General features: G+C 41.5%; 6 protein-coding genes across 18 annotated transcripts; 4 read left to right on the forward strand and 2 right to left on the reverse strand.

Moving 5' to 3' along the window:
• Positions 1–85,880: 85,880 nt before the first annotated feature.
• PTK2 (protein tyrosine kinase 2) lies at positions 85,881–313,706 on the forward strand. Of its 4 annotated transcripts, XM_082317407.1 has the most exons (33): positions 85,881–86,036; positions 101,668–101,726; positions 129,341–129,367; positions 177,486–177,712; positions 190,762–190,928; positions 199,540–199,627; positions 216,193–216,272; positions 217,820–217,882; positions 222,391–222,445; positions 226,829–226,969; positions 227,691–227,768; positions 228,780–228,887; positions 230,137–230,254; positions 239,921–239,951; positions 242,429–242,481; positions 256,580–256,636; positions 259,146–259,243; positions 262,851–262,935; positions 268,731–268,831; positions 270,117–270,232; positions 271,770–271,870; positions 273,131–273,220; positions 274,573–274,777; positions 281,454–281,565; positions 284,424–284,510; positions 285,738–285,875; positions 288,607–288,738; positions 298,314–298,376; positions 305,807–305,846; positions 306,591–306,697; positions 310,748–310,903; positions 311,387–311,467; positions 312,446–313,706. In XM_082317407.1, exons 4-33 carry the CDS (start codon positions 177,518–177,520, stop codon positions 312,656–312,658), a joined length of 3,159 nt encoding a protein of 1,052 aa, XP_082173533.1. In that variant the 5' UTR covers positions 85,881–86,036; positions 101,668–101,726; positions 129,341–129,367; positions 177,486–177,517; the 3' UTR covers positions 312,659–313,706. The 4 variants fall into 4 exon arrangements, with proteins under 4 accessions (XP_082173533.1, XP_082173532.1, XP_082173534.1 ...); XM_082317406.1 differs by lacking the exons at positions 85,881–86,036; positions 101,668–101,726; positions 129,341–129,367 and adding an exon at positions 149,087–149,232; XM_082317408.1 differs by lacking the exons at positions 85,881–86,036; positions 101,668–101,726; positions 129,341–129,367; positions 190,762–190,928 and having other exon boundaries at positions 177,569–177,712.
• Positions 313,707–315,310: 1,604 nt separating this feature from the next.
• On the reverse strand, positions 315,311–316,744 carry RPLP1 (ribosomal protein lateral stalk subunit P1). Its single transcript, XM_082317448.1, has 4 exons — positions 316,561–316,744; positions 316,376–316,450; positions 315,931–316,048; positions 315,311–315,431 (listed from the first exon to the last, which is right to left on the reverse strand). Exons 1-4 carry the CDS (start codon positions 316,630–316,632, stop codon positions 315,352–315,354), a joined length of 345 nt encoding a protein of 114 aa, XP_082173574.1. The 5' UTR covers positions 316,633–316,744; the 3' UTR covers positions 315,311–315,351.
• A 16,978-nt stretch (positions 316,745–333,722) lies between these two features.
• AGO2 (argonaute RISC catalytic component 2) lies at positions 333,723–396,613 on the forward strand. 6 transcript variants are annotated; one of them, XM_082318047.1, is made up of 19 exons: positions 333,723–333,991; positions 355,539–355,734; positions 359,594–359,714; positions 365,563–365,747; positions 367,087–367,223; positions 367,355–367,489; positions 370,138–370,225; positions 371,276–371,423; positions 371,612–371,731; positions 372,095–372,217; positions 374,010–374,143; positions 377,065–377,249; positions 378,665–378,824; positions 381,143–381,233; positions 382,408–382,602; positions 383,799–383,933; positions 385,339–385,440; positions 386,266–386,465; positions 386,807–396,613. In XM_082318047.1, the coding sequence occupies exons 1-19, from the start codon at positions 333,961–333,963 to the stop codon at positions 386,913–386,915; spliced, it is 2,595 nt and encodes an 864-aa protein (XP_082174173.1). In that variant the 5' UTR covers positions 333,723–333,960; the 3' UTR covers positions 386,916–396,613. The 6 variants fall into 6 exon arrangements, with proteins under 6 accessions (XP_082174173.1, XP_082174174.1, XP_082174177.1 ...); XM_082318048.1 differs by having other exon boundaries at positions 365,566–365,747; XM_082318049.1 differs by lacking the exon at positions 333,723–333,991 and adding an exon at positions 357,716–357,782 and having other exon boundaries at positions 355,646–355,734.
• Positions 396,614–407,057: 10,444 nt separating this feature from the next.
• Positions 407,058–409,836, reverse strand: CHRAC1 (chromatin accessibility complex subunit 1). 2 transcript variants are annotated; one of them, XM_082310459.1, is made up of 3 exons: positions 409,639–409,820; positions 408,869–408,995; positions 407,058–408,097 (listed from the first exon to the last, which is right to left on the reverse strand). In XM_082310459.1, the coding sequence occupies exons 1-3, from the start codon at positions 409,771–409,773 to the stop codon at positions 407,952–407,954; spliced, it is 408 nt and encodes a 135-aa protein (XP_082166585.1). In that variant the 5' UTR covers positions 409,774–409,820; the 3' UTR covers positions 407,058–407,951. The 2 variants fall into 2 exon arrangements, with proteins under 2 accessions (XP_082166585.1, XP_082166586.1); XM_082310460.1 differs by lacking the exon at positions 407,058–408,097 and adding an exon at positions 408,109–408,623 and having other exon boundaries at positions 409,639–409,836.
• Positions 409,837–416,389: 6,553 nt separating this feature from the next.
• TRAPPC9 (trafficking protein particle complex subunit 9) lies at positions 416,390–934,645 on the forward strand. 4 transcript variants are annotated; one of them, XM_082318004.1, is made up of 23 exons: positions 416,390–416,444; positions 417,993–418,593; positions 430,077–430,222; positions 437,345–437,473; positions 441,745–441,771; positions 443,198–443,319; positions 446,384–446,509; positions 453,201–453,417; positions 456,557–456,700; positions 472,807–472,933; positions 479,699–479,844; positions 489,333–489,418; positions 499,774–499,900; positions 501,507–501,639; positions 507,050–507,213; positions 516,808–516,960; positions 530,365–530,489; positions 601,687–601,829; positions 614,492–614,602; positions 669,046–669,199; positions 679,047–679,137; positions 925,978–926,201; positions 933,554–934,645. In XM_082318004.1, exons 2-23 carry the CDS (start codon positions 418,010–418,012, stop codon positions 933,731–933,733), a joined length of 3,459 nt encoding a protein of 1,152 aa, XP_082174130.1. In that variant the 5' UTR covers positions 416,390–416,444; positions 417,993–418,009; the 3' UTR covers positions 933,734–934,645. The 4 variants fall into 4 exon arrangements, with proteins under 4 accessions (XP_082174130.1, XP_082174129.1, XP_082174127.1 ...); XM_082318003.1 differs by lacking the exons at positions 669,046–669,199; positions 679,047–679,137; positions 925,978–926,201; positions 933,554–934,645 and adding an exon at positions 634,921–635,001; XM_082318001.1 differs by lacking the exons at positions 669,046–669,199; positions 679,047–679,137; positions 925,978–926,201; positions 933,554–934,645 and adding an exon at positions 618,466–618,932.
• Positions 934,646–998,319: 63,674 nt separating this feature from the next.
• KCNK9 (potassium two pore domain channel subfamily K member 9) lies at positions 998,320–1,084,885 on the forward strand (the record flags this gene model as incomplete). Its single annotated transcript, XM_082307800.1, has 2 exons — positions 998,320–998,911; positions 1,084,044–1,084,885. The coding sequence occupies 2 exons, from the start codon at positions 998,320–998,322 to the stop codon at positions 1,084,883–1,084,885; spliced, it is 1,434 nt and encodes a 477-aa protein (XP_082163926.1).
• Between the last annotated feature and the right edge of the window lie 68,548 nt (positions 1,084,886–1,153,433).

The raw sequence follows: 1,153,433 nt of genomic DNA on the forward strand, positions 1-1,153,433 counted from the left end.
TCTGCTTTTATAGCAGCCTTAAGACTAGCAATAACATTTGTCCTTTTGCTGCAGTGCTGTAACAGAAGTGGAGGTTCAGAATTACTGAAGCGGTGGGACAAGAGAGAGGAGATGTCAATTAGTGCACAAAGGTAGAAAGTCAGATACAGAAAATGAATTTTCAGGTAGAACAGTTTTTGTGTAATAGCTTCTTGTATACATCAATGTAAGAAACCTTAAAAGACATAAACACATATCATAATTTGTAACTATGAACTGCTTTTTTTTTTTTAAATAAAGTAAACTTGGTTTTGTCCCTGGAATCTGAAGTATGTCTTGGGGTGCTCTGCTGTGTTCAGAAAAGATCTATCAGCAGTTTGTAGCTTGGCAAAAGCACAATATAGTAAACTTCACCAGTAATTAATGTTAGCTTAGTGAAACACATATTAAAAGCCGAACACTTTCCCTCTTGATCATTTTGTAGCTGCCCCTGCATCACTTTCTTTATGAAAAGCAGCATATAGAAATAAAATTAACTTTGTTATACATAAACCGATCTTCTCTAAGCTTGGGAACTGCTTAAATATGATAAGGTTGTTCATTTTTAAATATTCACTTTACAAGGTTGTTGAAGAAGATTAATTCAGGTTTGGATCCAACCAGAATACCAAACAGTTGTATTTTCCATATAAAATAACTAGCTTCCAAGTGACCTCAGTTTATCCCCAGATAAAAAATGCATCAAGAAGAACCACAATAAGGCAGCACACAGCAGGTATCCTTTATAGCAGTCTAATGTAATCACAGAAAGAAGAGAATCCATGGGCATTAGCAGTATGGTTATGTATAACGTGAGACCATTCTAACTTGACAGCATTTCATGCTGATTCTCCTCGTTCTCTAGCAGCAACATTGTGGAACACCACCTCATGAAAGCCATTTCTAAGCACAGAAGGGACAGAAGTGGTGAGCATGGGTTTACCAAGGGCAATCATGCTTTACCAACCTGTCTGCCTTCCTGGATGACTGAGGAGAGGAGAGAAATGGATGTCGTTTACCTTCTCACAAGGCTTTGACACAATCTCCGATAGCTTCCTTGTAGCCAAGTTGGGAAGAAATGGACTGGATAAATGGACCACAAGGTGGTTGAAAACTGGACCATCAGGTTCAAAGGGTTGTGGTGAAATCTGACAGCTGGTTATGAGTAGCATTCCTCAACGTTTGATACGGGGGCTAATAATACTTAGCATCTTCATCATGAACATGTACCGTGGGATGAAAGGCATCCTCAGCAAGCTTGTGGATGCCACTGTGGGGGCAGAGCTGCCAGAAGAGAAGGCTAAGGAGAGATCTAATTGCATTCTACCTGAAGAAGGGTTATAAAGAAGAGCAACGCAGATTCTTCTCAGAGGTGCACAGTGGGAGGACAAGAGGCAACAGTTGAAAGTTGCAGCAAGGGATATTCTGATTGAATAAAAGGAAAAAGATTTTCACTATGAGAGTGATTAAGCACTTGAGCAGGTTCCCCAGGGAGGCAGTGTAATCTTCTTTAGAGATTTTTGAAACTTAGCTGGATGAGGAGCAGGGCAACCGGATCTAACTTTGAAGTTATTGCTGCTTTGAGCAAAGAGCTGGACTACAGACCTCCAAAGATCCCTTCTAAACAACATTTGTCTTTGATTCTATAATTAATTAAGCCCATATTGTTTTATTTGCATCCAAGGGTCCTTAGAGATTTAAAAGTGCAGCAGACTGAGAACAAAGTTCAACCATTTGCATAGCTAAACATATCGTATACTTTTAGGTGTACTTCTATATCACTATAAAAGGATTATATTTAAATATTGCCTGACACATCAAATATAGCAATTAGGCACATGTTGCTGTATCATGTATGACTGAAACTGGACCGAACGTAACTTCTCGTAAATAATTAACTTCTGTTTACTGCTTCAAAATCCCTGATTTGCATGAGAACATAATGGGGCAACTTCTACTATGAGAGCAGGCACGCTGTGCTGCCACAAGGCCAAGGAGGATTCTGCATAGCTGACTGTATAAAGAAAAATTGCAGTAGTACAAACATCACCCAATAGTCTGTGCTTGTTTTCCATCTTGCGCTTCTCCTAATATTAAAAAAAAAGAATTGCCAAATTTGGGGTTGAAAAACTTAATTGACAGTGTGTCCCCACTGTCTTGGTTTCTACAGTTCTTGTTTATTCCTCCATAATAGCTATTTCAGTTTTCTGTAGGGTATCCGGTTAGTTGAAAAGCAGAGAGAATATCTCATCTACAAAGGTGAATTATTCATCAAAGGTATTTTAAGAAATCATTTTTAGAGCAATTTAGGCTTTCTTTTCTGGCACAGTTGAATCTCATGCTGTCTTTCCTTATTTCAGTTTATCTTTCTTTGGCATTTGGAGAATTTTTCAGAGTGGATTTACCTCAAATCTTCAAATCTTCTAGTAGGAGAAAACCACCAAAATATAACATTTCAACTTGACGAAGGAACATAGCCTGACATAAGTGGAAATGGCTGAAAATTATAACAGTTGGTTCATATTCCACAAAGATTAACCTTATCTCCAATTTTCAAGTGCCAGGAAGAACAAACCGTTTACGACAACTCTGGCCTTCCTACTGTAAGATGATCCTTCTGAAGGGTGGCTATTAGTTTTCCGTGTTTGTAGAGCACACACAGCGTCAGGAACCCAGTTTGGTCAGCTGCCAAGTACTTTTATAATATGTTACAGGAGTGCTCATGGCGATTGTAAAAAAGAGAGTTTCTTATTTTATCAAGAGTTGTGAATGCAAAGGCAATTATTGAATTCTGGAGTGGAAAAAGAGTTTGTCGTGTGATTTGGGAGAGCTTCCTCTTAAGCAGTGACTCAGAAAACACCGCTCATAGCTTCTGTCATATTGTCACCACAGCTGTTCACCTACTGAGAGCGAATTATGTAATATAAAAATATGTAGAATTTTCAGAGCTTGTATTAAGTACATTTGTATGAAAAGCTAAAAATATATATAGCCCAAGCTAGAGTTGGGAACAGATTTATTAGTACTTCCCCAGAGGGCAGTATTTATTTTTAAGTCCGGGCTTCAAGAGGCAGATTTCTTTTGAGTTCTCAGGTCATGCAGACCCAAGTCTTAAACAACTATGTTTTCTTATTAGTTTTGTTCTCATCCACATGTTATGTATTGGCAAGTTCACTTGCTGCATCTTTTCTAAAATTAAGCCTTCAACCCTCAGTTTCTTCTTCAGAATCAAGCCCACACAACTCATTATTGCACTGCAACCTTAGACAGTAAACGCCTCGGGGCAGGAGGCGTTTCTCTGAGTGTAGTACAGTGATCCTACAGAGCAGGGCACTGGTCCAAGGCATGTGGATAACAGCACAACCACAATAACTAATTGCTTTCTGGTTTTTCTTTGTTAAAGTTCTGCCATTGTTTTAAAAGACAGCTGATTTACATCTTTCAGCAGATTGCATTTTGGCCCCTTCACCAAACATGCCTGAGAGTGATATTAATATAAATTGTGAAATACATCATTCTGCACTGTCCCATATTGCACCAAGAGAGAGGTAATTTTTAAAGCATGCTAGGAATGTGTAGCTTGGCACAACCATGTGAGGCATTCCTTTTCAGGCCTTTCTTCAGGCAGTGCAAGTTGCTCATAGGTCAAAAAGTTGATCATACACTGATAGAATCCAGGTGTCTTTAATGACCAGAGTACATGCTTCTAGTAAAAGCTGGTTCAATAAAATTTGTTGTGTCTTTCCTGTCTTTCCTTAGCTACAGTTATAAGAAAGCAGCATTGTTTAATTAAGAAAGTATTTTAGTGGAGTTTCATAAATGAATTTATGAACAGATTCTCCTGCCAAGTCTGTTCTTTAATTCATATTTCCCTGGGTTTTCTCCTGGATTTAACAAGATTTTTCACGGAAGCTTTCTTACAGCGATTTGCTGCCAATATATTGCAGCACCAGTAGAGAGCTGTCTGACTTGAACAAGATACGATCACCTCTTCATAATGACATGCATGATTACCCTTGCAAATCATGTAATTATGATAAAGATTTCAAAGGAAAGAAGGTAATTTATTTACATACTGCCCAGAAACATTCAGTCTCTTGATGTAGAGCAAAACCTGCATCTCAATGTGGAAGTCTTTAGAGTTACTGCAACAAGACCAACCTGAGTTAACCAGGAAGGAATCGAAGAGGCTATTAATAAAGCAGTGCCGAGAAGAGTGCTACAGGACACTGTGCTGCAGTATATATTTACAGTATGTTATAAAGGCTGCATTTATTTCAAAATTAAGATCTTTTAAAAGCAGCAAATTTTGTTTGGGAGAAAGCAACCCTCAAACTGAGTTTCCGAGTGATCTGGACCTATCTAAATCTTGTGAAAGAACAACAGCCAAGCCTTCTGTTTTTCAGCTCAGCCAAAATGCAAACCCTAAACATAAACAGCACAAAAGCTTTGGCACTAAGCAGAGTCTGTAATTCAGCACTGAGCCAGCTATTGAATCCCCCATACAATATTTTTGTACTCTGATTTATTTTTCCTTACACCTAGATACCCCATGGGGGCTTGAAACACCATTGATGCTTGGTGCCCTATAGACCTATGGCATAGTCTTTTCTCCGAAGAGTTTACCGAACAGCCAAGCAACATGGGCTTGTTTTGTCTTTATTCTCTGAGTACAGATGGTGTTCAGTTCTGCTAAGTTAAAATAAATATCAGAACTTAAATATAACAGCTACATCCTCCAGAAAAATGATTGCATAAATATGCAGAATTTTCAGCCTTGCTTTTCTATTAATTCTAACTGCATCTCACTTATATCATCAGGCAATCCTTTGCCCTTATTATCGTTCACTACCAGTCTCATTTCAGACAGCAAAGCCAGCTCCAGATAAATGCTAACTCTATGATAACAAAACATCCATGGTTACCTCTGTAGTCTATGACAGAGCTCTGAAAACCTGTGCTTACCCCTCCAGCTGCCAGCAAGGAAAAGAGAGAAGGTGTGTGAGATGAGGATTCAGAGGTTGCTGGCACATAAGCAACAGCTACTGACTTCTACTTTTCCATTCTTTTCAAGGCAGAAAGAGCAAGCCCAGTTCTTCATGGTTTTCTCATTATTTTCTAGCCCAGGTCTTCTCCTTCACCTGTTCATCCTGTTTCCCATGCCAGGAAGCAGTTAGTCTCAGCCAGGCATCTGTCCTCACTCCTTAGGATGACAGTATTCAGCTTGCCTGCAGTGACGGTAACCCTGAACTATCTGTACCTGAACAACAGGGTGTTCATAGGTATCCTCTGGTTTCAGTGCTTAACATTCGTTAATGTTGGTTTCACCCTGTAGCTATAGAGCCACTCAAAAGCATCATGGAAATACCCAATGAATCATTTTTTCCTTTTGTCATGTTACAAGACATTTTCTGATTTGCAGCAGGGAAGCACGCAAGGTTTCTATGAAAGAAAAGGGTCAGGAAGGAGGCTGAGGTCATCAGTTTTTTCAGTTACATGCGTGACCCTTTCCTTTGGCAATGGAGCTCAAAATGGTTCCTACAGAAGTTAATAGTACTTGTATTCCAGTGGTACCTAAAGCCATCAGGATCCAGACTCTGCTAAATGCAGCATAAATGCAGTAGTCTTTGTGCTAGGGAACATTCACTCTCCACCATTTTTCACCCTCATTGCATATTCTGCCCCCAAGGCAGAAAGGAAGCAGTTAATGGTAGCTGTAATGATGACTGCTGTTATGTGAACACTTTCCACTACAAACTGTGGATGCTAATACTGATTTCTCTTCAAACACAGTACTAATTTCATGGCATTCAGCCACCCTCAGTAATGGCTAAGTCTGAACTGCAAACTAGACTCTAGTCTCCACTCTTGCAAACACCTACCCATCCAGTTTTGCTTCCTTTAATTGACAAAGAGAGGTGGTGAAATTCCCATTCCTGAGCAACCTAATCTAATTTCCATGTTAGTCCTGCTTTGAGCAGGGGATTGGGCTAGAGACCTCCAGAGATCCCTTCCAACTTGAATTTTTCTCTGATTGTACATTTTATGAAAGCAGGTGTGTTGGGTGTCCAGGTCCAGGGGTGTTCTCCCCTGCATCAGACAGAGCCAGCTCCAGCCAGCTCCAAAATAGACCCACCACAGGACGCAGCTGAGCCCGTCAGCAACACTGGTGGCACCCCTGGGAAAACATAGTTAAGAAAGGACAAAAAAGCTGCACAGCAGCTGAGAGGAGTGAGAAAAATGTAAGAGAAACAGCACTGTAGACACCAAGGTCAGTGAAAAAGGAGGGGGAGGAGGTGTTCCAGGCGCCGGAGCAGAGATTCCCCTGCAGCCTGTGGTGAAGACCATGGTGAGGCAGGCTGTCCACCTACAGCCTGTGGAGGTCCACGGTGGAGCAGAGATCCACCTGCAGCCCGTGGAGGACCCCATGCCAGAGCAGGTGGATGTGCCCTGAAAGAAGCTACAGCCCGTGGAGAGCCCATGCCAGAGCAGGCTCCTGGCAGGAGCTGTGGCCCATGGAGAGGAGCCCATGCAGGAGCACGTTTTCTGGCAGGACTTGTGGCCCATGGGGGACCCACGTTGGAACAGTCTGTTCCTGAAGGACTGTACCCCGTGAAAAGGACCCACGTCGGAGCAGTTCTTGAAGAACTACAGCTCATGGGAAAGACCTATGCTGGAGAAGTTCGTGAAGGACTGTATCGTGTGGGAGGGATCCCATGCTGGAGCAGGGAAAGATTGTGAGGAGGAAGGAGTGGCCGAGACGAAGCGTTATGGACTGACCAGAATCCCTGTTCCCCATCCCCCTGCACTGAACGGAAAGGGGGGAGGTAGAAGAGTTGGGAATGAAGCAGTGAAGTTGAGCCTGGGAAACAGGGGAGAGTGAGGGAAAGACGTTTTTAGTTTTATCTTTGTTTCTCACCATCCTGCTCTATTTTTAATTGGCAATAAATTAAATTAGTTTTCCCCAAGTCGAGTCTGTTTTGACCATAACGGTAACTGGTAAGTGATCTCCCTGTCTTTATCTTGACCTGGGAGCTTTTTCATCTTATTTCCCCCCCCATCCTGTTGAGGAGGGGGAGTGAGAGAGCGGCTGGGTGGGGTCTGGCAGCCAGCCAAGGTCAAGCCTACTGCAGCAGGTACTGAATTTTCCAAGCAATTGCAGCCGCGCCCTGATCACATTAAGCACATGAACAACACTATAGAATTCATAGTGGGATTTATTCAAGTGCATAAAGGATATGCCCTTTAACGATTGTACTAGATCTCCACCACTACCGAATCCCTTGAGCCTGTGCGCAGCAGAGTTCAAAAAGCATTGCACTCTTGCCACTCACAGCATAAAATGCTAACACACAAAAATACATGTGTCTCATGTCTCTCATCTGAATTCTCTCAGTGCCAGGAGGCACACAAGGCACGAACATCATTCTTCCACTTCGATCGGTCTGCGGCTGCGTGCTCTGGAGTCCAAGGGCCACAGCCCAGTCTTCTGTTGTTTTTTTCCTCAAGACATGACCGATCCAGTTCCATCTCCTCCTCCTCACTTCATTACTGATTTTCTCCATCTCCGCCATTTCGGGTTTTTTTTGAAAGTTGATGCTCGTCGTTTCTGCAACTTTTTTTTTTTTTTTTTTCCCCTGGGAGGAGGTAGTTGGCCTCCTGCCCAACCCCCATGACTTGGAGAGCCCGTGGTTTTTCTGTCAGGGTGGCCTTCCCTTAGGCTGCGTTGGTTCGCGGCACCTTCTTCAATTTTATCCAGTGCACCCTCCAGAGAGGGATCCCCTATCCGCCACCCAGGGGACGCGCCTGCTAGCCGTGCAGCCCCAGCCGAAGGTGTGTCTCATGTGGTGTAACTGTAAACCTATACCTGTTTATGAAACCATTGAAATGATGCTAGCAGATTTCAATGCCAGTATTTTTTGCTTATAATGTTGAGGAAAATATGAGTGAAAGAAAATCTTGCAGCAAGGCTTTTCTATTTACAGCTAGACAGGCTACTTAAATCATTTAATATCACTCAAACTATTTAATAATTTCTTAATTAGGAAACAATAAAACTTTAAATTATCAATTTAAGTTCTTTGCTTTCATTGCTGATCTTTTGGGTGAATAAATACAAGCATGATACATAAATGTAACACGGACTATTTCTCAACAGGGATAAGAAAAACAAGAAAACCCAGTAGTAAGGCAATACTAAATGATGGCAAACCAGAGTTACTTACGCCAAACAGAAGGGCTGATTGGTTTCACACACAAAGGTGAGCAGGAGTCATTGTTATCTCTCTTCCTCCACCACAGCTATTTTCTTTGTAAGTTTTAATCCTCTGCTCTCACTAGTGTCCACTTTTTTCCAGAAAGAGGTAAAAAATGCTTCTGGTAGCACCAAGGATGGAAGGAATAAGGAAAGTACAAGCTTGGGAAAAGGCTGCACACATTGACTAGTGAGTACTCTGTGGCGTTTATCCTGCATGTATTGATAAAACCTGCTTTGAATGTTTCAAAACTGGGAACTTGCAGCTCAAACAAAAGCAATGCTCAAAAAACTTAGCAGCTGCGGAACAGAGTTACAGGCCCAGATGACAGCTAAGGAATCAGCAATGCCAAATGAAGCATGTCACATTAGATTCGCAACATCAAATCTAGCCACCCCTGTTTGCAACATATAGCAGCACTAGCTGCACGTAAAGAATAGGAAAAAACAAGAGGTGAGTTGGTGAAAAAAGCTTGGATGGAAACATGACTTTTCCTGGGGAAGAGAGGGGAAATGCTATATTATTATTGATGTATTTAATATGACAGACATGACAGCTGTTTGTGGCACGGCGTAGACGTGCAAGGTCCTACTGGAAGGAACCTGTCTTTGTAAGTGTGTGCAAACATCCCGGATGCAGATCATGAAACTCTAAACAAAGGTGTAAAGGTCTGCTTTTGACTAGTAGTAGTGTGGGCAAATGTGGTATGAGAAAATAATTGTAGCTGTATAACCAGAAGTTCCCTGTCTCCCAAGACTACCCCCAAGTAGCAAACTCTGCAAAAGGATGTTCTGCAAACATTTGAATTCCTGAGCATTACTGTCACTAACTATATGTTTAGCAGACCAGAGCAAGTCTTTTCCCTCCAGCCTGTTGTGCTTTGGGCTTGTAGATACTGATTATACACAGCAGTATATAAAGGTGACGAGTTGTTTTTGAAAGTGTACCTCTTGCTCGTAACTGTGGAGCACCAGGATTCAAACTGACAGTGGGATGAAGACACCACTGAGAACGGAAGGAGCTTAGGGTGGATTTCAGCTTAGGTACTTCAGTTGGTACCTAAAGACCGATGTGATAAACCTCAGCTTAACTGTTCTAATAAGAGTACAGAGACACAAGAATAACTAATAAATACATATAGGAAGTTGCAGATTTCTCAAGAAGCATTTGCACATCTGCATCTTTCCAGTTACAACTGAGGGGAAAAAAATCCCACTCTTTATGTCATCTGTGCATTCAGTGCTTAGATTCTTGTTGGGATGATTAAGAAGATAATAAATTATATAGGGTTTTTTTTCACCTGTTTTTGACTGCTAACAACAAGTTACTAAGACTAGCAAAACTCTGCCTGGAAGGTTAGTCCGAAGTTTATAGTTCAGATGAACAAAAAGTAACAAGCTGCATTTCCCTTCCCTGCCAGGCCATTCACGTTGAATAGTACTGGCAGCATTTTCCATACGATGCATAGTAATGCTGTTATTTGGTTCCTCTAGTTTATGAATAAAATACTTGTATCTGCACCTCTCTTTGCCATGACTCACCTCTGTAAGACCACATGGGAAGAATCAGTGCACTGCTTCTCTGCCAGGCAGTGTTGGCTGCCATCAGGCCTTGACATTCAGGACCTGAGCTGTCTGCTTCTTTGTTTCACCCTCTGTGCAGAAAAAGCAGGTACAATAGCTCCACAGGATTTATTTTTAACGAGCATATTTACCCTGCTCCATCTGTTCAAAGCAAACAAACGTGAACAGGACAGGTAAGGGGCTGGGCTGGGTGTATGGAGGTGGTTACCTCTGTTCCATTTTATGCAACTCCTGATCTCCAGATTTAATAAACATGGACTTCTTTCAAGCTCTGTGCAAGCATTAACTCATAAACATACCCATCAAGGAACAGGTAAGAGGCAACCATTTCACAAATAAGACAACTCAAAATATGTCTATTCTGGGGGGAAAAAAAGTATATTCTTAACTTGGGCTGGACAATTTGAGCTAAAACTGCCATGAGTATGGCAGCTGAGGTTTTTAACCTGGGTTAGTAGTAAATGAATACTTAAAAGGGAAAGTTGAGGATAAAACCAATCCCCTTCCCTCTATTAAAACCCCAGCTGACTTTTATCTTAGCACAAATGAAGAACGAACTTTCTTCTTTCATTCTGTCTTTGGAATGTAAGCACATCCTAAATGGAGGCAAGGAATTTCAGAAGTAGCTACTGATTTTGACTATGTTTTTATATGTTGAGTTTGAAGTAGCTTAAGAGAAATTTTCAGAAATGCTGTCTCTCTGACTGTGGTTGTATTCAGTATAAACTGGAGGTGTACAGTCATCACGGCTTCTTGGCAGCCAAAGACATCTCTGAGGAAGCTTGGAGGAAAATTACTTACCGTTTCTCTGAAAAACAGAAGTCAGATAAAATGCTGGTGAACTGTGGACTTCCCTTCCCTAGTATTACTGATAACAGAAGAGAAAAAGCTATAATTATTTGTTCCTTGCCAGCATGTGTACAGGCTGAAATCAAAGTCCTGTCTTCTTTGAAGGGCCTACTTGGAGTGAACTGTTTCCTACAACTGAGGTCGGGGTTTCCCCCACCACAAAGTAGTACTCCTTTTATCTTCCTTTTTATGTGCAGTATCTTCCAGCTGAGAAAACCCCAGCTCCTTTTGTCCACTGACACTTAACTCTTGGTAGGCCTAGTTCCAGATTCTCTGGAAAAACTGTCTATTTGATTGTCACTGAGACTCAACAATCCTGTTTTAGGTTTCATAGAATCATAGAACCGTCAAGGTTGGAAAAGACCCTTAAGATCATCAAGTCCAACTGTTAACCTAGCACTGCCAAGTCCACCACTAAACCATGTCCCTGAGCACCACATCTACATGGCTTTTAAATACCTCCAGGGATGGAGACTCAACCACTTCCCTGGGCAGCCTGTGCCAATGCCTGACAGCCCTTTCGGTGAAGAAGTTTTTCCTAATATCCAACCTAAACTTCCCCTGGCACAACTTGAGGTCGTTTCCTCTCATCCTATCACTTGTTACTAGGGAGAAGAGACCGACCCCCACCTCGCTACAGCCTCCTTTCAGGGAGTTTTAGAGAGCAAGAAGGTCTCCCCTCAGCCTCCTCTTCTCCAGACTAAACAACCCCAGCTCCCTCAGCTGCTCCTCATAAGACTTGTGATCCAGACCCTTCACCAGCTTCGTTGCCCTTCTCTGGCCACGCTCCAGCACCTCGATGTCCTTCTTGGAGTGACGGGCCCAACACTGAACACAGTACTCGAGGTGCGGCCTCACCAGTGCCGAGTACAGGGGCACTATCACCTCCTTGGTCCTGCTGGCCACACTATTCCTGATGCAAGCCAGGATGCCATTGGCCTTCTTGGCCACCTGAGCACACTGCTGGCTCATGTTCAGGCAGCTGTCAACCAACACCCCCAGGTCCTTTTCCCGCCGGGCAGCTCTCCAGCCCCTCCTCCCCCAGCCTGTAGCGTTGCATGGGGTTGTTGTGACCCAAGTGCAGGACCCGGCACTGAGCCTTGTTGAACCTCATACAGTTGGCCCCAGCCCAACGATCCAGCCTGTCCAGATCCCTCTGTAGGGCCTTCCTACCCTCCAGCAGATCGACACTTCCACCCAACTTGGTGTCACTGCAAACTTACTGAGGGTGCGCTCAATCCCCTCATCCAGATCATCAATGAAGATACTGAACAGGACCAGTCCCAACACTGAGCCCTGGGGAACACCACTCGTGACCGGCCACCAACTGGATTTGACTCCATTCACCACCAGTCTCTGGGCTCGGCTGCCAGCCAGTTTTTAACCCAGCGCAGAGTGCACCCATCCAAGCCGTGAGCAGCCAGCTTCTCCAGGAGAATGCTGTGGGAGACTGTGTCAAAGGCCTTACTAAAGTCCAAGTAGACAACATCCACAGCCTTCCCCTCATCCACTAAGCGGGTCACCTTGTCATAGAAGGAGACCAGGTTAGTGAAGCAGGACCTCCCTTTCATAAACCCATGCTGGCTGAGCCTGATCCCCTGGTTGTCCCACACGTGTCGCATGATGGCACTCGAGATGATCTGTTTCATGACCTTCCCCGGCACTGAGGTCAGGCTGACAGGCCTGTAGTTCCCTGGATCCTCCTTCCGACCCTTCTTGTAGAGGGGCATCACATTTTGTAACTTGCAGTCATCTGGGACCTCCCCGGTTGACCAGGACTGCTGATAGATGATGGAGAGTGGCTTGGCCAGCTCCTCTGCCAGCTCCCTCAGTATCCTCGGGTAGATCCTGTCTGGCCCCATGGACTTGTGAGCATCCAGGTGGGGGAGCAGGTCAGTGACTGCCATCTCTTCAACAACTGGGGCTTCATTCTGCATCCTATCTCCATCTCCCAGCTCAGGGGCCTGAAAACCCCGAGGATGACCAGTCTGACTATTAAAGATTGAGGCAAAGAAGGCATTAAGTACCTCAGCCTTCTCCTCATCCTTCGTGGCAATGTTTCCCTCCGCATCCAACAAAGGATGGAGATTCTCCCTGGCCCTCCTTTTTGTCGCTGGTATATTTGTAAAAACATTTTTTGTTATCTTTAACGGCGGTGGCTAGTTTAAGTTCTAGCTGGGTCTTTGTCTTTCTGATCTTCTCCCTGCATAACCTCACAACATCCTTGTAGTCCTCCTGAGTCACCTGCCCCTTCTTCCAAAGGTGGTAAGCTCTCCTTTTTTCCCTGAGTTCCAGCCAAAGCTCTCTGTTCAGCCAGGCCGGTCCTCTCCCCCGCGTGCTCGACTTACGGCACATGAGGACGGCCTGCTCCTGCGCCTTTGAGATTTCCTTCTTGAATGACATCCACCCTTCCTGGACTCCTTTGCCCTTCAGGGCTGCCTCCCCAGGGACTCTGCTAACCAGACTCCTAAACAATCCAAAGTCTGCCCTTCAAAAGTTCAGGGTAGTGGTTTTGCTGACCCCCTTCTTATTTCTCCAAGAATTGAAAACTCTGTCATTTCATGGTCGCTGAGCCCAAAACAGCCTCCGACCACCACATCACCCACCAGGCCCTCTCTGTTCGTAAACAGCAGGTCCAGCGGGGCACCTCCCCTGGTTGGCTCGCTTACCAGCTGCATCAGGAAGTTATCATCTCCCACACACTCCAGGAACCTCCGAGACTGCTTCCTCTCTGCTGTGTTGTATTTCCAGCAGAGATCTGGTAAGTTGAAGTCTCCCACGAGAACAAGGGCTAGAGATTGTGAGACTTCAGCCAACCACTGGCAGAATACTTCATCTGTTTCCTCATCCTGGTTGGGTGGTCTATAACAGACTCTCACCAGGATATCTGCCTTATTAGCCTTCCCTCTGATCTCTACCCATAAGCACTCAACCCTATCATTACCGTCGTTGAGCTCTAGACAGTCAAAACACTCTCTAACATACAAGGCTACTCCACCACCTCTCCTTCCTTGCCCGTCCCTTCTAAAGAGCTTGTAGCCATCCATTGCAGCACTCCGGTTGTGTGAGTCGTCCCACCATGTTTCTGTGATGGCAACCACATCATAGTTTTCCTGCCATGCAATGGCTTCCAGCTCCTCCTGCTTATTGCCCATGCTGCGTGCATTGGTGTAAATGCACTTCAGTTGGGCTATTGATCTCTTCTCCACCACAGGCATGCCACCCCTAGGTTCATCCCAAGCAAGACTGGTTTTATCCCCTTCCCCTTTGAATCTAGTTTAAAGCTCTCTCAACTAGGCCAGATAACTCCTGAGCCAGAATCCTTTTCCCCCTTTGCGACAGGTGAACCCCGTCTGTCTCCAGCAAGCCTGGTGCCATGTAAACTGCCCCGTGATTGAAAAACCCAAAATTCCACCTCTGACACCAGCCTCTGAGCCACGTGTTAATGAGATGGGTCTTCCTGTTCCTTTCCGCATGCCTCCCGGCTACTGATGGGATGGAGGAAAACACTACCTGCGCTCCTGATCCTTCAAGTAATCGCCCCAGTTCTCTAAAGTCCCTTTTGATCATCTTTGTGCCTCTATCAGCTACCTCATCGCTGCCAGCCTGAACAATCTTAGTGGATAATAATTGGATGACTTTACCAGCCTCGGGAGCTTCCTGGTAATGTCTCTTATCCTTGCCCCAGGGAGGCAACAGACTTCCCTGTGGGATGGGTCCGGTCAGCATATCGGGCCCTCTGTTCCCTTCAGAAGGGAGTTGCCTATGACAATTACCCTTCTTTTTTCCTTACCAGTGGCCATTATAATGCGTGGGGCTGACTGGTTCCCCCTAGTCAACCCCTTGGATGGGTCACTGTCCGTATCTTCATGCTCCTGGCCCTCGAGTTCCAGAGACTTAAAAAATTCAGACTTGATAAAATACCGCAAGACGTGTCCACAGCCACAGAGTGAGCTCATGCCTGAGCTAGCCTGAAACTAGAGCTTAGAACTTGTTAAATGAGTTCCCTATGATGTCTACACAGATTGTCTAACCCACCACCTCTCTTCAAGAACAAGGCAATACTTCCCATGTCATAAACTTCCTTTTTGGTGTAGGGCAATCAGACTTCTATTTGTCTGAAAGAGGAAGAATGCTGTTCTTCTACGGGACTCCAGCTCTGAAGGTCATGAGGAGAAGACAGGAGTTATTTCAATTGGTAATGACAGAAAATATTCATTCAAATACATTCAGCATGTCAAGTGGCATTTTAAAAATCCTTTGAGGGCAATATGGACACAGCTGCAGGCGACTGCTTTTGTCCAGGCAGGAATAGGGCACAGAGGGGTCACATTTGCTCTGGCCTGAATCATCTTGCACAAATCACACTAGAAAGATCTTTCTAAAGGCTTCTTGAAAAAGATCAGATTTCACAACCTCAAATTCAACTCTTACAACTAGGACAGAGAAAATCTCGTAAGTTTAAAAAATAATAATAAACAAATCTTTGCAGTAATTCGAAAGGATACAAACCCAGAGGATCTGTTTTTTAGGAAATACATTTTAGCTGCTGTTGAAAATAACTGTAACTTCATACAAAGTCTTTTTTCACAGTGGTCCTCCCAGTTGTCTTCACTGCAGACAGCAGACTGAGAGTATTCAGGGTCAGGGGGCTGTGTCAGGAATTGACTCTGAGGAGCTTTGTGAGATTAAGAGTTGGAGTCCTTTAAAAGTTATTTTCTGTTCCAAACAACAGTTTCAAAATGAAATTTTATATGATACTGAGACATGCTTAAAAGAAATGTTGGTTTTAGATATGACACTTCCTTCGTTGTAGTTACCTCACTTGTGCTGGGATAGGCTAACTGCTTCGACAGTTAACACACTGGCCGTATGCCTGGCTCTGTATTATTTTAGTTCTTTTATTATTTAGTTCGCTCAGGTAAGTAGTTCTCTCACCCCCAGTGAAATGTCTTTTCCTTCCTGAAATCAGCACACATGCTAGGACTGAAGTCAGAGCAGCCACAACCAGTATTTTAGCCACTGCAAATGAAAATAAAACCCAATCTGATATGGCAGAGTCTGCAATTGCTAAAAAATCCCTTTGGCAGTTTTCATCTTAATGACCTCCTCTGCTCATATCAGGAGGTTATGGCCTAGCGGCTTCCAATTTCTTCACTCATCACCTGTCTCAAATCAGTCTGCCTTTCTTTATAATGATTCTAAGACTTTTCCCTGGAATGATTAATTTAACAATACTCTACTCTTCAATGGTATTTAAACACACTTAGACATGCTCATGAATTAACCTGCATAACCTCCATTACGAATTCATGGGTATCATACTTACTACACAAATTAGTTACTGTTAGATGTTCAAACAATCAATTTCATGCTTTCTCTCATGCTTTGGGCTTACAAAAATATTTACAGAGCTCTCTCATTAGCTTTTCTCAAATCCATCATTAAATTTTTTTTGCCACAATACAGAAGCCTTGGCAACAGCTTATACCCTGTGCTGGCTGCCTATCACACTGATCAGTATGCTTCACTGTTGCCTTAAATTCCCCTCCGTGACTGTATCCATCTGTTGTTTCTTGTCTTACACTTCAAAAGCAATTTCGGGCAGGATTACCTTTTCATTTCAGATTTTTATTGCTTCAGTCACAATGGGATCATTTTCTGTGACTGAAATTCCAACATGCAACATGCACAGTAGTGAGCAAATGGGGAGACAGATAGGAAAAGGCAAAATGACTTGCCTAAAATATCCTGTGATGGCTAGGAGTCAGGGCACTATCCATCTTTCTGTGTTTGCATACTTTTTCTCACAGTTGTCATCCTCCTCATTACAGAGGAAACCCAGGCATTCTAGCAAGGATGAAAAATCACGTTTAAAAAAGGAAGGAAGATGACAATGGGTGATTCTAGGGAAAGGGAAGAGCTACTCATCCAATTTTCCAAGAGCTTCAAAGCTCTAGCAAAGCTCATATAAAACATGTCATGGGTGCTTTTAACCACTAGGAGCCGTATTCAGACCATCTCCCGCCTATAACGGACCTGGCAAATTTTAGCATTTAGGTCAAGGGAATAGTGAAGATATTCTGTCATCCAGGCCTGCCAGATGCTGCAATCACCTACACCTCATCCATCCGCGTGTTTGGGATTGCCAGGCTCCCAAGATGCCCAGTGATGCTCGACATGTCCCAGCCTGAGCTGAGACATAAGCGCCGTTGTAACGCCAACTCATGAAGAGGTACCTACCTCCAGTCTAGATTTCCTCACTGTCCCAGTGCGATCCCATCACACCCAGCACAGACAGCCAGTATTGACAGAGCTGGAGGGAAGGGAAGTGGTTCTACTGAATCTTACACAAAAACGTTCCGCAAAATTTGCAAAGAGAGGGTTGTAGGCCTTTCTGATCCCGGAGGGGTTTGTAGCTCTAACTCCTACTTCTCAGGAAGCCACTGCAGCTGAAGGGCCCATTCTCCACAAAGGTCTGGAAAGGGGGCAAACATTGCTTGGCTACGATTGCTGATTTCGATGGGTTAGTACTCTTTTTTGCTTTCAGTTTGCCTGAAAATCTGATGATGTTGGGCATTTGATTGATTGTTTTAAATATTCATTCTTGCAAAGCTTGAAATGTCTCTTTTGGGGGATTTTGCACTCCTGTGATATTCACCATTTCAAAGCTCAGGTATCACAAATGCCTTTAGAAAAGTAAGCTAGGTCAGCTGCAGAAAGACTGGAATCTTTCTATCCACTGCCTGTGTTACCAAACAGGCTTCAAAATATGAGGAGCTTAATGCAAAAAATCCAGATCTTTGCCACTTTTCTCAATCAAATTCTGTCCAGTCTAACCAGTTCACACACACACAAGTTTGCAAAACAAATTCACAAGCTTGTACAGAATTCAAAAGCTCAGAAAATTATTTTGAAAGCAAACCTTTTATTCACTTTTTCATTATCCAAGGAAGTACATAATAAACAAATCTGCATTGAAAAATGCATATGCAGTTTTTTAGATATTATGGCCGTGATTTATTATAGCAACTTCCACAGCCCCACTACACTGGCCACCTTCCTGTAAGCTGAAACAGATCATCTCCTATTTCCCTGCCTACTACAGATGTGAGTGAGGAGGATTAATTAGTTGATGCTTTCAGAGGTTAACTTCTGTGTGATGCAACAGGATTGCAGTGCTGTGCGGTTCTCATATAAAGAACAATCACTTAATAAACACCTAAATAATCCACGGGTGAAATTTGGTCTGATGAGGTTTAGAGTTCAACAGGTGTAAGCCAAACACCGCTTGCTCCAATTGCAGGAATGAGAAGCAGCAGCACTGAAGTCATCTTTAATGAAGTGCGTGGCATCAGAGTGACCAGTGTGTCACAGTTTGGACGTAGGTTTGAATCTTGCTTGGCAAAAAAGTTGAAAGTCAACTGGCTCAGCTGTCAACTGTATCCATTTATACCTGATCGTTCAGGCTAAAGACTCATAGCTGGCTGCATATGCTGCTAGCTACGTCTCTCTCTTGCGTGCTAGTGGCTACTGAAATTGCAGTGCCTTAACCCTGCTGCCTTTGGCGTAGCACTGTCTTCATGTATTTTACAGCTGCATAGAACAAGCTGGTTGTACATGACTTAACAGTTCTCTGCTCTTCATCTGCAAAGACTACAGAGCCAGAGCTTGAAAACTTGTGCTGAGCAACCAAACCGCAGGAACCGAATGGGTGGGACCAGACCACGGTGCGTGGCAGCAATGCGATGGATGCACAGTAGCCAAAAAACTCTGTGTCTACTGCACGCCCCTCATGCGTCTGCAGGGCCGGACCCCCTTTCCCAGCCTATCGTGTAACCCTGAGCAAACCATTTTGCCTGCCTGCCACACGTTTCTCCTCTGTAAAATGAGAATTAGAAGGCCACCCTCATCCCTGGAGATCACTTCCTAACATATGCAAAGCGCTTTGAGAACCTCTGATTAAAGGGGTAAATTTGGATGTTTTATTAAGTAGTACATAAATTATTTCAAAGATCAGACTGCATTTGTAGCATGGGATGTTGACACACAGACAGCCTTTTCTAAAAGGAAGCAGCGTCACGGCTGTGGACTAGGGTTTTTTTAAACCAGCTGCACATAGAAGTCTTTCTAGCAACCTGCAAAAACTTGCACAAGTAAGTTTTGAGCACCAGCACCAGTGAATCCTGGTTTCCTGGGGACTTGTGCCCTGATGGGCTGATTTCCATATCTAAAGAAGCAAAATCACCAAGTGAAGCTTTCCCCCCACAATAGCAGGACCTACAAGGTGTCCCTCCCACCTGGATTCTCTAATGACGCATGAGTTTCCAGCCTTTACTTCAGTAAGTATGCTTACAGGTGTTTTATTTTCTACCCATCTGCCTATTTTCACAAAGGTGGCATGAACTTCTGTTCAACCTTTTGCCCTTCTGTCATATTTGACTGCAAACAGATTTAAACATTATTAGCAAGAGAAGGAAGGATGGGGGGAAATCCATCAGGTGTCGTGGTTCTACAAGTCTCCATATGAAACCAGTCAGAAAATAAGAAATTAAACCCCAGCCAGCATCAGAGAAGGACGGGAAGACACAGCTCTCATCAGACAGAATGAAAATGCTCTGACAGTAAAAAATAACAACCGTTTCACTCTCTGTGAAGGTCTCTTTCCAGAAAGTACAGAACATCCAAACGCAACCTTTTCCTCTGGAATCCAGCACTGACTGGATTCTGGATTTTTTGCTCAGCTTGCATATGTTGTTGCTGTACGCAGGAAGCACCTAGGTCTTTCTCCAATCTCCATGACAAAAAGCAAGAATAGATAGGTAGATATGCAAAATCTGCTTTTTATTTCCCCGCTTAGAGAAAATAAATTCTGTAGAGGGGGCACAGAGAGAAGAGCTGACAGCTTTCTGGAGACAGCAAGAAAACCTGCTTTGGCTACATTCCCAGTAGAAAAACATTCATTGTCGTGATGCTAATTATGTCACACACATCTGTACCTTTTTGTGCTTTTCAAGGAGTTAATAGGTGCTGCCACAGATCCAGCTGTCGCGGCACTAGCCTCCCTACTCTGCAGGGTTAATGTTTGCAAACAAATGCACAATCATTTGTTTATGCTCAGCTGCATGGACAATACAGACACAGTTATGTGCAAACAACACCTCGCCTTGTAGGCAGCCAGTCACATGCCTAACATTAAGCGTAAGTCATGTGCAAACTCATCTCTGGCCCTTGTCCAAATCCCTGCTTACCCTCCCATGTACAAATATACAACATTAGATGGCACTGAATACCTAAATCAAAACTCTCCTTAGTTTTATTGAAGTAACAGACTGCAGCTCCTTTTGGTCTTTGCCAGCACACAGGTGGGAACAGCCATCTTGGTCCCAAATTACATGCAGAAGGCAGCACACTGAAGCATCTTACTACATTACTACAGCATCTTAAATGACATCTAACAACAGTTCAGAGGCCTCCTACCCAGGCTTGGCAGAGCCTGGTCCCCATGGCCTAGTAGTCATGGGTAGCAGGTGGCCTGAATTGCTCTCATGAACTCAGTATGCCGTGTTATTCCATCTGTCATAGGCACCATAAGGTATGTCCACCCTATATATTAAGCCTGCCATGCAGGGTGAACTGCCCAGCTGAGGCTGTGTCTGCTTGTGAGTTCCTCAAGCCCTCTCATTTTTCTCTCTGCTAGATCATTGAGCAGAGCTGAGCTCGGGGATCAGCTGAACCAGAGGAAGTAGCAGCTGAAGAGCAATTAGGAGCAGCTCGGTGCCATCCCAGACCACCCCACCGAGGTCCGACCCTGGGGTCTCCTAAAGACTTTGACCCTTGGCTAAAGCACCCTGTGGCCTGGGGACAGAGGCTTTATGGTGTGATCAGCAGGCCCAGGTTTAATACGTGATGTGAACACAGCCATAGTAAGCATGTGGGCAAAGTCTTTAAAGTTACATATTATAATACAGTTATAATTAAATATATGTAATTATATATATTTAGAACTGTTTTAGGATATAGTCTAAAAAAAAAGAAAAAGGCAGGTGTGATTCGGTGTGTTTTCCAAACTGTACATACAATTGCCAGCACTCTGGGATTCAGGGAGGGGAACGTCACTGCATGCCCCACTGACGAAACTGCTTTCTGAGATCTGGCTTTGAAATGTTTTGTGCTCGATAGTCAAAGTGCTGTTTGTGCACAGCCCAAACAGTGCAAGGGGCCAGCACAGCAAACAGCACTTCACCCGGGAAGAATTGCCTCCGGGCTCCCACGGGAGCAGAGATTGCTTGTACCCATCACTCAGCAGAGCATGAGGGTATCTGAGTGCCATCCCCTCACTTGACAGGCTGTGAGATGTGGTTTCAGTGGGTATTCACTAATTTAAATATTCTGGCTAGAGGTTGTAGCACTTCAGATATGCTTTTTAACTTCAAAAAAGGCACACCTGACAGTGCAAATTAGTCACAGCTAAGGAAAACCTAAGAAAATGCATTAAAATTAGAGCAAAGACTTGGCTCCCAGGAGAGACTAGTGTTTTCATTAGCTGCAAAATATAGATAAGATTTTTTTACTGTTTCCTATTTACATTTTGAGAGCCAGAGTGCTGGATATTCTCTTCAACCAGCAGCCCTTGAGTGCTTCACACCCCAGTCGTTTTCCGTGATTTCTGCACTAATCACTTCTCTTCTGGAAAATTCAATTCAAGCCCATGTCTACCTCTAATGTAGGGAAGCTTCAAGAATCTGAGGCATATTCTTTTTGCATCAGTCTATTTTTGTATCACTACAAACATTTTCCTGCTGTGTGGGTCTGCAGTAAAGTCCTTGCTATGAAACTCTTACCTTCTGAGGTACAATAGAGAAGGAAACCTGAAGGGAAATGTCCCTTTTGCAGGTTGTGGGGAGGCCTTGTGAGCCAAGGCACAGCCAAGCCAAGAGGCAGATGAGTTCGAAAGGATGCACACAAGTGCCAGACGTGTCCACCTCTCACCGCTCGTGCCACACGCCGCAGCTGGAGCAGGATAGTTTGCCAGGAAGGAAGTCACCTCCTCACCCCCGGTGGGATTTCCCCTAGTAGGCAGATGGCTCTGGTGTGATGTGAAAGTCCCACCGCTTCCTAAGCAATTCCTCATCCTCCTCCTGTACCATCAGCAGCTGCCACCTCGCTGCTGAGGCTGCTCTCAAGTTTTATAGGGAGATAGTCACAGCAAAGGGTGCTGGGTGACGGTATCAGCCTTGCCCAGGCAGCAGCATCCATGGGATGAGCAAGGATCTGGCTGCGATAAGGAGATTGTAGGGCCTTTCATTTACGGTCCAGCTCTAGTACCTGCTAAGGAAGGATTAAACCAGGTTATGTTCAGGACAGGAATTAGACTGTTTCCAGATGTTGCCCAGAGAGGGACTCTGAAGGAGGAAAGGAGGTAGTGGATTTTTTTTTTTTTTTACAAAAGGTAGAATTTTGTTTCCTGACAGCTGGACTGCATTTAAACAGCCTGGCAAAACCTTCCATCAGTTTTAAAGACACGCTTTATGTTTGGAGAAGAGGAGGCTGAGGGGAGACCTTATCGCTCTGTACAACTCCCTGAAAGGAGGCTGTAGCGAGGTGGGGGTCGGTCTCTTCTCCCAAGTAACAAGGGATAGGACGAGAGGAAACGGCCTCAAGCTGCGCCAGGGGAGGTTTAGATGAGATATGAGGAAAAATTTCTTCACGGAGGGAGTGGTTAGGCATTGGAACAGACTGCCCAGGGAAGTGGTGCAATCACAGTCCCTGGAAGCGTTCAGAAAACACGTGGATGTGGTGCTTAGGGCCATGGTTAGAGGTGGACCAGGCAGTAGGTTAACGGTTGGACTCGATGATCTCAAAGGTCCTTTCCAACCTTAATGATTCTGTGATTCTATGATTCTAAGTGATTTCTGCTCCACAAAAACCACTGGGGAAGTAGACTGGTTTTTATAAAAATATTTCAAATGATCATTCTAGCAGAGGAAGCAAGAGAAAAGGCAAGCTCAAAGTTTCACATTGTGTTCCCCATGGAAAATAATCCATTACTGTCCATCACACATGGTGCAGGTGGATGGGAAAGGAGGAGGTGAGCTGCTGCTGGACCAGGACACGGGAGTTCAGACTCAGAAGGAAGATGGCACGTTCTTTGGTGTTACGCTATACAGAGGCAATACTTAGCCAGCAGTAATGTCCCAACAGCACAAAATAACACCAGATTTTTATAATAAAGACAGAGCTGATTAGCCATGAAGAAACAATTAGTTTAAAGGACAGATAAATGAAAGTTTGGCCGTTTACCTGAAGCCTCATATCAACACATTAATCAGGAGGAGAGCAAGGGACGGATCCAGGAGTGAAGGAAACAGACAGTGCCAAAACCAGATAAATCACAACAGAGGAAGAGCATGAATATTAATTTAGTAATGAATATTAATTTGTGTGTGTGTGCTCTTTACGGGCTTGAGATAAATCCTGTTTGGGGGGCATCTACCAGAGTCCTGTGCAGTGCTGGAGAATTTGCTCCTGAAATTCAGGACTGAAATCAGAAACTCTGTGGTCATACATACGAGAACCTACAGCTATATATACATAAAGTTTTACACTTTGGAGAGGTGGCAAGCAATGTCTGTAATAGCTTTAAGTTGCTTAAATTTTATAGTGAAGTAGGCTGAAAATATAAAGTGGGGGAAATGGGCTGGACAAGGATGAATGACTCTGGACCAAAGGGTCTGAGTAAGATGACTCAAAGTAAGGATTTGAGCTAGAGATCCTGAAAAGACACTGGAACAGGACAAGACCTGGGAGATTTCCTTCCTCCAGATATGGCTGAGCAAGACTATCCTTTCCGCTGCAGCTGAGATGGCAGTCTGCTACCTGAGCTGTTGCTGTAAGCATGGTGGCTCATTCCTATTTTGCAGACGTCTTTCTTTCCACCCACCATGAACAATTCCCTGCCGGCAGCACCCTGCATCACCTCTCACATGGCTTTTGGCCAGGCCCTGGAAGATGCAGCACTAGATGTTTCTGGTTGTGAACTGACGCACGATGTGCAGAAGCACCCTGGATGGGCTGTGCCGAGCCAGACACGTTCCCCCACCTGCCATCCTTCTCCAGGCAGCACTGGACCTCTTGCCTTTTGTGCGGTGGCCCTTTGGCACGTGGTCTCTCCCCGCTTCCCACACTGGGGTGGGGGATGATTTTTTCCTCTCCTCAGGTCCCTTCCCTTCCTCCTTCCACATGGGCGTCACTGCCCGTTCACAGCAGCAATACTGGATACCAGCACCGTGAGTAAAAGCTGGGAGACTACCAGCAGAGGAAATGCTTTGAAAATGAGATCTCCTACTTCTGTGCAGAGGAACAGGCTATTTTAGGACCAGATTGTGTTGGAGATATGGGCTGGGACAGGATTACTGCAGCTGCTAAAGGAAATGCTGTTGTATCCAAAGCTTCCCAATAAGCAAGGCGACAAAGAAACCCTCCAGGCTCATCGGTTCCTCTCCTCCTTCTTTGGCATGGCCTCTGGACTCAGAAGCAGTAGGCAGGGGTTTCCCCAACCACAGAGACCACTGCTGGTTTACAGCAACATAAGGGAGCAACCCCGCCATTTGCACCTTCCTAGAAGAGTAAGAAGAATCTTCCTAGAAGACTCCCACACAGGCTCCTACTTACAACAGAAAGAAAGGGTTGTCCTGCTCTCAGTCTGAGGGCAGCACAAAGGAGCCTGGTAACAGACAAAATTCCAGCAGTCCTGGGCATGTTTAGCAACACTGGTAAGAACAATTCAGTCCTGAGCAGCTCCCAAGGAAATCGCACCCGCTTGTCTGCCTGAGATTCACCGATTCCCCCTCCAGCTGCAGCTCCCCAGCCATTTAAATGACGTCAGCTAAGGAAACACACTGTGAAAGCGGCTACAGTGCCTGTCAAAGCTCCGTTGGGTTTCACCAGAGATGCTTCAGCTGAAACCACCCATTCTTAAATTTTCCCGTAAGCAGTCTGTTGGGACTGGCAGGCCACGTACATTTGTCGTCACCTGTATCTTCAGGACACAGGTCCCATCTGCTGAGGCAGCAGTACCCAGAAGCAGTCCCAGTAGCCTGACTCGGTGTATGCTTCTCCAAGCTACATCTCTGTGCTACAAGCAGGAGAAGCTGCAAGCCACGCTGCAGAGCCCTGCAGACCTTTGTCCGTCATCGTGCTGAACAGTCGCTCCGAGAATCACCTGCAGATTTATTACCCTTCAATGTAACTTGAGAAGAATGTTGCTGTCTCTGTTCTTATAGAGATTTACAGCTCATTCTGCCTAGAAATGGGGCTTTTTTCTTTTTTAATTGAGTGATCTGTCTTTTGGGGAAATATTTTATTTTGTGCTGTATGTTTCAAGGTCTTTGGCTGTGTCACTTCCACTTTATTTAGCTACCCTGTCATACCAGCCCTGTGTACTCCCTGTTCCACTATCCATGGCAACCTTCATGGCTCATACATTTATTTTTCCTTTTATGCATCTCCATGATTCTTCCCAAACTGACTCTCGAGACTGGAATGTGGCCCTAAATTAGGACTTATCTACATGGGAGAATTTTCCAGAGATTTTGGGATAACTCCTCTCTGTGGAAAGACTCGCTGCAGCATACGTGTGCACAGCTGGGAGTTACACCAGTGAGCTGTCATAGTTCACTGTGCCTTTGTGCCACGATAAATTAGTACAAGCACTAACTCAGAAAAAGTCCTTGGCTATTACTGGAGAAAGGTCAGTGAAGAACTGCGTTCGCTGCGTGGCTGCATCCAAAAAGCAAACATATATGAGGCTATATAAAGGATGGGCTGAAGGGTTATATAATTCAGTTACACAATGTATGTGATTGCTGTCCTCGGAAGACTGTTTTCAGTGCTGTTTCAAAAATAAATAACAGGACTGGGGAGTTCAGGGACAAGCAGCGTTCTTATACCGACGAACAAAAAAATCTAAAAGAAGGATTGGAACCATTTATCTGGGAAGGATAAGATGTGATAAATCAAATAATGAACAGTCTAGGACATGTGGATTAAGAATGCCTGTTTTCCCTTTCATATAATAAAAGAGCAAAGTGTCATTCAAAGACATGTGAAATATCAAATTACAATTTTACAGCAGCAGCACTTGCTCGACATAATTACAAACCACGGAGCTCAAGAATTTACTTAAAACCCGAAAGCGAGAAACCTTGATGCGGTAACAGGAATATATACAGTTGCAACACTGAAAGCTTAAAAAAACAGAAGGGAGATAAATGCTTCAGTATCTATTATATATAGGGGATTGATATTACACCATCAGGGAAAAAGAGATATCAGGGCTTGTTTCCACCCTCTACTGATGTCTCCATTACTAAACCCTCTCAGAAACAAGCTATCCCACCAAATGGCCATGCATCCAACAGGACAGTGATGTCTGTGTTCCTAAGGAACAATAACAGCACTGAAGGCAAAGGAGCTGCCTCTTATTTCCAGAAATGTGTAACGTCTGCCTATTGTGCCCTTGCTGATGCTTAACATGGCTGCACACACTAGAGCCACTGTTCAGAAACAACTTTCAAAGATGCCAGTTCAGCCAGTGAAAAATATTATGTCTGAAAGAGCTCAGATTTGGTGAACTTTCATGAGATCTGAATTCCAGCTCTGGTTGCCCTGGAAACACTGGGATGCTGAAGACACTTCATCTCAGGGCAGCTTTGTCTGAGGGGTTTGCTCGGCTCTGGGAGCCTTGGCCACCGCAGCACTTGCCGAGACACCACCGAGAGCAGTGATTTCACTCAGCAACTGCAGGGTGGGTCAAATTGCTCCTTCCTGGAATTAATATTGGTTCACATCCAGCCCAGACCTTCTAAGCTGAGTTTTCTTAGTTCAAATGCACATCTGTGCCCTATGGCAGCTGCTTCTGGCTTTGAGTTACTCATTCCCCTAGGTGGGTGCAGACATCGTGTCTCTTATTTGCCCTGATGAAGCGGCAGAGGGAGCTCAGGCAGTTCAAACATATCCTAGAAGAAAGCGAACAGTAAATAGACTTCTGGCCACTGTATCACGGTTTGCTACCAAACACACAGCTGTTCTCCAGTTGCATTGCGAGATGGAGCCAGACCGACTATTCTTCTCGGCTCCATTACCAGTTTTCCACTAATCTTCACGGCTGCCTGGCCTCCGTGCTACATGAAACTGAGAAACTGCAGCGTTTATAGATTTCATTAGGAGTTATGTGTGCTCAGTGCCTCTCGGACCAGGACCCTATTTCAATCTGCTCTAAAGGATGATATTTTGTGACCAAGTTTCTCCCTTAATCCCAAGGTTTTATAAAACTCTAATAAAAAAGTTATGCAGCCAGGATCTAAATCCACAGATTACAGGACATTCTAGGAGTTAATCATAGAATCATTTAGATTGGAAAAGACCCTTAAGATTACCGAGTCCAACCGTAAACATAACACTGCAAAGAACACCACTCAACCATGACCCTAAGCACCACGTCTACACGTCTTTGAAATACCCCCAGGGATGGGGATTCAGCCACTTCCCTGGGCAGCCTCTTCCAATGCCTGACTACCCTTTCGGTGAAGAAGTTTTTCCTAATATCCAACCTAAACCTCCCCTGGCGCAGCTTGAGGCCGTTTCCTCTCGTCCCATCGCTTGTTACTTGGGAGAAGAGACCGACCCCCACCTCACTACAGCCTCCTTTCAGGGAGTTGTAGAGAGCAATAAGGTCTCCCCTCAGCCTCCTCTTCTCCAAACTAAACTCCATCAGGACTTGCTCTCCAGACCCTTCACCAGCTTCGTTGCTCTTCTTTGGACACGCTCCAGCACCCCAATGTTTTTCTAGTAGAAAGCATTAAGTACCTCAGCCTTTTCCTTGTCCTCTGTCACTATGTTTCCCTCTGCGTCCAATAAAGGATGGAGATTCTCCTTAGCCCTCCTTTTGTTGCTAATGTATTTATAGAAATACTTTTATTGCCTTTTATAGCAGTAGCCATATTAAGTTCTATTTGGTCTTTGGCCCTTCTAATTTTCTCCCCACATAGCCTCACAACATCTTTGCAGTCCTCCTGAGTTGCCTGCCCCTTCTTCCAAAGGTCATAAACTCTTTTTTTCTCTGAGTTCCAGCCAAAGCTCTCTGTTCAGTCAGGACAGTCTTCTCCCCTGCCATCTTGTCTTTTGGCATACGGAGACAGCCTGCTCCTGCACGTTTAAGTTTTCCTTCTTGAAGAATGTCCAGCCTTCCTGGACTCCTTTGCCCTTCAGGACTGCCTCCCAAGGGACTCTGTCAACCAGGCTCCTGAACAGGCCAAAGGCTGCCCAAGGTAGCAGTTCTGCTGACCCTGCTCCTTACTTCTCCAAGAATAGAAAACCCTATCATTTCATGATCACTATGCCCAAGACAGCCTCTGACCACCACATCACCCACAAGTCCTTCTCTGTTCGCAAACAACAGGTTCAGTGGGACGCCTTCCCTAGTTGGCTCCCTCACCAGCTGTGTCAGGAGGTTCTCTTCCCCACATTCCAGGAACCTCCTAGACTGCTTCCCCTCTGCTATATTGTATTTCCCGCAGACATCTGGTAAGTTGAAGTCTCTCATGAGAACAAGGGCTAGTGATTGTGAGACTTTTCCCAGCTGCTTACAGAATATTTCATCATCTGCCTCTTCATCCTGGTTGGGCGGTCTACAACAGACTCCCACCATGATATCTGCCTTGTTGGCCTTTCCCTCTGATCTTTACCCATAAACACTCGACACTTTCATCACCATCATCAAGTTCTAGACAGTCAAAACACTCCCTAGCATACAGGGCTACCCCACTGCCTCTCCTTCCTTGCCTATCCCTTCTGAAGAGCTTATAGCCATCCATTGCAGCACTCCTGTTGTGCGAGTCATCCCACCATGTTTCTGTGATGGCAAGAAGTGGGTCCAGTCTGCACATTGGGCCTTCTGTTCCCCGCAGAAGGGAGTCTCCTATGGCAATGACCCATCTTTTTTTTCCTTATGGAAGTGGTTTTGATGCAGGGCGTAGGCCGACTTAACCTCGGCGACACCTCCAACCTAGATGAACCATCATCCTCGTTATTGTTCAGTTCCACTTGCAAAGCCTCGTACCTATTATGCACGGGCACCTGGGAAGGTGGAGCAGTCACGGAGGACACGCGCCTGCTGCGCCAGGCAGGAACTTGTCGCCATTGCCCCCATCCCTTGAGTCACTGTGTTCAGCCAGGCAGAGAGAGGATAGGGAGTCCTCCGTATCATGGGTCCTGTCTGCCTGACAGGTCTGTCCCGGGGAGGCAGGGTGCGGTTCCAGTAGTCTCTCTCTCTCTCTTGCTCTCCCTGATGCTCCTCAGCCTACTCACCTCTGGCGAGTCCCGTACTGGCATAGGAGCAGGGCACAGCCTGCAGCCTGGCACCTGGGCGGCAGCGTGTTCCCACCGGAGCTCTGTCTGGGCAGCTGCGTCAGTCGTGGTGGGTGCAGAGCTTAGGGAGGCCATGGCCTTCTGCCGGGTGGAGACCATTGCTCCCTGGTCGAGCCGGCAGAGTTACAGTGCCCTGCCACGCCACACTCTGTTTGCCCGCCCTGGTCGCTAGCGCTCCCCAGGGGTTTATTTTGTAGGTGTGGATCGTGCCAGCATGGGAGCTGCTCAGCAACTGAGTGAGAGTGTCTTCACTGCAGAGCACTCAATAGCTATGATAGCTGATGAGCACATGCCAGAACATCATGACTGGGACCAAACCATAACTGATATGTGCTTGCTTGTTTCTTAAAAGAAGCAAGTAGTTAATGACTGCCATAATTAATTATGATAATTACTGTTCTCTCTCGAGTGCCTTCCACTTAAGAATCTCCACAAGCTTTTTCTGCATTGCTTTAATTGATGGCCCTGTTCTGTGATGTACGTGATAGCTATGACCAGGGGCAAGTCACTTATCAGCCCTTTAACTTCTGTATTAATAGAATGAGGTTAATAAGACCATCTTGATTCACCGGCAGGAAGATACTATTCAAGATTATGGGATGTTCAACTTAGGAGAAGCTGCAGACCATATATCTAACTAAAGAGACCCATGGAGGAAACAGAGGTAGAGGAATTCACCAGAGCTAGAAGCTTAACTGTCCTCCACACTTGCTGTCAGATCACACCGATGGCATACCAGCTTGAGAACCCAGAGTCAAAGTGGATTTGGAGATTGGCTGTGGGCAAGGTTTCCACAGGTATGTTTCTGGTAAATGCATTCAGGCTAAGTAGCCATTAGGACTAAACACAACCTTTGGTTTAGATTTTTGTTTTCTCAAGCTACCCAACCCAAAATGGGTTTCCCAGTTGTTTCCTTAGTAACCAGTCCATATGTCAGGAACATATTTAAGATTACTATGTATGAGGTAAACAACTCAAGATTAAAACAGGTTCAAACAGGAACCCACATCTACCTGATTTAGGGAAGAAAGCCACAGAATTTCCTCCATTTCTATTAATTCTTTTACATACATGGGAGGAAGTGTCTGTGGACTAGAAATCATGAAACTGTCATCAGCTCTGCTGTGGATTTATTGTCTGGATAGAGAAAGAAGCAATTACAGTTAAGGGAACGGTATGAGAAATAACTGCTTCTGAATATTTCTTTCCGATTTTAATCAATGTTAGATATAACAGTGGAAAAGATAGTGTTTATATTTAATGTCTAAGTTTGTAACTCTGCAAATTATAAAGTTCTTTTCAGGTAAAAGCATTGATAGGGAGCACGTTTCACATTCAGAATGAATGGCTAAGAAGAGTTTCATTTGCAGACAAATATTCGTGCCTGATCCTTCATGCCCTTGAATATGCAGGGAATGGAAACAGCATCACATTACTTCTCCGACTAGGTGGAAATAACACAGCCCTAATGTTGAATCAATTCACAGAATAAACCCTGTGAACAGCTGCTGAGGAAATCAATATGAGGAAATAGTGAACTGAACATCTATTCTGCAAATAGTCAGAAAAAGAAAAAAATAGATTGCGGCTGTCCTGGTTTTGGTATCCCTGAAAAGTCTGGGCCTAAAAGCCAGTTGGGTGCCCAATTCCCGTTTAGATTAACAAATTCATTGAGAACCAAGTGGGAAGGTTGTGGAGAAATAAACAAAGGCAAGCAATTGAAATTAAAGAAGAAGGGTGATGGAGGGAAGCTGGGCAGGTACAGATAAGCAGTAGCATGGATCGGTGAGGGGAGAAGAATATCAAATGAAGGAATTGTTCAAAAGAGGAAGGAGTAGAAAGGAAGTGGGATGGGGTTAAAGGCAGCAGGTGGAGAAAAAGTTGAACGTTTTTCTTTCTGATACAAGATGGGAGTACCAGCAGGGAGTATCCTGTAAGAGAAAAACCACCAGATGAAGAGGACAAGACCTCTGAGAAGGTGGAGGGAGAAAGATACCAGAAATAGAGCCAGATGTGACCATTGCCTTTGACATCCTATATAGCACAGCCCTTAAATTTCACTCTGCTGCCCTCTCCCTTTTCAACAAATGGCAGATTTCCCTGAAGTGATGCAGTGTTAAAGGCTCAAAGAGTTGGAAAATTATCTCGGAAAGCTGTGATCTTGGCCGTGATAAAGCAAGGGTTCCAGGGACAGTACAACCAAAAGAGAAGGACAGGAGGAAGATGGTTGCAAGCAGTGAGAGTACACAGAGGCTATGGGAGGGGAGGGTCAGAAAAGAGAGAAATATTAAAGATGAGGAAGAAAAACAGAGTAAATAAAGTTTTATGCTGGTGAGAGGAGGGGAGGAATGGGGTGGAGAAGGAGAGAAGGAAGAGATGACTGTTCTAATGTGGATTAGGATGACATCAGAAAAACTGTGCATTGATGCTGACACAGCAACCAGTTTGCCCAGGCTAGGAATAGATAATTGATACCATCCTTTGGGAGATGCTGTTCATCAAAACCCTTTAGTATAACCCTAGAAACCACCAGTCTCTCCTTGCGCTTAATTTGTTTTAATGGAACATTTGTCCTGCCTCTTCCTGTATTTTTTAGCAACTCCTTGTAACCTTTCTTTATCCTCAGCACTTTAAGAAAGTGATAAGCTGCTGGTAACCTTGTTTGCAATTTGCAGTTCATTAGAAGTTCAGTTGGAGGCAAGGGCAGCACTTGTGTGTGGGGTGAATTGTTGAGCAGATGTGTTTGGCCTGACCCTTGTCTCTGCCAGTCACTTGTAGGTGCCACCTAATCCTGAACAGTCAGCACTCACTGGGGTTTCTTGCTCTGCAACTCTGGTGTCAGTGGTGATAACCATCAAAATGGGGAAAAAAAACCAAGTATTAGCTGTACAAAAAGCACAAAGTTAAACGCAACGTCACCGAGAAAAACAAGGGACAGGACAAGATGAAGCAGGAACAAGACAAGTGAGCACTGAGGATGTACTTACTGCACGCATCAGCTGCCACCGAGTTGCAGGTTGCCAGACTGAGTCCCAACTCCCTTGTTTCAGACGCACCAAAATGCCACTCAATGAAGGTGATGTTTTTCAGTGGTCCACTTCTTCTCTCTGACCTGAAAACTGTTCAATGCCAGGAGGCCTGCAGACCCAGGACTGTGCCCCTCTTCCCTAGATCATGGACCGCACACCCAATCCTGCAATTATGCTAAGAAAGAAAAATGGAGGTGGACGAGCAATAAGGTTAAGAGATTTATATTTGAAAACACAGGGAAGCCCATCTCCACTGGGTACGGTGCCCTAATTGTATATACAGTGCCCTAATTGTATATACAGTGCAATGCAGCTCCAGGCAGAAGCCTAACACCTTTCTCAGCCTTTCTGGTTTCCACTGTTGTTCCCCAAGTAGCACCTTTAAGCACTGCAAGGAGGCTCAAAAGGGTGCCAGAAGGAACAGGGGCAGCTCCCCCATACTCTGAAAGAGATGCAGGATTTGAGCCTGCCACATGGGAAATGTCCTCCAACACAGAATTTCTAGAAAAGCTGTGGCTCAGCAGTACAACTCCTTATCCATAACCCCTGCTCCCACCTGGCAAAGGAGAAAGTTGACTCTCCAGTCTATATGGACAACCCTTCATCTAAAGGGCTGTCAGGCATTGGAAGAGGCTGCCCAGGGAAGTGGTTGAGTCCCCATCCCTGAAGGTATTTAAAAGACAGGTAGATGTGGTGCTCAGGGCTATGGTTTAGTGGTGGACTTGGCAGTGATAGGTTAACGGTTGGACTCGATGATCTTAAGGGTCTTTTCCAACCTTAACGATTCTATGATTCTATGATCAGAGCCCTTCTGCATTTTATTTGCCAGTGTCTTCTTCCCCTGTTACAGTATTTCAAGGATCTCCAAGGTTCTTGCCCACATCTTAGCCGGGATCTCTTCTGATGAAGTGTCACAATGTTATTTCTGTTTTACAGTCCAAGACTGGTCCCTTAAGATGGCACTTTCTGAGTGTTTGTGCTCTTGTTTGTCTTCGTGCGGGTCCAGAGCTTTATGCTGACACAGGGGCTTCCTGTGCTTATACATAGATCAGTGCTGGGGACTGCATCTTTGTACACTGAAACAATAAGGTCTGAAATAAAGTTAATAATCTGGGAAGTGACTCCTTTTTCTCCCACTGCTGCTTAGTATGTTCATGCAACAGATGTACCCAACAATCCTAAGCATCTCCTATATTGTCAGCTCTTGCATGCTTTAGAGTCTTGTATCTCCACAATTCGCACTTCTTTTTTCTTTAATCTGCTGGATGGAGGTAATGAAGATTTAAGTACTAGGTGTAAACCCATCTGTCCTGGCAGAGTGGCTGGAGTTGCGCAGAGCCGCAGAGTTGATCATTGTAATCGGCTCGATGGGTGGTTTTGCTTGTGGCCAAATGGATTCCATATGTGAGATCGTCTGTCATGCAGAAGGCACCGTGATTAGCTCCCTTGCTAAGAAGCCCTTCTGCTCTCCTAGATGAAATACACTGTCATTTACCCCAGCACGTTGACTTGCCGTGATGGTGTCAGTACGGAGCGAGCTCTTCTTTGGTAACTTTCAAAATTATAATGCCCCTCTTCAATTTCTTTGGACTGCAGACAGATAATGTTGCTATTTTATTAATTTTATTCTTGATGCAATTTGGAGCCTCTGCATGAAGAAGATTCCAGTGTCCAGATACCTTTGAGAAACATCATCTTGGATGAGGAGCGTAGTCTGGATTGAAGATCTGCCATACCTGTGCTTTTAATTTTAGGCTTACCCCACTAACCAAAGAGCAACAAGCTGCCGCTCTCCATATCTGTGTAACATGCTGGACAATCGATCTATTGCAGCCAACATCTTCATCCTTATTTCTCTTTTTATAAGAAAGGCAGGTTCTCGTGCCCAGAGTTCCTCAGAGAATCTTACATGAGAGTGGGCAAGGTAGCTGCGGAAAGGGAGAATGTGAACTGCCCTGCACATCCCCTGGGGCTGGGTCAGGTGTAACAAGTTTAAACTGAAACAGAAGAGTTAAGTTAGAGATGACGGAAACCTGTTCTATAGAGGAAAGGGCAGTGGATAGATGCCTAGGAAGACTGTGAAACCTCTAGCACTGGTAGTTTGTCCAATCTGTTTCTCATCTCCCAGGACTTAGTTGGGAGCTAGGTCATCTGGATTTTTTACCAGCCAGTTTTTCAACTCTGCTTTCTGCTGTTATGTAGCAGCAGATGTTCAGATTCTGAGTATTTTCCAAAGCTACCCAATTATTATTAGGTACAATTAACACCAGAATCCTTAATCCATACGCCTGCTTTAGGTTGGACCCAGTCCTGTTTGGCGTTTACAAAATAAAACCTCAATGTGAAGATCACCTCTTTGAAAAGCAAGAAGCAATCCTAGCTCCCAGTCTCTCCCTGTGAGGTGCAGAAATACTTGTAGAATGTAGAAAGCAAGGAATATTACTAGAACATGTAGCTGTTTGCCATAACAGTAGCACAACACTTACAAACTCTCCAAATTTATCAGTGCTGAATTAATTACCTAGCCATATATCTAAATTCAAATGTTCAGGAAAGTGATTAATATTACTCAGAACTACCAGTTTATGGATCATTGTCTGTAATCAGGTTGTGGTAGTTCAACGAGATCCACATTTCCTGTGGTTGACAATGGATTATTCACATAGGATGTGCGGCATAATTGAGTTAAGGTTATGGAAGCAAACATACCTTCTGGAATTTACCCAATCTGAGTCACATAGTTTGGTAAAGATAAAGTTGCATAATTCAGGGATATTTTTATGCACTTGCACTAAGCAAGCACTGTGGTCATGCGTTCTGAAGAACAACAACAGTGTGATAGGAACAGTCTTGGTTCATACTAGGATCTGATTAAATAAATTAGCAGTACAGCGCAGTGTTTGGGAGGTTTCAGTTATAAAGCTATTTCAAGAAACCCATGAGGATTTCACTAAACTCTGCAGCTGCAGCGTGTGCAGGCAAACAGGATGCTGTTCTATCACCAAAGGAATAACAAACAATTCCAAAAGAGGGGGTAATTTAGTTAAATATAGCACTTGAAATAATATACTAAGAATTCACGTCTTTTGTGGTCATTCTACCTTTTTTTATGCAGTGGGTAGTAGCAAAATCCTCAAACTGCTAATGACTGCAAATGGTGTTCCTGTAAGAGAAGAAACGAAAATTTGGAGATAACAGGCTGAAGGACAGCAAGGCAAGCACAGGCTCTAGGAAAAAAGATAAAAAGAAAAAAGCACCCGAATGCCTGAGATCATTGCTTTGTCTGCTTCCTAGGCCAGATCCTTGAGGTCTTAAGTGCACAGCAACGCTGAGAAAAATGTGCAATGCCCTAACCACTGTGAAGGTGTTGATGATCAGTGCGTGAGCTCAGTCCCTGATTTAGTGCAGCCCGAGGACCAGTCTCTGCTGTCTCTAAGAATCCTCCTCTGTCATCAGCCAAAGTAGATGCTTCAGGAAGAGGGTAAGAATTGGACAAAGCAGACTCCCAGTTTGCAACCATTTGCAGTTCAGGGACTTCCTGAAAAGGTGGGCTCGGTATATTAATAACCCTCAATCTCTTTCTCTTCCTTGAAGAGGCTGCTTGAAGGGATGCTTTTGAAGCCACATCAGCTCTTAGTTCCCACAACACACTGTGGCAGGAAGTTCCAAAGTTTAACTGCAGGCATGAAGAGTCACTTCCTTCCGTCTGCTTTGAGCTTGTCCTCTCCTACTTAAAATTGCTGCTTCCTTATTCTCTTATTGGAAAATGCAGTGAAAAATCAATCTCTTCACCTTTTCCGTGATGTTCGTGATGTTATAGATTTATCCTGGTCATCTCTTAGATTGAAGAGGTGAACTAAATAGTTCTTCCTTATATTGAGTAGTTCCGTACTCCTATTATCCTTGTTATTCTCATCTGAATCTTTTTAGCTCTGTTGTTTTCTTTTTAAGTGCGAGGACCAGAGCTGCACACGGGATTCAAGCTAGAAGAGCCATAGATTTATACAGTTGCATAACAATGTTCTCTGTTTTGTTCTCCATCCCTTTCCTGGCGATTCCTAACATTTGATTTGCTTTATTGACTGCTACTAAATGCTTAGCTGACATTTTCATGGAACTATCTATTATAGCCCCATGTTTTCACTCCTGGCCAGTAACGGCCAGCTCAGGGCCACATGTGAGCTGAGGGATGCTTTTCCCTTTGTGCATCATTTCACTGGCCATTCACTGAGATTCTGCAATTCTTCACAGCCTATCCCCATCTTTAATACCCAGAGTAGTTTTGTATCATGACTAAACCATGTCACTTCACTGTTTACTCCTTTCCAGCTCATGTACGTGTTTGCCGAGCAAACAGCATGTTTCTCCAGGGGACACCACCGCTGATCAGCCCCTGCCACAAGACCTGACCATAACCTCCCACTCTCTGTTTCCTAGGCTTTTTATTCATTCCTTTTTTATTCATCCAGGGACCTTCCCATTTACGCCTTGACTTTCCTTAAAAGCCTTTGGTGAGAGATGCTGTCTGCAGCTCTCAGGAAATAAAAGCTGGTTATATCAACAGGATATCCTTTATCCAAAGGCTTGTTGACACCTTCAGAGAACTCCAGTGGGACCATATGGCAGGACTTCCCTTTATAAAAGCCATGCTGACTCTTCCACGGCACATCACATTTACCCATGTGTCCACTAATTCCATTTTTTTCACTAGTTTCTACAAAGCAGCAATACAATACCAATCTGTGCTTAGCTTCTTATGCTGCTGGAAGAGCTGAGACCTGATGGTAATCTGAAAGGCTGGGACAAAGGCGCTCCCACTGGATCTGTATTTTCCAGACTGCAACTTTCAGGTGCCAGAAGAGCGGGAGTTGGGATATTTTTTCCAGAATTTCCTCTTAGTGTTTATTTTTGGTTTTGGTCAGATATACAAGTGAGTGGAGGACCCTGAGAGAGCAGCATCGTTTCCCCATGTCAGGATTCCTCTGCCTACCCCAAAATGTTACAAGCAAAATTCCCTGCTGTGGTCAGTCCTCTCCACGTTGTCAGAACTGCAAGACGAGCACTCGCCTCCCTTCGGCTGCATCTCCAAGGGGTAGGAAATGCCTCTTTCTCACCGCGTCCCCTAAAACCTGGGGGTGGGAGTCCTGCCAAACGAGGGGAGGAAGCACCAGACAAGTTAGTTGCTGCCAGACGCCAGTTGCAGTCAGTCCCCAAGGGAACGCGGTTATTGAGTGTGTGCTGAAATGATTCTGTGCGGTGAATCAGGAACACGTTTACAGCTTCCAGACAGCCAAACCTCGCCCTCCCTTTTAAGAGGGAAGTTCATGCAGGCGACAATCTGGCTTCATCGAATACGCCAACGTGAATTATTTCCCGATCATTTCAATGATGATTTTTGGTTTTGAGGGTGCAGATTCATCAATCAATTTATCTGCACTGATTGCCTGGGAAAGCAGAGGACTGGCTAAATCATCTAACCAGTCTCATACTGCTCTTCTTCTTGGGGTGATGGGGTTATGACTTCTTCTTTAAATTTTGGAAAATATTGAAAGGAAAATAAATGATGGGAAAAGAGCAGCTGCTAAACAGCTCAAGAAGGGCCTTGTGGTCATTTCCTCAAAAATAAACCACCGAAAGGTAAACAAGCATGCTTCCCTCTCATGAGGAGTACATTTCATCCCGTTCTAGGTTTTAACAACTTTTGAACGAAGTGAAACACCAGCACTTTTGAGACTTGCATTGAGTGCAGAGATCTTTCCCGAGCCCTGAGCTACCCCAGGGAATGCATTGCTTTGACTCTTTTCACAAAGCCCATTCCCACATATTGCACTGGGCTCGCGACACAAAGCTGACCTCTCTTGGAAACTTGAAGAGGTGTAAAGGTTTTAGCAGACACGGGTAGGAACCAACTGTCCCACGGCAGAGTGACTCACCTCACAGAGTGCTGCTGGCAGGAACACAGAGGTGCAGGAAGCAAACCTTCGTCAGACTGAGTAACGCAGGTGAGCACAAGCGCGACACCTGAAGGCACGTACGTGCTGGGTGTGATGCATAAGGTTGTGTAACCTGGTGTGTCCTTATAGAGATGACCTCAGGGGTCTATATTATGGCTTCCCAGTACTTTGAACGTGAACCACACTGTCCCCTGCCATGGAGAAGAGCTTCCACTTGCCTGCACCAAGTGAAGCATGGCATGCTTGCCTACCGTGCCTCCTGCCTCTCATCCCAGCAGCCCTGGGATGCTCTCAGATTACCAAATCAAGAAGCCCCTGGTTTTGTTCAGAAGGTTCCTGAGATCACCCACTGTGAAGGAAGATGGGGTCTGTAGGCTGTCAGACCTCAGGATTCACTTTATGATTGTAAATCAACCCGAACGATTCTATGATTCCATGTTTTACTCTGCTGCTTATCTCATTGCCTTATGAAGGGCAGAGATAGTCTAAATCCCATCTCATTTACCAGGACTTTGGAAACCTCATTCCTACTAACTTCAGTAAGGAGTATCCATATCCTGTAGGAAGTTTTGAACACAAGCCTCTGCCATGTTTTGATTCAACCCCTTCCCAATACATCAAGAAGTTATCATGAAGGGGAAATAAAGGACTTTTACTTAGGAAAATCTTAAACAAAACCCCAAGCCGTATGAATTCAGAAGACCAAGATCCACCTACAACTTTGACTGTAGGTGAATGATGATGAGAATAAAATCAGTCATTTCCATGCATTTTTTTGTAATAAATGGAAAAGCCATTAAAATAACATGGACCACAGTCTAAAATACCAGTACAGGCACAGAATAGCTGCCATGAAAATGCCACAATAAATGGTCATGGAATCTGAAATGTGAGTTGTCAGCAAAATTGCACCCTCATTGAAAACAATCTCCTTTTGCTAACTTATTTGTACTCTACCTCCAGAGAAACAGGAGCAATGCAAAGTCTTTTGTCTCTTCTAGGCACTCTTCTCTAGCAATCGTCCCAAAGTTAGTATAAAGGTACCAGTTATGAAGTGATACCTAAGAGAAATTGGTGCCTTGCCCATTTGTTCCAGAAAAAGCTGTCTATGCAGGACAAATTCCTCCAAAATGTCCTAGCAGAACTTTCCAGTAGGTAAAAACCTAGGTAGTTTTGATAAGGAGGTTGATAAATGAACGAACTGCCTTGTAAATCATGACTGTCCTACTTAGGAGAATATTGGATTAATTTCGTTTCCAATTTTAGACTTTTCTACTCCTGTGTTACTCAGTTTATGCTGGACCTGTACAAAGCATGCATTGTATGCACCAGCATATTGACAGCAAAGAAGAAAGGAGAATTTTAAATATAGCTGCTACGTTGATCTCCTGTGCCCAGCCTGCTCTGTTCTTCCGGATATCTATTGAGATAAATTCCAATATGCAGAACAGTCTCTCCTCTTTGCAGTTGCAAAGAGCTGTCCTTGTTCATTCATGCATGGAAATCTACCCTGAAAGCCAGAGGCAGCAAAGGAAGTTCTCCTATGGAAAACTCACAGTGTTGTCTTAAGATCCCATCTTCTGTCCAGCTGCAGGGATGGCTGCACATCTATGGGAGCAATGCAGAGATGAAAACGAGCGGCCGGATGAAAACAAGCAACAATAGCAGGGGATGGATGGAAAATCCTGGAGCTGCCACTTACATCCCTGTATCGTCAAGCTGTGATTCATCTCAGTTACACAGGGTTTGCTCTAGGAAAATGTGGAATATACTGAGCTCTATGACGCTCCTTGCAAACCTTGTACAGCTGTACACGATGAAGAGTACCTGAACTGCAATCACTCCATCTCCGTTTGCTTCCAGCTTATGTTTGCTACTTTTTGCCTTTTGCTTAGTTCACAGTGAGGAATGTTCCTATAAACACAAATTTGAAGGAAATGCCGAGGGAGCAGCTGCCTGCTATGGAAATGCATGTGGAGGTCATTTGTGAATATCCGCAAAGGAGAGCTAGTTCTGGATTAACTTCTCCAGCCGGAGAAGATAAACTTGACTTGTGATTCATGTGTCCTATCAAAACTGACACTACAGTTCAGTTTTACCCATCTGCCGTGAGCTGCTAATGGATAATCAATAAGCCGTGACTTACTGAAAAAAAATTATGTGAGAAATAATACAAAATAAATGTGATAATAACCTGCTCTGCTAGCTCCTGAAGAAGAAAAGAGATTGCATTTGTTGAACAAATTTCAGTACATCACTTCTCACACTGGTACTGGAGGGCAGCCGTTACAGGATACACAGCTCCACAGGGGTCTGGGTAACTGTGATTTGATTATACAGTAGAGCGAACCTACCTTTAACCACTGCCAAGAAGGATGTCCGGCTCCCTGATGCTGTCCCTGACCCCAGCATGCATCCTGCAACTTCCATTTCACCACACCACTACGTCCCTGACCCACACTGGAGCTAAACCAGCACGGAGCCTTCCAGTTTTTATGCCACAGAAGGTTTTTTGCTGGTGTAGTTCCCAGCGCCAGCATGCAGCAGGATCAGCACAACGGACGTAGTGGAAATGTGCGGCCTGGTGAGCCTGACCATCCTCTCCAGCAACAGCTACCCATTAATTAGGATCAAAAATGTGATAAAATCTCATTCTCAGCCTCCTAATACCACCACACCATGCAGAGAACAACAGTGGATGCCAGGGAAGAAGCAAAGGGCTGTAAGGGGAAGAAACATGGAGTCATGAATGACCGTGAGAATTAATTTCTGCCATAAAATATGGCTCATAATATGAAATGTCTGAGAACCATCTCGAAACCTTGTCCTCTAGCTGTTAATTTTATAAGTATTAGTTATGGCTTAACATCACCTGAAAGTACGCGAATGCCTCGCAGCACAGACTGACAGGCAGGGCTGCAGACTTGGGGAACTTGCAATCTAGTTAACGCTTGACAGCATGAGGGCCACCGTCGATAAAAGAGAAATGGAAGGGCACCAGGTGAAGCTCCTGATTGCAACAAGTACCAGCATGTGGCTTAGTCATGGGGACAACATAGTGGTTTGCTAGACAGGGAGGCGGGAGAGCCTCCAATGTCTGGCAGTGAAGGGACCGGGGGAATACCTGGCCAATGCTGTTTTCAAGTTTTCTGGAAGTTTTTCCTACTGATTCACCCCATGGAGACACGTGGGGAAAGGGCCGTTGTTAGGGAGGAACCTGAAGGAAAAGGGGCTGCAGCGCTTTCCCCTCTCTCAGCGTGGCCTTGCGCTGCTGCAGGCGTTGATGCAGAAAGCAAGCATACCGATTAGTGTGCAGAAGTAGGGGGTGACAGGGACACATCTGCTGCCTGAAAAACTGACCTGGAGGGACAGGGAGGGATGTGAGCAGCTGGATATGTGAGCATGTATCACATCGATTAGTGAACGGGCTCCTACAACTGCCAGAGTTAGACGTGGTGTCAATACAAGTTATGGAGAGGCACTTCAATTAAGAGAAAAACCAATAAGAAAAAGACCTTTCTGTTCTTTAGAAACACTGGCAGAAGAGGGTTATTTCTAAATCGCTGCCCACACTGACTCGTATTGTTCACGTAAATTAGCTTGGCCTGAAACAGAAAGTTCAGGAGCTGCCAACGGCAAAGCCAGCCACGGGTACAAGCTCATGAGAGGTCGCTAGTCCTGTGGAGTTAGGCTGGTCCCATCACGGATGGGAAAGGTCTAAAGAAAAGCCAGGGTGTGGGAAGAAGGTGCGTTGGGTGACCTGTTTCCATCGGACATGGTGCTGAACCAGGGGCTTTGCGTGGTGATGAAGAACACCTCCAGCGGAGCAACGCAGCCTAATCGTACATACAACATCATGCATCCTTTAAATTCTGCATCTCCCTCCGCAGCCTGCTGGATCAATGGTGTTATTCTGCTCCAAGCGGTACAGCAGGAGACCACTCAATGCAGATACACTTTTACATTCAAGTCATCCCACAAAATAGGAGGCTTGCTATCGTTTCCAGAGATGACACTGAAATTCCATTAAACCCCCTAACGCATGCTCGAAGAGAAACTATTCAGGTTTCTCCTGTCTACCATTAGGAATAATCATTGCTTCACACTTGCATCTCTGCGTTCATACAGCATTCCCAAGGTGTATGTGTTTTTCATAGTCACCCAGTCTATGTTCATCCATTTTGGCTCTTAAATAAGCTGTTATATACTGACATCCTCTAAACTGAACCCAGAAGTGTTTACTGGACTGAAAAAGACATCACCAGATGGCTCCAATATCAGCCTAGAAGGATTTCTGTTTTCCAACAGGCGCTAAACGTGGCTGAAAAATCAGCAGGCTGTAGAGTGTCTGCGTAGTCAAATCACCTCTAAGAGGCTTTGTAATTGTGTTCAGTTCTGCCATGCTGGAAAATGAGGATAATAAGCTCAATGTATTACACTTAAACTAGGGCGAGACTCCATATATAGTGGTAATAAGAAACACAGGCTGCGGTTTTAAAGGCAGCTAGTGGGGCTCAGCACTTTGCTCAGTGGAAGAGGAGCTGCCAGGCTACTTTAGTTCACTTGAGAGTCACGGCCGTGAAGTCCTAAGTTTCCAGAAGTCCCCAGTGATGGGGGATCACCTATTTCAGATGGCGTGAAAGGGCTCAGTTCTGAGAAGTCAAGTCTTATGCTCTTTCTAAAAATTAGGCTCACATAGTCATCTTAGGGTGAGAATCTAACAAACTACACATACAGAATCTGTAGGCATTGTTTGGACATTCAGATCAAAAATTGTTATTTTATTAGTCACTCACTTTAAAGCTACGATATTCTTTCTGATACTGAAGCTTTACTGATCATTAAGGTATTTAGTTTTGTCTTGCTTTGCCCCATTTTCATTTCTAGCTTTCATTTTCTGGCTCTGTGCACATGAATTACGTTGAGGAGTTTCTTAACAGCTGGCCATACTATCTACTGAAAAGTCTTGAACACATTTCCATGAACAAGATCTCTGTGTATCAAGTTCTTTTCAACAAAACTTAAAAAAACCCTGGCCTTCTACTATCTTTTGTCTTTTTTTACTGCACTGGGGGTAGTGTGCTGGGTGGATAAGTCAGTAGTAGATAAGTCAGTGAGTAGATAAGTCACTCCACTGGCTTTCACTTTAAAGGAGTACTTTCCCTTTGTGCCATAGGCTGGCAAATGCTTTTCCTAGCTACTATGCCAGTTTGAGCAACCCCAGCATCTCCTCGTGCCGCCCGCTCAGTTGTGCCAGTACAAATTTCCATGGGCTGCCCAATAAATCCTGCAGGGATCGATCTGGGATAGCAATAACCTGACCAAATATGACTCCCTTTTTTTCTTAAAGCCCTCTTAACCCTTGTTGAGTCTACTTAGCTCAGCGCTACCACTGAAAAATGGTACACCAGACTGCACCAAAAGCAAAAGGGAATAAATTTGGAAGTCGGTTTCAAATTACTTTTGCGAGTCAACCAGCTGCATCATTGTATGGAAATTCAGTGTGAAGTCTAATGTACTCATTTATCATCAAGCTCAGATCAGAGAATGTGCAGCCCCACAAACTCTCACTCTGTAGTTGTAGCCACGTTCCAGGCACTAAACAACATATTTTTATGTGTCAGAGCAAAGACTCACAAAACCTTCAGCAAAATCGGTCCCACCATGGATTCAAAAGCCCAGCGAGGGATGCTGAAGTCCTTCTGCGGTCCATGGGGAGAACAAGGCATTTTGTACAGACAACATGACACCACAAACACTGACCAGGGAGCTGGATGGAATGAACCAACTTGAAACACCAAGCACATGGCTGCGCCAGAACATCTGCCCTCTGTGCAGCCCATGGGCTGCGAAATGGGCCCCTTCTGTCAGCCCGGCTTTCAAAGCCTTCTTCTGGGGCTCAGCACTGTGGGGAGGAGTGCAGTATTCACTAAACCCTTCCTTAGCTGGTTTGTCACCCTAAGTGCCCTCTCTGGTCTTCAGTTAGGGACATTCAGAGGAATTTTGAAAAAGACTTCTCAGATCAGACAATGACACTTAGGATACGATTCATCTCACCTCACTTCAGCAGTCCACAAAACGCAGGGTTGGGATGCAATCGCCTATCTAGGTACTAGATACCTAGTGCCACGTGGGATATGCTGTGTCACCCGAGACCTCTATACAGGGCTGGCAGGTGTGACACTGAACATACAGGAGACGTGCACATTCTGCAGTGGCAGCCAGCATCGCTCTTGTCACCTCTGTTAAGGCAACTAAATGTCACCCAAGAAGTCTACATCTGAACTAATGGTCTGGGTACTCGTCATGGTTAGAAGAGGTCTAATCATCGGCATTAAGTGTAGGGTGTCATTCACCCAGAACAAATGCAGGCGTCTTCTTCAGGAGATTAATTACACGCTGTGTTCAACTGACTGGTGCCTTGTACCCTACTGACTGCAAAGGTGACCTGAGTGAGTTCTCAGGACCTACACTGTAGATCCACATCTAGTCAAATGAATCCCATGCCCAGGAGTTTTCAAGATGTGGTAGCTGCTTAGGCAGGGTTGGCTGGACTGCAACTGTACCAGGATCATTTCTTTAACCAAGAAGAATTTGCTGGCTCAATCCTTTGGATCTTTCAGGTCACAGACTATCACCAACTGTGAAAGCAATAAAAATGGATGTTTCTTGTAATGGTCTTCAAAGCACTTGACAAAGATCACTAAAAAGACAGCACCTTGTTCTAAAATAGTTGGTTGAACTGATTTGCCGGTTACTGGGCCCAGTGTAGGACACTCTGAGGCTTTTGCTCCTTGGATGTCAGTGGAGAGGGTGATCTTGGCCCTTTATGGCTGTTGGTGGCTGTTACCTGACTGCTGCCGCCCAGTCACCCAGAAAAAACTATGATGGAGCCACAGGAGGTCAGGGTTCCTTCTCACAACGTTGCCTGTGAGCTTCAGCAAAGCCTGCAGAGAAAGACAGCCTGTGGTGCAGGAGCGACTTCTGACTCATGTCAGTCAAACTTCAGCAGTGGTGCTCTCTGTGGGTTTCACCTTTTCACATCTTTTTATATACTCATTTTCTCATCTGTACCATGAAAAAACACTACGGGATCTCCCAACACTCAGAGACTATCCTTCCATCACAATTACCTGGAGCTGCACTCCAACCAGTAGCTCTTAACTGAAAGGTTTCCAACCCCTCAGCTTTCTGTTGCCCAACGCTTCCTTCAAGCTAGTTGGACATTTCTGTATAAACCAGACTGTAAGTCCCTGCCCAGAACAAGTTGACTATTATTACACAGCCGGCATCACTCGTTTGCTTGGCTCATTCAAGACAAATCAGATAACTGGGTACTGCCTCACGCTGCCTGCAACTTAAATTAGAAAGAATAGACCACAAGAACAACTGCAGCGGTAGGAGAAGTGACTATAAATAGGGAAAGGAAAATGTTTCTCTTAGAAACCTTTGTTCCACAGAGGGAAATTGTAAAAGTAGTCCAGGATATTTTTGGTGCTGCTTTTTAATTTGAAATTTCATCTCTGGAAGCATTTGCAGACGTAGAGTGTTGTGCAATGTTTTTGCTGCAGTATGGTGATTGCTAAGATTAGCACAGTAACAGATCTTTTCAGAGTAAATTGCATATAATTAATAGGAAGCAGGAGGAAAAAGAAATAATTGTACTTTAAATGCAAGTTCAGTTCTCCCAGAAGGTGGAACCAGCACTAAGGCCGTGCTAAAGAGGGCCCTTTCCGTTCCTTTCAGCTGGGTAATGAACAACAATTATGCGCCCGTATTGCAGAGTCTCATTTCCAATTTGAGGTGAGTTTTACCAAAGTGCAGGGATGTTCAGAGCTGGAATTAGTTTCAGGTCCTTCCCAGCAACGTTGGAGATCATTGCTTCGTGCTTCTGGCTCGTCTCCCATCCAGTGTCAAAACATGTTACAGACATTAAAACAACGTTTCCTTGTGAAGGAGCTATATAAAACCTATGCAACGCAACTTACATTTTGGCCTCTGAGGCAGGACTTCGCTGGTAATCTAAACATGGCTTCAGTTCACCATTTCTGCGGTGGGGCCTCAATGTCCTGTGGAAGGAAAGAGCAATTCCTCTCCAGGAGGGCACCCGGAGATTAAGCACCAGGACGAAAGCTCCTACACTCCAGACAGCATTTCTATGTGTTATGAACCTTGTGACACCTCACAAGAGGGAATCCCACGTCTCATTCCAACGTGGGTAATTACAGCATTCTCCCCAAGCTCTTTTGGGGCTTATGGTCAAAGGGGAACCTGTGCTGAAGCTGCGTGGCACATGGCATGATGAGCTCCCGTCTTCCATCCCACGGAAGCAACCAAATTTCCCAGTGGATCATCGTATGCAGCAATAAGGAGGGACAAGTCCACACACCTGCTTCACTCAAAGCGTTTCTCAGCTCTTCGCTTGCCCACGCAGACATTCCTTCCTGAAGACGTTAGAGCATCACAATATTGCCAGATGCACAGCTCAATAAAAGTACTGAAATAAATCATGGCAGCCAAGGCTTCACTTAGCTGCTGTTATTAATCATTAGCAATAGCTATTGCTAATTAATGTCATTATGCATCATGACTATTAATCATAATCTGCTGATGCAAGACATATTGTCTCTCGTAGGTAAGAAAGAGGAAAAAAAGCAAGCAAGCAATAACCAAACTTGCAAATTATGATGGGCAGTGCCTGCAAATTCACATTTGCAAACTCCATGCTAAAAGTAAGCCAACATCCCTGCCTCGGCGGCTGCATCTCAACTGTGTTTAAGCAATGCCACTTGTCACAAAACTACACACCAGCAAACTAGGCATACAGCTTTAAAATATTACTTAGTATATGACATCTTTTGAAGATACAAGCTTTTAACCATGTGGGAATGAGATTTCAATTAAACGAATTGTCTCTTCCATAGGCTACACTGCTCCCCGCCTGTGCAAGGACACCCCCCTGCTGCTGTCTTTACATCAAGGTCTTTCAGAAAGAGTTAAACTGTTCAGGTCACATAGAAACTGTTAGGCTGTATGCAAAAATCACCGAGAAAATGCCCGTGACCTTTGTTAGGTGGAAGGTGCGATTAGCTGACCCTAAAGATCCTTTGGTCCATGAAGTCTACAAAATGCTACAGTGCAGCAAATTATTTGATGTCAGAAGTGCTGAGTCATTAGGACTTGTTTGTCATTAGGATTTAAACTCTCATTAATCACTTTTTTTTCCTCATAAGGAAGGAAAGGGAGATTTCTTTCATTTTGTATTTTAATCTCAAGTGGAAATTTAAATGCAGGTGTCTGAAGGTGAAATGCAAGAGTGGAATCAATTCTGTAGCTCACAAAATTGATTTGCCCCAGACCTGAATTTGTAATATATCCCCTCAAGCAGGCAGTCGGGAGCTGCAAGCACTCAAGCACACCTGCTTTCCCCGCGGCACAGGAGGGGGCTCACATACAGCCTTGGGCTACCTGCCTTCGTACTGATGAACGTGGACATTGCCCGCTCAGAAATGAAATCTCTAAGCAGGAAATTATCGGCGGTGGTTTAAACAGAAATTCACTGCAATAGCAATCTCACAAAGGCACGGTGCAAAGAACAGGACATATCTGCTGGCTTTGGGTCCGCAGACTCAGGGGTAATGGGGTGCCAAGGACGGTCGTATGGAGGAGAAGGTGTCAGTACAAAAGGATTTCTGCCGCATGTTCAGATGGCCACATCTCCATCTACTACGGGAGAAGGGGCTGTTGGTCACAGTGGTGAGCTCATTAAAATGAGATCAGTAGAGATTTAATCTAATGCTGAGGATTATTCGAAGTGGAATGCTCAATTAAGTGTGGAGAAAAAAAATGTAACACATCAAATGAATTGCCAGCTGATTCCCCTGCTTTATTTGGAATTTAGCCCAATATCGAGGAGGGCTGAAAAGCTAAGGCAGAACTGTGAAAACCAGCTGATGCTGGGGGGTAGCGGTCAGCAACACAAGTGAAATGTGCCACATCGTTACTCAAAAATTTTGCAGCAAGCTCCGCAGGTACGCAGCATTTGGCTAGGATTATGTACCTGCCAATTTCCACTTCTATTCACACCAGCAGCTCTAAGAATATTTGAAAGCTGCTAAGGTGAGGATTTGCATAAAAAGGATTTACCATGGCTCTCGGAAAATTGGAAGAGTTAAGTGCGATGAGTGCTACAACGCTTGCCTTTTCTTTGCAGTTGTTCTGTCATCCTGGCCATTTCCCCCTCCCTCCTCCTCCACCCCCAAAATCGAAACCGATGCCGCCTCCCCAGCTCCCGCACCTCTCCAAGCAGCGGCCACACACAGGGACAAAGAAGATTCTGTTTTGAATGAAGCATTTTATTCTCGAGGCATGAAAACGCAGTACCAGGCAATAAGCCAAGAAGCAAGAAAAGAGAAACATAGTCATTAATTAAAACAAGCATTGCTTGCTTTGAACTAATAAAATCATGTTAAAAAAATTGGAGCGATGGGTTCTCGGCCTCTTGAAGAGAAGAACATGCTCCAGCCCAACCAGAGGCAGCGGCACAGCAAGCGCCTGCATTGCTGCAGGAGAGGAGAGGCAGCGCGAGATGCATTCCCCAAACTTGCTAATTGGCAGGCGCAGGGCCCGGTGCCGCTTACAGCGGGAAGAATTAATCTTAACATGAACAGCTATGTGGCCTGTTGGCACAATATCACAGCATTTTTTTTTCCAGCAAGTAGCATTTAATCTTTGCCCAGACATTTCAAGGCAGAGCTGTCTTATTTCTCCCATTATGGCAGGACACCTTCCCACGCCATTCCCTAAAGTCAGAATCTCTGGGAGCCCAGCAGGATGACCCCCCCATGCGTCTTCTTCTCTTCCTCTAAGAGCCTCACCATCCCTAAGGCTTACAATTGCCTCTAAGAAGTTCAGCAATTTGCCATCCTGAATATTTCGCCCGAGCTCCCACACTCTGCCCCCCTCTTCATGACCGGAGAGGTTAAAAGCATCCCGAGGCTGCGCGTTGTTACCGGCGTCTGAAGCAACACTGCCCCTGAGGCTCTCCACGTTGCTCCGTGTCCTGGACGGAGAAAGGCCAAGCACAGAGCTATCTTCTGCTGCCTGTTACCACCTACCCATGGCCCTGTTTCTTTGCTGTTTATCACTATTGTTATCGCTATTTATCACTATTATTGTCATCTCTATTTATCTGTGGTCCAGGGTACGCAGCAGGAGTCTTCCTCCCGCTCCCCCGGTGCTGTTCAACACACTGAAGAGGGGGTGTGTTTTATACAGTCGTTCAAGATGGGCTGTGGAGGGTGGAAAACCACGAGCCAAGGGAGTTAAAAGACCGAGCGGCACCTATGGCTATAGATTTCTTAAAACAACTGACTTTGGTATGTTTTGTTGCAGTTACCCACCAAGTGGCAACAGTGGTTTTGCAGGGGCCCCAGCAGCAATCCCTCTGCTGTCTGTCCTTCTGCTTCTGCAAAGTTTTTCCAGGGCTTTTTGCAAAGCTTTTTGAACTCAGAGGGACAAGAGCCGCACTGGGGGGTTGCATTACCCCATCTGGCCCCAGACTGGGGTAAATGCCTGTAGTATTTATAGCCTCTCCTGTCATTGCCCTCAGGAGCCTCCCAACTGATCCCACAGACCACGAACTGTATTGTCCTGTGCTTATAATGCAGAAGACCGCCCTGATGGTCACTCCACATCCATGCCTCAGTAGCAAACTGGCAGAACAGAACAAAAGAAGAGCTGCTCTAGGATGAAACAGAGAGATTTAATGGGAATTTCCTCCGAAGTCTTCTCATATGTTTATACGGAGGAAGAGCACCTTGCAGGACATACTGTGGGATGTGGGGTACAGCATCCTGGCTTGTCCCACCACTGCCTATGTCTGTGGGACGGGCTGAGCCTCAAAGGGAGCCTGCAGGGATTTTGCAGCTACCAGAAAAGCCTCCTGCCTCCCCAACGGAGGGAAAACATCTCCCCACCAATGCTTCTGGTGTCAGCACGTTGTCAATAGCTTGTAAAGCCTGGGCTAAAAGCTCCAAATAAGAGTGGCGTTAGAAATGCAAAAAAACTCTTACATCATGGAGTCTAAGCTCCTTGACCCCATGACGAACACACTCCGGATGCCAGCAGATGTGATGCTTTCTGTGGCCTGAAGAGACGTGCAAAGGGAGCTTGGCAGGAGCTACCACAGGGTGCAAACCAGAAACATTTGAGGGACTCGCTGTTTTAGTGATGGTGAGTGCAAAACCCAGAAGTGCTTTAACTTTGTACAAATAGAGCAGTTAAACACAAAGCAAACAGCACTCGCTGGAGAAAAGAGTAAATGATGAGAAAAGAGTAAATGATGAAAAAAGAAACCCCAACGTGATTTATATATAGCATAGATCTGTATGCTTGGTGTTTTTACAGTCATAAATTCTACAAGACTTTCTATATGTTCTGGCAATATTTTGTCTTGGGGTTATTTTGAGGCTATTAGAAGTGACAGAGCACCCCCAACCTCAGTGAAATCTGAAGTGGAAGACGTAGAGTTGCTGGTGCAATTACGCCCCGACCACGCCATCACCTTGCAGTGGCCAAAAGGAAACGGCACCAGCCCCAACGCCTGCGTGCAGTCTGCCAAGTGCCAGGATCGATATCTTCATAAAGAAACGCCGCTGTGACTGAACACTCCTGTCAAGCATCCGAGCTGCAGCCCATGCTTCCGCTTGCTGTGTCCTTGCTATAGCTAGCACCAGGAGAAGCTTTAGAAGATGAAGATAAATGCCCAGGACAGATGTTTTCAAGGAGAAGAGTAAAAAGCAGAATTGGTGCAGAATCTGGCATGTCTGTGCAGCCCCGAGCACCCTGCGTTGTCCCTAGTCATGCAGTTCTTTAAAAACAAGCAACTTTTTGCAATTATTTGCTGGCACTCCATGAAAAGCAATGCCCCCTTCAATTCTTTCTTTCTGGATTTTTTATTGAAACCAGGCAGTCAAAAAAATGCGGTTCTATTGGAAACAGGGCATGAGGACAGTTTTCGCCTGTGTGGCAATTTTCTCCTTGCGATCTGCTCCCAGCGACAGCCTATTCTTCTCCAGGACTTGAACAATAAAGGTCTCAAACAAAGAAGGGTCACACAGCTGGAGAAAGGATGCTCGAGGTCAGGGCTCCTTCGTTAACCTCCGGTAAGGTCAGTAAGACGGGTTTCGCCGATCCCGCTTTCCTGGGTGAGGCTCCCCACAGCCTGTGGGAGCTGTTTTGCCAAGCTCAGGAGGTGAAGGAAATACAAGGTCTCCTGCAAGAGGGGGTTCACGGTGCTCTTAGACCTTTGGGGTTCGGCCCCTTGTGCTGCAGAGTGGCTGTCTCCACCAAGGCCCATGCCAGTCCTGGGCTGAGGGGCTCCCTCCATCGCTCTAATCTGACTCCTCTACTTAACAGGGTAATTTTGTCAGCTGCAGTCATTTTAAAATCACAATTTTAGACTTCCTGGCTGTGGTTTTTTTAACAACATTTTCTAAGCCCACTCCATCCATTTAGGAAAACACACACATACAGAAATACACAAATATCTACTTTGCGTGCAGCTCTGTACCACTTAATAACACCTTTTTTTTTTCCTTTGGACTCCATGCCCCTCTGTAACACGGGAAACCCATTTGTCCACCTCGCTGGATACTGAGTGGATAAATACATTAAATGCTTTGAAGGACGTTGGCCTGTTTTTTACCTAGTCAGGGCATCAACGTATCTGCACCACGGCCAGACTCAGGAAAACCAGTGAACCATGTAAACCTCAACACCGTGGGGAGATTGAACTGCGCTAATGCTCAGTTCACACAAAACGCGTGGTTATTCAAAACTCAGGATGGAGAAGAGATTGATGACAGAGCCAGGTAAAATTGGCACAAGCCGGTGTATTTGTATAGTTAAACTCCTGTTTTCCCTGGCAAGGCATGACACAAATGGCAGGGACTATCTTTGCTCTCTCTGTTTTTATTCCCTCCCTGCCACTCAGCGCCTTTTTTTGTTGGAAACATTGTCTTGTCCATCCCCGAGGCGGCGCTTGGTGCTTTCCTGCTGCCTCCTTAGCTGCTCTGGAGCCTTTCTGTCTCCATTTCACAGGCACAGACGTTTTCATAAAATAGTAGTGAGCAAAACCCCAAACCAGCCGCCACAAGCAGAGACATCTCCTGCTGCTGCGTAACTCGTCCGTGCGAAGTTTCCCTTCTGCAAACCTCGCCACCCCAGGCTGATTCGCTCTGACCGCAGCTTCCCGTCCTGCGTGCTTTGCCTACGCTTTCAGCAGTGATATGCATTCGCGAAGACAAGAGAGACTCTTTCCCTTGGGTGTTAAGTTTGAATTAATTATAGAGGCTCCTTTCTTTTAATTCCAGCACAGGCCTTACTGTACAATGACGTGGTGGGACTCTGACTCGCAGATCTAATTTGCTCTGAGCGCTAAATCATAGAACGGTTTGGGTTGGAAGGGACCTTTAAAGATCATCCAGTCCAACCCCCCTGCCACCGGGGTTGGGGTTCACAGGACCAGGTTGCTCAAAGCCCCGTCCAACCTGGCCTTGAACGTTTTGAATGTTCAAACACTTCCAAATCAAAAGATATTTCTCTTCCCTGCGAGCGATGTAAACGCAGCCTGAAAACTGAGGGATCCAGCTGTTCCTTGTGCTTCTCACATCATCACCAGCAGCAAAACCCCTGAAGTCGATACTCTGCAAACGGCCAGCCTCGTGGCTGAGCCGAGAGCCTGCCAATAGTTGCTTGCAGGGTGAAACACGCTTTTGCTCAGTAAAGCCACCAGACCTAGCACAGGACCAGGCACACCGAGCCAGAAGATGCACTTTTACACAGCCGCTGTTGCGTCTACACCAGCACTTTAAGGCACTAATGGCAGAAACATCTAGTAGAAAAGGTGTGAATTCACAAACTTACTTACACTTTCAGGACTATCATTTCGGTCCCTGGAATCCTACGTGGTGGGAGTTCGGCAAGAACCAAAGGCATTTCTCTTTGCAAAGAGCATTGCAAGGCATTTCTCTTTGTCCCCACATTTACAGTAAAGCTCCCACTTTCTTTTTCTTACCATGTTCTTTTTACCCCCTCTTTGCATGTCTCCAGCCCCTGCAAGAAGAACTGCCCTCACGCTCGCCCCACGCAGCGTCTGGCTGTTGACACCCAAACGCTGTTAGCAGCTTATCTGCGGCGCAGCCTTGCTTGAAGGTTTGACAAGGACGTTTCTACATCTAAGATCTGTTATTGGTAAAATTGTCATTTTGAACTCGTGGCAACACGCATCTTCCCCGGTGGCAGCTTATTAATTAATTTGGCTTTTTGCTTTTGACTTGTTGGGTTTGTTGAGATAAAATACACAGTGTTTTCACTTCCCTGTGAATATTCTTTTACAACCGATTTGTCCCTTTAAAACAGGAACATAAGAGGATTTGTTTAGGAGTCGAGAGATATTTGGCCACGTCAATTCTGTCATTTTGTAAGATCACGTGGTTCAGATGTGCATTGGAGCAGATTCTTGTGGATTCATTTGGCATCAGCTTACTCTGAAATCTGGATGTTGATGACCTACAGAGGAGTTTTTGGCTAAAGGAATGGCCCTACATCAGGCCGCCCTTTAGGTGCGGGTGGCTATGCCATTGTTTGAAGATAAAACCCTGGATGCTTTCAGCTTGCACTCAAAGGGAGTCATGTCAGATAACAGAAGTCCAAAATGGTAGAAAAATTAAGGATTTTAAGAAGACTTTAACACGAGACGAATTTTTACCGCAGTCTCCATGTGCACAAGCTGCAGGTATGCTTCTGTGCTATCGAAGTCTAGTGGAAAATCCCCCAGTGACGGTAGTAGTAAAGACTCCTTCACGCTGATACACCAAGAAATCTCAGTGCGCTTGTCATTAAAAAGAGCATCTCTGGAGCATCATCCTGCAGTTCAGGCTGGGGGGGATATGGAGATGCCCACGTCCTTGCCCCTGGCAAAGAGGCAGGTTGGGCTCCTCACCTGCAGCGCTATTGGATAGAAATATCCATTTTGTGGCAGCAGAAGCCACCTACAAGTGCAGGAGTGGCTCCATCCCAGCTTGGGACTCCCTCCTCTCCTCTTACACTTGCATACAGCTGGAGGCCAAACCGTACGTATCCCATTCCCAGTGCATCGCTACCACAAAACCATGTTTATTTTTCTTCCACTGTGTTTGCAAGTGGGATGTTTTGGTTCTTCCCTAATTCAGAATATGTAACATGTTTTTACTCTGATGACAGAAAGGAGGTAGCTATTGCCGTTACGTCAAAAAGCAAGTCGGCACCTGGTGGTTTTGGCCCGCGTTAGTACGTACTGGTTGCTTGACTGCTCGAAGAGTGGAAGAGAAATACTGAGTCATTGAGAAAAAAAACCATCCTTGCCTGCAAGGATGGCTTCCCCAATGCCTCGTTTCGATTGCGATAGCCCCGAAGCAGGTGGCAGCTGAGAGGGCAAGCACAGGGCTTCATTTCTTTTCACAAAACAGAATGTAAAATGTAGTCACTTATGCTGGTTGGGGGCCGTCTGGTACTGTTAAATTTTTTAATAACCTTCTCGGCTGGAGCCAGCTTCCCCTTTGATGTGGTGCTGGTCTCATTAGTACTCGTTCAAGGTGAATACCTGATTAGCTGTGGGGAGCTGAAGGGGTTTTTCTTTCCCTTTTTCTTTTGACTTTCATAATACTTACTACAGACAAAGAACACCCATGCCCTTCCCGCGTTAGAAACCTAACAGGCGGTGTTAGGCCAGAATAAGTGAGTTTGGGTATGTTTGGCAGTTCAAATGAACTAATTCACACAGCCCCAGCCAAGCCTTTTGTGCGAGCTATTTCCATGCTGCACTTCGGGGTGTTTTCAGTCTTTTGGGGCTCTTCTCTCTTTCGAATCCGGGGCAGCTGCAGAATGGCTTGTAAGAAATATTTCCCTACCCCTCACTGCAGGGGCCCTTCTGCACGATGAGCGCGAGGGGTTTGTGAGCACACGAGGTCTCACTGCAGGGCTGATTTCTACACCTGTAGAAATAAAGCTATGCTGATAGATGAGTTTCAGCAAGATCAAGGCTCTTTCTTCCAGTTTTCTATGGAAATAGACCTATCGACCCACTTGGAAATGGTCATTCTGAAATGCTAGATAGATCCTAAATGTCTTTTTATCCCGTCTTTCCCCAGGAAAGCACTGTAATAAGAGACAGATTATCCCATATTGTATGTGAGATCAAGAAAAGGGCTGCAGTTTTGGGGAAAAAAGATAAGAAAACTTTGATTACCTTAGAACTAAGAAATAAATTCATCTGACCACTTGCAAAAACTTCACAGATTTCTCTCTTTGATTTCCTTCATGATTTCGAAGACAGGAGACACAGTAATAAGTACTCAGAAGGCTTCCCAGAGATGCTACAAGCTGTCGGCTGAATTTCAGGCCAGTTTAGACATCACTCCCGCTCCCTTTCCAAAGCCCATCAATGTGTCATTCTTGGATAAGTTCAATTATTGGTGCAAAGGGAAAGAAACTACTTTCTCCCGCTTTGGAATAATAATATAATCGTAACAGCAAGCGCTTGAAAAGCCGTTCTCCACAGCAGATGCCAACGTGCTCTGTAAAAGGTTGTTTTGCAGCCAGGGCAGTGGAGACACGGGAAGGTAGTGACTTGCCTGTTGCCGTTCAGCAGAGCCGAGACGAGGATACGGGTCCCCTGAGGGGGATGTAGTGGCATAGTTAAAGTCAGCTTCGCCTAAAACCTCCAGCCTTTTCCACAATGTTTTGCCATTTCACAGTATTTCTGATTTTGAACTTCTTTTTTCCCAGTCTCCTAGCCTTCTCCTCCTGTTTTCCTCCCCTGTCACTCATTCGGCAAGCAGTTTCTTCAACTTACGTCCCCACGGAGAACAAGACATTTGCTCCTGCTTCATGCCATATGTTGGGGTCGATCTCAACGTGCTCCCCTTTGCCCTCAGGTGTCCCGGGGGCTTTTTGGCAGAATTGGCCATTTTTTCCCTTCCTGCCAGGCCGTTTCTGTGCCCTCCAGGCGGAGCAGGAACGCAAGGACCACACGGCTGCCAGGGCCAGACACCGTGTGGTCCCCATCTATCTAGAAAACAGCAATCAGGAAACAACAGGAGCCAAAGCAATGCTCTCTCTGCCCGACATCCTCATTACATCTTTTCTCATTTCCTAGTAGCATGACAGGACTCCAGGACCCAAAATTCCCATCTGCTGGCTCCAAGCTGCGTTTTGATAGATCATGAGGCTCAGTACGAAAGCAGAGAGCCTTTGAATAACGTTCCCCAAGTGTATCTTGCTGGAACCAGTCTCTCCCGGCACCCTGTCGAGCCTGCCGCCTGTGAAAGACAACGCTGCGTCATTCCAGAAAGCTGCACGGAACACTGAATAGACTTTGCATCATAAAATATCACCAGTGTCCTTACCAGCTTCTCGCAGATTCAGAGGTTTTTTCGAGGCGGGGAGAACCACCGGCTCGCTTCCCGAGAGCACACAGCACAGTCTCCTCCTCCAGCCCTGTTTTCAGCCCAGGAACCTACTCTTTAATTCACCACGCTGTGCAGAACGGTGCTGCACGTTAATCCAAAGCTACCAAGAGATGGAGAGTCCATCGCTGGCTGGTTATCGTGCCCCCGCGTTTAATGAAACTCTTATTTCTCATTTCAATGTGTCCAGCTTTAACCTCCCACCACTGGCTGCTCTCATGCCTTTCTGCCCAAGATTAAAGAGCCTCCAGTTAGCTGGTGCTTCCCCCACGAAGTACATAAGCACAGATACCAAGTCATCCCTCGGTCTTCTTTTGGATAAACTAAACAGACGGAGCTCCTAAATCTGGCTCTGAAGCATTTTCGGTGGGCCTCAGGCTGTCCCTAGCTTCCCCCTCCCACCACCACCAGCTCAGCTCACTCTTCAACAGTTTCTAAATCTGAACACGCAAACTGGATGCGGCGTTTCAGCCACCAAAGGCCAAAGCTCACCCCCGCGCTGCCCTCCGGCATGCCCTGGCAGCGTGGCTGCCGTCATGGCTCACTTTTTACGTCTGTCCGCTTTAAGGTAGATTTTATTTGTCCCAATCAGCTTATTAAGGCATTTATCTCGTACTGTGTGACATTCTCTCTTTTTAGCGGGCTGGGTTTTTAATCAAAATTGCCCTCTCGCATCACTGTGAAATCGAGGTGGTTGGTCAGCTGGTAAAATCCTCTTACAGAAAGCCCAACTTTCATTCTTTCATATTCTGCTTCGGTACTGGGAAATTATCCCTTTTGAACTACCCAATATATTCATTACCGCATCGGTCCATCCTCTGCCTCTATCGAAACGGAGTCCCAGCCATATGTTCCTAAGATCCCGTCAGCTTCCAACGCACAGCCCAATCTGTCAGAACGAAATCTGAAATACTGTTATCTCCTGTTGGGTGTAATATCTTCTGGGCTAGAAAATGATCACACATCATCTGAGAAACTTCAAAGAGATTTATTTCTGGTTATATGAGACTTCCAGCATACATCTTTATGATTGAAATCTCCCATTACCCAGTATTTCTTTCCATTTATTACAGATAAAAGCTCCAGGAGTAACTCACCTCTTCATGTGAACGCATGGTCTGTAATCCCCTTTACAGGCAGAGGAGCACTCCCCCCTCGCTACACCCCCTAACTTCGTTAGTTAGAGCTTTAATATCTCTGCATTTAATAGCTAAACGGGTCACAGTCTCCTTCCCACCCAGCCTTTTCTCTTGGGCACAAACTACTGCTTGTATGCAGGTTGTAGTCAGAAGTTTTAATGTGTCCTAGAAGTTTTAAGTCCTGTAAGTCAGCCCCTTCTTACTCCGTTTTGGCAATTATATCAAATTTCTTTTAATTAACAACCATTTGCAATTCCCGTCATTGCCCATATGCCTCAAAAACATGAAGAAAGGAGGAAAGTGTGCCTACAGCCACCGAATTTCAAGCCCTGATGATGGAAATTGGACAATTTGCTTGGGTGCGTGATGTGCTTGGATGGATAAAACAAATCTGCCCGTCACGTTTTGGTAGGTGCTTGTAGGCAAATAACGGCCCCTGCCCTGCGACGCCAGGCAGCGTGATCGAGGACCGCTATTAAGCATTGTCCGTCAGTCATCGGGGGAATAATAAATAAAATTCATAGAAGAAATAGGATAAAGGTAGAGAGCTGCAGGGGACTCCATAGCATCTGCAGAAGGCGTTCAAAGTCAACCTTAGAGCATCCCGCTCGGAGGAAGGCCCTTTGCCTTTGTTTGGACCTGAGCAGGAGAGGATGTTTATAGGTTGTGTCTTTTAAAAAGTTCACCATGACTGAGTCAGAGGGTGTGTTTACATTTGGTTGTTGGGTGTTTTTAATATCAGCACAAAGTCCAAAGAACAAATCACTGTAACGGGAAAACAAAGTAACATCACTTTTTAGTGATGCGACAAATTTTGGCGCTGCAAAGCTAATGGGTAACAGGGCGAGTCTGTCTCTGGTGCTACACCTGGCGCAGCGCATCTGCAGCGGTATTCGCTCGCAGAGCTGAGCGCTGGCAGGCCCAGGGATTTACAGGCGGAAAGAACACGTGGTGGTACAGACCACCGCCTCACCGACGGCGGCTTTTTGGTCCAGGTATATGTGAACAGGCCAGGGAGGAGGTGTAGCAGTAGTTACTCCAGGAGTAGGAGGCAACCGTTCCTGAAATAATAAAACTTCCTCAAAGTCTCCAAAAACACTCTTCATACCCAGAGCAAGAAGAAAATGGGACCAGTTCAAACCAGCACTGCACCGTGTACTGGGATTCCTCTCCCCGGTGGGGAGCGGTTCCCCCTTGGCAGACCAAAACATCTTAGAGACCCTCAACCAGCCCAGGAAGAGTTAAAATCTCATTGCAATTATTTAGCCCAGACCTAAAGAAAATAAATTCTTTCATATCAAGCCGTGAAACTCAGCACAATCAGCCGCTGACAGGGACACAGAACGCGCTCCAACCATCACAAGGCGGTGTTATTCTAGAGTAGATGGTTCCAGGAGGGTTTGGACTGCGGAGACCGACTAACTCCCCAAAGCGAACCTCAATGCAAGCAGGAAAAATATCTCCATTTTTCCCAACCAGCGGCTAAGAGCCTGGGCCCAGCTCAAAAGAAACTGGTCTCAGCTTAGCGAAGAGGCCTGCACACGTGTGAAACCCCAGTGAAGGGGCAGCAGGAACAGGTAAGGGGACTGGAGGGGAGATCCGTAAACAAGCTGTCCCAGTGTTTTCACTGGGAAGGGCTTGTGTTCCGTTCAAAATTATTTCCTTCTGTTACGTTTGTTTTATTCTGTATTTTTCTACACCGCTGATACGGTGGAGTCCTGCCAAAATTGGACGTTAAAATGCCAAAAGGAGGAGAGGCTCTGCCGGAGCCTCTCGGAGTCAGTAGGAGCCAGGAAGCAGGGAAGCCACAGGCACTTCTGTTCGTGCACAAGTTCCAGCCCCACGCTGCTGGCTCCAGAAGCTGGATTTTAGCTAATCATCGGAATTAAACCCATAACGGTCCGTCACGGCTTGTAAGCAGGTGCACTTTTACCGAGGATCCTAATTGCCCTGGAAATAACGCTGAGAGAGCTGCGGTCCAAAAAGCCCAAGAGAGTCCAAATCCCTATGCGAGGCACTAACACGCAGTATTAATTTCACACAGAAGACCTTTTTTTGTTTGTTTTTAACATGAATACTGTCCTTGGCATCCTATAAGACACGCTACATTCCTGTGGGGATAAATGGAGGTTTGTTGCAGCTTTGACTGGTCTCTTGTCAGACACACAACATCTAATTCACTACGGTATTTCTACTTGTCCCGCTGGTTGGCCATACATACTCCCACCATTGCACTACGACTTCTAGCTGGGAGGGTTCATATCTTCTTTGATTGCTTTCTCTCCTGTAAAGCAAAGGAAAAAGGGATGGTCTTGGAGATCGGTGTGTGGCTCGGCACCAAGGTCGAGGCAACACATCTAAAGGGGCCTTTCCATTTCCACAGAATGATATAACGGGACATGGTTTAGTGGTGGACTTGGCAGTGACAGGTTAACGGTTGGACTCGATGATCTTAAGGGTCTTTTCCAACCTTAACGATTCTATGATTCTAACGGGGTTCACCCACAAGTAGCACCCAGTCTCTCCCCTGGGTGCTCCTCTCATCCCAACCTGCAGCGGCCAAACTCAACTCACCTCTAAGTGTCTACATCTGGATTCGTTTGATGGTTTGCTCTTTTAATCAGTGGAGAGAAGCAGGTTCACGAAGGATGCGGTTCAACTCATCTTAAATTCGGTGTCTGAACCAGCTCGGGTGAACTGCCCCCAGGATGACTGCCCTCATCAGTGGAAAGGGGAGTCCAGATGCTCACATGGGGCTGTTCTCATTGTAGGGGCCTGCTTTTAGGTTAGGTCTGAGGAAAAATGTAGAGACCTTCTGCCCTCCAATCACCCTTGCTGAGCTGGGAAAGAAAGAACTTCAGACACGGCGTATAAAACATTTCCCTTCCCACAGCCTTTTCCTCTTGTCATTGAGAAGATGACATTTATATTCGCATAGCGTTTAGCACAAGGGACCCCCACTCTCATTTCATCCTTGGGCGCCGCTGTAGTAAAAATAATAAACAGTTGAATGTGGCGGTGGGGTTTGGGAATGATGCCAGCTAACATTTAAAGGACGGGCCCGGTTATTTCTTGATGAATAACAGCATTTACAGAAGGCCTTTCACCCCGAGGTGCTTCACAAATTATAAACACACATCACCACATCACAGAACGGGCAAAACAGCCAACTTCAAAGTTTCGGCTGGGAAAATCCCACACACGGCCCGCTGTAGGGAGCGATTCACCTGCCAGATACCAAAGGCAAGGCAGTCCTACGCACAAGGGAGGGTTTGCTGCTAGACTCAAGGCATGTCCAAGCTGCACAGCAGACCATAGGATCATCTTTCTCCTCCCTGGAAATTATTTGGACGGTCTTTGAGTGTCTGCATTTAAACAACATTACTCCCTCACTGCCAAAGTTGAAGCCATCGATGTTTTATTGTGTTTCGACATGTTTGCAAGGTCCACGTGATTGTTCGCCTTTATTTCCTCTCCGTTTCCTTCACGCACGCTCGTGCCAGCCACCCCTTTCTCGCAACCAGCGGTCCTGCAGCACCACACCAGTGCAAAGACCCAAAGCAGAAACTAAAAAAGATGCACATCTGTATAAAAATGAGAGCTAAAGAAACCTTAAAAAAAGATGATTCAGGAGTTTTAGCTGAATATGTCAGGAAAATTCAGCTGCCGGGATTTGCTTTTACACCTTCTGAAAACCTTGGAGCATGAAAGAGCCTAAAACTGAGCGTGGAGGTAAGGAGCATGCCCTGAAGGTGGGTCTGGAAGGACTTAGAATCGTAGAATCATTAAGGTTGGAAAAGACCCTTAAGATCACCAAGTCCAACCGTTAACCCAGCACTGCCAAGTCCACCACTAAACCATGTCCCTCAGCACCACATCTACCCGGCTTTTAAATACCTCCAGGGATGGGGACTCCACCACTTCCCTGGGCAGCCTCTTCCAATGCCTGATCACCCTTTTGGTGAAGAAGTTTTTCCTAATATCCAACCTAAACTTCCCCTGGCGCAGCTTGAGGCCGTTTCCTCTCATCCTATCGCTTGTTACTTGGGAGAAGAGGCCGACCCCCCCCTCGCTACAGCCTCCTTTCAGGGAGTTGTAGAGAGCAAGAAGGTCTCCCCTCAGCCTCCTCTTCTCCAGGCTAAACAACCCCAGCTCCCTCAGCCACTCCTCACAAGACTTGTGCTCCAGACCCTTCACCAGCTTCGTTGCCCTTCTCTGGCCACGCTCCAGCACCTCGATGTCCTTCTTGGAGTGAGGGGCCCAACACTGAACACAGCACTCGAGGTGCGGCCTCACCAGTGCCCAGTACAGGGGCACCATCACCTCCCTGGTCCTGCTGGCCACACCATTCCTGATACAAGCCAGGATGCCATTGGCCCTCTTGGCCACCTGGGCACACTGCTGGCTCATGTTCAGGTGGCTGTTGACCAACACCCCCACCCACCTGCCCAGAGTGTGCAGCCACCTTCCCTCTAACAGCAAATGTGGGACCGAAACAGGACCGTGCCATATGCAAGCTGCATTGCGGACATTTCCCAGCGTAGCTGACCAGCCGGGTGTTTTTCCATCCATCTTCAGGAGCCTCGATAGGAATCGGCAAATTGAACCTCATGCTCCAATTAAGTGACGCTTTTACAGAGGAATCACAGGATGCAAAGTGTGTAAAAAGCCAGAGGTCCAGAGAGAAACTTCAACGTCTAATGGGCATCCTTTAATTTGCATTCACCAGTTTATACTGGGACTTTCTGCTTTCTGCAGCGCTCCCTGCTTGTCGCAGTGAAGATCAAGAGGCTTCGGTGCTGGTGGTGAGCACGGAGGCTTTACAACCAGGATTTTTCTCCTGTGATAGGTAGCGCAATGCAGGTTCAGTCATTCTCAGCTGGAGTAGGCTGAAGCAGCAGGTCGACAGGACAGCAGAAGGACACCATTACAGTCAGAAGTGAGCGGGAAATAGTAAATTGGAAGTATTTTGATGTAATTGTCCAAAGGAAAATGCAGATTGTGCAAAAAGAAAGGCTTCTCAACAGTGTAATTTATGAGACTACAAAATAATCACACAAGCGAAATATGGGAAACCCCAAATTAGAGACATCTGAGCATGTAGAAACCATCTGAATACTTTCTTCCTCTCCTTAATTTCCCCAGTGCTCTGACTGCACAGTTCGTTCTGCAAGGCCAGGTTTGTTTTCAGAGTGATTAACGATTAGCAGCAGCAACAATTTTTTTCAATCCCCTCTGCAGATCAAGGGGGAAGAAAATGCAGCTCAGACAGAATTTCTGCCTCGCGCTTCCTGCTCTCGGCAGGGCCGAACTCTCCGACCAGCAAAGGCAGCTACAGGTGGTCGCCGCGAGAGTATCGCCAGGAGAGGATTTGCTCCATCTCATAACCGACCCACCCACTCATCCTTTCAGAGCTGATGTTCCTTTCCTTTTATTTATATTAATGAACTCCACCCCGAATAGTTTGCTGCATGATAAGAACTCGGATCATCTATTAACCACCTCGCGTCGGGTGGCTGCCCCTGTTGAAATGAGATTTGCGTGTCGTCAGGCACGCATTCCTGCAATTCAGAGCCTCCCCTAATTGCATTCTCGTGCATATTAGCATGAATTAAAGCCTGGCTGCAGAGATCTTGCCTTCCTATTTTGTTCCTGTAATGGTTTTTGTTCTGGCTGTGGCTGCTGAATAATCCCCGCTTTGGCAATCAAACTGAACCTGAAAGCGTTATTGGACTTCACAGCAAACGAGTCCGTTTTAGGCAGCAGACGAAGCTTCCAGTGGAACAGCATTGCCCTTGATGAGTTAACCTCCCTCTGCTCCAGTGTTTCCTGTTTCCTCATTGTCCTTTAAGCTTTATATTTAAGCTATTTATAATCATTACATTGGAATTTATGTACACTAAGAAACATTGAAATTATAAACAATCTAATCCTAATAAATGTATAGAAATAAATAGGCATGAAATACTGAAAAGGTATCATTAGAGTTTGTCCTTTTAAATAGACAGTATAGAAGACATTATTGCGCATTCTTATGCCAAGAAGTGAGACCGTATCGTGCCTAGACATTATCTCATTAACATCCTGTTCATTCCCAAATCTAAATCCAGATTACAATTGTTTAATGCTCTGTGTATATATAATTTGTGGGTTGTCTACCTTTTGGAGAAGTCAAGAGATCCAAGGCTACTGCAAATACCTGCATTTCCATTCCCACAGAAGATTAGCATATTCCACGGGTCCCTCCTCTGAGTCGAAAAGGTGCCTTTGAAAAGGGCAACTCTTTGAATTACCCTGTTTGCAATCAAGGAAATTACTAAATTTGTACTGACCATGCTACTCAAAGGTAACTAAAGAGATGTACCGTGACCTAAACACTGTTCCGTTCGTCTCCAGCAAATACGTTAGGAGTGTATCATGTAAGATGCTGCCGTAGCTGGAAAAAAGAAAGACAGTCTGATCAACTTCATTCCCTGATAAAAATCACACCAAACGCTCTGGGAGAAGATGATAGACCTCCTGCATCAACGCTCTGTTCTGCCCGTGTTGCCCTCCAAGTGCTTGAGGAGCCAGAGAGGTGCTGTGCTTTGTTGACAGCCGAACGGAAGGCTGAGGTTACCTCCAACGCGCCAGATTTTTTTTTTTTAAACACCTTCAGCTTACAAATCCTTTATGGGATTATAAACAAGAGAGTCTCTGGTTACAAAGAGGTGGCATTAGTCCTGGGAAAACACGCTCTCCTCCAGGACGTCGCTCGGTGGATCGTATAACCGGCTTCCGAAGAGAGAGCCTGAAACACCAGCACCGTCTGCAGCAGCTTTTCACCTTGCCAAGAGCAAGGCTGCAGGGGAGAGCAGGGGCAAAGATAATTTCTATGGCGCCATACCGGCGTGCCCACCTTGCTACTGACACCCAAACGAGGCAGTTTAGCGCTGTAATGGGTCTCCCTGCGCTGCGCTGCTGTGTAGCGGGGCAGGTATCGCCCCTTTTACCCCATTTTTTAATGCAGCTTGGGGGAAGCTGGCATTAGAGTACAAGTTTGGCTGGTGAGGGAATTGATGTTAGGCTTCTGTAAGAAATGTGCCTTGTAACAGTACAGCATGTTGATGAAGTAACTAAAACAATACAAAACCACTGTAAAACACATTAAATGAATTAAGAATTGGATAATTTCAGGTCTCAAATATAATTATAACCAGAGAAATTTTCTTTGAGTGGGTGTGTGTTTGGAGGGATCCCATAGGGACTGGTTCTTGGCTCTGGACTATTGTATTTTATCAACAACTTTTACTTAGGAAAAAAAGCCTTTAAATCATTATCAACATTTTTTTCCGACGAAAAAGGCTGGGAAAATGGTAAAAAGAAGGAATACAGGTCACTGATACTAATGCGTGATTGGTAATCTGAAGGTAAGCAAGTACAACCAAGTTAAGTCTCAAGATCGGAGAAAGAAGACACTTGCCTGGTGGGGGCTGCAGCGGTTCTACGCTGGAAAGCCATGACCAAAAAAGGGTTGCAAGTCATAGTGAGTAATCAACTGTCCATGAACTGACCCAATCTGTATACGTATAAGCAGAGGAAATCTAGGGAGCCGAGGAGGATTATCTTGTCTGAGTATTCCCCCTCTCCCGAAACTGCTGCCAAGGCACTGTGCCCCGCTCTTGTGTCCACAAAGCAAGCGGGAGGTTGAAAAGCTGGAGACAATTCAAGAGAGAGGCACAAGAATGTACACAAGTCTGAGAAAGATGACTTGCAGGGAGAGATTTAAGGAGCTTAGTCTATTTTGCTAGTCAAAAGAAAGCTAAGGGGTGGCTGGACACTGATCCAAGAACCTCCAGGGAGAAATCCAATAGCAGAAGTTGTCCTCAGTCTAGCCAACGGAAATGTCCCATCCCACCAGACTTGGTCCGAGTTCCCGTACCAGGTGCACGCCTTGGCCGTGTCCTGCCACCATGGGTGGGGAACACACCGACCTTTCTCTCAAAGAGAAATCCAGATGCCTGGTTCAACCAAGAGCTTCAGCATGCTCTGACAGGTCCTCCTATCCAGTCAAGCCAGGAACTGGGAGCCTGTTGCGCACCAGATTTTGAGTGCGAATGTGGCCAAAGAATTTGGGTCCAGGATCCTCCAGCTCTGTTCTCATTCTGTGGTTTTTGTCTCTTGTTCTGATCCCGGTGCCAAAGAAATGTTGCATTGTTTGAGAGATTTGAATCTGGTGGCATAGCCTGTCTCAGAACGAGCACTTTCAAAGCTCTCATCTAAATCTCTCAAGAGAGAAGCTAAACCAAGAGACAAAGATAGGAGGCTCAAGCAAGAAAACTGCTGTGCCTTTCCCCCCAGATGAAGGAAGGATTATGCATTGACCAGTTTAAGCAAGAGAAAATGGAAAGGCTGGAGAGCAGCACCACTTTGGAACGCCGTACGTGAGAAAGACATTAAAAACAACAATTACTTACTGGGCCCATATCTCGGCAGCGTTTATTTCCATCGTCCCACCTGCCCTTTTTGGAGGCTTCTTATCCCATCGCTTCAAAGGCCGGTAGCCAAACGCGACAGTTAAGGAAAGGTCAGAAAGGGGTGGCTAACATCGGCCTGATCCATCTGGCTGCAGACACTGCCTCGAGTGCAGTCCCTCCCTTTTCGTGTGTGGGGGTTTTCTCCTTCAGCTCTCTACTGGGAGGTGGCTGGAAGCACAAAGAGGGGAAAAATAACCAGTGAATACATAACAGAAACAGTTTGTTCTTGGATTTAGAGCTGTCTGTGGACAATATGTAAGCCAGTGTTTTGAGTGAAATATTTGACTAATGACCCCTACAAGGAGTACGGGATAATTAATGTCTGGAAGTGATATACAGGGGTATGGGGAAGGTGGAAGTGGGTGTGACGGAGTGGGATTGTGGCAGTATTTGAAAAAAGCCCACACCGTTGGAGGTAGCTTGTCATGGGGGCACAAGCTGTGAAGAAAGTACATGATGAAGAACAAGCGGGATGCTTTAGCACACTTTTAAAATGTTTTTAACACATTATAAGAATGTGTTAAAAACAATGTTCCTGTATTTTGCAAGCAATCACAATGCTAGCTGCATATTTTTAATTGCAGCAAATTATTGACTTGCACAAGCTTTACAAAACATTGCTGAAACTCAGGCCATTATACTTAAGAATAATTGCATGAACTACTTAAATATTCAAACGCTGGTGAATAAACAAGCATTGTTCTGTATTAAGTTCTCAACAAATTGTTGCTTCTTCTGGTTGAACCTTGTATTCACTGTAAAGACTACTTTCTTATGGCACTTCTAAAAGCTTATGTGCAAGTGCAAGTGCAACATATAATTTGAGGTCCTTTTAGTTAATTGCCCACACAGCTGAATTCTACATAACTGCTAAATTCCAAAAAGGCAAAAGCGGAGCTGTTTGTTTATTTTCTCTTCAGCGGGAACTACGCTTTCTACTAATCAGTGACTGCAGCTGAAATGAATTCATCATCACAATAGTAAAACAAGAAGTGCATTCATTTAACAGCACGTTAAACTGTGCATGCATTTTAGCCCCTTCGCAATGTGGTTGCTATGGCGTTTGTGGGTGGTGGTGGTGAAGACAGGAGATTCTCAACATAAATGCCAAACCACACTCTAATATATGTCATACTGACCTGCTATTAATTCAGTGGCTGCTCTTTTATCATAAAAAAAAAGATCAGCTCAACTTTCACTTCGAGAATGGATGTGAAATTCAAAACAGCAGTGGCCATTAAGAGTGTAAATCACATGACAGAAACTTTAAAGGTTGGGTTTTTGTGTTGCTGGGGCTTTCTGAAACCATAGAAGGATGATAAGGAAATGGGAATAAGCTGACAGTCGCGCTAAAAAGTTGGGCTGTGCACCTGCCCGTGGACCTAGTTCTAGCGATCTCATCTTGCCGTAAAATGTAATGATTGTCAGGAACATATATTAACTTAAATATGAGGTTTTCATTCCTTGTGAGTTTTTTCTAGGTGGATGTGAAATCTGTAGCAGAGCTGGGTCTTTCTTTGGTCCCATGCTCTTTATTTACAAAGAATTTGGAAGTTTATTGTCCTTAACCTCGAGAAGAAACAAATAATGAAAAGTCTCTTTCACGGTCCTTTTCCTTGGGACTGTGCTTATCATCTTTGTGCCAGGGTCTGGGGCTTCTTTTTCAGCTGCATGGAAGCCGTTCTCCATCCACGTGCTGCACATGCCTTTGTTTGGGCAGGGCCAGAAAACTGTTTTGTGTAATTGCCGCTGTTGTTTCAATTATCTGTGGCTTTAACGAAGATTACTGGCTGCTTACAGTTATATTAACTCTAACATGGCTCTAAGAAATAAAACATAACTCTATAGGGAGCAGAAGGTATGGATTTGTGTTTTCTACTCCAGATTAGCAACCCCATGAGCATCCTGTCTGGACCATACCAGTAGCTGGTGGCTTCTTGCTCATAGGCAGGCACACATTTCTGAAACCGCTCTGGAGGTTGGGTATCAAGGGGCATTTAGGGTACGGTGGCACCGGCCTCCTCCCAGGAGAGCAGCCTGCCTTAAACCTGAGCTTCTCTGATGGTTGTGACAGGCTGTCGTACGGTGAGAAAGGTGGAGGTTAAGACATTGCCTGCTGCTTGCGTTGGCAAGTAAAATACGGCCAGAAATAAGTTCAGCAGAGGATGCGAAACCGGCTTGTAGGTGCCAAGGCTTGTCCTCTTGTCTTTCCCTGCATTGTTTTCGGCCCTGCAGATCCCGACCAAGGTCACAGCGGGCGATGTGCCCATTTCCGTCAGCCCCCAACCGCAGAGCGCGCCTGAACACCGGGACTATTCACGGAGGGCAGGCAGGCTCTCTGCACAGAGGCAGCCAGAGTTTCTCTTGTTCTGTATAAGCATTTCAGCTCATCTGGCATTTTTCATTCAGGAGCATTAACCTACAGTCCAATATAATTATGTACTATATGCTCTTAAATTTTTAATTAGTTACATGCACTCGAGAGCAAATGGTTTCTTTTTTCCCCTGATATACACATATAACTCCTGTCAGCGTTAATGGGATTTACATGGGTTTATCAAGTGATAATAAAAGCCTAAACGTCAGCTTCTGCTAACATTTACTATGTAATTTCCTGCTCTCTCAACACACAGGGAGTATAACTATGCACTGTTAAGTGCAAGGTAACAAGGAGGAAAAACATTTAAGGTTAATGCTCGGCTTTACCCATGTCGTTGTTGGAAATCTGTTACATACGCAGTTCTTTTTGAAGTGTTATGACAAATCACACAGAACGAAGCAAATCAAAGGGAAACCTGATTTAAAAGTCGCGGATGGGTCGTTTCTCCCCTGCAAAGGGGCACGTCTGTACTTTGAAACATCTGGGGGAGCAGAAGGCTTTGTAGGAGCCTGCGGGTTGGAGGTTGCAGCAGCAGAAGAACGGGAGGGTCCATGCAGCATCTTGCCCTTGCTCTGAGGGGAATATATGAAGAAGATAACACCAGCTGGGCTGATTTCATCTATTCTTCTGTGCCTCCAAGTCTCCCGTCGGGCAGGCGTGAAACAACAAGTCCTTCAATGCTACCTTGGCATTCCTTGGGGCTGGAAACAAGGTTTAGTCCCAAAGGGTGGGACGCATCTCTCCCAACTTCAGCTGCCTGTAGCGTAGCTGCCTCCCATAGCCTTCTTGACCCTGAAGTGCCTAGGTGTTTCCACCAAGTACTAAGGAATAAAACCAGCACACCTCAAGTTCGGTGACAGCAATGCCACCTGAACTGTGCATGAATGGCCCTGGCTTCTCCATGATTTCGTTATCGCTCTCCACAACTCCCTGAAAGGAGGCTGTAGCCAGGTGGGGGTCGGTCTCTTCTCCCCAGTAACAAGCGATGGGACGAGAGGGAACGGCCTGAAGCTGCGCCAGGGGAGGTTTAGGTTGGATATTAGGGAAAACTTCTTCACTGAGAGGGCTGTCAGGCACGGGCACAGGCTGCCCAGGGAAGTGGTTGAGTCTCCATCCCTGGAGGTATTTAAAAGATGGGTAGATGTGGTGCTTAGGGACATGGTTTAGTGGTGGGCTTGGCAGTGCTGGGTTAACGGTTGGACTCGATGATCTTAAGGGTCTTTTCCAACCCAAACGATTCTATGATTCCTCTGGAAGTGCCCTGGTCTTTAATGATGAGAAGAAACCGCTACGAACGGGTGTGCACAAGGCTTCTCTCACCCCTGCTCCGTCCAGGCAGCTTTAGGGTAGAACAGGCTACATTATAAACTGGACTATTGAGTCACAGCTGTTTCGGCAGTTGTTCAAAACAAACCATTTTAAAATCTCTTCCTACTGCCAGTATATTTTAATACTTTTAGGGATGAATTTTGCCTTAAGAACTTTCTTTCTGTGAAGGCTTCTCATGCACCGTGCAGAAACACACAGCCTGGATACATTTGCTATGCAGTTTCATGTAGAGTGTCAATATTGTTCTTCCAGCCATTTCTTACGTGCCACAGCGGAGGTGACTTGTGAAGAGGAAGCTGAATGGGAAGGGAGTATGGAAACACAAGCAATTTTAGTAACCGCTAATACAAATTCTAGCCACATGCTTAACCACCTCCCAGAGAAAATCAGATTAGCGTTAGCAATAACACCGTGCGGATCTGTTTATTGGAAAAATAGAAAAGGAAAACCTCCGTAGAGGGTGACTGCTCCAGTCTGAACTTCTGTTGGGCAGATGCTGAAAACTGATCTCCCCCAGCACCCTGCAGCCAGAAGGAGTGACACGCATTTATTGTGCCACCGTAACACGGCTTGGTGGAATAGCCACGCGATTTGCTGCCTTTTATTTAGCGACTGGAATAAAATAGGAGAGAGGGTTGGGTTTTTTTAGACTTTCATATTGGAAAACTTGCCTGTTCTAAGGGGAATGTCAGGCAGGCTCAGCTGCAGGCAATACGGCCAGAGGCATCCCACACACATACCAACACATACACAGGGAGCCATACACAATATGCAAACACCCTGAAATCCCGAATAAATATCTTGAAAATCAGTTGTGCTCCAGGGGAAACAAGGGGCCTGCCCACACACAGAATTAAGAAGTTAATTAGTGTTTAAATATTTCCTTGCAAGCTTTGGCACTATTGCTGCTTCAATGAGTATAAAACTAGCAAGAACAAGACTATATGCGAGAAGAATGACTCCGGTTTTCAGTACGCTAAGATAAATGATAAACAAAAATCATGCAGGTAAACTGTGCATGTTTTTTTATTACAGCTTTTGTATGGCATGATTGGAAACTGAGGGAAATATTTTTTTTTTAAAAGTGTACTCATTTTGATCTAGCAGTGACCTTTTAATACGTTCACGTCCCTGCGGGGGAGATGAAGCTACTTGTGGTCTTCTGTAAGAAAGGATGAAGAACAAAGGCACCTCAAGATCACATAAAATCAAGGATCAGACATGGGGAAATACATTTTCACCCGCTTAAGTATTCCATCAGACTTGATGATCTATTCGTTTTGATACATCCCCCTGGATGACCTCAAGGTGGGATGGGGTTTGTTGGGTCTGCTGCGGAGACTCATCCGTCACCCATAGTTAGAGAAGAACGGGGTACCTCGACCAGCGCTGGCAGCGGACAGCTGAAATACTGCTTGCCCATTCCTGTGGTCATTGCTATATTTGTCCATCTGGGACAGGAGCTATGATTGTGTTTTATTGTCTCTTTTGAGTGCCACCAGCAGATAGCTAATATAGTGCTGGGGGAGTCAAAGATGTCTAAGGCACCTTGCTCAAGTTTTTACTCTCCCTTTACTGTTACTGTACAACTCCAATGGGAATAGATGGATGGTGGAAAAGAGTACGGATTTATACTTTACTCTCCACACCTTGGCCTTTTGGATTTTCCTTTTCTGAGAATAGAACCGAACCGAACCGAACCGAACCGAACAGACAGAATAGAATAGAATAGAATAGAATAGAATAGAATTAGATTAGATTAGATTAGAATTAGATTAGATTAGATTAGAATTAGATTAGAATAGAATAGAATAGAATAAATAGAATAGAATAGAATAGGAATAGAATTAGATTAGATTAGCATAGAATTAGAATAGAATAGAACAGAATAGAATAGGAATAGGAATAGGAATAGGAATAGGAATAGGAATAGGAATAGGAATAGGAATAGGAATAGGAATAGGAATAGGAATAGAATAGAATAGACTATTTCAGTTGGAAGGGACTGTCCTGGTTTCAGCTGGGATAGAGTTAATTTTCTTCTTAGTAGCTGGTAGAGTGCTGTGTTTTGGATTTAGGATGAGAATAATGTTGATAAGACACTGATGTTTTGGTTCTTGCTGAGTAGAGTTCACACTAGTCAAGGACTTTTCAGCTTCTTGTGCTCTGCCAGGTGCATAAGAAGCTGGGAGGGAGCATAGCTAGGACAGCTGGCCCAGACTGGCCAAAGGGCTATTCCATACCATATGACATCATGCTCAGTATATATAAGCTGGGGGAAGAAGAAGGAAGGGGGGGACGTTCGGAGTGATGGCGTTTGTCTTCCCAAGTAACCGTTACGCGTGATGGAGCCCTGCTTTCCTGGGGATGGCTGAACACCTGCCTGCCGATGGGAAGTAGTGAATGAATTCCTTGCTTTGCTTTGCTTGTGCGCGCGGCTTTTGCTTTACCTATTAAACTGTCTTTATCTCAACCCATGAGTTTTCTCACTTTTACTCTTCCGATTCTCTCCCCCATCCCACCGGGGGGGAGTGAGCGAGCAGCTGTGTGGTGCTTAGTTGCTGGCTGGGGTTAAACCACGACAGGGACCTACAATGATCACCTCGTCCAACTGCCTGACCCCTTCAGGGCTGACCAAAAGTTAAAGCATATATTAAGGTCATTGCCCAAAGTTTTTTAACTCATTGGTTTTTAATTTACCTATAGGCCAAGTTTGCACGTTGCCTCTAATGGCACAGCAATTGCACTGCAGGTATTGCAGCTATACATTTCTCTTTTCAGGCCTCTAGGGACTTAGTTATAAGTAGGGGCTTCTGCTTCCAGAAACATGACTAGCATGTCAAAATGGAAAGAGCCTTGAATACCTGAATACTAAATTTTAAAAAAGCATGAGTGGTGGAAGGGTTTTCAGGCTGAAGTACTCCGTGATCAGAATATGCGCTTCCCAAGCTAAGAGTCTAGCAAATAGTTTTATATAGGACGAAAGCTTTATGGAAACATGCATCAAGGATGGAGAGGAAAAACATCAGCACTTTAGCGCTTACTAATTGCTGCCTGCATTACAGTTGTGACAGCCTAGCATTTTACAGTTCACTTCTCTTAACAGCTGATAAATGGTTTGGTTTTATGTGCGATTCTTTGTCTAGAGAAGTTCATTCGTATCAACAAGAATAAGATCAACGTTCCCCGAGCACAGCTGCAGCAAGGCAGCTGGCTGCCATCCGTACGTATTAAACTCACCTCTCAAAGTTTTCTTCCAGCTTTGCCACCGACTCATTTTCCTGACCTCGAGCGGGATGTTTTATCTGTCGAGGTACCACCTAGCGCGCCTGCAGATGGGAACCCTTCTTACCTTTCAGAGACTGCCAGCAATTTAGCTGAACCTCTATCTATAACGTGCTTTGAGCTCTTCAGATGAAACATCAAGAAGTGCAGGTAGAAGCCGTGGATGAAACAGTCTTTCTGGAAATGACTCTCATGGTCTCGATTGCCTGTATGCAGTATTTGTCCTCGGCGGGTTCTGGACACAAAGGTCTGAATGTGTTTTTTCTTTTAGACATGAAGAGATGGATCAGCAATGAGAATATTCCTTTATTTTATTAGAAACTGGTGCTTCTATTTAACTCTGAGTAAGAGGAAAAGTAAATAAGTGGAAGTAAATCTCAAGTTTTTTTCCTCCCTTCTGGCTTCTGCAACTGATATGCATGTTTGTGTGCATTTATCTTACAACTTTTAATGACATTTAAGAAAACTATAATGGTTGAGAACCCCAACATGTTTTTTTAAGCCAGACAAGCTCCACAGTCCAGTTCCCAACCCAGCCCCTCAAGCGTCTTTACTGATACAGTTGCAGTAGCACTGGGCTGGAGTGAAAAGGAAGGAATGAGAATACTTTGAGTATTCCTGTTGAGGACTCAGCATCTTAAAACCCCAGCCCAAAGGACTCTCTTTCATCAGGGAAACTGCAAGCCTGGGAATACTAAGGATGCTAAATGTATCTGCCACAGTGAACGATCCCTGGCCCCTACGTGAGGAAGCGTAAAGCAGTGATGTGCTTTGCCCCACCATTGGACGTGTTCAAGGTCAGGCGGGTCGGGGCTTTGAGCAACCTCATCTGGCGGAAGGTCTCCCTGCCCATGGCAAAGGGGTTGCACTAGACGATCTTTAAAGGTCCCTTCCAACCCAAACCATTCTATGATTCCATGATGGCCATGGTTTTCAGGGCTAAACCCTCTCTAGAGCAGACTGACCCATCTGCTTGGGGCTCCTCCCTGTTGCCATAAGGCCTAACAGAATGTTTTTTGGAGGGTGTAAAGCCTTTCAGTAGGGTGTTGGAGGACTGTATAGGCCGAAGGGCGATAAACCTATAGAACTGCTTGTACGATCCCCTGGGAGTGGTCTTTGAAGTGACCAAACCCAAACGCCACAGCTAGTTTTTATTTCAGAGGGAAGTATCTGAGTGAATCCCAAAGACAGTTGGGACCTTAACTAAAGTTTTCACATTGCGGATGCTCAAGGGAGAGGACCCAAAAGTGAATGGGGAACTAAGTTATTTAAGAGGGTGGAGACACCTTAAAGGGAGAGAGGGGAACTGGTTGCTGCCTGCAGACACAGAACAGGAGAAAAGAAGGGAAGAGAAGGAAAAGAACTGTTTAACCTAAGGTACCTGGGGGAAAAGGCAAACACACGTAACACCACAGACAAACCTAAGGTGGAGGCTGAAAGAAGGTTTCTCCCTCTGCCTAGTTTACTACAGACCCTTGAGCAGGACTAGGAACTTAACTGTTTTGTGGTTGAATTTGACCAATTCAGGATCGGGCTCCTGCCACGAGGCTGTTGGTGATAGCAGGGCACCGCACTGGTGACTCACGAGCGTCCCTCCAGTCCCAGCCTCGCTCTCTGCAGGATGGTCCCAATCCGTGTGTCACCATACTTTTCTCACGATAGGTCCCCAGGCCTGAGTATTTCCTTTCATAGAAATAATAATGAAGGTTAAATAGTAGCATTTATTTTAAAATAAATAATAAATATGAATAAAAGCATAAGATAAAGGACTTGCTCCTCAGTGGGGATGAATAGGGGCAGTTCCACTCACTTCTGTGGCCACATTAGGGCAATGAAGGATTTGGTTCAGATAAAATTAATCACCAAAAAAGGACTTGATCTTCTTTTGGACTAGGAGTATCGTTAGCTCCTTCCTTAGGCTGCTCTTCCAAAATACTGCTGAACAAGAGAGGAAAAAGGATGAATCATTGCAAAACGGCAAATATTTGGCTGGTTTAACAGCAGTAAAAGCTATTCTCCTGTAGTAATCCCTTCCTCTGTGGGTTCACTTTGGTTTATTTTAGCTCATGAATGAACGTATTGAGTATGTCTCTTGAAATTCAAGACAAATACTTTAATTTAGAGCGAAAAGGCAAAATAATGAAGGATTGTTGATCTATGTACCTAAAAATAAACATCATCGAGCCTGTATTTAAGGACATCAAATATTCCACAGGTGATTTCCAGTAATTTTAATAGTTGACACTACAGCTGCAGTGTAAGAAAGACAACGGAAGCCTAATGGACTCTAAACCAGTCCTCATTTATTGTGGTCAATAGCCTAGTATTTGTATTATTTTTACTGAGGGGACATTGTTCAGCACAGTAGCTTAAAAATAACACTACTATTGCTATTGAATTTGTTCTTTTTAATTGTTGTTTTCCATGGAGTACTTCTCAGGCAGAGACTCACTGAAGTGGTGCAGGGACTGGATCTATCCACATAAAATCCAAGGCTGCGAACTTTCTCATAATTTCCACTAGATGTAAATAAAACTGTTCCAACTCTTCACCAGCCCTAGAGAAAGGGTGTTCTCTCCACTGCAGGGAATTTACAGATAAACTTGAAATTCCAGAAGCGCTATTGCCAAACTTGATGTCATATTTTATCTAAACTTAACATTTCTATCTTTTCCACATGCACAGCGACACTGCTTTCAAACAGTTCAGTGGTTAAATCTCTCAGGTACCATAATAAAACAAGCCTTGTAAGATAGTAACTCTGTGCACAAAACGTTGGCAGTTAGATTTTTTGTAATGAAGTATATTTAGAAAAAGTTAAATAATTGTTTTGAAACTTTTCAACTCACAAAGAGACATCCAACTGTAAGAGTGAACACATGCATTTGAGATCAAAATAGCAACAACTGTAAAATTAATAACTAATTTTATTAAATGATAAAGTTTTGTAAAAGAAGAGTACTCATTTATACCATGATCCACTGGTACTTAAAAGACACGAGCATGTTTTACCGTACTATGGCTAAAATGTTAGCTGCAATTTGTCTTCAACAAAACAAACTTCAGAATTAATTTAAAAAATCTAGAAGGTCGGGCTCAGCTTTATAAAATGGGCAAGTAAAACTGCGCATGGCTTGGCAAACTGAAAATGGAACTGGAAGCTGGGTACTCTGAAGGGATTTTCAATAAGTTTTGTCTCTTTTCCTATCTAGAAATTTTGGAATTCTTTAGAAATCTATTTAGTATATAACTAGCCATCTTAAAACATGCTTAATTCAAAACTTCTCTAAAATGTACTGTTGTTTTAATTTACAGCTAATAATACTACAGTGAAATCCTACTTTCTGCACTAGTTACATACACTCTTTACATTCAGCATATGCGTTTCTCCCTTCCTGGTAGCATGCTATAATGATGTGTGCATGCATGCAAGAACATTATTGCAACGTGCATATTATACGCGTGCACAAACCATATTAAATTATGGCAGTTGGTATAATCTGGTCCTCAACAAAGACAATTGCTTTTCAATGTACTAGAAAGCTGCTAATTATTCTTGAACTCTCACTTCTGAAACATTATAAAGATGAACAGAGACTGACACTCTTTTGTTTGCCTACCCAGGCATTCCAACTGGTGGCTCTGCAGCAGCTTCCGAGTTTCTGAGCTAGTCACTGGAATACCTTGATATCCTCAAGGGGCTTTTTTTCCTTGCTAAATCACAATAAAAAAAAAAAAAAAAAAATCCAAAATATCACATGTTCCCCAGAATATTTACACATGATTTCAAAGTGAACTTAAGGAAAACAATACTCTCTGGAAATATTAAGATTTTCCTTGGCACCTGGTTAGAAGCGATGGGCTTTATTTCTATTCTTGGCATCAACATCTGTGAGTTTCTGTTTTCAGACAAATTGCAGGGCTCCTCTCCTTACAGCAAAGGGAACCAATATGGACCTCTACAGACAAGAATTTGTTTTTTAAGTATGAAATCTCTCAAATCTTAACAGTCTTTTTAATTACATATTTATTACTTATTTTTATTACATTTTGGTTGCATTGATCTGATTTAAATCATAGTGAAAGACAGCATTGGGGTAACTGTCAGGAGCCTGAAAAGTCTCTACACTTGTTGCACCTGCTTGGTAAATAAACAAAGCAGCTTAGACTGTAACTAGCTCAACACAAACAGATGTAAAAAAAAAAAGGCTGACGCAGGAGCTGGTCTAGCAACATCAAAACAAAACAGTAAGGAAATCTTTCCTTCTCCATTACGCACAACTCCAGTCCTTCACTGAGACTGTAGGAGTGTAAAGAGAAAAAACCCTGGCTTATACACTTTGTCTTCAACGTTCAGGCAGCTTCCATCTCTTTTCTGAACCTCTCCTAATTGTAACTTCCAATATCTCCCCATAGCTATCAAATTACTGCGCCTATTTTACAGACTAGAACTGGAGGCATCGAAACACTAAACAACATTAAACCCCGCGTGACGTTCATAGCAGAAAAAGAGACCTAACACTGCACTGCTTCTTCTAACCTGTAAACTCTTCGACAGTTAAATATCCTGTATATGTATTATGCGGATAAGTGATCCTCTTACAAAGTTAATATTGTGATGTGCAAAAAATACGTTTCTAAATAAATAATAAGAAATAATCCACATCTGATTTACAAGGCTCTTTCCCTTCCTGCATACCAAAGCAGCCAGGTAACTTTCTAGAGAGGCAGACGTCCATAAGAAAGAAATGTCTGACTCTTTTAGAAAGAGAAATCCATAATTTGGTACACTCCTCTCTTGCTGTTCCTGAAGCAGCCTTTACTCAATGCAATAATTCTGTTATAAAGCTAAAGAGTCATACTTTTTAAACTGGCTCAATAACAATTAAAGCTATTACAGTTTTTTTCTTTTTGGGGGGAGAATAACATTTTCAAGAACAAATTCTGATTAAAAGCTGTGCTATAGATGATTCAGCTGTTGTCAATTCACTTTTCTATAGCTAATAGTGACTTTGATGCAAGAATGTTAGATTACCACAAAGAACAAAAATCTTTGTGCAAACTGAAATGCATCTGGCTGCAATCTTTCCGTTATAGCAATTGTTTTCAGAATAAAGGAACCCAAGAGAAATATTTCTGTTTTTCAGTGCTTGCTACACCAGACTGAAATGCAACATGAGGATATGTAAGAATACAATTGCTAAGGAATGCGGTCTGCTCTTCAGAGGTTATTGTAAAGTAGGGACTGACTCCTACATGTGCCGCAATCAACTCATTTAGTCCTCCAAAGCAAAACACACTGATTTAAGTCAAACCACAAGTCTTCTCTGTTACCTTTTCTTTTTGCGTGTGCAATATTCTTCCTACAAAGTAAATAAACTCAAGTGTGGTACTGAGGTAGTCAGATACAAAGGCACTTCACAGAACACCTCCAAAAGATGCAAAGTTGTTGTGCCTGTACTGAGGAAACTAGTGGGCAGAACTGTGCGTGTAACAGGGAAAGACGACAATACAGAAAATCTCTCTTTTTCTATACTGCAAATGCATACATGCCAATGAATGTCAGCCAGCGTACAGAAGGGATAAAGAACAGGATATCCACCAGTTTGACCGTCCTGCAAAGAAAGTATTTTCCAGTGCATCACTGTCTTCTAAACATATGCGCTATGATAATTAGCTCCATATTTTATCCATTGCAGAGGCTTTCTTCAAAAACTTTGTGCAAGAGCAGTATCCTTTCTCCGCAGAATCCTAAATGAGAATAAATGATCAATTTTTAATTAGGCAACTGAAGAGCAAGGACCTGAACTGAAGAAAATTACAATCCTCTTTTATTCCATTTTTACTCCAGCTTTCAAAGCAGCACAGGATGAACAAATTAGAGGAATGACAGAAGCCTTCTATCTCCTGGCTGACTTAAATTTATGAGGTGACTCATTCAGTGGTTCCCAAGTAATGACTTCATGTAGACAGCAGGGACTCTCTATGCAGCCATCGTAAAATGAATTCATACAGGTCAGCAATATCTTGCCTATAACTTAAGGTAACTCTTTTTAACAAGAGGAAAATGTAATGCAAGGCGATTGCCTCTGAAACGGGATAGGAAGATTCGCCCCACCCCAGAAGTGCGTGCCAGAACATGTCCTCTTCACCATGTCCCGTGGTGCAACACAGCTGTCAAAGCCCATGACACCTGGTCCAATGGAGCGATTAGAGCCCCTATCCCCAACTCTTTTGTTACAGAGGAGAGAAAGAGTAAATTTCCAAGGCCACAACTTTACAGAAGATGACGAGAACCCTATAACTCAGAGGAAAGGCATATGGAACAAGTACTAGCCCTGTATCCTACTCCTAAAATCCAAATCAAGGTAGTATCAGAGTCTCCATGATTCTGGGACAGATTCCAAGATGGTCACATTGTCTCATCAGAAGTCCTTCCACCTAGCTTTAAAAATTAGGTTGATAACAAATTTGTAGATACTACAGTTGAATAAACAGAGACTGGAAAATGAAGAAAACATTAGAAGAATCAATATTCACATACATTCAAAATCATTCACTGAATATGAGACTGGTCAACAATACAGAAACAGAGAAAATAAATAGTCTCCACAGAAAATAGTCTCCCTACTTGATGTCTTTGGTTCTGTGTTTGAAAATAAATCTACAGAAGATTATTCTCTGATGTCTAAAATGCCATTTAAAGTGGCTGAAAGGATTGCAGAAAAGAGATTTTTTTTTTTTTTTGCTTAGATGTTAAAAAATTGTGAAAGAAGACAAGTTTTCCCAAATGTGGTCATTGTAACCTTTTAGACGATAGGTGTTCAGAACATTAGTTAATCTTATCATAAATGGGTAAAGCTTAACACAGTCTTAAATAAAATAAAGTTAAAATATTCCTCACCAATCATCCCTGCCCTTCTTGCTAGCAGGACTGATGTCCCATGGGCCCAGTGTCACTCTGTGGAGATCAGGAGGATTAGATCTATACGTTCACATCTGACTGCTGTAAGTGTGTTGAAATTTGCATTAAGTACAAGAACTCCTTTGATCAAAACATCGCATACATTTTACACATCAAGTGGCTCTACAGAAAAAGCGTAAGCTTACCAAAGCAGCTGAAGGGATTTTTGGGAGGGATTTGACAGAGAACAGAGTGATGACGCTGCTGTCACAGTTGCTGCAAAAAGCTGACTCGATCTGATTAATGACAAAGAATCAGAACTGCGTAAGGATAAAATATTTTTTTTTTCGATACCAGTTTGACTAAATGAAAATATAAGGATCACGGGTTGGCTCAGAACTGGAAGAGACGAAAGGCTGTATCTTTACTGGGAAAGCCACCAAGTGCACTCCTGCAACGTAGGCGCCAGGGCTCCAACCCGGGCGGTCCCACGCGCGAGCCCCGCCGATAGCTCATCCTCCTGAGTACCCTCCTTCTCTCCTCAGCCTTTCTGGGAAAAGTGTGCAACACAGCTCACGGCATCAAAAGGGTAGAAAACCGCAGATGATATCAAAGAACTCAAGCGTTTCTAAATGTCCGTAAGAACTCCATCCCTTTATGCTGCTTGGTCTCAACAGAATGCAGTTTTAAAATATATGGTTTGGTTTGGCTCAGCTACAAGTTTGTCTGAGGTTTGGTTGGCAAAAAGAAAAAAAAAGAAAAAAAGGGGGAAAAAAGGTTGATTTCTATCATGGAAGCCAAAATAAAATGAGAAGAAAAGAATCTCTGATGGGAAGAACAGCCCTTTAGGATAGATCATGAATTTTACGTCCCATGCCATCGTACTGGGGCTCTGTCCAAAAGTCTCCTGACTCTCCTGTGCTTCGCACCGACCGGACACAGAATGAATCTCTCCTCTTTCCTTTTAATTTCCATTTCTTACTTGGAACCAGTCTAACTAAGCCAACATGGGACCTTTCCTTTCTTTCTAGAAATCAAAGCCACCAGTCAGGACAGAGGTTTTGTTTGATTTTCTAGAAAGATAAATAAACTTCTTGATCCCATGCTTCCACCTAGTCACCACGCTGAAAGGCCAGGTAAGGTGGTCTGCGTTACTGCTAGGGTAGCAATGCTGCAAACACACATCAGAAACTGAAGAAGCGGTACTGGCAGGGTTCCCTTGCCGCCATGTTTGTTTTTAGCCATTTCTATCCAGAAAAAAATGGTTTTGTTTTTGTTTTGTTTTGGTTTTTTTGTTTCCCATTGGGAAATCTAGGAGGTTATTACCCTGCTTCTAATTAACACGTTAACATTTGCTTTGGAGGTTTTAGTTAATAACAGCAACTCATCATGTGGGTCCCCCAGCTTCTAATTAGTTTTTTCCACCCCAAATTTTCTACCTGAAATTTCCTTCCTGATCCTGTGTAATTTTGCTGATTTCCCTTGGAGCTTTTCTTAAGATGTCTTTGTGGGGTTTTTTGTTTTTGTTTTTGTTTTTTTAACAAATTAGAAAAACCTCCACTGGTGACTTTCCATTCAGCTTCTACTTAAGATGCTGCCCAGAAATGCTAATATAATGGTTTGCTTTTTTTTTTTTTTTTTAAATCCAGAGAGAAGCAGAGATGTACATATTAACATTATTAACATTTTGGTGCCTTTAATTGTTGAAGTCTGTACCTTCTAACCATGAGGCTGCCCATACCACTGTGCCCCTAATTGCTGTAACGCTCATCCTCCATCTGTGTGGCATTATTCACTGTTAAATGTAGGACCTGATCCCTCAAGGTAAACCATGCCGCAGACCCTCCTGATTAAATATGAAAACCCCCCACAGGAGAAAAACTTGCGGCATAAGGTTTGCAGCAGATTGTAACTCTGACAAGATGGGCATTGTCATTTTATTTCTACCTACTTATAAAATACATATTTAGTATACGCTTTTCCTTTACCGGTGTCAGAGTACTATGTAGACTCTGTATGTCTGCAGTTGAAGACTTCTTCATCTGGGCTTGATTTATATGATTTAAAAAAAAAAAAAAAATTCCTCTCACGATGAAGAATGTTACTGTGTATTTTGTGAAATATTTAACATCTTGCCATTTTCTCCTTTTTTTCCAAACGCCCCTGCATTTCATTGTCACAGCTTGAAACAGCCCTGCAGTTCAGAGCTACCTGTCTCTCATAAGCCTGATCACTCTGGTTGCTTTAATGAATATTTACCATCCTGCAGAAAAGCCGAAGATGCCTGACTGCAGCTGTGCACCAAAACACCGGAAAGAACTAGTTCTCTTTAGAGCCATTACCCCAGCTCCATCACTTAATAAAAGGAAAGACAATACATGCTATGCTGTAATGAAGTTTCCTACCTTTCTGTTTATACCAATGCAGTACAGGTTTAATAACTACTGTAAATTAAATGAGATAATGGCATGGACTGGACAAATAATACCATTAGTATTAAGCTGAATGTCTTACCTCGATAGTAATCATTTGATAATAAATTATAGGGGACGGTCTTTTTTCCCCCTACCAACGACCTCTGCGTAGACAGAGCGGGCAAGAAAATTATGTTATTTTTCTGCACAAGTTCTCAAGAATCGGAAGAAAACAAGAATCTTAGAAGACAAAGGTACAAGTCACAACTTATAAAAGTTCAGCTATGTAAAGATTTAGGCTAATTACCTAGGCTCCCCCGTAGTCAGTTGAGAAAAATAGGGGTAATCAGAGAGCGATTCATTGTATTCTCAATAGGTAGGATGGATGAGCTTCTGGAAGTGCCTTTCTCATAGGCAATTAGTTTGGATGAGATCCTGAAGTTGGAGGGGAAAAAAACCCGGCACCTAGAGACACAGCAGAGATTTGAATCTGGATGCTTTACGGTCCCTACAGAAGCCACGACTCTCATATCCTGCTCCTGTCTCACGAGTTTCTGCTGAAACTATCATTTTGGATAATCATGTAACTTCTCATTGGACATCAGCGCAGCTCCCCTCTCCCAGCTGAGAGCTTGAATCACCAGTTCTTACGGAACTTCCTCCACATTTGACTAAAAATTGCATTCTGTAACGTGAGAAAGATTTCCCAGAAAGTGTTTTATCAAAATCAGTATGTTGCTGAAGGCTTCGGGGTTTACAAGCATTTTGCTGATGAAAGAAAGCAACAAGAAAGCAACAAAAAAATTCTCACCAGGCCCTGAAACAGAGACTTTTCAGGAACTGCTACGAACCATCAATTTAATATATTATTTTGGGCTTGCCTTCATCCCATTAAAACCAATGGGAAAGCTCCCAAGGACTTCAGATGGCATACTTCTTTTCCATACGAAAAAGTGTAACTATTAAAAGATTGAGCAGAAATGTAAGAATCAAATTCATCGTTCCACCATTGCCCCGGCTTTACTCTGTCTCCTCCATAAATCACCCACATATCTCTTAATAGTTTTTCCCCCTGTAAAATGGCGAGAATTGGTACATTGATGTTGCCCAGAGAACCTGCAGAGGATAAAGTTATAAAAACATGGGAATAGTAATTATTTATTAAAGCAAGGACATTTGAAAATATATCTAAATGAAGAATGTTTGTTAAACCTGTATATAAAATCAACAGGATATATACTATGCATGACAGAAAGTAGGTGTTGCTACTATCTTGTATGTAACTCAAATACTGTCTCAGCTTCCCAGTGTAAAAAATGTGGATAACTATCTATATCTTCTTCAAAAGTTTGCTCAGAGGCTAGAGCACTTTGACATCTTTGGACGAAGGCTGAGACAAAGGAGGAATTATTAATAATTGGGATCAAATGCTGGGAAGGGTCATTCAGTGCAATTCCCTGCTATTGCTAACAAACATATCATAAAAAACTATGATGCTCCATTTTCCCTTTCATTTTCCCTTTCCAGTATTTATACCACCCCTTCCCTGTGTATTAATCAGAAAATATGCTCCTGTTTTACTCATGCATTTCCTTCCATTTTTACTATCCTCGTCCTCAAGAGCATTCAATTTTTCCTGTGTGTTACTGTGAACATCCTCTTTATTTATGTCTCCCAACTTTCTGTCATCAGTAATTTTCATTAGCACATTTCTACCTTTTCTGGCAAGAGCATCAACAGTCATCCCGAGACCAATAATTATAAAATAACTGAAATCATTCTTCCTTCCTTCCTTCCTTCATTTCTGCATGAAGGATGGTCCAGCTTCAGTCGAAAGGGTAGAGCATCTTTGCTGTCCTGTCTAGCCTACGCCTGCCGGTTACAGGACTCTCCCAGGAGACTGACAGATTCAGGTATGGGTCTCTTGGGCTAAGGAAGTCACTGAGTCTCCCATTTTGTTAGTAACTACTCTAATGGCCAAGCATTTCTATAAAAGATGGATAGGAATGCCGTACTGCTGTTTAAAAGAGAGTTTCTAGGACTTATTTTTATATGGTGCTCAATGCATTTGTATCATGTTCAGAGCTTACCTGAGGGATTGGCTCCTGTAGGGCTTGGGACATTTTACGTGGGATTCACCTGAAAAACTGTATTTACAATCTAGGTACCTACATGTTTAGTGTGTCTCCCTTGAGTCTCCTTGTAGTGCCTGGAAAACTAATAAACATAGGGAATTTTAAGAGTGTGACTTGTCTTACCCTAAAGTCAACTGTTCGATCAGATGAATCGCATCCCAAATGCCATTGACTATTGACGAGTTCTCCGTCAACTATAAAGACAGCCCAGCCAGCTAGCTCAGCTGCAGACATGCTTAAACCCAAGCAAAACGCATCCTACCTCCAGTTTCCAGACACACTAGCAACTTCCAGAGGTGGAAGTTCGGGATCCGCTCAGGCTGCCTGGGGCACGCAGAACAGCAAAAACTTGAGTTCAGCTGCCACTAGAGGTAAGCGATGGATTAATACGGACTTTTTAATTTACTGTTTCAGACTCAGGTTATTAAATATACTCAATGACTGACAAACAGGCAAACACTGTGGTCATATGTAAGTAAACGTATTTCCTTGAAAGAGAATATCGCAGTCTTGTGAAAGAAGAGAACAATTGTGCCAACCAGTGCCACGGTGGAGATGAAGCAAGGTCCCAGAAAAGGCCACAGAGCGAGTTTGTCTGAGGCGTTTTCACGCCTCCGAGCAGCTGGGACGCCGGCTCAGGGACGAACAGGGAGACAGCGAGGACGAGAGCTTGAGCGCCGACTCTGAAAAGCCGAGCGAGGACAAGGGGTGAAACCTCCCCGCTTTCCCGAGCTAACGCCGCTTTCCACCGGCCCTTCGCCACCCGCGTTGCCTCGGGGAAGGCGGGCGGGAAGAGCCCCTGAGGCCGGCGAAGGGACGGGATGCGCCCCGCCGCCATCGCCGCCCCTGACAGGATTCGAGGAGGGGGCGGCGGGGACTAACGGGGCTCCCGCCACCTGAGGTCCCCGCTCGCCGCGCCTGCGCAGGCGGGGCGGGGCGGCTCCCTCCCCGGTTCGAGGGGCGGCAGCCTGACCCCCCCCTCCCCGCTCCATCCCCCGCAGCCATGTTAGCGTGGGGAGCGAACCAGGCGGGGAAGGAGGGAGAGGGCAGCCGCGCATCCCATGGTGCAGCGCGCCGGGAGGGCGGGGGAGCGGCCTGGAGTGGCCGGGGCGGGTAGGCAGGCAGGCAGGCAGGCAGGCAGGCAGCTGCCCGCGCCGCCGCGCAGACCCAGCTGGAGCGGGGCGGCAGCAGCAGGCGGGCGGCCTCAGCAGCCGGCGCTGGCGGGACAACTCCGCTGCTTCTTTTCCCCTCGCCTCGGCTCGTCGCGGCCCCTCCGCCCGCCGGCCGGAGGCGGCTGACCGCAGCGCGGTGAGTGCTGGCGGCAGGGGCTGCCTGAGGAGAGGAGGAGGAGGAGGAGGAGGAGGGGACGGAAGGGGCGAGGGGGACCGGCGGAGTGAGGCGCAGCGGCCCTAACTTACATAACGGGGAGGGGGGAGAGGGGTGCGGGGGGGGCAGCGGCTTCTCCTTCCGTGTCCCCCGCCTCGGCTCGGGCTGCGGCGGCGGCCCCGTCTCCTCAGGGGGAGAACCGCCCGTTCCTTCTGTATCCCTCGGGAGGGGCTGCCTTGGGCACCGGGGAGGGGGCACAGGAGACCTCTGTGTGTGTGTGTGTGTGTGTCCCGGCCACGCGTGTGTGCAGACACACGTACGTGCACACGCGAACCGCACGCCGTGGGTGCCCGCGGCCGGCGAAGCCTCCCGCCGCTGAGGGCACCCCGCGGCCGGGGTGCGAGCGAAGGGCTCCGGCCGGCCGAGGGGGAAGGCGGGGGTGGGGTGGGGTGGGCTGGGGGTCCGGGTAGAGCCGCTTCCCTCCCCCGCGGCGCCTGCGAGGGAGCTTCGTTGGGCGGCGTTGGGAGGACGTGAAGGGAACGGGAGAAGGGGAGGCTGCGGGGAGAGGTCATCTGCTGCACCGCCTGCCCCTTCCACCCCTCCCCGGGGCGAAGCCGGCCGCCCCCCTCCGCCCTGCCCGCCCGCCCGGGAGGCTCGGCCCGCGGCCGGCCTTCCCTGCTCCCCCCCGGGGCCGGGGCGGCCGCGCCGGTCCGGTCCCACCGGATGTGGCGGGAGGCGGCGAGGTGCTGGCGGCTCGGCGGTGGCGGGGCCGCGGCCCGGCGAGGCGGAGCGGGACGGTCCCTAAAGTAAACAAAGGGAAAGGAAAAGGGAGGAGGAGGAGGAGGAGGTGGCGGTGTCCCCTCGCTGCCGGAGCCGGGCTGCCTGGCTTGCCCCTGCCTCTCTCCGGGCGTGCTGGTAAATCCGTGCTTGCCTCGGAGCCTGGGTGGGAGCGCAGGGGAAGCGGTTGAGATTTCTGCTTTTTGTGTGTGTTGGGGTTTTTGGGGTTTAGTTTTGCGTTTCTGGCTTTTTTTTTGTTGTTGTTGTTTGGTTTTTTTGTTTGTTTGTTTCTTTTTTAGTTCTGTGCGCTCGGTGGAGAGTGGGGTGGTTTGATGCAAAGAGCAGCAGGGGCAGCTCTTCGGTCGCATACAGGGTTTAACCCGGGGATAGCCTCTGTAATCCGTAGTGGGGAAGGGGGAGAAAGTGTTCCTCAGCGTGGCTTTTGATCGACCACAGAAGTGCCACAGAAGTTGGATTAGATAGAGGAGCCTTTGGACTTCTTGAAGAAATTTCATATTTTTTTTTTTTTTTTTTTTGCTTGTAAACCTGATCTGGGAGTATGGTGAGAATTGTACTTCTGCAGCTGTAACAGTATCTTTCCCCTCAAATCCCTGGGACTAATTTTGAAGCGTATGCGGTATATTGCCAATTTTCACATCCATTCTCTTTCCAAACCTCCTTTACTCAGATGATGCTTTTTTGGAACAAGGGGTAGTCTTTCTCTTTGATTTCCCTTTCTTTTTTTTTTTTTTTTTTTTTTCCTGGCCGAAAGACTGTTCACTATATTGTTTCTGTGTTAGTCGACTTGCAGTCAGTCTTATTTAAGTGCTCTGAAAGCAGAGTGTATCCTGTAGGCCCTAGCACTCTTGCAGCGTCAGCCTGCAGCTCAGATTTTGGCAGTTTGACTAGGATAATAGCAGTGCTGTAGTAAATGCATTGAACAAAAAGTTCACTTGAAAGGAGGAACATTTGGGGATTCATATTGAAGTATTTAATGTAAATGCTAGCTTAGAAGTGAAGTGGTATTGCAGTGTCCCTTAATTCAGACTCCTCTGGCCTTTGGTTGTTTAATATCTGTTTTTTTTCCCTGTGTTAATTGGAAAAGTCCCACATTCCTCAAAGTTAATCTGCCTTTATCATCTCTGATTCTATTAAACCTGGGTAAGGTCAAAAGCAGAACTGGATTGGGGCCAGAAAATATTAAATGTTACATAGTTATTTGGAACAGCTTGTTATCTTACTGATGTTGTCCATGTACAAAACTCCACCACTTCCTTTCTCCACCCGGCTCCTTTTTTGTTATCTTTGAAATCAGGCTGTTATCCTACCTCACGTCCTTGTTGGAACACCTTTGCCTGTATGGTGCGATTTGTGGAGGGGGGCCACCGCCTTTGGATTTCTTAAAGCAAGGTTTATGGCTGAGATTCTGTAAAGAATGTGCATGTGTACCTTTGAGATCAGAGTCCATGCAATAAATTTAATGGACCTAAAATCTGGGGTACTGTTAACAAAGTAAAAAACCCCCAAAAGAGGAAGGAGGCACCAGTTGCTGGGAAACATTTTCTGTCACAGAACTGTAAACTCTACAGGCTATTCAACAAGAGAAAACCAGTTCTGAAATTCATTTGTCTTTTGTGTTATTAGGTCTTGTAGAACATGGCTTGGATTGATGTGTTTGTTGGTTGACCTTTTATTTTGCGGGAAGGTTAAAATGTACATGTAAAAGGAAGATGGCATGGTACTTATTTGTCAAAAGCTCTAAGCTTTATTGGGCCTTACTCTTAGGTGTTATTAAAAGTACTAAGCATGTGTAGTTCACATTGCAATCAACTAGTAGTGTGTTGGAGTACTTAATCCAGAAATGAATATTCTTAGAATAGCACTCTTGTGTCTTGAATGCGTAATTTGCTGAAATAGCATTAAAAATTGTTTCAACTTCTAGATAGCTAGTGATGTAACTTTGCTTCAAAGTATGTTACATGTTGTTGAAAGTTTTTTTGTTTGTTTGTTTGTTTGGTTTTTTTTAAATATAATGGCTTCCCACGTGATGAGTAATGGTTGAATGGGGGAATCTTGGTTTTGTAAATTCCACCAAGCTAATAGGTATTTGGGGGAATGATAGGAGGAGAGAAAAGCAGGAGTGCTTTCTGGAAATTAAGTAGTAAACCAGGTGGCTTTTATGGTTTAGGAGATTGTATTCTGTTTTTTAATGCTTCTATAAATGCGTTTTGTTTTTTGTTTTTTGTTTTTTCCCTAGTAAGAGGGTAACTCAAGAAACAAAAGTTATTTCTTGCAATTTGTGTAACAAAATGATTGTTTTTTTTCTTTCCCGGTAGGCATTGCCATGTGTAGCAGTATGGTCTTTCATATGATGTAATATTCATAGGAACAATACAGGCTATTCCCATTCCTTTTACATCTCTTAGGATTTCTGGAAGAGTCTTTTTCGCTATGGCAGAGAACTCTGTTCTCAAAGTACAGTTTTGAAGTACATTGTGTTGCTGGTTGTTCTTAAATATATGTATGTGTATTCACCTACAGGTTTTTGACAGCTGCCTGCACTGGTGTTTAAACAATAGTCATGTTTTGCAGAATATTGGTAACAATAAGGAATTTTGCTGAAAAAGCCATGTGTTCAAATCGTGTATGTTTTTAGTCTTGCATATTTTTTTGCCTTAAATTGAACACTTGTAGCTTTACAGTTGATGTAGATTATTGCGTAAAGTGCCTCTATGTTCTCACGTTCTGGACAAATTTCAATAAATTGGTAGAAGGCATTTGAAAAGGACACTCTTATGCTGGAATTCATACTCCAGATCTCTTTTCTTGTGTTACAACTACCACGCTGGGATGCTAGCAGTGAGAACGTGGGTTTTACTTACTTCTTGCCAGTAAGCTTTTGAGTCCTTATTTCGGACAGCTGTCAATGAAAATGCAAATGTGTGACTGATATTTAGCTCCATCAGATGTGGTTTCCAGATGAAATCTGTTTTTCCTCTCGTCTCGTGTTAGTGTAATTCTAAAGTTTCAAGTACCATTGCTGAGTAACATGAAAACATGGACATATTGACTTAATTTCTTGAAAAGGTTTTAATTAGAGGTCAGGATTTTAAAAAGTGCAACAAACGAATCCTTACTGTATCACTTTGAGCTCTTGTATGGAATGATAGCAGAAACGATTTGGGAACACTCAAACTCTAATTTTGAACGTACTTATTTAGCACCTGAGCTACAGTGATTCTTGTCTCCCTGAATGGTAATTTCTACAGGGTAGTTATTTTGTACTAAAAGCTGCCTGTTTTTATTTTTTTAAGTGTTTAAAAAAAGCCTAGGACTTAATGCAGATTAATGCAAGATGAGAGTTTGTAAATTGTTAGCAATTTCAGGTGAGTCTCTTGATTTGTCTATGCCTGCCACACAGGAACTTTGCAAGTCCAGTGTGTTCTACCACAGTGTTCAGTGAATGTGGTTTATTGTGTCTATTAGAAAGACATGAAGCTGAAAGAATGGGAAATTAAATGGAAGACGTCATATCCATATAGATATCTGGTTTTAAATAGTCTGTAGTGTAGGAGAGGAAGAGCTTCTGTGGAGATGATCAAGTAGATCTTTCTAAAAGCTCTTGTTTTTCATGTCCTGCTCTCCTTATTCAGGCAGTGGTTGATGGCTAATCAGATGAACTGTTGAAGAAAGTGGCTGTTGAGGGACTGAACAGCTTAAAAACCTGCAGGTTTTTTGTTGTATGCTTAAATTTTTATTCTTCCTATCCCATTCCATTGTAACTTTGTGTTCGTTCTACCATGTAAGCTTTGTAATGTAGGAGTTTGTTGCTTGCTCAAGCACATAGTGCTCCTGACACTGGGGTGCAAGGCTTGCAACTAGGGGGACTTTAGAGTGTTAGGTCTTCATGAATAGAAAATGGTTAAAAAAAAACCCCAAACCTAACTGCACAAAAAAAAAATAATCAAGCAACCAAAAGCACAGAAGACTTCAGATGGCTTGATCTGATTTTCTCTATTTGTATTAGAGCAGACACAAGAGAGACAGTTGTGATTACCCAGGTGTGTTGTGCTGAAAGGTGTATGCAAACTAACATTTGCAAGGGGCTGTTCTGAAAGCTGCCTCAGAGGGGTGTGTTGTTGGAGGGAGTTGACACAGGGCATCATGTATGTGGAAGAAACAGTTTCAGAGATGGCAGGAGAACCACAGAAGCTGAATGCTCTCTGGCTCTGACGATACTTGAAATCTGGAGATGCAGATCACTGGTGGTGTCAGTGGTTTGTAGATTAAGAAGAAATTGGAGAATAGTTTCTGAAATCTGGTTTACAAGGTTTGAATGCAATTTCTGTCAAGTAAAAATCAGAATGGGAGAGGTAAATAACAAAAGCTGAAGGCAACAGGCTTTGTTAGAGAACACTGATGATTCACTTGCATCAGGGTTAATTGTGGATACGTCTAAATTTTCTTTAGATCTGCAGCAGTCCATGGCTGAACTGGCAAAACTCTCCTGTATTGTATTTCCTTTGTCCCCTATGACTTGAAGACTTTTTTTCCACCCTCTAACTCTCTGCATTAGTTCTCTGCCATTTTTTTACCATGTTCAGTGCAGAAAGGGCATATAGAAAAAGTTTAATAGTTTTTGTTAGCTTCCTATTGCACTGAAGTATTACTTTTTTTTTTTTTTCCTCCCCTGGGAAGGGGAACTGATAAGCAGTCAGCTCAGTTTCATTTTGCTGCAGGGTTCCAACTTCATACAGTATAATATAGGTCAGTTTAGAGCTTAATCCTTAAGATTAACTTGACCCTTTCCCTGCCCATGGAACTGTAATTTAACTCATTTTAAGACCCTGGACTAATTTCCTTCCTTTTGACCAAGAGTGTATAAGCAAAACGCGTGCATCAGTTGTCCTGGAGACAGTAATGGGAGATTACATATTCTTTGCCTCTGCTATCGTTCTAGGTATGTTGATGAACAATAAATTCAGAAGCATTTAGACAGTGTATATGTTAAGAGTCCTTAAACGAGGTACTTCTCATTGCCTTTGCAGAGATTGCAGTGACGGAGCCGAGGCTGTTCTTGCTGTTCGGGGCAGTAAGAAGGTCAGAGGGCTCTGCTGGCTGCGAACTTGCTCCTGCTTCCTGCTGCCATGCTTGGGGTTTTTCATTGTTTACCCATACGTGAAAATGTGCAATTCCTGCTTTTGTTTTATTCCGTTTTGGGGGAGGGGAGAGGGAGCAGACCACCTGAGGCTATAAAGTATCTTTGGGAGGCAGAGATAATTTATCCTTTAGTCCCATTAAAGTTCTTGGGAAGGATTCAAAGCAACAGATGATTTTTTTTTTTTTTTTTTTTTTGACTGGTAAAGAGGAGCTGCTATTCTTTCCTTTTTTCTTACTGCTAGGATAGCAAATAACTTGGTTGCAAGGGGGTAGGAGAAGCTCAAAATGAGCTAAATGATATCTTTTGAAGATCTGAATGTACCTCTTTAACCAGGTACCTTGTTTTTTTCCTAGGCCTTTCTTAACACTGCAAGGAGTGTTTACTGATATAATCCATGGGATGTACAATAGCCAGCAAGGTCTCTGGTCCAGCTACATTTGATACTTAATTTCCTAGCATTGCCTTCAAGAGTAGTGCTACTGCAGATGCTAGGAAGAGACTTGTAAATCCCAGTGTCTGAGTTACACCCAGTGGTGGGGATTTATAGCAATCAATACCTGTTTCATCCTGTCTGCTCTAGGTTTTATGTTCGGTGTGAATGCTGAGGCAAGTTTGTTCTCAGTAATACTCTGTACCATTGAGATTCAGAAATTCTGTGATCTTTAAAAGAGAATTTCCTTTTACTGATTTTAGGCAGTCTTTTAAGTTCTTTTTCTATGAAAGACAATGTAAAAGCATAAAATCTGCTGCCATTTTCTTATTTTTACATATGTATCTGTTCTTGATTTCCTTTTTTGGACCAGGCAGTGTAATCTCTCTGTCCTTTGAGGGGAAAAATTTTCTATGTTTTGGTTCAGAATATTGGAATTTTTATTGCTTGCTTTTCTCAAGGAAAGGTTAATACAGAAAGGAGAAAAATAAAGTTAGTGTTTAAAAGAGCACAGTTCCTTTTCATTTTTGGTTAATTAACCAAGCTGTTTCCTAACTTTTTCCCCCCTGCTATTTCTAATAGACTTTTCTTCAAGCAGAAATTCCTTTTGCTGGTGGCTGAATGCTCTTGTGATTCTTGTATACCTGCTTATACCTCAGGTTTTGGCAGTCTCCTCTTTCATCCCCTTTGCTCCTTTACTGATGCTCTTCTGTGGTGGAAGCTGTTTAAAGGCAGGGTTGCTTCTTCATAATTGATTTTACAGTCTAGGCAGTAGCACACACAAGTAACGTGTAACAGCTACCTTAATAGTTCAGTTGCTGGAACTTACTCTTTGTAAAGAGTTAAACTTTGTACTACTTTAATTTTGTATTAGTCCTTATCGCCCTTTCTTCACCCTTTCCCCCAGCAAGTTCCAGACCTTGACGGAGATATTGTATTTTTGCCAATGTCTAGGACCTTTTGTGCCTGATACCACTGTTTTTGTTAACCGTTGGTGGAAAGAGATAGGAAACATTGATACAACCACAGTATTGGAAGTCGGGAGGCAAGAACTTTATTTCTACCTCTTCTGTGGCTTTTTTTTTTTCCCTTTTGATGGCTAAACTAATCTACCTGCTGTGCTGTTTTTTATTCCCCTTTGAAATAAGGACAGTGCTTTGCTCAGGCTTCATCCACTGGCATAAAAACACATGGCAATTCTGAAGTGCTTTCTGTAGAGGGGTTTGAAGTACTCCTCACAAGGAAAAGTAGAAACCATGATGTTGGATCCAAGTTGTTCATTTAAGGTGCCATCTTACTGCTTGGAATGAACCTCAGCATGGCCATTGCAATTAATTCACGTTTGTCAGTGCAGTTGTTAACCTTCCATGATGCCTGACTCAGAACTGCGTTTGCATTTACTAAATAAAATACACTTGCATTTTATTTTATGAGTAGGAACAAGAGCTGGTTGATAATATGTATATGAAAATGCACATCCCTTTGAGATAAGCCACGAGTTGGAGGGTTTTAAACTCTTAAGTTCCATTTTTAATTGTATTGAAGACTGTTTAATTTTGTTAGATTTTTAACTAGTTTTCTCTTGCCTGCCTTCGCCCAAGAAACCTTTACACGCTGCTGACGTGTAAGGGTCTCTTCCTTTCAATGAAGCACTCTGCAAACGTTACAAATTACAGTTTCTGTTCTTACTCTTGTGTTAACAGCACCATTATGTGAATACTGTTAATTAATGGCTAAAGAAGTAATTCTGAATTTTTATCAACTCTCATTTTCTATTTCGGGCTTAAGCACTATATCGGAGAGGCTTCTAGGTTGCAGTTGGTTTATTAATTATCTTGTCATTTTCACTTTAGTTGTATAAATCACAAAGCTGGCTGTTTTCCGTACTTGTTCTGGCACCTCGCAACTCCACAGCTTCTTCCTACTCCATATTTAGTGCATTTTGAATTTTGTTGTTCAAATGTCTGCTCAAAACATACTTTTCAAGTTCTACAAGAGCTGAGTAAGCAATGATGTGCAAGTTATTGATTGATTGGTGCTCAGTTTGTGTTTAACCTCGTTCTGCAGGTGCAGAAAAAGAAGTGCTCTACTGTGGTGTGGCGAGGGGGTAAATACTTGGAGTAATCCTTCTGCTGAGTTCCGTACTGGCAGGATTTAGTTAGAATGCTATTTTCAGTTTTGGGCACTGTACATTGAGAAAGGCTCTTCCTCTCTTATGGATACTTTAAGTAGCAGATCAAATAGCTGAAGAATATGACACACAAGAATTGAACAAATTAAGACGTTAACTTTTTTATCTCCTCTTAGTCTTAAGTTATTCACATGCATTAGGCTACTACAAGGAGGAAGAAGATAAAGGCTTATGGGGGCTAAAATAAGAAATAGTTGACTTAATAGGACTGAAGACTTGGGTTACTTATTTGGGGAGGAGGACTTCTAATGCTAAGAATAACAAACCATTGGACTAGGTTAGGGAGGGGGCTCTTGTCGCTGGCAGTCTCTAAGAACAAATGAGGGATCTGTCAGAAAGGAAATGCTATTTATCCCTACCTCAGGAGTGGCAGATTGACAAGATGACCTCTTGAGTCCTATCCGGCACTGATTTTAGTGATGCTAACAGGTAAAGAATGTGGGGTTGTTATTTTCAGGTTTACGCCGATAGTCAAAAGGTAGTTGACAGTAACCCCAGCAACTGATAGTTTTCTCTGAGCTCTCGTAAGCAAGTCCTCTCTGGTATCTTGTTAGCTGTTGCCTGAGACTCTGCAGCTTTGATGTAAATCTGTTGCGGGCAAAGCATCTTGTATTTTCTTTGTGGAATGCTGTTCTCAGTTACGGCTGTAAAGGTCACGGAGAGAAGATCCTTTCTGTAAATGAAACTGTCTTGCTCTTCTATAGATGCGGATGCTACCTAGATATGGCTTGAAAAACAGAATTATAAACTGGTTACTGGTATTAGAACAGTTAGTTGCCATTTTGTCGTACACTCACAAATTTCGTGGAAGAAAACATGCAAGACTTCTAAACTGCACAAGCCAGTTAATAAAGTGGCCTTAGAGGATGACTTTTCTTATTCCTTTTGGTATTGTCCTTTAATTAATGGCTGCATTTTATTACATATTAATAAACTGAACTGTGCTTTTGGAATAATAGAACTTTTGGTGGATCTATACTTTGTCTATCTTTCACTCTTTAATATGATAGCTTGTATTTTGTAGGCTTCCTCTTAATTGTAACTCAAATTAACTAAATTGTGACTCTGTTTTAAAGCAAGTCAAAACGTTTCTCAGCAGTTTGTCATGGAAAGAGTAAGTCACTACTGAGACTGGGAAACAGAATTAAGTAATCTTGAGTGAAAATGTGTGTGGAGACCAATTAAAATGTGGTCTGTATGCCTTTCTGTACTCAGTACAGCCTCTGCTGGAAGCTAGCATTAATGACGCACCCTGCATTTGAGATATTCTTTATGAAAGAATAAACTCATTGATTGGATAGCTTTTTAAACGCTATGTTGAAATTTAGAGGCAGAAGCTGCCAGAATTAACGTTTTAGTGCTACATCTGGGCTTTCAGGGAGCCTCTAAATTAAAAGGTGGAGCTAAGAGTGTGCATTTGTGCAGTGTGTATAAACTCTCGTAAGCTGTTTGCTATGGTCTAGGGAACTAAAAGTTGTTAAAAAAACCTGTGGTGTGGAGGCAAGGGGAAGTATCTTGCTCATCATTTGTACTGAATTCTGTTTAATCAGTTATAAAAGCACCTAGTCAGACTAGATACTAAATCTTCTTTATTGGGATAATCTAATAACTTCAGATTTACGTGGATTTCTTATTTAGCATGGCCTTTGTTAGATTTTGGCTGGAGAGGGTCTCCTCCAAGGAGGAGGGTGGCATTGTTGTTCTATACCTGAGTGTATATGTACATAAATGGGTTTGGACATATTACTTAATCAGTAGCTATCAGGAAAAATCAATCCATTTCCAGAAGTGAATAATATTCCTTTTATTTTGCCCATGTATTTTGATGGTACAGTTTAAGGATTGAAGTTTATATGAGAAATAGGTGGGGGGGGGAGTCTATGCCATATGCTTCTCTTGTGGGAATATTTTGACTCTCTCCTTCAATGCTTTGTGAATACAGATTGAGTTTCTTACTTATATTTCTTGGGTTGTGGACGGAAACAAAAATAACATAGAGCCCCTGTAAAACTTAGCCAAGGAATGGAGTCAAAAGAAGGAGCGGGATGTAACACCGAATACACTTCTTTTCGATCTTCTGCCTAGAGTTTGTGTCAGTATTTCATTTTTATAAGAAATCGAGGTTTAGTTCTCTGGTTTTCATTCCCTTGTTGCTGGAAATTTGTTACCTACATGAAATTAATAAAAAAACAAGTGGATTTCTTTAGGAGATTAGGCACCTTTAGAAGAAAATGGCGTGCAGCATAGGCGATTAAGTCTCAGATGGGGATTTAAATGAAGTGAAAGTTTAGTTGTGTCATAGGCTACAAAGCCCCTGCTTATTCAGCCTTAGTAGAAGGGGGAAGAGTTTCTTTGTGTGATGGCAGTACTGCTTGTCTCATGCTGTTTCAGTGCTTTCAGCAGCTAGCTTTATGCCTTGCTCTCTTTTCATCAAAAGAGGAGAGGGAATTCTTGGACAGGAGTCTGTATCATTGCCTTCATTTTAGAACTGAATCAGCTTTTTCTTCCCTTAAAGGCAAGCAAAACCTTTAAACTGTTTCATAATCTGAGGAGAGTATTGAACGCAGAAACTTCCCTTCCTAGGAAACAAATTTTGGAGTTCTATAATGTATTTATCTATCTATTTATCTTTTGGGAGATAAATGGGGATTGCACTAAATTTTTTCTTGCCAAGGTCTTTGTTACTTCTGTTGAAATAGGTATTGAACTACAGTATTCTCACGTGGGAGTAGGAACATTGGTCATATTACAGCAAGCAAGAGATCACAGAGTGGAAGTACGGGAAGGGTGAGGACTGCAGCAAGTTGTGAAAATAAATGTACATAAAGCACACTTGCTTTACTACCGTATTCTTGAAGTTGATAGAAGTAGTGTAATAAGGCAAGACCTTGTGGATTGCTGAGTCGAGATCAGTTTTGGAAAGGCAAGATGAAAGTGGTGAGTCTTGACAAAGGATCTGAAGCATAGTCAAAGTGAAATGGGGAGGGGGAAGCTGGTGCCCATGTGCACAGAACGGGAGTACTTAATGCACAGCTGTCACTTGAAATCTGATCGGTTTTTGGACTGAGTCTGTGTTACAGCAGTTTTAAGTGCTACGTTGAACTTGTGTTCCATGTTGTTAAATCTTTGTCTTTATAGCTGATTTTATATGATGGCCCTTATGAATAGGAGCTGATAGAAAGTATGGACTCCTTTATTTTTTGGTGTTTTTAATATGATATGGAAGTGAGATCTTACTGAAGTTTGCCCTTCCCCAATTAAGTTATAACAATCTGGTTAAAAGTTTCTGTGGAACTATTGGTGGTGAGGTTGACGATGGCCGTATGGATATGTTTTGTGGTGACGTGCTTAGGATCTATGTTTGGGTCCAATGAGACTGTTCCAAATTCTGCTTTATGGACTACGTTCTTCTGGTGTCCAAGCCACTACGCAATGTTAAGATCAAGTTAGTGCTTGTACACCAATTATCCCAAAACACTAAGGGTTTCAAGACTACTAAATCTTCACAGCATTGTGCCCATGCAAATAGTGCCTTTGAGTCAGTCTAGAAGGCAGTAACTGCCTTGGCGGTTGTGGGACTTCTCCTGAAGGCCATAGGCCATTTGTTAGCCCGCTGTACTCAGGGCTGTGTTGTACTGTTCTTCTGCAAAGGTTTCTTCTTGGTGCTACCGCTGAAGGTGCTCCAGGCAGGCCCATTACCCTCATTGCTCAAGGTGTAGAGAAGCTGTGTATATACAGTTGTTTACCCAAGGTAGAGGAGAGTATCTAAAAAACCTATATGTACTGTATAACTACCAGGAACAATAAACTGCTAAGATAACTTAGCTATAATTATGTCTCATCTCTGCTAAAGAAAGTAGTGCTTTTGTCCAGAAATTGGTGTTACCATTCTTTCCCTGCACTGGCAGAGCTCTTGAAGTCTTTCCTGTCCTCGATGATCTTCTGTGGCGTTTTCCTGTGACTTACCGTAGTGCCAAAGGGACAGCATTGGAGACCAGATCGGATCATGTTAAATGCTTTATAAGGATAAAAATGTTGCATCGCACTAAACTCTTTATTTGCTTTGCTGCTGCAGATCAGAGGTAGAAGAAGAGGGAAGTGAAACAAGACCATCTTTAGTGAGCCAGCTTTAGCTTTGTAAGGCTTGAGGTGATGAATTGCTGTATTGAAATGGGGTGGAGGATCTGGGAGAGGGTTGGAAAGAGAGGAATTTGTGAAGAGTAAATTAATGGAGTGATGAGAAAAGAGCAAAGAGGACAAATTTTCTTGAAGAACATGATCAAAAAGCATTAAAGGTAGCTGAAAGCATAAGGAAGCTGAGGAACAAACTCCACGCCTAGAAGATATTTTAAGGTTTTTCTTCTTGGATACTAGTAATAGGCTTATGTCTTCAGTGGTATGCTTGGTGAAGAAGTCAAACTGGAGAGGGAATGAAATGATACTGGAAGACAAAATTTCAGGTAGTGTATATGGAGGTTTAGATCTCCAGGTAAGATGCTCTATCATCTTTTAACTGAAAAACAGGTAGGATTATGTGTGATTTTTAAGAGGAAAATAAGGTAAGACAGAGTGATAGATAAAGCTAAGTAAAAAAAGATAAGGAAACAAATAAAACTGGACCAAATAGGTGACTTACAGACAGTTGGAAAAAGTTTAAAAAGGAATAGTTTTCCACCACAAAAAATGTGTTAAACTTAACATTTAAATATTGTCAGTTTACTGAGAACCTTTCCCTTGTGGAGAGAGGTAGAGAAATTTCAAAAGCTAGGGAAGAATCCTCCCCCCCTGCCCTGAGCAGATGTATTTGGTGTTGGTTTGTGTGGGTGGGTTTTTTTTTTTTACTTTAAAGAAATGGTTTGGTAAGAGAGAGGTTTTTTTTTTTACAAGAAGTTGAAATAAAAGCACAATATTTTCCTTAACCCAAACCACTTCTATGTTTAATCTCCGTTTTACCACTTCAGAAGCTTTCAGCATTTATCCCAATTAGAATGAGACTAATTGATGTTTTAAGAAGCATTACAACTGGTCAAACTCGAGTTGAGCATGGGAGAGTTCTTGTCACTGCTTGCTTCCGAAGTAATTGATGGATGAATTAAACCAGTGAGTAATCTGCGAGAACAAATCTTGGGAAGGTATGCCTGGAAACGGCCGTCAGCGTAAGGCAGATGAAATGATCCTGTGTTTGGATCACCTCTGACTGCATTACTCTCTTGGTAGCTAATGACCAAAAGAGAGGCCCTTTATCTCTGCTCTAGGGTTGCCGTCCAACATCAAATCACAGTAGCATGTGTTTGTACACTGAATTTTACACACATGGGTAGTTCTGTTAAAATCAGTGGGATAACTTGTGTGGAAAATTTAGCGTGCTTGTAAGTGTTTGCATTATTGATGCCTGAGCAATTAAAATAATATTTTTCTAGTATTTGTGTTTGGTGCATTTTTGATGTTGCATGTGAGTAAGTCCCATGGTATTGCACACACAATTATTTTAACAAATGCTTTAAGGGTGCTATTGATGTAACTTCCCAGAGCGGGGAAAGGTCATTACTGTCGGCCTTGGAAATTAAAAGTAGCTTTTGCCATATCAAAACATCTTTAAATCAATAACTTCATAGGTTTCTCAATCGGAGAAACAGTCTCATGAGCTATTTCCCTTTTCATAAAGGACTTGTCATGATGTCATTTGGATTGTGTTAACCGTTGGTGTGTTCACAAATTGTCCCAAATCATAATTCCCTAAAAATATTTAGAGCAGACGTGATTCTGGGGAAAGCTGTTGTTTGCCATTCAGTCTGGTAGAGTTAATGGGACAGCCGGCTGACTTAACAGATTCTGTGTTAACTTTTAAATTTAGTATTTCGAGGCAGTGTCATTCCTCTTACATGCCACCATAAAAGCAGTTCAAGTTGTCAGTGTTATTTTTCCCGATGGTATGGGTGTGTGTTTCAGGTGAGTGCCTGTGGCTCATTTCTGTGGCTTACACGTAGAAATTTAAGTATATTGGTTTTCTTATTTTTTTCAGTTTATTATAGCTTAGATGAACACTTAAAATAGGATTTGAGTGTTCTGTTCGTTATAAAAAAAAAAATCTCTGCACAGTTTCTCTTCTTTGTGTTACTTTATCTCATCAGATTCTCTTGTGGAAATCTTTCGGTGGCCTCTGTGTGTGGGGAAAATCTTAAGTAGCTAAGGTGAATAAAGATTCAGAAACAGTTCTAAAAATTGATTTCTAAGTGCTTAATATGTAAGTTTAGGCTTTCTACTGGTATGGCCTTTGTCCCTGTAGTATGTATTTGTTTGAGAGGCAAAAGAGCAAAACCAACTCTGTAGATTACTCAACTCTGGAGTTCTTTCGGTTCGATCATTTCCTTTAAGGAAAAAACCCACAACTCTTTCTGGACAGTGTATTATGTGTGTATTTTGAGCTATATCTGTATGTATTTGTTACTTCAGCTAAAATCTGGCTTGGCTGTCCTATGATGCCCATACCCTAAGGAAATAAATGCTTTTAACTAGTTCCTCCCACACACTTCTTTTTTTTTCTCCAGGGAAGCACTCTTTCTAATTCTAGATTTGGATGCTGCTAATGTTGTGAATCACTCATCAGGGTTTTCAATACTCACTGAATTGTTTCCATTAATTTTATTAGCTATATGAAAGGTTCACTTCAGAATCCTTCTTTAATCTTCCTCCTCCTTCAAAATACCAAAACCATATAACTTGTGAACTTTTTAGTTTACTTGCATGGGACCTACAGGATTTCTGGCAACTTGCTTTGTAAGATGTCTGTTTTGAGTTCAGATGTAAGCCCCTGGCTTCTCCTTCTACAAACTTCTTTTTTGTGTGTGTGTGTGCTTGTTTTTTTTTCTAAGGACTTCCAGCTAAATGATCTGCACTTGTAAAGTAGGGTATGTACTGCAGCTCGTTCCTTTGGAAGGTTATCTTGTCTTCCTAATAGGAATATCAGTTATTTGCTTTTAAGCTTGTTGGATAGTTGACTACTTTGATGTTAGGTGAAGAAAATATCCTAATCAATTCTAAATGTTTATTTCAGATTTCATGTTTCTTCCTCTGTTGAGCACCTGCTGCTGAGAGCTGGAAAGTCTACTTAAGGTATGTGGAATACCTAATGATTTCGCTTCCACACAGGGTTTTATTCTGAGTAAAATGGTTCAAGTTGAGATATTTTTTGTTTGTTTTTGTTCTTTCCTTGTAATTATTGTTGAAAATCCTGATTTGTAAACAGTGGATGTTAAAACAGAATTTCTTGGCTTGTCTTTTGCCCTGAGCCTCCTAGAACTGGCCTTTCTCTGACGTCCCATTTATGGCCCTTCCGTCCAGCCTGAGGGTTACAGAAGCGGGTATGCCTGTGCAGCAAGTAATTTACTGTGCATGGGAAGAATTTGTAAGGTGTTTTCTGACCTACCAAAACTACGTAGCTGGAAATTGGAGAGCCTTGTTTAAAACTTCTATATCACCTGTTTTAGATTACGTTAATGTTCTCCTTGCCTGAGCTGTAATGCACTTGAGAACAAAGGGGATGTGGCTGCTAGCACTTCATGTGGACTAGGCCCCTAACGGGATTTCAGGCTGTTATCTTGCAGTTTGACTTCAGAGGATTGCCTCTCCAGGATCTCTCCATATTTTCACCTTCAGGAAACAGCAGAGGGTCACTTAGCGTCTCCTGACTGTCTAAATTTGCAGGGGTAGATGTCTTTATTCTTCAGTAGCTTTTTTGCTTAACTTCTTCCTTTGTGAGTGGTCTGGATGTTAATCAGCCTTTCTTAAACTTCAGTTTTGAAGTTTATGGTGATCAGTTGCTTCTCTTTTCTAATTTCTCCCTTCCCTTTTCTGATATGGGATGAAGTTTGTATTATGCAATTAGTTTTTTTTTTTTCGAAGAAATTCCATCTGCTTTCACCATGCCAAGGAATAAGTTGAGTGGTTTAAAAAAATAGTAATCTTCAGTTTTGTCACCTAAACTGGGAAAAAACTGAAGTATTTAAATTCGAACAAAAAGCACCAGTATGGATACTTTTATCAATTAAAAAAAATTGTTGCTTTTTGTATCATGTTAAATCTGCATTATGGTTCAAATGGAAACCCAGACATGTTAAAAATATTTTCTGAACATGGAAAACTAATAGTGTGGGAAATCCAGAAAACAAGGCGGGGGGGAACAGGCCCCCTCCCTTCACTTTATCATCTATAAAGGCCTACAAATCAGACCTGTGATTTCAGGGTTTTTTATGCTTCCTTTAATTTTGTTTGACCTTTTAAAAGGAACAGCTATGGCTGTCGTGATGTCATAGGCAAAAAAGCACACTTGTATGTTTTGTGGACTGAAGCCATTTGTTCTTTGGAATACTTGGTTTGTGAAAGGCTAAAGTGAGTCATATCCTGGTAAAACCATGACAACTAAGTACTTATTAGTTTGCTAGGTAAGTATCTTGCAGTACCTTCCTAGATAAGACTTTATAGACAACCAGCCCTGTGAATAACATGGCTGTGAAATATAAAGGCAAATAAGAAGTAACAGCGAAAAATCTTAAATGTAAATTGCAAGGACTTTTGACTTGTCAGGTTTGCATTGAAGTATGTGTATTTTTTCTGGCTGGGGATTTGGTAGGAGGAAGAAATTGGTGCTACTTACTCTTTGAAACGGGTATTAGATATGCAAATACTGGAGTGTCATTTCCACTGGAAATGACAGAAGAATGTACTGAATCTCTTGCTTACCCAGCTGCTTTATAAACTGTTATTGTAAGTCTTGTATTTGTATTGCAAAAATTTAAGCTGTTACGTGTATCACGATAGTCTCTTCATTACACGATCATGTACTTTGTTCCACAGAACCAGTATCTTGTTTGGTACCAAAAATATATTTGTCTGTTCGCTGCACTGTTCAAGCCCTTCTCTTACAGGATGGCTTTTTCCTGTTAAGTCAGCCATGGTAGTGCTGGCTTTGATTAGTATCTGTGTTGGATGGAGTCACAGAATTCAGGATCAAAGGTTTCAATTTTAGGTCCCTGCTCAGACATGCCATTTTTTTGTTGTAACACTTAAAATTTGCACTCAAAGCAGATCTCTTGCTGATTTGAATAGCACCTGAAAGCACTTGGCAGTTCTGTATTTAACCCCCCAGATATCAAGGCATGTGTCCATGAAAGAGAAAAGCACGGTGATTGCGGAAAACTTGACTAAATGACCCTGCTAATGTCATCCAGAAACGCTGAATGCATAGATGACACTTAATAGCTTCAGCTCATAAAGTATTCCTTGTCTTCTTCCTGATGCTCGTTATTTACGCTGATTATTAGCGAATGCAGAAGACGTGTATCAATAGGAAGGGGTTACGAGCAACAGTTCTGTCTAGCGTTATAATTTGGACTCACTCCTCAGGCCAGTCTTTCTGCACTGAATTGGTGCAGGGGTTTTGTAGGTAAAAGTACATAAAATTGTATGGGTATTTATTGTGTGTGTGTTTTCAAAGATGTCGGACAGCCATTGACAGTAGGTGGTGCTAGCACTTCCACCTAAGAAGCAGCTTCCAAAAGATGTTCTCCTGATTGTATCCCTACTGCAAGTGACATCGGATGCTTTCCAACTTTGTGGTTTTATTTCAGTTGAAATTAAACTAGTATTTGATGAGCAACCTTGTTGTATCCAGCATAGCACTCATTCAAAACCAGTATAGCGGATCGATAAATTAATGTTCATTTTTGTCTCTTACAGTAAAAAACACTTCCCTAATGAAATCTTGAAGATCCATGCTTTCTGTATATTTTGATGTTCTGCGAGTAATCTTGTTTTAATACATCCAGGACTTTTCCCTTCTTGATACAAAATCTGATTCAAAAGACTTCAGTTTGCACTTAAAACTGTAAAGAATAACCACTCTATTCTCAAGTGTGAAGATAATTAATGTATATTGCTTCTTGCCAATAACACCTATGTGCTTATAGCTCCTCCTGCCTTCTGGAAGTGGAATTTTGCTGGGCTTGCGATCTGGTTTATTATTCTGGACTTTTGGAGCATCGGAGAAAGATTTACTTTTCCACCAAGGTTATGGTAAACTTCAACGTCTTCCAAGCAGGCTGGGTTCACAAGTGCGTGCGGTTCACCAGCGCTTCAGTGCAAAGCACGCTGTTCTCTCTGGCTGGGTTCTTGCTGTGAAGGGCTCTGTGCTCTGCCTGTATTGGCAGGTATCGCAAGAGTTTTGAAAGCAATGAACTTGAAGGTAATGAACGCAAACCATGCTGCGTGGTGCCTAATGCCTTCCTGAGCTCTGTCCTGCCCTTTGCTCAGCGTGGTGGTTGTTCCTCAGCCTGACCCCAGAGCAACTGTTGTCTCTTACATAGAAGTAACTGGGCTTGGGGAAATAAATATCAGTGCTTGTGATATTTTCCTTAGTTGTCTTATCCTTCAGTGGAGTTTAATAAAACCTCAGCCTGTCTGGATTGTCTTGGAATATGTTAGTGAGGTAGAATGAAGTAGGGTTTTAGTCTTCCCTCTGGAGGTGCCAAAGGTCTTCTGTATACCAAGACAAATTATTTGTTTTGGTTGCTAGCCCTTCTGGTAAATGTGAATAGTGAAATACAAAGCAGAAAACAAAGTTTGACTCTCTAAATAGTACTCCTTTGTAATAAAAATCTTTGGATGGCTCTGTAGCAGTACAATCTGATGATGCCAGGCATAGCCATGTAATGCTGCTGCTGCTACTTTCCAAACTGTTCAAATTGCAGATTTCCGAGTGATTGGCTTGGTTAAATATCCATGAAGCTTTTCCCCATACATCAGGGCGTTAGCCTGTACATTGCAGCATTGTTTCAGCTTGGAAATGTTGAGACCTTTTCACAGAATACATTCTTCTTGTCTTGGGGCAACTAATTTTATTTTCTTCATCCCAGCCCTGCAAACACATACCTGTTCAGATTTGTGCAACCACGTTGACATGTTCAAATCACTGAGAGTAGTTCTTATATCTGAAGTTAAGCATGTCTTTACGTGTTTTTTAGCTATTACGGTGGTAGGCTCTTATCTATAGTTGTAATGAAGGTGGATGCAACCCATTTTATCGGTCTAAAAAGCAAAACTAATTCTGTTTCACTATGGCTATTCTGTTCCATCCCACTAATGTATTTATCATCACTTCTCTAAAAATAGACGTAGAGCTCTTGGGAATGCTGGGTTATATTTGCAGTAAAGTTTGCAGCTCTATTTCTATGAGAATACTTCACTTGCTCGCTGGTAATGTATAATCCTCCTTTGATCCTGTATTTTGGTTAATGGGTTAAGGTCCGTACTGCCTGTTACTTGCTGCAGGAAGTACACAAGACTGTTTAACACTGGCCTAGGAAAGCTTCTAAAAGCAGCAGGGTATTCACCCAGGCGGCTGTTATACAAAATAATCAATGATAATGTGCTCCTCACTGCTAGGTGGCAGAATGACCTTCCAGCATGTCCAAATTTCAGATACTTAGCAGATCAACTCCACATCAGCCTTGCACCTTGAAAAGCGTGTTACCTTCCTGCTTGTAAAAAGAAAACTCGAAGGGTTTTCCAGGAACATGAAAAAGACCAAAATTCAGACCAGACCATAATCTTTTCAAGTCTTGAAAATGTCAGTTTTTACCTGTAAACTGAGTTAGGCTAGCCAGGCTTCCTTTGTGATAGTGTTTGTTACTGGTGTAGCATCTTGAGCTGTAGTGGTAGACCAGGTTGTAATGAGTGTCCTTATAAAAAAAGGAAAGCTAGTGGATACAAACGTACTAACAAGTCATAAAATACTGTGGGGGGGGGGGGGGAAAACACTGGCCAGCTTGATAGGCAGCAGGACCAGCAAGTGACAGCCCAGCGTTGGTTTGTGTGTGCTGTAGTAAAGGAAGGATCTGGGTTCTTTCCTGGCAGACGTCCATGGAGAGCTTCCTCCGAAGAGAAGCAGTCTCGAGTACACTTCCTGCAATGTGTTTTAATTAGCAGTGCCTGAGACGCAGGGAATTTCACTCCTCAGGAAATTCAGGGCTTATAAATATTGTGCTGTGCTCAAAACAGGACCTGATATTCTAGCTTAACCCTTCTCAGCATTGCATAAAGTGAAAAGATGACTTGTCTCCCTTACGTTTGGCGCCCCTTGGGCACAAGTCCCAACATAAAATTAGTTTTTTATTTATTTCCCCCTTCTCTCAGTAGTCTCAATTGTTCTTGTTCACTTTTGATTCACTAAAACCTCCAGATTTTCTGTGGTATTATTGTTTTGCTAGTAATCTCATTTTGTATATACATGGTTGGTTATTCTTACCTAGTTGCAAAGCTGGTAGAAAATCATGTGATACAGCATTAGAAGCCTTTGACGTGACGTCTTTCCTTCTCATGTATTTGTAAGACTCATTACCGGTTAATGTGAACAGCCAGTATAAATCCTTTCAAATCGGCCTGACTCCCCTTTATGTCTAGATGGTTGCAGATACTTTGGTTTGCTTATTCTCTTATTTCTTTGGGACCTTGAGTTGTGTAAGTCTTCCTCATGCATTGTAATTCTTTAGATGCCAATTTCTTTTGAAACTAAATGCTTTGAATTTGTTTGCTAAGCTTGTAGTTGAGTAGAATATATTTATAAACAGCTTTCTTCTGTTTAGTGCGCTTGTGCTGCTAACCATCTCCGTTTAAAATGTTCCAACTGGGCAACAGAGTTTTTGGCCAGTGGATTTGTGGACCAAAAGTTTTGGAAGTAATGCTGTGTTTTATTGTGCTTGAATTTCATTAACTCTATTTACAGTAACAGGAGTTGGAAGAAATAGTGGTTTATTTTTGATTACATTGTGTACTGTCCACACATACTGCTATCTTGGGTATAGAGTAGATGACTATCAGAAGTGATGTGATTGCTTTTGTTTCTTACTGGTAGCTATGAATCAGTACTTTTTTTTTTTTTTTTTTCCTGTGGCAAGAAGTAAAGCAGGCAACTCGAATTCCCTGGGCAAGATTCTGGGCAAATGCAGCTTGGGCAGTGTTCCCTTATTAAGGAGGATGAAGAGGACATGAGAAGGCAATAAGAGTCTATAACTGCACCCATAAATGAATGCATTAAATGAGATATAATGCTCTGTACCAAGAGGGAGCCTTGATCACCTAGCAGAAGTTATTAGTAGCTGTTCCAGGTACTACTGAAATACTGCCCTTGAACAACATCTGGAAGGTATATTGTAACACAGTCCACTCCCAGCCGTATTGTGGAAGGTGCAGTCTTTAAATTGCTAACCAAGATTCCTATTAAAAAAAGTAAGTCATTTCTTATTTTAGTAAAATAGTATTTAGAATGTGAAAAGGAAAAGGGCACTTCAAAAGTCATAGTTGTCAACAGGACTCCAAGCTTGGCATTCCGGGTTATATTTGTATGTGTTGTTGGCAGGTGGCTGTGTTGTCATTTCCCTCTTTCAGGATCAGTCTACTCGGTTTAACTTTCAGGATAGGACGATAAAAGCTTGGCAGGATCATAGTAGGTGGTAAGGTCCAAAGGAATTGAGGCAGCTGTGATCGTGGAGTTCTTCCTTTCAGCCTATTCCTTTATTCTAAATGATCTCTACAGGAACAATGTCCAAAAGGAACAGTAGGGTTTCTCATAGTAAAATACTCAGTGTATTTTAACTTTCTCCTGTTTCTGGAAGTCTCTTCATGTTGTTTTGCTAGTAGTAATATTCTTGGGAGTTTGAACGGTACTGCATCACAGTTATTTTAAGCAGAACAATTCAGGTTGTACTCCTCTGCCTTTAATGTATGCGAACTCTTACCCATCACCTTACATATAAATTTGAGTTGGACTCTTTATGGTGAATAATTTACCTTAGAAGCCTCTGCATAATAATTTTTGTTTTTGAAAAACACAAGCAAACAGGATGTCAACTTGCACCTGCTTTTTGCATGGTGTTAAGGGCTATGTATTAATCCTTCTTTGATACCCTATAGAGATTCCTGGGCACAGGACATATTTGTATCCAGCTTGAGTCCTTGTGCTTCTAGCTCTATGCTAAATCTTAAACAGATGTGACCCTAAATGAAGGTGGTCAGTAAACAAGGACTTCTACAGCTTTTTGGGGGGAGGCTTTTTTTTTATTATTTTTATTTTAAGAGGCCCACTTTCTCCAGGATATCTGGTGTAGATGTAGGTAGTCAATGAAGAATAGGACATCTGGTCGTGGTGGTGAAATCTGGGGTTCAGTTCAGAAGTTTCCTGTTCATAAGGTTTGAAGAAAAGCCAAGCCAAAGCTACCTGGAAGACTCGCTTTGGGGTGTGTATAAACATATGTATATGGTGTGAGACTTTCACCAGTTACTCTTATACTTCTTCAAGGAACAGGGTAAGAGTTAGTGCTCTATCCTAAATCCAGAGTTCCAGTGACGTAAAAATTACTGAATTCTAATACTAATGAGGAATTAATATTTTTGATGTTGCTTTTGGTAACACTTAGCTTTGGAGGCGTAACATAACTGCAGTGCTCTCCCTGGAATGGAGAAAGAATGACATAAGGAAAACAGTAAGTTACATTGCTTAATATACTGATGGTCTCTGTATCCATAGTGATGACAGCAGAAAAACCTGCGTAGAATGCTGCTGCCGTTACTGCAATAACTATATACAAGCAGTATGACTAATATGGGTCAGAAGATGCTGTTTTAGCTCTTTTAGCTAAAACTTCCACTTGAAGATGTCATCATACAAAGAAAATTTGGGATGGTTATATTCAGGGGAGCATCAGACTTAAAAATTAGCTGAAATGCACAAATACAGAGTTAATTGTTCTTTTAGCATCTAGTGCTTTTCTAATGCAAGTTGTGCATCCCCTAATTCTTAGTGGGCAAAGTGTGGAAGCATTAAGGTGGGGAGGGAGGGTTGTGATCAATCGGAAGGCTCATCTGTTTTTAAGTACAAGACTGCGTAATCCCTTCTTCGTTCAAGTTCCTCACCTGGTTTGTATTTTTGAAGAAAATATTTAATTCCTAAATTTGCATCTGAACTGTAAAATACTTTTGTTAGGAAAAAATAATTTCTATGTTATTTGAGCGAGTTGGGTGGAGTTTACTTGAAATTTATTACTTTAGCATGTACTTCTTTTTTCCCCTTTCTTCAAAATAATTTTTCAAGAGAAATTAGTGGGTACCTGTGAACACTTGAAAAGCAGCCTGTAGGAAAGGCCTGAAGCTTGGCCTCAGGCCTAGAATTTTTGCTCTCATAGAAGTTACCGTTAATTATAGAAGATTGTAGAAACTGAACAAAAGACTTGTTGCTTTTGGAGATGGTAAAACAACGTTTTTTCTCGGTCCTCTTAAGTAGCAGCAATGCAGAATTTCTGCAAATTGGCACATTTCAGTTAATACTGGTTTTCATCTCTGCAGCATCCACGTTTTCTGTATAGCTGGTCTGATGACTAATTGAGGTCAGTCTGTTCAGGAAATCCTGGTAACTTTGCATTTTCTTATTTTTACTGTTCTCTCGTATCATTAAAATTGCCTAAAATGTGTTTTGAAAGAAGGACATGTCTTGATTTGTCTGCGTTATCTCAAATTTCTGAAGAATGCAGAAATTTGAAGGAGGGAGGCAGTTAGGGATGTGAGCAGCCCAAGGAGAAGGGAAACTCTCCAAGCCTACTTTATTCCCTGTGGTAGAAAGAGAAACATGCAGACAAAATTTGGTTTTGGATTTTTGGATTATGCAAATAACGGCACATACGTGCCATTTGTAGCTTAAACGGGCTGGTTATTCCCAAATTTTTGTTAAAAGTAGGGGATATTAAGAAGAATTACGTTGAAAGATTCATAGTATATAATTGCTGAGGCTGTTGGTAGTGCACATTGGTATTTATTTCACTTTATGGTTTATAGTATGTACACTTTGTAGATAACTTCTGTTACATTTTTAAACTCCTACACTGACTGAAAATTAAATATTGATTTGTGCATTGCTGGTTTTTAATCTTCAAGGCACTTCTGAGTTGTGGTTAATTGATCCATACTTTAACATACAGTGGCGGTTCTGAAAGCAAGGCATCTGAATTGCAAATTACTGTATGTTTTACACATGCCATTCACATATTTAACCAATTTCATGAACTTGAGACAAGCCTGTTTTGCTGTGCAAGTTACTCTTTGAAATGCTTGTAAATATGAAGGGAAAATAAGAATAGAACAAAATAAGATATAAGCTGCTGCTAACAAGTTTTCTAATGTGAAAGTAATGTTATTTGCATGTAAAATATTTGGAAATTCCACACTCTTATCATTCACACTGTCTGTCATGGCATTCAGTTTCCCCAAACCCTAAAAGTCAGACCTCAATTTTCCGGAGCTTTCAGTCACAAAAGTCAGTATTTAGCCACTGATCACGGCTGTAATCCAGTCCATGAATGTTCCCAACATAGGTTTTTCCTAGCTTATTCTCACGACTTATACATGTGAATTAAATAAATTCCATCATCTGTCATGGTTTTCTTGAGGGAGAGGATTTTGTCCCTAAAAGTAAATTTTTGTGGCTGTCGTATGAGGCCATATGAGCTATTTTTAATATTTTATGCTACTTAAAAGCATTTGGATGTGTGTTCGTTTGGTTCTTAATGTTGTGATTGATTGCCTTTCATTTGAATAACGTACCTATCTTTAAAGGGTGTTGGGGCGGAGGTCCACCAGGTCTCTAGTCTTGGTCATAATGTAAAATTTAAAAGCCCACCAGGAAATCTGTTTGTCATAGAGGGCAGCTGTTGAGTTCAGCAGTTGAAAAGAGCTGCTTACTACCTGGAGGTCTTGTCTCTGATGATGATGAGCTGATAAAAGTTAACACAGTGAGACCGTCCTAACTCTTTGGCAGGTAGAGTGAGGGTTCCTTGTTTGTTCTTTTGTCTTTGAGATGTCTTTGAAAAAGCTGATGTCAGGAGGGAGAGCCATATTGGCCTTAGGATACCAGATGTAGTAGGTTGGCTCCATCAACCAGCAGTTTGTAAGTAGGTGTCCGTTAATGATCTGCACGGAAGGGAAAACAAGTCATTGGAACCATTTTGTGACAAAACTACTGTATTTGCTTACCCCCAACTGCAAAAGCAACATATTTGCATTTTGAATGGCTTTAGTTTTAGGGTTTGGGATGGAGGCTGAGGAGACAGTGGGGAGTTAAGTCCTGCAGAGACTAAATCTTGGAAGCCTAAATAGAGAGAAAGTCCTTAGTTTCTCAGTCTAGCTTGGTATTTTTGTACTTTGGGGAAGCGTTGGGGGAGCTGGAACCTTATATTCTCTTAGTGTTAACTTCTTAAATACTATCTTGTTTGGCTTTTTTTCTCCAAACTTTTCAGAAACAGATGTTCTGGATGTAGGACAGGTCAGAAAGGTAAAACTTGGGTGTTCTGGCATTCATATAAGTGCTTTGGAAAGAGGCCTTAGGATGAGTCACGGCAAGTCACTGCTGTCTGCCCAGCCTTAAAAGTGCGCTTCATGGTTTTTTGGAACAGTGTCTAATTAATTTGTAGACTTTAAATTCTAGAGCTGTATGTAATTGCCAAATCTGTTGACCTTGTCTAATGTCTACAGACAGATGTGAAGATGTCTTCATTAGAAAAGTCTATGTGGGAAAAACCTGAAATCTTTGTTTTTTGGTATTGCTTTGTCTGAGGTGACCTAAATGAGTTTTAAGTAGTATATTGTAGTCGTACATCGTTGGGATAAGCCTCTTTGTGTATGTTGCCTGTAAGAGGTAGCTTGGGCCAGATGATGCCCTTCTTAGAATCATATCATAGAATCATAGAATCGTTAAGGTTGGAAAAGACCCTTAAGATCATCGAGTCCAACCGCTAACCTATCACTGCCAAGTCCATCTATACCATCTCCTCAAGCACCACATCTATCCGTTCTTTAAATACCTCTTCCCTGCACAGAAACTCCCTTGGACAGGATGAAACTGTTGGAAGTCGCCACCCCTGACGTCATGCTTCCTCTCTCTCTATAGTCATGTTCTTAATGACGGTATTGTCTGTCGTTACCTTGCTTTCCTAAATAATTAGACTTGTGCTGCATACCACCTCTCTGTTATACTCTCCTCCACACTTTTGGCCATAAGCTGGTTCCTACCCAATTCAGCCCAGAGGCAGAAGCTTCAAAACACAGCTGAATGGAGCTGCTGACTTATGGAATCGTAGAATCGTTAAGGTTGGAAAAGACCCTTAAGATCATCAAGTCCAACCATTAACCTATCACTGCCAAGTCCACCACTAAACCATGTCCTCGAGCACCACGTCTACCCGTCTTTTAAATCCCTTCAGGGATGGAGACTCAACCACTTCCCTGGGCAGCCTCTTCCAATGCCTGACTACCCATTCAGTGAAGAAATTTTTCCTGATATCCAACCTAAACCTCCCCTGGTGCAGCTTGAGGCCGTTTCCTCTCGTCCTATTGCTTGTTACTAGGGAGAAGAGACCGACCCCCACCTCGCTACAGCCTCCTTTCAGGCAGTTGTAGAGAGCAATAAGGTCTCCCCTCAGCCTCCTCTTCTCCAAACTAAACAACCCCAGCTCCCTCAGCCGCTCCTCACAAGACTTGTGCTCCAGACCCTTCACCAGCTTCGTTGCCCTTCTCTGGCCACGCTCCAGCACCTCGATGTCCTTCTTGGAGTGAGGGGCCCAACACTGAACACAGCACTCGAGGTGTGGCCTCACCAGTGCCGCACCATGTCCCGCATCAGCGTGCACACATGGTGTCCCCCAAATGGGTACGCTTGAAACTTCAAACCGTCCAGAGCACTGTGAGGCTTCTTGCCAGCTGGTAGCCAGGAGGTGGGGTTGGGGCTCGGGGGTTAGCCCGAACGGCTGTCGGGAGGCAGGTAATGGCACATCGGATGAGCTTCATGAAAGACTTGCTAGTGTACAGGTGCATTGGGATGAGGGGGCCACGCTGGTGGTCGTTGTGCTTTCACCTTGCTTGGGGCTGTTCTGAACACCGTGGTGGTATTCAGTATATGGGTGTATGGGAAATAATGCTTTATTAATCTACTCAGAAAAGTTTCTTGATTTTTACGTTTTTTAATTTGATATTTCAAAACAACATATTTAAGTATTTTAATATTTTAAGAAGGTAAAGTTGTGTTGGAAGTGTGTAAGGCGGTGTTATGATCTTGGATATCCTATTAAGCAGCATGCTGTGCCATTCCTTTGCATCTTAGCCTTGCTTTTTAAATTAAGAAGCTTTCAGGCGTTGCTTTCAGTTTTCCTTTGCACTGTAAAAACAAAGTGATCATTACAGCTGCTGAGGCAAATAAAGTTAGAAAATGTACAAAACCATCCAGTTAGGGTATAGGATTCATGGTTAAATGGGATAGCAGGAGGAACAGAGCTGCCCAGTTTACCTCAAATTCTTCTAGAGGATTTCTGTGGTTTTTCTCTCCTTTGTACAAACAGAGGCACGCTCCATAGGTTTCCTTCTGGCCCCGTGACTTTTGTCACTGCTCTGTGATTCAGGAATTGGGAGAAAGGAGATAAATGGACTTACCTAAATGGCATTCATGTGGCAGCAGGGTTAACATCCCTGCCATTTAGGCTGAAAATAATTCTTTCCTTCTTTGAGCTTCCTCTGGTTTGCTCTGAGCTTTCAGTATCCTGTTACTAAGAACTTGTGCGGTTTTTTTCTTATGTGGGGCTGCAGCAGACAAATACGAAGTAGAAATTATTTCAGCTCCAGTTCTGTGACATGTTGTTAGCATATGCAGCCCGGAATTCCTTTGTACTGTCACAAATGCTTAATTTGCAGAACGATGAAATAAATATTAACTGTACCAAAGCTGACACTGGAATAAGTGCACACTACAGTTCTTTAATTTGATCTCTTTCTGCGTATCAGCAGATGATGTATGTGTTCAGAAGTTCCTGAAATACTGGCATCCTCGTGCAGTAACGGGATGATTTTGTGCCGGAATTACTTCAGTGTTTTTGAGCAAATTTAAGTTCACATCCACTCTGAGCCTATTTAGATCTTGAAGCAGCTTGCATGGAAAATGAGTCTCTTTGTAATAATTACTGGAAATTTGAATAAGGTTTTTAACTTGGACCTTAAGCCATTTTCTTTCTCATTTATAAGTTTGAACTCGAGTGATTTTTTGAGGGTGAGTTTTAGGATGCCTTCACCAGCAATTCAGAGAGGGAAGGTTGGGGGAAAGAGATATTGATGAACTTATTGTTGTTTCAATATTTGATTAATTTTGATTTTTAATAAGCATTGCGTATGTATTCTGTACGTTCTGGGAGATAGAAGTTGTTGTTACAATATATTCTAAATAACTTAGTGTGCTAGGGGTACCTGGCACTTCATTACATGATAATTTGAAAACTAGATCATAGTGTAATTCAAAAATATTCACCACCTTAATGTTACTGAGGTTGAAAGTGCGTGAAACAACTGTCAGCTCTGTTCTTCGTAATCATTGTGACCAAGTTTAATTCTTTGTCTTAAATCTTTGTGGGATTTGGTGGCATCTGACTTTGTCTAAGTTGGATCAGGAGCAGACAAAGCTGGATAGCTTTTCTTGCTGGTCTTTCCTTCTTCCATGCCCAATGAATGATCAGAAAAGGAAAAGCTTTTTAGAGAATAGTCCTCAAATAATTTATCCTTGTTTGAAACAACAAAAGAGGTGAGCTGCTGTTGGTTTTTCAGGCATGCAGAACGGCAGTGTAACGAATAAATTACAATATTGGTGAAGAATTTGAAAAGCTTTACACTGTTTTTTTGGTTTTGTTTTTTTTTTTTTTTATTTAGTTTAGGCTTTATTATTCTTGTTGCCATAATTTCCTACAGGTTATATTGTGGTACAGAACATTTATGTTTTACTGCCTTCCAGCCCTCATTGCTGAGGCAAAAGCACAGATTTCTCCTGTACGCTTCTTTGTGTTCTTGAATTCTTGTCTTTGTGCAGAAAATATTTGTTCGCTGAGCCCAGCCTACACAGGGCTGTACCAAATATGCTTCTATAATTGGGATCTTTGCGGTCCTTTTCTGTTTAGTCTTAAAGGACTACATCACGATTTTCTTTATTTCTGCCAATGCATGTTACAGCTAACTTGCTTGCTGATAAGGAGTCATTATACATCAACAGTGTATGTATTCACCATTAGTATTGCATTTTACATATCAACAAAGCAAGTTCAAGTAAGATGTAATTGTACAAGTGTATACATTATATGATCCCTTTGCAGAAATGGAAAAAGCTGTTACTGGAATATTTGCCTATGTACTTTCCAAGTGAAACAACACTGTTTCTTAACATCAGCAGAAATAGTAGATTTCAGATTTTTTTTAATAGTAGATGCATTTTGTATTGGAAATTTTTTTTTTCCTAGGAAGTCGTGTCTACATACAAAATCGTGGTAGATTTAAAATCCATTTAAAATAGACCTGCAATACTCTGCAGTACTTAAATACTTATCAGTACAAGGTAAGTCAGAGTTACGAAGGGACTTAGTGATTTTTAGCTAAGAAAGCAATGAGCGTGTTTTGTGAACAGCACTCCTGCCAGGATTCCTTTCCCTGCTGCTGCCCTTGAAATTGGTCTGTTAATTATTTCTGAGGAAAATCGGTTTGACAGCCCTGAAGGCAGAAGCGTTCACAGTACAAACAGTGCTGTCAGCCTGTAGCCTTGGCGCTGGGACGACAGGAGCTGCTTCTTGGAGAACCAGCTCCGCTTTCGCCCCAGGACCGTTTGGGTACCTCCAGCTCTGGGGCTGCCAGCAGGGCGGACTGGTAGATGTGTCTCCTGTAGCGCACCTCAAGTACTGTGTTCGGTTTTGGGCCCCTCACTACAAGGAGGACATCGAGGTGCTGGAGCGTGTCCAGAGAAGGGCAATGAAGCTGGTGAAGGGTCTGGAGCACAAGTCTTATGAGGAGCGGCTGAGGGAGCTGGGGGTGCTCAGCCTGGAGAAGAGGAGGCTGAGGGGAGACCTTATGGCTCTCTACAACTGCCTGAAAGGAGGCTGTAGCGAGGTGGGGGTTGGTCTCTTCTCCCTAGTAACAAGCGATAGGATGAGAGGAAACGGCCTCAAGCTGCGCCAGGGGAGGTTTAGGTTAGATATTAGGAAAAACTTCTTCACCGAAAGGGTAGTCAGGCACTGGCCCAGGCTGCCCAGGGAAGTGGTTGAGTCTCCATCCCTGAAGGTATTTAAAAGACGGGTAGACGTGGTGCTTGAGGACATGGTTTAGTGGTGGACTTGGCAGTGCTGGGTTAACGGTTGGACTCGATGATCTTAAGGGTCTTTTCCAACCTTAACGATTCTATGATTCTATGATATATGCTAACGTATACCTTCAAACCATTCTGCATGGACCTCCAGACATTCTTATGCGGCCCCTTTCTGTCCTTGTCTTTTGATATTTCTGTGGATAATCTAATTAGTTTAAATTGAACCTTGATAAATTTGGGGTAGGGTTGTAAGCTGCTTGTTATCTCATCTGAGACAGCAGGGACCTGGGCCTGGAACTCATTCTGTCCTGACCTGTGCATTTATCCGACCTGGTTTTGGCCAGGAACCTACACAGGAGATGGAAAGCATATATAAATTGAGAGTTGTCTCTGCTGTTCTTGTTACCTAGTGTTTGTGGAGTTTGTCAGTATTGTATGAAATAATATTTTATGAGATTTGACTTTAAAAATCGCAGTTGTGGCTTGTGTAGGAGGCACAACTTGGGTTAGCTGCTGGGGAGGTAATTGCAGTGTTAACTAAAAATCCACAGCTCTTAGACACAGTATCAAGTCTACAGAATACAGAGTTTATAGCATATCTAATGTTTATCTGCCACCTAGGATGTAATGAATCTTAAATCTTTCTGCAAGTATTTCTGGTGGTCTTAATCTGTTTCATGCCAGAGGCAGAGAGAAATAATGCATTCCGTTTTGTCAAATTAAGTTTTTACTGTGCATTAAATTGATTAAATAGAGCAGCAGATTAAGGCGAAAAATACTATCTTAAATTGCAATTCAGGACTGATAGAATCTTAATGATGCCAAGCTGAAGTTTTTCAGTGGGTTTGTGGATACGAGAATCCATTAATCATACATGCTAGACTTTGTGTGCTACTGTGTTAGAAACAAACTGTGTGGCTTGCTCGCTTTGCTGGTATGAGTAATGGCCGCGTTTGGAAGTCGCAGCAAACGGAATATGGAAGTTGCATGCGCGTTGTGTTCTGTCAAGTCAACTGGGTCTCTTGTTTGATCACGTTCTTGCAGAGAACAGACGTGTTGGGGGGGGGTCTTTCCTTTTACACCGACGGCACTGTCTTCCGAGAGTTGCTCTCCGACGGCTACATGACAGAACCAATTAGGAGAAGAAAGCCTGTCTCATGTTGTGTACTGCAATTCTTCTGTCTCCAGCCTTGTTACCCCACTACTCCTTTTTTTCTTTTGTGATCTAGTTTTCGTCAGTCATCTCTCTCAGTTTCTTTGTCCTGGTGTATGTGTGTGTTTTTCTTTTGCTGTTTTTTTTTCTGCTTGTGGTTCCTCCCCACCTCACGTGTCATCTTTTTTGCTGTCTTAATTCGTCCTCTATTTCTTTTCCATCTGGAAAACTGTATAAAAAGGGATAGAAGCAGAGGAGAAGCTAGGGAAAAGATTTTTCTCTATTTCTGCTGGCACATCTGCTTTGCCGGGGGGGTGTGGGGTGGAGGAGGGAACTGACCTAACATAAATACTGCTATCATGAAACATAGCAAGAAAAATTAATTATGTCAGTTTAGATGAATGCATAAGATACAGCTCTATAATGGCTCTTTTGCCCTTTCCTGATTTGTTGTCTTTATTTCCGTTGCCCCTAAATTCCTATTTCAGACCCTGAGGTAGGCTCTGTGTGTTTTTGACTTTAAAATAATTATGTAAGCTTGTGTAACGATAGAAATAATAATGTTTGTTATTATCTCCTTGCTAATTCTCATTGCCCTGTGTCTGCTCTGTTCTTTGAGAAATAATTTAATCAATCTAGGTGGTTCTTGAAACAACATTCCTTTGTGACCTAGGTTTTGGAAAGCTTTTTTTGACTTTTTCTTTAAAAAAAAAAAAAAAAATCAATCAAACAAAAATCCAAACCCCAACCCACCAGAAGTACACTTTGCAGCGTGTTGTGCCTCCAAACAGTACAGTAGTTGGAAGCGTTGTAATCTGTGTCCCTAGTACGACGTGCAAGACTTGCTCAAACAACAAGATTACATTAAAGGAGTCTTCCCGGTGCCTGTGGTGGTAGGTTTATTGGAAGTTTGTCTAGCACACTGAGCATGCTGTCTTCAGTTCTCTGTTATTTCTTACATTGTTAAGATCCAAAACTGTCGTGTCTCACTGGAGAACTGATTTCAGACTCTCTGTAGCTCCTGCTCCAAATGCCCGAAGCCATATGTTTGTGGAAATGCCCATTTGTTGTAAAGGGATGTTATGCTTTGCTTTGAGAACAAGCTCTAACTGTAGCAAAATTTTTCTCCATCCATAGTACCACTATTAGACTAAGAAAACACCAGTATTCTTGTTAAAAATAGATTTCATCTTGTTTATTGGGGCAGACTTCTGCACAGAACAGAACTTCTGCAGCTGCTGTCAAGCTCGCTGTGAATGCCTTGCAGTAATCCCATTGAGATCAATAAAACGTTTTATTTTTTAGGCACTAAGCAAGTTAGTCTTTTCATGCATGCAAGTGTTAACTAGTAACGGCCCTTTTTTTTTTTTTAGTTAAGTACAATGTATGTGCAAAGATGATAATCTTCTGTTAAACTTCTGACAAGCTACCTGGTGTGTGTTCTTTACTGGAAAGCTGTCCTTCAATTTTTTTCCTTCTCCCTCCCTCCGTGCTGGTTGCATTGATTATTTTCAACCTTCTTTCACTTGTCTTGAATGTTCTGTAACTTCAAATGAAAAAACTTAAAACTTTTAATTCTAGCTTCTGAAAAACTGCTGTAACAATGCAATCCATGTGTGAGCCATAACCATGCCAAAAATTATTATTATGCCATAACCGGCATAATTTTGCAGTGGTGGAACATGAAGGGAACGACTCTCCCAGCTTTCTAAGAATTTGCCTCTAAAAAAAAAAAAAAAAAAACCCCAAACTTGCAAAATACTGTGTTATATTCCAAAAAGAAACTTTGAGTCATTGTTTGTTAAATTGTTAATCTCTTACTCTAAATCTTCTTAACTAGTTATCCTTTTAAAAACAAAATCCCCACCCCCCCTAAACACCCAAGAAAGCTGTTTTCTTTTATGTTGTGTTCTGGGATCTGCAGCTCCATTTGAGTTATTTTTTAGTATTTTGCCTGAAATACTTTCCCCTAACTCTCTCCTGTTCTTGGTTGTGTCCTTGGTGTTCATTTCTGTGCCTGGAAAAACATTTATTTTACATTCTGAAACACCTACATGCTCTTGCTGAGTTCCTGTCATACCTAGAGTGCAAAACAGCTTTACTGGCATGCAGCGCTAATTTGTATTTGAGTACAGGAGCTATAAAATCTGTCACCTTTTGAAAACGTGGGTGACTGGTGGCACGCTGCATGTCACGAGTCCGTCATGGAAAATGACAAGGGAAATTCAATGATTGCAAGCAGTGTCAAGACAATGTTTTTAAAAAAAAATTCCACTAAACCTATCACTTTTAAGAACAAGGACTGTGTAGTACAAATGGGGGTAGCTAGACACGTGTGGAGTGCATGTCTACAGCTTTCCCTAAGCTTGCCTGAGGGCCTGAATTGTTAGGTTCATAAAATGTCACAGTATTTCCATCAGGATTACATGATTGCAGGTCATAGTGCTGGAGATATTCCTGATAGATCTGAACCATTGCCAGCACACAGATGTCCCTCCTTAAACATCTTAAGCAGTTCTAAAGTTTCGTGGGCTTGCTCAGAGTTGAACACATCTCCTTTTGCTATAAGCCATTAGAGGATAAGAATGTTCCTATAATGTAGCTGACATATTCTCAAAACAGCACTTCTGATTGAGTAGCTGTTCTTATAGGTCATATCTAAAGCTCATGACTGTCCTACATCTTCACAGAGCCACGACGGGGAGTTTAAGAACACAGAAGATGCTGCTGGGTGAGACCAGTGATCCCCAGCCCAGCAGTGTGCCTGGGTGGCAGAGGAGCTGTTGTTTAAATAGAGTTTGCACGCCTGGCCCTGTATTTCCTCGGCATCCCCGTTGCGACAGGGATGCCAGCGGGTACCTCCCTGACTAGTCCTTGTCATCTTTCCCTGTCAACCTGCTGTGACTCTGACCACTGCCTTTGACCTTGCTGATGGTACCTGGCTCCACACCCTTCTCTAGCAGGAACTTCAGGAAGCTCACTGCCAGCTGTGGAGAGAGGCACTCTTACTGGTTTGAAGCTGATCTCCAGTAGTTTCCTCAAAGGCCTCCTACTACTCATAGAATCGTCAAGGTTGGAAAAGACCCTTAAGATCACTGAGTCCAACCATTAACCTAGCACTGCCAAGTCCATCTAGACCATGTCCTCGAGCACCACATCTGTCCATTCTTTAAATACCTCCAGGGATGGAGACTCAACCACTTCCCTGGGCAGCCTCTTCCGATGCCTGACTGCCCTTTTGGTGAAGAATTTTTCCCTAATATCCAACCTAAACCTCCCCTGGCGCAGCTTGAGGCCGTTTCCTCTCATCCTATCGCTTGTTACTAGGGAGAGGAGACCGACCCCCACCTCGCTACAGCCTCCTTTCAGGGAGTTGGAGAGAGCAATAAGGTCTCCCCTCAGCCTCCTCTTCTCCAGGCTAAACAACCCCAGCTCCCTCAGCCGCTCCTCATAAGACTTGTGCTCCAGACCCTTCACCAGCTTCGTTGCCCTTCTCTGGCCACGCTCCAGCACCTCGATGTCCTTCTTGGAGTGAGGGGCCCAACACTGAACACAGCACTCGAGGTGCGGCCTCACCAGTGCCGAGTACAGGGGCACTATCACCTCCTTGGTCCCGCTGGCCACACTATTTCTGATACAAGCCAGGATGCCATTGGCCCTCTTGGCCACCTGGGCACACTGCTGGCTCATGTTCAGGCAGCTGTCAACCAACACCCCCAGGTCCTTTTCTGCCAGGCAGCTCTCCAGCCCCTCCTCCCCCAGCCTGTAGCGTTGCATGGGGTTGTTGTGACCCAAGTGCAGGATTCAGCACTGAGCCTTGTTGGCAGGATTTGATGAACAGTGGTGCTGCATTGATCTGCTTTTCCTTTTGCTTTTTTTTCTCTTTTTATTTCCCCCCCCTGCTTGTAAGCTGTGGTCATATTCACTGTCAGCCTCATGTCCCCCCAGCTGAGAGGTCCCAGATTTTGTAGTCTGGCTTTACATGGCAGCGGCTCCATCCCTCGATCACTTCAGCTGTCCTGCTCTAGACATTCTGTAACTCTACTATGCGTTCCTCCTTGTGCAGAGGCCAGAACTGAACACAAGATGTGGATGCATTATTGTTTTGTACATAACATGTTTAAGTATCATGTTTTCAGTACCCTTCCTAATGACACACAATGTTTTATTGCCTTTTTTTGGTCAGCTACTGCACTTTGAGCTGATGATTTCAGAGAAAACAGTGACTCAGCCTTCTTCCCGCAGTTGGAACTGGAGAAAGTGCAAGTGTTAAGTGGTTAAGGAGGTATTGCTCATAATATTTTTCCCCTAGATGCGTTACATCCTGTCTATCTGCGTCGAAGCATATCCGCTGTCTTTTAGCGACTTGCTCCACATTGTGAGATCCTTCTGGATATTTTTTCCCATTGGCATGGCTTTTGTCTACTCGTAAGAGCTTAATATTACCTGCAGATTTGAAGATTTCACCCATTTTGTGATGCTGAATAAAAGCAATTCTTGGGGACCTTACTCCAGACTCTTCTCTATCCATACCTCTCTTCCCCATAGGCAAAAGGTTTATATAGAACTTGTGTAGATATTGAGAATAAATTCTTTATCCGAGTTGCTCAGATACTGCTTGTTGTGTAACTCACTGTGTAATGAGATTGATCCCACCTGCCCTGAGTAATGATTGAGTAATTTCTCTTGCTCTTCTTGACCTCCTTGAACATAGCTTCCACCAGAACTTCTTAATTTAATATCTTACTGTTCAGTATGCCTGGTCTAAAATTTGGCTGCTGGTGGCTGGATAGATAACTTTGTGGACATGCTCAATGATGTGGTGTAAATGAATTTAAAGTTTCCACGTGCATGGTCTTTTAGTTCAGGGCGGAGTTCAGCTGAGACGAAGGAAAATACGTGTGGATTGCTCTCAGCATCTTAATCAGAATTTGGATTTTTTCAATTTCAAAAACTGGTATTTAGGAACTGTAAGCAGAGTGATTTAGGAAGAGTTTCTCTCAGTGGGAGAGGGGAAATTGTGATTGGAAACTGTTGAAAGACTTTTTGTAGATGCTATAAACTAAGGAGACTAAACACTGCTTTTGATTTTCAATCACGGTGGGTGGGAAGCAGAAGGCAGGTAGAAACAGAAGATTGGGGGCAGTGAGAAGAATGCAACAGTTAATTAGCTACTGATTTGTCAATTTGTTGTCAGTTATGGAAGCAAATATAAGCTGCACATGTTCCTGAGGTGCAGGACAAGTTAGCTGACGCTGACACTTGTATTGCTTTAATAACATGATGCTCATGCATGTTTAAAGCTATTTGAGGTATGTCAGATTAGGTGGTGATCACACTGTAAACGTGCCTAGTACATATTTTGTCAGCCAAACATATAATCTGACAAAGAAAAAAAGAAGTAAGTGTTCTGTGCAGTACTTCAGTTGGTCCTCTAATTTTTCCTTGCCTTAATTTTGTTTCTTTTGTGTTTCAGAGGCAGCAGCTTGCATTAAAACAAATAACTGGTTAAACAGAACTTCTCAAAAATATAACATAGGCTGTGCACGTTTCCCAGGAGGGTCTCATAGCAGTTCGTTCTTGGCTGTCTGCTAGTTAACCTTTTCAACAGACATAAATTAAAGCATTAAATCATTACTGCTGATATTTGCAGTTGAAGCAAAGATTTAAACAAAGATAATAAAGGACTACAGTGCAACGTGGATCTCCTGTGAAATAGGGTTGTAAACAAAAGAGGTGTGGTTTGTACACTGAATTTCTTCTGATCTGGCCAAAGGAGGAAAAAAAATGCTGGCAAGTTTTGTGGATGGAGGTGTCTGTCCTATAATCGTCCCACCCCGTCTCTGCCCACGGTAACGGGTAACAATTTACAGTTAATGGTGGATATTCAGCTGCTGCTGTGCCTACGGCAAATGCAATAAATATGTCAATAGGGGGGGAAAAACTCCATCTAAGTAAGCAAACACTTTTAGTGCTGTTATGATCGACTTAGAAGCATTGTGTCAGGTATTGGTGTTTGCAAATCAGAGAAGCTACTAAAAGCAAAAATAGTTTGAGCATTCAAAGACTTGTAAGGATGATCAAAGGTTTGGAAAACTGGGCCTTTACAGTGAGCCGCTTCTGCCTCTCATTCTACGTAGCTAATATAAGAAAAGATTTGATTGAGTCACTCTTTAAAATTGCCTTAATGGGAAATGATATAATAAAGGGCTGTTAACATTCAGCTCTGCAGACTGCTAAATTGGAAGTAGGTTAGATGTAGGTTAGAAATAAGGGATGCACTTTCAGTGATGAAGGAAAAAAAATGAATATATGGAACAATCTAACCGGTGGTTTATGTAATCTTTTAATCATATTGTAAAACTTTTGAACAGCTTTTTTCCTTAGCAGGCGTACAGTCAATGAATTCATTGTCTCTCTAAGGTCTTTGCTCGATAGATTGGATGATCATGGATAAATCCTTGAGTTTCTCAACAAACAAAATTTTACAAAGCAGTTTTTTTTTTTTTTGAAGGGTGACTTGTGCTTTTTGCTTAATTATTTGCTCTTTAAAAAAAGAAAAATATTTTGACATAGGCAATGAGATCTGAACTTCGTTAAAGACGAGAGGAACATCCAGCTGCCTTTTTAGCCTGCCAGAGAATAATAGGAAGGGAGACTTCCAGGGCGTTGAATCCAGCCTCTAAGACACCATTTTTCAGCATCAGTCACGCAAAGACTAGAAGCTGAATACACCTGTGTATTCCTAAATGATTTTGGCACCAGTAGATAAATAGGAAAATGGCATCTTCTGTTGTGCCTGTGATATTCCTCGTTCGGTCGGAAGGATCGTTGTTGAATGACGTGTGCTAGCGGGCTTCCTGGAGACTCTGGGCTGTGGTTCCTCGTGTGCTGCGAGCCTTTACTCTTCACTGGAATGAGAGATCGGTTCATGAACTGAATATTTGAATTCATTTCAAGGGAATACTGTTAAGTGAGAGTCAGTCAGTTCCCGCTACAGGAGAACAGGATTAAATTTCTTGCGGTCTGCTGCTTACCACAGCTCTGGAAAGAGATGAGTGCTGCAGATGGGGTGGGAGTCTGAGCCTCTGTAGTTGTCCATGGAGCCATATTCTCATTTTACCTTGAGGTAGGAACATGAAGCTCACAAAATATTCCTGTTTTCGATGATTAGATGTTACTCTTGGAAAGAAGATGTTAAACTTGCGGCTCCATTTCCAAGAAAACATTTGAGGAAACTCTGCAATGCAAAATGCATAGTTTCATAAAAACAAATATAGTGTTAGAGATATCTGGTAGTCAAGGCATCCATAAATTATAGAAGAAACTATTTGTGATGGGATCCACAAAGCCTATTTGAGGATGATACTGCCCCAAACCATCTCACTGGGTATAGAAGTAATAGTGGTACTCTTTCTTTAAAATAGTCTTTTTTTTTGGTCTTGTTTTTTTTTTTTTTTTGTTCCTCAGTGAATTCGTGTAGGTAATTGATTTACTTGGCAAGTTTTTTTTGTCTAAGGAACTTTCTTATTTTGTAGCACCTCTAATGTCGTTAACAGCTTCTTTCCTGTTCTGTTATTGTCTGTGGATGGTATTACAGAAACCTTGGTTAGAAAGGACCTCCTGAGGCCATCTGCTCCATCCTCCCAATATCTGTTTGGGATAAAAACAGTTTTCTGTGAGAACTGTTTAACCTTTACAAAGTACGTGCACGTTTGTAAAGAATATGGTCCAAATATGATTCTTTCTGCCCATTCAAACTGACAGTTTGCTCCCTACCTAGTAGCACGGTAAGACATGTAAGAATATAAATGCAGACCGTGACTGATCCCTCGAAAGCATCAGTAGGAGTAGGAGCGTGTGAAATCTGCTTAATTTTTAATTTCACTTCGAAGAGCTACTTTGGAGCAGATAGGAGACGTAAGGATGGTTCATGTTGTAGAGCTGTAAATGTGGTTTGTGTGACAGCATTCCCATGCATTCAGGGAACGAGCGGTAGGAGAGAAGTCGGTCCAGAGCTCCATCCCGTGAGGGAACCCTTACCAACAGGACAGCTACCCCAAACGCTCTCCTTACAGTCACAAACCAGATTAGGACCCTAGCTTTTGGGTTTTTTCTCTTCCAATCTCAGCATCGAATGACTTTCTCCTGTACAGAGATTTGAATGCTATTATGTGCTTCAAAAAACGAAAGCTTTTGCACAGCAAAGGCGGCAAGCTTGTAAACAAGATCTGAATTGAGTAGCTACGTAAATGTATAGTCTCAGTTTACTTGTCTGTGAATGAAGTTTTTAAAATGTTGCCAAAACCCCCTCATCTTTTTTCAGTGTTAGATCTTAAATGAAAAACCGTATTTGGAGAACAAAGCGAAGCGGTTTCAAGCCAGGAAAGATTAGAGAGCGCTGGGGAGACAGGGTAAACCCAAGGGTAAGAAATCCCATCAAAGCTCCTGATGTGACTCTGCAGCTAATAAAAATAACATGAAGGCAATGAACATTCACTTCTTCATGTTGTGGTGTCTGGACACACACAGACACACACAAAAAAAAGTGGAATTGATACTTTTATCTTTGGAATTGGGACAGTGTTTGTGTCATTTATGCTGTTATGAGTTGATATTTCTGTAGTGGCTGGTGTTTGCCAGATTTAAGATGCGTTAGCCTATAGAGGACCTTGTGCTTAATGGAAATCTTTGGAAAATATGATACAAGTAACTTGGTAAGTGCACTTATATGATTTTGAGTAGACTGATATGACCTTCAGGCTTCAGTTTCTTTTGTCCTACTTGTTTTTAAATTTAGCGTGTGTCAATTAATCATAGAAAACAGTCTCTCTTACACTAAATTGTATTAGAAGAACGTGTACTTGCAGGAAGCTGTTCGGTATACTTGTCCCAGAGGTGTAGCATCTCTTCAGTTAATGCGCTTATGGAACTGATTTGCAGTGGAACGTGGAAGTAAGAAATCGTTACGGGGTTTGACTGATACACAGTACTGGTGCTGATCTTGAAGGTACCCCGTTTGGTTAGGTCCCAGTGCAGTGATGGGATCTGTGCGAATGCTGGTGCCTGTGTGGGGAGAGATCACAGCCAAAACGGTGGCTCAGGTGTTGGGGACGAATACTAGAGTGCGATCAAGTCCGTCTTAAGTTAAAAATATGTGTGTGTCTTAGCTGCAGAGCTTTCCCTGGAGGTGTTTGAAATGGCATGGCTAAGTTCCTAGAATGTAAATGAATGTTTTCTGCCTATCTGTGTGTACATGATAACGTATTTTTCTGATGGTTATGTTTACCGTTATTTTCTTGAAATCTGTTGTGTAGGCACACTTAAGGAAATAGTCTGCTGCAAGAGCAATAAACGCTGTGATAAAACTTATCCAGTACAGCAAGAATTAGAAGAAAATTTTTAATGCAGCTTGTAATTTTTTGTAGTAACTTAAATTTTTCAGTGTTCTTTAATTTTAAGTGGAACTTGGAGATTAGTTTCCATCGCTGTAGAAAAATTAAAATTAAATGTGGTGTTTTCTGCTCTGCAATTTTATTTTAGTGTGTTTTTTTTTTTTTTTTTTTACTCAGGTGGCTACAATTGTTCGTGTTGTATAGCCTAGTGACAAGAAGGAATTTTTTTGCAACTTCATAAAATAAGTGCGCGGGAGCTATCAAACATCTGTAAACAAACAAAAAGTTGCCACATTTCTCTTGGTTTATTTAACTTTCCAAGTTAATTGTCACTGCAGCATATTTTTCTGCTCCATTCCGTGGGATATCGGCTGATCTGGATTCTGGGCAGAAGCTGTTGCAGGAGGCAACTTGAGGCTTTTCCTTCCTGCAGCTTATGCAGCTGCTTCTGCTCTGGTTTTCTCCTGTCTCAAGGCATTTCTTATTACACAAGCTGTATTTTCTCATAAGCAGACGAGCATCTTTTAAATGTACCTTAATAACTTTTTAAACTTTGTATGTTCTGCCAGAGCAAAGCATGCAATGTTTTCTCTGCTGGGGTGTCCTATTGCTATTTTCATTTTGCATTTTAAGCGCGTGTTAAATCGATTCTGCTGTTTCATTGTCTCCTCAGAGAGCACCACAGTTCAAATTTCAAATTTGTAATAGGCGGCCTTTCAATTTCGGGTGTAATTCTCTTTGGTTTTATCATGTTTTGCAGCCATAAACGTGGATTATAAATGAAAGCAAGCGTGATGTTAAAAATCTGTTGGTGAGAGCCGGGCTAATAAATTTATTAAGCTTTGTTATTTCTTTTAATAGATAGCAAAGTAGTGGCCATCTGCCCTGATAATCTATGAATCTGTTCCAGCTGCTACACCTATGGTTAAAGTTCAGTTTCCATGTGGATTTTGTACCCAATACAACAATTTTATTGCTCAACATTGCTATCTCCTTTTAACCAAATAAATGTGCAGAACTTTTTCTTAGGTTCAGTTCAGTTTCTTACTTGTTTGTTTTACCAGTTCCCCTTTCTCATCCCCCCCCACCCCCCTACTTGTATTTATTTCAGCTTTCTTTAACCCCTTGATGTGTGTCCCCAGTCCTTGTCCTTGCAGACTTGGAGTAATTCTTGCTTTCTAGTTTTTTGTGGGTTCTCGTTTCTGGTCTGAACTCTGATCGGCAGCTCAAGCACCAGTTATGATCGTGTGTGCCGAGATGACAAGTAGATGTATGAAAAGCAGGCAGAAGGAATATAATGAGTTATACTTTATATAATTACCTATTTAGGAAAATTTAATGTATATGCATTTATACCTATCTTCCTTTAGGGTATAATTTTTAATATGATCTATTTAGACTCTGAGACAGTGGTTCTTGTAAAGTTGATTGCAGCTCAAGACAGCCTTGGCATTTACTGTAAAAATGTTCAGGAACCATGTCTCACGTGCCTCGGTGGCAAAAATCAGTCTCCTTTCTTTTAATAGTATTTCTTGTGTTCTATACTTACTTATTTGTAAGCTTGGCTACCTTTTCTCTAAACGTTTAAGAATAAAGAAAACATAAAATAATGTCCTCTTCAAATGCAAAGACAAACCCTGACACCTTCAGCTCTGAAATTATGTAGGTGATAATGGTGAAATCCACATGTAACACTTAATTTGTGCGTAGTGACCTGTATTCTGCTGGAGTAATTACACTCATTGCCTACCAGTATAGTCTTTGTCCTTCGGTTAGATGGGCAAAACGTAATCTTGTTAATGAACAGGGTGAGACAAGGAAAATGCTTTTGATTTGCATGTGGCATGCCTAGCAGCTAGTAGATTGCTTCAGATAATGTGCTTTATTAAACAAGTACAGCCTTGCAGAAAAATGATTAGGCCAATGCAATTTTAGAGCTATTTTTCCTTCTCTTTCTAAATGTATTTCTTTATTGTTACAGGTATTTCAAGACTTTCCTTGCCAGCAGGTAAGTTTTCTTCTTTCATTTATGTCTCGATGTGACAGCAGGCAGCTTTTAAGGGCTTGCTTGCAGTATAGTCATGCTTTTATATAATCAGAATATCGGTTCTTATTGGCACTGTCATGGTACTGAGTCATGTGGGGATCTGAGGTCAAAACAAAACCTGTTGAGGTACAGTTTTTTTACATTTAAATAGTGTATTTTGACAAGGGGAGGAGGTAACTGAGATATATATATAGGCAGTTGTTAAATATGCGTGTGATATAGTTAACGCTTAAAACGTCTCAGCACAGCATGCGATACGGCTGTCAGAAGAAGAGATTAGCAGCAGCCACAAATAGCGGTGAATCAGAGGGACAGCGTGGATGGGCGGTTTACGGGTGGAAGGAGCCTCCCCAGGTGCCAGTGGGGAAGGTGCCAGATGCCACGGTCACTTGCCTGGGGTCGCAGGTGACTTGCGCCAGAGCTGGAAATACCCTCTGCTCTGTTGGACCTTATCAGCGGTGTTTAAATAAAAGCAAAACAAGAAGCCGAAACAAACTCAAGGAAAACCAACAAAAAACCCAACCCCAACAAAAAACCCAACCCCAACAAAAAACCCAACCCACCAAAAAAAAAAAAAACCTACTTGATTTTTTAAAAATAGCATTTTTTGATTATTGTTTGCTACATTTGGTCTTTAACCAAGCATTAAGCTTTATAAATTCACTTGGGCTGTGGGCTCAAGTTGTGCTGTAGAGCTCAGAATGGTGATGTCTTCTGTTCCCCAGCATTTTGTCCATCTCTTCGCTGTTTGTAATGCGAGTTCTAGAGTCATAACCGTAGTGTGCTTTTACTCCTGGTTGAGCAAGTTTGGGATTAAGTGGTTGTTATCAGGCCTGCTGCCTTTTGTCCTTACTCTGCGTTGGTGATTTTGCTTATGTATCCATTCTTTTATTTCTTCTTACTAAGATGTGCTTCATATCCGTCCACAAAATATCTTTTTACAAATGAGTATCTAAAGTATAATGGTACTTAGTCAACATGACTCTGCTCCGGAGGTAGTTGCTCTTTCGCATTTGAATCAAATGGCAATTTCAATTAAAAGCTTGATAGCTGGTATGTTGTAGTCTTTCCACAAGAACTTTAGAGTGGCTGTTCTGGAAAAAAATCATGTTTGCTTGAAGCAGTGAAGAGAACTCTAAATGTGGAAAAAGTTGTTTGTTTTGTTTTGTTTTTTTTTTTTCTTTTAAGGAAGGCATCTTAAAAATGATTTTGAGTGTTGAGAGCAGTTGTCAGGAAGGCAAGTACCTATGGGCAATATTGGAAAAATAAATGCCTGGTCTTTAGTCAGGCTGACAGGAAGATAGGGGTTTTTTTTGGGGTTTTTTTTGGGGTTTTTTTGGGGGTTTTTTTTGGGTTTTTTTGGTTGGTTTTTTTTTTTTTGGTTTTGTTTTTTTCCCTGCAGCTTCTAAAACAAGGATGTGTGATGAAACTTCTTCCGAGTTTCCATTTGGGACTTGAAGAGTTTGTCCCATACTGTGCATCTGAGTCACAATGAGATTATTCTTTTCAATTTGGGTATGTGTGTGGGGGTGTCCTAATTGCACTTTTTAGCTGTGTCATTGCAGTACTGATAGAGGGCAAAATTTTGCCCAGGATTTTGGAAATGGTAACCTTTTTCCATGGTAAGGCAAAAGGCCTTTATAGAGGGTAGAGAACCTATACAGCATGGCTTGCCTATAGCAGGGATTTGACAGTATTCACTGATAAGCGAACTAAGGAATCCTGTTTTAAAAATATGCTTAAAATACCATCAAAAGTGAAGGGTGTGTCAAATGGAGTCCCACAGAGGCCTGACTTGTCCTGTGCTATTACAGTATTTTCATTAATGGCCATGTATACATACCATGATGATGGATTTTATGTGCCTATTCAATCTGCCGGTAACACCAAGACGAAAAGAGTTGTATGAGCATGTTGGATGATGGGATTAAAATTCAAAAGAAACTTGACAAATTGGAGAAATAGCCAGGCTAAAAGATATAATGCATTTGAATAAAGATGAGGTTCTACATTCACATGGGAAGTTTTAATCATCAGAACTCCTGTTTGCAATAAATAACGGTATTTCCTTATTTCAAGTTTTGAAGAACTTACCTTTTTTTTTTTTCTGGGTGCCACTTTTAGCATTGAACAATAGATGTCACTAGAAATGCTCTCACTTTTGCCACCTGGTTTTAATACTGTAAATTTGCATCATAATACAGCGAGGGGGTTTGCAGTCTTTGAAGACTTTGCAGTAGGGAGGAGACTACTTAAAATGGTCTTTATTGTAGCGTCTTGTTTGAGGTAATATTACACGTAAATTCGTTAGTGGTATACCGAGGTCATCCAGAACACTGCCTTTTTGCTTTGATTTCATAGCAAAATCTTCACGTAAAGAAGGATTGTTTGTGTGCTGTTGAATGCATTAGTTGATTAGGTCGTTAGTTAAATCATTGCTCGGGAGAGTTATCCTATGCTAATCTGTACCACTGCTTTGAAGTCTATGGGTAACTTGGTTTTTTACTGCCTTGTAATTGAGGCCATGGATATAAGCATAGAGAATTTTTGGAATGTGAACCAGTAGGGGCTTGGAGGGCAACTTGCTAATAAAATATTATCATTTCGAAGCTGGCGAGAACACAGTACTCCTGTCTATATGTGAAGTTATCTTGGAACACGAGTGTGTTCACAGTATGCCTGGAGGAATGAAAGACTGGTTTCCTTTGGTAAATGCAGTTAAACTTTGTCTGTTGGCACTGTTGGGATTAAAAACAACCCCTCCTGGATTTTATTGCCTTCTGAATTTAAAACAGGTATAGCATCCGTGTGGCGTAGGTGACTTTTCTTTAGACTCGGTCCTTTGGTTTTGATCCTGTAGTGCAAATAAGTATTTATTACCAGAATCAAGAAATAGTAAAGAAAACAAAAAGCTGTACCAAAGAACTATACCGGATAGGTATAGAAGAATAAAGATAAATAAAAGAAATGAGCATATACTGGGGTTTCAGTTAAAAAGGGAACAAAACATTCTTCCAGAACGGAATCTTAGGTATGGACATTTGTTCCTGATGACTCTCTCCTTCAGAGAACATCTGGTGAGTCTAGTAAAATCTTGCTGTCCTAGCATAAGGTATGAAAAATTAATAGGAAATGAGCATCGTTTCTGTAGCTTAATTCCAGATATGCAGTGTATTTGAAGTCTGGCTGATGGTTTTGTGTGCATTTTTTTTGATGTATAGTGTACAATTCAGGTAAGCACCGTCCACGCAGAGTCGTCGTTACCTTGACATATTAATGGTTTTGGAACTGGTTTTAGTTCCAAGTGCTCATTTAGGACAAAAAAAAAAGTTACACAATTTCAGCTCAACCTAAAGAAGTTGTTCTTTCTGAATTAAAACCGTGTCCTCATTCAGTCTTTCGTTAGTGTGTATGGCCTTGCTTCGTACGTAAGGCCTGCTAGTGATCCATTTAATTAAACCAGATTAATCTCCTGGCATCTTCCACAGAAGCCTGCTGCCTGAAAACAACCTGCTGCTGCTTTTTTCCCTTACCTGCTGGATACGAGGTGGGGTGTTTAATGCTGTGCTTTGTAATTAGATCTTCCTTATCCTAAATCTACACCTGCCTGTGTGATGAACTTAAATATAGCAACTTGAAATGCAACATAGTTTTTCAGACTAGACCTAAAAGAACCAAACAAACTGGCATGGATCCTTTCTATGATGTTAAAAGATGGAAAATAAAAATCAGTTGGGGAATTGCCAGGTGAAGTAGCAGTAGCACGAACTAACAGAACTGAGGATATGCAGAATTCTTAAAATAAATGTTCACATTTATTACAGGGGGTAATAAATTATGCAGTGATTATTCATGCAGCTGAGAACAAACTCAATAACATGAGCAGAGAACTGTTGTTAATGTCTCTGCTTAAAGGGAAAAAACCAGTAACCGTGTAGTCAAAAGTAAAAAGGTACAAAACAGTGGCTTTTTGATTTGTCACTTCAATTTTAAATAAGAACTGCATACAAGCTGCACTGAGATTGTAAACAGTTCTTCTCAGGGCAGAATGCCTGACATGGTGCTTTGGGGATTACACAAGGAAGCCTGCGCTGTCTTTTTCACTAAAAGCAGTATTTTCAGTAATCCCTTTGAAAATCAGGATTTTTTTTTTTCCCTAGGAATCTTTTGCAGATTCTATTAAGAATTCTGATTTTATCCAACAGTAGACTTGATGTTTATATATGTGTAATGGTTTTGGTTGTAATTTCTTTATTTGTACTTAAATTCTGAGGTACTCTTAGAATGAATGAGTATGGAACTGAACACTTCGGCTTATGAAATGTTAATGCTCTCAGGTTAGAAGAGCTGTCTGCATGCCCCTTATAGTTCAGAAGATGCGAGAAGGCTTTTCTTCTTTTGATGCAAATATGCCTTATAGTTTTAATTCTTTTCACCATCGGTGAGGAATGTGCTGTTTCTAGGCTTCCAAATATCGTATCACAAAACTTCTGTTATTACTGGATGAGATTATTGCTGACAACACTGAAATGTCACTTTGAGGAAGTTTCCCTTGCTATTTGTGTGTTAAATCTTCCTATTTTAAAATTTTGTTGATTAGTTCTAATAATCTAATCATCTGTACCTGTATTTTCCCATTGTCATGCACTCTGATACTTGGAAAAGCAATATATGTATCCTTTGTGAGGTTATGAAAGCCTTGCTGAAGTAAAGAGAAACAACATCCCCTAGTCCACCAAGCTAGTACTTTCATCATAGAAGTCTATCAGGCTGGTCAGGCCTGATTTCCCCGTCGTATATCCATGCTGACCACTTCTGATCACCTTCTTGTCCTCATATGTTTAGAAATGGCTTCCAGGGTTATTTGCTCCATCATCTTGTCAGGAACGGAGGTAAGGCTACCTAGCCCGTAGTTATCCAGAGCCGCCCGCCTTGCCCTTCTTGAAGACAGGAGTTCCATTTGCTTTCTGCCAGCTGCCAGGAACCTCCCCCATTTGCCATGATAGTCTGTAAAATGGTTTAGAGTTAAGAAACTTGCCCTGGCTGGAGACCATTGTTTTTCGGGGAGTATGTATAGGGATAGAGGAAAAAGGAGGAGATGGGGTGGAAGGAAAAAAGTATCAGGAATGGTGTGGCCAGCAGGACCAGGGAGGTGATGGTGCCCCTGTACTGGGCACTGGTGAGGCCGCACCTCGAGTGCTGTGTTCAGTGTTGGGCCCCTCACTACAAGAAGGACATCGAGGTGCTGGAGCGTGGCCAGAGGAGGGCAACGAAGCTGGTGAAGGGTCTGGAGCACAAGTCTTATGAGGAGCGGCTGAGGGAGCTGGGGTTGTTTAGTCTGGAGAAGAGGAGGCTGAGGGGAGACCTTATGGCTCTCTACACCTACCTGAAAGGAGGCTGTAGCGAGGTGGGGGTTGGTCTCTTCTCCCAAGTAACAAGCGATAGGATGAGAGGAAACGGCCTCAAGCTGCGCCGGGGGAGGTTTAGGTTGGATATTAGGAAAAACTTCTTCACCGAAAGGGCTGTCAGGCACTGGCCCAGGCTGCCCGGGGAAGTGGTGGAGTCCCCACCCCTGGAGGTATTTAAAAGATGGGTAGATGTGGTGCTTGAGGACATGGTTGGACTTGGCAGTGTTGGGTTAACGGTTGGACTCGATGATCTTAAGGGTCTTTTCCAACCTTAATGATTCTATGATTCTAAATTTCAATATAGAGTATTGAGAGTAGGATTAAAAAAAAAATCAGGGGTATTGGGAATGATGTGACACCCCAAATAACTGCTTTAGTCTGGTTTGATGCTCGAAGAAGGTGAAATGTGGTATCTTTATCACTTAACGGGGGCTATGACATGTTTGCGTGAGGAAGCAGGGAGTAGGAGCTGATGGTATGAAAGGTCCTTTGAGTCCTAGGCTCAATGTTCCTATAAATGTTGACAAGCTGGGTTAATAGTCTGAGAGTTTAAAACAAACAAAAAAAGCAGCACGTTTTTTTATCTTTTCCTATCTGTAGTTCTGGCTTCCAAGGTTTTGGGGACGTACACACTATAGTGAGGATTGTTCTTGCTTACTCCTATGCAGTCACCTCAAAGTGGAAGAATTCCAGTGGTCAGGGGTGCATCATACACAAATTGTATCACTTGAATATATAGTACGTAAGATTTTTTTTCTTCTTCTTTGTTCTAATTCAGTGCTATTTTAGGACAATTTGGAAATTTTTATCTGCTTCCTTAGAAATTAATATTACAAATGATGTCTTTAGAATAGGAATTTTTCAGTTTGGAGGGATAAGGATATTCTTCCTATGGAAAACTGTTCAACTTCTTTTTGCAAGTGACCGAAAAAGGTGTGGGCGAGAACCAGTGCTGGTCCACTTGGGATAACTTGAAATATCCCGATTCCAGTTATGCAGTTCAGCTTTGAATTAAGTCATCTGAACATTTTTTGTATTCTTTTAGATAGTGTACTTAATTTCATTCCCAGTTTCGAAAGTTTGGTTCAGAAATGCTGAGATTGTGTATATTCCCTCGCTGAGGATGATGGACGAGAAGCTGGAGCTTCAGTGTCATACGGGCACCCGTTGACACTCCTCAGCCGGGTTTTCAAGGAAGGGGTTTGTTCCTCTTCTATTTGAGAGGTGGGTAACTTATATCTCACATAGTTAGGGGTGCAGGGAAGGGAGATCATCCAATGCTTTATTTTAAACATACTAAGAGTTGGCATTCTTCTTTTAAAAAAAAAAAAAGTCAAGCTTTTGACAGAGCTTTTGGACAAAATATAAAAGAAGAAACCCCTGAAAATTCTTTGGATGGGTTTTTTTGGGGGGGGGGGGCGGGGGGGAACCCACCTAGGACAGAAGCTACTGAATTTTATGGATTTTTGTCAGTAGTAATATCAGGGGAATTGCAGGAGGATTTAAACCTCTGTACTACGTGCTGTCAAAAAATAAATAACTTGTGGTAATGGTTTGCTTAGAACAGGATGTTTATTTGCTATGAGAAGATGTTTACCTGTTTTGGAGTCAAAGGAATACAGACTGAAAATGGTTACTTGTGGGTTCTGTGCCATGAAATTTTCTCTTTCGTTCTGTTGAAACGAAGCAGGTGTCTAGGAACTGGCAGTTCAAGTTCAGCTGAGGCCGTCCGCAAGTGCTCTCCTGTGATCGCAGTGAAGAAAGTTCATTCCGCACTGCACACCCACGTGTGTGTTCTTGCTGGCAAACTGGCTGGCGATGGTAATGCAGAAAAAGCCGAAGGGGCATCCGTGAGGATTATTCAAGCGGCGTAGTTGATCTAGATCTACAGTAGAATTTTGTCTGGACTCCAATGAGGTTACAGAAATGTGACATTTCTCATGTTTCTGCAGGAGAAACTGTAATTCTCAGCCTCGGGGAGTAGCTGTATAATGAATGCTGTTGCACTTCTCACAAGTGGAGGTTGCTGTGGGCTTGCAGTAGAGAGGTGGAGCTGGTGCAGCCATTTCAAGGGGTACCTTTGTAAAGACCTGAGCGAGTGTCCCTGCTCTAGCTCAATATAGCAAACCATGCTGGAACGAGGCATCCTTTTTAGCAGGGCCTCTTGCGATAGGACAAGGGGTAATGGTTTTAAACTAAGAGAGGGTAGAGTTTAGACTAGATAGAAGGAAGAAATTTTTTACAATGAGGGTGGTGAAACACTGGCACAGGTTGCCCAGAGAGGTGGTAGATGCCCCATCCCTGGAAACATTCAAGGTCAGGTTGGATGGGGCTCTGAGCAACCTGATCTGGTTGAAGATGTCCCTGCCCATGGCAGGGGGAATGGACGAGATGCCCTTTAAAGGTCCCTTCCAACCCAAAATATTCTATGATCCTGATAGTAGCAGAGTATGCAAAACCTGTTGTCTGTTTTATACTTACTGTGTGCGAACAGTGAACTAATTTCCAATGCTGTAGTTGAGCATCAGCTGGAGAGAGTTGCTTTTACATTGGAAGACTGGCTGTACTTGCTTTAAGAAGTGTACATCTGCTCAGTTACAATGTCCCTGGCTATGGTTGCAAATTTAAGAACTTTTTAAGGGTATTTGGTAAAGAGTTAGGAACTTACAGGTTTTTGGGTGTGCTTGTTCTATTTTTAGGGTGGGTTTTTTTGGTTTATAAAAGTTTTTGTGATAGGCAAGGTAGGGGATGGGTATCTACTAAGAGGACTGGAGAATTCATCTATCTTGTCTTACAGGAGAAAAAAAAATAATCCAAGAGCAGAGCCAACCTCGCAAAGGGAGGACAGTGAGCAATCAGGGCATCGGAATATTGTGAATGAGAGATTCTGTTGCTTCTTTACAACACAAAGCCTTCAGGCGTAGTCACTGAAGGTATCTTGTTCTGGTGCAGAATTACTTAAGGAAAACACAAAATTTTGAAGAAATTAATAATTATGGTACATAAACGTGTTCTTTACTCTGTCCTGTGAGTGATAGCCTGCTTATGCCCATGATGCATTCACTCTTTTTATAAGACTACTCCACAGAAAGTACAGTTTCTGCTAATTCCTTTAACCCCTTCATCTCTTGCAGTTCTTTCAGCTTCGATGCATAATACACTTAACCGCTTTCGGTGCGAGTTTCTGTTCAATCCGCACACCACGCTGGTCTCCTATCCAGTTATATTTGCATCCCATATTGTAGTGTCCTACTGCGGAAGCAACCTAAATGAGCAATAACTGACTGAGCCTTGATAAGGTTTTCAAGATGTTATCTCTTGTTGTTGTTGGGTGTTTTTGTTTGGTTTTGTTTCTCCCTGTTGATAAAACACGAAGATATTAGCAAGGAAGGTTTTCCCCATCCCTCCATTTCGTCAAGAAGTTAATACTTTTACAATGGGTTTTGATGCAACTTGAAGCTTTCTTGGATGAGTGCACTGGAGATGCTTGCTGTAGTATCCCAGTATGTTAGTACCTAAGGTTTTCATAGCAGCAACTATGAAGTGAAGGAAGGGTGGGGATGACAGTGTTACTGAAAGAAAGATTTTTGAAAATCAAGTTGGATCTTGTGTAGTTAGTTTATGTAAAATGTTCGGTGTTAAGAGCGTGTTTTTTGTTCTCCAGGACCTGGGTTGTGAGTGGCTTGGGATCTTCTCCCAAAATACACAAAGCTTGTTTGAAGTAGAACATTACGGGCTACAGTGAACCAAGAAGAAAAACATTGCAGGGCTGAACTTTTATCAACTACTTTGTTAGAAGTTATGCCTAAAATGACCATAAATAAAAGATTAGATGAGCTTTCCTTTAGTCTATTTTTACATCCTTGTCAGCTCTTACTGTGTAGCTCCACTGCTCTGCTTGTGTCGCTAGCTAATAACTTTTTATTTGTGCAAGATTTTTTTTGTTCAGCAGACGACTGGAAAAAGGAAGTAGTAAGAAAAATTGTGGATATTGGACCTGTGACTTCCTCCTCCCTTCTCTTTTTTATTTTCAGAAGGTGAAGAAAATATTTAAGAAAATATCCAAACAGCTTATGATAGCTGTGATGTTTCCTGCAGGCCTTTCCACTGTTGGGTATGAGTTGGGGATCAGTAATTTGAATACGAGAAACTGCAGAAGTTATTTTGTCAGGCATAAAGCTGATGATCTTCAGGTTTTCATATGGAAGGGTCAAACTTTAAAAAAAAAAAAAAAAAAATCTGTTCTTGTAGCAAGCTCATTTTTCCTCAGGACTTTGTTCTGACGAGGGGTCAGAATAACAGAAGTGGTGTGTTAAATGCCTGTGCTTCCATTGATGGGCTGGAACTACGCTTGAGATGGAGTGAAACTTCTTAAATTCTTAAGAAACTGTTTGGCACAAAGATGTTTTCGAGATTATATCTTCATTTACTAATTATCCCTTTAAAAAGATCTTTAAAGTTTCTAGTTAGTCTTCGTTCAGATTACTTGCTGGAATAGTTTCACATGGTTTGATTTTTATATTTTTTTTTTTTTCACAGCAATTTGTGATAATTCTTTCTGTGCAAGGCTTAATATAGAGAAATATTGGAACTGTATTTCCAGGATTAATAGACTTTATCTCGTGATTCAGATTTACCTGCTTTTTTGTTTAAATCTATAAAGACTGGCTGGCCCAGGGTGTAAGCACGCATGGTTGTGGTTGGTTTTCTGCTTATTCTGCAGACACTTTACAAAAAGCTCCAGCGAAATGGTTCTGTGTCTTAGTGGAGCAAACTTGCACGGACTCAAAGAGCAGCTGGACTGCTAATGAAAACCTAGTTGTATTCTAAGGCTTTTGGTCTCCGTAACACGTTATTGATTAGCATTGAAAATGCTGCTGACTCTTCCCTGGTCAACTACGCGTCCTCCAAGAGGAGGAGTAAAAGGTGTTATTGAAACTTGAGGCCTCATGATAGAGAAAGGTGGGGGAGCCAAATGGTACAGTGAGATGTTAGAGGTAGTCATGATCGTTGAGGTTCTGGAAACATCAGTAACTGAATTACTGAGATTTTTATATAGAACTTATACCCTTCATAACCCTTTATAAGAAAGGTTTTAAGTAGAAGTTTGAAGGACAGTGATCAGGCTTTGTTTAATGAGCTGCGTCCTTCAAAACCTGAGGGGGGGAAAGGAAGTCTGTCCTTCTACCCCAAGGCAGAATTGAGTAGACTTAAGTCATTCCTTGAAGAGATTTAACCTATTAAGATGGCAGTTTTGCAGCTCCTTCTGCAATTTAAAAATTCTTACTGTGTTTTGATTTCAGGGTACTTGAACTTCTCTACCACAGGTTTAAGTTTACTACATTTTGTTCTCTGTGTCTTGGTGGCAGGATATGGCTTATAGTCTTCCTCTGTTTATGCATTCACTGATTTTTGTCTCAGTCTCTTGTTTCCTTAAAAGCTTTAATACTGTCTTTGTTGAAATGCATCAAATGGGATTGTGGAGACCAATAATAATTGGAAGTGCAGCTCGAAAGCTCAGTACCACCCAAGAGATGAGCTCTTGGCCCTGTCGGATGCTGTTAGGTGCCGACAATGTTGTTCCTGTGATGTTTGGTAATGGAGGTCGTTCAGGCTGCTGTCAGAAAGGGGATTTTTTAATGTTTTGTCTACCACTGCAAGACATTGGATATTTATTCAGTATCTCTTCTCCTCGATCGGCAGAAGGGCTGTACCCAAAAAGTCAGCTGTATCAGTTGGTCTTGTAGATTCTGGTCTTGCCTAGTTTAATTTTTATAGGAGCATTCTTCAATGTGTCTTCAGCTTCATCAAAACACTGCCTTTTGTGCTTAAGTTGCCCTCAAGTCAACAGATGAAGTTTAGTACACTTAAAGTTCAGTTGAATTTGGAGCTACAGAGAAGAGGTTGTATTCATCTGCTCATAAATTTACATATTATAAAAGGATGCAGACTGGGGATATTTGCTGTCTTTGAAACCCTGAGTGCTGTTTCATCTAGTTTCACAGCTGGTTAGGTAAACTAACTTGGGCTGTATTTGGTGGTGAGCTCCTGGAAGCCTTTTCAAAACTAAACAACATGTGCGTGTGTTTTCTGAGCCCTCTGATAGCACTCTGCAGGCATTTTTGTAGGGAAACATAACTTGTTCAACAGAACTGTGCTGATGACAAGGTGTCTTGTGTAACTGGAGGAGCAAATGAGGCTGTTTAAGGTGGTGGATTTTGCATCAAATAAAAGGTTTTGTGTTACCTGAAGATGACCTTTGATTCCCCATAATGGAGCATAAAATGACTGCCTGAGGAGCTGCTCCTTGAAAGTTTATTGCTGGTCTCATGAAGCAGCGATATAGGTGAAAGCTCTTGTAAAGCAAATGTCCCTTCTTGGTATAAAATTGGGAGAGGGGTTGATTAAAGTGAATTTTCAGTGGTTTAGAGGCTCAGCTACACCTGGACTGTACTAGAGGTTCTCCTAAAAACATCAAACTCTATTTGTTGGAATTGTCATGCAAGAGTTTTGAATCCAAATTACGCTAATTGGAGCAGGAAAGGGGGATTTCTGTCTATATGACAATATTTTCCTGTTTTTTTAAATATGCTAGTCTTTGCTTGATAGGATAGGCACAGAATTTGCTTCGTTAATAGAGCAGCCTTAATGTTTGTATTATAAAACTTTAAAAAGATGCTATGTAAAAATTAATTTTTATTTTCTATTTTCTTAGACTTGAAGGGTGTCAACACTGGCTTGTTGATGTGTTCTGTAACACTGGAACTTTAGACAGCTATTTGTCTTAGCCTGTAAGTGTTTGTTTATACATAGAGGATTTATGCTATGCTCATCCTTCACTAAGAAATACAAAGTTAACTGTTCCACCAGTGTGTCTTTAAATACAAATAGAATAAAGTTGCATTATTGCAGGGTTATGGATTATTTTTTATTCATGTTTGTAATTGCATTTTATGGTTTGGAAGTCTGAGGAATTGCTAATATTATATTTGTGTTTTATGTAACACCAGGAGTCTTTAAAAATTACATGCTTTCTTCTGAGGTGCAGTGATACATAAATCAGGTACAACTCTTAGTTGTAAACATGTTTTCAGCACAAAGTTTTTTTGATAAGCTGTTGTTCTAACTTTGTATTTAGCATATAGAGGAGAAGCCGCACAAGGGAGACGTGTCCAGACTGCACCATTTCTGGTAAATGAACTGGACCCTCTGTGGCTGCACAGCTTTCTCACTTGCATTTCTGTAACTGGTTATTAGATAGATGAGACCGAAAGCAGCCCAGATATGAACAGACACTGAAGAGACTTGCTGACCCATAAGCAACTTCATTTCCCTATATCCCTCTTAGAAGATGTGACTAATTATTTCTAGGTTACCCTTGAATTAATGAAGATGGGTTTTTAAGAAGCATCTGTAAGGTCAACTGATCCACTCATGGATCCCTTCCACAGAACAAAAGTCATCCTCGCAGAATGCGTATCCTTTAAACAGCATCAAAGAGGTGGCGTCCTCCCCCTTCAGATACCTTCTGCTGTGTTTGCCTCATAAATAGAAGGTTTTCCCCATAAATAGAGGAAGCTTTATAAGGTCAGGAGAGGTTCTGGTGACCACTCTGGGATAGCTTTGTTTCACTCCTTTTCCTGTCGCCCCTCCTTTTTCTCCTCATCCGAGAAGGCTGAAGGGAAGCAGTGCAAAGAGATACGAGCTTGTCACAGAGCAAAATTATCAGACTTGATTTTGCAGTAAAACGAGGAGCAGGATGTGTAGGGCTCACTTTTTCTTCTCATAGTTTTCTAGGTCTTCATGAAGCAGATTTTTGCTGTAAGCACTGGAATTGTGAAGGAACTTCTCAAAGATGTCTTGAGGATAGCAACAGTTTTGTTATTTGTTTGCATTTTTTTTTTTGTAAATAGCCTAGAACATGAAGAGTCAGAAGATCGGAATCAGTGCCCTAAGGAAGGAGTCATTTTAAACCGTTCTCAGCTTTCATGGCGTTGACTTTATACTTCTCTACAGTAAGCCTTCAAAAAGTAAATGGAAGGAAGTGGGAGACTGAGAGTGGGTTACTCCACCCACAAGAAAATCTGCTACAGCTTTCATGCCTGAAAATTAATACAGCCCATATGTGTTTAAAAAATGGCTAGGCTTTATTTATGAAATAATAAAAATAAAGTGAACTTAGTGGTCCTTCTAACATCTGTTGTCTTAACAGCATGGGCTAGGAGGCTGCACGCTGTCTGCTCTGCTGCTCAACGTCAGAGGATCCCTTGGCAAGGGGACGTACGGAAGACTTCATTACCGCTACATTCTTCTTGCGCTCTCCCAACATCCTGCTCTGTTTCCCTTCCCCACCTCACTACTACCAATAGGTTGAGTTTGAAAGTAAAAGCAGTGAATTCTGTCAACTGCTATTTTAAAAATGTAGTTCAGAGGATAGTAAAGCTAATCAGGGGACCGTGGCCCAGTAGGTGAGAAAGCGTTGCTTTAAAACTGCATGTTTGAGGAATACCCTGGATGTATTTTACTAATAAAGCTCACCAAATGGAGGAAGATAGCCACAAATTCAGTACTGGGTTGAATTTATGCCAGAAGAATGTCTTAAGCAGAGATCCAAAGCAATTTATATTCTAGAATGAGTTTATGGTGGGATACTGCCATCTTCTTCAGGTCAGTTGAAGCGCTGTAGTGTGACTGTTGTGGTGTATTTTCTTCTCTTCCTGGCTATCAACTGCCCCAGGTTGAAGCTAGGAAGCGTGAGCTTCACTCTGTCGGACTCGTTCAAATCTCAAGCATTCTCTGAGCAAGAAATATTAAAGCAGGTACCACTAGAAGTTCAAAATGAAGACTAAGTTCACAAATCCAAATTTTGAATTTGAGTGATGGGAACCTCACAAAAGAGCACTTAGCTTTACAGGCAATGGATGTTACTAGTAGTTTGCTTTGCCCTTTTTTTTTTTTTTTTTTAATTCTCTAAGGTTTATTTCCTAAGTCCTTGTTACCTTTTTCCTTCAGGAGAAAAATGGCCTAATCTAATCTAGAGCATGGAATTAGAGTTTTTGCATATTGCCGAGACTCAGATGAATTCATGGAGACGATGTTGCTTCTCAGTTGTGCCGAATTATTTCTGTTGGAGGACTGGGCTTGGATTTTGACACTCAATGTAAAACAGCGTTTGTCTTTCCGTTTTTGTCTGAGAATACCCATAGTTAAATAAGAAAGACCACATCTGGTGGCAGCATAATGATGACTGAACTTCTCAGTCTTCAGAGATCCTTTGAGTTCCTGAAACCTGTCACCCTTGTTCTCTGCTGGGCCCTTTGGCAAGGGGCGTTCAGGAGAAGACACTAATGTGGGTGGAGGGGCAGGGGGTTGCTAGTGGGCAAGGATGATAAATGTAGGGACCAGGTAATCCAAGGCAGATTTCCCAGACAGCCTTAGCAAACTTGACCTTAGTGTAAGGTAGACTTCAGGAGCTGTAATTCCAGATTTGATGTCGTGGCGATGCACCATTTTTCAATAGTTCCAGTGAACAAAGGAGATGGTATTTGTTTGACTCTGGCTAAAGGAAACTTAGGGCAGATAATCTTTTCCACTCTTAAGTATTATGTGCACACACACAAAATAATTCAAGTAATTAAAAAAAAAAAAAACAACATAAGGAACAAGCTTGAGAGAATGAAGATTAATGACGATTACAGTGCAGTTTCAATGCTTGGAGAGCATCTTTAGAGAATTCTGGATACAAACATGGAAAAGCAAATGAATTAGGATGCAGAAGATTGTCACATGAGCAGTAAACATGTTTTAATTTTTAGAACAGTCATCAGGCACTCTTAGCTTTACAGGCTGTTCTGCAGTTGTCTCAGTAAAAAGCATTTGTGGCTCTACAAAAAAAAATCCTTCACTTTTGCTGAGGGCAAACTTGGTTTGGGAGCTCTCATTTTTTATTAGCAAAATGAATGCAATGAGGAAATGTTGTTCTTCCATCTCTTGCATCAATATGCAGATCTTCTTAAAATAAATGCGCTTGTTCTTCAGCATCTAGTAACTACTAGAGGGATAAACAGTAGCCCATGAAGTGGCTAAGACTAGGAATGATCAGGTCCAAAATAATGATGATGATGATGTGATTGCTGCGCTCTGGGCTGTAGCTCTTCATTTTTGTCTCGACAAGCACACGGGCTGCTCTCTTCTCTCTGGTGGAAGGAGATCTCTGTTGCTGGTACACTCATCTGGTAGCTGAGATGTTGCAGAAGAGGAACTGACAAATCGTTATTCTGCTGTCAAACGCTGCTTTGATACAGATCTGTCTGCTTTCTTCACAAAGTTTCTGAATACTGAGTTGAGTTTTTGGTTTCTCAGGGCAATGAAACTTGGGCAAGTATCCTGTGTTTTGCTCTGTCCTGTTCCCCTTCCCAACAGTGCTCGAGCTTGCCAGCCATTTTGATCAAAATTTGATAAATAGAGATAACTGATGTGAAAATAATTGGTTGAATAGTGGAGAGATCCTAGTGATGCCGTTCACCGAGAGAGAAACTGTAGTTAGCTCTCTGCCGATTAGATATCCGAGACACCCCACAGGAGCTCAGTCTCTAGACATAACCCTAGAGAAATCCAGGCTTTGCCAGTTCATCCAATAGGCATTTTAGATCTTTATTTTTGTATAAGCTTGAGTGAAAAAAATTATACAACCTTTCATGTGCCTCCGACTTGTACAAAACTCTTGTTTAACCCTTTATTCCACAAGGCTTTGTGATTTTTGCGGTCGACTTCACTAGGAGACAGGATCAGCCCTGCAAGCAAAATTAAAACAAAAACTAAATGCCTTGAGACAATTCAAAAGCTTCTGGCTCCCCCCTTGCTTTCAAAAAGCTGATGCTGATATTCAGTAGTCTTTAAAATCAGGCTGAAACTGAGCAACCAAAGTCATAGTCACAGTAGAGAAGTCTTGACTTGAATTTCCTTGGAGGCAAAATGCCATTTCTTGGCCTGTCTGTTGTTATTGGGATAGTCTGAGTTTTTTCTGGTTAGAACGTGTGTTTTAGGAAAATGGCCAGTGCTTCTACATCTTCTTAGTAGAAACTGATGCAATCATTTTTTTAAGATAAATATTTTTTAGAATTTTCTGTGGTAGCTGTTAGCATCGTTGCTTACACAGTGAGTACTATGCAAATACTATCAGTGTATGTCAGCATATGTATCTTACACGAGAATAATCAACAGTCCTGTTCCACAGTCCTAATTTCTGACAGATGTTCCTTACCTCAGTAAATGTTATAATTTGATTGGCATGACTTAAACCAGATTATTTTACATAAATGATACTCAGATACCTACTTGATGAGCAGCATTTATAAACTGTTGCAAATACTTGGTATTAAGTATACTAGAGACATAACTTTTCCAGTTGTTTTGTTTGGTGGGGTTGGTTTTCTCTGTATTTTTTTTGTTGTTTTTGTGTGTGTGTGTGTGTGTTTTTGTGGGGGTTTTGTGGGGTTTGTTTTTGTTTATTTGTTTTTTTTTTACTTTGTGCCTTGTCTTCTGCTCTATCCCTGCCCCCTTCCCCCCCCCTCCACCCAACTGAAAGTTTGGGACTTCTGACTTTGTCCAGAACACAAATGTTATGCTTTTGGCTTTTTTGTACAGAAAACCTGGTCATGTTATTTGAAAGAAGAGAAGGAGCATGTCTACTGATTAATTCTTACAATAACAAATAGAAATTAAGTAATTAAAAAAAAAATCCTAGCATCTAGGAAGCACTTGTCTTATTTTTCAAAATATATACTCAGTGTAAAATAACTTACAAAATTGAGTAAAAAAAATTCTCATGCTGTGTAGTACTTTGTTTTCACCTTCATTTTGTAGCCTAATATTACAAGAAGAAGGTACGTCCTTGAGGAGAATGATTATAATACTCGTGTCATCAATAAGGATAGCTGTAACGAGCAGGCAGTATCTCTTGACACTTGGATTGATAATCTGTATTAGTCTCACCTGATAAAAGTATAAAAAAAATGTGAGTCCACACATTCTGTTTATTAGAATTCTCCTTGGCAATACACTTACCAGTTGATATTCAAAGGGCTTTGTTTTCATGAATAAAACTTAATTTAGGCCCTACCACTTTTACCTCTTGAATTTTTTTTTAGCTAGTTTTCTGCAATACACTTGATTTTTATGGAAGAAACACAGGCTTTTTCTATTTTTACACCCTAAAGCACAGACTAAACCAACTTAAGGAATACTAAAGAAGTATCTGCAGCTTTCCGTTTTGTAACGAAACAAGACTGACTTGCTCCAGGTCATCACGAAAGCCCGTGGCAGAGCTGGATGTGTAAAAGCAGCTTTCAAGCTGCAGCTTGAACCACAAAGGCGCCTATCCTGCATCCGTGCATCTTCTGTAGACACACAAATGCAATAATTTATGTTCTAAATATTACTATAACATGTTTTGCTTCATTATTGAAGGTAAATATAATGGACCTTGTTGCTGGAAGTGTTTGGCTGGCTGTGTAGCACTTAGGGGCTTTGAAAACTTCATGGGAGGAAGGCACCCAGGCACGGCTTCGCTTCCCTTTGGCTTTCTTCAGCCCCAGAAAGAGCTTTGTGCCTGAGCAGTGATGCAGAACATCTGATGGGCCTGCTTCTGGCCTAATCTCCCTCTTTTTTTTTTTTTTTTTCTCCCCCAGTGACTATTTTTTCCTCCTTTACATACAGAAGAAAGGAATACTTAAAAAAAAAAAATGCAGCAACTGTAATTATCAAGAGTTTTGACGTTCACCACTGTACTTCTGCATAGCCAGTGTATTGAGAATTGAAGACAGCAGTATTATAGTAAAGAATGGTAATTAAACATATGCTGTAGACGGGAGCGTGCTGCTACAAGTAGGCAGATAGGTTAAGTTGAAGGCTGCTGGCTTTAGATTAATTCCCTTTTGGTTATAGTCTTGGATAGCCTTATGCCTTACTGCTGAGGGCTGGGAGTGAGAAAAGATTACCATGGAATATATAAAGAGCTTTAATGATCTGTGAGTCTTGCTCCTGTTGATTTTTAATATATATTTTAGCCGAATCAGTTGTTTATAAATTTTGTGAAACCTTTTGCTAGGAGTAAAAGGAATATTTTCTTTATTTCCGTATACATATGCTGCCTGAATGTGCGTTTATAAACATATGCTTTTGCAATGTTTACACTGACATTTTTAAAGGGGAAAAAAAAAAAATGGTGGTAAGTAGTTTTGATGTTGTGGGCTCCAAAGTTCAGAAGCAAATGCCGCGCGTGTGTACGTTCGTGCTCACCTTTGCCTTTTGCCTAGCAGTATATAAAGAAGCCCTGGTTTTAGAGGAGGGCTAGACCTGGTACCGGAATTAGGGGCATGGGCTGTGATAGTTGCTCTTTACTTAAGGCAAAGGAAGGACACCAGGGTTTTTTTCATGGATAATCTTGGAGTCGTGAAGTCGAGCAGGTGGTGATGGGTCTAACCCCGAGTCCTGCTGAAGCTCACGGAGTTCTCGTTCGCTTTTAGGGTGTCGGGCTCCTTTTTTCAGTACAGCCGTATGCAAGTATAGGTAGAAAAATATATAGATATAAAAGCGAGGCCAGAGTCTGAGGGCTGGGCGGGAAGGGGCGGTTTGCCGGAGCAGCCGGGCCCGGTGCGGGGCTGCGGTGCGGGGAGCGGGGGCGGCCGGGGCCGGGGGCGAGGCGGCAGCCACGGAAAGCGGTCGGGGGAAGCACGTCCCCAGGCACGACCCGGGTCAGCCTTGATTTGCAGCTCAGTCGCTTTCAGAAGCGGCTGTCAGTTTGGTAAACAGGAGGCTGCCGGGTGCGTTGAACAGAAGGGGGAGATTAGCATATTAATGTGGCGCTTGCTAATCGCCTTCCCTCCTTCCTCCCCGCCTCCCTCCCTCCCGGACCGAGGCAGGAGCGCGGGCACCCACGCTCGCTCCGCCGCCTGCTTTCGCCCTCCTCGGCAGCTCGCCCCCGGCGAGGGATGGTCCGGGCTTTCGCTCACCGAGGCCCGAGAAGATGAAGCAGCGGCGCGGCCTCCCCCGCTCCCCGCCGCCGGAGCGCGCTGCCCGCGGCGCGCTGCGGGGCCGCGCCCCCGCCGCCAGGTGAAGCCCGGCCCGGCCCGGCCCGGCCCGGCGCGGCCGGGGAAGGCTGGCGGTTCTCCTCCTCGCTTGTGGATCCAGGACGTTCAGGCGGCTCCCAGCTCCCCCCCCGCTGCTCCCCGCCCCGCAGGACCGCATACTGCTGGAGCGCTGAATCGGGACATTGTATGCCGAAGCCCGGCTGGGATCTCTGTACGGTCGTGTGTATGTGGTTGCTGGAAGTGGCAGGCCCGCAGGCCCCGAAGCGAGCAGGTGCTATCTATATGGAGAAAAGCGGCTGTAGCCCATTCCCGATATGCTGGGCTAAAGGTACACATACTTTTTTTTTTTTTTTTTTTCACCCCCATTTTTTTGTTTTCCCCCCGTTCATGTAATGTTTTACCACCTGTCGATTTTTTCCTATCAAAGAAAAAAGCAAAGCTAGAAAATAAAATATTTTTATTCTGGTCATGTGTTTGTAATGCAAAGCAGCCTGCAGGATCTTCTTTCACCTGACAGCTGTAATGCCTCCCCCCCCCCCCCCCCCCCCCCCTTGCTTTTCAGAATGATTTGAAATGAACCAGCGCTTAAGCTGTTTGGTTTTTACTTCCACTGATGTGAGGATCCGAGGGCTTTGTTTTTGATCTTTGTATGTTTGAAACCACTAAGAGTGTAATTCTGCTTTCCATTACCTTTTGGAAGTAGTAGTTTTTAAGTGGCTGATCATAGGTAGCGTTTACAGTGGAAGACTAATATCTTTTTACTCGATATCTTAGAAGTTGCCACCCCTCTTCACCCCCCCAAAAGAGACAATAACTAGCCACAAAGCATGCATTTATTACAATGAGAGGGTTTGACTTGAAATTGAGGTTTAACAAGAATTAGATGGAAATACGAAACTCATTCACAGGATTATCTTAACTTGCATCCCGAGAGATTTATAACGTTATGACTATCCCAAAGATATTTACCCTATTATCATCTAGAAGGTATTTGTATGTTGGTGGTGCGGGTGGAAGTGTGTATATGAAGATACAGTACAGGGGTAAAGCTCCAAATTCTGTTAGTAACCAAAGAATCAGATCTTCCTTAGATGGAAAACAACTGTAAAAGGTTGAGTGTTGCTGATTGTAAGCATAACTTTCCTCGTGTTCACTTTCATTTCAATGCACTTTCTTTTTTGGAAAAGAAGCTGGCAGCGAAGTATTGCGTCACCGTAATCTTGGATCGCAGACAGAGGCAGTTACTTCAGAAGTTCAGGGGAAACCTATCTGAACTAAGGAGTTGGTAGGCATAGCTGATGATGAGTTGTCTTGGAAAAAATAACAGCAAATTTATTTAGAATTTTTATTGTCTCATTATTTGGAGGAGACGTGAAAGAGCATTTAACACTGTCTTTGTCTTGCATGCTTTCTTCTGTCCCTTGTTGAACTGTTCAGGCTGAACTAGCATTTACCACACATCGACACGTTATAGTAGTACCTATAGTAGAAATAACTTGGAAGAAATCGCAGAACTTGACCACCACGTCCTGGGAATGTCTGATGCAGTTCAGAACCTGTCAGCTCACTGGGGAATAATAGTTAATAAAACCGTGAGTAACAGTAGCTGGAAACAACAAAGCTGTGCTTTGCTCTTGGTAAAACTTGTTTACCAGGAAAGGGTAATAGCGATGCCTAGTCCCCTGGGTCATAAATCGGACAACCAAAGTATTAGATGAAATGAAGATTCATCTCCTTGGACTGTTCTGAGGGTCAGAATGAAGGTATTCCCCAGAGAGTAACTTCAAAAGTAAGGAAGAAAAAGAAAAAAAGTTGTTACCATCTGTTGTTAGGGCTGGTGACTATTGGGGATATCAGTTTTCTCCCTCCTGCTCCAGCACCAGAGGATGGCTACAGCAGGGCGAGCTGCTGCTCGCAGAAGATGACTGCATTGGGCCACGATAAAAGGTATCGATTACCCCCCACCCACTCCAGCAACTAAAATGAATGAAAAATGATCCCTCCCTCTTCCCCTTGTCGCCTGTGAAATGTTCTCAGAACATAACTTCGGGAAAGATTGCTTATCCAGCCTCCTCTGCCCCGAAATGGAGAGAGAACAGCCATGTAATCTCTTTTTATTCCTGCTGGGGGGAGAAGGGGGACACCAGCAGTTGCAGAAGAGGACAAAGGCACCAGCATCTGGAGGCTGCCAATTGTGGTGATTTCTAGAAAAACCTACATCTCAGCCTCCAAAAAATATAGGACGGATGAGAAATAGCTTGTGCTATATTTGTCGTTGAATGGTGGCTGTTCCTTAGTTGATGAATACTCTGTATACTGTTCACCAGCTTAACCTTAGGGAAATGAAACGGATCTGGCCTACTTTGATAAGGGCTGTGAGATATCTACAGTCAAAGAAAGGTAATATAATAAAGAGAGAAAGGTAATATAATAATGAGAGAAATATTTAATTTGAGTAGCTTTATTCTGGCCTTTTGGCTTTAAAGATTTAGGTTACCTGCAGCAAAAATTTATAAAATGTTTTAAAGTATTTTATAATGTCTTAAAATGTGATCTTGATGTATATGTTTTATTATCCATAACTTCTTTCTAAATGGTCCGTTCTCTATTTGAACGCGACAGATTAAGCTTTTGGTGTGTTATGTGTGATCTCATAGCAAACGTTTGTTTGAAAGTACTTTGAAATATTTCAGTGCGTCTGTGCTCATGTAGAGCGTGTTTCTGCTTTGGTTTTAGTGTTCTTAAATCTAAAATTTTCAGTCTTCTCAGTGATGCTGTGTGCTGACCTAATTGTAGCCAATTCTCTGTGCTCTGTCTGTAGGACTGCATCAAAGAATAAGATATTACTTGCCTTTTTCATGAAGTATTCCTGTAATCTGTATTGCCAGGTTTTGACTCCCCTTTATGCTAAAGTAAGATCTAAGTAATGTTACTGAATTCAATAATTTAGTCTGGATCTGCGTACTTCAGATTTGAGGCTGCTTTGATTGGCAAACGAAGAGAAAGTGTGTATTTTGTGTACTGGCATGTTTCTTCTCAGCAAGCAAGCCTGTATTCCTGTTTACTTCAGTAGCCATAGGAGTAAGATGTTTTTGGCTGCTTCTCCCTCCACTTCCCTCATTTTTTAAGTAATTTAAAACTTAAAATCTCTGGTCTTGTGGAATAAACAGCCTCAAGCTCCGTTACAGCTTCGGGGGACGCCGAAGTGGGTGTCTGGGTCCCTGAGAAGGCAGTGCTTGTTTTCCAGCTAAGTACTGAAAATTTCTGCCAGTGTCATAGGGAGATGTTTTCTTTCTGACTGTAACAGTAGACTAGAAAGTAGTCATGGATCATTAAAAACCTTTCACTAACATATCTAATCTTTGGTAAGATTATTAATGGTATAATGTGTTGTGTTTTGGTTTAGATACTTTTGCTAGTGACCTTTTTTCCTGAGTTTCATGTGGCATGCCATTTTAAGCTTACCAAATAAGTCAGGGAAAGAAATGTAAATGCAACAGTTAAGGATATAGAGCTGGAAATTACCCACCCCAAGAAGGAGGAAGTTTCTTGAATATCTTCTATGTGAAGAGCTCTGTTTAATAATTTATGAACAATAAATTGACGTGATGTTGTTAAGTGTGTGTCGTGTGAGTAGTTAGTGAAGGGTGATCACAGTTCTTGAATTCAGCCGTTCAGACTAACATGAAGCCGTCTATACTGTCTTAAGATAATCAAGCCCAATTCAGTCAAAAACCTTGTCTTGATTTAAAAAAAAAAAAATTAAAAAAATTAAGCTAGCTATGTTGTGAAATGTATTTAATCAACTGGGAAGGACTTTTACCCTATTTATTGCAATCTGTTAACGTTGCAATCTTTTAAAGTGATAAGCAGTTCCAAGTTAAATGTGTGGTGGTTTGGTTTTTTTCCTGAACCCTGCTGTTTCAGGAGGTGTGTTCAGATGGAACCTGCTGGCGATCTGTTGAGTATAAGCAAGATAGTTGGATACATAAGAAAAAAGTTCAATGCTGTTTCTCTTTCATCTCCATCTCACAAGTCTCTACTGTTTTGCTAACAGAAAAATACTCGGGTGGTAATTTTCAGTCCAACAGACCCTTAGATTTTTAGGTGATAGGTAATCACTATGAGGGACACGGTGGTAGAAATGGAGTGAGTAAAGTTGCTGATACCATGAAAGCAGGCAGGTAAATAGTCTCCAAAACTAGATTTCTTACTTTTTTGACACAGACACTGTATATATAGCATAGAAATATAATCGCTACTGTGTATTAGGAAAGAAAACAAGCCCCTCTGTTAGCATGAGCGTTCTGCTGCACCTTTGTAGTGGCTTTCAGTTGAGGTGCCTGGAGGGGAGCACCCGCTCTTGCACTTTTGGCGGATCTGTAGGTGTAGTTTGGGAATGCTGTGAAGTGCTTTTCCCTTGGTGTCTGAGGGCACAGCAACTGGGACCAGTCTAGTCTGTCATTTGACAGTCTGTTCTTGCCTTACTACGTTGGTTACTTCAGCTGCAGTGACGCATCAGCCATTCCCTTCCAAACCAGAGATTTGTCTAAACTTTTGTTAAACTTTATTAACTTAGTGGCTTCTTAAGCTGTGAGACTTGCAAACTGTTAAGGCATCTGTTATTTCAGTTCATGCGTGCCTGTTTTTTTGTTGGAAATAGTTGTAGAAAAAAGAAAAATAGCATTAATCTCATCAAACCGCTAATTTGCAAAGGCAGTTTAAAAACAATTCTTGAAATGCCTGTGTATGTTTAAAAGTGGAAAATAGTCTGGAGAAGCAGGTTTCTTCCCTTCGGTGTTACAGTACAGCATGCGGTAGCGTTGGCGTTCTTCAGAATGTATAGGAAGTATGCAGCTAGGAGAGGACTGATGCATTTCCATTAGGGTGATTTGTTTCTTATTCAAAGACTACTGGAATAGAAGATGGAGCTTGAGATATTTTTACAAAAACGGAAAGTGATTGTTTTAAGCGCTGGGGGAGCATTCGCCGTTGCCTGCGTAATGGAGATGTATGATCTTATCAATTGTAGCACCTAGTAATGAACCAGTGAACCAGCGTGGAATTAAATTCTGAGCTGCCTGGGAAAAACTAAAACTTATGCAAGGAAAACTAAATGTTTTAAATATCCTTTTGAAGATGCGTTAGAAAAAGGCTGAAGAGCAAAGTCTGGAAGTCAGCGTTTAAGAGAATGGCGTATTGATTGAAACGATGCATTTTTGCTGAAAAGTCAAACAGGAGTTTGTGGCCATAACAGCTTTCTTATTCAGTTTATATTTGAATTTTTTTATCACAAGTCACATTGTGTGCGTGTGTGTATTTTTCTATATGGCACATAGAGAGATATATATATACACACGAACACGCACAGACTCGGCATCATTTTCTTTACACAGTTAGCCTGGCAACAGTTGCAGTATTTCGAAATGGGCATCCTTAGATACCAAAGATGATCTCTTAGTTTTCACGTTTTTAAGCAAACACAATTCGTTGGGCAACTGATCTTCATGTACAGCTTTTACTGGAGCGACTGGTGATGTGTTTGTAAGAAATATATCGGCTTGTCTCAATCCTTCCACTTGCTGAAGTGTTGCTTAAATGGAATAGTTGCAAATTCATGTCTTGTAAAAAATTTCAGTGTGTCAGCAAAGAGTATGTAGTTGCCATTAATTATTAGTCTGAAAAAAAACCCCTCACTATATCCTTAAATTTGTGACCTGATACGGATTTGTTCATGGTAATCTATTAAAAACTGGAGACAAATTAATATACACATCGCATTACAGTAGGCAAGCCCGTACAAGCCACAGAGTTCTATAAACTAGCACAGCAAGCAAGACAGACATAAGGAAATGTCTTTGTAAATGTTATATTAAAACAAGCCTCAGTACAGCACATCATAAATGTATTTAATTATAGCAGTTATGAAAATATTGTAGCATTCATGAAGACTTCATCATCTTACAAGATAAATGAGATCACTGCAATATCTACTATTGAATCCATGTTGAGAATTAATGATGCCAATTTTTTTTCTGACAGGTTGTAAAGGGCAGGGATTGCTGAGGTTAGGGAGTTAACTGGTGGTTGACGTGAAGCTTTATTTACTGGCATACAGGAAGAGTGTTGGATTTTCCTCTTCTGATATTGAATGTAGCTTAGCAAAGATGTTATGAAAAGTATTTCTGGGTGGAATTCAATCGTGCTGAGTCATTTCATTGAAAATAATATGTAAACAAACTCCTTTTTTTAAAATTTGATAACCAAGGTTTGTTTCTTTGCCAGAAGAGAGATGCTTATTACTTTTCCCAAGCACCATCACTGCTTTCCAAAATAATGTTTCCCCTGCCAATGATTTGAGATCCATAAAACTAAGCACTAGGGATTTGGTTTGTCTTTTTTTATTTAAATTGGACTCGCCCTGCGAATTAAGTATTGTCCTTTGCTTTATTGAGGAAATTTCTAAGGAAAAACAGCTTTTTCCATGGGCTAAGTCTCCTTATCTTGAGTGAGTACAGGAAGAAAATCAGTGTGTGACCTTCAGTTCTGCCATTACTTGGTACAACTGCTCACAGCAACTGAAAACACGGCAGTGAAGAGCTATAGAGGGTGTCATATCAACAGATGAAGAGCATAATAAACTGAAGTGTGGCATTTTGAGACTGAAAGCTAAACTTTGACTTCAATTTGACGTGCTGTAGAACTAAAAGTCTCTTCTTGTCAGAGAAAATTGAATAGTCTTAACTTCTTCTCTGCATCCAGCGGTCGATCTTACGTTAGCTGAATGGGCCCTTGGGGATGTGGCAGTTTACTTTCAGAATTGGAAGAGGTACAGCTAAAATAACTTTAAACATGTCCAAAACAGTGATGGAAAGCTTTTGCTTCTCAACCTTGTAGAAGATGCAGGTCATCTTCACTGTCGTGTTCCTTATAGGATGCAGGTCATCTTCACTGTCGTGTTCCTTATAGTATGTGACACCCCGGGGTTGTCTGACTAACGATTAAAGAATGTCCTTTTGTTGCATGCTTTTCTTCTAATTCCTCGAAGAATTTGGCTTAAGCCAACTCTACTTAAAATTGTCAGTAAAACCAGACTTTCTTCATTTAAATGATACTACTTCTTGATGAAGCCAGACTGATTACTTTATTGCCAGTATTTGATCATGGATTCCCATACTGGTTGAGTTTTCTCCTTTAATAAGCGTATAAACGTTATTGTAACAAAGAACTTTTTCATCAAAAGTAGTTGCAGGGTGAGTAATGGTCTGCAGTCCTGTTAAACTTTTATTTCTAGGGAGGAGTATGGGAAGGAACTGGATGTATTCCTGAAGCTTCTCAGCTGGCCTCTGAAGATAAGGGGCAATAAGATTTAAGCTCTTCTCATAGGCTTTCCGCAGTTACGTTTGCAACTCAGCAATGATCTGTTGCCCTTGCTGTTATGGGGAGATACTAGTAGGAATCATATTCCTGAAATCCTAGTGTGTTCAACTCAAAGGGGGTTTTGTCTGGTCCGTGGCGTGATGGTTGGTCAAGATAAACTGAAGAACTGCAACAAAGATACTTTAGAGTAGAGCAACCTTTTCAATGTGATCGTAACGGCTGATTCCCATACAACAACTTGCATTGCCAGTCGACTTGAACAGCAGCTTTTTGTCCATTCAGGTGTTTGATTGCAATGGTCTTGATTCATACTGGCAAAATTAAAGGGCTGGCTTAACGGGTCTCTGATTTATGGTTGTATATAGTGGTACCTGTCAAAATGGAAGCATACATGTGCTGTAGATATGCATCCCAAGCCTTTACCAGAAGGTAAAGGTACCGTTCAGATGGCAGGGAGTTGTGTATCTGTTCTTCACCCCATGGTGTTGGCAGCGCAGTGCTAATTACTATGCTGCTTTTATCGTGCAGGTGGCAAAGGAATTGATGATTTGCACCCTAACCAGCTCAGCTGTTCTGAGCACGGATGGGCAGATAGCAGTGGTGCCTGTCCGTTCAATACGTTAATGTTTTATCAACTAACGGGAGGCTTTAGCAGAAGGTAGGCTTTTCTCTCTCTGTTTCTAAATCTGTGCTTTCTAATATTAGTGGTTTTTTACTCTAGTTATAATGGGAGGACTTAATGCCTGGAGTTTTCTTATACAGAGGTAGGAGACTGTCATTGCACCGTTCCTGTTCTGCCGTTGAAATGAAGGATTTGCACCCTCATACGTTTGCTGCTAAGTTCCTTCGGCCACGTTGCTTTTACTTTTATATTTTTTTATGCACATACACACTATTTTATAGAGTATATATTATATGTAATATTTTATATATATACTACATACAAACTAAATAAATGGATACAGGGCATAATCAGTGGTTGGACAGGAAAATGTCCATTACTTGTTCTGTCTTCCAAAATCATTTTGGGAGTTGTGTAGGTTCTGGTTTGATCTGATATTGAACAAACTTCTTGCTGGTTTTGGATGCACTGTTCTAGTTTTACTGAAACAAGCTGTGTGACCTGCGTTGGCCAGTAGTGTTGGGCATGACGCTTAAAGTACCAAGTTTGCACATCTAAACATAATTTTAAATATCTTCCATCGATCTGGAGGTGCGGTAAGAATTCATTTGGAGTATTGCTCTCATCTGTCACATCTCGCTGCTTTTCAGAACTCTGGATGTGATATGTTTGTATGGTTTAAGTACGCTACACCTCAGTGATGGAAAAACAAGGTATTACAGTTGGAACGGCAGCACTTGCTGTGGCTACCTAATAATTTCTGCAATAAACCCTCCTTCAGGTTATTTTCTGAACTCGAATTTTGAAAGTTCTTGTTGTTCGTGCTGAAATTAAACTCTGGAATCTCTCAGCTCCAGAATTGCTCATTTCCTAAAATTGGAAGGGAAAGTAGTTAATGCTGTTTCTGTGTCCCGTCTGTTCTGCAAGGGAGCGGTGGCTGTTAGGGATGTGAGTGGGTAACACAGTAAGAAGGATCTGAATTCAGAAACAAGCACACCCTGATTACGTTTCTGTCCATCACCTCATCCACTAGTTAAAGCACTTTACACAAATAGGCCATATTTGTTATTCCCATTTCATGCTGTAGGAAAAGCAGGGCAAGTTACTCGGTTTGGCCAGAGGTGTGACTGAACCGCACGGCACCTTGCGTCTTGTGGGAAGCAGTGGGCTGGACCGCGTATCGATCAGCGGTGCTGCTGTTCCTTCCTTGAGCAGGGTTATATTGGGCCCTTTCTAGCAAAATTTTCTAGTAGAAAATAGTTTTAGTTGCTAAACATTGACTGGAAGGTAGCAACAGATTCGAGAAAGTTGATATTGTAGCGCAGAGCAATGATAAAAATAGCTGTAAGCTTCTGCTCAGTACTTCTTGCAGGGCATTAGTTCAACGTATAGCAGGTTCCTTAAGAGTGAGGAAAGAGAAAAAAGGATGGTTAAGCGCTTCTGTAATGCGGTGTCACTAGACACCAGCATCATTTAAATGATGGATGTCATAGACTGGCCTAAGCCAGTGAAGATCACAGCCTGGACCCCATCAAGTCGTGCTTAACCTGATGCACAATATTCTATGTAGAGAAAATACTGAAGTAGAGAGTTGCTTTTCTGAAACATTCATGGTTTAGCAATTAAAGACAAAGCAAAAATAATTACGTGTTGGTTACCAGCCCAGTGTGAAGTTGTTTAAAATCTGATGGCTGCTTATTGAGCTGATAGAAGTGAATTTGAGGACTTGTTGCACAGAAAGTTTGCAGTAATTCAGATATGTGATTTATTTTTTTGAAACTGTTTATCCAGCATAGAAAAGCAATGGCAGATACTAATTTCTGTTTAATCTAGCTTTATCTCTCTTCATCTGTTTTTTTTTTTTGTGTTAAAATAACAGTTCGGCCAAAACAAAATAAACCAGGATGGGCTTAAGAGTCTCAGGATCAAGTAAAATTCATTAAAAAAGGGGGAAAAACCCTCATATCGGAAGCTACATATTTGAAACTGGTTATAAGATGGGATCATATGTATTTATGACTAGAGAAGATGCTTACCATTCAGAGGTTCCTGAAATAGTAACTTAAGGATGTTTACATTCGGTATCTCAAGTTTCTGTACACATTTGCATAGCCGTGATGGCTTGTGCATCTTCAGGAGAATGAGAAATTAAGCCAGCTTTGAAACTTGCACTCACATCTCTTCTGTCTTTCTGCAGTATGATATTAGGCGATTCAGAGAAGTTCAGTATGAACACACTGTATTTGGAGATGTAAAAACAAGAGGGCAGACCGAAGGTAGAATACCAAACCTCAACTTAAAATGGTTTTACCTGTCTGTCAAGTGTGCTTGCCCGGGGCATATGTTCATGGATCTACACAAACTGCTGATATGCTGTAATGATTTATTTTAACGCTTTTTTTTTTTTTTTAAAGAATCAGTGACTGATGCCTTAAGCCAGTCAGTAATTTCCTGCGGAGTGATAGGAACGTAAGCAAAAAGTTGAGTAAACTTCAGTTCTTTTGAATAACACTACCTTGGGGGGAGTGGGAGCTGTTGCCTTTCGCTAGTGTGGATGGTACCTGGGCAGAGGAGGTGACAAATACCATGAATTTTAGTTTTGGTTCCGTCTCTGCGGTATACGTGATGCTTCAGCCCTGGAATAATCATATGAAGCAGGAGTTCATCTGTAACTTTTTGTAACTTATTACCATAAAATTCTTGGAGGGAATATTTTTCCTTCTTTTTATTAGACTTTCCTCACTCTTTATATCCAGCCTACACTCAGATTATTAATATTGCTCCAGTTCTGTTGGAAATGGAAATAAAAATACTGTCTTGTTCCTTTCCTCCAATGGGAAAAATATTTCTCGGAGCAGGCAGTAGATAGGATGTAGGCTATTACCCTTCTGTTCTTGCAAGGACAGTCAACCTACTGTCATGCAATAAAGTCGCTCATAAAATGTGTCCTTTGTGACCAACTGTGCAGTTTTTTACAGGTTTGTAGGGCCAGATCCTTTCAGGTGTTGAACACTTCTTCCTTACCTGTGTGCACATCTGTATTCCCCTGCTTATCACCCGAACAGAAACACGCTTGCATATTCAAAGCTGCCGTTCTCCTGGGAATCCGTAGGTACGGTCATGGCTTTGCAAAGTTAAGGCCATCCTGAAGAAGGGTGGATCCTGAACGCTTCAGGTTGTTGATTTGTTAATTATGGCGTATGTTTTCTTTGACATTGGTGGTACAGTGTAATTTGGCACTGAATTTTTAGATGGACTATTATTTCTGGCTTTGATTACTACTTCTTTGTGTTCTTTCCCTTTTCCTCTCACTCCTTTCAGGCCACAGAGATGCTGTTTTATCGCTGTGAACTGTTTTGTTTAGCATGTAAGAGTGGATTATATAAATGTTATAATAACTTGATTTATAAGTTCAGAGCTTTCTGTTGAAACAACATGTTCTTAGGAATATTCCCAAAGTAATTTGTTATATCTCTCTTTAATCTTAATTTTGTTGAAGGAATTTAAGCCTCTCCTGCATGATGTCCTGGAAGAATTGAGAAACCCTATCCAAAAGAATTTTCTTGTAAATACCTTATATTGGTATATACTTTCGTTAAATGCCTAATAAAACATCAAGGTAAATCTGTAAGTTTAAGATGGAATACACGCTGTGCAGCAACGTATTTTCTTTTTTAAATTTATGTCTGAAAGAACAAATCCAGTTCTAAAATTATGTCTTACATCTGGAAAATGAGGAATAAAGTATTTGGTCCTTTTTTTTCCTGGGCATTTATCTGATTTATAAAAGCAACAGCTCTAATTTCAGATTTTTTTTTTAATATCAAGTATTTTGCAGGTGACAGAAAATTAAGCAATTGAAGGCAGACACAGCAGTGAAATACTTAAAAAAAATTAAGTCCTGTCCTTTTAAATAGTGTTAAAATGACTGAATTGCTACGTGCAAGGGAAAATGGATAAGACATGTTTTTAACAAATAACCTAGTACATCACAAATGTGAAATAAACAGCAACTGAAACAAGTTTTTGTTTAGTTTTGGTATCAGTTGTTGTCTCTGAAATCTCTGAGCTGCGAGTTTCTTTTGATTAATTAAAAAAAAAGAATCTTCAGTTGTCTGGTTTAAAAAAATATTAGTCTCGGGTTTGGGGTGAGGAAAGTCTTCCATAGTTTGAGTTGGCTATAGAAACCTCAATGAAGAAATCTTGAAAGAAATTCAGCTTTCTGACCTTTAGCAAGAGCTTGGTAGGGGATAGATAAAATAAGGGAGTAAATGGGGGGAGGCAGTGCTGCCGCTTCTGCACCGAAGGGTGTTTTCTCACACCAGCACCCTTTTCGTGTGTATCTCGCTTGTGCTGTGAAGTACAGCAGTGAAACAGTCTGTGCAGCTGAAGTTCTTGCTGCGAAAAATACATTTTTCACAAGAAGAGTTTGAACAGCGATGTTTTCAGTCTCTCTTAACTGAAATCTTAAAGGAGGAATTAGCATTGCACGTTAATGAATCAGAATTTACTCTTGATTCTTAAAACTTGTGCAGCCTTGCAGAAAGTGAAAGATGGTGCCTTGGGGTGTTTGTTTTGGGGGTTGGTCTTGTCTTTACTTGAAGCGGTAGAGTAAACCGCAGTGTCTCATCAAATACTCTGCTCTGTACTCCTGGTTATATCAGCAAAATATTCTTTTCGCTCTTTAAAGTGGGCAAACTCATTTCCTTCTGGAGTGTGAAAATAATCTGCAGCTTATTTCTTTGGAGCAAATTTTATTAACTCTTAATGTCTCAAAGTTTACATTTGAGTAGAAGGACCGCTGGCACCGCATCTACCGAAGCCCAGCAGCAGAGCAGTATGTACGCGGCGGCCCGCAAGGACGGTTCCTCGTTGCCCAGGTGGAACAAAAATGTTCTCGAAGCCTGACAAGCTCCGCTTTTGGCTCTTTGCTTCTCTCTTTTTGGTGTTCATCATTCCTCTGAGTAGTGTTGTCTTTGACAGAAGAAGATAGCTGCATTTTAAGTGAGCTTTTCCTCTTTGAATGCCTGTCATCTATGAAACTCGCTTCACTTGTTCACTGAAATATTCTGCAGCTAATTAAAATGTAATGGAATCATGTTTCAGACAAACGCTGAGCATCTTTAAAAACCATACTTTGACATTTACAAAATATTGGGAAATAATTAGAGGTTAGGTGTGCTTATGCTGCCGTTGACTGTGCCAGGCATATTTCAAATTAACCTTTTTCCTCTACACTTCGTTGTAGTTACTTGTTCTATCATGTGTTCAAATGGTCTCTGGCCAAAAAGTTAGTTTTAAGAGGTAATGTGGTGCTTCTGCCACCTCTTTAAATTCTAATCCCTGGCTGAAGATCTGCAGATGGTGTCATGATAGTTAACTATCAGGTGCTTTGTTGATTTTGGTGCAAATTACAGGTGCTCATCACTGTCTGCCTTGTGTCAGATGCAAACAAGCCTTACTTGTGTATCCTGTTCCCCAGGAATTCCATCAACTTCTGCCCCTGTCCAAATTATTGGAATTAAGAATTTCATATGGAAGAATGTGTTAAATGATAAAACCTGCTCTAGTACCAGTACTATCTAATCTGTTAGTAAACACTCTGCTCCTAAAAAAAGGAAAATTGTAATTGAGTAAACTAGGTAGGTAGACTATTTTTCCTTTCAGATTGGGTGCCTTCAAGGCCTTCAGCTCACACACCATCTCATCTGAACCCAAACTCAGGAGGTGCCTCGATTTTTAATAGTAGAAGTTTCTAGAGATGTGAAGTTCTGATTGCACTTTTGCGAAAGTGTTCGCTATTTCACAAATGTACTTTCCACACCTTGTTATTCTTCATTCGCTTGCATTTTATCATACCATCAAAGCGTATGTTGCAAAACATAGCATCAGATTGTTTTTTTAAATTTTTTTTAGAAGATAGTTGTATATCAGAAGAACACTGGATACTAAAGCAGCTGTAATTGTCCAGTTTACAGACACTTAAAACCGAGAAATCACTACAAGATAAATTTCTTGGTTTGCTCCACTGTCAGGAAAGACAAGAATAACATTAAATTAATGATAAGCAATTAATGTATGCCGGAGGCCTTACATCTAGTCTATTATATACAATATTTTTACATCTGTTATAGAAACAAAACTTTTAAGTTCACCGAAGCCATTGCTTAAAAGCTTTATTTTTCGTGATTAAGCTGTAACAAATCTGCAGTTTCTGTTCTTTTTTTATTTAGTATGCAGGGTGAGGAGTAGAGATGACATAGGTCTGTCGGTGACCTAAAGAATCGCTCATCTTGATTATTAAGGAGAGGTACATAGGAGCTTTGTAGATCAGCAAATCGTCCGTGGTGAGGTCGGTGAGGCGCTGGAAGGTGAGCCTCATGTCAACTAGGAAGCTGGACTCAGTTTTGAACCTGCTGCTGAGCCCCATAAAAGTTCAGTCCCTCTGCCTTAAGGGCATTACTCCTTTTTCTCAGCAGCTCCTCCCTGTTCTGTCTTCATGTTTGTTCCTTCTTCTGTCCACTCTGACACTTTCTGGATATTTTTCTGTGCCATTTCAATATGTTGCTGCTAAAGATTCTTGGTCTCTTTTTCAAATCTGCCCATTTAGTTTGTCAAATTTATCTGGGTACCAGCTAATAGTTGATAAATGGCTTTAAAGGAAGAGGAAGACAAGGTTGAAATTGAAAATGGCGTTTCAATTTTTAATATTGGTATTTTAATCAAATTATTTTTGCCTCCTTTAATCATTGCAATGAAAGAGTTCCTATTCTCCTTCCAGTGCTCTGCCTCTCCCTCCTTCTCTCCTTCTCCTCCCCACCTCCCCCTTGCCCAGGTGCTGAAAATCAGTGAATGCTATTTAATATTTTAGCATCGGAGGCTCAGAGCTGTCAGATTTGGACTGCGAATGATTCGTGCAGCTGTACTGAAAAAAGCAGTTTCACCAAAACAAAAGTCACTCGTTTCTCCAACCCTTTTGTGAGTGCAGAGGAAGACGGTTTCTGTCTCTCATTGATGTATTTATCCCCCCCCGTCCCCCATAAGATGTAGTCCAAGAGCAGTGAGCAGACGTACCAGCTTGCAGCTGCCAAAAATGGAAGCCTCCTCTTCCGTACTACTGGCCATGTGCTTTTGCTGTTTACTTTGTGCTGGCTCCAAAGCTCTTCAGAGCTTTTCTGAGCCACTTCACCTCATTTAAATGGACCTCCACCTAAAAAACCCCAAACAAACCAAAACCAACCCCCCACCAAAACCAGAAAAAAGAAGCCTGGACTGATTTCTTCTGGCTTAATAAGTAGAAGCAGTTCAAAAACTGTTTAAGAAGCAGCAGGAGGCCGCAGAAGGGAAGCACGGGCTGCAGAGTCGGGAGGAGTGGATGAGGAAACACTTGGCAGGGAGGAAAGGGGTAGCAAGCTCCGCAGCTTTGGCAGCGCCAAGGACAAATTGGTTTTATTAAGTTGGTTCAGCAGCCTGTGATGACAACTTACTTGCCTTTGAAAAATTAACTCAAACCTCTGTACAAATATATTCTTCAGAAATAATCATATATCATTTCTGTAGTTTCTTACAGAGGCAGATCTGAGAAACCAGACTTAAATTTCTTTAATGATATTTGAACATTAAACTTGGACATTAAACATGAGAACTTGAACTGTGTGCAAGAAAATATTTAACACTTTTTAAAAACCTCTGAAAATATTGCATGAGCGATGGACCATCTTTAATGTTTTATTTTAAACATACTTATATGAACCCTTATAAGGATCAGAATATACAGTGTAGACTTTTCTGATGCACTCATAGATGTGCTTTTTTTTCCTAGGATTGTTTAATTTTCTGATTTGTCCTATGCAAGAAAACTGTCAAAATGTTGTTTGACTTCTTCTAGTTTCCTGACTTGATGTCAGTCTTTTCCAAGCCTGGAAATCATCATCTTGCACTGGCACCTATTGACTTGATAAATCTAGTCTGTAAAACATAAAGCATGAGAAAGCGTGCAAAGGCAGTATATCTGTATTTTCATCTGAACTTTCTGGAAGCACTAAGGGCCTATTTCGGCTTCAGCAGTAGAAGCAAAAGGTTGAGCTTTTATGAATGTTCTTAATGTAAAAAAAAAAAAATCTATCACGTCACTGGTCCTCTCTCTTTGACAGCATCTCCTATTTGTGACTCTTTCAGGAGACCGCATGAGTGTGGCTGTTGTCTGCAGTCCATCCTTGTTTCTTCAACATCCATGGCATGAGAGTCTTTTAATATCCATTCACGCACCCGTGGTCCATACCTTTCTGAATTTGCTGCTACCATCTGCCTCCACAGTCTCCTGTCCCCTACCTCCTGTCCAGAAAAGATATTTTGCCTGAAACTAAGAGGGGATTATTTTAGGGTTCAGTTTATTTATCACTGTGGGTTTTGTAAGTATTGATGAAGTTCTCCCCTGGAGTCCCAGCTTTTTTAGGTTCCCCTCCCATGGCTGCTGCTCTGCCGCTTAACTATTTCAGTTCCACTTCTCTAGACTTTCTGGACAGTACTCAAGATGTGGTGGAAATTCCATTGACTTTTCTACTCTGCTGCACCTTGGGGTTGAAATAAAATAAACTTAATCCGTAGTTCTCTGCTGGCAAGGAATTGTATGATGCTGAAGATAAGACACCCACCCCTTGCCTTTAGCAAGCACTGACAGAACCTCTTCCAAGTTACAAAGATCCCGAAGACCCAATTTCAGGCTAAAATTAGTAATGCAATGAAATACTGCATCCTTGGGCTGGAATACTTAATAATATTTTATCCCTTTATGTCATTTTTGCTAAAGCTAGTTACTGTACCAGTTTGCGTAGCAGTTTGAGTGACGGTAGGTGCCTCCAACCTGTGAAATACTGCTGCATGGAAAAAAATGAATTGTTTGCAGTGTGGAGGGTGTATTGTCACAATATTCTGGTTTTGTGGGGAGATGTGTGTATTTTCATACATGTTAAAGCACACATGATCCTGTTGAAAGAGATTGTTTTGCTATTTTCTCTCTAGCTACTACAAAGTACTTATTTTAAAATAATAGATTTAAACATATTAAGAGCACAGATTGCAAATATAAAAAAACCTCTTCGCTTCCTGAAGCCCATGTGCAAAGGTGTTTTAATTACTGGATTCTCTTATAAGAGATTGTATTTTCAGGCCAGCATTTAAAAAACTGCACATTTAAGTAGCCCCCCAAATTAACATTTCTGTATGTTCTAATAGGGACTGAAGGAAGATTGGATTGATAGCTCTGTGTGTGTTGCTGGCTTATGGAGGTGTCGTGTTTGTGTAACACCAATTTAATTTATTACCACCTGCTGTTTCTGCAAATGGCCAGATTGTCGTACACAAATTGCATATTTCATCACTATGATGTGGTGGGGAATTGATTTATTGTTTCCAGGGAAATCATTGAATAGAACAAAAATGCACTATAAAGTAACAGTTTCATCTTTGAGTCTTCTTAATGCCTACCCATGATCAAGTATATTAGAAGAAGATGCAATAAATTCTTGTGGAGGCAGTGAAAGCTGCTTACTTGATTTCTTCAGGTTTTCCCTAGTTTCTTGACCATGAAGATGTTACACCAGTCATCCCACATGTCCTTTGATACCCTCGCATGATGAGGGACAGCACAGGCTGGTGGTTTTGGACCTAAGTGAGTGCTGATAGATCTGTCCTTACGTCTGTGCTCATTAGCTAGCTGATGGGCTGTCAAAGAACGCGTGAAGGCTGAATTTTACTACTGTTTTTTAAAAAACAAAACCAAAAACGTGCAGCAATTTAATTACCTGATATTTCTGAGCCCATTCCAAGTTGTTTGAAAATAGATAACTGTCAATAGCTAAAATATCTGGATTTGTTCAGGTGGGATGACATGGGCAAGATGAAACAATATAAATTACTTCAATGGAAGAGGCTGAAGCTTGTGGCAAAGACTGTGTTGTATATATTGCCCGTGCATTGAAAAGCACGGTATAGTTTTGACCCAGGACTCCTCGTATCACGGGAGCACAGAGGGGAGAGGAAAACAGTGCCACACGTACCATGATCAAGTGTTCTTGAGATGTTCCTGCATGATTTCTTCCACAACTTGAAGTGACAAAAATGATGGAGCTTAATTGTAACAAAACTTGTCTTGCTGTAGGGGATTGAACTCTTCTGGGTTCCAATTAATTTTTCTACCACAGACCAATATCTTATCTTTTAAAGTATTAAGTTTATCTTTCAGAGAACTTTTTTGAAGGAAGCCCTAAAGTAAACGTAGTTCAGCTGGTAAATACCTAGTTTAAGAATGGATTTTTTTCCCTTGTTTAAAAGCTTAAGGAACTAGGGACTCAGCTGGAAATGGAGTGGTCTGATTGCAGCTGCTAGGGTTCAACTCGGAAGTCTTAACCTTTTTTGATGGCTTGTGTATCAGGCAAAGCTAAATCTTTGGCTCATCTGACATACATGCTGGAGATGGTTATAGGGAAAAAAAACCTCAAAAAAACCCACAAAACCCCAAACCAGTTTTTGTAAAATCAGTTCTTTGGTAAGCAGTTGCATGTCTTCTGTCCCCACTTACTGAATGTTGAGGAGACACCCGTTTTGAACCCAATTTATATCCTTATCAAGTTACCTAAGTGACAGCTTTACCTTAAGATTATGAATTCCTTATTTCTCAGTTCAATGCAAATGTTGAACCTCTAATATATTAAACATGCTTCCTTTCTCTAATTGATCTAAACTGAAGGAAGGTTCAGTAGCCCCCTATTAGGAGGTAAAAGACTGAAAAATGCCTTTGGTGAGGGCCAAGGGCGTTGTCTTGGATGACACCTATCTTCAGAGCTTTTCAGTGTTGATGGTTCTATTCAAAGACTTAATGGAGCATTCACTGGAAAAACCCCCAAGAGTCAGTAGCACCAGCTTCATCGGCATGAAAAAGAACAAAGACAGTGAGTGTCCCTCCCAGTAGATGTGCAGTGCACAGGACAGATGTCCCCAGCTTTGTGGGGAGAGTGTGGGGACAGGGATTGTGTCCAAGGGAGAATTCCAGCTGCAGTGAGACAGTGAGTGAAAGGACAGAGGTCCTGGGGTGAGATTCAGCCCTACACAGCATGTCGAGAGGATCCACCTAGGGTGAAGGCACTGGAAGAGAATCCATAAATCTTATTCTGCCACAAAGCAATATGAAATCATTGGTATTGACTCCAGAAGTCTGGAGGAGGCCCTGATGTGCTGTTTTGAGTGGATTAAGTGTTTTAAATTGCCTTTTCAAGGCTATATCAAGTCGGGGGTGTTTAAGAACAAAAATCTTGAAGTGGACCATACAGTGTATATCTGTTCCTAGCTTGACTTCACCAGAGTACTGAGACTTACTAGTTATCATAGTAGAGGCTTTGACTTGTGCCTGTTTCGTGATCATGTCAATACATGAATCCTGGAGGCCACCAACTGATTTCTAATCAGGCATTATGCCTTTGACTTGACTGTTAAATCAAATGCCAAATTTGAGAAGGTATTGCTTCTGTTCTTTGACTAATTAAGCTAGTTCTGCTTACTCTTCTGTCTTTGGGTGCAGCAGAAGGAGACTTCAGGAGAAATGAATGCCTAGCTAAAGAATGGTGTGGCTGGTGTTTAGGTCCTCAAACACAGCATAGAGGCTTGAGGAGCCACGACCTTCGATTCCTAGGGGGATCCAAGGGAATATCGTAACTTACTCTGCTCTTCAGGATCTTACATGAGGATGCAAGGAGACGCATGGTACATGCCCAGTTCCAACAACTGCAACTATGAAAATCACTGGGTTTTTTGTTTTTTTTTTTTTTGAATGTGTATGGAGATACACAGAAGCATCATCTCAAAAAGCTTGTAATAAGGAGAATTACTATGGTCAGTGTGCATTGAACTTCCATTCAGTCACTTGAATAAGAATCACTTTGTTCTTCATTTCTACCTGCGTACCAGAGGCTGTAATTACTGGCTTTGGAAAGCACTTGAGCCAGAATAGGCTTAAGTAAAACTTTTTACAGGTCATTGATTTTTGTAATAGGCCGTTGTCATGCAACACAACCACCTGACCATTGTCATGCTCCTTTCCTCTTGAGCACTTAAGTGCCTTTTATCTGATGTGTGCTTCTGGTTTTCAGGAAAAACAGGGATAACACACACACAGTTAAAACTATATTAAAGAGGATCAAAAATTAAAAGCCCATAAAGTTGAATATTTTGAAATATAGGGCTGGGATGATATAATCATTCAGTAATGTAAAACTAGGAAAGGTAGATTTAAAGTCAAATGGTAGCCAAACCCAAATGTGTTAAGCTGTGATAGTGCATAGCCAGAATACCTTACTTCCCATAACTGCTTCTAGTTCAGACACTTCTTGTTCTTAATTTCTGAGAAGCACACTTGTCTTATCACTAATTCTAATTTTTTGCTTTTAGTATTCTAGAAAGATAGTATACACTCAGTGCTTCTATTTACTTCTTCTAGAAGAAGACCTTGTGCTGTGGAGGGCCTCCTTAGAGCAGTATTTCAGTAAGTGGTATTAAAAAAAGATTACTTGAATTTGTACAGCTCACTTCACCGTCTTGTTTTGATGTTCATAGGTAGGACTGCTGCCAACCAGTGGTGCATCTTCAAAACGTTTTTAGAAATACGGAATTTTTACTTGCTCGCTTCTATGGTGTGTTTTTTAAGAAAACTGCATCGCTATAATTCTCTGCAACTTGCTAGAGAAATTCAAAAGATCAGCAACAGAAGATGTATGGGGAGATCAGTGTTTACTTGGATTTCAGTGGTACCAAGGGACCACAGTGAAGGTTCAGAGTGCTACTGAGAAATGAAGCAAGTATCTGGCTGGATACCTTGTTCTAATTAAAGCATATACAGACATTGATTTTCTTGTATTCCCAACACAACTGATATTTCCTCATTATTAAATTGTTTAATATTAAAAATAGAAATTGGTGCCAACTCCAAAGGGACTTTCTGGTAGTGCAGATTATGCAACGGTACAATAAAATGGGGCTAAACTGGGTGTTTAAGGCATGTCAGGACTTAATCCTGTGGGATTCTCGGTGAGAAGGATGGGTACCGTTTCGAATGTCGCAGGATGGATAGAGTGCAAGATATCTTGGTAAATTTGAATTGCTGCTTGACAGTACAAATAGTTCGGCTGGTTGTCGGTACCCTGAAGCTTAGTTCTGTCTCTCTTCATCCCAAGGTGCAGTGCTACCCAAGGAACAGGCTACAACTTCTGTAGCACTTAGCAAAAGTGACTTACAAGTCCTTAAGACAGCCTGCATCAGTAGCATCCATACATGGAATATGCCCTTGTTTCAGTTAGTTTACGTGATGCATGTATTTATTAACTGATTTTTGCTGAGATATGCCTGCCTTGTGTTTAACAGGCCCGGGGTTGTCATATGGCTTTGGTTCATATGGGTCTTGTAGTTCACACTTTCTCTGAATTCCTCCTTCATGCTCCCCTGAATGTTTAATCTCCTGAAACATTGATATAATTGAAATAAATTTTCCCATGTTGGCAACTTGCATTGCTGAACTTGTTTTGACTTTGGTCTGTATTATCTTTTCATGTTGATTTTCTAGTGTATTTCTAAAACACTTAACTCTGCAAAGACAAACTGTACGTTTCTGCTTTGAACTGTGTTGAGACATAGATTTAGTAACTGTTTAGGCAGTATTCCCTGGGGGGAAAAAAAAAATGTTCAGAGAAATTGTTAGTACCAGGCCATTCTTCCATTTCATATTGATATAGTGTAATATTTGATGTGCCAATTTAGACTAAAATAGATACTAAGAACTCATTATTTAAATTGTTTTAACGTGGCTGGCCAGGCTGCTTTATACTTTGACCCGGAGCCCTTGATAAATGCTTTTGACTACAATTAATGCACTTAAAAATACATAGATATCTGGAGGGGAGGGGGAGAGCAATGAGTAGGAAGGGATCAGAGAGGAGGCAGCAAGAGAAATAAATGCATTCTTGGGTATAGTCAGCAAGTATTACCAAGAAGATTAAATATAGCTGAAGGTGTCTAAGGTGGAACAAAAGATGACTGCTTTTTTCTTTTGCTTTTGAACATCAGCATTAGCTGAAAGAAAGAGAACAAGAAAAATAAACTCAGTAGGAAATACACAGGGACTTTCCAATGTGACTTATGGAAATAGCTGAAATTATTGACAATTTCTGAAGGCAAAAGTGATGACGATAGGGAAAAATACCCTTTTTCCTCTCTGTGTTTCTCCCTAATTTGAAATCACAAACCTAGTGGTTTTCTCAAAGTTTCAGCCTTAAGTCTGCATCCCTAAATGTGTAACAAGATGTTAACATCAGGTAAACGCAAAAAAGATAAAAGCTGTTGCATGGATAGCGTGCTTGCTGCTTCTTTCCTGTGGCACGTGTGTGTTCTGGGGTGCTGCTTTGACCACTTTGCTTTTTCCGGCGTTCCATCTCTCTGGTCTTCTGGGAGTGGGACTGTTGCCGTAACCAGGCGCTCCAAGCGTGCAACTGTGCCACATGACCGTCAACACGTAGTTGAATACGCTGTGACTGTTTTCTTAGAAGAAATATGTCTTTTAAGTGCTGCTGAGAAGGATTTTAGCAAGTCATGCACTTTATGTCCAACAACAAGCACTGGGACTGGCTCTTATGATAAATAAATGTGTGTGTATGTGTGTGTATATATATATATCAGGAGATGGCATACCAAAAGTCAGCAATGTGCTGACTCTTAACACAGACTCCTGAAAATACAAGCTTTGTCATGGGGAACATAGTGAAAATTGTACTTAACATCCTTACTTTCTGTGAGGTTGAGATAGACAAGTTAATATTTGCGAGGTGAGCTACAGCAGGATTTAATATAAACTGTGAAAATGGATTGAGCTTGAAATTCATGAGATGTTTGGCGTCTGATGGGAGATGCATTATGGATAATTTTAAGGAATGTGGAAGAAATTCTTAATCGCCAAATCATGAAATAGCTGAGGTTGGAAGGGACTTGTGGAGATAGTTTGGTCCAACTCCCCTGCTCAGAGCAGGGTCAGCTGGAGCAGGTTGTTCAGGGCTGTCCCCAGTCGTGTTTTCAGTATCTCCATGGATGGAGACTCCATAACCTCTCTGGACAACCTGGTGCAGTGTTCACCTACCTGTGCAATGCAAAAGCTTTCTCTTATATTTAAATGCGAATTCCTGTTCGTCACTTTGTGCCCATTGCCTCGTGTCCTTACAGGGCACTACTGGGAAGAGCCTGGCTCCATCTTTACTCTTCCCCAACAGATATTGGTACACATTGGTAAGATTCCTCTGAGCCTTCCCTTCTCCAGGCCAAACCATCCCAGCTCTCTCAGTCTCTCCTCATGTGACAGATGCTCAAGTCCCTGTATTTTCATTGTGGCCTTTCTGCTGGACTCTCTCCATTATGTCCATGTCTTTCTTTCACTGGGCCCAGCGCTCCCGGTGCCCCTCACCAGTGCTGAGTAAAGGGAAGGATCACCTCCCTCGACCTGCTGGCAATGCTCTGCCTAACACAGCCCGGGAGGCTGGTGGCCGCCTTTGCTGCGAGGGCACGTTGCTGGCTCACAGGTGGCTTGTTGTCCACCAAGACCTCCAGGTCCTTCTCTGCAAAGCTGCTCTCCACTCGGTCGCTCTGGTAAAGCCGCATTGTTTATTGAGGATACAAGTAACCTAATGGCTTTTACTTCTTTTAATAACTTCAATATTTTAAGCCTTGTGGAATTTTTATACCAGGACCAGAGAAAGAAATGAACTCTGAATTTTTATTGTATTTTTAATAGATTCTTATGTTTTTCAATAGATTTATATAGGTTTTATAGGTTTGAACTGAGATGGACCAAGTTATTTTGTGGAATTGCAACATAGAAGGGCCATTATTTCATAGATGTCGATGCCTTCGATCCTGACATAGAGATCAGAATATGGAGGTTGGGCAACATTTTAAAACTTCATCATACCTACAACGGACAACCTGAAGTCACAGTGTGAATAATTACAGCTTGGCTCCTTGTCACATGGACTTGTTAACACCGTGCTGCTGGCCATCTGCCAATGCTGCTGTGCGGAACAGTTTTGTATTGTTGGGGTTTTTTTAATATATTATCAAACTGCTAACGTTGAAGACATTTTTTGCGTTGAAAAGATTTCCCTTATGAGAATACTTTAACTTTTCTATCAGTTTACTAATCAATTTTTAGTTAACTGATTTCAATAGTTCTTTTGTGATTATTCTGACTCACTTCAGTGGAAGTAATTTAGCTTATAAGTACTCGGAGCTGGTAGTGAAATGTGACTTTGCACTCTGATTGCACCACTAAAAGTCATAATAACCGACTTTGTTCCTGATGTAGTTCGTGAATATGGGGAATATGCAGTGCTCATGAGGTATGTCAGCAGGAGTCACGTTGAACAGCAAATAACTTGCAAACAGAATTCTAGAATGATTCAATTAATTATAATTTTGTGTTTTTTTGAGAAAACAAAACAACTTTTATTATACACGGCTAATGGAACTGGTACCTAAGTAATGAAAATGGCAGATAGTCAAAACCGAATTGTATAAAGACAGAAGGGAGCACAAAAAAGGTCAACAGTGCTTTCTTGTAATTTACTTGAGAAGCTGTGAAGTGCAGTGTTGTTGGGTTTTTTGTTTTGGTTTTCAGGTTTTTTTTGAAAAGCTTTATCTTCTAATCTCATTTAACTGTCTCCCGAATGCTTTGCAAAGCCTCAGGTACTCCACCACAGTAAAGCAAATCGTCTGAACGATAACACGCATCACAGTTTGATAAAAACTGTAATACCTTAGCAGAGCCGCTAAATATCAGCAGGCCAGGTTTGGTTTACTCCACTCCCCAAGCTTAGAATAAGTCTTTACAGGACTGAGAAATGTGGTTTTTGTACAGTGTGAGCATTTGGAGAGCAATAGTCTTTACGCTGGGAAGCTCAAAGGGATAGCTGGCAGGCAACTTCACGTACAAACAAGTTTGAGCAGACTTGACTTTAGACCATGAGTCTTCAGGGCCATCTTTCACCAGATCAGGTTGCTTAAGCCCCATCCAGCCTGACCTTGAATGGTTCCAGGCATGGGGCATCCACACCTTCTCTGGGCGACCTCTTCCAGTGTCTGACCCCCCTCATCATAAAAAATTTCTTCCTTATATCTAGCCTAAATCTACTCTCTTTAGTTGACCGTAGCTTGTTTCTGCTCCATAATAGCATGCTACTTGTTTAATTCCAAGAGGATTAAAGCTGCTCTTTTAAACTGAGATCTGTAATGGCAGGATTACAAACCAATCTGGTTTTCATTTAGAAGAACCCAAGTAAGCATCCTAGTCTTGTAATCTTGGCTTTCTTTGTATCTTAAAACAACCAAGCAGATCTTGTAAAATAGTTAACTACCCTTGCATCAAGAGCAGCTATGTTTTACAAAGTTTTGTTCTGGGGCAGAGTTTTACAGTCACGTTATAAACTCAAACCCAAGGGCTGATTTTAGTGGGAATGTTAATAGGTCCATAACCAGAGATACAACATGTGTTTCTATAACTTGAGCTATCAAATTTATTGCTCTTTTGGTACCTCATAAAGTAAGCATTGGGATGTTGTAAAGAAGTTGTAACGAACCCACAGATGATCAAATTTTGAAGGAAAACTGCTTTTCTAATTTTCCACAGGAGGAAAAGTTTTACCTTTAAAAACCTCTGACCTGTAAAACCTTGTGAAAACTGATAACGGCCTGTACCTCATATGGTCAGTCTGATGTTTGATTCCACGTCTTCCCTTTGATGTGATCAATATGAAAACATTGCAATAATGTTTTGCTCGAAATTCTGCTGCCTAAGAGCACTTCGGGGTATAGGAACTGATGTCTTTCATTGCTCTTCTGTTCGCTGATCCCAAGGGACGTAGATTGTCCGTATTAAGTCTGTGGTCAGCCATCTTCTAAATGCTTGTTTCTACATTTGCCTGTAGTTTTTCTCCCTGTTCTTTTTCTGCCAGATAAAACCCAATGAATATGTATGTTAAAATTACGTGCAAATTAATATTAAAGCAGGCTTTCTTTCAGTGCTCCTTTACTAAAACAATACTAAAAAAATACTGATCTCACTGATCTCACTTTGGTTTGTATAATATTTGTGTGCATAAACTTGAAATAAAGTTTAGCGTTTTTACTAGTGCCTTTGAGGTAGAGTAGGTTTTTCTGAAAGAGGCAGGACATAATGCAGAAGGGTTAAAAGTGGCCCAAGTCCAAGCCTGAAAGTTGCCGTTTCGTTCCTAGCAGTTGCAGTATCGAAGGGCTCCGTCTGCTGGAGTTGTCCTAATGAAACTCCTCACCCTGCAGACATTTGGAGCTTCACGATGGGTATTTTCACCTTCCAGGAGAGGAGCCCTGCAGTTAGGAGCATGTATGGTCATGTCGTCTTGCTATTAGTCTGCCACAGGGGAGATTTTTATCGCTGCTTCAGCTTTCAAGTCAAGGTTTATGTGAAAACAGCTCGCAAGCTCCTTTGGTGAGGATAAGTCAAGAGTAACGTTGCAGAGGGGTTCCTGGCGTTTTTCGGATCTGTATCTGCTAGCGTAGAGAGAGTAGGAGGAAAGGTTTTAACGTGGACATAAGGTTGGCTTAATACCTTTATATGGATTGCCAGAAAAGAGAAAAATAAAGCAAGGTACAAAAGCTATAGTGGTTTCTAGAGTTTTCAGACAGAGGCAACAGGGATGTGAAGCTAAGGTAGCCCTTGGCCGGTGGGGGGGACCCTCAGGGGTCCGGCCCTGGGGAATCTTTGGGAGAAGCATCTCCTTGGCCTGCTCTTGCCATCTTCCCTGAGGGCAGGGCTTTAGAGGCCTTTTGTCTGACCCAGTACTGCCAAGTTTTAAGTTCTTAAAGCTCTGTTAGATGAATGCAATGCAACCATTTATTCAAGAGGTAAAGACATACTGCACAGATGGGCTGTTTGTTTCCTCTTTATCTTGTGGGTCTGAATTAGGTAGACACTTCAGATCCTTGTGTTAGACTTCAAGTCCTGTTCTAGCCTCTAGCAAATGTTGTTATCTACAGTCTGAAGATGCCAAGCCTTGATAGGGCCATTGCTGGATTCCTGTTAGCTGAGCTCATGGTGTGGTTTGACGTTACTGGCGAACTGGTGTAATGGCTAGCTGCTGCTGGAGGGGAGACGCTCTCCCCTCCTGCCCCTGACCACCGCCTGCTTCTGCTTCTCTTCCTCTGTGCTTGTCTTAATGTCTATGGTGAGCGACTTCAGGCAGCTGTGGTATAAAACTAAGCCAACCCTAAAAACCAAATCACTTTTTCTATTTTTCTTCCCCTCGGTAGTTTCCTGCAGGGGTTGCAGGGGGTCAGCGGAGCGCGGTGGCGGGCGGCAGGCTGGTGGCCGAGGCTGTTGAGGGGCAGCCAGGCGTCACGGGAGCTCGGCTGGAAGCGCGGGTCTCTCTTCTGCCTCGCAGCGAAGTAAACGAAGGCTCGGGCGTTCGGTAGCAGTACTGAAGCGGTTTCACTCTCTTCCAGCCCCCTTTTGCAGGCCAGCTTACTACCAGAAAGGCGTTCAGAGTACTATGCCAAAAAGATCAAGTTTATTTTATTTTTAACATCTCCAGTTTTCCAAAACTGCCTCCCCACTGGCTGCTCACTGTGAGGAGGAGGTACAGAAATCTCGGTGCACTTGTCCAAGCCCTGGAGCAAAGCCCTGCAGTTCTTTGCTCTTTCCAGCCAGCAGACTGCAATGATGCTTGAGACTATGTCAGGCGAGGGAGGAGGTATTGTTTGCTCTTTTTCTCTTGTACGGCATTGATTTCTCAGACACCATCTGCTTGTGGCTGACTAAGTTGCAGCAGTAGCCAAGAGGGAATTCTTTTCTTTGAGATGCAGACTCATACCGTGGTCCGTGTCTTTTGCCACCAGACTTGGAAACCAGGCTAGTCGATGGCAAAACTTAACCACTTATTTAGTAGTTGATGAGAGGAAGGACAGTCGTGTTCTTAATGGTTCCTCGGTGAATAATGAATTTTGCTCTGGATGGTTTTGAGTCACACTGGTTCCCAAAATAGCACAAAACAAGTTATGTGACAGTGACTTAGCGTTAAACAGGAGAGCCCTGGCCTGTCAGGGTTTCCCTAGGCTGATTTTTAGAGGCTTGTTGCAGGACCAGACTTGGGAGATTTTAGGGATGGGAGCTCCTGTTAAAACTGGAAGGTGTTATTCGGTGTCGTAAGCTTTGGCAGAGGCCTGCGTTAAGTCACTGAGAAACGAAAGGAAGAAGTCTTGCCAGAGATACCACTTTTGTTACTGGTGGTGGTGTGCAGATTTGGATCACTTGCTCCAAGGGGCTAGCAGTTTCTCTGGTAGTCATCCGGGTAGGTTTTTTATGTTTGTAGATGGTATAACTATTTTACGATGGGACTCCAAAAAAGACAACTAAATGTCCTTTAAAAACGAGTCTTTATGGATTTCCAGTAAATGCTTTGTATGAATCAGTGTAAGATTCAGGTATAACTAAAATTAATTTATTTTTTGTTTCCCTTTCCTAGAATATGACAGATACCTAGCATCTAGCAAAACCATGGCAGCAGCTTACCTTGATCCAAACTTGAATCATACACCAAGTTCAAGTGCAAAGACGCACCTCAGTACTGGGATGGAGCGTTCCCCAGGGGCCATGGAACGAGTCTTAAAGGTTTTTCACTACTTTGAAAACAGCAGTGAACCGACGACGTGGGCCAGCATTATCCGGCATGGAGATGCTACTGATGTCCGAGTAAGTCTGGTTTTAGCGTTCTCATGCCATCTTTAGGTTAAGTGTTAACTTCATGCTCAAAAAATGGGAGGTAAAAGTCTGGAAGAAAACAAACACAGAAGTTTTGTGGTTTATTTTAGAAGAATCTTTACCTGTTGTGTATTGTGAGTAACTTCAGAAAAAGCTTTAAGTGGTACCAACTTTCCTTGAGAACAAAAAAATCTGATGTATGATTGTGCATTATCTTAGAGAAATGAGAACTCTTCCCATTTTTGCAGATTAGAAACTTGAAATTTAGAACAGTGGTTATCAGTCTAGATATCACTGCTAATGTATGTCAATTGACTTTTACCACTTTATACTCCCCAAAAGCCTGTGTGACACCTCATGGCAGCATGGCAGGGATGAGAGCTGGGATGAAGGTGACATCAAATGACACTTTTCATGTTTAAAAGAAAAAATTACATATTTAAATGTAAGATGTGTATATTTACATGTTTAAAATGTTTAAATGTAATGTGTACATGACTTTTTTTTAAAAAATAGTCTTGTTTGGAAACTCATTCCTCCACAGTGTGGGGAAATTGAGCTTGAAGACTCCTTTCTCCCCCCAGTAAGTCCCTTTCTTCCCCTCTGGTAGTCACCTGCTGCTTGTATTTGTACAGTGTTGTCCTTCAGTTAGTCTATGCAAAAAAAAGAAGGCTGGGATTTTTTTAAGAATAACTTTACGTATCTGTAGTCTTAGAGGTATGTGGTAGTGTCATGTATGCATGAAAAAACAGTGTTTATTCTGAAGCATACGTTCTCTAATGCTGAGACATTTGCTTACCTTTTGCTGCACTTACTCTCTGAATTTTTGAGGTGTTGCGGTATTTAAACTGAAATGAAGCTCAATTTAACATGTCAGATGCTTTTAAAGCTTCGTGGTTTGTTTGGTTTTTAATTATCCTCCAAGAGCAGAATCTTGCATGGTGGTAGGTGGTATGCGGGGTTGTTTTCTTCTGTGAGGTTCTTGCTGTAGAAGCAGGTTCCCATCTGCTCATTCCTTCCAACATTTGTATTCTCTGCACGGTACTTCAAATTCCATTACAAAGACACGATTCCAATCTGCTGAAGGGAGAGAGTTGTCAGAGTTAAGGAAACCTGTTGTCTCCTTCTGCCCACTCTTAAGTTTCCTTTGTGCAAGAGAAAACCAAGTAAAAAAGACTAAAGAGTTTTGAATGTTTTCCTTTCCTACTGTTTGTTTTCCGGCATGGCTGGGTATGAAAAGACCTAACAGCATTCCTAAGTGGAGTGGATCTTGTGACGGTGATCATAGACCTGTGAAATACCAGGATTTTCATTGGTGATGATCAGAAAATCTGTCTCTTGTCAATTTAATAAGCTCATATCTGTGTTTAGGGATACCTTGGTGAGCCGACAGGTTAGAGCTACAAGAATGGGAATCATTATCATCAATAGCATACACTTATTTTACATGGAATAAGGTTTTGTGGGTGCCACTTGAAGCATCTTTGCTCCCTGGCTTTAGTGGTTTGATATCTATCTAATGTGATTAACTCATTTCATAAAGTGTATTGCTTGGTACAAGGGAAGAAGAACTATGTCTCAGTATGCTTTTAACCTTGCAAGCCTCTACTGTGGAGAAATATCTAGGGTTCTTTCTATGGTACTTGAAATCAAGGCTATCTTTCCAAAGAAGTATGTGGAAACTTGAAAAAACAAAAGCAGAGATTACATCTCTGGTTTCTCCAGCTCAGAAATACCTCTGGTTGTGGGCTTTAAGGTTACAAAACTTACAGTCCCTGTAAGAAATACAGTGCTGAGTTCAATTCGCAGAGTTACATGTCTTTGTTTTAAGCAAAAATGTGTGATTTTATATCAAAGCAGGATCAAAAGAACAGGCAAGGAGTAGTTACTTGAGGCTTGCCTTAATTTTTAGTTTTCTTATATGCACGTTTAATTGGATGGTTTTATTTGTAAAAGTAATGGGATTTTTGTATTGTTCTCCTTTCCTAATAGAGAAGAATGTGATGGGTCGCTGTTAAACTTTGTTCTTTTAACAAATGCGGTTCTTTTTTTATTTTGTTGAACTGGGACAATGGCTGTTGAATGTGCAGGTAGTCCATAGTAAAGATCTAGCACTGATGTATAACCATGTCCTGACATTTATTTTAGAAACAGTAAACCGTTGGAGTACGAGCCTACATTCCATTGGAATGACTGCTGTTTGACCGAGCTGAATAATTTAAGATTAAAATAGCCTTTAAGGTTTTTATACCTTAGTTTTACCCCCGCTCCTTTTGTGGAGGAGACAGTCTGCAGTAGAGCTTCCATTTCTTCTGAATTAAGAACTGGGGAGGAGATTGGTGTTGGGTTTGGCCTTTGGCTTGTTTCCAAGGAGCTTTTTAAGAATATTCAGAAGTGGATGTCTTTGAGACAGCTCTGCAATTAAAAGGAAAAGAAAAAAAAAAAAGGTTTTTCAAGACTACTCCCTGTTAGCACAGCTTCTGGGATGGTAGCCGAGGAACCTTTCCAGTATTCAAAGGAAGTCAGACTTGGTCTGAAATCTCCAGAAGAGCCAATTAAAGGTATTTCTGTTGGTAAAGTGGAGGACTTTGTGGAATGTACTAATGCTAAGGGAAAGCAAGGGTGGAGTTTTCTTTCCTGATTTGTGATTTCTAACATCATCTGTTTCTAACAAAGTCAAGTTTGCCTTTGTCAACGCAAAGGATGTGTTTGACAGTCAAAGAAGTGAGGAAAGGCCCTTTTCCCTTTAAAAAAAAAAAAGAAAAATCTTTTATGACTTCGGAAGAGTGGAAACAGTGCTTTATCGGTATATGTTATACACAAATCCTTGATCGTGAGAGGAACCCCTTTTCATTAAAAAACTCATGTTGCTAAGCTCAGATGAACAGAACCCTTTTCATTAAAAAACTCATGTTGTTAAGCTCAGATGAACAGAACTTAGCTTTCAGTGAGAGTCTCTTAAGTGTCTAGACTAAAGGTACGATTTCCTTGCTGTTTGACTTGAAATATCTTTAACCATGACTACAGTGTGGCTATATGTAGGCTTTACTTTGAGGAGAACTTCTGGCTGTGGATCTCTGTTTATTCTGGATGGATTTAGTCCCTCAAAGACAGCTGTTTCCTTTGAGGGATGAGTCTGTATTCTGCAAAGGATTCAAGGGCAGCTTTTCAATTCTTGGAAATGCTTTCTTGGATTTCAAAGAACTGGCATGCTCCCTTTACCCCTTTTTTCCTTGGTGTAATACTAAAGACATGCTTCACTTCCAAAAAAAAAAAAAAAAAAAAAAAAGGCTTTTATGAATGTGCAAACAGTGGTCTCCTACGGCAAAATGAAATGCAGATATAGCCACGCATTTGAATGGTTGTTTATCTTCCCTGTTTATCTTGGTATGCCTTCGTTTGGGTGTGCTGTCTACGTGCGTGTTCACAGAGGGGGTTTTGCAGGGCTTTGGGGTTGGGGGCGATGCAGGGCGTGCTCTGCCCTGTTCGCAGCCTCAGGTGTGGCGTGCAAGGAGGTGGGTGTTGCTGAGATGGAATTTTTTTGGTCTCAAGTGCACCCTGAAAGTAAACACTGCTACTGCATCTTGATCAGCAGTTACAAGTAAATCACCTTTCTGCTTTCAGAAGAAGTGGTTGAAGCGGAATTGTACCAATGATATTTGACAGAGAAATGAATGCACTGTATTTAGCGGATTGAGGGGGTAGGGAAGGGTTGGGTTTCTTAGAAAACAGACACTTGAAAACCTTGTGCGAGCCCTTATAGATGGCTTTCGGCAAAGTGCAGTTCTGCTCCGTGGTCTGCATTCCCACCCCAGAGGTGCCCAGCTTGCACCCATTACACCTTCTTTTAAACTTCTAGCCCTTAAAGCTCTTCCTTATTTTTAATAGTAGTTGTGAGAAGTAAAGATGGCATTGTTTATGTGGAAATAACAACCAGAAATCTCAAACCAGGTTATTGCCAGGCATGCACTGCACCTTGATTCTTATACAGGTTTGTTTTCTTCCGATTTTGTAAGACTAGCTGACTAAAACATAAACTGGGTAGAGATAGCGTTAAAACTTCTAGCTGTCAGCTTTGTCCTTATTTCTGGAGCTAGAGAGAAGCATGGTTAGAAGTCTTTGACAAATAAAGACAGTGTCCAGGGCTCTCTCAGTCTGTTCATCATTCAGATGTCTTTTTTCCATTTTTTGTGCAGTACCACCCCAGAACATCAGCTTCCTTCATGTTGACAGAGTAAGAACTAAAAAAGCTGAAGAAAAAAGGAACATCGTTACCTAAGGATAAGGATATATCTAACCTAATGGACATGAAAAAGTTCAAAGTCAAGGGGCATTCCTTGGCTGCGTCCCATTCCTACATCATGGAAAAAGACCAGAGCAAATTCATCTGCTTCCCTACCCACCTGCAGAATCTTATTTTTCACAGGTAGAAGGTCGGGGTGCAGGGTTGGAAGACTCTGTATTCCAGCCAGGTCCCTAAGTTGAGCTTTTTAGAAGGAGAAGGGCTGAAGCACATTCAGCCAAGACATCACTAAAGCAGTTTATTAAACTACATGACTGTGTTAGTATTTGTTGCTTGCTATTTTGCTGTTTGACTCTCCCCTTCTATACATACCCAATTTTTATCTTCCCAAACCATTTGCAATTTGCATGTCTTAGTCCATCCTACTGCATCTGTATTTCATTCTGTTTTGGCTAGCTGTTCTTGCAGTATTGCCATTCCTTCCAGGTTTGTCTGCATTAGGCTCTTGAGTTTTTGCGGGTATTTCCGCACTCTGGATGGTTGCTGTATTTTACCCAGTAATGCAGGAGACCCGAGTACTTGATTGGAGATCCAGTTTGTGGTGGAGGAATGGGAAGAGTCTCTAGTGCGAAGGTCTACAACTCAAATCATATCCTAGTCAGACAAGCATTTCTGCTGGCAGCAGTGCCAGCTTCCTTCTCCCTGTTCATTTTCTCCTGCCGCCACCTTAGTTGTGCGGGCAGAGGTGTTGTGACTGGTTGGCAAACTCAGTCCCAAGTTCAAATGAATGTTTGTTTTAGTGCTGTTTTTAATCCAGATCAGTTCCGCAGTCTTGTTAGCTGCATCGTTGTGCAGACTGACACAATTGAGAAAGCTGGAGGAAGAACGGGAATGCCTGCTTATGCTGGCACTGCTCAGGGCTGCAGTGTTACTGCACCACCAGGGAAGAGGCTCTTAAAGCCTTATTTATGGGCATCCCTCATCATCCACTGCAGCATTCCTGGTTGCCAAACGCTTCTCAAGGATATTGCCTATCTTGAAAAAGGGCAAGAGGCTTGCCGGTCTAACCCTCAGTCACTGAGAAGACTTAACTTCTAGCTGCAGTTCCACCCATTCAGCTTCATCTCTGTCCTCCAAGTCTTCCCCTTTTTCAAACCTGCCTTATTTTGACCCGGTATCTGAACAGAAGATAGCAGATGCTGTGGCTAGTCTGGAGCAGAGCTGGTATACACAATACCAATTCTGACTGACTACCAGGTAGCCAGAAGTTGAACATCTGAGGACATGGTTTAGTGGTGGACTTGGCAGTGATAGGTTAACGGTTAGATTCGATGATCTTAAGGGTCTTTTCCAACCTTAGCGATTCTATGATTCTATGCTGCTTTCCAGCTTCTGAATGGATCAGATACGCTTTATTGCTTCTTGGTTCCTCCTAAACCAAGCAGATAGCTTGAAGAATTATAGGGCATGTGGTAGGGCTGTTCTAATGTATCTACTGCTATCTGTAAAGGAGAATGCAAATGTATTATACAGGAATTTTTTTTTCTCTACTGGGTTTCTCTTCTAGAATAGATTCTTATGATAATATAGTACAGGGGTAGCAGGTTGGTCACACAAAGTTCTTTTCACATTCAGTGGAGGGAGCCTGTGAATACTACCAGGACTCAAGACCATGCCAGGTATTTTTAGTGTTGCAGAAATCTGCTGTATACAGCAGTGGTTACATATCCAAATGTAATTTCTACATGTATACAGAAATATGCGTGCTTTGAGGCAATGGAACTTTTTGATGTATAGAAGCAGACTGGAGTGAACTGATTTCTAACATCAATTAGATACATGTAGAAACGTATAAAATCATTCCTGATGTGGTAAAAGAGCTAGAAAATAGGTACCATTTATCTCCCCCCCCCCCCCTTTTTTTCCTCTGCATGCCTACATGCATTGTAACAGATGACAAGGCATAATTGCATTGTTAGTTAATGCTATGATTCTGTGTGCCTCCCTTCTGCGAACTTGAAAGAAGCGCCAAGAACTCAGAACTACAAACCTGCAAATGTAAGCCATATAAAAAGGAAGGTAGACGGTACTGTGATAGTCAGACTAATTATAACAGACAAAAATACCTTTGGTCTTTAGAATGCCTGTTTTACTTGTGCAGAATACTCTTGATATCCTTGGATGAGACACACGTGCAAAATAACATTTTAAGAACAATATAAATAGCCCTTTGACATTTTTCTGAAAACACCTAGATCTACAGGTGACTTCAAGTCATAGAATCATAGAATATCTCAAGTTGGAAGGGACCCATAAGGGTCATTGAGTCCAACTCCCTGCTCCTCGCAGGACTACCTAAAACTAAGCCATATGACTAAAAGAGCATCGTCCAGATGCTTCTTGAACTCTGACAGGCTTGGGGCCATGACCGCTTCCCTGGGGAGCCTGTTCCAGTGACCAACCACCCTCTCAGAGAAGAACCTTTTCCTAATGTCCAACCTGAACCTCCCCTGATGCAGCATCATCCCATTTCCTTGGGTCCTGTCGCTGGGCACCAGAGAGAGGAGATCAGCACCTTCCCCTCAAGGCAAGAGCGCATCCTGTGCTAGAGTTCAGCCATACAGGACTGGGTCCAAGGAAGCTCCTAGACTTTGCAAGTGCAACTGAGGATAGGGGATAGTGAGTTCTATATGTTAAGCTTCTGGAAAACTAAACTTATTGTCAACATTTAAAATACTGTTACGTTTATTTAGGAAGCTATACCGGTGTGCGGTAGGGTCAGAAGAGTGCTGATTCGGCCAAGGAGACTGGGAAGCACAGCTGTACCGGCTGTGTGCTTGTCAGCGCTGTCGGCGTGTGCTCGGAGGTTCCCTGTGGAATGACGTATGGATGTGGGGAGGCACTTTGGATGACTGATCGGTGTATGGCTTAAGTGTGAAAGATGCTGAGGCACTTACGTGAATGTGTTGCTGGAGTTGGTGGTGTCTCTGGGCTTGCATGGTGACAAAATCCTAGGCACGCGTTTTCAGGCTATAGTTTCAATATATACTTGTTGCTGGGCTTCAGGGGCAGAGTTCTTGTTCAGCTGGATCGGTTCCCCAGTCTAGTTTATCATGTTGTGTGCGAATGTGCTGGATCAGTGCAGGAGAGAGAAAGTAGCATGATAATGAGAGTAAGAGGGAATAAGCTTTTCTCTTTCAATGCCAGACATAGTGTCATCAGAGGACAGCCCGCGTTTTGGTGTTGTGAGGGCATGGAGTTTTCTTCTATGGAAATTTTAAATTAATTTGCATCAGAACTTCGTAGTTTGCTTTTGTCCAACTCTTCATTTAAGGTCCCCATATACATCTCTCATCAGGAGTTATAACACTTGATATATAAATAGCATTTGACATATTTGAAGTGCTTTACAAATATTAATGCCGTGTCCCTGTGTCGGAGGTGCTACTTAAAGACTTTTTCTAGTGCAAGACACTTTCTCCTTCTTACTAAATATGGAAATTAGGTTTGTAGTCGCACTGGGAGTATATTATTCCAACTTCAATTTATTCATAGTAGCACATCAGCTTTGTTAATTTACAAGCAAGCAATTCATTTTCACTCATTTACAGAAGCACAAGGTATTATTGATACATACTGGGAGAGCCTAGGGTATCCTGCGCCTTTTGGCCTTTCTCTGGTCTGTCTTGATTTTTCAACAGCCTCCTAAATACACTGTATTGTAAATTCTATTTTTGGACACATTCACCTAATTTAGGACAAACATTAATCTATTTTTGAAATTAGCTGTGTTGAATATCTGTGGGTTCTTTAGACAAATGAGTAAAAATGAGTGCTATCCAGTTTTCTAGCTATTGAACAAACTTTTTTTTCTTCCATCTGGGTTAAAGGGAGGGAAAGGTGACCTCTCACTTGCCTATTATTGATAGGAAATTCCTCTAAGGGCTTACCATTCTCTTTTGCTCAGCTCTACTAGCCTATTTTATGTTCAGGATGTAAATTATAAAATCATAGAATGGTTTGGGTTGGAAGGGACCTTAAAGATCATCCGGTTCCATCCCCGCTGCCATGGGCAGGGACACCTTCCACTAGACCAGGTTGCTCAGAGCCCCGTCCAACCTGGCCTTGAACACTTCCAGGGATGGGGCATCCCCAGCTTCTCTGGGCAACCTGTTCCTGGGCCTCACCACCCTCACAGTGAAGAATTTCTTCCTTATATCTAATCTAAATCTACCCTCTTTCAGTTTAAAGCCATTCCCCCTTGTCCTGTCAGTACAGGTGCTTGTAAAAAGTCCCCTTCCAGCTTTCTTGTAGCCTCCCTTCAGGTACTGGAAGGCTGCTATAAGGTCTCCCTGGAGCCTTCTCTTCTCCAGGCTGAACAACCCCAACTCTCTCAGCCTGTCTTCATGGGAGAGGTGCTCCAGCCTCTCTGTTTTCAAATGTTAGCTCTGAAAACCTAATTAAAGTTAATGTGATTACAGTAAACAGCATTAAACTGGCATATATGATCGTGTGACTTCCTTACAATTGTAGGGTATTTATGAGAATGACAAGACACATGAAAACTCCTCATAGAAGTTTTATATTCATGTAGGTATCGTGTGTACACCCAAAGTGAAATCTCTTCTGGAGTAGGTTTCTGCTGGAGTCAAGCTCTCCTACGAGTAATTCTGACTGTATTATTCCGAGGTCCTAAGTTTGTAATCAAGGTTGATACTGGTGTTCTTTACCTGTTTTTTTTCCACTCAAGAATGCATGTGAGGAGCTTCCTGAGCTAAAAGGCTGGCTGTAGTCAGGTCTGGAGAGATTTCAGATGTCTTTTGGCTGTGCTTCCAGTTAAAAGATTGTCATGACATATCTCAGCGGGATGCCTTAGTCACTATTGTGCAGTGGTTAAGCAGTTAAAATTGTTTGTCTGGAAACTTCTGATTAAGCATTCTGATCACTGCCACGAAGAACATCAGGCATGCTTCTGGCAAGGCTCCTCACGTTGTGACCGTGAAAGACAGAGAAGCTGTCCCGGAGTGATGGCGGTGGCTTTGTTTGACGCTCCGAGCATCTCCACTTGGTCTGTGCAGGCTGTCCAGAACCCAAGGAGACTCTACACGTTGTTTACTACCCGATCGGAGTTAAATACACTGACGCGATTATGGCTGCGGTGCCAGTGCAGCTCTTGGAGATTAATCTTGTACTGTTTGGAAACAGCAGCCAGATAAAACAAACCCTGGGAACTTACTCTGCTGTTGATGTGCTGCGCTTCCCCTGGTGCGAGTTGGTGGTGCTGAAAGAACCGCGCTGCTGCGGGGCTGGGGTATCTTGGTTGAAGGTGTGGCTCTCAGTGTTTAAAATTGAACTCCTCTGGTTTATTAATAAAAAAGTAAATAAGCAAATAGATGTTTTACTTGAGAGGCTTCCCCTGCAGACCAGCCATTTTGAGTGTCTTAATAACCACATTTCCTTATTTCTCCTCTTTTTTTTTTTTTTTTTTTTTTTTTTTTTAATTCTGGCTGTGGTTTGTTAGCATCTGGAATGATGCAGCATTCCTAAACAAAAAAGCCACTTAACGTGTTTTTTTCACGTAAAGCATCGCTTCTTCCTTTCTGGGTGTACAGAAGTTTCTAGAACATATTTTCAAACGCTTGCAGTTGACCTCCTTTGCACCAATGCTGCTGTCTCCTTAATGTTTACGTGGAAGTTGACTTTTTCTGGAATTGCAGTATGTGCTAATGGTTGCTAATTATTTTCTTGGGGTGATACCAACCAGGTCAGAAGGGATGGGGTACCCTTCTCAAATAAATTAGAAAATACATTTACTTTTTTATTAGTAATTACTTTTGGTTCTGTGGTAGGTTTAGAATTGATTGATGATCTAAAAGCCATAGAGGCTTAAAAATCTCACTCGCTTTTGGGGGGAATTAAGACATCTGACTTCTTGAGTCCTTTTGAAATCCCAACCTAAAAATTAGAGCGGTTCTGGGATGTCCAGCTTGATTCTTTCCTGAGTAAATACTAATGGTTTCAGCTGAGCCTTATGCATCGGTATTCTTGGGTTTCATGGTCATAGATAATTTTGCCTGAATTTTTTTTTCTTTCCAAAGGCATTTCTTATCACAGCAGGCATAACTATTGTTTAAGAACACGTTACCCGCATTTTGATTATCAACTGACAGCATCAGAGACAGGGGAAGGGGTGGATTTCCAAAAACAAAACCTTTACGTTATGTACTCCATGCAGGGTGTAGAAAGAGATGAAAATGAATGAATCTCTTCTGTTTGCATGCATATAGAAAAGCTGGCAGGGTTCCCTTTAGAGGAGAGCAAGCCTGCCAAAATGTTGGGCTTTACTAACTAAGCAGAGATTGTCTTTTGGGTGAAGAAGAGGTTAAATGTGCCTCTGTCACTTCTGAGAGTACTCGGTGGTTGTCCTGTGTTTCCCGGGATACAGGCCACTGTTCTCCATTGCAGTATTTCATACAAAGACCCTTAAATACAGGCGAGAAACAAACTTAACCAATTTTTTGTACGCTGTGGTCAATATGTTTAATTCAGATTTAAAACCGTTCACTGACCTGATAATAGATCTTTTGAACTTGCCTGGGAAGGCTGCAAAAAGTTAACTGCTTTAAGGGGAGACAGGATGAGTAACTGCAAGAGTTTCATTGTAGGCTGATGAATGACAGAAACAATGCTTGGCTCAGGAAATCCACTCGGATAAAAATAGTCAAAGGCTGGGAGAGCGCTTAGGGGAAGCGTGGTATGTGCTTGCCTGGTGTCGCCTCTTCCCCCAGCATCCATCTGTGGCCCCGGTGGTTCTTCCTTTGGTTGTTTTACCAGCACACCTGCAGGGAGGTTACTTATGTGTGCATCGGATGTTTGTCCCAGCAACTTGGGCGCCTTCTGGCTGCCAGGACTCAGCTGTGGCCGGTTCATCTGTGCGGTGCTGCCAGCTGGTAGTGCCACTTGAAAACTTTGATTTGCCGGTGTGTTTTGAAGTCTCCCTCCCGCATGATACGGTCCTCCGCAAGCGTCTTGCATGCTTTGCTGTTTGTGTCCATCTTCCTTCAAGTGTAGGGCTTGTCATCCACTTAGCAGGGGATGTCCAGCTGCTGGGCATGGAAGAAGACAAGGGTGTTGGGAGGGGACTGGGACTGAAGCAAATGGTGCTTCTGAGGATGCTCATACTGCTGCTGCTGGAGACAGGGTGCTGGGCTTGATGGGACCTCTTCTGACTCAGACTCTGTGAACTTACTAAACGCGGCTTGTCTTCTTGTAGGCTTGAAAGAATTTTTTTTTTTTTTTTTTTTACATTTCACTATGCACTGTGTTGCTTCTGGAAGATTATTTAAAGGTTGCAGTTTGATAAGATGTGTGAGCTGATCTAACAGCTCGCTATCGCCTCACCAAAAGCATGGTTCCACTCCTACACGTGTCATCTTCCCCCTCTCTTCAGATTTAGTGCTTAATTCTCTTCTTGCAGTTAGCTTTCTGCTTGCTGAATTTGCAGAATGAGGGTCTTAATTTCTTTGGGATATAAAATAATAAATTTTAGGAAACAATGTCATCCTGTAAAAAAAAAAAACAACCTTTCGCCTGACTCACTCCAGTAGCCCACCTCTGATTCCTGTAGAACTTACTGTCGGCTATGTGTTGATCTTTTCTGAAATTCTGGGCAAGAATCAGCAGCTTGTGCATCTGCGTGCGTATATACGTCCGTGTGTGCGTATATACGTCCGTGTGTGCGTATATACGTCCGTGTGTGCGTATATACGTCCGTGTGTGCGTGTATACGCACTCACACACGAGCGTTTTTAGTAGCAAATTTTCAGACCATTACAGGGTCAGAAGCAAAGGACTGTGAATTCCTGAAAGAAGTGTCTGGGAGCAGGGAGAGCCCATGCTCCTCCCGAGCTCTGAACTCTGTACTGGCAGGGGTCTGCCGCCTTGCAGAGACAAGCCTTACCTTCCACCGAGTTGTGAGGCAGCAGCTCTGGTCTCCTCCTGACTTTCTCATCTAGATAAGAGCAGGACAGCCTGGCACGCTGCACCTGAAAGGCTGCTGATCCACGATCTACTGACACATTTGAATTTTAGTTAGACCTTTAGTTAGAAAGGTCTAACATGGAAGGGAAACAGCGATCTGTTATGATTTTTTTGAAAGGTTCCTTTCTTGGGCAAGAGATCTTCAAACTATGTAATTTACCTCAGGCCAAACAAGTAGGACATTTGTTTTGTTTGAAAACCTTCCCAAATAATTGTCTCTTGCCTCATTTTATAAGGGATCTGTGCTGAATCTCAGGAGAAAATGAATGGGGGGAAAAGGGGGAAGGAAACCAAGGGGCTGTGAGGTGACCTACCAAATCCTGGCTTTTGGGGCACCAAATAGGATGAAAGTCTTTCCGACTGTAGATGAAGAGTGACTTTTAAAGGCTGATGGTGGGTTTTTTTGAACAAATATATCTTGCTTTCATCCACAAATCTGCTTTTTATATTTTGGCTTTTATGTTATTCTGTCTTACATAGAGGAAATAGTGGCTTAATTCTGATAAGATGCATGGAAATATATTTACTGGTGTTTTGTGAAGCCATGCCGGTAAAACTTCAGAAATTGCAAATGTTTGTTTGAAACAGCTTACAGTTGAACATGTTTGGTATCCTTAATAAAGGTGATATCTGATTTATTGCTTAGTATTTTGTATAGCGTATGACATTGTTACATTTTAAAGCCTTACTGTAGAATTTTTAGAAAATATATACTGCTTTTTACGGCTTGTAAGGAGTGTATGTTTCTCTGTTTTAGGGCATAATTCAGAAGATTGTGGACAGTCACAAAGTGAAAAACGTGGCCTGCTATGGGTTACGGCTCAGTCACCTGCAGTCTGAGGAGGTTCACTGGCTACACCTGGACATGGGGGTGTCCAATGTGAGAGAGAAATTTGAACTAGCCCACCCTCCAGAAGAATGGAAGTAAGAGTATAAATCTGTTCAGTGTCAAAATCGAGTCGTAAAAGTCTTTTTGCCTTGTCATAAAAAACAACTCTGTAATTTGCTTTATTAAGGAAGATCCTCTTGTGGTGGAATAGAGGTGATGGAACAGGAAAAAGAACGCACAACTTTTCACATCAAAGAGCTGTAAGCGGTAAAGAACAGTTTTTGTTGTTGTAAGGCGTTTCCTGCAAACTGAGGAGAACAGATAAGTGTAACCTGGGATTTAGAGGAAGCATAAAGTAGGAGCGGAAATCTCATTTGTCCTCAAAACCCTGCAAAACTTGTGATATATCTCGTGAACCAGCTCCATCTCAGGTTTTGTCATCCTTAAAAGGTCCTTTAGGATGGGAATCCTATTCCCATTTGTGGTATAAGCAGACCGCTGAAAATTTAAAAGCATAAATCTTGTTATTTAAATGAAAACAAGAAAATAGTGTTAAGTACTGGTTGTATTTAGATACAGACTGAGTAGGAGAAATGTGATTTGAAAAGAGTGAAACGCAATGAATAGATCAGTTCATCCCTCTGCAGTTATAAAACTTTTCATTTGTAAAAATATATATTTATTGGATAATGAATTGAGGCCCAGAGCGATGAGTGACATCTGCCTTTCTTCTGACTGGGATCTTCAGTTATTCCAGGAGCAATGAGCCATAGAAAGGTAACTGCAGAACTTGAGGTTTTTTCATAGCCTAGGTACATTTGCTGAGATATTTTCATGATACCAGTTAGATGGTTAAAAGAAGTGGTATGACCTATGCTCTGTTGGAGGCTGAGTTTTCTTCAGCGTTTTAGCAGAGTAAGCTGGTAGTGCATGCTCGGGAGAGGATGTGGGCTGGAGAGGAAGAAGGGAAGGATCGTCCGCTTTCCTGGTAGAAAGACAAGAGGAAACTAAAATTTATTTGCAGAAAGACACAATAGTCTACTAGAGAAGATGGGGAGCTCTGAGTTTTAAAATACCATTAAACCAAGTATAGCACTAAACTCATGTGGGAACAGCAAAAAGTAGATTACTATGGTTACTTGATCATTGCAGGGGTTTTGTGCATGTTTTGCTGTGGTTTATGTTCATAAAAACCATTTGTGCAAAAGTTGCTAGTTATTTTAAAGGCTTATACATACCTTCTGCAGAATTACTGTAAATAGTCTGTACTTAATTTCTTGCAAATGGAGTAGTTACATACTAGCAGATGTTAGTTGGCAATCTTCAGTTTATAAATTCTCTGTAAGGGCCTGATTTTAACAAATGCAACAAATTCAAACAAATTAGGAATGTTTAAATCTTAGGTTTCGAAATGTTGCACATTTTCTTCTGTGCATGTTACATTGTCTTGTTTCTGGGATGTGCATCAATATTTCTCCTTCTATACCTTACAAGAAATTTTTCATTGATAACACTGTGAAATCGCAGCTGAGGAAGTAGGGGATTCCTGAATCCTTCCCATGATAGTAGTGCTGCGTATAAGGTGTGAATAATTTATGCTATGGAAATGTGTTGCGTAGCGTACACACGTCAGTTCCAATTTTATTTGGCGGTGCAACTCGCATTGCACACGTTGCAGAACAAAATTCATCAGTTTTAAAAGCAAAGTTAGATGATTGTTTTGAAGTTTGTGGAAAGGAATTAGATAAAATACTCACGAAAGAGCTATGGCAAGATGTAAATTATTCAGTACCTTTCCGGAGTGTCATTTAATGTTTTTTTTGAATACATGCAGCCTGACATACCGTTTAAACCCATGGAGATTTGCTGTGCATAATCAAAATGCTGCTGTCATATTTGTAATACCATAACACAGAGTGTTTAAGATCATATGACAGTACTTGTAAAAATAGTTAGATTAGTAAAGGGAGAGAAGTCTTGGAATGGTTCTTAAATTGAAAGCTTCCTATAGTGTTAATAAACCAGTAAGTGACTCTCGTGTGATTTTTTTTTTCTAATCATCTCAATTAAAAGGGCTGTATATTCAGTGTTCAGAAATTAGATCTCAGATATTCTCCTGGACTAATCCAGATACTAGAAGTTAGCACTGATTGTCAGTAGGCTGTACACAAAAGTTAACAGAATAAAATAATTCTCCCATATATGCAGCTTTCGTTTGGTGCTGTGCTGTTTATAATCCTGCAGAGGATGGGCTAGTGAAGGGGAGAAATAGGGATATGACTCTGCTTCAGATGACATCGCTGTAAGTAGAGCTTAGGAAAAGTAAATAATAGTGGGCTTTAGGGCAACAAGGTCACCGAAAATTCTGTCACTTCAAATTTTCTTCCCTCTTGTATGGCAAACAGTTCAGTTGCAGGAGCACACACAATTTAGCTTTGCCAGGCTGCCAGTGGATAACCTCAATTATGTCACAAAGGACAAAGAGGAAATCACTGCTTACTGGAAGTCTTCTTTTCCCACCCTCATGTTTGCTTTTATGTACTACTTTGACCTTCTTCTTGCTATAAAAAGCCCTGTATTTTGCACGAGATAGCAAAGGTTGGAACTATCTTGTGGATTTTTTTTGTTTGGTTGTTTTTTTTTTAAATAAAAAACAGTGAAGACCTAATACTTAGGTTTTTTTCCTACAAAGAAGAAAGATTGGCACTAAAAGTCAGATGGGAGACTTGTATTGACTGCGCCTGCATCTTCACTGTATGTTTACTTTAGGAATGTTTGTGCTAGTTAACTGTATCAACCCAAATATCGTTTTTTAATTTTATTTTATTCTCTGGCAATGAAGATAATTCTGTCCAGCATCAGAAAATTCCGAATGCTTCTAAATCGCGGTGCCAAAAATGATCAGAGTTATAATTATTGGAACTGCTTGCCTATTTGTTTGTGGTAGTTTGTTCAGGAAATAAGTATTCTGGAGTCTGCTGTGTTTTAAGTCACATTGGGTAATGCTATCTTATTTTTTTGAGTTACGCAAGATTTAGCACTACAGCAGCATTGTATAATGTGAGTGTAATTCCATGTAATTGCTGTAGAATAACTGTAGCCTTCCAAATGCAGTCTGAGAGTTTTGTTCATTACTGAATTCCAGTAACACTGCTGCTGTTAGGTTTATCTTACGGTAGCATAAATGGTAAATTCTTCCTTGAGCACTTGCTTGTATGAAGGCCTGTATATCTGTGCATGGGAGATGATCCCAGATGACAAGTGACATACAAACAAGCAAAATCCAAGGGCTTTTTTATGGGAAGGCAATGAAGACTGGAGTGGATTTGTTTGCTTCAGGTTTCCCCTTAGGGTTTATGCTAGCAAGGCAGACCTGGGCGTGCGTTAAACTCACTTTTTAATGAAGAAATCAGTCTTCACTTGTACTGTTATTTTAATGATTGGATGTTTCCAAGGGCATGAGGGTGAAAGATTAAAGAGCCTTCCTCCCTTAACCTTCATCTTTACTCTGTATAGCTAGATGAACTAGGGTTAGCAAGATGTGGGACTCTTAAATCATAGCATCAACCCTGGTCATTTTTGATAATACTGAGCCCTCAACAGCAATCACAACAGCTATCCTTTGTCTCTAAAAATGCTCCGTGCCAAAGCACCGTTCCATTTGCTGGTCTTTTTTGTCCTGCAAGGGGAGAATCAAGAGGTTTGAGTAACAAATTGTTCCCCCCAGGGTAGACATCTTCCGGTTCTGTACTTAAGGTTTGTAGGTAAAGCAGGTCCTTGTAACCAGGCCCCATTCACGCTTTGGCTCTAAGAGGCAGGAGATGCCCCAGTGCTTGGCAGCCCTGTACTGTAAGTTTGGATGGCTGCAATGCAAATGCCTTGGCACTGACACAAAGGCCAGACCACCTGCAGAATGATTTAATGAGTTGACTAAGTTGATCTAAAAGCTCTGTACCTCTCCTCTCCCCAGTCTGTCTTCTCCCCTCTCTTGCTTCCAGTTATCCACTCCTTTCCCTGTTCTTCTACGTGCCTTAAGGCTTATCTAATCCTTCAGCGAGCTGATTCAGTTCATTAAACTCACACAAGGCTCCTCCTTTGCCTGCCCTTTTTGTTCCCATCTTCTCCTTCTTGGTTACTTTACTGCTGGTGTCAACTGAATTAGAACTTGCTGGAAGCAACCTGCGTGGCTGGGACTGCTGAGATTATTTCTTTCAGTGCCACAAAATACTAAGAGTTGGATCATCCTTTCTTTTTTGGCTCCACCAACTGCCCAGGTAGTGCTTGTTCCTCAAAGGGAAGCTCCCAGAACTGCTCAGTAGTGTATGCTATGCTGTGGACAGGTCAATTCACCATACAACTTCTTAACTCTACTGATGCCCACCTTTCTGCAGGTCTGAATGGAGGCCTGTAGCGTGTGTCAGTGTGCGCGTGGAAGCGTCTATACCGCAGTATAGATGCAGAGCAGCAAGTAGAATAGTAGCCTTCTGGTTTTATCAGACGTAAGGGAAGTGATCATCAGCTGGGGTACTTGCTCAAAAAGCAGACCTGGTTTGTGCAAAAGGGATTTGCCGTCCTCATCAGTTGGCTGCGTTTCAAAGACAGTAGATTCAGAGGATATTGAAAATCAAGCCCATCCTTGAGTTGGCCTTTGGTAGCCAGCTTCTTCATTCCCATAGGCATAGTCAGAGATTAGGTTATAAACAGGTAATGAAGGTCGCTCTCAGTGACTTGTCCCAGCCAAGCTGGTTTGCCTTACCTGATTTTCTCATGAGATCCTGTTGCAAAAAGCAGTACTTCTCATGGCTCCTTAGTTAAGAAGACAAGTCCCTGTAAAGGAGAAAGATTGCTTTTCCTATATTTTTTTTAATCCCAGAGAGTAAAGGTGTTCTACATCCTCGTCTAGATCAGGGTGACTGAGACAATACGTACGCTGCTGAAGGTCTGGCTACCGGTATTTAGGCAGTACATGTTCTTAGTACATTGGGAGGCCAAATAAAAGATTTTTTTTGTATAGTGTGAAAATTCAACCCATCTTCAGTATCTGTTATTAAATAAGATGTCTGAAACACATGCATTGAATCATAACACTTCCAGGATTTAGAAGGTCCGCCTTGGTCAGGCACTTGATACCCTGTGGTGGGTTGATGGTGGCTTGGCTGCCAGACCCCCCCCAGCCCCTCTCACTCCCTCTCCTCAACAGGACAGAGGGAGAAAATAGGATGAGAAAAATTGTGCGTCAAGAACAACAACGGATCACTTATCGAGTATGGTCACAGGCAAAACAGACTCAAATTCAGGAAAATTAATTTAATTTATCGCCAATTAAAATGGATTCTGATAGCGAGAAACAAAGACAAAGAATTAAACCGACACTTTTCCACCCCCACCTTTTCCCATTCCCAGCTTCACCCCTTCACCCCCAGCCCCTCTCCCCCAGGGGCGCAGGGGTGGGGATGGGGGTTGCGGTCAGTCCACCCCAGCCCCTCTCGCCCGCTCCTCCCTCCTCACACCTCTCCCCGCTCCAGCGCGGGCCCTTCCCCGGGCTGCAGTCCTTCAGGGACAACCTGCTCCCGCCTGGGCTCTCCACGGCCGCAGCTCCTGCAGGAAAGATCCCCCTGCTGCGGCCTGGGGCCCTCCCCGGGCTGCAGGCTGGGGCTCTGCTCCAGCGGGGGCTCTGCAGGGCTGCAGGGGATCCCTGCTGCGGGCCTGCAGCCCCTCCTGCCCTCCTCCTCCTGCGCCCTCGGGCTGCCTCTGCTGCTGCTCCCGCCTTGGCTCCCTCCTCCTCTGCCTGGGCCGCCTTTGGCCCTTTCGGCAACCTGTTTTCCCCCCCCCGGCGCCCCCAGCTTGGCTGAGGGGCTCAGCTGTGTCCTGCGGTGGGGCCCTTGGAGCCGGCTGGGACCGGCTGGGACCGGCTGTGTGCGGCACGGGGCAGCCCCGGCCTCTCCTCACAGAGGCCCCCGCAGCCCCCTGCCAGCGCCTGGGCACCCAATAGAACTCCTTAGGGCAGGTACACTTACTAACTTATTCTTCTTTGCTTTGAAATAACTGAAAATAGCTTGTCCATTAACTGTCCCCCAGAAGCGCTGTGTGCTGGTGTTCTGTGTTGCACACAAACAAAGCACGTAGAAGTCCGTTCAGGTAAAGCCGTAGCTTTGTGCCCAAGAAAGTGGCCTGTGTTAGTTTGCAAGATCCTGAATTTTCCTTAGTTGACTTCACTGATTTAGAACTTCTCTTGTGCCACGCTAATGCCCTCAACTAGGATGTCAACCTTTGCTATGTATTTGCCAGTTCCTCACAAAGGTTAATCAGAAAAATAATAAAAAAGGTGCCATATTTTGTATTAACATCCAGTGATCTGACAAAGTGCAGCTCCATTGGGAAAGGATGAAACTGTGTAATTAACTGGGAGATACTGCAATATGAATAACCAGTTACCCAGTCACCTTCAAGTATAGGGTCAGTCAACTTGTCTTTGCTCAAAGGTTGGATCTTCACTTTTAAATACTCTTTTTTTCCTGTTTACTGTTTCATGCAGCGAGGCTTGGAAGGTGATGTGGAAACTTGCTGCCCTGGAGAGGAATTGGGATAGAAACGGATAAAGGATGAGGAGAGAATAGCAGGAGAAAGTGCTCCTGTGAAACGATGAGAAATCGATAAGGACAGTTTTCAGAGAACAGCGTTGGTTTTAATCTTAAAATGTAGAAAGACAATTAAAATGCACTGGGTTATAGAGCCCCAAAAAATGCAAACAAGTAATTTTTTTACACAGGTTTGTTTTATTCTATACCATTCTCTGCAGTGGTGTTCAGCAGTAGATTTGAGGGGATATGGCAGAAGCAGACTATAGGGGAGGCTTTGCTTTTCTGCTTCTGGACAGCGTGCTCATGCTGCTTTCGCTCCCCAGCACTTAAACAGCTGCAGGTACAATTTGGATTATAGCTAAAATCTTAATGAATAATGAGATATCTGCTATGTATCATGAAATGTAAATGCTGATCAGCAATAGAAGGTGACTGTGTGCCTTCTCAATTAGAGTAATTTTTGAGAGTTTGTCTTAACTGTGATTTTGAATCTTTTTTTTTGTTTATAGCTGTCTGTGTCATCCTGTCAGAGAATGGTTTGGGTTGGGAAGGACCTTTAAAGATCATCTAGTCCAAACCTAATGCCATGAACAGGGACATCTTTCCCTAGATCAGGTTGCTTAAAGCCAGTTCCAGTGCCTCACCACCCTCACCGTAAAAAATTTCTTCCCTATGTCCAATCTAAAACTACCCTCTTTCAGGTGTCCTCCATCTCTCTTGTATATCCTGCAGTCTGAAGACTGTTTTTAGTTTAAGAACATGTTTTCTGTGCACGAGAAGACTAAGCGTGCAATTTCCTTTATGAAATAAACTTGCCGTACTATGAAAAAACTTCATTCTGAGTATTCCCAGTTTGTATACAGGGTGTGCGTGCCTGTGTTTACAGTTTCTAAATGTTTTCCTTATTTTAATGATTTGTGATGGGACAGTGTGTATTCAATGCTTTCAAAGCAAAGAAGAATGCTGTAACTTCTGTTTGCAGTGGAATCCAAAGCAGCAGTAACTCCCTAGTAACTTTTTATCAAATCCCTGTATAAATCTTGATTACAGGCAGCCAAATCACTTGCTGAAAAGACGTTCTTGTCCTGCTGAAACCAACAGATTGAAATGTTGCAATATTTGCTCTCTCATCATGAGTAGATTGTTAAATATACTTATTTTGGGGAAGGGCTGTAAAGAGTTTTATACTTAGGATATGCTGTATTGGCATACCCAAAGGGACGAGGACATTTATTATCAGAATTTCATTGCAGGAATGTGTTAGAGGAGGAAGCCTGCAGTGTGTGTCAAATATCGTGGGCTGTTACCGCTGAACAAGCAATAATACTAAATTTAGGGAGTAGAAGCGGGAGTTCGGTGTTTGAGAAGGGATATGAATTTGGTATAGGTCATGGATCAAGGCTAAGTCTGAATATCCCTCATTTCGTGGTGTACTATTAACTTGAAAAATATGACTGTCACGTTGCAAACTGGTTCATTTGGCTTTTGCGTGCATCTTGATGGTGAAGAAGGAAGGAGGAAATCTTTTTACAGAGAAATCCGTTCAAAACCTTTGGAACTATTCAGAGGTGAATGTTGCAGCACTCGATCAGAGAAGGAGGGGAGTCATGTTCCTTGAGTAAGCCCTCGTTTTGTCTGTAGGATGTGGCTCCCTGGTGAGTAACACTGGTTGCCACTCTTACTTGGAGCAGTGGGATTTGTGTTTTAAGTACCATGCTTGTGATAACCAAAGACAAAAGCTGTTGCCAGGGAGTCACGTCGGTGGTGCTGGCAGCTCATCTGCTGTTGTCACCTAGTTGGGCCTCCCTTTCCCTGCATCTGGATCTGATGGCTTATCTGCCGCAAGTCTTGATGCTTTAGCCCTCACTAAAGCTTTGAGAAGGCAGCAGGATTTTATGTTTGCTTCTGTTACAAAGGTCCTTCATAAACATCTTTATGAAACGTCAGGTACTGCATTCCAGTTTAGTTCTCTGAGTAGTCAAGAGGAAATTTTCCCTTAGTTTTCTGAGTTTGTTTCAATTTTATCCTCATTTCTAAGAATGTTTGAAGACACCTTTTATTTGTGAGGAAATCTCAATTATTATTTTTGTCTCACCAGTTTAATTCTCTTTTTCTTGCTTTTCAGATATGAATTGAGAATTCGATATTTGCCAAAAGGCTTTCTAAACCAGTTCACTGAGGACAAACCAACTCTAAATTTTTTCTATCAGCAGGTATGTTCAGTTCTGCTACATTTTCTTTTGCTGGCATTGATTTGGAAAATTCTGGCTTTGTTTATGCAGATAACGTATTACTGCAGAAACAGAAATTGGTAAAATTTAAGGTTGTGTATATAAAGCAGAAAGGGCATGAAGCTCGTGGCCTCTTTCTCCTTGAGAAATGGTGAGGAATATTTTCCAAAGACGAGGTAATTCTGCAGTTGTCATCTTAACTCAGATAAAATTTACCGTTGTTCAGCTGGTTTCTTATAGTTATTTCAGACTCTATTAAATGCTGAATTTCTTTATTTTTGCAAGCACAAATAAGTGGGCAATTTCACTACAACCATGGAATGTTTTTTCCACTCATTAGGTTATTTTCTTGATTTGAGTATCTCTTATTGATTAGCAAACCTGAATAATAGTAAAAGTTTCTATAAATTAAGCATTTAAATCTTCATTTTGTTCACTTAAATAATTTTAATTTGCTTTTAGGCTGGCAAGCTCAAAGTAAAGTTTCATGGGGGTCTCTTTAGAGGAGTCTGGACTAGAATGTTTATAGTGTCCCATACCTTTAAAAATCCATGCATCTGTAAAAATTCAAACCTGAAGTTACTTATTTGTTACGTGTTATGTGGGTCTTTTACAGTGTCTGCATGGTACGATGTCAGTGTTCATATACTGAAATACTGTTAGTGCTTAATAAACAGTTTGTGTTGCTAATGGCGCCAAGTTTGTGAACCAGATATGTTTTTTTTGTCGTAGTTTTAAGCAATACTTTATAATGCTGTATGGAGGATTAGTTTTACTCTAGATTATTTAATACTCCATATTATTTTATGGAGTATTGTCATGATAGAGATGGAATAAGGTAGGAATGAAGGGTAGGGGGAGAGGTAGCTGAAATGGCAGAGCTCAAGAATTATGCCATGAAAGTTCTGGAGTTTTGTTTTTTTTTTTTTTACCTGATGCGTTTTGTTGTGTCAAAGGAACAACAATATGAAGTGCTGATAATGTTACTTAAACCCCAAATGCTTCTACCAAGGAAAACTATTCCTGTGGACTACTGTTCTTTTTGTTGTGTCTCTGCCACATTCAAAAATGTCCTGATCTGATGTGGTTGCTTGGGGCATACCATAATTCCTGAGCAACATCCCCTAAAATTAGGATATAACTGGAGCTGGTCCAAGGCGTGGCTCTCTTCTGCCTTTGTGAACAGACACGTTTGCAGATGAGGAACCAGGAAACAGTAGTTCTGATTAAATTTCCTTTTTAAGTTTCTAAAAAGATGAAAACATAATCCTCCCCCCTGTCCAATACTTCAACTGAAAGCAGAATATAGAATTAGCATGCTTGTACTCATTTGTTACATGTCTTACATCCTTTATTGTACACACACACATTTGTGCCTTAGGTAAATGCGCTTTAATTTTTTTAATGTGTGATGAAATTCTTGTATTGATATATGATGGAGTTGACTTCTGAGAGGAGGATTCTAGTGCAGAGCTTATCTGAACTTAGCGTTCTAGTTTAACTAATCCATGTGATATGCTCATTTCAGCCTAAAAATGTCTGGACTTTGGTGACTTTTTATTACTGCCAGGGGTTCTTCTAGAAACAATAAAATCATGTTCCTTTTCACTTTAGCAGCTAGTGGCTTTCTTCATACTGCATTTAAACATAGGAGATTTGTGTTTTCCATGATGCAAAAGTGGGTGATAAGCTCCAAAATAATTTCTTGAACTCCATCATTTACCTATCCAAGAGTTGGGCAGCCTGCAGCATCCTCTCAGTTGTGCCTCAGAGAACTATTTCTTTCAAGTATGGAATTCAAAATGCCAAAGGAATATTTTTTAGCATTTTCTGAGAAACACACTTTTACTATATTTATGGAAATCATTAGAAACAGGTACACATGGCTCAGAATAGCAAGAAGACTTATGAAGGTCAGTGGGAACTGATATGCAAAGATGACAGCTTGCGTGTATCTGATAATGCCCTGAATCCTACTTCTATCATAAAATGAAAATCAGAGGTTCTTGTTTCCTTGCTCTGCATGCCATACCATTTTTTTTTCTCTTCCCCTTTCTTTTCCAACTTATCGTGAGGTATTTCCAAATCCAGTTCTTTAAAAGTCACTGTTCTTCATTCTGGGGTGCTGCAAGGTGTTTGGGTCTCCATTGTCATGGAAATCAGGTGCACAGCTCCTCAGAGCTGTCATTCTCTGTCCGTGAGTCTGTTTTCCTCCAGGAATCTCACTTGGCCTCTAGAATAAATTAGGACGATTTCTTGGTAAAGTGTTAAGGCAACCCCACTGACTTATGAAAAGAAGGCAGGAAAAGAATTGGAGCAGTAACGCTGCATCTTAAAACAGACCTAAAATGTGGGGGGATGTGGAAAAACAAGGACAGATGATTTTTCACATTCTGTTCCCTTCTCATTGTCATTCCCGCAACATTTTAACATCCTCTTTCGCTAACCACAGCTCACCCTTCACAATCAGACACATCGTGTTCTATATAGGCAAGAACAAGAGAATGTACATAAATCATACGTGCATACATAGATACCTTGAGCTTTCTGCACAGAAATAACTGTGTTAGAGATAATGAATGTAGGACCCAGTTACAGAATTTCTAAAAAATGCAACAGAATAACACTTCTGTAATCAAATGGGCTTTTGTAGATGTAAAAGTCAAATACATTGCTGCCTCGTGTGTTATAAATGAGAAAAAAAGATTTTGAGGATCAGATGCTGCCTGTGACTAAATCTTTCTTTTCAAGAGGAGGCTGAGAACCTATTACTTACTTAATAAAATCTAAACACATGTTGTCTGACTTATTAAAAATGTGCAACATGAAATTAAAAAGCTCATGGAGAAGGAAAAGAAATATGGTGACCTCTGTCATCCATGAATTGTGCATGGATTTTAGAAAGTGTAATTATTTTCTTGAATTTGAGTTGCAGAGCAGCAGTATTGTTGAAAAAGAAGCTGAAAGTTTGAGTAAGAGACTGAATCCTCAAGTGATCTTCATCTTCCAGAAAAGCATAGAACATTTGTAAAGATAACAAAATGTTACCTTAATCGCTGTCAACAGACAGAGTTTATTCATACAGTTAACCGAAACCACAATTACCAGGCTGTTAAACTGAAAACTGGCACAGGTTTGTAGCTTCACATGCATGACTACTCCCGCTCACTTCAATGAGTGCATTGCCCTGTATAAATTGGTGCAAGCATTTAAGTCTTCTCAGCTTGGACTTAATATGTGAAATCTTCTCTTTTTTCTTCTTAATTTTCACTGTTTTAAGGATGCTGTGACCTTTCTTTGTTTTGGATATTGTGTATTTTCAAGAGTCTTGAACAAATCAAGAACCTATGACCAGAACTGGTTGTAGTTTGATGTACAGCCGTTTGTAATCAGCGGCGGTCATTCTGCCATCTGCAGTGGGCGTGAGCTGTTCTAATTGGAAGTATAAAAGCAGGGCACTTAACGAGACTTTTCATAAGAGTGCCCCTGGTTTGCAATCTGTACAGCAAAGGATTAAAATTAGTATCTGTGAGGGAGGGGAACCATGCAACTTGTTTGTAACGTCAGAATTAGTCATACTAATATTGATCTCACGCCGTTCGTTGGAGCATCTGTGTTTCAGGCTGTGCTTCGGCTTTGAGACTTGAGATGGGGGAGAGGCTGATGCTTAGGCCATTCCACTTGACTGGAGGAGTTGTGTGTTCAAGACGTCATTTTACATCCCAGCTGAGAGCTCTGATCAACAGACTAATGCTAGAATTGTGTTGGTTTTTTTTTTTTTTTTTACTGGTCTGCTTGGAAGGTATCAAAGGATGACAGGTCTTCAGAGGTGTCTTCTCTTCTTTTCATTAAGTGGAGCATTTAGGTGGTGATATGCATTGACTGTATTATTATTCCCCTGGGCCCAACTGCTTACAATTTCAGCCGAATTAGGCAAACTGGATCCCACCCAGTATTGTTTGAATTGTGAGGTTAAAGTATTAAAAAAAATCAGGAAATGCCGGATTTATGGTTGTCTGCACAGCTGGCAGATGCTTGCTGCTTAGGTTTTATGTGCCAGCCTTCAGTTGTGTCCTGTTGTATTGTATACCCAAATCCGAACCAAAGTGAGCTCTAACTCCACCCCCAAAACCTTAAACACGAAGTACAAAAGATTGCTGAGTAAAAATACTATTACTTTTTATAAGTAAGTAACCTTTTTTCAAGAAAACTTCCGAGGGAACAATCGTAAGGGTACAAAAGGAGAATTAAAAATTGGAGTTTTTCGAGTAATGAAAATTAGACTTCACTTTTTTTTATTTTTTGTACTTTTTGGGAGCATTTCCAGTTGCTTTAAGTAAGTCTTGGTGAAATTCATTGTGAGTGTCTTCCTTTCCCTCTGTTCCAGTGACAAGGCTGTCGGGAGGTGGAAATAAAGGGGACAGGCTTCTCTCTTTTTCTCTTAATAGCTGAGTGAGGAACGAAAGCCATATCTCACATCAAGATAGAATACAGCTTTTAAAAACATTCATATAATGAAAATCAGACGTAAGCCACTTGAATTGCCTTCCTTTTATTGTGGGACAAGAGCCTGCACACATTTATGCTTGAATAACATGTTAGCCCCCAGTAATTGGAGATGGTTTATCCCTTGATGAAAAGGGAATAAGCATCTGTATGGGGGGGGGGGGGGGGGGGTAACAGCTCTTAGGCATCAGCTGTTCCATTGTCGCTGTCCTTGTGCTTCGAACAGAAGACTTTTAAAGAAACTTTTGGGTTTTTTTTAGATCCTGAAGAACAAGGAAAAGTCGTTTTTATCAGCGTAGATTTTTTCTCTATGCTGCCTTGTTTGGCCTGCAGTGAGGAGCTGCCCTGGAGGTATACATATATATAATAATGGAGACCATAGGACTGGACCATGTTTGGTTTTGCTTTTTAAAATGAGCCAAAGTTTGTGTAATACACAAGAGGAATTCCAGGCAGAGAGAGGATGATCTCAAAGTTAGGGCAGGTAAATGATGTTCTGCAAAAATCAAGCTGAATTCTGTGCCACAGGGATTCTGTGTTTCACCAGACAAGTACAATGCAGGTTTGTTTTCATAAGAAAACTGTTTTTAAAAAGAAAAGAGGGAAAAAGTAATACTTGTTTTCTTCTAAAAGAAAAAAAAAAAGAAAATTCTCTAAAGAAAGAGGAGACAAAGTTTCTTGTGGACAAATGGCACTTTTTTAAGATACCTTTTTTGTTCTGTCTCCGTAGTGTCTGTGAAGACAATGTTAACACTTAAAATTTATTTCCTTCAATGAAATTCTCTTTTATATTGTGGCAGATAAACATGTCATGCAAATTAAATTATTTTTATAACACTGTCCCCCAAACATGTAGGAAATTTCAAGTCCAGGCAATTACTGTAATAACTTAATGATTAAAGTTTTATAAGGCTTAGGTGCATGAGATATAATTTGAAGTGCAGGCTGGGAATTAGTCTCTTTAACCTAATTAAATAACAACATCTCTTATACCCTAATAAAAATAGGAGACCTAAAGCAAATGACTTTGACAGGAAAAGCTTTGAGGAAAATCAAGGACATAGGGAGAAAAGCTGGCGTTGTTCCTGATATTGGCAGCCTGTTTAAAACAAAAAATAAAAAAAAAAAAATCTTTCAGGAAGAGTTAATGGTTGACATATAAACTGTGCCCTAAAGGGAAGTGGTAATAAATGTAGGAATTGCAGCTGCTTTAAAAGATATTAAATTTTTTTTTTTTTTAAATAACGATAAAAATATAAATGAAACTGCACATCATCTGTCTGCTCCTTACAGCTTGTAAAAGTAATTAAAAGTGAGATATCCTTTACAGGGGTCGGCTTCTTGAAATCGCTGACATTCACAATTCCTCATAAAGTACTCGTGTTTTTAACTGTACAAGTTGATGTACGCGCTCAAAACTACGCTGACGTTCCTGTTGTAGATCTTGCTGTTTGTATCCTTGTGTCGCTACTTTGGTATCTTCCAAATGTTCTGTGTCAAACCTCTGCTTTCTGTTAGCAGTGCTGTATGATAGGAATGTAAAACATACTCGTGTGCCTAAATACCTCTTAAATAGTCAGCCAAGCTGACCAAGAAAAATGGCTGCTTTGATTTAAAATTTCCACCTGTCAACCAGAGTGGTGAAAATAGTGCTTGTGGGCTTTCTTGCCGTCATATGTGAATTACTCTTAATTCAAGATGATAAATTTAAAATGCTCAGGACAGGCTTCCATGTGCTGATGCATGGATGTCTTTGTTAGTAATCTTGAACAAGATGTTATTCCGATTAGTGTATTGGGTTGTATATAACGTGCACCAGACCAAAATAAAAAAAAAAAAAAATGACTCACGTTGATGTTGGACTCATTTGTTCTGGAAAAGCAAAATTCTGTGTCGGAGAGGAGAAGTATAAAATTAGCTGTTAGCAAGGCGTGCTTAGTAGGTTGAGTACTATATGGCTCCCAAGAGTATAGTCCTACTTTATCGAAGATCTGAGAGGCAGCAGTGTGTATTGCAGTGACATCTGGAGATCAGCCCACTCGGACAGAAGGGATCATTTTTAGCCATTCTGTCCCTAACAATGCCTCGTCAGAAGTTGATTTCCCCCCCCTACCTTACCTCTAATGCCCTTATTATTAACAGAGGAGCTTCCAAAATTAGTTAGAGATGTCAAAGTTCACCTCTAGATAATACAGAGACTGTGACCTTGGAAGACGAAGAGGAGGAGCAGCTGAGGGCAGATGGCAAATGAATGTTATCCTGATACTGAATCGGTGCTTTTAACTCCGCTAGAAAAGGCCAAAGCCTTAATTTTCCCTAATGTAGACTTATCTTCTATAATAAGTCTAATATTATCAGATGGGTAAATAGGGGTGGAAACACATATGTGTTTCCCTCCTGTGCATATTTTAAAAACTACCATTATGATCATTAAGGTGGCTCCTAAAAATACTGATGACATTAGAAGCATGCTTTGGGCTTTTGCGCATATGGTACTTCATTCGGAGCAGATGAGGCACAAATCTTTGAGGGTTAATTTTGCATAAGGTTTCTGAAGCTGTAGTAATGTGGGCTGGGACCCTACTCTTCCAAGCTGATTATTCTGATTCTGTAGGGAAGAGAATTCAGTGTCCTACAGCGGCCTGATGTTGGTAGACAAGGGTGGGCTCTGCTGTGAAAACTTGGAGGAGCCGTCTCCTTTTGCAGATATAAGCAATTATATAGGGTGACTGGTCCGCGTTCATCTAGTGATGTGTCTGTCCCAGGGTACGCTGCAGCATTTCTGTGGTGCATTTAGCACTACAAGACAGATTACAGAATATCTGAGATGATTAGGTCTGGTGGGGTACCACGGCAGAGCTGTGTCGTGGACTCGCGCGTGGCACCTGCTGCAAGCGCGGAACAAAACGCGGTCTGAACACGGCAACTGTGTTCATTTTGAATGTGAAATTGTGGGGAAAACAAATGTGGTATATGCTTCGATCGTTGTCTTGGTCACATAAGTAGTTGCTAAAATCAGCTTTTCCGACAAATATATTGAGGTATTCTGGACTTGCGTGTTACAGAAATCGGTTAATTACAGGAAAAACGTCACTGGACTTTTGTAGGACCAATGTCACCAGAAGTGGTGTGTGCTAGTGTAAAATAAAGATGAGCAGTTTCTGCGGTGGCTGAGAGCGAGCTATTACATACAAAAACCAAACACCAAAATACCTTCAGGTATTAGGAACTTGAATGCTTAAAAGCAGGTGCTGGAACACACCTGAGCTGTAAAAAGGAGAATATAGAAATAATTATTGCAGATACAGGAAGGTTAAGAGGAAGGTTGTATTTGTTAATATAAACGCCACTGACTAAACACAAGTACGTAATTTCTGAATATAAAAAACACCAGCTAAAAATATCTGGATAGAACAAATGGATAAGGAGAAAATGATGTAATGTGAAGCTTTGTTTTCCATGCTTCGTTAAACTATTATAATTGCGATTCTTACGCTACTTACTAAATGGAGTACAGAAGATGGTTTATTTCTTTGTTGGCTTGTCTAAATATCTTATATGTTGTGGTGGTGACTTTTTTTGGTTATGCACTTAACTTTTTAGGGTGTACTTTATCACTGAAGTGCTGTTTAAATTCAGTTTTCAAAGCAATGCCAATTTAAAAAAAATAAAAAAGGACTAAGTTGTGTAAGTAGGTCATAGACACTGAAAGTAATGCAAGAGAAATAGATTGCTTATTTTTAAACTGTCCTCCTGAAAAATTGGAGATTATCCTGTGGGAAATTTCTTGGTAACATTTAAATGAGCTGGGAAAGCCAGTGTAGTGGCTAATTATTGGTTTCGCCCTTTTTGAGACATCATTTGATAGTACTGTTGCTAAAGAATTTCCACAGTAGTTACACTTGAAAAGAAAACTCAATAGAAGGTTTCATAATTTTATTTAATAATTTCTAAGGATGTAAACAAATTTAAATCTAAAATATATTTTTAAGACATAGCAAGTAGGTTGTTTGGTTTGTTTTTTTTTAAATCCTTAAACTGCTGGAAAGCATTCAGTACTAAGTTCAGAATTATTTTACTCTTGCTCTTAATAAAGAAATTTAAATCCAGCGTGGTGTTTCTATGAACTGCACTGGCAAGATGGCTTGTCAGCCTGAGTGAACGTTTTTCTGAAATACTGCAGCTGCATAAAAAAGTCGTGTGCAGAGAAATGAAGCAGATGGCTTTTGAAAGTAGCAGCTGGTATATAAAATACGAGGCCTGTGATAGATTTCTTCTTAAATCATGTGTGTTAGCGTAGGGCTATTCTCTAATTTCTCCATCTTCACAAACATGGGCTTTCCTCTGTCTCCAATTTTTATTGTAAATTATACCAGCTGGAATTTGCTAGCCATTTATATAGCTAGGAAAGCGCCCATTATTTCCTAGTAAATTTTGAGAAGTTAGAAGTTATACCATCAGTAATTTGCCCATTCAAGTAAAAAAACAAATATTTTAAAAGTCTGACATCAGAAATGAAACTGGGCATTTGTTTACGTGCCTGTCTTCCTTGTGGAAAAAGCTTATTAGTTCATGGGTCAGTGTTTACCGCCTTTCTTTCCTTCTGATTTAAGAGTATCTTTGAACTTCTAATGCTCAGAAGGCTGGAGACATAAGAGAGGTTTTTGTTCGGTTAACCAATGAAGAATAGTGATGAGAAAATATTAAAAAATATTGGTGAGAATAGAAGGCTAATAAAGTGAATTCTTGCTGAATATCAGGACATTAATATGTCAAGAAATACACTGTGGCATAGGATTATGTTGAACTTTGAAATTCTTGTTTGTTATAAATACTACTGCCCTTTCTAAGCAAGTATTCATTGAACACAGGTAGTGTATGTTGCGGGGTGGCAGTTTTGTTTCACTTTTTATTTTATCAGGACATTTAAAAGACTATTTTCCTACCTCCAAAAGGTGCATTTACGCTTGGCGTTCATGTTTTCCATATATTGCATCCCTTCCCTGTAGTAGATTCTCTGTAGCGGTCATGACCAAGAAGTACAAATGTAAGTGTAGGTCACACTTTGATTCTTATTCGCTAGCCTGTGAATAAGCAAATGCAAATACAGTTACTTCTTCTAACACTGACATTGTGGTAGTACTCATCCAGAAGCCTGAAGTAGTTTGCATTTCCATTATACTATGTTTAATGGAACTTAATAGACTAATCCTTCCCTCCCCGCCCCGAGCGTACACCTGCTTGACTGTAAATCTGATTTAAACTTGTTAGAGCATTTGCCAAAAGAAATCCGAGGGAAAAGGAGCTTGAAATCAACACCGCAGTTTGCAGCAAGAAATTATTTTTGTCTCTATCTTCCTTTAAACAGTTCTCCAATACATTTTTCTTTGCAAGTTCAGATAAGCACATTCTGCGAGAATGCAAAATGAGTAAGTGAAAGCAAGTGTGTTGCAAGCAACATAAACCAAAGTGATTCACTTAAGACATAATATTTTGAGGGTTTGATTGTTACCAAGTAAAAAGTGTATAGGCTTTTAGCAGTATAACACTTGAATTCATAATCCTAGTGTAAATCTAAGTGTTTGCCTTGTTAATCTTTATGCATTTTTATTGCTGAGACGTTGTGACCATGAAGCATTTGAGATGACTGCAGGCTTCACGTAGTCTTATCGTTGCCAGAGCATCTGGTCTCTAGTGTGTGGTGTAACTGAAGTAATACCGCGCAGGTTTAGGAGGAGTACTTTAAAGGCTTCATTGGGTTGGTGGAAATCGGTCAGGGTTGCTGCTTTGTTGTTTCTTGTTTGGCCAGTTGGTTTTTTTTGAGGTGGCTTTTTCAAAACCAGGTTTGTATGACAGGTTTATATAAATTAGTCTTCTCTTACAAACTAGGTAAAATTTAAGGTATATTAAGTAGCACCCTACCGTAGAATCATAGAATCGTTAAGGTTGGAAAAGACCCTTAAGATCATCGAGTCCAACAACCTACAGTTTTTTCTGATTTAGCCTTTGGAGAGATCCCATTCTGAACAATTAAAATGGGGAGCAGAACAACAGCATGGGTACTTGATCTGCTTGAAGAGTATCTATAATCTTGATGAGGTACTCTTCAGCCTTCCTCCGGGCATTGCATACTGTTAACTCAACTTCCAAGCCGTATGTCAAGGTCTGCACATACCACCAAGGAGGGCAGTTCTGCAGGTGTAACACAAGCTCACAGATAACAGTATCTCCAAAACACACAGATCAGGATTCATCCTCCCTCTTAACGTACTACTTCTGAATTTGTAGTAAACGGAAAAAAACTGGTAGAATTCTTCAAATTTGTCAGAGTTTCATTTTTGTGTCTTTGTATGTATATAGGCTTTACGCTCTTAAAGATAGGGCCTTTTTTCTCTTAAACAGACAAAACATATTCTCGTTTCTCTCATTTAACTATATTAACAATAATAATAATAAGAGTAACAATTGAGCAAACACAAAAGACTTCTAGGAAAACTATTCAATTGCCCTGTGGCAGTGCGCTTAATTACCATTAAATTATCTCTTGCGTCTCTTCCATTTAATATTTGTTCAGGCTTTTTCCTTAGGAGGTTATGCAGCTCGTGCTGAACCTCTTGCAAAATTCTTATCTAATCTTTGCACAAGCATTAGTTCATGCATTGATCTAATGCCATCTCAAAGAGAACAGTCAAGAAAAATTAAAGGTGATAAGAGAAGTTCTCGTTAGTATTCTGGGAGTAGGAATTGAATCTGCTTCCCCCTCCCCGCCTTGGACTTACTGAAATTTAAAGAAGAATGTGTGCAGACGGGCTTCTGAAAAAGGCAAGATAAAATTAATTCCTTCTATCAATTTATTACCTTTGCTATTCATAATAGGACACTGCTCAGTCTAATTAGACTACAAGATTATGGCCATAGGCTTCCTGAGGCTTATAATGTCTTTGCATACCTTCCAAAGTTTATACACAGAACCAAGTAGGTGTATATAATGTATATGCAGTGCTTTATGATAATCAAGTGCAGCTGTTAATTTTGGTGAGGGGATGTCATGACTGATTTTGTGAACATTGCTGTTGCACTTGCGGACACTGAAGGAGAGTATTTTTTCTATGTTTTCATCTCATTTCTTACGTGGATAAAGGCATTTTTATCCCACTCTTCAGGTTGAATAATGTAGTGAATTTGGAAGACTTGAAACTCCACGTTACTGTACCAAGGATCTTCAGAAACAGCACCCCCCACACCCACCCCAATAAATCAGCAAGGGAGGGTCTCTGTTGGCTGAAATGTGAGGTGGAAGGAATATGTGTCATTTACTCCACCTTTATGAAATATTTGTGTTTGTCCATCTCTTCTGGACTGGGATGTGCAAAAACCCCCTTTTTTTTGCTTGTCACACTAACAAAATGAGGCGCTCAAGTAGGCAACTGTCTGCTTTGCAGCGGTACGGTGAAAATGTCTCACTTGTGTCTTGCAGATAAGCTGAGAATTTTCACAATACTTATTTTTTCTTCCAAATTGTTGGAATCGGGAAGGTTTTTAAACTTTTCTTAGTCAAGTTCTGGTGCCTGTAGTTGCGGAGTCAAACTGGGAAAACATGATTGGAATTTGTGAAAGCTCGCAAGCCAGAGGGCAAGAGGAAAGAAACTCCAAACTTTAAATGTTTGGGTAATGTTGCTTATTTATTTATGGAATAGTAGTTACTTGAGCCTAGCAGCGTTTTAAAATATGTTTGCATGAAACTGAAGATGATCTTAAGCTGTTTAGTTTAACAAATGAAGTACTTCAGTACTGGGATCTACAAGGCAATGAGCTGTGAAAATAAGTGAATACAAATTTGATCATGATATACTAGTAGCCTCAAATTAGCATAGTTTCTGCAATGGAGTGTTTTATGTATCAGGATTGAAAAAATGCTTTGCTACAGTCAGTTCTTTTTGGTGTCTGAATGCCTTAAGGAATAGGTGGATAACAGCTCTGAAAGTTCCTGGTGACGCAAAATTGTTGAAATGGTTCAAAAAATTGAATGTGTAGGGTTTTGTTTTTTTTTTTTTTTTGTTTTTTTTTTTTTTGTTTTTTAAAAAGTTTAGTTAAGTGCATTAGCTACTGGATATTTGATTTGGGTGGATGTAAGGCAGACTAGCTAATGGATTTCGTGAACAGGTATGTTAGCTTTTTAGGTGAACTAACTTGGCCTATACATGAAGGTGAATTCTCAGAAAAAGAATGAAATGAAAGCTTGTATTTAAAGTACAATTAAAGTTTATTAAACCTTGGTGTGGATGATACAAACAAGAACTAAATTGATGATGGTTTCTTTTAACTTGATACATTTCTGGAATTGGGGCATCCATATAAGAACTGAACTCATGTAGAATTTGCATTTTCCGTTTGTTTCTTACTTTTCAAATACCCCCGTGTAGACCTGGGGCCAAGGAGTACTGTTCTGTTGTTTGCCACTATGGCTACTGCAGAGGGCATTTATGGTAATAACATGGGAGCCTGAAAAATTATATTCCTGATTTAAATGCTCTGAGCTTGGGTCTGACAGTTTTAATGCAGGACAGGTTTCACACCCTTACTGATCAACAGAAGTTCTAATTTAATTTTCTGTTTAAATTATTATGTTGTGCCATTTATGAAGGCATCTAGATGGTAGCTCTGATTTAAAGTTAAACAAAACCATGGTTATAGAAGATTTTCTCTTAGTGGAATACTATACCATTGCTAACAGGTGCAGTTCTGCAGTAAAATGAAGATTAATTGTAAATCGATGCTAGCTGAGATAAGATACTACTCAAAATATCTGCATTTTCTTGTCCTGCTTCCAGAAGTGCCCTTTCCAGGGAAACTTTTTGCCATTTTGGCACTTGATACTGAGCAGTACAGGCTGGTCAGAAATGCCCAAACTTCTGGATTGCCAAGTTTCTTGAAAAATGCCTCCAGGCATTGTAATGACTTTGAGTACAAGAGAGATCAAGCTTCTGCAGGGACTCCAGTGAAGGGCCATGAAGATGATGAAGGGCCTGGAGCATCTCTCCTGTGAAGAAAGGCTGAGAGAGCTGGGACTGTTCAGCCTGGAGAAGAGAAGACTCAGGGGGGATCTTATAGAATCATGGGATGGTTTGGGTTGGAAGGGACCTTAAAGATCATCTGGTTCCATCCCCGCTGCCATGAGCAGGGACACCTTCCACTAGACCAGGTTGCTCAGAGTCCCATCCAACCTGGCCTTGAACACTTCCAGGGATGGGGCATCCACAACTTCTCTGGGCAGCCTGTTGCTGGGCCTCACCACCCTCATGGTGAAGAATTCCTTATGTTGAATCTAAATCTACCCTCGTTCAGTTTAAACGCCTTGTCCTATCACTATCCTATCAATGTATATACGTACCTGAAGGGAGGGGGCAAAGAGGACAGAGCCAGGCTCTTTTCAATGGTGCCTCTTGAGTCACTTTATAACATTAGGCAGTGTTTTACACCTGGTGCTGAAGAATAGGACCCTAAATTCCCCCTGCAGAAAATATTTCTGCAGTGCCTTCTTTGCAGAGTCTTTCAGATGAACGGAATGTGTCTGCCGTATCTTAGAAATAAATAGATAACATGATATGTACTGTAGATACGCATAATGTGTGTGGTCAGATAATGGACAGTTCTCTCTAATTTATACATGGTTGTCTGTAAATGATTTCATAAATTAGAAGACCTTTCATCCATCAGAGCAACGACTGTTTGCTTGACTAACACACAGGACTCCGCACTTAGGGACGGTCATGGCTTTGAATGAAAATATAGAATCAAAACGTCTTGACTTCCTGGAAGATGCATCTCTCTCCGTTTATATCATTTACAGCCATTGTAATTACATATAGAGTCTGTGGTTTTGGAGGGCTTTCTTTTTTAACCTTTGATCAGATAAATTTTTGTAAATGTTACCAGAAAAACTCAAATAGAATGCTGTTTCATATGAGAAGCTGTGGTTTTTAATTGTAAGCATAATGAAGAAGAGGAGAATTATAAATTCTACATATTTTAATTTGTGCATTTCTACCATGGGAATACAGAATGACTATTTCCATATGTGGACACAAATTGCAAACTACGTTATCCTGAAGAACAATTATTTCTTCTTCTGTCTGTCTCACTAGTATTTGTGGGAGGTGAACTGAGAAGGGTTAAGAGCTTATTGTTTTGTCAACATGTTGAGTACCTGGATCATAGAATCATAGAATCCTTAAGGTTGGAAAAGACCCTTAAGATCATCGAGTCCAACCGTTAACCCAGCACTGCCAAGTCCATCTATACCATGTCCTCGAGCACCACATCTATCCATTTTTTAAATACCTCCAGGGATGGAGACTCAACCACTTCCCTGGGCAGCCTCTTCCAGTGCCTGACAGCCCTTTCCGTGAAGAAGTTTATCCTAATATCCAACCTAAACCTCCCCGGGCGCAGCTTGAGGCCGTTCCCTCTTGTCCTAAAATGGATGAGTCCAAATGCAAGAAGCTTTCTCCTGATGTTGCAGCTATTGCAATAATTCCTATTCTCACTCTTTCACAGTTTATCATATTTCTTCTTCCACATCTTTCAATAACAAATTGAAATTTTTCATGCACTTCATAACTGGGAAGGTCTCATGGATTTGTTGCTTTGTAGTCTAGGGCTGGATCCAGCTGTCGTATTGGTGGTGAGGGAGTGCTATGGTGCACGCTCACGTGTTACTGGGAGGATGCTGACTGGAGAGGACCTCCAGCTGTTGAATCTGCTGCTGCACTTCCTTATCTTTTAAATTATGAATTTCATAGCGGTAGCAGTTTGAAGTAGTTTTTCTTAAAACTTGTCATCACTCAAAAAACATTTTGTGAAGTATATTCTTTCATCATGTATAATCTCCTCTCTGATCTGCAAGTCAGTCATGTGGATTTTTGTGATATTTCAGGACTTTCTGCAACTTTAGGATCTTAGGCTTTAGGATCTCAACAGCAAGTTTATGATTTCCTAAGGTTGAGGATAACATGAGCCGTTAAAGAAAAGTTGTACTTCTGTAGAGCTATGTTAGCGGTAAGAAAAGCATGTTGCACAGAAGACAGGATTTGCACCGTTAAGTTCTTCGGCACTAGTTCTGTTCTCTCTTAGTGTCTTTTTTTTGTTAATAACTGTATAAATGCCTTACTCTAATGCGGTGGAAGTATTACCTAAAAAGTAGGCTTGCTGCCTACATTGATATTAGTAAATAAAACAAGTCCAGGACACGTGATGAAGCTTTGACCCCCCATAGTCCATCTTGTTGTATCCTTGGCATGCTCTGCGGTACAGCTTTTGTACATCCCAGTTTACCGCTCTTCTGGACTGTGCCCCAGCAGAGCTGGGGCTGGTTGCATTGCAGCAGTGGTCCAAATGCGCTGGTTTGGCCCAACCGTCCGCTTCAGGAGGGATGATGATTTGGCCATAAGCATTTGGCCTCATGGTCAGAGCACACTCCTTGGCCTGTTTTATTTCCTACTTTAGATGGTAACCATCTAGTTACACTTGTTTCTTCTTCTTGCTAGTTCAAACGTTATTTTAAGTCGGTATGTAGTATGATTTTCACATACTACTCTTTTTAACGTACTGCTATTTTTATTTTTACAGTAATGCGTGGACATTTGTCTGTTTTACATGCATGATTAGATGCACCTACAGAATTAAAAACTTTTGATAGTTCAAGAATACAGCATACGTTCACATATCTTGAACGCAGGTGTGACCATCTGCTCAGCCTCCTGTGCAGATTTTGATTATATTTAATAAAACATAGGTAAGACTGATGTAGATGAGGAAAATTTTTTTTATCAAGTTCATTGCAGTTGAAACGGGTTTCAAAGTGCAGCTCATTTGTGGAAAATATGAATATAACTTATTTTTTCTCTTCATGCACTGAAAATAGTCATTCCAAAAAATTAAACTTAAGACATATTTATTCTGTAGTTGCTGGAGCAGTATTTTAGTCTGTATCGGCACTGAACTGATCTTTCTGTGATGCGTACCTACTTCTTTTGCTGTAGGTGAAAAATGACTATATGTTAGAAATAGCAGATCAAGTGGACCAGGAAATTGCTTTGAAACTAGGTTGCCTTGAAATCCGGTAAGCTGATAATTTCATTTATTATTCAACATGTTTCTGACAGAATATATACATTAATTTTGAAACTGCTTATAGTTCATTGATTTCTGACCAGTATAGCTGAATAAAACATCGTAAGACTTTTTTGCTACAAAGTAGTTTGAAGAAAAACTGAATAGACTGCGTTGTAACCAATTTCTAGTGATTTTTAAATTAACATTAATTTTAAAATTTTAATTAATTACATCCTGATACTGCCTTTTGGGTGAATTCTTTGTCTGAATAATTCAAAGGCCTGTAGAGTACAGTGAAGTATACTGAAAAAAAAATTGCATCTGTGGTGTTATTTAGCAAATAGTCTTGTCATTGTGCATATATAAATCCTAAAGAACGTTATTAAAGATAAATGCTACTACCTTTCTTCTCTGCATTTACTCAATTTTTAATGTGCTGTTTTCAAATTATTAAATCTTAAGGATTCTTTTGGGTGTTTTTGGTGTTCTTGTCAACTGTATAGACAGCTGGAAAATAAAGATAAATTTATCAGATTAAGAGATCCTTGAGAGAGCTCCCAGCACAGCTTTTGAAAGGCATGTTTTGGTTTTTGCTAATTTATGGAGAGTTTCCAGCCTGAAACATTTGCCGTAGTTATGCTGTTGTCTCGCACAGGGAGATTAGGGAAGAAGTAAAATTGATAAGAAATTAATGGCAAATGTAAACTTGTTAGCAGAGGACAAAAGCGTCCTTTGAGCAGTACTTTCCAAAATAAAACAAAATTTAGGCTTACGAAATTGCCTACGTATCGTAGGAGAACCTGGTGTCTTTGCTGTAAGTTTTGCCAGTGGCACCAGAGAAAACAAAAATTCTTTGTGTAACTGCAAGCTCCATACACGCTTAGAAAATTGTTGGTGCCTTATTTCAAAACATGTAATGAGTATAATCATCCATGATTATTTTGTCAGTCAAGTCCCGCTTTCCATGGTTCTCATGCCGTGGCTCTTCAGAGCATTTTTGTGAGGTACTTCTAGTAGATGACTACTAAGACTGTCTTACCATAAGCATTACTAGTCCGCTTTCTCAGTGAAAACAACGATCCCAGCCCTCTCCCAACAACAGCTACTCATTCTTGATTTATTTATTAATTTATTTTTTTATGTGGACATGTCTGGGTTGAAACCGTTGGTTTTCATCATTCCCTGCTCCCTCTGGTTCTCCCTGGTGCACGCACAGACGTGAGTGCTGTTACAAAGGAGGGAGATGTTGTTGGAGGTAGAAAGGAGCTGCTGAAGGGCAGGTTAGATCACTTCTTGTGGTAGCAGTGTAGTTAAGCTGCTTTAAAGTGGTTCTAAAAATGCAGTACTACTATAGTCCTGTGCAATGTTCCATACGTGAAATTATTTTCTAATATAAAAATCTGATCTGTTGAGGTAGGAGAATATTTATATTTGAATTCGTTCTGCCAGTGTTTTCTAATGGTAAGTCTCTGAAAGATTTCACTACATTGATGTTGTAGTTTTAGGCTGGATCATCCAATAATTGTCGCTTTCAAATATTTTTCCTGACTTCAGGAGATCCTACGGAGAGATGAGAGGCAATGCATTAGAAAAGAAGTCCAACTATGAAGTATTAGAGTAAGTATTGTGTTCTCGCTTGACGCTTGAACTGTTTTTTAATCAGGAACATCAAATTCAGTTCAATAACAGAACGTTTCTGTTGTAATTTTTTATTCCACGAAGTTTGTTGAGATCTTCGAGTGCTTTAATATAAGAAAAGGATGATGAAACCTAACAAGGTATAGAAGTAGGAAGAGCACCTTTAACTCTGGTCCAGGGAAACAAGGTTGGAGTTGTTTAAACTTGATCATGAGGCTTACTATGATTTTTTTGCAATTTTGCTGATGTTTATGGGTTCATCAAGTCTAGTTCTACGGTGATTTTGTTTCTAAATGGTTTTCTGTGCGTAGTTGCATTCTTCAGTTGTGACTCATCTGTGGTAAAGTTTGAGTTACTTGCAAATGTTTGTGGTATTATTTTTTCTTCTGTTTGCTCAGTATGTGGATTTCCTGAATTGTGACCTTGCAATTAGCAAGTTTATTATTTATCTATGTATCACAAATTTTAAGAAGACCAAGAAGCATCCTTATATTGAAAGTATTTTGGTTACTCTGATGATGATGATCTGCTCTTCACTACTGATTATCTTTGTGAAAAGATGCCGTACAGTTTAATGTAAAATTGGGATAAAAGGTTGGTGTAGCAGTGAAGTCTCTTTTTTATTTTATTTTTAATAAAACATGTGTGCTAACTTTTAGAGATGTGAAATTAGAGAATTTGGAGGTGGAAGATAAGATTTTTCATCACAATGAATAAGTTCACAGGGATTTTTGATGAAACTATGATTTTAATAGGTAAAGATAACTTCAACAAATTGCCTGCTTATTTATATAGTGCATGCTATTTATATATTGCTCCTCTATCTGTGCAGAATTTTTGAAGCTTTGTTTTTGTTTGAATTACGGTTTTTTTGAAGGACTTTAGTTTTCTGTCAGTAGCCACTAGTAGAAATACCCTGGTTGAGAAAATGCATAATAAAATGAGAAAGGACTAAGGAAGATGAACAGCATGAACAGGCAGACAAAGCTAAAAGGGGATATAAAAAAGATCTGAAAGTACTGCGACCCGGAGAAATTCGGATCCCATGACATCCTCTTTGGGACAAGGGACCTTATGAATTACAGCGGTTGCAGTTTACATATGTTCCAGCAAGAACTTGAGAAAGGTATTTTTAAGCCAGCAATTTATAAGCCACAAAGATTAGTAATTAGGTTAACGACTTTGGAAACAATGAGACAAAGGAAACAAGGGTCATAACAGATGACACAAAGTATTAATTAATAATTGCAACAGGTGAGAGTTCCTGAAGGACTCAGTATGGGGCTGCTTCCAGTTTAACAGTGACTTGTTTCTTTCAGTGCATGTGTTTTCCAAGCAGTAATTGTTTTGGTAGGAAATAACTTAATTCCTGCTGTGAAAGACAAAGTGAAGCAAAACCCTGATATGCAAAATCTAACAGCCTAATGCCGTGCAAAATTAGAGATATAGAATTGTGCACGTCAAGATTTTTTTTTTTTTTTTTTTGAGAAGCAAGATGTGGTTTGTATAGGATTTAGCTGGGAGAGATGAAGGATAAAAGCACCTTAAAGTGGCTATAGATAATTATAAGCGACTAAGAATCTGCAAAAAGTGCCAGCGATCCCCAAAATGTATTCATTCAGTCTTACCACCTTAATAGCCTGTAAAGGTTTATCTACACAAGTAATATTTATTTCTCAAGTGAGGCTTTTTGTTTGTTTGGGCTTTTTTTTTTTTTTTTTCCTAGTTTTAGTACATCATGAGGTACTTAACCAGCTGAGTGCAATTTTTAAATGGCGCTTTTTTGCATTTGGTGTGATTGCTTCTTGCCTGTCTTTGTCAGATGTCTATTTGATGTATATTCGTCTTTGATCAGATTTTCATACAAGAGCAAATCTGGATGGGAAATGGTAGATAGAATCAAACTGTTAAGTAGCCTTTAATAGTTGGGCCTTCATGTAATGAAAGAAGAATTTTTTCATAATAAATGTGAAGCCTGTTAGCATAGAACGGGGATAATTACAAGTACAAAAATGGGAGCTATATGAAGGAACAGCTGCAGCCACAATTTTGTAAAAAGCATTTTAAAGTCTATTATGTTAATCTAACATTACTTTTTTGTTGTAACTTCCAATTGAGATGAAAAATAGAAATAAAGATATATGTTGCCTAAAGCTGCTTATCATTATATGACAAGCGGCATCACCTATCTGTAGCTGGTATTTTATTAATCCTATTGAAGTTTACACATTAAAAAAAGTAAATTTACATTTAAGCGGTCAAGTAGGATGGAGTAGATGAGGTTAAATACAAAGCTGTAGTAGAACTGTATGAACCAGGATCTCACTACTAATTATCTCTTACTGGCAATCAGAAACCAGATGTCCCGAGTTCTTCATCTGGAGGCCGGAGTTGGTGTGTATCCCAAGCTGGCCGTTTCACCCCCCCGCAGTGCAGCTGAGGAAGGAAGGGAAGGAGTTTGTAGGGTTGTGTGTTTAAAACTGTTTATATGTTCCAATTTCCAATGCTTATTCTCTTATTTATAGGTACCCATAGTTTGTTATTGATGACGGCATTAAATCTGTATGCTTCTTATGTTAAATTCTCCTCCAGTAAATAAATTTGCCGTCTCAGTTGAACGCAGGATATGCTTTATTAAGAAATTTTATTGAGTTGTCTTTTGTTGTACTCTGCATAAGAATGTCTTCTGAATTTGTTACATACAGATCTGTACAAAAGGCTACTCCACGACTCTCTAATAACGAAGTGAATCGGGTTGCCGCAGCCCTGTGCTGCAGTACCGTTAAAATGAGTAATACTGGAGTGATGTAGGGTGCTTCGTTTTTGAAAACACCATTTCTCTCTCAAATGCTTAATGCTAAACTAATATATTCCTTGTCAAAATGTCTTTGCATGTTATTTAGATGGTAATAGTGTGTTAGATTTATTTAACTGTGTGGGATGATAAACGGCATATAATTTGCATTTGAGAAGAAACGCACTGAAGGAATTAACATTTATGAAAGTTTTATAATCTTTCAGCTTACTGTCATTGCACAGATGCCAGTGTTCGCTCCTGCGCATGAACGTTCTGCTCCTCTTAGTTGAGGATGGTTTTAGTATGTTTTGTGAAATTGTATACTACTTGTCTTTAGAGAGCTTTAAAAATACCCTATTTTATTATTTGGAGTAAGCTTTTTACATTAACTTTAGTATTGGCTTTCTTCTTGCACCGTTAGGTAGCAGTAAATGTATACTGTGTATATCGGGCTCGCTAACAGCTTTGCTTTTCTTTGCCGAATGTAAGAATTCCAGATGTATTTCTGTTTATGTTCGAAGCATGCAGTCATGGAAAGCTTTCTTCCATACTCATTTCAGAAGCAGATAAGGGTGTTTGTTCAAAAGAGATTGTAACTTCTTAAATTTAAAGGAAGAGAAGTCAGTAATGCCTTTGAGAGGCAATGATAGAAGTCCTTTTCCTATTTACATTTTTCTTTTACTTTTTCCTTTTTCTCATGCAAATTTCCTGGTAATACTATACAACTAGTTAACGGTCATGCAAGATTTGATATACCTGGTTGTATAACGATCTCCTTCTGCACTAACATATCTCTGGCACCTTCTCGGGCGTCTTTCTTGAAGCTAATGTTTAGTTGTAGTGATACATACACACGTCAGACATAAGCTAGGCGCATCTGAGCCACAAAAAAATATTTAATCCTTATGGCTCTGGGTTTCAAACTAGTTTGAATTTATTTATTTATAAGTGTGAAAGTGAGCTCGATGTAATTCACTTTGCAAAATCTGAGCTCACAGACAGAATTAGGGTCTTGATTTACAGATGCAAAAGGTGAGATTACTTGCAATAAAAAGCTGGGAATTTTAATATATATAGATGCTCAATATGAGGAAAAAGTGACCGTAGAAATGAAAAAAAAAAACTTTAATTACAGTGCTGCAAGGGGTAAAACAGTAGTGGAATGGCAGTCAACATTCTTACTGAGGTGATATCGTGAGAACTCCTTTCCTTTATGTTGTATCTTCTACTCAGTTCTAATAGGTTATTGTTAGAATTTGACATTTTCATGTTGTTCCCTTCTCACCCGACTCCATGCTGGAAGAATACTTATTCGATATTCTTTAAAGTATTAAAACATGTACAAAGAACAGTTTTTATTCTCAAAACTTGTCTGTGCCCAAGCCAACGTTTCAAATAATACCCTTTCCACACCAGGTACCTGTTGTAAATGCGATATCCTTTTGAGTTTAAGCGAGAAGATACTGCTGTCCCGCATTTGCTGTGGCGTGGCTGCGGTTAGCATTTTAATGGTGCTGTGTTTGTTTCTCTGAGATTGTCGAGGACCTTACTATGAAAATCATTCAATATAGCATGTGCTAGTTAAAACACTAAACAAAACAAAATCACACCCAAAGCACCACCCTGAAAAGGAGCAATATAATATTGCACAATGTTTTTTATGTTAATGCTGTGTGTGTTTTTGTTTCAGGAAAGATGTTGGTTTAAGACGTTTTTTTCCGAAGAGTTTACTAGATTCAGTGAAGGTAATTATAGTTCCAGTGAATTGTATACTACTGAAAAAAAAGGGGGGGGGGGGGTGTCAGAAATCTGAAAATTGCATTATCGTTTTCATTGTGTAGTCATAAGGGAATTGCTGGGCAGTTGTCCCGTCTTGGTGAAAAAATATCAAAGCTACCATATCAAATTGGTAGGATATAAATCCTGATAGTACAGGTGTGCAACTGGCAGAACTAAGGTAGTAGTGATGTCTGTGGCACCTCTACCTCTCCAACTTTGTGGCCAAAAGTTCAAAATGAGTCCTCAGATCCTCTAGAATCAAATGACTTTTTTTTTTGTTTGTTTTTCCTAAAAGAGAAATGAGACTTCTGGAGAAAGAGGAAGGGGACATATAAGAAAACAGCATATTTTTAATGGCAGCTCGATAAACCAAATTCTGCCTTCTTTGCTCAAGACTGTATCCGACTCATTAAATGAAGATTTCCAGAAATTTCCACTTATGTTAATCCTAGTTAAGACTATAAACGTTAGTCAAATCTCGCTTCCATTGAAGTCCATATGTTCCCAGAGTAAAAAAATGCAAATTTTTCTCGACACGTTTTGAAAAGGGAGATTAAGAATGGTCATCAAGTATTTTTACAGCTATAGCCGTCTTGATATGAATGTCTTGGTAAAATATCTCTTACCATTCATATGTGAAAGTATAAATCATAAATTGGTATTTTAGAGCTGGTTTTGGTAAGCAGTGGTGGTTTTATAGAAATAATACAATTCAACTTCAGATTTAGAAAGTTTCTACATTGTGATTTAAGTGGATAAACAGAAAAGGTCTGTCATGAAGAGGTTTTGTTTCAAAAGACTTTTGAAAATCAGAAGCTAATGAAGTCAAGTGGATTTAAGTAATCCATCTGCATTTTAATTTAAGCAATTATCTGAAACTGTATTCTCTGCTAAAGGGAGAAATTGTGGTGAAAGGCTCCTGATGTAAAAGAATGAATAACTATCTCAAAAATGATATTATGGAGCCAGAAAACTGACCAACAGAAAAACCTGCTGTTTAGAAATCATGAAATGGAGAGAATAGCAGGAAGAAGTAGCAAGAGTTGCCAGAAGGTGAAGCTGAGTAGAACCTTGCAAAGACCTGAAAAAAATGTTGGACACATGAAGAGGAAAAACAAGGGAAGGAAAAATGGGTCTGCTTTTTAATGAAAATGAAATCCCTGTTAAAAATAATCTAGGATTGGTTCAAATGATTAAATGACTCTTCCACTTTGTGAACACCAATGATTTTGAACTGGCAGGCAAAGGAGGGCTCCTCACGGCCATGAAATACAAGATTAATTATTGCTGTCTATTAGTGAGGTAAAGCTTAGGGTGTAGTGCAGTGGTAATCAAATTTGTTGATGTTATACATTTAGGAGATGCCAGCTATACAGAGGATATCGCTCTATGGATAGGAAGACCAGAAGGCTGGAAAAATGAAAATCAAAATATTTAACATGCAAAGTATGAGGTGATACACACAGGGGTATAAAACCAGAAAGTTCAGCTTTATTTGGGGAGCTCATTAAATAAATTATAAAAAGTCAGGAGTTTAAAGACATGTATATATTAGCTGATCACAGAGTGTCTGTAAGACATAACGTTGTAAAAGAGAGCAAGTGGTGTCCCAGGAGGTGTCTAGGGAGATTTCTCCAGGAGGAAACATTAAAGTCATTGGACAATGCGCTATACTTCATATATACTGCAAATAGTTCTGTTTATCTGTGTTCAAGAAAGAATAAGTCAGCCTAATTAAAGTACAGAGGAGGAGTTATTGAGTCAACAGGCGTTCCTTTTCATCCCTTCACTAGAGAAGAATAAGAATCCTTCCTGCGTTTAGCGCAGTAAATGAGGGAACAGTGCCTCTAAGATGACGTGACTGCTAAGCCATGCTCTCTGTACGTAGGTATATCAAGTATGCAAACACCATGGGGGAAAAAATCCGCTTATACTAAACCCAGCAACTAGGGGCAGAGAGGATGCAGGGAAATGGATATAAGCCAGATTGTGTTTAGTTTGCAAATTAGGAGTCTTCCCCATCACTCTAGAGCATGCCTTGAGCAAAAGCGGAGGGGAAAAAAAATGTTCTTAGGAAATACTTTAAGAGCAAATTTTCAGTGCATTTCCCTTGAAGTTGTCATTTGCGGATATTTCTCACAAGTGGCTCTCTTCTGTTATGGAAGAGGTGTGTTTTTCTGACTTACTTTCTATGTTTACACCATATTAATGATCTCAAAGTAAAAGAGAAGACTAAGTCTTCTTGGTGGACTTAAATGAGCCAAATGACACATGCCATTATGCATGGAAGACAAGATGATGCTGAAACAGGCCAGGAGAACAAACCACGGGCAGAATAAAGTATCTTTCAGCAACTGAGTGGTTGAAACACTTGGGACGACTTGAGCGAGCAGATTTTTTTCTTTTTGTAGTGTCTTGCTCCTGGTATTTTTCAGGTATTCAGTTAAAGCTTAAGGTCTTCAGTTCCCTTAACGTTGGTTTTCTCTGTAAAAAGGAAGCTAAGAGAAAGGTCCGGTACAGTACGTCTGAGCCCTAACGAAGTCCGAGGCAGCTCTGGGTGCAGTAGGGAGGGCCTCCTGACTGCCAGGTGCTTTCTTTATCCTACCCAAGTATCCGCAGCCTGTTCATGATCCACCTGGTAGTTGGGAAAAGGTTCTGCTAAAGTGACGCGGTAATCTGAAATTACAACAAAATGGCAGATTCCTTTGGTAACTTTATAACGCAAAGTTTATGTGCTGAGCTGAGGGGTGTTTTCAACCCATGTATGTGTTGTTGCAGAACTGGTCGTCGTTTTGTATGTGAGTATGCAACACCCTTGGGTCACTGCTATTAGAGTAACTCTTTTCTGAATGCTTCTTTTAAAAAATTCTGGCTATTCAGACTTCTGAATATTCTTTAAAGGCTCACTAAAAATGAATGCCTAACTGGAGTGGAAGTGCTAACGACAAAAGGAAGTTTATATTTGTATAGTGCCTGGAGCTGTTACAGGCAGCGTGAAAGAGTGAAGAGTTTTAATGCTGTTACAATAGGACATTCAGATACCTTTTGGTAGAGGAGCAATGGTAGTTCCTGTCTTAACTGTGACATATTGCAAAAATAAGCATGGTTTTGCCTTGTATCATTGCTGTTAGTTGGAAGATATATTAGAAATGGGTATTACTAAGGTTTTTTTAAACCCATTTAGTCACTGTAGACACGGGTCAAGCTTTGGCAAAGGGAAAAAGAATGGATGTGTTTGTGGTTTTGACATTTTGGCACGATGTGATGTAAGCAGCGACGAAAAAGCAGTGGGTCACCTGGCTCTGCACTGCTCACAGGGCAGAGCTGTGCTCTGACGATGAGGACGGAGGGGGACATGATGCGCTTTTGTCTAGATGAGTTCTAGTGTTCAGAAACAGATGGTTTTATTCAGGATTCCTGATTGCTTGCTTAGTTTTCGGGAATGCTAAAGAGATTGCTTCTCAGATTCTCTTTTTATTTTCATATGAGTGGCAGCCTTCCCAGGGATTATGTATTATATACAGGCAGATACTTCACGTTTCGTAAGTCTTAGTTTAGTTATTCCCCCCTCCCCCCCGCCTTTTTTTTTTTTTTTAAATACAGTTGTTTGAAAGCCTGCTTGTATCCTCTACGTGCTTTCTTTTTCAGGATATGTAATTAGGTGTCTTGCTCTGTCCCACTGTCCCAGATGCTGGGAGGATGATTCGTGCTGGTCTAAGTGGATATTTCTACCCTGAAAACAGTTAATAAAATGATATGCAATACAGTTAAAATAATTTAATTTAAATGTTTGTTTTACTTTTTACATTAATTTTTAATTTACTACTTAAATTTTAGCTTTTCATATGGAAGCTATTTTGAATATTATCAGACTTTAAGAATCCACTGTATTATGGATAGTCTAAAATATTGTGCGCAGAGATTAAGATACAGCTACAGCTGGGTTGTTGCTGCCAGATGAGAGAATGGCGATGTAAGTTTAAAACCTAGTATGAAGTTGTAGGTTGCTGTGTTTTTGTATTGGTACACAGTTAAGAAGTTGGGAGAAATGAGGAATCTAGAAAAAATAGTTCCTGCAAAGGTTAACATGTTGTCTTTTATTATAATTTATTAAAAATATTGTTTGTTAGATATTCCATCTATAATATATAGCAAAAATAATTTTGTTCCCAAGCAGAAGTTAGAAGGCAGAACTTACTTACATTTTGAAGCTCTTTTTTTTTCCTTGAGAATTGTCTGCATCTCATTGGTAAAGAAACTCTTAGTGATGTGAAGTGACTGAAACTCCTAAAATGCACCATTGCTGATTACATTTAAAATAATTGATCTTTAAACATTTTAATACACAGGCCAAAACACTACGAAAATTAATCCAACAAACGTTTCGACAATTTGCCAACCTCAATAGAGAAGAAAGTATTTTGAAATTCTTTGAGATCCTCTCTCCAGTGTACAGATTTGACAAGGAATGCTTCAAGTGTGCTCTCGGTGTAAGTAGAGGAATGTGACAGTCACCACAATACATGCTGTAGTTATGAGTCTTAATTGGTTTTGATTGGTTCTGCAACTAATTGCTTGCTTAGCTCCTGTTTTGATGTAGACACGATTGGATTTCATTAAAAAAAATATATATTTATTGATTTTATTTAGAACTTTCTCAGTTGACTGTTAAAAAAGCACCATTCATTAGTAGGGTAAGAATTGTACATTATTAAATATCTTTATTGGTGCTTTGTGAAATTCAAGCAATTTTTAAGCTGGTTTCATGAGGAAATGAGACTTCTCAGCTGCTTCTGTTTCTAAGTTTTACTCTAACACCTTTTAATCATTTTAAAACAAATTTTGAGAAAGGGCCTTAAGTCTGCAAGCTTTGTGAAAATAGACACTCAAGTAGAAATTAGAATATGGGCATCAATGTCCATGAGAGGAGAAGAGGAAATATAGGAAATATATGGTTCTTATGTAGACCTAAGATAAAACACATGGAAACGCATTTTGCGTAGCAGGGATCCCCAGGAAACCAGTCATGAGGAGTTTTGCTACTTATAGAATTACTTTATTTTAATGTATTTTAATTTGTTTGAAGAGTTTAAAAGCTTCTAGAGATTAATTACTAAAAACTGTAATTATAACATTGGAGAATAGTGTTCCATAGCAAGGTTTTGTCTTACTATTGAAATTTTGCCCTGTCTTTCTCCTTCGATTCTGAAGTCAAGCTGGATTATTTCAGTGGAACTGGCAATTGGCCCAGAAGAAGGAATCAGTTACCTTACAGACAAAGGTGCAAATGTAAGTCTACTTCTGTTTTCTTTTCTCAGTTACTGTCTTAACAAGCATGACCTGTTGTGAACTGAACTTCACACAAAGGGAAATGACAAATCTAATCTTTGAGCTAAACACAGAAGAGCTGGGAGATTCAGCGTTACAGCTGTTATTCAGATATTAACTCACGATTTGGGATCGGAGGAAATGCAGTTGGGTTACGTAGAGAGACAGTGTCAGCCTTAGCACTGAATTTGTTGGCTTTTGTACCTAGTGAAGTGCTCACTTGCAGAATTTGAAGCATTAGTGGTGACTTTTTAACAGTGAAACATGCAAATTATTCTAAATTATTCTCTTCTTAGGAATGTGTAAATGAAGAGCTTGTTTAATCAGTTAGTGTTTAGCATTTGTGCAGTCATTGCTGGCTTATTTGCTTTACTTCACACCCTTAATAGCCTTTTCCTTACCTGATATTGACTGTATTACAGTGTTTTCTGTACACCTCCGTGGTGCAAGAACCTGTTCAGGCAGGTTCTTCTAGTAAAACGTTCGGGACCTTTACAGTCCTGACTTAAGTTGAGCCCATGTCTAACTTCTGTTGAAATTCATTCAGAGGTGGTGAAAAAGTTTGGCGATCAGCAATGTGTAGCCAGGTAAGAACATACCTTTTAAAGCAGTCCGGAGGTGTGTTAAGTATGCTGTGAGGGCAGCTTCCATGTGGTTAACCTGTTGAGTTTTCTGTCTTGACCTCCAAGAGGTGGTTTCCACTATATATTTTAGCCTGTGCCTGGAGTTACTCAACAGTGACCTCTGTAGGCAAACTTGGTGCTTGGTTTCATTTTGCAAATCCTGTGGATATTTGTATGTGGTGTTAGCCAAAGCCTAACAAAACCGTAGAAGGAAACAGAGGAACAGATTTCTGCAAGTGTAATTTGGAGATCAAAGTCTACGTGTGCTTTTTGCAACATCAGGAATAAAGGCAAAGTATTTTGCTGTAATTTTGAAATTTTCCCCACTTTTTCCATTGCCTTTCTGCAGCCGACTCATCTAGCGGACTTTAATCAAGTGCAAACTATTCAGTATTCAAACAGTGAAGACAAGGACAGAAAAGGGATGTTGCAGCTGAAGATAGCAGGAGCACCTGAGGTATGATATTGACAGTTGTGATAAACTTAGTAGCTTTGGTGTTCCTGGGAAGGGGTGGAGATTAGTACAGTCTTAATGAAGCTATTCTGTATATTGTACTTTTGTTCTGGTCTGTAACTTCATTCTGGATTTTTCCATTGTCAGCGTAATTATAATATGCTAAAAGTATACTTCACTTTTGTGTGCGCGTGTTTCAGCTGGGGACTGCCTATCTGTGTATGTGTACAAAGACTTCAGTTACTGTTAAACTCTCTTGCTCCTCCTGTAGTTCCAGCCAGTGCATTATATTTTAACATTTTGCATTCCGGGCATTCTGCAGTTGTTTGATTTTTCTTGTTCTTTAAGGCGAAAGGGAAGTTGAATGTGAGCGGTTGTCGTTATACTAGTCAGATATTTCTGTTTGTAAAAGAGATTTAGAGCTCATTACATTTTAAGTTTTGCATCTGGTGCTTATATACTTCAATATTTATAAAAGAAGCCTAATTTAAAAATGCTAGCCCTTAAGTGCACCTTAATAGTAGCCTGCGTATGTACGTGCTGCTATGTCCTAAAGAGGAAACTGAGAAATTTCACTTTTGTGAGAAGTATGAAAGAGGGAAAATTTGTTCCCTTGTATTACATGGAGGCAGAGCTGGAAGTGAAATCAAATCTTTTTGTTGGTCCTGTGCACTGGAAAACAGTCACTGTGGTAGAGAAGGACTGAGGGTAAGTTGGCAAATCTGTGCAGAGGATGATGAATGTTGGTGGTATTAAAATTAATAGCTTGTCTGTATGTCTCATCTCATTTTCCACTGTCTTTTTTTATTATTTTTATCTTTTTTTTGAATTGGGAAGGTTTCTTTTTAGGGCAAAGAATAAATTGCTGCAGAAGGGTGGGAAAAAGATACCGCCTGTAAGAGTATTAAGGAGTAAGCAGCTTCTTCAGAATTGTCATAATCGTGGCTGTAAAAGTCATAGCAGTTGTAATGAGCAGTGGTTGACTGAAAGTTTGCTAGCAAGCCACTTAAGCCCAGATTGATATTACATTTGGGTGGAGGGTTTTATCAGCTGTGCTTTCAGAACCTCGTGTTTTAAGTTTGCTACATAAAAGGTAAAGCAAGAATCTGATAGTTCTTTGCTCACCCACATTTTTCTGTTTACTGTTTGCAAGTGTGTGTAAAGTTCAGATGCGATGACACAGCTGTTCTCCTCAGTGTTTGCAACTACAATAATACCTCTTTGTTGGTGCCTTGTTTTTTTCCTTCTGTAGCCTCTGACAGTGACAGCACCATCCTTAACCATTGCAGAGAATATGGCTGACTTGATAGACGGATATTGCCGACTGGTGAATGGAGCTACGCAATCTTTTATTATCAGGCCACAGAAAGGTAAGGAGATGTTTCATTCTCTTAGCTGCTATACTCATATCTACTGATGGATCATTTTGCATTTGAATAGAAGACAAAAGGTATCAGCAAAAACATCACTTGGAGGCTCTTGTCTTTCAGGGAGGAGCCATGAGGTATTTTTGTTACGAGAAACGCTGATAGTAAATGCCACTCCGTCAAAAATTACTTAATGGCTGATAATTTAGACTGATTTTCAGTAATCACTGCTTTACACTATTCTAAACTTAACTAGCAGATGTAAATAAATTGTAATGAAAGGCACTCCTAAGAAGGATGTGTTATCCTGAAATGTGATTCCCTAATAGACAAGTGGAAATTCAGAGAGGTTGGGTAGAATGCATTTGAATAAGGTTCTGACTAGTGATAATTTTTTAAAATTTCTGCCCTCCTCCTAGATTCTCAAAACGTCTCTGTTTAAAAAATAAAAACTTTGAGAGAAGTCTCATGAACTTTTCTCACAAAATAGAACTAAAGCAGAGATGCATTTTGTAGTGTTGATCAGTTTTTGTAGCAACCCACAAGCTGGAAGCAGTGAGACCAGGGTGCAGGTACACCTAACTTTAAAGAGAGAAATGTAATTAAATTTCATTAGGTTTTTTTCTAATTTCAGCCAGCTTTAATTACTGAAAAACATCCAAGCAAAGCTGCTTAAGAATGGAAATTTCTGTCCTCCTGTACTAATCTTTACTTGTGGAAATTCATCCAACTTTTTTGGTTTCTAAAACAATGAATAAACTATTTCCTTATTCCGCCTTTGTAATACAAGAAAGTACATTAACTATCCCAGAAGCTCTCCGATCTGAAGCTGAGTCCCTTTTTAGCCACGTTTTTGCTCTTTTGTGCCACTGGTTTTCCCTGGTCTGTAGCTGTTCAAGTGGGGTAACATTATTAACGTAGTTCAGGTCTTTCCCGGGTCCATAGGTAGCATCCTGCCTGTGCATGGCAGAAAAAAAAAACCAACCCACCTGAAACTTGGCCATTCGTTAATGAGAAATGTGATTGCAGGGTGTTAGGTGTTTTGCCAGCCCTTAGTAATTGTTCGAAGTATTCTTAAACTTGCACGTTTGTTTGTTATTTCTGCCCCCCAGCATGTGTGAGTAACCTTTAGCTCCAACACAAGCAGCTTTGTTAGAATTTGCGTTCGTCACGCAACCTTCTCTCCATACAAAGGAAAATCTTCCCTCAACACAAATTCAGCTCTTCTAGCCAACTTAGCGCGCAACTCAGTGAGGATGAACCATTAGCACCAAAAGCTGACACCAAAAGGATAAGTGATAATGCTAGTTTATTGTTCTAAAGATAAAATAGGCATCACACCCCAAGATTTTTGTTTCACTAGTCTAGTCTGTACCTGTGAGCGATTGTCTTCTGTGCCTCCTCTTTTCTGAAAAATCGTAGTTCAGGATTTGTTGCCGTCCTTATTATTCACTCCCAAAACTTTCCTTTTAATACCCAGTGGATTGGCTATTTCTCAGCCTGAACTGCAGTAGCCAAAGTTGAGCTTTTAAAACTTTTTCATATCTTAACACATTACCTTTCCCCACCTCTCAGTCGTGCTAAGTTGATGGATAGCTGTTACGCTGTCCTTTGCTGTTTCTTTAGAGGCACACCTGCGGAGTACGTCCAGTTCTTGCCACTTCTGCGCTGGTGGTGTTTCAGAACTGGGGCCGCTCAGCCTACGTTGCCAGTGCTATTATAGGCTCGCTCCGCTGCTATTTGAACGGCTTTCATTTTCTTACCTACACATAAATGCTCTTCACAAAATACCACTGCTTAATGATTTCCAGTTCTGTCATTCAGAACATCAGCCGCGGGCAGCCAAGACCTTCATCAAGTCTTAGCTCTGTCCATCCAGTGTGCAAGCTCCCAGTGCTGTGCGTTGTGGCCCGATGGTGCTCCGGTCTGGGTGTTGCCATTTCTCAGCCAAGCCCTGCTCTGCTGCCCTCTGTGCTGTCCTTGGCCAAGCAAGGGAGCAGCTCCCAGTCAAAATCTCTACAGGATTTACCATGTCCTCTTCGATACTTAGTTGTTTTCATGATGCGTGCAAACAACTGCCATCTAAGATGAGCAGGGCACGTGGGTCCTGACTTACTGCTGCTGTAGGTCGCAATAAAAATTGACCCACTTTTTTTTGCACTTTTTCTTCTAATTCTTGTCTTTCTGTGACCTGACTTCCTTATCATTCAATTGTTGCCTCTTCTACGCTCTGTTAAGGGCAAGATCTCTGATTTTTCTATGTGTTGTGCAGTACTAGGCACAGCTATGCCTTGCGCTGTGGTTTGCTGGTAGGCGTGAATGCAAAATAAATCAATGCATTTAATGGAGTGTGTTTATTTGTGTGATATTCTTATTGGTGTAGTTTAACACAGAGCAAATGAGTAGTGCTTGAGTTAAAGGAACATTATATAGCACTTTGGGAACACTCCTCTTTATGCAAACAGTAAGAGAATCCCTTCAGTTAAAACAAAATGTGGGGTTCTTTTGTCTGAGGTTTCTTTTTTTTTGAAGTGCATAGCAGTACTCAACATCTTAATTAAACATTTCGTAGGAGAGCTGTCCTCACCATGATCTGCATTCCCAGATCCCTCCCACAGTGAGCTTTGATTATACAAGGCACATCAGAAACAAATCATGTAGCAACCCTCGATCCAACAGATGTGTTTTCTCCCATCTTTGAGCTTTCCCATCCCCTCTTTGTTGTAAATGTACATGTTTATTGCAAGTCTCCTCATAAATTATCATTCTTGATTGCTAAAAGAACCTGTGGTTTTGTGATATTCTCTGTGTCACTACTGTTCATGATCCAGTTTCTCTTAATTTGATGAGAGCACTTGGTAATGTTTAAGATCTGGACAATGTCTGGCATATTTCCATTCAGTTTGTTTTATTTTTCATAAATATTTTGGTATACAGGTCCCTTTAGACAGATGTGGAATCTTTAAACTTAATATTTGTGCTTCCATTATCACACTGAACTCTTACAGGCAATGAGCACAAATGAAGCAACTGATAAACACTTAAGGTGATATTAAGTGGCTATTTACTGATTGGACTACGCACTAAGTAGCTTTCCTGTGATCTGAAGCCTAGTGGCTGGATTTTGTATCTATTAATCAGTTTAAACAAGCTTTATAGGTAATGCAAAATTGTCAAAACTCTTATAAAAGGCTAAAAATAATTTCAGTCGGATGAGGACAGTTTACGTTGTAGTAAATCAAAACACTTGAGACGTCTTTTCACGTCTCCTGGAGCCAGGGGTTATAGGAATGGTGGAAGGTACTGGGCGTACGTGCCAAAGTTTTGGCAGCGGCGGGGCTGCAGGGGTGGCCGCTGCGGGAACGGACCGGGGGCTGCCCTGCGCCGCTCACAGCCGCCCCCACACCGTTCCACCCCTTGCCTCTGTGACACACACACACACTTGATAATTATCATTAAAATACACATTCATCACACATTCTTTATAGCCTTCACGTACATCAACAAAAATTCCCAACATCAACATCTCAAGTATTGTCAGCACAAAAGCAAAAAACCCCAAAGTATATACACAATAAAACTCCTCTCCTTGTCCCATCACCACTTTACAACAACAAATTCCCAACGCCAGCATCCAGGCTCCCCACAGGAATTACACTCCCTGGTATTCTCCGGTCTGACTTTTGGCCGCTGCCTCTTTCAATTACTGTTGCTGCCTTGAACTCCTGCTGCGTTGGGCACCAAGAAGGTGGGTTAGCCCTGGCCAGCAGCCACCCTCAGCTGCTTGCTCGTTCCCCCTCAGCAGGACAAGGGGAGAAAACAGGATGAGAAAGCTCGTGGGTTGAGATAAAGGCAGGGAGGTCACTTACTAATGACTGTCAAGGGCACAACAGACTTAAATTCAGGAAAATTAATTTAATTTATCGCCAATTAAAATGGATTCTGATAGCGAGAAACAAAGACAAAAAATTAAACTGACACTTTTCCACCCTCACCTTTCCCATTCCCAGCTTCACCCCTTCACCCCAACCCCTCTCCCCCAGGGGCGCAGGGGTGGGGATGGGGGTTGCGGTCAGTCCACCCCAGCCCCTCTCGCCCGCTCCTCCCTCCTCACACCTCTCCCTGCTCCAGCGCGGGCCCTTCCCCGGGCTGCAGCCCTTCAGGGACAACCTGCTCCCGCCTGGGCTCTCCACGGCCGCAGCTCCTGCAGGAAAGATCCCCCTGCTGCGGCCTGGGGCCCTCCCCGGGCTGCAGGCTGGGGCTCTGCTCCAGCGGGGGCTCTGCAGGGCTGCAGGGGATCCCTGCTGCGGGCCTGCAGCCCCTCCTGCCCTCCTCCTCCTGCGCCCTCGGGCTGCCTCTGCTGCTGCTCCCTCCTTGGCTTCCTCCTCCTCTGCCTGGGCCGCCTTTGGCCCTTTCGGCAACCTGTTTCCCCCCCCCCCCCCGGCGCCCCCAGCTTGGCTGAGGGGCTCAGCTGTGTCCTGCGGTGGGGCCCTTGGAGCCGGCTGGGACCGGCTGTGTGCGGCACGGGGCAGCCCCGGCCTCGCACATACACCTCAGTACATTCATGTGTATCCCATTTTTTTAATTGAATATAGAATTGGGCAAAATGTTGTGGGTTTCAACTTGTGAAAAACAACATATGCCTCTACTGGGATGCTGTTAGTAACGAATTTTGACTTCAGACCTACAAGGGTACTAATGAATGTTTCATATTTTATTGGGGATATAAGCTGTAAATGAATGAGCACCAACTTGGGAAACACTGCCTGAAGTGAGCAGTTTGTATCCAGAGAGCATGTAGGCGTCTATAAGATCAGCTTTGATATGCCATTTCAATGGTAGTTCCATGCGGATGGATTTTTCTTGAATTTTCTCCAGTGAAATGGGAGGTGTCTCTTAATACTACTTAATAGTAGGTTTTTACTTCTGGTTGCCTTTTTTTTTTCCATATGCTTACTTTTCCAGTTTCCCCTGTCCATATCTGGCCCTCCACTTAGAATTATAGAATCACTTAGGTGGGAAAAGACCCTTAAGATCATCAAGTCCAACCATTAACCTATCACTGCCAAGTTCACTACTAAACCATGTCCCTGAGCACCACATCTCCCTGGCTTTTAAATACCTCCAGGGATGGAGACTCAACCACTGCCCTGGGCAGCCTGTTCCAATGCCTGACTACCCATTCAGTGAAGAAGTTTTTCCTAATATCTAACCTAAACCTCCCCTGGCGCAGCTTGAGGCCGTTTCCTCTCATCCTATCGCTTGTTACTTGGGAGAAGAGACCGACCCCCACCTCGCTACAGCCTCCTTTCAGGCAGTTGTAGAGAGCCATAAGGTCTCCCCTCAGCCTCCTCTTCTCCAGACTAAACAACCCCAGCTCCCTCAGCCGCTCCTCATAAGACTTGTGCTCCAGACCCTTCACCAGCTTCATTGCCCTTCTCTGGCCACGCTCCAGCACCTCGATGTCCTTCTTGGAGTGAGGGGCCCAACACTGAACACAGCACTCGAGGTGCGGCCTCACCAGTGCCGAGGACAGGGGCACCATCACCTCCCTGGTCCTGCTGGCCACACCATTCCTGATGCAAGCCAGGATGCGTATCTCCAGCAGCCAAAAGGGGGATGTTGTCTGTGTAGTCGGTCAATGCATACGTCAGGTTGTGGCTTAAGAGCGGTGCCGTATGCTCCTTCCTTCTCCCCAGGGCTGAGCATGTGTTGTCCACCTCTCCCGCCCCCATCAACCCAAAGGACAAGGGCCCAGTTCTGTTCAGTGCATGACAGTGCGTTGCTCTGCTAGTAATGAGCAGAAAATCGGTCATACCTCCTGAAATTTGGCAAAGGACAGTGAAAAGGAAGGTGACGGGAAATATCGGGCTTTTAGTTACATTGGCCCCATGCATCCAACCAATCTGGAAACAAACATTCATTTAACTTGGGTTAGAGTTGCTGCTTTTCTCCATCCATCCCCATCGTTTCCTCTCACCGTTTTCCAGCCATCTTCAATTCCTCACATCTTGGTCACACTCTACTCGTTAAGTATGTCATACTACTGCTCCTCAGCTAACTGTGTGATACCACTGCTATTCGCATTCTCCTTATCTCACAAAATGTGTAGAATGGGTTTACTGTTAAGATGGAATCAGGATTTTGTTGTGAAAGAGATGTTTTATTATGATCCTTGCTTTATATTTCACACCGAAAGGCAGCTCTTCAGTTAGGTGAAGTAGGGACTTGCAGGAACAGAATGGGAATCTCATGGTTAAGGAAATTTAATACTGCACTGGAAAGTTAGATTCTGTCTTTATCTCTCTTAAATCCTTTTTGATAGGTAGCAATTGACTTCAGCATACACTGGCAATTGCCTCCTAGGGCATTTCTCACTTTCTTAAAAAGGCTGGGGTCTACATTTGCAGGAGAGAGAAACCATCCGATCTGCAGCTGAGGCCAGTACTTTGAACATATGAAGCATTGTGGCCCTGCAAGTGTTATGAAATCATTCACTGATGTTTCTGAGGTCCCCAAATAGGATACTGATGTGCTCCACACACACACACACACACACACGCAAACCTAGAGGAAATTAAAAGTTCTATCTTTAGAATACAGTTTGAATAGTGTGCAGTTAATATGCAATGAAGCTACATATTAAACAGCAAGGGAAAATGATTTTGAATAGCTGCTGATTAATTGTGCACTAGTTATCTTGATTTAAAATACCGAATGGTGACGTTAACTTTAATAGTTTAATAAAGTTATTTTAACACAGAGGTTTGTATGTTTGTATCATTTCCTAAGTGCTTAAAAGTGACAAGTATGTTTTGCCAGTAACACATGTGATTCATCAGCAACATCTAAACCATTAAAGCCATTGCCAAATGTAGGAGCGGTGTCGGAATAACTAACAGTAGCATCATAACTTGATATAAACTGGAACATGGGGTGCTTTCACAAATAACGATGACAGCTGGTGTAGATATCAGCTGTAACTTAAGCTTCTCGAGTCTCCGTCGCAACCCTCGGGAGGCCGGCACAGCAGCGGGCAGGACTCTTCTGCCTGTTCCTCTCAGCGTGATGTCTTTTGCCCATTTCCACCCAGCGTGAATCCTCTAGTGCCCATCCCAGTCTCCCTTTTTTGGGTACCTCCCCACCAATCTTTTTATTGACAGGCTGTCACCCTCAAGCATCTGATCTGATACTTGTCACTCCACACTACCTTTCAGGATCTTTGCCTTTCATTTCCTTTCCCAAAAGGTATCATTTACCCTAACATCACAATACCTTTATCTCCCACCTCGTGCTTCTTGTATAATCTTGCTGTCCTTCCTCTGCTCTCCAGTTTCAGGTGTTTGCTCTAGTCACTTTGCCAAGCTGCTCTAGGTCATCTCCCAAACCACAGCTCTTTGTTCCCCTTCTTTCCTACATCTTCCTTTTCGGCACCCCCCATCAGACCCTGAGGTGCAGCTCTCTTACGCTTTCTGTACTTCAGGTGGACCCACTTGTTCTACAGCACCTTTAGGTACAATTGAGCCTGTCTCTTTTTATTCCTGTGTCCAGACCCACTGGGAAAGATCTGACTTTGTAGCCCTGGGCTTGATTTGGAGCATGTGCAGCCCAAGTCCAGTGCTGGACTCTCCTCACTGAGGAGGAATTTAGCTTTGAGGCTGTGTAAGAGCTCTGCTGAGCATGCCTGCACTGCAGTGTTTTTTTTCCCCCAAAACCCCCTGGTAGCATGACTAAAATTAGGCAGACTTTCATTGAGGTGTTGAAAGGAAACATCCTGATACAACACCCATCTCATAGCAAATTATCACAGAATCATAGAATCATTAAGGTTGGAAAAGACCCTTAAGATCATCGAGTCCAACCGTTAACCTATCACTGCCAAGTCCGTCACTATACCATGTCCTCGAGCACCATGTCTATCCGTTCTTTAAATACCTCCCGGGATGGAGACTCAACCACTGCCCTAGGCAGCCTGTGCCAATGCTTGACCACCCTTTCGGTGAAGAAGTTTTTCCTAATATCCAACCTAAACCTCCCCTGGCGCAGCTTGAGGCTGTTTCCTCTCATCCTATCGCTTGTTACTTGGGAGAAGAGACCGACCCCCACCTCGCTACAGCCTCCTTTCAGGCAGTTGTAGAGAGCAAGAAGGTCTCCCCTCAGCCTCCTCTTCTCCAGGCTAAACACCCCCAGCTCCCTCAGCCGCTCCTCATAAGACTTGTGCTCCAGACCCTTCACCAGCTTCGTTGCCCTCCTCTGGCCACGCTCCAGCACCTCGATGTCCTTCTTGGAGTGAGGGGCCCAAAGCTGAACACAGGACTCGAGGTGCGGCCTCACCAGTGCCGAGGACAGGGGCACTATCACCTCCCTGGTCCTGCTGGCCACACTATTCCTGATACAAGCCAGGATGCCATTGGCCCTCTTGGCCACCTGGGCACCTGGGCAATTTCCAAAGGGGTCTTGTGTTTTAAGAAAAACATTAGAAGGTCTGATCAGTCCCCTAAAACCAGCCAGCCTGCAGCAGAAATTTAGCATGGAAGCAATAGACCTGATTGGTGAAAGTACAGCAACCTTGTAGGAAACAGAAAATGGATCTCCGTGAACATAACGGGCCATGCTGTTAGCATCATTTATGACTCAAATATTGTTTCAAATAAACTTAAAAACAACCTGTGAGCCAAGCTATGTTGTTCTACCTTTAGACAGCGAAAAAATTGTAACAAAATACTGTAGTTTGCCATGTTGAGCGTGGCATCTGGGTATTGGGCATTTCTCTACTCAGTCCCATAATACACAAAGGCAAAACTGTATTTTTCCTTTATAAGGTCTGGAAATTTAAGATATTTTAACATAGGAGAAGAACAAACTAGAAACTGCTCTTCCATTTTCTTTCAGGTCTCTTTATCAGTACTACAGTGATTTAGAGAGTGAGACCCATTTTAATTGCCCACTTTCTGTCCTTCCCTTCGTGCTTTGATCTACTGTACATCACTGGTGTTTTAGTAAAGGATTAGTAACTTCCCCATCATCCTTCCCCAGACGGATACCAAGTGCCTCATCAAATCCAATAGGGAAAAAAAAAGCTTGGTTATGTACATCCAAGCTTTTATTACACAATACTGTTACCAAAGAAAGACTGGCAAGGATTTGAAAAGAGTTTACAAAAAGCTAACTTCATCTCTGGCTACTAAGCATTACTGTTGTATAATCTTAACCAAATGTGAAATCAATACAATACGTTACGTGCTTTAATGATTGATTTCAGTTGTCTTGCTTGGAAGTCCAAGTTGGCTTCAATTGTTTTATTTATATGTTAGCACTTAGCACATCTTGGACATAAAAGCGTTTTTTACTAGAGAGATGAGATACTGTCGTACTTTCTGCAGGTGATTTATCAGAGTTACTCGTTAGGAATAAAAAAGAACTTTTAGGTTCTGTATACATTATACTCAGATAAGAGTTTGCTAAAAGCTCTGTATCACTGGTTAGAAGGAGTTGTGTTGATACGCTGCTTTTAATATATGTGTAGAAGAGTCTTTTGAGTCAACATAAGTTTCCCTGAGAGACTGTGATGATTCTTGTTTCAGGCATGCATGTATTGTATTGCACATTGAGGGGGGTTATTTGGAAACTTGAAAAAATTTTAATCCTCTTTTCTTCTTGTTTACACAGAAGGTGAAAGAGCTTTACCATCAATACCAAAGTAAGTTTTATGCTTTCTTTTCTTATATATTAAAAAAATGTTTTGAAAAATAGTTTTGCTTAAGTGACGCTTCAGGATTTTTCATATGTGTTTAATTTTTATTGTTGCTTTTGGATTCTAGGACAAATAGCAGGCGGTCATTGGGACCATGGGGCATAAATGACTGACAGCAGCATTAAACTATAAAGATACCAGAAATAAAATCTGAGGAAAAAAGTGCATAATGCATCGATCATATTTGACAGTAACAAAAGAAGGATGTTTTGGAAAAGACTTGACTGGGATTCAGGCTATTTATTTTGAGTCCATGAGTAAATTTAATTATAGGAGTGATGCTGAACAGTTTTTGAATTGTGGTTTCAATCTGTGAGTCAGTCTATGCTCTTGTTTTTCCTATTTGTCCTCTTTTCTGCTTATGTGAAATACAGAAAATATTTTTTTTCTCCTATTATAAATCTGTCATGTCACCTTTTGTTAATAAAATTTCTGTGATGGGGCCAGTCTAAGTTGGGATCTCTAGGTTCAATGTAATAAAGACTATAGTTTACATAGCAAATACTTTTAAGTCTATTTTTTGAATATAGTAATGTAGAAAAATTCTTCTCTGATAGTAATTATGGATTTGTAGAAAATGCTAATTTACGTCAGGCAAATAGAGTTGCATTTTTTTTCTGGCTGGTTTTATGGTGATACTGTACCCAAGGTATGCTGAGGCATGCTATCTGCATCTAATAATTCTTATATAAAGTATGCTAAGGTACCTCTCTGCTTTTTTCTCCTTCCCAACCTTAAGGTAAATAAGAAAAGATTTCTAATTTAGCTCTGTTTGAACTAAGAATACCTCTTAAGTCCTTGGAGTTGATGGTCCGTAGCGCAGTGGTAGGCAAGCTCGTTAATTCTTCCCGCTAATTCTCTGCACCCCCGGTGTCAGTGCCTGGGTCTCCATCCTACCTGGCAGGTTGTGATGGTTGTCTCCCCTTTCCATGTGCAGTTTCTTATTGTGGCCTCCTAAACTTCAGTCCTGTAACCAAGCCAATTTTTTTTTTTGCTCGTTTGTAATCTTGACTGCTTTCTCGATAGCCACTCTCAGACCCAGTTTAAAGCCACGTCTCATCAGATTGTCCTCCTTGAACCTTATCAGGCAGAATCACCACTACCCAGTACCAGGAGATAACTGTTGAAAGACCAAATGAAATTTAGCAGTTTATAATGACTTATCTCTTCCTTTTTCCTTTGGGACACGAGGACTGTGCCTACTTTGACCCAGCCACCTCGTTCTGTTTCTTCCTTGATTGCTGGGAGGAGTCCAGAATTATTATTATTATTTTTTTAACTATTGGGTGGAGCACAGAACACAATTTGTTCCTGAATCTGCAAGAAACTAGCCACTTAGCTACTAGTGGTTGCTCTTCCTCCACAGGTGCTGCTGCAGTCCTCGCTTAGCCAGGTAGCTTTCTCATGGTGCAGAGAGCGAGGAGTTAAAATGCAGGGAGGAAAAGGAAATGAAAGTCAAGGCTGGAAGCAGTAAAACTGGTAAACTTAGTGTGCACTCCTGTGGAAGAGGCAAATTGGTTTTTACTTAAAGAGATACAACTGAGAAACACAAAATAACTTTCTAATTGTGTAAATTTTATCCTTTTTTTTTTTTATTTGTAGGGATTTCTGGGATAAAATAAGGTTTGAAGGAAAAGCTTCTTCCCATTTTTGGGACAGTTTACCAAAACTGAATTTGTACGCTTGAGTCGTGTTTAAACAAGGGCACCGTGTATGCTCTTCGTCTGGCAGCAGGGGAATGGGCTTTTGTCATGTATATAATACTACTAGCCAACACTGTCTTGCATCTGGAAAGATTTGCCTTTGCCAGATGAAATTCCAGATTTCTGAGAGCATGAAGTGCAGTACTCTTGCTGTCTTACCGTTAAAATTATGTTTATGTATGTAAATGAAAAAAAATTTTGAAGAATTCATTGGAATTTCTGTTACTAATGAACATTTATAGCTAACTACATTTAAATTTAATTTTGTTTTTTCTTAATTTACTTGACAAGTAAATCAATTTAAAATTGTTTCACAGGGTAAGTCATCTTACAGACAAAAACTCAGTTTGTACTTTATGTCCGGTAAATAACACAGAAAGTAGAAGCACCATCAAATTACGTACACTGGCAAAGTTTAGACGTGCATGGCTAGATCCTAAAAGTTTGTAAAACTTAGGTTTCGTTTTTTTCTTGAGACTGGCTCTGTCATTGTGAATCAATACGCTAATTAAAACGGTAACGCATTCTCTCCGCTCCTGCTCCCCCGGATGGGTTTGAAATGGTAGATTCCTTTCTGACTTTTCTCCCCCTCGAAATCTGTCGCTGTGGGAAATGGATTGGCCCTGCTAATTACAGTAGGTGCCCTGTTAGGATGAATTCCCACTGTATGTGACCGGGAAGAATGTACAGCATTCAGCGATTCCAACCTCTGTTTTACAGGCTGGCCAACAATGAGAAGCAAGGAGTAAGGTCACACACAGTCTCTGTGTCAGGTAAGGCTCATTAAAAAAAAAAAAAAAAAAAGCAAGTTTATTTATAAAGCTAGCAGATGTTTAGGCAGATTTTTCACTCGCACTTAGCTCACTTCTTGCTACATGGCTATTGACTTTCCCAAGACCGTAGCTGTGCTGCCTGTGTAGTGCAGTTTCTAAAGAGAAACTTTTTGCAGCTGTCCTACGTAGCGTGACTTGCGAGAGCAGCCCCATCCGTGCGGTAACGCAGGGCCCGAATACTTCAAAGCAAGGCTGCTTGTCAATATTGTCACTTGGCTTTGTAATGAAGTAGAATGTCGTGGGCTAGAACTTAAATTACCTGAGTATGTGTTAATTATGAAGGAGCAGCTTTGAAAAGTGAAAATAGGCAATTAAATACTAATCATCACTTTTCAGAAAGAAGAAACTTAATAGCTATTTTTTTGTAGCTGCTGTTTAGATCAAAGCACTTAATTTTTGCTATTGAAAATCACAAGTTAATTGAAGGATGAGCGTATGAGGTAATACATGTTGTTTCTATAGCATATAGGCTTCTAAGATTTCTGTTAGTTGCTGTGGGTTTTTTTAAGTTTTTATACTTGAGAGAGAACATTTTTCTTTTACAGAATCTTAAATCCTTTTGAGGGATTGATTCAGTGTCTTAGTAGAAAATACATTTCTAAATCCTTATGCATAATATCTGTTAAGGAGATTTTCAGTGCAAAAGTGTATTCATATTATGATATTGAACCAATATTGTGACGCAGTGGAGTGTCCGCCCCTGACTTATAGGGAGGCTACAGCCCCACTGTAACGTTTATGTGAGCGCTTAGTGGCACGTATTCAAAACCCCAACATATTCCATACAAGAAGGAAGAAAGATGCGTAGGTGTTTAATTAATTTCCTACTTTTCAAATTTCTTTCCTCACCCTTAACCTTTTTTTAAAGATGTTTGAGTTTCACCCCTTGGCATAGGAAGCCCAAGTAAACAGACCTTGTGCAAGAAAATAGATGGAAGGATCTGGAATTAAAATGCGTATCAAGCTGCAGAGGTGCAATAGAGCTTCATCAGTTACTGTTACCTCTCAGAGTCAAATAGCAGCTCTTCTTCCTTCAGTACCTGTCAGGCAAGCATGGTAGATAAGGTAGATAAGCATGAAGCATGGTCAGCATGTTCTCTCTTGATTCTTACCTGTGTGGCTCATTTTAGCTGTTAGGAAAAGTTGCAGTTTCTTAAGTGCTTAGTGCTGTGCTTTTTAATCATTCCACTGGCACAAAAAAAGTTAATCTTCAGGACAAAATAGCCATACCGCCCTGCCACCTCAAATTTTCACTGTTTCAGTTTTTGTAGGAATGCTGATACACTTTTACTATTAAAAGCAGTAATAAATGCTTACTTCATGATCCTTTATTGCTGTCACTTTGGCTTTGCAAATTTAGGTATCCTTTGCTTGATGCCTTTTATCTGAAGTAGTGTCGTGTCTCAGAGCACAAACTTGCTTCTTCTCTACTCTTTTGAAGTAGCGTTTTGATATTAGTGGTGAATTGAGTTGTATGTACTACATAACTCTGGAGTTTCGGGCATCACATAAAGGCGAGTGGTGGGCAAATGAGAGCTTTGCTGTAGCACCACAGAAGGCACAGAAGTAGCAGCGCTGGAGATGGGCTGGTTGTTCCAAGTGAACGTCGGGGAAGCTGCAAGGCGCAAAGCTGGCTCCTGATGCCGTAAGCAAAACAATCAAATTATACCAGCAGATGTCCCTCCCTTTCTTTCCAATACCGACATCAAAACCAATTAGGTATTTTTCTTGTATTGTTATAAGGTTTTGTATCTTGCCACAATGCAATCATTGTGCTTGATGCTTGTTTTTTATACCGTGTTACAAACCACTGGAAACACTGACATAATACTGGAATGATTCAAGCTGTTGCATTTATTATTCATTCTCATGGGTTCTTCTCTTTAACGAGGGTGCATAGAACACTGACGTACTTTTTCTTGTTGTCGATTTGGTGTTTTTGCCCCAAAATTATTTGAAATGCATCGTGTGGCACAGATGTCAGTACATTAAATTTAAACCACGGACAGATTGTTGAGATGAAGTTGCGCGATCAGGTTTTTTCCTCGGGAGGTGCTTTCTGTAAGAATCTCTGAGTCCCCAAAGGAATCAGCTTGTTATAAATGAAGTAATACTTCACGTAGATGTGAAGAAGTGTCACTCCTGTTGTCACGTGTAACTGATCCGTCAGCGTGGAACAACGGAGGCAACAGATGTACATAATGTTCGGTTAACCCGAGAGTTACAGGTCAGCAGAGTCTGACAGCTGACAGCATCCAGTGCAAAGCCAGCTGTGGGTGATGCTGTCTTGGTTTGCAGAATAAGAGCTTTTCTCTGGTGACATTTAAATGACTTGGAGCTAAAGGCTTCAAATAAGACGAGCTTTTATAACTTATTGACAGCTGTAATGTCCTTCATGCCTTAGATGGTTTAAATCATAAATTAACTCTGCCGTTTGTTTTCAGTGAGATTGCTATCCTTTGTTTAAACTTCTTCCAATGCTAAAGCTGAATAGCAGAAGTCTGAGACACATAGTGGGCAGGAAAATTAAGTAGTCAGACATATTTATAGTATTAATACCCTTACTTCTAAAGGGAGGAAAGTTTCACAGTGAGTTCTCCACCACACTTTGGGGAAGCCAGCAATAGCAAAAAAACAGTGCGGAACATGATTTGGTGGTCTAAAAGTTCAGGTATTTGTCTGAAGTTTTGTAGGTTTAAAAATGAGCCTGTTGATGAAAGATGCCTTGTCTTTCTTTTTGAAATATTTATTAACATACCTTGAAATATTTCTGGTCTAGTGAAATGAAAACATTTCTTTCCAAGTGTTTCAATATTCCAAAGCATTCAAAGAGAGAAGATTTTTAAATACTTTTTTTTTTTTTTTTTTTTTGCTCTAAATAAAGGCCTTTTCAAACTAGTGAAGGGTGAAGTTGGTTTCAGGAACCCAAAGCAGCAGATTGCTCGACCTGGGAGCCAAGAAGTGTTCTCTTACGGCTGTGTGTCACTGAACCAGGTTTCACCACACACCTCTTACTGCATGCTTCTGTTTCTGCTGGTATTATTTGTCTGCCTTGCTTCTTCAAATTACGTGTTCCTTGCAGTGGGCACTGTCTTTCACTGTGTGCAAGTAAGATGCCTGCCAGATTTCCCCCGTTTTTTAAAGCATAGTAATAACTTTATCCCTCAAATTTTACATTTGCGTGTGTGTAGGATTATAAATAAATATAAATAGGAAGCCAAATTAAATGAGTTGGATTTCAGATTTCTTTAGTGTACAGCTGATGTTTTGGTTTAAGTTACTGTGATTCACCAGAAGCAATGAGTGTTTTAGCTAATAGATAGGTAGTTCCAACTTTTATCTCCTTCTGCCTCTACTTCTGTCCTTACATTAAAAAAGAATTCTTTCTATTTAGCCAAGAGTGTACACTCAGGAAACAGTGAGGCTAAACCATTTGCTGTGTGCAAATAGTATATCAATTTTGTAAGAAGCAGCATACCAGTTTACTATAATTTCATTGACTAGATTTCCTCCTGTTTTGCTTGGAGTCACCTTATTAAAAAGCTCTACTCTACTCCCTACAGGAACTTATTTTGGCCAGCAGCTTGTTTTGATACAGCAAACACTAGCCTTAGTAAGGTGGTGCACGTATTTCCTGATACACATATTTCCAAAAATAATAATTTACCTAGTCAATTATATACTATAAAACGTTCTTCATAAAATGAAATCAATAAGGCCTTAGTTTACTTGCTCCTTTTTTACATAAATTCTTTCTGACACAGAGTTCTTTGGTTTCTGCTGCCCCATCCTCACTTATATAAATAAGACTAGGAAGAATAAATATGCTTTTGCATCCTTTGGCTAATCGTTGTGCTTCCTTTGCACTAGAGAATTCTGTGGACATAAATCTTTTTAATCGTAGCTCAGACGTTACTTGACATGCAGTGCTACAGAATATGACATTTCAGGCCCACTGGTTTCAGCAAGTATCGAACAAGCAGAGTATTGAACAAGTCTTGGCAGCGTTAGGTTCTTGGCAGTGTTAGGTTTACCGTTGGACTCGATCTTAAGGGTCTTTTCCAACCTAAATGATTCTGTGATTCTAAGCGGTCACTCCTGGCATTTGGATATTCAGGTACCGCTGAATAAAATAACACGGTTTTGGGGGGGGGGGGGCTGTAACTGGAAAGATGACAGTAAGGAAGATGAGCTGTTCTGCAGGAGCCAGCACCAGGCGTGTGCCTGAAGGGGGTTTTTAGGGCCTGCCACAGGGTTGGTATTGGTTCAAAGTGGGTGCTGGTTTTGCAGCTTTAGTATATGCTTATCTGGTGAAGGAAATTGAAAGGTGTTTAAAAATATGATCACTGTTTCAGATGTTAAGGCAGGCCGTTCAAGCCATCTAAGTAACAGACCCCAGGACACACGCCGTTAACAGGGAAATAGGTGTCTTAAAGAGAAATTTGTTTGTCACCTTGTTCCCTAGCTGGCGCGGCTGTTGTTACTGACACAAGTAGCATTTTAAAGTCAAAAGGGGTGTAGCTGTAAGTGCATAGTAATATGATGGCATGAGTTTCTAATAGCGCTGGTGTGCCATTGCCTCTCTGTAGAGGAAAAAAAAGAAAATTTGTTTGCTTATAGTGACTCCATAAGAAATTATAACTGCACCCCATGGTTAAGATATATCCAGTAACGTGCCCTGCAAAGGAGAAATCGGGTCTCTTGGAGAGCTTTCTTATAGAAACTGAAGGATTTTAGCATCCTGAAAGAGGGGCTTCTCAGCAAGTTTCCAGGTTCTGCCTTAGAATCACAGATTTACAGTATAATATCGTCACACTTAAGTCCCATACTGTGGTTAACTCCTGATCACGGCAGTGAAGCAGCATGAGAGTTCTCCTCTAAGGCGCGACTGATAAGCAGATCCCAAGTTTGAAGTAGTTGCCAATTTAGTCATACCATTTAGCTGAGATTTCAATTTCAATGAAAAAAATTCTCTTTTGAAGGAGATAAGCATGATTGAAGTGAGATTTTAGCATGCAGAAAAAAGATTATATGGTCTAGTTCATCTGTGAGAGAGACTTCCAGTAGGTTATCTAGAACAAACTGAAATATAGCAGGAGCTAAAAGTCAAAATGCAACAAACAGGAGAGAAGAAAAGAATAAATATATTAACCTGATTTCAGTATTACAACACTTTAAAATGTTCTTAATGAAGGAAGTGTCGGCATATGAAAGGACCTGAACGTACGGGTGAGTGATGCGGGCTAATCACAAGCAAAGCTGTCAGCAAGGATGGAAAGACAAATAGAGTTTTATTGAATCGCTTCTGCTTGCAAAGCACAGTGCATGCTCTGTTTCGTGATTCCGGTGCTCAAAATGAAAGTCTGCCCTGTGCTCAACTCTGAAAGAGTTTCTTGTGTGGGACTTGTCTTTCCTAGTTCCATTGGAATTGGTAGGGGGAAAAGGTGTTCTTTGCTTGAGGTTGTAAAGTTGGTTTTTTTTTTCGTGTTCATTTTATCCAGTCTCTCCAGAAAGACAATGCTGAAAAGTGTAAGTAAATTCTTAAGATGAAAAATTGTATCTTGAGTGCTTACGACTGTGTCTGCTAGCTCAGTTATGTCGTACTCTACAGCTCACATCTTCTGAAAGGAAAGACTAACAGTCTTAGCATAAATTACATAGTTATACATTCCAATTATTAAGTAATTTGAGGAATATAAAGGCTCTGTACAGCTGTAGCTCTGCCATATGGTCACAGGACTGGGAGACATTCAAGCCTAAGGTTTACTGCAGATTAATTTTACAAACCTTGAGCAAGTCATTAGTCTCCCGAGTTCACAAAGGGACTTACTTGCTTCTTAACTCCCCCAGCTATTCCGCTGATTAATAAGATAATATAGTTAAAAATACACTTAATGCTAATAAATTACAATGTTTCAGATCCCATCACAGTTGAATAGAGCGGTGTTGTTATCTTTTTGTATTTTAGACTGACTAAAATGCTTCTTCTCATGCATACGAAGACCAGAATGAACTGTGGCGACAGTCCAGGTTTCCTCTGTATTAGTGCCTAGGAAATGACTGCATTGATTTCATCAATGTTGGTTCAAGAGCTCTTACCCTCCTGCGCTCCTCCTTTGCGATCCATTCATTTGATTTGAGCAGACACTTCTGCTTTGCTCGTAATAACACTGTAGGATGACTAAAGAAATGCTCCACGCAGTATTAGGTTTGGGGGTTTTGTTGTTTATGTATAAACACACTTGATCCGACAACTGCATGGCGCTCGCTTTATTTCAAAAGCTTGAAAACAAATAGAGCTATTCCTTCTACAGATTTTTTTCAGGGTTTTTCCTCAGACTGGTTCAGGAATGTACAACTAAAATAGAATGGGACATTAACAATTTCAGCCTTCCAGTATTGGTTATCTACTCACACAATCCCAACGAGGAGCTCCAGTGGTAACTGCCCTCGAGCCTGGGTGCTGCCTTTCTAACATCGTCTGTTGCATACCAAGTGATTTGTCCTTTTTTTTTTCTTTTTACACAATAATTTTAGTGAATACTTAATATTGAGAAGAGGAACTAAATAAAAAAAAAGAAGTCCAGTGCAGTTTTCAGCAGCATTTCTGATCTTTATGGGCGTTTAGGTAGATGCCAGTGATATCCTGGCTGGAAGCCAGCATGGAATGGCAGCAGTCCTTCTAAGTAGTATTCATTTCAGGCAGGTATTCTCTAAGCTCCTAAAAAAGTGTTGAAACTTCTGGATTTTTTTAACTTGAAAGATCAACTCTTTACCTAAATAAACTTTCTTTTGTAGCTAGACTTGAAGATGTGGCAAATTTAAGACAAAGCGGTCTTCCATTTAATCTGGCAGAATAGTTGAGCAAACTTTAGACTGTAAATCATAAAGGCAAAGTTTGAAGTGCAGAAGACAAGTTGGACCGAGTATCACAGGGCATCAGGGCGTGTACATGATGAATTAAAAACACCTTTGTCATGTCGATGTGCCCTTCATATGAAATAGGTTAGTCAGGCTTCAGTCAGCTTCTGCTACCCATGTATCAATGTTAAAAGTGAACAGCATTTTATCATTTCAAGCTTAAATTAGCTGTGTAGCCTGAGCAGACAGGTCAGGAGTTGAAACATCTCTTCCCTTTTAGAAAGCTTGCGTTGCTTCCAGTGACTCTATACCTGTTCCTCTGTTTCAGTACGGAGTATCGGATTCCTTTATTCTCATTTCAGTACCTTTTCAGGAGTCTCTAAAAATAGCTGCAGTATTTTTTTTCCTTTCTTTCATACTATGTCTGAAGCTTTTTGTTACCTCAGGTTTGTGTTAGAATGATAGGGCTGAAAATTGTGCTGTGTGACGTTAGGAACATAAGTCCCTAGGAGTGCAGTAATGTGGTATACATGGAAATAGCGATACACTAATTTATTCAGTAATTTTGCCCTCTCCTTGCACCTCTTTTAGTTTTCAGCATTGAATCTGATTAATGTCCTGTCATTTTCAACGACATGTAAATTTTCACAATTGGTGAATGATTCCTGTTTGTTTAATCACCCCAAAGGTTTTTATAATGGTACTTTTTTGTTGTTTAGGATACAATGATAAATCTCACCCACTTGTTTTAACTTTGGATTAAAAGTGCCACCTTAGCAAAGCACGAGCGGTACATAGTAGCGTGTTACCCATTAGATTTGCATGCGTGAAATTCAGTGTGCAGCCCCCAGACTGGGCAGCGACTGAACACGCCTAACACACCTTTAAAAAAATGCTGCACGTTGTCCCTCAAATTCTGACCACTAAAAACTGCACAGCTGGGTGTAAGATGGTGCTGTTGTGTAAGTATAGCTGCTTTGATGGCTCTTAGGTTGCCGGAATCTATGAAAAATGTGAAGTTATTTTTATTAAAAGGTGATTTTCCTTTTCCACCCTTCCTCCGCTCCTCCCACCGCCGACTGGTCCGCTGTGCCAGTACGCTGCTTCCGTGGTGCTGGGCTTCTCTTCTCACACCTCTGCCTCCAGCCTGCGTGGCTCAAGGTGGCTGGACCTCACTCTTGAGTTTTGACTGGGAAGGACGACCAGCAGCAAGGGGCGGCTTTTCAGTTGGCTGGCTTTTTAAACCACCTCTCACATTTCTTGAGATAGAGGAGAGAGGGGAAAGAGGAAAGCAGAGAGGAGCGAACAGATAACAAGAGAAATAAAAGGAGCAGCTATCCTCAGGTTTTTAGTGTTGTCTTGTGTCCTTCTCTCTCACCTCGTGAAATCAGTAGTGGCTTCTTTGTATTTTCTCCTACTCAAAAATCTCTCTCCTCCTGATAAGCACTTTGCTAATTAAATGCGGCAGGGTGACTAGGAAAGGGGACAGTGAGGACAGTACCGTGGGGCGCTCGCCCGGAGATCCTCGGAGAGCTAGCATATCAGTGGGCAAGGCAGGTCTGCACGGGGGATAAAACTCCAGTGGCAGATTTCAGGTCATAAAATATGTCAGTGTTGTATTTCAGCAGGACGGAGAAACTGTGGTTTTCCTTGTTCTATGTAACCCTGCTATGCGAAATACTTGTTTTGTGTTAAGTTCTTTTAAGGGTCCAGAAAGTCAATACGTCCATGTCTGGTGACTGCCACTTAAATCAGAATTGAGCTGTAGCACAGTCTAGCAGGATGGGGAGCTTGCAAAAGCGGGTTACGCTTCTGGGATAGACAATGTTCTTTGCGTTGTCAATGGATCGTATATACAGTTGGCAAAAGCTGACTTTTTAGTAGATTCTGGTCTCGCTTTTAAAAATTGAAATACGAATAACTTTGCTGTAGAAAGGAATTTGAAGGAAAATACCAAATACGCTTTAGAGTTTCAACAACATTCGTATATCCATTTGCGTATACAGAATTGTAATGTAAACCTTTACTTTTATGTTCATTCATTGTAGATGTTCTCTCCAGTCTCTTTTCTTTTATTTCCAAATAATTTGTTTCTGTTTTTCTCTTTCCTTTTCTTGCCTCTTTGTAAAGGAGTCAATCACTGTCAGCATAAAGTAAAGAAAGCTAGACGCTTTCTCCCTTTCGTCTTCTGTTCCCATGAGCCGCCGCCTAAGGGTACTGCACTGCTCTTTGTATAGGCTGCCTTATTAACCCAAAAGCTGAATATACTAACGCAGTTACTGTTTTTTTACTACTCTAGCCTCAGGAAAACAGAGTTCCAAGAATAATTCCATTAAATTTCTGCTACCCCTTTCCTCCTATTGAATTGGATTTTCATGCAGTGTCCCAAACTTGCAGGTCCCCATTTTTATGGGGGACTTAGTTTTAAGCATCATATTCTACAATGACAAACATTATTAATAATTTCATTTGGATAGCAACGCAGCCCCTGTATACCCATGGGGATTTTGGTTAATATATTTTTACTTCATTCTTGGACCCCTGATACGGCATGCTTATGAATGAAATAGAATAGCAACAATAAGCATCAGCTAAGATCACTTTGAATTAAATATTGAATACAGTGATGCTTTTGGCTGCATACTGGTTCAGCATTTGGTCTGGACCAGTTTGGCTTTGTTAGGGGTAAGAAGAATTGGAGTAATAAGTGCATTACTTTTACAACATTAATGCTCATTTTCCTTTTATTTATAAATAATGGCTAAAGTGCATCAGCTTGTGCTGTCGGTATTGGTGTGGAATAGGGCCGCTACCATAAATGCGGAATATGGTGCTCATTTGAACAGCTTCCCAGTAGAGTTGCTCCGTTTGCCACTCGTTTAAATTTCAGCTTTGTATAACTGCAATATGCTCTGTATAATTACTGCTTAGATGGATCCATTTCTTACTCGTGTCTTAGTGATAGCACAGGGGTGCGTTTCCTTTGCAAGGGTGAACACCAGCTCTAGTTATCCAAAGTCGTAAGTGTGTGTGAAAAGTCAAATTGAACTGACTCATCTGGCTGCAGGAGAGCTGTTTTCTAGTGAAGTATTGACTTAAACCAGAAATTGGCATTTCTTAACAATGCATTAAAATAGTTCCATTCCCAAATTTAATTTTTGTATAAATTTGTGTTTGAAAGTCATTAACTCTGTTTCATCATACAAGCTTCTTAGAACATATCTTTGTCCCTTGGGTTTTAGGTGAGAAGTCTTAAATTCTGCTACTTTTCTGGTTTCTCTTGAGTCAGGTATATAATATAACTGCAGTCTGAATACTTTTGGATTACTCGTGAATTTAATAGTCTATTTTCCCCTCCCCCTTCTCTGTCCCTTCTCTCTCCCCCTCTGTTTTTCTCTTTCCTTGCATGCCACCTGGATCTGCAGATGAAATTAGTGGGGACGGTAATATGTTTTCTAGTCTGTGTGTTACTAACATGCAATATGCAACTCTTATATCCATATACCACTTAATGCACATTTCAGTAATAAATTTTATACAGATTTTAGTATTAAGAAGCAGTCTGCTTTGCACATTAGCCAATAAATACTGTACTTTACAGGCTGTGCAACTAACACGTTCTGCTAAACTGGAATTGCAAAAGGAGAAACTATTTCAAACACACAGGGATGTGATATTGCATGCGTTTGCAATGAGAGTTCGGGCATGATGCAAAGAAGGTTTATAGGTTTGCAAGAGTGTCCATTCAGTTTGATTGAAATCGTTATATCACAGAATTTTTTTGGTCAGTGGGTGAGATCAATGGGTGTAACACGTGAGAAATGAGTCTACTGAGTGATGCTTTAAAGGCATGGTAGCATCAAAGTGCTCCGTAGCCCACTACTGCTCCTCGCATAAAAAGCTGTACAAGACAGATTAACGTAGATTGAATACATGAAATATTAATCAGGTTTCAGCTACTCAAACTGCTAATTTTAAAGACAGATTTTAATGTTTTTCTCCAAAACTTTGAAACTTACTACAAAATATTTAACTTCTCCAGACTTCGTAAGTCTTTTTTTCTAGAAAGTATTGACTTGCTGTCCTCTGAAAACAAGTTGGGTTTTGTTTTTTAAACAGATTTTTAGCTATTTTTCTAAAGGATTCCATCTGATGTTGGAAAAAAATTAAACTGCTACTACTGATAGTGTATGTATCTTTATTCTCATAAGTAGGGGGTACTAAAAGCGCATAAAAAGCAGTATGCAAAGTAGGGCAATAAGAAGAAATAGAGATAACAACTTGTGGCCTTCCTCTCAGTAAAATATAAAGGAGGTGTATAACTTTTCATCTCCTTTCTCTCCTTCAGATAGAAATCAAAGATAATACTACCCCAATTTTCTTTCTTTTCTTAAACATTAAACATAAACCCAAAGGACTTTTTTTCTGTCACAGATTCAGAAATTGTATGTCAGATACTAACCCTACATAGATTTTTATTGGTGCTTATCTTCTTTTATAAATCATGGGCTCTGATAAATGGGAAAAAATAATGAAAAGGGAAATTTCAAGCAAGTGGTTAAGATCATGGATTAGCTATTATGGATTTGATACCCTAGGATGTTTTTTCCTACTGTTTAATAAATGCATTCAGATTTAGTAAAGCTCTAATTGGCTCATTCACCTGTACCACCAACACTGTAAGAAGAATCTGGGTTGACCAACAGTTGAAAAGGTTCAGTGCTGGTTTTAAAATGTGTGAGAGCACAGCAGTAATGAGCCCTATTTTTAAATCTTAGTTTTTCTAGACTTATCAAGGGCCTCGAAGATAGAACATCTCCTGGAATCGCTGCTTTGTTGTGAATGTTTAGCTCTTGAGACTGCTATAGCACATCCTTTTTCATAAAGCAGCCTGGAGAGCCTTGCCCAGCTGAGTTTTGCTTTAGACTCCACATGGGTTCTGGAATATCTCTTAGACATAGTCTAAGTAGATGGTCTTAGTAGACTTGGTTATAGTCTCATACTATATGACTAATAGTGCGGTAAAGAGTGTATGTGAGAGAGGTCAGTTATCTTTGTTGCAGAACACTTTGAGCACAACACTGTAAAATATGTTTAATTAATTGCATATGTTTAATTTACTTGAATTGGCTACTGAAGACCCTTTTAGTTTCAGGATGGCTTTACCTAAGGTATCAAAACCATGTAAAGTGCTCTATGGCGTTCTGATAATGTTTTTATTATGAATTAACTTCATTAATTTAAAATGGAGAGATGAACAAGCCAAGCCATTTATCATATTTTGTAAGCACTGTTCCATAATCTAGTGTGACAAACGTTTTGGTTTTCTAAAGACCAGTGTGGCACCAGTTCTCGTTTCCAAACTTTTTAAATTCTTCTCAAGTATGTTTATAATATATTTAATTTGGTCCTTTTTTTTTTTACCTAGATTAAGAATTTTCTGGTATCCTCAAATATTAGCTTGTAACAATATTGATGTATATCACACTTCACAAAAGTTAAAAATATCTTACCACAATATTACGAGGAAGCAGAGTGATTTATCCCCATCACGTTGGTGTCACACTAATGATGTCTTTCAAATGGATGCTTATTTTTTAGATCAAACTGGGGCTTATTTTCTACCAAAAAAATTAGCTTATAGTGTAGGGAGGAAAAAACATACCAAGAAAGAGATTAGTGCCTCTGGAGTATGCTGCCTGTTTAGAATTGTGCACTGTCTTTATAATTAATTGAATTTTCATTAGGTGACTCTGTTTTGCTGTGTCCTAAATAGAAATTGCTTAGCAAAAATTTAAACGGCATAGAATTTCCTGATTGTTTTTACAAGACACGATATATTCCTACAGGAGTTCGAAAGGAAAACAGCTTTAATTTTATTTAAGTAGTACAAAGTTAGGATCATAAAACTAAATTTACTTACTGAAGTGTGTTGAACTTCAAAGGTTATGGGCAACCTGTAGTTTCCTAATTGTTCAATATTCAGTTTGTATAAAAATTAAGCCTCTTGTTTAGGTACGTGTATGATATTTATGAGCCTCGCCCTGGTTTTAGAGTTGGCTTAAGTCGGTTGAACTGAGGGCTGCTGCCAAAAGGGATCATCCCATCCCTCTTCCAGTCTCACTGTGGCTTTGTCCCATCCACCATTCAGAAACCATACCTCTAGAAATGATGCCAGGGAGTTGTAGGAATATACTTATGCTCCAGGGCAGATGGGGAAAAAGGAGGCGTAAATCATGCCTTTCAGAGGTGGTCCAATACGCGGTCAACTCAAACCAACCGTGAAAACTGCATACTGGATTTGAAATTAGTCAATTTTGAGAACCTCTCTATACATTTAAAGTTGATGAGTCGAATTTAACAGCCTTGCAGTGAAAAACTATCTCACTGTTGTGGACTGGTTTTGTAACTCCCGGAGAAATTTATCTGACCTTTAGGAAATGACCTGCGCACACTAGAAGTTCTTTAGAGCAAGAGAAGGACCTTCTGATATGACTTGACACCATTTAAAGCATTTTGAGAACAGATGGTGTAAAAGTTATAAGTTTTAAATGGAGGAAGAAATACTGTCATTTTTCAGAAAATTTTGAGAACTGATTGTTTTCAAATACAGTCTGTGGGAGGAAAATTGAGACTAATGGGTGTAAGGCGAGAGCGTTGGCTTAAAAGATCTTTATGCTCTAGAAGACTGTGGAAGATAACTCACCTTGCTGCACTGACAGTAGGCAGATGCTGCCCTGGAACATCTTTACTGTCTGTTCTGCCTGTTTGACATAAAAAACTAGCAAACTATTACTCACACTTTATTGAAGGTAAAGCAATTTAATCCATTAATAATGTTTTCTCCTTACTGCAGTGGAATTTGCTGTTAAAAAGATATTTTTTTTTTAAGTCAACAGTTTAGATAGGTTTCAATTACAGAACTTGAACGTTTTTGAATACAAATGAATCTTCCTTCCTGGTTGAATGCATTATGTGACGTAGTATAATTGGCACTGAGGTCATTATCATACCATAAATTATGCATGAGCAAGTTTTATTCATGCTATTGTAAATGCGTCCCAGCAATGTTGAAGTTGGGGGTTGTGACATATCAGCCTTGATAAATTGGAGATATTGTTCTGGAGAATTGTTTTCATCTGTTTTTCCCGAAACTCTTCAATTCCTCCCTTTACAGAGACAGATGACTATGCAGAGATTATAGATGAAGAAGATACTTATACAATGCCATCAAGTAAGTATGGGAGTTAACTTGGGAACTTTTCTATCCGAAAGCTTCTTTGGTTTAGCAGGGACTGAACCTTAGATTTCAGCCCTAAGTAATACGTGTGCAAAGAAAATATTCTTTATGATGTCCTGAAAGCTCACAGATTCAGTGTTTTTCAAGTTCAGGTTTTTAAACAAATAAAACCAAATTCTGTTTTCCTGCTGTCAGTGAAATTTCACAGTGAAATTCCTTTTATGTCGCAAAATGTAGATTTTTTGATTGTGATGCTGAACACAACGCTTAAAGAAGGAATGGATAAGATTTCTGTGATAAGAGCAAACAATTTGGAAAGCTTCTGTGTATTGCTGTCTAACCGTATCTCACCCTTGCTCTATGACAGACTTGGTGCTCTCGAATTCTGTGTTAGAGGAAAGTCATCTGTACCACATGCAATTTTGTTAAAGATGAAAGACTTCAGGAACAAAAATTAAAACGCAGAGTTCTTCTGAGTCTTCATCTTTGAAGTCAAAAAAATGATGCGTTAGCCACCATAAGGATTTTGTCTTATGGCATATTCGAATTATAATATAATCTTAAACTGTCACAGCTAACTAATGTGAAAGTCTAGTATTCTGATTTTAAAAGTTGCGTCTGCGAAATAACATTCGCATTTTGGCAACCAAGGATTTCTCTAGAAGTAGACAATCTGTCGATACGCAGACCTGCAGAAACGCTGGGTTTGGTTAGTGTAAGAGGGGAGGATGGTCCTAAACTGGTACCATGTTCTGCTGAAGAACCATGAATGTATGTAAGGATTTCTAGAGTTTACCGTGTGGCAGGAACGTTTCATGATCGCTTCAGTGTTTACAACATAGTTTCCACTACTGTGGAAAATATTTGAAAAACAACAATATATGTTTTCAAAAACATATATATTTGAACATAAATATTAGAAAAGCAAGAATATATGTTTTCCAGAAATAAAAATGTGTTTTGAACGTCTTGCAGTAAGTCACTACATGATTCTGCTAAAATAATTGCACGATCAAAAAGTACTGTGATAAATTATATCCTTCATTTTTTGTTACCATATTAATGTTGTGTGATTTTTATTTTTTTTCCTAACCTTTTCATTTAAATTCTTACGGAAGTAATTACTTGTGGGCCCAGCCCTGGATGGTGCTGAACGCTTAGGTATGCCTTCAGTTCAAAGCCCATGAGATGGGCTGTTGAAGTGAAGTTCATTAAGGGCTTCAGGGGATTGAAGTGGACTCAAGTGTTCAGCGCCCAAAGGACTGAGTCAGTAAAGCTCACAAGAACAGACCTGTGACTTCTGCTAATGTAAACTTAAAATTGCATCAGTGTATTTCTTCATTTTTTAAAACAATGTTAAAAAATGTTTGTCCTTGTCTTGATTTTAAGAAGCTATATCTAAGTAAGCATTTGATTTTTCTCTTAATTGCACTGCAGAAAGCTATGGAATAGATGAAGGTAACAGGAGACCCTTTACCCACCCCTGTATGCTTGCAATTTGGAATGATGTGGAATTTTTAAGTTTACTATTCACTTTCATTTAATAAACATTATTTATTTATAGTTAAACCAGTTAGCTTTGGGATTTTAAAGAGGAAAATGCAGTACTTAAAAAAAAAGAAATGAAAAAGGCGTTTATCACTTTGTTATCCAGCTTTAGATGACATTATTTCTGTAGTGTTAATGAAGTCAAAGTCATCAGTCATGAAGTCCTAAGCTGGTTGATGATATTTTTTTCTTTGAATAATACAAGTAGAGGTGAAAACATATACTGTACGTGCTTTTCTGCTATTCCGGAAATATTTTTCCATGTCTGCTAGAAATTAAATTGCAAATGAAGTAATTCAGTTGCAATTGATTAAATGTTTTGCTGAAGTACTGAGCCATTTTTATCAGTAGTAGTCTCAGTCTGTTAAACAACCAACTTAACAAAATTGCATAAGTCCACAAAACATACCAATTTTACTGCAGTTACACACTGATAGAGGTGTAGTGCACTCAAAATTTTGCTCTTTCATTTTATCTTTATTTGCCATGCTCTTGTTTCTGTATTTTTTCTTGCAGTTACCTCTTTAAAAATTCTCCAGGCTCATTTGATGGTTCCAAAATCTAAAATACCACATAGTGGAGTTCTCTTAAACATGTGTGCTAAGGCTGTATTTAATATCCTCGGTATTTCCCTAGGCTGTGTTCTTTGTCTTTTACTAGCTATAATTAAGAAGGATTCAGTTATGTCTACTGCATTGAAATAAATAATGCATAGTAGTTAATTTAGCAAATTAGATTTCACAATTCCTTCTTCATGGCTTTGATTCAAACATTTGTTTAAGAGGTTTCCACTGTGTGTATACTGCATTTATATAGGTTGGTGTGCAGCAAATGTTAATCTTAGCTATTCATATGTGAGACATTTGAGTGACTTACTTTGAGTTTCGTATCTTGTGGATTATTTCTGTGCCCTTCATCAGAAATTTGATATTTTAAGTGGATTATATTCTTATAGCCAGAGATTATGAAATTCAAAGGGAGAGAATTGAACTGGGGCGCTGCATTGGTGAAGGACAGTTTGGAGATGTACACCAAGGAGTTTACATGAGTCCGGTAAGCCTCACTTCTGAAATAAAAATAAACAAACAATAAAACCTTTCTAGTTAAAAATAAAATAAAAAATAAACATATTCCTTAGATGCCTTGGTCCGAGTCTTCCGGAACAAATAGGAATTGACTTTGTAATTTATTTTTCAGCATGGTCAGCAGCAGAGAATATTTCTTATGTTTCAGATAAGTAGAAAACTAGCTCCGGAGTAGTTTCTCTGCTCCTATATCCCTATTTTTTATAGATAGGGAAAGGAATCAAAAGAGCCAAGTAAATTATTCAGGACCGTGCCAAAGCCACTGTCTGAGTCGGAATTGGAAGTCATTGCTTCTAACCCCAACCATACACTTTCTTCTTCATTTTGAGCCTGTCCAAGCATGGTGAGCACACGTCCCTTTGGCCGTACTCCCCTGCGGAGCATTCAGTGCTTTAGGACCTTTTCCAAAGTTTAAAACAGTATTCATGGGTGTTCAGCCTGGCTTGGGTTTAGGTTCAGCGTTCCGTGCAGAAGCTGCCAACTGTGTCAGGATGAGCTGATCTAACTTCTGGGCTGAAATACAGAGCAGAAATTTTAGTCTGTTGTGCTGGAAGGGCAGGAGCCTACAACAGAGGGACAATAATGTTAAACCAATGTGTCTGTTTCTCCAGTGAGCGTCTCATTATATCTCTCACAAAGAAGCTTGTATGTTAATAAAGTTGCTACTTTTTCATGAAAGAAAAGATACAAAAAACTTGAGCACCGATCCAGCAAAACCCCAATGCGCAGGAGTCACCTCAGTGGAACCAGTGAGGCTGGCGGGACTTGTGTAATTTAGACTCATGCTTATGTGTTTTTCTAGACTGCAGCCGCAAAGATTAAGATTGCAATTTAAATGGATGAAAAATTAAGTTTGTGGAAAAAGGCAAGAGAAAGCTGGAAAATTATTTAATTTCAACCAATTTCAAGCTAATAATAAATATAACTGTGCAAGTGTAAAATGAAGATTTATTTCTCATTTGAAGAAATTAAGTGTCTGGATTTTCAATAGATGAAGTAGTAATTCATGTGGACAACAATCTAGTTCTAACTTCAGAAACAGTATTTCCCAGAAACAGTTCGTTAGCGTCTTGAGCTTGGCGAGTTAAATAAATAAATCTCTAATGCAATATTTAAGTAAATAAGTAAGGATAAATGTTATATAGTTCAGACAAGTTTGAAGTCTGTTCTGATACCTTCATTTAGAAAAGCAGTTCTGATATATTTTGCGTTAAGGGAGATCCTTATTTTTCATTTAATCCTGTCCAAGTTAACTTGAGGAGTACTTGAGGAGTAGTGTTTCACTGAACGTGGGGCACAGTGGATAAAGCTAGTGCTCTGTAAAACCAATTAAAGACGCTTTTCTTAGGGACTGTTGTTTTGAAAATGCTGTGTCTCTGTTCTTTTTCTTGAATTGGAAAACAGATTGTATTCAGTCAGCCTGTGTCAAGGTTTTTTTAGATGGCAACCTGCTGATTACTTTTAGTAATAAAATTTTACTACATTTAAGACACTTGAGTATGCAAAGGGAAAACAGAAAGGTATTATTAAATTTTAATCCACTAGTCAGAGTGTAACTTAAACTTTTGGAAGAAATCTTACAATAGATAGAAGATTAGTTACAGTTACATGATAGCGTTTCCATCCTTGTATATATTCAGCTCACATGCAAAAATATAGGGGAGATTTCTGGCCTCTTGTTCTGCTAGCTCAAATTTGAATCTGAAAAATCTCCTTTATCCCTGTTCGTTGCACTTGTAAAGTTCCTATTCTAGTGACTGTGCAGCATCCACCTCTTCTTGAAAGCTCCTTACTACTAGGTATTGCTGAAATATTCCAACCAGCCTGTATTTATACGATACCGAATGGAAAACGTATAGGATATACATATAGGGTCCTACTGCTCAGATGTAAGCAATTCACATAAGACTGTCATTAAAGGCTGATCTACTGTGGGATTAATCCAAAAGTGTCTTTTAAAATAGTGTTTGCTGCTCAGTACACAAACTGTTGCCAGTCTGATAGATCTCCTTACCCGAAAACAAAAGATCAGCAAAACCCTGGTATCAGGCCTTTTATTTTGCAAAATGTCTGGAGTCTTGGCTGGTTGCAGACACTGCAACTCTTCCTTTCGATGCTAATGGTGGTTATGAGATGTTTCAAAAACTCTGTCTGTAGCACCAGGAGAGGGATTGCTCTGACCGGCCTCCGGAGGTCTCATCCAGTGCTGATCGCTGAATCCTGATTTCAGGAGGGAATAAAATCATCTTAATTTACCACCAGTTTTTCAGTCAGTTTGTGGGCATGTTTATGTATGAGAGAAGGTTTTAAGCAATATTTTCCTGCAAAGTCAACTTGAAGAGCTCATGTTGTGAGTAACTTAGAAAATAGACATTAAAGCCTCAAAAATATAAGTAGTATTCTGATAACGTTTGTCTGTGAAAATAGATTTAAAATAGAGTAAGCATGAGCAGATGCAGAACATGACTCTCTGAATCTTCAGCTCTCACTGGCCTTAAAAACTAGGCGAGGGCATACATCAACCCTGTAGCCTATCGGGGAAAGGTTCATTTGTAATCTTCCCATTAAACAATGCACAGTTCCCAATTTCCCAGTTGGAACGAAGGCATACTGGTCCTTGAGCAGGCCTATGCCTAATTTAGAAGCTTAGTTTTAAAACACTTCAGCTGCTTTCAACCCAGTAAGAACTTGGACGAGTGACATCATCTGAGCGCTGTGTGTTACTGTGGGGATACACTACGTCGTAAAATTTTCTAAGTAAGTCGTGGTGTTTTGAATACTAGTGAAGCTCAAACACCTAAAGCTTCTTTTCAGGAGAAAAATGCTTGCAGCTTCTCTGTGCTGTCTCTAACTTACGGAAAGGGTATTTGTAAAACACACCAAAGCAAGAGAAGATGAAAGAGGCCGCCTGAGCCAAGAGGCCTCCTCTGGGCTGTCTGTGCGCTTCTCCTTTTTCAGTATTCGGAGGATAAGCAATCAGACGGTAAAATCTGTTTCTGATTTTGAATACATGTGTTCTGTTTAACTCAGTTTTAAGCCCTTGATGTAACTGATTGTGAAGCTAATATGTAAAATCTTTATTTTACTTTCCTTTGTAGTTTGAGTTCAAAATTATAGCCGGTCTTTGCTCTGCAAGAGCCACAAAAGTCCTTTATTTGGCTTTCCAGGTTGCTTGCTTGCATAAGCCAAGTGTGTTTCTTAGGCATATAGCTACTTGTTTCCTCTGCTTTTGCTAAATATTGTCAAGAGTTTACCATCCTCAATAATGCAAAAAGTTTCCAGTACTATTCAGTTAAACTTACTATCTTTTGTCATAATTTTTGTATGATTTAACATAGTTTAAAACAGATTAAATATTTCTTAGGCGCATTAGATGTAAATGTTGTATGCTCGGTGTCTTGATTATGATAATATTTTAACATTGAAGCTTTCAAAATGTAATTTCTGAACTAAAGATATTTTAGTTAATAGTCATTTTCTCTAAAGCAGTTTTGCTAGGATTTTAAAGGACTCAGCTTTTGGTGGACTGTATTTGGTGGGCTGTATTTCAGTTATTTCTCAATAATATCTTTCAGGAAAATCCAGCTATGGCTGTCGCAATCAAAACATGTAAAAACTGCACCTCAGACAGCGTTAGAGAAAAATTCTTACAAGAAGCCTGTGAGTATTAAAATACTTCTTTTGAGGTAGCTTCTGTAACTGGTCCTTTCAAAGACTGCAGCCATCTGTGCCAGAGACTTCTGATACTCATGTAAATCTTTTATTAATATATCGCATGACCTTTTCCTCTCCTGGAATATGCCAGGAAGACTGCTTTACATCCTTGCATTGCCCGTGTATACGATTATATGTGGGTTCTTTGACTTTCGAAGTTGAACAGTGATGTCTGCCTCCGGTAAGGCTTCAGAACCAGTTATGGAATATTAGAGACCTGATCCTCTATTTCCTTCTTTCTCCTTAACGAATTAAGAAAAACATAGCACTTGTTTCAGTGCATTACTTTAGAAAGTCAGGTGGTTGTCTGTGTTAACAAAGTTGCTAAAAATGTTGAGTATAGGAGAGGTCTGTTTTGAAAATTCAGAATTAAAAATTCTGATGGAATAAACCAATTTTCTAAATAATTGCCCACAAATACTGCATTCCCCAAACGGCACATTTGATATATGGAGGAAGGCTTTTTGTTGAGCTGAATACTCACAGAAAGCTTCTATAAGAATGTTGTAGCAACTGATTTCTCTACTCTCTGGTTTCATAAGCAAATTAAGATGCAAGAGTTAGGCCTTAATTTTTGCCTTTTATATTCTGCTATTGTTGATCTATAAATCTCGCAAAGGTATTGTATTATATCAAAAAATTATTTGGTTATGGCCAGATGTTACAGTATACTTTTATTCACTATTCCTTTGTTCAAGGTTTTTTTTCTAATTGTTCAGAAAATCTGTGTTTGTAGCTAATGGCTTCTTGGTTTTGGATGTCAGATTTTTCTTAAATTACTATAATTTTTTCCATTACACTTCTGGCTGTTGGAAAAGTAAATACCATTGCTTGTAGTAATAACTTAGCAGTCAAAGATAGGCTGCTGTCTCTTAACAATGTAGAAAATAATTGCTCATTGAATGCTCCTTATTATGCTTTGAGCTTGACAGATTAGGAAGTGCCAACGTAGCAGACAGATAAATAGTGCTTTTCAATTTTGATTTAATAGTTTTGCCATTTCTTCTTTCCTTTTTTTATTCTAATTCCCATCTGTTACCTTTCTCTTGTTTGTGCTCAGATTGCAAACTCTCTCAGAAGATACTGCCTCCTAGTTTTTAAGGGCGCTCTTCAAAAGGCCCAAATCCAACATCTGGAGAGGCAGAGTTATTTCACTGAAATAAGACATTTATTTCCTAATGTATCATTTTAATATTAGGAATATTAAAACATTAGGAATATTAAAATATTTTTGGGTTTTAGTTGTTTGCTTGTGATGGAGTTTTCAATGCTGCAAAGATTTAGTATTGATTTGCGCAAGGAGGATCACCTCAGTATAAAAAGCAGATGAAAGCAAATGTTTTAAGAAGCAGCACGTCTAATAACTACTACCTTTTTTCCAACAATGGAGTATTTTATGTTTAGAACCGGTAAGACCATATGATATAAAACTATTTGTGTTAATCGCCTTTCCATTGCTTTGATAATTACAACTGTGTTCCTCCTTCATTTTTACATCAATGAAGCAACATTCCCATGTTATAAAACATGGTAGATGGCATTGAATTAGATTAGCACAAGGGAACCCTGAAGTTAAATACCTTGGGTTTGTTTGGAATATACACTTTATTTAGCAAGATTTTAATGCCAACATTAGGTTCAGATAAACTAGTTTAGCAATGCATAGTTTTTCGAGGTGTCAGAAGTAGCTTCCCTCTCTGAAATTCCATTTACTTCAAAAGGGAGGAGGGAAATTGAATGATTTAGGAATCTAGCTTCAATTCTATGTAGTATTTTACCAGTTATTGCCCATTTGACATTTCACCACATTATTTATTCGTTTTTATTAATGCATTAAGCTGTGTCATTGATAGGGATGTTTGTTTTACTGATTTTTTTCTATATTATTCATAACACATTAATATTTTAAAGAATATGTTATCTGAAGTTTGCCCATGTAAGCTTCTTTGCAGGAAAATATGTTATTGAACTGTTATACATTAGGTCTTATAAATGTCATTGCCCAAGGATTTTTCTTGGGGTTTGTGGTGTTGCAAGATGTGTTGGTTATACAGCTGCTGTGTACCCATGGATAGAAGTAGAATTCAGAGCTCATCGGAATAGGAATCAGAAAACACCTGCTGGTTTTAGCTTGTGATTAATTAAAAGCCAAAAGATAGCGTTTTTTATTCTTGTCCAATTTTAGGCGAACTGAAACAGCCTTTCTAGTTTGGTAATTACCATATGTTTCTGTTGATGCTACAAACTGTAAATGTACAAGAGATACTACTTTAAGATTAAATTAAGGATATTTGTCAAGATTAACTTAAGGGTGCTTGTCATGTGTACGTTGGAAGAACTTAACGAGCGGACCGATGTTTCATTTAACCTACCAAAGGCACCTCCCCACAGCATTAATAAGCATTGAGTCAGTTGCTGAGGCGAGCGGCTCCAGTGCCGGCACGATCCGGCAATGCCAGCGTTGCAGAGGGAGCTGCCAGGAGCCGGCAGCGGTCGTGAGTGGGGCTGACGAGGCTTGGGCAGGGCCAGGAGCAACGGCGGGAGATTTACCTGCAGCGTACCCACTGCTAACAGTCCCTCGCCGAGGCGATCAGCTCTGTGGTGACAGGTTCCGCAGCGGAGCGGAGGATCACGGTGTTCAGGGGGGTTTCCTGAACCGAGGCAACACCAGGGTCGCAGAGAGAGATGCCAGGAGCTGGCAGCTGTTGCGAGAGCATGGACGGGGCCAGGAGCAACCTTGGCCAACCCCCGCATCTGTAAAAGGCAGTCCCTAGTGAGCGCTAGTGACCAGGGCAGGCAAATGGCATGGCACAGCAGTTTGCGCAGAAGGGCGCACAGGGAGGGTGGCCTCTGGAAAATGGCCTGTTTTCTTCTGGGAGCCAGATGGAGACAGCCTCCTGTTGAAACAAAATGGTTTCCACCTGCCGCAACTGCAAATATGTGACTGAGGAGCACAGGTGATACAGAGCCCAACCAGAGGAGAGGCACTGCTGGACCTGTTGCTCACTAATGCGGAAGAAGTTAGTGGAAAGATCAAGACTGGAGGTAGCCTGGGCTGCAGCGATCACGCCTTGGTGGAATTCTCAGTCTTCAGGGGTACAGGATGGGTAACAAGTAGAGTCAGGACACTAAACCTCAGAAAGGCAAACTTTCGGCTGTTGAGGGTGCTAGTGCATGGCATCCCATGGGAAACTGCCCTCAGAGGCAAAGGAGTGTACAAGAGCTGGGAGATATTTAAAGACATTTTTCTTAGGGTGCAAGAGCTCTCAATCCTGATGTGGAAGAAGTCAGGCAGGGGAGGTAGGAGGCCAGCTTGGCTAAGTCAAGACCTCTTAGCCAAACTAAAACACAAAACCAAAATGCATAGGCAGTGGAGGCAGGGTTATACATCCTGGGAAGATTATAGGGATATGGCCTGAGAGTGCAGGGAGAGGATCGGGAAAGCCAAGGTGCAGCTGGAGTTGAACTTGGCTAGGGACATGGAAAATAACAAGAAGGGTTTCTTCAGGTACATAGGACAAAAAAGGAAGATGAAAGAAACTGTACCCCCCAGATGAGCAAAACAGGAGACCTGGTCACAACCAACATGGAGAAGGCTGAGGTTCTCAACAACTTTTTTGCCTCAGTCTTCACCAGCAAGTGCTCTAGCTATGCTGCCCAATTCACAGAATCCAAAGGCAGGGATGGGGAGAATGAAGAACTGCCCGCTGTAGGAGAAGATCAGGTTTGAGACCATCTAAGGAACCTGAATGTGCACAAGTCCATAGGACCGGATGAGATGCATCCACAGGTCCTGAGGAAACTGTCAGATGAAGTTGCTAAGCCGCTATCCATCATATTTGAAACGTTGTGGCAGACTGGTAAAGTTTCCAGTGACTGGAAAAGGCGAAACATAACCCCCATTTTTAAAAAGGAAAAAAAAGGACGACCCGGGGAACTACAGGCCAGTCAGTCTCACCTCTGCCCAGCAAGATCATGGGGCAGATCCTCCTGGAAACTATGCTAAGGCACATGGAAAACAGAGGTGATTGGTGACAGCCAGCATGGCTTCACTCAGGGCAAATCACACCTGACAGATATGGTGGCCTTCTACGATGGGGTTACAGCATTGGTGGATAAGGGAAGAGCAACTGACGTCATCTATGTAGACTTCTGCAAAGCATTTGATACTGTCCGGCACAACATCCTTGTCTCTAAATTGGCGAGACGTGGTTTTGATGGATGGACCACTCGGTGGATAAGAAATTGGCTGGATGGTTGCACTCAAAGAGTTGCGGTCAATGGCTCAGTGTCCGAGTGGAGACCGGTGACAGAGTGGTGTCCCTCAGGGGTCCGTATTGGGACTATACAGTCATAGAATCTTTCAGGGTGGAAAAGACTCCGAAGGTCATCGAGTCCAACCATAAATGTAACACTGCCAAGTCCACCACTAAAGCATGTGCCTAAACAGCACGTCTGCACCTCTTTTAAATACCTCCAGAGCTGGGGACTCAACTGCTTCCCTGGGCAGCCTGTTCCAGTGCCTAACAGCCCTTTCGGTGAAGAAATTTTTCCTGATATCCAATCTAAACCTCTCCTGGCACAACCTGAGGCTATGTCCTCTCGTCCTGTTACGTTACCTGGGAAAAGAGACCGACAATCACGTGAGGTGATGCTCCCTCTCTACCTGGCTCTTGCGAGACCCCACCTGGAGTACCGTGTTCAGCTCTGGGGCCCCCAGCATAAGAAAGACCTGGACCTGCTCATGCAGGTCAAGAGGAGGGCTATGAAGATGATCGGGGGCTGGAGCACCTCCCCTGTGAGGGCAGGCTGAGAGAGCTGGGGATGTTCAGCCTGGAAAAGAGAAGGCTCCAGGGAGACCTTATAGCAGCCTTCCAGTACTTAAAGGGGCCTGTAGGAAAGATGGGGAGGGACTCTTTATCAGGGAGTGTAGTGATAGGACGAGGGGTAACAGTGTTAAACTGAAAGAGGGTAGATTTAGATTAGATATAAGGAAGAAATTCTTCACTGTGAGGGTGGTGAGGCCCAGGAACAGGCTGCCCAGAGAAGTTGTGGATGCCCCATCCCTGGAAGTGTTCAAGGCCAGGTTGGACGGGGCTCTGAGCAACCTGGTCTAGTGGAAGGTGTCCCTGCCCATGGCAGCGGGGATGGAACCAGATGATCTTTAAGGTCCCTTCCAACCCAAACCATTCTATGATTCTATAATATGTATGTCTTATTGCATAAAATATATTGTGAATGCACTGCTGAGACTGAAAAGTTAATTAAGTCCATGGAAAATAAAATGAGATGTGAACATAATTATTAAATGATATTTTTTTCTATGTCATAAACTGACATACATTTTTTCCAGGCATTGAATTATACATACTCTTTTTTTCCTTCCTCCTCTTCCAGTAGAAAGGCACAGGTTAATTGGTCATGCACTGGATTGATAGGTCATCACGTTAACTTCTGTTATGCTCAACCAGGGCAGAAGACCCAGAGAGCCTGACTTGGCTTGCACCTTCCACAGCAGTTTCCTTTTTGTGAGTGGAGAACAGTACCACTAAAGCAAGCCGTGTTTCATACTGCCCGCAGAACGTTAAATGACCAGACGTTAATGCTTGCAAGCAGTTGTTTCAAGTCCTGCAGAACTGTGATTTTATTTTCTGGTCTGAATGCTTCTTAACTAACATTTTTATTTTTATTTAAAAAAAAAGGTTTTATATAACACACCAACTTGTTTCTTTTCCTTTTAGTAACAATGCGTCAGTTTGATCATCCTCACATTGTGAAGCTCATTGGAGTCATTACAGAAAACCCAGTTTGGATAATCATGGAGCTCTGTACACTTGGAGAGGTATGAAAAATCCTCATGCAACTTTGGGCTTCTCTCTTTCAGCTCACAGATACCTTTACAAAAGACTGAAAAAATCACTTCTTGGTACTAACACAAAGGCACTCTCCTCAAGCATGATATCATACTTGTTTGTAGAATTATGGACTCGGAAACAGGAGTGGCAGGATTTGACCTGACTCCCCCACGGAGGGAACTGGATCAGCTCATACCTAAGGGATTTAGTCATAGTTTTCAGAGAAGTTCAGTTGCTGTTCCAGAGTGAGAGCATGACCTCTGTCAAGATGGTGATAAAGCAGTATCATTTTAACAGCATTTGCAAACATACCTTCTAGAGGTGAAATTATGTGGTACATCTTTTGTTCTTCCTGAGTAATACTGCGTTTTCCCTTGAAACACTGAATCTCTTAGGGTTTTTTTTCTGTACAGCCTCTGCAGCAGAGGCCCTAGGTAAGATGACTTTCCTCCTTATTATGTCTTTTGGATGAACGGTTTAAACAAAACTAGATCTCATTTTTTATAATTGATCTGTTTTCTTTGAGCTATGTGTTTCTGAAAATGTGAGCTGAAGTGGTATTTCATACTGCATGGTTAGATAGTCATTGTAATTATCAAACTGCAATATGTTGTCCAGGAAAAAAAAAGGCAGAAAAACCTGTAGTGGAGAAGTCATTTTCTGTAAAAAAATGACAGCTTTCCTTTCCAGTGCCCAAATCACTTTTCAAAGCCTTGTTTTAATTTATAAGGTGTCTCTAGTGCCACCTTCCATTACGTCTTAACTGCCTTATATTAGGAATATAGCTTATAAAAATTCTGCATTGATACTGGCTACTCTGAGCTAAATCCGGTTGTTTTAGCAAATGTAGATTAAAATTAATGCTTCCAAAACAGTACTGATCTAATCGGTGTTCAGATTGGCCACGTACTGTTTTGTTCTGAAATTATTTAGGCTCAAAACGTGCGCAGTTCTCAAGGTTGCATAAAAAGTCCAGGAGTGCTTTACTCTGGAACAGCAGCAGCATATGCTCTCAGTCTTCAAAAGGAGCCTGAAAGCAATGCACAATTTTTTTTTTTGTTTGGCTAACGGTTTTCATGTAGAAAAAACTGCTTGAATTTAACCCAGGGTCAAATTTCTTCATGGCAAGTGATTTTCTTTTCTCAGACAGTCTGAAGGGACAGCATGCCCATTGATTCTCATGTAAACTTTACAATTTGAGATATGCCGTGTTCAAATTTGTTATGTTTTGTCCTAATTTCTTTCCCTTTTTTCCCTTCTTTGTGCAAAAAGTTGAGATCGTTTTTGCAAGTAAGAAAATACAGCTTGGATCTGGCCTCTCTGATACTCTACGCTTACCAACTTAGCACAGCACTTGCCTACTTAGAGAGCAAAAGATTTGTACATAGGTAAGGTTTTATACATATATATGTGTACGTGTGTATTTTTATATGTAACTACTTGAAGTTTTAGGGAATATGAGGTGTCCTAGATTACCAGATTTTTGACTGGCGGTATTCTGGCTATTAGATACACTTGCTCAAGTGAAGAAAAAACACAGCACACAGTTGGATTCTTTGGAGCCTTCCTTTTGTGTTTCTTTTCCTTGACTTATGATGAATGTGTAGCAGCAATACTTTGAAACTCCTAAAATCCATTTACCTGATTTATGTCAGTCTCCATATTAGTATCTCGTTTTTTCAGATGCTGCCACCGAAATTATGCCCTTTTCAAGACTGACACCTGCTGGCCCACTCTGAGATTTTAATCAGAATAGATTTCAGCTGAGCTGTTGCTTTGTGGTTACAATTTTTTTTAAAGCTGTAATCTTCCAAATACAGAAAAGCAAAACAAGAGGCAGCCGGCTTCTTAAGTAAAGAACAGGGGAAACAAAATATTTATAAAATACAAGTACATGTTTAACCAGAAAATGTTAAACCAGAAATTTCCTTCTAAGTGTGTTTTGAATTTTATTCCCTTGAGTTTGAACATGAACTTTCTAGGGAGAAGAGACTGGCGTTAGTCTCCTATTGCATACAGTTAAAAGTTCACAGCACTCCAGTTCTCATGTACCATTTGATTTTGAACTTGAGTGTTTTATTTGTGTTTAAATACTTGCGTTCAAATTCTGTATATGTGTTGTATATATTGTACATATAAGCACATGTATATGTAAGTATTAAGTATGTATATATACACAGATATGTATATAAAAACATGGTAAATAACAGACCCTTACGATTGTTACAGATACTTGAATTTTGGCCAAGTAGCTGTTTATTTTAACTGGAGCAATAAATTTCAAAATACAACTTATTCATACTGTACTGAAATGAGAGAAAGTAGCACCGCTCAGTTTGCTGTACCTACTTCTGCTCAAAGCTAAATCTGTCAATACTTAGTCAAGCCTGCTGAAATCCAGAATCAACAGACAGTTAAGGTGGGTTGTCTCACCTGGGAAACTGCAAGAGGAAGATGCCCAAGTCTTTTCATAATCCCTGCGGCATCACTGAAAACTGAGCTCCCTCTTCGGAAGTGTCCTACAGGACTGAGATCTTAAAGCAGTTCCTTGCCTTTGCAGGGTCAGGAGGCAGATTTTCTTCTTTCCATCAGTTCTAATTGCCAAAAATGGTTAGCCTGTGATATTTAAATAGATGAAGAATAAAACTTTTTCCTCTGATGCTGACATTGATGCTTATACTTTTGGATGACAGCTATTACTCATAAGGATCAAATGTACTGCAGCATTTCTGCAAGCTTCTCAGAAGCAGTAGGCAAATATGTAGTTGTCTTTTTCTGTACAGGCACATGCAGACCATGACTAGAAAAATAATTCAGTCCTCTCAAAGGTGTTTGATACTTCTGAGCTGTAATATTTTTTTTAAATGCTGTTTCACCACTTTAAGTTTTTAAATGACTAGAAATAATGTCTCCTCTGTTTGGCAGGGATATTGCTGCTAGAAATGTGCTGGTGTCTGCCACTGACTGTGTGAAATTAGGTGACTTTGGTTTATCCCGATACATGGAAGACAGTACTTACTATAAAGGTAAGTTGACGCTTTGGATCCTTCTTGCAGGCCAGTTAGAACACAATTACTTCTCATAATACTGAGTTTGTTGTCAAAAAGAATTAACCAGATTTTCTTGGTCTAGCTGTTGTGTTTGTATAAAAAGGCAAGCTATTCAACAGTTTAATAGATGGCAGTAAATTCCTACATGTCTGCTTAAGAGGAAGAATCGCAAGGTCTGATTTAAGTTGCAAAAGGTAGGAAATTAATCTGTAAGTAAAATTCCACTTTTTAGGACAAGCTCATAGTGCTTTCTTCATGATTTTTAGAAGATTATCCACATTTGAGGCTTGTTTGAGATAATATTCATATTCATGGCATAATACAGGTAGCCTACAATGAGTTCAAGGTTACCTACAGATAAATTTTGAGTTTGTGCTGTCATTGTAAGCTGCGTACTTCAGATGCCACTGGACTAGGAAGGTTCAGTAGAAAAAAGTCGTTGAAGCCTACTTTTTCCCCCATTTTGGATGAAATACTGATCTTAAGTGGTTCCAGCAGCTGTGAGATGTCCTGCAGTGCCTGCTAGATGGGAAATACAGCAGGAGAGCAGAGATTGCATGTAGGGTACCAAACGGTAGCATTTTAAATCTGGCGTATATTATGAAACCATGTATTCATAAATCTAATCTTCAATGTATTTCTAGTTTCAGTCATATATCCTTTATCTGTCCTCTTACACTCCATTATGTTTCCTCATTTCGTTTGTCTCCTATCACTGTGAGCTACGTATCGTCGTTTTAATCGCTGAGAGGAGAGGGGGAATACTTCCGACATGATCGTGTTGATTGTTGTGCTTTTGCCGTTTGTTGTTCGGGGCTTTATTGGGAGGTTTGGGAGATTATTTTGGGTTTTGTCGGTTCTTTTTTCTGTTTTATGTAAGGCTAAACAACCTACCCTTTTTTTATGAGTCATTTAAAAACACTTACTCCCTTGCTGAGATTTTGTGACCGTTTCAGGTAACTGCAACAGTTGCATCTTGAAATAAAAATTAACTTAAAAGTTAAAAAAGCTCAAGCAGTCTGAATATTGAGGCAAAGTGCTACTCTTCTGTCTAGATAGAGGACTACCAGCAGAACTGGTCAAACAAACAGCGCAGAAATCTCTTGTGCACGATTTGATGGTTGAAGTGCTTCACTGGAGATGGGTTTTGCCTATGAATTATTTCACTGAGAACAAAATCTATGTTTGAGCTCAGTAGTAGGAATAAAAGCCTGCCGTGTCTTGCCTTCCCTGTAGCTTCCAAAGGAAAATTACCTATCAAATGGATGGCTCCAGAGTCAATCAACTTCCGACGGTTTACCTCAGCTAGCGATGTGTGGATGTTTGGTAAGTGAACACCAAATGGTGGGGTTTCGTAAGTGTTCTGTTGGAAAAGTTCAATGTTTCATTGTAACTACTGTATATGAATAATTTCCAGATATTTGGCACTGTTTTTACTGTACTTTCTGAAAATACAGTTTCTTCCAGCACATTTTCCATCTCTGTATTTTTCTTTCCTTTTTCTACTCAGTAAGCCTAAAGTTTCCTGTGCTTTTTCGCCCCTAGTAAGAAGCTGACAGAAATGAAGGTACAAAGAGATTAGGTCATCGTCATAACGGAGATGATTTTTTTTACTATTGTTTTTCCCTCTGTTTTCTTTTTGTTATACCGTTCTAATTTGCTGTTTCTATTTTATATTTTCACTTTTTCTTTTATGGTGATATGCCTGCTTCCTTGCTTAATGCATAGATCAGCCTACATGATGTCCTGTTTCCAGAGCTTTAACGCTAAATTCCCACTTAATTTGTCTTTCATAGCTCCTGCTAGCTTACAAAATATGACCAGAAGCTGAGTAAGAACAAGGGTAAATGGGAATATCCTGAAGCCTTGATCTTTTTTTCCTAAATATGCCAGTTTTTATATGAATGTGATCACCTGTGCTCAGACTGGTCCAAACTGCTGGTCTGGACAGACAGAACAAAAATTGGCTGTGTAAAGGAACAAAGATGATGAGACTTGAAATAAGATCAGGACAGACAAGTAAGGGTTCACCATCTTTACAAAATAAAATTTGAATGTTTTTAAGTGAAGGGTATGTGAATTTTAGCAGGTTTATAGTAGTTTGAAGAAAACTGTAGTACAGTCGGAGTTACAAAAATGAAGTCTGTGGAACATTCTGGCCAATCCTAAACCGACAGACCATTTTTCCCTTTGTGCTTTTAACATAGTTTCAACAGAAACTGTTTTATTACATAGTTGCAGCACAAAAAATTTGGATCACTGCCAGCGTTAAAACACCCTCAAAGTGAAAATACACTCTACGTGTCGAAACAAGCCAGTTGGAACTAGTCAAAGGGAAAAGCAAACACAGCTCATTCTACTTCATAAAAAAAAGTAAATTTGAATATGAGCAACCATTCCGATTTACAGTAGGTAAAAGGCAGCTAAATGTGAAGCCAGGCTGCTGTGAGCCAGCTGTGGGTCATGCCTCCTCATAAATAGTTCAGGTCGATACTGCGTGCGTAATCGTACCGCACATCACTCTGCTGCCAGCCGGTAAGTCACAACCGATTCCCTAGCTATACATTTCAGAAGAAATTGCGTTGTTTGGCTGTACAAAATTGGGGTTTCTTTCTTTTTTAACAGGTTTTGTCGTTTGCTGACACTGGGGAGAATTTTTTTGTGTGTGTGTTTCTCAGGTGTGTGTATGTGGGAGATCCTAATGCATGGGGTAAAGCCCTTCCAGGGAGTGAAGAACAATGATGTGATTGGGCGAATTGAGAACGGTGAGCGGCTCCCAATGCCTCCAAACTGCCCTCCTACCCTCTACAGCCTTATGACCAAGTGCTGGGCATACGACCCTAGTAGACGACCCCGGTTTACTGAACTTAAAGCACAACTCAGGTAGGGTTATACTTCCGAAAGGTCATTTCCTTGTTCAGAAATATTTATTTTCACTGTATCTTCTGTTACAGTATTTTCTTTCCATGGAAAATGCAAGACACAGGGTATTAAGTTTTATCTTCAGAAGGCCAGGTTGTTGGTACTCTTTTGGACTCTGGACCTTATCTGTTGGAGAAAATTAAACTAGGCAACAAATTCAAATAACTGGAAATACGAATCACCTTTCTCTCCCAAGAAAAACTTCAGATTTTACTAGCAATTTGTTTGTAATTTTACCTATGTATGCTACAATCCTTGGGGAGGGGAGTGGAAGGAATTGAAAAGTGATTACTTAGTCAAACATGCAGTGTACAGTTTTGGGGTAGAAATGTATCCTTTCTTAAGTGAACCATCAGGTGAGTGCTGTTTAAAGTTATTTTCGTAACATACGCAGCACACTAGCTGCCCTGTGGCAGCTCGCTTTGTGCAGTTGCGGAGCCTGCAATAAATGCAGCGTCGTTAGCTAGAAATTCCTTTGCCCTTTGTAAACCAGGATATAGACTACCTTATGTTTATCTTGGAATAAATGTGAGCACACACTTCTGAGACCAGTCTAAATTCACACCCTAGTTTATTCCGCGTTAATTTATTCCAGTGTCCATATCTCCATTTCACCAGCCACAAAATGGGAGTGATATTTAAACTTCGAAACATCGCTGAGATATTGTGTAGATAAATTTGGTAATGTGGCCACCTTTGGGATTTTATGAGTGCTCAGTATTTTGCCTAAGTCAATGTAAGCTTCAAACAATATGTAGGTATTGTACACTGTAAATCCGCTCTTGGATTTGTTGTAATTTATTACCAAATTCTTCAGTTTTATCTTACATCTTGTTTCAAAGTTGTGCTTTGTGGTGTGTTTTATTTTCATAATATCATTTTGTGCTGTCACTGGATGTTCATGGTACAAGATAATTCATAGGTGGTTAAAAAAAGGGACAATTTTAATATAATTATGGTGCTGTTTCAGAATTGCTGTATGGATAACTTAGCTACCTCTAAGTTTTTTCCTGTTTCTTAAAATGTCGCGCGGTTCCGCCATCTCTTGCCCTGGGAGCTCCTGCTTAGACTAGTGATTTACAGAGCTAGAGAAGGACGTAGCCCTTCTCACAAATAGCTTGTGCTGTCGACTGTGTGGAGGTAACGGCAAAGGAAGGGATGGCAGAGCTTGGTAGGGATCGCAAGGAAAAGATACGACACGGTTGTGTGATTTGGGTAGTAGGTGGAAATCGGCGGTTCACTTGCTTTTTCTTTTTTTTTGGCCCTGGAAGAATAGGATTCTTTTTAATTTGCAGTCAGATTGTACTGATAACTTACAGCTGACTGGCGTGGAGGAGAATGAAGCCCTAAAAAAATGTGACTAGGAAGATGGCTGTGATGCGTAAACCCAGGCAGAGAGAGTATCTCACCGGCAAGGGAGCAGGATGAGTAAATGCAGAGTAAAAGTAATTGTGTTGGGGGATGAAATAAATGCAGGCTGTGCTCAGAGAGGGATGGCAGCGACACTTATAACAGCATGAGTCTGGAGGGGGAGAGGGGGAAAAAGGGAGAAACATGGGATGGTATCGCCAGATAAACAGGATAGACCAGTGCCCAAGAGCCTGGCTCTCCTCAGAAATGCACAGCCAAAGGGCAAGGACCCATACTCACGACATGCAGCAAGGCAAATTCTCATTAGTTACAAATGGAAATGTTTCCCAGTGTGCATGGATAAGCTCTGAAACAGGTCACCCAGACAGACTCTGGAATTTCCGTGCTGGGAGACTTTCAAACCTTGGCTGGAAAAGGCTCCAAGCAACCTGACCTCGCCGTGCTTGGAGCCCGGCTTTACCAGGAGATTGGACGCAGGACCTCCAGAAGTCCCTTCCAACCTAAACCATTCTCTGGTTGTAGATGAAAAATGCACCGAGGGTGGTGTTTTTTTGCTCCTCTAGTCATGCTAGGAGATGTGAAGCATTGTTTAGAGGACAAGCTCTCTCCTGGGGCCTCAGCAACCCTAAAATCCAGTTTTTACTCTCTTCCCGCCAAGGCAGAGAGTTTTCTGCCGCTCCAAACTGGTGACCTTTATCTCCTGGAAGTTAGGCAGCACGGTTGTCCTTAGGGCTTCTTTGTGCTGCTCACAGAGAGAGCCAGCCTCTCGTTGGAGAGGTTGCCAATTCCCTTATGATGAGGCAATCTCAGGCAGCTAGGAAAGATTGTGTTTCAAAACTCCAATTCCCATGAACTTGCAAAAACAAGCCATTTCCCTGGTGGCCTTTTCTGTGTGGTGGTGCTGCTGCTCGTTCTGGATCCTATCCAGGGTAGTCTTTTCAAGCTGAGAGCAGACTGGTTGTTTGCTTGGAGCCAGTGATACAGCACTGCATCATTCCTCTCTGTTTTAATGAGAAAAAGTCCATGGCTTTGGGAAAAAACTTCTTTTCTGCATCTGCAATAGCACTGATGGGAGCATAAGCATTTCATGTGTTCTCTGTCTGTTATTTGATGCTTTTCCCATTTCATAGTAGCATCTGCTTTGCACAAACTTTATTTGCAGCTGCTTGTGCAATGTGAAGGTGCTGACTTCTGTGGAATTTATATCGTGTTATTAGAGTAGTAGTAAGCATTTATAGCATTTGATCTGTCCAACGTGGATAAGGATGAGTTAGTCTTCACAGCGAGCACAGAAACAAATGGGTGGATTGTGGATTTCCAAATTTAATTCCCTCTCGCATCCTACGTCCCTTTTTCAATTTTGGGGGGTGGTAAAAATGAGAGTAAGTCAGGAAAGTGAGGTGCTACCCCGCTACTCCTGCGATTCTGGCGCTGACTGGGCCAGAATTAGAATCTGTGGTATTTTAACTAGGAAGCACGTGTTGCCTTGCCGACTTTGTGTAGAAGAGATTTTTAGTCTTGCAGTACATGGTAAATAATATAAGAGGCCCTTTGCAGAGTGTTTAATGTACCCAGATCATGTAATATCACTTTTACAGCATTTCTCCTCAGAATGACTCCTAGCCACTTACTATGCTATATTTGTACACTCACTGTAACCATAGACTATCTCATACGTGCGTGTATTATTAAATTTAATTTCTACTTTGCTATGTTCAATATGCTACAGGTGTGTATTGCTAAGGTAGCACCGGTATACTCACAGGCTTTCTTATAAGTCAGCTCCCAGGCTTGTGCTTGCAAGCTGTGGTGCCCTGAGTGCCCTTTGATTGATAATTCTGTTAAAACTGGGGTTTTTTGTGCGTTGGAGGTTAAGTTGGATTTTAATTTTGTGCTTTCAAATTAATGTAATTGCATGACATTTTCGCTGCATCGTTGAATGAATTTTATATAAATTGCCTACCGCTAACGCTTTCTCTCTACTAAAAATAGCAAAATAAAGAGCAGTTGTGTCCCCGCTGTGGTAAGCGTGTGAGTCCGGCCCTCTGTTGGTCAGTGATGAAGAAGCACAGGTTTTAACAGAGTGGATGGCCCCGCTAGCACCCCAGCATTGCAGGTCACATATTAAATACAGCTCTAAAAAGAATGCAAAAAAAAAAAAAAAGGGGAAAGAAAAAAAAGACTTACTCGTGCTTTTAAGTCTGTTTTTATGACAACAGTAAGATAATTAACTGATGAGAACTGGACTCGAGCCTTTTTGTGACTGCATTTGATGTAGGTCCTGAAATGTTGCTTATAAATAAAAGAAACAACACTGATAAGAGTGAGGGCAGTTTGAGTCCTCTCCTTCCGTTGCATCCTGCCAAAAAAATATTTTAGCATGTACCTGAAATATATGATGGAGGCTGCAAAATGCTTCATTAGTCTTTTGCTCTTTGACAGTGACCATTAGGAATAATCTCTAATCTGTATGAAAGTGCTTTTAAATTAGAGCAGTATGCAAAAAGATGTTCATGTGCATCCAGCTTTGCATTTCTGATGGCTGGGGACCACAGAGAGAAAAAAAAAGAAGCTGCTTGTTCAGGGCCAGCACTTACTGATGGTTCCCGCACCACCATAGCAGCAAAGACTGGTATTCCTGTGCCTTTTGAAATGTAAGGATACATTTTAGTATTTCAGATATTCCTACACTGAAGCTCCCAGTAAGTGTTTCCTTTTCAATGTCACAGGCCAATTTCAGTAAAAAGATTCCTTGTAAATTAAATAAGTTTATCAGTTATGCAAACTTTTCATAGTTGAGATTTTTCATCAGACTTAACCTAGCCAAGAAGATGAGTTCAGTTTGTCTGTACTACCTCAAGATTTGCTAGGGACATCATATGAATAGAAATACTGCTCTGCTTGCTGCTTTGCTGCTAAAAATATGTGCAGTTTGGGAAAATATGCCTAGATCTGACTTTCCTGACCTTCTGCAAATTCTAATAAACTGTTCAGAGTACTTAAGCAGCTGCACTGAGAAAAGGTCAAAAATATCTCTTGGCACGCTGTTACTCTGTCTATGGATTGGTCTTCCCTTTGTAAAAACAAAGACGTTTCTGTGAGTCATTTATATTCTTTGCGTTTTTTTCGAGTAACGCTTCTCTGAGGCATTTCTATTTTATATTCTTGTCGGCAGCACTCAAGGGCATCCAAGTACAGATCCTGCTGCAGCTGATCAGCCTTGGACCAGGCTGCTTGCCGGGTGGCTGGGGCAAGGGCCTCCTGATGACACAGGCAACGAAAGAGCAGGGTGGGATGTATTAGAGTTGTAAGGCAAAAAGCTGAGCCTATGTTATGAAAAACAAGGCATTTCAGTAGAAATATGGCATTTCCAGTGATAGGATTGAAGTTAATGGTATTGTATCGAATACCGCGACACCACGGATGAAATGATAGCAAGGCAGATGGGTATTGGTGTTTCATTCCTTTTTATGGAAAAACAGGACTGTGCTGTGACAAATTACACCCATGGCCCCAGATTGTCAATAAGCCGTCTCTAAATTTAGTCAGCTGCTTTTAGCCAACTCCTGTTCCATGCTTTTGCTCAGATTAGAGCAACTGCTGTATCAACGGCTTTGTTAAAAATGTGTATTTTCTTCATGCAATGTCTGGGTGGATTTTTTGGTGTTGTTTTGCTGTGTTGTTTTTTAAATCTTGAGGTATTTCTTGAAAGAGCATAATCATGGTTCATGGCTATGGATTCGTGTTGGCTGATTTTTCGTGCTGCATAAAAAATGCGTGCTGAATATCTGAAGTGTGCCCTAGCTTTAAAGCAGTGGGTTTTTTGCTAGTTCTTCATGGGTTCAAGTAAGAAATATTTCATTTCCCTTATTCTGAAGGAAGGGAGAGGTAAAATAGAAAGATTTTTTAGTTCCCTCCGTTGGGCTGTAGCCGTGTTTCCGTGGTAGTTATGTCAGGATCACTTTTGCAAATAACTTGTCCGATTTTGTTTTTGTTCCACATTCTTGTGTTACTTCAGCAATGATGGATTGAAATTGCAGCAATACTTATAAACTTGGTTTAGCTGCAGTGAGACGAGATGACTTCTCTGCTTTTTAGAAGTGGGATAGATTTTTTTTTTTTTTTTTTGGCTGAGTAAGGAAAAGCAAAGTTCTCATCTCCAAGCGAGCAGGAATTTATTCTTGAAATAAGCAGTAAAGTTCCAAGATTAGAATAGATTGCTGTAGTTGATCTCATCCCCTGCATGAGTAATTCTGGGTGGTTATTTAGCAGACTGAGCAGGAGATGATAAACTCAGAACGTAGCTTTGTTTCTCGAAACTCTTGAGTGATAAAGAAGCTGGAGTAGCTCCTTTACAGGATTATCTTTACACTGGGGATATCGATATGTAAATAATCTGCCCTACTCACATCTCCAGAATATCCCTGTAGCGTGCAGCTCCAACGAATTTGCAGCTCCCTATTTCAAAGCTTCTTTCTGAGTATTTTTCAAAATGGCAAATATCCAACATTAATAATCCACATAGCAGAACTGGGAGGAGGCAGCTGTGGGGGCAGCAGTATCACGGTGAACTTCAAACAGTCTTTTTAATAGTCAGAACAGTGGTAAGTAGCAAACTAGTTTTACTACTGTCTTGTATGTTGTTGAAAATGCAGCCGTTTGACCTGAGTGCTTAGAAGCTGAGTGAATACTGTCAGATATTTCTGTTTTGCTAAATTTGTTTGCTGAATGTGTTCCTGGTGAGGCTAAAATGTAAGAGCTGAAGACATAGTATTTAAAATGTTTTTTGACTGCTTTGTTTAAAAAAGAAAATAAATCCCAGTGATCTAAAGCTCTGTTGAGTTTCGGTAAAGAACATTTTCAGTTTGTTTTGAACCTTTGCAGCAGTTCAGTAGAATATTTTCTTGTGAAAAATAAGTTCTCATGCAAGTGAGTGCTCGATTCATTGTCTTTGAGGATTTCTCTGTGTAATTACACATCAAAAGAACTGTTCAGATGCAAAAAAATTTTTATACAAGATCAACCACCTTTCTAAAAACTTGGTGCTGCTTCTGTTGTTAGAAGCACGCTGGTAATCCTACAGAAGTATTTCTTCCTGATACTGATTTTCAGAAACCTAACCAATATAAGTAAAAGAAATTTGTGTTCCAGTTTTCAATCACTTTGTTGAATAGCATTCATTAGTCTGAAAAATGTGGGAGCTCTGGGGAGAGGTTTGTTAGACATTGAACTGGAGTTTTACTTAAATATAATACGTTTTTCGTAGTACAATACTGGAGGAAGAGAAGCTGCAGCAAGAAGAACGAATGAGAATGGAATCCAGGCGACAAGTCACGGTGTCCTGGGACTCAGGAGGATCAGATGAAGCTCCTCCCAAGGTAGCTAATACTGCAAATTACGTGCGTTTAAAAAACAAACAAAAAACCCCTTTTTATTCCATTTATTTCTTCAAAGCCTCCTTTGACGGGTTCATTCAAACAACGGCGTTCTGGCCAGTTTTGTCATCATCTGGTAATACTTGCCTGAAATGACCCAGCTTTACTTGGAACTGTTATTAGAACTGATCCATGCTATAATATCACACTAACGATTTTCTGTTTCTTGTTGTTTAACTTGTAAAAGACTACCATAGCTGCCACAAAATTGTTTCCTGGCCTTTTCTTTATTCTTCTTTCTTGTAGCGCTCCTATGAAACGTTAGCTAGTGAGCTTTCAGACCACTGTGAAGTTTATTTATAGCGTGTCAGTGAGAGGATAGAAATCAATTAATTGCATTTTCCTTATTCTGGGGCAGAAAATTAGGAGTTTGCTTCCAAGGACCTTATGTATTTTAGTTTACATTTAATTTTGTTTCATTACAAGTCTGTCCTGTTTGGACGTCGCTGATGTGTTCTCCAGCTGTGGTAGTCTAACCTCACCAGTTGCTGAGCACTCTCTTCTCTCAGTAACCTGTTTGCTTCGCATCGTTGTTATTTTGCACTTTGAAGGATGGAGCCTGTATTTTGAAGAATTTCATTTTGTGCTGTCACCACTGTAATGTGGAATATTATCTGCGTCCTGATCAGTTTGTGATGAATTCCTGTAGCTCTCTACGCGAGCTCTGGTGCTGATAACGATTTCAGTAGTACTCATGCGGCACCTTCTGCTGCGTGCATCCCCCAGCAGTCATAGGAAGGCAACTTTTTTGTTTTGTTTAGTTTCCCCATAGCCAGGTTGTTGCCTGATAGATTTCCAAGCTTGGTTCTGCATTTTGATAGCTTTATGGCAACCAAGAAATACGGACAGTGGAATTGTTGCTTTCATTTCAGAGCTAAAAACAGCAAAGAGTCCATCAACCTGTTTAGTCATCGGAGATTAACTAGCAGGATTTGGTGTACATATAAACAGATGGTGCTCCGCGTTACAGAAGCAGATAAACTGCATAAATTGGAACAATACGCTACTTGATTATTACAACCTTGTTTGAAGAATGTGTTTAGTCTTGCAGCTTTGTGGCTAATCCAGATAGAATAAATACCTTTTACTAATGTAATATATGAGCTATAGTGTATTACAAATTATCGTTAGAGCTTCGGGTGTGATGTAGAAACAGAAACACTTGACAAAAGATGCGTTAAGATTGAAATTAATTCAACCACTGCGTATCTTTTTTGAGGGGGTCAATATGTCCTCACTGTATATGCGGTGCAGTTGTTGGTTAGGTTTTTTATACAGTCTTTTTGTGTAAAATATGGCCGTGCATAATAACGACATCTGAACAAGTTGAATTTCATAGATACAGGATTTTAAGTATCTCTTATGATCTAATTTTCTAATGATGACAACTGATTTTTTTCTTCCAACAATTCGTTATGCAAGTTTCAGGGCTTTATAGGGCTTAAATTTCATTTTGTTTATAGCCTTAAACTTCTACACATTCTTAAATAATTCACAGATATCACAATTTGAACTATGAAATTACTTGTATCTCACAGTGATTTCCGTTACAAACGTAAGACAAAACCAATCCTGGTACAGAATGATGACATTTTTCATAAAGCGATGATAAAATTCTGCAATCTCAAAGTAACGTGGTGGTCGCCTTTAACTGCCAGAAGGACTGAAGGAGCCCATTTGCAGAATGATGAAGTTTGGGGGATTTTTTTTCCCCCTCTTGGGTTAATTTTTCTCATCCTGAAACACCCAGCAGCAGTGTTCCTCATTAAAAAAATCCTCAAATATACCTTTGGAGGTTAATATCAAACAAAATAACAGAACGCTTTGGTGTGGAAGATAAAAGTATGTTGCTCTGAGCAACATTTTCCACCATTACTTCTTTCAGTAGTGTGAAGTTTCTACACCTATTGTGGCAAAAAGATGATCTGTTCAATGTGTGCAGAAAACCAGGCTCCTTCTCATGCCGTTTTTTATAATAGTGCTGTCCGAATTTCTGGTGACTTTTCTCATGTACCCCTTTGATGATACATCTTTACGTATAACGTATTGCTCTTCTCCTGAAGGAGTAAAGCAAGATGGTCAGATAAAGACTCTTGATAGCTGATCTTTAGCTGTCCTTTCTAGCAGGAGCTAATTCTGTCTTGTTTTTTCTTGGCTGGGAATGGGTGCAAAGCATGGATAATGAAGCGACCATCGAGTTCAGAATATGATCAAAAGCACCTTCCATGTTGAGGCAATTAGTTACACAGAAGTTAATTATCAGAACTAACTTTAGACCTCAGAATAACACATGGAAATATTCATGCTAAACAAACCAGTTTGATTTGTGTTGTGACTGAAGCAAAAGAATTTAATTTTGGGAACGGTCACAAAAGCAACAAATTAATAGCAAAACTTTATGTACTGCAGATTGCGAACTTAGAAACAATGCTATATTTGCACCTGGAAACTTGATTTAAGAATTATGTTCTTAGCTGATGTCTTCTCTAGAGTTAAATAGCACAGAGCAGGTCATTTAGTGCAAGCAATAAAATATGCACAAAGAATTTACAGAGCGAGTGTTATTTATTGACATACCTAGGAAACAATTCAGCTGCTTCCATTTCCAAGCAAAAATGGAGGAAAAGTTAATTTTAGTTGTTTAAAAAAACATGTTAGTCATTTTAGAATATTTATTTCAGGGTTTTTTTTGAGCTTGCTTTTGTGGTGCGCCACCTGTAAATGTTTGTCTCACCGAAGAATAATTTTCTGGTTACAGTTTTCTGTTTCTAAAAACTCAAAAAATTCCTTTGCATTTACAGCCCAGTAGGCCTGGCTACCCCAGTCCGAGATCCAGTGAAGGGTTTTATCCAAGTCCACAGCATATGGTACAGCCAAATCATTACCAGGTATTACATTTAATACTGTGCATGTATTTTTTCAAATGTGGGATTTATAACTCGGTTGCAGCTGGTGGGATTCATTCACTTCTTACACGGTTTATTTTCATTCAGTTCTGTTAAATGGTTTTTGTTTTACATCAGAACAAACCCTGAACTGAACCTGGTAGGTTTACTCCAGATGGCAAATATTTTCATATCTGATACGATGCTCAGATTCCTAAAACTACAATGAAACACATCAAACATTTTCCTATTTATTGAAGGAATGTGGTGTTCATGTTAACGTTTGTGCTAAGCTATAAAATTACTTGCCTTATAAAATGGCATTAACTAATGGACTTTCCTTGGGCTTAGTGATACTCTGCTCCCTGTTGATTCTCTGAAACATTTTCATTTTCTGTTGGCCGATAGCCACCCTTAGATCTACCACATTGTATACTCACAGGTTTTGCTTTTCTTCCTAACACTGCTGCTGAAGAATTTTAAAACAAAAGTTTGTCATGAAAGTACTTTTAAGCATTCTTGGGTTTGTTCAAAGCTACAGCCATATACAGCAGTCTCGGTTGAGATACTTTTTTTCCATGGAGAGGGGGAGGTTTTCATTGTTTTAATGAGTTCTTTAGACTCATTAAAACTACTTCGATTTTCCTGTGGAGAAGTTCTGAGGCCGTGCAGCTAAGCACACTAATTACATGCTGTCACTCAAGACTTAAGCTTGTAACATACACTAGGGGGTACATTTTTATATGGCTCTGTAGGGGGATGTGTGCAGGCTCCTATTAACTTGAATAAGAGCTCTGCATGTGTAGCTCTTACAAATGTATCAATAGGTTTATTATTGTTCATCAGAGGACTTTGATCTTCTTGGCTGCAGAGGTTAAAACATACTTTCTAATGCTGCTGTTTTGATGAGCATCCTCAAATAGTTATAGTTATCCTCAAAAGTTCGAGTTATATTTCTATGTATTTATATATAGTTATAGTTATCCTCAAGTAGTTATGTTATGATAGGCATCATCAAAGACTTAAAAAAGAGTTTTTGTGTCATATTTTGGCTTGGCTTCCTTCTTCTGATGTGGCTTCCCCTCCTCCTCCTTCCCTCTCAGTGACTGCTTGAATTGAGTCATTTCTGCGCTCTCATATTTGCTCCCTTGAGGCGGGGGAAGCTATGAATTATGGGGAAGCATAGGTCTTTTTAATATAACTCTTTTTCTCCTTCCCACCCCCCCCAAGGTGTCTGGCTACCCTGGTTCTCATGGGATACCAGCCATGGCAGGCAGCATTTATCCTGGGCAAGCTTCTCTCTTGGATCAAGCAGATTCGTGGAACCATCGGCCTCAGGAAATATCAGTGTGGCAACCAAACATGGAGGTATTGTGAAATGACACATCTGTTGTTGCACTCTGTACAGTAAATACACTTTTTTATTATATAGGTACATCTGGAGATGATTGTAAGAAAATTGTTTCTCTGGTGTTTTTTAAATTGCCTAACTGCAGTGGGATGGGAGTCATGACTGAATTCTGTTCTTTTTGAAACAAATGTGAGGCTGGGCATAAAGTGTACTCTTTACAAAAATCCTTGATGAAGTTATTACTACTTACTATCTTAACTAAGTGAGTGATAGCAACTATTTTGTGTTTGTTAAAAGAAGGCTTTACTGGAACTTATTGCTGTTAATAGAGATGGGAACATTCATGTAAAAATATGTAATATCATTACTGTTTGAAAATACCCCTTGCGGGAGATATCCAGCATAGCTAAAGTATCTGAGGCCTCTCCATAACTTATCCAGAACAGAAAATGAACCGGTCTGCAAAACTATCTTTGAGTTGTATTCCTGTTAGGTGCTTTTCAGCCTGTCATGATTGCACAGAGCTGCTGCAAGGAACATCAAATTAATTCCCGCTTTAACCTTCCGTCATTTTTTTTCTGTTCTCCTCCAATATTTTATACTTTTTTCATTCCATTTTATCCTCCCACAAAGGTTCGCTTTGTGCAGCTTCTGTGTTAAATCTGTTTCCTCTCTAACCAATGCTCTATTCCCTGTGCCTCTGATAAACATTTAAGTGGTAACTGAGGCTTACTTGCTAAATGCAGGCAAGCAGATAGGTGTCCAAGTCCTCAGTTTGCTTCTGCTTACTCTTGGTTGATTTGGCTGTATATTCTGCCATTGCAACTTGCTGCCGTGCTGTTGTTGTCCACACTGTGTATAGTTGAGGGTTGTAGTCCCAAGTAGTGCAACATCCCTGTAGATTATTGACTGTACAAACAACTTAGTCTAACCATGTCGTGCCTGAATAAAGTGTTGGTGGAAGCATATAGAATCATAGAATGGTTTGGGTTGGAAGGGACCTTAAAGATCATCTGGTTCCACCCCCGCTGCCATGGGCAGGGACACCTTCCGCTAGACCAGGTTGCTCAAAGCCCCATCCAACCTGGCCTTGAACACTTCCAGGGATGGGGCATCCGCAGCTTCTCTGGGCAACCTGTTCCAGTGCCTCACCACCCTCACAGTGAAGAATTTCTTCCTTATATCTAATCTAAATCTACCCTCTTTCAGTTTAAAGCCATTCCCCCTTGTCCTGTCAGTACAGGTGCTTGTAAAAAGCCCCTCTCCAGCTTTCTTGTAGGCTCCCTTCAGGTACTGGAAGGCCGCAATAAGGTCTCCCTGGAGCCTTCTCTTCTCCAGGCTGAACAACCCCAACTCTCTCAGCCTGTCTTCATAGGGGAGGAGCTCACTGATCACGTTTGTGGCCCTCCTCTGGACTCACTCCAAGAGGTCCATCTCCTTCTTATGTTGGGGGCCCCAGAGCTGGACGCAGTGCTCCAGATGGGGTCTCACCAGAGCAGAGTAAAGGGGCAGGATCACCTCCCTCAACCTGCTGGCCACGCTGCTTTTGATGCAGCCCAGATGTGGTTGGCTTTCTGGGCTGCAAGTGCACATTGCTGGGTCATGTTTGAGCATCAACCAACACCCCCAAGTCCTTCTTCTCAGGGCTGCTCTCAATGCTTTCTCCTCCCAGCCTGTACTGATATTGGGGGTTGCCCCAACCCATGTGCAGGACCTTGCACTTGGCCTCGTTGAACTTCATGAGGTTTGCATGGGCCCACCTCTCCAGCCTTCCAGGGTCCCTCTGGATGACATCCCTTCCCTCCAGCGTGTTGACCGCACTGTACAGCTTGGTGTCGTCAGCAAACTTGCTGAGGGTGCACTCGATCCCACTGTCCGTGTTGCTGACAAAGATGTTAAACAGCGCTGGTCCCAGTACCAACCCCTGAGGAATGCCACTTGTGACTGGTCTCCACTTGGACGTTGAGCTGTTGACCACAACTCTCTGAGTGCGTCCATCCGGCCAATTCCTTATCCACCGAGCGATCCATCTGTCAAATCCATGTCTCTCCAGTTTATAGAGAAGGATATGAATGCTTTGCATGTGTGTGTAATAATAAGTTACAGCCACAGTTTTCACAAAAGCTTGGGAATTTGGTTACCTAAAACCATCTCAGTGAAGTTTGTTACCAAACTCCCCTTGGCTTCTTTAAGAATACTAATTTGTACACTACTTGCTCATGATTCCCAGACAGCATTGGGATATGTTATATTCAGTATTGTAAGCTTAAGACATGCATAAAAACTTATTCAGAATTCATTAAAAATGTTTTTGTGACATGCTTTGCGACTGTCAGCTAGAACTGAAAAGCATATTTGTTTTGGGTAAAAAGTGTATCCTGCAGCTTGTAACAACCGCATAGTTACATTATTACTCCCGACCAAGAAAACGAAATTGATATATCTGTTTTTGTCGTCCAACTTAAATGAAGTGCAATACATGAAGTGACAACGTTACTGAAAAACAGAACAGAATTTTTCAAATCTTTTTGGTTCCAGTGATTAGGAGCAAGGCAGATAAAATGTTTATAGTTGGAAAGAGTTTCTTCTGATGGTCTGGTTCAGTTTATAAGGAGTTGAAGGAACTCTGCTTGACTGCTGTTGTGCATTTGGGCTTTTAAAAATCTGTTCTTTTATAATCTATAAGTTCTTGCAGCTGTTTATACAAATTTTAAATTGTGAGACTGAATAAACTTACTCTGTTTGTAGGATTCAGGCACTTTGGACATACGAGGAATGGGCCAGGTTCTACCCACACATCTCATGGAGGAGAGATTGATACGACAACAACAAGAGATGGAAGAAGATCAGCGCTGGCTTGAAAAAGAGGAACGATTCCTGGTAATACTTTGTTTCATAGTGCTTCTTAATTCATTCTGATTTCTCTTTTTTTATTGCAGCTTGCTAAAACTGATCACTTCTGTGAAATGAGAGCGTTTACTGAACATAGGAGTCACTATGAAAAATGTAGGTTTGGAAACAGTTTTTAAGTTAAGTGTTCAGCTAGTAAGTGAGTCCTGTGTTATAAATACCTTGAACAGCTGGATTTTTTAGTCAGTCTCACTTTATCCAGTTGAGTATTTATGTGTGGGAAGTTGTGGGTATAATTCTGTGCCAATCTGGAGATTGCTTGTTTGTTCTTAAGGAGATAGATCTGTGCGTCCTCTACCACTAAAAAAGGGTTGACCATCAGCCATCTAACAACCCTGAGTGTCGTAAGAGTTGTCAGCTGTCTTGCGCTGGAGTAACAATGAGACACATTAGTGGGAAGGAATAATTTAAGAGAGAGCTCTGTGAGGTGAGGGAGAAAAGCTCTGAACATCACCAGGAGGAGGAGGAAGAGAGGCATTGGTAATGGGATCTTCTGTTGCTGTTTCTCTGCAGTTCCATGTTGTCTTGTTGTCAGTGGCTCTGGGGTATATTTTTTAGTTCAATTCTGGCTTCCCAGTTGTCAAAATTCAAGTTCTGTGTCAAAATTCTCCTACTTGAGACTGATGGCTACAGATGCAGCAGAAGATGCTAGCAGCATATGACTCTGCACAGGCTCATGCTGGCCTCGTTTGACAGGTGGATAATTTACAGTGGTGTGGTATGGGTTGTGACAAATATCGGTCGCATGTTTGGCCTTGAGATGGATATTTCAAGCAGTGTTTTGGTTTGGAATCCCTTTATGTTGTACATAGTCGCAAAACATGCCTGTATAAATGCAGGTGTCGTAGGTTTGTTACGGGAGGTAAGTTTGAATAAATACGTTCTCTGTTTAAAGCAGATGATGATAATGGTCTATGGTTTCTGGAAGAGTTCTCTGCAGTGTCCAGAGCTGGTCTCCAGGAAAATTTTAGTTGTACAGATGAATTATTTTTATTTTAGACACCAAAGTTGCTGGTTGTGATTGTCTCACAGAACTTGAAACAGTCTTTTAGGGATCTTGAAGCCAGGACACTGAGTTCCTTGAAAATAAGAATTTATGCTTTATTCTACAGGAAGCCAGTGGGCGGGAATGGAGAGCAGATCTTGTACGTAGATGATGTTACCAAGACCTTATTGCTTGCCAATTGAATTGTCTTAGTCTCTCAGGGGTTTAGTTATGTATGGTATACAGAACTGTTCAGAACAGCTGATGGCTGTGAAGACAACCAAGGTAGCATAAATCTCTACTAGCTCTTGAGAGCTGCTTATAGATGCCCCTGTGTCCAGCACATGCTCTAGCCAAAATCCAGATTGTGCCAGAGTTAAGATGTTACTTTTGATTAGAGGATGTTGAAGTTTGCTCTTGGCCGGTTTCCTTCTAAGTGCACTTGGGAGTTTGCGGTTTGCCATTGGATGACCGTAAAGAAACCACTGTACCCAGATGGCTTTGTCCAATTTATTATGAGCTGAAGAGAGGGAGGGGAAAGGAAAATTTCTTCCCTAATTTAGGCATTAGCTTTTCCAGTCTTGAGTGGCACCAGTTGCTCATGACTTTCGCAAGCCCAGGAGGTCAAATTGATCCATTGGGGGTTAAAATTTCAAGATTGTCAAGAACTTTTTGAGGAATTAATGTATTTACTGAGAATGAGGCATTGTGATGTCAGGTGGTGGCACTAGATTGTGTGGGAACTTTCTGCAGAAAACTTTCTGAACTTTCTGACCTTTCTGACCCTTTCTGCAGAATAGATGACAGTTATTTGTAGCGTTTGTTATTCTGCTTTGATTCAGCCTCTGGACTATTAGGCTGTTTACTGTCCCTCAGATTGCTGTTTGAGGAGGGACTTTGATTTTTCTTTTGATCTGTAATATGGTCTTAGCATATGTTTGGAAAAAAATGACTGTGTTTTCATTATGTGTTAGTTTTTATTGCAAAGAGACGCCATCTCTGTTGCCACCCCCTTCTCAAAGGAGAACTAGCTCTGATGAACCTGTGAGCAGCTATAGAGCTCTGCAGCTTTGCCAGAGCTGGATTTGGTTGATGTAAACCCTTAGAGGGTTAAAAAGGCAAAAATCAGAGAAAGTTTGAGTGGAAGTAAGCGTGAACTTACATGGCCAAAATGGGGAATTGGAATCCGTAAGAGACTTCAGTTCTTTTTCTTTCCGCACTAACATTTTGACTATACAGACTTTGGGGTTTATACTTGAATGCCTGTTACAGATGTACACCCTGCGTCAAAAGCTAAACAAGCTAATGGTAGCCACAGGGTATATTTGAACCCGTAGCAGGATGTATGTCAGAGGAATCTTCAGTTTATAGATGGGTGTTTCTTGGAAAAGGAATGTGCTTTTCTAGGCTTAGCCCTGAAGAAATCAAGACGGTAGAAAAGTCACTGTGGGGAGTCACTGTTGGAGGCCTTGCACACCTCCTGAAGGATATCCACAGTTCATACGTGACAGTCCAAGCACAGGTCCAGTGCAGCAATAATCCATACACTACACGCACACGCTTCTTGCCCCGTGTCCTCTAGCGAGACTAGTGACATTTCTTCTCTTGGGGAAGGGACTTCCCTAATTTCACTCCAGATAATTTAGCAGGGAGAAGGAACTTATTTTTTTTTAAATTGATGTCGTGTCTCTCACTTGCTTTGAAACGCCTTTCTGCACTAACCTTTAGATTTTGATAAAATTGTTTTGATGAAGTGTGACTCTGCCTTGCCTGCTAGAGGCAGGTTTCAGGAGAATATTTTTCCTTTTGAGCACAGGGAACAATAGAGAGAGTAGAGCCAGATTTTAATTTTTAACTTGTGTAACTCTACAGTGTAGCGTTCTCAGTTAAAACTGGCTGCTTTCAAAAGCTGCTCTGTTTACACAGTCTTCAGGCTCCTACAGTATATCTCACATCTACTGTGGAGAATTGGACTCACAGGGGAGTACCTGCGAATCATTTAATGTGTGAGACACTGCAACGAGAAGAAAAATCCTCAGTGGGGTTTCTGTTAGTACAATTTTTGTTTCCCCAGAGCAACACCAACTTGCTCATGACTTGAAATTTACTGCTGCTTCGACAGGGAAAAAATACAGCTCAAAGCATTTTAATACAAGTATAAACAGCACTGATGTTGTGTTTGCTAGAAGAGACACCCCAGATGAAGAATTAAATTGCAGTGGCATTGAAAGGGAAATTTCCCAGTCTTCGGAGAGGTTGTTATCTGTGTAAGCAGTTCGCCTGAAACTGGTCCTTTGAGAAAACGTGACTAGTCAATACTTGAAAGGAGATAGAAATTTTGTTTGCAAGCTGCAGCCTTAACAGAATCCAGAATTCTGAAATTCTGCTGAAAAAAAAGAGAAAACAAACAAACAGATCTCTCTTCATGGGAAGCTCCTGAATGAAAATAAATCTGTTGTGTAAAAACTGAAGAGTAAAGAAGTGTTTAATTTTGAATTGTACCAAATATATCCATTGGGAGGTGAGAAGAGAATTGGGGGAGAGGTTGATTTTGGGGGACTTTTTTTCCAGGACTGACATTCCCTCCCACCCGCTGATAGAGAGGGGATGTTGCACACTAGTCTGGCAGCTTTAATGGACACTGATGAAACTTGTGGGCTTTCATGCTCTCGATAAAATTGCTTTGGATACCAGCATCTCCAGGAAGGAGGAACGAAAATTCTGAATTATTTTTGAGGAAGCTGAAGCGAAGATAAAGCATTCCTACACTGAAAGCTTGATACAGGTAACTATAGAAGACAGTCTCTGTCCAGGACATGTGCAGGTGGAGGGGCGAGATGGCTGCCGCACAAACACGTTGCGTCAAACGAGTGGATGTCTGTTTAGCCTTCTAGGTAAGGAATCTTACTGTTAGGTTTTTTTAGGTGCTGCAGTCCTGAGGACTGAGTTTTTCACTCATCATTTCTATCCTGTGATGTTTAGACCTCAGCAGACAAGCTGATTTCACAAGAAATTAAGGAAGTTCTCATTCTGCCCTTTCTCCTGAGTTGTTTTTTGATCATATGGGTATTTCCATCCCCCAAAAAAATAAAATTGATGAAGATTAATCAAGGTTTTAGTTGTACATAATGCACAGCATATAGAAGCTGAACAAACAACCTCCATCCCCCAAAGCAGGGCTCCACAATCGCGAATGGCCTCTCTATTGCTGGCACTTGCAGCTCGCTGTAACTAAAAGACTTGGCCCATGACCCTGCAGTCTGGCACGCATGCTGCGATACTTGCACTTAGGTCCAGCATGCTGGCTTTGCTTTACAGTATTTGCGCACACAGAAAATCAGCCCAGAAGGATCAAATGACTCCGTTCGGGCCACAGTATGTGTGTGTTCATCTTCCAGCCCTGACTTCCTGTGTGTAGAATTAATTTAAAGGCAAATCAATTAATTCATTGAGTTAAAATAATTTTTAAAGGCCCCCGAGGATGCTTTTATTTGTGGGTTTTGACAAAAGTTTAGAACTGCCAAAAACTATCCTGATATTCGATTTTTTTGTAATTGGTTCTAGGAGAGAGAGTATACCTTCTCTCTTTTAGTACGAAGTTTGACCCAAAAGGAGAATCACCTGTAACCACGGATAGGAAACCAGTGGTGGTGATGATGCCATGAGAGAGCCAACTGAACCGGTAGCTAGGTAGTTTGCTTCGCAGAAGTTGTGGGAAAGAAACTGCGTCTTTCTGTGTCTTTTCAAGGTGACCTTTCAAGTTCAGCAGTATAGTAAAGTTAGTGATTTTTATGCTGTAACTTTTGGCACTGTCGCTAACTATCTCTGAACATTTTGCAGAACGCTTTTCTTCTTTTGGGCCTGTTTAGTTACCTGCTTCCTCGTTTATATTTAGTTTCCAGTTTGAACCTTTCTTTGTGGTGGTATTGATGTTATGTGGCATTGTTTTTAATCATATAAAATAAAGATATATATGTACGTGCCTTTTTGTATCTCCTCAGCAGATGGAGCAGTGTTGTGCTAAGAAATTTATTGTCCTTTCCTGTGATAGGCTAAGAAGAAATAACTCGCATAGTTTCCTTATCATGTTTGGTTTTGGTTTTTTTTCTGAAATTCCCACATAGTTGTGGTTTTGTCCTATTTTGACACTGAGAACTGCAATTCAAATATAATTGATGTGAACTGTTGCTAAAATAAGATTTTAATTTTTAGCCTGAGAAAATCCCACCAAGACATTACAATTTGGCATGTCCTGAGAATGCCAAGACTTACATGTTCTTTTATTAGTGAGTAGCCAGAAATACTGGAAATAAAGCAGATAATGTTCCAGTTTGTCAACATATGCATCCTGTCTGAACAGTCCTCTTGACGTTTCCAAAGATTTCAGATTGTAAACTATTTATTAGAAAAAAATCCATTTACTTTTGAAAGATTTTTATTTTCTGCAACATTTTCATAACAACGTGTCTGTAATGGATATAATAGTAAGTAGAAAAGGCTTTGCTTAAACTTGCATTTTAGTTTAGTACAGTTGGCACTTTCACCAGAAAAAAATTTCAGAGCGCTACGGTTTGTATGCTTGAGAAGTCCCACCATACTATGAGTATGAAACACATTTGCAGATGATTTGTCATCGCAGTCGGTCACTGTTTAGCTTCAAAGCTTGAAAAATATACTCAAAGTGACAACTTTTTCAGGTAAAGCTGAAATCCTAAATCTCCAATTTCGCAAAGGCTTCATTTTCTGAAACACTTATACTGCACAAGAGTGTTAAGCAGGGCCTTTGTAGCTATACACTCTTACTAGCTAGTTGGGGGCTTCACAACCAAGTGGACGTCTTGAGGGTTTTCCCCCTCCAGCTCATCTCCCTGTTGTATGTACACCCTCAACACAGTTGTGCTCCAGCAAGTGCCAGAAATGTTCTCCATAAGCGCACGCACGCTGAGCACCTCAGCACCCACCACCCGCTTTCCAGCCCCTTTAGCTGCCTCTCGGAAAGGATCGTTTTGTCTCCAGCCAAGAAGTTCTGCACATCTAATGGTTCGCCCAGTACATCTAATGGTTCGCCCAGTACATCTAATGGTTCGCCCAGTACCAGGACAGGAGAACCATTTGGAGGAGTCTCTGCGGTTTTCGAGAGGGCTGCCATGGAGGTATAGGGCCACAGCAGGGACTGGAAAGATAGAAGGGCGTGCTTTGGGGCTGTAAAATGGTGTGTAAAGTACAGAACAGGGCAGTTTTGGTTGAGGCTTATTTTTGACCTAGAGAATGTCGCATTAAAACATCTGAAGGATCTCAGTATTAAAAATTCTGTGATGCATTGCTATGCAATGCCAGCGTGAGGGGCTAAAACTAAAGCTCTTACCACTGTAGAAGCATAAGAACTGCTTCTACAATTTCTAAAGTTCTACAAATAAGACTTTAAATAATATTTAAAAATACAGTGGGAGTTTGATCTTGGATATCACCTCTACTGTAAAATAGTTTGTCTTTTGATATTTCCATAGCTGCACAAATGAATAAATCAGAATATCTTTACTAAATTGGGAGTTATTAGATTTATTAGAACACAGTCAAGTCACTAGAAATATAATTGGGCCTCTTCTTAGTCATTGGACACAAAAGTGTGTTGAATATTTCTCTGTTGTTCCTTGTGTTCCTAACTATCCGAGTTTTGATGGGACAGAGGGAAGAAAATGTTTGGAGAAGTTGAAAGGGCTTACGTTTACGTACCACTAAAGGTTTTCAGTCCTTATTTCTAAGATGTAAATATGCAGATCGCTGAGATGCAGGTGGGTTTTGCAGCTGCACAGACTGGTTGTGGACCCTCTAGGGTCTGGAGCACAAGTCTTATGAGGAGCGGCTGAGGGAGCTGGGGTTGTTCAGCCTGGAGAAGAGGAGGCTGAGGGGAGACCTTATCGCTCTCTACAACTGCCTGAAAGGAGGTTGTAGCGAGGTGGGGGTCGGTCTCTTCTCCCAAGTAACAAGCGATAGGACGAGAGGAAACGGCCTCAAGCTGCGCCAGGGGAGGTTTAGGTTGGATATTAGGGAAAACTTCTTCACCGAGAGAGTGGTCAAGCATTGGAAGAGGCTGCCCAGGGAAGTGGCTGAGTCTCCATCCCTGGAGGTATTTAAAGGACGGATAGATACGGTGCTCGAGGACATGGTATAGTGATGGACTTGGCAGTGATAGGTTAACGGTTGGACTCGATGATCTTAAGGGTCTTTTCCAACCTTGACGATTCTGTGATTCTATGATTCTCTGGTTTGCCATTACCCGTTGGCACTTGGTATCTTCATTTTCAGATCAGGTTCTTGGAGGCAACATCACTGCCTTCCATGGCTTCGCTTGCATGGGGGCAGTCAACAGGCCTCGGTATTTTTGTTGGCAATGTGAGAAGCAAGTGTTTGTCAATTTGATAATACTCATTTCAGTAATATTTTATGTGTATTTACAACCTTTTTGTGAAACGATTCTTAGACCGTAGCTGGGTGTTTGTATACCGTTCAGGTACAGGGGGTCCTGAAGTCCGCTCATCTGCTGCTCGTTTGCTGCTGGTGGTGACCTGGGTAATTGGGTTGTTGCTGTGACGTGAAGTTGTAGAATTGGGCATTTAGTGAGTTTAGATGCTGAAAGCGAGGACGTTGTTAGGAAGACAAGGGGGGGAGGAGATGGATATTATGTCTCTTAATTTATCTTTTTCTTATAATACTAGAAAAAAATCTGTTACGTGAACTAGTGTGTATTTTTGTGCTTCTGAATCTTTAAAAATGCTCACTATTCAATTATCTTTGGAGTCTGGTCAAGGCAAATTGAACATCAGTGTAATAGAAATGTAGTTAGTTGTATGCTTAGATAAACAAGGATAGCTATTTGCTTTAGCTTAAAAATAGAATGAGAATCACGGCTTACTTTAGATATCTAATGAAGTGTCTAACATACCCATATCAAATGAGACTTTAATCAGAAAAAATTCCTTCATCATAATGAGGGAAATAAACTGGGGATTTGTCAATGGTAGCTTTCATCATAAAAATTGTCACAAATTCCTGGAGAAACATTGGGAAATCGCTTGCTTGTGTCTGCTTCAGTTCTTCACGTTTAAGGTGGGGTTAAATATTTCCCTGTCTGGTATGATTTGTCTATTTTTAATCGGCAAGTTCTTTCAGGCAGCGACTGTCTCTAGCTGCGCCTCTGGCAGTGCCTCAGTCTGCGGAAGACTGAATGAAAATCCAAAATATAAGCCCTTCTGACAGACTGCCAGCACAACTGGAGTGCTTTTAATGATCAGATCGATACTAGCCTATCTTTGCAAGTTCGTTTGCCCTGCTGGCTTTTTAGGGTCATTTAGCAGGATATGCGAGTTGGAATTATTCTTTAGTGCTTTTAGAAAGAAAGAAGGAAAAGGATCTGGAATAGCTTTAAACAAGTAATGGATGTGTTTGTCCCCCAAAAGTGACCCTGAAAGAACACGATTCTGTTCCTGGGGTCAGTTTAGTTACAGTCAACATTCACATGCTTGCATTTCTCTAAATAAAAAATTTTCATTCTTATTCTCTGTGTGTCCATTTTATGTATATATCCATACAGATATATGAAATAAGTTGTATTTACAGTGATGCAGATGTGCATTTTATCCATTTTCTGAAGAGAAGGAGCTCTGACTCTCATAGGATAGTGAATTGAAGAGTCACAGAAATCCTCTTTCTTTGGTGTTGTGTGCCAGAATTAGCGCACTAGAAAAGCGCTCTCATTTTGCTGAATGTATATCTTCCGATCAGCGTTAACCTTTGTTTCACATCGGCACTTTCTTTGTCTTTCCCTGTGCTTAATGTTGTGCTCAAAGAATAACTATAACACCTAGATTTGCTGGGGAGGTGAGAAGAATGACCGGTTTCTGCGCGAAAAAATGGGGCCAGTCTTATTTTTACTTTTTAAAACAACCAAGCCCGGAGTTCTTGTATCGCTTACAACATATAAAATAGAAATTCATTTGTTTGTTGCTTGTATCAGGAGAATAGTGCATCTGGATGTCTTTATTAGCTTTCTGTATCCAAATGCGGCGTTTAAGGAGCTGCAGTAATTGGCCCCATTTGCAGGCTTGGAGAGGGAGCCAAGTACATATAAGCCGTCCTCAGGCAGGAAGCGGGAATTAATGCGCAGCGTTTCTCATCCCGCGGTTGAAATTTCGCTGTTGGGAAGCAAACGACTTTTTTTTTTTTTAAAGCCACCTTTTGCTGCCTTTGAGGAAATTAAAATGCAGGTTTTCCAATGTTGTGTTAGGGAAACGGTACTATCAATATTTATAACAAGCATTTTTACACGTGCGCTGAGAACGGGCGGTTGAGAAGCAGTCGAGAGGGCTGCCAGGAATTCAGTAGCTGTAGTTGCAGAAGTGCGTAGTCGCAGCGGCGGGGGTGTAGAGACTGGAATGAAATGACATCTGTATTTGTCAGTGTAAATTTTTAACAATGTTTTCCTGTCTTAAAACGATTTTAAGCCTAGCTCGCGTGAATCGGCAAGCAGAGTACAGAATGAATTTTTAAATTTTTGTTTTAGAAACCCGATGTGCGGCTCTCCAGAGGCAGCATCGACCGAGAGGATGGAGGTCTCCAGGGCCCAGTAAGTATGTGTGGGATCTTTTCATCTCCCAACTCCTTCTCCGGTTTCCTGGTGGAACGTGTTGTACGCTGTCTCGATTATGGGAGATGATTTAAAGTTTTTGCTAAATGTTTCCGCTATTATTACATGGTTCTACAACTTTCCAAGAGGCTCAGCTTCTGTGGGAACAGCAGCCGTGGCAAACTTGTTCATGCAGCAGTTTGGGGGATTTGAGGTTTGGGTTCGGTCGTGTGTCCCCCCTTGGTGCTGCTGTTGTAACAAATACTAAAATGTTTCCCCAAAATATGTTGCAATAATTTTTTAATGTTCATGTGCTGTATAATTGGGCCTTTTATTTTAAAATGTGGATAGTTGTCTGAAAGCTCTGTCAACAGGAAGCAGGATTAAAATAACTTCTGCAGTTGTTTAAATATCTGAAGAGTTTTCTTACAAGGAATGTAAATGTTACTGTTGTATTACCCAGAAATCTGCTTGGGGTAAATGATCCGCTATGAAACAAATGGAGTAAACCCCATAGCCACTCATTTATTGCCAGACAACAGCTGCAGCTGTGGTGTTCTTTCTTACTGGCTTAACTCCGGTCTAACTAAAAACATCTCTCCAATTGTTTAATTGCCATTGGAATCTCTGAATCATACTGATCGAAGGAGGGCTTAGGCCAGGGACTGTTAATGATAGAAACCTGATGCTTCGTCTACTGTTTGTCCCCAGGGATCACCTTTAAAATAGTTAGTGTTTTAAATTCATGTTCCTAGTTCATTTGGAATGCAATTAATTGTAAACTCCTAGTTTGGCTTCAGTATTTCTTCACTACCTAGGAATTTAGGGACTCTTCCTGCAATTTGCAGCCAAAGTACAATCATGAGTGAGTGTATCAATGACACGCTGCAGCATGGTCTCTGGAGACATTCAGGTCTGGAAGCTGCCAAGGTTTTTTCCATGAAATTGGAGAAGACTTAGTTATTGTTATGTCTTTGCTATTGTTGCATCTTTATCTAAGAGCAAGTAAAGTATCGCTGCATTTTGTGCTACTCATGAAGATGCTTTGAGATAGCCTGGAGATTTGGAAGTCATGTCAGAGGTTTAATTCAGGTGGCCGTCAGTGGCAATGGGTTTAAAGTACAGCTTCTTGCAGCCAGCTGTTTTCTCTGACCGCTGCTTGATTTCAGCGTGACTGCCTGGGGTTAGAATTAAAAAATACAACACCCAGCTCCCAAACTGCTTGTAGGGGAAGTCCTGCCTTCCCAGACGAGGCAGTACAATTTCACACCCCATTTGAAAGCGTGTGAAGAAAACACTTAGTGATCATTGACAAAACGAGTTTTAAAAGAGACTCTAATTTGTGATAACTACATTCCAGAATTTGATTTTGCATTTTTATAGTTCTTCATGCATTCAGAACATAACTCTGACTTCATTTGCAGTGGGAAATGTCTAATTCTTCTGAGAGTCAATCTCAGTTTCTCATCTAGAGAATGAGAAGTAGGTAGTAGTCATTTCTAGGAGAACTGCGATTAAAGTCCAGTGTAACACAGAGATTTCTGTGACAGTGGTGAGGACAGAATCCAGTTCACTGAGGTGTGATTTACGTCTTCCCCACAAAGTCACTTTTTATTTGAGTAGTCGTCATCGTGGTTGGGACGGGAGCAGAAGGCACAGCAGCTCTGATTCCTGCTCAGGGCAGCGGCAGCTGCGCAGTTCAGGGACGCTGGGAGAGAGAAGGAGCAATATGTGATTCTGTTCTTGGATGTGGTGGTACAAACGAAAAGTTATCACCCTCATTTTAGTAGCTCCTAACTGATGAACATGTGGCTGTGTAACTTTGTGTACATTCTTTTGACACATACTTTGAATATGCAATTTTTCTGGAAGTCAAAATGCAGAATTGTTATAGTGGAATTGTACGCTCCTTCCTCTCTTCCCCCCTTTCTTTCCCCCCGGGGTTATCAGATTTGAAATAGTTAGGTTAACAACAAAAATCAAAGTTAACGACATGACTGATGGCGCTGGCAGAGAGCAGATGTTTTTTCTAACTAGAGAGGGCAGCTGTATGACAGTGAGATGATCGGCCAGTGCGTTTTAGAGCTTCGTGGTGACAGCAGAAGAATTTCAGAGCTTTGGATCTGAATATTCCTGGCTCCTGAAAGTGAAATTTGATTTTTTCAAGTCTATAGTTACAGGCTTGGAGTAGGCAGGGTGAATACGCTCCTTTATTTCTAGCCATCACGTTTCTCCTCTAAAGTATTAAGTTGATAGAATATCATCTACGAAACTTTGAAGAACTTCAGATTTCTCCCTGTGCAATACATTTTTATGTGACCTTGCTTTCTGGAAGTTGTGCTTCTTGACACGGTTTTCCATAGCAAACTGATAGAAGCGAGCTTGAAGTAGAGTTAGTGTGGGAATTTTCATTTCATACAGTTAAGATTTGAAAAATTTTTGAGCAGCTGAAAGCAGGCCTCATGAAGTACTAGGCAACCTTAGCCATAGGAGCCCTTGTCAGATCTCTCCGTAATTCTAAAACCATAACATTAATTTCTAAAAATGCCAGGCTGAAGCTTTGAGTAAATGCTGAACTACAATCATGAGTATCCTTTGAGTTTGTTAATGAGTTGGTTGCAAGGCATGAGCTTCTCGGTTCAGTTCGGAGGATCTCCTGCAGACTTTCTGCGTGCTGTTGGGCAAGCTGCTTGGTATTCTCACAGTCGTCTGGCACTGAAATGAGGTGATGGTGGAGTTAGAAGCTAAGGAATAGTAAGTGTACTGCTATTGTCCCTGTTACCTGGGTGTGTTTCTGAAAATAGAGAATGTGAGAGATTCAAAAACAGTTGCTTAAGAGGTCAGAAAAGAAAGTTAATTAACATTTTTAGATGGTGATTTGTGATAGCATTATCCAGAGCTGAAGATGAATTGAAGCAAGTACTGAGTTTTCATACCATTAAAAGTGAATCCTAAGCAGTCTGAATGTCATCTTCAGAGTGTTGAAAAAGCAGCTTCCTTAGGTCTGACGCAAAGAAGTATTCTGACTTTGCAGAAAATGGTCTTTGTTTTATAAATAAATGACTTTTTCAGACATTTCAGTCCTAGACCTATTAAATTCTAACTGCCTTCAGTGTTTTACTGATGCAGCTTCATTCCATTTTCTCATGTCCTATTGTTGGTCACCAGAGAGAGGAGATCAACACCTCCGCCTTCTCTGCTCCAAGCTGAACAAACCAAGCAACCTCAGCCACTCCTCAATAAGTCTTGCCCTTGAGGCCTTTCACCATCTTGGTTGCCCTCCTCTGGACACACTCTAATAGTTTGATGTCCTTCTTATATTGAGGTGCCCAAAACTGCACACAGTACTCGAGGTGGGGCTGCACCAGTGCAGTGCAGAGTGGGACAATCACCTCCCTCGACCGGCTGGCTATGCTGTGCTTGATGCACACCCAGGACGTGGTTGGCCCTTTTGGCTGCCAGGGCACACTGTTGACTCATATTCAACTTGCCATCAACCCAAACCCCCAAATCTCTTTCCATGGGGCTGCTCTCCAGCCTCTCATCCCCCAATTTTTATGCGTAACCAGGATTACCCTGTCCCAGGTGCAGAATGCTGCACTTGCTCTCATTACATTTCATATGGTTGGTGATTGCCCAGCTCTCTAGTCTATCCAGATCTCTCTGTAAGGCCTCTCTACCCTCAAGGGAGTCCACAGCCTGATGTAACCCCATTTACTAGAACTCTTTGAGCCCAACCCGTCAGCCAATTGCTTGCCCATCGTATTATGGACTTGTCTAGCTGTGTGCTGGACACTTTGTCTGGAAGGATACTGTGAGAGAGGCTATCCAAGGCTTTGCTAAAATCCAAAACCACCACGTCTGCTGGCTTCCCTTGGTCAACTAGATGGGTGACCTTGTCATAAAAGGAAATTAAGTTGGTTAAGCAGGACTTTCCCTTTGTGAACCCATGCTGGTTGTGACCAATGACTGCATTGTCTCCCAAGTGTTTTTCAATAACTCCCAGAATAACCTTCTCCATAATTTTTCATAATTTTAGAGGCACTGAAGTGAGACTGACAGGCCTGTAATTAAGGGTCTTCTTTCTTACTCTTCTTGAAAATAGGGATAATATTTGCCAGCTTCCAGTCAACTGGGACCTCTCCAGACTCCCAAGACTGTTGAAAAATAATGGAGAGAGGTCCCACGATAACATCAGCCAGCTCTTTCAGTACCCTGGGATGAATCCCATCAGGCCCCATAGACTTATGTGCATCCAGCTGGAGCAGCAAGTCTTGGAACAAGTTCAGAGCTGGCTGGGAGTTTATCATCCCCCCAGTCACGGTTTTCCAACACAGGGCTCTGGGGGTCCCTGGGCCCATCATCAGTATTAAAGACAGAAGCGAAGAAGGCATTAAACGTCTCTGCTTTGTCTACGTTGCATTTTTTGAGGTGACTGACCTCATCAAGCAACAGACCAATGTTTTCTCTGATCCTCCTTTTGCTGTTAACATATTTTAAAAAGTCCTTTTTGTTGTCCTTCACAGTGCCGGCCAGCTTGAACTCTAATTGAGCTTTGGCCGCATGTATTTTCTCCCTACAGTGGCGAACAGTGTCTGTGTAGTTCTCCCACGTCAGCTGTCCTTGCTTCCAGTGTCCATACGCTTTCCTTTTCTGCCTGTGTTCTAGAAGAAGATCCCTGCTCAACCAAACCGGCCTTCTGCCCCGCTTGCCTGAATTCCCACACTTTGGAATTGCCTGCTCCTGTGGTCTTAAGAGATGGGTCCGGCGTTCATGGATCCCAATACCTTCAAAAGCAGATTCCCAGGAGACCTTACTAACTAGCTCCTTCAGCAGCCCAACGGCTGCTCTCCCCATACACAGGGTCGAAGTTTTGCTGGCAGTTTTTCTCCTATCACCAGCAATTTGAAATTCAACTACTGAATTTACTGAAATTCAACTGAAGTTATCTGCAACATGCTTCAGAAATATCTTGGACGTTTTTGTGTCTGTCCACTGTATGATATTCCCAGTTGACATCTGGGAAGTTAAAATCACCCGTAAGGACAAGGGCAGTTGATGTAGAGATATCCCTTAATTCCTTGTAGAATAATTCATTGGTGTCTTCATCCTGGCTGGCTGGGAGGTCTCACAGCTGGCTGAGCAGACTGCCACGACAACATCCCCTTTATTTGCTTTCCCCTTCATCCTTACCCGGAGGCTCTCAACCGTGTCCTCGCCAGCTGCAAGCGCCATGCAGTCCAACCCCTCCCTTACATATAGGGCCACCCCCGCCTCGCCTGCCCTGCCTGTCCCTCCTGAAGAGCCTAGAACCATCCATCGCGGCACCCCAGCCACAGGACTCATCCCACCAGGTTTCGCTTGTGCCACTCGTCGTAGCTCTGGGACTGGGCCAAAGCTTCTAGCTCCTCTTGTTTATTCCTCATGCAGCGTGCATTAGTGCAGGGACACTTCAAGTGTGCTCCAGTGTACTCAGCACATCGTAGACCAGACTGAAGGACCTCGCTAGCACGCCGTCCCTCAAACATTGGCGTGCCGCGCCCAGGCTTATCTCTAGCAAGCCTGGTTTTATCCCTTCCCCCTTGAAATCTAGTTTAAAGCTCTTTCCATGAGCCCTGCTAACTCCTGCACAAAGATCCTTTTCCCCCTTTAAGACAGGCGTACCCTGTCTGTTGCCAGCAGGCCTGGTGTCATGTAGATCAACCCATGATCAAAAACCCCCAAATTCTGCTGGTGACACCAGGCTCAGAGCCAGGTATTGATCTGCTGGCTCTTCCTGTGTCATCCCTCATCATTCCCTGTGACTGGAAGGACAGAGGAGAACACTTCTTGAGCTCCTGAGCCCTTAACCAGTTGTCCCAAGGCCCTGAAGTCTCTCTTGATTGCCCTTGGACTTGTTGCAACTTCATCGCTGCCTACCTGAAAAATCAGTAATGGATAATAATCCGAGGGCCGTACCAGGGTAGGAAGTTTTCTCGTCACATCTTTAACCCGGGTCCAGTCTGCACATTGGGCCTTCTGTTCCCCGCAGAAGGGAGTCCCCTATGGCAATGACCCATCTTTTTTTTCCTTATGGAAGTGGTTTTGATGCAGGGCGTAGGCCGACTTAACCTCGGCGACACCTCCAAGCTAGATGAACCATCGTCCTCGTTATTGTTCAGTTCCACGTGCAAAGCCTCATACCTGTTATGCACGGGCACCTGGGAAGGCGGAGCAGTCACGGAGGACACGCGCCTGCTGCGCCAGGCAGGAGCTTGTCGCCATTGCCCCCATCCCTTGAGTCACTGTGTTCAGCCAGGCGGAGAGAGGATAGGGAGTCCTCCGTATCATGGGTCCTGTCTGCCTGACAGGTCTGTCCCGGGGAGGCAGGGTGCGGTTCCAGTAGTCTCTCTCTCTCTCTTGCTCTCCCTGATGCTCCTCAGCCTACTCACCTCTGGCGAGTCCCGTACTGGCATAGGAGCAGGGCACAGCCTGCAGCCTGGCACCTGGGCGGCAGCGTGTTCCCACCGGAGCTCTGTCTGGGCAGCTGCGTCAGTCGTGGTGGGTGCAGAGCTTAGGGAGGCCGTGGCCTTCTGCCGGGTGGAGACCATTGCTCCCTGGTCGAGGCGGCAGAGCTACAGCGCCCTTCCGTGCAAATTGCCACACTGCACCGCACCCTGTTTGCCTGCCCTGGTCGCTAGCGCTCCCCGGGGGCTTCTTTTATACGTTTGAGGGGGTCTTGGCCGCTGTCGCTCCTGGCCCTGCCCATCTCTCCTCAGCCGCTCTCACACAAGCCGCAGGCTCCTGGTGGGTCTCTCCACTCCCCTGAGGTTTCCCCAGTTCAGGAAAGCCCCCTCCGCTCTAGAGCCCTCCGTGCCGGCACCGGAGCTGCTCGCCTCAGCGACGGAGGTTGGCATGAAAGTTGTATAAATATAATTACCAAGGAAAGTCACTTCAATCTGTTATTAAATACTTGCAGATGAAGAAGCAAATTGACCTTCACAAGAGCTTTGCAACAAAATCAAAAAGTAAACCAGCTTAGAAATCTGTTGCCATTATGGAAACCATTCAGCAGTGCAGAAATGCCGTAGTCTTCTAATTAGTTGTTGCACCGCTGTTTCTTCCTCACCACTGTGACTTCTACAGTTTGATCTCTGAATACAGACTAAAAATGATTGTGAATATACCACCACATTTGATTAATAATGAAGGATAAACTGTAATGTAGAGGCCAGGGCTGTTGCGAGCGATGCAAAATAAAAGAAAATTGTTTTCTTACTGTATAAATAATATAGCTGTAGTTAGGAGCTTAGCTAGTGATGGTGAATAGGGATGTATTTTTAACTGTTGGGAAATGTGCTGATAACTGGCTACTCTCAGTGTTTGAGATTGTGCTGATGAAGGTTGTGAGCACTGTAATAACTAGTCTAAACGTATGTTTTATTTTATAGGCTGGTAACCAGCACATATATCAGCCTGTGGGTAAACCAGGTAAGCAGTAAATTCATATACTGTCGTCTTGAATCCTTGATTACAAGTCTTCTAGCAGCAGTAGCAAACAAAGATTTTTGCCAGTCTTTTCATACAAAGGGTGGATTCAATTCCAGATAACTCCACATAGGTGTTTCGGTGCACTACGTGTTTAAATTCCCCTTGCCGTCCCCAGAGCTGTAGTCAGCAAAGCCAAAAAAGTGTTTCATCGACAGGCGGGAAGTATCTGGAGGAAGCTGAGTCACTGCGTAGGACTTCACCGTGTGTGAAGTTCAGACATGTAAAGCAAAAGTAGGCACCTAAATTTAGGTTTCTCAAAGTGAGTCACACCCAGGGTTTCTGCCGTGAAGAAGTCCCATTTTCCCAGACACACGCAGCGTGCGCGGCCCTCAGCTGCGGTACGAAGGGGTGAGTACCTCTCAGGTGTGGGGTAGGTGTACTGAGATGAGTAGCAATTGCCCCACGAAGGGATTTTCAAAGTGTCTTAGTAGAACAGCCATGTTCTCATAATCGCAGGAAAACTTGATGAATTCCACAACGTTTTCTGTCTGCATTTCTTCAGTAGAAATACAGATTAAAGTGTAGCTCTTAAAAACAGCAGATTTACTGTAAGTCACATTAAGATGACATCTCATCTGCTAGTAGAGTGAAGCATGTGTAGCCTTTGTAGTGTTGACAGACCAAAATTACGCAGGTACGTCTGATAAGTTGATCCTCTAAAATGCAAATTGTTTTGTTAACCAGATCACGCAGCTCCGCCAAAGAAACCTCCCCGCCCTGGAGCCCCCAGCCATTTGGGCAGCCTTGCAAGCCTGAACAGCCCTGTGGACAGCTACAACGAAGGCGTGAAGGTACGTTGCTCAGTGTCACACGAAACACGCTTCAGACAATTAAACATTACCACTCTGAGATAGTTTGCTGTTCCTGGAGTAGAGACCGTGGAAAGCAAAAGCGACTAAACTTCCCAAGTAAACGTTGTCATGGGGCAAACGTGCACTGGCAGCTCTCCAGGGAAGTGGGGAGTTAACTGGTAGGCTCATATCCTCCATTACTGTGATTCAGCATGTTCCTCACCTAGAACCTTTCTCAGGTGAGCTTATTCCTAGCTTGGAGAGCGTATGAGATCTCCCGTATGGACTCAGCCTCCCGGCTCAGCAGCTTTGTTAAGCAGGAAGGAGCACACCCAGGGTTCCCCATTACTCAGAGAAGTGAGACGTCTGAACTGTGGTGCTCCAAAAAGCTCTTCCTGCAGCACCAGGGCTCCTAAAACCCTGCTAGCTCTGGGGAGCAAGGGAAGAGGGGAAATGGGCTGTCTGACCTGTGGTTGAGATACTTTCTAATGTGTTGTTTCACCTCCAGTAAATAGGCAATAAAGCCAAAATTGAAACTTTACTGTTTTCCAGCAGAGAGATGCTGCGGGGCGCTGTGAAACACGGCGTCCCGTCCCCTGTTAGAGTTGGTGTCAATGGAACTGCTCCTCAGTATGTCAGTCACTTTTAAAATCGTGCCTCTAGGTGTTGGTCCCTGCCTTTGGGACTCCGTTACCTTTCTAATCTTCAGGAAATAGAAACCTGAGTGACCTCAGGGCCTCCCGAGGGGAACCAGTGGAGCTATTTCTGATGCTGGCAGTTTCCAGCAGCAAGATGTAATAGGGGTTGGGAATTCTCTGTCAGTCATACTCCAACAGAAATGCAGCTGATCTGTACACATCGCCATTTTATTATTTCACAACCTTTGAAGGTAGACAAATACCCCTCCACGAAGACTGCCGGTCTGACGGCAGAATTGCTGACCAGAGCATTAAAAGCAGGATCGCTCCTGCTGCTGCTCCCGTTCTGTCAGCCGATGCCATCAGTAGCACCCAAGGAGGTGATGTATTTGTGCTCCAGCTATTTCCCGAGAGGAGAAAGATGGGGCCTGCTTTAGAGCACAGGCTTCTGCAAATACACCGGGGCAATCCCTACTGTAACACAACGGCTGGTGCTGACAGTACAGCTCCTCACGGAAGGAGAACCTCCTGCTCATCTACGCCCTGCCAAGCCTGTAGTAAAGAACGGGAATCCATGTTGTGGTAGACACAGCTATTGCGATAAGCGACATCTATTTTAGGTGGTTTGAGAAAATACAGAAAAAATCCAGTTTGTCCGACCATGAAATTCAAAACTTGCCATCAAAGCAATAAGTTTAGCACAAATCGATCTCAGCCACTGCCTGCCTGTCTCGCTCTTGCTCTCTTGTTCTGAGATTATTGGAATATTTAAGAATTAACGGGAATAGGCAGCAGTGGCGAATTTGAGCAGGATTATTTATTATAAACTGATGCCAGTGCTTTTGAAGCTGCCAAGCCTCAGAAAATGTCAAAAAGCAGTAACAGATGTGTTACTAAACTTGGCTTCTCTAAAATTTCCTTTCTAAATGCTGATACTGGAACATGAAAAATGTTTTCTGAAATACATCCTTTTGACAACAAACCAACCTGAGCAGCCACAGTCGTCAGTAATAACACGTGAACAAGATTCGTGTACTAAATAGCTTCTTCAGTATAAAAGAAAGGCTGATTTTGTTTTTTCTGTCGAGAGTTTCTTGAAATTGGATTGTTTCATGCCCCTTCAGGAAAACAGCCCATTATTTTTCTAATCGTGTATAGCTTTCCTAATGTCGGCAGTCCTAAACTGAAGATGCTTCTGGGGTTCATTTCAGACTCCCTTTTCTGTACACCCATTTCAGACTCCCATTTCAGTCTCCCTTTTCTGCAGAATACAAATTCAAGTAAGAAGATTTGACCTGCTTGCCCTCAGGAACCTTGGGGACATGCACCGGGAAATACGGGGGTTTGTGGTGCCTGCTGAGGCAAAGTCAGCCAGGCCACACAAAGAAACTCCTGACTTCGTAGTCTGCAGAGCAATAGTGTTGATGTTGGGTATAAACAAAAAAAATCGAGTGCTAAGAAACGCAGATGTCCGTACTCTTGAAATGTCAGGGCCTGGCTGTAGGAATTAGGTGGGTTGGGTATAATCCATCTAGAATGGGTTCTTGGTAGTTGTTAACCACGACTGTGATCAGTCATCGCGAACAGGAGCTGCACGGTTAGATGACCATGTATTTCCCATTGTGACTTGTCTAAAGGAAAAAAAAAGTTTCAGAAAGATGAATACAACATTTTCTTAAATCGATTGGTTGTGTAAAGGGACCGGGGTTGCACAGGACATACTGTTTCCCACCGTTGCAGAGGCCCTCTACTCCATTCACCACTTTGCTGCTCGCCAGGCTGGCTTGCTCCTGTCAAGCTTTGCATGATCTCTTCCCCATGTGTTCAGTAAAAAAGTAAGCATGGGTGCATGGCAAATACTTCCACTTCCTACGCGGGTGCACAGCCGGGCGTCAGCACACGGTGCTTCCGTAACAAATGGACCAAGAGCTAACATGAATGATTGCCGGTACTGTTGAGGATGCATTTTTGTTGCAGGCTTTTTAACTGGTCTCTTATTGCTACACATGTTTTGGTTTTGGTTCAGTTTTTTTCCTGCTGAGTTTTATTAATATTGTTTTTCTTTTTTCCCTTCTTTTGGTAAATTTCTTTAACCTTCCCCCACATTCTGCTCAACCATAGCCATGGAGGGTAAGCAGTGCGTGAGCGTGTGTGTACGTGCCCTATTCCAAAATTGTCTTTGCATGTGACTTTGCCAGATGACTGTTTAACTTCTCGATTCCAGTTAGAATCACAGCCTTTCACTGGTGATTGAGGCAATTGCCATGTTCTTTTTCCTACGGTATTTTCTGACCAGGACACTCAGTTGAATCTCTGTAACAGTTGTCAGTACCCACTTAGTGAAATGCAACAAAATGGAATCACCATGCGCTAAATCCTGCACTCCTTCCTTAGACAAAGTTTCATCCCAGTGTTGTATAGTATCATCGGGGTGGTATCTCGGTGCTTCCAGTGAAACATCACTGTAGCTAGGACCAGTTGTAAGAACCAGTAGTAACCCAGTGTGGGGGGCTGAAATGCCATGAGCCACCTCAGATCAAGGGGGCGGCCGGCCCCTCTGTGACCGGTAGGAAATAAGCAATTTTTAAACCTTCTGCTCCCACCAAGTGGTTGCTTGGGCATCCTGCAGCAGCGAAGAGCTGCTGGGAACTGGGATGCTTATAGACTTCCAGTTCAGGAGCAGAGATACTGAGGCTCTCACAGAGGAAGGTTTCAATGTTTGTTTCGTTTCTGACCCAGGATTATTTCGGTCTGTCTTGAATTTAACTCTAGACAGATCTGACTCAATGGAAGTCTTGCTTGAGTAAGGACTACAGGATTTTTAACCTATTGGTTTTTTTCTGATCTATGGGAAACAAAGTGTATGAAAACATTTGGTGTTTCCCACCTGTACTGGTGACGCCATTTTTGTTAATCTGCTGTGAATTTTCCCTAACAAAACAAAAATATGTACTGCAATATTCTCTCTTTACTATATCAATATGTTAACTATGTGCTCTGACATTGTTTTGGAGCACAAAACAACTTTCTGGAACAAGGGACCTGATACCTGCTACCTTAGCAGTGGGACTTGTCCATCAGTAGTGAACCGCTTAGACGTGTCAAGTACTCTGTACTCCACATGCCTCAAATTATTTTCTTCTCTGTTGTGGGAGTTATACCGGCAGCTTTTGAGGGAAATCTGGTAAAAATTCCCCAGTGTCATTTCACAGATCAGGTTCAGTCAGAAGAACTAAAGGAAGCTTCCTTCCGACCCGGGAGCGAGCGTGCTCAGCCAGGAGAGGGGACCCAGCGGGAGCGGGCGGGGGGCTGTTGTGAATACGAGACCTTCCCGGCCGTCTGCGGAGGTTGGGAGGTTGCTGAGTCCCAGCTGCTGGGGCCAGGAGGTTAAACGACCCCTCTCTACTTCCAGATTCAGCCGCAGGAAATCAGCCCTCCTCCTACGGCCAACCTGGACCGCTCCAACGACAAAGTCTACGAGAATGTAACTGGGCTGGTGAAAGCAGTCATAGAAATGTCCAGTAAAATCCAGCCAGCTCCGCCGGAGGAGTATGTGCCCATGGTAAAGGTACGGAGGCAATTCCTAAAATCAGTGTTTGATTTCTCTCCTGAACGAGGTCTTCAAGTGGCACAGGAGAAACTTTCTGGAAAGTTGGAAGTAGAAAAGCTTTTTGTGTTTCCAGGGGGAAAACTGTGGTCAGAGTGCTGGAGAGTTGGATTCCGTTAACAGCAGAGTGGGCAACGGTGCTTTTATTCCCCAGCTTGCCTGTGCTTATCCAGGGGCAGCGAGTTGTGTACGATCTTCTCTGTATTTCACTTTCTAAAAAGATTTTTTTTTTAATTATTAACCCTTCGGCATTTTGTTTTGACGGTGAAACGTGGAATTGCAAGTGGGGTTTTCAAAGTCCCTCAGCCGTGTTCTAACTCCCTTCTTACCCAAAGAGGGATTAAGCGTATCGGTTGCTTCCCGCACCCCGGCTACAAGGCTCTCATCCATTCATTCCAAGTTTCCAAACTTTATTTTATTTTCTTAATTTATTTTTTTTCTTAGGAGGTTGGTTTGGCGTTAAGAACCTTACTGGCAACAGTAGATGAGTCCCTCCCCATGCTGCCTGCGAGCACCCACAGGGAGGTACGTAGAGCTCCCCTCGCCTGATGCTCAGCCTGTTCTGTTTCGAGTTAGCCCCAGCCAGGACAGCTATCGGGACGCGTTTTGACTCGCTAAGCAGTATGAACTCTCGGGTTATAATTCTTCATGAAATTAATTTTATTAGAATCCAGTTGCTGTGTGAACGTAGGCTTTTATTGACTTAAGTGAAGACTTAAGTGAAGACACTCAAACTGGATGTAACTGAAGAGCGTGCGACGCGCACATATGAAGTCGACATAAAAACGGTTAGCAGTGCTTACACGGAACTTCTTAGGGCAAGTTTAATCTTTCATTAAACTACAGCTTGCACGCAAAGTCATTAAACAGGTAATTGAGCATAGCTCCGTGCAGCTGGAAGGTTTTGATGAGATATCCCATAATAACCTAGTTCTGGATGAGAAGTGACTGAGATCTTTCAGTGAAGTTCATGAGCCAGGAGTAAAACTGCTTTCCTCCAAAACCTTGAGTGAGCGTGATAACGAGAAAGCCAGAGAACGGTTCTTTAAGTGCCATCTTTCTTAGAGAACCACCCTGACTTCAGCTATGTGGTTAAGTAACCTGTATCCGGCTTCTTTTTTATCCGGTTTTATTTTTCACTGCTTTAGAGCTACTTTAATAATAGCAATAAAAAGGTGAGGATAATAGGGACCTGGAAACCTGGAACAAGGTGTTCATTCTAAGACCTGGGTTAAAATTCATCACCAGCGATTTGGGTCTCGGTGCTGTGTAGAGGTGGGCGGCTCAGCAGCTGGCAAGGCTGCTCTCGATCTCCACGCGGCGCAGGGGGCGGGTGCCGAAATTCCATCTGCTCCCCGCGGTGCCCGCAGAAACGGCCCCGGCCTCGACGCCGGAGCTCGGGCAGGGGCTGCGGAGGGTGGGCAGCCCCGTTGCTCTGCGGTATCGCTCTCACGAGCGCAACGCTTGCAACGACTCACAGCTGACTGAATCTTCTCGTTCCAGATTGAGATGGCGCAGAAGCTGCTGAACTCGGACTTGGCCGAGCTCATTAACAAGATGAAACTGGCCCAGCAGTACGTCATGACCAGCCTGCAGCAGGAGTACAAAAAGCAAATGCTGACGGCTGCTCACGCTCTGGCTGTGGATGCCAAGAACTTGTTGGATGTTATTGATCAAGCCAGACTGCGAATGATCAGTCAGCCCAGACCGCACTAAGTCCTGAGGGGGGAGTTTCATCAGTCTAAGATTTCTGCTTGCGAAAGGATGTTATTTCACCTTCCACCAGCAGTGAGGATTAACCCAGTGTAGTCCTGGCTTTCCAGCGCCTCTTGCTTCAGCAGACCTGACTGACAGCTGTTGGTTCTCTCTCATTACAAAAGTTTAACCAAGTTTTTATCATAAAGCCAAGCTGGTCTGGGATTCAAAAAGTGGCATTATCACAAGATGAAGTTTGTACAGAAGTCCTCGGGAAATCACGGCTATGGAGCGCACTTCAGTTGTATACCATCGCATGGGACACGCTTAGCCTAGAGCTGCCGCAGGTTACGGTCTCCGAGCCAGAACTGTCCGAGCAGCAGATCAGAGAAAGATATTGTGAAGTGAAGAATTCGGGGAAACCTCAGGGCTGAGAATTCTTGCCCACAGTATATGAACTATCCAGACTGGAATTTTTTTATTAGAACACTTAACGTCGCAATATGCTAATCACAATTTACAGAGAAAGAATAAAAAGCTATATTTTCAAGACTTCAGTCATTTCAAGACAAAAACTAAAGCCCTCTTCATCTTCCTGCCTTTTACTTTTATGTGAATGTGTGAAGCATTTGTTTGGAACTAGCTGTAGAACACAACTGAAAACTCGTCTTTTTCACCAGAATAATGTGCCAGTTCTTTTGTAGCAACGTTGTTTTCCTTGGAAGCAAAAATGCTGCTTTGTACCAGAGCAATTCAGAGCTGCATTTAGAGGAGTTCCGTAACCATTCATGTCCCCCATTTTTATATAATTTATAAAGACAGATTAAAGCCATGTTGAATATTTTAAACCCACTGTAGTTAACTAACCCATCCTTTTGTCTATCTTGCCTGGGAGGAGTTACAGTAGAGCAGTGTAATTAGATTTTCCTTGGTTTTCCAGTTACGCCATCTGTTCTGTTAAAATAAAAACCACACTCCCTTTTTGCTGTTGAGGGATATAAATTATTCTCAGGAAGAATATAATGAACTGTACAGTTACTTTGACCTATTAAAAAGGTGTTACCAGTGACATTCCGGGTATATTATTTTGTGTGTGCGTGCACTGCAGAAGAAACCGCTGCGAGTTTTCTCTGCTTATAGAATTTTTCCCCTTACCCTAATCCGCAAGCTTTTACCTGTTCGCTTACGCAGGACTTAAGGCGCAACAGCGAGCATCCAAGGGGCAAATCCGAGGCGTAAGGAGTCTTCCAGAAAGCAGTTTTTCCTCCAACTACAGAGCACAGGAACAAGTCAGTGTTACCACCTGCGTAAGTGACTTGTCATTACTTGGCATCACTCCTTATCTTTAGACTTTAAAAATGCGTTTTCCTAGGGGAAGGTTTCTTCGAAAAGGGGTGAGGGAAGGTTTGCAGGAACACTTTTGGAAGCTCAGCAGAGTTCTCGGCAGCAGCAGAGGGGTGCACGGACTAAATTCTTCCTTGGGTGCCTGCATCCTTCAACACACAAATGAGCTCCAGTGTTGTGGGAAGATGGGACAGTGCAGAGTGCGTCCGTTGTGGGTCTGGACGTGGAAGAACCCTCCTACGCAACTTTGGAGTCCCCTCTTACATACTTGAACATTTTGGTAACGTGTCATTTTCATGTAATATTTTAGAATACGCATTAGTGACAGCCCTTACCTTGCTCAGCTGCTCTGTAAAAGTCCTGTTCAAAAGGGAGAAATACATCATAGAATCGTTAAGGTTGGAAAAGACCCTTAAGATCGAGTCCAACCGTTAACCTATCGCTGCCAAGTCCATCAATAAACCATGTCCCTAAGCACCACATCTACCTGTCTTTTAAATACCTCCAGGGATGGAGACTCAACCACTTCCCTGGGCAGCCTCTTCCAATGCCTGACTGCCCTTTTGGGGAAGAAGTTTTTCCTAATATCCAACCTAAACCTCCCCTGGCGCAGCTTGAGGCCGTTTCCTCTCATCCCATCACTTGTTACTAGGGAGAAGAGTATTCCTTTTGTATGTAAAGTTACACAATCTTCCACACCCACCCATCAAAGCAGTTTCAGAGATGCTCCTTGACTTTTTTTTCTGGAAAAGTGAAAAAAAAAAAAAATCAGACACCTTACACAACCTAGGCTCGGTGCCTAGCACTGCAAGACTCAATCAGATTTTAAATTATATCTACTCATGAATAAACAGTATCCTAGCTTTAGCCTCCAACAAGGGCCTTTCGCTGAGTTTCAGCCTTTTCCCCCGGTCTTCAGCTGAAGAACTGCCCTCCACTGGGAAGCGCTCGCAGTCCCTGCCGTGCTTTTAGCAGCCTTCAGCTGCCCCCGGACAGGTTGAATCACGGGTACGGGAAGCTGCACTCTTGCTAACGCATTAACTTGACCGGTGGCAGCTTCCCCGAGAGGCTGCAGCAGCCAAGCCGCAGCCCTTCGGCTGAACGTGACCACGTCCCGCGCTCGCCGTGATGACGTTTCCACCTCTGTCCATGCGCTATGAACAGTCAGGAGCCTGAGCTGTCACTGTGCTATGCCTATGCCGAGCGTGAAGAAGCGACAAGGAGAGCTGTAAAACCCCAGATCAACACGCAGTGACAGCGGTTTCGGTACCTGCAGGTGACCCGGCCATCCTCCATCCACTCCACATACATCCATATTACAGACAAGAGTACAATTAAATGGTCTTTATTGCAGGCAGGTACAAAACTAATTAGTCAAAAAGACCGAAGCCCATGTCATCATCAGATTCCTCTGATTCTTCTTTCTTTTCCTCTTCTTTCTTCTCCTCAGCTAGAAAAGGAGAAAGGGATCAGGATTTGTCCATTTTACCAGCCCGTGTACATACCACAAAAGACTTCACGCCCCGTGACAAACATCAAGCAAGCCCTGAGCAATCCTAACGAGCTGAGCTAACGACCCAAGGAGACCAGTGTTTCCACTATGAGGGAAGTGGGTTTGTGCCTTCAAAGTTCATTTCTATCAAATCTGAAAAACTTCAGAAACAAGGTGCTCTCCCTCTTGCCATCAGGATGAGATCCTGATGATACACGGGGAGATCAGCCGTAATTCCGAGGTAACGCTAATCCCGTAGGCTGACTCAAAGTGCGATTCCAGCCCTTCTAAAGGGGAGGGTCTGTTTTGCTCTAGGACGCAGCCACGCACACTACCAGCCACAGGAGAATCGCACGGGGCAGAGCCAGGCTGACTCTCAAGCCGATGACAAGCAGCTCTGTAACCCAGTATTTCTCCCAGCCGAAGATGACCCCGCGGGACGCAGACGCGCACTTACCAGGGGCAGCACCGCCCGCAGGCGCAGCCCCGCCAGCGGGAGCAGCTGCGGCCGGAGCCCCGCCGCCGCCAGCTCCTACGTTGCAGATCAGGCTGCCGATGTCGATGTTAGCGAGAGCCTGGGGAAGAGCGAGCAGCACAGCGGCCGCGTTAACGGGGGGGGGGGGGGGGGGGGGGCAGCTCTGCTTCAGCCCCGGGCACCCCCCCGGTCGCGCCGTCGGGAAAGCGCAGCGCCAGAGCGCAGCGGCCCGCTCTCGCCAGCGGAGCCACCCCTGCTCAGTCACTTCTACGCCCGTGAAGAGCAGCGTTTCCCAGCTGCCCAAACCGGCACCGCCGGCAGCCGCTGTTCGGTTGCGGCCCGCGGCCGGCAGCCCCCCCAGCGCGGCGGGGACGTCCCCGCCCGCCTCCCGCCGCCTCCTCCCCTCACTCCGCCGCCCCTCGCCCACCTTGGCGAAGAGACCGGGCCAGAAGGGCTCCACGTTGACTCCCGCCGCCTTGATGAGCGCGTTGATCTTGTCCTCCTGCAACGACAGCGGCGCTCAGCAGCCGGCCCGGCCCCGCCGCCTCCCGCCATGCCGCGGCTCGCCGCCATCTTGTGGCGGCGGGGCCGGGGCCCGCGGCCCGCACTCACCGTGACGGTGACCTCGTCGTCGTGCAGGATGAGGGCGGAGTAGATGCAGGCGAGCTCGGAGACGGAGGCCATGGCGGGGGCGCGGTGCCAGTCGCCGGGTGGGACGGCCTTAGCTTCAGCTGAAGGACACAGCACCTTGGGCCGCCGGGGAGGAAAAGGGGCGCGTGTGCGCGGGGGAGCTTTATAATGGCGCCCTCAGCCAATCGCAGACCCGACGAACCGTGACGCAACCGAGTCGTCAGCGCCGCTGTCCAACCCGCGACCGGCAGAGCAGCCCTGACCAATGCCGTCAGGGGAGCGCTCCGCCAATCGCAGCGTGGCGGGGGGATGACGGGAGCGTCGGCAGGGCGCGGACGGGCGTCGCGGCGCCAGAGCGGCCACGGCGCGGCGGCCTGCGGGGGGCGCCGAGCCTCCCCGCCCGCCTCCCCGCCCGCGTTACAGAGCGTTAAAGAGCGTTAAAGCTGTCTCCTCATAGAGATCTTCCCCCCCCTTCTGTCAGAAGAAAAGTCGTCTCAAGATGCGTCGTTACGATACACAAGAGAGGGAGCGGGGGCTGCGAGCTACCAAGAAAAGCAAACGCAGGACGGGATACTCCTCAGAGCGGCGGCTGCTGATGTAAGGGTTGACCCAAGGTTGATGCGGCGGACGGGAGTGGCCGGGAGCTGCTTTTTCTGTGTGCCGGGCAGCGTCCCCAGGCCGTCCGTGGAGACGCAAACTCGGGCCATTTACGTCGGAGTACAGAATTGCCAATTTTTGTTAATGCTCTCCAAGAAGAGTCAGTATGTACCGTGTTCTCGATTTAACCCGTGCTGTTATTTAGGGTGTCATCGCTGTTAAATGCACAATTTTCTGTAATGTGCATATGTAAAAAAAATGAAAAAAATAAAAGAAGGGCAGAACGAGCCACTAGTGAAAACTTCGCATTTCCCAGCTTCGACAGAACTTTGTAACCTGACGAGCCTTAGCAAATGCCAGCGTTTCACTTTGAAAGAAAAATAGGATGATGAAACATAAATGTTCTCTGATTTTTACGTGTTCTTGACAGATGCACATTTGATGGGCGTCCCTCAAGAGTCCCACAGAGTACGGTTTATGTCCCATAGCGCTTGCTCAGAGTCCCGGGACACGGGGTGGATTCAGACCTTTGAGAAGGCGCCTGTAGGAAGGGCTGTGTCAGTTGTGCTCCTGTTGCTCTTTCGGCAAATGAAGTCCCCTTCAAACTGTGGTCCAGGTAACGGCGACATCAACAGAGGCGTTTCCGCTGAGGCAAATGCAGGTGAATCAGTCAGGACTCTCTATTTTTATTCTAAATGGTGAACTGGCAAGATGAGCACGTTTTTCATTCCTTCAGAAAGACGGGAGACGGGTTTGAAAATATTTTGTCAAAAGGAACATGAGAAAATAGTTATTTTGAGCGAGAGGTGGGTACTTAACTGAATCAAAACATCTTCCCCACCAAAACCGAGCTTTATTTTCTATTTAGATGCAATCAACCAACTTCCGGACAAGAGTGAAGTTACTTAAACAGCATTTTTTCAGAATGTTGTTGATGTGAGCTGCTCCGGAGCTGGCCCGGTCCACAGCGGAGTGGCAGATCTCAGGGCACGTGGGGGTTTCCTCAGGCAGGGAAATGCCAGGGCAGCGGAAGGACCCGCCAGAAGCTGGCAGCTCTCCTGGGAGACGCTGATGAGGCCTGGGCATTGCCAGAGCAACCGCGGCCACCCCCCACACCTATGAAAAGCAGCCTGGGAGCACAAGCGACCAGAGCAGGCAAACAGGGCACGGCGCGGCAGTTCACGCAGGAAAGGCATCATCACCCTGCCAGCTCAAAAGGTCAGTTCAGTTGGTGGTCATCGCTCTCCCAGAAGGAGCTTAGCAATGGTAGCCACCCAGCAAAAAGCCATGTCCTCTGCACTCACCGGAACTGATGCGGCAACAGACCGAGCTCCCAGGAGAACATGCAGCCACCCAGGTCTCGGGCTGCAGAGAGGGCCAGAGCCTTTCACTGGTAACGGGTGGCAGCAGTGAGAGCAGCTGTGTGAGGTGTGACCAGGTGGATGATCTGCTCAGCCTGGTGGCAGAGCTACAAGAGAAAGTAGAAAGGTTAAGGAGCATCAGGGAGGCTGAGAAAGAGAGAGACTGGTGGAACCATGCTCTGCCCCCCCAGAGACAGAAACAGGAACAGCCATCAGAAAGAAAACAAGATCAAGGGGATCCTGTATCCTCCCTCTGCCAGGCTGAAGGCAGTAGCTTAAAGGAAAGGAGTGAATGGAGGCAAGTCCACGCTCAGGGCAGCAGGCGAACCCCCTCCTTGCCCACCTCGCCTTCCAGGTGCCTCTACCACAGGTGTGAGGCTCTGGATGTGGAAGGCCAGTCAATGGGTGATGTGGATGACGGTCCATCTACACCAGAGGTGCTGCCAAGGTCAGAAAGGCCTACCACCGTATCACAACCGCCTCCATGAGGAAGAAAAGATGGGTTATGGTTGTATGCGACTTCCTTCTGAGGGGAACAGAGGGTCCAATATGCTGGACAGACCCCCCTCTTAGGGAAGTCTGCTGCCTCCCTTGGGCCCGGGTTAAGGACATCACCAGGAGACTTCCTAGCCTGGTACGGCCCTTGGACTATTGCCCATTACTGCTTTTCCATGTGGGTGGCGATGAAGCCGCAACACATAGTCTAAGGGCAATCAAAAGAGACTTCAGGCCCTTGGAACAGTTGGTAAGGGAATCTGGAGCACAGGTTATTTTTCCCTCTCTCCTTCCACTTGCAGGCAGTGACACTGGAAGAAACAGACAGACCCGGTCTATTAACACATGGCTCTGTGGCTGCTGTCACTGCCAGAATTTTTGGGTTTTCGATAATGGGATGGCCTACAGGGCACCAGGCCTGCTGGTGTCAGTTGGGATTCATCTTTCTCAAAGGGGGAAGAGGGTCTTTGCTCTCAAGCTAGCGGGGCCCATTGACAGAGCTTTAAACTAGACTTGAAGGAGGAGGGGGATAATATCAGGCTTGCCTGTGACAAGCCATGGGACGACACGCCAAGGTTAGAGGGATGGGGTGCTAGCAAGGACTGTTGCTCCAAGACGTGCTGGCTACACTGCAGCACACTTGAAGTCTTAGGGAGATGAGCCAGGGCCTCCTGAGGTAAGAGGAGCCAACAGGGGAACACAGTGAAATGCCTCAAAGGAATTAAGGGGTGTTCCTCTAAAAAGGTGACACGGCCGACAGCCCAGCTGACGTACCTCTACACCAATGCACACAGCATGGGCAACAAACAGAAGGAGCTGGAAGCCACCGTGCTGCTAGAAAGCTACAACCTAGTTGCCATTACTGAAACTTGGTGGGATGAATCCCATGGCTGGAGTGCGGCTGTTGATGGCTACAGGCTGTTCAGAAGGGACAAGCGAGGAAGGAGGGGCAGAGGTGTCTATGTCAAGAAATGGATGGAGTGTGAAGAGCTGTCTCTGACGAATAGCCATGAGCTGGTTGAAAGCTTATGGGTAAGAACCAGAGACCGAGGCAACAAGCGGAACCTTGTGGTTGGTGTCTACTACAGGCTGCCCCATCAAAGGGAGCCTACTGACAAAGCCTTCTTACTCCAGCTACAGGAGGCATCGTGCTCGCAGGGTCTCATCCTGCTGGGGGACTTCAACCACACCAGCATCTGCTGGAAAAGTAGCACGGTGAGCTGTAGGCAATCCAGGAGACTCCTGGAATGCACTGAGGATAGCTTCTCCCCCAAGGGCACTGAGGGAGCTGGTGGAAGTGCTCACCAAGCTACTTTCCATCATCTGTCAGAAGTCCTGGCTAACTGGGGAGGTCCCAGCTGACTGGAGGTTAGAAAGTGTGACACACATCTACAAGAAGGGCTGGAAGGAGGATCTGGGGAACTACAGGCCTGTCAGCCTGACCTCGGTGCCGGGGAAGGTTATGGAGCAGATCATCCTGAGTGCCATCACACAGCACGTACGGGACAATGAGGGGATCAGGCCCAGCCAGCATGGGTTTATGAAAGGCAGGTCCTGCTTGATTCACCTGGTCTCCTTCTATGACAAGGTGACCCGCTTAGTGGATGACGGAAAAGCTGTGCATGTTGTTCAACCTGGACTTCAGTAAGGCCCTTGACACCATTTCCCACAGCATTCTCCTGGAGAAACTGGCTGCTCATGGCTTGGATAGGCCTAGTCTTTGCTGGGTAAAAAACTGGCTGGATGGCTGGGCCCAAAGAGTGATGGTGAATGGAGTCAAATCCACTTGGTGGCTGGTCACGAGTGGTGTTCCCCAGGGCTCAGTGTTGGGGTCAGTCCTGTTTAATATCTTTATCAATGATCTGGATGAGGGGATTGAGTGCACCCTCAGTAAGTTTGCAGACGACACCAAGTTGGGTGGAAGTGTCGATCTGCTGGAGGGTAGGAAGGCCCTGCAGAGGGACCTGGACAGGCTGGATCGTTGGGCCGGGGCCAACTGTGTGAGGTTCAACAAGGCTCAGTGCCGGGTCCTGCACTTGGGTCACAACAACCCCATGCAACGCTACAGGCTGGGGGAGGAGTGGCTGGAGAGCTGCCTGGCGGAAAAGGACCTGGGGGTGTTCGTCGACAGCCACCTGAACATGAGCCAGCACTGTGCCCAGGTGGCCAAGAGGGCCAATGGCATCCTGGCTTGTATCAGGAATGGTGTGGCCAGCAGGACCAGGGAGGTGATGGTGCCCCTGTACTGGGCACTGGTGAGGCCGCACCTCGAGTGCTGTGTTCAGTTTTGGGCCCCTCACTCCAAGAAGGACATCGAGGTGCTGGAGCGTGGCCAGAGAAGGGCAACGAAGCTGGTGAAGGGTCTGGAGCACAAGTCTTATGAGGAGCGGCTGAGGGAGCTGGGGTTGTTTAGCCTGGAGAAGAGGAGGCTGAGGGGAGACCTTATGGCTCTCTACAACTACCTGAAAGGAGGTTGTAGCGAGGTGGGGGTCAGTCTCTTCTCCCAAGTAACAAGCGATAGGACGAGAGGAAACGGCCTCAAGCTGCGCCAGGGGAGGTTTAGGTTGGATATTAGGAAAAACTTCTTCACTGCAAGGGCAGTCAGGCATTGGAACAGGCTGCCCAGGGAAGTGGTGGAGTCCCCATCCCTGGAGGTATTTAAAAGACGGGTAGATGTGGTGCTTAGGGACATGGTTTAGTGGTGGCCTTGGCAGTGCTGGTTGATGATCTTAAAGTTCTTTTCTAACCTAAACAATTCTATGATTCTGTGATTCTTAAGCCAGGTAACAGACAGCCCTACCAGAGGGGATGTGTTACTAGACCGGTTGGTCACCAATGCAAGTGAACTAATCGTTCACATCAAGACTGGAGGCAGCCTGGGCTGCAGTGATCATGCACTGGTGGAGTTCGCAGTCCTGAGGGGTATGGGTCAGGCGAGCAGTAAAGTCAGGACCCTGAATTTTAGGAAAGCAAACTTCCAGCTGTTCAAGGAGTTAGTCAGTAGGGCCCCCTGGGCAACTGCCCTCAGGGACAAGGGAGCAGAACAGAGCTGGCAGATCTTCAAGGACGCTTTCCATAGAGCACAAGAGCTCTCAGTCCCCAAGTATAGGAAATCAGGAAAGGAAGGCAAGAGACCAGCACGTATGAGTCGAGACCTGCTAAAGGGCAAGAAGGAAATGCACAGGCAGTGGAAGCAGGGACAGGTATCCTGGGAAGAGTACAGGGATGCTTCCCGGTTGTGTAGGGATGGGGTCAGGAAGGCCAAGGCACAGCTGGAGCTGAACTTGGCAAGGGATGCAAAGAATAACAAGAAGGGCTTCTTGTGGTGCATTCCCCCCACGCCCCCCCTTCCTGGACTTTTTTACAGTCTCAGTAACTCCCGTCAAGGCTTGGCCTTTGTGTAACGAGTTTAGCGGTTAAGCATCCCTTGACCATATCAGAAACTCTTACATGGCTAAGGTGGGAGCAGCACTGTCTGTACCAGGGAGCCACTCGCCCCCTGACAACCTTGGAACATATTTTATGTCTGTACCAGGAATAACCAGCCGCCCCTGGCAGCCTTGGGGTATATCTTATCTGGGGTGTAACTCAGGAGGATCTATACCAGCATCACTGGAATTTGTGAGAACTTTAGTAATCACCAGCCCGGACTGTGACAATAGAATGGAAATTTACTGATGCCTAAAGTCAATCATCTCCCAACCCTATAAACAGCGGTGCCAAGTGAGACCCTCTGAGCTCTCCTGGACCACAGCGGGCTGTGCCAGCATCTCCCTCCAAGTGGGATGCCCCTCAGAGCTGCAAACTTCTAAGTTTGCATACAGAGGCCTGACGACAGGACCTGGGCTGATCTCTGTCGCCTTTCACTCCTCAAGACTCAACCTTCGCCTGTTGAGGTAATCATTTGATGTGAGTATTTCACTGAACTCAAGGGGAATTTTTACTATGTACTTTTATATATGCAGATTGTGAGTATTTCACTAAAGTCGCAACAAATTACTAGGCCTATTGTGTGTGTGTGTGTGTATCGATACAAGTATTGTAGTAAATGCTATTTAATCACCTTGTAGATGCTAAATTAACCAACGATAGTTATTGCTAAATTCTTGTGATTCTCACTTAACTGTGAATAAACCTTAAACTGCCGCTAGGCATACATAATCCTTAGACATAAACCATTGATCAAGTCTGAGGCTAGGACTGGATCCAGCCGCACCTGGGCTCCTCTCTGAGAAGGAGTTTAGAAAGCAAGGGGGTGCATTCTGAACCTCGCGACTCAACAGGAGGGACCCCTTTTCCTCCTTGTATTTTCTTCTAACTCAATTTCCTCTTTCTCTCTCTCTCTCTTCCATTCATTTAATAAGTAATAGAGCGAACCTTGCCATCAAACGTTGTTAAATCGCGCTTTTATAGATTTCTATTAAAATTACTATTTGCACATATCTTTGACGGTGATTCTTTAAGTGACCTAACCACTCATCCATGACACTTCTACAGGTATGTAAGCCAGAAAAGGAAGGTCAAAGAAAGCGTACCTCCACTGATGAGCAAGACTGGCAAACTGGTAACAATGGACGAGGAGAAGGCTGAGGTACTCAACAACTTCTTTGCTTCAGCCTTCACTGGCAACCTCTCTTCCCACACCTCTCGAGTGGATGGACCGCAAGACGGGGACTGGGCGAGCAAAGTCCCTCCCACTGTAAGAGAAGATCAGGATCGTGACCACCTGAGGAACCTGAACATACATAAGTCTATGGGACCTCACGAGATGCATCCCAGAATCCTGAGGGATTTGGCTGATGTAGTTGCCAAGCCACTCTCCATGATATCTGAAAAGTCATGGCTTCACCAAGGGCAAGTCCTTCCTGGCCAACCTAGTGGCCTTCTATGATGGAGTGACTGCATCAGTGGACAAGGGAAGAGCTACGGTTGTCACCTATCTGGACTTCTGTAAGGCCTTTGGCACGGTCCCCCACAACATCCTTCTCTCTGCATTGCAGAGATATGGATTTGATGGGTGGACTGTTGGATGGATGAGGAATTGGTTGGATGGTCGCATCCAGAGGGTAGGGGTCAACAGCTCAATGTCCAGATGGAGATCAGTGACAAGTGGTGTCCCTCAGGGGTCCATACTGGGGCCAGTGCTGTTCAATATCTTCATCAATGACATAGTGGGATCGAGTGCACCCTCAGCAAGTTTGCAGATGACACCAAGCTGAGTGCTGCAGTTGACACGCCTGAGGGATGGGATGCCATCCAGAGGGACCTGGACAAGCTTAAGAAGCGGGCCTGTGTGAACCTCATGAGGTTCAACAATGCCAAGTGCAGGGTCCTGCTCCTGGGTCGAAGCAATCCCCGGTATCAGTACAGGCTGGGGGATGAAGGGGTTGAGAGCAGCCCTGAGGAGAAGGACTTGGGAGTACTGGTGGATGAAAAGCCGGCCACGAGCCGACAATGTGCACTCACAGCCCCGAAAGCCAACCGTCTCCTGGGCTGCATCAAAGGAAGCAAATAACATAAAAATAAGTCAAACTTTCAAAAATAAGCTTGAGCAAAATTATTGAAGGATTTGCAAAAAGCCCAAAAGCTTAGAATCCCAAAATAACCATTTTTCATTGCCAGCAAAGTGTATCCAACAGCCTACTATTGTAATGCTCCCTCATAAAAATCTGAGGGTTTATTAGACCATTACAAGTAAAAACTGAGGTAGGCAAGAGGGACTTGACCTCTTGTATCCATCCCTTCCTCACAATCAGAAACAAATCAAAGTTTCACTAAATGAAGATTTGACACTACTTATTGCTGGAAACGATAAATGCAGAGTGTTGCAGCACTTAACTTGTGGGTGCTTAACCCTCTTAGTGGGGTCACCAGCTCTGAATTGAAGCATTTACTTAAACTTCCTATACAAGGCATAGGGCAAATGTCTATATTTTTGGTAGCTAACTCGAAGTAGCAAATAAATGCATCCTGCCATTAGGATGCAGTATCCTGGAACCTCTGTTGTTGTTAGGTGCTTGAGGATGGGATTTCCCAAATGACTTGCGTGAGCCGGCCTTGTCTGTCCCTCACTCCAGTGTTGCCATCGCCTCCCATGTGGAAGCACTCCGAGCCGTGCCGACAGGGCCATGAGACGATCTGAAAACTAGCAACACGGAAAGAAAAGATTCCTTTTCAATCATCAAATGAATTTGCCAATGAAGGCAGCCTCGGAAATGAGTAATGGAAGTGTGCAAACAAACAGCAAAATGATAGGCTGAATAGAGACCAGCCATGATTTGCTTAGGAAGGACGTTCGTGTATAGTATGTCACCACGGTCCACATATCAGGAAGCAGAAACTGGAGCTTGTTCAAGGGCATCAGGATCTCAGAGTAACTCCCACTACAGCACCTCTGGAAGCGTACAGCTTGTCAACAGGCTATAAAAACTGCAGGAGACCCAAGCTATGCAAATAAAGATTGCCTCCTAAGTGGATCCCACACCAGATTATATTTATATATGCAAGGAAGGAACTGACGATTAGACCAGCCCACATAAGGAGCGGCTCAGATAGGTTTTACTTTATGTCTAGAGGTCCTGCCAGCTAAGAAACCCAGCAATGTTAGATTCAGCATCTGAAACGTCTCCTCCACTGAAAACATCCTGTGTTAAACAGAAAGTAAGTGATTTTGCAGGATTTAAATAGTGGCTGTATATCATTGCTCTCTTTAGATAGCAGAGGCAATCTAGCTTCACTGAGCTTGCAAGTTCTCTGTATTCCAGGGATTCTTGTTGCAATGATCGGCATGTTTAGTGCTGTTGTACTGAAATTAAATATATTTGGGGACAGTAAGCAAGCATTCCTGTTTCTTGTGGATATGAAGACACGTGAGTTGTATGGCCCGGCTTTTTCTATTCTGTTTTAGTGGTGAAAGTAGGAACGGAAATTTGTGTGGGCCCTAACAGAGGGAGGAGGAACACTGGTGACGGTTCCGATATAACAGTCCTTAAGGTAAAAATGATTAAAAATGTTGATGCATTGTTAAAAAATAAAATATGAAGACCTAGAATTTAAATGTGACATTGACGTAAGCTTAGGCTTTGGTTGGTAAAGATGTTAATTAAATGAGATTTGCCTACATCCTTGCTTCATGGCTGTCTTGCTGCATCTATTGAGTGACACTGATAAAGCTGCTCTGTAGGGGCTCAGGATAAAGTTATGATGAAAACAAATCACTATGTAATAAGTAAGTTAAACCCCAGTTTTTCTGCTCCCCAAAGCTTTTTGAAGCCTAGCTATCCAGTCAGGGTTCCTGGTTAATAAAGCTCAATTCCGAGGCAGACCAAGGGTAAGGTTTAGAAATTTGCAGTGGTATGTGCTTTTCACCTCTGTAACGGTCTATACCTTGTACAATCTATTTAACACATCGCCATCCTTTTGGAGCAGGACAGTCTCCGTTCTAGATGAATCTATAGCAAATAGATGGGGGCTTAAAAAAAAAAGTGTACATGCTTCTGTGTATTCTACAATTCCAGGGCAGTGAGTTACTTTCAGGGTGATGAGTTACTGGGACTGGGTCCAGAAAGCCAATGTTCTGGTTTAGGATGATACTAAAACTGTATTGCTAGCAAGATGTTACAGGATAGCACAGGAATGTCTTCATGATAAATAAAAGAAGCAACTTGGGTATGAAACGTCCCTGAGGTGGATATTTTAGACTTAGAGGATGGTAAAGAGCAGTGGCAGAGATTTGGCTGGATATGCTTGTGCATTACTTACCAGCCAAGAAAGGAGAACATCAGCAAGGTGTGGATGAACTGAGGTGATTCTTCCTTTCTTAAAACAGCCTTTTCCCAGCTCTCACGGATGCACTTTTTCAATGACCAATAACTGACCGTGAATGAGTTATTGATGGTTTGGGGGCCTTTGCCTTCTGCCTGCACCCATAGTTTCAGGGCCCTTGCTGTTATCCCACACTTAAACATCACAGCATGAGACGCCTGGTACCAAGTTCCTGTTCACAGAGTGAGCTCTCACACAAGTTGGTAACAGGTCTGACAAACCAGGATTGGGGCCTTCTGGAGTTAGTCTAAGGCCGATGGCCTGTTAATAGCAGGACAATAGTATATTCATCATTGCTTATATAGTTATGCTGTATTAGCATGCGTATGTTTGGGTTCAAAACAAACTAGCATTAAAGTCTGCTTAGTGATTGTTCTGTGGTTCTAGAAACCTGCATCGTACTGCGACTCCATACTAAGGAAGCAAGAACAAGTAGGGCAGGCGAAATGGCAAAAAGTCTTTATCTGTGACTCGAAGACAACATTGCAAAATATAAAACAACACATGAGTTAAAAACTTAGCCAGGTATAAGACCAGCAGGTAAGGAAGTCATTTGCATGCCCAAAAAGGAGAAAAGATATGACTGCTTGACAGAAAAGAAAAAAAACCCAAACAAACTATTCCCTTTTATCCTCTAAATGGGCTTTGTCTTGTCCAGAATCACGTACATCTTCTGTATAGACACCATAGTCTCCTAAAAGCAATCACTGTATGACCGTGAGAGGACTTAAAAGTAGATAGCCATTTTACGTTGTCTTTCTTACCACAGTCCACCTTAATCTCTGTACAGTTCTCTTTCTTTGTCTAGTAGTTCATTATTTTTTTCTTGTTTAAACTGTTCAAGTGGTCTAAATTGTTCATTGGCCCTGAGAGGATCCTAATTTGGCTACACAAGCCTGTATCTCCTGGTTTTAGCAATTAGCCACACTAGTGAACTTCAGGTTGTTGACCATCATCAACAGGGCAGGAAGGCCCTACAGAGGGACCTGGACAGGCTGGATTGTTGGGCCGGGGCCAACTGTATGAGGTTCAACAAGGCTCAGTGCCGGGTCCTGCACTTGGGTCACAACAACCCCATGCAACGCTACAGGCTGGGGGAGGAGTAGCTGGAGAGCTGCCTGGCAGAAAAGGACCTGGGGGTGTTGGTTGACAGCTGCCTGAACATGAGCCAGCAGTGTGCTCAGGTGGCCAAGAGGGCCAATGGCATCCTGGCTTGTATCAAGAATAGTGTGGCCAGCGGGACCAGGGAGGTGATGGTGCCCCTGTACTCGGCACTGATGAGGCTGCCCCTCGAGTCCTGTGTTCAGTGTTGGCCCCCTCACTCCAAGAAGGACATCGAGGTGCTGGAGCGTGGCCAGAGAAGGGCAACGAAGCTGGTGAAGGGTCTGGAGCACAAGTCTTAGGGGTTGTAGTGAGGTGGGGGTTGGTCTCTTCTCCCAAGTAACAAGTGATAGGACGAGAGGAAACGGCCTCAAGCTGCGCCAGGGGAGGTTTAGGAAAAACTTCTTCACTGAAAGTGTTTTCAAGCACTGGCACAGGCTGCCAAGTGGTTGAGATCCCATCCCTGGAGGTATTTAAAAGCCAGGTAGATGTGGTGCTTAGGGACATGGTTTAGTGGTGGACTTGCCAGTGGGTTGACAGTTGGACTTGATGATCTTAAGCGTCTTTTCCAACCTAAATGATTCTATGATTCATGCCAACACCTTCACCCAAAGGCAATGAGTTAAAGTATTTCCGACTCTCAAGGGACGGAAGGTGTCGGTAGATAATCATGTTGCCCTGATTTGCTTGACTCGGTGTTTATGTGCTGTTAACCAGGACAGTCATCCCCTCCTGCAACTGTCTTCCAGTTTTTTGCAGTTGCACCTACTGTGCCATACTGCGTCAGGTGGGGCTTTTTTGGAATTTGACAAAGCAACTGGAGACCATTACGTTGGTTTCTCCAAGTTTGTTCATGAACAGTCTCAGGTACAGTATATGCTTCCCTTATCTTCTTTTTGGAAACTACTTTTCTCCCTAGCTGGGTTTTTGGTTTTGAGGGTTTTTTCCTGATAACTAGGTTATTACAACAAAGAACAAAACTCTTGTTACTACTTAAAACTGAAATAATCAGCATACCTAACATATCCCCAATAGGTGGTGCTGCATCTTTTTCATAGTGTTTAATGGTTGTATCGTTGGCCCTGAACACCTCGAAAAGTTAAGCCTTTCTTGAGTGAACTGAAGTTATTAATCTAATAATAATACTTTGGTGTATTTTTTTATAAATAAGTATTGCAATTCATTTGGCAAAAGAAATCAAGTGTGGCTTTGTAGCTTAGTAATTAGGACAGTCATCTGGTTGTGGAGAGACAAAAATCAGGTTTTGGCCTCTGCCATGGATTAATTGTGATTAAATCAGTAGCTGGAAAACAATAAAAGGTTTCTGGGGAGGGGACCAGAACCCTCCAAGTCTTTGTAACCACGTGAACACATTAGATCATAGAGTCGTGGTTTTCACTTTTGTTCTGCTCTCACTCATTTTATATTCATATGCAAAGCAGAACACAGAATATGTGAGCAGTCTAATGCAGGCATTCCAGGATGACATCTTAAAAGTTAGGCCAGTTGAGAGCTGGAAAATGTAAGCTTAAATCCCCTCAGAGTCAAGAATAAAATTTACGTCTTTCTGCTCTCAGTAAAATTTTTTGCCACTGTATCATTGTTATCAATGACTCAAACACATCTATAAACTGTGAGGTTTTTAATTGATATAGTTTAAAAAGGGAAGGGTTGTTACTTAGCGAGATCAATGTATGTTTTCTCATCAAAAGAAAAGCCCTATCATTTGTCACTAACCTATTTGTATATAAATACTTACCCCAGATTGCTGCTGCCAATATAAATGATTTTCAAAAGCCGGTCCTAAACACCATCTTTGCTTCCAAAATGATTAGAGCATGCTCAGTTTTTCCAAAACTAATAATTCGTTCCTTGAGAGACATCAGTTCTGGGAAATGTCAGCTTGAAATCCAGCAGTTGCGATAGGTATTGTGTCCAACAGTCACTCATTTTTTTTCTTTAAAGAAACCTGATTTTAAGTGTTTAAGCAGTTCTTATACTACTAGATAATTGTTAATATAGCATATAAAGAGCATGTATAAAAAAAGAATGCTTTTATAAAGCTTTCAAACCACTCTTTCAAACCAAACCTTTTCAAAAACTGAGGTCTTTTTTTGGGTGAAATTGCCCGGTAAGACATAATGAGGTTTCACTGTGCTCCAAAACATCAACTGTCAGTGACAGAAAGCCTTAGAAACGAAGCAAGTGACAGGGCCCAAAATGAGCGTGCGTCCTGTTACTTCAAGAACAGAGGCAGAAGAGCTGTAACTCTCCTCAGAAATGCTGCTGGAAGTGTGCGGTGGCATGAAAACAGCCTGCAGGACCAAAAGGACTTCTACATGAGAAAACAGCGCTTAAATAAAACTATTTAACTAATTTCTTATTTAACTGGTTGTGTAAGTCTGCAGTCTGCTGTATACACAGCGATAAGCCCTTTTGCTTCTGAAGTGCTAAATCCACAAAAATCAGCTTTAAATCAATACGAGTATATTGCACTCCGGGATGTTCCAGGTATTAATTGCTGTTTTCGGGATCTCTGTTTTCCAGGGAATTCCTGAAATCAATTGCAGAGTATCCTGTGGAGCCTGAGAGAAGTGTGGGATATCTGTTTACTGCTTTGTGAAACCTTTCCTTACATTTCAGCTACCTTCTGTTGCTTGTTAGCTTGTTATTTTCAGACTGCTAGCAGAGTACCATAACCTACTTTTTTCTTTTGCAGCTGTGTGAGGTATCAGATGAAGTTCCACGTGGGTACATCCCTTCAGCATGTAAGCTTCACTGACCGTTGCTTTCAGGCCAGGATTTCACAAGCGGAATGATGGAGAAAGGTGAGACAGAATTATCTGTGTTTACGTGTCCAACAGTCAGTCAGTTTGGGTTTTGTCCATCTATAGGACAGAGTTGGCTGTTTTCCTGGAAATCTGTATCGAGCTCATGCCACATGTCTAGGAACATGATCTGATGGAGGTTAGCTTCAGTGCTGCTAGTCAGGGTGACCCAATTAGTCACGTGGACTTTTCTAGAAAGTGTATTTTCTACCAGTGTATTTTTGTGCTCTCTTGTACTTACATGCAGAAGGTCTAACAGGCATGATAGTATGCATAATGTTAGAGGGAGTTATCTTCCTAATCAGACTGAAGAGATTGATTTAAATATAGTATCGGAAAAATCAGATGCCAGTTCAGGGACTGCGTGGTCTCCCCCCGTCACTTCAGCATTTAATACTATCTAATGTAGCAGAACGGCCAAATTTGCCTAAGATAACTCTCTTCTGGCTCTTAGTTTTGGGGATTTCTCCTCCTCCCCGTTTTCAGCCTCTAGTACGGTTATATAGCATAAACCAGAAATTATTGGTGGTTGTGCAGAAATGTTACCCAACTCCTCACAGAGCGGAAAACAGCAACCCCTTTGCCAGCTCCCTTGTTTAGCTTTATAATTTTGCTAGAGCTACTTGGCTTTACTCTAGAACTAAAGTTGACCCATGATTTTGTCCTTTGTTTGTTGTTAAATCTTTACTTTCCAGCAACTTGAGGAGCTTGGAATGCAGACAAATCCAAAATCACTCCAGTGGAAACTCTAGTGGAGACAATGGTTTCAGGAACGGTGCACTTGAAGTGAAAGCTGAGCTGTTAATAGCAACCCTTGAATATCTACAAGTATGACCCAAAGGGAAGAGCAAACATATAGTTGATGTAACTCTGGAACAATAAGATGCTTGTGTATCACTTCAAATATGAACTGATGAGGGAGGATATTAATTGGTTTGATGAACCATACAAGCCATGTGTTTGCCCCGTCCTTTGGCAGATAATATTGACTGAAGGAATTCCGTTGACTTTGAAGGGGCTTGACTGTTCTGGGATGAGAACTGCATTTTTTTTTAAAGGCTTCCACATCAAAATGAAGGAGGTGAATGAAAGCATGGAGCATAGCTGCTATACTGTAATTCTGTAGGTAACACTTTCTGGTGGAAGCAAGCATCATTAACTTGCTCTTTGCCTCCTTAGCAGGGTTAAGATTTTTTTTCTTACTTTCTCCTCGTGAAAGGAAGAGGTACCAATGAGGTGACTACAAAAGGACGCAGCTCCTGCAGGAATCACCATCACTGATATCTCAGTGCATCATACTGACCAATACTATGCCTCTTTCACATTATTGCTTGTTGGTATTCCCCCGTACTGAACTTCACATACGTAGGGCCAGAGATTATCTGGTTGTACAAGATGGTAAGGTACCACACCACAGCTGGGTTTCATAGATAGAACAAAAAGTGGATGTGGTATGGAGGTGTGAGATCAATGAGCTGACTGATTGGAGGTGTTCACAGCAGCATTGCCTTTGTCTCATAGGGCATTGGGGAGGAATAAGGGAAGTGTAACAATTAAATCCAGTTTTGAAGTAAACAGGGCATTCAAGATCAAGCAGTACGTGTAATATTGATGCCACTCCAGCATCCCTTTTAAAAATGCATAACTAGGCAAAACGCCTTGAAGGAGAGGTAGTGGAGGGAGAGCTGGAGGCTCACAGTTATTTTCCAAGGTCTCATTGAAAGACAGAGCAAGTCTCTAGCAGTCCTGGCTGCAGCGTACACTTTGTTGGACAGTTGATGTTGCACCTGCCTAAGGCAGAGGCTTGGTAAAAAGGAGAGTGGCTGGAGAGCTGCCTGGCGGAAAAGGACCTGGGGGTGTTGGTTGACAGCCACCTGAACATGAGCCAGCAGTGTGCTCAGGTGGCCAAGAGGGCCAATGGCATCCTGGCTTGCATCAGGAATAGTGTGGCCAGCAGGACCAGGGAGGTGATGGTGTCCCTGTACTTGGCACTGGTGAGGCCGCACCTCGAGTACTGTGTTCAGTGTTGGGCCCCTCACTACAAGAAGGACATCGAGGTGCTGGAGCGTGTCCAAAGAAGAGTAATGGAGCTGATGAAGAGTCTGGAGCACAAGTCTTATGAGGAGCGGCTGAGGGAGCTGGGGTTGTTCAGCCTGGAGAAGAGGAGGCTGAGGGGAGACCTTATTGCTCTGTACAACTGCCTGAAAGGAGGCTGTAGCGAGGTGGGGGTCGGTCTCTTCTCCCTAGTAACAAGCGATAGGATGAGAGGAAACAGCCTCAAGCTGTGCCAGGGGAAGTTTAGGTTGGATATTAGGAAAAATTTCTTCACAGAGAGAGTGGTTAGGCATTGGAACAGCCTGCCCAGGGAAGTGGTGCAATCACAGTCCCTGAAAGTATTCAAAAAACGAGTGGATGTGGCGCTTAGGGACATGGTTTAGAGGTGGACCAGGCAGTTAGGCTAACAGGTTGGACTCGATGATCTCAGAGGTCCTTTCCGACATTAACGACTCTATGATCGATTCTGTGATCTTGGTGGGTGAGTGCAGGGCCTAGAAAGGCTCCTGCTACAAATGGTTCGTGTCCGGCTGGCCACAGCGGCAGGCTGTAAGAAGAGCAGGGCAGAACGTGCGTGGGCACTGGCGGCAGGGCTGGGGAAGAGCTGTTCGGATCCGGTTGCTGGCGTTCGTGCGGGGGAGGAGAAGGAGGCGGCAGGAAGGCGGGCGGCTCCGACAGGCGGGCGGGAGGCGGCGGGCGCGCAGCTGGGCCCGGGCCCGCCGGGCTGCCGGCAGCGGAGCCCCTGGGGCGGGCGGGCCGCCCCGCCGACGGCCGGTGGCGGGCAGGAGGGCGGAGGAGGCGGCGGCGGGCGGAGCGCCCCTTCCCCGTGACCCCGCGGCTCCTCCCTTCTCCCCACCCACCTCCCCGCTCCTCAGTGCCGCCGAGTAACCTGCTTTCGCGGCGTCGGCCCGGCCCTCCTCCCTCTTTTCTTTTCTTTTTTTTTTTTTTCTTTCCCCTTTTCTTTTCTTCCCCCCTCCCCTCCCCTTCCTCCTCCTCCCCCTTCCCCCGACGGCGTAGCCGGGGCTCGGGCTCGCTCCCTCCCCCCGCTTTCCCTCCCCTGGAGCTGCTGCCGCGGTAGGGACCTGGAGAGAGGCGCCGCCTCCGCCGGCGCACACGGAGACATGTACCCGGGAGCCACCTCCGCCGGACCCGGTGAGGTTTCGACCGGTTTTGTTTCCCTCCTCCGGGCTTCCCCCGAGCCGCCGGGACGACTTTCTCTTCCTCTCCCGGGGCGGCGGGGTCTGCGCTCGGCGGCCGTTGTGTGTGAGGGGGGTGGCCGTTGGCGCACGAGGCGGGAGCGCACCCCCCCCCCGCCCCGGCTCGGGCCTGGCTGGAGCCGCTGAGGCCGCGGCCGGCCGCGCTCACGGGGGAAGGAGGGGTCAGGCCGCTGCCGCCACCTCGGGGAGGGCGGCGAGCGAGCCTGCGTGTCCGGAGGCCCCTTTTAGGGGAGGGTCGCCTTCCCCTCGCTCTCCTCTCCCCTCCCTCTGCCGCGGCGGGAGGCTGGCTCCGGCCTGAGGCGGGGGAGGCGAGCCCCGAGGCGGCGGGGAAGGAGGGGCGGGCAGGCGGAGGGGGGCGAGGCGAGGGGGCTTCTCCCCTCTCCCGGGCGAGAGGTCCCCTCACGGGGCTGCGGTAGCCGCTGCTGGGGCGGTGGGAGGCGGCAGCGATTCCCTCCCCTCCGCCTGCCCGGCCCGCCGCCGCTCCGTCCCCGGGGTGTCCCCTCGCTGTGCGCTACGTGCTTGCCTTCCCCAGGCCAGCGCTGGGCTGTTCCTGCCAACTCGGCCTCCTGCTGGCAGCGCCGTCTGGCCTGGGGTCTCCATTTCCTCCCTCCCAGCTCCTCGGAGCGGCCGCATCCTCCTGGCCCGGCCTGGGATCCCCGTCTCGCCGCGCACCAGAAGTTCAGGCCGCCGGGGCCGCGTTTCGCTAACAGCGTGTTTGTCAACGACTGTGCTGCGGGAGTTTGTCTTGTTTAGATGTAGGTAAACCCTAGCCAGATGTTGGGTAGGGCTGGAAGAGGTTATCGGCTTCGTTAGACGTCTTCAGGCTCCGTCGTGTAATGAAATCTGGGAGCAAAGGAAAGATCAACGTGGAGAGAAGAAAGGTTACCAACTCGCTCAGGGGCATTTAATACTATTTAGGGGAAAGATAGGTTAATACTGTGGGACTTTGTGCAGTTAATATGGGACAGTGTTTTTCCTTTTTAGTGTTAGGCTATTTGTGTGGTGAGAATTCTTTTCTTATGTAGAAACTACAATGTTTGGGTGACTGGTACCTAGTTTTCTTCTAGAAAAGTTTCAAAATAAGTGGAACTTTATTTTATATTACTGTTCTCAACAGTTTTGTATAAAAACTTTTCCCTTGGAGGGATAATCTGGCAAAGAATAGTGTAGTAGCTGAGATGTCTTTTACTGCTTCTCTTATGAATGCTTCTACTGTAAGAGCATTCATGTCTTAGGATCAACAGTTAGATGCTGGCTGCTTTTTTCTTCTCTGATTTGATTCTCTGGGAGGGACAAGAATCAAGACAGGCAACCAGGATGATTGTTTTCCTCTTAGAGTACAGCTCCTCTGTTTTTACTTTCTTGCTTTTCTTTCCGCAGTGCATGAAGACCTTTACTAGGCACACCAGGAAGATAGGTCTCTGCAGCTGTGTGTTTCCAGACCGATATTCAAGATTTTGCTTTCGTGTATAACATCATTTGCACATTTCAGTACCAATAGCTGTGTATAACTATTGATGTAGTTGTTTGGTGGCTTCTGGTGTCAGGTTCTCTTGCTCAGGTGCAGGTGTACTTTCAGTTTACAGGTATTCGTGGTGCTCAAATTGTGCTGTTGTTGCTAAGGCTGTTATGTTCACCTCCTATTGATACATCTTTTTTGAAGTTATACATAAGGAGCTAAATCATTGAAAATATTGCCAGTGTACAGGCTGAGAGTAGTTTTATATGTGGGAGTCTCTGTCTTCCTCGATTTGAGCTCTGTCAGATCCTGCTGCTCTCCCTTTCGCTCAGAATGATGTTACTTCCACGGCACCAGCATTGGTGGCTGCTGTTCACCATCAGGGACCCAACTTCAGTGTGTAAGGGTATTTTCCCCTTACCAGAACAACCGTCTCTTCACCTGGGGCTCTTGACAGAGCTAACGCTACTGGCGTGTGTCTCGGGCTCCTGTTATTCTGCTCCCTTCAGCCAAGCTCATCTTCTGGCTTGTTTACTTCCTAGTTTATCTCTGTGGCTCAGCCCTTTCCCCCTGCGCAGAGCTGGGCAGTGACAGTGTCTGTTCTGGGGTATGAGCTGCGAGTTGTTCTCCACGTCGTGAGGCTCTCCGTTTCCTTCCTGTGAAATCATCCACAGAGAGCCTTAGCAGCGCGGTGGCTTCTAGCAGTCCAAACGGCTTCCTGCTCCACACCAAATCGTAAGGCAGGGCGTTTGAGTAGAGTTTTTTTAAGAGAGCGTGGCTGTACTGTGAACCAGTCTGGAAACAGGGACTGTCAGCAGGATGCTCAGTTGTCTTGTGTAAGGCTACGTGTGGCCTGCGAGCTGCCAGTGAAAGTCCCCTTCCATACGTTAATCCGATACCTATAAAATGAACATGCGCTGTAATCCTGTTCCAAGGAGTGAGCAAGAAGTGTGGTTTACAGCCATTCACTGAGCCGCAGCTGCCGTGAAAGCACAAGAACTCCAGGCTCTACATGTCTGTCAGCACATCCTTGACACCGCTTAAACGCTCCATTCATATCTCCTGTAGCTTAGATCTTGCCGCCGTTTGCTTCTCCAAATGTTGCTGATGCGTACAAGCTACTTTGCTCTTCCAGCTCCTGTTGCCAAACTGGACACCGCAGCCAACCCCGTTCCGAGGGTGCCTGTGGTGCTGGCCTCCTGCCAATGTAATAGCTCAATTTGCCACAGGGTTTGCTATTTTAATCTTAATTCTTTTTCTGGAAACAGTATAAAGCAAGTGAGGAGGCTGTATCTGACTAATTTAAAAAAATTGCTGCTGAACGTGGAAACTTTGTTTAAACATGCTGTTACATTGGGAGTAAGATGGTTTTTGTACAAGAGAGGGACATCATGAAATCACTGTTTTCATGTCTGGGAAACCTGTTCCTTTTTCCCAAATACTATTTGAGTTCTTGACTTGGTGTTGAATTTGCTGAAACACTCTGCTCATACCCTTTTTTTTTTGCCTTCAAGAAACTGTGAAAAATAAAAAGTCTGGAAACATGAGAGAGAATTTTTCTTAAGAAAAAGAAGTTTGGTACTGCTACATTTTGGTATATCTTTTTCTAGAAGGACAGAAAAATGTGAAAGCGACAAAATAAAAATACTGTCATTCAGTTTAAGGAATTGATTAAAACTTGCATAAACTTCTGTGATTTACACTGCTTGGTATTCATGTATTTATAAATTCTAAACTTCTTACACTATAGATTCTCTTTTTATTCTTTGAAAGGACATTTGAGTTTTGCCTGCTACTCAGGTCTTAATTTATCGTTAAAGCAGCAGGTGTTTGAAAAAGAGTGTCTTTGTGAAGGGGGTTATGGCTTTGCATGCAAAATATAAGCTTTTTTTCCTAGCACAAGAAACAACTTCGAGCCCTCTATCAAACTAGTGAAACGAGGATTATTTTCTCACTTGTCGTTTAGTTGTGAGTTACCTCTTTAAAATGGTTAATAGATTGTTGAAACTTTTAAGCCCGTCTTGTTGTTTTTCAGTGCATGTGCTTGTTTTTAACTCCCGTATATTTTCTTGAAGATATGAGATGGTGGGATGTTGCTTCACTTTAGGAGTCTTCAGTCCTAAAATGTGGTGCAGGGAAAGGTGTGCTCGTGCCTTGCTTGCGGTGGTAGAAATGGCAACATCTTCATCTCGTGGAATTTAACTCCACCAGCGTCCTCTTAGCACGTGCCCCAGTAGCAGCAAGAACTCCCGTGCACCTCCTGTCAAGGGTCTGCTCTTCTTAGAAAGGCTTTTCCTGTTCTTTTTGGGGATGGATCTGGACCTGCTCTTATTGTGCTGGCTCTGCTGGTATCACAGAGTTGCCCAGTTTCTTTGGCTTAATTTTAGACAGTAAATTATGTTGAAATTCATTGTAAGCTGCCATACATAGAAAAGGAAATGAGCACTTAATGCACAGCTCCTCCTTTTTGTGTAAGAATTTCTCCTTAAATTTAAATTGCATTTGACAATGGTACAACCTACAAAACGCAGTGTAACTTTTTCAAGTGTATTGTTGTCATGGCCGGTACATTTTCCTAAGGAAGGAAAAGACTGCATATTCTCATGTTGCTTCAGCTAGCTGTGTAGTCTTAAGGTGGCTTAAAGATGAGGTAGTCGCTTGATGAAAAGATAATTGATGTTGTCATATGTGTGAACCAAACTTTCTCCTTTCCTTAGCGAACTGAAGTATACTATTTGCTGTCTGAAAAGCGAAACTTTTTTCAGCAGTGATTCTCTTAATGACTATGCAGTTACATGGGGTTTTGTACACTTATTTTTCCTTTGTCTTGCAATTTTTCACTTTTGCAGAATTGTCGTGTACTCATACATACTTAGTGGTGTGTTGTAATGTATATAGAAAGACTACAGAGGAACAGCCAAACCTTCCTGACTTCCAGGAAAGTACTGCTTTCACGATTTCTGTACCCTCTCTTGCACTGCTATCACCAGCAGTCTTTCACAGAAAGGTGGGAAAGGGAGTTAACTTTAACTCTGTAACAGAAAATACGTGTTCAATTATCATAGAATGGTCTGTTCTTCTACCCACTTTGAACAGTATAGGAGGGAAAGATTTTTCCATTTCAGAAAACAGCCCTTCTAAATACTTTTGGCCTTCCAGAAAGTGCAGCAATCAAGTCGCTGAACGCGGTAAACTTCTAACTGCTGAATTGGCTTTGCAAACATACACAGTTCTCGCTAATTAGGAACTTTACATGTATAATGAAAGTCTTGTTTGTGTCAGCGAAGCATGTGCCGACAATCGCTTTACAAAACTTGTAAGACTTGTCAAAATTTTGTCGTGTATTGCCTCCCTTATTTCAAGTTCTAGCAGCATACTTGGTCATATTTTTAGTGATGGAATTTCTAATACTCAGACTACCAGAAAATATTACTAAATTTGAAAATTAAGAAAAGTCAACCTCCAGAATCTTATTTTTGGTAAGTTATGAACTAGAAAAAAAATAGCTGGTGGAAAATATTACGTAGTTTTAACTGTCGTGGCTGTGGGTAGGGATCTGTTCCATGCATTGTCCAATTAATTCGCTTCAGTATCATGCAGCCTTTCTGATGTACGCGCAAAGCAGCCCACGAGAAGGTAAAGTATCTCTTATCCTATCGACTAGGGAAGTGCAGTGCTTTGCAACTCAGTGCAAGGGATTTTTTTTTTTCTTTTTCCATTTATTGTAATACCCAAAGCTGAACTTAAACATTTCCTTATCTGTTTTATGATATCAAAATTGGGAAAAGTAAAAGACAGACCTGAATAGCATCATCCTCAGATAGACTGCACTTGTGTAGTCTATCTCATGTCTTACACCAGGGTTGTAATTTGTTAGTACACAGGTCTCTTGGTAGCCATTTCTAAGAAGTAGTGCTTTGAAGAGGCTTTTTAGTACTGTCCAGGAAGTGTTTTTTTTTTTTAATCCTCAGACTGAGGTGATGCCCATATTTTTGTATACTCATGACTGTTTTAATAGGTGGTGTCTTTCAGCGTGTTCCGTGAGCACCATAGGTTAGTGCAATTCATTTTAACTTCCCCATTTTAATTTGTTTCGCTTTTACTATTCCCTTTTCAGAGTAAACTTAGTGCTTTTAAATAAAAAGTTTTAGTATAAGCGTTACTTCATCTGTTTCTGTAGTCTCTCTTTGCATTTTGTATTAAGGAAAAATATTTCTCCTAAATATCTTTTTTTTATAGCCTTGCTGCAGCTGTGAAGCCGTGTGATACCTGGTGACCAGGCTTTCTAGAAAGAAAAGTTTTGGTTTTTTTAACTGTATGACTTCACAAAACTGGACACAGCCAAGGTAGAAGCAAAGCATTGATTTAGATAGGAAAGTACTGTTGATAATGGCATAATCAAGGCAGTCCAAAGCTTGCTTTGATGTTTTTCTCTCTTGCTGCCATCAGCGTTGTCTTTTGAATTCAGTTCTCATTGAGCTGTCCACAGTGCTGCCAAATTTTTTTTGTATTTGAGTTGTGAAACAGATTTTTTTAATCACAGATGTGGCGACAGTAGTTCATTCTCTCCTGTTGTAGTTTGTTTGTCCTCCTCTACTTTTTGCCAGTGCTGCTCAGTTGTGTTTTGTCTTTGTTGTAGGTTTTAGTCTCCATTCAACCTTCATTAAACAGGCAACCGAAAAATAAAACTCTTCGTTGCTGAAAGTAGATTTAAAAGCTGGCTGTGTGTCAGCCTGTAGTTTTACATTCATCTTAAACTAGCCTAATCTAGCCCTGCTGCAGAAAGAAATGGTCGTGCAGGCGTTAGCGTGGGAGGCTGCCTTGTGCAACGTTGGACAGACTGATCCCAACTAAAACCAAGTCCCTTTCATTCCTTGCTTTCATGCCCTCTCCTGGTTAGTTTTAGCTGCTTTGCTTCTCTGCAGGAACACTCCTGATAACGCAAGTTTGGGGATCATAGGGCAGACTGAACAGCTGCGTGAAGGCAGAACTTCTCTTTCGGTGCTAGTTGTGTCTTATACCAGCTTAAGTTGTATGTGAGCTTATTACGGCCTGAAGTGAAGTTGTTAAGGCCTGGGTGCCGGTGTTAATATATGCCATGATAGCTCTGCAGTCGTGAAAGTCTCTATCTTTGAGAGAAGTGTTAAAATATTTAACTTTTCAGAGATACAGAATAATTACATACATCTGCACTGTTTTGGGCTCCACATGTCTTTCCTAACAGCTCTTCTGGCACCAACCTGGTTGCATTCCCTTGTACAAGTTGCTTCATAATCAGAATGTGGAGAATATGCTTAATGTTAACTCTTTCACCTGTGTGAAGAGTTAAATCACATAACACATAATTTCATAAAATATGTATAAGTCTGAAGACCATGTCTTTAAACAGTGTGTGAATTTTATGTCTCATTATGTCACTTGAAAGCTGTACTGGGGTGTGACTGAAACAAGGGGGCTGCAGAGCACGAACTAAGTCTTCAGTCTTTTGAGAAATAAACTGATCTCAGCGTGTCATCTTGGGGAGCTTGGAAATGTAGTTTTGAAACTATGTTGGTTTTACAGCGCGGATTTGCGTATAGGGAATCAAGTTGATGACTTTGTATGTAGTCTAGGAAAAAAAAAAAAAATGCCACTCTCTTCTGGCCAGACGAGGAGCTGACTTGGCAGGCAGCGTTAGATACCGTGGGTGGCTCTGTTCGAGCTGCTAATGTCACAGATTGGCGCTTTAGAACTTTTTGTCTCAGTGGTATTTTTTTGTGTTCTTAGTCCAGTCATGAAGTTTATGTTGAAGCTTATTAATGTGAGAAAAGAATGAAATCTAAATTTTAATTTAGTAGTAGGAAGTGTGTGTGGATGTGCTAATCTAGATTTATTTTAAATAAGCCAATTTTAGAAGAATTCCCAAGAGGGGAGGTTTCACTGGCTTAGCTAGATCAATCTAAAAATTGTTTGAAGTTAAACTTGTCATGTAGATGAATAAGGCTTTAAAACATAATTATTACTGGGGCCTCGTTATATACCTTCTGAAACTTGTTTAGCAAGTGCTTACTATTAAAGGACAGGGGTCTGTTCATACGGAGGGTAAATTCCTATCTAAATGTTGCTGTGTTCTTGGCTTCACTTATCCTTTGATAATGAACTTATTTCATTGTCCTTTCATACAACTTGTGGTTTGCAGTGAATGCTCCCTTTCTGCTGGTTTTTTATCAGTGCCTCTCTTGGTTGTGCTCTCTTGCCCCATCATACTCCTCCATCATTTCTGAAATCTTTGTTTGCTCCCATGTGGAGGGCAAGACTTTGGGAAAGCAAGGGTTTTCTTGTTTGTGCTTTTTTTTTTAACTGCTCGTGAAACATAAGGTTTCTCAAACAGTAGTACTTGTCAGCTTCAGCTCTTCTGACTTGAATATTTCTGTTGAGAAGGCTGATGAGAGACATAGGTTTAAAAAGAAAACCCAAAAAACCACCAACCCTCCAAACCACAAACAAAACAAAAATAAAATAAAGAAGAAACCCAAGTTCAGGTAGAAATGACAATACAGAAGAATGAATGTCTCGGTGAACCAGCACGTTTCTTTTTGGGAAGAGCTTCAGTGTTTAATGAGGGAATGCTTAAGAATAATTCGCATGGATTCAGAATGTTTGCATAAGGGTGTGTTGTTTAAAAAGTGAGAGCTTCATTCAGAAGGAGGAAACTTCCCACCAGGGCAAGGAAGTGAAGCGTTATTGTTTGGGTCTCGTTATGTGATGAGAGTACAGTAGTGGTAGTTTTTTTCCTAATTGTTTCTGACTTGCAAATCCCCTTTTAATGTAAAATTTCAGTGGAAGTATAGGCCTCTCTTTAGGAAACTTGTATGTGCCTTTTTTTTAAACTTATCCTTCACAGAATCCTTAAAATAATGCACAGACCAAAAATTGAAATTTACAGGACTGGGTGCCACATGGAGTAAGGTTTTGATAGTGACACTGCAGGAGAAAATAAATTATTTCCAGAGAAAAAAAATCTGTGGGGATTTGGATCTCCCTATAGCGAGACGCTGTTATTTGCAGTCTCCTCCTATGTAATTTCCGTCGTGACTGGGGTGGCACAATGCCACAGCTGAGTTTTGGTTTGTATCAACTAATATGAGAACTTAAGTTGCTTACAAGAAGCAGGTGGAGGGGAAAAAAAACCCAAGATGTAATAGGAAAAAAAAATTCTCAGAGGGGAGTTCTGCTGAAAGCCTACACTCTTGTCATATCTCCGTTATTCCATTATTATGAACGTGCATTTTACCCCTCTTTTCCGCGATGCTGAAAACCACAGCCCTATCTCTTGAAACCGCATTAGATGCTATTGGATCTCTTGCATGTTAAAGATGCTCCTACAGCTGCTTTCACTATCTAAAATGATAAAATAAAGCGTAACCTCAGCTCTTAACTGTGAATTTTCTATTTTGAAACTAAGCCACGAGAGCGTTCATGTTTTTGTAGATTAATCCAGTGTGGGTATGGGGAAAGATTTCTGCTTCAAGGAAAGCATGACTGCTTCTGAGTTATAGCTCAACAGTTGAGTTTTGTAAATTAAAAAATATTTTAGGTATGGAGACAACTTAAAATTTTTATTTTTAGATTTTACACAAAAATACTGCTAGCCAAAGTCTGTGGGGATATGAATGTGCTTGCAAAGGTACAGCGCAAAATACAGCCATCCTAGCTTCTTTAATAAGCTGAGGACAAATTCTGTGTTTCGTTAAATTGTATACAGTGTGAATACCAGAGGCAATGGGGTTTTGGGGCCTCTGTGGCACCAGTTTCCAGCTGGTGAGGCACAGCACACCAGAAAGACACGCCAGCGGCAACAGAGTAAAGGCCAAGCCATTAGAGCTCGTTAAGCTTAGCGGAGCTTGTGTGCGTGTGGGCACATGGAAGGGGTGGGATGTCATGGCAAGGGATCTGGAAGGAGAAGGAGGGGAAGGAAAAGGTGTTGGTAGAAAGGTTGGGGGAGCAACATTGTGCTGAGAAATACAACTCTGGTTCAGGTGACTTAATCTATCCAGTGTCTGCTTGTGAGCTATAATGCAGAGACCAGTTCTTACTATTTCTTAAGGGGGAAAAAAAGCCTATGAAAGACTGAGATCTCCAGTTACAGAGGTAATGGAGTGTCATAATGAGGTGTACAGTACTAATGGTGTTACTTGATGGCTGTTTGTGTGTGCAAAAGGTGTTGAAGTACATAATGCGGGGGGGTTGGGGCTAAGTACCCCTCGCTGAGCTCAGTTCTGTGCCTGGCACCAGCTGGAATGGCTCTACGCGCTCTCCTCGGGACTGAATGCAAGTGCTTGTTCATCCGATATTCACACCGAGTAGTCTGGTGGGGACTTCAGTCTGTGCATTGAAGTAAATATTATTGGAAGAGTCAGTACTGATGGAGAAAGAAGGTGTGCTTTACCAGCCCCCTAGTGACTTAAAAAAAGAGCGTGGGTTATGTTGTTTCATACATACCTATACAGTCAGCTTATACAGAAGGAGGGGGAGCCACATTTCTTTCCTAACCTAAACGCAATATTTCAGCAAACGGGGTAAGGGAAGGGTAATGTGGGATGAAGAATACAGGTTTTCTGGTCTTGCCTTCTACAGGGAAGAAGCAGCATGAAGGGAGGAATAGATGCTAGTGGGTGTTTTTTATTCTCCTCGTAGATGTGTGTATTCACTACATCGGCCTTTTGGAGGGGCACAGAACGGGGATTGTATGGAATGTGGAGGCATTGCTCTTTATGGATGCAGAAAATACATTCTTTATTCTAGACTGTTAGAAAAGGCACCTGGAATTAGTTCAGCATCCTTTTCTAAGATGTGGTGGTGCGTTTTCCCTGCCCCCTCTCCTGGACTGCTTTATGATCTTGGGAATTCCCATCAAGACTTGGCTTTTGTGCACCGAGTTTGGCGGTTAAGCGTCCCTTGACCATACCAGGAACTCCTGTGTGGCTAAGGTGGGGAGCAGCACTGACCGTACCAGGAACTCCGGTTGCCTGGCCAAGGTGGGGAACAAGAGCGGGAATAATCAGTCATCCCCTGACAGCCTTGGAACATATCTTACCTGGATCGTAACTCAGGTGGAACGGTACAGGAGGATCGGTACCAGCTTTACTGGAATTTTTGAGAACTCCAGTAATTGCCAACCCAGATTGTGGCCAGGATGGAAATTTCCTGATGCCTAAAGTCAATCATCTCGCGACCCTATAAACGGCCATACCAAGTGAGACCCTTTGAGCTCTCCTGGACCGCAGCGGGCTGTGCCCAGTATCTCCCTCTGAGTGGGACGCCTCTCGGAGTTCGCAAACTCTTTAAGTTTGCAAAGTTCAGAGGCCTGGCGACAGGACCTGGGCTGAACTCCGGGGCCCCCTCTCTCCTTGAGGCTCGACCTTCGCCCATTGAGACAATCATTTGAAGGGAGTATTTCACTTAGCTCGGGGGGGATTTTTAACAGGTACCTTTATATGCATATTGTGTGTGTGTGAATCGATTCAAATATTGTAGTAAACCCTATTTAATCACTTTGTAAATGCTAAATTAACCAATGATTAATTGCTGCTAAATTCCTGTGATTCTCTCTTTAACTGTGAATAAACCTGAAGCTGCTGCTAGACATATGTAATCCTTAGACATAAACCGTTGATAAAGTCTAAGGGGAAGTCTGGATCCAGCCGCACCTGGGCTCCTCTCTGAGAAGGAGTTTAGAAAGCAAGGGGGTCCATTCTGAACCTCATGACTCAACGGGAGGGCCTCCTTTACCCCCTCATGTTTTCAGTCTCTGTATAAATCATCCTAATTTGCTTCTACCTTCATTTCCCCCCCCCCTTTATATATATTCCATTAATTTAATAACATAGTGAACTTTGCCATTGAACTTCGTTAAATCACACTTTTATAAATTTCTCTTAAAACCACTTTTGCAAATATCTCTGATGGTAATTCTTTAAGTGACCTAACCACTCATCTGTGACACTAAGGTATGGAAAAGTGAATGTATCATTACGGTCAAGTGTGATATATAGCACTAAGAATGTTCTCCATTTCCCCCTTCATCGCGTAAAGGTTTGCCTGAAGGTGGAGTTATTTTGTAGTTTGAATTCACTTTTAACTTTAAAGTGGGCTGCTGACTTGTGGGTAAGCCATAAGCATCCCCTCCGTTGTTTGGATGAGGCTTGCTATTTGAATGACTTCATTCAACGTTGCAGTTTGTAATTAAAAGCATTTCTCTGCGTGCCCTAAGAAGCATTTCAGAAGTACTTTGTACAATTTTGTGTTCAGGGATCAATTAAGCCACCTGCCTTATTAAGAGTAAGGATAGATGTTTTATGCTCTGTATGCTCCTTGCGTGCTCTGATGGTGCTCGTCTGCCACTGGCTCCACTCGCAGGTGGCCAGTAGAGTGGTGAGAACCAGCTTGTTAGTATTTGAAAATCTGGAGGATAAGTTTGATGGTCTAGGCTGAAAGGAGAACGTGGAAGGAAAAAGAAAGTACTGACACTTGTTGTCTTTTGCTAGTTGGCATTGTCCAGGAGCAGCTTGTGCGCTAGAAAGAACCGTTCTTTGTTTCTCGTCTGCTGCTTTCTGCTGGAGCATTGATCTCTCCCTCTTTGGTTCTCTGGCATTTTGTTCTTGTAGTCTTTCACATATTCTTATTTGAAATGTGGTCAGAACTTACAAAGCAAGCTGGGTTGATGTCTCGTTTCTCCCTTGCATCTCTGACTGCAACACCCACTCGCACCATTGGTGTCTGGGAGTGATTCTGGTCTCCGTTTATCATATCGCTTCTGGCCCTATGAAGAGATCACCTCTCTGTCTTACAGAGGTCAAAAAGTAACTGGGATAACCAGGTAACTGGTTATTTATTCCAGACAAAATAACCATAGAATGGTTTGGGTTGGAAGGGACCTTTGAAGATCACGAGTGCAGCCTGCCTGCCATGGGGCAGGGACATCTTTCACTAGATAAAAGGGTTGACTTGAGAGCTAAAATTGCTCGAATTCTTTTGCAGTAGGTGACCATTATTCAATAAAAATCGTGTCTAGATTAGGTCTACTGAACATAATGAGATTACAGGTTTGAAGGCAATGCTGTTTATCTAGGACTTTGACTCCTTGTTAAGATATGTAACTTCATACTACAACGCTAAGAAATTAGAAGCAATCTGGCAGAGTGGGATCCGTAAACTTCTCAGTAGTCGTACGTGGGACATAAAATATGACCAAATAGGAGGACAGCTCCTTCATTTTTGCTCATCAGTATTGAAGCTAGCTCTGATAGCCCACCTCGGTGTAGGCAACATGCTGTCGTTAGAAAGTGTGGTAGCTGCTCACTGAGAGACCAGAAGAACCTTTACAGAGGGGCTCCGTCAAAAATTACGTGAAAGGCGTCATATATGAATTCTTGACGGGATCCAGGCGCAGTTTATATATGGTCAGAGTGAGAAAAAGAACAGAAATGTAACACATGCAGCAAAAACAAGGAATGCAAGAAGATAGTTAAGTATCTTTAAGGGTTGACTTCCACATGTAAACAGAGACACGTGGTGGCCTGGAATGAGCAGGTACTTGAGAGAAGTACGGGAACAGACTGAATGCAACGGGGAAGAGGACACCCCATCCCTGAACGATGTAACTCTGGATAGCGTTTTAGGGGACATTCCAGGAAAATAATGATTTACCAGCTGTGGGGTGATACACGGCTAGGAAACTTGTGACAAATGTAAGATGAATGTTACCAGGTACGTGTTGAGAGGGGGAAGGCACGCTGGTGCATGAAGATGGTAAAAATCCAGCCTTCGGACATAGGAGAGGTAAACAAGGAGTAAGTCAGCTTGAGTGTTAGAAAAGGAAATTGAGATCTGCAGATTGAGCAATCCCAAAGGATGGATACAAATGGCAACTTAAATCCACGTCCTGGGGCATGCACAGGTGTGTACAGCTAGAGCTGCAACCTGCTTCAAAGCACAAATGTGGCTCTGGACAAAGAAGAGTTGTAAAGCATCGTTAGCAGTACTACATCTTTACTTTGCTACTAGTAGAAAGAGGAGCAACTTCAGAAGTTGAATTTGATGTGTCCAATGACTACTTTGCATGCTGTACAACTTAGGGGATCTTGCTTGATTTATAGAGCGGTAAGGCTTTTACACTGAATTTATTCCTCGTAGTGGATATAGATAAGGTTTCCAGGCTTGCCTCCTGCCCACCCCTCTTTTTTTTTTTTTTTTTTTTTTCTTTTCCCTAAGGACACCTTTAGTAATCTGTTAGCCCTCCACTCGGGTGCATAATTGTCCTAATTGGTGTAGCTAAGACAGCAAGTGGTTAAAGGAGTGATTCTAAGTAGTCTTAGATATACTTTGTTTGCATAAAAAGGTAAGAAGAACTGTTTTTCCCTTTTGTTCTTCACCTGTTTCTATTCCTCCAGATGCCTATCAGGTTATGTGCCATGCTGGGCTCTACAAAGTACTGTTGTTCTAGAAGATGCATTATTGGCAGAAGACCTCATGAAATCTTCTGGCAATTGCATCTTGATAAAGAACCTTCAATAGCTGATATTTAAGAGAATGCTGTAACAGATATTAGATTTAAATGAAGTTCTGATTACATCATCTCTTCCTGTGCTTTCCTCCAGAACTTTCCTTGTGGTTTGTTGAATTCTTGGGGATAACAGATAAGTTTGTTACCTTTACTTGTTGTGCACCATCTAATCCAACAATGCTGTAGCTTGACTGAAGGACTTTTAGTTTCCATACTCTAAGATATGTTTAATGAGCAGCAGAGCCAGATGTAGAGGTTCCATATAGGTTCTTCTGCCCCTGTAATATCAAGGGACTATGAGCTGCAGCTTTGAGTTTTCCTTATCTTGTAGAAAACATTGCCAGCCTTTTTCCTATCTTTCTCTAACGGTTCTTAACAGAAAGCCTGTGTGAAAGTTAAACTTCTCTATATAACCCAGACTGTAAGAAAACTTGAAGACAGCCCAAAGCTTTTTTCAGTTGTGTGCTAAAAAGAAAAGGCTGAACTCCCTGTATTCCTTTTCTTGCTCTGACCATATATATATGTAAATAAAATACATAAAACCTCTGTGCAGATCCTGTCAAGGATTCATATTGCATGTTTTCCTCATTCTTTCTGAATTCTCTCTGTTACTGGTATTTGAATAACTATTTTGGGAAGTCCTGTTTCCCCCGCCATGCGGTGTCCCCTCGCCAAGTCTCCCATTCTCCCACTTCAAACTGCACTCCCAAAAGGGGACGTTACCTGTGTGCAAGCCCAGTGACAGGCCACCAGGGTGGCTAGGGGAAGGAGCACATGACATATCAGGAGAGGCCGAGAGCATCAGGTTTGCTCAGCTTTCAGAAGAGGGTTCACCTAAAGGGTGATCTTCTGCCTGCCTGCAGCTCCCTAGGGGGAAGCTGTGGAGAAGATGGAGCCAGACTTGTGGCAGGTGCACCAGGACAGGGCAGGAGGCAATGGACAGAAGCTGGAACACAGGAAACTCCAGTTGAGTATAAGGCAAGTTTATTTTACCACGGGGGCGATCAAACACTGGAACAGGTTGTAAGAAATGATGTGGAAACTCTGTCCTTGAAGATACTCAAAACTTGACTGGACAAGTCAACTCCCTTCCAGCCTACGTTATTCTGTGTTCATGATACTCGGCACCTCTACAGCAGCCGCTGGAAAAGCTGTTTCAAGCAGATGCGTCTGTTCCTTTGCCAGTCTTGGTTCTTTTTAACCTTATCACGATGAACACGTTTGTCATTTTTTTTGTTTCCTGCAGTTCTGGAGGCAAAACAGCTGATCGCTAGTTGAGGACAAGTTATTAAACCTCTTTTTTTCCAAGGAGCGATGCCTCCTCTCTGTGTGATGGAATCGGTAACTGACCCGGAGGCAGCAATGAATATGCGCAGTGGTTGTATAGTCCATGCTGTCTGCAAGGCTGGGGTTGGCAAGCAAGGTAGATCAAATCAAGTGCTGCAGGAGAATTGAATTACATATTGAATTAAAATTCTGTATACTAGCATGAAATTTGGCCTTCTTTTATTAAATACTTGGGTATCAAGTAATTAGTGTATCTAAAATACTTCGAAAAGTGCATCTTTTATTGTGCAGCGATATCTGAAGATGCCTGTAGTGACGATCTGGAAGAGCTGCCCTGTTGTCTGATACTAGAAAACTTAACTGAAAGTGAAGCTTCCAAATAAGGCTTCCTTCCTTCACCTTACTTGAATTTAGAGATGATATTTTTAGAAAAATAGTTTTAGAGAGACTTCCTATTGACAAACGTAGGTTGCATTTGTTAGCCCAATATTAAAACATGCTTTGAGTTGTGAAAACATCACCTGATTGTTAAATACTCGTTAGGACTTGCCCACAAGGAAACTTATTGATATAATTACACTAGTATAATTATGCGCAGATGATTTCCTGTGTTGACAAGCCCTTAGATGCAACTAGTTTGGCCCCTTCTTATTTAATAACTCATTAGGCCTCTGACTGCATATTAAAATTGCATAATTCTTTGCTAAAAAAACTTCGATATACAAGTTTAGTGCTGACTGGCAGCGCTTCCAGGGTGCTGAGCAGACGAGCAGTTAAGCTTTAAAAAATGATGAAGAATGAAGGACAAAAGAAATGAACGCTGTAAGTCTGGGAAACGGTTATAAATTAAATGGTCCTGAAAATCATCATTACACAACTGCATGGATTTGGGAGTAGATGAGCTGAGCCACACTCATTCAAAAGTGTGGCTCATTCACACCTTTTATATACTAGGAGTGTCTGGGCCAGCTGAATCCTGGAGTCACCCTCTTATCTCGAGTTTTGATCCACAATAACGTGCTGGAGTAGGAGCACACACGCAGACAGCCTTGCATTTGCAGTCGTCTTTTCAATTTGCAAAACTCTGTCCTAAAGCAGCATTTCTGGGATTGTGTGGAGTTCTACCACCACCTTTCCCCTACCACTCTCTTTTGACAGAGTTGTCAGAGTAATTTTGCTTGATTATTAATTTTATTTCGGAAAACTGCCACGAGACTGTTATTTTTCTAATATCTGTTTTTTTCCAGATTTCTTTTTTTTGGTAGAAATTACACGTCTTAAGAATGACAGCTATGAATGTTGAGTTTATGTAAATTGGATGAATTGTAATAGGAAGTCTGGGTTTTTTCCATGATAAAAATAAGCCTAAAGACAGTATACTGGCACTTTATTATTCAACACTCAGTTTACCTTACTTCTCACCTTTAAAATGGGGCTCTTGATGGTCTCAATCATCATATCAAGGCTGAAACGTTCTCATTATTCATATTATCATCTAGCAAACGAGCGAGGAGCTTCTGATACTTACCACATGGATGCTCCGGTTTATTAGTCTTTCATCTTTCTTCTAATTTATTCTTCCCTTGACAGCGCTTTAAAAGTAAAATCCAGGTATGGATGTAGATTTTTTCCAATGCTTTGAAACAGTGTCTCTCCAAAAGCATGATCTGCGTTTGTGAAGGAGTCCCTGAAAAACAGAAATGGAGCAAGTAACACACGTTGGGCTGTGGATTTTGGCAGGTTTCCTTAGGCAGAGTGTCACCTCGAGCTCCGGTGTCCGGTGGTATCCTCTCTAACACACCTCACGCCGCTGCAAAACCTCCCAATACCAACCTTTGTGCTAAGAAAAGCCTTCTCTTGTCCGTACGGCTTGCATCACTTTAAAAGTGAGTGTGATGGGAATTATGCAGGAGTGCTTGAACAAAGAGTTGGGGCAATCGAATTACGTGGAATGTAGCAACAGTGTTTTACGATTGAAACTCTTGGGTTTTTTCTTCTATAGAAAAGAATAATAAAGCTCTAGCACTGAATTCCCTTATTTTGTGACTCTACTCTTCACAGCTAGTTGCTGTAATACCTTTTACACAAGATAGTTTGATTTTTGCATTCTTAATTTGAGGCAGTAGTCCAAACAGTGAATTCAGATCAGCAGTTGTAATACTTAGGGTTTTTTTTTTCCCTTGAAGTTCAATTCACATCTCTCAGTCCTATAGCTAACACACATGTATCTGTTTTATGTGCAAAAATATAGGTTGACTGCTTATCGGGTCAATGCTGCTGTTTAATAAACAGTACTTATCTCCTTCAAGCAACACCCTGCCCTAAATAAGTTTGCCTAGGGAGCTGAGCCAGAAATAGCTTGCTTTTTTTTTTTTTTTTTAATTGGATTGTTAAAAAAAAAAAATCATTGAAAAACATGTTTAAAATGAAAATACAGGTCGGTAGTAGTCCTGCTTTCTGAACAGTGTGGTTGTAAAACTGCGATCACATCTTTCCCCAGGAGTCTGTGCTTCTCCCAGTGTTTCATGTTATTCTCAAAACTGAATATTTGCCCTCACTGTTATTTACTGTTTGTCACTAAAACTCCAGTGGAGGAATGTAATGATGTTGAGCAACATGTGATTGTGTTGATTCCTGAACGCTTACAGATATGGCTTTGTTACGCCCCTGTGAGAAGTAGTAAACAATCCCATTTTAATAGAGCGGGAGAAGAATGTATTAGATAATTACAAAATTACTTAATTTTGCAACATAAATAGCTTGTGGGGGTTCCCCCTCCATGATGCTAGTCTTTTGTACTTGCAAATCTTGTAAGCCTTTTTCTTTTTTCATATTTCTGAAAATTAGTCATGATGTACCAAATCTGGCACAGAAAAAGGAAGGGCAGGGGAATTAGGATGTGGCAGTAGATACAGAAATGTTAGAAGGCATAAAAATAGACAGCAAAGAGAAGGGAAATGCTTAATATTGATGAGAGTGGTTGACCAGGTAATAGTGGTAAGGCAATACCTAATGCAGCTAGAAAGCAGAGTGTGGATAACAAGAAATGGAAATGTTGAAATACAAATACCAGAAGCCTGGGCAGAAAACTAAAATATTTTTGAACGGGTGGTGCTTTGGGGATCATGGAACGACACAAAAAAAATCATAGAATAATGTTAATGACTAGGACATGGTTTTCAAATGGGAACGTTCTGTTACAGAAAGATGGAAATAAAAATATGTGCAGTGATGAGCTGTAAAGCATTAAGCAACAGAATGGCTGCAATCATAGGTGGGAGCCAGATTTCTTTGGGAAAACGATGGTAAACAAGATTCTGGTGGAGTAGAGGTAGATGCTTGGTGCACATCCTCCTGATCTGATTTGGAGGTGGATAACAGAAACCTTTGTCATATTGCAAGTACAAATATTTGTAGGAGTATTTTTTTATGTTACTTTCCAGCTGTAGTGGTAATTCTATAAATAACTTCATTAGTTGTCATATCCACAGCAGAGAGGGTTCTTTCCACTTAATGACACCAACTTTGTGACTGTCATACCAAGCAAGGGGATCTGGTGACTGCGGGGGCCACCTGAGTGAGTTAATCACCTTCAGAAAAATATTTGAAGGAAGCAGAGGTCCTGCAAGTGTTGGGAAAAGATGACAAATCCGTGTCTTAGAAGTCAAGATGTGCAAGAATTTAAAAAAAAAAAAAAAAAATCACAGGTTGAGCGGAATTAGTCAGCTCAGTATTCTGACTTGCCTTCGGGGATGTAAATAGCAGAGGTCAGACACAGAGGCAGATGGGCCGCTTGCGGCGAGGACTGGGTTACAGAAAGGAATCTAGAGCTATTGTGTGAAGACTAAGAAGATACTTTGCTTCATTTCTCAGTCCGGGTGTTGACACTGCAAAGGCAAGATGGATAAATAGTAAGAATAATATGCAAATAAGAATTGCTCTATTTCCATTGAAAGCAAAACTGAAGGAGTTCGTGTACTTAAATTAGGGAGACAGAATAATCTTTATCTTTTATCACAGAAACCTGAAGTTTTGGGTCATGGAAATGCAATTCTTTAGCAACAAGCATCTTTAACGTATTGGTCAAGTTAGTGTTGGAGAATCACAGACTTTAATGGCAATGTTTATGAAAAGGAGGAAAAAAGGCAAATTGAATTTCTGTAACGTGACGTCAAAAGGGCATATGCCTCAGAATATGTTTGGAAGACAAGATCTGAAACAAGTTTCCTAAATGTAAAACAAATGAGAAAACCCAAGATTTTTTTAAATAAATAAAGTAACTAACAAACCCCCTTATCATATTCCCAAAGTCAAACCAAGCTATCTGGATTTTGATGAAATATCTGGTATGTGGGGAAGTTGGTGCTGAAAGTCGGGCTAGTAGAATGGTAAAAATAAGTAAGGAGATACTGATGAATGGGAAACTGGCCATGGGGAGTGTTGAAGGGTAAAGTTGGGAAATGATGCTACTAAGATTGGGAATGGTCTTGTTTATTTTTTCACTAAGGATCTTTGCATAAATGTTAGGAATAAGTATGTGAAACGTCATCATGGGGCATAGGAGGTATTGCCAAAAAAAAGAGGACCTGAACATCATACAGAAAGCAGTAGGGTAATAGGTATGGTTTAAATATATATATATATATATATATATATATATATATATATAAAATTATGTAGCTGGGAGTTACTAGTGAACTGGGAGGTGACCAGTCGTAAACAACAGACAAGCGTGCACACACCGACTGGTCACTGGATGGCCAAGAGCTGCTGTTGCAAGGCAGTGGTACAACGGGCAAGTGCGGTTTAGGGTTCCTTAACCCGACATTTTCAGCTGAGAGATGAAAGCATCACTGCGGTTGTGCCGGACCCAGGTGGGACCTCGTGTAGAATAACGCTTGGTCTTGTTCAGGAAAGGTGAGCTGAAAATGTATTAGCTTGAGAAACGACTGGAAGGATGAGAATAAAGCCTGGTTTATGAGAAGAGACTAATAAAAGTAGTATAGCCTAGAATTAAGAATTAAATGGGAATTTGGTTTAAATCTAAAAATACAATGAGTACTTAATCTGAAGATCAGAACAATGAATAAATAAAATGGAAGGATGTTTCTGAGCATTAGAGCATCCCAGTTCTGGAACAGCTTTCCAGTAGGGAAAGCGAGGGCGGAGAAGTGGCAACTGATGCGTTAATGAGGGATGGGTATTGTTTCTGGTGCTAGCAGAGGACTGAATTTGATAATACCAGGAAACCACACCTGGATTCTTACATAAGTAATGAGAAGCCTCCTGTGTTATTTCACATGCGAAGATTTTGCTGCAAGTTGTTATTGCTCTAGATGATGGAAAACCTGCGTACTGATGCTGCACGAGCTTTGAGGACTCAAGTTGGTACCTTATGCACTTCTCTGTGGATTTTTAATGAACTTCCTAGATCGAAACGACAGCAAGCAGCTATTATGCTTCTGCTTCATGTTGTCTGATCTGTGGCTGGTGTTTGAGCTGAAGAACAGAGTCATCAGCAGTAGGCTATTTGCTCTGTTTGCTTTCTGTTTAAAGGAAGCAGTAGGATATAGTTTGATTCTAATAAATAGCGTTTTCCAGAGAGCTGCAACGTGTAGGAACAGCTCCTGTGCTGTATTCCTCTCTTTGGCAAGCTGTGCGGTGTGGTCATTAGAGAAAACGTATATAGCTGAAGTGCACGCGTTGTAGTTGCTTTAGATTCACGCAGCTCATCCAGATGTGATGGCAAAGGTGGTTTAAGTGGTAGAAACTCCATTTTATACATGTTTGGTCAAATAAACGTGGTCGGGTGATTTGCAGGTGTCTGTTTTGAAACCGAGGTTCTTCCCTGCAACAAAGATCTGGTTCTTACTTCCCAGCAGTGCCCACTTGGCCTCTCAAATTCCCACCCAGCTGACTTGTAGTATAGGAAAATGTAACTGATTTTAAGATTTTGTTCAGTAATCAGGGCTAGGCAATACAGCAAATGGTGAACCAGCATGGGAAGAAGACAGAATTCATGGACTCCTGATAGCAGGCTTTTGGTTTTTTTTTTTTTTTCCCGTTTTTAGATTTTTTTTAAAAAGTTACCGGTTTGAATGTGCTGTGCTTCATTGGTCAAATAGCCTGTAAATTTGTTCAACTGTCAATTTGATATAGCTGATGGCTACTTTGTGCTTTCTCTTTTTTCAGTGCTTGCACCTCCTCCACCATTGCCGCCACCAATACAGGGATATGCCTTTAAACCCCCTCCTCGACCTGATTTTGGCACTTCTGGGAGAACAATCAAACTGCAGGCCAACTTCTTTGAAATGGACATTCCTAAAATAGATATTTACCATTACGAATTGGATATAAAGCCAGAAAAATGCCCTAGAAGAGTTAACAGGTAATACTGTGCTTTGCTTTTCCTCAGTTTATTTACATTCTTGTTTTCCTTTGAAAATGCTGGAGCATGCCTGTCTCTATTGACGGCTTGGAGGATGTGTTTGTCTTTAGTCATTGTTTGTACTGATAGCTTCCAACTTTGCATATCCATCAACAGGCATTTTTTTTTTCTCCAAGTCTTTCTGTACCAATCCAAGATTTCAGTGCTAATCCTCCCTTATTTTGACTGAACTTGTCAGCATCTTAAGATGCTGCTGATCAAAGCCACTGGATAAACTGTGTTAACTCTAGCGGAGCTAGGTCAGTATAAGCCAATTTGATTAATATCATTTAGTATTGCTTGGTTAAATATCGGAGTGCAATTGGCTGACAAGTCCTTCAGCAGGGAGTTGGCGTTACCAGCTTGTTTTCCCACCTTCCCCTGCTGACGAGGGGAGGCAAAACCCATTTGTTTGTGCTGCTGCGAGAGGATCGTGGAGGGACTAAATTAGGTAAGAAATTATCCTTCATCAGTAGATTCTATATAAGGGAAAGATATGCTCCGGAACCAGATAGCAAGGTGAAAACATGGATCAGTTGGCCAAGGAAACAAGCAATGAGGTCTTGCATTTTGCATATGTGCCCTATTAGTCACAGTGTGGCAACCTCATTGACTTGAAAAAGAGCAGTGTTGCCAGAAGTGAAACTTGAGAACAAGACTTGGCACTAACTGGAAACCACAAGTGTCATCATCATAACTACCTACATCTTGACTGTAGAGGATTGGAATGGCATGTTTATATATTCAGGAGCAAAGCCTTTCCTTATAAAAAAAGGTCACATTGGTGGAATATGCAGTCATGAACGAAGTGTGGAGTCAAAAAAGCCACCCAAAAGCCAAAGTTTTCTTAACGTGAATTAATAAACCAAAGTTCATTATCCATTGTTATACTATAGAGTCAGTAATGATAGCATTTTCATAAAGTAGCATTACTATGCTTTGCTATCCTGTGGTTTTTTTTTTCTGTGGTGATCTATTATAAATTTAATTTTTAAGCTAGTGGAGAATTGAATTGAATTTTAAAAGCAAACACTCTTCTAAGTGCATTAAGCTGAACTCCCTTCTTGCCCAAGGGCAACCCTGCTGATTTCACTGAGATACTCTTACTGCATTGGAGCACTGAAAAAAATTTTCAGCAGTCACTTTTTTCAGAGTAGGAGCTGTGAGAGCTTTGCTTCCATCAGCCGATATCCCTGCCGCCAGCTCCAGCCCTGACAACTGGCATGCTGCTGACCGATGCAGATTGCCATGCCTCTGTAGCTCCTCCGGGAGCTGCGTGCTGCACAGCTCTTGTGTGTGTTGTAGCTCTGTGTGATCACCTCCGTTACGGTCCAACATGTGGGTGCTTGCTCATCAGTGGCAGAGAGCATAATTACTAAATAATAAAGCAATTTTTCTTACTGAAAAGGCAGATTTTATTCAGTAGCAAGTTCTTTCTCCACTGACAGCTTCCAACCTGCTCTGCTTTGTCAGGTTAGTCACTCCCTCTGTTGTGGTAACAGGAGCAAGTATAAATCTGCATAGATTAAATGCATGTTGCAGTAAACAAGGATGTCATAAATGCGTTCGACAGTGGTATGGTGCATGTTTCTCAGTGTAGTGTGGGAAGAATACAAATTGGACTCGCTTAATGAAGTATATGTTTTATTTCTTTTGCGTGCTTATTGCTGCATGCATTACCCTGTAGATGTACGTGCACTCACCTGCACCTGGGTTTTTGTGAGCTGTACCTATTTTTGTGTGTGCTTATATGTATGTATATAGGATTATGCAGAATGCACATGTAGTCCAATTCTAAATGATAGGTTTTTCAGCTGGCTTACACATTTCTAGTGTTTTGGTTTCTATCATTACTTTATATGTTGCAACCTCTAGAAAGGATAGAGGGAGATTTTATTTTCATTTACGCTACTCCCTCATCTGTCCCAGCTTCATTCTTCAGTTTTATTCTAGGACTTACTGTGGCTTGGACTGTGACCCCGCAGGCCCACTGCCGGGATGTGTGCAGCGTACGTGCAAGTTCCACGCTGAGACGTGAGCTGGAGCAGGACTGGAAAACACACAGCTGAGACAATGTGCTGCTGTGCCAAATTCATACAGTCTGGATACAATTCTTCGCGTTGCAGAAAGCCCAGATCTGTTTGGATAGTTAGATAGGGAGAGTGGGCTGTGTGAGTTTGGTTGTGCACTGTGGATGCCCTCGGTTTAATGCACGAGGACAGCTAGGACTCGTAGAAGGTTCGAGGTGAACTCTGCTTGCAGTCGCTGGCCCCGAGTTCTTGGTGTGCTTGCGTGATCTCAGTACAGTAGTAGTCCCAAAGGGCTGAAGTTAGTGAATTGGTAAATAACTCTTCTTTTAACTTCACGTGGAGAAAATAACTTATTCATTAAGATGTCTCCACCCACAGCTGAGAAGCACCATTGCTAAATGTGGTTTGAAGCTTGAAAACCTTAATTAAGTGGAAGTGTTAATTTTTTTTATAAAATAGTTCACAATCGGAAGAACTTGCTCAGTAAGAAAATGGGTTTTCCATTGCTCAGTCTTTAACTCAAAGTTGAAAAATACCTCCTTCCTGCCACCCTCCAAATTACGTACTTGTTCAGCCAGACGTCGCAGACCTGAGGCAGAAATTACTGGGTCAAGTTTTATTCGTACTTCTCAGGAGGTCAGGCAATGTCTTTCAATGGTCACATCTTGTCTTAAAGCTTTGGCACACAGCAAAGAAATTGTCAATTAAACCAGTCTTCATTCTTTTCTTGAATAAATTCAGAGTTTCATCTCAGAATTTTGCATCGCGATAGTATCTAACTGTATGCTGGGTTAATTGCCTTTCCGAGTTGAGGTGTATGAAATAGTCATCAGCAGCCTCCCTGAGCTGCTAGTTGACAACGGTACCGAAGAAAGAGCACGCCGTGGTTTCCTTTCTGTGTCAGTTTAACTTCTTAATGCCCTTTCGCCCCAAGCTGTATGTTAAGGATCTTTGTAGGCAGCATATTGCAGACCACTGATGGATTTCAGATTTTACAGCCTTGTGATACAGATAGCCTGAAGGATGTCTCTTTGGGACATTTGGACCAAAGACCTTTGGCATCAAAGGGTGTTGTTATTCCAACAGACCTCTCATCGGCTGGTGAACCGCTTTGCATGACCTGTGTGTAAACACTGTGGTTTGACAAGAACTTTGTGAGTGGTTACCTCATTCATACAAACGTGCAACCTAATTCCAGCTATGCTTAAATGAACACGTATTTTCAATATGCACAGGTCCTAGTGAATGCACGTATCCAATTTTGTTGCGTATGTGAAAAAATTGCATTTAAATAATCTTTCTCAGTGTGATGCAAACAGTTTGCTTATCACTGTCATCGTAGAACTGTTGTCCTTACACTAAGGCTGTAAGCTTGGATAGTGATTTTTTTTGAAGGCTTCTCAGGGTGCTGAGCTCTTGGTCCGTGGTCCTCTGCAGAAAGGGCTGTAGGAGAGGGGAGCAGAAGCCCCAGGAGAATACCAAGCACCTCTCATTTTGAGCTTGAGAGAGCATGAGCTTTCACTTTACCACTTTCAGTAGATCACAGAAAAGAGGAAGGAAAGTTACAATCTGAAAAAAGCTAAAAATAGCTGTTTTAAGAAAACGGTTTAATCTGTGAAAACGTTGCTTTAATTCAGATCCGTCAAACAAATCTTGCGTTTAATACCCAACAGTGGACAACCCTTTCATTTACCTAATGCCTCTGTTCATAAATATTAGTGTTAGTGTTCATTTGCTACTTGATATCAAAAGTAAAAAGTTGAATTAACTTAATCTTTTTGTATTTTCAGAGAAATAGTGGAGCATATGGTTCAGCACTTTAAAACCCAGATTTTTGGGGATCGCAAACCAGTGTTTGATGGAAGAAAAAACCTTTATACAGCTATGCCGCTTCCCATTGGGAGAGATAAAGTAAGTTTTAAATAGAAAAGTTTCTATTTGGAGATTTTAATGTCAATATTTGCAGAGCCTTTCTAATAACTGATAGGAACTGATTTTGTATTTCTGGAGTAGATGTCCCCTTCTGTTGCCACTTTGCTCAGGGTGTGGTTTGCCGGGACAGAAGTGTGAGCTTGTTGCCATCAAAATGGTCGCTCCCCTTTCCATATCCCTTCTTTCCTCCCTCTCTTTCTCCCCACTCACGTGGTTTCTGCTGGTTTGGTGAGCTGGATCCACTGGCCAAGACAGCGGACAAGTGTCCTGCTGGCACTAGGGAGAAAGTGAAAGCACAGTTGAGTTGAAAGCACAGTTGAAAGCTGTTGTGTCAGCTCGTTAATCTCATCAAAGCCCATGTCAGCTGATTCTCACTATCCACTAGCCAGAAGAAACTCCTCCATCCCTCCATTGGTGGTATGGAACCTCTTGCCTAATCCTTTACAACATGAGAGCCAAATTAATTTAAACTGCACAGGGTAAGATCTGTTAGCTTAGCCCTTCAGGCAATGGAAGAGGACCTGCATGTTCTGTTTGCCAGATCTGCATGTGGGGTGGTGACCTCTGTGGTCACTCTGGTTGTAGTTGCGAAGGACATCATCTGTGCCCACTGATGACTGGTGAAGCAGGGGGGACTGCGTTGGAACATGCTATCACGCAAACCCTATAAAACAATTTAGCCTATGCTTCTGTGGTCTAATATCAGATTGAATTTTCTGTGGCCTTTTTTATTTAGATGATGAACACTTGAGGATACAGTCATTCTCATTACTCATATTATGGTAGTTCCCAGAGGCCATTACACCCTTCTGCTGTGGGTGCAAGGTGAGGCATGCACAGTTACAGGGGAAGACTGTCTGATCCCGGAGAAGTTGATTGCAACCCAACTAGACAAAAGTAAAATATAAGGGGGAAGGGGAAATACAGAGAAATGTGGGAACTTGCTTATCTGATAAAACTGGGAGCGGAGCCATCTTCCGAAATGGAGTAGCACTGTGCTACAAAATAGTCCATGCTGTCCTTTGCTGTCTCACATTGTATGCCTGTGCAGTGCTTGGCATAGTTAATAGTTCTACCTGAATCAAGCTGTTAATCTCATATGTGTAATTTTTATTTTCCCCAAATGTATTTAAGTGAATGTCATGCAGTAAAGGTCAGTCTCTCCTCCAGTCTTAATTATTTCTCATTAACTGATAAGCTAATGTCTAGGAAAACTATAAAGGAATCATTTAAAAGTATTAGAGAGAATTTTTTTTTCCCCTTTCACATATAATATTCCAGTTCCTACAGATGTGACATGCAAGATTGCAAAGTGTTTGCTCAAGGTGGAATGATACTTGATGAGTGTCTCCTAGGGGTTTAAACAAGTCCTCTGGATGCACGCAGAGTTACCTTATAACTATAATAATGTTCCAAGTTGTGGATGACTGACAATATATTTTATGACAAATACGAAGTTCTGCATTTAATAAGTAAAGGTAAATTAATCCTTGGATCTAATGAGACTTCATGAGATGCAAGTTGACGCTAGTCTGACTGGGAACTGGATGAGATGACCTCCTTCTGTGTCTGAATGCCTGCTGACCGAATAGGACTCGATTCTTGATGCTTTGGATTTTAAAGCCCACATATGCTAAATCATACGTGGTAAAAATGAAGTCTAGTGACAGCGTGTCAGCAGGAAATGCTTCTGACGCCCCGATTCCTTCATGTCCGTGCAAATGAATGTTGCAACCTATGCCTGGGAGAAGGCTGACTTTAATGATTTTGCTAACCATTTTGGGTGGGACAGAATTATCTAGCCGGAGCAATGATCGTTTACAAAAGTGTTTTTAGTGGAGGTTGGCACAAGATGGTTCAGATAGTTTCATCTGTGGCTCACATTTAGGCTCGCTTTTAATAAACTCATATTTTTTTCCTATTTCCCATGGGATATAGGAGTTTGTTGGTTGTTCTGCCATGCATATATTAATATTATTACCCTGGAGGAAAGAGCTAACAGAGATAAATCTTTAGCTGGTTTAAATCGGACGTGGGGAAATTTAGCTTAATGAGGGAAATTTTTACACGGTGCTAAATTGATTTAAGCATGGTTTAAACCAGTATAAAGCTTGTAGGTATTAGGACTTTTCTCCAGCATAATTAGATTAAGTTTCTTTGGGTTTTGTTTTTTTTTTTTTTTGCTGTTCTGTACATAACAAATGTAACAAGTTTACTGCACATCTGATTACATTTAGGATCGTATTGAAAAGATTCATGAACATACAGTGATTAATAGATGATCCTTAATCAAAGTGGAAGACGACCTTGATTTACTTGCAGTGTGCATTGGTAGTGGAAGAACTGATACGAAACAGAAGGCTGACACCAAATTGCCAACTGTTTTTTTTCCCTCCTGTTGCTCTTTAACTTAATTAACACACTCTGTCCTCATCTCTTGGTGGTGGTGGTTGTTCTGGGGTTGGTTGTTTGGTTATTTTTGTTCTTGCCAACAACCCTGCTTCTTTTGTAACTTCTTCTATTATATAAATGCTTTTCTGCTTGGCCTTCATGGTTATCTTACCTATTTTCATTTCTTCCTTATCGTACCTTATTTTCACTCTTTAATTCCTTCATTTCTTTAGACCTTTTGGAACAAATATGGAGTATGTAAATATTAACAGAATATTTTCTTAGTTTTCACTTGTACACATTGAGAAGAAAGAATTGTATAGGACACTGTCAAGGTATGAAGATATTAATAGTCTCCTCTTTCCTCATAGGTTCTAACAGCAAAGCCAGGTCACCTCTCACTGTGGCTTTGTACTCAAGTGCTGCGTTACTTGTGTATTTCCCTAAAACGTCCTTCTACGATTAAGAGCTAGAATTAAATTTGAACTGAACTTGAAAGTTTTCTGACCTGGCAAGATTCAAGAACAACTGATGTATCTTAACATACATCTTAAGCAGTCTTTAATTAGAAAAACAGTAATTATGAGTGAACCGAGCTGCAGTTTGATAGAGAAATCCCACTGCTGTTCCCTTTTTCAGAAGGAAAGTGTTAATCCTGTCTATGGCCACAACCTTACTCCTCTTGGCTCTGTCTATTTGAAGTGCTGCTCCTGACTGTACGTGATAGAAGCAAACCTCTTACATCCATAGCTTGAGATTTCCAAACAAGTCCATGGGAGGCAGGCACCCAAATATTTGATTGGAAACTGTGCATCTGTTTTCCTCTGAATTATTGGGAAGGAAAAGCTCTTAGATTAATACAAAGAATTCCCCAGAAACACATGGTCAAGTTTCATTTTTATGATTTTTAAACAATGATATATGCTGATTTGTATGAGTCAATCAGACTACATCAGCTACAAGACCTATTCTTTTTAAGAACGGCTTTCAAATTTTTCCACAGGCTTAATGATTTTTCACACCCCTACAGTAACATACCTTTCATTTAGTTCCTTTAGCTGCAAAATTATGTCAACTGTATTGCAATTTAGCAATGGCTCTAGCAGGCTGTAGGTTAGTGACTGATACTGTAAGTTTTTTATTTGGGGATAGATTACACCTGGCGAAACTGTAGGAAATAAAACATTAAATTCGTCTTTAGAGTTTATTCCTAATAGTAAAGTACTTGGTAAAATTCCCATTTAAAACTATTTTGTCTTGAAATTTTTCCTATTTTGCTTACTCTGTCAAACATGAGCATGTTCATTTGCCCTTAAAAATACAGAGTGGAATAAACAGAATATTACTGAGGGATTTGAATTCTGATTTGCAGTGCCTAAAAGTATATGTGATCTTGTGGACGTGGACTAAGGACACGTTTTTTGGTCCTAATGTATTTTTATAATTTTATTTTTTTAAAAAAACATAAACTCTTCAGTAGTGTGTAGTTCAGGTAAGTTATTAAAGGAAGAAAACCTGGAAAGCTGGATTTAAAGTTTACTTATTTGAGCAGCGACTCTAATTCAACTGTTTTGAAGTGGGGTTAGACCCAGCAGCAAAAGCTGTTTGGGCCAAATTCAGTGGTGTGAATTCACCGTCACAACTATGCTAAACATAGTAGGTATTTGCAGTCTAGCAACTGGAATGGAAATTCTTCAGTTGCAGCTCTTTAATTTCTACCAGAGACACAGATACTGCAACACAAGTAGTCCCGTTCTTCATCTTTTTCCATTTCATCATGGCGAAGGAGCTTTGTAAATTGAAACCAGGAGGGGGAAAAAATAAAAAGAAATCTCTTTTTAGATTGAAGGTACCAAAATTGTTGTTAATCAGGTGAGTTGTGTATTAACAGTATTGGGAATGACAGAAATAACAAAACTTGATTTGGAGGAGGAGAGAAGCTTAAAGGAAAATGCAGTTCAGGTGTGACAGACGTCTTCTATCTGCTGTATAGGAGATGTAAGTTGAAGACCTTTTGATGGCATGGTGGAAAAAAAGGCTTCATAGAAAGCTTCCAACCTGTGTCAACTAAAAACTTGTACCCTTATTTGCACAGCTTTTCAGCAGAATTAACCTTCTGGGCCAGATTCAGACCAGCGACCCTGCAATTGCAGACTCCAGTTGCTGTTGCTCTCCCATGGCCATACTGCTCCTTCCTCTGCTTGACTCTCCTAGTGAATGGTGTTTGTACTAGAGGAGAGAATTGGCTGTAATATTAATTTTGGCTGCCTACTATAAATTGTTAACTCTCTTTTTTGGCGTATGGGAAGGCTTATTATTTGTGTTTTATTTTTCCTTCCTATTTTTTGACTGAAGAAGCTAACTGTTGCAAAAGACCAGATGATTGCATACATTAGCTCGCCGTTACCCATGTATTATTTTTGCTAGCCCACTAATTACAGTTTGTCTGTTAAGTAGATGCCTTTTATATTTAAATTGTAAGCTCCCTAGGACAGGAAAATGCAATGTTTTTATTTCTACCCAGCACAAAGGATACTCTGATCTTGTTATTTCTTGTAGTCACTCCCAGAACTGCTAATCATTTCAGACAAGCCTTAATTTTAGTCAGTTTAAGAACTTCTGTGCTCAGGCTTTCTTTGTTTCAATAAAGAGGAGAAATCAGCATTACAAGTAATTACAAGTAATCGGCTAAAGTAATTTACCATAATGTAGTTTGTTAGTGGTTTTTTAGACAAAAAAGTAGGGCATAACATATCAAAGGAGTGCCCCTGTTTCCTGCCTGATAGCGTCACTGGTACTTGGGGGTCATCACTTGTTCTTTCTTTGGTATTTAAAAATAAGAGTTTTTTGGGTTGGTGGGGTTTGTGGTAGAGTTTTTGGGTTGGTGGGGTTTGTTTGGGGGGGGGGGGGGCGGTGTTTGCTGTTTTTTCCCTTTGAAAGCTCCTTGTGGATTTTACTTTCTCTCATTTGAACTATGTCTACAGTAATAATATATAAAGCACTCCGGTGCTCTAGAGAGTGAATACCAGAAATTCGTGAATCTTGGCAGGTAGTGACAGACCACGTTTTATTTTAAGCATGCAGGAGATGATGTGAGTGTTGATGCATTAGTATGTGTTAGGTATCTGCAATCAGGTTATCGGATCTTCACGGAGACCTCCCTGTTGATATGCAAGCACTTCCAAATTATAATGTTGCCTCAGACGGGGAGATAGGTGCCAGCTGGGAAGCACGCCAGCTTTCTGAAATACACCTTTGGAAAGATCTAGTTGTAAAAAGAGGCTGTACCTAATGTATGTTGTTTTGTCATCATTGCTTTTTGTCTCTTCCCATACTTCATAGCGCTGTTCAGAGGAGTCCATCGTCCCTTCCAAGCCCCTTCCATTTTCCCCTTTAAATGGAAAGAATCATCTTGGTTTGTTGTTTGGCATTGTTGCAGGTGGAGCTGGAGGTCACGCTGCCAGGAGAAGGAAAGGACAGAATATTTAAGGTGGCTATAAAGTGGATGTCCTGTGTGAGTTTGCAGGCTTTACACGATGCTCTTTCTGGTCGGCTGCCAAGTGTCCCGTTTGAAACCATCCAGGCACTGGATGTAGTGATGAGGCACTTGCCTTCCATGAGGTGAGGGGAAGACCTTGACGTTGTTTAGGAGGTTGCGTTGTTAATTGAATTGCTTCAGTGGCTTGTTGGGTAGGACGTGCTTTCATAGCTCAACCAAAATAATAGCTATCTAGCAGATAGCATGCTCGGGCAAGAGGAAATATGGTGCTTTTCTGCTCATACGCTGGAATTGGTAGCCTCCAGCCTGGACACAAGTCCCTTTCCCTGCTGGTCTTCAGACTTGCTCCGTGTTTGTGTGCTCTCGGGTCAGGGGTGCTCTGCCATCTCACTCGTACCCTCTTTCTCTGTAGGCCTCAGAGAAGGAAGCCCTCCCTGCGTGGAAAGTAGTTGGAGGTTGTAGGCATGTAAGGGTGGTTATAAAAAACTTGTTATCCTGTTCCTCTGTGTCCCTGGGCAGATGTTTATTGCCAATTTTGTATAAAGGATACTGTGCTAGGGGGACATTAATGTCACCAAGTATAGATATTTTTGTACAAAAGAAAAACTTGAAAATTACTTGGGTTTTTTTCCAAGCAAGTGGGATCTACAGCATTTGCAGTCAAACCCAAGAGATACTGGGTTAAATTCTGCCATGAAACAAGTCACTTAAGACCACTGTTCAAATTGCATTCAATTGGAAAATAAAGAACAAAGCTTAGTAGGGCTGAACTTTCCCATTTTGAAAGGCTAAACAGGGAAAATGAGTTAAGTTTATGTAAATATCTTGGAATAGCCATATATTATATTGACTTTATCCTCACATTAAGGATAAAATAAAAATTACTTTAGTCAGGTTTTGCAACACAGCAAACAGCCCAGACCAGTTAGTCACACATCTTTGTTCAGAGAAACATATCAGCACTGGTTTTTATTAGGTTGATATTAAGTGTGCAGTACCAAATTGTCAAGATGAAAGATGCATCAAAAATATTTGTTACATCAGTTGTTCACCCACGCAAAGTTTCCATGGATTTCAGAGGACGCTATGCACAAGTAAGGGGAGAGGTTATTGCATTGCTGTTTTAATAGCAGAGGTGTTTAGTTATTTTCTTACTGAAGCGCAGCTGAATTTTTAATAGAGTACAAAAAAATTATTAATGCTTCTTTTTAAATTAGTAGGTATATTAAAGAGTATACAGAAAATAAATTCAAACAAACATGAGTAGTAGCCAGATTTTTACTGTAACCAGCTGGATTTTGAGAGGTGTAACCTGAGTCCTGACAGGAATCTCAGATTATTGGTAATTTGAAACACAGACATTTCTGTGCTTTTGTGAATAGGAATTTGCATTAGTTACGGCTTTATTGCTTTTTTTTTTTGCTTTAGTTTTATGATCTGAATTTATTTTCTTTATTGCAGATATACTCCTGTGGGGCGATCTTTTTTTACAGCATCAGAAGGGTGCTCAAATCCATTGGGTGGTGGCAGAGAAGTTTGGTTTGGCTTCCATCAATCAGTCAGACCTTCGTTATGGAAAATGATGTTAAATATTGATGGTAGGTCCTATAAAATCTTTTCTTGTTCCTTCTTTCTCTTTCAGTGGAAAGGCAAGAGTTTAGTTCCATTTGTTGGATTTCTTAAAAATTTCAGTACTGTCGTAATATAACATTAATGTTTTTGTCTACAGTATCTGCAACCGCATTTTACAAAGCACAGCCAGTTATTGAGTTTGTATGTGAAGTTTTGGACTTCAAAAGTATTGAAGAACAACAAAAACCTCTGACAGATTCCCAAAGGGTAAAGTTTACCAAAGAAATAAAAGGTAATAATTGAATTACATAAAACTGCTTTATTCTGTCTGATGGTGTGTTGCCACTACACGTTCAAAATATTTTCTATAGCAGTTGCCTTATTGGGAGACAGATTATCACAATGAACAGTGCACATACAGTTTCTGAGCAAAACTAAGAGGCAAGAATCATTTTATTACTTACTTACATACATTTCAAGACTTTCAGAAGTCTACTGATCAATTTTATGTTTCAGTCTACGTGTCCTTTTTTTCTTAGTACATCAGTTAATCTCTGTAGCTTAACAGAGTCACTTTGTGAATATAAGCAAAGTTGGGTCAGTTCAGATAAGTATGTGGCTTCAGATTTGATGAATCACTAGTATAAAAAGTTAAGTGAGCTTTTTTTTTTTTGAACCAGCCACATTTAGAGCTCAGGTATGCACGTAAGTTGTAAGTAAATTATCACATGTTCAAGAATTTGTGGTAACCATGTATGCGCGTGCACTTTGCCTGTGGCAAATATAGGGTAGCTTAATTAGCTTTACCCGTAATGAAAGTGCTTTAGTGACACTGTGAAGATGATACGTTTTATTCTTAAGTGATGGGATGAACTAAAACTTCCTAGCAGGTGGATGGTAATGTATTTTAGTGGATTAGTTACTGGCTTGTGACTTGTGCAAGCTTCTCTTCATTTAAGTGTAGGTTCTCTTGACATACCTTCATTTTTTTTGTGCCTCACCACCATCCAGTCACTTGATCAAGTGTCATGTCAAAGTTACCGGTTCGTGTTGGCATCTGAGAGCATCTCGGTGCAGAATTACTACTGAGATCTTTTCAGCGTATAGAGCAGCATCCCTTATTATGTCAGTCTCTTTAAAAACAATTTATCTTCCCAAATGAATATTGCTGTATTGTATTTAGAAGTTATATTTACTGTAGTGCTTTACTCTTCTTAAAGGCCACCCATCCCTAGAGTAAATATGAGTTAACAGTTAGAAATACAAAAATTTTATATTTTTCACTTTTGAAACATATCGGTAGTGCCAATCCATGACAAAGATACTCCAGTTCCTAATCTAATGATTTCAAAATGTTTGCAAAGACTGGGATTTCATGTTTTGGGGTTTTTTTTTAAATTGCCTGATCTTAATTTTTTTTTCCAATTGCTGGTGTCAAGATTTTCATATTCCAGATTTTACTAATAATTCAGCAATATGTTTTTGCATATTTAGACATATTTCATACTCTCCTGGAAGTAAATTACAGTTATTCTAATATGTAATGACTGAATCAAAGAGTAGGAGGAAGGAATCTTACTGTTTGTGATCACTGAAGGTTTCTTCTGGAAAACTGAGATCCTTCCTTCGTGATATGCTTGATTAGAAAGAAAGCAAGTCAAAAAAGAAAATAAAACTCCATAAATCTATCATGCAGCTTCATTGTTTCCACAGAACGTCCACAAAATCATCTTTGCCCAACTAGAAGTTAGCAAGAAAAGTATAAATAAATCCTGAATTTGTACTGGTTTTAAGTGTTTTGAAAAAATAATCGGGCACTGAATTGCCATCTGCTTTTGTCATTTTTTCCGAGAGGATTTTCATTCTTCAGATAGATGAAGTCATCTCAAATTTGCAGCAAAACGAGTTGTAAATTGAGGTATTGAGTGGCAGTTTTATATTTTAACGAGAATACTGTGATACAGATTTTGGAGGTATTCACAAAAACTTGATACTTATTGAAGGTTTCGTAATAGATGGCAATCTGAGCCGTAACAAATCACATGGAAAGATACGTATGTTGTTTGTCAAGTTATTAGTGCCTTTGACAGACAGGGAAAATAGGCACTGTTACTCAGCAGCAGCCTGAGTTTACACCCATGTGCAGATATAGAAGGAATTTCTATCTACAGCCCCCTCTTTCCTGTTCCCACACATTCAACTTCCTATCTCTAATAGTCCACCTACATCTGTTTCTGCCTAAGCATGGAAGTAATATAAATGAAAACGCTGCATTCAAGCTTATATTTGTGGGCAGTGGTAAATTAGAAACAACTTTTTACGGGTAGCTGTGTTGTGCTGGTTCGGGGTGGATAATTTAATCTTCTAGAAGTTGTTGGCTTTAAGGTGGGCTTGGCTTTTGTGCCAGCGGAGTTTGCAACAGATGTTTGTCTTCACGAAGAATAAAGCCTCGTGGCCTCATTCCCATGGGCTTCTAGAGGCTGCATGGGTATTTTTTTTTTCCCCCCGATTCATTAGTTCGGGGTTGGTTGCAATAGTTGGAGGTCTCGCAGGCGCTGTATGTTTAGACATAAAGTATAAACAAGGTTTTTGCTTCAAGGAGGTTGCGTGCCCTTTTTGTCCTTCCACCATCCTGGACTTCCTTAGAGGTACAGAATTGGAATTCACAGAATGCGTTCAGCTTCGTCTGCAAACTCTTGGGGCTTTGGGGTTTCGTGTTGTCTCTAAAATTCTTTGTTGAACTTTGGCTGAAGCTCAGGGGGTTTGAATTTTAAGACTATAAATTGTTTTTTGAGTTCTGTCTGGATACCTTTTGGTGCTCTGAGGACGTGCTAAATAGTGAATAGCTTTACTGCCCAGTTTACGGCGTCTTGTGTAACAGTCAAGGGGGCTGACACCTTGATTTTGAAGAAACAGTGATACGTGTTTTCCAATTTTTAGGTCTAAAGGTGGAGATAACACACTGTGGACAAATGAAAAGAAAGTACAGAGTGTGTAATGTCACCAGACGACCAGCAAGTCACCAAACGTAAAGTATTTTGCTTGTTTTTAAGCATATGTTTAATCTCAGGCTGGAACAGTACTTGCCTGCCTTACTGACATAGGAAAAGTTGTCTTGAAAAATGATACTTTCTTTGGTCAATACATTTAAAATACACTTCAAAGTATTTTCCAAATTTTGCTGTTCTCTTTGTTCTATTTTTATTCTATAATGAATGTCATGGCATTTGAACCAATTACTTTGTTTTAAATCTGTAGTGGGTTTGGTTTTTTTAATTTACGGATTTCTTCAACATTGGAAGAACAGGGTGCCCTATTGGTAGCGTAATGTTTCCCAGAACTATTGAGTAGAAAAGTAGTGTCAGCTGGGATCAGCTTTCTAATCTTGCTTATTGCCAATCTATTTTTCCTCTGGAAAAAAAATGTTTATTTTTAATCACTAACCAGAAATTTGCAGATAGCTTGACTATGGAGGTATTTATTCCTGTTTTTTAGAATATAGTACAAGTAACAAAACTGATACCAGCTTCTTACAAGAAGTTAACTGATCAATCTCTAAAGCTGGTATTTGTTTCATGTTCTTTCAGTGGTGTATTATATTAATGAAAAGACAATATTTGTGCCACCTTGATGTAAGTATATGCAAATGTGTGTGCATATGTGGAAATATATTTTTAATGTACAGAAAGAGAAATGCATTTCTGAAGCAATAATTGGTTTTGTGGCTCAGAGTAGGCTTGCTATTTTCTGTGCATGGCATATCATAAAATGTAGTACTGCAACTACCCTAGATAAGCAGAAAACATTAGTCTTTGTCTCTAAGGCACCTGCTCCTAGGAAACTTAATTTATAGCTTCAGGTATCAAGAACGTTGGAGAAATAGCCTTTTGTGGTACTATTAGAAGACACACGGTAGTGGCAATGATGGAATCTTAATTACAGAAGTACACTTGCATCATTTCAGCAAGATAGGTTTACTCTCCAGTAAGCTTAACTTGTGCCAAGAAGCGTATTGAGCAAGTGTGGGAAAGTATTCTACATAAAGTAATGGCTTATTTTCATATTTGATTTCCAATAGATTCCCACTTCAGCAGGAGAATGGACAAACAGTTGAATGCACTGTAGCTCAGTATTTTAAGGACAGGCACAAATTAGTTTTACGCTATCCTCACCTTCCATGTTTACAAGTTGGACAGGAGCAGAAACATACATACCTTCCTCTTGAGGCAAGTAAACTTTTAGATACTACTGTATTCTGGGGATGGGAGAAGGGGGTCAGAGGAAAAAAGGCTCAAATGTTGACAAACTGTTTTTTGAGCCAACTTTAGAAATTCTGTAGTGCAGCAATGAGGGGGAAAAAAAAACCCAACATTGCATTGTGTTTTTTAACTTCCTTTGTGTGGGGATATTTTAGGTGTGCAACATAGTGGCAGGACAAAGATGTATAAAGAAACTCACTGACAATCAAACTTCCACTATGATTCGAGCAACTGCCAGATCAGCACCTGACCGTCAAGAAGAGATTAGCAAATTGGTGAGTGTTCCGTCGAAGATGAGTGAAGCGTAGTAATGAACTTGATTTTTCTTTTACCATTAACAGATACTGAATAGTTTGTGCACTATACACAGGTTATGAGCTTGTTTTTATAAGCCTTTCTCCATTAATCAGAGAGAAATACGTTCTCACAGAAGGTTTTCAAGTGGGGTTTTTTTGGTGCTTTCTTTCAAATTTTGAGGCATCCATGTATTCAAGTGGAATTAACAGAGGCGGTGGATGCGTGGCATCACCCATATATAAGGGGTATGTGCCCAAATACGATTATCTCAGAAAGTTTTAGCTCTTATAAAAATAACTTCTTTTTCTGCCAGAAAAATATTTCATTCCTTTTAATTTCAGATGCGGAGTGCGAGTTTTAATACCGACCCTTATGTTCGTGAATTTGGAATAATGGTCAAAGACGAAATGACAGATGTGACCGGTAGAGTCCTGCAGCCTCCCTCAATCCTCTATGGAGGCAGGGTGAGTTGAACGGCTACTGTACAATCTGGGATAGCTTCCATCGTCAGCTGGGATAACTTCTGTAATATGGTTGTTTTAAATGAATGATGTTGGGTGTAATGGGATAAAAGTCATCATAAATGTAAGTTCTAAACATTACACCTAACTTACAGTTTTCAAAGTCCTTAAATGTAAGGACTGAAAGTAAAGCTAGGTTAAAAATACGTTTATGTAAACTTCAGAGGAAAATGTGTTTATTTTTCCTTCATGCACTGTTTTATTGTGTTGCAAGAAGAAACCTGCAAATAGTGGTTCAAATCAATCTGTATGGAGAAGAACAGAGACAACTTCAGTTATTACTCTGTATATTTTCCTCCCTTAACTCTGAAATCTTCCTGAACTTCTGGTTGGTTTTGAGTGTTCTGGGTGGAGCAGCTGTGTTTAGGACAACTATCTTAAGGTATTATCTCTATCAGCATGTTTGTTTGTTTTTTTTTTTTTTAAGAGCCATCTCTTCCTGTTGGAGTATTTACTCACAGGTTTTTTCTTTACAATGGCTTTTCAGATGGCCTTTCTGACATAATCTTCCTACTGTGGTGTCTTTCAAAAACAGCTTGAGAAACAGGATTTTCTGTCAGTTATATAACGTGTCTTGGTTTTGTGCAAGATGAAAGCTTTGATAGCTGGGATAGCTTAATTTGCGGAGGCTTCCGATGAACCTCTTCTAGGTCATGCATTGCCAGCTGAAGATAGTTCTGTCCCTACGCACCAAGCAGACTGTTACCTCCATAAACCCGCCATGGGAGAGGATCTTGCGTCTTCTACCTAAAGCTCTTCAGACAAAATTGGGCAGATTAGCTCAAACCTTCCTTCACGGACAGGTTCAGATCACCCAGCTGTCTTTGCCTGATCCTGATTAGGGAGAGTGCTCTCATGAACTGTTCTGGCACCAGGGGAGCAGGGGGAACAAGAGCTCAATGGCAGGTGAATGATGGAAAGTCGGAGTGGGGGAGGTACTGCCTTCAGCAGACACAACTCTGCAAAATGAATTATCAAATTTGTCTGTGTCCCCTGAAAAATTCCCATCCATTGTAGCTGTTGCTGCGAAATGAGAAGGCAGACATTGTGGCAACTTGTCTAAAACATGATACTAATACTTACTAAGGTAATTAACATCACCAGAATTACTTTAGTCATCTTATTATATCCCTTGTCCTCTAGGTAATCCATCACAGTAATGTCTGCTTGATGGGAGAAAAAAGTGTTGCACAGGTCAAAAGTGAATGGCTGATTATCTTTTGTCAGCTTGTTCACGTTTTTTTCTCGAGTTGTGTGAGTGACATCGAACCACTATTTGCCTCTACTTAGTGATGTGTAAAATAATGATAGCACTTAAATTAAGTCGCTCTTGGAAAGTTCACTGAGCGGTTGTAAAGTCACTGTAGAAGTGTACGTTCTTGTTAACATTACATACCAAGCACGAATCTGACTTACTATCCATATGTAATTTCTATCTGCTGCTGATTTGTGTAACCGAAGGAAACCATCAACAATAAAAATGAACAATATAAGCTTTATTTTTATGAGCTTTATTTTTCACCAGGCTAGCAAGCTGTCTTGCTACAGTGATAGAATGATCTTTATAAGATAGATGTTTGAACAGTAGAGAGAGAGACCTGCGAATATAAATAGCCTGCTAGTTGGAGGGAAGCAGAAGCGTAACGGATTTTTGTTAGCATGAATCAATTTTTGCATTAGTGTTTTGATTTTGTGTGGGGGTTTTTTGGTTTTTTTTTTTTCCTTCCACCTCCAGAATAAAGCAATTGCTACACCAGTTCAAGGAGTCTGGGACATGAGGAATAAACAGTTTCACACTGGAATTGAAATAAAGGTTTGGGCAATTGCGTGCTTTGCTCCCCAGCGCCAATGCACTGAAGTTCATCTTAAGTAAGTGTGTTTCCTAAGATGGTGATTTTATTATGTATGGAAATATCATCATTATTTATTTAGAATATATGTTTTGTTAAATTGTTTAATGTATGGCAATACATCCTTAACAGTGCTTTTGAAGTTCTGTCTCTTTGTGTTTTGAATGGTGCCAATACAATTGCAATTTCATCATTAAATCCTCCAAATCACTTACCAAAAGCAATTTATACTATATGGCAGGTTTCTGAGCGGTGAGGCCTTAGGACAAAGTTTAAGATGACTGAAATAATGAGATGACAAGTGTTTATCATTAAGTATTTGTCAAGAGTGAAAGTGAACATGTATGTTGTCTTAGGTTCTTTTTACGGGTTATATGGAATAGATTTATTTGTGCAGAACATATTTAAAAGGAAAATTTTAAAAAGCAATCCAATTTTTGTCTAAAACTTTCTACCCTCTAGAGTTACCGTAAGGTGCAAGTTGCTGTATTGGCAAGATGAGTAGGACTAGTTGTTCTGTTGACTTTGAGCATTTGAATGAAACTTTCAAATTTGGTTTCTCTGTCTCTGGATGGAACGTGATTGCTGGAAGATGATTGTTAAAAGTGACGTCTACCATTCTTAGATCAGGGAAAGCGTGCATGCCTGTGTAGATGGATTGTCTAATTCCTTCTTTTGAACACAGTTGCTTTCCCTTCATGCATGGGCAAGTGCAGCTCTTACAGCTGCCCTAGCAGGTGACTCAGCTGCTCTTTGTAAGGTGAATGCAAGAGAGCGATTGTTCATAACAACAGTATTGCCATAACAGTGTTCCTTTAGATGATTTGCCGAATAGCTTGGGAATTTTTCCCTAACAAGTGGTGAGCAAACAGTGGGAATCTTACCTTTTACTTTCCTTCCCATTGCGTAAGGCTAGGGGCTTGTTCTCTCCAGGTACATGGCAGGAGGTTAGCTGCCAGAGAATCTTCCTTTCCACACTGTTGCTTCTAGTGGAAATGCTGTGTAGAAGTTAATTTTGAGAGACAGGCAGAAGTCTTCAACATAATGAGCCAAAATAAAATTGTTTGATGGCTTAGATGGAGTTTACCATCTTACCAACGTACCAAAGGACATTCCTTCATACTAGGATATGGCTGCGTCCAGTTGCATCTTGTTGCCTCTTGCTACATCTTGTTGAGTGAGTTGGAACTCGGCTGCTGTAGATCCGTCAGAGTAAACACCTTCAAAATCCCCAAAAGTCTTCAAAATCATCCTGCTCTACCTCTCAGGAGCAGAGAGAAAACCTTTCCTCTCGGACACCATACTTACAGATGGGCTTCTAAAGGCTCAAAACCTGTGCCATTTTAGACTTGCGTGTTCTGCCACTGACTCTTTCCGCTTATAGTGCTGAGTGCCTGTTTTGCCAGGGAAAATGCTTAATGCGCCTATTTTCTGCAAGAAGCCACAAGCTGCAGGGCTGAAGCTCGCAGACTCTTATGATTCATGGAAGTTAACAATGGGTTTGGAAGAACCGAAATCTGCACACCCTCTCCGTGGGTAAGACTGTATTATCTGGCACCCTTTGGTGAAGACGAGCAACTTTTTAGAAACCTATGGGGGCATCCACTCCAAAATAATAGAACGGGCTTTGTCAGTGTTTATGTCAGTTAAGCATTGCTGCCTGGGATCATGCATTTACTATGCTGGTCGTTAAACCAAGTGCCAAAGAAGGACATCTCTGGGTGCATCTGCACTAGTGTTTTAGTTCTGGATCAAGAGTGCATATTTGAAATGATGCTCCTGATGGTCATCAATTGCCATACCATGTTCTGCATCAAGGAGCAGTCTGAGTGTACAATGGGGACTTTTTGGGGATAAAACTGGACTAGAGGATGTGCTTCAGCCACCGATGGACCTTCAGCCCACCACACCAGACTACAGCCACTCTCACGAAAAATCCCAGAAACACGTGTAGTGTGGATGTTGGTCCCTCGGCACCAAGTGCTCCGCTCTACAGGTCTGCACTGTGACACCCCGCTACTTGCTCATCTTGCCTTTGTTTTATGGGGATGGGACTTACAGACTACTCATGCACCGTTGACTGCAGGCATCTAACCTGGAGAAGCCATGACTTTGAAGATGCTTTCCAGACTGGGTATACTTTTTAGAGCCCTAGACTGCTACAGTGAAGTGCTTTTGATTGTCTTGCTTACAACAGGCACACTGTCTTCTTGGTGTCCCTTCAAAAGGAAAGACGGCCAAACGCTGCCACGTGAACAAGAGCCAGGCAAAGGAGGCAGGCTGCAGTGCAGCATACCCTGCCAGCAGGGAGCCTGGAGCAGTCTTCACCGATAAAAGCCTCTGAGAAAATTACGTTGTCTCCATTTCTGACCAGTTCCATCCAAGGGTGGCTTACATTTGCACCATCCTTGGAGAAGGTTTGTCTTTGCCGCCAGGGTACACCTTTTCTCTGATATCTAGCAAGGTTTTCTTGTGCAGTATTATTGATGGTAGATGACTTCGCTGAGACGCAATTGCTGGTAACTTCTGTTGATTGTTTTCCTTGCCGAGAAAGAGAAAGAACTCCAGCCATTTCTGTAGTGGTAGTACCACACGGAAGTATGGTAGAGCAGGCTATCCAAAATATCATTGTTGCAGTGTTTTTGCAAAAAGTAGCTTATACTGTATCTCCCATAGAAAGATCAAATAAGGTGAAATTTGCTTTGGAAATGAAGTTTTTAGTAATGGTGTTATTTATACAGTGTATTTTCTCATCTTCCCTGTCTTTCCTTCAGTGACTACATAGGAACAGTCAATTAAAGATGCACTTGGGGTAAACTCCCAGGTTTTTGGACAGCACAACTCTGCAAGTTTCACGGGATTGTTCCATTAAAAATAAGAGCAAAAACCAAGATGGATTTTGCTACCTGAGAATCTAATGTATTTATTTACATCCTTTAGGTCCTTTACAGAACAACTGAGGAAGATTTCCAGAGATGCAGGAATGCCAATCCAGGGGCAGCCATGCTTCTGCAAATACGCGCAGGGAGCTGACAGTGTGGAGCCCATGTTCAGACATCTCAAGAACACTTATACTGGGCTGCAGCTTGTTGTAGTAATTTTGCCAGGAAAAACGCCAGTCTATGGTCAGTAAGTGCAAATCATGAGCCTGTGTGTTTCAGTCACAATTTCATGGTTTTTTTGTGAAGTATCTGGATGAGAGAAGTTTAATTCTGGTTTAAGTATAGAAATTCTATTTAGGGGGTGGGCTATAAATGAATTTTATTCTTCTTCTTGTGCTGCATGATGTTTTACATTAAGACCTTAATTCTTTTCATTATTTTTGTCTATGCTTTTAATTTGCTTTTCCACATTCTTCCTGTTGGTTGCATTTGAGATGCAGTTTGTGAGTGAGAAGGCTAAACCAGGGCTTCTGTGAAATTGATGAAATTGATATGCAGTTACTTTCTTTTCCCAAGATTATCTTATATAAGATAAAAGGAGAGATGAAAAAAGGAACCTTAACAAAGTATACCTTTTTTCCCCCTCAAATTCAGCCTTGCAAAGGAAGTGGCTTGTCTTTAATTTGTTCAATAGAAATTCAGTGCAAAATGACATTTTCACTTTTCCTGCTTGGCATTAAAAGGAGACTCTTTCTTCTACTTAACCACTGAGAGGATGTGGTACCACGCTCATCTGCTTTCCTTGTCATTATCTTTAATTATAGTTCTTTCTGCCCCCTCTAATCTTCTCTCTTTATTTTCTCCCTGGGCTCTTCCATACTCTTGCACTGCCTATACCCACAGTCTTGTCTTTTCTCCTCTTCTCATCCTGCTCCTCAGAAAGCCTCTTTCCCTCTCGTGTTGCCAAAGGGGGGCTGCATCTTCTCTGAGCCTTAGAGCCTAAATATCTTCTTTTCTTGAGTGTAAGAGTATGGCTCTCTTAAAGCCTTTAAGTCTCAATTTTGTTGTTAGCAATAGGATTTGTTTTAACCATCTGAATAGTTCAGTTTTTAATGAGTTTCTTTTGGCGTTTTTACAAGCCACCCTTTGCTGAACTGGCCACTTTTTTATGCAAGTGGTGAATTTGCAGTGATGAACTGATAAACTGGTTGGCTGAATATTACTGGGCACATTACTATTAAGTTTGTGTTACTGGTCCGGTATTTAATAACGAAACAAATGCTTATCATCCGAATATTATCCACGTTACCTGCTTTATTAGCCAAAGGTTCTTCCATGCTGATCATAAAATACTATAGTTCTAAAATTACAATTAGGGTAATTTAAAAAAAAAACTTAGTTAAAATAAGCCAACGGTGCCTTTAGTTATATTTAGGACCCAGTTACTGTGCTGTTGGCAGGTGGAGCAGTATAGAACTGGGAGGAGGTTTATTGGAGGCTGGGGTTGGGTTTGGGGGTTAGGTTTCTTCCTCTTTCTTTAATCTTAAACGACCACTTTGCTAAAACTCCAGGTGTAGTTAATTGGCACTGAATTAACATCCTGCATTGTTTGATTTGCAATATGCAAATCTTTTTTTCATTTTTACTTTGTTTTGCAGCCGAGGTGAAGCGTGTTGGCGACACTGTGCTGGGAATGGCCACGCAGTGCGTTCAGATGAAAAACGTGCAAAGAACAACACCGCAAACTCTGTCTAACCTTTGCTTAAAAATAAATGTCAAATTAGGAGGCGTAAATAATATTTTACTGCCGCAGGGAAGGTAAGCCATCTTTCAAAGAGGAAGAGGGTATTGTATTTTAAAGAGAACATGCGTCATATTAAGATAACTGGGTGCTTTTATCCGTAGTCATAGCACTGTAGTTTAAGTGGCTCTTCAGTTGAACGATCTTTTGGCTTCTAATAAATAGTCCTGCAAAAGTTAGGTTACGAAGGCTGGAGAGGAATACTTGTTCCAGTTGAAATTTATAATAAAAATACTGTTATTGCAATCTGACCATTGAAGTATACAACTTTCGTTTGAATGAAAAATGTTATTTTATTTGCCTTGAGTTTTCAGAAACAAACAGAGATCATCTTGAACAGTAGTGCCTTTTCCTTTAGAGTTTAATTGTAGTCAGGATTCTTCGTTTTGTTATACGTCTTCACTTACATAGGCATTTAAAAAGCCAAAAGCTGGGAGCAGAAAACTCTTAATTGGTTTCCAGGTCCAGTTTACCTTGCAATTTCTTATTAGTATTACATTGATAAGTTTTAGTTCTGTTGTGACTGTATTCTGTGAAGTTGCTTTGATACTGTTGAATTCCGAATCTGACACGTCACTGAAGTCCTGCATATAGTTGAGATAAATATCTTCTTATTTCCAAAAAAGGAGGGACCCTGCTGTTAAAGACTAGATTTGGTTTGTGTATCATCTTAAACGTTCTTAAATTGAAACTTTTCATCAGTTTTATTGAAAAATCAGTGACAAGAAATGCTAATGGAAGAACGAACAAAATACAGCTTGTTTTGCCTTACCTGTGCAGGATAGAGAAGGTTAGCATAACGATATATAAAGTTACTGTAATCAAAATGAACAACTAGCTTTCTACGTCAGTAAACAGATGGCATTTTTACAATCATTGCATTTCAAGTTGTAGAGAGAGCTCAGGGCATAACCTGCTACATCATTCTCGGGAGCCTGTTTCAAAGAAGTCAACATTCTGTTGCGCACAGATAAGCAAATTTTCACTTCGACGTATTTAGGCTAGTCAGAAGGCAGCCGCTGAAAAATAATCCAACAAAAAGTACTTAGGGAGGGGAAAAAAGAACACATTATCAGAAGGGATATGTATTTTGTGTGTCTTGTTAAGTTCCGTTTATTGAACTAAAGATACTCAGCCTGGGGACTCCTATTAAAGCAACTAAAAATCATCGTATTACAGAGCATGTATTTCAAAAAGGCACAGTGGGTTTTTTGTTGGTCTTTGGTTTTGTTTTTCAAAAAGGAGTTAAAGATACTGCTGTGGAAACAAACCAGAAACACAGCGCCATATAAGTAGTTTTATACTGGATTCATAAACGTAAGGTCTGTGTTAAGTGGCATGTGCTGACAACAATAATGTGGCCAGAAAGTTGAATTCTGCTCAGTATACCAATAAACTATGCATTCATGAAAATGGAGTTAAGTAAAGGGCAAAAAACAATGGCACAACTACACACAACACCTAGGCATTCTGGAAGAGTGCGGGTTTTGGGTATTTAAAACAGAATTCATTAGTTGTTATTTTCTGTTGGTTGAGGGGATGGGAATAGAACAGCTTTTTATTTGTATAAATGTATTGTAAGTTACAGTGTTATAATTACCTTCAAATTCCTTTTTAGAGGAGATCTGAAAACAGCTGAATCTATCTACATAACCATTCCCTCACACACCCACATGCACGCGAAAAAACTCTGGTGGCCTAAGATTTCCCATTTAAAATTGTTTTTTTAAGGAACAGAGTTGAAGTGTAAAACTTCCAATGTAGTGTTGTGGTGTTCTACTCTTGAGGCAGTGGATTAATATCTTAACTTAAAGGTTTGTTTAAAACTTTGAAGCATAGTTTTTAAAAGAAAATCTACTTCAAAAATAATACCTGTGATGTCCACAAGTTTTGTACTTCCTTACCAACGCTGGTATTTTGTTCAGAAACAAAATTATAGCATCTGTATATGTGCACAGTCCTTTAATTTTCTCAGATGCTATTTGCTGTTAAGGAATCAACTTTTATTCATTTCTGTGGTCTAATTAATAAAGGCTGCAATTCTCCGAGTTTAAAAAGAAATTTGGTGTGGGTTGTTTTTTTTTTTTTTTTTTTTTTACTAATTTTTAATGAAAAGTAACAATTAGCTATGCTTCAAAAATATGCCTAAGTATTTAGTATGAGAACCCTAATCAGGACTTCTAATTACTGTCCCGGTACAAGTGGCCAACTCTGATCAAGTGCAAATTGTTGACTAATTCACTGCAGGAGTATAGAGTGCTATTTACTTGAGCTACAGTGCGCTTTATTAAGCGTAAGCCTTGCTGCTTTTACAAATTTGCTTTCTCTTTATCAGACCACCAGTATTTCAGCAGCCTGTCATATTCCTTGGTGCAGATGTAACTCATCCGCCAGCTGGAGATGGAAAAAAGCCTTCCATTGCTGCAGTGAGTAAATTGTGTAATGATCTTTAACCCCTGTTCTCTCCTGCTGCTCAGCTCTAATGCATTGCATTACTTTCAATTCTTTTGTGGTCCATTTCTTCTGATTGCCTAATTATAGTACTATAAATTATTTTTCTGCAGGAATCTAATGAAACTTTGGAGAGCTTGCTCTGATACTAATTACTTAAATATGTGTATTAGCTTGTAAAATGCCTGAGCTGGTAATACACAGAGGAGCTTTTATATTAGCTGATATTTATCAGCAACCTGTAATAAGCTGGTGCATGTTTAAATCTGCTTTTTCAGCAGTTAAAAATGTTAAGAATTTATCCATGACTGATAGGGAACAAGGCTGGCTCAGCTGTGGTTTTTGGGGATTGCAGCTTCCCGACAACACAAAATGTACAGTAATCTCCTGGAAGTGTGCCCCTTAAATGCAGGGAAAGGCCTTTGACTTGCTTTATGTCAAACACCTGTAATGGCTGCTCTGGCTTATTTAATAATGAAGATCTTTGGTGACAGTATGTGTGGTATCTTAGCCTGTGGGGCTAAATAAACAAATACCTTTTTAAAAAAGTTACACGCGTGTGTCCAGGGAAGAACCACGTGGAGGTGTGCTTAGTTGTGATTTTTGACATCTGGAATTCGGATTTTTTTTGTTTGTCTGTTTATTTTTATGTCCCATGCCACTCTTAACAATATATGAATTCTGATGTTTCATAAACAGAAAAATCCCTTCCCTTGGTGAGCGTTGTCTGTTTGGTGTGGATATTTCCGTGGTGCTTCACCATTTGAGTTTTATGGATTCATCCACGGTGTCCCAGAAAAGCACTTGGTCTGCAGGATTTCAAATTCCTATGCTGCAGTGCTAATTAAATCAATGGTTTCATGGTATCAGTGCTCCAAATTGTATTTGTTTTATTAACTGGACGTAGGTGCAAATAGGAAATGAGTCTTTTAGATTTAAAATAAGGTTTCTGTTTCAGCAGGGTATGCTACCACAGGTAGACTGACCTCAAAGCTCTCTCCAAGCACATCATGATTTTGACTACATCTTTGCTAGGTCAAGCCCTTAGTTTACAAGATACTGTTAAACAGATAGTGCAGTTATCTTCATTAAATACCTTTATTAAAGTACTTTTAAGTTTGGTTTGATACTAAGCATTTTTTTCAACAGGTTGTAGGAAGCATGGATGCTCATCCTAATCGATACTGTGCCACTGTTCGGGTACAGCAGCACCGCCAAGAAATCATTCAAGATTTGGCTGCCATGGTCAGGGAGCTGCTCATTCAGTTTTACAAATCAACCAGATTTAAACCAACTCGTATAATCTTCTACAGAGATGGTGTTTCTGAGGGGCAGTTTCAACAGGTGGGTTTTTTTGTTTTTTTCGATTGTGTTTTTTTGAGATTTTGATCATGTAGTTTTCTGGTAGCAATGTAGTTTCATGTAGTTGCAGTTATGAAAAGAAGTATGCCCACAGCAAATTTGTTGGATTCTAACCAAGCAGAGCAGGGAAAGTGTTTTCATATTTTTCATGAGTTTGGGGGTTTTTTTAATATTTTTTTTTCCCTGTAAAATACTTCCCTTTGCAAAATTACAAATTATAAAGTATAGTTTTTAGCACTGAAGTTATGTTCCACTTCTGTGACCTGTTCAAGATATATTAGTCAAACTGTATCCAATAAAACTTGGACAGTAAAGAAAAAAACTAAGTGTAAAGAAAAACTAAGCTAACTTTCATACTTTTTTTTCACCAGGATTATTAAATGCTGTATTTTCACACTGTCACTTTTAATTCATTCCCAACAAAATTCAACAAATACTTTCTTGTATTTATTTTGTTTGCTTACAAGTACCATATTTAATGAAATATTTTTCTATATATTTTAAAGATATTTACATACACCTTCCTTTCCAGTATTTTTATATGTAAATTAAAAGATACAGAATTTAGTCAACTTCTCAAAATCCAAGGGGAAGGGAGTAAAGGTCACTTACTAAACTTGAATTAATAAAATGATCTTTGTATGAACTTTTGATGGTTTTTTTTTTCCCCATTTATCACTGTTTTTCACTGAATTTTTATTTTATAATTAACCCAAATCCCAAATAATTGCTTTTTGTTTCATTGCACTGCCCTCTCTCTCATTTTTATTGATGCCTGTAGTCCTGCACGAGAGTTCACAAAGCTGGGAAAGAGCACGCAGTTAAGCAATTCTGGATTTTATCCCTTGTACTAGTCTGAAAAACAATTAGGCTGTTGTATATTCAACAGCCTAATTAAATGTTCATTTGTATTTGGCAGTTAAAAAGATTTTGACATACAGCTTATTAGTCCAAGCCTCATGCTTGGAGCTGAACAAATATGGAACCAGCTCTTGCCTGGCTCAGGAAACTGGTGATCTAATTTGTTCTCATTAAGCGAAGAAATTAAGGTTTGATCCTGCATGCTTTGACATCTCATTACTCTGAATGGCAATGCAAGGAGGAACGTGATAAAAAAGAGTAATCTGTAAGATGGCTATCTTTCATATTTATGATACATATTTATGTTTATGATTCAGGTTCTCCATCATGAATTGCTGGCTATCAGAGAAGCATGCATTAAACTAGAAAAGGATTACCAGCCTGGAATTACATTTATAGTTGTGCAGAAAAGGCACCACACCAGACTCTTCTGTACAGACAAAAACGAACGGGTATGTTCTAATTGTGACCGGCAAGTATCTAGCAGGCAGCCAAGTCACCTATTACTTACTGCTTATTTAAGCAGTAAGAGACTTGTTTGAAGAACTACGTAACATAGTGGGTGAGATCTTCCTGCTGGAAAGGAAAACCTTCATTTTCCGTCCTGTATAATAAACTGATAAGAAGCTTTTATGAAATGTCAGCAGGATGTGCCTTTCAACAGGTCTGTTCATCCTTTTTATGGTCATCAAAGTTTTCAGGTTTCTTTTCAGATTTTTTTACTGTCTCAAGATCCTCAAGGGTTGAGATTGATCTGAGTAGTGTAGGGTTTATAACGTAGATGTCTGGAACAGTTACCTCAGGCACTCCATTGTAAATGGATCTGTTTAGTATTCCCAACACACTTCAAGGCACATTTCATCTGATTCTAGTGCTAGTGAGTTCACTGGTTTGGTTGCCATTGACTATAGAGTGACTCTTGGGTTCCCAGCTGAGATGTAGACACCTGCACAGGAGGCACTGAAATTGTTAGGTAAGGTGAAACCTACACTTAGAGAACACTTTCTTTTCCATTAATGTTACCTTTAAGGCGTCTTAGGTGTCTAACGTCTTAAACGTGTGGAGTTCGGTTTGGGCATATCAAGTGTCACAACACATTATTTGTAGTACTGAACATCTCAAATTGTTTCATGAGTGTTTCATAGTTGTTATTGCACCTGTGTGAAGTATGTGTAGAAATATTTGATTCCACCTTTCTGGGTAGAGAGGAGACTCCCCAAGTCTAGGATGGAGTCATTGCTGTAAATGGAGAGTTCCTAATGGCAAACCTCTGTTCACCGATAGGGTTTTTTCATGTCATTTTTTCTTCTGTCAGGCTTCTGTGTGTGAGCATTTGAAGCCCACTAGGCTTCAAGGCAATAATTAATAACTTTTAATGAAGGTGTTTTTTCTACTGATAACATGCTATGATTGCAGTTGTTAATTTGTTTTAAAGTAAAGAGTATTTTTAAGCATTGCTTTGATGTAAAGTGGTTTTGAGGGAAGGAGAGGCCTGTCCTACAACTATGGATTGTCCTCTTTCAGGTGTAAGCAAGAAAAGTTAGAGAGGAATAGCCTGTCCTGGAATGGGAAGGTGAAAAGAATTTGACAAATCAGTTGCAGGAAATTCTTTTTACGTTAATCAGAAAAGCTAATCTTTGTAGGTAACTTCTAAGAAGATTTTGCAGCTCGTCTTTTTTTTTCCTTCATAGTAGAGACACTCCAGATTTTCAGTTGAACGAAATTTCAGTTTTGCTCATTCTTTCTTGACTTTTTGCTTTTTACAGGCTTTTTTTTCCTTGTGTTTTTTCCTTACTAAACAGCTGAAAAGAAAAAACTTTGTGTGCCTTACTATATTTGCATTTTCTGTTCATGCAGGTTGGAAAAAGCGGAAACATTCCAGCGGGTACCACAGTGGACACAAAAATCACCCATCCGTCAGAGTTTGACTTTTACCTGTGTAGTCATGCTGGTATTCAGGTACAGCGTTTTGTGTGGGGTGGTGACTTTCAAAGATAACACTGGCTGTTGGTATCTCCTGCGTTCTTTACACAGGAGACAAAGGGTACGACTTCCATCTGTGTATTTCAGCTTTTCATCGGTGCCATCCACAGCGCTCTTCTGTCATTGTTAAAATCTGAAAGAAATAATGAAACTAAATAGATATGCAGCGCACCCTGTGCATTTAGTCTATTGTGCTTGTCTCCTGTCTGTGTGCTGCTTGGAATGGTAGCAAGGTATTTGGACTATTTTACAGAGCTGCCTCTTGCATTAAATACTCTTGAAATGTGCATCCAGTTCCTAGGAAACAACTAATACATTTAGATAGCACCATTGTAGTTTCACATTTTCTTGTGATTTCTTCTTCCCAGTCAGAAACTATTAATCAATGACAGTACTGAAAGTCAACATTTGATATTGTCTGAAAAAGCGTATTCGATAGGGGCACAAGTTAGATTGCTGTTAGCTATTAATGTTTTGCCTAAAGCTACTTTATATGTTGGCTTTTTGTCTGATCTAAGTTTCACAAGATGAAAGTGCATTTCAGTAAGATCATTTAATTTCAGTAACAGGGATGAAATTCTAGAAAACGCAATCCTATCCAAAAATGCAAAGGGATTAGTTATATGGGGAGCAGGGAGGGAGGCTGTTTGCCTTTTTAAAGGAAAAAAGTTGCTGAAGTATGTAGAATTGCTCACGTGTGATTTTTGAGGAAGCGGCCGGTTATGCTGCAGTTCACCTGCAGAGGTGGGAATTTAAAGAAATGTTTTTGAAATGCTGACGTGCTGTGTGATCTGCCTTCAGGGAACAAGCAGACCTTCTCACTACCACGTCCTCTGGGATGACAATCGTTTCTCTTCAGATGAACTTCAGATTCTTACCTACCAGCTGTGTCATACGTACGTACGCTGTACTCGTTCCGTTTCCATCCCTGCACCAGCATATTACGCGCACCTGGTTGCCTTCAGAGCCAGGTATCATCTGGTGGATAAAGAACACGATAGGTGAGTTGCATAGTTTTGAATTATTACGGAATTTGAAAGGAAGCAGAAAGGAAGTGGGCTTGTTAATTCTGGGATCGGTAGTATCCTCAGTTAGCAGTCTGGGGTGAATTTGGTCTTACCACTGAACTACATTGTGGAAAAAAGTAGATGTTCCTGCATGCTTCTGTGCTTTTTTTTCTGTTTTAGAACTTCAGTGGTGTTTTAAGGGTAATTAACTTTTGACCGTTCTGTTCAGAAGAAATGAATGATACGAAAACATTATATGCAAGGAGAGGCAGATTAAATAGGGTTTCTCTCCCCCTCCCCTCTTTTGTTTTTTCCCCACCTCCCTTCTCTTTCAGTGCTGAAGGAAGCCACACTTCCGGTCAGAGTAATGGCAGAGATCATCAAGCACTTGCTAAAGCAGTTCAAGTTCATCAGGACACGTTGCGCACTATGTACTTTGCTTGACATGTTTTAATGTTTAGCGACTCAGTACAATACAGAGTTGGATTCACATGAGACCAGCTGCACTTAGACCAACAGTTGCCCAAGCTACAGCCAGCAATGAGTGATGCATCTTAATTTTTTTTTTCCCCTTTGCAAGAAAGCCTTCCGTCCAGAATTTCAGACTTGATTACGAACTGCATTCTTGTACCAAACCCCACTATTGTTGGAAATGTGGTTTGCCAAAAATCTCTAAGCTGCTTGGTATAAAACAGACCCATATTTTATAATTAAATCAAGAGCTGTGATCTCAGGGCTTAGGGAAAAAAAAAAAAAAACAAACATAAAACAACAACCCAACCACAAAACTCCTCATTCAGTTTGCTATTCATTGAATTGCTTTTAATAATTTGGAAAGATCTAATTCATACTAAAGTTTGATGGGCTAAAATGCTGTGAATTAGCTTTTAATACAAAGGAAAGCAAAGCATTTTTTGACTATTTATGAAGCCTTGATTATTCTAGATGCATTTACAAAATTTTTTTATTTTCAAAGGAAAGAGTGACAAAAATCTGGTTTTCAATTGTCTTATAAAGATTATTCTCTGTGTGTCTAAGGGCAAATGTATTTTCTGAAGCTTGTTCTTGAATGTTTTTTATTGTGCTGCATTTGAAAATGTTTTTCATAGACTAAAGAAGAATTTTAAAAAAGAATGAACTTGTACCTAAGCTTTTAATAGGTCCAGTTAGATTGGCAAAAGAAAATGTGCCATTTTAAAAAAAAAAAAAAATTTGTAACGAATTTTTTTTAAATCATACTGACAGCTAACTTTAGAATTTGTCATACAGGACTGTGACACTTACTTTCCAAAGTCTCTAAAGAATACGGGTCTGTGGTGATAAATACAGTACAATCCTTTTTCACTGTTGTTTGAGTTAATGTAAATTTTATATATGTTTCACAGTATTAATGTGATAGACTAGATGCTATTATTTATTTTTATTTACTAAGGAGTGCTCATTATACTTCTGTTAACATATCAAGAATGCTTTGGATTTAGAAATTAAAACCTTATTGTGGGGACATTACTATTCAAATGCAAAAATATGCAATTGACTTTGATGTGAGAGTTCAGAGATACCTACAGTGTCTGTTGTATAGCTTGTAATTTGTAGAAAGGCTTTTTAAGCGTGCACACAACATAGCAGGTTTTACCTGTGCAGTTCAGAGACGCACACGAGACCAACATTCTACGTTCATTCAAGCACAAAACAATTGTATTTTATTTATATGTTGAATATTCGTGAAGCAGGAGCTCTAATAGAGGAGGGTGGCTCGCTGTTTGTAATTTAGACAAAAGTCAGAGAATCTATGCAGTAAAGATAAATCTTAGGAAACTGAAGTTTACTTATGAAGGGAGGTAAAACTCTCTTCATTATGCATAAGGTCAATAGTAAATGTGAGAGTTTTGCCATTCTCTTAGGAGAAGCATTAATTAAAACTGATAATTATTAGACAAAACGCTTCTGTTAGTTTGCACACTGGGTTCATAAAAAAACCATAATACATACATAAACCATTGCACTAATTATGATGCCACAAGCAGGTTTAGAAGAACATGGAAAAAGCCCAGGAACCTTGTTTATGCTGACTTGATTTTGTTTATTTTTCATAGGGTAACTGAAATAACATGTTAAGAGGCAGGTTTTTAAAATTTCATTCCCTTCCACTGATTCATTTTGCTTCATCTTTTCTCTTAGCAGATGCTCAGTCACTGTTTCGAATACATTTACCTCTTGCCACTGAGACGGGCGAGTAGCTTTAACCAGCACAGAGGTCTGTGCCATATAGCGGATAGACTACAGCCGGTTGCTGTTGAATAAGCTAGAAAATGCCCAACCTTTGCTGCATAAAGAGTTTGAGGTACATAACTTCGTGCAAGTTCAGATCTACACCTTGTAGCAGTGTGTTGGTTGTCAGTGGTGGTTAGGTGAAATAACAATGTAAAATCTATTAATAGATTAATTGTGTTATTCTTAATTCGGTGATTAGGCTGCTGGGTCAGATTTTCTTCTTGGTCATAGTCATGTAAATCCAGATTTTAAATTGTGGTGGTATAACAGAAAGCAAATTCCAGGTCGCGTTGTCTGTCTTTCTGTGTTCCAGCCAGGTTGTACATAACTCCCCTTAAGTACCGCTAAACCACAAACCCTTTCCATGGTCGGTGTGTTGTGCTTCTCTGTGCGTTTGCTTGAGAGGCTTCAGATTTCAGTGAAGATTTTAATTTGGCAGAGTTTTATATAAAGAATTATTTTTTTATATGAATTATTCTTAACAAATAAGAAAAAGATCAACCATCTTTTATTTAGCTTATTTGCTCTTCATTATGCAGAGACCTCTTGGATGTGAAATTCATCCTCCTCTTTCTTCTCTGTGCAGATCTGGAATAAATGACTTTATACAGGCGGTCAGATGGGGCGAGAAGGGCAGAATCTGTCTTGACCTCAAGTCTTATTTCTAAAGCAGGCTGTGGGACTTCACTGCATCCTATTTGGGATGTATTCTTTGGGCTGGAATAGTCGTTGCAGCTCCTTTTTGTGAGAAACGGAGTATTAGGCAGACCCTTAATCCGAGAGTGTGTGTTGTCTGTGTATTTGGAATGAACAGAAATTTTGTGTAGCTTTCCTTCCCTGAGTGTGAAGAACTTGGGATGGTTATATGCATTTCAGGCTAGGACATTTCTACCTTTTACAGATCTTCTTATGCTTCTAATACTGCTAATTCTTTATGGCTTGATTTCTCCCTCCTTTCCCCTCTCCTCCCAGACCCTGCAAGTGGTGAATTAGTGAACAATTTAAAGCATTTTTCTAAAAAAGTATTAAGTATATACTTTGAAAAGAACAGCGTGCTGTAAGTCTAGCGGCTGTCTTCCTGGGAATATTTTTAATATAAATTACGTATTCAAAAATGTCTCCTGTCCAAAAAAAAAACCAACCCAACCAACCCACCACGAGCACCTAAAACCCTACTCTTATTTTTTTTTCTTTCCTTACCTCCCATGTGTCTTGTAAGAACAGCAATATCTCAGGTAAACCCGAAGCTCCAGATGTCTGTCTCACACGCGTTCCTGCCGTTGAAGTCGCAGTTGAGGTTGACAGTTATAACCACTAAGTCACTACGCAGCTCAGGTCAGCAATAACCAAATGTGCGTTACCCTCTGGCTGCTGGGTGGGGTTTATTTGTTTTCAGCCATGCAAAGGAGTTGCGTGACTCCCGTTGCAAAAGAGCGCTCTGCGGGACCTCATCCCTTGCGTTCCTCTGGCTCGCCGTTCTGTTCCTGGCAACGGTCGTTTGCTTGAATTCAGCCGTTGGTGCGGGCAATCCTGGTGCTTAGCAGGCTGAAAACGGATAGTAATTGCACCCTGGTGACAAAAATATGTTATTCCCATTGCAGCCATGAGCGGTGCGATGGACAAACTGACCGCTGCCAGTACTGCAGTATTTCTTTTAAGAGTGCGCTTGAGAGATGAACAGATATTGATGGCCTGCCTGCTATGGATTAGTTTTCTCTGAGGTTTTTTTTATGGAAATGGTAACACTATTGAAACAAAAATCTTCAAAGACTGAAGCAGGTTGTAGAATCTGTGTCCTCGGAGAGGCTCAAACTTGGCTGGATGGGTCCCTGCACAGTCTCGGCTCGCCGGACCTGCTTTGGGCAGGGGGCTGGACCAGGCATCTCCAGTGAGCCCTTCCGAAGCACGAGGTTCTGCAGCAACCCCCCAAAAACCAGCAGCAGCAAGTGCGAAATGCTCCTCTTGGGAGGCGAAAAATAATATTGACAAAGATAAAATACTTCAAAGTGGTGTGTTTTCTTTTTTTTTCTTTTTTTTTCTTTTTTTTTTTTTTTTTTTTATGTAGGAGATATAATGCAATAATTTAGGTTAGCTTAGTTTTGGAAATTTCTGCTCCAGTGGCTGAATATTATAACGTGTCCACCTCTTCAAGCACCCAGGGAACAGAGTCGAATCAATCCTTAAGAGGGAACATCCTGTTGTGAGAGGTTGGAAGTAGGTGGATTTGTCTCTGCCTTATAAAAGAGTTTGGCATTCAAGATAGCCCTATGCAATCTTAACACTTCTAGTTTGTATATATGCACTGATGGATGGAGTGAGATCACTTCTTTTTATTAGAACTCCTTATTTTGGCTTGGTTTGGGTTAGAATATTTCAGCAACCGCGTTTGACTTGCTGAATTACAATCGATGATCTTCCGTGTTACAGAAGCTTTGGCACATTAATTTCCTTATTTCTAGATCTGTCAGGTTCTGGGTGAGTTGTTAGGGAAGGATGTTGCGTCTTCATCTGCTGGAGCCAGCATGGAAAATTTACAGGGAACTTTTATGCTTAAAACAAGAAATCCATAATAAATACTTTTGATCTTCAGCCAGGCCTCCAGGCAACGTTCCCTGCTTTGTAAAAGCAAAAGGTTGTGAAGGTTTAGCTTTAATTCTGACTCTATCAATAACTCCTGCAGCCTTTGTCCGTTTTTAACATGTTGCGTTCAGATGTTGTTAGATCATTTTTATAGCTAAGACGAGAGAATATTTCCACAAGGATTTGGAAGTTAAACTTTTGAAGGGTAGGTGGGGGGGTTAGGTTTTTGTGTGCCCAGGTTACGTTCTGAAAAGATTGACGTTTCTAATCGAGCTCAGATGCTTCCGAAGCTTTTATCTAAAGTCTTACGTGTACGCGCACAAAGGCTTTCTGTTAAATAGAAGATTGGGATCTGGAGGGCTTTGCGCGTTGCTGCCAGTGCTGTTTTCTTTCTTGCAGCAGTAGATGCCTCCAATACAGTGGCCATGTGCGTCTCGCCTGTAGAAACCCCCATCTTTCTCATGCCAGTGAACCCCTAAAATTTAACTGAGAGCAAGGATAGAGGAAGGTCTGTGTTAACACCCCCCCCAGCCCAATTTAGCGGATTGCTCTAGGCTTTTTAGTGTACACGCAGATTGTTTGGTTTTGAGGAAGAACGTTGATATTTTGAGGTGAGAAGAGGTTGGTTCTGCAGGTCACGCTTATTCAAAAGGACAAGTACTAGAAACGCAGGACTGGGACCTTAGGAGATTTAGATGGACACGCTTGCCCCTTGATGTAATCCAGTAAGCATCTCTGGTGGCATAGATAACCCATAAGGGACTTTTTTTTTTTATTTTTAAGAGATCTCTTACACATTAAACAAAGGAATGTAAAAAAAAGTTCTCACTCAGTATTTTTCACACTTGATACCAGTGTAATAAAATAACTTCCCCCCCCCCCCCCTATTTTTTTAATACTCTTCTACAGTAGCATCTCTTCTTGTGTACTTGTCCTGCCAGTGTGGCTTCCTCAATTCCTGATGCAGGACAGTACATTTTTTTAATTTTTATATTACATTTGGTAACACGCTTCTTGATGCATACATGCAGTCTTTTCTAAGGAAAACTTCAAGTAGAAGGTAATTGCACTGATTGTTTTTTTTAACTCCCTTTTTACTGTACGACTTTTTTGCATCTGCTGTAGCTGTTTGAAAATACTGTAAATAGTGCTATGTATAGCAAATACGGAAATGCTGTGGATACCATTCCTTGTTGTTCTTATTTTTTTTTTGAATACTGCCATATTTTACAGTATTGAGGTATGAGCTTTGGTTTTAAATGTTGTTATACTTTCTGTTTGTGTCATGGTGTGAATCCAAGGGCACAGTTGCTTTATTACAGTGGAAAGATTTAGGGTTTGTCTGTATTTATAAAATATTTCTTCCTTCTCTATGCATATTTCTCCCACACCGTAAAGACACAAAGGCAGTTTTTAAGCTACCAGTGTGCTTGTTGCCCGTGCAACGTTCAAATGCTGATCTCTGCTATCACTGTTAGGTGATCAACGGCATTAAGGTAACATCCCGGCTATCAACTGTAGCTGCCACGTGTTTTCATTGCTTCTTTCAGCAGCTGATTCTTGTGTCGTACGAAGAAGAACCGGTCTGTGTGGCAGAATTAGTGGAATAACAGGGATTTGGGATCCAAGTTAGTGTCTTGCGCTCTATCCCTCCGCAGGTGTGGGATTGTTGAGTGCAGTGGATGTTTTAGTGCTCTGAACTAAGAAATAGCGTTGCCTCTCGGTTGCTCACATGAGAAAGCCATCAGTCTCCTATCCATCAGTTAATTGCCTTTTGCTTCTGTAACTCTCAAGGACAGGAAAAACCCAAACTCCAGCCCCGTCGCCAAGCGTTTGGGTGTGAAACAGCAAGTTTCGCCTCCTGTTTCTGCGGGTTAATGACTGGAAAGATGCATTCCTCAGGGATGCTATTAATCCAAAGGATATGGGGCTGTTTTGTGTGTGCGCTTGGTGTGGCACGTAATCCAGTTTATCTCATTTAGTGTTTCAGTTGCTTTTTCTGTGTTGTTTCTTTGCCTGAAGTGTTAATATGAATGTAATGGCTTGGCCAAATCACTACAAAAGGTGGTTTTGTAATACTCTTTAGTTAGCAAGCAGATGCAGTTAAAGGCTACCTCCTGTATTCCTCCGCAGATGAATCAATTTTCAAGGTGAACCTACTACTAAGCAGCCAAAATGCTCCCACATGAACTGTATTTTTACTGTTTTGTTTCTTGCTGGAGAACTAGCGGTGCCATACTGTGATCTTGGACGGCTGCTCGTCGCTCCTTCTGTCTTCCTGAGGCGTAGACGTGGCTTGTGTTGGTGCAAGGTCTTAAGAAGGTGTCAGAAATGGCGAGGCAAACCGCACATCTGGCACGTTCGCGTTTGGGCAGGGTTACTCGATAGCGGCGACTCCCTCTGGAACCTGTCCCTTCCCTCGCTGTTGTTTGTATACTGTTGTTTCCAAATGAAAAACGTTTTCGTACTTTAGCTCTTGGCCGAAAAATGTCATGCTTTCACTGAAAATGACATGAAGGTGCTTGAAATATATTTTGAATCTGAGGCAAAAATTAGGTATTGGAATATTTTTTAATGTATTTTTTAGATAAGTTGGCATGAGACTGTAACAGTGAATATACTATGTTCCTTGCTCAGATCATGATAAACTTTAAAATGGGGAAAAAAGCAAAACAAAACACCAAAAAACAACCCAAAACTTGAGTAAGTTCATATTGTCAATATTTAATGTCAGTTATGTGCAAAGCCTTGGCCGTAACTCAACCTTCAAATAAGTGCACGCAGACTAAAGGTGCTTTAAATGACCTGAAATGAAACTGTAGAAAACCGTGTTAATACATTATATTTTGTTTACAGTGAATCCAAACAAGCTTCCTCATTTTATAATTAACCACTCTGCTGACAGAAATACTACCTGATTAAGCACAATGCGCTGGTGTGGTTTCATAGCAGTGTTATAGGTTTGGGTTTGGTTTTTTTTTTTTTTGTTTTTAATTTAAAAGTAACCGGGCTTTATGCTACGGATGTTGGCATCTCGGAAGCAAATTTGCTGGGATTATATGCTACCTGCAATTTCATTATCTTAATCTTTGGGCATAGACACTAATGAAGCTTACTGATGGCAGGGAGGATTGCTGAAGTTCTGACTTTCTGGAAGCCAATTCTTGCTGAGCAATGGGGAGTGGCTGGATAACGAAGTTCACTAATAACTGAACAGGATAAAATCCTGAAAATTTTGTTCAGTTCTCAGTTACAACTTACCAAAGCTAAAAGCGTGAAGTATAGGGTTTTGCTCTAGGGTAAATGGCTGCTTTTCAGAAAATCTTTCACTACATCTTGTATTACGGATCCAGAGACACTATCGAGGTTGCTGTGGCTTGGAAGGGTTTCAGTGGGCAGGTGTGCTGAACGCACTTCTCCGTGAGCACATCCTTGTAAAACGACAAGAGTAACGTCGTGGGCTTTCTGGGCTAGGTAGCAAACCCAAAGGAGCACCGGGACGTTTAAGCGAGGAAAGAGCCCCGTGCTAGGTGCTTGTCATGCCGATATAGAAGAGAAATGCCATCTGCGCTATGCCGGCTACCCCATCCCTTGTGGACCTGAGATAAGGAGGTGAGGGGAAACATTTTCTTGCAAAACTGCTAATTAAGCACTTGTTAAGGTGACAGTTAAATAACACTCTCTTGGTTTTCCTTCTGGCTTCCCTGCGAGGGGCCCCCGAGTGCAGCCAGAGCCGCGGCACAGCCCCTCGCGGTTTCCCCGCCCCACGCGCGTCCGTTGGCCCCTTCCCCAAAAGGGGGACGTTGGCAGGCAGTTCCCTCAAGTTGGCTTCTGGTTTCAGCCCTCCGTTCCAGCGGGCTTTGGGCTTGGTTGGAGCAAGGACAGGGACGTTCGCTGAACTTGGAGGCGTGAGAGGTTGGTGAGAGCTAGTCTCGGGAGTTTCGCATGTGGCAGCGCTCAGAAAGTGGACTCGGCACGAGATGAAGGCTGGCTGCGCCCTTCCTCCCATCTGAGTCTCCTCTAAAGAGTAATTGCTTTGAATCTGCCCGTGCACTGCCTCAACAGATGCATCTTAAACCTACCTGTGGCTGCTCTTCAACCAACCAGCCTACCTACCTATATTTTCAAGAGCGTAGTATTTGAATTACAAATCTGTATTAAAGAGCATATTCATTTCTACGTGGGTTTTAGAGTGCACAGACTTGAGTTGTTTTGGTTTTTTTTTTTCCCCCCACCCTTTGGATGTGCTGTTGTACCAGGCTGCTTTAGTTTTGTTATTCCCTGCCCCCCGCTTCTTTAAGCACAACTAAAATACCTGCTGGAATAACTACTATGGAATCAGCAGCAGGGATTACAGGTATGACTAACCCGGGAGCAAGCCTAGGAATTGTCCCTGAAATATGAATTTAAACTTTTCCGGCCATTTTATGGTGTTTTGAGTGTGCTTGGCAAGCATGAATTGTGAAAAGGTCGGCAAGCAAGCTTGGGAGTTTCTAATCCCCTGGCTGGTGCTCTTTGTGCTTGCTTTGTTAGGTTAGATTTCCTGTCAGAAAAAAAAAAATTACATTTAAAGCGGACTCTATTCTGTATTTCTCAGCTTTTCCTGTTTTTAAATCCACAAATAGAGGAAGCTTCACTCGTGCCAGTATACGTAAGGTAAAATTGCACGGTTTTGCTTGCCATGTGCTTGACTCAAAGCAGATCTGGTCTGTGCTTTATGGGCACCCCAACATCTCACTCCTTGACCGTGTGCTGGGGGTAGGATCAAACCTATCGTGTATCAACGTCACGCGTCAAGAAGTTTGTTTCTAGATGTCACTAAAGTTAATTCTGCTTCAGCTGTGAGATGCTCAGATCTCACTGTCTCTGTGCTATAAAAAAAATAAGGTATAGCAACCCTGATTTTGTCGTTCCTGATATGTTTTCTCATGGAACGTAACAAGACTGAGCCCTTACATTGCTCATCTCATTTGCGAGGAACAGCTTTGTAATTTTATTTTGAAGTAAATACCGTGTCTCTAGTTGCCTGACCGACTTGAATCTTTAACTGATCTGCAGTTGTCTGTCGATGTTGAGTCCCCAGAACGTCTCCCACCAAGAGATCGTTGCATTTTTCCAACTCTTTATTACCTGGGTTTGGGCAGTAGAAACAGTTTGCGTACATGGGCGGGGGGGTTAGATACGATGTGCTTTTTCTTCAGGAAGTTTATTTAAGGAATAATTGCCAGTAGACCATTTGGGAAAGCAAGGCATTTGTTCAGGGGAGAAAGAAAGCCGGGGGGGGCGGGGGGGGGGGACGACGACGACGACACACCACCCTAAAACCAAAAAAAAAAACCATTAAGGAGTAAGTTTCAGAATTATGTATCTTGGAAAATCACATTTTAAATTAGGTGCAGTGAGGAAGTATGCCTGGCAAAGTTATGTGCTGTCCTGAAGAGTGTTGCCATTTGGTTTCTGGAATTTGTTGATACAGCTTAGTAGATTTTATATATATATATAAAATATATGTGTGTGTGTGTATATATATATATAAAAAATATGTGTGTGTATATATATATATATGCGCATAAGTGCATATCCATGTGTGCGTATGTGTATACACACGTGTTAGTGAAAGGAAAGCAGGACTGTTTATAGACTGGTTATAAAAGATATAAGGGCAGTATTTTGCTGGAAATAATAAGCACAATTTCACTGGCTTCCACAGTACTTCATTAGTTTGTACAATCACAAAAACCCTCGAAATTTAGGGCAGTTCCTAAGTAAAGATCCAGTCCCAGATTTCTGTGCAGCAAAGTGGTTAACTTGATCTCGGGAGGGCGAGATGGAAAACAGAATGTATTGATTACATCCATTTTTTTTTTTTTCCTTAATTTTGGTACATTGCAGATTTAACTGACATCTGTTAAAGTTTTACTCTTTTGTTTAATAGTTTTCAATTTTTTTTTTCTTATTTTTATAAAATAACTGAAAAAGAACCAAAAATCAATTCAGAAATTTCATATTGTAAATGTTCCCTTGAATCAAAATGTTTTTATGACCATTTAAAGTTTGCTATTTTTTTGAAGGAAAAAAAAAAAGCTATGACGTTAAGGGCCTCGTTTCAAGTGGTACTAAATCTATGTTGACTGGTTTGTATGTGCGTTGCATCCGTATTAAAATGTCTTGTGCTTGCAATATATAAATGCTGTAGCGCTGTTTGGGTAAGAGTAGCACTTGTAACACACAAAGCAGACACAGAAATACCCTTGACTGACTTTTAAATGCGTCAGCAGCGTTGTAGAATTTACTACCTAGGTTGTAAGTGTCGCTTGACGTTCCTCAGACGACGAGGTTTCACGTAGGCGTGTGTCGTTTCAACGCGTTGTATGTACCTTGATAACGTCGTTTAACATTTGCATGACGCTGTGTGGCGATGCCACTTAAAATTAAGCCTTAACGAAACAATAAATTTGTCCGATTTTTCTCAGAGTATGCAAAAATACTGTTGAAGGAGAGTAGGATGTTCCGGTAAAGCTGAGCTAGTAGAAGAGTCTTCTCAGCTGAGAAATAAAGGGAAGCTCGTAGATCTCTATACTGTGACTGACCTCTTCAGGCACTGGCCGTCCCTGTTGCCCGACAGAAACGGGGCTGGCGGGCGTTTCTCCGGCAGTCTGCCGCAAACAGGCTTTCTCAAACCTCAGCTTTTCTTTTTGTCGTTGTCGGTGAACGTCTCCTCCTCCCTCCCCCTGCTAGGAGATCTCTGCGTGAAGGAGGGTCGCGATTTAACGCTTAAATTTACATCGGGGGGGAAAAAAAAGCTGTTCTTGAGTTCCGTGCTTGCTTCAGATAGTGCCATCGTTTCCACTTCTTACGACTGACATATAATCCTTAAAACATTTTAAATAGAGGCAAATAAAACGTTGAGGACCCAGCTTTCTTTTTTTTTTTTCCGATTTGGATCTACCTCATTTAAGCAGTTGGGTGCTATTTACTCAAATTGTCGATGAGATTGGCAAAAGCGACCAAACGGCGTGCGATGACCGACCTCTCCGGAGGCGGCATTCCGCGAACCAAAACCTCGGGGTTTATTGTTCAGAGACAACAATATCGTATCTGAGTTTTATTCTTTGTGCCTTTGTGTTTTTTTTTTTTCCCAGTGCATAACAATCAAAAGTCATATTCTTAATTAAAAACAGCAGATGAATTTTAACCACAAAGTAAAAAACAAACAAAAAAAAGCCGCAAAACATAGTTTTAGCAGATTTTGAAATATTTTTCAGTGTTTCAAGTCATAAAATGTACAGTATCACAGCAGGACTAGGCAAAGAGAACGACCCGGTAAAGAATTTTTTTGAGATACGTAATCCCGACCCCTAGATCCGTACATCTGGGGGGCGCATATAGGCGCGCACGCAGCCCCGGCTTGGGGCGGGTGGGCAATGAAGGGATCCCTGTGTGCGGGCAAGGGAGTAAAATGTCATTGACTTTTCCACTCTTTTGTATGTAACAGTTTACAACTATGTGTAAGTTTTTTCTACTATGTGAACCTTTTTTACTTAAAAAGAATTCCTTTTTGGAAAATGTTAAGTTGTGATATGCTATCATTTTTTGAAGTTTAAAAAAAAAAAAAAAAATTGACTTTTTACCAGTACCTAATGCAGAGGGGGAATCTTTTCTGTAAAATTGTATTTAGTTTAAATATTAAAGAAAAAATCTATATATGGAATTGTAAAAGTGCTGACATTCCATCGTGGCAGGACTTCAAAGCTCTTTCCTAAGGCTTTCTGCTGCAGACCGACTCGAACAAAAGGAAAATGCCTCTGTTAAATGTTTTTATAAAACTGCTCCATCAGGTCTATACTTAAGCTATATTTTTTAAAGCCTAATCATCCTTTAATATGCTGCATATAAATTATCAGCATGGTTGCACTTTCTCAATAATAATGTATGCCCTGCAATTGGCTCATGGTAAGGACTTTAGTTTTTTAACAAAACAAATAGTACTTTGGGCAGAAGGTAATATTTATATAGGTACCTCAAGAAAAAAAGAAAAAGAGCCTGAATATGCTGCATTTTGTTCCTTTAACATTTTTCATGTAGCATTTGTTTGCTTTTATTTTTTTTTTTTTTAGTAGATTACTAGCTACCTGTTGTGCTTTGGGGGACCCTGGTAGCATTTTCGACTGTTGTTTTCTATCGATCTCGTAGAACTGTAGTATCCTTCCTTGGGTTCAGGCCGTCGTTCGGGATGGGATTTGCCCTGCATCGTGTACGCAAGGGGAGGGGGACCACGAGGAAACACGCTTTACGTAGACTTCGGGAAAAGGATCCTGTACTTCTAAAACAGACAATACATGTTCCTAATTCTTAATTATTATTTGGGGGGGCTCGTACGGCTTTCTTGACTCTTTTCTCAAATACGAGCGTGGAGAGGGGCAGCTTATTAACGGAGGAAAACCCAACTGAGCAAACCTGCCCCGTTGGTCGATGTTTGGGGGCGCTGGGGACGCGGGCTCGGCCACGCTGCGCGCCGAACCGCCCCAACGCCGGCTCCGGTCGGCGTTGCGCCCCGCGCCGGAGCAGGATCCGTCCTGCTCCCCGACCGCTCGCTAGTGCGGCTGCGTCGGCTACTTCTTCGTTTCCCAGTCAGTAAAAATCTAAAAATGTGCAGAGATGGGGAATTTCTTTGTTGAGAACTGTTGAAAGAAGCTTCAAAGGCTGTGAAATCGAGCATTTATTGTCATGTTTTAGGCTTAGGTGGGTCCTTTTCCGAGTTTGTTTTACAGCTTGCAAGGTAAAATAGTTTGCACTACTTCTGCAATAAACTCATGAAAAACCTAACAGGTTCTGTTTTGGTTTCTTACTGTATATATACAACTAATACTAAAGATTTAGCATAGTGTTTTTCACCTCAAAACGTAAGACTCGTAACAAGCTCAGAATGCTGTAATTCCTGACAAAATAATGATGTGAATGATATTTTATAAAGTTATTTTGTATGGTGTCAATTTTGTTCTGCCTCATAGTATGTCAATAAAATAAAATTCCTCATCTTTACAAGTCTCTGTTTGATGTCTTTTTATTTCATTTGGCCATTTTCTGCAGTTACTTGTGCATTGTGAGACACTTTTTTTTTTTTTATTTCTTTTTCCGTGAGCAGGCAGCGGGACGTATTCATGGCCTAAGCAGTTTTCCACAGGGAGCAGAGAAGAGCGGTGGGAGGACGGCTCCCGCGTGGGGAGCTGCTGGGTGCCACGGGACAGAGAAACCCCGGGACCTGGGTAAAAAGCCCCTGTGTGCTCTGCAAACAGCAGTTACTTTGCAGCGTCGGCGCTGTGTTTTTCTCGCTGCCAGAGGTCAGAATCAAATCTAAAACTATCGATCGCTTCAGTCTGTAGCTCAGAAACAGTTGTTAAAAGCCCCAGCGGCAGATTGGAGATCGTACTGGAGCAGAGATCCTTACGCTAATACCAAATTCTGCTCTGTCAAACCGTAACCCAAATTGAAATGTGCTGGTCTGGAGGCTTTTTTTGTGATGGGGGAGAAGATCTCTGCCCGAGAGCCTGTAAGTTCTCCGAGTCCCATCGCCCTCCCTCGCGTTACAGCACTTGCCTGAAATCCTACTTTTTCTTGCTTTCTGAGTGAATACCGACAGCGATCAATTTTTAAACAGAAACGACGTAAGCACTCGGTGTTCAACTAGAAAGCATCAAGGGAAGGGGGGCATCAAAAGGAACGGCAGGTACGCGGGGGAGCTCCCGGTGGGAGCCCAGCCCCGCACGGATCGGCTTCACTCAATAACATGAACTAACGTCACAGCCCGCTCTTCCACTTCAGGCAGAGCTTTCTTTTTCCCCTTGTTTTTGAAATACTACTTTGGATTGGATGGTTTTGCTCTGCGTCCGGCTCTTGGGGAAAAGAAATACCACTGACTGGGTTTGCTGGCAACGAGCTTTGGCGGATGCAAAGCCTTGGAGATCCTGTGGCACATTCTGGCAGCTCTGAAGTCCTCGTCGCGGATTCTGGCTGAATGAATCCAGAAGGGTGTTCAAGTTCTTGAGGCCTCACTAATTGACAGAATATGTTCAGTGTCCCACAGGAAACTTCTAAGAGGGGTGAAATATGGTAATTTATACTCAGTAACCACAGTTCTTTTGTCGTTTTTGCAAGCTTAGGAAGCTTCATCTCCTTTGAGCAGCCTTGGCTGGGGGGGAAGGATCTCGCAAGCTAGTAGTGTAGGAAAAATCCCCAACAAAACCCTAAAAAACCAACCCAGAAATATGTATATAGGAACAGATTCATCCTGGAAAGTGTCCCCTGGCCTGTGTCCCACTGTCTAAAGTCCCTGACCACCCTAAACGGGCCAAGACAGCCCCAGCAGCTCCACCAGCTCCGCCTGGCAGCCGGCTTCCCTGCAGCACGGGAACATTCAGCAACTGCAAATTTTGAAAGCTAAAATAAGAAAGAGCAATGCGTCTCGTAAGCACAGCTGGCTGCTGTCCACTGCAACGCCCTGTTGAGGATGCCTGTAATTCTGTCGCGATTGAGCCGTTTATAGGGAAGTTCCCCGTACCAGATATGGAAAGATGGGGACGTGAGCGCAGCGTTCCAGTACCTGAAGGAAGGTTGTCCTTGGCATCATGGACCTTCCTGTTCCTCCTTTGGGTGCGGGGAGAGGCCGTGTCAGCCCAGGCCCTGGTGGTGAAGTACTCCCAGTTTTGATGGATGGTCCGTGAGCAGTAGGCTCCTTGCCTGAAAGGTTGGCAGGAGGAAAAAAGTCCTTCAGATTTGGTCAGCAGGGGCAGCCGTGGCAAAGCCGAGGGATGGCAGAGGCCCCAGCTGCGCATCGTCTGCTCGACATCTTCAGGAGCAGTGGAGAGCTGGGTGCTGGTGGGGAAGAAAACCCCGAGCTGTAAGGGAGGAGCCCGAGTATCATTTTTTCCTGCTTTCCCAGTTGTTTCAGCTGTAGAGTTTAGTGGGTGCTACGCAAATTTTCCGGTTACAGAGTAAGACACGGTCTGCACGTGTGCTTCGTTTTGTTCGCGTGCTCCTCGGTCGCTTTTGGCGCAGCCTGAGGAAGCGCACGTTAAATGATACGGTTCGTAGCTGGAGCTTGGTAATGGCTTGTGAATGTGGCTTTTGATTTACTGTGAGGGATAACGGTGGGCTGGGATGCGTCACTTGAAATCTTACACTGTGTCCCACGGTACCGGTTACTCTGTTTGCACATCTGATCTCACATGAAATGTATTTCCCTTAGCCTGTTACCCAGTGTTAACGTCCTGTTCTAGCATCTCTGGTTGTGGAGGGTTGACCTGGGGGCCAGCTGCCCCCCAGCCGCTCTCTTACTCCCCCGCCTCAACAGGATGGGGGAGAGAAAATAAGAGATAAATTAATGGGACAAAATAAAGACAGGGAGATCACTTACCAGTTGCCATTACAGGCAAAGGAGACTCAGCTTGGGGAAAATTAATTTGGTTTATTGCCAGTTAAAGTAGATTTGGATGGTGAGAAATAAAGACAAAAACTAAACCGCCTTCCCCCCACCCACCACCCTTTTTTCCCCATTCCCACCTTCACCCCTTCACCCCCAACCCCTCTCCCCCAGGGGCGCAGGGGTGGGGATGGGGGTTGCGGTCAGTCCACCCCAGCCCCTCTCGCCCGCTCCTCCCTCCTCACACCTCTCCCCGCTCCAGCGCGGGCCCTTCCCCGGGCTGCAGTCCTTCAGGGACAACCTGCTCCCGCCTGGGCTCTCCACGGCCGCAGCTCCTGCAGGAAAGATCCCCCTGCTGCGGCCTGGGGCCCTCCCCGGGCTGCAGGCTGGGGCTCTGCTCCAGCGGGGGCTCTGCAGGGCTGCAGGGGATCCCTGCTGCGGGCCTGCAGCCCCTCCTGCCCTCCTCCTCCTGCGCCCGCGGGCTGCCTCTGCTGCTGCTCCCGCCTTGGCTTCCTCCTCCTCTGCCTGGGCCGCCTTTGGCCCTTTCGGCAACCTGTTTGCCCCCCCCCCCGGCACGCCCAGCTTGGCTGAGGGGCTCAGCTGTGTCCTGCGGTGGGGCCCTTGGAGCCGGCTGGGACCGGCTGGGACCGGCTGTGTGCGGCACGGGGCAGCCCCGGCCTCGCCTCACAGAGGCCCCCGCAGCCCCCTGCCAGCTCCTGGGCACGGACACCCCGTACACTGGTGTCTCTCGCTGTCTGTATCAGTTTTGCTGTAGACAGACTCCAGGTGTGACAGGAGGGGGGAGCCGAGGAAGTGCGGCACCATGGGGGGGTGTCACAGACACTGCAGAAGCAGGGATAATCAGGGTGCAATGAGGAGAAGCACTGGTAGGAGCGATTCATCCTTCTGGTTTTCCTTGTGGGCTTCCTTCCCTAAAGAGCATGGCTCCTCCGCCCTCCAGCTGTTTTGTCTTTCCTGTGCTTTCCCTCCTAATCGCATCTTCTGTCTGACAAAGACACCAGTTGCGTAGAGCAAGGCCCTCAGAGCTCATCGCCTGTGCTTGCTCGCGCTCCCCAGGGCCACGCCGCAGCATCTTGCAGCCTGGCTACAGGGAGAAAGCGACTGCCAGGGCCAACGCGAGGGCACGGTTCATAGCAGGTTCAGCTCAGGCTGCAGAGCCGCCGCGTGGGCTACAGGTCCAAGACAGAAGGGCTGCATTCCCCTCTGCTGTGAACGAGGATGGGCTGCAGGACAAGGAAGCCTGGCAGCCTGCTGGTGTGGGCTGCTCGTGACTGAGGACACCTCTGCCAGTTGTGAGCATAGCCCAGGTACGTGGATAATGTGGTCAAGCACTGGATCGGCCTTTTACCACAGCAGCAGAATCCCCGCCTTCAGCTGACCCTCACAGGACTGGCCGTGAGCTATTATGTCCCAGTAAAAATATTTCCTGAGCTCAAAGAGTGGTGGTGAATGGAGTCAAATCCAGTTGGCAGCCGGTCACGAGTGGTGTTCCCCAGGGCTCAGTGTTGGGACTGGTCCTGTTCAATATCTTCATTGATGATCTGGATGAGGGGATCGAGTGCACCCTCAGTAAGTTTGCAGATGACACCAAGTTGGGTGGAAGTGTCGATCTGCTGGAGGGCAGGAAGGCCCTGCAGAGGGACCTGGACAGGCTGGATCGATGGGCCGGGGCCAACTGTATGAGATTCAACAAGGCTCAGTGCCGGGTCCTGCACTTGGGTCACAACAACCCCATGCAACGCTACAGGCTGGGGGAGGAGTGGCTGGAGAGCTGCCTGGCAGAAAAGGACCTGGGGGTGTTGGTTGACAGCCACCTGAACATGAGCCAGCAGTGTGCCCAGGTGGCCAAGAGGGCCAATGGCATCCTGGCTTGTATCAGGAGTAGTGTGGCCAGCAGGACCAGGGAGGTGATGGTGCCCCTGTACTGGGCACTGGTGAGGCCGCACCTCGAGTGCTGTGCTCAGTGTTGGGCCCCTCACTCCAAGAAGGACATCGAGGTGCTGGAGCATGGCCAGAGAAGGGCAACGAAGCTGGTGAAGGGTCTGGAGCACAAGTCTTATGAGGAGCGGCTGAGGGAGCTGGGGTTGTTCAGCCTGGAGAAGAGGAGGCTGAGGGGAGACCTTCTTGCTCTCTACAACTCCCTGAAAGGAGGCTGTAGCGAGGTGGGGGTCGGTCTCTTCTCCCCAGTAACAAGCGATGGGACGAGAGGAAATGGCCTCAAGCTGCGCCAGGGGAGGTTTAGGTTGGATATTAGGAAACACTTCTTCCCCAAAAGGGCTGTCGGGCATTGGCACAGGCTGCCCAGGGAAGTGGTGGAGTCCCCATCCCTGGAGGTATTTAAAGAACGGATAGATACGGTGCTCGAAGACATGGTATAGATGGACTTGGCAGTGCTAGGTTAACGGTTGGACTCGATGATCTTAAGGGTCTTTTCCAACCCAAACAATTCTATATTTTGTCTTCGGTCCCAGAATACCAGTGCTCCCAGTTCTATCAGCACAGGCACACGTGTACTGGCTCATGGTGTCACTTTTTGTCCTCGACACATTGGCTGATCACGCTGAGACACTCTCCTTCCCCGGCTCATGAGGTACGAGTCTGTAGAGCAGCGACTGATGAATGTGTTGGGGATTTATTTTTTTTTTTCCTTCTTTTTTTTAGGGTGTCTAAAAGCAGAGTTTCCGTCTTAGCTACCAAATATCAGTGGTAACAATCCATTGACAAGCTGAGCGGCAGCAGAACCAAAGTGCCAAAAATCCAGGAATCCCTGCAGATAATGATTGGTGGGCGATACTTACTGGGGGCTGCTGGCTATTTTGGCCCCTTTCATCAATATTGTCCTTCACAACCTACACCTGGCTCCGGGACTGGCTTAAAAAAAAAAAAAACCAACCCTTTTCAGAGGATTCTGTATAACAGACAAGTGGGTTACTACACACCCAGAACTGCTGGTGGAAAACGCCAGATCTAAAACTGAGCAGAGCTGTCATTTCTATAAACACGTGCACCCTAAAACTTACCGGCCCCGATGTCTTTACCTCAGAATACACGTGCCCAGCATAAAGACCTCTCTGCCAGGGCTGCTTGAGGTCACTGCGGTCTTGGGTTGCGACCTCCGTCACGTAACTGTGGGCCAGGTACTGTTTGGCCTTAGCCGCAGTACCGGTGAGTTAAACAAGAGACGCCAGCTCTGGGACCGGGCTGTTCCTCTGGGACTTCAGCACGGCTAGGGCGGTGGCCAGTGGCTTACGGGCCCCCAATGATTTGATTTATCTTGTTGCCCTCTACCCTGTTTACGCTAGAGAATTACCATGCAATTTTGTGCTAGGGTACAAGTAGGTTTTTTTCTTCCAAAAGCTGGCGAGTACTAGGGCCACCAAGCGTTGAGCAATGCCACACAATTTACATATCCTACTGCAGGCAACACCCCCCTCAGGCAGCCCTCAGTTTCCCCCAGCTCTCCGTGCACTTTTAATAATATTTTTAAAAAAAACAAACCAACCCTTTCAACAATAGTATAGTTCTGCATACCCACTTGGGAATTTCTCTAAGGATAAAGCATCACTTAGCACTCACTGCAGCCTTCCTGATAAAATATGATTTTGATTTCTGGTAACTTTGGGAGAATTTTTTATAGTACAACATACTTTGATCTTTTAAAAGAAGACAAACATTTCTTGCGTGGCTCAGTAGCTTTACTCCTCTGCCAGTCTCTGATCTTACCTGCCTAACCCCCATTTTTGCTTTCTGAGAACAAATCTGGAGCGTGCCAGGTGACGGAGCCTCTAGAGCTTTCTGCCTCGTGTTTTAAGAGCAGTTCAGTGTATTTGTGCCTTCAACCCACGAGAAGCTGTTAATATTGTCCTGACAGGCAGGACAGAGTTTCCTGGTGACTCTTAACCGTGCCATCCAAATTAGGGTGTTGCTCGAGACCTCCCTCTTCCTGACTGATTTAGGGCACTTTTTGGAGCGGGAGGTTTTGCTCCTCAGTAATGTTCCCGTGCTTACTTCACAGCGGGGGGAGATCTGGGTCACTTCTCTCTCGCTCTGACTGACCAGGACACTGTGCAAGCGTTAGTTACCAGCAGAGACTGATGGTTAACACAGCTACGACTCCCAGCGCAGGATAGATCTAGTTACTACGGCTGACAGGGACTATTCAGAGCAGCGCTTAGCCTTTTCTCCCCCCAGAAAGATGAACAGTGAGCACGCTAGGTTTGTACATGACTGAAGCTGGAAAGAACTACATAAAGTCTCTGCATCAATTGTCACTTTTCATACAAAACATTTATTTTAAAAAGTTGCATATAAAGTTCTACACAGGATGGTTACCATTTCTATAGTAAAAAAAAAAAAAAAAAACCCTCCAAAACAAAAACAAATGAAAAATCCAGCTCTGTCACTCAAATGGTAAAAGGGTTGCTCATTCTCGACAATCCACATTTAATAGACTTCAGTGTGCATTTTGGTAGAACACGACGGACAGACTGTAGAGTTCATTAGAGAAAAAGGTTCTAGATGTACATATTTACATCCTTATCTAACACACGTACTTTTTATCACCACAGCCGCAGAACCACATTAGCTCTTGGAATGGATCTCACCTCTACCCTGTTTCGGTGCCGACATGGCTGTTGAGGCTGCATTACAGAAGCAGCTGTTCTTACAGAAGACTTTTTTTAATGGGCTTGGTCCCCTGCTAATGCCCTGGCACTGTTCCGGAAAACTGAGGGAGGGTTTGATCGGTTACCGGCTCCCCAAGGCGGAGAAGGCCCAGGATAGTAGACACTGTGTAAAACACCTCCCCTCACCTCGCCTTCCGCTCTGAGAAGCGACACAAACTGGGGGAGGACTCCCTTCTAGTCAGAGGGTCAAAGACCTTTTGGACTGAAAGCTGCCCATATGAAATTTTAAGTTTGGATAATGATTGTCTGAAGAAGTCATTTTAAATCATCTGAGCAAGTTCTGCTGTCAGATTTACATTAGCTCTTCTTACCCCGCCATGTTTCTGAGGGAAGAAGTCCATTCTTCAACAAGTATAAAGTTCAATTTCTAAACTTCTTAAACAAAGCAAAAGCAGATGGCTCAGTATATAAATATATCCAGCATCTGGATTCTCAGTCACAAAAATAACATCCTTTATACAACAGAAAATGGATCAGCTATGAAGCAACTCTCCATTGGTCTTAAGATCCAACATCTTCATCAACAGCTTCATCTTCATCCTCTTCCTCCTCATCCTCTTCATTATCTTCCCCCACTTCTCCATCTCGCTTCTCTTTTTCAAGCATTTTTAGGTATTTGCTAGCTAGGATCTTCTTTGGCAAGATATCTGGAAGGTAGAATTGTTTCTTTTATAGTCAGCTGGAATACTTACATTGCCTCGTTAATACTCTGGTATCCGTACCACTAATGAATTGAAGTCGAAAAGAGGCTTTGTTAAAAGCCAGATCCAACAAGACACCCATCCCATTTATGTCCTGTAGAAACATTTTTTCTGCATTAAGGTAAGATACTCGTTCAGGGCAATGATGATGGACCTGAGACAAAGCGGAACTGCGTGCTCTGAAAGCATGTCTGCCGGGAACCCAGAGAAAGACTGGGCTAGGAATACCTTACTCTCAACCTACATCCTATAGCTAAGTGTTACAACAAAAATCCAAGTATCGGTAAAAACTGTGTACGCGCGCACACATGTGCGTACATATATACACAAAAAGAGAGAGCAACCATGTGATGAATTGCTTTGAGAAACAAGACTTACAGATTTAAATGTGTAATTTTGGGGCCACAGAACTTCTCACATAAAGATGTGCAGTGATCTTGTTTTATGGGCTGGAAGCCTTCAGATGGAGTTGCTGGAATTTAAGAAATGCTTAAGGCGATATGCTGAGAACTTATTAGCCTTGTATAATTCTGAAGCACCAGCAAAATCCCCATTCACAAAGAAATGTTTTCAGTGATGTAGTTTATGAGTTCCAGTTGAAGGTTATACAGGAGATTAAAGACCAGTAGGAGAATCGTGTCCTCACAAAACAACTCAATAAGAGTAAGATTTCATTTTCCAAACTACATACTGGATTTACCATCATTCTATAGATACCTGCGAGGAACTGGAAGGTCTCACACTCTTCGGCAGTATGAGACAGGTCACTGTAAGTTAGAGCGTTCTTCTCCTTGCCTCTGCCATGTTTGTAGGAGTATGTAGCCAAATACTGAACAAAAAGCTCCTAAAAAATTAGAACAAAAAAGAACAGTCAAACTATGAATTCGTACATATAGGTGGCAGTTTTCTTTAATCCCTGTTTAAAGACACAAATGCCATATACTGGACACTTTGTGGAGAGGCCCACTTATTTCGGAAGCGCTTAAGGTCAGGATATAGTTGCATCTCCTTGGAGCACGGACCGCAGGTTCGGGTTCTGGTACGTAATTTAATTTGTGCTGCTCTTCAACGCTTTCCACAGCCCGGCAAATGACACTTGGGATCAGAAAGCAGCAGGGTGTAATTTCCACACGGGCTAATTTATAGCAGTTGACAGTGGTGGGAAGAAGCAGCTCCTGCACTGCTCACAGACTCGGGGAGCTCGGCTGGGCGGGCCGATGCCCCAAACGCCTTTTGGCCAGCGGGAGCCCGAAGCGGGATGCTTCGTGGCCGCCGAGGGACGGAGAGAGGGAGGGGGGAAGGGAGGTGCGGTACGGGCGGGGAGGAGGTCGGCACCGACAGAGCGCGGCTGCGGCCGGGGAGCCCCGGCAGCGGCGAGAGGAGCGAGGCGGGAGCCCAGCCCGGCGGCAGCGGTACCGCAGGGAGGCACAGGCCCAGCACGGCGGGGAAGGAGCGGGGTGGGCTGAGAGGGAAGAGGGAGCCGGTACCGTGGCTTTGGCGGTGAGGAAGAGCGCGTCCTGGTTGATGCTGGAGACCTCCGGCGAGCTCTTCATGATCACGCGGATCCGCGACAGGGGCAGCGACACCAGCCGGTTCTCGCCGCCGCTCAACCTCGCCGCCATCTTTCCCCCCCGACCGGCTCCGGCCCTTCACCCCCAACCCGGCGAGCAACGGGCGGCCGCCGCGGCACGGCCCGCTGGGAGCTGTAGTCCCCGGCCGCCGGGGGGACCCCGCGCCCAGCCGGCGGCCAGCGACGGCGGGACTACGACTCCCATGAAGCCGCTCGCTCTCCGCCCGGTCGCCCAGCGGACTACAAGTCCCACGGTGCCCCTCGCAGCCCTCCCCGCCTCCTCCCTCGCTCTCCTCACGGCGGGGGGGACCGCGCTTCGCGGGGCGCCGCCGGGCGCGCTGAGGACCCGGCCCCGGCCCCGGCCCCGGCCCCGGGTCCCCCAGGGGCGCGGGGTCTCCGCCCCGGCCCCGCGGGTGAGGGCGCTGGGCGGGGTCCCGCAGGCCGGTGCCGGCCCCAGCATAGGCGGGAGGGGCCTGGGGGCTTCCCTTGCTCAGCCCCTCGGCGTGGGCCTTAGCCCCAGGCCAGCATCTGAGTTTTGGGAGCTTGTCTTTAATGGCAACTAGGCTCATCCTATATATATTCCAATTACAGGCCAGTGGCTACAAAATCGTTAATTCGAACTGTAATTACAGGCTGCTAAACGCCTGTTTTGCTGCTGTAGTACAGCAAAAGGGAATGCTGTCTGGTAATCCTGACGCTTGTCAGAGGTATGTTGAGGTGTGGAGGGCACATGTGCACTATTAAGTGATTATGGGGCTGTGTCTTTATTATTAACACATTCCTCACCTACAGAGAGTATTTAACCTGTGTGTCTACTGCATAGGCAACTTGTAACGTACTCACGGATTACTTGCATCAGCCTAGGCCTACTAAGGGCAATGGGGGTTTTGCTGCTGCTACTTGTTGGCTCCAGGAGTTCGTCTGTGCCTGTCGGAGTGAGTTATTGTACTCCACTGAGTCATTTAGCGCTTCCAAAAATGCTGACACACCGTTTGCATTTCATTAATGGCTTTAATCAAGTTTCCCATATGCTTTACAAACAACACGCCTCATCATTTTTATGGGTAAAAAGTCTGCTAAGGCCACTAATTCGATCGCTACTTAGCATGAGAGGGAAGAACGGGAGCTTTTCCATAGCACGCAAGAGTAGTTCCCCTAGACTTTACAGCAGGAAGGGATGTACCCATAAAGAATCATAGTAAGTGGAAAATCTAGGGAATTAGTCAACAGAATAGTACTAGCTTATATAGAATTTGCCCAATACATAAGGACGTGGCTTCCATACACTGGTTTATGAACGAAGTCTTTCTCCTTAAGCAGTTGTAAGCACCTTCGTGCAAGGATGGTACTGTGAAGGGTTCATCGGCATCAGTTCCAACACTACTGTATTTGGAGACATCTTTTACAGTTAGCTATTACAGATAATCTAAATCTCTTAGACTGCGTAATTCCCTTGAGGTTACAACTTCTGTGAGGCCATTCAGTGTAAGTTACACCTGAAGCGAAGCATCATGTCCTATGATGCTATATGGATACCTAGCAGGCTCAGTTTCTTCCTTGATCCTTATCGGCTTGTGACATCTTGTGGAAACAGCTGACATTGCTATGACAGTGAATTTCTTATAAATACTACTGGGGTCTTTCATGATTTCAACATATATATAAACCCCTATCAAACAAGATTTCTGCGGGTATTGAGCTATTGGGTACAGCTTTAGGATCCCTATAGATCCCATAGGACCCAGGGACCTGCTGTGAAGGATGCGCTCGACCCGTTGACCAGACTCGCAGTGGTTTGCTGCAGGCTCCGAAAGAGATAAAGGCCTGAGCTACAGACGGGCCGTGAACTCCTCTAGTTTCAATCTCTTCTCTGAAAACCCACAAAGGAACAGAGCGACTCCTTTATCAAGGAACAAAGCAAGCTGTGGGTACAAGGAGTCTCCTGCGTACCTTTTCTATCTTGTGTAATTTGACTACGAGCCAACCACCTTATTCCATAAATACGACAGCCTAAGTGAGCCTCCTTTGAGCTCTCCCTGCTAGGCAGCGTGGCTGCACGGCGGTGATCCCCCCCTCCTGGGGACACCTCTCAAGGTTGCTCCTCGAGGCAGAGAGACTTTTTACCAGCGACAGATCTTTGGTAAGCGACCGATATCGTGCATTACCTTTTGTCCCGGTAACTTTGATTGTATGCTGAACTGATGCTAATGAAGCATTATATAACCTTTGCATATATAATGCTTTAGACATAAACCGTTGACCAAGTCTGGGACTAGGATTAGCTCCAGCCGCACCTAGACTCCTCTCTAAGGAAGGAGTTTAGAAAGCAAGGGGGTCCTTTCTGAACCTCGTGACTCAGCAGAAGGGTCTTCCTTACTTCTTGTATTTCTTCCATTAGACATAAACCGTTGTCCAAGTCTGAGACTAAGGTTGGACCTAGCTGCACCTAAGCTCCATCAGGAGTTTAGAAAGCAAGAGGGTCTACTCTGAAGATCGTGACTCAGCGGGAGGGTGTCCCTTACTCTTTGCACCTCCAGTCTCTCTGTGAATCATTCTAACTCGAGTGTAACTCAATTTTCCTTTGTATGATTCTTCCATGCAGTAATTAATAGAGCAAACCTTGCCATCAAACTTCGTTAAGCCGCACTTTTACAACATCATATTAAAACCACTTTTGCTAATACCTTTGTCTGTGATTCCTCAAGTGTTCTAAATCACCCATTCGTGACAAACTGGCGTAGTCAGCAGGATCCTAAATCAGGATTTGCGACACCTGCCTGTAGTCATTTTACTCAGCTGTGGACAATGCAGTTTAAGGCGGTCTGGGCAAACCAGGACTCACTCCTCCTTCTCCTCTAGGTCCTATCTCATTATCAGACGTTTCCTCTTTTCCCGTGCAGTGCTCCCTGACAGGCCACATGTGGGACAACTCTTTTTTTCTTCAGTACCATGCTGAGCAGATGATGGCTTTCAGCTGATAGAGAATAAGAGCACAGCAAACTTAAGGCATCTCTCCACACTGCTAACACAGCTCCAGTTTGCGGGAGACAGACTCACGATGTAGCTGTGTAGCATAAGGTGGGCGTACGCGTGCTCTGAGAATACCATGATATTGCAATATTACTGATATTTAATAATTTAACTTTTTTTAGCATATTTGGAAGTTGCAAAATGAATGTCGTACCAGTAATGGACATTCTCTAACTAAATTAGGTCTAATAAAGGAGTGACCAGAGATGCTATTCTTGTCCCATAGTGAAGATTTGTTTCTTGTTACTGACACCTGTGAGCTTCCCCACAGCAATCTCATTTCTTTACTTCATTGTGTAAATATGTGTGTCTGCGTGGTGTATGCACATGTACAAATTTCCCGGGAAAAAAAGGAAAAATTAGATTTTTTTTTTTTCCCTCTGTCTTTTACTTCCCCGTTGCAATTTGTACTCTCAGTGCAGTACCACGGCTTCTCTAAGTTTCTCAACCACTGTTTCATATTTAGGGAATTGGAGAGAAGCTTTGGCACTCTGTTAGCAGGATAGGTGCAGCGCAAGCTCTAGCAGGAGAAGAGGAGGATGGTGTTAAAGCCTTTTCCTAGCTGCAGTCTCACCCTGCAGTCATCACCCTTTTAATTGGTTATATGTGAGGCAGTGTGCCTAAATTCCAGGTTACCGGTGTGAACACTTAGTGCTCTGAACCTGAACTACGCTGGAACAGATTTATTCAGGGGCTGAATCTGAAGCAGAACCTAACTGAAGCAATTTACTAATTTGACTCCCCAGTTTACTGATTTTACTTCTGCTGTCCTGTACTGAGTGGAAATACAGCAATGGCAGAAGTAAAACCTGCTGCTCCAATAAATCATCTGCTCAAATGGGGACCACTTATTCCTATGTACTAATGGGCTACCTGAAAGCAGAAAAGAATGTTAAGTCATTGAAAAGTACTTCTCTGTATCAGACCTTCATTGTATGGTATTAGGTGTTAGAAGAAAAATGATGATAAGCCTGATATATAATCAGAATTCCCCATGGAAGAGAATCTGGAGAAAGTGCCTGCAGAATTCCCAAAGTTACTGGGAGAAGTTAGAGTACTATTGGAGAAAGAGCAAGTATATTATGGAAAGAGCATGAGGCAATTCTAGGTTCAATGAAGATCTTCCAGTTTTTCCACAGAGAATCTGAAGACTCTAAATTTCTTGGCAAAGCCAAAAAACCCCTGAAGAATACCTTTTCCTTACACAAAAATAGAGCATGGCTAAAAACATTGGCCACTATGTTGCCAAGTGACATTTTACAACCAATCCATGCACATTTAAGAAGTTAATAGACTAATTAGAGATTTAATTATTTATGATCTATGATCACAAAAAAAAAAATTGAAATTCACCATTATTGTGTAAAGAACAGTGGATAACTGCTGGACTAGGGAAAAATCTGCCTGTGACAGCAAACAAGGGAAGGAGCTGAAGTCAGTTTGACAAAGCGTAAACACAGTATGTGGATAAGTAGTTGGCACGGACAATAATCAAGTCAAGGTTTTATTAAAAGAAAGAGGTGTCTAGCACAAGATGCATACTGTAACAAAAGAGATTAACTTCTGTAGTAGCATTCTCTAAATTTGCAGTAGAGCAATATAAAAGCAGCACTTGTAAACAGTGAAAACGGACAAGTTCATGACGAAGAGGAAGTATTGTGTCGTAGAAAAAAAGCTACTCTGAGGGGATTTGATGAAGTGTTATTTGGTGGGGATAAGAAGGTTGCATCATATTCAAAATACAAGACAAATCTGAGCAGTTGGTGAGTTATATGTTAACGGACAAATGCAAAGAGAAAATGACTGAATTTGACAACGGTCACTTGAAGATAGCGAAGCATTTGGAAGTCTCAGGGAAGGCTCTCAGTGTAGGAGTTCCTCCATTAGAACAGCTGAAGCGATCAAGATTTTCAAAAGCAAAAATAAATTAATAGAAACCAAGCTTTCAGGCAGACAACACCGTGTCTAATCTTCCATTTCCATTTTTGACAGTTGTGCATTTAGGCAACTTCTCTTCAGAGTTGTGCTACCACTTGGAATTATTCAGAACATTACATTCCCTCATGCTGGAGGATCTCAGGAGACTAAGTAGTTTAATGGCAATGAGAAAGCTCTAGATCACAGTATTTACAGAGCCACAATCTCAAATGTGCTGCTTCCCATTGGCAAGCAGGTGTTCAGCCATCTCCAGGAAAGCAGGGCTCCATCACACGTAATGATTCCTTGGGAAGACAAATGCCGTCACTCTGAACGTCCCCCCATTCCTTCTTCTTCCCCTAACTTTATATACTGGGCATGACGCCATACGGTATGGCATAGCCCTTTGGCCAGTCTGGGCCAGCTGTCCTGGCTGTGCCCCTCCCAGCTTCTTGTGCCCCTGGCAGAGCAGGGGAAGCTGAAAAGTCCTTGACTGGTGTAAGCACTGCTTAGCAACAACTGAAGCATCATTGTGTTACAGACATTATTCTCATCCTAAATCCAAACCAAAGCACTATACCAGCCACTAGGAAGAAAATTAACTCGATCCCAGCTGAAACCAGGACAATTGGGTTGCTCACAGCCCCATCCAACCTGGTCTTCAACACTTCCAGGGATGAGGCATCCACAACTTCTCTGGGTAACCTGTTCCAGTGTTTCACAACCCTCATTTCTACCTCATGTCCGATCTAAACCTACCCCCTTTCAGTTTAAAACCACTGCCCCTTGTCCTGTCGCTACAGGTCTTGGTAAAAAGTCTCTTGCTGTCTTTCCTATAAGCCCCCTTTAAGTATTGAAAGGCTGCTACAAGATCTCCCTGCAGCCTTCTCTTCTCCAGGCTGAACAACCCCAGCTCTCTCAGCCTTTCTTCACAGCAGAGGTGCTCCAGCCCTCTGGCCATTTTTGTGGCCTCCTCTGGACCCGCTCCAACAGGTCCATGTCTTTCCTGTGCTGGGGACCCCCGAGCTGGAGGCAGGGCTGCAGGGGGGTCTCACCAGAGCGGAGCAGGGGGGCAGAATCCCCTCCCTCGCCCCGCTGCCCACGCTGCGGGGGATGCAGCCCAGGAGACGCTTGGCTTGCTGGGCTGCGAGAGCACGTTGCCGGCTCACATCCAGTCTTTCATCCACCAGTACCCCCAAGTCCTTCTCCTCAGGGCTGCTCTCAACCCCTTCGTCCCCCAGCCTGTACTGATATTGGGGATTGCCCTGACGCAGGTGTAGGACCTTGCACTTGGCCTCACTGAACTTCATGAAATTCCCATATTGTCCATTAGAAAAGCACCCTGACCCTCACACGAGGCTCACGCTTCCCATAGTCCTCAGGATTTTTGCCCTTTAAGCTACAGGACGCCAAAAGACCGATGCCAGGATTTGGAAATGCTAGGACGGCTCACTTTTGGCCGCTACGAAGCGTTAGAGCCCCTGAAGTTTTCAGTTACGCGGCAGGAAGGCCTGTTGGCAGCTGGGATTCACCCGCCGGTTGATGCTCGTTCCTTTCCACGAACGCCGCTTCGCGGTCTCGCCTTCACAGACACAGGCAGAGGCTCCGCGGGCAGCGGAGCGGCGCGCGCCGGCACCGCCGCCTTTGCGCATGCACCGCCCTCCCCCGGCGGGGCGGGCTGCGAGCGCCCGGTGCCGTCAGTTCCGCCGCGCCCCGCCCCTGCCCGCCCCGCGCGTCCGGCAGCAGGAGCAGGCGGGGGCGGCCCCTGTCCCGGCTGTGAGTGCCTCCCCCCCGCGTTACCCACCCGAGAGCCCAGGCGCCCGCTCCCCTCCACCCTGCCCGAGAGACTCAGCCCCTGCCCGCTGCCGCTCCCCTGGGCCTCCCCGCTCCTCACGCTGCCCCTCAGCCCCCTTCCTCACAGGGCTGCGGGGCGGGTGTACCTGCCGCCGCGCCGCCTCGGGGCTCGTCTCTTGTTTTAACATTTTATTTCTTTCCCCCCGCTAAACTTCGCCGCGCCCAGCGTGGGGATCTGCCTGGAGAGAGGGGAACGGGGGAAGCGGAGCGGCCGGGGAGGCGGTGTCCCGGCAGAGCGGTGCCGCGGGGCGAAGCCCTCGCACCGCCCCCCCCCCCTTCCCGCCCGGCCGCTGCGGCGGGACGCGGCCTCCCGGCGGGACGGGCGGCGGGGGCAGGGCGCTGCTCTGCTGCCTGCGCCGCCGCCGGCGGGGCCGCGCCTGCGGCTGACGCTGGGAGCAGGGCGAGGGGAGGGAGCGGGGGGTTCCCCGGGCGGGGCTCGGCGCTGCCGGTAGGTCTGAGGAGCCCCCCCTCCCCGTCAAACGGCGGCCTGCCTGCCACCTGTGCTCCCGGGCTCAAAACCCTTTTTCTTCGTTCTGTGTGGTAAAACCAAGTAGTGTCGGTCTAAAGTTGTGCTGCGTTTTTTTTTTTTTTTTTGTTTTTTGTTTTTTTTTTTTTTTGGGGGGGTGTGTGTGTGTTTTTCGTTGTTTTTTTTTTGTCTTTTTGTTTGTTTGTTTTGTTGTATGTACGTTTTAGAGGATGCTTTGGAGCCGAAATCCACCAAGGGATCTGCGTGGCCCGGCAGTTCTCACGAGGAGATGTGAGGGCTTAGCTATGCGCGTCTTCATTTAAGACACAGCTGCAGAACAGTCATCAATTTTAGATAGCTCAGGGAAGAAGGAATTCTAAATATTTAAATATAAAAGCAGAAAACATTGCCTGGGCCTTCTGATGAACCTGCATGTGTTTTGAGAAAATAATAACTTCACTTTTTCTCAAAAATAAGTGTTCTGATTTTCCTCTGCCTGGCCACATACGAGCACTGACAGCTGCGTAAAGTTTGGTCATTCCGATTTGGTCATCCCACCTCACACAATTTTCTGTATTTCCCCAAGGCGTGTTGTGGAGACGGACTGGAGAGCCTGAGTCTCAGAGGACGTCTCTTCTGAGGTGGTGCTTCAGCGAGCATTTAGTCTGGGGCTGTGGTAGGGAGAGACTGTGCTGCCCCGTGTCTTAGGTTGGCTTGTGTAGCTGCACAGTGAATGGGAAACTGATTTGGTTGAAAAAAACCCTAATTTCTAAATTTTTGTTTGTGGCTCTACTGATACGTGACTAAGAACGCTCCTTGTGCACGGTGTAACTTTGTCAGTAGGCTGCACAACTGAAGATTTAGTAAAATGATGAAAGAACGTATTAGTATTGTAGCACATGTATACAGGATGCAGGAGGGTTTAGCATCAAAGTCCTGGTTTGATTCAGCAGCCATGTGTACTTCTGAATGTTAAAAAATAATACACGTTTTTCTTTTACTAGCCCTCAGTTGATGCAAAATGAGTGTTCCTGACTACATGCAGTGTGCTGAGGATCATCAGACTCTCCTGGTTGTGGTTCAGCCGATTGGCATTGTACCTGAAGAGAGCTTTTTCAGGATCTACAAGCGAATTTCAGCAGTGAGTCAAGTTAACGTGCGTGACTCTCAGCGTGTGTTGTATATCCGCTATAGGCACCATTATCCCCCAGAGAACAATGAATGGGGGGATTTTCAAACACACCGGAAAGTTGTGGGGCTGATAACTATTACGGACTGTTCTTCTGCAAAGGACTGGCCTCAGACTTTTGAAAAATTCCATCTTCAGAAGGAAATGTATGGTTCTACTCTCTATGATTCCCGGTTGTTTGTCTTTGGGCTTCAAGGAGAGATTGCGGAGCAGCCCCGCACAGATGTGGCGTTTTATCCCAGTTATGATGAATGTGAAACTGTGGAGAAGAGAATAGAAGATTTTATCGAATCCCTCTTCATAGTGTTGGAGTCTAAGCGGCTTGACAGAGCCACTGATAAGTCTGGAGACAAGATCCCGCTCCTCTGTGTTCCTTTTGAGAAGAAGGATTTTGTAGGTCTGGACACCGATAGTAGGTAAGCAGCTATTTTTGTCAGCTCACAGGTCTTTAAAAAACATGTGGCAATTGCTTGCCTTTAGAATAAGCCTATTAGAAAGGACAAAGCGGACTTTGTTACAACAAAGGTCGTGCCCCTATCTTATTGTGTATGTCTGCTGTAATTTAAGATAATGTTTTGATGTTTTGAATTTATGTATGTAGGTATATATATATTTAATTTATGAAGCTAATCAAACAGTAGGAAGAAGTCACAGGAGAGGTTTGGCAGATTCTGCTATAAAGAGACTTTTTGCTGGAAAGCTTCAAATGGTTTATAGATATACAGTATTAATAAAGAAATTCAACTACCATTGATGAAAAATAATTTTATATTATGTTGAGTAGTATTTGACTAATCCTACTTATTGTGTTTTTTTTTTTTTTTCCCTAAGCCTCTGTCTACTTTTTCATCCTGTGAAATAGTGACCATTTATTTTGGTGACGAAGTTCAGCATCTTTCCCTGTCTTTCATTTTTATTTAATTATTTGATATTCTTGACCAGTCTTGTTTTGCTACCATTCTTCTCACAACTGTTCTCCTTGGTTTTGACTATGTTATAGTTTGGGTTTTGTTGTTTGTTTTTTTTCACATCTTTTCTTTGTAATCATTTGCATGCTCAGCTTTCAGATTTGAGTGTTACATAGTTCTTGTATTGGGGATTAGTAATTCTGGCTTGCTAGCTACAGGTGGGTGCAAAATGTGTTTGACTCCACTGTTTGCAGTCAAATCCAAAGGACAGAAGCAATCATCTTCCTTTTGTCTTGGAAAAGATAGAAGTGTGGAAGCCCTATCAAAATACACAGTATGCACAGGAATAGTATCTTTTGCATCCGTCTTGTACTACTAGGGATGCCAGCAGTGGTTATTGTGTGTAAAAGCTCAGCGGTATCCAGGCTGGGCTGTCCGGAGCTGTCCAGGCAGGTTTGCAAAGGCTGCTGCTGATGTTAATCAGCTCTGGCTGCATAATTAGTCCTAGCCTTAGAATCTCTGTATAGGGATGTGATATACTGGAAGAAAGTATTCTAAGTTTCTCATTAGTTTGAAGCCCAGCATTAAATTCTCTCTGGTCGCTCGAAGGGCCAACAGTACCTTTCTCCCCTGCTCCCGGTCCTCTTTGCTGGTGAACAAAGTTGAACTTGCTCTGACTTGCTTATCCAATGTTACTCCCTACTCGAGCTACTCCTTCAGTGTTGTGGTTAATCCCCACACTATTCGACTTTCATTAGCAGTGTAAATTATTATGTTATTGTTTTTTGTACGCTGCGTGGGTGGTAAAGTTTTGTAGACTAGATGAGCCCTTTTAGAATCTCAGCTTTAATTACTCAGTTTGGGTGAATTTTAGTTGAATGTAATCACCAAGATTTCCTGTTCTGATTAGCTAAGAAAACGACGGGTTTTGGCCAAGAATCTCAAAATCAGAATTAAGGATGCTGTTCAACTGTGTCTTCTAAATAGCATGCTTCCAAATGGTACTTTGGGAGTCAGTTCCTTACATAAATTACTTATTTATGAGCAGTGGCTGTGTTGTAGCTAGTGGCTGAATATTTCCTGTGAAGTTCTGAACTGGTGGGGCGCTCGAATAACAGGTAGTATGTTTGTCCACACGTATCCAAGAAGATATTTTATGCTGTTGCACTGATGAGTTGAAACAGATTTAGTGTGATGCTTGAATTCTTTGCAAAATGGAAGGTGTATGACCCTGGTTCTGTAAACATACAGGTTTATACAGAGTTAATCACTGGTTCAGATATGCACACAACCTTCCTGGGTAGTTTGAATACCAAATAATCTTTCAGTAAGTCTAGATCAATGGATGTATTTTAAATGTTTGCTGCAGTCAACTGCTCAAAGAAAAGGTGTTAAATATTCTGATCTTCCCCTTTCAGTTCAATAGTAAGAAAGTTTTTCAGCTTAATTTTGCTGTGGATTTAGTACTTCTGATTGTCTTAAAACTTAAGGTTTATATATGGATAGCATAAGCAAGCTGAGTTAAAAGATCTTTATATTCAGTTCAGTATTTTGCATGGCTGAGTAAGGAAATACTCTAAATGCCTGGACTTTGTTTTTTATATTTTTGAGTTTTGTACCAGGAGGGAGAAGCGCATGTAATCCTGAGTAAACATTAGAAAAGGAGTTGTCCTTGACTGAATTAGAAATACATGGCCATAGTGTACCTGAGCTTCTCTGCACAGGCACCTTTCATGTAGCATGCTGCATCTTTGCTTCCGTGTTCTACATAGCAGAAATTCAGGACCATGAAATGTCATTGAACTAAGATCAGTTTATTGAACTAACCTACACTTTCAAACCTAAGTCTTTAGATGTGAAATGGTAGTATATCGTGTTTTATTACTTTGGTTGCAGTAAATGGTTTTTATTGTAGCGTGTTCTCTTTTGCAGTGACAGATTCCCTAGTTAAGGGGAAAGCATCGCATTAAATTGTAAGAGGGACACGCAGGGCTATAAAGGACCTTATTCAGCTGAGTCCCGTTCTGTCTTAGCAAGATGCAATGTTGTATAATTCTGTCCAGGGAGGGGTAAAGGTTGTTTGAATGCACGGAGCGCATATGAGAACGTCTGGTAAAGTAACTCTTGCTACGTTGTTGGTTTTGAGTCCGTTGGCATAATAAGTTTAAAGAATGAAATAAAAAAAGGATGATGTTATTGAGATATTGAGGCAAATGAGACAGCTTTTTCTAGAATAGGTGGCAATTCTCAAGGGTTAAACGCAAAGAATGTCCCCTTACTCTTTTTTTGTTTTTTAAGGTACCTTCTGTCTTTTTTTAAAATTTTTTTGTATATCCTGACCTCCCAGTCATTAAAAAGCACAAATATTCTATATTAAATCGATGGAAGAGAAGGCACACTCTCTGTGCTTTTAACAGAGAGTATATGTCTTTGTTGCTGTAGCTGTAGATGTCTACTTAGGCTGAATAAGCATATATTTTCTTGTAACTTCTAAAATTGAAGTTAAATTTCAGTGTGTAGCAAACGTCTCGTTAGATGTACAGTGCAGCTGTAACCTTGAGCTAATGAACTGGGTCCATATATTGAGTGAAAATACGTTAAGAAGTTACATGGGACATAGTAATTATGATCACATGATTAGAAGACTAATTAAAAGTACTGAACTTTTTTTGTCTCTTAAAAGAGACTTTTCTCCAAGCAATTTATTGTAAAATACTAGGGGGTTAATACTTATGTTATGATCAGGACTAGATACATAGAACTGATCTTCTCTCTCACCCAATTAGTAAGACTAGCATTAATTTTGGTTGCATAATAATTGCAATATGATTGTCTTCTTTTAAGATGCAGAGTTTATAAATTAGGGAGATGGATTATTATGCTGCATTTCAAATAAGATAATTCTCGGAAAAAGTGGAGCTGATCTTTGCAAGTTGTTTGTATAATGAGCAGAAGAGACAACATTCCCAGAACTCTTACTGAGATGACAATATACACAAACCCACTATATTATTTGTGTAGAAGAATTTTTTTTTTGGGTGGTAGAAAACTTTATGTATGAAAAATAGTGGGATTAAGTCCTAAGAAGTTTTGAAGAAAGATTGTCCTGTGAAATAGAAGTTGTGGGACTGGGAGTCTGTCCTTGGTTTAATTCCTAGAGCACTCAGCCAATAGGTGATCTTGGCAAATCTGTTAATTTTTCTTTCTGTTTTTTTCATCTGTAAGTTAGGTAAAATATTTATGTGGTCACAGGGCTGCTGAGGATAATTGAAAAAGTTTCTGAAATCAGTTGCACTTGATAGTGACTTGTAGAGGCTGGGAGACTGATGGAAAAGAATGGAAATTCATGTTCTCATGATGATACAAAGGTCCTACAAACTTGAAACTAGGAAACATACTTGCCAGAAATACCAAAAATCCCATTTGTTTATTTTTTAATTTTATTTCTGTTTTCAGCTGAAACAAATAAACATACTCATGTATGATTATAAATCTACTTGGATAAGTTCATTTTAATGTTGTTTACATCAGTTTGTGTCTTAGGTTCTTTCTTTAATACTGGTAAGGCATCCATTTAATGCTATTGAGCGATGAGAAAGTAGGGCTCTATTTATAGACGTGTCTTGCCCTACACAGTATCGTAGATGGGATTTGTTCACTGATTTATCAAAGTTTATGGTATCTCAGTATGTGTATGTGGCTGTTAATTTTCTTTCTGTTCTCTGTCTTTCTAATTTTTGTTTTGTTCCTTCCCTTTTTTTTCCCTTCTTCTCTCATACTGCCCTGTGAGTTTGTTGTTGGGTCTAAAAAGGTAGGCTGTGATTGCGTATATTTGAAAATAGTTAGCTTTCTTCCATGTACTGCCTTTCCACTCCGCCTTCATTGCATATTTTAGTGTTGCTTTTTATATTTATTTTTCAGTACACACAAAAATAATTGCTGCCTGGAGCCTTACTACTGTCGTTGACCCCTTTTGGCGCATTTGGCAATTATATTTGGTAGCAATGCTGAATTGTTTTGTAGGACACACATAATTTGCTTAGGCGGCTGCTGGCCTCTGGAATTTGCTTTATTTTTTAAACTCCAAAGCCATGAAGCTGTTGCTGCCTGTGTTTGGTTTCCAAATTCAAAAGTTCTGGCAGTCAATCAAATGCCGTAGCTGTGTCTTTTAAGTCTGGATAATGTTATGATTGGTGGTATCTATAGTTCTGCATGCTAATTGGAATTAGCGGAATTTGATGGAAATTTTTGTTGAAGCATTTTGCATGAATACTTTTGCAAATTTATTTTGCATGTTTCTTGTTTTTAAATTTAGCCACTTTGAAATTTTGAGGATCCAGAAATTCCTTCCAACCTGTTGCTGGATGGTTTGTAGCAAAAATAAATTCTGTCTTGAAATATTGTTCTGAATTTTCCATAAAATTATCCTAGGATCCTAGAAAAGAGCTGGGGATGAAGGGGTAAAGCATGTATCGTATATAGCAAATGAGGTAGAAATGGAAACGGGGTCGAGTAGTGCCTTTTGGTTCCTGGAACAGGTTTATTGTCCTCCAGTTTGAAGTAGTAGTAGTGGTCACTGATGGTAATGATTGTGGTTATTATTTTGAAGAGAACATAAAGAGTGTGTTACGTACCAAATTAACGGAACTGACTTTAGAGAATAAGATTTTTAAACTAGTTTTGTAGTCAACTGTATGTGTACGTGTGTCGAGGAGAGGACCTTCTGAAGAGGAGTTTGGATGACTTATGGAGTATTCCACGGGTGGTCACGCATTATCTGGTATTGCCTTCCTTGAGGATGTTTCTGGGTGCATCACACTCCGGAAGGGGTTTGCGGTGTGTCTTTGGATGAGACTTGGGTGTGTCTTTGAAACGTAATGTCTTAAATGATCTTCTAGAGGCAAAATAAATAAAAACAGCTCTTAGTAGTAGGGTACTGCAAGGAGCTGACCTGGAAAAAGGTTGCCATCTTACGCTAGAAAAAGTAGCGGTTAATTTATGTGGCCTTCCTGTCATCAAATAGATCAGGATTAAGCAGTAGAGAGCCAAAATAATTAAACAGTGTTTTAATAAAACATAAATTTAAACAAGATATCTATAAGCTTCTCACTTTCAGCGTTGTGGCCTTCTTCAGGTAAAGCTGTGAAGCAAAACTGGCTAGGTATTAAAATGAATAATCATAGTTTTATGCTGATATATATATGCACATATGTGATTTTTTTTCCATTAAATTTGCACTCCAGTATGCATTGAAGAAACCATCAGTCACTTAGACATGCTTTTAATGACCTGATATTGCAGATACTCAATTTTTTGTGAAACAGGCTTCCCAAATACGAAGTAAATTAAGTTTTGCTGTCTGCGGAGAGTGGGTTTCATTTCAATGAAATCTTTGCCTTTTGTCTTTTTGGACATACTTGCAGTAATTGCAGGGTGGGGGGGAAGCCTGAGTTCATTGTATTTAATCACAAGCGCTAAATTAAGACACAGTTTATACATTTGTACAGTGCAAACTTACTCTATAATTAGTGAGAAAATGTTTTCCAGGCGGAGAGTGAAGGCTTGCAGGGACTGTAGGAGATAGATCCGTTCTTGGCACTGCATTTAAGAGCCTAAAAGTAGGTGGAATGAATTCAGTCTTTGAATAATTAATAGTAAATTTCTTCATCACCAGGAATAAGTTATCTGTTTGTTTATAAATAAGGAGAGTTTCTAAAAGACAAGTGTTTTGTATGAACAATGTTTATTGATGTCTAAGTGAATAATTGCATTCAAACTCTGCATATATTGCCATATGCATAAATCTGCAGCAAAATTAGGTGTTGGTTAGGAAGAGCTGTTGCTGAGGCAGTACGATGGAAACAACGCCGGTATTAGGTTCTGATTTAGGAGTCTGGCACCATCTCTTTTCTTTTTGCTGTATGACTCATATTTATGAACATAATCGTATGCAATCTGGAAAAACACTTAAAAACTAGAGTTTTGAGAGAATAGGAAATGTAGTTTGTCCATAAACATAGAGATTACTTGAAGGTGTAGAGAGAGGAAATTTGAAGTGTTAGCATCTTTGAAAGGAATTATAGCTGTGTAAGGGAACAACGATTCTCCAATTCCACTATTTATTCTGTGTAAAAAAAAAAAAAAAAAGAAAAAGGTTAAAAGCAACATAACACTTAAAATCTTAATTTCAATAACACTTAAAATCTTAATTTCGTTCTGGAATGCAGAGATTAGTAAAACCTGACTTGTAAACAATTTACACTCTTCTATACAATATTGATTCAAGATTACAAAGTAACTTTTTGATGGAGGTATTTCTCTATAACCCAGAGCTCAGACTGAAATCTTGGTAGGATTTGGTCCCCTTCCGTAGTTCGTGCAGAGCAGCTTTAGTTTTCACTTTGAATTTTCTTGCCTTTTTTCTTAGAAATCTGTAAAGTACATACTTGTTGAAAAATAAAAAGTAGGAAATGTTGCAATTTCTTGACATATCTGATAGATAAAGAGCAACAGTCATCTTGTAGTTAGCTTCATTTAATGTCGTCATCTTCACATCAGTTGTGAATATGATGTGATAGATCAGAAAAGTGGGAACATTTATATAGGAGTTATTTGTAACTTTTTAGATGGAGAGGAGCAATAGGAGACATGCTTCGTGTCTCCTTTTATAATTTCCAGTTTTTCTTTTGAACAATGACACTGGTTCTGATTACTTTTCTATTTAATTTTTATAAGGACATTGTATGCACTTCCATATATCTTCTCTTTTTAAATATCTGTCCTCCATCCATATAAATCAGTTACTTTCTCTTCACCTTCTTGATGAACTATTCTTTTTCTGAACTAACTACAAGGAATAAGACATTATTTGGTGGCTGAACGCAGTGGTTATCCTTTGGACTTGATGCTTCTCTTTGGTGTAAAAAACCCAACCCAAACCAAGAATCTCAAAAGCAAACAAACCAGTAACATGTAATTGTTACTGTAACAGTAACATGTAATTGTTTTTATTATTACCATTTCTCCTAGCCTTTCTGCCTTAAAATCTAAAGGAAATAAATATACTTATTCCTACCCTTATACTTCATATGTTCTGTGCCCCTTTTACTTTTTTTCCCCCACATTACAGACAGCCTGTTCAGATGTGTTATGAGAGATTATTTCAGTCGCACTTTAATTGATCTCTAGGGTTCTCTGGGAAGTTCTTTGCTGGAAAAAACCCACCACCCCAAACCCCATTTCATTCCATAACTGTGGCATTTCCTCTGATATTCAAGTCTTGCTCTAGCGTATGAGAGTTCAGCATCTGGAGAATGGATGTTTTCATGGGTTTTTTTAAGTTGTTAGGTTCAAATATGCTAGGTAATTTTTTAAACGATATTCTGTTGGACTTAGTAGATGTAGTGATCCTTTTTCAATTAAACTAAAAGCTAAAAATGTAAAACTATGACAGTCAATCCGAGATGGTTCTTTGTATTTTTGGAAACCCCTTTTAACCAGATTCTTTGGAGATACTTCATGTATACAATAAAGAATGACATCTACAGCAATTCTTTTAATTAACATTTCATTCTCAGGTAACATTTATTTTAGTTTAAACCATCCAAAGAAAAAAGATTTTGTTTTTTTTTTTCCTTTGGCGTGAAGTTTGGACAATGAGATTTTATGCCTTTGTTAGAACAAAAGGATATACTATTGGAGTAATGTAGATAAGTGAATAAAATAGATATCTAAGTTGACGTTTATTTTTTCTCTAAGAAAACAATTTTATAAGGTAGACCAAAGACATTCTTGCTAGGGAATACTTTTGCAGGAGGGAGAACAGGAGAATTGCTGATGGACTCAGGAGAGCTGCATTGCTCTGAACTGGGACTTAAATCATGAGGTGCTTTCAAAGTCTAGTGTGTCTTACTTTGCATCTGTTACATTCTTTAGCTGCAACTTCCTAAAAAAATTTAAATAGTAAGGTTAGTGCCTTTATCGCATGGATTTGCGCTGAAGTTGCCTTTTCAGTTGTACCAAAGTGTCTGTTCAGTGAAGTCCTACTGAAAATAGTAGCCTTGGCTATTAATTTTGTTTGGGAAAGGAAAGAACTTCACCATTTATTTTAATATGTAAAAAAACGAGTAGCAAGAGAAACCCTGTCAGTTCTTGCCTGAAGTGATAGTGGTCTTTCACTAATCATCCCTTTAAAAGAAAAACATACCTGTTTTGGGACCGTGACATTTCTAAAAGGATAGTATTTCTTCACAAACATAAGCAACTCTTTACAAACCGTGGGAAGCCAACGCCGGCAGCAGCAGTAGGAGCAACGGTTGCTGCGCGCTGAGAGGAGTGCGAAGCCGTCCAGCAGCGTGAGGCCTCCAGGGAATGAGCCGGGCTCGTCCGGCTCTGCTCTGAGGTTGGCAGAAGCACGGTGGTAGAGACCAGGCGAGGGCTGCGCTCCACAGCGGCCAGGACCCAGCTACCTCAGCGGGCAAGCCCGGGGTGAGGGGAGGCAGGCACCCGGACGGAGCTTGCTGTCAGGGCAGCTGCAGAGGCTGCAGCCCTGCCTGCTGGGCGGAGGAGCGGGGAAGCTCCACCTGCGCAAGCTGGGCTCTGCTGGGGTCACTCGGGCAGCGGGTGGAGGAGCTGCAGGAGGAGGTTCGCAGGCTAGGCTGTATTCGGGAGGGGGTGAACAAGAAACAGAGCGTTGTTTGAGACTTTGCAAGCAGTACGAGGGCCCTGTGGCACTGACCTACAGAGACCACGGGGCAAAGAGCTGCACCAGCGAACTGGCAGCGCCTTGGAGCAGGAGGCACCATGGTCTCTCATGACCCAGAGGAACAGGCTATCCCTTCGCTCCCCTTCCTCTTATGTGTCAACCAGCAACAGATAGGAAGCCTTGGCAGCGGACAAAACCCATGAGCAAAATTCACAGGGAGAAGCTGCACGAGCAGCGCAGAGTAAAAGCTGCAAAAGGACGCGGCGAGGGCTAGCAGTGGGTGAGGGGCACCCGCTGGTCTGGCATACAGTCCAGGGAGGTTTGCTGCTTGCCAGGAGCCAGGATCTGGGATGGCACAGAGAGACAGCTGCCACAGCTGGTTAAAAGCACAGACTGCTGTCCCCTACTTCTTTTCCATGTGGGCACCAATGACACGGGAAAGCAAAACCTGGGCAAGATCAAGCAGGAGTTCAGGGCCCTGGGGGCACAAGTAAAGGCTGTGGGTGCCCAAGTGATCTTCTCCTTTGTCTTTTCAGTCAGAGATCGGGGTGCAGGCAGGAGTCGATGCATCGTGCAGGTCAATACCTGGCTTCACGCCTGGTGTTGTCACCAGGGTTTTGGTTTCAGTGATCACGGGTAGATTTTTGATGAATACAGCCTACTGAGGAGAGGTAGGCTCCACCTCTCAAGAAGAGGCATGAGAATCTTTGCTAGCAGATTGGCTGACTTCATGAATCGTGCTTTAAACTAATGAACTTGGGGTGGTAGTGTCCACAACTGTGACACATGCATATTCATAAGCAACAGGGTAGATGAGTACACCTACGAGAGTAGTTAAGAATGCTCCCCAACCCTCTCCAAAGGCAAGAATCCTAAGTTCAGCCACCTCGAGTGCATGCCTACCAATGCAAGTAATCTGGGCAACAAAAAGGAGGAACTGGAGCTCCCTGCCCAGTCTGAGAGTTATGGTGTCATAGGAACCACAGAAGCATGGTGGGAGTACTCACATGACTGGGAGATCACAGTGGATCACAAGCTCTTTCAGAAAGATAGGAAGGGGAGGAGAGGGGATGGAGTTGCACTTCATGTGAAAGAGAAATTTGAATGTATGGAACTGAGATATGGAGACCATGAAAGTTCTATCGAATGCCTTTGGATCAAGATTAGAGGGATCATCACCAAGGTGCATCTTATGTCAGTATCTGTTACCAACCTCCCAATCAGGATGACAAGGCTGACGAAACCTTACTTTGGCTACTTACGGAAGTCTCAGGCCAACAGAATCTGCTTCTCATGGGTGACTTCAATTACATGGATGTTTGTTGGGAAGGCAACACAGCGGTGCACAAGTTGTCCATCAGTTTCCTGGAATGCACTGAGGACTGCTTCCTGCTATAGGTGCTGGACCGGCCGACTAGGAGCAGGGCAGTGCTAGGTTTACTGCTTGGAAACCAAGAAGATGTGCTTGATAACGTAACTACCAATGGCAGCCTTGGATACAGCAACAACAACATTGTGGCGTTTAAGATCCTGCTGAGCACTCTGAAAACCAGTAGAAGGACAAAGACCCTGGATTTTAGAAGAGCCAACTTCAGAGCCCAGGTACAAGGGATTCCATGGGAAGCATCCATGGATGGCAAAGGAACTTGTAAGTCCTGGGAGTTATTCAAGGACAGCCTCCTGGAAGCACAAGAACAGTCCATTCCCTACCGAGGGAAAAGAAGGTGGCAGAACAAGAGACCACCCTGGCTTAACAGTGAGCTTTTGAGTGTACCTAAAAGCAAGAAAGAAGCATACCAGCTATGGAAAGGCAGCCAAATACCCATTGAGGACTACAAGAACCTTGCTTTTGGAGGTTTTCAAGATGCAACTGGACAGGGTGCTAGATAATCTCATCTGGTCTCCCTTTCCCATGAAAGGTTGGACCAGATGATCTTTCGAGGTCCCTTCCAACCTGGGCAATTCTATGATTCTGTTTTATTTCATTCGTGACAAGGCTATTAAGGTGCTCTGAAGTGCAGTCTTTTAACTTTGTGACTATCTGCGTAAATGCCATGTAGCCAAAATACATGGTGCATTGCTTTTTTTCAATATATCTTCAAATTGTTGGTTCTTTTTCTTTTGCATATTATGCTGGTTAGAATTCATACTGGATGTTTGCTCAGAGAAAGAGAGTAAATTAATGTTAATATTCTGTTAAGGAAGACAGAAAATTGGCTTTAGGTGTTTATTACCTCAAATAAGCATTTCCTGTAAATAACTCTACATTGTACCTTTTATTTTGCAGACACTATAAGAAGCGTTGTCAAGGCCGGATGCGGAAACACGTTGGCGACCTGTGTTTACAAGCTGGCATGTTACAAGATTCCTTGGTGCATTATCACATGGCAGTGGAACTTCTGCGGTCTGTGAATGACTTTCTGTGGCTTGGAGGTAGGATTAAGTGGTGATAGTGAATCAAATAATTAGTTGCTAAAACCCAGTAAATCAAACTATCTTCTATAACTTTCCTTCTGCATTGTGAAAAGTAGAAATGATTTTGGTGACCGAAATCTGAATACCAGCTGTGACTAAGAATTAAGCCAAAATAAAAATTAATTAATAAGACACGAGAAAGAAACGGGTTTAAGAAAACCTGCTACATAAAATGTGTTACTGTAGTAAAGCATGTACTTAAAAAAAATTCTGCATCTGACTTTTTAATGATTCTTTGGAAAGTGTTTGTTTTTTTTCAGTGGATTGCACAGATGTTTTAAAAATTTTTCCTGTGGGTATCTACTATGGACTGTTAGGAAAATATTTTTGCCTTTACATCTACCAAAGCCACAAGTGTTTAACTTCCACTGGCATAACTTCATTCCTTTCACATTAGGACCTAGGCTTCACTTCTCCTGCCTTTTCCTTCATCCTTTCCTTTTCTTTTTTTCATTCCTGCTTTTCTCTATTTATTGGATAGACAAGTGATCTTTGAGCACAATTTCTGCTTCTCAATTTCATACCCTTTCAGGACAGTCGCTGTCTCCAGTCCTGCTTTTAGCTTTCTCATTCTACTTGGAAATCCATTTAGCTTCCTGATGGCTCTGTAGGTTATATATTATGAAAACCATAACACCTTCTGACCTTCCACTTCTTTCCTTCTACTCTTCCAAAAGATTAAATGGCTCAGGATTCTTCAAGCAGGAAAGGAGAACTTTTCTCTTTGTGCAGAGCATGAAAATATTTTAAGGCCCATCTGTTGGACTACCAAATTATACTTCTAGACTCATAGAATAATTTGGATTGGAAGGGACCTCTGGAGGTCCCCAAGTGTGATCTGCTCATATCACATCCAGTTAGGTCAAGCTGCTCAGGGACCTGTCCAGTTGAGTTTTAGCTATATTTAAGAATGGAAGTTCTACAATCTAACATTTTGCTGCTTGTAGTTTGAAAAAACATAAATTGTTCCTACATTAAAGCAGAATTTCCTGTGTCAATTTGCATTGACCCTCATCCAATAATGGCACCTCTGAGAAACATCTGACTCCATCTCTTCTGTACCTTCCCACTGGGTGTTTAGAGACAGCAACAAGATCGTCCCTTAGCCTCTTGTTCTTTAAGGCTGAACAAACCCAGTTCTCTCTGCTTCTCGTATGTCACGGGCTCCAGCGCCCTGACCATTTTGATGGCCTTCCACTGGACTTGCTTTGGGATGTTAATGTCTTTCTAGTACTGGGGAGCCCAAAGCTGGATGCATTGCTCCAAATGTGGTCTCTCAGATGCAGAATAGATGGAAATAATAATTCTCTTCACTTGCTGGCTGCACTGTGGCTGTTACAGCCCAGTATGCAGTTGGCCATCTTTGTTGCAAGGGCCTACTACTAACTGCTGTTAACTTATTGTCCACCAGGACCTCCAGGTCCTTTTCTGCAAAGCTGCTTTCTAGCCAGTCAGCTTCCGGGCTGCGCTGCTGCATAGGCTTATCCTGTCTGAGGTGCATGAGCCTTTCTTGAACTGCATGAGGCTTCTGTCAGCCCATATCTCCAGCCTGTCAAGTTCTCTCTGCATTGAAGGCCTGCCCTACTGTTCCCCCCAATTTGGTATCACCCAGGAATTTTCTGGGAGTGCTCTATGCAATCATCCAGGCTGTTAATGAAGACATCAGAGTGTTGTCCCCAGTATTCATCCCTGAGGGACACCATTAGTAATGGGCAACCATTTGGACTTTGTACTGCCTGTCATAGAATCGTAGAATGGTTTGGGTTGGAAGGGACCTTAAAGATCATCCGGTTCCAACCCTGCTGCCATGGGCAGGGACACCTTCCACTAGACCAGGTTGCTCAAAGCCCCATCCAACCTGGCCTTGAACACTTCCCAGGAGGGGGCATCCACAGCTTCTCTGGGCAGCCTGTTGCTGGGCTTCGCCACCCTCACAGTGAAGAATTTCTTCCTAATATCTAATCTAAATCTACCCTCTTTCAGTTTAAAGCCATTCCCCCTTGTCCTGTCACTACAGGCCTTTGCAAAAAGTCCCTCTCCAGCTTTCTTGTAGGCCCCCTTCAGGTACTGGAAGGCTGCTATAAGGTCTCCCCAGAGCCTTCCCTTCTCCAGGTTAAACAACCCCATCTCTCTCAGCCTCTCTTCATAGGAGAGGTGCTCCAGCCCTCGGATCATCATCATGACTCTCCTCTGGACTCACTCCAAGAGGTCCATCTCCTTCTTATGTTGGGGGCCCCAGAGCTGGATGCAGTGCTCCAGGTGGGTTTTCAAGAGAGCAGAGTAGAGGGGCAGAATCACCTCCCTTGACCTGCTGGCCACGCTGCTTTTGATGCAGCCCAGGATACGGTTGGCTTTCTGGGCTGCAAGTGCACATTGCTGGGTCATGTTGAGCTTCTCATCAACCAGCACGCCCAAGTCCTTCTCCTCAGGACTGCTCTCAATCCATTCTCTGCCCAGCCTGTATTTGTGCTTGGGATTGCCCCGACCCATGTGCAGGACCTTGCACTTGGCCTCGTTGAACTTCATGAGGTTTGCATGGGCCCACCTCTCCAGCCTTCCAGGGTCCCTCTGGATGGCATCCTTTCCCTCCAGCCTGTCAACCACACCGCACAGCTTGGTGTCGTTGGCAAACTTGCTGAGGGTGCACTCAATTCCACTGTCCATGTCGCCGACGAAGATGTTAAACAGCGCTGGTCCCAATACCAACCCCTGAGGAATGCCACTCATCACTGATCTTCACTTGGACATTGAGCCATTGACCACAACTCTTCGAGTGTGACCATCCAGCCAATTCCTTATCCATCGAGTGGTTCATCCGTCAAATCCATGTCTCTCCAATTTAGAGACAAGGATGTCATGCGGGACAGTGTCAAATGCTTTGCACAAATCCAGGTAGATGACGTCAGTCGTTTTTCCCTTATCCACCAATGCTATTACCCCATTGTAGATGGCCACCAAATTTGTCAGGCACAATTTGCCCTTAGTGAAGCCATGTTGGCTGTCACCAATCACCTCTGTTTTCCATGTGCCTTAGCATAGTTTCCAGGAGGATCTGCTCCATGATCTTGCTGGGTACAGAGGTGAGACTGACTGGCCTGTAGTTCCCCGGGTCTTCCTTTTTTTTCTCCTTTTTAAAAATGGGGGTTATGTTTCGCCTTTTCCAGTCACTGGAAACTTTACCAGTCTGCCACAAGTTCTCAAATGTCAGAGAATCATAGAATGGTTTGGGTTGGAAGGGACCTTAAAGATCATCTGGTTCCAACCCTGGATAGTGGCTTAGCAACTTCATCTGCCAGTTTCCTCAGGACCCACGGATGCATCTCATCAGGTCCCATGGACCTGTGCACCTTCAGGTTCCTTAAATGGTCTTGAATGTGATCTTCTCTAACAGTGGGCAGTTCTTCATTCTCCCAGTCCCTGCCTTTGCCTTCTGCGACTTGGGCAGTGTGGCTAGAGCACTTGCCGGTACAGACAGGCAAAAAAGTCGTTGACTACCTCAGCCTTTGTATCCCAGGTAACCAGGTCTCCCGTTACCTTCTGGAGAGGGCCCACATTTTCCCTAGCCTTTCTTTTATCACTGATGTACCTATAGAAGCTTTTCTTGTTGCCCTTGACGTCCCTGGCCAGATGTAATTCTGTCAGGGCTTTAGCTTTTCTAACCTGATCCCTGGCTGCTTGGACAATTTCTCTGCATTCCTCCCAGGCTACCTGTCCTTGCTTCTGGCCTCTGTAGGCTTCCTTTTTGTGTTGGAGTCTGTCCAGGAGCTCCTTGTTCATCCATGCAGGCCTCCTGGTGTTTTTGCCTGACTTCCTCTTTGTTGGGATGCATCGCTCCTGAGCTTGGAGGAGGTGAACCTTGAATATTAACCAGCTTTCCTGGGCCCCTCTTCCCTCCAGGGCTTTATCCCATGGTACTCTACCGACCGGATTCCTGCAGAGGCCAAAGTCTGCTCTCCTGAAGTCCAGGGTAGTGAGCTTGCTGTGTGCCCTTCTCGGTGCCCTAAGGATCTTGAACTCCACGATTTTATGGTCACTGCAGCTTCACATTCCCCACCAGTCACTCCTTGTTGGTGAGAACAAGCATAGCACCTCTCCTTTCTGGCTCCTCTGTCACTTGGAGAAGGAAGTTATCATCAATGCATTCTAGGAACCTCCTGGACTCCTTATGCCCTGCTGTGTTGTCCCTCCAACTGATACCGGGGTGGTCGAAGTCCCCCATGAGGACCAGGGCTTGTGAACGCGAGGCTGCTACTGTCTGTCTATAGAGGGCCTCATCTGCTCCGTCTTCCTGGTTGGGTGGCCTGTAGCAGACCCTCACTATAATGCCACCTGTCCCTGCCCTGCCTTTAATCCTGACCCATAAGCTCTCCGTCAGCTCCTCATCCATCCCCAGGCGGAGCTCCATGCCCTCCAGCTGGTCATTGACATAGAGGGTGACACTCCCTCCTCATCTCCCCTGCCTGTCCTTCCTAAAGGGCCTGCATCCTTCCATTCCAACAGTCCAGTCATAGGAGCCATCCCACCATGTCTCCGTGACGCCAATAAGACCATAGCCCTGCAGGCGTGCGCACGTCTCTAACTCCTCTTGTTTATTCTCCGTGCTACTACGTGCGTTTGCATAGAGGCATTAAAGCTGGGCCCCCGATGAAGCTGACTCAATGGCTGGAGTAGCTGGAATTCCTTTGTGCTGCTCTTCATGTGCTCTCCTGCTGACCTGTGATCCTTCTCCAGGCTCTGGGCGTCTATTGCTGGCACTGGCATCAAAGTTGTAGGAAGGGGGATGGATTGAGGTTCCCCTCCCCTGGCAACTTTAGTTTAAAGCCGTCTTCACCAGCTTGGCAAGCCTGTGACCGAAGATGCTCTTCAGCTGCTCTGACAGATGGACCCCATCAGCCCTCAGCAGACCAGGTTTCTCAAAGTGACTGCCATGGCCTAAGTAGCTGAACCTCTGGCTGTGGCACCAGTTCTGTAACCATTTGTTGATTCGACTGGCCCTTTCAAACCCTTCCCTTTGACTGGGAGGATTGATGAGAAAGCTGCCTGCACTCCAGAGTCCCTTACTGCTGCTCCCAGGGCTCTTGGAAGTAATCCTTCTTGATGCTCCTCAGACCGCTCTTGGCTGTATCGCTGGTGCCCACATGAAACAACAGCAGCGGATAATAGTCAGTGGACTGTATGAGGCTTGGTAGTCTCTCTGTGACATCCCTGATACGAGCCCCTGGTGAGCAGCAAACCTCTCAAGAGAGTGCATCAGGTCAGCAAATGGCTGCCTCTGTACCTCTCAGAAGAGAGTCGTCTACTACTATCACCCATCGCCTTTTGTTAATTGTGCTGGTTGTCGTACAGGGAGCAGATCGGGCTGCCTTACTCAGCTCCAGCGTCTCTCCTGGTGTGGTGGGTCTTTCCTCTTTAGTCTGCAGGGTGGTGAAGCGGTTCTGCAAGGGCACCTCAGGCTTCGGGGGAAGTCTCTTTCTCCTGCTGGTTCTTGCTGTTGCAACCATCCATTCTTCTGCATTATTGGCCCCCCTCCCTTCTGTGTGTGCCAGTGGGTGAGTTTGTGGCTGTTTGGCTGTGGGCCCACTGCAGACTGTGCTTGGAACCAGCTATCTGACTCCTTCTCAGCCTCCCTGATGTTATGCAGCCTTCTCACCACCTCCTATGGCTCAGCTACTGTATGGCTGCTGTAGGAGGTCCTCCACCTGGGCACACCTTTTGCAGGCAGCTCTGCTGCCTGTCCCTGCCCCAGGAGAAAGGTCTAGGTGCTTCCTGCAGTCTGAGGTCTGCACTGCAGCCTCTCCCTTCAGCAGCTCCACCTGGGCGGGGGCATTGGCCACCGCTGGGGTGGGTGGTGCAAACCCCCCAGCCGGAGCTGCAGCCTTTGCTCTCAGATGAGTGCCCACCATTCTGCCTTGAGGGTCAGGTAGGATGAGTGCCCTTGACCTGTGCCGATGGTCACAGAACGGTGCCTGGTGGCTGGGTTATGTGTACTTGAAGTCTTCTACCTGTTTGCAGCGCTCCTGGTCGCTCAGGCTCCCTGGGGCTGCCTCTTGTGGGAGTGGGGGGTGGCCACTGTTACTCCTGTCCCTGTCCACACCTTGTCAGCCATTCTTGTGAGAGCTGACGGATCCCTGTGCTCCTTTGGGTTTTTCCTGGTTCAGGAAACCCACCTGGACATCACGATCCCCGGCTCTACTATGGAACGCATCTGCACCGGAGTTGATTGCCTCTGTGAGAGACTGTTGGTGGCGGTTACACCGCATCTAAATCTGCTGCCGTTAGTCCTGGCCCTGCAAGGATCACAATCCTTTGAGCCTGGCTGCCCAGCCTATTTTCCACCTACTTGATAGGCCAGCTGTCCAAATCTTATCTCATCAGTTTGGCTATAAGCATGCTACGGGAGACCACGTCTAAAGGTCTTGTGAAAGTCAAAATATACAACATCTGCTGCTGGTCCTTTGTCCACTGAGCTAATCATCTCGTCATAGGAGGCAGTGAGGCTGCCAAGGACTGATTTATCCTCAGTAAATCAATCTGTGCTGTTCCCAGTCACCGTCTTGTCCTTCATGTGCTTGGAAATGGCTTCTAGAAGGACTTCTTTATAGCCTTTCCAGGGAGCTGATGTTGATCTGCCTGTAGACCCCTGGTACTTCCTTCTTGAAGAAGGGTATGATGTTTCTCTTTGTCCAGTCATTAAAAACCTCCCCCAATAGGCGTGATCTGTTGGAGGTAGTAAGAGAGTGGTCTCACATTGGTCAGCTTTCCTGGCATCCGTGGATGCACCTTACCTGGTTTTGTGGATTTGCATCCAATTGGATTAAGTGCTTTGTACGTCCGTCTTCCTCTGCTGTGGCTAGTGCGTACTCCTCCAGACTCTGCTAGTAGTCTGGGGGACCTGGGAGGTCTGAGGGTAAACCTTATCAGTGAAAACAGATAAAAAGGCCATTGAGTATCTCAGGCTTTTCCATGACCTTTGTTGCTAGGTGTCCAATTTGAGACATACTTTGTGTAAATAGACTTTATTACATGAGACTTCACTTCTTGCAAGTATCTCTCCTAATCTCTTGGCTTTTTTCTTTCCAGCTGCTCTTGAGGGGTTATGCTCAGCATCAGTCATCTATCATTATCCCGGTGGTACTGGAGGTAAAGTTGGATCTCGCAGGGCACAAGGAGGGTCTTTTTCTGCTGAGGCAGGCAACAGGCACAGACCAGGTAAGGACGGGATTTTGTTTTTATTCTGTTTGCCACCACGGAACATCTGAAAACTTCCTCCCTACTTCCTAACTGTAAAATTATACCGGTGACAGGATAAACTGGAGGGGTGGGTGGGGAGGGGAGAGCTGTATTTCTTTTTAAGATTTTTACATGAACGACTTTTCTACTGCTTTGGTATTAATGTCAACGTGTGCTTTGGATAGAGTTGCAAAGCTTTTGATCTCTTAATCTGATTGTTAATAGTGTCTGTGTTAGTTTGAATTTTGCTGGAGGAGATGCAGACAGTTTTCATGAAGTACCTATGATGTGGCCGAGCTGTACATATTAAGAAGAATAAGTTAGGTGTGTTTATTAGAGGTGTTTTGCTATTCTAAAGTCAACATTTAATAAATAGATTTGGTTAACTAAATACCAATAAACCAACATAATTTCTAAGATTTAGTATGCTTTTTGTAAACTCTCAGATTGCATGACTAATATGATGATTGTATTAATACTGGTATGATAGACAATCTTTGAGAAATGGCCTGCTTAAACTATTTTAGGAATTATTAGGAGAGTAACAGAGAGAAAAAAGTAGAAAATATCATTAAGTCTATGGTTCATCTGCATCTGGAATATTGCATGCCATTTCGGTTTTCAAGCTCAAAAGGGTGTTCATGTTCCCTATCTCCCATTTTTCTACTGGAAGGAGGTTGCAGATTGGTAACAAAGATGGTCTTGGTATGGTTTCTGTACAAAGAATAACCGAATAGCCTAGAACGCTAAAGTTCTGCAAAAGAGATGGCTGAGGAGAAATACGAGAGAGCTCTATAATATGGTGAACGTCGTGGAAGAGGATGGATAAGGATCAGAAGTTCAGTGTTTCTTCCGATAGAAGAACTAGAGGACATCAAATACAGCTAGCAGATGGAAAAGCAAATGAAGGGAATTATCCTTTATCTGATTTTATAGGTGTGATGTGGGACTCCTTGTTAGGAGTTACTGGATCTGGTAGTGCGATAGAGAGGAGGCTGCCGCAACTCCGTGTCGCCAGGTCCAGCCAGTTGTGAGGCTGGGCGCGCGTTCCCAGTAGGCGCGCGTGCGCGCACACAAACACACACACACACACACACACACAATGTATATGCACACAGCTGGCCACGCAGACAAAACCAGCACTCATAAAAACAGACAGCACTAACAGCCTGATCCTGCTGCCCTCTCTGGCTGATCAGGATGAAAGCCTGTTAAATCCATACTGGATCCATCCAGTAGCTGGTTTTATTCTCACAGTCTACCCAGTAGCTGGCTGCTGGATTGCCAGGTCTCGCCAGTTACTGGCACCTGGAACTACAAGCCTCTCAGATCCAGAGCCACATTCCAGTTGGTACTTAGACCTACACACACACATGCACTCCCATTATCACTCTATTTTTCCATGCTTATTCCTCCCTAAACTGACTTGATCCCTCCTTTTCCCTGCCTTTAGTTCGTCCCCTACACATTCTGTAAGAAATCTTGTACGATCCCAAGATGTTCTTTCCCTACATCCTATAATGAGTCCCATATCCCTGTAGGCATTAACCCCCCCCCATTCTGTCTGTAAAGTGATCCGGAGAGCGGCTCATGTTAACTCATCTCGATGGGTTTCAGCCCCAGACAGCTCTGTTGGCTCTGATCAGGTTATCGGGCTTCAGCTGGCTGTCACTGTTCCTCTGTGCTGCTTTGTGTTTGTGGAGATGAGCCTTTAATCACGTAACCTAACAGCTGCTACACGGTATTAAGGCTCCTGAAAGTTTCTGAGGCTTCCAGGAGAGTCTGGCTAGGGTAGTGAAAGAAAAATGTATTGATTATTGTAAGCTAGACAGGCCTTTGGTCTAACCCAGCACAGCTGTTTCTACGTATATACGTAGGTTCTTACACAGTACTGAAACAAACAGAAGCTGAGTTTAAGTGCTCTTGTGTGCAGTGTGATCAAAATTAATTCCGTAATCTAAAAAAACCAACCACCCATCTTTATTCATCTATAAGTCACAATCTAGTAAACACTTGCTTTGTAATATCTTTATTACAAACTGTGTACGTTGACACCAGATAATTGTCCTAGTAAAATTACCTTATTTCATGAGAGAATACTAATTTTTCGTATAATATCTAGTCATTAAAATCTGTGCACTTCGTCCCATGACCTGTGAGTGGATTTTATGTTGACTGTTATGGTATAATTTCACACAGTTATTAACCTTTGTCCACTTTTCAACAGTAGGTGGTGCAATCTGTTTGTAATGGGTTGCTAAAGAAGGTAACAAATAAGACACAGCTATCGGAATAATTGACTAAAATATATTTTGGGTATATTATTGCTGCTTCTCTATATAAGTTGTCTTCCAATTCCAAGTCCTGTTTGCAAACTTGTTAGTGTGGTCATATTTTAAAAATGTTTTAGTTTCATATTACAAGAATTTTCAAGGGACTTTTGTGTGAAGAAAAACTGATTGCAGGGTTTTTGTCATCTCTTCCAGATGAAAATGTTACTTCACGGTCTATTAGATATTGTTCCCTAATTCTAGTTACGATCTCTTAATGTTTTGAGATCTGAACTGCTGAACTCTGTCTAGCTAACAGCTATTGTTGTACTGTCTTTTTCCTACAAGGTTTTCTGAAAGTTTCTTTTCAATGCCTTTTTTTTGACTCTGCAGTGCCTTTCATTTAAAATCTTTCCAAACTGCACCTTTGTTTATAATCTACTTTGTTACAATTAATTTTGTGAGGATAGTATTAAATCTGGGGAACAAATTCCAGTGTATCTTTCTGTAGGATAAGGCCAGAAACAAAAGGGGTTTCCAAATTCTGCGCAAATCAAGAAACGCCATACTTGGAACTGGCCTTCAATTTGTGCCTACCTCTGAGGCATACAGATGTGAGAGTTACCGTTAGTGCTTCCTGATGTGCCTGGAGTTGCACCTCTTCTTGTGCCTGTACTTCAGCCTTGACAGGATGGGGTTTCTTGGTACTGCCTTCGTGCCCAGACCCAGTCAAGAGAAACATCTTTCTCTTGACTCTCCTGTGGTTTTCACCATTTGGCATTTTTAGGCTATAGCACAGGACCCGGCTGCTCAAAAAATGTGGTGTCTGCTTTATATAGAAACAACTTTGGAAGGAGCAGCATTAATATTGTCTCTCTTGTGAAAAGGGAACTTTTGACGTTTTAAAGAAATGTGACTTCTCGCATTCCTAAAACCTTTTGTTTGTCGGGGGAGAGCTTTAGGTTGTGTCCCCTTGAATGGCTGGATTCATCTCCCCAGCCTCCGAAAAGAAGATTTCGAGTTGCTTAGTTCCTGTTGGCCAGGAACCTGGCCATGGTCTGTTGGCTGCGTGATTTGTACGTTGAATAAGCTGAGTTCAGATTGCTTTATGTTTAGCTTACTAGCTGCTTTGGGTTTCTCTATTGTGTTTTATTTGTTTGAAGTGCCAAGCTCTTAATTTTGTCGCCTGACCTTCCTCTTTCCCCAAGCAGAATTAGGACACCTGAGTGGAGTGTTGGGGTATCTTTCTGATCTCGCTCTAAATCTCTGCTTCACTAGCCTGGAGTCTGAGCAAATCAACTGAAGGGAGGTCCTTTCTTCTTATAAAGCAATTGGTTTTGACTGCTTAACCCTTGATCTTAACAATTTTATTGCCATGTTTAATCAAAGTTTAGGGCAACAAGGTGTTATATATCTGATAATCCAACTTTGCAATGCTCTTGGCAACTATTTTCTGTGAATAGTCTGGCTTGTTGGGTTGGCATGACTCAATTATTCAGAAAATTTGATGGAGTGAAATTAATGGCGATTGAAAGGGGTACAATTACTTGAAAATGTTATTCTAGAGTATTGTGTAGATTAAATGAGCTCCCGCAAGGAGATTTAAGCACTGTAGGACCTGATATTAAAATACACTAAAAGTGGATTGTGACGGAACCTTGCCAACTAAAACAAGAATAAAGAAAAAGGAGAAAAAGGATATGGCTTTAAATGATACACTGAAAAGTCTTCAATTCTTCTCGATGTCTTAGAATTTGTTGCAAGTTTACAGGATTTTTTCATTTGTTTTTTAACAAAATGAGATTTAACATATGGTGACTACTTGAATTATAATTGGTAGTCCTTCAAAATAGCAATGATGATCCTTATAAATCTTATAATTTTGTTCAAGCCTGATGTTAGTTATAAAACATTGTAAGAGCTTATTTTGTTGGCTATATTTGAGGCTGAAAAAAAAATCATTTTTGTTCCTCCTTTTAGGGGCACAAGAAGTTCTCATTGATCCAGGTACATTATTTTCATGCATGTTTCCAAAGTCTTTTCTTTTTATTACTTGCATTTGTTTTGCATTTGTATGGATAGTTACTGCCACTTGCCAAAACTCGTACTGGTTCCTGAAGCTTCAGTTTTTGCTATAAATCTTGAGGAAGCAAAGAGACTGAAGGGTAACTGGCACAAAATAAATGATGTAGTTCCATGATTGTGTCCCTGTAAATTCTAATCAAGATTGTTTCTTCTCCTGAGTAGTGAGATTTTTAATTATTTTTTTTTTTAACCAACAACCCTGAATGGTCACGCGTAGTCCTGTAGTGTCACGGTATTCTTTCAATCATCACTAACAAAGATTATGCACTTCCATAAAACCCCTAAGGTGTTAATCTACAGATGTGCCTGGTATGATTCGTTAAGGTTGACAAACATATAAAAAAGTTGCTTTAGCATTTGAACATGTAAAATAACATACTTCTGAACATATAGAGGGACTAGAAACTATCTTTCACAGTAGTTTTTAACAGTCTATTGAGAGTTAGGTCCAGCTCTGAAACACAAAGATTTCTTTGCCATCTTAGTAGAGAAACCTCTCGGGGAAATAAATTACTGTATAAATTTAGGCATGTAATCCAACAGATTAAGTAACACTTAAAAAGGTATAGAGCCTTGCCAAACTTTTGATGTACGTTTTCAATTTTATTATTTTAACTCTGCAATAAAATTAAATTCTAGAAATAAAATTTTCATATTCTTTGTAATACTCCAGACTTCCTTGGCTTCTATTTCAGCTTCTTATCCCTTATGTGTATGTAAAGACTCTTTCTGTCTCTCACCTTCTTTCTTATACAAGAAAAGTAATTCCTTACTGTTTTGTCTGAGCCTCAAGTAATTTTTTTTTAATATGGAAGGCTCAGATTTGGTGGCCGTTGTTGCAATGTAACACTTGGTTTTCTGTGATTAGACATAGGGAAGAGAAGTATTTGTTTTAAATGATTGGAGGAGAAGGTCACTGTTCTAATAATTAGTTTATAAAAAAATTGCACTTTTTTTCCCTTAGGTGTGCTTTAGAAATACAGTTTTTAAATAGAACAAGGAATAATTCAAAGATTAAAATTATAATATAGTCACATATTCAGCTGTGGCCGTAAGCTAATTTTAGCAATATAATATTTTATTCATAGTCTAAATACTCAGATAAGTTTAAAAGATTATGAATGTATTTGCTCATTTATGATTGAATCCATTTTTCATTTGTACTTTTTACAATAGCATAGTAAAACAGAACTAGTGTTTTCTAAGTAGGGCATGATTTCTTTTTAGGCAGGGCAAGTATTCTTTGTATATGCTTTGGTCGAACCTACAGCATATCCTAGTTTTCTTCTTAGATATTTAGTATTTGCTAGAAGTCCTTCTGCTCATTTCTTACCCTCTTCTGTTCTAGGTGCGCTGACTTCAAACGGTATAAATGCAGATACCAGTGCTGAGATCGGACGTGCCAAGAATTGCCTTAGCCCTGAAGACATCATAGATAAATATAAAGAAGCCATTTCTTACTACGGCAAGGTAATCCTACTTATTTTTAAGAAACTTCACTGAAATTCTTGTGAATAATGAACTGCTGCAGTTTTGGTTTCGGAGGCTCTTCTAAAGCATGTGCAATAAAGTTTGTAAAACATACGATAATGGCAGAAATAGGAATAATTTATACTACTGAACTAAGTGCTTGGTTTAGAGTCTGGGAATCTTAGAACTTTGGTCAAAGACAACACCTAAACCAGCAATGTGCTGAGTAAACTATTTACTGTGCCTGTTAGTACCTGGAGGTTTCGGATTAATTGTCTTATATTTTTAAAGCACTCTAAGCAGAAATGTTAGATATTTGAAGGTTTGTTAACTATTAAGTGTGCTTATGGTCCTTAATACATACATCAGCTGCAGTGATGCTTTTATGCATCACTTATGTGATGTGTACTTATGTACTGTGCCTGCTGGGGTGATCTCTGGGGGATTCAGGAGTTTATGAAGAGGTTGCTGATGATGCGTATGATTTTACAGGATTGGTGAGGGAGGCTAGTATTTACAGCATGCGGAGAGGTAGGGGGTCGTGGAGGAAATGTAAAGGACAAATATTCTTAAAAGAGGATTTAGAAAAATGAAACGATTTTCAGCTCTACTTGAGCATTTTTTTAGATTTTTGTGCAAATGCTCAAAATATAAGATAGTAAGGTAGGTTAAGGTTTGCATTCATAATATGGAGAGAAAAAATTGATTTCATAGTCTGACAATAGCGGCTCAGTATCTGCATCAACATTAAAGATAAGTTTAATTGTATCACAGTGTAGTTATTTATGCTTTAACAACTTTTTAACTTCAAGTAGCTCTCTTTGATATTGAAAGTCTCTTTAGACTAAGCTATGTAAATATGATATGGCATTTCCACGTCTGTGTGGAAGGGAGACTTTCCAAATGAAACAAGGTAAATTGTGTGCATGAGTTAATTTATGATCAGAAGCAATGAAATGTGATAGTTTTGGGGATAGTTTCAGGTAAAATTTGAATCCATCAATATAACGATAATTCTCAAGTATGCATTCAGCTTTTTATGTTACCTTAAGGGTAAGTTGCTCATCTAGGAAGAGCATGATTTCTTTAGAAGTATAAAATTATTGGACTTTGTTGGACTTAGGGCAGGATATTTATATTTTGATTATAATAATATACATTATGCTCTCAGCAAGCAATAACGATGCTTCACTGCGGCTTCATTTGAAAATAACGAAGAGCTTTGTCTTGGACTGATCTACAGGCTGGGGGAGGAGTGGCTGGAGAGCTGCCTGGCAGAAAAGGACCTGGGGGTGTTGGTTGACAGCCGCCTGAACATGAGCCAGCAGTGTGCCCAGGTGGCCAAGAGGGCCAATGGCATCCTGGCTTGTATCAGGAATGGTGTGGCCAGCAGGACCAGGGAGGTGATGGTGCCCCTGTACTGGGCACCGGTGAGGCCGCACCTCGAGTGCTGTGTTCAGTGTTGGGCCCCTCGCTACAAGAAGGACATCGAGGTGCTGGAGCGTGGCCAGAGAAGGGCAACGAAGCTGGTGAAGGGTCTAGAGCACAAGTCTTATGAGGAGCGGCTGAGGGAGCTGGGGTTGTTCAGCCTGGAGAAGAGGAGGCTGAGGGGAGACCTTCTTGCTCTCTACAACTCCCTGAAAGGAGGCTGTAGCGAGGTGGGGGTCGGTCTCTTCTCCCTAGTAACAAGCAATGGGATGAGAGGAAACGGCCTCAAGCTGCACCCGGGGAGGTTTAGGTTGGATATTAGGGAAAACTTCTTCACTGAAAGGGTGGTCAAGCATTGGCACAGGCTGCCCAGGGAAGTGGTGGAGTCCCCATCCCTGGAGGTATTTAAAAGACTGGTAGATGTGGTGCTTAGGGACATGGTTTAGTGGTGGACTTGGCAGTGCTGGGTTAACGGTTGGACTCGATGATCTTAAGGGTCTTTTCCAACCTTGACGATTCTATGATTCTATGATTCTGTAAGTGTTCAAGACAAGCACAGTTGGCTTTTGTCTCTTTAAGACCTACAGATAGACTAACTCCTAGCTCTAATGCTGAGGAAGCAGCACTTTCTACATATTTTTTATGTTATCACTGAGCTTAAGAAACTTTTGTAGCATCTTCTAAAATGGATTCAATCTCCAGTGATTTGTTTTTGCTGATATAAACGCGCAAGAGAGGAATATGTAACTGCTTTGGTGGAGTAACTCTTGCATTTCGGTCTAAGCTTTATTTCCCCCATTAGGTTTCAAACATGATGAATACCTGAACGGAGTTTAACTTCAGCAGGACATAGGCTGACTCAAATATCCATTACCAGTATTGCTTGAGGAAATAACTAGATCAGATTGTTTGTCTAGAAAATTGCCTCTGTTTGTTGTCCGAGCTCAAACAGATCAATGCACGGCTACATTGTCTCCTGCCTTTCTTAAGCAAGCTGAATAATGCAACTGAAACAGTCCTTTACAGAAAATGTTTTGTAAATAGGTATTAGAAAACTCAGAATGGTTTGTAATTCACTTGTTGTTAGTGATACTGTTTTAACTAAGGAGAAAATTGATACAGTAGCACTAAAGTTCTGTTGCTACAGCTTCCTTCACTATATAAAGTATTTTGTAATAAGTAGAAAGGCAAAATTAATTCTTCGTTTATCACGATAGAACAGTTTTAGGTGGTGAAGAATTACTGTAAAACTGACCTTTCTGCTTACATACCTATTACAGTGTCTCTGTTGCAGACACGCCACCCACACTCACCATATGTATGAGGTTATCCAAAATGATCCTAATATTCCCAACTTTTCTCCTTGTCTGAACTCTCAGACTGAAGCTGTGCTGTGTCTCAAAAGAAGAAAAGTGAGTGAAGAAGCTGAAACCTGTTGTTTGGCATAATAACATTTTTAGATGACACCTTAATTTTCACTTGGGCATATGTTGATAATTTAACAGTATAGTCACTAGCATTAAGCAATCGCTGGGTTTGGAAGATGTGACAGCTGATTTATGTGTTGAGCAGAAATACTTATAAGATCTAACAGGTGCGATACTTCAATATTATTTTCATTTTCTCTCTCTTCAAGTACAAGAATGCTGGTGTGATTGAACTGGAAGCCTGTGTGAAGGCAGTGAGAGTCCTTGCAATACAGAAAAGGAGCATGGAAGCCTCTGAGTTTCTTCAGAATGCAGTCTATATCAACCTTCGTCAGGTTAGTGCGGCAAGTCCGGTTATTTTTCTCTTCTCATTTGAGAGTGCAAGTGAAGTGTGAAAGTTACTCAGATTCAGGAGAATACAGTTTCTTTTCTGTATCACTGCCTGCCTTCTCACCAGGACTTGACTTCTGAGGATATTCACATCTGTGAGTCTGGTTTAAAAGGTATTTAGAGTTCATCTGAAAACATGAGGACTTAGATTGAGATTAGAGACTCATAGTTATTCTCCCTTGTGAAGAAAAAAAATCCCATTGTCATTATATTGTGGTGTTGTACTAGGGAAAAATAGCTGCTTGGCACAGATCTGCAACGGATTTTTTTTATTTTCTTGATTGTATCTCATTCGATGAAACTGTGAGCAAATCAGGAATGGCCTGTTGCAAAGTGAGCTTAAGAGTCTGACTAGTGTTGTTAATCAATTGAATTTTTGTTGTGTAGTGTGAAGTCTTGGTTAGGCCAAAGCAGAAAGGAATTCAGAGGAGAAAATCAGTATTTGGAACTGTGAGAAAAATGCTCAGTACCACCACAGAACAAGACTAACACTTTTTCAGCGTCTCAGGCTTGGTGTCACTGGTTACAAAGAAACTGCTGTGGTTGAAAGAATTCATAAAAAGCTGTTAGGTTTCTGTTTTTCCTTTTTTGATTGTTACAGCTTGGTAAGACTAGCAGTTTAAGTCCACACCATTGAGCTTATTAAACCCAGATTGGGACAACAAATTTATGAGGGAGGTAGAATACTTTCTTTCATTTGCGGAGAATCCTTTCTGTGGAGTCAATTTTCTAAACCAACATAAATGAGAAATTAATTGATAAGCTATCAAAAAAATCATCAGTTTTGTTGCAGAGTATCTTAACTGCCGTAATCCTTGCAGTGCTAAGGGTCTTCTCTTTAATTCTGTAGTCTGTCTTTCACTGGCAGCTGTGTAGTCTTTCATGTAAACTGCTGTGGCAGTATTTTTCCCTTGTTGTTCTTGCGCTGTTTTTCTTGTGGCCTGCAAACTCCAATATTGTTGTTTATGTTGTTTTTCTTATGGAAGCAATTACTGTCATTGTGAGAATCACCTGTTCTCCTCCCTGACACCACTGGTGTTGCAACTTTCACTTTATATTAGAGGAAAAAAATAAGACTTAGTGAATGGCAAAGTATCTAAGTCATTTAAATAGCTGGTATTACCTAATACACAAGCACAAAGTTTGGCACCTAGTCAGCATGCAACACATGCCCTGACCAAAGCTTGCCCCAGCCTGCTCTAATAGCATCCCAAATAGAAAGAACTAAGAGTTTGAGTGGGTCCTGATGAAATGCATCTAGTGAAAAAGCGTGGTGAGAAGGCATTTTTGTTTTTGTCACCTGCTGTGTTGGAGAGAACCAGGGAAGGGTGTTCTGGAGGCCCCACTGCTTTTCTTCCTAGCTGGCTGGTCTCTTTCTCTCTGCTTTGTTTTTCCCCTAAAGGAACTTTGAACTTGATGTACACTGTGAGCTACTGACCCCGCAGATAAATCTTTGCATGTAAAACATGCCTCAGTGTGCATCGTCGTGCTATATAAAATATAGTCCATAAATGCCAGATCTCCCACTACCTGGAAAACCTTGAAATAAAAATCAGGTACATAATGTATTTTTGTTGTAGCTCAGTCAGAATTTAGGGAGTTGATGCAGATACCATCTAGCAATCTTCAGCAAAGTGTTTGACACTGTTTCCCACAGCCTTCTCCTGAACAAGCTGGCAAGATACAGACTGGATGGGTGTTCAGCAAGATGGGTGGGAAATTGGCTAACAGGCTGCGCTCAGAGGGCGGTGATCAAAGAATTTTACTCGGGCTGGCAGCCTGTCACAAGTGGGGTCCCTGTTGCGAATGAGTGGAATTCAGCTCACTGAAAAGAGAAGCAGAAATATGGTTTATTGAGGTCAATGAATTAGATTGGATTTTAGCAAAGTTTAACAGGGGTTTGCCAAGGTTCAGTAAGTTTGATGGCAAGGTTCACCTTATTAATTTACTGCATGGAAGAAACATACAAAGGAAAATTGAGTTAGAATCGAGTTAGAATGATTCACACAGAGACTGGAGATGCTAAAGGGTAAGGAAGAGCCTCCTGTTGAGTCATGAGGTTCAGAGTGAACCCCCTTGCTTTCTAAACTCCTTACGGAGCCTAGGTGCGGCTAGGTCCAGTCTTAGTCTCAGACTTGGACAACGGTTTATGTCTAATGGAATTATCTATACAAAGTTTATAATAATTAATATCGAGTAGCTACATGGATTAGTAATGTTTCATTAATATTAATTCAGCATGCTCTCAGTCACTTAACAAGGATCTGTCACAAGTAAGGGATCTCTCTGCCTTGGGCAAGGAAGGATCTCTTAGTCTCAGGTAAGGAATGTCAAATCTTGAGAAGTGTCCCTGCTCAAGGGAAGAGTCATCTGGCGTGCAGTCCAGCTGCAGTTCAGGGAGAGCTCAAATTGGACTTATCCAAAGATCTGCCGTTGGTAAAAGGTCTCTCTGCCTCGAGGAGGAACCTTGAGAGGTGTCCCGTTCAAGGGGAGATCATGGCCACGTAGCCACGCTGCCTAGCAGCCTGAGCTCCAAAAAGGCTCACTTAGGCTGTCATATTTATGGAATAAGGTGGTTGGCTCATAGTCAAATTACACAAGATAGAAAAGGTACGCAGGAGACTCCTTGTACCCACAACTTTCTTTGTTCCTTGATGAATGAGTCTTGGAAAAGCCAGGTGCTATTCATGTGTTAATCACGTGATTGGCATTCCAGGCTCATATTGCATCGATGCTCACTGTGTCACTCTGCTTCTTTGCGGGTTTTCAGAGAACAGATGGAAACTAGAGGAGTTCTTGGCCTGACTATGGCTCAGGCCTTTGCCTCCTTTGAGCCTGTACCAAGCTACTGCTAGTTTGGCTAAGGGGTGGAGTGCACCTGTCACAGTCCCCCAGGGATCGATACTGGGCCCCACACTGCTCAACATCTCCAAAAATGATCTGGATGATGGGCTTGATGATGACACCCGACTGGGTGAAGAGGTGGACACATCAGAAGGGAGAGCCATTTTACAGAGAGACCTGGACAGGCTGGACGAGTGGGCTAGCAAGAACTGTATGAGGTTTAACAAAGACGAGTGCAACGTCCTGCACCTGGGACGACATAACCAAGGAGCCCAGCACGGGCCAGGATCTCTGTATGGCTGGGGAGCAGCTTTGCTGAAAGGGACCTGGGGGTCCTGGTGGACAACAAGCTGAACAGGAGTCAGCAGTGCGCTGCTGCAGCAGCAAAGGCAAATCGGATCCTGGGCTGCATCTGCAGGGGCATTGCTAGCAGAGACAGAGATGTGGCCATCCCACTCTACTCAGCCCTTGTCAGGCCGCACCTGGAGTCCTGTGTCCGGTTCTGGTCCCCAGAGTTCAAGAAAGACAGGGACAGACTGGAGAGGATCCAAAGGAGGGCCACGGAGACGATCAAGGGGCTGGAGAACCTGCCTGATGAGGAAGGAAAGACTGAAGGAGTTAGGTCTCTTCTTACTGGAGAAGAGAAGGCTTGGGGGGGGATCTCATCACAGTGTTCCAGTCCCTAAAGGGTGGCTACAGAGAGGAGGGAGGCTCTTTCCTCACACGGAGCCACATGAAGAAGACCAAAGGGCAATGAGTACAAGTTGCACTGGGCGGGGTTTCATTGCAATGTAAGAAAAAGCAACTTGTGGGTTGAGATAAAAAGAGTTTACTAGTTGAAATATAATAATAATAATAATAATAATGATAATAATAATAATAAAAAATTTGTAATGAAAAGGGAAACAAAAAGAGAGAGAGAAACAAAACCCAGGAAAAACAAGTGATGCAACTGCTCACCACCCGCCAACCGACACCCAGCCCGTCCCTGAGCAGCAATCGCTGTCCCCTGACCAACTCCCCCCAGTTTACATACTGGGCATGACGTCATACGGCATGGAACAGCCCTTGGGCCAGTCTGGGCCAGCTGTCCTGGCGGTGCCCCTCCCAGCTTCTTGTGCCCCTGGCAGAGCAGGGGAAGCTGAAAAGTCCTTGACTGGTGTAAGCACTGCTTAGCAACAACTAAACCGTCAGTGTGTTATCAACATTATTCTCATCCTAAATCCAAACCACAGCACTAGACCAGCTACTAAGAGGAAAATTAACTCTATCCCAGCTGAAACCGGGACACAGCTATATCTGCTATTATCATTATACCACTGTAGAAGTTCAGTATATGGTTGCTTTTAAAAAACCCAACAAACCGACACCTTGGCAATATTGATTATTTGGGCATTGAGGCCCACTGCTGAGCTGTGAACCATTCTTGACCTTTATTGATTTCAATTAAGGATGACATTCATCGAGCTCATGACTGCATATCTGCTACTTTGTTGTTTTCTTGGGTGGAAGTGTTTCTAGAAAGCGTTATTATGAGAAATCCGAGTGAGATAATCTTTCCAGTGTTGGGGAATGTATTTTCCGTAAAGAGGGGTATGACTTGGAATTATATTTACAGCTCTTCAAGATTTACTGTGTATAGCAGGGAAGCAGATAATAGCTATATTTATAATTTGGACTAACTCAAAGGAGGAGTTATCCTGTGATAGGTTAGGGGAACAAACTGTAGGAGAGTGTTTTTCTCTTGCAGGTATGTGGGACATCAGCACAACCAATATTTGACAGCAGAAAAAAACACCTGTGGGAAATCACTAAGCAACAAGTTAGATTGAAATGTTAAAAACTTACTCAGATATGAGAAAAATAGAACTTTCTGAGAATCTGTTGCCTCTCTGATAGTTTTTTCAATTATTACTAAGCACTCATGTCTACCTAGGTAGCATGACCCTGTCTCTTCTCATCTTCAAAATTTCGTTTCCATAGGTGTGTGAACATTGACAATATTATGTATTCAAGGAATAGCTTTTAATAGTTTCTTTTTAAACTTTTCTAACTTCAGTATGCGATCATGCACTTATGCCCTTTCTAATTCTGCTGCCATATTTTTTGTGTTAGCTTTTTAAAAATGACATAAATGGAAAAAAGAAAAAAAAAAAAAAAAAGAGCAGCTTTTTTTTTCTGCTAGAGTAGGTAACCTTAATCTGACACCTCATGTTCTTTCTGAATGACAGCTTTTGGGGATTCTGAGAAACTGGTTTCACATTGTTCCGTATTTTCTTTTTGTGCCTCATGTTCTTTCCAGCTGCATTGATTCATGAAAGTTTTCGGCTCGGTGCAATTGCCTTTTTACAACTTTTGTTACAGGGATTGGTCTTTTATATGGATGGGCGGTATTTTTGCATTGGGCATCATCTTGTGTTGTCAGTTCTGAGGGAAATAGCAAGTTCAGCTTCAAAAATTGTCTGAAACTTTCTAAAATGATTTCCTAGTCTGTCTGTGTCTTTTCACATCCTGAAGTACTAAGATTTGAACTCAGGTAAGGTCATCGTGCCTTCTGAAAACTGTAGGCTTCTTTGAGGTCTCTCATCCCTATGTCCAAAATTAGAAGTGACTTTTGAAAACAGACTATGTTTTTGTAATTATATTAGGATTTAAGTGACTGAAAGGTGTTTCAAAGCTTCATCTGTAAGACCTAATTATTTCTGTTAAAGGTAACCACTGTGGCTAGTATCTTTTGACTTTCCAAGGCTTTAAGTATCTGAAGTTAAACACAGAATCCACTGATTGATGCATTCAGTTTTGAAGAATGAATTGCAGAAACACTGTTTCTGTTCTTTAGTGCTATTTTTGTATGAAGTTTGTCATTTTAAACGCCTTTGCAAAACGTGTTAGCAGCTTTAGAGTAATTTAAGATCTTTTATATTGCTTTTGGTTGTGCATGCCAGATACTGTGCACCAGGTGTCAGCATTGGTCCACCTTCAGAACTCAATATTGCTCGTTACTGGGATGTAGACTTGAAGTAGTTGGTAGTTTCCAGAGTTTCTGCGGCAGTTTCTTCTTGGCTGTCTGATTTCAAGGCAAGGTTGTCATTCAAAGCAGAGGAGAAAGAATGGTTACTTGGGACTTGTGCCAATATATTGATAAGCTAAAGAAGCACATGTTGGTAGTTATTTATCAAGTTTGCTTCAACTTTAAGCCTAAAAGGGCTTAATCTTTCACTAAATTCTTCCTCACTAGTTGGCAGTCTGCATATGTATAATATCAGGGAATGAAAATTTTGTGGTTTACAAGATCAGAGACATAGAAAAATTGAGACAGTAGTTTCTTTGCTTTCATAGCCTGAGATTTCAAGATTATTAATTAGATTTAATCTTAAAGAGATGAAAACATTTAACTTGGTAAATCAACAGATTTTGGAAATGGTATATTTTTGCATTCTTATTATGCACATGAATATCATGTTAAATATCTTCCATAAAATGAGGAGCTGTTTAGCTGTTACTGACTGTTTTGACTATTTACTTGTTAGTACTACTGACAAATAAAGTTACTAAAGAACTCTGTCTTTGCTGCTTTTGTTAGCTGTTGAACTTGAAGCCAGCTTAAGTTTTCCTGGCAGTAGAAGCTGTTGTGACTGGCTATATGCAAAATCACTGGCCTTCTGTAGCATTGGAGATATGTTTACGACATTTTTTTTCCTCCTGGTATTTTATTTTCTTTTTAAAACTCAGATGTATGCTTTAAAATTTTGATTAAAACCAATCCTTTTCTCTTTTCCCTTAAAATTTCAGCTTTCAGAGGAAGAAAAAATCCAACGTTACAGCATTCTTTCCGAGCTTTATGAACGTATTGGTTTTCACCGCAAGTCTGCTTTTTTCAAGCGTATAGCAGCAATGCAGTGCGCTGCACCTAGCATCCCAGAACCTGGGTGGAGGGCCTGCTACAAATTGCTTTTGGAAACTCTCCCTGGCTACAGCTTATCATTGGATCCTAAAGATTTCAGCAAAGGTAAGCGTCTCTGGGAAAGTGTACATTAGCGTAGTAGGTCACTCAGCTGGCTTTCTATAACTAATTTCCTTGAGAGATTTCAAATTAAACCAAAATCATTTACCTATCTGAAACTAATTGCGGCAAATAGGTCAGTTCTTTAAAACGGTACCTTCACTTTTTCTTAGTGTTGCTTTCAATAATTTCAGATTTATGCCAGCTACTGCTGAATGTGTGGCTGTATTCCTCTGTCTGCAGCAAATAATTATGTTTTATTTATGAAAGCTTCGTTTCTACTCTGTTTCAAAAATGTCTTTTTTATTATGCACTTCTCAGTACAAAAAAGGTCATATTTTATTTTTGAGTGTTTTTTCAATTAAAGTGCCTCCAACTTGTGTGTCGGAAATTGTATTTCTTTTGGTATTTGTTGTTATTTGATCTTATACTCAAAGAATGAAAGATTTCTTCACATATTTTTGTATATAGACACACATACATATGTACATATAATCTAATTGTATCTGTAGGGTCAAATATGTCACGTTTTTCTACAAATTAGATCAGAGTGATGTTGTCTGTAAGACTAGCATTTGGTTAAGACATTTCAACAGTTTTTTTTAGATGCTATATATCATTTGAACTACTATTTTATTGCGTCTATTAAAAACCAATGCAAAAATAGCCCATAAGAACATGTCTATTCTTGTAGCTGCTAAATACTGTGTTCACTTTCTGCAAGCTATATGCTGCTTGCTGCTTTTCATAGGTAAGCTATGTTTGAACAACTTTATCAATGTTATCTAAAGCTGCATATAAAGTACTAATTTAAAAAGTTCTCTTTATTTTAATATACTGTGCTGCATTTTGCCTCTAAAGAAAGAGACAGCTAACATGCTGCTTGGGAACTCCTTTTGAGTAAACCTTTCCATATAGCCCAAAAACTTGCATTATTTTTGTATAGGAGCATTTTTGGGGACCATTCACTAAATGCTGTAGGAGTGGAGCAGCAAGCAGTGGGCTGAGCATGTATTGATGGAAAGGAGGTGGGGTTCACAAGTAAGAAAACTCTGAACTGGTTTAAATATGAATGAACAGCAGCTTGGAAGAGTCTTCTCCCTTTTGTGAGAGTACATTGACTGTCTATTGTTGGGATTCCAGTTTGAAGTTGTCTTGTAAGTTTAGGTGTTTCCATAGGTGCTAGGTGACTTCGCTCCATTATTGTCAATGGCCATCTAGTCAATGGCGAATGTGGGAATACTCAGCTGACCGGCCACTACAAGGTGTTTTCCAGGCTGTCTTAGCTGCGGTTGTGATTTCCATTGATGAAACTGGCACGGGCGAGGCCGCACCTCGAGTGCTGTGTTCAGTGTTGGGCCCCTCACTGCAAGAAGGACATGGAGGTGCTGGAGCGTGGCCAGAGAAGGGCAACGAAGTTGGTGAAGGGTCTGGAGCACAAGTCTTATGAGGAGCGGCTGAGGGAGCTGGAGTTATTTAGTTTGGAGAAGAGGAGGCTGAGGGGAGACCTTATGGCTCTGTACAACTGCCTGAAAGGAGGCTGTAACGAGGTGGGGGTCGGTCTCTTCTCCCTAGTAACAAGCAATAGGACGAGAGGAAACGGCCTCAAGCTGCGCCAGGGGAGGTTTAGGTTGGATATTAGGAAAAACTTCTTCACTGAAAAGATAGTCAATCATTGGAAGAGGCTGCCCAGGGAAGTGGTTGAGTCTCCATCCCTGGAGGTATTTAAAAGACTGGTAGATGTGGTGCTTGAGGACATGGTTTAGTGGTGGGCTTGCCAGTGCTGGATTAACGGTTGGACTTGATGATCTTAAGGGTCTTTTCCAACCTTAACGATTCTATGATTCTATGATTCTGTGTAACAGGCATGTAGACAACCTGCTGTATGTGTGGATGCTTGTTTTGTTTTTGCTTTTGTTTTTTTAAACTGGTGTGATTTTGGCAGTCACTGAAAGAAATGATACATGAAAGGAGGCAGCAAATGCCAAGTGGACTAGACAGAAAGACCCAAAGAGTCTAGGAAGAGAGAACGGACTGGAAAAAATATGCTGTGGCCTGTGATGGAAAAGACTGGGATGGGGCTGTGTGGGGAGAAGAGGTTGTAGAAGTTCTGCAAGAACTGATGATTACAAAAAAAAGTGACATGATGGGTGTTTATCTTTCATTTTTAAGTTACCTTTATGTTGCACTGAAGTGCTTTGTCAGATTTTACCCCTAAAACGGCTTTTTCGGAGACATATGGAAAGATCACTGTAGCCTGTAAGAACTGCTTGATAAGAACAATATTTCACACGTGAAAAATAATGAGACTCGTGTGCGAAGTATAAAATCTCAAGGTTTGGTTGCAGTAAGTATTTCTGAAAAAGTTTGCCAAATGCTGAAGGATAATATTAGAAGGAAAGCTGTTTAGAAGTTTATGAAGTATTGCCCATCTTGGAATATCTGTTACTTAAAAATTATTGCTCTTGCTTAGTACTAAAAGCAGATTTAAGTTTCATGAAAAGTACTGCATATTATGGTTTTGAAAGAAAAATTGCGTTATGATGATCTATTTATTGTTACCATCGATACTTTGCAAATATGAAATAATTTATAGTCTGAAACTTAGTTTTTAAAGACTGAAAATCAGGAAATGTGCCTCATGTCCTGTAGTTTCATTGCTTTTTACTGACATTTAATGGCCAGGAAAGCATTTAGAGAAAATATCTTTTTCTTGATCTTCAAGGGGAGTTAAGTAGTACTTGATTTGAATAAAAATGAAGTTTCTGTATGAAATCTCATGTGAATTTCTACAATTTAAAAAATATAAAACTTTAAAGGTTTGTGTATCGTTTTATTTTTTACTTCATGGTGTTAACTTCATTTTCTGAATTCTAATGATGAATTTATTAGTCGATAGACAAGCATATAAAAAAAAATTGCTTTCACATTTAAATATTCAAGCAAACTCAAAGATCCTAATTTTTCTTTTGTTTTGAGGACAAGATTTGTTTTTTTAATTATTGGTTCCTTTGGATGATTTTTATTTATTTTTTTATATATATATAAAAAATTAAATTGCTTAGTATGTAAAGAAAACCACAACCAATTGGTTTGTGATGACTTATAGCTTTAAAAAAAATTTAAATGACTGCTTACTTTATAGGAACTCATAGAGGATGGGCTGCGGTACAGATGCGTTTGCTTCATGAACTAGTATATGCTTCCAGAAGAATGGGCAATCCTGCTCTATGTGTCAGGCATCTGTCTTTCCTTCTCCAGACCATGCTGGATTTTCTTTCTGATCAAGGTATGATTTTTAAAAAAAGGAGGTATCTGCATTTTCTTCTGTCCTACAGTCAAATAATGTGACTTTGTTTTGAAATGTATTTAATTTGAGAAGTAATGGAGAGCACAAAAGTTAGGGAATTCTGTGTATGCATGAGTAATTGACGGTAATCAATCACATATACAGTGTTACTAGTTTTAAATATTGCAGTGTTCCGACCTTGATGTGTAGCATCTAAAATAAAACTGTCTTAAATGTTTTCCATCTGTAGATTGACTGTCTCAAGCCTAATGCTCTGTTTTCTTGGTAAATATTAGGAATATGATCAGAGGCGTAATTTGTGTGTGGATTAAAAAAGAAGTATTATTCGAAAATACTAGCAGCCTTCAAGCCTTCGTAAGTGCTATTAATGAAGAGATTGAGACGAATTGAGGCTGAAAAGTAAATTCAGAAGAGTGTACTGTAGTTCAGAGTGAATCTCCTATGAGTTTTCTGATGAGAGATGTTTTCTGATGAAACTTTAATAGTCTGGATGCAGAAGTCATCTAAGGGAGTGGGCACAATCCTTGTCCCTGTGTTTGAGACAATGACTTGTAGCAGCTGAACATGATGGAATTGAATTTGACATTATTTAACTAGGACAGTAGGCTTAAGTTCCTAGAAGTAAGATAAGTTTCTGTGGTTTCTTTCAATTTCTGGTGTTTTTTTTTTTTTTTTTTTTTTTAATTCAGCAATAGATTTCATTGGGATTTATTAAATTTGTCAGTGGATAACAAGGGCATGAATGTGTCTGTGGATGATTTTCAGAAATGGTAATGATATGTGTGAGGTCCCTTTTGAGGAGGGGCATGTAGCACTTACAAAATCACCTGGAAAAGCAAAAGGTGACAAATATTATGTTTGTATTATGTTTCTTAGGAAAAATGTTTCAGACAGATTTATTTATCACCCAGAATAATGAGACAGAATTAGTGATGAAAGATTTTAAAAATGTTTTTGATTCACAGTAAGCTGGGTAAAAGGTGCGTATTTTTCAGTTATTCCCTCATTTATGATAAAGAGGATGGCTGTAAAATGATGCAGGCTTTTTCCTCTCTTTTCTCCTTTAGTAGTGGACAAATGTCTCTCCTCGGTGACTCCGGCAGCAAAGAACTTTGCTGGCAAGCTTTAGGTCTTGGCCTGCCAGTGAATTCCCTCTGTTTAGTGGCTCAAATCAGTAGTGGAGGAAGGAGAGGAACTGAGAAAATGTAATAAATTATCTTTCTGTCTGTAGATCTTATTTGCTGTCAAAAGGTCCTTGGATTTTCCTTTGCTTTTAATGAAGCTTTGTTGATTTATGTATGGAAGGTTTGGCTGAAGACAAGGCTTTAAGCTCTTCTACTACGCATGTCCGCATATGATATTGCTAATCCCTAATCCTAAAAAGGTTTGAAATCTTAAAGAGAAGCAATGTGTTTCTTGTCTTCAGACATCATATGTGTGAGTAAAGCTTCCAGTTTCATAAGACCTATGATAACTGTGATGTTTAGTGTCTTTGAAAAATCAAACTAAATGTTCTGCAGTGTTTTTGAAAAGTAGCTGAATCTTTCTCCTTTTCTGCTGAAGACATCCAAAATAGAACTTACTGTTGTGTTTGAAGTCTTTTATTGCTAGCATGTTGCTCAGACGTGGTTAGTGGTGTTCCAGACTGGCTAGAGTGTGGACAACAGTGCCAGAAATGTATTTCTGGCTTGTATTTTTTTTGTAATTCTTCTGAGATCGATATTGTAGTTCAGTTGAAGTTGAGATACTAGGACTTCAGAAAAGAGAAAACATTGATTTCCTCTTCACTTCACGTAGAAGTTCAGAAGATGAGATTTAGTAGTTATAATGAAAGACTTATTAATTACAAGCTCTTGCTTCTATTTACAGAATACGAACGCATAGTCAAAACTTGTTTGTGTTTAAAACAAAATTTTATTATATTTTAATTGAATGACACTTGATAATTATTTTAAAACACAACTTCTGTGTATGTTTACTCGAATTACAATTTCCAACCATGCAGCCTGGGAAATCTGAATAAAAAGTATCATCAAGTAAATGGGAAATGTCAGTCACTATTTTAACAACATGGAAGCTAAGAGTCTGATTTAAAATTGAACTATTTAGTTACATAAATATGTAAAATGCAGTCTTCTGCTTAGCAAAAAGAGGTACCAAATTCTGCATAAAAGCTCTCTAATCTCAAGCCATTATGTTTTAATGTTAACAAGCCCTTGAGAATCACTCTTTCTTTAAATAAGAAATAAATGTGCAATTACAAAGTTGCTTGGAATTAAATCTATATCTTTTGCATAATGCTTTTTGAAACATAACACTGTGTGTACAGCTCACACTGAATTTGATTTGGGTGAGGTCAGATACTTCTAAAAACCCTCAGTATTTTATTGTGGATCTTTACTGATAATAATCATAGTACTTAAAAGGACTGTGATTTGTATTGTGTGCAAATGATTCCGAGTTAGCTCATCTGTTGGGGCCTGTCTAAATACGGAGCTACTTGGAAACAGCTGTTATCAAAAAGTGACTGTCCGGACAGAAACCGCTTACAGAGAGCATGTCCATCACCCCTGCAAGCTCACGTTCTTTCAGACATTCGGTGGGTTTCCAACTGTCACGCCTGCTGTTTTGCATCTGGTGGCAAGGACCTCGGTGCACTGAGATGACTTTTTCTCACCATTCATGGTATGCGATGAAGCTAGGAGTGCTTTGTTCCTTTTTTGGAGCGAGTTCAGTTCATTGAAGATCCACTAAGTTTGTCTATTTTATTATTTGGGAAATAATGTACGCTTTTCAGTGCTTCTCAGCATACCTCTGCCATTAATATTTTCCTGTCCTGTGATTGTTGTTGCACTTTAGTCCTTTTCAGCCTTCTAGTGAGGTGACAGGCTTCACATCTGAGATCTCTACTGATCTGTCTGTCATGTACTTAAACTACTGACTCTGTGATAATTCTGCCTTGCATGAGACATGCAGAGGTCATTTTTCATCCGTTGACCAGTGTTCTGGATGCCTTTATTCTTGAGGTGAGTGACGGTAGGTGATGGAGAGAACAAGATCTGGAAGTACTTCATGAAACATGCCTTCCCATCATTCCGGTGCGTGGTTGGTGGTTATGTCATTGGAAACCGCTGTTAGTTCCAGCTCCATCCTGTTACTAGACTTTAGGACAGAGGCTAGCTCCCAAAGCAATCTGGCAGATGTTTGAGATTGTGGAGGCTACTATAAAGATGCATGTTGGCCTTCTGACACCAGTTCTACCTGTTGGTCCTGGATAGGCAGCAGGCAAAGGTAGCAAGGCAAATGACAATGTTCCATGTTTTTTCTTCTCTCTATCATGGTATTGATTTTGGACACAGCCTGCATGATTCTCTGAGATCTCTTGGGACCTTTAGGTGCTTCTCTAGCCAACTGGATTGTCAGCACAGGTACTACTCCAGCATTAGCATGGCCTTTGGTGTCTCAAAACGTCTGTTGTGCTGCTCTTGTCATTCCCTAGATTAACACAAATACTCTCTTTAGAAACAGAACCGTGTTGGCTAACAATTTGAAGAAAGACCACGTGGCCTCTCATGTATGTACATGTTTACCTTTCAACTCCAGAAAGACAGAGAATAGTGGATATCATGTAATTCCGAGTCTTTCTGTGATGACCTTTGCCTTTAGTCTTTTCAGCAGCAGCAGTGACCAAAAATAAATAGGCTAAGTTCCACAGCCATGACCACAAAATGTCCGGCAGCTTGGTGAAGATACACTACTTGTTCCAGTTTTGTTGATCTGGTTATCAGGGCTTCTTTGCTCACTGAGCATAAGATTTTGAACAATTTTAGCTTACTTAACTTTCTAGTCATGTCATGAAGATATTTGTTTTAGCCCTAGTGAACTAAAAATGATATCCTGGGCTTCATCACAAATACCCCTTTGATAGAGGCATGCCCTCCCCAGAGTGGATACTCATCACTCTGGCCACAGTCATTGATTCCGCTGAAAGACATGAAATCTTTAGTGAAAGACTTAACTTGTTACGACACTTCTCTTCAACCAGAGGACAGACAAGGTCCTGCACGTGATGAAGGACTTAGGGGGTTTCTTTGCTCTAGCTGGATATTTTATCTTCAGAAGCAAACCTTGTCAACAGAGTTCATCCGTCTCCATTGGGAGGGATTTCTGTATGTGGATTTTCTTTTTCAGTATGCCTACTTTATGTATCTTCATACAGGCACTGCACAGGAAATACCATGGATTGGCTGAGAGCATTACTTGGTCAGGAGTTGTTTTTACGGTTTATCTAAGATAACGACCGCGTGCCATGGCTGCGCTTGGTCAGCGGGATGGTAAAAACACAGCTCTACCTAAGAAAAAGGTTTTTGTTCCTTCCAGAGATCCTGACTTGAATTTTCAGAAATACCCCTAGTTGTCTAAATTTCATTGATGTGATTCTGAACGCCATGGTGGCAGGATTCTATCCCTGCTGCAGTAGTAGTGGCTATTACTTGGCTCTTCAAAATCATATGACACGTTGATTCATGCCATGCAAACCTTAGAGGTTTGTAAGTTTGGCTTCAGTCTGTTTTCTCATGAAAACAATCTGTCACCTTCCACAAGATACTTATTCTCAGCCTGTGCTGAGGTCATCCTCCCCGATGAAGAATTTCTGCCAAAATTTATACTGAATGCTATTTCAGTTCCCTTCATCCTCTAGATCAGTTGTGATGGACTTGTCAGTGTCGGCTGGGCAGACCACTTTGATGCCTTGACAGCTTCGAGTTGGTGGTGGTTGGAGGACCAGGGACTGTATGCCAATGATCCAAGATCGCTTTCAGAACCTTTTCATCCTCCTTTCAAGATTACTGTGCTGAGGTGATGGCTGACATGTCAACTGCCAGGGTGAGGTCTGTGCCTTTTGCAAAGAAGTGATGAGCTTTATCAAAGAAAAAAAATCCCCAAACCTTTTTTATCTTTAGAAATTATGGTTAAGCCTGGACTGATTGTAATTTGATCATGTCAGACGTGGTGTCTGACAACTCTTAAAATATGCCTTTCTATGTCACAGCTTGAAAGAGGAAACTATGCAGTATTCTACAGACATTTTTATTTATAGAACAGATTGCATATGCATTCACTTGGTGATATTTAAATTTCAAATTGCTATGTAGAAATATAGGAAATAAGAAAGAGTATTAAACTGGGCTCATAAAAATTGACAGCTAGACCAAAAGCAAATGCATAAATGCCCTTAAGCGTAAGCCTTCTGCCAACCCTGTATTGGCAACAGTAAAGTCCAGACTCAATTTCTGAGGATCTTTGCTTCAAACATTGTCTTGAATTTCCACCCAAACACCTGGGAAAATGAAATGAAGCTGCAGGGGCACTTGGTGAGTTATATTTCCCCACATAGATTTGACTAAATGGCATTTCACTGGAGAAAGGGAATAATAACCTATAAATGTAAAGAATAACTGCTGCTACTCCAGAACATGGAAAAATTTAAAACCACCTCTTGTTTTGAGGGACTGCTGGAGCAACTTGTTACTGTGCGTTCACCTAGCCGTATCCTGTTCTCTTGTTTGTCTTGATATGACTTTCTCATTTTTCCCTGTTTAGGCTGCTGTAGAAAGAGAAGTCTTGAGAGCTTCAGCTCATTTTCTTTAGTTTGAGCTGGTTGCTCACCATTGCTCCCCTCTGCCATTCCTCCTGCCTATTCCTATAGTGCTCCTCCTCTTTTTTTCTCCTGTTCTTCATATTTAGGTCACAGGAAACAAGATTGTAGGTCTTAGAAATAAAATGTAGGATAAACAAATATGAACGATTTTAAAATAAACAAACCATCTTGACAGTAGTATTAAGCTTCGAAAGGAGGAGATACATAAAAGTAAAGAAGCTAATTGGACAAAATTAAAAGGAGTAGCATGTTTGCTTAAAGATGTCTTAGTAGCTTCTCAGTAAATGTATTCTCCATTAAAATAACAAACAAACAAACAAACAAGGGTGGTTAAACAGCAAAATAAATGCAGTTGGGGGAGGAAAAAAAAGTTTACTGTATGAAAGTGGATGTTTTGTCCAAACAGAGAGAGTAGAAGAGAAAGTCAACCCTGATAAGTTAAATGAGGCAGGGGGAGGAACATAAGCCCAGAAAAGATTTTGAGGAGTAACTTGCTGCGCTCATGAAAGCTAATAACTTCTTCAAATATATTAGAAGCAGGGAGCCTGCCAGGATTGAAACATAATTGAGGTGTAAAAAGAGACACTCAGGGAAGATTGAGCTGTATCAGAAAATTTTGATCAAGGTTGTCTTTTCAGGAAGGAAGATTCTGAGGTTTGGTCCTCCCTCTACAGACACTACATCTGTGGAAGTCTTTCAAAGTGTAATTAGAAGAGGTTTATGGTGGGGAGTGATCTGAACTGTAAAATGAGTAGTAATAAATTTCAGGTACCAGATAAGGTTCAAAGATGCTAAAAAAAATTTTAAAATTAAATAGTCAAACTACTAACAGTTGCAATTAATGGATTTCTTAAATTGTCTTCATTCTCATTTTAAAATTACAAATGGCAAATGTATCTCCGCATTTTTTAAGAGTTCAGAGAGGGATGGAAGTTCTTCTTAACTAAATGAGGTGGGTTTGTCTTCAGTGTAGATGTCTGCATCCTGGGCATCCTAATGATCCTGGCCACCCCAGTGATTCTTCTGATGAGATTCATCACTCCCTTTACACGTATGTGGCTATCTCAGTCCCGACTAGGTATCTGCACCTGACTGTAGTCATCGATGCTTCTCTTGAAGTAAGGTAAACCGAATTCCACCCTTTGAACCCATCTGGAGTTCGGTAAATTTGATATCCGTAGCGGGTAAATTGTAAGAAACTATAGTAAATAATAGTAGGTGTATGGATCATTGTGATCTAATGGGAAGGAGGCAGAACATCTTTGAAGCGTGATTTCTTTCCAAGGAACGATGGAGCATTTAAATGAACGTGATTTAATTAATACAATGGTCCTGAATTAAAAAAAAAAAAAAACAAACACCTTTTGGTACATTGATTAATTAATGATTAGAAGAGATAGAAAGAAAAAATAAGTGAATGAGATTATGGTGTGGAGATAAGAGATTATTAGTCATGTGGCTTTTGCTTTTCCAAACAGTTGTAAGCTACCAGGAAACTGGCAAAACTGGCAATATCACAATTTGTTGCTGAGCCAGGCTTATTTAGAAGGGTTTCTAGAGTAGACTTGATTATGATATTGTTTCTTGAGAGTGGAAAGTAAGAGATCCTGTATTGGAAACCTTCTGTTAGAAGGTCTGCTTATGCTGACTGTCACAAGTAATGCCCTGAAGCGTGTGTAATATAGGCACCAACTGCTTTGCTCTATAGCTTCTCTCCTTATGTGCTGCAATACATGATAATATAGATGTAGCCTGTCAGCAGTTTGCAATGTTTTGTAGTCATAAAGAACCTTATTCCTGAATACTCCATTTAAATTATGACAGCATTTCCCCTAGGATCCTCTGTAGCGTGTAAATTAATTTTTAGAAAGGTAAAAGTGATTTCAAGGGCTGAAAAGAATGAAGTTTTAATCAGACTGAACAGAGAATATAATGCAAATTAAAACTTGACGTAAACTTCTGAGTTGAAGTGGGGTTTACTTAACTGACAGTAATGAACTGGTTTTAATGCACTGCATTGTATTTTGGTTGACAAAGTACCTGCAAGTTGTTCTTGCCTAACCAATAAATCTTTCAAAAGGGAGCTAGTTTGGTTGGTCTTACAATATTAAAATTAACTGATTTCGGGATGGAGACCGAAATCTTCAATATAATTACTAGGGAATATTTATAGCAGCATGGCAGGTTCTTAGCCATTAATTGGAAATCTTTTTACAGCTTCAGCGTAGTGTCATATCACACACCATAGTGTGTGTGTGTGTATGTGTGTGCACCACACAGCCGCTCGCTCACTCCCCTCCGGTGGGATGGGGGAGAGAATCAGAAGGGTAAAAGTGAGAAAACTCGTGTGTTGAGATAAAGACCGTTTAATAGGTAAAGCAAAAGCCGCACATGCAAGCAAAGCAAAGCAAGGAATTCATTCGCTACTTCCCATCAGCAGGCAGGTGTTCAGCCATCCCCAGGAAAGCAGGGCTCCATCATGCATAACAGTTTCTTGGGAAGACAAACGCCATCACTCCGAACGTTCCCTCCTTCCTTCTTCTTCCCCAGCTTTATATGCTGAGCATGATGTCCTATGGTATGGAATAGCCCTTTGGTCAGTTGGGGTCAGCTGTCCTGGCTGTGTCCCCTCCTGACTTCTTGTGCACCCCCAGCCTCCTCGCTGGTGGGGTGAGAAGCAGAAAAGGCCTTGACCCTGTGTAAGCACTGCTCAGCAATAACGAAAACATCCCTGTGTTATCAACACTGTTTTCATCACAAATCCAAAACATAGCCCCATACTAGCTACTATGAAGAAAATTAACTCTACTCCAGCCAAAACCAGCACAGGTATAAGAATATATTAAAAAAAGCTTGAATGCTTTCTGACATATTGTAATAAAAGACTTCTGAGATTGCACATGAAGTAGGAGGAAGCTTCCTAGAAGCCACTAAACTCTTCTTATTCATCATGGTACCATGAATTTTGCAGCTTTTCATCTAGTTCGGTGTTTTCTTCAGTTGTGTACTATAAAACTTCAGCAGTGTTACGTGCTCCTGTTGCTGGGAGTTGTTTATCTGCAACACTTGCTCCTGCTTTTTTAAAAACCCTTTTTCTTTTTTTAATTCAAAATAGCAGCAGCAGGGTAAAACTCTCTGGGCTTGTTTTATTTTTTTAAAATCTCTCTCTGGAACTGGTGTTTTCTAGAGACAAGCTGTCTTATTAAATAACTTCACTCAAACTGCTTTATTAAAAAGGGGTAATTTATTTTCCTGAAATACATGTCTTTTAGACTATGTAGAAAGTGAAGATGGCTAAGAGGAAAACCACAGTGCCTGTACGTGTTTATCTGTTTCAAATAATGATCTGCTTATCCTTGTGTTCCTTGAGTAACTCTGGTTCAGATCCTAATTCAGTGAATTTATTAATTTTGAAGTGAAATAAATAAATGAGACTGTATAAACTAGCAACAGCGATAAAAGATTTAAATTCATTTGCATAGAACAAAATAGGAAGACCAACAGTTTTTTGAGTTATATGTTATATGAAGGAAAAACACTGCAATGTAAATGAAGCCTGATCCAAATTGTCTAGCATTATAAACAAACCTGAAAGTCTTTCACACATGATTTATCTTTGTTTAGACTTGCGTGTTGGTGAGGTACGGACGACAACTCCAGCCAACACCATATCAAAATTCTTAGGTAAAACAGAAGATCAGTCATTACAGGAAAACGGTACATTTCTTTATGACAATAGTTTCATATTAAAGTCATTCACGAAGAAAATGAAGTTTCTGAGCTTTAGCTGAAAATTCCTATTTTCATGTACTTACCTCTGATTTTTGAAGAAGCCTGATTTGATCAATTGAGGGAAAAGATACAAATGGTCAAATGAAGAGAAGTTGCAAAGATTTTGTTCAAAAAAAAAAAAAGAATTACTTTGGGGAAGACATACTTTAATTGGCAATATGAAGACATGAAGAATTTGTGCTGTATTTTTGAAAGCTAAGGTTTTTGTACTGAAGGAAGCTATTTTTGGAGATGCTATATTAACTGTTTTACTAAAATTCAAATAAATTTTATATGACGCTTAACAGACTCAATACTGCTCTCTTTAGTCTAAAGCCAAATGAAGGCACTGGAATCAAGCTGCTACTGAAAGTAGCAGTTAATATGTAAAAAGAAATATCCATGTTTAAGAGAGGATCATGCATGTACTTTGGTGAACTCCCCATGTGATGTCCATTGAGTATGACTGGATGTGCTAAGAAGAGTAAGATCTAGGAGTGATACTGAAGAAAATTTTTTTTTTTTCAAAAGGATTGGAAAACTCAGCTGTGTTGAGTTGAGAGAGCTGACATGTTTTCGTTCTAAGTTTTCAGATGGTTACCTAGTTTTTTAAACAATTAAACTGGCCTTTTCTCAAGCAAGAGTCTCTTCTCCTTGTGTCATTAGCAGAGGCATTAAAACTTCGATTCATGATAAGCCTCTCTGGCCAAATTCCCATTACTTTGCATAACAGTATATTGGGAATAATGTCCCCCAGAAATTAGCATGTTGTTCTTGCCACCCTCTGTCTCTGTGTGCTTCTTCTACCCAAAATACAAAATCAGATGTGTTTAATAGTTATGCCATTGCATCTGTAAATTTTTACAAAGCCTGCTTTGCTCAGAAGCAGCTTTGCAGCAGTCCTTACCTTTTTTTTTCTGTTTTGTTTTGTTTTGTTATGGAAGTTACCTATGCTTATTTGCTCCACTTCATGTTAAGGTAGGTCTTCTGCTCTTTCTTAACATGAAAAAAAATTAATGTTGTTCAGTGGTTTACATACTGATTTTGTATGTACAAAATATATTTTTGTAGTGTTCAAAGTATACAGGCATCTGAAGTTCTCGGATACGGTGGAGAACTAGATACTGAAATTTTAATGGTATGTTTCTGAACTCTGACTTCAGCTATGTCAATTTTTCATGAGATCTTATCTAAAAATATTTTTGTGGTAGCTGTGAATTTCAAACTGACTGTGACTTAATGTGTACACATCTGATATAATTGTTAAAAATCTTGTAATAGAAGACCGCGGTGTGTTTAGTCAATCTCTTCCCATTCTCTCTCTTTGTAGTGGTCATCTTAGAAGCAGAAAACATTCTGCTTCGAACAGACAACTCTTCTCTTTTTATTTATGTTGAAAAGATTATCTTCTTTCCCCCGCTTCCTGCAAAGTTAGTAGGAAAGCTGATAATTTCTTTTTCAAAGATGAGTCGTTACACAACAAATAACTGAATCCTTTTGCTCTCATTCTCTTCTTTGTATGGATGGAGCCACTTTGATACTGTTCGTGATGATCTGTTCATGAAAGTGGGTCTAGCTCTCTGGGTAGCATAGATTAATTATTTTCTTGTTGCTCTTGCTCTTTTACATGTCAAACTGTGAATGTTATTAGTTTTAGTCTGTATTTATTTAGAGATTTATTTTTCTTGATATCTCAAGGAGACAGGATTGATATAATATGCTGTCTGCCGGTGCCCTTCTGGCTTTCCCCGTAAGAATAGCTTTTGAGTCTATTGACAAAACGTGGTGTGGAGAACAGATCAGAGATGTTAATTTTGTTCCAGTTTTATGACACTTATTCAGACATAGAAAAGGTAGACGCTGACAGTGCCCTGAAGAGGCAAAGAAAAAGACCGTTAATTCTCACTCGCTTTGGTCATTTTGTCATCCAGTTGGCCAGTCAGCTTGCACGTGCTTCCCGTCTAACTGATGACCTAAGGAACCTAGGTAGGCGTCTGACATACAGCTGTTCAGGGCAGTAGAAAAACATAGGTAAGTGCTGAGATTTATTGCAATAGAGAATACTGGAATGAAACCCCAGCATTCCTTGTGTTGCTTTCAGAACAACTTGTTCAAGTATCAGATCTCTGAGCAGTTTGAAGTTGTGCTTACTTGCTCCATGTATTTTTCAGAAAAATATTAGAGATGCTGTTTGTTTATTAAAACTGTAGAAAATGCTGTCATCTAATACCTATCAGACTTAATGTAATGGAAAAACAGGTGATGCTTGCCTGCGAATTAGAGGAAACCTGCTCTGTTCTGCTGAATTAAACAACCGAAATACTGAATTAGTGGATTGATCATGCAAGTCTTGCTAAGGCACTTCACTTACAACATTAGCTCGCTTGTGGTAGTGAAGAGTGGTGTACTGAGTATACAAATGGGATGCTTACTGTCCACCTGCACCATCCGAAACTAGAGTTGAGGGACTCCCTGCAAGGTCATGAAGACCTTTGCATACATGCTATAACCTAGTGATTAACTTCAAGGTAAAAAGTTTGTAGCAATTACTGTCAATGAATACTCAATGTCTACTTCAGCTTTTGTGAGAGTCTTAAGAAATTTTGTGGCCTTTTTGAAATTCTTTTTTAGTTTAAGGAATACACTGCATCTTGATGGCAGGGTGATGCTGAAGATCTCCCTGGCAGCAGATGCTGACTTTTTTTTCTTCTCTAGTTGTAAGAGGGCTCAGCAAGCCATTTTCTTTTTTTTTGTGAAGGAAATATCTATGTTTCTGGGTGCAGAAACTACTGTTTCTCTTGCTTTTTCTGCTGTCAGGCTGACTTTTCTATCTTGCTACGTGTTACTAGTAATTTATCACGGAGATGTTTGACTCTTTGTTCCTGAGAGAGTTGGGTAGGCCAGCTGGCTGCCACTGCTCAGGGGCTGACTGCTGCAGAAGGTCTCCTCGGGCTTCTCCTTTGTGAATGTTATTTGCTGTTTTCAAGGGGGAAGGAAAAGCTCAGCCAGCACAAAGAACCCTGGGTACTGTTTGGTTTTTCTTTTTTTTATTGAAACTTTGATTCAGGGCTTATTACCAGGGGAAAATTGAAGCCAGAAGGCTTTTAGCTATTTGTTTCGCAGCTTCCTTTTTCAATATTTTAGCAAGTTGCATAAGGAAACAGAAAGTTGTTTGTCTTCCAGTGTAATTGGCAGGTCAGACATGAACTGTTCCCTTCCTTCGTTCTGCCTTGCTGTAGGTTGTTCTGCAAGGGACACAATGAATTGATCAAAACAAGACCAACCGTTTGCCAGAGAACAAGTGTTGTATTTTTAATATTTTACTTCATTTTTAATGGGTAGTGACTGAGACGGACTGCAGATATTTTAAATTTCTTCAACAATTAAAGAGCTGGAACTTACAGTTACAGCAATTGTGTTCTTCTGATTTTCTCTGTTATCTGCCAAAGCATGAAATACTGTTTGTGTGATACCGTTAAATCACGGTTACTGAAGTGTTTAAAAATGTTAGTCTATAACTGACCACCTTTCCTGTCCTGGTCTGATTTTTCAGTGCCTTCATTTTTATGTAATACCGCTTCACATTCTTGTGAAACTGGCAGGATGACTTTTCTTTTTCAGATTTAGTGGAATTCAGATTTTTGTGTTCTCATATTAGAAGAAGGTTCGAAGCAGCTTTGGGCCAAAACCAGTGTTCATTGTGATGATGTGAAGTAGTTCAGCAAAAAATTACCAAGATTACTGCTGAACTTGCAAAATTTTCGGTCAAAAAAAGGTAACGAAAACAGTTTGGTATGAAGTGGGGAAATTGCACTATGAGGCTATACTGAACGAACTGAGAAGTATGTGCTCGAGTGGCAATACTGACTATGGCTTTGTTCAGCTTTATTTGGTTGCAGCCGTTCTATGATCTCAATCTTTCAGTAAGTCTGGAGAGAAACTGCAGAAAAAAAATCATGAACGTAGTTATTCCGGATGAGAAAATAACCCATCATTTCTCACTCAATAAATGAGTGTCTGTAGTACCTACACAAGAGTATCCAATAGTGTTTCCAGCTGCAGTGCAGGCTTTTAAAGCTGTTGAGGTGAATTCACAGGTCAAAGGATCAAGTGGTGATTGCTTTCCTGCTGACGTATACAAGCATGAAGACACTAGGTGGGTAAGGACCTCCAAGAGTAGCTGTTTTCTATCTCTTCTTTGCAAAGAGAAAGCTAAGTACTGGTGATAACTGTTTTGGTCCCAGACAGTCTCTGAACTATGGGTCAGGAGACTCAGTAGTTGAATAGGTCGTCCCAGGAGGCTGGTGCAGTATGTGATTGTGTCAAAATACAATGACAGCCAGGCAGATGCTAGGAAAATTCAGAGCCGTTTGAAAGTAGCAGTCTGCAGCAGGCTTTTGGCAACTATTAGGCTTTACAAATTTGACTAAGCAGAGAAATTTGTATCGTTCATTCAAACCGCAGAGGTCAGGTAGCAGAGGTGCTCGGTCAAGGGAGAAAGGCTCCAACATTTACTTTCAGAAGTGGCTCTCAGGCAAGATCATGCAGCTCTTGCTCATCATGAATGCTTCTTGAAATGTCCTATTGACGTAGATTCCTTTAGCATCTCAGCTGAGGTGCAGTGCTAAGTAAAAAGTAATAGAGCTGCTGGCTTGGCAGCAGCATGCTTTAAACTGCATTTCATACAGTATCAGCATAGAAAAATGTTTTGTTTTAGCCTTGTCTTTGCAGCAAGCATGCTGAGCTTCTACTGTGAAATATAAATGTGACTCTCAAATCTATAAACAAATTTGTTTTGCAAGTGGCAGCATGCTTTCTTTGAATACAATAATTGACAGTGTTTCACACTGGGAAATGAAAGCCAATTCTTCAGAATGACAGACCTCTGGTTTCAAGCAGAATTAAGCGCATACTATAGTGTTGTCTTCATCATTCTTGGTAGCTGTGATGCTTTCTGACTCTGGATTCTGCTTGTGCTATGTGCCCTTGCTCACATAACTTGGCAAATAACAACCTGAATGCTGTAGCCTGAAATGGTTATCAAAATACTCAGTCTTGAACCACTACAACTCCTGGCTGTGCTACGCTGCTCTGAGTGTATGCGTATGGCTAATAACGTATTTTTGGGAACATTTCCTACACGCAATTAAAATGAGTGAGTGGCTCAAGAGGCAGTTCAGTGAAACACAGACACAGGCAATGCAATTTGTCAGTTATGTGGCATTACTTTCTTAGTGAAGGTGATTACAATCAATGTTTATTTGCTTTGAAAGAGTATGTACTCGTGGCCTTAGAAGCTTACAAACCAAGCTGGACTGATGTGGGCAGCACAAACATCAGTGGATGCTGGGGCTTTCAAGGCCCAAGATAGTATTTCAGGCAGTAGCATGGTTTACAGGATATGTTTGTCACATTTTTCTCACTCCTCCTTCTCATAGCTGCTACACAGCATTTTTTACCCTCTCTTAACTCCGTTATCAGAGAGGTGCCACCAGCATAGCTGATGGGCCCAGCTTTGGGCAGCGGTGGGTCCGTTTTGGAGTTGGCTGGAAGTGGCTCTCTCCCACATGGAGCTGCTCCTGGTCTCTTCTCGCAAAGGCCACCCCTACAGCACCCCTCGCTACCAAAACCTTGCTGCATGAATCCAATACACTTGTCTAAGCAGTTTTTTTGGAAAGCAGTATTTGCTGTCACCCTTCCCTCTTCTCTTTTGTTTTATCGTTGAGTATTTTGATCTCGGAAGTATTTTCTGGAAACAGTTTAGTTACTGAATAGTTATTTTTATTGGTAGCACGTATACGGAGGAATGTTCACTGTGCTTTCAAATGATATAGGTCTACGACTTTTCAGCTATCTCAGTCTCCCCTCTAAACACACCCTCTCAGGCTTATTTCTGTTTGCAGACTCCCATTTCATCAGAGAAACATAATTTTGTGTTCAGGCCATATGTTTCCAAATAGACATTTTTTTTCTTGAGACACAATTGTATACATTGCTGAAAATAATTGTTGGATAAAATCCATAAGCATTTATTATACTTTATTGAAAATAAGCCAAATAACGTGTGTTTGTTTGAATGTTCTTGTATTTTTAAGCAAAACCAAAGAAAAATTTTCGTACTGGTTGTTATGATTTAGTAGCATAATATAGTACAATTATTTTAAGAATTAGGTAGTTTTAACACAAGATAACATCGAAAGTAATTTGTTTCTCTTCTTTGCCTTTGGTATTGTTTCAGCTAATGTTTCGGAACAGGGCTTGTTCGCATAACAATGCTATTATTAATAACCTTAGCATGCTTGAGGCCAATTGTGTTGGATATGTAGATGAACTAGATAAATTGTACAAATTTTTATCTTGCCAGTGAAAAAATTAACAAAAAGCAGGTATAGCCTGACACTTAAAATTCTGAAAAGTCCAGAAAACCATCTTGCCTAAGGTCACTTAATTATATTTGATCCATCCATTAAGGCTTCTAGAGCATAACTCTAAGCATTGTATGCAAAAATTAGTTGGCATTCCATTAGAGTCATTTTGTATAAAAACAAAAAAAACCAAGTAAAACTTTAGGTTATGACTTCATCTTAAACTTTTGTTACATGTAAGTTTGAAATAGTTTTTAAATTTTGTTTTAAACAAATTTATTTTCTAGAAAAGAAAGATGTAACGCAGAGCCTGGAAAGCTACACAGCAAAATGCCCTGGTACAATGGAATTCATCACTCTTCCAGATGGTTTGAAGTTACCTCCTGTTCCGTTCACCAAGTTGCCTATTGTGAGGTAAGACTCCAAAATACAATCTTTAACTTTTCCACACTACCTGTCAAATTTTAAAGGATACTGGAAGGATGTAGTCTTCTCAGTTTGTGTAAGTTGTTCACAATAACATGGAAAAATGTCAAAATGTCAAATTGTTTTGAGAAGTTCTTAGGCAAAAATAGAGCCTTGGAGCAGAAAATACTTTCTGTGGCTTTTAGTTTCAGGAGAGTTTTTTGGTTGTTTTTTGTGGGTTTTTTTTGTTTGTTTGTTTGTTTTTGTTTTTTTGTGGTTTTTTTTGGTTTTTTTTTTTTGTTTGTTTTTTGTTTGTGGGTTTGTTTTTTTTTTTAACTGTCATTCAAGAGTTTCTGATACATTTGAAGAAAAGTATTTTGTAATTGGAGCTGGGATTTAAGTTAGATACCTGATCATACTGAAGGTCCACGAGTTGGATGCTCTCTCCATCTGTGGAGCTTGGAACTCAGCTGGAACTGATGCCTGTTGTAGCTGCTCCTTTCCAGATGCTGCATTTTCAAGCTGGCACCTTCACTGGCCTATTCTAAGTCTACGGTCCTTTTCGTGCCTATGTGCCAAGGCACATCATGCAGTCAGTCCAATGAATAATACCTTGTTTAGATTAAAGCCTAGTGTGAAATATTAGAGAGAGATTCAGAGAGAGAGAGAGAAAACAGCCATTGGGCATCAATAATAAAAGAAAAGGCTAAAAAGAAAAATCTTTGTCGAGAAGTGGCTTTTTGAAGGAAAGGTAATTGCTATTCAAAAAAATACGGTAGAAGTTATTGAGAAGAGTTCTTATAGAGATTTGAGTTCTCAGTGGGATGTCATCAAACATTGCATGAAGCAAGAGTTCTGGTATCACAAAGAGATAATAAAGTGTATAACCAAAGAGTGAAAATTATATTTATTTTCAGATTACTTTTAGTCTCTACAATGAAAATGAATGTTTTATTCTATGACCATTTTTCATGATGCAACTAGTTTACTGTGTTCTCTCTAACTTCTTTAATTTTTTTTTTTTTTCATATTTACTGAAGAAAGAGACCTTGTGTAACTATTTGCAGTGCATTTAACATGATAGGTCTGTTCACACTAACAATTTGTTGTGTGGGAGGTGCTTGCTTAAGGTGCAGGTTTGACTGGAGCATATGGTCGTATGTGGTCAGATGGAATTGTATGCGGAATCGGAACGGTCACGCCGCTTCCAGCAGTGTCCTGGAAACAGTTTTTTTTTCTCCTGGTTGGACCACGTACAAAGCTGTGCACTGACTAGCCACCTGGGCCACCCACTTTTAATGTGCGCTCACGGGGGGAAAATGCATCTTCCCTGAGGTCTTCCAGCGTTGTCCCCTCAGTGGGTTCAGTCAGCACTGACAAATCATCTGGGATGACTTTGCCCATACCCGCTTTGTGTTGCCTCTCCAGTGGTGCAGTGCACACTTTGGAGTTGCAGCTGGTATCAGCTTTACTGGAAAACATGCAATGTGGACATATGATCCCAAAACTGTAACTGTTAGAACCAAAGCTACGTATTACGGTGGGGAAGTTATTTGAGTAATTCATTATCGGTTGACCTCGGGGTTGATTTAGTTTTGCAAAAGATCTACGTATAGAGCTAAACTTGTCATATTTGACTATCCTAGATCATATTTGCAGTCAGGAAACATAGGTAGTCACTTCCAGGTTTTTGTAACCTCATTTAGATGTCTGCTTTAGGATGTATTTAATCCTAAATCCAGAATTATTGGAGTATGTGGACTCTCTTGACTCATTTTCCATTGACCTTAAAGATGTTCAATGACAAGTTCAGGTGACTCTGTGTGTTAGATGCATTCCCTGGCAAGTACATTCTGAAGGCAGGTTCCCAGCTAAATACATGAAGGAGGCCTGTATTTCTTCTCCTGAAAGTTTTTAGACAACAAACTTAGTGCAAATTTTAATCTAGCCTTTTTTTAGAAAGAAAAATAGTATTAAAAAAAATTGAAGTTAATTAAGCAAACTTGTATAGTCGTTTCGAGTACTTGAGTTACATGATTGTAGAGAGAAATTAGAGCAAAAGCTTCTATGAAAATGTTTTTAAAGCAAAATACTTTCCGAGAGCAAGAGTGCTGTCAGCCACTTAGTGCCTCTTGCAGATGTCTGCTCTAGGAATAATCTTAGTATTATTACACAGTATGAAACCAAAACTGCCTTCCTTAACCTGGCTGTGTATGGTGTCCCTCTGCTTTGGCTGTCAAATAGGTGCAGAAATGCAATGCTAAAGTTCCCTTGAGTCTAACCCTTAACCTGTGCTAAAAAAGCAGCATTGTGTTTAGCTGTGAAGTGTTAAATCCTGAATTAGTCTCAGGTTTTTGTCTTTTGCTTAACTTTTAAACCATGGAGGAGGTGGATTGTACTGGATGTATTCCATACTGCTTTCTTGTTCTTCTCCATGCTGAATATTGAAGAAAATTCACGTCTGGAAGATACGAGAAATGCCAATTGAATCCTTTTTTATAGGAATTGTACATATAGAGGCCAGTCAAAACTTTGGCAACAGATTGCCAAGACTTCAATGGGAAAGGCTCTGCCTCACTTAAGATGTTTTGTATGCTGAGAGAAGGGGACAAGCACATTATATTTACTTGTTATTCCTAGGGCTAGCTTTAAAAAATTGCTCACCATCCAGGTGCTTCATTTACACTATCAGCTTCCGCTGACCTGGCTGTGCTTGGGGTGCTGAAAATAGTTGCTGCTGTTTTGCCATGGGGTAAGGAACCCAACATCAACATTATTTAACAGCTAAAAATTGCTGTTTGTGCTCCTCTTCCCCTTCCCTCTTCTTGTCTTTCGAAAGTTCTCTAAAAGCCATAGTGATAAAAATCCATAATCCAACAAAATATTTGTTGTGTCTAAATATAAAGCCTCCAGTTGCATCTCCGCAGCAGACCTAGTGCACTGTAGAGCTGCCCAGCTAGCTGGAAAATAGCCGTGCTGCAGGACTGCAGAGCTCTCTGAGCTAAATCATGTTAATTTTTGAGACGTAAATTATAAATATGTGGAAATGTGATTTTGATCAATGTTGAATAACCTAAGCTTATGATTCAATCCATGCTAGAGCCCTCTAGAAACATACACATTTACTGATGACGATGACTTCTATTTACTGTTGGCATTTCATGGTCTACTGGTTTTTAATCCATTTAATGTGGGGTGCTTAGTTTGGATGCAGATTTCTTAATCAAAATACTGTCAAACATTGAAATGCCACAGTGAAACTGGAACATAGTTGCACTGTTACCTTTTTCTCCCTCATACCTATAAAGCAATAGAAAGAGATTTGGCTTGGCAAAATCTTTATATTCCATTACTCATGTTAACTAGTATTTAATGTCTAGCTGTCAATTATGGAAGTATGGTATTCTTTATAGTCTTTCTTTTTTTTGTGTGTATCCTGTCTTTTAACTAGATGCTTGGTCTATTATTGACGTGCTTTAAATATTGTATTTTTATGTATTTTCTTTTAGCCTTTGGAATTTTGGGATTTTGTTTTTGACATTTCAGATACTGTAGTGCAATCTGGAAAGCTCCTTGATGAATTTTTATTTCTTTTGATGAAGCTTCAGAAATTAAAAGCATGTTGGATTGGAAAGTATTCCATTATAGCATACTAGGAAATCATCATCTAGTGTTTTCTCAAATCAAAAATAGAAGAATTTATTCTCTTTCTGGTCTAACAGATGCACTGTTACCATTTTCATAACTTACCTCTGTTAAAACTCATTTTCTTACTGATGTACTTAAAAGAAGAAAGAATTTCCTTCCTTTGCACCACTGAGGTTTTTTAGTTGTCCTTATATACTTTTCTTACTACTTTAAATTTACTTGCTGCCATTTTTTCCTTCTCTCTGTTTACTTAGTAGAGTTGTGGTTTTTTTTTTTTTTTAATTATTTTCATTTCCCCTCTAAGCAAGGTTGTTTTTAATTAACATGACTTTTTCCAAATACAAGATTGTGGTCTTCTGGGTAGCTAGTGAAATTATTTTGTAATTCCTAATTGTCACTCATTTAAATTCAGTCTGGCTGGGCCAGGGGCTAGAAAAGGTACATTATTGAAGCTTTTCACGCAAAGGAATTAAAAAATTTGCCATGTGCTATGTATGACCTGTGAGGGTATATCTGTCTAATAGGTGGCTGAAGAATATTCCTTCCACTGTCATGCATTGAGATAAAAAAGGTTATCCACCAGTATTTATATAATAATGATGGATGAGCCAAAGCACTTCTTTCTATATATAAAATAAAATTCCTTTTTATTAGCACTTTATAAAATTTAATGTTTGTTTCCTCAATACATGTTTTGCTTTAAGTTGCATTCTAATTTGTACCAAAATTCTATCAGAAGAGGTTTCAAAATATGAAATATTGAGGAATCTGTCATAGTTTCTCCCTGTTCGTCAGGTTTGTTGGCTGTTATTTTGCATTTGATTGTGATGCTGACACTAAGTGTCACCAGCAGATAATACATGGATGTGATTTATTTCTTGTTCCAAAATACTTTTAGTGTTATCTAGTAACTTCTCATCGGGTGTTTTGTATCAGAGTTAACATGTCTGTGTAGCGTTACTCTTACAGCTTCATTATTTTTCAGTAGTAGCACATTATCTTGAATGATTGGGGTAATTTTTAAAACAAATTGTTTTCTTGTATGTATGTACTTTTTATTAGTGGGCTATTGATACAACTGTTCTTTAATGTGCTGAGGACTCACTGAGTGCGCCGGCACAGGCAGGACGTAGGATCAACCACAAAACCATGGGTGAAATGCAAAGACTGAATTTATTTTTGTTACCTGATTCTTTTTATGACTGATTTTATTTTTGTTCGGGGGTCCCCGAAGCAGCACGCGGGCAGAGGCACGCAAGCGGGAACGCAGGCACCGTGGAGCTCGGTCCATGCTAGAGGATCACCGAACCTGCTGTTTTCGCCTGTTCATCACGGGTTCACGCAGGTGGAGTTTACCACTGTGCTTTGATCTTTCCCACAGCGGGGCAGGAATCTCAATCACGTTCGATAGGGTGCCTCGAAGTCTCTCACAGGCCTATGTTATCTAAACACAGATGTTCTACTTGACCAACACGCAAGGCCAAACAACAATTAGTATGATAGATGTGGTTTTCGACACCCCAGCTGCAAGTCACTTGAGCATGTTTACAATCCTCCTTACCAATCTTCCATTATTTTCCCACGCTTGTATTATTTTCATGTTCTTAGTAATAGTTTATTGTTTTGACATTAAGTATAATTCTGTAACTTTGGCAAGTGAATTACTTCAGTTATTTCCTGTAAATGATGCAAAACTGTTTTGACATGTAAAATAATATTTATCTGCTTTTTGAAGTGAAGACACTTGATTTTAAGTTGTTTCTATGACCTTTACAGCTGAGGAAGGCAGGTTTCTTTCTTAGTCATAGTATTTGAAGAACTTTATAAAACACGACAACTTTATCATGTACTGTAACATTTATAACCTCTTTGGCTTATTATGGCATTATCAAAGAATTCCAGTGAGATAAGTTCTACTGTGGGAGGTGGATGTGGGAAAGGTGGGAAGAAGGGAGTTAATATTTGAAGAAGTTGGGGTTTTCTAGCATTCTTGTGCTTGGCCTCTTAATTGGTTTTAGAAGTCTCCTAGGGTTTTAGTTAGACTCTGTTGTTGTTCATCTTGGTACATGCCTACTATATCTTTAAGTATCTTTTAAAAGTTTACTGCTGGAAAGATTTGTAAGCATTTTATTTCATTCTTGCTTGTCTACCTCAGTGTGGTGGGATGCCTCTACCGGTTAGCAAAAATTGTAGTTTTATTCTGTAGGAATTTTTTTTTACTTGAAAACCAAATTTTAAAACTGTTGGAGATTTAATTCAGGAATGATTGCAAAGGGGAGATTCTTGTCTCTTGATGACGTTCTTAATTAAAAGCACAAATAGTTCAAGCTTAATAGACTGTAGCAAACCAGCGATGAGACTGAATGGTGCCTTTATTCACCTTTTGTTTTCCCTTCCTCACTCCTTCCTGACTCTCAGTAACTGGGATTCTTACAGGCTTTTATACTGCTGCTACTTTGACTGAATATCCACCAATTTATTGCTTGTTCTTATGCCCAATATTTAGTCTTTAATTTCCCATCAGCATTGGAAGGCCAGTGATTTCCCAGCATGGTATTGTAGGGATTTGGGTCTGATAGGGATATAGTCTAATAAATAATTCATTTTCTGTCTATTTGTAATTGCTTTCTAGTTGTTCAGCAGACCCACTCAAATGTGTTTCCTTCCTTCCAGAAGCAACTCTGTGCATTTTAACTGTTTTAAAATCTGTTTTATTCACCTTGGAGAAGTTCTTTATTTGTATTACATGGTCCAATGAAATTTTGTCTGGCTTCTAGTTTGGGTTTAAGTTAAATATTTGGTTGCTTTCTGCACTGGACTTGTGGTGTATCTGTTGTTCAGTCTGCACTTGGAAATGAATAGCTGGGTTACAAATGACTGATCTGGCTAGTTTTGGTTTTGTTGGTTTCTATGGAAGATGTTCATCCTTTGGTGTTTGTTTTCCAAGAGCTTTCTGAAACTTTGCCTTTAGTTTCCTTGAGTTGGTATTACTTTCTTTTGTACTGTAGGTGTTTACTTCATGTTTTCCATTTCAGGTATTTTAATCAGTACCTACTCAGAGTATCATTTAGTATTTATTAGTTCATTTTTAACACAACCATCTATAAAATTACTTTTACTCAACAGATCTGTGAAGCTCTTGAACCTCCCGACCAGTCTTCGACCTCACAAAATGAAAAGTCTACTTGGTCAGAATGTGTCAACCAAAAGCCCCTTCATATATTCTCCGATTATTGCACACAGTCGTGGAGAAGAACGAAATAAGAAAATAGGTAAGAATATTTTGCAGTATTTTCCGTGGCTTTGTTAGATTAGGTAATCTTTCTTGGTCAAGGAAAGCAAACCTGAACATTACATTCTTGAATTCGAAATAACCAGCTTTTTAGCCTGAAGTTCTGAAGCAGCAAAGCTTTGTTCTCCATGGGACAGTTTAAAATTCAAAAGAGGAATAAAGTCTCATAGATGATAAAATTGATTTTCAGAGGGGATAAACTATTTTTATTTCCCTCTTAAACAAACGAGAAACCAGGGAAAACTTAATTCTGACACATTCTGTTTGGCAGCAGCCAGCTTAGCCAGTTATCATGTGTGGTGCCCTGAGCTAGATGCACTGTTGGGGTTTCTCCTTTTCTAATAAGGGTATCATCATGAACACGAAGAAATTAGGATGAATGAGCTGCAGTTTCTTGGACAAAAGATGCAAATCCGTAGGAAGCTGGACTGTGGTAGTTCATCACCCACAGAAATTTTTTTTTTAATTTATTTTTGGTTAATATTGTTAGACCATTGGGATTTTAAAATTGGTTTTCAGTTTACCTCTTTCAGGAGGAAAAAAATGCATCTAGCTGATATCCTATTATGATTTAACTTCAACTCAGAATGATTAACTGTCTGATTAGTCAGTTTTTCTTAAAGACGGTTCAGCAAAAATCTGAAAAGCTTTATAAACAATATTTAGAATACCACAGTCATTTTCTGCTAGAGGATTATTTCATTTATTATAAAGCTCTTCAGTGCAGTAATTGTGCCATTGGAAATAGATTACAAGGCTTGTTTCAAATCCTGGATTAAGTTACAAATATTGGTAGTCCTTTTTGTTGTTTTTGTGCATATCACATGCATGATAATTTTTAACATAAGCATTAGTGTCAGCACAAAAAGGACTTGGGTGACTATGGAATAGAACTGATTGTAAAAACTTGAATACAGAAATTTGCAGAATGGTGTTTATCTTAATTTGGCTCCTTATGTTACTGTTTTTAGTACTGTGTAATCACCAAAAAAAAAAGAAAAAGTAGAAAAACAGTACTTTCAAATGTCATCAGGGTTTGTTAGATTTTTCTGTATCATGCTTTGAATTGTAAAATAGTAAACATTTAGCAGGTCATTGTCAGTAGTGGCTCCAACTAATCCTTCAAACAGGTAGTTCAGGAACAAGTTAGGGCAGAAACTTTTGAGTAGGACAAGTGTCCTCAGCACCTGAACTTCATTTTCTGTCCCCTGCTCCTCGCCCCTTTCAAGCATGAATGCGTATGAGAGAGATGGGGAATGCTTTCCAATTCCCATATTCTCCGTTTCTCTTGTTAGTGGTAGTGCATTTGTATGGTAGTGTATTGCATTGCTCTCTGGCACTCCTCCTTTCTTGTCTCTCTCCTTTTTTACCCTTCCGACAGGCCTCTTTCATCTACTTTTAGAAGGAATTTTCTCCAGCAGTGTAGCAACCGCTTGGCTTGTTCATCTGGGTTGTGCCTGGCCTGCGGAGCCAGTCCTTGGCGAATGGTTTCTTCATTCTAACACGTGGGGCCGCAGGCTTTTTCCACACAGTCTTCTAGGTTAGATGTTGGACTTAACCTGCCTGTGCTGTGGACCCCTGGTTACGATTAAGATGATATCCCTCAGCTTGAAAAGGACGTGCACATTTTCTAATTCGTTTTATGATGTGTATTTTTCAATAAATAGTTGAAACATGAGGAATGAGGAGATAGGCAGAGGTATGGATCGTTATCTGGCAGTTTGGATGGACATGGCTTAGTGCTACTTTGCTGCAGTACTACTTTGATTTCAAAAGATAAAGGATAAGAAATTAAAAAAAGGATAAGAAATAAGGATTAAGTAAAGGATAAGAAATTTTAAAAATGTAGATGTGTGGGAACATCTTAAAGTGCTTTCTTGTTAAAGAAATATTTCTTTGAGCATAGCATATATTATTTCTTTTAGTAATTTGTTTAAAAATTGATCACAATTAAATTTTCAACATTTAATCTCTTAGGTATACCTTGTCATGTTTTTTTCATTTAAATAAAACCTTATTGCTAATCTTGTCAAACAGTAGTATTATGCAGTATTCTTGTTCCTTGATGGAACCTGCATTTTTTTAGAAACAGTTCAAGTTAGGATTTGTTTGTGCTGTGTGTACCATAGGAGTTTTATATTATACAGGGCACTTTCTCCTTTTAGTTTTTTATTTAGCCTAAGGAGATGTCTGAAGTGCTTGTGATCCTGTAAAACAGTTGTCTTTTGAAGTATATACACAGTGCATTCACTTTTAAAAGCCTCTGATGTTTCATTCAAAGTTTTGCAAACAAAAGAATGTACAAAACAAAACCAGATACTTCCTTTGCAAGAGGCTGAGAAATTTAATAAACTTTGAAACTAATGAGAATATTTTAATGACATGTATTTAATTAAAAACGACAATAACAAATAAACTGTGTTTTTCTTACATGGAAATACGTAAGCCATATTTTGGTTAAATTATTGCTACAGCAAAGGAAATCAAGTACTGCTGACAAACCAAAGGGAAAGAAAACCCTTTAGAAAGTCTTGAGGAAATGTTTTCAGCTTGATAAGCTTTTCTGATCGGAAAAAATAAATGGGATAATTATATTCTGGTTAAATCGCTTTAAGAGTACGCTAGTCATAAGAAATAAACCTACTGATACTAGACATAAAGTGTATTTTTGTTTTAAAGTGCTGATAGTCTAAAGCAGCAGGAATGTATAATATAGTTCCATTAGTAAATCTGGCAACTAATGTCATGCCTATGTTAGATGATATAAATATAGCTCTTCACCTAGGACCATATAACCTGATTTTAGAATCATAGCATCATCGAATCGTTAAGGTTGGAAAAGAGCCTTAAGGTCACAAAGTCCAACCATTAACCTAGCACTGCCAAGTCCACCACTAAGCCATGTCCTCAAGCACCATGTCTACCTGTATTTTAAATACCTCCAGGGATGGAGACTCAACCACTTCCCTGGGCAGCCTGTGCCAATGCCTGACTACCCTTTCAGTGAAGAAGTTTTTCCTAAACCTCCCCGGGCGCAGCTTGAGGCCGTTTCCTCTCGTCCTATCGCTTGTTACTGGGGAGAAGAGACCGACCCCCACCTCGCTACAGCCTCCTTTCAGGGAGTTGTACAGAGCCATAAGGTCTCCCCTCAGCTTCCTCTTCTCCAGGCTGAACAACCCCAGCTCCCTCAGCCGCTCCCCATAAGACTTGTGCTCCAGACCCTTCACCAGCTTCGTTGCCCTTCTCTGGCCACGCTCCAGCACCTCCATGTCCTTCTTGTAGCGAGGGGCCCAACACTGAACACAGCACTCGAGGTGCGGCCTCACCAGTGCCCAGTACAGGGGCACCATCACCGCCCTGGTCCTGCTGGCCACACTATTCCTGATACAAGCCAGGATGCCATTGGCCCTCTTGGCCACCTGAGCACACTGCTGGCTCATGTTCAGGTGGCTGTCAACCAACACCCCCAGGTCCTTTTCCACTGTAGGCAGCTCTCCAGCCACTCCTCCCCAAGTCTGTAGCGTTGCATGGGGTTGTTGTGACCCAAGTGCAGGACCCAGCAGTGAGCCTTGTTGAACCTCACACAGTTGGCCCCGGCCCAACGATCCAGCCTGTCCAGGTCCCTCTGCAGGGCCTTCCTGCCCTCCAGCAGATCGACACTTCCACCCAACTTGGTGTCATCTGCAAACTTACTGAGGGTGCGCTCAATCCCCTCATCCAGATCATCAATGAAGATATTGAACAGGACCGGCCCCAACACTGAGCCCTGGGGACACCCCTGGTGACCAGCTGCCAACTGGATTTGACTCCATTCACCACCACTCTCTGGGCCCAGCCATCCAGCCAGTTTTTCACCCAGCAAAGAGTAGGCCTATCCAAGCCATGAGCAGCCAGCTTCTCCAGGAGAATGCTGTGGGAGACAGTGTCAAAGGTCTTACTAAAGTCCAAGTAGACAACATCCACAGCCTTCCCCTCATCCACTAAGCGGGTCACCTTGTCATAGAAGGAGATCAGGTTAGTGAAGCAGGACCTGCCTTTCATAAACCCATGCTGGCTGAGCCTGATTCCCCAGTTGTCCCATATGTGCCGCATAATGGCACTCGAGATGATCTGCTCCGTGACCTTTCCTGGCACCGAGGTCAGGCTGACAGGCCTGTAGTTCCCTGGATCCTCCTTCCGACCCTTCTTGTAGAGGGGCATCACATTTGCTAACTTGCAGTCATCTGGGACCTCCCCGGTTGACCAGGACTGCTGATAGATGATGGAGAGTGGCTTGGCCAGCTCCTCTGTCAGCTCCCTCAGTATCCTCGGGTGGATCCCATCTGGCCCCATGGACTTGTGAGCATTCAGGTGGGGGAGCAGGTCAGTGACTGCCATCTCTTCGACAACTGGGGCTTCATTCTGCATCCTATCTCCATCTCCCAGCTCAGGGGCCTGAAAACCCCGGGGATGGCCAGTCTGACTATTAAAGACTGAGGCAAAGAAGGCATTAAGTACCTCAGCCTTCTCCTCATCCTTCGTGGCAAAGTTTCCCTCTGCATCCAACAAAGGATGGAGATTCTCCCTGGCCCTCCTTTTGTCACTGATATATTTGTAAAAGCATTTTTTGTTATCTTTAACGGCGGTGGCCAGTTTAAGTTCTAGCTGGGTCTTTGTCTTTCTGATCTTCTCCCTGCATAACCTCACAACATCCTTGTAGTCCTCCTGAGTCACCTGCCCCTTCTTCCAAAGGTGGTAAGCTCTCCTTTTTTCCCTGAGTTCCAGCCAAAGCTCTCTGTTCAGCCAGGCCAGTCCTCTCCCCCATGTGCTTGACTTGCGGCACATGGGGACAGCCGACAAAGGCTCCTGCGCCTTTGAGATTTCCTTCTTGAATGACATCCAGCCTTCCTGGACTCCTTTGCCCTTCAGGGCTGCCTCCCCAGGGACTCTGCTAACCAGACTCCTAAACAATCCAAAGTCTGCCCTTCAAAAGTTCAGGGTAGCGGTTTTGCTGACCCCCTTCCTTATTTCTCCAAGAATTGAAACCTCTGTCATTTCATGGTCGCTGAGCCCAAGACAGCCTCCGACCACCACATCACCCACCAGGCCCTCTCTGTTCATAAACAGCAGGTCCAGCGGGGCACCTCCCCTGGCTGGCTCGCTGACCAGCTGCATCAGGCAGTTATCTCCCACACACTCCAGGAGCCTCCAAGACTGCTTCCTCTCTGCTGTGTTGTATTTCCAGCAGAGATCTGGTAAGTTGAAGTCTCCCACGAGAACAAGGGCTAGAGCTACCTTTCCTTTCAAAAACTTTTCCCCCAAGGAAGCAATTCTGTAGCATTGCCCTGGCATCTTTACATGGGGTAGCTAGATCTTCTGGAAAGGAAACCAGAGGCAGCTAGTGAGATCTCTAGAAGTGGCAGTGTCTTTTTGGTGGTGGTAGGGACTAGTCATGTTTTCCTGAGGGAATGAGAAGATGATATAAATATATATATATGTATTTTCTTTTTTCCCCCTCCCTGCAAATAAATCATAGAATCATAGAACAGCCCAAGTTGGAAGGTACCTCGTCAGATCCTCTGGTCCAGCCTTTCATGGGAAAGGGAGCCTAGGTAAGATCATCTAGCACCATGTCCAACTGCATCTTGGAAAGCTCCAATGATGTGGACTCCACCACGTCCCTGGGGAGGCTGTTCCAGTGAACTGATTGTTCTCACTGTAAAAAGTTTCTTTCTTATATTGCAATGAAACCTCTCTCGGTGCAACTTGTACCCAATCGCCCCTTGCCTTCTCCATGTGGGTCCGTGTGAGAAAAGACAGCCTCTGTCCTCTTTGTAGCCACCCTTTAAGGACTGGAACACTGTGATGAGATCCCCCCCGAGCCTTCTCTTCTCCGGCAAGAAAAAGACCTAACTCCTTCAGTCTTTCCTTCCTCATCAGGCAGGTTCTCCAGCCCCTTGATCGTCTCCGTGGCCCTCCTTTGGATCCTCTCCAGTCTGTCCCTGTCTTTCTTGAACTCTGGGGACCAGAATTGGACACAGGACTCCAGGTGTGGCCTGACAAGGGCTGAGTAGAGTGGGATGGCCACATCTCTGTCTCTACTAGCAACGCCCCTGCAGATGCAGCCCAGGATCCGATTTGCCTTTGCTGCTGCAGCAGCGCACTGCTGACTCCTGTTCAGCTTGTTGTCCACCAGGACCCCCAGGTCCCTTTCAGCAAAGCTGCTCCCCAGCCATACAGAGATCCTGGCCCATGCTGGGCTCCTTGGTTATGTCGTCCCAGGTGCAGGACGTTGCACATGTCAGAGCTTTGGATACTACCCTCCCAAGGTCATTAGTGTAAGCACAATGCACTGTCAGGCAGTCTGCTAGCAAAGATTCTCATGCCTCTTCTTGAGAGGTGGAGCCTACCTCTCCTCAGTAGGCTGTATTCGTGAAGGCCATTCCATGATTGTAGAAACCAAAGCCCTAGTGACAACACCAGGCATGAAGCCAGGTATTGACCTGCACGATGCATCGACTCCTGCCTGCACCCCGATCTCTGACTGAAAAGACAAAGGAGAAGATCACTTGGGCACCCACAGCCTTTACTTGTGCCCCCAGGGCCCTGAACTCCTGCTTGATCTTGCCCAGGTTTTGCTTTCCCGTGTCATTGGTGCCCACATGGAAAAGAAGTGGGGGACAGCAGTCTGTGCTTTTAACCAGCTGTGGCAGCTGTCTCTCTGTGCCATCCCAGATCCTGGCTCCTGGCAAGCAGCAAACCTCCCTGGACTGTATGCCAGACCAGCGGGTGCCCCTCACCCACTGCTAGCCCTCGCCGCGTCCTTTTGCAGCTTTTACTCTGCGCTGCTCGTGCAGCTTCTCCCTGTGAATTTTGCTCATGGGTTTTGTCCGCTGCCAAGGCTTCCTATCTGTTGCTGGTTGGCACATAAGAGGAAGGGGAGCGAAGGGATAGCCTGTTCCTCTGGGTCATGAGAGACCATGGTGCCTCCTGCTCCAAGGCGCTGCCAGTTCGCTGGTGCAGCTCTTTGCCCCGTGGTCTCTGTAGGTCAGTGCCACAGGGCCCTCGTACTGCTTGCAAAGTCTCAAACAACGCTCTGTTTCTTGTTCACCCCCTCCCGAATACAGCCTAGCCTGCGAACCTCCTCCTGCAGCTCCTCCACCCGCTGCCCGAGTGACCCCAGCAGAGCCCAGCTTGCGCAGGTGGAGCTTCCCCGCTCCTCCGCCCAGCAGGCAGGGCTGCAGCCTCTGCAGCTGCCCTGACAGCAAGCTCCGTCCGGGTGCCTGCCTCCCCTCACCCCGGGCTTGCCCGCTGAGGTAGCTGGGTGCTGGCCGCTGCGGAGCGCAGCCCTCGCCTGGTCTCTACCACCGTGCTTCTGCCAACCTCAGAGCAGAGCCGGACGAGCCCGGCTCATTCCCTGGAGTGGGAATTCTGGGTGGGCTTGCACAGCACCAGCGGCTTGCTTGCGCTGCCGCCTGCGTTGGCTTCCTGCAGTTCCAGTACTGTTGTAAGGAGGTAGTTAGGGCAGTATTCTACACTGAGGGAGGGATCTTAACTGGAAAAATTTAGAAATGAGCCTAGAATCCTTTCTTTTTGGAAGGAAAGACAGATTAAAGCATCAGACAGATCAATGGCTTTCATTTGTTTAGAGTAATAATTAGAGGAAATCAAGAGTTTCCAACATGTTTTCCTGGACGCTGACTTTTTCAGGATTACTTTTCATGTGGTTGCGTTGAAAGCATTTTCAGAAAAGGCATTCCAGTCTTGTGGTAGTTCTTATACTGTGGAAATTGCTATAATTTACAAGGACTGAAGTACCTGCTTTGGCTACTATAAGTGCCTGCCTTGATATACTTAATGATAATGGTGCTTCAGTGGTTAAATACCTTTGAAGGTCTGTACAGCACCTTTTTGGAGGAGTAGCTGATTCTTTTGGGGACTGCAGAATGCAGAAGACATTGTGGACACTGATAAGCAATTAAATAAAAAGAAATTTACAGAACCTCTCATACAACTGTGCTTTTGAACATTTCGTTTTAATCAACATTTTTGCTTTTCAGGTTTCCTAGTAATGTAACCTGTTAACATCTTTGAATGTATGTTTTTAATTTCCACTAGCATTAATTGAAGTTAAACATTTGCATTAAGTACATCTCCCTTGAGCTCTCTAATATTGCTTGCAAAATGTAATCAGATAGTAATGATTGTGAATGTACAATTAGAGTACAGATGGTTTCAACTGTGAATTACAGTCTTAATATTAGTAATCCTGTTTTTTACCGGACACTTTCTAATATCTTAGTAAAAAACTATTAGTAGTGTATGTTAAAATTATTGAGTAAACTAGTAAAAGTTAATCCATGTATCTTATAGATTAGCTTATAGTCATGATTTATTTAACAAATACAGTTAAACCACTTTTTGTTTATTTGGCCTGCAGTCCGCTTGTATGGAGAATCTTGTCACATTCAGTGTTAGGTCTGAATATCAGGTGCATGTGGTTAACTGAGAAATTTGGAAGGCAGACAGGATCTTGTGGACTGAAAAGATTATGAAGTGCTGATGTAAAATAATCTTTCTGCATTGAACAGTTCCTCAGAAGTTGTCTCCACTGCTGACCTCACTTCCATAAACTTCTCGCTGCCTTAAATTAAAAAACAAAACCAAAAACAAAATTAAAACTTGGCAAGGTGAAGTGTCTTTAAAGTTGAACCTCTGCCACTTGTGAATTATAAACTGAAAGTACAGCTTGTTACCTGACCTATTTTCATCATTGTCTTTCCTAAGTATTTTCGGAAGTTACTTAATAATTTGTGCTATTGCTTAAGTCTCCATTTTGTGAACCTCAGAAAAATCCGTATCCGTAGGTCCTAGCATCATCTTCCCCTCCCACAGCATCTCCCAAACTAGTTTTCCCAAAGAAAATTAGTGGGAGGAAACTAAGGTGGCATCTTGCTGGTGAGCAGTTGTTTCCTTCTTAATTTAGAATGATCTTTTATTTATTCCGTATCATCAGCTGTGTCTATATGAAGAGTTGTTTCCATTATTTTTAATTTCCTTCTTCCTGTTGTGTTCATTCCTTATCTGGTTCCTTTTTATCTGACTCTTAATTATCCAAGGCGATGTGTACTCTGTACCAAACTCCAAGTATATGAGCCTTTAAGTGTTTAACATTAAGGATGTGTTTAAGTAGTGTTTTGAATTGATGCCTGAGTTAATTTTGCCAATGTAATGTTGGCACACCGGGTCTTTGGAGCACTGTTACGTTATTAATGAACGCTTCCGGTCCTTTAAGCCATTGCTTTGCCTGTGATTTATAGCTTGTGTCCCAGAATGCTCTTGACTAGGACTTGGGCTGTGAAGATTACACAGAGATGTTAATTTAGAACATAAAAATAATATAGCAATCTGACAGCTCGGCTGATGCAACTTTTTTATAACACTATGATTAGGTAATTCTTGCATTAATTCTATAATCATTTCATGTAGATTTCCAGTGGGTCCAGGGAGATGTATGTGAAGTTCAGTTGATGGTGTACAACCCTATGCCTTTTGAGCTCCGAGTAGAAAACATGGTATGTATCTTCCTAAATCTCCCCTTTTTATTATTTTTTCTGGAAAGATTTCTCAGTTGAACTTTCAAATATGGTTTTCTGTAAATCAAGGAGTTTAAAAAGTCGTTTAAGCCAGTATAACATCAGTTTAACAGTGCAGTACTGTCAGTTGTCTCATATTTGTTGGTAATGAGGTATTGAAATGAAAATCTCTGCTACTCGGAGTGTTTAAATGCTTTACTGTTACTGACCCGTAAATCAATTCTGTACCTTTCTGCATTGACTAGAACTCATGCTGCATAATTTACATACACTGGTTTTCAAGTGATAATTGTATCCTGAAACCTAATAATTAGTGTATACTTACTACTGTAATTTAAAAATCTGCATTCATCCTAGCTTTTCAAATTCCCATTTTGACCACATCTTTAAAAATCTGAGAAATTGAAATAGTTCGTTCTGAGAAGCTTTGTTTTTTAATAGAAGCTTCAGCTTGTGGATCTGCTGTTCCCAAGGTTGTACATTATTTGAAAACACCGTAAGCTAAAATGATCAGGAGGGAGGAAAAAAAGGCTAAAATGCCAGAGAAGCATGTAAGGTTAGAATGATCAAGCCCAAGCCATCTACTACTTCAGTCGACTGTATGATATTAATTTTGTGGACTGCTTGCAGTGTATCCTGAAATAAAGTAATTTTTTTTGTTTTTCCCCTCTTTATGCCAACTATCAGGATTATTTTTTTAAATTTTTATCCATTTAAAGGTTAAAAGTCCTTTAACTACCAAACCAACTTAATCTCTACTCAGTCCTAATCCAGTGTTGTCCTTTCTGTTAAATATTTTTACCTTTAATATTGCTATAAAAAATAAATCCCATCTCTTAGAGCCCGTTGTTCTGTTAGGCTACGTGAATCAGCGTATATTCATTTGCTCAGGATTTTTGTTTGTTATGTTATTGATAGGTCTACTGCAGTGGCTAGTCAAACAGTTTGACCTAAATTGCTGATAATATGCCATATATATATAAAAAAGTGTTTTTCCATGGGAAGTGAACATGCCCAAAGATTGTGCTTATGGCATAATAAAATTCAGTCTTGGAAGCTAACACACTGGTTTCTTCAGCAGCGTTTTATCTAACCCTCACAGAAGCATTCCAAATCGTTAGGAATGAATAGAAAAAGTAATTGTAAAGCTGTGCATGAAAAAGGACTCTATATAGGAATTAATTTATTTAAGAACATTTTGATTTATAGTCTAATTTGTATTGTGTAAGTAATGATGTAATTATATATTTAAAAAACTGGGTTTGGGTAATTTCTTAATTTCTTAATGAGGAGATTTCTTATGAGTGCTTACACACACTTAAGAACTCAGAATACAGTTATTTGCATAGATGTGCACTCCATCCATTCCCTGAGCAGATTAATTGTAATAGCGTGAATACTTCTTTTTACTGTTAGCATGATAAAGTTCTGTCTTTGAATTAATACTGAATTTCAGTTTCATTGGTAAGCGTGAGAGGAAGCAGGCGTGCAAACTAGAGACAAATAATTGATGTGATTAACGTAATTCTTCAGTCAGTGCTCCATAAATAGAGCGCTTTGAGAAATTCTGCTGTGCGCTAGTGTCATCTCATTGGTGGAAATTATTTGATTTTGCTTGATTTGTCTTTGGTATCAAGACCGTAGCCAGCAAGTTGAGGAAAGTAATTATTCCCCTCGATTTGGTATTTGAGAGACAATGTCTTTAGAACCAAGGCCAGTTTTGAGCTCCCCATGCGATAGAAATATTGACATACTGGTGTCGGGCCAGCAGCATTACCAAGATGACTGGCAAGCTGGAGCATATGGCAGACGAGGCCAGGTTCAAAGAGCTGCATCTGTTCAGTTGCTGGAAGAGAAGAACACTGGGGCGATGCCTATTGCTGTCCTCGATCCCAAAATGGGAAGGTGCGGTGAAAACGCAGCCAGACTCCTCCCCAGCGTAAGGGTGAGAGTCAGTGAGCACGTTGCAGCAACGGGAAACTTTCCTAATAAAAAAATCCCTAATTCCAATTATGAGGGTGATCATACACTGGAGCTGGTTGCCCAGAGAGAATGTGGGGTCTCCATCGTTAGAAATCTTCAAAACTTGAGTGTATAGGACAGTGAAAAACCTAAACTACTACCAAGGTCGACCCTGTTTTGAGCAGTGGGCTGGGCAAGGGGACCTCTAGCGTTTCCTTCCAGCCTAAATGGTTCTGATTTTTCCAGTCTCATCTATGGGCTTTCTAGAATGTGGGAATAGTTATTACTTTATCACAAGAATAAACTCTTCTGTTTTTCTTTTAATAATTCAAAGTGTTTAATATTTTAAAATGTTTTGATTTATTATTAACATGTACTCATGCCTGCAGTCACCATGTCCCCTTGTTATCTGGTTTCTCACCATGTATCACATTCTTTCATATTATTTAGTCTCTCAGAATCATTTTCATAGCAAGCGTATCCTTTTCTGTCATTTAGTGGCAGTTTCAGCTTGTTTGTCCCACAACTTTTTTCCTTCTGTCTGACTCAGCACCTTAGCTTTGCAGTATGACTACTCGTTCAGGCTTGTTTCCAATGACTGGCAGTTCTTCTTTTGAGTTCTCCATTGCTTGATTTCCTTTGTTCTTTACCCTTTTTGGGGTTCACCATTCATCAAACATATAACTGTCCTGAAATCTATAGTCTTATTCCTTTTTTCTAATTTTCCCTTTCCCTCGTCTTTCAGTTTATGATTTGTTGTTCTGTTAGCTTACTCGTTTCATGTTAAATGAATGCTGGAAGCATTGATCCAAACTTTTATCATGAGACTTTTCCTAATGTGTCACCCCATGCAACGCTGCAGGCTGGGGGAGGAGTGGCTGGAGAGCTGCCTGGCGGGAAAAGGACCTGGGGGTGTTGGTTGACAGCCGCCTGAACATGAGCCAGCAGTGTGCTCAGGTGGCCAAGAGGGCCAATGGCATCCTGGCTCGTATCAGGAATAGTGTGGCCAGCAGGACCAGGGAGGTGACAGTGCCCCTGTACTCGGCACTGGTGAGGCCGCACCTCGAGTGCTGTGTTCAGTGTTGGGCCCCTCACTCCAAGAAGGACATTGAGGTGCTGGAGCGTGGCCAGAGGAGGGGAATGAAGCTGGTGAAGGGTCTGGAGCACAAGTCTTATGAGGAGCGGCTGAGGGAGCTGGGGTTGTTTAGCCTGGAGAAGAGGAGGCTGAGGGGAGACCTTATTGCTCTGTACAACTGCCTGACAGGAGGCTGTAGCGAGGTGGGGGTTGGTCTCTTCTCCCAAGTAACAAGTGATAGGATGAGAGGAAACGGCCTCAAGCTGCGCCAGGGGAGGTTTAGGTTGGATATTAGGAGAAACTTCTTCACTGAAAGTGTTTTCAAGCATTGGAAGAGGCTGCCCAGGGAAGTGGTTGAGTCTCCATCCCTGGAGGTATTTAAAATACAGGTAGACATGGTGCTTGAGGACATGGCTTAGTGGTGGACTTGGCAGTGCTAGGTTAACGGTTGGACTTGGTGATCTTAAGGGTCTTTTCCAGCCTTGACGATTCTATGATTCTATGATTCCTGTTTGTTATGGCTGAAAGTTGTGATGGTAAACAACTTAGTATTGAGCACAAGTTGTTAATGAGAATGATTCCTTATTGAAAGGCTTCTCTAGCTTTTTTCATTATTTGAAGTATTCCCGCTAAGTGCCTGTAGTTTAATTGAGGTATGCTTAAGTAAAAGAAATTGCATTTTTAGACTTGGCATGAGACTGTGGAGACAAGACTTTGATCAGTGTTGCTCAGATGATAAGCCCTGTACTGTCTGAAAAGTTGATTTTGTTGTTGTTTTATTTTATTGTTCTCAGAGCTCTTTGCCCATCTTTGTTCTTGCTGTTTATTCCCTGTCATGCATATTCATGATTTGGGACTCTATTTAGATACCTATTATTCATGTTTGTCCTGTTTCTGTATGACTTTTCTGTCTTTTTCTAGTTCATGTTTTTGTTTTGTCCATATAGTTAGAAGGCTAATCCACTGAAAGGTGCAATAGTCTTTGTAAAATGACAAATGAAAATGTTTAGTCATGGAATATGGAGGTGATTGGGTCCAACAACTGTGTATTTTCGTCAATAAAGCAAAGTAGGAGAGATCATAGGGGTGATCAGATGAAGTGCTTTAATAAACCTTAGCAGGTACTTCAAATCAACAGAGTGAGAGAGAGAGAAAAATGAGCCTAACTAGCTTTGACTGCAATGGATTGGACAGAATATTTTTGCTCTCCGGGTGGTGGAGCCCAAGTTAACAGGAGATGTGATGTTCAGCTATAAATAAGTGTATATATCACTTTACTTTTTTTCCCAAGAATACTGATTTCTGTATAGACTTGTTCAGGTATGTGAATGATAGCTTCTGTCTCTTTTGCAGTTACTAAGCCTTTTTTCTGTCCAGGAAAGAACAACCTTCAGAAGTCAGACCTTCAAAAAAAACCCCCCCAAATTCTGGGAAATCTCTGGTGAATTTATTTTGTATCTTGGGACAAATGTTTAAAGCAGTAAATCATGGTACAGTCTAGTGAGATCTACTATTAAAATAAAATGCATGTGAAGATGCACTGCAAAGTGCGTTAAGTCCTTTAAGATTTTAACTACTTTTTCCTCTTTGTTTCTCAAGTTTCATATTAAAGGAAAAAAAAAAAAAACAGAACAACCCTGAGAAATTTTGAGGCAATATGTTATTTATTGAGTGAAAGCATTTTTTCTGCACTCATTGTAGAAAACACAGCCGTGGTTCTAAGAAGGCTACAATATATACAGAGCAGTGTAAACTTTATTGAATAATATAGACAAACTAAAAAACACTACCCCAAAACACAAGGGTAATGTATAGTATAGTATTAAAAGCTCATTATTCAAAAAGAAAGTCTTTGTTCTATAGTTCTCCTTCTGTTTGGAGCATGTATTTATTTGAAGACAATTTAAGTGTGGTATTTTGATTAATGATGGTATAAGAATGGCTGTTATTTTTTTGTAAACTTCAAAACTATACTATTAGCCAAGAGCTCTATGTTGATGTTTAAAAATACCATCTAAAATTTTGATAAATCTTTATGTATCATCAGTCCCATAACTTAGCTTATGATCTTGTAAATTGTTTCCATGAACTGCTCTTCAGTGAGTTCACATCTTTGCACTGTTTCTGCCATCTTGGGAGAATATTTACTTACCGTTAGGTGACATTTATTTGAAGCTATATTGGGCAAGAATAAACACAAAAAAGGTGAGGGGGAAGAAGGATAAAAATGGTTGTGTTCTGTGTTTTCTAGGTCTGCCTAGAATAATCTTATTCGAAATAGTAGGGAAAATTTCCTTTTAAATAAATATTTGACAGTTTTTGTGTAAAGTATTTGACAACACTGTATAAAGTATGTTCAGCATGAAAAGTAACTTTGATGGCAGTGTTACTTTAAAAAAAGAATGATTGCATTTCAGGATTGGTAAGTAAAGCCTAAAAAAAGCAGTTACATACTCATGTTGTTTTAACTGCATCCCCAAATGCTACCATTTACATACAAGTTGTTTTGTTTCCCTAAAACTAAATCCAAGTTTGAAGTGATTGAAAGACCTGCTGTGATAATAGCATGCATATATTCACTCTAAGACAATTTAAATTGTTTTATATACAAGAATGTTCAATTGTTTGGGTTGTTTTTATTTTGTGTGTGTGATTCATATATTCCCTGGAGAAAACCTTGTATATGGGTAAACTTTTCCTATAAGGTCAGAAAGAGCAATGATGACTAAATGGTATTACTTGAAATAAGGTCTAAGACTCAAGGGAAAAGAAATCTGAACACTTATTTCCTTCTTTTTTTTGTGTTTGATATGTTTAGGTAAAGGGTATGACAGTACTTCAGCCTTGATTTGATTGTCACTGTTGATCTAAAAAAATTTTTAGGCACCAGAGGGCAATGTCGGGCAAATATTGCTGAGTTCTGCTATCCAGCAAATAGCAATATTGAAAAGGTCTTTCAGACATTATAGATACGTCATTGTCTTTTAAAACTTATTTGTGTGGTTAAGTTTTAAGGGTAAGTATCCTGATTTCAGTTTATGTCTGGAACTCCGAAGCCTAGTTGAGGGTTTTTTCCATTTCGATGAGTTTTTATGTTTTCTCAATATCTTTACTTTTAAAAACTTGAAGTTTTACCGAATAGTAAAACTCTCATAACGAGAGAAATGAATGCTGTATTCTGCTTCGTGTGATAATACACTTGAGGCTCTTTTATTTCTAGTCAAGGATTAGTGCAGGTGTTTTGGCAGTTCCATTGTGTTTGTTCTCTAGAAAAGCACTTCGTTTTCATGGGTTTTGTTGTTAAAGAATAGACCGAGAATGCATTCTTAATGCATTATAAAAAAAATACATTGTGCTGAGTCCTTCTTTTGCTTTAGCAGTCGTCTGCGATCAACATGCTGTGTTTGTGATCAGCGTGATCCAAAGGTGTCATTTTGATACCACTTCAGGGGTTAGGGAGCAATGTACACTGTATAAAGCAATTTTTTTTTTTTTTCTCTACTGTTGCTAAATCATTTTAATACTAGCAATTTCTCTTAGTAGTAACTCTTCCTTCTTGTCCATAAGCACAGGCGTATTTTGGGTGATTGTACTCCAGATGCATTTGCGTGCCTTTTTGTCTACTACTGTCTGTATTTATCTTGATTTTTGTCCAGATTTTGTCTGCTGTTAACATACTCAGTTTTCCTTTGGCGAGGAAGAGGCTTTCCCTGACAGCTGGGTTGTGATCATTGCTTTTCCTGATCCTTGACCGTTAGCCTTTAAAAATAGTACCACTGATATATTTAATTTTTCTCAGTTCATTTCCCTATTTTTTTCCCCTACAGTTGTGATCTTTAGTTTCTTCAGGGTTATTTGGCTCTGGTCCATTCCAGGCCTCGCTTCCCTGCAATGAGGGAGCTCACTGGTGTCAGAGATCAAAACTCGCGCTGGGCTGTGAGGTTTTGACTGGCAATTTTGGGGTCGTATGGCAGCCTGAGTACGTGCACGCATGGCTACTTTAGACGCATTTCTCGGGGCTGTGCTGGTTTAGGGCCCCCCTTGAGGTTATTTATTCCTTTACAGGAACCTAAAAGGCTTTCAGGGGAATGTCTTCCCATGCGCCCCCTCAATCCCGCTTGATAGGGAAGGATGTCTAATTGCTGGGATGGGGGACTAATTCATATTAAGTAAGAGCATAAGACTGGTTATACCGCAAGAAGTGAAATGAATGTATGAATGTATGTCCTGACATCCAGCTTGATTAAAAATGTGAAGTAGAGGAGTAAGAACGTGGGAGAAAGCTGTAGTTAGTCATTGCTTCCCTCTCCCCCTGACCCAAGGAAAACTTGGCTAATTAGGACCATGTCTTAATGAGGAGCTTCCCATATTTCAGAAAAGTGACCTGACTATGGTTTTGCAATGGTGTTGTCATTTCTTAGTGTTTTGTATATGTTTATAGGCATTTGATACACTGGCTAATTTGGGGCGTTAGCTAGGATTGGAAAAATAACGATGTGTATGAATTGTTACAAGGTAAGTTCAGTGTAGTATTAGGAGAAAGGTTGAACTGGAAAGGCTTTCCAGTTTAACCACTGCATTAAGTTACCTAATCCCCTCTTAGAGCCTACCACTGAGGGAAATTCCAGACCTCCCCAGATGAACATGCTGGGAATGGTTAATGTGGAGTTGGCTCTGCTTCAGAGTAGGAAGATGAGTTAGAAGGGTTCGCTGTCAGTTCTGTTTATTTATATTTGCTATAGCTGATACTAAACAAGACATTGGAGGGTTTTTTTGGTCATTGATCTTTTTAGGACTTTTAAGGCCTTGGATGAACGTATTTAGTTGAGGTGAATCCTGAATAATTAAAATATATTTGAATATTTGGCCAAGCGATAGTTCAGTGCTTTTGGGACTGAAATCATCTTACAAAGCTTTCTGTACCTGTTTTAAAAGTGAGTTTCGGAGTGTGTGGGGGGTCACCTTTTATTTATGTTCTAAGATTTGCTTCAGCCAAAGCAAAAGCAGAATGATTGTGATGAAGACTGGGGCTAAGTCTGTATTAAAGTGTGAATGTTCAACCCATTTCTGTGGGGTGAACCCCGCTGGAAGGATTCATATTCAGTCACATGCAATCAATTATCTTGCATCATATCTAGAATTAGTTCATATTGTCTAATTATTGCAATAATGATTTTGATCTCTTCATTCTGAAGTATTGCAAGGAATATTTCACCAAGACAGCAAACAAGTCCTGCTTAAGCTCCCAGCTACACAAATGTACCTACTTGAAAAGTAGTGGCCAAGCTTGCGTTTATGAAGTGGGAATCAAAAAGCATCAGTGCTCTGATACACTGGATGGTGAATGTATAGGAAGATGGAATGAGTTTTTACTTACTTTTTTGTGGATCGTTTCTGACAGCTGAAGTCTCCATGTGAAGCTGGGGGAAAACTAAAATTCAGTAGAAGTGAGGGTTTGACACAGTATTTTACAACTCAAGTGAAATGATGGCATTGAATTTTGTGCAGTATTAGAGAAAAGGGTAGAGTTCCCACAAAGCAAGAATAGCTGTGATTGAATTAGGTGTGGTCTCAACAGTGTCAAGTCTACAAAGAAGTAATTGCTAGAGTGAATGATATTTTAGCTTTTGGGTATATTATAATCTTGATGACTTCAGATCTTCGGTAGAAGAGAAATCAAGAACCTAAGAAACCTGTTCAGTTTGGTTTCTTAAGCTTCTGCTGTGTTTAGGACTGTGCTGTTAAAAATCTTAGGTGCAAAGCATTTATTTAGTTGTTATGTAGCATGTACATAAAAGATAGTTGTTAATTTTCCAGAAGGCACACTGCCTTCTGAGGAGAGAAGAAATTCTGATAATAGCTTTTATTTTAGTTCAGTTTTTGACTGCTGGTGGGTTGATTTTGGTTACTATTTAGGAATTGCTTGAAGAAGACTTGCTGGTGGTTAGTCCTAATGCAAATCAGGCCATTAAAACTTAATATACGTGACAGGCCAAGTTTCAGTCATTGGCTGGGTAATTCCGGTGGTGCCATTTGTGTTTCTTTAAGTGCCTGTTACATGAGTATCAATTTTCCTAATTTCTAATTGAGAATTAGAAACATAAGAGGGCTAGTCTGCCTTTTACAGCTGACATGAGCGTTAGAGGTGCACCATTCAAAACCCAACTGAATTAAAAACTAGGCAGTCACAGATGTTTTCAAAGGAAAGCAGTGCTGGTATTCTGGCACTGTGCAGATAACATTGCTGCTTCTTAAACTCCTTGTTCAGTTTTCAGTCTCTTTGTGGTTTTCTGTGGCTCAAACCATGAGTTTTTTCATCTGTCTTTACAAAAACAGTATCTACCTCTTTCATAGAGTTTTGAGTTCCTGTGAAGCATCCTTATGGAGTTCAGGTTTAATCCAGGTGTGCTTACTGCATTAATTGATGGAGATATTTGGATGGCATCTTTATTAAAAAATAAAAATCTATGTGTATAGAAAAGGAGCTCGTAACTTAGACTTATGTGCTTTACGACATTAAATTTCGTACTTGTAACGGTACATTCTGTGTTCAAGCATCTTAAATTCATTAGCTGAGATTAAAAAAAAAAAACCCAGTCTGCTAAGAACAGTAATGATGTGTTTAAAAGTTTAAGTAATTTTTTTTCTCCATTTCTTTTGTCCCATGTTTTAAATTTAGGATGCTAAGAGATTTCTCTGACATATACTAATCATACAGTCTAACTGCAGGCATCTAGGCTTGATAGAGAATCAATTTAGCAAAGTGAATGTCTTATTCCAACTTATTGAGATGTTTAGGTTGGATAGTAAAGCTAGACTTGCTCTATTATCTGTAAATAGTAATTTTTTTTCTCCTCATAGATGAATATTTTCTGCCCAGGAACTTTAATTAAAGCTAATCAAGAGCCTCTATTGATGTTTGATTTCCACTGTCCAAAATATAAGCAAATATATAAGGTCACAGGTACAATTAAATGTAGGTACAAAACAACACCATGCAGATTATATCACTTATTCTTTTTACTGTGCTTAGGTATAAATTTTTATTAGTTTTTCATACATCGTTCCCACCTCAGATCCTGAAACACATTTCAGTGTTGAATACAAATCTTGCTGTAATTCTAGATGCTTGCTTCAGTCGCTGGAACTTAAGAACCAAAATAACTGCTACAAGCAAATTGGAATAAGTTGTAAAAGTTTGGGTGATGTAATGCAAGGGATTAGCATATAAGTATATATCCTAAAAATGTAAGTGTATATCATAAAGGTATTTACCTATGTAATATGACTTTTTCAGGGTCTCTTGACAACAGGAGTAGAATTCGAATCTCTTCCTGCAGCTCTTTCTCTACCTGCGGAATCTGGTCTCTACCCAGTAACTCTTGTTGGTGTTCCTCAAACTACTGGACAGATCACTGTCAATGGTAAGGGAAGTCTTTAGTCATTCTCTTCCTAGCAAAAAAACCAGTGTTTTACATCTCCGTGGATTACGTCAGTTTGTATGAGACATATATATTTGCCACTCTGAGTTCTCCTCAGTAAGTAAAAGAAAAAACAAAACAAAAAAAGAAATCTGTTTTCTATACTAGATTTCATAAAAACATAGCCTGAAAAATCACTTGGTTGTAACAGCAGTAATGAACACATACTTACAATATCTCACGTGTGAGAGGAAAAGGATAATGAACTCAAATTCCCTTTATTAATCATTTGGAAAGCTTCTGAGGAGGATTACTTGAACTTTTTCAAGAGAATGCAGAAGATAATCTTGCAGTTTGTTTTTCTTAATTAATCGTGTTCATGTAAGATTACAGAAATTTTTGCAGATTGCTTCTGTGGAAACAATTTAGCCAATGTGTGTAGTCTGTTGCAGTTGAGATATCATTTCATTAATAAGCCTAAATAAAATGGTGTTTGTAGTAAGTAAAAAGAATTAAAGAGCTTTTGTAGAAGACGACCAGATCAGTCTCCTACAAAAGGAGGTATATGTGAAGACGGTAGATTCAAGAAGTAGTAGGACTGAATCATCTTACCAACACGCAATTTTAGGTACGTGTTCCTGGAATACAGAGTTACAGGAAAAGAACCTTTTTAATAAAGCTCAACACCAAAAGAAGATGGCTTTGAACTTGAAGAAACTCTGTTCTCACTGAATTTTTCTTAAGTGCTTTTCTGTCTGCTCATAAAATGGTTCTTCATTTGATTTTTTTTTTTTCCCCAGAAGCTATTTCAGTAAATACAGAATAGCATCAAAGCATTCAGAACATTTGTGCTGTAGTTGTCTGCTTTTAGTTTCACATACTAAAAATGTATTGCAAGTAGAGGAGTTGATTTCTGTACTTGGCGGCTGTTTGTGTGTCAATGTATCAATTTTTCCTTCAGATATAGTTTGTATATATTGCCTTGTAAGGAATCAATGTAGAGGTACGTTCCTACTAAATTGAACTTTTAGAGGATAAGCGGTGGTCTTCTATGGCAGGTGTCTGTGTGTGTATGCATGTATGCCTACATACTTTTTCTTTTCCTAATTCACTTCCTTTAGGATTCTTTTCTCCTTCGCTTCTAGGTACAGTTGAGACTCTTTCCTATGAACATTTTTTAGAGGAAATAGGGAACTGTTAACATATGTTGAAGGGTAACAAGTTTTATGTGCACCAGTGGATTAAGTGATGTAGTATAAAATGATGGTCTCTATGCTATGACTTGTGATGTTGATCTTGTAAAGGATTCTACAGAACTTACCGCAGCGTGTGGTAGAAACCATGAACTCGTTATTTTTTTTTTAATTTACATGTCACAGATACGAAGGCATACATGTGTGTTGTTTGTATGTTGTCATGTAGTTATAAATGTTATTTAGGGGGGTCGAAAACCTTTTACATATTTTGTGTCCTGAGAAGATTCTTCTGCAGAGAAGGTGGTGGTTTGGGTAGCAAAAATACTGCAAGATCTGACTAGCAAGCTTAGTACTTTTAGACCTTTCAGAGAACAAAAATTGACAACATGCTGGTGGTTTCTTCTAAAAATCAGGTTACCATACTTCAGTTTTTGGAGTCTTCAGTGATTGCCTTCTGGACAATCTGCCAGGAGTGAAGACCAATGGCTGTACTGTTGAAGTCATTCCAGCTTTGCCAAGGCTGCAGATCAGTACTTCCCTTCCAAGGTGAGAAACTGAATTAAATGATGATTTTATTTGGTCATATTTTAAGTGTTAGTCACACGCTAAATAAAAACGCTTTCATCTGAGTATCTGATCAGTGCTTTAGTAAAACAAGACAAACTATATCTGTGCTATTTACTTTAGAATATAAATCTAAGTTTTTTGTTTTACTGCTTGAAACCTTGAATTTTCATAGAAAATATTTTGAGATTTAATTAACTGGGGGAGTGTAATGGTTATTCATTATTAAAGTCATAGTTTTAAAAGACTGAATCCTTTACAGGCTAAATGTTCATAAAATCTTGAAGTAAAGAGGTAATCCATAGAATAGCGTAGGTTGGAAAGGGCAGCTCTGGAGGTCATCTGGCCCAGGATCTTGCTCAAAGCAGGACCAGCTTTGACAAGTGATATGACTTAAATGTTAGATCAGGTTGCCCAGGGCATGATCTAGTTAAGTTTTAATTATCTCCATGAGTGGCGTTTCCATCACCTCTGGGGGAAATCGGTTCCAAAGTCCGACCGCACTCACAAGAGTTAAAATCACCCCCTCCTCTTTTTTTCAAACTGAGCAAACGCAGCTCTTTGAACCTGTCCTCCTATGTCAGGTGCTCTAGCCTCCTAATCATTTTGATAACCCTCTTCTGGACTTGCTCCAATATATCAGTATTTCTGTTGTTCAGGAGGGGCCCAACCTTGATACCGTACTACAGAAACAATATGTTTAAGAGGTACTGGAAGAATCAACTAAAATAACTTCCTTATACACTCACCAAAAGGGACACAGTAGTAGTGTGCGTTTTTTGCGTGGGGTTTTTTGAGCTTTTTTTGGGGGGGAAGAATGTGGCTAATTCCATGATTTTAGAGACAGCTGGTAAGACACTGATTCAATTCCATTTTTGGAACTTCAAGGTTCAAGAGCATTTACATACTGAGCTGCGCATTCATCACTGTATTTCAGAGTCTTGCCATCCATCTACCATTCTGCAAATAGCTGTAAAACTATGGAGTTTCAGTTTTCTTCTTCTTCTTCTTTTTTTTTTTTTTTTTTTAATAATGTTCCTTTTAGCTATGGATCAGGAAAGAGCCTTTTGTTACTTACTGCCTTGATAGCTCAAGTACCACAGGGATTGTTCTGTTGATTGGAAGGTCTCAGCTCCATTTATGATCCTTAGTAGGATGATCATCAGTATCCTATGACACAAAGAGAGATATATGTGTGTATGCATATATGTAATATTTTTTTTTATTGTATTCTTCAGTATGGTTTACTTAGTAAAGCAAAGGAACCAGTTTGGTTCTGGTTTTTCCATACTAAATTCTGCTTTTTAATGTGGAATGGGCTGTGTTGATGGCACTGTATTATAAAGATATAAAAGTAATATCCTGATGAAGACAGCAAAATAATAAAATGCTGCAATTGAGTTATATTTGGTAAATTCCCTATAAAAATTCTGCTAGATATGGAGTCTGTGTGGTTTAGCTGTAATCAAAATTAAGATTGGCTAGTGAAAGTTATGAATATATTAAAGAAGGTGATGGGTTTGAAATACAGAGGGAATTGCAAATATTCTTAAATGAGCGTAATATCTGCTCTTTTTGGATATATGTTCAGCTGATAAGATGTTCTTTGTATATTGGTGTGTATTTACTTTTTCATTGGTGTTAAATTTACCCTTAGTTTCTTCAGATGCTTTAGATTCAGTACTCAGTTTCAGTTCCTGTAACACTGGGAATTCAGACGCACTCCTGGCTCCCTTGCCGTATGCCAGCGAGGTCTCTGTTTACCATCGCTGACTCCTTCTCCCAGCCTCCGTGATACCAGCAAATTGCCTCATGCGACTCCAGTCAACAGCGTTTTGTCCTTTGGGCTCTCGGGAGGATGATGTACTTTTAAAAGACATGGTGAAGAAATGAAACAAAGAATGTTCTTAATTTAGAGACAGCAAGATAAAATCCGAATCCGATTTCTATCCTTGCATCTTGCTGATTTGCTTTACCTTTACATTTTTGCGTTGACACCCATCTTACCAGCATTTGAGGTGGAGCTCTATTCTTGAGAGAGAGTCTTCCTGACAGAACACATTAGTTTTTATAGCTGATTGTCTTTGGAACCTTCTACTGGAGCTGAGCTGGACTTTTCTTTATTTTTCACCAAATTTATTTGTTTTTGAAGTATTTGAGATAATCTTGATACTGTATTTATTGTAGGTGAAACTGCTGGTATGTAAGAAAAGGTTTGTTTAAAAGGTCAAAGAAATATAGCTGTTTATAATTTCTTCAACAGTTGATTGATCTAGTAGTAATTTTGGGGTGATACTCATATTGACAAGAATAACTCCAGGCCTTTCTAGGCATACCATAATGTTTTGCTAGAACTGTAATTTTTTTTTTTTTATTGATCCGTGTTATAGAAGGTCAATTTTAATAAGCTCACTTTAGCAGGAGCTGTAATGAAGCTTGCTGTGGGTTGAGAATTACTTTGTTAGTATATATTTTCATCATTATATTTATTTATAATTATGCATAAATTTATATGTATCATATAAACAGTATATAAAAATATTACACCACTGACTAAAATGGTCTTGAAGGAAAAAGCCTATACATTAAGAAAATTGAGGGAAGAAAATGACAAATTTACAAATAAAATAATGAAAGATATCTAATGTGGATGAACTTGGAAAAATATCAGTCATTTCCACAAGACCCAGAAATTTTTGAAGCTGCATGCCAGTGTGCCAGGTATTATAGGTTGCTTGCTTGATGAGTACTTTCTAATATACTGAAATAATTGTGCAATACTGCTATGCTCAAAATCTTGTTTATGGGCAAAGAGGAATCTATAAAGCTAAGAATTTACTGTTTGTATCTTAACAGTCCAATACAGGAATCATTATTAATGCAGATGCAGTTATTACAGAAGAAAGAAAAAGAAAGAGAGAAAAATACTCTATACAGAAGAATCACTAATAAATACACTTAAAAATGTTATACCCCCACTTCCTATTTTCTACCTGTTATCCTGGTGTCATGCTCACCCTCCCCCTGCTCCTTTGGGTCCCAAGATTGGCCTTTTCAGTCTCGCGGTACAGTGAGCTGTCAGCATCTGGAGACCTTCACCGAGAGGAATATGATGTTGATGGTTCCCCCTGCCTAGAAAACACTTGAGGCCATTTTTGTTTGTCCTGTTGCTACAGGCCTTGGTAAAAAGCCTCTCTGCACCTTTCTTATAAGCCCCCTTTAAGTACTGAAAGGCTGCAGTAAGGTCTCCCTGGAGCCTTCTCTTCTCCAGGCTGAACAACCCCAGCTCTTTCAGCCTTTCCTCACAGCAGAGGTGCTCCAGCCCTCTGACCATTTTTGTGGCCTCCTCTGGAGCTGCTCCAACAGGTCCATGGGTCGTTCTTGTGCTGGGGACGCCCGAGCTGGACTCAGTACTCCAGGTTCAATACTCCAGGTGGGGTCTCATGAGATTGGAGCAGCGGGGCAGAAGCACCTCCCTCGACCTGCTGGCCACGCTGCTTTTGGTGCAGCCCAGGATACAGCTGGCTTTCTGGGCTGCAAGCACCAATTGCCAGCTCGTATCTAATTTTTCATCTACCAATATCCCCATGACAAGCCTCAGTCCTGAGGTCTCACAAGTTCAGAGCAAAGCTGATGGCTACACAGTACTTAAACAAGAACTGAGATGGTTTTTAATTTAAGAAGCTGTATTACAGAAAAGGATGTGTAAGCTAAATTAGCTTGGGCTCAGGTTTCAGATGTACATTTATACAGTAATTGAAAGTACCATTTGTTTGTTTTGTTAATATGCAATTCCCTGATACTTTTGTTTAAATACGAGGGAAGAAATTTCTTCTTTCCTGTCACTCCAAATGCCAAACATCCAAGTGTTGCAATGATAACAATACATGACAGTACATTTTAGATGATCAAAAAATATGTGTTTTAAGTACTTGTTGCCATAGATGCGTTCTGAAAGACTAAAATCTGCTCTTGTTTGTGGAGGCTGCTTATCTTGTGCTAAGGAGGAAGGATAGGATGGAAAGGAAGGATAGCAGAAATACCTGCCAAAAGAAGTTACTGAACCTGGGTTTCCCAACAGATTTATCGGTCATTAATCTCACTAGCTTTTGCCCTTGTATCCTTGATCCCTTCTGACTACTTTGCATTAGCATGAAAAATACAATTGGAAATTGAAGCTCTGCCCATCTGTCTTGTTCTGCAATCCTTCTTCCCTCATTCATGTTTGTTTATGTTTCCTGTTTTACCTTTCACAAAGTGAATTTCTTCCAGGATCCACTCCCACGAGGTTTATGCCCTCTGCTGTCCACTAAAACTGCATTCTCTGAACTCTTGTATTCTTCCTAGCCAAGGTCAAGGTTACCGCTCCGTTCTCCTTTATCCATGATGTGTTGTCATAGCATTGTGCATATCTCCTATTTTAATAACTGACTGGTTTGACACATTTGTTACTTTAAAATGAAACGCTTGACACTCATTTAAATAAATTCTCATGTTTCCGAAGCTTTAGATACCCATGCATTTTCTCTAGCACATACAACTCGTAGAATAATTTTTGTTTCCTAAGTTATTTTTACAATATATTGCTGTACTAAGGACATCCTACCTCATATTTCAGATACTGTTTATGATCCCTTAAGAAAACAGTTTCTGGGTGAACAGCTGCATAAACTAGTTAGTGCTGCTTGTCTGTCATTAAGGGTGTTTCTGTCTTCATTCCACGTACATCGTATGTTGGTGGAGTCTGGGAATGCCTAACAGTGTCAGATAATGTAGCCTCACTTGTGAGTACGAAGGTTTCATCTCTTCTGAAGTTTCTTCTGCCGGTTAACTTTATTCTCGCTTTTGTGATTTTTACGGGCTGATGAGAGAGCAGTATGGACTTCAGGATCTCGCAGAAGACTTTCACCCTGGTTTCTTTTATGTGGCGCTGAACTTCTTATTCTCCTCAGTTGTATTTTTTATTCTTTTTGTTTTACATTCAGCTCTTGATACTCATTGTTACTCAACCCTATTGTTCAAACACTTGGTAGATCAGATACCACTTTTTTCAAGTTTGCTCATTCTAATGATCTGTTCTTGCTTTTTTGCTCTTTTCCCTTTCTTACTTTTTTTGCAGCAATTTTTAACAAGCTTTCACCGTTAGGAATATGTATTTTATATTGTTTGAAATCTGACTTGTCTTACAGATAAAATACTAATGTTTATCCTCCATGGTTATGAAAAATGACCCTGGCTAAAATGAGAATGGAAAATGATATCGAATATCTTCAAGATTGCAGAGCAGTAGTTTCTGAGTCTTCAAAGAATAGTTAATAGAGTATAATAACTTAGACAGGCTTTTAACATGTTTATCGTAATATTTTGTTTGTCGATGTGTCACATTTTGTAGGTCTGCTCATACACTTCAGCCTTCTTCAGGGGATGAGATCTCCACTAACGTGTCTGTCCAGCTTTACAATGGAGAGACCCAGCAGCTTATCATTAAGTTAGAAAATATTGGAACAGAACCATTGGAGAAACTAGAGGTCACAGCGAAAACAGTCAACACTAAGGGTGTGTATGCTGATTTATATTTAGAAATAATAATGATCACTTTTTCTCTGATAAAAGGGGAACTAGTTGTGTTATACTTCTTTTAGGTCAATTTAGAATAAATATCATAATCCCTGTTAAGGCACTGGAATCATTCAGTTTGATTTTATTGTAGGAATATAGAAATGAAAGAGAATGTAAGAAAAAAAAAATGTAGAAAGTAAATGAAAGAAATGGTGGGACCATCTGGGTGTCAAAGAGTCACCTGCTTTTTGGAAATCTAGATTTCATTTTAATTTTATTTGAAAAGAAAAACAAACAAACTGGTGCAATAACTAGTAAAAAGCAAAAATCTCGGGTCTAAATTATTTTCTCCTTATGTCTAAATAAACTGATTAGTTAGTTAAATAAATTACCATTAGCAGTAATGTTGTCCTACTTGAGGGAGTGGAAGTAAATAAGCCTACCTCTATCTCACTCAGTGAGCAATAAGAAAAAAATGGGATAGAAGACTTTAAAAAACAAGGCAATAAATAAGCTATTGTGAGTTAAAAGAATAATTGAAGGTATGGAAGAAATATGATACGTCTCCTGCTTCCAGTTATTTCTCCTAAAATACTCTGTACATATTAGTATTAAAAAGTAGTCTGATAGGTGCATCTTGGTTTTGTTTTGTGATGTGTTTTATCATTTTTGGTTTGTCCTCTGAGGCATCATTAAGAAAATGATATTAACAGAAGAACTGCAGATGACAAGCAAGATGATCTTTCCTTACAATAGAAATACCTTATTTTATTGCAGTTCTTATTCTGTCAGAGTATTAAAATGCAATGTGATACCTGGTGATTTTTGTTCATTTCAGTTTTCGAGCTCATGATTTTTTTTTTTTTAAGAGTATCCTCTTCTCTGCAACCTGAGAGAACAGGAGTTGCCAGTCATCCAAGAATAGATTTTCTGTCTGAGACTTGTTACCAAGAATAATGTTAGAAGCTGAAATGTATGATGACTTACTGTTTTTATTTCAGTAATTCCAGCCTGTTCCTACTGTGCTAGGTGCTGTATGTATGCAATGGAGAGACCAAATACAGCGTGCATATTAAATGGTGACGTTTACGTAATTAAATGGTGGAATATACGGGCCTCTGAATCAGATGTTAACCAGACTCTTAGTACATAACATTACACAGTTAATTGGTTCAAAATTTTGAAAAAGAGACTCTTGTCAACTTTAAATTCATCATGAGCTCTCAGTTACAACTTTTGTTAATAACAGTGGGGAAAAAGGAGAAAAGTTGATACACTCAGCTAGGAGTTCAGCAAAACTTTAATTTTACTTCATCCTTCATTTTCTTTATGGAAATTTTTTATCATGAACCCTCTTTGTGTATTTGACAGTCTCTTAGATGTTATTAAGCATGATAATAATTGTCTTTATCAGAAAAAGGAAAATTTCTTATAAGTAACTTATAAATGTGTGTACTGAAAAAAATGCAACACTTAAATCGACATTTAGGAAAAATAGAAATGAGAGCGAGTTTTGAGAGGCACCGAATGATATTTGTTCTGAACCATGCCATCAGAATCATAGAATCATAGACGTTTACATGGGCAGGGAAATCGTCTTATCCAACCTTCTTTTGAAAGCAAAGCTTTGGATTAGGCTACCCGGGGTCCTGTCAAGAGAGTCTTCAGTTTCTTGCGTTGTCTCACAGAACCGAAATGCACCCCTGTTTTTGGAACTGTGTGCTCCAGATGAGCCATGTTATTGGAGGAAAATACATACTTAAATGACTTTTTACATGACTGTCTGCTGTGGGTACGACGGAAAGCGCTGAAAAACGCTATCCATGGCAAAAGAACTAATGGTCCGCATTAAGTGTGTAATAATTCTGTTACTTCAAATGTGACTGCGCATAGGTCTGGCAAAGGATGGACCTTTGCTTTTTTTAATGGACTCTCTTCCATTTTAGTTATCACAAATTGATATAAATGCGTAGGGATGGACTCATGGTACAGCATGACAGGGGATTCTGGTGATCAACAGGGAACTAAATATTTGTCATGTCAGCAGCTCAGTTTGGTCAGTGAATACTACATGCATGGAAATAATGTGGATACGATGTTAAACCATCTCTAATAGCAACACAACTCTTGACTTGGTATTATATATCAAGTTGAGAGCATATGCAGACACTTATGAACTATCTGTAGCGCATGAAGAAGTTGTCTCTTGGATGTTCTTTACTACTCCTCAGCTGAAACGTGCCTGCGATTTGAACTGCTCAAGGTCTCCTTGAAAGCTGTTAGGCATCTCCATCTGCCATGACCACAGCTTGTCTGTCAACTTGGGAGCCCATGAGAAGTTGTTGTCCAATTTCAGCCAAATACAAAGAGCTTTCAATCATCCTTGGTTTCACCTGACTTGCTTTGGTTCTTTTAGTCTTGGCAGTTGCTCGTAAATCTTTTGCAGCTGCTGCGTACATGCCTGTCTGACTTCTATTTCTTTACCTTCTGTGTCTGGGGCCACAACTTTTAGCACAAAGACGAATGCTGTAAATGGCAACCATTCTCATTTTTTGGTGTAGATTCCTGGATGGGATTAGCTGTTGCAGTGCAGCCACCTGATCTCCCTCCTCCATTACATTAGCTATAGCCAGTCACTTTTCTTGAGAAAGCCCACTTTGAGGTTGTTTTCAATGGTGTCTTGTTAATGAGAACCTCTGGAGATCAGACTTTCAAACTTGCCTGCCTTTACTTCCCCTCTTCTGTTTCTTCCAGGTGCAGCTCTTTAGCTTTTCCACTCTGGCCCTCAGATAATTTCAGAGCAGAAATTGCAGCTCACCCTGTGCAGTTCATAAAGGACATCACAGGGTTTTTGAGTCCTTCAGCAGCCACGCGTTATAGAACAGATCCTGAGGCAAATCAGCAAAAGGAACTTGTCATGCTGCCACAATAAACGTGTCTGTCATGTCTTTTCGTGTCTCATTGCACCCCTCTGTCTACCAGGCTGTGGTATCTGTAGGTTGGACATCACATGTATACTGCCAAGGTCAACTCTGTGTCACCTCATACTGTCCCTCACTAGGTCAGATAGTCTAATACTTTTTTTTAGAACGATGACATGTGCAAAGGGGGATGCCTTTCCATCCTTTGTCTCCAGTCAGCTCTTGTCAGAGGCTTGTTATGCCTCAGTGGGGGGGTGCGCTCTAAAAGCTTTGATAACCCAACTATTTGATCCACTCGGGGGCAAATGTGACACTGATGTTCTCAAACCTGAGGCGCTGAGAAGAGCGTGCCAGACGTTCTTACCAGCCTCACAGGCTATTAGGCTCTCGTAGTGAGCACCAGCTGCACACACTGAATGAACTTGGATGATGAAGGAAAACCTCACTGATCTTTCTTGGAAGTGATTGACCTCTGGAATTTAAACATAGAGAAATAGATTCACCTGTCTAGCTGTAGTCTTCCCATGGTCTTTGACCACATCTGCTTGCAGTCTCAGCTGTTTAGCTGAGTGAAGAATCTACTCTGAGGTCCAGGTAACCCATTTTAAGAAGTGTGAATATCCTGGAATAGATCTATTTACCTTTTTTTCCCAAACAAAACTGTAAAGTCTTTCACATTGGAGTTGGGTTATGTTCCATAGAGAATTGTGAATGCAGGCAGGCTTTTCTCCAGTTAGTGTAACCATCTTGTGAAGGTCGGACAACGAGGAGTGTTGGTAATCCAGCCCCAGTCTATCTGCCATGGTTTTACTATCCGGGTTTCTCAGCTCAAGTCTCTTCCTCTCTGCCCGCACGGGCTGACTGAAATCATGATTTTGTATGATTCTTACTAACTCTTTTTTCGACTCATAGGATAAATGTCAAATGGTTCATGATTTTAGAGCTTTTTTCCCCCCTCATTTTAGGGATACTTGCTAATTGCCTAGAGGAAACTCTGCTAGATACATTTACATTGTAGAGAACATAACAAGTTCTGCAAGTTCATTTCTATCTACCAGGTCTGAATTCAAAATATTATGGATTGTCTCCTCAATTCCAAAGAGGCTGTTTTTCCCCAGTCTCAAAGGAAAATTAATAATAATATCGGTACACTGCCTACGACCTGATGAACTATTAGTGCTTTTAACCCTGTAATTGTAGTGTGCACACCCCACAGTTCCTCATTTTAAAAAAAGGTGGCGGATACTCTGCAGTGCTAAATACGCAGCTTTCATTTTTACTAGAATCTCATGCACTTGGAGGAGTTAAGCTGTATGAATGCCAATGCCTATGCATTTAGAACTGATAGTTACTTTGAGGTCCTCTGTATTCTGCTAGGAATATATACTTCAGCTGGCGAGGCAGCAAGAATCTGACGTGCAGGTTACCACAGAAGTCTGAAGAGCTCTGTTACGTTGAAGCACATCGGACTTCTGTCTTCAGCTGTCTGATCGTACTTGCACTTAGTGCACGTTTGTGCACGTTGAATGCAGAGACGTGGAGTATTCTGGTCTTATCCTTCTGTGCTAGTTGGAAACTGCTCTTGCGTTTGTATTTCCTTTCAACTGCTCAGCATGAGAAGCAGCAGCTGTTTTGGTTATGTCCTACCCAGAATTGACCTTTCAGCTGTAATCTGTTACGCTTTTCTTTCTACTTTGTTTTTTTTTTGTCCTTACCTTTAAACTCTTTCCCCCAGTTGTCCAGGTGTTTTAATTAAATTGTAGTGTTGCTAGCGTCTCACTGGGCCTCCAGGCTGAACTGCATCTTTTTATCCTCTTGTGGTTTTTTTTACAAATCTGTCTTTGTCAGGAATCCACAACTGTGCTCAGAACACTATTCCATGTATATACAGTTTCTCTGATGCTTTAAATTAACTTTTCAATTTTGAGGCTATCTGCAGTTCATAATGCTATCACTAATAGAGGATTCAGTCCTATCCTGTCCCATTCTCCCACAGAACGACAAAGACACAAGAATTTAGGAAATGTCCTACTAGGGCTGATGATCCATCTAGCTAAGTAGTCACAGGACATTAGGGGTTGCTGCTTAGGGAGAGCATGCAAGTCTCACCGCTGTCGCGGTGTTTCTGTCGTGCTTGCGCAGCATCCGTAGTTGCTGCCCATACGTACTCCTTTTTAAGTAGCCCTTTGTGGACTTGCGCCTGAATTTGCCTAATCCCATTCTGAAGCTGCTGATACCGCTTACCTCTGCAGCCTTCTGTAGCTGTATCTACTCTGTATGGATTCCAGAAGTTCACTACCAGCTGGGTAGGGAAGTGCTGTATCTGTTTTAACCTGATCTCCTACTAGTTTTATCAAGTTTTCATACCAGGGAATTTAGCGAACAACTGTTCTGCATTCACTTTATCTGCCATCTTTGTAATTTTTGTGAACTGCAGCCATCTTCCCCTACTCAGCCTTTTGTTCAAACTGAAGGGTCCCAGCATTTTCTAATCTCTGCTCACATGGCAGCTGCTCCACCCCCTTCATCATTTTATTTACCCTTCTTTGGACTGTCTCTAGCTCTAGTATGTCCTCCTTGCAGTACAGAGACCACAGCTGCCCACAACACTTAGGATGTGAGCGCACCAAGGTTTTATGCAGTGGCAAAATGCCTCCCTTTGACTTGCTCTCAGTACCCGTTCTAATGAGGACCTATGTTTTGTTGCGGTGGTTTGGTTTTTTTTGTTTGTTTGTTTGTTTTGTTTTGTTTTTGTTTCTGTTGCTGTTCACAAGGCTGTTGATTCCAGAGGACCATCAATGGTGACTCTAGGGTTTCTTTCTGGAGTTGTAACTGCCAGGTCCAAGTTCAACATACCAGGCATGGCTCATATCCCGCCCTCCTGAGGTGCATTATTTTACCTTTATGGATGTTGAAGTCCGTCTTTTTGCATGCTCACTTGATTTTGTGAGGTTTTTTTGAGTTTCTTGCCTTTGACATTACTACTTCCCTCAACGATTTTGAAATCTAGTCAAGATAAACTCTCTGGAAATGAATCTGATCAAGTGATAAATGTAATTTGCAGAACAATTTAATGCTGATAGCTGTAAACATTGTTACTGAAAGAAATGTCCTTGTCTACACTGTTGTTCTATAAAGCATTCTATCGAGAGGAAAAAAGACATTAAAATCTTGGTAGCTCATAAATTCTATACCTTTGCAATCTATGCAATTGAGATATTAATGTTCAAATATACCAAATACTAAATACATATTGCTAGTCTAACTTGGATTTGTTCCTATTTAAGTTAAGTAATTCTTAAATTCATCATTTTATGGTTTTGTTTGTGGCCTGGTTATCTTTAAGAGCAACTAATTTTGAGAAAAACGGTAGGAGTCCTAATACCTGTTGTTCTATACAACAGCATGAATTTGTGAGGTGGGAAGGTCAAAACAGATTATGGCTTCTCATAATGATTTTAATAGCCATGTAAAGTTAGATACCCAAACAAAGAGTTAAATTATTTCAGTAGAGAATTTTGTAGATGTGCTTACATTAAAGTAAACCATTTGTGCATCTGTTGAAAGAGATTAAATTAGGAAAATGAGAAAGATAGCAAAAAGCCAGATTTACCTGGGAACTCAAGATTGAAAAGAATTGAGGAATTGAGGTTCTTGTGATCTCAAAAGACTTGCTTTTCTATCGAGTTTCTCTGTGCAAAATGCCAGTGTGGATTTTTTTCTTTGGCAGACCTCAAAATCTGTTAAGAGTTAGATTGCATTAGGGTAACCCACAGTTAGATTGTGGGTAAGCTATTATATGATATTTGTTATGATATTAGTGAGGTAGTATCCAGTAAAATGATAAAACAAGTTACTAATTCAAACTCTTGACTAAAAGCTGCTTGTAACTTCAGTTGTTTGCGAAACAAATTTTGGACTCTAGAAACAAAGGAATGCAGGCTTGCCCAAAATAAGACTCTCTCCCGTTGAACTGAAAGGTCTGAAGCCCCACGCCATAGTATAATTCACTGTAATAATAACTACTGAACGAGGTGAAGAAAACATTATTAAACTATAAACCAGTGTCAGGTAAATACAAACTAGATTTTTCTCTACAGTTTAACTTTTAGCTGGAGCATTTAGACCTTGTCTTGTAATTATAGGTGTTAAATTAGAGAGTATCTGCAAGGGCTGTTCTCACTCGGAAAGTCTTTTCATTCATATCTTCAAATAAGTCTCCTACTTAATGAAAATACATTTTGGAAACCATTTTTTCATTAAACTGAAGATACACTCAGGTGCTTGGGGTACGTCATTCTTCTTTGCTTACACTGAGGAAAAACATCCCTTTGGCATTTTTTGGTTTTACTTATCAGAAAAAGGGTATAGAGATTGCTGCACTTCAGCTACTTCTTTTCTCGAAAATAGAAGAAAATCAGAACAGTGATATGGTTATAGCTAAATCATTAGATGAGGTGGAGGTGACTTTAAGGAAACAATTATTAGGAGGATTTTTTATTTTTACCTCATCTTTGTTCTTATGAAGAAGTCTATAATATTGATTTGATGTGGAAGGACACAAGACAACAATTGATGGTCTGTGAGAAAAATACATCTCGGGCAAAGCAGTTATTGTTTAGGTAGAAGTTAATCGAAAAATATTCACCTTTTTTTCCTTCCCTAGATGCAGTTATTTCTGTGCAAATCAACAAAGTTTGGACTGGAATTCTAATTACTTTTTTTTGAAGGATCCTTATTTCCAGATTGTAGCTGTTGAAGCAGTCTTCCCACCCCGTTTTCTCACACATGGATCCTTTGATGATGGTTTTGGAAAGGCTCTGCAACGGCAATATGCTAACTTGGTCTTAAATGCAGTAGCCTGGTACGAAGTAGAGATGAACTGTGTGACTTTCAGTGGTCCCTGTGCTGTGCAAGCAGTGCTCCAATGGTGCTTAAATGAGCCTTTAGAAGAAGTCTTCAGTGTACTTTGGAGATAGTATGCATTGCTACAATAAATTAAATATATTTTTAGGATTCTGCCAGTCAAACCAACATGTTTATTTAATGTATTAATAGACTTTTCTGCAGTGTTTAACATTGTATGGTCCTGCAAATATTAATGAATTTATGGATGTGGTGGGTTGACCCCAGCCAGGACCGAAGCCCCCACCCGGTTGCTCACTCTCTCCCCCCATCCACTCCCCCTGTGCGGTGGGGAAGAGAATTGGAAGGGCAAAAGTGAGAAAACGCATAGGTAGAGATAAAGATTGTTTAATAAGCAAAGGAAAGAGGAAGGAAAAAACAAAACAAAATGACATTTTATGGTGTGGGACATCCCTTTGGTCAGTCTGGCTCAGCTGTCCTGGTTGTGTTGCCTTCTAGCTTCTTGCCCACTGCTGGCCTCCTCACTGGCGAGGCAGAGTGGGAAAAGAGAAAGCCTTGATGGCGTGCAGGTCCTGCGCAGCAAGAGCCAAAAAGCTGGTGCGTTATCAACACTGCTTTAGTCACAAATCCAAAACAGAGCACCATCCAGGCTGCTATGGAGAAAATGAACTCCATCTCAGCCAAACCCTGTACAATGGATTAGAAGTGAAGCACTGAGAGATTAAGTGTTTGTTTGCGTCGTGTCGTCCCCCCCCCGCCCACTCAGGGATCCTTCATGAAGTGCATAAAAGAAATAAGATACTAGCAGATATTTCTTGTGTCTATTTAGTATCTGAAAAAAGATTAATTCAGGAAGAGGTCACTATGTTATTGCACCATTCTAGTATGTAACAACCTTTTCTGTCATTCTAAAAAAAATATTTTGTCTTACGTAGAGTTATTAATATCACTTTTTTGATTGCTTTTGCTGAAGGTACTTAAATGTCCATGCCTCTAGCTTTTGGCATACTTCAGAGCTTGAAATAACACATAACTAACTCACCCTTCGTCCTGAAGTGGACTTAGCCCTCTGCTCCTCTCTATTTCAGGATGGATCTTTTGATGTTACTGGAGTACTAAGGAGACTGAATAACTGGATAAAGTTATCTCAATGTATGGATCAGATGCCCTATCTCATATGGACCAATCATACATAATTTAGGAAACAAATATCTTTTAACACAAACTAATCCGGTCTGGCAGCATTCTTAATGTTTGGGTCTTGTATGCTTCATGCTTCTCAGTTTTAACACAGGACTTCATTTTATAAAAAATTGAAAGCCAGTAGTCTTCCTAGCCTTCTCTGTTGCTCAGTACTTAACGAAATAATAATGTTACAGGTACTTCAGAACTGTAACGGATTTATTTTGGCGTAAGATTTTAATGAAATGTTTTTTGCATTCATGTGACATTGCCTGAGTTGAAGTCTGTATGATTCAAAACTGTATGAACTTTTAGGTCCCCTTCAGGCTGTATTCAAAGTGTATATTTAACGCTGCCTATTGGGAATTTTTTTTTTGTGGTAGTGGTCATCTTCACTTAAATTCAAATTTTGAGCTTTGTGATCTACATGCTTCCAGGTCAATGTCAGTAACATCTCTAGTATCTTTCTAGTGTGACATTAACTTTTAATGCCTTAATTGTAAATATTTTGGAATTTAAACGGAAGATGACAAATCAGCTAATAGTCTCTACAACAGTTACAAACTTAAACTTCATTAACACAGGGGTTATGCTCATGAAATATTTACTTATTTTAATACAGAGAAGCTGTATGGGGACTTCTTGAGTTGGAAGCTAGAAGATACCCTCTCCCAGTTTCCTCTCAAACCTGGAAAGATTGCAACATTTACTGTAAACATTAAAGTGAAGCTGGACTTTTCATGCCAAGAAAACCTTCTGCAAGATCTCAGTGATGGTGAGTTTTTAATTTCTCCTTGCTTCCGAGGGTCGTATGTACTTCTGAGAAACACTTATCCAATTGTGCCATTCGTTTTCCAATACAGTGTGTGATGTGGCTGTGTATTTTCATGTTTGTGTCTTGTAATGCAAAGACAACCGTTCAGCGAGCCGTATGGGTTGAAGACTGAATTTTTGTGACAACTACGGGCATCGTAGTCTGACCAGACTTCCCCATCATGAGATCTTGCCCGGCTGTCTTTTTAAACTTTTCTTGACAGAGAGTGTTTTTGATGTGTCTCTTTGTACCCTTATCTTATGAAGATAAAGAAAAATAGTTCGCAAACATCAGTGGTTTTAAAGAGAAATAACGTTAAGTTGATCATTTAGTTATCCAATGTTGTAGAATTCTTAATCGTGGCTGACTGCAGTTTTGCCAGAAGTGACATACTGCAATGTAGGGCATAATCCCCCTAATATTTGTACCATAGAGAAAGTTTCATGTGCCTAAGGTCATTGTTTCTTTTGAATAAAAAAAAAAACCAAACAATGTTTGCTTGTATTAGAATTATCTGGAATTACAAGTACCAGATACTGGTAATAAGGATTTCCTTTTTATAATAAACACACACTCTCACTGGAGTATTTGCTATACTCTGTATTTTTTCAATTGCCTGATATGTTTACACTGATTAAATTAACTTGACAAAACAAGATATTCCTCTATTTAAAAAAAAAAAAAAGTATCATTATTATTTGGACTGTTTCCCAGGATCCAGTTGCAGGTATGCATTATCAGTAAAATTAATCTTTAAAAAAATAAATATTTTCAGTATAGAAAAAATACAACAAAATTACATGCATAGTTTATTCAAGCTGAATAGGACTGTTTTCTGTTAGTTACCTTGCAAATGCATTTAGACAGAAATTATATGAATTGTTAGGAAAGACGAAGAGACCTCTTTGTTTTTTAAGCGCCCCTGGTGTAAAATACATAAATTATAGGAATATTTTAGGATTGAACTGCACAAAACTCATAGTGTTGCTACATTAAGGATTACTTTAGAACTTTTTCAAAAAGCTGGTAGTAGAGGAGACCACACCCTGATATTATTGTGAAAACACAGCTGCCAGGGAATTGAGGTTTTGAGAAATGCCCTTGATTGATGGGAAATGTAATTCCGTGCAGCGCAAATTTGTGCTATAAATTCACAGAACTGGAGGGGCTGGGGAGCAGATCCGACGCTAACGGAAGGATGATTTTACTGTTTCAGGAGCAGATGATACTGCATTACTTACAGATCCCTGAACTCTTGGTCCTCATGTACCCCGTAGCTGACCCCTTTTTCCATGGAAATTCCAATGCTTATTGCTTGCTTATTTTGTAAGAACTTTTATTAGATCATATTTATTAGATCATTCAACTCATTATCCATTACATTGTAGGGAAAGGGTATAGGCCAGCTGATTCAAAATTCAAATTGAACTTTGGGAAGTTAGATTTTATTTGTTGACAGATTAACATTGATAGGAAAGAAATCAGAGGCATGGAAATGAGAAGGAACTTGATCAATGTAATCCATGTAACTTGAAAAATAATTATGAAAGTCAATATTTTAAAAGCTAGGCATTACTGTCTTTAGTGCCAGTTCTGTTGATTTCGTTTTTGTAACTTCCAAATATATATATAAAAATATATATATATATATATATATATATACACACATATATATGATTTCCTTCATTTGCCCTGTCTTCAAAAAGCTTTAAAGGCACTCTGAAGCTGCACTAGCAGTTTTTCAGATGAAATAACATACAAACAAAATATTCTGTAGAAGGGGAAGATATCATACTTGCTTCTCAGTATTGACATAGAGCAGCTGTGGGATAGTGGATTTAGGCCTCTGTTTTTTTTTCACCTGTATCTACTATTGGATCCACATAAGAACAAAATCTTGGAACAACATTTTTACCTTGTTATTTCTGCTTACAGCTTCTTTGAAAGGTTGTGTAGCTGAAGCCTGGAAGCAATTCAACCTTTCCTCGTTCAGTGATGATAAAGGAGTAGAATCAGTTAGTGTTTCTTTAGGACTTCAGTATCTTTGGGTGCTATGTACTGTGCATACTTTGAAAGTATTATTAGAGATGCTAAGTACATTGACGTTTTTACTTGCTACTTTAATTTTTTTATATTGCTTTTAACTTTACAAATACTGTACTTTCTAAAGAGGCAGGTAAGATCCTGATGTGAAGAACAGTAAAGAGCTAGAAAAATCGATGGCAACTATGACATGACTTTTAATCATACGGTAGCTATGGTACCTTTTTCTTTTGAAGACCAGATTTACAATGATGATCAAAATACTTCTGTCTTTTAAAAGTAATGCCCTTAGCAGGGCATCTGTTACTTTGATCTGCTTTCATTTGCTGCTGAAATCGTTTCCTCTTACGCTGTTCGTAATAAGGACGTAGTACAGAAAGGATAAATTACAGATGTTTCTGATGATATACTTATCCAATTGGAAAGTAAACTAAGTTATCCATCAAAATTGCTGATCTCATTCTTGTGCGTTGATGGTATACTGTCTCGTAAGGGAAAATGTTAGATGTTCCTCTAGATTAAAGGAAGCAAACCCACATGAGTGGCTGTGCAGGATCAGATCAATGACCATCTAGTCCAATATCCTGGCTGTGATAGCGGCTAAGAGCAGATGCCCGTGGGAGAATATAGGGACAATCATGAACACATGTGCTACTTTCCTTTAGGCTTTTGGGCTCCAACTGTTATTAGCTGAGGAGCTTCCAGAGCCTGATAAGGTTTCGCTGGTTTTAGGCATCGTTAGCTATCTTTAGTGGGCTTCTCATTCATAAAATTCTTCCTTCTCTTCGTCAGCACTGTACACCATGCTGCAACAAGAAGAATCATAGCTAAATTACTTTTAGCAGCTTTGCACTTACTGATGGTGTCCTTCTGATATTACCTGGTATTGCAAGAAACGGCTAACAGTACATCTCCTAAACATCGTACCTACACCCATGATTTTATACATTTCCTCATGTTATCGCCACAGTGGTCTCTTTCGCAGACTGAAGATTTCTCACTGGCTTAGTTGTCCCTGTTATGGGAACAGTGCCATCCATTGATCAGCCTTGCTGTCCCTTTTGAACCCTTTCAGTTCTGTACGTTTGAGGTGGGCTGTGCACACTATTTGAAAGGTGATCTATATACTTCTGTAGAGACCTAATGATGCTCTTTATTTTGTTTTATATTACTTTCCTTATAATAATGCAATAACGCACAACTTGTCATTCGCTTTTTTGACTGTTGCTGAACACGGAGTACATAGATTCATGAATCAGTGAACCATAGCTCCAGGATCTTGCTCCTGAACAGTAATGATACGCTGAGAGCCTCCTATTTCACGTATAAGTTTAGGGCTGTTTTTTTCCATTTATTTGTACTGAATTTCATGTGACGTTTTATTGCCCAGTCGCGAAGTTTTGTAATGTCCTAGCTGTGATGTCAGGAACATGCCATTCCGTCTGTGTTGTACAGGCTTCCATGCTGGGAATTGGGTTTATGCAAGTACAGCCTAACAACATGCCAGTTAACGTTGCAGAAGAATGCGCATCCTATTAAAGCATGTCATTTAGGGTTCTTGTCACAATCTGGATTGCCTTGGTTTATTATCTTTGGAATGAATTACTTTGCAAACACTTTGAATGGCTGGGCAGGTGTTCTAGAGACACTTCGTTAATTAGGATTAAGATCAGGCTTATGTCTTGAAGGCAGCTGACTAAGATTTAGGGGTTCCCTGTAGGGGATCTGTTTGGTGCAAATGCGGATGAAGTTTTGTATCTACTGTCCCTCAGCTGGGTGGTTCAAGGTTCCTTCTACATACGTTCTTGGTTCTCTGGTCAGGAAAGTCAGCGTGTGTACTTAATTTGTTTCTAAGGTTGTTGCACGAGGTAAGACAGGAGGAAGCACTCTATCTGCTTGGTACAGCCAGGCTTAAGGAGCAGTAAGATCTCTGCCACCTGTTAAATCAAAGAGGTCAATGGGATGCTCACATTATGAGTGTAATGAATTCCCCTTCCCAGTCATTATGCTTTAATTTCTGAAATCTAGTATTTCCCTTATGCTAAATGGGAAAAGAACAATAGCTGCTCTTTCTGGATTGCGTTGTAAATGGTAACTTGATAGTGGGAAGCAGTCTTTTAAAAAAGCTTCTGCTACATGGGGATAATGTTTTGCATAGTTAATGCATTAACCTACAATGGGTACTTCATTATGTAAAATGTTAGTGTTCATTCATTCTGTGTATAGGGAACCTAAAGACAGGTGTGAGAATATTTAAATTCATTAACTCATCAAAGGAACTAATTAATTACATGCTAAGAGACAAGCAAATCTATGCCTTAAGTCTCTCCTTCCCTACTCTGGCAGAGAAAAGGTTGCAGCGAAATAACAGCATATTTCTAAAAGCAGTGATCTTGAATATTTTTTAATATTGGTATGCAAGACCATTGTATGTTCCATACTCACTTTGTTGCTTTTCTGCTTAAACGGCTAGATTTTATCTACTTAAAATGTTCCTACACTTACATAGCATATAGACAATATATTTCTTTGTTAGAAAGATACCTGGCTTTGAATTTAAATGTAGTCTTGACAGGTCTTCTGAAAAACTAAGTAGCCTAGAGGACTGTATTAGGATAATTGTATTGCTGCTGCTGCTGATGGAAGTCCTCAGAGGTATTTCAGTGTGATCATTTACATGTTACTATGCTTGGTTGCCTTTATTCCATTTAATCATGCAGAATATTTTTTCAAAGTGACTTCATTTCTAAGAAGTTTTTTGTCTCTGCAGTTTGAAGATGTCAGTTTTCATTTTGGTTGCACTGTTAATCTGAGTAAATGAGTGTTTTCTGGTTATTTTGTTTGTTTGTTTTTTGTTATAAACTAAAAATGCTTCTGTGTCCTCTATAAATTCATCACCGTGTTACTTTAGAAATATTTTTAATTTTTTGAGAACTTTTCTTACAGAGTTCTTGAATTCCAGCTTTAGTGCCTACAGAAGATAAGGTGCCTTTTTTCCTCTTCCAACTGCCTTTTAATCTAGATAACTAATCTTGTCTCATAATTTGACAGATACAGGGTGGGCTTTTTTAACAGTATGTAAGTGCCATAGGACTTTAGCCTATATCAGTTGTACCAGCTGCTATACAAACATGTAGTAAGAGGTGTTTCAGGCCCCAAATCTTTACAATGTAAATAGGTAAGACAGACATGAGGCAAATAGCAATAAATTTATGGTTGGCACATACAAGCTAATTGACCTGCCATCCTGTTACGCTATTTCCTTGCTGAGGCACTTTATTTTAGCATCTAATGTAGTGCGCATAAATAATCTCTAGTCTTTGATTATTCATTTCTTTCCACTTCATTTGCTTCGTTCATTGTACTCACCCTTATTCTAAATTTAACTTCCAATTTTACTTTAGTTAGTTCACCAACCTCAGGAAGGAATCCTTACTTCTACTGCATTTGCTATTGTTAATTATTATTAATCCTCTTCAAATGTAGCGGAGCCTCAAAGAAGTGCTTAGCCTGCTACCTGTCATCTCTGCCCTGCCCCTGGGAGCCAGAGTTGATGCATTCCTGGTACCTTTGCCGGGGTACTGCTACCTCTGGTCTCTTAGCCATGTTTTTGAGAGAGGGAAGGAACTGCATCTTAATGCCCACCTGTAGTGTGAAGTGGATTATATTGCCTGAAACTCTACCTACTCTTGTGTTAGTCCCCTCTTTGTTGCAGCAGACAGCGAGTTTCTAGAATTCTGCCTTCTTTCAGCAGAGTACAAGCCTTTTTTCTAGGAAAAAAAAAGGCATATTCTGGTTTGGCAAGCATACTCTCTCCTGTCTTGAGTTGTTTTTTTTCTGCATGCTGAAAGTACTTTAAGACTGTTACAGTATTCTTAGGAGAGGCTGCCTACCAAGTAGCTTTTTGTTTTGAAATTTCTATCAGGCAATGGATTGACAAAGTAAACAAATGGGTTGAGGGGACACGTAGTTTTCATATTTTATGCTCAAGTTGTGTACTTTCCAAAAACTCTGACATATCTCTTGGGTTATAATTTCATACTGTTAAAACACTCATGTAAGAAAGAAGCTACTGTAATGGTTTTATATTTTTTAATATGTGGTGGCTAACCTTGATAGGGCCAAACGCTCCCCCCCGCCCCGACCACTGGCTCATTCCCCATCTTAAACAGGACGGGGGGAAAACAGGATGAGAAACCTCATGGGTTGAGGTAAAAGACAGGGAGGCCACTTACCAGTTACTGTCACGAGCAAAACAGACTCGACGTGTGGAAAATTATATAATTTACTGCCAAATAAAATAGAGCTGTATGGTGAGAAACAAAAAGACAAATGTTAAGACAACACCTTCCCGCCCTTTTCCCATTCCCAGCTTCACCCCTTCACCCCCAGCCCCTCTCCCCCAGGGGCGCAGGGGTGGGGATGGGGGTTGCGGTCAGTCCACCCCAGCCCCTCTCGCCCGCTCCTCCCTCCTCACACCTCTCCCTGCTCCAGCGCGGGCCCTTCCCCGGGCTGCAGTCCTTCAGGGACAACCTGCTCCCGCCTGGGCTCTCCACGGCCGCAGCTCCTGCAGGAAAGATCCCCCTGCTGCGGCCTGGGGCCCTCCCCGGGCTGCAGGCTGGGGCTCTGCTCCAGCGGGGGCTCTGCAGGGCTGCAGGGGATCCCTGCTGCGGGCCTGCAGCCCCTCCTGCCCTCCTCCTCCTGCGCCCTCGGGCTGCCTCTGCTGCTGCTCCCGCCTTGGCTCCCTCCTCCTCTGCCTGGGCCGCCTTTGGCCCTTTCGGCAACCTGGTTTCCCCCCGGCGCCCCCAGCTTGGCTGAGGGGCTCAGCTGTGTCCTGCGGTGGGGCCCTTGGAGCCGGCTGGGACCGGCTGGGACCGGCTGTGTGCGGCACGGGGCAGCCCCGGCCTCTCCTCACAGAGGCCCCCACAGCCCCCTGCCAGCTCCTGGGCACGGACACCCCATATATAATATTAAGTACATTTCATGTGTCTTTAGAAAACAGCAATAAGCAGGTTTGTACTGCTCTTGGATCATAAATATTTCTTCTGTAGAGAAGAAGCAGTTTAACCGAAAATCTTCCACTGTTTTGCATCTCATGTGGCATCATATTGCCAGTTACCTCTGGACGGCCTTGGAATACAAACTTCCATGGTGTCCTGGCTTCAGTGGTAAGGTTATTTAAGAGTTTTCTTGCCACAGAGTTTGAGCCCACTGTAGTGATGCACCTATTGAAAACTGTATATTTTTTTGTCCCCTGGATCAGGCCAGCGATGGTTGTACAACGCAGCATTACAAGGGAGTTGTGTACTTCAATGGGACAGAAGCTGCCCCATGCCAGTGCTTAGTCATCGGGTTATAAATCTACAGGTTTAACGCCCTTAGTAAACTTTCCCTCATTCAAATACAGAATTGTGTGGGATTCTTCTGTGCAGCATGCTATGAAAGTGGCTAATGAAGTTAAATTGACAATTTACTTAACATTTGAGAGGAGAGAGGAAATGCCGGTAAGAGATTTTGCTCTGTTGTGACAGCAGTGACTGCGACGTTGGAAAGGCAAGCTGCGTTTTTGCAGTTACCATGGAAAAAGTATCGGTCATGTGCTGTTACCATGGAAATATTCAATGTGGATTCTAGAAATTAGGAAGATTTCTGGACAGAGTAGAAAGACAATTGTTCTTTTTATAGTGAAAGGCTGCTCAAGCTGTTTGACAGTATGGATTGACGAAAGAAAACTGAGGATTCAGTATCTTCAAATCTCTAAACTTCATGAGAGAAAATAAAACGTATGAAGTCTGAAAAAATATAAGCATCAAGTAATTTAAAACTTCCAGTGAACTGCTTTATTGATGCTCTAAGTTTTTCAATTATGTGTTTTATTCTGCTGTCATTAAATTCTACAACGTGCCAGGGCTTTTAACAGAATATGTGTCCCCATTCTGTGGTGACTCATGCATTGCAGAGGAGCTGGATGATGTCTAACCAACTTTGCTGCCTGGTCAAAGAACAGAAAAAGCTAAATAACTAAAAAAAAAAAAAAAATACTAGCAGCAGAACATTAAATTTTTTTGTCCTCTGGCAGAGAAGTCCTCTTGCAGAGTCAGAGTTGTGAAGCGTGAGTCATTTGAAGTATAACACAGTGCCTGGCACCGGGCTCTGTGTTACATGCCATGTTTGAGTGCCACTCGAGGGTTACCTTAGACTTTCCTCTTAGCCTGAAGCAGAATCAATGTTTACTTTGCTGTCATACCTCCTTTTGCAGGTACAATGTAGAGATTAAAAAAGTTCTCTCTTCCCCAGAGAAAAGGTTTAAACCAACCTTTGTTTCATCTCTTGCCCCCCCCCAAGAAAATGAAAATAGAATGGATTTTTAAAAGATAAAACAATTAAGGAAGGCATTAGTTGTGTGTCCATGATGATGTTTTAGGTGTTATCTATTCCTTTCTCACAGAAGGGAAAACTTGTGCCTTATATAAAATGGAAAATCTGACTAATGCCATGCAGTTTCTCATGCTTGGTTCTTTTCTTGGTTTTCTTTGCAATTTTATGCACCAATCAGTGTCAACTTTTGGTCTAAATATAGAATTGGTGAAAATCATTCATCAGTTTGAAAAGAATTATTTTTCCTCAGGTAAAACTTTTAATTTTAATTTAAAAAGAGTGGGTTTCAAAGCCTGCTATCAGATAGATGTATGATCAGTTTTGTTGGCAAGCTGTCTTGACCTTTTTAGTGTATTATTGCCTCAAATCTTAGGGTAATAAGTATGTTTGCTTTAATAGCCGTTGGCTTTTAAGAGATGCTAAGAGCTGCTCTGGGAGTGGTTTGGGACCTTGTTATTTCTTCTGCAAGTTAGAAATAAAATACCTATTAGCCCATACAAAATCCTTTCATGCTCTCACCTCCCTTCCTTTTCCCCGTCTTCGTGGGCTGGATTACTGCATGATTTAATGTAGTAATATTATAAGAGTAAAGGCTTTCTTAATTTTAGTTGAATATTAGTAAAAACTACTAAGTTTAGCTGATGTGTTTTCCGGTTTTCCAGGATAGTCATATGATTGTCTTCCCATTTGTAGCTACCCTATTCAGACTTACTCCTTCTGATTTTTTGTCAGTTAGATGCTGCTGATTGATTTTTTTTCTGCGGTGGACCCACATGGAACAGATATGTTTTAATATTTAATATTAATAAACGGTCTTAATTTGAATGTTTATAGGGATTAAAAGATGAATTCTAACAATGAGGAAAACCAGGCAAATGCTGCATATGTTTCAAAGTAGTACAATGTGGACATGTTCCCTTCATGCTCTGGTTGCTCTCAGGTTTTTTTTTTGTTATTGGTTTTTTGTTTGTTTTTGTTTTAATGTATAAGTCATTAACTAGCAAACTTGGAAAAGAACAACAGTGAAGGTGAAAAAAGAAGGTGAAGTGGGGTTTGGCCTAGATGATATTTAAAGGTCCGTTCCAACCCAAACCATTCTGTGAAAATGCATGGATTATCATACAAGCTAAAAATCAGAATACAAACCTTTGGGATATGGAAGTGGAACTACTGTTGCTTGAATTTGAGACATCGTGATGCCTTATATTTGTTTTTCTTATCTGTGATGCCATCTAAAAGATGGAGCAGGTATGCATCATGTATTTCTCTTACTTCGATAAGCCTATGCGAGTCACTTTAATGTCTGTCCCTTAACAGTAACCTACTAAAAAAATTGCTGCTGAACAGTCCAAAGCAGTGTTTGCACATCGATTAAACAAATTTATGCACAGTAAGTTTTGACTAATTCTTAGTAAAGCTACATTGCACAGGCAGGGTGTTCTCACCTGCCTGTCCTGCTCTCCCCCCGTAACTGATAAAACAGGGTATTCAGTGCTTTGGCAGGATGCTTGAGCAAAGTTATAACATTGGAAAATACATTGTTAGTCTTTCACTTTTAAATTCTTTCAGCCTGGCCATTGAGGAATGCTTGATCTATGCGGGCTGTCTGAAGGTGGCTGGAAACTGTAAGCTGACTGGCGAAGAGTAGTTCCATCAGATGGCTGGCAACCCTGGTTTATTTAGGTAGCTGCAAGTTGTGTGGTTCTGAAAATTCATTAGGGGCTTTGTTGTATTTGGATCTTACATCTAACGAAACTCTAAATGCCTGGTCTTAAATGTGTAGTATATAATGTCTGATCACACACAGCTTTTTTCTGTTCTTATACTGCCCGGTGATCTCACTATAATTCCTTATTTAGAATTGCTGGATTTAGTGACTAAAGGCTGTATCTGCATTAAGATGTTGCAGTAGGAATAGACTGGTAGGTAGAAGCACTCGGTGCTAAAGCTCTTATATTACATTGTGGTGTGATTCAGGTATTTTACCTGAGTATTTAACCTGGCCTTCTGGATAAAATACCCCTTCCACATATGTGATTCAAATTTGCCTGAAGGGCTGCTTGTTGGTTCGGGCTGTTATGCCCCCATGAGGGGTTGGAGTACGTTACCTGTACTCTGGGATTGAAATCTTTGATTTTGTTTTGTTTACTCCAAAAAGAATCTAGTTTGCATGCACTGAAATTGCTCTGCAAACACAATGAAGTGGGGATGATGATAAGATTTGCTTCAAAACCATGCACCAAAACACGAGGTGTGGCAAAGTCCATCCTAACTGTTGCACAAAGACATACACCTAATGAACATTAATCATAAATGTGACAACTTGTGCTGTGGGTTGAGGGGGGAAAAAGGCAATTTGTCATGCACTCCACACGAAAATTGATACGTGTTTTATTTAGCTACTGGTTCTTTTGCTTCTGTGTGAAGGTCACCAGAACCATCAAAATTATTTTCCCTTCCTTAAAATTCCCTTCCTTTAAAGCACTGAGAATTGTTTCTGTGAGTTGGATCATTCCTTCCACTACTTCAGTGGTAGCATCTCGTACCATCTTCCGAAGAGTAGTACCTTGGCGCTTGGGGAGCCAGTAGAACACTGTGGCAACTGCGAGAATGGCATTTTGGACATCTTCACTCAGCTTCTGGCAGTCCTCTGCAGAAGTCAGTGGAGGCCTTGAGAATGTCATGGTTTAACCCCGGTCAGCAACTAAGCACCACTCAGCTGCTCACTCACTGCCCCCCTTCTGGTGGGGTGGGGGAAGAATTGGAAGGGTAAAAGTGAGAAACTCGTGGGTTGAGATAAAAATAGTTTAATAATTAAAAAAGAAATAATACTAATTTTTTAATAAGTAAGGAAAAAAGGAACAAAAATAGCAAAGAGAGAAGAAAATAAAACCCAAGAAAGACAAGTGATGCAAGTGAAAACAATTGCTCACCACCAGCCGACCGATGCCCGGCCTGTCCCTGAACAGTGGCCCCCCGCCAACCTCCCTGCCCCCAGTTTCATTGCTGAGCACGACGTCCGATGGTGTGGGATATCCTTTTGGTCAGTTGGGGTCAGCTGTCCCGGCTGTGTCCCCTCCCAGCTTCTTGTGCACCCCCAGCCTACTCAATGGTGGGGTGGGGTGAGAAGCAGAAAAGGCCTCGACCCTGTGTAAGCACTGCTCAGCAATAACGAAAACATCCCTGTGTTATCAACCCTGTTTCCAGCACAAAACCAAAGCATAGCCCCATACTAGCTACTAGCTACCCCAGCCAAAACCAGTACAAATGTACAGCATCAAGCCAGGCTTTGCCCACGTGAAGTACATCAGTGTATGTGAATACATCTTTTGCCGTAATCTGTAAAGGTTATTGACCTTTTAGGAAGTCTTGAATGCTCTGGTTTGATTGAGCAGATGATGTTGATCATGGTTGGCGATGGAAATACTAATTTCCTGAGAAACAGTAACCTTTCTTTTCACTTAATATTTTTTTTTTTGCATATGAGGTAAGTTAATTTTAAATTAAAAACTAGTAAGTTTTTTTGGACTAGTAAGCCTCCTGAATCAGAATCTTCAAATCTGATGTTTATCCTAGCATTATACCTCTAAGGCTGAACTAAGGTGCATTTTAAAACTAGTTAGTGAAAGAAACTGGAAGTAAAGGAATATGGGAAGTGCCCTTTGTTTTCTCATTTGGGTACCTGTGAAGTTGGATTTTACTGAAGTAAAACCATTTCATCTTGTTGTTCTGGTTTCTTCTTTTGAGGAATGTATCCGCGACAGGTCCAGATTCAAGGTCATCTGTGGAATTGGAATGTGATACTAGCAAATATAATTTGATAGGAGCAGTTTCCAAAGAGGAAATATGTTTGGATTTTGTGTAATAGCTTGGTGTTTCCTGTATGTTTAGATATATGTGTCTGCTGCAATATATGAGATTTTGCTTGTATTTAATTGGTGTTTGTGGATTGCAGTTGCTCTGCACAGCATAAAGGAACAAAATCCTGCTGTTCTTTGGACTTTGGATGTAAATCTAAATAATAACCAATTGCTAGTAATAAATTGTGAATCTAGTTTTAATGTATGTTAAAACTTCATTATTTTAACTTTCTTTTTCCTCTGACCTTTTGATTCAACAGTAATTTTCACAGGTTTTAATGGTTTCTGCTTAGAATGTAACTTTGGTAGGTTGAGAAACCCAAATGTGCTGCAGTGTGTTTATTTACCTAACTTAGTAAACCAACCAAACATCTTGGTATTAACCAACTGGGTACCAAGCTTGTCAGCAATACAAAATACTACTAAGTTGCCATATTGTCTTTTATGCTATACTATGTGCCAATACACAGACTGCTAGTAAATACCAAACTGAGGACATTCCTCTAAGGATACCCATTTCTGTTAAGCTTTTTGTTGACTATTACAACGTAAATGTTAGTTTTCATTCTGTCTTTGTTGTATATGACAAATATTTTATATATTTTTACATCAGCAGATGGTACAAAACATGACTTCTCTATTTTCTATTCTTTTCCACAGTATATAATTGAAAAAGGAATCCTCAGGCCTCATACTGGAAGTTAGTTTAAAGATATTAAGCAGTTGACAAGGTCACTATCATGGAAAAGCACAAATTTTTATCATTGTTCTTTTCTAATATTGTAAATATTTAAACTAATTTTATATTATTAACTCTAACGTCTCCATTGTCATATTTCAAATGCAGTTACCTTCCTTTCATGTGACCTTCACTGAGTTTTAGGCGTATTCCTGTTTGGGTTTTTTTTGGGTTCTAGAGAAAAATATAGCAAAATAATCTTTACTTTCTGTTTTGCCTTTTTGTATAAAATGTTAATATTTCTTCTTGTGTATTTGCTCTCCCTTTGGTAATACAGATATCAGTTTGTTGGAGTAAAACATAACATTGGACAAGCAAAAGTAATTTCACTTTTTCTGTTTCTAGATGGAATCAGTGTTAGTGGACTTCCGCTCTCCAGTCCTTTTCGGCAGGTTGTCAAACCAAGAGTAGAGACTAAACCTATTAATCCACAAGAAAGCAGCAAAGTTGGTGACTTCAGTCATGTGAAGGTAAGTAAGTGACATCAAAATAAGTAAAAGAGTTGGTTTTCATTGTGCTGTGTTACGGTTTGTTGTGCGATTAAAAAATAAAGGTTTCTTTGTCTCATAAATATTGCCCTTTAGTTTGTTTTGGTTTGGTTTTTGGTTTTTTGGTTTTTTTTTTTAAAGAACAGCTTGATGTTCTGTGTTTGGATTGTTATATTAGAACAAACAAACAACAAGGTGAAACAAGATCACGCTAACAGTAGAAATTGTAAAGAGTTGGTTGTCAGTATGGTACACTCAAGGAACTGTCAGTTCTTCACCTCATGTTACTTGCTTACGCTGTCTGCTCTGTAGGAAGGTGCTTCTGGATGAATTCTTGGTTTTCTTCCATTATAATGAACGGAAGGATTTCTACCTTCTAAACATTTTGGGATCAAAGTCTTATCTTTGCACTTGCAGTAGTAAGCCTTTTAGAGGTGTTCATGTAAGTAATAAAACAGACTAGTTAAGAGAGCCAAAAGAAAAGTAAATAAAAGCAGCAGGATGAAAGAACAATTGTGTAGGTAGAAGCTGCACCGTGCTTACTGAGAGGGAGTCTTCCCTGGAATAAGCTAGTGTTTGTTTTTCTGTTGAAGATCTTACCTGTTGAAGATGTAAACTTCTTGTTTCGAGCAGTGAAATAAGAATGAGCTTCATACTGGCCAGATTTGCAGAAGCTCTAATTTAAGATTAAAATAAAAAAGATTGTCAAAAATGTACTGTAGCACTTCATTGATCTCTTCCATAGCTTTGGTGGATGTTTTGCATGCCTTGTAGTATTTGATACATTTCCTACATAGATCTGTGTTCTGCATTAATTCAGTCAGTCAGAATTCAGATCGAGTGTTGTACACTGCAATATTTGGCTCAGCATGTCTTTGGCCGAGAAGCAAACACAGGCTTTGCATGTGAATTTGCTTTTTTCCCAGTGAGGTTATTTACAAATTGATCAATAAACAGATGATGCTATTAATTTTTGCGTATGTTTCTTTTGGACCATTAGTACTGCTAATTCATCATCACTTGATTCTGCAGTACAAAAAGGAAGATGACAGCATATGAAAGATAAAAAATTACTAAAGCATTTCTTTGTACTTTATGACATAGCAAGGTATTTCCCAATTGTTCATAAATATAAATCAGCATGATTGAGGAAACAATTTGATATTTAAGTGGGTAAAATTTCCAGCATTAATTTTTAAGTTTAGACGTCGTGTAGAATGTCTGACCTATAGACATTTCTGACTTACGGAAGCAAGGGGAATGTTATTTTGAAATTGGACTAAAAATCCAGAAGAGCAGAATTTCTTTGCACCAAATACATGAAAAAACCCTTTTGGTGCACTTTTTGCTTGTCAGCCAGTTGTCCTGGCAACCAAGAAGTTGCAGGTTCACAATGACTTATGTGATGGTATTAGAAGGAAGTTGGAGAGCTGTAAAGCAAGAACTTGTTTTTTAACAGTGTATAGTGGAAGAGTCTGGTAGGAATGCACATGCTTGATTCTGTTGTTAGGTTTATGGAATGAATTTTGATTTAATTAATTGGTATTTTGTGATGGAGGGGCCTTGCAGGTGATGAAAACTATGTTCAATAGAGAATACGCATTCCAATAGCATCGAGGTGTTCCTTGCTCATTAAATTTATCTGTGTATTGAGCCTGACTTGTATGACTGCTGTACGGCTCTCATAGCATGCCCAAAATCAACAATTTACTGTGTTAACATCTATTCTAAACCAGGCTTAATCACTAACCGTGCACTTTTTGTAATGTTTAGAAGAGATGATTGGGGGGGGGGGGGAAATAAAAATCAGGGTGTTAAAATAGCCAACAGGATATAGCTCTGGAGGAAGTCTACAAAATTATGCTTCTAATTACATAAATTATTATCATTCTGATCATATATTTGCAGATGACATCCACGACAGGAAAAATATGACTTATATTTTCCCAGTATTTATAGGATTGGTCTATTGTAGATGAGGAGAGAGAAAACCACAGTAAGGTATCGCCATCTGCAGGGTGATTTACTGCCATGGCTCATTCCGTTTAAACAGATGTCCATTTCTATAACTTCTACTTCTATTTACCATGTTAATATACTTATAAATAATAATCTTATCCCAGTTTGTCCCAATTAAACTACTATAAACCAATCATTGGATCTACCTGGACTGAAAATGCTTATGAAGTTCAGAACTATTTAGAATATCTCAGAAGTGTTTTTCGATTCACCAGACTATCCACATACTTAAGTCTCTACGTATATGGACATACCTAGCTGGTGCTGGGCAAATGACCAGAAGAAATTACCTGTCATAACTGAAGAGATTGCGTTTGTCTGTTTAGATGACTGCGTCACATCTGACGGCTAGTCATTCTGTGATGAGGTGTTATGTCGAGCTTTTTCCCCTGCTGTCTACTTCTGTCTAATATTGTCTGCTTATTTCTGTTTGCGACTTCTCTCTACTTTGAGAGTGCTCTTTAGTAGGAAGAAACGTAAGAACCACCAGAAGCTTAAAATAAAAGCTAGACAAATTCCAAATAAACTATCAAGCAGTTCTTGTAAATAATTGAGTCAATTAAGCATTTAAAGATACAATTAGAATGTGTTCTGGTCCAGTTTTCTTGGCGGGGTTCTGAGGAATTTGCTGTATTTTTGGTTTTGACTTGCTTGGTTTTGGACTGAGTATCTTTCAGAGCACATGAATCTATGGTCGTTGTTAAATGCAAACACTTTTGCTCAGTAAGAACATTGTTGTCTAAAATGTAGCAAACTGGGATATATATGAGAGAGGATCCAAGGTTCCCTTTGAACCTGAGCCTCAAAACATTTGATATTTATGAATCTTTTTGAGTTCCCTAGAACCTGCTTAAAAGATACTGAAGTGTCTTTCTGTTGCTGCAGAGCAATTCAGTGCTTGTGGGCTATTGCTCGTGTCCTGCACAGTGCTATTTGGGATGATTGCTTGGTTATGTTTTAAGGTTTATGTTGTAATAGTTGAGCCAATTAAAGTGGTTTGACAAGGACTAATGTAAGAAGCAACTGGGAGTTTTTAAGTTAAGAAACAAGATTGATTTTAAACAGTTTGTATGTGTGATGAAAATGCTCTGCTGTCATTTATTCATGATTTAGGTGTCTGTTGTGAATATTCAGGAGTAGTTATTTTTCAATCCTGTATGCTGTGCATGAGCTAGTCTTCAAATAAAGGTGAATTCTTGCAAATGAAAATTAATGTAAATCAATGCTTCTCTTGTTGCTGATTCTGAAACGTCCTTGTTTGGATATTTGTAAGTCTTAATGCTTAAAGCTTCCCTCCCAACTTGTTTGCCTTACAATTTTTGTGCTCCAGTCTTGGATATTGCCAGTATGGCAGTAGAACTTCTCTGCAGTCTCTTTTCAGTTTTGCTACAGGCTGTCTTCTACTAAAGCAGTCACTGGCTACTGGAAATGACTGTATAATGATCTCATAAATTCTTTATGACCTCATCATAAAGCTTGCTTATACCCTCCGGCTGAATAGAATATCACAGTGTAACGTTATGTTCAGATGTAGTGTTTTCTGCTGTTCACTACTGAGTAGTAGTGGTAAGCATTGCCTAAAAACCTTGGTCATTCTAGGGTGCATCTGTACGGCAGAGTGAGTTAGGCCCTGCTTAGCTCTGCATTGCTGTGGTTATACTGGTACGTGAAATAGTCTATTTTAAGGCTGAATCTGTTACTTTGTGAGTAACACTGCAGTGTGTTTAGATATTCAACTATTCTATGCCTTAATGCAAAAGCTGCAGAGAGTAATTTAAACAAATATCATAATCTCTCAGCAAACAATGTGTTATTTTTAACCTAGGGAATTCTGTACTGCTTTTCATGCTTGGAAGCAGAGATTATTTGGCTTAGTCTAGTTCTCTGTGATGAAAGAGACACACTCTTACTCCATGCCACATATTATGGACTGAGGCCGAGAGATCAGTCTGATCTGTGGAAGTCTGGTCCTTAAAGTCACAGCGGTTACCATCACGTAATGGTAATTCATTGGTAGCTCTGTTTTGTCACAAGGTGAAAAGGAGAATTATTCATCAAGATATCTTGGTTCAACATAATGTCCATGTTTTTTTTGGAATAAATTTTCTGGGATTAAGAAATGCTACATGGCCCTAACTGGACAAAAGACCAAATCAAGAGTTGAAATGGAGAAGTCTTTTAGTTGGGTGAAGAAAACTTTGAAAGCACATTGTGGGTTTTTTAAAATCTTGGTTTAAGCTGTTGAACATAGATATTGATTACTGGCCAGCTGTATGGCAGACGGAGGTTTATAATTTATAAGGGTCTCGGCTGACTTATTTATTTGTTTTGAAACTTGTATGTTCAGGAGAATTTGCCTCTGCGTACTGAACATGAGCTGTAATTCTAGAGATTCAGCTGCAGAAACTGGAGAGGTTTAAGTAATCTCATGGAACTACTCTGTCCTGCACTATCAGTAAATGGTAGAAAGTGTTAAAATATGATATGTAGAGCTAATCTAATTTAATACACTGTCTTTAGTGTATCTTTTCTGATTTAGTCAGTAGTGTATTAAAATGAGATACAGGCATTAAATGGAATTTTTCCATGCACTTCTTAGGCTCTGCTCTTCTAGTATGAAAGCATGCTGTTAATTGAGATAAACTTTATTTTGTTCATGCTTTAAGCTCAAACTCCTTTTATCCGTAAGTCTTAAATCCATTCTATTTAAACTCTTAAACAGAAAAAGTTGGATTTTTTTTTTTTGTTGTTGTTAACTTTTAAAGAATCCTGGATCCTGCTGACGTTAGCAGGGATGTTGAATCTACGGAGCACAACTGAAATTTAGATTCCTTCTTTTTGGCTGGCTAAAAGTGAATTTAGGAATGAGATCTTAGGCACAAACATATAACCCAAGTTTGATGTTCTACTTCCACACTGGCCTATTTTGGAATTCAATACTATGCGTGTAAGTTCTGTGACCCTCAGTTCTTCAGTATTAAACACGTCAAGTCTTATGAAGCAAAAAAAAAAGGGAAGACACATGTCTCTGTTTCCCTAATAACTTTCAAGCCTGTAAAAGAGAAGGTAAAAAATCCCAAAGCTCTTTCATTTTCCAAGTTGTTTTTTATCAAAATAATATGTATATTTTTTTTTATAATTAATTGACATTTGTGAGATAAGTACTAGAAAGCCAGTCACGGTTCCTGAAGTTTGCTCAGATTGGAGCCATGAGCCAAACCAACCTTTGCCTGGTCAGCAAGGTGGTTTTTGTTGCCTTCCTGGCCAAGAATTGCAGTTTCCCTTAAGATAAAGTGGATAATAAAAGTAGAGTTGCTCTGCAAAAATGAGAGCGAGCTGGATTCTTGGTAGTTGGTACCTGCCTGGCAAAATTTATTTATGATCTGGATTTGGACAAAAACCTGCAGTTTTTGAGTAGTCTAGGTCTAAACGCTCTTTAACTTTCCTTCCCTGCCCAGTTTGGCGTTGCTTATATTCCTTTAAGTGCTTTTGGGTTCTATAAATAGTTGAGTATTCAGCACTATTTCTACTTACCAACCCTCTTCCTCTTCTGTGAATTGTTCCATCAAGAAATGAACACTCTGTTGTGCCCTAGAGAGGATTGTGCTTCAGAACACGAAGAAAATATTTTTACTAAAGCTATTCTCTAGAGCCATGGGAAAAATAAATTTGCTACTCCCCCCCGGATTTGAATAAATTCAATTCATTCATCTCATCTGGTATTTTACATTCAGTAGTATCACTGTAGTAGCTGCAGTTTCAATTCAACACGTTTTACAACGTGAAGTACTTCCTATTTTTGCCAATTTATTTGACGTGAAAGAAGCATTAAAATTTTTCTATAGTGTTGATAGAAAAATTTTGGATAGATTCACTATCTGCCTGTCAAAAGCACCGTTTTCTCCAGGCTTTTTTCATTGTCACTCAGTAAACAAGAGATGATAGTCTGCTTATATCCAAACAAATGTCTCATCAAGGGTAGTTGCAGCAGGTACAATCTACTATATAAATCACACTTCATCCATCTTCCTCTGTTGTCTAAAGATGAACAAATAGAAATTAAAGTTGACATCAACACAATAAACAGAGCTTACGTGAACAGTAATAGACTCTGCAGTCATGAGAGCTTCTTTCCCTGAGGAGCGATCCATGGCCATCGTTGGCCTTGTTACTCAACTACAGTAAAATCCTGTTGCTATAGTTAGGACGGGTCAGCATCTCTTGAGACGAACGATTTCTGGTAGTTTTTCATCAGCTTGCCAGACTACATTTGAGTCATTAATATAGTCAGTGAGCATCAATAACAGAGATCATCCTTATGTATCTGTTACCTGCGTTCAGAGTGTCCCAAGGCTGTCACATTGGAAATATTTCAGACAAAAGGAGTTCCCTCTGAGCAGCTGTTGTAACTCAGAAGGTAATGGTAGATGAACCCACTTGGGGATGGGGATACCCCGAGATCACTGTGAAGTCCAAAAATTGCTTTGGATTGTTTATCATGGTAATGCCTAAGAAGTGCTCTCTGCAAATAGAACAGCAGTAGGTGGTTACTTCCATAATGACATTATGATAAGAAAGCAGAAAATCTTAATATTGAAGTGGGCTTATGTAGGAGGGCATTGGCTGTACAGAAAGTGAAGGAAAAAGTAGAGGGGAAGGTGACTGGGTTAAAGTAATGGAGAAAAATAAAAGATGGGCTTATGTGAAGACTTGCTGAGGTGAAACCTTGAAGGGGAAGAGGACTGGAACAAATACTTAGGATAGGGTGGTGACAGTCCAGTCAGCTCTGTAAGAAATTTTAGAAATAATTAGAAATGGGGATATTTGTCTGAATGCTCTGCTTGCATTGGATGATACATTTCCTTACAACAGCTCTTCCAGAGGACAGAGATCACCTGTAGCCTAGAGCTCTCAGAATGTAAACTGTGATGTGCCACATCATCAAGTGTCATAAATTCAGGATACCTCTGTATAGATGTACTTTAATTTTGCTTTTATGAGTTCTTGCATGTTTAGTTTCCCTCTCTTAATGAGAAGAGACGACAGGTAGGTCAGACACGGAGTTTAGACCAAAGACCACTATTTCAGGTGCCTTATTTATTTGCTTCTCAATCTTTGTACATTTTTATGACTCTTGGTGTTGATCCTCTGGCAATCGAGAGCTGCTGCAGTAGTCCTCATGATTGCTTCTGCCAAACGGAGAATGGTTCAGCACCAAGAGTTAAGAGTGCGGTTGATCAGCCCTCTGAAGACTTGCTCGACTTATCAGACTTAGTTCACAACAATGAACTGCCTTTATCAGCACTCAGCCTCCCTGCTTGCACTTTGGATTTTGTCTGAATGTCCAATTTAAAGTGTTTTTTCATCTCCTCCGCAGGTGGATTTTGATTCATTGTATGTGCTCCTAAAATGAGAGTATATCGTCCAGGTCTGAATCAGAAGCCCTGTAGCATATTGGGTATCATGCTATGCGTCAGCGAATAAACCCTTTCCTTCAACAGTGCTTATTTTATTCATAGCGCTGTACTTCTTTGACTACATGTCTTCCAGTTCTTAACTGAGTCATGTTCAGTCATATCAGGTTCTGGACAGAGTGAGCTCAAGTATGTTTGTGAAAAAAGCTGTAGGTAAGATTTAAAGGATCTGTTTTACCCCTAAGCGCAGAAAATCTTGCTCTGCAACACAAGAATTCTTCCAGAATGACTTACCTGAAAATGTGGAAGAGACTTGCATTCTGTTCTAAGTAGAGACTCTTTCATGCATTTGATATTTAGATTTCAATTATAATAGAAATTCTGGATATTATATTAACTTTATGGCCAAATATATTTCCACACTTCGTCCTTACATGGGTATTGATAAACATAGAATTTTGCTGTACTCATTTTTACTAGACTCATGATGATAATTTCTAGCATTTTAACTTAACCAGAAGTGTGGAATTGGCTGGGAGGAAGGCAGCTGCTCTGATGGGAAAACGTGGTGGCAGAAGCTGAAATGCACCAGAAAATAGAACTGGGGAGACCAAGTGATAGGGCAGCTCTGATCAGCTGGAAGGTTCCCCAGCGCCTACATAAATTGATCCAGTGAAGTTGTTCGTGTGCTTTTGAAAGCATAATCAAGATTTTTATTCAACCTGTGTGAGTGTGAAGTTAAATGCAGAGAGTCGTACAGGTGCTATCTTACTACAGTTAACTGTAACCTACCTTAAGGTGGTTGTTGTTCCCGACACTTTGGACAAGGTAAGGCCATTTAATGAACAGTATCAGAGAAAATTTTATTCAAATCTTTAGATCTATGCATAGGAGAAGATGTTAACACAATATAAGAATAGAGTTTCAATGTAATGTGTATCTTGCATCGAACAGTTGGAGAAAAGCTGAAGTGTATTAAAAGTAATTTTATGGATTGGGGTTATTCTTTTCTGTAAAGCAAAATTCTGAATACAAGGAATAGATGGAATAATGCTTTTTATTTCATTTTGAAACTACTGTTATTTCATCTGTTTCAAGATGCTGTTGCTACTTTGTATGACACAAAGTTGTCCTGAATTGAATATCTGTTCATTCTGTTTAGTAGCTTTGTGTTTGTGAGATGTTCCATGTAAGCTCAGTAAAATTCATGGCTGCATACTGATTTTTAGCTAGATATTACAATCTTAATCATTTAAAATGGGCTGTGATACAATCAATATTCTAAGAACTTGCTTGAGCAATTTTTGTTTTACCATAATTGAACTTGCGCAGTTCCATAGGTGCCTTGGCAACACTAAGGGCATTCCGTCTGCAGTTCTCCAGCTTGCCTTTCACCTACGGCTTAACTCACCCCTTTCTTCCTCCATTTATTCTCTTTGCATCTCGTAGGTTTTAATTTATAACTCCACACTAAGATCTCTTCACCCTTATCCTCATAGCTGTTAAGTTTATAACTTCAGAGCCTGGTAGATAACATAGTAGGTAAATCACCTACCAATCACACACTACTCATGTCTTGTTTACTTTTTTGTGTCTCTTTGCTGCTTGTTTTGCCCCTGAAAACTTTGTTATAGCTCTGGGAAACTGCTACTTGGAGGAAATAAGTTTTCTAACTTCTGAGTGATTTAGTCAGAAACATAAGTTTACATGCAGCATCGTGAACATACATTATATTTCCTTTGACTTAGATCCTAGTAATGATGTTGTATTACTGTTATAAATCTTCCCCTGAAACAATAACAAATGGCCTACCTCAAAAAGTTATTCTGATGCGATAGACTGAACCAAATGAGCTTGTAAACGTTCATTTAGGATAAAAATGTTGTGTTCTTCGGAAGAGCAGTTTGTGAGAGAGCAGGCATGCTCTCCAAATGACGGTAACTGGAACAGTCACTCCATAAATGTAATACCACTTCTGATGCTGTGCAGGAATTGCATCCTGATCATCTTCACATCCCAAACCGCCTGTTCAGGCTTTCATTAATAGCTAGTGGTAGCAAAGAGTGTCTCTGTCATAGTTGTGTTCATTTGCGTAGCTGCTGCTATTAGCACTTTCTATTTACACTTACCAAAGTGCCAAGTACCAATAGGCTCTTTGAATATATGGAAGAAGACATGGATAAGAAAGGGTAATTTAGGTTCTTTTTCCTCTATTTGGAGCATTTTGTTCTAATCACTAAAATTTAGTTCTTACATTATCAAATGGTCAAGGTCAAAATGTAATGATCTAGAAATATGCTGCTGAAGTTGGTTTCAACCTTACGTTACATTTTTGCTTGAATATTGCTCATCCTGCATATGATAATCTCTTCTTGCCAAAAGTTTGATGGAACTTTTTTAAGATTCCATAGATTTTATCCATTTAATCTTTTCTCGTGGTCTTCTAACCACAGGGACCCAGTGCGTTGATAAATAATGAAGAATAGCTTTTCTGAAGGCTGAGAAAAATGCCATGTACCATATGCAGGAATTTCTTAGCAGCATATCCTTGATTAGTTTGAAATTCCTCAGTTTATATTCTGTTCTTTTTAAGAATACAGATCAGTTCTTTTTCTTTGAGAATAAATAAATCTTCAAGCAAGTTCAATTTCTTCAGTTTTCAAATAACTTTCTTCTCGAAATATTCTCGATTTCTCCATCACAGGCACAGATCATAGTTATGCATGGAGGTTTGTTCTGGTTTTTGGGCAACTAGCCAAAGGAGTTAAAGTGCATCTTAATAAAAAAGAAGAATCTTTAGACTGCAGATCTTCTGTTTGGCTAAAAGTGACATTCTGAATAGCTGCCTTACCCAGGAGTATGAGAAAGAGAATGAAGTTTAGTAATTTATCACTGTGGGGACTTCAAAAGAGTAGGTCAAGTGTGGTAGTTCTCTGCAGAAGAAATTGGAAACACAGAATGTAATAGCTGTAATTGATGCCAAGCCATTTTTGAAAGGGCACATCAGAATCTACTTTACCAACCTCATTTCACCTAGGGAAACGACTGGATAATCATCACAGCAAGCTCCATGTTTACTGTTTATGGGGTAAAACAGGTTTTAAATGTCAGAGTTTGCAATTTTTTGTAAGATGGTTTAGACTAATATTCTCATTGAGGGACTGCTTAAGAGAATTCCAATTTTATTTATTTGTTTAAGGCTTTCTACTGCTATCAGTGAAAACAGACATAAAATCTTAAGTTTTGTGCAGGTTTATATCTTAGGATAGTACTAAGAATAATTTGCTAACTTTATCGTTGACCAATGTTAAAGGCTGACTCTTTGTTAGGATGAGTAGGACAAGTTTGGCTTTAAAAGCCTTAAATTTCCAGGAAATTAAAATTATCTAAAATTGTCAAAAGTAGGGAAGAGGAAAAAAAGCAAGACTTAAATAAATAAATGCAGTTTTTAATATTGTGTTACATGAAACTGATCCAAGTTATAACTCATATTTTGTTGGCCACTTTATGAAGCTGGTTTCTATGCACTGTCATTAAACTGCTGTTCTTGCTGTATATTGCAGTGACTGATGATGTGAGAGAGGAAAAACAGTTGATGAAAAAAATTCTTATATGAAGAGGGGAAAGTGCAGGAATTTGGAGATGCTGATCAAATAGAGTGTAATTTCTTAGATTTTTCTCTATGATTGGTTTAGACCTGATTTTCTGTAGGTGTAAACTTATAGTAAATTAAATTTCTAACGTTACTGTGTTTAAATGGAATAAAAATCTTGTTCTCTGGTGGTAGAAGATGTAGAGAAAAGTACTATGACTGTAACTGTGGAAAAATTAATCCTTTGCACTGGTGCGTGTTTTTTGTGCCTAGAATATTTTCTATGCCCCTTGAGTTAGAGATCTGGAGTTTGACGACATATTAGTATAAATATTACTGTTAAGCAACTTGGATGTGCATCAACTTTTGGTAGCCGTTAAGTACAGTGGACATAATATATCGTTCTCTGCAATTATGTTTGTAAAAGTGGACAACTCATAATGACTAGCTAATTTTAAACCTGGGACTCTGAAAACATAGTATTGATTTAGCTGAAATAGGTCTGAGCAAGAGGAAAAAATGCAATTAAAATGCATGTTTTTTAATAAAGCGATTCTGAGGAGCAAGGAGGCTTCTGGATTACTTCATGGCGGTAGCTAGTTTATATAAATTTTATGAAGTTTACTTTCAGTTACGTTATCTCTTTGTCTAAAATGACTAGCAAACTGAGCAGTACATTTCAAGTACTGTAAAAGTAACTTCATTAGTATTAAGGCATTCTGTAAAACTCCGCTCATTTTTTATTAGGCACTATGCAAATGCAAGTAGTAGACAGTTTTATTACTATTGCCGCCGTTGATACAGTGGCTGACAGTCCAGAACGATGAGTACATGACTTGCACAAGATCGCACAAGATGTAAAGTTAGGAGTATTCCTAACCACCAAATGTTCCTTACCGTGACTAGGGTGAGAAACAGGTGATGTAATCCTGTTCCTTAAGAACAAAAAAAAGCAGTCTAAAACCCCACATTCTTCACTGCTGGAGAAATTCAATATGATGAGATTTTCTCTGTTCAGTATCTTGATACTTTTCCCAAAGCTGTTTCTAGATCTCACCCCTTGCCCAATGCTTGTTTCCTATGGGTAATTACCTATGTCTATTTATTTTAATTCTTCCATGTTAATTTCTGTTGCGTCTTAATGTATTTTTCTGCCTCTTGCTTTGCCAATGCAGTGCTGTGGTCGATCCAAACCCTCTCCCTGAGTTTATCTGATTGCTTGGTAGCCACCTAGTGACTATAATGTTAGCTCCTGCTCCAGTCTAGGATGGGGTGGGAATAGCTACAAATGGAGAGCAAATGAGCTGAAATACAAAACGATGGAACGTTACACAGATGCTGTGTATCCATTCTTGTAGCCTTGGTGAAAACTTCCTGCTGATGATCCCTCTAGTTTGATCCTGATAAATTCACCTCAGTGGCTCCAGTATCAAGCCAAGAATTCTGAGCTGAAACGTGCATTTTTGGAAGTCATCCAATTTTATTAAAATATTTCAGTGGCGGAAAACTTTCTACATCCTTATAGCAGTTACTTTAACGGTGGCATATCCCTGTCATTCAAGAGTGCGTTTTACCATTAGCCTTAATTTGTCCACCTTCAGTTTCCACCACTAGGTTTTGAAGCAAGTAAAGGGCTTCCTGTCCTAGGTATCTTTTCTCTACTTATTGTAAGTGAGCTCACGTGAGACCAATTATTTTTAGAGTTTTATTTTGAACTTTCGTGTATGACAGAGATGTCAAATTCAGAAGGAGGGAGAACACTGCCTTTCCAGCACTATTATGTAGCTCAGTGATGATTTCCCCAAAAGGGCTGGTTTTGCTATTCAGGCTGTATCTCTGTAAAGTTTTAAAGTTTTACAAATTTTAATGAACATTTTTTAATGTTGCAGTTTTGAAACTAACCTTTTGGGTTTCCTTTGTGGTGGTACTGTTGTGTAACTATAATGCGTAACTTCACCCAGATAATTTTTCTACTACAAAAGGAATAAAATAGTTTGATTGAATTGTAACTGCTCTTTGTACTTGGTATCCAAGTGTGAGTTATGATCTCCCAGTCTAGATGGAATGGAATTGGAATGTTAGGCGATCATTAGATTTTTAACTGAGAAATTAATTTAAAAATAATAATGGTATTATCATGTTCTATGCCACTTAATTCAGTGAGTATTGCTCAGAGTGCTTATTGTTCAACTTAAGAGGAGTCAGCTGAGAAAAAGCTGTCTCTAAATTTGAGCATTATAACCTTTTATTTAACTGAGTAATTACTTTTACTATGATTTTTGTGGAGGAAAAAACCAAAAGACCACACAAACCAAAAAACCTAATCCTTAGATGTTAGTGTAGTGGCACCTTACCTTACCTATTTTGTGAAAGTCACTCGCTTTGAAAAGTCCCCGTTGGAAGAGGTACCTCCTGTGGATATGCGAGTCACAGATAACAGTGGAAGCAGTCTAACCACTGGGGACCGTTTCTGACGGTTACCTAGTAGCATTTTTTAAGTGCATATTTTGTCAAGACACTTGGCATTTGAATTTAAAAGCGTGACAATGAGTATGCGGACGTTCTCTCTTTATACACTATGTGTAGCCAGGGGACCTTGTTCCCCCCTGAAAATAAGGGGTGCTGACATAACTGTGCAAACCGAGACATGGCATCGCTCTCAGCGCCAGGCTGAGTCCTCTTGGGTTGCATGTGCATCACACTAGGCTCTCCTAGTTGTGTGTGTTGACTCTGCCCTGGAACAGTAAGGCATAAGGTAGGGTAGTTATATTCCAAGAACAAACTTGTAGGGGATGCTGGCTGAAAGAGAAAGGGAGAAGGAATCCAGATGTCAACTTAATAATTTTGCTTTGTGAGAAAAACACCTTCGGCATTCTGGACAAAATTTACAGCTGCTTCTCTAACCTCTGTAATCGCGATATCCATCTCACTCCAGGGAGGAGCGTACAGGAAATGATACCAGAAGGACAACTTGACAGCAGTACCCTGCAGTAACTCCATTTGTCCTTCAGAACAGGGAAGAGCTGTCATAATTTCTCCTGTCCAGTGACAGAAGAAATGGCCCCGATCAGTTCTGATACCTGGAGAATGTCTCCCATGCACAAGGAAAATATGGAAGAGCAAGGGCCATGTCATTGATGTAGAAGCATCTTCTTCCACTTCTATATCTACATAATAGAATAGAATAGACTATTTCAGTTGGAAGGGGCCTACAACAATCATCCAGTCCAACTGCCTGACCCATTCAGGGCTGGCCAAAAGTTAAAGCATGTTGTTAAGGGCATTGTCCAAATGCCTCTTTAACACTGACAGGCTTGGGGCCTTGACCACCTCTCTAGGAAGCCTGTGCCAGTGTTTCACCACCCTCTCCATAAAGAAATGCTTCCTGATGTCCAGTCTAAACCTCCCCTGGTGCAGCTTTGAACGATTCCCATGCGTCCGATCACTAGATACCAGGGAGAAGAGCTCAGCACCTCCCTCTCCACTTCCCCTTCTGAGGAAGCTGTAGAGAGCAATAAGGTTGCCCCTCAACCTCCTTTTCTCCAAACTAGAGAAGCCCAAAGTCCTTACCACCCCTCACAGGACATTCCTTCCAGCTCTTTCACCAGCTTTTTTGCCCTCTTCTGGACACATTCAAGGACCTTCGCAGCCTTCTTAAGTTGTGGGGCCCAGAACCGCGCACAGTACTCAAGGTGAGGCCGCACCAACACTGAATACAGCGGGATCATCGCCTCTTCTGACCGGCTGTTCCTGCTGTGTTTGATGTACCCCAGGATGAGGTTGCCCTCTCGGCTGCCAGGGTGCACTGCTGACTCCTGTTGAGCCTGCTGTCGACCAGCACCCCCAGATCTCTTCCTGCAGGGCTGTTCCCCAGCCACTGCTCTCCCAGTTTATGCTTGTGGCCAGCATTACTCCATCCTAGGTGCAGAATCAGGCATTTGGACTTGTTCAGTTTCATCCCATTAATCGTTGCCCAGTGCTGCAGTCTTTCTAGATCCCTCTGCAAAGCCTCCTGTCCCTCAAGAGAGTCAACAGCACCTCCCAGTTTTGGTATCATCAGCAAACTAGCTACATGTCTCTGTAATTTCAGACACACATACCGCTGCCTTATCCTTTCACTTAGTATTTTCCTCCTTCTAGCATGTGTCTAGCCATTTCTAGAATTGTCTTTGCTGGGTAGGTTGATATTTTTATATTTAAGCTGTTTGAAGCTTTTCTGCCTTTTGTTTTTTTGTCTCTTCTCATCTCTCATAGTATTTTCTACTCACTGAAGTGCTTTGCCATGTACAAAACCCTGGCTTTCTTTTTCAGAAATCTTGCCATCTGTTGAGTACCTTGTACTAGCCGAATGTGCGAAAGTAAGACTCGGCTCATGTTCTCTTTTCCTCATTTGTTCAGCATACAGGCTTGCCATCTCAACTTTTGGCTTCCTTTCTAGGTTCAACAAAAAAGTCTCCCTATTTCAAAATGCTCACAGTGTGAGTGTTCTAGACTACAACATAGTGAGGCCATACAGTTTGGAGTTCAAAATTCAGTTTTTCTCATGTATTTGAATATACTCAAATGTGAGTTAGTTGAGAATCACCAAAACAGTGGGTAAACATAAATTTACTGTTAGAAGTTTTCCAGCCCTTTATAAAAAAAAAAAGTTGTTGTTTTAGGTAAACCAACTTCTTTAAAGTCTTCAGAGATACAGTACCTTTAATATTGAATATTTTCTTTATTGAAAGTTGTTTCCCCCCCCCCAGTTTGTGTAACAGCGTTATAAAATATCTGATCTGGTGAATGTAATGCATTCTTACCAGGCTCATGTCCCTCCAAGAAAGGACCAAAAGTAAAAACTTACTGGAATCTTCTCAGTGAATGAAGTTTTAATTGCCTTCAAAAGAGTTAGAAAGTCTTTCTGCGTATCTCAGGAAAGAGAGGAAAGTGCTCGGTTGCTAGTCAGTATGCTTTCCCTGCAGACAGTCTGAGATGTATAAAAGTGAAACTTGCTTTTGAAAACCGAAACCTTCAGGTCAGAGGATTAGGAAAACAATGGAAAATGCCCTTTGTAAACTTGCTCTCTGAGACAAGAAGAGCTTTTTTGAAGAAGTTGAAAAGAAAAATTCAGAATGCTGCAAAATGAGGAACTGTTAGTCCTTCATGCTCAAATGGTTAAAGTCTCCAGTATAGTGAAACACTTCATTAAAATTTTGTCAGCCACGCTGAAGTGTTAGCCTTGGACTACCCTAAACAAATGTGATGGAGTGGCACATGAGTATCTTGCAGTGCTACATCTCAACGCAGTTTCACAGTTTCTCTAACGTCTTTTCTTTTTTCCTTTTTTTTTTTTTTTTTTTTTTCCCCTGCTGTATTCCTCCTTTGAAGGAAGGTACATTTTATTCTGATCATTTAGTTCCTGCGTTTTAAAAATTTATTCCTTCACGTTTGCGTGGCTACCTGTTTGGAGTTATGGTGGGCCTTTTATTTTTATGACCATTAAATAAGCCTTAAATTTTAGCTCATCATACAGCATAAACTGAAAATTTTCATACTTCTCTGTCTGTGTGACTAGCTTGCTGGTTTATATTTTATTGCTATTTTATGAATTAGGAAAACCCTGAAGAATAGTAGCAGATTTTAAAGAGATTTGCATGTTATCCTCTGTGTAACTGGAAATGCATTTCCTTGCAGTTTTGTCTGTGGGTTTTGTTCAGGTTTGATTTGAAAGCAATTAAATGGAAAGTAGACACTACAGTTTGAGAGTTACTCTGCAGGTTTCTCTGCAGCGTTTACACTTGGGGAGTAGATTCAGAACTGGAGTGGCTGGCTGGAGTTGTGGAGAATAGCAAACGTGGATTTGTAATATAGGGTGTGGGTTCCTGGGAGCTGAGATTTATCTGGGGAATTCTGAAGTGAAAGGAATATGGGTCAAGTAAAGTCTACCGATAAATTAATTTTAAGGTGAAAAGATGAGGGATATCTGTACATCCTTAAGGAATACTATTGTTCTGTAATATATTCTATATTTCTATAATACCTTTTTTTTTTTTTTTTAGTAAGAGAAACAGGGACCAAAATTGACAGGACAGGATGAATAGAAAGGGTTTTCTGGTTATTGTCATACAACTTGGGTTATAGCTTAAGTTTTGCTCCACATTTGATTCCAGCACATACACAGTTCCTAATGTGAGTAATGCTTTATATATGGTGAGGCAAGGATACACCTTTCTCGTTGAACTAACGCTGTTAGGATGATGCTTCTCATCTGCTCGTTGTGTTCAGTTCAGGTACTGTTTTCCTGTGTGCTTATCCTTGCTTTAGCTGGGTTAACTCAGTAGCAATCAATTATAGTGTGAATAACTATGTCTGCAAAGAAAATTAACAGAAAAAAACCTGAAATTTGAATATTGCTTGCCTTCTCCTTTATATCCCCTGACAGTGTCCAAGTTCTTTAAAATAATTGTGATTGATTGCTACTATTTTTTTTCTTTTTTTTCTCTTTTTCGGGAATTCCCCTAATTCCCTGCCGCTAACACTTCTTCAGGTCTTTCTGTCAGTGTATGATCATATAATCTATGGCAAGTTGCTACCCTGCATCTTTAATAAATATCCAGGGCACAAAGTGAAAAGAAATCTATGATCTCATAGAAAGAATTAAGATTTTTTTGCAGCTAGAGGTTTTTGTCTGTAATCTAAACAAAATTATTTAACTGCAAATAAAAAGAAATGAATTGTTAACATTTCCACCCCCGCCTCCCTGATTGCATCATTTTGCTTACTTGCTTCTGGGTAGGTTTTCATTGTTCCTTTACTTCTTCATTTAGGAACTTAGAAGAAGAGGTAATGGCTCTGAAACTTGTATAGTTCTATATCACTGTTGTGATAACAATGTCATGTTAAAAATGTCAACAGTGTCAATACACCCATAGATAAGTGTCTATTTATGTCACTGACCTTTTGAAAGCAATCTTGTTTAGAAATGATGTGTATGTTGGTGCTCATTCTTGAAAATGTAGTGGTGCACCTGTTCTGAAATGAATTCAAGAGGACATTTCAGTGTTGTGGCAGTCTTGGCAAGTGTTAAATGCATTAGTCCTTATGTCCTACCAAAACTTGCATGCTATTTGGATAAAATTCAGCTTAAATTATCACAGCATCCCAGCAGCTTCTGTTGATTTTTTTTTTTTTTTTTTTTTGTGTGTGTGGAATCTGAGCCTCTTTTAAAGAAATCTGATTGAAAGTCAAGCCTCTTAATATGTCACCAAAGCGAAATTTCCCCAAATTTACCCATGAAGATAATAGTTTAATTTTTAAAAGATTTCTATTTTCTATTAATATATGGTTTAAGATAAAGTTGAGTTCAAGTTACAAAAATAATTAATGGTAGTTAGAGAAGGCACATGTAAATTAAGTCATCTGTTGTGCTTCAAGGTAGCCAGGTCTGAGAGTTACAGTACTTAAAAAAAAAAAAAATGAAAATCTTAAAGGATACCCAAATGCACTATGCTTTGAGACCTGCAGGTTACCTGTCCTACCACCAACTCGTGATAGATTTTAAAGAAATTACTCTTAAAAAATGGCTGCTGGGAACTGAAAAGATTTGTTACCTACATTGAATTATACCTTATGTTTTTACTTAAGTTAAGAAATTTATGTATAAGCTAAACAGGATTCCTAATATAAATTTGGTATTGCAAGGAAGGAATTTATAGACGATCTAAACAGGATTCCCTAATATTAATTTAATATCACAAGGTAGATTGAATTGTGAATGACAAACTTCTGTGACATAAATACATGTAAATGTTTCATCTGGATGATTTACTCATATTCTGTTGAAAGGAGTTATTTTTCATTTACCTCATACAGGAGTACTTAATTTAAATAAAATGGCATGTGCGTATGCGTGCATATAGGAGGTCTGAACCATGAAATGGTGGGGAGTACTCCAGAAATAGAATAGAAGAGAGAGATCTTCTTTGACAGGCACAGTTGTGCTTCTGTTGGAAGTAACTGGTCTATCAGGTGTCAAATAATTACAATGGAAAGGACTGAAATTATCAGTTTTAAGGCCTTTATGAGTTTCTACACTTTCTAGGACATCAGCAGAGCATACAAAAAAAAAAAAAAAGATGATGATGATAACGTACCAAAACAATTTGGGAATAGTCAGACTATATAATATGGAAAAGAGCTCAACAAGATTATTTTTCTTAGACTCCATTACAAAAGACAAGTGAAATACCTCCATTTATTTAGTACCCAGGGTACACCTGTAAGCCTATGTATTCTACACTCAGACTTTCCCTTAGAGATTCAAATGTTTGTAAGATCGATCATATAAAAATGCAACAAGACAGTTTGCAGGAAAAAAGCCTGAAGAAAACAAGGCTTTATGAGCATAGAGTAGGTATATTTGAGTGTGTACAATGCTTAGGTGTGTAGTGGAGAGGTTTGGACCTGCTGAGTTTTGGAGGGATATTAATGAAGGCTACCTGGTTAGTAAGCTGAGATTGTTGCTTGATGTAGTCTTCATGTTCTCTTGCTGTGTCCTTTCCTTTTTGTCATATAACTGTATGGTATATTCCCTGGAAAATCATAGAATCGTTAGGGTTGGAAAAGACCCTTGAGATCATCGAGTCCAACCGTTAACCCAGCACTGCCAAGTCCATCTATACCATGTCCTCGAGCGCCACATCTATCCGTTCTTTAAATACCTCCAGGGATGGAGACTCAACCACTTCCCTGGGCAGCCTGTGCCAATGTCTGAATACTCTTTCACTGAACAAGTTTTTCCTAATATCCAACCTAAACCTCCCCTGGCGCAGCTTGAGGCCGTTTCCTCAATGATACTACTGTCATTCCTCAATGATACTACTGTCATTAAATATATGTATTGGTGCTTTTAGTGTTCTAATCTGTGGCTGAGGTTCTGAGCCACATAAGCTACAAATCATGTGGAAAATGCAAGATAAAATGAATTAATTCAGCATTATGAAAAAACAGTTTTAAACTGATTAATGCCAGTTAAGATTGTATACAAGTAGGTAGATTTAAAAAACGAGAAATATAATTTGCTTTTATAAATGAAACTGAAGATATTTCAGTCTTACTTGATTTATATTTGGAAAAAAAATACTGTGACTATTCTACTTTGAGCTGTCGTTTTTGTCAGTTCTTAATTTACTTCTTTCTAAACAAGTTTACAAATTTGTTCATTTAAAATTGAAAATTGGCTGCTGCTGTTTCTGTTTAACACATGCTTGAAAATGTGCTACTTTTGAAGATGCTTATTTAGGTGGAAGCTTAAGTCAAGCATTTGAATGCGTTTACTTTCAGAAATCTGTTTCCATTGTCTGCCTAACTAGGTCTTCCAGTGTTCCTATTTTCTCATTTTCACTTGAAAGTTGAATAAAAAAACAACCGCCATTGTTTGTTTAATATGAATTTGGGGACTAGTTTGTGTCTACTGAGTAATAGATTACATGAAGTTATATACGCATAGTTACATATAGTTGTAGAAAGATTCTTCTCACTTTCTACTGCGAAGTCCTGAGAAGCTGTATGAATCCTTACACTGTAGGAGTTCTGTGAACTGAATTTTAACCCTGTGGTTTTGTGTTGAATGTTCTAATTATGAAAGTTTACGTGATATGTAGTGATTGGGATGTGGCAGTTTGAAGTTTTGTAGTAAATTTCTCTTGTCGAGAGGGAATTTCTTGTTATAACAGGATGCCGGTGCCTTGGCATGTGAATAGGCTGGTAGTAAGGGCAATTGCTTGGAGTGGTTCAGCTTGAATCAAGCAGGAGAGGGATTTTTGAATAGATTTTCCCTTATTGTAAAAGTGCACTTCATCAGGGTTGGCTTGGCCGGTATCTTCTGCTAACCGTGCTTTCTTTACATAAATATTTCTGGGAACAGCAGAAGACTTATTGTCTTAACACAGTCATTTTGGATCGTGTCTCATTTTCGGGGTCTTACTCAGCCTGATTTGGGGCAGCATACTCCCTTAGGAGGCCACTCTTCCATTTTCGTGTGGGCTGCTCCATGCCATTTTTCATCCCACAACTTCAAGGTCAAAGTGCTAAATAGGAAAAAATTGAAAGACATTTTTCAGAATAAACCAGGGTGTTCTTGTAGTTGTGTTACCATCTTTTTGCATTTCTCTCGAGTGATCTGCAGCATTCCTGTGGCATTTTTTCCACCAGTACATGAAAAAGTCTCGAGAATGTATGATGCTAGTTATGTTCTACATCATAATCATCACTATCAGAGTGGAAAACATAAGTAAGAATATAAAATTATTTGAACTTTCAAGGTCTAATTCACTAAGGAAAAGCAGTAGTTGCATTACTGAGTCATGTTCGCTGGCTAGGAGCTGTACAGCACAAGCGAGAACGGTATCTGCCTAAAATACAGTGCAACTGTAGATCTAAGACAAGGCAGAAGAACATAGACAGTTCAGGGAGTACAAGGAAACATACCAACAGTATCTATTTATTTATCTAGCTATTTATTTATAAGGCATCATTCACAGAGTCAGACTCACAGAATGGCTGAGGTTGGACGGCACCTCTAGAGGTCATCTGGTCCAGCTCCTTGCCCAAGCAGGGCTTCTTAGAGCCAGTTGCCCAGGAGAGTGTCCAGACAGCTTTGAACATCTCCAAGGATGGAGACTCCACAACCTCCCTGGGCAACCTGTGCCGGTGCTCGGTCACCCTCACGGTAAAAAAGCGTTTCCTGATGTTCAGAGGGACCCTCCTGTGTTTCAGTTTGTGCCCATGGCCTCTGGTCCTGGCACTGGGCACCACTGGAGAGAGCCTGGCTCTGTCCCCTTTGTACCCTCCCTTCAGGTATTTATATACATTGATAATATCCCCTCATGTATATTGTGAGGATGCGAAACTTACGGGCAAAACTGACAACGGTATGGCAACAGGGAAGAGTGGATGAAGTACAAGAATAAAAATCTTCGATATCTGTGGCTACAGGTTTGTTGAGAAAATTGTCGCCTACACACAAACACAGAGTCACATAAGGTCTAGTCCACAGGTCTGGTCCGGAGGTGCTGTCTTTCAGTGTGCTCAGAATCTTGTTTTATGGGCAAAGAGAAAGTACACGTTACGTATCTAAGCCAGTAATTTATTATTAGTCCAGTTGTAATCTTAACCTTCTAATCATTATTAGCCCAGATCTAATCATTACAGAAAGAATAATACTACAGTTCAAATTGTTATACACTGACTTCTTAGCACTAGGAAAAAGGGTAGAAACTGTGCTTACGCTCCCGCTGCTCCTCTGGGTGTAAGGTTGGTCTCTTCCAGGTGCTGGTGAGTTGTAAGCTACTGGTGTCCTTCCCTGGGAGGAATATCATGTAGGTGGTTTCTTCTCTAGGCTACTTGGTGGTATGTAGGTGGATTCTTCTCTGGGGTCCTTTCTGTATGTTTGCTACCATATTTTTACACGTTGCTCTTTCTTCATTGGTCTGCAGCTCCATGTTATGTCCAAAATCACTATATATGGTGTCTTTTACATCTGTTAGATATTATTTATTCTCTTTGTTACCTTCAAAGCGGTGTTTTTGTCCAGCTCTGTGTCTGCATTTCTTTGAGACTACTGGGGAGTTATTTACAGCCTTTGGGGTTTACAGTGTCAAGCGTGTACCCTGTCTCTTTTCATGCTATGCCTATACTTCTCTGTGCTGCATCCACCTCTCAAAGCCTCATCATCATGCAAGGCCTGTATTTCTTTACACTACATCATCGTCTTATTCATAAATACCTCATTCTACATAGAGTAATTGCTTCTTACAACTATCTGTATAAACCTGTGGTTGTACCAACAAAAGTAAAACAAATTAGCCATAGTATCCTGATCAATTGGACACATTGTTGTGGCAGCTAAACCTCATGAAGTTGCAACCAGGTCAAGAAAAGTTCAGAGCAAGCTGAGCCAGCCTCAGTCCCAAGGCCTTGTAGGCTCAATACAATGCAGCAGAAATACAGTTTCTGGCCCATTACTGCCTAGGGCAATATGGTGCTACGGGACTAGCCAGCTTAGACAAGACAAAGTTTGTTTTAGATGATTAGTACACGAGGGAGGTGGACATGAGTAACAGTCACTTCTCTAATGAATGTTCATTCGAGTGAATAGAAAATGATTCTGTGGCACTCTAGAATATTAATTAAAGAGAATTACTATTCCTTCAGAAAGATTGGTTCCTTTTTTCCCTCAATTTATCAAATACTTGTGTGTGCTCATTGTCAGGAATAGGTTATATTACCCTTGAAAAACAAAACTGGTATCCTTGGGCGTGAACTGCTACATAATTTTGCCATTGTTCACTATTTTCTAGGTAGCAGAAAATAGTGAACAATGGCAAAATTATTAATCGATCTATGGAAAGAAAACTTCATCAGAAATTACTGACCTGCATAGTATGTTCAGAATGATTCTACTTACAGAGAGTGGAATCAGAGCGGTTTCTTGCAGTGACATTTTTAGAAGCGATGGATTTTGGTTTTTGGCAACAGCCTTATCCATTTTGTGCAGTAGATAGTGTGGCTGCTGGAATTCCTTACATAAAGTGGGACATAACCAATGCCTTCCACAGGAAAATAGGAAATAGTTGTTCTCTTTGAGTGTCTCAGCTGTTTTTCTTATGGGATAGATGGAGCGTTTTGTTACTGCTTTGAAGGAAAATGGTAGTATCTGAAGTAATATTTAATGTTTTACACATGTGATTCCTTGTAGTTATATTTAATAATAAAAGAGATATTGGACTAGAAATTGAGGTAGTATTAATCATCATAAGCACCAATGACATGAATTCATTTTCTAACTCATCAGGTACGCATGGTTTGTTTCATATGAAGTTGAGATGTGATTACTCCTATTGAAAAACTTAAAGAAATGTAGTATTACATGGCATCTTTTTATTCAAGAAGGAAGGAGAGACAGAAGTCTACTTGTAATTTTTGTTCAATAGCTATCTTTTTTTTATGTAACAGTTTCTGGATGAATTGTTTGTACTGTGTTAGCATCCAATCAGGTGTTATTCTTACATACAGCATGCCTGTATTAAGGAAAAATGTTACCAAGTATAATATGGTATTTCACTTGATGGTTCTCTTTTATAGATAGGCAATATATTATAGTCTTGTCACTTATTTTGTTGTCGGAAGGGGTGAAGGGTGAATAACGATGGGAATATTTGTTGTGAGTTTGGGGAAGGGGAAAAAATAAAGGTCAACAGCAATATGAGAAATCTTTCTCTTGTGTTGCTGTCTTCATCAGTGTCAGAACTTGGCTTCTCTCTTCTATAAACTGTTAAAAGAGATAAAATATACAATGAGTCTGGGAAGTCTATTTGAATTTTTCATATGTGGACACAGTAAGACGATCAATAAATTTTATACTTGATATTCCGATTTATCTTCACTAAGTTTATTTATCTGCCACGACATTTTAAATGAAAGCTATGGTAATTTTAGCAGAACTTGAAAAACAAAGTTCAGCAATGTTTGTCCTTGCATAGCTGGCTTTTAGAGGCCAAATTCCAGGGAAAGGCAAACAAAAAGCATACCCTTCCATTTATCTCATTCTTGACATCGTGCTGGTCATTTCCATCAATAGCAACTTTTATTATTTTATAGCAATATTCATATAACTTAGTGGTTAAAGTCCACTATGTTCCTAGTGCACATTTAAATTTGCAAGAAGAACATGCAAATTGGAAATTTTGAACCATTCGGTTCATAGAGAACCATTTCTGTCCTCGTCTTCAGATAAAACTTAAGACAAGAGGAGGGGGTTAATGCAGGATAATGGATGACATGAGGTGGTTGGATGAGCCTCAAACATGCCAGCTATTTAAAATGTATAAGAGTATAAATAGTCACCAGATGGCACTGTGACTGAAATTTAAGCAAGGCAGCCATAAATATAGTCAGCTAGATCTTGGAATAAATCTTAGTTTTCTATGAAGTTGTTGTATCAAACAGTGATCCCCCCCCGGTTGAACTTTAACTGTACCTGTTTTTAGCTTCAGTAGCTGGTGCTTAGGAACTGCTGGTTTATCCAAGCAAAAACATTTATGTAAATTGAGCCATCCAATTGATACTTGCTAACGATTAGTTTTAGACTATCTGATTAAATCATAATAAATACAGACAAATTGTGATATTCTGCTTTTACTTCTAAGGGAATACATGCAACAAATTATTAGAGGAAAACAGTCATTCTGATCAGAGTCAAATGCTCCTTGGCCAAGGATTTATACCGGAACAGAGTCATAAAGCAATAGGCATAGTGTTCTCTTTAAATCTGTGGCACACGTTTAACTGGAACTCTTATCAAACCCTTTACCGCCCTTGGAATAAAAGCAATTTTGTAGTAGACATTGAAGTTAAGTGGAACAAAAATTACTTTCTTTTTCACAGAGTTTTAATGTAATTTTTATTTTATTTGTAAGAATCAGTTACCTAAATTCTGTTTTAAAAGAACACTACCAGTCAAGCTGTTGCTCATTCTAATGGCTTATTTTGTCACAAATTTTTCTGTTTGAAAAACTATGTAACCAGATCTGACATCATTTTCCTTTAGTCCTAAGCATCACGCTTTGACTGGCTGAGTAAACATCTTAGTGGCAGTAACATCACTTGGCAGATATGCAAAAATCCTAGATAGAGATGAAGTAGTAGTGTCAGTATTTATATAAATTTTCAGAAGTTCATAGGTGTAATGTATGCTCTATGTTCTAATTCTTGTGTGATAAATCTAGAAAAAAGATTGGAAGTGTTTAAACTTTAAAGAAAGAACCGGTGTGTAGTTGATAATGGACAAATCTGAGTAGAAGTGTTAATTCTTTTTGCCTTGCAGCCTAAGTTCACTGCCATGATCAAGTTGATCCATATGCTTTATTGTCCTGGTTTCAGCTGGGATAGAGTTAATTTTCCTCTTAGTAGCTGGTCTAGTGCTGTGGTTTGGATTTAGGATGAGAATAATGTCGATAACACACTGATGGTTTAGTTGTTGCTAAGCAGTGCTTACACCAGTCAAGGACTTTTCAGCTTCCCCTGCTCTGCCAGGGGCACAAGAAGCTGGGAGGGGGCGCGGCCAGGACAGCTGGCCCAGACTGGCCCAAGGGCTGTTCCATACCGTATGGCGTCATGCCCAGTATAATCCTAATTATCCCAAGAGCTTAATTTCCTTGCCTGAATATTAAAGTCTCATACTATGGTATAGTTTACTTTTTCAATATTTACATTTTATATGGCAGATTACATTTTCTTACCAAAAATAAGGCTTTAAGAGAGACACAACTGATAGAAGTTGTTCTGTTTAAACTGTAGTTCACCTTAAATAATCTTCAAGAAGGATGGAAGTGTAACATAAACCTGCTCTAAAACCTGTTTTCATTTTGGCTAGGAGATACTTTTTCTTTCCTAGTATCTTGTTTTCACTTGCATTTGGAAGTACATATCGAAGGTCTTCCTTTACTGCTGATTCAGTACACTTTAAACTTAATGTTAAAACCCTATTACTGAAACTTAATACACACATATACAGTTCTAAAATAAAAGTCAATACTTATCTTACACCATATTACTCCAGGCAGCACTGTAGGCTGGATGCTGACTGGCTAGAAAATGGCGTTGCAGGGAAGGACTGGGTGGACACCAGAGTGAACGGTAGCCGGCAATGTGTGTGCCGTTGCAGTGAAGGCCAACTCCATACTGGAACGTACCAGAAAAAGTGTAGTCAGGAGGCCAAGGGAAGTGATTCTTCCCCTCTGTTCCGCACTTGAGACCACGTCTGGAGTACTGTGCCCAGTTTTGGGTTCCTCAGTATAACAGAGACATGGACATGCTGGAGTGAGGCCAGTGGAGGACTGCCATGCTGGGTAGGGCCTTGGAGTCCATGACGTATGTGGAGAGTTGTGAGAGAGCTGGGTTTCTGCAGTCTTAAGTGGAGATGGCTAAGGGAGTTACATGGTGGGAGAGTGCAGGGAGGAGGGAGACAGAGTCATCTCAGAAGCGCACAGTAAAAAAAAAAATAAAAATCACGGAATCACAGAATGGCTGAGGTTGGAAGGCACCTGTAGAAGCCATCTGCTCCAGCTCCTTGCTCAAGCAGGGCTACCTGGAGCTGGTTGCTCGGGAGAGTGTCCAGACAGCTTTGAACATCTCCAAGGATGAAGACTCCACAACCTCCTTGGGCAACCTGTGCCAGTGCTCGGTCACCCTCACGGTAAAAAAGCGTTTCCTGGTGTTCAGAGGGACCCTCCTGTGTTTCAGCTTGTGCCCATGGCCTCTGGTCCTGTCCGTTCAGTTTGTGCCTGTTACCACTGTCCTGTCGCTGGGCACAACCCAAATAACGAGCAATAGGCACAAGCTGGAATGTAAGAAATTGCAGTCAAACATTAGGAAGATTCTTGTTCACAGCGAGAGCACTCAAACAAAAAACGGTTGCTCAGAGATGTTGCAGAATCTCTGTCTTCAGAGATATGTTCAGAATTTGACTTAACGAACCCCTAAACAACGTACTGTAACTTAGCCCTGCTTCGAGCAGAAGGTTGCACCAGTAACCTCCAGAGATTCCTTCTCAGCCAAAATATTCTAAGATGTATGACATTATTTCCTCTGCAGGCACATCGTTGTTTGTGAAGACCATCATTTGTACCTTTTTTTTTTTTTGAATGGCCACATTTTCCAGTGTACAGTTGCTTATTAGAAAATTAGCAGTCTGTATTTTTATTTGATAATTTAAAGAAGTGTAAACATCTTCCTGAATAATAAAGGAAGCTTGTTTCTCTTTCATCAGCTGACCTAACTGGCCACAGTGGTATTACTGCACTGTTATCAACTGTGATCACAAAGATTTTGACTTAAGATGATGGGAATGCTAAAAGTAGCAAGCGAAAGAATTTCTTTTTGAGAATGTGTGTCTGAATTCATGACTATGGAATTTAGAAATCTCTTTTCAGACAGATTTCCTTTATTCATGTTGAATGGTAGCTTGTACAGTTGTTAGTAACAACTGAGTAACCATCATGTCCTTGTTTCAGTTATATGGAAGTATATTAGAATGCAGCTGAGCTCCAGCAGCTCAGACAGATGATTTGTGTGCTGTTGATTGCCATGTGTTCGTTTATTTTTTTTTTTCCTTGTAAAATGATTTTTGATTCTGCCCTTGCTTCGTATAGTTAGAATGCTAGGCATTACTTCATGTTTTATAGCAGCCTTTTCAAGATTTTTACTGTTGTGCTTTTATTTGTAGTGTTAGAGGGAGGAGGGAGGTCAAAAAATGTCATGCTGTCTGTCTCCTGTGGGCCACAGATGTTCGTTTTCAGCTTTGTGCAGAAAAAAAATTGAAATTCACTATGTGTATGTGACAAAGTGTTTCTGAGGACAAGTGTTCAAATGCAATATTGTCAAGCTATTTTTAGCCAACTGCTGTCCCTATAGTGCTGTTTAAAGATTCAGCTCAGGCTGCTAATAGATATATTTATAACCATTCTGTCAACTGCCACAGCATGAGTGCTGTTACAGATGATAATTCTATTCTTGGAAGCAGTGCCATGGTTACCATTCCCCTAGCTGCTCAAATAGAAGCTATACATCTGTACGCACTTAGTAACATTTCAATATACTAACACGTTTTTACACTGCAAAAAAGAATGAAGCTAGACGCGATATTAAAAGAAATAATACATGCAGAAAAGCACATGAAAGAATTAAAATCGGTGTATTTACTTGTTTAAGAAAATACAATAATTTCTTTAGTATTACATATTCATAGAAACATAGAATGCTTTGGGATGCAGTCTGCGTGTGAAAGAAGCTGTATGAGGGGTTTTAACTGCATTTTACTGGCATTTATTTTTAATGTAAGCAGTTTGACTTCACTGGTTTTTGTTTCATGTCAGATTGCTAATGTATAGACACTTCAGTATGAGTGTGTGTAGACATGCTTTTCGTACTGTCAAAAGTCATTATGCTGATGAGGGTGGTGTTATGCCTTCTAAGAAATGCAGAATTTTACCAAATTAGAGATTCATCTGCTTAAAGGTGAAATTTGATATGAAAAGTTTCACATGGCTTTACCTTTGCGTACTGTGCTCCAGGCATGGGTTGATCAGATGCTCTTTCCTTTGGAAGCCTCCAGCAGTGGCTTTAGATGGCTGCCTGGCATCACAGCAAGCACCTGGCTCTTTTCTGAGGCTGGTATCATGTAGAAGCCTTGGATGCTCCTTCATTTGGGCCTAAACCCCAAGTGATCCAAGGTCCTGCAGCTTTCTTAGTCTCTGACTCTTTGGGGTAAATATTTGCTAAGTGATAAAACAGGGTCTGGGACTCAACTGCTGTATTTGCTTTCTCGAAGTACCGAGGAGGCTTTAAGTAAGTGCGACTGGAGTGAGGACGTTAGGTCCCGCATTTGAACAAACCATGTTTCCAGTGTTGCACTGTAACGTGCCTGCAGCACTGCAGCATGCCTGACAGAGACTAGAAAAGACAGCGTACAACTGCGTGGTAGGGGAGCTGTCAGGGCTTTGGAGCTTTCTTGTTTATTTTTGTTTTGCTTTTGCCATTAGGTTTGCAGGGAATTGGACTGTAGGGCCATGAGTAGTGGTAAAAGGCTCTGAATAATGTTGGTGATACAGGTTTTGGGATGATGTGCTATCATCCACCATGCTGGGAAAGAGATGATCTATTCCAGTTTTAGTCTGTCGCTTCTGTGGAGTTGGGGAAAGGGCTTCTGTGAATCACGGACAGCAGCAGTTAATTTTTCTTTGTCTTTAAATTCATTAGGTACAGATCAAAAAAAAGTTATCTTGACTTTTATACAGCTACTGTAATCATAAAAAGATCAATAATTTTTTTAGTACATCGTTGTTGTCAGAGTGTAGCAGTTTTCTGCTAGACGTTGACATGAATTACAGATCATGTCTGCCTGAAAAATTGAAAATAAAATTAACTTCGTTTTTGTAGGAAGATTTGTGGAAAGATTAATATTTTGAAGAAGATAGCATCAGTATTACTGCTTTCTTCAGCTGTGGGAATTACCAGGTGAAGTTTTAAAATAATCAAAAGGCAGTTTGTTTTCATAATCTGCATAATTTAAGTTGTAGAATTCATTGCTACTAAATGTTAGGAAGGCCAGAAGAATAGGCATGGTCAACATGGAACAAGAGATGAAAAACTGGATTTGGTAGGTAGCTGTTGTCTGGATGATCCAAACGCAATGTCTGTGCTAAAAACTTTTGCTGCTGGATGCTCAGAAAAAATGAAAGTGATGATTGTTTTGTTGCCTTGCTTGTCCCATTCCTCCTTCGACAGATACTGCTGTCCATCGTGGGATGCAGAGCTCCATGAACGTCTCGTTTGTTCCAGTAAGATAAGCCCTGTATTGAGAAAAAGAGCAGCAGGGCTCCATGTAGCCAGAGGATTTTGTTACAAAATAACGTTCACAAGTCATCCAGTATATCAGAAAGCATCTTATTGATGTATCTAAATACAAAAGCTAAATTTATTTGGTTTGGCTGCTCAGAGATTTTCTATTTTTAACGTTTTTCGTACTTTTTACTGGTCTATTTAAAGTGGGTTTTGTCAAATCTAATTTATTTCCTGAATAGTTAAAAAAAAAAAAAAAAGATAATGTACTGGCTCTTTACTTAATAATTTTACTTTTTGCACAATTTTCGGTAAAGCTTTCAAAAAACATTGAAGCAATGTGGATGTTTTTAGTTAGATGGTAGAGCAATTACTAGTTTTACTAGTTTTATTGAGGATAACTTTTGTTGTAATCAGTGCAGGCACGTAGTCTTGTGTTTTTTAATTGTGAAGGTGATAAGGAATGAACAAATATGAGTCCAGATTATTTTCATAGGTTTGCTGGAATTTTACACCAGAAATATGAATCATACTGCAATTTGTCTTTATAGTTTATTGTTGGAATTGTGACATGCCTGATTGTGTCTACAAATGAAGCAGGTATCCAGCTTGTATTGTGAAAGTGAAATAGTTCAGGCAAAATTGTATTATAAGAAAGACTAAAATCCAGTTGGAGATGGACTGAATATGGCTTGGTATGCTCAGAATATGTACTGCTTAGAATTTGTGTGTGGTTTCTAGAATGTACAAGAGGCTTAGGTGTTGGGTAAGGTGTTGTGTAGAAATCAAGAGAGCAAGTACGAACCTTATATCCTGGTTTTGCACTTGCCTTCAGATGGAGAAAGATGGAGCAGGAAAACTGTCATGCCAGTGATTAATGGTGATTCTACTTCTATGAAAAGAAAAAGTAATTGATTGGCAGCAGAAGAGGTTATACATGATGTATACCTTAAAGCATATTACATCTGTGAGATTTACTGCTCTTAATCACGTAATGCTCTCAAAGCTATATTATGCGTTACAGTGAAGGTGACTGTGATTAAAGCTGCCTGTGTTCCAAAAGTGCTTGGAATAAAAGTGTAAGAGGATCTATAGGGTTGTAATATCTGAACTATGGAGGGTTTTTTAAAATGACCTAGGAATATTATCACATTAGATTCATTTAATAGGACAGCAGGAAAGCATGTATGAAGGAAAGGTCAAACCAAACTTTATTGGACAACGAAGAACTTCACTGCATTAGTTGCTGGCTTGTCATGCACAGAATTCTGGATATATATGCCTATATAAATTACTGGAGATATATATATACCTCTGTGTGTGTGTATGTATGTATTTGCATATGTATGCACCTGGAAACAAGTGGGAGAACTTGGTGTTTGGTCTTGGGCACATACAGAAAAGGAAAGAAAAAAATGTCTGAAGATGAAGTTACGGTAAAAACCAAAAATTTGTAAAGATAATGCTAGAGAGCATGAAGAGATGTGGTGGAGCTTTGAAGGAAAGAATTACTTTATTGTTGAATAACCTTCCATAGATGGCATCCAGATGTGATTTTTGAAGCGATGCAGTTTCTTTTTTGAAGTCTGATGAAGGATATGGTGTTTTTCTTATTGGAGGGACAAAAGCAGATTTGAGATTGGTGACTCAGGAAGGTTCCTGATGACTGGAAAGAAGTTAATGTTGTGCCTATCGGAAAGATAAGGAGGCCGATTCAGGGTTGCATAGGCTGCTCAGCCTCGTTTCAGTTCCTGAAAATATAATGGAGCCTTTGCCAAACACGTGAAAGACAAGAATGTAATTGAGCACAGTCAACATGGATTTACCAACCTCAGCCCAACTTAACCGACCCGATTGCCTTCTTGGATGAAATGGCTGGTTCTTTGATGATACTGAGGCTGGTATCGTCCATTATCAAGAATCCAGAAAGTGAAACAGAATGCATCCTCAGCAAATTTGTGGATGGTACTGAGTGTTGGGTAGACGTTGTAGGTGGTAGAGATTGACTCCAGAAGTATCTTGGGGTTGGGGCCAACAGGAATTTCAGAAGTTCAGCAAGGAGAAATGTTCTTCTGATGAAATGATCTTTGTAGTCACAGTGAATGCGAAGTTTAATGTGAGCCAAGAGTGTGTCCTCACTGGGAATAAGGCACAGCTGTTCTTGATTCTATATATTATGGAGTATTATGGAAGTAAAGCAAGTCTGAGCATTGTTAAGTTCTCAAACACGTTTCATCTACTTCCTCGTAACATGCAGAAATCACACTGGTTCTATTGTTTAATAAAACTGTATTAATAACGGAAGATGTCAGGCATGAGTGCTGTATTCAGTCTCACTGGCCATAAGAGACGGTTGTCAGATCTCCATGTTATCTTAGTGTTTGGCAGAACCATGCTTTAATTATTCTCTTTTTATTCTCTCCCAGACAACTCAGTTGTCTGAAGCAGTTGTTTCTTCTCTTCCAGAAGTTTTCCCATGGAATTTTTCAGATTCCTGCCAACCTTGCCTTTTATGTGAGACTGCAAAGGAGGTTGTGACAGATTGGTTTGCAGTTTCATCAATATGCTGCTAATATTCATTTTTACATCTCCCTTTCATGAAACACAGATGGTCAGGTTTTTTAGATGATTAGTGTGTGACTGAAATTGGGTTTTGGCTAAGAGCTTGTTGGCTGAAACTCATCCTAACCAAAGCAGATGACACTGGTTGACTACAGGGAAAAGATGAGAAAGTAGGAATTTGTTTCTTCAAGAAGGTGTAGCTGCCTTTAATTGTTAAGACATATGATGCTTGGCTTAGATTGTTGCTTTTGCTTTTTGGATACGAAGAAAGAAGAGGCATCCAATAATATTTCCTAATTTTAATTTAAAATGCAATTTTCTGCTTTTATTTTACTGACGAGATGCTGGCTTTAGCTGATGATGTCAAATGTCATTTTTGTGGCTTTGTCTTCAGATGAATTGAATTCCACTTACCAAGGGTGTATCTGTGGTATGACATGTACCTTCCTCTGTTTAGTGTTCTGCATAGAACACATTATATATATAGCCTTTGGGAAAGAGCATTACCTTTCAGAATGGTTTTTATTTCTGTTTGGAGTCCTAAAAACAACTTTGTTTGCATCTGTGTTTCTTAATTTCCTGTTCTCTTGACTGAGAACACATAGAATTCTGAAGATACGGTTTGTAGACTGAGCTGCTGTCATTCATCTTCTGCTTGCCATACTAGTTTCATTCCATTTAAGAAATAATAATTTCCATAGCTCAGTTATCAAAAAATGTGTGTGGCAGACAACAGTGTTCATATCCACCTTGTACTGAGATGTTCTGGTAGACGTAGTTTTTTGTAGCACTTCAACAATTAAATGCTTACAAGTCTCAAGCAAATACCTGGGAGAACCCCTGTATTTGAATTAAAATTTAAGAGAGAGTTGAAGTTATATAAAAATCTCTGTAAGCCTGAAATATTGTTTAGTCTTCGAAAACATTACTAACTTCATAAAGGGGGATCCAATTCCATTTATTGGAGCCGCGCATCAAGAATTCCACCCATGTGTCCATAGAAATCATACATTTTTATGCAACTCTCACTTAAGTTTGTTTTATATGTACTTAGACAAAGTAGAAGTTTAAGTTGCAAAATATTCCTTGGCAGGTGTTGTCTAGTTTCTGTGGTGATTTTTTTGGTCATCTGTTTAAAAACTGACATACAACAGGCAAAATTATGAAGACAATTCTAACTTATAAGAAAACTCTTTTCAGTTCAAAATGGTGGTTTTCTGGTCTTGTTTATTTAGAGAGATGTCCCATACCTCAAAAAAATGCGACACCGAGAAACGTTCTCTGTATTTTAGCATTGAATGGAAATTGGAGAGTGCTGTGTGGGAACTGAAAGGGAGCAATACAGCTGGACAGATAGGTTGCAGAAAAGTGACATGGAGAGCCATCAGGTGCGAAGCAGTTGTGGTTTGCCTGCTTGGCCATAGGTGGGAGAGCTTCTAGTTCATTCTTCCATCAAGTATGAAAGAAATAGAGTAGATGTCCTTCGGATGAGAGCAAGGTGTATACTGTGAAGGGGCAGAGTGGCCTCAACTATTCTTTTCTCTGTTCTTTTTAGTTGTAGTAGTAGGGGTTTGTGGTACTATGTAGTTTTACATAAGATCAACAGCAATTGGATTTTTTAATTGTAACTATAACTTGTGTTACTATCTGGTAGCAAATAAGTAACATACATGAATTTGGAAAACTTCCCTTTGTGTAAAATATAGTTCTGGTAGTCTAATTTGCCGCCTTTCCCCCCCCCCCCTTGCTTTTTTTTTCTTTTTTTTCTCTTTACTTTAAAGAAAATGTCAATGGTTAGAGAAGACCATCCTTTTTGTCTCTCTCTTTCAGAAAGCCTCTTTAAAGAAATTTTTTAATATTTTTATCGTTATTGATAGTCTGAAGAATCATAGACTAGTATTTGTATTTATCATGGCCCTGCCTTTAAATTTTGACCTTAAGTCTTCTTCCGAGGGATCAAGTCCTGTAAGTCCTGAATGCTGTGGAGCAAGTTAAAACCTCTAATACCCAGTCCTTGGAAAAGAGTGCGGAGGAACATGATTCTCATCCTGCAGATATGGCCCATGCTCTTGACCGTTCTGCCTAATATCGCAAAGGCCTTTCCCTTCATCCTGGTCTGCTAAAGAAGATTGATGGACTGTTAGGTCAGATTTCTTTGAGATCACCAGTTAACTTAACGGCTTTCTCAAAACTTTTGTCTGTACATCCTCTGATAGTGACATTTAAATTTTGACATCCACATCCTCTCTTCCAGAAACTTTGAATTCCCTGCTACGTATTTTTCTAGCAGAACTTGGCACTGTTATATTGCAAGAGAAATTCTGCAAATGATTGGTTATCCTACTGTCCCATTCCTCATAGTTTCAAGAATCCATCATTAGCAAGTTCTTGTTTGTCTGAAAATTAGTGGCCAGCTCAGCATCTATCTGCTCCAACGATATTTAAGAGAAGATAATTGCTACTAGACTCCTTGTAAGGACTCATCATGTTTTTTAGACTGTCAGTTTTAGGATCATTAGTGGTAGCACTGCTGATGAAAGCTGAATGCTCCATTATGAGAAAAAGGAGTAAGCTGCTTCAGAAAGCCGTGAGTCATAAGTATAAAGAACTAATTTTTATAGCCTTAACGTAAGGACATCCATCTTTTTTTCTTGATAGAAGAGCAGCCAAGAATATTCTTATCTATTCAGAAGTGCTGTGTAAGCAGATGAGTGCAAAAAGTATTTGTTTTACCAAGGTAAAAGTAATTTATTTGACATACAGAACTTTTTGAAACAGACAGAAGTTTCCACAAGGTTAGAGAAAGTAGGCCTGTCCAACATCTGTGACAAAAAATGATCCCTTTCACACTCCAGAAATCTCCTGGATTTCTTGTGTCCTGCCATGTTACCTTCCTAGCAGTCGCTGAGAGTTTTTTATCCTCCATTAGAAGAAGGAGTGCAATTGAGAGATGTCTTTGATTTGTTTAAATAAGGCTTTGTCCACTTCTTGGTCAGGCAGTCTGTATTAAAATGTTCACTGTAACATTCTCTTGCTGGTGTCCGCTTTGGTCTTGGCTGGTCATTCTTTCTGTGGCAGAGCTCCATGTATTTGAGCCTTTGTATTCGAGTTTCTTCTCTCCATCTTGTCTGTTTTGTCATTTCTTTCTCATTTCTGTGTCATTTCTTTCTCAAAGTCCCTGTATCCATTTATTGCAACGCTCTGGTTGTGTGAGCTAACCCGCTAAGTCTCTTGAATCCCAAATACATTATGGATCTATTTATTGCTAGGCACAGACTTGTAATTCCTCCTGCTTGTTTCCCAAGATGTGTACGTTTGTCTACAGGCACTTGTTACGGGCCCCTGGTTGCACTGCTTTCTCAAGGGCAATGCAAAAGCCTCCTTTGATACCCTGTTCCATGCTTGTTTTCCATCTCTCGTCCAGTTGTCTGCTGCTCTTCAGGCTTTGGTCTCCATCCTGCAGTGAACCTAGCTTAGAAGCATTCCTCACAAGGGTAGAGAGTTTGTTGGCAAAGACGTGCTTGCCTTGATTCGTCAGGTGGATCCTGCATCTGTAAAGTCGTTCTCATTCCACAAAGATGTCCTATGGCCATAGGAGCCAAAGTCCAGCTGCCAAACCTAGCTGTGTTGCCGGGTGGTGATCTGCTGGATACGTCCACTTCTGCCAGCGTGTCCGTCCTCCTGAGTGGCAGCATCCAGGGGAAGCGAAGTCCCGTAGTTGCCAGGGGTCTGCGCTCTAAGTCTCCCTTTGTAGCATCATTTGTGCCCACAGGAGTGAGAAATGGAGGGTCGTGATTTAGCACTACCTGAGCCTTAGCAATCTTTTTGGCATTCCCATTTAGGACCCTAAGCAAACAGTTGGTATAGCATAAGTTTATATCTAACAACAGGAGAAGCTGTGGGGACTCCACATAGCAACCAAAGATTTCCAGTTTAAAGATTATAATCTAGTTAGCGTGGAAAATAATTTGTAGCAAGCATGATATACAATAACTTTTCATGCTACTTGGTTTTCTAGATTGACATATATATGTGCACATATATATGCACGCACACATATATATACAAACTTTAAACAGTCGTGTTTGTGGGCCTTGGTTTATGTAATCAGTAAGAATATTAGGAAAATACCATTTAAATGGTATTTACTAGTTCATTTTTTTTCAAAGAAAACTTTCATGTGCTATTGCTTGCAACAGAAAATGTTAAACCTGAAAAAAGTAATAATCCATTTTCTCAGTTAATGAAGGCAAACCCATGAGAAAACGCATGTACTGTGCATTGTTTGCAGGCTGATACTGTCCTGGGCTAAGTTTTGGGGATGAGTAAAATTACTCAATTCTTAAATCATATATAAAGTTAAGGAGAAGTTGACAGTAGTTTTGAGAGGTCATATACTACATTCTCCTGGGAAACGTGACCTTGAATTTCTAAAGATCAGTTTTTCAAAAAAGCAAATGTTCAAACCTCGGCATGGAGATTCAACTTCTACTTGTATTTATAATTCCATGTAACAGTCTTTTCGGTTGTTACCTACTATTTTTGTCATGTGATTCTTGCCTTGTTGCAGGATTACAAAAAAGAAATTCTTTGCTTGTCATTATGTTTCTTTTTTTATTAACGGTTTGACTTTCCTGTGTCAAGCAACCTTTAAAAGAAGGCTGCTGAAAGCAGGGCTCTGAATAAGGTGGAAAAACACCTGTACTTAAGAAGGCTCCGTCTAGCCTGGCATTGCATCCCTAATACGGGCCACCAGTAATGTAAGTTATTCAAGGAAATAATATGAAAATATGGCATAAAAAATTGATTGTTTCTGCTCCATTTTTTCAGGTTTCAACATTTAATTGGTTGCTGGCTTCATTAACCAGAGAGTGTATGGTCAATCTTATTTAAAACCTACCACTTAGGCATCTTTTACATGAATTTTTCAAATCCGTTTCTGAGCTTATGGCCTCCAAAGTATCCTGATAAAATTGTTTTTTAAATAATTCTTAATTATATCAATTAGCCTCTCTTCCCTCCCCTCCCAATGGTAGCTTAATCATTTCTTATGCATTTTCTCCACAGTGTTCTTGATTTGATAGACTGCGCTCATGCTGCCTTTCAGTAGCGTCTATCTACCTGAAGAGTCTCAGTCGACTGAATCTCTCCCTTTGGAACTTGCTAACAATGTAGCAGGTGTTTTCAGAGAGCTACCCACAGTAATTTGTAACCAGTCATTGTGTTTAAATACTTAGTATATTATTATATCAACATATTACTAGTAAAACTTCCCACTTCTCAGCTGCCCCGTATTCTGATTGCGTGACTATATTGCACAGCATCGGATGAGCCAGGACCGTCTTGACCCCAATGGCAGTGTTTCCCGACAGTGTTTTAAAAGTGCCTGTTTGCACCTGTGTGGTGTTTACTGTCTATTGGACCAGTTTTCTGTGAGGAAAATCTTTTCTCTTATCTCATGTACCTTGGTTCCTTAAGTGCTTTTTAGGAAGCTTTTGGAAAGTTTGTACATACTCATCCTTATTCATGTTGACATTGACTTTCTTGGAGAACAGATGGCAGACCTTGTTTCTGACCTTAAAAAATATTTGAGCATTTCCGATGTATCACTTCAATCTATTTGTCCACTAATTTTGTTTTCTGTTATGGTTGCTGCCCATTTGCCCAGTATAGAAGTCATTTAGAGATCTGTAATTTCCTTTATCATTTGCTGAGAATCTCTTCCTTTAAAAAGAAAGAAAAGGTGCATTGGGCATCCTGTTTCGCAGACAGTTTATATGAGTCGTTCACCAGTTTGGTATGTGAGTTCATGTAAGTCTCTAATGTGAATACCACTGTGGCAATTTAGAAACAGAGAATCATGGAATGGTTTGGCTTGGAAGGACCTTTGAAGACCATCTAGTCCAACCCCCTGCCATGGGCAGGGCCATCTTTCACTAGATGAGGTTGCTCAAAACCCTCTCTAACCTGACCTTGAACATGTCCAGGGATGGGGCATCCACAACTTTTCTGGGCAACTGGTTCCAGTGTCTCGCCATCCTCACTGTAAAGAATTTCTTCCTTGGGTCTCATCTAAATCCACCTGCTTTTAGTTTAAGACCATTGTCCCTTGTCCTGTCATTACAGGCCTTGGTAAAAAGTCTCTCTCTCCATCTTTCTTATAAGCTTACTTTACATATTGAAAGGCCACAATAAGGTCTCCCTGGAGCCTTCTCTTCTCCAGGCTGAACAACCCCGACTCTCTCAGCCTTTCCTCATGGGAGAGGTGTTCCAGTCTTCGGATCATTTTCGTGGCCCCCCATTTGGTACTCTTTTCCGTATTACTTCTAAAATTTACTGGCCTTCCAGTTTGAAGGTAATTCTAAAGACTCATCGTATATAAAGGAAGTTATATGTAGTCTAATATATATCAAAAAGAAAAAAGTATTACCTATCCCCTGAGCATTACGTCAGCCACTGAGAGGTATGCCAGAGAATTTTGATACATCTGTGTTGACAGTCTTCCTTCCTCTTTACCTCTGTGGAGTATGAATGACTAAACCAATGCTCTCGAGTAATGTTTAAAATGGTATGTACTAGAAATGCTAAAACCTTTTTATTTGAAACTTGCTCAGAAACCGAGTTTAAAAATTGGAAACATTATTGTGATTTGCTTAGGTGGTGAAAAAAGTAAAAAGAGGAATAGTCTTAAAACTTAAAAAAACCCCTCACCAAAAAACCCTACAGATTTTTTGTGCTCAGAGTTATCTGTAAGGAAGGTTATTTTCTGACCTAATTACAAGCAAGGGAAATCACAGGGAGCTAGTGAAAATTATTTTTTGCTTGACTGTTCTTACGTTTGTGTGTATTGCTCTACCTGTTAACGGTATTTGTTTGCATACATTGTTGGTACCAGTTATCATAGTAGCACTTTTTTTCAAGAAAGGCTTGAGGGAGAAATGCCACGCTTGTCAGTGAATGATAAATGTATTGAATAAAGGTTAATTACTTTGTGATTCACAAAATAGCTGAAAGCACAGATGAACGCACCATGGAGACTAACTTTAAAACAGGATCAGAGCTGACCTTAAATGCTGGAAGAAATAGTGAAAAAGTAGTTTTCTAGGCTAAGAATTAGTAAGATAACAGGGCTGTGGTAATGTGGTGTATTTGAAAAGCCTTGGTATCTTTTGTATAAGGAGTAATATCTTTTGTCTCATATTGGGGAACTTTTTGTTTAGAACTGATTAGACAAATATCAGTTACATCTCTGTATGTATTTATTAACAGCATTATTATGCTGTATCATCTTGAAAGTTCTGCAATTATTTTTCCACTATATAGGTTTTGGTAATAAAACAATAGGTGAGAAAAGACAGTGTCCCAGCTCTAGATAAGCATTTATATCTTCAGACTACTCAGACTGATAATTCATTACCCCTTAAAGATTAAAATAATACTATTTTTTTTTTTTTATATTTGATGAGAAAAATGTGCATGCTAGTTATGGTGGTTGTATTAGTCATTCACTGAGTGAAAGCTGTAGAATTGGTAGTTAACATTATCAGTAACATTAGATTTTTCTGTTTAAATTTTAGATTCATGAGATGCTTCCTGGTAGTTGACGTTTCCTTGATCTTATGAATGTTCAGCATAGTAATATGTTCAAAGGTTAGAACTTGAAAAATTGCAGATTTCCTCACAAACAGTAGATTACTGATGTGGAGACATCATTACTACAAAATGTTTCTCATTATACTTTACTCTGACTGTCTTCCTTCTCATTAAGAGGCAAGGTTATCTGTTCTGTAGCTGCTGAACACATTGATGTTCTTTTTGCGGCTGATATCTGAAAGTCAGTAAAAACCTAAATTATTTTAAAATTCCTGGTTAACAAAAAGTGAATGTGCTGTTCTTTTATGTGTATTCCATTAAAATAAAATTGCTTCAGTTAATAATACTGCTATATGATAAGGTTTTTTATCAGAACCTTTTAAAAAAACTTCCTATTCTGCCTGAAGCGAAAGTAGATTTCTAGGAGAAAGTAGGATTTCAGTTAGCTTGTACTCAGTTTCATTACTGACTTCTTAAACAAATGTTCCAGCTGCAGTTAATAAATTTTCCTGTCCATGTTTGTACAAGAGACGGTAAACAAATCGCAGAAAGTAGAGCTGGGAGGGACTTTAAGAGAACATCCAGCCACTGTCTTGCTGCCTCAAAGGTCAGGTTACATGGAAGCGATGCCTAGGCCATTCTGGAAGGAGACCTGGTGATGGAAATTCCACAATCCATGTTTAATCATCTCTAGTCTTTGCTATTGCAAAACGCTACAGAAAGCTTTTCCTTTTTTTCTGTTCTAGCTCTTCCTTTTCATGGTTTCCCTGTCCCCAGTGGAAACTGTTCCCGTCCTCTGTGCATCAAACTTCTAATTACTTAAAAACTGTTATTTGATCTTTTCTATCAAACCTCTTTGAGTCTTACAAGTTAGGAGAAAGGACTCTAAATAGGAAATAGCTCGAATTTTAATTCAAAACAGAATCACTAGTTCATTTGTTGACTTTGGGAGAGACATGTAACACTGTAGTTTCAGGGAAAATCCGATTCAAGATGAAAATCTTCTGCTACGTCTGGTTGAGCATAGCTCGATTGATTTCCTGGAGTGGAGAGTGTTTCAGTTATAGTCACCAAGCTGTTTCAGATGGAAGACAAAACGGAATTTTGAAAAACAACGCTATAACTAAAAACTGTGGTCCTTATAAGAAGCAGACACAGACTACTTCCACCGATTAAAAAACCTTAAACAAGCTTCTGGCATTCTGTAGATGTATTGTTGATTTGGCAAATTTTTAATGTCAGAATGACTTTGATTATATGTGAATAATATCATATAAGTGCGTGGGTTTTTGCCATAAACTGTCAGGTGTAATGAACTAGTTTGTGAAACGATGACAAACTGATTTTAGCAACAGTAGAATTCTTAAAATTTCTGCAATTATGATATTTCTTTCAAAAAGGCTTTTAAGCTGTAGTCACAGTAAGAAAAAAGGTCAATGAGCACTATTGGCATACAGTTTCAGAAAGTATGGGCAAACTCTTTATTCATCTGTGATACAGAGTGTAGAATGCCTTTACATTCTTGGATGCCATGTAGTTGTAATTTATTTGAAGGCTTTATTCAAAAGGGCATGCATTTTTTTTCTTTAGGCTTTTATAGACTGAAGTACCTTATGGCAGAAGGGTCACAAAGCAATAAAAGAATTGAGAAAATAAATACACGTTATATTGATTGGAGCTTAAGAAAAAAAATGTAATTTTCTTCTCCCCTTAAACTTTTAAAATTGCTTCACCAAACTGCAAGAGGTAGGAAACATGTGGAATACTCTGCAGAAAAAAAAATATGATAGACGTTGTTAATTACCTGGCAGGGTAGTAGGTAATGCTGACATCCGCAGTACCTGGCGAGAAATGCACTGGATATGTTTGAACTAAGACCACCAATAACTGTATTGATTACGGAAACTCAATTCAACATAGAGTTCTTTAAATAAATAGTTTGGCCTTTAATATATGGATCAATTATTCATAAATTCCATTTCACTCAGTGTTGTTTTTTAAACTTCCACAATCAGTTTCAATTGTGTTAATCGATTACAATTTATAAAGCCTCACAACTAAACAAAGGTATGAAATTGGATAATACATTCTCCCACTTTTCTTCCCCTTTCTTTTCCCTTGCTTTCTGAAGATCCTAGATATTTTTTAAATGAAATGTTGAATGCATTGATTATTACGTACAGCAGTTCCTTGCAGGGCTGAAGATGGCTGACATGAAGATATCGGTTGCCTATATATATATATATATTTTCAACTACCGATACTTTGAGCAAGGCCAAGTTAGCAGTGCATACTGAAAGTGTGTGAAGATGCAGGGTTTCTTTTATTTATACACGGTATATAAGCTTATGAAATTTATTTTTACTACTTGTGAAAGATTTAATACACACTGAGCACTAGTTCTATTATTTTTGATAAAAATTGGCATATTGATGGAGACGTTTTAATTCAAAGACGACTGAATTTTTTTAAATTTGAAGTAGCAGAGTGATATACATGGAACTGGTTATTCAGTTTGCCTGAGCAGTTATCTTATTAAGCTGTCACCTTGGATAGAATACATTAAATGATTTACTACAAATGAAAACATTTTTTCATAATTACTATTAAAGTTATGAATATTTTAGAAGACATTATAACCCATACACTGAACCAAAAAGTGCCTTTGTAAGTCAGTAACTTTTAAGTTGCAAAGGTTTTTATATCAGCAGTGGATTTCTTTTTTTTATTGAGGATGGAATATCAGATAAAACATTCTTAAACTTGAAATCTCTTGATGTATTTGATACTGTGTGAAGGAAAGTCTTGCTTTTTGTGATGACTTTGCCTTTTCAATGTTTTCTTGCAGGAAGGAAAGATTTAATATAATACATCTTTTAGTGATGTCAAACTCCTCCAGGTGTAGCCAATGGGATTAGTGTTTCTGCAGAGTTTTGAGGCTAAGCTATCTATTCTAGCGTAGGTGTTAATCCTTTTACATGTTGTTAAACGTTTTTAACTTAGTCTGGGATTATACGAAGGCACATGGTGTCCTGTAAAGCCCTTAGGGTTGTTTGAAGTTACTGTCCCAAACTTCAGCGGTCATCTGATTTGCTTGTCAGTTCCTGATGTTCTTGTACATAATTACACAAGATAACCTAGAAAAACAGATAACTTTTTCCTGTACAGCTACCTGTTTGCATTATGTGCACAGTAATATTAATGTAGCCTTTATTAGATTTTCTGATGTAAAATGCTGATAGCTTGTTGGTTTCTAAGAAGATATTTAGTTGGGTTTAGTGGACTCGGCTATAATATTGTGCTCACAATTGACATTGCTGATTAGATTTTTTTTTTTTTTCCTGGTTGCTGCAATAATCAGGTACATAGTTATTACCATAAAGAAGCAAAAAGTGTTTAAATTACTTGCACATATAACAAATGGAAGCTTTCTTGAGATTCTAGCTGTACTATAGAAAAATTAAAATTTTGATTAAGCAGGCTTTGAGTAGAAAATATCTAAATGCGCATTCGTAATGTAGACTTTTGTGCACTGTGAAGCGCTCAAGGCTGGAGCCTTTTTTAGACTAGATAATGTATATAGGCAATGCGTACCCCATGCTCTTTCTGCTTAGATGCGTGGTATTTGTGCGGTAGTGATTTTCTAGCTTGGACTTTGTATCTCTTGAATTCTGTTGACTTGGGATGGAGCATTGAGTTGATCCTCTGCAAAAAGCCTGTTCGCTTTGGCTATCCGAGTTTGATTTTTCACAGGAACTTTCTTTGCGCTATTTATTTATTTATTTGTTGTTGTTTTGTTTTAGCTCAGTGACTTACGCTGCTTTCCTTTTCTTTAATGTGATGGTTGTCTTTGGGCCATAACTTTGAAGAAACTTCCTTTCTGTGGGTGTTCTTAAGGCCTTTTACTTTATTTTTCTTTCAATTTTGTTGTGCCTTTGACAGTTTGTGTTAGTGGTTTTTTTGAGAGAGGACAAACTGGGAGTTATACTGACGTTAAATAATATTACAGTTACTATAGTTTTCGGAAACAATGTTTATTGGCTATGAGCTTGCTTAACAAAAGCATAAAAAAACCCCAGTTTCCAGATCCTTTTTTTGTCTCAGTATTGTGTTATGTCTCTTAATCCTTTAAGGCGCACGTTGACTTTGTCATACATAACAATACAGTTATCTCTCCAGAGAACAGGAGACAGGTGTAATGCTTCAAAACTAATACTCTGGCCAATTCATCGAGCAACCTTTCTTTTCTGCTGGCTTGTTTTGGTTTTTTGAGACTGCGCATTAACATACTGCTTCCAGGGCAAGATTGCGCGGTACTGCTCGGGTTTGGCCTGGACCGTCTTGCTTTAGGCTGTGGTTTCTGCCGTGTAATGTGCCATGTCACAGTTTAGCAAACTTAAGTAGTTAAATAACCTTACATAGGTTTGGGACTCAATTTACTCCAAGATTTTAGGGTTTTGTAGATGTGAAAGGTCAAGCAAACACCAGGTCTAAAGTACAGGATTGGCTGTGGAAAAGCTAACCAAACTGTTGCTTTGAAGACAGGTATTTTTTAAATAGCATGATAGTATGAGAACATTAGTTTGATGAGTGATGTAATTAGATGTTTTTTCAGTAGCCTGCTTAATGTTTAACCATTATTAACTGGTTATTACATTAATATATTCCAGGTATTGTTTTCATTGCCTGAATTTTACATTTCCTAGCCATGTTGGACTAGGGGAATCAGTCAGAAAAACCTTGTGCAAGTGCATATGGGCAGAAGAGAACGGGGTTCTTGAATTCTCTTGTGCCTTTATCTAAGCTCACTGACAACCACAAAGCTGTTTTACAAAGTCCAAAGTTCTGTGAGTCTGAGTATCTGAGTTTGAAGTCATACTTTTGGTATGAAGGTGAGCACCTCAAACACAATCATCTTGCTTTCTTGTAAATATCCTGTCAGAATGGAAGAACTCCTTGGAGGATCTGAAGAAAGCATTATGAAATCAATCTTCCCTAAAGTGGTGCATAGGTGTGTTTTATGAGGCTCAGGTGAACAAATTGCATTCGCAACAAATAAAGCATTAACATGCCTTTTTAAAATGGCTATAATAAAAACGTAAAATGCTTATATGGGAGATATCATGTTGCAGAGCCATCAGTTTCACTGTCATGCTGCAAATGTTTAATATAACTTGTTAGAAGTGTTAAGAGGGAGCCAACAAATCTATTCAAAATTTGTTTATAGCCTTTCTCTTTAGCTCCTTCTTTTACAAATCAGTTTTGTATACCAGGAGTAAAATGTGTTGTTTGTTTGCTTGTTTACGTATTATTGAAGTGTTCGACAGGATAAGGTGTTACTTATGGAAAATACAGGTAAGCTGACTAAGGGAAAAGTTATATCTATCTCATGTTTGATGAAGAGTGAGCTTACCAGCAAGGGTTCAGAAGTAGAGCAATTTTAGTGAAGTCCTTGAAAGAATGGCTTTTATTTATGTGGTATCAAAGGAAGTGGTAGAGTGTAAGTCTGAGGTGCATCAAGAACAGAATATTAGTCACAAAAAAGAGTGATGATCTCTTCCCTACTGAAGGAAACCAACCTTTTGGAAAGTTACATTAGGTTTTAATTTGTTCCAAAAGATAAACGCGATCCACTCTTAGTATTTCAAAGCGTACAATATATCTGTATCTATCAAAATACAGGCTGGGATAAGTATATAAACTTCTCAGAGAGGGCTTAAAAGCTTCTTCAGCAAAATGATTATAGTTTGAATAATGGGTGTAGTTGGATGTCAAGTACTATAGCACTGTTTCAGTAGTTACAGGTATTTTTCAGATCAGTGATAGGTTATTTTAGTAGGATATTTTATATCGCCAATGGCAATGCAAGATGTATCTTGAAAGTGATCTTGAGTAAACAAATTTACTAAGAAAATATTTTCTTATTTTTCTGGTGTACTACCTATACTTCTTTTTCAGATATAGTATATCCAATGGCTAATATCTTAAGAATTGTAATGTCAGTGCTAGACTTGCCTGTTATATTTCAAAGAGAATTTTGTTATTTTGTTTTTATTCTTGCCTTTTCTTTCCTTATTACAAAAATCTTTGTTTTGCCTCATTTTTTAAACAATGAAAATGTCCTCGTTCTACTCCAGTGTCTTCATGCGTGCAGTTGATTTGAACTTACCAACTTCCTTATGTGAAAAATATCAGTGATCTGAAAAATCACTATTTTTTCCCTTCTCAAGCTTTTCTGATGTGTGAAATTTTACCTTTGACATTATAGCCTTAACTCTTCTGAGAAATTAAACAAACCTGCTGTGTTTTTTTTTTTATTTTACCTAACAAATTCTAAGCAGACGTGTTGCTTTGACTTCACCCATTTTCAAGTATGTTTTAGGTCATTTTTTCATTCTTGCACCTGATGAGTCATTACAGCATATTTTGTATTAATTTTTTTTTTTTTTTTACTACTTGTCTTGTTTACTTGTTTTCCTCTGGTGTAGCAGTTCTCCTGTGCTTGCGGTATTCCTTGTATTGTAAGGAATATGGAAGAGTTATCCTTATTCCACTATCTTGTGTCTGAAAACAGAGATTATGCACATGTAACAGGGCTTTCTTTGGCCAAAGTGCAGAGAGCAACTATACTTAACAGGAGGATAGCTTTCGTTAGTAAATAAAGGCTGTAAAAGGAGCCACTGTCTAACCTAAAACTCGGGTTTTGTGGGTTAAGGAATGCAGTCCGCAGCCTGTGCATATGTCTGTTACCAAAGATCCCATGTACCTTTTAGCATAATTTTCAAAAATTTGGCCTTAGCTCTCCATCGCATTTTATATCCTACACAAAATTGCTTCGCTGACATTTAAAATTGTCTACCAATCTATTGCTGCTTATCTCAGTGACCTTCTAGTTCCTTATATTCTGGTCTGAGAGCTAAGGTGTAGTGTAATTTGTTTTGGTGACTCTTAGACATTTGAAATTACCAGAGTAGTTAGGTGGAATATAATTATCCAAATGAAATTTGGCCAAAACATGAAGGTTAACACCTCTCTGCTTGTGAAAACTATCTGGTTTTAAGAACGGGGGCCAGAGTTCCAGTTTTGGGTCTCGTCAGAAGTGTAATGTTTTCAGCAATGTATTTAAATACTACACTAGTATATAAAGCCAATGCCTCATCCTAAAGAAAGAGTGCTACCTTCTGAAAAGTGAAGGATTTCCTTTCTTTAGACTGTATTATAGGCTTCTAAACTATATACTAATTTTTTCCACAACTCAAATTCAGTTCTAAAATCTCTCTGTAACTTGGCCCCCTTTACATTTTGTTTTCTGCTTCCCGCAGACTTCTACTACTTGCAAGGTGCAAGACCTCCATTCTTAATAAAAATATAGAATGTGAATAGTTCCTTTAATTTTTGGAACTGGAAAGAGTGAGTACAATGTAAGTGGCACATTTATTGTGGTTCACCACCTATATTTAACTCAGATTTGATGATGTTTCTGACAAGCTGCTTGCATTTAGACCAAGTCAGCAGTTCTCCATGATGACACATGGGCTGGGACAGGAGAACAAATCATCTGAAAAGGACAGAAAATAGAGGATTCAATGGCAAGACGTTAGGAAGGACAATTTAAAGTAAATATTGAAAGCAACGTTATTGTTAATTTTAATCTGTCAGTTTGACGTCTGTGAAGTGCTGAATGCTTAACTTTTTTGGTTACACAGATATAATGACTGGAATGAGCAATAGTGTTGAAGGTATAGAAAGATTTAGTTCTTTACAGTCTTTACAAGTACAAGAATATATTCTTTTAACAAAAAGGTAGAATTCTACATGCTGTATTTCATTTATTAGCCTTTTTGAGTTCCTATTGTGATCCTCAGTCAGAACTTCTGTGCTTGCTTTTCTGGCTATTTCCAGTATACACTTTATTATTAACAAGTACACTAGACTCCATCAATAGTTGTTTAAAATTATGACATTGAATGAATTTAATTCATAAAGGGAGTTCATGTTAGAGTGCTATTAACTGAATGCAGTTTTTTGTAAGGCCATTGTAAGAGAAAAGCAAATTACCTGTTTGGGGTCTAGTAAGAAGAAAAATGTAACGAAAATCATGTTTTTTATAGACAATTCCAGTGTGGTGGGATGACCTCGGCTGGCTGCCAGATGCCCCCCCAGCTGCTCTCTTCCCCCCCCCCCCCCCCCCCCCCCCCCCCCCCATGATGGGGAGGGAATAAGATGTAAAAGCTTGTGGGTGGAGATAAGGATGGTAACTGGGAGAGGTAACGGCAAAACTCAGACTGGACGTTGACAGAGAGCGGAATAATTGCAGGGAATCTTTTGTGTTGTAAAGCGGTGAAGAGACAAAGGTTGGTGTTTTATTGCGTGTGTAAATTGTCCACCTTTGTCGGTGTTGTGATGACATTGCTTTGGTCCAGCGCGGGCCCTTCCCCGGGCTGCAGTCCTTCAGGGACAACCTGCTCCCGCCTGGGCTCTCCACGGCCGCAGCTCCTGCAGGAAAGATCCCCCTGCTGCGGCCTGGGGCCCTCCCCGGGCTGCAGGCTGGGGCTCTGCTCCAGCGGGGGCTCTGCAGGGCTGCAGGGGATCCCTGCTGCGGGCCTGCAGCCCCTCCTGCCCTCCTCCTCCTGCGCCCTCGGGCTGCCTCTGCTGCTGCTCCCGCCTTGGCTCCCTCCTCCTCTGCCTGGGCCGCCTTTGGCCCTTTCGGCAACCTGGTTTCCCCCCCCCGGCGCCCCCAGCTTGGCTGAGGGGCTCAGCTGTGTCCTGCGGTGGGGCCCTTGGAGCCGGCTGGGACCGGCTGGGACTGGCTGTGTGCGGCACGGGGCAGCCCCGGCCTCGCCTCGCAGAGGCAACACCTGAAGAGCCTTACTGCTAACACCTGGGCACTGACACCCCATTCATCCAGTAAACAGAAAAAATAACATAAAAAACCTTCAGTCAAGAACTAACTTCCACCCCAAACTTAGATGCTCCTTCTTCCCCCATTTTTGGCCATTTTCTTGTCAGATCTTCCTGATAAAATTCCTTTGACTCTGCAACTGAGCAGACAGTAACAGTGAAAAACCGGATCCTTTGTGAGGTGATGCAGTGAAAAACATCTGAGAGCTCTACTGAATATGTGTGTAATTAAAACATTAAAGTATTGCTATGCAAAACATTTATTACACCATCCATCATGATCATTCAAAGGAACTGCTATTTTAATAGCAGAACCAAATTTTACATTGTGTAGCTGTGAATTTAACGAGCAATTTGCTGTTAAAATATTTGGAAAATTTGAAGGGAGAACATTTGCAGGTCATATTTTGAATTTACTATGTTTTGTTTTTAGAAGAATGAGGTTTTGTCTTTCCAAGGTACGATTTCTAAGTATCACACAGAAAAATCAAACTACAGTCCTTTCTCCTGTTTCTGGTGCTCTCCTCCGTGTGGTGCTGTGTATCTACAGCAGCACAAAGCTGAATTTTTTTGAGTAGTTTTTCTATACATTAAAACATTTGACACCAAGTTCTTAGCTTGATTGAAGCAGAAGAAAACATTCCATATCTATAGATAAATCAGCACCCTGGAACTTTGCATGCATGAATTGTCTGTCACATCTCTTATGTTTTGACTGATATAATAGCACTTAAAAGCGCAGGCAGATTAGTGAGTTCCATTAATAATGAGTTAAAATATATTAGGTTAACCCTGAATTTATTACCTATCATATAGTTATGGGCTTAGAGATGAGTGCAGGACAGGTATTCCCGAAGTGAGGAGCACTCACTGTGTTGTGGGATAAGGAAGTCTTTTAGACAAGCCTGCAGATATTTGAGCTTTGAAGTCCAGTACCGTACTGTACCGGACCATTCTCTTTAGCATAACTGGAAACTCCAGAACATCACTTTACAAATTTTGTTAACATAATTCTAAGTTTTTGAATTTTTCCTCTGCATGACAATGGCGGGCATTTCAGTGCATGCACGGTAGGTTTTTTGATGGTGGTATAGTGCTATGAATTAGGGAAATTTTTAAGGAAATCAGATTAATAAATCAACTGTATCACTGAGTAACACTGAATTTGTTTGTTAATAGCTGCAACAAATAACACAGAATTCCAAGCGTGAAACTGAAGTGCTAAGTAGGAAGAAGATGGTAGTGAATCAACACTACGGCCTGGTCGGCATGATGGTACTGATTGTAGGGTCTTTGGGGAAGTTAGAGAGGCTGTGAATTTTGGATACAGTAGTAAGAGATGGCTCCAACTGTTCTCTTGTAAATTGGACCAGTGCTGACTGGGACATGAGACAGGCTAAATTTGCAGACATGTCTGTTTTGTGGAACAGTTGATTAGAAGCCAATGAAAGTCAATCCCTGACGTTTTCCTGGGGAACAGGTGGGACCTGGTTCAAAATGTGAGGCTGAAGTGCCACCTTGTAATAGTGATTTTGGTGTGCTTGGATCAGCAGCAGCAGTCAGTGAAGTAGTGCGCAGCTTCTTAAAGCTACGTGAAGCAAATATTGATAAAAAAAGAGAAAAGTCGTTGAAAAGAAAAGAAACAAGGGAGCTGAGAGTTAAATATTGGTAGGTAGCATGGAAACTTTGAGGACATCTTACCAGAAGCACAGAACAAAAATACTTCTGTAGGAAGAGCCTTTTACCTGTCGAGAATGACTTTAGAAGAGGGCAAAAGACATTGTCTATAGGTAAAGGCAAAAGAGCACACTAAAAGCAAGAGGACATCTTTCAAAAGTGCCCTGAAAACATTTTGTTAGGATTCAACTTTATGTGGAGAATAATGTGGTACAAATAAACAAAACTAATATTTCTGTCAACAAGAGGACCTCTGTGAACTAAAATGTTGTGATGGTTAAGTTGCCAACTGCAGTGTCACCTCCTGCGTTCGGCCATCTTTGTGCTTGAGGACTGATTGATAGATGGCAAATCTGATGCCAGTACTTTGTGAGAATTCCAGATCTGGGAGTCTGCGTAGTGCTAAGCCTGATGTCTTTATTGGACACATTGATAGAAATTGTAATATGGAATTAGTGGACACATGAGTATGTCCGACACACTGGGGACAAGTTTTTTTTATTTTTCTTTTGAAGCCAATGCTTCACAGTCCATATGCTCCACATACTGGAGTTCTTTGAAGCTGTGAAGAAACACTTGAAGGAGGGAGATGGTGAAAGTTTTTCTGGATTCAGAGAAACATTGAACAAGATCAGAGAGGAGAGGTTCAGTGGGGGTTACTGATTACACAGAATTCATCTTTGTTTCAAGGAATCTCATACTATTTGTGACTGGGAGAGCGGGTTGGGAAGTATTTTGTGTGATTGCTGTGTTCTCTAGGCATTATGTTTCGGTTGCTGTATGTGGCCACTCTTATGAGCATACACTCCTAACAATTTTTCTCTGCAGACTGTACCATCGGTGAAATCTTACCTTAGTTATGAAATAAGACTCTTTGCTTTTAGATTATATTAGTGAAGCTCAGTAAATTTAGGTGAGCAGGTGTCCACCTAGGGAAACCGTTGGACATGCAAATAATGGTCTTGTTTAACTGAAAGGAAGAAGAGTAAATGAGCATTAAAAACACACTGTCTTAAATATATTTGAAGACGATGCATCCTAGTAAGTACTAAGAGATAGACTGGAGCTGGATCTTATGATGCAAAAGGTCTGAAGTAAAAAGCATCTGTTTTTTACATTATTGTACTAGTCATTAACTTTTTAAGATGTGGGTTTCTATTAGAACTGTGAGTGCAAGCCAGGTTTTATTTTTGTTTTATATTTGTATTTTCATGCATTGATTTGTGTATCAAATATTTCAAAAAAGCACTTCAAAATGTGAGAGTGCATGTAATGTGGTGTTATAATTTTGAGAGAATCAGTAAAACGTACGGCCACTTCTAGCACATTTGGTTGTTTAAGTTTGTATTATAATCTCCATTATACAGAAAATGGCTAAACCCCCTAATTATTCTCTCTCCAATTACCAAGCTTAAGTTGTATGTTGTGTTGGCCTTTCTTTATCTTTTTAAACTAGCGTATGAAAAAGTAAAAAGAATTTAATTTGTATGAAGCAGGAGAAAGGGAGAGCAAGGCCTGAAACATCTGAGCCATGTGGGCAGAGGGCGAGTAGTGTATAACTTGCCTATATTTGCTCTGTAGAACAACATTTTTTTCTTGACATCATTCATAAAGCTGTCATACTCACACCACAATAGAAAAATACTTCCCTCTACAAATTTTAAAGTATCTTGCAAGCTTGTTTGACAGGGCACATGACAGGTCTATCAAAACTGGGAGTCTCCTGTGACAAAATTCAAGACAAGTGGCAATCCTGTAAATGGAAAAGGTGGAATTTATGTATGTCAAAAGCAACCCCATTTTTTTTTAAATTTCTAAGAGTTGTCTTATCATTTTTCCTTCTCATTTTTCTATCTATAGGATTTGAAATATTAAAATGAGAAACACAATAAAATGCTGTCTAGCTGTACTATGCTTTTATATAATCTTGAACACTTTCTCGTCTTATCCTTCATTCTCTTCCTTTATCTTATTTAGTTGGAAAGAATTAACTAGAGCAAAATTAAGAAATAAACTTTAAACAAATCTTTTTCTTGTATTTTTCCGTTAAAATATTAGAGGCTTATGGTCAGTGAAACAGATGGCTGAAGCCTGACTGCTGTATGCTGACAGAGGCTTGTGAGTTCTTCTACTTGAACGGGTGCTCTAATGAAGCCAACTGAAAAAGAGAGAGAAGCAAAAGGCAGTGATGGACATGTAGTCCATAAATCAACCACAAATGCTACGTTGCAGTGCCTGAGGACATGAACGATTTATTTTTATTAATTGAGGATATATTTGGCACGGTGCAGACTGTTGTCCACGGTACTTTCTTAGTGTAAAGTGGTGAGGTGGTAGCAGATGTTGATTATAATACTTAAAAATGCATGGTCATTCACCTGTGTTACACAACCCAGCGCAAATGTGTTCAGGTAAGAGTAGCTGTAGGCTCTGTTGCTTTACAAGGGTATGGCTGGGTAGCAGAGAAGGAGGCTAGAAGGTCCCTGCTTGCTGTGTCCTGGCTGCCACGTGCTGAGTTGTTCAAACCTTCTGGAAAGGGAGAGATTTTTCCTTCTTGGGAAGCAGGTTAGAAGGCTTGAGAGGGAAAGAAGTTTTTTAAGTGAGGGGTGAGAAAGGGGAAAAAGGAATGGCTGAAAGGATGGGAGCTCTGCCATCAGGAAGGCTAAACGTCAGCAGCCAGGGAGACTCATGGGAATAGCAAGAATCGGATCATCAGCTTGCTCTGGTGACAGAATGGACTGTATCTACATTAGGGAGTAATGTGGCCAAAAAATGCAGTTTTTTAAAGTGAAACAGTTGCTGCTAAGGATAGGATGTCTGTGGTACCAATGCTTTTGAAGAGGGATGGGGGATTTTATTTTAGATTGTCTCTAATCTGGTGTTATGGACTTGAATGCCTAGAGGTGGATGGAGTGCACCTTCCAATTTAGTATCACAGAATCGTTTCTGTTGGAAGGGATCTCTGGAGATGGTCGAGGCCAACACACCTGGTCAGAGCATGGTCAGCTAGAGCAGGTTACTCAGGGCCATGTCCAGTCAGATTTTGAGTATCTCCAAGAATGGACACTTCACAAGCTCTTTGGGCAACCCGTTCCAGCATTTAACTATGCTAACAATACTAAAGCTCTTCCTTATGATTATAGGGCATTTTCTGTACTTCATTCGTGCCCATTGCCTCTAGTCCTTCCATTGGAACCCACCGGGAAGAGCCTGGCTCCATCTTCTTTGCTTCCTCCCGCTGGGTATTTATACATGTGGATAAGATCTCCCCGAGCCTTCTCTCCTCCAGGCAGAACACTCTAAGTTCTCTCAGCCTCTCCTCGTATGACGGATGCTCAAATTCATCAAACATCTTCATGACCTTGGACTGGACTTGCTCCAGTATGCCGGTGTCTCTCTTGTACTGGGGAGCCCAGCACCGGACACAGCACTCATGATGGGTCTCAGCAGTGCTGAGTAGAGGGGAAAGATCCCCTCCCTTGACCTGCTGATGGTACTTCCTAATGCAATGCTGCATCATTCACCCTGAAATAATCAAGTTTGCATGCTTCGAGACCACTCCACAATGTGAACAAAGACTCAGTGAGTAAGAACAAGTAGGAGATTGACCACAAAAGGATCGTCCTGATCCAGAGAAAGCAAATCCTGAAAATGCACCCATAAAGACCAACAGTGGATTGTGCACAAAGTCACCAAGGTGGACTGATAGAAAAATGCAAAAGCATATAGTAGGCAGGGGGAACTTACTTACAAAGCTTTTAAAATTCTGTTCTGTCTCATTTTGTTTGGTTGTTTGTTTGGTTTTTTTTTTTTAAGTGGTACATGTTCTCTGAAAATTGTAACTTCGAAGGGGTGGAAAGAGAGGCTTTTAGGAGAGAGAAGTCTAGATAAATCTATCTCAAAGTTTTGGCTGACTTGAGGTCCCATCATAATTTTGTGGTTAGTTTTATCCTGTGGTATTTTAAAGCTGGGTATTTCCTTTTTAACATTTTGTGCCTACTGCAGTTACCTTGGCACAATTTTAGTACCAAATATTTGAAATATTACATACAACTCTAATAACTTGCATTTTTCAGAACTCATTTGGATTTCTTGTCCGCTTTGGAAAAGTTAATTTCCTTTTTAAAATCCATATAGCTTCTTTATTCTCTGATACGGGTTGAATGCAGATAGGTTGTCTTAGGCAGACAATTACAAATCAACCCTCACGCAGAGTCCTTAGGAGTAATTTACACTTCTCTTATATTAAAGCTGTGAGGCTTATATATTTAAACTGAGTTCTTATGTGTCTTTATTTCAATAGGAGAAAGTTACCCTCATGTTACCTGGTAAAAATAGATCATAAGTTGCCAAACAGATTGTTTACCATTTGGTGTGATAAAATTAAAATGTTAGAGATGGACAAGAACAACTTGATTCTTTATAATCTTATTATTTTTTTAAAGCAGGGTGTGACACTTGTCATCTAGTTGCAAGAATATGTAGTCAACTATTTATGCTTCATTGTTGCTTGATTTTGAATGCAAGTTTTGACTGCTGTTTATCTTCTACTAAAGAGAGCGTAATACAAGTTTATTGGTAAACAGTTCTTGACTTTTAAATGTTACAGTTCCTAACTGTATTCAGTAAAATCCTATGCGTAATAGAACATGGAGTTGTAATACTCAGTGTTCATAATTTCTCCTGGTAAGCAACTAAAAGGAATGAGTCTGTGAATCGTTAGGGAACACATTTTTTAGCAAATAAGAAATTGAATCATCACCCGATTTTAATCATTCATCTTAAAAAAAGTGGAGTGGGCATAGGAGGACTTCTTAAGGGCTGAAATTACATATTTTGATACTTTAAATAACCGAATCTAATTTTTATGTAATTACTTGTTTCTTCAAAAAAAGACCACCCCACCCCCCACCCCCAACAAACTAAAGAGAAAAAATTTGATTTGGTTTTGAATGAAGCAAATCATCATCATTCAAGTTGAATCAATTTGAATAAAAAAATAAACTAAAATCACTATTCTATCAAAATTCTTTTAATTGCCTTTAAAAAAAAAAAATCTCTTTTTTTGTCTCAAAATTTTGTATTCCATACAGGTTTTCCACGAATAGGATACTGGAATTCTTTTGACTAGTGACTATTGTGTAGTCGAATGGGATCATACCAAAAATTATTCCTGAGGGATCATACCAAAAATTATTCCTGCCTTTTAGCCAGTGTTGCTGCAATAACTGGGAAGTGTTAGGCCTGTCTGCATGCAGGTACACCAGTGTCCTGATCTGCTGTGGGAAGTGATGGATGGAGCGGGTCAGGGTCTGCTCGGTTCCATGAGTGGCATGCTCCTCGAGTCCTGTGGGCTTAGTTTGCTTTCACAGAACTGCTCAAAATAGGCTTTAGTTAGTGGTTAGTTAGAATATCCTTCTTTAGGCTAAATAATAAATACATTTTCAGAAGTATAGGAAGGTGTCTAACCCTTTTGTTTAAAATTAATCCTTATGAATTTCATTGCGTCTCATGCAGTAGTTTTGCCGTTTGAGTGACAAATGGGAGGGATAGATGTTTTGATTTTTGTTATTGTGTGATTACATTAATTTGCATTTATATGGTTTTTACATTAGCTTGCCTTTTGGTGAAATGATTACTAAAGTGTCTACAAAAAAAGCCAGTATTTTACTAAGATTTGCAAAAAGGAGTTTATAAGGCAATCTTGTTCATTTTACAGAAATCACTACGTTTATAGTAATGACATATTTTTAATACTGTTAAAATTTAAAAACACACTTTTCTTCATTTCGAGGCAAAATAGGAGCATTATGATGATATTTAGCAGTAACTCATTAAACATGTATTCTAAATATCATAGTTCTGTAAGACTAGGCAGCTAGAGGATGTCAGTGCGTTGTCTAACCAGGAACGTGACAGGACTGTTGAGTTGGAACGTTCAGTAGATATACACGAGCGGAGTTCTGTGGCGAAGAAACTTCGAGATTGTTGCACGTTCTCGGATCATGTCTCATTTTCCTTATCTCTAAGTAAAAAAAAGTTGTCAAAGTTGGGGGTGTGTTTGTTTATTTGTTTTCCCAAATCAGTCATTCTTAAATAAGGTGAAGACGAAATCCACCCACGCATCAGTTGTAAGGGAAAGATTTATTATTCAGTGTATGTTTATATGAAATAGTTTTTCCATATAAGCTGTTAAGAATTAGCACTCTTCCTATTTGTCTGATTTTGGTTGTTTTTTCCCATGGCGCTCTTATTTCTGTAGAACGTAACGGATGGTCAAGTGGAATTCACAGAAGCAGGGTGGTTTTGGCTTAGGATTTAATCAAGTATGAGTAACAGTTGGAAAATTCGTGATTATTTGTCTGTTTTAAACCTCTGAAGTTATGAGTCACTGTTTGGGAGTTTCCTGCTGCATATTTATGAAGTTCTTTGAGTGAGCTGACTCAGTGTGTTTTTTAAATAAGCATTCATAATCCTTTTAAATGTATGCTAACCATTTAGATTGGAAATGAAGTTAGCATCCCTAATAAAATCAAAATAGTGATTTAAAGATCAGGCACCAGTACCTTATATCTCGCTATCTCTCTCTCTAATATTGCGTCGAATCAGAGAATATCTCAAGTTGGAAGGGACCCATAAGGATCAATGAGTCCAACTCCCTGCTCCTCGCAAGACTACCTACAACTAAACCATATGACTAGAAGCGTCGTCCAGATGCTCCTTAATATGTATAAATTTGTATTTGTATATAAAATGTGTATATGCATATTTTGCAAAAATCTATTAAATTTAATAATTTGTTTAGGACAGTTCACCACTGGGGAACCCTAGGGAGTAAAGTGGTCACTAAGAAAGAGTTTTTTGCTGAAATTTTATTTATGTGTAAGCAGTTGTTGGAAGATGGGGAATATGTTTAATGTTCTTGAGTACCTCAGAGAAAAAAGGAAGGAATCAGAGACTATTTCCTATTCACACAGAAAGCAGATTTTCTGTTCCTTCTGTTAGAAAGTGGAGAGTTCTCCTGATTTATTAGCATATGATGGTTTTAGATGGTTTTACAACTTAGATTCTGGAATTAGATTTGTCATGTTTCCTTCAGGAAAAGATCTCTGCATCCATTGATTAATTCTCTTGTTAATGGTGAGTTATGACCTAATAGTAATGACCCCCAGTTGACTTCTGAGAATGTATTTTGTTGGAGGGGGAAAACCCAAAAAGTAACAATATACATTAAGCCTTTTTTTTTGATGTTATTTTTATAGGATGTTCTGTTACTTTTAGAGCATAATTGGTCTATGTGAAGAATACAGATGTGTAAGTAGCGGCAGCTCGAAAACAGTGATGGTCCAAGTATTGTCCGAATTGTGAGATCATGCTCAGAAATCAGTGATAAACGCATACTGCAGACTAGGCTGACGTGCGCTGTTCAAATTGTCAGTGACTAGCCCTTTATAAATCTGTATTTCTGAGAAAACATTTTGTGATGCCTTTCATCTGCTTTAAGACCTTTGCCTTTGCAAAATTTGTCTGTTTTCATTGTCACATCACAGCATTTAAAGTGTTTTCTCAGCCTTCAGGAATCTTTAGTGCAGGAGGACTTGGAGCGGGCAATGGTGCTGGAGCCTGTTGACACGGACCACGTTTATCTGGCTGAATTATGGCAAAATGGGACCAGTGAAGAAAGGAAATTAATTTTAGTGTCATCTCAACTTCTGTTTCGTATCTGCAATTATCTTCTTGTGTTTACTGAAGAGCTAAGTCCAAATGCCCTACGTTGAGGAAAAACGCTTGAGGAAATCACATACGCTGAGTTTATTAAGAGAACTGTATGTTTTAATAATGTGAGCGAATGCTTGGTTGCTTGGCATATTAGCTTTCGGATAGCATGCCCAGTGAAAGAAAGAAGATACATTAGAATGGCAAGCGTCACCGTTCTGCAATTCTAGGACCTGATTTCTAGCGAAACTATAGGACTAATTTAATTTCTGAAGCGTTAATCCCTGAAAACTAATTTCACTGTTTTTTTATTCTGTTAGTTTTTATCATCAAATTAAGGAGTAGGAATTTGTAATATTCATTTCCTATAAAACTCATTAAATCAGAGATAAATTTAGCTCAATAACTTTACCGATTTTGAAAACGATTGTGCTACTAGAGCCTCTATTTCCAACCCAAGTAGCAGCTGAAAAATCTGAAGTACTCAGTCTTCCATATTTATATGTTAATGGCTATGCTGAATAAACAGATCTATTGATTAACTTGTTCAAGCATTCCTGTTTTAAAACCTCTTTCTTCACTTGCTTCTACTTCTGAACAATCACTTAATTGGGCTTATCCCTCCTAATCACAGGAATTCCTGAAAAAAATGAAGGTTGTGTAACACAAGAATACCAAAGAGCTCTCACGTAAAAATCTGATCACTCAGTTTCAAGGATCTTTTATGTGTTATAGTCGGGTTTTTTTCTGATTTGCTGGATGCATTATTTCTTTTTAAGGTACTTCAGCTGTTGCAGAGGAGGATTTGTTTTATCTTTTGAGGGAGTGGGTATCATTTTTGTGTAGAGTGCAGTACAGCAGTATTATGAATAAAAAGTATACGAATAGTGAATGGAGCTGCGTTCTTCAGGAGACCGTTTTGAACAGTGAATGGATTTGAGAACTGCAGGAAACCATTTGCACTTACTGTGTGCCCTTTGTATGGGATGGATTTGTGTGTTGTAAACTAGAAACTCTCAATTTTTCTTACTTGGGTAATGGTGATGGTCTTGGACCCGTGTCAGACCATACACCCATAGGGCAATGATGTGACTCTTCCTTCTTTGTCTGGAATATAACCTTCGTATTCTCTGGGGGTTTAGAAGTTTGTAAACTTTGAAAAGTTAAGTTTTATATTGCCATTGGGGAAGCAGAGTAACTAATACAATTACTTTACTCTTATTGGTACATATAGTAAAACCAGAAATGTAACAGCAGAGTTAATAAGGTACATATGTTGGGATACTGTTGAAATGGGGTTTTTTATGAAGGGCAGTCATGGTAAGCAAATGTGTCAGAATTCTTTGAAGCATGTTGCTGAGCTCATGAACAAAGGGAAGATCGTTGATACTGCTAACTTCATTCCTCAAACATTCCCAAAAAGACTCTCACAAAAGGCTCTTTGAGAGAAACAAATATGCTGTGAGGTAAAAGTGGAGGTCCCATCACGAGTCAAGGTAGGATAAATGGCCCATTTACTCACTGAAAGGTGGTCTCCAGCCTAATTCGTAGGGGGATCTGAATATTAGGGTGATTAGGATTGTGTCAAAGTTTATCAAGGATAGCATACATGAAAACCAACTTTTAAGGATTATAGGGTTGTCCTGTGATAGGGGTGTGTTGTTAAACTTTACGATGAAGATCAGCATTGATCCACATGTACATTGTAAAGTAAGGCACATGAAGAAAATGCAATCTTAATTCCAAATACACAGTGATGGGCTCTGAATTAACCATTGCCATTCAGGATAGAGATCTTGGAGGTATGAGACATTCTACAAAGATGTTAGTTTAATTTGTAGTAGGAACGCAAAAGGCAAACAGAATATTAGGAATAACAGAAAATAAAGGAATAGAGAGCAAAACAAAAAGTTTCTTCTGTGTTTACCCCACTTCATGTGCAGTCTCATCCCCTTTTCTCACAAAGGACACGGTAGAAGGGAACAGAGAAGGGATGCGCCAGTGTTGAGGAAGTGTGAAACAGTGTGGAAGTGTTTGGCATGAAAAAATAAAACTGAATCACTTCAGTGTGTTACCCCGAGACTTGGGGCTGTTACACATGAGCCTGTTCAGGCTTGGTGTTGTTGCTTTGATTCCCTTCCTGGGTGGGAGGGTTGGAGAAGAAAACTTGCACTCACACTTGCAAACTTTAACAGTGTCATATGGCTTTCTAAAATTCTCATTTGCTTAACTCAGACTATATACTGAAAGATAATACTTGATTGCCGAGTCTGCAGTAGCAAGATGTGGTGGATAGCAATTAAAAAAAAGCAGCATGCTTGGTTTCTCGAAAGTGAGAGATGACCTGCTTGTGGATGAGCAGCAACGTTGATCAGATGTGTCGTCCTTAACTGCGGAGTCACTTCTGCAGGACTTGTTCTTGTTTTGTTCCTGATGTTCTTTCTGAGATTGTGGCTGGTTTTATACTATCTTGTTATTCCATTTATGCTTTCATGCCATGTGGGGTGTTGATGCTGGACACATGTTCTTTGCGCCGTTATGCCCAAGAGTTGGTTTTCTCCACCTGTTGCGGGTGTGTTCTTTTAGTGAGAAGATACCTGCCAGTGTCTTCTGCCTTTGCTCTTGGGGCCCCTGCTTACAGGGTGTAACGAACAGGTTTCAGAGGAAATACATACCGTGATGCTTCTTTACAGCAACCAACGTGTTACATAGCCATTGCTGGGAGAACCAGTCTGAGCTGCTGGTCTCCACATAGAGAAATTTCCCCTTAGAAGAGGGGGTGTGTGTGTGTGAGATTTGTTCATCAACATCTACCCCTGCATTTATCCTCCTTTTGTACCTTCCTACTTAAGAATCGGGACAGGATTTCAGAATCGGAGGAGTTATCGAGGAACGTGCATGATGGCTTGCCCCTCCGTTCCTTCAAGTCCTCCGAGAACAGAAAGCAGGGCTGCCTAACTTCCTAGCGCACGTGTTTCTAAGAGGTTCTGCATTTTAGTGTCAGTAGACAGAAAACTCTCGATGGGAATGTTCCACATAAAAGTTATTTGTATTTAACTTATTTTTAATCTCTCATCTGTATCTCAGCCACGAAGGCGATTCTGCGATAGCTGCGGTCAGCAGTGCTTGTATCTGAGTTGTCGGAGGGAGAACCTTCGAGGCAGTTAAGAACATGCATCAGCCACTTGGGCGTTCGGCTGCAATAGTGCTGCCCTGGAGGCCTGGATGCAATTTGCCTTCAATTAAAGAAAGCAGCATTCTGTGATTAATATTACGAGAAGAATTATGTATTATATTTCCTGAATGTTTCCAGAGGGGAATTGAACTCTAGGAGGGAATACTGTCCAGAGGAATAGTGCTGTATATTCCTATCTCTCTCCTGTCTTTTGGAAGTAACAACTTGTGTCCTAGCTAAAAAATGCACACAAAATAACTTGCGAATGTGTGGCTGCAGTAGCCAATTAGAAAGTGCAGAGTTTAATGCGAGATGAACGCTCTTCAGTAAAAGATCGCTGTATATTGTATTTTATCTCTCAATCTGTATATCTGTGTGTTAGAATGACCTTTGATTCACCCTGTTCGTTAATGCGGAATGACTATAGCATGCCTGCCTTTAAACTTAATATTATTCTGCTCACATCTCCATTCTCATTATAAACACGGCTATTTTTAGCTAGCACAGATTCAGAATATGCCTTGTAAGCTTAAGGGGGATTTATTGAGCTCCTGTGTGTATTCACTAGAGATTCCTTGTTGAAGCTCACTGATTTAGGATTGGGGAGGGGTAAAATGTACTGTTTAGTTCCCGGCATATGCCTGCAGGAGCTATATTTAGCTTCAGCCCCTTGTCATTGCCATTGTGCTATTTTTACAAAGGGATGCAGCAGTTTCATTGTTCAGGGGCTTAACAAGACATAAATGTAGATGGATGAGCTAGATAAACATTGGTGTACTGCAAAAATTGCTACTGAAAGTCAGTGTGTGTGTAGTAGGTGTACTTGAGTAAAAGTGCACTGGAGCATGAACACAACAGGCACCTTGTTCAATAGGCTGCTTGTGTAAATGCGTCTGATTAACACACGTGCTAAAAATTACATTTAATTTTGCTTTAGACTGATAAAGTAGTTTAATGTGGGCTTTGTTTGTATTTGTCCGTAAAAATTACTGCAGTGGCACAATTTATTCCATTGCTTAATCAGTTATTAAGAATTTTGTCATAGCTTTTGTAGTTTCCACGTATATTTTTAATGGAATACAGAGGAGAAAAATTAGTATGGAGAATGCTTGCTGCAGTTTGGTCCTAGAGGATGATTACATGTGCACTACAAGATGATTACATATGCGTATCCTTTTTATAATGCATGTATCAGGGCTCTTGCTATCAATTACTATACTATTTAGTGCTTTAAGGAACGATATCTACTGGGAGAGTCTCCTTTTCCTATTTGGGGAAAATTAGGAATTCTACCTTGATCATTTAAGTATTCCAGTAGATTCAGATTTCCTTCATGGTTTGCATTCAGAGAAATGTATAGGTACTTTCTGTCCTTGGCTGTTTAGTTTCTCCTTAAAAATACAGAATTTATTTTTTCGCTAAAAAAAGAAAGAAGAGAGTTGTTGTGTCATTTATAAAAATACAGAAAACCTAAAGTGTATTTTGTGTTATCAGAAAATCAGACAGGATAGCCATAAGTGAAAAGACTCATTCTCCGGTGAGAGAGGGAGCAATGAATAGATCTCTTTCTGCGAAGTTGCATGATATCGCTGCGCACTCATTCCATCAATTAGTTTCATGTAAAAATTCAGTTTATGATATAATTTACTTTTTATGAACCATGGGACGGTATTTTCTACAGGTAGAAAAATACAATTTTCTACAGGTAGAAAATTTCATATATGGTTGTTCATGTATTCCACTACAGATCTTAGTCTTCTTCTGGACCTTTCTTGGGCAGCCTAAGATTTGTGCCAGGTACTAAAGACATCAGGGAGGACTAATTTATTTTCCCTTTTGGAATAATACTCAGCTTGAAATAAACCTTGTGAGGTAAAGGCTTGATGTTCTCCTTATCATAAATGATATACTCCACTTCTCCTCCCAAATGTCCTTTCTATACCAGTATTTCAAGTAAAGGAAGGTCTAAGTGTTTGAGGGAATGATGTGAATTCCTGCATGGCGGAAGCTTTGAAGATAGCAGCGTCCAAGTCCCTGTGCTCTGAGTTGTGCAGTAAGAGACCGGTCCAAAGAGTCAGTGCTAAGAAGCGTGTGTGTCTCGGGAACCATACAGTATGTCGTGAGAGCGTTCAGATTTCAGTCATGCTGTTCTTCGCTTAGCTCTCATCAACAGGGAGTAATAGAAGCACGATGCTAGTGACATTTAGTTAGAGTTTTTTTCCCTATTAGATTGGAGATTTTTGTCCTCCCAAGGAGAATTATAGAATCTCCAACTAGTCAGCAGTTTCTCTGCTTTTCCTCTTTAGTGGTGTGGGGGTGTGTGGTTTTTTCTTTTATCCTCCCGAGGACAAGTGGGCAGGAGGGTATTCAGCTTATGTGCCTAAGGGCACCTGTTGTTTCTCCCAACACTGCTGTTAAGCCTTATTTTTTTATACAGACTTTATTCTTTAAGGCTGATTTTTAAACAGACTTTATCCTTTGTCAGGTTACCCTGTGGAATCATGGACTGTAGGCTCCGTGATGGGAGAAAGAAGCAAAAATGACAAGTATTTGTCTTTTGTTAGACTATTGTAAATTAAAACTCAAGAAAGTGCTAATTTAAATTAATTTTGGTAGCCAAATGACTACATAGGCAGAGATGTGTGCTTTTCTGAATGCCAAAACTGAATTTTTTATGAGAACAGCTCTAAACATAGACAGTCTTTGCATTGACAGATTGGTCCAAGGACTGGAAGCTTGACGTGTTTGTATCCCATCTTCCTTGGTTTCAGCTACGTAGGCATCTCCGTTTCCCTCCCAATGCTCACATTCTGGTCTTTCCCTGAAAAAAGATTCAGCTGTGTTCAATGTACTGCGTTGCTGTACGAGCCGTGTTGCTGGAGCAGCAAATCCCACATGCTTGGATTTGAAAGCTTGCAGTCTCCAAGGCTGGACCTTTTTGGGTTTGGCCCAGTAATACTTAGGCCAGGTAATTTTGATAGTAAAGATGGGAAATGGAGGTATGGAGCCACATATAGAAACAAGGATAAAAAATTTAGTCTTGAATAGGGAAAAAAACCCTCTACTCCACTCTGTGATAACTGTGTGGATGGGGATAAACCACGCAGCTTCTCAGCAAGAATGAAGGTGAGCAAGTAGGACTGGGCTGGGGCAGCAGGGAGCACAGGAGGGCTTGAATGCACCGCTGGGAACCACTGCTGCAGCCTGAAGCATCACAGAGGCCCTGCGGGGCTGCGTGAGTACAAGGGCCCTGAGGAGAGCTCAGCCTCACGGCCCAAAAGCAGCGAGGAAGCTGTGGGAGGGCAGAGGCCAGGAGATGCCACCTCATCAGGAGATGCCACCTCATCAGGAGATGCCACCTCATCAGGAGATGCACTGCATCGCTGCACCCGCGGAGCCAAGGCTGTGGAACGCCGTCGGTGTCAGCAACGTCGGCACGCTGAGCGTGCTTTTGGCTGGCCATCTCTTTGCTGTTACTAGCATATTTATTGCCAGGGTTAACTGCTGCTGTTGAAAAGAGTGTGGTTAATTTGAGAAACTCATTTTTTTCTTTGTTACTGCCAGATAGTTTAATTAGTTACAGTTAGGCAGCTGAAATTCCTGATCCCTGATTTATTTACACAATCCTCAGAGCTCTTAAAAGAATTTAAGCATGGCACCCAACAGAAGAAATTGAGAAATTAATTTTGTAGAGAGAGGTTCTCTGGTGCCTTTTGCGAGATGGAACTGATGAACTAGTACATTTTTATTTCTCTTTATTACTGATGAATATCACTGATTGCCCATCAGAGTTGAATATGGGAGTGGAATGGTCAGAGAAGGAGAGGAAAGAAGGAGGGAGGCAGACAGAGAATGTAACAAAAATGGGGTTTATAGTCTGTTTAAGGAAAGGAAAAAAAAAAAGACGAACCACCAAACCTGCAAACAAAAGGCATCCAATGAGAAAAGGGAGTAAAAGTCAGAAAGAATGGTAGAATGGTGAAGCAGTCACGAATGCATGAAGCGTGTCCTGCCAACGCTCATTTGTGTGAGAAGCAGGAGATCAGGAGCATGGTGGGATTTGGGAAGAAAACATGTTTACTGTTGGGCAAGTAGTTTGAATTTTTTTTTTTTTTTTTTTTTAATAAAAAGGAAGGTATATTTGAAGATCACACACCTAGAATAAGTTCTTTTTCAAATTTCAAGCCCTAATCCCATAAGAAATTATACTCATTAGTGAGAATTTTTTTTCTATAAGCAGTTTGGAAACTAAAATGGAAATATTATATTCTGAATTTATGTATTTTTAGTCTGGTCTTCTATATTGTAATGGGGAGCCTGCAATGATACGTTCTGATATTTCTTCACAGGTATTGCAGTCAGTATCTGCAGAGTTTCAGGAGCAAACTGCCTGTAGCTAAGTACTGGCATTTCATCTTGTATTAAATGTTGAGATCTACTTAGTGTTATTTTTACTGTACTAGGGGAATTTAGGAAAGACCTGAAAATGCAGTGTATGTGAGCCTTTGTTACAAAGTATGAACTGTTAATTTAATTATGGAAAACACTGGTTAAAAATATTTCAGAAATTAATGTTCCAGTTTGGAAAAAAATTGGGGACAAAATCTTGCTTTGCTATCTGAAACACAAAATGCAGTATGTGCGGTGATGCGATACTGTAAGAAGAAATACAAACCAGAATCTTCTAGTTCTTCCGGCAGCAATATACGCACAGGGATAAAATAAGTTATTGCTGTTGGTAGTAAAATTGCTTAGGAATAAGGAAACAAATCTACTAAGCAAAATAGGTGATGTAAGACTTAAACCCAGGAGCTTCTGACCTGAACTGTTTCCAACTTTGTAGATTTTACAAACCCCAAAATTTAGATGCATAAAAGTTATTTTTCAGCAGTGAGGAGGAAGGTATATGAACTTTATCAGTCAATATGAATCTTGATTGTTTACTCATTAACAATCTGTCCCTATAAATTTGAGTTTCCTGACTACTAATTCACCTACTACAGTAGGTGCATCGTTCTCATTGTTGGTAGTTTCTTTGTTTATATCTAATGTTGCTGTTCAGTAATTATTCCTGTTTTTTTAAAGAAAATGACTCTTTTAATGTTTCTCATATCTTGAAGGATTTTTTTTCTTAAAAAACCTGTCTAATTATGAGAGTTGCTAATATTAAATTTAGCTAATATTTTGTGTTTGTCTATGGAGTGTTTATTTTGCTTTACATACAGCATATAATGATTACATCTCTGCAGGTGGATTCTTATATCCTTGAGCTATAGTTACCTTAACATACCCTTGGTCTAAGCCAATTTTTTGACTAAAATAGTGTTCTTTGCTACCTATAACTTTGAACGTGTTTTTGGGGTAAAGCTTCTTGACTCTGGTAGTCAGTCCACCCCCTTACTTGAGAGCAAGCATACAGAAAGGGTTGAGCACCATATTTGACTTCCCAGCACAAGAAAACCCCCTTCATCACTGCTCTTTCCCCCTTCATTTATATGTTTCTTGTGTCGTTAGCTGGTTTGGGGAGGTCTGTGCTCAATCACTGACGTTCTAGCTTCTGCGTAAGTAGCAATATTCTGTAGAATTATATGGAAATACTCTTTAGATCCCACTCTCTGCTTCTGGGTAGGAAGCACTATAGTAGTAGTTCGGTAGAAAGAATTGATCTGAGTTGTAGATTGTAATTGTTTGAATTGGCAATTAAAATCAGTATATGAAAGGTATTACTGTTCAGACAAAGTCACTTTTGAGGGATTGGCGGAAGGGTACTAACTGTTGTCATTTAGTTAGGAAACTTTAATGCCAAAGATTTTGCTTTCCATTAGTGGCATAGTGTTATTCAAAAAGAAGTTCTTGTCTAATTTTGCTTTTAATTCTGTTATGAAGGTGAATATGGGAAGGATTTCCATGAGCAGACTGGAGAGAATGTTGGTTTTTTGTTTGTTTGGTTGGGTTTTTTTTGAAAACTTGATACCTATGCTATGCAGAAAATGTTTGAGGACAAAATGCATGAGAGAAATCAAAATGGTAAGTTTTTGATAGCTTGTCTGTAAAATATTTCTTGTCAGTATAGTAGGTGGTATTAATGTCTAGTGCAGTTGGTTGAGTCTTGTCATCTGCAACTTCCATTTTCTTTTCTTCATCAATAGAAGGAAGGCCCAATGAAGTAGTAAAAAATTTATCAAGCCAAGGTCATCATATAGGTTAAACAATTTATCCGTATTTTTATTATTGAGTTTCCAGGATGGAACTCTGCTTAAAAACAAGAATCCCCCCGCCCCAGTCCATAGATATTCTGAATTCCAGCTGTGCTCAGTTAACTACAGGCTTCTTTTCCTGGCTGCCTGCCCTGAGAGGCCGGCGTGCTCCATCCTTCCTTCCTTCCTTCTTCTTTTTTGTGGATCATCCGCAGGCAAAATTACCTTCGTAGTGACAACCTGCCATTTCTTTTTGGTCTGCAGTGATGCAGTTTGGAGAAATCTAATAAATTCTGTTGGTATTTGTAAAGATGAATAGAATCTGCAGCTCGGTCTGTTATTTGGGTAGGTTTGACAAGGCCGCTGGAGTAAGTGTACAACATTATTTAAATCAGGGGCTGTAGCATTTGGACCGTTCTTCTCTGCAGGTGCTGTGGGAGATAGTGGTAAATTGTTTTAGACTGGAGCTTTGTAAGCTTATGAAAGTGTAGGATTTTTTTTTCTATCCTAAAGATAGAAAAATCAATCTTTCATACTGTATGTGGAGTCCTTTCCAAGGTACACGTGCGTAGAGGGCTTTAAAGGAGATTGAATTCAGGGGTTTTTTTACATCCTGTTCATATTATATGAATCCTAAGCAATAAAACTTTCTCTGATTACCTGAAGGCTCCTGAAAAAATTATTTTGTTCAGTCCTGCTCCCCCCCCTACACATACATCTACACTCCCGATGTAAAGTCTGCCTGATGTTTTATCTTTGCGCGTGTGTGTACGTTCCTAGGAAGCCTGCAAATTATCATGGCCAGAAAAAGAATATAGGTTTGTGTGTTCTGTGGATCTCAGAGGTATTCAGAATCTCTCACATCCCCGGTATTAAATGTCCCCAGTTAGATCTTACATTTTGGGTGAGATGTCCTCCTGTTGTCCAGATTAATAGAAGACCATCAGCTTTTTCCCCCCCTGTTCTCTAGCATGGGGTGTGGGACACACGCAGGGTCACCAGCAAGATTTCTGTGACAAATTCCTCACAACAGGGACCAAGATTATAATGATGCCCTTAAACTCTCCTGCTCTTGATCAACAGCACGTAATGGTTGTATTTTTTAGCCTTTTTCTGGAGGTTTTTCATTTGGAATTGGATGTTAGGAAGGGTTTTGCGTCTGGAATGAAAATACCCCATGAGCTACTGAACTAACACTTAGTACATGTTTACCTGTATTTATATGGGACAGGGCTTAATAAAGCAGCCTTGTGCGTGGTCCTGTGTAGAAGAAACCATGGGCCCATGCCACAGCAGCTTTCCCAAGCAGGATACTGAGCGTTACAGCAATAACACAGACCATGCGTAGCTAGAGTTTGCACGGATCGCCTAATTGAAATTGAAGTCCATGCCCACATTACCATGTAAGTGGTGTCGGATCCCTGTACTTGTGGAGTTTAACTCTGATTTTTATTAAATGGTCCAGCTGGTTAATTAGAATGAAGTATGTTTTGAATGGGTTTGCTCTTTTTTATTTTTGTATTTAATATTGATTAGCTTTCCTGACATAACATAAACTTGAGTTTATTAACTACAAATTAGGAATTGACATAAACAGAGTAGACGGGTATGTCCAGAGTGCCCAGTGGAGGTTTTCATTTGTATTACAAGGTGACTCTCATGAATTTTAATGCAACTATATTAGAAATTGGAGTTAGCCCACTTTACTTAAAAGCAAGCTGGAAATAGGCAAAATATTTAAGCGCGCACATGCAGCAAAACCTTAAACTCTTGATTTTGGTATTCTTTCAATCGCTGGATTGTGGTTATTTTAAGAAATTGATTGTATCTGTGTTTCTGTTCCTTCAGCCAGACTTAGAAACAGAATGGTATCAAACATAAATTTTTTTTTTTGTCAGTTTGAAAATCCCTAGATTGTTTGTTAGAGCTTATGAAAAAAGCTAACAGGTTTCATAAAGTGAAGGCATTGTTTCTAAATCCTAAATCCACTGTTTCTAAGTGTCCCTGTTAGGGTAGAGGTCTGTGTCTGCCTCTGTCCTTGCTGGTGTCTGGGGGCCAGAATAAGAGCTGAGAAAGAATCCAGTGACGCTTCCCAGATTCTTGCCTTCCTTCCAGCAAATTATATTTCAGGAATATGATGAAAGAAGAGCTGGTGTGTAGTCTCTTTGGATGAATCAAAGGTTTGCTCTGAGCTTGAACGCTGCTGATGACGTGGGGACTGGTATGCTGGGAAGCTTCCCGCGTGCCGTTCATTATGGAAAAAGACACAGAGCCCAAAATTTCATCACAGAAGTAAAGGCTCAGTACTACTGACAGTGATGAGTGCATAAGACTAATTCTAAGGAATCATCCTCATTTTTAATATTTGCTAACCAATCATTTTCTAGAAAATGAACATTAAAGAAAGACAAGGTTCATGCACTAGATCTAGGCAACAGTGTTTTAATCTGTTAGTTAATGGAGATGAGCATATGTTTACAGTGACTTCTTAAGAGACCAGATGCTTTTAGTTTTGTATAATCTTTATCTGTCCACATTCAAAAACTTCAAAGGTTTTCCATTTGATTATGAAGGTAATGAAGTGGTGAATATTTTCAAGAGTATGAAAGAACATATCATTTAATAAACCCAAAACTCTTCTAAGCAAAAATAACGGCTCTTCATTTTCTCTATGTGGTATGGAGAGGAGTTATAAAGGAAAGTGCAGCTGACTTTGTTCTGGACTCCTTAGTTTTTGAAAGGATTAGGAAAAAAAACAACTGTTTACGTAAGATGCAGTTATCTGTTAGATTGCCTTTTTTTTGAGGTAATAGAATGGATGGATTAGGAAGGCAAATTCTTGTGGGCCTAGAAACTTTGTTGGTAAATCACTTCTATGGACTAATTCAATTGAACCTGTGAAATGCACAGTAATGAAACATAGCTAATAAGTAATTTACTTTTATTTCTCTAGACACTGGAAGCCATTTTGAATTTTAAGTACTCTGGTGGACCAGGACATGTTGAAGGATATTACAGGAACCTTTCACTAGGCCTTCATGTAGAAGTAGAGCCATCGGTTTTCTTTACACGCGTCAGCACCCTTCCAGCAACAAGGTAAGCCTGGTTTTGACCCTTCTAGATTTGACTGATTCTCACCATTATATTGGCTGTAACTTAAACACCGGGCTGGATACTTTCAATATCATCAGCAACAGGTAGGTAAAGAATTATGTGAACAAATTTTCAAAATCCCTCATTTAGGAGTTTAGCCTCCTTTAACTGCAGGCTATGATTAAAGCAATCCATGTGCATTGGGCAATTTCTGAGCTTCAAACATTTTTTTGTGATGGTTTCTTTTACCAGGGACAGGATATCTCTAGTTCATTGTAAAATTTGATGACTTCTTTCTATATCTCTTTGCTGTTCTGGTGTGTTGTGCATTACATTGTGTTTGTCTAAGAGAATCTTACCCAAAATGCATGTGTAAATGATTGGATGTGAGGAATAAATTTTAATAATTCTCTCCTTTGGTGCTTGCTTTCTTTTGTCAACCACAGAGTAGTTTCACGTATCATAGTGAATTTAAAAATCATGGCAACAGGTGATGGTGGTCAAATGCCATAATTACTAAAATCTGATTCATCAGCAACTGCGTACAATCAGTTTTAATAATTATTTGTGTTGATAAAATTGTCTTTATTTGCTGCTAAATACACAGTTCCTGCTCTGTATGTTTTTATTTGATTTTATATTGCTTTACATACTGCTTAAGCAAAGCAGCTTTGCAAAAATGAATTTTGTAAGTTAATGATTTTACTGATCCTTAATCCACAATTTTTTGTTAATGTAAGTTCACCTATGCTAGTACTTAAATACTCTACAATCTTGAAATATTTGGGATGTATTCAAACTCTGGCAGTTCCAGAAGTGGCCTTTGAATAGCTGTCATTCAAAAGATGAATAAACGAGCTTGGGTTTGTTGGGAAGAAAGAAGATTGAGAATGGACTTTGTTCCGGTGCATAAGTACTTCTGAGGTATAAATATCAAGGAGGAGGAAATACTCTTTTGAATGAAGAATGAAGTTAGTGCAAGAAAAAATTGTTACAAATTGGACAGGAATATGCTTCTATTAAAAATCCCCTTGTAATAATCAGCTACCCTACCAAAGTAGCAGGATTATTGAAAAGACAGCCAGCGTACATAGTGGGAGCAAGCATTTTGTTTTGTTTTAAGTCTGAAATTATTTCAGTGCCGTTATGTAATACTACTACTACTAGTAGTTAAGAGCGAACTTAATTGATCCAAGACGGTCCTACTGGTCCTAGGACCTTTTTCATGACAGACTTCAGAAATAAAACCCAAAGATAGGCAAGAAGGGAATATAAGTCTAGGAGATATTGGGAGCTTATTTCATTTTCAATGGAAAGAAATAAGTCACCAGTATCATACCATTGCAAAAATGTCCAAGGATGGATGGACAGCAAGATAGCTTGCAAAACATGAAGTGTTTTTTCTGTTCCTGTGAAAAAAAGAAGTAAAGCCTCAAGGAAAGTTACCGTATCTAGTTTGGGGCTTGAGCTTGGAGAAACATGAAGAAAAGTGGACAAGTTGGAGAAAGTCTAGAGCAAGAAGAGTGATAAAATGTGACTTATGCTAAAGCATAAGTTTAAAGAAACTCTTGGTCTTGCTGAAGCCAAAGAGAGGACTGACAGAGGACTTAAGTTTTTAATTACATAAATGGCACTGCCAAGAGGATAGGTATCTGTTTTTCACAGCAGGTAATACAGTAAAATATGACCTTCGCATATAGCAAGGGGATTTTAGGTTAGGCAAAGATAACGCAACACTGAAATACTTTTTGTAAAAAATGTCTGAAAATGAGACAAACAAGACTATCTCAAATGGAATATTTTTTAGTGATAATTGTGTCCGGCTCTTATAAGAGAGACCTAAAATGGTATGGCTTTATTGGTAAGCAGGTTTGTCAAGCATTTTGCTGCTTGGAAGTGTAGCATAGTAAGCATCATTTTATTCTTTTAGGAACTGCTCTAGTAAAGTAAATCTAATACTGCCTGTGAAGTCAGAACACAGTATCCAGAACAGCTGTTTGCAAAATCCCAGGAACCTCATCAGCCATGTTCAGAGTTTCATCCCTGCAATAGCACATTCTTAGGCCTTCGTAAGGTTTCCAAGGTTTAATCAGGGATCTCTCCTTATCAGCCTGGAAGTACCACAGCATCTACTTAAAGTAGTTTTCAAGAAGTTTCATTATACAGCTTAAAATACTCGGTTTGCATTTACTATTTGCATGCATAGTCCTCTTCATTCAGTGTCAAAAATGTCCTTGGTACTCTGCCTATGTATACTTTTAAATGGACAGCACGACTGCTCTTTGGTTCACTGCAATTACTTTCCTGTAGTCACAGAGCAGCTTGGGTGTGAAGCTGTGAACCTTCCATAAAAGCTTCAAATACAACCTGATGCTTTTATTTGAAACTCTTGTTAGTAAGCTGGCTCTTTGTGCTTGGTTTCCCTAGCTGTGTTTTGTGTAAGATGAGGTTATCCTACCCCTGCTTTGTCCATCTAATCTCGGGAATTTACTGTATTAGGAACGTATTTAATCCTGAAATCTTTAAAAATAGATCGAGGTGCGAATTCAAAGGTAGAGTTTCTGCGTTGTTCAGCTGTGTACAGTTTCACAAGTCTTCTAGCAGCAGGTGCTATATATAGTGGCTCCAGTTCAGCCAAGTGCTTCAGCTCATATTGTATGCGTTTGCTTCATTCTTTGCCTGCTCATCATACCGATCAGCATCTAAGTCAGTGGAAACTTTATTTTAGTGATTTGCTGATTGGAGATGTAGTTAAAGATGTGACTGCTTTTAATTAGGGTGCCAAAAAGCTTTACTGAGTTGGGGGAAAATACTGTAATATTTAAAATTCTTTCAGAAATGTTTTATTGCAAGACCTGTCAAAAGGCTATTCAAATATTTTTATGTTAATTAGGTATGTATTGTCTGCTAAGTCATGATTGCATTTTGGTTTTAAGTGCTTCTTGTCTCTTGCTGTTTGTTCTATACTATTGGCTTTAGTGATCAGTAGCACCATTCCTTTACTCCTGTGCTTCCCCGTGTTGATTCTCCATCAGAAGTAGTCATGTGTCATTCGATATTACGTTTGAGAGTGAAAAATAGCAGAAATATCTTCCAATTTGCTAAGGGTAAATATTTATCATTAAATGAAACAAAGTTTGGTTTTTGGCTCTGCCAATACCTGAGACTCAACGACAGCAAATTATAAGTCAAATTCTGTACCTTCACTCGCTCTGTTAAAATCTTGAATCTGATTTCCTCTTGATTTACAGCTGAGATTTCATTCTTTAAATTCTATCTGAGGCGCTGAGCTATTTCTGTTTAGTCATTAGGAGAAATGGTATTTTATAATTTACCTTCTCAGCTGTCCTTTCAGAATGAAAGTTACCATTGCTTTCATTTTCTGGATTCAATTTTTTCCCTTTCCTTTATGTTTTTGTTGGTTTTATTTTACATTTTACCTCAACGAAAGTAAGAAACAATAGCTTACTAGCTGCTGGGCTTAAAAAGTCAGAGCAAAATAAAAAACTTTGAACATTGATTCTTCCCTTAGGCCTTTACTGAAAAAAAAAAAAAAAAGGAAAAATGTTAATGAAATCACTTCCCCCCCCCCCCAGTAGTAACATAAAGATTATGGTTTATGTAAAAGTCTTCCAAACTTAATTGGTATTTCTTTTATTTAGCTGCTTGAGCAAATATGCATGGGAAATATCACTGAAACAGCTGGGGATTTTGGTTTGTTTTGTGTTTTTCTAAATATCTACCCAAAATTGTCTTCCACTCATGCACAGGTTTCTGCTTTATAGGGAGAAGTTTCATTAACTGCATTTTCAGTATATCTTAAGATGCATTTAATCCTGACAAGAGGTCCTTTTAACCTTTATCTGTGCTGGTCTGTAGAGGCGGCCGTGGTTAGCTTGGTGCAGCCCTTAACATGCTGCAGTGCCTAATCCGGTGCCTAATTCTGATTCAGATAGCAGCTCTCCTCTCGGAAGAGATGATGTTCTGTCAGCGAACGGACGTAATCTGCTCCCAGGTTTTTCACTGGGTATATCAACCTGTGCTCACTCAGCTGCCTGCAGCCGAAAAGACTGGCAGAACAGCCTAGTGCTGGGAAACGGTTTGCCTCTGATCATGTTACCTGTAATCCTTGATTCTGCTTGTTTGTGCTTGCCTGGAAATGATTGTCCCGTGATGCGTAATCAAGAACACAGGTGTTTAAAGCAGCCCAGATGCAGGGTATAAGAGATAATGAGTTAATCTTGAAAGTTTTCCCAGTCTGACCTACAGCTCACTGACCTGCAGATCACTGGTCTTAAAAGGGCTTCAGGGATCTACTTGCTTGACCATTTATTTACCATAAAATGCAGATAAATCTATATGGTAAAATTGTATTCATTGTCTTCTGTAATCGAGCAGACCATGGTAATTGATTCCTTATCATGTCTTAGCCCCAAAACTACTGGTGTGATTCCAGGCCCCAAAACAGTTCAGTTGCCAGCAGATTGTAGACTGCCAGCGGAGAGCTGATGATCTGATCCTAGGCTGCGAGCGGAGAGCTGATGCTAACAGTTCAACGTAAGGGAAACATTCTGTTGACAGTTTCATGTAATATACCTCTTCATCCTGACGTACCGTTAACTCTAAGGAATTCTGCCGTGGGAGCTTGTGCTAGCTAGATTGTCTTGAACTATCCCCTTTATATGTGTTGATTCTCTCAAAGCCATTATCTGCCAGTTTTGGCGGGCACTGAATGTCCTTCCTTATTGCCTTTATCAAAGAGCAGAGAGCGTGAAAAAATGCCAGAAAAAATACGGCTTCGCTCCACACCTTTGGTAAGAATTCAAGTAAAGCATGCTCTGCATGCTGGGAGGTGCCTGTTGGTCTCCTTGTGTCCCTTGCCATTATGCCATCCGTACAAAAGTGACTTAAATAAGAGCCATCTGCAAAGATTGGAAAATCTCGGTCTTGCTTATTAGAAAGGTGGCGAGATGGTCTGAATTGGTAGATGAAGTCAGTCCACAGTGCAACAGGGATGCTGCCTTCACTTTTTGGCAAAGTTCAGAAGCCAGATATGTAAGAATATACTTACCTACAAATTCTACAAATTCAAGACGATGAACAAGGTAAATTTTTTAATTTTTTTGTGGCAGCGGAGTTTTCTTCCTATCCTAAAACCACCATACAGCCGACGAGACATCAGCTGCAGATCTCTCTTGGCAAGTGCAGAGGCTTAGACTCTGTTCTTGTAATTGAGTCAGAGAAAAAAAAAAAAGGAACTACAGCAGGTCTGGCACTGTTAAATTCAAAGTGTCAGTTCATCTAACTGTAGGCTCAAGTTAATTTTCCTTTGTACCATTAATGTGTATCATTTAATGAAATGTTTTAGTTTTGTAAAGAAGGCATCAGTTCATAATAAAGCCTGCAGCGTGCTCCCTACTCTAAACCTTTCATTGGTTTGTATTTAATGTTAGGATCGAGTTTTTCCAACTTGGTTTCACCGAAGTGTTTGGAGACTTAAAAACAACAATCTTGACTATTTTGAGGGCTCTCAGGAGATCCTCAGTTTGGTGGGTAGAACTTTGGGTCTTAATGAAATCAGACATAATTTTCAGAATTTCCATTCCGGTTTCTAGCATTGCCCACATTTTCACTACAATAAATTTCAGCACAGCCTCTTCAGCAGTGTCAGGTTTGGGTTAGAAATCTCGGTCATTATATATTTACAAACCCATACAAGGGAAAGAGTAAACAGCATGTTTCTTTGGCCATGTTCCAACAGACATTTTTGTTAGGCAATAGAAAAGTTCTGTAGCATTTTCAGAAACACTTCTTGGCTATGTGTAGCTGAATTTTTAAATTAAATGTTCACATTTGCTACATTCAGCCTGAGAATCAGCTACCTACTGACAGGCAGCTGTTTCTAGTCTCCTGTTTCTTGATATTTCGATGTTTAACTGTCATAGAGCTTTGAAGGCTGGAGAAAGACTCTTTTGGTTGGGTGCTTGAAGAGTGATCTGTTTAGTTTGGAGGAAGGCTAAGAGATGACCTGTTTAAAATGAATGGATGTTTCTACACGGAGAAAATAATTAGTGTTACATTCACTGTTTTATTAGTGAAAAATAGTCAAAACGGAAGCCAGGCAAATTCAACTACAAATAAAGCTCTCGTTTTGATCAATTAGACTTAACAACCGTTGGAAAAATCTGTCAAGGAATGGATTTAATAACCATTTTTTAATGTTGTCAGGACTGGATGTCTTTCTAGAATATATTCTTTATCTATACACATACCACTGCGCTCAATATAGATTCTACTGAGTGGGAACCAATGACACATGGGAGGTTACATCCAATAGTTAAATCATCTTGCTAACCTTAAACTTTGCTAATGGTATAATGTTGCAGTGGGTTCACGGAAGAGCAGCAAAAAGTAGCTTGCAGATTGAGAGAATTAATTTTTGAGATCAAAATGTTAAATATGTATCGTTTGGCACATGAAGACGTGAGAACATAAATCTGCAAATATTTATAGATGTGCGGGGAATATTTAGCATAATTGAAAAGGTTTACAACTGGGGGAAGTCAGATGAGGACAGTTCTTGGAATATGTGAAAAGACCTTTTAACAGTAAGATGGATAATCTGACTTAATCATCTAAAGTTAGTCTCAAAAGCTTCATTTGTAGAGAATTTAATAAAAATTTAAACTGAATTAAAGAAAGCCTATTGAAAACACAATAGCACCAACAAAGATGCTGTAGATCGTTGTTTTGCTATGTTGCTCTTCGTGTTTGTCAGTGGATTTTGGAGAATAGGGTTGTCATCTGGCACGCCATCGCCTGTCGTCGTTGCCAATGCTTCTCTTCGCTTACTGATATCTCGTTTTGAGTAGGGATGCCTGTTTAAAGAAAACAGAAAAGAAGCAAACAAAAGCGTGGATGTGAAAACACTCCATGATTTCAGTTGATGGGGAAACGGAGCTGAGTCAGGATGTAGATAACTTGCCAACCCCCCTGAGCGTTCCTTGTTTAAACTGACTTTAAAACTAAGCTAGAAACAGAACTGCAGTAAGATTATTCACTGAAGTGAGCCGTCATTAGAGCGTGGCAGCTGCATCTGGTTTTTAATACTGTCTTAAATGTTACTGAAGAATATCCTCTGCTGTCATTTCAGAGTGGATTGGAATAGTAATTGCAATACCCCTGAAAGAAATTTCTAGATCACAGTGTAATTGTCTCTTGCCTGAAGTTCCCATGGCCCCAATTTTGTGACTATTTTTGGAATCATAACTGGCATTGTAAGATTTTAAAAATACAGCATGATTCATCATGTCACTGACTTTTGTTTGTGTTATATCCTGAATTCTGCAATAGAGGATAACAGAAATTAATTTATACAATAAATCTTCAAGACAATGTTGAATTAACTCCATTTTCAATAAAAAATTAAGAATGTTTTTTTTTTGTTTGAAATGAGTATCGACTTAAATTTGCCTGTTATTCTGAGACTTTCAGATCAACCAAAAATATTTCCTTGTAACTCTAGTTTTTACCTGTACAACCTTCTGATCTATAGACTTTTGTGTTACTTGTAAAAGAAAATCTTGAACATTAAATTTATGGCAGATTTTTCTAAAGGAAACATCATGGACAAATAAGGAAGGTCATTCAAATGGAAAATGTTTGCACGTTGTGATTTTTAGTATTCTTTCACTTAGGCTCCGAAACTGTTTGTGTGACCCAGGCTTATTTCCTTTCCATTAGCAGCTGAAATGACAGATGGAAAGCAGAGTAAAACCCTTTCAAGAACTTTTGTTCTTTATCCTAGCATCTATATATAGTCCAGTACAGCTTTAATTCATCTTCATTTAATTTGGACTTTTGACATAATGCAATAATTTGTATATCATTCCATTCAGAATAGATAGATGTTGTGTTTGTGGTGTCTGCTGTATTTTTGTGGATCATTTTATATTTTATTTCCTAGGGAAATGAAATTTATATGATCACTTCAACTGTTTCCCTAGGTAAATTTTGACTAATTTCAGTCAGCTTGAGAGAAAAGTTAAATATATTCCTGCAGATTGGTAACTGGACAGAGAAGAGATATCCTAATTTATGTCCCAGTGAGGAAAGGCAGAAGCAGGGGCTCAGCAGTTACCTGCTCTGTGCCCTGCACCAGTTGGCATGGATGAGCTCAGGGCCAGCCAAAACCACTGTGCTGCCCACTGTGGCTGATGGACGGGTGAGAAAGCTGTGGGTAGTCTGGGGGTGTATGACGAGGAGATAGGAACGTGGATATATGGGAGTTGAGATTTTTGTGGTGCAAGAGTGTATTTCTGTCCTGTATCTTCCAGAATAATCCATGAAAAGTGGATTATTCCGGTTTTGCAGAAATGGGAAACTCTGTACTAATTCATAGTTTTCTTAAACGCTTGTAAGTCCATAAGTACATGGAATAAAACTAGGTGATGGTTTAATTTTGTGTGTGTTAATGTGTGATGATACCGTGCTATCTCAATAGATGTTCTGGAGGAAAAAAAAAAAAAGAAAACACAACAAAATATCAAAACACTCAAACACAAACTGACTTATTTTAGATGTGTTGACCCAAAATTTAAAAAGGAGCTAGTAACAGCAAAATGACCAAAAACCTCTAAAAAGACTGGGAAGCCACTGATGACCCTGCACGTTGTGTGAAATGAAGACGGAGTTCTCCGCCTTCCCTGGGATGCATGGTAACTAACATCTACTAAACTAGACTTAGAGGACTCAAAATCCACTCAAAGTGGATCTTTTTCCCCAGTAACTCACCCTGTACCTCCCTCCCAAACCCACTAAACATTTAGTGTAAACTATTATGTAGTGGTAGATAGTTTGGAAAAGTCAGAAGAAATTGGGTAAGTGTGGGATAATCTTTCCCAGTTCCAGGAACCCGTGGCTTATGACTGGTATTTCTCAGCCAAAAATTTCAGTAGGCCATTATGGTGTATAATTTAATCATCTTTAGATCCATTTATTATTTTGAGTGTTTTAAGTTTTTAGAAGCTTACATGGTTTTTTTTTAATAAATTTACCTAGCATAGAGGCCAGGGTTAATGGTCTAAGATTTACTCTATTGCCTTAAAATCCTTAAAACAATATGACAGTGGAAATGTCTCTGATACAGAGCTTAGCGTAAGCAACAGATTGCTGACTGGACTTACATGTAGTAGTTCAGCAAAGTCCTATTGGAGTTCCTTTATCACACCTGCATGATTATGATTTGCCTCTCAAATCTCATTTACTGACACTTTGAGATAGGGTCTTTAATTCCCGTCAAGCAAAGGACGGCCTTCTGTATGTTCACCTGTAGCGAAGATGATGTCAATAGTTAATTTGGCTTTCTTGCTAATTCTTTGTTTTCCTGCACCTTTCACTTTCAACCAGATCATAACTCAACATCATCAGTTCTACACAGTCCTACTGATTGTGGCATGCTAAAAAAACCCAAACATGCTAGTTTTCTGATTTTTAGCAAATTGCTCTGTAACAACTTGAGGGTTTCTTTTTTCCTTTTTAACTTTGGTACGGTGTTATCTCTAATTTTCCCAAGCTTATGCTTTGTATTGGTTTCCTTACTTGGATACAGCTTCCAGTATTTGAAGCTTGCTCTTTTAATTAAAATATTTTTGTAACCTTTAATTGTGTTTGGTTTTCAGTGCTTTAGTAGTCTCTCTGATACTCTCCTGTATTTACTCTGAGCATCTAATGCTATCTTTTTCTACAGTCTTAATGTTACCTTCAATCTTTTTATACCTGTATCTTCTAAGCTTTCAAAGTATTTACTGTAATAATTCTGTAACTTGGATTTTTATTAATTAAAGATTTCCCTGGAGAATTAACTTAAAATTGACCAGGAAAGAATTATTTCCCCTACATGTCTGTTTTGTGTAGTGTTTGAAGAGGATGAAATAAATGTCCTGATGATGAATAATTTTCACTGCATAGTCCAAGAATTCATATTTGGGAATTTTTAGTATTAGTGATGGTGTTTAGTCCTGAAGGGTTGCTGCTTCTATAGGTCCTTCATATTTATGGCATGAATGGGGTTATTTACAAAACTCTGGTTCTGCTGCCAAAAGATATTGCACAAGGCTTGAATGTTATTTCTGACAATTGTTTGGTTTTGCTATGGGATAAATAAAAAAAATTCCTTCCATGTTGAATTTTGTAAACCTAGTCTGCACTGGAAGTCTCTCTTGCAGATCATGATTTCATATCGACTGGAGAGGCAGAAGTTGCTGTGTCTTTACAGGTCTTGTCCCACTCTCCCAGCGATGAGATGGAAGCCAGGCTTTTTTTTATTCTCTCTTTTTTTATTCCTTACTGGTCACAGGATAGCTACAGACTCGAATACTGCCCTTTCAGGTCTGTCTTTCTTGTGAGCTGTTAAGGAAGGGAGTTTCTAATAAGAGCTATGCCTCATTATTTGTTCTAAATTCTTAAGTTTTGACATGTTTGCTTTAGGCACTCGGCTACCTTCATATGTTCTTCTCTATATTCAGTATTCATTGAGGTTTTACCCAAAGAGAGTGAAAACCTTTAAAATATACATTAAAAAAAGCCTCCACCCCCACTTTTGCTTTTTACTTTTGCTATGAGACGTGCTACTGTCCCCAAGCAGCGCTCGCTTGTCATTCAGGGCCTGATTGCATGTGACATTGCTATCACTTTTGTGACCTGAACCGTAACCTCCCGTGCTTGTCCTAAGAGCGTGCCCATCTCGAGGGTCTGCAGAGTAGCAGCGTAGTTTCTCCTGTGGTATCTCTCGATTTTCGGAAGAGCGTTGTATTATGAAACAGAGAACCTGTTTCCAAAGTAGAAGAGCAGTTCTTAAACTCTTGCACCTCTTGAGTTTAATTGCCTTTGGAATGGCTGGTGTTTGAGTTTAATTGTAAATTATTATGCAGTTGCACCGGATAAAATTGAAGAAGGTGCCGCGAACCAACGCAGCCTAAGGGAAGGCCACCCTGACAGAAGAACCACTGGCCCTCCAAGTCATGGGGGTTGGGCGGGAGGCCAACTACCTCCTCCCGGAAAAAAAAAAAAAAAAAAGTTGCAGAAACAACGAGCATCAACTTGGAGATGGAGAAAATCAGTAATGAAGTGAGGAGGAGGAGATGGAACTGGATCGGTCATGTCTTGAGGAAAAAACCAACAGAAGACTGCGCTGTGGCCCTTGGACTCCAGAGCACGCAGCCGCAGACCGATCGAAGTGGAAGAACGATGTTCGCGCCTTGTGTGCCTCCTGGCACTGAGAGAATTCAGATTCAGATTATTATGCAGTAGGATAAATGTACTTGGTTGCCCGAGACACACAGCTGTATCTTACTTAGTTTGAATATGCGTGTTGTTCGCGGGATGGCTCTGACGACTCCCACCTCACCAGTGTATTCCTCTTGCTTCCCTTTTGGGGAGCTTCTGATTTCAAGTGAACTCTCTCGAATTAAAGCTGCTGGTGGGTTCCTCTTCTGACACCGAATACAAGTTACTTTTCCCTATTTATTGATTCTGATAGGAATTATATGGGATGAGACGATCCACAATCTTTGTACAATGGCTATTCTACTTTATACTGTCATTCACAATAAGTCATCTCATTTTGTTAGATGTGCATTTAAACTTCGAAGTCAGTGATAACTAAAGCTAAATTGTAGTGATGCTTAAGGCTGGGATATTTCTCTGTTGTTAAGTAGCTCCTTAGGAAGTTTTGAATTTCGGAGTGGGCTGATGAAGCGTTATTGCAGCTGTATGATTGTATTTGGCATTTTGGTATCTGGTTCTGATATTTTTCCATGTGTATTATAATCACTCAGTGCTGCTATTTGTGCTTAGTTTCACATGGAAGAAGGTTTATAAATAAGAATAAAAATGGACAGTAAAGTTTCTTCTCTGTACCTTTGTCAGTATTATTTCCTAAGGTTACCAGAAGTGCGGTTGGTATATTTATACTGAATGCTTCTAGGGAAATTAGGATTTAAATGATAGTAGCTCACAAATATAAGGTTTTCTGTGAGAGGTGCCTGTGTTTGCCTTTCTTACAGAAGGGACAGAGTCGTCTCTCTCAGAGCAGTTGGTATAATGGAAAAGTGCTCTAGTTGCCAGCTTGCTTTGGTCTGTAGACAAACCAGCTATCGTAGTAAATGGAATTGCTCCCTGACGCCGGGCAGGGATTTGAATTTTTGCTTGTAAGTTTGTTGCTTAAAAAGAAAATGTCAAGGTAATTTGAAATAATAAAACTGTTTCATGTGAATGCTCAAAGGACTGAAAAAAATCTGTGGCTTTTTCCATAGAAGTGAATCTGAAAGCTGCAGAGTAAGAATATATCCAGGTGATCAAATGCTATGGGGCTTAATATTGTGCAGGTCATAATTGAACTAATTATCTTTAGGATATACGCTTCTGTCTAGTTTTAGTTAAAAAAAAAATCCAGTTATTAAAAAAAGAAAAGTTATTTCTGGTAAAAGAGTAAGATACTCTTGTAGTTGGAGTAGGTATAGAACACATGTATGTGAATGTCTGTATATTTATATTTATGCATACATATTTATATTTATGTATAAATACTAATTATGATATATGTATAATAATTCTGTGGTGTGTTACTGAAATTGTGCTATTCTTTTTCCCCCCCATCTGAACAGCACCCGGCAATGCCATCTACTTCTCGATGTCTTCAATTCTACAGAACATGAGTTGACCATCAGTGCTAGGAATAACGAAGATTTAATTCTGCATGCTGGGGAATGTCAGCGGTAAGTGCTTTCAGAATTAAAAGGGCCTTGTTTTTAACCCTATTATTTATTTATTTATATGCAATTGATCATATTTGGGGCCCATTTTTCTTTTTAAACATTGTACGCATGTCAAAGAATATAAGAGTTTTACTTTCTCTAAGGTGCGTCCCTGAAGTCTAGCAATATCTCATGTGAATTTATTTTGCCTATGAATCTAGTAGTACTGAAAATAACAAAACGCAAAATGGTTCTGAGGTGTAGGGATGGGTGTAGCATTGACCCATCTTGTTTAATTCGTTTTTGTAGAATGTTTTTAATATTATTTTCACATGCTCTGAATGTAGTTCTGCTGTTAAAACCTGATCTCACTAGTTCATTATCCTTTCCCAGTTTTAAATAGTCTTTTCTTTATGTAGTTTCCCAGCCATTTCATCAGTTTTCGTAGAAAGAAAACTGCAGGAAAGAAAAATAGAATTGAAGAAAAAGCAATCACAATCTTTGTGGAAAAAATATTCTAGATTAAGTAGGCCGTTATGTGTATTGGTTCTTACAACCCTACTATGGTGATGTAAAGATCATTTTGTAGCAAACTATAACCGTTATTTGCCGTAATATATCTACCTAGGATTCCTGCTGCTGGCTGTACCCTGGGTTGCTTGGTTTATCTCCTTCAGATGATCATTACATATAGATGACACCATTTTCATCTCAAAAGATGAAACTGTGAAAAAGGAAATGTTTCCATTTGGTCATGGGCTATCTGCACAGTTCTCTTCTTTGGCAGAGTTGTGCTGCAGTCTTAAATCGTGCAATTGATAAACGTATTTAAGAGAGATACTTTAATGTCTTCTAATCTCACTCTGAATATTAAGTTCAAAGTAAAAACACATCAATTGCAAGGCATGCAATTGTCAAAAAGAAGTATAGAATATGTAACAATAGCGGTAAATTCGGAATGCTTTTTGCCTTAGTGAATCCGAAAGCACAACCATGAGAAAATACATCGACACAAACCAAGGCTGAATTTTCTCAATTTTATTTTATCAAGGAATGGACAAAAATGTCGGTAACATACAGTGCTTGTTCCTTTTATTTAGAACGAATTGGGTTATTTTCTTTTTTTAAAGCAGTGTAAATACTCAGCAAAATGCTCATGTTCTTATCCATACTGTTTTGTAATTTTGTTTTTATGCCTCTTGCTATTTCCCATCATTTTTGTAGTTGGTAAACTCTTTGAATTTCACTCCCAACTTTTGGGACAATATGTAGCAAGTAGAAATAATGCTACAAATAAGGTTATAAAATTACTTTGCATCTCCTTGATTGAATTACTTTTATTTTCCAATGGATCTAATAATTTAAGTTTAAATATCCTGAAATCGTTATATTGTAATGGATATAAACCCTTTCAATAATTCTTTTGAAACAGTCATTTATCAAGGCAGATTGTGTATTTTTTATATAAAAAGTATTTAAAGTATTTAAACCTTTTAAGGGTAGTGATTTTTATTCTTACTGCAAAATATTTTATTGTTTTACCCTTGGCTAGAGGTTGCACTGAGTTTTCTATCAGTTCTAAACTCATTTGTTATCTATTTCTTGAATGCTAAGTGCTTTTAATTGTAACAATGGGTATATAGCTCCTATGTTGCTTTGAGTTTTAATTTTTATTCTGATGGATCTGCTACAGAAACTTAGGTGGAACATACATTGGGTCTTAAAATTAGCATACTCCTCTTAGCAAAGTGCTTTTGTTAATCTTACACACACACACACACTAAAAAAAAAAACCTAAGAAGTCTTCCCCCTTTTTTGGAGCAGTGGTCAATGGTTCTAGGTCTGTCTTTTTTAACATACGACAGTCATTCTCAGGAGTTTGCATTTGAACCAAGTGTTTTCAGTCCAGATATACAACGCTTTTCAACAAAGCCTGCTCTTCGATTCTCCTTTTACAGTTTTTTCTTATCTTTGGACACCATTTTTTTTGTTAATATCTGATTAATATGTAAAGAGAGGCTCTTCAGTCAAGTTCAGGTTTTTTTCCCCTTCCCTATACCTTCTTGATTCTGTCCTCATTCTTAATGTTTTCCTCATTCCACTTTTATTTAAATTATAACTTTTTCCCCAGCTTTGGTCACTCTTGCTTCCTTTTGTAATTTAGTCTCCCTCCATTCATCACCATCATTTTGAAATCTCCTGTCCTGACCAAGTGTAGATAGCAGGAAATTGTTTTCTTTGTTCCTCTTCGCATTGCTGGAGGCTCTAAGTGTTTTCATATTCTGCCTGCAGACTTACAAAGTAGGATAATGCTGCATCCTGCTTACTGCTTGCCTCTTTGCTTCCCACTTTGTATGCTTAGGAAGTAAAATAACTTGGAATTCTCTGATGTGTTGCTTCTCTCTTCTATGTCACGGAGCTGTCGCTGCAGAATATAAGTTTTGCCCTCCTGTGCCTAGCGAGAGGGAGTTTGCAGGGGATTCTTCCATTGCTTTTATGTAAAATGAAGAATGGTGATGGAAGCCTCTGGATGCTGCTCTTACTTATTAAAGCACTCTCCATAACATATTTGGTTTATAACTAAGGTCCACAACTGACTATCCTACACTGAGGGTGTAGGAGATGGAAGCAGAAACACCAAAAAAGGTCTGGGATCAGCAGCAGATCAGTACTGGCACTGCCAAATCTTGCCGAGTCCGTGCAGGGCAGTCCCTGGTATCCATCTTACAGTATCCATATTACTTGGTGCATTCCAGCCCCCTCCTCTTCTCCAGCTTATTTGTGCTTATGTAAAATGGATCAAATGCATAGAATATTACACACCCTTTTACTTCAAGGTCTGAAGTGAAGTTTGTTGCAGTTAACTTAGAGATAGGGAAATAATAGCTGTTCCAAAAACATGGCATGCGGTATGAAAAAATGGTCTTATACTATTAAGGAAAAGTGACATCCTTTAGGCCATTAAAATACTATCTGGAAAATATATGCCTTTTTGTACAGTAAGATTATTCTGCTGACTAGTAAAGATGATAATTTTTGCTTTCAGAAACCCTTAAGCTTACAATTTCCTGTAACTTTTCTGCCATTGATTGGGAATACTGCTCTCGGATACGTATGTAAGTAGTGTTTCTGAGAGGCGACAGTCTTTTCCCTCTATTTTAGGATAGAGGAATACATGCTTTGCTCCTCTTTTTTTAATAGTAAGAAATGATAATTTGGGCTCTGATTATTTTATTCACTCATTTTTATCGTTCTATTTTCTGTGGACACACAAATGGAAAGGATCAGCCTTTCTTTTTTTTCCTGTATCCCAAGATGTTACTTAGTGATCTTCATACTCCCCTTTTTGGTTTCCATATGATTTGAAATGTTCCTTTGTGTCCCATTATGGGATAGTTAGTGATATGTTTTACTTGGAGGCCTTTTGTTCTCAGAAGATTGCGGTGGTGAGGAGAAAGAACTAAGACTCATTGGGAGGAGAGAAGGAAAAGAAAGGAAATTTGCCCTCCCTCTCCTGTGAGGTGGCATGTTGAAGAAAAGAGAGGGGCAAGGGTTTTGGAGGGTCCTTCGATGAAATCCTGAAAATATCATTAGGTTTCATTACAAAGCTAGATTAGAAATCAAATTATTTTTTGCTGCTTTCATAGAATCATAGAATGTCCTGAGTTGGAAGGGACCCACAAGGATCGTCGACTCCAACTCCTGTCCCTGCACACAACAACCCCCAAATTCACACCATATGTCTGAGGGCGTTGTCCAAATGCTTCTTGAATGTTGTCAGGCTTGGCGCTGTGACTGCCTCCCTGGGGAGCCTGTTCCAGTGCTCCACCACCCTCTGGGTGAAGAACCTTTTCCTAATGTCCAACCCAAACCTCCCCTGGCAGATCTTCCTGCTGTCCCCTCAGGTCCTATCGTTGGTCATCAGGGAGAAGACATCAGTACTTGCCCCTCCTCCTTCCCTCGTGAGGAAGCTGTAGACCGCGATGAGGTCTCCCCTCAGTCTCCTCTCCTCCAGGCTGAACAGACCGAGTGACTTCAGCCGCTCGTCGTACGGCTTCCCCTCTAAACCCTTCACCATCTTTGTGGCTCTCCTCTGGACACTCTCTAGTAGCTTCGTATCCTTTGTGTACTGTGGTGCCCAAAACTGCACACAGCACTCACGATGAGGCCGCACCAGTGCAGAGCAGAGCAGGACAATCACCTCCCTCGACCGGCTGGCAATGCAGTGCTTGATGCACCCCATGCTTTACATCTGCAAGAGTTTTTTTTAAGCTTTAATATACACAGGGAAATACATTGGCAAACTGGTGTCCCAGCAAAAAGTTGTCAGACAAGTTGTCTACTGAAGTTGTGGCTGCAGTGAGTGACGCTGAGATGTTGGCAATGTCTTCAGTTAATAAAAAATATGTTTGATATACCACACTGTGGTGTCAATATGTTTTGTTAATCTATCTGGTTGAATATACTTCACGCGATGATGAGGGAGACAAGTTCTCTGATAGATGCTATTGGAAAGTTCAGCCTTCAGATATTTTGCTCGACTAGCAAAGCCTCCTGTCTGCAAAGCTGTTTCTTGCGGTAGTAAACGGCACACTATTGAAGGGGCTTTGCTCTGAATGTAGAAATGTTTTGAATGTAATCAGCAGTAAAACTGAACTTGTTTATCACAGTGATGTGGCGTTCAACAGGCTGTTCTGAAATGGAAGAATATAGCAGAGAGCTCTGGGAGGGGGATTGTATTATATATGTTAACAAAAAAGTGTTGCCACTAGCAGTGATTTTAATTTATTGAAAAACTTAGGTATGGTAATTATTGTGTTTCTTACTTGATTATCAAACCATTAAAATTAAATTTCATGACAACCCTCATTTATGCGTAAATCACTTCATAATTTATGGTAATAGATGTTATCTCATTATGTGCCCCAGGATATCTCATTTTGTACAACATACCCTGCATTGCCTTTACATTTCTATTCTGTGCACGGTGTGTCTGGCATTCGGGAACAGCAAAAATCATCGTCGGTGAAAGATTTATCATGGTGATCGTCTGAGTAGATCAATCCTCTCATCTATCCTTGTGGTGCAACACAGCTGAGTTGTTAAATTCCATGGATGTGAGACTCCACAGTTGGTGGCTGTAGATATACAACTTTTAGATGTTAGAGTTTTCAGACTGTTTTGGCCTTGGCGTGAGGACCGTCGGGATTAAAGCTTGGGACTGCCCAGGAATAGGAGTTAAGGAATGAAGAGCAAACAGGACCTGAGTAAGAACAGACCGGAGAAAAAGGGTGAAACGGTGTCAGTCATGGAGGAGCTGTGAAGGATCTGTAATCATTCAGGCATCTTCCCAGCCAGAGGGGATATCTTCTCCACTAGATGCTGGGATGAAATCTAAAATTTTTTGAGTTGTATTTCCTTGAGAGCAGTGAGTAGCCCTGAAGCTTCTGAATAGGTGTGTCACTGGTACAGGCCATCATAAATGAGGAAATCCTTTCATCGGTAATTCAAATGGCAGAGGCTTTTGTGCAAAATTTACAAGTTCTGACAAGTACTGGGGATCCTTGTGAATGCCAATGTGAAATAACATGATGGATTTTTTTTTTTTTTTTTTTTTAATTGGGAGTTGCATAAGACAAAATAGGCTAAAGAAACACTACAGTAGCAAAGTCAAGGCTCAGAAGTTAAGAACTGCCAAACTTCTGGCTAGGCTGGCAGTTCCTGCCTTTTAGCAGGGCTATACGGTTAAATGAGTGAGTTTGCTTATACATATCCACTATAATAAGTTTTGGGGTTTTTTTTTTAAGTCAACAGAAGTATAGCTATTTTTCTGAGTTTTGATGAATGAACTTCTGTGTGTATAGACTTCACCTCTTTTTAAATACTTTTTTTGTTAAATTCTAATGAGTCAAGAATAATTAACGAAACAAATTATTGTTTTCATCTTTATACCTCTCATCACATAGTATGGTGTTTCTTTCATCCATGGAAAGTAAAGAATTTTCTAAAACTCCTTTGTGTGCATACTATTAATGAGGGCCATTGACTACTGCTTAATTATTCTATTTAAATGTGTTGATTAATTGAGCTGTGAAGTCTGTGATGTGGTATACTGCAATTTCTGCAGTGGTAGTTAACAATGCACATACATATTGAAAACATTTTGATATAAGTCCTCTTCCAAAGGGTATGAGAATGAAAAAATCTGCCCCTTTTTAAACCATAAGTTCCCTTAATAAATGTATTGTCCATGTGTAAGTAAATCAAGATTGTTATTTCTCATAGCTGCCAAGTCAGTGTTTAATTTGTGCTTTTGTTTATGGCGGGGCACGTTGTCTGTATGAGAGATTAATGATTTTTTCCTTACGTTGCTGTTACAGTTTATGTTTTAAAGACGAAGCTGCTATGACTAAGGCTTTGCATGCTGTCATCGAGAGAAAATAAAATTTCACAGCAATTTCGCTGGGTCTTCATGTTAAATCCATGGCAAGCTGGAGGTTTCTGAGATACCTTCAAGTCAAATTAAAAAATATTAAAAGTTGTATTAACTAAAACATGAAAATCACCTGCTATTTTCAGGGCAATCATTTTTATTTTGTCTTTTACTTGACATTTGTTAAATACACATTTAATTTTTTTAAGGCTTGCCTTTTTTTACTAATAGCCAAATCAATCTTTAAATATACGACATAATTTTGAGTGAATAATTTGTTATTTTCAACAAAGAAATTGGAAAGGAAATGTTTGGGTAGGAAAGGGGGATATATCTAGCACTGGTCAGATCCATAGTATGATCCAGTTCTAATATTTATATTTATTTCAAAGCACCTTGCAAAAATTGGAGATGCTGCAGGAAGAATCTGCAAAAATTATAGGTTGGGAAAATAATAAACATAATAATAATTTTAAAAAAGAGCAATAGAAGAGAAATTTCATTTTTTGTACTGCTTTATAGTTAGAGCACTCAAGGAATTCCTGCGCTGAAATGGGACGTGCTTCCCATGAAAAGTTAGTCCAGATGCTCTTCTGAGGTCCCTTCCAACCTCGGCTCTTCTATCATTCTGATTCTTTGGTAGGGTGCAAAGGCGTGATGGGCGATTGCAGGGTGGTTGCAAGTCCTCAGCGCAAAAAACCAAGTGTGAACTGAGAACAGGCCAGGCAAATAGACGCAGGGAGTAATAAGTGAGAATTATGAGATTCAGTTCTGGTCACATGTATACAAGAAAGAGGGCATCAAATGGTAGATGACGCAGATAACTGATGAAAATAATTAGACGTTGATGTTGGTTTGATAAGCACAGTAAAATTTAACAGGGATTATTAATGTATTCTATGAAGTCGGGGGCGGAGAAGAGCTCTCTTTTAAAGGTTAAAGGAGGTGAGGACAGCAAGAAAAATTGAACTTTGAGCTGTCTATGAATACGGCTAGAAATGAAGAGATTTCCAGGCCTCAGACATCGTCAGATTGTTCAGCAGTCTCCCTCACAGCAAAGTGGAGGCAAAGAACCTGGCTGCTTCTAAGGTGTCCTCAGCGGAACTGCTAAAGGCCTGCCTGCAACTGCCGCGCTTCCCAAGACGAAGACCTTTTCCAGTGTCCCTGTAATTCGTGATAGGAAAACAAATGCCCCTGTAGGTTTTACAGCAACGAATACATGAATAGATGCCTGTTCCTCCCTCCATTCCCTCCCTGGTACAATATCATCCTTTTGTTCTGAAAATAGACTTGTGGGGTATTTCTATAGGCAACGTGCAAGAGAATCTCTTTCCTGTGATTTGCATTTGAATTTAGCATTTCTGTTTCTGTCAAAACCACACATATTTGGAACACAGATAAACCTGCCTTCTCTCATTGCTGGTAGGGAGACTTTCCCCTTTTCTCAGGTTTGTCTGTGCAAGGTGTTTCTCCCCTCCCCCAGCTTCATTTGAAAGACTCAGTGTCTTGCTTGTGTCACTTGGAGGGTGCTACACTGGGTAGGCAACTGCTTTGGTATTATCTGACTTCTCAGAAGGTCTTTCTCTTCTTCCCACTTCTTCAACAGTAGGTCTAAGCAGTTTGACTGTTTTTTCTAAATTAGAGGTGGCTAACTCACTGGATCTAGCCTGCACGGCAATTTTTCTGACCTCTTTCAACATTGACTTGACCTCAGGAGACCCAATTTGCACTATTTCTAGTATTTTGTGTATGCAGCTAGGGAAACAGGAGGTTTATGAGTGCAGGCCAAGTTTGTCCCTGTCAGGATTTATTAAGTTTAATAGGGTACAACATAAACATGGCTAGATAGGTTGGCCACTATACAAAATATCACACAGATATAGTACGAGTTTGATATCCCAGTTTTAGATTATCTATAAATCACTCAAAATCCAAAACAGTCGTCGTCATTTTCCCCTTAAATCATAAGGAGATCACAGGTTGTAGAAGTGCAGGGTTCAAAAGCTCTCTCTTGAAAATGTCAGAATAATGATTTCAGGGTTCAGATTTAGAAATTATTAAAAGAGCTTTTTTTTTTTTTCCCCCATAGAAGAAACCTGACTTTTTTCTTCCTTCATTTTTTCAATACTTGGGAAAATTATTTAGTTATTGAAGTTTTTGAATGCTAGGCACATTTGTGGAAGCATTTGACAAAGTGCCGGCCTAATAAAAATTTGGCTGAAGTGCTAATTGGGTTCTCATTGGGTTCTCATTTTTGTGCAAGATACATGGAAGAAAAAGCAAGAATGTAAGAAAATCCATAACTGTTTCTTTTGTTAGATAACAACGGAGCAGCAAGCTAAACAGGAAGAAATACTGCTTCATGAAGGAAGGCAGAGTTTAAGTAGCTTGTGCTTGCCCTTAATTCACACATATTCAAGCCACTAGATTCGTATTGTGGTTTTAGAAAAATCATGTTTCAGCATTGATGGATGACGGAAAAAAGTGGAGAATGAAGGTGAACATTATCAGCCTTTCACTGGCAGTTAGTCCCCTCGTTAGAATGAAGTAAAAAATGCCAATATTCATAGGAAGAAATTATTCCATGGAAAATTTGGAGGTTGTCCCTTCTTTTTCTAGCGGACTTCCTGAACAGTGAAGGAGAAAGGTAAGTAGTGTTAATCAACATTGTTTTTTCTACCGATGTTTGTCAGTATTTCTGTGAGATGGAAACTTAATCAAAATTTCTGTTTTGTCCCGAACCTACTCAGTGGTCAGCACACCTGAGATAGGCTGTTGCTGTCTCTCTTCTTTTAGTAAAGTCCAAGTTAGAAACCTAGGAATACTATCTGAAATGATGATGGACAACCACAAGGTAAAAAGAAATGCCATACAGATGAGCGCTGACAAGTGGGGAGGTGCATATCTGCAGCTCTACGAATATAGCTGGCATGGCCCAAACTTCTTTAAGACTTGCTTTGCGGTCTGAATTCAAGGAAGGCTGCAAAGAGTGTTAATGCAGAGGTTATTTCATAATTCTTTCTTATCTAGTTGAATGTGGCACTGCCTAAGGCACGATAGGCGAAGGGCGGTGTGCTGAGCTCTGCTGTGTGCCTGGGTGGGAGCAGGGTTGCAAAAAGTCGGTATCGCTTGCATGCTGCTGTGCTGCAAACCTTTGTGGGCAGCTTCCAGGTTAGCCCTGCTTTGAGTCAGAGGTCTGAACTGGATGACCTCCAGAGGTCCCTTCCAACCTAAAATATTCTTTGATTTGAAACTCTACCTACACATTGATAAACTCATACTTTCTTCCCAAAGCCAACAGTGTTACGGGCACGTGCCCGTATGAATTGGTTCCTCTGTCACTTTCTTTTGTCCTCTAAGACTCTTTCTGTCTTCCCAACTGTCGTCCTATTCCGTCTTTTTTTTTTTTTTTTTTTTTCCTCCCAGAGGACAAATTCCTTTCCTTAGCCTTTCTTCCTTTATTTTTCTGCTATTACAGATGGCATACTGCCAGTTTATGATAAGGCTTTTGGTCTCCAGACTCATATATTACTTTAAGTAGTGTGTTACTGGGGGTGGCGTGTATTTCTGCAGTCCTCCTTCATAGGTCCAATTAGATGCATTACTTTTTCTGTTCCCTCACACCTAAAACCTGGTGCCTTGTTTATTCATCTAATAGATGAAAAATTGCTGTGGAATTTATTTGCCTGATAAATTGCTTCAATGTGGTATTTACAGTCTTGGAAATAGGGAGTGAAGGGTATCTGGATGTGTAGAACCTTTAGAGGTTGTAGGTTCAAATGGTGAAGATAACTGAATAGTTTTAGTCCATTTCCTAATTAACCGTTATCTTTATTTTCGGGGAAAAAGCTACCTAACACATTTCAGGATATTTTTATTCATGCTGCCAGTAAAAGAGTGAGCATTTAGGTGTCGGTACAGCTCCAGGTCACACCTGGTTTGATCAATATCTGTAGATAAATAGATTAATTTAGCCTATAGCACTATCTGTATTTAGGAGCACTTGCTCTGTTTTGTGGCTGTGGTGACACGGTGACTGCATTAATGGGATGAAAGAAGATTGTCTTGAGTGGCTGCCAGTTGCGTCTGCTTTAATGGCCAAAGGATTTATTAAAGTTACACTCTGATGTTGCACTGATTTGGCTTTCTGCCTGCTCTGTGATGTTCTGTAAAAGATCGTGATGGTACGGCGTAGCTTTCCTGAAGTTGGAAATGAAAATACCTAATTCCTATTAATTTATCTTAGATGATCAAAAATATAATTAAAATAGCTGTTTTATGAGTCTTTCCTTCAAAGAGAACAGTCATTTAAAATTAGCGCTTCAGCAGCTTGAATTTATTCTTCAGTCTTGACATCTATTTACTTCTGCCTTCATTAACTAGAAACAAAAGCTAAAACAACGGTGGCCTGAAAAGATCACTGAAAGACATTATGTAAATGCTATAGTATATAAAGCCTGCTTCTTATGACATTTTCATTTTGCAGTTATAAAGGTGTCTCCAGAAGTTGGTTTGGAGTCTTTGTTTTCTTTTTTTCTCCTGATGCCACTGTAGTAACTGGGATCATAGGCAAAAAGTTAAAGCTTTCTTTGGAATAATGCAAGGATTTATAGGTTCTAAAACCAATTCCGAGAAATTGGAATGCAATGTATGATTGCCCTACAGAAGTGTATAATCTTGGCAGGGAATGGGGTGGTGTTAAGTGCAAATCTTTCCTCTTCGGCCACTTTGTCTCTCCACTCCAGCCCACTCTTTCGATGGCTGGATCTTCCCAAGGGAGAGCTTTACCCGCCTTGGCTTGGTATGCTCTTAGTCCACAATGCGGCATTTGAAGCATGGTTGCTCAGTTTTGGAAAACACATACTGCTGCTAATTTGTTTTCTTAGAGTTGACAGCTGTAATAAAAAATGAAGAATTCTGCTCGAGCTTTGGATTTTTGAAGAATAATGGGCTGTTCTCAAACAAGAGCATTGGAGTTGTTTGATTTTCTGGCCCTCAGAAGGACTCTAACTTGAGGGAGAGAAACTCTGAATCCTGTAGTACTGTGATTTCTATCTAGTGTTGTAGGTGTGTTTAAAGCCTCTCTATATACATTTTTTAAATTACTCCTTGTCTTATACGGTGCTTTCAGGCTATGAAAGATCCCGACATTATGGAAACATTCCAGATTTAATATGTTGAATTGTAAGTGAGTACCCTCAGGAAAGAGGGTGACTTGAGGTTAATTACAGGTTTCTTTCTTTTTTTTTTTTTAATACATCTGCATCGGATAAGTGTGCTGAATTGGGAAAGAGTAAACAAGGTTTTATGCAGGGAAGCTATAGCTCATAAATCCATTGAAGTTCTGTTAAGGAGATAACAAGCTTCTGGGTAAGGAAGATCTAATGAATGTAATTATTGACATATGGCAGAGTTCCCCACCAAAGGCTGATAGAGAATCCAAGCTGGTGTGGGATAAGAAAGGAAAGTTATTAACTGGTTAAGAGAAAGGTGACAGAGTAGTGAAAAATCACTTGCAGAGATCAGCACTGGAGCCCTTCTGGGATCTGGGCTGGGCCCGGAGCGGCTCAGCCTCTTTGGAAGCGGGGAAGAGGAGTGGGCAGTGGGCTGGGAAGGTCCCCGACGGTAAACTCTGGGCTGTAAAGGGGGAAGCTGACTGCGAGGAACTAAAGAAGGATAAGCTGATAAATGGGCAGGCGAGCTTCAGTCTTAATAAATCCAAAGTGATGAACAGGGTGGAAAAAGAATCCGCACTTCAAACAGGGGATGATGAGCTCAGAGCTGTGTTTTACCTCTTAGGAATTGGACGCGAGTTTTAATATATCTATGAAAATGCTGCCCACGGTTCAATAGTAGCTGGATACAAAACAACCATCTTTTTGAGCAGATGTACTGTATCAACGCGGGGTAGGATGCTTTCACTTCTTTGGTACGATCTCACCAAATGAGAAGGTGACACTTGAAAACTATTTCAGTTGAAAGGAAGCGCTAGGAAGAAAATGTTTGCAAAAGGGAACCTAATATGAGAGAGGAATGTAGATGCTGTTACACTTGAGGGGAAGAAAAAAGAAAATGAAAGGAAGCACGCATTGTAAATGGAAGAATGAATTATAAAACTATTTCAAGTTTAATAGCCCAAGATGATTGGCTATCTTTTTTTTTTCCCCCCCTGTCAATTATGGGATTAGAGTTTTGCTGTCTGGTGTAACTATCGGTAAGGCCGTTAAATAGAAACTGGTTTATCGCTCTCTACAACTCCCTGAAAGGAGGCTGTAGCGAGGTGGGGGTCGGTCTCTTCTCCCAAGTAACAAGCGATGGGACGAGAGGAAACGGCCTCAAGTTGTGCCAGGGGAAGTTTAGGTTGGATATTAGGAAAAACTTCTTCCCTGAAAGGGCTGTCAGGCCCTGGCACAGGCTGCCCAGGGAAGTGGTTGAGTCCTCATCCCTGGAGGTATTTAAAAGCTGGGGAGATGTGGTGCTTAGGGACATGGTTTAGTGGTGGGCTTGGCAGTGCTGGGTTAATGGTTGGACTCGATGATCTTAAGGGTCTTTTCCTGCCTAAATGATTCTATGGTTTTATGAATCTTATCTTCACAAACTAAATTATTTACTTCTTCGGAAGGTTTTGCTGTTGTCCGCAGATCTCTTCCTGACTCCTGACCTGAAGGTTTCTGGAGTATTCCCACACATGCAGCTGATGCAGGATTTGCACTGCTGAAGTGCAGCTTTAAGGAGCAGAGCTGGTAACGGGTTGGAGCCTGTTTATACTAGATTCTTTGGGGATGGAATAGAGATTTTCCTCACCGATGACAGGTGCTCTTTCAGTTTCTTCAAATACTCTAAGATATTTCTCTGTTCCCCAGTTGCTTATTCTCTTCTTCCTTTCAAGAGTCGTCTTTCCCATGAATTGTGCTGATGCTAATCAGCTAGTCGTAGGTCTGTCCTTTAACTGAGAGGGGAAAGCAGTGGACAAGCAGGAACAGCAACCTTTCCTTTAATATTTTTGAAATAAGCTGAAAGCAGTATAAATTACATGACAAAATTAAAAATTATAATCTGGTAAAGTCAGGTGTGTATTGAAACTAGATATACTCAATATTTGTTTGTGTGGCTACATGCCTTTAATGCAATTAAAATAATTTTTCCTCTTTGCTGTATGAGTCTCCAGAAACTAATCTTGTTTTGGAAAGAATCTACTGAGTCATTCCTTGCATGAGGAAATCTTTCTCTCTAAATTACTCTTGCTATAACAGTTTACTAGGTCATCTGTATTTTTCCTGAAGAGTTTATTCATTGTCTTTTTGTTCGGTTCAAACTGAAATATATGTCAACTCCGCAGAACACATGGCAGAATATTAATTCTGTTAATAGTTGCTGTGAAACATGTGTGGTAAAATCCCAGCCATGGATGTATCTCAGCTAAAGCCTTTCCCTTTGACAAATGAGGGCCTAACATGTAAATTATCCGTACTGATCACCAAAGTTTGCTTCCATGGTTACTTCCTCGGGGAATCTTTGTTCTCAGCCCTATCTTTTATATCAAAATGGTGTTAATGAGTTGTGCATCTCCTGATGAGTTGGCAGAGCTTCCGCAGCTTCAAGGAGATCTTAGACCTGCTACTACCAGTGCGAAAGCTTGGCTGCTAAGTTGCCAAGACCACATTTAACCTATTTAAATCACAAGCTACCATTGATCTGGTTTTCCCAGGGTGTTCTCTTGAGTGCTCTGGTTTTAGGAAGTGTATTATTTAAAGAAAGATTTTAGTATTTAATTTGCAGTGTTTAAAAGGAGAGAAGCTGCCTCTTTGGGGTTGATAAAGGCAACAAAGTACAGTTTAGTAATAATTTGTTGATAATAATTTCTGGTCTTGTAAAGAAGATCCTTCTAGTAGGATTCTTCTACTACATGAAGATTTAGTTTGGTATGAACAAAACCAGACTTGGTCAAGAAGAAACTTCAAATGGTATGAAGAGAAAGTTTTAGTGACCCGTATCTGCACTAACAGTCAGGGTAGGAGCAGTGAATGACTCCGTATATAAGCCAGGTGTATCCCTGTGGTTCCAGCATAGTTGTATTACCAGGGTTGTATTACTTTGAGCTGACCCAGGTTTTGAGAGTGGTGGTAGTACTGAACAAACCTTTCCATCCACATGTGTAGTTTGAAATTGTAGAACCATAGAATGGTTTGGGATGGAAAAGACCTTCAAAGGCCATCTAGTCCAACGCCTCTGCCGCAGGCAGGGACACCTTTCACTAGACTAGGTTGCTCACAGCCCCATCCAACCTGACACGAACACTTCCAATGATGGGGCATCCACAGCTTCTCTGGGCACCCGTTCCAGTGTCTCACCACCTTTACTGTAAAAAATTTCTTCCTCATGTCCAATCTAAATCTACCCTCTTTCAGTTTAAAACCATTTCCCCATGTCCTCTTGCTACAGGCCTTGGTAAAAAGTCTTTCTCCATCTTTCTTATAAGCTTCTTTTACATATTGAAAGGCTGCTACAAGATCTCCCTGGAGCCTTCTCTTCTCCAGGCTGAACAACCCCAGCTCTCTCAGCCTTTCTTCACAGCAGAGGTGCTCCAGCCTCTGACCATTTTTGTGGCCTCCTCTGGAGCTGCTCCAACAGGTCCATGGGTCTTTCTTGTACTGGGGACCCCCGAGCTGGACGCAGGGCTCCAGGTTGCGTACCAAGGAGTAGCAGCAGCACACATTTTATTATTTTTTCACAGTCCTGAAAAATATGTTATTTAGGGTCCTGAAGGGAACTGTGTCATTTTGTGTGTACAGTAATGAGTTAATGCAGGCTTGTCTTTAATGAGGGTGCTTGTGGTGGCAGTGAGAGTCCAGGTTCGAAATTGGCTTTTGTTTGTAAAAACGAGAAATGGAAGTGAAATGGACTTTGTGTAGAAAAAGGAGAAACCTTGGTTTTTAAAGCTATTCACCCTGAATATTTGTTTGTGTGTATTTGGAAAAAGTACCAGACATATATCTGAGATAATTTCCAACCGGTAAAATATATTTTGTAAAATTAACAGCTGCAGATTGTATTGGCAAATAAGAGAATTTATACATATTTTTTTAAAAATATTTGTCTTAGTTTCAGAATGTCTTGTTTCACAATAGAGTAAAACTATTATTTTACCGTAAGTCCTGTGGCTATATCTTTTTGGGTACCTAGGTGAAACGTTTCACCTTTTGCTACTTGGAGTTTTTGTACAAGTTGTGAGCTAAATTTATTTTGCAAAGAGTAGACAAACCATGGGTAATGTCTGTAAATCTAACCTGTTCAATCTGAATAAAGCTTACGTTGAGGTCTTAACAGTTCAGTGACTGAAGAAGTGGAAAGAGAATACAAAATTAGCAAAATACACATAATAAAGCTACCTGTGTAGCAGTTTACTTTCCTGCTGCTCTTTGAAAAAAGGGGGCAGGGAAGAAAACAGTATCTTTAAATAGCTTGTCAGGCTGCTGCTCCATCCACTTCCTCGTGTGACAGATACTGCATTTCTCATTAATGGTACCTTGCGAGTGCCTGTGGTTGCCATAGTAACTATCTCCGAGCCTTATACCTTAAATTCATCCTGACAAAGGTTATTGTGGCAATTCCTACTAATTGGCTTTTTTTGCTGCTGCTATTTTTAACTTATCCCCTCCTCCTCTATTTAAGTTACAGATGGAATGAATTGGCAGAATGGCTGTGGGTGAGAAAATGCTTTACAGGTCAGGACTAATTGGCAACTAAACTCTGCGTTTTATTCTTTAGCGCTTGGTCAGAAAAATTTAAATCACACCTTTCAGTGGTAACTAAAATGTTATCTGTTTTGTCCTTCAGATATTTTGATATGAAATAATATAGATGCTTTTGAAACACGGTTTTGGTTCACACAGGCTGCTACTATTGTTTGTTACCAAATATTAGTCATGTTGTTTATTACTAGAGATTACTACCAGCAGAGATAGAAGGAAATAAGCCATATCCTGAAGACCTGAAAAGCTAATTTAAAGTAAGTCTCTAATAAACAGAAGATTGCACAATAAGGAGAGTTAGCCTTGTGCTATATTAGCACCTGGGACAGGTGCGATATTAGTACAAGCGCAGTTACCTGGCATGTGCTGGTACAGCAAGCTGAATTAAAAAGTTATACATAGGCTGATGATATCATCCTTTAATTTCCTGTAGGTGTTTTAGAGGACTACTGCTCCAACATTTCCAGTGGCTAAGAACTCTCAAATTTAATTGCTTGATTGACTTCAGTTACATTTTTCAGGCTCAGGACGGAGACAGCAAAGCAGGGACTTGATGAGCAGTCTCAGAGTATTCATTTCATGGGTACAGAGCAGCAGAGAACAAAAGTTACAGGTAGAAGGGGGGGCTGTCAAGCGCTGTAACTTTGGATAATGTGGAAGGAATAGTTCAGTGCTGCTGAACAGCAAGAGACGTGATTGCAGCTATGATAAGGTACAAAATGTAGCCATAAAGAAGGCAACATGATAGGAGTAAATCAAACCATGCCGTGAGAGGAAGGGAAGGGGCAGAGGATTCTCAACTTTTTGATAAGGTGAAGGATACAGATGCACATTCAACCCCCTGTTTTACACTCAGCCGGTTTCCGCGTGGCAGAGTTCACCCAAAGGTGCAGCCAGCAGTCATTTGGCTGCCTTCTTTCTTTTGAGACATATGAGGAAAAACTCTGAAAACTTCACAACCTTTAGACATTAAACTTTCTCGTTTTAACATCTTCAGTTCGGTCCTGATGTAGATCAGCACATAGCATAGCAAACTTAAAAGATGTAAGAAAAGTTTATTCACAGTTGACTTCTGAAACGTTAAGGCTGATGCATTCAGTTGCTTTGAAGCCCAAGAATACATCCACTAAACTTAGAACAATTGAATTTTCTTTCCATGCTTTTTCAGAAGGAATTCACAAGGACCGTAAATTCACGGCTGGGAATGGAAATTTGCAACAAAGCTAGAAAGATCCCTGTGAAAATTTGGGGGGGGAAGGGAGTTTTGGGGATTATATACTTTCTCAAGGGCTATGCAGGGGTCTGTTTCATTCAGCATTGTTTTTTCTGGTGTATAACTGTGACCAGAAGCCTCTTTTTCAATATAAAAACCAAATGGAAAGCTCTGGAAGATTGTCATTGGCTTTCAGCATTTTTAATTCTCGTTCTTCATCTTGAAGGATAAGATGGAGGACGACTCTATGCTAAGTAGGTGGACAGGATTTATACCTTGTTTACAGTAAGTCTGCCTTTCATATAATTTAAAATGAAGGTAACAGAGCTTTGTGGGATACAAAATCGGTATTTTGCACTGTGAAGCCCGTTCAATGCGCTTCTGTGGAAACAGCATTCTCTTTCCTTAGGTATTTGATGCTACAATTCCTAACACACTGTTGAGCTTTCTAGATTTTCCTCTGTTCTTCACTGAGTATGTCTGAACAGGAACCGAATTCAGAACAGATATCTGCTCATATTTTAGAAACTTCAGTCTTTTAATGTAGTGAACTGGAACAACAAAGTCCGTCTCGCATGTTTTTTCATCCATATGCTTAAGTACGTTATAAAAGAGGTGTATGTTGTGATTTGGGGCCTGAAAGACAAAATGGTAAGCGATTTTCTGGCTGTGACTCAGCAGGAAAGTGCCAAGAGCAGAAACACAACCTGCCTTTCTGGGTTTGCTGTAGCTGTTCCCTGCCGAATTCACCGCCCTAGCAGCGGCTGAACACGTACCGTGTACCTGAACGTACGTATACAGGCAGTGATACCAAGAGCTGGGGTGTGTAAAGAGCAGCTTAAAGATTTCCAAACTTTGTACTTTAAATATGTCAGCAAAAGTGGTCTGAAATGTAAATGATGATTTACAGTCACCTAGAAAATTACAGCATTGGTAAAGGCAAATTGTTTTGTCCTGTGGTCAGTCCTGGAAATGCCAGAGCCCTGTTGGAAATCTAAAATTAAATATGGATTGAAGAAAACAGTATTCACATGCTGTTATAATTTTTCAAGCTTTTGAGGTATTTAAACTTAAATTTTATATAGCAAATTGTACGCATTTGCTGCATAAAAGAATTTCTAGCTGAACACCTAGTGAAGCATTTTTCTTCTTGTGTTGACTTTTCTGTTGTGTTGACCATTAACTATAATTTTTGTTCTTCTCAGCAATTTTGTATCTTCGTTTTGTTTATAAATCCATCGACAATGAAATGTCTTTTTCCTGTGTGTGTGTGTGTTCTCCCTGACACAAGTGATTCTGATCAGTTCTTAGGTTTTATACTTGCTGCTGCAGGAATTACAAAAGATTAAGGACTAATACGAAGTTATGGAAAAAGAAGAAAATACTAATTTAAGTTGCAGCAGCAAATGTCTTCTCAGATCTCTCACTTAGGCATACAGAATTGTGGTGGGTTGACCTTGGCTGGAGGCCAGGTGCCCACCAAAGCCGCTCTATCACTCCCCCTCCTCAGCTGGGCACGGGAGAGAAAATATAACGAAAGGCTCGTGGGTCGAGATAAGGGCAGGGAGATCACTCAGCAATTATCATCCTGGGCAAAACAGGCTTGACTTGAGAAAAATTAATTTAATTTATTACCAATCCAATCAGAGTAGGATAATGAGAAACAAAAACTAAATCTTAAAACACCTTCCCCCCACCTCTCCCTTCTTCCCGGGCTTAACTTCACTCCCGAATTCTCTGACTCCTTCCCCCCAAGTGATGCAGGGGGACGGGGAATGGGGGTTGGGGTCAGTTCATCCCACGCTGTCTCTGCCGCTCCTTCCTCCTCAGGGGAGGACTCCTCACACTCTGCCCCTGCTCCAGCCTGGGGTCCCTCCCAGGGCAGACCGTCCTCCATGAGCTTCTCCATTGTGAGTCCTTCCCACGGGCTGCAGGTCTTCACGGACTGCTCCAGCGTGGGTCCCTTCCACGGGGTGCAGTCCTTCAGGAACAGGCTGCTCCAGCGTGGGTCCCCCGTGGGGTCACCAGCCCTGCCAGCAAACCTGCTGCAGCACGGGCTCCTCTCTCCATGGGTCCACAGGTCCTGCCAGGGGCCTGCTCCAGCGTGGGCTTCCCATGGGGTCACAGCCTCCTTTGGGCAGCCCCCTGCTCTGGTGTGGGGTCCTCCGTGGGCTGCAGATGGATATCTGCTCCACCGTGGACCTCCATGGGCTGCAGGAGGACAGCCTGCCTCACCACAGTCTTCACCAGGGGCTGCAGGGGAATCTCTGCTCTGGCATCTGGAGCACCTCCTCCCTCTCCTTCTGCACCGACCTTGGTGTCTGCAGAGTTGTTCCTCTCACATATTCTCACTCCTCTCTCTGGCTGCTGTTGTGCAGGTTTCCCCCCGTGCCCACCGCCCCTTAAATACCTTGTCATGGAGGTGCTACCACTGTTGCTGATGGGCTGGGCCTTGGCCAGCAGCGGGTCCATCTCGGAGCCGGCTGGCATCGGCTCTATCGGACATGGGGGAAGCTTCTAGCAGCTCCTCACAGAAGCCACCCCTGAAGCCCCCCCTGGCTACCAAAGCCTTGCCACGCAAATGCAATACAAGAATGCATCTAATACATCACAGACAATATTTTTATTATTGTTGGGGGAACTATAAAAATTATTTTTGATACTGTGATAGAGTATAACACATTGTAGTGAATTATGAACTCCATGTTTTATTCTTCATAAAATACTGTTTCATCCTAAGACCACTATAGTCAGTGCCTCGTGCAATGCCCTAGAAAAGAGGGAAATAACAGAAACAGAAAACTATCTGTAATAAGATTGTATCCTGGCTGATTCCAAACAGGTAGCATCATTTTGGAAATACTGCATTTTCTTGACGAAGTAAGTGTTGGGGTATCTTGATCAACGTACCTAACAAAGCAGTCTTGGAATTTGTCTGCAGGGGGAGAGATTTTTAGGAAGAGCTATTCGTGATAACTTAGCAGAAGGCTGTCTTAGAGTGGAAACCACAGGAAAAACACTGAACAAATCTTTGCCAAGCAGAAGGTGCTGAAGAAAGTCTAAGGTAACAGTGAGTTTCAATGGAAGTTAGTCATAGACTTGATTTTCAAAGAATTTCAGTTAGTGTACAATAAGCGTTTAGTAGTTTCAGAATCTGCTTTTCAGTCTGTATTAAATCCTAGATCTGGATAACTCTAGATAACTAAGCAGACTTAGAAACTGAATGGAGTACTCATGCAGTTAACACATTTCTGTGTCTTCTTGCCATACGAATCCAATTGATGAATGACTCACCGTAGCAGGTTTGTGAAAGCTCAAGAAGGGTAATAGTCTAATAAAATCTGCAACAAAAATTAATTTGTTTAAAGTGACATCAAATTTTACCTTCATGCCTTAAAATATAAATCAAAAACTCCTGACAGCTCCTGACAGCTTGAGCCATTCAAAGTTTTTTCTTTGTATTTTTAATGACAATAGATATGGTTTAAATACTCAGGAAGTTAATTTAAGACCATTTTGTTTTGGATGTTAATGCTCCATCAAAAATATTAATGAAATATGTTTTCACAGAATCATTCACAGAATCATTTACGTTGGAATGGACCTTTTGAGGTCAGCTAGTCCAACCACCCTACTCAAGCAGGGTCACCTAGCACAGGTGCCCAGGATCGTGTCTTGTCAACTTTTGAATGTCTCCACAGATGAAGATTCTACAACCTCTTTGGATAACCTGTTTCAGTGTTTGACCATCCTCACAGTAAAAAAAGGTGTTTTCTCATGTTCACATTGCATTTCATGGGTTTTAATGTGTCCAGTGCCTCTTGGCCTGTCACTGGGCACTACTGAGAAGAGTCTGGCTGCCTTGTCTTCATTTTATATCACATATTTATACACATTGATGAGATCCCTCCTGAGCCTTCCTTTCTCCAGACTGAATGAGTCCCAGCTCTCTCAGCCTTTCCTCACGTGAAAGATGCTCCAGTCCCTTAATCATCTTAGTGGCCCCACGATGGACTCGCTCCACTAAGCCCATGTCTTGTCCTGGGTAGCCCAGCACTGGACCTGGCACTCCAGGTATGTCTCAGCAGTTCTGAGTAGATGGGATGGATCACCTCCCTCAACCTGTGGGCAACACTCTGCCTAATTCAGCCCAGGATGCTGTTGGCCTTTTTTGCAGTATGGGGCACATTAGTGCCTTGTGGTCAGCTTGTTGTCCACTAGGAAACCAAGGTCCTTCTCTGCTTTCCAGCTGTTTGGTCCCCAGCATATAGGGGTGCCTGGGGTTATTCCTTCCCAGGTTCAGGACTTTGCATTTCCTCTTATTGAACTTAATGAGATTCCACTCAGCCCATTTCTCAAGGCTGTCAAAGTCCCTCTGGTTGGCAGCATGACCCTCTGGTCGCTTTTTCCAGTCGCTTCCTCCAGTTTTGTATCCTCTGCAAACTTACTAAGGACGCACTCTGCCCCATCAACCAGGTCATTAATGAAGATGTTCAATGGCATCGGGCCCAGTGTTGGCCTCCGGGGATATACTGCTGGTGATTGACTTCCAACTGAATCTTGTGCCGCTGATCGCAACCCTGTTGGCCCAATAGTTTAGCTCGTTTTTAATCCACCTCCCTGTCCACTTATCTAACCCATGCTTTGTCAGCTTGTCTGTGATGATGTTCTAGGAGACAGTGTCAAAAGCTTTACTAAATTTGAGGTAGAAACAACCTCTATTGCTCTCCCCTCACCCACCAAGCTAGTCACCCCAGTGTATAAGGCAATGAGGTTGTTCAAGCCTGATTTCCCTTTCATAAATCCATGCTGACTACTCCCGATTATCCTCTTGTCCTTCATGTGTTTGGAGACGCTTTCCTCAAGGATATTTTCCATCACCTTGCTAGGGGCTGAGGTGAGGCTGACTGGCCTTTAGTTAAATATATAACTAGGTCTTTACAATATACTCTTCCGCTTTTGAAAACGTTGTCCCATGCGTTTTTGTCTTTGTACAAACATTATTGCTATGTGATACTAAGATGTACTGTAGATATCTCAAGATTCTTAAGTGTGTTTTTGATCTACAAAAGTTGGTTTGAGGGCTATTACTACTGGGTGCCAGACGTGGTAGAAGTACCAGACCACTGGAGAGAATGCTCCCTCGATGGACAGTAGAGTACAGCCTCTCCAAGGGACCGAAGTGGTGGAAAGACCATTCATGACTCTTCGTACCTCCCAAATATTTCACAAACTGACAAAAGCTGAGGTTTAAGACTTAGCTCTGATTAAATCTGATTATTTTACCAAAAAGTGGCTTAAATCCTGCAAAAGGTAGTTAACTTTATATACTGCGAAGCCATGCACATGATTTTGTTTTCATTATCAGAACCTGGAATCTAGTGGTTATGGTGAGGATTAACGCTCTGCCTGACCTTTCCAAACTCCCTTTTTGAATCTAGTTTTCTAACAAACCAAGTTTGATGCAATTGCTTTTTCTGTTCTGTCACTACTAAGTTTTGAATTCATTAGTAAATTTGAGGAATGGAGGTCTCAAAGATAGATTTAATTGCTAGAAGTTTTGTCAAAATCATTGATGGGTAGAGGGGAAAGAGAAAAATCACTGTCCCTATTCTGGGAAAGACAGGCAGAATTTAGTGAATGTATTTTTGATTTGACACCTGGAGCTTTTTGGTTGTTTGGCAGGGAACATGTAGAAATCAAGTCTGAGGTTAGAGCATAAAGAAGAGTCAAAGAACACAAATCCTTATGAAACAGACTTTATTATTCTTTCTCCTTATGAAATAACTTCTTTGACTAAAAGTAGTGCTCTCTAAAATTTCTCAGAGGGAAGAGTTTTGACCAAATACTTCCTGTGCTTCTGTTTTACCTTCGTTAAAAAGATTCTGAGCTGTTATCTCCACCTGAGATAACTTGTTATATTGTCTTTAAGGAATATAGTAACTTGACAAAGAACAGAATCCTAGTATTAAGTGTACTCTTGCTGTTAAGGACTGAGTTTTCTAAGACATGATTCTTTTAAGATGCTATGTGCCTTCTACTCCCGTGTCTTTGAAGAGCAGTTTCAGAAGTCCAAGCATTTATCTCCGCTTCTGATGCGACTCGATCCTAAATGATGAAAGGAGTAGGAAGGTTCCTCACAGCAGCTGGTGAGTGAGTTGTGTAAGATGAGGATGCTGAAGGTCCTCCCCTAACTGACAATGATCCGGGAAATCTGGTGCCCAGTAAAAACTGGTCCTTCTGGGGTCAAGCCTAATGACTTTTTGACCTTTATTTTTGAAATCTCTCTCTTTTAAAAAATATTTTGAAAAGGATTTGTTTTGTTTGATGGATTTTTTTTTATTTTTTTTTAGTTTTTTTTTTTTTAGTTTTTTGCCTTTCAGAGATAACAAATAGTTCCAATATTATATTCAGGTTCTTTGAGCTGTTCTTTATCACTTTTAAAGATGGCTTTGTTGGCATTGCTGATTGGACATGAAATCTACCCAGTCTTTTTGCTAGATCCAGAAAAGCAGGAGATTCTTTACTTTGCTTTCACGGTGTTATTTTCCCTATCTCATTCATGGGTTTTCTTTACACCAGCAAAAAAAACTTACTATTTTTGAGTATGTAAGGGAAAATTTTCATCATGATCAGATCTTCTCAAAATCTGTTCTGGCATTTCCATTTTTATTGGTGTGCTTTCTGCAATTCACTTTAATCCATTCTGTTCAGGTCTGAAATATGTCAGAGATTGGTGCCTCTTTTGTACATTACATATGTATATATGTATATGTATATGTATATATATGCACAGCTGTATTTTTCACACTGCAGGCTTTTGAAGTGTTTCATCCTGTGTATCCCGTAACTTTCCTAGCCTTCATTTGAGGAATGTTGAAAATATGTTGGAAAATCAGAAGTTACTTGTTCAGTTCAGAGTTTTCTTTTAGTGGCATATGGTAAATAGAAAGTAATTAGAGGTTCATAACTAAAAGGTTAATTTATTAAGTGGGAATACATTTGTAATTTTCAAATCATGGCTGTGCTTGTGGTTGATGTCTGATCTCTGAGACCAAAGCTGATTAGGGTTTAACTCTTTTTAAATTCTAAGAGATATCTTTGCTGCCTCAGTACTGTTAAAATAAAATTTGGGTTTGGTTTATGTTATTTTGTACCCTCTTCTCAGGTAAAATATTCTGCTTTGTTTTATTGAATAAAAATTGCAAATAGCTTATGTCCATTTGTGCATGAAAACTGAATAGGTGCCGATCAAGAATAAAATACGCGGATCTAAAGGAAGTTAACAGGTTTTCAAAATTACTTTATTTACTAGAAGATAATTGTTGCATCCAAATTACAGCTATGCCTTACAGGCAGGATACTAGAGGAGCCACAAGCATTAGAGATATATTTTCCTTTAGCGATGGTGAGATGCTGCTTACAGGTATAGCATTACAGATTACCAGAGTGATCAGTTCTGCATACCCATTTCTGAAGCAGACGCGTCCATGTGGCCAATTTGCTTTATTGCAGTGTTACATACAGTCTAAAAATGGCTTCATCTCTGTTCTTGATCATGGGCAAGTGCAACAAGTTGTTTCACAGTTCTCTGCACTTAATATATGTGATCGATATGTAAAGGTTGGTTAGCTGCTTTTCCAGCAGGAGTCATCCCTGCTTTTCTTCAACATCTGCCGAGATCCTGATAACAAATGTTTTCCAGATGTGGCTTCCTGACAACCAGCACATTCCAGTCAGGCATGGCATATCTACTTGTTTGAGGGTCTCTGAGTAGGTGAATCGCAGAATCACAGTCACACATTTATTTTCATGGAGCACAAGTTCTATAAGTCTCTATACAGCACAGGTTCATTGAAAGAGTATGTAATGGTTTTGCAACTGTTTGTTGCAAACCTGAGTAGTTACGGCAGTGTTACTAGCAGGTTATTAAACCTGCTTCCTTAAAGGCATTGAATTTACTTAAACTCATTCAATTCACATCAGGTTGCAGTGGTAGAGGTGGGACCTTGATGCTTTGTCCAAGCTCTACAACAGAACACAGATTCCAGTTATATGCTATGTGTACTGAATACGTAAAATACATGTGATTTGGGGAAACAAGAAATGATTTTTAATATTTTAATATTAGTATTTTTTTTTTAAAGTCTAAAAAATAGTAAGTATTTGCTTTGCTTGATTTGGAACCTTTTGATTATTTTAAGACCATTCAGATGGAGAGGTAGAAACTGCATGACAGATATAGAATCATATAAAGGAGTTTCAGATATAAGACATTATAGTAGAAATAATTTTTTTTTAATAAGTTATTCTTACTTGGGTGTGGAATACTGTGGAAAAGTTTAAACTGAAATGGTAGAAATGGTAGTAATTATTCCAGGGACATGGGATTCTATTCCACACATTAGAAAATTTAGGCCAACACGGTATGCTCTGTTGTACTTCAGTTAAAGTGATTGCATATATAAGGAAAAGTGAAACTGGAGAAGACAGAATGTAAGTTTTTGTCATCTCTTAGGTGTGGAAGATCCCCCAGTGCCAGCGTGCTTGGGCACCTTTAGGAATTTAATGTGTGTTAGGGTCTCCGTGTCCTGCAGTCCTGATCTCCGTACCGTCTTTTGGTGAAAGATTGAGCCTTGGAACCTCCACTGTGTGTGTCACAAAAATGACCATGTCGGATCCAATTAAATACTGATTTAGCCGTAATCTGGTATGTAACTGAAGCCGGTAGGAAATAGTTTCAGTAGAATTTATAAGAACAGGGCACATACACTGAATCTGAAAAAAAGTTGTAATTTTCTATTAACATATTTTACTCTGATGAGCTAATTGAACAGTTAGACTGAAGCATGCTTAGCTTTGATTTAGGCTCCCAAAAGTTCTATCAGTACCTGGCAAGCCTACCAAGTGATCAGCGATGCCTTGCAGACTACCTGTGGGCTGAGTGTTGCATGTCATAGTTTAGCTCCGGATCTCCTGTAGCAATACTGATGCCGTGAAAAAGTACATAATTACAATGCTGTAGTTGAAAATACAGTGCATTAAAAACTAACAATGAATAGAGTATGCTTTTCTGAATCTACTGAAAAACAAACATGCTGAGAGTTAATCACTTGGAAATTCATCATTTTTCAAGTCTGGTTCAGATCATACAAATGAAACAGTCACATCTAAGTGTAGTGTCTAATAGGTTTACACAGAAGTAATGATCTTGCACAGGAATAATGTTCATCTACAGGGTTTTAAAGCCATTTAAAGTAAATAATACATATTATGACAGCATTCTGTTGCTAGTCTAAGATTTTTTTTTTAAATCATCATTTACTGTTACACGCATATTTCATTGCACTTTTTTAATGGGTTTTTATTGCTTTATTTCAGAAATAAGTCTGACAAGTTTCCAAACCCAATCTTGTTCTCTTAGTGTTTAAAGCAAACCTAATTATTGTCAACGGTCTTGAATAATGTGCAGAACATGCTGATAAAGAAATAAATTATAAAACCTAGGAGAAATAATACTTCATTTTTCAGAAACAGTTTTAGAAAACAGTAGCAACATGCAGAGGATAAAAAAGCAGTGATATGCTCAGCCAGAGTTCTCTGAGGAGCAATACTGGAGCATCTGCTGGCATTAACCTGCTTTTGTACCATCCAGGTAAGCAAAGAGGGTACAGAACTGCCTTTGGCCAGCAAGTGAATAATGTCCTATTTTAAGAAATTCCAAGTAGACAATATGATCTTTGGGGTATTGTGTCTGGGTAATGGATTGAAGTTGGATTTTTCAGACAGGAAAAAGTTGTAATTAAGCAAATGCCTGATCAAAAAAATGTGTTCTGGCCTGAAGCTTAGAAAATCAGAGAACCTAAATGGTCTACAGGCTTAGGAATAAGGTGTCTCCATGGCCAGAAGCGAGGCTGAAGGCAGGAGACTGGGAGGTTCATGCCCAAAGCTGCAGACGTGTGACAAGAGCAAGGGCAGAGCTTTGGCTAGGTTGGATGATTGGATCAGAAGTGGAAACTGAAATTGGAGCCCAACAAGCCAGACATAAAAGCATGGAAAAAAATGAAGTTGCCACAAATTGGATGTTTTCTAGTAGGAATAAAGTGTTGTTCTCTTGATTGCAATGTAAATAGAAAGCAGCAAGGGTCGGCTGTGTCAAACATAGCACAAGTATTATAGACGATAATGATGCAGACGTTGATCTTGATGAGATGTTTGTAATCCTTGTTAAGACTGTGAAATGGAAGAAGCAGGGATTAGGTTGGAGAGCATCAAAAACTAATCTAAGGAAATGAATTTGAAATAGTAAGATAACCCATTCAGTCATTTCAGATTTAGGCATAGAGGTTGTGTTCGCGGATGGAGAAGAAAAAGAGCTGGGATCTCTTAGACTGGGAAGAAACTTGCATTATAAGGAAACGATCTAATAAAATGGAAATGTAGAAAGAAAAATGAGTGAAAGAAGTGAGAATGTAGGAACCTACATTCCTGTGCAACAGGAAGATTAGTGGTGCTGAAATAGCAAAAAACGTCAGAGGAGAGGAGGGTTCGGGAAAGAAGAGTTAATCTTAGAGTGTGCTTAAAAACACGACATCCTTGTTTGATAGTGCTTGTTAGCATGGAAGAGAACCAAGAGGAGAATTATAACCCCTCCAGTTCTCAACAGTAAAATTATCTGTTCTGGGGTGCAGACTCCCCCCTGAGATACGCTAGAAGGCTGGGCTTTGTCTATGTGCTTTGTGTTTATCTGCCTTTATCTCTATGTTCCTCAGGGTAAGTCTGAGTCGTCTTTGAGACCTTGGTCTGCTAAAGCAATAAAACATCTTTCTTGTCTGTAAAATAAAGGTTCAGTTTTGCATGGTGTGCCAGAAGAGCCATTATATTTGACAGTTTCAATATTTTGATTTCACACCGTGCCCCATTTTGAATTGCATCTGTCAAGGTAAAGGAAAGGTTTGTTCCTACAGAGAGTATTCTCTGTAAGCCATGATAGTCTTTATTATGCTGCTCGGCAAATTTGTGTATTTGTCTTCAGCTTTGTCTTCAGAGGGCAAAGGATCAGTTTCATTTTGGGTATGATTACAAAAAAAGAAGAATCAATACGGAATTAAATGGTCATAAGTCAGATAAGGCCTGATTATGATGGAGAGTTGTATTACAGTTTTCTACCTTTTTTTGCTAGCTAGTGAAATGAAAGTGCAAGAATTAGAAGTAGAAGTTACAGAAAGTTAATAAAAAGAAATACCCAAATAAGCTGAATTACTGTGATTTAATGCTTGGGGTACGTGGCCTGCCATTAGTTCTGTCTTTTCTGCTTGCACTCCTCAGTAGTAATTAATTTAAAATAACTTGTTTTGAACATACTGGCATAACCTCAGAAAATCGTTTCAGTTGTGTTGGTAATTTGCTCCTTATTTCTATTATTTTAGCCTTTTACATTGGAGAGCACTTATTATTACATGATGTAGTGGCTTCTAGATAAAAGTAATAATGAGACTGGTCAAGGACTTGGTAGCTGCGGTAAAGACAGGATGCTAATTAATTACTACAACATTATTTATACTCTTCAAGCCTTTTCAAACCAATATAGACTCTTTCAAGTTTCTTCTTGTGAAGTCTCTCAAGTACCCTCGTGGTTTGTCAGGAGAGTGTTAATGAAGGCAGGCAGTGTTTTGGCCTGTTAATCCAACAGGAGCTCTGCTGCTGAAGGAGCAGTAGGGCTTCTTTGATATGCTTGGATGTAGAAGGAGATGAGCAAGAAGAATCTGTTAACACACACATTTCAAGCTCTGGTTTAGGTGCTGAGAGTAGCAATAAACAGAAGGGGACACTAAGGAAAAATCTGCTTTTATGACTGATCTTTGAAACGTTTCAGATTTTGAGGATTTGTGTGAAAGGAAATGAATTTAATGGAAACAAGTGTAAAAACTAAGAAATGCTTTATTTTTTTTTTTTTTTAAATATTTACAACCATTTAACATCATCCTGAAATTCACTTCCTTTATGTAATAAAAGAATTACGGATAGTTATTGCTATAATATGGAGCATTTTGAGGAGTAAAGCTTGAGACCTTGAATTTCACCAAGAACCCTCTATGAAACCGTAGTAGAGGGGAAGTACAGATTTGATGAGCTTTTAGTGGTCTTACTTGAAGGGATTGTTGTCAATATTTTTGTGATACTGGAGTCAGATATGTGCTCAAAAAGAGAACATGAGAATAACAAGCTTTACAATTCTGGTGGAGGAGAGCTGTCTGCTAATGAAGAGTGAATGGATACCCCATGCTGAACATACTATTTTGAGTTCATGGAGGTGTTTTATAACCACTGCATGGTGATCTGTTGCATGATAATCAGCAATCTGAGAGAATAATCAAAGAGGATTGTCTGTTTTTTTTTTCTGAATCCAGCAGAAAGTTATCTCTGAACCCCAGTTGAGGAAGGACTACGTTATACCCCAAGTCTTAGTGATTCAGGATGCTGAATACTGAGCTTAGATGCACTAACTTCTTTGACCTTCTCAAATAAAAAGAGAATAGAACTTTTACTGTTATACCAAATTCTTCATCTATCTGAAGTTTAATGAAGTGTATTTCATCTGAGCCGTATTGGTGTATTATGGTTAGTTTTACTTACGGCTCTGAACCAGCACCCTCCTCCTTGCGTGGCAGAACTTAGCACTTCAAGAGATTCCCATTAGAACCCAGTTTCCTATTTATTAAGTACTCTGTAAATAGTGTCCTTTATTGATACAGAATGTTGTTGAGTAAATTGGCAACCTTAAACACTGTAGTAATTAAAAACCATAGCAAAATGCAATTCCACAATCATTGTGGTGATTGGGCTTTACTGTTAAAACTCTCATTAGATTAAGTTCAGAGCTCACTTTGAAAGCTGCTGAGCGATTCAGAACAGCATACCTGTACGAGTTTACTTGTCTTCGTGTTATCTGTTTATTTGTCGCTGGGTGCTAAAGTGCTAAATTCTGCAGAGTCTGTTCATCAGCTGTACCTACGGGGCTGTACTCAGGTGTTGACCTGGAATGGGTATTACATCTGCCTTGTCTCCGTTCTGGGTGCATTCAGTAGCCACGTATAAAAATCAGCATTATAAAATTCCTTAGGGGGTCCCTTTTGCGTCTTGCTCTCCTTCTCTCTCTCACTTATTCCCCAGTTTAGCCTGTATTTTCCTCTTACTCCTTCACCTTAAGCCGCTCCCTATCTCAAATGAACACATTTCTGAAGCAAAAGATGATTTTCCTTTTTTTCCCCTCTCCCTTCGGATGATATTTTGTGTAGATGTTGAGAATAACCAAAGGTTGGAGATATCCTTACAGAGAAATCTTTTTTGTGAAATTAATTGAAACAACAGTATGAAATGAATGTACAAGACAACTTTCGGGTTTTGTGAGGGCAGGGATAATGAGCGGGAGGTGATCCCACAGGTTCTTGTGTACATTTCTCTTCCATTCCGTTAACATGTTTTCTGAGCTAACTATGCCTTATGCAAGCAATCTTCAAAGTACTTGAATGTAAAAAAAAAAAAAAATCCAACCCAACTGCATAACTTCACCTGATAAATAGAGATGCTTTCCTTTTGCAGATGGCATAAATATTTATTCCTGTAGGGCAATCTTCTAAATGTTTTCTTCTGTGTTTTTCAGCCCCTTTAATGTTTGGGGATATTTTATTTATTATCAATTGAAGATTTTCCCCCGTTGCTTTCTAATTATTTATTAGTAAAGATAACCTTGAACTGTTAGAGGATGGACATTCTGGAATAACTTTCAGGCTGGCTTTTTGCCCTTCCAGTCTTCCTAAGTAGTTTGAAGACAGAATTGATAATTTTATGGGTAAGGTTACAGAATCACATACGCAATCACAGACTGCGCGGAGACTGCACAGCCTCTTTGAGCAACCTGTTCCAGTATACGACCATCCTCACAGTAAAAAAGGTTTCTGGTATATGTAGAGGGAATTTCCTGTATTTTGATTTGTGCCCATTGCCTCTCCTCCTCTCACTGGGCACCACTGAGAAGCACCCGGATCTGTCATCTTTACTCCTTGCCCCCCATCAGGTATTTATTCACGTGGATAAGACCCTCCTGAGCCTTCTCTTCTCTGGGTTGAACCATCCCAGCTCTCTCAGCCTCTTGTTGTATGACAGATGCTCTCATCTCTTAATCATCTTCATGCCCCTGGGTTGGACTTGCTCCAGTGTACCCATGTCTCACGTGTACTGGGGAGCCCAGCATTGGACCCCTGGTGTGTCTCAACAGTGCTGAGCAGAGGGGAAGGATCCTCTCTCTCGACCTGCTGGCAGTGCTCTGCTGAAGGCAGCCCAGGATGCCATCGGCCTTCTTCGCTACAAGGACACATTGCTGGCATATGTAAAACTTGTCCATCAGGACCCCCAGGGCCTTCGCAGCAACGCTGCTTTCCTGCCAGTCAGCCCCAGCCTCTACTGGTGCCTGGGGTTATTCCTCTCCTGGGGCAGGGCTTTGCATTGCGGGATATATTGCTTATTGCAGCTGGAAGCTGGACTCTGTGACCCTGGAGAATCTTTCCAGCTATAGGTTTTAATTAGACTAAAGGGAAGAATAATGATCATATCTGCTCTATTAATGTTTTTTCTCTAAGAGTTTAAATTCAACCTGTACCTTAAGTATTTTCTCCATTGATATAAGATGCAGTGGAGCCATAGAAGGATGCATTTTTTACATCTTAGGAAATAGCGATGCAAAAGGTCTGTATTTCACAATTCTGCTGTATTTACTTTAAAAAGGGAATACAAAACACTGCCCATTTTTGCCATGTAGTTTTCTTTTATTTATTGCCTTAGCTTTATTTTCAATGAAAAATCAGTCAGATGTTGATTTGGGATACCAGCTCAACCCTCATTCCTTTCTTTTCACCTCTTCATCTACTACTAGGGTAAGTTATAGGTATTGTATTTTTAAGAGATTTTCGTTAGAATACAACTGAGTATCTCCTTATCACAAATGTAATGGTAGACCATTTCAAAACTATTTTCAGAAGTCATCAATATTTGAGTTAGAGTTTCCAATTTAGAAGAACATCTTGGCCTGCAGGAAGCGCTAAATAATTCTGACTACGTTTTCCCTATAAGTAATTAATCCGCAGACGGGTAGTACTCTGAAGCTTATCTGTGGGATGCTGCAACTTACATTTTCTGCTCAGAGACAGTATTGTGTTTTAATTCTTCTTTATGTCCTGATTTCTGGTGGTGTTGCATTAACCTCATGTGACGTTTGATGAGTCTTCTACCAATGAAGAAAGGAAATGGAAATTTGACATTTTGTGGAAAGTGTTGTTTTCTGAGTTTCAGTTAACAGTACATCAGTTCAGCTTTCCTGTTGTTGTCCCCAATTAGATAAGGATTCTACAGAGCAGAGCCATTTATGTCTATTATATCAAGAAAAAAGATTTATTTGAAAATACATTTGCTCTTTTCAATGTTTTGTTAAGATTTCCACCCACATAAATACATGATATTTCATATTTTCCCTACATGGTCAGTCATTTTACTTGAAATAATATCATAATCAGTAAAAAAAAAAAGTACAGATTTTGATCAGGCAGACACTTTCTATCCTGAAATGTGCTAGAAGAATTTTGTTGATATACAGCAAAAAACCTAATTTATTTTGACATCCATCAATGTGTGACCATATTGTCCTTCTTCAAGGATGTAACAGCCAAATTCGCCTCATTTAATTTAATACATAATTCTTAAGGCATTTCAGAATTTCTCCCAGGGAGTTATTCATTCATCCAGTTGAAGGGAGATTCTTAGAACAGAGAAAAAGCTGCTTTAGTTTTCATGACTTGTTTTAGGTCATATTACCCAAACTTAACAAATCTTATCAGTAACATTGAAACTGAAAATCAGATATAATTACCGAGGAAAGTAGTATTTCTGTCCATAGCTTTAGCTAAAAACATGAAAGAACCTCAGGACAAGATGATGGTAAATCTATTTTTAAAAGGGAGCATTGCTATTTAATGAAATGCTGAGCCCAGGGAATGCAGTCAAGGATAATCAGAGGCACTTATCACCTTTGACAAGCTGCAGTATTTCTTATGGCTTTGTTTCAGCCCATGACTTCTTACTTTGGTAATCAAATACTTTCTATGCCCATTTCTAGGGAAAGCATTAAAGTTTAAGAAAAGCATAGTGAGAAAAAAAGTATAGCTGGAGGGCATGGGAGAATGCTTGAAGCATCAGATTTGAAATATTTAAACTTCTTAAATCAGAGGTTCAAATCCCAGGAGGATCGACTTAGTCCTTCATCTTTTGCAAGCTAGATAAACTCAACTCGATGCAGAATCATTGAAGTCCCTAAATTGTTGTATCAGTGAATCACTTCACTGGTGTTCAGAGCACACTTATTGATGGTCTTGTTAGATTGTTTTTCAAGGTCTACAAAGAGGAGCTCTCTATCTTACGATATGATATTCTACCAAGCATAGACCTGCCACAGCCAGAAAAAAAAAAACAATTCTCAAGGAAGTCTGAGCCCCCATCCTTATCACTACTTCCATGATATTTTTCAACTCTGAGAAGCATGAAGTATGTTAAAGTAACGGTTGTGCTATGATATGGCTGCTTTAGTTTCTACCAGGAGCTGGAGAAGAATCCATTAGAAGATCCACATGGACAAGGTTTCTGATGTAGTGTGATGAACATTGTACGTGTCCTCTGCATTCACAGCAACGAGGCACGCGGGACTGCGCTGAATTGTTGAAAAGTACTGGTTTCTGCCTTAATGCCTCTCAAATGCGTTTATCTTTATTCTCTTTTAGTACATCGTTAGTAAAGAGTGGAAAGGACATGCACCAAAGTTTAATTGCAGTTAATAAGTTCAAATAAGTATGCTCTGAACACCAGTAAAGCGGTTCACCGATGAGAACTGCATATTTGAGATTACTCCTACATCTCAAGCCATTTTAGCTTGAGTATAACGCAGTGTCAGTTGACACTGAAAAAATGTATAGAAATAGCTGTGAAGCGGTGGCAACACCTTCACATTTGTCAATAGTATTTTCCTTATTGGAAGCTTTTTGTAGAGCTTCGGTTCTTTGCGTCTACTGCTCCTGACCTTGTGGGTAGGCAGCTTAAAGTTATTTTTAGACCGTTTGTGAGCATATTTATGTGCCGCTGACTTTTTTAAATTTGAAAAAGCCAAGTAGCTTTTTATAACATTGTTAAAAAGGCAGTGGTCATGGCTCAGTAGTTAAAATTGAATTCTATTTTGCACTTAAAAGCTGAGATTTATCCTTTTAAGCCCTGTGCTGGCTTAATGATTCAATACAACTGTATGTTTGCTGGGAAGTGGTTTCTGGCTGCCTTGCTCTGGCTGTGTGGATTTCTCCCTTAAAAAGAACAGGTATAGTTTGTACTGTGTATCATCTTTATGCTATCTTTTCATGTTTTAATGGGTATTCATTTCTGACATTGTAGATATTTTTGAAAAACAATCCAATTTCAGGATAAAACCAAAACCCCAGCTATGCATAAAAGAGCCTAAGGTTTGAATGTACCGATTAGCAATTTAAACCAGAAAAAAAAAGATAGCGTAATTATCCCTACCCTACATTTTCAATAAATTCACAATTAAAACTTAGCCCAGAGAAAGACTGAAGTGTAAGGTACTGGAACAGGGGCGGTTTCACCATGCAATGACTTGCATTTTTTCTTTCTTATTTTTTTCCCTGATGGAACTGAGAGAAGCTTGTCTTGGAATCTCATAAAATAGCTTGCTGCTTCTGCACACATTATTTGATCAAAGCCTAGGATATCAGGTATTTTTCTCTTAATGAAAACTGGCTGTGGAAATAATGCTTTATAGCAACTACGTCTGTTCTCTTTGTATAGTTTGCTTTTGACGCATTTTTTGTTGTTGTTAAAATAAATAAAGTTTTTTTTTTTTCTTTCAGTGATTGCCCCATGTACACTTTCTAACAGGGATGTGTGCATTTCCAGCTGCTTGCCACCAAATACTTTAACTTCTCCTGTACTGAATGAACTAATGCCCTTAAAATACGTGGGTACCTCCTGAAGGAGACTTCATCTACCTGTGTCATTCTTAGCATGACATTGCAGCTGTGTTTTTCTTGTTTCCTTGCTGTCCCTTTTAGAATATTGCCTTGCTTGTGTTCTGCGTGCTTAGACAAAAATATTTGTAGGTGATTTGCAGTTTTGGATGTCGGCTTTGAAGCTGTTGAGCTTTGAGGGTCTCACTCATTTCAATCTGTTTCTACCTCTCAATCTCAGTTTTTCATGTTTGATCCCAAAGCACGTAGATTTTCTTTTCTTGATTTCCTCTTTCCAAATGAAAAAGACAAAAAGTTTCAGAATACTCAGTCTTGAGGGAGGTCCTTGGTTAGTGCTCTGTCACGAATAGCAGAATTACCTTCTCTATTGCCTTAGGGCCCTGTGGGTGTTTACAATGCGGGGTGGAGCAGGCCTCAGTCAAGCAGCCTTTATCAGCCCCAACAGAAGGAAAAAAATAGTCTTCATCTGCTCTGGTGGTGCTTATGGCTGTGAGCGTTTCTGCCGTCGATGCCTTACTGCAGCCCTCTGTCAGGTCACAGTGTTCTTCAGCGAGCCCCACGCTGCACAGGTCCGGGGAAATCTCAGTCTTTCCCTGGAGCTTCCGCAGCATTAAAACTTCCAGGACTTCCCAAGAACATCTTGGAAACTTTTTTCTTGGTAATGCAATTACCTTAATAGAAGTATATTGTCGATCTGCGTCCTTGAGACGCCTGGAATTACTGACATCCATAACATGTTATTTACAACATAGCTGTCGTTACAGTCGATGTACTGAATTAAGGCAAAGCTGTGTCATTACTGTGTCACAGGTTGATGCGATGGGCACGTCCCGCAGCTTAGATAACTGTTTTCTCAGAACTGTAAGAGACAAAGTACTCTGCCAACGAGAAACCCCATTGTGGAAGAGCTGGAGAATAGGGAGATGCAGTTCCTTGTGCAATGAATGCCTCTGAGGCTGGAACTAACTTTGCAAAAGCTGTCATTTGTTCTCTGCCCCCCTAATTGGGCTCCGGCAAGGACCTTTATCTTTACAAGGGGATTGTCCATCTCCCTTATCTGCTTTGGCTGCGGTTGTTGCTACACGGCAGTAAGGTCATCCTTATGGCATCCCAGATCTTTGATAGGGGACCATCCTCTTTGTTTCCTCCCTTGAGTTTAATGGGTGTTTAAACACCTGTGTAGACACCAGTACAAGGTTCTTTATCTTGAAGTAAATCCCACTGTTAGATCCCTTGCCAGTAAGAATAATTACTTTGCCCACTGGCTTTTCTCCCTCCTTCTCAGGAACATTCCTCATCAAAGCCTGCTTAGAAACCTTGCTAAATGTCTTCTGCAGTACGTTTCCTCTCATTTGAGAAGAATGGACCTTTACGTCAGCTGTTTTCTGGTAACAAAGAGAAAAAAAGGACAGAGATGTATTCTGAATTTCAGAAAATGGCAAACAGTTTTTGTGGTTCAAGTTAAATATGATAGCTGTGGTTGAAATATAATTTGCTCACTTCATAAGGAAAACTGGTTTGTTTCTATTCATCTTATGGAGGGTGTGCTTTTCGTATTTGGCACGTTCTTGTGTAAATATAATCAGTTTGTCAAAGGTCAAGACCACTATCAATACAGGCACATGTGGTTTGGATTCTCTGTAACTCTAAGGCTGTTCATGGAGGTCTCCGCACCAGTAGATATGTACACTTCCAAGTTAAGTGGAGTTATTTTTTTATCATTACTTCAAACAGGTACAAAAATTTCTAGAGATGATTGTGCAGCTGTTTCATTTTCTCGGGTTAATTTGAGCCATGCTTTTTGTTTGATGATGGGACATGGCCAGAATCTGCAAAGAGGAGCCTTTCATCTTCAGCCCTTACCCTGTTACGGTTTTTCCCTGGTTAGGACGCAAAATCCCTGATACATGTAAGTGCATTGGAGCTCTGAGCTCCTTTTATATCAGCAATGATCTTGTTGCAGGTCTGGATGGGTACTGATAGGACTGTGTGATATGTATCAGGAAACTAGTGTAAAATGAAGCACAAAGCGTTTTGATTTGTCTGAGTCATTTCTGGCTTCCAAATAAAAGAGCTAGCATCCAAGGTAATCTTTACTTCATTTTCAGCGCTGAAACTGTCTGGAATTTCATTTGTGTTGGATACCCACAAGAGATTTGACTCTGTTGTGGGTGCTCTGCTGGCCCAGACCAGATGTGTTTCTAATTAGTGGATTTGTGTTTCTAATGCACTGATTTGTATTCCTGATTCACTGGGTGTAACTAATGATGGATGCTTTTCTCCAATTCCAGCTCTTTAAAAATACCTTGGGAAGAACACATTGAAACTGCTGTAGTAATTATATTCACATTATCATGACTAAGTTTCCAAGGCTACTTGGTCTTTTGAGTTATAAAATTGCCCCAAAGTTCAGATCAAAAGTGTGCGGTCTGGGGAGAATCTCTGCACTTGACTGAGTGGCTCACAGAGCTACAAATTTACCCCAAATCAGCTAGACACGTTTTCATTGATAACAGGTAAAGATGCAATTTATCTGTTCTCAACAGTGGTGGAGAGGCCAGACACTAATTTAACACAGAGCTTGATGGAGGCGATTGCAAACTCTTTAAGACTTGCAGTTTAAAAAGTCAGCTGACTTTTTCCATTTATCAGTCTCACTTTTTATTTTTTAATTTAGTTTGGACATTGAGAGAAGCTGAAGGGGGTGAGGGGAGTACGCTGTCTGTTTTGGGGTCATTTTCCAGCAGAATGTGGATGGGTCAGAGCTTGAGTGAAGCGTTAAGTGAGGTGATAAGGCTAAGGCTAAAAAAGTAGCTTAGGACATATAGGTAAGTGTAACCAATACGTAAACACTCACGTGAACCAGGACATCTTAAAAGAACTTCCAGTTTTTGGTGAATAACCTTCCTTTTCCATATTTATAAATATTTAAAACTGTTTAGCCACTGGAGTGGAAGAGCATGATAAAGGGTTTCATTATAGTCTCGACCATGTATTATCTACAGAAATGTTAACTGAATTCTAATTACTTGGCCAAATTCTGACCTTCCTTTGCGCTTCCTCCTCTTCTGGGTACAGCAGAGACTTTGGAAAAGCTTGTTATTGATAGTGACGAATGGGAAAAAGGTTATGAACATTAATAATCTAAGTGGGGGGATTAGAAGACTGAAAGGGAAGAATGAAATGATAAATGAAAGAAATTTGATTCGGAGTCACTGACCCAATAAACCATAGGATAGTTTTTTAGAATGTAAGTGCACATTAAACAAAGGATTGTTATCCCCCAAGTTAACTTAGTTTAAGCAAGGAGGATTTATGGGCAGGGCTAAAGTTTTGTGTAAAATTTGTCTATATTTTTTGATAAAACTTTCATGTTACAAAAAATCGTTTTAATTATTGATAGAACTGAGACTGAGAATAGATGATTTCTTCACTGAAATAAACAGGGTACATCAAAACACAAAATGTTTTTGTACCTTGAGATCAGTAAACCTACACCTTCTAAAGCTGTCACACCAAAAGAGTAATTTATTTTTCTAGAAAGGCTTGTGACAATAAAAATCATGAAACAATCAAAATTTTCACCCATAGAAAAGAAACGGCATTATTAAATCCACTGAACTTTGGAAGAAATGGGAGTAAAAGAATGAAGCGACATCTGTAGATTTAGTAAATATTTTGTCATTATTAATTCCATGCACTTGCAAATCTTTAGGGTTTTTTTTTTTCTTATCTATTTGATATCCATTATTGTTATAAGTGTTGTCTTTTTAGCTGCTTGATCAGATCTTACTGTTTTGGATCCTTCCATGAATGTAACAATTTAGCTGCATTTTCCCCCTTGAATTCAGTTTAGATTTATTCCTAGGCATTACACTCTATATTGTATATTTTTCATTATTCACTGGAGGGAAAAGCAAAGTACGTATGTAAAATGAAATGAAAGGTGAAAGTTAAGAAGTTCAGAAACATTAATTTAAAGATAGGAGAGCGTATGCATCATGCTTGAAGTCGTGAGCTGAGGTCCTGTTTTTCATTTGACTTTAGACTTGTTAAGTACTAAAGTGAACTTAGAAAGTGCAGTTTGTGTTAACTCATTGAGATGTTTTTTAAAATATCCATAGGCTTAAATAATAGGCTGTGCTGTGTTCTGTAACTAATGCTCTAAACTGCTTCTTATTAATGTATTTTGTATTACTTGTGAGCAGCCTTTACCCCATCTCATCCTGCAGCAACACTGCCATGCCCAACAGCGTCAAGCACAATATATTGTACTTTACCAATATTTCCTTTTTTTCCCCTGGATATATTGGTGGAAAGCATATCTTAAGATGGTCATCACTAGTGGCTTATTTTGGCTGTCACTTACTTTCCTTCTGAATACACAGTGACTTGAGTAGGACAGGACTTAATTAAGAATATTCAGAGTCATGACCTCTTTAACACGAAATTAGAGAATTTCATGAAAGTAAGTGTGCTGGTTTTGGCTGGGACAGAGTTAGTTTTCTTCATAGTAGCTACTCTGGGGCTATGTTTTGGATTTGTGCTGAAAACAGCCTTGATAACACAGGGATGTTTTCGTTATTGCTGAGCAGTGCTTACATAGAGGCAAGGCCTTTTCTGCTTGTCCCGCCAGCGAGAAGGTTGGAGGTGAACAAAATGTTGGGAGGGGACGTGGCTGGGACAGCTGACCCCAGCTGACCAAAGGGCTGTTCCGTACCATAGGACGTCGTGCTCACCAATAAACTAGGGGGGAGGTTGGCCGGGGGACCGCTGCTTAGGGACTGGCCTGGCACCGGTCTGTTAGCAGTGGGCAATTGTTTTCAGTTTCATCACTTGTCTTTCTTGGGTTTTATTTCTCTCTCTTTGTCATTTTCCTTTTCATTACAGTTATTATTATTTTATTTCATTTTATTTCAATTATTAAACTGTTCTTAACCCACGAGTTTTCTCACTTTTACTCTTCCAATTCTCTTCCCCCCATCCTGCTGGGGGGCGGTGAGCGAGCGGCTGGGTGGTGCTTAGTTGCTGGCTGGGGTTAAACCACAACAGTGAGTTAGGGAGTAATTAGCGAGCGCTGATAAAATAGTGACGACGGGTAATAAGTACATATACACAGGCTTTAATTGTGGAATTTCAGTCTAGATGAGGAATATTCTTACGTCAGTACTCCTTATTGTTTGTTTCCCAGGCTGTTCTATGTGTGTTCAAGTCAACTTCTTTCTCGTGTTCTCTCTTGTAGTTTGATATTAGGTCTCCTTTCCTGGCAAGAGCAGGCCATCTGTAATTTGAAGGAGAGCTTCTTGTCTTTTATCTGGCATTATCGGAGAGGCTGTGCAGGCTGGACTCCTGTACAATGATATTTCCAAGCAGGCAGTGACATTAGGCAGTTGGTTATGTCTGCACTACTTGTCCTGAAAACACACTCACCAAAACAAGCCCTGGTTTTTGTCTTTCATATTGCTTTTTGCTATTCTCAGTGCTGCTATCAACTACACAAATTCACTTATTTTTGATCTCTTGTGCACAAGAACTGATTTACACAAATAATTAACATTTTTAAAAAATTAGCATTTTTAAAAGTAAGCTGTTTGTTCTTTTGATATAACCTGGCTATTTTTTTTTCCTAATGCAATTTAAATGATGTGGCTTTTTCATTTTCTGCATTTCCATACTGTTCAATTGAGAAAGCAAATTACTTTATTTTCTTTCCAAGTCTTCCATTTTAGTTTGTGTATATGTATGAAAGAAACAATAAAGTGATATTTCCAATAATGAAATAACGATAATGATTTAACCAGGGTCTCTAAGCCTGCTTGGCAAATGTATTCCAATAGGACAGGAACTTTCTCAAGACAAAAGGTCACAGATTTGCTATTGAAATGGTATTGTCTAAAGAAATATACCTTGAAAAGGGATAGATAAAAAGTGAGTTATTGGGAATTACTTGAAGGAAAGTACTGGTTTAGCTTAGGGTCCACAGGTTGTCCCAGGTTTGTGAAACTGTTCGCCCCCCTCATTTGCAGAACGATTGCAGAATTAATTTAGTTCCAAAATGCAATTTGTGTTTAGAGCTGTTAATCCATATCTGATATTCTGATTATCAGTTTGATAAACAGTTATTGGTTTAACTAAATCCTATTGTATTGTTCGCAAAATGGGGTGAAGATGCCTTACTTTTTGACTGGCTTAGACAATTTTCAGACAGGACAAGTGTAAAAAAGCGCCATGGAGAGAGGTAAGCATTGCTTCTCCTCCTGCTCTGGCTTCCAGAGCCCAGGAGAGTCCCTCGTATCTGCCTTTTGGAGCGTGTTTTCATCCCGGCCGGCGTTCCAGCTCCTGAAGCAGCTGCCAGGGCTGGACCAAAGCGCCCGTGCAGTGGCACGAGGACAGGGCTCCGGCACTGCTGAGCCGGTGCCTCCAACGAGCAATAGTTTGCCTCAAAGCTGAGAATGGTGAGAGATGAAGAGCCCGAAAGCTTGTAAATGAGAATTGTTTGCACTACTTTTTTTTTTTCCCCCCCCACTGCATTATTCTTGTTGATGATGTTCATGATTACAAGCCAAAATTATCCCTTCTTATTGTCACTCACATTACAGCTGGCAATTAAAGTGGTGATGTGATTTAGTGATTTCCTGCGGTCTATGATATTGTATGGATTTCTGTAAGCGAACAGTCCAAAAAATGTATGTAGGTACCTATTTGAAGGATATTACAGCTGAAAAAAAAAAAGAAAACTACTCTTTTATGACTTTGTACTCAATTATGTGTCATTAGTGTCTTGTGTATTTAGGAAGGAATGCTGCTATTCAGCCCATTTCCTACCACCTGGAGGTAACTTGATTTACAATTAAGAAAACTGCTCTTTTTAGTAGTATCAAAACTCTTAATGTACTATTTTAGTGGCATGTCATACAACGTGTCATGTGCTGATTAAAGTCAAGTTTTGTCCTTTTTGGGAAATGATTCTAATGTAGTCTAGTCAAAGAATTTCATTTAATTACATGTGTAATAGAACTTTCTGCTTTTTACTTAATTGGTCTCGCCTACGTTGTTGCTGCCTATTAGATGATAATTTAACAATTTCCAATTTGTATATCCCTGAGGGAGGCTCAATGGGAATAAACGGGAGTAAAAAAATCTCTGCAGCTTTATTCCTCGATTTACTGCTTGATGGCGTCTCTTTTTCAGTTGTATGGAAGAAGAGAAATGGAGAATAGTAAGCAATAAAAAGGGAAATCTTTTGTATAAAACCTTAGCTTCAGAACAAAGCGGATTGTGTAATCTTTCCTTAGTATATTTACAGTCTTATTTGCTTAGTATAGGATATATAAACCCAATTTTAATAATATATGCTTCCAGTTTTAATATTAACCCTATAATCCATTTATGCCACTATAATTGAATAACTCAGAGAAAATTAGCAAATTGGAAGCATGGAGGCTTCTGAGCTGTGGATGGGGAGGTTTATAAAACTACTACACAACTCTGGGGTACAATTTGTCTGGTAGTACTAGGCTATCATTTGGGTTAATCGGACTCTGGGATTTGCTATGTTAAATTGTAATTTTCATAAAAGAGATCTCAAATCATTGTTCTCTATTTTGGTACCTTTGAATTTTACCTCGAGGTTGCATTTTTTTAAAGGAAAAATTGTCTTGCAGAAATTTAGATAGCATCATCTTCTGAGCATTAATATCTATAAAGGAATACTACAAAGAAACAGATTCAGAGAAATTGATTAAAATTTTTTCTTAGTCCATAAAATTTAGATTTAGATGAATGAAAAGACTTTGTAAATGTCTAGGTTAAAAAGAAATGCTGAAGAAAAACCCACCTTCAAAATTTATGTATTTTGAAACACTACTAAAGCTTCTCAATAACATCAAGTTAATTTCTTACTTGAAATAATTGTTTCTCATTTTATGAAGCACTGAAAAGATTAAAAACTATATTTTTAAAGCTAGACATTTTTAAAGCATTATTTGAAGTAGATGTGAGTGAAATACTTAAATGAAAAATTACAGCACTCCTTAGTCCTGTTAGGGTATTCCTCATTTCAAGAAGAAGACTTTCTCTTAAAAATCATGAAAATTTTGAAAAAGTTTGGTAGCATACTTAGAATGATACCTTCAGGGTGAACTTTTAATTGAAAGGTCATATTTGGGGGATTTTGTTTTAAACTGTTCCTCAGCTGGAGGCGTTGTGCTTGCCATGATAACAAAGGGCGCTCTGGAAGTCTCTCAAAACCAAAGTGTCTTTATCTCAGACACCGTTAGCTGACTGCTCATAACTTGTAGTATTTATAATCCCCCTTCCCTCCACTTCCTCCAAATGTAGTGACAAAATCCGTTCTCATATAAGAAATTTGTGTATATGAAAATGATAACAAATGTTGTTTTATTAGTGGCACCAAAAATCCTGGTTTTACCTCTGAGTTCCTCTACACTAGCTGCATATTCTTTGCAATGTGAAATTTTCCTTTCTGAAATTCAAATGACTGTGTTCAAACTATTTCTGAACCATAGGAAAGAAGAGTAAAAAGCCCTTTGATCTAGTTTGATTTTAATGTTTTTTTTTTTTAATTTGCTTTAGTTCTTTGAAGATGGTTGTGTCGCTGCCTGGACATTAGGCAGGCACACAAACAGGGCCGCGCAATCGATTGCCCGTATATAATGTGTGGTCTATACCACCCTAATTGACTAAGGTAGGTTAATATGGCAGGCAACTGCTCCAAAATGAGTATTTTTCCATTTTAATAATTAGATAAATGCTGAATTTCTAGTTGTAGTGTTCAGGTCTGAGGCTGGTGGCCACTCGGTTTCACTGCCCTTTCCCATGGGAGCTCCAGCTCATGGCTCATTAAATAAGAGGGCAACTGGCAGGGCAGATATTTGATAAGATACGGCCATTTCCAAATGGGAAGTGACAGCAGTTGAGTTTTGGCTAAAATAACATGGTATTTTAGAGCTGCGCTCATTTTCTGATATACTAATCGGGCAAAGCAGACAACGAATGCAACACAGCAATATGTCGGGCTACATATGCAAAGGTAAATCAATATGAACGTGATGAGACACAAGTAAAGACAATCCCAGCTCTGCATATTGCTGAAGTTGGATCCAGGGCTGCTAAAGCCTGAGTGTCATTAGGAGGAGAAGCAACGCCAGGGTTTGTTACCCATCGTTTCCTGGGCGGAGGGCGAGTGCTCACAGGCTAGCACCTTAACAGTCCTTAAGGCTGTCGCTGTTGAGGAGAACCGGTAAGACCAATGTGGTCTTTCAGGCTGCTGCACTGCTCCGTGGGAGAGAGTGTTTTCTGAAAATAGCTTGTTTCTGAGCATGCTTCTAAACACACGTTTAGGTGTTAATGATGGAGGAAGCATTAAATAAACTTCTTGTGCATACAGCGTTTTATTAGAAAATATTGTTTAGGTAAAAATTTTGTGTGTGTGTGAGATGTGTATAATTTCAATTAATATTGCTGAGCAGTTATCATAGAATCATAGAATTGTTAAGGTTAGAAAAGACCCTTAAGATCATTGAGTCCAACCATTAACCTATCTCTGCCAAGTCCACCACTAAACCATGTCCTTGAGCACCACATCTACCCGTCTTTTAAATACCTCCAGGGATGGAGACTCAACCACTTCCCTGGGCAGCCTGTGCCAATGATTGACTATCTTTTCAGTGAAGAAGTTTTTCCTAATATCCAACCTAAACCTCCCCTGGCGCAGCTTGAGGCCGTTTCCTCTCGTCCTATCACTTGTTACTAGGGAGAAGAGACCGACCCCCACCTCGCTACAGCCTCCTTTCAGGGAGTTGTAGAGAGCAAGAAGGTCTCCCCTCAGCCTCCTCTTCTCCAGGCTGAACAACCCCAGCTCCCTCAGCCACTCCTCATAAGTTGACTGCTATGAAACCTGTACTCCTCAGGTGAGGCTTACTCACTGGGAGCTCAGACTTATGGAGCATGATTAAAGCTTCTTGTGCTCCACTCATGTTTGTGAACATTATTCCTGGTAGTAGTTATAAAATAAGCTCTGTAGGTCAAAACTCATGGACCATGTTGCTACAGTGGGAGATGTTCACTGTTGTACTGGTGCTTTGGTTTCTTAAACTGATTATGTCCTGATTATCCTCCAACTTTATTCTTTCACAGGCTAGTTTAAGTATGGTGTCACTGTGGTGGGTTGACCATGGCTGGAGGCCAGGTGCCCACCAAAGCCGCTCTATTACACCCCCTCCTCAGCTGGGCACGGGAGAGAAAATATAACGAAAGGCTCGTGGGTCGAGATAAGGGCAGGGAGATCACTCAGCAGTTATCATCCTGGGCAAAACAGGCTTGACTTGAGAAAAATTAATTTAATTTATTACCAATCCAATCAGAGTAGGATAATGAGAAACAAAAACTAAATCTTAAAACACCTTCCCCCCACCTCTCCCTTCTTCCCAGGCTCAACTTCACTTCTGATTTCTTTACTTACTCCCCCCAAGTGATGCAGGGGGACGGGGAATGGGGGTTGGGGTCAGTTCATCCCACGCTGTCTCTGCCGCTCCTTCCTCCTCAGGGGAGGACTCCTCACACTCTGCCCCTGCTCCAGCCTGGGGTCCCTCCCAGGGCAGACCGTCCTCCATGAGCTTCTCCATCGAGAGTCCTTCCCACGGGCTGCAGGTCTTCACGGACTGCTCCAGCGTGGGTCCCTTCCACGGGGTGCAGTCCTTCAGGAGCAGACTGCTCCAGCGTGGGTCCCCCCTGGGGTCACCAGCCCTGCCAGCAAACCTGCTGCAGCACGGGCTCCTCTCTCCATGGGTCCACAGGTCCTGCCAGGAGCCTGCTCCAGCGTGGGCTTCCCATGGGGTCACAGCCTCCTTCGGGCATCCCCCTGCTCCAGCGTGGGGTCCTCCATGGGCTGCAGGAGGACAGCCTGCCTCACCATGGTCTTCCCCACAGGCTGCAGGGGAATCTGTGCTCCGACGCCTGAAACAAGACCTCCCCCCCTTCTGCACCGACCTTGGTGTCTGCAGACTTGTTCCTCTCACATATTCTCACTCCTCTCTCTGGCTGCGGTTGCGCAGCAGTTTCTTTTTCCCCTTCTTAAATATGTTATCCCAGAGGCGCTACCACCATCTCCGATGGGCTGGGCCTTGGCCAGCAGCGGGTCCATCTCGGAGCCATCTGGCATCGGCTCTATCGGACACAGGAGAAGCTTCTAGCAGCTCCTCACAGAAGCCACCCCTGAAGCCCCGTGACTACCAAAGCCTTGCCACGCAAACCCAATACAGTCACTCACAAAACTCCCTTCTGGGACTTGAGAATCTGTAATAAAATCTGTATAAGTCCTTTATATACCAAAAGAATCAATAAGGCTGTGGCAAAACAAACATTTTAAAGTCTGTGGACTGGGCTAACTTGAATACAAGGCTCTTCACGGAACTAACCAAGGAGCACTCTCAACAGCTATTGTTTTTTTAAGAAATCCTGAAAATGTGAAGGTCACGCATGTGATAGAAGTATAGAAGTTACACATCTAGGAAGGGAAATTGTTTGGGAAAACAATGACTTGGAAAAGAATTTGGTTATCACAGTAAATCTTCTCAGTGAACTTTTACTGCAGTGCTCTGGGAAAAAGGGCAAATGTCTTTGTATATAGAGAAGACGACAAGGAAGTACAATGTAAATTAATAATTCGCTATTAATGTAAAGGCTAATTGTATCTTGAAGTGATAGTGCATGGTGAAATGTGTACAATGAGCATTCCTGCATCCTATCATTTTACCCAAAAGCATTTGAATCACTTCCTTTATAAAAATCTTCTGTGTAAAGCCCTGTATCATCTCATTTCCTCCGGTGTAAGCACCGAGGGACTGCTTCAGGTGTGAATGATTTCTCGGTTGTATAGGCTGTTCTGGTGTTTCGAGCACTCTGTTTAGTTTCAGGCACTCTGAGTTTGGTTTTGACTAGGATCTCAGTATCTTTGAAGATGACCTTTTAGGCATATGCAACATGTTTTGGTCATATTCCTTTAAAAGAGGACCATCCATTGCGTGATTTGTTGGGGATTTTTAAGCTTTTCCTCTGAAGAGAAAGTGAGTTGATGCTCCAGGGTTATCATGTGCAGGAGGCTGTGAGACCCCTCTGCGTGTCTTGGTGTCCTGCGCAGGTCCTACACAGACCCAGCGCCGCTCCGCTTGTACCATACCGCTGTGGACCAGCCCCAACCACCAGTGCTGGGGCAGGACAGAGACCGTGCGGTGAAGTGATCTGGTGGTGATTCCTGATCACAGTGCTCCTTGCCAGTGTTTCTGGTTTCTTTGGGGTGCCAAAAGCAGAGGCACTTGACGTTTATGTCCCATGTTCCTTAATGTTAGGTGTGTGCAGGGTCAGAAGGAAGATAAGGGTTGGAGCTCTGAACTTAACGGAGATGCTTGCCTTATTCCACTGTATTTTTCTCTTTACTTCTTGGGGTGGGCAAACTTCTCAATCTTTTCCTGGGAAGACTGAGAGAGCTGGAATGATAACTAGGCGTGACTGTAGAATGAGGTTTTTTGGTCTTGTTTGTTATATCTGGCACAAAATTCCATGTTTTTATTTACATATGTTTTATTTTGAACTGTCTGCCATATAAAGGCAATACTGAATTATACAAATGAGCAACTGAATATGGACATATACCTTTTGAAATTTATTTCTCTGATTAATAATTTTGCACTGAGGGAGAGGTAGGAGCTACAGTATGGCATTATTTTGGATAATGATGGGATGACAATCCATTTGTAGTTCAGTTGTGGTAAATAAAGGGAGGATATTAAACTCAGTCTTCAAGTATTATCATGCTTACGCTTTTCTAGATTTCCTAATGGAGTGAATGACTATTGATTATTAGTCTCTTATGCCCTCTATAGAAATTGGTGTATTTATGGAGTAGGCTATTACCATTATTATTTTAAATTTCTTACTTCATCAAGTAGCTAACAGTTTTGCTGCATGGTGATTGCCACAGAAGTCCAAATTATTTAAATGGGCAAGTGAAAAAAGATGTTAGTTCTTCATTTCTAGTTTATGGTTTTCAGATGTGGAGTTAGGAATTAAAAAGGCAGATTCTCAGCCTGCATAGTATAATCTCATTTAAACAGAAGATTTATGTAGCTAACTATCTCTTAACACTGTTCCGTTTTCAAGTATTACATTATATACATTGGAACTATTCTTTCCTGGTTTAACTTTTTATCATCTGAAATGTTGTGGATCAGAGAACTAGAAGATGTTGAATTTTACAGACTTTACTTTGACTTTTATCTCCTCTTCAATTATTTTAAATAAATAATTAAGTTCTAAATGCATTTTTTTAAATTTAATTGACCTTTTTGAGATTAATGGAAAAATTTATCTTTTGCTCTGCATAGTTCAGATATTAAAGCAATCCTTTTTCTTTATGAAGTCAGTTTGAGGCCAGGAGGAGAGATCATTACTTACGGGTCGCTTGAGCTACTTATTTTTACAGTTGTGTTTTATTGTAGTGAATGAAACATAGATTGCGCTTCTAAAGCAGTCAAATAATTAGAAGTAAACACAAGGTATATGTTAGTTGGATGACTTGACTTTCTCATTTTCACCGAGTGATACGTATGTATTCATCTCACAAGAGATTTGATTCTTGAGGTCCGACTTTGCCTATAAATTATTAAATACTGGGCTGTCACTACTCTACCATTTTTTCTATAAGTTGCAGAACTTGTATTTAGGGTAGAATTATGTGTACCTGAAACACGATGTTACAAAAATGTTATTACTGCGATTGCACAATGGAGGAATCAGGTGAAGTTTCTTTTTTTAAAGTGACCTTGTCGTTATGCACCTTTTTTTCCTCGTGAAAGTGAGAACAAGAGTATCATCCTCACTTCTAGCTTTTCCTGACATTTAAAGTCATTGACTGTACAGGGACTACTCCTATACGTAAGCATTTTGCCTAAGTAGTAGTAACGTGGCCTAGGCTCTGTGTCCCTACTGTCTGTATAAGAAAGGAGGAGGAACAGGAAGCGTAATATTGAACAAAGTCTCCGACTGCCTCCTTTCAGCTTCATTATGGAACCAGCTGGCAAACTCATCTGTGGAATTATAGTGTTTAAATAGGTAGTTAGCCATGAGGAAGAGTTTTTGGGTTCCTGTTATATTGTTTCTTCCTAAAGATAATTGAATAAGGACTATCGCTAGATTTTGTTCTTCCAGCCTAAGCAGCAGTATTTTATTTACTTAATGAAAGATGAAATCTAGTTATGTTAACCAGATTGCTGCTATTCTTTTAATACCATGCCTGCTTTTAACCCTGTTTTATTTGGAGAGTGTGACATATTTCATTTCATTTTATAGATTCTTCCTCTTATAAGCGATGGGGACGTGAAAAGAGCCGAGATGCATCCCTGGGGGAGAGGGTATGCCTGGGACCTGCCCGCTCTCCTGCCAGCAGCAGGGGCGCAGAGCAGGAGGCAGGAGTTTACAGCACTGCAGGCAATACGCCCTTACTGAATTTTTCCCCTATTAATTTTATCTGCTACTTGCCACTTCTGTGAAACTCTTGGTGTTGCTTAATTTTAACTGGCACTGCTTTAGCAAAGCGGGATGCGCAAGGCGCGGGCTCGGCAGTAGTCATGATGCCATTTCCAGAAAGGTTTTTTTCTTCTTGATGCAAAGTCCTTTCTGTTGTGCATTTTGTTGTCAGGACAGCGTACTATTTCCAGTCAAGTTAAAGCTCATTTTATGAGAAGTGGTGAAATGAACTATCTGGTGTCTTTAATAATTCTGTACTGTTACTTTAATAGGACTTTAGATAACTGTCATTGAAATGTCTGCTGCACCATCAGAAGGTTTGTCATTTTTTTCCCTGTAAGCCATCCTGACAGGTGACGTGAGATGATACCGTGCCGACTTACCATCAGCATTGCCAATGAGCTGACCTTTTCCTCTTCATTCACTTAATTTGTATTTGAATAATTTGCATCCCTGTAACGATGCTTGGTTGTCTGAGTAGCTGTCACAACGGCTTGGGCTCGTTTCATGACAAAACCCAGTAGTTTCAAAACAGGATTGTTTCATTATTCATGAAACCTCTTGTTACTTTATCCCTCCTCCTGCACAGGCAAGGTTAGCCAGAGAGAAATAAAACCTGTTTTGCATTTGCAGGATTGGCTATTTAATATTTTTACATAATGCAGTGTTTTTATACAAATATCTCATGATTTATTGAAAACGCTTCTTGTAGGAAATTTGGATAGCTACCCACGAGGCAAAGAAGGTTAAAATGAAATTCTAGTCCCTTTTCCTGGAGCAAGCATATGTTTAACTTCAGAGTTTTAAGATCTCTTATGTTTTCCCTGATATGTCATTACTGTGAAGGGCAAGGTACTGTGTGTACAGTTACCCTTGCAGAACGTGAGCCATCGTTATTCTAGCTGTTTGCAATAAACTGAATGCCTGTTTCAATCTGAATTGTCTTTTTTTACTTCTTTCTGTATAGATTCTATAGATTTTTGTATATCGCAACAAACAAGGACAAATTTTGGGAGAAAAGAAGTGCAGAGAACTCTTTGACAAGAAACATAGGTTGTAAAGTAACTGTAGACAGAAGTGGAGAAAGACTTTTACAGCTAAAATACGTTTCAGTTTCATTATTTTGATGCACAGCGGCGTGACAAAGTGGGGCGATGTTCAAGAGGTTGCCTTTCACTGCCTTCTGCTTCTTTAGGATAAAGCCCATGTGATCTCTACAGATCACTTAAAAATTGAAAACCCCTTTTTTCAGTCGGTGATTGTAACCCAATGTCCAGCTTATCCATTTTCTCCTTCAGTCAACTGGCTTCGGGAATTGTTTGTCCGTTCGTTAATACCTCACTGGTGAAATGCATCTTTTGAGATGGGAGAAACGATCGTATTAAAAATGAAGTGACGAAGCTGTGTTTGTGTAGGGGTAAATTTTTAAGGATGAGTGACTGATTTAGGTTACAGTATTTATTTTTTATTTTCATTTTTGTGTAAAGCCTTCCAATTTACTACACATTCCATAGGCTGAGGAATAAATACTGAAGCAATATTATTGATAAAAAATGTAGAGACAAAACTTGATATGAATATTTTTATCACAAGAGGAAGCAGAATACTGACGATAAAAGGCATATATGTTTAAGAAGAAGAGCTAGGATTTAATTTTGCCATGCTTTACTTTGAGTGTAACTATAGTCTTGAAAACTTTTACTTTATGTCTGTTTGTTGCTTTCATATATTCTGCCTCCAGCTGTATTCGTAATAGTGTTTGGTGTGATATTTTTCTCTGCGTAGTTCTCTTTTACTCAGACATCTTCACTTTCTAGCTGGCAAGTATGTTGTTGGGGGTGGTTTTGTATCTTCTCATGTGACACGAGGTGTCACTGTGCTAAATACAGTGGACAGAGTATAAATAAAAACACGGTTAAAAAATCTCAAAAATTAGTAGAGGTTCTGAGTACTAGGAGCCCTATTTACTAAAGTTTTCCATACCTTAGAGCTTAATAAAAGTTATTTCAAACAGAGCTGTACAATAAACTGTTGTTAAGAGTAATCTAGGCTGTGGTCCTTAAGCTGATGTGGATTTATTTTAGACTGTTGGGGAAAAAAGTGCGCATGTGCCTATTTAATTTCCAGAAAAAAAATTATCATATTGCCAGTAATGATCCATTAACAGAAGAATGCAATCTGAATGCTGTCAATTAAATATTAAATATTTTTAGGCAGGAATGTTCTTCTAATACATCATTCACTTAGAGAAGTGTGGCACAATAATTAGATGAGAGCTGTTTTCCAGGTCCATTGGGAGATGGATTCTAAATGTTTGACTGTTCGGAACTAAGATAATTTATTGTCGAAATATGACTATAGGTAACTACGAGTATTTATGTGAGAATTTAAGCAGTACTATGTATATAATAGAAATCAAGTACTGGGTTTGCATCTGCTTATGTAGCACAGAGTGATGAAGTAATCTTGGAAACAAAGGCAAAGCAAAAATGATTTCGGAATGTTCCAGTTGCCTCTCTGTCCTCCACGTGCATTGCCCACGCAAAATCCTGGAAACTCAACCTGCATTTGCAGAATCGAATCATACTTCAGTGCCAGTAAGAACTGATGTTGTTAGTCATAGTTTCAGACCTGACATTTTTTTTTAAATCCACTCTACAGGTTGTATCTGGGTGTTTTTCATTACATTCTTTATTTCTGGCTTGATTCCGGCAGTTACTGTGATACGCTTTTTTAGCTCATGTTAGCTTTTTTATGTGCCCAGCACTTGATCGTCTTTGCATGCAAATGAAGAACTCTTAATGATCTCTTGCTGTAGAAAAAATAGCCAAAACAAAAACACCCCTCAGAGAGGAATAGATTCATTCCTCTGCCTTTTTTGGTTTTTAAACGTGAAGATCAGCAAAGATGCGGTCTGCAGAAGAGGTAGCTTACGGAAACGGTAATTGTGCCACCTTTGTCTCAGTGCTGTATTTGTACTTCTTAATGATGAAGGTAGTCTTGGACCATTAACAGCTTCTCCTGAGATGTCAGTTTTTGCTCAGGGTGAAGCATGATGAGCCTATTTGAATTCATCTTTCCACAGTAAACTTCATAAGCTCTAGATGATTCCTTGTTATTGTAATTACCGTGTATTTTCTCCCAGTTTCTTTTAGGGTCAAGATTCTCTTAAATTAATGCTAATTATAGAAAATATCTTCTGGTCTGGGGGGATTTCAAAGCCCTTTCTTGTTGACTTTTGTTACTAGTCTTTTCCTTTTGGCAACATTTATAGAATCTGTTTCCTTCTTTATATGTAGAAATAGATAAAGGAATAATAGTAATCCTGTGTTTCTGTGAAATGCCCTTCCCATGCCCCGTCTTAGATTGTGGTTGCATTTCATCATGAATGGTTTTCAAAGCTGTTGCTTGGTCTTCTGTTTTCCTTAAGTGCAAAGTCATCTCAAGAGCAATATATTTTAATTCTTCCCTAATTATTTTCCTATTTCAGGCGATTCAGGAAATTAAAGCTGCTTTGGCAGCACAGTATATTAGATCTGCTTTAACCACATTTCATGTGATGTGAGCTGGTCTAAATTCCCTTTTATATTAGATTAGTGATTCTAGTTTAACATATAAGTATTTAGTATGCATTATAGCATAATATATTTAATTTAATTTGCTTTTATGCCTTACCGTACATTTAATAAAGCAATTGTTTAACCATTTACTACCAATGAATTATACTATGATATCGAAATTAATATTGCCTGTAATTCATGAAGATACATTAAGCAAGATGGAAGTACCTTCTTAAAGAAAAGACAAGGGCCACATTTAGGCCCTGGTACAGTGGTTATTTTGTCTTTCCTTCCTGAGTTTTGTAAGGAAATCTTTAGAGGAAAATTTAAGAAGTTGGCTTGTAAAACCAATGCAGTGCACGTGGCTTTCTAAGTGTGTTACTGTTCACTTCAGGAGACACTTCTGTTTATAATATTTCGCTTCACTTGTGTATAGGCTGGCAGTAATAAACTACTTTAAATAGTGTGTTCATCAGCGTTTGGCCCAGGCTTGTTGCTTTTTTTCAGCAAGTCTTAAGCACACCAGGAGCTTTTACACAGCAAGAGTGAAGGCAGATGAACTTTTGCAGAACCACAATAAGGTCAACTACTTGCAACTGCAAAACAGATGTCTTGTGTAGCACTCACAAAGGCTTCAACATGTTGATTGGTGATTTGTAAAAAATCTTACCATCTTCAACAGGCTTAGACTTCTGTTTTCAGTAGCATAAATCATATGGCTCATATATCATTAGTATACAGACTAGGTGCCACTGAGACAAATAGACTAATGTTGTAGTGCTTGGTTTCGCAGTGGTCTGCATTTTCTGCAGAAGTAATATCTGTAACATAGTTATCGTAAAAATCCTGGTTTTTTTTTTTCCCTTTCTGTTCCCTTTGCTACAGTATGGCTATCCAAGTTGACAAGTTCAATTTTGAGAGCTTCCCAGAATCCCCTACCGATGGGACACAGTTTGCGAATGCAAAGCAGCTGGAGGAAGAAAGGCAACAAGCAAAAGGTCTGGAGATTAACAGCAAGCTGGATATTTGCTGGAAAATTATATCCTTTCATAAAGACTTGCTTTAAAAATATATAAATAGATGCCCTATGACACATTTTATTTTATAATTCAGCTCACTTTATAGCAGTGTTACTGAAAAGAAAAGTAATTAGAACTATGAAGCTTATCATAATTATAGACTGTTTAAGGTTAATTGTGCTGTATATTATTTAGACGATGCTTGGGTCTTACTATAATGGCTTTTTCTGAGTCATTGAGCCTGCCACAAACCCTGTGTGTTTTTCCCAACTTTTAGGGAACCGAGGAAGTATAGTTAGGATTGATGAATAGTAGTTTTACGGGGTCAAATTTTTCTATTCTCCCCCACACCGAGTAACTGAATCATGAAGAAATACATGAAGCTGTATTTAGCGAGTTTTCATATATTTAATTACATTTGAGCAAATCAGAACATATTAGAATAATTTATTTCCAAGTCCTCTTTACAGATTTAGTAATATATCTAATCTTGGGTAGCCTTTTTAAGGCTTAGAAAGGACTTGCATGATGACTTATTCTAAACATAAAATCCCCCTAGTTGTTCTAAATGCAGTAAAATATTGCCCTGTGATTATTAATAAGAAATTACATTCAGTTTAGAGTTAAAATAAACCAATGGTGTTGCTGTAAATTTCATGATTTCCATAAAAAATCTCGTGCTTGACTTGTAAAAAAAATACCCTTTTTCATCAGGGAAACATTCTGTGCAGCCAGCAGCCCCCCAAGCCATGGGTTGATACTCAGCATCTTCCAGGAGATTTGTATTTTTCACTCAGATCATCCTCAAATCCGCGTGATAGTGGGTGGCAGGAAAGGAGAGAAGAGTGGCAATCAAATCGTGGTTTATCGTTTTGTACTTTTAATTGTACTTTAACTAGTGATCTGAAATGATTTTTCATTACTAATTATTAAATTAGCTGCACAGGATTTGTCACAGGCAAGACTTGAGACATCAATGAGATTCCTAGTGCCTGCTTCCATCCAGGCTCCCTAAGCAGCGTTTCAGAAAGAGTTCCCTTTCTGCAGAAACATCAATATTTAACCAGAACTCACTTAGACAATTTCTGTGTTATGGAAAGATATAAATATGCTTTGATAGCATAGTTGAATTCTTACACTGGAATTGAATGCATAGTTGTAATAATTTTGTCAGGGTGTAAAAATACATCCTCATTCATTGCTGTTGCTGAGCGACACTGTTTACGTCCATTCTGTGTTCTGTGTTTAAACCTAATTTTGATACCAGCACTATCATGGCTGACACGTAAGTCAGTACCTTAGAAAACCAATAGAACAATGCATGAATTCTGTGTGTTAAATTCAGTGCAAGCATTAGTTTCTGTGTTTTTAAGATTCGTTATGAGTGTTCTCTCTGTTCCTAGACCTAAACCTATTCTAATGAAAGGCAACAAATTGCACGTGTGCTTAAAAATTCTTGAAGAAATGTGTACATTGTTTTCCAAATTTCATGTCCCGACTGGAGTCAGTCTTTCTCATCCTTTTATTTTGTGCAGCAGAATTTAGATGGGAACCAGTAAAAAAAAAATTTCTCCTCTCATTTCTGCTAAGTTTGAGCAAATTCGCTTCTGAGACCTCTGTCCTCCCACCAGAGTAATTTGACCCTGGCCAGCAGATTTTATTTCAGACATACTGATAGACAGACACACGGAGAAATGGATGCACGACTTAACTGCGTAAGGCTTGTTTTCCTTCAGAAGCCAGCCTAAATGCAGCCAAGAGATAAAAGGTATTTGCAAAAATACGAAGGGATATAGTTGCTTATATTTCTTACTAGAGAAGGCATTTTTGCAAAAGTCTTGAATGGTAAGACCAAGTGATCTCTCTGGTGTCTACCGTCTTTGAACTACTTTGAGCTCTCCAGCTACCCTTTCTCTGCTAAGTGTAGGCACGAGAAGAGGAATGTGTATTTTAGAGAACAAGTTCAGACAATTTTGATATAAGTAACCTTATTGTTTACAAGGGAAGGGCTATATTATTTACCTTGCAGTTCCTTGAGTTCTCACTGTATTGGTTGATACCATATGAAACCATCACATAAGCAAAGGCTTCAGGTTTTAATGGTGTGGATTACATTGACTGCAGTGAAAAGTTAGTTCTATGAAACTCCTGTGAGGGCCAAATATAGTCCACAAAGGATGAGGATTTCAGGTTGTATCTGTATGTCTTGAGGAGCACCAGAAGTATTTTCCAGTATGGAAAGTCCATTTTCCATGGCTTTATCCATTGAAATATTCAGGGTTCCAAGTGACGAGATTTTCAGTGCTCCATTTGTGAAAGTATTGTGAAACTTGATTGATTTTCATATACTTTTGGAGGCCTGAAGGCAGGGGGTAAAGGCAACACAGCGTATTATTCAATTCAACCTTTGTACATTTTTGATAGAACGAAAATTATTAGGAAAATAGACCTCCTTATGAGAAAGCTTACTGCCATGCCATTTCAACTAAGAAACATTCTGGAGTAATGTAATTTAGTGTATCTTTGAGATTATAGGTGTACTGAGATCATTTAAATTAAGAACATGCTGTCTTGTTTTTTAGCATCTGTTAGATGACATCTGGTATCAGCTTAACAACTGGCGTTTGTTTTAACACAGGATTTGAACAGACGGAGCATATATAGCATTAAGGTGGCTAAAATTTTCAAATTATGCTTCTCTTTATGTTTTCTTCAGGGACCTTCTACGCATTCTGACTCATGGATCAAGGCATCTGTACTAAGTGTCCTTTGAAGTTTCTAGAGTGCTGTGTCTGTTGCTGAGTGCTCTAAGATTTTCATCTTTTTACTGATACTTTGTACTTGGCTTCTTCAAAATCTTGAGTTAAGAAACGTCATGTTACCCATGTGGAAGACAAAGGGCAGGTTAAACTTCTCTTTGTGGTCTTTATATGCTCTGTGTTAGACCCACCATAGTTTATTACTCTTCAGAGTATTCCATTGATTTGTGCCATCTACATTTTGACTTCAGAAATTCAAATATGTTCAGAATTATTTCAGAGAATTTGGTCACATGCAGGTGATCCTCATTTTTAGAAGAATAAACAAAGATTTATCCAAGTTCAGATGGCAGAAGGGATTTTTCATAGGAAGCACAGAAATGTTTGGCTAGGGATAGCATCAAGAAGTTAGTTATGCTTCAGTTTCATATCTGCTTTTTTATTTTGTTATAACTCTTGCTGCTGCTTAATGAACAGTCTTTCTCTGTCCTCTAGCTCTGGGTGGCTCTTGTCACCCTCCTGATGAAGTGAGGCAAGAACATCTTTGCGAGCAGAATTGCTAGTCTAGTGAGTCTAGCTTTAAACTTGGTCCCTTGCAGGATGGACCCCAAAGCCTGTAGAGCAGTGCAAGAAGGGGGAAGCATGGACAGGAGAAAGTGATGGGTTAGGATCTCCGAATCTACCCTAAAGTGTGATCGAGAGCCCGTGTCAGATGTTTACACCTGAACTTGGAAAAGGAGGAGGAATTAGAGGTCAGCGCGCAGTTGCAGAGCTCTGGTGTCATCGGGATTTCGGAGATACAGTTGGTAGTTTGCGTGAGCAGGTGCACTGGCAGGTGGGCATGGGTTATTTAGGAAGGCTGGGCAGAGATGACGACGTGCACAGGGAATTGTTAGGAGATGAGCGATGGGCCAGTTGAAAGCTTTTGGATCAAGAACAGAGGAGTCCAACAGGGTGAGGCAGTGTGCATTAGTTACAGACCACCCAATCAGGAAGCAAAGCTGGATGGACGCTTCCTTTAACAACTGGAAGAAGCCTTCTAATTGCAGGTTAGGAGATTTCTGGAGTACTTTAAGGACACTTCTTGTGTACAAGTGCTGGATGGCTTGATTTGGCATGTGCTGTGTGGGATCTGCTACTTGAAAATAATGAAGATCCAGTTAGAGGGGTGAAGTTTGATGGCAGCCTTGACTACGGTCGCCCTGAGATGGCGGACTTTAATATTCCAAGGAAAGTGAGGAAGGCAAGTAGCAGGGTAATGACTGTGGACTTCAAGAGAGGAGAGTTTGGGGAACAGTTAGGCGGGATTGCTCAGGAGGCTGCTCTCAGGAGCACAAGGGTCCAGGAGAGCTGATGGACCTCCAGGGGCAACCTTCTCAAAGCCTGAGAGTTGCAGGAGTCAATAAGGTAAATCTAACTCTTCAAGCAAGGCATATCGCGAGGTCACTGTAGCAAGTTGCAGCCAGGTAAATTCTGATTAGGTACTAGGAAAAATCCTTTTCGCAATGAGGGTGCTCAAATAATGGAACAGGTTGTCCGAAAGTGCTGTAAAACTGATGTCTTTGAAGATACTGAAAAATTCTGGTCAAGGCCTTGAACAGCCTGATGCAATTCCAATATTTTCCATGCTTTGAGCACAGGGTTGGACACTGACTCCAAAATTGCCTTTCAATATAAATTATTCTGTGATTTGTGCAGCCACGCAGTGGCCTGGGTCAGAGAATGAACACTGAAAACTAAACTCCTTTTCCTCCCCGTCTCCTGCTCTCCCCAGGTTTGATTGCAGCCAGAGAAGTTTTCTGACGTACTGTGAAAGAATTGCTGTTTCAGTGAAATGAGACTATAACATTTTGGAGTCATTTTCTTGAAAGTATTCTAAACCGGGCCCTAACAGCCTTTAAAAAATGAGACTTCCAGTGCCACCTTAAATATCATGTTCCATTTTCAACTTTTCTAATAGTTAGACATTTTTTTCTTACTTCAGCATTAATTTCTGTGATTTATATGAAGCCTGTCCTATTTGCAATGTTTCCTTACATTTTGAAAATGTATTCTGTGTGCCCCTTCCTCAGTTTTTTCTTTCCTATATTTAAACCTAATTGCCCACATTTTTTCAAAGCACATTTCCTTTCAGTCATATTGCTGATGTTGCTCTGCAGTATAGCTATATTTTTCTCGATACGTGGGATCCATAGCTGGAAGCAATACTTCGGGTGAGCTTTCTCATAAAATAAAAGCTATACCTTCCATGCTTCAGATACGGTGCTTGCTCTGAGAACTGTTCTTGGTTTCTTTTGCAAGTGTCCCACGTCCGATTGATTTTTTTGCATGTGGTCCAGCATAACTGACTGAATAATTATTCCCAACTTCCATTTATAGATTTGTTGATTCCTTCCAGGGTGATACTTGGAACTTTTCTTCATTGACTTTCATCTAAGTCATCTTCGTAAGTTCCACTCATTTATTAGGTTTGCGAACACTGACATCTTTTCCAAATACATAAATTTTATGAATGTTTTTGTATTTCATCATCTAAGTAGCCAATCACAATTTTGAAATTATTATGTATCGGACAGAACCTTGAGTCATTTGATATGCTGTCTGGGCTTGACAGCAAACCCCTGATAACTGTTATTGAAATTTACTTTTCTGTTTTTCTATTCAGCTTTTGATGACTTCATCTTGATCATAATTATGAATCTTCAGTTATGAGAATATTGCATGTTGTGCAACTTTTGTACATCAGTAAAGGTTTCCTTAGAAATACTTTAGTTGGATGGAGCTTTACATTTCCATGCGGCTTCTTAGCATCAACGATTGTTTGCGAAAATAACTATTATTTAAGAACCTCAATAACTGCAGGTAATTAGTTTTAATAATGAAGTACCACAATGATAATCAAGCGGAAAGCTTAAAATATGACTAAGGCGACTGCTATAAGTAAACTGTGATCATTAATCATTTAAATTTGTTTTTCATTAGTATAATTTTTATTTATGAACATTTGCTAATTTGTTTATGATTGTGTGCATGCTTCCACCTGTATTTATTTGCAAAGGAACTGAGGAATACGTTATTGAAAATAAATCTTTTTAGAAGGATGCAAGATGTGGAACACTGCAGAGAGAAAAAACATGAGTAACTTTAAGATAAAAACCATTTTTTAAAGTGTGTTGTCTTTTTAAGCAGTAGGTTTTAGATAACATGCTGTGTTATAATTGTAGGTACCCAGCTACACATTACACAATTAAGATAGTATAAAAGACCAAAGTTTTCCTTGGGGAAATAACTAGTTCATTTGACTGTCATTCAGGCTTTGGGTATGAAGCAGTTTATATCATATAAAATCTGTTGCTAAAGAAACGTGAAATAAAGCTGTCTGCTGTGAAAAATTAGGTATTGGCTTTTATTTTTTTTAAACAGCATCTGGTGATTGTGTGTTCATTGGCTCCGAGGCCCCCACTGAAACTCATTTGATTGAGCAAATGAAAATGTCTTGAACTGCCAAATGTGAACGGTTGCACTGGAAACTGCGAGTCAACTGTTTCAGTCCGGGCTGATGCATGTGTTGTTAATAACAGAGATCTGACCGCTGGAACTGAGGCCTGGGTCAACAAAGGCATTTAAGAACCTGACTCCTCTGGAAGAGCAGGTTTGTAATCACAGTGAGATTTCAGCAAAATGCTTGGAGGTGTAGTTAAGCAGATAGATAGATTCTGCAAGGTCAGACTTAACTTTGGCAGTCTGTACTTCCGTTTATCTGTGCAATTTTTGTCAATGAACTGTAAATCCTGGACCTTACACTTTTGTCATTTCTCAGGTTCCGCTTTGAGCTACGAGTGAAAGGGTTTATTGGCACCCCCTGTTCCAACCGCTTTGCTTTCATTGACTGCTAGAGGCTTGTCTTGGAAATAGGCAAACTCTTGAGTTAAGCTTTTCCCTCTTTTTGCTCTGACATTTTATTACTGCATATTTTGGTTGCTTTTCATCTCCAAGGTGATGAGTTGGCTACAATGTTGAGTTTGTATTTGCACTGTAATGAGCAATTTTATATAATTGCGTGATATACAGTCAGGACAGAAAGGTCAATGATACGAAATTCAGTGCTATTTGTGCCCATTAGGAAGGGTTAGACTGTACCAACTGTACTGGGCTTCTCTGGCAGCTTCAGTGATTTTTGTCTTTGAGTCTGCTTGGCAGCAGAGCTTAAGCTGGACTAGATACTCTAAGGGCAAGATTTTAGTTACCGATTAAACTACGTACTTCTGGGATTTGCTGGCAAGGGAAAGCGTGTTTGCTGAGTCGGGTTGTGCGACTTAGGCATTTATATTATGTTTGAGTCTATTTTGCCACACCTGCGGGGCAGCCCGAATGCTGCACTCAATGGCACTGGCACTGCCAGGTCTGGCTGCGGAGTGATCTCAAGACAGCGAGGTTACATTGCTTGTAGAATAATTTAGGTTGGAAGGAACCTGTTCGGGTCTGGTGTAACACCCTGCCCTGCAACTTGTGTCCATTGCCCCTCTTTGTATTACTGTGCTCCTCCAAAAGTCTGCCTCCATCTTCTCTATACCCTCCCACTATAATAGCAATAAAATGTCTCCTTAGGCTTTCTTCTCTTCTCCAGACCAAACAAACTCTGTTCTCTCAACTTCTTTTTATATGTTATGTGCTCCAGCTCTCTAATCATCTTGGTAACCCTCCAGGGAACTTTGTCCTGTATTTCAGTGTCTTGAACTGGGGAGCCAAAACTGGACACAGGATTTAAGAAGCGTAGGTATGTCATTTTTTATTAGTTGAGGTATAGCTATGCATACGTTTTGCACCCAATCTAAGAAGCAGTTGGCTTCAGAGATAATTTGTAGTTGTGTTGAGTCTGAAACTGCAAAATGAGTTTTCCTGATGAATACATGGATCTGCTTTGATAGCATTTACCAATGTTAAGTTTGGAGAATCACCTATTTTATAGTCATTTTATAATGGTATCTGAGACATTAAGCTTTCCATGGAGCTTTAAGCAGTAAAAATTTGTAATATTGCAGACACCACTGTGAGCCAGTTGTAAGTAAATTACAGTTACGTTAGTTTAACATTACAGTTAATGGCATCCACTCTGTTTTAAAACTTCTTTTAAATACTGCCTTTTTATTAGTGTTTTCTCTCACTTATATTCCTTACATTAAAAATGTGATAGCAGAATTATTTATCTGCCGTATCTGTGAAGTAATCCAAATTATGTATTCTCTATCCTATAGTTTGGTTTATGGAAATTATTCTGTTGTGCTGGTGTCCTGGGTCTTATTTTTCAGCAGCAATGTTTTTCTAAGGTGGTATTCGCTGCCTTCAGTTTTCCAAATAGGTGCTTTTCTTTAACGGTGTTTATGGCTTTCAGACTCTTTGGGGTTTGTGAATTCTTCATTTGTAGTCCTTTTAGGGGAAAAAAAAAAAAAAAGCCATTTAAGACATTTTCCAGGGTATAATGAGAGTTATTTAAAAAAAATAAAATTGCGAGAATGCCATGCAATGTATTAATTTTCCTCTTCTATCATCTCCTTGAGCTCTTGAGTCTCAATCACTAATTGTTAGATCTCATTTTAATCTGAGATTTCAAGACTTTTCTTTTAAACCTCCTGGAGCCTGTAAAATTATGTGCTGTGGTTAGAAATTAGTTGTCTGCAGAACTTGTTAGTTTTCTTTTAAATGACACAGATGAGAACATACTTCATCAGTCAAATGATGTGCCTCTCTTTCCAGAGTTTTGCAGAAAAAGGACTGATCGCATTTAGGAGCCGTTTATAGAAGCTAATATATTCTTCTATTTTTTTAAATCTATTTTTGAGGAAGATGGTTCTGGTACTTTCGGAGTCGTCGGTTGAAACCTTGATCAATCTTGCTAGGAGCTTAGCCCTTCATTATTGCGGGACACCACTTCACCTATGGTTGTTTCACTTGAAGATTACAAAGTTGGAAAAGGAGTTTATTCAAGTGTCAGAGAGGGTCCTGCCTCTCTCTTGAATTTTGTTTCCGTGTGATGCTCCTGTTCTGGGAAAGCCTGAGCTGAGCTATAAAGACGACAGAAGGCTCCACGAAGGAGCCGTGCTTGCTCCCCCTCCGCTTGATCCTGCCAGCCTAGCCACGACGGGCTACTTGTGGTACAAAACCGTACCAAAGCCCGTGAACGCAGCTTTGGCCAGACACAAAATGGTGCTGACATTTGCACGTGCTTCAGAGCCCTTTGTACTCAGTGCCTTTCTGAAGTCAAGGAATTAGAGAAAAGAAATCCAGTGCTCTCCCTGTTACAGATTCATATTATCTTGGTTGAGGCATCACACATGAAATTATTATTAATTTGTTTAAATGGGAACTATTATCTTTGTGTTACATTGGATGTTGCCTAAGCTTTTACATTAGCACTTGTGTAACCTGTTTTGTAGCCCTTTAAAAATAGAGATTCTGGTTTTCCCAACAGTTTATTTCAGTGCTTCACTGTCCTTAGAGTAAGAACATTTCCTAATTTTTTCTCGTTTCAGTCTGAGCTTGTTACTAAGCTCCTACGGGAGTGAGTAGAGAGGGAAGCTTGCAGGTTACGTGCCTGTGCGATGCCGGAATGATGTTTGCCCTCGCTAACGACACTGTCACTGCATTCTCTGACATCCCTGTACCTCCCCAGAACTGACACCGAGCCCGTATTCAAAGCCATCCTAGCCCACAGTTGTTCTGTTTTGTATTGCCTTATTAAATTTCATCCTTTTTGTTTTCAGATTGCTCTTAATTTGTCGTTTTGACTTCTGATCCTGCACCACGTAGTTACAGGTTCTGCATTTTTACAGCTTCTAGACTTTTTTCCCCTTGTGTTTTACTGTAGTTCAGGTACATTTTACCTTTGCATCTTCATATTTAACACTCCTCGGTGGAATTAAATTTTTATATTCTGAAGATATCAACTGCTCTAATTATTATTGTTAGCCAATTCATGGGTTAATAAACCAAATATGTAACATTAACCTTTAATGACTCTCTAGCTTGCAGTTTTGATTTGCAATAATAAAAGTTGTATGTATTACATGCTCTTTTTCTCTCTGAAGCATTTTCCTTAATTCCAATTTACCCTTCCTTGAAGCGTGCAGGGGAAGCAAGTGTGGAAGGCGTTCTTAATCAACTGGTCCTGGAGCATCTACAGCTGGCTCCTCTCCAGTGGGGTGAGTAATGTCAAAATCTATTGATGATCTTTTTAGAGGATATACTGGCCTGTAGTTTTTAGCAGCATGAGAATGATGATGTTTTCATTTACTGATAATCTATGATACAGAAGAATTTGCTAGAAATGTTATTTTCCTTTAAATATTTCACTTAGCTGAAGATAAATGTAAAATTGATATCTTTTATTTTAAGTATCGCTGTTCAGTGATAGTAAATATGAGACCTGAGTATGCACTTTTTCTTGCAGTTTGCAGTCCTCGTTGTGTTGTATGAGAGGTGGCTGCTACTTATTTTTCCCTTTGCCTGACAGTGGAATATTTCTTATCATGATCTAGAAATTTGCATTGCTAACTTTTTAAGCACAGAAAAATTTGTTACTCTGTGTAGTACGGAAGAACAATTTCTCTTAATTTTGCGTTTAGAATGGTGTTCCAACAATGCAATATGCAATGAATTTAATTTTGAAGAATCGTAATAGTATGACTTCTGTCTGAGGTTCTTAGCAAGGCTTGCTCAGAGGCTTTGAAACGTGGGATGTTTTATCCCCAACACTTGTGTGTCAGTTACAAGTTTCAGAAAAAGTCCCCAGTTCATCAGAAAATTGTTTTCAAAGCTTTTGCTTTTAAAGCAAATTTAATTCTATACTCCTTATTTTAATTAATTTGATGACCTAGAGAGGACCAATTTTAAGGAACAATGTTCCATCACTGTTGTCTACGTTAACTATTAAAACTAAAATGACCCCCGCCTCTAGTATTTGCGTTCTCTTTCAAATGGGTGGGTTTTTTTCAAGCATGTGGACCATCCTCAACCCGTGTGTTAAAACTTGGAAGTACGTTGTTTATAGATGAGAAGATTAAAACTGGTGATGGTTTAAAGTTGTTTCTTGTAAACAGGTTAAACTTTAACCATAATCATCTGTCTCTGAAATCATGCTTATCTGGCCTCTGCTCTTCAGAGGATTCAAGGATTTGGTAGCACTTGCTTGTATGAGTGGCTTTGGCTATGATTGCCCTGGTCCTCATCAGTAAAACGAGTGGTTTGTGTCAGATGCATGTTGTGAGCTCAGGCAGGTCACCTGAGAGTCATCTTCGTTCTGCGGAGCGCCGTTGGCCTTCAACATGTTTGTAACGTGGGCTCTCTATTCGGAAATTTTCCCCTGCCACTTTTGCATGGGAGATCGCCTTAAGGATGAAAACCGTAATCTTTTCCTTTTCATATTTTCTTGGTTTTCTTCTTTTAATTTTATTTTCATGCCTAATTCCACTATTTTCTTGGTAAAAGAGGCTTTTGGAGTGGTAGGATTGTATCTGGTATTCCTGCCTAAATGGTGATATTCATAGGTACTTTGATGCACTAGTTGGAAAACACGAATGTAGCACTGATTTGCCATAAAATCTGATTGCCTGTGGAGTTGGTAATTTCTCAGGTTGTTGCTTAATTCAAAGAATCCCAGTTACTTTAGTTTTCAGAATGTATGAACACCGGACAAAACTCTGTGATATTCTCTGCCTCATATCCACAAAATCTTTTGAAGCACAATCTCTTGGCTGATTATGGCCTACATGTGAATTTTCTGCATTAAATAAAGCAGGGAAAGAGAGATCCTGCGGGATCTCAAATACTTGGTTTGCCACAACTTATATATATGTCATGTCCTTTTTGAAAGTTCTGGTGGCAGAAAATAGTGGGTTTTGCAGAAGTCTGCTTTATTTTTATGTCTAATATTTTCTCAATCTGAAATTACTATTGCATATATTATCTATCTTGTATAACACAAAAATATGTCCATGTAGAAGCTGTAGCTCACTGTGGAGATCATTGAAAATGACACTGATTAAATGCCTGATTTTACTTGAAAGCAAAAGCAAAAAATGAAAATTAAAAACAATGGAGAAATTTTTATTTTCTTTCAATTAACCATAACTTCAAATATTCAGCAGTTAAATCTTTGCTAGCTGGTTTCACAATGTTGTAGCCAGGTAGCCCTACCTGGAGGCATCATGAGGAAAGCTACTGCGGTCCCTCCAGAAAGTGTACCATGGCAATACAGGCTAATTTTGGTTTTATTAATGTGTGGGATGGAGAAGGAATTAAAAGATTTTTTTTTTTTTTTTCAGTTTGGTAGGTGGGAGTAATAAGGAGTTGTTGGAATGTCTGGACAATCAAGAGTGTGTGTGCGCGCATGTGTGTGTGTGTACACATGTATTTAGACAACGTGACATTGTCTTTCAGAGTTTAAATCGTCTTTTGGTGCCAGAATTTCCTATTCAACAGTTACAAGCGTGGTACAGTGTTACGTGTTTCAAACCATCTAAGGTGTGATGCAAGTTCCATTTTCCCTGTGGTTTTTTTCTTGATATTTTGAAGTGATTGACCTTAACTATCTTGTAAGAATCAACTCTTTTAGTGGTAGTGGTCTGTACCGAGTACCAATAATGAGATATACTTATGCAAGCTATCTTAAAAATTCTTTGACTGTTAACGTTTCTACTAAAAGAGAACTATACTCTTAATATATATAATTAATAAGGCAATAGTCTACAGATTTTCTTTTCTCATCCTCCCTGGTCCAATATTTTGATGTCATTGATAAGAAGTTACTTTAAAAATACTGTAATATGATAGTGTCAGATTTTTTTTTTGTTTTTTTCTTTTAATTATAACACTTTGTACTCACAGCCTTGCTTTGCTTTTAGTTTTGCTTTTCTGTATATTAAGAATAACTTGTGTTTTAATGTGAACCCTTTCATATTAGCCATCATTGTAATATAATCTTTGCATATATTGGCTGAAAATTTTGCCTTAGTGTTATGCAGTATATCGATTCTACGAGTATTCACGGCTTTTGCTATATTGATGGTTACATTGAAGGGTTTACTTTATTATAAGTGCTCACATTGAAACATGAATGAATATTTAACATGGTTTTGATTAAAAAAATGACTGGCTCTTGTTCAAATTTATAAAAGCTGGACTTCAAAATTCCTTTAAAATTTGGCATATTTAATTCATATTACCGTTAATATTACATTTCTAAAATTATAAAAGCATATTGAAATAATTTTTCATGTGAATTTGACAATCCTGACTTTTTTCATTAAATGCAAGGCAAGGAGTAGAATTAAAACTCAGTGGCATTGAAGTTTTGGTCTGTGGGTTAGAAGTCAGCTCTGAAGGTTGTCAGAGGAAAAAAGTGGCTTTTATTGAACCATGTTGGTTGTGATTTCATATAATTAAATGACTGGGGAAGGGAAAAGTATTTAAAACATGAGGAACCATAAAAAAGAAAATATGTCAAAGGCTAGAGTGAGAGTTCTTAATATGTTGTTAAAATTGATTTTAAGATTTAGGACATCTCTGTAAAATGAAGTTGTCTATTAGGGAGGTTAGTAAATCAAATGTAATTGAAAAACATAATCTTGTTCAACACCAGCAAGTTCAATGTTCTTTAAAATTTATGACGTATTTTCTTCTTACTGCTGGGCAACAAACCAAATGTAGGAATAGATGTGGTTTTAAGGTGAATATATTAATATCATCAAATCAAGGAAACATAGCCTGCAAAGTTTAATGAGAAGAACCAAGACTCTTCGAATGCGTATGTCATGCAAGTTCTGTGCTTAGATTCGAAAATGATCAGATGGAGGCATTTGTAGTGGCTGGCTGCGCGATATTTTTTCAATCTTTATTTGATTTATGTTGCTAAGTTTTGCAAGCAAGCAAAATTCTGAGACCGAACACTTCCCAGTTTGATGGTGCTCTTCTGCATTTCAGAGCAAAATTATCATAGGTACAAATGCTGTGCATAAAATGTTGTTATTGGACTTGAAATAGACTGAGTTTGAAATAGACTCTTGATTGAACCTGGAATAGGCTGGACTCGGGATATTCCTCCATTCAAATGAGAAGTACCTCTTAAGCGAGAGGTTCCCAACACTTTGCGTGCTGTACACAAATTTCACAACAGCAACTTATTATAAATTCTCCTACGTAAAGCAAAATAAACTTAACTTCCTTCACGGCCTGCAACCACAAGGTAAAGACACCTTTCCCTGGCGATCCTCATATGTATAAGAGTGAAGATTTATTAGAGAAATTTGATTTAGGAATTTAGAAGTGTAGACAAATCTAAACGTGCTAAATGTTTTAATATGTCAGGCAAATACCTAGCTATTCTTTCTGTGTAGAAACTGACTGAGCAACTGAAAACCAACGATTATACATGAACTCTAAAGTCGGTATTTGCATTAATATTCTAAGAGCCGTACGTTGGTAAAGCTTCACCATGGGCAAAGTCCAGAAATAGCTTCTTGTTTTCATTTGTTCTTTTATTTCATTCACTCATTTCATTCATTCTTCGCTTTTTCCTTCATAATAAACATGAATTTCAAGACAGTTTATAAAATTTAAATTAATCATGGATACCTTTTCACAATGCAGTACGTTTCATTTGCTAGTATGTGATTGAAGGGAAAACTAACAACAGTGTTGCTGAATCCTCTCCAGATCATAATTAAGAAAAGTGATAGCTGGTAACCAAAGTCTTAATTGTTTACTTATAGGTAGAGAACACTACAGGTTTTGTTGTGGGTTCACAATAAATTGTGTGTCTACCTGCATCATGTAGGCATATTGTACTAGGAGAAAACTCAAAAACTCAAAATTGAAGGGTGGTTTTAAATTGTTCCTCACAGGTAGTTGGAATCAATAGGAGAAGTAGATTTAAAAGTATTTTGAAGTGGTTTATGAGCAGGCGGTTCATGACAGCTTGTTTGGAAGTTCTGTCTGGTTAAGTTTCACAAAACATCTTATGGAAGCATTACCTTTAAAATAAATTATCATAATAATTCATTGTATGTTTTAGAGAGCACCAAATTGGGACCAATTTTCACAGCTTATATATTTCATGGATCTTAAAATTAATTACTGAAACTACTCACCCATTTTATTTTGCATTTTCCAGTCTGACCTTAGACCATAATTAAATCTTTCTTTCCACAATTTATGTGATGAACTCTTAGGGATTGCAGCAGTGTCAAATCACCGCATTGTGAATACAGAGGAAAATACGTTAAAGTGTTTAAAGTCAGCGAGTAGATGAGGAAATGATACCTCTCTGAGCCTGTGTTTTGGATGCCATCTTGACACCCTGGCAGCTTGTTGTCCCCAAGGACCTAGTTAAGAAGATCCAGACCTCTGCAGACATGATCGTTGTTAAGTTTTGCTTTAGTCAGGGCAGTCCTACAGTGTTGCTCCTCCCCTGTATTTGAAATTCCAAGGCTGCCTTGGATATTTGTTCGAAGAATAGTTTTAATGGGGAACTGTAATGAAGTAGTTTTACTTTCTCTTTTAATAAACAACCCCCTCATAGGCCCTCCACGAGAGCAAGTAGATTGTATAGATACAAGCTTGAAAATATGGAGAGAAGAGCAGGGTATATAAAGGTCTGCCCTTCAAAAAATTACGAATGTTATTCTTTTCGTTCCTCCAACTAAAATATTCTTTAATTATTTCTATTTTAGAATTACAATAGACTGGCCATTATCATCATTAGAAAGACAAACCAAGAGCGTTAGCCAGAAAATCTCAAGAGTAAGTTGTCTGTAAGGTAAAGAATCACAGTCTGATTCATAGGAAGACCGAAACTGAGAAACAATCTGGTGGTAAATGGATTTTACTAGGTAACCAACCTTTCTCATCCATTTAGAAAAATCTTCAGGTCTTTCATTTTTATTTTTAAGATGCAAGAGAGGTGGGAACACTTTCATATCTTAACAGCTTGTGTGCGGGCTGTTTTGGAGGATATTTTGGCAATGTCAAACAAGCAACATGCTTTAGTTACTGGGAAGTGTTAAGGCACTGGTGTAGTACATTGAAAAAATGGACTAACTTGATAAAACTAGGGCATCTGGCACACGAATAATGTTCTCGCATGTCAAAACATGCTATTGTGTGATATGTTTTGAATCAGCTGTTGTTTCTAATTCCTACCGAAGCCTTGGTTACTCTAAACTGAGAAGAAAAGCTTGTAGAGAAAGGGTTTCAGACATAACTGGACCAGCAGTGATTTCAAAGAAAAGATGCTGAGACTAAAGAGAGCACCCTAAAGTGAAAATAAAGTAACAAAACTTCTTATGTAAAGACAGATAGCTTGGGACAGGTTGGGTGGAGTGCCAGTGGTTACTTCATCTCAGATTGCTGAAAGAACAGGTAGCAGAAGCTGCAGGCCCAGCAATTCTAACAAAGCTGTGAGAAGAGGCGGGAGGGAAAATGGAGTAATAAATACTAATGGAGTTGTCTAAGTGTTGGTCTAGGACCAATTTTACTAATGTGAATCATTAGTGATTTTTGCTTAAAAAAAAAAAAAAAAAGAGGAAAGCAGATAGGAGGAGGAGGAAAAAACTGATGAAATATGCTGATGGTTCAAAGATAAGCACCACCATCTCTCCAAAAAGAGATCAGGCTACTACACAGAATCATAGAATCATAGAAAGGTTTGGGTCGGATGGGACCTTCAAAGATCATCTAGTCCAACCCCCCTGCTGTGGACAGGGGCATCTTTCACACTAGATCAGATTGCTCAAAGCCCCATCCAACCTGACCTTGAACACTTCCAGTGGCAGGGCATCCACAGCTTCTCTGGGCAACCTGCTCCACGGTGTCACCACCCTCATTGTAAAGAATTTCTTCCTTATGTCCAATCTAAACCTACCCTATTTCAGTTTAAAACCCTTGCTCCTTGTCCTCTCACTAGAGGCCTTGGTAAAAAGTCTATCTCCGTATTTCTTATAATCTTTTGATAATCTCAAAAGCCAAAGTACCATAAATGAAATGGCTGAAATGTAGTCCAGAAGAGAAGGTTATCTGTTCTGAGACTAGTAACACAAAAATCCGCTAGAAGTTCAGCGGTCTGCAGTGACTGGAAAGGATTTGATCAAGTGTTACTCTGCGCTAGCGGTGTAATTCAGCTATGAAGAAAGGTGTGTGTGACGTTTGTAGAAGTCTCTAATGAAACCTCACATGGGAAACTTCTTCTATAAGAAGAGCTCAAATCAAACCAGAATAGGAAAAAGTAAAGTTTTGGAGGTGATCAGGGAATGAAGACTTGTTGTTGGGTTTATGCTATGGAGATACTACACAGAGTAAAATTAGATCAGTTCTCAAAAGTTGAGTAAATCTGGCAGGTGAGTTCTGTGTTCACTACTTAGGCATCTAATACAGTCTTGCTTTCCTTGAACTGCACTCTCTCTGAGACCGTTTTCTTTAATTTAACAAACTCAAGAGTTGACCGATCTCCAGGAATCCACTGGAGGACGGGGTCTCAAGGAGGAGAAGAAATTGCTGAAGGAGAGCAACTTTTGCCATACGAGCATACTGAATAGAAACTGTCTGTTAACAAATGCAGTCTAGATTTTCTAAAGACCATTAAGGTTTTCAACACAGTGTTACAGCAGAAATACTGGTGGAGAAGAAAGTACCAAATAATGGCGTTTAGTCAGATACGAAAAGGAGAAAAAGAAACTGGACATTGTGGTAGCAGGAAAATTAACTCATTCAAGCTTGATTCAGGCACATGTGCCGAATACATTTTGTTATGTTGAGTGAGTGACTTTGTTTTCAATATTTAATTTACAAAACCATTGTATTTTTAAAGAAAAAAAAAAAAAAAAGCTATGCATAGTTTACTTCTTTATAGGAATAATGCTTACGACATTTCAGTTAAGCCATAACAGGGGATTGAGGAACACCATAATGATGATAAATTGTTGCACGGTTATGCAAGGTACTCAATTTTCTAGGTATTGTTAGAAGTAAATTGAATAATAGATTAATTGGACATCCAAATTAAAAAATGAAAAGCTATCGAAATAATTATGGAAATGGGTTACACTTTCAAAAACAGGTGTGAAGATAATTGTAAGGAAGAAGATTGAAAAGACAAAAAAAGCTGTCTTGTAAAGCAGTTGTTGAAAAGTATCACTGAATCTGCAGAGAAATAGATTTCTATTACTTTGATGGACACAGAAGATACCATTTGAATAAAAACTTAGAAAAATATGATTCGGCTTGTGGACAATTAAAAAATGAAAAAAAGGAGAAAAGATCAGAAGATGTATGTATTAACAAGAGAGGCAAGAAAGATGCTTTGATCAGGCAGGATTTTAATTACCCAGCAATTAAATGAATTGTACAGTTACGTGTGTAGAGAATGAGAAATGGAAAATATGCTAATTGTAGTGGAGGAATATTCTGAATAGCCTACGTAGGACAGGTTCAATGTGTAATTGGTTTCGGGCAGTAGGCAAGAAGGGAGGCCTTGTTCCAGAATGCATACGCTGAACTTTCCTTATCTGGCTTCTGACATTTTTCAGCTTTTGTTTTATTATTTCACTTGAAAAACTAATGTATATGCTTGGAACTGAATGCCACGAATGTGGTAAATGAAAGTCGGCTTTTCAGTGACTACATTGTACTTTGGATCCGACTCTTTCACTAGTAAAGTGTGTCGTTTGACTGGACATCTTCTTGGTAGAAGTGCAAATGTACTCTGTTGTATTTTGAAGTTTGTACTTAATCAAGTCAAATGGAAAGTTTTCCTTTTATTTTTGTATTTTACTAAATACAAAATTTTCCAAGTATTTGCACGTGTTCTCCCTCCATCCCCTTGAGTTTTGACTTGTTGGTTAAGGCCAGCATGATCTATCACCAGTAGAAATTCTCCGGCAAACAGACGTTTTGAGGGGAGGGAAGTTGGTTTAATTTTCAGTGTTCATTCTGAATTAGTCCTTTATTTCATCAAGGAAGCAGAAGTGAATTAACAACTGAAAAGAACATAAATCCACCTCAGTAAGCCTTGTAATACTGAAATTAATAGCTTCCAACTGTCAAGACCTCAACAGTGTGAGCACAGACCAGAACAGACAGATTTGTATGAGGAAATAAAAGCTTTGACTGAAGTCCTCGCTCTTTCGTGTTCTCTCCTTTTCTCCTTTTTAGTCTCACGCTCTCAAAATCGGCAGCTAATTGTCTATTTTTTAGCATAAGCGATTTTTTTTTCCCAACTTATTTTTCTTCAGTTTGTAATTTTTCTTAGCCTGTTCCTTCTCCCCGTTGTCTCTTTGGTAAAACAGTATCAGAACTTGACTTGATTTTACTTTTGTTTTTATTTTGTATCCCAGACCTTTGTATTAAGCAATCGTAAAATACTTTTTGTAAAGAAAGATTATACAGTGTTAGGCCAGAAAGAAATTAATTTCATTTGATTGACTTGAATCATTAATTGATTTGATTTTACAAAAGAAGCCAGTCAAAGAGAAGATCTTTCCTGAGCTGTGACTCTGTGTGCTCATTGATACTGTATACTCAGTAGTGAACATAGACTTTTTATTCTAGTATCCGTTTCCTTATTAAGCAGAAATTTAGGCTCACTTTAATAACATTTCTGATTACCTATGGATACCTTGGAAAAAGTTACAGAAGGAGAAGAGCTGGTTTTTTTGCATCTTAGGATATAAAAGAGGAGCTGAACAAATGTTTCGTGTAGGATGGATTTGTACAAAAGGGCTTTCATCAAAAGATATTCGAGTTGTTTTCTGTTATTCATTACATTTTGTATAGTATCATATAATGTTGTGGCTCAATAATATCAGACATATACAGAGCTGTTACAGAACTTTTATATCAAGGCCAGACACGAGAGATGAAATAAGGAAGAATCTTAATTAAAAGTGTTAGTATTATATAGAAAGGGTAAAATGTCTTGGCAGTGTCTGGAATTACACAGAGAGAAATAATTGGTTGCCTCATGTGAAAACTTCAGGAAAGAAAAAAAGGCAGCAGCAGCAATCCTCAATAATTAAAAGAAGCGTTAAGGGATAATTACATTTCTGTGCTTTGATAAACAGTCAGCTGTCAGTTATCTGAGTGAATGATGGGGTTGGGTTGTTCAAGCTACAGGAAAAGCCCAGGTATTGAAAATGTTGGAGACCATAAATCAGAAACTTCAGAGCAGAAACGGGTGCCACCAGCCCTGAATGGTTTTGGTGGGAAGTCTTCCAACAGCGCTCCCGGCTGTGGGAGCATTTAGTAAATTTGTTTTATTGGGACATGAAGGCTCAGAGTTGGTTTTATGCTGTACCCGAGCTCCAGACTCCAGCTGGAGCACTGCTGAGGGGAGGGATCAGCAGCTTGGATCTGGCGGGGCTTCTTGGCTTGGGCTTTGCCTTACTCATAGCTCAGACCGGTAGATGAGTAAAACATGACTTTGCACCTATACATTAGGCCACCTGGATTCAGATCCCCTGTTTGAAACGAGATATATTTGTAGCTCCTTCATTCTGCCCACAAATTTAGGCCCATGCATAAACTCTCCAAAATGGAAGCAGACCCCATGGGGACGGGTGTCCACGCTGTCCTGCCTAGTGGGTTCCTTCGTGGCATTTAACTCCCAATAACTGCATCACCTCTTGCTTTACTATCACAGTTTTTCCCGTATATGTTTCACTTCCACAAGGAAAACATGCAGGTTTCTCTCACTAAGGAAATTGCCAAATAGTGGTAGTGAACCAAAAAAACAAAAAGAAAAATGAGTGAGGAACGTAATCTAAATTTTGAGATTTGGATGAAAATAAGATCAGTAAACAGCTGTCAGTTGGAGTGAACATCCTGAACTTTGCCTGTTAAAGAGGCAAAATGACCTCTTCTGGTTTCCTAGCGACTGTAATTTTGTATACCTTGCTGGAGCAACCAGTGAGTTTCTGAACATCTGTTCCTAATGAAGGTATTAATCAGCAGTGCGCTCACTATTTGCTATTTATGAACTATTTTTGTTAAGCAGTTAGGTTGTATTTGAAAGACATTATTTCTGCTTATGGGTACTTAATAGATAGTGATTTGTATTGTCCGCACATTGTTTTAAATTAATCTGATAACATGAAATACACATCTTTATGTTACTTACTTCAGAAGTAGATTGCAGGAGGTGTCTCAATGTAATTTCGTTTGGAGAGCCTTTTGTAAACTTATTGAGCTCCATCTGAGAGCCTTGCTGTGAGTAGGAATTTCAAGATTAAATTTATTTGTGACTCATTTCCAGCCCTTTTGTTCTCATGTCAATATTGTTCTTCAGTTTAAATAGCTTTTCTCAGTCTCTGATGTTTGCCTTTTTTTACTCTCACTCTTTCTTTTCTGCGTTTTGAGACAGCAGTCAGGACTACCTCTCCCAGCCTCCTTGATAGCACAGTGGTTTTCTTTATTGCACACCCCACAATTATCTCAGTAGCCTCTGTCTGTGTCTGTTGTAAAGGGGTTTTTTCTTCTTAGATCTGGATTACAAGATTAGATCTTCAGTAGGATCGTTCCTGACACAGATCCTTAATGATCTCTACCTTAATAAAGTAAATCCGTGCTTTCATTTTCAAGGCTATCTATTGTCCTCTATTAATCACCAAAATTATAGTAAATATTTACTATTTCACAGAACATGATGTAGGGTATTGAAACCAACACTGCCTCTCTCACAAACATTAGCTTGAAACTGGCAATGATGGAGTAAATCCAGCTTATTAAACCTTCTGGCTCATTTCAAAGTTTATGTATTAAGACCAGTGTGAATTTTGTTGGTATCTGGCTGCAGCACAGTGGTTAGCAGGTTGCTGCCGTCTCCCTAGGGTAGCAGGACCTTTAATGTTTAAGGTGGATAATAATGTAATCACTCTGAGTAAACACAAAATAAATAAGCCACCAAAGCTTTCAGAAGTTAATTTTGATTACATTTCAAATTTCAGCTACTCAATACCATGACCAATAGTGTAGTAAAGCAGTACCAGGCCTTATTTCTGTCAGAGATTAATATCATATTGTGAAGACGTATCTATACTATTTCAAATGGAGCACAGTTCGTCTGTTGATGTGAAATTCCTGTGTTATTAGGGTTTTTTTCATCACTTAAAGTCTTTCTTAGCAAACAGTAAGGAAGATGCTCCGCATAACTTTGGGAGTCATTTCTCCAAACAGCTGGAATGATGCCGTATTTGCCAGGTCTGTGACATTCCCCTGGCTGTGCTGATGATGTTGCTATAGAAGATATTTTCCGAAGAAAAGGCTCCTTCCTGCTGTCATTTGCCCTGATGCTGAGAAAACCATCCATTTGTGGCTGTGAACCCTGCGCCTGGGTAGCTCTCTAGTGAGAATTGGATTGATGCCTGCAGCTTGATCACTAAATGGTCAGATATATAACAGCTTTTTTTTCCTATTATCTAGGCTTGTATTGTGAGTGACAAAGTGACATTTGTCTGTCCAGGTGACTTGTATTGTCCTTATGAATGTAGAATCAAAGACATGTTTCTTGTAGTATCCGTTGGTGTTGCCAGCTGGAAATTCAACAATTGTTAGGAAACCCAGATATAGAGATGAATTTCAAGTTTAGGTTGGTTTTCATTACACAATAATTATGGTTTTCACCACAGGCATGTGCAAAATCTTGGAAGTCAAAATGTATGGGGTGTCCATGCCCAAGTGTTGCCTCTGCGAGGCGAGGCCGGGGCTGCCCCGTGCCGCACACAGCCGGTCCCAGCCGGTCCCAGCCGGCTCCAAGGGCCCCACCGCAGGACACAGCTGAGCCCCTCAGCCAAGCTGGGGGCGCCGGGGGGGGGGGAGAAACCAGGTTGCCGAAAGGGCCAAAGGCGGCCCAGGCAGAGGAGGAGGGAGCCAAGGCGGGAGCAGCAGCAGAGGCAGCCCGCGGGCGCAGGAGGAGGAGGGCAGGAGGGGCTGCAGGCCCGCAGCAGGGATCCCCTGCAGCCCTGCAGAGCCCCCGCTGGAGCAGAGCCCCAGCCTGCAGCCCGGGGAGGGCCCCAGGCCGCAGCAGGGGGATCTTTCCTGCAGGAGCTGCGGCCGTGGAGAGCCCAGGCGGGAGCAGGTTGTCCCTGAAGGACTGCAGCCCGGGGAAGGGCCCGCGCTGGAGCGGGGAGAGGTGTGAGGAGGGAGGAGCGGGCGAGAGGGGCTGGGGTGGACTGACCGCAACCCCCATCCCCACCCCTGCGCCCCTGGGGGAGAGGGGTTGGGGGTGAAGGGGTGAAGCTGGGCCTGGGAAAGGGGCGGGAAGGTGTTTTAAATTTTGACTTTATTTCTTACCATCTGAATCTGTTTTAATTGGCAATAAGTTTAATTTTCCCCAAGTCGAGTCTGTTTTGCCTGTGACAGCGACTGGTAAGTGATCTCCTTGTCTTTATCTTGACCCATGAGCTTTTTTTATCCTTTTTTTCTCCCCCTGTCCTGTTGTGGAGGGGGAGTGAGCGAGCAGCTGGGTTGGCACCTGGCAGCTGACTAAGGTCAACCCACCACAGATTGTTACTTCAATATCTGGATATTCCCTTTCAATTATTGTCTTTTGGGAAGATTGTAGTGCAGTCCATGCAGCTCCTTGGAGCCAGTAATACTCAGAAATCTCTGCAAAAGCAATCGATAGTACACAAAAGTAAAAAATATGCTAGAATGACACGTGGCAAGGAATGAAAATGAGACAATACGGGATTGTTTGCTTGTGAGAAATTGTTTTGGCTTTCTAGCTGTCACAGGACATAGTTTTGGTACCGGAGGTCCATTCAGCAAGCTGTGCACAATTCAGTGAAGTGAAAATGAGCAGAGGCAGACCAGGACTGTGGCATGTAGCGATACCTGCCTGATAGGGGAGGGGGCAGCTTGTGACAGAGGTTGGCGATGATAATGGAAGCTGTTCTTCAAAAGGCATGGTGGCAGACAATTAAATTCTTCTGTTATTTTGAGAGAGTGAAAAAATCCAACTACTTGATCATTATGCAGGGCTAACCTTTACAGGTTTCCTTCTGTTCCTCTAATAAATTGTTTCTTAGGCAATGTATTGTGCGAGATTAAGTACAACTCTGACATACTGTAATAGCATCATTCTTAATCCTTCTTTTTCTCTTTTAAAGTATCTTTTGTATTGCATTGGCACTGGCAACATGGTAATAATCCAGCAGTGTTACCTAATTTATGTAAAATACCACAGGTGGAGTTCACCTCTATCTTTCATCTGGAGTTTCAGTCTGTGGAGCTGTTCGTTTGCCATACAGCACGCCACAATAATCAGCAAACCTTTAGTCAAATTAACTTGGATAGTTTGATGGTATCAACTCGGCAGAAAATTGTTACAAGTCTAAACTTAAAGCTGAAGGGACCAAAGCATTACCAAAACCCAGAGATTTTATTTAGCCCAGGAACTACATTTTATTCAGATCTTGTTGGCTGTAGATACTGACTAAAACGTTGCTCCATGGGATTTTTGAAGTCTGTGCCTTCAGGTATCTCACATTATAGTTTACTCTTCTAATTAGAAACTCACTGTATTCTATATGGGATAGTGGATGTTTCTCAGTTGCACAGATTTCAAATGTGAACTTTGATTGTTCAGTTATTTTTGTTTTTCATGAAAGTTCACGCTAAAAACGTGCATATTCCCAGTGTGCCAGTCTTTTGGACATCGTTGGGTGGTACTGTGGGATAGTACTATCTCTACCCAAACTTGCAGTAATAAAGACTTTGAACTACCTTTGGGAAGAAGTGTTAAACTGAAATGCTGTGGTGATGACTCCTACGCTTTTCCTGACGTGCTAAAATCTAGCGAGGACGCTATGTGAAGGGCTTTTCTGAGCTCTGGGATAACGCTGAAGAAACAGGAGATGTAAGCATAGGTTCAAATATTTTCAGTGCTAAAGTGGAATTGCCCTGAGCGTTTCCCTAGAAATTAAATCTGAGTACACCGTATCTGGCAATTAATAGCAAATTAAAACTATCTTTATAAGCAGTGATTAGACGGTCTTTAATTGTCATTACTTCACATTCTGATGGCAAAGTGAATTTATTAAAGTTTGCAAACACTGAAATAAACACAAGTAAACATTTTGTTCAGTAAAATTTTACTCATATGTATTAATGTCTAGGTGAAAAGTCATTTGGGATTCTTTCTATTTTGAAACAGGGATTAAAATGAATCCGAGTCATCTTGCTATTCATTAAGTAGCTCACTCCTGCTCCATCATAAATAATAAATGATATGATGGGAAGACTCATCACTTGTTAGTGAAATTTGAATATCAGCAAGGAAGTTAATAGATACAAACAAAAAGCAAGCTAATGTCAGCATAAAATGTCTTTGAAACTTTCTGAAACTGTATGATGAAGATGAGGATTGGATACCTTCTACTGCCTAAGAAAGTGGAAGGTGCCGAGATCTACCTGTAGAGCTGTTTCCTGATTTTTCCATTCCCATACCCCATTCAAACTAGCTATAATTGGCAAGAATATAGAATATTTAGTTTCTTGGGCTTACCCATGAAACTGGGTGATTTTCAAATGTTCAGATAAGCTCATTCTAGAAGATCCTTAAGATGTCAGAATTAGCTGCACGTTTCTTCCATTCAACTCCTGTTAGCAGGGAATGACCTTCATTATGGAAAGTCAAGGCATTATAAACAGATATACATTGACTGCCACCCCCACCCCCAAAAAACCCAAACCCCAGCCCACCCGTAAAACTCCACCTGAGGTCTCTCCCTCATTTCTGCGGTTGAACGTCTTAGAACTTGTATGGGAAATCCTGGGAAGGGAAGAGGATGGTGCTGTCAGTAGAAAGGCATCTTCCATTCTCCTCTCTCCCAGTCCTCTCCTTTTCAGTCCCCTGTGCGTGGAGGTCTCTTACTGAAGCCAAATCATGTTTGTGGTTTTGAAGATGTGTGGATTAAAATATTGTAGGCTCTGTTGGATGCCTGAAAACACCGACGACACCAGGAAATTTATACTTTACCCTGCTAATTGTTGGAAAATATGAGCCCTTGATTGGTGTGCAATTAGAAGTGTAACATTCTGTTAAACATATCACACAGCATATGGCATGTTAGTAGCAAATCCTCTAATTTAAAATGAAAAAGTACGTAGTTCTGCATATTAGCAGTTTTTACAGGGAATCAAAATTTGCCATTTGTCTAAATGTCAGAGGGGAAAAAGCCATCCTTAGTTATTCTGGTAATCTAAATTTGGTTTATGTTTGATAAAATTTCTGTTCTCTAACAATAAACAAATACAAAAGAGGAAAACCCATAATGTACTTAAATGTGCCATTAGTTCCAACTAATCAAAACTATGCCTTTTATTAAATAATAATTTGAATTACCTTACCACATCTGCCTTAATTCAAACAGGTTAAAAATGCTGAAGTAAAAACATAATTGCAGAATACAGAAAAAAAAAAGTCAAAGGACCATGAGTGGAATTCGTGGATGGGCAATCAGATGGTGCAGTGTTTTGTCAATTAAAAACATAGAACGGATCCGTAGACAGATGATCCTTTCTTTAAAAATCTCAGTGGTTTGAAGGCTTGATATACCCTCTAGTCTTTCAGTACATATTCTCTGATCGCCCCCTTTTTTTTTTTTTTGGTGGTGTGTTTTGGGGCATTTTGGAATAAGATTTTCACATATATACCACGGTGCTGCAAGGAACACCAGTTAGAGGCGAAAGTCTTGCTTGAACGGGCCCCAGGAGGACTAGTACTTAGATGACGTACTTAGCCCATTTCTGAAGCTAATTGTAAGCACTGCTAATTGTAGGCATGGTCTGTTGAAAGACGGCTTGGTAGTGCAGGCTAAGATGGGAGCAAGTAAACTGCATCTGAGTATGAAATAGTTTCCTTTCACAGTGGTTGTGCAGGGTTACTGTGTGTCTTCAAATACGATTAGTCTTGGAGGGGATTGCATTTCATTGATTGACTGCACATACACTACGATTTTTATCAGTGAAGTTTAAAAAGCTTTGAATGCTTCAGACACATTTTTTTTTAACAGGGTACTCGTCAAGCTTGTTATTTCTAATATTTGTAGATGGTCAATTTGTCTCGTGTTTGGCAGGTAATATTTATCTTCTTCCTCAACGTTTCTGACTTCCCGGTCAGTCTCACCGTTGCTGTGTTAGGATAACTCATCACTTAAAAAATGTGCCTTATTTCTGCTTTGATTTACGTCTTGTCTCCGGTCTTTTTCCCACGGCGTAGTATTTGTGAGACATCAGTCTGATGGTATGTTTGCCAATGTATCTGAAAGTAACCCCCTCCCGTTAATTAAGTGTTTATCCTGAAATGGTAAGTAGGATTCCCATTCTGCTTGTCTCCTCGTCGTCCCTGCCTTTGACTTCAGTCACCGAGAGCGGCTCCGACCGCAACGTAGCCGAGCGCTGCAGAGCCGCAGCCTTGCCTTGGGAGAGTTTGCGTCCCTGTCTTAAACCGGGCAGGAAAGAAAATTCTTCGGCTCTCGCAGATAACTGATCATTTATTATGCTCAAGTACTGACATCAGTTTTGTTGTGACTTTGTACTTCATTTTGACATTGCATTATACAGTCAATTTGGCATTGAACTGGAGAAAATGAGAATACTAGGAAGACGATTCCTCAAACTGTTAATTTTATATCAAAGACAGCTCTCCAAAATGTTACATGAGGAGGAGGGAGTTCTTTTTCATTCTGCTTTACTCACCAAATTACACAGTTACTTTGGAAATCTTAAATCTAGTACATTTAGAATCAGTTTGTGCTCCAAAGCCTGAGGTTTGGTATCGGTTGTTCCTGTTGTGTGTTGTAGTCACTAATCCTTTTAATGAAGAGCTTTTAGCATTGAAGAGATTCTATTTATAGTAAAGCCATTAGAGCATAAAGCTCCTCATTGCTATTCTGCAGCATGTAGCTGTAATGTTTGTCAGTGGAGAGAAGATATTTTTAGCTGCAGCATTGAAAACCGAGGCTGAAAGGTCAAGAATCCTCGCGGGGATATGTTCTGCTACATCAGTGCTAGCACACAGCTGCTGTTTACTCTCTTATCGTTCTTCAGTAATAAGAAGATTTCTTTATTGTGACACTAAAGGTATAAAGCATCAAAAGGATTTTGTGCATGAAATGAATACTCGGGGAAGGATGATGTATCCAATCACGTTAAATGTTCTACTTCTCCTTAAGTGAATGATTTTATTTTCCCAAAGACTATCTCAATGCCTATTCGTCAAAAGATCCATTCTAGGAGAGTTTTTTATTAAAGGGGATAAGACCTAATGCAAGCAAAAGGCAATCTGCTGAAATCGCGAGGAATTTTAAGTACATGCTATTCTGCCTGACATCTACACCATTTATTTTCTTAGCAGCGTACTGCATGAATGGAAGACATAATATCAACGTGTAGTTTGCCAAAGAAAAAGAGCCTGGAGATTTCCATTGGTAATTTGAGGAACAGAATTGTGGGTGATGGTGATTATATCTGGTACAGGACAGCTCGTAGCACACTGGATAGGTACTCAGCAAGCACAAAAAGATCATGTGGTCCTATTGTAACAGGGGATGATAGATGATATGTAAAAGGGAGAAGGGAGAAAGGAGGAGAAAAAAGGGATAATTACAGGAATAGAAGGCTGCATATATTAGCTGAGTGTACAATGTGGAGGCTTCAGAGGGTTTTCTAATATCTTCATATAAAAATCAGGGGGAAAAGAGATTAATTGCCACATTGAGAAAATTAGGGCTGTATGATCAAAGGAAAGGCAGAGAAGAAATGGCCTGTTGACAGATGGCTTATAAAAATGAAAAGATTTTTCAGAGGATATGAGTCTGGAGTTTGGTGCTGCTTGGGGAGGCACAGGCACTGTCATCATATTTTAATAATAACAAGCTTCTAGGTAACCCTTTTTATTCACCAAACATTATGTAGCATAGGAAAAGTATGAGTAAAATAATACACTGATAGGTACACTTTCTTCTCAGGGTATAATGAAATTAATTGTACTTCTCCTCTAAGAATTTCTTCGAGGACTTGGTGCTGGAGGTTGTTCTTATCTTCTGACACGTGGAGTCCATTATCACATACCTTTTAATACAGGTTCCTTCATATCAGGAGATTATTTTAATTCTACTCTTTCTGCATACCCCAAACAGGTTTTAACACCATCTTTTCCAAGCTTTCTCTATAGGCAGCATTTGACTTAGTCCATGTTGCCTTGTTCTGTCTGCTAGAATCGTGCCAGGCAGCAGCACAGAGCGAGCACACATTAATAGGCAGCTCCTGTCCTCAGGATCTCGTACATAAATAAACCAAAAATTGAAGGATTGTCAAAAAAGAATTGGAGAAATAGAAGAGATCTCAATTCTACAATTATTTTCTTTTGTAATTGAATGAGATTTAGGTAAATGGGCATTGGCTGAAGGGAATGGCAGAGAAAGGGAGGGTACGGCTTTATGAAAAGACAAGACGTTAATGGCTTGTTCCTATCAAAACTGACAGATGTTGCTTAGTCCCATTATCTCTCATCTCTCACTCTTATGTGAAAGAAACTCATGTGTTTCTGGCTCCGTCACTTCATGGTGCAGTGACTCAATTCAACTCGCTAAAACATCAGAATAAAACCCCAGAAAAAAAAAAAAAATAGTAACTTCTCTTTTTTTGGGGGGATCAGGTTAGGGGGTTGAATCTGTGTGCCTTGTAACAGGGGCGGTGAGGGCTGGGGCAAAGGAGCAGCCGGCTCACGCGGTGAGGAGCCAGAAGAGGAGGGCAGGAGGGAGCCCAGCCTCTCCTCCTGTCTGCTGATGCGATGAGCTCTTAATTTAGCTTGCCATCACATGAAACACAGGAACAAGTCTGAGGAAGGCCATGAGGGACGGGGACGATAGGTGGAGAGAGGCTCAGTTATGCAGGTGGAAACCTGTGTGAACAGCCAGTCTTCACGTGGAAGAGAACGTCCTAAGAAGGGGCTGTCAAAAGCTGTCGTGACGCCATTCAAAGGGCTTGGCCCATCCCTCCTCTAACTCTTTAAACCTACGTTGGTATCTGTTCCTCGTAGCTTTAGGTCCTATGGTGCCTGAATATTTTTTTTTTGTTTCTATTGATTTGTTACCTTTGAATATGTGTGACTTGGAAAAAGGATGCTCCCTGGGGCTTAGCGCTGACTTGGGAGGGGGTTGCTCATATGTGAGATATGTACATAGTGTATGGAATGGAGGAATTTATTCTGAGTTCTTGACTTCGTGATGTGTACAGACACACACTTTCTTAATGAAAGAGAAACTTTATAAACGTCAGTGATGGATTTAATATATTGGGAGAACTGGAAGTTCCTGGGATTTTGATGGTAGCACAAAGATTTCTTTCGAAAGAAAGAATTCAGGATGTCTTTTGTTTCTTTCTGTAACTGCTAGACTACAGAAGGAATCAGCAGAGAATATGATAAAAAATTACATAAATTCAATCCATGATCTTAACTGCAAATTAATAAGTTATTTGTTTATAGCTTTCATAGCCTGTACAAGTAGTCATGGTGTTTGTGGGGGAAAAAAAAAAGTAAGTTCTAGGTCACAGACTGATAAAATAGTGTTTAAATCGATGGTTGATATTTTGTGTGAAAATGCGTATGGTTTTGCTGTTCTAGCTACTGTTGTGGAAATCCTGATGTATTCTCCAGTTTTCCTCAACTTAGAATCATAGAATAGAATCATAGAACGCTTTGGGATGGAAGGGACCGTTAAAGGTCGTCTGGTCCAACCCCCTGCAATTGGCAGGGACATCTACAACCAGAGCAGGTTGCTCAGAGCCCATCTAGCCAGCTTCCCTAGTTCATCTTGATGCTTTTTATACTCGCTAGTCCTGTGAAATCCCATGTAGGTTTGCTATCTGTGCTGCATTCTCTCTTGTTTTCTTAGATTATTTAATTCTTATTTGGGCTTAGACCAGCTTTAATTACTTTAATGGTGGTGTCTTGCAGTTTTTACAATCACTATGACATCTTTTTTTTTTAGCTGCCTTTTTTTTTTTTTACAATTAGCTGTTCGCATACTACCTAATTTGCTTTATTAGCTAAGCATTCTTGGGAGAGACAAAGGATTTTTTTCTTTTTTTATGAACAGTGGCTTCTGTTAGTAGAAGCAAAGGCAGCTCTTTTGGAGCCTAACGGGCTAATGCTCCTGCTTCGTTGTGCATTGGCATGAAGTTGAACATTGGTAAATTTTGGTATGTATTGACATTCAACTTTGCTGTACATTTTTAAAATTCAATGCATGTCAGTTACTAAAACACTTTGTTTTCGTTAAATTCTCCCCTGGATCTCTTCCATGTGCAGAGATAGGTTAAAAATAATTGCAAAGTAGACATGCCGGCCTTTATTGACATAGATTCAACGCACATGCAGCAATTGACAGTTGCCTTTTACTGGTTTCATATTTTCACTTTAAATACATAGTTTCCATGAGAGAGTGGAAATGTCAAAGCTGTATCTGTAGTGAAGACAAAAATACTTGCCTGTAATTACTGTTCTCTGAAAATGTTTTTGTGAGAGAGATTTTATCTGTTCTCCTTTCTGCTGTATCTGAGACTTGTGTATTCTTTTCTTGATTTGTTTGTTAACCAAGGGGAATTTTTATCTTCTTCCTCTCTTGTGTTTGAGATTTGTGTGATTGCCTCTAATTTGAAACTTGGCGAATTCTATAAAATATGGAAATGTGACCTAGTTCTGACCTCATATACCTATGCTGCATTTTGTAGCGATGCCCCTAGCAGGTTTGATGGCTCTGCAAGTCCTTTTATTTGCAGTCTGTCATCACAAAATGTATTCGGCTCCTGGTTACTATATAAAAGGATTAACGATTCCTGACACAGCTGAAGTTTTGGGTTAGGAATCTCAGTTTAAATCTCCTCGCAACAACTGAAATATCAAGGGTTGTTATTAGAGAAAGATTGAGTCGCTTTGAGAGACGTGTGGAGACCTGTGCAAAACCGTATGTACTTTGGAGAATCTCATCATTTCAGCTGCAGCTTTTCTGGCTGGTACAGAGCACTATCTGGAGAGTTCAGTTTATCTACTTGAGCTAATCCGTGACTTCAGTTTATTGTATATACAGAGCCTATGCTGTAGATCCACTTCAAATTAAAATCAAGTACTAGGTCTTAGTGTTTCACTCTGTCTGAAGCAGTAGTTGTTTGATGGTAGCAATGTAGAGAATGCTTTTGCAAATAAAGCTGCAGGCAGTGGCTAACATTTTAATTGTCCTGTGCTTTAAATTTGCTCAGCCTGAGAGTCTTGTCGATGCTAATGCTGTCTCCGTAATACAAAGCTGGGATGACTTGTGATTCCAGTCCTATTTTGTTAAGTGGATGTATTTTATGTGTAACTAGTGACTTGCTGCTAGTGGATGGCAAGTGTAACTACTGACTTGTTTTATTGTCTGTTTAAAGCTCTCATGAATCTCTGAAAGAGTGTTAAGGCACATTTTTGCTGTGGTTTCCTGCTTGTGGTTGGGTGCCATTCAAGATTTGTACAGAATTAAGACCCATAGGTAGCCTTGTCTCACTGCATCTCTTTCTATATAGCATTTCAGCATTTGGGATCCAGTGCAATTTCTGTTAACAAAATCTGAAATTGGGATACTCAAGGGCAAAACATTTCTGGAAATGAACTCTGTTGTTCTTGCTGTCAATTAAATCACTAGGTCTTAGTGTAAAATCTTCCTCTTTGTTCAAGATTCTGACTTGTGTGCTGTTGACGTGCCGGAAATGTAGATAAGATGTGATAAAAGGTACTGTTACTGTTGCCTGCCTACACACATAATTTGTTTGCTGCATAAATACACCTACAGGCATGTTCCATACAGGGGTCTAAGTAACTACATAGAAACATATATTTGCTTTGTTAATTCACAGAATTTTTCTGTGATACGTTCAACATAAACGTAGATAAATAAGCCAAGACTTCATCGGGGAAAACCATGTTTCTGCCAAATTGCATTACAGTAGGCCAAAAAAATTCCTTCCAAAACATTCCTCAACACTTGTGAAGGGAATACCTCAACCAATGCATGCGACTTCTAAAGTAATCAACCTGTTCCTAGGGAGTGAAGATGAATGAATAATTTTGCCTTTTCACCCAATAACTCTTGAGTCTAGGAACTGTACGATGAATAATCCAAACTGATTTTTAAAAACATGGAAGGAGAATGTAGCTATGATGCGGGGGAGCCAAAGCCTATGAAGATGTCTAATCTGGACATCATGCATTGCATCTAAGAACAAAGTGAAATACGAGCTAGAAACATGACTACGTAAGCAGATAGCCTCTTTGATAGCTCAAGTTTCTAACTAGTTCCCAGAAGAAAATGTTGCAAAATTCTCCTGCAGAACTGCTAAAGCTCCTCTTTCATGCTGTGCATATCTGAAGAAACGTTATCAGTCTCTGCAACTGCATCACCAACCAAGGCTCCAGGGGCATTTTAATAAAATAAATAAGCAAGTCTGTTTAACTGCAGAAGCAAATCTTATCTTCCCCATTTTATCTGGTTCCTTCCCTGAACTCCTCCTCCCACGTCAGCTTTCCAACTTAGCTTGTGCTAATACGCTCTCCAGCATCTCCTTCATTTTTCTTGGCTTGTGTTGTCTTCCTGAGCTGACAGAGCTCAAGTCTTGCCGTTCCCGTTCTCTCAGCGTTCGTGGGATGACGTGGAAGATCTCATCCCTTCTGGCTCCAGATTAGAAGTCCTGACATAGTCAAATGGGTATCTTTCTCTGAGGGCAGGATGGACTTCTGACTTCTCTCTTCTGGCCAACGTTATGTTTATAAGGCTGGAAGCTGACTTGGGAAGTTGATTTTTTTGTTCTTTTCAAAAAACCCCACAAATCTTGGAGAGCTTGATACCGGAGAATGGTATATATCGAGGTAAAAAGTTTGTTGTAACTTTTAAATTGTCCAACTGCACTGGTATGAGAAGACAGTTGTTTTCACTCTGTTGCTTACCTCTTGTGAATTTATGATGCTATTTTTCTGAGAACACTGAAATGTTTCTTATCATCAGTGAGCGAATCATATCCCTGTGAGAAGCTTAATGTGCATATTACATATAGACAGACTGAGAAAAGATCATTACTTTGCCTCAGGCTACAAAATAAGACAGTAATGTAGTGGGAAGCTCAGCCTTGCAGTCGCCCGGTTTAACCAGTGAATGACTCATTTATGATACTGGCTTAAAATGAACTAGGAATGAATGATGGTGAATAAAGCTTAGGAAATGATTGGTCAGAACAATGTCTTCTATTCAGGGTTTAATAACGTGTGACTTCCACACCAGTTTTGAAATTAAACTAAAACTATGGACTATATTTTGCTTCTGGCAATAGCCCTGATTAATAAGCAAAGCAAATGTTTTTCTACACTGAATTACTTCCAGTGTCTTTACTTGCGCATCAGTGTGTCAGAATAGTCCTTTCGCTTGTAATTTGGCTGTTTCACAAATCTTTTTTTTGTTACTCTCTTTAACTGCCACTGGCTTGGCAATGAGGTGGCATTAGGCTTACGTCCTTCTGAATGCGAAGACTTCCAAGTACTACTCAGCATCACAGCAGTAGTTCTGTCCAAAGACCTTCCTCATCCTGGAATTGCAAGAAACCACCTCTAGGAAAAGGTTTTATTTGTAGCTGCAGGTAGAGCATCCACAAATCTACTCTCAGTTTATTCCGAGCCCAGTTCAGTATCGAGGCTCAGAGGAACTTTAGATTTCAAATTCCTGGTGTCCTCCTGCAACCCGCTGCTTTCCTTCTCCTTCCCCAAGCGCAGTTTGAGGAGGACTTTCCATTGACCTAAGACGAGGGCTGCTACGAGGGAGTAGCTGTGCATTCCCCTCTGCCCGGCTGTGTACTCCTGGGTTTGGCACCAGTGTTTGTGCAGGTGCCGGGTAAGTCAAATTAAGGAGCTGATCTCTCTGAAAACAGTTTTCTCCCCTCACTGCCAAGTCTTCCTCCTCAATTACTTTGTACACTCTTACTACCTAATTTGTTCCAGCTTTGCCTCTTGCCAGACTTCCCTGCGCTGATTTAACACACCAGCCCAGCAGAAGACAAACCCAGTGAGAAAGGCAGATAGCTTTCTGTAGCGTTAGTGATTTGAATGGCTGGTGGGAAGATTGCCTTGATTGCTTTGAGAATTGGAGACTCAGATCCTCTGTTCCCCAAAAGAGAGAGGAAATAGTTTGCTAAGGAAGTGGAATGACCTTCATCCCTATCCCAACCCTTCTTTAGGTGATCCTCATTAAAAATTGTGTCTTATGACCGATGCCCTTCTCTCTGGGCTTCAGCGTGCCAACCTTAAGACCTTCCACTGCTGCAGTACTTTATAATCCAAGGCTGGTTCTGTGCGTATGAAACCCCATTGCAGAATATCCTTTGATCCTTATACTTATTCAGCTAGGTATTTTAAAATACAAAACTCTAAAAACTGACTGCTCAATTCGAACCAGAATTTGCAGATTATCTGATGAAGTTTCATTTTTCTCCAGAGTTGTATGACTAAACGTGAGGAGGGAAAACAGAGTAATCATCTGTGAAAATAAACAAATAATGAGTTAATAATCACAAATCTGAGAAAGCGGTATTAATTATTCATAGAGGGTGATTTATCTTAAAACTTGCTGTTAGACTGGCAGCTGAAATAAAGGCAGATGTTTCTGCTTTGTCCCAGAGGGCTGGAAATACAGAATTGGCGTCAAATTTGATATCCACATAATGATCTGGGAGGGTGTGGAGCTCTGTATAGTTGTTATTTGTGTATGACGTATGTTTTGAATGACAGATGGAAACACTTTTTTCAGTATTTGTACTTTTCTGGTTTCTTCTATGTGTCGTGTAGAGACTGCACTGTAACATCTTTCATTTAGCCCTCTTGCTGCATATTTTGGAACAAATATTTACAGGAATAAAGACAAATGAAAAATGCCATGTGTTAAAATTTTAATAGATATTTTCAAATTATGAAATAACTTCTAGTAGTTACATCTCACTTTAGAAGTGCTTTGCAAACACACTTAACTACCACAAACCCATAGTTTCAGAATACAAAATTTAGACTAAAAGTGGAGGCACTAAAGCAGAGCGGAGTGAGAAGGAAGAAATAAATTTATGACAAAAGCTTGAAGTTCCAGGTCTCCTAACATCTGGTTTTGTCTTCCACCTTTATTGAAAATTTATTGGTTTACTTTTGATAAGTTGGTTTTGGTTGGTTTTTGTTGAAGGGAGTATAGTGAGTGAGCTATGAAAGTTTTAAAGAAGTTGAAAAGCACTCAACAATATGGAATCAATACAGTGTAGCTGGACTGGACCTGTGCCGTCATCTGGTTCAGACCCCACGCAGAGCAGGGCCAACCTTATTATTAAAAAGAAATGTCAAGTCAGACCAGGTGTGAGGGGTATCGTCATCGTTTTGCAACTTCCCCAAGGTCAACCCGTGAGTTAGGGACAGATTTGACTGCGTGCTTCCACTCCAACTCTGTCTTCCGGTTAACTTGCTTATAAATAGCTGCAAAGGCCTCTTACGTGCACTGCAATTTTTCTTCAGTAATTACGTTAATTATATTTAGAATTTAAGGTGGGATGAAGGACATAGGGTTATGATGAGAAAAGGGAAAACAAGTTCTGAAAGTTAAATAGCTTTACTAGAATGGGAGCCCTGAATTTGTTGCCTTAGTTTAGATGTCAACAAGGTGCAAGATTAACACAGAAAACGTTGTTGGTAGATAACTGTTTTCTCTTCATGTCATCTTTTCTTTTAAAAGAATATGCATTTAAAATTTTAACCAGTGGTTTAGCTTCTCGACATTTCTGTTAATCTGGTTAAAGTATATGATATCATCTTTGTTTGACATGTCGTAAAATGATCTTTCTTTCCAAAAAAACCAAACCAAACCAAACCAAACCAAACCCCAAATCAGCATGAATGTGTATTCAGTGCTTATTCTACTGATCAGCACATTTATGTGAAAATAATCTAGATTCATTTGAGCACATTGGGAAAAGTTGTATTTACCAGTGACATGTTTGTATTTTTCTTCTTGTCCTTGAATTTTGGGATGTGCACTGTTACAAATAGAGTTTATTAATATATATATACACAAATCATGCAATGCAACAGAAGAAGGGAGCCAGCCTAACTCTGCTCTCTCTCATAAAATTTTCTTGTCTTCTTGTGCTGATGGTGTACAGAATTGCAGCAGGCACTTAGGGATGTGCAGGCAGCTCTACAGAAAAGTGATGCTGTTTGCCTACCTCCGACTCTGTGCAAGTATGGCCTTTGCAGATTTACGTTTGGAGTACGTTTTCTATTTTTAGGATGGGGCATGTGTCTGGTGTGATTGGAAACAAAGACCAATGTGCCTTAGCTGTTTCTCCTGTGGAAACAGTAAAACCAAAACAGTTGGCCTTAAGGAACATTGCAAGAAAGATGCTCTCCACTCAATTCTTCTATTCAGCCAAGAATCTGATCCTGTTGGGGTTAAAACATCTAGAATTATTTGTCATTATTAAATAAACTTATGTACAGTATTATGCTCTGCTCAGGTTTTGACAGTACTAACTCCTAGGATTCCTAATTTTTATCTGAGCTGTGACAAAATGTAATAACTTTTTCTGTATTTTAATTCACATTTTTCCTGGGCACCCTGAGAATGTTTGCTATCAGTATCTCCATCGTGGAGATTTTAATGATTTTTCTCTAACATTTTCTTTAGAGAGTCGGTTCTTTTCTGGAAGCTTTGTTGCCAAGCTAACTTCATTATGCTATTATTATTTAGTGGGTTTTTCCACTAAAGAACACCAGAACTTCTAAGAAACTTAACTTTGTGAGAGTGGTTGACCTTTCATGGTATTGAAAACCCACACATTTTCTTTGGGAAGATGGTTATATTTTATCTGCAGGACATCAGTCTGGAAAGACTGAGAGAACTGCTTGAAAATAACTTCTTCCAGCTACTTTTCTGTACTGATGCCTAAAATAAAATTAGTAATAGTTACCAATGCCTCTTCACATGGCTTAATAATAGAACCTATGCTAGAACATCCTATCATCAGCTGAAGATTTCATACAGCATTTCAAGAGAGAAAACGCACATGGAATTTTAACAGCCTCAGGCCTTGTCAAAACAGGCGATTTTTAAAATTTTAATTTTCTGTTGAAGACAGTAGTTCATTTGCTTCAGCATTAGCAGTATTTCGATCACCGACTTAAATACACTGCTGACTATTATTCTGAACCAACGTACACTCAACCACTTAGCTGTTAACTAGACTCAAGTGCATGAAGATGTAGGAAGAAGGCTTTTGGCTCCCCAGCATGTACATTCTTTTATATTTTTCTGCAAAAATAATTTTGGAGTCATTTATGCCCACCTTGTCCAGGAGAATACTTCTTTTGTGTATGTCAAACACAAAATACTCTTCACTTGGTAAAATCTGATTAAATGGCTGGGCCCAAAGAGTTGCGGGGAATGGAGTCAAACCCAGTTGGCAGCCAGTGGCAAGTGGTGTTCCCCAGGGCTCGGTGTTGGGGTCAGTCCTGTTTAATATCTTTATCAATGATCTGGATGAGGGGATTGAGTGCACCCTCAGTAAGTTTGCAGATGACACCAAGTTGGGTGGAAGTGTCGATCTGCTGGAGGGTAGCAAGGCCCTGCAGAGGGACCTGGACAGGCTGGATTGTTGGGCCAGGGCCAACTGTAAGAGATTCAACAAGGCTCAGTGCCGGGTCCTGCACTTGGGTCACAACAACCCCATGCAACGCTACAGGCTGGGGGAGGAGTGGCTGGAGAGCTGGCTGGCGGAAAAGGACCTGGGGGTGTTGGTTGACAGCCACCTGAACATGAGCCAGCAGTGTGCCCAGGTGGCCAAGAGGGCCAATGGCATCCTGGCTTGTATCAGGAATAGTGTGGCCAGCAGGACCAGGGAGGTGATGGTGCCCCTGTACTGGGCACTGGTGAGGCCGCACCTCGAGTGCTGTGTTCAGTGTTGGGCCCCTCACTCCAAGAAGGACATGGAGGTGCTGGAGCGTGGCCAGAGAAGGGCAACGAAGCTGGTGAAGGGTCTGGAGCACAAGTCTTGTGAGGAGCGGCTGAGGGAGCTGGGGTTGTTCAGCCTGGAGAAGAGGAGGCTGAGGGGAGACCTTATGGCTCTGTACAACTGCCTGAAAGGAGGCTGTAGCGAGGTGGGGGTCGGTCTCTTCTCCCTAGTAACAAGTGATAGGATGAGAGGAAACGGCCTCAAGCTGCGCCAGGGGAGGTTTAGGTTGGATATTAGGAAAAACTTCACCGAAAGGGCAGTCAGGCATTGGACCAGGCTGCCCAGGGAAGTGGTTGAGTCCCCATCCCTGGAGGTATTTAAAAGCCGGGTAGACGTGGTGCTTAGGGACATGGTTTAGTGGTGGACTTGGCAGTGCTGGGTTAACGGTTGGACTTGATGATCTTAAGGGTCTTTTCCAACCTAAACTATTGTGGGTAGGTAATTATTACTGCTATTAGTATTACCTGTGGTTGTCACGTTGCGGCACAGATTTCTATTCCTGCCAGCTAAATCAAAGTGACCAAGGGAAAGAGAATTAAATTGGGTATTTGCAAGATTTAGTGGTCTTTGCGCCTTTACCCAAATCATCAAGGAGGTACATATTTTTTGTTTCTGCTTTCATGTTTTTCTGTAGAATGTGTTTGTTGCTGTTGCTATTTCTAGACACAATTTTATGTGTTTGTATTTATAGTGTTTCTATCACATGTGTGTTTATGTACATGTACAAAAAATTTACTGAAGCTGTATGCAGGTCAGTTTAGTTTACATGATTAGTGTGCAATTCTGCAAAAAATATAAAATTCGGAGGAGAAAAAAAGCTCATGGACAAGATTATGGAATGCAGGATACAGAAACTTGCTAATTTAGTCTTTGAAGACAGAAGTGATATTTTCACCCTGCATCCACTTGCTGAATATTCCATAAATAGACTTTATTCATATCCCTCTAGGAGAGACGTGGCTGCAATTTATGGAAAACTCATCATGCTTCATGAAAAAGCTGAATGCCGCAACTTTAACTAAAGCGCACTGGTTCATAAATGTTGCAATGCTATGAGCAGTGTAAAAGTATAATTTTTTTTTTTCCTCTTTCTGGCAGGCGATATGATTTTATTGCTTGAAGATTATTCCTACAGAGTTCAAAGGGAAAAAAAAAATTATCTCAATGAATTTTTGACAGAATTTGATGCTGACTGGTAAAAAGATTTTCAAAATAGCCTGACAGCCTGATTGACAAGGTGTGGTTTCAGTGGACCATATACTCCTGTTGCTTCTGCTCTGAGCTGTATACACTGTCGCATTGCAATCAAGTCTTCCGTTCTTGATTTGCCTGTCAAGAACTGAAGTTCAGAGAGAAACTTATGCTGGGGCCGAGCTCCGGATAGATGCAAATCCTAGAGCTTTCCTACATAATGGTGGTATAAAAATTGATCAATAGAAAAGAACTTTGCTGTGTAGTGATACTTTTTTTTCTGAAGATGAAAGCTGTTAGTCACAAGAAATTATATTCTTTCCTTATATCAACAAGTGCGTACGTGCTGAGTAGAAATACTACCACGGTGAAACTGGTGCTTTTAGCGTCCCTGCAGTGTCCTTGGCAAAGTGCTTGATGGATTAGCAAGAGAGTGGTTCTATTACGCAGATTAGGGCCACCTCATTCTTCATAATAACAGTTGATCATGGTCCATTGTTATTTACCATTCCATGCATACAAAATTAAAGTTTTAATATAGTTATATTAAAGCCATATATTAAAAAAAAAAAAAACAAAAACCAAACAAACAAACTACGGTGAATCCTTTTTTCTTATAACTTGCTCATTTTGAGTTTGCGAAGCAAAACCCCTCTGGTGGGGCCCACAACCTCAGGTTCTCAGTACCTACTGAGGCTTGGGTGGACACCAAAGATTCTGACTTGTCTTTAAGGAGGCACCAACTCAGCTCACATCTTGTGTGTTTAAGTGTAAATGCCCCTACATAAAGTAGATGTGAGAGTACAGATGGAATATAGAAAGTATAACCTAATAATGCTTTAAATAGGATATAGCCTACAACTGGTTTCCCTCATTCCTGCGGCCTGACTCCCATCTCGGTTCCTGCCAAAGCTGGAAATAGTATATATACTTATTGCAAAGAAAGCACGTTGGTGTTGGATTTTGGCTTTTCACTAAATGGAACAATCTAGAGTATCAGGAAGATGTAAGAAAGCCCTAAGGAAATATTGAAATGAATGAAAATTTCAAAGGAAGAACCTTTTTTTTTTCCTGAAAGTAATTAAGAATCATGAATATTTTGGTTACTCTGCAATAAGCAAATCCTTAAGGAATGAAAATACGCTCTAACTAGCTGCTTTGCAAATGTATAAAATTCATAATGTGTTTGATTAAAACTTCTGTATTGTTTACTTAAGCTTTGCACTGAATTCTACAAACATTTCATAAAGAGTAGTTCATAAATCCTATAAGGTACACTTACCATCTCTGTCAAAATCTGACATAACACTGTTGAGAATTAAAAATAATGTTGAAAACTCAATAGGAAGTTAGAAATACAGCAAGGAAAGGAAAAGGTCCTGGTATTACTGAGACCTGGGGCAATGCTGGGACTTGATACTTTGCTTAGAATTGCCTCGTATATGAGATATCTCAAATATTCTTAAGCATGCTAGAGATATGTGGCAAAGGATGAATGGGAAAGCAATGCAGAAAATAGGGCAGAAATATGGAACTTCAGTTCTAAACTGGCAACAGATTGTTGAAGGGATTTCTACTTGATTTATTTTAATATTTTTAAAATAGAATAGTTAAGATAATTTTACTTTCTTTTCTTGAAAACTTTTAATAGGCTCACCATAAAATAAAGAATTCTTTCCCTAATTGTGAATCTGTGGGTGAACAAACTAATGTGATCCTCTCAGTACAAACACTTACAAATAGTCAGCAAATTAGCTCATAAATTCTTCTGCTGAGTACATGAAGTGCATGATAATTAGAGGCTATAATCAAGTCTTAAACAAAGTGAGTTTATCTAAATAATACATGTGCTGCAAATGCTGTTAATACAGTGTTTTTCAGTAACCTGTTTCTTGAACGATTGTCTCTAGTTCACCTGAAGTACCCTTCTTACCTCTCTCTTTGCTGAATTTTATTATATACCCTAGTGATTTTCCAACTCGGAAATAGAAAGGGGCCATAATGACATCCTTGCTGTGGGTTTTGTTGCTGAAATTTTCTCAAAGCCCTTGAGCAAAGTGAAACTGAACCAAAATTGGTGGCATTCATCAGCCACAGCGAACAAACAGGATCACTCTTCGCATCAGAAAGAATTTTAGTGTTTCATTACAATCCATAATTAAGTACCCGCTCTTTCCTCATCTTTCTCTCCCCAACCTATTTACTTGGCCATTCATAATACTGACATTTATGCTGACCTGTGTTCCTTAAAATTATTTCGTAGGTCTTTAATTCCATTTTCCAGATTACCCTGAGGTTAAAATTTTTGCCGTTCTCTTCAGTGACAAAAGCTGTTAGAAACACCAGCTAGTCTTAGCGTAGCCTTAATCTCAGAATTGAGTTCTAAAAGCTTCAACAAGAAGAAATATTGAACAGCAGAAAGGGAAAGTTGCGTGAAAACCAATGTCTAACGTTTCACTTGGAGGGAGAGAAAAATCAATTGGATGTTTTCATGTGTTGTGATCTCTGAAATCTGACGTGATGCAGAAAAAATCACAAATGCTAATTCTGCTTTAAGAAGAGGGATGATCTTGTAAATCGTAGGAGGAAAGAAGGAGGTTAATTTCTATAAGTTTAAGATGCCTGACAACGTAGCAAATAAAATAAAAATCAGTCTGCTTGCATTTCAGATTAAATTCAAAAAGTAAACAGTAAATGATATGAACTTGAAACAAATCAAACTTCTAGATGTTTCTGAAAATCTTTGTAGTTAATTCTGATCATTTAGCAATTTCTTTCCATACTTTTATTATAATAAAATCACCATATTTGATAAAATAAAGTGTGATAGAAATGCAACAGTGAGTTTGGGATGCCCAGGTGCTGGTGTGCTTTTGGCCTGGAAGCTGCTCCAAAGTGGAAAAAAAGGAAAGAAATCCAAAAGGCAATTTTCTTTCCCTGGTCAAAACGAATCACGGCTCTCCTCGCGCACTGCCCAGCGCAGCACTTGGAGCAGCTGCTTCTAGTTTTCATTTTGGTGATTCAGAGCAAATTAAGTTTGGAAGCCCCAGATTTTGCCTTCTTAATATAATTTAATGCATGCTACTCCTTTTGAGCCAAAGTATGACCAACAGCAGATCCGTGAGAGCTTGCAAATTCAAGAGAGTTATGATGCAGATTTATAAGAGACTTCTTTCAACCCAAGAGGAACGCAGTAGTTGCTTATTTCAACAGAAATGTGAAAATCTGCAGAAGCTGACAGTGTTTGACCAGCCACTTGATCACTAGGCAGGGGAATACTTAAGACATTTTAGGCTTTCAAGGAGTTTTTTTAACTGTACACATCAACCTAAATAAAATCCTGCCATAAGAACGGTTACCAGTTTCAAATTATAAATTTTATTTTAAGATATTCAGAGTGAAATTTTGGCTACAAACTTTACTTTCGGTTTTATCCTGTAATGCACAGAAGCTTAAAGAGAGGTTTGTGCCTGCTACGACATAGCTGCTTTTTTGACTGTAACCCTTCAAGTTGGTTCGACCTTCGCGTACTGCCTGCAGAATACCCGGTGTGGCAGGAGCGTAGCGATGCACTTCGGTACGTGGGATCAGCAGAGAGCAGCTAGGAAAAGCAATCTGGGAAGTCAGATCATCTGGAAAACAAGCAGGGATCTGATTTTAGTTCAGAAATGCCAGGTTATTCCGAATTTTAGATGCTGTGGCATTTGCCTGTTGATGAGATTATGGAAAACTTGTTTTCATGTGTTGACACATTTTCCCTTATGGGCCACTTTCAGTCGTGCAGTTTCATGAGTTAAAAACCATTAGTAAGAGAAGAATGTGGAAATTTCTTAGGAGTCCACATTTTGGAACAGTGTTGAAGATGGTAGGTATTGGAATGATTAATTTTCTTTGCTGTTAATTGCAAAAATCCATTTGAATTTAACTGACTTTTTATTCCAATTTGGCAATGCATCTGTACATGATGGCGGGCAAAAGTGTTTTTGAAAATACAAATCAAATTGATTAACAAGCATTTAATCCCAGGGAGATTGTTTTGGTTTTTCTTGTTTTTTTCTGAAGACCTTTTTTTTCCCACTAGTAACAGCTACCAGTATTTTAACAACTGTTCTCTTTAAATGAAATATTATGCATGTTTTCGTTCATAGAGAATTTTAAAAAATAATTTTTCAATGCCTGTTTTACAAAATTGAAACACATGGTGTTGCACATAAGAATAGAAAGTAAAAATATTCATTAGAGGATGAAATTGTGCGCTTGCAGCCCAGAAAGCCAAGCGTCTCCTGGGCTGCATCCCCCGCAGCGTGGGCAGCGGGGCGAGGGAGGGGATTCTGCCCCTCTGCTCCGCTCTGGTGAGACCCCTCTGGAGCCCCGCGTCCAGCTCGGGGGTCCCCAGCACGAGAAAGACCCATGGACCTGTTGGAGCTGGTCCAGAGGAGGCCACAAAAATGGTCAGAGGGCTGGAGCACCTCTGCTGTGAAGAAAGGCTGAGAGAGCTGGGGTTGTTCAGCCTGGAGAAGAGAAGGCTCCAGGGAGACCTTACTGCAGCCTTTCAGTACTTAAAGGGGGCTTATAGGAAAGATGGGGTCAAACTTTATAGCAGGGCCTGTAGTGATAGGATGAGGGGTAATGGCTTTAAACTAAAAGAGGGTAGATTTAGACTAGATCTAAGCAAGAAATTTTTACAATGAGGGTGGTGAAACACTGGCACAGGTTGCCCAGAGAGGTGGTAGATGCCCCATTCCTGGAAGCATTCAAGGCCAGGCTGGATGGGGCTCTGAGCAACCTGGTCTAGTGGAAGGTGTCCCTGCTCATGGCAGGGGGCTTGGACTAGATGCCCTTTAAAGGTCCCTTCCAACCCAAACTATTCTATGATTCTATGATTCAGCAATTTTCATTTTAAGAACTATTTAATGATTGTACAGCATCAGTCTAATATTATCGGAGAGTCTTTAGGTTGCACAGTGTCTTGACAGGCCTCCTAAATAAAATAAAGGCATTCAGACCTCGAGTCCTTTTGGGGTTCTGCTGGTATTTGTAAGGGAAAATTCTGACACTGCATGTCAAAAGCTTCCCAAATTTTGCTCCAAGAAATCAGGAGCACAGCAATAAAGTCCTTATCTGCCAGCTCCTCATTCTATGCCTTATCCTGCAAGACCAACCCTTCTCTTGTTTTATTGGAAACATTGCTTTTACCCTTATATTTCTTGCAGGAAAATTGACCTGTTTGAAACCTCCCACTGCTTCCCCAATTTATAAATCACTATTGACAGTGTAGTTCTTTGTACCCGGTGCCTAAACGGGAAAGAGAGAGATCTGTAGAGACAGATCCTGAAGGAGACCTGTAATAAAATCAGAATTAAAACCAGAAGCAGTCTCACACTTGAGCTAATTCTTCTTTCTTAGGGATGCTCATTCAGGCTTCTTATCCTGGTGCACGCTGAGCCGCACTGACTTGCGTTGTCTTGGGCTTTTTTGTTGGCTGTATGCAGTCTGTAACTCTGCCGCAAAACTATCACAACAGGTATTATATTACTTTAAGCTGTTTGTTTCACTGCTTCTGTCTGTACCACGTTATTTCCTGGCATACTAAGGGAGCTTATCTTCTATGCACTATTGCTTTCTGCGTCCGTAGTCAAAATAATTTCTATGTTTACATTTTTGACTATTCTTCCATTTATAGGAAGTGAGTTGACAGAATAGAAGTTGAAAGTGGAAATACGTATAATAGCAAGAATCAATTCTTCCTGAAATATGTTAGAAACCACACACAGCTGAGCGCTCAAGCATAGGGGATGTATGGGTGAAAAGGACATGAGGTGGTACTGCTGTATCTTACTCCATGCTGCCCATGGGAGCGAAACAGCAGGTAACTATGTTCAAACCTTAGCTTTTAGCTCAGCTTTGCCTCCTTCGGCATTTTTTCTGCTTTAATTTTTGCCATCAAACTTATCAAATTTGACAAGTTTATATCAGATGAAGTTCAAGATGAACTTCAAGTTCAAGTGGTTTAGTCCAGGGCTTAAATCTAGGCACCTGCCTAACTTTAGGAGATTGGGGACAAAAAAATCACATTTATTACATGAATGATTCACTGGCGATGGGTTACTTTTTCTTCAGTTTAACATTCTGGTTTTTCCTGTGATTGTTAAGTTAAGCGAAAGGCAGCTGTTTCACAGTCAGAACATGCTGATGTTAAACCAGCAGCCTGCCAGATCTTGCTCTCAAATAAAATTGTTTGGAAACATCTTATTTTCATTCAGAACCTTAATGAGTGACCGCGTGTCCTCTGCTTCCTCTTTAGGTCACCTACATCTGCCGGCAAGGCCAATGCTCAGACACGAGTGCGATAGCCACATAACACACTGCAATGCCATGTGCTCATGATGCTTGTGAACCAAGTGAGAGAGAGAAAATAAGTGTGTTGGTTGCAAATTTTCACATAAATTAAGGAAATGGGAAAGACTCACAGAGTCTTTATAACATATTTCTAAATGAAAAAAATGTGCATTGTGATAAAATGAACTGTTGTACCAACTGCTGAGTATATTCGTATCACAAACTTGCATGTGCGGTTCTAAGAAACTGGGTTTGCCCAAATTTAAGACTTCATAATGTAGTTTGCAATTTCAAAAACAGGAGGGCTGTTAGCAAAGATGCTGATTCTACAGTGAATTAACCAGTACTTGAGAGGTGGCTGAGAATAGCTGGTTTTATTATAGGTTCAGGAGACCCTAAAGCAGCTCTAATATGAACTTATTTGTTCAGTATTAGTTAAAGAGATTTAGCTGGGCAGCAATGCGGAGTCCTTTAAGGGGCAGAGAAAGATCACTCTTTTCTGAACGAGAAAGGGGTTCAATTTGGAGACTTTCCTCCTGCAAAGGGGGGCAGGCAGGGGGCCACCTCGCTGAAGCAGAGGCTGCTGCAAAAAGGAGGAGAAACTCAGCCAGCCCCTGTAGCTGAAACGGGAATGGGCCGAGCCTGTGGCCACTCAGAAAGGAGAAATTAGAAAGAAGAGCAATTTGAGAAGTTAGCAAGACTTGTTTCAAACTCTTTTTTCATTCTTTCTCATCTTGTTCTTCTGAGCGAACGCTATTTAAGGTAAATTTCTATTCATATTGTAGAAAAATGTAGTGCTGGTGGTAATTCCACCAGAAATTCTGAGGGTTGTGTAGTCTCACTTCATGTCTGCATTTGCAATTGTATTCGTCCTTGCTTTCCCTGCTAGCTTTTACAACAAATTGGGCTTTTATTACTACAACATATTCTTGCAAGTTTACAATTTACTATAGTAATATTTCATCCAAGACGAGGAATTTAGACTGAAGAGGCTTTCAGGAAAAAAAGATTCTTCTCTCTCTCTCATACCCTTGTGGGTCAGTGTTCAGTCCGTTCCCATGTACAAAGCAGCCCTTACTTTAGAGAAGAATTCAAGTGAGATCTATCCTAGTTTAAGCATCATGGTAAGTTTTTCTCCAAAAGCATCCATCAATTGTTTTTTAGTTACTTTTTAACCTCTTTCAAAGATGTCTTTGATAGTGGCTGAAGTTGTCATTTTTTTCGTTAAAATGTTTGACGCGCAATGCTGAATTTTTTAGGTAGTATTTAGGCGTTGCTGCTTGCGATAATGTGCAGTGCAACATGTGAAGGACCGCAGAGATGATTTTATTTTGGTGTCAAGTAACCATCATATTCTGGTTCATGATTAGTTATTCTGTACCCAGAAAAAGGTCTTAAAATACTGGAAACCTTTATAAAACTGGCAGTATTTTAAACAGCATACGTGTAGTCTGTGTGGCCGCTTGACAGCGTGGACGAATAGGATGGTTATCTCGGCAGAGTTTCTCTTCAAAATTGAAGGTTAACAGCCGCTGTGTACAGCTGTGGCATGAACGCGGGCTTTGAAATTCGGTCTTGCCAGTGCTGTGTTTAATGGCTTCGTATTCAACCAACTGTTTCCCATCAGAGCGTTTCTCAGCTGTGAGATTGATCTCTTGAGCGGCGATTATTCCTGTACACCTGTGTTTTGCTCATCTACCTTGCTCGGGAAGCTTGGCGCAAAGCGTGGCTTTTCTCCGACAGGCAATGTGAAAAATAGGGGGATTCTTCAAACATCAAAGGAAGTATCATTTTCTTCTTTCAAGGTTTAAAATTGCACGACTGTCAGAGAGTGCAGTACCACTCCCAGATTCATCCTGATGTCGATGATAATGCAACACCAGTACAAAGTTCTTTGGCAATGCCTGCAAAAATAGTTTGAAGATTTTTTTAAAAATCAGAAATTTCCAAAATACTGATGAACTCAGCTTTAGAGTACCGTACTGTACTGGCTGGCTTCGCTATTCCTGAATTTAGGTGCTGGAGTTTTGACATCAGTGGCAGGTCCCCTGCTTTCAGTTACGTCCTGACACTTTTTTCAGTACAGGAGAACAGATTTAACCCCACGGCTACGTGAGCTTCATGTCTGAAAGTTCTTACTGAACACACTAAGCTGTGCAGCTGCAGCGCTGCAAATAAAGAGGGAAAACAAAGTAAAAGAAAAAAAGAAGAAGAGAATAAAAAAAAGAAATAAAATCTACTTTTTTTCACATGTATTTTATTGGAGTGAAGCCATAGTAATATGATTTTCACTGTGGAATGGGAATTCCAAAAATTGCTGTTAACGTTTGGGACCTCTGAGCAAACCTTTCCTGCAGAATTGCCGTATACGAAACCTAAACCGAGACCTCTGCACATCTGAATTCCAAGAAATCATCACTATTAAGAGAAATTTCAGGATTAGACTGGAAGATGCATGGTTTGTTAACAAGGTGTGTGTGCTATTTTGTTCTAGAAACATAAAATGATGTTACCTGGAGTAAGCATCAGCAGAAGTAAAAACAACGGTCCTACGACGTCAAGGGATGGGGTCTGAGTGCGGGAGCTGCTTCGGGCTCCCTCTGTTTGATGTGTGCATTAAGCTGGTTTTAAGAAGGATCAAGTAAAGTGCCTGTCCTGGTTCCCAAAGCAAATAACAGAATATTCCTACTCATAAAATATAAATAAATGATAAATATATTTTTGTACTCATTCCCATGAATGTTCCATTATATTATGTGTTCATCTATTTTTTATTATTTTTACCTTAAATTTGTCAGTGTTTGCGCTCCTAGGAAATGTATGCGCTTGCAAGGGGAAAAAGGAAGAAGAAAAGTTCTCAAATGTTGATTGCAATTAGAAATGGATGAGATATACATGAATAATGGAAATAGTTTCTATTCACTGGTTTCAGACCACCAATGTATTTTCCCGAGGATTTTGGTAGCAATGGGAATGGATAGTTTTGAAGTGGAACAGTGTTGCCGGGGGCTCTGATGTAAGTGGGGAGATCTGGAGACACAAAGCAGGTGGTTCTGTATACATTAATTCAGCCTTTCCTAAGCCACATGTCAGCTCCTTCAGTGAGTGAGGCTTTGTGACTAGATAAGATGGAAGAGGGTGGCTGTGAGTGCCCCTGGCTTTGAAGTAAATGTCAAATACAACCACAGCTGTAAAAATAGTAATTGCAGGAGAAAAAGCATATCCATTTATCAGTATGGGATGTCAAAGGGAAAGCAGTGAATCTGCATATGCGTTGGCAAGTTTGCATAGCACAGAAAAAGGGATTATTGCAGAATACATTGTGTTCTTTGCATCCTAAGTTGTCAGAAAGGGACAAGATAAGGAAATCATATTTTCATTATGAAGCAGTCCAGTTCTTAACGCTTCTAATAAAACCCAAATACCCCGTAAAGGCTCAGAGGAGTTTTATTGCAGTGCTCCAGCCATGCAGACCTGTTGCAAATTGTGTCATTTGTGTGAAGGGTGAGATGCCTTAGAGAAAACAATATTTACTTTCTTATTTAAAAATCAGTTTTCATAAGACTTGGAAGAAGAGAGTATCATTTCAACCTGTTCCCTGAAGTATGAATTTGTAGCAATATTTTTAATTATGACAAAGTTCAAGTGACAGTCTGTTACAGTCCAACAATGGTGCTGGATGCTTCCCCTGGTGATAGGATTTTTCTGGAGAAACACATAGTTCTGCAAATTTTTCAGGTCATTTGGTAATCTCAGCTCCTGAAATAAGAGTACGCTTGTCTGCTCTACAAGTTTGGAAGTCACTAGTTATCTTGTGTCAACTGGCTCGTGTAGACAAAGCAAAGGTTAGAGATGATTAGGTGTTAGGAAGAAATTCTGCACCGTGAGGGTGGTGAGGCACGGGAACAGGTTGCCCAGAGAAGTTGTGGGTGCCCCATCCCTGGAAGTGTTCAAGGCCAGGTTGGATGGGGCTCTGAGCAACCTGGTCTAGTGGAAGGTGTTGGACTAGATGACCTTTAAAGGTCCCTTCCCACCCAAACCATTCTGTGATGTTCTATTGTGTTTAACTATGACGGTCTATTATGTGTATTGTATGAAGTCTAGTAGTTTGTAACATACCCACGTAGTCTCAGTTGGAATAATCCCTTCGTGATTTGCAGGATGCTGAACCAGTGACTGGAAGCTGTCATTCATTCGGAGGATCAAAGAACACTTAATCTGTGATTTTTATTTTGCAAGTGTTCATTAGCATCATGAATTCCCCTTGGGGAAAAAAAAAAAAAGGGAAAACAGAAAAAGTTGAAATGAGAATGTGTCGTAAGGTGGAAAAACAGTTTGGAGCTAGAAATGTGAAGTACAATGGGATGCTGTAGATGGGTGCTTTGTGCTTAGTGCACATGAAAATATTGTTATTAACCTACTGTAGAATGTTGAGGGAAGAAATCTCTGGTCTGCAAATGGTATCTCATACATTGGCAGAAAGGTCGCCATCAATCACCATGGAAGGGAAATTATCAATAGAAAGTTCTGTAAGGTTTCTTTTCCAGATTCAAGCAGAATATTGGCAAACATGACCTCACTCTGAAGCTCTGCTTTCAGATAAATGTGCCGGCTTGTTGTAGCCTGCCATTGTAATGAGCAGTTATAGCATTTTCTTTAAAAAATGTCCAAATTGCATTCATTTAGTAAAATAGCTTAGCTAAGAATTTATTTTCAACTGTTTATCGTAGTTCATAGCGATATGGGTCTAAATAAATGGGATTTTGTCATGATGAAATGACAAATGAAATGCAAATTAGATCTTTAAAAAAATTAAAGCACAAGAGAGAGGTATAATTGCATTAAAATGCATTGATAATAAATACTTTAAAAAGAACCCCCAAATGAATATACAAGATGTACCATTGATAACTAACAGAAGGTATTCAGTTAGTGCTAATTTCAGCACAGGAGGAGAGAGCTGGCAGAAAGCCAGCAGAGGAAAAGTTTCAAGTCCCACATCTTGTCTCTAGTTTTTCTGTTGGCTATAAAGTGGAAGCTTCAACATAGATTTAATTTTTTTTTTTATGATGTTGATGTGTTGATTTTTTAAAATGACATAAGAAACATTTTTTTTTCCTTTTCCTTTTTCAAAATATTAATTTTCTTTTTCATTTGAGCTATCTTACAGTGTGCCAGAGTGCTCTGCTGAGGTGTATCCTCTGGCCCATGTCATCGTGTGGGAGCAAAATTGTGGTGTGCATGTTTTTGGGAAGAAATGCAGGTGTGTAGTAGGGCGAAGCCGTAGCTGTAGTAAGCCTGCTGGCCTAGGCGGTAAGAGATCCAGGACTCTTGGGTACTGTGAAGAGCAAACCTCTCTTACCATTAGATATACCTATTGTGACCCAAGTCAGAAGTTGTATTTAAAGTATGGAATTGAAAGTATTTTGTATTAAAATACACTTAACATGCCACAAATGCAGTATATATTTTATTTAAATTCTGTAGACACACACGTAAGCCAAATTTTTTGGCCAGTTTTTCCCTCTCAAGTTCATGAGTTGCTATTATTCCCCCAGATCAACTGTTCGTCTAGGGATCCGAGAGATATCTCATGCTTTCTCCTTAATTGGGCATGAAGAAAAGGTGAGGAGAGCAGAAAAGACATGGGGATGCATTTTTCCCGGCCTGTGTCCTTCTGCAACCTTGCTAAATCTCTCCCTGAGTGTTATCCCTTTCCTGGCTACTGTAGTCTCTAACCCCACATTTTCATCACGTACATTTTTCTCACTCATTCACAATCACCGCAGCCGTGATAAGAAAGGAAACGTGATCTGCTATTGAGTTTGATGAGCTTAAATTAAAAAAGAGAAAAAGAAAAAAGAAGATGAAAGATGGAGCTATTTAACTTTTTATATTGGCATGGTTACATTTTTTTTTGAAACATGTCAACTAGATTTGACCAAGGATGGGAGGTGACATTTCGGAGATGTAGGGAGATTGATTTCGTTTTTTCTTGGGAGGCCAGGGATGGAGGGGAGTAGTTGAAAACTAAAGCAAATCTTGTCTTCCTAACAGCATAAAGAGTGTTGGATTTAGTAGCTAGAAGATGGCTGCTTTCTTCTTGCTTAGTGTGAGAATTGGTGGAGTTCCTCTGCTCTTTAGCATTTGTTTTTCAAGAAGCTGTTCAGAACATTATACTTTTAAGACCTCTACTCAATTTTGTCAAATTTCGTTGAAATGATAAAAAGTATTTTTAAAAAAATGACTGTACGGGGACAAATTAATATGAAGACTGTATGATTGAATAAACCTTGTTTTATTGTGAAACCTGGTACACGTGAGCAAGTCTGAGCCAGATGCATAGGGATTTTTGCCTTTTTTCTCTGCAAGCATTGTCATCAAACTCAAACTTAGCTGGATCGTTTCCATATTTTCCCCCAGCCAATCAATTAGCAGAAACATTAATTTTTTATAAATGTCACACTGTTATAAAATTACTTTGTGTCAGTTGTTTTTCCCCTGGAACTAATTTTTATAGCACAGGGAGAAGTACTAAAGTGTATAATTTTTTGGATCTGAACAAGATTTGTTACAGTAGGATAATAACCGCATGCTTTAAACAGATGGGGTATCATTTATTTTTCTGGGGCCTGCTTTCTTTCATCACAAAATATTTAATGAAAAATACGACTGTTTATCAGTGAAGTTTTTCTTCCCACCCATCCTGATGAGATACCACCATCGTGTATGAGAATCAGATCACTATCACAGCTTGTCCTAAGCAAGTATCAAGTGATAAAATTCTTTTTTTATTTCTTGCTTATCCAAGGAAGGATTGTTGTTGGGTTTTTAACAGTCTTGCAGTATGTTAAACTGATGTTACTTCCATTTTGCTGCAATTTTTGCTTTGGGTAAGGGAAAGAATTGGGAGCAGAAAGAAAGATGTCTCTAGATGGGTCATTATGGTTGAGCTCTGAAATTTTCTATCAATCAAAAGTGTCAAGTTTCCTTGATGAAGTTTTAACCTCTGAGATTCCAGTTAATGTATTTGGTGTTTTCTTATGACTACAGTGAAATCTACTGATCTTCCTGGCATTTTACTCAATTTTTTTTTTAAATGTTTACTGTTGCAAGGAGGTGTTAAGAAGACTATACTATAGAAGACTACTACGCTCTTGAGCACTCTGCACTAAGTATGGAAAAAACTCAAGCGGGGACCAATATTCACTACTTTTCATAGGCTTCCTCTGACCTGCCCGTGCAGTGCTGAACATCCTTCCATCAAAAACTCTTGCCTTGAAGATAGACTTTCTTAGCATGCTGCTCAGTATTGACTAGCAAAAAGCTAAAGTTTCCTTTCCTTTTGGGTTTGCAAGCTCTGCTGAGAGAGCTGTGTTATAGGAGACCTGTGCTTGGGATGTGAAACTGTAAGAATTCCTGTTCGCTCCGTTATTAGAAGTGTGAATTGTATTTTACAAAAGCAGGACAAAATGTTTTCCTTTCTTCTCAGTTTCATCTGAATTTCTGTCTCAGTAAGGAGTTTGCAGTTTCTAAAATCCCTGCGCTTTCTAAAATCCCTGCACTTTCATAAAGCTCTGCTCATAGAGATGATGTGTGTACAGGCGGGAAGAAGGAAGTTCTTAAATAATTCTGCAATAACATTCCCAATTTCTCCGTAATATTCTCATGCAAATTTTGCTCTACAGTGAATGTAGAGCTGCACTCAGATTTTTCCAATAATGAGGCCTAGTGAATCCCAGTTTTTGAAGTAGGGTATGGCTACCTGTTTGCTGTACTCCTGCTTCGTGTTCTCGTTGATTTTCTGTTTCAAACTTACTAGCTAAAAGACATTTGGTACTTTTTACTAAGAATCTGCTTAAGATATGGCATTAAAAAGAACCAGTATTTCAAGAATACTTAGCAGCTCTCCTGGAACATATTTGCTTTCAGAGAGGGTAGCTGTATTTTGCTATTGTTTGTTTAGAAAAGATAAATCTGTATCTTTTCATATAGTACTTTGTTCAGGTATGGTGTATCGTGTTCGTTCTTTATGACAGCTGTATCAACTTGAGTTTTTGTGAAGGTACATAATTGGAAAAGTAGGCTGTTAATTGTACACTCAGCAGGTTTGATCTACAGTCATTGGCAGACAAGAAATATTGACTCACAAAAATATCAATGTTCCTACAAAACCATTTATTACTATCTTTTTAAAAGAGTCTCATATGGCAGAGCCATAATATGCTGCAGAAAAGGAGACATAAACCTGAAGTCCACCAAGAATGAGCACTGCACTCATACTTTAAAGTGGTCAACAACCTGTTTCCCATGATTGGGTTGTAAAGAATATAACGTGTGTCATTTTTCTGCTCTTTAGAACAGCTGAATTTTCTGGGTGGAATTGTTGTTTGGCACTTCTAGTGAATGTTGTGTGTGTACTGCTCATCAAACTGATAGTAATACAGGTTCTGATAGATTGGTATATCCACCGCGTCATTTGGAACTATTATACCGAGTGAAACCATTGTTATCCTTTTAAATTAAAAAAGAATAATCAAAGGCATTAATACCCTCAGACAAGGGCATAAAGATCAGTGAGCAGGATGCAGTCAAAAAGAAATGTCTGATTTTTCAGAAAGAAGTGGCAAGCCTTACGGAGAGAGAAGAATCAGTAGATAATGTATTTTGGGGGGTTTAGTAAGGTTTTTGACAATCCTTCTCATGATGCTTTAAGCCGAAGAAACATGGTTTAGATTGCTATATGGCAAATGCAGAACTCATTGGAAAACCACCTATAGAAAACAGTTATGAGTGGTTTGTTGTGAGACTGGAAGGATGTGTCGAATGTTGCTCAGCAAAGACTGTTTTCATTACCCACCCAGGTGGTGGACTAGAAGGCATTCATATTAAATTTGCAGGTGCCAGGAAGCTGGGAGAGATTGCAAGTGTGTCAGAAGACAGAATTAAAATTCAAAATTACTTGAAGAACTGGACTGAAAAAATGTAAGAATTCTTATAGGAACAAGGACAAACTACAAAATTTAGGTGGGAGCACTTTGTGAATTCTCCGGTGTGCCTTTCTAGTGGGGTACAGACTAATTGTAGAGAATTCAGAGTACAGTCACGGTTATGATTAGACATCTACACCGCGCGATCTGAGGGAAGAATGAGAGAATTGAGGTTATTTAACTTGACAGAAGACCAGGAGGTACGCAACAGCCCTCTAATATGTTACTTCTTGTACTGATTTTGGCTGGGGTAAAGTTAATTTTCTTCATAGTAGCTTGTATGGTGGTATGATTTGGATTTGTGATGAAAACAGTGTTGATAACACAGAGATGTTTTCATTATTGCTGAGCAGTGCTTACACAGAGTCAAGGTCCGGGGGTGCACATGGAGCTGGGAGGGGACACGGCTGGGACAGCCGACCCCAACTGACCAAGGGGATATCCCACACCATGTAGCATTGTGCACAGCAATAAAAGCTGGGGAAGAAGGAAGGGGAGACGTTTGGAGTGATGGCGTTTGTCTTCCCAAGTAACCGTTACGTGTGATGGAGACCTGCTTTCCTGGGGATGGCTGAACACCTGCCTGCCGATGGGAAGTAGTGAATGAATTCCTTGCTTTGCTTTGCTTGTGTGCGCGGCTTTTGCTTTACCTATTAAACTGTCTTTATCTCAACCCATGAGTTTTCCCACCTTTACCCTTCCGATTCTCTCCCCCATCCCACCGGGAGGGAGGGAGTGAGCAGCTGGGTGGTGCTTAGTTGCTGGCTGGGGTTAAACCATGACACCTCTGCTGTAAAAAAGGAGAGAAGGACAAAAATAACAGATTGTTTGTGTTTCTGGTTAAAGCAAATCTTGAAATAAAGTTGCAGGACAAGAGATTTATGCAAGGTATTTGAAAAAAATAGTAAGTTGTCGCAAAGTTATGGAAGAGGTTGTCTAGGGAGGCCGTGGTGGCTTTACCGTGGAAGCCTCTGAGATCCGACTAGACAGAAATGTCTCACAAATGATTAGGTGTAACAAGATTCTCTTGTGGGAAAAGGAGATGGAGCAGATGTCTTCTTCAGGATCAAGATCATCTAATTTTCATGACAATCTCACAAGGTTGCCACATGTGGTACACCAGAAATTTATGTGATCATCCATCCTCACCATTTTAATTGGTGGGTGTGTGTTCAGGCATATAAACTTGTCAAGCTGTATCCTCCATTGTTGATGAGTGAATAAATTAGATCTTTTATTTTTACATTTATGAGACTATAAAGGCTTCCCTCGCCTATCAAAACAGAAACTTACACATTTACTAATGGGTTGTAGGAAGCAAATGAAGCTTGAATTCAGTTCTTTTCATTTTGACAACTGGTATTGATATGAAGTGCAATGAAAACAGCCTGGCTGTTGTTAGGCTTTTAGTTATTTGGTATGCTGTTTCCAGCCTTTAATTTACAAGGATGAAATAATTGACCTTGTATCCTTACAGGGCTGACTGGGAATTACTGACTGCAGTTATGTTTTATTTAACCGGTAGCGCTGTGCCATTGTGAATAAATGGACGCGTGTCTTCAATAAACATAGAGGATGGTCTGGTCAAATAATCTCCTGGAGATTTTTGGTACTTGATAGCCTTCTGATTGCACAAATATGTACTGAAAAAACCTTGCAAATTATGAGCAATGATAAATTCAAAGGAAATGAAGCAGAAAATATACATTAATATCACTACTGCTGAGTTTTGGTTCTCATGGCAAATATAGAATATTTTGCTTTACTGTCCTACAACTGAGCCTCGAGGTACGTGTGAAATGGCATGCTTTTTGGTGTAATAATTAGAATTATTTTAGTGTAATTATTGTTTTCTTCAGTTGGATCTGATTACCACAAAAGTTAAAACAACTTAATTCTTGTCGTTTACATCACAGATGTGAGTATCCTTTGAAGAGAGTCTGAGGATACCTGCTAAGCATAACTAAGCCTTGCAGAGCTCCCAAGGACATAGCCATGGCATCACAGCAAGTTATTGACATTTTTTTTGTTGGAATTAGGGTCAGATTTCTGTCAATTTAACAAAATTGAGTTGCATGTCAGTTGTATCACAGCTAAATTTTGGTGAGAAGATTACATGAGCTCTATGATTGACATAGTGAAGGATATGACCTGGAGAGTTTGAGACATCATAAAAACCACTTCTTGCTGATGATAACTTGACACCTCCCCCTCCTCTATACATGTTTTTGAGCTATGCCCCGTCCTGCAACTCTGATGCACGTATCTTGTTTGGGTATGTCTAATCAGAATTCATATGTAATTATTTTTAATTATTTATGTCGAGAGTTATGTAAAGAGTAGGTTTTCTTGGATAAGAAAGGTTATTGGCAGCTGTCAGCAAAGAGTCTTGCTAAATTTGCTATGAAGAAAGCCTAGCATGGTCACTTGTCAAGGAATAATCTAAACCAAATTAAAAGTCTAAAGATTTTGACTTCAAGCACCAAATTGCCTTTTGCCCAAATTGCCATTTGCCATTTGCCATTCCATTACACCAGCATCATCCTACAGCTTGCTTTTGTTTTGACTCGTTATAAACTATCCACGTTTCTGACTGGCAGTTTAATACCAGCCGTTCACGTTGCTCTACAGCAACCTCACTTGCTCCAAGTGCCTTTCATCATGCCCTCTCTGGGGTTTCTTTTTGCCTCCTGCTCCTAACTACTCATCCTTGAACTTCCCACCTCTTGTCAGCTTGCTGGTGTATACTATATTTCCTTTTTTCTGCCCCACCTGTTTAAATGTTAAGCCACACAACACAGGAGTAACAGATCAATTCATCCCATACTGTTGCGGGTGCCTTGCTGCAATATTTGAGGGATGCGTCACTCTTGGTGCCTTCTCTCCCTTGCTCCCTAGGACAGTGACCCATGCCAGATTATTTTCCCTAGAAGAGTTTACTTTCCTGTTTAAACAAGCAAAGCCGTATTGGCTAACGTGTTGGTAGTTGTCTACTGAAGCTTCATTTCCATCTTCTTGCCATGCATCTCCTCTTCCTCTTGCTTAAAGTCTGCCTGGTCTCTTCAATCCTTGCATAGTTTTGCAAACAGATTTATTGTTGAAAGTATATTATTAGTACGGTGCCTAACACAGAGCCTCTGGGTGGCACCACAACATGAATAATGATAATTATAATGAGTCGAGTCAGCCATTAAATCACTTCACCTTCAAATCTTGGCTACATGTGGAAGCTTTTTTTATTTCTAGAGCTGAGTTCTTCCAAATCTAAAATTCATTACTCTGTGCATTTTTCATCTCCACAGACGTGCTGGTGCTCAGAGAAAATTGGGCCGCAAAAAGAAACTGAAAAAGCTTTAATTAAAAAGCAAATAGCATTTTTCAGCAGGGAAAAGAGGTGGTGAGATCTCCCTCAGGCTTTTCTTACTATAAAAAGATCATTCTATTTTTGTTTCACTTGCCTTTTAAAATCCACCACCTACCTTCTTTATTCATCCCCACTTGGAGTTTACTGATCCAGATGTAAGAGAGGTGTTCAAAATCAGCAGCTGTACTGTGGCAGCCTTAAGGGGTATACGACTTCCTTCGGTAAAAGCAAAATTGCAGGCTCTGCACATTACTCGTACAGCGAGTCACCGGGGCGATGAAGCTCTAATAGCGTCAGTACCTTTTATTTTCAATATTTAATTGCCCAATGCGTAAAGACAGATTACTTTTGGCAATAAGTAGAGCAAGTAAGACGTGGGGTTTTTTATTTTTCGGAACAGACCAGGCTGGTTGGAGAAGACAAAGTGGAATGCTGTGGTTATCTCATTTCAATTTTCACAGTTTCATTTAGGGTGGTATGGGTTAGCGATTCCACTATTGATATTCTGGGGAGAATTAAGAAATTTAGCATACGTATCTTTTAAAATATTATTCGCTTCTTTGAATAAATAATGTACTTACCAGTTTTCCAAAGTTTGCAGAGTTGGCTGAACGGTGGTAGAACTGCTCTGAAAGCTTTTGTATGCAGTTTACACTTTTGTATTCAAACTCAAAGCGATGAAAGCCCTTTAAAATTTATTAGCTATTTGATGACCAATTTGAAATCAGCTGTGATCTTTCCCTGCACTTCACAAGAGTATATCTTGTTCTGTTATATTTAGCTGTAATTGGCATCTTTATTGGCAGTCTTAAGAAAATGAAATGGTGAGGTGGGCGCTGGGAGCTGATTAGACCCTCTTAATTACTGAATGTTTGTACTCCTGGGAGACACTCGACTGTGGCTGTGGCAAAGGGGAACTTTACCCTGCTGCTCCTTTCTTTAATTATCTTTGCAAAAATGCAGCAACTAACACTCTGCTGAGCTTTCAGTCTACCATCCTTCATATAAATAAAAAAACGAGAATTATTTTCTTACAACCATTTTCATTTCTTTCTGAATGTTGGACCGTGTGTTTTCTAAGCGCTTCCTCAGATGCTGAGTGTTTCCATGTACTGGAACATGTCATCCATCCCATGGTGTAGTTTGATCTTCTCAGAGATGAAATCCTGGTTTTACTTTACTTGGTAAGAGTTTGATTTTCAGTTGAGTGACAACAAGGATTTCACCTTTGATGTCACGTGTTAAGATGGCTTAGCCATCAGCTCATGTAGTGAATGATGTTTCCTGGATTTAGGGAATAAGTTGTCTTTAGTATTTTTTTCTTAATTAACATTTAAAATTATTACAGTGTTATACTGTTGAAAAGTACTATGCAGAAAACGTGTAAAACTTGCTTATTCTTATAATGTTGGAGTTGCTCTGAACTATACTGACAATACCATAATTTTCTCTGAAATTGTGGTTTATGAAATTCAGAAGTGACATAAATATCGACTCTAAAATGACTATAAGCTGTAGCTTGTTCTGAAAACTATAGTGCTTTTCAAATAATGTTTGGGATTTTGAGGATTTCTTCATTAAGAGGCACAATTTGGTTGCTGTGGAAAGCTCTGCTCTCTGTGTGAATGTTTAAAATGTCTCTGTGTACAGTCTCTCTTGAGATATCATTTGACTTCTGAAATGTGGCTCTTTACAGCTCTTTTGAAATGGAGAATTTGCACTTCAACATTTTCCAAGTGGCATGGACATTACTTATGAACGCTCCTTTTTTGAAGAGCATAAACTCCAATCAGTCAGTCAATCAATCAATCAGTCAATCAATCTTTTCTTCTACATCAGGACTTTTCTTCATCCTCCTAACTAAGGACTGACTTGGTCCTTATGCTGACTCAGAATATGCAGTGTGATAAAACTTGAGCTGGAGGTGATTTGACAGCCTGTTTTTTTATTTTCTTTTTTTTTTTCAGCTCATTACTTATGATAATCGCATGTAAGAGGCCTTCTTTTTTGTTAGGGTGTAGATGTTAGGTAGTAATCCTTCAGAGCAGCCTCTACATAGCTGGCTGTTTTGCATTTGAGAGAGTATAAAACCATGAGAGTTTGCAGCTACATTTAACCTTCTGCCATCAAATGTATGCATAAAACTTTAAGGCTTGTGGTTTAAAATCTTTTAGTAATATAAAAACTTTTGAAGTCATCAATTTTATTATAGACTTTTAGGTGCTTTTTAAGTCTTCTGAGAGACATTACCTTCCTCTTGTCTGGTATACCTGAGTGTCTCTTCCTCTAGTCCTTTAATACATAATTATTAGTGGTTACAGTGAAGTTTGCATCTTGATTGATGTTCTCTTATGAAGGACTGCTGATAAAATGAACTCTGAAATTGTATGATGAACAGCGTTGAAACGAGTAACTGTTCAAGTTCGAAACTATACTCAGAATTGTTGTAGTAAGGGATAACATACTTCAAAAAGGTCTTTTTGTTATCCACGTTATAAGTTGGTTGACCTTATTCTTACCAATATATAAACTGGTACTGGATGTGTTGAATGATAGTGTGACTTTTATGAATAGAAATAAATTTACTGTATTACTAAATGGAAATATTTCAAAATTCACTCTTTTAAACACTTATTGGAATTCTTTCATAGTGAACATGGATTTTCAAAGATGATGTCAGCTTGAATCATCAGATGAGAGGTTTTAGGTGTGCCTCTGAGGTCCCTGCTTTTCATTTTCATGGAATCATAGAATCATGGAATGGCTTGGGTTGGAAAGGACCTTAAAGATCATCTGGTTCCATCCCCGCTGCCATGGGCAGGGACACCTTCCACTAGACCAGGTTGCTCAAAGCCCCATCCAACCTGGCCTTCAACACTTCCAGGGATGGGGCATCCACAGCTTCTCTGGGCAGCCTGTTCCTGGGCCTCACCACCCTCACCATAAAGAATTTCTTCCTAACATCGAATCTAAATCTACCCTCTTTCAGTTTAAAGCCATTCCCCCTTGTCCTATCACTATGTGCCCTTGTAAAAAGTCCCTCTCCAGCTTTCTTGTAGGCCCCCTTCAGGTACTGGAAGGCTGCTATAAGGTCTCCCCAGAGCCTTCCCTTCTCCAGGTTAAACAACCCCATCTCTCTCAGCCTCTCTTCATAGGAGAGGTGCTCCAGCCCTCGGATCATCATCATGACTCTCCTCTGGACTCACTCCAAGAGGTCCATCTCCTTCTTATGTTGGGGGCCCCAGAGCTGGATGCAGTGCTCCAGGTGGGGTTTCAAGAGAGCAGAGTAGAGGGGCAGAATCACCTCCCTTGACCTGCTGGCCACGCTGCTTTTGATGCAGCCCAGGATACGGTTGGCTTTCTGGGCTGCAAGTGCACATTGCTGGGTCATGTTGAGCTTCTCATCAACCAGCACGCCCAAGTCCTTCTCCTCAGGGCTGCTCTCAATCCATTCTCTGCCCAGCCTGTATTTGTGCTTGGGATTGCCCCCAGCACAAATACAGGATGGGTGGAGAATGGATTTTACTGCTTTATAGTTTATATTTTCTTGGCTTTAAAAAGTTTTTCTCCTCTTGTAGTTTGAAACAGACTATTCTACATACACTTTGATTGTTTCATAGTGCCTTTGTTTCTAGCTTTTTAGGCAGTGTCCATCACCTTTGTTATATCAAACTTCTTGCTCTTTTTCCCTGCCTAGCAATCTGCCCTTGTCTTTATTTCTCCTCTAGCCAGGCCAATGCCTGCTTTCTTTGTGACATTCAGATCCCCTCAGAAGATGTATTTCTGTTACGATGCCAACAAAGCCATAGACAAATTATAATGGTTCATTTTAAAGGCATTTATTTATTTTAAGGGCATTTATTAAAAAGGCGAGCATAACCACACTGCCCATTTTATTCACACATGTACCATTCTCTCTAATTCTCTTCTGATTTTAAATTCCTAAATTTGCATATTGATTACAAAAAAGAAAAGGAAAAAAATGGGAATTTGAGCAGCCTCCAAGTAACTGTCTTTTACTTGTAATCTTTCTGAAGTAGTTACCTACAATTTACCTACAAATTGTTTAAGCATCTAAGCTCAACTGCGACAGTAGAAACAAACCCCAAAATCTTCTTTCGAAGAGTGTTTGCAGACCTATTAGGCATTAGCAGAACCCTAAGATTTGAAAAATTATGCTTTAAAATCAGCCACTGTAATTAAATTACTATTAAAGAGGGGAAAAGATAAAGTGTCAACAGAAGTTAACGATGTGATGTCTAAGGTATCCATGTTATTAAATGTGTATCACAGGTTTAAAATTTTCTTGGAAGTTGTCAAAATGGAAATACAAAGCACCAGAATTTTATATCAGTACTCAAAAGAAGGATTTTTGACTTGTTGGGAACAGTGATGGTCTCTCTCAGGCTTCAGCTATGTTAGACGTGGAGACTAATAACAGCATTTCTTCCCAGTGATGAATGACCACTTAGGTTTTCCTTTCAGTTAAAATTACTTTGGTGTAAAATGCTGTAGATTTTAAATTGGGAGAGGAGACTATTTATCCAGCCCTTGCTATTTGTTATATTTCTCCTTCAATATTACGTGGAAAAATGATCCCCTTTACACAGAAACAGATTGTAAACATTAGACAATCTCGTACCATAAACTATATTTCTGCCCTTAAGTATTCTGTTGGGAAAGAGGAAGTGACCGTCTGAGGTTCTCCAGGAGCAGAAAGATAGATCTCTGATATCTGAAGTTCAGTAAATTGAATAGGAAAGTAAAAGTATTGCACAGCACTTGAGTACTTAAACGAGGAGGAACTGTGTGGTAACTACTTAGTAAATCAAAAGGCAGATTCTCCTTTGCAGACAAAAGGAGGGAGGAGGAGGATGGGGGGTTGTGTGATGTGTCCTCTCAATTTTCCAGTTAAATTGTGTTCCCCTTGGGAACACGCTCCAGTTCACCTTCTGAGCGGTTGGGCCCTTCAGCAGGCATTTGTTCACCTGCCCAGATATAACCCATGGGAGTGGCCGCGCAGGCGGAGGACACAGATTTATCTGCCCACGAGTTCTCTTCTAATGGCCCCCAGTTGTCTTCTAATCCCAGCTGGTGGCTCAGAGGGAGTGTAAGGAGCAGGGACAGCACAAGGATCACCTTCCCTCCCTCTACGTACCTGTCCGGGATTTACATTCCCAGCTTCTGGGAACAAGGAGGTTCAAGACTTTCTCATCTGCAGCTGCAATGAACTTAATAGCTGCTAATGGCGTTATGCTACCCAACTGAGCCTAATCTCGTTTTGAGCCTCTATACTCCTGGCCCCTATAGTATCCTGTGGTGGTAACGTCCCACAGTTCGGCTGCGCTGTCTGAAATGCATTTGCTAGGGTTTGCTTTACCCTCATCACTCGATAACTTCATTCGTGTCCCAGTTGTGTCATGTGGAACTGTGAAAAAATTGCTTCCTCGTCATCTTTGTTTTATAATTTGTGATTTTATACGTCTGTATCGGATCCTATTTTACCAGATGCAGAATCAAAATACTAGTTTTTTCTCATGTTAAAAGTGCCATATTTCATCTTTTTTTTTTTTTTGTCATCCTGTTTTTTTCTTGTTCTGCTCTGTTTGAGATTGCTTTGCCTGCAGTGCCTGAGATAGGGGCACACCATGGTTTTCTGTACAGTAGCACACTAGTGTTTTCTCTTACTTTCAATCCCGTTCCTTATTAATGTCTTACGTGCTGTTTTCTTTTGTGTTGTCTGCTGAGCATTTGCATGTCTACCGCATACCCGAGATCTCTTTCCGGAGTGGTAATGACTAAGAACCTGTGCTTACATCATACTTTACACCTATCTGCCTTCCTTTGCGTTGCAGCTGCCATTTTATCACCCCATCACGTAGGTGGTTTACGCAATGCTACAATTTTCAACGATAAGCTTTTGATTTTGATTATTCTGAATAATCTTCTGTTGGCAGCAAAATTCACCCCTATGCTACTCAATCATTTTCCAGTTTATGTGTTAATCTTTTCAACGGCACACGTTCCCCATGCGTTTCCCTGCTGTGGAAACCTGGTAAGTGAGCTATATTTTTAACAAACTTATAGATTTTTTTTCCCTGTGATATCCAAACATCTTTCTCTTTTAGAAGCTTTTCAGTGATCTGTATGTAAGGAATTTGGTGGTCTTCTCTTTGGTCTTCTGCACGTTGCTCTCAGCACCAGGGTGTTACAACCAAGAAAGAGCAGGGACTTGAGTAGGTGTTGAAGTAACCTCCCTTCATTTGCTCCATGGTTTGTCTTGGTTAGGACAGAGGCTCCCTGCGTCCGCAGGTTGTGAGGCGTTCGCGTGGCCCTGGCCTGTACAGCCCCTCTTTTCTGGATTAAATAAGGATTTAAGGATGAATCGCCGTCAGCTTTGAGGTATTGCTCATAAATGCAAAATGCCATTTTTTTTTTAGGAAAGTTTATGAAGCTGTGCCATGATTTTTTGCTGCAGCCATTACTGCGTTATGAATCTTTAGACAGAAAAATAGCAAGCAAATAACTATTGATCATCTGATATTCCCCATATTTAGATGCACATAAGAGCAATTTCCCTTTGTTGGTTTGCTCTATGGCCCTAGTCTGGCCGTCAGAATGAAGTAATGTTGACATATTTCACTTTTATGGTCCTTTTTTTCAAAACCAAAACTTTGTCTGATCAATGCTGCTATATTTAATATCTGTTGCTGTATTTCCTTAAGTAGTATGATAGTGTATGCTACCGTGGCAGAATAAAACTCTAGAAAACATAATGTATCAAAAGTTTATATTGAAAGAGTTTTTAGTAGTATTCCAGCAATGGATTTTAATGGCCATTGTGTGAGCTGTTTACCAGATGCACTGACATATTTAGATTGCTGATTTTTTTTTTTTTTTTTTAAGAGAAAGCCAAATTCTGTCAATCTGAGGAAGGTTCCTACAGAAATGCCGGCAGGCAGGGTGCCCTCTCTTCAGCACTGCTGCTTTGCCAGTGTGACTGCTGTGTGATTCTAGTACTTAAGCTGCCCGCATACATTTTAAAGTAAACACCTCTTAGTATTTCGACCGAAATTAAAAAACAATTGTGATACCATTTCTCCGTTATCAGGCAGAGCTGACTACGAATCTGTTGACCGTGCTGTTCAGAGCCAGAGGTGTTTGTAGTATTGTAGGTTTATTCACATTTATCTCTATCAAGCTTTGATGGGTAATGACGACAGGGAAAGAAGGTCCCGTTTCCATACAAGCTGTCCAATGAATTAGCACTTAGGCTTGCTACAGAGCTGGAGTCGGAGGCTTTGCTAGTCCTGCCTTTGCTGCTGCTGTTACCCTTCCTAGCCACAGTATAAATTCATTGAATACAAGTTGTTATGTTATTCCTTCACGTAGATCAGTTGTAGGGTAGTGGTTGCTCAACATGCTCTTTGCTAGCTAAGATATGGTATTATATGGCAGATACTTAACCACGTAGAGTTAATTGAAGGAATCTCACCGAATATGGGACTGGCTGTATGGCTTTGCTTTCACTGTCTGCTTTTCGTGCTAGGAAGATTTCAGTGGAACCCCTGGAGGCTCTGCTTATCAGTGTTAGGGGTGGAATTTATGTCTTCTTGGAAGTAGCTAAACGCAAGAATAACAAAAACTGAATGCGTGAAATATTGTTTATGCAAAAAATTGTTTTGTATGACTGTTCATTAGAGAGATGTCCACGTTAATTTTGAAGACTGGTACATTTCTTAGAATTTTGGCACAGAGAAACTCCAGTGTGGAAATATATATTTTGAAATTTATTAACTTAATATAACATCGTACCTAAAACTAGAGAGCTTTTCTGTAATGTGAAATGGCATGGAGTATTTAATGGCTGTACACTGAAATTGTTCGGGAAGTCTGGTATGAACCACATGCCGTTGTGACACACTTCTGGCAAATGGCAGCTGCTATTCGAGTTTGCACGGAGGATGTATTGCTGTTAGCTTCTTCTGTGTACTTGTTACTTTCACTAACGCTTAATTTTGGTTTGCTAATACATTTGGCTGCTCTTCCCAGTGCTGTAGGTTAGGATCTTAACAGACTGAATAAGCTTGGCTGGGTTTTTGGACTGATGAGCCGCAAAGAAGATTTTGCAGAACAGAGTCTTGAATCAGGGTGGGTTTTATTCCCTATTTGTTTCTTCCTCTTGTATTGATGCTGGTTCAGTCCTTTCTCCTCTGGAAGTTGTGACCTCTCAGCTCTGTACAGCTTTTGAAAGAAGGATCCATGCTGGATTCGAGGCGAGAGAGCTTCAGTAGTAATTCTGAGCTCCCCTAAGAAAAATTTAAATGGGTACACAAAATCATGAAAACTCCTTTTAAAGATTAAATAGGAAGAGAGTGCAAACATGGTATATTTTTTAGACATACATTAAAATCAAGACATAAGGGTCTTATTAGAGAGGTGCAGAGACAAATTAGAGATGACACCTTTCTGGCATGGTAGCAGTTGTCACTTTGTAATGAACGATTGAAAGATTTATAGCTTTTAGAGCTATTCATTACTCTATAGACTATGACTTGTGAACTACTTGTTATGCTGCAGGTCAGGCAGATGTGTTGCTGTAGATGCGATTCCTGTTAGAGATGCAGTTGGCACTTTTCTTCCCAGCCCTATTAGCAGTTATTTTCCAGCAGTTTCACTCTACTGTTTACTCCGTTACCGTTAGCTGAGTTGGCAGCTCTTGTTTCCCAGGACCCAGTGCAGTATTGTGTGGCTGCAGAATTTATTCTAGAATGACTTTCAAATGCTTTCAAGTCCTCTTGTTTTCTCACCGGTCTTGTTGCAGAGCTACGGTTAACAAACCCCATAGCAGATATGTACTGGAAGTAGTCTCGTACTGAGAACAGCAGCAATGAGGCAAGGGGGAACGGCTCCTACTGGATATACCTATTATCACAAATTGAAATCACAGCTTGGAGTGATTTCCACGCTTCTGCGGGAGGCTACCCATTTCTAGATACTGCAGAATCATTCCTGCAGTGAACAGTATTGCAGGAAAGCATACACTTTTCTAGAAAGTAGCTTTGTAAAAACCCTTTATCTTCCTCCAAATTGCATGCAACATGAAGGGGAAGGAGGGTAAGATGAGCGGAGGGGATGCTACTGTAGTTTCTTTACCTTCTCCCTCCTTTCTAGATACTGCAGAATCATTCCTGCAGTGAACAGTATTGCAGGAAAGCATACACAAAACCTGAATATTGAGTTGTGCAGTAACATACCACAAGTATTTCCAGTAGAGTCTAAGCATTTGTTTGCAAAGGTGCTCCATAGCACTTTCTCAATGCAAGGTGTTGGGTGTTTGGGACAGGAGATGCTGGCTAATCAAAGGGAAGGTGATGCAAGATTCCCATCTCTAAAATCCTTTTAAAAACTTCACTGTCATGACATAGTTTCGTTGCATTGCTGTAATGTACAGCTAAGTATTTAAAAAATAATTTAAAATAATTAAAGCCAGTGTTTTGAAATCTATAGTAAGCTTAGTGCTTGGATAAACCAATATTTGAGTACCTAAATAAATAAACAAACAGTTTGCAATGAAGCTAAATCCCAGTGGCTTCCCTTGACTCAATAAGGGTTGTGGCTAAATTCAGCTGCATGTAGCAGAGCTCCATGCCATTACAGATGACTTGGACTCCTTAATTCATTAAATTCCAAACCTTGGAGAAGATTCAGCACTTAATAATGTATTTGCAGGGCTGGATGAAATTAGTTTGCACTTGCATGTTATTTTTTTTTTCCCTAATAAATTCAGAAATTAGTAACCACGACATATCCGAAGACCCTCAGGAGAAAGTAGCCTGAGGAACAGAGCTTTATAGCATGGGATGTGCTTATTTAATTTCTGGCTTATAGTGTATTCAGTAGTGGTTTTCTCAGAACTTTCTGGGACTTCACAGCCAGACTTTAGGTAAGGGAAGAAGATAGATTTTCGAATTAGGAGAAGTCTGTAAAGAGTGAAGGGAGGGATTTTTCATGAATTTTATCAGGATGAATATGCATTTAGACATAGATATTAGAGCCAGTGCCTGCAGAAACCTGCTAAATTTGCCAAGAAGCATTACCAATTAACGTAGTTAATTAACAAGAAGCTATGTTAAAATTAGTTTGGGGTTGGAAGAGGGGAGAGAGAGTGAATTGTAATTAGAAAAAGAAATCACAGCTGCTATTTAGAGAACTGGTAGGGAAGTTTGCAGGTCTCGCTGTCGGAAGAAGCACTGCATTGCGGCTATGCCTCGTTCATTCATTCCGTTCTCAGTTTTCTAGGAAAGAGCTACTTTGGTATTATGTATCACTATTTCCAAGCAATATTGATTACCCTAATCAAATTTAACTTTCTGCTGGCTAACATAATAATAAAAAAAAGTCTAATTTTTTGGTACTTCTCAGAAAGGTGAGACTCTCAGTGTTTCTTGAGCATCTGATGTTCAAGAAATTATGCTGATTTTCTCCAGTTCAGGATTTGGATCCTGCTGAGTAGAATTTGCTCAAAGAAAAATGCCGACTTTCCCAGTGTGTATTACCCTGCATACTGTTACTAAGCAAAGAGGAAAAATCAAGGCATTTATCTTTGCAAATTGAAATTAGTTTCATACGAGAAATGTGTGAAAATTACCCGTGAAGTAGTGAATGTTTCTAATATATCATTTTATTTTCCCAATGAAAAATAAACTACAATTTATTTAATAGATTCCTGAAAAGGCCTGATGTTACCCCATGGGAATTTTCAGGTCCTTCTCAAATATATTTCTTTATTTAAAAGAATAAAATTGGACATATGGATTAGAATGCGTGAAGCAAGGTTGAATCTTAGGTTCATCATGGCACAATGAGGCACATTACCAATAGTCTACATTGCAAAGGTTTTAACAGGATAACTATTCCTATGGTTTATTCCTATGGTTTACCCTATCAAAAATTGTCCTTTCTTGGCTAGTGTAATTAAACATTTCCACAAAAGGTACCAAACATATGGGAAAGCACCCTCTTACCAACGTATTCTGCACACAGGGGAAAGGATGTCCTGCTATGCCCTACGGTCCGAGTTACAATACGATCCATTCAGCTTCAAGAGAGAGCAAATTCCAACCTTGCTGTTGAGGCAGAAACTTGATTCATAGAAGCGCATGAGACCTGGACAACCGATACTCTGGTTTCTCCAGCCAGTGCTGTTTTGACCATCTCGAGGTGGGATAGTCTGGGTTTAGGTGGTCAGGGCTTTCAGGTTTCCCTTCTCATGTGCCGTTCATCATTACAGTTCAGGCAAATCCAAACCTTGTGCTCCTTTTATGTTACCTCGTGGATGTGTACTCTGATCCCCGTTGGCCTCGCTGTACCTACTTGAAGGGTGTTGTGTATGTGAGTACACCTAAGCTGTAATACAGCTAAAAAAAAATTCATTACAGAATGCCTAGTTCTCAATTCAGACAGACAAAACCAACAGCTGTACTACTTCCCTATATAACAGCTTTTCTGGAAGTCTTTTTGACACCAGCAGTTCACCAGCTAAAGCAGGTTTTTGTGCCAGTAGAGACCAAGGATTGAGTGTAGACTGGGTTAGCCATGCTACTAACTGGTATTTTTTAAAGATGTGCTGGCAAAAGTCTTGCAGTATAGTTTAGGTCACACATTTTGATATTATTTAAATAGATGGGACCCAGCCACCAAAGGAGTGGGACCTTCCGTTTGCGCCCAGTCAGTTTATAAATAACATCAGTGAGGAGCTCTGTTGTCGATCTGCAGAGGCAGTGTCTGTGAAGAGCCCTGGTTACTCTATTTATATCTTAAGTACGTGGATGAGGAGTTGTCTGATGCCTCTGTGGCTCTTGTGAAGTGCACGCATAGGTAGTGAAATTAGCTTGGTGTCTTCTAAACACCTTAAATCATTACTTATTGCTCTGGTTGTATTCAAGAAAGGTTAGAAATGATAATATTTTTACTCTTTCTTTAAAAGATTTGCTTTTTAACATAACATTTATTTGACTTTTTAATGCAGTCAATACATCCTGAAAAGGTCTGTATGTACAAGCAGTTCTATTTAAGGATTATTAGAAATGACATTAATAGCAAATCTAGCAGCTTCTGCTTCCCATTCCCCATTAGAAATCATGATCCTTTGTTTTTGCTGACATAATTGCCTCCATATGAGCCAGTTCTAACAAGGCAGAATTAAGAGTTCACATTATAAATGAGCAGCAGGAACAGATGGACTGAGAAAATAGTCAGGTTTCATGCAAATATCAATAAAGGTGATTACTAAAGCAATAAAAGGATTTGGCTCATATGTTCCTTCGTATTAATAAAGACTGCCTGACTGGAAAGGTCTTGAGGCCAGTTGGAGGTCCAGAGAATTAGATGTTCTGCTTCTGTACATGACGAAGGCAAGTTTTGGTATGCGAGAAGACGACGCTGCCATGAGTGGTGTCACACTGCCAGGCCCAATATTAAAATTCATCATTTTCACAGATTCGTTTAGCTTAAGGGTTGAAAGCATTACATTTTATCCAGTGAAACAGATACTGAGCTGAGGAGCTTAAATTTGATTAAAACACTGCTGTGACTAGGTAAAACGGGATTAGGGCCCCTTTTGCCTGGGTTTCAGTTTTCTGGTTTATGAACCTCCACTTGCAGATTCCTCTGGGTCTGAGCCCTCCCACCGAGCCTCTCTCCTTACTCTTTCTGGAGGTATGTGTCTTCTGCAACCCTTTGCGGTTGTTGTTTCGTGGTGATGCTGGTGCACTCCCCTGTTTCTCTGTACCATATGGATCTATGCCCTTTGGTAGATCTGTTTGTCCTGCATTTTCTCGCACTCCTGTAGCTGCCAGAGACAGAGAGGAGAGCAGCAGAGCCTCTGGCAACACAGAAGATAGAAAACAGCTGGAATATATGTATCAGATGCAGAGCACATGTCTACATATTCCCATCCAGGATTTTTTGGAGAGAAACGTCATTGCACATTATGTAGCATTTGCTTGTTGACTCACATGTGCTCTGGACTCGTCGGAATATCAACACGCACGTTTGGACGTTATTTGTGTGCGCTCGACAGGTGCTTTGGAATCGCTGCCCGTGTAGTTGATGCACACACGCGCTGTGGGTTGAATTTATGGCCAGCCAAATCGAGCCGGTAGCTCAGACTTGCCTCTCACCTATCTGGAAAAATATCAGTCCTCAGAATTTGTCTGAACATAATTTCCTAACAGATATCTGGGGAAACCTAGGCAGCCCGTATCTACATCAGAGGGTTGAGATCACCTCCCTCTTTTTCTCACATGCTCTGAGCTGCTAAGAGTCCCGCCAATGTAGATGTGTATTTTACGTGGGGGATACTACGCGTATGTGTAAAAAGCTATATTTACTCCGAGAACAAAAATTATTTCCCAGTCAGATAAAGCACGCTGTATAGGAAGGCATCCAATGATTTTGTTCTTATTTCTTATTTACTAATGAATGAACACTTGGAAGAAAATAATTCTTCACTTAAAATTCAGTTAGCTAACTTCTTTCAGTTGTAAATATAGGAAATGCTCGTTGCTCCAAGTAAGTCCTTAGACAGAGTGAGGTGATACAGTAAGATCTTTGATGGCAATAGGCTTTTCCATTGTATGTTTTAGGTTTACCTTCCTGGAAGAAAATCTCTCACGTCTGTCCCTGACTCTTGTAGATATTTCCAGCTCTCAGTGTGGGGTCTTGTGATGAATTCAGAGAGGCCTTTGAAAAATAGTACTGCGGAGTATTTGCATGTAGTAGATCTCTTGTTATCTTTGAATCACCTTGGAATACTGTACATCTAATTATTTTTTCTTCCATTTAATAACATTTTTTCTTCTCCTCAGTATTAACAATGGATGTAAAACCTTGGCTGTAACCTTGGTTTCCTCAGTTTTGCTGTAACCATTAAGAATTCTAGCCAGAGCCCACTCTCATTTTTCGCAATCTGCTCTGGGAGGACAGGAGAGTTTTCTCAGCTAGAACCAAAACTTCATGCATTTCACTTAGCTTTTGATCGATTTTGTTGCTGCTCACTGTTGGTACTGTATTGAAGTTATATTTTTATTGTTGTAAGCTCCTATGTGCTGTGGTGGTTGGCAATCTAGAAATGTGTTAAATAATATTGATTTTTTTTTTTTCCCCCACTTGGCAAGCATTTTATTTTACTCTGTCTCTAATGCTATTTTAAGTATCATTTACTGGTTTTATTTTCTTTCTTATTTACGACTTGGCATCTCATAGAGCAAGGGGCCATCACAGTGCCTGGAGAGAAGTCCTGAGAGAGAGGATGCTCACGAGAATATACTTTCCAATTCTGATGCTAACTGCCTTTAGATAACAACAAGATGAGTTTGCATATTATATTCTTATGAAATTGTGTCATGGTTTCACCCCGGTCGGCAACTAAGCACCACGCAGCCGCTTGCTCACCCTCCCCCCTGGTGGGATGGGGGAGAGAATCGGAAGGGCAAAAGTAAGAAAACTCATGGGTTGAGAGAAAACTGGTTTAATAATTTAAACTTAAAAAAAAAAAAATTATAATGAAAAGGAAAGCAACAAAAAAAGAGATAGAAACAAAACCCAGGAAAAACAAGTCATGCAACCGCTCACCACCCTCCAAGCGATGCCCAGCCCGTCCCAGAGCAGCGATCACTGCCCCCAGGCCAACTCCCCCAGTTTCTATACTGGGCATGACGTCATACGGCATGGAACAGCCCTTGGGCCAGTCTGGGCCAGCTGTCCTGGCTGTGCCCCCTCCCAGCTTCTTGTGCACCGGGCAGAGCAGGGGAAGCTGAAAAGTCCTTGACCACTGTGAGCCCCACTTAGCAACAACTAAACCATCAGTGTGTTATCGACATTATTCTCATCCTAAATCCAAACCACAGCACTAGCCCAGCTACTAGGAGGAAAATTAACTCGATCCCAGCTGAAACCAGGACACATCATTAAATAGTAGATTTGCGTATTTGTCTCAGAAAAATAAAAATTATTTTGATTTTCACTGCAGTGTATGTAACCTATGAAGTAGTCACCCCAAATGGGTGTTTTGACAAATTGACTTCCAGAAGACATCCTCCCTGGGCCTCCAAGGGCCAACACGATGATACAAGGAGACCTGTTCATTTCTGATATCTTTCACAATAAATACACGCATTTAGGTGTTTTTCACTTCATGATAAAATGTGGGTCCATTTATTAAAAGTGACTTTTTCTGAATTGTCTTTGTTCGGCATATGAAGGTACTGGGGAAAGGAAGGCTGTCCTTCTCTAGAGGGAAATAAAGATTTTCTTTGAAGTGCAGGTCCCACCTAATGCTACAGAAGTTGTTACTACATCTTAGAGCCTTCCACAATGTTCTTGTGGTTTTATCCTGAGCTGGAAACCTGGGCTGAGCACTAAGCCATGCCAGGAGAATAAGGTGTAGAAAACATCTGGGTGATAAAGCTGTGGTTTCCAGCACTGGGTTGCATTGCAGCTATTAAGGGAGCTCACTGGCCTTTTCAGCTATGGTAATTTTCTGTTTCTGTTGAGACTTTTCTTGAAATAATAGTGGGAGGTTAGTTTTTAAATCAGAAGAGGCTGCTGTGGTAGTTTATTGTCACTGTTTATTTCTTTCACTTTTGCTCTGTAAAGATTCACAAGACTCTAGAGTTGTTTCCAACAATGAAATGTTTCTTTAATCAATATTGCTTCTATCCTAAATTTTGGACAACTGTTGAAGCGTTTCATTTTGGAGAAAAAATGTAGACCAGAGGGCAGGCTGTTATGGCATCTTCTCTGAAGCTGTGTCTGTGTGTGCGAGGGGAAGAGGTTAACTGTTTTTCCTGAAAATATTCCTTTATTTAAAAATTCTGAACACAAATTTTCAAGAGAAACTCCAAAATTATGGAAAAATACTAGCAGTTTTTTTTTTTTTTTTTTTCCCATTAGATAAGTCTGTATCTTGCTGTATGGGAAGGGGTAAAAAGAGGAGCAATTCAACTTCTAATGCATTTCTTTTCTGTATGAGAGTGGGAAGGGATAGAAAAGGGGGAGAATGCTTGGAAACCCCTCCACGGGGGCATGAGCACTCACATGAGCACTAAAATGAAGCTTCATGGAGCCCCAGAAAAGCTGAGGCTGACTTTCCTGGGCTGCAGCGCTATGATGGACTGCTGATCTTGGTAGAGCCTGAAGAGTGAAAAGTCTTTACATGGCATATGGAAATTTGAACTGTCCTTAGAAAAGAGTTTTCCCGGGCTGTTTTGGCTTGGAATTAACACCGATAATTTTGTATATCATCCGCGGCAGCAGCAGTTCTCAGCTTTTTTCGGTGTGCGGACCACTTTGAGATGCATTGCTGTGGGTGTTTGTACTCATCGCTTCCAAACCCTGTTTCTTTAATAACGACCATGTAGAAAAGTGAAGCTAGAAAGCACTGATGCCATTTCGCCTCTGAATGGCTCTATCCACGATTGACTGTAGGTATAGGCTCTAGACTCAGGTGTTTGGGGGAGCGAAGCCAAAGGCACCGCAAAACCCAGCCATGACTCTACTCCATCCTTTGCCAGGCCGGCCGATGTCGCCTAGGGAGAGCCCAGGGGATGTGGCGCAGCAGCCGTACTGCGAATGAGGAGACTTGGGGGCTTTCCAAAACCAGCAGTTTGTGTCACAGTCCTTCGTCTGTCTTTCCTGTCCTGGAAGCAGATAAAACTTGTCCTGTCATCCTTCGAGCGGCCGTACTCTAAGGCATGCACTGTTGGGAAGCCTTGAACTGGCGCTGCCTGAATCTATTCACAGCTTTAATCTGTTTCAACTACTGAGGTCGACATTTTTCTTTTTTTCTTTGAAGCACATACCGTTTTCCTGCATTTCTATACATAGACACACTCTCAGATCTCCAGACTGCCTTTTGCATTTGAAAATGAAGGAAGCCTTTGTGCTTCCCTCCTCTAGGATAGCCAGTGGCACCATGAACATTAAATATAGACGAATTCCAGCTGATTTATAACTGTACCTACCGCATCCAATCTTCACCACCTTGTCTTTTAAAATTTGCATTGTTTCATAACACAGAAATAGTCTGTGGGGGGGTTTTTGCATAGGTTAGCATTAGGTGATGTGTTACAAATTCATTTCAATCATCTGAGTAATAAAACAGGCATGTCAAATCAAATATCTTACAGATAGACACTGTACTGTATCTTATTGAGCCCTGATATTATCTGGAGTTGACTACGAAGGCACCGCTTGGACAAGTTTGTAGCGTCACGTCTGTGTAGCTTACCTTCTAGTTAGATCGATGCCATACTGTGCATCTCGCTCCTTTTTACTGTTGTAAGTGGAGCCTTTTTCTCAGATCCATTACACAGCTCATTTACAATTTTTATAAAGACATGTTGTGGGAGTTAAACTTTGAAGATAACGTTCATGCCGAGTATTATTTATGTCTAATGCTGCAATTGTATGTACAACAATTTGCAGATGAATGTAAGACGTGAATCTTAATTTATTTGTAACCTAAACTGAATGCAATGCAGGGTACCGCACTGGGGCGGTAAGCAAAGGGAGATGGCAAAGCGGATGGCGAGGTTACAGTAGTAAAATACTGTGGCAAAGGTGTATTTTCGGTGTCCGTTTCCCTATCAGTGACCTGTGTTTCTAAACCAGACCTGCCCCTTGGAACTGTCAGTAGCTCCCCATGTCTGGACGAGTCTTTATTTTAGAATCTATTTGATAACCTAATTCTCCTCACTCAATTGATTTCTGACCTGACTTCCATTCTTGATTCAAATGGTTTTCTCTAATAGCTTAGCTAACTACAATTGCCAGTAATTGATCCTTATTAAACTTTTTTTTTAATGTATCTCAGCATTTTTGCCACCCGTCTGCTTTTAAACTGCCCATTTGTATGGATTCTTTGCATAAATATTTTGTGGCTCATTTGATTCTCTGCATAATTAATTAATTGCTTCTCACTTAGTTTTCTGCATAACTAATCTACTGCCACATAATTAACAAACTCTTTAATTCCTTATTAATTATTTACTGTTCTTTTGAATATATGAATTAATTGACTGTTTAAATTTGCTGCTGCGCTGATTTGACATCTAGTTAATTGTTTTGATTAATCAATTAATTAGCTGCTTAATCTCTGCTTAAAAGTATAACCCCATGACTGCCTTGCAAATGTTCTAGCACCCTTCCCCATTCTCTTCTCGTTCAGTGTTATCATCTCGTCCACATCTGGATGCTCAACTTGCTGTCCAGGCACACATGGACCTTTTGGGCTTATAGGTATCCCTCCATCTCTATAAGCCATCTCTATAACCCCACTGATGCTCCTTATATCTCTGATCTTCCTCCAAATGTGTTTTTTTCCATGTGACACACTGCTCATGCGCTTGAACCTCGAGAGAGATTCAACTCTGCTTAGTTATGCCAAAATGAAAAGGGGAGAATCAGGAAGAAAAGCATTAAAATATTGAGGAATGAAAACACGTGAGGTAAATGTGATACAAGAACAGACCTGGGGAATTATGCATTTTTATGGCACGCAGGGTGAGGGTGTTTCCGATGCGATATAACTACTGAAGATGCTTGTGGTAAATTGATGTAGATGATAAAGTTCCTGAAACTTTATATTTATGTATAGCTCTTCCACTAGACTTACTTGTTGAGGCTATTTTTCTCTGGTCCTTCGCTACAGAAGAGTTTTAGAAGAAAAGAACCTTTTTCATCACACTTTGCTTTATTTATGTGCTAATCCTGGACTTAAGGTTTCACAACTGGTTGCTGTAGAAGCTGCTGTTCTCTTTGGGGACAAGGCCTTTGAAAGAGGTGTTGCCTTAAAAAGTAGTTTGGTGTTCTGTATCACGAATAAGCCAACAGAAAACATGCTCAATATTAGGAAAACTCCTTCAAAATAGAATGTTTTTTTTAAGTTTTCCACAAGGTGTCAGCTGCTCTTCGAAGGTATTAAATTGTGGCTTCTTATACAAGTGGAAGTGTGAGAAGTGAAATGGCTTTATCAAGCATGCGATGTGAAACATGGGGCGTACGTTTTGTCTTTAAAAGAAGGTGCTAAGTTGAGTGTTACGTTTAATGGCAAGCGAATAACCAGGTCAGAATCAAAATTGGTTGGACTTGTTCATATGTTTGATGGGTGCTCTCCTAATTTATTGTCTGATGTTGATCAATGTACAGGCTCAATAGTGAGAGTGGTTGCCAGAAATATAATACTTTTGGAGCATATGAAAATGTATAAAAACTGTGTTGTCAATGAAAATTTTCAAATACATTGTATGATAGGTTATACTGTTATAATATGTATTTAAAAAGTTATGCATAATACATATGTTATATCTTAAAAGGACGATTTAGCGTGATCACGTGTCAGCTAGAATCATATTAGACAGTAAAAGGCTGGAGCTGGTAGAGCAACTCCCTGGATCCTAGAAGCGATGCCCAGCTCCTCCTCCTCCCGCGTGCCATCGACTATGGCAGCTCGATCTCCATTCATAGCATGGGACCGTAAACACCAAGTGCACGTGGACGTACCCACATGCAGATGACTAAATTTAGGTGTCCTTAGATGTCCCACCCCCAGGGGGGATTCACCAAACACTTTGGTAAGACGGCACCAGCTGGTCCGTGAAAAGTCACCTTTAGCGGTGGTCTCCATGCCCAAATGTTTGGGACTCGCTCCTCAGTGGAGCACGTTGGAGAATATGCAGAAGTTGTTAAAATTTCAAGGGAGTGGATACAAGAGTCTGCTAATCTTTTTTATCTCAGATTTCTGTGAAGCTGATTATCATGAAAACTTGCCATGAAAAGATGTTCGGCATACGCACAACCTACTAGCTTGCCTTTTTGCTCTAAGTGCTGAGGTGAGGAATTTAAAGTAGCTTGCTTTTCTTTGTTTACCGTAGGCAAATTAACTAGAGGCTTTTTCAGGGCTGTTTTACAATCTATTGAGTCTAATTCATAAAGAATCTGAAACAATTGGATTCCCTGAACATGTCGTGAATAATAATGAAAAACAAAAGGTGAAGTGGTTGTTATTCCTCTGGTGCTGTTTAATTAGTCTGTGATATAGTGAGCGCGCTGCGTAGTACGGATCATCTCCTAGTCTATATGTATCTCTGAAGAATGAAGCTTTACTCTTAATGTTTCCAGGCAGCGCCTGATACAAAAGCTATTAATAACTGTGATCAGCATTAAGCATCTAAGTATTACATTTCAGGGAGACTATTCCTATGATTAAAATTAAGCATTAAAGTTAGATAACTCAGTGGACCAAAGCCCTAATAATATTCATATTGGAGATTTCCCATTGCAAAAAATTATTTTGGAGAGGTAAAACCTGAATGAAAACCGAGCTTTTCAAAAAGTTAAAAAAATAGCAGGTGTGTCATAACATGATATAGGAGAAATATGTAAGGAAGTGGTATGGGGGGAAAAACTAGAATTTTTATCATCAAGAATAATATATATATATGTATGTATATATTTATTGTCAATATTTCTTAATAGTGAGAAAAAAAACATGTCGACAACCCAATAGTCTATAGGAATTATTAGAGGAGGTGAAAGAGCTGAGCCTGCAGGAATGTAGTTCCCATTCAGCTCTGTCTCATTGCATTTTTATGTCAGCATAAATCCACTGATTCAGTGAAATTCAGCCCACACCTTGAGTTCTGTGTCTAACTGAAGCTGTGCAAGCAGAAGCCCCTATATTGCAGAGTTTCTGTTTTATTTACTGCTGATGGAGCGTTATTCCAGTGTGGTACAGAGGATAACATGGTTATTCTTTATAATATTTGATTTTTTTCTTTAAAACTAAAACTTCTTCCCTGCCTTCCTGGATGTTTAGCAGCTCACTCTCAAATTTAAGTTAACTTTCATAATAGTGTATTTGAATTGAATTTTAGTATTCCTTTTCTTTAGTTTTCTTTATTAAATGTAGAAGAATCACATACAAAAATGGGATTATCCACTTGTTTAGAAATCTGTCACCATCGTGACGTTGCTGTTGGCTTCATCAGCAGAGATGGGAGACAACATTTCAAATAAAAACATCGGAAACACGGGCTTCGCATGTATGCAGACATGTTGAATACTGAATTATCTCTTTTTTTTCAGGTGTTTACCTTTCTATCTTTCTAGTAGAAGCAAAAGTTATGAAAATAGGTAAAATGTAAAAGATACATCCACCTTTTTGCAGGTTTAGGTGTATTACTTTGTGTGTGATTGAGCAGTTGCAGTTGACGAAAAGGATGGAGGCAGAATACCAGAAACCATTGATTTGCCATGGGTTTGTGTTGTACCTCAGCTTCGGCAGCCCGTTTTTTAATGCTTATATGTGCTTGCTAACATTTGAAAGCTGTAAGAGAGGTGCAGTGTTTATACTGGAAGTACATCAGCCTAAAAATGAGGTTGGCATTGTTTTAGCAAAACTTTGGAAAAATAACTGCAAGTGCTAAATAGGGAAAATCTGCCTCCTTTGTGTCTTTCTCTTCGATTTATAATTTATTTAGAATTTCAATTTATTTGAAAATAAGATTTTGGGAGAAACTTAATGTTCAACAACCCAGTACTTTAATTACCCAGTATTAAATTTTGCTTAATTATAAAACAGCACATAAAACTTTTTGACATGTCAACAAAATATTACCAGCAGCTTTCTTTTGAAATCTAAAAATCCACAGGAAAAAGCAGGTGCTGAGACATTTAATAATGCTCAGTCATTTTACAAAACTCCCTTGAAAGACAATGGAGTGTTTTAATGGATAAATTAGAAATAATTTAGCTGTTATTATTTAACTTATGTAAGAAGCTGAACAGCAAATTATTTTTATGTCTGTGTACGTGTGCCTCAATACTTTCAGAAAAAACAACAGAAGTCTGTCTTTGAATTCAACTGAAATCAGCCCAGTGGTGTCTTACAGCTTTCCCGAAAGCAGGGAGTTGCCTGTACAAGCAACCCTACAGCATCACCTTTGCCCTGCTGCACTTGAGCGTTCAAATCAGGTAAAACTAAAAAAATGGCCTATATTGAAACATTAAGCTTGGTCTTAGAGCATTTCTTTTGCCCAGCTCTTGTGTAGAGCGTTAACTACCAAAACAAACACTTGCCTTTTCCTTGCAGTTACAGCTTAGATACTCCCCATAGTTCATTCGTATGGTAGAGGAGGTAGCTGGGTTTCAAACCTGTGGAATAAAACCAAAATACTGGAGCTACCTCTTAATCGTGATGTTTTGGTAGACTTGTGGTTCCAGCACGCTGAAGGACAGTGTGCTCATCTATATAATATGGGAAGTCAGAGTAGACTTCTTCCAGGTCACTTCTATATGAGAAGTAACACTGTGTTTGATTAAAAAGGTTCCAGAGTTACACTCGGTCCCGACTTGAGCTTCAAGAATTGGAGAAATCCATTTCCCTTTAATTCCTCATTCCCACTGTCAACTGGGAGCCACAGAAACCATAAATGAAATTGGTCCTTTAAGGCAGCGTCAACCCTAACTCCGAGCTCCCTGGTTTTCGTGGACTTATTTATAACTGAGATTTCCGGAGGCTCCGGAAGGACACGCGGCAATGTTGGATAACCGTAGCTATGCATAAGTAGTGTTTCTGAGAACTTGGCTTGCGTTGCTTAAAAAGATGAAATAAAGTGTGTAGCAAAACTGAACACCACAATGAGCAGCAGTTGAGTTCGGCTCCTTCTGCTCTTTGGCAGCGACTGCCTCAGCTCCGGAGCGTGCTGGCAGCACAGCGGGGGCTGTCTCTCCCTGTCGTATCTCTCATCGATGCATCCCTGTCTTCTCGCAGCTCTTTTCTATAAATAGCAGCTTTCACCAAGAAAGATACCTCTCAAGAAATTAGGGAAAAGGTGCAGGAAACGATGTGGGACAGATGGGCTGAGTGGGGATGCTTTTGCCAGGGAAGGAAAAAAGATCATTTGAGAAAGGTGGAAGAACATGGGGATTGAAGAGTTGTTTTCACAACTTGACCGTGGGTTATATATTACCTTTCAGAAACAGATTTGCTTCTTAAATAGTTCTGCTATGCAAAGCATGGTGCTAAAGTTTAAATTCCCCTTGATGGTAACATCTGGCCCTCTGATTATTGTCCTATTAGCTGACAAATCGGAATTTGAGCCCTGAGCGCATGGATGCAGCTAAGTTTTGGTAGCAACACCTTGTTGCCCTGTCTGAGGCAGCCTTCTCGCTTCAGCAGAGTCCTGGGCTGCCAGATGTTGTCTTTGATCTGTATCGTTGACTTAGTCCTTAACAAATCCTTAAGTGTAACACCATGTCCCAAGGTCAGTGAGTGCCAGCTTGCTTGTGAGGCAAATACTAACTGACTAAAATTAATTTGGGAGGATCAGGAACATAATCTTGTCCTCCTCATGTATTAAAATAAATTGGGACTAATTAATTTGGATCTTTTAGATGAAAACATTATTCTGGGAGCACCTTGCTTGATTAATCCAAACGTGAACCTTTAATCTGGCCTCATTTATATGTGGCAAGCAGATACCGAGATTATCTGGGTAAGCACATGGATAAAAGGCATTTAGGCTATTGAATCTTTGATTGAGAATTGTTCATTGTTAAATGTAGAGCTGCTGTTCCAGTGCAGTGATGGAAAATCCCGTTCTAGATTCACTCTCCAGCTCAGTAACTGTTGCCTCGAGCAGTCTCTTAGTCTTTGACTTTAGAAAGTGTGGAGTACCTGAAAGGTCCGTTTGAAATCATGAGGATCTGTGGGAGAGAGTGAGAGCATCAGGGCAATTCCATCTTCTTTGGTCTTCCTAACTACCTGTGTGGTCTGCTGAAATAGGAGAGTAAAATAACTTGCTCCGTTTCCATTTGTTCTCTGGTTCGCTTTCAGGAGGCAAGTGGCAGTCAGGCCAATCATTAAGATATTTAGTAGTATCCTAACTCATGTCAAGTGTAACCCTGACCATAAATCATTTGTGGTGGCCCATGAAAGGTACTAGAAGATAAGAAAGTCTGTATGTCAGAGCTGGTTTTCCTCCAAGCCCCGTGCAGGGCAGTAACCTGTTTCTTCTTGCCCGAGAGCCTTCTCTTCTCGAGCGCTTGTCCCAGGCTGGCTGGAGAGGGTCGCGTCGGAGCTACCATCTCATGGAGACAGAGCCTTCACAACATCTCTGCTCTTAGCTTCTGCTCACCAAAGGATCAAGATGTACCCTGATGAGAAATCTCAACAGAGAAAAACCTGAATTCTTTTATACATTTAATAGACAGTGTTTTCTAGTCATAAATGGCCTGAAAAGCATGTGTTTCTCTTTGACATATACGATGACTATAAAAGGATTTATAAAAAGCCTGGGCATAATAAATAATGGAGAATTGAAGAAGTCATGACTGCCACATCTTGACTTTTTTTTTTTTATTATTTTTTCTTGCTTTTCATTCCTCTTCTGCGTGTCTACAGCATCTAGGTTCTGATAATATTGTAAAGTTTATAAATGAAAATGTAGGAAGTGATGTTTAGTGTATTGGCAAGTCTGAACTGCAGCTTGTAAAGTATTTCGTATTACAAAGTTTGCTTCTAATAAAATAAGACCACTCTACATCTGTTTCTAAAAGCATTAAGTTCAATTCAATGCACTGCTAAGAACCTGTAGAGAAAATTTTTCCAAATAGTTCTTGTTTAGAGAAATGTTTCGTGCTGTTCTTTCCGATAGAACAGCGCAACTGGGAGTGGAGAAGGAAAGTAGCTGGTGGGAGGCTGCACACCAGTATGCTCGGTGCCTCTGCCTGGAGAGCAAAGATGCAGAAAGGTCTAAAAGCAGCACATGAGGCAATGCTGTCTCTTACAATAGCAGGAAGATGAAAATTCAAGCCGCAAAAATAGAGGGAGGATGAAGAACATATTCTTGGGGAAATTATCAGGCAGTCAAAACCAGCCAATTTGTAGTACCACAGACAGGACTTCCCTTGGCTTCCTTCCCTGCGTATAAACCATTATGAACAAGTAGTTTCCATTACTTCCAACACAAATATCCTTTCTGAAAGACACCTTCTTTAGGATTTTCCTTAAACGGGCATATTGTGCGTTACGGAGCCACCAAATCGTGCTGAATTTTCATGTTTGCCTCTTGGTGAGCTGCAGCTCCAGAAAACTCAGCTGCTGTTTGGCTTTCAGTTCCCCTCGTGGTCTGAATGTCAGTTCCTGCTCTTTTGGGATGAGAAATAATCACTGCTAAATAGAGTCTGCAACGATGAATTTATTTAATGACTTTCTGGATGATGATGGAATCAAAATGGGATTTGTTTAACTTCCCATACCTTTATTTCTTCTTTATTCAAGAAAAATCAAGACATGTCTTTGGTTGAATTAGTGAAATATGAAGATACAAATCAGAGTGCTCAAGGTAACTTTTAATAGAACAAACAAGAAGTATTACTTTTGAATTTTGTCACATGATTATGAAAATTCTCATTACAGTACTCCTGAGAGAATACCATCTTATTAGGAGATAGCTGGCTTTTCCAACTTCTTCAAATAATTTGAAAAATATGCAGATGTTAACAACGTCTTCTGCATACAGAAAGGGATGTGGCTTTTACTTTTATGCAGATAAATAATATTTGGCAGAAATATCAGCCAGAAAGTTGTTGGTTTTGACATTGTCCATTAGGATGATCAAATGGATTTTTTTTTTTTTTTTTACGATTTTAGGTCTTCCCATAATACTTCTTCCTTGAACCACTTCTTGAACCATGATGATTTTAAATGGAAGAGGCACAGCAAAGCCGCTGCTGTTCCAGTTCACTGAAAAATATTCAGTCTGCCTTTTGTAACTGCTGTGTGCAATAGGAATAAACTAAAGGACAAGCGTTTAATGCTCTTAAGAGCTGTTCCTATGCTTTGACTCATTTTACTAGCAATTTCCAATTATTTTTTACTGTCCTTCCAATAGATGTCCTCACACTGGTCCCCAAAATACCTCCTAAGGCTCAGTTACCCAGTAGATATTTTCTTCGGAGACAAGTTGACATCAGTAACAGGAACCACTGGTTGCTTTCCTGCTTATTTTGGTGTTGTGTTTCAGTAACACCCAGTCTGGCCGTGCGTAATGGCAAGTAGCTCAGTACCTTCGCTTTTCTACAGCGGCGTGTTTTATAATTGCGTTCCAGCAGAGCTGCAGAGCATGCATGTCTTTATTTTGAGCTTTTACTTAACAGTGGAAGCAGGGTGTGCAGTAAACTACAGATTTGCCACCTAATTTGAAGGTGGTAAAGTTATGCTTCAGTTTCTGCAGAAGACTGGAGAAGGAGCAATAGAAAGTTTTTATTTTTACCCTTTCTTCAGAAACCACACGCTGAGGTGACAGGAAAGTATCTAAGGGTAAATGAGAGAACAGGAAAACAAAGAACTCCTAAGCCTGGTCATGTTGGAATTTAGCAACCCAAGAGATTTTCCAAAGGCTCTGGATTTTTAAAAGTTCCTTCAAGTAATGGTTTGAGTCTTGCTGAGAGCAAAACCCCACATCTCTGGAAGCTTGCATTTGAGTAACAGATGACAATACAGAAGGTCGCTAAGCGTTTAATGGTCTTAGTTGTGTTTACGTGTTAACATTTGTTTATATTTTTAGTTAAAGGAAGCTAGCTACTGATATCAAAACTATAAAACCAAGATAAAGCAGTGAGGGGATTCCAGAAAGAATGGAGGGTTGAGAGGAGGCTCCCAGTACCAAAGTGTATGGCCATGAACAGGAATCTGTGACTCCTTGCAGAGCTCAGGGTCTTCTGGGTCAGTGCCTGTACGTGTGAGCGGGAGCAGTCCCGTTACCTATGGATCAGAAAAACCGGGGTTAACTTTTCAGAAAATGGAGGTTATTGTTCTTTTCCTGTAAGTATTTCTTACAAAGCTGACCGTCTTGACTTGGAGTGCTAGCTGGATTTGAGCATCTTGCAAAATTATCAGTTTAATTCCTTGTGTGTACGCACTGGCAAAACGGCTTTTTGAATCAGGGAGTGGAGCTTACTGACTCTGTGAAAATGTTAGGGATAGGTGCTGGAGTGTGGTTTCTTTTTCTCACTTTTTAAATTACTTGCGAAGTTAATTCTTCAGATATTCTAAGAATTTGTTCAGTTCTTCTGAGCTAAAGAATGGCTAGTTATTTTAAACTGAGATCAACCTATTAAACTGTGTTAATATATGTGTGTGGGTATGTGTATTTTTACAGGCAATAAAATGCAGCTTCATTCCGTATCGTTTCCCCTTTCTCTTCTTGTTGATTTGAAGCTTTGCAGTCCTTTCTGTTTCAGAAACAGAGAGCAAATAGAATCTCACATTTCTTTAAAAAAGAGAGAGAGGGGAGGTCGTAAGCTCTTCTGCTTGCAAAGAGCCCTCGTTGTGTAGTTTGTGTAAACCTATTCCTTAGTTGACCTCGGAATTTTCCTAAAAGTCAGAGAGTTGTAATTCACATTTCCCTCAGCACAACCAGGACCAGATTTAGAGTTGCAAAATGCTGTCAGGAAAGACTTCAAAATTTTATTTTTTATTTTTATTGCTCGTTTGGAGGTGCTGGAGTGCCCAGCTCACCTGGAGAAGGTACAAGCTCCTGGTGGGCGATGGCCGGAGCGATGCCAGCTCCCCTCCGAGCCCTGAGCCTGAGCTCTCCCTGCAGCCCCAGCGAGTCCAGCAAACGAGGCAGCCTGGTCCAGCAGGAAAATCCTGTTAGAAGGATTGCTTCCCACTGTGATGCTGCTCCGCCTGATTATCCCTTAGTTGTCTTCATCAAGCTATGTAACATTTTAAGATGACTGTTGAAATTAAGACTATTATTATTATTATTTTTTAGCTGATGCTTTGCATTGGTGGAATGAACCTGATCTCAACCATCGCACATACTTATTTTCCTCATTATTTACGTGTGTTCTTGCACCAGATGTACCAGAAAGCACGTCTTTCTTACATCCATTTGACATCGCTAGCGGCCTTCCAGTACCTGAAGGGGGCCTACAAGAAAGCTGGAGAGGGACTTTTTACAAGGGCACATAGTGATAGGACAAGGGGGAATGGCTTTAAACTGAAAGAGGGTAGATTTAGATTCGATGTTAGGAAGAAATTCTTTATGGTGAGGGTGGTGAGGCCCAGGAACAGGCTGCCCAGAGAAGCTGTGGATGCCCCATCCCTGGAAGTGTTGAAGGCCAGGTTGGATGGGGCTTTGAGCAACCTGGTCTAGTGGAAGGTGTCCCTGCCCATGGCAGCGGGGATGGAACCGGATGATCTTTAAGGTCTTTTGCAACCCAAACCACTCTATGATTCTATGATCACTGGGTACGATAACACACAGCAAGCCATAAGGGAAAGGATAGTGATAAAAATCCCTCCAGTCCTGTGTGTCAGGGTGCGTTCACAAATTCCTACTGCATCGTGGAGGCAAAAAATGAGGAGATGCCTTTGCCACAATAGCTTCTGCTGTTGATTTCAAACTTTATCAAATAGTTACTTTTTTTTTTCCAATTGAAGTAATCACTTTCAAATCTTGATTGTTAGAAAGTAAATGCAGGTTTCAGCATGTTCTTGTTTTTCCTTCTGCACTTCGCCTACTTGCAGTGTAGTAAATTGGAACCAGTGTTTGTATTTAAGATCTCTTGATTTTCCTGCAATTTCATGAAGTTAAATAAAAGAACAGTTTTAACAAGCTGAGTATATTATTGTTACATTATGAGTAGTGCTTTATGCAGTTTTTTTCCAGATAGGTATGAAAACAAGGTTCTGGGCTTAGAGCACCAGAAGTTACGGTGAACGAACCCAAAGAGAACAGACTTCAGAGCTGCTCTTTCATTAGGTGACACAGTATTATTTTATCTGTCTCTGCTTGCTTTTTGCTGGTAGCCATTTGCTATTCTGAACAGTTTTGAGAGCTGCCTCGTGTGGCATGCTAAAAAAAAAAAAAATTTGTTAGTCCTAGATTTTAACTCTAATTTCCTTTGTAAATTGAAATGGTCTTGTTTGCATCAGGACATAAAGAGTTCGCACAGCATGTGGGTGTCAAAATCTGTCAGGTGAGACGCCAAAAAGCACTTTGCTTACAATGAAATGTTGCGTTGACGGACTGTGTCTTCTCCCTGCTGGAAAAAAATCTCTCTGGTTGGTCACTCAGAGCTTTTTTAATGGTACAAAAGACGGCACTCAGACAGCACTTCTGCTTTGGAATGGAAGAGGAGCTCCTGTCTGTGTGCTCTTGCTGATGCTATGCTTCGATCCTGCTATGGGAGATAGAGGTGAATCAGCCCATGGCACAGCCCCGCCGTGGCCAGCCTGGGCACTGGTAACAAGATTAAAGCTACCTTTGGGGTGGGTGTGTATATATATATATATTTTTATATATATATGTCTATAAATTGCACTCCTGTTACTTCTGGGATGGTGGGCTTGACCTTAAGTATGAAACAAGGCAGTGGCAGCCCAGTGTTAACCATGCGTTTTCACAAAAGTTCAAGTAAGTGGCTTGCTCTGCTGGCTGGATGAGCGGGTGGTTTTCCATGGGAATCAAGCTCCCTGCGGGAGCTCTCTTTGCTTGTAAAACTCCTATAAATATATTCTGAAGAGAGACAGTTTAATGACCTGAACACGCATCTTGTATCCTACCTAGCAAAAATGAGATCTGAAGATTTAACATCCTATATTTTTGATATTTCGCTCTTGAATAGCATTTCTGTCTTCAAAATAGTCCTGAGACTCTGCATAGCTGATGCTCACAGTATCTGGGATGCAGCTGCTCTGTAGAGTACTGCTGGGAAAATAGTAGCCCAAAACTGAAAAAAATATAGAGAGTTGGCACCAACTTCAAGACTCAAGAACTGTCCCTTTATTCCTCTGTTCTCCGTAAGGAGAGAGAAAAAATATTTACTTTCATGTGATAGGCTGGATATTTTTGGTACATATGAGCTATGGTTCCTTCCAGAGGTATGTGCTTACCAGAACAGTAACGAAAGATGGAAGTTTGGTTTAACTCTCAGCAGGTGGATGTACAGTGCCCCAAAAAAGTACCTCACCTTGAAATCACAGGGTTCGGCAAGCACAGTCAGCACACCGCTGTCACGGGCTGTACTCTCCGAAATGGGAAACAAGATGATAGCTCTCCTTGGTTCAAAGCTGAGGCTCAATCTCCAAACGTTTCAAGGACTTTGTGTGAATTTGTGAATCTATTATGTGCAAGGTAGTTAAGGATGCTTGACACTTCATAAAGGCACACTGCTATGCCTTAAATATTCAGCCCCTAAGCTAGAAAGAATTTATAATAGAAATGCCACAAAACTCAGGTTCTTGTCCAAAAAATTAAAGTGGACAACATGAGGAAAAAGGGTGGAACAGGCTGAATTTATAATGTGGATTGCTAATATTTGCTTGATCCTAATGTAGACTGCCAGTTTGAATTTGGAAGACTTACTACAACATTTTAGAGACCTGTTTCATCCAGTCTGGAGAGACAGGAACACCTGATGCTGTTGTTGAGGCTGGTCTGAGCATGATTTTAGTGAAAAGGATTCTCCTCTGAATTTTGGAATTACACAGGAGTTCCCCATAAGTCACTGCCTAAAGTTGCAGAATAATAAAAGACCAAAGAAGGCTTTGTTGAAGAAGCGAGCAAATTTTTTCTTCTGCTGCTCCTCTTAAAACACTGCACTCTTTTCATGTTAATATCTTTCAGAACCTGAAGAAATTTTTTTTTTTTGTTCTTTTTGTGTGCGTAGAGTGTGAATCAAGGGTTCTTGTAGCTGCTGTGTGATGCACCTACCATCAGCTGCAGTCTGGAGTGAAGAAGAGAGTGGTGTTTGTACTGCACTCACTGCTAATGATAAAAAAATAATCAAAGGAGGATCAAATAATCCAACAAGAAAAAAAATTAAGTTCTAAGATTAAGTTCTGTGTCTATTCCATAAAGACTATTCTAAGCTGTATGGAAGGTCTGGCACAATGAGCTTTGATATCTCTGCTATGTATTAAATATTGAATATATAAGTTAGATCTTAGAGTGTTAAATTTCATTATAAACTCCATTTCTGATCTGTTGTATCCCTTTATGCCAAACCACATTTTGTGGATCACAGCAGGATGAAGTGGCTACTATCGTTGTTCTTTTGATTTGGACAGCAGGAGTACCTTTTACAGGCTCCCAGCTCACCACCATTTACGTATCTAAAATTTTCTGGCTGATTTTGGTCCTTGTGATAGCAGGGAAATAGTTCTGCATCTTACCTAAAACTAATAATCAAAATCACTGTTTCTTGTTTTCTTGATTTAACTTTCTTAACTGTCTCTCTTTGCTGTTCAGAGCTTTATCCATTTTCAGGAAAATATGTGGGTCCTCCCGGGGGAGGCGGTGCAAGAAAAGCTGCTCCCGCTGATGGTGCAGGGTGGTTTCTGCAAATCACGCTCTGGAGAGCCTGTTCCTCTCCCTTGACATACAGGGAGACTCAAATCTTAGCGTGGATCCTCAGATGCATAATCTTTTACATATAATGATTTTACTTGCGGATGCATTTTATTTAACAAACTCAAAGTGAAATGGATTTTATTGAGTCATTAAAACTTAAAAGAGCAAAAAGTCTCAAAGCTGAAGAACCAGCCTTCTGAGATAAGTTAACCGTGCTTGTTTTACAGCAAGAAGCAAGTTCCTCAGCGTTGAAATTTGCTTGCCTAAGGTCAAAGTGAATTGACAACAGATCCCAAACCAGGACCTAGAAACACGGTTTCAAGTCTCTAATTACAAGCTGGAAGGGGAGTAGTTCTCTTAAGCTATTTTATTGCGTTGCATCTTTGACCCTGAACATGGTCAAGAAAAATCAATATTTTCCATAGACTTCTGGAGTTGGCTTTGTGGGTGGATGAGGATAGTCTGATTTATTTAATGAAGCTGGTGGCATGAAGTAAATGGTGTCACGGAGTTTGTCACCACATATTGGAGGGAAAGCAATGATTTCTAAAGAGGCTGCTATTTGCACATTTATTGATCTTTTGGTAGAGCCGTAGCTACCGGTACTTCTGTGATGCCAGATTATTTTATCAGGGACACATCATGTGTTTCCTCCTCAACCCATTTATGTTCCCTTTAGGCACTGGCAGAACATGGCAAAGTAGTCTGAGTTTTCTGGCAGAAGGTGGCATTTTCTTTCTGAGTTGGAGCACTCGCCCTCTGCTGTTGCCATGCTAAAAGTCTCTAATAATTAAGAACTGATATAAGTTTGGTTATAAAGAGCCAGTGGGTTCCCACTGCAGGCTTTAAGGTTGTTACTTTATGTGCTGTGTCTTTCTAACATAAAAATGGGAGAGTCTCAATCTACTGTTCAGTGAAGCAAAAACTTCTCAGACACTCAGAGGATCCTGGTAAGTCACAGAAGGCTGAATAAGAGAATCTATATCGTTGTTCTTGACAGCAATAAAAGACAACTTATGTGTTTTGGCTCATGAATTTAAACACCAGTGGAATTAAGCAAGCCTCGTACAGTGTTACCAGAATGATGATTGCCAGTTGCAAATTACAGGGCTTTTCAGATCTGCTTACTGTGCACTTTGAAGTCGCTTACAGAAGGATTGACTTGATGGTATATTTTAATATTGTTAAACTGCTGCATGTACGATATAATGAGTCCCTAACCTTGTTTGATCGAAGTGAATCAAGCAAAGTTGTTAAAGTCCTTAAAGTCTCATAATTTACGAAGTTTAAAAATTATTTTTAAAATAGAGTCTAATTGAGGTACATATTGCCATTTCTGTTTCTTCATGCTCCACAAAGCCAATTAATTCTCTCAGCAAACCAGAATGTGTGACAAGGAGGAGCTGAGCACAGCCCAAGGGTACTCCTAGCTTTGAAGGTTTATTTTTGGATGGGACACAGGCAAGAAACTTTTGAGCCTGTGAAATTTCCGAAGCATCTAGGTAGTCGCAAAGGCACTGAATGCCATCGATGTCTGAAGTCAGGGAGATGCATGAGATGGGGACACTGCCTCAAGTGGGAATCCGAGAGGTTGGGTGGGCATCATACTTTGCGCTGGGGGAGGTCATTGGGTGTTGTGAGTTGACCACCCTTGCAGATGTTAGTGTTTGTAAGATCATATATTCTAGCAAAATCAGTTTTTCATCTTGAGTAGGCAAGCACAGGGTTTTTATGTGTCACATCTCGTTTAAGGGGCTTGGAGAGATGCAAACCTTCTTTTCTTAGAGGGTTTCCAGCTGCCGCTGCACCACTGGAGGGAAAAGGAGGCTGGTCTAGGGAAATCCTTATCCAGATGGTTGGAGGAGTTTTGTGGCCCAGATCAGAATGGTGCAAAAGGTTATAATATCAGCAAGAACTTGCTGCCTTAGAGACAAGTTTTTTAGTTTATTTTTAGTATTCATAAATTCCAGAGAGCTTGGGTCAGTTCTCCTAACTCAGAGCAGAAAATAAAATATTTCAGTAGTGGCTCATTAATGGCATGTGGCATCATCTGAATCCTTTTCCTCCTCTGTGAATTCATTTTTAAAAACCAAAAGGTCCATAAAACATTAGGCTTGCACTCAGTTAATTAGCTGAATTCAACAATGGTATTCTAATAAATACTTACTTCCAGTGCCTCTGTGTCTGTTACTTGTAGATGTTTGCATCTAAAACAGGAAAATTGTCTATTTACAGCTCACAGGATAATTTTTTTCCTACCTGGCAAAAAGATATTGGTCTCTGTAAGCAGAATAAAACAACCAGTCGCTTCTTTACCCTCTGGTGCTCTTTAATCAGTTTACCATCCTGTTTTCCAGCCAGGGTTTTCTTAGTACTACCAGTCTGATACTCTGAAGATAGATTTTTTTTTTTTTTTTACTAGTGTATCTGTAAAGCGCCTTGAGCACAAAGTCATTATCTGAGAGCTACAAACTAGAATTGATCTGTTTTAGGCTTAGCATAATTTCCATGCCTGGGCTGACCTGAATGTTATTGTCCAACAGGTTTCTGAAAATGTCAAGAGCCAGAGGGGAGGGCCCAGCGAAATTGAAGTTCTTCCTTCCCTCAGAGTAACTGAATTTTAAAGTCCCCAAGCCCTGTAAATAAAAGAGAAAAATTGGTAATGAGAAAGGGAATTAATAGGATAGTCTTTCACACGATTTATATAGCTTTCAGAAACTGTTGCATTATTGTGTTTAAAAGTGCTGGTCTACAGCACTTTCACACTAGGAAGATAAGATTAAAAACTCGAAGGGGCAGCTCTGGGAATTAGAAGCTAGAAGAGCTGATGGATTTGAAATGAAATAAAAGGTGCTATTGGGGAAAATTTATTTTGAAGCTAAAATAGTGTGGCTGCCAATAAAGTATTCGGAGGACTCGGATGTTTACCTTGATATAGATGTCACATTTCAATTTAGTAGACAAGTACTTTTTTTCAGCTACTGTTGTCATTATGGAAATCAGCTGAATGAATCTCTGCTATATAATACATTATAGAGTAAATTGGAATCTGAGGCGAAGTTACCGTTATGCAGATGTGATATCCTCTTCGGATGCGTGTGCAAAGTCATGTCATTGCAGCCCTCTGGAATATACTGCACTTGGACGGGAAAAAAATTCAGCCAGAAATTAGAATGGTCTTTTAATTAGAAGGGAGAAAAATGAACAGACACTGATGCATCTGCAGAGCATCTGTCTTTATTAAAGATTTCTTTTTCGGGGAAGCTATTTATTTTAAACTTGTAGCATTTATAATGAAATACATCTTTGCAGTGAACCTTATTTTAGGGAAACAAGGGCATAGCTTCTAGTATCAGAGGTGACGTGTTCACTCTTCATGCCTTTATTTATAATATATTTCGGTATGTCTATAAACTCCTCTCTCCCTCTTTCTTTCAAATGCGTCTGTGTTCTCATTTATTCTTGCTGTGAAAATGGATGAATTTGTAGGCATGTGCACAGAAGTATTGTCTTATTCTTTGTTTTACTGTGCAGTTAATGTGTTGGGGATGAGATTAAGTTGATCGCTTCTGAAGTCAGGTACCGTTGGAGCATTCCAAGTTCCTACGGCTTTCCAGTTTTTACCAGAAAGTCTTCTCTTTGAGTACAGTTCTTGCAAAAATACCCCAACTTTTACTTTTTTTTGATAATTTCGTGCACGAAAACACATGCAAAAGGGGTCAGTATTGTTAAAGTAAGGATGGGGATGCTAATTATTGTTTTTAATTGAATACGTGGTCTTTTAATTAGAAGCTTTCTTTTTTGCCTGCAATTTGCTGTAGGGAGTTTTTGCTAAGAATTTCCATCCCCTGATATTGTTGAGTTGTCTGTTTTATTTTTTCTTCCTTTACAAGAGCTTTAGAAGTTTTCTAGGCAAACAAATTGATTGTTACACTGCAGTGTAGGAGGATTTTGTCTTGCATTTGTTTGAAAATGTTATTGCTCCTGGAGCTTCGTTGTTAAACTAAGAAACTTCTGTAGTCCCTGCTCTGTTTTCTGCTCCATTTGCACCTTTTTTCCTGACTGCATAGAAACAGTCCACAGTAGCGTTAAAAGGGAGTTAATGAACATAAGAGTGCTGGAGGAATTAACAGAACTGAGTAGGAAATGCATATTTTTAGAAGAAGTTTGGTGTCAGCAGAAGCCAGGATCACAGGATGAATTATTTCTTTTCTTTTTTTTTATTTGTTCTCAGACTATTTATCTACAGTATTTAGTACAAAAGGAAACAGAATAAAGTTTCTACCAGTATTTCCAGGAAAAAAAAGAGAAGTTTTATTTTTTCCCATGTAGAAACGAAGTGAAGCAAAAGCAGATTGGGGCTAAAGATTTTTAAAAGTTAACCTGTTTTTTCTAGTATATAACTCCTATGCTGTTTACTAGTAGTTAGCCTATTAAGACCATATAGAATACTTAAATGTTAGAAAGGCGCGTCTATAGGTATGTTATACCGCTAACCGTTCCATAGATGCTGTGGATGACATAAAATACATGCTTTGCAAAGGCCTGCATGCCCTTTTTAATGATCCAGTGCGATATGCACAGAAATACAGCACACCACAAAATGGAAGGTCCCGGTGACCACAGCTGGTGATTGCATACAGCCCTACATCGGAGTATGTATTGAAATCACTAAATAATTGCAGCATATGCTGGAAGAGGGAAACTACCCTCTCTCCTACTTTCCAAGCACCTCCCTGGCCCTGGCAGATGCGTTACCAAATGGAAACTTCACGTCAGTGCCAAAAAATAAGAACAGAATACAGCTTGCTGATACTTCTTAACAGCGATCATCAGTGCTATCTGCAGAATCATAAAATGAGTCTGTTAAATGTGTATCCCCTGCTCTGCGTTTCTACCGGTGGGCAAAGCGCCCCGTGGAAGCTGGGGGAAGAGGGAAGATGAGAGTCGCACAGCAGGACTTCATCACAAACCGTGGGTCAGGCAGGAGCTCGTTCGTTAGCGGGACAGTAATCGTCACAAACCGTTTCCTTACTCCTGATTTCCAAGAGGGTTCCACAAAATACTTCCAGAAGATGAACCTGAGTGCTAAAATTCCTGGCAGCTGATGGAAATAAAGGTTTCTCGGAGACAGCAGTTTTATGGCCCGTTCCAGGCCTCAGTAGAGAGCTTCCTAATCCATTTGCCTCTCCTTTGCAGGGGCTGTCTTAACCTCTCACCACTAGCCCTGTTGCTACAGCCCTACGCGTTGCTGGGGCTAGCTATCCTCTCCTTTCAGCTAGTCTAATTGAACGTTATACTTAGATTCATTAACACCAGTTGTGTCTAGTGCGTGGCCAGCTTGCAGTTGTCCGTTGCTTTGTGAGGACCACAGAAGAGGAAGGAAGGAAGGAGGTTTATGTTGTAGAAAGATATTAGCTGGTATTATCAAAAATTGTGTCGTCCTACAAATTACATTCTAGTTTCGGACCTGGTGGAAGATGAAACGTGGAGCTTTGCTGCTAACACCAGCGCGGGACTGCTGTAGACTTTGGAGAAAATCTTTGGTGTGCCTTATTGGTTTCTAGCCCACTTTCTTGGGGGAAAAAAACAAAAAAAGAAAAAAAATGAAGATGTAATCTGTTCTGTTTAGCCAATTTACTTGGATGGTTAGGAAGATTGTTACTCAAAACCAGTTTCAGCACATTCCTCTTCCTCAGCCACTGCTTAAGAAGGTTAAAAGGGAACGGAGGGAGCTCCTGTAGGGTTTCAGGGTGGGGAAGCTCTTACCGGGAGGAAGAGCAATTGGAAAGGGCATGTGGAAGAGGGAGAAGAGAGGTTTTTCTTATGTGAGAGCAACATAAGACTTGACTCTGCAAGAAATAAGCAAGAAAATTCATATTCCCAACCTATAGACATCTTCAGTATAGGTTTCTACACCTGAGGTTGTGCAAGCTCTCGCTATGGCCGCTGGGCATCTGATTATTGGGGTCGAGGGTGCTGCTCATCGAAGCATCTGCTTTAGTGGCAACCATATCCCAACTCTCTACTGACCAGAAAGGGGGAGCTTTAAATTTTAACTTAAAACAACCTTGAAATTTGACTGTGATACTGTAACTTGTTTTAAGTGATGTACCTGCTCTAGGTGATCAAATGAACAGATGTAACTTCCCTTCACGTATGTGGAAACCATAAACTGAACGGCCGCTTCTGTTTCAAGACTTTTTTGGCATTTTGTTCATTTGTTTTTACTTTGGCAAGGCAAGAGGGACCAGCCTAGTGACCCAAAGTGCCAGTTAAGGACCAGAAGAGGTTTGATATCCTCCCAGAACTTCTGCCCATATGAAACAGCTTCTTTCTTCTGTCTGTCTGGGTTTATTATCTTTGCTAATAGGAAAATAACATAGAGCTAGTGTAAGTGTATGGGCGTCATTCCCATAAGCTGTGATGCTGGAGGACTGTTCTGGTCCTGTATCTTTGGCAGTGAAGGAGAAGCACCATAGCTGCACAGTACCAGTCACAGAATCGTAGAATCATTTAGGTTGGAAAAGATGCTTAAGATCATCGAGTCCAACCATAAAATTGCCATATTGCTCAGGTATACTTCTGCATAAGCTGGTGTTTTTGAAAAGGCAGTGTTTGCATGAGTAGTTAAATCCATTTAATTTTTTTTTCCCCGACAAGTTTTCAATCATTTTTGTGTATTGCCTAATCTTGAATAAAGTAATTTGTAGATGGCAACATCCCCTGGAGCCTCCATTTTTACAGACTGTTTAATGTTTTTTGACAGCCACGTACGTTTAATTGCTGATTTGGTGTTCGGGGGTTTTTAAAGTTTGAATATTGATCTTATTGGGTTACTTGGTTTTTGCCTGAACAATTTTCAAGTTTGGAAGGCAGCCCCAAACCAGCTTTAAATTTCAGAAAGATGACAATAGTGTGTTAGTCACACGGACTCCACTGGTGGCATTGGGTTTTTAAGGTTTATTAATAGATTTATGTAAATCAATGTTACCAATAGTACAATGCTAAACTATGATTGGTAAAAATATTTTGTATAGTGAAGTTGCCCAAGGATTTAAAAAAAAAGCAAACAAAAAACCAAAAAACCAAGAAAAACTTCAACCCCCATGCAGTTCTTTTCCTGATTTCATGTAGAAATTATGACTGATACAGTGCCAAACAATATTTTGGCACTTGCTGGATGCTCAAGACTTCAGAATATCAGGCAATTTATCTGGATGCTTAAACATAACACCAAAGCCTTTTTTTTTTTTTTTCCCTTTGAATTTTATTGAAAAGCTTGGGATTTTCTTGCACATTAGAGTCAGGAACCCAAAACAAGATAGTTAAGAGCTCCTTAAATGTCCAGACAAGTGGGACTTTCTCTTCAAAATTCATCCAGGAACGTGTTCCTCTGTTCCCCAAGCACCATTTTATACCACCAACTGAAAGAGGTAAGCAGGCTTTGCTTTAACTCCCCTGTGGACACAAGGAAACTCCCAAGAGAAAATGATGGTGTCTTTTCTGCATAGACATCTAGCTGTCCTCTGCACGTTGCATCCAAGCCCTGAAATCCAGCATGGCACCGTGGCTTATGCCCTGGCTCTTCTTGTAGAGGGAGAACTTTGTAAGTATGAAGGGAAAGGCAGAATTTGTTTTATAGTTTATGCAGTCAGTTTGTAGTGTTTAAAGTGCTTCAGAACCTGTTCCAGTAAAAGTCCTTATAAAATGTAAGAATTCTGCCATTAGTTGCTTTGTCAATAGCCTGAGAAGATGGTAAGGAAGAGTACTTATCTGATGGCATTTACACCTACGGGGCCAAGAGGACAAATTAAATATTTTGTATTGGAAAAAAAGATGAAAAAAGACAAGAAAAGTAAAAAAAAAAAAAAAAAAAAAAAAGGCACTTCTGAAGTGTTTGTTGTGCTTCATTGGGTCTGCAAAAGAGGCATGGAACAAGACCTGAAAGTTAGCAAAGTCTGATTTTAGGTAGAATTAGCAGGTACATGTAGAACGAAGCAAGAAGAGTGGTATGTGTAGGTACAGTGTTATGTTCTTGCCAAGCCTGGCTGCTCATCTGAGTGATTTATTTGCACTCTGGAGAAGCTAACCTCGGAAAATCTACCTCTATGATAACTTTTAATGGAATCAAGGTGGTTATGCAATACAGAAAACAAAAAACCTAAACGTGTTATCCTAGTTAAAATTAGGGATTGATGGTCTGATGGGTTTCATGCTACTCTGGCATGCGTAGCTCTGAATTACTGTGATTAGATAAGGGGAGTATTTATTGTCTAAACACAGGTGAAGTGTTTCATCTCAGCACATTACTCTCAAAGCAGTGGTGTCATCTGTTTGTAAAATGCTACATGCATCCCAGCGTTTCTCCAAACAGGAGTCAGTGCTTTAGAAAGGATATCATTAATGACTTGGAGGCTTCTTCAGCGAAGGGATCACAAAAGAACTGATAAGAAGAGGAGAAAGTCCATCTCATGCGAAATCTCACTTTGCTGTAGGTGGGGCAGAAGGGTTGACCATGCTTTAAATATTTAATACTTCCCAGAATGAGGTGGAAAATTATATGTCATCTTGATGCTATGTGACACACAGAGGTGATGCATATACACAAGGTAAATAGTACGTGCCGTACTTGCACGCTTTATCTTGCAGCGCTGTTGTATTCTTAGTATTCAGTTTTATAGTGTAACAACAGAAAACATATTTGGATTCAGAGTAAGTCAAGCCAGTCTTTATAAAAAAATGTTTTTCTGGGTAGCAAATCTAGGCATTCTGGGTAGCAAATCTAAGCATTTGCTCTACAGGAAAAAAATTGTATGCCTTAAGCTGTCAAGCAAGCTCTGGCCTTCAGCCCTTCCCGCTATGAATATGTTCTGTATCTGAAGCCACGGGCATCAGTCTGACTCCCCGGAACTTATTCTCGTGTCCTGAAATTTTCAGTCCTTGTTATCTGAAGGAACTGGCAGTCAAGACCAGAAGACGATTCCTGTGCCTAGATTGTGTAGTTTAGTTTTCAGTCTTATGTGATTTGTGCTGTTTGGTAGCAGAAAGAATTAGCATATATGACAAGTGCTGCTATGACTGGTTGTTTTTCTGGCGGTATACCTGGTACACAGTATTGTCTGTCTCTAAATAGACTATCCTCTCATTCCCACTTGCCTTCTATTTGAGATGTTCTACTCTCCGCCCTGATGCCACCCCCTGTTTGCTCTATGGATCTTCTTCCAATTGAAATTCAGATGTTTCACCCCTGAAGTCTTCATTTCTTCTTTCCTTGCTATGTTGTGAGCAGGTTGCCAAGATGATGCGAGGTGGTGAATTGAGATGGGAGACTTTCATCTGAACCTCAAGTGTGCTGGTACGCGAGTGCTCGTAGCAATGCTCAGTCTTCTCCCTCCGTGGGTGAGAGCCTGGACTGTATCTATCTCCACGCTCTGGCTTTTTTCTGTATTTGTATGAAGTTGTTTTGGTAGTTTGGGTTTTACTTCTCTTGCTTACAAGAGCAGCAGAGTTCAAAGTCCCCTTGGGTGTATCAGCGGTGTTTCAAATAGGCAGAAAATGAGCAGACGTGGGAGCTCTAGAGATCGCAGTAGCACTGCTGCCCAGCAGACACTGCAAAACCAGCGCCGCTGAGAAGAAATTGAGATTTTGTTCAAGTACAGCAGCAGCGAGCACAGCGGAATGGAAGTGGGTAACCCGACCTTTAGCGATGATTTCCCGTGCATGTCAAAAGTTTCCCAATTAATGAACTTTGAGCAAACTATGGTAGAGTTGGACACGTTACCATATCTTCATAAAAATCAAATGCAGGCCTAGCATTCGCAGAGACAAACCACCAGCTTGGAAAGTCATCGGGGGGATATTTCACTGCAGAAATGTTATTGTCCCATGAAATTACTGAGTTCCTTGAGTTATCTGAAGCATCATGGTGCACTTAAAAATTCCCTAACTGAAAGCCGAAGTGATCTCCCAGATAGACACAGCACAAGCTGTATCAAGTAACCCTCGCTACCTGGTCTAGTAATAATAGCAAAATGTAAGCAAAGCTTGTGGGAAGAAAAGAAGTAATCAGTGAATTCATACTAGAAAAGCTGGTAGGGACCAGCACCTTCCTGGTGATGAGAACAGATTTGCCCAGAGAGGCGGGCAAGTGGCTTGGCTTGTCCTTTGGGCAGAGATGGTCTCCAAAACTGAGCTTGCATGCACAATGTGCCCCCTGCTATGCTGGAGAATGCTTGATTTGGACGTGGTAGGTTTTAAATAGATAATCTATGAAAATAGCCTCGTTTTTTTTTTTCATTTTGCTAAATGAAACTAAAGCTTTAATTAGCTTTAGAAGAAAACAAAGGCCACAGCATATGTATTCTGAAAACGCACAAGGGAAATAAAATGCCTGTCGTGGAGAGAAATGAGAGAACCATTTTCCCTTAGTTAATACAGTAAAAATTCAAAAAAGTCTATGTATGGATGTTTTTTTAATCTAACGTTGATAATGTTAGATTTGAAGAACTGGCTGAACTGTGTATCAAGCTAATGGTAACAATAAGCCCCCAAATCAATACAGAAAATACCTTGCTTGTTTAGTAGAAATGTCTTAATTGGGACATTCAAGGAATAAAACAAAATTAACCATTTCCTCTCCAAATACGTTTTGAAAGGAACGTGTATTTTCTGACTAAGATGATTTATGGGATTTCATTTAATGTCAAGTCTTTAGGCAGTTATCTCAGCTGAGAGCAAAATCCAATTTTTGCACATCTGTACTATGAATTCAGTTGCTATTCTCTGCATTTATTTGTATTTTTAGACTGATTTCCTATGGAATGAGGCTTTCTGTGCTTGCGCTTATCTCTGTCACCCCATACTACTTTTTTAACCTGTTGGGCAACCTAGACCAAATTTAAAAGAGTGGAGGAGTACTCAAATGTAATTTAAACATCCACCAGTTTTCCAGAAAACTGAAGAAAGAGACCCAAATGTTAGCAAACTTGGGAAGAGGCTGGAGAATTTGCCTGTTTTGTGTCGTGTTTGGCAGCAGCTAATTTATCGATCCAAATTAACCCCAGCACTTAATCACTTTTGCTTAGTGAAGGTGACCTCATGATGGAGAGGAGCGCAGAAGAAGAGCACATGAGTCCCTGGAGAACCGGGCTTTGGCAGTTCTGCTGTTTGCTCTGGTGTTTTTTGGCATTGCTTTGGCAAGTTATTTTGTGTCTCAAAGCAAGCTCTGAATAAACCGGTCTGGCAAATAGTGGCTGTCTGGTGTGGACACCTGAAGTGCATCAAGGACTAGTTCACCTTGCCCACACGCAGAGGGAGCAAGCCTGTGCCTATACTGTACTTTCTACTCAAACTCTCATTTTAAAAACCAGTTCCCTGTGCTGTTGTTATTTTACTAGATGATATTTTTGCTTATATTGTTCAACATAAAGACCAGTTATTGTTGTGGATAGGTGCCGGACAAAATTATTCCCTTAAGTTTGATCAGTAGTATCAGATGGTGAAATATCTCTCTGAAGTGTGTCTTTAAGTACCTTCTATACCCTACTTAAAAATTGAGTAAACCCCATATTTTACAGCCTACTTTAAAAATTGGGTAAAAACTCACAACAGTGTAGTTTCAGTGATATGTGGGTACACGCCAAGAACTATCTTACTTGCTGCTATTCTTCAGTGAAGGCTGAATTAGTTGGCTTTGCTTCCTGATGCTCGTTTGTGCTAGGAAAAGAATTGTGCACTCAAGTTCACTGGGGAAAGGGGGCTTCATGCTTTACAAACCAGTACAGGATAATTGACCATGCTTCAAAGAGCACGGCGTCAGAAAGGTAGTTTATTAGCAGGACGGTGAGATGAACAAATGGTTTGTTGTGCTGGACATCAAGTACAGAATAACAAAAGGTATCTGCAGTTGTTAGCCAAAACAGTTAAATTTTATTCTTTGCTAAATGTTGCCTTTAAAAAAACAACTCCAAAAACCTCATCAGTTGTTTTGAATTTCGGTAACTGAATACAAGCTTCTGCTGAGATGGCAATAAGCTGTACTGGGCTGGTGATGTACATTAATTTCTTGGCTGGTGTAATGAGGCATATAGTTGTCATGCAGGGTCACTCTGGGCATAGGAAATGGTGCCAGTCGGAAGCGATAACTTGCATTCTGTCCTGCCCAGGTGGAATCGCAAAGATTTGGCTGCACCCGCCCAGGCTGTAGCCAAGAGCTCATCATGCATGCAGAAACTTGAGAGATCAGATGGTGCCTTATGTGAATGGCAGGGGAGCAGGGATTAGTTAGGAACAGATATAGTTCGTATGTCAGCATATTTTATGTTTCCATTCTTTATTCTTGACTTCATAATTCAAATCCATTGATATCTATTATGCCATCTTCTTATTTCTGTAGCTTATTTGACTGCATTTTAAACGTCATTGGTATTGCAGTCCTTTGCTGCTGTGCTCTTGACACAAGCTGAGGATGCATCATTTAGCATGATCCTGTGTTTTGCTTTGTTCAATGAAATGACGACAGTAGGATGATGTATGTTGAGCTAAATATATCCTCAGGGTTTAAAAATGGCATTTGGTTGGACATATGGGGCAGTGCTTTACGACATCAAAAATCATGCTTAAAAAGATTGTGTTTCTTCATAAAAATACTACATTTTTGGCAGTTCTCAAGGTGTGTTAGAGACCAGTTATTTTTGCTACTGATACGATCTTCACAAAGTGTTTCTTTGGGGTCTGACCTGCACTGTCATAGTGGTAAAAAGATGTTCCAACCCATATGTCTAATACTGTAAGGACATTAATATAATCAACAAGAGATTGTCGTAACAGATTACAAACTAGAACTAGTTTTAACAGCAAATCAGAGTATTTTCTTAATACCTGTTTAAGAACTTGGTCAGCTGTTAATTGAAGGACCATAAATCCAGGCTCTGATTTTTAGCGATATTTTATTTTCTTGCCTGATGGGCCATATGACTTTGAGCTGTCATTGAAGGGCTTCTTTGCTGGAATCAGTGATTTAGTTAGACACAGTGCAATAAGCTTTAGGTTAGTAGAATTTTTCCGTAACTCAGTTTAGCATAAAAATGTAAAGAATTGTTCTTGTCACTTTTTATAGTGTAATCAAAAGAATAACTTATCTCAAAGACATCCTGCATTATTGACGGCTAATCACAAATTGCTATTTTGAATACAAAAAAATTGATAAGAGAAAACCCATAACATAAAGCCCTCTGCCTGTAGAATCTAAACTTCCACTTTTGAGAAGATGCTCCATGTTTCTTCTCATGGGCTGCACACAGCTGGTACCTTGCCCCCCGTTCAGCTGTTTCAACTGCTGTTGAATCAAATTCATGTGGTTTTCCGATATAATTTTAGTATGTGATTGTGAGTGATTTGCTTATTGACTGGTGTAGCAGAACATCGAACGCAGTCTGGAGGTGCAGGGTCATTCCTCGCACGCTTGTGTACAGCTCAGCCACACTGGGATATGACAGCTTGTCAGCATGTGCACAGTTAGTTGGAAATACTGGTTTGGCCTTTATTTGAGCTACTGGACAGCGATGGAAAGGGGTGGAAAAGAAAAGATTTTTTTCTTGGGCAACCCAGAATCCTTCATCCCTTAGTGGCTAAGGAGAAAGCTTATTATCCCTGGGAAAATAACATGGCATACTTGAATTGCAAGGGCATCGAGTTGAAGACAAGCACTCACATGCTCCTAGCTGGAGGGGACAAAGACATGATGAAAATAAGGAAAGAAGGAAAAAAAGGCTGTCTTTCATTCTCAAAAAGTCTCTTTCTTTCCCAGCCTGGTTTAACTTGCAATAACAGAAATCTGCTAGAGTGCTTCAGGGCAGACATTCTGCTTGGCCTGTTGGCTGGTTTAGTGTAGCTGATACGACGGGGTCACCTTAAGAAGAAACAATTGCAGGAATGGGCGGGAAGTAGAAATTAGCCGTTCTGGGGTTGGCAGCTCTCATTACGGTGGTTGAAGCTACCCTTGAGAGCTCCAAAGTTCAGCAGGGATAAGGCATCCGGTGACTACTAGGTGAATGGGATCTAGTGCGGCTAATACTGATGTATTTTCACCCAAAGAAAGACACGTCTGTGAAAAAGATACCTGTGCCCAGCTGATTGCCCCAAATAACAGTGTCTCATCTGTTTCTGTCTCCTTCTCCTTCCCCGGTCGTGGCACTCATGTTCTAAATACTTGTATAAGGATTTTGTCCATTTTAAATTTCTGCCTCTTGAAGCAAAATGAAGGGTTTTGCTGTCATATATGATAGATTTTTAATTCCTGTGCAGAGAGCAGGTCAAAATTTTATTTTAGTTGTTTTGTCTTTTATTCACATGAAAAGGGAAGAGTGCAAACACAGTCAGGTTTCTCCATTTCTAACGACAGCTTGAAACTATGGTCTGGTGACGAATTCATTTGGTCAAACTTTTATCTGATAGATCTTCCTGTGATTTGTTGTGCTTAGGGACTGGGGGAAGAGGAAGCAGGAAAGCTTTAGCATATGGACTAAACTTAATTTGTGTGTGTTTAAAAATGGGAAAAAAGTTCTCTGTCAGCCTTTTTGTGGGAAGTTAGAGAAGCCCCTGGCATGTTAAGCAAGCTGTTGAGATTACGTAGTAATGAATAATACATGTGTACCATTGGAGAGATCTCACTGCTGATTATTTAAGTGGATATTTTTGTGGCCGAACTACTTGTGATATATGCAGAGAATTTCTTATTATTAGCAGAAGCAATAAAGAGAAGATTGGACAAAGCTGTTGAATGATTTGGAGTGATTTGTTGTAGGAAGTGGTTAGCCACAGTAGTTGCATGATTTTTGGAAGACTGGCCATATGCATTTGCAAGCAGAATTTTCATCATGACCCACAACGTAGGGATTCTTCAACCTCCCTGGCTCCGAGGAACTCATCTGGAAGGTGATATCAACGTTCACCTTCTGAGCCAGTGATGTGGCTTGTGGCTGTGTTCCCTCTTAGCCCGTATCCAGCAGTTTTCGTGGGTCAATGAAATACAATTCCAGGCAACTCACAGGGGAGGAAAGAGATTTAAACATCTTTGGAGGACAGGCTGCAATTCAAGTGTTTCTGTCCTCTTCACCCCCTGGTGTCCTCACAGTGCATCACAGCCATTTTCACTGTCTTCCCCTTTTCCCTTGAGTAATTGATACTTTTTGATCCAAAACTATGGAACAGATGCCACAGGAGAGGTGCAGGGTTCCCAAGATAGAGTTTTCATGCTGGGGAAGATGGGAGAGGCAGACTCCCACATTTTGGGAGTCTCCAAGCAATTTGATGACGCAAGGTAGAACCAGTTCTTCACACTGTGGCTGTTTCTTTAGGAAGGCTGACACTTGCATTTCACTCGGAGACAAATCAAGATTGTGACTTTCAGGGAAATAAAACTGCTTCCCTGCTGTTTAAAAGGATTTTGCTCTCAGTGAGGGGCCAGATTTAAAGATGCACCTGTCACCTCCATGTTTCCTCCCAGCTGAGCTTGATGTCTCCTCCAAAGCTTGCCTGGGTCTGCGGAGTCCACGCGACAGCAAGTCATCTGCCCAGGTGTCCTTCACACTTCCCAGTTCGGGTGTGTGGCTTCAGCTAAACTGAAATTAGATGATGAGAGGGAATATTGTAACATCTATTTCTTTGTGGATCCAGCTATAGTTGCCTTCTAGTACTACATCAAACAACAGGACTGACATTGGCCCTGTGTCTTGTTCTTTCATTTATTTGGACTTCTTTTAAAATGAAATGCGCATACTTAAAATAAATAACCAGTTGAAATAAATTATTTTAATATGCTGAGGGTGCAGTTTTATTTTACTCGCTCTCTCTCTTTTTGACTTATGTAACTTACAGAAAAGAGAGAAAATGTATTTAAGGTTCCTTGTTTAAGAATTGGATGTTACTGGTGACAGAAGCTGCGGGTGCAGTAGCTGGGCAGTCTGAATGGCTCTCTTCCTGAGCATGAGCCGTACAGGACACACTTCTTCTGTGCAGCAGGGACAGCATCCCCCAAATCCAGTTCAAGGGGAGTAACATTAACTTGTCCCACACGTGCATTTTGCTTTTGGACTTTGTGTAAAGTTACCGTTGTGTATTATTTCACCCAGGGGCTGTTAAAGAGCTTTCATTCCTCATTCCAAAGGGCTGCGACTCCACTACAACAAGGTACCAAAGATCTTGACCGTTCTCAGACATGTTTTCTCAGATACAGAACTATATCTCGGGTACATTTACTCGGTGGTGGCTCATTAGGATGAGCTGAATGCGGTGCATTGCCCAGGCATGGTGGACAGGACAGGATGCAGGATGCCAAACACATTAGAGAATTCGTGTTGTTGGAGAGATTCACGGTAGGGTCCCTCAGCTGCTCGTAAATGCTATTTATTGGCCCCATTGACACACTTTGTCCCCTTCCAATATCATGTGATCACTAAAGGTAACTTCCTCCCTCATACACCGTATCAAACACTTCACACGTGGATTCTAGTTCATCACCTGATCAGATACCAAGAGCTTTGGCTTCAAAAGTCTGTGCAGCTCTCACCTCTCAAGTCAAGCTTTACATCCTCTGCTCTGCTCTATCCCTAGTCTTATTTTTTCAGCTAATTGCCTCCTTTCTGTCTCCGACATGGCCTCTAACATATATCGTAGCTCTGTTTGGCTCATATTTAAGTTCATGTAGGTTCCTCATCAGGACTATTTTACTTAAATTGGGCATAAAAAGGTTCTTTCCCTTTCCTAAATCCTTGTAGACCTGACTGTGATTGCAGGCAAATCCTATACCAAAGCTTATTTGCTTGCACCTCACTTCAGTTTGTGTGCCTCATCCCTCAGCTTTTGTGTTTATGTTTTGCTTTTGGTTCCATTGAGCTTCAGAGGTTTTGAAGCTCATTTATGAATTTGCTTCATCCTCAGAGTGTTTGCATCTGACATCATCTTCTTCCAGTAGCTGAAGATTTATTCTGGTAGGTTGGTTTTAGTTAAATGGTAATCTCATTGCTAGGAATTAAATCTAAAATACACTGCATGTGATTTTTCTCCCACTTCTTACAATAATGACCCCAAATTCTTTCTAAGATTGCATCCTGTAAATATGACAGTGTCCAGGAGCTGGAAATACAGTTCTTGACAGAGATACAATACTTGGGCTCTCATTGTCTCTGTTTTTATCATTGCATATTATTCATAGTGCAATAAACGTCACCTTGGTTTGCCGTAGTTCCTACCATCTCTGGCTTCTTTGATTTCCACTTCTTCCATACATCAAAAGCAATGCACAAATAAAAGCAGTTTATAAATAGAATGAAGTGGAGATAATTAGTGGGACTAGGGGAAGAGTTTTCAGCATTCTTGTGACTTGGTTCATTGGTGACTACTAGATTTTAGCTCAAGAAAAATAATTTTAACAAGCATCTTTGCAATCTCTGCCCATCTCTGCTTGCCCCAGGAAATGCATTAATACTTCAGAGCTTTCATGTGCTCATCTGTGTCTTGCTTTTGGGGAATTAATGGAATTTACCCTGTAATTTCATTGAGCAGATATATTGCTTTTCTGTCTTATTTAGGTTACATGAAAGAATTGAGGAAGGAATAAGCTGTGCAACCTTGTTGGGAACAGGGATTGTTGAAGGCACGAATTTTCTTAGAATTATGTCACAATAATAGTTTATTTAAAATAATATGTCAACTATAATGGAACCGTGACACTATTAGATATTGATTTTTGTTTTGTGTGCTTGCACATTATTTAGAATAGCAAGTTTGTGTTTTTTTTTTTTCCCTTTTTGCTTTGGGAGTATGCTAACAGGAGGGTCCTAAGTAGAAAATCATTTTCAGAAACATACTGTAGAGAGATGGAGACATCACAATTAGCTCAATCTGTAACACAGGTTCAAATGTGGCTGACCAAAAGGATGAATTTATTCAAGCCTTCAGGTGAGATGAACGTAGGAAAAAAAGAGTATTTTTGGGACCAGTAACAATAGAGCCAGAGGACCTGCTTGGTTAATGTCCTCTGCGGTTTTACCAATTGCGTTGTCCTCCTGACCTTCCATATTACGTGTTTGTCTGTTTAGAGCAGCCTTTTGTGTAAGGCTGGAGGAAATATTATCTGTGGATATTGGTTTTTCATATTGGTTTTGGATATTTGTCAAAATGTTTGTATGTTCATATGATATAATTTAAGCCTCCATAGAGTTGTAGACATTTTGGTTGACCTATAATGGTCAGCTAGTCCCATCTCCCATTCAGAGAAGGTCTGCGTCCAACAGTAGATCAGGTCAGATATCGCTTGTCTAGCAGGATGTTAAAAGTCTCCTCAGAGGTTCCAATACCTTGATCTCCATCCTTCCAAATACCAATCTCTGACCCTTTTGAAGGTTATTGGATTATCTGTTCTCTGCTAACCACTGATTGCTGAGTTTAATGGCCGCCTGTATGAGGCCAGCTGCGTCATTTGAATTTCAGCATTTCGGCTCTTGGAAGGCCATACTGTATGTAGCGGGCCCAAAGTAATAAACATCAAATGTCTCTGCTGCCAAGATTGGAGCACTAGCAAGGTATTGATACAGCTGAGAAAAAAACCAGATATTTGAAGAGACAAGTCAAGTCTTAGGCTACAAAAAACCTCTTCCTTGCAAAACCTTCCTTGGTTCCTGCCTCATTAGAAAGTCACGGTGGTTTTGTACACAGTAACCAATGGCTAGTATGTTACCATGAAGCATATTCAACTTTTTTCACACAGAACTCTACTTTTGGTTGACCTGATTTTGCTCTCTAGCCCAGTTTTTCTCACTGTGTGTAACCATCCAGACTGCATCTTCCAAGAAAAAGTTGTTCATCCGTACAATAAGACATGGCTGACGGCAGTCGGTTGCCAGTTTTAGAGTCTGCCATAACATAAGAAGGGTTATATAGATCCACATACAACTCCAGAGTCGTCAGCTGTAACGGGAAGGGTGAGGAATAAAGTCATCTGGCCTTGACCCCCTGAGAGCAGAGCGTGATGGCTCCAAGAGGAGGTGCAGCAAAGTTGTGTGTGGACTATTGAGGATTGATTATTGAAGCAGTTCTTCTCAAGGAGCAGTATTTGCAAAGACTGTGGCTGTCTGACAGCTGGGTTATACTTATGAGAAAGCACCTGGGTTTTGTCAGGGTAACATGCTCCAGGATTACTGGAAAATGTTGGTTTGTATTAGGTGAACTTTCCTTGGCTGTTGGTGGCTCGCGCTTATTTGCACTTACCCTGAAAGGGAGGAAAACATGTCACTTGGAGCTGTAGCAAGTTGTCAGCGTCCTGTTGACCTGGAAGAAGGAGACTTTGAAAGCTGAATCCTGTCCACTGTTCAGTGCTGCCTGCTCCCCCCCTGGTTAACTGGGGGCTGACTGGGATGCTTGTAGGTCATAGCTGTGGTCTTTTGAAAGCTAGCCGCAGGTTGTGGTCAGAGAAATCAATTTTCCTCTAGCAATAGGTAGCAAAGTGAAATACCTCTTGCAAAAGCCCTCTGTGATCTGTAATCATTCTGCTTGTCTGCGCTCCTGGTTTTGCTGTGCTGGAAGTAGGAGGCAGCACTTGAGATTTTAATTTTGTGCTATCAGGAGAGTGCAGTCTGAACTGCCTTGACCAAAATGAAAAATTATGAGGAACTTGCAACCACTGGACAGATACCAAGAAGAAGCAATTGTTAACATTTCCAGATTATTTTATATTTAGAATCTGAATAAGCTAAATCCAGGATGAAGGATTACAGCAAACCTTTCAGATGGAACATTGCAGCAGTCATTTTTGAAGAGATAAAGCAACTGTATTTCTGACAAGGTTTGCGTGAGGAACCTTCCAATCCTTATACTGTTGCAAATGAAAAATCAGTTTATAAGGAAAAAGGGTAATGTAAAAAACACTGCCTTATGTCATAAACCTTAGAGAGCAAAACATTTTCATAGCCGTTCATAGCCATAATGTGTTCAAAGCACCACATGTGCTATTTGTAAATTGTCTTGAAGCTGGGGAGATTAATCTGTGCAGCTCCCGACCGTGCCCGACGCATTGGACAGACGTCAGAGTTTTCCGCTGACTTCATTTCTCCCTGTCTGTACTTGTGATGTTTCCATTTCCTTTAAGGTAAACTGTAAGTCTGAATTTCCTGACTTTCCAATATTTGGAGTTTATTTGGTTTATCACTACAGACTCTTAAAATTACTGCGGTTACCAAAATGTGCCTTCAGGCTTCACTTTGTCTTAGCTTTTATTTGCAAGCGTGTAGCATATTATGGTGCATCCTTGTGGTACTATAAAGTTCAACTTTTAGCAAACACTGTAAGATTCGATTTGTAAACATCTCACTGAAACAACAACACTAAAAGTGAAAAATTTGAGTACCACTTGAACTTTCACTGGAATATAATGAAAAATGGATGAGACTAGAGAAAATAATAGGTATTGACAATTACCTCTTTGTCAGATTTTCCCCAGAAAATCTCCTTGCTTTGCATGCTTTTCAAGGGAAGAATAAAAATTTCTTTTCTTGTCCCTAGTCCGTATCATTTAATCACTGCTTGTTGTGTACCGGCTCGTAGAGTATCAGTTATAGTTCAATAGCTTTTGTCTGGAGCTCATTATCTGTAATTGAATGTATGCACCAAGCTGAATATGTTTATTTGTAACTTGATAATTAAGCTGCTGCAGACACTTATTCTGGGAGATGGGAGGAGAGGAGACAGGCAGCCTGTTATCCCCCAAACACTGCTCTGGCCTGAAATGGGAAAAATAGGATGTGCTCGAAGGTGATCAAAGTTCACCTCCCAGCATTTACAGCCACTGTTTAAATCTCGCTGGGGTTACATTTGTTCGTTTATCAATTTTCCTGTCTCCAAACTAAGTGGGCACTGAGGAAAAGGGGCTTTGTCGTTCTTTTCATAGATTGTGTTGGCCCAGATGTTACTTAAGACCGGTGTCTTAAGGTTGTTTAAGATTGATGCCGCCCAATTTTTACCACCCTAACTCCTAATTTTAATATACCCTGCGGGTTAAGAAGTGGTGATTTCGCTAGTTCTTAGGCAAAATGGGTAGGATGTGCGGGAGCACCTTGCTGTTGTTATAGCTGATACCAAAGTATGTGGAGCTTCTTTTAAAAAAAGATACTAAGGACAAGTCTGATGGGAGTATATTACAGTTTGGTATTTCTTGGTGATGAAAATGAGAGCCGACTGACGTCTGGTAGCCATGGTTGCTAACATTTCAGGAAGCACAAAAGCAGGGATGAACGTAAAAGTCTTTCTTTTTCAGTTCCTAATTCCTTTCCTGTGAGGTTTTGAATAAATCAGACATATAGTGCCACCTTAATTTTTACTAAATATATCTTAGTTTGCTAATGCTTTCTCAGAGCAGACCTGAGATGACACTGTAGAACATAACTGCTTTGTTTTTGCTCTAGTTAGCCTTATGCATTTTTTAAAGTAGAGCATGTTTGGTTGAATTTTTATTTTCTGTCAAGTGTAAGAGCCAGTACTACATTATGTCCCATTAATCATGTTTTAAAAATAAGTCCAGATCCTGAGAGGAAAATCACCACATTCACTGATTGACTCTCTAGGTAACAAAATAGGAAAAAAAATACTGCCTCGGGAAGAGCTACAGTGCTGCAAGGCCCTGATCACTGGCTGTATTCTTGCAAGGTACTGAAGGGCACGTTTACTGTCTGTGTGTAAGTTGTCCTCCCGAAGCCAGCGGGACCGGAGTTTTTATGAACCTGAAAGAAAAAAGATGACGTGACTTATAGAGGAGCGTGGTGCATGAGAGATGGGGCTTTCTGTTGCTGAATTTGAAGCCATCCTTATACTCAGGTAGGCAATGTATGCTAGAGAATAATCCAAGCAATAAGTTTCTATCACCTGGTTAAAGATCTTGATAAACTCCTAGTTGAGGTTGGTTGAATGTATCAGGTTTGCTTTACCAAGCAGTCAACCTTAGTAGTAGCCTTGTAAATAGTAAAACATCGCACAGATGAGTGTTTTAAGATGGGAACGTGGTCACTGAAATCTCGGTGCCAGGTTTGCCAGGCTGTACCAGAGTTGTTGGTTCTGGAGTCTGCAGCCATTTTTGCAAGCTAAAATGGGCCCCGATATACTGATACGAGAGGTGCTAACAACAGCGGGTAGCATCTGTGTGCAGAACATCTCAAAGAGCGACAGTTTGGTTTCAGGCTGAACCCCTGCCAGTCCTGCTCATTGGCCAGGTAAGAACTGGTTTATGCCATTGTTCGTGAGTTTATTTCATGGGAGCAGAAATTTCACCAGTCGTGAAGAAACGGGTGTTGGGAAAGAGAGCAATGGTTGTAGAGCACGTGACAAAAATTAATGGTAATTTTTCCCTAGAATTTATGGTGTGTGCGTGTATAAATATGCACATACACAAAGATGCACCACATTTTGTACCCCAAGGCAGGATTTATTACCTAGGGTTGGTTTATGTCCTGCTTGGTTGGGGAAGTTTGAGGTGTTGGGTACACTCAGTTGTGTGAGCTTTCATATACGCCTTTGTCATCTCCTGGGTACTGCAGCGATGGGTGATGATGGCTTTGGCCCCCCAAGTTTTAATGACAGGACAGCTTTCTGCCTGTTTTCTTTAATAACTGTTATTTGGGGATGTTATCTTTGTGTTTTGATGTAGGATCACAGCTCAGGGAGGATTATTTTGAATCTTGCCAGTTTGTTTTGGTATTTATTTTAGTTTTACCCCAAAGCCATTCTGCAGTAGTGCATCTTTACGGACGTAAATGCGAAGAGCAGTTGTATGAGGCTGCAGACAGATTTGTGGTTTAATTTCTTCATCTTTTTCTGACCCTGTTATTAGAGACCCAAAAAATAGACATTACAGTTACCTTTTTGCATTTATAATCCCTTAGAATTAGTGTTATGTTCTGGAATAAAGTGGAATATAAGGGAGAAATAAATAGCTGCCTCTAAATTCACTTTCTTCCCTCAAAGCTATGTAAGTCAAGTCTCTGCCTGGTGTTGTGTTTGAAAGACCGTTAAAGTAATCCATTTGATATGATACTGCGAAAGCTTTTTTAATTCTGAAAGGTTGCCTTAATGCAGAAAAATGAGCTTAATGCATAAAATGATTCAAACTTCCGAATTTGTAGAATCTTTGAGTATGGCAGAATTTTTCCTGGAGTGACCATTGCATCATACTGCTATAAATTATTCAAGTATCTAGGAAGATGTTTTCTCCACAGGGATTTACCACCCTCGCTTCATCCTGTAATGTACTTGCTTCCTTTCCGTAGAATAATTTCATTTAGAAAGAGGAGGATCTCTGGAGGTCATCTCATCCACCCTCTGCCTGTACAAGTTCACCAATCTTCATATATATTCATGTATAATAGAAGTATTGTGTCAGTTTAAAAAATATGGCTAAGAAACCTCTGTTTTCTTACACCTGGATTTCCTCAATTTTGTTTTCGCTAACCTTTCGTAGGACTTCTCAGTGAAATATTTCTCAGCAGGTGTCTCTGTATCTTGTGGCTTTCTTCTGTGGTTCTAATGTTCCCCATGTGTTAAAACACTTTTGAAGGTTACTTCTCTGTTCGTCTCAGTGTAACCTGAAAGTCTGTGGTTTTGCTGTTTAGTATTTGTTTGTGCTCAGAAGAGGGCAACAGTTAGGATTTATTTGTGGGTGGGAGGATCTTAGGAGTTAGCCTGTGGTGGATTTATTTTGCCTCTTTGAATGCAGTGAAAATAATTTACCGAGGGATTGCTGAATGCTCAGAAAAAGAGAAAAAAATAATTAGACCCTTTGGATATTTTCTCTTTTCACAAGGATACCGTCTTAAGAGACAAAGAGATAAAATGACACAGTTTTTAAAAGCATCCCACCCAAACACGGCAGCATCTAAGCTGAGAGTCAACAGTGGAAGTGGGTGTGAAGATCTATATTGTGTCTCTGTATATACTTGTGTACACATACGCGTGAGTAGATTTGAAGCTGTACAATTCACATGTCCACTCTCCCAATCTGATTTCTTATCCTATGCCTTACATTTATTATTTATCACATACCATTACTTAAGTGCCAACGTACACTGTAGATTATATGGTGGTCCCTGATGGTGGGGTAGCAGGTCAGTGATGCAGCCACGTATAACATCATCTATTATCTTAGATTATAAAAGTCCAAGAGTATTCCTGAGCAGTGTTATCTGTTTACCATCTTTCCGTGTAGTGTTAGCTTGGTAAGGCATTGCAGCAAAGGGGAGGTGAGGCTGCCTTTGGGCCAGATTTTGTGATTAGGGAGAGTCGCTCTGTGCTGCTTTCCGTTTGGGAAGGAAGCAGAGCATGCCGCAGCTGCGGCCGTTCAGCCGGGGACCTCTCTGACAAATGCCCAAGGTGTGCAAAGAAATCGAGTGAGATGGTTTCTAAATCAGATGTTTCGAGTCCGTGAGGCAGCAAACTCAAGTTAAATTATCAGACAAAATGCTTGACCAGTTGGTTTCGTAGGCATCTCATAGCCAAATATTTGTACAAAGCATTGGGGGTTATTCAATTTTTTTTTTTTTCCTTCTGCCCAAACATATGCACTAGTTTTGTCTTCTTGCTAACAGGGCTAACATCTGTTGCTGAAAATTTACCCAATCCCTATAACGGTATAAGCAATTGAAACAGGGTTTCTTGCCACATGTCTTCTCTTTTGCTTAAGTCCCAGGCAGTTATTAAGTCTTCACAAACATAAAATCTGGTAGCAATTGAGCCAGTTTTTCGTTTTCATAATTACACTGGATAATAATGAGAGTTGGACCTATTTGATGATGCCTGGATGGGCATTTTTGGCTTGAATACGTCACCTGTGATTTCTACAGTGACTGCTGGTGATAAAAGAAAAAAGAACCCCCCCCCCACCCTCCCCAAAAAACACCCCCAAAACTGAGAAACCAAACAAATTTAGTCCCTGTTTGGGCCATTTTGGTCATAAATTACGCAAAGGACATTTCGTATCGCTTGGTGTGCGCTATGGGGATTGAGCAGAACAAGGTGCTCCATTTTGATCTGAGTGTTTGAATGGACGTTGCAGGCTGGGACACGGCTGAACGGCGTTTTCAAATGGGAGAGAAGAGCAATTTCCAAATTCTCCAAGCAAAGTTGGGGTTCCTCCTGAACTCCCGACAAACTGCTAATGCGGTCCCTGTCTGGCTAAGTTTGGATGCCTTTGGTAGGTTTATACATATCGGAGTTTACAGCACATTTTCCAGTCCTTTTGGAGCAACAGTCTGGATTTCTCTCCTTGCTTGAAATGCAAATGTTAAGATGTATTTGTTGCCAACTGACAGAAAGCAAGAAAAATTATTTTAGGAGAAAGAAATCAAGCAAGCAAGCATAGCCATTCATTATTTAAATGACAGTGTTTCATGGCAATTTTGTCTTGAAATAACCTTCTGGTTTTGTAAATTGTGTAGCACTGTTTTTCAGTAGCCAAAACTCTTTGTCACATACTCAAAACCCTCTGTGATACATGCATTGCTATCTCAGTAATGGAAAGGTGGGAGCAGATAATTGGTGAATAGTATTAACCAGCAGTATGTTCCAGTGAGGGTCATGAATCAGTATTGTGCTTTGGTAAATGCGTGTTGGTATCCAAGCAATTTGGCAACCCTTTAGATTTGACCTGAGAAAATAATTAGAAGAGGATTTTTTGTGTGTCCCCAGCTTCAGTATCCCAGCGTCATCTTTCCCATCCCGCCCTTCCACCCAGAAATGTGGAATCGAGAGGCTATTCCCCCCCAGTGCAAAGAAGTTTGTTTGTTGGCTCTGGCTCTTCCATTAGGATGACTATGTGAGATGGACATTCTCGGTGAGGATCAGTCCCTGAGCTGAAGTCACGGGATGTGCCAGCTTTTGAGGCTGCCAGGGTGTTTCAGGAGATAAGTTAGAAAGTGGCCGTGTTGTAATTTCAGTATTTTTTCTTTGCCATCTGCCTGAAAGAAGTACCTTTAAGTAGATTCAAATCAGGGACGAAATTGCAGTAATTGTTTCCAGATGCCCCGTTTTGTGTAGAATCAGTTGCTTTGAAGATATGGTCTTTTACAACTTCTCTATTAGAGATGTTTGGCTTTTTTTCCCTCCTTTTTATTACCCCACCAATATTTCATGAGTATCCTTAGCATAAAAACAGAAGATTATTTAAAGTTAGGTCTAATTTTTTCATAGGAGACCATCAAAGAGCTAGTGATACACGCAAAATGTGTTGCTTCTCCCCAAGCTACTTGTATTAGAAGCGAGTTAGTATCCTACATGCAACCACCTAAGTTCTTCTGCTATACCCAGAGGAAACTTTTATTTTGTTCAGCTCTCAGCTGTTTTGTGGTCTGTGTGATTTTTTCACTGCGGTCTTTTGGCTTATCGCAAGTTGCCATGTGTGTTATTAGTGAACTCTCTGACAGTCGTCTCTCTATCTGTTATGAGATGGATGAGCCCGCCAAAAGCTCTCACAGAAGCTCTCAAACACATTTACCATGTGAGAGCAAAGGGCTCCAGGAGAGGGCTTGTTTAAAGGTGTGTTGTATTTCTCATGCGCTAGTTTTCAGACTCTCAGTTCGGGAGTGGTTTACTGGAATTAATTTTATTTTATATCTGACATTAACAAAAAATTGTCACGGGTTATTATTTCTTTAAGTAGGCATTTATTTCGATAATTTAAGTTTGGAGGGGAGGAAAAAGCTGCCATACACCCGTGTTAGAGCCCCCGGTTATCTATGATGGCCATAAAGCTGGTGCCCATTGGCACAGTCCTTACTCATCACTGTTCCCTATAAAATCAGTCTCATTTTAATGGGTTATCATAGACATTTAGTAGAGGAACTTGCTTTGACTCAGCTGTTGAGGAGGAGGAATTGAAGCTGTTGCTCTCCTGGCCCTTCCTGGACTCGGCATGGGAGCTGCCTCCTCTGGGTGTGCAACGCTGGAGCAGTGCCGGTGTATTCACCCACAGAAAGCGATAATAAATAGTGTTTGTACTGCACATTCAGGTGTTAAGCAAAGCAACGCTTTATATTGGCTTCAAGAAATATTATAATAATGAAATTTAGCAACCACGTTTGTTGTATTTCATGATAGTGCTAGGCAGAAGTATAACTAAAGACCGAAGAAAGGGAAGGAGATGGCCATTAGGCAGAGACCATGCTGGCACGGTTTGTACCCAGCACCTGGAATCGTGGCTCTGTCATTAGTGGGGCCTCTAGGTATGGTCACCATTCAAAAAAATCAAATAATCTTTGTTGGTCAGTATCTCAGTCTTATTAAATCAGTGTTTCATGACTCTACACAACAAAAACCTATTATTGTCTGTGGACAAGTGGGCTGCATTTTAGACCTAAAAAGGGAAATTAAATTCATGAATTAGTGATGATATCCAATTTTATGTTGTCATTTTTTTTTTTTGTCCTGATGCTGAGATTGCGTTATTAGCATCTTACACAGATGCATCAGAAAACACCTGGTGTTGCAGCTTAACGAAGTGAATATTTAATGTTCCACAGCAGCATGTGACTGTGACAGACAATGAAAAAAAATTAGTCCATTATTGGCAAAGATTATGCAGACAAAATACATTTACTTCATGCAGCGGGAAGGAAAAACGCCAGCAAGGATGATGAAGACTTTCTTAATAAGATTTCTGTTTTCAAATATTCCGCTTCAGACCTCTTAATAAAATGAATGCGTTAGATGCACAGAGCTAAGATCACTGTTGAATGAGATTATACTCTCATCCATTTAATAACGATGCAGTTGTAGGTTTTTTCCCTACCTTCTCTTGTAACTTTAAATATTTAGTGCTGAGCAAATTTTGCTTGGATTTAAATGGGTTTTGTTTGGGTTTTTTTCTAAATAAGCTTTCAATTTATGTAACCTGAATGGTACCTCATCTCACAGAAGGCAACACGTAATTTTTTCTAGTCGTCTTGTGACTTCAGTGTGTCTGTTTACTGCAGAGGCCACACGGACAGGAGCCTTTTTAGGACAGCATTTGAAAATTGAATTTGAAGAGAGCATTTTGGATTAATTTGCTGGGTCAATTTGTTTAAATAGGCAATAATCTTGTATTTGTCCCAGTGAGACCTTGGACAGAGAGTACATTTGGGCATCATTTGTGATGCTGTAGGATATAGCAGTTGTGCTAATAATTGCTGGTAAACTGATAAGTTTATGTATTTTTACTCGGAATGACTGATTTTTGGCTTATGTATTATTTGTGATTGATTGCAGGTTGCCTATTCATTTTCTTTCTGGCTGGGCCATGGAAAGAGGAATTACTCTTTCTCTTTCCTTCCTTACTCCCCTCTGTTCTCAGCCGCCTCCCCAAGAGATCAGCTCCAATCTCGGCACCGCGTGACAGTTAGCAGTTGTGACAGGCTAGCCTATTTTTGGAAGTCTGTCCCCACTCCTTCCCCGGTGGAAAAGCAAAGCAAGTTATCTTGAAAAATTAATCCATCTGGAAGAGGAGGAGAAAGCTTCAGGAGGCACTCGCCACTCAGTGCTTGGGCTGCAGTTTTGCTAATTATTTGTTCAGCTTGTGTCACGGGATCGGAGAGGTTTGCACTTCGCCTGGCATTGATCAACTACCCTTAAGCTCTGCAAAAGCCCTTCTGTTCTGTACGGAAAAAGCAGCAGACTAAAATACAGCATGGAGCTGCATGGATGTTGTCCAGTCATGTCTTATATTTCACACATTTCTGAGCTGCTTCTGCAAAACCAGAAATACTACTGCTTGTCTCCAAGGAACAGAAACAGAAGTTCAGAATTTGGCAGTTAGGGTGGAAAGATTTTTTTTTTTGTCATTTATTTTGCCCCTTCTTTAGACTCTGCAGGCTCTACAAGTAGTAAAATATATGTGTTAAATCGTACTCCAATGGGGTAACATCCATACTGCTGTTCCATGTGAAGAAGTAACTGCTGTGTGCTTAGCGATTACATCTCTTATTTTGATATGGTCTCCTTGTAATTAAACCGCTACATCTCTGTGCACTGCAAGCCCAGCCCAAATAAGGCAGATGTAGTCCTGGGACTTTCTCGGGATGATCAATTGAAAGATAGAAAGCAAACGCTAATGTCTGGTAGGGAAAGTATGGCAGCAGAATTACGTTGTCAAGGGATAGTTTATATTGTATGAAGAAAGCAAGAATTTCAAGTATGTGAAACGATGACCAAAGTGGCTTTTAAATTCTTGTTCCATGTTGTCGGTGTCCCTAAAGCGCAGGAGCACGCTGGACAGCTGATGCTAGTTTTGATCTCCCAAAGCACTATTATTTTGCTTTCTCATAGGTGGTTATTATTGGAACTTTAAAAATAGGCTCTGCTGTCTGTCTAATCTGTTCATTTAATCTTTTTCTAGATGCTTCACTTTATTTTCTTATATATGATGTGAATAGCTCTGTGCCTACACTTTCTATACCTGTCATCACTAGACTATCAGAACACCTTTCCCTGGAAAGTTGGTGCTGAGTCATCTTCAGAAGGTGCTCATCCTCCCCACATCACCTTGGTGTACAAGACGTTAAATATTCAAAATATCCTTGATGTAAGGAGCAGAAAAGGAGTGGGAACACTTGGTCATTCAGGGCTGATCCTGTATTTTCAAGGAGATCAGTGGAAGCTGCGTTGTTGCAGGCTCCTGAGCTACAAGGCCCAGATTTGTAACGTTAGTTGGCTGATGAAGCAGATGCCATAAAATCTCCAAAATAAATTACTTTTGGAGGCAAGACTGTGATACCTACTCACAGTGCTCGGTTTACATGGATGACATTTCCTGAGTGTGGCTTTTCCCTTACTGCCTTTAAAAGATCATGACAATGCTATACGGCTGTCTCTGTCGCCTATACCAGCTGAAGCTCAGAATGTACCTAGGTGTAGCTGCTTGGAATGGGTTGAATTGAAAGTGAAGCAGTAAATTAATTTACAGCTGCACTAAAGTATGTATTGATTCCTCCACCTCTACCACTTTTTCTTCTCCTTTCTACCTCCCAAATAAATAAATAAATGCATATGTTACACATTTTAATCCTTCAGGGTTAAGACCTCCATGAGGAATATACCTCACCTGATTATATTCTCACCTAGAGGCTTTTTTTTTATTATTGCGTGACATTAAATTCACACTTCTCTCTCATCTAAGCCTTCGTTACCAGAAGGAGATGCCCATGAGTGTACAGGTACACACACCACGTTTATACTGTTTCATATCAACAAGCGCAATGCATGTGCACACTGCATAAATTCAGACTGACCAGCGAACCAGCCCCACATCTTTGGTGTGCACCCTACGTGATCTGAGGTGTAAGCTACATATATATAATTCTGTGTATTTTTGAGACTTTTTATCATACCAGTTAGATGTCCTTATAGAACAGAATAGTTTCATTGTGGAAGACAAAGAAACAGGAGGGGAGAAAAAGATTTTAGGATAACTTTCGGTACGTATGTATGTGCGCGTGTGTGTATGTAAGTATTATCGGTCGTTTGTCAAGGTAGATCAGTAAGGGGCAGCTTCCTTTGGGTGTTGCGTTCCTTCTTCATGGTTTTGTGCATGAAAGGAAAATGTTTCCTTAATTCTACCCCTCGTCTTATTTACAGAAGGGTAGGCCTAATTAGACCCGTAAATTGACGATTACTTTCATATCCATCACCACTAGAATGCAGCGTTTTTAAAATATTCATTTAAAGTACATGTGAACTAGCAAAGTAATGAATGCGCTGTGCTTCTGGACTTTGTCTTTTCATATGCTAAGTAGTAATAGTTAATCAGCATTGGTATGTGGTACAACATCAGATCATAGAATCATAGAACGCTTTGGGATGGAAGGGACCTTCAAAGGTCGTCTGGTCCAACCCCCCCTGCAATTGGCAGGGACATCTACAACCAGAGCAGGTTGCTCAGAGCCCCATCCAGCCTGGCCTTGAATGCTTCCAAGGATGGGGCATCTACCACCTCTCTGGGCAGCCCATTCCAGTGTTTCACCACCCTCATGGTGAAAAATTCCTTCCTTATATCTAGTCTAAATCTACTCTCTTTTAGTTTAAAACCATTACCCCTCATCCTATCACTGTTGGCCCTACTAAAAACCTAAACTGTCCCCATCTTTCTTATAAGCCCCCTTTAAGTATTGAAAGGCTGCAATAAGGTCTCCCCACAGCCTTCTCCAGGCTGAACAACCCCAGCTCTTTCAGCCTTTCCTCATAGCACAGGTGTTCCAGCCCTCTGATCATTTCTGTGGTCCTCCTCTGGACCTGCTCCAACAGGTCCATGTCCTTCCTGAACTGAGGACCCCAGAGCTGGACGCAGGGCTCCAGGTGGGGTCTCACCAGAGCAGAGTAGAGGAGCAGAATCACCTCCCTTGACCTGCTGGCCACGCTGCTTTTGATGCAACCCAGGACACTGTTGGCTTTCTGGGCTGCGAGAGCACATTGCTGGGTCATGTCCAGCTTTTCATCCACCAGTACCCCCAAGTCCTTCTCCTCAGGGCTGCTCTCAACCCCTTCATCCCCCAGCCTGTATTGATACCGGGGATTGCTTCGACCCAGGTGCAGGACCTTGCACTTGGCATTGTTGAACCTCATGAGGTTCACACAGGCCCGCTTCTTAAGCTTGTCCAGGTCCCTCTGGATGACATCCCATCCCTCAGGCGTGTCAACTGCAGCACTCAGCTTGGTGTCATCTGCAAACTTGCTGAGGGTGCCCTCGATCCCACTGTCTATGTCATTGATGAAGATATTGAACAACACTGGCCCCAGAATGGACCCCTGAGGGACACCACTTGTCACTGATCTCCATCTGGACATCGAGCCATTGACCACTACCCTCTGGATGTGACCATCCAGCCCCTGAACACTCCGCCCATCAAATCCATATTCTTCCAACTTAGAGAGAATTATATTGTGGGGGACCGTGCCAAAGGCCTTACAGAAGTCCAGATAGGTGACATCCATAGCTCTTCCCTCGTCCACTGATGCAGTCACTCCATCATAGAAGGCCACTAGGTTGGTCAGGCAGGACTTGCCCTTGGTGAAGCCGTGCTGGCTGTCTCAAATTGCCTCCCTGTCCTCCATGTGCCTTAGCATAACATCTAGGAGGATCTGTTCCATGATCTTCTTGTGCACAGAGGTGAGGCTGACAGGTCGATAGTTCCCAGGGTCCTCCTTTCTACCCTTTTTAAAAATGGCTGCAATATTTCCCTTTCTCCAGTCCCCAGGGACGTCACCTGACTGCCATGACTTCTCAAATATCATGGAGAGAGGCTTAGCAACTACATCAGCCAATTCCCTCGGGACTCTGGGATGCATCTCGTCAGGACTCATAGACTTACGTATGTTCAGGTTCCTCAGGTGGTCACGAACCTGATCTTCTCTTACAGTGGGAGGACGTCTGCCCCCCTGATCCCCGTCAAATGGCCCATTGACTCGGGAGGTGTGAGGAGAGAGGTTGCCAGTGAAGACTGAGGCAAAGAAGTTGTTGAATACCTCAGCCTTCTCCTCGTCTGTTGTTAGCAGCCTGCCACTTTTGCTCCTCAGAAGGGGTACGCTTTCTTTAACCTTTCTTTTCTGGTTGACATACCCATAGAAGCCGTTATTATTATTCTTTGCGTCCCTCGCCAGGTTCGGCTCCAGCCAAGCCTTGGCCTTCCCTACACAACCGGGCAGTGTCCCTGTACTCTTCCCAGGATACCAGTCCCTGCTTCCACTCTCTGTGCATTCTCCTCTTGCCCTTTAGTTTGACCAAGAGGTCATGACTCAGCCAGATAATCAGACCAAAACCATCCATCTGCTTCTCTTGAAGTGAATCATCGTTCTAGCATCCTTGCTCAATATCTTCTGCAGGAGAAAAATGAAACAAACTTCTTTTAGCATAAAAAGTGTTTGCTGGCTTATTCTAAATGAGTATCTCAGAGGAGGGGAAAAAGAAGTGAAGCAATACAGGTATGTATTTTTATAAGGCTGGCTGATCTGTAACATTTTCTCTACGTCCTTTTTATCAGTCCATCAGAAACAAAAGTGCTTCTCCGCACCCTGGCTTGCCCGGGCATGTGGGGAAGCGTCTGTCCCTTGAAGTTTTACACTGCTCTTAATTTGTGTCTTGAGCAATAGACTTCAGTCATCCCATCTTTCTACCTTGTATACTTTCTTCTTTTTTTCTGAAATATGAATTAATTTAATGTAATTGTATGTATTTCATTTAATAGCTTTCTGCGCACAGCGATCAGCAAATCATTCCTTCTTCTTTGGATGTACGTGTCGATTTTATCTCTTTATCTGCTTTTCTCCAAACATGGTCTGAATTTCCAAAATCAGTTCTGTGGCTATAAAATATCATGACAAATTTCAAGTCAGTCTGTATTTGGACACACAGAACAAGTCCTGGGAAGTTGCTCTGAACTATTTACACATTTAAACTATTGTCCTCTGCTTACAAAAATCATTCTTCCTGCAAGAGGGGAGGGGTTTTGCCTTCACCGCTCTGCACTTGCTTGAGAATAAATGCTACTTGTACTGTGTTTTTCCTGTGGTCAGTGTTCCTTTTCATTTTTTAAATTATTATTTAAGACAGATAATTAAAATAGTTCTGGTTCTGTATTAGTAAATGCCCAATTAAACCTATCAATCAACTGCAAGAAGTTACAACAATTAATACTTTACATGTAGGCATGTTGATGGTCTGATAGCTGTATCAAAAATGTAACCCATTTTTTAGCCTTTTTTGAGGATGCTTGATTTTTGTTCTGCATGAATTTGTGCTCTGAGGTTGTCGTTTGCCAGGCTGTAGCATGAGTGGTGTGAAAGGGGCACTTTGCCCAGCAGCTCCTTCTGTGCCTGGTCCAATTTGTAGCCTGTCAGGGCTGATTGGCAGCCTGGATAGAGCGTCCCAAAGACTCTCCTGGGTTGTTCCTGCTGTAGAAGTGATCAGATTGTACATAAGGCATTTATTAATAGTCAATAGAAACTTTCCCGCAGAAATGATCATGCAGAACAGTCTTTTGTATGTCGTTAAGATACTGAAGAGATGTTTTGTGTCTAGTCAAAGTATATCAATAGTGATAAATTATGCATGTGCTGGGGTGGTCACAGAAGACCGTGGTCAGCTGGATTAAATAACGGAGCAAAAGCTATTTGAGGAGTCTCCTGAGTAGCTCGCACAACCTCCTAGGGGAAGTTTTGGAAATGTTGGAGAAAAAGGAGGCAAAGCATTTATATAAGGATGTAAGTTGAGTTGATCATTTTGAGATCCGTGCAAATAGATGTGTAATGTGCCTCTGCACTCAGCTGAGGATGTGTGACTGTCACTTGGAGCAAGCGAGAAAGTCTACCCAAAGCATCTGGCAGAAGATGTCTGGTTTCCTCCTCTCCCTCCCGCCTCCCTTGGTCTCCAGCAGTGTCTCCTGTTGGGGCTCCTTCACTGCATCTTGCCCCGACTCGTGCGGGTCTGTCCTCTGTCATTTCTGCTACTTGGAGCCTGAATCAGGGAGTTCACAGTGCGTTTGAAAATGCAGACGAAATCTCACTTTTGCCAGCGTAAGGTTAATTCTCTCTTTAGCCAAAGCTTGTTATTTCTTGGCATGTTCATCTGGTTTTAGTGTTAAACACTTACCACTCCTTTAGTTCTCTTTTTGTTTATCGTAGTCTCATTTAGATACGAGGCAATGCTTGCCTATTTTTTTTTTTCAAATTCTACTATTTCAGTGGCTTTCCAAGGGCTAGTTATGCGTATGATAGTGATTCTGCAAATCATGTGTGTCACTGAAATTCCAAAGCATGCAAATTAAAGTGCTTCCATATGGCCACCTCTACTTTAGCGCTTTGTTAATCGGTAGAGGAAGTGGTCTAGCTTGATTTTTTTTTTTTTTTTTCCATATGAACATCCATCTGTTGTATGATTGTCCTCATCTTCATGACTTCGGCATCATCGTGCTTTGCTCTGGCTCTCATCTGATTGTAAAAAATGCTGCTTTATAGATTTGGTCGTTATACTTGTTTCTCTTTGATTACCAGCTTGCAAGCTGATCAGTGTCAAGAAGCATCCATAATATTTATTACGAGACAGAGTAAATCAATATCTGTGTAATGGAACAAGAATATATGCATTAAGATTGTGAATTATGGTGGCGTCTCTGATGTTGTTTAGTGTTTCTGGATTGTAGCCTTTCAGAAGGCTGGGATGATGCTGACTGACAAAAATATAAAAGATGTAAAAGAGTTGGTTCATGTAATTTTTCTTTATCCGGACTTCCAGGTGAAGAGACCTGTTTGCTGTTCGCGTCACTTTTTAACAGGGTGAACCAGAGTGCTTTATACTAACGTATCTAAAGCCCACTGTGTAAGCAGTTTATTTTTTATTTATCTCAGATCTGGGGGGAGTACTCCATTTTTCCCCCCCTGTTGATTAGAGAACTTCCATGTTTACATTTCTACAAAACTCATCAAAACACAAGTGAAAGCACTAATTTTTAATACCCAAATATCACAATGTTAATGTGCTTTGTTCTCCTGCCCTACAGGCTAATAGTAATGAGAACTAAAACGGCACTGGCACACTTAGGTACTAGCGTGGAGAGAGCTGACTGCCGGTTAGGTTAGCTGCAGTTACTCTATGAGATATAATAAGAAGCAGCAAATACCTGATTTCACCCAGTTACCTAGAAAGGACCTTTATGCCACTCTTCAAAGCTTGCTCATGGCTCTGCTTTTCACGTAGTTCCATCTGCTGACTTGCGTGGCAGTGGTTTTTCTGCTTATTACTCGGGACCCTGGAAGCCAGTTCACCAAAGGCAGCCAGCTAATGCCCGTGCATCATCGTCGTGAGGTTTTTATAACCCCCCTGAAAGGACTGTGCAGGGATTGTTGGAAAACGCGCTCATTTGTTCCCTTCGATGTAGTTACCTATATCGCATCCATCGTGACATCTTGTGTTATAAACACTAGTGGTGTTCTTGCCAGGTTCCCAAGAAAAAAATGGTATAAGGGAATAGAGGAACTACTTAAGAGAATAATTCATTAACATGATACATTTTTGTTAGCAAAGGCAAAGCCGTAGAAGTTCACCTATATTTGGAATGTGGGGACATGGCTAGTGACATCTAGCATTTTCTTCAACCTTGGATCAGTCCTCTGACTCTTGGGCAATTTTCTCCTGGCACTGTTGTATCTGAGGAATGGATTTCTTACCCCCAAAATGGTGGTATTTGGTGATATTTTGGGTGTCTTGACTGCAAATCACTCGGAGGCATTAAGAACTGTAGGGCTGTGTGAGGTAAGGGGTGTAGAACTGGCTGGTGAGATCTTTACTGCTGGTGATGCCATGTGAGAAGATGCTAATGCAGGTTGACATTTAGAACCCTTCAGGAACCCGGGCTGATCGTGAGGCACTAACTTTTAGGGGAAAGCAGAACTGATGCATCAAGTATGGCATTAAGGATTCCTAGCATGGAAAGCTATAAGGCTGTTTTTCTAGAAATATTTTTCAGAGCAGAGTCCGTTTCTCATCTCCAGTGTCCTTCATATCATGTACTCTTATTAGATATTCAAATAACATGGGGACGGATATCCCTACCCTGCTAATTTGGCTTCCGATCTTTCAAACGCTTTCTTATATCCTGATGTTTATTCATGTGAGTTGCTCATTTGACTAGTCTGGTTGCAGAATAAGAGCTGCATAAATAGTGCATTTTGAGTTTATTATGCAAAGTTACGGAAGATAAGGGAAAGTATGTATATGTCATTGCAAGCTCATTTATTTCACGGTGTACTGTACAGAACACACCGGCATGTTCTACAATGAAATTTATCCTTGTGCTGCTGGTGGTACAGAGGAGTGCATAAAATACATTTGTTATAACATAATAAATCATATTAATACCAAATAAAATAGCATAGGGATCTTGTTACAGATACTATGGCTGCAATATAACCGAGGGCAATATGTGAATAAGTAACGTAATATGTGAATAAGTAACGTTTATTATGAAGTGTAATTTATTATTAAGTGTAATTTTTATGCTGCTTTGAAAGTGACAAACATTTGACACGTTCAGTTAACAGGTTTAATTAAAATTCAAGATTTATTATGAAGATGAGTAACTCTCCTTCATTACCTTGTAGGAACAAAAGACACTTACATTTTGAGAAAGAAAAGATGATTAGCCCAGTAACATTTCTTCACTGTGAGGGTGGTGAGGCCCAGGAACAGGCTGCCCAGAGAAGTTGTGGATGCCCCATCCCTGGAAGTGTTCAAGGCCAGGTTGGACGGGGCTCTGAGCAACCTGGTCTAGTGGAAGGTGTCCCTGCCCATGGCAGTGGGGATGGAACCAGATGATCTTTAAGGTCCCTTCCAACCCAAACCATTCTATGATTCTACGTATCAGAAGAATTGCAAATACTCTCTTACAGGAGCAGAGATCATAAATATTAAATTCTGCCTCCCCCAGCAAAGAGGGAATGAGATTCAAAGCAAATTGGGTTTGCAGAACTGCTAGGTTTCAAAAAAGTGATTTTAAAATAACCGTAAGTGCACTTGTCAGAGAGGTGAACCGTTGCTTCAGACAGATCAGAGATGATTAGAACAGGGGAAGGTGTTGGATTCTTGCTCTAAATTTCAACACGTTATTGAAGTATAACTCAGATGTAAAACATTGAATGTAGGACTGATTCCCTGGGTTTAAGTTTTGAATATTCATCCCACGGTCATGTAAAACACTTGCAAGAGGGTATTAGACAACTATCCTAATTTCTTCCACTGTTTCCAAGAAAGTGGCAACACCAGCTGATGCATTGTAATACGTTATATTTATAGGTCAATTTAGCAGCTTTTTCTATTAAATCTTGTAAGGCTCTGTGATTTATATGAAATTTGTTCAGCATGCCTGTAGCAGATATGACTGGGTAATTTGAAATATGAAATGTGTTAACCTCTTAGTTGAGCTAATGATAAAGTTGAATTAGGCTAATAACAGTTTAAAACAGCCATATGTTTCCTTTCAACTTTGTCGACTTTCAATCTTAGATATGTTTTAGCCTTGTATAAAAATACAAAACATTATTTCTTTCTAAGTACAGCATGTTGTCCTGAAGGTCACCTCCAGGTCTTCGACTTACAAGTAGGAGAAAAAGGATTTTGTTTTTAATATGTTCTGAAATTCCAATTTTTTTGAAGATGTCTCCTTCTTGTATTTCCCATGCCAGTCATCAGGATTTAGCTTGGATTTTTAATCAATTGCCGGATCTCACAACTGGTTTAAAACAACTAGGATAGTTGTTTCATCTCTGCAGCCTTTTCTGTTGGGTCCTTTGCATTAGCTCAAAATAAGCTACGAGCACCGTGACGCTCACACCATTTTATGGATTTGATGTGAAAACAAGGCAGTGCTGTGCCTGTCATACAAAGAAACTCTTGAAACTCATCTGAGAGAAGAGTGCGTTTTGGCCAGGATTCAACTCCTCCCTATCAAACTCGACAAGCAGGTTCAGCTTTCCAAAGCTGCCCTCGCTTCCGTGACATCTGGGTGGTTGCTGTGTCCTGTCTTCTAGTGTGGCTGCAGTCCAACTATTTTAAATGTGAAATACTATTGAGTGCCTTTTTCAAAAATGGAGTACTATTTTTGGTCATAAATGGCAGAATGCAATTTTTAGGAGTGACATTTGTGTCAGTGTCATGCTTCGAAGGTCACAGTTTGTTTAATGATGTCTCATCATTGCCATTCCTTTTATCCCAGTTTTCCCACTTGTGTATCCCACCAGTTTATACATTAACTCCTAGGGAAACCCAGATTAAGGGGTTCTTTTAGACCCTGCTTCATCCGTGACAATAAAAGTTTATGTCTGGCAATGTGGAATTACTAGTGGAGCTACTGGACTGGGAGAAGGCAAGGTGCAGATCTTGAACTGCTGTATTGAGTATCCAGGTGTAGAAGTCAAGCTTTTTGTCACTCTGAATTAACGGTAATGACTAGAAAATGTAGAAAACTTTGAAAATCCCTTCCCCTTGTTCTCTTTCCAGTAATGAATTTATATACAAAATTAGCCTTTTCATTGTCTTGATTAGCAGCTGATTTATTTTTTTATCCCCAGTAGCTTTGCAGGTGAATTTTTGTATGTAAGTCTAGATACGCTTGCTATGTTCAGCGTGTTTACCAACACCCAGAATCTAAAGCGCATGGTCATGAAGATTGGCTGTGATATCTGGTATAGAGGCCGTGGAACACAATTAAGTTCCCACAGCAAAAAAAATTGCCTGTTAGCTGACTCATCTAACGCCTAGAGGTAACCCTTAAAATCATACATATTTGTGCTGTGTAAATGGTGCTTGTCAAAATGTTTCTGTTGAGGGAACGTGGGTTTTTTATGTGGACAAGATTACTGCTTGGGCGCATTAGCAGAGAGCTGTGCTTTGCCATAGGCAGTGCAATAAACTTCCAGATCTTGACTGTCACGGCAGAGGTACCGATCGAGGGTGAATTTAGATTGCTTTTCAACACATGGCTGTGAGATCAGATTGGAAGAGCCCAGGAAAATCTTTTGAGTGGAGCGTATCAGTCACCCCACACATCCAAATGTATTTGTGTCTCACATAAAAATGTCCTGTGATGTTAAGCAGCGACTACAACATATTTCTTGGGTAAGCCGTTGCCTGGTGGCATGTGGTAAATTTGAATAAAATAAAGATAATCTGCAGCACGCACAAAACCAAATTGGAAATCCCTTTGTTGAACATAGCTGTGCTGCAAGTTGTTTAGATATCTTGTGTGTCATTGTCCCCACTTCTTTCGGATGTACATCATTTACATCAGGGGCTAATGGTCCCTCGGTGTCCTGTATCTGTTCAGACCGTCTCAAATGGTTTCCCGGCTTTTTGCCAGCAATGATTTGGAAATTTGCTCAGTGGTAGTGACTCTGCATTGGGATCCTTCAGCCAGAATGGGATATCTGATGGGTTTACTCTCTTACTTTATGCCAAAAAAAACTTTCCGTTGTTTTCTTGAAAAGCATGGGTCCTAGCCTGGCATCACGGCAAGACACAACTTTAAGAAGTAGACTGTCAACCTGTACAGGATCACCTTGTTCGCTTCATTGAGACTTTCCCAATCCAGATGGCGAAAACGTTCTTATAGAAGATTCAGCACTTTCTGGAACCTTGGTAGAAGCTGCCTTCTCAGTGTCTTTCAATATGAGGCCAATCTTGTGGCTCATGGGGTCATTATTGCTGTTCTTCTGTTCTACTTTCAGATCTGAGGAAGAGCTTCAGCTGCCTGTGTTAGCTAGTTGCGGTGGTTGGTGTAACCAAGTGATTACCTCTTCTAGCAAACTTGCCCATACCAAAGAAATTATTTACTCTTGAGGTTGAGAGGCCCAGCTGTTGCTGGAAGCTGTCACCTGATGCTGGAAGGTCAGTGGGAGAAAAAATAAAAAGGAAAAATACGGAGTTTTTAATCTGCAGATATGTTTAGTGGAATTTACTGCATTTTGGGGAAGAAATAGAAAACTTGGCTGTTTTCCAGCGTAGACAATTATAGACTGATTAGGGGAGACTGCAAGGTCACATGGTTAGAGACAAACGTTTGTGTGGGATGACAAATGATAGCTTTTCTGCATTGTTTTATTGTCGATATTTTTAGTGTTAGGTAACAAACACCTTTAGACCCCGCACACGTTTGGATCTTTCTCAAAGTGCCTTAAAACACAGAGCGAGGCTGCGTTTCAGTCTTTGCCATGCGTAGTCCACAAAGTTGGCTACTCTGACCGATGGCGTTGAGATATGCTTTTAGCTCTGAGGATTTCTTAGAACGTAGCACAAAGAAAGTTTTCAGTGAGGGAAGGAGCTCATCCCTTTTACATTTGAAAAGTTCGTAGTCTCGCAGCGAATAAAAATAACTATTGGTCTGTGCATTTCAGTCCCTCGAAAGGGGGTCTATAGAGATCTCTTCCATATTTATTTTTCATTTTTCCTTGGAAGACATTGGAAAAGAAAAGTTTTTATCCAATTTGGGTTATGGTATATTTTTCTTAGTAAGATTTCGTATACTTCCCCAGGAAGGTTTGGCCCACAAAGGGTCAGATCATACCTCCCTTAAAACTGTTAGTAGGGAGAAATGAGAAGATCACAACTTCTCATATTTAGGCAGGGATGTGAAGGCACATTGAAAAGAAAGTGGGTTTTCATTTATTTTCTAGTCAGAGCGATCTGAATTTTTCAGAACGTAGATGCCCTTCTGCCACTTTTGTTCTCTGTCTGGTGCCTACCTATAAATAACAAGCCATTTTCTACATTTTTCTGCTGAACTTCTCAGTAGCATTCCCCTATGTCTGAGCCGGTGGGATGTCGCATCTCAAAAAGTCTCACCCTTAGCCTCCTGTATTTCGGTCCAGCAGTTCTAAGGCCTTTATACAAATCAGAAATAGGTGCCCATAAGTTATACTGAAAAAGCAATGTTCTCATAGACCACTAAATATTTCTCTTCTCTTCAGCTTTTTGGGGTCTAGAAAGAGTAACCATACCAAGATCTGGTTTAGGTGAGACCAGAGATCCCACCCTCCCTCACCCAGTATCCTTTTTCTGACAGTGGCCAGTACCATGAGTCTTTTTTAGGGAATAAAATGTCAAGTCTAAAATAACACTTTCCCAAATGTGTGTCCTTCTAGTTTTGGAAAACGGCATCCTAGGCACTTTTTGAGCCAGAGGTTGTATCCACAGCTTTGTGTTTATTAGGTCATGCTGAACTTTCTTTGATGGATTTATCTAATTAGTCTTTGAAACCACTCGTACTTTTCAGTGCCTATATCACAGCGAATAAATTTTTATGCATGCTTTATAGCAGCTTAAAGGACCTCCTACAATTACATACAGGGGTTTTTTGTCTACCATAAATCCTTTTCTGAGTGCATAAATCCAATTAGTATAGCTTTTATTCTATCTGTTGACATTTTGGTAAACATCTCTGCATCAACATTTTTATCAACAGGTTTATGTAACAAGCCATTATTCCAGTTTCTGAGTACAACTGTCCTTTCTTAGCTGTGGGAAAAGGAAATATTTTTACTTTGCCAAATTTTATAAAAGAAACCGACTAATAAAGATTTAAAGCTCTTTTAAAGCATGTAAAATTCAGATATGAGCTCATATATAATTGGATTATCCAGCCTCATCCTCTCATCTTCTTTTTCTTACTGAAGCTGGTGTCAGTCCAGAGGATGGTTAGTTGTCTTTTGTGTAAAGATGTATCTGTTCCACGTAATCCTTTATAAAACATGTTCAAAAACTTTTACTGTTTATTCTGAACTAGTTATCAGATATTTCTTGCTATTCCTAATGAATTGACTGGCCTCATTGTCCCTTTTTTTCCTTAAGCTTAGCATCCTATTATTTTCTCTACATTGTCTTCTGCTGTTAAAGAGACGTGGTTTCTCTCTCGCTTCACTGTTTTCTTTAAAAAGTTTTAGATCTGCTAGTGCTTTAATTCCAGAGCTAATGAGATTTTCATCAGATAGCATTCAGTCCTTGGTTTTTAGGATTGGAAACTTCATCAATTAAGGGTGCTTTTCATCACAGCCATGCTGGAATCCAGTTGTGGTTTTTATGTGTTTCTTCTTTATCTTTTTCTCTTAGTTCTGAAATACCTGTTCATAATTTTTAAGGGGAGCCAAATAAAGGTGTGCTGAGTCTCTAAGAATATTACTTGTTTTTTATTTCCAGCCTCTTCACCCTAAATTGGTGGGTGATCTTGTACCTACAGCATTCAGTGTATTTCTTCCCAGCCAGAAGGGAATAAAGGGCTTGCTTTAATATTTAATAGGATCTCTCCTCTGGAAGCCTTACAACTGTATGTTATTCTTTCATGCTTTTCTTATCCTCCATGTTCTCTGTAGGGCACCTCTCTTTTTTATTTTATTTTATAATGATCTTTATTTTACTGGTCTTGTTTTAGTTGTAGCTTTTAAAATGTATTTAGCTTAGAGACTGTACTTCCAATTCCTCCTGTCTCCTTGATTCAGTTTTGGAGGTACGATTTCTGATCTCAGCTCGTCGGGGGCCTCTCTCCTCGTGGAGGCTGTTTTATGTCTCTTCTTTTGTCTTCTGCATACTCTGTTTCCCACTTGAGCAATCATACTTTATTTGCCAAATTCCATGTGGTATCCAGAGCTGTGATCCTCCCTGGGAATTTCTTTTGGGAAATAGCACTTGTAATTGCTCCCTTCCATAGAGTATCTGTTTTCTAACCGGAGGAGTAAAGGTAGGGAGTGATATTTTTGGAAGATTTTGACATCTTCCCCTTCAAACTCCAGCATCAAGCAGTGACACTGTAGGCTCCTGGTCTCTCAGTGCTTCTTTTCCTTTTTATAATTTTTGCAAGTTTAACGTAAAGGTGAATTCAGAAGTTAAAAAACTATTTGGATGCTACTAACAGACGGTTGTAAAAAATGAATACCAGAGATTGTGTCTTATGGATTTTAAAGTACCTGAACTTGCTTTTAAATTGCCAAGCCATGTTGCCAATGTTCCTTAATATCATAATACGTATCCGTATAAACCCCAAAGGAAATAGTAAAAATTGTCCCGGTAATGATTTCTGCAAAGAAGAAAAATAGGAAGAGTTTTTATAAACCAAAATTTGTTCTTGTTATACAGCACTGGTTTTAAGATTATTACATGTTAATCATTTCCACTTTTTTATATAAAGAAATTTGTCTGGAAATTCTTGAGCTTTTCCTGTAATGAAAAGTCCTTTAATGGAAATCCTTGCAGTAAGAGATACTCTGCATTTTCATCTGTGGAAGATTGAGGAAGGATAAGCAATAAGAACAAAAGGGAGGAGAAGATAAAGGCTGTGGGTTTGGTGGCTTAAAGAAGGAGCAAAGGGCCACAATAAGAGACGAAATCCAAGACACAAGGCAAGGATCGCTGCAGAGCCGAGAACATGCACATGCTGTTGTTAGACGTGACGTCTTGGGTGGGAGGGGAGGACTCTTTACAGTAAAAGCTTATGTATCTTGGGAGGAAGGGAAGGGTGTTTCCAGACTATCAGGCTGGGAAGATAATTTTAGCAGCTGTGATTTGAACAGGCTGGAAAGGAAGGAAGCATGTGGGAATTGGATGCCAGGTAGGAAGGAGTCGCAGTAATTGAGGCAGGAGATGATCAGGGCAAGGATGAATGATTTAGCTGGTCTGGTAGGAAGAGTGTTTGATATTCAGTAAATTGCAAAGCAGGGAAGTGATGTGACCAGCTGCTGAGCATCCAGATGCCGCGCTGAGAGCAAAGCGAGCGGCAGAGCGGATGGCGGTATTGCAAGGCTCCTCGAGCACAAGGCTGGGAGTGGCGTTCCCAGACATGGCAAAAGGAGATGTGGGAGGGAAAAGAATTCACCTGTTGCCGAGTGTGTGATGTGCCCTCCTGGCTGTGAGGCCCAGGGGCTGCGCTGGGAGACCATGCAGCAATGTTTGTGTTGAATTTGCACATCGGCTGCGTAGCAGTTGCCGCTAGCTCATCAATGAGCGCGCTTGTCGGCGGTGGAAGAAACGTGGAGGGGAGAACTTATGCACGCAGATATTTTGCGGGTGGAAGACTGAAATGAGAGAGATGTTGAACAAGTGCTGAGTGAGGAGGTTAAAGTTTACCAAAACTTTAATAATTACGCTATCACCCCATACTGCAGCAAAGAAAGTGGTTGAACGAAGTGGTTGAGTCTCCATCCCTGGAGGTATTTAAAAGCCGTGCAGATGTGGTGCTTAGGGACATGGTTTAGTGGTGGACTTGGCAGCGCTAGGTTAACGGTTGGACTTGATAATCTTAAAGGTCTTTTCCAACCTAAGCGATTCTATGATTCTATGAAAGAAGCTTTTTAGTGACATCTAATACTATTTACTCCAGCAGGTTTTGATTTTTTAACAAAGTAACTGTATGCTGTGTTTTCAGCTGGAGGGAAGTGACATATGGTGTTGTTTAATAATTTAATTTATTTTAGAGCATCATGTAACATAATTGCCCTGGAAGTACTGTACGTACTGCTTAGCTGCCTCTGAGAATGAAGAACTGTGCTCGTTTCTTGCCTGCAACTGTGCTGTTGTGCTGGTAGATAGCTGTGAACATCAACAAGTCAAATAAGTGATGTTAAATGATGGAAGTGATTCTGGAACCACCTATATCTGGGGAGGTGAGAGATTTTTCCTGGCTTTCTCTCTGCTTTTCTTGTCGGCTGGTTGTGACCATTTGCCAGTCACAGTGAGACCAAGTTAAGGCACCTGATTGTCACTTGCTGCAAATGGAGTAAATATATGCCCAAACACTTCTTATTTTTGATTCCTCTTTGTCCATTAATACTTTCATTTGTGAAAATAGACGGGAAAAAAATTAATGTTTACTCCACTTGTCCTTCCTGTATCTACAAGTTTTTCAGAGTGAGGTTTTGGTTAGGCTCCTTTTGCCCTGGCGTTCTCCTTTTAACAGGGCTGGCAAGTGGGAGCACATAGGAAGGCATTTGTAGAGCTGTCTTGGGCAGCACTTGCAGTGGCAGAAACGCTCTCCCAGCATGGCTCATGCCCACTGCTTTATCTGTCATTAAAAGACCACGTGCAATGGGGAGAATCTCCCGCTTTATTCCCGAAAGGAGTAAAATGTCTGAGAGCACTGGGACTGTTGCTAGTGTCAGTCCCTGGTGATATTTTTTAGGTTGTGAAAAAAGAAACTTTTGTTCTAATTGGATTGTGCTAGTGCGTTATTTATGAATATATTTTCAAAAATCTTCATCCTGTCTCTTCATAAGATTGAATGTGAGCCAGAAACAGCAGGATTGATATTCTGCCTTGGTTAGATATAAATTTTTTATCGTATTAGCAATTTTGTTGTCATATTGGTTTTCACTTTCATTACTACAAGGCGTTCAGATGTTTATTTTCCTTTTGAGTTATCTGAAATAAATTATAATTTAATAAATGCAAATAGCTGCATAAAAACAACATTACGACTGAGGGGGAAGAAAAATAAAGAATAATTAATATAGAGGTAAAGATTCTAGTTTCTCTCCTTCTCCTGCTCCCACAGGGTCCCAAAATAGGCATTCCCATTGCAGACTCTGCTTCGGTTTTTTCCATGCAAGAAATTTCCCTCTGGAAGTGACCACGATACGGTCCTTCCTCCCACTGCTCTGAGCCACGTGGGGATGTTACGCAGTTTGTCAAACAGCTTCTCACCCTCTTGGATTTGTGCTTTATTTATTATAGTATAGTATTTAGTGTATTATATTATCTATTATTAATGCTATTAATCGCAGCAAATAACTTCATTCGTAGCCTTCTATATTGTGCTCAGGACCATAGGTCCTTAAAAAGGTAAATCAGCTTTCTTAGCGACCATAGTGGACCAAGTTATGTTGTTTCTGCAGTTCAACTTTGGGTCTTTAGAGCCTCCATTAGTTCCCCTCGTACTCCTGGCTGCTAGTTTTTCTCATTCAGAGGGAAATTCCTAACTATATTTGAAACTGCTAAATAATTATTTCTGGATGATGATTTGGCTTCATAATGTGCTTTTCCAGTTCTGAATTATATCTGCAATTGCACTTATTTTGGGGGAAGATAGTCCTTTTGCTGAGCTCTCTCAGGAAAGTGCTTTTACCAGCAGATATTTCAGGAAGGAAAGCCAGAAAATCAAAGGTATCAGTCTCTATGTCCATTATGAGCCCATTACCCCTGTGTTACAACGGGTTATTTTAGCTTTTTGGCTGATAAAAGAGGCAAATAAGAGAACTAGAGTAGTAGCTGGCTCCGGCCGAAGAATCGCCCCTTCCGTCCTTCGCTTCTCTTTCCTTCAAGAGAAAATGAGAAGGATGGTATGAAAGATAGTATCTATATCTGTAAAGATTTCACCAGCAGTTCTTCTAGGCGTGGCTGGTGGTCAGTACCACACCGTACACATTGTCAGCCTCAGAGAGTGGAATAACTAGGAACTGCTTGCAATGACGCTATGGATGAGGCTATACTGTTTCGGGGAGGAAGAGTTTAACCATGTGTAGGTAAGACTTGCCATGGCTCTTACCTGCCTGGTCAATTTTATTTGTTCACACAAATTTAGTGTTTGAGGCTGTCAAAACTCCTGTAGGAAGTTGAATCTGCAGCATCTTCCAGGAGAGATTCATATGGGACCTCTTGGAAAGGGAAGACTATAAACTTAATCTCCGGACTCCCTGGTGGAGAGATTCATGGCCAAACACAAATAACTGGAGTTTCGGTAGGAGAAATGAATGAAATATATGTCCCGGGAAGTACAAGAGGTCAGAGAAGAAGATATAATGTTACCTGTTGGTTGTAGAGTCCATGAATCAGGGACAAACTCTCAAAGGAAACATTCATAAATCTGAACTAGTTACCCTGCTCAATTTATTTTAAGCCAAACTGACAGGTTAGTGGTTGGCCTGTTTGCATCACGAACAGCAGCAAAGTCCCTTCTCTCCACTTGATATATAGGAACCTGAAATCTCAGATTATCTGTGCAGAAATGGTAAATGTTTCTGCCCGATATTTTCCCACTGATCTGTGTGGCTACATAAAAGCCATGAAAGAAGAAAGACCGTGCATATAATTCCTTACTTCCTGACCTGTCTAGAGCTTGCATGGCAGGTTAACATCACGTTGTACTGTTTGACGATGCTACATTATGACAGGTTACTGTTTCCCTGTCCCTTTCTACCCAGCAACAACAAAAAAACCCTAAAAAAGCCCTCAAAACCAATCCACCATTTGACATCAAGGAGGCCCAAAGGAGGGTTGTTCGATGAAAGGCATATCACTGCTATTGGCTGTAGAAATAAACAAGCAAATCAACAAATTTATCCCGTTCAAGACAGGGCTTGTGATTTGAGTAGTTAAGAAGAAAGTAAATAATAGCCTTGCATTCATTTGAGAGACTTCTTGTTTGTATAAGCATCCAAGAGAAATGGTATTTTTTTTTTTTTTATTAACTCAGGTAATATTCCATGAAAGGAAGATGTTTCCAAACAGAAACAATAAGGACAAGATTCATGGTACTTGATGGAGATGTCTGTATCTAACCCTGTTGTATTAGGCTGCCTTTATACTGAAATGACAGTAATAGGCACTTGCAAGGTTTGGGTTGCTTGGCCTACGTAGTTGTGTGGGTCAGGCCCAAAGAATGCCTGTGCCTCCCCATTGACCTTGAAAGGAGCACAGGGAGGTGTAAAACTGGTGAAAACCAGCCTCATTAGCTGAATTCGGCCTTAATTATTTCCTGTATTAAGGAACTAAGTTTTTTTTCTAGCTCTATGAGTTACAGAATACAACCTTGGAACACCTCCAACCGTACAGCATGCTTTAGTATGATATAATGATAAAATCTTTATAGTTATTAAGAAGTCAAGCAAGGTTTGTGCTAACTACCAATCCAAATGTTGCTTTACATCCTGCTAACAGTCATTGGCACGTATGCCATGCCAGAGCAATACAAGTATATAAATATTTAAATGTTAAAGAAAATATGGAAACACAGTGCATATAAGCTATAAATACGATAAGGTTGGTAATACCAAAAGGCAATATCATTTGAAAAAATCTATTTAAATAGTTGCTTTGTAAATTAAACTAATTTGGGGAATGTTTATTGTCACAGATAACATTTCACAATGGAATTTGCTTCTATGAAACCTGGAACACTGCGTAATATTCCCCAGTGCATCTGAGGGCAGGATTTAAGGGACAGACAGACATGTGAACAAACCCTTGATTCACAATTTTGTGAGTAGGAAGAGCAGAATGCACATTGATTTCATAAAGTTATCTTAAAATTCCAGCATGTTGCATTTAAAGGATATTTGAAGGATGCAGGTTAGTTTTATTGGCTCAGACCCAAACCAGATGGATTGTTTATTACACAAAATTGAGAGAAGGAAAAGATTTTGAGTGTGTCTTGAAATCTGACAGCACAACTACTGTCGTTTGCCCAGGGAATATTAAAACACTAATTTGTGTGTTTGCTGAAGATGTGAAAGTAAATGAAACTGGCTGCTAAACTGTTGATGTTTCTTTGCTTTTCTTTGTCCCCTTGAGGTTTGATCTTTGGAGGTGTCGGTCTTATTGCAGGTTTGAAGTTGAGTAACTTTCTTTGTTACAGTTTATTTTAAACTGTGTCCCAGAAATTAGATGCTATTCAGAGAAAGAGAGATAATTTCCAAAACAAATGAGGTCTCCTGAGTTGAAGCCTCTGTTGATAGCTCTGTAGGGCTCTTTCTAGAACATTGCAAAAGGTAGCCGTAATGTACGATATTGAATTTCTGTAATTTCAGTAAGTAACAATTTTGCTTTTCGTTCCTCTGTAACACCTACTTCCCATTGTTACAACTTGGCTTTTCTGCATTGTGTGCCGTGCATTTTTATGTGATGCAAAGAAAAGTAATTAAGAGCAAAAGGAAAAGGAAAATGCTTCCGATGGGGAAGCATGTTTGGTTGACGCGGGCTGTGTGGTAGGGCTTCTCGCAAGAGAGGTCGTGGTTGTCCCATCACTGCAGGGCCTTTGTGGCTATTTAGGAAAAAAAAAAAGGAAAATATAGACCAACGCTTTTCTGTTTCATATGCTTGAACTCCTCAGCCTGCTTCCTACCCCAAAATGAAATAGTCAGCTAAAACCGTCTTGGCCTCATAACTTCCTTCTCTTGCTTCCAGCTGACTGCTCAGCCTGGAATTCTTTCACCCCTCTCACTAGGTAGAATATCTTACATGACACGTTTGGCCATTAGAGAGTTCAGGTAAAATAGTATATGAAATTATGGATGCAGGAAATTATTAAAAAAAAATCACAAAATCAACAACAATCTTAACCCCCTCTATTCTGTGCATTTAGCACTGATCAAGTGGCAAAGCATACGTGAAAATAGAGTATGCCTACAGAGGAAAGTATTACAATTAAACTGCAGATGTGAAAGCAAGCATAGCTCAGGTAAGGAATTACTTGGATTTCAAAGTAATATCTAGGTTTGAACAGCTTTTGTGAAATTCGAGGTGAGTTCATTAGCAGCTTCTAAATGGACCGCATGTCTGCAATATTTGGGTTGCCCTTCTGTGGGATTCTCCATGGGCTTGTGGCTGTAGGAAGGACTCTTGCACGTGTTGAGTGAGGAGTTGTGTGATTTAATAGAGCGTTTTTCTCCTTAATTCCCAAGATTTTTTTTCCTCAGGAGTCAGCATGTGTCTGAGTTTTACTGGGCTTAAAATTGCTCTCCTTTAAAGGTTCATGCGGTCAACAGCCCCTGCAATGTATACCAACTGTAAAGTGTTCACTGTGAATAACGGCCGCCTTCCAGCAACCTAAAATAGCCCTGCTTTTTCTGTCCATGCCTATGAATCCTGGTGAGGATTTTGAAAAGCCAGCCACTAGGCATATAAATCGTTCCTATTTGACAATGGAAATCCCATTGGCATCTTCAAGCTAGACTGTGTTTCCATGTGTCTATCTCTAATATATAGAAACAGTTTTAGTTATAATATTGGGAAATTCATATTTTTTTTACTTTAAAAGAGAGAAGAAAAATAAAGAGAAACCTAAAATATAGTATCTGATTTTTGAAAGAGTAAAGTTAATAAGTGCTAATGTGGGAAAGTAGATTAGAAAATATGATCCATGAAAAATGGCAAAATTACTTATTTATTCTCCCAAACTCCTAATAAGTTAATTATTATTTATTATTTCTGCTAGCATAGAACCTATAAATCCTGCTGACTAACTGGTGCATTGCAAGCAACAGGACAAAACAGGAGACCGTGTCCAGAAATAACCATCTGCGAAAAAGATGAAAGAAAATAACTGAATGAGCTGGGGAGGGTTCGAGAAAACAAGGAGATGCTGTGGTTCACCGCGATAGGCAGTGATCTCTAACATGTCAACAGCATTACTCTTGTGAAATTTTCATGGGCATCACACCAAGGAAATGCTTTAAGAAGGGAGTAAAGCAACATAATTCTTCCAAGAGCCAATGGGCAGCATGAGCAACAGCTTGAAAAAAAGCTTGATTTAAAATCAAACAGATGGGCGATGGATGTTCTCGCACGCCTGCTAGAGGTGAGCACAGCCATCCAGTGCAGAACGAGAGAGGAAAAGACACGGGAGGACAGATTGCAGGAGAGGCTGAGAGCAACAAAATGTGGCAGGCATTACATTTCTATACTTCTTATGTGACGGTATGAAGTCAGAATTCATTAAAGCCTTTTTATAGGTACAGTAGCAACACCATATGGAATATTTCTGTCTTGGCCACGGCCACATGATAGTCTCTGAAGAATACCGTGTGTATTCAGTACTGTCGTGGTTAATTCATCAACCGCCGCTGAGCGCTGCCGTGCCTGAACCTATTAAACTGTCTTTATCATAAGTAAAGCAAAAGCCACGCACGCAAGCAAAGCAAAGCAAGGCATTAATTCACTACTTCCCATTGGCAGGCAGGCGTTCAGCCATCCCCAGGGCTGCCTCATGTGTAACAGTTACTTGGGAAGACAAACGCCGTCACCCCGAATGTCCCCCCCTTCCTTCTTCTTCCCCTAACTTTATATACTGGGCATGACGTCATACGGCATGGAACAGCCCTTTGGCCAGTCTGGGCCAGCTGTCCTGGCCGTGCCCCCTCCCAGCTTCTTGTGCACCGGGCAAAGCATGGGAAGCTGAAAAGTCCTTGACTGGTGTAAGCACTGCTCAGCAACAACTAAACCATCAGTGTGTTATCAACATTATTCTCATCCTAAATCCAAACCACAGCACTAGACCAGCTACTATGAAGAAAATTAACTCTATCCCAGCTGAAACCAGGACAGTATATAGTCTGTGGCATTGAAACTTTAGATGTGTGTAGAAGGGATACACACACAGAATTAAATGTATCTAGTAGCCACTAATATTTAGTAAATTCTGTCCTCCTTACTACTCAGAGGAGTACACAAACAACTATTGCCTGGGGAGGGGTGTGCTGGGTTGACCTTGGCCAACTGGCTCCCCAGCCACTCTCTTAGTCCCCCACCTCAACAGGACAGGGCAGAAAAAATAAGAGATAAAGATCATGGGTTGAAACATAAAGACAGGGAGATCACTTACCAGTTGCCATTACAGGCAAAGGAGACTCAGCTTGGGGAAAATTAATTTGGTTTATTGCCAGTTAAAGTAGATTTGGATGGTGAGAAATAAAGACAAAAACTAAACCGCCTTCCCCCCACCCACCACCCTTTTTTCCCCATTCCCACCTTCACCCCTTCACCCCCAGCCCCTCTCCCCCAGGGGCGCAGGGGTGGGGATGGGGGTTGCGGTCAGTCCACCCCAGCCCCTCTCGCCCGCTCCTCCCTCCTCACACCTCTCCCTGCTCCAGCGCGGGCCCTTCCCCGGGCTGCAGTCCTTCAGGGACAACCTGCTCCCGCCTGGGCTCTCCACGGCCGCAGCTCCTGCAGGAAAGATCCCCCTGCTGCGGCCTGGGGCCCTCCCCGGGCTGCAGGCTGGGGCTCTGCTCCAGCGGGGGCTCTGCAGGGCTGCAGGGGATCCCTGCTGCGGGCCTGCAGCCCCTCCTGCCCTCCTCCTCCTGCGCCCTCGGGCTGCCTCTGCTGCTGCTCCCGCCTTGGCTCCCTCCTCCTCTGCCTGGGCCGCCTTTGGCCCTTTCGGCAACCTGGTTTCCCCCCGGCGCCCCCAGCTTGGCTGAGGGGCTCAGCTGTGTCCTGCGGTGGGGCCCTTGGAGCCGGCTGGGACCGGCTGGGACCGGCTGTGTGCGGCACGGGGCAGCCCCGGCCTCTGCAGCCCCATTGCTGTCACCTGGGCACGGAAGGGTCCTAATTATACCCAGAGTTTTAATATTACTTCATAATCGGACATTGCTGATATGTTGCTAAATAAAGGTGACATAAAATACAGGGTTTTCTACCTCCACGTTTACCTGGGGAAACTTGGAGAATTTCACAGCAGGACATCGCCAACATCCCCTCACATGTATTTTGTCTATGAAGGGATGAACATGAGAGCTTCTAATTACTCTAATTTGAGGAGAGACTACTGAACAGCATACTGTTAAGCTACAGAATGAGCTTTCTTTCTGATTGTACTATTTATTTTTAGTATGTGATAGCAAGCTCCTTCAGTAAAGTTATTAAGTGAGAACAAGCAGGCCACATTGCTAGAGTCTTATTAACAGATATCTGCAACTTCAAAAAAACGCATGTATTTCATGTGCTGCTCCTTAACACAGCATGAGGCCTGACCTGTAGGAAATATCGCCTTCCATCCCCATCCCAAAACATCCCCTTTCCAAATACCCATTCCAGGGAGGCGAGAAGGAAAGGAAGACTTTCTATATTGTCATTACACTGGCTGCGTTAGGTGTGGTGGATCCCGTTGGTGAATTGGCTTCTTCGGTCTGCACAGAACTTAGCAGCGTGGAGGAGCAGCCTTGGGCTAAAACTCCTGGTCTGAATTCCATATGTCTAAATAGACAGAAGAACTGTCTTGCCTAAACATCTATAAACTCAGGAACGTGAGTAAATCAAAACATCAGTGGTGGTTTTGTTGCTGCTGTTGTTGATAAATATTGAAATACTTGAATTCTACCAAACCAGTGTGTGCCGCTCTTCATCACATGAAGCCTGTTTCAAAGCATAAGATAAAATAAGAACGCTGATGCAAGTCTTGGTGCAGATTGCAGATCTGGGGCTGAAACCATTTCCATTTTCAGTTCAGCTAATTGGTTTCCAATTGCCTCTTTCATTTCACTGCACCCAAATGCTCATTTTCAAATCTGGAGGCAACTGCATTGCTAAATCTATAAAACAGAAATATTTTCGCTCATCTTGTTGATTATCTGAAGCATTTTTCTGGTATCAGTGAACTTAGAGCTACTTGTAACACTGATAACTCGAGTTACTTGATTTACATTACTCCTACAAGATGTAAACTTATAAGGTTCAAATTGGTTCCTACTCTACTGTTGTAGCCATGTCACGAAATGAGTTCATCACTTGAAACTACAATTAAGACAAGACAAATACCTTGATGTCAGAAATGTTTTAGATTTAAAAGAAATTCACAGCAAGGAAAGATGCAGGTTTTGTAGGCTGTCTACACCCAAATGGCGTGGCACACATGCACGTCAGATGCATGTGTTTGATGTGTACCTTTTAATCATCTATCCCTTGCCAGCCCAGAAAAAAGAATAATTTCTAGACTATGGTAGACTGTGAACATTTTTATTTCTTTTTTAAATGTTTGCATGCTGAGGAAGACTTGTTGATTTGGACTAGAGGTTTACCCCACCGTCCATGTTTTCAGTTTGCCAGGCTGAGGGTGTCCATGCCGATCCTTCGTGACATACTCCGTGCCTACTTGCACCATTGCGCTGTGTATGAACTTCAAGAGTTCATACTTCTTGAACCAACGAGTTACTGACTCCTTTTTCAGTAACATCAGGGAAGATAAAATGCATCAATTAAGCTTGATATACTTCATGTAGAAGCAAAGTTGAGCACTAGTAACATCCAAGGTGGTTTTAATGACAAAAATACGAACAGCACTAATACAGTTTATGAGTTGAAGATTGTTAATGTTTCCCTGAAGCAATTTTTACATTTGTGTTTGCATGATTTGTGATGTTCTCCTCTTTCATTTTAATATTCCATTTTTCTCTTTTACTTGCCTACTTGGAGAACGTCTGAGAATCCCCTTTATGTTTACTTGAGCACTTAGAAGAATTACTGCTGGTTTACTCCTCTCAAAGATAATTACATTTTACAATTAGCTAAATTTTATTTTAGTTCTTCTGTCTAATTGTTTAGATGGCAGCAATGGGGTGGTCTTTCTTGTCTCCTCTTCTCTGAGCTGGCCCATGTCCATTACAAAGAAGCCCTTGGGAAAACATTAACCAGCGAAATTTTATTGTTCCAAGGCAGCACACATCACGTACAGTGCGCTGAATTCAGTCATTTTCCAGTTATCTTATGTAACAGCAATATGGAAATCTTGATAAAATCTGAATGTGGTAATCCAAATAGATATATAGATATAGATATATATATATATATAAATATAAACTCTTTGCACATATTCAGTTGTAAGTTATTTTTATATTTCCTTTTTTGTAAAGTAATACTTTTATAATAAAGACTTTAAAATGTTATGTTAAAGCTATATAGGTTCCCAACATACGAACAGACTTTGATGTACTTACATCTGTAGACCGTCATGGTTACACCAATCCTGTTGTTATAAAGAAAAATAGCTATAGTTTTGAAAAATCGAATGAGATTCAGAAATGCTGATATGACTAGAAAAATATGTTAAAAGGATTGGAAGGGAGCTCAGTGTATTTAGTTTTAAGAAGACAAGATTATGAGATGATGATTACAATCTGTGCATATCTTTTAGAGGAACAGAAAACTGGTGATGGAAGGATAAACTGGTGATGGCAAAGAAAGATCCAGCAGCTGGAGACTGAAGCTAGGTAGATTCAGACTTGAGTCGGGTAGCGTTTCTGCACAGGGAGAATAACTCACCAATCGCGGGAGCACTCACATGAAGGGCGTTGGATTTACCATCGCTCAGCAGTGATGTTTTTCTACAAGTCGTTCCCGTCTGAACACAGATAAACTGGAGGAATCTGGTGGCGTGTGTTGTATAGGTCACACTACAAGTTCTGAGGAAACCTCTTTTCTCTCTGAGTTACGGCTAACGTGGGTGGACGTGTTTGAGATGGTGCAAGCTGTAGAAGCGTCAGTGTGATCTGTGGATGAGAACATTTGGTTGAGCTGGTGTCAGGTCTCCTCAGGGGTGTGACTGCTCTCTGAACGTAAATGTTTTGCTAATACTCCTAATGCCCTAATTCCTTTATGTGTAATAGGCAGACTGACAGGAGCCGTCACTGCCTGCATCATGAGAAGACGATGAAGTTCAGTTAGAGGGATGAAGTGTGTGTTCCTGTTCTCCTTTTCATTACTAAGTATTCTTGGTATGAAATGATTGTAGCCAACACACATGGGTAATCGTTTTTCAAAGTGACAAGCTTTTCTGCTCTACTCTCAGGCACATGATTCATCCCATCATATGACTTAGATTGAAAATAAGCATGCTACAGTCTGCATTTTTTTTCAGTGCAAGCTTAATGCCGCTGACTGAGTTTTCCAGAGGAGGTTAAAAAAGCCAGTGCTTATTGATGGTAAGACTTGTGCCTAATATATGTCAAGACCTTTTGTAAATACAGATTTGATTTATTCATTCCATTTTATTTTCTTCCAAAATTGAGATCTCCTTCTATACCAGTCTGCAGTGATAAAAGAGAAGGATGTAGGATTCCTTTAATTTTTTTTCATTCACACCTCATTGGAGTTAGTACAATGTTGGAAGAACATTATAGGAATTCAGATTCTCAGTTGCTTATTGATTCCATGCTACCAGTGAACCTGCTTTCCTTAAAGCTTTGTTGTTACTCTGCGTTTAATTCATGTTAGTTGCTGAAAACAATCCAGAGATAAGGATGAACAAAGTTGGAATGTTAAATATTTAAAAGGAAATGGTGGCAATTTAAGTCACGGTTTTCTTTTGTTACAAGTGGGCAACCAGTCAGAAGCAGAAATGCCCCTTTTGGCTATAAAAAGCTTCAGGGTTCTTCTTGGTAGACATCGGTGTACATGATAGTTTTTAATGTGAATAAAAGTGTCTTTACGGCCTTGAGAAACAGTACTTCTGTGTCATATATGGGATCCCTGTTTTGCAAACAGAAACCGGTAGCAGTGACACACACGTAAATATATGAATATTTGTGAGTGTCTGTGAATGTAGCTTAAAATGTTTTGGTATATGGAGTTAATACTGCTATTTAAAATTATATTAAATGTGAAAATCATTACTGACCAATGAATCGTAATAAAATATATATTTATGGATCTTTACTGATCAGTGGTACCTGAAATACTGTGTTTTCTGTACATCGTGTCATCCGTTCTAAGAATATCTCAGATAGTACTATGTTACGAACTCCAATATAGACTTTTATTAAACATACACTTTGAAAAAAATTATAGCAGTATTTCTACCTTCAAATCCCACGTCTGGGCTAACCGTGATCAGCTTGCTACCATGGAGTGTTAAACAAGAAATCCCAACTACACTCCAGAGACAAAAGGTTGGCTTCCAGACTTACTGGAGAAGGGAAAATAATCTCTTTGTAGAGATACAGAGAAAAGAAAGAAAGGTTGAACCTTTTTTTTAATAGCTTCTTCTCTTTTTCAATCCCTAATTAATTTTAGCAGTTATTACCTTCTTGCAAATCTTTTTTTTTTTTTGTTTTTTATATGTAATATTTATATATTTGCCTTGTAGTACAGGTGGAACCTGGTAGAATGGTGAACCCAACAGTAGGAGCTGATAATCACGTATATTAGAAGATACACTGAAGATAAAGTTGATTTTTTTTGAGGAAAAAATACTATACTGTTTTTGTATTCTCAGATTTGTGCTTCTAACTGCTAAGTCATACTGATCAGCATGGGTTTATTGCATTATTTCAGCGGTGGAGATAATTAAATGAATGATGACTAAAAGAGGACATTTATATGGCATTCAATTATTTAACGATGTAAACTGTCAAAGTGTTTTACTCCAAGACTCTAAAAGCTGAATTTAGAAGCCAATCCAGTGAAGTCTTTGGAATTGAATTTTTCATTAGCTTTAATGACTTTTTTCAATGGTTATTGTATGGGTCATCTGCAAAATGCAGTAATTAAAGCACTGGCGTTAATTATAACTTACAGAAAATAACTGAGACTGAGTTTGAGTATACTGTCTGTCTTTATGCCACAGGACTACACCAAAGGCAGGTACGCATGCTTTGTTTTCAGCTACCGCGCTTTCGTTGCTGTGGTGGAAGCCACTGGGAAATAATTGCTCAGCGTTATGAATGCCTTCCACCACATTATATTTAAGGTTCGGTTGAGGTTTTTTTCTAGTCAAATTTTAAAATAAGCTCGTAGTTGCTAATATCAGAAGTGTGTTTCTGTGCCAGATAACCCTCATTCTCAGCCCTTGGACATTCTTTAGATACACTTCATGCACACAGTCCCAAGCATTTGACCATTAATAGATGTGTGAAAAAGAGTAGATGCCCATTTTTCCCTAGAGCCTTCATCCTCCCTCACTCTTCAGTCTTGCCTTTAAAGGGAATAAATATCAGAACACGGTGTAAAGCTCCTTGCCTCAAGGAAATTGGTGTGTGTCCTTTGATTCAACAGTCTTCAGTGATTCAGATTAATTGATGATCCTCAGCATATGTTTTAGCTTTGACCCCCGATGGTTTATTGTCTTTACAATCCTTAGTATTGGGGGGCAGTCCAGTAGATAGAGTACTATAGTAAGACTTAGGAGACCTTGTTTTCCAAGTTTTTCTCTGCCCCACTGAATGAACACAACTTTCTATGTCTATAAAAGAAGGGGACATCTTCCCCTTTGAGGTACTTTGAGCCTGGTAATGGAAAAAAAAAGAAAAATAATTTTAAAAGGCCCTTTTATTATTATTTTACTTTGGACTTTACTGGGAAGCAATGCACCTAACATATTCTCTTAAATATACTCTTAGGTTGATTTTGGTCTCTGCCATTTATTTACTTTGAGTTGGAATAGTCACTTAACGATGTGTACCTTGGGTTATGTCTGTAGACCAGAGGAGGTGATCCTGCACTGCTGTGCTTCACGTGTATTTTAATGACTTAAATTACTGAAGGATTTTAAGTAGAGATGGTCCTAATTAGTGCATGTTAAATGCCCTTCAGCATAGCGTCAAGGTGCACATCAAGTGATTAAAACTGAAGACAGTGTTGCTCCTACTAGAGTAACTCTTCCTGTTTGGGGGCAAAGTGTCCATTTCATCATCAAGTACAGTGGCAGAAAGAAGGGAAAAGAGGCTGTTTCTGGTATTATGGGCTGCTGGCCTGTTGAAGATCTGCAGCAGAGGCCCAGAAATGGACTAGCAATTGAGGTGATAAGGTAACCAGATTATCCTGTTTGAAGATGCTTTGAGACTCATGAATATGCATAGTGTTGCCTTTCAAGGGTTAACCGTGAAGTGAGAAGGTATATAACATGCCCGTTGGATAGAATAGAGAAAGCTAAATGCAGCTGAGGTTTTTTTTTTCTTTCTAACATCTTGAAAAACAGATGAGATCCATGTTGTTTGTTTCATTAGTGTGCAGAAGTTATAAATGTCTTAGCTTTCCTCAGGAAATACAGTTATTGTTTTGTTTTTTCCTGGGTTTTGAATCATCTGTTAAAGTCACAGGTCCTTGTTTACAAATCAAGATCCCATATGTGAAGCAGAATTGTAATTTCTTGGATATTACACTTATTTTTGTTCACATTTTTACAAAGCACTCTAGTCTCAGGAAAGGGTATTATTAATACTTTAGGGGTTTAATTTTTTAGTACTGTGTGGCTTCCAGAGTAAGTGCAAACTCTTTCCTGGGAAAGCCTGTTTTGAGTTTATAGTAAAAAGGGATTTAAAGTTTGCAGATGTTCCAGTTTTGGAAGCAGGCCAGACTAGAGCTACAAACTTGATTTTATACCCTATAAGGGTAAAGAGATTGGAGAGTTTTTACCAAGCATACTTTGCTAACAGATTGGGCTTCTCGTCAGAGAAAGCTGCCAATTAAAAAACTCCCTCCAATACTTATTTATGTATTTTGGTTCTAAAGGGCAGAAGTCGTGGGCCCAAATCATATTCCTGGTGAAGTTAAGAGGATCTGCCCTTCATCAGCATGTGACATTGTGACGGGGACAAGGTTTTCATTCTGCCTGTGTGTCACTAAGCACCCAGGAGCCCAGCGCTGAAGATCTGACTCAGAGCCTACCTCAGGCAAGGGTAAATGGAGATCTTCCCTGAGGAATGACTGACTATTTCATATAGGAATCCCTAGGATACCAAGTGAATTGTAGTAAACGAAGGGAATTTGATTCGTCATAAAGTTCTGACACGCAATTCCCATTGGCTCACCCAGGGAGAAATTATTCTTTCTTGTCTGATCTTGTAGAATTGATGTCTGCAGACCCTTAAAAATCCTGCTTTGTGCCACTGGCAAGCTGAGGGGGTGATTGCCAGCTCCTTTCTGCTGGTTGGGAGGGAATGGTTTGGTGCAGAGGAGCATTCATTAAAACACTTGATGCGAACCTGACTGGCATTTCAGAAAACTGAGAAACTTTTGGAAAATGGGTAAAGATATGGAAAATTGCCATTGGCCTTATGTTTCATAGATGTTTTGTGAAGAAGCTTTCAAAAGGCTTAGTACCATTTTCCAGCCCTCTGCTGGAAAAGTCAAATTTTGTTAAACGCCAGGTTTCTTGGGACCAAGGCAGAAGAATTAAAAGGGTGTGTTGCTCGTTTTTTGTTCCCTCCCCCAGAAGATGAAGCTCTTTGCCTTCCTTCTGAAGTATCTGGTGCAGAGGTGGTGTTGGACTAGATGAGTCTTGTGTGCAATTCAGCATAGTAATTTCCACAAACATAAACTACCATGAAATTACATTACTGAGCTATACGAGTAGCTTCTGCCAAAGCATTGTATCCTTATAATGCTTGAAAGAAGTGCAATGGCCTTAACATGTGTGGTTTAAATGGCTATTGGCTACTCCTGTCACAGCAGGTAGGACGAAGCAAGCAGAGTTCCTTCTACTCTGAGAGACTGGAATGTAGTGGGTCTGGGTCTTAGCTGTCAGCAGCTGAAGGTTGCAGACCTTGGTAAGGAATCCAAGAAAGGATGAAAATACATATCACAACATCAATATTGCTTACCACACCTGTCCAATACTTTGAGCCTTCTGGATTGTTCCAGTGACTAATGATTGTGTCATTTTGGTGGTAATAGAGAGCTTTGACAGTAACAGTTTCTATTCATGTAGTGAAACGATAGATTCCTTTAGAGAGAGGATGTAAAGATAAGTGAAATTTTGGGTTTCTGAGGGGAAGATTGTTACATTTTCCCATCTTGACGGAGGAGATTTTAAGGTACTGGCTGAAAGCTCCAGTTGAGGTGTTTTTGTCTGGATAATGATAGGTTCAAATCTACCTTGCAGCCTAGAGCCCCTTTAAATTCTTTTGAACTGAATTGCTGTCAAGAGGAAAAAAGAGTACAAGTAGCCTTGTGGCTGGTGTCCCCAGTGGAGACTGCCTTGAGCAACCTGCCTTCATCTAAGCTGTGAACTTAGTCCACCTTTGAGAGAGCAGCAAGCAATTCCCAAGACAGAGCTCAAGCAAACAAGGGCAAGAAGTGTATGTCAGGGTGCTTAGCCAACTCCTCTCCATGGAGTCGCTAGCGTATGTGCTCAAAGGGATGGATAACAAGACAGTTTTTTGAAAATCTGCTGAAAGTTATTTTGGGTGGAAAAAATCTACCCCGAAGCCCTTCTGTTACTGTGCCCAAAGTTGAAAGAGTTTTTTGGCCGCCAAATTCTCAGATAAAGAAGTTTGAGGTCTAATTGGAACCTCAGTTCTTCGGGGTGATTTTCTCCTATGTAAGTACAAACTGGCAGAAGTCACTGTTTGAAGTGTTCGACATCTGAAACTGCTGTTTTCATTCGATATTTGGAACTGCCTTTGAGCAAAGGTAGCATTGTGTTCCCATTTAAATGTATAGATTTAGATATGTAGGTTCTTAATTTACAAGGCAAATACGCTCTGCAGTTATGATTGCTTTAAATCTATCCGCTAAATTATTGTACTTGCTTTCAAACTGTTCTTTAGAGAGATTATTTTGGTTTTTTTGAGAGAATGATGATCGAATTTATGACTGTGTTCTCTATAGCAACATCAATTATTCCAATAAAGGCCAAATAAAAAGAGCTATTTACTTGTTTTCTCAGACAAAGACTTGCTGGGACTTTCAAGTAGCTCAGATGTCTGTATCACAGCAAGCCTCCGTAACACAATGAATTCTTACGCTGCCTTCATGTGTGCTCCCACACTATTCAGTAGAGAGGTCCAGGAAAAGGCACTTGTTGGTGCCCTAGAGACGAGCTTGTTATCGTGCCTTTTGTAGACTGTTTCCACAAATAATGCAGTTCAATGCAATGGAACTTAACATAGGAGTCAACAGTGTTGAAAATGGGTTTGGTATTTCACTGAGTGAGTGTCACTTTAGCAGGAGTCTGTCTTTCGTCTGCTGGACTAAAATAAATTTGTTGCTGTTGAATGTGAAAAACTAGGAAGCTCCCTGCTGTTTATTTTGCAACAGCAAAGATTGTTGTTGTCTTTCTGTTGGAGTTTATAGTATCCTTCTACAGAAGAGAGAGGAACAAAATGAGGTGTTTTTAAAGGATGGAGAAATCTCCATTTCTGCTGATACAAGGCAATTCTGTTCTGTATGAAAAGAGGGAATAGAGGCCTCATCCTATGCATGTGCCAAGTGGCTACTTGAGGCTTAAGCGTAAGACAAGATCACCTTGCTGATTCACTCGGGCTCTGCAAAGTTATCACGTTTTATCTGTTTATTGCATAGCTGATTGCTTGGCATCAAAGTTATACAAGTGAAATTTCTCAGATGTCCTTTCTTAAAACTATGAGGAGAATGATAATTAACATCGGATTTGTTTAGATTTGTTTTTTTTCTAAGAAACTTCATTTTCATTAAGTCTGTCTCACTTCTACTCTGGCCATGATTTCCCTTAGCCTAAACCAAGGGAAATGATCTCCCCAGTTTAATATTTTCCTTTGATTAAAATTGTGTAACTCATGCTGAGAGTAGTAACATGTTTTACAGTTTTTTTCTTTATCTCTACCACTCAAAGGGCTCCATAAAGAGGCAGGTGGCATTAACACCATTTTGTAGATAAGAAATTGAAACAGAGAGAAGGACATGCCTTTCCTAAGATTTCACTCAGTTGACCAGTCTGGTGCCCTCTGCGACAATGTAATGCGGTTTATCTGTAAATAACTCAACTGAATGCTGGTGAATCAGATTATTTCATGCTTCAGCTCTGTCTCTGGTGATTTAGCTGTAGGCTAACTTAGTCTTGCTTTGCAGACAGTGTGGGCTGTGCCATGCGAGTGGTCCTAATGCTAGTAAAAGAAAAACATAGGTACTTAATTTTGAGCTCTTTTTTTTCACCCATGATTGTAACAGAAAATCACATCTTTCTAGAAAAATCACAATGAGCTGTAGCAGATGGGAGAGATGAGCTGCTAAAATGTCCCGAAAGTCAGCTTCAATGCATGGGCAACCAAATCTTGAGAGGAAAAGCTGTCATTCTGAGAAACAGCCAAAGAAATGACAGCTGAGGGACATGGATGTCCAGCAGTACCCCTGGCAGCACTGGGGGTTTCTTTAGCCACCTCACTACGGGTTTCCTTGTAGCAGTGGACCTTGAGATATCGTAGTTATACCAATAGCTTTAGGTCTTGTCTGGAGCTTGCTGTTGGATGATGCTTATGGTACTTGGTTTCCAGTCATGAAGTATTTAACGCTGGTAAGACGTCTTCATCCACAGTATCTTTCAAAACACTAAGATGAAACAAAACTTGAGTTTCTCTAGCTTCATTATTTTCTGGAAGTAGGTGGTGAAAAGTTGGAGCAAACAGGACAACAACAGTACATAATGGGTGGCTTGACTCTTTTCAACTTTTGATGAGTTTCTCTTTGTAGGCAGCTGCATGAAGAACTGCTAACTGTGCAAGAGTGTTTGCCAGACGGGAATTCAGTAACAGTTTGCAAGTTTTCAAAGGCAACATCTATGATAAGTTGTTGACTCCTAAATTCCATAGCCAGGTTTGATTAAAAAAATCTCCATCGTTTGACTGCATTTACTCACATGAAAAAGAACTGTTCATGGTAACCTTGTTGTAGCCATGATAGTCCGATAGTCTACGGATATAAATGAGGTAAAGTTTGTAAGAAGAGGTCGTCTCTTCTATTACTTCTCTCTACAAACCCTTCATTCTCATTAATATGCATTCCTGTTCCCTCTACTACAGAAAACATAATCATGCACCAAAATGACTGTTCTCTTTGAGCTTTGTCACCTCAGGCTTTACAGTGTTATTCGTTTTGGTTCTTATTTAAGAGAGAACTCAAGTACTGTTTCTAAAAGAGGTTTGGAATGTTAATTAGGTCCATTAGGTCTATGCCGAGGCCATCAAATTAATTTTGCTTCTGTCCTATGTAGATATGAATCTCAGCTTCCTGAATTGAAAAGGCTATTACATTATATACAACCCATTGTCTCCTGGAACTTCTCTATAATGTGTTTATAGTACTTATCTGCCCCAAAGAAATATTTCTGCTCATTCAGGATAAGTTTAAAACACCTACTTTGCAGAAGAAGGCAGTCTCCTCTGTCTCTTTTTACTTCTGATTTGTGCCAAAGGTCTAACTGAAGTTAAACTGAAATAATAAATATGTCCTTATTTAAACCATAGGACTTTTATGGGGGCTTCAGAATTCCTGGACATTGAAAACAAAATGAATAAGAAATTCTGCATCTCTAGTTCTAGTAAGAGTGCTTATTTCATCTAGAGTCCAGCATACAAACTGCATCTAAAATACTTTGCAAAGTTGAATAGTAACAGAGAGGGGGAGAATTCATGTCCTTGGTTTGTTTGAAGGAGGCAGGACTTTTGTATCATTGGTGTCAGAAGCCCATTCTGATCCCACCGGAGAGATGGGTATGACATTAAAGCTACTAGAAGATACTATGACAGGTTTGCGTCCAAGGCCAAAAAGGACGATAATCATGAACAACTGCTTAAGGAAAGCATTATTCATGCTAGCCAAAAAATGCACATAAAAATGTAACCTGTTGTGTAAATGAATGAAATTATGAGTTTCAACCATTATTGCAACTTTCCTTGTAAAGGAAATCTGGAGCACGGGGCTGTTGTGCATTTTTTGAGGTAGAGAGGATTAGAATTTGTCTCAGGACTCCTTTGGTTCGCTTTTCCGCAGTGCCTTTGGCTCTGAGTAGCCTCGGGTGTTCATACCATTTGCGTGCACCAGCTCGTGCTTCACATCTCCATCTGCTTCACATACAACTCATAAGTATCTCAAATACCCACCTAGGAAACCTAATTTGCTTATAAAAGTAATGTCAGTTGGGAAGGACAGATCTAAAATCTTCCTAAAAATTATCTGTCCCTGTCTCTGATTTGGGATTTACTAAGGGGAGATAAGCAGTAATTGCTTGATGACACTGGGGGTTCTTACAGTTTAATTACTGAATGACTGTAGATGCACTGAGAACCTCTGATAAAAGATACCCAAGACATAGAAAGTATATTTGTTTTAATGTCTCATTGCAAGGACCCGTTCTTCAAATGGGTTAATATAATTGTCATGACAGTCAACTACAAGTCCATGTGGTTCCTCTGTAATTCTTTTTTCTTTTCTAATTGTCACCTTAGGAAGAAATTATTCCGGTTACGTTTTTCACAGCCAAGCTGTAAACTGTAAGTTCGGCTTAAAGGAAGCTAATAAAGGAATGCAGTAAGATGATGGGGTTTTATGTGCGATGTCGGGAAATATAGTATAATTGGGATTTTTCTTTCAGAGAGAGGAAAAATAAATGTGCTGGTCTGGAGCACAAAAAAAGGAAAAGTTTCCATTTCTGATATTTCAAGTAAGAAAGAAATATTAAAAAAATCTGAGATGGAAGCACTTTACTGAGCTCTGTTCTAAGGAGACAAGTTAGCCAGTCGTAGGAGATGTAAATAGGAGCTTGTCACTGATATCTTTTCTAGCCTTGAACAAGCCATTGAATTTCTTGCGCCTTGATTTCTTCATCAGCAAAATTAAATTAGGGATTAACATTCTGGTTCAGAATATCGTGATGAACATAGGTGACTAAATTTGAATAGTTTTTCAAACGCGTTTGCCAGTAAGCTGAATTTAACCAGCCAAATAATTGCGGCTGATATTAGTAGTACATTAAATCAATTTTATTTTGTATGTTTTCCTTCAAGCAATCAAAACCAAAACAATGTACAATTTGATTCAGTGTCTTAAATGTTTTGTATGTGTCTTTTCCCACAACCTTTGATGTTAATTCTAAAAACAAATTTGTGCGGTTTCTTTTGGGGGATTCAGGGCTATGAGGCTTGGTTTTCCCAGCAGCAGATGGATTTTCATTTCTTTGTTCCATTTAATTCGTTGTTCTTACTAACCTGATCCCTGAAGGTATGCAGCAGTCCAGAATGCACCATTCCTTATTGCTTTCCTTTCCCGGTGGTAAAGAAGCCAAATACCTCTTCACTAAAAGTTGTTTTTATACAATAAGAATCAAGGAAAAGTTAAACATTACTGCAGAGAGACTTACTTGACATAGCTAGGGGTGTCTGCTAGTGACCAGAGATGGATAGATGTCTTAAACTTTGTAAATGTTATGACGTTAGAAGTCTAAGATGAAATACCGCTGTGTCATGAGCTCAGTCAGCATTCAGGAGATGAATGCATCCGTCATTGGCCTTGTGATTAAAAAGCATAAAGTGGCATAAATCCAATAAATTATACCAGAAGCTTATGAGGTTTTTTGCATCTTTTAAATATGAAAACTTACGGTTTCCTTGTGACAGGGGTTAAGAAATATCTCAGCGAACTACAAAGTAATAGATTCTCTACTTAAAAATTACGATCTATATCATAATGAATATATGGCAAAAAAACCCACGGCAGTAAAGGAAGACAGCCAAATCCGTGGCAAAAAACCCTGAAAACATGCCCAATAATACATCCAAAGCAGTATGCGAATTATCGAAACAAGCAAAAATACTGAACTGGCTCTAATGTAAGTAAATTGGGTGTTTGAGGTAATAGCAAGAACTTAGGTAAATGAATGCTCCAAAGTAAAGCTGCGCTGCTCTGCCACATCCATCTTGTGTCCACGTTGCCTCCAGTCATTTGTATTTTGACTTTTTGCTGATGACACTTGAAAAGACTACAGTCTACCCAGCAGAAATCTGGTTTTCCTAGATTGTGTGACTGCAATGTAGATTTTAATGTAATATTTCCCATGTATTAGTTTTGATTAGAAGAAATAAAAAAGGCTTTCTGATCCTCCTATCTTTTGAGATAAACTAACAGCCTGTGGATTCCTCCTATATGTATTAGTGTAACAGGAACACGGAAAGACCTTTGGAACTGGGATGAAGCATTGTCCCAGCTCTGTAGAAGGGATGTCCAGAGTGGAAATGAGAACAAGTACAGCATGAATTAGCTATTTGAAGGTTTTGGTCTCCAGGCAAATTGCTGTTTGGCAAACAGCGAATTTTCAGTGCAGACTCAACAGTCAAAATTAAGGCATTTGAGCCTTATAAAATAATGTCATTGTTAAATGGTCAAGAGGTGCCAGTTAGGAATCGCACACTGTCTGAGCAATGCTGCTAGAGGACTGTGCGTGTATGTGTCTTAAAAGGTCTGGTGGCTGAAACACGTGGGGAGACTACGAAGAACATCTCTGTGTCTTCAATGTAAGATTATTAAGGAAATATGCACTGTGATATTAGTATTTGGCACCTAGGCATTTTTACATATTTGAGGCATGGTTAAGCCATTACGGGATCCTCATGACATGTCTGTGAATGAAGAGTAATTGCTGATAAATTCACACTCTATGGCTTAAAAATGCACGCCTTGATCTTTTGGGAATTGCCTATCTCTCTGTTAGCGAGTCAATGGCAGACCATGGTTTTAACTTAGTTGTGTCTCATACCCAGAATCTACTTATTTGAGCCATGTATGTTGAGGAGCCATAAAAACCTAGTTGGCTTCAAGGAAAAAAAAGAAAAAAAAAAAAAAATTAAACCCCAAGGCAACAACCCAGCATGTTCATTGCTACAAGTATAAATACATTTGGCAATAATCTCTCTTTTTTTCCTATCTTGTTTTCATTGTCCTGGATACCCTCAGATCTTCTTTCTGTGTTGCGTTCATGGCTTCAAGCGGTGTCTCTGCTGCAGTGTGTTAAAGATGGGAGAAGGAATCAGGCTGAAAGCTTACGAGGACCATCTGCAGTGCAATTCTAATATCTTTCATTCAGAAATCTAGAAAAAAATCCCCAAATACCAGATTGTAGCAGAATAGTTTGACTTTTTGTTTTATGCTGTTCCTTTGGCAAATGAAGGAAGTTATCGTCATCCCCCAGTGATTTTTCTACAGCACTTCCCCGTTTCAGTTGCAGAGGACCATGTATATTTGTCGTTTGGGGGCACATGTTGTTTAATGCCTTGAAAACCTTGTGTGATTTGCTTATTTTAAGTTTAGTGTCACTGCTGCCAAGTGAACTCCCTGGGCATTCCCCCTCGCCCTCTCCTCCAGGGTGGCTCCCCGTAGCTCTCGGGTCTCGAACCTCGTAACGTCTAAGCCACTGGTCACAGACAACATCTCCAGCGTTGCTGGCAGACACAGGAAATTAAAAAACTAAAATAAGAGGCCAACAAGATGTATTACACCTAATGCTGCTTGCAGCTTTCAGCATTACTGCCTGTGGCCGGTGAAGCATACCTGAAGATCCTGAATTTTCCCTGTAACACCTTTGAGGAATCACACCTTCAGCATGTGTGGTTTTGTCCTCTCACGGGTAATGACAATGTTTTCAGGGCCCAGCTTTAATAAAACAAAATCCTACACAATTGGAACAAACCCTGTCTGGAAAATACATTGAAAAATTTTTCAACTGAACCAGTTCAGATGACTCGTGTACTTCCTCCGTTAGGCAGGAGGAGCATCTGTTTAATACTTTTCTTGAATGATTTTCTTGCATTCCCCCCACAAATGCTTTTTTGGAGGGGAGAGCAGTGAGTCCCTCAGAGAGCATGTGGCTTCTCATGGATTTAGTTAGAAAGGCTGTTGCTAGGAAGCCTGTAAAGAAATATGTGGTATGAATAACATGAATACATACAGTAGTCCTCAAATAGTATCCGTCACGTGTCAACATTCGTTTAGGGAAGTATCCTTTCCCAAATGTCAGTCTACTTCATTCAGAACTTCACAAGTTTGCTGTAAAATTGTCATCTTCAACTATGCAGATGAGTCCAAATAACTCCAGTGCAAATAATAAGCTTTGACCTCCAGCAAAGCACTTTTATTGTTGAGTTGCTGCATTTCTGCTTTAGCTTTCATTGCCTTTGTTCAGCTGTATGTGTAATTTATTCTTTATTTAATTGTTTTCTGTTACAGATTTCATAATTGCAATTTAAGCATTACACCAGGACAGGGCAAAGATTAATTTGGTTTTAATTCATTTTTTAATTGCAGTTTTCTCCAAAGCTTGAGTTACATTTCTCTGTGTATTTAGAGTTGCTACATTGGCCTAACATAAATATTAACCCACTTAAAGCTACGTATTACTTTTAATCTTAGAAAAATCCTCTCTTTAGTTTAGGAAGACATTTCATCTCTGTTCACCGTGAAATTGCCACAAATGAGCAAGAATAGAGTTGTGCTGTTAATTCCATGTGCGTGGCATTGAATCATTGTTCTTTAAGGCATTTATGAATTATCCTTTGAATAGGGAATCTAGTTTTCAAAGAAATTTATGGAATTAATGTTGTCGCATCTCAGAGATGCGTCTGTATTTTCCATGTTCTTTATCTAGACTAATGTTTGTCTGGGCAAGGGCCATCTACTGTCACTTACGGTCACGGGAAAAGGTTAAACATTTGTGCTAGAAACAAAAATAGACTGGAGGATCTGGAATCACAGTTGTCACCAACTTGTCCCACTGTCCAGATGTGCTTTGCAACTCAAAATCCATTTTGGAATTCAAGTTTACAGCGGGATCTCCATCTTTGTTGCCAGGTACCACGTGTAAAATAAAAAGATCTTGTGCTCAGTGGATTAATCTTGTTACTGGCACACTGATAGGTTGATAATGTGGGCCCATGTTGATGCTCCTCCTCAAAAAGATTCAAGGTTTAATGTTTCTACCCATTTGGTTCTCATGGGAAAGATGTCCCCACTGTACATTGCTTTCTTTCCTGAAAAACTAGTTGGGCCAGGACAGATAACAACGCCGGTAGCAAAAGAATTACACAAGTCTTAACAGAGCAGAACTTACTTGATTTCTAAATTTGTCTGAAGAATTAAAACAGCAAAATGGTAGTCTGATATGATAAAAGCCTTTTGAATCTGTGTGATCTCCGAGTTCTGTCACTGTAGACGTCTGTTTTGGGAAATGGTGTTATCTACCTCTCACACAAATCGGAGGACCACCAGGAATGTGGACCTTTCCGTTCTCGTATTAGCAATTGTGCTGCTCTTAATAGGAATAAAAATTCAAGTTAATAAGTCTTTGTTTCAAGAACAGGCCCGGGTAGTGTTTAATGTTACCTCCTGAGGTTTGTAGAGATCACTTTGAAGGAGCAGACTACATCTGCCAGCTCTTAGTCATGTAACAAGGCACTAGCTGCTGTGTCACATCGTGGTCCTGATATGCCTCCCTTGGGTTCGCTTTGTTTCCAGTAACCATAGTTCAGGAAGCTTTGTGAGAATTTCAGGGGCCTTTTGACGAGGAGCGAGAGCAGATACGCTCCAAAGGCCAAAGGGTGCAGCGGTGGCCGGCGGCTCCAGCAGGGACAGGGAGCCACGGTGACGGGGAGGCACGCAGGAGCGCTGAGCCAGGATGCCGAGCGGCAAGTCAGGACTGGGTCCAGAGCCACAGCCCAGCGAGTCCATAGCCATGAGACAGCTCCAGGATCAAGCCAGGAAGCCCAGGCGTCAGGTCCAGGTCTGGATCAGGGAGCCAGGAGAGCAGATGCAGACGTAGCTGCTGCACAGCTGCAGCTTGAAATCAGCTCTGACATTTTTATTGATTTCACCACCTTTCTTTTCTGCAAAGAACAGCATCTCGCAGCATCCCAGCAATGCCATGCCCCTGCCTACACGCGTGTATCTGCCAAGCATGTAGTGTACAGTGGCGCGTCAAAGAGCATAGCAGTAATCGGAAAGACTTACAGGAACCGTCCAAAGACAGACTTACAGGAACTTCAGACAGGTCATTTTAATGGATTCACCGCATTATTTAGCCATTGTGAAGGATCTTAGAAATGCATCTATTTCCCAGCAATTTAAGAGCCATTTATTAAGGTGTCACTCAAGTGGATTATTCTTGCCTGTGAAGTGTCACCTAAGCACTGGCCCTGCATATGGTGTTTCCCACTTGGTGACAGTGATGAAGCTTTCTGAGGTTGTTAGGAATTTGAATATGGATTAAGCTTTTATATAAGTACCGGTATAATTCCTGTACGTTTCCTGGATTTTATGTGCTGTTTTGGGTACTGGCAGCTTAAGTGGTTTTACGGGTGGTTTGTGCTGCCACTATGACATTATAACATTTGGAAAGATTTTGGTGAATCTCTGCCCAGTACCATGTCCTTCTTTTACAGAAAAGCTTTTCTTGGTGGAGATGAAGGAATAATGAAGGAATCTACCATTTCCATATTTATTTAAAATATTAATATGTTTATTTATTAAGCAAGTAATCAGTCAGAAGAGGTATGAAGATATCCTCTCAATGAACTTTCCTTCTAGATAAGGTGGCCTTCCATCAAGTGGTAATATATAACATTGCAGAGCTGCCTCTCCAGTAAATTTTACTGCAACCCTGCCCATGTTTTAATAAGCTAACTGGGAATTACTGTGTTTCTACACTACATTTGATACTGTTTTACACTCATGTTTTGAAAAAGAGGAGTGAAATAGGTAAGGATTTAAGCCTATTAGTAAAACCGTAAGGCAGAAACTTGTACAGCAAGTGCTGGTAACGTGCCCGGCTATTGCCATTGTAGATACCAGTGCTTAGCCTATTTTAAATTTGCTCACGTTCGTAGTATTTAGGCGTCAGCAATGAGTTGGTGTTTCATGTTCCACATTAACAGTAGAACCGGAGCTTTGTCTAAAGTTTCTGTGAATGAGCTTAGGGGTCTGTTTTTCTGATAGTTGAGCAAAGAGATCCAAAACAGGAAGATGAATGTAAGGATTTTGGGGAGCGCAGTTTGGGTCTGCTCATTGATTCCTCGTGCTGGCACTGTGACTGCTGAAGTGATTTTTTACATTTCTTTTTCTGGTGGTTTTTTTCCATGCTACCGGTTATGGATTTTCTCTCAATGAGGTGCTGAGGGTTTGATCTATGAAGGGATCTCTTCTCCAAAATCCATATAATCCATATTATTTGCTATATGCCTTGAACCTTTTGTTTGGTTATGTGTACTCATTCTGGAAAGATGACAGAAAGATTTCTGGTAAGAATCAGGTGATAAATCAGGATTGTACTTGAACTAAGGTAATTGCAATCCTGAATTTGCTCAACTTTTCATACTACTTTATTCTAAACTTAGAGGTGATCTGAATGTTGGTTTTTCAGCAAGCAGGGTGAGTGGAAATACTTATTATGTAGGTGGCTGGCTACGGGGTTTTATCACATCTCTAAAATAGAAACAGTATTCCTTTTCATTTGTGTGGAGACTTTTGCCTGAGGACATTAATGCAGCTTTATAACATTTTTGGGAAGGAGAAGAACGTTATTAAATCTAGTCTGCCAGTAGAGTAGCTTTAGTCACACTCCAGCAGACAGAGTGCACCCCAGTGGGGAGCAGAACCATATTTTCCCCATCTCATGAGTTTAGAGCTTTTATTGGACAAAGTCACGTGCTCTTGGTGGCAGATACATATTTATTTGTAGGTAAATAAGTCCTTTGCAGCGTTCGTTCTGTCTCATCGCAGATCATCAGGATCGAACTGGGACTGGTGTACATGAGCCTATGCCGTCCTAACACACCAGTCCTCCGTGTTTTGTGCAGCAATGAAATCTGACTTAAATCAGGGGATGTCTTTTGTATGGTGTGAATAAAAATAAAATAGCATAGCCCTTCCAAGACTTCCCTTTGAAACTCTGAGGAACCGATAAGCGTTGTCTCATTCATGAATCAAAGCTCATGGCAATCCGTTTACCAAAGGGATACACAGGCTCTGTTAGGAAGTTTTAAAAGCCACAATATGGATTTATCTTTGTTAATCATGAAATAGAGATTAGCATCTTCAACTAATGTTAACTGGCTGATGCCGTGGGTAGTTGTCTTTCAGAAATGTATTTCTTTTTCGCGCTTTGAAATACCTTTTCCTCCCCCTTCATGTTTTTCCTCACCTTATTTTTCCTATTTGGCACGTAGAGACTGATGGAAGTTTGTTGATTAGACACTGAAGTGGTACTGCTTCTTTGGTACGTTGGTCCTGGCAGCCCTGTGAAACACTCCTTTCCCCAATGGTCTTGTCCTCTTTCTTTCTTTGGTCTATTAGTCGATTTTGACGGAAGACAGCATCTTAGCTTTGTCCCCATAGATCTTCCTTGTGGTCTAGTAACTATCATTGCAACTGTGGTCAATGGAAGCATATAAAGAAACAGGTAGAACACAAACTATTTAAGGCATTTACTGAAGACATTAAGGACAGAGGACGTGGAAATTTATTCTGCAAATAATTGCCTGAACTTTTTCAGGACTGACAATATTGGAAAATACAGTGACTGTGTGTAAGACGCGGCTGCAGAGCGAGGGGATGGAGAGCATGGTGGGAAAGGTGGCGTTGGAGGCACGGCGGGTTCAGCGGTCCTGTGAACTAAGCCCTGTGCTTCCGAGCGCTGGGCTGTGTGCTCTGCTCCGTAAGGCCAGCCAAAAAAGCCTCCTTCATCTTTTTCACTTTCTCTGCTTTCTGAAAAATTCACACAAACTGTACCTGCCTTAGAAATGCCTCGTTGCTTGTACGCAGGATTTATAAATAGATGTGTTTATGTGGCAGTTGATTAAAAAAAAAATCCAAATAACAAACTTACCGTGTGATGAATTCTACATGCTTGCCTAAGGAATCAATACCCTCTTTGATTTGCACAGTATGGATTCAATTTATATGTGCTGAGAGAAGCAAGAATGCACTTTTCTAAAGGAAACAAAATGATTCTTTAAGTTGTTTATATAGAGTATTTTATTTGCAGATGAAGACTATCATGTGCAAGTGTAATGAATCTGTCAGTTGCAAATGATTTCTATGTATATAAAAAGAGATCAAAGATATAACCTTCCTAAAATAGACTTCTTTATGTAATCATTATAAAGTACTACCACAGGCAAGATAAATAGAGGCTCATCATGGTGATAATATACTTAGAAAGTTGAGTTCAAGCCTAATAAGGAAAGTATTTTGCTATTATTGCTGTTCATATATTTTAATTATTTATAAACGTACTATCAAGAACAAGACAGGGGCTTTTTAGATAAAAACATTAGAAAGCTGGTATCTTTTCCCTTTTTCTTTCTTAAAGGTTTTGACCAGTATAATTTTGTGCAAAATGTTTTATGTGGACTATCTGATGTCAGTTCAAAGTGGGAAGGAAATGAGAATAATATGACAGAGGTTTGAGTATTTGACTCAAGTGAAAGGATCCAACAACTAAATTAATTTAAAGCATGAAGCATCATTTCAGTTGCTTTTGCTGGGGAAATAAGGTATGTGCTTTCAGGTTGTGTTTTCTGAGCAGCTTTATAAAACCTTTGTATAGTTGCAGCAGAGATGAACAAATCAGAGTTTGGATCCTGGAAGCATTTTTGCAGAAACCTTAACTTGGATGTGTAGAAGCAGAGATTTAGTGCTGTTTATAAATGTTTCTAGGGTTAGGGCCTAAAAAGAAAATCACTAGCAGAGTTTTGAGTTCACCCTGTTACCAATATAGAAATGTTCACCAGAAGATCCAGTAGCTAGAGGCACTTCTGCTGGTTCCTGCCCCCTCTTCCCTGAACAAAGCAGTTGTTCAGTGCAGTCTTTTTGTCTTTTTTTCTTTTTTTTTTTTTTTCCCCCAAGAGTCATTTAATTATTATTTGGCCAAGCTGCGCTTACTGCAGTATCTTTCATACTAATTTAGGCCCTCCAGCTTTTGAATGATTAATGTTGACTGTGCTCAGAAATCTCATTGAACCTCTCCAGCTCTGAGACGTGGTGAAGTGTATGCACTGGTTTTGATGTGAAGTCCACCGTGCTGAACAGGAATAACTAACGTGTGTCTGGACTGGGCTAATATATGTATTTGTAAGCAAGCTGACGACCTTGCTGTCTTGGCCGGTTGTAAGGCTGTGTCTGAGTTACTGTCTGTTGGGTCTCTGGGGGCTCTGGTGTTGCTGCTTTCAAGGTTTTTCTCTCCTCTCAAATATCTTTTTGATATTATTCCCCCTCACGTCTAATACTTGCTGTAACTCTAATTCTGATCACTCTATATTCATACCTGTATTTTAACCTTTTCCATCTTGACGGTATTGGCAATACTCACTCTGATGACATATATGAAACCATTTCATTTTAACTAAATCCAGGTCCAGCGGTTGCCTCACAGCTCTAGTTTTTATCAAACAACCCACTGCCATCTACCATTACCACTTCTTATCTGTTCTTCGACCAATATTTGTTTGTAAACAAAAAACTGAATTAATTTTTCATTTCAAGTCTAGTAACTCACAGTGGCAAGTGCTTTCCCGGAGTTCAGGCAAGCAGTTAGATGCACCATGTCCTCTTCATTCACTAATTTGTGTAGGTTGATCAAAAATTGCTTTCTGCATGAAATTAAATATCCTGGGAGAGAGGATGTTTTGAAAGCTGTCTGGCAAGAAATGTTCATATAGAAATTAATATTCAGTGCAGAAGAGAAGTTGGCTGTTAATTTTCACAAGTGTTTTATGATGGCAGTAGTACTTTAATACAGAAAGCACTTCATAGCTAGAGAAAATAGATAACTCTATTATCTGTAAACAACAATAGAAACTATAGATCAAGTTGTTTATGTAGCCATCCCATTTTTAAGATTTAGTAAGGCTTACTTTTAATTTTAGTTTCTACCAAGCCTTCCTGATTTATCACTTCAATGTCTCTCAGTTTATTGCAGTGCTGAACTGAGCGCAGTCTCCCCTCCATAAATAAACACCCCCCATTATTGTATTGTCTGTTAGTACAAAACTCAAAAGGAATATTTAGCAAATAAACTTGCATAAAATTTGGTTGTTGTCTGCTCTAGTTTGTTCTGTCTTCTCATTAGCAGACCTGCTTGACAGTAGATAGCGAATAAAATAGGAACGTAACATCTGTTTTCCCACCTCAGGTGGTCCTCAGGTGGTCACTGTCCCTTCTGGAGGACCAGCATCTCCTAGGTCTTTTGAGCAAAGGTGAACGTACCTGAGAGCAGGCATTTCTGGAAATACTTGCCAAGAGACAAAATGGCTCCATAACCCTCCCACAGTCTTACCTGTTCCCCTGAAGACGAAACCGTGCATCTCTGCCACCTCTTCTTTATTAATTTCAATAAAAGCCTATTCCTTTGGTGGAGAGGGGAACGTTTATAAAGTCTTACTGAGCCATTGGCATTACTCATACCTTGGAGAAATGAGTTTAAAATATTTATATGAAGTTGTCTTTTGATTTTACTGCATCTAAAATACTAGTCAGCTAATTGGTATCGACATGGGGTGTTTTCATGTGTGTAAATTTGCATTTGGAATTAAGAAATTTCTTTTGAAATCAGACACAATTACCAAATGGCTGCAGGAAAGGCAGAGGCCGCTGTACGCTGCTCTCTCTGCTTGAACTTTTTTAATTACTGTCACATTGCCCAGCAAATAATTCAGATCTTAAATTTTAGGTGGGGTATACAGTCCTAATATCAGAGTATTTTCAATGGCGAGTGAGAAGGCAAAATCCACTAAAAAAATCAAAAAATAATAAAAGATAAATCAGGTGTCAATGACTACTTGTGCTGCCCTCCCACACACGTGCATGCTTTCTCCCCTGAGTCAGGACCTTTCCATCAGCTTATGGAATTTGATTTAAGTTATGGTTCTGCTCTTTAGCTTCTGGAGAAGAGATGAGGTAAAACCTAGAGGAATCGTCCTGTGCCTGGTGGGAACCTGTGGGTAGCACAGCGTCACACAGATGAGTTGTGAGTGTGATGGGTTATACTGTTGCATCCTCATTAGACCGCTTTTTCTCAGAATTGGGGAAAGACCTTGGCAGTGTAATTGAAAGTGGGTTTATTACACACAGGAGCGAATTTGTGGTTGGAAATGTTTAGGAACCAGTGCTACAAACTGTCATGACTATGCGTCTTTGTCTCCAGTTACATACTCGCAAGGGCCAAAATTAAAAAATTAACCCGTTCTTCTAACAACTTTGTACCTTCTTGATGCCGTGTCTGCTGACCACTCTGTGATGGCAAAATTTATCTCTCCTCAACGTTGATCCTAGTCTTCTATCTGATCTTCCTTTCTAAATGCACTGGAGGAATATTGTGATATATTGCCACTTGGTGGGTTGATGTTTCAATCATTAGACCTGGGAATGAGCAAAGCGTTGTGTCAGCAGCGGTGAAGGACGGGCATCTCCGCAGGTCTCCTGAGAAGGCTGGGAGGGGGTGGGTTGTCTGCACAGACTCCTGCAAATTTGTCTCGAGCTCCTTGGGGAGGTGCTTTATGCGTGAGTCAGACTGGATCATCCCAACAAAAATGCTCTCATGAGAGGCCAGAAGAGGACATTATTCCATTTGGGGTTTGACTGATTACTGTGCTTTTCCAAGTCTATTGAACCTCTGTTGGAGGAAGGAGAAAAGTGGGAAGAGCCAGACATGTCAAACACTAAGGTCGGGGAGGTATCATGTGAAAAACTGATTTTTCAAGAAGAAAAATTCTATTTGAATCTAACTAAAGATTATTTTTTTAAAAAAAAATTCTTTTGTAGAGGGAAGCAGAAAAAAAAGACAAAATGTGTTAATCTGATTTACATGTTCTTCAAAAGAACAATAAAAAGAAAGTTTGGCCTCTGAAGTGTTATGGAGGTGAAAGCAAGAGTTGCCTGTGTTAAAGAAATACTCAGTGGCACATGGGATTAAATATGGATTTCCTTTCCTGGATGAGTGCCCTAGCCCTTCTGCTGGTCGCGTACCTGCATGTACAAGGTGCTCTGTATAATGTGCCACTGGACGGAGGGCCTGGCGGAGATGTATGTCAGGTCATCCACTAGCCAAGTGGCTAACAGTCTCACGAGAAGTGGGAGACTAATGGAAATCCCGGCTTTGTGTAGCTAGAGAGTGGATATTAATGTAAGTAAGTAAGTAAATTTGGAGCTCTTATCAGTTTTTGAGAACTGAACTTTTGAGACTCTGAAACAGAACCTGGCCTATTCCAGCCCCTCCGTGGCAAGCTGCCTTCTTTCCTAGGGTTTATTTTTAATGGACTCTTGGGATCTAGCAATGGGATTTCTACCACTTCCTCAGCTGGGGGTTTGGAAGCTGATCTATTATTTCCAAGATATGTTTGCCAGGATCTGAAACAGTACGCAGAACTTTCCTGTTCTTCCACGTCCTTAATTCAAGTTATAGCTACAAATTTCAAAGGTAATCATAGATCTTCTGAAAAAGCAAAAAGAAAGAGTATTTTTAAAGCAGCTGGGCTACAACCTTTCTCTGAAAGGGAAGAGTGAGGAAAATTATCAATATTTTATTTGAAATAATGGGGAGTGTCCCTGTTAATGATGGATAAAATATCCATATTTGCACTCGCTTAATGACTGTTCATTTTAGTATTCGTAAAACATGGAAATATTTAGATTTCTCTTGTAATTTGTGTAAACTTTGGGCTGACCAGCATTTGGCAATGGCCCTTCAGTTACTGCGAAGGTTTCTTTCTGCCCTCTCTTGAGAGGAATAAAATCACATTAGGAAAAGCTGCGGGTACTCATGGTTCTTCCTAGCCAAGCGCTAAAGCATTCAGCCTCATAGCTACAGAGATGAACTGAGCTATAAACTGTGGATACAAAGCTGTGCTGTAAAGCACTTTATAACCTACCAGCACAATGTACTATTTTGTAAAGCAATTTATAGCGCTATTCAAGCCTGGCCAGAGAAAGCACATTACCGCCATGCAGGTGAGAAACATGTTTTAAAACGTGGCAGTCAGGACAGTTTTGAATCTTTCCTATCATGAAAGCCCTCTAAACGTACCACAAAGATGCTCAACGTATCTTAAGAAGGAGGTGTAGTCTTGTCTGTAGTCTAGGGAGGTGATATTTGATGAAATTGCATCTGTACTTCCTCATGTTATTTATATCCAAAGATATTGCCTTCTATGCCTGATATAATCTCTGTATTATCTCTGCTACATATAGTCTCCCTCAGGCTTCTCATGAAAATGAGGCATTGATGATTTCCCTGGAAAATTAGATTTTACCTAAATACATCTACACTGATCACAAAAAATGCTGCAAAAATCTTCACGTTTAGGGTTGCACGAATGTTTCCATCCTCGTTCGTGGCTGCAGCATGAAACCTTTCTGAATTTTCCCTCTGAGGAGAATTTTTTCTGCCTGAAGACTAATATGTGTTTTTTCAACTTTGAGTAAAAGTTGTTCATCTGCTTTTAAACAGAAGGGTAGACAGAAATATTATTTTTCTTATTACTAAATAAGCAAAAGCAAATAGATCTTGCAGCTCAGGTTATATCTTTGATTTTATAGTGGACCATCATCTACAGCTTGAGTACCTTTAGAGTCTTTAAGGGATAACTGAACTTTTAAAGGGTTAAGCAGAATTTGTTGTGGTATTACGATAGTTTCTCCTTGTTTAACTTTTGCAAGTCCCCTAAAGAAAGTTTGCTGATGGCTAAAAAGAAAGCATATAGCTTTTTTTTTTTTTTTTTTTTTTTTTTTAACTGTATATTATTTAAAATGTGACTGCATTTGAAAGAAAAAGGCTTTTGGGTAGAACTTTCAGCAGTTCAGTAACCACCTTGTATAAAACAGCATCACTGTGAGTCCTGTAGCCCACAACGATCTGAAAGGCAGTAGTTTGTAGAAAGCAACTCAGCCTGTTTTACGTGTATTAAAGTACCCCCTTAGGAGATGACAGAGAGGGGCTTGGTCTAGGAGTTTGTTTTATTAAGTGTCATACCAATAAATGCAACAATATCATTGCAGAGAAGAGCTGGGGCAGGTACTGAGCTCAGTGCAGCAGCTGAGATTTCTATTAGGAAACCATTTGGTTTTGATCACTGGCAGGGTGCTCCAAACTGACAAAAGGCTCAGAAGTTACAGGATTCGTCCCGATTTGTATTGCTTCGCTCTGTAGCAGAGGGGCCAGCAAGGAGATTTCTCTGTCTCCACAGATGGAGCAAAAAAGCGTATTTGGCCAGCCGGGATGGCTGGCGATTGCAACTAAAAGGAAGCATCCATGCCAACGTGCCATTCCTCATGCTTGTTAAAATGCAAGTGAACGAATTATTACTTCATTTCTAAATCACCAGGAGCACATGAAGTCATAAAGAGGGGATGTATTTTGTCTTTTGGCGGATAGGATGGAGAAGGAAATTGTTTGCCAAATTTATATTATCTGCCATGGTTCAACCTTCCAGTTTTTTCCTATTTAGCTCTTGTGAAGAAGGGCAACCTTTAAAAATTAGTAAGTGCAGTAATGATAAATACAACAGTGGAAGGGAAAGGAGGAGAGATTAGTTTAAAGGAAGACTTGGCAATCATACAGGAACATCCTTAAGCAAAAATTCAGAAATTTTATGTAAATCAGACCACTGCATTTAAAAACACTTGAAACAGAGTATAGAGCCCAAGCAACTGGAAGTTAATTTTAATTTTTAATGATGACATTTCTGAAATTTACTGAGCCGACTTAAGCAAAGCCTTTGCTTTTCGAAAGCAGTATCTACTTCATCCTCAGTAAGATGCTCTCTAAGAGAGAGCTGCAGTGATGCTTGTTGCTGGCACACTTCTACCTGTCTCATTCAGTATCATCAGAATGCATTTGAGGTCTTGAATAAGTTCTAACAATAAAAGCAAATCAGCACCTTCCAATTTCATATATTAATTTCTTTAAAGAATTAGGGAAAAAAAGAGCATTGGAAATGTATGTTGGTAAAGCAGAGGTATAGTATACCAGCTACTGCAAAATTCAGTAGATTTGCATGCCCTGAATAGTTGAAGAGAAATATGTCTAGCTAAGTTATCACAAGTAAATGTTTTCTAGCACCCTGCATATTTAAAGTGGAGCCTGGTTGCAAACTCTTACATGAAAATGTTTATCAGTCTAATTGGATAGAGGGGAAAAAATACTGGGCAACGTGAGTCAAAATGGAGGTAGGTGAATGTTTTGCACAAACTCAGTGCACACTGTATGAAAGAGGTGGGATGATGTGGAACAAAGGGGCTTAGACCAAAGAACACAGTTACCATTTCGGACACCTTAGATGGGAGAAGGGAGCTGGATGCGATGGGTTTTGAGGGCAGGGTTGGGTAGTGGTTATGACATTGAGGAGATCATGGACAACTGATGTTGACACCCTGCAGAGGTGGGGAAAGAGCTCCCCGATGCCTCCATACCTCTGCGCTTTGGCATACCGAGAAAATGGGGAGTTTTCTCAGAAGTCCATCAGTAACTCTTGATAAGAGCAACCCAGGCAAAGAGGGAGCCTCTAAAGCACACGGCTGAGTGGAATAAAGATGCCTTTAATCAGTGCTTGCTTTTCTGTATTGTCAAGTCTATAGCAGGCATGGCAAGACAAATCCAATCTCAGATTTCTGAGCGAGTCTGAGGTAAAAGTAGCGTGCTGTAGTTGGCACAGCTGTCTGACACAGAGAAAGCTTTGAAGTATGTGCCTCGTTTGCAATAGGTTGGCTTGTTTTCACCCAGCAGAAACGGGCTTTTTGTTCTCTCTCCAGTCCCTTCATGTAAATAGATGTTAAATAACAAGAACCTTGTCCCTCTCTCCAAATTATGGGAGAATCTACACTATCGATGGCAGTTTGATGAGAAGTCCATACATAGGGTTGTTTCCAAGCCCCAGGGATGGTGAGGGTTCATCAGGCAGTGGTCGGGGTGCAGCCTCCCCTTGCTCAGCTCTCTAATGGGGCGATTCTGGTGGAAATCAGATGCTCAATCCCAGATCAAAACACATCGTGTTAATCCCCCTGTACTATAAATGGGGATTGGAATGGTTTCTTTAATCCTATTAGCTAAAATCTATTAATTCTTTTCTCCTCTTGAATGGTGCATTGGAGAGAACTTCTACAGACCCCATGTTTTAAATAAAGCCTGTGGCATTATAATTTGGGGTTGCTATAGTACATTTTTTGTAAGTGATACACTGAGGAGCTGCTTGCAGCATCCTCAGGGGATCCAAGGATTGTGAACACCTCTGGGGTATCTTTTCCATTGGCCTGAGGAACCCCCCTGCACATACGTGCCTACCTACTCCTTCATGAGGCATTCATGGGGTCCAAAAGAATTCCCTAATGAGAAGCAAGCTAAAACCGATTACTGGCAATCCGTTATTTCATACCATGGAAATGACTAAGCCAGGGTGTGCTGATAGTTTTCATGGTCCTCTGTGTTTCTTCTAGAAATTCAATGTGTTTTTTGACATTGGTTAACTTCTCTTGGGTGGTTTTGTCTACTTGGAGCACTTCAGTGAACACCGTATAGAGGTAATGAACCAGTAGTGTCAGAGACCAAAAAATTGACACTGCTTGGGAAGCAGTACAGTATATTTTTTCCCCGCAACACTATGTCATTGGTGTGCCTGGGCAGAGATTTACGGTGTAGGCACTTGTCGCTATGGGAGCAGGCAAAGGCCACTATATTACACCGTGAAGCAGGCTGGAAGGCTGCAGATTTTAGTCTTTAGATTAGTGGGTTTAGTTATTGCAAAGCAAAGAAAAAAAATGCCTGAAGCCTGTTAACTGAAGCCTTTGCACTTCTGAAGTACACCAGCTTGTATTACTTTTGAAACTTGTCCCATTATTGTTAATGGAACCTGTTCATAAAATCTGTTTCCCCAAATGCTTACCAGAAAGCAAGCATCGCACGACAAAATTTATAATTATAGAGAGATGTCTCTTTTCGTTTTTGTCCTTCTTAGTTTATTTGTGCTTTCTCTATTATATAGAAACATATGGAAGAGAATAAATAGAAAAAACCATATGATAGGCGAAAGGCAGAGAAATTAGGAGACATAGCCAAAAGAGAAAAAAAAGTGTTTCCACCTATGTCATTTCCATCACTACAATCTATCAAGTTAGCTTATAATCTGTCTCCTTTATGAGAGTATCACAGTCTTGGCCAGAAGATGATGGACTGAAGCAGGGACGCCTGAACTGAAAGTGCAAATCCGTGCCCCGCACTGGCGAGCTCCCTGCCACAGCCGAGGCGCTCCAGCTGCCTCTGTGGGTCCTGTCCCCAATGCCGCGCAAAACACACAGTGAGTGGAGCGCTCGGTGGTGAAAGGTGGTTGTTTTAACAACGTACGGGAGGTTTTACGCTGTTGCCAGTGACAAGATAGTCCAGATTCTTTGAGGCTTTCAATTTGACCCCCAGCCCAACTTGGCTTTCTGAAGACTTTGCAGAGATTTAAAATGAAGGCTAGAGACTGAAAGAAATGTGAGGACAAGGAAAATGAGGTATTTTTGTAGCCAAGAACTGAAGCACCTGCCCAGTACTGAGTTTTCCTGGCAAGCCAGGCCTGGTCAGTCCAAGGCACTGGGAAATTAAAATACCTCCTCGTGACTGACATGGATTTATAGCTCTCCATCAGCTCTGTTTTAGCTCATAAATATCCTTTAAATACTCTTATTAAGATACATACCTTGCATAAAATTGGGCAAACAATAAAATATTGCAAATATTTAGATAAATTAGAACTTCTTCATTTAATTACTGTGTGTGGCTGAAGGACACTGGGAACAGACAGAATTTAAATAGGATGAACTGAAATGCAGAAGCAAGTGGAAAGTTTTTAAATCTCCCTTGTCAAATGCAGAAACTCTTGTAATATTGATCCCTTGCTTTGTATTAGTTTAAGTGGTAGAAATGCCCCTTATGAAAATTTATGAAAGTACTTCAGTTTTCAAGACTTAGCTGTAGGATTATTGTTACCATTGATTATAATTTAAAGTGACTCATCTGCTTTCCTGTATGTTAAGGCATGAGATCTCTTCATTTTGTACACAGATCCACTTCTCAGCTTGCGGTTGATGAAATATGTACCCTTTGCCTTAAGAATAAAGAGGCAGCATGAAACATTGAGCATTAGCTGCAAAAATAGCTCCTGCGCTCTTGTCTTTAGGACTTGCTTTGTAGAAAATTGTTTCTTTTCACTGCAATTTTGTTGTTACAGAGAGGAAAGATAGCGGCACATGGAGCCGTAGCAGGGCAGTCCATTGAAATTTCTCTCTTTGATCAGAGTAAATTCATAACTAATTGCACCTTGTCTTGTCACCCAGTGGACTGAGGCACGTCAGGTTGCAGCGGCATCTGTCCTTTTGAGTCGTGGTGTGGCCTGATAGAGATCCTTTCACTTCTGATACATGAGCGAATCTCCTCGGTTAGCAACCTGTAAAATGGTAGCGATAATTGTTACCTAGCCAGGAGGAGTGTTATGAAGCCTAATTAGTGAATATTTTAGTGTTCATGGGGAAAAAAAAAAAAGATGTACAAACGCTGCTTTGATTTTTCTCTTTTAAGACTGTATCTATTAAATCTGCTATTGTGGAATTGTTCTCAGTGCTTTCACGTATGAGATCGGTAATCTAAGAGGGCTTTGCCATCCTGAAATACTGTGGGTCTTGACCAGCCTTAGGTACAAAGGCTTTTTCTCACAAACGTAAGGGAAATAATGCTTCAGAGTCCTTCGCTTCCTTTCAATAGGATGTTCTAAAGGGAAACTGTTTTAAATAGGAATGCAAAGCAAATCATAGCACTTCAATAACAGCCTCATCTTGCCACTGTTTAAGGATGTAAGTAAGTTTGCACTTGTGAGTTTTCCCATAAGTTTGCAAGGTCTACTTGAGTAGAAGTGTTTCCAAGACAGACAATGTTACCTGCCTTTCTGACAAGCTTAGATGATTCTGTCTCTTATCTGTCTTTGTTCTTCTTGGTCTTAAAATAAAAAAAAAAAAAGATGTTTCTCTCTTTTTATCAGTATTTCAGCACTTCCTAGGTAAATTAGACTTACCACAGCAAGCCTCCCAGTAGACTTCATGGACTCCTCTTCAAAGTGGCTTTCTCCTTATAAATATGCTCATTAAAGTGCTTAGTTACATAAAGTATGGGTAAGCTTCACAAAAAAAAAACCCAAATCCTACAAGTTGTCCTCCTGATAGTAAAACATCTCAGCCTGGTGTTCTTGGGGAAGCCAGTCTGCTGGTCAGAAGTGCTATAGCCCCAGCTCCGCTGTGTGTTTCGTACTGAGCTCTGTTAAAAATATCCTCCCTACAGAGGACTCTTTCCTGATTGTCGTACGCTGGGGACAATAAATAAAATTATAGCCAATGAAATTATAACCCTGATAATATAAATAGTTGAAATAGGAAAATCAGTGGAAATGCGTTGTAATTGCCTTCCAGTCTGAGATTGCAGTACGGAGCCAGCTAGAGGGCTAGCCACTGGTTTTGGCCCACTTTACCATGTAATCATGGCAAACTGTGAAGTGTGCTGTCACTTAATGCGGCAGCATGACTGGGATTTCAGAAATATGGTCCTAGTTTCTGTTGTGAGCTGTTAACCGTAAGAAAAAGTAAATGAGACTTTCGCGAGTGACGTCCCTGCCTTCTCCTCTCTGTTCATCCTCTTCCCCCTCTGCAGTTCGAAAAATCCGTGTGGGACTTGGTTCAATTGCCATAGCCTGATATCCACCACGTGATAATGAGGTGTGACATTGGGGCACTATCTGAGAAAAGCCTGGTTAAACTAAAGTTGTCCTGGTGTTTAATTTAATTAAGCGCAGGTTTCAGTAAGCAGAGGATAAGATTGAAGCTCTATGCTGTGTTCTCACACAGTGCCCCTTTCCCTCTTGTGTGTATAAAATAATAGATGGGCTGATTTTTACTTGCTGTTGATTTAATAATCTAATAGCATAGTGGCAGGAGACCTTCCTACCATATCGTTACATTTAGGAACAGGAACAGTTGTGCTTTGGGTTTTCATTCCCAGAACCCATACGCTGTTGTCCACTATTTTGTCTGCCTAGGCATTTATGGCTGAGAGCATCTCCCCTGTACCTTCTCGTACTGAAATGAAAATCTTCCAAGGGCATCTTGAAGTTTAGTGAGGTGATTATGGTTCCAATTTAATGGTTAGACAGGCCATAATATTGTTATTAATTAATTATATAATTAACTTACATTAATTTCTTAAACCGTTAAGGAAAAAGAAGCGTGGTTAAATATTTGACCATAATTTTGACAGACTAATCCTTGCCTGGAGCAAGGGCTTCTCTTAGCTGTTCTGTCCTTCTAAGATTATGCAAGCTCCTCCTTATTTTTAATTTTACACTTGATTAATTCTACTTTGTTTATGAATTTGTTATTTGCGGCTGACTCCCCAGGATGCTAATTGCTACTGTAAACTACAGATACTGCTGAGCTAATGTATTCTGAAAATATCAGGAAAAGAAAGGATGTCATGAATGTATAGTTCAAAAATGAGCCACTGATTTGTAATTCTGAGTCCTTTCCAAAATAAAAAAAAATAAATCCCTTATTCTTTGCTTCTTTTGGAGAAAATGCCTGTATCCATTTTATTTATATCTGTGAAAGATGAGAGTAGATCTGGTAAAAAGAGAGTTTTTCTGTGTTTGGTCTTGTATTTGATATGTTTCATTCTATAGTTATTAAGAAGACAGTCTGACCTCGCATATTCCAGTCAAAATTTCAAGGTTATTTAGGCTATAATATTTAGGAATTGTGTTTTGGATAAAGTCTTGATCTAAGTGAAATGAATACAAAAATGGATGGCAACAAACTTACAAATTCTTTGCGTTGTCCTTTCATTGCTGCCTTTTTCCTAGTGAAGAGAAAGTAAGATGATCCGTGGAGTGCAGATTGGCTGTAAGAAATACAAATCAAGATATCAGTCCTTTCATAGGGAGAGTTGTCCTATTGGGTATGTGATGAACTGTATGAGGATCAGAAAAAAATTTTTGTGGCTACGTCGATCTTCCAGACCAAGTCTGATGGCCAAAAGAGAAGTCTCCCATGCAGAGGATGGCTTTCGGTGGAGGTCTCTGGATGGACATCCAGATGTTGTGAAGATTTTGAATGGCCCGAGGCAAATCAGTTTAATCAGTTGGACTTGAATTTCTCATTTTCACAAATGTAGGCATATTTGTGTTTAGCCACTATTATAAGATGTCCCAGGGAGCTCTCCTTCCCAGCCAAACGTCAAAGAAAGTTTCTAAGTCACACTGATTTCCCCTGTTTCTCTTAAGTTTTAAGGTGACATCTCCTTTTCCCGGTTCAGGGTGGATTTTGTCTGCCTTCTCCACCTTTCCCCAAAATATGACTTGTCCTTTATCCCACCCTCAACCAGAGCCTTAGCTTCATCCTCTGGGCAATGCTGAGGTTTTATTTATTTCTTTCTTGTGGCTGGACAGTGAATTACTATGTGGCAATGAGAGGTACTTAGTAGTAGCCTTTTCCCTTCTTCAGTCTTCATTAAATACTTTAATTAGCATGTCTCCGGCTTCAGGCTGCTTTCTTTCTTTGAAGCCTAATGAAGAAACACTGGTAATACTTTATATGTCAGATTATCTCAAATATTTAGACACACTTGTCTTCAGTGTTTGACTATTTTCTTTATGTGAACATTGATTAAAGTAAAAAAAGGCTGATTAGACCAAATGCAAGATCATCCTCCCCAACAAGCCCTCTGATACAGGATGAGTTTTCCTCTGGCTCATCGCAGGATCCCTCTTACACCCACACTTTGAGAGTGTATTGAGATCAACAGGCAAACAGTTGCCGTTAAAAGCATGGTGTTACTTCTCAATGGGGAACACATAAATTAGTCGTAAAATAGACGGAGATCCTTATAGGACTTGCTTAGCTGGCCGTGACTTCCACCAGTGGGGTTTATAGAGTTTAACAACCAGGATAGGAAAATATTTGCCTGCGGGAGCAGACAGCCCTGTCGTGGCAGCGGCTGCCAACTGCAGGAATTTCATTTACAGCCCGAAGAGCTGTGCTGTGCCATGCCATGTTTTATCAGTGAATTACTATAGCGAAGGTGCTAATAGCTCATTATACTGCAAACAGGTGGTGCAGGTTCTTGCTGTTGTATCTGGAGAGCCTGCAGAAATGGGATGGTTCAGCTAGAAACGCATCGCTGGCCTCTCTGGATTTTCTGCAGTTTCTGCCGATATCTAAGCTGAATACTATTTACCATGTCTGTCCCGTAACTAGGGCTCTGCGCTGTGTTTTCGCACTGCCTTTGGGCTGAGACTTTGAATTTACATTGGGAAACATTAACATGCTGTAATATCCTGAGGATGAAGCAATTACCTTAATAGATGCTTCTGTCTTATTGGGTGGTCTAGAGCGCATCACTTGCCATCTCTTTCTCTGTGTTGCCTTCTGTAAAATGAAATATTTACCACCAGACTCCTGCAGAGTCTTCAAAATAGTGAAAAAGTATTGTATCGCATATTAATGCAGCATTGTAATAGTAGTATTCGGAGATTAGAGGCTGACTTAGTTTGTGCAAAAGAAAAAAGAAAGGTCATTTCATTACCTTTATTGAATTTTGCAAATGGGAAGTCTGTGTGGCCTAACGTTCATCTCCCTGCCTTTGGGTTTTTTGTTTAACTTGGGTCCAAATGAACTGATTTCTAGACCCTTGCTAGCTGATCCTTCGTTTTTATGATAACTGGGTTCCCACGGCCTCTGTCCTCCTCTCCTTTGACACCATGTAGTACTTTGAACTTCAGTTCTAATAACCGAAGGCGGAGTTTGCAGGTACTGAAATGAAAGCAAATGTTAAATCAGGATGTGCCCAGTAACTATTTAACTTGCTTAGCTTTTTGACTGCATAGGGAACCTGAAGAGTGTTTGCAATATAAGGCTTTGCAGTGGCATCAAAAGATATTACTTGTTTAATGTCAGCACTAAATAACGTAATGTTGAAACTGTTGTCAAATATCAATTTTCATTGCTATTTTCAGTGCAGCTTGATTGCTGGAAAATTAATACATCACAGTGTCAGAAATTCTTACAGCTTTTCCGTTAAAAGGTAATCTTTAGAGACAGTGTTGTGAAGAAGGAAGGCTTCTTCACCCCAGACACGAAATTTTAAAATTCATTCTTAGGTTTTATTCATTAAGGTCAACAGGGAGGGAAAAAATCTCAGATTTTCAGATTTTAGGTTATAATTTTGAAAATCTTGTGATCTGAGACTGTTTCTTAGGAAAGAAAAGCAGCTCTCTGCTTTGCATCATTAATGAAGTATCAGACTTTGCCTATGAATAATATCCTGGCTTAATTAAAAAGTATTTAACCAAATATTTAAATCAGAGCAAATGTAGGAAAAATAACATCCTGATTTAATTAGAAAGCAGTTAAGAAATATTTAAATCACTGCAAATCTGAGAGGTGAATAAAGTATTAGAAAGTATGGGCTCCTATCTTAGAAACATCAGAGGTTTGAGGGGGCCGTCACAAAATACCGATGCCTGTTTTACCCCTGTGGCCAATAAACATCTTTGTTCCACCACCAAAAGCCTCTGCCTTTGTACGGGCGCATCAAGCACCTACAATAGATTTTGTTTGAAATGAAACCCAAAGACTATCTCCTCCAGGGACAGTCTTGGTTAAATGTGTGTGTGTCAGTTGTTTGTGTACATACATTGTAAAGATTTTTTCAGCATATTTTACTCTGACATAATTCAATGGCTTTCTTTCAAAGTACGAGTGAATATTAGTCTGCTAAATTGCATTACTACTTGGGAACTCCCTTTGGTAGTTTTTCTTAGTCATTAAAAATACCCCAGCAGTCTAATGCTGCATTTCACTTAAGCACACCTAAGAAGCCTTTATTCTCTGAAGCGAGGCACAGGATCCTCAGCTATAACGTGCCCACATCAGTTTCCGCAGATGGAAGGAAAATTTCAGTTTCTTGTATTCAAGACACTTTCAAGGTGAGGCCATGATTTGTGTAGCTGTAAATCTCAGCAGTGAGGTTCTTGGTCAGCTTTTCTTTGATACATTGTTAAAATGTGTTGGTGATGAGCCGCCCAAAAGCCAGTTGGCTGCTGGAGTCAACCTGCGGCTCTGTCATTTCTGAAAATGACACTGAAGGAATGTTAAGTCGGGAAAGTTAAGACTGAATTGCAAAGTTTGCAAGGAGTTAGGAAATGTAAAAATTAAGGCTCCTTCTATGACTTCGAATCTTGATGAATATTCACACTTTTTGCAGGCCCCAGTTATTCAATGATCTGACTCAAAATACAGATGTGGGACCTGCCATGGCTTCATGCTGATTCCTCTTATTTCACACGTTCGGACTCCAAGCAGGATGTATGGAGGCCATCTGTAAGAGAGCTCGGCAAAAACATTGCTTTCCCTGCTGCAATTTTTCCCAGCTCCCTAACAATCTCTACTCAGGGTGACGTTTTGTTTGAGGTTTCCTTTCTTTTCTTTCACTTTCTCAGATGTAGACTTTATGTTGAAAACCACATCGCCGTGAGGCTGACAAGGGCTCCTGGGCTTCCTTACCTGAGACTAATTGTGTGGGCGTACGTATGGGGAAGCGCGTAAGGGAGGATTGGATATGCTTGACAGTCACCCTGCTTGCTTTCCACTCCCCTGACATTGCTGAGACCTTGCCTACAAGGGTTCTTTTGCCTTCTGGAATGGACACGCTACAGATACGGTCCTTAAGAGAGGCTTCGACATTAAATCGTTTTACTTCCCTGTGTATACATGCAAGATTGTTCTGTTTATTTGTGCTGTGAATGCACTTTGTACCTTCGCTAATTGTTTTTATCCCTCCCAAAGTTATCTTGACAAAAACAGCATACTTCCCTTCTGCCTGAGCTTGTGAAAAAGAGAGGAGGAGGAAAACAAGCAAAATCAAGGTTCCTGCTGACTTGCATGGCAACAATGATCTCCTTCCAACTGGAATTAATCAATTGTGTGGCTGTGTGAATCAATTTGTCTGCAGCATGCTGTCAACTTATTATTAAGAAAGTGAAAATGAGTGCCAGATAATTGCTTGGAGCAAATGACTGAAAGGGTTAACTGCAGGCTTGGTACACCTAGAAATAAAATTACGGAAGAAATGTCTTCTTGACATGATGCAGTTCTGCCTGGGGATGCACTAATGGGCCAATTGGCCACACTAACTGGAGTTACTTGCCATCAGCGCTAGGATAGTTTTCTCCAGCTTCGAATGAAGAATTTTATGGCTTTAAGTGACTTTCAGGAGAATACGTTCATTTACATCTCTCATCAGTGTAGGGTTAGACGTTAGGCTACACATTTGAAGCAAAAAGTACAAAGCCAAGAATGACTGGGGCCGAAAAGGGATCCAAGGTTGTTAACGACCATTCCATCTGTACAAGGCAGCGTTTTTCTCTATGACCTTTTCAAGTTGCAAAGGCTTATAAGAAAATCAGGAGTTCGGCGAGATTAGACAGAATTGGTCATTGGAACCAAAACCATTTCTTGCTGTTCGTGGGGTATATCTGCTCTTACGCAGGCAACGTGGTTTGGTGATGTTTGTCTTGGCACTTTTAGCTACCACACTGAGAGGTGCCTTAGCAGTGCTATAGGAAAAAACCATGTATTATGAATGAACAGGTCATGGCATTTTGCTGCTTTATTTTGGTTTCGCTCAGTGCATGTACAAACATGGCACTTCCCCCCCGCCCCTCAACTTTTCCTCTATTTTGTGATTGATCTTAGAGGAAAATAACTCCTCACTTTGTACCTTAAATAGTTATGGTCTCCATCTATGTCTACAAGGAAGATAAACATAATAAAGAATGCAACATAGGCACTACAAAGACATAAATGACAGCTGAAGGAAGACTAGTAATTTTGGAGATTCATGTGGGAAAATGTTCTCGAGCTGCCGTTACCACGACATTGACATTCTTGATTCAAAGATATATTTTTTAGGGTGTACCAGAAGGTTTCCCACTTATCTCAAGATAGTACAGTAAAACTCGTTTCGTAACTGTCATTATTATCTCTGGAAAAAATTCTTAGAAGTTCTGTGGTTTAGGAATAGAAACTGGATGGATCTCCACAAAAATCTCTTTTGTGGGGATGCTGACTATTCAAGACTGTTCAGGTGATTCAGACCTTTTGTTAATCATGGAAGAACCTGTTGCCTTAAAAAATGAGAATGACACAGCAGAGGAAAATCAACCTCTTACAGCATGTAGAAAGCAGTCAGAAAAAACCCTCAATGTTTTCTACAACATGAAGTTATGCAGCGTATGGATTCTTTGTCCAACAGCTTCTTGTGCCTCCTTTAAAATATAATAATAATTGTAATCAAGTATCTGTGACATTAATGGTATAGAGGAATTTTCCATGCGTGTCAGTAATTCACCAGAGCTGGCAGAAAACCTATTAAGTTGTATCAATCACAATCAGTATAATATCATCAAAGCCTGGGTAATGAGAAATAAGAGGAACTTGAAGAAAAATTGGAGACAACAAAACCTTGTTACTACTTCTCAACTAAGAATACATTATTTTTGTTTAAAAAGGGTGTTATTACCAGAAGGGGACCACAAATTGGCCTTGTTTTCTATTTTGTGTGTAGATAGAGAAGGATGTTTTATGTTTAAATACTAGAAATACAGCATTGTTCCATACCCTGATGCTATAGGAGCTTGTTTAGCAGGTGCCAGCCAGGTAGCATCGTAGATGGGGACGCAAAGGTGCCCTCTGACTTTGTCAGTGGCTTATACCAATGTCTGCAAGAGAAAACCCCACCGAGACCGGTGCAGACATCCTGCATTTGAACTGGCATCTTTTGCAGTCAATTAAAAATACTGTATGATAAATGCAATGTAAAATGTTATATGTTATATGTCTCTGCTAGTAGGTACTGCCTGCGTGTAGGATATTGGGCAGAGCTTATGCTGTGATACTCAGTTAAAAAATCTGTGAACCCTTCAGATTTAGGCAGCCTAACAATTTGGTGAAGGCCTCTTTGCTAGCTCATCATTGGAAGTCCATGTGTTTTTCCCCATTTTGTTCATGTGCGATGCTACAGGGGGTTTAGAAAACAGCACTGCTAACCAAAAGCAAAGCATAACATTGACAAGAATAAAACAACCGTTAAAGATATTGAGGCTATCAGACAAACAACCTGGCAGTGAGTGTTTGCTGATATATAGGAAATAGCCAAAAAGACCTCCAAAATACTGCTAAGATAAATTAAATGGATTTTTTTTTTTTTTTTTTACTACAAGAGGTTAAAAGTCCAACAAGCATATGATTAAAAAGTGATGGACACGAAGCTCTCTAATACCTTCACGGCTGGCATGTAGTGTATGAGATTAAATTTCAGCAGTGAAGAGCAGATAGAAAAATATTTAACTGTCCGTCCATTTTGGTGTCTGGTTGCTGAGGCTATGCTTCAGCAACTGAAAAAAAGCAGATTGGTTATGATTTGTTGATGGTTTAGAAAACTTAATCTAAGTGTATGATCTTTTTTTCTGTTTCACCCGAGTGAGTCACAGCAGTTGAGACTATGCTTGGTTTGCTTTAAGTATGAAATACTTAGATAGCTTGCATTACACTTAGGTGGTAAATTGATTTATAGTTTAGAGAACAATGAGAATTTTGGTACCAAAATTGTATGAAATCAACAGTTATTTTTACCTTCTGGTAGGTTCCTATTTCTGCTGTGCTAACTAAATCAGACAAGTTTGGAAGTTCAGTTCCTGGACTCCTTTCAGCTAATTCTTCTTTTGACAACCTGGCATCTTCAGGAATTAATGAACATGCTTTGGCTGCATCCAAGAAGTTTATCTGTTTCTAGGACAGTGCATGAGAATGTGCTGAAATTAAAGTGCCCCTAAATTTTTATTATTCCATGGTGGTTTAAATAAACCTGTAAGTTCAGCTTGTGCTTAAGCATTGTTTTGACTGCAAGTCCTTCCCTGAATTTTTAATTTTAAGATTGGACTTTTCAGAGTGTGGTTTAGGAGCACCCCCGATTTTTTGGCTGACAGCGCTCTCCTAAATTAGGGAGGAACTTTTATCTCTGCCGTGCAGCTGAGAAGCACGGGGAGAGAATTCACGGCGTGCCTCAAGGTGTGCGAGAGTACTGTGGCAGAGCAGGGAATGAAGCCTGGGTCTCCCAAAGTACTCGACTACAGCAATGTCACTAAATTTTGAAACTGTGAACTGCCTTCTTGATTCATTTCTTTTCATGCCGCTGCTCAGTCCCACTGGACCGAGGAGTGAGAACTGATTTTAGGTATGAACATTTATTCCCCTGCTCTGATTAAGGGCAGACAGAAAGCGTACGACGAGTACGAACTATCGCAGCCAGCACTTGCAACTACTTGTCTCAGTGCTGGAAAAAACTGAGCTATGGCTGGCAAGTATTGCTTTTTCTTAAGCTTTATAATCCCCATTGAACTCAATGTCTGAGTTCCCTGGGCTAGCATTTGTTAGCCCAACTCTGGGCTAAACCATCCTTTTTCTCCAATTATAGGTCTTGGCATCGGTGGGTTTTATAAATCTTCTTTTTCAACAATTTTTTCCCCATGGATAAGACTGGGATATTGAATGACTACCTTTCTGTAAGCTAATCTAATAACGCAATGATTTTCAGACTCCTAGGTACAAAATGAGAGAAAAGCCTCTTTAGACTTCCTGCTTAATAAGATTTACAGTGTTTTCTATTAACCACAGACATAGTTTCATTCCTAGCTCGGAGTATGCTCGCTTCACAGTCAGGCTTCCTAAATTAATGCCTGATTCTTTTTTCCAGCAGTTTTTCATCTCTTTTAATTGGCACCGGTCTCAGGCCACTCTTGTCACATTTTACCACCTCCACTTCAGCGCCGGCCGGCCGCTGCTCCCTGAGCTCATCCGTTAACCTCCGTTCATCCCCACCTTTCTCTCCTTCAGCCCTTTCCATTACATCCTACCTACATCTGCTCTCTGTTGGCAGTACGAGACTTTCAGAGCTCACCCTAGCCTTTTTCAGGTACACTGATAGCGGAGAAAGTAATGGCCTATTTTTTTCAGTTTACCTTGTTCAGGTGAAAACACCTTAGAAAAGGTAAGCAAGGTCCAGCAGTCTCTTGTTTCAGATAAACCTCTGATTTTTTTGCAACTTTTAGGATATCAAATATTGAAATTACAGCCTTAATGGCAACATTAAATTCTGTAATATTCGACTTCTGTCCCGTGAGATTTATTTACAGGAAAAATAGCAGGTGTGTAACCTTAATTTTCAGTTCTATAATTAAAATGACATAACTTGCCGATATGTATTTTTAATATATAACTTTTCATATATAAAAATGCATTTTTTTAGACCAGATCCTAATTATATGAATAATAACGAACACACACCTACTCCACTTTTCTTCATGTAGGTGGTTGTTAGAGTGCGCTCCAGCAGAAAGCCTATGGTCTGTTTACTTCTATTTTACTTATTTCCTACTTTTTAAAATGAATGCTTTAGACTTTACTCCAGTTTATCTTACCTTACACTGACTTAACTGCATTGACTTCAACAGAGTTAACCATAATCTTCATTTACGTAGGAGGTAAATCGTGCACATTTAGCTAATTCTCTAGGTGTCTGGGCTTGAAATGGAGTGTAATGGATCTTAGTCACTGCTATGTTTTCACGCAAACTGTTAAAACAACACTTTATTTGCAGAATTTCCCAAAGCAATGGAAAATAAAGAAGTTCATGAGCATGCTTTTGGCTACAGAAGTGCAAATCTAAAATGTGCTGATTTCACAGTGAATGGCCCGGGGAGAAAGGAAGGAACTTCAGTAGGATCAGGGAAACTCCAAAATATCAGTGGCCAACAAACATTTCCAGCTGTGACTCCTTGCTAAGTATTTTCTTAATATTTTCTTAATGCAGCCTTTTCTATTTTTATTTTTATTTTCCATTTGAGGCTGGCAGAGGTTAAGCATGGTCCCTGCAAGTGCAGTTAGGAAGCAGCAGGGTATAGGTAAATAGGGAAGATAAACCAGAGCGCTTTGTCGCTCTCTTGTTTTGATACCAAACATAAACCAAACCCATAGGTAGTGCGAAATGTTTAGACAGAAGGATGTAAACATAAGCTGATGATGAGCCAGCTGGGAGCTGATGGGTCAGGTTCAGAGGGCAGACCAACGCAGGCAACGCCTGTTCAGGGAGACATAGATGAGACCGTCTTCAGATGACTGGAAGACGCCTCACATGGACAGGCGCTGGTCTTCATGGGGGACTTTAACCGCCCCAAAAACTGCTGGAGGGACAACAGAGCAGGGCACAAAAAATTCAGGAGGCTTTTGGAGCACATTGGTGGCAGCTTCCAGACACAGGTGATCGAGGAGCCGATGGGAGGACACGATCTGAGGGGAGGGGATGAGGGACCTTATCGCTCTCTACAACTCCCTGATAGGAGGCTGTAGCAAGGTGGGGGTTGGTCTCTTCTCCCAGGGAGCAAGCAACAGGATGAGAGGAAACGGCCCCAAGTTGTGCCAGGGGAGGTTTACATGAGATATTAGGAAAAATTTCGTCACAGAGAGAGTGGTTAGGCATTAGAACAGGCTGCCCAGGGCAGTGGTGCAATCACAGTCCCTGGAAGTGTTCAAAAAACGTGTGGATGTGGTGCTCAGGGACGTGGTTTAGAGGTGGACCTGGCAGTTAGGCTAACGGTTGGACTCGATGATCTCAGAGGTCCTTTCCAACCTTAATGATTCTATGATTCTATGATCTGCCTGGACCTGGCATTTTAAACAAGGAAGAACTGGTCTGGGATGTGAAGGTCGGGAGCAGCCTTGGGATGATGGAGTTCAGGATCCTGAGGAGATGAGAAAAATAGTAGGTTCACAACTCTGGATTTCAGAACAGTTTTTGACACTGTTGCCCATAACATTCTCATGACAAACTGATAAAGTACAGACTAGAGAACTGGACAGTGAGGTGGACTGGGATCTAGGATCTGACAATCTCCATTTCACACAACAAAGCTTCAGAAAGCCTAACGGTCCTCTCTTTCCCTGCCTCTTGTTCTTGAGTACCGATCACTGTCAAGGAAGAAATTTGGAAAAGGACTTGTGTTTTATCCAGTTCACCCCTGCCCACTGCTGAGCTGTTCACAGAAATGCTTCAAAGTTGCACAGGGAACTATAACTTTGTGCAATGTGATTGTATTTGGAAAAGGTAAAAGAAGGAAACAGCTGTTAGTGAAATCTCTTGGTCCATGGACCAGCCTGCTGGGAGACCCACTGGGTATAGTTATTTAAATTGACATAAAACAATATAGGAAACATACCACGGTAATGGAATAAGAGGATGTAATTTAAGTTTCACTTAGCAGGGGCAGCAGCCATGCCTTCAGGCCCACGCTCTGCTCGCAAGAGCTGCAAACTGTTTTTGACTTCTGCCTCCTGTGTGATACAGAGATTAACATACTGCGTTTTCCTTCTGAGAGACGGCATCTCTGCGTGGTAGCACAAGTTCAGGCCATCCCTGCTTTCACATCACCTCTCTTCAGACTGCTCTCCCTGGCTTGCTTTAACTCCCATTTGTTTTTCCATGCTGCCTTCTTTCTTAGTTGGTAATGAATATTTTTATATTCTTCTATTTGTTTTGAAGAAGTCTAGATGAGGTGTTTGCCATTCCACTTTCACGCTGTCTTATATTAGTGAACATCCATCGTTCCCTGTTTACCAGCTTTGTCTCTGCTCTACAGGCATTGCTGAATTGAAATAGCCTTCTGGGGAAACTGGTCTGCCAAATGAGTAAATATGTGAGAGTGAGTAGTGAGCCAGTTTTATGAAAACTCTGAGTCCGAGAAGATGGAAAAACTCCTAGTTCTTGCAGACCTCTGATTGGATCTCTCCTCCCTTTTACATTCAATACAAGCCGGTATATATTTGATGTCTCTTATAATGCGTTATATTTAAGGAAAATCTTTGGGAAATGATCTCATTTTCTGTAGACAACTCTTTGTTAATGGCTATTTTGACCCAATAAAATCAGATCCCTGCCACAGACTTCCTGCTTTTCCAAAACAACTCAGTTGTTATCTATTTTATATCTATGAGATCTAGAAAAGCTATAATTTCTGCTCTTGTTATAGGCTTAATGCTTTGTCTTTGTCTCCTCTGTCTTCCGTGGACATCTTTATGAGTATGTGTTACCCCAGACTCCTATCCTCCCCTGCTGTTTATCTTCAGAGGGTGACTGAGGAGTAGGAACGTACTGAAAACCATGAGGATTGAATCTCTGTCTCAGGCGAGGGGCTGGTTCCCCATATTCCCTGACTTACCCAAAGCCGCTCCAGCTAAAGCGGCTCTCGTCATTCACTGCTTGGGTCAGGTCAGTGATTATTTTAGTTGGAGTTATTTGCATTCACCCTTCACATCCTTCACTCCTCATCCTCCCACCCAGGCTTTCCAGCTTCTCCCTTCACATCTGCTAAGTGCTCCTTTTTGTCAGACTCTTTCCCCAGTTTTGACAACAGACTTTCTCTCTTTTATCCCATAGTAAGCCCTGGCTCACGGCTGTCTTTCCCTTCTCTCCCACTAACCACTGCAAATGGATATCCCCGAGTCCACGGGATTTATAAACATCTTCAGTGAATCATTCAGTCTGATCTCCCCCATGTTCTGGGAGCTTAGCTGCCACTCCTTGCTAATACATTGTGCTCAACAACTTGAGTTTGATTGTAGAAAGGCACTGGTCTTTGTATGAAGAGGTCAGGATAGGAGTAATCCCCCTCTTCCCTGCCTAATTTGAACAACTTCTGCTCCAGCTTCCAGCCGTTACTTTTAGTAACTTATTTCTCCACTAAATTAGAGTCCTTTATTGCTCTTCATTTTCTCTCCATAGAGATACTTACACACTAATCAAGTAATTTTTTCCATCTTTTTGATAAGCTAAACAGATTAAGCTTTTTAAGTCTGTCACTGAAAAACGTTTTCTACACCCTTCAGTTATTTTTTTTTCTTTTTTCTCTTTTCTGCCTCCCTATTGTTCTGCATTCCCTGTCAAAAAGAGACACGAGAACTGCGTTCTGGTTATAGGGTTAGTCCTACCCATGGCAAATACAAAAGTAAATTATTTCTTTCTGCTTTTTGCCTGTTTATGCGTTTTGCAAATTCTTTAATGCAATTTGGCATTAGAAGCAAAAGTTCCTTATTCCCTGCGACTCTTCGTGTGCGGGAACATAGAAAGGGCCTTTCAGGGTTGGACTAAAGACTCCTCTGGTCCAGGATCCTGTCTCTGACAGCACCCAGTGGTAGATCCTGGGGAACGGCATAAGAATACAGTGAGCACAGCAATTCGTAGCAGTTGGCGTAGCAGTCTATGGCTCACCCAAGAAGCAGTAGTGCTGTGTTTAATAGATCTTAATGACTCTCTCTTCTGCTCCTTTTGTCCACTCGCTTTTTTTATGAACCCAAGGAAACCTTTTACGTTCATAACTTATCTTGGCAAGCTTAACTGTGGATTGTGTGGCGAGGCGTATCTGTTCTTTGTTTTCAGTGCACCATCTGCTACTTTTGTTTGACTTCCCCTGCTGCTTCTGATAGAAGAGACTGTGAACAGTCATGCCCTGCTCACCTACTCCATGTCACTCGTGATTTCATAGATCTGTGTCATAACCCTCCTACATCAGTTTCAAAACTACTGATTTTCATGGCAGGTCTTCCACTCTCTAAGAATTACCTTTTTTACTTGAAGAAATAACGGATGTGTTCATTTGTATGTGTTTGTATCACAATAAATGGGTTTTTGAATGAACCAAGGTGAGTGGTCTGCATTGTCCTTAACAGTTCCCCTTGCTTGCTAAGAAGTGAGGGGTGTAATACTATTTCTGTGTAATATTTTCTTCATGAGCCTCTTTTCAAAACTCTGACATTTGGTCTTTTTTATACTTTTTCTTCCAGACAGGTTGACAGTAACCACAGCTCAGTAACAGTAATGTCACCTATTTAATTCCAGCTTGCAATCCTAGATACTTAAACAGGATTAGCCAAATAACATCAATCTATTTACTATCTTTTTGCGATGAGCTTTCTTACAGATCTTTGAATGTAAAGGATTGCTATACCTAATACTTATAACAACCTCTATTAGTTCTTCTCTTTTAGGGAGGCAGATTAGGAAGTCTTTAATGTAACTCCAAGACTCCGGGTGAACTTAAGCCACTGATATGCTGTTGCTGCAGTTTTTTATTTTGCATGCATTCTTATCCATATAAAATATCAAGGGTTCACTTTTTACATGGTAAGAGCAGCTCTGCAAATACTGACTTGTGTGGAGAGGATCAGTTATGAACCGCTTGTTGGGAAATAATGAAAAGCAAATCTTGTTTCTTCTTGCCTGCATCACGCGCTGGCACAAAGACAACCTCCCAAATGAGTAGCCCGTTCCATATGCTTGGTCTTCTAAGCCAACAGCATTGCATAAAAGGGTTTGGGTGGTGGTGTGTTTTTTAACATTATGCTGGTGATAATTTGAAAGCAAGCAACCTGCAAAGTATTTCATAGCCCTAAAAAGAGTCTTACAGTGAAAATCAGGTTACTTCAGTTCTGTATTATACTACAACAAAAAAATCTGATTAAACTGGGAACATTAGGAAATAGCGGGTAATTGCTTGGCACTGGTCCGTTAAAAGTGTTCAGAGTGTAATGGTGAATGCACCTTCGCAAGAAATTACATAGGGAAATTAGAGAAAAGATTTGGAGAGAAGTGGGTTTTTGCATTCTTGAAGAGGCGACATCCTAACCTGGTAATGACAACGAGAATGTTAAAAATAGTTCAGGTATCTTTTTGGTTACTCATAAAAGTCAGAGCGAATGGTAGCCTTCTTTTCCCAGCTGCTTCTAATGGAATTTATTCTTCGAATTATTTGTGTTTCTGAGGATTTTGTATTTGCGGTTAGGAACCATGTAAGAGCTATATCTCTTCTCAGTCAGATAGCCCGTTCAGAAGGCAACTGGTTAACTCAGTGCTTCGTGGGGCACCTGCAGGATTTGCATTATCCAGAAGCACTGAAGATACACTTAAACAGACTCTTGACTCCCATAGATGTGAGTAGTAGAACAGGGATGTTACCAAAGAATAATGCAAGCTCTGTGCTTTGTTTACCTCTTGTTACGATCCTCATACAAACAGGACTGGGTGCCTTTAATGAGAACCTGTACGAAACCTGGAGGAGACATGTGCAGAAACTTGGAACAGTCCCTGCAATATGGTGAAAAACATGTCTAGAGCCTGACCGGAGCTCACTGCCAGAGTGAAGATGAGGCTTTCAGACACTTGTAGCTGACTTTTGGGAGAGACAAAGGTTGACCAGTACTAGCAAGGGGTGGTAAAATGCAAGCGTGACTCGTAGAGCTGTTGTGAGTGAAACCGCAAAGTTCAGTATTTCAACAGTCGCTCTCAGATCTGTCATTACTTACAAACCTCACCGGATCTGCAGAGCTATATATCTAAAGATTTTGTGTACTTTATAAAACATCATGTAACCATGAGCTACATCAGCATTATCTTATGAATCTGCCCTGCCTTTTGTCAGTTTTCTTGAAAAAATGTGACTTCTCGCAAGGAAGATGGGTGATGGAACGCGATACCGTTGCTATCCCAAGTAGTGACTTTTGTTACGATTTTGAGAAGGTGATTTCCCTTCCCTGCACAAGAAAACAGCACTCACCTTTTTAAAATCATTTGAATTATTGGAAAAACCAATTGCTCTGTTGATCCAAAATCATAAACCAATTTGAGAGTAAGAATAGACTTGTGTGATACTCCATAGCAAAAATACATGCTGTGAGAATTAAATGCAACTAAATGCCTATCAGTGTAGTAACAGAGACTCAGACTTGCTCTCCCACTTCTCTCTTAGGTCCCTTACTTCTGGTTTACCAGGGGGAGGGGAAAAATAGAATACTTTTTGTATAAGCTCTCTGTCTACATTTCTATAAAGTAGGGCTAAAAGTAAAAAATGAATTATTCTTTCTCCAACTTCTCTCACTCCTGTCACGTACATATACATTCATACCCTCAGAAATAGCATGCTCTTTATGCAAAGGCTCCCCTCTTTTGAAATAAAATCAATACATTTTTTAAACATTTCATAAGCAGCAGAGAATTTGATTACCTCATGCTCCTAAATTCAGCTGTTAATTATTTATTTGGAAGTGTTGGGTGGGCTACCACAATTAGCCTCGACATATTAAATAAATATTTTTTTACCGTAATTGGTGGTTGATGCCACGCTGCTTAGAATAGGTTTCAGTATTACATTCCAGTCTTGGAATTAGCTGTAATTTGTAATTTTGTAAAACACTTTAGGACACTGTAAGAAAAAATAATCACATTACATGTGAGAAGTGTTGAATAAATTCCTTTTGCAAAAATGCGCCCGTTATAAATTTAGCCCTTAATTGGTAGCATTACAAAGTGCTGAGATGGAAAACAAACAGGAGGAAACCTAATAATCCGTAACGTCAGGAGTCTGCACCTGCAGCTCGGTCGTGGTCTGCTTGCCAGTTTGCGTGCAGGCTGTTGAAGAGGTAGAAGCTTTCAGCAGTAAGACAAAATAATCTTCAGATACTCTGCGCCTGTGGTGGAAAAGTGTCCAGCTGAGGAAACAACAGGTAGGCAATGACCTTTCAGTTCTTATTTACTTTTATGGTCTCAGCCAAAGGGCTTTCCTGGGCTGTCGCTTCCAAGGCAGCAGGGCAAGTCACTGGTTCTCCAGGTTTCCTCTCTGCCAGGCTGCACGCTCGCCACGGGCAAGTTGGCCTCTGCCTTTTGTCCAGTCTGTTGTTTGCTTTCAGCGCTAGGCAGGCAACTTGGGCTTCTCACATCGCAGTCAGCTGGACGGAGAAAAAGCCCCAGACCTGGCTGCATGGTGATACAATTGGGCCGTGCACATATATAGATCTGGCTCTATAATATCTTCTGGCTGACTGGAAGATGTCCAAGCTAAAGGACTCCTCCTCTCCCTCCAGGCCTCCTGACAGGACAAGGGAGCAGCAGGATTTGGGTTTGCATAGCAAGTCTACCCATCCAGGAGCTCATTTGGCATTCCTTACGCTGCCTCTCTCCTTCCATCACCATCCAGGTAGTCTGTACCTTGAAAGACATACAAGGATGATAAAAAGGGCACGTTGAGAGCTTTACTGTATCTCAGGCTTTCATACCTCCAGCAGGGTAAGATGTTATTGATATATCTTAGTGGACATGTTTCTCAGGGAGCTTCAGCACTCCGGTTCTTCCTGTTTTCCCTGGGTTACATCAACTTCAGAGACTCCTTCCTTTCAGTTTAGGCATGAGTTCATAATGTGATACAGTTGTCTGTTGTGGTGGGCCCTTCCAGTAGCAGGTTCCTCCTAGTCCTTTCATTCCAAGTTTCAGACCTATGTTCCTGGCATACTCATCAGTTTGAAGAGCAGTTTTGTCTCCTGAAGTTCTCCAACCTCTCCATCTCCAGGGGGCTACTGGTTGTTCTCTGTGGATGTTACTTGGGCAATTAGTCACAAGCTTCTATAGTGAAAAATGCTGAGACAATAGTTAAAAGTCCCAGAACAATCATTTTTATACTGAAAGTCTGTAAGTCATAGAGAGCTGATTATATTTCTGCTGTTTTCTGCTTATAGGAAGATGCATTTCAGAGGCAGCTTTGAGGGGAATGGTACTCTCTGCTCCACAGTGCTGGAGGTTTGATGGGTGCACCTTTCCAAATGATGGACTTTGTGCAAGGTGATCTGTGTCTCAGCATTCTCAGAGACCAGTTCTTCATTGCCATCCCTCAGTAGTTGGCGTTAGGGCAGCATTTTTAGCCCTGTCTTCCTTTCCTTACTAATCAGAATTCTGTTTAATTTTGCAAATATGTATTCATTTCTCTGTACAGCTAAAGCCATTGACCTTTCTGTGTTTAAATCTAGTATAGCAATATTCTGAGAGGCTGAGAGACAAGACTTTTTTCCCTGATATCGCTATATTTCCTCTGCAATGCCTTGTACAGCCACAAGCATATTTTATAAAGAGCAGCCAGATTTTGGTGTGGTGGTTTGTGGATGGGTGGGGGGAACTGTATGATAGAGTATCTAATATAATATATAATAATATATAATAGGAGAACTATATGAATTCTTCTTTGAGGAAAAGTGAACTTCTTGGCTTTCCAGAAGGCCTACGTTTTTCTTTTTTCATTGCCCTATAAAAGGTAAGAAGTTTTGAAGGAGGAGATACAGTACCGCGTGTGATGTGGGGAAGCGTGATAGACTTTGCTGCTTATTCCACACTGCTGCAGGGATAATGTCTGACCTGGAAGGATTCCTCTTACTGTAAATCCCTGCTGCACCGATGATTTGTGATGGTATTTCTGTAAGCCATCACTTAGTCAGTGGAGGGAACAAGAAGAATCCTGCTTTCTTTTCCTTTTTAGAAGTTCCCAGTCAATTATTGTGGCCTCTTACATTGAGTTGTTTCTCTTCCTCTGCTCCCTTCGCCTACTAAACTGCCCTTCTTAAGGGGATGAACTTTTTATGAGATAAACTTGTGAACTGACTCTGACAGACTGTTGTTGTCTACAGCTGGAGGAGATGAGCCTTTTTGGCCTTTATCTGTTCCTTTAGGCATCTGTGGTGTTTGATGTCATGATTGGTTGCATTTTAATAGAAGTTTGAATTGAATCTTAATAAAACTTTTATAGTGGCAAACAAAGGCAATTATATACACAGGTCAGGAAACTGAAGTCGTCTGTCCATTCAGCCAGGGGATGAACTAACTTCTGCCTAGAGCTCTGTGAACGTGTTTCCTTCCTAAATGGAATCAGTTATGTAAATACTTATTTCTCCCTTTAAGTAGTCTCCTATCTCTGTCCTAACGTTTTTAAAATACATAGTGGAAGGGTATCTGCCTAACATCTACCACTTGTAGACGACTTTGGTAACCCAGTGCCTCATTGCACAAAGTTGGGTTTGTGTGCTCAAAATCCTGTGATAGCAGTAATTACGGGCCATCGTGCAATGCTTAGTGTGAGATCAAGATGCTCCACATTTTTTCTGGTGTTACTATTATTGTAGAGCTCCCAGCCTTATTGCAGTAGCCACAGCATGCATGTGTAACGGAGATGTAGTGAACCTATCATCTAAACACCAAAAAAAGAGACTCCAGTTGTTTACAATGAAGAGAAGAGGGGAGATGACAAAGATGAGCATAATCTGCTCTTACTGCTGTGTGCTCGTGGCCTGGCACGGGCATTTGGGTGAGAAATCTCTGAGACTACTGCTGTGAACGGGGACAGCTGTCACCGTAAAGGTTTGCAAGACTGTTTAGTTTTAATGCAAGAAGGAACTGAAATATGAATGAATTTCATAAAAAGATGGTATAATCTGTCTCCGGTGTCTCATATCTATTATCTTTCCACTTTTCTGTAACCACTTGAGAATGGATTTCCCAGTGGGCTAATTAAAATCCTCCTGTGACATCCCGTTCTCTCAACAAACTCCTGTCTCCCTGTGCAATGACTTGATATTATCACTGGGAGGGTAGGTTTGGATTGTATGGACTATATGGCATAAACATAGGCTTCTTTGATGTTGGTCTGATTTTGCTAGAATGTGACCGTATTGGTTGGCTTTAAGAGCGTGTCCGAGAGGAAAGTAATGGAAAACTGATAGCAGCAAAATTTAATAAATTTGGAAGAAATAAAGTGCTGTGCCTGTGACTACCTGACGAGAAAGACACGAACTAAAATGCAGTGTATTAATGAGGACTGAAGCAATCATCTTCCTCATTCATCTCTGAACCAGGCTCTGCAAACTCCTGTGCATTCTGCCTTTCTGCACCTAACTCCGTTAATTTAATTGAGTTTTGGGGTATCCCCGGGTAGAAAGAATGATGTATTCTTTTTCTTCATAAAATTATCAGTGTTTTTTTAAGAGTGGGTAGTATTTTGGAGTAAGGAAGGCAAAATTTTTATAGTAAGTCATGGGAGTTTATTTTGCATGTTCAGTTAGTTCCTCTGGCGTGTTGCGTTTCTCTTAATGTGCTAAAAGTTAAGCTGGAGGTCACAAATAATAAAAACAAGTAGGAATTTTTCTTTCTTCAGGTGTGCTCTAATTGTCAGGCCTCCTGTTTGTGGTAGAGGACTGGTCCTTTGGGGAGAGGAGAGGGCATTAATATGTCGATGTGAGCTTTTTAAAAACTCTGGTTTCACTGTAAGGCCTCGTGACCTGGTGAGGTGTATTTGTGTGGCAGTCATGTATGTTTGATGGGGAGGATTACCAGAGTAAAACCGACACTTTGAAAAATTGCGTAGGCTTTGCTTGTGTTTCCAACATCGGTACGATGAACAGAAATGACGTGCAACTGGACCCAAAAAAATCCCTTGAGGTTGCTCAATAGCGTAGCCAATTTTTTTTCAGAATGGTATTACACATATTGAAATACATTGTATGTGAAGAAAGCCTGATTTCCTGTAGGAATACATTGGTTTTTAGAGACTTAATCTCATGGATTACTTTTATGGTTTTCCATTTCTGTCCTTTCTCTGTAGTCTAAACAAGAAGTCTTGTTATCCACAGGTGGTTTGTGTTGCTTCCTCGGGGTCCCCATTCTGGGGATTGCTTTTTACAGGGCTTTATACTGCACTAAAAAGGAAGATAAAATAAACTGTCCAGATGGGGCTTTAAAGATACGGACTGTGGAGATGTACAATCTACACACGCTGGGGATGGTTTCTGATAGTCCTGCAGCGTTACAAGGGAAGTGCTTTGTGCTTTTTTTCTGACTTGGAAGCCAAGTACAACAGAAAACCCTTTTTTAGCATTGTCATTGTTGCTTTCATTTTAAACAAATCCAGGACTATGAGAAGGGTGCAGGTAAAGGAAGTCTGACAGCACAGGTTTAGGCCATAGGTAGGACCTCCTGGTCCAGACAGCCAAGAAATCACTACGATCCCTGTCCTGGGTTGTTTCATCTTTTCGTCTGCTGAGGTGGTACTAAAGGAGTGTGCGTGAGAATAGTTTCTATGATGATTCACACAGAACTGCATGAAAACACCTCAGCATTTTCATACCGGGTCCTAGAGTTGCTTGAGAGTGACTTTAAGTTGGTCATTTAAAGACCGAAGTCTGCATATTGTCACTACTAAGCCTCCACATGCCCAACTCCATACTCTCTGTATGTACATTTATGCTTTAAATGGAGGCTTAAAGTGTCACCTTTTAAAATGCTTCCTAACTAATAAAAATTTAAAGTCTGATGATTGTTGTAAAGTTGTATTCTAAGTTTCTCAGTAGTCAGTTTGCAAAAAGAGAGGGAGCCGTGGTGCGCTCCAGCAGGACCCTGGTTTAGGTTTTGGGGGACCAGGACTCTGGAGCAGAGCACCTGTGTCCATCAGCCAGGACATAATCAAGATGCACATCCAAAATTATGTGACCTGTAGGTCATATAATTCACGTTGTGGGTGCAGGGTGACATTCCCATCAAAATATAATACAGCAGCAAAATTTACTAGAACAGCACTTCTGTCACAGAGGGCAAACCTGAGCCTTATGTTTTGCTAGAAACCTAAACTGTGTAACTCTACAAAAGCCGTTTAATTTACATTAGATCACTTCTTAATCTAAGCAAATGTCTCTTTGTACTAGTAGTATGTTCTCATAAGTGCTAAAAATCTTGCTTTTTCTTGGCAGTACATCAGTGGTTTAAGTGCAGTATGTTTGAAAAAAAGGATAATAATAGCAAAAAATGTAGAATTTATTAATTGCATGTCAGGTCGTACGTTGAAAATCCTAAAATCTGTAGCCTAAGTTCAAGCTATTGAAAGTTGTGTATAAAATCACAGAGGTGCAGAGAGCTATAACTTAAAAGCTGAAGATGGTTTTATTTTCAAAGGGATATATAGGCTCAGTGACAACGTTAACATAAAGATGTTAAGATGTATAGGATGGGCATGTTGCTCAAGGGAATAACTTATCTCATGGACTTTAATGTCTTTCAATAAACTATTCTCAACTACATTCGCAAATACTTGAGCAGTAACTAATAAATCAGATAATATTAATGGAATAAGTTAGTAAGTGACTTTTTGGGTGATTACCACTACATCTATGCTCAATTGTTTGATGAGCTGTCATGGGCAGTTCCCGTCGGAAGCCGCGTTCGCTCAGCTCTTACTCCAGCGCTGATTTAGAGGAGATTGAAATAATCTTTTACAAGTTTATTTTACAGTCTGGTCAAAAGGTTGAGAGCTAAAGCTTAAATTGATAATGTCCAAGTGAATGAAGGCATTAGGTGGAATATAAAGCTTTACTTGATAGACATATCTAAAAAAGGGGAAAGAAATGTCATGTGAAGCCTAAAAGCTTGTCAGTAAAATTTGTAGCATGTCACAGCTCTTCACTGAATTTCACCAAGTGCATGCGAGCATGAGGAAGAGGAAGATGAGCTTTTTCTATCAGTATTGCCTCACCTCAGCCATCTCTTTGGCAATTTCTAGAGGAATATGGGTTTGTAGAGACTGTATCAGCAGAGTGGCTGGGAACTGCCTGGTGCACCGCGGTGGTTTCGGGCTGATGTGTGTCTCAGATTAGAGGAGCGACGTTGCCAGAGAAGCTGTGCTGGGAGGGGAACCACAGAGGTCTCGGGGTTCGTAACTCTGGTTTGCTTCATGAGCCCGGTGCTCTCACGCAACAGAGCAACACGAGGGGAGAAATTGGAGAAATTTACTCTCCTGCTGTTTCTAAGTATCCATTTTATGAGCGCACGGGGTGGTAAATTCTCCCCCTTTCCTTTCCTGCTTCTCTTCCCTAGCTGTCCCAGTGATTTGTGGGAATTAATTATTTTTTAAGTTATCTTTTTAAAAAAGTCATTTTTAACTTGACAGTCTTCCTGTCAAGCACACTTGAGGAGAAGGGACCCACAAGGCACTTGCTGCTACTGAACACATCAGAAAAGATGAAAGTGGGGAGTTAGAAATCTTATGTGTTAAAGACCTTGGGGGTTTCTATTATTGTTTTTCCTGATGATTTATTTTTTAAATAAACTTTCTGACCAGAGCAGTGTTCCAATGTCAAAGCCTGTTTTTTTTTTTCCCCTTAAAATGTCCTTAAAATAGTAATCAGTGTTCTGCTCACCTGTTAATCTTAGCCAAGGTCTTCTTCAAAAGAAAAGATAGACAAGAAATTCAGTCCAACTGCATACAGTTAATTTGGTGTCTTTTGCAGCAAATGCAGCACAAAATTTTTAGGCAAAAGAGGCTTTCAAGTTTGCTGTGTCCCACAGAAGGGCAGGAACTGAGGGAACCATTATTAGATGAGAAAAAGCATATCCAAATGCTCCCTGCAGGAAAAATGAGGATAAGAAAGAAAATCTCTTGTATATTTTTTTTGAAAAAGTTGTTTTTCTGTTCATTATAGGTGGATGGGATCAGCATATTATTTCATAGAGATACTAAAAGATGTTCCCAGCCGATCATCTAATTTAATGCTCGATCAGGGAGCCTCTCCTACTGCATTCTGGAATCCCTAATTAAATGTCAGGTTGTGTTCAAAGACTTTAAGGGATTGGCCACTACTGGTTTATTTTAAAATAGTGATATTAGTTGCATTAATAATGATATCCTCTTTGACAACATGTGCAGCAGTCAATGAAATCCTCACTCAATTAGTTTTCTTTTACCACGTAGTAACCAGTTTCCCGAAGCACTGATAGAAAGCACTGTATAAATATCTTTGGCCTTTGGAAATAAGAGACCCTTTTCTGCAGTTTATACATCCTCAAAGTATTTACTGAAGCAGAAGTGCCTCCATTTTGGAGTGTTTTGCCCATTGCACGTTTCCCTTCCCATTTAATAGGATATTAAAAAGATATCCTTGAGGGTAGGCAGTGAAATATAACAGCAGAAATGTCACCCAAAGAGCAAGAAGGTGGCCTTTGAAGAGCTAATTCTGCAGAAAATATAGAAGAAAAAAAACTTGCTTTCTAAAATTTCATTTCAGGAATAAGAGGTTTTCTTCTTTTTTCCCCCCTTTTTTTTGAACCCAGTATTGCCAGTTTTTCCCCTGCATGGCTGGCAACTGCTCTGTTTTTAAGATTTCAGGATAATTTTTGTAGCATTCTGGATATGTTATGGCCCAGAGTGCTACGGATCAAAGTTGTGCCTACCGCGTCTCATTTTGGGTTGTGCTTCAAAGGCCTGTTTTAGCTTGTGGAAAAAATTAATAGGCCTCTGTTTACTTAAAATGTCATTACTTTTTATAGCTTTGATATAAACTTTCCTGTCTGATCATGTTAGCAAGAGGATGAGTCCTTCTAACTCTGAAATAAAGGAGTGTCAACAAGGACTGCATGTGGAACTGGGGTCGGCTAGAGTTTTACAATTGATGGTGGCTGGTGTGCCTTCACAAATCCTTTCTCCTTAGTACCAAATACTTTTTCCATGGTACTGTTAGTCCTTCAGTTTAAATGAAAGTCATCACACTTCTTTGTGTATGAGTACAAGAAAGAAAATAGTGCACAGGAGAAGGAATTGCATCCACGCTTTTGCCCTTTTTTAGTTTCTTCAGTTCACCCAAGCAATTTAAAGACCTTATTGGTACTACAGCATCAGTTGTTGAGAACTGCATGTCTAATTTTAGTCTCAAAGTTTTAGAGGAGGTCATTGAAAATGTTCATGTTATCTTTCTTCCTAAATTTCCAGCTCACTTTGATACTACTGTTAGGAAGATTAGTTATTGGAAATGTCTTTCCATAGATGAAAAACAAAAGAATTTCTCTGATTTGTATGAAAGCTTTGTGTCCCTGGACACCTATTAATAAAAAAAAAAGGGGTGAGGAAGGGGAGAGGAATGCAATACCCCAACTAATTCATCACTTAACAAAATAAGTGAATAATGGAACTAAAGCTGTTTCGATGGTCCAAGCAGATTAGTCAATAGACGAATGACACTTCTCTCACTCACCAGTTAAAATTAGTAAAAGAGTTATGATAGATTGCGTACATGCAATAAAAAACCCAGAAACTTTTCATTTCATTTTGATACTTTGATTTCTTTGATTTTCTTTCCATTTTCTGCTGCCTATATAGAAATAGCATTCCTTGGGGTGCTATTCAGGTGCACTGCTGTTATGAAGAAGTTGTGTTTGTTTCCTTATTACTGTTTTCAGACTGCCTCTTTAGGTGATTTTTACTAGAGATCCCTGTGTGGAAGACCTGTATATATAGTGCTTTATAGCATCATATATTCTGTAAAATTTGCAGTTGCTAAATTTGGATCAAAAAATAAAGACATTTAGGTATGCCTCTTTGCTAAGGACGTATCTTTCATAAAAATGAATCATGTTCCATGATCCCAATATGAAAAGTATTGCAAAGAAATGGCCAACTCTTAATTCAGCTGCTTCTTATTTCAAGTTTTGAGGATGAATGCTGCAAGATGCTAAAACTGTTGGGTTTTTTTGTTTTGTTTTGTTTTGTAATTTCCCTTTCTGAATTTGTGTTTCATAGATCACCTTAACACCTCAGAAACTTCTTGAAAGCCCAAAATAAAATAAGTGCTGTTCCTCTGGTATGTGAGTGACTGTATGATGAAAAAAAGTAAAAGTAATTTTACTTTTGCCACCCAAATCACTACAATTAGTAGTCTTAGGAGAAGAGGCACAAATACTTGAAGAGCTACCTTTCCTTTGTGACTCTACTTTCCCAATCGCCAGAGCGCCGTCCTTCCCCATACTTTATCGGTGACTGTTTCCACAATGATTTGCTTTTCTCTTTAATATTTTGAAGGAATTGATCTACCTTCAGGTAGTCTAAATTCAGGAAAACTTTATAGTTCTACTATGTGTAAATTCTCTGTTAAGCCTTTGTTGAGGTCATTAAGACATGAGTATTATTGAGGCAAAATACTGAAAATAAGATATTATCACAAAAACAGTTTTCCTTTTCATGCTCTATTGCTCTTAGAGTAAATATTTCTCTTTGTCAAAAGGTTGTTGACTTAGCAAAGCAGGCAGATGCTTAATTACTTACATTTAAAAGTACAATATAGGAAATCTCACCTGTAGCACAGCTGGAGCCGTTGTTCCCAGCCTAGCTTGTAGTGTAATTATTATCTGGATTAACTAGCTAAAACTACCGTACTGCTTTGTGTTTGTGATCAGGTTTGTGTCTATCCTTCATAAAACCTTCTGTTGCTAACCACGAGTTCTGGAATCTGTCAGCATTACCTAGAAAACACCCTGTTCTTCGATCTCTATTTTTTCAACTTGAAAAATAGTGATTTTCTAAAACCGTTTGGCTCCTAAAGCAATATTGCGGCACCATGAGCTTACAGTGTGCAGCAGGATGCATAGCGGGGGTGCCGGTTTTCAAAACGATCTAAGCATGACGCAGTGAAATAGAGGCACAGTTGCTGTTACGAAGAACAGTAGGTCTACAATTCTCGATGTGCTTGCTGTTGCCCTCTGTATTTTATTTCTCAGGTCCCCCAGAGGGAAAACTGGGAACAGAGTCACAATAAATCAGCTGCTTTTGGTCATACTGAGGTCCCCTGGCTGTGTGGAAGCTGAAGACGCTCTTTTAAAACCAGAAGAAACAGGGAGGCCACCTCATCTCTTCTCTAACAAGCAGTAGGTTTTGGGCTTCCTCCCATCCCTCCATTTCTGGAGTGCTTACAGATGTGGATAAGTAGTGCCAAGTATGAGCTGTACCCCCCTCTCTCTTCCCTCGAAAAGTAATGATGGAATCCTGACTCATTTGCCTGCCTTTTCCTGTAACAGCCATCACAAAAAAAGAAGTGCATGAGTACAGACCTAGATATTGAGCATCGTATGAAAGTTTTGGTTGGAGGGGACTTCTGGAAGCCATGTAGTCCCACCCCCTGCTCAAAGGAAGCCTAACCTCAAAGTTAGGTCAGATTGCTCAGAGTTGTCTCCAGCAAGTTTTGCAAATCTCCAAGGATGGAGAGTCCACGCTTTCTCCTAGTATGGATATTTTTTTTTCCTTGTCTCTGATCAAGATTGCCTTCACTACAACTTGTAACCATTGCCTCTTGTCCTTCTGCTGTGCACCTCTCAGGAAATTTGGCCCTGTCTTTCTCTAAGCTGCCTTTACGTAGGGATATTGAGAGTGAGAAGCCTCGTGAGCCTCCTCTCCCTGTTTGTTTAGTCTTTCCACATACATCGTGTGCTCCAGCCCCCAACCGTGTGAATTCATTCCAGTTTGTCAACATCTCTCTTGTACTGGGGGAGTCCCAAAACTGAACATGGTATCCCAGGAGGCAGGTGAGTAGAGAGGAATAATCATTTCCAGTTGACTTGCAGACTGCGCTCTCAGGAAAGCAATCCGGCGTGCATTTAGCTGTCATTGCTGCCTGGGCACCTGTACTGAGGTTGTTCCTTCCCAAGTGCAGGACTTTGCTTGTGCAGTTTCTGGCAGCCCGTTCTTCCAGCTTCTGGGTGTCCCTCTGAATAGCAAAACCCTCCAGCGTCTCAACAGCTCTCCCTCCCCAGTTTGGGGACATCTGCAAACTTGCTGAGAGGGCATTGCATCCGATCAGCCAGGTGAAGATGGGAAACGATATCAGCTCCAGTACTGACCCCTGAGAAACATCCCTCGTAACCGCTTGTGAGAAGTTCAAGCTCAGTAGCAACGCTCTTTGGTTATGGTCAGATCTTTTCTTTATACCCACGGAAAAGGAAAATGGCTATAGCAAGCAGGGGCTCCTTTTCCCTTGAAATGAGAAAGTTCAATTCATAATATCAGTTTTTTCTCGAATGAGAATGTTCTTTGCTGATTTTTATGGCAATGTAGTAGAATTATTACACAAAAAAAAGGCAGAAAAGGATCATTCTTGTAATTTTTTGTATGCAAAGTGATATTCAGTTTTGTCCTAATGGGGTTACTATTGCTCCTCATCTATTTCAGTTCAGCTGCAAAAAAAAGTCAAAAGTACGGCTGCAGTTATTCTAGACAAAATGCGCTTTCGAAAACCAGCTTAAAACTTGACATAAACCACTGGTATGGAACTGCCGATACTGGTCCTGGGCTGCATAATATTGATGTATCCTTATGCCTGTGGAAGATGAGCGCACTGAGCCTCAGATGAGTTTGATTGCCAAAAGGTTATGTGCGCTATAGTTGAAAGATTTGGGGAAAAAGAAGGGAGACGTCTTCAGCATGCGGTTGCAGTCGGGAGAACTGTCCTCTCTTTATCACAGCCTCGGTCCCCTGTGATTCTTTTCACTTAGATCACTTTAATAAACTGGCAGATACAAATTTCACTACCGTCGGCATGGCGCAGCCGATACAGGAGCGAAAGATGAAGCTGTGTGCCTGCCCCGCTTCCCGTACCAGCAGCGCGGTCGCCAGCTCGGTTGTGTCTCCGGGCTCCTCGGTGCGGGGATGAGGATGGCCTGCCGGTGGGGTCCCCGGCTCATCTTCTGGTGCACCAGGCTGAGGTTGCAGGCTGAACATGAAATATCTTGTTTTGATCTGTAAACCGAGCAAGCGGAGAATGCGACCGATCGGGGGAAGAGCTCTGAAACCACGTAATGCCATGGCTGCGCGTGGCTTCGATACACGAAGTCAATGCTTCTCCCTTTCCTTTATAAACATCTTTTTCAAGTAGACCAGGATGGCTTTTTCTCCTTCCTAATGACACCTCCCTAGACAGCTGACTTTTGCCGTGTGGTGAGGATTGCAGCTAGAGGAAATCCTCCTCCCCTTGCCCATCCCCACAAGCGATATTGTCTTCTCCTGGGAAAGCGTGTGTGGTCTGTCCGTCCACCTCCCCACCGGGGAGACAGTTCAAGGACTGACTTGGCCGCCCGTATTTTTGTGGATGCTGCTGAGCAGTTGCGCTCCAGCATCCAAGCCCAACATTTGGCTTTTTAATTTGTATTGCTTTAATGCAATCAAAGGTGCTAAATAACAGTGCTCTGCTTCTGGGAAGTGCAGGAAGATCATGTTAGCTTTAGCCTGGGCTGGTTAATCATTGACGGAGAGGCGAGAGCTCCCGACCCGTCTCCTCCTTCCCTCCCCTTGCTTTCATTCTCTCTTCCCCATATGAAACTCAATTAATATGCTACATTATTTGAGGACAAAACCTGATCTTAAAATATGCAAAATAAAGTTTTCAATTTCATGTCTTCAGTCACCTTGGCAGGGGGTATTTTTAGCCCGATTTCCACATGAATATTATATCATAAAAGGGCTGATTAAAATGAGGTAACATGACAGGAATGGCTCATAGTGAATGGATATGTTATTTGTCCTGTTGAAAGGACATTACTGTAACCTTGCCTGCAATCCTGCAGAGTGGTTCCCAGTAAGTTATGTGCCATCTAACCTTCCCTCAAATTTATTCCTAACAATTGACATGTAGATTATCAACGCTGCAGAAGTCTTTTATGTTCTCTTTGGAGCAGGGGGTGGCAAGTAAGCAACCTTTCAAACAAAACTCCAAGGCGCCCATTGATAAAACTGGAGATACATAATGTAGAATTTTTTAAATTCTGGATTTTAGCAGAGGAGTAAAAGCAAAGCATTGAAAGAATTTGGCAGTCAAAAAAAGTGAACTTTTTGTTCTCATTTCGAAGGGTTTTGCCTTCACTTGAGTAAGGTATTTCATTTCTAAAGCAGACATCTGCTATAGTGTGAGCTTATTATTTTAGAAAAATGACAGTGTTATCTTTTGTATTGAAGATTTACAATTAACCAGTGAAAAAGTTTTGTGGGTTAACAGTAACATCACTTTAGTAGAATATTTTTCAGCAATAGATCTTAAAGTACTAAACTGAAGACATCAGGGTCATCTTTTGCACTTGATGGGTGGGGAAAACAAAGCACAGAGTGAGCCACCAGTTTGCCCAGCATACCAGTGGCACGGCTCTGAACCAAATGCGGGTTTTCAGAGTTCTGCTCTGGCACTGTGTGCTCAATAGTATTGCTGGCATCGTGGGCTGAGGGACAGGAGGTCTGCAACAGGTCATCTCCAAGAAACATCAAGGAAATACTAGAAATGCAAACTGCATTTGAAATCTCTTTGCAGAACCTGGTGCCGGAGTCTTTCACCAGAATAGCTTTCTCCTTTAAGGCATCCTGCTTCTCGTCTCTCCCTTCTTTTCACAGACCTGATGATTGAAATGTCTGAAGAATTGCTGTGGTCATCCTGTCCCTAAATCTCACAGATGCTACTACTTCACTTCTTAATTTCTGCACTGCACCCAGTAAATTCCAGTTGATGGACTGCAGGATTTTCAGAAGGATACCAGATTTTGCTCAGGATTTTCCACATCCTTTAATAATCAGCCACCCCTATTATTCATCTTTTATTTCCCATTCTAGATTTAACCTCTGCCACTGGATGTCATTCTGCCTTTGCTAGAGTGGAGCACCTTTCTAACATCAAATAAATGAAAGTAGCCTCTAATATCAGTTCCCTGAGCAGATACCGTGACCCAGGTGGTGTTTCATTTTTTCCGTTCTGCCTTTCAGTTTGTGCCCAACAGGGTCAAGACTAGTTGAGAAAAGAACACAAACCTTGTCTGTATTCGGTGGTAACAGGCTTTGAGGAAGCCCCCAATGTAGTGAGTTTTTCTTCAAAACTGTGACTTGTTTCTCCGGTGATTGAGAATTAAAAAAAGGCGAAAGGATATTTGCGGTCCTAATGACACACAGATGCACGTACGTTGTGCACCTACGTTATCAGCTGCTGTTAATGATTGATGTAACTAAGGCTGCGGCTTGTTTCTTTAGCTCGGGTAGAAGTTAGGATTGCTGTAGATAGAGCTAGAGACGCGTGGCGTTAAGGAAAGGGGACTTCTGTCTGGCAATATAGGCAGGAAGATGGTTTTAAGCTTTATTTCCTAATGAAATTAGTGTCTGCAATGCTCTCTGTCTATATGCCTGTTGCCAGTAATTTTTCAAGACAATGTTTAATTTCAACGGTACTTGAAATAGGACAGAAATCTCAAAAATATTTATATTCCTACAAGTCAGCAAAGGTGAAGATCTCAATGGGTCAGAGATGGTCTTTGTACCCTTGAGAGGATCACAAGGGAGTGGGTGGGAGCCAGGGTGATTGTAGGAGTGATGGTGCAGGGCACGGGAGAGTCAGCACAGCTTTTGCAGGAAAATGGACATATTTTTCTTCTCCTGCTTGCAGGAAAACCTGCTCTTGGTGTACGCATGGGAGGGCATCGTGCAAGGGAAGGGCTGCTGCTGCACATTGCATCGGGGCTGCTTCGGGGGGAGCGAGAAGGACGAATTTCCTGACCACGTGCTGTGGTTTTGAAGATGTAGTGGCCGACCTGTTGGCTGGGGGGGGCAGATTTAAGCCCTTCAGCCTACGTGGCAATGGGACACAGTTTAGTGCAAATTTTGTTTCTCTGTTTCTGTCCTTTCATTCTCGTTCTGCGAAGGAAAAGGCGTTTGCGGGAAAGGATTCATCCAAGTCAAGGTTTGTAGCCGCTGAAGCCAGATCATCCTTGGGCTAATTCAGGCTGAGGCTTCTGGTTGAGCAATAACGTGCGGTTTCTTTTGGCCCAATTATTTTTGCTCATTTGATTCAACACACAGGGAAGAGAAGCGGGTGCCAAAGAGATGGTTAGGACAAGCTGTTTGTATCTGGTCTTAAATAGGAAACAGTTTCTCCATCCTTGATTTCTTTCTCACTTTATTTGAGCTATATTAAGTGCATGTTATGCACAAGCTATTTTCAGAAAGTGGTAATTATATTAAATTATCTTCTTCCGGTATTCTTTCATTTTCTAATGTATTCAAATGCTGGTAAGATATTGTCCAGACAAGATGATGATAAAATCTGATCATCTGTTACTGTTTAGTAATGAAAGCAAAATTGGAAGATTGTGTAGCAACTTTAAAAAGGGTACTTTGACAGTTTTTATTTTATTGGAGTTGTTCTAGTCTATTATTTAACAAACCATCTCTTTATTGCTTAAAGAAGTGATTGCAATATTTCACAAGGAGCTCATTTTTCTTCAATTTCTATTCACTTGCGCAGCGTTCTTCTGATAGCTTTGTGCTCTGCTTCTCATGCTAATTCCTTTTACAGCAGCTGTTGGAGAATCTTAATGAAATTTGGCGTTTCAGGCCCCTTCCCTGCCTGCCATATACAGTGCAGCAGCACAACCTGGTCGAGCGCACGCGTTACCACTTGGCCACTCGGCTCCTGAGCCTGCAAACCTTTCCTCTAATATCCTTTATTTATACGCATACCCCTTTATAAGTCACTGTGTATAATGCAAATACTAGAACATCTTTTCAGGACCAAATTGGTATTGCTCCAGCAATGACCAAAGCTAAATGTTTGCAGCAGAGGGAAAACGCGTATAATGCAATTACTGTTTAATGGTGGTAGAACATTGCTGCAGTTTTTTGACCAAAGACACCCATCAGGTTACTCTCTGGTGCTATACACTACTCTGACATTTCAAATCTAGTGAGTGATATGGTGAAAACTTTATTAATTCACATGAAAATGAGCCCTGATTTGAAACTCTTGGCAGGGAGTTCTGCAGGTTAATTGAATTAGAGTCTGTGGTGCTGCTTTATCGTATCAATTTTTATCTTTTAGTTTCATTGATTGATCTTTTGCTTGCGTAGTCAGGAGAAAATGAACATGAGAGTCCAACCAGCTTTCTCATTCTTTTTCTGGTGTTCAATCATCAGTGTTTTTTCATTTCTCCTCTATAAGGAATTTATTGAAACAGTTTTCTACGTTCCTGCAAACACAAGAAGACAAATTTCATTTAGGCTGCAAAGGTTTGCTAGGTCTAGCTCCAAGCCTGCTACTGTTTATCTGAGTGAAAATAATAGTCTTATTTTCTTTACACTTACAGATATATATGAAAATATATATAAATATGTATGTTTTGCAGAGATAAGAAATTTTGGAATTTTACAATTGCTGATTTGAGGTGTAGCAAATAACTTATATTTGCTATGCAGGCTCTCAGAGGAACTTTTATAGAGGTTAGAAACGGAAGGTAAAGGGGTATCCTCTCTTAGTATATCTTATTGTCTCTGCAGGGCAGCTCTTGTAAGAGGATTCTCCTCTCTATATCCCTTAGCATATACCAAAAATCAGTCCTGGAGAGAAGCTGGCAGTCAGCGGCTGAACACGAAGAAAGCTGGGAGCTGGTGTTTCTTCAGCCACCTTCTTCATTCTCAACCTGGCTTGAAGACTTTGCCACCAAAGGGCTTGCTCAGTGCCCTGTTTCACTTATCTGACAGACAAACCCATCGCAGGGGGCATTTAATTGCCTGCCTGCTTTTGGCTCTGCTCTTGCTGTACGCTTCTCTTAGCTGTCAGTTCTGAGGCTCTGGCTTTTTGCAAACCAAAAAAATGAATTTTCTGTTATGTACTGTGGTCTGCGGGATCCATAGGTTGGTGTATATTGCTGGACAATATTTGTTCTTGCAGCCACCAGCCTTCAGATATTGCTTTTCAATATAGCTCTGTATTCCCCTTTAGTATTACTACTATTATTTTTAATATTTATGCTGATGCCGTGCTTGTCGGGTGGACCCTGAGCAAGGCACTTTTCCCGGTACCTTACTGTACTTTACAATTTCCATGTAATCACCACACGTTTCAGAGCCAAATTTCACTCTTGCATGCACAAGAGTTATATTCACAGGCCTTCCCTGAGCAAAGTGCAAGTCCTCTGCTCTACTTCAGGTAGACAGAAATGTGTCTAAGGCAGAGTGCGTTGTCAAGTTTATCCCAGCCCATTCCCTCCCCTCAGCCCCCAGCTCTGTACTGGGGTATGTCCATTTTGCACTCACAGGTTGATCTAACTTGAAAATTGTGATAGAGAGATGAGGTTTTCCTGCCCTGCCCTGAAGGTGAGAGTCACGCTCCAAGTCCTCATCACCTTCTCCAAACCAAGCTGCTCAAGGAAGGCGGGGGATGTCTGCAAGCAGAGTCTCGGCGATGTGTGCAGTGTTGCAATGTTGCTACAATGCTCAGGAGCAATTTTTGTGGATGGTGAAAGGCACTTTTCATAAAAAAACCAACCATTTACCTCATGCTTTTTTTGAGGAGCTGGGTTGCCATTGGGGTAGTCACTTTAATGGAACTGGAAAGGTATCGTGCTACAGTTGTTTTCATATTTATGTGGTGCTCTCTTTGGCTATTATTTTACTTTTACTGGGTCCACTATTGTATTTCCCAATCGGAGCTAAACATTCCTGAGCCCTGGGGATTTTTGCAATTATTGCCACTGACAGAGCAAACAGGAGCGAGGAACCTAAGCCGTTGCTGTAGAGGCTGTATATAACACGATACCCATGGAGCGCTGGGCATAATAACTGTAACATGAAAAATGAGCTATTGATTCTCTGCCCACTTCTAGGGAATGAAAAATTTCCTCCCAGTCCATGAGCCAGTGCGCTGACAGCATCGTCCTCCTGAGTGCTTGTCTGCAGAGGTCTGACTCCTTCCACTGGTCACCCTTTAGTTTAGACTAATGAAAATGCATGTGTATTTGAGGAAAAAACCTGTCATGGGCTTATTTAGCGGCTGTGCAGTGTCACTCATGCAATGATTTCATGGCACTTAGGCATGCAAGACACTGTTTTGACTTTGGTGGGTACCAGTCGTGCCTTACATCTCAGGGAGGAGCAAGGGCTAAATCATGGAAAGCGTCAAGAGGCAATTCTGGCATCCTTACTCATTCAGAGCGTTGTTTCCACCTCTGCATGCTTGCACCGTGCATAAATGTCCTACCTGATGTGAGCAAAGATGTCACGGTTTAAGTGATTTTAGCCTAATAACCCAGGAACCGTTCAGGAAGGGTTAGCGCCCAATCCTGTGTTGTAAGTAGAGACAATACGAGAAGTGATCAATCCCATCCTCACGAGCTAAAATTCAACTGTTTCCTTTGATGTGATCGACTATTTAGTCATGCTTGAAATGTTCCTTTTGCTTCTCGTTATTGGGATTTTCAGCAGTGCCCAGCGCGGGTTTGCTCTGACCTCTTCTGTGTGCGATGGCCTGGGGGGTGATGGCCCATGAACACATCTGCCATGAGACCTGACATCAATTTTCCTTTCCTTAACATCCCTCTCATTGCTTTTAGGTACCAATTACAGGGCAAATAGCCCGCACAAGGCAGTATTAGTTCTTTGTGGGCAGCTGAAAGAGAAGCGCCGTGTGGGTATCAGTAAAACTTGGCTGCTTCTTTCAGCGGCATCAGTGCCAGCGTTTTCTTTGGTTTGCTCCATGCAGATTTGGGACCTTGTGTTTCATTTGGAATTCTGCTCGGGACTGAGCCCAAGCTTGGGTAACGACACTGCCAAGTTTTCTCTGGTTTTGTGTCAAGAGCAACTTTGGATTGAAGCTGGAACTGAACCAGGCACGTGATCTAACTCCTATACTGTCTCATACGTTGAGGAAAGCCAGTCTCGTCTAGCCAAAATGGAGTCAGACAGAGGGTGTTATATATTCCTGATGTAAGATTAAAGTAACATCCATGGATGTTTTTACTCTCCCTTTTATTCTTGGTCTCACAAAAGAACATTTGTGGACCAAACCTTCAATGTGAAGGTCGTGAATGTTCTTTTTTCCCCCCTCTCTATTTCTGAAGTAGTGTTTAAGGATGACTCTGCCCTTTTTGAGCGTGTGGTTGAAGGAAAAGGATGCGAGAGCAGTGAGTGAAGCCCAGTGGTTGAATGCCAGGTGCCTGGAGCTGCTGCATTCCCATAGCCTTGGGGGGACAGGCCCCCAAAAGCAGCATCTGACCCCCTCTTTGAATACTTTGAAGTGTTCTGCTGGGCGCTGCTCTGAAGGCCGTCACCTGAGCATAATATGCAAGAAGCCAAGTAGATTGTTTGATGTGTCAGCATTTTTGTTAATATAAACAATTAATGAGAAGATTGATTTTTGGACCGAATTCCTCCTTCTCTCAGGGAGAGAGAGATGATCTCACTAAAGGTATCTTGCTCTTTATTTAGGTATTTCTGCACTGTTTGTCACGTACCAAAACAGGCGTTGCGAAAGAGGATTGGGATGGCATTTTTAAACCTGTTTTCAACAAAATCCATAGCATGACACTCTCAAATGTGAGCAGTGGCTCTGTGTAACCTCACAAACAGTCAAGTGGAACGGGCAAACCACCGCTCTGTATCTGCAAACACCTTTTGTGCCCCGCTGTTACCTCCCCTGGATCATTATCCCTTCATTGACTCATGCCAAAGCATCCGCGTGCTGCTGTGCTGAGCATTTCTGCCTTGACGCTGGGTCGCCGAAACCGGAGAGCCCCTTCCATGGTCTTCTGCTGAGCTTTGCCTCCAGCACAGAGGGGAGGCCTTAGGCACGGGCCATTGGGTTTTATGTTCCCGGCTATAGCTCCTGTTATTTTTGCTCATGCAAATTTTGCTGTTGACAGGAATTAATTTGCCCAAATTGGGAAGACCAAGAGAGATGCTTTAAGGTATATTTTTGGTTTGGATGGAGATCTGACTCCCACCTATTCATAACTAACAGGTTTTATTTTTAGCATTTGGATGCAGGATAAACAGGCATGGGGGAAAAAAAACCCCACAACCTCAAACTCTGTTTTCAAATGTAGAGAGATATCACTTTATTTCACGGAGTTTCTGCTATCTCTTGTCATATCAGTGCATGTTTCTGAGCTCTGTGCTGAATCAATCTATTTGCTTTCCCTCTTGGGCTGCCTTTCAAGCAACACCTGACCGATGCTGATCAGCCGAGAGAGATGTGATATGTGACCTACCCACTCGACTTACAGCAAATCAGGCTCCACACAGTCTATTTTTAGAAGTCTGGTTTCTGTGTTAGGCTCCTGGAATTCTGTGTTTGCTTCATCTGGAGTACGACAAAAAACCTTTTGATTAATTTTAGAGGCAAAGCTCCTTGGAATAAAATTTGGTTTAATAATGGAAGCGCATTAAAAATGTATATGAGAAATGGGAATTTATGCCTCTGGGAACTGAAATTTAAATACAATCCACCTGAAACAGACACTCAGGATGTAATAAACACAAGATTCACGTTGCACGTTTGAGCGCTGTTGAGGTCTCCAATCCCATCCTGTTTAAAAACCTTTCTGTGCAGGAGCTGGTTACCACGCTTCCCACTCACAGCCTTTTTCTGTTTTCTAGCCTAAGTGAACACAATCCCTCCAGGTTTTTCCTTGGTAAGGTGAAAGCCTCTTACCTTTCCTGTTACCGTCTTCTGACCATTTTTCCCGCTGACCTGTGCTGAGTCTCAAAGCGTGGGCTAAACCCGAGCCTGGGGTTCGTGCTGAAATGCCAGCAATGCTGCGTGCATCGGAGCAGCGCCCTCCCGGACTTGCCTGCGTGCATTAGTACGGCTCAGAGGGACGTGGGGGTATTTCGCTATACAACCCACTTGTCCCTGGTTAGCCAGGCTGCTAGCAGAGAGCCTTCCATGAGCTGCTGGTCCCTAAGCCAGGTTTTTGGGTGGGGTTTTTTTTTTAGCCACTAGATATTTACATTTGCATTCTGTTGCTGAAGATTAGTATTCTGTCCTCATCTTCAGTGAATTGCATTTTACTGATTTTTGGGCTGAGTTATCAAAATCACATTGAGTTTTAATTCATGTGCACCAAATCATCAGTAGCACCTTCCAGATTGAATCACTTTTCCTTTATTTTTTAGATTTATTTCCCCCCCCCCCCCCCCCCAACTTAAATTGTCAATGAAAATATTGGCTAGACCTCAGGACTCACCCTCATGGGTTTCACCTCTTTGAAATATTCTGAAATATTTTTGGCAAAGATACCAGATTTTCAATGATCTCTCTTTGAATACAGGTTTTCAATTATCTTTAAATCATGAGCATCACATACAGATTCAGGCCACAAATGGAAAGGTAGATAGTGCCATGGAAAAGGCTGTCATTGCTGTTCTTCTATCCCAGCTGGAAGCAGGAAACTCTCTGATTATCAATAATTATTTTCTGGTTCAGCCCTGTTTTGTAGACCTGCCTCAGCCGGCCTTTGAGCTCAGAGCAAGGATTTAAAAGCAGATAACCCAGAAAACCTTTGTATCTGTGACAATATGAAACAGGGTACCCTGAGGCAGTAGATATTTTTAAAGTTGAGTTTAAGAAAATGAAAAAAAAGATGATGTAATTTAATTCTGGGGTCTAAATACAGGCTGAGAATCCAGAGCCTTAAAGCTTTACACCTGGCTCAGTGACTCGGCATTGCAAAAGGGAAATTGTGTTCTGGATCACATTGTCTTTTTTTAAAAAAAGATGTGTGTAGGCAAAGTGCACTAATTTACCACTGTGAAGGCATAACATTTTTTAAATTTACTTGTGCCTACACAAGTTGAAATGGAAACTATTATTTTCATGTTAAGCATTACCTTTTTTTTTTTTTTGTTACACTGCAAGGTCTGGATCCTGCACTGTTTTCCAATAAGTGCTGGATTTAAATCAGATTTTGTTCTGACATATCAATCTTATTTTTTTTCCCATCTTTTATTCCAATTTGCTTCTTGCCTTTTACAACTCTTCTAAAATCTTTTTATTTTTTGTGTTCTGCTTAATATACTCTCCCAATATTTAATTTGTTGGAAGTTAACAGCATTCTGATTGAAATTTCCATTAGCTCAGAAATAGAATCAAAGGAGAAAATGATAGACGGGGGAAATCTAGGGTATTTTTAAATCTAAAAGGCTAATTTAGACTAAATGCAAAACGGGTGTGAACAACTGCCCTACTATTTCCACGATAGCCCAGATGCCATCTGAAAAAAAAAAAAAAGCCCTAATATCCTCATTTCTTTTAATGCCAAAACATTGGCAGGTATTGATATAGGAGGCAAACTAACTCCTTTGAACGGAGCTGGGCGGTTCACGCCGAACAAAAGGCATTCAGCTGCAGTTGCATAAAACATGGTACAGAGAGCGCTGGATCCTGGAAAGCAGTGTGTGAAATTGCCTCAGAACCGTGTGTTTGTTTGTTAAATTATTGGTTTTCTCCAAATATCACCCACTTTTGAGTTTGTTTTTACTGAGATTTCTCTGTATGACTCTCCTCTCACTTCCAGCTTGCAGACTGGAGTAATTGCATCTAAAATTTGGCAGTGCAGGACGGGGAGTCAGGAGCGTGGTACCGTCTACTCTGCCCAGGCTCTCAACAACTCATTTGGACATACAGAAAAAGAAGTCACAGCAGAAAGTTTTGAATGTTTGCCCAGAGATAAATTTGGGGTTTGCCATGGCGGCAATGGTTTGCCATTGCTATGGTGGTAAGAAATTTGGTCTTGGTTAAGGTTGTTGTCTTGAAAACCCTGGAGCTTTAAGTCCTCTATAGATGTGATTGTCATCACAGCAAAGGACTCGACAGAAAGATTTTCTATGGAAGTGAGAGAGTGAGAAACCTTTGGGTACCAAGAGTGCCTTTCTTCTGATGTATTTTTAGCATTGATCATGACCTGTTAAGAGCAGGAGTGAAACGCTGGGTAGGATTTACCAATTTGTTTTTATTTTCACAAGGTATTATTTTTCTATACCCCATGAATATGCCCTGTGTGTAGCTAAAGCTTCCTGCCTAGCTTAGGTAAATCCTCTCTGAGGACCAGTCCTTCTCCCACTCCTGACGATGCTGTAGTCACTCGTCAGCTCGTTTGGGTTTTTTTCTCCATAATATATCCACCTCGAAACACTCATCCTGTTGCTAAGAGCACAGTCTATTATCAGATTTGGTCTCTAGATAGGCAGACACAGTGAATGACTGGCCTGATTCAGCTCTGTTAATTCATTAGCTACACAGATGTAAAGAAGTTGCACAAATATATTGTTATTGCAAGTGACACCAGAACCCAGCCTACAGAAAAGCCATCCCTACCGCAGTAATTGGAAGGGTCAATCAATGTATGGAATGAATAGATTCCATCAACAGATATTTGAGGTCATATCCTTAATCTCTTAATATCAGGAAAATTCACTATGGGTGAACTTCTTGAAAGTTCAATCACTTTCTAATCTCAGGGTTTGATCCAATCCTGTCTCATGAAGAAAATGATTTTAAATTTAATTGGTTAGTACAAGTCACACTACGGATGATCAGGATTAATTGTCTTTGTGTATGAGCTTTTTTGATCTGCCAAATGCCTTTGCAAGAAGCATCACACAAGGCCAAAAAAAAAAAAAAAAAAGGCACTAGGAAATCAAAAGAGGAAGGAAAAAAGAGCCCACTATGTGGTCTTTGAGGTTCCCTTTTGTAGCATGATTTATTGGTCTCTCAGTTTTGTTTCAGGCCCCGGCTTGGAGGACAGTAGCTTACAGTACAACCACGTAGGCTGGCTTGACAGAGATGCATGTTGGATCTGTAACGTAGAGAAAGCTGGAAGGAAAGGCGGCTGGGAGTTCAGGGAAATAAGGCAGCCTTCTTTCTTTCTTTCTTTCTTGCTCTCTTTCTTTGTTTCTTTCTTTTCCCCTCCTTTTTAAAGGAGTTTGTGTGTAACATCACTCATTTGCTAAGCTATTTGTTTTCCCTAGGCCATTGAAAGTTTATATCTGCTTGTCCTCATTATAGTTTTGCATTACTTACTACTTACTTATATAGAAGTCTAACTTCATGTCACTGATTTCTCTTAATGACCAATAAGCCATAAATCAGCAGCAAGACAAACAGCTTCCCGTAGTATCGCCATGCATTGATATTTATCTTTACAGTGGATGTGAAACAAGATGAATTACAGAAACCCCACCTACACTTGCAACACCTACATGTTTCTCAGCTGTTTTTATGCCCATGCTATCTGAAAATGGATTTGGCATTAGAAATGTGCCTTCAAAATATTGATAACAATAAAAAGGCATCCCACTGAATTACTGTAAAGTTGTGACTGTAGGAGTTTGTGCATAATTATCTCTCTTTTATACTATAGGTGACATTTATCTCCCTTAATTTGAATTGCCTGAAAGTCCAGGCTTTGTCCACCATTAGTGGAGTGAGATGGGTAGTCCCAGGGCAATTCTTCCCATCCTACAAGAACTGCCCAAGATGGGTGGAACAGAGACACCTTTGGAAGCATATTTATCTCCATGAACTTAGAGAGGATCTTGCTTTTACATGGCTGCAGTTTGAGGAGATGAATCGTATTGATGGGAATGATTATATTAGTACTGTATCATGCTTTATATGTAGAAGACATTGCAATAGTACTTATTTTATGGGGCAAGTCTGAGGAAGAAGTATATTGTACCTGACTAAAGAACTCTCCTGTGTGGAAATGCACATATAGATTCATTAGAAATTAAGGACAGATCATCAACTCTTGTTGTCACAGGCCACTAAGTGTCACTCAACTACACCGTTACCAACCTGAAGACATTAGGGATATATGTTTCAGTCTTCCAGAAATTCAAATGTGGGCTTCAGGCAGAAAAAGAAGCAAGACAAGTCCTAGTCCCACGGCCCGTGTTAAATTGTCGTGTAGGTGGAGTTCCCCCAGGAGGCCCTACCCTCCCATCTTCCAGAGAAAGCTGAAAAATCCCAAAGGATGGGAGGCTCAGTCTGTGCTCCAGCATCGTTGTAGTTTAAAAATAACAACAGCTGTCTCACACGATGCTGTCCTGGTCCTCTTCTTACTGGTTTTCCTTCAAATGCAGACTTTGTTGGTGCCTTCCAAGCTGCTCGGTGTGATGCTCCTTTGAGGAGAGGCTGCGGTTGCTCTGGGCGGCTCGCTCTTCCTTCTTGATATTCCTAGCATGGCTTTGTATGGGATGAATAAGTTGGGGAGGCAATTCAACTGGAATTGTTTGAAGCAACGGATGATTATGATTTTCCACAGTGAATGTAAGTCTTGGCATTGTCAGACAATAACTCATCCTGGGTTCTTCTGATAAATTGGCTCGATCATGGCTGATGAGCGCTGTATAGCCACAGTGGCTGTGGCAGCAAATCCTTCAGAATCATTGCAAATGTGTTCATCTCCGAATAAAGCAATAGAGGCATTTTTTTTTCGGTGAAACCTTTGTGACTGATGCCACAGACTGGTTTGGCATGACTAAAAACTCACTCCGTCCATTTTCATTCAATATCTCCTATTCAGCCTCACAATGTCCCTTTAATGAAACCATTTAGAAAAATGATTCTATTTTGCGGTAATACTGGCAGGCCAGGGAGGTTCATGCTTGTTAAGCAAACTGGCTCATACACTGACCAAATCACTGCTGCAATACTCTCTTTGAGAAGGCATTTACCACTAAGTGTTTGTTAGCACAGAGAGAACCCAAGCTGTTTCTAAACCTTTGCAAATCGAATACAGAGAAGTCTTATCCTGGAATATCTTTCTAGGTGGTGAACTCAGGAGCTATTAAGAGGCCAGGGTATTGTTAGCAGAGAGAAGAAAATAAAATACATGCTGAAAAGAGAACATAAGATTAAAGATAATAGTTCTGCTGTAGGGGCCCCTTTAGGCGATCAGGAGAAATAGAATAAGGTTTGTAATATTCTTTTCTTTCTCTCGTAGCTTGGAGAAGTCTTCATGTGCAAAATATTTTTAATCTCATTTTCTATTTCGAGACTCTGTTTCACAAAGTCATTTTTATACATCCCAGTATAAACACTGCAGCAGATTTAAGAGGGATTTTGTGCCTGTCAAAATTAAGTGCATCAGTCTGTGTGCGAGGCTGGGAAATGTTAGTGAAAAACAAACATAGAAAAAAGGCAAACATCAAGTGTGGAATAGTTTTATGTTTTAGATAAGTGACTTTATTCCCAAGGCTGACTAATGACGGAGGAGAGAGAGGTTATTCAGTGGTTATCACAGACGATGGATGATTGGGGCTTTTGGGTTCTTTTTCTTTGCTGACTCATTTTCTGGCCTTTAATGAGTCAAACTCTGTGTCATTGTAGTCTGTAAAAATGGGTGTAATAAGGATGTGTGTCCCAGAAGCATTCTGAGTCTTAATTGACGTTGGTGAAATATTCTGATATTTTTGTTTGAAGTCACTAAAATGAAAATAGCATCACTAACAGAAGCACCGACTCTTTCCATGTGAACATTTCTGCATGGAACCACACTCTTGTGGACCTAAATCTTTTGGATTTTCTTTGCTTTCCCTTAGTTTTTATACTTTGTGGATCATGCAGAAAGCTGAATGTTTCCACTGGTACATTCAACAATGCCACTCGAATCTGACATTAGTATCTTCTCTTTCTTTCTCCAGCGTGAACGCTTTTATAGTGAAATTTAAGGTTTATGCAAATTGAGCTTTCTCCTTGACAGTTGCTATAGCTCTGCTTTTGTATATGCTGCCAGGTCTTTGGGAGCGTAAATGTGTTAAGTCCCTCTCCCGTGAAAGTCTGGGACAAAATTCCGTTGATTTTCGGTAGGGCAGGATCAGATTCAGTATTAAGAAAACTCCATTTCCTGCTAATAATCTATTTTGGTCTCCAGACAATTTGCAGAGTTGCCTTTAAAACAGATGTCTAAATCTGATCGTCTGCTTGTTTTGTTCTCCGTAAATAACCTGCAAAAAATTACATTTATAAGGTTCAGTCCTGCAGATTCTTATCAGCAGCGCTGCTGCTCATTCAAAGGTGACCCTTTTTATAAGTAAGGGTTACTTCTTAGAATAGAGGCTGGCAATATCAAGCACTAAAGTTCTCACAGTCGTTTGTATTTCAGACCAAATTTCATGTCAGTCAGCTGACTATGTTTGCTTTGACTGCAGCAAAGCCTGGTAAATAGAAAGCAGATGAATTAATAGTGAACTCAACTAAACCAGGAAAGTCTGAAGAGATGCTAAAAGAAAAAAAAAAAAAGGTCTTAGGCCAGTAGAGACCATGGCTTGAATTAGAGAGCGTATTTGTCATGTTGGAGGGCACTTGGGTTACATGGTCAGAAATACTTAGTGCAACACCAGCCCTATTCTAAGCAGTAGTCTGTAAATTGTATTAAATAGAATATAAACAGGATCTACAAATTATTTCCAAATAGGGATTACAGAATGCAAATTAAGGGAAGTACTAATACAGAGGGATAGAAATTGTGAAGCAGAGACATGGTTATGGTACAAGTTCCAGGAAAGAGACACTTCAGTGCTGAGCATTTCTTGCAGCATCTTTGATGAGATTTTGAGAGGTTCAGAGCTGGGCAAACAGAAATCATAGGAGAAAAATTGGCAGAGATGCGGGGCCATATTCATACTGTTTTTGTACAGAAGCCTATCTTTAGCATCTGAATTTGAGAAAGTGATCAGTGATTCAGGCCACCTACAATCCAGCGCTGCCAGACCCGGCTGTCTGCACTGTCAGTGGAGAAAAGCACTCATGATACCTAAATTAGCTACTGGGAGCACATTATTCTCAATACAGGCCTGAATTTAGGAATGGAAGTAAGTTCTTGTACTGTTTAACTAAAGAAGGCTGTTGAAACAGCTGGGGACCCAAAAGGATGAAAGTGTGCGTATTGCTTGGCTCTGATTTCCTAATTTAATAACTATGGAGGAACGTGAAAATCTGGTTTACTTTAAGGTAAAATTTAGGGAAAAAAATATAAGGAGAAAACAGAAAGTAATGATCGTTTCTCCAGTGCTCCTACATATTTTGGGCAAGGATTTAAAGTCATGCACAATGGGAAAATTTTAGGTATTCGGTGAGGAACCTTAAAACAGAAAAAGTGCAATGAAAAGGGCAGCACTGCAGCCTGTAGCAAAAACGGCCACGTAATTGCAAGCAGGATTGTGTTTAGCTGATAATGGTGATTCTGGCGAACATATTTATCAGGAGTCATGTATTCACTGTTGCTCTTTATCTTTTTAATATGGTTGCTTTTTATCCAGGTGCTTTTGTGTTGTTTTGCTTTTTGTAGCTGTATTTTGGTTTTAACTCATCGTCATGCTATAAAATTTTAGCGCTAATAATAATTACAGACAGATTTTAGTTGTCCCATGTGGGTCCATTATGCTCAGTCTTCCTTGTTTGTTTTTTTTTCCCCCTTCTTTATCGGGTATGTTGTGCTTAGAGTTGTGTACAATAATGCCTAATGAATTTCATGGGTGAATAAAAAAACCTGTGCAAATAAGGGAGGAGACAAAGAATAGAGAAAAGGGGGGAAATAAGGGTGCTTCAGATCAGAAGTGTAGGAAAAGCTAAGAAAGTTGTAGAAGAAAACCTGTATTACACAATTCTCTTGCATATCTCTGACAAAGATGTTTCTAGCCTCTTGACTTAAAAAAAAATAAAAATTTGGAAGTCAGTGGGTGGCTTTTCTAATGGCTCAGTGGGTTTTGGCTGACTAATACTCTGAGTCTTAAAGAATATGAGCAAAGTACTGTTGTTATCTGTCAGGAAGGACATGATTGCTGTGCCCAAGAATTAAGCATTGTTTAGGGTGGAATTCACTTGGCCTGATGTTGGGTGGCTACATCTGGTCCCTGAGCTTGTGCCAAACCCAGGGGAAACCTCATCAGATTTTTTTTCTCCTGGAATGGGGCCCCTGAGGTCAAGAAAATCATAGAATTATAGAATCATTAAGGTTGGAAAGGACCTCTGAGATCATCAAGTCCAACCGTTAACCTAACTGCCAGGTCCAAATCCAAACCGTGTCCCTAAGCACCACATCCACATGTTTTTTGAATACTTCCAGGGACTGCGATTGTACCACTTCCCTGGGCAGGCTGTTCCAATGCCTAACCACTAAAAAAAAGATCTGCCTGTTTTTAAATGATGTAACATAATGAGACTCCTCCTGATTCTCCCCACTGTAAATGGAAGGAGTAAGGTGGATCAGAAAGCTCTGGACATGCTCAGCTGTGGGTGAGGGATTGGTGACAGTAGAGATCTGCCTCTGGAATGAGCCCACAGGCAGATGGTGTGTAACCAAGCCTTGACCATGATTAAGAAATAGTGCTGAACTTATTTCAAAACAAGAAATTATATGAATGGCATTCACAGTACTGCTGCTCTCACTTTCCAGGCAGAAAAAAGCCAACCTTGTCAAATAGCAAAGCAAAGAAAGATCAAAATCTCTTTCTCATTTTGGGTTGTTATCAAGACAGAGGATGCTGTCAAGAAACCCTAAGGACTTTTGGTATTGATTTTACATGGAAGGTTTGGGGAGTTTGTGGTGAAAGGTGGTGGTAAATAAAACACATTTTATGATAGATGGAGTCAGAGCTCAAAAGATTCACTGGAGTCCTGTATGTCTTCTTTTCCTTACCCACTGGGCCAGCATCCCTGTCTGGGAGTGTAAAATGGACAGCTAATCTCTTCCAAGCAAGCCAAAATTATGTTTTTCTCAGCCCAGTGGGTGTAATGGCTGGTATTTCAGACATCGGTTCATGCACTGTGTGGGTGCACATTGTGTTTATCATTAAGTGTGGAAAAGAACAATTAAATATGTGAAGTATTAAGTAAGACTTCCAGATTCTCTCCTCAACAACTTCCCAACATGGGCAGCTAGATGTTTCCCACTGAACTCACTGGCTGGCAGTGCTGGTATTTGTGATGCACAGGAACATCTTTCACTCGGCAGTTTTATGTGCCAAGTTTGATTTCTGCTTTAGCATCTTGGAGAGCTTGACATGGCAATGTGCTTTCTGAACTCAGTCAATACATTAGGAGAAATACCACTCGGAGGTCATAACATGCTGTTCCATCTGCTCCGTCCTGGTCTATATCCTCAGCTGGATTTGCAAATCGGGTCGTGGACATAAATGTAACACGGGAGCTGGAACACAGGAATTACAATACCAGGTCAGAGCAGTTGTCTGCCTCGTCTTTGATTAGGTATGGCAGAGTCGGCACCATGTGCTTCAGGAAAAGGAGCGTGCTGGAGAGTAGGACCATGCATGTGTTGGGAAGATGAATGGTGGTTTTGTGCCTTCATATCTCTGCGTTAAGAACATACTGAAAAGGACAAGAATTCCCACATGCACTGGCCTGTGGCGATCTGCCCTGTGGCATAACTTTGTGGGAGCAAAACAAAAAATAAAAGTGTGTGATCATTCCTTTCTGGGAGGAAAGAGAGAGTGAGTGTGTTTGCATCTCTGTCTTTCTGTCTCTCTTTTCTCCATCTCCCCCAACATCTTTTGAATTTGTTCACCAATTTTTTATGCAATTTGATAAAGAGGTATAGAGCTCAGTGACAAGGAAAGTCCTGCAAATCCATGAAATCTGCAGGAGAGGAGAGAGACTTTAAATGAGGGAAAGGCACTAACGAGCAGACTGCAGTCTGGGCCTTTGCAGGCACCACCAAGCCCATATCATAGAAGGCAGAATCATCCCTTGGAAGGGGCTGCTGGAGGTTTCCAGTCCAGCCTCCTGCTCAAAGCACCAAAGTACATCAGGTCAGCTTTGCCTGGGCTGAGTCTCAACTACCTGTAAGGCTGGAGATTTGAGAGCCCCCCCAGATGGCCATTTCCAGTGCTGCACTATTCTGTAAGTGAAGAATCTTTTCCTGATGTCCAGTCTGAATGTCCAAATTGGGGCCATTTGCCTGTGATTGAGAAGCATTTGTCTCCATCATCTTTACAACTCCCCTTGGGGTAGTGGTAGGCTGAGATTAGATTCCCCCTTAGCCTCCCCTTCACAAAACAAGATGATGTTCAGTCAATCAATCACAAGAGAAAGAAGTCGTAGGCAACCAGTACCCTCGGAATTACCTTTTCTTTTATAAATGGGAAGACAGAGGGATGAGAATTAGATGTTTCTGCACTTCCTGCAAAAATGTATAAATGCAGCTCTGCAATGCATTGATCTCTACTTCTTCCTCTAGTCCTTGAAGAATAACAGCTTTTGCTATGAGAACAACTGCAAGTGCTTTCTTTCCAAACAAATGATAAAGTATCTTACCTTATGTCAGCATTAAAGAATAGAAATCAGTCGTCTATCTGCCAGCATTATGTATTTCATGAGAAGTTCAGATACTCTCCTCTCTAGTGTAGTTTCAAATCAGTACCTCCTTTGCAGAGTTTATGTAATGCCTCGTTGATCTCCCATAGTGCTCCCTTAATGTTTGCGAGTTTGCATTTCAGAGCTGTGTTTTAAATAATTTCAAAATTGCAAACTTATTATTGTTTTGCTACTTCTCTCATTGCCTTTCAAAAAATCATTAAAACATTTCCATTTTATTTTTGCATAAAGAATTGTAATAGCTGTTGGTTACACAGGAAAATCAAGGCATCAAGTAAACTGGATAATGTAAAGGAAATTGAGAGATTTGCAGTGTTTCCCATTAAATGTCAATTTACATTGTTTGGGCCATTGATGGGCTAGGATTTGGCAACTCTATCTCATTGCAGCCTAAGAAGTTCCACTTGGTAGCTTGTATATTGTTTATCCATACAGTTGTACTCTCCTCTGTACTTCCAGAAAAAAAGGATGCTTTGAACACAAGCTGCTGTGGTTTGCAGCGTTCGTCAGGACTGTAGTAAACTCATGAGGTTAGTGCAGCTAAAAGAGGCAGCCAACAGATGAGCGGCTTCTGTGCTTTCCTTTGAGATCTCTTGGGAACTTCTGGGGCTGTCGGAGGACTCCTGGGAGCTCTTCAAGGATGTTCAGGGTGCCGGCTGCCATTGGGAAAGGATAGCTACAGGAGGCCTGTCTTCCAGCAGGCTCTAGCAGCTTTTAATGAGCTCTGCCAGCTATTCCTGATCAGAAGATGCTTTGAGCTTGTTTTTTTTCCAGCTGACTCCTAGTTAGGGAGGATCAAGCAGCCTTTCAGCGGGTGCTGTGGAGAAGCCCATATAGATGCTGGTCTTAAAGCACAGCTCCCAGATGCAGCAGGTGGTACAGAAGTGGTCCAGAAAGAGATCAACTGGTTCTTCTCCAAGACGCTGAAGATACAAAAGCCTGAACCCCCCAACTGTACTAAAGGATATGCTGGCAGTCTATGTTTATCAGGTTGGGAAATGAAGACTTCCATGATGGTAAGAAGCTTGTGACTTCTGGCCTCAGGAGAAAGGCTCTTGCTCCACCTGCAGATCTGCAGCTACAGAACAGCTTCAGTTCCCTGGGTGTAGGTGAGGGGCTGGGAGCTCTGTCCAATGAAGCATCTGAGCCAGCTGAGCCTGAGGGGGAAGGCTGGTAGTAGTGGGTGACTCCCTCCTGTGGGTGACGGAGTCCTCATCTGTCAACGTGACCTGTTGTCTAGGGAGGTTTTCTCCTTACCAGGAGCTCAGGTCTGGGATGGTGTAGACAAACTGCTTAGGCCTGTCCAGCCCTTGGACTATTACCCTCTTCCATGTGAGCACCAATGATACAGTCAAGGAAACCTGGAGCATATCAAATACGGGTACATGGCTCCACAGGTCATGGTTGAGGACATGTGGCCCAGATGGTTTTCTTCTTGAGGGCAAGGTCTAGAGAAGGAGTGGACGGATCCTGTAGGTGAGCAACTACTTGCACAGATTGTATCAACAACAAGGATCTGGCTTTTATGACTGTGGGACCTTCTTTGGGGATCAAAGACGGCTACAACGAGACAGGATCCACCTGACCAAGTAGGGCAAAAACATTATAGGAATGGCAGGGGAGCTCAGTGGTAACCCTCAGTGGTGTCACTTTATGTGGGAGTGCAGGGGGAATGCATGGAGCTCCGCTTTGGAACTGATGATGAGCCAGCTGGGAGCTGATGGGTCACGCTCAGAGGTCAGACCAATGCAGGTGATGCTGTGGTGGGTGTTTGCTACAGACCACCAGATCAGGAAGAAGATTAGGCCTTCTTCAGACAACGGGAGGAAGCCAGCTTGGAGAAGAGAAGGCTCAGCGGAATTTTATCCATGTGTATAAATATCTGATGGGAGGATGTAGAGACAGAGCCAGGCTTCTCAGTAGTATTTAGTGAGAGGACTAGAGGCAATGGGCACAACCTGAATTTCAGGAAATGCCACTTAAACACAAGAAAACTTTTCTACAATGGAGGAGTCTGAACACTGGCGCTGGCTGCCCAGAGAGGTTGTGGACTCTCCATCCTTGCAGCTATTCAAACCTGGCTGGACATGGCCCTGAGCAACCTCCTCTAGCTGACTCTGCTTTCAGCAGAGGTTGGACTAGATGATCCTCAGAGGTCCCTAGCAGCCTCAGGGATTCTGCAGCTCTGTGAGAAACCACATTCCTTCTTTTCCTTTACATCAGTGAAGCAGCACACACCTGATTTCTGGGGATGTGCTTGGAGTTTACATGAAGAGACAACAAGTGGGAATGGTTTGCAGCACAGCTTTCCCAGCACATATTTGCTTAGAGCAATGTAAATTTTCGTGAGTGAAATAATCTACCTTGAATTGCTTAATTATTGGCAATAAAAGAAACCACAAGGCTGACCTGCAAATTACAGGGATAAAAAACTAAGTGCAGGTTTAGACTTCACTGAAGCTTTGTTGAAACTCTGTAGGTATTCCAAGTGTATGTTTAAGAATGTCAAATGAATAAATAACAGCTACTTGAGCCATCTACTCTTTTTAACTGCAATTAGTGGTACACTGCAATCTGCTTTCTGAAAGAATTGGAAATCTTCCAAAGACAGAATAGGCCACAAGATTTTGGTACAGTTGGTAGAGATGAAGTGATGTGGTGTCCTTGCAGGGAGGAGGAAGGAAAGCCAAAAGAGAATGGTCAGGCAGATGCTCGATGGTAGATGTCTGGATTTCAGCTCAAGCTGGAGAAAGGAAAAGATTTCACAGGCCCGTAGTCAGTGAATAGCTGGCGTTACTCTTAAAGCAATACTTTGAGGACATCTTGAGCATCTCTTCTGAAAAGAGCAGCATAAAATGAATAACAAATTTGGGTATTTCAATAGTAAATGATATTCAGTACAGGTCATTTGCTAGGTGCTCAATTCCAATAATTCATACATTATGTGCAATTAAATATAGTTTAGGACAGGTAGGTTTAGCACCTACAGGTAGGTTTAGGGATCATTCAAGGAATGTAGGAAAAGAAGCTGTTTGGTTAAATCAGCAATGGTAGCAAAGGGAAAATCAGTGTCACATGGTGAACTTAGGTAACTGAAGAAAGGCACGTTTTGGACTGAAGACAGCCCTGGAAACAAAGTCTCTTTAGATCCAGAAATTCATCCAACTTACCTGCGGTCAGTCAGAAGCATGCTGGGTGGTAGATTAGATGGCCAAAGACTTGGCCAGTGCAGCTGTAATAAAAAAAGTGGTTGCCAAGTGCTTCAGAGCTGCCTTACAGATAAATAGGGTCAGGTCTTTGCTGCTGTGCCAAAGGAGGAGGTCTGTTCCCATGTTCTGCCTCTGGGGCTCAGGACCGCGAGCAATGAAGTGATGTGAAATTGTGTATTGCAGTTTTGGCGGGTGCCATTAGCATTCTGCCAGTTTGCAGCAAAACTACAGCTACTCACCGAATGGCACGCCTAGGCTGTCCCCTCTTCTTGCACGTAGTGCAAATTGCTTATGTGTAGATGGTGACTCATCCCTGCAGCCTCTCTCCTCCCTCTTGTTTCTCCAGTTGCAAGATCTAGCCCATGCTGATGCAAAGACCGGCACGGTCTCCTTTTTTCTTGCTTATATTTCATTCTTCCACTACTCTGTCACTGACAGAGACTTATCACTTTCTTTTTCCCTCTAGCCTCTGTACCTGCCTCTTTGGCCTTCATTTGCAAGATAATTTCAGGATCTCCACTCTTGTACCCTCTCTGTTCTTTCTCTTCACCTTGACATCAAGATTTCATCTCTGTCTCTTTTTCTTCTTGTCAGCCCCATTTCATGAAGTCTGCTTTGCGCCGGGCTATATTTCGTTGTCTCCACTTTGTAGATTCCTAGAAAATCCATTATTATTTATTATTGTGTTGCTTTGAAAGTTAGCCATAAATATAGATACACTACAGAACTGCAGCTATTTACAGAGACATAGCAAATAATATCCTAAACCTATGCCAAACAGCTCTACTACAATTCACCCTTCCCTAGTGAAAGGAAGAGAAGAGTTGTCTACGTAGCTAATGCTAGTGTGGGAAAAAGAGAGCAACTTCAAAGGAGTGATGAGTCTGTTGGTTGCTCTGCTGAAAGGGAATAAACTATGAAAGAAATCAACACAAACCTCAAAAGGTGACATTCTCCTGCAACAAACCGAATAAAATTGTTTTGCCTGGCTGCAAGTGAAGTTGTTCTTTTGCTTTTGTGAAGTTTGGAAACAATTATTTTTTATGTACGTGTGTTGGAAACGAATTTGTTGCTAGAGACTGCATCACAGCGGACAGGGCTGAGGAGCTTGGGGGTCCTATTCCCACCTGTATACCTGGCGTATAGTGTAATGGTGAGCAAATTGTTTCACCTCTCTCTGCCTGTTTCTCGCTATTAAGTAGGGCTAATGATACTTCCTTCCTTCGTAAGGCTTTTTCAGGCTGACTGGAGAACCAAGCCATGAAGGGTATGTATCCTTGCTCTTATTACACAGCAAAATACCTTGAAGGCTTCTTTTAAAATTTAGGAGAGGACACATCCACGTATATCTAAAGTCAGCATGAAGCATTATGGCTGGAATATTAAGACCTAAGAATCCAAGTAAACTAGAGTTGGTGCCCAATGCACATTTTTATGCTTTATATTTCTGGTTGTTCATATGTATAAGAGGATATTTCTTCTATTACCCACCATCCTCCTTCCTCTGCGCAGAGCTTTTTAAATTGCCAAGAATAGAAATGAGTACATAAATGGATGTATTTCTAAACCACCTTCCCCTTCTTACAGAATTTTAAATGAGGAGGTTATTTCTGCTATGCTATAAAACATGTAGAGTTGCAGTGGCTTTGAGAGGCTTCAGCACCATAAGCTTTCCAGTTAGTTTAAGGGATATGGTTCTGTTACTAGGACGCTATAGCGTCTACCAAAAAATAATGAAAAATAGTCCTTTTCTTCTTTTATTTCTCCAAGGCATTGTATTTGTATTACAGTACAGAGTGATGTGATCTGATTATTTCAAAGGCAATCTAACTTTGAGCTCCTTGTGTTTATAACCATTTGGTCATCACATGTTGGTCTCTCTGAAGGTCTTGGGTAATGATGTTGCCATCAGAGCTTTTATCTGTGGGTTAAGTATTTTAGGGAATTCATTCAGAGCAGCTCTGCTGCAGAGAGAGCATTGACAATCTGTTTTTCTTTTCTGCCTTGCTGTTTGCTTTCTGAGATAGCTGTATTTTGAGAGAAACTCTGTGTGTGTCTAAAAAAAAAGCTTGGTCACTGCAAATGTACGCAGGTAGAATGAGATCTGCAAACAAGGAAGACTTCGCAATGCGACCTCTTTTTTTGAGAAGATCCTTGGGGAGATATATGGATGGGTGGAAGTAATACGCTTCTCAGTACATTGACTTTCTGGAGGGGTTGTAGGTCCGCCTGAGTAAACCTGGGATCTCCTGGAAAAGATTACTAAGGAAGAATATTTCAGATGTGTTTGCTGAAAGGACCTGCATGACTCTAGACATGGAAGTCAGTATGTTCATCAGCTTAAGCTATCAGTCGGTATTCAGTGCAGATTTGCAAAGTGTTGTCTTCTGAATAATGGTTTGTCCTGGTTTGAGCTGGGGTAGAGTTAATTTTCGTCCTAGTAGCTGGTATAGTGCAGTCTTTTGGATTTAGGATCTAAATCTTTTGGATTTAGGATGAGAATAATGTCGATAACACACTGATGTTTTAGTTGTTGCTAAGCGGTGCTTACACCAGTCAGGGACTTTTCAGCTTCCCCTGCTCTGCCAGGGGCACAAGAAGCTGGGAGGGGGCACGGCCAGGGCCAAAGGGCTATTCCATACCATATGACGTCATGCCCAGTACATAAACTGGGGGGAGCTGGCCAGGGGGCAGTGCTCGGGGACGGGCTGGGCTTCGGTTGGTGGATGGTGAGCAATTGCATTTTGCATCACTTGTTTTGCGTATTCTTCTATTATTATTATTATTATTATTAATAATAATAATAATAATATTTTCTCTTCTTCTGCTGTCCTATTAAACTGTCTTGATCTCAGCCCATGGGTTTTAGGGTTTTTTTTCCCCGATTCTCTCCCCCATCCCACCAGGGGCTGGGAGGGTGAGCAAATGGCTGTGTGGTGCTTAGTTGCCAACTGGGGTTAAACCACGACGGTCCACGACATGGTTGAAGACCTCAGTCCTGGGTATCCACCTGATGTCTGCACCTTCTTTATTTGCCATTTTAGCAGCGAGAATAAGTCTTCAGTGTACGCAAATACATGCTTCTGAGAGTTGAAATGAGCTTCAAATCCAAATTAATGTTGTGTTACTAGGGCTAATAGTGGTCACATTCCTCCCTGTGATGTTAAGGGAGTCGAAGCTGAAACTCGTTTATAATTTGAGAAGCTACAAATCCCTCTGCCTTGGAATGTGTTTTCATCTTTAGATTGTATCATCTGTCAAAACAGAGAAGTCCTATACACAATTGTCCAACGCGTGAGTTGTGGATCCAGGACAGAGGACTGCAATCCCACATTGGGATGTTTGTTTGCCAGGTCATGCAGTAATGTTTTCTTTTTTTATCCTTTATGTCTACATCTTAAGCAATGAAATAATTATGGAAAAATAAAGAAATTATTACAAATGGTACCTGTAAAGAAGTGAGGCTTGATGCTCTCCAAATAGTTTTCTCTCTTGAAAAGTTAAAATAAAAGTTAAAATTCGTAACTGAAACTGTGTGATAGACCATTACTATTAGTCAAATAGTTTCTGAAAGAGAATGAAGGTTAGGAGATATGTAGTCTTGTCATGCTAATTAATTGCTTTCAGTTGTGCCATAAATCTGTCTGAAAGCAAAGAAGTTGTAGAGTTGCCTCTTACGTTGGTTCACAGCTATTAGAGATGAGATATAATAGCTGGAAAGTGTTTGTACACGTGTCCTTCGTAAAACTTGGAAGTGTTCGTGTCGGTTGTTCTTGTCTTGATTTGGACGGATTTCGTGAGCTCATTGCTTGAGTTATTCTGGCAAATATTATTTTTGCAGTTTAAGAAAGGACACAATAGTCAAAAGACCATCAAAACTTGCATGTTGAAGTTTCAGAATTAGGGAAAGCTGGGTTGAGAAATGTATCCCTTGTTTATGGAAGTAACAGCATTGAACGTAATGCTGCTAGGTGGTGAGTTAGGAACAGCACTGCTCCTTCTGACTTTTGATTATTAGTAAAGAGTGTATCATCTGCTAGGAGAGAAGGGTTTGGAGCTGTATGCACTGGTCTGACCAAAGGTCTGAGACACAAAATCTTGCTAACAAAGTTGCTGAAAGCCTTTCTTGGCTTTTATACCCCACAAATTAAGTGATATGAGAAGATCTCCATGGTTTTCCATAACCATACCATTCCTGAGTGTTTAACTCAATTTGAAGTCTCTCCTGTGGCTTCAGGTGTAGCTGGGGGAGTCCTGAGGAACCAGGCTGTTCTGACCTATGGCACTCGCAGCGGTAATAGGCTGCACATGGAATTTAGGAGGGAAACCTTCCGTATCTTGTGGTGCTGGAAGTGGGACTACTCAGTAAAGGGAACATAGAGGGTATCTGGATAAAAAGTCTTGACTACAAATACAGAATACATTATTTTACAAAGCTTATAATTTACAGGAATTTGGGTTGAGCAGGAAGAGTATCATGCTTAACATGCAGGCAACTGTACCTCCCCAGCCAAATTTCAGACCCTAGCTGTAATGCTTGAAGATACTAGAGCTGCTTAGGAAAAAAAATTGTGCAAATTCTAAGCTCAGCTTAGAAACTTTTGAGTCATACTAGATGCTATACTAAAAAAAACCTGCTGTAATTGTGCCTGAACTAATTCATCTCAATGGTGAAAGACTGAACTGGCATCTTTGGTCAATATTTATCCAGGAATATTGAAAAGAAAGATCTCTGCTGTCACTCAGACCACTGTATTATCAGAAGAAATCTGTGGCGGCATTCAAAAAGCAAAAATTAACCAAAATACAATTCTCCTTTTGGAGAAAAGCAATTTAACATTTAATAAAAGAAGTAACTTCACTTGGGGGGTGAATCTGCAGCCTATCAAGCCTGCCATATCATTTTACAATTTATAACTCTCATGATTAGAAAATGTCAAGATAATCAAAATACAGGGGAAATTACAGCTGCTACAGTAAATGAATGCTCTGAAAGTACTCAGACTGTGCGATGCTATAACATCCACGTAACGATCCTAACTTTTAAAACACCTTTGTCACACACAGTTTTCTGCTTATACATTGCTTGAAGATAGTGAAGATTTGGGTATGATTTCATAGATGATCTTAAGAGCGAGTTATTAAATCCCTTACATTTGATACACTGCTCCGATAATGAACCTGCGCTGCAGAGAAAGTGTCAAAAAGTTTAATTTCTTTTGTGCTCAAACCCTGCATATAAATCTGCGTGGGTAATAAAATTATAATCACATATTCATACCTCTTTGCAAAATAAATGTAATGATACTTTGTATTCCCTCGGCGCCAGCTCTCTCAAGTTCTTCAGGCACTTTATAAACATTAATTAAGACTCGCACCTCTGTGTTGCGTAAGTGCCATACTGATCGCCTTCATTGTTTTCTAAAGTGTCTGCCATATTTTGATTACTCCAGAGCCGCTTGTTAATATTATACACATCAGTAAACTGAGGCAGGGCGGTTAAGTCGCATGATTAAATTCTTGCAGCAAATCAGTGATTAAGGTCGGGGCTGCAATTAAGAGAGTTTCACCTTCCAGTTCCCTGTTGTAACCACCAGACTAACTCCTGTGGGGACTTCAAAGCATTTTCAGTGATTTAAATTGGTTTCTGTGTTGAAAGAAAATTAATTCATAACATTAATAGGTGTAGGATTGTTAATGCATTGTCACTTGGTATCTCTTGAGGGCAAACGTGTGACAGTAGGGCGGCCACAAACCGTACTGTGGCACCCATTAAAGGCTCTTTTCCTATAATAAACTATTATAGGCAGCTGTCTGCCAGCATAAGCTGTGCTTTATTATGGTGAGTCTATGGCTCATTTATGACTAAACGGACTCTTTTCCTGTTGGTCTTTGGCTTGCAATGTGCTACTTTTCCCTGGTTTTCCAGTCGAGAAAATTGTACCTTCTCCTGGAATTGGCGTTTCTCTCCTCTCTTGCCAAAGGCTGTTTTATTAACTCCCGTCCGACTTCTGTTTCCTGTCATTTTCTGCTGCTTTTCCATCTGAAGGAAGACAGTGGTCATGTCATAATTATTTTCTTTAGTAATTGCCACAAAGATGCTGAGTGTTTCCTAATTAGATCAGGCAGCGTTCATGGCGAAACCTCAGAGATGCTGTCCGAGGACACGAGTTTCCTTCAGATCCTGGTAATTGAGTTGTACAGCCCGTGCTTGTGCAACCTGAGTTTCTCCCTGCAGCTCTTTAAGCACACCAGGAGGCTGGGAATAGTGGTATTTAAAGAGAAAGAGAAAAAAAGCTTAATTGGGGAAGTAAAATAATGGGATTTTTTTCCCCTCTCTTCTTTAAATAGGCCACAGTGTGGAAATGTACTCGGTTGTATCTCATCGCGGTCTCATTTTGCAAATAGCAAACTGGAGCTAAAATACTTCTGCATAGGTGGGGATCAGCTAAAAAAATTGAAGCCTTAGATGCGTTTTTGGGGCAGATGGATAAAACTTACCTAGGGATTGAAAATACATTTTTCAAATGTGCAGTTATTTTGATGCAAAATAACTTTACTAAATGTTCTAAATGGTGCCTTATTTTGCTGCTGGAGGGCTGTAAAGTTATAGATCATTGCACTGTGGATGAGATTTTAATTTGGAGGAATTTGTGAGCAATATAGAATTGCCGGATACTTTCAGTGTGCTGCTTGCTTTCATTTTTATTAGTCAAAATGAACAACAGGGTGGTCAGCATTTGAGAGTACCAACAGTGAGGATGTTCCACCGACAGGATTAATGTTCATGGCAAATGCCAGAAGGAATGGGAGAAATGGGAAAACTGCTTTTATCTAACATCGGGAGGGGGGGGATATTCTCTTTGCCATGCTATTTGTGTTAAAAGCACCTCCCTTCCCTGTTTTTGTTTAATAGATAGGAACAGGACGCTTATCCAGAGATAAACCCACAGGGCATCTGTGGGTGCTGTGATCAGGCCCTCCCTTTGACCGCTGCTGTGCGTTTCCCATGGCATTTTGGCACATTGGCTGCTGGGGCAGGATTACAACTCCCTGAAAGGAGGCTGTAGCGAGGTGGGGGTCGGTCTCTTCTCCCAAGTAACAAGTGATGGGACAAGAGGAAATGGCCTCAAGTTGCACCAAGGGAGGTTTAGATTGGATATTGGGAAAAATTTCTACACCAAAAGGGCTGTCAGGCATTGGCACAGGCTGCCCAGGGAAGTGGTTGAGTCCCCATCCCTGGAGGTATTTAAAAGACGGGTAGATGTGGCGCTTAGGGACATGGTTTAGTGATGGACTTGATAGTGTTAGGTTTACAGTTGGGACTCGATGATCTTAAAGGTCTTTTCTAGCGTAAATGTTTCTGTGATTCTATGATTCTATTAAATATTTCTCTGGACTGTGCAAGCATCATTGCAAAGCAGATTAGGAGGGAGGATGAAGCTTGCTTTATTCAGCTCAAAGTTGAGGTAGACCAAAGATCTTCTAGCACCCCTCAACTCCATGCTTCCCTTGAAAATTTTAGTTTTAATCGTAGTTTCTTGAAAACAATTGCAGCTGATCAGCATCTTGGATTCATGTCTTCCGTGTAAAACCTGTAGCAACACTGTGCCCAGGCATTTTGGGGGAAAAAGGGCACCTTTTTGCAGCATGATGTTTCCTTGATATCTCTCCGTTGCGTGATGGTCAGACCCCCGTGCAGCTTGGCTTGTGACTCTTATCGAGCTTTCAACTCTACGGGGCTAAAAATGAATTTAATCCGTAAAAGAAAGGGTTACAAATTGAAAATACCACTTAAAACAGGGCTGCAAAGTGTGTGGTGGTGGTTATGCATTGGCAGGTAAAATACTGGAGATAAAGAAGCCATAGGTTAGTCAGGAAAAGAAGATAATTTAGTTTTATGTTAATAGCTGTGTTTAATAGTAATAATAATAATAATAATACCAGATTGTACTTTCCTGCTATGGTTATAGAAAAACAAAGGCTGGCCTTCTAAGTCTGGAGTTAGATACCCTGTTCATACTAGTTATTAAACCCTTCATTTGATGAGCTGCTTAGTGTCAGAGCCTTCATGTAACACCTAAAAATGACTCTGAAGCCTGAGCCACAGCCAGGCAGAACACAGCTAGTTATTTTGCTAAGGAGGAGGATGAAAAGGCAGCCATCCCCTGGAAAACAGGCAAAAAGGTAGGAGAAAGGCATGAACCATCTGCTTCTCTCCTATCAGTCCTGTGGTCTGATGGTTAATGGTACAAAATGCTACTGAAGGACACCGAAGCAAAGTAACCTTTTCTTTATCCAGCAGGTGATGGAAAACATTGCTGTCATTTCCAGGGCTTTGTGGATTCATTCTGTTCACCAAAATATCAGCCTGCCGATGCTATGTATACAATATAATAACAGAGGAAAGCTGTTGCACGCTGCACAAAGAAGGGACACGTATCAGCAGCACAGTTCTGCTTTGGTCTGTTGGCAATGTGACACAGTCATCTTTCTCTCTTAAGAAAGATTAGGAACAAATTCAAGAAACATGCTACTTCTCACAGACAGAAAGCACTGTGATATATCGGATAGCAGAGCTTCTCTGTATTAGCAGGGCTTTTTTTTTTTTCCTTTCTTCAGATAAAATTCACATAAATAATTAAAAAAAACCACAAAACCTGGTTCAACCTGGCTATCCAGCAGAAGAGAAGATAAATATTTGCAAGATTTTAAAATACATTGTCATAAAACAGACTCGTGGCTGGATTCTTCCCAGTGTTTTGTGGTCTCTTTGCCATTCCCAGCTGCTTCCACCAATTAGATTCTCCCCAGAGTCTGTAAGATCATACACTTATTTGAGACTTTTAAGTTCTCACCTTGATACAAAGAAAACAATCACTTAACTCGTAGTGAAAAAAAAAAAATAGGATGTTTTCCTGCAGTGTGTGACAACAGTGAATGCAGCTTCTTAAACACAGCCCGTGACTCAGGATGCTGTTTGCAAAATCAGAATCGAAAGAGTTGGAATTTCTATCCAAATTACGCCAGTCAGATCTGTTTAAGGGTTGGTTGCAAAAATAATTGGCCCTGCTTTAAAATTCAGGAAATCTGATTTGATCCCTTTGACTTTGCAAAGATTGGTGAGCATCTGAACTCGTGTTTGGGGCATATGCTTCCAGCTACAGTCTGTCAGGCATGTCTTGAAAAAAAGAACTTTTCTATTTTTTAAAAAGATATTCTGGACACTGTAGGCTTTTATCATCATGAATAAAAGGATTTTTCTTTATTCAGAATCTATCAGATCTTTCATTGCAGTCTCCAAGTAAAAGTTGTCATAATGGTTGCTGTAGACACTAGTTTTTCTTTAAAAAACGAAGTATTGTTATTCAAGGGCTTGCTGTTCATGGTGTCTTAAAACCAAAACACCAAAGCGATGACCACCTTAAACTAGGTGCTGAAGAAACACAAAGCAAAACATAATGATATTTTCTCTAGACTGTCGATACTGCATTGTGGTTTAGATGTGGGATGTCCTCTAATCTTTCAGGACAGGCGAAGTCATTACATTACGCATTTTGGGTGTTTAGAAACGAAACTGAAATGTCTTTTTAGGTGCTGCTTATACAAAAGGGAGAACATAGGGTCCAGCTCAGCACTAGAAGCCCCTTGTGCCTCAAGCTCTCCATGATCAAGGCAAATGCGAAGACCTGAACTCGGCCTTGCTTCCTCTGTGCCTTGTGAGCAGAATGCGAGAGAGCAGCCTTACTGAAATCGTTTACATATGTCAGCAAATGTCTAACATCTAACAGGCCTGAAGAGGCTGGTAATAAAATAAAGCAAGGTCATTTAGCAAAGAGACAAGGCACTTTGGTTTTCCCCTAGTGGTTAGCAATGGCTGTGGTTTTTCCTGCTTTGTTTAAGTTGCTAAGGAACCTTATTTGCTCTTGAATCTATTTTTAATTGACCCAACAATGAAGGGTTTTGTTACAAGGAAATGCTGTCTTGAATCTAGATTTGTGAATCGAGATGATTCAAAGAAACAGAGTTCATGCTAGACTGAGATGTCTGATATTTTCAAATATCGAACTCTTCAGTCCTTAAGACAAATGCTTAAAACTAAATACAGACTGTAATGGACTGTTAGATATGTTGGAGACTAACTGTGGTTTATTGGTTTAAAAAGTTTAGGAACAACTTTACTGTTCTTCCTTGAGGACCTCTGTTGAAAAAAATGAAATGACTTGTATCTCGAGCTAATTCAGGTATAACCACAAAGAAAACTAAAAGAAAACCTAACTGCAGTGGGGCCGCTGGTGATGACAGTGGTGCTACATGGTCTGACTTTTGGAATATGTATTTAAGTTTACGTTCCCTTTAAAATAACTTTCACAAGACTTACAGATTTGAGATTTTAATGTATTGCTGTTTCATTTAGACCATCTGTCTTCTGATATCCTGAACTGGTATTTCTTGTAACTCAGTTCCTATCAGAGTTATGATATTATTAAAAATCAAATTTCATCTTTTTTTTTTTTTTTTTTTTGCCAGGCAAAGCTGCTTGGCATCAACACTGTTGGTAAACAAACACAATCAAATATTCTTCCAGTACTGCATTCCCATGTGTGTTTGTTGAAACTGCAGCTCAAATGAGGTTGGATGCGGCAGTTCTACCTGACTGCAGACAGGCACAGCAATATTTCCCTTTGCGCTCGGTTTGAAGGAGGCACAGGCTTGACAGGTAACTTTAGTTAAGTCCTGTCCAAGATCTTCACATTGAGGGGAAGTTTGCTGTAAGACATAGAACATCATTTTCTTAAGAAAAAGAAATTAACTTGATTTTTGAGAAATAAAAATTAACACAGCTTCAGGTGCTGCTGTATTAGCATTTTAAGACACATTGTATAAAGGCCAAGAAATTCTAAATTAAAGAAGATGCACAAGATTCTTCTTGACCTTTTGGCTTAGATCACATTTAATATCAAATTAATTTAAGACATCCTGTATTCAGGGATGCATTCAGTAATCTAATAGGCCGTCTCCATTTTTAACTGCTCTAATTGTATTTATTTTTAAATTATCTGACATTCATTGGTTTTTCTGACAATTTTAATTTATTCTAGTATATTTTTCTAATGTCTTCCTATGCCAGAGGATAGTGGAGGCTGGACATATTAGAAGGATACCAACCCCATGTGGGAGTAGAATTATTTCGAGGCTAGAATGTAGGCTATATCTAAGAATAATGGGATAAAATGAAGATGGGAACATTTAGACTGAGACTTAAGGAGCCTTGACAGTAAGATCTATTGAACTGTGAAGGTATTTCCTAGAGGATATGGTGAAAGTCTCATTATTTTGAAGTTGCAACTAGACTGGATAAATTGGAAGAATTACTATACATGGAGCAATCATAGACTTACAGATGGAGCTTACCTCTCTTTTCAATCTAAATTTTGGCTATTTCTCCTCTGCTTTATCCAGCTCCTTCAGTTGGACTAGAAAGAATTCATGGAGAAGAAAGTATGCTGTGTTTGAATACAGGATTACCTGAGAAAGCTGTACTGCACGAGACATCTGTAGCTTCTTTCCAATAGAGCCAAGAAGCCACCAGAGATTTGATTTTTCTCCATCTCTATCTGCTGGGGAGAGAAGTGCTATGACTGCTCTCTGCCTTGCTACCCAAAGAACTACTAAGGCTAGTTGTTTTCATTGCTAATATAATTTTTGAGGCAAAAAATGCAGAATGCAGAATAAAAGATCTCTTCCTTGAATAGCTAGGATGGCATCAATAATACGACAAAAGTGAATTTTGATAGTTAATTTGAGAGACGTGCCTTTCTGAAGTGCTGAATTTGATTCTCACGGGGAACTTGTATTATGATGATGGACGTGTGATGCGGTAGCACCTGGATGTGGTGGGATCTGAGCACCCGTGACTGTCAGCACTACATGGGCATACGGCAGAGATCTCTGTTGCCCCAGTGAAGTTGAAGCAGGTGCAACAAGTGAGCAAAATGCTTGATCTGCAAGCCTGGGGAGAGAAGGTCTGGGAAAACTCTGCTATGAAAGTGTATTTAATGGCCAGAAAAAGAAATAGCGGTCATTTCTTCTGGTCACCTCCCAAGCCATTATCTTCTAGTAGTGTCCCCAAAAGTGTTGTGCTGGAGGTGCTGTGGGAAGTAAGGTCACATTGCTACCTAGTGGTCTTATTTGAAGAGGCCATCGCATGTATAATTGGCATTTTAGGAGAAGGCTGGAGAGGAAAGAGCATTTGAGACCAACCTTGGTGGCAGGGCAAAGTGTGAAGAAGGCGGCCGTGGTCATGGATGGAGATGGGGGCACAACTCTAAGGACCACCAGAAGTACCAACTGCGATTTTTTTTGCAGTGGAGAATACGCATTCAGGGACAGGATCCAAAGAAAGTGTAATACGACCAGAGTGATGGTCCGGGAAATAAAGCCAGGCTGTTTTGCCACTTTGGTTAAGCTCTTTTGAGTCTTTTCCTTTGAGCCCGTTAACTGTCTAATGTGTAGTGATCACTGATTTTTGGTACGCTAGATATGTGATATCAGCTTTAAGCAGGGAACCATTTCTGAGGCATCTGTTTGGCTGCTGCCAGTTTAACAGACCTGTGACAATTATGTAGTGAAGATAAAGGAGAGAAATATAAGAGAAACCAACCAGACAAGGAAACAAATTTTTAGGAATTTTTGTCTCTCCCTAACTCGAGCAATCTTTTTGAGTAATAACCATTTCAGAAGTATTAGGACTCATTTCATATAATCACCGTTACATTCTTTGCTACAGGTCTCTTTCTGCAAGGCAGTACGGTAACTTGAAAAGCAATGATCATAACACCAGCTCTGCTCATTAGTATAAACAACCTGCCGACAAACTTGAGCTATTTTATTAATTAACAGCTGTATTGTTCTCCCTTGGAAATCTCAGCAGAAAGGCCGTTCATGTGACTGCCCAGCAGAAATTGCTCAGCTGTCAGAGCCAAAGATGACAGGTGGTTTTCCAGGGCTCTCAATAAAATCTGTGTTATATTTTTATTCTACCCAGGGCTCGGCGAGTGGGGAGTAAGGGAAATGGTGTTTGCTGGCTTTGATGGCAACTCACGCTATGGCCAAGCAATAGAGCCATGCTTGCAAATGATCCAAGAGAAAATTACAGTACCCAGTCCCACACAATGCATATTCTCATGCAGGATTCGAGTATTTAGGGCTGGTTTGATAGGATGATAAGTCTAGGTAAGGTAAATTGTTGCTCAGTGTTCTTAACAGGCAAATCAGATCACAGAGCAAAGATTTGTGTAGATATTTCAGCGGGCTGCAAGAAAATGAACCTTGTGCTGATCTCAGATGGATTTTCTAAAGTGATTTTGCCATGATGTCTTTCAAATATTTAGATTTGTTGTTGGGGTTATTGTGATTCCATGGACTCACAATGCACAAGAAAACGTGTGTGTGAAATACTGCATTTACAGGGGAAAGGCTGACTGAGCAAACGTAGCCTTTTTTCCGTCTCCGTGTCAGGTAGAAATATTCCAGATACAACTCAACGTCGTACTTCTAGGCACAGAAGAGCTGTTACTGGCACAGGACGGAGTCTTTCTGGACAGGCATAATTTGGAAGAAAATTCTGTACTTAGTGAGCTGTGAACAGGGATGGACAAGGCATACATGAAAATGCCCAAGATTTGAAATGCTCCAGTGACTCTCAAATGGGTGGGTCAGTGGGCAAAGGAAGCTGACATGGTAAAAAGTGTATGATGTAGCTCTATATGTAGATAGCTACTAGCAAATAATAGTTAATCAATTTGCTGTCTTAACTATGAACCTGATACCTGGAGTGAGCGATTACATGTATTTCTCTATAAAACTAGCAGATGTATACATGGATAATTATACATATCATGAGTTCAGCAAGGTTCTAATACCAAATTTAAAATAAATGCAGGAGGCCCAAATGCCAAAGCCGTACAGAAAGAGTGTACAGGTCATGTATATTAGTTGCAGTTATCTTATATGTCATAAAGCTGGAAGACCCTTCCTTTCTAGATCGTCAAAATGTAGTCAGGAGAAAAAATTTATTAGAAATTATGCCCATGGATCCCTATCAGAAAGTATCCCCATGAATTTTTACCAGGTTAATTACTGTTTACTCACAGAAGACATAACTACAGCTATTTTGTTAAACAAACTACAGCTTACATTTTATGAACCACAGGCATGTTCCTAGGTTGGAAAGAGGTTGACTGCTCTGTTAATTTTTTTCCTTATTCTCGCTTCTCTGAACTTTTTTAATCATGTTTTCTCATTAGCAGAATATACTTGATTAACTCACTCGTTTAATGAGGTGCTTTGGGATGGTAAAGACAGCAGTCCATTCTGCTGAATGACTTGGAGATGTTGAAAAATAAATAAAACTTGTAAGTGCCAATAGATCTCCTGTTGGTCTTTACTGGGAGTTGTTCTTTGATGTGAGAGAATATTCAGTTCCGGCTAGTGTCCCCCTTCCAGAAGCTGATCTTCAAATTGTTGTGAATAACAAGTGTTGGCACACTGGCAGATACTGGCTTCTTTTCTTAGACAAATACTTAAATTAAGTAAGAGTAGGTCAAGCTTGCCTGATTTTCAAAAGTAATTAAGAATTTTATTAGTTTTTTATCCTACTTTTTAGAGAGAAGATAGTGATATTAATTTAAATTCAATCTCAAAGAAAAGTGTCAGAGGAAATGGACCTTTGCTCTTACAAAGTATTTTACTTGAGGCTGCCACGCTCCGGAATGTGAAAATGGAGCCTAGCTACAAATAAAATTGGGAAAACAAGAGGATGGATGCTACGGTCAGGTTTTGTATGATTCAGGTCATTAAAGACAACTGGAATTGATCTTTCCTGTCAAAGGCAATTCTCCACTATTTTTCTATCATTTTTCAGTATTTTGTTTTGTGGGTTTGTTGCTTCTGTACTTGCGTAAGAAACCTGAGAGTAATATTAACTTTATTGCATTTTATAGTAACACAGATCTTGGCTCCGTGTTTTTAAGACAGGGAGTGAGTTTCCTTTGTACTGAAAGGTCAAACGCTTGGAGTTCAGTGTGCTCAACATCTGCGCGTCACTTCAACAGCTGGCAAACTCCTTGTGGAGCATCTGCTTTCTATTACAGCTACTTTTCACTGAGACAAATTGAATGTGGCATCCGAAAGGGCTCTTTGCATACGTGGAGATTTCACTGGTCGTTACGTGACAAAGCGATTATTTAAGGACAGAGGTTTTGCCTGTTTTCATACGGTGCCTGGTACACTGGTTGCTGTCAGAGGCAAATGAAGGAGACATTAAGAAATGGTTGGGAACAATGTGGAGAGAGAGGAAAACGGGGAAGAAAAGATAGCGGAGGTCTACATCTGTAGATATTTACTACTGAGTTTCTAAAATGCTTGAACTTTACAGATTTCAAATGCTTTTTATAGTTTTGAATGAGATGCTTCACTTTAACAGATTATCCTAGTCTGAAAGATGTTTAAGATTGATGCTATTTTTAGAACCCTTTCAAAGTCAAACCTCTCATGAAGGTGAGTAATTTTTCACCTCTCATTTTTGCTTCGTTTGTTCTGATCAGGGATACTCTACTGACCAATAAATCTCGTGAAACCTCATCTTGCTTCTACCATATTAGCATGTAACTATGTGCTTTTATCACTAGATATGGTTCAGGAACCTCAGTGATACCTTGATGGAAGAAGTAATAACTGGGATTTGGCCAGTGATCTTCCCAAATTACCATCTTATGATGTCTGTCATTTCTCAAGAAAGGATTTTAAGACATTCTTATTGAGCGGGCTCAAGCAAGAAATCTCTTCAGAGAAAAGGCCCAGGAATGGTATACTAACAGGTGATGATATAGCTATGGACAGGAGGCTGAAGCCACCTGCACTAGTATTGTATTGCAGCAATAACGTCTGACACTATGGGTCAGGACATTTTGTTGACTCATACTAACATCTGTGGAAACTGGATGCACCTCTTCCCTTCCTTGAAAGCATCTCTTCTTTGAATCACCTATGCCAGGTTGGGCTGGATGTCATATGCTTCTCCCCAGGCATGTAATGCAGGTGGCTATCTCCTCCTTGCCCCATCCTCATTTGTTCTCAGATCATCTGGGAATACCACCTTTATTTGAAGAATGAAGTAAGAGTGCTCAGGATGTGCACAAACACATACCAGCAGGCTCTTGCATTATGGTCTGCTGAGCCTGGTGCCAGCACTGGGTCCCCTCTTGGAGCACACGGGCTCATGTTGCAAGTGCTCAACCAGTGAACCTCAAGGGAACGAAGATTCCCAACTGAAGTTTCTTAAAGCTCGTGGTCAGGTCTCTGAATGGGAAGATCTTCTGTGACTGCAAGTTGTTTTCTTCTTACTCCCATCCTGACATTTGACATCCACTCTGAAACTTTAAGACAGGAACCACAGAGTCTGTATTCTCTGAGTGCGCTCAGTTGTACACCCTGGTTTACAAGAGGGACTATGATACCCGTTTGGGACCCTTATGGAAAAATAGTTTCATTCTGTTGTGCTTGTTACTGCTTCCTCGTAGCTGTTTATCCAGTTGTCGTGGTCTCCTGTGGTCTTGCCACTAAGCATGCTAGTGCCATTAATGGAAATGGATGAGAGAGAACTTCATTTGTTTTAGAGAGTTTTCCAGGAGAGGGCAGCCATAGTTAATTCTGGGTCAGTTCATGTAATACAATGTGAATATAGAATACTGGCAGTGTTTGGCTGTGATGCTCTATTGCCCAGCATGGTTTGTGTGCTTAGTTCTTTGAATTTGTTCTTTTGTTTGGATTGCAAGTGCATAAAAGATAGACTTTTTCACAAATTAATGCTGGAAAAGACAAACCGCATAATAGAGTGGTTAACTCCCAATGCCCTGTACTTGCTGAAATCACAAATGCTCTTGGGAACGGTTTCCATTATATATCACTGTTTGCTTTATATGCTTTCCGACCAGCTCATAGGCTTTTCTTCACTCTCCTACTTCAAAAATATTTATGGAAAAACATAGCCCAAACTCTTGCTAGAGACCTGAAAATTTCACTTGCACTGAAATTGTTTACTTCTTTAGGAGTTTAGAAAGGATCAGGACAAAATGATCCTCTCTCCTCTTCTGTTTTACATAATGAGGATACATATAAAACCTCTCTGGGTTTGGATGTAAGGATGATAAGTTAGCACTGAGGGACATATCCCATAAACACAGTTTGGAGGCTATACTTATCCAAACTGCAGTAATGATGTAGATGGCATCAGGAGACATTTTTTAATCCTGCCCTCCCAGGGCTATTGCTTTGGCAGAACTGCTTCTGGGACGGGGTGGCAACCAGGACCCCTTGACAGGCACCCTCAGTCTTTGTATTAAGACTGCAAGGAGAGTTGCCTTTTCATATGAAATGGGTAGCTTCATTTCTTGGATCAGTTCAAAACAGCAAAAGCTAATTTTCTCCTTTCCTCCTTTTTTGTTTTTAATTTAAAACAAAAACAAAAACAAAAACAAAAAACCAAACCACAACTCTATTTTCCTGCACCACCAAATAAAAACTCCATGAAATACCTTTTGCCAGATTCCTAGGTAATGTAAATCCATGGATTTTTGTAAAGTTAAAAATCTGTTCCCTGAAGGTACAGAGGTGATGGGGGTTGGGAGGATTTTTTGTTCGTGTTTTGTAGGAGGAAACAAGATGCAGTCAGTATCACTTCATGTAAATCCACAAAATGATACGTGACCTTAGAGGTACAACTAAGGAAGCCATACAGTCTTTCCATATGTTGAATTTTGAAGACTTTTAGCTTCAATTTTGTCAACTTTGTCAACTTCCTATGCTTTACAGCCTCTCTTCATTTCTTAGGCATTGCACTGATGTGTATCACACATACACACGTAATCTCAAAATACATAAAGCATTGAAAGATTGCACCAGTGGGAGCTTGTCAGACGATGCAGTGTTGCTTTGCCTGCTGTGGAGGGTGAGGAGTTAATAATTTCTCTTCTCTGCTTATGCGTCTGTGGGTCTCTATAAGGTAGAGCAGACACAATACTGTTTCTGTAGATGAGCCGATAGCTCTGGCCGGTCTGCACACAGAGCCTTGTGCAAATAATTCTTAGAAAAGAGACCTAATCAGCCACCGCACTACACTGATTTTCCCATAATTGTATCTGTCTTTTAAAAGCTGAAGATAAAAGACAGAATTTGACACCTGCTCATTGCTCATTTTTCCAGCGGCTCGGCGAGCTGGAGCACGGTTGCAGGGTTTGAGCGAGGAAGGGTTTTGCCACCCGAATGGCCAATTAAAAGGAGAGGGGTTTGCAGGAATGCTTTGCAGCACTTGACAGGTGAAGCTCAAGGCATGGTTCGCATCCTCGGGTACAGAGAGGATTTAATTTTTTACTCTCTCTAGCTGAACAGAGTGTTTCTTTTCTTCCCTCCCCTCCAATATTTAATTTGTAGTTTTATTTAAACACAAAGTTTTCATCCTCTCTGCACTTCACTGTGCTGATATCTGAGGTCTCCATTCCTTCACAATGCAGTGATGGGGAAGAAAGGGTTTCTAGGCTCTTACTTCAACTCTTTCTTTTATCAAAGAGTTGTCCTTTAAATAGCATTATTTTTATTTTGATTTACTTTTCCTTATGGTTGGGTTTCCTTTTATCCTCTCTCCCTTCCTGCATGTCCTATAAATCCCCAGGTTTTACATTCAGTGTAGTGTAAGACTTATTCCCGTAAAGAGTTGGTACCTCGATGAGCCAGCATAGGGATTTTGAAAGCTTACAATTAAGATGGTTTTCTCTAGCTTCTGGAAGTCGCCTTCCCCTCTCAATCCTGTTGGGTAGCTTATGCATTCATTTCTGCTCAATGAAGACTCCTGACTGCTCTTCACAGGACAGGTTAACTCCTTCCTAAAATGTCTCAGTGTCCCCATTTGGAAAACTGGTACAGTGCTCACTTCCTTGCCCCACCAGATAGCCTTGAGATTTGAGATATACAGATATAGGTATTTTTAATTTCTCTTAGATTATTTCTTTTATTGTTTCTAATTCTCTAGTAGTGCTAGCTGGACACCCCAGGAAAATAGATCTGCATAGTTCTAGGTGCCATACAAATTGTTCTGCTAAGCTCTTAGGAACATGAGTATTGTTGTCCCTAAGAGCTTATAGTCTAGTGTTTTATATATATATATATATGTATGTATGTATGTATGTATGTATATATATGTATTTTATATATATGCTATAAAAGTATATATGTTATATGGAAATAAAAGGTTAGGAGGGAAGGGGAATAGGGACAATGGTATAACAGAGTAATAGGAGAGAAGTAGTTTTGCACCCAAGTTGTAGCCCATAGGTAGCCATGAGCATAACTTGCCACCGCTGTAGCAATCAGATAGCAGGTTCTGTGAGTATTTCTGCGTGACCTCAGCAACAGGTTTCAGCTTGCAAAAAGTTGGGACAGTAAGTGGGGATTTAGCCTAGGCTGAGCCCTACTGCTCTAGCTAGAAAGTAGATAAGCTGGGAATGATGTCTATGCAAGGTGCCACATGGGCATAACCAGGTTATAGACCTACGGGATGATCTTTGAAGCAAGGTCTTCAGTAGATTAGAAAGGCACTAGTTTGGAGGTGTCAAAAGCAGAGATGAAGAGATTTTAATTGTAAGGCTCATAATCCAATTAGATCTTAGACAAGGGTTTGGCAATGTAGGCAGAGCGAAAAGGTCAAATTTGGAGAAGTTTTGTAGAAAGTGACATCAGGATTTAATCACAGGCTGGAAGTGTGAGTCATGAGAGGAGATCAAGACAAAAAGAAAGCTGAGATTGGCAGGAAAGAGTCTGATTTTATTTCTGAAATTAAGACAGGTATGGAAAGGAAAGGACTTCATGAAAAATTCAAGAGCTTGGTTTTGACCGTGTTCAGTTTTAGCAAGTAGTAAATTTTTAACAGAAAGATCTCAAAGTGAGAGGCCTAAAGTTGTTTGGGTTGATGACTCTAGGCTTAAAGATTTCTTGTTTTCACTGTTTGGTTGTTACTTGTGTGTTCACATCCTATCTAACAAGGAAGAACATGGATTTGTGTCACAGAGGATGGCTGAAAACTTCTATCTACATATATCTGTTAGTGCAGTTCATGGTATGTGGATTCAAATTGGATTTTCAGACGGGTCATGATGTAGAAGGATGCAATCAGAATTAAGAAGTCATAGCACCATAGTAGGACTTGATAGTTTCCAAGTCACATCTACCTGGATTACTGTCTCATGTCTTAATGCAAAAGTGGCGGAATGAAAGAACCATACATAGGGGAAGTAGTAAAAATGATACTCAATTCACTGGTAATTAAAACAACTTAGAGTCATTAGACTGAAATATGCTGTGACTGAAATTCAAAGAAGCTTCATTAAGAATATGTCCATTTTAATGTGCACCTCTGCTTTTGAGCAGCTCTGGTCTGTAGACGTTAGCCACATGTAGTCTAGTAACCACACGTCACACCTTCCCTGTACATAAAGTGCTGCGATACAGCGTTTGTACCTGGAGTTGTTTAATATCTCTCATTTAGCTCAGCTCATTGCGTTTCAATCGTGGTTGGGCTAAAGGAGGCCCGTGAGGCTCAGTGTCTGGGTGCTCATGTTTACACAGTTACTGAAATGTGGTAAATCATCTACCTGCCTGTTAATAGGGGGTTATATATTATCTTGTACCAGGCTTTGGCTGCTCTACAAGGATACAAAAATTCTTATGGCCTGGACATCTCATGCAATATTTCACATTTCTTTTTTAAGACAAGCATGGAAAATGGGTCATGTACCCAACATTTTTCTTTAAATAATCAGTATCACTTTTTTTTTTGCTTTCTTAAATCGTCCTACCCCTATGTCTCTATACATCTGGGCATGGTGATACCTGCTGTCTCATCTCTCTTCTCATCTGAGTTCCTTCTGCTTCAGATGGTACACAGTATATTTCATCGTACAGCAGCCCCAAATACTCCTCAAATATGACAATTACACTGCACATGGGATTAGTTTAACTAGCAATTTAAAAAATAGCTACCTGTTAGGTATGACCCCTTATCTATGCAAGAGCCCAGAGCACCACTGTGTGCCTGTTGAATAGATAATGTGGAAAATACGGTTTCCACTTGAAACAGTAGAAAATCCAGAAAAACGGTTTCCACTTCCACATTGCCATATGCAGTGAGAGTTTAGGTAAGCAGATTTTGTGGCGAAATCCACGTGTTTGACTTTGCATGCACAGAATTGAGTACTAGTTTTGAGCCTAGTTTTGTGTCTCTGCTGTTAAGTAGGCATTACTTCTTTTGTGACCACGTGCTAGCTCACTACTATCTCCATAGGAAATGTGCCACAATCACCACCCTTATCTCTGATTTCTAGATCAGGTAACCTTCCCTGGAGATCTCCAATCTACGTCGTGTCTAGACTAAACCTGCTTTGAGATCGGACAGACTCCCAACCCCGCACACAAGGGCTACAGACTCTTTTTTTATCATTAACTTTTCAGCCACAAGTCAGAAACTCTCACAAAAGTTGTGTGAGACCTTTAAAAATCTCCTCTGCAGAGGGAGAGGTTTGTCTCACATCCATCATTGCAGCATGGCAGAAAGAAGGAGAAAACTTTAAGTCTCATTTGCAACCGGTGAAGAATAAGGTGGTTTTCTTTCAGTAAGCTGTAGGTTAAGCCACATTATTCATGACCTGCAGCAGTTTTGCACAAAGCTGCCAGTATACAAAATATAGCGTTATATGATATATCCTAGTATAGATTAGTTTTATTTAAATGTAATATAGGGCTTTTTTTTTCCCCTTTTTTCTTTTCCTTTTTTTTTTTTTTTCCCCACAAGGCAGGGTAAGAATGCTCTGAAAGTAGTCCTGCCACAGACAAGCTATAGAAATAAAGTTTTCAGTAACCTAAAATAACATGCAAATCCTGGGATTGTGAAATTTGAAAACACAGGCAACACTCTATGCCAGCCTGACCTTCTGGCTGTGTAGCAGATAATCAAAAGAAGTCTTCTGCAAACCTGCTTGTGATGAATAGATAAAAAGGGGTTGGCCCACATTCAGAAACGAGACTATTTAAGCAAGCTGGGGCTATGTCATGGAATATTTTAAAATAAGTCAAAAGGAGCTCAGGCTCACTGGAAAACACAGAGGTTTGAGAATTTTACAGTTTTAGGGGTCTGCCTTTGAGCATTTAGATCAGGACTGGACACAAGCAGTACAAACTCTGAAGTGGTTTTCACTTTGATAGCAAATTGGGCAAATCACCAAATGACAGGTTATCTTGGCTGCCAGAGGAGAAATGAGACAAGCAGGTGCCATCCGTGTGCCAGCAATTTCACAGGGCAGGAGAAATGTCTATCGTGAAAGGCATGTGCAAAATAAAATAACTTCCACCAAAACCAGAGGTTAAACTGAACAACTCATTTCTTAAATACATCTGTGGTTAATGTGCATTCCGGTTTGCTGTTTTACGATCTCAGGTAAAAGTTGGAGGCAGTCAAACCCCAGAGCACTAGACACGTTCATGCTTCTCTTCTCAGCTAGTGTGACCCTGGTATTTAGAGTTAATTGAGGAAGATTGTACTACATCTAAATGTTTACAGCCCAGATCAAATAGCACTGAAATTGAACGCTGATCGTGTGTCTGCCAAGGATAGATTTGGAGATTAAAATTGGACATAAACATTACACTGATTTGGAGGAAGAAAGTTTACTCAATCCAAATGCACAAGGTTGAAAAATCCTTTCGCTGCAGCATCCCCAGTCCGTTGTCATCACAGAGTTAAGAACAGACACAAACTCAAAACAATTTGGCAAGAACAGTAATCGGACCAGTCGGGATCTGTCATCAGCATACTGGCCACTGCAAAAGAGTGATTAAATAGGAAGACACAGACAATTATCAAAGACTAATTGCTTATTGTTGCTAGAACTATATTTTAAATGTGTTTTTCTTTTTAATTGCTTTTGGAGTGAATAAAGTGTCCTTAATTCAATTGTGAAATGTTTGGGAATGGGATGTCTGCCAGGAATCAGGCAGCTCAGAGGTCTTGTGAAAGCAATTGCCTCTTTCACTAGCCTATATTCATGTTCAGTCATCCCATCCTCTGCCAACTTTCCTGTTTTCAGGTCCGTGCCCCTGTGTTAGCTGAAGGTCTCTGGGTTGTTGGTACTTGCAGGAAGCTGCACTAGTTTGTTCATATCTTTTCCTGTATTTTTTATGCATCCCTGTCCAAGGGCTTTGACCCAAAGAGGACCTGAACTCTTCAGGTCTGTAGGGGTTTTGGATCAGCAGGCTCTGAGTATAAGGGCACTTTCCAGGACAGGACTAGCAGTGGTTGACAAGGTGAGATATTCATGTAATTTGAACCTGTTACAATACAAACATCTGTATACCCCTGTGCTCTGTTACTATTGACTGCAATGGAATGATGCAGGGGACGGATTTGGCTCAGTATTGTGTCAGCATAACAATGAATGAACACGAGGATGTTATTCCAAGTTAAGATGCTCAGGTCTGGTGTGAGGAGCAGATCCAAACCACATACAGAAGATTTTATGCCAATAGCTATGAGGCTCTCGTGTTATTAAATAACCATTCAGCATTTTCATGATGAGAATGACAGGGAACACAGGTTTTATATTCATAGAAATATCATTTGTATGGATGTATTCAGCTCTGAAAGTACTGCAGGACCTCGTAACGGACAAACAAACATAACCAATGCTGTATCTCTGTGTGTAAATAATTTGCATGAATGGTTTAGAAAATGAAAGGGAACTGGTCTACGTGAGGGAGAACAAGTGGGAAGAGGGCAAACAGAAACAGTGTTTAGGTTCATATGTTGGAGGAGATACATAAGAAAATTCACGGAGCCTTTTGTCTCAGCAGAACGCCACGTGTTAGGTGCCAGCTCCTCTCAGCAGCTGACCAAACCCCAAATAACAGGCTGCTAAAACTGTTGCTGACCTGACATGAAGCATGAGAGGAGGGACAGGGAGCTTGCTTGTTTGGAGACAGGCAGGATCAGCTTGCTCTGTACACAGAGGTTTTTTTTCTCCATTCTGATCTTTCTTCCATCTGCATAATATGTAAGAGCAGAAACGGACAGAATTGTTCAACCTGTTTCTAAATGAATGATTTAAAAAAAAAAAAAAAAATTATCTTTGCATTGCTAAGTTCCTTGCAAAATCCTGAACAAACATTCTTGCAGAAGAGGACAGGGAGAAAAAAAAAAAAAGAAGTTGTTCCAGACCGAATGGCTGGCCCTCTCCTTGCTCTTTTAGGGCAATTAGAAGTAAAGCTGGCCTGGGCAGACATTTTGATCAGCACTTTAGATTTGGTGAACACAGAAAAACTGAATCATTCTGCGAGACTTTCACTGCAGCAACTCTGGCTCGGGCTCTCGGTCTTTGGCTTTCTTCCATCAAAGTACCTGATGGGCATTATCTAGAGACATCAGCGTTGTTGCTGCTTCTCTCCCCTCCTCAAACCATGGCTCTCCCAGTTCACAGACCGAGATGAGTAAAACTAGTATTTTGGAACAGCTCTAGCAGCATAAAAAATGGTTGATTGACTAAAATTCCCTCAACGATTACAGTACAGTTGAGCAAGGCTTGCTTTGCTGGGCTTGATCTCTTTTACCTCTTATGCAAGATGTATTTACTCATTTGGGCATCTCTTGCCTTGAGTTTTGTTGACCTACTTGTTTGTGCAAAGCCAGGCCTCTGTGAGGTGTTTGCTCAGTCTTGAGACAGGTTCCCAGCTGCAGCAAATGGCAGAGACCAATGCATCTGCTTCAGTTCGGGATTCAACATCAAATTTAAAAGCAAATATCCAATGGAAATTTCTCCACCCCCCGCTGTAAAGATGAGCATAAACACCCTGCCTTCCTCTGCAGCCTGTTTTTTAAAATCAACCCAAACTTGAGTGAGGAGAGTAAACATTGCTGGAATGTGCGGTTCCACTGAGATTAAGCCTGTATTTGTATGCGGCTTTCCAAAATTAAACTTTCACAGTGGCAAATAGGGAGTTGGGTGCAGGACTGCAATTAGCCATGACTCAGGACTCTTGACGTACCGGTGGGCCAAGGAGTTGCAAGTGCTCACACGGAACCTTGACAAAGTAGCAAGAACAACTTGCTATGTGTTAACATGAGCAGAGTAAATAACACAAAATGTTAATAATGTTTGGTATTTCTTTCCAAGCTGCTCCTTTGGGTGATGTAGACAGAAGTGCACCTGGCAAGTGATGGTAAATGATGTTTTTCTTGTGGAATAGTGGTTGTCTTCCCGTTAGTAACATTCATTCCCTTTTCTTGAGTTTTGAGATCCTGAAGGACAGACACTGTATGAAATCTGATGTATTCTTTTCATATCATGGTCTCCCAGCCATTGTGGTGTCAATAGGCATCATGTATCAACTGGCCATGAAATAGTTTTTCCAAGTAAAAGGTGAATTCATCGAGATCTTAAAAGGCTTGGCTAAGGACATCTGTGAAAAAGCAAGGCTTTCCAATCACCCTTCTCACCCATTCTTTCGACAATCTTAAGGGTCTTTTCCAACCTAAATGATTCGATGACTCTATGATTCTCAGTGGCTTGTATCATGCTCATCCTCTGCCTTCCAAAACGTGCCGGACATTTTCTCCCTTGGTATAATAATCCCTTAGAGCAGGTCCTAGAAATAAAATATCCTGCACTTCCTCAGAGCGGTCCCGTGCCTGTTCACAAGTGCGTGGCAGAGGCTGTGTCTTTCCTTTTTTTGTGGCTATCAAGCATTGCAGGGTAATGTGGGCACCCAAGGATGCCAACATCGTGGACATGTGTAGGTAAATAAGCAGGAAAGGAGAGAGAAAGAGAGAGAGGGAAAAAAATAAAATAAAAAAGCAGCATTCTGTTGACTTATTAAAGTACTTAAGAAAGGATTTAACTTTTAATTTGAAGGAGATTGCTAGGTCTTTGTGCTTTTTTTGCCCTGATAGCCAGAGTTTACACTTCCACATTTTTTATGTAATTTATATGTGCTGTTTGCATTAAACTTGTTCCTTCTAATTTTCTGCAATACTGTTTATCTTGTATCTGAATCTTTGGAAGATGGAGATACGGCCACCACTGTCTTCTGTGCTAGCGACTGTGTCTTCTGATTCAGAGCTACTGTATGCTGAAGCCAATAATGATTCACTCTCACAGCAGTGGTGTGAGCAGTCTCAGCTTTTATATGCCATCTGTGTGAGTGAGCTGAATCTGCAGAAATGGGACCCTGTACACATGGCTTTTCCTCTGTTCATGGATGAAAATATTAAAGCAAATCCGTATGGTCCATGAGATGTTTTCTGTGTCAGGAAGGGAGTAAAGCTGCCTGTCAAACCAAGCTGTTCTCTCTGATGAAAGGGGACTGTTTTTAAACACTCCTTTCCATAGTATTTTGCACGCCAGCCATGTCTGTTTTCTCATCTGACATCTCATTGAGATCCTTGGCTTCAGTACTGCAAGAGGGAAGGGTGTGCTGGGAGGGAAGGAAATAATCTCTCAATATGTACACAAGCACGCGTGTGCACACATGGTCTTAAATCAGTCTTAAATGAATTGAATTTTTTGGGGAATACGAAAGAAAATTAATCTGGTTGAGCAGACTTAATCGCTTCCCTTTTCTTTGGATTGTCTGTTTTCACATGAAGATATTGGGAAGCAATGCTCTGAGCTATTATTACATACAAAGGTGGAGACAGAGGGCAAAGGGTTCATTTACAATTCCTACAGCAGGGTATTGAATTTTAAAGCTAAAAGGCAAGTTGATGAGCAGCTTGAAAATAAAGATTCATCCACTTAGCTTACTGAGTATTTCTGAAGGTTCATGCTGGTCTGGGGAGCTAACCGTTCTCACAGCTGGAAGACCTGCTGGCTGGAGGAACCAGAAAAAAAAAAGAAATTTTTTTTTTTTTTTTTTTAAATTAAAGCATTTACGTTGCAGGGAGAAGCTTGAAAACGTAAACTGATATAAAGTCATGAATTGATACAAATGCATTTCTTTTGGAGGAAGCAACTGGACTTTGCTTCTGTGGCAGGAGGCTGGGAAGCATAAAGATTATACACACACACACACACATTTTTGTGTTTTGAAACATTCCAGTCAGTTAATCCCAGATAATGAGATACCATTATAACCACTGCTTCACCTCCATGATCTTAGGGCAATTCTGCAAGAAGCAATTCGATCATTTTGGGCAGGAGAGCCCATAACGTTAGAGTGTGCTACTGCAAAAGAAATCCAATGCCAAACAGGTTTTCTAGCTCTTTCCTAAAATGCAATGGTGATTATAACTTCCTTTCACAGAACCACAAAACGGTTGAGGTTGGCAGGGACCTCTGGAGGCCGTCTAGTCCAGCCCTGCTGCTCGAGCAGGGCCGCCTAGAGCCAGCTGCCCAGGACCGTGTGCAGATGGCTTTTGAACATCTCCAAGGATGGAGACCCCACAACCTCCCTGGGCAACCTGTGCCGATGCTCGGTCACCCTCACAGTAAAAAAGCATTTCCTGATGATCAGAGGGACCCTCCTGTGTTTCAGTTTGTGCCCACGGCCTCTGGTCCTGGCACCGGGCACCACGGAAAAGAGCCTGGCTCTGTCCTCTTTGCACCCTCCCTTCAAGTTTTTGTATACATTGATAAGATCCACCCTGAGCCTTCTCTTCTCCAGGCTGAACAGTCCCAGCTCTCTCAGCCTTTCCTCGTAGGAGAGATGCTCCAGTTCCTTCATCCTTTCATGGCCCTTCATTGGACTCTCTCCAGTATGTCCATGTCTCTCTTGTACTGAGGAGCCCAGAACTGGACACAGTACTCCAGGTGTGGCCTCACCAGTGGTCTCGTTGTCAAAAACTGGGCATCTCCTTTGGAAAGGAAAGTTTTGGCACAGGGACTGTTCCAACTGGGACACCAGGATGGGTTTTAGCACTCTGCCAAGCCTCTTGTATCTGGGACTTGCTGCTGCATTTGGGCAGCTTTGGTTAAGGATGGGTTTTCATCTGGGTAGTTCAGCTTTGCTGACCTGACGTCTGGAATAAATGTCCCTTTCTGAACTTGTGTCTTCCTTGGCACTAGCTTTTTTTTTGGCACTAGCTTTTTTTTTTTTTTTCAGTTGCTGCGCTAAGGCTTGTTCAGTTTGCCAGGCTAAAGGGCATCACAAGAACATGCATCATTTTGTAGTTTCTCATCTAAGGCAACAAACCAAAAATAAGTAAAAAACCAAAAATCACTTTGGTGTAAAATGTTTTTTTCTGTGAAAGCTCCTGAAGCATAAAATTATTGTCTTTTCCTGAAGAGGGGATATTACTAATGTAAATCCGATGTCGTTGGCAGAGGAATAATACGCTGTATGTCTTAAGGCAAGCGACCGAGGAGTGATCGAAATGCCTCACGGGCGTATGAGATTGTGGGGACAGGTATTCACACAGGGGATGCTTTCTTACGTGTACCCAGGGCTTTCTCTTATCTCTGAACATGAACCCATAGTGAAGCAGAAATGTTCCTGTATTAATAGTGCATCGGAGAAAATCCTCATCTGAAGAATACAGTAATACTGCACAACTGGGAACCCTTTCAGAGCGGGGAATTGGACTAGCAATTTCATAGTGTGTTGGTAATGAAACATGTTGGTTCGGTATAAGCAAATGGGCAAGGTTAGTGGACACATTACTCCAGCTGCCATTGTCCCAGCAGTAACCAATTTAGAGGCTTTACATTTTCTGCTATCCCAGTAAGGGAAAGAAAAGCAGAAAGTTAAAAACAGAAATCCCAGAATGAATTAAAGCGCAAAGAGTGAACAAGCTCGTAGTACTGCTGTATAATTTTAAAATCCCTTTTTTCCTTATAATCCAGACTTTAATATATGTATTACATTGCAAATTCTGGCAGTGTCTGTCCTGCTCCAAAAGGTCACCTCCATACAGGAGGATTTATTCTGGCTGTAACATGTGAACACGGGCATCCAGCCCTGGATCTATCTAGCTACCATTTGTAGTGATGATTCCTGTTGGTATTTCCTTTCACCTGATGCTGTTGATTTGCAGGAGAAGCATGAGAAGTTGTCTGTGGCTTTGGCCTGCAAGGGAGGAGGTTAAAAAGATATCTTCGAATGCCTGTGTATAGATCATAATTGGGTTTTTTCATTGCTTTTTCAACAGCTGTGGACAGATATCAGACCTTCATAAACTGGTGGTTGCAAGTAGTTTCCCTGCAACATTACCCTACACAACACTGCAGCGTTGGGTTTTCTTTCCTAAGGTTAATCGTCATGCGTTCTTGGTTTCATTTAGGCTACTTTTTCCTGTTAAGTTTCTAATCAAGATTAATACAGTTTCTAAAGCAGGAGTTCAACATATTGTGGAATTGTTTTCTTGATTTGCAGATATCCTCGTTGACGGCAAGCTTTGCGACTGCGATATCGTGGTGGACTGCAAAGTGGGGGACCCCATCCCGCTGGAGGTGAAGCTGACCAACTGGAGCAAACACAGCGTGGGGCCCTTCGCTCTCACCGTGACGCCCTACCAGGATTACCAAAACGGGGTGCACAACTATGAGCTGCAAGATGCTATCACCTTTGTGGGATCCAACACCTTCTACATCGATTCAGTAAGTCTTTCTATCAAATGGATCACGATTCTGCATGATGTGCATTTGAAGAAAAGGGCTTCATTATTCAATTGTGCATTTTAAGGCAGATTAATTTTTGGAAAGCACCACAATTATGGCAGCTATTGCGAAAGGTGCTGCTAGTTTTGGGGATACAGAATCATCTCTCTGAAATGGTTTAAGACTGTAATTTCCCATCATGTAAACCACTAGTAAACTATCAGAGACAGTAACTTTTGGTCGTTTCAGATCTGACTAAATGTGAATGGGTAACCTAGATAAAATGTTTAATACCATATTGCCAGTCCCTTGAGCCATCCAGTGCAGCCTGCAGTAATAGGTTTTAAGTAACTTTTTCTCTTTAGTCCATAAGAAATATTCCCCAGGCTGAGCCAAGGAACTCAGCAAATCAGGTTCAGTCAGGTCCTGAGGAAATGCAACAGACTGCAAAAAGAAAATGCTAAACATTAATGACCAATATGACGAGCTGGTTCATTTCCTTGTCACTTAGCATACTCTCATAAAACCATAAAGAAAAATAGAAAACGTGCTTAAAATGGGACCAAAAACTCCCTTGTTAGAACAATTGAGATTTTCATTTTTTTCTCAAATTCTTCTTTAAAAAATTCAAATCTAGGAGCTTTTTGCTTCTAAGGCAAGACACTGAAAATACAGATAAAACTACTCTCTCCCACACCCTTCCCCTAAAAACAGCAACAACAAAAAAACAGGAATAAAAAACATACGGACAGTACTGCAGAGTGGAATAAGTAGTATTTCTGGTAACTTATAAAATAAACATGAAGAAGAGGGTGAGTGTTTGGGATAGTGCTTAGGACCTTTGCTTAGGTCAGCTCTTCGGATAGCTAGTAAAATGTACCTGTCAAAACTGCATTTTCAAGTGAACCTTAGTTAGAAGGAAATTAAAGGTTAACCACAGGGATAGTCACCATGCACATTTTTCAATTACGCATCATGGGAAAAAAATATTTCAAAAAGCTAATGAGCATGGAATGCACCATCAGCTTGAATTTTAATGGGGGCTAGCTATATTCTTAGCTGAATAATTTAAATATGTCAACAGAAATAATCAAGAGATGGCTTTCTTTGACTCTCTTTCTGACAATGTGGGGTTTTTAATCAGAGTGGCAGTGTTTGGATGCCCAGCTGCCGAAGGGCCTGACCCTCCAGGCTAATGAGGGAAAAGGGAGATGTCAGCATGATGTATTCTTACCTTCTGATTGAGTCTCCTACGGGGCAAAAAGTCAGGAGGTCACATCTCTTGTGCCTGCCCAGGCAGCCTTCTCATACGTTACGGTCTCCGCTTTTGCCCCGTTGCTCAGTATTGTGACATTTCTCCTGTAAACACAGCCCCTGATAAATTAAAAATAGAGTCATTTTCTGCTATTTGTCCTCCTTTTCATCCAAAAAGGTGAAGTGAAGAAAATGTGAACTCTTAGACAAAAAATGTTATATTTCATGGTATGTAGTATTGGTACTTGTCCTACACAGGGTCCCAGAGAAAATGCTTAGTCATATTTCTTTGAGGCATAGAGCCCTGATCATGGAAGAAAATTCTTCAAACAGTGTATCTAATGCTGTCAGAGGCCCTTTCATCCCCCGTAATAACTAATTCAGTAATGGAAAAAAAGATTTCAGAAAGCCGCACCTGTTTTGGGGACAAGAAGAAAGTCCTGGTTTGTCCATTTGATGCTTCAGGGAAGAGTGAACATACTCAGAATTGTGTTCATGCTCCGAGTTTGGCAGAAACTCAGACAGATGCTGGTTAAGAAACTGAAGCAGCTCATGCTTGGGTGAGATGAAAGAGAATCAGAGTTTTTCTTTTTTATAAATGAAAGCTGAGACACTGGATCAGATTCCATGCTGTTGTAACTCAGTGCTGCTCTTTCAAAGCTATTAAACAAGTGCCCATTATTTTTATAAACTGAGGACATGGGCACATGGTTATTTTGCTTGTTTAACGGAGGTGGCTTGAGATGCTACGGTTTCCCAGCTGCTTATTTCTGCCCCTCTGCAGGAAGACGCTCCCCTCTTCCCCAGCAGACCCAGCGGGAGAGATGGCGTGAGCATTTGTTTTCGTGCAAAGTTGGCCAGTTTAGCAAAAACTACGTTCGTCAGCAGTTTAAGCTAATTGGGCTGACTTTCCACTGACACTGGCAGGGAGGTGGTGACATGATTTATTGCACTGCCAAGCTGGGTGGGAGGAAGGATGGAGAGCTAGCGTATGGTTTGGCGTATCAGTAGTGGATGGTCAAGAACAAGTGGGAGCATCAGGTATTATAGCAAGAGAAGATACTTCTCACGCCCTGAAAATTTGATCTGTTGCCATGCTGATGCAGAAACTACAACGTTATTGGTGCTCAATTGAATGTGATTTCTTTGGGGGAAAAAAGCCCCAAACCCCTCTGCTTTCCTAAATGTTCGTTTCATGCTAAGCCTGGTGCTCAGCAAATCACAACTATTTTTGTTTCCAGACTAAAAAGTTTCAAATCAGTTTCTGCTGCTATCTGGAAGACAGGGGATATACACAGGAATTTTCAGCATGCACATGCTGCTTCGCAGTATGGGTATAAATTGTTTAAAGGGTAAAAGCCACATGATTTTGTATATCTCTTTCTTGTGGCTTGAAGTCCAGGTTAGGTGATTTATCTTGGAAATAACGTAATGAGTGCTTATTCACCTTTTTGTGCTCTTATTTCAATGCAATGCAGCAGGCTGGGTTTGTGTCACAAAGTCTCTGCTGGGATATACTACTTCAAAAAGCAAATTCTTTTACTGAAAATTTTAAAGGCTATTGAGATATTTCCATGCATTTTAAATTAAGTAAAATCTTTATTTTTAAGCATAACTTCTAATTCGGTTAACCTTACCTTTCCGTGTCTGTATTTAACAGGAAAAAGTGACTTCATCAGTTATCATTTAGATAGTAGACATTTTTGTTCAGTGCAGGGTTTTGAAACATGAGATAACATGGGGGACCCCCACCCATTAAAATACATTGCATTGATTTATTTTTTATCTCACTTCACAACCTGAAGTTTAGCTTTAGCCATATTATTAAAAATTCTTAGTTCTTAACCAATGGTTTTTTTGCCTAATTAGTTGATCAGACAGAGTTGCTTCTTGCGAAATTAAAAACAAAAAAAATATCTTCTATGGAGATTCCTGTGACTACCAACAATTCATCTTTTCTTGTTGTTCCTGCTTTTGCCATTACTATTCTCAAGCAGGTTTTCTTCCTGCGTGTATGATCACGCGCTAGCTCAAGTGATTGGTAGTGGAAGACGAGGAGAAATTCATTAGTAGATGGTCATTTTGAATCAGCTCAGAAGCTATGATGAACATTTGCTCACTTCTGGCAGATCCTCTGTGGCCCATCTGGAACAAATTAGTTTTCTTGGCACTGTTTTACTCGCACTGTAAACTCTTTGGGGCAGCGAACAGTAGCTGGCATTAGCCCTAATCTCCAACTGAGCTCCCTAAGTACTACAGCAGTATAAATAAGTAGTAATTAGTTCTAAGCAATCACAGTCCCACATGGTAGCCTGCATCGGGGAAGGATTAGGATGGAGCTAGAAACTTAATTTTTCTTCTATCTCAGTGGAACAGAGGAGTAATGTGGGCATTTTTTTCTTGATTCTTCAGTCATTTTTTTCTGGGGTAGAAGCTTCCCATCTTTGGTTTCCATGATTTGATGGAATTTTAGTAAAATCTGTTTCAACTCTGACTCGACTCAGCAATCCTGCTAGATTGAATGACAATACAAATTTGGTTTGGATCAGGCACGAGGATGTGGTCTTCATGTTTCTTGGAGGTTAGCTGGATCATGCATTGCAATCAGTGGGATGATGTGTACTGTCAGCTATGGCGGGAAACGTCTGACTTGTCTACGCATCTGAACAAGTCACCCTGAGCTCCCTTCACAGGCAGTGGAGAGGCAGTCACCAGAACTGATGGAGTTTAGGGGATATTTTACCTCATTCTACATTTGATCAGCTGAATCCTTGTGTTGAACAGCTGGCTCAGATGTGGAGATCCACTTTACAGACATTTGGGTGGATTCGGTCCCAGACTGACACATCTGAATGAGTAGGTGTTACCATGGATGCTGGCCAGCTAAGCTCCCATTAGTCAATGGAGATGGAGTCTGCAGCTGGTAGAACCTGGCTTACGCTAACATAGACACCAGGCGTGAGATTCAGTTGCCTAAAAGTAGGTGTCTACCATCATTTAGGTGCTATGGGCTTCCACCTACTGCCTGAAATCCTCCTATAAATCATCCCGTAAATCCTGCCAGCCCTGTGCAGATGTCTCAGTGCCTTAGGTCATCCCAAACGTCATGAGGTGCCTATGTTTAGGCAATTGTATCCTGACTCTATAGGCTGGCCAGGCAGACCATTCTGTGTTTGCCTCACTGGCTGCATTGACTAGATGTCTGCTAACTGTAGTAGGAGCTTGGATACCTAGTGTGCAGAGAGACACCTAAATGTAGGTGGTTTAAACTCAAAATTAGTCCTGTGCCCAGTGGACCAGTTGGGTTGGATCTCGCCCTCTACTGACCTGACTGCTGCTGATGTACTCATGGTCTTCTGGGAATGTTTGTAGGCAGCCCCACTGGAGAGGCAGCCTTACTTTCCAAAGTTAGTTACTATTTTGGAAGAAGCTTCTTGTAATTTCTGCAAAGCCACTTGCATCTCAACAGTGCAAAGGTTTCAAGCTGCTTTTGCTTCCCTGTTTCTTTCCCAAACCAGAAGTGTTGATTAGAGTAGAGGTTGTACAAGTGGTGATACAGATGTGGATAGTCCCTAAACCATGAACGTTGTTGTCTGATCTGTGCATACTGCGCACAGGGAGGCGGGCTGCAGGCATAACTGGACACATACCACGGCCTGCCTCGCTGGCTCTTCTCGCTTATGATGAAGAAACTGATGACTGGTGCGGAGACTTGTGCTGTAAAGGCAGGAGGAACGAGCAACCATGTAGGCAGAACTTCAAATGAGTGAAAAGACTGCGTTGATGCTGTTGTGCCTGAAGCCACCTTCCTTCTAGTCAAGGGCTCTGATCAATGCTGTCACAGATATTTCTTCATGGTGCAGCTCGATTAGGAAAAATGGATGGGAGCTTGAAAAAGGTATGGGTCCTGAGGAGGCTTCATTTGCTGTTTGCCTCCATCCATTGCTTGCCTTAGTGCCTGCCGCTGTCCTCCTCTGGATGCAAGTCCGCATCAGTTGCAGTGAGGTGGAAATAAGGCAGGCGGCCCCGGGAGGAGGGGAAGGAAGCAAGAGGGGAGACTGCTTGATGTTGTTCTGCATGTCCAGACGCAATGCCAGAGGGCAAGAACAGGAGGGGAGATGCCAAGGACAGGGTCAGGAGAACAGCTGTGGCTGCTCTGATCATTCACGTGGATGATACGATGTTGATACAAGTTTGCTGTAGGTCAGCAAAAGTGCTCAGCACCAAAGCCAAGGGGAGCCTGGGCTCTGCCAGCTCTGATGATGTTGCTGCTTGTGAACAGCCAGGCCCCTGTGCGGGAGCAGCAGTTTAGGGAGGTTCAACAAAGAAGCCTGATACCCCAGGGACTATGCAAGGTGCATGTCTGCTGGCTAAAGGACCCAGCAATGAAGGTCCAAAATAACCTAGAGTAGGAGAAAGCGGAAACAAACAGCTCATTCCCCTCATATCTGAAAGCTACAGAGAACCTTCCTCACTGGAGGTGGTGGCAGGCAATTTTCAGCTCTCTGGCATATTCTTGAGGTGCCCCACATGCCTGGAAACTTTTTCTAGTGGTTCATCTCCCCCCTCTCCCCCACCATGATCTAGGCATCATCCTTGTTCTGATCTTCCTATGCAATGGCAAGCTGCCCTTCAGCAAACGCTGTCCATAGACACTTTCCCAGTTAATACCCCATTGTTGATGTCCCAGTTTAACATATGACCACATTTTTTACAGCGGGCAAGAATCCTGATAACTTGTCTCGGAGCCTTAGCCCCATCCCTTCACTGTTCCAGGTTGTAATGTCCCATTGGTTCCTACTGATGTCCCAAAGGTTTTCTCCCCCTGAATCCAATCAAGTCCAGCACATCTGGACAGCTCAGTGTTTCTAGATCCAACACCAGAGTTTCTGTTGTGGCTGGGCTTGAGTCTCGGCTTGGCTGACCAGTGGTATGTCAGGCTGTCATTTGGAATCAACGCTGGACTCTGTAACATGATGGACGCTGAGGTGTTTGGAGATGACCAAAGAAAGGCCCATTACCAATGAGTACTCAAATAAAAAAGAAAACACATGGGCCCAGGCCTACCCATGAAAGTAGGGACGACCCCATGAGTATATCCTGAGTTGATGGTTTCAGGGTCCAGAGAGCAGAAAGGAACTGGTAAGATGGTCTTGGCTGAGGGAAGACCAGTACTGAGGAGCATCAGGTGCCCTTTATTGGGTCTTTTCTGCTGGGATGAAGTTGCCTTTTCACAATTTTTTGAATAAATTCCATCCAGTGGAATGGCTTTGTGCTGATTCCATGTTTTGCATTTGCAGCAGCTTTAACCCAATTCTAGGCACCCTGAAACTGGATTTAACATCTTGTGAAAGCAGATGTTAATTCAGACATTATCACATGCGGAACAGTCGTGGGATTGTTAAAGTTAGAAATTACTTAAGTGCCTTGCTGAAATGATGAACTGACATATATTATTTGTTGTAAAGATATGGATTGTAAATGGTTTTGTGATGAAGGGAGATATATAAATGTAGAAACAGTATGAACTCTGTATTTAATCTGGATGAGTTAAATCAGGGTGGCTACTTTTCGTGGGATGTTTCTTGCTGAATTTAATTACTTCAATGATAGTGACTATTAAAGATTCCTGATTAGAATTTGCAGTCAGGTTGTGTCTGAGTAATAAGTGGGGATGAATTTAGTTATTGCTAAGTTGTTAAATGGTGTTTAGCCATGTGTTTAACATGAGTTCAGAGACATGATTTAGACCTTTAATACAGATGTTGCTAAACACAGTCTAAGGAAAGATTTTGGGTGACCTCGGCCTTAAACCAACTCCGTTCTGGAATCAGTGACTCCTGAAGATCTGTATTCTGGTTTGAGCTGTGCCACAGCTTTGCTGCATGAGAGAATAATACAGGATTTAATTTTCAGTGCTCCAGTTTTACCATTGCTAGAATAGGGACAAGATCTTTACTCCTTTTTGTGTGAAGGCAACATTGAGATGTGAATCTAGAGTACTCTGAGATATTTGAAGGAGTTACTGAATTCTGAAGTGCAAGTATTTTGTTTTGTTGCTGGTTTTCTTATACTGATTTCCATGTTCTCTTTTCCAGGTGAAGCCGACCAAAGACTCTGTGTACTTTGGAGCACTCCTCTTTCTCTACACAGGCGATTTCTACCTGAATATCAAATTCCATGAAGACAACTGCAGCAGAGAGCTGCCTCTCTCCTGGTTCTGCCTTCCTAGTGTCCACATCCGTGCTATGGAGCCTATTGTCCAAACTAAACCGTAAATGTACTGTGTGCTGTTTGATTAACCACAGAGCACAGAAATGCTTGGCACATCCTCTGCTTGACCCCAGCTTGTTTCTGTCCAACCCCGGGCCACACTCCCTACTTTGGAGGAACAGCTGAACACTTTCTGAATTGGCTGATAGTCATTTGGGCAGCTGCTTTAGCTAATTTCAGAGAGAGGGGGAGAGAGAGAGAGAGAGAGAGAGATTATAACTATGCTAGAGTTTTCCTCTGTTTCCAAAAAGCCTTTGAAACTGCTAATATATGCATTATACTTTCATATACTCTATTGCTATCAGTGGGTTTGAAAGGGTCTTGAGGGCTGAATTTAAGAGGGACGAATTTAACCATGTGTTTGAAGGTCTCAATTCCAACTTGAATAATCCCATTTTAGCATTTTTCAACACGAGATGTATATCTGTATGAAATTCCTCCTGGCTTATGCTGGACCCATGGCACGTACCCTTGAGGTGTAGTTCTCTCTTAGATTCGTTCACAGCCTTGTTCTTGTTCACTTGTTTGCTGAGTATTTGGTGTCTTTGGTAGTAAGTAGCAGTAGTGATGCTTTTTCCTGTGTTACTGGAAGTAAGAATAGCAAATGTGCCTCCAGTTATTCTCTTCCTCCCCTGAGCCCAGTGCCACTTGCTCCTGGTAAAGTCACTGCCTTTAGTTTGGTAGATCTATGAACAAGAAATGAAAGAAGACAATGAAGAGCTAATGAGTTTTGTCCTTGAGAAAGGAACTAAGCCAACTTTTGGGTTTCCTAGGGCTTGCCTGTGAATTTGGGCTTTCACAGTTCTGTTTTATACAATCACAATTGCTTGAAATGTTTGCAGACACTTAAAGAGCCACCAGAATTAATCAGCTGGTCATTAATATCACTTTGCATGAGTTTTTGCAAACTCTTCTGATCAGACTTTTCATGCTAATAGATTGGGCTTGATTATGTGGTGGTTGTTCTCCTTCTTTTTTTAAGAATGATTAAGTTTAGTTATTAGGCAATTAAGGCCATGGAATTCCTGACCATGAAAGTAGTTGATGAATGTACTGAAAATTTAGGCTGTTGTCTTTCAGAATAATGTTTTTGTATAAAGAAACCTGCATTTACCCCAGGTAAAGCAGGGATATGTCTTAGCTGTATGATTAATATATTATTTCATGGACCATATGTTTCAAACCTGTCTCAATCTTTTCTTAAATTTACAGCCTGCAGGTCTTAAATTTGGCGGTAGTATACTTTCAGGGGTGGATACACCAAGATGTGGCAGGGCCGCTCCAGTTAGCTCTATACGTGCTAAATCTACGCACACAACCTCTTTGCAGATTTTTGATTTGTTTAGGCTTCATCCAAATGTGGGCACACCACTTCATGCCTGACCTGATCCGTCCTGCTCATGCTGTGGAGCACTAGCGCAGGGAGCTCATTCTGGCTCTCTGCACCATGCCCAGTTGTACTTTTAGATGTGACTGGTGTTTTCCACAGGAGCAACAGTGCTCAAAACTCAATTCATTGCATGTTTGCAAATGACTGTAGTGTATTCATCCTAAATATATTTCTAATTTGATGGAACTATAGCTATAGCATGATAGCTATATTTCCAGTGTATGCAGGGTATTATCTCTAAAAAACTGTATTGTGGCAATGTTATCAGTGTTTGCTCTTGCGCTGTGGCTCTGTATACAGCTTGGAATGCCAGAGTAGAAGTCTTCAGCCTTAAACTGATGGAAATCTGAGATCGACTGAAGATTTACTTGCAGTGATGTACTGCTCTGTCAGCTGCCAGCATGCAATGTCCAGTAAAAAAACTGTTCCTTAGACTTGCACGGTGGTTCTGGGCCACAGACACCCATGGAAAGAGCATCCAAGCAGCTGAGTTGGTCATGGTTTTTTGTGTTAGTGGAGCTTGGTTGACCAGTTTGTGCCATGAGGCTGAATTGTCTGTGACTGTATAGGCATATGCACAGAAAAATAAGATCCCGGGAGAGCAGGAATTAAACCAGTTAATCTTCTCCATAAAAGCTTGCTTTTGACATGTGTCTCTGTACTATGTTACACAACACTGTTGCAGCAAAATCCAAATTGGGTTTTATTCAGTATTCCCAGCAGATAATCTGCAGATGCTAGGAATACAGCTAAGGCTTTGTAAGGACCACATTGCATTTGAAACAAAAATATTGTGAAACGGATGCTGTTGCAGTCAGGATGCTTCAGCTTACCCAGCTAAAAGGGATTGGTTCCTAGTTTATTTTTGAGAGCGTTCTCTGAGAACAGAGGATATTTGTTCTGTGAAGCCTATACTGGGATGCAGCACTCCTGTGCCCTTTACTGATAAAGGATCCTGATCCACAGCCTGCTGAAGCTGTTGGAATGGGACAGGTTTTATTATAACAAAAGCAAGCTGCATATTTCCAATATGCCATTATAAATCTGCCATATGTGCTCATAAATATAAATTCTTATGTGCGAGCTGACCCTTAATGGTCTATCTGTTCATTATATAGTAGACCACTCTGTCCCTTGTCAACTTTGACGCTTAGTTGCTTTTGGCATTTATGATATCTTTCCCAATTTTCTCACACTTCTGCTTGTCTTGGTGAGAGAGATGAAACACAAGAAAGTCTTCCTTCTGGGGATCATTTGTGACTTGTCCAGAAGGAGAATATTTAAGTGTCAGTGTAATTTGGAGAAGGGTGAGGGGAAGGTACTCGAAATGAGAATACTGCATCGCTTTTGGTTTTCTTCTTTAATGGAAGTTTTCGCTGGGATTGCTGTCAGGATTGGTCCTTGCAGTGCTTGAAAAAAGGATGATAGTTTTCTGATCTGCTCTCCTTTTCTGGAATTGAAAACTTGTTTTTATTTCTCTGAACCACCCAGCTATTATTTTGGACACGATGAGCCAAACTGTGCATTGTTACACAGATGTAAATTTGATATGATCCCACTTGGTTGAATTAAATCATTCCTAATTTAAATCACCATTGCTGAGAGCAGATGTTGGTCCAATATATGTATGCATTGGAGAAGCATAAGTTGTGTAAATTTAACTGTCTGAATAAATACTTATCTTGTGTTATTTACACCTCTGCCTGTCTCTTCTGTCTATAATACTTGACAGTGCTCTTGTGTGTTTTTACTGGTAATAATACCATATCTCTTGATGCTGCATTCTGTCTCTGAAAGAATGTATTTGACCCTGAACCTGAAATTTCAGCTTCACTCAAACTTTCTCTTCCTAGATGAACTCAAGAGCTGATGAAGGATGTATGCTCCATGATGTGGCTCCTGTGTCAGTGTCCCTTAACTGTCAGCTGAGGGGAGAGAGAGGCACTCACGTGAAAGGTTACTTATGCCTCAGTGTCCTAGTATCGCCAATGAGGGTGGCGAAACACTGGCACAGGTTGCCCAGAGAGGTGGTAGATGCCCCATCCCTGGAAACATTCAAGGTCAGGTTGGACGGGGCTCTGAGCAACCTGATCTGGTTGAAGATGTCCCTGCTCATTGCAGGGGGTTGGACTAGATGACCCTTAGAAGTCCCTTCCAACCCAAACGTTCCATGATTCTATGATTCTTTCCATCCTCTACAGAAACAACTCAAAGGCTGGAAGGGGGACCACTTATGGAGGTGGTATGTCTGGGAAGACTGATCGGAAGCACTTGTTTTGTGTGCACCATCTGATGACCAGCCCTGTTTGAGCTCCTTCTGTCGAACACTCCTGAGGCTCCTGTGTTTGTGTTCCCAATCTAGAAGTTCTTAAGCTTTCCTTAGTGCGAGCCAGCTGCACTTTCACTTCCTTGGATCCCCTGGCTCCCTTCCTGGGTGTGGGCACTTTGTCTCTCACTGAAACAGGACTATGCATCCATCCTGCTTGCACTATGCACGCTACAACAGTGCTGTCTGCCAGCTCTGCGGGATGTTAAGCATACTGTCTAGAGCTCTGGGCTTGCAGTTCAGCTGTTTGGGCACAGGTGGGATCTCATAGAATCATAGAATGTCCTGAGTTGGAAGGGACCCACAAGGATCGTCGAGTCCAACTCCTGTCCCTGCACACAACAACCCCCAAATTCACACCATACGTCTGAGGGCATTGTCCAAATGCTTCTTGAATATTGTCAGGCTTGGCACCATGACTGCCTCCCTGGGGAGCCTGTTCCAGTGCTCCACCACCCTCTGGGTGAAGAACCTTTTCCTAATGTCCAACCTAACCCTCCCCTGGCAGATCTTCCTGCCATTCCCTCAGGTCCTATCGTTGGTCATCAGGGAGAAGACATCAGTATCTGCCCCTCCTCCTTCCCTCGTGAGGAAGCTGTAGACCGCGATGAGGTCTCCCCTCAGTCTCCTCTCCTCCAGGCTGACCAGACCGAGTGACTTCAGCCGCTCGTCGTACGGCTTCCCCTCTAAACCCTTCACCATCTTCATGGCTCTCCTCTGGACACTCTCTAGTAGCTTCGTATCCTTGATTTGAAGGCTTTCCTACTGGTACATGCTTTGCAGAGGTTTGTAAACACTAATGCTCTTTTCTTAATACAGAAGACACGTAGATCTGGACAATTTTCATGTTCAGTGTTCAATGATACATGTTTACTTCTGCAGTTTAGACTATTCTGGGGCATAAGTCCTTGGGTTATCTGGCATCTTTCTATTTTAGCTCTTGGTTTCTCACCTCTCTTTTTCACCTCATCCTTCCCACCAGCTCTTCCACTCACTGCTTTTCTGTTTTTCTTTGGTTTGTTCCAACAGAAAGGATCAACACGTCCCTTTCTTTTTCTATCTATCTCCTTCATCTGCATCTCCATCAGAGTCTTCCTAACACCTTGGTCATCTACTGGGGAAAAAAATTGCTTCAAACCCTATTTCAGTTGTTAAACTGGAGTTTGGCTCTCATATCCTCTCTTAAAAGCATCTTGAGATTCTTCAGTTGAATGGGACCTTGTCTGTTTTATTACCATCTGGTGTTGCTTGTTGGAGTGATTCTTAGGCTACTACATTCATGATGCATCAATTCTGTAACACCACCGGGACTTGTGCGGTATGTAGATGACATCATTTAACATATATCGATTACTTATTGTCCCTGTGTTCCTGATTCAGCAAGATATCTAAGCATGTGCCTGATGTTAAGCACGTTAATAGACCCACTGATTACAGCTAATTCAGTCACGCATCTGCCTAGGGAACTTGCTAAATCTGTGTCCAGATGCACAATCTGCATCTGAACTCGCAAATTTGAGATTGAGGCCCCTGTCCCATTACGTTGTATGGGCCATCACCACTGGCTCCCAGGAGCCCTGGTACAAGGAGAAGACATCTCATCAAAATCTGGCACTGCCGTTTTAATATGTGAGGGATGGATTTAAACAAGCCTGGGAGTGCAGAAGATCCTTCCAGGCCAGTATGTGCTCAGTGTATATCTATACCAACCACAGTAATGAACCTTGAAGGCATAAATCATGCATAGACTTGCTTGGGAAATCACGTTATACCTGAAGGCTGTGCCCAGTAGCTGCGTACTAGGCGAGACAGACTCAACCACCTCCTGCTTGCAGTTGCTCTTCCAAGTGTTCCTCTTCCAAGGGCTGGTACCAGCACAGGCTGCACCAGCGTCGTCTCCACCTCCCCATCTCCACATCCACAGGAAAACTCCCCAGGAACTGCTCAGAAATTACTTGGCATAAGGGAAGGCATATGTTAACAATGAGGAAACACAGCACCACTTTTGTGATGAGGGAGCGCTGGATCCTCTGGAGGGAAGAATTCATTATGGCCCAATATACTCTGATAGCACGACTGAAGAAGGGCGATTTCAGCCCCTTTTCAGCATGTATTCAGTTTGAACAAAACAACGTAGACACTGCCAGAAAGAAATCAGGCCAACTATTGAAATGGTTTAACAATGAGCATCTTGTTAATGGCCATGAGGATGTCATCACTAATCTGACAGAAACAGGGCCCTTCGCTATCCAAAGTCTGCCCACGTTCTTACAGAACGGTCCAGGTGATGGCTGAAGTGATGCCATGGTCCAGTTGAGGCATCTGCCTACCATCTCCTTTCCCAACAGCTCAGATCCAGAGCACAGATGCCATTCCCTCCCCATTCCTTTGCCTGATTCACCTCTTCGTGTGGCCGCACCAGGCTTAACCCGTGCGATGGGTTTGGCTTGAAAAAGGGAAAGAAAGGGAAGCATTTTCCTTGAGTGTGTACACACATGTGAGGGGGTTATTGATGTGCAGCTCCATCATTGCACAGACTCTTGAAGCCTGCGAGGTTGCAGCATCCCTCACAGACACATTTGCAGCACTCTTTGGGGCGGCACAGGGGTAAATAAGCAGTGGGAGGAAGGGGGGGTAGAAATGCAGAGAGAAATGGTCCAGGGCTACAACCAGAGGCACCTCCACAGTATGCCCAAAGTTAACGGAGATGAATCAAGGCCAAATGGGTTATGTAACAGCCATGACATTAAAAATAGGTTACCCTGTATATTAAGATTTCATTTATAAATTGTTTATAAAGCATTCATAAATGTTAGATGTGGTAAGCACGTTATGCACACAAATACTTTGTGTTCCAACATTATCGATGGCTGTATATACAGCAGCTGCAGGTATTATAGATGGTTAAGTCACAGCTCTAGAGACCAACAGTTCAATAGCAATATACAATAAATGATTCATCAATCACTTAAACATGTATTAAGCATTTATGTGTTCTTTATAAATGGAACCATAATATGAAGTGTGACCTTAAGAAGTGTGAAACAGGGAACTTTTCCCCTTTCATCTTTTTTTTTTTTTTTCTTTCTAAAAAAAATTTACATACCTCTCAAATCACCAGTTTCATAATGATTGTGCTTTCCTTCACCTCTGGCTTGAGAGAGGCCACGGGCTCCTGAAAATTAAAAATAGTTCATGGAACAAGTATGGCATTTGGATGTGCTCCCCTCTGCCTGCAAATATGTTTTGTGTCACTTGAGGGTATGGGCTCCAGGGATGCAGAAGGATGTCACCCCGAAGGATGTCACCTTGCCAGCCAGAGTGTCTGCAGATCCCTGGAGGAAGCACAGGAGCAAAGGTAACGTGAATGTAAAGTAAGTAAAGAGCAGAGCAGAAGAGCCGTGAAATGAGACTTGAACAGGATAATTTAATTTGTTAAAATAAACCCTACAGCCAGCTGTGGGCATTTGCTTATATAGACAATGCCACCAGAGAAGATGCCACCACTGCAGACCCCCAGCACAAGGTAAGAGGTTTCTCCTTCCCTACCATGGCATCTGTAATTAAAAAAAAACCCTGGAGGAAGGTGTAAAGGTGTAAAGCCTGCCCATCCCATCCCAGCTCTCACTCCCGTGGAGAGCTGAGCCCCTTGAGATGCTTTTTATTAGTGGAAGAGACACAAGATACTCCTGTCTTTCCACACTTGGCTGAAGTCCTGGCCAGGGCTGTGTCTTTACAAGTTTCCTGAGGAGGGCATTGCAGGGACCTGGCCCAGATCTGTGGTGTTTGGATTGTATATAGACATTAGCCACTTCTGTGGTGTCAGAACAAAGCCCTTGGATAATGAGCATTTAAATTTAGCACAAAACTAAGACAAAATATATGCAAATGCTTTGGGATATTATTTTCAATATAAATATTGGGTAAATCTACCAGATTTTTCCCTGTTGTATAGCTCTCCAAATGTTGCTGCTGTTGGTTTCAATAGAAAATCATGTCCTCTAAAGCTTGCGGTCAGCCCGTATTGGGGGCTTGGGGTCACACAAGCTCTGTTGGGAGAAACAACAGGAGGGATCAGTGATGTTATTAACACAAGCCTCTTCGTTTAAAACCACTCGATATGAACAGGAGCCACGTGATGAGCGGTTGTGATTTACAGGGCAGTCAGGCGTGCTCCCCAGGAAATCCACAGGGAGAAAGGGGCTCTGCGAGGAAACACCCACCCTGCATCAGAAGAGTCACGTTTCCAACCCGAAATGCCTATTTTTTTGCCAGTGGCTATAAAAAGAGGCCAAAGTGACTAGCTGAGATGGAGACATCCACTTACCAGACCACGGCATTCGGGTGAGATAAATCCCCTTGCCCTGTCCCGTCAAATGCGGATGAAGTTAGCTAAATGTGTTTAAAAGTTTAAAAGGACCCAAGGATACACCTCCGCATGCAAAGAGCGTGAGCACAGGAGCCTCATTTCTTTGGAGGTGGGCTGGAGCAAAACCCTTTCCCTCCCTATCCGGGGTGCAGTTCCATGGGGGCCAGGTTTGCATGTGGGCTCTTCAGTGCTGCTGTGCTACAAATACCAGGACTGCAGCTCATTCCCAGTACTTTTCCTTTTCGCTGTTGCACACCATCGGCCAGGTGCACAGTGACCTTCCGGGCGAGCAGGACATCACGCGGTATGTCAGCGAGGAGCCGCGTGATGGGGAAATGCACGTCTCCTGGGGACCACCGATGTAAAATGTCCCAGGGAAGGGGGAAACCTGCTGCAGCTTTATCTTGGCTTTGTGCAGACCTGCTCTGATGAGACCCTCATCTGAGAGGCGTTTTGAGCTGTTACCGAACGAGTGTGGTCATATTTTCCCTCTCTCTTTTCCCTGCGCCCCTTGCTGCACTGTAGATAAGGCGGCAGTGTTTTGGCAGCTGGGAGGTAATGCTCTATCTGTTTGCACATATAGGATGCTAATGGAAATATGCCACCCATCACTGTTACTGGGGGTTAGCTTGCCTCTGTGCATTGTGCTGGGGACATCGGCTGGTTCTTTTGGTGGCAATGCAAAGAGCTACGATGCCGGGCGCGGATCACAGACCAGGCAGAGGCCTGCGTGCAAAACTGAAAAAGCCCCTGCATCAGCCTTGCTTACCGCTGTTGCTGCTCAAGGCTCTGTTGTAAGGCTCGGCTGCAAACCTCTTTTCCCCCTCGCCTCTTTAGATTTTCAATTTCAGGGAATTTTTTTCTGACATCAGATTTATTTCTTTTGTAATCCCTTGCTCTTCTTTGTGTCACTGTTCTGCAACTAGACCGTACCGATTTGTCCGTTTGACCTAACCCTCTGTTTCTGGGTTTGGAGCGGTCAGAGATGCTGCAGATGAAGTCCTCCTTTCTGCTTCCAAGTGCATCCTTCACCTGCTCAAGGCTTACCCACCTCCTGTCCTGCTCTGCTGCCTGCCTTATTTCAAGGTTAGGCACTGGGAGGAGAATGAGAGCCCTGCCTGGCTGACCTGACACATCTGGTTCGAATTAGCCCATGATACTGTTGTCCTCTCTTCCCTTATTTGTCAGTCCTCCCACTGGCTCCCAGCTGCCACACAGGCAAGACTGGTTCTGGTGACCTTAGTGCATTGGAGAGGAGGGAGGAGGAAAGGAGATTTAGTATCACCCTATTATCTCCTGCAAAATCCTTGTTTTGTTGCTTAGTGACAACATCTTTACACGCAGTCCCAGTGCTACATGTAAAATACTGAATGCGAAGCGCTGCCATGCGGCAAGTTAAGCTTCGCTAAATGCCACGTCTCCCTGCTCAGCGCTGGTGATGTGGTTCCCAGCTCCTCTTCCAAACACTAAAGGACACATCAGGCCGTAGCACTGCAGACTGGCACAGCCCCGTGGCAGTGTGGTGCTTAGCCAAAGCAGTGGGGGTGGTCTTGGTCTCTCTGCCGTATTCGCGACATCCCAAATATTGCTGGTGTCCAGGTGGGTGGGGTCTGGGGGCAGGTTCAGACTGCCTAGGAGGACAATGCTCCTCAGACCACCCTGCAGAGTCCAGGAGCGCGAGAAAACTCACACACGTGTAGATACGGCCTCGCTTAGCTTGACTCAAAGTTTATTTTTACTCCACAGTCTTTCCCAGGAGGAAACACTTCAACAGCTCTATTTCTCACTTCCACCTGAAGCTATAAAGACGACTCCTAACTGTTTTCAAGCCTCTGTCTTGGTGATACTATAATTCACGTTAAGTGAGGAGGCCCTGGAGCTACAGGAGGTCCAGCGCTGCGGTGACAGCCACAGCACGTACCAACCTGAACAACTCGAGGAAGGGAGCACATTTCCCAGCCTTGTGCCCTTCCCTCGCCTTGTGAACCTTGTGCACCTTGTGCTTGTGGGTCCAACAAAAGCAATATAGGATAGAATGGAATGGAATGGAATGGAACGGAATGGAACGGAACGGAACGGAATGGAATAGAATAGAATAGAATAGAATAGAATAGAATAGAATAGAATAGAATAGAATAGACTATTTCAGTTGGAAGGCACCTACAATGATCATCCAGTCCAACTGCCTGACCCATTCAGGGCTGGCCAAAAGTTAAAGCGTGTCCTTAAGGGCATTGTCCAAATGCCTCTTAAACATTAAGAAGCATGGGGCATTGACCACCTCTCTAGGAAGCCTGTTCCAGTGTTTGACCACCCTCTCGGTAAAGAAAATACCCCCCCACCCCCCAAAACCAGGCAATGTGTATTGGCAACGATCGATGAATCAGGATCGGGCCACCCCCTCCGTAGCAGACGGTGGCAGTGAGGAGTGGAGTGGGTTTTTTGTGCTTCCTCAGCATCTCCTCTCCGGCAGGAACAATTAGCAGCTGCTCATTTGTCACTCTGACAAAGCGAAGCTGGGAGACACGGATCTGGCCTCTGGCTTGTGACCCACCTTGTTACTGGTAACTGGATGCGCAAGATAAATAAACCAAAACCAAAACAGTGGCAAAAATCCTCCCAGCTGTATCAGAGAGAAGAGCTCAGGGATGAATGCCTGGTTCAATCGAAGTGGCTGCTGTATGAAAATGCATATTTCATGGGCTACCTGTGACTGACAATGCACCAAATATATTTTGGATGGTCTGCCTTGCTAGTAAACTCTGCCTAACCGACTCCGGGGACAGCAGCCTTGGCTACACCAACACAATATTCCATTTTTGTCTTGTTTGGTACCGTTTCGTACAAGGCGGCACTCTCTCAGCCAAAAGCTGCGTTGCTATTCTTATAACAAAAGAAAGATTTCCTCTCGTTTTAGGTGAAGTCTCCATTTGCATTAAGAGTGCCCAGGGGATGTGGATACACGAACATGCTTTATCCGAGGGAAATGTTGAGCAGGGTTCCTGGTAAGCTCCAGCTCATCTGTCTCAGAAAAAAAAAAAGCCAAGTCAGGGCTGTAGCAACACAGTCGGCCTTTTTTTTTTTCTGCCATGCTGGGCAGCAAACCCACACCTGCAATGGTGCACAGGAGGGCTGTAACGGCGAGAACATGCCTCTGGAATGGATTTAGAAATAATAAGAAATCATCTTAATGAGACTGTTGAATGTACAAGGGATCTGGTAATAGTTATCACAGGTACACTTTCATTAACTCCCTTTAATTTAAAAGCTCAGTGTTTGCAGCAATCTTTTACGGGCAAGAAAAAGTCAAATAAAATTAAAAAAAAAAAAAAAATATCCCTGTGAAGTGCAGTGCTGCTGCTTCCCCCAGGAGCTGTACAGCCCAGCCTGAGACCCATCCGCAGTGATCCCTCCAGCCAGGTCCCGCAGCCCTTCGATGGGCCGGCGGGCACTGCCAGTCCTGCGGTGCCACTAAAACACCCTGTGTCATCCATTACCCCCTTATCTCTTAACAGCAGGGACCCACGCTCGCTGCGGACAAATGGGGCTTGGGTGGGACCTTTCCAGCAAGTGAAACACAAATGACAGCACCCACCACGTCACCAGAGCTGCTGCTTTTCCCCACGCTCCGGGTGAGATAGCGGGAACAGTCCAGGCTTGCAGCAATAATGTTCCTCCACCCAGGAATAAACCCTGTTCATACCTATTGGGGGAAAAAAAACAGAAAAAAGAAAATAAATGGTTTAATACCCAAAACTAGTATAATTCCACATCAAAAACCTAAATTATATAATCAGGATGCAATGTAACTCTCCTGAAAGTTAAGACACTCTTCAACCTACCCAATACATTAGCTGCACAAATCAATAAACATGTCAGAGAAATCGGGGATTTCAAACAAAATCCCATAGCTTATGAAACGTGTGATTGCTGAGTGGGGGGAGACAGATCACTGCTTCAGCACAGCATTGCCCCTCCTTTCCTCCGCTCCCCACCGACCACCCTGCAGAGGTTACACTAAATGCTGGCAGGGAACAAGGAGAAAAGCCGACCCAACTATGTGTTGGTTGACTTTTCAACATCTTGCTGATCTCTGCTCCTGGTTTTTCTGCGAGCAATTCAGCTTTATGAAAACCTTCATACATATTCAGGCATTTCAGAGGACAAATGCTGGGAAGGCTGTAGGAAATTTCGGTGCGGTGATGGAGTGTTCCCGTGGCTGCAATAGGAAATGCCTTTATTTGCGGAACAGGATGAGAGGTGGGGACACAGAAAGGAAAAATAATTCGGTTCAGGAAAGGTTTATTAAAGGAAAATAACCCAACCGTTAGATGCTATCTGTGTTGTGAATCATATACATTTCCAGCTCAGCTTCAATGGAGGACCCCGCTCCATAGGCAGCGTGGTGTAACAGCGTGGTGACCTTTGGGGACGGCTGGGGGTTTTAGGGTTAAATGTGCCATAGCTGCTTTGCTTAATGTGCCCCTCACCCTGTGGTTGAGACTTCTGTTGCAAGTGAATTATTAAGAGAAGTCATCATTATGGGGTTAACTAGAAGGGTTTTATTAATGATCAAATGGTAATTAATTGATGACTGAATGAAAATCAAATGGTAATCAAATGGTTATTAAGCCATAATTGAATGTTAAACAGTGATTTAACAATGATTTGGCAATGATTTAACAATTATTTAAATGATAATTTAGATAGTGATTAGACAATGATTTAGACAGTGATTTAAACAAGTCAAAAACTCTACTACTTACTACACTTCTAATAATTAAGCTATAGCTGGATATATATAAATGTCGCTAGCATACAATATACTTTTAGGCCCAATGTAAAATATCGCTTACCTCGTTCTAGATATCAGATGCTGACTAAGGCATCTCTCAGCCTCGAGAAGTAACTTTGAGAGGGGTCCCTGCTCAGGGCAGAGATCACCGCTGCTGTGTAGGAGAGCTCGATGGGCTTGGAGGGGCTACAAATTTTTATAGCATAAAGTGATTGACTCATAGCCAACCCCCCCCCCCCTTTGGTGTATGTGCAGGTGTGCAGCTGCAGCAGTTTTAGTTTTGTCTAGTCCCAGCTCGGGCTGGTATTGTTAGCTCCTGATAAGCCATGGCCTAGATGCCTTAGTTCCTGAGAAGATGACGCCTGGCTCTCTGGAAGCTGAGTCATGCAAGAACCTATGCAAGATAAAGCTGATTTGTGGGGCTGGAGGGCGAGGAAGCCCAGGGTGTAGCAAGGGCTATGGCATGCACCCAGGAATGGGTTATACCTGCCTTCTCCAAGGCAGTGTGTTAGGGCTCCTCTCACCCTGCTCCAAAAACTGACCCTGCAAGGAGCTTCTGTGCCTCCCTGCACTGGTGCTGGGTCTCTGCAGGACCAGCACTCGGACGCTGGGGCAGGAGCAGCTCCGGACTTGCGGGATGGATGCCCCAGTCCAACAGGGAAGTGTCTGGGTTAGGCCCTTTCTGGCTAGGGCATCACTGAGCTGGGGGACTTCTGGGCTATGATTTTAGGTGGAGACACAGAAAGTCTTTTGGCATCGTATGTCTTTTTTTTTTTCCATTGACCTACACAATTGACCTACAAGGGTGCAATTCAAAATAACCTGCAAGACGCTTTGGGTGCACTGTAGGCTATTCAGATAAGGATATGTCTGGCTTTTGTTTTCTTTCGTCCTATTCATCCTTCCCCTCACCACTCCCACAGGCTGTAAGGACACACTCAGAGCCGACAAACAGAAAGCTGGTGTCTTTCCCTACTCTATCAAGGAAGGTTGTAGATGCTTCCAGCTGGGCCCAACTGGAAAAAGCAAAAGTTCCCGGGACTGGGAGGTTTTATGGGGTAAAACAGGAATGCAAAGGTACTTATGGTTATCACAGGGGAAGGAAATAAGTATGTATGAGTGCCTTCTGGGTACTTTCTCTGTGGTGTATCCTGGACATCTCCTTGCCCTTGGCTGGTCTTCACAGCATCACTAGCTTGAGCAGAAGATCACATGGGCTGTGGTGTGGGAAATGTGGGATGAGGGACTTCTCTGGACAAGGGAGAGCTGAGATCTCTTCCTCTTGAAGATGAAAAGTTGAGATGAAATGAAGTGGCCATTACTCTCCATCTTGTACCAGTTTGCAGGCAATATCCCAGTAAGGGTAAGGGTTCAACATCAGTGAGGCTGATTGACTGATAGACGAAGCAATTATTTTACGCTAAAAACAGTGTCTGGAGAAAGGACTTGGCAAGGAAATCTGGGTCACAAACTGAACCTCTCCGTGATGCATTAAATAGTGGTCAACACAGTCAGTCTGGACTTGACTTCACATGCTGGAGCCCTCCCAGGGCTACTCCGGGCATGGCAGCCTGAAAGACGCTGCTGTCTCCTCTCCAGCACTTGTGTCGTTTTCTCACCTCTCCTTTTTGGCTCATTCACAATCTGGTTTAGCTCCACCTGCCATCTGGAGTGATGATGTCCCCTTTGCAGTTGGGTACCAGGACCCCCTGGGCCCACAAGAGCAAAGAAGAGGACCTTGTATGGAGAAATGGCAAAGAGCAAGCTGCAATAGGGAGGCCAGGCGAGCCTGACCCCGGCACCTGAAGAGTGGGTTTTCATCTGTCTGAGGGCCTCTGGTCTGCAGGTTGAGCAGAAGAGGCATCTCAATGGAAAAGCTCCAAGACGGCTCCTGTCTTCGTGAAACCCATCCCACCATGGGCTGTGACCCCCACAAAGCATCCCAGTATGGGAAATGGCTGCTCATCCAAACCATTCTCTCATAACCTCTAATGAGCTGCCCCAGGCTCAGCAGGAGCCTCAGAGCCATCAGGTTTGGTCTCTGCAAAGTGGAATTAAACCCGCCTTCTCTTGCAAGGGGCTCTGTAGGGCACGACCACTCCAAGGCTCTGAGTTTCATTCACCTACACCCAACTTTTCACTGTCCCTCCCCTAGTCCCAGGTTCGCGTGGCAGCCCTCCCTGCCGAAGGCTGTCCCTTGGTAATTTGGCAGCTTTGGCTGCATTTCTGCAGGCAGTGAGGGACGATGGCCTGTGAAAGGATCTTGCAGGACTGCAGCTCTCTAAATACTGACTTTTGCAGCAAAAGCACCAGCGCTGTCAGAAACTCCTGCAGCTTTTGGGTCCATTGAAGGATTACGAGCAATGAAAGCATTACTGGGTTCCTCCATGAAAGCTGGCGGAAGCTTGTCCCCATGCAAGGGGCAGCTGGCACAGGGGTTTTGTCTGAGCAAGCCGTAAAGGATTTCTTAGCCTTGCGGTGTCTTGCTCATAAGCTGCAGGGTGGCTGGCACACATGGCTCAGCAGGGTGAATCACACCTGTACTCCGCTTTTGAACACAAGGCACTACATACAAATGCTCTCGGGCATTTTTGGCAAGCGGCTTTGTCCTGGTACCCCCTCTGCATCTCCCCTTAGCTACAGCACCTCGTGTAACTGAGAAATATGGCATATTTATCCCATACCTCAGGCCGTCTCTATGCTCTTTCACTGTACCTTGGAAACAAATTTCTATTCTTGCCAACAAATCACTTTCAGACGAACGGAGGAGTGTGTGGTAGCTTGGATTTCTTTTTTTTTTTTTTTTAAGAAATTTTTTGCGATCTAAGAAAAGACTTGAGGATCTATTTTTAAAGACTATATCCCCCCTCCACCCACTGCGCTGCAACAACTGAACACTTTGGCTTGATGAGAATATTAGTAAAGCAGTTACAATCTGTAGGGTGCACTTCTTAAAACTACATTGCATAATGGGATAAGCGGTGAGCATAACACCACAAAGTGCAATGGGGGCTGGGATTTTCTGTAGTATGTGAACTAAAAAGTCATGTCTTCATCCAGGATTGATCACCAACTAGTCTGCAATAACGCACCCCCTGACCTTTCCTGCTTTTGTCTCCCCAGTTTTAAATCCATCGATCCTAGACGCATGGGAGAGCACAGTTCATACAAAGTTTTACGGAAAATGTAACTGCTAAAACAATGTCTTTCTCCTCCTTGATATATTTTGGTATTTAAGGAAACCAATAAGTATAGCAATGGCAATGATAGGCCTGTAAGATGATTTGAAAAGTGTGTTTTTATCAATCATTAGAGTCTGGGGAAATTGCATTAGCTCTAATAAAATCCTATAGGACTTTGGTGAGGATAATAACTTTAAAATGTTGTTATTAGTAGCATTGTCAATTCTATTCTGAGATCTGCAGTGTTAACAAATTAGACGTAAGAAAAAAATTCCATTTGATTGGGTTGAAGGCTACTGCATTCAAGGAAAAATATAGCACTTTCTACATTTTATTGAAAGTCCTTGGGAATCAGCCACCCACCCGGGGTGTACTGAGTGATTAATGCTGGGCATGTGCTATTTATCCCTTAAAATGTAATCACAAGCTGATTATTTTGTTCAACACATTTTTGGTGATTTGATTAAGAAGCTGCATGGACTTAACAGATTCAAAGGAAAACACATGGAAGAGGAGTTGAAAGACAAAAGTTGCCGCTAGGTAAGGATGTTCTTGGGACCTTGGTATAACCAAATATCTCTGATTAAGATTCAGCTTTTGCAGTGCTTTAGGCTCCTGTGTGTTTGCATCTATCTTAAAAGAAGTGGGCTAAGTTGATGAGGGTAGATGAGAGAATATGGCCTTATTCTGCAGACCTTTGTGCAGTTAAAAGAAATTACATTGAATTTCAGGTCCACAGAACATGTAGGGGAGAAGGAGGAGAAAAAGGTGAAGATTTGATATGATGTTTAAAATTTGAAAAAGAAAGGTGTTCATTCTGAGCTGAGCCCCCCTCATTGAACAATCAGTCTTTGTGCCTGCCTTGGGACCCAGCAAGCAGGAACCTCTGGATAATAATAATAAAATAATAATGTTTATGTGGCTCTTTGCATGAGCATATAATGAAGCACATTGAAAGACAAGTATGTGTGACTATCCCTGCTACTGAGATGGGGTACAAGAGCAAGGAAAAGCTTTCTCTTTTGATTAGCTAGCAACCACAGCACCGCCAAGTCCTGGTATGGACGCTCTCTAGCCCACTGCTTGTTTCTGATTTCCTGAGCTAATATGTGCTGGCCTACAGGAGGGTTGAAGCTATCTGCTTGTTTGGGACAAGGTGATAAAAGAAAGATGATGTCTTCTTCAGCAGCTTTCTGTCTTTCTTTTTTCTTGCTTTTTTTGTTTTGTGGTTTGGGTTTTTTTTTTTTTGTTGTTCAAAGGCTGGGATGTGACAAAGATAACTGAGATGGCCTCTCCAGCAGGTGTTAGATATTAAAGTCTAGAAAGAGTCTTGTGAGAACGAGGAGGTGGGTCTGAATCGGCCACAGAAAAGCCACAAGGTGTATGTATGTCTGAAAATCTGCTGGCCTTGTGCTGGCAATGGCAGGAAGCAGAAGAGGAGACCATGCCTGCATGTGAATGCAAACCAGTTGATGTGAGAATGGAAGCTTATCCTAATTAGCTGAGTGAAAGCAAATTCAATTTGTCTGGCAACATGTGCATGTTGGATTCAGTTTGCCTAATAATGGTCTGAGTTTAATCCTGTTAAGAAAAGAACTGGGTTCCAGGACATAATGCCTGGAAGTGGATGGGACACTTCACCCATGAGGTGTCTGTCCCTGTCTGAGGAAGCAGCTCAGGAAGAAACACAGAATACAAGCTGAGGCAAAGAGTTCCAACTTTTCTCTGCTGTGTGGCAACTAGTTTTAAAATTAGAGAGACTGACTGTGTCAAACTTGAAAGACGGTTAATGTTCAGAGGTCCACAGACAGTAAATGGTCTTTGGCACTTTTTGGCTTTGCGTGGGCTGAGATGACATTCAAACACATCGTGTTCAGCCTGCTAGCTGGAGGACAGGAGAGAGGGTTTGACAGGCCTTGAAAGTAGCTGGAGTTTTAGCCTGGGAGCTTAAAACGAGGTGAACTTATTCATACAAAAATCAACCTTTTGTTGAGGCCTGTCATTCACAGTCTCTCTGAAAGCTATTTGATTTGGAGGCAGTTATTCTGTTGTTTTCTAGACTGTTTCTCCTGGAGGTGGTTCCTCCTTGCTTCCTAAGCATTGGCTGAGATTTTCTCGCTGAACAGGTGTCTCTGTGCTTTCCGTGCCAAATCCCTTCCCCATCACCACTCCCTTGCCCTTTTAGAATCATGGAATTGTTTGGGTTGGAAGGGACTTCTAAGGGTCATCTAGTCCAACACCCCCCCTGCAATGAGCAGGGACATCTTCAGCTAGACCAGGTTTCTCAGAGCCCTGTCCAACCTGACCTTGAATGTTTCTAGGGATGGGGTTTCCCCCCCGTCTTCTGGGGCCCCATTCATACCTTCCACCACTTGCCACCTTTCGAGTGCTTCTCTCCACTATGGCACGCACACGACATCAGCTAAGGACCTTTGCAATGCAATGCCTCTCTCCAAGTAGCCTTTTTTATGTGTCCCATACTCCTTGCCTCCAGGCCTTCCCCAAGACACTGCTCTCCCAGTCCTCCCCTGCCTTTCCTGGCCATCCCACCAGCACACATTTTGTCCTTCTCCATTTTCCATTTTTCACTGGAGCCATACAGAAATTCATCCTCTTCTCACATTACATCCAGTCAGTGACTCCCCTGGATCCTATGGATGGCATTAACATTTCTAGGTGGGCGTTTTGTAGGCACTCCACTCTCAGACTGCTCCTCCTGGTTCATTGCTGCTTCTTGAACAGAAGAATATCTCATGCTGCGCTGTTGACTGAGATGGATGATGCAGGACTTTTTGTCTTCTCTCTGCCAGGTCTAAAGCAGCACTGCTCTCCACACCACTTAAACCCACAACACAGGTGCCATGTTTGAGTTCGGCCACCCCTACCCCTGAGATCCCTGCCTTCTCCAAATGACCGGGCCACCACACTGATGCACTGCTTGTGGTAACAGCAGTGCCTGACAGTTTTCTTTACTGCCTGTCCGAAGCTTTTAAGGTGCATGAGAGAGAGTCCAGCTCTTTCCATTTGTGGTGGGAGGTGCCTACAACAGTTTTGGATGTCATTAAAATAAGAGGGCAGAGATTATTTCTCCCCTGAAGCACAAAGTAAGAAAATCTTGCAAGAAAAATCTTCTCTCGGGAGATGGCCAGCACAACATCTAGAGGAGAAATGTGTTAAATACCCCAAAGCAGAGCTGCACTTGGTGTAATAAGGCATGGGTCCACTTAAGTCAAAGGAAGAGCGCAGATTCAAACCAGCTGAGTCTCCAGCACCTGAAAGACTTCATATGGGCTTCAGCTGAGACTAGTTTTGCACTAAACAAACCAGCAGTTCATAGCCATGGTCTCTGTTGTTTTTTGTTTTTTGTTTTAAGAGCAGCATGAAAAAAAGGAAAAAAAGTTGCTAACAGTGACACAGAAAACTCTTGCAGCAGGGAATGAGCCCAGCACAGGCTCAGCTACAGCAGGGGATTTTAGGCAATTATTGCATCTTGTGTGAAATCAAGAGGCTTCTGGAGCATCGCGTGGCCCAGCGCGGGACCTGGGAAGGTACCACAGGGAACGGGACGTGCCGATGCCGCGCTGACTTCGGCTTAGTGGAAACACGACAGAAGCAGGATTTCAGCTGCTTGCCTCTTGGGGATTACCCCGTGTCAGAGATGTGTGTAAGTTAGTTGCTGTCAAGGATCCAGAAGCGTGCTGGGATCAGTAGAATAAATCCAAAGCCGTAACTGAGAACCAGAAATGGTCTTGCTAGTACCCACTCCTAAATATTAATGCAGGAGAGTGAGAGATAAGAAACCAGAGAGTCTCATTTATTGCTGCTAAAGAGGGAGAAAGGCATGTTCAACACTGACAAATTTGCTTTTTTTCCCACTATTCTTTTTTCCTAAAGCCAGAGAAGCTGTTTCAAAACTATTTCCCCCAGAATTGCAAGAGGCTGAGAAATGGAGTTGAACAGAGGAGATGGCTGTAATTTCCAGCAAACCCAAGTAAAGAATTGTTATCGACAAGGCTTCTGCCAGACCATTAAAAAACCCAGCAACCATTTTTTCACTCCTGATAGTGTGTGAGATAGCGGAGTCAGCGGCAGTACAGACAACTCCTGCCTCATTACTCTGACGGCGTGCTCAATAGGTTCAAACAAGTCGCTGCCGGAGATGGGACCAGAGGGTCTGCAGGGACCGACTGATGCACAGGGGCCACCCAGGCAACGCTGGGGGTTGCAGGAGGCTTCTGCTGGCAAGTCTGTTTGGGCAGCTGGAGACAAAAACTACAGGGGGAGGGGTGTTGCCGCTGAAGGATAAAAGTGCCCCTGGCTCTCTCACTGCCTGGGTGACAGAGCTGCTTCTTTCCTCCTTAGAGAAACAAGTTTGTAAACCATCAATAGTCTCATCCCCTCTAAATGATGGCTTAAACTCTTCATAGCTCTTCTAGTTACTTTAGCAAACTCATATCTGTGAAATTTCATATGATGGTTTAAATTCTTTCTAAAGCCCAATTTGTTAAGAAAATCAAGGCCTTTTATTAATTTTCTAGAAGGAAACTTCAGTTTTGGAGACTTTGGTGGAGGATGTGCCTGTGTAAGGACAAGGTTTCTGAGTGATGGTCAGAGGGAGAAATGCATCACCTGTGGTCTGTGAACCCACCCCATCTCTCACCACAGAGATTTGATACTGCGCCAATTGAAACTATGGAAAACTCCCATTGCCTTCACTAGGGTTAGATTAAATCCCTAAGGAGAATGGTTTGGAGGCAGACGTGTGGCCCACGTGGTCCTTTCCCTTTGATGTCTCATTAGGATTCTTTCGAAAAGAGTCTGACATGGGCATTTCACTTTTAAGCCACAATCTCGGATACAGTTCAGATCAATAGTGACTGGATCGGTTGCCCTCTCCTGTGTGATCAGAGGGTTTCAAGACATGGACGGATAGGCTCAGGGCATCTCACTGCTTAGATGTCCACATCCTCCCAACCAGAGCCTTTGTTCTAGGCTCAGGGGTGCAATGAAGATGTGGCTGGACCTGCATGCTAAATTATCCTCTCATCCTGTAGGTGATCCAATTAAGCCAAATTTGAAGAGAACCAGAGAAGTTCATGCTCTGCCTTGCTGTGCATGAAGTCAGCAAGTTAATAATGGACATTGATCTCTAGGGCTGTCAGTCTGTCTAGGGCTGGGTGGAAGAGATTTCAGATTTTTTTTTTTTTTTCATCACATCATTAGGTTTCATACTGCAAGCAATAAACTCTGTAGCCTGCAGCTGTGAAAACACTAATTTGAAAGCTATTATTTTTGATATTTTTGAGAACTTGCTGCTGTATTTTTATATACATATATATTTTCCCCAAAAAACTCCAGTGGTTCTTTCAGTTTACTTTTCCCCTTTTCTGATTTTCTGGACTTTCATATTAATTAGGCTGTCTCTTTTCCCCTCTTCCCTCCATTCCCCTTTCTCTTTTTTTCCTTCTTCCTCCCTTTAGTTGCTAGAGCAATGAAACTCTTCAGAGTGAGGGGATTTACCCAGTACAGACTCTAAACATATGGTGACACCAAAGTTTTGCCTGTTACTTAGGAATATAATAAGAGCCCTTCTCATACCTACCCCTCCATTTTGGGTGTGTTAACCTAAAATCTTCTTCCCTCTTTCTAGGGCTGTAATTTCCTAGGTCTGTTGGCTTCGTTCCTACATCTTCAGCCTTGTAAGATCAAAAGAATAGTGCTTGTCTAGGACCGAGTGACACTATCTAGAAAACGAATTGTCACCCTTCAGCGGCATGTTCAAGAGTTTCTCTCTCCTCTTCCTTTTGTGCCTTCACCCTGTGTTTAGTCCCCAGAGATCTCCCTGCTTTATTGGTCCCTGCAGCTCCAGCGTCTTGTGGTAGTTAGTAAAGGCAATCTTTTCAGGATAGTTCTCCACCTAACGTATCAGAGGGACATCAGGGCAAAAGCTGGCCCTGGGAATAGATGTTTTGAAGGCAACTATAATGTTAAATGTTGAGACAATTTTGTCAGCCTGTGTCTTTTGCGTTGGTGAAAGAAGATGCAATACCCGTCCTTCTGCTGTTGTGGGATGGTTACGGTTAAACATGCTGGCATATAGCACCGGGTGATGAAAAGCCATGTTTCTGTCTGACTTAAATACAGGCTTGGAAAATAATAACAGGAGTTAAAGTGTGACTAAGCACTTCCAAGGGCTGTCATGCTTGACACTGAAGGCAGCTGGTCATGCCCTTGAAGTCCTTTTTAATAAGATTACTGTGTTGCTCATTATTCAGAGGTCTAGAAAAAGCAATAAATTGTTATGTTCTTATAAAGGTAACTAGCTGCTGGGGTATGTCCTTATTCCTCCTGCACCAGGGCTCCCGAAGAGCCCTCTGTGACGTCCAGGCCGGACCCATGATGTTTAATTTAGGATGCCAACTTCCTTCTCAGAGTTGCAGGTTTTGTAATGAGCCTTTAGTTCACCACAGTCCTTAGATTTGTGCCCAAATGCTTCTGAAGTCAGTAGCACATGCTTTATGTGTGTGACAAAAGACACACCAGTGCCATAAGCACTGCAGAACAGCAGCTGGGGAGCTTCCAACACCAATCTTGAACGGCATCGTGTGGTCACCGCCGTTCAACGGTCGACAGGAAGGGGTGCTTGATCTGCCCCTGTTATTAATGAACAAAAAGAAATTTCCCTCCTGTCTGAGTCTACACTGGGCTGGAGAATGAGCCATACAGGAAATCTGACTTTAATTTCCTTTCCAAACCCCATATTCAAATCTCCACGACTGTGATTCATTACTGAGAAATGACTCTGTTTTAACTTCGTATGTTGTAACTAGATTAATATAGCTGTTTCGCATGTATTGGTGATGATGGCCAGTGGTTAGCACACCTGGGATTGAATTAAAAGCCTCTAGAGCTAAGAGCATGAGTCATAGGCACAGGCTGAGCTCAGGAGTCAACCTGTGTAGCTGGGGCTGAGAAACACATCCCCTGCTGATAAAGGAGGTGTGAGACCTCCACGCAGAGCTGGGTGGTGATCTTGGCCTCACCCCATTTCTGTCTCGCAGAGGGGAGTTACCGGCTCTGCATCTCACCCACCAACACTGACACATTCATGGGACCGAGAGCCCGAGTGTGTGGGGATGCTGGGTTTGGGGGTACTGACTCCTCCCATCCTCTATCAGGCTCTCTGGAAAGGATGAATACATTTGAGATTAGATGCATGAAAAGGTTTGAAGGTGTATCTTTAGTTGCAGATAGTTGTTCACAAAGGTTAACCTCCACCTGAATTCATCTTCCAGTGCAAGAGCTGCTGGTACCACCAGGGAGACTGTGGGAACAGTATCTATATGAAAATACTGTGCATTGCAGCAAGCAGAATCAAAACTGAATTTCATTTGGAAGAGAAAAGGAACTGGGAAACACGGCTTGTCTTGAGTATCTGGGTAGACCAATTTAAGCCCAATGATAGCAATTAAGACAGGGTTACTTCATTTCATAGAATCATAGAATTGTCAAGGTTGGAAAAGACCCTTAAGATCACTGAGTCTAACCGTCAACCTATCACTGCCAAGTCCACCACTAAGCCATGTCCTCAAGCACCACATCTACCCGTCTTTTAAATACCTCCAGGGATGGAGAATCAACCACTTCCCTGGGCAGCCTGTGCCAATGCCTGACTACCCTTTCAGTGAAGAAGTTTTTCCTAATATCCAACCTAAACCTCCCCTGGCTCAGCTTGAGGCCATTTCCTCTCATCCTATCACTCATTACTAGGGAGAAGAGACCGACCCCCACCTCCCTACAACCTCCTTTCAGGGAGTTGCAGAGGGCAATGAGGTCTCCCCTCAGCCTCCTCTTCTCCAAACTAAACAACCCCAGCTCCCTCAGCCGCTCCTCATAAGACTTGTGCTCCAGACCCTTCACCAGCTTCGTTGCCCTTCTTTGGACACACTCCAGCACCTCGACGTCCTTCTTGGAGTGAGGGGCCAAAAACCGAACACAGTACTCGAGGTGTGGCCTCACCAGTGCCCAGTACAGGGGCACCATCACCTCCCTGGTCCTGCTGGCCACACTATTCCTGATACAAGCCAGGATGCCATTGGCCCTCTTGGCCACCTGAGCACACTGCTGGCTCCTGTTCAGGTGGCTGTCAACCAACACCCCCAGGTCCTTTTCTGCCAGGCAGCTCTCCAGCCACTCCTCCCCCAGCCTGTAGCGTTGCATGGGGTTGTTGTCACCCAAGTGCAGGACTCGGCACGAGTCCTTTTGCGCTGGACAAAGTGACCCTACAGAGATGCTGTATTAGACAGCATTTGCTCTTGGAAAACTTTACCAAGTCTTCGACTTGTATTATTGTTATAAATCATTTGGATCCGGTGTGTGTCCGCTCTGATGGCTTGAGGAAGAAGTGCATGTACTGGGGGAAGGCTGGGGTGATGCTGACATTTGCCAGCATGCTGTAATTGCTCTGTTAGGAGGCACTCAGCACCTGCACCTTGGTCCATGTAGATAGGATTTAATGCATGGAGACCTGGTCACTGGTCCCCAGCTGGCTCCAGTCAGTGATGCTGGAAACCTCCTGCAGCAGCAGGATCGGCAACAAATATTTAACTAATATCAGTCTTTGAGGGAAAACGGGCATACTACTAAAACTAAAAAAATCACAGTAGATGGTACCTTGACAGCTGCTGGTGTGGACTGGCTGGGCCACAGAGGCTAAACCCCCCTCCGCTGCCACCCAGAAGCACCCTCCTAAACTGGGGCTGATGGGAATTTAAGTTCTGTTTGTGTTCATGTTTTCTCTGTTCTGTGGCACACGTCCAACATTATTCACAAACCGCAAGCAGCAGAAATCACTGTGAATTTTGAAATGAATTATCTCTTTTTTTTTTTTTTTTTTCAATGGATTAAGCTGCTTGCAGATACAATGAATTCAGGTTCATTTTCAGCTTGGAGAATGTGAGCTTAAGCTATCTCTGACTTCTTTGAATCTGTGGAAATAAGAATAAAACATGACCCTTCACGTCCTCAATGGTTCAAACTGAATTGAAGTAGATGATTATTTAAGGTTCAGAAGAGGTTAGCGATCTCCTCTGTTGTACTGACAAGTCTCTCTTTCTCTCTCTCCATCTCTTTCTTACTTTTCCTTCCTCTGTGCTCTGGCCAAGCTCTGGAAAAAAAGACATGCCAAAACAAAAAACAAAACCTTGGATTATATACATTCTTACCCAAAACAGAGTGGGAGTACTAGAAATCCAGTAAGAAAATATATTCTTAGAGGCCAAGTGACCTGGATAGTCAACAAAGCTTAGGAATTACTTAGTGACTGTTTGATGTTTACTGTCACTATTGGTTTTGTTTGTTTGTTTGTTTGTTTGTTTAAAGGTGAAGTGTTTGGTGCAGCCTGGACTGGACTTATTTTTGTTAATAAGCAAATAAAATAATTTTCAACAGAGAGAGACACTGAAAAAAAACCACTGCTGTGGTGCAGCCCTATCCATCTATGATGGATACAGTCTACAGATCTGAACCCACTGTTGAGTGTTAGCATTCCAACCCAATTTATTAGCTTTCTAACCATTTTTGCTGTCACTGGGAGCCCCTGGTATTTGGGATCAATCCATAACAATTTCTAAAATCTGCTCATCGCATACTGGTTGTTTCTGCTGGTTCTTTCTAACTCCTGTATGCAGAACTGGTGTTGAAACGGTTTTAGTGCCAGTCTCAGCCATCACAGATCAAGACACAGCCCTTTTTGCAGTAAAAGGCTGGAGCACTTTCTACTGTTGCATTTAACTAGAAGTCACTCTCCCTGTTTTTTTTGTGGCAGAAAATCAATGCCATAATAGCTATTCCTTTTTGGCAAGAGACTGATAGCATTGGCCAGCACCCAGAATAATGCAAGCTGGAGATACAGAGTTCTGCCAATGTACCTTAAACCTCCTGACCTTCAGCATCTCAGGATTTCCAGCCCAGAGAAGAGAGCTTTCAGGAGAAGAGATTGATAATTCTGCCTGGCTGCAAGACGGTGTCCAAGAAAGAGCCCCAGTGGGAAACTGAAAACCTTCTCTGTGTTGCTTCTGCTTTCACAGTAAAGTAAATAATGGCTGATGCCACTGAAGCCAAGGGAACCGGCTACTGAAACTAGGGCTAAAGACAGCAAAATCCGTCCTCCTAGGCACGTTCTGGCTCTGGGACTGCACTGTGCTGAGTTTGCTCACAAATATCTATTGGATGACAACAAGCGTGTACTTGGTGTAATTTTTTTGCCCTGCAGATCAGCCTGTGTTTTGGAGAGTGACTCCTTGTGGATGCTGAAATGGTGTTCCCCCGTGGGGTACCCAGTTTGGGGCAGGCTAGCCGAGGTCTCCCTGATGCTCCAAGGCAGTTGGACTGTCTGACCCTTGCAGATTGTCATAAGACTGCAATTGCAGTTCAGCAGCTCTTGGCTTCTGGGAGTGCAACTTGTGCTGATTTTACCCTGATTAACCTGCTGTGTTGCTGATGTGCCAAGACAAACTCACCCCATTCTTCAGACATTAACATTTTACTTCTTGCTGAAAGGGAGGGTTTGGTTCAGTAGTCAAAGCACGGCTTTGGGAGCCAAAAGCGCTGACATCTCAGTGTGCCTTGAGCAATGACTTACTCCATGACCTTGTCCCAGATGCTCTGCCTTTATTTTCCCATCTGTAAAAATGGGTTTACGAATCCTCAGCAATCCACCTTTCCAAGACTCTTCACTAACATGCAGAGCAGTAATTTTTCCAGTTTACTGCTCACTTGACTTGCTTCATGAACTAGAGTGGGCTGTTGGATGTAATGATGCAAAAGGAACATTGCCCCAAGCCGATCCCCATAATATAATTCCACCATGAAATACGACTTCTGAAGAGATATCAAACACAAAGATACTCATGCATTGCTATATCTTTTCACTCCTTTCAGCTTAAAGCTTGCAGTCCTGTTGTCTACAACACGGCTGCTGCTCTAATCCTTCACGTATTACTTTCACTTAATCTGAGAAAATTCCTTCAAGGGGATATTGTGTTGTGCATCTGTATAATTTTTTCTTTATAGTGAATAAAACCATCCTGCCCACATGCAAACAGACTTCTGAGGAGTGAAAGGGTACTGTTATTTCAGAGGTCTTAGATCAAGTGCATCCATTAGAATTGTTGAACCTGATCTTCTGCATAGCCAGACTATTGAATGTTACCAAGAGATTTCTGCATCAGTGTATATCCTTTATATATGTTTTTTTTTTTCTCAAAAAAAGCAGCATCAGACAGCATCTCCTCAGACATAAGTGTTATGAAAAAAGGAGAAGCAAGAGTTAAGCTAAACTGGAAAGTGACAGTGTACCAGATGCATTGACACTAATGTGCCTTTTTAGAGTTCACGCCTAAAGGCTTTGTGTGTGATGATAAATATATTTGTTTTGGTTGCTGGAGGTGCCCTTAAATTATTAAAAGACAAAACAGAAAAAGGGCTTTCCATTTTCTAGTCCCATTAACTTGTTTCACTGGCCACGAGAGACTCAAAAAAGGGTTCGGAATTGAAAAATCAAGGCTCAGACAGCCCTAAATGTAGTTATAATTTTCAACCTTTTTTTGTGTTTCATGTTCCTGTCTGTTTAGGTCCAGTTAGTAATGCCACTTAATCGTAAAACCCACAACCTCTGGCTGCTGCAAAAGTCTTTTTGTAATAAAAGAGGGAAAATAGGGCATTTTCAATATTTCTTTCTATTGATTTTGTGTGTGTGTGTGCGAGAGAGAGAGAGAGGGGGAAAGAGAAAAAACGCAATTGTGATAAAATAATAATACAGTAGCAGTATAATTTTAGCTAAAAGAAAAATGTTAAAGGGGAAAAATAATTCTGACTCTGTGAAGTTCTTTGACACAGTCAGAGACATATTTTGGGCTAAACTTTTTAATGTGGAGATTCACCTCCATCATGTGTTACCTTTTATCTATTCAGGCTGCATTTTTCTTGCTGTCACCCATTCATTTAACCCTTTGCTCGCTCCATAGGTTTCCAGATCACAGAGCTTTTTAAAAAGGCAAGACTTCACCCGGATCTTGCAGAGCCCCATAATTACTTTTTTTTTTCTAAATTGAAAATAAACCATTTGGTTGCATGCTGCAGATCCTCTTGGCATTTCTCCACAGTACGCTGAACTCATAGCTCAACTCAACCTGGTAGTGGTCAACGTAATGGTGTGCATCTGTCAGATCTGTATATATGTCCTTCTACACCTCTGTCCACTTGCTTTCAGGTACAGACTGAATGTTGATAAATAGATACCAAGCTTTGCATCTCTCAGTTCTGAAAATATTAACCTTTAAAAAAAAAAAGTTATATTCACTAATTACTGTGGAAAACATCACTAGGTACAACATTATGAGACAGGTAACAACATCCCAGACTCAGTTAGTAATGAAGACTGTCTCAAGGTCCTTGACCGTTTCTGACAGCAACCACCTGACTGATGCCAATAAAAGAACAATATCCCATATAAAGACATGCAACTCTGGAGGAAACCCAAGTAAATCAGACACATCTGCTTTCGTGAGCTCTGTGCAATGAAGAGGGATGAATCTGTGCAACTAAATGCCACACAGGGCAGCACAGAGGGCTCAGGATCCCTGTAGTCCTATGTATTTTGATACCAGCAAGGCCTGTAGCAAATAGATGTGTATAGGACACAAGGCAGGAATGCTTGTCTTGGAGAGAGAGCTTACCAGCATTTTCAAAATCAAGGTTAGTGAGATGGTGAATGAGGGCTAAACTGAAGACATGAAGGTGATGAGATTCATGGTTAATGAAGCATTGATTCAAAGAAACGGAGATGACTCTTCTTTCTCTCTGACAGGGAAAGTTTGTTATGCTCTTCACCCATATCTTCGGATACCTTTTCTATATGTCCCCCTCACAGCCCCCTACACATGCGTCAAAGGCCTATATACAAGATCAGTCCTACTGACACCAGCTGATGAGTACGTAATGTATATGGTCACATCCTAGAAGAAGATCCTAGCAGATTAGAAAGGCGAAGGCCCAGCTAGAACTTAAACTGGCCACTGCCATTAAAGATAATAAAAAAATGTTTTTACAAATATATCAGCAACAAAAGGAGGGCCAGGGAGAATCTCCATCCTTTGTTGGATGTGGAGGGAAACTTTGCCACGAAGGATGAGGAGAAGGCTGAGGTACTTAATGCCTTCTTTGCCTCAGTCTTTAATAGTCAGACTGGCCATCCCCGGGGTTTTCAGGCCCCTGAGCTGGGAGATGGAGATAGGATGCAGAATGAAGCCCCAGTTGTTGAAGAGGTGGCAGTCACTGACCTGCTCCCCCACCTGGATGCTCACAAGTCCATGGGGCCAGACAGGATCCACCCGAGGATACTGAGGGAGCTGGCAGAGGAGCTGGCCAAGCCACTCTCCATCGTTTATCAGCATTCCTGGTCAACCGGGGAGGTCCCAGCTGACTGCAACTTAGCAAATGTGATGCCCCTCTACAAGAAGGGTCGGAAGGAGGATCCAGGGAACTACAGGCCTGTCAGCCTGACCTCAGTGCCGGGGAAGGTCATGAAACAGATCATCTCGAGTGCCATCATGCGACACGTGCGGGACAACCAGGGGAATCAGGCTCAGCCAGCATGGGTTTATGAAAGGCAGGTCCTGCTTCACTAACCTGGTCTCCTTCTATGACAAGGTGACCCGCTTAGTGGATGAGGGGAAGGCTGTGGATATTGTCTACTTGGACTTTAGTAAGGCACTGTCTCCCACAGCATTCTCCTGGAGAAGCTGGCTGCTCATGGCTTGGATAAGTGCACTCTGCGCTGGGTTAAAAACTGGCTGGACGGCTGAGCCCAGAGAGTGGTGGTAAATGGAGTCAAATCCAGTTGGCAGCTGGTCACGAGTGGTGTTCCCCAGGGCTCAGTGTTGGGGCCGGTCCTGTTCAATATCTTCATTGATGATCTGGATGAGGGGATCGAGCGCACCCTCAGTAAGTTTGCAGATGACACCAAGTTGGGTGGAAGTGTCGATCTGCTGGAGGGTAGGAAGGCCCTGCAGAGGGACCTGGACAGGCTGGATCGTTGGGACGGGGCCAACTGTATGAGGTTCAACAAGGCTCAGTGCCGAGTCCTGCACTTGGGTCACAACAACCCCATGCAACGCTACAGGCTGGGGGAGGAGTGGCTGGAGAGCTGCCTGGCAGAAAAGGACCTGGGGGTGTTCGTCGACAGCCGCCTGAACATGAGCCAGCAGTGTGCTCAGGTGGCCAAGAGGGCCAATGGCATCCTGGCTTGTATCAGGAATAGTGTGGCCAGCAGGACCAGGGAGGTGATAGTGCCCCTGTACTGGGCACTGGTGAGGCCGCACCTCGAGTACTGTGTTCGGTTTTGGGCCCCTCACTCCAAGAAGGACATGGAGGTGCTGGAGCGTGGCCAGAGAAGGGCAACGAAGCTGGTGAAGGGTCTGGAGCACAAGTCTTATGAGGAGCGGCTGAGGGAGCTGGGGTTGTTTAGTCTGGAGAAGAGGAGGCTGAGGGGAGACCTTATCGCTCTGTACAACTGCCTGAAAGGAGGTTGTAGGGAGGTGGGGGTCGGTCTCTTCTCCCTAGTAATGAGTGATAGGACGAGAGGAAACGGCCTCAAGCTGCGCCAGGGGAGGTTTAGGTTGGATATTAGGAAAAATTTCTTCACTGCAAGGATAGTCAATCATTAGAACAGGCTGCCCAGGGAAGTGGTTGAGTCCCCATCCCTGGAGGTACTTAAAAGCTGGGTAGATGTGGTGCTTGAGGACATGGCTTAGTGGTGGACTTGGCAGTGCTAGGTTAACGGTTGGACTCAATGATCTTAAGGGTCTTTTCCAACCTGAACGGTTCTATGATTCTATGATTCTATGATCCTCTGATCAGACTAGGAGCAAGAACTCAGAAAGTCGTGAATGAAGAAATATCAGGGAACAGTTAAGCCTTGGAGGAAGTTTAGGCAGGCACTGAAAAAGCAAATGCCACAGCAATCAGCAGTGGTCAGATGCCTGGGGCTGCCTACCCATCCTGAAATGAAAAGCTGTTTCAGGGCTAAACAAAACTAAAGACAACGGTTCCCTAGGTGGGTTCAATTGTAAGTAAAATCTCCCACAACCTTTCAAGAAGCTGGCTTTATCACAGTAAAAACTATTTATTTATTTTTTAAAACTATGTTCTTTCAGGCTAAGAAAGGTCCTTAACCATGATAACCTCTGATGATCTTTACTCCATTAAATACATAATAAAACAGTATTACAACTCCCTTGTTAGTGGTTTGCTGAGTACACGGCATTTTAAAATATCAAGTCCCATTCATTTCATAGGTACCTTCACCACAGGTAGTGGAACAACATTTTAAAGGTGCTGTGAAAGAAAACCTGGGCAATCAAACATAGATATACTTGAAAGCAATTACAGCAGCAAATGATTGTGTACCAGTGAATCTTGGTTTAATCTAAGCTATGCAATCACCTTCTGTACCCTTTTCAGTATCTTATTATTAACCTCTTGTCTATGGAAAAACCACTCTCAAAATGAAGGAGCAAATGAAAGTAGTTTTAATGTTAGGCTTTAAATCTTAGCTGGGTCTTTATTCAGGAGCAAGCACAGTCAGAGCTGACAGTGCAGCCTGTAAGGCTGCGTAACACTTTCACTTCTATATGACCCCTCTTTGCAAAAGTTTTGCCAAACTTTCATATAATCATGGAATAACTTTAACTGCTTTGGCTAAAATATTCTGTCTGCCTATTTCTGAGCTACTTCTTTCTGGTTTTTTTTTGGTTAGTTGGTTGGTTTGGTTTTTTTTTTTTAGCATTATTTTTTCCCCAAAGCTCTATGCCTTAATTTCAGCAAAAATGATTTGGCTCTAAGATGTAACAAGGAAATGGAAAAACTGCTTGTTTTACCCAGATCCTGAGATTTGTTGGGAAGTTGAGCATCCAGATGTTCCACAGCAGACATGACGTCCCCTTGGTGCCAGGGATGTGCCTTCTGCTAATCCTATTAAAATTCATCCCCATTAATTTTAGTTATGAGCTGCTGAAATATCTGTTTGCGCATACTCAGTAGGGATATATTGGAGTCTGCATGCTACATTTTGCTAAGATGCCACCCACTGTGAGTGTGCTCTACTCCCTCACTATACCTCCTTGTTGGCAGGACTGGGTGTACAACTATCTAAAATACATCTGGCTAAATGTGTTAATCTACAATGCAGATATCTCTGTCTCCATCTGAGAAAGCCACTCTTCCTTTAATGATAGTGCAGAGCTGATCCGTATGGTCAATGGAGCTCAGGAAATGACACATTTCACCCTACCTCTGGAGGTCCTTTCCAACCTTAACGCTTCTATGATTCTATGATTCTATGAAATACATCCTGAAGCCCGAGCTCTCCGTGGGAACGCCACTAGCTCTCCATGGGAAGTTACAATCTCAGGTGCAGACATCTACGTTGTGGACAGGTGAAGTTAGTTGAGTTTATTTTTGCCTGAAGTAACTGATTAGTCCAGCACTGTAGGGATTGAGCAGTAACATGTCCCGGGAATCTGTCACAATCAAATATTTAGAGGGAGAAATTACTTGCCTGAACATTTGTTTAGCATCATTTCTGTGTGGAATTTTTGACATTATTTCTTCCCAAGTTAACTCAAGCTACTAGGGATTTCAGGCCTATTCCAACTTCTCTAATGGAATGAGAAAAAAAAGAAAGAAACTGCAAAGCTATGAAAGTATCAAGCTAGCCAGATGCAGTGAGGTGCCAGTGGAAATTTTTATTGTGCAAGTATTAAGAGCAAAAGGAACAATGTTATATAAACTGACATTTTAAAACAAATACTCTTATTTCTGTTATAGAAAAAGTATCTCTCAAACAAATACATGTAATTTTTAAAAAAGGGAAAGAGTTTAAATATTTGGAGAATAATCATGGAAATCAGTTCTAGGAGGAAATATAAGACCTGGACTCACATAAACTGAAGTGGGATTGTCTACTGCTAAAATACATGTCTAACAGGTGGCAGAATACATCAACCTAATTCAAGTATCAGTTTATATCATGGCTCTGGACTTCCTAGACTCAAATTCTGCTGATGCTTTTGTCTAACAAACAGGCTTGTTAAATTAGCTTGGATATGCCTTATGAAAAGCAGGAAAGCCTGCAGGTAGTCACTCTTTGCATATGCACTGAGCTTCCCTCCCCTGTTTGCTTTCATGATGGACATTACCTGGTGCTCAAGAAGCTAAAATGTCACTCCAGAAGAAACTGGTGAAGCACCAACAGTGTCTCAAGACTCTATATTCTCCTTTCTCCCAAGCCTGCTAAATTAACTTTAATTCCTTCCCCAGTTTCTGACCTCTGTATGAGTTCCAGAAAGAGTCAAGCGTGGGGATGATCCTCTCTTCTCCAACAGGCAGGAAAAGTAAGAACTGCAGGGATGCCAGAATAAATTGCTTTCACTGTGAAAGCTGGACTGAGAAATGCTCGCAGAGAAATGCTGTTCCTTTTGAGCCGGACATACATCTACTCCCTCAGCAAAAGAGATAGCTGTTCTTGGACATTCCTCTTCAAGACCCAATGAAAGTGGAAAGGACAGTCAATCCACATAGATAACTCCTAAAGACCAGTTAAGTATGACAGTAAAGAACGGGCAGTTCTGTAATTTTGTGAGAGACTGAGGATGCAGACACACAACCAGCAAACTCCCTGGCGTCCTGATATATGTGTTCTCCCAGCCTCTCAGTTGTCATCTGTCTGCGTATTAGTGCTGTAGAAGCTGGGCTCTCAATAAGCAGCACCTGCAATGTAGCAGGAGCCTTGGAGGAGGAATCTCTGGTGACAGACGGGGGGAAGCTTGACCAAACTGGTAGCCTCTGTTGCAGCCTCTGTGAACTGCTCATCCAGAAACTTCTCAGCTGTTTGTTAGCTACTGCACTTGAGAACATGACTATCCCTGGTGTTGCTGAAGAGCCTGTTTACCGCTACAACCCTTAATGGGATAAAGCATGTCTCTGCTGCGTGTTCTACCAGCCTTAACTGCAAAGGGAGGAGGGGAGGAAAGGGGTAGGGCTTTGCTCCTGCTTCCTTTTTCCATTAGAAGAGTTGGGAGGGAACCAGTCTTCAGTTGTGAATGGATGCTGCATGGGGATACTGGGGTCTGCCAGTCCCTTCAGTATTTCCACACCTTGCCCTAAAAAAAATGTGGGAAGGCTCGATGATTCAGTAGCACTGGCCAGTTCTAGGCATTTCCAGCAGTCGAAACAGATTCATTTGTAACTTTATAATGTTTGTCATTCTATTGTTGCTACTGACAACCATGTAAGCAATCATCATGGCTTTCATGAGTTTCTGCAGGGTGTCAAGGAAGGAACGGAAAGTATCTACTGATGCATTTTATTTGGACGTGTCCTTCAATGGTGGCATCATATACTTGGAAGACTGAGGAGGAATCAAGAATGAAATGGATTGCTGCAGATGGTGAAAGATCTCACTTATTGGTCACCACAAGTGAAGGATGTGTCTCCAACATCTACTCTACTGCAGTTGTTGCCTGGTGTCAGGCTTCACAGGTATAGGTGAAGATTATTTATTTCTTATTTGTAAACTTCCAAAAAATGTGCTGAGGTGTTTCAGGGAAAGAAAATTAATAGTTATGACACAGCTTCTACACTGGAAGACCTTGCAACCTGATTTAAATATGATGCTCAGTGTGAGCAGAGCAAAGAAGAGGGGGGCTAAGGGTAAGGATTGAAGTGGTCAGAATTTGTGATGAGTTAGACTGGTGTTTGTGTGTGTCTATGCGTGTGCTTGTTGTTGGTTCTCTTCCTTCGATGAAATGGGCATCCAAAACAAATGAGGTTGGCTAAGAAAGACGGGCTATACTCTTGCTGTCTTTTGAAACGTATGTGTTTGTGTGCGCACGTGTGCTATCCACTCCCAGAACTCAAGAGTGCATTTGAAAAGAAAAATAACTCTTTTTGTCCATTCACAAGGAATATAAGTTACCTTAAAATGTATCCTCTTCTCTGGCTGCCAGGGAGGACTTTGCTCCCCTACCTGCCATTTGATCTTTTCCATAACTATTGCTATTTTCCTCGTTTTCAGGCTTCCTCATGCATCCAAACTTTTCTTCATTCCTTCAGTGTCCCTTTGATTTCCCTACAACCCCTTTATCCTTTAACAGAGCTGTTACCCTGAGAATGAGGAAGGGCTTGACCTGACCAGCATGGCTTTATCCCAGAAGCTACCATAACAATGAGGAGAAGGGAGTCCTCTCCAGCTAGGTGGGAAATTGTAGCTTGAAGAAAATCACCACATCTCCTCTGTTCCCTGCCAATCGAGTCGGCAGAAAGGATCTGCATAATTACTAAGTCTCACAGCCATCAATGTACTCATAAGGTTATTTTCCAACCTAGGGAGTCCAGTTAGGTGGAAAATATTCCTTTGATTTATGGCCCTGAGATAGTCAGCTCATAAATTAACATTTGCGTTGGCAGCTTCAATATGTGCCTTTTACATCCGAAGGCTGCAGGTAGCAGAGAGTGACAGGAAGGCATCAGACTAAGATGTGTAAAACATACAGAAACTGTGTTTATTTTCCATGTCTCAACTGAGAAGGCATTTCACTATGAGTGTTATACCATGGCTCTTTAAATGCTTTGTTATTTATAGACATGACTTGGCTAGTATTGAAAGCAAGATTTCTGGGTGACAGTAAATGGTGAGGAGAGGTAAATAATGAAGAACAATGCAGTTAGACACAAGAGGTCTTAGATCATTTAAGTAATTGAGCAAAAAGATGACAAATCCAGTTCGGTGCAGATAAACGTAGAATAATGAGTCTTGGAGCAAAGAATATAAAGAGAGCATATGTTAACTAGGAGAATGCCAGAGTAAACTGGCTAGCAAACATATCTGGGGAGCTGATGGAGAGAAATCTCCTTAAAGCTCAGGATATAACAGCTCCTGAATGGGTGGAGTTACACAGAAATAAGAAAAGGGTCAAGAATTGAATTTTTCAGACATAAAACCTTCTTAGGTTATCTTGTCCATCCTCTTGCATCAGCTGAGAGACAATTCTTTCTGCAAAGAACCCTATTGTGTTGAATTATGAGGACTGTCAAGGTGATTTATAAGATGGATTCAGTTAGAGTGTGAACATTTTTGCTAGCTAACACAAAAAGCTGGATGTTTTGGATGAGATTCTGACCTCACTGACACAGATGTAAATAAAGTCACTTGTGCAATTTTGAGCAGAATCTCTAATGCTATATGGAAGTATATACACACTTATTTATTCTCAGAACTGGAATTTTACCCCTGGCTTTGCAATTCTGGGATTTTAGCTACAGCTGCAGCTGAGACAATGCAGAATCTGGTGAAGACAGGTTTTCCACCAGGGAAATTCATAGGACTTGTGAAGCCCAAGCTGACTTAACACTGGTAATTTGAATTCTATTCCCTCTCTTACATGGCCGCTGCATGGTGACCCAGTTCAGATGTTGATCTCTATAAAAGGTTATCTGCTTTCTCAGCAGACCCACAGACTTCAGAAGATATTATTAGAGAGTGAAAAGAGTAGGAGTTGACCCTTGCAGTAAGAATATAAACATGAAAAGCAAGCATCAAAGTCCGAAATTATAAGCTTAAAACCCTGTGTTCACCTCCCACTAGAAACATACACATCTTCTATCAATATTTGACACCAATGTCTTCCAGGTTCTTGAAGTTCTGCTCTGTTCTTGTTCTCTGCTGCTGGAATCTGCACCAAAGTCCATCTGGGATCCAGAAAAAAGTCTAAACTCCTTGCCTTACCTGGGAAGCAGAAGACCTAATTTCTGATCTTCCCCCAGGGGCTGGTCATACGCTTCACATATAACAGGCACAGAAGCAGTGAGAGGAACCCAGACCTCCCCTTTCCCCATGAAATCAGAACAGACCATAGTCCTCTTGTGCTTCTGCCCAATGGGTCAATGAAGGTTGTGCTCCTGTCTTCTTTTGACACAAGGGGTGGAGACCTCTCCTTCTGAAGCTTGGATTTACAGACATGGGTGAGATACCTCTTGCTTTGAGGGGGGCACTCATCCCAGCATCTCCGTTAAATAACATAGAAATGAAAACTGTGAGTGGTACAGCATTACTCTAAAATGGAAAGAAACCCCTGCTCATATCTTTCTGAGGAGAGACCTATGTTGCTTCTTCAGGGAGGGTTGGGGGGCTTCAATACTTTCTGTTCTGAGAAGCTGGAGGAATCCTCCTGTTACCCTGTGCTGGGTGAAGGAAGGGTGAGAAAAAGATGCAGCAGAACCCAATTTCCCTGTACAGTGCTATAGGGAATCGGCACTGAGTGCTGGGTCCTGGATCTCAGATGCCAAGGATCCTGCATACCAGGGAGGTATTATGGTGGCTACATCTTTCCATGGAAAAAGCCTGAGATCCACAAGTGAGCTTAGTGCAAAACTAACAGGGTAATCTAATCAGAGCACTGTCATTTTGTTAATTCAGCCTTGGAGAAACTTACCTCTAGGTAAACAATAGCTGCAATATCCTTTTTTCATGTCAATGAGGCGTATGTTCTACTGCATCATTCACCTCTGTCAGTTCTTATTTCCAAACGTTGCTGGGGGACCAGAAAATGCTTACACTGTTAAACACAGGCAATTTAAGAAACTAACACTCAATTAGAATTTGAGATGTTAATTAAAAGGCTGATTTCCTGATCTTTAGTTCCTTTTTTCTTTTCTGATTGCATCAGGCAGGGCAGTACTTCTGAGGGGACAACGCAGAGGTTGGGTGAAGTAGAAATAAGTAATGCAGGGTGGGGTGGAAGCAGGACTGGTGTGCTGCTGGAAGCAAGCTATGCACGTTGCATTACAGTGGGCACTAAACATCTCCCTTTGTATAAATGATTCCTTTTAAAAGGGATTTTCCAAGAGCTGTACCTAAGATGTGGAAAGTGGAGGCAAACCCTTGATCCACCGCCAGCTTTCCATAGCACCATTGCAAAGGTACTTCTGGTTTCATATCACTGTCTGTAAAACCTATACACACACAAACACACAGCATGTATACAGAGCCCTTCCCCGTATCCCAGGGGCATGATACCAATAAATGCATTAAAATTCTCTATATGGTACTTAGGGACATGGTTTAGTGATGGATTTGGCAGTGTTAGGTTTACGGTTGGACTAGATGATCTTAAAGGTCTTTTCCGGCCTAAATGATTCTATGATTCCATGATTTCTGCTGGCTTGGCCTTCGGAGCCTTTGAAATGCTTGGGAGACTTTTTTTGACACTTAATTCCTTTTTCTAAGAGATGTGCTCTTTTTATGAGACATGTTGTTTGTGAGGAGACACTAGACTCAGCTGAAACCCATTTGCTGCTTTGATGTTTTGTAGAAAAAGACTTTTTCTTTGTGATGAAGTACTGACTTTCTGGAGCAGTACCGAAATAATGTTATTTTATTTATTATTCTTATTTTCTTTCAAAGCTGGGATTACTGTCTTTTCCTAATAAAGCTGTTAACAAGCCTCTGTGGCAATTTGTTTCCTTCTGACACCTTGTTCACAAGGTCCTTGAAGAGTGTGACATCACATTGCCTTTTCAACATATAAATGAAATGTTTTGCTGCTCTTTGGTCTGCTATAGGTTCCAAATATCTTTAGCTGGTTATCAAATGGATGCCAGTGTTCAGTGACATGATTATCAGGTATTCATTTAACCTTTTTGACACACCAACATGTCAAATGCTTCAAGATGTCTTCCCTTTTTGAATACAAGGCTACAGAACTTTCTCTTAAATTCTGATGTATCTTAATAACTCTAGGATTCTGTTGTTTTAAATGTTTTAAATACGGGTTTAAAATATAATGATAGCCTGCTTAGTACTAATGAACAGCTCCTAAAACCTACCAGCTATATAGACTAAGATAATTACAGTTCCCTCTGATGGGAAATCTCTGGCCGTAGCCAATCACAGAGAGAACACGGTGTTGAAGAAGCTTTCTGGTGGGCAGCTAGCATCCAGCTTGAAAAATTATCTTCTTGTGAAGCATAAAAAGCAACTCCTGACACAGGGTATGAACAGGCTATGAACCCTAGGTTTCTGTGGCATGGGAGATGATAACCTGATCTGATGAACAAAATGGAGCAATTCTGCCTGAGTTTGTTGCTAACTATCTATCATTTTCTCCATCAATGAACCCTTTCTGCAGTGCTGCAGATGGCATTCCCCTTTTTTAGAGGAGATGTTCCAACACACATATAATCTCCAATACATAATGATATTCATATAATGACATCCAGGATCATAGCCCACCAGCCCAGACCCTGGATTAATGTCACTCTGAGAAAGAAATTCCACATTTGAAAGACACAGTAAGATTCTTCCTAAAAAATAGATCTGTCTGGGGTGTCTTGGTGGGATGATATATTGTGCTGAGGGAGCAGGAGCAAAAGAGAATTGAGCACAGAGGGGTACACAAGATAGTGATTTCTATAGGATCCGTGTGTGTCATGTAGCACATTTTACTGAAAGCAAAAAGCTTACCTCTAGTAAATAACTACTAGGGCCAGTTCTGTAGAGGAAAAAAGGTGTTTCTTTCCCATTAATTTTTTAAATCAAGAGTAGTTATCTTTCCAAAAGACATGGCTTGTTTCAAAGAGGAAGGAGGAACTGAATGCAGTAGTTCCTAGCTGAAAATCATGACAGCTGGTTACAGTAGTCCCCTCTCAACTTGAAAACCCTGGATGAAGTCCTGGCTTCACTAGAACAGGAGAGAATGGGATTTTACATCAAGTGATGCCTTGTAAATCCAGAAGATATATGCACATATCTGTATTTTACATTAAATCAAAATTTGAAACTTTTAGTTAGTTTGTTTTGTATCAGTCATTACAGGAAGAACTCCAGAATCAGCTGCAAGAGGCAAACACAAGTAGTGTTTTGATGGAAAGGTGTCCAGTAGCATCACAGACAGATGAAGATAGCAGTTGCTGAAATGTTGGAGTTGAGTCAGAAAGGCCAGAGGATATTATCTACAAGCCTTGCTTCTGAACGTTGGTAACAGGATCAGAGCAGGACAAGAAGTAGTACTATCATAGAGGAGAAGGAATGTGGGCTGATTTTTGAAAGAATGGGCTGAGATCAGCTACGCCACTGCATTTAGTGTCAAAGCAAGCTTTCTAAGTCTGGGGCTGTAGTAGGACATATTATCATGGATTGGCATATTTACAGTGATAAAAACTACTATCTATGCTTGAAGGAAAGTGTATAAAATGTGCTGTAAATGTAGTGTGTGTATATATAGAAAAAAATTTGGTTTGCATTGACTATGTTGTGTTTTAAACATCTGAACATGAAATGCGTGTACGTGGGGCATTTGGACCATTGGCACCTGTTTTGTGTGAGAGTGCATGGTGCTGCGATCCAGTGAAAAGGGAACTGGACAGGGGCTCAATTCAGCAAAGGAGACCTGAATTTTCCTACAAGCTTTGTTGAGATAACTTGACCTATGGAACCATCTTGGACAAAATCAGTGTAAATCTCTGTGCCTCATCTTTGCAATCAATAAAATGGGGACACTGTAATGTGCTCTGTGAATATAATGAAATCTACAGTGACCAAAATCTTGATGTCAGAGTTAGGAGGCTCAGTATGGATTTGTGGTACATGGCCTTATGGATGAGTAAAGGACACGCTCCTCGCTCAAAAAGAGGATTAGAACCTTCTCATGCCTTTTACTGCTCCAGCAGGACACTGCTATTGGTGAAGCCTCTGATTAAGAAGCAATACTTGAGAGATAACAAATTTTCAGTGATTACCATGGGAACCACAAATGATTTCATAAGGGTGGAGAAATTATAAAAAGTTCTAATTGAGAGAGGACGAGGCTTAAAACAGTTTCTATGGAAACCAGAGGTGGCATCCAAAAAAAGTGTGTGTACTAATCTGATAGTCTGATTGGCAGGTAATTGGTTCAGTGTTGGAGTGGTGTAAGCCTTGGGATGCGAGATGAAGTGTCCATCACACAAATATATAAAACACATCATCTTCTGAAGAGGAGCTGGAGCCTCGAACTCTTTCCCTCCCAGCAGAATATGCTCATCACTCAAGTGGTGATTCATTTTCATTCTTGTCTCTGTGCTGAGTGAATCTGGTTTGGTTTTTTCCTTTTTTTTTTTCTCTATTGCAATGTGGAATAAGTTCAACAGAGGTGATGGATGGAGCTGCTCCTTCACCCTACCCAAAGGGTAGAAGTTGTGAGGGTGCTTTTATGGACAGCAGGAGATAGGATGCTTTTATGGATATCAGATGTGGGCTCCAGTGTCCTTCTTCTCAGACAGAAAAGAGAAACGAACACAGACTTCCAGCCTTCAGCAAGCACTCTGAATAGTTGGATGAGATACTTGCCTGTGTTTTCCAAGACTTCAATTTCTTCTGACTGACTGGCTAATATCCAGCTAAGCTCAGTTCACAGAATTCAGAAATTCTGAAGCACTTTTACTTGTCAGATCACAGTGGAAATCCCAAGGACACAAAGTCCTGTATGACCTGTGAAGGAACCTACAGGCATACAATAAACCAGCTAACCTAGTATTTATATCTACCGGAACCATTTGCTTTTAAGGCAAGTGGAAAATGGTTGTCAAGAGTTTTGGGGAAGATGTAGGATGAGCAAATCAAATCTTTGCTCTCTTTCATGGGGCTACAGCCCAAGTACATTACTATATCGTTCAGCTTGATGCCTGAAGAAGGAAAATAACATAACATTGTTATGAGTAAATTAGATAAATAACAGGCTGTTGGCCAGCTGCAAGTTGCTGAAGGCCTCAGCAAAATCTTTGCCAGCTCAGTGGTTTGGCAGAAACATACTCTCCTCCAGTATTCTCTGAGCTCACCAAATTCATTTCTCCATTCAGCGGGTGTAGACAGAAAAGCCTAGCGTTTTGAAATATTTTATGTATCTGAGGGGTTTTGAAAGAAGATAAGCTTTTCTGTTGAAAGACCTAGAAGGCTGGTTTGCAATCTCTGTGACGTTGTGGTTCATGGACCCCTCATTGCTATCCATAATCATGATCTAAATGCAGTCTTGCAAAAGTATTGGGAGAAAAAGCATTCCTTAACTTAGCAACTGTGCATTTGGAGAATTTACTTTGCCCATTTTCTGATCATAGAATTACCCGTGCCAGCACGGTCTAGGCTGGAGCCATCTGCAGAATGGCCACATTTCCCATGGTCAGCGGCCAAACTTTTAGGCAAATTCGTATCCAGAATGGCTGCTATAGCATAACCTCTGTATCCTCCAGCATAAATTGGATTTGAAGAATGGTACACAAAGGTACTCAAGGAGATCAGGAAGATTTCTTGCTCTACTTTTGGTCTGGCCATTTTAGATTAATCTCGGGTCAAGCCTCACTCTGTGTTATATATATGTGACTAAGGTTCGGTGAGTCTTATACATACCACACTTTTGCAAAACATTAAAATATCTGCCTGGATAATAAGATTAAGCTGTAACCTTTCAAGGATTCTGTCTTTATAGTATGATAAAAAGATTTTTTTCCATAGACTGAAGGGCTCGGAGAAGCTATGAGGCCAGTGGTGGCATCCATTTAAAGACGACTCTTAGAATAATGCCACATTAATAGGCATCATGCAACTGAAGGGGCTTTCAGGTGGTCACCCTGCTTTGTGGTTCAGTGAATCCATTGCTGCTTGTACCACACGTTCTTTTTAACAGCATTTCACAAAACTGGGGCAGTGAACTAAACACAGCAGCTGAAGAAAATGACAGGAGATGTAGCTCAGTGTAAGAACACCCAGGGCTCCATCCTGCTCACTCAGCCTGGGTAGCCTTATTGTTGTTTTTTTCTCTCAAAAACTGTGCATTTTTGAATCTCCATGTATGTTTTTATTCCCATTGCCACCAGTGGGCAAGGAGCCAACCAGAGAAACAAACTTGACCCAGACATACTTGGGTGCTTACACATCTGCTGATTTTCTGATACATTCACAGATGCTGCTGGTCTGTGCTCTGTCTATCATGAACCATGCAAAATTTTCCCGGCAACCGAATCATTAATCCATATTTCATTTCATTTAATTTCAGATCTTGCAATTGCACTTCTCAGAAGTGCATGTCTGCGTGGGGGAAGGTGTGTAATAACCTTATCGATATACGTGCTCAACAGAAAGCAATAGCGAAAGTTTCTGGTTTACACAGGTGAACATTTCTGTGTGGGTTTGGCAGGTGGTGCTTCATCCTCTCCAGTACAGCGTGCCAGTCATTTTAAGCCCCTCTGGAGACTCTCACATCTTTTCTATGCAAACAAAACTTTCCACTTGCTACAGAACCATCAGAGTTCTGTCACTGCAAAGGCGACAGCAATCCTCTACCATAGTGGACAGAAGACAGCATCTACCACCTTATGTGGGATCAACATGCAAGAATAACCACTGGGTCAAGATCAGATGAACTAAATGAAGGAACTTTTGTGGGGCTTAGACAGGAGATGCTTAGCCTGTGGAGATTAAGAGATATTTGAGCATGTGCAGAGCAGTTGTTTATTATCACTTAGGAGCAAAGTTCTGAGGGTAGAATAATACTTTGCATGAAAACATAACTGTGCTGCTCCGTAGTGGTCAAAAATACAAATAAGATGTTGGAAAAAGGAGTTGACAATGTAAGAGAGAGCTTCATCATACCTGTGTAACTCCACACTGCTCACATCCTGATGACTGTATGGAGTTGTGTCCTGTCTATCTCAAAAAGGTAAAGCAGAGCTGAAAGGCATGGAAAGGGTGACACGGCAAGGGATAACTGTGTGAGGGATGATTAAAAGACAAAGATTCTTCTCCTTCAAAAGGGAACAGCAGAGGAGGAATTTTAAAGAGGCCTTTTAAAACCTGAGTGGTATGGAGAAAAGGAAAGAGGAAAGTTTTCTTCATGTCCTCTTTCAATACAGGGACCAGGGGATAATAATGAATCTAGCAGGCTGGAGATTGGAGGTCCAGAGCAAACAAGAGAATACAGTCCCTTGTGTAATGTATAATTAGGCTGTGAAATTCTTCCCATGGGATACTGTAGGTGCTAAAAGTTTACATGCGTTCAGGAAGTGATTAGGCAGATTCATAGAAGAAAATATCTGCTAAAGACTATTAAACACATAGACACAACGTCTGGATGAAGAATTCCTAGATGACAATTTACAGAAGCTGGGCAAACATCAGCACGTGCTGACTCAGTTCTTTCTGGTTTGTAGAAATCCAATTCTGGCCAATGTCAAGGATGGCATAATGAGCTGAGGGAAATTTGGGTCCCACCTGGAAAAGCTGTTACCTCATGAAAAGAAGTGGACTTGTGTAGGGATCTAGCTGTGAGAAAGAGAAGCTGAACATGGAATGTGGAGCAGAAGAAACTAACATAGGACAATGACGATCCACTGGTGAGAAATACAGTTCAGGAGTACCAGGTAGGGTCTTAGAGCACTGTTTACTTCTGTTTCAGTTTGAAATCGTAACCCCAACAGCACAGAGAGTTCTTCAGAATTCTTTGCAACATTGTAAATACAGAGTCAAATAGATTAATATTTTGCGCGATTTTTGGAGCTCAGCTAAAGGCGTATTCAAAGACCCTGATGTTCCGGTAGTGGGTAGTCCCAACCCTGTTCAATAATGTCATGAAGCCCAGGAATAACCAGGATCCTGTGAGGACATTCAATTGAAAGGAGTTCACATCCAGATGTTTGTCTGATCTGTATATTCAATGAAGAAACTTTCTTGAGTTTCTTTTTTTCGTTTTCAGCACCCTTTTAGATCACAGTGCATCCTGTATGTCCCAGAGTACAACTTCGTGCTTTTTGGCATCATTAAACAAATTTTGGGGGAGGGCACAGTAAGAGCAGTGGTAAGAGTTAAAGTCTTCACGTAATCATGGCTTACATAGAACAGGTGCATTTAAAATACAAACCCAGACTTGTTTATAGCTTTGATCTGAACTTAGTTGTTATTTAGGCCTTAATGGCCTAACGATGCCATTACAGGTATTTATGCAGATTTAAGCTAAATGACAAGAATTTAGCTTTTTATTTAAAAAAAAAGGAACATGTGTGTCCACCACAAAAGTGATGATAAATCAAACTTTAAATTAAACAGTGCCAGTTCTATTTGCAGACATGCCAAGAGTTACATGAGAGTGAAGTCAATGTGCATGTTCCTGAAGATTGCTTAGAGTGATTTGCTTGCAGAGTTTGCAAATACAGTGATTTGCTCGTTTGTTGAATGACAGTTAATACAGTAGCCTGCCTAATATATTAGGTAACATTAATGGAGTACAGGGAACAGGCAGAGTTCGGAGAGTAATTTGCCATCAATAATTTCTCTGATAGATGTTACCTTTTTTTTTCCCTTGTGTTCACAAACTGTCTGTGAAGAGCCTATGATTGGAATTACGTGCTGAACAATTTCTGCCACTGTGTCTCCATCTATCATGAATTTTTTTCTATGAATGTATGATTGACAAAGGTCAAGCAGCTTTGACTACACACATATGTTACATGGATTGTTTCTTTTCCATCATTGGATGGCAGGAAATCTCAGAGTAAAGCCTTCTGGAAAAATAGCTGTAAAAACAAATTCTGAGTCTGACCGCTGATTGATTCTGTTATATTTCGCTGTTCTTTTAAGCTTTTTGAAGTGCATTACACGTTCCCTTCCAAAAGATGTCATTCACAAAGAGCCTGGTAGCTCTTCAACTCAAAAGCTGAAGAAACTCAAGCGCTCAAGTATAGAAGCCTTCAGATCCATCTTTCATGCCATTTAAAATGAATAGTATTGCTCTTTGCCTAAGCACTCTGGACAATAAAATTTTCTTACAAATATATTTTAGAATCAGGGATTACTACAGATTGGAAAGGACCTCTGGAGGTCTCTAGTTCAACCTCCTGCTCAAAGCAAGGCTAATTTCAAAGTTGGGTCAGTTTGCTTGAGGTCCCCTCCAGCTGAGTTCAATATTTCCAAGGATAGAGATACCACAGCCTCTCTGGGTAACCTGTCCCAGTGCTTAGCTATCCTCATTGTGAAAAATGTTTCCTTGCAAATAGCTGAAATTTCCCTCATTTCAACCTGTGCCCGTTGCTTCTTGTCTTTTCACTGTGCAGAATCTGGCTCCATCATTTCTATAAGCACCCATGAGGAGTTAATAAAGTCTTCGGCTTTAATAAGGGCAAATATGGAATACTGGAAGCAATACTTGTCTGTATAAGGTTATGTTCAAAGGTGAGTTACTTATAAAATTAATATTTGGCATATTATCCTAGCTTCTAATTGCAAAATTCATCAGCACAGATATCACTGAGATAGGACACATGAAAACATAAAAGTAAAGAAAGTAAACAGAGACATATTTAATGGATAGGATAATTTCTATGTCTGTAATGTTTCTTGTTACAGCAAAGTTCTCCTTCTCCCCTCCAAAATACCCAGCCCTCACCCCAACTGCCACTGTTGTGTGCGCATGCAGCGCTCACATAACCTGTCTCAAATGTGCATGACTTTCTGCAATTTGCCAATACTTCCATGACATTAAAAGATCCCCACACAGAACATCACAGGAAAAGAAGAAAAAACCACCATGTCCCATTGAAACTGCAGTGCATTTGTTCTGTGGGAAGTAAATCTGCTCCATAGGCCATACCATATGCAATGTAATAGCAGGATAAATTCAGAGTGGTTTACACTAGTCACTGTAATGACTGTAATTGCCAAGGAGGATTTTTCAGATGAGATTAGCATAGACATTGGGGATATACAGTTACAGTATCATGGCCTTTAATGGTACCCGTGGTGCAGAGCACCTGACTATTACACACTGCCTACTTGCTGATGCTGGAGCCCTGCGGACAATTAAGGGTTTGCTAATGAGGGTTTAGGGCATGTGGGTGGTGGTTTTCCATCTCCCTGAAGGCAGCATGAACACCAGGTTTAGCTGTCCAAGGGGCTTCTCAGCTCTCTGTCCCAACTCCCCTTTCCCACACTGGGAACAGCAAGACTCCAGTATTAATATTCAGATTTGTCTGTGTAAAATTAGCTTTACTCTTTATTGGGTACACTTAGAAAAGTATACCAAATCCCTCAGAAGGCACGCTTGGTTCAGTTATTGTTATCAGTATTGAGTCGGTCATTTCTGAAAAAGCAAAGAATATACTAGTATCAAGTGGTTCATTTTTGCAATGACAAAGAATAAAACAACTGTTAAATACCAAAGCCCTTATTTTCCTGTGTGTGCTAACCTAGCCCTTCAAGGAAATTTTCGGCACATGTGTGTCACTAGTCAGACCCATTCTCATTACAGTACAGCTGTTTTAGTGCCTTTCCATAACCCTCATGGATCTCTCCTAGGCACTGAGTCAATACAGTAATTTTAAATATCCAGCTCACATATTACACGCCTTGTGATAGGTCTCATTGGGGAAAAGGAGGTCACGGGCAGAGCAGTGCTGCTTGCTGGCCGTTCATGGAGGGTGGGATGTCTATTGACAATTTTGAGTCTGTTTTAACCAACACCATGTGCAGACAGACAGACTAAGGGCCACCACTAGGACCAGGAGGGTAGGAAGGGAGGTTAAAGCAATCTTGATTCGTACCAGACAGCTGTTGTGCTGAATTCAGACACCTGGAACAGAAACTAAGACAACTTGTGTGATATTGTTGAGTGGAGGCACTGGAACACTTGGTCCTGGATACTTAAACTACAGCAACTGGTGTAAATCATTCTTTTCCAGCTCAATGGTGTCAGATGATTTCAGTTGGGTTCAGAGCTAACTGGTATCTATTCCAGCTGATGCTGGCATATGTTAAGTGCTGGGCACCGTCATTGTGCTGTATGCTGATGTTAAATTGTACTAAAGGAGGGGTTCTGTTAGCAGCCTGGCCATTGACTTTAATGAAATAGCTAATTTGATCATTTTAATTATGAGTTGAGACAAAGCAAGAGCATAAATGTTAAAATATCATTTCATGCCAGTAGAGAGAAAAGTTGACATTTACCTAAATCAAGGACTAGATTGCTGAGAATGAAGGAGAGAGATAATGAGCAAGTGCAAAGGAAAATAGGAATGAAAAGGTGAAACAATCTGAAAGCTGACAAGACACTAGAAGGACATGACCTGGAGCCGGAGATGGCTGGAAAAGCCTTCAAGTGGGGAGAAGATGAGAAGTTTTATGAAAAGGTTTCATGTGCTGCTTTAGTTAGAGAGGAAGAGTCTCGGTGTTGGAAAATGGAGCCTCTACTTCCTGCAGTTCTGAAACAAAGCATTGGATATCACACACACAAAAATATCTCTGGATTCTCTTCTGAATGGAATTATTTCTGCATTTGTAAAGCTAAATTTGATCAAATTCCCACAGGAAGAAAAGCAGGCACACAGACTGTCTTTTTTTTTTTTTTTTTTTTTTTAATAAATAAGGCCATACTTTCATTGCGAGAGGCTAACAACTACAACAGGCTAACAACAATGTTAACAGAAAATAGGTTTTTAAGAGAGAAAGAAAAATGGGATTACACAGTCCCTTCGATACCAGAAGCAGAGCAGAATTACCAAAGCACTGCAACTGCAAGATTTCTGGCACCAAAGCACCTCCTCCTACACAGGTTGAGTTCTTCTTTTGCTTTAGCCGTTGATTAGGTGTGTGGACTTCACATGAATCATCTAAATTCCCTAAGCGAACTCGTGGCGCTGCTGAAATCAATGAGAATTTTACCATTGGTGTCTCTGAGGGCCAAAATGCTGGTGTACAGTTTCGAAAAGGGGGTGTAACAATATTTACTGACTTTGCAGGGATGTTAGTCACTCACTCTTTGGTGTTCATTTAGCACTTGGATGGACATGGTGCTGTGGGAAGGCCGGCTACATTTGAAAGTTGATCAACTCCTGCTTTATATATCTTATGCTAGAGCCAGATTTTCCAAGCTTTTTTTTTGAAATACTTTTCGTCTTTATCAAGAAGAAAATCTGTGACTCGAATAATTGCAGTGAGCTGTGTCAATACTTTTGCCCAAAAGTTGAGAGTTCAAAATCACTCGAAGAGCTGGGACCTGGTACTGTCGTTCCCTAGCCAGACTTTACATGGGTCTGGGAAAGTTGCTGTTAATCAGCATCCTCATCAGGAGATCCTGAATGATAGCTGATGGAAATACAGAGCTGGTGGAAAGTTTACTCATAAGTAATTTCTCATGAGAACACATTTCCTCACAAAGGAAATGCCCTGTTTCTAGTAAATTTAGTAACAATGCTGTAAAAAGAGAATCTTTCCCTCACATTAAAAATTTTTGTTCTTACCAATCCAGTAAAGAGAAATTCCCTAAGATCTTACAGTCTAGAAGACTGTTTTGATCTTATATTAAAGATATATAATATCTGACAATTTTAGTGGTTTATCGTCTGTGTAATTGGATGCAGTGAATGGATTGGGCCAAATTCTCAGCAGGTGTAAATTGACGTCGTTGGCAGCTTTGAAGCTGTGCATTTTCTGTCAGCTAAAGATTTCCGTATGACTCTGAGATTATCGTGTAGTGGTCTGAAATCTCCTTTGTGTGGACCTGCCCAGGGAGCAGTCTCAGGGAAATCTGGTCCCTGTAGGTACTAGACAGAGGTACATGGGGAGGCAGATTTGGATCCTGTTTACAGCCTTTGTGTCTGCATTGCTTTTGATTGAGGTTTCTGATCTGCACAGATTTCCTGTGTGCTCCCAGCCAACGCTGTAATTTCTCTAGGATGCAGTTCTCTGTCTGTAAGATGAGGATAGTAATTCAGCACTGAATTTCTCCTCACTCAAGTGATGCAAGGAGAAATCCATTAATGCGAGGCATTTAGGTAACAGAGAAATGGTGGCTATGACCATCACAAATACCTGGGTCTAGTCCTCCAGAGGGATGCACTCTTATATTCATATGGAGATAAAAGCCATGTTTTTCTATCTGCTACCAAACCATTTGACGTTCTGTGTTGAAAAAGCACAAGACAGGGAAATAAATATCCTAATTGCAGTTCCAGAGAAGAATCATGTAGAAATAAAGAATGGAAAATTGGAAAGTGCTGTTTTAACTTCTGTTGTCATTTGCTCTGCCAAGCTATGGGAAGGTTTTGAAAAATAAAAGTGTTGTTTTGTGGCTCCTGCTCTCCCTCTGTAATCATCCCCGCTCCTTTGCTGTAAAGCATCATGATAGTGTGGCAGGTAATAGTGATCTTACATAGAATTAAATTCTCCCTCCCTCCTCAGGTTCCTCAGACTCTGCTCCAGGTCAGGCCTGGAGCTCCTGTCCCATTCCTTAACCACACAAGTTGTGCTAGGATGGATTTAATGACATATTCATAATAGATGCTTTGGAGTAAATCCTAAATGTCTTTTCATTCATTCTCAGATTTGCTTATGCAAACTCCCAGTGAAACCAGCCATTTCCACCAACCCAGATGTTTGATTTACTAGACCTCAAGACACACAGAGAATCAAGCATCTGCCCTACCTGATGTTTGATATGGCACCAGGTTATAGGTTCCTCTTCCCATATGTGAAGAAACTGAGGCCCAGAGGAGTGCAGAGAGTTGCACCATGCCATACAGTCAGGAACACAGACCTATGATGGCATCTCATGAAGGGCGTCCGGAACTTTTGGCTTGTGACGTGGCAGAAGTGATTTTTACTGATGATTTGTATGAGCTGGTGGCATTGGGGGTCAGCAGGCAAACTGAACCCAGGAAAGTGAGGGGCATGGAAATAGGTATGGAGTCAGGAGAGGAAGAGCAAGATAAACAGAGGACGAGGGCCAGAGTAACTGCGAGGTGGGAGTAGAAGTTGGACGATGGCGGAGGATGTGATAACAGATGAGGCTGCTATAAGAAGCCTCAACTATTAGTAGTATATCAGTCTTCTGTTTTACTTAGCAGTGTGCTGGAAAGTGTGATGAATTCAATCTTATGTGGCTTGTGGAAAGGCAGCTCTATGCACATTTGAAATGCAGGAGATGCCGCGATCTGGAGTGGATCTCAGCCCCTGTTTTATCTTGCACACCTGACATTTACTGTTGAAGGAAGCCTGCAGCAGGAAATGGAGTGCAGTTTATTTCACAACGTTTATATGAAAAACATTCAATCATATGCCCTGCTGTTCATACAGTTGCTAAGAGGATGAGATTGATAGTAAGTGGTCTTATGAAGCTATCAAGCAGCTTCATATTCAGGGCTCAGATTTCTGCCTTTTCAATCTGCCCCAAACAGGCCTTTTCAGGACTTTCCAATCTGCCCAACAAGACTTTTCAATCTGCCAGAAATTATTATCCTTGCCAAGACATGATCTTCAGGTCAAACCAAAAAGTCCCAACCCCCTCCTTCCCCATTTCTGTTGCCTGACTCGGCAGACCAAGAAATACCATTTGCCATTTTCTCGTAGACTTTTGACTTTTAACTCTTGCCTGTTATTTAACGTGGCTTTAGAGCAGGTTCCGTGAGGAAGAGCTCAGCAGCGCTCCGAGCACACACGCTGTAGAACCAGGGCCAGCTCCAGCCACACTACTTGGCCAACGCTAACCACAAGCTTTTTGCTGGCCGAGTGACGTTGCCCGGGGGTGTGAGGAGGTGTGAACCGTCACTGTCTAGCTATGCTGGCACCAAGTCCTAAAAGCAGTGCATTATACGGCTAAAGCTGTGTGCTGCAATCAGACAGCTTGCTTTGCTGATGGGGAAAAGCTACTAAGCTTGTCCAAAGCTCTGCTTTGCAGGCAGGCGTCTGCGGATATTTGCAAAGATGCTTTGCCACTGTAGTTTAGCAGTAGGGAAATGCATCTACTGTAGGCATAAAATTAATGCTGGGGAAAGTCTATTTCAACAGCAATTTTCCCTCCTGAACAGTGTGTCCTGAGCAGTCTTTTCATGACAATGGTGGGAAGGGTTGTCTGGGAGGTGCGTTAGGGTTAATGCCCCTCAGCTATCTGACACACAAGGATTCTCCAGCTGCACTCAGTGAGGCTGGAATCAGAAAGCTGAGGAGTTGGTGGAGCCCTGGCTCTTTTTTTCCTCACACTATCAGCTTGACACACAAGCACAAGCAAAAGTCTCTTCAGCGTTACATCTATGCGAGAAAAAAGCCTTAGCAAGAGATGTGCTCAGAAATCTTCAAGGCATGATGCCTGTTGGAAACACAGTTCGGGTCTGAGAGCCCACTTTATTCTGTCAGTACAGTGGTAACTTCACTGAACATAATGTGCCTTTCCCGAGAAACCCCTAGATTTTGAACACTGCATGACAGACTATCTGCCCCCCGGGGAAAGTAAAATGAGGGTGCTATCTGTTCCCTCCTCTACTTTGTTGCCTTCAAGAAAAAAATGCCAAGAGTATTCAGCCCGAGTCTCCAGACAGCTGGAAAAGCTGCAGACACAGCTGAAGTGGACATTGATAAACATTTTCTGCACTCCTGACTGCAATTTTTTTCTGCCCTGTGCCAAATGGCTGATTGCACCAACCATCTCCCTCCTAGCTCCTCATCCTCAGCTCCTAATTTCTCTGTCCACTTCCTTGCTCAGCCTCCCACACCTTCTCTCCAGTCTGCTTTTTCCCCTCCATCTAGATTAGATCCCCTGCATGACAGCCATCACTGTCATACTCTTCACTCTTTTCATGCATTCTGGCCCTACCACTGATCTTTTCTGTCTTGCACATGCAGATCGTGAGCCATCAGTGGCAGCCGTCCCTAGTCTTGGGTGGTCCTTCAAGACGGCCTTACTGAACCTGGTGAGAAGTCGAGCATCTCCAAGCCTACTGGTAAGCATAGGTTTTCAACTCCTACCTCAGCGACTTAAACGGAGTGTGGATTGGGGAGCAAAGCCATGGGTCTCAGAGTGACGAGATGTGACACCATGCAGGTATAAAGGCAGCAGCACCATGGCAATGCTAAGTCGTCATTTTTGGTAGCCAAGAGAGACAAAACTGTAGAAATTCTCACTCTATTTAGGTATTATTATAACCTTATTCAGTCAGTCAGACTGGCCTGTACTGAGCATCCACAAGGAAGAAATGCTGTCCCAACACACTGCTGTATGATAGGATATGGCCACCTGAATTTGGTTCATGCTCTGCCACTAATTCATTTGTTGGTCTTGTAACCACACAACAATGCTGTGCTTCAGAGCAACCATCTGCAAACTGAGTGTAGTACTTACTGAATCACAGGCATGTTGTGAGGCTTCATCAATCAATTGTGGTTTTAAAAGGACTCTCAACTCCTGGCCCAAAAGTGTAAATCATCATAATTTATGTCCTTGTTAGAATTTTTTTATACAAGTCTTTGTCCTATCCTTTTTTCATAACAAGTGTACACCAGGTCAGTTCTCAGTGGGTTACTCCTGATTTAAATGTGTGTAACAGAGCTGAGAATCAAATCCCTCGTCTTCAGCCAGAGGAAGGCTCTTAATACTGTAGCCATTTACGCACCCTTGAAAATGTAAGTTATTTAAAACCTTTATTTGACTTCAACAGCAGGAAAATGTGCACCTCACTTTCCTTAGCATCAATCCTTTTTAGAGCATATTGCGTGTTTACAAGCTGTCTTGAGCACTGAAATTGATTTTAGAGCTGGGCAGTTATTAAAGGTTCATTTCCCCTCCCTCCTCCAGTTTCAAAATAAGTGATAATATGAGGTGGTGGGAAATTCTCTCCATGAGATGGTACTGCCTTTGCCCTGACTCTCTGAGTTTCTCAGGAAAGGTTTTCACTAGAGTATATATCCTGCTTGATCTCTACAAGTAAAACTGTAATCTTCCTTTCAAAGAAACAGTTTAGCCTTGTGTGTATATACAGCTTGGAATTTATTTTGGAAAATAGCTGTAAGAGACTCTCGCACAGCTAAATGTAATTGAATTAGCTGGGGTTTAAGCTACTGCTATGGTCTTACTTCCATTTCAACACAGTCAGATACAGTAATAACAATATTTAACATCAATTTCTTAATTACTAGTTAGTCCAGCCACTGCCTGATTTTGGTGAGATAAAGCTGACACTTCCAGCACATCTGTGGAGAAGAGGGAAGATGCTGGTCTTCCATTTGCTCTACAACAGATTGGCTTGCTTGGCCCTTAGTCTGTCCTAGGTAGATGCCAAAGCTGCACCCACAACTGGAGTATTCAGAGATTACATCGGAGTATTCAGGCCTTGGACCACTGAGACAGGTTCGCAAGAGATGCGAGTGGAGGCAGTGGGGACACCCCACAGGTTGTCCATCTTTGTGAAAGATCTAGACTAAGGCTGCAGCTGGATACCCCACCTGCCACAGGCTTTCTCTATTTCTATATTTCTATGGTAAATCTCTCTGTTCCCTACCTGAAAAATGGTACATGTGGGAGGAAAATGTTGGTTGGAAAAAGTTTTTCCATTACTAGGAGGTGGTCAGGTCATAAGTGACGTGAATAGAGGCCAGAAAAAGTATGTTAGAACAAAATGCACTCTGAAAACTACAGAGGTATCTGAAGGGTGAGTGTATTCATGCATCCTCAAACAGGAAAAAAATAGAAGTAGGTGTGGAAGAGCCCACTCAATCTCTTCCAAATAAAAAGGATGTGGATACATCAACCATTTATTCAAAGGAGACAAAAGCCAGGTCCTGCTCCTCAAGCAGTCAACACAGAGAAGTAAGGTAAATCAGCACATTTTATTCAGCCTTATTTTAAATATTCCAAGCAATATGGGGTCTTTGCTTCTGGACAAGACAATTCCACAGCAAATATTCGTGATAGCTCCTATTTTCCCTTTACAGTGGCATTCCATTAGTAACAGTTGGAGCTTATTGCACTAGCCAGGAACCCCTCTAAGCAATTAATTTCCTTCTTTGGTGGTGATTTTAACAAAATGCACACCTCCACAAATTCATTCAGAAGTTGTTGCATCAAAATGTAGTACCCATTGCTACAGGAAGACGTCTCTCCCAGCGCTCTGGATCTTTGCAGCTCCGTTACCTTTGGTGATGGTGGAGAAGGCTGTACCAGTACAGGAATCTTCCTTTCTACTTTGCCAGGGTTCTCCTTGAAGACTTATTCTCATTCAGTGGCAGTTTTGGTACGCAAGGTAGTCATCTAAAGTATGCATCAAACATTGCATTGAGGCATCAGCTGCAGTAAATGCAAAAGTGACAGTCACACTGTGAGCATTTGGTAATCTACAAACAGATCTGGAAGGCATAGTGGCTCGGGAGACTTAGGTGGAGTTGATTCAGTAACAAATGCATCCATAATCAACACCTTCGCTGTATTAATTTCTTCAAGGCAGCCTGTTCCTCTATAGTGTGCCTACAAGACGTGCATACATTACTGTCAGTGGCTGATGCTGTCCCCTTAGCTGCTCATGTTTAATGAAAGCTTTGTGCCTATATATAAATTCTGTGTTTGAGTGAAACATCTTCCAAATCCTTCACAGCGGTTCTGAAAGAGACCTTTGGCTTGTATACTGAGAAGTGAACTCACCCTTTCTGCCATGCACAAGCTCTGCAGAATAAAAATGATACATGAATATAAAAATAGAACAGAAGAGACTATTTAGGTTGGACCAGATGCTCACATTCCTGCCACCTAGATTGATTTAATATTAGTGAATTCTCTGTAAAAAGAAACGAGTGTGGGAAAAATACGAAGCGTAGGTCTGATCCTGTTCTTTTTTCTCCCACATGTGAACTTGCTTCACACAAGCACCCTCTCCCTAAGTCAATGAGACTCTTCGTGCATGTTTTCTGTCACTGCTGATTACTTTCGAGAGGACTGTCATGTTGCAGGCACAGGGGGGATGGAGGCAAAAATTAAAGCACCAGTCCCCTGTTCTACCTTCTTCTGCATAAACACTGCTTGAGGAAGGGAACGCTGTTGAATCATTTGAGACCTGTCTGAGCGTATCCAAGCGAGGTTGCACTCCTTTGAACATCAATGGGAAAAAGGTACAAAGAATAAAATGAAAGCTGCACAGGGAAGGTTCCCTCCTCCATCATTTTCCCGAGCTACTGCTCCAAGGACACAAGTGTATTCACCTAGTAACCCCAGCTCAGCTTCCTCTCGCAGTCAGCCAAGTAAGTCCATGGTCCACGAACACTTCAGTGACTGTGCAAATGCACACAGCTGGCGGAAACAAAGGACATGAGGAGAGCTTGTGAAGCTAACGGGAAGTTTGGCTCCTTACAATCCAGTCTCTAATGCTTGTCGTGATCATCTTTGCATTCTTGGCAACAGCCTGATCCAAAGGCCACCAGAGCTGATAGATACGGCTGTGATAGGCTTTGAGCCAGGCATTGCATTTTTAAGCTGAGCCACTTCCCAGTTCTTAAAATTGCAATGTTTACCTCGGTGCTGCAGCTGCATTGTGAAGGACAGTCTTCATTCATGGCCAGATCATTTCATGAATGAATTTTGTAGACTTGCAGGGAAGAATTTTTATGGGGGACCTCTGGTGAGCTATTCTTAATCACTGAAATTGCAGTGTTTTTCTTATGCATTGCCAGTCTCGCTGGGTGTTGGAATTGCTACAGATCTGAAGCACTCCTCTCATGTAAACAGTGTGGCAACAACCACTCCTTGTGTGTCACCACCTTCCACGAATAATTGCTTATTGTCACTCAAAACATCCACAGCAAATTTCAACACCCATCAGGGGTTGACACGTATCTCCTGCTTCCTTAGGGCATGCAGCCCTGGAGAGGACAATCCTCATATGGTACTTTTATTGTAGTAATTCAAAGAAATCCCCCAAGGGGCCAGAGACACTTTGTAGGGCAAAGTGAGCCAGGGCTCCACCTCTGCCTTGCCCGCCTGTACACACGGAGCCTCTTACTCTTATTGCCGTGGCAGACAGATGGGGAAGGCACACAGAGCTGTCATGTTACGCCTCTGCATGGGGGACAGTGGCTAAAAATGGGGCCACTCTTTTGAACATCAAAGTCTCTACCAAACCATCAGCAGCATGGAGAAACGGCAGTTTGGTCTCTCTTCCAGCACAGGGGCTGGGGACCATTGAAGGGAGCCTGGTTGGAACAAATAAAAGGGAGTGCTCCTCCTGCTCTGAATAACGGATCTGTTGAACTGCTCCTTAGGGGAGGATGAGAATTTTTGCTGAGGATGCAAAAATTTTAACTGGATTCAGGAAGAGCGAGGACAAGTGCTTGGGAGAAAGATCCATCATGGGTCACTAAATAGAGCAACTAACTGAGGCTCAGAAAATCCCCTGATTAAAATAGTCTGAGGTTGGGAGAGTATTTAAGGAGCTGGAAAAAAACCCACACATACTTGTTTGTTCTCCTTTCTCCCTCCTGTGTGCTACAGTCTCTGCAGAAGAGGGACTTTTGGGCTAAATGAACCTTGGCCCTGAACCAGAACTACTGTTCTGACCATCTTCATGCCACTGTTTCAAGAGAAAGAAACTGGTTTCTGTGGAAAAAAAATAGATTAGCTCTTTTTCTTTCTAGTTTTGATCATGCATTCGGTTATTTTTCTGGTTTGGGGGCTTTTTTCCTTATCTGGTTTGTTGTGACTCCTGTGGTTCAGCTGGAAGATGGCTCATGGATTGGTAGGTCTCAGCCCCTTCTTGCACAGAAAGAGACATCAGATCTCTCTCAAGGAGCAGCTCTGGCAGGTCAACAGGAGCGAGGGAAGAGGTCCACAAAAGGAACTCGGAAGCCAGCTGCCCTTGCAGCTACCTCTCGCCTTCGTTACAGAGTAAACTCAAGGTAAAACAGGAGAGCTGCTATAACACAACAGCACCCACACACTCTTACCTTGAACGTGGGAGACTTCTAGCTCTCGTTGGCTTCTTGTAGAGGGAGTAGGCGAAACGTTGGGTTAGCGCAGCTGTCAGCAGCCAGGGCAACCACTACACAGCTCAGGGCTCTCTTCCAGCCTGCTTGCTCTCCTTCAAGTTAGACTAAATAGAGAGGAACTAAGATATGTCTTGACACTTCGAGTTAACCTTCCTTTTGGTGACTAATCAAGATTTGCTCCTTCAGTAGCTCCATTTACAACTGTCCAGGTCCCCAGTCAGTCACTTTTCCACAGAATAAAAGACTTTTTTTTTTCTACCTTATGGAGAAAACTTTTGGCCAGGAAAGATCTTTTTAGCCACTTCCACCTATATTGAAGAGAGAACAACTCTTCACTCATCCCTTACCCCTGCAATCCTTTCCATGCCAGCTTTACAAAGAGGTATTTTCTAAATTCGTCATCTTTACAGTTTCCTTTTCTTTCAGTCATGCCGTTGTTGTGGTTTAACCCCAGCCAGCAACTAAGCACCACACAGCCACTCGCTCACTCCCCCCCGGTGGGATGGGGGAGAGAATCGGAAGAGCAAAAGTGAGAAAACTCATGGGTTGAAATAAAGACAGTTTAATAGGTAAAGCAAAAGCTGCGTGCACAAGCAAAGCAAAGCAAGGAATTCATTCACTACTTCCCATCGGCAGGCAGGTGTTCAGCCATCCCCAGGAAAGCAGGGCTCCATCACGCGTAACAGTTACTTGGGAAGACAAACGCCATCACTCCGAACGTCCCCCCCTTCCTTCTTCTTCCCCGTTTCTATACTGAGCATAATGTCATATGGTATGGAACAGCCCTTTGGCCAGTCTGGGTCAGCTGTCCCAGCTCTGCTCCCTCCCAGCTTCTTGTGCACCTGGCAGAGCACAAGAAGCTGGAAAGTCCTTGACCAGTGTAAACTCTGCTCAGCAAGAACCAAAACATCAGTGCGTTATCAACATTATTCTCATCCTAAATCCAAAACACAGCGCTCTACCAGCTACTAAAAAGAAAATGAACTCTATCCCAGCTGAAACCAGGACAGCTGTACACCCCTGGGTCCCAATCCTGCACTCAGGCTGACAATGAACTTTCTGTTCCTGAGTGTACGTGTCTCTGCGTCTCACTCGGGTGATGCCAGCTCATCCTGGCACTCTGGCAGAGCCCACGAGCTGAGCCATTGATCATCCTATCCAACATCAATCCTCCTCCCTGAAGTCTGCCTGACTGCTCTGCTGTAGATGGAACGACTGAAGGACACTTCTCTTTGGACGCCATTTGCTCTGTCGTTCAAATACGGACTTCTGCTGGTGAGTCTGGATGAGCAAAGACTGGTCCTCAGAGAGGTGGATACTTTCTCGGCAACAAGGACAGCAAAACAGAAGAAAATCCCAAATATTTGTGGACGATAGATGTTTAAGAAGTGACTGTGACTTTTCTCTAAGCAATGTTGAAACCTTTGCAAGTACACAGAACTACAAATATTTCCTCTTCCACAACTCCAGCAAAATGCTAATACTCAGATATTTCTCCAGAAAGCACTACATCAATCTGCAGCTTGACACTGCAGCCTGATCAGGGGAAGGCTGCCTGCTCACGATCGTGCCTGTACCCTCCATGACTGTCACGCTGCTCTGTGCCCTGAAGTCCCACGGAGACTTCGTCCCTTCCCAGCTGCCCACAGGCTCCGCTTCGACCCCACGCTAACCACCACTTTTCAGCTAAAGGTTAATTACGCCAGGGGACGTTTCCATCCAAGCTGTTGCCCGCAGGTTGCAATCCCTGCCTGAGTGCTATTTTTAGACCAGCTCCTTCGTTGCTATTGATCCCAGTCACCCTCTGTTAATTAGATACACACAACACACATAGCATCTGCAACTCATTTATCAATTCCGTTCAGCACCTCCCTCCCCCGAGATGTAATTTGGAGCCCTCCTTGAATCATGCTATTGATCTTTCCCAGCAACTTTGCTATAGGATTCTCTGTGTTGCAAACTATTTATAGATTCTTCTTCTTCTCCTGCTCTCCCTTGGGGAATCAGAAATGGGCAACGGTAATCAGACTTTTATTTTTAAGAAGTTGATCGAAACCAGATATTTCCTCTTTTCTCCTTTCCCCTCCTTCCTCCTGTTGTTGTCATGTACAGGCTTCCTTCGGCAGGCGAGACCTTCCTGCTCCATGGGTGCTAGAATGATTCTGGTAACGCTCAGGTGATGTGCTGCAGAATTTGCCCTGGGTGAAATCTTGTTTGCTGAATTAATGAAATGAATTCCACCCCCTCCTTGCATCCAGGAGTTTCACAAAGGGCTTTGTGACCTGTTTTGTCTGTTCAGCCTGAGGTGCACCTTTCAGAGGGCTTCGGTGTCGGAGACTGCCTTCTCAGCCTGCAGATTTGATCCATTTGCAAGGCACTGGATTCCCATCGCGCCCTTTGTATCTCAGGAAGGGCATCCAAAGGCCTTAGCCAATGTTAGCCAGGAGTGAGATAGATGGAGTTGCTTTTAGGGATGGAGGATGGCAGTAACAAGCCCTGGGGTCCTAGGGTTTGAGAAAGATCTGAACAAGGGAACATCACCTGAGGCTCAGAGAAATCAGAAGCGGCTCAGTCTTCATTGAGTAAGGTTGAAAATCCCAGCTCTAATGCAGGAGGGGCCCTACAGTTACCATGGGCGAGGTGACACCAGAAGGGACAGCCTTGTCTCAGGGAATACGTGAAAGCAGCCCCAAGCTTCCATGGTGGCACCTGCTGCTGAAGATGTGACGGTGAAGCGGGAGAGAGGTGTGCGCAGAGGAGCTAGGCAGGACGCGGGGAGGGCTCGTGGCCTGAAGCCCTGGGTTGACAGTGGGCCCGGGGCAGCCGTGGGGATTGCAGCACCCCCAGCAGCCGGATGGCTCAGGATCATGGGGCTGGGCCGTACGGAGCAGGGCTGGCTCCTCTGAGCCAGCGGCGACACGGCACTGCGTGTGCGTGGTGCGTGTGAGGACCTGCGTGTGCGCCCGTGCCTGGGGAGGTTGTGCTGTGGTTGGGGAAGGGGCTGTGTGGTGTCTGTGCGATGGGGCCGGTGCGGGGAGGGCTGTGGTGTGGTTGTGCCACTGTGGTTTGGGGGGGGGGGGGGGCTTTCGTGTGTGTGATGCTGTGGTGTGGTTGGCTGGGGACTGGGGGGCTGTGGTGTGTGGGGCTGTGTTTGGGGAGCTGGGGGGGGGGGTTACGGTGGGGGGGGGCTGTGGTGTGTGGAGATATGTGGTGTGTGTGGGGCTAACGGTGTAGAGCTGTGGTGTGTGGGGCAGTGTGTGTGTGGGGGCTGTGTGAACGGAGCCGTGGTGCGTGTGTGGGGCTGTGTGTGTGGAGGGGGCTATAGTGTGAAGCTGTGGTGTGGGGGGCAGTGTGTGCGTGTGTGTAGGTTGTGTGAACGGAGCCGTGGTGCGTGTGTGGGGCTGTGTGTGTGTGTGGCTATGGTGTGGAGCTGTGGTGTGTGGGGCAGTGTGTGTGTGTGGGGGCTGTGTGAACGGAGCCGTGGTGCGTGTGTGGGGCTGTGTGTGTGTGGGGCATGATAGGGAGCTGTGGGCTGTGGGGGGCAGTGTGGGTGCAGCCCTGTGTGAGCGGAGCTGGCGTGTATGGGACTGTGGTGTGCGGAGCTGCGTGTGCGTGGAGGGTGGAGGGCATGATGGGAAGCTGTGGTGTGTGTGTGGAGCTATGGTGTGTGGGGCTGTGTGCATACGTGTGGCTGTGGTGTGTGGAGCAGAGGGGTGTGTGGCACTGTGGTGTGTGGAGCTATGGTGTGTGTGGCTGTGTGTGTGTGTGGGGCTGTGTGTGCGGAGCAGTGGGGTGTGTGGCACTGTGGTGTGTGGGGCTGTGTGTGTACACATGGAACTGTGGTGTGTGTGGCGGTACGGTGTGTGGGGCTGTGTGTGTGTGTACGTGTGGAACTGTGGTGTGTGGCGGTACGGTGTGTGGGGCTGTGTGTGTGTGTACGTGTGGAACTGTGGTGTGTGGAGCAGCGGTGTGTGTGGCGGTACGGTGCGTGGGGCCGTGTGTGTACACGTGGAACTGTGGTGTGTGGAGCAGCGGTGTGTGTGGTGGTACGGTGTGTGGGGCCATGTGTTTACATGTGGAACTGTGGCGTGTGTGGCGGTACGGTGTGTGGGGCTGTGCGTGTGTGTATGTGTGGGGCTCTGTGTGTGGAGCAGTAGTGTGTGTGGCGGTACGGTGTGTGGGGCTGTGCGTGTGTGTATGTGTGGGGCTCTGTGTGTGGAGCAGTAGTGTGTGTGGCGGTACGGTGCGTGGGGCTGTGCGTGTGTGTATGTGTGGGGCTCTGTGTGTGGAGCAGCGGTGTGTGTGGCGGTACGGTGCGTGGGGCCATGTGTTTACATGTGGAACTGTGGTGTGTGTGGCGGTACGGTGTGTGGGGCTGTGCGTGTGTGTATGTGTGGGGCTCTGTGTGTGGAGCAGTAGTGTGTGTGGCGGTACGGTGCGTGGGGCTGTGTGTGTGTGTATGTGTGGGGCTCTGTGTGTGGAGCAGCGGTGTGTGTGGCGGTACGGTGCGTGGGGCCGTGTGTGTACGTGTGGAACTGTGGTGTGTGGAGCAGCGGTGTGTGTGGCGGTGCGGTGCGTGGGGCCGTGTGTGTACGTGTGGAACTGTGGTGTGTGGAGCAGCGGTGTGTGTGGCGGTGCGGTGCGTGGGGCCGTGTGTGTACGTGTGGCTGTGGTGTGTGGAGCAGCGGTGTGTGTGGCGGTGCGGTGCGTGGGGCCGTGTGTGTACGTGTGGAACTGTGGTGTGTGGAGCAGCGGTGTGTGTGGCGGTGCGGTGCGTGGGGCCGTGTGTGTACGTGTGGAACTGTGGTGTGCGGAGCAGCGGTGTGTGTGGCGGTGCGGTGCGTGGGGCCGTGTGTGTACGTGTGGCTGTGGTGTGCGGAGCTGGCTGTGCGGGGGGCGGTGCCGTGTGGCGCTGCGCGGCTGAGGTAGCCCTCAGCGCGGGGCCGCGGGGCCGCCGTCCCCCGGGCGGGCGCGGCGCTACCTGAGCCGCAGCCCGCCCCGGCCCCGTGCGCCGCCCGCCCGCTCCCTCCGTGCCGCCGCTCCCTCTCTCGCTCCCGCCCCAGCGCGGCGGGCGGCGGCCGAGCCCGGGGCGGGCGGGGGGCAGGGGCGGCCCACCTGTCCCGGCCGTTACCCGCTGCTCGGCTCGGGGGCGGGAACGGCCGGTGCGCGCTGCGCCCGCCCGGCTCCGGGCCGTCCCTGAGGGAGCGCAGCGAGCCCGCCCCGCCGCCGCCGCCGCCGCCGCCCGGCCCCGCTCAGCGGCCGGGGCGTGGCCAAGCCCGGGGGAGGCGGGAAAGAGCCGCGCCGGGGGAGCCCCGCGGCTTCTCCCTGACAGGGCGGCGCCGACGGGGTTAACCCGCTCCCCGCGGCGGGCCGGGGCGAGCTCCCGCCTCCCGTGCCAGCGCCGGAGCGGAGACGGGCGGGCGCGCACACACACACCGCGCACACACACACACACACACACTCACACTCACACACACACACACGCGCAGGCGATGGCTGAGGGGCGCGGGCTCGATTTTCCCCGAGATGATGTCAAGAGCTTGGGAGAAGGAGGAGGAGGAGGAGGAGGACGGTTGCTCTTTTTCTTAACGGCTTTGTTCTAAAATCATCCTAAATAAAGCAGCCCCGGCCCCGAGCGCCGGGGGAGCAGCCGTGAAAGTAGCTTTTTTTTTTTTTTTTTTTCCTTCTTTTTCCCTTTTTTTTTTTTTTTAATCTTTTTTCTCCTCATCTCCGGCTTTGTGTCCGCCTGGGGCCGAGCCCCCTCCCCGCGCTCCCGGGCCCGCTCTCCCCGGGGGAAGCCGCCGCCTTTTTTCCGCTCCTCCCGGCAGCCCGAGGCCGGAGGCAGCACCTCCGCCGTCCCGCCCCGCCGCTGCCCCGGGCAGGTGCTCCGCCGCTGCCGGCGCGCCCGGCGGGCGCCTCCTCGCTGCCCTCCCTCCCTCCCCCGCCCGCCGGCCGGGGCGGCTCCGCGCCGCTCCTCCCGCTCGGCGCGGCTCCTGCGGGGCGCTGGCTCCCCGCCGCCAGGGCCACGCCGGCGGCCCGGCGCCCCCGCCTCCCGCCGGAGCGGCGGCGCGGCCCGCCGCGCCCGGGGATGCTGCCCCCAACTCCCCGCCCGCCGCCTGACACCGCCGCCGCCGCCGCCGCCGCCGCCACCGCCCCGGACGCCGCTCCGCTGCCCGCGCCGCGGCCACCTGCAGCAGCCCGGCTCCCCGCCGCCCGCCTCGCACCGCGGCGGAAGGAATAAAGCGCCCAGCCCGTCCCGACCCGCCCGGCCGGCGCTCCCCCAGGCAGCCGGGGCCGGGGCGGGTCGGGCCCCCGCGGGCCGCCCCCGACGGCCGGAGCCCGGGCGCCCCGCCGCCCCTCGCCCCCTGCGCGGCGCCCCGCGGATGGGCGCGCTGCCGCCGCCCGGCCCCCCCCGGCCCCGCCGCGCCGCCTGAAGAAACTTGGGACGGCGGCGGCCTCCGCCTCCCCGCCGCGCCCCGCCCGGGCTGCGGGGGACCCTTCCCCGCACCGCCGCGCCAACTTCGCGGGGGGACCCGCCCGCCACAGGACTCCGGCCCGGGGCCGCCGGCCCCTCGGCGGGGAGCCGCCCAGCGCCCCCTTCCCGCGGCGGGGACCCCCTGCCCCTGGCCTCGGTGCTGGGGAGGAGCGGGGGTGCCCTGGATGGCCCTGCGCACTGGGACGGCTTGGTTTGGGCAGGTCCTGCGCAGAGTTTCCCGGCTCCAGGGCACCTGGTCCCGGCGCTCCAGCAGCCTCCTGTGCCTCTCCTCCTCCCAGGAGCCCGAGCAGGCGGGCGGAGAGCGGCCGCCGCCGCAGCACAAGCTGCCCCGGAGCAGCGGCAGCGGCAGCGGCGGCGGCGGGCGCCGCCAGCCCCCCCGGCACCTGCCCCCCTGCTGCGGCTGCTGCGGCCTGTCGGATCCCCGGGCGGCCAGGGGGGGACATGGTCCCCTCACTCGCCCCTTGCTGGCGGCCATGAAGAGACAGAACGTGCGGACCCTGTCCCTCATCATCTGCACGTTCACCTACCTGCTGGTCGGGGCCGCCGTCTTTGATGCCCTGGAGTCCGACAACGAGATGCGGGAGGAGGAGAAACTCAAAGCCGAGGAGATACGGCTCAAAGGAAAGTACAACATCACCAGCGAGGACTACCGGCAGCTGGAGTTGGTGATCATGCAGTCCGAGCCGCACCGGGCCGGCGTCCAGTGGAAATTCGCCGGTTCCTTCTACTTTGCCATCACGGTCATCACGACCATCGGTGAGTGTCTCACCTCGGGGAGGCCCTCTGCGGCCAGGGCCAGGGCTGAAGCCCCCCTGGGTGGGAGAAAGGGAGAGGGGCAAGGGGGCCGTGGCATGCAAAGGGTTAAGTGCCGGATGAGTTTTTTTGGCTTCCCTCCCGTGTTATGCAATTCATTGCTCTTCACGGGCACTTGTTGGACTTGGCGGTGTCCCACACCTCTTCCCCTGGAGATGGAGCCTGCGTCCCCTGGGTGGGACTGGGGAGGAGTGGGGCTGGCCTGGTGGGGGGATTGGCGCTGGCCGAGTGGCTACCATCGAGCTGTGGCTTGGGTGGCAAGGAGGAAGGGGGAAGAGGCAGGGTGACACTCTCCCGGGGTTCCCCTCAGGAAGAAGGAGGCCCTGTTGCCACTCTCCTCCTTGCACCCTTGCTTAAGAGACACGGGGAAAACTTAGGCAAAAGGCAGCTGGATGAGGATGAAAACGATGAGGGCATGGGAACTGGATCAGCTGGGAAAGCCCTTGATATAGCCAAGCGTAGCCCTGCTTTTGCAAACTTTGCTTTGGTGTTGGCAAGGGCTCTGGTGGGGGTTCCCACAGCTGTGGTCCCATCGCTGGGCCTTTCCTGGGCATTCCCAACATGTTCCTGAAGTTTTTATTGCAGCTGGAGTGCCAACAGGTCACAGTCCGTGTCTCCTCTTTGTGGGCACGCGGTCCGACAGGCAAAACGCTGCCTGCTGTCACGTCCGTGCTGCCCAGCTTCCCAGACGTGCCATTTCCCAGGACGGTCAAGGGACAGTCAGTGGCCACAGCCACAGGCTGTCATTTTGTACTTCTCTGCTTCCCTCAGCTAAAGCGGAGCGTTTCGCGTAAAGTTTGCTTCCCTGCCGTAAAAATAAATACCACGATAACTAGAGGCTGCAGAGAGCACACAGAACTGGGCTACAACTCTGGCTTTGGTTTGATGAGCACGTTTGTTCTTCCTGGTTTGTATTTGGTGGGGTGGATTTACCGAGGCCGTTGATAACGTTCCTCTCCCAGCACTTCTAGATGTTCCCCCCTAACATCTGGGGAGATCTGAAAAGACCTCTCTGGCTCAGTGGCTGTTTGATAGTGCACTGTAATGAACAGGACACGAAAGACTAGCTCTCTTATTAATACAGAAGGACTCAATCTTTTTACCATTTAGGGCTTGTTACAAGAAATTTGCACGTTGCCACCTGAAGATACTGACAGTTTCCAGCAGAACGTGCTGTCCGCTGCCCTTTGAGCAGTGTTTACTTACGTTTGTATTTGACTGTGTTATACCTGGGGCGGTAAAAAATTTCCTTTGAAAGACCATCTGACAGTATAAAGCCTATTTGTCCTTACAATGATGAGATTTTTAAGGGATAATTTCCTCTTCTCTTATTAGATACATTTATATAAAATGCATATATTAATAGGCTACAGAATATAGAGTGTAACTTTGGCTGACGACTTAGATTTCCTGCTGTTCATTACGATATCAGAACTCTCCTTTCTCCTTTGGTCACTGATTCTTCCCTCTTTGATCTGTCTCTTGTCATTTATTTGTGCTAAGTGACTCCTGGACTGTCGTGCTCCTCTAGGTTACAACAAGGCTTCCACGCAGACGCCTGTGTACTCACAGTGCCCTATACTCCTGCCTCAGAGGTGGCTGCAATACTTTGTGTTCTTAAGCTCAGTCGGTGACAAGTAGAAAGAGCTGGTTTTACAGTAATTTGCTGTTTTGATCATATTTTACCCAGAAACAAGTACAAGTTGCTTGGGAAGCTTTAACATTTTCTCATGCAAAGAGCTGGGATTTGTTTAGGAAGCTCGGAGCACCTCAGCGTGCAGAGGATAGTGTGCATTTCTGGAGGCAGAGGCGCTTTGGGATGTCAGAATTGTTTAAATTTAAAATGTGTATAGCAATTGGGAACCACTGGGAGGAAGAGTGATAATAAAGAATGGTGCAGAAGAACAGACACTCTTTAACGATTGTTCATTTGGGAAACTGTGCTCCACGAGGATATGTGATCCGTCTTTCAAAAGTTTATTAATAGTTGCTATCTGCATCTTGGCAAACGCACTTGTATTTTGTGTGTCATCTCTTCAGTACTAAAGTAGCTTCGTGATGTTATCTGATCTACTGGTAGTCTGTAAAAGTGAACATGGAAGGTTTTTCTTTAATTTCTTATTTATCTTAAAAGAATTTGGTTCAAAGGGGGAAAAAATGACTTTCTGTATTTAAGTTCTCGAGAAAATAAGAGAAGATTTCTTTCCTATGTTTCTTGCACAGGGCAGTGATCTTAAATGTTTGTATTAATCTTTTGTGATGGTTCTTTTTAATCTGACTCTGTGCGCGCTGCAACATACATTTCCTTCTTGCTCTGAAACCTTCCAGACAGACTTCAAGAAGCACATGCAGTGGTGTATGCGTTAGTGAACGTGCTGTAGCCAGTAGCTGCTCTTGCAAAAGTGCATCTGACTAACCGTCGCAGGCTGATTTTTAAGAATGAATAAAAACCTTTGCTGCCTAAAGTGGTACATCTGCTACACAAACTTCTCTTCAGAGGAGCGCAATAGGGATCAGCGGACCACAAAGTCTAGCAATATGCATGTGATAGCTGATGTACGGCGAACTTAATTGTTCTCCTTGATACCGCCGTGCTAGCAACGTGTCTGCAGCGATTACCTCTTCACCGCGTTGATTTACACTACTGTGGGTTTAATTTAATCACGGGTGTTTGTCGCTGGCCACGGACCACGAGCCAGCAGCTATCGGTAGCCTGGCCAGGGACCGGTGCTTTCCCGCCGGAGCGGGGAGCGCGGCGCCGCCGGGCGGGGCGGGCGGGGCGGGCCGTGGTGCTGAAGGGACAGCTCCCGCCGCGCCGGCCGTGGTGCTGAAGGGACAGCGCCGGCCGCCAGCGCCGGCCTCCCCCCCATCCGGTCGGGCAACCTCCGCGCCTCGTTGCTTCCTCTGAAAACACATCATGAAAGACCTGTTGGGACGGGAGCAGGAAGAAGTGAAAGCCTCCCGTGCGAGGCGAAGCGCTGGGATTTGGTCAGCTCCCACCGTTCCTCTAATCCGCGGCATTTGGCTTTTGTTAGAGGGTGGTAAGGGGTGGTTGCTCACTTGTCAGGCTGAGTACTAAACAAAGACGCGAGGGCTGATCAAGTAAATGGAAACAGTTTTTTTCACCTGTGACACAATGTTTTTTTTCTACTTCCCATGTGCAATGTTGTTCTTTGTTCTATTCTTTGAACTGACCCAGCAAAAAAAAAGTATTAAACAAGCACAGGTGCTACAACATTTGATGACTCTGCTCTTAAAATCCAATAGTAGAAGAAAAAATACACTGCTTTCACAAAGTTTTGGCCGTGTTTGAATTCTGCGAAAGTTTTTAAGTGATCAAAAAGAACTAATAAGCTGCTCTTGGCTCTCACCTGTTGCTGAGTTTATTTTGGGATTGTTCTCGCCTCAGAGTTAGCTAGTATAATTTCCTATCCATTTCCAGTTACACAGCCATTTCCAGTTACACAGCCAAAATGATGACAAAGACAGATTTAATCAAGTTCTCCATCCAGCTATTTGTCTTTTATGAGATACGCTATAGAATATGCCGCAGAGTTCATCAAGAGGCTGGATACGATGAATAAAAACATGAACTTCTGAAAATAAAAGGTAATTCCTAGGATTCTCACTAAGTTTTAATGCCCTTTTCTACAGGTTTATAAGAGTGAGTAAAATGCTTCTGTGTAAGCAGGTGTCAACACTGTCAAAATGTGTTATTGGTATGGATATCGCTCCATCATTTAGGCCTTAAAGGGTGATAGTCATACTTGATTTAACACCACTGAGCTCTAGTAAACACTGAATATTTCTGGAGGCTTGTGCAGAATGTAAAGAACTGAAAGCTGTTTATGTCACCCTAAAATGAACTGAAACAACAAACAGATTGAGGATTTTTATTTATTTATTTTTTCCTGAGAAGTGACTGTAAGGAGAGCAAAATTCAGAAAGTGTGTGCTGTGAATTGCTAGTCTCTTTTTCTAGCTTTTAGGCCTTTGTATTCAGTCTCAAACCAACTACAAGCAGTGATTGAACTATCCTGGTGAACAGAGACAAAATATTTTTTAAGAATGTAGTACATCACCTGTAATGGTGAATGGAATATCCGCCTATTGACAGCTGTTTGGCTACTGAGTAGCTAAACACTCAAGAACTGTCCACATCCAGATGAGGAGATTGCATACTTCAGGCAGATGGAGGCCTGACAGGGCGTTTGAACCTGCATTAATGAACTAAGCAAACACATGTTTAAATCCATTTCAGGATAGTAGTTAAGTCTCCATATCCTTTCTCTACATCACTTTACCCTTCTGTAAAATGGGTATAAAAATACCAAGGGGGTAGTGTTGCGATGTCTCTAATTTGGGTTAGAAAAAGACATAAGTGTTTTTACGTGTTAATTATTTTATCAGTATTGCTTCTCCTTTAAGATCAGCCTCTGGTGTTTTGAGTCCGCTCTTGTTTTTTGACGGGTGGTAATATTTAAAGGCAGTCCATTGAAAAGCTTTGACTAAGGTATTATGGCAGATGGACAATTTGCAATGGAAAGAAAGAAAACAAGATATGGAAAGAGAAAGGTAGAGAATAAAGACACCAGTGCTTTGGTCAGTTAACTGCTACATTCATGACTTGCCAGGACCATGAAGGCCATATCTCATAAACAAATAAGCACAGAGTAGATTAAAGCCCCTCTATTCTTAATAACTCAGGTGAAAGTAGAGAGCAAGATTTTCTGGTGATGGGAATGCTTGCAGATGCACTGAAGTAATGAATCTGTTCATTCACACCATCTGAAGCTTCAGTGGAGGATACTGGATGATCAGGGCTCGTAATATCTGTTGGTGGTATCTCCCAGGCAAGGAGGAGGTCAGCTTCAGCGAGCCGCATGAAGATGAACTGTGGGTAGGATTTTGCTCCTCTGCATAGCTAAAATACTCTGCAAGATCTTTTCACACTATATTCTTTGTCTCATGGAGAATTTAAAAAAATAAAAACAGAATATCCAAAATAGTGTTCTGCTAACACAGAGGGGACTTTGCGGCTACTTTGCTCACATATTCATAGAAACGGTTCTTGAGTTCTTGAAAACTGGTTTTGCAATGACACCTCACATTCCTGCCGGAGGCACATTAGCAAAAGCAAAAAAATCACTCATAAGCAAGGCAAAAATACAGCTCAGACTGATGCTGAACTGCAACTCCCCACTGTACGGCTTACTGGCAATGCAAATGCAATACCCAGCAAGAGTCTGAAAACAGTTTTGGGGAAGCATCGAGATGCCTTTAGCCACTCAGGTGATGGTGTCAGCAGATTTTCTTAGCACAACCAAGCTTGAGGAATTAGAGTCTTGTAGTTTTTTAGGATTTGGTGCCCTTTGATTTCCTCCTTACTATTCATGACTTCTTTCTTTAACTGAAGCAAGCGAGATTTAGATTAGGCATGAGGAAATTCTTTCCAGCTGTCAGGGTGGTTGCGTGCTGGAAGAGATTGCCTAAGGAGACTGTGGAATCTTCATCATTGGAGCATTTTAAAAAGAGTTCAGACAAAAATCTGTCAGGAATGTTTAAGTTATAGCTGTTTTTGCCTTTGGGGAGGGACATGGACTGGCTGACCTCCTGAAGTCTTTATCAGCCGTATGTTCTATGATTTTCTGAATCTTCCTTTTTCCATGTCTTGAGCTCTAATAGTTCCTGGGCTAGATTGTTTTTCTTGAGAAAGAAAACCAAAGATCTTTGAAATTCCATTTTCAAAGACTATATCGTCTTTGTTTATTGATTAGTTTTCTATGCGGTAAAAGCATTTACGTGCCTTTGCAAGCATCAGCATAGAAATACCTGTGTTTGTCCGCTGACAAGGCTACAAGTTAGAGGTGTCGGTGAGTCTTTTGGGAAAGAAGTTAGCGGAAGAAGAAAGCGATCCCACTGATACAAGGATGGCAAGCAGAAATTTACAGGGCAGAACTGGGAGGGAGAGGAGGTGTTCTAGACTAAGAACAAGGGAAGAAGTTTAGCTGTTAGCTATGGGTTTATGCCTGCTTCAACTGAAAAGGATAAAAATCCCTTTGCTTTCTCTGGGAACAGCATGAGAACTATGAGGCTTGATCTAAAGGAAAACTGATTAATGGAGAGCTTCCCTTTCGGACACCATGGGTTTTGGGACAGACGCTGCTGGTCTGGCACACAGCAAGGACCAGAATGCCGTTGTCTTCCCTTGAAGGCAATCTGAACTGAGGTGCTTGGTTACTTCAATGCCGGAGCATATGCCTTTGTAAATGCTGAAAGCCATGCTCATGACTTCGAGCTGGAGTTACACAGCACTTTATATTCAGAATGCTGTACTGACATTAGGTGATTCATCTTCACAACACCTCTGTGTAAAAATTATTCTCAATTTAGAGACAAGAAGATAAAATGACTTTCTGAAGATTCAGGTTGGGAACTATTTCTAATTGCCAAGCAGCTCACTTCTCTCTCTTTCAGACCACATGGCATTAGTTTATAGCCAAATTAAACACTGAAGATGAACCAAAGGCAGAGATCCATAATGAATTCAAGGTGATATTAGCAAACTCCTGGAGCTTAGGTCTTCTGACATGCAGTAATAGCAGAACCTGGAGCTGTATTACATGAAGGAACAGTTCTGGGTAATTATCTCCGTTATTACTGTGTGTCTTCTGTCAAAGGCCCTTTAGGTTTTTAGGTACCCAGTTTCTATGGATTTTACTGAAGATCCTTGACTGGATTTGGATAAAGGCTGCACGAAATATCCCCTTCCCCTGTAACAGATGCTAGCAAGGACACTTGCTGGTGATGCAGAACTAATCAGTAAGAGTCCTTGCTGCTTCTAAGTTGAACTAAGAGGTTACTATGGCCTTGCAACAGATGTTTGCCATGTGTAGCAGGCCTATTCATCACTTTTTGGCTTGTGGATATTTTTGAGTAAAGCCAAAATTCTGAAATTTCACATACATAGATTGCTGTGACGCAAATTAAGTGGAATTTGTTCCGTTCTCTGGATTATAGTCCATGGAATCTATGGACTTCAAGTTAAAATGTATGGATAGAGTCCTTCCCCCAGGTTACCTATACCCTACCAGGTGTCTGTGACTTGATTAGCTATGACTAACGTTGATAATGTTAGTGTTGTAGCTATGGCAGTTTCTTTGATTAAAGTCAGAAGGTCTATGAATTAGGGAATATTAGGCAAAAATATCCCAAACAGAAATTAAGGCCTGATGCAAAGTCTGCTGTAAATAATGGAGAGAATATTTTGAATCACAGTAGTTTTGGATAAGGCCATTATTTGACATGAATTCTACAATGCAAGGAGCTATATTCTATAGCAAACCAACTCTGGGAAAATATCTGTAATAGCAGTTTTCATTTTTTTTTTTTTTAATTAATGAAGCAAACAGAGTTTGTGGAGTTAAAGCGTATGATTTTATACTGATTTTTATTTTTTTAATTGAAAGTGAAAGGCTAAACTACATGCCTACTGCATACCTTAAACTTTGAGCAAAGAGAAATCTTCAGGAAGAATGTTGATGCTCTTTATTCCATTTATTTGTTTTGGTGGTGGTTTTTTTTTTTTTATTTTGCTTTCTCTCATTTCTGCCAGACAGTTAACAACCTCTTCTGATCCAACCTGTTCTGATCCAGAGATGCCTTTTATTTTTTTTTTTTTGAAGTGCATTGTGCACTTACATCTTTACTGTTTCGGGGGAAGAACCTCCTAAGTTTCTTAGCAGTTTTTTTTTCTTTTTAAGGAGTTAAGTGACCATTTTTTTAAATATCTGGCCAATTTCCACAAGAGGCTTATGCAATCATCAGTTGGTTAAAGGGTTCAGTATCCTTTTTAACTGCTTTCATTACAGAGATGATTAGGGCATGTCAGTGAAAGACATATCTCTGTTAAGGACTCATGTGTTTGTTACTTGCTAGGATGATTACGAGGGAATAGGCTATATTGTCTTTTCCATTCCCCACACCAGCAACAAGGAAGAGCTTCAGAGAAAAGCAGGCAAGTAGTGGGGTTAAAAAGTATCTGATGGGAAGCTGTCTTCTTGCTCTCCTGTCACAGAAGAGCATCGCTCCCTTCTCTAGCTGTGTGAGCCTTCTCCGGAAAATTTCACCGAGAGCTTTAGGGCACAGATTGATGAATGAAACCTGCAGCAGCTCTCTCTAATTGTATAGTGCAGGAGATTAACTACGAGGAAATGTTCGTAGACTCCCAATTTAGGGGTATTCTTGACACATTGAAGGGAAAGTAGAAATAAAAGAGATCTACTCCCGAGGCAATTGGCATTGTCAGCAATTTCCGATGTATGCTACCATTAACTCATTACAGAGGTGCTTTCGGTGCAGATGGAATATTTTATTTCTTCCATCCTCTTTTCTTGTGATATCCTCTAGAGAGGATGTTCTCCTATTTTCAAGCTATCACAGGCCATGGGAACCATATCAGAAATTAATTGTTGTAACAAACCTGTGACCACCTGGAGTTTGAGTTGTCGCTTTGCTGCATTTCACACCAATCTGGAACATTTCAGGACCAGACACAGTAGGAAAAGGTCTCAAATACTCTTGTTTCAAAGGTCTAGGCCTCCATAACTTGAACTAATGAACAGTTGCTGTTAGAATCATAGAATCATAAAATCATTTAGGTTGGAAAAGACCTTTAAGATCATTGAGCCCAACTGTTAGCTGCTAATAGTTTGGAGTGTATGGTGAAAGAAGTCTGACTTTACTCAGTGAAAATAGTGTTATTGGCAGTAATAATTTTTAGAAATCTGCAGTTTAAAAATCTGCAGGGGACCTGCAGTAAAATGAACTCCAGCAGCAGGAAGGACGTGGAGCCCTGACCATAAGGCTCTGCATGCAGGCTGTGTCGTATAAGATACTGCATCTGAAATGTTTTAAAATTGTTCATGAAATAAAGATGATTGAACTCGCTATTACAATCTTGCATCAGAGAAACACCTCATACCTGCAAAGGTGACTTGAAGCCTCAGTGCTCCCCCACAGTTTTTCTGGCCTTTGGGAAATTCTTGGGCTTCCAGAGGCAGACCAGGAGTTTTAGAAGAGTTCCTTACAGGATAAAGCATGTAGTATTTTCTGCTGAGGACTAGAAACAGCAGAAAGATTCCCTTTCAGTATTATTCAGGATCGTGACATGTACTAGGCTGTCAAAATACTGGATTGCCCTAGACTGTCAAAGAGGAGAAAAGCATATTTGGGGATGTGGGAGTCTGGGGACCAACGTTTGGGGAAGGAGAATCTCTCCCAACATTTGAAGGGATCTACCCACCATCACTCCTCCACACTCTCCATAGAAGTCCCTGATCTACTGTTTGTTTGCTCCTGGACACCAAATATGAGTTATCATTGCAGTCTTTTTTTCAGTATTACTTAGGTGTGTTAGAAATGAGATAAAGCTAGTTCTAGGCAACTGATAATTGGAACAGTTAAACAGTTAAAACGGCACTGAATCTGTGCCATTGGAAGCACCGGGAAATCCCAGTGATTTGATCTGAATTCTTCAGTTGACCTTTCAACTGATATATTAAGAACTCACTGATCTTCTCAAACTCTCTCCTTCAGAGTTTCTCCCCTCCTTTGCTGTTACATGTGGGAATGAACATCCCAAGAAGAGGAAGGAGATGGTAGCTGTTCAGTCTGTACTGATGCCCTGTCAACTTTTGCATTCTTTTCTGGTATTTTTGTCTGACAAACAAATAAATGCTCAGTCTTTTGGCAGCAAAGGCTTAGCTCATGATTTGCTCTTAAAACACATCCTGCCTAGTAGTAAAAGGCCTGTTATTTAAAGGGCACTTTTCAAAACAATTAGGACTTTAGTAGCAATGTGTTTGCCTTAATGAGTGCACTCTGCCAGTCAGAGGAAACAACATAAGCTGATACCTACTGATGTAGGCCAACAGAGCCAAATTAGCAGTGTTACAAGTCAGTTCATGAATGTACTGCACATCCAAGAGTTTTATTTTAGTGCTTGAGAAGCACTAGATATGATTCAGAATGGCTTCAATTTTGTTTTCTTCCCAAATATCCACCCCCAATTATATTTGCATTTAGAAGCCTTTGTACCGTTCCTATGCTTGTGATAGCTTAATCTGTATGGGTTGCATTCAGCTCTGGTTTGACTTGTTGGACTGGCACCAGAGATAATTTTTCATAAAGCCTCAGCCTACATTGCTGTTGTTGTATGACGTTTGAAGTCAATGACCTTACGATGTAGGTAGGTCAGCTGCTAGCATTTTGGTATGACATAGATTTCTTTTTTAAAGGTTTCCAGAGGTTTTTCTTTTCTCAAGATGGGCCACAGTAAAGGCTGGTGGTACTGAAAAAGTAGATGCGTGGGATGCAAGCTTGGCTCTGAGTATCTAGCGATAGGTATCACAATGGAAGTTGCTGGCTCTTGAGCATATATGGTCCTGATTTGGATGACTAGCTGAAACCTGACTGCAGGTTGGGTGATGAGCAGTGAAAAAATATTTCCATCATCTCTTTGAAAAGGATCCAGCCTGGAGAGCTTTTCAAATCTGATCAAAACCATGGTCTGTTCCTGAAGAACCTGAGTGCGGTGCAGTGAATAAGAAAAGCTGTTAAACAACAGCAAGGAAGAGTTAGAGTGGCCGCAGAGAAAAAAATCTTTCTAGCAATGATACTAGTGAAACACTGAAATGCATTGCATGGGGAGGGTGTGGGCTCTTCTTTGCTAGGACTTGAAGAACAGGATCGACAAGCATCTGTCAAGAATGACCTATGCATACTGTCCTGCCTTGCAGCAAGGTATGGACTAGCCTCCTCCTGCCTTATTTTTAATGGTTCTCTACACACACAGGCTGTTTGAAGTTTGTCTTGGATCTTGCTTGGGATCTATGTAAGTTTATCTTGTCCTTTTTTGCTGAAGGTTCCTGCTTCCCCGAGGAGTTATCAGTGCATCCTACAATTTTGTCTCCAGCTGAATATCTGGATAAGAATCAAACCCCTTCTCTAAGCAGCAACTGTTCACTGTCAGCAGTGTCACCAGTTTTTTATGGCTGCTGTTTGAACAGCTCTACCAGTGGCTGTTGCAGGGAAAAACAAACACTCTGCCTATCTTTAAAAAGGGACAGGAGAGAACATGGGGAGTTAATGCTCAGTCAACCTAAATTTGATACTCAGAAAGATATTTGACCAAGCTGTTAAACAATCAGTGTGAAAGTACCTAGGGGATAACAAGGGACAAGCTGGAACAAATGCAAATTTTTCTTGAGTAACTCACGTCGCACTTCTGTGGGTTGTTTTTTGCAATAGAGTAGCTGGTCTAGCTGATAGTGGGGGAGCAGCAGATCTTGACATTTATTACATATGTGGCATTATAATAGCATTGAGTTCTCATAATTACAGTAGAAAAACATGGACTGCATTGAATTATAATGTGCAAGGTCTGGACACACACATGCTGTGGACTAGAGGTTGCACTGTGTGGCTGGCCTTATCGCATGTGTGAAAAGCACATAGACTGTGCAGGTGGTTGTAAATGGGGCAGAAAATACAAACCTGATTGGCCCCAGCTAAATCTGCCACCAGGTAATTTCACAACAGGATGAAAAAAATTTGAAAATATCAGGAGTTTTCTGTCAAATTGGATGGACATAACATGTACAGTCTTACAAGGGTCTGTCTTGTGGTTGGTACTATTCAATTTTCCCACTAATGGCTTGGCGGATAGAACAGCGAGTACACATATTAATTGTGAGAGGGGTGGCTAGCACTTCGGAGGGCAGGAGCAGAATACAAAATGATTTTGATAAATTGGAGAAATGGTCTGAAATCAATATGATGAAATTCAATAAAGACAAGTGCAAAGTATTACACTGCAGAAGGAAACATCAAATGCACACATAGAAAAATGATATGAACTGACTAGATGCAAGTACTGTAACATCATGCTGATAAAGTGGGTTGCAGTCTAAATATGAATCTATGGTGTGAGATGTTCAAAACAGTCAAGTGTTGGATGTAAGCCACAGAAGGTAGCTATTCTGTTTTGTTGGTATTGGTAAGGCTTCAGCTTGAAAACTGGGTTCAGTTTTCTGGGCACACGGTGTTTTGAGAAAGGAACAGAAAAATGGAAATGCTAAGGGAAAACTTGACCTGTTTTCAGTGTGAAGTGGACAGAGATTGTTTAGCCTGGAAAAGAAATATATGAAGGAAGGAATAATAACAGTCTTCAAATATGTGAAAGGTCGTTGTAAAGAGGACAGTGATAAGTTTTTTCTACATATCTACCCAAGGTTTACTCTTCAGCACGGCAGATGTAGGTTCATTGCCAGCTGTGAAAACAGCTGTAACATGATCCGCAGGGAACCTCCAGAGTGCCAGTAGTAGGATATTTATCTGAATGGGTTAAACAGTTGTCCAACACGCATGAGCTTGGTATACTTCAGCCTGCCTCAGATCTGAATGAACTAGGTTACCTGTTGAGGTCCGTCCCAGCCATGTGTTCCTAGGAGTGGGTGTTTGATAGCTGCTCTACAGGAGCTGACTGATGAGTTGAGTAACGCCTAAGTGATGGATTGAGGATCTAAGCATCCCGAAACAGGTCAAATAGTTTATTGGGGTTTCTCCCAGCCCTCAGCTTCTGGGATTATACACTCTATGGATGATTCTGCTAAATGTACAGCAATATTTGCTACCTGGCAGCGGACTTCATTACGGTCAAGGCTGAACTTGCCTTTAAGAGAGCTGTTCTGCTAGAACAGGCATCAATATGCATCTTGCAACTCTCGCTCATTTTGCATTTTGGGTTACAAATTCTGTCATGCTGAAACAAAGAGGTTTCTCCTCTTTCCCTAAATCCCATGCATACAAACCAGCAATTTCCATAACACAGACAATCATCCAATCTGTTATCTTGGCAGGCACCAATGCCTTTCTACTTTGGAGGAAGGAAATCTATCCCATAATACACCTGTGCAATATATGGTGATGGTGATTTCGTTGCTAACCCCCGCAGCAATCAGTTTATGCCCTCAAGCATGGGATTTGATTATCCTTGTCATTATCTTAGCTACAAATGTTATTAGCAGCCATAAAATTGTCCATTAAAGTGAGAGGAATTACTTGCCTGCACCAAGGGGAGAACAGATAATTTACTACACAGATTTTAAGCCCAAATGCACTTTTTTTCCAGAAGAGCCCTCTAAGCCTTTATACAGCCTCCATTTTTGAATTTCACAACCTGCTTCCCGCTCCATGGACTTCAAATCTGGATCTTTATACCATAACAGTGAGATAGATACATGCTGTTCTTGAAATAACCCCAGAGATGATGACCATATAGTTCCTCATGTTCTGGAAGTGCAGATGCCCAAACTTTGGTTGGGTTCCATAATTTCTAGACTTCAGTGTTGGTCTGGGCTTCATTTACACACAAACAATTCTGGATACCTTGGCACCCATGGACTGCCTGTACATCACTGGTTGAGTGTAGGATCAGTTGATCTGCTCCTGGCAGGGTCATTTTTATAGGTTTTCTTCATACTGCAATACTAGGTTTTTATGAGAGGAAGGGATGATGTATCACGGGGCCAAGAAAAGATGCTGTGTCTGAGTGGGTGAGAGCCAGGGTAGTGTCTGAAAAATTTCTTTGTCTTCACTGGGACTGGCTGATTCATTCCCTTCCCACCACCCTGTTAATTCCTGTTCATATATCAGTTCACCGTAAAGCTGCTTTTTTATTCCCATGTGGTATTGTGTTCCCACCCCCTTCCATCAACAGGGAGTGGGAGAGACCACCCACGTCTTTCCCAACAGACAAAAATGGTGGATCCTGACAGACTGGGATAGATTCTAATCACAGTTGCTCCCTGTAAATCCTGTGGAACTTGGTTGTTTCGGTGTATTTGTCAGCTTTAAACTGAGATGAACGTGTGCAGAATCTGGTCTGGAGAGCCTGTGTTTTGAAGGAAGCATCCCCTCCTACTCACCCAACAAATTCACACACACACGGTATAGCATCAATATTAGCTCCTGTAGCAAAAGGATAATGTGGCAGTAGCTCGAAAGGAACAGAAAATGTTCTCAAACAGGGCTTAAAAAAGTAAATAAACATCATATAACCAACAAAATCAATACAGTTCCATATTAGCCATTACAGATATCTCTGTCTTTGTCTCCATCATACTGTGCACATTGCAGTGCTGTGGAAAATGTGTAACACAGAGGACCTAATTTCAGAACTTGGAGATGGTATATTAAATGCAGGGTCTGGGATAGAAGGCCTGGCAGAAATTGATGTTAAATAACAGGAGAGGTTTTCCCCTTGTACCCCTCGAAAGAGCATTATCTGAACCAAACAAGTGTAAATATGCATCTGAAATGGATATATATTCATGGGTGTTACAGTGTTATTAGAAACAACTCTTCAAAAGCTCTTTTTTTCCTGAGTCATCTCCACTGACTTAAAAAATGACTTCGCAAGAACAAATGTTAGGTTCAGGATGTCCAAGAGGGGACAGCCTTTTAGCTTTCTGCATTCTAAAAGCTTTATATGCCTCAGCTGCTCTTCTGCTTGGAGGGAATCCTAGACGGAGGAATGTCTTTACGCTTTCCAGTGTATGGCTCATGGCCTTCTTCCTTTACTCTTCACGTCTTCCAACACAATCAGTAATATTCAAGCTATTCTTGCGGGCTTCTCTGTTGAATTTGTTCAAGCCAAGCTGCTCTTGGCTGCTGAAGGCATTCTCTCTTCTCTTCCTTTGAGAACTTGATGTCCCTATTGATCCAGGAAGCAAGAGACAGGACTGCAGACTAAGCAGGTGGTTGATGATCTTCCCAACCAGAAGACCATGTCATCAACTGTATCAGTGGAAGTCGTGTTAGATTTAAAAGGAGGAAATGCTCCTGTGACCCAGGGCCATTCTTTGGTTGCTTGCCTAATACACATAATATTGGGGGAACACCCTGTGTCTTTTGAATGGTGACTTTTGCTTCCATTCACAGTGCAGAGCTCTTTGCCAAGGAGAGGCTGGCAAGTTTTCCTGCACAGCACATTGGTAGAGACTTTGAAGAAGAGGAAGAAGCTGGAAACGTCTATTAGGACAAAATGGACCATTGCTTGGAATCCGTCATTCAGGTGATTTCCTGAAACACAAATATCTGGTTTTGGTGGTTTTCAGTCTCCTAGTGTTTTAGTTTTGTATATCAGAAAAGGTGTACATGCTCACTGAGGCTGCTGGAGAGCCACAGGAGCTGTGCTTCACTGTGGTTGCTTTTCTATTAGAATGATAGTATTGAAATGTAGATTGATAGATAAATAGACAGATAATTTATTTCCTTTTGTATGTCACCTTTTAATGTGACATAGAATCATTTAGGTTGGAAAAGACCTTTAAGATCATCAAGTGCAGCTCCAACTCTTTCACAAGTGTCCGTAGGCCCTCTGGGAGGTCCACAGCCTTTCATCTTGAAGGGGTCACAGAAGGCTTTTGTCTCTCTTCTGGCTTCTCCTTCACCTCCCAACTGCTTGATGTCAGTCTTGCTGCTCAGAGTGCCTGCAGCACGCGTGAGACCTGGGGGCCTGGGTTTCTTGTCTCTTTAATGGCATTCTGTGAGCTTGCGTTCAGAGAGAGACAGAAAGATCAAAGGCTGTGCAAGTGCACTGCGCTTGATTTTGCTTACACCAATATGAATCGATTGACTTCACTGAGTTATGAGGGATTTACAGCTGGGGGAGAACAGATTCTGACCTAATGGCTCCAAAAGAGGCTTTTCTTGGATGAGCAATGTAATTAGAGCACTGGAACAGACAGATTTTGTGACTCATCTGTGGGTCTGCAGTCTTTTCTTTGCTTCTAGTAGGGTGTTCACTAATGTCACCACACTTTCATTTCACCCGTGTGCTGATCTAATGGTGGACCAACCTTTGCTGGAACAGAGATCCCTATTCAGCTGCAAAGCATCCTCCAATCTTCATGTCACTGCACAAACTTTATTTACTGCAGAGTACCCTAGGAATGGACCAGCAAGCTCAGGGCCAGACACTGGGGTACTGGAAAATTTCCACTTTCTTCCTTTTTTAGAGTAAAGCAGAGCATTAAAAGAAATAAGAGATGTGAGGCAGGGATCAGGGAGAATGGATTGATGACTGGGTCCACTTACTAATCCCAAATATGTGTCTTAGCAAGGGGCAAAATGGTGAAACACATGGGCCAATGTCAGCCTGCTTGGTACATCCAGCTGGAAAGCAGTACATGCACTTTGAGATCGGTAAAGCTCCTTTTCAGAGCTGGTCAGAGGTCTGGGGATGAAATATTTTTGTCAGAAGATACCAATTAATTGAGACTGCAAGGCATCACTTTGGGAAACTTTGTTGAGAATGTTCCTCAAGGGTGAGGAAGAGGAGGTAATGGTCAGTGTAAGAGGAACTAAGCCTGTGTTTGGAATGAGTGGAGGCGAGCATAGTCACAAGCTCAGGCTTGTGTCCTCCAGGTGTCTGGAGGCTATGCTGGGCACAAGGGCCTGATGGAGAGGTGGCAGCACTGAAGAGGTCGTGCAGCTTTGGCTGCCGGTGCTCCCTCGGTCCTGGTGCAACAGGAATTGGAGTCAGGGGCCAGCTGTTGCAGTTTGGCTGGTGGCCATGACCATGACAACAACAGTAGCAGGATTGTGTCAGGGCTGAGTAGGCAGAAGCCCCTACCATGCTGCATATATATAGTCCCACCTCTTTCTCACCCATCTCTCATTTCAGCTGAGCTTGAGCTGTGAGACCTCTTCAACACCAGCGCTGTTCCAGTGGCAGGCAGCAGTGGCTTTGCTTTGGTCCACCAAAGTAACAAGGAGACAGTAGTTTCAGGAAAGGGTAGGGAGACGGTGATGCAATGGACTGGAGTTTAGCATGGGATGGGAGAGTTGAGGCAGAGACACCATATCTGGCATCATTGAGGCTTCCTCCAAAAAGACTGGGGGCCACTGACATAGGGCACCCAACGGAGGTGCCTGCCTTACGTGTAACCCTATCCTTTGTACCTGTGTGCTCTCTTCTGAAACCTTCAAGATTCCAGGGTGCATCTGCTCCAAAACCACAACCTACTGCAGCTATACCTCTGCTAGATTTAGCCTTCCTAAGTGGGTTGCTGCTGGTGTGGTACTCAGCACAGATTGTAAGACCCACCTGGGAAGAAGGTGAATTGCTATGTGCTGAATTGTGTGCCTCACCACTTGGCAGTGACAATAGCACAGCTATATCTGCAGTTGGATTTGATGTTGGTTTTCTTCTGATTTGCCACTCACTGAAACTTAGAGCCAGTCATGATGATTGGTCCTGTCCTTGGATGTGAGCCCTGATGCACCGGGCTCTGTACCAGCATGAAATTCAGGGTAATTTCAAAAAAGTGTCTAGAAGACCACAGAACTAAAGCTCCATTTTCAAAAGTAGCTTTTGCACTTAGGAGGCTAGTTTGCAAGCCAAGTAAGCTCATACCTGCCAAATATGGGTTTAGAAAACAGGTTGGTTGGGATGTGAAGTCATTGAAGAACATGTGAAAAATATGCCTTTCAGGACAGTTTAAAACAGAGGGGTACAGGTGCCTGCTAACTCTGAGTCCTCTGGTAATCCACCTCTTCAGCTACCTGTCACACAAACTTCCCTTCAAAGATTTTACTCTCCTGTTACTCCTGAGGGAGTAAGTCACCATGTGAAGTATTAATGAAGTCTGCTTGTACATAGAAGTTAAAACTGCTCGCTCTGCATGCTGACTCATGAGGTACCAACTCCTGTTGATGTTCACAGGAGCTTGATGAATACCTGTAAAACATGAGAGTCACTGCCGTGAAGAAATTTCTGTTGCTTTGAAACAAGACACAAATGAGTGCAACAAGTAATAGGATGGAAGGAGAAGAAATAATGAAAATAATAACAGTTATGTTCTGCTAATTGCTCTCAGTTGCCACCGTCACTGACTAGATGAAGAATTTGTCCCAAGAAAGATACTGGCCTGATGGGTTAGTTCAGGAACATCTTTTGTGTCCAAGATGCTGTGAGAAACAATGCCTGGAGACATTTTTTGGAGAAGCCAAGAAATGCTAGTCACAGCTGGCAGAAATGGCATTGCAGATGGGGAAGTGGGTGATGAGAAACAGGAGCTGGGAAAGATGGAGCAAGGCTGTGTGGTCATGAAAAGCTTGAAGATGTTGCGGGAAAAGGAGAAGTCAATAGAGAGGGAAGGGTGAAGTTCTTGGGGTATTGGGCTGCTCAGAATGGAAGTGTTGCCGTTGGTCTCCTTTGATGGTTTTTTCAAGGTAGGTGAGGGTATCCCACCTGAATGGGGTAGCCTGCAGGTACAGAACATCGCAGCTTGTGCTGGTGCTGTTTGCAAGTTACGTCTTGATTGACCTGCCCTGGGATGCAAGTGGGAATTGGACTTGGCTGAGGGCTTTCTTTGTGCCTTGCATGGTTGTGGGGATCTGGATGCGGGATGCACTGTCCTTTCTGAAAGAGTCCGAAGCTACAAATTTTATTTTTTAAGCCTCCAGAAATAAGCACTACCATGCGTTCCCAGGCTATTTGCACTGCATGGCTATCTGCGATACGGTCTAATAGAACATAAGAGCTTCAAACAGCTCACAAAGCTGCAACTTAGGCAAGGTTCAAGCATCCCAGCACAGTGTTACCTGACCCTACAGGTTTTGTGCTCTCTGCACTAGGTTTAGCATCCTAGCATCAGCCTCGTTAGCAGCACAGATCTTTTTAATGGTCACTAACACTTTTCAGCAAACTTTGGGTTAAAACACTGGTGGGAGAGCTATAAAACTCTTCCCACTCTTCTGACCTGTGGAGGTATTTGACTGTGGAAACAGTTGCACCTCAGCAGGAGGAGACAATATCCGAGCAGAAATGCTAGACCTATGGCATTGAAGCCAGGTTGTCGATCAGTAATCTGCAATCCTAATTTTCCAAGCCCAGATACTTCTTAATGACTTCAACTGGATTTGTGGACACCTTCTAGCTTTGGGTGTCTTGATAACAGACCTCCAAGGAGGGAAGCCGCTATTGCAAATGTGTGCCAGATATGCTGATGCTTCTGTTTTCAGTCTGAAAAGTGGGGGCAGGGCCATGTAAGCCTTCCTGGAGCTGTTCTCTACGTTAAACCATGCTTGGGGAGTACTAAATATTGTCGTTATTACTTGTGTGACTGAAGAGAGCAAAATTACCTCGGGGAAGAAGGAACCGGCCAAATCCACTCTCCTGGTTGCATCGCCCCGAAGAAGAATTTTGATTGTGAGCAGCACAACTCCAAGCTGCCGTGATGTTCAGCTGCCGTCATTGTAATGCTGAGGCAGACGTGCCGCTTCCTCTCCGGATTGTGTATTTTGAGCACGTTTCAGTAGTGCTCTGAGTTAACATTTTTTTTCTCTTCCTCTACAGTGCCAGTCATTGCCTTTTCTTCATTTTAGTGATTAATTGCTCTAAATACTCCTGCTCCTGGACTGCGGGAGTACAATTTCTGAGCTGTATTTCATTTGAACTTGCTATGCAAGTACAAGCGAACTTGGGGGAGTGCACACACCCACGTATTGCTAGGTAGAGATGGTTGCCAAAAGGACACCAAGTAAAAGAACAGTTAGTTCTTAAACAAGGGTATAATCTAATAAGCCAAAAAAGAGAAAATTACATACTGGAATCTTCAGTGCCTTCCCCCTCCCCCTAGTTTCAAAATTTACAGCTAGTACAACCCCTGACTAGAGCAGTGATTTAAATATATATAGGCATCTGTGCTTCTAAGAAAAGGAAGTGTGTCTGTTTGGGGAGCTGGGTGGAATGAGTTGGTGGATCTCAGTCCAACTTCTGGCAGCCAGGTTTTCACATCACTCAAAACCACCCCCTCGCCCAGCCCCCTTCCAGGGCTCGTGCCAAGCTCTTCATCTCTTCCTCGTATGATCCCACCTGCCTTAGCACCTTCTGCAGAGATGGAGCGTTTCTCATTTTCGATTGTGGTCCTTCTGGGCTGGCACTGAGACGTGCTGCTGGCCTGTCAGCCTGCACGTGGAGGGTAGGGTTGGCTGTCGTCTTGCTCTCTCCCCCAGCGCAGCCGATCCTTTACACATCGCTCCCCACAATCCCCATGCGTTAGACACTTTTAGCCATCCCCATGACTGGTTTTGCCTGGCATGTGGCATCATCTTTTCAGCATGCTGAAAAGAGGCCAACTAGAAGGCACGGTGCTGTCTTGTGTTAGGACCATGGCACGTCCCCTGTCATAGGGGGGACATGCACCTCTCCTGGGTCCGGTGTGCCAAACGTACCAGGAGCATGCATGTTGTCTGGGATGTGGTAGGACAGCACTTCTTCACCTTTTCTATACCGTGGCTCTGTTTTGTTATAGGCAAAAAGCTTTAGGACTTGCAACAAATTTAGCAGCTCAGAAATAGGAGGTTATTTTGTGCTGCCTGGAGGTTACAATTTCCTCCTTAGCTCCTAGGTGGAAAATCCATGGCTTGCTGCTGCCCTCCTTCATCTGTTCTTAGGATGTCCATTGCCAGGACCCTCAATCTGGTCTTGTTTACGTGCTGCCTTCCAAACCTCACTGTGTGAGTTATTTCTTACAAAGCTGTCGCTATGCCTGGGCGTATTTAGCTGTTTAACGATCCTCTTGTGCCCCTTGAAAACCACAACAGCCTTTTCTGATGAAAGTGGCACTCTGCAGCCTGAGTGCTTTTGCCTTGACTCAAAAACTTAAAAGGAAATGTTAATTGCTTTAGTGGTGGTGTTGTTGAAAAAGGCACGCTGCCGGGCAGACCAGCTCAGAAAGATGAGTCCCGGTGCTGATAAGGGACAGAGCAATCTGTGCGGGTCTGTGAAAAGTCAGTAGTGCCCAGGGCAAATTCAAAAGTGGAATGGAAATATCTCAGTGATTTTCTTCCTTGTTGCTTTTGTCTGGAGATGGCAGAACTGACTGGCATCTCAGGGCTGTCTTAACTTCTGCTCTGCTTTGTCACAGGCTCTGGGCATCTTCGGTGTGCTGCCTGTGCTGCTTTTCTCTGTTATGGCAAGTGGCCAGCTGCAATGGAAATGCAAAGGGGAGAGGGAAAAGAGGCTCTTTAGGGAATGCATTAGTTACAGCAGTCATGAAGGACATGGGCAAGGCGCGTGCTTGCTCTTCTCCTAGGCTCGGAGGTGCTGTGGATGGAACAGCGCAATCAAATTCAATATTCATTCAAGCCTGGGTGATTGAATAGGTCAGGAAAAGGTGACACAGCTCTCTGGGAGCCTGGGTTCAGAACCAGGGCATACGACCCCAGAAACATGATGGTGTCCCAGCAAGTTCACTTTCCCAGCTCCCATCTGCCATAAAGCCAAATCAACATGGCCTCGTAGTTGCTGGTGGTTTGAGATTTAGACAAGGTGTCTTCATGTCTCGGGCTTGCTCTCTTTGGTGCTCGGGTGACCTAACCTATGCTCTTCTGATGCCTCTGCTATTTTGGTTTTGTTTTTTTCTTTCCCTTTAATTTTTGGGCTCTTCCAGTTACAACAGTTGCAGTGTCGCATGTGTGCAGAACCACCCCTCTCTTATCATTTCAACACCTGACACACATTTAGCCATCCTCGGGATCATAAGTAGAGGTTAGTGGAAGCAAGAGGAGGTAGGGAATGAGCACTTCCTTCCTGTGCTATTGCAAATGAGCCATTCTATAGAAAAGGATCCAGCAAGAGAGGGTACAAGGGAGGGAGCCTGTGATGCTGTAGCATAGTGATCAGATGAGGAAGAAGCCTTTGACTGTTTTTTTGTCTGCACTAATTCTGGATTTTTTATTTCATTAAATACTTTAACAGTCGTGAGAACCACATCTCCCAAGCCCCTGAGACAAGCTTTTGAATTTTACTTTGTGAACTTGACACATAAAGCATTGCTACAACTCTGTTCTGGGTACTCAAGGATCTTACTGCTTCTAGCCCTTATTCTGACTGTGCCTCAGTTTCCTACAAGTGAAATAGGTATAACAGTGCCTCCATCTTCCCCTACATGTGCAGTCTACACTGAGAAAGAATCCTTCCCTTGTGTCTTACTACATCTGTGCAATACATAACCTATAGGTGCTTGGCTGCGGTTTTAAAAGCCCAGCTCACATCCAACAAACTGATGTGCTGTTTCAATTTCTGTATGCACTTGTTATCATTCTCCAAATTCCTGGATTATTTTTTTTTCCTTTTACAAATTCAGTCTCCCCAAAGAGGTTTTAATGGGCAGAGGGAATTAGGTAGACAGCCTGTAAAAAGCCAGACACTTAAGAAAGACCAGCAACCTAAATTATCATCTCAAGTTATCGCTGTACGGTGTTACTGCTTACCCTACAAAGTGCTGTGAGCTGTGAGGAAGCAGCTGGTTTGTAATAGTGGAGCTGACTGGTATCAGGTAGAATCAGATATGCCCCATTGCATGCTGTGTTGTAGGGGTGGTCTTCTGCATGAGAGCATGGTGGAAGCTCTCCTGTATCGGAGAAATGCCTACTGTCCTATGTGGCCACAAACTGGCTATAAATGGCATTTATTTAACAGTATCTCCAACTCGTACTACAGAATGCTCCCAAAGATAGCCTACAGTCAGTTAATCTTAGTGCTGGCTGGTGGGTCAGCAATAAAACAGCAGAAAAAAAATGTCCTAGTAGACAAATGGGAAAGGAAAGAATCTGCAGTTTGTAGAGTGGGAAATAAATTGGCCTGAGCCAATCTTGGAAAAAAAGGTAGCCTTATGCTGTGCAGAATTCCAGGCAGCCAAATCACCCCCTACTTGTTTTTTCTTGCTCTATCATTCACTGATAGACTCACTCCCTTTGCATTACTCTGCGTTTCTTTTACTATATCTCAAGCCACCCTCCCCATTTATTCTCTTTTTGATCCTTAGCCCACGTTATGTCTAGTTCATGGAATTTCTACCAAGGATCTGATGCTGAAGGGTTATACAGCAGGCAGCTGTTAGGTATCAGAACTGTTGCTGGTAGGTGAACAGTGATGGCTATTAAAAAGTGCCAGTTAATGCTTGCTTGAACTATTCAATAGCCTACAAAACTGGGCACTAGCCTGAGGCATTCATAACATTCCCAGAAAGACCTGGGCTTCAGGTTTCACAGGCAACTGAGAGTATTTAATCCTAGCACAAGATAATGTTTTTCCTGCCCTGTGACTTTTTATTCATGAGTAACAAAGACTGTGGCGGTGCGGTAATAGTGCTGTGGCAGAATGTGGCTGCTTGGGTTTAACACCACAGTTGGGATGGTGTTTGTGTGGGTTTCCTCTGGTTTTCAAATTAGTCTCTTTTTCTGGGATGGTCCTTCTTTGTACTTGTCATTGCTCCAAAGAGAGCAAACATTCAAGACACGGATGGACTAGCCTGGTAGTAAAGATAGCGACTTGGGTGAGATTCATGTTATCTTTCTGCTAATGGCTCAGTGAGATGCATAGAGAAGAACAGGTCCAAGGGGGAGAGAAGGAAATACTGTTATTGGAAGCTTGATGGTGGGATACCAGGATTCAGGTCCTTTGTGAATGGAGCTGTGTCACTCACTCTAATGATGGTGCTTTTCAGCCTGAAATTTCATCCTGCTCCTAAGAAATGCTGTGTGCCAAAAGTGGTGTATTCCCAAGCAGGGGGGCAAGGGCTGAATTGACACTTTTAATAAAAAATACAGGAAAATTACTGTATATTCAGTATGTCCTCATTGCTGCAAGGGAATCCCGCTGGCTGTCCTATATGTCTCCTAGGAGAAGCAGCAACCCTCTCTCCAGCACTGAAGTTGAGGAGAATCCCAGTGCAATTAGTTCTGTTCCTAAAGTGAGTGGGGGCTCCTTAATATGTCCCTGCAAATGGAATGGGAACTTCAGAAGTGCACCCTGGGATCTGCATCCCTTGGTAAAATCTAAGCAGGCAGAGAGGAAGAGAGAAGAGTGAACGTCTTCAGCTCAAGTGATGGGGACAGGTCTGTCCTCACGAATTCGCTTTAGGTATGTGTTGTAGGCATGAGAGTGACTGCTCCCCACACTCCAGAAGAGTTGTTACAGCTGGGCAGCCCCGGAGGGTAATCTAAATATCTGTCACATTATTACAGCTGCTTGAGGAAGTTCACTTTTGTGGCCACTTGTGAGCCAGGCAAATGTGAAAAGAGCCTAAGAAAACTATACAGCATTTTAAAAGCAGTAGGTGCAGTCACAGGGGTCCTGGACACTGGGAAAGGCAGCTGGCAGGTGGGACCTGATGGGTAGATGAGGGCTCCCCCAGAACATACCCCGGGCTGTTGAAATAAGAACATCGTTACAAAAAACTTCAGGGAGCCCAGTATTGTGCTTCAGCCAATTTGAAGCCATCTAATACGTTTTCCAATATCCTGTGAGCAGGAATAATGTAACTGTAGTGCTTTTTCTTTTATCCCTGACATTCATCACAAAGACGAAAGCAATGATGTTGTGACTCAGCCAACCTGAACGAGCCTGACAGTTTGTCTCTCTGATGGGTTGGGACTGGGTTATGGAGTCATTTACTCTTAGTTGGCTTTCAAGCAGTAAGGACTTCAGAAATGTCCCTGGTGAGGTAGGGATGAGGGCACTTAGCAAAAGTCGGTTCTTATCTAACTGACAAAAAAAGCTGTAAGAAGCTCCTTATTCCTGGTAGAAACGTAACATCGACACAAAGAAGAGGGAGTTGGAAAAATGCCTCATTCCAAAGTGTGTTTATCCATGGTAAAGTGTTTCTATAAAAGGCATCTTGGGACTCCATGTTTATTCCCCCTCAATGACTTCTAGACTGGGTTTGCTTGATTTTCAAGTCAACAGTTTTTTTTTTTTTCCTACTGCCAACCGTATAAACTCAGCTGGGTGCTGGGAATCAAACAGTGCTTTCTCCCTCACAACTGTCGCCTCCACTAATATCCTGCAGTCAGCACATGGGAAACAGCTTTATTGGCGATATGTGAGCCAGTTTAGATACCAGTTCACTCCCCACCGCAGTGACCCTATTGTGCTAAGAATAGTAAAAACTGGTCCCTCTAAACAAAATCAGAAGACCTAATCTGGAGACATGCAACCTTGAGAAAGAAGGGACTGCTTTTTACTTCGACATGACGGTAACTGTGGACTTCTACATTTTTTCCCTGGTTCCCACACTCATATTTAAAGTTCACTGTGGCGAAAAGCTGATGCATCTGTGCCTGTTTTGCGGTGGAGAAGAAGCAAAACCCATGCATGTATGTATTTTCCCTCTTTTTGGAGGGTCAAGTGAATTCCCCACTTGTACATTACAGAATCCGCAGGTTGGGATGTGCTGTGTCCTGAAGGTAGCAGGTCAGAGGGTGATTCCCAAAAGGGAGCATGAAAAGGTGGCATTAGATTTCCATTTGTATTTCTGGGATTTTTGGTGGATGTCTGGGCCGGTTTGGGTCTTCAACAGTGTTATGGGGAGGAGAAGGAGGAGAATGATTTCTGTGAGTGGTTTCTGATGCAGCTCTAAATCCATTTTGCGCTTCTGAGGGCTCTTGCTCCTGATTTTGCTCCCAATTTTGGTTCAAGTGAGCTCCTTACATATAACCACAGAATGGCTTCCGTTGGAAGGGACCTCTGATAGTCATCAGTTCAAGCCTCTCCTCAAAGCAGACCCAGTCCTGAGTTAGGTCAGAGCCTTGTCCAGTTGCATTTTCATAGAATCATAGAATCATTTAGGTTGGAAAAGACCTTTAAGATCATCAAGTCCAAGGTTTTGATCAGCTCCAAGGCAGATTTTTAACCAGCTGGAGATTGCACAGCTTCTCTGCCCCTGTTCGGTGTTTGTTGTAGAGATTTTTCTCCCAATACTGAACTTGAGTTTCTCTCTCTGCAATTTGTGACCATTGCCTCTCATTTTGCGGTGCACCTCTGGATATACAGCTCTCTCTTCTCTTGACCTGCCACATATGCTCTTACTAATGCAACCCGGTGTGGTTGGCCCTCGTTGCTGCAAGGGCACACTGCTGACTCCTCAACTTGTCCACTGGCACCCCCAGATCTTTTTCTGCAAAGCTGCTCCCTCCCCAGTCCTGATGATTTTCAGGCCCCTCATGACTGTTTCCAGCACTTGCACTTCCAGAGGATCACAGGGGCAAGAGCAAGGGACCAGGAATCCATCTCGAAGAATATTAGAAAAAAGGAAGGCAAAACGTTCAGCGAGCGATCTGTCACCGAGGAGGAGAGCAGAGCTGCCTCCTTTTGTAGCTGGAGTGATGTTTTTTTCCTTCCTTAGTGTAGAGCTGCTAAAAAATTGCACAGTATCAGTTGTAACAGCAGTGTTACAATTTGCAAACATGCTATGTTAAGCAGTTAGTGTGAGGCTGCGTGCCGGAGCCTGCAGGTTCCTCGACTGATTTCGGCTGAATCCTCGTAGATGTCAGACAGTTCTGAGATACTACATCCGTATTAAATAAAATCTTTGCTTTTTCTGGGAAAGATTGCTTTCCTCCATGCACTGTTCCCCTGATGTATAGGCACAGCGTTTGGAGTGAGCTCCTAATTTTTAGCCTGCATTTTGTGTTTTGTAAATTCTTTCAATTCTTGCTAGTTTTTCTTCCTCAAGTAAAGTGTTTGCATCCTTCCGGTATTTACAGACTATTATAAAGTCCTCACCATAGGTTATATGTAGTAAAACTGTATATTATTTGACTGTTTTAATCTCCCCTTGTCAGTCAGTTCTTTCCAAAATTGAAATAATTTCTCATGCCTTTCTTTGGATTTCCTTATCTCATACAGTGAGTTATTCTCCCTTTCTGGGCCAGAGAGTACTATGGAGAAGAATCACAGGCGAGCTTTTCTCCTCTCGTTTTTTCACCAGAACGTTCACGTCAATTATATTTCATCAGTGATTTTAGTTTTTAATTTTGCCTTCCCTGATGGAAGTGTGAGTGCAAGAGAGGTGCAACTACCTCAGCAAATACCACATTAAACTGGGGACTTCTGGAACTGAGAGCCACATCTATAACTTAGGCTGAAATAGAAGAGCAACAAGCTGACCGGCTGCCCTCATATTTCCCTCTGCTCCTTGGAAACATGGTTTTTCCCAAGCTCAGCTTAACTAATATCAAGCACAGATAAAAGCCCAAAGTCAGACCTGCAAGGGGGATGGGGACAGGAGGGTCACTGATTCACCTCCCCCGTGGAATGAGGGGATGCTTAATGTGTATTCCCTGGTAGGCTCTTTGGAGCAAGAGGTGTTCAAGGAGCTGTGTTTCACCGAGGCATACGAATGGCCTGCTCTAGTCCTCGGTGATAATACTGATGGAGATAGCTGGGGTGGGCACCGAGTGACCAAGGTGGAAGATGTTGAGATTAATTAATTCAGAAGCCATTCAAAATGCCCGAGGCTCCGCGAGATCACACAGGAGCCGGTGGAAAACGTGCCACCAACTTCAGCATCGCTGCTGGTACTCACGGCGGTGCCTGGGATGCCTTGGCCAGGGATCAGGCCCACGTGTGCATGATCCCATACACAGGTACAACTGGTAGCACCCCAAAGAGATGCTGCTGTTGAGACCAACGTTGCAGGGCCTGATACGGGTTTGCTCAGCCCTCCTTTTTCTATTTATTTTCAAGCTAGCTGACAAAATGCTGTGAAATAGATACCTGCGTTTCCAAACTGAATTGCCAGGGAAAGAGGATGCGAGATGAGATTATTTCTCAATAAGAGACAAAGGGGACAGAAGGCTCTTCCCCCCCGCTCCTAATTTCACAGCAGAGACAGCGAGATGGAGCCAGCCCCGTGGGGGGAGAACTGCGGTTCCCGAGCTCCCCCCAGAGGCACGCCGGCACCCCGCTCCCCGCCAGCCTCGGCAGCCTTTCAAAGCCTCTTTTGCTTGTTTTTCCACCTCTTTTCCTTTTATTTCTTTCCCAAGGTAAGTAAAGCATTGCTGATCTTCAGCACAAATGTGCCCCCCCCCCCCCTCCATTTCCCTTCCCTGCGGGTGGGTGTCGTTTGTAGAATAAAGCATCCACCACCGTCTGCAATGCAAAAAAAACCCGCAACCCCAGGTACCTTCTGATCAGTCAGTCGCTAAGCCTGTTGCAGACACTGGGATAACAAAAAAAAAAAAAAAAAAGAAAATGAAAGAAACCCCTCTAAATTTTATTTTAAACACTTTTAACTGCTTTATTTTTGGTGTTAGCTTTTTAGGAGAGACTTCAGGTTAAAACAGATTTGCAGATGGCTGAGGGTGTACAAACACTTCTCATTTAGGCTGTCTGTTTTAGTACAAGCTGTCATTGGAGAGAGGGTACAGAAGGCAGAAGGGACACTTGTGCATAGTCCTTCGAGGGATGTGATTGTACTTGGGTTTTGCCTTGTGCTGCATTTGGGCATCCTCATATTGGATGTTCCTGTTGACTCCGGATTCCTGGCCAAACCAAACTCCCACTTTTTGGGAGCGCAGTCTCATGTCTCTAGGTAACGCTTGTTCCTGGCTGAGTTGTTAGGACTTCTGCAGGTTTGAGGGATGTGCTTGATTAAGATTGTGTTTTTCTTCTCATTTTGCTGGGGAATTTTGGATCGGTTCCTCCTCCCATCCCACTCCTCTTCCTTTCCTCCCCAAAAGGGTGGATTATTGCAATAAAGAAAAATGAGCCGCAGAGAATAGCAACATCAGTTAGACTGCAGCGTGAGGACTCTTTGGTCAACCTTGTGAGCGGGTGCTGTGGAGGAGAGGGATGATACAGGCATTAAACTGGTGTTTTGTGGGGGCTCTTCAAATTACATGGGTTTCGTGCAACGGATTGTAGAAGGAGATGACAATGCTTTGTCAGTATTCCTCTCCCAAGCCTGTCTTATGGTGTTTGGTTAACACTATGGTGACATTTGGATGGTCTCATTAGCCTCTCCGAGATGAAGGAGGAGAAGACAGAAATCTTTGCCTTGTCAGCAAGGCCTTGGCCAAGTCCTGGTGAGTCAGTGAACTGAAAGCAAAGTGCAGTTGGGGAGCTATGGGGATGCCAATTCATTTGTAGAGAGTTCCCATCTCAGGATGGTGTCTTTTCGACTATTCCTTTCTCAGCTTCTGTTTGTTTTGCTTGACACTTCGTAGACACAGTGTTTTCCCCTTTTAAATTTATTATGTATCCAGCTGGGACATGCACAGACTGACGGATTCTCTATTGGATTTCTTTTTGGCACCTGGGCTAGATTTTTACAATGGGCTATGTACTTACTAAGGATTATTTTCTGGTATTTCCCTCTTCATTTTACGCAGTCTAACTGTATCTGTCCTGCTTGAGCACAAGCTTGAAATCACTCACCCAATGTGATTCAAGTCACTTAACTGCCTGTGATGGTCAGGGAGTAGCATTTGAGGTGGTTTCTTCATGTCTGGTGAGGAGTTTCTTTACTTGTTAGCAAACATTTTTAATCCAGACTTGACGCAGAGTAGGAACCAATGTAAGACCATTTGGGAGGTCTGAGCTCAAGCCCTGAATAACGCTGTCAGTGAAAACGTTCTCAGGATACCTTCATGTTTCATGTGGCAAGAAGATGTTTTGTGGTGGAGACTGCTCCATGCTGTCCGTGTCACCCAAAGTAAATCTCTAAGGTTCTGTCAGGAGGTTCTCCATCAGCATGAGAGGAAAGAGTAGGTACATTTTTAGGCATTATGTTTTTCTAATCAACAGGATTTATGTAGGAATTTTTTGTCGCTTTATGGCTTGAATGCTAAAGACTGGAGCATGTTCTTCAGCAACTACATGTGATGTCAGTTCAGCTCCCCTGAAGAGCTGTGCCCTGCGGTCACTGCAGCTACCGGTCAGCAGAACAATACCGGTGGACATCAGAGAGGCTTTGGCACCTGTTGCAATAAAACATCTACTGGAGCAGACCTAAATTGGCTCGTCTGACATTTCTTACCAACAAACCCGCCTCCTTCTCTGTAACCATGAAGCCCAGAGGAGATGGAATTGGAGTGCCTGTCTTTCTCTTCTTTAAAGTATAATTTCAAATTTTTGGTAAATGATAAAAAATTAACAAGCTTTCAGGCAGTGATGTGTAAACAGGAAATAAATAGCTGGTGGCTAAGTCCTCCAAATGCCATGAGTAGTAACACTGTGTTAGATTAAAAGGCCAGTAACACCATGTAAAATCTTTTCAGTATGTCTAGATCTCATTTACAATGAAATATGACATTCAAATGTGCTGTTTGTTAGCCAATATCTGGTTAAACTGGACCTGTTTAGTGACTAGGAAACACCTAGAAAATAAAACCCCCCTCTACCTCATCAAATGTGTCAGTAAGTAAATACAAATCATGTTATGTCGTGGTTAATAGATGTTTCATAAAACAGGATAAGCAAATGCTGCTTTTATACTTTTTCATTTAGAAGACTATAAAAAAGCATAAAACATTGTAGAAAATCCACATATGTTTTGGATAGATGCACTGCTTCTAACTCAAGGATGTTACCAGAAGTCATGAGAAAATCTACACTGAAATACTTCTTTTAAGTATATATTCAAATACATGTTCAAGATGACCAAAGAATTCCACAGGAATGATGCAGAATTAGGTCTTTGTTGATATTTTGTTAAGGTAATGAATTTTTTTACTTTCCAGACCATAAGGTTTCAATAAAAGTGAATTGAAGAACGAAAGTGACATTCACATTCTGACGGAATTGACTCAAATAATCAATTCCCTTGTCTGAATCATTCAACTTTTCACCAACAGATTCATTTCTCTTCTTTTTTCCTTTGATTTGACTATACTGAAGTGCCACTACTTTATCATAATCATAAGAGACCATTTTTAATATCTTCAGCAAAATGATGTTTGGTGGGAAGAGGAAATGAAATAGTGAATCCTAGCAAAGACAAACAGGTTTTTTGTTTATTTTTCTAGCAAAGGTGCTATTAAAATGTTAAGTGAAAATTAAGACATGTTTAAAACTGAAACAATACTTGCTGTTTGCTCTTTCAATTAGGAGTATCAGTCAGCCATGATCTAACTTCTACACCAAACCCTCAGTGTTTCGCATCTCTAGAGCCTTGTGGTTCTCCACGATCATGACCACAACCACCTCTGAGCCCTCACAACTTTACAACAGGGGGAAGCCCGCCAGCTAAAATCCACATAACTCTCATTTAGTCCTCATTTGTTGTTCTTTCAGAATTCCCTGTGTTGTGGTATCTATTGAACATCGTCTGTTGACAATTTTCCAGCAGGAAGGAGGGTGAACTTGTATTTATGGTGTTGTTAGAAGGGGTTTAGGATTCTTGCTACACCTCAGATTGTGGGATTCAGTTCTGGACATGAGGAAGGAAGGATATACCCACCCCTAAGTGTGCTATGAACCAGTCACAAACATGGGATGAGTGGTCCTAGAAGTACCTGCACTCACATCGTTGCTTGTAATGCAAATGTGTGATTAAGTCCTTGCTACCTTAGAGTCTTCATTTGTTGGCACCATCTGCCTAGCTCAGGAAGTGTCCCAGGCCTTACAACTGCATCCCCTTGAGTCCACTCTCAGGACTGCAGGACCAGTGAAGGGTCCTGGGAGCAGCTAGAGCTGCTCTGTGCACCAGGAAATCTGTCCCTGCCTATAACAAGAGCCGCCTCTACCTGCAGCAAAATTAAACTAGTGCTCAAAAGCTGGAAGGGGAAGGTTTCTCCTGGAAGATACGTGAGAAGTCAAAACTGCCAGAGTAGCCACACTGGTGTTGTCCTGGCTTTCTTTCTCTCTGGAAACATTTAGAGGGACAGACAAACCTCCCTGAAAGGATCAGTCCCTGACCTGACAATCTGGTTCAGTGGGTAGATTTGGGGTAGAGATCCTCTTAGTTTCGCTCCTTCTCTCCTTTGTTTTGTTGGGTCATTCTGAGCAAGTGGCTCAAATTTGCTCTCTCAGTTTCCTCCTCTAGCTACAACGGTACCCACTGCCTGCCTTTCTGAAACCTTGCTGAGGATTATTTCGTTAATGTTGGTACAGTTCTGTGGGAGTGAAGAAATACCTCCAAACGTGCTAATGTTAACCCAAGTGATGAAATGCTGTTGTGCACAATAATTCATTTTTTTTTTGCTGGATGAATTGGCTAGTGGCAAATTAGCTAATGTTCAGAAAAATTCACTCCAAGGTTCTGCTTAGCTGGGTTTATCAGCCATTGAATTATTAGCCCAGCATATTGTTACGTATTACACAGTGAAGCCATCGAATATGCATCAGCAAAGCCTCTATTAGCAAGACAGGATGGGTGTAATGCTGCAAGTTGCAGCCAAGCCCAATTACCACGCGAGAACGCCTCTCCTGTTCGGTGGCTGCCAACCATTTCGTTGCATATTAATGGCATTTACTCCATTTAAGTGACTTTGCCATCCTGGCCCCGGCTCCTGTTTCTCTGATGGTGCTGCACGGCTGTAAGCAGTGACAGGCATGTTCAGAGGTTGTTTCAGCTTCAAGGTGGGATTAATTGTCCTTTGAAGAGAGGGCTGAGGTTGAGGGTTGGCCATGCTCAGCAGCACCGTTTGCTGCCCTGACCGCCTCCATCATTTGGCTGGGGTAGGAGCAGCAAGCCTGCTCTGTAGCGATCTCCCCCAAAGCTTTCCTTCCTATCCCCGTCTCTCCCTGGTGTTCACTTCTGAAGAGCTCCAGCTTCTGAACAGAGAAACCTGTGCAGTCGGGCTTGTCCATACCGGCTTTTTCAAGCCAATATGAGATGACCCATATTATGGGGCTTCCTCAGCCTCAGCCCTCCGGCTGCTGGTACAAAAGAGGGATTAGACCCACGTCTGATTCTCCCCGGTAATCTGAGGCCAGACATGGTCTTTTCTTTCAAGAACAGTTGCTGAAAACATTTTAAGGATGTTGTCACAGCTACACTAACGGGCAAATGGAGCAGTTCAGCTGCTTCAGGCTGTGAAGGTTTAATTGAGCTCTGAGGGAAGGCTCGAAGCTGAATTCAATCTTTTTCTGATGGAGAGCAAGGTCTACCGTAAAGAAATTCTCCTGATGCTTGCCTTCCCCACATGCTGGCCGTACCGACCCAGGACCAGCTCTGGCCCAGTCCAGGGCAGAGTTTGTGCTGAGAAAGGGGCTGTTTGCCCTGCTGGAGTTATTCCCACAAGCAAATAAACTATTTTCTTCTCTATTCAGCATGTGAAAAAGACATTCAGAGCAACTGAACGGATATTTTTTAATTGCTGTTACTCTGTAGCTAGAAATCGTGAGATTTGCAGGCTCTCAGTCGAAATGTCATTGCAAGATTGTTCCTTATAATCGTGTAAGAAACAGCGTATGTGGGAGAGATGGGCCAAGAGAGAATAGTTTATCTGTTTTCCTTAGTAATATAAGGATGACACGTGTATTAATTTCAGAGCAGACTGTGGAGATTTGTCGTAGGAACTCATGGGTTTTACTCCTGAATTTTACTCCCAAATAAATAAATACTCATATTCTAGCATGTTTTGAGTCTCAGGCCAATTTTTTAGCCTCCTTACTACCAAAGGTACCTGACTGGTCCATCCCTGTAAGGATTACATTTGGAGATCCTAAGGGACTAATCTTATGCTGGTTACTTGGAATCAATTCCCCTGGATTTCTGCACAGTAAACACCTCTGAAAATGGCTTTTAAAAAATGCCTTCAGCCCTGTGTTGCTGTTGGTAGGTTTGGCAAAGACACCCTCAGCAGCCAGCAGTCCAGGAACACGGGTTTGTGGGATCCTCTGGAGATGGACAAAGTCTTTGCTCCTGAGCCTCAGAGACCCCATGACATCTTTAGGGCTATGTCAAAAAGTGCTTCCATGGAAGGGGATCTTCATGCAGAGTGTCATCAGATGACTTGGGTTTCTCTGTGCTTTGTGAACAGGAGAATTTGGGTTGTTCTGCAAAATAGCATGGTTTTGTTTAGGATCTGTATTTTTTTTAAATGAGGAAAGAAATACTGAAAATGTCTTAAAAAACCCCAACCTCTCTCTTTTGAGTACTTGACAAAACCAAGAAGGTCAGATGTCTGGGTAAGGATCAGAACTGCAGGATATTGCTGCAAATGAAACTTTTGGGAATTTGTAAGGTACTGCTTTTTGTTAATTACTTTAGAGAGATGCTTGCTGAGAAGATATTTTTGCCATCACACAATCTTTCTATGGATTTAACAGGAATTCAGAGAGGTCTCCTGGTATCAGATCAATTCATTAACACCCCCCCAAACTTCAAGTCTCCTAAAGACTTCATCTTCCTTTTTTTTTTTTTCAGAGATCCTCCCTTCTTGTAACATGTCTGAAAGCATTTTCATTGAGAGGTAGCTAACCTGAGACCAACACTGAGGTGTCAGAAATATTTAAACTAGAAAAGAGTTATTACAGAATTCAACCTTGAACTACCTGGGGTTACAGGAAAGCACAGAATGAGGCATGAATTACAGAGAAATAGATGTGAGGTGAGTAATAGATAATATGGTTGGAGGCTTTATGATTCCAGGAAAGAGGGAAATGTGAAATGGAAGGTGAGCCAAAATTAGAGACCCTTCAGAGACACTAATAAATCTGAGGGGTGCTGATTAGTGAAAAGTTTGTGAGCAGCTTCCCATCTCTCGTGCAATCGAGGGAGAATTCTTTCTAAATCAGTGCGTGCTAACCTGGTTCTCACCTTGTACCATCATTTACACAGGCACGAAAGGTGACATAAATCATAGAGGTGATCTGTTTTGGTAGTGTTTTACCAACCCTCTGGACAGATAAAAATGAAAGCAAACATCACAGTGGCTACACTGAATTTTGCCCCGTGACTGTGGGATTTCATTGCACAGTTCTGCATCTTAATTCTTCCATTTCTCTGACATGACAAAATGAAAGGAGTCTAAACCAGACATAGCCTCATCCATACCAAAACTTAAACCAAATCTAGTGCAAAAATGAACAGCCTCGTGCCTGTGACTGAAGGTTTTGGTCACCTCACCCCTTTTTAAGCTAAAACAGCGCTGGGAAGGGATTACCTCTCCCATAGGAGATCTGGGATCCTGTTGTGCTGTAATTCTTCCTGGTGATTTAGGTACTGCATCGAATAATGCTGTGTGTAGCTTATTGCTGGAGCTAAGGCTCTCTGTGACCTTGGTGAGGTTAATCCTCATGTGTGCTAGCGTGAAAACAGAATCCAGTCCATATGTTCAGCCTTGCATGCGGCTCCGGGAAGTGCCATGGATGGGTTCAATATTACAGTCATATCGCTGTCTCCTTGGGTAGATGGAAGCTTGCCAGGACTGGAGGGGAAAATGATAGCTGATACTCATGAAAGCAAGGACATTCATGATTTTTCCTTCTCCCACCTAGGTTAGACACCTGGGGAACCTGAGGACTTTTCTGTTTTGTTTTGTTTAGTGAGCGAAGAGATGGAAAGATTGATTTTGATTTAAATGTCAAATGACAGAATTATAGCCTTGCCAATGCCTTGGGTGCCCTTTTATTTAAAAGCAGCATCTGCACAAGAATTGGTACCCGCAACAAAGCCAAGGTCTCAGACAGTGAAATTAAAGTGACTCTATCCAGCCGGTAAATGCAGAGCGCAAGTATGTCTGAATCTGCCTCAGAAGCTTCGACTTCTCTTCAAGCTGCAGGATAGGGGCAACAGATTTTCCTAATCCTCTGACTCACATAGTAAATTGTTCTGCAAAGCCTGTGAGCCACGGGATGTATCATTGTCCCTGGGAGATGAAGGGATGGCAAGATTCAGGAATAGTTTACAATGGGAGATGATGGTGGTTTCTCAGTGGTGGTTTCTCAAGGGTTGGTCACTCATTTGGCTTTGCTGGGTAATCTGATGGGGCTGGTCTCAAGAGTCCTGGCTAATCTCAGTGGTCCTGTGTCCAGTTCTGGGCTCCCATTACAAGAGAGACATGGACATACTGGAGAGACTCCAGCAAAGGACCACAAGGGTGTTTAAGGGACTGGAGCATCTCTCCTATGAGGAAAGGCTGAGAGAGCTGGGACTGTTCAGCCTGAAGAAGAGAAGGCTCAGGGGAAATCTCATCAATGTATATAAATACCTGAAGGGAGGGTGCAAAGAGGATGGAGCCAGCTCTTTTCAGTGGTGCCCAGTGATAGGACCACAGCAGAGTCCATCTGAACATCAGAAAACACTTTTTTTTTGCTGCGAGGGTCACCAAGCACTGGCACAGGTTGCCCAGGGAGGTTGTAGAGTCTCCATCCTTGGATATGTTCAAAAGCCATCTGGACATGGTCCTGGGCAACTGGCTCTAGGTGGCCCTGCAGGGGGATGGGGCAAGATGACGTCCAGAGGTCCCTTCCTACCTCAACCATTCTGTGATTCTGTGGTTCTTTGTAAAACTAAGGGTTTAAATTACTGAAAGCTGTGGCTCACCTGGCCTTGTTCCTGATACGTGAGTGGCTCTTGAACTATTCAGCCTGTGCGCTACTCAAAAGCCAAAGCCTGGCCTTGCCTTTCTTGGGTTAGAAGTAGACTTCACCAAAACCCAGACCTTAGCTATTCCAAATGGGAAGGAGAGCACATTTCAGACCTGGCAGCCCTTGCAAGGATAGACCTTGCCCGCTGTAGAGAAGGAATTACACCTGTCTAACTACAGCTGTATGACCACACCAATATCTTTGTTCGAGAAATCTCTAGCAGAGGGTATCTATCTCAGTTTCTAGAGCTCCACTTGGAAACATGAAGCTAGCCCAGATTACGGGACAAGGACGTGAGGGCTGGTGTTGAGGTACAGGCTCTGTGAAGCGATGTTTCACTGTGCTTTGCTCCCATAAATGGGCTTTGACAGAGGGAGTTCCCTGTGGTGGGGGAACCCGGCAGCCCCTCAGGTCTGGGTAGCGGCAGTGTCCTCATCCGAGGGGTGAAGCTGCAAACTCTCAACCTCCGTCCCAAGTGGGCTTGCTGGGAGCTTTGCAGCGTACCCGAAATAGCAGCACAACGTGACTGACTGACCTTATGTGCCGCTGGAACGCCATGCAACATTGCAGGTGACCCAGCAGGGGTTAAATAATATCTGCAAGCCCACTGATGTCTCCTGCAGAGGTCTGAACTACTGGCACCATGTAGCGCAGCGGAATAATAGGAAATGAGTTTTGATGGGCGGGAGGGTAACAGTAAAGACAAAAATCCCTTCTAGATCAAGAGGTTAATACAGGCCAGGCCAGTGAAGCGTTGCTGATAGAGGTGCGGATAGGCCATGAAAAATTCACAAGCTAACATCTTGAGCCCCTGTCAGACTGCAAAACGTGACCTTAATCCCCCGAGCCCACGATGCCATTGCCAGGGAGTAGATGCCGAGCCTTTGCAGAAGAGCGAGATCGGCTGCTGATGGTCAGTCTGCTTTCCCTGCAGCACTCTTCTAGGATCTGCTGATCTCCATGTCTCACTCGGTGTCATCCCGAATATGGCTGGACGTCTGATCCGTTTGCTCTGAAAACGCAGAGCCGAGGCCTCACTGGAGGGTTGGCAGGAAGGTGGGGGCTAACTGGTTTCTGTGCCGGACCTGCTGAACTGGAAACATGACAAATGCGTCTCATCCTAAAAAGTCCTAAATATCTCCCATTCCACGTCATGCAGTAGTCTCTTTGGCACAGCAGTGGCATTGTAACTGCTTAACATTTCTTGGTCTTCATTGATACTTTTTCCTCTTTACAGAATTGCTGAGCATGCTTCTCTTTATCTGAAGGAAGGGAAGACTCACCAGCTCTGATTGATTAGATGAATACTAACCTAAAGTGTTTAAAAGTTGTTGTTCTAAGGATACCTTGTGCTTTGTCTAAGCCCTGGGTGACGTGGCCAATGGGAAACTGAGGAATCTCCCAACATCTCAGTCCCAAAGAGGACAGACTTGTTGGAGGACCAGGCTAAAAATTAACTGGGCTGTGTCTTCCTCCCAGTTCTGATCCTGACTTGCCATGACGGTTGTGTAAGCACTCTCCTCCTCCAAAGCAGATAGCTCACTGTCTCGCCGGTGTCAGAAGGTCTGATTGCCTCGTGTTTATAAAATGTTGGAAATCCTCCAGTGAAAGGCTGAGTCCTATTTCACTCCTTTAACAACCCACCGTCTTGCGTGAGCTGTAACCCCAGTGGCAATGGTATGTCACGCTTATTTTAAGCCTAATCTGATTTAAACTTGCTTATAGAAAAGCAGAGAGAGAGATGAGGAGAGCTGACCCCATACATACCTACTTAGATTTCCAGTTTACAGACAATATAAGTAAAGAGTAAAATTTGAGCAGGGTCTTCAGAGCTTGGCCTCTAGGAAGCCCTTTTTCCCCCCATAGAACAACAAACAGTAGTGGTAATGGGAGTCCCTTGTCTCACATCTCTGGGCCCACTTCTTCATGTACTCTTGGAGACACAGGTTCTTTCCACCTCTCTGAGATGCAGCCCTCTCCACCATGCACTGCCTTACCCCTGCACCATTGAGCCGTGACAGAAAAAGCCAAATCCAGCTGATGCTTCAGGGTCCATCAGCTGGCAACTTAAACTCACCAGCACTGAAAATGTGGTGGTCTCCAGCTGGTGTGTGAGGCACTAGCACTGGAGATTTTGACCATGCTGCTTGGCAGAGGGGTAAATAGGTACAAAGGATACAACTCAAGCCAGCCGGGGTCTTATTAGCGATCTCCAGTCCTGGTAGTGGTCAGGCAGCTTGTGAAAGATGGAATATCTACTTGCAGGGTAAATCAAACAGATAGATGTGAGACATCCAGCTGAAAAGTCTCCTAACACATGCTGATTGAGTATTGGCTAATAAAAGCATGGATTGCATGGCTTCCATTGAACTGTGTGACCGCAGACCTCAAAGATTTTACTGCGGGAAGTCAGGGGAAAACTTGGGTGCATAAAATGGTAATAAATCAGAGCCTGAAAGGTTTCGGGATTTAGTGGGGCAGTGAACAGCATGGAAACAAGCCCAAGCATTTCCCCTTCTTCTATATCCCTTTCTCTCCCCCTCTCCCTTTAGCTTTTGTGCTTTGCCGTAAGGAAGTACTGAGGGAGGCTGCACAACATCACTTTTCCTAAATTGAAGTCCCCAACTGTTGTTTTTTTTTTTTTTTTTCCATTTTGCAGACACAAAATTTACTATGACAATAAATCAATGGCAGTAATATGCTGCCCAACTTATTGGTGAATTCATATATAAAAATGAATATGAAATACAGCATTCCTACTGCTGACTTGTAGTTTTGCAGCAAGGCAGCCAGAAACTATAGCTCCCCTTTCCATAGAGGTAGGGACCCCCTCCTACTGCTTCATTCATGCGGAGGTGATCAGGCTTCTCAGAAAGCTTTGTGGGCTTCCAAATGATGCATCATTTTCAAATTCATTTCCTGCTTGGGTTAATAAACAGTTGATTCATCTCCTTCTTCCTAGTTACAAGCTAGTTGCAATGACTCTAAATACCAGACCTTCAAGGTGAAAGGGAGGCGATCGTGGGCAATAAACAGACTGCAGAGGAGTTCAATTACTTGTTTGCATCAATCTTTGATCCAAAGCTGTGTTCATATTGAATTGGAAAGGGTTTGGGCAGCATGGTGAGAAGAGATGTGTGGGAGGGAATCCCTTTCCTCTTCTGAGTTTTTAATTTCTGAGTACCATTGAACTATTCCCACAAGCAAAGCTCTGTGAGCCAGAGTATTTCTGACATAACATCTCCCCTGTGAGTGCATCACATCAAAGCAACTAAAAGACTATCCTGACACTGGGGCCGCAGGTAATCCAGGATCCCGTTTCAGAGCGTTTTTCCTTCTTTGCTCATGCTTTGCCAATAGAATAATGAGGGGGGGAGGGCAACACAGAGACTGAGAGAGGGAGCCAAAATCGACATGGCATTGGAATAGGGCTGCAGCACGGTAAGGAGCACGTCATGGGTACATCTCTGTTGTACCCACCTGAAGGTAGCTGGGTGCAGGATTTTATTCCTAGGGACCAGGTCCCACAGGATCAGGGCAGTGGGGAAAATCTAGGTGTCTTGAAAGAGCTACGCAATTCAGTATTACATGGGAGATGCATAGCCATGCTATTTAGCATCAAAAACAGCTGGAGAAATGGAATAATAACACAATTAAAATAGGGTTTTTCTTTTTTGTGACTGAGCTCTTGACTTCACTATGCTTTGCTTAGTTTACTTCATGCTCTTTGCAAGTATACTGAAAGTCCCAAAGGATTTGGGAAAGCATCTTCCAGTCTCCGAAGTCCAGTGATGATAAATCAATTTATCATTGATCAATGATTTTCCAGTGTAGTGTGTGGCTTCGCTAATAAAGCAGTTATGAAAGATCATGGACATGGGGAACCAACTAGGAACCAACCATTAAAAGTGAAAAGTCAAAGAAAATTGTTTGCAAATAACTTAAGGTCTATTTGCCAAGTGCTTATAAACAGTCAATACATTTAAAGAAAATCAGGATGGTTCCCAAACATTCTGCTAACCAAAATGGGGCTTTATTCATAATAAATACTATTTATGATGAATAATTTGACTAGGGAGGACTGGAGAGAGGCCAATGTATCCATCTATTTAATAGGAACTATGGGTGATCCAAAGAATTATAGACTTCTCAGTCTTATTTCAGTTGCTGAAAGAATAACTGAGAAATTAATTAAAGAACAGGCAATAAAACACCAGGGTAAGTATAAGTTGAAAGTTACAAAACTCCATGGATTTTAAGGGTAAAATTCTGCATGCTTTCATTCATATTTTCTAGAGTCAAGGTAAGAATTGTTCCTTTCACCAGCATTTCTGTATCTGCTAAGATCGTGGACAAACAGGGATGGGGACTTTCACTCAATGAAGACAGAGCTTAGCACATTGCCACCTAATCTTTGCTGATGTCTTTGAACACTGCAGCATTTGAATACAAATAATAAGTTACGTCTCTAATGTTAATAACCCCTCAGTTTCTTTGGAAAGTTTAAGAGCAGAGCAGATAAAGGACGACTGGTAAATACAGTTAATTTAGATTTTCAAGATGGTTTTGAAAAAGCACCTTACAAGAAGCTATTAATGGGATTTGGTGACTGTAGAGGGAGAAGGAAGGCAGAAGCATAGCTTCAGCGGTGGTGAAGAGGAGGGACAGAAAGAGGAGGGCTAAGAGTTCAATTCTCAGCATGGGAAGAGGTTAATAACAAGGTCCGCCCAGAATCAAGCTCGTGAAGACTAGTGAGGAATAAAAGCAACTCCATAAAGGCCTAATGAACCTCAAAAACTGTCAACGTGAATTTCAATACAGCCAAGCACAAGGCAATGCTGCTCAAAAGGAGTGATTTAAATGGTTTGTACACGCTCATGATTTCTGAGTTGGTTTTAACCCTCCAGACCTCGGGACATCATTGCCAACAGCTGAAAGAAGGGATTCGCGCAGTACGCAGCAGGGGCTTGCAGCGGTGAAAGGACCGCTCAGCTGAGTTAAGGAATGGGTGGAGGAAGCTATGTCTAATAATAATGATGTGGCTAATAATAATCCAATGAACTAATGCTTCATCTGTACCACCTGCTGTATTCAGTCCTGATCGCCCTTTTGTTGAGAAGAGGAAGAGTAGTGCAAATAGGAAAAAAATGAGAGTGATCAGCAGCATGTGGTTCTTCTGTACGGTGAGAAGGGAAAGCGATGGGGTTTAATCCGTAGGGAAAGAAGATGAATAAGTTAGAACTGACGTATTTTACAGGGTTAATACTCACGGGGAAGAGCTCGTCTGACAATCTCCTGTTTAGCTTTTTGTCTTTTATTCCTTTTCATGAAGTGATGAGTACAGAGAAGTACAAAGAAAGCTAAAGGCAGTTTGTTTCAGAGGGGAGAAGTGTTCAGGGGCCGCATGACAACTGTTTCAGTTTGTGAACCTCGGTGCGGGAAGTATTTCTTGGAGGTAGCTGTATTTTTGTAATGTATGGTTATATATGTGTATGTATATATATAGGTATTAGGTAAGGATGTATTGCTTTAAGGATCTAGTACTTCAGTACTCTAAAGGAAAGAAAACCTCCTGGGCTGTGAACATTGAAGGTGCATGCTGATGTTGAACTGGGAATGGAAAGGCATGGCACACTGTGGAAATATCATCCTGTTCACAAGTGCTGCTATACACAAAATCCCTTGCACACAGCAGCGATTGCAATGTGGGCTACCTCTTTCGAAACGGCACATGGTTCAGATTTGATGGCAGTTTTGGGCTCTAGGTCAGGCTATGTAGAAGGTGCCTGCGCCCAGCGTGTGGTGTCCCAGACCAATCTGAAATGACTTGGGCAGGGCTGGAAGGCTTTGCCGGTGTATGACTGCAGCTGGGAGAGACCCAGCAGTTTTGATTCAGTCTCAGGCTCAGTTTTTGAGTTCATTTGAACCCCAGGAATGAAATACAGGCAGGTCTGTTCATCCCAGCTCTCGGGCAGCAAAGCTCCAGATCAATTTTCCTGAGGAGGTGCAAAGTGAAATCCCTCCAAAGCTGAAGAGTGCCTTGAGAAATTGCCCGTGACCTGACGCTCCTGTGTGTGCTGACACAGGGTGGGATGCTGCTGCGGTGCACGCACGTGCTGGTGTGGGAAGGACACCACGCTCCAGGCAGCTGCGAGATGTTTGCCGATGGGTAGGACTGCTGCTGTGAGCGAGATGTCGGTCCGTCGATGGGGACGGGTGGCTGGAGGACTGAACATGTGCTGTCTATTCTTCTCCTTCTTCCTGAAGCCACTTGATGTGCGTGTTAAGATGTGACCACCCGAGGCACCTGATACATCTGTTTTGCCTGTAATGGTGCTTTCTGCCCCAGCCTTATGCTAACTGCAGTCCTCCAGCTGGTGCTGAGAAGTCATCTGCTGTCCTCTTGCCTCACCTCCTTTCTCCACAGCACTGTTGCTATTGCTGCTAACTGCAAAGGTAGCAAATAGGACGAGGAAGGTCTAGCTGGATGCTAAATAAATGCTTAAGACACTGATCAAATGTGACACAGGGATCACATCTCCCCTTTGCTTGAGAAGGCAGAGAAGTGCTCCATCCTTCAATTATCACCAGAGAGCTGAGGCACAGAAAATGTCCTGGCCGTACCATGAAGAAATTCAATGCCAGCAACTGCCTCTGGCTTTCCTGGATCCCAGCCCTGGGTGTAAACCAGAAGCTTGACCCTTCATCAAGGCTGTCTTCTCCCCTCCTGCCTGTTTGTCACCGTGCCTCATTGCATCAAGCTTAACATTAGCACCCACATGCGCTATGGACCGGTCAGGTCTTTCTGGGGTGCTCTGTGGGGAATGAGCCTCGCTTCAGGGCTGTTATGCAAATTCATAACAACAATGATCCAGAAATAGTAATCCTTAATCATGGGTAATTTCTAAAATGAATCAAACACATTCTTTTCTTTCCAATGAATAATTCTCTTAGTGCTGAGCATTAGTAACGATAAGGATTTTCTAATGTCCCTACAATATGTTTTTAAAAGGCATTGGTCTCTCCTTTTAATAAATCCCCTTTGGAAATGTTCTGTTTAATTTGAAAACTTTAGAAAAAAAGAAGGGTCTGGTGGAAAGCAGTCACTGCTGTTCAGCCTTAATCACATCAAGATGGTTTTCGTCTGCAGATTTAACGATGTGTGCGGATGTGCGGCTCGGACCCTTCCTTAGGCGTGCACTGACTTGATAAGCCGTGTCAGTGATCCGTGGAGGGTAGGTCACCGGGAGATGGGGCATTTTGAAACTGCACCTTTCAATCCAGGCTGCTGTGCCTTTGGGGGGTTTCTGAGGCAGCCACAGGAACCAGCCAAGAAGCAGTGATTTTGTACCCATTATGGAGCATCCTAGAAACACCTTGGGCAGTGACTTTCATCACACCCTTGGCCTTTGAACAGCTCTGAAGGACAACTCTAAACTGCAGGAAGTTGAGCAAATTCAGAAAGCCAGGGGAGGTAGTATTGAACCACTTTGTTCTGCACTGGTATTTCTTTGCTAATTGGGGATAAAGCTGCTGTGGGCCTGCTGAATAAGCCTAGAAGTAAATCATGAGCATAGTCTGTCCTGGAGGCACTGTGTGGAGTCAGTGGAGGAATGCTAGGAGGCATCTGGCTGGAGATGTCTGCCTTGAAGTGCTTGGACTCTAAGAGGGGACATAACTGAGCTGGGCTGGAGAAACACGGGCAGTCACACACGTGCAACACATGCACATGCCCTCACTGTCAGGAACGTAATGCTTTCAACTAATATTGATCTTTCCTTACTGCCCTTCTACTGTTTCCTCCTGCCAGTCTAGACAAAAAAAAAGCACAGATTGTTTCCGTAGAGCTGTGACAAGGAAAGACCAAGGGAGGAAAGTTTAATGAATATCATCAGGGCTCAAAATGCAAAAGGGATGTCAAGGAAAAACACAGATGCTTGTGGCTCTGCAGATGCTATAGTAACTGCATGTTCAAAATGCCTGTACCCATCAACGTGACAGCTGCCCCACTGCATGAGGAGACACGATTTCATGCGGTTTCCCACTGATGTGCCCACAGGACAAGTCTGTGAGCGCTGTGGTTGTTATTTTACAACTTATTTTTGGTAAGTCAGAAGTAAGGTGGCGTGGAATTGACACCAGAAAACCTTTATCCCTTTCAGGAATGTGTTTCACCAGGAACTGAGAGCTTGTCCCAGTGTGCAGTGCCCGAGTGCTAGAAGTCCATTGCCAAGGATGCCAAGCTTCCTGCTCCTGCAGCACTAAGTACCCAGCATGAGCATCTGATCTTATTTTTTCCCTCTATTTTCAAGATTGTCCCACAGACACCAGTGAGAGATCTATATGAGGATGCAGCATTAGATTTGAACTCTTGCTCTGTGTCACTATATAGTTGACTCTCGCATGAAGAGTATGCAGATAGGGGGAATATGGCCTTATGTTACAGACCAAGAAATGTGAGTCTGAGCTTCCCTTTATGCCCCTATTGAAGGTTAAGTACGTTTCAGGGTGGTGTGAAGAAAAACGACCCTCATCTGAAGAGCTGATGATCCAGATGGACAGCATTCAAAGGCAAGGGGAGCGAGGGAAGTGAACATCCAAACCAAGAGCTGAACAGGGAAACTTACTGCCCTTCTAGCTTATCCAGTGTTGGTTGGATGTTGGTCTCAGTGCTTGGGTCACTGGAACTGGTGGCCTTTGATAAGTAAGATGTAGGAAAGTGGTAGCTACCACTGTTTAAAGTTGAGGACAAGCTTATGGTGAAGTCTTTTGATGTGATTAACTTTTTTTTTTGAACATATTCCTTTAGTTATCCTTCTAAAAGCATGGGTGCTGGACAGATGAACAGTAGTATATATGGCAGCACTAAAAGTGATGGGCAAAGGCAGGCAGGTAGGAACGTACGGTTGGGGGCATGGATATCTTTTAAACTGGTTTTGCCTCTGGAGATGTAATATGAAACTGCGCTGTTCCAGTGTATCAGGATGGTTATCCTCCTTCCCTTTGGGATAACCCAGCTGATTTTGCAGTACTTTGCTGCAGTTAAACAACAGCTGGTCCTTGGCTTTCCATTTGCTGCTCTGTGCTGCACAGAGCACGTGGATCATGGGACAGGCCATTCCTGGGCAGTGCTCCGACCTTCTCTCAGTCCTCTTGCAGCTCTGTTCCCCTTGCCTGGGATTGCAATCCCTGGGATTCCTGTGGGTTCTCCACCTGGGTCTGCTCCCTTCCTGCTCTCACCCTGCATATGACAAAGAGGACCTCTAACTATCCAGAGTCAGTGGGATAATTTGACTGAAAATTGTCCTCTACCTGATTTGGATGTCATGCAAGACCCAAAGTGGCCCTATAGGATGCAAGAGACAATTAGACTCTTTGTGGGAGTTGTGGCTTAAGTAACGCATGGGGGCTTAGAATTGCAGAAGGCAAACATCTACTGACAAATTCTTCCTATCCCGTCCTCTAACATTCGTTCTGTACATGCTCTCTTAGGGAGAAACTGTTCTGCAAACATTATAGAGAGCTGTAATGTATTAAAATTAGGTTTAGATTAGCATCCTCCCACCTGGAAATCCAGGTGCTTTACCTATCATAAGTTGAGCTCTCCGGAGCTTGGAGACAACCATAAAGCTTCTGTGAACATACTTAAATAGCTGTTCTGCACATATAAATGCTGCTCCTTTGAAATCAACTACCTAATTTCCAGAGCAAGTGATATGTATTGCTGTGCGTAGCTCTCTCCTTCCCTGGGTATGAATTGCCCTATTCTTCTGCTGAAGAGCGTGGACGAGGGCTCAGAGTGGCAGTTTTTGTATTATATACTTCTGTTTGGTCAAATTTTCCTTCTCTATTTAGTGGAAGGTGCAAGCGGGCAAGGGAGAAGGAATGCCGTGTTGGAGAAAAAAAAAAGAAGGAAACTGTGTGGAAGCTTTAAAAAATAATAATCAGTGGTAGTCATTTGGAGGTATCCAGATAAGATGGTGGAGGGGTAACATCACAATGTATCAGTGTTCTTGTAATCATCGGTGTTATCCTAATGACTCTCCAGCTCATCACAGGGGTATAATTTCCCCAGTTGTGGAGTATATGGATTATTTTTAAGGTGACCCTGAAATCTAAACTGTGTCTTCAGCTGGTGTGGGGTGGCGTAGCTACATGCCCTCAGCAGAGCGCTATGGATTTATTCCAGCTGAAGTTCTCATTTACTGTCCAATGGCCATAAAACGCCCCACACGTTGGTTCAGAGTACTGCATCCAAGGGAAATTTTCGGGGAAGCAGAAATAACAAAAAACTGGCTCGCCGCAGCTTGCGTCCTGCCAGGATGCTGGGATTAAGCTGGCGAATGCTTATAAACGGCGCGGCTGGCCCTGGTTGTGGCTTTCCCCTTAATCCACGCAGCGCGGTTCCTCCCGAGCAGCCTCCTGAGCCTTGGGGTCAATACCGCTTCTGAGGAAGGAAAAGCTGCTGATGAGGGGACTGGTGCCTGGTGTTCCCTTCTTCTGGCTTATGTGTTGGGAGGCTAATTGCAGAAAGTTCCCAGCTCGGGGGGAAAAACATGGAAAAGACAAATGGGGAAAGGATGATTGGATTTTGCTGTCAGCCTGAGGAGGTGAATAGTTGCAGTGTGGAGTTTATTGTGCAATGGAGGCCTAACCCAGTGGCCTTTGAAATCAATAGAAAGTCTCCAACTGGCTTCAGTGTCTCTTTGCTCTAAGCGAGGGGAAGATCATGGAAATAGGAAAGCAAAACGATAACAGGCTTTAGACCTGCAGAATGCACACTTATCATGGGCTCTATGGGGATGCAATTACCTGTCTAGGCTCGTGGAAAGACAAAATAGTAATGTTTGCCTTAAGGGAAACGATTTAAAAACAAAACAAAACGAAACAAAACCAAATAATGCATTCAGGGGAATTGGATGGAGGTGTCTGCAAAGGATGAGGATTAAAGGCTTGGTTCTGCTTGTTGCACTCCTGCCCAAACTTGAGTTTAGAAGCAATGTAAAATAGTGCAAGGAGCAGAGGGGCCAGTTGCAGTTCTACAAGGAGATGGTGGGTATCATTAGCCAAAAGATAAAGGAGACGACTAAATAAAAAACAACCAATAACTTCCTATTGTAGAGTCAAAGAACTGAAAAGATCTGTTAGAGAGTATACAGGAGGGAGCAAACCCAAGTTGGCAATAAACTGAAGACAGACAGGTTATCTTGGGAGTTTTCAATCTACCTGGTTGTCTGTGCACGTATCAGCCATCTCCCACATGGGCCATCCTATAGCTACGGTAGAAACCCAGAATAGTCCGTGGCATACACTGTGGGTGTTGCTTTGCGTACGTACACCTGAACAATGCCTGGTTAATGTGGCAATGGGCAGTATAGAAAGCGTTCGTATGGATTCCTTGACAATTTGTAATCCAGTGGGGAGAGAGATCAGTCTGAGAGGGGGTCTTTGCCAGGTGGATAACCTCAAGAGAACACCCCTACAGGGACTAATGGGTCTTCACTGGAGACCTGTGATTCATATGTTGAATTTATATTCTTTAAGAGAAATAAAATGAGCTCTGAACACCTGACCTCTGCAGCTAGGGTCTTTGGTGGCACATGGCTGGACATTGGCTCAGAAACTTATGGACACTTGAGTAAATACCCTGGATTTTAAGTTTAGTGAGGCCTATCAGGTATTTAAACATACATCTGCTTTTAAACAGCTAAATCCATTATGTAGGTGATATTAATATCCTTGAACAACCAATGAACTAGGGTGAGACTCACAGAATCAGAGTCATGGAGGTTTGAAGGGACCGCTGGAGATCATGTAGTCCCCAGCTCAAGCAGGGTCAGCTAGAGCAGGGTTTGCTGAGGGCCACATCCAGCTGGGGGTTGAATATCTCCAAGGAAGGAGACTCCACAACCTCTCTGAGCAACCTGTTCTGGTGTTTGACCACTCTCACAGTAAATAAGTTCCTTATGTTTAAACGTCGCTTCCTGTACGCCACTTCGTGCCCATTGTCCTGTCAGTGGGCACCACTGAGAAGAGTCTGGTTCTGTCTTCTTTACATTCTCCTCTCAGATATTTATACGCATGGATAAGATTCCCCTGAGCCTTCTCTTCTCCAGGCTGAACAGTCCCAGCTCCCTCAGCCTCTTCTTGTGTGACAGATACTCCCATCCCTTAATCATCTTCATGGCCCTTTGCTGGACTCACTCCGGTATGTTCATGTCTCTCTTGTACTGGGGAGCCCAGCACTGGACACCTTGGCTACAAGCACTGTCCTTTGGAGAGCATCCACATTATCCATCAGAAAATGATCAAGGGAGGCGGGAGCTGCACTCATGTGTCCCAACTCCCTGCTCTGACAGCGAGGCCAGGTTTGCTAGCTAGGCTCGGAGATGATTCCCTTCTCTGGCTTCTCTTCCTTGCTGTAATGAAAACCTGGTTGGACTGATTATCAGAAGTGGAGAAGTTGATGAGTCACTGTCTTGTAGAGCAGTGCAATTTTGTGTGGAGCACTGCACTGGTCTGCCTACCTATCTCAGGCGAAGATTTATTTATGGCGCTCTCCGAAGTGATACTGTAATATCCTTTTCTAGCCCACATTCCCTCTGGTGCTTGCTCACTACGAGATTTCTTTTTTTTTTTCCCCAATGTGTTAAATAAGATTATAGCGTACTGAGGTTGAAGGGAGCAGGATATTGTTAGGATTTTTATCATCAAATTACTACTTTAAGCAAACTGGAAGTCTCTGATCAGTCATGTAGAGCACAGTGTACTGGTCCTGGCCTTGACGTCCTCTCTCCTCTCAAAGCCCCAGCAAGAGTCAGCGAGGATCCAGAGGTTACCCGAGGTAAAGGTGGAAAACATATTGGTGTGAACAGCTGCTCCTGGTGCTGGCTCCTTCGCTCTCAGGGAGAGTTCAGAGGCAATAGATTTGTCTCAGTGAAACATTTCTCCTGGTTGGCAAGTCGTGCTTCACTAATGTACTCATCTGCCAGGAGGCTATTTTCAGTTTATGCCCATTCCAACATGGAAAGCACATCTCCCCACTCCTCACCAGCCTCTTTGCTCTGCCCTCGAGGGGCTGGTGGAGGCCTCTGATGCCTGCAGGGAAATGTGGGTGCTTTGCCATCTTCTTCAATGTAGCATGAGAAAAGTGATCTACTGAAGGTGCCTATGGCAGGCAGAGCTGGCTGGCTGGCCACTAGTTTCTCCTTGTCTGTTCCAGGCATGAAGGTGGTCAAGTCACATTTAATTTTGATATAAAATTAGGATGCATTTAGAGGCAAATTTGGTGTGTTGCCTGGTAGGGGACCTGCATTGCCCTCAGCACTGCTAAGTTTAGATTGCTAATTGCAAGTGATGAAGTGGTACTTTCCCTGCTTCAGAAGAAGTCCAACATCTCTCTTTCTACAGTGGGCTGGTGGATGCCTGGCGGTGATGTTCCTCTCGCCTCCTGAAACACTAAATTTGCCTTATTTTGACTCATGCTGTCCTTCAGTCAGTATACAGAGGCTACTCAGTCTAATACACAAAAAATTAACCCGGAAGGGCAGCAGTGAAATGGTTAATAAGAAGGGCAGGGGAGCGCAGAGAGATGGAGATGAAACGGAGATGAAACGGGATTATCCAGGACAAGTTGTTTCGGTTTGCTGCAGGGGGATGAGTCACTGGTGATGGTGGCTAATATAGATTGCGAGAGATGTGTGTCTTTTTTTCTGAGTGAGATTTTCAATGGAAAATACGGTTTAAATGTGGACTAATGTCAAACGATGCAACGGGGACAGTAAAGTGCATATGTTAAACCGAACAGCTCTGCAGCTGGCCACCTGGTGAAAGGATTGATGGGTTATTTATTGCAGATTAAATGACAGGGGAAGAAATCTGGCTCATCAGGGGCTAGGGAAATTAAATGTTATTCTCCTGTCACGGTAGGTGCTGAAATCAGTCTGTTACCTCCTGTTACCTCTTTTGATGAGCATGCAAAGCAGCCTGTTGCTCGGTGGATGCAGCCAGCTTTTTAGAGTTGTAGCTGACTAATTTTGAGGGCAGCAATAACATTTCTGGTTATGAATTTCAGAGCATAAAATGTTTTCTGCATAGATCAAGAAAGATGAAATCCCTGCCAGGTAAAATATTGATTACCCATTATGGAAGTGTTTTTACATAAAGAGAGCTTCTTCGAACCTTAAGATAATGATGCTACTAGAAGCATGATACTGAAGCAGACCTGCCCTTTTTTTCCTGTTTTGTGCAAAATTTTGACTTCCATAGGTTTCAAGAGAGATCACCCATTTTTACACCCCTATAGGGCTTGACCCTGTTTCTGTGTCATGTAATTCTGTGCCATTATGTGAATACTGTCTCTACTTCCCTGCAGACATGTAACAACATTTATCAAAGTCCAAAACCACGTGTTGGGAATGTGTTAGCCAGGGCAAAGTTAGTCCTGTGCTTAGCATCCAATCAGTGATACTGCTCCCCAAAGGCTTCTTAGATCGTTAAGCCTGGTTGTGGTAGGGGTACTGCACACACAGGCGCTGCCCTCGGTGACTGATTCAGTTGGCCCAACTTTTCTTAAAGCAGGAAAAGATATTTCCTGCTTTGACAACAGTAGTTATTTCTTTGCTCATCTACCAACATCTGTTGCTGTGTGCCAGTCACAACTTATGCGTCTTAATCCAAAGTATACCATGCTCTAACACCTACCAAAACCCAAGCCTAAAGGGACTTGACTCATACCCATGGCCTTTGGGGACCATTGCTATACAAATAATTAATAGTGGTAGCATATATGCTGTGGCCTTCTGTGGCTGTTAAAACCAACACTTGGCAGATTTTGGCAAGAGTGCTGAGCGTTGAGGGTTCCCTTATGGCCATCCTTGATGTGTTACGTGGTGCAGATAAGTGCTAACAAGTACCTAAGCAGGTAGAGCTGGAGAGATGTGACTGATGCTTTTCCAGCAGAGGCACAGACTAGAAATCCAAATCTACCCTACGGTAACATACAGCTAAGTTTTTGAAGGATTTTATGTGCAAATCGATTGCTTTTTACTGGAGAGACATTTCTTCTACTGTAAAGAACCTGGTGGCTAATACCTGACAATGGGGTTTATTGCATTTGGCTTATAAAAATCTTATTTATATATCAGCAAAGATTAAGGACCTGAGTCTGTCCCTACTGAGACAGCTGTGAGGTTACCAAGCACTCAGCATTACGGAGCGATTTGGTAAAGCTGAATGAGATCAGCAGTTGTTGCTGAGAGCAGCCTAAAAACCACCACAGCCCAGGCAATCTGAATCCAAGCTGAATAGATGGGACATGTTGCTTTATGCAAGAGACAGTCATATGGAGTCAGGATGTGGACAAAAAGCAAGGCTAACCAGCTTAGGAGACAATTAGGCTGTGGCTGAGCGGAAGGATGGTTTTGTGATTTAAATGCCGGCAGAGCTGTCAGATCGGGGTTCTGCTCCTAACTGCTGCAGGCTCACAGGCTCCTTCATTTGCTACTGATGCTCTCCCCTGTTGTTGTGGTTTAACCCGGCAGGCTGCTAAACACCACACAGCCGTTCGCTCACTCCGCCCCAGTGGGATGGGGGAAAAAATCGGAAAAAAGGTAAAACTCGTGGGTTGAGATAAAGACAATTTAATAGGACAGAAAAAGAAGGGAAAATAATAATAATGATAAAAGACTATACAAAACAAGTGATGCGCAATGCAACTGCTCACTACCCACTAACCCATGCCCAGCCAGTTCCCAAACAGCAGCCCCGCCCCCACAGCCAACCCCCCACAGTTTTTTTTCAGCATGACGTCATACGGTATGGAACAGCCCTTTGGCCAGTTTGGGTCAGCTCTCCTGGCTGTGTCTCCTCTCAGCTTCTTGTGCACCCCCAGCCTCCTTGCGGGCAGGGCAACATGAGAAGCTGAAAAGTCCTTGACCTAGTGTAAGCACTGCTCAGCAGTAACTAAAACATCCCTGTATTATCAACATTATTCCCATCCTAAATCCAAAACACAGCACTAGACCAGCTACTAGGAAGAAAATTGACTCTATCCCAGCCGAAACCAGGACACTTGCACAACCTTGTTTCTGCTTCAGAGCTGCTGAAGTACAGGGGTTGCCACGTGGGGAGCAAAATGTTTTGCTAAAGACTTGGAGTTCATTGCAAAAAGAGTCAGGTCTTGGTTGAGAGAGGGATGCTGGCAACAAGGCTGGTTCCTACAGTATCTCTAGCTATATATGCATATATATGTGTATATATGTATTTATATAGCTATGTATATCATCTGTGTAGCTGTAAGTCTGTCATTCTTGCCTATGCCTATCAAAGACTTGGAAGTACTTTTTAGGAGGTGATAGGGGAGGTAGGAATGTAGCTGTTCCCTCCCCTTCTCCACCCTGATCTCTCGTGAAGTCTCTGGCTGGCCATGGAGAGATGAGGGGACCTGCACCAGGGTCTCCATCAGGCTAAAGCAAAACCTGAGACTGTCTGCTTTATAGGAAAAAGTATTGTAAAACAAGGAGTTGGTGGCCTCTTGGGTAGAGGAAACTGCTCCCTGTGATCATCTAGCAGAATGGTGGCCCTTTTGAAATACCCCTGGTGTGTGGCAGACCCGTATTGGGAAAATAGATCAATTGCCTGCTCAAAAGGCAGTATTTACCAGCAGGTTTTATGCCAAAGTGTCTGAGTCAGTGTTCTGCACGTGGGGAGCTTCTGGGTTTCCCGATGGAGCCCCAGTGGCTGGTAAAGCCCAGCGGCGCAGGAGCTGGCACTGGTCTTTGGGGGTGGCCAGTCTTTCTGCCGCTGCTCACCAGCGCCATGGAGGAGCTGAAACCTTTCACACAACGACCTCAGGAAGCTCAAAATCACTCGTGCTTGTCTCATGCACATGGAAAGCTCTCCAGGAGCAGAGTTTGCTGTGGAAAGGGAAGGGGAAGGGAAAGGGAATGACAGATGGGAAAGAAAGAGGCAGGCAGGAGAAGATAAATAGGGCAAATGCAGGACGGACTCGGAACCAGTGGTGGCCAAATCTGCTAGCCAGAACTGCCAGGTGGAAGCAGAGATCATGATCAGCCATCAACACATCCCTGGTATCCCTTGCCAGTCATTTCTCCCTGGAAAGACAAAGAAAATAGGAGGCTAACTGACTTCGTGTCATCCCAGGAGCCTCCAGCACAGCGTCATCAGCCGTAGCATGCCATAGGCTGACCTTCTCTACCCTGAGTCAGACTTTGTCCTCTCTTGGTTTGGAGCCCCTCTCTCACAGTTGGGCCAGAGAAAATCAGACTGCCAGGAGCCAGAGTGTGAAGGACTTGACAGGCCATGATGGCCATGTCCTGCATGGCCAGGAGCAAAAATGAATGTGACGTGGCTCTCCAGCTGAAACATGAGAAAATGTGAGGACCACTGTCCCTAATTTGTCACTCAGGCAGAGCTCTGGTGACGTGAGGAATGGGAGGTGACACCCCGTGACATAGCCACCGTTAGGGAGGAGGATGGCGTGTGCATGTGCTCAGCCCTGCTCTGCATCAGTGGGGCAGCTCTTTCCTACCGGTCCCCCTTCCCACAGACATACCAGAAAAGATCTCCCAAATAAGCTGAATTAGCTGTTTGACTCCAAAAGCCAGTGCAATAGTAATTTTGGCAAAGAACAAGCTTTCTGAAATCAATTACCTAAAATTCAACCTCCGGCTGGGTAAGGTCCTGCAGATTCCAGTATAGTGTTTGTGCTGCCTGATGGATTTCTTGTGTTGGAGATTGCTCTGTCCTCATTTTAATTATGGCCACTTTCAACAAATGCAAGGAACAGCCTTTAAAACTAAGTCAGGCAGCGCTTCCCCACGCACCGTTCAAATATGGGCAATGAGGCTGTTGATCTTGCCACCTTGTTACATCCAGAGATCATAAAATGAGACTCGTGCTTAAGTGGATTATGTAGTTTTGCTCAGCGGCTTCACGTGGAGAGCAGAGACCCTGAGCCAAGATTTCTGGTTCCCTGCAATGCCTGTTGGCAATGGCTGTGCTCTTCTGCAGCGTGTGACATGGCCACCTGTTTCATTATTTGGTAGAAAGCTGGGGCTTCCTTTGAATGCATCTTCCTAGTGGCCTGTCCTGGATCCCTCCCACAGAGCTGGATTTCTTCCCTGTTTATTCCTTTCCTGTTTTCTTTGTATGCTTCATTCTTTAACTCTGCAGAATGCAACTGGAAAGATGCTACACAGACAAGTTTAGAGATTACAGCTTGTGTGCGAGTCCCCCTGGGCTCTTGGCATGACCTCCAGCTATGCTGTAGGTGCTAGCAGATGAGTAGATGGCTTCACGCCACGATATAAAACGTGCAACACTTCCTGCAAGCACGAGCATAGTGAGGAGAAGCAATTACCAGTAGAGCCACTGGGAAGAAAAAGGACGAGACTGAAGGTGTTGTACGTACTCTATTAAGAAAGGGGAGACCCCACTCATAGCTTCAGTAAGGGCAGATATTCAGACCTTGTTACGCTGTTACCAAAAAAAAAAAAATGTGGATTACCAGGAAATGCACAAAAAGCAATGGGAAGGCAATGCAAAATACTAGTGGAGGGTTAAATCTGGAGAGCTTGCCCAAGGGATGGGTAAAAGGGCTTGTGCTACATACCTACAAAAATTTAATGGATGTAAAAACCAAAGAAAGGGGAGAATAATTTGGCTTAGTCAAAGGGCATAGCACTTAGCAGTAATGGGGGGAAATTATGGAAGGTTAAAATCCAGGTTGAGTACAGTACAAATTTGCAGTCAGATGTGTTAGGTTAGAGAATAATCTCCCATGGAGATGTGTGGCACTTAGTTGGCATTTTGTAACTAGGTAAGTGCACAGAGAGGATAAGGGCGAATGGGCATCTGGAGAAAGACATGGTGTGCGAGCAAGTCTGTTGCGACATGAATGCATGTGAAGCTGTGTTGTGAGGACCCATGGGTATTTTGCCCATGAATAATATGAACAGAAGAGCTGGGAGAATCCAGTGGGATGGCTTCCCAAGCAGCTATCCCAAGGGAGACTCTTATGGGAAAAATCACAAATCAGCAGGGTTTATTGGAACATTTTTATGTCCAGTGCTTGCTGTTCAGAGATCCTACAACCATTTTCACTTATTGATGGTGTGGTTTAACCCCAGCTGGCAACTAAGCACCACACAGCCGCTCGCTCATTCCCCCCTGGTAGGATGGGGGAGAGGATCAGAAGGGTAAAAGTGAGAAAACTCATGGGTTGAGATAAAGACAGTTTAATAGGTAAAGCAAAAGCTGTACACGCAAGCAAAGCAAAACAAGGAATTCATTCACTACTTCCCATCGGCAGGCAGGTGTTCAGCCATCCCCAGGAAAGCAGGGCTCCATCACGTGTAACGGTTACTTGGGAAGACAAATGCCATCACTCCGAACATCCCCCCCTTCCTTCTTCTTCCCCCAGCTTTATGTGCTGAGCATGGTGTCATATGGTGTGGGATATCCCTTTGGTCAGTTGGGGTCAGCTGTCCCAGCTGTGTCCCCTCCTGACTTCTTGTGCGCACCCACTGGTGGGGTGGTGTGAGAATCAGAAAAGGCCTTGCCTCTGTGTAAGCACTGCTCAGCAGTAATGAAAACATCCCTGTGTTATCAACCCTGTTTTCAATACAAATCCAAAACATAGCCCCATACTACATACTATAAAGAAAATTAACTCTACCCCAGCCAAAACCAGCATAGATAGGCACCACTGTTCCCAATTTATGGAAGCAATAAAGAGAAGACTTGGAAGGCTAAGACTTTCTATAGTCACTTAGTTGGTTAGCAGCTGACCTGAAAAAAATTATTATTTCTTACCATTTAGGCTTTTCTCTGAAGTATGCCATCTCTGAAGTTCATATCTTTTTTTTTTTTTTCCTTTTCTAATCAGTACTGGCACCTGCTGTACCAAAGTGCTGCTGGGAAGCTGTCTCTTGGAGGGGGGGTAATCTCCAGCTGAATCACAAGAAAGATTGTACCTGTGAGATTGACATCACTACTTTTGAGATTTTTTTAAATGCTTTTTAAAAATATCTGAAGCTGTACATGGTTCTCCAGACCCAAAAGGAGAAATGTCTGAGGTCTCTTCAGCAACCATGCTGGCAACTTCATCCAGGAAACAACAGTTTTCTTGGCTTCTTATGGTACCTGTTGTTATACCCAGTATGAAGGACCTGCTACGTTCTAAATTTAGAGGAAGCCACAAAGCTCATGTGTTCATTCATTTATTTTTCATCCATGCACTGAGCAGGAGACAGCCAACAGCTGTTGCACCAGGATCCAGGGAGGGAGGGTATAACAGCAAATCAGGGATTACAAATAAGTCCCTTGTCCGGTTGGAAGTGTAGCAGCATTTCCAGGTGAACAAGTCAAAGACAGAAACATCTGTAATTGTTAAGGAGCTGGTCCCTAGGTAAGAAGTTGGCCTAGTGAAGAGTCAGTCTGGACCTCCAAAGAAATGTCCAGAGAACCACAGCCCTTATAAGTCTGCAAGTCTTGGAGCAGTTGTGAATTTGTCCTGAGACAGAGAAGTCTAGTGGTGACAAGAGACGTTACACTTTCTTTTCTTTCCTTGCTCATTTGATTTTCCTGTTTATTCTTAGCATCACATACAAGACACAGTCGTTTTCCCAATCTCTTTAAAGCCCCAGGATCCAGTTCTACTCATGCTTCATTCTGTATTTATTTAACATGTGCAAGCAAAAGTTCTCTGATGAAACATGCTACTGAACTGAATGAGGCCATCACAGGAGAAAATGGGTTTTTCTCCTTAATCATGGAATCATAGAATCGTTAAGGTTGGAAAAGACCCTTAAGATCATCGAGTCCAACCGTTAACCTATCACTGCCAAGTCCACCACTAAACCACATCCTTAAGCACCACGTCTACCTGTCTTTTAAATACCTCCCGGGATGGAGACTCAACCACTTCCCTTAATGATGGTTCAGATAAGTAGACAATGACTCCTGGAGGATTTTGCATTGAGATCATGGAGTAACAGGCAGCTCTCCTTCCATAGTTCCCCTCAAAGCCTCAGCCTTGGTCCTAATGTGTTGTGTTCATATGCTTTGACCTCTTGGTACCGATGGTGTTGTGCAGCGAGATGCATTTGGGACTTGGAACAAAGCAGCCAGCATGGACTTGATGTTCAGAGATCCCATGTTGTTTACCAGACCCACAAATGTCAGTAAAAAAGTACTACCCCAGCACCGCACCTCTAAACTTGAACAAAACCATGGAGCCATGCCCTTCCGCTCAATCTGTGTGTAGTGTTGATTGATGACAATGAAGGAGGCGGTCTCTCTCTTACCTAACACCCATGTCTGAGCACAGTGGTCTCCAGATTACTACCTGGAGAGACAGTGCCTCCAAGTCCATGAGCATACAAAGGTGCTAGCGTGATGTTGGTGCGAAGACAGGCTTTGACATACATACAGTTGGCGGCCCAGATACCTGCTGAGTGTGATGGTTGGTGGTTGGCGTCATGGCTACAGACCAGGGGTTTAACCACCTACACAAGATTAGGTTAAAGAAAAGCTATGTAGTGTTAAGACTTCCAGGACTGGCCATTGAAGAGGATATATAACACACAGCGGTATGTCCCCAGATCTGTATATGACTATATCTGGCACCCTTTACGGCTTAACTTAACTTACAGACTTTGCAGGAGCAAATATCTTAGGCATGCAAACAGCAAGATCTCCTTCCTGTCTGAGATGGGATGTGTTCTAAATTGGTTAACGCCAATTGCCTGTGCTTTCTGATAAGCTAAATAACTGCAGTTGGGATCATCTTCATGGAAATTTCCATATGCCCCTTGCAGAGAAGCCAATAACCAGCTGTCAAGCAATGAACCTCAGCCCGAACACCCAACCAGGATGGCTGCTAAATGGGTATGGAGGGAGTGATGACTCCACATCCCCATCCGACTCATGCCTCTGCCTCATGACTGCTTGCACAGTGGCCTTGGGCTGCTGCAGAGTGGCTGTCCCAGCTGTGCAAGAAGCTCACAGGTGGAGATATGGGAACTGCTGTTGCTGGACTGCCCATAAATTCAGCCCAATTAGGGATGGAGAGGATGTCTTCTTTGTTTGGTCCCCATCCCTTTTTCAGTGCAGAGGTGGAATGAAGTGTTGTGATCATCACTACTGGGTTATCGTAGCTCTTCCTTGGTGGCCAGCAGTCTCTAAAGGTGGTCTTGCCTCTGCCAGCCCTGATAGCACTCCCACGATTGACAGCAGGGTGAGCTTTGCTTTTGTCACTTACCAGCTCTGCAGCAATACAATTTTTATTGCAGCTTTGTTCTTTCTTTCCTTGAGACGTAGGCTGGTGTCTCCTATTTCCCTTATGCTACTCAAGGAGTAGTAGAGATGGTGTATTTGGAGTATTTAGCTTAGAAGTTTACAGTTATCTAATCTGCAGCTTGAGAGAAGTAATATATGTCATTCAGGAGTATAAAGAGTTGTTTCACTATTATTTTATTAAAAGTGCATTTTTTGGTAAAGGGGATCCTTAGCCAATAATCAAATAAGAGAAGCTGCAGATCATTAGGAAAACAATAAAGGATCAGACTAATGACTCTTAGGGCCTCATTTGCTCTCCAGTTAATTAAACAGACAACACAGATGCTGCTGCTGTTAATAATATCATTCAATTACTGTGCTGCTAAGTATTATGGTCCCTAGGAAACCATTACCCAGTGCTGATTGAGAAGGGGAACTGTGAAGGGCTACTTAGGGGACGATAAACCATGTCTCTGTTGAAAAGGGGGCTGAAAGCAGTGTTTACTGGAGACACTAGGTGCTCTAGTACAAGTAGGTGCAAGGTTGTTTGAAGTGATGGAAGAGCTGAAGGGTTAAACTGAAAAGCTACGCTCCTACCCCAAGTGGGCTAACGAAGCTCAGAGCAGCTGGTCGGGGGTCAACGGGAGGCATTTTTGTGAAGAAGGGGCTGGGGAGGAAGGCTCTTTGCTTGTGGAAAGAAGAGAGAGTGTGTGTGTAGCAGCCAGGAGATGGATGGTGAATAAAAAGGAATTGGAAAGGGAAATGAACGTATCTCAGCACCCCAGAGTATACTAAGCATCTCTCCGAGGGGGACAGGGGATATCATAAAAGCCTCATTGAGCAGTGCAGGTAATAGATTCACTTGTCTGATATTTCCACTCTCCTAGTTTGAGGGCAAGTGTAAAATCCAAGGCTGGCAGTAGAAGACCTCATCTCAGCCCTTGGGACTTTATCAAACTCAGCTTTCTCATCCAGGCATTGCAGTGACAGGGACTATCGAGTTGGAGGAGCACAGCATGGTCCCAGGCGGCTCCTGTTCAGAGCACAAACGTGGTTCCCTCACCATCCTGGGAGTGCGAGGCACGAGGGTGTGAGAGGGCAGAGGATAGGTGTTGAAAGGAAATCTGGACCTTCCCCAGAGTCCTGATGTCTCCTTGCACCCCTTCCTCAGTCCCAATCCGTTGGGTATTTCTCATTTCCCCCACAAGGACCAGAGAGTGCTCATTGTTTTTTTCTTTCTTTTTTCTTTTTTCCTCCTTTTCTCTGTGTTTGCTTGTGCAAAAGGAACTTTTGTAATATTTATCTGTACTGTGGAAGCAGCTGGAGACCCTGACTGGAGATGCAGGGGGACTTGTATGCCATGATGCTCAAGCTGGCAGGTAACAACAGTCTGGGGTTAATGGTCTGTGTGCCGGGTACTTTTGGCTGTTCTCTGGGCCCCAGGAAATTCCTTGGGTCATGGTCATAATAGCTTAAGTAATATGAAGAAATGTCTTGGAAAATGCTTGGCAGTAGCTCCGTGTAAGGAAACTACTCCTGCATGGCTGCACTGACATTCTGAGCACAGTGCCGAGGAGTTTGCTGCTGTATCAGGCTACCTCTTTGTGGTTCTCAGGGTAAGCGAGTGAATAGGAGGGTTTGGGGTGCTAGTACGCCATCTGTAAGGGGCTATGGCAGTGTGGGGGCTGCACTGCCATGTGGTGACACCAAGCTGCATTGTAACTGGGTTTGCTCGTTGCAGAGGGGTCCTTTACTGGCCTCTCCTGGATCACTGCACCAAGATCAGAGTTTCAGTTTCCATGTTAAGGGCTAAAAAGATGTATGTTTGTGCATGGATTTGCTCATGATACAAAATGATGGATATCTTATAATGTTGGATATTGACGGATATCCTATAATGCTGGATATTAGGAAAAACTTCTTCACCGAAAGGGCTGTCAGGCATTGGCACAGGCTGCCCAGGGAAGTGGTTGAGTCTCCATCCCTGGAGGTATTTAAAAGCCATGCAGATGTGGTGCTTAGGGACATGGTTTAGTGGTGGGCTTGGCAGTGATAGGTTAACGGTTGGACGTGATGATCTTCAAGGTCTTTTCCAACCTAAACAATTCTATGATTCTATGATTCAAACCCAAACCAGTAAGAAGGGAATTATATTCAATTCTGAAAGATGCTTTTGGGAAAGTGATCCATTTTCTTTAAAGATCAATTTAAAAAAAAATACCCATTTATTTTACCCAAACTTGCATTTATTCATTCAGGTTATCCTTTGTCACTGTCTTAATATACTATGCCAAAATAATTTCAAATAGCTTTAATCCTACAGACACCTGTGCCCCCATTGAATTATTGTCTGAGCACCTCAAATCCAGAACGCAGAGATGGTTCTGGCCCCTGAAGGACTTGTAGCGTAACCTGGAAATTAGCATCTCTTTGCTCTTCGGCCGTGAGCAAGGCATGGATGTGGCAACATGCTGGGATCTGAGACCTGGGCATGAACCAGCGTCTTGCCAGACCTTGGGCTGGAAGGAGGCCATGAAAGACCAAGGCCAACCCAGATCTGGTGGTGTTGCCAGGGGGTAGACGTGCTACTTTGTCTTCAGACTGGGACCATCCAGATGTTTTCTGCAGCTCCAGCTCACCAAGGCTATGTAGCACCTCTTTCTGGAGGGTGGGGAACTATCTTGGTGGCCAAGACACTGCATGTTCCTTGGCTCACGGCAGTGGCCAAGGACAGTGCAGTATAAGACTGAATCTCTCAGGATGTGTCCTAGCACCATGGCAAACTCAAGCAGAGAAAAGTTTAAATAGGAGGATATAGTGAAGCAGTAGCAAGGGAAATTTGGACTCAGTTCTGCGCTTAAAACACGGTAAATTGGGACTAACGTCAATCAGGGGAATTAAATGCAAGAACAGCCCAGCCCCTTGCGATCGCCACTGCTGAGAAAGGAGATTTATTGTGAATGAAATCATTCTCTGGGGTGCTTTGGTGTAAGCAAAGTGTCTCCTCGTTTCCGTACAATTTGTCTCTGCTGGCATTGACCTGTCGAAAGGCAGCTCTGGATCTCCTTCGCATCAGCAAGACGGGGATCGGCCTTGCGAGGCAGGGACACGCCGCTATGCTCGCCCCGTCGCTTGAGTTGCGTGAGAGGCGGGAAGGGGCTGGGGTGACGTGGGTGAGCGGGGCCAGGTCCCTGCTCCGTGTCTAGGGAGAGGCAAACCTTTCCAGGATGCCATTTTCCTTGCGTTTCAGCTCTTTCCCAGCCCCCTGGAAAGAGGCTGGCAGCCTGTGCCACTGAAGAGACTTGCCTCCTATATTGTCAGAGTTAATGGCTGTGTTTTATCACCGTGGTTAGACAGACGTCTGTGGCAGCTTATGAGCGAGACAAGGCTTTAGTACGATAATAGGTAAGCAAAAAAACATCAGAGGAAGGAGCAGCTGAGGCAGGGGCAAAGATCCACAGATCTCATCAGGCTGCAGACATGGGATGGTGGCTGTGCAAACCTCCCCCGTGCTCCCACTTTAATTTTTTGGTGGTATCAGCTACAGACCCCTCCTATATTACAGATGCATTTGTGACTTGCTGGCTGGCTTATCTCATCACTGGCATCCCGCTTCTGTCCCAGGAATGGAAATATTAATTAAGATCAGCCCCACTGTGAGGAGCTCCACGTGTGCTTGCAGGGATGGGACCTCCCTCCAGCAAGGCTCTGCCAGTTGCCCAGCCACCACCCCATGTCTGCAGCCTGCTGAGATCTGTGGATCTCTGCCCCGGGCTCAGCTGCTCCTTCCTCTGACCTTTCTTCGCTTACTCGTTATGGTACTAAAGGCTTGTCTTGCTCATAAGCTGCCACAGACATCACTTTAACCACGGTGATAAGAAACAACCATTAACTCCTTCTGGGCTGATCCTCTCCCATCCCACACAACGTGTTGACATTTCTTATTTAATCCTTCAGCATTCCTCATTTTCACGAGGGATTCCCTGTGGGGCATATTAATTAATCTCACTGGAGTGCAACAAGAAACACCTGCAGTTTATTTTTTATTTATTTATTTATTTGTTTGTTTCATTCTGATACAGGGATATTTCGTTTCAACATTAGACTATGTAGGGAGTTGTTCAGGACTTGTTACCAGTTCTCTATCCCAGTTACTGGTCTTTATCTGGACTTTGCCTGAGCATTAAGTGACCTCCTTTCTGCTGAAAACCAAAGCAACATATTGTTCTAATGTATGGCTCATCCTCATCCTGCCCTTGTTCCCTAGCTGCCTTCTTTCCTTACACATCCGAAGAACCCTCTTCTATTTCTTTTAATGTTCATCTTACTCCTACATGTAGAAACTTAGCAGACATGGATTTGTTGATTTGTCCTTTTCCCACTCCTTTTAAATGTCCCTGTCCATACTTCCCTTGCAATAAGTATTACCATAATCTTGCAATAAATTGCATGATCTAGTGCAATAAGCATTATTGTAATCTAATCCTGGTATTCTTTGTGCATTTGTCATGGGGAAGTCTCAAGCCTCTTTTTTGTCATCCCTGCGTTCTTCATACAAAGTGATTCAGTTACTAATCCCTTTAATTTTTCACCATTGCACTTCGGAAATTAAGGACTTGGATACCTGCTTTTGCTTATCCTTCTTTTTAATTTAAAAAGTAGTAGTGAACATTTGATCAAACACTTTTCCATAGTGTCCTCCCTGTTGATCTAAACTGAGTATAAAATAGAATTGCTTTTTGCTGGCTCTGATGCTATTTCAGGGGGGGAAAATCTATTGCCTATTACATCCAGGAAGGACTGAGCTCAAGTATTGCTAGTAACAGTAATTCTCCACTTGCCGTCTAGAAAATTGCAAAATGACACATTTCCCAGTATTATTTATCTTTCTAATAATTTCCCAGAGATCTTGTCATGTCCGGATCCAATGACAGAGATCTGTAACAGCTTCCCAGAAAATTAATTGTATTCAGATGGATTCTGTTATATGCATGATATCATTTTTTAAATCCTTATGAGCTACCGTGTTATTCACCTGCACTGCAGTTTTGCCATTACAGCTTTTATTTCTCTCTCAGATCATATCCCCCAGTACCGTGTACCGATCGTATCGTGTTCCTGTTATCACAGAAATACTCTGGTTCGCATCTGGTACCAGGAGTTCTTGTTCTTCCGAGCATTCACACTGCGTATCTGACATTTTCCATGGGCAAGTTTTCCTCATCTTTTTATTTCCTTTTCACTTTCTTTTTTCTTTCTCCTTTCCCTGTCTTCATATCCTCCTTTCTCTTTTTCACCTCTTCGCTCTGCTCATTTCATCTCTTTTTCATACCCTTTCCCATCTCATCTTACTTTGCTCTTTTCCCCCCCTTTCTCTTTTTCCTCTCTTGCTGTGAAATAGCTCCCATGTCCTTATAAATCCATTTGCTTTTCTCTCCCTGCTTTAGGTTAGCCTGCAAAAGAGTCGCAGGGAACCACGCTTTAAAGGCGTTTAAGATGTGCTTAGTCTATAAAATATGGAGCACGCTCTAATACAGTGAATCCGTCTCTGCTAATGTCCCAGTACGTCAGCGAGAGTTAAACAATCAAGGTCAGTGCAGTTCGGGGCTTGTGTGCACGCCGGATTACTCAAAGCCCTGCACATAATGACACTTGTTATCTCTGCTGGCCGTGTTTAACTATTTTGCTTGTGTTCCCAAATCCTGATGTTTTTTACACCGAACTGCCCACTCCAGGCTACAAGTGGAGGAGGGAGAGGATGGGTCCGGTCTGGGAAATGCGGGAGAGGGTGTAAGAAAGAGCTGAGAAATGATGAGGAGGGGGCATGAGAAGAGGCTGGAAGGTATTGAGGGTGGAGAAGGTTAATGAGAAGGGAAAGTTAAGAAGGTATGAGGGGAACCGTGGTGGTCAGGATGGGGTAAGAAGGGCCATTCGGGTACCCGAATGGTACTGGAGATGGTACACGGGCCAAGACGAGCTTCAGACCTGTGCTGTATTGCATTTCTGCATGCGAGGGGAGGGAAGGAAAGGGGGCACAAAGCAAAGAGTAGCAGATGTGTCAAGAGAAAAGCATGGAAAGGGACTGAGAGCTACAAAATGTGCAGAGTGGGCTGGAAGTGGAAGAGGGGCACCGCCAATCCCCCATGCATGTCTCTCTCATAGCGGGAAGCCACTGTTCTCCCGAGTCCCACTTGATTTGTGGGGGATGCTGGCACCACCTTGACGTTGCCTGCCTGCTGTGCCCAACGAGCGCTGCCCGGCCGAGGCTTCAGCGCTCGCTCCTTGGATCAGCATCGGCAGTGCTGGCAGCAGCAGCGAAGCAATGGGGTCAGCCGCTGGCAAGCTGCTATAGTTAAAAAACAAAACAACAAAAAAAATTATATACATAAGAAAAGGAAAATGAAGCAATGATGGGTTGGGCAATTAAGCTAAAAGCATTTGAGAGTGTAATCCAGCTCTCTCTATCAATAATTCACGAGTCCAAGATCAGTCTAATTGATTGAACACCTTCCACAGTAGTCAGCCACTAATAAGACAAATGAAATGTCTTTTTTATTGTCAAATCTCCATCTCACATTCGTGCAGGCAAAATCCTGCAGGGCTTTTCATTTGAGGAGCTTGGGTATTTTTTTCTCTTGATGGAGATAAATTGAGGGCCAGCGTCTGTTTTTAAACAGCAGTAAATTAAGCCAGTCTGCTCCTGTGGCTGCGGGTAGGTGGAGAAACAGAGCTGTGCTGAACAGGATTCACATGTAAAACTTGTGGGAGTCGTCAAAAGTTGAACCCAGTTCCCAGAGGACATGTTATCATGGTGTAATGGATCTGAGTGCCTAGGACACTTGGCCTTGACAGACTCCAAAGGACTACAGATCTTTTCCCCTAAAGCCAATGATGTCTTTTATCTCCCTTCCTCTAAAGAAGAACCATGTTAGGATCCTTGGTTTCCTAATAACAGTATTGACGCTTACCTTTTGACATGGCATAGATGTTTAAAGGGGGCTGCACAAATGTTTGTGTTTTCCAGTTTCCATGAGCAAACCATGTCACAGGTTGTGAAAAAGAAAAAAAAAGAAAGGTGCGTTGAAACTGTTCTGTGATTTATAGCTTTCTTCCAAAATCAAGCCAAATGCGGTGATCTGGGGGACCTCTGTGATGACAAAGTAGGGCATACTCGGAAAATTTCCTTGATTTTGTTTCCTTTGGACTGTATCCCTGAGTGGGGAGCAGATCGCCCCAGCTGGATGGAGCTTGTGGACACCAGCTCCGGAGAATTGCCCATCGCTAATCAAAAGCTGATTTGGAGAAGAGGTGAGGCTTGAGTTGCTACCGATGTATATACAAGTGCCTATCTGCAGGGTGACAATCTGTGTGTGAGCAAGGCTTCCTTAAGCCCAGATACTCACCAGTTATGCTAACACATCCTCATGTACGCACAGAGGCTCTGGGACTGGATTTTTAGCCAACATAAATCAAAGTAGCTCCTCTGGGGCATTCTGCTGACTTATACGAGCCGAAGATCCAGCCCTGGGGTGAAGGAGCAGCTCTGATTATGATGTGTGCGTGTGTGTTTAATTAGGAAAGACCGCAGGCTGTGTGCATGCTCTGGAGTCCCCACCGAGTTAACCTTTTCGCTGGTGTGGCACAAGTTACCTTCTGAGCAAACTCAAAGTCTGGAGATCTGGTAGTGACTTCCTTCATTTGCTGTTATTAAATGCACTTCCCCACAGCTTGGCTGGGGAGGGAGGGAAGGAGGGAAAGTGCCTAAGAGCAGTTTTATTTTGCCTGTATTACCTCTGAAATGTTATATAATGTGTTCGAACGCTTGATCTAACCAAGGAGTAGTTGTTTTACTTCCTAATCCAATAACTTCATGATGTCTGTCTCCTCTTAGCTTTGCTCTAGCTTGACTGTGCAAATGCCACTTAATTGCGTTCTTGCGAAAACTAAAGGCCAGTAGCTTTGCCAAGGATGGCTAATTTTATAATGCACCATGCCAGAATTAATCCTGTCTGCAAAGATAAGGCTGATGGTTTATAGTTAGCAATTATGGTCATAGAACAACTGTTGTATAGGGTCGTTATAGGCTATGAAGTTCTTTTAACTATTGTGTATTGCCTAAGGATGCAGGTGTTTGCCATAGTCAAGACAGAGGAGAACGAAGAAGGGGCAGATGGGAATGACAGAAAGTGGGCAAGAGAGAGGAGGGAAATAGGACCAAAAAAAGGGGGATAACAGCAAATGAAAACCAGTAGGGTAAAGGCACGAGAATGGCATGGGAGTGACATACAGGTGGAGCAGAGGAAGAAGAGGAATGGATATGGCCAACAAGAAGGGAGAGGGTATGGAAAAGAAGCAGGAAGAAACTAATGGGAGAAATAGGGCAGTGAGTACAGAACGCTATCTGAGATTCAGTGCAACCAAAGAAGATTTTTTTTCTTTTGAAGGATATTTTCAGATACTCTGTCTTTAGGCCATGTACCTGCTATCTACGTAGTAAGAAAAGCTACTTTGTTAGCCAGTAGATGTGCTGATGCTTACTGGAGTCTTCTCCCTGGGACAGGTTCTATCAAGCTGAGAGCTGCTTCTCTGCAAAGATAAATAAAACATTGCCAGGTTTATAATTCTGCTGCTGCTACACATCCAGGAAGTCTGGAAGTCCTCAGGACTCAGAAACAGCTTCAGACTCAGTGTGAGCACTTGAAGCTGGTGACAACAGCTCCATCAAACTGCTTATTGTTTTGCAAAGCAAATGAGACCCAAATAAGCAAATGAGCTAGCAAGTCTGGAAGTGGAGTTGTTACTTCCAAGACTTACAAGCAACCAAGCAAGCAAATAAAAAATAGCTATTGATCTATATTGGGTTTATGTAGCAAGGTTTTGGTAGGCAGGGGCTGCAGGGGCTGTGTCTTTCTGTGGGAAGACACCAGAAGCTACCCCCATGTTGGACAGAGCCCGCTCCAGCTGCCTCTGAGATGGACCTGCCGCTGGTCAAAGCTGAGCCCATCAGCAATGCGGGTAGCACCTCTGTGATATATTTAAGAAAGGGTAAAAAATGCTGCACAGCAGCTGTGAGAGAGGAGTGAGAAAATGTGAGAGAAACGACTCTGCAGACACCAAGGTCAGTGAAGAAGGAAGGGGAGGAGGTGCTCCAGGTGCTGGAGCAGATTCCCCTGCAGCCTGTGATGAAGACCATGGTGAGGCAGGCTGTCCCCCTGCAGCCCATGGAGGACCATGCCAAAGCAGATATCCACACTGCAGCCCATGACAGACTCCATGCCGGAGCCAGTGGATGTGCCCTGAAGGAAGCTGCAGCCCCTGGAGAGCCCATGCAGGAGCAGGCTCCTATCAGGAGCTGCAGCCTGTGGAGAGGAGCCCACGCAGGAGCAGGTTTTCTGTCAGGACCTGTGTGGCTCTGTGGGGGACCCGTGCTGGAGCAGTCTGTTCCTGAAGGCCTGCACCCCGTGATAAGGACCCATGCGGGAGCAGTTCTTGAAGAACTGCAGCATGTGGGAAGGACCCATGTTGGAGCAGTTTGTGAAGGACTGGATCCCTTGGGAGGGACCCCACACTGGAGCAGGGGAAGAGTGTGAGGAGGAAGGAGCGACAGAGATGAGAAGAGTGGCTGGAAAGCAGCCCAGTGGACAGCGACCTGGGGGTGTTGGTCAACAGCCAGCTAAATATGAGCCAGCAATGTGCCTAGGTGGCCAAGAAGGCCAATAGCATCCTGGCTTGTATCAGGAATAGTGTGGCCAGCAGGACCAGGGAAGTGATAGTGCCCCTGTACTCGGCACTGGTGAGGCCGCACCTCGAGTCCTGTGTTCAGTTTTGGGCCCCTCACTACAAGAAGGACATCGAGGTGCTGGAGCGTGGCCAGAGAAGGGCAACGAAGTTGGTGAAGGGTCTGGAGCACAAGTCTTATGGGGAGCGGCTGAGGGAGCTGGGGTTGTTCAGTCTGGAGAAGAGGAGGCTGAGGGGAGACCTTATTGCTCTCTACAACTACCTGAAAGGAGGTTGTAGTGAGGTGGGGGTCGGTCTCCTCTCCCAAGTAACAAGCAATAGGATGAGAGGAAACGGCCTCAAGCTGCGCCAGGGGAGGTTTAGGTTGGATATTAGGAAAAATTTCTTCACTGCAAGGGCAGTCAGGCCCTGGCGCAGGCTGCCCAGGGAAGTGGTTGAGTCCCCATCCCTGGAGGTATTTAGAAGTGCTTAGGGACATGGTTTAGTGGTGGACTTGATGATCTTAAAGCTCTTTTCCAACCTAAACGATTCTATGATTCTAGGATTCTATGAAGTGTTATGGACTGACCACAACCTCTGTCCCACATCCCGCTGCATTGAATGTGGAGGGCAGACATAGAAGAGTTGGGAATGAAGGAGTGAAGTTGAGCCTGGGAAGAAGGAAGGAGTGGTGGGGAAGGGGTTTTTAGTTTTGCCTTTGTTTCTCACTATCCTACTCTGTTATTAATTGGCAAGAAATTAAATTAATCTTCCCCAAGTTGAGTCTATTTTGCCTGTGATGGTAACTAGCGAGCGATCTCCCTGTCCTTATCTCAAGCTGCAAGTTTTTTCATCCTGTTTTTTCCCCTTGTCCAGCTGAGGAAGAGGGGTAATCGAGTGGCTTGGTGGGCATCTGGCAGCCAGCCAAGATCAACCCACCATTGATTCCCCAAAATGTGCAGCTGAGGAAACTGAACTTCTGCAAAACTGTGCTAAGATCCTTAGTGAGAGTCCAAACTTGAGCGTGTGTCTGCAACTCCAGTCCCAAACGAAAGAGTGTGAGATAATCCAGCACTGGAAGTAGAGGGTATGCATGGGAGGGGTGGTGCAATGGAGGGTTGTTATGTCTCATAGACAGGAACTCTAGTGGACCCTCAGCAGTGCTCCTCCTTATTGGTATAAGCTTCAAAGCTTGCAAGTGAAGCTGAAACTGAGACTTAAATCCCTACAGGAGTGGTTCTGGAGGTTGTTAACCAGGGTTTTGTCCAAAACATTTTTAAATAATCCTCCTAGTGAGTTTTCTCCCTTGTTGAACAGATTAATAATTTTCCTCAATATGTGGCCTTTTTGGGGGGGGATGTCAAACTCTTAGTCTGATCTGTATTCTTCATGACTAGGCCCTCTCCCTCTCTGGTATCCATGTCTGGAAAGTAGAGATGGTAATTCCCAGTGCCAGAGGAGAATTGTGAATAGCGACAGACCATCTCATGTTATTCTGTGTCATTTCTGTAGCCCCTGCCACTGCGGGGTCTTGGACCACAATGGAGGTTCTCAAGTATAAAAACTGCGCAAATGATGGTTATGACTGCTTAGAAACATCACATGAAGAATTTCGTCAGTCTGATTTCTCAAGCTACCTTTTATGGAGGAGTTCAGGGATGAAATATGAAAAACACCTGGTTATGATATTAAAATAATATATTAGGACACTGTTTTCCACCCAGCAAAAGAGAAATGGCGAGGGGCAGAAGTTTGAAGAAGTTTTGGTAAGTGGCTTCCCATTTCTTTCCACTCAGGTTGACTATTCCTGTTGGCTGGGAACAGAAATCTGAAGTGATGGATTGCTCTGATTATGCCTAGTCAGGTGCATTAAATGGTGTCTCACTCTGCTGCCTCCTGCAATCTTGCTGCTTGGTGTGCTTATCAGGGCTGACATGGAAAAGGTAGATGTCTGTAAACAATAAAGAAATAAAAGGGGAGGCGAAGGATCTCAGACTGGTCTCAGCAAAAGGATTTGTTGGGAACTGGAAATGTGTTGAGGAGATTAAACTGAGTGACTTTTAGAATAACTAATTGGGATACGCCTGTCAGCTTCAAGACTCAGTAGTGCACACGAACCCCATCCTGCTTTTCATGGGTCATTTGTTGGAGAGGTGCTTGCAGTATATGGAAAGTTTCGTTTTAGCATCCATCTGTTTAATGCTAACACGGAACTTTGCTCAAACGCTTCTCTCTAGTTAAGCCATGAACTCGTGTACTTGAGTTATAGTGCTGTGAGTTCATAGCCACCAAGAAAGATTACTCTATTTTCATCAATGTGAGACAAAATAAGATCCCATGGATTTTTAGTACTGCAAATCAAAGACACGGAGGTTCGAGATGCAGTGCTCTATTTCAAGTTTTGTGTCAGTGCTGTCTACAAGATCTGTCTAAAATGGTATGAAATAGTATTCACAGTCTGTACAAATGGAGCATTGAATTTCTGTGTTTCTGTGTCTAAATTTGGGTTGTTGATGTACAAGAAAATTGAATTCAAGCTGGAAAGGTGCAAAATGCTATGAAAGTGAAACTGTCTAATGCAACAGACTAGCAGTGGCTGGTTTATTCACCCTAGGTAAAAAAACAGGCTGACCTTTATTAATCTATGGGAGTAAGGAAGACAAACGGGGAGGATTGCTGTTCGAGCTGAGGACTTGACTTTTATGAGAACAAACAGACCATGAACAAGTTTGGATTGAAAATAGAAAGACTTTTAGCTGTAAGAGCAGTGAGTTTAGGGACAGCCTTACAGCTTGATTAGTGGAGACAGAAGCCCTAACTTTTTAGGAAGGAGATTTTCACTGTATGTGAACTCAAGTTCTGGGTTTAATATCTCTTAGGCTCAAGTTCCTAAAACACCTGACTTACCTTGGACAGTTCCTGCTCTCTGGAACAGAATCCCATGAGAAACGCCTCTGGTTTCATCTTCGTGGGGAAAGGTACTGGCAGTCTCTACGCTCCTGGTGTGTGCTTGCTTCTTTGAGATGAAAGTTGCTATCAGACAAAAAGGATGAGGTAGCTTCCTATGAAAGTGCCAACCCAGTGAGTTAGACCGGTCTAGCTCCAGCGGTGTAATTACCCTGATACTGCAATTCCAGCAAATCTTCCCATAGACAACCCTGAACAATGTTGCAAAACTTTGACCTTCAGATTGTAGCTCAGCTCTTCTGTCTTTAAAGTGCAAGGATAAATGTACCTCAAAGTTAGTACTGGCTCAATGGAAAACTGAACAGGACAGTAGATTTGGGCAATGTATTTCCATTAACTTTCTTGGTTCAACTTCCAAAAATGCTTTCTCAATCAGAGTTGAACTTCTTCCTTCACAGAAATGTTTTGGTTGAATTACTTCAGTTTTTCAAAGACAGTTCACGGAAGACACTTAAAATTTGTAGAGGAAAATTGAGAAATCTCTTTTTGCTTGTATTTTCAAGCATAAGTCTGTTTTGGGAATAAGAGCAACAGAAATAAAAAAAAATGTACATTGGTAAGAATAAGCTCAATGCAAAGCATTTGAACAAAATGTTTTTCTTTTTTCTTTTTTTTTGATGAAATACATGTACCCCTTTGATGAAATCTCTCTATAAATGCAATTGAATCACTGCTCGGTCTATATGTGATGTAATGGGAGAAATTATGATGGACTCCACTTGCTTTGGCTGTTTGATCACCGAAGCCAGGTTTCAGCTAATAAAACTGCTGCAAAATTAGAGTGTCTGCAGAGAAAATAGCCTTGGCCAAAACTGCAGCCAGCCAGAGTCAGAAGACGTGTTTGGAAGTGGTTTTTTCACAGAAAGGTACAATAAATGCTGTAACTGATGTAAAGGAGTCTATGATTTCAAAGAGCTAGAAACAGGAAAACTTGTGTCCATCTGGCTACTTCCTTATCGTGGTCATGAAGGGGCAGAGAATGAGAAGCAAAGAAGAGAGAAGAGGAACGGGTGGTTCCTCCACACTCAATTGTTCACCTCCTGAGACAGAGACTACCCTGGAAGAAGGACTTTTGTAGCTGTCTAGCTTTGATTAGATCAGGGCTTGTACCACTTTGTCTGTATTAGTAAAAGTCGTGTCTCCTAATTGATTTGCTGGCATGTTTTTCTAGTAGGGACCAAAGTTGAACACAGTGGGAATCACTAACCCTTCCTTTAGCTGCCCTTTCGGATGGGGAAACCCTGGTTTCTCAAACAGCTGAAAGGAGAATCTGCTCAAAATAACACGGGCCTATTAGGATTTTCTAAAAGTTTGAAAAATATCCTTTTTTACTTCCTCATGGGAACAATCTGCAGTAGATACAGCATGAAATAAAAACAGATAGGCGGGCGAACTCATAGCAAGTTGTCTGTGCTCTTCTAAGTCTCTTAGTTGTGCTCTTCTTAGTCTCTTAGTTAGAGAGGTGAGTTGTAGAGGCAAAATGTGAGGCTTCAGTGAAATCACAGCTGAACCATCTCTCTAAATGCCACTCCGTGTCTCTTGCTGGATGTGCTGCATTTTACCAGACCAGCTCTGACAGCATTTGATGTCACACTGATTTGCAAACAGAGCTCTCTGGACTGCAGTGGATAATGACATCACAGGTACAGAGGACGTGATTACTACAGCATTAATGGTTCGAGCCACTCTGCTGCGTGCTGGCCTTTGGTAACGTTTGTTTAGCAGGGTTTTTGTTGAGATCCAGCTTCTCAAGCCCTGGCAGTGTCAGTCTGAGAGCTGTTTCAGGCATTCTGCAGGTCTGGGAGCAGAATCCTGCTAACTCCGCGAAGGCTCAGATTTGATGTTTTTACTTTGAAAAGATCTAACCCTTCGAACAAAGACAAATCAGAAATCTCTCATGCCCCTTTTCTGTCATCACAGCATAGTAAAGGAAGAAGGAACGCATTCATTTTTGGCCTCTTGTTAAGACGCGAGCCCCTACGCTTCTTCCTGATGTGTTTTTCCCTGATCCCCCAGAGTGCTGTTTGGATCATCCTGCCAACTCTGCCGGTGGTGAGTCCTTCATCTTCCCCCCTCATGGATAAGTCTCAGATCATTGCCAATAAACTGGGAGCAAACAAAATCAGTTACAGAAAACTATTAAAATTGCCCAAGAAGGCCATTTATAGAGGGGACTAAGGAAAAATAATGTTTATTGCAGTCACATACGTGCAGTAGAAGGAGCCTTTGGGATGTAAAGAAATGACAGCACCATGGAAATTCTGCTATACAATGAGGACATAACGTTATAGTGATAACCAGTCAGACCTACATGCCCAAAGAGGATATTTTGCAGTCCAGGGAACTGGTAACCCTGCTACCATGGTCCTGCATCTATAAGGACTGTGCACAACTCTAGCAAAGATCCTGAAAGTTTCTGAAGAGCAAAAAGATCTCAAACAAGTGCAAGAAAAGTGATGCCATAAGGAGCTGCTTCTGAAGAGACATTTAAAATCTCAATCCAGGTATCTGTTGTAAAACACCTATCATCTTCCTTGCTGCAGGACTCTGCCCCAAAGAGATCTGTTTATAGCTAAAGTTGACTAAGGGATGAAGCTGTGACTGTCTCCAAGAAGCATAAAAGAGCGAGTAATGATGGAGAAAAATGGGGTGTGTTGGATTGAGGACTATAAAAGAACACTGTGATAAAAGACAGCATAGAAAAATACAGGCTGTGTATCAAAAAAACCTTCCTAATAGCTGGATCTGCTAGACAGGGGAATAATTTCCTAAGGGAGAGAGCAGAAACCCTGTTATTTCAATCATTTAAACAAAACTGGACAAAGCCCTGGAGAATATATTGTAGGGAACAATCATATGCCAGCCCGCGGGTATGGATAACATGACCTGATAAGTCTTTTCCTAGTGGTTGCTACCATTCTCTTCAGATTGAGAACTTGTTCTGGGCATGATTTGTCTTGGGACTAGATGTGATGTGAGCCTCAGGTCAATCTTCTGACTGTTTTAGAAAACAAAATGGAGAGGAGGAAGTGGAGGAAAGGCATGTGGGGGCAGTCAGAAATAGAGAGCATGGGAAAATGTTGACTCAGAAGTGCTACAGGGCTTTCTGCAGTCAGGTATCACGGTGCCAAAGAGATACGGAACGCACTCTGGTCCAGATGCAAAGGTTTTATGCTGAGCTGGTGGTGTGCAGGCTCCAGAAAACCTGATCATTTGGTGCTTACCACAAAGCTCCCAAGATGTATGAACCCTAAGAGTCACGGTCAACCTGCTTGTCCTTGGACTTTGGAGGTTTGTTTTTCTTGCTGTTACAAGAATCCAGCTTGTTGGCTGATCTGTCTTGCTGCATCCCTGTGACGCACACACGGTCTCCTGGTGGTGTGCCTGGCTGCCGATTTGTACTGCTGTTGATTTCTTCAGAAAGGTGGCCAGGCTCAGCTGCAGTCCAGGGAACTGTCAACTACTGCCCAGCTGGAAATCCAGAACAGAGCTGCTGTTGGTTTCAGGAGGAGTTGGGAGATGGTATACCAGAAACTTGGCCCAAATCACTGCTGTTTTGAATGCTAGTCTCCTCACAGAGCTGGAGAGGAACCTCTTCCCCCTTCCCAGCCTCTTTTCTGAAGCAGAGGAAGTCGCAGAGATGAGTAGAGTTAATGTTGTCATGTCTGGACAAAATTAACTGGGAAGTGTTGGCATCCTTGATTTCCTGGGGTGTGGTACACCAGGTGGTAATTACCTCGAATGCTCTGTCAGTCATCGGATTCAAAAGAATTACCAGTGATCGCAGACATCTCTTATCTAAGCAGTAAAAGTAGAGGCTGCCGAAGTTCAACAGGAGGAGGTTTGAGATAATCAGGTCTTCTGTGTCATATAGATAAGCTGGAAGATTAGCGGTGGTTTCATGTGGCCATTTGAAAATTTCCACTTTCCCTCATTTACTTTTTTAGTAAAACCCTTTATAGTGTAAATTTTACACAGAAAAAATGGAAAAGGTTCACGTGCAAAAGAAAAAACAACAAACAAATGTAGAACTCTCAAATATTTTGTTTTTTAAAGCAATATTTTTCAAGTTTTGTCTTTTGCTAGAAACGTCATTTCTTGAGCAGCAGCAGTAGTCAAGCCTGGTTTCCTGTGAACTCCAAAACATCTCCCAGTTCTTTTGAACCCTGATGCGCATCCTCATCCTCACAGGCAGATAGGTATTCCATCACAGGCTGTCTTATAAGGTGACAGAGACATCCTGTTCCTGAAGTTCTCTCCCATGCCCCTACATCTCACCCCACCTTGCAGGACTCCCAGCTCCTATTTTTTTTTCCTGTAACTGGCCAGAGAAAGAGCTGATCGCATTGCAGCTGAGTCTGCACTATGCGTGTGTTGATTTTTTGGCTCTTTTGTGTGTATTCGCAGATTGGCCAGATGGCAGGCCCGGCAGAACAGGTTACTATCAAGTTCACATTATAGCTTCTTCTAAGCAGTGGAAATTGGTGAGCAGCTTCACAGCTATTGGGGAGGAAAGACAGATGGGCAGAGAAATAGATATAGGTGGCTCATTCTCATCAAGAAATGAGAATAAAACCAGAACTATTTAGAGAAAGAGGAGTTTCTTATGGCTTGGTTTAAACCTGTAAACCTATTCCTTCATTCAGTAACCCAGTGGGTATGTGAAATGGCCAAATGTTGTGACCAAATCTGTGCTTCCCTGTTAGGCAGAAGCAATATGTCTCAAAATGGGGGAGCTGTGTTTCCCATTGGGGTATAAGTTCAGGAGGAATACAAGATCTTTTCGAGGAGAAGCAGAGAAGCCCCCAGGTCTCTCCAGCTGTGGGGGGGGTGGAAACTGCCTGGGTACACACCTCTGATGGGCATGCAACTGAATGAGCAGCACTTCCAACTACCCTGCCCCAATGAACTGAACTGATTTGTCCCCTCACCGCCCCAGGCAGGCATCCAACAGAACAGAGGAAAGACCATCCCCTGTACATGCTGGTGGTGGAGTCCAGGCAGGGAAGGAGGAGGAAAGCCCAATCTAAGCAGTCTGAGAACCTCTGAAATACAGTTCTCCAACATATCCCATGGAGGTGACCTTACTGAGAGCCTTACTGGGACTGGGACACATTATTTGCCTCGATCATCTAAGAATCCAAGAGAAGTCTCCTCAAGAGGGTCAGCTTCTTATGGGGATTGCCTGACTGTATTGCATGTGATCCCCAAATGAAACCAGCCAGACCTGAAGTCCTAAGTCTTACCCTGAATCAGAAATGAGGATGACAGTGCATGACTGTTTCACAAAATTAAATTGTTGCCTTTGGACCACTATCATTCAAAGTAGTGTGAGAAACATATTGTCTTCCCAAGTTGGACCCACAGGAGGACTACCCAGAAGGCTGTCACAGCTGATGGCCTCAGTTCTTGGTCCATCATGGCTGGAAGAGTTCGGGGCTGTGTTCTTAAGCAGTTGCCCAAGCATGCTTGATGTAGTAGCTTTCCTGTGGTTGTATCTTCCAAGAGGACATGGTTTAACAACATCTGGTAATGCTCCGGGGAGGGAATTGATGCCAACAGGCAGTTTTGGCAATGCAAAGCATTCACCATCCTGGTATTTACTACAACTTAGCGTGGCTGGAAGAGAAGCTACGGGAAAAAAATTACTATCAGTAATGCTCCAGAGTGGGAAGTCCAAGTTTCATAAGGCAGAAGGTATTGTGTGATGGCTGCAGACCAGACCAATGGAGGGAGTGAGGAAATGTGGTGGAGAGATGAATGGCATGGAAGCTGGTATTGTGCTGACTCAGCACTAATTTTCAGTCTTATAAGTCATTTTGGATGAGACCTTCAGCTCTGCGGCTGGGCTGTCACACACCGAGTTTGCTGACAGGCAGTAGATTCAGCGTGCCTGGTGAGCTTACAGAAATCGCTGTGCTGGGGGTAATTTCCGAGGCCGAGGCAGTTGTCTGTCCTGACTCTAGATGTGCACGGTCAGGGCTGGCCTCCCGCCCACAAGAAGACTGGCTTTGGCTGCACCTTGACCTGGCGGTCAGCGGATCACAGAGAGAAGCCATTTCTTTTCCTCCTCATTTCCTTGCTGGACACTGCCTGTGCGTCTGTGTGTGCCTGCCTAGCCGGTCGGAGCTGCTTTTGAAGCTGTTTTCCCTGAACATCTTGAAAGTTTGGTTCCAAGATCAAGAAGAGATGTCTGCGCTCATGGTGGGGAGAATAAAATGAGGAAAGCCTGCTGCATCCCTACTGCCCAGAATAGGAGGTCTTCTGCAGGTCTTGATACAATGCAAAGAGATGAGTGTAATTTTCAAGGTGGCATGGCCTTACCTCTGCAGTCAGAACATGGAAGCAGTCATAAGAGAGCAAGGATGAGCCAGGGTGAGAGGCTGTGCCGACCTTGTCGAGGGATTTTGGATTTGAGGTTGCACCTGGGGGTTGGCACATCCTTCCTTCTCTCACACAATGTCCATGATACCATACATGGGATGGTATCAGCCCATATTGCTGTGTGTTCCTGCAGGGAGCTGTGTGTCACGCTTTGACCTGACATTAGAGACTGTCTTTTGAGCATGGAAGGGCAAGATGCCTTTGAGGATGGAAGGGGAAGATGTGCAAAGTAAGAGAGATTATTCAGTTGATGTGCTGCAGTGAGATCAACTGACAAGGGAATGAAAGAAAAAGGGAGTCCTGGAGATGTTTGGGGAGAAAGGCAGCAGGATTACTAGAGCACAAGTCTTATGAGGAGCGGCTGAGGGAGCTGGGGTTGTTTAGTTTGGAGAAGAGGAGCCTGAGGGGAGACCTTATGGCTCTCTACAACTGCCTGAAAGGAGGTTGTAGCAAGGTGGGGGTCGGTCTCTTCTCCCAGGTGGCAAGCAACAGGACAAGAGGAAATGGCCTCAAGTTGTGCCAGGGGAGGTTTAGATGAGATATTAGGAAAAATTTCTTCACGGAGAGAGTGGTCGGGCATTGGAACAGACTGTCCAGGGAAGTGGTGCAATCACAGTCCCTGGAAGTGTTCAAAACACATGTGGATGTGGTGCTTAGGGACGTGGTTTAGAGGTGGACCTGGCAGTTAGGTTAACAGGTTGGACTTGATGATCTCAGAGGTCTTTTCCAACCCTAATGATTCTGTGATTCTATGATTCAGGGAGAGCCCAGACATCTGGCAGAGAGAAGAGGGACCAGTCAGCAGTGCTTGTGTGCCAGGAGGCTGGTGTAGTTACACGGCAGCTTTCATCCAGGTACAGCAGCATCCATGATGTGCTCTTGATTTCCTTACAGGAGAATGCCTTTGTCCTGGTAAATAAGTTACTACCAGTTAGTTAGATGAAGTATCTCCCTGATCCCTACTGAAACCTCTTTCATCTGCACCACGAAGGCCATAGGTTTTCTTCTACCTGCTGAAAACACAAGCAGCAAATCCGGCGGAGAGCCAGCCTGTTCTTTGTGGCAGTTTCTCTGACGTAGATGAACCTCTGAAGTGAAGTGTGTGACATCAGGAAGATGTTTTAATCTGAATTATGCTTGCCCATCTGAGTAACAGGTGCCATTATCCTCTTTTCATTATCTCACGGCCAGGGCTGCTGCCAGCATGAGTAAGAAAGGTTTGAGTCACGGGGATGGAGTAGTTCATTTCTTTCTGAAGGCTGTTGTCAGAGACGGCCAGGCCCACATGTCCATCACGGGGATGAATGATGTGTAGATGAATGAGGCGAGAAGCCTAGTCCTGAGAGAAATAAAGTGTCCCTTATGAATAACGCAGAGTGTTGCTTCGAGATTCAAGACATCTAAAACCTGTTGTACATTGAATGTGAATGTGAATGAGGCTTAGCTGCTCTGCAGCCACACACTGGCCTGAATGCGATCTATAAATAACTTAACACTGCCACATTTAATTTTTATTTTTTAACACTGACCATGTATTTGGCCTAGTACCAGTGCACATCTAGAGACAAACCTCTCCCAATCTCTGACAGAGCCCAGTGTAGAAAAACACCCTTTGCTTTGCACCATGCAGGCTTCATCTATGCTACAAAGTGGAGCAGGACCTGTGTTCTGTAAGACACGGAGGCCAGCAGCGATGGCATGGAGAATGCCAGTAACAGCTAAACACACGTACTGCCCCAGAGTGGTGCTTAGCTGCAGTGGTCCCTGGCCAGTGTTAACCTCCGTGGGTGGACCAGGCATGGACTTTGCCTGGGACAGTGCTGGTTGATCCAGGTAAAGCCATGACGGGAACTGTGCTAATGATTTAAGAGTGTGGGCAGTCCTGGGTTGGTGGTGGAATCCATCCCTTGTCCCAGTTTACTTTGCTAGAGTAGGTATCACCGTGCAGTATTGGAGGTGGTTACTATGTAGATGCAATACACTGAAAATATTCAGGATTTTTTTCCCGTAATGTGTTATTTCTGTTATGGATTTACTTATTCTGGGCAGTCTGCATCATTGCAATAGCATGAAGTTGTTTACTGAGACCCTTTTTGCCCCAGAAACAAAGAGTTATTCAAGAGAATTTGTCTTGGAGGGTAAGACAGACGTTATGGGCCTGTCTATACCCTGCAGCTGAGCGTGGTGCAAAGATCACTGATGTAGATCTAAGCAAGCTGGTCTGTCCACATGAGGCTATACAGTGCCAGAGATACTTGCTTAGGGCCTGAATGCAGGCACGGCATTTTTCTTGATAAAATGTCTATAAAATCATGAGTGACACAAAGGAGAATAGGAAATGATTGTTTCTGGTCTCTTCCATAGAAGAGGTGGGGACATCAGATGACAGTAATGGGAGAGAAGTAATGAAGCGATGGTGATTTTTTTAAAGAACACATGGTTGGTCTATGGACCTTCTTGCCACAGAATGTTGCAGGTGCTAAAAGTTTATACACATCATGCCCAAGCTCATGGAAAAGAAATCCATTGTGTGTTACTAAAACCAGTGAAACCATATCTGGCTTAGGAAATCCCTGAGCTCCAAATGATGAAGCTGGGTACATGAATACTTGGGGGAAATGTCACATATAATTATGTCATTCCTATACTCCTCCCCAGCCATCTGCTTGCGGTCACTGTTGGATTCAGGGTAGCTGTGTGCTGCGTTCCACTGCACACTGTGGTTGTGGCCTGGTACCCCAGCACAATGTCCCTTTAGAAGCGAGAGAAAGCTATTTGGGTTGTCCTCCTGAATGGACCTCATAGATTGTAATAAGGAGTTTCTCTCTGTGTCTCTCATCTGAAGGGCACCATGGAAAAATAAGCTTTGAAGGTGGCTGAGTGGGTTTTCCCCAGACTTTCATAGCTACACTCTGGCAATCAAGAAAATAGTATTCCCCTGTTTTCTAGAATTACATATAGATGCACACGGTCTTTGAGAATTTTCCACCGGAGAATGGACAAGGCCTGGAAGAATCAAAGGCAGGGAAGACCTCAACAGAGTACTCATTTGGTATCAGCCCTTACGGTCTAAGACCTCAACAGAGTACTCATTTGGTATCACCCCTTACGGTCTGACCTTTTGCATCCCTTGCCTACACCTTCCTGCAGTTCTGCTTGATGTCTGTAGCCCAGCCCTTCCATAAGTGGGAGGAGATGGCTTTTGCAGTGTGTTGGTTCTCTGCAGTCCGGAATTGGAGTAACTCTCTGAGACGTGACGTTTCTTCATGCCAAACTATTCTTCTTGGTGCCAACCCAGATGAGCTCTGTCTTGAAAGCCTAAGCAGCTGGGAGGTATTATAAAAGAGAGTACTAATGACATCGCTTCCAATCAAGATGAAAGTTATTTAGGCTGTCCTTGGTCATTCAAATTATATCTCATTGAGTATCAGACAAACCTGCCTGCTGTGGTCATATTGCTGTGTTGTGGGATCTCAGCAAACTGGTTAGTACACTAGAGTAGTATGGGTAGTATTTACCTAGGTGTGGCCCAACGTAAAGCTCCATCTATACCTTTCTCAGTGTTATCCAAGCCCCATGGCCTGTTAGGGGATGCATTTGCTATACCTAATTTTGATTTAGTTTGATCTTTCTTGTTTACCACGGAAGAGTGAGAAATACCACTGTCATGCTTAACCTTTCTATTTCTCTTTAAGCCTTGTGTTTCTTATGGTTCACATAGAGTCATCTCTTCATACTCTGGTAAAGGGCAGTGGCAATCATGTAGAGGAAGTTAGGCTGAATTTCGGGAGCTGAAATCTGCTACCAAAGCAGTAGCTTCTGCTTCTGCCTTTACTTGACACAAGTAAAACCCAACTACTTGGAGACTGACCCTGTGCACTGCGGAGGGCCATTTCCCAGCGTTAATGGCCCTCTGTGCCCCTCGTCCCTTGGCAGTTACTGACCTTCTCATTTTTCCCAGAGGCAGTCTCTGATGTTAAGAAGACAGTGGTTTGTTTTAAATTTGAGATTTACTGAATTTCAGAGAACATGAACTGCTGGAGTTTACTTTTCAGGTATTGCTCTCTGTATGCTGGATAGATTCTGTAATGCTAAAGTAATGGAGAGTTAAGTCTTTCTTTGGTGTATTTTGAAACCCCTTGTTTCAGAGTGCTGAAGGCAATGACTAAGGTGCCTATTACTTAAAGCCGTGTTGTACTGGAGAAATATGACTCTGATCCCCTATACATGAATCTATTTGTAAAGTCTTATTCCAGCTTCATGAATAAAGTCCTTTCTTTACCCCAGCTTCATGGTGAAAATACGGTAAAAGACATTTATCTGATATTGTGGAAAGTGAGTATGACATGAGGCAGAATAGAAATCAGAATTTCTGGATATTCTGTCTACCTGTGTGAATTGGAGAGAAATTATAGCCTGCTGGTGTCTGTGCTGTCCTATCTGTAAAACAGGGATATGGATATACTCTTATCTTATGGGAGAGCTGTGAGTCCCAAGTTAATTACAAAGTCTGTGACAAATCTTAGAAATTCAATTGCGAGATAGTGTGTAAGCATATAATATTAATGTTTTATAATCTCCCTAAACTCTCTGTGTGGATATCTTTAGTGAGAGGGATATAGTGATATCAAAAGAAATCTTTTTTCACCCCAACCATTTTCTTTAGAACCCAAAGTGAAAGCTGTTTCCACCAACTGCCATCTCTGCAACCATCTGGAAAATCACATTTTCTGAAGCTTTCCTTCTCTTTATCAGCTGTAACTAAAGCTATAAAATGGGAAGATGTCCCTGGTTTAATTAACACCCCTGTAGTTCAAAAGCTGATCTTAGTAATGAGAGGCAATTATAGCCTTTATTGAGGGACAGTCAGGTGGAACAAACCCAGCATCAATCTATTGAAGACACTTCCCTTTCCAGGTAGTTTGGAAACTGCTTTTTATGATGAACAGGCTACCTGGCCCGATACAATAGGTGAATCTCTTTGTTTTGTAACCTGAAAAGAACTTCCTATTTTAATTTACGTGCTTCTTTGTAAACTGTTTTTTGCATCCCATCCATCTGCCAACAACTAGCAACTGAGCTAAGGAAATACTTGTTGCTTTTTGGAGGGCATTCTTGCTGGTTTTCTCATTTTATTTTCCCGTCCACTGTTGCTTTTCGTTTTGAAGGTTGCCTGGTGTTCATATTTTTGTTCTAGCAAAACCGCAGACTCTGTGGTGCGCCCACATCCTGAGGGCTATGCAGAGTTCTGGTCTCTGTACCTCAGAAATGATGTGGTAGAGCTAGAGAAGGTCCAGAGAAGGACGTTGAAATGGTCAATGGTGATTTCTGCAATATGAACTAAAAAGGCTGTGGCTCCAGTTCAGACAGGAGACAACTGAGGGCAGAGGTAAAGCTGAGTTTAGCTGAAGTCATGCAGGTGATGGATCAGGTAGATATAGAACTTTAATACTAGAGCTAATGGGCTCTAGCTAAAACAAGAAAATCTGCTTGAAATTATGAAGTACTTTTTTTACACACCAGATAGTGAACTTCTGGAATCTGTTGCCACAGGAGGTTGGGGCAGTGGGCAGTGTCAACAGGTTCAAAAAAAAATTAGGCAAATTCAGAGCAGCAGGTCCATAACCTGAGTCTAAAGGTGATGGGAAGGGCTGAGGCACTATGACGGGAATGGTCTGCAGCGAATGACCATGCTCTTCTGGTCTGCCTGAGTAGTATCTTGGGTGCTGTCTGGCTTCCAGCTTCTGATCTGTAAGAGTGTGGGTCTGCTGTATGCCCTGTGTTTCATCTGCCAGCCCTGTATGGATATCCTGATATTTCAGGGGTCTCAAATGATGCTAGATGCCTCTTTCTGGAAAGCTGATTTAAAGCCTCAGTGTCTACAGTGCAGGCACCAACACTGGAGCTAGTCACTGAAGGTGGAGCTCTACTCATGATTAAGATGCCTGTGTTTGGCTGTTTGCAGGTTGTCTACCTGTGCAGTACGTGTCTAAATTCTGCAGTCAACAGACATCTAGTCAGTCTAATGGGGACCTAATGAACACAGTCAATGGAACAGTCAGGACTGTCATTTCATCTCACCATAAGGTAGACTTGGGATGGTCAGTTAAATAACTCACTACTGGCTGTTTTCATTAAATCTTTGCTGACTATAATGGGAGCTCGGACACCTAGCACACATATAAGATACCAAAAATTAGGTATATTAATCTTGAACTGAGTTCTGTCCCGAGTTTTCTATTATAATGACTGTAGAGAAATAGGTGTCTCCTGAGCATAACTCATTGACCTGTTTTAGACACCTAGGTGTTGATGAGATAAACTGCACTTGGGAAGCGCATATTTCTATTCATTGACTTTAAGGGGAGTCTAGATAGTGGTACCCAGGTGGTCAATGCACACCATGGCCAGGTGAGTCCCAGCCATCCCATTTTGGAGACGTTGGTACTGTCACTTAGAATCTGAGCTTAAGAAATGTAGATTTTTAAAGCAGTGTGATATGAAAAAGTGGAATTATAATTTCAGAACAGATCCTCCACACTTATGATTTGATTTAGAATAAAGGTTTAGCCATGGTTTTACTGTCTGTAAACTGTGCTGTGAAACATGCTACATCCTCTGTCCTGGATTAGTTTAATATCCTGACAAAATTGCCTTTGCCAGGCTAGCTGCAAAAGCTGTAAAACTATAAAACAAGCTGGTAAGTTGTTTATTCTTCAATAATTAAAGACAGAGCAGGCATTAAACCCCTAAAGTCCCGTGGTGTTCCAGCAGTGAGTGGCTTTCATACAGTGTCTAGGAGAAAGGTTGATTCGGTTATGGAAGAGTTTGGAAAGGAATTTCTGTGGTCGGTGGGTCTGTGGATGTTGTTAACTCCATGATGCTGGCAGACACAGAATTTGGATGGCATCAGTGTACTTTGGTTTTGGGACAGGACAACATCAACTCCTTTCAAAAATACTGTGGGCAAGTCCACCTATTTCCAAAGTTTCCACTATTGTGTGTGATACAGGATGGACGTGAAATTTCTTTAGCGAATGAATGCAATATAATCTTGTTTAGGAGACCACACAGTTATTTGAAGCAGGATAGATTGCCCATTCTTTCATCTTTCCCACTCCTGTGTGTACAACTTTGTTGTTCTATGTCTTATTTGCTTTGGATACAGGACATAGGCGAGGAGTTGGGAAGATTGTATGACTGCAGTGTTCCTGTAGCTTTGGATCTGTCTGCGGCGTCAGAGTGAAAGGGGGAGCTGTGGTCATCACCCGCCTTGCTGACTGTCCTGTCTTTTCATTCCCCCTCCCAGGTTACGGACATGCTGCCCCAGGGACGGACGCGGGGAAGGCCTTTTGCATGTTCTATGCGGTCCTGGGGATCCCACTGACACTCGTCATGTTCCAGAGCTTGGGCGAGCGCATGAACACCTTTGTCAAGTACCTCTTGAAACGCATCAAAAAGTGCTGTGGGATGAGGAGCACCGAGGTCTCCATGGAAAACATGGTCACTGTGGGTTTCTTCTCCTGCATGGGAACACTCTGCATTGGAGCAGCAGCCTTTTCCCAGTACGAGGAATGGAGCTTTTTCCATGCTTACTATTACTGCTTTATAACATTGACTACGATAGGGTTTGGAGACTATGTGGCCCTGCAGACCAAAGGGGCCCTTCAAAAGAAGCCTCTCTACGTGGCTTTTAGCTTTATGTACATTCTAGTGGGGTTGACAGTCATTGGGGCATTTCTAAATCTGGTTGTTCTCAGGTTCTTAACCATGAACAGCGAGGACGAGAGGCGGGATGCTGAGGAACGGGCGTCCCTGGCAGGGAACCGCAACAGCATGATTATCCACATCCAAGAGGACTCCCAGCATGGTCGGCCACGGTACAAGGCCGAAGTAACAGACCTTCAGTCAGTTTGTTCCTGCATGTGTTACAGGTCCCACGAGTACACCAGCCGGGTGGTGTCCCACCAAAATTCGTTCAGCTCGAAGCTGAACCCCCAGTACTTTCACTCCATCTCTTACAAGATAGAGGAGATCTCGCCAAGCACATTAAAAAACAGCCTTTTCCCATCTCCTGTCAGCTCCATCTCACCTGGGTTGCACAGCTTTACAGATAACCACAGGCTGATGAAAAGGCGAAAGTCCATTTAAAGGGATTTGTCTTCTTTTGCTTTCCTTGTTTTCCCCAGTTCTTCTCCGTTGTTTTGGTTTTTTTGTTCCTCGAGTGAGACGGAGCGAGGCCAAAGGGAGTAGAGAAAGCCAGTCCTCCTCTGAGACTCAGCTCTTGAGCATGAAGCATGGATTATTACTGTTCCAGCAAAGTATGCCTTACATTACCCCCTCGGTGGATGTCAGAGGATTCAAGGTGACGTGAAGTGGGTACCAAATCCAAAGTTGCACACACAGCTGGGAGCCTTCATGTGCCGCTGGCACTCCTGACCTAATAAACTATTTTCCTCACGAGCAGGTTGCAGCGTGCGTGCGTGCTTGCGTGCGTGTTGGGTGTGCGTGCGGGTGCGTGTGTGCGCGTGCAATTCCACAACTAGTGCCATGTGACAAAAATTAAAGCATCAGGTATTATTTTTTTTTTCCCTTGAAGCAATTGTGTTCCAGCCTGCTTTTAACTTTTAGATTGCTTCCAAAAAGAATGGGGAGGGTGGGAGGGGAGCCAATTTGTTTTGTTTTTTGCCAAGACAAGCATGCGCCATAAGCAGTCAATATACCAGGTGTATCATGATAAATTTTTTAATGCTAGATTTTAGATTGTATTAACATTAAAAAAAGGCAGGAAAAGATGGATCATTTTAGCTTGCCAGTTCAAAATTTAAAAAAAAAATAAAATAAAGCATGCACTTTGTAAAACTGGTATGCATAATAAAAACACAAGAAAAACTAGCAATGGAATTAATAATCAAAAGCAAATAATCCTATTGATTTAACTATATTTACTTTTATCGTTTTCAGCTGTTCCAACAATTTGCAAGTGGAATTTTTAAGAGAAATTGAGAGAATTGTTGGAACTAAAGAGTGTATTTTGTTATTTTAATTTTATTTATAAAATTATTATTATTATTATTATTATTATTATTATTATTATTATTATTATTATTATTATTATTATTATTATTATTATTATTTTGTGCAGCAATTACCTGCATGAATAGGAGTTATATTTTTTGGAATGCTTGGATTAGGATGGGTATAAATAGGTGGATGTATATTTTTTCTTATATAATAGTGACAGGGCATTCCTTGTTTTAAATAAAAAAATAAAGATGATTGTCTCTAAATGCTTTTGATTTGTAAATAATGGAAAGCCTTTGTTGGTCTCAGGAAGAATTCAAGGGACAGTATCTTGTGTTTGGCTCACTGGGAACTTGTGAGATTAGATGTGATATTGCTTTTTTGCTAGGCGGAAAGGCAAAATGCATTCAGCAGTAATGGGCAAAAGCAGTTTTACTCCAGTGTTTGGAGGGTAACATTGGGAGTGGTTGCATGGGTAAGTTGGAGTGGAGGATGTTGAGACCATGTTGTAGAGTTGTTCCTTGGAGATTGTCCATCTCTCAGTTGCTCATCTGGACCAAACAGACTTTACAGAACCAAATTAGAGGCCTAATCCAGCTCCCTTTTAAGACAATAGGAATTTGCAATGATTACATGGGATTTAGTGCTTTGGGAGATTTATCTTTGATTTGACAGGGGTAGGACTGGGAGTTTTATAAACCTGCACCTTTGTCTCTGATTTAATCCTATCTTTTAAATCGCCTTCCGTGTTAAGTCGCCATACAAAACCCATCTTTTTTTGGCACTAATCACCTCCTACTGATACAACCATTTTGTGCTCTCAGTGTAGAAGCAATAATCCTTTTTTTTTTTGTTCTTAAAGTAGATGGTGTGTTTTTGTACAAGCCCCAGCTCTGAGCTCTGTGTGCTGATGGATGTTGATATCCTTTGAAAGAGGCATCTATAATTAATTAGGGAGAAATAAGGAATGTCATTCCTCCTCTGTTCTCCCTGGCTTTAAATTATTAGCTCTATCAAATATGTTCATGTTTTCCTAATTTACATATCTGTGTTTCAACAAGTAAATGAAAAGCAAGTATCCATGACTTTGACTCCCCTATGCAGCTTCCTTTGGGATTATGAATTGCTGTGGCATGAAAACCTCCATTAAGATGAGTGAAGAAATAATTTAGGATTCTTAACGAGGATGGATGAGGATGGACTTTTTCTGGCTAACGTGTGGGGATAACATCCTTCAGCACAGTAGGAGAGCATGCTGGCTGCATTAATGCTGTGCTGCTGGTACCATGTCCTAAGGCAACTGCTGATGGCAGGAGTATTGAAGCAAGCATACCTAGAAAAGCAGTTTCAGGATGTGTTAAACCACCTCAGCGATTGCCACCTAGCAGCTGGTTTCCGCGAGGGTGGCCCATAGGGTTCACAGTGCTGTCCAAATTTACTTTCGTAGCCTTTGCATGTGGCATCCCAGAAGCGCAAATAAATGTAGGTTTCTTTTTCTGCCTAGGAGATAAGAAAAAGAATGCCTGGAATATACACATATGTATCGTGTACGACTGCTGGATGTATTTGACACTGGAGAAAAGCAGGAAAGGTTTGGGATGTTGCAGAACTCGAGTGAAATTCTCTCTGCCTAGCAAAGGAGTACTTCTGTAACAGGACTTTTAGCAAAAAATTTAAACAGTTTTGTGAAAAAAGCTTACATCATATAAAATATTGGTTAGCTTTTTCCTCTTTTTTTCCTTTAAGAAAAGAGGAAAATTCTATTTCTGCTGCATATAGAAATAATATTTAAATGTCCTATAAATCATGTTGAACTCCAGAAGTTCAAAGTTGTTACATCCTCTAGCTGATTTGTTACTAAATCTTCCCTCTGGAACCATAAATGAAGAGTAAATTTTAGTACATGGGGTATTTAACCAGGGGAGCAACTTACCTCGACAAGTCATGGGTTATCGGCCACTTAGAGTATTTGCATTAAAACTCGATGGCTTTATAAAAGCTCTGCTTTAGCTTAGTCAAAGTTTATGGATGTGGTTGAAGAAATCTATGTATGTTGATATGAAGGAACCAGAGTAGATGTCCATAGTGATACTTTTAAGTCTAAAAGCTGTAATGACTGTGTATGTGGGAAAGTGTTTTGCTAAAATGTATCTGCATTCCTTAGGATTTTAAAATATGTTTATTTATTTTTATTTTCTGCCTGAAGAACCCACAATTGTGTCCAACCTATGTTTTTGTTACACACGAGACTTTAAAGTGGCAAGACATTTCCTTTGCAAGACCGCACACATTCAGACGTTGCATGAGCTCTTGCAAGACTTTGCTTTGTGAGCAGCCACAAATGCAAGAACTCTCATGTGTACGCATCAGTACAGCAGGCAAAATATGCCTCTCTCTCGCTTTTTTTGTGGTTCTTGATTGATGTGTGAATAATGACTTGGGCTGTCTGGAACTGGAACAGACAGTATTGTGAAAGGGCAGCTTTTGTCCAAGGTTAATCCCAGCTTTTCAGTTACACATGAAAAATCAGTCAGTGAAAAGTGAGCTGATTTTTGTCTGCCCTATCTCTGACTTCTTATTGCCCTACATGAATACCAGTTTGCTTCCCACAATGCTAATTTTCACAGAATATTTTCTCTGGTACATTATTAGTTTTATTCCACTTAAGACATTATTTCTTTCAGAACAATCTCTCTTGCTCGCCACTCGCTCTTTTGAAATTCAGCTAGAAGCAGGTGGTAGTGGTGCTGCTTATGACAAGACATCCTAATATCCAAAATACCTAACCTGTGTTTCCGTAGCACACACATGTCTGCTATCACTTTGTGAAGCACTCTCATTCCCCAGAGTCTCATTTCCCCTACCCTTCCCTATTATTAAGCATTAGAAATAATAATAATAAATCAGATTAGTCTATTTATGTCGCACTAATGTGCTCTTCATCAAAACAACACAAATTTAGTTCCCTGCTGTCGACTTTGATTATATAACAACCCTATTATCCTAGCATATTTCATATTATCATCAAAGGGAAAAATCAGTTTGATCAGTGAAGCACCAAAATAGCTTTGACTGAGCACGCTGTGATATGGAAACGAAAGAAGAAACTTAATAGAACAATGCAGGCACAAGTCTCCGCTTGGTCTTCATTACTGCGCAAGGAAGATCCTGACTGATCGAACTGGGGCTGCCTTGCCAGAACTTTGCACATATATATGCTTTACAGGGATGACTGTAATGGGAGAGCTCTAGAAGGGGTGTTTGGATGTTACTTCAAGGGTCCAAAATAGCTTCTTGCTTGTTAATGAATGGAGAAGATGTAGTGACCTTCATCAATAGACTTCTGTTTGGACTCTGTAACAGCTCATTAGGACAAAATCAGCAACATTAAAAGAAAAAAAAAAAGAGGAGAGGGAAGTGACCAAGTTAATCTACTGTATTGTAGGCTGTCTCATTAGTTTCCTAATGCTTCAATCAAAGAAATGCCAGGGCAGTAATCAAGATTATTGTGATTCAAACCTAAGCAAGGTAATTTCTTGTTTTCCCTGACAGATTTGAAAGCTTTTGTTATGGGAAAAGGGATCATTTGTTGCTAAAAACTTAAAAAAAAGCAGTCAGTGGAACCAAGATGGAGAATGAAAATGTTCCAGAACAATTTGGGGTGTGCAGACCAGAGGGCAGGGGCTTGGGTGGAAGTAGCTTTCAGTTGAAGTTTATGTCCTCATTTAGCTTTATGTAATATTCCTGTTAATATTAGGAACTCATTAAGACAGTCATTTAAAATCTTTATGAGGAAGCCAGACCAGAGAGATGTGTTGGAGTGTGTCCATTACACTAATGTTATGGACTTTTTAATGCATATTTCAACAAGACACTTATTGACTGGAATATTGCACAAATGACAATGAGAATCACACCACCACTACTTTCATCAACTAGAGGTGCATAGCACTCAGAGAACTGAAAAAGAAATATTGCCTTTCTGACCAGTCTGCCTGTCATCTAACTTTAATATCAAACTTTATTTTGGGAACTTCAGCAAGATAAAGCATATGAAAAGGATTAGCTATCATAATGATACACCAAAATCAAAACAAATAGAATAATGAGATTGGATGCGGAGAAATTGATTACAGATGGAAGATGCTCTGGGACTCTTATGCTAGTTAATCTGAGTTCAGAGGCTGAATGAAAACCATGAAAACTGATGGTACCCTTTGCCAAAATATAGTTTGCAGTTATTTAAGATGTAGATAATGAACATGGCAGAGGAACTTTCAGCCAAAATAGTAGTAGGAGGGCAAAAAGAAAGATGGAAAGAAAGAAATTGTTCTCAACAGCAGGGGTAGTTATGTTATTTCCAGTTGAAATCGTGGTGAGGTGATACTAAAGACTGTTGTGCTTTGATCTGGGTAGAATCAGTCTGGGAGACCGACTGTCCTCTGCTCAGTCAAGGTCTACGCCACAGTGTTGCACTGATTACTGCTGCTAAGGAGATTCATGGAGTTCTTGATTCTCTGGTCAGGTTTTTGCTGCTGTCTTCATTGAAACCAGGATTTTATTCAGCCAGCCCATCCTGAGCAGTGCTGGTCCCTGCGATAAATTATGTGAAGTCATGCTGTTTCCTTTACTGGTGCTCCTAAGTGCAAGGGCTCAGTAGGATGTAAGCAAACTCTTTCCTTCTCTAAAGCCCGAGTGGCAGGATCTTCCTCTGAAGCCAATGGACACTTTACTAAAGCTAAACTTGTTCAGACTGGCCCTAAGTCTTTCATTTAATTGGAATTTTTTCAGTGATACTGTTATTCTTATTTTTTCCTTTTCCCCAAGAGACTTCTCCAAAGCCCCTGACCAATTCTCAGTCAAACTGTATTGTCCTTTACACAAATTTCCAAGTCACGTACATGTACACATCAGTATTCCTTTGGCAGAAAAGTCCAACATAAAGCTTCAAATTGAGGAGCTTTCAGCATTTGTGTCCCCGGTACACTGGGAGCTCCCCAAAGTTTCTCCTTCTGTGTGCTGGAGAGCGCAGACATGGGAAATGCATGGTGGCTGGGTTTGCACATAACCTAGGTGAATGCTGCAGATGCTAAGCTGGCTTTTGCTGGACTATTTTCTGAAGTTTGTGGGTTTATATTGCTGTAAATTGGTAAGCTACAAAGAAATCAAAACTATTTTTTTCTCATGCAGATTTCCTGCATGTCCTGATTTATACTCCTTTACTGAAAGTGAAATGTGAGCCTTTTTCTATTTACTGCTATATATTATATCAGTGTCTCCAACTAGTGCTTACCATGAACAAGCTTTCCTAAACCTAATGGAGAGCAGAAACACCTAAAGACAGCAGTCAACCTGTACAATTTATGCTTTATGGAATCCAGTCAACCAAAGCTGCCTGCTAATGTTAGGCTGGAAATACTTTCCCTGGAGCCTTCAGCCTTCATTTGTCTCTCCTTCTGTGAATATTGTAATTAATAAACATCCCAAAGCCCTCCCTCACCTTGCTTTCTGACCATGTAAGGAATGCTGCCATACATTAACACCCACAACAGATTGGGAAGAAAAAAAAAAAAAAAAAAAGGGGAAAAAGAAAGATTAATGTTGCCATTTTATTGGTAATTAATATTCACAGTTCCAAGCTGTGTTGTCTTTTAGTTCACTTTGAGAAATGCAGAGCAAACAACAGCATGATAACATTTATCATAGCTGGCTAATTCACAAGTGGAGCTAGCAAATATAATAATTCAAACTATGCTCTATAATGCATCTTCCTCATGCATGAGTTCTGATACCACTAGCCTGGCTTTGATTCATTGTTTATCTGGTCTGTGGAACAGCTTGCAGTAATTGCTGTATCCAGAGCACTGTACTTGAGGCTAGAAGAGATCCATTTCACAGACAGTGGCCCTCCGGCTTGCTCCATATGGCCTCCCCCCTTTCCTACCCAGACATTAACTCATTAGCTTGCCATTTCATAGACGTATGTTCAGACCCAAGATCACCACATTCTGTACTTTCCCCCCTCGTCTATTAATGAAAAGCATTATGCTACAGAACTGCACCCTGGGGAAGGAAATGTTCCACTCTAATTACTACTGACAAAAGAAATCTACAGATGGATTAAAAACAATATGCAGGGAATCAAATAGTAAATGCAAAGTGCATAAACCTGCACAGGTGAGATCCACTTCTTCCCTGGCCAGGATGCAATGCATTAGCCTGCGAGGAGAATTTGGGAGCGTGTTTGTTTGGGAGAAGGCCATCAGGAGAAAGGGCAGCAGAAATGACATGAGCAGGCACGGTGGTTTGGCTCATTGCCTGTAGACCACTTGTAAGGTCTGTGGCATGGTTTCAAATGAAGGAAGAGCCATGGATCTTCTGGGATTAGTCTATTTGCCAGCATCCTTCCAAGCAGGAGTGGCAGGAGGTGTGGGAAGGATGGACCATGGCTGGTTCATAGAGGAGTGGATTGTCATTGGTGAGACCACATTACTGATGTTGGTGTCAAGCAGGAAGCAGGGAAACTTGCGTCTTCGAGAGCATCTTCCCTCTGCTGTTCCTTGGAAGAGATCAGTCACACCACCTCTCCTATTGCCTGCAGCAAATCCGTACTGTGCCTCAGAAGGACCTGGATTGTGATATCCTTGCCCATCTTTGATAGCATCTCCCCAGAGCTGTGTCACAGAAATGTGTGGGAAATGCTAAGCTTCTCCAGCTGAGTTCAGGAGGTCACAAAGAAACCTCTTCGTATTGACTGTGTTTGGACAGTTTCTACATGTCAAAACATAATCAAAATTGACCTTTAGAGAAATAACATTAATTCATTATTGCTGGCTCTCCCTACAGCATGGGTATGCAGCTCCTTAATCATAATTATTGTTAAGAGGCTAATTAATCTGATAACAGTGTTTAATTAGATTAGCTGAAGTAGAGTGTGTAAAGGATTTTGGCCTCCCAGAGTCTGAAATCACAAGTCTACAAAATGATTTCCAAAAGGCCTGTTTGGTAATATCACTGCCAACATGGGGGTCATGCCACAGCTGTCCTATCGGCAAGCATCATCTTGGCACCTTGACTGGAGCTGGTCATGGGAGTACCTGGGGAAAGGATTTTAGCTCAGATCCAATATATGCAGTGAGGCTCTTAATTCCCACCGAACTAAACAGGTGCTGAAATGTCTTTGTGGAGATAGGCTTTGGGCCTGATTTTGTCTTATCTGTAGAGGAAAGAAGCAGTGTTGTGTCTTAGAGAGATGGGATGATGCAGATGGGTGAGCAAGGGGCTGTATTTCAGGATGGAGCATGGTCCTGGTACCCATTTGGTGCAATGGCTGAAGTGTCTCAGCTGGGCTGTCTGGGATAGATTACTTTTCTAGGAGGAAGGGTTGCTGGATACATGTCCAAACATGTCGGGACCACCTGGGGAACGGGGAAGATATAGTTGAATTTCTGTGTCACAAGCTGGACTGATGAAGGACACTGATGCTATGGCATATCCTTCTCCCAAACCCTCTCTGAGCAAGGTTAAAAAAGGCAGAGCAAAAGACTGGATTTCTTCCTGGCCTCAGGGTGAGGGTAAGGGAGGACAGGGCTGATTTCTAACTTGCACACTGGGCAAGAAGTCAGGGCAGCATTCTCCTTAGGAACCAAGACAAGGAACTTTGGTGACAGAGCCTTCAGATAGCTCCATAGCTCTTTCTTCTAATCTTTCCTTAAAAGTACCTGGGACATTTCTCTGGTCTCTCTGATTTGAAGCTCTTCTGAGAGCTCCTTCTGAATGGTGATGTGGGTGAATTGGAGTTTCTTATTCAGCATGCAGCAGTGGGCACATCTCATTATCTTCTTTGTGCCAGTCATCCAAATGGATCTGTGGGGCAGCTCACAGCTATTCATCGTGGTTGTGGCCACCAGAACCTGACCAAATTTTTCTGGTTGCTCTGGCAGCTGTCTTTTTGCCAAAAGATTGGCTAAAAGTGCAACACAGGAGCAAAGACATATATGTGAGATCCTTTTAGCAATGCACAACTTGTTGTTGTAGTTTCTTTTATCTTCACTGTCCATTCCTTTCCTGTTCTTCAGCATCTAAGCCCCAGTTGCTCTGCGGTGACTTATCTTTCCATGTGACTTCTCTTTAAAGAATTCCTTATTGTCACACATGTTTTCAAGAAAAGATGGATACCATATTGCTCCATTTTAGCATATCTTTTCAATTCCCAGTGTGGAGAGATACTGCAGTCAGAGGCAGCAGTAGGAAATTCCTCTTCATCGTTGGTACTGTGCCCTTTTTATTCTCCTGGGAAGATTAGTACAGCAGTCTGGTGTGGTCACCACCGACCAACACAACTAGTCTGCTCAACACAACTTAGTGATTTTCTCATGCCAGTTTACCTCCTTTTTGACTGCTCAGCCGCATTAACATCATGGCAGATACTTTCTGTATAAGTTGTGAGTGCAGGAATATTATTCAGATATTGGAGGACAACTATACTACCTGCATAACAAGAGAGGGATCCCAGTTTCCAGGTTACAACAGGTTTAAGACTGTTAATCTAGTGGTTGGCTTTATTAAGTCATTTCTTGGGTACCACTCTGAGCACCGCTCTTTTGGACTTTACCATTAACAAATTTGGTTAATCCACACCAAGTTAGTTTGGGTGTAAGCACTGTTGGGTTGACCCTGTGTGAAAAAAGGACTAGTATATGCTTCAGAAAGAGTCCTGTCTACTACAAACCTTTTTATCAACTAATAAGCAGAAATTAGGAGAGACTGGCTCATTCTTTAGAAAGCAAACCTAATCCGTCTTTCTTTTACAGAATGTAAATTTCCTATAATATGCTATACAACCAATAATCCATCTGTTCCTTTTTTGCAAGGTCAGGAGTGAACTGTGGAAGAAAAAAATGTTTTCTTTTTCCTCTTCCCTTGACTTGTTAAGATTTGTGTGGCTGGTTGTTGCCATTGAGGAGTATTGACTAAAACTTTTGATCCTAGTGATATGACAGCAAAGGAAATTATTTGGAGCTGGATAGGTCAGTGGGGAATGGGAGGGGGACTTAAAAGTTGTTTCCAGTAGGCCAAAAGAATGTGGATACTGTCTCTTCAAGGTGCAATTTCTTACTTCAACAAACTGTTCATCTATGAGAAACAGGGATAAAAGTGTTCAATTTGGGACCTAAGGAGTTTATATGGAAATTCTTGGATTTCTTCCAAACACACATACATGTTGAAATTAAATTGTGATTCCTACTTTGGAGACTGAGCCTTCCTGCTCAGATAGAAGCGTGCGTGTATGTGTGTGTTTGTGAGTGTGTGTTGATGCTATGTCTCTTTTGGATCTCTTGACACTTTTTGGTGCATTTTTGTACTTCTTTGAATGTGCATATGCGGACTTACCGATGGTGTATTGACGGCATTCTAAAGGCCCTCAACAGCCTGAGATAGAGCAAAACTCTCTAAATTTCTACCCTGGTTGATACATTTTCTGTGCAGCACACAGAGCATTAGGAGCACAGTCATCTAGAAAGAGGAGCTGCTTGGCTGTGGAGACTGCACTGGGAATTTCCCTCCTGGAAGCTGTTTTCTCTGCTCATTTCAGACCTCTAACTTCAACATAGTTGTTGAGCTGGTCCTAGCAAAGGAGAAAGAGCAGGTCGTAAGCATCAAGATGCGATTTGTTAAACCAGTGATAACTTGATTACAAAGAACCAAATTAAAGACTCTTTTGTGTTTTCATTTCTTTTTCTGGCCTTCTCCGTAATGGGAGAGGATGCCTTCACACATGGCCTTAGAATGCCGTACTGGAGTTAGAATGCAACAACAGTCAGATGAAAATAAGATGTATTGCAGCTTACATAAAGAATGAAAACTGTATCACACAAATGTTTACAAGTCCAAGTAGACAGCGAACCCCTGTACAATATGTAATTTATGCAAGGGATTGCATCTTTCTTTTGTAATGAATGCACTAAGCAACCCTGTATATATTTTACAATGTCTTTACAGAGAAAAAAAAAAAAGAATCATTTACTGTAGTGTTGTAAAATAATGCACTTTTCTAATTTTTTCATTAAAAATCCTATGGCACGTTTTCAAATGTATATTGTTTCTTTTATATTGAATGTGGAAATGTTAACTTCCTGTAAAATTGCACTACAGAAGTAAAATCCACTGATGGAACTTATTTTGTTAAAGAAAAGTCCCTTGACAACCAAGAGATGTTTATGATTATACGATATGTATGTGTGTGCTTATATGTGTATATAGTGTATATGGAATGTATATATATGTATATGCACACACACACATATATCTAGTGATATGTGTATATATATAAAATGATATAGGTCCAGATTTATATATGATTGTATTAATATAATATCTATAGATTGATAGATATATAGATATGTATATATATTCATACATACACACAAGAATCACAATGTACAAACCCAGAAAGGATTACTCATTAAATTTAAGGGGGTTGGGGGGGGAGAAAGATGTCATATACAGAAGATATTTTGCATTGCAATAAAAGCTTTTTTTGACAAAAGTACGTGCAGAGTGAAGTATGAACCTTCATCAAATACCCAACCATGCTGTTCCCAGAAGACTACAGTAGAGAATAAGCAAAAGGCAAGTGCTTAGGGGAGGCATGAGAGCAGAGTCAGTGCATGGTGGACTGCAGTTAGCTGTTGAGACTCCCCCCACCTTAACTTTGTGGAGCTAAAAGGCAAGATCTTAGGATACCAAAGTGAACAGCATAACGTCTCCTGACTTGAGGAGATCAGTGTTTCGCTCACAAAATTCTTAATCTAGTGCTTCCTAGCAAAAGAGGGGAAGTGGGTCTGTGCCAGTTTTAGGTGGCAGGTGTTGCTGTGAGGCACAAGCACGATTTCTCATTTGGGATGGAGCATTGGGCAACTTGTACTGTTGTTGCCATCCAGGTAAGTCACAAGTGAAGTCAGGTACAGGACCTCACTTTGTCCTTACGATGTGATTTCTACACACTGCTGCTCATAGAAGAATTCTAAAAGTTTCCAGAGCTAATATTTCATGTTTCAGAAACGTCTTACCAACAGGAAGAATCCCCTCTTTTTTCTTTTTTTTCCTGATGACGCTGTGGCTAGAAGCTGATCCCAGCTGCGCGGTGACAGAGAATGAGAGGTTTTATATTTCCTTCCAGCAGCCTTGATGAAAGAAAATGTCTACATGAACAGTGAGAATAGTTAACCATTAGAATAAAAAACTAGTTGCAGCAAATTTGCCATGACATGCAGTGATAAAACAGAGACCAACTACCTTCTGCACTCTTACATTGCCTTAATGCAGAAAGTACATGGTAGAAATCACTGTTCTGTATTATAACGAGAGTGAGATTAGCTTGTCTCATAGCCTTCATCTGTTCTTGATGTGTATGAGACTCATAAATGAGTGAAGAGCTGGCATATCCTGTGTGTTAGGACACAGTCAGTGTTATATACACCCTATATTTAGCCCATGGCCTACATTAAAACAACAACAAAAAACGCTTGTAAAAACTTCATTTTCTGATGGTGAAGACGGGAGTTCTTATGGCACAGAAAGGAGAAAAAAAACTTTAACAATAGAGATAAATATACCCAAGCAATTGCACATGTGTTTTCTGTGCTGCATGAGATAACATCTCTGTTAGCAATTAAGATCAACAATTTCTTTCTTTTTGGAGTGGTATTTGCCAGCATATTTTATCATCTCGATTTATCCAGCAAGCATAGACAATCCAAAGTGTCGTTGAACCCCATCCACCCCTTTTGCAAGCAAAAAAACCTTTTAGAGTAATTAGTTAAGCAATCAATAATATAGCATAGAAGACCACATTTTAAAGGGCTCCAGGTTGTACAGCGGCATGGCCAGGAGAATTTGAAGACGACCTTGTGTGCTGACCTTTTCTTAACAACCCCAGGATGTCAGACTTCAGGGCATGGGGGAAAAATGCAGAAAAACCCCTTCAATCTTTCATCTATAGGCATATAAATATCTTTATAAATCTGAATCAAAGTCACAGATGCCTGATTGTTCAGGGTTTGGCTGCTGCCATGTGCCTGGGTCCTGTCTCAGAGTATGAAAGAAATTAAGCATCCTGCAGCAAAACGCAAGAGCCTGCTCAGTACACATCAACTGCTTGGTTGACAGCAAACAAAATATTTCAGTCGCTGAAAATGGGTTTGTGTCTGTAATCATGCTGTGACCAAATCTCTGCATCTTTCTCACCTAAGGCAATGTCTTCAGTTCAGCTTGCCCGTTGTAAAAACAGTGACTTTTGAGAGGGGACAAATGAGGGAATTGTACTGGAAGTGTACAAAATAATGAGCAGTACAGAAAAGGTAAATGAGCTCTTCCCTGTTGTGCTTTCTCACTCTCACAGGACAAAGCAATACCCAATTAAACAGAAATCAAAACATTTAGAACTGAGAGAAGGAAATATTTTTATTTCCATTATTAAAAAAAATGTTTTTTAGGAAAAAAAGAAAGGCATATTTCTAGGATCTTCAGAGCCAGTGAAAAACTGTTACTTGATTAAAAGGCAGAAGACAAAAGCTCTGGAAGACCTGCAATCAGTGTATCAGTCCAAGTTCAGCCACTGAAGGAGGTACAAAAGACCAGTTGCCGCTTATATTCAGACTATCCTTGGCTCCAGCATTTTACTGCTGGGAAATTTTGACTGTTGAAGGAAAGGAATAAAATGTTCCTACAGATGAAATCAATGTACTGGGCCACTTGCATAGTGGCTATTAATGGAAACTCTTGGCTTTAACACTTGGTATGGATTCAGATGAGCTGCCCTGTCTTAGCACTATGGTTATTTGTTCCAGGCCTGGCTGGGGTGGGAGTGTGTCGCGTGGTTTCTAAGAGGGTGGAAATGCTAGAAATGATAGAAACTACTGACCTATACCACCTCAGACTACATGGACTCTACTTGGAGGTTAATCTTTCCCTTCTACCTCCTAGTCAAGGTTGAGAGGAAGAAAAAATCCCTTTGATAGCCACATTGCTTCTACATACCTCGTACACTAATGGTCTTGTGTCACAACAGACTCCAGTTTCACACTGGACGTTCAGGTCATATGAAGGAACTTGGTATTTCCAAAGGGAACAACCCATAGCTGTGACATTAGACTCAGGTTTGAATAAAAGGAGAACATATGGTACATCTTGATCACAGGGAAGTTCAGACCTGAGCTTTGACCTGTTTCCACTTTGCAGTTATCTGATGGAGAGGACCTGTGAAAAAGGAGACACTAAATTGCTGGTGCCACAGGGCAAGAAGAGCATCTCCTCAGTGTGTCACACCATAGTCAGTTTAATCTGGTGTCCTTCTCTAGGCAAAAGCCAGAAGCTGACTTTTCAAGCAAGGAAGAACAGTTTACACCATCCTCTGGTGTCCTGTGCTGCACAGCGCACCATAAGCAACAGCTTTTATCTTGCAGTTCACTGTTGTAGTGTGTGATGAGTGTTACCAGCTGCATTTTGAATAGTACGATGTAGAGACAAACTGCAAGATGCTGACACATCTGTGGAGTTTTAGGACAGAGGTTTGCTGTGTTGTACACAGAAGTGAGAGGAAAAAAGGCCAACTCGCAACATGAGTGACCTTGATCTCAAACTGTGAGTTATGCCTCTTGATGACGCTCACATTTAGTGCTGTTGCTGTGCTTTTCTTTTGTTATTTCTACTTCATAAAATGTAAGAAATTCCATGTATAAAAAGGGGGCTGCTCAGACATGCAATCACCCTGCTCCTCTAAGATTTCTTTGGGAATGTTATCCTTGTCTCTGTCTTTGAAGATGTGAGTTGAAATAATTTTCCCAAGCGGCAAAAGGAGCAGACGATGGAGCAAGGAGGCAACCTCCCTCCATTCTAGACTCACATTGCCGTTGCGAAACACTGCGCAGTACAAGTGATCCCAGCTTGTATTTCTGTGTTAGTCTGTCTCTCCCCACACTGGGCATGGGCTCTGACTATCATGGTACGGACTCTGTATTTCAGAATAAATCTGCTGTCAGCTCACTGAATTTATATTACTGTAAGCAAGAGGAATATTTGGACTGAGGGGTTAAATTAATTTGTATTTTGGTGCAAGAGCCTGTGGGATGGTATGAGCCAAACTGTTGGGCAGTAGCGTAAAAGCCAACATCACTGAGATAGGACTCAGCTGAATACAGATGTGGTGAAAAAGAGAGGAGAGGGTAGAGCAGCAATTAATAGAATTTGAATTATTTAACTAGTCAGATTTAATAAGAGAGCTTACCTCAATTTTTCATCATTGCACTAAGCAGTTTAATCTAGGCATAGCCTACACTGAGGCTGAACGTCGCTTATTTGAGTCCACCCACCAAATTGGTGCAAGTTATAACACCTTGCTAGTTCTACCTTTGTGGCCTTCCTGCCTGGGCTACTCGCACTGAGCAGGGAAATCTCAGCACTCTTCACATCACCGACAGCCTGATTCAGTTCTCCTTGGCTCTGATTTCATGCTTATGATACACTTCTCTTCCTAATGCTAATACAATTTGCCTATATTTTTTCCTTCCCAAAATGTCTGCAGAAAAGACTTTTCCATTCATGTTGTAAATTTGCCTGCCCAGAAGATGTGGTCACCAAGGAAGAGGCCTCCTGCAACTATAAAACATGTAGATGGTGGATGTGGATGCTAATAGCTTCTGGCTCATTAGCACAAGAGCAAGTATCTGTGGGAGGTAATTGCTGTAAGGGTAATAATGTAGAAAACATCCAAACCATCGATCTCTGTGTGAAGGTGAATCCCCAGGTACTAAATCACTTAAATTAATCACCCAGTGCTGTTACAGGCAATGATTAGTGTCTGCTTGCCTGAGGGACAGGCATGGAGAGAGAGAGAAAGAAATCTAGAACGCAAATCACGCCGTGTTTGCTGTCCTGCGGACATTCTCCACCTCCTTGCAACAGCCTGTAGCCCAATACGGCTTTGCAAGATGTGGTCTTGTCAGGATTCCCAAATGCAAACAAGTCAATTGAGTCTGGCAGATCCACTAACAACAGGTGACCAGATGCTGTTTTAGTAAAAGGAAGAGCTCTGGGAACCCACTTGGTAAGTGGAATCTCAAACACAGCCTGTGGCAATTGCAGTTGAATAATTTCAAGATTATTTTGGCCTGCCTTTGATCATTTAAATCCATGCCATGCTGATATCAGGAGCAAAGGTCTCACCATTGAGTAACCATCTAGTTTCTTGCAGTAGATGAGTTTTCAAATTTGCCATTACTTCCCTGTGCTCCTTGAGATAATCTGACAGGGTCCAGGGCTGAATGAGTTGTAGAGACAGAAGGATTCTGTAGTCTTGAGCTGCAGTAAAAAAAGCATCATCTTTTGTGTGTCTGGTCCTTTAGTGGAACGGCTGAAGGAAGCGATGGTCTGGAGTGCTCCTGAGCTCTCCAGACCTCACACAGCCAGAGAGATAGCACAAGGGTTCACATCCATCATGAGGTTAGTGTCTTAACAAGATGTTGCCTATCAGGTGAGGTGTAAAACCTGGTCTCGGGTCTCTCCTCAGCCCATGGCCATGCTGTATGGACTTTTCCAGTCAGTTGTGATGGAGTGTCTGTTTCTGGACAAATACACAGAGACATTTATTCTACCCCATATTTACTGGGGAGCTGTCTGGCCTGCTCCACTGCAGTTAAGTCTCTGTAGGAAACTGGTGTACTTCTATATCCAGTCAAAGATCCTTACACAGGGAAGCCAGCTCAAACCCCATTCTGGTCAGGATCAGAAACACTCTTTCCATTTCAACTGCTAAGAGCTCTTAACAAGTTTGGGATGCCCAAAGACAGTTAACGAGCCCATCTGAGGAACCAGCAGAATTAAGGGACAGCAGAGGGGGAGGTGCTGATCTCCTCTCTCTGGTGCCCAGCGACAGGACCCAAGGAAATGGGATGATGCTGCATCAGGGGAGGTTCAGGTTGGACATTAGGAAAAGGTTCTTCACTGAGAACAGTTGGTCACTGGAACAGGCTCCCCAGGGAAGTGGTCATGGCACCAAGCCTGTCAGAGTTCAAGGAGCATTGGGGTGATGTTCTTAGACATGTGGTTTAGTTTTAGGTAGTCCTGCAAGGAGCAGAGAGTTAGACTCGAAGATCCTTATGGGTCCCTTCACACTCGAGATATTCTATGATTCTAAGGTTGTTTTAAACACACAACTCTTCTAGGCAGGCCCAGACAGACTAGAAAAAATGCCTCCTATTCTTACTTTGGTCTTATATTCATGATTACATGCTATTTTGACTGCAGTTGTGCTTAATGTCAAGCAAAAATGGGGCCATTCAGCTTGGCGTTGTACATGGACAACACTGAGGCAAATTGCTCCCTCAGAGTGTTTATAATCTAGTATGCTAATATGCACTACTCTCCTGGGAGTATTACCATGAATTAATGGGGAAAAAAACCCAAACATATTCTCCTGCTCCAGTACATCAAGTAGTCATAAGCAGGTAACTCTGCTGCTGCTGCTGCTGTTTCGGAGAGGGAGTGAACATCACCTTAGGGCTGTTTGTGGCGGAGGTCATAATTCAAAAGCTGCTCCGAGAAGGGAAGGCACATGTAAGGAAGGCACCACAGGGATGAAAAGGGTGAGAGAGCAATTGTCCAGAGCAGGTGAAGAGTCAGCACCTGTATTGTGTGTCCGTGCCCAGGCAGAAGAGGAGGGCAGGAGGGGCTGCAGGCCCGCAGCAGGGATCCCCTGCAGCCCTGCAGAGCCCCCGCTGGAGCAGAGCCCCAGCCTGCAGCCCGGGGAGGGCCCCAGGCCGCAGCAGGGGGATCTTTCCTGCAGGAGCTGCGGCCGTGGAGAGCCCAGGCGGGAGCAGGTTGTCCCTGAAGGACTGCAGCCCGGGGAAGGGCCCGCGCTGGAGCAGGGAGAGGTGTGAGGAGGGAGGAGCGGGCGAGAGGGGCTGGGGTGGACTGACCGCAACCCCCATCCCCACCCCTGCACCCCTGGGGGAGAGGGGTTGGGGGTGAAGGGGTGAAGGTGGGCCTGGGAAGAGGTATGGGTGGAAGGTGTTGTTTTAGTTTGTTTCTCACCATCCCAATTTATTTTAATTGGCAAGAAACTAAATTAATTTTCCCTGGTTTGAGTCTGTTTTTCCCATGACAGTAACTGATAAGTGATCTCCCTGTCTTCATCTTGACCCACAAGAGTTCTGTTCTTATTTTTCTACCCTGTCCTGTTGAGAAGAGGGAGTGAGAGAGCAGCCGAGTGGGAGTTTGTCCCTTAGCCAAGGTTAACCCACCACAGCACCCACGTGGAAAAAGTCCTAAATGACTTGGTCTGACTTTAGTGTTGGCCCAACTTGAAGCAGGAGGTTGGGCTGGAGACCTCCTGAGGTCCCTCCCAGCCTGAACAAGACTGTGACTCTGTGTTTGAATCAGTGTAACATGAAGGAGACACCTGGAATCAAGACTTGTCCCATAGATATAACAGCAGTGACACAATAGTTACTTAAACATAGTCTCTCAATATCAACAACACTTCTCCAGAGACAATAGATCTGTCATTCCAAATGGACACAGTGGAAGATTTGACCTGATGTCCATGAATTAGGAGGAAGCTTAAATGAAGCATAACCTAAGCACACTTAAAACAAATCTCCTGCAAAGCATAGTCTCTTGTGGGTTTTTTCATAGCACCCTGGACTTCCCTGGTAATGATCACACATTCATACCTATCTTCCACTGGGCCCAAAACATCGCACCTGCAGCTTCACTGCCTCCCAGGGAGAGCTGTGTTCAGGCTCTGGTAGGTAGACATTAATCATTCAGGACGGCAAAGTGACGGATGGCTGAGTGAACAGGGCACAGTGTGCTTTCATTCTAAAAGAAGTCTGTGATAAGCAGGAGCCAGGGTTGTAAGGACATGATTATTAGTGTAGCTGTCTGATTACCAGAGAAACAGCAACAGAAAACACAGTCTGGTTGCAACTGCTACCCAAACACCTCTCCCTTGTAACAGATTAGGGAGAGGCAAAGTCATGCAGGAGATGGATGGCCCTGCAATGGTTGCAGCCCCACGAGTTGCCTGCTAATCAGTGTTATACGCTGAGCAGCGTGCAAGACAGAGGGAGCTGGGTTGTTCTCTCTGCTTCTAGAGGAAGAGGTGACCCTGTGCAGAAGGACAGGTGCAAGTCAGCCTCTCCTTGCCAACCTGACTCCTGACTCCATGGAAATTCATAAAGAGACGCAAGCTCTTTGACCACTGAGTTGGGAAAGGGCTAGGGAAATCAGGGGCAAACAACTGCACTCATCTGTGTTGCCACATCTTGCCTGTCCCCTGAGAAGCTACCAGAGGCTCAGTGGTGGGTCTGGACTATCTCCTTCAAGTCAGGGGGAATTTCCCTGTGTACCACAACACTGACGCTAGTGCAAAGAGCAATACCCTACATCAGAGAGAGGTCGTTGACAGGCAAGTGTCTGGGTCATAAAAGCAGCATTCAAAATGATGCCAAAAGTTTTCCTTAGCGGAAATCTCAATACAATGAGAGAGATCAAGGATGTGAAAAGAAATGAGCTTCCTTCTAGCTATGTCCTAAGATGGATTTAGGTCTCTGCTGTGGCATATAACTTGAAGAGAGACTGAGATCCTTTACAGACCTCAGCAGGTAGTGGGGAGAAATAGTGCCATACACAGACCCTTTGCCTCCTCCAGCTAGCTGACTTAGATGTTTTAACTACTTATCTCTGTTGACTTCCTTGAAAACCATGCTCTGGTGCCCCTTATTAGAGGGCAGTCTGAATAAATCACAGTCACATCAGCTGGGAGGCTCATGCTGCTGCCCCTGCAAACAGAGGACTCAACTCTCCCGTTCAGTGGTGCTTGATTCAATTGATTCACAGAAAAAGTGACCACAGAGGGAAAAAATGACGCTGGTGTGCTTGTGAGGACTCTTCTACACACCCCTATCATATGTAAAAAATGACCTTTCCCAAAATATAGCTGGGAGGCTGTGTGACTTATACAGCCTAGATTCTCTTCCAGCAGCTGATTTCATGGCTCGGCTTGTCTCCAGTACATGTTGCCTTCCATTTTGGTTCAGTCTGTTCTTTATCTGTGCCATCCATGGCTGAAGGACAATGATATTTCTCATCTAATTAACTTCTGGACAGGAAGCTACATAAACTCACACACCACCTTTAAGGATGCTTCTGAGGGGATATGCCTTGGCTGTGATTTAGAACTCCAGAAGAAAGAAAAGAAACATTTGCATTCAATTTTCAATAAGCAGATGGTACACGGCTTGTTTTATACCGCAGTAAATTTTGAAGTCCCTACTGAAAAATAAGAAAAGCGAACGTATTCGCTTTCATTTCAAACTTTCCCTGTTTCCATGGCAATATCCCAGTGAGGTACCAAGAGTAGATGCTGGGATATGAGGTATTAAATAGTTCTTTTTCTCTGCATCATGAGAGGCAATGCTGAGATCCACGTGTAAAGAAAAGCAAGTTGGGAAATGACGCAGGACATTGAAGAATCATTACACTGAGGATGAGAAAATTTCAACACTCTCTGAACCCACAGAAGGATAAGCTAGGTTTGTCCCTTTGTTTTAGCCCAGTGCAACTCAACTGATTTTCAGTAGAGCTGTAGCAGCACTAAAAAGATGGGGCCATTCCCACATTGTATGGGTGGTTATGGAGAAGATGGAGCCAGACTCTAGTCAGAGTTGTGCAGCAAAAGAATGAGCAGCAACAGACACAAGTCAAATTCACATTTGGTACCCGGGAAAAATGAATCACAATGAGAACAGTCAAACCCTGGAACAGGTTGCGCCAGTACTAACCTTGAAATGATCAAAGCCTGACTGGAAAAGCTCTTTAGCAGGTTGATCTAACTTTGAAGTTGGCTCTTCTTTATTCAGAGGTTAGATGATCAAGTTCCTCTTCCAACATAAATTATTTTATTATTTTATGATTCCCTGTCACAGACACTTCAAGAGGCCTCCTTTTTCCTGTTGTACTGTATATTCAGCCTAGTCTGTATTTAAGGTAACTGAAATGATGCTCATTCTGTTGCATCCTTTTGCAGATCATTCTTCAATTTCATAAATTTTGCTTGTAGTGAATAGATAAGCCAAATTTCCTCACTGCTCCTTTCTCCTCAGTTTTAGTGTTTCCCTTAGCTGACACTTTACAGTACACTTGACTGAGCTCTGTATTTACTACTTACTTCAGTAATTGGAAACCTTTGATACCACAACAGCCAGACAACGAGACACCTCTTCAGACAAAATATGTAGCCCAAGCATCATTAGCCAATTGCAACAATATAACAGGATCATATGATAATTCACTTCGGAAGGGACCTCAGGAGATCATTTAGTCCAGCCTTGTGCCTGAAACAAGATGCAAAGGAAGCTGATTTGTACAGACTTATTGATTCAGGGAAGGGTGCGGAGTATTAAGAGTCAGTGGACCTGAAATTTAACAGGCATTAGATTGCCTTCACTAATAACAGTGAAAATATACATAGTAATCTGTTGTTGTTATTATTATTGAAGTCCTAACCCTTTAAACGAAAAGGTATCTCCTTATTAAAATCTAGACAGGGAAAAAAGACCAAATGGAGATTAAAAGGATTATATTAGATTCATTATTTTACAAACTGACAAATTACATGACATTTCTGAAGGATGCATGCTGATCACACAGCTAGAAAACACACACTCTCCTCAATCCCAGACCAGTTCCTATAGGTAAACCCACTCTTCTCTCTAACAACAGTTTTTGTTCTGTGAGGTGTGTGTTTGCCACAGCAGCATTTGCAAAAGCTTAGGGTCCTTCAGCAAGGAAGAGGATGAGAAGAGGATATTGCCTGTGACTTGGGAAAGAAATTGCGATCTCTTTTTTCCCCTGTCTGTATGTGGTAAACCTGAAGCTTATTCTTTAAATGGGTCATACCCATGAATATCTGTTTTGTCTCATTTCCAAGTTGGGCCAAGATTTCAAGTGGCCAAGGTTTCAGTAACACTGTCTCTGCTGTTAATGTAGAGACAAATGAATGAATGAAAATCTCCACAGCACTTTGTAAAGGCATCCGCAGCTCTTTCCTCACTGTAAAGTCAATGGATCAGACCTTACTCACCCCCTACAAATTCACCTTTAGTGAAAAACCAGCTTCTGTAATGACTCTGAGCTGGCTACCAAAAGGAAGAGTAGCTGAGTTTCTGAGTTGTGCAAGTCAAAGACTATCCTGGCACAGGGCCCAAGAAGTCTGGTATATTCCTATCCCTTTATTCTTGTTCTTACTGTACTTAATTTATTACTTTCATGTTTTTATTATTATATCCAGTCTTATTTTATTGATATATTTATTACTGTTTGATTATAGACTAAATATGCTTGTCTAACACAGTCTGAATTTTTCTAATGAATGTACAATGTACCACTTCTCCAAACACAGCAGGTCTCAGTGTCTTTGCTCAGTTCATAACCTCTTTGCAACCAATGCAAAGCCACATCTCTCCTTGTTTCTCTGAGGGTCATACCATCAGTATTTCTCTTGCTTCCCCATCTTTCCCAGCCCTTCCATCTGCCATCCTGTCACTGCTTCTGTTAACAGAGGTCTTGTGCAGTACCTCTCCCATCAGTCCCTTGTGAAATAGCCACGGGTTTGTGCTTTGAATGGTGACTCTGATCACTGAGCTTGTTTGCTTCTTTAGTTAATCCTGGAAGGAAGCTGGTTGTGATGCTCACCACCTTCCAGTGGTTCTAAGGCTGACACAGAGGGCTGTGAATGCTCTCTGTTGGAAGGGGATCCTAAAACAAACAACAGCATTGATTATAGTGAATAGTTTAAGTATAATCTGAGCCTGCCTTCCCAGAGAGGGAGGCACTAACTAGGCTTTCAGGTCCTACTAGCCTTTTAACCCACCACAAGAAGGGCTAAAGGATCCCCATGGGTCTAACACTCAGGGAGTGCGAAACAGATTCTTGGCCTGCAGAATAACCCATCAGAAAAGTGAGAAAGAAACCCACTTGGCACAGCCCCATCTGCTAATACAGGAACAACGTTTTCTTCTTAGTGCAAAAGAAACCACAGCTTGTGAGGTGGGCAGTGATCCATGACACTGGGAATGTCTGAGTTCTGCAAATCGTTTGGTTGAGACCACTTTAGTTGTTGAGAAGAAATTTAGAATGAGTGTGAGTCTTGTTCTGACTCCAGGAAAGGCATTTGTAGATTCAACTGACATCCACTGGGGTCAGGCCAGATCCTGAGGCTGGGTGTGTTTTAGCAAAAAGCATGACTGAAAGTGTTCGGCTAGACAGGTCCTGTTTGAACACTGACCACCCTCTAGGAATACCCCAAACACCAGACAGCACCAACTGTTCAGTAACTATTTAGGAAAAAAAATGCTTTCTTCTGTAGCAAGAGATGGCTTGAAGCTGCTGTGAGTAAGAATTCCTAATGAGGTCCTTCTAGTGCCCTGCAAAGGGCAGAGGAGGGAGAGAAATGTGCCCTAGATTCACAAAAGTGCTCATCTGCACTCATGCTGTTCTTCTCTGATCAGCTGCAAGGGAAGAAGCAGAATCTCACTGCCTTCTTGCAGAGATTAACCTCAGTAAGGAAAATCAAGCCAATGAGACAAATACAAAACAAAGCAAACAGTTTTAAGACAAGACATGAGCTGTAAGGTGGCTTGTTTTCAAGGTTCATTGTTAGCAAATTTTTGTGGCATGTGGAGAACTGGGATGGAGCTTTCGTATTTGCGAAAGAAATGACGTGTGAGTGGAGCGCCGTGCAGAGAGCGTGAGGCAGAGAGACCCTTTTGCCATCTCTGCTGCAAAATCTCAGAAAATCAATACTAATAATATTAACACGCAGGGAGGCTGAAATAAAGTGTATGCACCAGGACTGTGATATTTAAATATGGTCTTTTCAGTGAGCAGTGGAGGATAACGAGATATGACCGGGAGAGCAGTTCTCAGATCCAGAACTAATAAGGAACTTAGACCCCTGAAGTTATTTTCTGTGATATCTAATTTTCACTCTTCTGGCTCTAAGAGTAGAACTGAGATGTCCTGCATGAGATTTCTGGGTGCCCTATATTATGTGCACAATACAAAACTGGGAGGCATATTTGAGAGACCAGAGGGTTGTGCTGCCTTTCAGAGGGACCTCAACAGGCTGGAGAAATGGGCTGACAGAGCTTCATGAAGTTCAGCAAAGGGAAATGCCAAGTCCTACCCCTGAGGAGGAATAACCCCTGGCACCAGTAAAGACTGGGGAGCAAGTGGCTGGAAAGCAGCTTTGCAGAAAAAGACATAGAGGTCCTGGTGCACAACAAGCTGCACATGAGCTGGCAATGTGCCCTTGTAGCAAAAAAAGGCCAACAGCATCCTGGGCTGTATTAGATGGAGTGTTGCCAGCAGATCAAGAGAGGTGATCCTTCACCTCTATCCAGCGCTGGTGAGAACTATCAAGAGAGCTGTGTCCAGTGTTGGGCTCCTCTGTACGCGCGAGATGTGGGCATACTGGAGTGATTCCAATGAAGGGCCACAAAGATGGTTCAGATATTGGAGCATCTGACATACGAGGAGCGGCTGAGAGAGCTGGGACTATTCAGCCTTGAGAAGAAAAGGTTCAGGGGGATCTCATCCATGTGTATAAATATCTGATGCGGTGTAGTAAAGAAGATGGAGCCATCTTGCGGTGTCCAAGATGTCCTCGGTGGTTCCCAGTGACAGGACAAAAGAAAATGACAGAAATTGAAATAGAGGGAATTCCATTTAAATGTAAGAGAAAGCATTGCTATTGGAAGGGGAGAGACTGGCGGGGGGGAGGGGGCAGACTCTGAAACAGGTCACCGAGAGAGTTTGTAGAGTCTCCATCCTCGGAGGTATTCAAAACCTGAATGGACATGGCCCTAAGCAAACTCCTCTAGCTGATGCACAGTCCTATTGACAAATTAAACAAATGAGCTTTTGAAAATGGGAAAGGACAGTAAAGTCCAAGACTTTATAGAATAAAGACTTTTTAAAAGAAGTGAGATATAAGAAGGTATCCATTGGCAAATTATGTGCCAAAGGAGGAGTAATGCCCACAGAGCCAGTAATGGGCTGCTCTGTGCTCAATGTTCAAAGAACTGAATGCCTCTGTCCAGTTAGACTCCAAGGCTGAGTCTCTCTTCAGACCAAATATTTCCAATGACATTCTCATATTTGCCATAAAGCAGCTCACCAACTGGGGTGCCATGTGATTAGGGGTAGGGTGGGACTAGCATGGTTCTGCTGATGTTTCCCTCAAAACCAGAATTCATGGATCATTTAATCACAAATTCCTTAACAGCCTAGTATAGTCTTGATCAAAATCCAACAGTAGGCCGCATGCATCAGTACCATTTATTTAGCTGGATAAAATGTGGTTGTCAATTTACATGGCTCTGTGGAATCTGAAGGTGAATAATGAGGCTTCCCTCTGGCATTTGACTATAGCCGTTGCAGGGAGGAAGATCATATTCTTTTACAGTGACTTAATAATTTATCCCCTGACCACAGGAATATTCATTAAATATCTTTATTCACCATCTGGGCAAACAGAAATTGCACTAGGCTATATCCAAAAGACATTACTCTTTCGAATGTTAGCTGGGCCAGGCCATGGTGTGGGGATAGGATGCTACAACAGTCTTCTTGATTGAGTAGGAAATCTTTGGATCTGAAGAAACTGCAAACTTAAATTATAAAAGAGCGAAGGGCTCTATGCACCGGTTGCCTTTTGTGAGGCAGCCAGATGGTGAATGGGTTGTGCGAGTCCTTGAATAAGAAGTCTGAGAAGCATCTTTCAGCTTATTAGCTGAATCACAGAGTGTGAAAGAAACTTTGAAACCTGCTAGACTAGAAAGTAACATATTTATAGAAATGTCTCTGTGAACTGTATTATCTATATCTACACTGCATACTCTATCTGGTATTACTACTATTTGCTCTTACCGTAGCCCAGCTTGAAATAAAGTGATTTAGAGATAATGGGCTAATACCAAGTCCTTTCATCCTTTTGGCATGCCAATCCTTAAAATGAAGCTGCTGAGATACTCCAACAGGACTTGATTCCTGGAAAATCCCAAGAGAATGGGAATATACGTCCCCTCGCACCCCACAGGATGCCTGGCAGCATGGTGCTTGGGAGCAAGGAGAATCTTCTCGTGTCCACTGTTAAGCCAGACAGTCTTTGATGTGCACCAGACCAAGGAGCTCTGTGCTGAGAACATTCAGTTTGCAAGGGCTCTAAGGTAACAGTGCAGAGACATAGGCAACAGGCTGATATGGCAGGAACAGACTCATTCCACTAAGATTGTGTCCTGAGAAGATGGTCCTCTCCCTGGAAGAATTGCTTGGCCCAGAGCCCAGCTACTTGGGTTATGGGTGCAGCCCATGAATATTCTGGGTTTGGGGAGGCTAGAGTTCATTTATTTCAATTTGCTTGAGAACCAGCATCAGTGAGTGCAGCACCTGCCACAGAGACAGTCCTGCTTTTTTCATAGTGCAGTTTTGTAGCAGATATTGTTACCAGAAAAACAAAAGTAGCTGGGCTTATTGGTCCTGATTATGGAGGTATATGCTGTTGGGTTTTTAGATCTTTCCCTGAGTGTCTCACTACTTTTCTTGATCATAGAATCATAGAATCATAGAATTGTTTAGGTTGGAAAAGACCTTTAAGATCATCAAGTCCAACTGTTAATCTAACACTGCCAAGTCCACCACTAAACCATGTCCCTAAGCACCACATCTACACGGCTTTTAAATACCTCCAGGGATGGGGACTCAACCACTTCCCTGGGCAGCCTCTTCCAATGCTTGACAACACTTTCAGTGAAGAATTTTTCCTAATATCCAGTCTAAACCTGCCCTAGCACAACTTGAGCCCATTTCCTCTTGTCCTATCGCTTGCTACTTGGGAGAAGAGACCAACACCCACCTCACTACAACCTCCTTTCAGGCAGTTGTAGAGAGCAAGAAGGTCTCCCCTCAGCCTCCTCTTCTCCAGACTAAACAACCCCAGCTCCCTCAGCCGCTCCTCATAAGACTTGTGCTCCAGACCCTTCACCAGCTTCGTTGCCCTTCTCTGGACACGCTCCAGCACCTCGATGTCCTTCTTGGAGTGAGGGGCCCAACACTGAACACAGGATTTGAGGTGCGGCCTCACCAGTGCTGAGTACAGGGGGACGTTCACTTCCCTAGTCCTGCTGGCCACACTATTCCTGATACAAGCCAGGATGCCATTGGCCTTCTTGGCCACCTGGGCACACTGCTGGCTCATATTTAGCTGGCTGTCGACCAAGACCCCCAGGTCCTTTTCCACCAAGCAGCTCTCCAGCCCCTCTTCCCCAAGCCTGTAGCATTGCATGGGGTTGTTGTGACCCAGCTGCAGGACCTGGAACTGAGCCTTGTTGAACCTCATACAGTTGGCCCCGGCCCAACGATCCAGCCTGTCCAGGTCCGTCTGCAGGGCCTTCCTACCCTCCAGCAGATCGACACTTCCACCCAGCTTGGTGTCATCTGCAACTTTACTGAGGGTGCGCTCGATCCCCTCATCCAGATCATTGGTAAAGATATTAAACAAACAGAACTGGCCCCAATACTGAGCCCTGGGGAAAACCACTCGTGACCAGCCACCAACTGGATTTGACTCCATTCACCACCACTCTTTGGGCCTGGCCAGCCAGCCAGATTTTTACCCAGCAAAGAGTGCGCCCATCCAAGCCATGAGCAGTCAGTTTCTGGCATTAAGTATCTCAGCCTTTTCCTCATCTTTTGTCACTATATTTCCCTCTGCATCCAATAAAGGATGGAGATTCTCCTTAGCCCTCCTTTTGTTGCTAATATATTTACAGAAACATTTTTTGTTGTCTTTTATGGCAGTAGCCAGGTTAAGTTCTAGCTGGGCTTTGGCCCTTCTAATTTTCTCCCTGCATAACCTCACAACATCCTTGTAGTCCTCCTGAGTTGCCTGCCCCTTCCTCCAAAGGTCATAAACACTCTTTTTTTTTCCTGAGTTCCAGCCAAAACTCTATTCACTCAGGCTGGTCTTCTTCCCCGCTGGCTCATCCTTCAGCACACAGGGATGTCCTGCTCCTGCGCCTGTAAGATTTCCTTCTTGAAGAATGTCCAGCCTTCCTGGACTCCTTTGCCCTTCAGGACTGCCTCCCAAGGGACTCTCTCAACCAGGCCGCTAAACAGGCCAAAGGCTGCCTTCCGGAACTCCAAGGTAGCAGTTCTGCTGACCCCGCTCCTTACTTCTCCTAGAATTGAAAACTCTATCATTTCATGATTGCTGTGCCCAAGAAGGCCTCCAACTGTAACATCACCCACAAGTCCTTCTCTGTTCACAAACAACAGGTCCAGCGGGGCGCCTTCCCTAGTTGGCTCCCTTACCAGCTGTGTCAGGAAGTTCTCTTCCACACACTCCAGGAACCTCCTAGGCTGTTTCCTCTCCACTATATTGTATTTCCAGCAGACATCTGGTAAGTTGAAGTCTCCCACGAGAACAAGGGCTAGCGATTGCGAGACTTTTCCCAGCTGCTTACAGAATATTTCGTCTGCGTCTTCATCCTGGTTGGGTGGTCTACAACAGACTCCCACCATGATATCTGCCTTGTTGGCCTTCCCCCTGATTCTTGCCCATAAACACTCAACCTATCATTAAGCTCTAGACAGTCAAAACCCTCCCTAACATACAGGACTACCCCACTGCCTCTCCTTCCTTTCCTGTCCCTTCTGAAGAGTTTATAGCCATCCATTGCAGCACTCCAGTTGTGCAAGTCATCCCACCATGTTTCCGTGATCACAACTATATCATAGTTTTCCAGCTGCACAATGGCTCTCAGTTCCTCCTGTTTGTTGCCCATGCTGTGTGCATCAGGGTAGATGCACTTCAGTTGGGGTGTTGATCCCACCACCTTTGTGGGGGGAGAAACCCTAATTCCTATGTGACCATTCTCAGGTGCTTCCATGGTTTCTAACACATCCCTAACCTTTGCATCTTTGCTGCCGCATGGATTTCCATCCCCTACCTCCACTGAGACGGCAGACCAAAGGACCTTGCTAGCACACCATCCCTCAAACATTGGCATGCTGCCCCCAGGGTTATCTCTAGTGAGCCTGGTTTTATCCCTTTCCCCCTTCAAATCTAGTTTAAAGCTCTTTCCATGAGCACTGCTAACTCCTGTGCAAAGGTTGTTTTCCCCCTTTGAGACAGGTGTACCCTCACTGTTGCCAGCAGGCCTGGTGTCGTGTAGACCGACCTGTGATCAAAAAACCCCAAATTCTGCTGGTGACACGACGCTCAGAGCCACGTATTGATCTGCTGGCTCTTCCTGTGTCTTCCCTCATCATTCCTTGCAACTGGAAGGATAGAGGAGAACACTACCTGTGCTCCTGATCCCTTAACCAGTTGTCCCAAGGCCCTGAAGTCTCTCTTGATTGCCCTTGGACTTCTTGTTGCAGCTTCATTGCTGCCTACCTGAAAAATCACTAATGAACAGTAATCTGAGGACCGTACCAGGATAGGAAGCTTTCTCTTCACACTTTTATCTTTTCTTGATGCCAAGGTTAAGAAGGTTAGTGGTAGTGTGAGGAACAGTTACATCCTTAATCAATCAAAGTCTATTCAATGAGAAACAGATCAGTGTAATGCAGAAGATTCATTCTAGCAAAGGTCCACACCACTGCAGAATAGTAAAACCAATTCCCATGGTCCTCAGGGGATGTACAGCTAACTATCCCTGTAGAGAGCCGATCGTCCTGGCAGAGAGATTAATTCACTTGAGCAATATCCCCAGGGAAACAGAGCACCTGAGATGTTAAGAACTGGATGGCGCACTGTCTCCATCTCTCCTTATGCAGGGAGTGGTGAGTGAGACTCAGCGCAGGAGGTGATGAGCGGAGGTGGAGGGTGTGTGTGCGTGGGGGTGTTAGAGAAGGGAGTGATGTACCAGGGCCCAGAGAACATCCCCTTACTGGGAGATCTGTCTGCCAGGGTGGGGCCAGCTCAGTGCCCGTGCAACTGAGGGGGGCCCTTCCCATGGGGAGACACTGTGAGGGAGCTCCTTGGTGGACAACCCAGCCTTGCTGTGCACTGCCGGGATGGAGGGCGAAGGAACAAGGGAGAGGCGCCCTTTGTGCAGCTCCCAGCACAGCAGCGTCAAACACAAACCCGAGCTGGAAATGCAGCTGCTGTTCCCTAAAGAGTAATGTCTAGTGAAGTTCCCAGTGGCTGCCACAAGACAGACAGACAAACATGCAGTTCATAGCAGACAGAGAAGGGTGCAATATAGGACAATGGCAGGAGGAAGGCCAGAAGGAGCAGTGAGAAGAATCTGGGTGGGAAGATACAGCAGGATGGCTAAAGGGGATTGGCATCAAACAGGGAGCTGGGGACATCTTGTGAGGGAAGAGGAGGCACCATTTATCACTGTAAAGTCTTTATTTCAAGCCTTTTTTTAGTGTGTAGTATCAGTTAACACTTATCTGTGCCCTGTAGCAAGATGGTTCCTGCTCTTCTCCCTACTCCTACAGGCCAGCTGCTTTCAAAGTCACTGCTTTCCACACCAAATTGCTGCTGAGTGGAGGAGGGTAACCAGAATATCACATATAACCTTTGTAGATGTTTTAAATCAGGTCTATCTTGTGGCCAGATCTTGGTACGGGTGGGATTTGGGGGTGGGGGATTATGATGTTTCAGCACAGCAGTATGTTGTAACGGCACGGTATGATGAGTGATTGCTTGGGGTGGTGGGTCAGTGCATTACTGCGCTTTTCTGCCAGGTGATCACCATTCACAGCTGGAGTACGAGGTTTATAAACAGGAATTAAGAACTGCTATGAAAGTAGGAGTGACCTGGTTACTGCAGAGAATTATTATTTTTTGGGTTTTTTTTGAGATTTGTTCCCTTAAAAGCAGTCATGATGTTGAAAATTGAGACAAAAGCTACTGCTTTGGGGAAAATGGCTAGAAAAAATAAACAAGTGGAAAACTCAGAATTGAGGGACTAAATCTCTCCCTTGCAGTCATCCTCTGAAACCACATGGGATCCTGAGCTTTTGGTTTTGAATGTCTGTACTCTGCCAAAGGCAAAAGACAAAGCCAGATCTCCTGGGGCTTGGGCAATGCTTGTGTTCCCGCGTACCTAACCCAGCACTGCTGAGTGAAGGGTCTCCATCCATCCTAAATACTAGCTACAGATTCAATGGGAAGAAGCATACCTTCAGGAAACTTCCAAGTCACAAATTCTAGGTCTGACGTGGTTTTTGTAGGTCTTTGCAGGGACTAACACCTTCTGATCTGGCCCTTTGTTTCAATTTACCTGCACCCATGCAAATGGCAGAGGAGATTCAGCAGTCTGTTCTCTGGGCTCTGGTCTGGCTCCAGACTTGAATGTCAGGGTTGGCTGACAACGGATACTGTCCCTTCTCAGTTTTCACGCCTTGTTATGTGGTGCCAAGAGGGTCTGGAGAGTTGTTTGACCTTCAGTGCTTGCCTTGCCAACCTACCAACGCAGCTGAGCTTTAGCTGCCTGAGAGGAGTGAAATGCGAAACTCAAGATCATTAAAGCAATTTAGTTTAATAATTCAAGCAGCAATGTAAGCAAAGATGAGCAAAAGCCAAGACCTCACATCCAAAGCCAGATTTTGGGTGTCTGGGGATGCAGAAGTCTGGACTATGTTGGATTTTGCTCCCTCAGTGAGTATTTTCTGGGCAGTGCTGGGCTTTCTGCCTCAAAAGTATTTTTTACACAGCCAGGACATGGTCTAGTTCTTTAAATGCAGTACAGATTGTCCAAGGAGTCATCAGTACCACGTCTCTCACTCAGACTTGTGTGTTTGCAACTTGTTTATCTCCCTTCTGCAAGATAGATATTCAGCTTTTGCAATAGGAGGTGGCTAAATTTCCCCCAAAGAGCCAAACTCAGCTGTCGGAAATCGGCTGGCAACAACATCCCTGCATAGGGCTGACGGGGGTAACAGGACATTTCTGACTGAGTAGGTGTTTGAGTTGTTGGGGAATTTAATTTTTTTTTAGGGATTTAGGATTTATTTTAGGATTTTCCCATCTCTTCTGTGGAAGTTATTTTTTCACTTGCACTCTTGGTCTGCTGTTCAAACTGATGCAAAGTGCCTAACAGATAGCAATATCCAAGTCTGCTGCAGGTATTAATGGATAATTGAAGCAGTAATGCAAATGAATGGTGAGCATCCTCCAGCGCGCAATTGACTGATGCCCTCGCTTCCACAGAAGCTCACAGATCACCAGCGGATCCAAGGTCTGTTGGAGAGGAGGAAAAAACCCACATACATACACAAACATAGATTCTACCTTGTTTTAGGACTTCTTGAAGCTTACAGTGAAATTTGAATGAAAAACATTATTTCTGAAAATAATAACTTCAGTAGTTAAAAAGAAATACAGGAAGGCAATGCAATCTCCCTGCAGCTGCAGATAACCTTCTGGGACTTACACCTGGGACAGAGAAGGTAAAGCATAACTCACAGACAATGGAGAAAGGATGAAAAAAAATCTCTGAAAAGCTTTCATCAAAGAAAATTGAATTTAGGGGATGAATTTGCCCCATAAATCTAGGAGTAAAAATAGCCAAGGCTGGCTGATAGTGGTCTGAAAAACGAGTTCAGTTAGAACGGTCACAGCTGTGATGGATAGGGGAGCTGCTTCTTATCAGGTCAGCCCAGTAATGGAAAGGCAATGGGATAATCATCAAATAATTCTTTTTACTACCTATCAGTTACACGTAAGTGGTTGCCTTACAGAACCAGTTAACCGGTGACAGTGAATCTGAGCAGAGCCTGCAAGCTCCAAATGAGGATCTCCTTGTGCTCCTCCCTTACTCGTTCAAGTGCATTTTGTTTTTCCATCTCTTGTGTTGCCTGTGCTCTCTCTAAGTGCTGTTGCCATCTTATAGTGTCTTGGTACCTATGGGAAATGCGCTAGAGATGCCATACTAGTTTCAAGCAGACATGCATCACCAGCAAGCCCACCTCCCCAGACTTCACTGGTTTCACCAGTGCGACTAAGCTGAGATGCTTCAAGAGATTTATTTTTTGGGTAAGAGTAAAGCTGAAGTCATGACTACAGCTCCTAAGAATAATGCTATTGTTACTATTGTTATTGCTACTGCTACTACAAATACTATTACTAATACAGGTGATATAGCACACCTAGTAGTGCTAATGATAAAAGCAACAAGGAATAATAAGACATTTCCCTCACTCTTTCTGAGCCCTATAACTTCCCTGGCAAGATTAACAGCATTGACTCCCTGGTACCATCTGACCTTGGTTAGCTACAGTTTATCCATGCAGGAGTTTCCTGGGGAGTCATTTTGGAGCTGGTGTTCCTTACGTTTGCTGACCCTGTGGGTAATTTTGGTGTGTGCTGCAGGGGTGCCTTTAAACTGGGGGGTGAAGAGGGTGGGTGGGTGTATGTGTGAAGATAAATAGGCTAGTGGGAGAGGCTATGTTGGGGCTATAAGCAATTACAAGCATGTTATTAGAGTCCAGTGATAAAATTGTGACCATGGTCACGTTCACATGGATGTGCGATATGTCTCTGAAGCTCATTTACAATTTTCAGAGCAGAAATGATGCCTATATAGCCAGATACCTGGTTGTTCCCTGTGTTTCCAAGTTGAAATACACTCCTGTTTTGTAAAGCAGTGACCCTTACAGTATTCTGGGTCAACTATTTTGCTGAGGCATGGTGTATACATAGAATAGCCAGGTCAAGATCTTGTCTGGCCCTTGGCACTTATTGTTTTCAGTTTAAAGGAGATAACCCCAGAGCTGGACAGAAAGGGTATGGCACAGTCCCAGTTGTTTCTGTTACTTAGCATGGTCCTTAGAAAATAAACCCTTTTAGCCTAATGGCATATTCTTGTTCATGACAGGGTTGCATCCACCAGTGAAGTTACCAAGTATCTGTGGAGCAAATGGAAACCTGCAGCCATGCTCTGTGCTCCCTGCTCTCCTCAGCTGCAGAGTAGAAGACATTGACCTTTCTTGCTGAACAGGGATGGTCTTTTGCCTTACTGCTTAATAACTTGTTCAGTGGAGTCCTAATTTTATTTGAGGTTTGCATGCTGCTGTATTGTTGATACCGTAATTGTTCATAAAAGGGAAATGTTCACTTCTTTGTGCATCTCCTTCTCTTTTTAACACACAAAAAGATCCTGCCAAAAGGAAAAAAACTCACCATTTGATTACTAGTAATGTTGTCTTTGTAGTTTTCATCAGTAAATCCTCATCTTCAGAGCTTCAGCTGTTCACAAAGCTTTGCAGTTTTCCTTCTAAAGCACCACACTATTCGGTGAAGCTTGAGCCAACTCATGAGTTTAATTAGTTATGTGACTTAAAGGAAAACATGGTTGCAGTTTCCTACATGCCATGTCACACTGCGCATCTGTCAAATAGGCTGTGGGAGTCTTCCAAGACGTGCTTGCCCTATTATTCAGAAAGCCAAGGCCTTTTGTTCCCTTTGGTGGCAGCTTGACTCAATAATTAATACTTAGCACTATGTAAACATGAGTTAATGAATCCTCATGCTACTCCATGGCTAAGAATTAGTGCTTCCCTTACATGAAGGGGGAGACTGGGCCACAGCAAGCCCTGTTGTGTCTTCTTCTCCAGTTACGATGGCCCAGGAAACTTCAGGACTGTGATGCCCCTATAGAAGAAACTGGCTTTAGACAATGAACTAAAACAGGAGGGGTTTTTATTCAGGGACAGTAGGAAGAAACACTGAGTATAGTGGATCTGTGCTTCTAGACCTCTATCTTCTTGTTGGTGCAGCAGAAGGCTATGATACCCACCCTTTCCAGAAACAGGCAGGAATTCATGCTGCCATGAGTGGGGCTGGCTAATATAAATTCAGCTTCTGTATCAAAATTATTCTTAAGGGACCATGACTTTCATGGCAGTTCCTCCTTGACCTTTTTGAAAGTTTGATGTCATAGACTGAGATACAGAGTGATTAGTCAGGCTTGTCACTCTCTGTCATCTTATAAATCAAGAGAAATAGTGGATCCTTGAAAAATTCAATAGTTAAGTGCAGGTGCCAGAGTAACATAGAATATAGAACTCAGGTCACAGAGAAACAATCCAGGTTCAAATAAAGAAAAAACTTGGTCAGATAATAATCCCTTGAGCATTTCCTCTTAGGAATACAAGAGACCACCTGGACTCTCCTGTTCCACAGAATAACTATGAGGAGTTTAGAAAGATGATGCCAAAAATATGTTCCTCTTCTCTGCCCTTTCCCACACACCACAAGCCCCTAAACATTCACCAGTGTTCCTGTACCATAAGACTTTCAAAGTGCAAATGCCATACCCAGAATTCAGACCTACTGATAAGATAAGCAGGACAAATCTGGTCTCAAACACCTGCTCCATAGTCTTGCTTTGGACTAGCTCTATGAATGGCTCATCAGCTGAAGTTGGTGAACAAATACTGGGTTTTTTTGAGCATGTCTCTGGAGGAAACTTATGTTCCCAAGGTACCTAGGTTAGGTGAGGTCTGATCAGTGGTTTTCAGTATCTTGATGATGCCTAAGCAATGGCTTGAAGTGCCTACATGGATAGGAGAAAAACTGGGTGTCAGTGGTTTCACAAATTCACTCAAAGCTTTGACAGAGCCAATAACTGGATCCAAATCTTCCAGTATCTTCCTGTGTCTGCACACCTCACTGGACATAACACTGAACCACAGTTGTGAGTCTGTGCACTTTCGTCCTTTTTTTCAATGGCATCAAAGACTAAAACACCGTAGCCAAAACTTTCCTGTCTTATCAGGCTCTGGATAACTTTTAACTTCTTTCAGGTCAATGCAAAGCTTGGCAAGGAAGGGACTCCAGGAGAATGGGAGGCCTCTTCTTCAAAGCAGCTTAATCCTACTAGGGAATTGCTTCTGAGCCCACTGCTGAATGTCATCCTCCCCTGCTCGCCTCAGCACTCTGTTGAGGAGTAACTCGATGGCTTAAACTTCTCCCTGTGACTCGGGCTTCTCCCCAATGATTGCAGTAATGACGCAGCAACAGCAGCTCATCACTGACTCACTCCATCGACATCTCTGAGAGAAGCAGGGGCAGGAGGGAGACCTGTGTTTCCTTCATTTAAATTCCAAATTTTCTGTGAAGCTGGCAAAGCATGCCTGAGACCGTCTGCATGCCGTGCTAGAGAAACTTTCACACTTGATTCCTCTGGGAAGCTGCCTGTGGCATCCAGCGCCCCTCTGAGTCAGGGCTGGCGGCTCTTCTGTTTGTTTGTTTCGCTGGACATAGACAAATGCATCACGTGGGAAAATGGGAAATGAAAATACGTTCACAGGATGGTCGCTGGCACGGTAGTGAATGCTGTAGCTTTTCACATAACACAAGGGAAAATAAGACTTAACAATAGCGGCATTAATAACGTATATGTGTGCCAAAACACCACAAGCAACCAGAAACAGCTGCATGTTGCACAGTCTTCCCCAGTTCTCTGTGGCAATTGCCTTGGGATGTCTGATAAATCACCTTTGTCTCAAGCTGAATTAAAAAAGGCCTCTTTTGTCAGTGCACGTGCTACTATGATGTTCCCAATACTCTGGTTCCTCGTCTGCAAAGCTACCATGCAGCGGAGCCTCCTGGAATCCTTATCTTGGTGTCTGACACAGTTTTGCCCTGAACATGTTGTGCCTTTGCAAATTATAATCCGATTTGAAAGTGATACTTATCTAAAGTGGGCTAAATGACTTACAGTTCACAATCCTGGACTTCAATAAAAGTCTAGGCATCAGACACACAATATCTCGCTGTCCAGAATGTAGTGTTATAATCTGTCAAGGGCCCTTATTTGGGAGAAGGGATTGAATTCCTTGTGTGTAGCACAGGCATCATCGCTTGGATGATCCCCTAGCTTTCAAGTCATTACACCACTGACTGCTCCATTTCTCAAGCAACTTCTACAGCTTCGTTTCTGTGCCTGATCCCAGGAGTTTTATTTCCTTGGTTCACAGAGCATCACAGCAGCAGTCTTCGTCATCAAACCATTGGTGAAATCGATGTCTCAGAGTTCAAAGCCTTATCCAGCTCAGGTGTCTCTGCAAACAAACTTCAGCCAAGGGTTTTTTGAATAGAAAGGATATTGTCACACTCATCAAAACAGAAGGCTTCTCTATTACATTTTTTCCCAGTATTTTCTGCAAAATGGTGTTCTCATCCATTAACGGGAGTTGTGCAGACCTCCATATATGCACTGTTGTTAGTACAGTGGACAAGCATTTGGAAGACGACCTCTGTGTGCTGGTATCCTGATGCTCTGGAGCAGCTCTTGCTGTCACCAGGTGGGTGATACAGTCCCTGGGAGGGCAAGTGCTGCTGGTGGGGTGTACAAGCTCCTGTGATAACAACAGTGACCCTGGGAAGAATCTGGAAGGGCAGCAGATAAATTGTGGCTAAGTCTGTCTACACAGCTATGCCCTAGCACTGCACAGATTGCAGTTCTCAGAAGTATTTGCTCCAGGGTAAGGAAATGAAAAAACTGTATTGTGAAAAGAAAGCAATGTTTAGCATTGGAAGGCAACACCAAATATGTTTGGCTATGAAGACTCTGCAAATATAAAGCAGAGGGAGAGCAATATGAGGCAGGAGCAGACGGATGAAGAATGACTGAAGTGGATCTGGAGATTTGGGTTGAATCTGTGCCTTGCTGTGTCCAGAAAGCCTTGGACTGAGTGAGGACCTGCTCGGCAGGAGATCAGGGTCCCATCACATTATTGAGTGCCGTCACTTGCAGACACTGCTGAGTTTAGCTCAGTGAGTGCCTAAGCTTCAGACAGACACTGAATGAGTACATTGCAATATTTTGCTATAAAGCAATACCCTTCTCCAAATATGGACAACCTTGAATAACCTTTCCCAGGCAGCTCTCTGCGTGCTTTTGAGTCTTTTCTTTTGCAATCTGAAAGGAAGACGAGTGTTTCTAGTGCTAGGCTGACACTGTCCAGACACATAATGGAAACAACGTGCTTTGTTTCTGCTCCTCTGGTTGTGGCACATAAGACATATTGAAACAGGTCTCAAAAAAGCTACACTGAGGAGGAGAGGAACAGAATGAGGTTTTTTGCCTCAAGTGGCTCCTGAAATGAATTTGTCTTCCTTTACTTTGGGCCCTGCCCTTGTGGTATTAACAGGGTATATACTCCACTGCCTTAGGACATGGGAATGATCTATTCTCTTTGTGAAACCCATTTTATCCATATTTTTAACCACTATATGAATCCCTGAGGGCATGGCTTCCTCACCTCCTGCAGATCTTGTCTCTATTTTCTAGTGTTACCGTCATGCAAGACATCAGACTTCAGACTTGCCGTTGGGGAAAGTCTTGTCCAATAACTAAGTAAGAGTGGGATGAAATCCCAAATTTTATGGGGTTTAATTTTTATGGCAAGCAGATCTGATTCCTCCAAGGACATTTGCTTGACCCTGTTAAATTAGAATTTTGGAAATAAACTGGCTGGAGATTAGCTCACAGTTTGATGGCAGAATGAGGTGCCATTACCAAAAATGCAGTATGGGCAGTCTCTAGAGATGGGAGATGTCAGGTCTGTATCTGGAAGGCGATTTGGAGATTCTGGTTAACCCATTAAAGGTTTCATGGCAAAGCTTAGGACAGCTGTATTATTCATGAGCGGCTCTTATACTCCGGGTTTGTTTGTGCCACAGATTCTTACAGAAATATTATGAGTTAGAGAGTTATAAAACATTTTATGGTCTGCACATCTCACTATAAATCCAGGTTGCCTTAGTTACCATCTGGCTAACTGCACAGGTGAGGAGAGAGAGAGAGACCAAGAGGGAGAGAGATTAGTACTAATACATTTTTTAAATCTCGAAAGATCTTGTGGATTGTAATGTTGTGATACAATAGAAAGCTTTCAAGACCTGCACAATACAAGAGGACTATGAAAGCAAAGATTCAGACTTGCAGCTCTCTGACAAGATAGTGAACGCACTTATGGGTCTTTTTATTAAGAAAATCACAAATCTAAGCCTGAATATTGCCGAATCAAAAGCTTTAGAAAAGCTAATACTTAGTCCCTTCTTGAACACTTTCTGTATTTGGGCTGGAGAGCTGTGTCTTCTCTGGTAATAAAATGTGCTTCAGCCTCTGATTGTGAGAGCAGGTGGCCTGGCACAACTTATATCCATATGATTAAATCATCTTCCCAACCCTCTTATCCAAACTATGTATTGGGACGAGCCTAGACTATGCTACCTCCTGACCCTAATGGTTAGGCTGCACTGTCCTGTGAAGCAGGCACAGGCACTGCCCATGTTATTATGGACCAAAATTGTGCCATGGGGTAACCTGGTGACTAAACAGTAAAGACTGGATGCAGGACAGCATGCTCTGGTCCGTGCTTTAGTCTGACTTAGTGTAAATGGAGGCACAGGGAGAAAAGACATCTTCCAAATACCTTCAAAAGTGGTATAGTTACTTGAACAAAACAGGCTGGAAGGTTGGCACTGGTATTCCTGTGAAGTTTTGTGACACAGTTGTGAGTCACATAACAGTTGATGTTTTTCTTAGAGCAAGTCCCAGCTGCCAGAATCAATAGCAAAGACTTGATATTCTCAGCCTTCATTCGAAAAGACAAAGAAGAAGAAGATTAAATTATATAATTCTAGCACACACTGCCATGAAGGAAAGGTTGCATGAATGGAGGTCCCCCTGTGGGCAGAGAGGCCAGCATTTCATAAAAGCTGTTATTTTAAGCCAAGCTTGTAATCTTCTGAGAACAGACTCATTTCTTTGTGAGAAGAGCAGTACTGCTAGCAGATTAGATGCCTCTGACTCCTAATGCTTTCCTCATTCGACTGCCCTATGCGTCCATGATAAACGAAATTTTGCTTTTTTTCTGAGGCAAAATGCACCTAAGAAGTCTGGAAACAAAACCAAAAGTGTCTGTCATCTGCCCACAATCTGGAAAGGTAGTCATGACTCATTAGGCCCATGGATTGGCTTTTTGGTTAACTGCCACTGAATAATATGATCATATAGGTTGAGAGCTGTGTATTGACTTACATGGGAGTCTGAGCCTCCAGGGAAGCTGAATACAGATGTTTTCAGTCACTGTTCTCTAAATGATACCCTGGGGATCTTGGATATTAGTGATGATAGCTCCTAACTGTGTCCTGACAAAAATAGTTTCTCTAAATTAAAATGAGGAGAATGGGTAGAAATCATGACACATTTATTTTATTATTAGTCTGAGTTTGTACTGAAATCAGTAGGAAATGTGGTTGTGTGGCCATGCTGTCTGTTTGTTAGTCAGTATTCCCTAATCCCTTACAAGTTTTAACCTGATGGCCAGTTTCAACCAAATCTAAAAGAAAGTTTGAGATGTCAGATCTCAGTTCTCCTTGGGTATAGGACAAAAGATGCTAGTAATGCTCTGACAGAAAGGTTGAGGGCATGGTAACTCTTACTAGAGGTAGGAGAATTCACACAGGAATGCAACTTTAGGACAGGGGACCCACGCCTATTGGCTTCCCGCTCAAGGGTCTACTGGTTTCTAAGTGACGTAGCAGAGGGTAGGATCCCAGACACCAAAATGGATGTTGGGGATAAGTGGAAGGGTTTGTTTATTTATTTATTTTGAGGTAGGAGTGAGCTGCAGTATTTCAAAAGAAGCCTTATCTTCTTACCTGAACATGTTCAAAGGAGTGGCGTTACTATTTTACGTCAGAAGTATGAAGCTTTTGGCCACCTCAGTCAGGTTCTAGATGGTGTGTTGCATCTCACTAAGGTTTTTTTGACTGTTTATGCCAAACCAATATTTGTTGACTCACTGTGGTGGGTTAACCCCAATGGGCAGCTAAGCACTACACAGCCGCTCGCTCACTCCCCTGCAGTGGGATGGGGAAGAGAATTGGAAGGGCCAAAGTGAGAAAACTCGTGGGTTGATATAAAGACAGTTTAATAGGTAAAGCAAAAGCTGTGCACACAAGCAAAACAATATAAGGAGTTTATTCACTACTTCCCATTGGCATGCAGATTTTTAGCCATTTCCAGGAGAGCAGGGCTTCATCATGCGTAACGGTTACTTGGGAAGACAAACGTCACAACTCCCAATGTCATCCCTTCCTTCTTCTTTCCCCCAGTGCTGATTGCTGAGCACATCATATGGTATGGAATATTCCTTTGGTCAGCTGGGCTCAGCTGTCCCAGCCAACTTCTTGCGCACCCCCAGCCTACTCCCCATCAGGGCAGCGTGAGAAGCAGAACAGGCCTTGACGCTGTGTAAGCACTGCTCAGCAATAGCTAAAACATTGGTGTGTTTTCAATGCTGGTTTTTTCACAAATCCAAAACATATCATCATACGAGCTACTATGAAGAAAATTTGCTCAATCCTAGCCAAACCCAGTACATTCACTAAGGAACTCAAGTATTATACATCTCAATTAAAAAAATGCTGCAGATGTCTTCTTCAATGGCAGTCATAGTAATGAACTATAATAGGTAAGAAAATCAGGAGCACTAAGTTGATGTGCTTCTTGGAAGCAAGCAGGATTGGACCCAAGCAGGCACTTGTTCTTCCTGCAGTAACTCTGGCTGACTGCAGTGGTTGAGTCTCCATCCCTGGAGGTACTTAAAGGACAGATAGGCGTGGTGCTCGAGGACATGGTATAGTGATGGACTTGGCAGTGATAGGTTAACGGTTGGACTTGATGATCTTAAGGGTCTTTTCCAACCTTAATGATTCTATGATTCTATGATTCTATGACTGGTGGTGTTAGCTTTCCCCATAATGTAATGACCCTCTTTCATGAAACCTGCACTCAAGTAAGCATGTGCTTCTTGGGACAATGAGACTAAATGGGCTCTTTTGGCAACTGTGCATGTTGAAGGCAGAGTTATTGAGGTTCACCCGCAGACAGAAGACTTGGACATCAGTCCTTATTCTCAATTCTGGCATTGAAATGTGGTTCCTCAGGGCATCTTTTTACCCTTCTGCATCATAAATGCAATCATAACTTATCTGTCTTATATGTTGAGACTCCTAAAGAGATTATAACATAAAAGTAGCTTTCAAAATGTAACTAAGAAATATTTATTCTCACTGATCACTGAACTAGGTGGGACCAAATATTAGATTGGAATACAGAGTTGAGTACAAAATAGTCCCCAGTACTTTCTCCATGGCTCCCAGTTTCCTTTGCTGACTTTATGTCTGAAATATACTGGACAGATATTTTTTCTAGCAGTGTTAAACATAGATGAGTAATTCTTATGGTCTTTAAAAATAGTTCAGGCAAAGAACTACCCATCTGCACAACTAATGCACTTATAAACACGACATCTTGAAACTGCCTGGCTTACTTTAAGGGGTCCTTGTTCCAGCAATTGAAGCTTACTGAAACAATAAATATGGCAACACTGTCATTTCTGATGGGATGGAGCTCAGAACTGGTTAGTGTTAATTTACTCCTTGAGGTGGTTTGAATTTTGACAAAAATATAGTGTTTTGCTGTTGCTGTTTCAGTTTGCTGGCTGAGCATTTCTTTAAATGCTTACTGCCTCTGCTCAACAATATAAAAGCAAGATTGCTTTTTATTGCCATTCTCTCCCAGCACAAGATTGCGTCTGGGTCTCTTACAGATTTAGCTAAGCTTGTCAATCTGAGAACTTCATTTGTAATTTGCCAGGAGCCCTCAGGCCATATTTCTTGTAGTAGTCCTCTGTCTCCCAGGAGAGGCGATAGATTCACCCTTAGGGGTGTGAGATGACAAAGGACCAGCATGCATCCCCCTGTGCAGGTTGTGTGTCCCAATTGTGTCCCATTCGCAGTGGGACTGACAGCAAACTGCAGGATCCCAGGGCAATGGTGCAGCTCAGGGAATTGTATTTGCTGTTCTGGGGACTGTTCTGCCCCGACCTTGTCGCTGCTCATTCCGGTGCTGCTCCCTTCCTCTACCTGTGGTCCTCCATTCCCCAAGATCCTCATAATATTTCCACTCACAGCCTGGTTCTTGTCCCTTCTGCTCCTCTTGGCTGCCTGGGTGTCAGCCACCCTGCCGTCAGTCCCATAACTCTCCCTACCAGCCAAAAGAAGCAACCGCTGGAAAAATTTGGCCCATTCTTCCAAAATCTGGGATGGACCATGCTTGCTAGATGGGGAGTTTTAGAAGGAACTAGAGACTCTGTGCCACATATTCTGCTGCAACTGCAGCTCATCAGGCACAAGGAGAGAGAGACACTGCTGCTAAGTGAGGTGTGGAGGTGAGCGTGAAGGTGTTAGAGAATCATCACGAAAACAGTGAAATAATTACCTTAAGTCTATGGAAGATTTACTTCCCTAGATTTACTTTAAATTACTTTACATTTGCTTCTTTCCTTTGCCTCATTCCTTCAAACGGCAGAAGCAATTTTGCTGAACTTTTCTAAGGACTCTGCTTTTTCCACAATCAAAACATGCATTTAAGGGAAAACGTTTAAGCCTTCCAACCTCCAAGCTTTGCTGTTTGTAAATAACAGTTAGGGTGTGATAAGAAACTTTCTGTTGATCTCAATGGAAGTTGAGGACAAAGAGAGAAGGCTAAGACAGAAACACAAGGGACAAAGAGGAGACATCAGTCAAAATGTGTCAGATCAGTGAACACATGCAGTCCTGCCTTGACGGCTTACTTTTGCTTGTTTTCCTCCAGCAAAAAAAAAGTGCCTTTTTGTGCTCTGCAAGTACAGGCTGTGTCTCACTGAAGATCCTGAGAGGGGGAAGGGGAGGCTCAGAGAGGAGCTGAAAAGTGAAGGGAAAATTCCACTCATGATTCATTTCTGTGCTTGGAACTTGAAATTCAAGGTTCAAGCTTCATTTAAAGGGATATGATTAAAGCTTGGGGAGTTTCCTAAGGGATTTCTGCGTACAGAGATGGATAAGGGTGCCTCACAGCACTTACAAAAGGACCCAAGCAGCATGGGTGCCTAATCCTCTACAATTCCCTTTTTTGTAGATTGTACTGAGTTCCTATCTCACATCTTAGTATGCCTTTGTAAACCTTATACAATCTTGTATTCACCAAATTCCTTTACTTGGTTATAAAGCAGGCAGTTATTTGCAGCAATACCCTATGCAGATGCTTTCAAGCAGCATTTCCCCAGGATAATTTCCTTTCTAGAAACTGTTTTATCCTCCCGGTAATAACAGCAGCCCTTTAGGAAAAGCAGAGCACCAGGGCACTGCTGATACTGAGCATTCCGTGTATTTCAGCTGTACTGGGGCCAGTATGGTACGAGCTGGCTCTCCCTTTACCCAACATAACTCCAACCTGGTATTCGTTCACCAGCCACTGAAGTCTCTGACATCTTCTCATTGTGCCACTGCTCTTTCTCACTTCCCTCTAAAAATGAGCACTTCAGCATCCACCTGTTCTCTACTTTAGGTAAGTCTGAATCCAGAAATGATGTAGGTGCATCTTTTTTTTCCCCTAGCTTCATTGTTTGAAACGGCAGAATAATTTTTGCTGAAACTTTAAAGAGAGAACGAGATATATCTATATACCTCTCTATATATTTTTATCTCTCTCCATTTTGTGGCCTATTTTTAGATGCTACTGCTGAGTACCATGAGTTACCGCATGTGAACAATGCATTACACGTTGATATATATTGCCTTTCCCTTGTTTCTCATCTTCTACTGCAACTGTAAAGAAGAATGTGGCTTGAAAAGAAGTAAATCTGAGTAACTCACTTTATGATTACTTGGAAGAGTCAATCAGTTTTTCAAAAAAGTTGTAATTGATTTTATATAAGAAAGCAACTCCCTAGCTGGAGGACTAAGTAGAGGGAAGTCAGTTTCATAAGAGTATTGTATTTGTCTGAATCTCTTTATAGAGCTGCCTGAGTCTCAGACAGTGCAAAAAAAAAAAAAAAAAACACCAAGTAAAATAATAGAAAACAATTCGGAAAAAAGTCTTGAGAAGCTACCTAATTACCCCTTTGAAAAAAGCCAAAGCTTAATAGATGTTTCTTTAGCCTAACGATTCTCAAGCATTAGGTTACAAGCAAAGGGCCTGGTCCCTCTCATGCTCTATGAAATATGTAGACGCCTTTGGCAGGAGCCTCACTGATGAAATTTCATGTGGTTTTTGTATTTTCACTGCCCCTGTTTCCTGTTTACCTCCCTCAAAGCTTCTTTCTCTTCCACACCCATGAAACAGCTGTGACGCTTACTTGGGGAGATAGGTTGAAACGTGCTTATTCTCCTCTGTACTGGTTTTGGCTGGGATGGAGTTAATTTTCTTCATAGTAGCGGGTATAGTGTTATGTTTTGGATTTGTGACGAAAACAGTGTTGGTAACAAATTGATGTTTTAGCTGTTACACAGTGGGGTCAGCTGAACCCAATTGACCAAAGGGATATCCCATACCATATGGCGTCATGCTTAGCAATAAAAGCTGGAGAGAAGGAGGAGGAAGGGGGGACTTTTGGAGTTACGGCATTTGTCTTCCTAAGTCACTGTTACCCATGATGAAGCCCTGCTTTCCTAGAAACGGCTAAAAATCTGCCTGCCAATGGGAATTAGTGAATGAATTCCTTACTTTGCTTTGCTTAGGCACACAGCTTTTGTCTGTCTGTCTATGAAGCTGTCTTTATCTCAACCCACGAGTTTTCTCACTTTCACCCTTCTGATTCTCTCCCTCATCCCACCAGAGGGGAGTGAGCGAGCTGCTGTGTGGTGCTTAGCTGCCCATTGGGGTTAACCCACGACATACTCCCTATTTTCACATGCTTTTCACCCCTGTGCAGCTGTAAGCAAGCTGACCACAGGTCAGGTTAGATGCACCCATAGAGAATTATTTCATAGCCTCTTAACCTTCCCATCAAACACCCCTGGTATCTTTTAGGAAGGCATGTTTGCCAGACCCCAAACAAATCTTTTAGCTCTCCACTAAGTCCCTTCCATTTTTTTAACTTTTTTTTTTTTAAAGTGTGGACATGAAAACTGCCCACAGCACTGCAGTAGTGGTTTCTCCAGTGTTCTATGTGAAAAGTAGGTAATTTTTCTCTCCTACAGCTATTTATGTTCTTCTGCTTATACATCTTATGCCTGAGTGAAAAAAAAAAGAGACACTGATCACACCAATGTAATCTCTCAGCAAAGTTCTCAATGAATGTTCCTTGCAAAGAAACAAAGAAATGGAAAACATTATGTTTTCTTCTTTTGGTTCCTTCTGCAATATGGCAGGAAACATTGCTCTACACATTATCAGCAGTATAAATCTAATCCTGCTTAGAAACACTTGTTTAAGAGAGACAAACCAGAGGCCAAAATACATAAAAACTTGATGCTGGGTCTGCAACTGTTGCTTCACAACAAATGTTAGGAAGGATTTATTTTTCCTTATTTCTCCTCTGAGGGAATTCATAGCTTTTGCTTTATGACAGATAAAAATATTTTTAATAACCTTGCAACAAGGAATTTGGTGTGTGATTCTTAAAACAAAAGACAAACAAAACCTTCTCTGCTTCAGGAGTATGAGTGATCAAAGAGTGTATCTGAAACACCTCCAGTGCTGCCTGGTACAATTCCATTCATTGGTCGTTCACTCTTTTCATATAAGTGTAAAAAACCAGCAACATTTAATGCATTCATATCCAGTCCCCTTTTACACTTCATTTCCCGTTCTTATTATGAAGCATTGTCAGACAACTAGATCTCTGTACTTTATGGTTCATTAGCACCCTTGCCAAAACACTCACAGGATTACCAAGTGCTGAGGCAGACTCACTATTTGCACAACCACACATACACACGCATACACACACAGGCTATTTAGATTGAATTATTATTCATAAATTAGCCTTAATTAGACTGTTCATCACTCTGAGAGATTATGCTCCCCTGTTACGAGTAGCATTAAATTACTTCTTAAAATTCATTACCATAGCTTGTTTTTCATGTGTGTTTTTCTCCACAGTTTCAAAATAACATCCTCTTATTACTGAAACGTTTAAGAAGATTTTGACATTGCCCAGCTTGATGTTAACTCCATAATCCTGGCTGCTCCTCCAGGCAGGGTTCCTCACCTTGCATAAGAGGGGAACAATTATGGGACAAGGTCTTATCAAGCAAAACTGGCTCACAGGGAAATGAAGCGACCAGGATATGGCCTGGCTTGCATTCCCAAAGGTTTCATAAATGTGATTCCCCATCCACATCTTCTACATCCTAGGCAGATCATTGCACTTCCAGTGGTCTCTTTGAAAGGTAGCTTCTGTCTTAAGGAGAGGGTTTAAATGAACGTTGTGCTAAGACACTTAGATCCTGAAGAAGAGGGGGATTAATCTGTTCTCAGCATTTCCTATTTCCTAGCATGGGTGCTCTCGGTTTTCATGCATGACTTTTATAGATCGTTTTCAGAAAAATCTAAATCTCCTTCCCCTCTGCAGGGACCCTGAGCACTATCCCAAGTGCAATGTTTCTATTATAAAACCACACACCAAAATAGGATTTGCCATCCTGAGCTTCACAGTGGCTGACTGAACCTTTGGGAGGTCTTGGCCAGACAGAGAAGGTCAGTGCACGGGGTGAGGGGAGCCATTTCTTTTTCCTATGGGCTGTCTCATATAATTTAATGCCTGGTCTTGACTTCAATTCACAGTGCAGCTGTTTGTCTGCAAGCAGTCCAGGTTCCTGTGTCTGGGAATGAGTCTTTGGATCTGGCATCTGCAGAGGCAGGTGGATCTTTCCTACCTTCTTCACTAGAAAGTATCTGCTTGTGATGCCTTCAGCTGGGCAGTCAGTTTGCCCTCTTCTCCATGTTCCTTAACAGACTGCACTGTGAAATGCTTTTTTATTTTGCTTGTGACACAGTAAGGCAAGAGGCAAGAAAGCTCAGGAAAAGATAATACAAGCAGCCAAGAAGAAGAAAAGACAAAACAAATCCTTCCACTGAGGTAGAGATCTCAGAGCTCATTTATTTCAACTTCCAACTTACACTGAGTTTTTCCAATTTGCTGACGTTGAAAAGTACATTGAATCTTGGCTGAGGTACAAGATCTCAAACTCTCAAACTCCTTTTTTTTTTTTTTTTTTTTAAAGCAGAATTTACATCTACAGCCGCACAGGAGACAGATAAAAGAGCAGGCAGGTGAAGCCTGCCCTTTCCAGGATAGGGAATTTGCGAGTACTGTGATAAATTTCAGAGAAGGAGAGTTGTTTCCTTTGAGTTTCAGTTGTGTTGTGGTATTGAAAACCATCAAAGCTAATTTCCTTGTTGTCAGAACTGTGAGGGAGGAAAGAGACATTGCTTGGTTATTTACTTCATTGCTACCTTTTCTTCCCTTGGGATTTCAGCATCTGTGATCTTTCTTGATGATGTCCAGCTTGTCTAACTATGATATTAAAGTGTCCTGCCAATCTATTACTTCTCTTCAAACAGGGCTTCCAGGTACAAGGAGGACCAAAAATCTACTGTCGAAGTGTGTTAAACTTGCTTTTTCTCCACTTGAGAACTACTTTAGCAACTTGCCATGCATCCAACTCAACTGAACCACAGCAGTACAGCAGGAACTAAACAGTGGGTAAACCAAATTAAGGGTCTGACTCACAGTTGCTGTGGGAAGCCAGCTGAGTTGTTATGACTGTTCCTTGCTGCTTAGTTCAAGCAGTCCTTGTCCACATGCAGAAGAGAAGGACTTGCTGTGCGGTGGCTGCCCGCCTTGCCTCATTGCCGTATCCATGTGACGGGCTTCAGGGGGTTAGCGAAGGGCAGCAAGCTTATTTCCTGACTAAGAAGCAAACTTGTACTTATTCATGTTTGCTCTAGGCTTGTACGGCTTTTGCTGACCTTAACCTGCTGATGATCATAAGAGCTCTGTGACTATGACCTACCTACTCAACAAGGAACCTCTAGAGTTTATCTATCTATCTGAGCCCACAGTTTGAAGAGGTGAGACTAAACCTGCCCCATAGACATGTCTTCAAATATCCCAAGTTATGAATCTCCTGTAAGATCCATGAAATGTAAATTTCCTCTAGTAATATAATTTTCCTTCAATTTGTTCAGGTAGTATCGTACCCTTATAATTGATTTTTAAGCTGAAACGGATTTATAATGGTCCTTAAACTTGAAATGCCTTAGTCCTAGTTTAAGACTTTTCTTCTCATGCATACTGTGTGTCCATGCCCACGTGTCGGCAGGGGAGCTGCAGGGAGGCCTCCATTAGGAGAGGCCGGGGCTGCCCCGTGCCGGACACAGCCGGTCCCAGCCGGTCCCAGCCGGCTCCAAGGGCCCCACCGCAGGACACAGCTGAGCCCCTCAGCCAAGCTGGGGGCGCCGGGGGGAAACAGGTTGCCGAAAGGGCCAAAGGCGGCCCAGGCAGAGGAGGAGGGAGCCAAGGCGGGAGCAGCAGCAGAGGCAGCCCGAGGGCGCAGGAGGAGGAGGGCAGGAGGGGCTGCAGGCCCGCAGCAGGGATCCCCTGCAGCCCTGCAGAGCCCCCGCTGGAGCAGAGCCCCAGCCTGCAGCCCGGGGAGGGCCCCAGGCCGCAGCAGGGGGATGTTTCCTGCAGGAGCTGCGGCCGTGGAGAGCCCAGGCGGGAGCAGGTTGTCCCTGAAGGACTGCAGCCCGGGGAAGGGCCCGCGCTGGAGCAGGGAGAGGTGTGAGGAGGGAGGAGCGGGCGAGAGGGGCTGGGGTGGACTGACCGCAACCCCCATCCCCACCCCTGCGCCCCTGGGGGAGAGGGGCTGGGGGTGAAGGGGTGAAGGTGGGCCTGGGAAGAGGTATGGGTGGAAGGTGTTGTTTTAGTTTGTTTCTCACCATCCCAGTTTACTTTAATTGGCAAGAAATTAAATTAATTTTCCCTGGTTTGAGTCTGTTTTTCCCATGACAGTAACTGATAAGTGATGTCCCTGTCCTTATCTTGAGTCACAAGGTTTCTCATCCTATTTTCTTCCTCTGTCCTGTTGAAGAAGAGTGAGTGAGCAGCTGGGTGGAATTTTGGCTCTTAGCCAGGGCTAACCTGCCACATCATGACAAATCAATCATGTAATTAGAAGCATCTATTCATTTTCTCTGCTTCTTAGACAATATCTTTCCTTACAATTCCATGTGAAAAACTCCAGTAAAATTGCTCAGTGTCGACTCTTCTGTTGGCAGCAAAAACCAGTGTCTCCTCAGTGTCCTAAGATGTAATGACTGAATATCTTTGCTGTATTAATGTAAAGGCACCAGGAAAAGTGAAAGTTTGCTGGTAAAGCAGCTTGTGTAGAGAGACATTTAGACTTTATAAGAAACGTTCAGCATCACCAATGCTTTTGAAAACATGAGTGACTGCCACATCTCTGAGGACCTATTGGGAGCAGCACTGGTGAATACCGCGACTTAGTTCCTCAAATAGCGGCTGAGGTGACTGTTTCTGGGAAATGTTAGAAACTTTGTATGTTGTCTTCAGAGTGCCCTTTCATGGCAATGGCCCCGATAGGAAAGCATATTTAGCATTACTGTGACCCTCTAAGTACTGGAATAGGTTAACTGCTGCAGCTATCTCTTTGTTTTCTGCTAATGCAGTTTCTTTGCCTGACTGCTCACACTTTCAAGATCAAGGGACCACATCCTTATATTGGCCATTTATCTGACTAGTTTTTCCCTCCAAGCCAAAAAGGGACCTGTGATGGCCAAAGTTTCCCCTGAAAAACCTAGAAAACATTCTGTCAGAATATATGGTTTTCCTTGCTCAGATCTCCACTCCAGCTGGCCACACAGATTAGACAAGGTGTTTTGAGAGACTGAGTTGTTATCCCTTCTCTTCAGCAGCAGAAGTTAAGGGTAAGTGGGAATCTAAGGGCCAGAGGGGTCTCAGTCATGCCAGTTTGGTCCTTGCTAGCTATGCAGGAGATAACAGCCTGGGAAATGTGATAAGCTAATCTTGAAATTGTGCCCTACTACACTCCTGTTTTGGACTTAGTGGGAAAGGGGGCACCATCTAGTTGCCTGATTAAAGGCATCTAGGACCACTTCAGAGTCCTTGAGGCATCCTGCCTGAAATTGCCTTTCTTGTAGGTCCTGTGGCATACCTGTGCAGCTATCTTGGATGCCACTGGCATCTCAAAAGTCACTACACACTTATTTTTGGGCAACTGCATTAAGCCCAAAGAATCAAAATGGCAGAGGAGCATATATCTTCCACTCAGGCTTTCCCTAGGACTCATACTTCCACCTCCAGCCTTTAGTATAAAAGAAATAACAGTTTAAGCTTTTCCCAGTGTTCAGATTAACAGAGAAGTTTAGTGTTACTAAATACACAGATTCGTAGCAATCTCAATGATGATCAGTGGAAATATCTCCATGACATTGACTTGAGAGGAGCCTGACTGGGGTTGTGTCCTGGTTTTGGCTGGGACAGAGTTAATTTTCTTCATAGTAGCTGGTACAGTGCTGTGGTTTGGATTTAGCATGAGAATAATGTTGATAACACACTGATGGTTTAGTTGTTGCTAAGCAGTGCTTACACCAGTCAAGGACTTTTCAGCTTCCCCTGCTCTGCCAGGGGCACAAGAAGCTGGGAGGGGGCACAGCCAGGACAGCTGGCCCAGACTGGCCCAAGGGCTATTCCATACCATATGACATCATGCTCAGTATAGAAACTGGGGGAGTTGGTCACGGGGTAGTGATCACTGCTTGGGGGTGGGCTGGCCATTGGTCAGTGGGTGGTGAGCAATTGCATTGTGCATCATTTGTTTTGTACATTCTTTTATCATTATTTTTTTTTCTCTTCCTCTGCTGTCCTATTAAACTGTCTTTACCTCAACCCACAGGTTTTACTTTTTTTTTTTTTTTTTTCCCAATCCTCCATCCCACCGGGGCAGGGGAAGGGTGAGCGAGTGGCCGTGTGGTGCTTAGTTGCTGACTGGAGTTAAACCATGGCAGGTTGCATGCTCCGTGGAAAGGGCATTGTATCTTTGGCATAGAAGTGCTAATAAATTACAATGATTAAGTGCTGAGCAATACGCTATAGTCCCCTAAAGGAATGATTGGACAATCTATTTAAAACCAAGATAAATGGAAAATTTGAGCAAACACTGTAGGAAGGCTCATGCATTGACAGTGGAGTGACTCTGGCATGCTGTCTGTTTGGAAGTCTGCCGGTCTCATAGTGATGGTTCTTCCCTTGATTGCTTTCTGGACCAGCATGGCTGAGAGCAGCTTGAGACGTGCAAACTCTAAAGAATAAGTGAGGAAATGAAAGCCACAGTGTTTTTTTCACTGGGGGCCAGTAGCAGGAGAAAAACATTAGTAAAGCAGAGAACAAGGTAGAAGAGCATGAAGTCCAGGAAATTCCCCTAAGAGTGAGAGAAAGGTATAGGTAAAAGGGGAACAGTATGCACAAGAATACAATAGGAATGAATAGGAAAGACAGGTTAGGGTAGGGAGAAAACTGCTAAGGGGCAGGATTAGCAGACATGGAGCTAAGCTTTGTGTCAGGAAACCTAAGTTCAGCCATGATTTACCCTCAGGTGAATTATTTGCTTTCTCTGGACATCTCATTCCCTTTCTGCCCTTTACCTACCAGCCTTTAGATGTAAGGCTCACTACAGCAAGGCCCCTCTTCTGTAGCTGTACGAGGACTGGCACAGTGGAGTCCTGATCAGTGACATAAATAGCAAGGAGGGAGTACAGCTGAAGAGAAGCCTACCTCTTGGAGGGATCTGGGATCCAAAGCAAGCAGGAGGTGAGTAGGAATGAACAAGAACAGCTGGTTATAGAGGGTCCTAACCTTGTTCAGTGTGCCAAGATCCCTGATGAACTCATGGATCAGGAGTCGTCTGGGGCCTCCAAATGCAACTGTGACCCTTGGCAATAAGCCAAAGGGTTTGCTTCCCAAGAGTGGATTCAGAAGGTCAGGAGGGCGACAGCTTACTTTTTACTTTCCTGGTGTTACTCTTCCATGATTACTATCCAAGCAGCTGTTGTAAAGACATCAGAAAGTCATTGGATAAGGAGCAGCACCTCTGGGAGGAGTAGTGGGACTTACCTATGGAGAGGTCTAAATATGACTAAATTGACGAAAGACTTCCCTCCTTTCTCTACTTGTGCCCCTTCCCAAGTCCTTCATGCTGAAGCTTGCTGTCCACCTGTATTCAAGGCGTGGTCTGGCTGCCTGGATCGTATGGTTTTAGGATCATAGAATCATATAAATATGTAATCGTCTAGGTTGGAAAAGACTTTTAAGATCATCAAGTCCATCACTAAACCATGTCCCTAGGCACCACATCTACATGTTTTTTAAATACTTCCAGGGATGGGGACTCAACCACTTCCCTGGGCAGCCTGTTCCAGTGCCTGACTACCCTTTCGGTGAAGAAGTTTTTCCTAATATCCAACCTAAACTTCCTCTGGCACAACTTGAGGCCATTTCCTCTTGTCCTATTGCTTGTTACTTGGGAGAAGAGACCAACACCCACCTCGCTACAACTTCCTTTCAGTGAGTTGTACAGAGCAATAAGGTCTCCCCTCAGCCTCCTCTTCTCCAAACTAAACAACCCCAGCTCCCTCAGCCGCTCCTCATAAGACTTGTGCTCTAGACCCTTCACCAGCTTCATTGCCCTCGTCTGGCCACACTCCAGCACCTCAATGTCCTTCTTGGAGTGAGGGGCCCAACACTGAACACAGGATTTGAGGTGCGGCCTCACCGGTGCTGAGTACAGGGGGACGTTCACTTCCCTGGTCCTGCTGGCCACACTATTTCTGATACAAGCCAGGATGCCATTGGCCTTCTTTGCCCCCTGGACACACTGCTGGCTCATATTTAGGCGGCTGTCAACTAACACCCCCAGGTCCTTTTCCACCAAGCAGCTCTCCAGCCACTCCTCCCCCAGCCTGTAGCGTTGCATGGGGTTGTTGTGACCCAAGTGCAGGACCCGGCACTGAGCCTTGTTGAACCTCATACAGTTGGCCCCGGCCCATCGATCCAGCCTGTCCAGGTCCCTCTGCAGGGCCTTCCTACCCTCCAGCAGATCGACACTTCCACCCAACTTGGTGTCATCTGCAAACTTACTGAGGGTGCACTCGATCCCCTCATCCAGATCATCGGTGAAGATATTGAACAGGACTGGCCCCAATACTGAGCCCTGAGGAACACCACTTGTGACCAGCTGCCAACTGGATTTGACTCTATTCACCACCACTCTTTGGGCCTGGCCAGCCAGCCAGATTTTTACCCAGCGAAGAGTGTGCCCATCCAAGCCATGAGCAGCCAGTTTCTCCAGGAGAATGCTGTGGGAAATGGTGTCAAAGGCCTTACTAAAGTCCAGGTAGACAACACCCACAGCCTTCCCCTCATCCACTAAGCGGGTCACCTTGTCATAGAAGGAGATCAGGTGAGTCAAGCAGGACCTGCCTTTCGTAAACCCATGCTGGCTGGGCCTGATCCCCTGGTTGTCCTGTACATGCCGTGTGATGGCACTCAGGATGATCTGCTCCATAACCTTCCCCGGCACTGAGGTCAGGGTGACAGGCCTGTAGTTCCCTGGATCCTCCTTCCGGCCCTTCTTGTAGATGGGCGTCACATTTGCTAACTTCCAGTCCACGGGGACCTCCCTGGTTAGCCAGGACTGCTGGTAGATGATGGAAAGTGGCTTGGTGAACACCTCCACCAGCTCCCTCAGTACCCTTGGGTGGATCCCATCCGGCCCCGAGGTTTAGAAACCTCCTGATGTGAAATAATAATAAACAAATGAAAGAGGTTATTGAAAACATTACAGGCCATAATTTTAATAAATGTTGGCTCTTGTCACTATGTTCTCTAGTATTTATAGTTTTATATACTGCCAACAGATCCAAGTGTTTTGTCTTTTTGACAAACATTTCATGCAATCATAAATTAACTCATTTTTCAGCAAAATCTGACATCAGCAGTTAAGCTGTCAGTACATAGAAGTACTAGGGTTGGCAAATCCTCATCTCATAATGAAAACAAAGAGCTTTAAATGCATCCCAGACAGTGAGCTAAGTGCACCCGGGCTGAGTCTGCTATCGCAGGCCACATTGGTCACAGATCTGACAGGCAGAGATTCTGGAGCTCATGCATCAGCCAAAACTGCTCTCACAAATGTTGGCCTTATTAATAATCCTGCACAGGTATGCAGGAGCAACTCCTGGTCTTTCGATGAAGCTAGGGAACTTAAAGCCTCTTCGTTGTTTCTTGCTGGCTTATGTTGAGCCCCATGTGTTGCTAGTTTAGATCTTAAGATAAGTTCTGCACAAGGTGGGGTTTTTTTTAGATACAGTGCTAATAAAAACAGACTACAGACTAGTAGAAGATTAATTTACCCACTTGATGCTGGGATTTACCCACTTTCTGATTGAGTAGGACACTTTGGGCAGATAGATCTGCTGCCACCTCTTTTGAGGGAACTGCAGAGGAGGAGGCAGAGGTGCCCTGAGCTATGTAGAAGCTCAGGAAGAGCTCTGTTTTATAGCTATAATCCATATGAATCTTTCATTCTGAGCAAAGGCTTATGTTTAAAAAAACCCAGTAGTTTAGTCTCATTAGCTGTTCCGTTTCTCAGTGCTCTTGAAGAGAGGGCTTCCTCAGGGGGACATCCCGCCTGCAGAAACCTGTCTAAGCATAGTGCTGTTAAGGCACTCCTCAAAAAGAGGAAACATTTCACCCTTCTAGCATCCCAGAGCACAAGGTTGAAAACACATGTCTTGTCTGCACAAAAATGGCAGATGAAATTACAGCAATTAGTGCCTCCTTGAAGGAGCTGGGGAAGAAGGTAAGAGTGAGGAAATGTGCCCAGGCTACTACCAGCACATTTGTAGTTGATGTGAAGGTACAGAGGCTGCTGAAAGAGCACTTGGCAAGCTTGAGAGGTTTGGGTGTCTACAGACCCACATAAGTCCTTCCAGAAGTCTTGATATTAACAGGTATCACCCAAGCTCAGACCTGAAGGTCTGAGATTAAAGGTGAGCAGGAGTTTAATCCCAGTTCCAGTTCATGTTCTCTACAGGAAATGGCTGACGTTAATATCAGGGAGTAATGTACAGATAGAGCTCAGCTCACATTGCCTGGACATCAAACTGGCCACATGTGTGCCAGATCCAGGATCTATGAGCATGATAATGGGTTTCTTGGGAGACTGATTTTCCAACCCTGGGTATGGCACTGCACCAGCGCAACTGCACATCTTTGCCTGGAAACTGATTCATGCCAAGATAACTGTGAGCAGGACAGAGCAAATTCAGTTTACTGGGGCATGCTCAAAGGGACTGACTGTTTCATTTGGATTGGCAAATCATCTAGGTCAAGTTTTAGGAGACAATGTGAAGGGTGGTGACAAAACTGCTCGTAATTCACTTAGGGCCCATTCTGTAAACATAAATACTTAGCAGCATCTTAGACTTTTTGGCACATCCCACCTGGTCTCTATTTGGTCTTGAATCTTCCATGGGACCCATGTCATATCTGTTGATGTCTAGGACATGGTAGGGCATTTCACAATGTTTGCAGAACTAAATGAAACCTTACGGTCTGTGGAAACATTACCAGAAAACTTCACTGTACTTTGGAGCTGACTTTCAAATGACTGGGGGATTTGTGACCCAGGAAAATTCTCCACTGAGGAAAAGATTTCTACAGCCTTCTCTTGACTGTTTGACTGCAGATTTCTGCTTGCATGGGGAAGAAGAAAGCCCTGGCTTCCTGCTCTGGGAGCCAGTATGGAGCTGCTCCCTTGTGCATCTCGGGAACTAAGCAACAACAGCCCCTGTGGATACCTTTTGCATTTTCCAGCCTGTCTGTTTGGGGACTGGTTGTGGCAGTGGTGGACATTTAATTAAAAATAGCCACCATTCAGTTTATACGGAGTTAACTATTAAGTTGAAAAAAAAAAAATTGCTTATGCTTTAATAAGTGGTAGCCTTTAGATTCGCTAGTGACAATAAAAGCAGTACCATGCCGATGCCTTGCATTTTTTGTTCAGTGTTCCTGCTTCAGCTAATGTCTACTCTCATTCATCATATCTTTTCAACATTTTGGCTTTCCTCCCAGGCAGGATATGTTTCTTTTTTTTTTTTTTTTCTAAAAGGAATAGAATATAATAGGAACCATTTTTGTTTAGTTGCAGTGAAACATGCAAGGAGATAAATAGTACCTGAATCAATAAAGGGTGAGACCACAGGTCTTACTGCTTAAAGATTTAAACATCGCTTATTTCTGCATTCTTCCAAAGTGAAAAAAAATTTAATTCTTTAATCATTTGAAAATGGTTACAGACATATGTTCGGATAAGGCCTTTGTTTGTTTATCAGCGTCTCTAGTGTGTTGTGTTCCTCTTGTCTTCACTTGTTTAATACAAAGCCTTTCAAGATCTTTTCTCTCAATTATTTTGTTGAGGAGTGCATGGAGTACTTAATACAGTATAATGCTCAAAGTGCCACTGACATCGCACTTATACAGTTGTAAACGAAGAACTTTTTGATTTTTTTTGCTTAGGGAAACAAAGGAAAGGAAGATGGAAAGCAGGGTGTAAGGATAGGTAGTAATTTCCTCTAGCAGAGCTAAGCTAAGAGCAGGTTTGGCAGGTCTTCGCAGCTTTGGCTCCAGTGATTCTGGATTTTTGTTGACTTCAAACCCTGCTAAGAAATCTTCTTACCACCTGACTTGCAGTCTGGGCTTCTGCTGTTGACCACCCAAGAGGAAGACAAATGAGGAGCATGAGAAAGATATTCCTGAGAACAAGGTTTTGACACTAAAGGAAGATAAGAAAGGTTAGACTGGCTCATGTAACCTTGTGCCCTGTCTGCTCCTTAATAATTTCTTTTTTTCCGGTAAAGTGAACTACAGCTCATTTTAATAATGCTGTGGGTTCAAACCTCCCACTGGAGACTCCAGGCATTGCCCAGATATTAACCCAGTATCTTAACACAAAGGGTCAAAACAAGTGTAAAAGTCCTAGCAGGAAACAAGGACGAATCCTGGTATATTCATTGTCATTCCCCCTCCACAATCTAGAAAGAGTGGGAGTATTTAGAAACAGAAGTGGCTTTCACTCTTACAAACGGGTTTGTTTTTACCACAGCTTGGTGGTGGGTAGAGTTATGGGCTATTTCATAGTGGAGAAAAATAGAAATGAAAGAGACTGAGAGACATGTCATGGTATCACACATGAGGGAAAAATAAGGCCATTCTCCAGACTGTTGAACCTTTAGCATTAGGGAAACCATAGAAATTCAGAGATCTTCTCTCAGAATGAGTCTGAAAACACCAAAGCAGCTGGAAGTGACCACTGGGCCAGGCTAGATCCAGCTGTGCTGCAAATTCAGCAAGTCAGATGAGCAGCTAGAGTTGCACGACAGCCAGGAGTAAGGATGCTTTCTAAGGCAGCGATTTTCCCTTCCTACCCAGTAAATCTAAGCCTGGTTGCTTAATTAGTTTCCTACATTTTAATGTATCATCTGAGCAAAGTGCTAGTCACATCATTCCTGGGTGCTCTGTTAACTGTAAACATGGGGAGGCCTTAACTGCATTATCCCAGTGGCCTGTTTGTCTTGGAAATCCTTGTAAATCCAGCCATCATAATCCCAGTCACCTCAAGCAATTATTTTTGAGTATGTGTTTAAATGCTTCCCTGAAATGGGATTGTTTCCTCAACTGGGCTCAAGTGGCTTATCTGAATGCAGACTGTACTGCAAGTTCACCACTTCAACAAGTGGTTAAAACTTCAACTAGACTAGGTTGTTGTAATCTTTACACACAAAGGAGTGCAGCAATAATTAGAAATTAATTGCATAAGGAGATTTGAAAAATCCATTGAAAGAGTTTGGCTGATGAAACAACTAGTCACACCAAAGTGAACATGCAAACTGCAGACTGGACTACTTGGTTCAACAAGTTCAATTCCTTACAATTATAAAGAAGTGTATAATAAATGTGTAGTGTAGAAAGGTGTATAAAACATTTATTTCACTTGCCTTCACAGGCCAATAAACCATTTATAACAACCTGTGCCCAGACTGATAATGAAAAAATCAAATGCCACCATTATAGCATGGCATGCAAAGAAGACCAAGGGCTTTGCCATGACATCCTCCACTACTCATAGGAGGCAAGCAGTGCAAAATGCTCCAGACAAAGGTGAAAATCCAACTCCAGCACTCTACACCACTCTGATCTGAGGGGCATATGCCCTCCCCCCCGGATATGAGTGTGTCAGTGAGAATCACCAGCAAAGAGACAACTTATCAGCTATGCCTGTCTGTAGCAATCTGCAGTGATTCAGAGAGAGGTAAAATCTTCCTCTAAAGCATCCCAGGAGACAAATTATACCTAAGATGGAAACTGTTCCTCCGTCATCCCTCTAGGCAGCTAGCAGAAACCCTGAAGAATGACAATGATATTATATTCAATGATTTAGGTGTCCTTGTCAAACCAATGGCATCACCTGAAAGGATCAGCTGCTTCAAAGGAAGTTGAAAGGAATGAAGTTGGCATCTAAAAAGAAATGAGAGGATAAGAGGGGTGGGGGGTGGGGAAAGCTACATTTGACATGTAGGTCCAGATCATTTCCAGTCCTCCTATAATGTGAGAACACTATGGACAGATGCTCCATGAAATAGGGAGGAAATCAAGGAAAGAAAAAGACAACATACTCTCTGGCTTATGAGGAGATAAAACTACTCCATGGTCCTGCAGAGGTAAGACTATGGTGTCGACATTTGAAATGTTCGCATATATATATGTATGTTCGCTGAAATGTAATTGCAAATATGCACCAAAGACATTTAATCAGGGCAGAGGCAGTCTCAAAAAGATCCCGTCAGTGAAGTATCTTCTGATTGCAGAGGCTTATAATGAAGTTAATGAGAATAACACTTTAATCATAGATAGCTGCTGTTGTGGGGAGTATAATAGCCATGTTATTCAGGCTGGATTTTTGCAGTGATAAACACAAATTTAGATCATAATGGTCAGATGTTTGGTTCTCAATTCTCAACTGAGTCAATTAAAAGTAGAGAGAGTAGGAGAGTTCTTGCTGAGAGATGAATGGACCCAAACTCTTTTGAAAGACAAATCCTTTTTGTTCACATCTCTACATATTGATTTAGGAACTTAACATTGGCTACTGAATTTAAATTAGGAGCCAAAAGATACTGCTCTACTTTATGAACACAGTTAATGAATTAAGCTTCCCAGTATGCCCTCAAGGTAAGTAACAATCATTATCTGAATTTTAGAAATGCAGAAAGCTAAGGCCAAGTAATCTCTGAAGTATCCATCAATGCTCCTAGTTCAGGATACCTACCTTTTGCTTTTCCAGAGGCTTGTTCAGCATTCTGCTGACAGCAGGTGCAAAAATTAAACCAAAGGACAAGATCTGGAAAAACACCATAAGCATGTCCAATTTAGGTGTCAGAGGATAAAAAACTGGATATCTGTGCCCCCTGCCCTGCCACCCTGCATGGTGAGAAAAAGGAAGTGTGTGTGGCATCTAGGATCCCTGCAGACTCAATGGGGAGAGGTTACCACCCCATGGGGCAGACAGTCACACACAGCCTGGCATTAAACAACCAAGCAGTGTCTGAGCAGAGGAGTGTGTTCAAGTGCCCTCTGCAGAGTGCGTATGTCTGAGTCAAGCATATAGCTTAGATGCCTCCATCCCCTTGGGGTTCCTGGCTGAGGGAGAGGTTGCAATGCGAGGAGGTTTTTCTCTCTTTAAAGGCGATACTATGATGAATGTGTATGTAATGAAGAACCTCATCCAGAACACTTTCCATGTTGCCTCTAGGCCTTCCCCATCTTCAAATATCACGTCACTGAAAAGAAAATCTTAATCATATCTTTTACTGAAGCTAGTTTACTGTTCAGTCAAAGATAGCAGAGACGTTGGAATAGAAGTTGAACAAAGGGGTCCTAGTCCTACATCGGTTTACATAGTTTTAATCAAGGATTATCTAACGTGATGTGCAGAGAAAGGGCTGGAGAGAACCTTCCTTTCAACATAGTTGAGTCTTCCAAACAGCGCATCCAGGAGGCCAGCCAAAGTGGAAGAACTGATATACCTCCAGGTCTGAGGTTGGCGTTGGTCCGACTCACATATTTAGGAATGAAACCTGAAGCTGCAATAGTTATGTCTTGCACCAGAAGTCTGTGCCAAAAGAAATGCAATGAAGATGTCGAACTGGTAGAAGAGGGTCACCTTGCAAGCGTAAACTTATTTTCCGATAACTATAAATATATCTTCTGAATGCTATGTGTGGTATCCAGATTTCTAGGAGTGTGGCAGCAAGGAAAATTGAAGTTGTAACAGGAAAATCTGAGGGGAAATTGAAAAAAGTTGGAAGCATGCACGCTCACTGTCTTCCTCTTAAACGAGTCAGCAGCTGTTGTCAACACACCCCAGTACTCCTTTGAATAGTGTCCATAGAGCACGGTTTCAAAGGAGAACTGTTTAAAACTAACAAAAGAAAACACTGGGAGGAAACATTTTTCTGCTATTCATAAGGTAGATGGAAGACATGGAAGTTCTTATTCCATAACTTGTTTCAATAACAGCAGCTGGTGGTTTTCCCTTGCCTCAGTGATGATACCAATCTACTGCACAAGAGTTATCTTTCCAGGGCTTGTAAGTCCCTGCTAAGGTTAATAGCAGTCCTTTGGTAGCACAGACCATCTTGAGGACAGCAGATTTCATCCCTGTCAGATTCCATTACCTACGTTTTAAAAATGGTCTTTTAATAGTGCACATTACAGCTGCCTACCTTCTCCACACAACAGTGCAACAGAAAAGGAAAAACACTGAAAAGGCTTCAAAATCTTCTTCCAGAAATATGCCACTTCTTGGATGAGAGAGGTAAGCAGTATGAACTCCTCAGTGGTCCTCCACAGCTGTCTGGTTCGGCTTTCACTGTTCAGCTGACATCCAAACTTAAAGGTCTTAATCTTGAAATTCAAGGTGAAGGGAAAACTGACATAAAATATTTCATCAGTAAGTGTTCTCAGAATGAAGCTTGAGCTTAGATAACCTAGTTCAACACAGATTTCTTTTGTCTATATTGCAAAAGAAAGGCAAAGAATAAATAAACTTTCCTAAGATGATATAGTCAGAGTATTTGGAAAATGCTAAGGAGGATTTTGAGATGTGACTTTCTGTCTTCAGCTGCAACATACTCACCTCTTCGCTAGCTTCTTAGTTGCTAGACTTATATGCAGAATTTCTAATCAGATTGGAAGTGTCTTGAAAGTAAATGTCAGTGACCTGGAATGGAAATTATAACCTTGCAAACAGATGTGCAATTAAATGCACAGCCACGTCAACCATATTTTTAGCCATTACTGGAAAAAACTCAGCTTTCACTTTCTGAGTGGAGTTCCCTTTTGATTAAGTGCATGTTTCAGGTCAACACATCTGAGTGAAGCTGAAATTTCCATGATAAAAATATTGAAGTCCAAGCTCAGGTCTGTCTTGTCAGATGACCTCCTTAATGACTGCAGACAAGTAGCAGTGACACATTACATATCCTGAAAGTTGGCTGAGAATATGCAATGCTGGAGTTCTCATTATTGCTTCTCTGAGAGCAATTTTTATGACACTGATGGCAATAATATACCTTTAGGTCTGTGACTGCACTGTATTTTTTAATATAGTGTTATGAGAAATTTAAAATTATGTAAAAATGAGTTAATTATTAGCTACATATTATTTTAACCTCCCATTTTTGTGCAAAGTGAAGGTCTTACTGAAAAATCTCACCCTGGCATTGGCCCTGAAGGAGAGCACAGTGGAGGCACACTCCAGCCACACAATGCAAGTCATAGGAGAAATTTAGAGCTATCCACAGATAACAGTGTTGAAATAGATTTATTGGTGCTGGACCTGAATTGACATTTCCATATACCCATGCTGGGGTTTGTGAACTTACTGGCTCGCTTGAGGATCTTTTTTCTGCACTTCATTTTGTGCTGCAGTTGCACCCAGGTCTGAAATGTGTAGGTGGTACTTGGTCAATAAATGTTTATCCTCCTAATCTAGTTCCATGGTTGGATGCAATTAATTGGGGGAGGAAAACACCCCAAAAACCCCACAAAAACCTGTGGTGTGGAGAGTGGATAATGTGTGGGCCAAACGAGCAATGCTGCCTCCCTGGAGCAAACTGTTAGAGCTGGCTATCAGCAGTCAGGTGGTGCATTTTGTGGACATCTTTGAAAAGGTGAGTCTTGAGGGAGAGATCTGGAGGAGACAAAAGTAGCGACTGCACACTTGAAGATGATGTTGTCTTTAGTAGCCAAATGCGATTTAGGAGGAGAAACAGATGTGACTTGATTGGTGGGTAGATGTGTACAGTACAAGTACCTGTGGCGTGATCACAGTGGCTGTACCCCTTTGCTTTTTTCCATGGCCTGGGGGTGTAGCTCTCTGAATTCTTCTGAACAATAAGTCTTTGTTAACCCAGCTCATTTTTACTGAGGTAGTTTGAGGTGCACTGATATCATCTGCTCTGCTGACAGGTCTGAGGAACCAGTAGCATCTATGGAGGGGGAAGCCTGGGCCTGCAGGGCTGGTAATCTCTACCTGTATCTGGGAGAGGACGTTACTGAAAGCCCCAGGAGGACAGCAAAAACCTAAACTCCTGACCTCCATAAATAGGCATTTATATCTGTATCAACATCACCAGAATAAAAGCAAAGCAGCTTGAAATAAGACTCGTTCTGTCTCCTGAATGCAAAGGCTACACAGTCTGTTGTCAATGGTCCCTCCAGTTTGACAGCATCTATCGTTCTCATGTAACTTAAATTTCTACCAAAATGGGTTAGTCACTCCTGCCTTCTCATTTATGAGCTGTGCCAAATTAAAAATGCTAAACACCTGAGGTTAACCTCAGTGCTTGCAATAATGTATTGTGATCGTACATTAGAAACAATTGGATAATGCATTTTACAGCACAAAGCAACTTTGCAATAAATTATGAAACAGCCCCATCACAAAACAAATAAATGATGATTCTTCAGATGGATATGCCATCAATATTTTGTTATTGTCTATTATGCTTCATATCACAATACATGCCCATAAATATTGCTCAAATGACTAGCACTTGACAGGCTGTACAGTAATACTGTACCTTACTTCTGTGTGGACGTAGATGCAATCATAGCTTTAAACCGCCTTTGAGCAGGGGCTGTGGAGGACAGTGACTGGCCCCTGCTATAAGGTAGAGTAGCCTCCAGCCACTGCACTCTACGTGCAGCGCATGTAGAGTTGAAGAGATGGCTGTACTTCAAGGGCCTCTACTGTTCTTGCATGTACAGGGAACTCTTATTTTTATTACTATCCTGGATCTTTGCATGTGTGTTCTAGATCCTGGATTTCTTCTTCTAGGTCTTGATTTTTTTCCCCTTATTCCTTTCATTGATTTTGGTGGAGCTGCTCTTGGCCACAAGACATCAGGATCTCATCAGAGAACCGAAATTTTAATCCTAGCTCTGGTAAATTATGTTTTGTAATGTTTCTCAAAGAGGGACAGTAGGAACATTGACTACAATTCTAATTTTCTGTGAAAGTGGAGTCAGCTGGCTGTTTTTGGTCAGGATTGGTCAAGTGTATTTTCTTCACAGTATAGCAGAAAGACACATTGTAGAAGGTGAACATGTAATGATGGATATTTTGTTATCATGTAGCATCTGGAAGAGTTGAGCACTGGGAACATAACCTGGGAGATTGCTCTCTTGTCTGAATACTCTTTCTCCAAGGAAGAGCAAGCCACAATCATTGGAAGGTGAGGTTCTGTGTAATCTAGTACTGTGCAACACCTCAGAATGTATTAACCATTTCATAAAGAATGTAATAAAATATAGCCACTGCCCCAAAAGAATTGCAGTGAAAAGAGCCTACATACAACATTACTGCTGTTGTCATTATCAATAACTGATATGGTCTTTTCACAGCAGGGCTGATTCAGCTGCTCTGCCTGTTCAGAGAGAGAAAGGCACGTAGTATTGACCCACACTCATTTATTCTAGGGGTAAAAAAAAAAAAAAAAAAAAAATTACTTTTAAGGTAAGTAAACACCTTTTATTGATTCATCCTGATCCTACACCCTTTATGAAGGAGGAGAAGTGGAGCTTGAAAAGAGCTATCAAATTATCATAGCGTCTTCCTGGCTTTGCACTTTCTGCAATGCAAACAGGCCGGCCATGCTTTTCACTGTCTTAAGCATTCCTGGGTGATCTCATTGATATAATTATTTTCCTGCATGTGGATTAGAAAATGCAATTTAGAAGCACTTGAGCTTGCAGAAGGATGGTCCAAATAGTCTGGTCAGTCTTATGCGAACAGGGATTCAGGTAGATGCGTGCTGAATGGGAAATTGCTGTGGGACAAAGACCCTTGAAAGATGTTATATGACTGTTTTTCCTGAGTCAGAGCTAATGCAGTGCTCCAATTACAGGTGATGGTGAATGCATATCACTGTACGAGTGTGACCCTGTTGTATAGAACAGGCAAAGCTAAGGTCAAGGCAGAAAAATCCCTTGTGCTTTCTGCAGGAATAGTGTTCTTGGCTGTTCTGTGCTGATGAAATTCCAAGTTTTGTTACAGGGAAACAAGCAAGAGGAATGGAAAGTAGTTTCTCCAGCTTCCTAGCATTAAAGCATGCCTGTCCCCTGTATGACTCTCCCTAGGTGCTGGCATGTTTTCCTTCTGGTGCAGCGTGCTCTGCATTATTAAAAGGCTTCTTGTTTGACCTCATCATTAGGTTTTTATTTTACTTTTTGATTGTAGTGACTAAATATAACAATAAATGATTTAAATAGGAGACAGAAATAAGTGTTAGAGAAAACAAACAGCCTCCCCCCTGCCAAAATGCTGAGTGGCATAGCAGAGAATGGTTGAAAGAATCAGATTTAATTAGGGTTCCTTTCAGCACTGAAAATTCCATTTATGCACACTATTAAAATAATCTTCTGCATTAATACTAATTTACATCATCAAAATAGCACTTCATCTATTATTCATATGGCATTGTAATTTCTCCCAACTGAGAGGGTGAAGCATGGTAAGACTCTTCTGCTAAATACTGCACAGATATTAAGATATCAGCAATGGCTTAGGTTTTCTTTTCTACCACATTAGATATCCCACACAGTTTCCTCTCTTCTCTGGATCTGTTAATGACCACTGAAAAGATGGTAATAATTATTACACTCTTTCTATGCCCCTTATGGACAACGGGTCTCCCTTTCACAGGCATTCTTGTAAAATCAATCTCCCTTTGCCTGCTGTCCAAGCGCAGCCTCATTCAGGGGAGGGTGAAGGAGCTGTTTAAGCAAGAGAGCAGCTCTTGTAGCTCTTGACGAGAGCAAATAAAAATCTCCTTTCTTCTTGAGTTTGAAGGGCAATAGGGAGAGTTGATGTGCAGAGCACAACACAGCTGGAATTTCATGCGGTCTAGTCTTGGAGATGGCAAACTCTTGCTTTCTATACAAAAGCAAGTGACTGATGCTAGTTTGCAGCTTTCACTCTCTGTGGCAGGTTCTCCATGTGCGTGTGTGTGTGTGTGGGACGTTGGTGTAGCTCCCTGTTCCCAGAGGGCATCATGGCATGCACCTACCTGATGCTACACTACGTGCCAGGCTGAGGCCTCTGGCATCATGATGTTTTCTGGTTTCTGAGCCTGGCTCTCATTATGCTAAGACAGACCAAAGCTGTCTTTAGACTACTCTGACAGTATAGAAGGGTCTTTCAACAGTGTAGTTTTCAGCTACTTGAAATTACAGTTCCCTGAAATGTTTACTGGGCAGATTATTTCTTCATCTACACGCTTCTGAAGTGAAAATAAAAACTTCTAAATCACTGGCTAAGGAGAAACTTCCCTGATAACTTATCTATTAGGCTGAAAAAAGAGTAGGTAGAGATATTTGAGCATTGACTGCATTGAGCACCAGCTTATATCTCCTGCTCCAGTGGAGGGAAGGCCAGATGACCTAACAGGACTTTCATGTTCTGTGGTGGAGTGAGTCACTCTGCTCCTACTGATTAATACAAAGGAAGAAATAATTGTCTAGCAAGACTGCTGCTAATCACTGCATAACAAGCTGGAGGGAGGAAGGGTGGTAGGGGGTATGTAATTTCACTTTTGACAAAGGAAGAGGTCTAAACAGAAGTTTCATGTGTCAGCTGAAGATGAAAAAAAAGACCTCACATGGTATTTCTTGGCTTTCGGACTCAAGTGGCCTTTCTACTGCTTGTTGGTTTAGAGTCTGCAGCAAGGCACAGTATGACTCTGCAATATTTAAAGAGCAATAATCACATAGACTTGGAAATCAATAACTAAGACAAAGTCATTCCAGCCTCAATAACCCTAAATATCAGAAATCTTATAAAAGGGATTATTTTTTCCATGAGTTGAAAGGTCTTGCTTTATTACCCTTGTAGCTTTATTAATCTCTATAAAGCTTTTTTTTGCACCTAGGCTGGTGTTTAATAATTACTGTTTGTCATATTCTTGGCTTTTTAGAATATATCAAGCACTGTAGAGCAGATATACAGTAAAGTGTGACTAAGCCTGACCAGTCATCATGAAACTGCCTGTGGTAAGGACACTTCAATGAAGACTTAAGTGTGGAGGCACCGTACACTTGTGGAAGCAGACTGTTTTCAAAGCACTTAGAAAACCGTTAACTAACATGTATGTCCTGGTTTTGGCTGGGATAAAGTTAATTTTCTTCCTAGTAGCTGGTATAGTGCTGTGTTTTGGATTTAGGATGAGAATAATGTTGATAACACACTGATGTTTTAATTACTGCTGAATAGTGCTTACACTAAGTCAAGGACTTTTCCTGCTCCTTACCCCACCCCACCAGTGAGTAGGCTGGGGGTGCACAAGAAGTTGGGAGGGGACACAGCTGGGACAGCTGACCCCAACTGATCAAAAGGATATTCCATACCATATGTCATCATACTCAGTATACAAACTAGGGGAAAAGCTGGCCAGGGGTCTGCTGCTCGGGAACTGGCTGGGCATCGGTCAGTGGGTGGTGAGCAGTTGCATTGTGCATCACTTGTTTTGTATATTCTTTCATCATAATTATTATTTTCCCTTCCTTTTCTGTCCTATTAAATTGTCTTTATCTCAACCCACGAGTTTTACCTTTTTTTTTGATTCTCTCCCTCACCCCACCGCGGGGGGAGTGAGTGAACGGCTGTGTAGTGTTTAGCTGCCTGCCGGGTTAAACAACAATGTGTTATGGATAGATTTCCATCCCTGATTTCTTGCTGCTACATGTGATTATAATAACATAATAAAAGACCTCTGACAGAGTAAAAATTGAGCTTCAGAGTGGATTTATATGATTTAAATGAATATATTTAAAAAAAGATATTTTAATGTGCTCTGCATTATCTCTCACAGTGTGAGTTCTGTGAACTTCATGAGTTCTTTGTTAACTTATTGATGCATGGCACTATAGTAACAATTAAATCATGGTCCTCATGATAAGATATTATGCATTGGTTAATTGATTAATTGGTCTTTATAGCCAAGACTTAACGCTTCAACAGAGAAGATAAGCAGTTGAAAGATGTATGAAATGAGTTAAGATAAACAGCTGGGTATTGATAGCA

This window comes from Platalea leucorodia, assembly GCF_965183815.1.
Source record: "Platalea leucorodia genome assembly, chromosome: 1".
In the NCBI taxonomy this organism is placed as follows: domain Eukaryota; kingdom Metazoa; phylum Chordata; class Aves; order Pelecaniformes; family Threskiornithidae; genus Platalea; species Platalea leucorodia.

Coding starts and splice junctions, on each gene's coding strand:
- PTK2 (XM_082317406.1), top strand. CDS start 149,091: ATGCCGAAGCCCGGCTGGGATCTCTGTACGGTCGTGTGTATGTGGTTG. Junction 216,273..217,819: donor CTAGGTTGCCTTGAAATCCG/GTAAGCTGATAA, acceptor TCCTGACTTCAG/GAGATCCTACGGAGAGATGA. Junction 288,739..298,313: donor AAAAAGAGGAACGATTCCTG/GTAATACTTTGT, acceptor TTTTTGTTTTAG/AAACCCGATGTGCGGCTCTC.
- RPLP1 (XM_082317448.1), bottom strand. CDS start 316,632: ATGGCCTCCGTCTCCGAGCTCGCCTGCATCTACTCCGCCCTCATCCTG. Junction 316,451..316,560: donor ACGACGAGGTCACCGTCACG/GTGAGTGCGGGC, acceptor CTGTCGTTGCAG/GAGGACAAGATCAACGCGCT. Junction 315,432..315,930: donor TGCGGGCGGTGCTGCCCCTG/GTAAGTGCGCGT, acceptor CTCCTTTTCTAG/CTGAGGAGAAGAAAGAAGAG.
- AGO2 (XM_082318047.1), top strand. CDS start 333,961: ATGTACCCGGGAGCCACCTCCGCCGGACCCG. Junction 382,603..383,798: donor CTGAGGGGCAGTTTCAACAG/GTGGGTTTTTTT, acceptor TTTATGATTCAG/GTTCTCCATCATGAATTGCT. Junction 385,441..386,265: donor GTAGTCATGCTGGTATTCAG/GTACAGCGTTTT, acceptor ATCTGCCTTCAG/GGAACAAGCAGACCTTCTCA.
- CHRAC1 (XM_082310459.1), bottom strand. CDS start 409,773: ATGGCGGCGAGGTTGAGCGGCGGCGAGAACCGGCTGGTGTCGCTGCCC. Junction 408,996..409,638: donor TCCTCACCGCCAAAGCCACG/GTACCGGCTCCC, acceptor CTAATTTTTTAG/GAGCTTTTTGTTCAGTATTT. Junction 408,098..408,868: donor GACCTTCCAGTTCCTCGCAG/GTATCTATAGAA, acceptor TCTACCTTCCAG/ATATCTTGCCAAAGAAGATC.
- TRAPPC9 (XM_082318004.1), top strand. CDS start 418,010: ATGAGTGTTCCTGACTACATGCAGTGTGCTGAGGATCATCAGACTCTC. Junction 437,474..441,744: donor AGGCAACAGGCACAGACCAG/GTAAGGACGGGA, acceptor TCCTCCTTTTAG/GGGCACAAGAAGTTCTCATT. Junction 472,934..479,698: donor ACCAAGTTGCCTATTGTGAG/GTAAGACTCCAA, acceptor TTTACTCAACAG/ATCTGTGAAGCTCTTGAACC.